Raw genomic sequence first — 1,153,433 nt, 5'->3', positions numbered from 1 at the left:
CACCTCATTCTCCCTCTCCCTGCACCTTCCATTTCTGCCTGCACACTCACACTCGCACTGTGCATCTTGAGTATTTCTCATCCTGGCTCTCATGCATGCATCCCCTTTTGTACACTCAGCAAGCACATCCTTTCTTGCGCCCTTATTTCTCTTTCACCCTTCCTCTCTGTCACCCTCTCTCTCGCTCTCTCTTGCCCTTACTCTCACAAACACCTCCTGCTCAACCTTATTGGCAGCCTCCCTCACCGGCATCCTTCTTTGCTTACACCGCCCCCTTTCTCGCCGTCTCGCTCACCTGCATCCCTTCTCAGATCCACAATCGCACCTTTACACCTTTCCCCTTATTACCTGTTGCCAATAAAAAACGAACTGCCATGAAAGGCAGAAAATGCCCCACTATTAGCTGTGCCCATGCATGTTCAGAATTCCTTCAGGAATTGCAGAAGTAATTTATTTCATTACAGCGACAGTGGCCTAAGAGAGCCGAGTGCCAACATGGCTTTCTCCCTGCAGTCTCTACTGTAACTCCTCTACATTCTTAGAATAACATTCTTAGAACTTAATTAGCTCATAGTGCAGCTCAATGTTTAACTAGGATCTGGTAATAAATTTTTACGAACTTGTTTTAACTTACACTTACATCATAACACATCTCATCCCTTATGTGCATACAGCTGTTTACTCCACATAATAATCCTTAAACCAGCTGGGTTTGTTCTTGACTCTATTTGAATGTGTCTCTGCTGCAGACCTTGAATTGTTGTCATCCTTGGAACACTTATCTATGACACTAGATTCTCTGATACTGTTATTAGCAAATTCACCATTGTCATGGTCACTTGTCATGTTTATCATGTGCATTGTCCTTCATGCATTCTGGACATTTCACAATTCTGGACATTGTCCAACACTTCCCCACCCCTTCTACAATTACTACATTGTTTCTTACCGCAGATATTTTCTTGGGACCAATGTATTTGCTTTCTGCACATTTGGGAGTGAATCTAGGGTTCTTTATGAGAATACAATCTCCCACTTTCCAGGTATTACTTTTGACACTCTTGTCCTCATCAAATCTTTCTTTGTACACCTCCTGTGCTTCTTTGATGAGAGTCATAATTCTCTCGCGATCAATGTTGGAACTCTTGGCTAAGTCCATCCACCCTGGACATAGTTTTGTTCCAGGTTGTCTCCCTTTCAATGACATGAACGGAGATACATTTGTAACTGAGTGTGGTGTGGTACAGTAGTTCCATATCATTTCTCTTACTACACCAAACCATCTGAGATTAGAAGCCATGGCCAATTGCAAACCACCCCTTATGAACCTATTGGCTCTCTGAACGAGGCCATTGGCCCATGGATGATATAAAGCAGTTCTAGTGTGTTTGATGCAAAATTTCTTCAAGAAAGTTAACATCCTTTCAGAACAGAATTGTACTCCGTTACCAGTGATTAATTCTGTCGGGAAACCCTCCCTGTAAAACACTTCCTCGAAGAATAACACCATCTCTGCAGTGGTTGCCTCACGCAAAGCCTTCCATTCAATCCATTTGGAATGGTAGTCCACTAACACAACAATGTATTTATACCCATTGTCAAGGTTTTGTAATGGTCCTATCAAATCAACGGCAACTTTTTGCCATGGTTCACTCGGTACTTTGACAGGATTTATTGGTACTTCTCTAACCATCTTGGTCTTGTCACTCTTACCACACTCTGTACAACCCCTAACACACTTCTCTGCATCGCTGTCAATCCCGGGCCACCAGAAATATTGCCGCAAATATCTCTTTGTTCCTCCCATGCCCAGGTGACCTTGATGTGCTATATTTACTAAATGAGATCTGACTCCACTGGGGGGTATTACCTATTTCCTTTTCTATGTTTACATCCGTCCTCAGACATACTTAACTCGTCCTTCACACCAAAATATCTGTCAAACTCTTTTCCCACAATATTCTTGTGAGGCCATCCTTCTCTGGTCCAAATCATAACTTGATTCAATATTAAATCCTCCTCACCAGCTCTTATCCACATCTCTTTATCAATGGCATCATGCTCAATTTCTGCATTGCTCACATCTTGAAATTCAGGTGCTCCCTCCAATTCACCATCACACACAGGTAATCTGGATAAACAATCTGGTACCACATTCTCCCTCCCGGGAATGTAACACACCTTGAAATTATAACCCAAGAGTTCTACCATCCACCTCGAAACTCTTGGAGACCCTTTGGTCCACTCAGAACCGTTCATCAATTGAACCAAAGGCTTGTGATCTGATCTGACAATAAAAGGTCAACCCCATAGAAAGAACTTGAAGTGCGTGACTGCCCAAAATACTGCTCTCTTTCAATGACTGAGTAATTTTTTTCTGCTCCTCTAAGTGGCCTGGATGCAAATGCAATTGGGTATTCAGTTTTACCTGAGTCAAACTGAGTCAAAACTGCTCCTAAGCCAAGGGTACTAGCATCAACTGAAAGCAACGTTTTCCTGCCAAACATGAATCCACTTAAGGATGGGGCCTTGACTATACAATCTTTGATTTGCAAGAATGCTTCCTGACACTCTTTGGACCATGTGTACTTCACATTCTTTTTTAGTAACTCCCTCAATGGAGATGAGATGGATGCAAAGCCATTCACAAATTTATGGTAATATTCCGCTAGTCCCATGAAAGAACGTAGTTGGTCCTTGTCTTGGGGCTGAGGAGTATTACTAATGCTTTCCATGAGTGACTTTTTGGGAGAAATACCTTCTTTCGAAACTTTGTGTCTCAGATACTCCACTTCCTCAACACTTATTTTACATTTGCTTCTTTGGACCGTTAACCCAGCCTCTTTTAGTCTGCATAGTACTGCCCTAAGTACTCTGTCATGCTCATGCTCATTACTTGCAAAAATCAGAATGTCATCTTGAAACACCTTAACATTTTCCAACCCTTTTAACACTTCCTCCATCACCTTTTGGAACACAGATGCGGCCGAGGCCAACCCAAATGGCATGCAATTGCATTTATAAGTGCCTTCAGGTGTGATAAAGGCAGTGAGATGTTGCAATTCTCGGGAAAGGGGAACTTGGTGATAGGCAGCAGAGAGATCAATGACAGAGAACAATTTGGGTTCGCCAAGAGTGGAGAGTGTCTCGGAAATGTTGGGTAGGGGATGTCTCTCCACCAGAATATTGTGATTAAGACTGCGCAAATCTACACACAGTCTTAATTTACCATTATTTTTGGCCACTAAAACAATGGGGGACAACCACTCTGTGGCCTCAACAGGTTCAATGACACCCTTATCTACTAAGTTATCGAGTTCACTGCGTAGTTGCGCTCTCATGTTTAACGGCACATGTCTCACTTTATGAACAATAGGCTGACATTCTTTCTTTAGTCTAATATGGTGTTTGAAGTTCTTGAGTCTGCCCAGACCTTCGGTGAAGACCTCTGGGAACTCTCTTGACCACATATCATCAATCTCGGCAATGGTGACAGGCTCAGTGGCACTAGCTTGCACCCTGACTCTCAACTTCCTTTGTTCCTCCCAACCTAAAAGGGAGGCTCCCTTTCTTGTAACCAAAATGTCAGCTATGCATTCTCCACCTCTGTATTGCACACTTGCAGTAAACTGTCCCAGCATCTCAATAGGGGATTCCGCATAGCCGCAGGGCCGAATTCTTGGTGGATCCAGCATTGATTCATCCTTTTTTAGAACATCTTTAAATGTCTCTTTAGAAATGATGGTCCATGGGGAACATGTGTCAACTTTCATGAGTATTTCTCGACCATCAATTACAAAAACATCTGTTGGACCTTTGCTGTCTCCTCCTCCAATGGTCGAAATCTCGAAGACATGTCTGGGGTTGTCTTGCGAGGAGTATACCTCCTGTATGTTGTAAGCTGAGTGAGCACCTTCTTCTTGGTTGTCTCTGGTTTCTAAGAGTTTTATTGATGACCTCTTGCATATATTAGCGAAATGTCCTCTGGTCCTACACTTGAAACATTCAGCATTGCTTGCTGGGCACGAAGGGTAATTCGGACCATGCTTGACACTGCCCCATCTGGTACACTTCGCACCCCATGTTCCTTTCCTGCTTGTATTGACATTAAGTCTCTTCCTGTGATCAACTGCGCACACAGCTTGGGTACTCTGTTTGTCAGACTTCAGTTCTTTGACATATTGTGAGGTTTGTTCTATGCTTCTGACCAGGTCCACTGCTTCATCCAACTTCATGTCTTTTGTCAACAATTTTTCCTGTATCCTAATATTATTTGTGCACCTCACTAACTGATCTCTAATTAACGAGTCAGAGAGATGTTTGAATTCACAGGAGTGGCTTAATGTTCTTAATGAGGCTATGTACGATTCCACGGATTCTGAGGACTCCTGCGTACGCTGAAAGAACTTGTGCCTCTCGAATGTAACATTTCTTTTAGGCTCAAAATGATCCTTGAGTTGTTTAATCGCAAGGGCATATTCATCTGTGTCCTCCGCTTCACCATCAAACACTGCACGACCTTCCACACCAAGATTGTGAAGTAATAATGCCTTTTTGCGAGTTGAGCTGAATCTCTCTCCTCCCATTGCCACCAGGTAGTTTTCAAACACGTCTTTCCACCTGTCCCACCTAACTTGGGGGCGTCCAGGTTCATTCAAAAATGACATTGGCGGAGGTATTGAAGCTGCCATGTCTTAAGCGGTAAAAAGGTGGTAAAGAGTGGGCTTGCTAGATGCAACCAATAGACTCTGGATCAGTTCAAGTATGCCCAGTGGATGCACAGACTGAGCAGTGACAGTGCTGTTCTATGCAGACAAAGGGATCAGTCTTGTATGAGTACAATCCCTTGTGTATGATATCACAATCCTCCTTCCATCAGTCTGAATTGGAACGTGATGGCTGCTCATCCACAGAATGGATACATGTCATAATGGCTGGCTCCTGAAACTTGCCGGAACTGCATGGGCAGGTTGCGCAGCAACGATAATGTCAATGCTAGGGATCCTGAAAGTAAACACTGTTGCTTTGAGACATAGTCAATACAGTAATGGGGAAGGCAAGATTACACCCCCAGGGGACGCGCCTGCTGACCTGTTGTTCCGCTCCTCCTGACCTTCCTGCAGCGTCCGCTGTCGCACGGGAGTGTGGAATAATGCAGGCAGCGCTATGACGAGACTTCAAAGGAGTACGGAGACACTGCTGAGAGCCATCCTCGTCGCCAATGAGGAAATAAGGGCTCCAGGCAGAAGTGATGAAGAAACAGTAATTTATTTCATTACAGCGACAGCGGCCTATGAGAGCCGAGTGCCAACATGGATCTCTCCCTGCAGTCTCTACTGTAACTCCTCTACATTCTTAGAATAACATTCTTAAAACTTAATGAGCTCATAGTGCAGCTCAATGTTTAACTAGGATCTGGTAATACATTTTTACGAACTTGTTTCAACTTACACTTACATCATAACACTTACCTCAGCCATCTTCTGTTTAGATAACCATGGTACATTTACTATCACATGTATGCACAAGGTTTCATGCGATTCTTACTTATAATTAAGTTGTGGACAGAGTAGTCTCCCATACCATGTCATTTGGCATCAAAACATGACTTTCTCAACTTTCTCAATGTTCATCAGTTCAAAATCATTTTATTTTTCAAATAATTCAAACTTCCCTTAACTCCAGAATAACTTTAAAAAAAAATATATATATATATTTTTTTGCCAATAAAACGGTAGGCGGTAGGACTGCTTAAAAAGCGCTATCCTACCGCCTAAATCGGTAGGGTTGGCAAGTATGTATCATTTCAAGAATTATACTACATAATTGGCGACGAGGATCACCACTGGATCTACGCAGTGCCATGCAAGGGGCAACACCACCCTTCCTTCAGACTCCAGGTAGGCCAGCCATTCCATGGCCACAATGGCAAACCTTATTTACCACGTACGTGGAGGCCTTGGGTGGTGCAGGCTATTCGGCGGCAAGACGCAGGGCGATGCTATTGAATGCCCTGGGCGTCGAAGGACAGAGGGTGTTCGAGAGTTTCACCCCGGAGCCGGTAGCAGGTGACAATGATGATGTGTTTAAGGAAGCTGCGAGAAGAATTGTCAAGCGGTTTGCCAGTAAAGAAAACACTGTCTTACAGAGGATAAGATTTTACAGCCGCAAACAAGAGACGTCAGAACCAGTAGAGCAGTGGAAGAGACAGCAGGCAGGAGGAAAGAATACGCAAGTGGGCACAGCCAAGCCGATGTACAAGCAGTAACCTTCCCCCCCAAGAAAGAGAGGCCGGTACCCGACTCGAGAGAAGGGAAATGGGTGAGAAAATAACTGTTGAAATGCCACAGGTGCACCAGCACGAAACACTTAGCGTATGACAAAGAGTGCCCGACAAGGGATAAAGAATGCTCGGTGTGCAAGAAGATTGGACATTTCTCCATAGTGTGCCGATGGCGCAACAAAAGAATCGCCAGTGTCAATGCCGAACACAATACGGAGAGGGAATCATCCTCAGACGAAGAGGGGAGACCTACAGTTATAATGGTGAACAGCAAGCGAGCTAGAAGAGAGAAGCCTCATTGTGCCATCAAAATCAATGGATTGGAAACAAGAGTCATGGCTGACTCCGGCTCTGACCTAACCATAATACCGCTGCACACGTACAAGGAAATGATGGGCGCAGAGACAGTCCATGTGCTTAGCACACGGCACAGGCCTACAGTGTTTGGTGGTGCGTCAGTGGACCTGCTTGGCTACATCAAGGGCAAAGTGGAGTTCAAAGGGAGAGAAACCATCAACTAAGTCTACTTCAGCCAAGAAGGCCTGGCAGTGCTAGGTTGGGATGACCAAGCAAAACTGAAAATCAAGCTGGACCCCAGCACAGAGGATCAAGTACTGTCGGCCGGGTACAGAAGAGCGCTGGTAGCGAAGGAAGATTACCCAAAGCTCTTTTCGGAAGAGCCTGGACACATCAAGGGGTTCGTCCACAAAATACCACTCAAGGCCAACGCAGTCCCGGTTAAACACAGGCTAAGGCCAGTACCAGCGACCGCAAGAGACACCCTCAAAAATCAACTCAACAACATGAAGAAAGACGGCACGATCGAAGAAATTGAGGCATCTGAGTGGTTGAGCCCAGTTGTGCTCATTAAGAAACAGAACTCACAAGAGCTGAGAGTATGCATCGATCTCCGAAGTCTAAACCTGGAGGTAATCGCGGACAGTTACCCTTTACCAAGAATCAATGAATTGATCCTCATGATGAAGGAGGCCAGAGTGTTCTCGAAACTAGACATGAGGAACGCCTACCATCAAATTTAGCTACACAAAGAGTCCAAACCACTAACTGCCTTCATCACTCGGTTTGGTACCTATCAATTCACAAAAATGCCGTTTGGCCTGTCATCTGCAGCCTCGGCGTTTCAGCGCATGATGGACTACTACGGAAGGTCAAGAACGTATCCTATTTTCAGGATGACATCCTAGTATAAGCTGCAAACGAACAGACACATGACGCCACATTGAAAACGGTGCTCACCAAACTTCAAGAAGCAGGAGTAAGGTTAAGATACGAAAAATGTGTGTTCAAGGCACAAGAAGTTGAGTATTTGGGGGGTACAAAATATCGGAGCAAGGAATAAGCCCAAAGCAGAACTTACTACAAGCAATAATCAACGCTCCCGAACCCACCAACAAAGACGAAGTGAGGTAATTTCTCGGGTTGGCAGAGTACTACGCCAAATTCATCCGCAAATTCTCTGAAACCTCAGCGCCACTCTGCGAACTTATCAAAAAAGGGTCAGAATACACATGGCAAGAAGCCCAGAAGAAAGCAGTAGAAAGCATCAAACGACACATAGTGGATGCGCCGTGCCTGCAACCGTTTAACCCAGGCTGGAGTACAGTCATCACCACGGACGCCAGTGCCTACGGTTTAGGAGCTGTTCTTACCCAGAAAAAAGGCGACACGGAACACGTGGTAGCATTTGCCTCCAAAGCCTTATCGTCAGCCGAGCAAAATTACTCCACCATCGAGAAGGAGATGGTTGCGTGTGCATGGGCTGTAGAACATTTCAGGACATACGTGTGGGGCACGAAGTTCAAGTTAGTTACTGATCACAAGCCACTCATCCATATGCTCAGCCCAGGCGGCACCAAAGTGTCGACGCCCAGATTAGCACGCATAGCTGCCAAGCTGCAAGAATACACTTTCGAGGTACAACACATCTCAGGGTGGAAGAACTCGCGGGCAGACTGCATGTCACGATTACCAGAAGGAAAGGACACTGCCACCACCTTCTTGCAGGAAGAGTGTATTGTGGCATCCATTACGGATCTCAAAGCCCCAGACAACTTAGAGCTGAGTGAGAGACATTGGATGGAAGAGGATGGAAAAGACCCCACCATGGCGAGGATCAGAGAATGGGTAAAGAAAGGATGGCCAGATGAAAGAACAGTGCCAGAAGGATTGAGACCATATTGGAAAGTGGCTGATGAAATCTCTGAGAGTGACGGCATAGTCATGAAGACCACCCAAGTAATTCCACCCCCAAGCATGAGGAAAACCATCCTGTGCAGGGCCCATGCAGGCCATTTGGGGAATACCATGACACGGCGCAGAGTGAGGGAAGCCTACTGGTGGCCGTCCATGGATCAAGAGATCCGCACCATGATAGAGAGGTGCCATGAGTGTCACAACAGTGACAAGCACCTAAAAATCAGACCAGCACCCATGATTCCCACAGAAACCCCCGAAGCGGTATGGTCAAAAGTTGGCCTGGACTTTATAGGACCACTGAAGGCAATGGCATCTGAACATCGCTATGGCATAGTGCTGGTAGATTACTTATCAAAGTGGGTCGAAGCCGAGTTTGTCCCCAACATCACGACGACCACCGTAATAGAAGTTCTTACCACCATCTTCCAGCGGGAAGGGCTCCCCAATGAGTTAGTAACGGACAACGGGGTACAACTCATATCCAGAGACATGGAACTATTCTTTAAGAAGCACAACATCCATCAGAACAAAGCGTCTTTGTATCATCCCCAGGCCAATGGACTTGTGGAGAGGGCCAACAGGTTTATCAAAGGAGCTATCCAATTAGCGACTGCGTTTCGGATTGGATCCCCTCAAGACTCAAGGAGTCACAGACTGACTCCCAACGGGATCACCCACATCTCCCCTTTTCGCATGTTGAGAGAGAGAAGGGCAGCCTCCACACTAGTGCCACCATGGTTGGCCAAAGTAAGAGAGGATGAGGAAGTGGACATGTCAGAAGTGGTGTGGAGGATAGAAAGCAGCAAAGCACGCATCAAAAGGTGGAGCGACAGAAGAAGAAGAACAAAGCAAAGGTCAAAGGTAACTGAAGGAGATTGGATGAAAATACGGTTGCCGGCAAAAGATCAAGTTACGGGTTCAAGGTATAGCAGACCGGTAAGGGTGGTTCATAGAGGAACCAATTATGTCTGCACCGAAGACGGGCGCACATGGAACATGGAGAGAGTAGCCATGTTTGAAAAGAAACAAGGGAGAGAAAAGACCCATGAAAGATCCGAAATCGAGGAAGTACTGGACGATGAGAGAGAGAGAACAAGAGCCAGGAACTGACAGAAGAGAAGTCAGAGAAGAGGAAGTGGAAGCAAATACACCCATAGAAGAGCGAGCAGATGATCACGAGCAAGATACTCGCAGAGAGAGAGATGACCAGCCGAAAAGGGAACACAGAAGACCGGTGAGATACAATGACTATGTTCTACAATAACTGCTGTTGCATTATCAGAGGGAGGTGTGTAGAGATATGGCGAGACCGGGAGGTCTCGCGAGATCTCGCTAGATGCGGAAACGCTGCCCTGCGCTTCACGCGCGAGAAGCCTGGAGCGAGGGCAATGAGCACCATCGGCTCCTGCCTGCTCCTCCATTGGACTGGCATACAGGCCCCATAAAGCAGCCACCTAGACTCATAATTGCAGCCCCATGTTTGTGGACTTGTTGCCCTGTTGGCATTGTTTTCAGATGAGCTGCATTTCATCAGGTGCTGGATGTTATAAATAAAGCAACATTATTCAGAGCCTCACAGCCTCCTGTGCATCATTTCAAGAATTATACTACAGGTATGACTCTACATGTATTGAAAAAACAGATAGCTCACAATATCATAGCTTTGAAAATTCCAAATTAAAAAGTTTTTTTTCCCTTCAGGCGTATCCAATCACCAGAGTTATTTTGTGTAAAAACAAGAAACTAGGACAGTGCTGATCCACAATCTGCAGCAGACCTAAGAGTTTGACTCCTGTTACAAATCAGATATACCCAGTGCATTTACATCGAGGTGAGCATTTTTAAAGAAAGATACTAAAACGATTGTGCATCATTAAAAAGAAGGGCTTAGAATTGGGACACAGCGCTATCCTCATACATGCCAACATTTCAACCCACCTGTCCTGGAGATTACGTCCAAAAAATCGGGAGACAAAGATTTTGCCATTGGAATGCATTGGGCAAAGATTTATTTTAGGCGGGAGAACGTGAAAAATAGCAATATTTTTCACAGAAAAATCGGGAGTCTCCCGCCTAAATCGGAAGGGTAGGCATGTATGTATCCTGTAGTGACTGATCCCAGTTCTAGCCCACCCATCATGATTAAACTCATGAAGGACACTCTCATTCATTTACAGATCTAACTCTCGGAAGGAGATTAGACTGACACCAAGTTGACTCGAATTTTTACAATCTTTAGTAAGGCTACATCGCCAGAAAACTAAGGTTAGTAGGTTTTGATACTAAACCAGAGTGATAAATTAAGTTAAATGACAAATCACAGTCCTAAATGGACTTGAAACATATTTCATTTTCAGGGATTTTTGAATTGTCCATATCTGATGAAGGGAAAACAAACCCGAAAAGTGTCGTATAGAAATCCGATATACAGTTGAGGTCATCTATATGTATATCTGAATGCATCTCACACCAATGGGCTCTGAACTATTCTGTTCTTTTTTTATTTTATTTTTTTAATGTGTTTTTATTTTCCAATAACAATACAAACTTAAAAGCATTTTTGAGACAATTGCAATTAGTAGTAACTCCCCCTTTCCCTCCCTCCCCAAAAGACCAAGTCTATGAAAATGTGCTGCAGTCTCACTGTTCCGCGGCCTAGCACGGGCTGCCCGGGTCCCCTCCGGAGGAACTGTCTTCATGTGTGCTGAACATGGACACCGTTAGGGCAATCCACTGCAATAGGTCGTCGGAGGTGTCCATATTTTCTACAGTTGTGCCATCTCCCAGGCCCCTGTTTCAGCTGTGGACCATCTGCGTAGGTCCTCCCACCAGGTTGCGACACTGGAGGCGCTGGGGTTTTTCCAGGCCATGGCAATTCGTCTTTTTGCCAGAATGTACATTAGGTCCTTAAGTCTATTTAGGGGCTTATTCTTTTTACTTTTTGGGTATGAGCCCAGGATGCAAGCTTTGGGTGACTGCACATCTAATGTGATGTCCGCTTTGGCCGTCTTTGCTCCGATTTGTGTCCAAAAGGCCTGTATAGCTGGGCATCCCCAGAACATGTGGGACATCCCGGCAGTGGGATCCTGACATTTGGGGCATGACACAGCGCCTGTGCTGCTGAATTTGGAGATGATGTTTGGGGTGAGGTATGCTCTATGAATGATGTAGAATGGTATGAGCTGGAAGCGGGTGTTTCTGGATACCTTTTTGTGGTAGCGTGATATGACCTCCCATTCCTTGGCTTCGAAGGGCATGCCTAGTTCTAGTTCCCATTTAGCTTTGCTTTTGAGTTTGTGCTGTGAAGTACTGGTGAGCAGGGTCTCGTAGAGCCTTCATGTTTCATGACCTCCTTCTACCACAGTAAACAGGTTCTCGATGACATCATGTCCGGTGTTGGGGGTTTCCATCTCTGGCCATCGTTTTATGAGTCTGTTTACTACTGCTCCGTGTAGGAGGAATTGACCTGGCGGTATCCCCGTGGCTTCCTGCAGTTCTGTGAACGTAAGGATGCCCTGCTCTGTCGCTAGGTCTCCCAGGGTGGCAATACCAAAAGGTTCACATATGCTCCTGATCACCATCTGGTCCTCTGGTCTAGCTGACATAATCGCGACTACCGGGATCTGTGGGGAGTAGGGGTCAACCACTTTGGCCGTTTTACAGGCCCGCCTCCAGATCCACGAGCCGAGACGGATTAAGTATGAGTATTGTTGCAGGGTCTCTGGTTCGATTCAGAGCAGGTCTCCGAGCAGCGTCGGGGGGTCTAAAGGTTGTAGCAGGCAAGTGTCTGTGGTGGTTTCATCAGCCATCCATTGGATCATGTGCTTCAGTTGGGATCCTTTGTCATACGGCCTCTGCATTATGTCAAGGGTAACCCTGTGCCTACCTTCGTGCCAAAGGAATTTCCTGCAGTGTTTGTTTAGGTCATTAAAGAATTGTTGCGGGATGTAGTATGGGACGTTGGTGAAGTAGTGCGGAGTCGTGGTAACGCCACCATTTTGAGGAGCCCAGCTCTGCCGGTCACCGAAAGGGGCAACTTGCTCCAAAAGTCAATTGATCTAGCTAGGCCGTCTTTCGCTTTCACGGTGTTCAGTGCATGTTCAGTTCTGGGATCAGGGTGGATCCGAATGCCCAGGTATTTAAATGAGGTAGGTTCCCATTTAAGAGATAGTGAGGGGAGGTATTCCGCCTTAGTCATGCTTAGGGCTGTGAAGGGGTACAGGACAGACTTATCGTGGTTGATTTGGATCCCCGTGCATCTATAAAACCCTTCCAGTGTCTCTAGTATGTAGGGAAGTAAGCGTTCGGGGTCTTTTAGGTAAAGGAGCATGTTGTCCGCGTACATAGAGACTAGGTGTGTCACCCCATTTATTGATATGCCTCTGTCTCCGTACTCTTGCCTGAGGTATGCTTCCACTGGTTCGATGGCTAGGATATAAAGAAGGGGAGAAAGGGGGCATCCCTGCCGGGTTCCTCTGGAGAGGTTCCATTTGTCAGAGAGTGTGCTATTAGTACGGTGGGCGGTGGGGTTTGTATAGATAAGTTTGATCCAGTTTAAAAAGGCTGGTCCTATTCCCATCTTGGCCAGGGTGGCGTGGAACCATCTCCACCGGACCGAATCAAAAGCTTTGGAGGCGTCCAAGGACGCCACCGCATATTTTCCAGGCTCACCGTCCGTGCTGTATATGACATAGTGCAGCTTGCGTAGATTGTCTGTGATGGAACGGCCCTGCACGTAACGCGTCTGGTCATGGTGGATTAGGTGTGGGATGGCGACCTGTACTCTCCTTGCCAGTAACGCCGTCAGTATTTTATTGTCCACGTTTAGCATGGACAAGGGCCTGTACGAGCCGCATTCTGAGCCGTCTATATTGGGTTTTAGCAAGGGGATGATTACAGCTTCACGCAAAGTGTCAGGGAGGCGGCCCACCTCCTACGCCTCATTGTACACTTGGGATAGTAATGGGGCAAGTATGTCCTCATAGGTCTTATAAAACTCCCCGGGGAGTCCGACAGGCCTCGGCGTTTTCCCAGAGGGAAGAATTCTTATGGTGGCTATGACCTCGTCAGGAGTGATGGGGCCGTCTAGGGCCTCGACCATGTGTTCGTCTAGGTGTGGCAGCCTGATGATGTCGAGGACCTCCTCGATTTCAGTGTCCGTGGGTGGTGCGGGGTCAGAGTACAGGGCCTGGTAGTACTCTTTCAACGCTAGGTTTATCCCAACTTGTGTGTGGGTGTTCAGACCGTCTTTGCCCTGGATCAGGCAGATGGCTATTCTGGCGATTTTGTGCTGGTATAGCCACGCAAGTAGTTTCCCGGGTTTATCTCCTAGGGCATGGTTCCTTTCCGTGTATTTCGCGTAGCTTAATTTCCCCAGTGTCTCCCAGTGTGCCAGGCAGGCTTGCTAAAGTTCTATTATTTTGTGCATGTGGGCTGGGTTGAGGGATGGCATTGACTCTAGGACTTTCAGATCTGCTTCGGTGTGCTTTAACAGGGACGTGGTGCGTCTTAGTGCTCCTACGGCAGCAGCTATCATCTCACCCCTTATCAATACCTTATACGCCTCCCATGCCATGCTTATGTGTTGGACGCTATCTATGTTGGTTTGCCAATAATCCGTGGTGCCTTGTCTGATTTGTTCGTTGAAGGCTTTGTCTAGCAACGCCTCACTTCTGAGCTTCCATATCGGGGCAGGGAGCTTGGGGGCTGTTAACATCCATGTGGTTATCAGGGGGGAGTGGTCTGACAGAACCCTGGCCAGGTATTGTGTATCTTCAAGCTGGGCTATGTGTTCCTCACTGACAAATAAGTAGTCAATTCTAGTGTGGACTTTATGTGGAGGTGAATAAAAGGAGTATGCTCTGGTATCAGGATGTTGTTCCCTCCATAGGTCTTTAAGGGCAAATTGTGGCGTGAGGGCGTTTAGTATTTTGGCTGGCGGGGAGGGGCAGACGTGCTTGCTGTCCGATCTGTCCTTACGTGGATCCAGGGTACTATTGTGATCACCACCCCATATTATTATGCCCTCTCTGCATGGGCTTAGGCGGGCGTACAGTGAGCGAAAGAAGACGGTGGCGTCGTGGTTAGGAGCATAGGTGCAAATCAGGGCAAGGTCCCTCCCCTATATGGTGCCTTGTATCAGGGCTATCCTGCCCTCATTATCAGTTTTTGTGTGGGTTAAGGTGATGGGAACCGAAGGTGCTATCTATATCAGGACTGCTCTTGCATATGTGCATATGTGGAGTACGCAGAACCTATTAAGATTCCCCTCCAGACTTTGGCCAGCGCTGCTAGTTTGGGTGCATTTAGATGTGTCTTTTGCAGCAGTGCGATTCCAACTTTGTGGCGTTTCATGAAGGAGTGGATACGATGTTGCTTAATGTAGCTGTTTAGCCCCCTAACGTTCCAGGACATTATTCTGATTTTATCAGCCATGGTCTACGTGTGGTTGTGGGCTTGTGGGCGTTCCATGGTCCAGGTCCTGGGTGGACCCGACCGTCCTACAGCCGGACCGCAGGAGAGGGACTTGGTCTGATTCTTATTTAACTGTAACTGGGTCCCTAACTTGGGATTCCCTTCCCCATGAACATTAACCTTTAACTTTCTACTAAACTTAACACGTCTAGCGAGGTTTTCCCCGTTCTGACTTTCCCGTTTCCGCTCCATAGACCTAGGTCACTTGGTGCCCTACGGGCGGGTAAAATACCCTAACTATTTCAAGGGGCAGGAGTGGTACTACTTCAGGTGGTGCAACTGGGAGGTATTTCGTGTTTTAGTGTGGCTCCAGTGGCATCGGAGGTGCCGCATTCATAGTGTAATGCTGTGTGTCTGATTAAGGCTGCCTGGGGGTGATGTGGGTGGGCTCTCATGTTGCTGATGGTTGTGGCTTATGCTGTCTTGGTTCTAGGTCTGGAAGCTGCTCCCTGTCCATCCATTCGCCGATTTCAGCAGGGGTGTCGAATAGATGGGCTCTGTTGTTATGCAGGACTTTCAATCTAGCCGGGTATAGTAGCATGTAACGCAGGCCTGCGTGTTTCAGTCTGGCTTTGGCGTGATTGAATTGGGCCCTGCTCCTCTGGACTTGCAGGGTGTAGTCGGGGTAAATGGCGACCCTTGCAGAGTCTCTTTGTATAGAGCCGCCCATCCTTGAGAAGGCTAGAATCGTTTCTCTGTCCTTATAGTTGAGCACTTTGGCTATGTTTGGTCTAGGCGGGTTTCCCGGGGGCGGCCGCCTGGCGAGGGATCGGTGGGCTCTCTCTATGGTGAAGCCCTGCGATAGCTTCCCTGCTCCGACTTCTTGTGTGAGGAGGTTTTCAACATAGTTCGTGGGGTCGTTGCCTTCAATTCCCACGGGCAGGCCTATGATTCTGATGTTATTTCTCCGGGCCCGACCTTCGGCCTCGTCGGCTCTATCCTACAGGTTCTTCACCCGCTGTGCCAGAATATCCACATCTTTCAGGAGTTGTGTTTTTGTTTGTGTTGTCTCGCACTTGGGTCTCCAGAGCTTCTGTTCTACTGGCGATGGAGCGGACATCCTGCTGCAGTAGGTTCAAGTCGATCGCTACGGCGTCAATTTTGTTTTCCATGGTTTTTTGGAGAGTCGTAATGGCCTCTAGGAGTTGTGAGTTCGCCTGTCTGGGTGCCTCCGCATTTAGTGCTCCTCTGTTGTCGTGGTCGGCGTCAGATCTGCTCGCTGCGGAGGCTGCAAAGGTCTCCATGGTTGTTTGCCTGTGTTTACTTCGAGCGCCTTTCATAGACATGGCTACAGGAGTGGGTTTATTGATGTTGGCAGCAGTAACCCACCCCGCAGCGGCTTATGATCAAGGCAGCCCAGGGCCAATACAGCCCAGTTGCGTCACCCACCAGCTTCAATGGCAAGCCTGGGAGTGGCATAAGCGTGTTAGCCCTTATAATGTGTTGGTCCAGCAGGGCTGATTCTTTGGGTTTGGTTAATGGGAGGCTCCGGTATTAGACTCAGCCGTGCACTAGGAGCGGGGGGGTAGCACACCGTCACAGGGTCCAAGCCGAGCTATAGTCCTGGTAAATTGGTGGCTTGTCTCCAGGCTGCCAGGTGATTTGGCATCACGTTGCGTTCTGGGTACGGGGGGAGTCTACAGCATGCAAGTATCAGTCCGCGGGGCCCCCTGGATGCGCCGCCCCTTGTGCATCGCGTGGGGGCTGCTTGTGGCTGCCAGGACCTTAGTCTTCAACCACCCCAGCCACGATCTCAGGTCATGCCAGAGTCTTATGGGGCTGTGGGCCGGGGGTCAGTGGCCTGCCGGATCGAATAGGCAATGTGCTGATGTTTTTTCCAGGGCCGATCCAGGAGGCCCCTATGGGTGTCCGGGGCCCTCCAGCCCAGCCGTGTGCCGCCAAGCACCAGGCACGGCGGGCCGCTGTCAGGCGTGTTCAAGTTAGGGCCCGGGGGCACAGGGGACATGGCACTGGAAGTGTTATGCAGCAGCTATGATGTCTCGGGAGCCTCCTCCCCCCGACTCCTTACCGCTTATCTTTCGGCCGATCCGCGGGCTCCTTCGGCGCCCTTGGATGGGCCTCTCTGTTGCCCAACCGCTGGTTGTGGGAAGCTCCCCAGGTTAGGCTCCGGAGGTCACGGCGACATGCTGCGGGTCCCGTGGGGCAGCCGCTCGCGGCACGGCGTCAGCGCAGCCTGTTGCCTCAAGGTGCGCACAACCGTGTGCCGTAGGGTCCGCGAGGCCAGCAATGCTTATTTGTCCTGCGTTGGGGTGGCAGCCACTGCGCTTTTTGGGACCGCCCGTCCCGTTGTTCCACTATTGCGTTGCAGGCTTCTGGTGTTCCCGCCCGGGGCTGCGCTGAGCGGTCGCGGCGAGCCGGCAGGCCCCGGGCTCCTCACCTACTGCTCTGTCTGAGCAGCACGGGCGCAGCGCCGCATCCGCTACACTCGGGGTCCGAGGCCGCCTCGGGCTTTGTCACCTTCGCTGGCCTGGGGTACCAGTGCCAGCTCCCGTCTGTACAGGATGCTTTTCCTCTTCGGTCAATTGGCTACTGTATGGAGACGGGTCTCGCGTCGGCCGCCATTTTCTGATCGTGGCATATCTCCTTTCTCCACGTCGCGGTGGCTGAACGGAGGGATGAGATCGCACCAGACTTCTGCCTCGAGTGCCACAGGCGTTCGCAAACAGTTGAGGCGAATATTCAGTCGTTTTAAAGTTCAGAGCTAATCTGAACCTTAGTGGCGGATCAATGATCATATTTTACAGAGCTGTCCAAGACACTACTCTCCTACATGGCGGTTGGCCACGCCCCCCCCAACTATTCTGTTCTTATTGAATACAATTTGCTTTTTAAACAGTGACAATTTCGTATTTGATTTGTTGGAAAATATGTGTTTTTGTGAAGTTGGAAACATTGCATTATTTGAAGTATATATCACACCAAGAAGTGGGAATTGACTTTCGGAATATTGTCATTACCACATTTGCGAATTTATTTAAGTGTTTACCCTATTAAACACTGTATTCTTAATTGCATTTGAATTGCTTTAGCATTGTTTTTGCTACAAAGTGTGCACAGAGCTTTAGTTCCACTGAACTGGTGGCACTCACTTCTCTTCTGTTATAGTAAGTAGAGTGCCAGCAGTCCTGGGGTGAAAACTCTCTATAGGGAGGTGGGGGTTCCTGCAAAAGAGTGAAAATATGGCGAAATTCCCACCCAAAATAACCTCCTCGGAGAGCCCAGGAATGATGGTAGAAGATGTTAAACATGACTCACCTGTGATGTTAATGTACACAGGTATTTTGGGGTATATCTCATTTCCCCATGTACACAGGTAACTCTAACTAGGGTAGCGTTCCCGAGGTCCGTTGTTGTAACCAGGTCAGCTCTTATGGTGGTTTGCTTGCTAGCTAAGTCAATCAACGCTTTCACTTGCTTCCCATTCACCCAAGCTTTTTCTTATATGAAGTCAGCAGAAGACAGACATAAACATGCTGAAGGTCTCTAGATCTTCAGGTTCTTCCCACTCTTCTCCCTTTAAACAGCCTATTTCCATAAGTTCTTCTTTTACATTTTTCAGACAGTGCCTGGCCAAATGCCCAGTTTCTCTACATGAAAAGCAGATACGGGGAGGTGGTCTGCTTTCTTTAGGTTCCTCCCTTTCACTTTCTTCTCTACTTCTAGGGTCGGATCTTTTGGCTTCTATTCTTTCCTTCGGTATTGTGAGGAACTCATGGTGGCAACAGTAAATACTGACACAAGTGAGCACAGTTCAAGGGTGTTTATTAAACTGTATTCAGGTTGAAAAAACACCTAATCTAAACCTAAATCTAAAATGGGAGCAAGCGTCGACCATCAAATGAAAATAAGGCAGTCCTAGTAGCATTGTGTCAAATGAAAAGGGGCCTTTACTAAAAAAAGCTATTTCCAAACCTTACAACTAATACAAAAAGGGTGTGGCGTGTTTTTCAAGAAAAGAAAGAAGTGTTCTTAAACAATATGTCAGGATGCGGTAGTTTGGGTCTCCCTTCCCCACGTTTTGAAAGGGGTAAGATGGGATTTGGAGCACAGTATACTCTCGAGCTTCCCCCAGCAGAAGACAACAGTTCCAGTTTCAGCTCTCAGGGCCGTCTATGGCCAAATCCCATTTCTCTGAAAGTCTCTTGCCTTCGAGGGCCTGACGTGTTCAAGTAACAAAACAAAAAGTTCCTTTTCGGGGGCGTGGCAAAGAGTGCCGACAATGCGGACGCTCTTTTGATGGCCTCCATGCTGGACCCGATGCAGCCCTACATTTAAATAGATTTCGGCTGTCCTGTTGTTGTGTCTTGACTGTCGTGTAGCCGAAGAGTCCTCTGTCCACAAGTGCCGCACAGAGAGAATCAAAGTCACTCTCTGTACAGCCTTTGAGACCACAGGTGGGAGATGTTCTTCCGGAACTGCGGTACTCGTGGAACCCCGAACCACTGTAAAGGAAACACCGTTTAAGTGTCAAGCCAAAACAGAACCAACAACCAATCAACAAGTAAGTGGAACGGTCTTACCAAAAGGCGTCTGTGGAATAGCTGTTGTACCTATGGGGAAAGTTCCGAGACCCAGCAAGGCTGTTCTTTTCAGTGTGTAGCGATCCCAGCAACGTTGCAAGTGCCGGGCCCACCTGATGCCGGAATCCGCACAAGAAAGGCGGAACGTAGTAGGAGTCTCTGAAGCAGTCCGTGGTCGTAACGATGATCCAGAAGTAAGTACCAGAGCCAAGGGTTATCCGCTGCCAGTCCGTGAAACAAATCCGAGGTCAAGATCCAAAAAGGTGAGACAGAAGGTAAGTAGCGCCGTACAGGAATCCGAGGAAACAGCTATGAAGCACCGAAGCACCGCGACATAGCCGTTTAAATACTGGCGCTGCTATGTCCTCCCGGTCACATGACCCGCAACCGCATCACGTGAGTGTAGTCCAGAAACACGTGAGCGGAAGGTGGCGGTCATGTGACGTGGAAGAAGCCGGTCTAGCAGCCGCCACGGAAGACGCCAAAGGGGCAGACGTCTCCGTGGGCAAACAGCATGCCGACCCAAGCTTTGTGGCAATTGGCGCCGTGGCAACTGGGACGAAGAGAGAACCTGTGAGTCCCGGAACCGGGCAAGAGGGCGAGGGGTGTTCGGGGCATGGGGATGAGGGACGAGTGGAGTGCGTGACACCTGTTCTGCGACAGGCTGCGTGGCCCGGGGTGCCAACGACCCACGCCCCTCCTGTCAAAATCTCGGGGCTGAGCGGACCCGGGACCTCCGGTTCGGGTGCTGCGGGCCCGCGATCACGCCTGGCTAAGATGGCGGTCAGGGCCGGGTGTTGAACTCGAGACATGCAGTGCACTCCTGGAGCCTCTGCCACTGAGCTCCCTGACAACGGAGCCTCTGCACCATCTGGAGACTCCACAACGCTGGCAACTCTAGCGGGACCGGCTTGCCACCGCCCGCGGTCACGGTGAGAGGGTGGCAGGGGGCAGGCGGTCCGCAACTGCTACCTGTGATCCTGCTGGTTGGGTGGATTCCGGGGCTCCCTTGGGCTTCCCTGCCCACCGTTGGAGACGAGGACGTGCGGGGAGATCAGGGGGGAACCCGCTCCTGCCATTGAATAGCCTGAAGGAGTGAGGGCGGGCCCTGTTCCCCCATCCTGAAATTCTTCACAGCCACTGCTGCGCCTGCGGGGCGTGGGTCCAGCAGAGGGGCCCCGGGCATTCCAGCCCCCCGGGGGCCTGTGGAACCGCCCTAATCCATCAGAGACAGCCCCTCCGCGGGATCACCAGGATTACACCCCGCAACAAGGCTCTCCCAGGATCCAGGGGCGCCCCTGCCCACACAGTGCCCCCCACTTGGCCTTCATTGAGCCTCCTATCTTGCCTCCAGAAGCGACGGGGAGCCAGATGGACCCGCACCTCCCCCCTCATCGGCCCTCCTCGCGACCCTTCACGGGGTGCAGCATCTATTCATTCCTGGGGTGCCCCGGCCCACTCCAACCCTTCTTGGCACCATCAGCCCGGGAGCACCAGGCATTCACCTAGGGACCCTGCCAGGTGCTGGGAGGGCAACAGTGCCAGCAGCCTCGCATTCCCCCTCCCCCGATCTCTGGCACCTTCCAGCCTGCCCCACACAGATCCCTGCGCAACCCTTGCCGGTCCCCACGAAGTGGGACAACCCCCCACCAGGGTTTGTTGCAATAGGGTCGCCGCTGCCACCGGCGGTGGCCCCCGCACCTCCTCAGTAGCTTCACCACAATGTCCAGACAAGCCAGATCCGCCAAAAACTCGGACATTGCTGTCATGACACTCTCAGCAGATATGGGAAAGAAAATGGATCCTTTGAAACTTACGCGCCCAAAATCCGGGGATGCTAGAGATGCCCTAGCTACCAAAGAAGACATACAATCATTACATGGCGGATATCAAAACCGAATTTAGATCCTGCATGGCGGAACTCATATCAAAGCTAGAGCACACTGATCAAAGGCTTGCGGAGGCGGAACAGAGGATCGGGGAGGTGGAGGATCGCTCCCAGGGCCATTCCACTAAGCTGGGGGAGGTCCAGCGCTCCATCCGGGCACTCCAGGACAGGCGTGAGATCCTCGAATATAAGCAAGAGGACCTCGAAAACAGGGCTCGCTGCAACAATCTTAGGATCCGAGGCATTCCATCCTCACTGCCAGACAAAGACCTGGCAGGATACGTGAGGGAGTTCTTTCAGTCCCTCATGCTGCAGCTGGATAAACAACAACTCCTCCTGGACCACACCCACAGGCTTCGTCCCCAACAGGGAGTGGACCGGGACGCCCCCACCGACGTCATAACTCGTGTCCACTTCTACCCTCGAAAGTAGCAATTGGCTGGACCCGAGATGAGCTCATGTTCCAGGGCTCCCCGCTCCAAATTCATCAGGACTTCTCCCGCCTCACCCTACAAAGGAGGAGAGCTCTTCACCCACTTCACTCTCTTCTTGCGGGACAAACAGATCCGCTATAGATGGCTCTTCCCAACAGCGCTACAATTTACATATAATGGCACGTCCCAGAGAATTAGCCACCTAGAAGATGCAGAAAAGATCTTACATCCCGGCTCCCCTGAAGCCTCGCAGTCCCCGACAGAAAGCACGGATGGAGAAACAGCTCCCGCCTCGCCGAAGCCAAGATGGGCCTCATGGTCTAAAGTTCATAAGAATAGGAGGGGAAGATGACCTACAGCGACATACCTAGGAAACCCACACCACGGTAACCGAAACTTCTGGGACGTCGACACATAGATCAAGCATGGCTGCATCGAGCTCCCCACAGCCCATGCCCACTTCCAGGGTTCACACCATCAAAATTCCTTGGAAGGCAATTTAACCGCCCCGGCCACGTTGGCGTGGGGTGGTCATACGGCCCAGTTGGCCAAGAGGTTTGCCAACCCAAAAACGTTGGTTCCTCGGACATTTACAGTTCTGGCTGCCCGTTGGTGGCCAAAGTTCAACTCCCAATTGCAGGGTGGCATCCAGCTGCTTTCCCCCCGAAATAATGAGTGACCAATTTGCCACCCGACCCCCCCCCCAACCGCGCCCTATAGGGGCCTTGGAGCCCATCCCAACCCCAACCCTCCGCACCTTGAAATTCTCTTCCCACAACGTTAAAGGGCTGAATTCCCCCTCCAAGTGCATATCCATACTACAATTACTATGGGATGACAAATCCGACGTGGGGTTCCTACAGGAGACTCACCTCCAGCTGGTGGACTTTGGGCGGGTGCACAATAAACACTTCCCACATCAATTCCTATCATCCAACGGAACCAAAAAAGGGGGAACTGCAATTCTCTTTGCAAAAGGCCTACACCCCCAAATACTGGATAAAAAACTATGCCTCGAGGGCCGCTATGTAGCACTTAAGTGCCTCCTACTGGGTCAACTATATTCACTCGTTTCCGTTTACGCACTGAATGAAGGTCAAAACAGCTTCTACGAATCCCTGGCTGAGGAACTATCCCCCTTTGTGGAGGGCCAAGTCATAATCGGCAGAGATTTCAATGGAGTCACCAATCCCTCTAAGGACAGATCACATGTGCCTTCCCCCAGGGACTTCAAGCAGGCCCTCAGTCTTCTCCAGCTCTTCAGGACGTTGGATGGCGAGTGCTTCACCCTACTGAGAAGGACTACTCCTACTCCTACGTACACAGAACTTTCTCGAGGATAGACCTGCTCCTGGCATCGCTGCAAGTCCTGTCTTATGTCAACGATGTTTCCATTGGCTTAAGGACGCTATCTGATCATTACCCGGTCTCCATGACACTCCGAGCACATGATGTCTCCCCGAGCCCCCAACGTAGCTGTTCCTTATACGACCCTAGGCTTAATGATATGGCTCTGAGAGACTCCGTCGCCAGGTCCATCCAGAGCTTCTTCAGGGAAAACCCCTACGAGGATATTCCCCTAGCAAACACATGGGATGCTATGAAGGCAGTCATTCGGGGGAAGCTTATAGCGAGGGAGCGGCATATCATAAACGTTTACGCCAGGCACGCCAAGCGCCCGAGGAGGACCTCCGATTAGTAGAAGGAATTGATAAGCAGAAGGGGTGGTCCCCAAAAACTCAACGCGCGGTCCGATCTGCCCGGAACAAGCTGGAAGCACATTATGCAGAACACTCAGCGCACCTGCTGGCGAAGACTAAACAATTTTACTACACGAAAAACAACAAAGCAAATAAACTAATGGTAGCAAAACTAGCTAAAGCGCACAGGAGGAACACCATAACCGGACTCAGGGACCATCAGGGGGAGGTACGATACACAGAATAGGAGAAATTACAACTCGCTATAGACGACTTGGAACAGGTGATGGATGCACCGCTGCGAGACTCTGACGAATAGCGCAAATTCTTACGTAAGGCGGCTCTCCCCCAACTGAACGACTCGGCCCGGAATGCACTACAAGCTCCGATTACAGGGGAAGAGATTAAGGTGGTCATCAATGCCCCGACGGTTTTTCTACCAAGTTCTACAAAATATTTCGCCTGCAGCTGACCCCCACCCTAGCCCAACTCTTCAAATCCTTCAGGGACGTGGCTAAAGTATCTCCCTCCATGCAGGAGTCGATCACCATTTTCCTCCCCAAGCCAGGCAAGGACCCAAGGGATATAACCTCCTACAGACGGATTGGTCTCCTCAATATAGATGCCAGCATTTACTCCAAAGTCCTCGCAAACCGGCTATCACAGATCCTGCCCAACATAATCAACCCCGACCATCTTAAACAGGTCCACGGGGATAACATACCAGAATTCGCAGAAGATGGCACTCCTAGCTTTAGACACCACCAAGGCATTCAACAAAAAGTTGACTGGCCATTTATGCAGTATACGTTGGAGGCATTTCGCTTCAGACCAAAAACCCTCCTTAGGATCAACGGCACACGCTCCGATCCAATCGCGCTCACATGTGGATGAAGCAAGGATGCCCGCTGTCTCCTCTACTGTTTGCCCTGGTAATGGAACCTTTCGTCCAGAGGATCAGAGAGAACACTAACATCAAGGGTCTTCAAGTGGGCACGTCACCACACAAAAGAGCCCTCTATGCAGATGACGTGCTCCTAACCATCTCAGAAGTGCACACCTCGATGAGACAGGCCTCGCAGAAATAGATGCCTTTGAGAGGGTCACAGGCTTTATTATCAACTTTAGCAAATCTGTCACCTTGGGGATCGGCCTGTCCTCAGGGGAAATTAAAGCCCTCAGCTCCCTCAGCCCCATCCAATGGGGAAAAAAAGTTGATTCCTTACTTGGGAGTGCAGATCCCTGCGAACCCGAGGGATACATACAGTCAACTTCCCTCCTCTCCTCAAAGAGCTCGAAAGGGACATGGATCGCTGGGCAGGACAGGAAATCTCCCTAATGGGACGCATCGCTGCCTGCAAAATGAACCTCCTCCCCAGGTTCCTATATGCGAGTGCGGCACTACCTATCGCAATCCCCCTCCCAGCCATACGTAAATTACAAAAGAAAATGCTTCGGTTCATTTGGAAGGGCAGAAAAGCAAGGATCTCACAAAACACAATGATGGAAGATGCCAAATTAGGGGGGCTCGGAGTCCCCAATTTAGGAAACTATCAAGTGGCGGCACAACTGGCCCAATCTCATACCTGGATGTTGACCTCCGACCCCCCCAGATGGGTGGAAACAGAACAATTACGGCTCCCCCTTCTGCTGCGGTTCCTCCCGCACATCGAAACCCTGCATCGCCGGCGATGGAAAAAGTTGCTAGCCTCTACTACCCATACCTTTCGACCATGGGATTGGGCCTTGAAATGTAAGGGACTTCCAAGAGGACTGAGCCCGTCTTCCCCGGTCTTCCACAACCCAGCATTCTCCCCGGGCACACCCCCCTAAAATTTTTAAAACTGGAGTGCGGGTGGTCTAACAACTCTGAGATAACTCTTTGTAGGGGGCGAGCCCTGCACATTCGAACAATGCAAGGAGGCCTTTTGTCTCGCGGAGACGGACAGATTCCCCTATATCCAACTCCACCACTGGAACTCCAACCCACACACACGACAGGCTGCGACACGCACCGCAACGGCTCTTGAACTTACCCTGCTGGAGCCCCCGGCGCGGGGTAAAACCTTTCCTTATACAGACGCCTGCAGCCTGATTTCCTCTACGCAAAGGTGCCCTGCATGGCACAATGGGAGGCCGATCTGGGCCAGCACATAGACGATCGAGAATGGGTGGATATATGGACGAGAATCTGCGCCTCCTCTCCTTGTATAACAAATAGAGAATGTGCCTACAAAATCCTCCTGCGCTGGTACTACCCTCCCCTGAGGCTCCACCACATGAACAAAGCTTTGAACCCCGCCTGCTGGAGGCTCTGCGGCCAACCGGGCTCCTTCTACCACATGTGGTGCCTCTGCCCCAAGGTAAAACAGTTTTGGACACAATGCTTAGCCACCATTGAGAGCATCACCCAGGTAGCACTCCCGTTGGAGCACAAGCTGATTCTCCTGGGGGCCCCAAACCCAGGGGTCTACCCCCGATCTGGAAGGAAAGCCAAGTTGATAACCCAATGCCTACTTGCGGGGAGAATTGAGGTAGCACGCTCCTGGAAAACAACAGAGGGCCCCCTAATGATCCTATGGTGGGGGAAGATGTGGGACCTTCTAATAGCGGAGAAAGTAACAGCAGCGAGAGTGGGACTTCTTCAACGGTTCTCAGGTTCTCAGACATCTGGGCCCCCTTCCTGGAATATAACAAAGCCTTTCCGGCGCTGACATTTAAACCCCGAAATGCCCAAAGGGTCCCCGGAGTGGGGAGGGAGCCCCGGGCAGAGACGGAGCCCGGATCGGTCCAGGAGGTATGTACATGAGGGGAAGATCCAAGCTAACAGAGACAGGGGGGGGGACTCAGGACGGTATTGGTATAATCTTTGTTGCCTGCCTAGGGGGCTGGTTGTTGTAACCTTGCATTTGTTTAAAACAAAATAAACACATTTATAAAAACATTTTTAAAAGTTCCTTTTCAACAATTCACGTTGGGTGATGGCTTCACCCTTAAGTCCGTATCTTCTAGGCGCCGACCCCTCACATATCGTATTCAACCACTCAATGGAATAACTCCTTTCTCAATGGACTTTAGGTGATGACTTTTCACCTCTGGCTCTCCCTCGACCGGGCTCGGACCCACTTGACAAGGGGAACAATTCACTTCCCCTGGTCTTCCAATGCTTCTTACTTTCACAAGTCTTAATTTCTTTTTAAACAGTTTTTCAGGTTTTGTTCCTGATGGCCGGATGCACTTTTTGCCATTTCAATACTTTCAATATTGGCGGGATTCACTTCCCTTTCACTTTCTTAACTGTTGGTAGATCAAAGTCTTTCAATTGTACAGGGATTTTGCTTGACCTCCTGTATGACCACTTTACCCTGTTTTTGCGGCTCTCCGACGGCCTTCTGGTTCTGTAGTTTTACTTACCCGGGGATCAACCAGAGTCTCTCGAGCACGTGCCACTTTGTGACTTTCATTCAACACAGCCCGGTTCTTATCGTTTTCTCCCTTTGACTTGCCTGCTCTGATGAACCGCTTGGATTTTTGCTTCACTGGAGTCAAGGCCAGTACCATGGTCACGGGAGCTTCCCTTGCTCCTGCTTATCAGCATCAGCACGCTGTGGGTACCGCCGGCATCTGTTAGAATACACTCAGTCTATTGTCCTCGATCTTACGATTCCTTCTGTGGAGATTTCGTGGTTTGCATCAAAAAGGGCAAGGTCGTATCTCTCCTTGTCAGCCTCTCCATATTCACTGCCTTTCTCCTCCTCTTGAACTGTTGGGTCTGGATAGCTGTCTCGTCATGCTGTCTGCCTCACTCGTACTGTACTCTCTGGCTCCACCTTTCATCCCTGTGAGCAAGGTAAAGGGACGCCAGGTGTGTGCGATTCTGCTCAATTGACTGACTTTGCCTGACCCTGGTATTGGGACATGTCAGGTAAATGGCTCTGGTGTTAGTCCGTTGACTTTCATGTTGAGTGAAAGTGTTCATGTAGGAAAGGGGGGGGGCAGTGCTTTTGAATGTCCTACAGAAGAGGATGGGTAAAAGGTGTTGAAAGAAGGGGGATACCACGTCTCATCCGTCGGTGTCCCACCCCCCGAGAACCTCCTATCCAGGTGATCCTCCCTCACTGGTCCACCCCCAGGAACTTGATTCAATAGCGATGGCTGTGTCCTGGCCACCTGGATGACAGATCCCCAAGGCCTGGCTAGGGAGACACCTCCAGGTTTCTCACATGCCCTTCATCCATTGTCAATAACACACTTATAATGAGGGAGGAGAGGAATCAACACTCTCCCCCGAACCACAGAAGCCGAATGAATTCGACCCTCCCACCGTGGTTGGCACAGGTGACTGAAGTAGTACACAGGACACCACGTGGCAGCCAGTGGGGGGAAGAGGAGTTAGGGAGAGGTTGTAGATGGGGCGGGGAAGTTAGGAAAACCGGGAAAAAGGGTCAGGGCAACCTAAGTTGGATAGGTAGGGGGAAGCACTGGGGAAAAAACCCTTCCGATCTGGTTCCTGTTTCTTAATACCTGAACATACTGTAGCATAACCCAAGACTCACCTTAATATGTATGCACTTGACTTATTAGAAAACATAGAGAAGCAGACATTCACATGTAGTAGCAAGCGGAATGAACACAGGACAAGGGAAATTTCCCCATAAATTAAGGACAAAACACATGGCCCGTAAGGCAAGCTTGCTGCAATACACAAACACGTAACTTCATGTCCTTGAAGATTAAACAGGCGAGATTATACCCGCATAAGCACTTCGTGAAGTCCTCGCATCATATTAACAAACCAACTATTAGCAACCAATTCAGACCTTCCGTGATTGCTAAGCACAAATCTATGCGAGTGAAAGCAAATACATAATGAGCCCCCACCCCGCAATGGCTTCAGCAATTATCTGATCTCCGAGGGCCCCTCGGGACACCTCAGAGTTTTTGTAGCACGCCGTGAGTCGCAGCCGGTCCGCCTGCTCTGCACGGTGCGAGCGGATGCTGGCGGCTTCAATGGTCCATCGTGTGAAACTTCGTTGCAGCAATCAAAGGGACAGAGCTTCTCCGTCCCTGGCTCCGCAGCGCTCCGTCAACCTGCTCCTCACACCAACCGCACCCAGATCATTAATAAGCCACACCTGATTTACACGCCATTGCCCTTTATGCTGCTCACAATCACTGCAGCTGGCAACGCGCATGTGACTTACACCTGTGGCCGTGATCTGAACTACAAGTCCCCCGTGACTTGCTGGGAATTGTAGTCTTGACTCCATACTTGCCTTAGGAGGTTAAGAAACAAAACGTGTTACTCCCGTGCGCTTCCAGCCCTTATTCCTCACATCCATGCAATATAGCCACATTTGCTTCACAGGTCTATGCCTTTATGGTGTTCCACTGTGAAACAATAGGGTTGTAGGTCTAGAAACCATTGCATGACCCGAGGGTTGGACTCTTTGCATTGGCTAGTCTAAACTAAGGGTGAGTGGTTGTAACCAATGTGAACTTCCGTCCCAATAGGTAGTACCTAAGATGGATAATGGCCCATCTGATGGCTAGGGCCTCTAGTTCCACCACAGAGTATTTTTTTTCATGTGGGAACAACTTGCAACTAGTGTACAGTATGGGGTGTTCTAGTACATCGCAAATTTGGGGCAGGATGGCTCCTAACCCTGTAAGGGAGGCGTCCGTCTCTAACACAAACTCTTTCGAGAAGTCGACTACCTTTAGGATTGGATTTTGGCATAACATCTGTTTTAGGATGTTATAGCAGATCTCATCGTCATCATTCCAATAAAGTTTCTGGGCTTCAGCATTTTAAAGTTTATCTGTAGGCCGGGCCGTTTTGTCTGAAAAGTTAGGGATATTCCTACGGTAATATCCTATTAACCCAAGGAAAGCTCTAAGATCTCTTTTGGTCTTGGGAGTTGGAGTATCTATGACAACTTTTAACTTTTCATGTTGGGGCTGTACATTCCCATTCCCTACGAAAAAACCAAGGTATTTCACGGCTGATTGGGCTAATCTGCATTTAGCTGGGTTAGCAGTTAGGCCAGCATTCCTGAAAACTTTCATGATGGTATGAAGATGGAAGAGATGGTCCTCCCAGGTCTTACAATAAATGACGATAGCGTCAATGAAAGCTCCACAGAAATTGGAATAGGACTGTAGGATGTTATTCATGAGGCGTTGGAACGTAGCTGGTGCACAGTGTTGGTCTAAAGGGAGGACTTTAAACTGGAATAATCCCAGGGGGCGTGGAAAACGCAGTTTTATTCCTTATCTGGCCCATATACGGGGACTTACCAGTACCCGTTGGTTAAATCTAGGGTGGATAGAGTTTATCAATTAGGTCATCGATGCCTACACATGCAGAATGTCCAACAACAGTCGGGTTTAGTGACCAACAGATTGGAGAGGACCATGGACTTGTGGAGGGCTCAATGATATTAGCCTTAAACATTTTGTTGACTTCCTCGATCACTATCTGTTACAGGCCTCTGGTAGACTAAATGGTTTTAGATGGACCACTTTTCCTTCAGGTGTTCGAATATAATGGTATGTACCTTTTACTCTTCTTGGTTTTTCTGATAATACATCAGGGAATGAGCCCACTACATCTTTTAGATATTCTCGTTGTTATCTATGTCTTTGGGAACCAGACATGCCAGTACTTTGGCATGAGTGGCTGATGGGTTCTCTTTCCACTCTTTTAAGAGGTTTATGTGATATAAATTGTGAGAAACCTGCAGGTGTTCTCCCAAGTAGATCCTGGGAACCCCTTATTCAGGTGGCCATAAAAGGAATAGGCCTCACTTACCCTGACCCTGAAGGCAAACGAGCAGGGAAAGACCACCTGGTTAGGGGAAGGCGGGTTATGCTCAGGGAAATGCCCCAGGTGAGACGCAGTATTGTGCCAGGGAAGGAGAGGAGGGTGAGATATCTGAGGCTTTCATGGGCTGTATTGCATCTGCCTCCCTTCCTCCCATTAGATATCTCCGGCCCAGATCCAACAACCCCTCCGTACGTAATTAATCCTCTAAGGTCCCAAACCCGGTTACACCCAAAACGCATAATTCCCCAAATCCTTGTTTCACTGGTCTCCATTTGAATACTCCCCATCATTCTTCCCATCCCTCTGATTATTATTTTCCATACTCCAAACCTGATCAGACCAAACACTACGATTCCCACAATCACTGCTGTTCGTGTCATGATCCCAGCTATTCCTGCTTACTCTGCAAACCCTACTAATCCCGTCCCTCTGATTACCATTTTCCGAATTCTCACAAACCCTCCTGTTTATTTCACAAATCCTACAAAACCTACTCTCCCGGGGTCATCACAAACCCTAATCCTAGGGTTATAATTCCATGTATTACCTGTTTTCCTTCCAGCCCTGTAGGTTATTTGGAAACTCTACCACCAGCTTTATCCGACACTCCAACCTCTTCCTTTTCCGACATGAACACTTTCTTCCAAGACACAACACAACTGACTTTTAATAAAAACCATTTAGTTGACATGTCCCAACCCTAGCATCAGGCAAAATCAGGCAATTAACCTGAACCCTGCACACCTGACTGCCCTTCCTGTTCCCCACAGGGACAAAAGGTAGAGTAAAAGAGCACAGGATAAGTAAGGTGAGCACGGCAGACAGCACAACGTGATGGCTAATCAAGCGCAGCAGTTCAAGAGAAGGAGAAAGGTTGCAGGAATCGAGAGGGCGGCAAGGAGAGAAGTGACCTTGCCCTTTTCGTCGCATACCTGTGGAATCTTCGTGGAAGAAAGCCTAAGACCGTGTACAATAGCACATGTGTCTTGCAGCAGATGTCAACGTTACATGGGGCAAGCCTATGCCGATAAGCAGGAACAAGGGAAGCTATCGCGACCGTGGTATCGGCCTTGACTCCAGTAAAGCCAAAAGCCAAGCGGTCCATCACAGCTGGTGGGAGAGAACTGATAAGAACCGGGCTGTGTTGAGTGAGAAGCACAGTGGCAAGTTTCTGAACCAAGTTTGATGACCTATGAAAGAACTGTAAAAGTGTTAAGGGGAGACCAGCTACAGATGGAAACTAGCACCACGTGGGTGCTAAACTCAAGAGACTCTGGTCGCTCCCCATCTGAACAAAACTACAATTACCCGAAGGCAATAGAAGGGCCAGCGAAATAGGTCAAAGTGGCCATACGGAGGGTCAAGCAAAATCCCTGTACGATCAAAAGACTTTGATCTAAAAGCAATGTGAAAGAACTAAAGGTGAATCTTGCAAATGTTGAACTATGTAAAAAGAACTGAGAACATTAAAAGTAAAGAGGGGTCGGCGCACGGAGGAGGGGGATCCAGGGGTGAGCCACTATCACCCTGATCGAGAGCCACAGTAAACCCGGTTAAGGGAGGCTAAGAATCAAGAGGGTCAGAGCCCGGCAGAGGGGGATCCAAGGGTGAAAAGTTGTTACCCCAAGATTAAGAAAATTGAAAGCAAAAGTTAAGAAATGGCAGGAGTGAACCTGAAGGAGAGATGCCAGAGGAAGAGGGTCTCAGCCCGGTAGAGGCCGATCCAGGGGTGAAGCCATAACCCGAGTAGTGACAGTCAACAGGAGTCAGAGCTTGACCGAGGGAGATCCAGAGGAATACGATACATGAAGAGTCAGTGCCCAGAAGAGGGGGACCCAGGGGTGAAACCATCGCCCTGTCGGAACTGTCGATAACAATTGAGCAGGGTCAGTGCCTAGAAGAAAACAAACTTTCATTTTGTTAAAGCAACCTTTGTTTTTGTTATTTGAACTCATCAGCGCTCCGAAGGCAAGAGACTTTCAATGGAAACAAGACTGCGCCATCGACGGTACTGAGAACTGCCATTGGAACTATTGTCTCGTGCTGGAGAAGCCCAAGACTGTACCGTGCTTCAAGCTCCCATCTTGCCCCAAGCTCAAAACATGGGGAAGGGAGACCCAGGCTACCGCATCCTGACATATTATTTGAGAACACTTCTTTCTTTTCCTGAGAACTATCCCACACCCCATTTTGTATTAGTTGTAAGGTTTGGCAATAGGTTTCTAAGTATAGGCCCTTTTATTTTAGCACAACGCCACTAGGACTTCCTTATTTTTCATTTGATGGTTGACGCTAGCTACCATTTTAGATTTAGGTTTAGATTAGGTGTTTTTCCAACCTGCATACAGCAGTCATTGTTCAATAGATACCCTTAAACTGTGATCACTTGTGTCTGTCTTACTTGTTGCCACCATGAGTTCCTCACAAAGTGGACCTTCTCTTTTCGGTCTTGCATACATGCCAACATTCTGTGACCAAAAATCTGTAGGAATCTTAAAGTTTCAAAAATAGTCCGGCGAGGAGGTAATGATAGGAATAGGGCGCGTCAGCAGCCCATTGTCATTGAATGAGCCCGCCGCCGCATTCAATGACAATGAGGCGCACTCCCCCGAACTGGCGTGGTGGGTGCTAATGGCACCTTTTGTCAAAGGCACCCTTGGCGGAGGGGCGCATTTAGGCCACCGCCGTGGGCGTCTTTTACATCAAAAGCCTACATGTCGCACCTTCTCCCACTACGCCAGCTCGGGGGTGCCCTTGAAAGACTCCCCAGAGCTGGCGAGGGCAAAAAAAAAAAAGTTAAACAAGAACAAAAATTTGTAGGCGGTAGGACTGCTTAAAAAGCGGTATCCTACTACTAGCTTTGACTTCACCATTGAGCATAGGCCAAGTGTCCTACATAGCAGTTGTCCAAATGTTTAACCGACCTGAAACATGAAACTCATCCAGGGGTAGATTAAGTCCCCCTGTCCTTAGTATGGGAGGGGCGAGTGTTAGGAAAGATTTCATTTATTTGTAATTTTCCCTCCAGTTGTACACCCCCAGACTTTTTGCTGCTGTTTAAACACCTTACAGCCTTCTGCTGCACTCGTCCGAGGTTTCGCTCACTTTTTATGGGGAAACTGACATGCCCATAAGACAGTGAGTACTGGGAGTCTTTGTTTCCCTTAGTCCTCTTCCAATGTGGCAACTTTTCTGCAACATGTAACAAGTGCACAATGTATCTTACAGCACAGTGCACTTGGGTCTTATAGTCAATTACAAAGACCCTAGATACTCTCATAGGACTTTTTTGGAGATGTGTAGATGCGTCATGTACAGGGCTGATGGCAGCTTATCTTTTCATGTAATTTTAACCCTTTCCTGTCAGTATTCTAGTAGAATTGTGTTGGTTTAAAAGTATTACTGTGATATTATTTTATGTGTTTAACTTCAAAGGCCTTGAATAAATGTACTTATATTTTAAATATAGATACACCTGTCTGGGAGTGATTTGTAAGTGTCCTTTACACTGTGTGCTCATTAAGGTCTTTTAGTCACCCTCATGAGACCTAGTCTTGACCACCGCAATGCTACCTTGATTGGTCTGGCTTGTCCAGATGTTTTCCCTGTTCCAAGAAACCAGGCTGGCCTTCTGAACCTCTGCCCACCAGGTCAGAGTTCAGAAATCCATCTTAACATTGATTGTCAGCTGATAATGTAAGGCAATCTAGAATGAAGTGAAGAGTGTGCTTGTATGTGTTTGCGCTGCCCCAAAGAGGACTTCAGAAATGTTCACAAGATGCGCAGCACCTTGTCAGGCCTTGCAGCATCACATTCAAAACTCTCATGTTCGACTGTAAGACTATACGCTACAGTGGCAGGAAATACTACCCATTGCAGAGGAAAGGCAAAAAACCCAGTGTCTCCCTGATGACTACTGCTATACAGTAGTACAGGGAGAAGAAGCGGCGTAACCGCCTACTCAGCCCCACGCTACTAGTAAGACACAAGTGATCCCAATCATAAGGGTGAAAGAGGCATAGCCCGAAAGCTATACCTCCTTCACCTTATGTGGTAGCGCAGGCAAAGGGTAGATTGTATCTTCAGGAGGGGTGTGAGATATAAAAGTAGCAACACACACAAATTAAGTACAATGGTTCCAAAATAAAAGAATGTCCAATCAAGGTCCTATAATAAAATACACGTTTAATCAAATGATAAAATGCAATCAAACTAAGAAGAAAACACTAGAAGAACCCATCCCAGTAAATGAAACACACAGACGGCAGACTTTTGAGAAAGGGCACTCTGGGTAGATGAGCAGGGATCATCAGGCGCTCAATTGGCACAATGTCAAAGTTCCAGATTGCGTCTTAGCAGGAAAATGTAGAGAAGAGTGGCTTAGAAGTCACTATGGGGCCAAAGGTGGTCCAATGGGGGCTCACCAGCATTGGATAGGCTTTTTGGCATCAAACTGGGAGTCTGGCGACATTTGGCGCTGAGGAGGTGTCAATTCGGGAAGTGGAGACACCTGGTCCAACATGAAGTGTGGTCCAAGCAGCAACGTCATATGGCACAAAGAAACTAGGAACAGGCTACAGGTGTTCTGGTTGATGTAGCTAACAAGGAAGTCAATGTGGGAAATAGGGCCCAGAGCGGTTCCTTGAATTCTGGGTTGCTGGAAGCCCCAATACAAGGTCTCCAGGGACAGGGAGAGTCCTTCTGTACTGCACTCCCACTGCAGAGAGCTTGGTTGGCGCCTAGAGGGCTTCCTTCACCTCCAGTGAACAGGAGCCTAGTTCCAATGCAACCAGTAGAGATGTCTTGGTCCTGCAGCAGTCACTCCCACTGTTCCCTGGGGATGGCTAGAGGGCAGAACTCCCTTCTGTCTTTTATGCCTTCTGCTTTCAACTCTATGGCAGGAGACCTTGGAATGGACTGAACCCACAACAAGTCTCAAACGTCAATGACTTCAAAAGGACTCCAGAGGTTGGCACCCTATTGTGAGGGAGACCTTTTTATGTTAGTGCCTGCCTTTGAAGCATGGATTCCAGGAAACCTCCTGGAGGAGGTTTCTATGCCCTTTAGAGATAGAAACTCCCCTTACCCTTCCTGCTGGATTATTAAAGGGCAGAATCCTAGCTATTGTTCCACATGGAAGATGTGGAGATAGCCTAAATGCAATATACATCAGTACTGTCATATTTAGGCCCTGTTTACAGAGCTGACAATGGTGTGATACCAAATTGTAGTGGTTTTATAATTTTGTAATTCTAGCGATTACCATGCCAAACCAGGCATGGCTTATAGTTACAGATTTATGTTACCCTAGACTGTCTAGATTCCACAATCATTTGAATTGAGATCAGAGGTGCAGAGCGTTAAAATGCCACCTCTGCCTGAATTGACTTTTTGTCTTTGCAGCTGTCAGGGATGCATATGTGGCTTTTGAACCTGACCTTTGCCACCACAGATCTGGGACTGTACATGTCAGGAGACTGGTAACATGTGTGCATACCTTTGGCATGGAGCATTTGTGAAAGGGAGTCTGATTAGCAAGCCTCCTTTTCAGAGACAGAATTGCCCACATCGTTTTATTATATAAAAATGAAAAACGTTTGGGCTGTCCCACCCTTGCAGGAAAAAATCCATCACACTCCCATTCTGTGCCTTATTTGGTTTGTTACTTTTGGTGCAGGGCAGAAACACTGGCTGCCATTTTAAATGGGAGGACAGTATTAGGAACGGGTTAGCAAGCAAGAACAATTATCAGTTTCAGATTCTGCACAGCTCTTTGTTGGCAGGATGTGAAATGCATGTTCGTCCAGTTCACACACATCCATCTTTGTGGCCCCAAAGGACACCCTGTCGGCATGTAGAACATTTCTATAACTACACGGGTGCCCACAGCATCCTTTTTACCCCCCTACTTACCCAATGCAGCCACCCACAGCCAGCGTGAAAACGTGTTTACAATAGCATACTAATAATATTGGGCAAAGCCACCATGAAAAGGTTTTACAATTGCAATGCCACCATATATTGGGCCACAGTCAGCATGAAACAGTATTTTATAGGACAATGGGCCTCATTACGACCGTGGCGGTAAGTGAAAAACGATGGCGGTAAATGATTACCGGCATCCTTTTCCGCTAGGTCCGATCATGACCCGTGACCGTTAACTACGATGCCATTAGCGGCATCATAGTTAACACTGCCGCTAACTGCACCAAGGACGCGCGCACGCGATCTGCCACGCCGTAAATACCGGCATGGCGCAAAGCTACGCGAATGACGACCCAAGCGGACATGCACTTAACGCCATCACCCAGCCCGTTAAGTACCTTACCGCCATGGTGCTAATTACGCCATCGCGAACCAACCGTAAAGGGCCTTGTGCAGTGAATCCAGCTGCCACAGGTGCACAGAATCAGCACAGGTGGAGCCAATACAGACTCAGGAAGTACAAAAAGAGCACACCCAACCCCTTCCCACACCCAGTCACACTCCACAATGATTCCAATAGGACTAGCAATGTTGGGGCTGGAGGACCTGATAGCAATGCAAGTGCTACAACTTCAACTACAACAACAACAACAGCAACAACAACAGGCTGCACAGAGGAGACGCAGGAGGAGAAGGAGGGCAAGGCAGGGCCAGCAAGCCCCACCAGTGCAGCCAGTGGCACCACGCAGGCAGCCCACAATCCCACGCATCAGAGCCAGTCCATTCAACCTCACTGCTGAGCAGATCCACACCCTGTACCGTTTGGACCGGGACACCATCACCGCCATCGTAGTCATGATACACAACGACATCGTCAGCATGATAGAAACACCAACCGCCATCCCACCCCTACTGAAGGTAGTGTCTGTACTCCTCTTCCTGGCCACAGGCACCTACCAGCACACAGTGGGACACTTGCATGGCATTTCACAACCATTATTCTCACGTACACTGATCCAAGTGCTTGATGCCCTCCTCAAGCACACAGACGACTACATCTCATTACCACGGTCTGCCCAGGAGATTGCAAACACCAAGGTGGGTTTCCATGCCCTAGCCGGCATACCTGGTTGCATTGGTGCCATCGACTGCACCCATGTAGAATTGGTGGTGCCACATGCCATGGAGGTACTGTACCGCAACCGTAAACTATTTCACTCAATCAACGTGCAAATGGTCTGTGACTCCAACAGAATCATCACACATTGCTGTGCCCGATTCCCCGGAGCAACCCATGATTCAATGGTCCTTCAGAACTCCACAATACCACGATACATGGAGCGACATGCAGGGCCAAGATCCTGGCTACTCGGTAAGTCACATGTTATGACCATGGAAAAGTTAAGTGGGTAGGTGAACGACGTACCAATGCATACTCCAGGGGGGGATGATGCATACTCCACCTGGCTGAAGGGGGGGGGGATGATGCATAATCCACCTGGCTGAAAGGGGGGAATGATGCATACTCCACCTGGCTGAAAGGGGGGGGGTGATGCATACTCCACCTGGCTGTGAGTAGTAGAGACAACGGAGCCAGATCATACCCTAAAGCAGCACAAACTTCAGCTGACACCACTAAACCTAATGGCCGATGTATGCTGCCCCACCACGTGAATGAAGGTGTGCCCCAACCATGACACAACCATCTGCAAGTGCATTGTACTAATTCACACCACACTGACCTCAACGAAATGCACCTACATGCACGTCACCAGACACCATCCACTGAAAGGCCTGTCCCCCATAACTGCGCACGAATGAGGCACATGACGGACAGAAACATCAACACACCATCACACAGACAGCAAGGCCCACAAAATGTCCCTATCAACATCATCATTGCTCACTGGGGTCATGATGAGGCTGACAGCAATGTTGCAATGACGTGAGCGTTGACATCACAGGACACGTGCCAGGCCACCAAAAAAAAAAGGCATGAACGAACACAGTGGATGGGCACTCACAAGACACTTGACCCCCCTGCATACATTGGTTGATGGCATGCACAACATTCCATAAGAGCCATGAGCATATACTGGTCGCATAGTGTGAATCAATTAGTGCATTTACAAGAGGTCCGAAGTAACAGTTGGATGCAAGCCATGGTGGCACGTCATGTTCTGAAATAGACGTCATGACTGACACATACATTCTCCCCCACATACAGGTGATGCAGGCTATCCCCTGAAGAGGTGGCTCCTTACACCAGTCCGGAACCCACAGAACCAGCACGAGGAGGACTACAGCCGTGCACATACATGTACCCGTGTGGTGATTGAGCAGGCATTTGGCCTATTGAAGGCACGGTTTCGCTGCCTCAGCAGGTCTGGTGGGGCACTCCTGTACCGCCATGAGAAGGTGGCAAAGATCGTCATGGCATGTGTCATGCTACACAATATGTGCGTCAGACGCAATGTGGCCCTGCCCCCTGATGCTGAACTGCAACCACCTGACGATGAGGATGAGGAGGGTGTGGATGGGGCAGCACCTCATGGAGGCCGCGATGCACAAGAGGGGCGTGAAATGCGTCAAAATATCATTGACCAATGCTTCTAGCACACACGGCTGGTGTGTGTAACATGGAGACGGCACTTGGGGCACTGTGTGTGTCTGGGACATGGACATTGTGGACTGTACACCAATAAAGCACACATACGAAATGAGCAATGTCCACACATTTGATTTGTGCAAAAGAAAAAAGGTTATTATGAATGTGAATAGGTTTGACACACCCAATCCCCCCTTCCCCCCTCCCCCCTGAACTCCCCAACACACCCAATCCCCCCTCCCCCCTGAACTCCCCAACACACCCGATTCCCCCTCCCTCCTCCCCCCTGAACTCCCCAACACACCCAATCCCCCCTCCCCCCTGAACTCCCTGCAAAGGTGTGACGGTGCCCGTGATGAAGTGAGTAATGTTCCATTTGTCCACTGGGCGGCCACTATTTGCAACCCCCTCTCCTGGCCCCTGGGGCCCCCCTGCCTGTATTCCGCAGGTTCCTGGCTGACCTGCGGACGGGGCTGGTTGCGGCAGAACTTGCAGCGGAGGAGGTACTGGGCTGCTCGGTATGCTGCATGTCCCTTATTGTCTGTACAAGCTCACCGAGCACATTCCGCACCGCGGCTAGTTCCGCACATATGTCTTTGCTTGCGGATTGGATGACTGCCTTGACAGTCTCAGCACATCTTTCCATGTGTGCACTGGCACCTCCACAATCAGCCACATGCTGCGTGAGTAGTGAGGACAGTTGTTGTTGCCTTGTAATTATTTGGTCCAGCGACTGTTGGAAATCTGGGGCATTTGATGTTACAATTGCCGGGGTAATTGGGCTACTCCCCTCCTCCACTCCTCCCACTGGGCTGGGAGTGGCTGGTCGTGACTCTTCAGGGGATAGCCCCTGTGTGCAGTCTCCGTGCGGGCTACTTAGGGACAGGTGGGGGGAATGAAGGTGGGCAGTGGGGGGACCTTCTGTGTCATCCTCCTCATTCCCCACATCGCTGTCAGAGCAGGCTGCGATGGCAGCAGTCTCCCCAATTGTACTACTCCCCGCAGACACATTCCCCTCAGTGGGCAGCAGGTGTTGTGTGTCTCCTGTGGGTGGTGGCATGCTGCTTGCCTCGGGGATCATTGCTGCCCTGGGCTGTTTTGCGACAGGCAATTTTGGCTGCTGTGGTTGGTCTTTGGGTCCAGCAGAGGTGGAGGGTTGGTAGGCTCTTGCCTCTGGCCTGGCCTTCTTGGCAGGTGTGGTGCAACTCTCGTCCCTGCCGGTGTCCGATTGGGAGCCTGTGGTGGAGCAGAGGAGGGAAAATGTTATTGATGGGTCAGCGGACATTGAGCAGGCATTGTGATGACTGCCATGAATTTGATGGATAGATGGTGCACTTTGTAGGCTGTGACATACAGGTTGTCTCCCTTTTGGGTGGGTTGAACATGCAGGAATGTGGGTGCCTGCTGTGGAGTGTGCATGCTGCATGTGTGCAGGTTGTAGGTCTTCTGCTGATGTGTTGCGTTAACCCTATAGGGCAACATTGTGATGCACATGTAAGTGGAATTCAGGGGGTTTTGCATGGCTAAATTAGAGGCACCTACCTGTGTCTCCTGATGTTGGGGCTCCTCTCTCCATTCCACCGACCCCCTCGATGCTCTCCATGCCGATCGTCGAGGCACATATCTCCTCCCATGGCTGCATCTTAATTGGGGAGTCTGCTCCTCCGCCAGTTGCCATGGCCATGTTGCGGTTGGCCGACAGTATGCTCCCTACTCGGAGCCGGAGGTCATCCCACCTTTTTGCGGCACTCTTTTGAGGTGCGTGCGGTGGTTCCTACAGCGCTGACCCATTGTGCTACGAGTTCCCATATGGCCTTTTTGCGGGCTATGGCTGGTCTTGTCATTTCTGCGGAGAAGACGATGTCTGCCTTTTCCTGTAGCGTTTCAGCCAACATTGTTAGTTCCTCCCTACTGAAGCGGTCCTGCCGCTGCCGATCGCAGGCTTTCTTGACAACTTTTGGCATTGTGGGGATGCGTGGATGTGGCTGTAGCTTTCTGCAAGGTCTCGGGGTCAGATGTGCAGTGGTAGTGGAGGATTGCAATGGATTGTGTTTTTAAAGATGGCCGCCGTGCTCTTTCCCGTTCCGCCGCGATGACGCTACTTCCGGTTCCGCTTACTGGCGGTCACCGCTAATTACGGTGACCGCTAATTACGGTCAGTGCTAAGTTCGGTGGCCGGGATGGCGGTAGTGCACCTTATGCGGCATGCGATGCCGGTAGGTGCCGTTTTGGGGGCATTTACGCCATGGTGCTGTTTACATCACCGCCATGGCGCAATGCTCGTGCCCGATGGGTCGTTATGTGCCGCATTTTACGGCTTCGATTCAGCACGGAAACGTTAATTACGCCATGGCGGTAATGTACGTTACTTACCGCCAGGGTCGTAATGAGGCCCAATGTTGGTATATATTGTTAAGAAAGGCATCAGCCTTTCTTTGGAAACAGTTAGCCTAAACTGTGTTGCAAAATACAGCTGTGTATTGTCTGGGAATGGGCATCTATTGGAGGTCTCTTGTATTGGCTCTCTGTCTCTCTCTCTCTCTCTCTTTGCAACCACACCTCACTCTCCCTCTCCCTGCACCTTCAATCTCTGCCTGCACGCTCACACTCGCACTGTGCATCTTGAGTATTTCTCATCCTGGCTCTCATGCATGCATCCCCTTTTGTACACTCAGCAAGCACATCCTTTCTTGCGCCCTTATTTCTCTCTCATCCTTCCTCTCTGTCACCCTCTCTCTCGCTCTCTCTTGCCCTTACTCTCACGAACACCTCATGCTCAACCTTACTGGCAGCCTCCCTCACCGGCATCCTGCTTTGCTTACACCGCCCCCCTTTCTCGTCGTCTCGCTCACCTGCATCCCTTCTCAGATCCTGAATCGCACCTTTACACCTTTCCCCGTATTACCCGTTGCCAGTAAAAAACAAACTGCCATGAAAGGCATCAAATGCCCCACTATTAGCTGTGCCCATGCATGTTCAGAATTCCTTCAGGAATTGCAGCGATAAGCAGAGATGACGTACCTCAGCCATCTTCTGTTTAGATAACCATGGTACATTTACTATCACATGTATGCACAAGGTTTCATGCGATTCTTACTTATAATTAAGTTGTGGACAGAGTAGTCTCCCATACCATGTCATTTGGCAGCAAAACATGATTTGCTCAACTTTCTCAATGTTCATCAGTTCAAAATCATTTTATTTTTCAAATAATTCAAACTTCCCTTAACTCCAGAATAACTTTTTTAAAAAAAAGTATATTTTTTTGCCAAAAAATCGGTATTTGTTGGCAATAAATCGGTAGGCGGTAGGACTGCTTAAAAAGCAGTATCCTACCGCCTAAATTGGTAGGGTTGGCAAGTATGGTCTTGTTGGGCTATTTTATACGTGCACGTTCCCGTTTGGTTTATTATCGCGTAAGGTCTGTGCCACTTGGAGACAAGTTTGTTTTCTGAGATGGGTAAGAGGACTAGTACTCTCTGTCTGATAGAAAAAGACTTTAAATTTACTTTTTTATCATAACTGGCCTTTTGTTGGCTTTGTGCCTTTCCCATATGAGTCATATGAGTACAAACTAAGTCCCAAACCAACCTCATAGGTTCTCGCATACTAGTGGCAGTTTGTGATATTGGAATAGGGGCCCCGTCTCGTTCCTCCCAGAGCACATCTAGGACATCTCTCTGATCACCTCTGTAGACTAGCTCAAATCGAGAGAAACCAGTGGAAGCTGGGGGGTTTTCCTAACTGCAAATAATGCCCATGGAATCATTCGGTCCCAGTCTTTCCCGTCCTTGTCTGCCAATTTCCGTGTAATTAGTTTCAGAGTCTTATTGAATCTTTGTACTAGACCATCGGTTTGAGGATGGTACACCGAAGTTTCTAAGGTGTAATGTGGAGTAGCTCTTTGACTTCAGCCATAAGCTTGCTCATAAAATTTTAACCCTGGTTGGTTAGTATTTCTTTGTGGAAACAGACCCTAGATAAATATGGTAGAAGATGTTTTAGGATCTGCAGAGTGGTATTTTTTCACATTGGGAATGCCTCTGGATATCGGGTCGCATAATCCACAATCACCAGGGCATACTTCTTGCCCGATTTTGATGTTTCTAGCGGTCCTATTATTATTATTATTATGTCCATACCAATTCTTGAAAAGGGGATTTCTGTGAACGGCAGCTGGTTCAGAGCGGCAGGTACTAGGATGTGCGGTCTGGTCTTTTAGCATATTTCGCATGTTTGTATGAACGTTTTTATATCAGCATGGCTACCTGGGCAGTAAAACATTCCACTAATATGCGCCTGAATTTTAACTTATCCCAAATGCCCTCCTGTGAGATGGGAATGTGCGATCTCTAGCAAGACCTTTCAGTTGCTTTTAGGTATTACCAGTTGGGTTTTTACAAAACTTTCTGGGGAGGTTTCTCTTCTATAGAGTAACCCTAGTTTTAAGAAGAAAGAAGGACTTCCTTCTCTAGGCCTTCTTCTTCTGGAAGTGCTTGCGAAAAAGATTAGGCGAGAGCTGGACCATTTTGCTAGGCAAAGGCTAGGTCGTGATAGATGGTAAGTTCCTCTCCTTTCCTTTCTTCGCTGTTAAGAGATTTATCAGCTTCCCCAAAGCCTAAGTTACCTCTTTATGTTTTATCTGGTTTTCTTTCTTTGAATTTAGGGAATAGAGCTCTTTCTAAAATTCCCTGCGCATTTTGGTCTCCCTGACGTACCTCCAAAGGGACTTTGCCATGATTCTGTAATAGAACCTTCACGTCTCCCCAGAAGTCGGGGTCAATAACGCCCACTAAGACATCTATCCCGAACTTCCATGCTAAGCCATATTTTGGGGCCCAATCGTAACAACCCAGCAGGGGTATCAAAACCAAGTCTGTAGGAAGCATTCCGCTTTTCCCACAGGGGATAATAGCTTCCCTACTGCTACAGATATCAAACCCTATTGATTCTTTGGTGGTGATGGAAGGGTTAGAGGCTCTCTGACTATTTTTTTGAAATTGTAGGGTCCCCCAATTTGTTTCAATTGGGTCACATCCCACTCTTAACACCATATGCAAGGAACTAATGGTGGCAACAGTAAAGACAGACACAAGTAAGCACAGTTAAAGGGTGTTTATTAAACTGTATGAAGGTTGAAAACATGCCTAATATAAACCTAAATCTAAGATTGGAGCAAGCGTTGACCACTAAATGAAAATAAAGCAATCCTAGTGGCGTTTTGTCAAATAAAAAGGGGCTTATACTAAGAAACCTATTGCCAAACCATACAACTAATACAATAAGGGTGTGGGATGGTTTTCAAGAAAAGAAAAGTGTTCTTAAACAATATGTCAGCATGCAGTAGCTTGGGTCTCACTTCCCCATGTTTTGAGCACGGGGCAAGATGGGATCTTGGAGCACAGTACACTCTCGAGCTTCCCCCAGCACAAGACGACAGTTCTAGTTTCAGCTCTCAGGGCCGTCAATGGCCAAGTCTCATTTCTCCTGAATGTCTCTTGCCTTTGAGGGCCTGACATGTTCCAATAACAAAACAAAAAGTTCCTTTTCCACAGTTCACGTTGGGTGACGACTTCACCCCTGGGTCCCCCTCTCCTGGGCGTCGACCACTCATGTATCATAGTCAACCACTCAATTGAATAATTCCTTTCTCAATTAACTTTAGGTGATGACGTTTCACCTCTGGATCTCCCTAGACCGGGCTCGGATCCACTTGACAAGGGGCCCAATTCACTTCACCGGGTCTTCCAATATTTCTTACTTTCATGAGTCTTAATGTCTTTTTAAACAGTATTTCAGGTTTTGTTCCTGATGGCCGGCTTCCCTCTTCTGGGTTCACTTTTGCTGTTTCAATACTTTCAATATTGGCGGGATTCATTTCCCTTTGACTTTACTAATTGTTTGTAGATCAAAGTCTTTCGATTGTACTGGGATTTTGCTTGACCACCTGTATGACCACTTTGGCCTGTTTTGGCAGCTCTCCTACGGCCTTCTGGTGTCTGTAGTTTTACTTAACAGGTGATCGACCAGAGTCTCTCGAGTTAGCACCCATGTGGTGCCAGCTCCCTTGTCATGCATCACGTCCCTAATCCTGCTAGTGCCCCTACAGCACTTACACCCACCTTCACCTTCGGCTCGCATACAGGACAGCGACAGCCTGGGGTCCACTTCCCCCGTGCGGGAACTTGTGCCAATCACCATATGAGGAAATACCATTTGGGATGATTGCATCCATTCCTGTATTGGCAGCATCCTTGGTGCATTGGGTCAGGCAGAGTAAGGCGTCCTGATACCCGGCAGTCACGCTCGCTTCCGGGCCAGGTGACAACAAAGGCCCGCTCATGTGATTCATCCACAGGTCACGTGACACGGAAGCGCTGCTCACGTGATAGGGCTTCAATAGCAACGGGATAAAAGCCGGGTCTCTGCGCTCACGCAGTGCTTCACAGCTGTTCCGTACCGGCACTGTTTGGCGTTCTTCACGACTTTGATTCCTGGCATTTACGGTGACCGCTAATTACGGTCAGTGCTAAGATCGGTGGCCGGGATGGCGGTAGTGCACCTTACGCGGCATGCGATGCCGGTAGATGCCGTTTTGGGGGCATTTACGCCATGGTGCTGTTTACATCACCGCCATGGCGCAATGCTCGTGCCCGATGGGTCGTAATGTGCCGCATTTTACGGCTTCGATTCAGCACAGAAACGTTAATTACGCCATGGCGGTAATGTACATTACTTACCACCAGGGTCGTAATGAGGCCCAATGTTGGTATACATTGTTAAGAAAGGCATCACCTTTTCTTTGGAAACAGTTAGCCTAAACTGTGTTGCAAAATACAGATGTGTATTGTCTGGGAATGGGCATCTATTGGAGGTCTCTTGTATTGGCTCTCTGTCTCTCTCTCTCTCTCTTTGCAACCACACCTCACTCTCCCTCTCCCTGCACCTTACATCTCTGCCTGCACGCTCACACTCGCACTGTGCATCTTGAGTATTTCTCATCCTGGCTCTCATGCATGCATCCCCTTTTGTACACTCAGCAAGCACATCCTTTCTTGCGCCCTTATTTCTCTCTCATCCTTCCTCTCTGTCACCCTCTCTCTCGCTCTCTCTTGCCCTTACTCTCACGAACACCTCATGCTCAACCTTACTGGCAGCCTCCCTCACCGGCATCCTGCTTTGCTTACACCGCCCCCCTTTCTCGTCATCTCGCTCACCTGCATCCCTTCTCAGACCCTGAATCGCACCTTTACACCTTTCCCCTTATTACCCGTTGCCAGTAAAAAACAAGCTGCCATGAAAGGCATCAAATGCCCCACTATTAGCTGTGCCCATGCATGTTCAGAATTCCTTCAGGAATTGCAGCGATAAGCAGAGATGACGTACCTCAGCCATCTTCTGTTTAGATAACCATGGTACATTTACTATCACATGTATGCACAAGGTTTCATGCGATTCTTACTTATAATTAAGTTGTGGACAGAGTAGTCTCCCATACCATGTCATTTGGCAGCAAAACATGATTTGCTCAACTTTCTCAATGTTCATCAGTTCAAAATAATTTTATTTTTCAAATAATTCAAACTTCCCTTAACTCCAGAATAACTTTTTAAAAAAAAGTATATTTTTTTGCCAAAAAATCAGTATTTGTTGGCAATAAATCGGTAGGCGGTAGGACTGCTTAAAAAGCAGTATCCTACCGCCTAAATCGGTAGGGTTGGCAAGTATGGTCTTGTTGGGCTATTTTATACGTGCACGTTCCTGTTTGGTTTATTATCGCGTAAGGTCTGTGACACTTGGAGACAAGTTTGTTTTCTGAGATGGGTAAGAGGACTAGTACTTTCTGTCTGATAGAAAAAGACTTTAAATTTACTTTTTTATCATAACTGGCCTTTTGTTGGCTTTGTGCCTTTCCCATATGAGTCATAGGAGTACAAACTAAGTCCCGAACCAACCTCATAGGTTCTCGCATACTAGTGGCAGTTTGTGATATTGGAATAGGGGCCCCGTCTCGTTCCTCCCAGAGCACATCCAGGACATCTCTCTGATCACCTCTGTAGACTAGCTCAAATCGAGAGAAACAAGTGGAAGCTTGGGGGGTTTTCCTTACTGCAAATAATGCCTATGGAATCATTCGGTCCCAGTCTTTCCCGTCCTTGTCTACCAATTTCCGTGTAATTAGTTTCAGAGTCTTATTGAATCTGTGTACTAGACCATCGGTTTGAGGATGGTACACCGAAGTTTCTAAGGTGTAATGTGGAGTAGCTCTTTGACTTCAGCCATAAGCTTGCTCATAAAATTTTAACCCTGGCTGGTTAGTATTTCTTTGTGGAAACAGACCCTAGATAAATATGGTAGAAGATGTTTTAGGATCTGCAGAATGGTATTTTTTCACATTGGGAATGCCTCTGGATATCGGGTCGCATAATCCACAATCACCAGGGCATACTTCTTGCCCGATTTTGATGTTTCTAGCGGTCCTATTATGTCCATACCAATTCTTGAAAAGGGGATTTCTGTGAACGGCAGCTGGTTCAGAGCGGCAGGTACTAGGATGTGCGGTCTGGTCTTTTAGCATATTTCGCAGGTTTGTATGAACGTTTTTATATCAGCATGGCTACCTGGGCAGTAAAACATTCCACTAATATGCGCCTGAATTTTAACTTATCCCAAATGCCCTCCTGTGAGATGGGAATGTGCGATCTCTAGCAAGACCTTTCAGTTGCTTTTAGGTATTACCAGTTGGGTTTTTACAAAACTTTCTGGGGAGGTTTCTCTTCTATAGAGTAACCCTAGTTTTAAGAAGAAAGAAGGACTTCCTTCTCTAGGCCTTCTTCTTCTGGAAGTGCTTGCGAAAAAGATTAGGCGAGAGCTGGACCATTTTGCTAGGCAAAGGCTAGGTCGTGATAGATGGTAAGTTCCTCTCCTTTCCTTTCTTCGCTGTTAAGAGATTTATCAGCTTCCCCAAAGCCTAAGTTACCTCTTTATGTTTTATCTGGTTTTCTTTCTTTGAATTTAGGGAATAGAGCTCTTTCTAAAATTCCCTGCGCATTTTGGTCTCCCTGACGTACCTCAAAAGGGACTTTGCCATGATTCTCTAATAGAACCTTCACGTCTCCCCAGAAGTCGGTGTCAATAACGCCCACTAAGACATCTATCCCGAACTTCCATGCTAAGCCATATTTTGGGGCCCAATCGTAACAACCCAGCAGGGGTATCAAAACCAAGTCTGTAGGAAGCATTCCGCTTTTCCCACAGGGGATAGTAGCTTCCCTACTGCTACAGATATCAAACCCTATTGATTCTTTGGTGGTGATGGAAGGGTTAGAGGCTCTCTGACTATTTTTTTGAAATTGTAGGGTCCCCCAATTTGTTTCAATTGGGTCACATCCCACTCTTAACACCATATGCAAGGAACTAATGGTGGCAACAGTAAAGACAGACACAAGTAAGCACAGTTAAAGGGTGTTTATTAAACTGTATGAAGGTTGAAAACATGCCTAATATAAACCTAAATCTAAGATTGGAGCAAGCGTTGACCACTAAATGAAAATAAAGCAATCCTAGTGGCGTTGTGTCAAATAAAAAGGGGCATATACTAAGAAACCTATTGCCAAACCATACAACTAATACAATAAGGGTGTGGGATGGTTTTCAAGAAAAGAAAAGTGTTCTTAAACAATATGTCAGCATGCAGTAGCTTGGGTCTCACTTCCCCATGTTTTGAGCACGGGGTAAGATGGGATCTTGGAGCACAGTACACTCTCGAGCTTCCCCCAGCACAAGACGACAGTTCTAGTTTCAGCTCTCAGGGCCGTCGATGGCCAAGTCTCATTTCTCCTGAATGTCTCTTGCCTTTGAGGGCCTGACATGTTCCAATAACAAAACAAAAAGTTCCTTTTCCACAGTTCACGTTGGGTGACGTCTTCACCCCTGGGTCCCCCTCTTCTGGGCGTCGACCACTCATGTATCATAGTCAACCACTCAATTGAATAACTCCTTTCTCAATTAACTTTAGGTGATGACGTTTCACCTCTGGATCTCCCTAGACCGGGCTCGGATCCACTTGACAAGGGGCCCAATTCACTTCACCGGGTCTTCCAATATTTCTTACTTTCATGAGTCTTAATTTTTTTTAAAATAGTATTCCAGGTTTTGTTCCTGATGGCCGGCTTCCCTCTTCTGGGTTCACTTTTGCTGTTTCAATACTTTCAATATTGGCGGGATTCATTTCCCTTTGACTTTACTAATTGTTTGTAGATCAAAGTCTTTCGATTGTACTGGGATTTTGCTTGACCACCTGTATGACCACTTTGGCCTGTTTTGGCAGCTCTCCTACGGCCTTCTGGTGTCTGTAGTTTTACTTAACAGGTGATCGACCAGAGTCTCTCGAGTTAGCACCCATGTGGTGCCAGCTCCCTTGTCATGCATCACGTCCCTAATCCTGCTAGTGCCCCTACAGCACTTACACCCACCTTCACCTTCGGCTCGCATACAGGACAGCGACAGCCTGGGGTCCGCTTCCCCCATGCGGGAACTTGTGCCAATCACCATATGAGGAAATACCATTTGGGACGATTGCATCCATTCCTGTATTGGCAGCATCCTTGGTGCATTGGGTCAGGCAGAGTAAGGCGTCCTGATACCCGGCAGTCACGCTCGCTTCTGGGCCACGTGACAAGAAAGGCCCGCTCATGTGATTCATCCACGGGTCATGTGACACGGAAGCGCCGCTCACGTGGCAGGGCTTCCATAGCAACAGGATAAAAGCCGGGTCTCTGCGCTCACACAGTGCTTCACAGCTGTTCCGTACCGGCACTGTTTGGCGTTCTTCACGACTTTGATTCCTGGCATATTCTGATCATGGACTACGAATTACAGACTTCCTTTTGTCTTTCCCTTCTGTTTTGGCGCCTCTCGAATGGATCCCTTGTTGCCCTGACCCTCGGACTGTTCAACTGGATTCCCTCTGCTTCAGCCCTTGGATTTGTTGTTTTCTCTGAACTTACCTGGATTCACGAGTCAGCTCGGATTTCTCGTGGCGTTCCTCTTGCTGGAACGCTTCTAGTTTCGTCATCCAGTGAAGCATCGAGTGACATTCCATCTACAGGTATTTCCAGTGAGTGGTACATAGAGCACAAAGCGGTCACCTACCTGTTACTGCCCATCTGCGGTCACTCATACCATTCACTGAGGGTGCTTATACCCACGCCCACCACGTGGTTTGCTCCCAAGGTCCCAGTTTGGGTGGAGTTGACACTCCTTCCACATTTAGGTAAGCCATTTCTCTGATATTGTCAGCTGCCCATACATTGTCTGTTATTATTGGTGTTTGTGCTAAACAATTGTTTGCCTTACAGCAGCCTTGGGGTTTCCAGTGTTCCGTGGTTCTGGCGTTCCAGTACCTATCACCTCTGGCCTCAAAGATTGCACAGAGAGTTATATTATATCTCCCTGTGTGGTACTTGGGGACGGAGGCCTTTATAATCTACACGACTATCAAGTCTTGACAGACTGTGAAGCCTACTTTGTCGTCTAAGTTATGGAGGACTAAGCTGGTGATCCTCTGGCCGCTCTCGTCCAAGCAATTACTGTTCTACGGGCCGATATGGCTGCAGCCACCACAGGCATTCACCAAGGTCTTGACTCTATACAAAGTGCCCGACACCCCCTACCTGCAGACCCAGCGTTCGGGGATGTGGCACCCCAACCCACAGCCCCCAGTGCTGCTCCTCATGTCCCAGTGGTGGTCCCCACTCCATTTTCCTTGGCAGCTCCAGAAAGATTTCATGGCGACCCTAGGAAATTCCGCACATTTCTCAATTAGTGTAAACTACACTTCCTTTGTAGACCACTAGCTTTCCCAGACTCTACCACTAAGGCTGCATTCACCTTGCCCCATTTGATGGGCATTGCTGCTACATGGGCTAACCCCCTATTGGAAAACGACAGTCCATCCATATACGATTTTGACTTGTTAGTAGCAGAGATGACCCGGGTTTTCGATACCCGACACAAGGCCCAATCACGAGACCTGGAGTTATTGGACTTAAGTCAAGGAAAGAACACACTCATAGAATAATTACATGCTTCAATCAGCTATCGGTTGAATGTCATGCCTGCATCATCAGGCTCCTCCTTTACTCTCCCTAAACGTTTATGCTTACCGGCTTCTTCAGCTTTTAGAACAGCTAGGCCATTTTACACACACTGGAAGCTATCTGGGAGATGCCGTTAATGCGGTCATGTTGGGGCTACGATCGTGTTTTTTTTTTTTTTTAAAATATTTTTTATTTTCAAAATAGAACAATACAAACCAAACTTGCAGCATTATACAACACAACCGTAAACACCAGTTAATCACATGTTACTGCACTTCAAACCCCCCCCCCCAAGAGCTTATCAACCTTACAGTTCTGTGTAAACTTGGTGTGGCTGGGCGTCGTTTCCTTCCGAAGCAGTAGGGTCCACTTCCGTGCCAAACAGTCCAGTAATTAACATCCTCCAAGCCGCTAGGTTGCCCACATCTTCCTCCCCGCAATTGCTAGACGCTTCCTGCCATACCACTGTTTCAGCCTCCGCCCACTTCTGCAGGTCCCGCCACCATATCTCTATTCTTGGCCCATGGCATTGCTTCCAACTCATGGCTATCCTTCTCTTAGCAAGTACATACGCCAGGTCTCTCAGTTTCCCGAGATGTTTGGTGTTCAGTGGTCTGGGGAACCCTCCCAGGAGGCAGGCCCAGGCCGTGTCAATGCGTAGCAGGACCCCATTATCTGCTAATTTCTGTGCCACTTCCCCCCAAAAGCCTTCAATCACTGGGCAGGACCAGAACATATGTGTCATGTCTGCGTCTTCTTCATCGCATTTCGGGCATGCTTGTCTACCTGCGTTCGCAAACTTGGCTATTTTCTTCGGGGTCATATATGCTCTATGCGTAATGTATAGCTGTATTTGCTGCAATCTAGCATTCCTGGACACTTTCTTATGGTATCCCATGGCCCGTTCCCACATCCCATCAGTCAGCTGCGCCCCCACTTCCGCTTCCCAGTCCAGCCTCAAATCCATCAAGTCCTTCCCCACCCGGGTCATCACCACCTCATATAATCTAGAGATCTCATGTCCGCCCTCTGATATATCATATATCGTTCCGATGAGTGCGTCCGGATCTTCCGCCAGCACCGTCTCCGGCCAAGTCTTACGGATGATCTGTACCAACCTTAGGTACGTAACATATTGGCCCCCGTGCAGCCCTGTTTCTTCTCCCAGGTCTTCAAATTCCCTAATGGCCCCATCCTGCCATATGTCTCCCAATGTGGCCAGCCCAACCGATTCCCAGTATGTCATGATTATTTTCCTAAGCTGGCTGTCCCCCATAGTTAAGGCGACCAGTGGCACCTGTGGGGAACACGGGCACGGGCTCTCTATCAATTGGCATGCTCTGCGCCAAATTCTCCACCCCAGCAGCAACATACTTGGGCGTCCATTCAAGTCTTATCTAGGGACCCAGACGATCTCTTTTAGGTAAAACGGGGCGCAGTCCCGCCCAACCAGCCTAGACTCAGGAGTTTCCTCATCAGAGAGCCATTTAGTCACGTATTGCAATTGGCTGGCCACATAATAGGCCTCAAAGTTCGGCAGCTTGATGCCTCCCCTATCGTGGAAGTTTTGCAGTTTCCATAGGGCCACCCTGTTGCGGATGCCGTGCCACAGGAAGTCCCTGCATACACTGTCAAGTTTGACAAAGAACTTCCTGGGTATCAGGTATGGTATGTTACTGAAAAAGTGCAATAGCCTAGGCAGGACCACCATTTTAAGCATCGCCCCCCGGCCCCTCATTGCCAGCGGCAGCTTCTCCCAAAACTGCATAGTCTCGCGGATTTTCTTCACAGCCACCTCGGTATTGTGCAAGTGTTCTTCCTTCACAGTATGATATACATCAATTCCGAGGTAGCGGAAAGACTCAACTGCCCAAGGCACGGGCAACACCGGCAATCGTTCCAGAGGGACTCCTGCGAAGCTCCCCAGTGGAAACATGCTCGATTTACCGGGATTAACCGCTATGCCGGACAGTTCCGCATACTTTTCCATGACCTCTAAAATGTACTGGAGGTTTTCCTCCGGATACTTCAGGTACAATAACAGATCATCAACATATAGGGATATTAAATGGTTCTCTCCTCCCACCTCGATGCCAACAAAGTCATATTGTTGTCTGAGGTATACCGCTAGGGGCTCTAGGGCCAATATGTACAACATTGGAGACCAGGGGCATCCCTGTCTGGTGCCTCTACTGAGTCGCCACCGCTTGGATATCACTGATCCCGTGCGCACCCTGGCCAGTGGTTCGCTGTACAGCAGTTTCGCCCACCCCACGTAGCCAGGCCCAAACCCGTACCCCTCCAGGGCCGCCAGCAACCACGGCCACCTCACTGAATCAAATGCCTTAACTGCATCTAGGGACACTACCACCATCTCTTCATCACTTCTGTTCCCCTCTTCAATCACCCGGTGGAGTCGCCTGTGATTATGAGTTATATTTCTATTGGGGACATAGCCTGTCTGATCCGGGTGTATCAGTTTACTGATGACCCTTCGTAGCCTATTGGCCAGGACCGCCGTCAGGATCTTGCTGTCCTGGTTCAGCATCGACAGCGGCCTATACGAGCCACAGCATTGTCTCGGTTTGTTAGGCTTGGGGAGCGGCACTATCAGCGCTTCTCTGAGCGTTTCCGGCAACCGACCCTTCTCGAAAGATTCGTTGAACATCTCTAGCATCGGGGGGGAGTATCTCTGCCCTATACACTTTATAAAACTCACTCGGGAGTCCGTCTGTGCCCGGAGTCTTGCAGGTGGGCAATCGTTTCACTACCTTCTCTAGTTCCTCCAGTGTAATAGGTGTGTCCAGCTCCTCCCTCTCTTCATCACTAATCCTGGGTAGTTCTATGTCTTCCAATGTGTTTCTGATCTCTGCCTGATTTCCTCCCCCTTTGTCCTCATACAGTGCTCTATAATAATCAAAGAAGGCTTCATTAACTCCTTCTTGGGTGTCTACCTCCTCCCCGTCCTCTCTAGCTATCATCCTGATCGGGGGCCTGGGGGTTTCTCTCTTATATAGCCATGCCAGAAGGTGGCCAGTTTTGTCTCCACCCGCATGCTGCCTCTCAACATATTTTCTGTAGTTAAGGTTACAGAGCCTCTCCCAAAGCTCCGAACACCGCTGCTGCAGCTCGAGTACTAAATCTGCGTCCCCTCCTGCCCTGTTGCATTTGCGCTCCAGTTGTCTCTCCGCCTTCTCTAGCTCTGTCAGAACCCCACCCTGCAGGCCCCTTGACTTGGAAATGGCTTCACCCCGCAACACAACCTTGAATGCCTCCCAAAGTGTACCAGCCGAATCTACACTGCCCGTGTTCACCTCCAAGTACCGCTTAATCGCTTCCCTGATGTCCTCCCTGAAGGCCGAGTCCCTAAGCGCCTCCGCACGGAGGCGCCATGTAGGTATCCGCGCACGAGGGCGGCCATACTGCCAGGTCAACACCAAGGGCGAGTGGTCCGACAGGACCCTCGCTCTATATTCAATTTGAGTGGTCGCCATCACCACCTCTGACGTGGCAAAGAAGTAATCCAATCTCGTGTGTAAGTGCTGTGGGGCAGAGTAGTGAGAATACTGCGAGGCATTAGGGTGTTTCAGTCTCCAAACATCCGCCAGCCCAAAGTCGCCCAGCAATGTCTGTAATACTCTGGCCGCCGGGGTGGGCCGATCAATCTTACCGTCGGACCTGTCCGCCCTTGGGTCGAGAACACAGTTAAAGTCCCCTCCCCAAATAATCGCTCCTCCCACACACGTGCCCAGATGAGTGCATAGGGTTCTGAAGTATGCAGCAGCATTCTGGTTGGGAGCATATGTGTTAATAATGCAAACCTCTCTGTTCTCTACCAGGGCTCTGAGCATGACCAGCCTGCCCTCCGTGTCCACCACCTCCCGTGTGACTCTGAGCGGAACGTGCGGTGCCACCCAGATTAGCACTCCCCTGGCATAGGCAGAGTACGGGGAGCCCACCACCGTGCCACTCCACTTTTTCCCCACCAGTTCCAACTTGTGTCGGGTCAGGTGTGTTTCTTGCAGCAGTGCGATGTCAATCCTCTGTCTTTTGAGGTACAACATGACTTTGTTCCTTTTTAGATAACTATTAAGTCCCCTGACATTCCAGGTGACAATCTTAAGGTCTCCCATGGCAAGTACGTATCTTCCTGCCTCCCATGTAGCGGTTCCCAACTGCCCATGTGACACAGATGGCGTCCCGGTCCAGTAGCTCCTCATATAAGCTCAAACTCCCTTTAACTATACACACAACAAAACCCCTACTTCCCTCCCCTCCCCCCTCCCTTACCTTCCCCAACATCACACACCCCAACTGCTGCCCAGCTCCAGCCTCAGAGCTCAGGCACCCCCACATCTAGCTCCGCAAGCACCGGTCGGTGCACGGAGCCCAGTAGGGTGAGGTCACCCTAGTGGCCACCCACCTAAAACTATTGTGGGGTAAAGAGTATCGCCCTGTAAGGCTCCCGGTCAAATAAACATTAATCACAGTGTCCTTGACAAATAGTGCAATCATCTGACCTTCTTTACCGAAGGTGTCGCACCGACTATATTCAAGTCCCACGAACCACGCCATCTTGCGACGCCATTTTACGCCTCCCGTATCTCTTCCGAGCCCTTTCTAGGCCGAACTTCTGATTCCTGGGGGCATCCTTGCGCATCGAGCCATCCCATGGCATCCTCCGGGGTCTCAAAAAACAAAGTTTTATGTGCATGAATGACCTTCAATTTTGCAGGATAAAGTAACATGTATTTGTGGCCCGCTTCTCTCAGCCTCCGCTTTACAGGCCCAAAATTCATGCGACTACGCTGTACAGTCAAGGTATAATCTGGGTAAGCCGTGATGTTTGCCGCTCCTCTCGTGATCGTCCCTCCTTTACGGAAGTATTCCAGTATCCTCTCCCGGTCGCGGTAGTTGAGAATTTTGGCGATCATAGGCCTAGGCGGGTTCCCCGGAGGCGGCCTCCTCGTTAGGGCTCTATGTGCCCTTTCTACTTCAAATCCTTGAGATAGGGCCCCTCCAGGTATCTCCTGTAAGAACATGGATTCGATGAAATCCGTAGGGTCACGGCCCTCCATCCCCTCCGGTAGGCCCACGATGCGGATGTTGTTGCGACGGGCTCGTCCCTCTGCCTCCTCCGCTCTGCTCTCCAGGTTGCCCACCCTTTGTGTCAGGGCGTGCAGGTCGGCCTTATGAGTGGCACAATCTGCAGTATTCGGGCCAACTTCTTTTTCGAGGGACTCCGTGCGCTCCGCCAGGGCCCTGACATCCTGTCGCAGCAAATTAACGTCCTCTTGGACCTCTCCAACCTTGAGGTCCAACGCCGTTTTTAGTTCAGTGACGGCCAGTTCCAGCTTTGATTCCCAGGCCGCTCTCAGATCCGCAATCGCCGCCAGGATTTCTTGGTTGGTGCACGAAGGCGTCGCGCTACTCGCAGCCAGCGCATCCTTACTTTTGGTAGTGTCCTGGCTCGGGGACGTCCTAGTGAAGTCGTCTAAGGTGGGCTGTTTCGCCTTCGGTCGCACTGGCCTGCTCGACATGACTCAGGGAATCAACCAGCTGCTAAAGTAGCAAGTGTGCGTACAGTGCACCTTCACAGCTGGGCCACCGTGCAGCTCGCTTCTATTCCTGTCCCGGACCCTTGTCGGCCATTTTGAGTCGCCCTTTGTTCCCGGCGTCTTTTAACTCATCGTCACCGATCTCCGTCGCCGTTAATCCTGTGCCTTCCAGAAGTTCACAGTGCGTGGCCAACACCTTCACACACCAGCATGTGTATCGTCGGTGGTCAGTGGTCCGTCGTACCGCACACATTTGCCCGGATCGTTGTAGGATCTCAGGAGCTCTTCCAGAACGCGTCCTCCTACATGGCTCTCGTAGCCACGCCCCCGGGGCTACGATCGTGTTTATGTGACTGTTCCTTTCCTACATTACGATCCTGGATCACCTGACCAGCGTCACGTCATCACGCTGGTCAGGTGTACGTGTACGTCAGCTGGTCACATATAATGGGTCAGTTCCTAATCGACGGCGCTTCTGATCATTTACTTGTGTAGTTGGATCCCGGAGCCTGCATCTGCTCCTTTCGTGCAGACGCTCTATTTCCATCTTCCTTCCTCCACACAGGGTTTCGGTCTTCCGCCTTCCTCGCGGAACCCTGTCTCCTGCTCTGTTCCTTTACAGAGCCTCGGACTGGCTCCTGACTCGGCATTCACCAACTCACTGCTCCATTTCCATACGTAGCAACCAGCGCTTCCGCGTTCTTACGCGACATCCTGCATTTCCGCTCTGTTCTTCACAAAGCCTGCGCTGGGATCCCGATTCAGCGTCCACCAACACGCCGCTCCATATCCATATCAGCTGATACCACAAAACTACTACCAACCTCTTACAGTGTCACCATTACCTACACTACAAAGATAATAGTTTCTGAAGTATCTAGAACTTAGTATTTGCTGAACTGGATTCTTCCACTATCAAAAGGGAATCCCTTCCTGGATCAAGAGTCTTCATCTCCTCCACCTATTTAGCATGTTAAATAGTGCACTGGACCTTGGACGCTTTCCTGTGTGCACCAACCCGGTACTAGTGCGGCCCTCGTTTCGTACGGGTTAGTTTCCTCACTTACCCTTCCTTTTCGTTGTTTTCCTGGATTTCTGGATTCCTCAGACATCGTTGGACTACTAGTGGCTGTGCTAAAGGTTAGTGTATAACAGATAGGTTTACCGTGCTGTCCACTTATCATCATTCCATCCTGATACATGTTCTCTATTAACAGCTTGGTGAAACTTGGTCCTCTTACGCCCTTCCCACTGATTACTCTCTCTGACTGTAGTATATTACCAGTCAAAGGGTGACATTAGTTGGAAGGTTTCTCTTGACTGGTCTACGGTCTACCTCTACCCTCAGTCAGTTGGGAGATGACGCCGAGTGTATCCTTTACAGTTATCAGTCTGTATCCTTTATAAAATAACTAAGGCATTGTATTCAGTATCCTAAGGCATTGTATTCAGTATCCTGTGTGTTCCTAATCAAGAATACCTGTGATATAACATTGAAACCTCGTGGCCCGAGAGCAAGAAGGCTGTGGTTTTCTATAGGGGTCTAAGTAACCCTATGAAAGACGTACTTTTAGTTGTTCCATCATTACCGACACAATACCCTGACCTGGTGGATTTGGCCTTGCAGGTAGATGCCCGATGAACTGAACGAATGGCCGAAGCAGGGTTTTCTGGCGCACACCCTATCACAACCGCTTCTGAATCCTCCGGAGAGCCTATGCAGGTTGGAGGTATCCGCAGCCATATCTCTTCCATAGAGAGAGAACATAGGAGGTTAGACAATGCCTGCTTTTACTGTGGCCTAAACGGGCATTTCGTCAAGGAATGTCCTCGTCGTCCAAAAATGAAGAATCAGGTTTTTCAGAAAGCTCGATCCTAGATATGGGGGCTAGATCGAGCACTCTTTTGTGCCCCTCAGATTCGATCCCCTCCTTCAGCTGTATAAAACCCATTGTAGTACAGGCCGTTCTGAATCCAGTCCCAGAAGTCACACATTCAGTCAAGACTGTCATTGATTCCGGGGCCACGGGTAATTACATTGACATTACACTAGCTGTGTCATTAAATCTACCATTGGTGAACAAGCAACGTCCAGAACCGGTCCAGGCAGTTGACGGCACTGCCCTGGCGTCAGGCCCTATTATACAAAAGACCGCTCCTGTCACCTTGATTGTTCAAGATACCCATAAAGAGACTATATCATTTGACCTCATTTCCACGCCACAGTTCGGTCTCATCATGGGAATCCCTTGGTTAAAGAAGCACAATCCCCTTACTGATTGGAAAACGGGACAAGAGCATTTTGAATCTGAGTTATGTCAATATTACTGTCTCACAGTACCTGAAGGACAGGTAACTCCCTCACAAGCATTAGGGGCGGTCACACAGCTCACTTTGAACGATGCCGAGGGTTCTACATCGACGTCCCATATGGTAGGCGCCATTGCTACGGGCATTCCCGCGGTCTACCATGACTTCCAAGAGGTATTTGATCAAAGGACAGCTGAAATCCTACCACCACATCGTTCATACGACTGTCCTATAGATCTAATTCCTGATTCCACTATACCTAGTGGCCGTATATACTCACTCTAACTCTGAGGACCAGGCTCTAAAAGCATTCATCCAGAAATCATTAAATTTGGGTCACATCCGTCCTTCCACATCACCCGCAGCCAGTCCGATATTCTTTGTTCCAAAGAAGGAGGGAGACCTCCGCCCGTGGGACTATCGACGCCTAAATGCAATCACCATCAAGAATCGCTACCTGATACCCCTCATCACCCCTTTACTTGACCGCTTGACTCATGCCTCCATATATTCTAAACTCAACCTCAGAGGGGCATAGAATCTGGTCTGCATACGTAAAGGGGATGAATGGAAAACCGCATTTTGTACCTGACATGGTTTATTCGAGTACAATATCATGCCATTCGGACTTTGCAATGCACCAGCCACGTTTCAACGTTTTATGAATGAGTTGTTCAGTGATATACTAGATATCTACATTATTGTGTATCTGGATGACATCCTCATATTTTCTCACACCCTGGAGGAACATGTGTCACATGTTAGAGAAGTGCTTTCCCGATTGCGTAAACACTCTCTTTTTGCCAAACCAGAGAAGTGTTTATTTCACGTCGACAAAGTCAAATTCTTGGGGCTCCTCATCACACCAGGGGGTTTGACTATGAATCACTCAAAGATCCGAGCAATGCTGGACTGGGCTGTACCTGTAAACCTCAAAACCCTGCAGTCCTTCCTCGGGTTTGCTAATTTCTGTAGACGCTTCATCTATGGTTTATCCTCTATTGTTGCCGCCCTCACAGCTTTGACTAGTCCTCATGTCCCGTTTCTCTGGTCAGCAGAACATCAAAGAGCCTTCGAGTCTGTGAAGGCTGCCTTTACCACAGCCCCAGTCCTCCAGCATCCTGACCCAGAACTGCCTTTCGTGTGGAGGCTGATGCCTCCTCTTTTGCTTTGGGGGCTGTGCTCTCGCAAACCTGTCCTTCCTCTGGTCGTCTGCATCCCGTGGCATTCCACTCCTGTAAATTTACTTCCACTGAATCACATTATACTATCACAGAAAAAGAACTTATTGCGGTAAAGGACGCCTTCCAAGTATGGAGGCACCATCTTTTAGGAGCTAAACATCAGATAGTTGTGTGTACGGATCACCGCAACCTACAAGACTTGGCCTCCCTCTAATGTATCAAAAGTCGACAGGTTTGATGGCATTTGTTTTTTGCAGGCTACGATTTTCAGATCTGGTTTAGCACATGGGAAGGCTGATGCGTTATCCTGTTCTCCTGGGGGAGTTTCATTACCGATTTTTCCTGAAACCCTACTGGAACTGAAGAACGTGGTTTGTCTTTGCACCCCCCCATTGTCCTTGTTACACTCTATTCATCTGTGGGTGTCCCAGCACCCGGAACATTGGTCAGAGTGGGATCCTGTGCATCACGACGGCCTACCCTTTGTGCAAAATAGGTTCGTTTTTCCCACCACTGACACATGTAACCATGCATTAGAATGGTCCCATGATGCCATCATCAATGGACACCCTGGTCAAAAGCGTACTCTAGCGTTGAAGCGTTGGTGCTGGTGACCTTCGATGAAGCGGGATGTTGAAAACTATGTGAACACTTGTTCAGTATGTGCCCAGTGTAAGAACCGTAGGGGACGCCCTTTAGGTCTGCTTCAACCCTTGCAGTACCCACCAAAACCTTGGCACACTCTCACAATGGACTTTGTCACTGACCTACCCCGGGTGCAGGGTTTTGACACAGTGTGGGTTGTGGTGGACTCTTTCACCAAGATGGCTCGCTTTATTCCATATTCAGGAATCCCATCTGCCCGTGTGCGGGGATGGTTGTTCTTCAAGTCCGTATTTTGTTTGTTTGGGTTACCCTCAATACTGATCTCTGATACGGGATCCCAGTTCACGTCCCGATTTTGGCAAGCTCTGACTAAGCTGCTTGGAGTGGACGCATCTATTCCTCGGCTCACCATCCTGAGACGAATGGGCAGACCGAGTGGGTGAACCAGTCGATGGAGCAATACCTGCGTTGCCTGACATTGCAACATCAACAGTCATGGTTTTGCATGTTGCACATTGCTGAGTTCGCCTATAATAACGCCTTACATGCCTCCACAGGGTTCTCGCCATTCTATTCACTTTATGGTCAACAACCCCACACACTGCCTTTTCCCGACCTCTCCTTATCAGGTACCCCTGCTGCTACAGCCTGTATCAGGGATCTGTCAACTGTTCATGGCCAGACCCTTGTTCATCTCCGCGAAGCCCAGGCGTCCTTGAAGTACACGGCGGACAGGAGACGGACGGCTGCACCTGACTATTCCGTTGGGGACAGAGTTTGGCTATCTACTTGCCACCTCTGCTTGCCGGGCTGTCACAAGCTTCTGGCCTGATTCATTGGTCCCTACAAGGTCTCACATGTGATAAACCCTGTGGCTTACTGCCTCTCGATTCCTGTAGCCTGGCGTATCCATCCGGTTTTTTCACACTTCCCTGCTCAAGCCTTGCCCTGACCCTACCCCCCTTGTTTCTCCCCCTACCCCTGTCTCCTTGGATGCCCCTGATGAGTATGAGGTCAGTACAGTCATGGGTTCTCGTTTGTTTAGGGGTTGTTTGCAGTATCTGGTTGATTGGGTGGGGTATGGTCCTGAAGAGCGGTCCTGGGTCCCTGCTGAAGATGTTAATGCTCCTCGTCTCGTTTCACGTTTTCCACCGTGAGCATCCATCCTGCCCACGGGGTTGTGGACCCTTAGGGGGTGGCTATGCCATGCATCACGTCCCTACTCCTGCTAGTGCCCCTAAAGCACATACACCCACCTTCACCTCCGGCTCGCATACAGGACAGCGACAGCCTGGGGTCCGCATCCCCCGTGCGGGAACTTGTGCCAGTCACCATATGAGGAAATATCATTTGGGACAATTGCATCCATTCCTGCATTGGCAGCTTCCTTGGCGCATTGGGTCAGGCAGAGTCAGGCGTCCTGATACCCGGCAGTCACGCTCGCTTCCGGGCCATGTGACAAGAAAGGCCCGCTCACGTGATTCATCCACGGGTCACATGACATGGAAGTGCTGCTCACGTGACAGGGCTTCCATAGCAACAGGATAAAAGCCGGGTCTCCGCGCTCACACAGTGCTTCACAGCTGTTCCGTACCACCACTGTTTGGCGTTCTTCACGACTTTGATTCCTGGCATATTCTGATCACAGACTACGAATTACGGACTTCTTTTTGTCTTTCCCTTCTGTTTTGGCACCTCTCAAACGGATCCCTTGTTGCCCTGACCCTCGGACTGTTCAACTGGATTCCCTCTGCTTCAGCCCTTGGATTTGTTGTTTTCTGTGAACTTACCTGGATTCACGAGTCATCTCAGATTTCTCGTGGCGTTCCTCTTGCTGGAACACTTCTTGTTTCGTCATCCAGTGAAGCATTGAGTGACATTCCATCTACAGGTATTTCCAGTGAGTGGTACATAGAAGCGGTCACCTACCTGTTGCTGTCCTTCTGCGGTCACTCATGCCATTCACTGAGGGTGCTTACACCCACGCCCACCACGTGCTTTGCTCCCAAGGTCCTAGTTTGGGTAGAGTTGACACTCCTCTATACTTAGGTAAGCCATTTCTTTCTGATATGGTCAGCTGCCCATACCTGGCTGTTATTATTGGTGTTTGTGCTAAACAATTGTTTGCCTTACAGCGGCCTTGTGGTTTCCAGTGTTCTGTGGTTCTGGCGTTCCAGTACCTATCACCTGTGGCCTCAAAGATTGCACAGAGAGTTATATTATATCTCCTTGTGTGGTACTTGGGGACGGAGGTCTTTATAATCTACACAACTATCAAGTCTTGATATCCCTCTGCAGTTGGTTTTCCCTTAACACATGTACAGTTCTTTGAACTTCTCTCAACGTGCCACTTTGTGACTTTCAGTCGACACAGCCCGATTCTTATCAGTTTCTCCCTTCGATTCTCCGGCTGTGATGAACCGCGCTTGGCTTTTCTCTTCACTGGAGTCAAGGCTGGTACCACGGTCGCAGAAGCTTCCCTCGCTTCTGCTTATCAGCATCAGCACGATGTGGGTACCACCGGCATCTGTTGCAATACACTGTCTATTGACCTTGGTCTTATGATTCCTTCTGTGGAGGTTTTGTGGGTTTGCATCGAAAAGGGCAAGGTCGTATCTCTCCTTATCAGCCTCTTGATATTCGCCGCCTTTCTCCCCCTCTTGAACTGCCGGGTCTAGATATCCATCTCGTTGTGCTCTCTGCCTCGCTCGTGCTATGCGCTATGGTTCTACATTTTATCCCTGTGGGGAAGGGAAAGGACCGTCAGGTGTGTGCGATTGTCACGTGTTCCCCTTAATGGCGTCTATGGAACGCGTAGAAAGTAAGACGCCATTGAATGTTCCACTGTCCTGCTTCATTTCCTGGTGTGTGGGTCTAGTCTATTTTCCTTATGGCAGCTTTTTTCCTTAAAGCCACGCACCCACGTTTCCTTCGGTGCGTTGCAACCCTTGGATTACCATGGGTTTCCACGCTGTGCTGCGTTTACCTTCCGCTGTCTTTTGCTACTCCCTCTGCGGTTCGTTAATCTTTCGGCGGCTCCCGTGTGACCTGTCCGCTCTCCAACGCCTGCAGAGCTCTCTTGTTGGTCTTTGGGCTTCGTCTCGCCTTGGTGCCTGACTCCTCCCCTCCTTCGGTTATTCCTGGTATCAGGCTTCACTACTCTGGCATTTTCCTCGTCTATTTTTCCGGGTATCTCCCCCTCTCCATTTTTCTACATTTCTACTATCTGTGGCTCTTCTGCCATTGCCATACTTCCTTTCTTTTGTCTGTTCCCCTTTCTTATTCTATCCTTCTATATTCTTCCTTATTTTCCTTCCATTCTTGTTTCGGTACCCTTCATACTTTCTCTGAGATTCCTAGTATCGGATGGCTTACATTCCACCATTGCTTTCCGGACGCTTTTGGGAAAGCATTTTGACCTCTTGGAAATCACTGTACTTCTCCTGTCATACAACCCTGTGACAGACAAACTTTCAGCTGACTTTGCTCCACGCTTGGATATCCATCTACTACTTACCACGTCATGTGGCTTCTGCGATCAGTCACAACTCCACAACACCCTGAGAGGTTTTTTTCTGCCTTGGGATTTTTCCTCTCATTTGGCTCTGATGGGAAGGGGTCCCTTGCCGGTCTGTTTTATAGAGACGGCAGGGTGGCGTCTACCTGGGGGAGACCATACCTCTACAAGAAAAAAACATCCGATCCGGTGGAGGAAGGGGAAACATTACACGCCGTCCTCAGAAGATTCAGGTGTGGAGGAGGGGGAGAACAGAGTGTGTGACAATCCAGAGTCCGTAAAACAGGACAGCAAGTTCACTGATCTACAGAGTGTGATAGTGATTCTGATCAATTGCCTGACTTTGCCTGACCCTGGTATTGGGACATGTCAGGTAAATGGCTCTGGTGTTAGTCCATTGTCTTTCATGTTGTGCGAAAGTGTTTGTGTAGGAAAAGGGGGCTGGGCAGTGTTTTTGAATGTCCTGCAGAAGAGGATGTGGAAAAGGTGTTGAAGGAAGGGGGATACCGTGTCTCACCCATCGGTGTCCCACTCCTCGAGGACCTGCCCCATCCAGGTGATCCTGCCTCACAGGTCCACACCCAGGAACTGGATCTAATAGTGATGGCCGTGTCCTGGCCATGTGGATGACAGATCCTCGGGAACTAGCTAGGGAGACATCGTCGGGTTTCTCACAGTATCCATTCCTTGATTTTATAGGACCTTCCTTGTTTGTCTACTCCCTGAGGTTGGGGTTGGTTTGTAATCTTTCCGTTCCTCACCTCAATGTACCGAATGGAAGTGTTTGGCTGCATCCAAGTGATTTTGTGAAGTTTCAATGGCCATGGCTAGGGTAGGTCGATTTAATTGTAATATAGCCTTTTGCAGAAAAGGGGGTAAGGAATTGGTGAACTGTTCTAATGTAATAATTTCTATCAATTCTATCAATTTGATCCAGAGGTCTACAGTATTTTTGGTACGTTTGCCCATTTCAAGCAGGGTTTCTCCATGATTTCACCTAAAAGCCCTCAATGTTTGCTTATAGAAGTTACAAGTTTGTCCCACTCTTTTCAATAACCCTTCTTTCATGGATACACAGGTGGCTCCCTGGGCAAGATTGAGTAGTTGGTAGGTGGTCTATAGTGTACCTTTCAACAGGAGCCCCCAATAACATCTTTTTAGGTTTTCTTCCCATCCTAACTGTTCAGCCAATCATTCAGAAAGACGTTCCCTAGACCTTTGCCTTCTAGGTATGGTTGAAGTATATGTTGTCAAGTTTTCTTGAAGCCTAGCTTCGACCTGCATTTGTTGGGCCACCAACTGGGCTATGACAGCTGCTAGGTCGGCCATTTCTTCCGGTGGGGTAAGGTTTCCTTCAGTGTTTTTTTCTGAATCGGAAAAAAAACAGGATTCGACTCCTTTGGATAACCTTTTGAAGTCATCGGATCCTTCTGAGTCTGATTCCACTGAAGGGAGTAATTAAGGTAGGTTGGTCTCTATCCTTGATGACCCTGCACCTAATGGTAATTGGGTACCAACAAAAAACATTTTCAGGAGCGGGGTGGTGTTTAGGGCACTAGGTTCAATGAAGGTAAAGGCTGGTCGGATTTTCAATAGTATTCGATCCCATTGTTGGATATGATAATGAGAGAGTGGGAGGGTATCTAATAGTACGTGAGTTTTGAAAAACAGGTCTTGTTGATTAGTTGGGATATGTAGTTGAGAGAGCAAAACCTCTTTAAGAGTGGGTGCACGATCAGAGTCAAGTTCAACATTTCTATTTTTCCCTTCTGGTGGTATGACAATTATCAACATGGATTCTCAATTTTTATCAATTGCATCACATCCCACTACTGACACTATATGTAAGGAAGGCATGGTATCAATAGTAAGACAGACACAAGTGACCACAGTTCAAGGGTATTTATTGAACTTCAACAAGGGTGTTATAAACGCCTATCTAATCCTAAATCTGAACATGGGAGCAAGCTAAGGTCATCAAATAATAATAATGTAGTCTTAGTGGAGTCTCGTCAAAATAAAAGGGAAGGGCCTATACTTAAAAAAATCTCTTGCCAATCCTTGCATCTAAATATAAATAGTGTGGGGGAGTGTTCATGAAAAAGAAAGAAGTGTTCACAAAAATTATATGTCAGGATGGTCAGGCCGTTGGCCTCCCTTCCCCATGTTTTCAGCAGGGGACAAGGCGGTTCACATGAGCATAGCACACTCTTGGACTTCTTCGGCACAAGGATACAGTTCCATTACCAGCATCAGGGCCTTCTGTGCCCAAGGGCTTCATTATGACCCGGGCGGTAAGTATAAAACGATGCCGGTAAAGGATTACCGGCATCGTTTAGCGCTCCGCACGATTAGGACACGCCAACCCGCTATTAGTGGCACCGTAATTAATGGTGCCGCTAATAGCGACATGAGCGCGGGCACGCGACCCATCATGGCAGCAATACCGGCATGGTGCAAACAGGGGAACGTCACAAGTCAGGCGGACATGCAAATAACGCCCTAGTGAAGGCTGAAAAGTACCTTACCGGTATGGTGCAAATACCGGCATCGCGGACCACCCGTAAATGGCCATGTGAAGTGTTCCCAACTGCCACAGGTGCACACAATCAGCACAGGTGGAGGCAATACAGACTGGGCCAGCACAAAAGGAGCACACCCACCCCTTCCAACACCCAGTCACACACCAAAATGGATCCAATGCTACTAGCAATGCTGGGGCTGGAGGACATGATTGCACTGGAACTGCTGCAACAACAACAACAACTACAACAACAGGCAGCACAGAGGAGACGCAGGAGGAGAAGGAGGGTGAGGCAGGCCCAGCATGCCCCACCTGTGCAGCCTGTGGCACCACGCAGGCAGCCCCCAATCCCTCTCATCAGAGCCAGTCCATTCAACCTAACCCCTGAGCAGATCCACACCCTGTACCGCCTGGACCGGGACACCATCACCACCATTGTCGACATGATACATGACGACATCGTCAGCCTGATTGAAACACGCACCGCCATCCCACCCCTACTAAAGGTAGAGGTAAAGGTAGTGTCTGTGCTCCACTTCCTGGCCACAGGCACCTACCAGCACACAGTGGGGCACATGCATGGCATATCTCAACCATTATTCTCACGTACGCTGAACCAAGTGCTTGATGCCCTCCTGAAGCACACAGGCGACCACATTTACTTACCACGTACTGCCCAGGAGATTTCAAACACCAAAGTTGTTTTCCATTCACTGGCCGGCATCCCTCGTTGCATTGGCACCATCGACTGCACCCTTGTGGAATTGGTGGTCCCACATGCCATGGAGGTAGCGTACCGCAACGGTAAACTATACCACTCAATCAACGTACAAATGGTATGTGACTCAAACAAGATCATCACACATTGTTGTGCCAGATACCCCGGATCAACCCATGATTCAATGGTCCTGCGGAACTCCACAATACCACGCTACATGGAGCGACATGCTGGGCACAGATCTTGGCTTCTTGGTGAGTTGCCTGTAAAGCTTATGGAAATGCAATGTGGGTAGGTGATTTGGGGAGAGATGCATACTTCACCTGGCTGAGTTGGGGGGAGGGGGAGAGATGCACACTTCACTTGGCTGAGTTGGGGGGGGATAAGAGATGCATACTTCACCTGGCTGAGTTGGGGGGGGGAGAGAGATGCATACTTCACCTGGCTGCGAGTGCCGGAGAGAATGGACCATGCTCATACCCCAAAGCAGCCCAGACTGGATCCGACACCTGACCACATAATGCAAGATGTAAGCAGCCCTACCATGTGAATGATGCAGTGTCACAGCCATTCCGTAGCCATCTACATGTGCACTGTACCTAATCATACCGTATCCCCCTCAACACAATGCAGCTCCAAGCAATTACTATGGCCAATACCCAGCACCAAATACCATCAACTAAGAGGACAGTCCCCCCATTACTGCGTACAATGGAGTCACATGAGGGTCAAATACATACACTGACACAGAGGTCCAACGGAATTGCATGTCACCATTTGTTGTGCATAGTGAGATCATCATGAGGCTGACATCAACGGTGCCAGGATGAAAGCATACAAATTACCGGACATCAGCCAGATCATGGAAACAACCGCCGTGGACTAACACAGTGCATGAGCACTCACAAGGAACTGGACCCCCCTGCGCCCACTAGTTGATGGCAGGCACACCAGTCCATAAGAGGAATACACACATAGCAGTCACATTGCGTGTCTCCATTCATGCATGGGAATGTGGTTGCAATCAGGAAATAAATGCATGCTATGGTGTCATTGATCGAGGTCCCATATGATGTGATGACTTACACATATACATTGTTGCCCACATGCAGGTGATGCAGGCTATCCCTTGAAGAGGTGGCTCCTTACCCCAGTCCGGAACCCACACAACAGGCACGAGGAGGACTACAATCATGCACATACACGCACCCGTGTGGTGACTGAGCAGACATTTGGCCTCTTGAAGGCACGGTTTCGCTGCCTCAGCAGGTCTGGTGGGGCACTCCTGTACCGCCATGAGAAGGTGGCCAAGATCGTCATGGCATGTGTCATGCTACACAATATGTGCATCAGACGGAATGTGCCCCTGCCCCCTGACGCTGAACTGCAACCACCTGACGATGAGGAGGGTGGAGATGGGGCAGCACCTCAGGGAGGCAGCGATGCACAGGAGGGACGTGACATGCGTCAGACTCTGATCATCCAATGTTTCTAGCACACATGGACGGGGAGTGTGACATGGAGGTGGCACTCGGGGCACTGGGTGTGTCAGGAACATGGACACTGTAGACTGTACACCAATAAAGCACAGGTACGCAATAAGCAATGTCCACACATGTGAATCATGAGTCACCAAAATGTGTATTAAAGAATTATGAAAAAGTGAACAAGCCCTCCACTCCACACACCCTCTCCCCCCTCAACTCCCACGCACACACCCTCTCGCCCCTCCACCTCAACTGCCACGTACACACCGTCTCCCCCCTCCCCCCTCAACTCCCTCAAACAACCCCTCCCCCCCTTGACTTCCCAGTGTGCAGTAGCGCGCACCAGTGGTCCACATGGCACCAGTATGCATGGCAGTGCCTACTGCCCTCCCCCTCTTCCAGCACCAGGTGCCCCCTGTCCAATCTGTGCAGCTTCCTGCTAGACCGACGCACAGGGCTGGTCCTAGTAGAGCTGGCATTAGATGATGGTTCAGATTGTCTTGGGAACTGCGGTGGATGCATGTCCCGCATTGCTACCGCCATTTGTGAGAGGACGTGCCGCACTGCTGCAGGTTCCGCACAAATGTCCTTTGAGGTGGACTCGATGGCTATTTTTATCGATGCAGCACTGTCCCTGATGTCATCCCGTGCACAGGTACATTCGGTAATATGCTGCGTTAGCAGCCCTGTGAGTTCCTCCTCGCGCCTCTGTATAGCCAGGATCCCCTCTTGGGTGGTTGTCACTGGGGCGGAAGTGTGAGGCGTTTCAACCATGATTTGGTCATCAGGCACAGTTGGTGTGGGGCTGAAACTTGCTGGCCATGAATCTGCAGGTGACAGCCCGTGCATGCTGCCGTCTACCACGCTGCATGGGGATAGGTGTGGTGAGTGGAGGGGGCCAGTGGCGGTTGTTGGGCCATGCAGCTGTACGTTGCCCTCGTCGTCAGATATGGCTGTTGTGGCAGCCATCTCACCGACTGTGCTGCTGCCAGCCGATGGTGTGGCCTCTGCCAATGCCTCCTGGGTGATGGTGGCTGGTGTGGGTGTTGTGGGGGCCGTGGTGCACATTGGTGCTGTGGCCTCTGTTTTTCTTGTCCTTCTGAGGTGGTCTAGGTTGGCCTCTGCCCCTTGAGGTTAAGGGGCGGTGTTCACCCTCCTCGGCCCTGGCCTTCTTCTGTGGTGTGGCACCGGTGTCCTCATCACCGCTGTCAGAATGTGTGCCTGTGGGGGACCAAAGGAGGGAGAGGGTTAGTGATGGGTCTACGGGCATCGGGCATGCATTGGGGTGGCTGCATTGATATGGAATGGTAGATGATTAACATTGGGGGGAGTGACATACAGGTTGCCTCACACTTGGGTGGGTTATGCATGGAGGTGTCTGGGTTGCAACACAAATGGGGTGCATCATGCATGTGGACAATGTGATGCTCTGCACTGCCTGTAGGTAGTCTTGTGCTTATATGTCTGGTGGACCCTGCTCTACATCATTGCACTGTCAGTTCCGGTGGACATCATTGTGGTGGTATTGGCATTGTTTAATTGGAGACACCTACCTGCATCGGCTGATGACGGGGCTCCTCGCTCTATGTCCCCGACTCCCTCTATTGCCTCGGTGCCTATGGTGGTTGCACATATCTCCTCCCATGGTTGGAGTTTTATGGGCGACTCCGCACCTCCACCTGTCGCCATCCCAAGGTTTCCGTTGGCGGAGAGTATACTTTGCACACATAGACGTAGGTCATCCCAGCGCTTACGGCATTGTTTGGGTTTGCGGGGTGTGGTGCCGACGGCACTGACTCTCTGGGCGACCTCTTCCCAAATCAGCTATTTACGCTGCAGTGCTGGACGGGACATGTTGTTTGCGAACACCACATCTGCATGTTCCTGCAGTGTCTCTGCTAACATGGTGAGCTCCTCTCTGGAGAAGCGCTCCTGGCGCAGCCGATTGCCCGTTTTTTTCACTGCTTTTGGCATTCTAAATTGCAACAGGTAGTGGTGGAGGTGTGTTGGAGTTCTGGGGGTCAGATGGCTCCTTTTTGTAGTGGATGGCAATGGATTGTGTTTTTAAAGATGGCCGCTGTGCTCTTTCCCATTCCTGTGCGATGACGCTACTTCCGCTTCTGCGTATTTACGGTCACCTTGATTCAGAGGGCATGATGCACCAAAACTTCTTCACCTCACTGATGAGGCCCAACAAGGCTGAAACACATGTATGGGGTTGCTGGGGGTACTCTTGTTCAGAAGAGAATTGCCATAGCATTTCGGTGCTGGACTGGGCGGGACAAAGACTGATATGAAAATGGATATTTCCCATCTATGAAAGGTACAGTGAGCAAAAAGCAGATGGCTGCAAACTCTCAAAGTGGTTAAAAACCACAGAACAGGTTATCTTGCCGTGTTCTTTCGAGAGAGGGGCACCTGCTACCTTTTTTTCCTTGTGTGTTTTGCCTTGCTTTGAGTGCGTGTTTGTGCTCCTCCTTTTATCTGTGTGGGGAAGTGTGATGGAAGTCAGTTGTGTGTAATGATCAGTAATTGCCTGACTCTGTCTGACCCCTGTGTTGGGGCATGTCAGGTATACGGCTCAGGTGTTAGTCAATTTTCTCTCACAGTGAGCTGTCAGTAAGAAAGTGTTTAGTGTCAGGAAAGGGGGGGAGGTCCTAAGTATCCCTCCTGGTAGGATGGGGTAAAGGTGTTACAGGAAAGGCGATACCGTGTCTCACCATCCGGTGCCCCACTCCCACTACTCGAAGACCCCTCATCCAGGTGATCCTCCTGCTCTGGTCCACCCCCAGGAACTGGATCCAAAAGTGATGGTCATGTCCTGGTCACCTGAATGACAGACCCCAGGGATCCAGCGGGTGAGGCACCTTCTGGTTTCTCACAGGGCATCTAGGACGGCTTTGACTTTCTCTTGCTGGGGCTGGACACTGTCATTACCTACAAAGAAGCCAAGGTATTTCACGGCCAATTGAGCCAGCTTACCTTTGGATGGATTGGCAGTTAAGCCGGCCTCTCTGAGGGTCCTCATGATAGTAGAAAGATGAAAAAGATGGTCTTCCCAAGTTTTACTATAAATAACTATGTTGTCAATATAGGCCCCACAGAAATCAGAGTAGGGCTGTAATATCCTGTCCATAAGTCATTGGAAATTGGCTGGGGCCCTATGCAGGCCAAAAGGGAGGACTTTGAAATGGAATAGTCCTAGGAGTGTTGAGAAAGCGTTCTTTCCCTTATCAAGTCCATATACTGGGACCTGCCAATATCCCTTGGTTAAATCTAGTGTTAATAGGAATGTGGCATTTCCAAGTTGATCTATTAACTCATCGATGCGTGGCATAGGATAGGCATCGAAGGTGGAGATGGCGTTAACCTGCCTGAAGTCTATGCAAAGCCTCCAAGAGTGATCGGGTTTAGTTACCAACACAATAGGGGAGAACCATGGACTTGAAGAGGGCTTGATAATGTTGGTCTTCAGCATTTTTTTCACTTCCTCAACCACTATTTGTTTTCGTACCTCTGGGAGTTTATAGGGTTTCAAATGGACCACTTTTCTCTTTGGAGTTCTGATGTAATGATAAGTACCATGTACTCTCCCTGGTTTCTCGCAGAATACATCAGGGAATGCCACAATAAGGTGGTACAAATCTTCTTGTTTCTGTCTAGATAGTTCTTGCGGAATAAGCTCAGAGTTGTCTATCTCCTCAGGTACCAAACAAGACAATATCAAGGAGGTGGCAGCGGAAGGATTTTCTTTCCACTACTTTAAGAGATTTACGTGGTAAAGGTGGTTCTTTTGTTTTCTATCTGTTTGAGCTATTTCATAGGTACCGGTTCCTGTTGCTCTAGCACCTCATATTGCCCATGCTACTTTGAGACAAGTTTATTGTCAGATGTAGGTAAGAGGACTAATACCTACTGTCCCACTGAAAAACATCTTAAAATCGCTTTCTTGTCATAGGTGGACTTCATTTGGGCTTCAGCTTTTTCCATGTGAGTGTGGACTAGACTCCGGACGAGTTTCATGTGTTCTCACAATCGGGTATCTGTCTGTGAGAGGGGAATAGGTGCTGCTTCTCTCTCTTCACAGGTCTCACGGAGCATGTCTAAGACATCTCTTGGTTCTCTGCCGTAAAGTAATTCAAAAGGAGAGAATCCGGTTGGTGCCTGAGGGGTCTTTCTTACTGCAAATAGGGACCATGGGATCATGCGATCTACCATTTTTCGCAAAATCATTTTATGGGTGTTGTTAAATCTCTCTACCAATCCGTCCATTCGGGGTGGTAAACTGAGGTTCTTATGGTTGTTATGTGTAGTAATTCCTTGACTTCACCCATAAATTGGATCCCTGATCTGTTAGAATTTCCTTGGGGAAACCAACCCTAGAAAAGAATGGTAGGAGGTGTTTTAAAATGTTCTGTGTTGTGTTGTTTCACATGGGGAAAGCCTCTGGCTACCTGGTAGCGTCATCAATGATATCGAGAACATGTTTATTACCCAGTCTAGAGGTTTCCAACGGTCCAATCCATCCCAATTTGGGAGAAAGGGACTACTATTATTGGTAAAGGGTTTAGAGGGGCAGGTAAGGGAATATGTGCACTGGGTTTCTGGCATATTTCACATGTTTTAAGGAAGTTCTTTTTGTCAGCATGGATACCTGCCCAGTAGAATTTCCCACTGATGTGAGCTTGGGTTTTAGATTTTCCTAAAAGTCACCCTGTGAAATGAGAATGTGCAATCTCTAACATGATCTTGCAATGGGTTTTGGGTATTACTAACTGAGTTTTACTTAGGTCTTCCCGGGAGGTTTCCTTTCTATATACTCCCTATTTCAGGACGAAAAAGGGTCTCCCCATTTCTTGTCCTTCTCCTTCAGGAATCACTTGTAAGAAAGCCTCTGCAAGTGGCGGATCATTTTGCTGAGCGAAGTCCAGATCGGGAAGAATGGTAGGTTATTCTTCCCTCTTTGTGTAAGGGAGGTATGGTATCAACAGTAAGACAGACACAAGTGACCACAGTTGAAGGCTGTTTATTGAACTTTTACAAGGGTGAGATAAACACCTATGTAAACCTAAATCTACAGATGGGAACAAGCTACGACTATCAAATAATAATAATACAGTCCTAGTGGAGTCTTGACAACAGAAAAGGGCTATACTAAAAAACCTTTTTCCAATCCTTACCACTAATTTATAAAATAAGGTGGGGTAATGTTCATGAAAAAGAAAGAAGTGTTCACAAAATGATAAGTCAGTGTGTTCGGGCTGCTGGCCTCCCTTCCCCACGTTTTCAGCACAAGACAAGGCGGTTCACTGAAGCAAAGCAGACACTCTGACTTCTGCGACACGAGGTTACAGTTCCAATTTCACAGATCAAGACCTTGTGTGTTCAAGCCTCTTTACTTCTTGCAAGTCTCTTGACTCAGAGGGCCTGGTCTACAAAAACAGCACGAAAACATTATTTTCCTTTTCCAGCACTCAATTTGGGTCTTTCCCCTCGATCCCCCTTAGCCGAGCTCAGATCCTTTTGAAAACAAAAAGTTAAATGTTGGAACCCTCTCTTCTGGAATCAGCCGGGCTCAGAACCCTTTCAAACCCAATAAGTCTCCCTCAGCTGGGCTTGGACCAATTGTGATCTACTTTAAACTATCAATGGTTCTTTTTAACACAATTCAGCATCAGTTGGATACCTAACAGAGACTTTCGAATGAGCACCCACGTGACGCTGGACCACTCTGTGTATGGTGTCTTTTCTTGGCCTCCCAAAGTTCAATTATTTTTGGTTTCCAATTATATTGGTGTCGCTCTTTGCTAATGCCTCGCACACTGTTCTCTTTGTACAATGTTGCTGCTTGCAACATTGGTTCAAAACACAAGCTGGTTTGGTATCAGTCTCTCCAACTCACCGGCTGTGTTGTCTTTTCTTACGCCACTTTGTTGTAGCAGCCAAGGACAGTACCACCTGTGGCAATTGCTCCTCCCTGCATAACGATGCGAGAGAGCCCCGGGTACCTCCGACACACTGTACAGGTTTCATCAGCCTTAGTTCCTGTTCTTCGGTTTCTTACTTTCCAAGGCTCATGAAAGTAATGGTCTTTAGAGGTCACGGTTACATCCCTCCTTGCGACTCTCTGGTCTCGCCGTCTTTCTCCTTGTATTAAACTGCCATCTTGGAACTGCTGTTTCCTCGTGTGGTTTGCCTCGCTCAGAGTGCGCTTTCGTGCTCCGCCTTTTATCCGTGTGTGGAAGTGTGATGGAAGCCAAGTGTGTGTAATAATCCGTAATTGCCTGACCTTGTTACACACTTCCAACGCTGGTCGTTGTGGCAGCATAAGCGATTATGTGCAACGTTTAGGAACATTACTCCAAAGACGGCTGGCGTTCTATTGTCTCATACTGGGAGCAGCGGTCTAGTTGTTTCACGTTCGCAAGGAACGTCCGCGACAGATCACGTGACTTCTTATAAGGAAGGAAGTGCTTCAAGCAAATGTGTCGCTACTGCGCTTATCGACACTCTGTAAGTTCGCTTCTTGGGATCTAGCTTTGCTGATTCTTTGCCTACGATTATCCTTTTTCTTTACCTTTCTTGGTTCTCCCATTATTCCTGTTACAGATTCCCTCCTTGGCATTTTCTTCGTGCAGAGACTCTCGCTCCTTCATTACTCGCTTTGGGCGAAGCTCCGGGTTAATTTCAATCCTTTTGAGCTTTCTATTAAGAAAGCAATTTTGCTCTGCCTGTTTCGGACAGTGGGTTTTGCCTTTCACTCCCTCCGATACTTCTCACACTATTACACTAGTAAGCAGTTACTACTTTGCAATCCTTTTTGTTATCTTTAGAACCGCTCTCGATCAAGCATTTCAGGAAGCAATTCTCTGACTCTCCCGAGTACCACAGCTTACACACGCAGTTTAGCTGGCACCCTTCAGAATTTAGAGTTAGTTGTACACCCCCTATTCTGTCCAACTCTGTACTTCTTTACATCCTATCAGTTGTACTTACCTGTTCTGTCTCCCCTTCTTAGATAAGTTTTCATCACCCTTGCGTGTCAACCCGTCTACGAACAGCATCCACCTTCAGACCAGTCCGGAGCCCAGCTGTGATCCATGGTTTTTTTCCCCAGGAAGGTTTCCCTGAGGATTGTGCCATTGTGCCTTCCTCCTCTCTGGTGGTAATATCCCGGGGGGGGGGGAGGTGTAGGGGCAGGGTTCTCACGGGAGATCTTTCACTTTTTCACTTTCTTGCCGGCTGTCTTCATTGGGAACCGCTGCCTGCCCAGGTTAGTGAGAGTTTGATATCTAAGTCAACTGATGCATATAGGTGTAGCCTGATCTGCTACTCTCTGCTGTCAAAAGTAACAGACCTTGCCAGTCCATGGTGTTGGGACATGTCAGGTATACGGCTCTGGTGTTAGTCAGTTGTCGCACACAGTGAACTGTCCTTGAGAAAGTGTTTGTGTCACGAAAGGGGGGGGGTTGAATTCCTAAGTATCTTACCTGGTAGGATGGGGAAAAGGTGTTATTGGGAAGGGGATACTGCGTCTCATGCTCCAGTGTCAAACTTTCACTCCCCGAGGACTCCCCATCTAGTTGATCCTTCCGCCCTGGTCCACCCCCAGGAACTGGATCCAAAAGCGATGGCTGTGTCCTGGACACCTGGAGGATCAATCCCGTGGGCTAGCGGGTGACATACCTTCAGGTTTCTCACATACCCTTCCCATTTGCGATGTAGCCGCATCTATTTTACAGGGGAACCGAGAGAGGACATCCACGTTCCCTTGATCTTGACCTTTTCGGTGCTCCACAGTGAAGCCGTAGGGTTGCAGGTATAAGAACCATCGCATGACTCGAGGGTTAGAGTCTTTTCGTTGGCTAATGCAAACTAGTGGAGAATGGTCAGTGACAAGTGTGCACTTTCTTCTTAGGAGGTATTATCTAAGATGGATAATGGCCCACTTGAAGGCAAAGGCCTCTAATTCCAGCACAGAGTAATTGTTTTCATGTGGGAAATTTTTGCCACTCATAAACAAGATGGGATGTTCCAATCCGTCGCAAATTTGTGTGTGATAAGACTGCTCCTTGCCCTATAAAGGAGGCATCTGTCTGCAGTACAAATTCTTTTGAGAATTCTACTGCCTTTAGGATTGGGTTCTGGCACAGAGTTTGTTTTAGGTTGTTGTAACATATATCATCCTCGTCGGTCCAATGAATTTTCTGGGTCTCAGCGTTCTTTAGTTTATCTGTCAGCCTAGCTGTCCTGTCCGAGAAGTTTGGGATAAACCTATGGTAATAACCAATTAATCCTAGAAATGTTCTGCAATCTCTTTTAGTTTTAAGTGTAGTGGTATCTAGTAAGGCTTTCACTTTCTCGCGTTGAGGTTGCACACTACCATTCCCTACAAAGAAGCCGAGGTATTTCATGACTGATTAGGCCAATCTGCATTTGGATGGATTGGCAGTTAGGCCAGCTTCTCTGAGTGCTCTCATAATGGCTAAAAGATGGCCTTCCCACGTTTTACTATCAATGACGATATCATCAATATAAGCTCCACAGAAAACAGATAAGGGCTGTAAATATTTGGTCCATGAGCCGTTGCAAAGTGGCTGGAGCCCTGTGTAAGCCAAAAGGGAGGATTTTGAACTGAAACAGTCCTAGGGGTGTTGACAAAACTGTTTGTTCCTTATCAGGTCCATACACTGGAACCTGCCGGTACCCTTTTGTTAAGTCTAGGGTTGATAGAAAGGTGGTGTTTCCATGTTTATCAATTAGGTTATCGGTGCGTGGCATGGGTTAAGCATCGACGTTGGAAATGCCATTAACTTGCCAGAAATCTATGCAAAACCTCCAGGAATGGTCAGGTTTGGTGACCAATACGATAGGGGAGGACCATGGGCTTGAAGAGGGTTCGATAATGTTCACTTTTAACATTTTATTAATTTGCTCAACCACTATCTGTTTGCGGGCTTCCGGAAGTCTATATGGTTTCAAATGAACCACTTTTCCCTTAGTTGTTCTAATTTAGTGATGGGTGCCTTTCACTCTTCCTGGTTTCTCCCTGAATACATCAGGGAGTGAGATAATTAAATCTTTTAAATCTTCTTGCTGTTGACTAGATAGCTCTTGAGGAATTAATTCAAAGTTGTCTTCCTCTTCTGGTACCAAACAGAATAGCATGGTGGCATTGGTGGCAGATGGGTTTCCCCTCCAGTTTAAGAGATTTACATGATACAGATGTAATTTCTGTTTCCTGTTAGGTTGTTCTACCTTATAAGAACAGGTTCCTGTTCGTTCCAGTATTTCATATGGCCCATGCTACTTGTTTTCAGAGGTAGGCAAGAGGACCAATACTTTTTGTCCTATGGAAAACAATCTTAAGCTTACCTTTTTGTCATAGGAAGATTTTTGCTGGATTTGGGCCTTTTCCATATGAGTATAGGCTAGATTTCGAACAAGTCTCATATGTTCTCGCAGTCTGGTAGCCGTCTGCGAAAGGGGAATGGGTGCCTCTTCTCGTTCTTCCCAGGTCTCCCGGAGCATGTCCAGGACATCTCTAGGTTCTCTACCATAGAATAGCTCAAAAAGAGAGAATCTAGTAGAGGTCTGAGGGATTTTTCTCACTGCAAACAGTGCCCAGGGGATCATACAGTCCCAGTCCTTCCCATCCTTATCTACCAACTTTCTTAGGATCATTTTAAGCATTTTATTAAATCTCTCCACCAAACCATCAGTTTGGGGATGGTACAGTGAAGTTCATAAGGTGGTAATATGGAGTAGCTTCTTTGACTTCATATCAAAATATAAGGTACCTGTTAAGCTACTGGTCCTCCAGGTAAGATTTCAGTCAACAAACAACAATGGACCATAGCTCTGAGGTTGGAAAGAAACGTGTTTACACAGTTACAAAAACATCAAATATGTTACACAATATCATATTTGAAAAACATCATACTGTATTCTCATAAAAAACCAATACACATTTGTATTTGAACATGAATCACGCATCACTCATTGCACTCCACCATACATTCACATTCACATATTCACAAATAGCACCCACATTTTGCATAATTAAATCAGTTATAGGCTCTAAATAACCTTGGACATTACATACAATTGTTCCATCACACCCCACTCAATTACAAATGTGTTCTCTTTGTTAGATAGCCACATCAGCTTGTTAACTAGCCTACACGTGTTTCAGTTGGTTTTGTGGGCTTTTAATGTTGCCCTCTTTTTATCCAACCTTCTTCAGGATGATGGTGGGGCTTCAATGCGGCCTTACCCGTACACATATGGATTTGGAGTTGTCCTCTCAAAACACTAAAATACAAACAGTACACCCTCATTAACAGATGGATCCAACCAACTTCAGTATTCTTACATCACAAATCAATTGTGGGTATAATTCTTTCATAATCATACAAATTTACACTTGCCTCCAATATTATGTCAGGAGGGTAGTGTAAACCATGCACTAAATCCTCAGTGCTCCAGTGGTTAAACCCGTTCACAAACGGACCATGGGATTTGTTGATATATCCCCTCGCACCCTGCCAATGCACGTGAAAGTCAACATACATCCATCATTTTAATGCTATGGGATATTGCTATGGGGTTTTAGATTTATCCCTCACCAAGTATATACATCACACCCCGCGGATGCATGTGAATGTCAAAATGCATTCAGTCTTTTACATGCTATTACATATTACAGCTAGCCAAATACTGCTCGGCCATCATCTAACATACTAATGCCTCATGGAAATTGTAGTACGAGATACCCAGATACATTTCTGGAAGCCAAGGATCATAGTGCTACCCTCGTTAGTAACTGGATTCTGTCTTGCAATTCATCACCTCCTGATTGTGACCTAAATCCTCAGGCTAGTAACAACGTGATGTGTAGTTATTTCACATTCACAGGAACTACCAGGCCATCCTGTACCAGTGCATGATGGATGTAGTAGTGCACTCAGCAACCCTATTATCTGCACAAATGTACTCAACATAAAGCCCATATTACCAACCAGCTGGATATTATCATGTATCTGTAGGGTTCACAGATGCCTCCTGAATTCTTACCTCCCAACGTTACAATCGGATCATACTCGTGGCAGTGTATACGTCATCAAAGTACTCAATGCTCATATATCATCTTATTCCGCTCTACAGACATGTTCAATCCTTGGCGTAATGTGTCTAGGGAATATATACATTTTTGTTCCATCTTGTGCAGGAGGGTAGCTATGTCTCCGCCTCGTGTTTGGGCTTTTAAATCTTTATCTGTATGTACAGTCCTCATATAGTGTTCTACCAGAGGTTTGTCCGGCACTTTATTTCTAATGCAAGATTTGTGCTCAGATATTCTCTGGCGGACCTGTCTGATGGTTTTGCCTATGTAAATCAATTTGCAAGGACATATAATAATGTAAATGGCATTCTTGGTGAGACAGTTTGTGTGTTGTCTAAATTGCAATTTCATTGTACCATGGTGGAAATGGTGCCTGGTTTCTGTGAACGGGCACGCTGCACGATTGCCACATTTATGGTGTCCTGTGACCGGGGGTAAACACCATTGATTCAGCACTGTTTGAGTTCTTTCAGCATCTCTGTACGTATGGACTAGTTTTAGTCTAAGATTACTATTCGGCTTGAACGCGAACATGGGTTTCTTAGCTAAACTTCCGGGTTGTTTAACGAAATGGCAGTTCTTTTTGATGCTTTTCTGAATTAGATTGCTGATTGAATTGTAATTGGTAACACAGATCAATCTGTAGTTTTTAGGCTTCACCTTGGGGGTGAGATACACCTCACTGTGTGTACTGGCAGCTCTTTTGTAATTTTCTCTGACCATCTTTCTGGGGTACCCTCTTTCCATCAATCTTTCTTCTAATTGAGTGGCATGTAGTATAAATTCTCCCTTTCCCGTACAGTTCCTCCGGATCCTCTGAAATTGTCCATATGGTAAATTTAATTTCAGGCTATCCGGATGGAAACTAGAATAATATAACAGATCATTTTTATCGGTGGGATTTCTATAGAGTGTTTTGTGTAGCACTTCCGCCGATTTATGAATTGTTAAATCCAGAGAGTTAACTTGCTTCATGCTCCACTCAATTGTGAAATGAACTCCTGTGAAGTTTAGTCGCTGAGTTTTACATTGGCAAACTCTTCCCTTGATTTTCTTTTTGATTGACACCTACTGTATTCATCAACTTCTTGTAAAAATCAATTTTTCCTTTGATTGTACACAAGTAAATAAAAAAAAAAAAAAAAAAAAAATATGGAAGTCACATTTGTTGACCAACTCAAAAAATTCCATCAGTAATGTTTCTGGTCCTCTCCAAATTAAAAACACATTGTCGATGTATCATTTCCACAGCACCAAGCAACCCCCATATGTTAATTTGTTTAAAATGTTGTTATGGCCCAGTATGAACACGTCTTTGAAATTAGCCATGTAAACGTTCGCCACATCTAGGGAAAATGTGGCGCCCAAACTCACTCCCCTTAATTGCTTAAACAATTGCTGTTTAAAGAGAAAGCCATTCTTCTATTGAATAAAGAAGAAATGTATGCAAAAACGAAATATCAGCGTTCAATAAATGTGGTTGAACCAGCTCTCCTCGCCACATTATAGCTCACGGAGTAAGGCTGTCTCTGTAGGCAAGATGGGCAGTGTATCGTTGGGTACCTCCCTATTTTTTGTTTTATGGAGGATCAGTCCCAATGTGGGAAGGATACAGGGTATATGCAAAGAAAAGAAGACTGATTACCCCTCCCTTTGTCTGTTTGATTGGGTTTTGTTCACCACTGATTACTACCGGCATCCTCAGGGCCCCGCTGCGCAACAGCAACACTATAGCCGGTTCCTGAAGTGACACGCAGCAGCCGTGCCAGTGATGCCGGCATGGCGGAATCAAGTTCACATTCCGAGGTGCACGTTAACGCAAATACCGGCAAATACATGCCGGTAATAAAATGAAAATTATGCTGCAAACACTGGCATCGCGGACCAGGGGTTAAGTGGAACCTGGTGTGTCCAAACATGCCACAGGTGCACAAAATGAGCACAGGTGGGGCTACTGGTCTGTGCAACAGCACTAAAGGACCACTCCCACACCCCTTCCAAAACCACAATGCTCCCATTAGCACTAGCGGTACTGGAGCTGGAGGACATGTCTGTAGAGCTACTGATTCAAGAGGCTGTGAGGCCGGAGGCGCATGAGGAGAAGCGCGGCCATCATGGCACAGCAAATCCCCAATGTGCAGCAGGTTGTACCCCGTAGGCAGCCAACAATCCCTCGCCTAAGGGCCACCTCATTCAATCTCACCCCCGCTCAGATCCACACCCTGTACCAGCTAGACCGGGGCACCATCACCACGATACTGGACCTGATACATGATGACCTGGTGAGCCTAATTAACATCCGGACACCCATCCCCCCTTGCTCAAGGTAGTGTCTGTGCTACACTTCCTAGCCACAGGGACATATCAGAACACAGTGGGGCAACTGTAAGGAATCTCCCAACCCTGTTTCCCCCGTGCCCTCTTCCAGGTGCTAGATGCAATTCTGTCTCACGTGTGCGACCACATCAGCGTACCACGGACTGCGGAAGAGATGAATGCAACCAAAATAGCATTCCATGCAGGCATGCCTAATGTAATTGTTGCAGTCGACTGCACACATGTGAAGTTGGTGGTCAGGCATGCTGTGGCGGTAGTGTATCGCAACAGGAAGCTGTACCATTCACTCAATGTACAGATGGTATGTGATACCTGCCAACTACTCACACATTGCTGTGCAAGATTTCCTGGCTCTACACAGGACTCCATGGTGATGCACAACTCCACGCTGCCCTGCTACATGGCACGACACGCTACACCTGGCTGCTGGGGGAATCCAACTACAAGGCCATGTGGCGTGTTGAATTGGGGGGGGGCAGTAATCAGCACAGCCAACCTGGCTGTAGGGTCGGTCCAACTACAAAGGCCATGTGGAGTGTAGAAAAGGGCATGCATGAGATGCATTACCAGCGGATGTGCACGCTGCATGCAAAAATCCATCATTATTCGAGCTGCAACATTCCGTTACCTTCAACAAACATCTGTGAAAGTACACAAAGGCTGGATAGGCCATCGAAAGGCAAAGGTAGATGCGGAATAAGACCAATTTACCTTAGTACCCGCAACTTGCACATCAACATACCTCACACATACAATGTGACATGACCATACACAGCGTTGAGAGTCCAAGAAATTTGCTAGTGTCTAGGTGTAATTGAAGGTGCAACACAGTGGTAGCATTCCAAAGCACAAGGCCTTAACAGCCTTGCCTCCATGCATGTAAAACATAATGTGCTTACACAACTACATTTAATTCAGGCCAGCATAACACAGAATGCACCACACCCTAGTGACCATAAATGACTAGCAAAAACACATTCAAGTCACAACACAAATCATGATGCACAGTCAGAGATTACAGTAGCTGTCGCACTGAAGCATTTAGTGACTGCACACCCATTTCACAGGTACGCCTGTTAGTTCACTTCTCATGTCTTAAGGGACACCTCCAAGTAGAATGCGTTAAGAGCAGTTTGTAAGAAATGTAACTACTTTCACTCCCGAGAATACATGATTGGGATTTTGTAGGCTCACCCAATTCAGCGTTTATCATACATGAATACACGCACTCACTCTTCTTGCCATTATGTCACCCTTAATCCCTCACACATCCAATCGAAAGATATATGTTCTCGTCAAATGTGTTACGATATTCAAGGATGTCTACATGAAGAATTGCAAATAGGGACTGCATAGCATGAATACCACTAAATCACCAATGCTAATCACGTTAATGTCCAAAGTACTGTTGTACTGGGACAGTCAACCTTCATTTGTCACACATCAATGGATCTTATGGTTCCATGTGATTGCAACTGCACTACAACTCCCCCACCCCCCACACATCCTGCCTAAGTTCCCTTGGGGTATACAGAAGAGAAAATATGCTATGTAAATACATAATTGCCTGTGCATGTTAGTCTTCTCAAATGGACATCGTACAGCTTGTAGCAACATGAAATGTCAAAGTAATTGACATGTACTCTCTCTCTTGTCCCTGTGCAGGTGATGCTGGGTATCCCCTGATGCCATGCCCCTTGACCCCCATCAAAGATATGCTATGTAAATACATTATTGCCTGTGCATGTTAGTCTTATCAAATGGACATCATACAGCCTATAGCAACATGAAATGTCAAAGTAATTGACATGTACTCTCTCTCTTGTCCCTGTGCAGGTGATGTTGGGTATCCCTGATGCCATGGCCCCTGACCCCCACCAGACAACTCCACAACAGGCACAAACATGTGTACAGCCATGCCCATGTATGAACTCGCTGCACCATTTAGCAGACATTTGGCCTGTTGAAGGCCAGGTTGCACTGCCTCAGCAGATCTGGGGGAGCCCTCATGTATGGCCCAGAAAAGATGGGGAGAATTGTGCTGGTATGTGCTATGTTGCACAACATGTGCATCCGGCGCAGCGTCCCCCTGCCCTCCCGACATGGACATGCTGCCACCAGAGGCAGAGGACGTTGATGATGATGATAATGCACAGCGCCACGATGGCAATGATGGATGTGCCACACGGCGAGCACTAATTCACCACTACTTTTGAGCAGCTATTACAGACATGGCACTGGACATGGATCACACTGGGCACTGGACATGGGTCACACTGGGCACTGGATATGGATCACACTGGGCACCGGACATGGATCACATTGGGCATGTGACACTGTACATGAATAAATGCACTTGCACTCAAAGAGCAATGTCCAGTCAGGTTTTCTTGCTACACCAGATGTATTGTGAGAAGATTAACTATGTAAATTAGTGAACGCCATTACCTAACACTACCATCCCGTCCTACTATCCCCACACCCCCTCCCCAACTATCCCTCCCCACACCCCCTACCCAACTATGCCTCCCCACACGCAGCACATCCCTGTCCTATTTACGCCCCCATTTTGTTGTAGGTGTGTGTCCCTCTCCTGGGTGAGTGTGCTGCTGCGACCGACGCAAAGGGCTGCTCTGCTGGGAACTAGTGGGTGTTGTGCTGGAAGATGGCCCCAGTGGCGTTGTAATGTGCCATTGTTCGGCTATTGCCTGGACCAACACAGCTATGGACTCCACAAGGGATGAGATGCTGCCATTGCCCTCCCTCACATGCCGTGCAAGATGGTACACACCCTCCGTGGCTCTGCCCAGCATTTGTGCAGTGTTCCTGGCAGTGTCCTGCATATTCTGGTGCATGAGCTGCGCCTCTGCAAGGTATTGCTGCACCATCGTGTGCATTGCCTGTTGACGTTCCTCCATCCTTGAGAGGAACCCCTCAATGTCGCGTACGTTACACATTGGTGGATGTTGGATGGGTTGTGGGCTACGAGGGCCCATGGGACTGAAGCCAACAGCATCCACATAGCTCTGGTCACTAGGTATGTCCTCCCACCACCTTTGTCCCCAATGTTGTCTGCTCCATCCACTTGTGGAAGTGGTGCAGGTTCACCATGCTGGTGGGGTGGCTAGCCAACAAGTACATCCTGCTGGCGGGGTGGCTGGACAACAAGTACATCCTGATGGCGGGGTGGCTGGCCAACAAGTACATCCTGCTGGTGGGGTGCCTTGGACGCAGTTGCCTCCTGCTGGCAGGGTGCCTTGGACACAGGTGCCTTCTACTGGTGGGGTGCCTTGGACGCAGGTGCCTCATGCTGGCGCGGAGCCTTGGACGCAGGTGCCTCCTGCTGGCGGGGTGCCTTGGACGCAGGTGCCTCCTGCTGGCCTCAGCAACTGGGATGTAGGTGCTGTTGGCCTCTCCGGTCTGCTGGCGGATGTGCTGGTCTCCTGGCTGGAGGTGGTGGTAGTAGTAGTCCTGTGGCGTGTCCGTGCCCTGGTGCTCCTGGATGTGGTTGGCAGTTCCCTGTCATTGCCAGTTGATGTGCCTGTGGGGGACAGCAAAGCAGGGCATCAGTGATGGGTGTGTATACATCAGACAGACATCAATATCAGTACTTTCGGAATGATGTGCATTGTTATGGACTTGGTGGAAGGCATGGCATGGTGCACACATGCATGTGTCAGGGATGCTGGGTGGGTGCATGTGTGATGGGGGTATATGGTGTGAGCAGTGTCTTTTGCCTGGGGTACTGGTATTTTTCTCGGTCTGTGTGTTGGGGGCGTGCCACACAGGCTCGGTCACATGTGGCTGATTGTGAGACAAATGTGTTTCACATGTAACTGCTACCTATGTGATTTTTTTGTGATGTGACATGGTGTGTGGGTCAATTGTGGCGCATGTGTCATTGATGTGTGCATCTTGTCATGTGCTGTTGCTGGGGGTACATGACACTGACGTCACTTTGGCTGTGGTGGCACAGCAGTGACGACAGCAGTAGTGCACTGTCTGGGGGATGTGTGTCTGAGTGCATGCAGATGGAATTAGTGGGTGCAATACAGGGGACCTGTTTGATGTGTGACTGTTGTATGGGTGGGGTTCGCGGGCAAGTGCAATGTGCATGTGTGCAACGGGGCCTCAGGTTATACATACTTGACATATTGGCCTAGCCATTTTCAATGGGGTTACAGGGTGTGTGATGTGACTTTGGCCTTACGGGTACTCACCGGCATCAGTGGAGGATACATCTCCAGCCTCTGCATCTCTGACTCTCTCTATGGTCTCTATGTGCATGACAGTGCTGCACGTTTCCTCCCATGCCTGCAGTTTGATAGGGGATGGTGGTCCTCCTCCTGTGGTCGTGCCTGGGCGTGATGTGCGGCAAGGAGGTTGCGCACACAGAGAAGTAGATAGTCCCACCTTTTTACAGTCCTGCACTGTCCTGGGCGTTGTCCCCACTGCCGACACCTTACGGGCAACCTCCTCCCATATGGCCTTCTTCCAGATCTGTGTTTGTCGCCGTAGATCTCTGCAGAACACTTCGTCTGAGTATTCTACAAGTGTTTCGGCAAGCATGTTAAGTTCAGGTTCACTGAACCTGGGCTTGCGCTTTCGGACAGCAGGTTGCCTTGTAGACATGTCCATAGCTCTCAACCTTTTGCAACTGCTTGGAGGGTGAGAGCCTGGGTTGGACACCGGAGGCGGCGCCCAGGGTTAGAGGAAGTGACATCACCGGAAGTGACATCACAGGAAGTGACATCCCAGGAAGGTGTGCGCAGAAAATATCACTATTAACTTACTACGGTGCTGCAAAACTAGGCCCTTTTGCATGCAACCATTGTACCAAGTAAATGCAGTTAAAAAAACAATACACATGTTCTTTCTGTAGTTTATTTTTTTCCCCCAGACGCAAACCTACCTGCAAAATAAATGTAGAACTTTCACAAGAAACCAACTGTGCTCACATGCTGTTTAAACTCGAAATAGTGGAACAGAGGCAGTACATCAATCTGGAGACTATAGCCTCAATTTGAAAAATTATTAATTGGTCAGTTTGCAATTCAAATACCTTAGTTCTTATGCTTCAGGTTGTATGCTCGTGTAGCCTTTTTGGCTAGCTCTATCAAATCATCATTTGGCTTCAATCTGTGGCAAGGTTGTGAGGCTTCATTGGTGTGTAATTTTACTCGTATAATTGACGATAGTGTGCTGGACAGATCTAAGCTGCTTCTAAATTCTGTTTTGTTCTTTCTAATCATGGAGAACACCCTTTCTTCCTGAGCATTTGAATGAGGCAAAATTAAAATCAGGAGTGCCAGTTTACAAAAATGAGGGAAGAGTTTTAATTTAGTAAACCTTGCCCAGATTGTGTCCATCCTTTCAGGTGGCTCATCAATGTCTTTATTTGACGAATCCCAGGGAATTTCATCATGAGCCAAAAGCTGATACTCCACAAACTCATTGTGAAGGAGATATCTGTCAAAATTCTTAAAAAGGTGGTTGTACCGATCTAAGAAGTATTCAACAGACTCAAAGGAAACCATTTCCCTCCTTGTCACATCAAACAGCCTTGCATGCTTTAGGAGGGCCTCATTAAATGGCAGTTTTTGCAAAGCATAGGATGCTGCTGCTTCATAGACCTTCCGACATACAGCAAAAAAACCACACAGTTTGTCTTTGCGTGATATCACCACCTTCGAACAGTTTTGACAGAGAAGATCGTGTTGATGCCCCAATGAATAAGCGGTCATCATTTTGCTGGTTTTTTGGGTCCTGATATGCAACGCCTACTGGGGAATCGGCTGCTTTAATTACAAAATTCAAAACAAAACGGGAAAAAATCTTGTTGACAAAAGAACACGTAGTGTGATAAAGTAGCTGAACCGTAGGCTCTTCTCGCTGTAGAAATGTATTGGTCTGCTCAAAAATTGGCAGTACTTGTGAAAAGAAAAGCAGGAATATTTCAGTCTTTGGATCACTGAATCGATCTTTCAAACGCTGAAACTTCCCATTTGCAAGATCCTTTGACATAAAATAGCTTTTTAGGGCTGGATACTGCTGGTAAATTCATGACACTGCTTTACCTAAAGTAAGCCACCTTGTGCCAACATGCTCCACCAAGTCTCTATATGTAATGTCCGTAAAATCACAAAACTCATTATATTCCCCTTTACGCTGTGTGCTTTTATCGAAGTAGTAAAAAACATCAACTGCAAAGTCTTCAACATCAAATTTGGTTTCACTGCCGAAAGCAGTTGCAGCATGGCAGGCTGTATTATGTACAATGTGACAACCACACCCGTGGAAAAAAAGACCAGGAGCCTTAGCCTTTGCCATTGTCATTATCCCATTCAACTTCCCCATGTTCACAGATGCGTTATCTGTAACAAATCCCACACAATTGTCCCAGGGTATATTGTTTGTAACTAAAACTTAATCTATCTTTGAGAATGTGGCTTCGGCAGTGCCTGCCTCCTTCCCTTTGGTTATCCCCATATCCAGAAACTGTGTTGTAACCCTTTCTTTATCTAGTTCGAAAAGACGCTCTGTTATGAGGTTAGGTTTTTGCAACTGTTATCCCCAGAACCATCATTTGCTAAACAGTATGGATTTTCCTGCATGTGTTTTACCAGATCAGCCTTTAGCGTGATGGCTAATGAATCTTTGATAACGCATGTTGTTTTTGTGGCGCCACAACTGAAGTTCTGAGCAATTTGGGAATCTGGAAACATAGCCCTCATTAAGGGTGTGAAGTGGTCTGCTGCGGCTAGGGGGAGATTGTGGTGGACCAGAAAATTTACCATCTTCACCTCTGCAACAGCAACTGATTTGTCCGCAGAGGTGATGTTTCCCTTTAACCTTAGGAAGTTCAATGTGCAAAGCACGGTTCTTGTGCCTCACAAGATCCCTTCTGCCCATATGACGGATGCACACGTCTTTGTTACAAATAGTACAGTAGACATAATGAGGTGATTTAGAGGGCTTAACAAAATCAAAGATTCTACACGTCATGTTTGAACCTGCAGTTGTACTTATGCGACCCCTCTAATTTTCTAGTGGCAGCTTCCCTTGCCTTTTCTTGCAGAGTGCAGTCATCCAAGTCTACAGTGCCTGGTTCCTCTACCGGCTGATTCCCTATAGCTGCCTCAGTGATTCTTTCAGTTGTGCTTGCAGTGTCCAACTCACTCGCCATCAACGGTGGCAATAAATCTGTACTGGCACGTAATACTTTTGCTGGATACATTTCTCCTACATTCCCAGTTTCAGAATCTGTCATGATTGCCTCGGTCAGTATATCTGCCCTGGCATTTCCTGTCTTTCTTTAGTTTAGTCCTCTATAACTGCCTCCTGTGATCCTTCCTCCTAACTGTGGGTTCTCTGGATCACTCATCACAACCTGGGGTAATCTATCTGTAACACCAACAAGGTAAAAAAAAAAAACAAATGTCAATGTGTCATGTATCAGCAGACCAATGTCAGCTTTTGACTAAGAAAAAACACTTATTGAAACCTCTTGAAAAATAAAAACATTTTACAAAGTAATAGAAAAATCATAAAATTGTAATTTAAAAACAAAAAGAGGACAGCAGGCAAGTTTGAATCACAATAGGCATGGCTGTTTGTTTTTGTCCGAAGGAAGGTTATTACATTACATAAATCATAACTGTGCTTACAGGTGGGAGGATCAAGATAATAGTGCAGCTTGGCATGAGATTAAAATGAAGCCACTATATTAAAACAAATCATACTAAATAGAGCAGAACTGACTTCATGAAAATTGCAAGAAAAAAAATAAATCAAAATGAACAAAGTAAAAAAGGCTACACTGAAACTAAAATAAATTTAAAAAATGTTAATGTCAGAGAAAAAAACGGTTTCCTTCTTACTTGTTGATATTACAGAGTTCCTGGGGACTCGTGTCACAAACCTATCCATTTTAAGCTCACTAAGAAAAAAGGGAAAGCAGACAGATGAAGCACTGATTCTCTAGTGTGGGCTATTGAAATCCATGATCCCTAAGCACAGCTCATTGGAGCACCTGGCATTGTAATCAGTCAAAAGTGTTGAGTATATAAGGGACCACCAAATAGAGGTCCCACCTAAAGCACAATCTTGTCCACAGTTCTTCCCAGAGCCCATCCCACTAATCAACCCAGTCTATCGCACTGCCTAGGGCTTAGCTCAGCCCCGCCTGGATCCCAACCCACCCAAAGGCCAGTCATACATGTAACAGAAAAAGCTGGCTAATGTTACAATTGATACAAATGACTATAGACATACCATGACTATTGGCTTTGACCACTAATATTCCATTGTGCACTTTAAAAACACATGCTAGTTAGGAAGCCATTTCTATTTTTGGATGTGAAGTGTGCTATTAAATGTGCACAACCCGTAAACTGGTGATTAATAGAATCATTCATAAACAGTATGCTGCCCTGCCTCTGATGCCACTGACCAGGCTATGTCGTTGTCCTGTTTAGAAGCTGAAGCAGCTCTGCGTCTAGTTGGTTATCAGCTCTGGTGCACACTCCCTCTGCGTTCTCACTGGCCTCGGCCCTGCTTCCTCCACTGGTTGAGGACTAGAATGTGGTCTGTACAGTGCTATTTGTGCCCCTCAAAAAATGTATATTCTTGTTAATGTATGGCACTTAAACACATACATTATTGCTCAACATATTTATATGATGACGTATATAATATAAAGCTAATTATGAAAGGCATTTTTACAAATAATGTATTAGTGAAGCACATGAAAGGCAAAGGGGAACCTTAATAAATATCTATATCAACTAAACTTGTGACGATGTGGTCTGTGGCTTAAATTGTCAACATCCCAGTTCCACCATTTAACCAAAGTGTGTGATCCTGGGCAGATCTTCAGCTCTCAGGGTAATTCATAGAATACGCACAAAAGTGGCGCACGCGGCTGGCGCACAGTGTCCCCGTGCGTACACTGCGGCAGCCGCGTGCGATAAAAATCCATTTCATCGCACAGCGTATTCATGGATTTTAGCCTCCAAAGCCTCCAAAGCCAGCCGTGGCGCAGAGTTGTGCAGCGACCCTGCAGCAGCGCCAGCTACGCCCCCAAGAACACCCTCGCGCAAGGAAAAGCCATCAAAATCCCCAATTCATCGCAAATGTCTGCGCTAACCCTGGACCAGTTCAGTATTTCAGGGGTTTGTGGGAAGTTTCACACGCGATTGTCCTGGGTACGTGTATTTCAGGGGTGCGAGTGAAGTTTCACACGCGATTCCATCACGGCACGTGTATTTCAGGGGTGCGTGGGAAGTTTCACACGCGAATACAGCAGGGCACGTGTATTTCAGGGGTGCGCGGGAAGTTCCACACGCGATTGTCCTGGGTACGTGTATTCCACGGGTGCGTGGGAAGTTTCACACGCGAATTCAGCAGGGTACGTGTATTTCAGGGGTGCGCAGGAAGTTCCACATGCAAATTCAGCAGGGTACGTGTATTTCAGGGGTGCGCGGGAAGTTCCACACGCGATTGTCCTGGGTACGTGTATTCCAGGGGTGCACGGGAAGTATCACACGCAAATTCAGCAGGGTACGTGTATTTCAGGGGTGTGCGGGAAGTTTCACACGCGTTTCCATCAGGGCACATGTATTTCAGGGGTGCGCGTGAAGTTTCACACGCGAATTCAGCAGGGTACGTGTCTTTCAGGGGTGCGCGGGAAGTTCCACACGCGATTGTCCTGGGTACGTGTATTCCAGGGGTGCGCGGGAAGTATCACACGCAAATTCAGCAGGGTACGTGTATTTCAGGGGTGCGCGGGAAGTTTCACACGCGTTTCCATCAGGGCACGTGTATTTCAGGGGTGCGTGTGAAGTTTCACACGCAAATTCAGCAGGGTACGTGTCTTTCAGGGGTGCGCGGGAAGTTCCACACGCGATTGTCCTGGGTAAGTGTGTTCCAGGGGTGCGCGGGAAGTCTCACACGCAAATTCAGCAGGGTACGTGTATTTCAGGGGTACGCAGGGAGTACTACACGTGAATTGGCCGTGTGGGTCCTCCCAGGTGTTCCCTCTACACCCTCCACGGCCCCTGCAAGCAGCCCACACCACAGGGGACTACCCTGCACCCCTGCTCATGTCCCGCAGGCAGCCGATCCACCATGGGCATGCCCCCCAGCCAAGCCACATGTCACCTTGCACTACTGATCAACAACGCATGTCTCCCAGCACCCCCACCGCCCAGCACTGTGGGGCACCTGCCAGCAGGCCCCCACTCATGTCCAACTCATGTCCCCATGCACCCCCACCCCCCAGCATTCAGGGGCACCCTCAACCAGGCCCTCACACATGTCTCCCTGCACCCCCACCCCCAAGCATCCAGGGGCACCCTCCACCAGGCCCCCACTCATGTCCAACTCATGTCCCCCTGCACCCCCACCCCCCAGCACTGTGGGGCACCCTCCACCAGGACCCCACTCATGTCTCCCAGCACCCCCAGCCCCCAGCAGTGCAGGGCACCCTCCACCATGCCCCCACGCATGTCTCCCAGCACCCCCACCCCCCAGCATCCAGGGGCACACTCCACCAGGCACCACTCATGTCCAACTCATGTCCCCCTGCACCCCCACACCCCAGCAGTCAGGTGCACCCTCCACCAGGCCCCCACTCATGTCTCCCAGCACCCCCACCCCCCAGCAGTGCAGGGCACCCTCCACCATGCCCCCACACATGTCTCCCTGCACCCCCACCCCCCAGCATCCAGGCGCACCCTCCACCAGGCCCCCACTCATGTCCAACTCATGTCCCCCTGCACCCCTACCCCCCAGCAGTCAGGGGCACCCTCCACCAGGCCCCCACTCATGTCTCCCAGCACCCCCACCCCCCAGCAGTGCAGGGCACCCTCCACCATGCCCCCACACATGTCTCCCAGCACCCCCACCCCCCAGCATCCAGGGGCACCCTCCACCAGGCCCCCACTCCTGCCCAACTCATGTCCCCCTGCGCCCCCACACCCCAGCAGTCAGGGGCACCCTCCACCAGGCCCCCACTCATGTCTCCCAGCACCCCCACCCCCCAGCAGTGCAGGGCACCCTCCACCATGCCCCCACACATGTCTCCCAGCACCCGCACCCCCCAGCATCCAGGGGTACCCTCCACCAGGCCCCCACTCATGTCCAACTCATGTCCCCCTGCACCCCCGCCCCCAAGCAGTCAGGGGCACCCTCCACCAGGCCCCCACACATGTCCCCCAGCACACCCACCCCCCAGCATCCAGGGGCACCCTCCACCAGGCCCCCACTCATGTCCAACTCATGTCTCCCAGCACACCCACCCCCCAGCAGTGCAGGGCACCCTCCACCATGCCCCCACACATGTCTCCCAGCACCCCCCCAGCATCCAGGGGCACACTCCACCAGGCCCCCACACATGTCTCCCAGCACCCCCACCCGCCAGCAGTGCAGGGCACCCTCCACCAGGCCCGACTCATGTCCCCCAGCCAACACGTCATCACAATCTAGATCCCTGGCCCTTATGGGCTGCCTCCACATGCCAAACACCCACCCAAGTATTGCATCCACCCACTTAGAAATGCCAATTACATGATACAACCCCAATGGCAAGTATGTAAATGAACACATGTCCCTCACATACACACAATGGGTGTCAGTGAATGTCAAAACCCATATCATGATATGCATGAAACCAACGAGATGATACTACACATTGAAGTTTGATGAAGAAAATGTATTAAAAGCAACATAAATGGAATCAAAAATAAACAAACGACAATGGGAATTAAAAACCAAAAGCAGCATGTCCGTAAAATAATGTAAAACCACAAATCATAATCCAAAGGAAAGGTGTCCAAAGTCACAGTTCAAAAAAGTAAATCCAATGGAAAATCAAAACCGAAAACCATTGCTCCATGGGTAAATTCCAATTAGAAAAATAAAATCCAACAGTCAACTATATACAGATAAACAATCCAGGGTCCATGATCCCAACAGAAGAAATGAAACCTATCTAATAATACTACCTAATAAAAAAACTATATACAAAAATGTGGTCCATTGTCCAAAAGGTCCAGAAAAAATAAAAAAGCAAAGGAAACCTAACACTAACTACATAACTATTTACAAGGGCAGCGGGCTAGTCCGACGCTCACTGGTTGTTGTCATGGGCCAGGGCATCATCGAACTCCTGTTCAATGGCTTGGAGGCGGGCATGTTCCCTGGCCCCGAGGTCTCGCAGGGATAATGTAGTGTCCAGCTCCAACTCCCTGCGAATACCCTCGAGGCACTCAGCCCGCCTCAGCGCCCTCTGCATGGAGTTCTCCGCCCTGACCATTGTGAGCCGTTCCTCCTCTGCCCGCTGCCGCTCCGCACCTATCTGCTGGCCCAACCGCTCCCACACGGAAGACACTCCCATTCCAGGGTTCTCCTGCCCTCCGGCCGATGCCTGCACCCCTGATGTTGATGGCCCCGAGCCATGATGCCTCCCACGTCGAGCCTGCCGCTGCCTCCGACGCAACTGCCTGTGCCAGCACGACGGCATCCAGGCTGCTGGAATCCACCGACGCCGTCGTGCACATGCCCTGCCCGATGATGCCGTCACATCCTCCATCTGCTGAGGTCCAGTTGCTGGTGTGTCCACCCCTGCTGGACCTCCGACTCCCGACTGTGGCAGGGATGGGATCCCCACCGAGTTGGCTGTGTTGGTCGGGGCAGGTCCACAGGGGCCCTGGTGGCATCTGGGCCGGAAGACGGCATGGAGAACGACTGGCGCATAGCCTCCACGGAGGAGGAGAGGGTTGCCAGAGTGCCCGACACATGGACGAAACCCCCGACCATGGCCGCTCCCAACTGGGCCACGTTGGCACGGTGCTCTTCGTGATGACGTGCGTGCTTCCCCCAGGAAGCACGCACCTCATCACGAATGACACCCGTGCGCAACGCGACACCAATCAGGACCTTCTCCATACGGCCAGGGGTCCCCTCGTCCGCAGGTGGAGGGGAGCCAGATGACATGGACATCCCCCCTACCTGCGGACGGGCCTGGGATGGGGCATCCCTGCTGGTGCATGGTGGTGCAGTCACAGTGTCAGGGACAGTGACATGCACAGGCACCTCCACGGCAACCTGTGCTGCCTCCTGCCCCTGCCCCTGGACTGCACCACTTGCACCAGAAGGGATGCCCCCACCAGGTTCCACGCGCGGCTCAGTAACGGCCTCCTCCTCCTCTGTGGAAACCACCAACCTGGATGGCTCCACCCCGTCTTCCGCCGTTGCAAGCCCCTGTGGGGGCTCACCCACCCCTTCCTCTGCAGCCGTGGGGGTATCCCCGCCGCTTTGCTCCATAGCGCCATCTCCGCCCTCTTCTTCACTTTGCGCTGTGTAGAGGGAGACATAGAAAACAAGCATCAGGGTACTGTACAATGGTCCCCTAGACAGGAAGCAATAGCAGATGAATGGCACTGTCAAAGATCCCTTCCATCATGTCCCTCCACAACACATGGGTCAGTGCAGGCAAAACACATGCAGTAACAGGCATGGTGCATGCTATGGACATTAGCAAACATGTCCAAGGGACTCTTGAAACATACAATGTTGTTTTTGAACTCACATGCATCATGGGTCATCCCTATCACATGCACACACTTCACTGTACTTTCATCCATCTGGACTCGTACACCCCAGACACAGTGGATGCAAGGATAACTAGGCTGCATCAGTGATTCTGAACATTGTCCCAGACATGTGTCATGCATCCATGGCATTCGCAAGTCACAGACACGCAGGTCAGACACACAGACATGGACACCATACATGTACATGGCATCAGCACCCATCCCTCACCCCCACCCATGTTCAGGAACAGAGACTGGCATGCTCTCATGTTTCCATTCCGCATAGGGCTCCCCATGTTGCATTTAAACACATACACCAACCGTGTGCTTCACACATTACTGGTCTCACATGCATGACCATGATGTCCCTGCACACACACACGCGTACATGCCCTATGTCACACATACAGGCAAGTATCAGACAACCAGCACACTGCAACATGCCCTGTCTCACACAGCAATGCTTGGCCACTTACCGCTCGACTCCAGACGGGTCTGCCTCTCAAGGACCTGGACGTGGAGCGCTGGGGATATGCGTTCCAGGACCCTCATCTGATCTTCCGACAAGTGGCCCCGGCGCCCCTTAGCATCCGCTGCCTTCAAGAGGCGCCGGGCCTTGTTGAGGGTCCTGGACCTGAAGTCCTCCCAGCGCTTCTTGCCACCCCCTCCGCGTTGATGGCAGTCACGATGTCCGTCCAGATCTTGTCCCGTCCTTCCTTGTCGGCGCGTGATGATCCGAAGAGGGCATCATAATGCCCCAGGACAAGCTCCAACAGGACACCAACTTCCTTCTGACTGAAGCTGGTGGCCCTCTGCCCCTCTGGCTGGGGGTCGCCAGTGGTCTCGGATGGTGTTTGCCCCGACATGGCGACCCCCGTGGCAGGCATGGGTGGGCAACTGGGTCCTGGGCTGTGGAGCGATGGTATCCCAGTCGGGAGTCTTCTGTTCCAGCAGGGGTGGACACAGCAACTGGACCCCTGCAGATGGCTGATGTGCAGGCACCAAATGGCAGGGCACGGTGGCAGCAGGCAGGCAGGCAGGCAGCAGCAGGTGGCTCGTGGGAGGCTGCTCGGGGCTGTGGGGGGCAGTAATTCGGCCTTTTGGGCAGGAGCGTGGTCGTCCGTGTGCTTACGCGTGGCCAGCTTGATACGGAGTGATTTGGCACGTGAAAATTCTGCACGTCAGCGTGTAATTCGAGGAAAGGCCCTTAGCGCGTAAGTGCATCAGCATGCATACGCGATTCCATTGGACCAAAGGCCCTCAGCGCGTAAGCGCGTCTGTGACGTATCACACACGGGCGTTGAACTGGCAGGCCTTGAAGATCCCACGTGGATTTCCATTGCTCAGTACCTGCTTTTCGTGGGGTGCGGTGTGTGTGTTCTGCAGGCGTTGGGGTTCATACGCTATTACTTCACAGCAGGTGGGTGTTGGCTACGCGTTCTTCTACACGCAAGGCAGACGGTGAGTGGTACCCTGCTCCCCCAGGCCCGATCACGTGTTAAACAACCCGCGAGCCCCTGAAATACACGTACCACGCTCCCCCATGCCCGATCGCGTGTTAAACTTCCCGCGCACCCACGAAATACACGCACACGCTATTATTCACACAGCGGGTGTCCGTGTTTGTCGCATACCCCTTTGCACGTCATTTAGGGGTGCGCAGGAAGTTTCACACGCGATTCCATCAGGGCACGTGTATTTCAGGGGTGCGCGGGAAGTTTCACACGCAAATTCAGCATGGTACGTGTATTTCAGGGGTGCGCGGGAAGTTCCACACGCGATTGTCCTGGGTACGTGTATTCCAGGGGTGCGCGGGAAGTTTCACATGCAAATTCAGCAGGGTACATGTATTTCAGGGGTGCGCGGGAAGTTCTACACGCGATTGTCCTGGGTACGTGTGTTCCAGGGGTGCGCGTGAAGTTTCACACGCAATTGCATCAGGGCACGTGTATTTCAGGGGTGCGCGGGAAGTTTCACACGCAAATTCAGCAGGGTACGTGTATTTCAGGGGTGCGCGGGAAGTTCCACACGCGATTGTCCTGGGTACGTGTATTCCAGGGGTGCGCGGGAAGTATCACACGCAAATTCAGCAGGGTACGTGTATTTCAGGGGTGCGCGGGAAGTTTCACACGCGATTCCATCAGGGCACGTGTATTTCAGGGGTGCGCGTGACGTTTCACACGCGAATTCAGCAGGGTACGTGTCTTTCAGGGATGCGCAGGAAGTTCCACACGCGATTGTCCTGGGTACGTGTGTTCCAGTGGTGCGCGGGAAGTCTCACACGCGAATTCAGCAGGGTTCGTGTATTTCAGGGGTGCGCGGGGAGTACTACACGTGAATTGGCCGTGTGGGTCCTCCCAGGTGTTCCCTCTACACCCTCCATGGCCCACACCACAGGGGACTACCCTGCACCCCTGCTCATGTCCCGCAGGTAGCCCATCCACCATGGGCATGCCCCCCAGCCAAGCCACATGTCACCTTGCACTACTGATCAACAACGCATGTCTCCCAGCACCCCCACACCCCAGCACTGTGGGACACCTGCCAGCAGGCCCCCACTCATGTCCCCCTGCACCACCACCCCCCAGCATCCAGGGGCACCCTCCACCCGGCCCCCATTCATGTCCCCCTGCACACCCAACCCCCAGCATCCAGGGGCACCCTCCACCAGGCCCCCACTCATGTCCAACTCATGTCCCCCTGCACCCCCAGCCCCCACTGTGGGGCCCCCTCCACCAGGCCCCCACTCATGTCCCCCTGCACCACCACCCCCCAGCATCCAAGGGCACCCTCCACCAGACCCCCACTCATGTCTCCCAGCACCCCCACCCCCAGCAGTGCAGGGCACCTGCCAGCAGGCCCCCATATATGTCCCCCCAACACCTCATGACGATCCATAATCATGGCCCCCATGCCCCCTCAATACACTGCATACGCCACCCCAGTCCGAACACACCACCAGGTATGACATCCACCCCACAAAGAAATCACCAGCACATGATGCATCCAAAATGGCTAGTCTGCACATCAAAAACATATCCGTCAAACCCACACAATGACAGCATGTGAATGATAGAACACACATTGTGACATGCATGAAACCAAAGAGAGAATACCACACATTGAAGTACCAAATTATAATGTATTAAACAGAAAAGCAAGGCAATGAAATGGAACAGAAGAAAATGGAAATAATAAATGAAATCCAGCATGTCCAATAAATGAAAAAGATGCATGAAATCCAAATGAAAAGCAATCCAAAAGCAAGTCTCCAAAGTGTCAGTCTGAGAAAATAAATCCAAGGTTCCAAAATAAGAAAAAACCATTGATCCATGGGAAAAAAAATCAACAACCCAAATCCATTGTCGAACTAAGGTGAAAATCCAGGGTCCATGTGCCCAATCCTTTAAATGAAACCTATAAAATAAAATACTACCTAATGAAGAACTATATACAAGAAGTTGGGGGATTGTCCAAGTGCCCCAAAACAAAACAAAACCGAAAGGAAACTTAACACTAAAGAACTATTTACAAGGCCAGCGGGCTAGTCCAACGGCTCACTTCTGGATGTTCCGGGCCAGGGCATCATGGAACTCCTGCTCAATGTCCCGGAGGCGGTCCTCCTCGATGGCCCCGAGGGTCCGCAGGGCCGACGACATGTTCTCCTCCAACTCCCTGCGGATTGCCTCGAGGCACTCGGCCCGCCTCAGGGCCCTCCACATGGAGTTCTCCGCCCTGACCATCGTGAGCTGTGCCTCTTCCGCCTGCTGCCGCTCCGCATCTATGGCGTGGCCCAACCGCTGCCACACGGAAGACACTTCCCGTCCTGGGTCCTCCTGCCCTCCGGCCGATGCCTGCCCCTCCGATGTCGAAGGCCCCGAGCCATCATGGCTCCCACCTCGTTGCTGCTGCTGCTGTGCCTGTGCCCTGGCTCCTGCTGCCTGCACATCCTCCACCGGCCAGGGTGCAGTCGTTGATGTGGCCACCCCTGCTGGACGTCCGACTCCTGACTGTGGCGGGGATGTGTCCTCCACCAGCCTGGCCGCACCATCAGAGGCAGCTCCACAGGGCACCCAGGTGACAAATGGGTGGAAAGATGGCACGGAGGACGACTGGCGCATAGGGTTTTCAGTTGAGGAGGGGGTCGGAACAAGCTCCAGCAAACGGAGGAATCCGGCCTGGGTGACCTGTCCCAGTAGGCCGACGCGGTCAACGAGCCATTCGAGATGACGTGCAGTCTCCTCATGAAAAGACTGCAGGACACTTCGCATGGCCCGTTGACGCAATGCCACACCAGTCAGGACAGGCTCAACCCGTACCTGGATAGCCACATCCGCAGGCAGAGGAAGGCCAGTTGTTGTAAGCTACTCCCCTGCCTGAAAACGGGTCTGGACGTAGGCATCCCTGCTGGTGCAGGATGATGCAGTGACAGGATCAGGGACAGGATTGCACACAGGCACCTCCGCGGCGGCCTGTGCTGCCTCCTGTCCCTGGTCCTGCACTGCACCACTAGCACCAGTGGAATCCCCACCTCCAGACCCCGTCTCTGTCGCTTGCACGGCCTCCTCCTCCACCAAACCCCCCACCAACCTGGATGACTCCGTGCCATCTTCCCCCGTTGGGCCTTGTGGGGTCCCAGCTACCCATTCTGCTGCCGAGGAGTCCAACTTCGACCTCCACCTCTTGGACCTCCCCCCGGCAGCTGCGGCCTGGGACGCGGCACCGGACTCCTCACTCCCCAACGAGATGACAACCTGGGAGGGGAGCCGGGCCTTGCGTCTCCGGCTGGCGGTTCAATCCCTGCCGCTGTGCTCCACAGCACCTTCTCCGCCCTCTTCATCAGTTGACGCTGCAGACAGGGAGAAATAAAACACAGGCATCAGGGCACTGTACAGTGGACACATAAACACATGACAGTTGTACATGAGTGGCATTGGCAAACCTCAGACATGGCATCACAATCGCCAACACACATGTCATTTCAACTCGCACACATGAGCCATACACAGTCATATTGCAACAGCCAGCACCATCCATACACATACAACAGCATGAGCAGGCAAAGGTGAGCCAGACATCACATGCAACACAGGGAGTGCACTACACATGCACACACACCACCACACTTGCATGCATGTGTACACCTCTGCCAACTGTCGCAGTGTTCAGATTGTCATCCATGTCACATCTGCCAATCAGGCTTCCACATCCCGCTGTCACATGCATCCATGTTGCATCACTGTTGCACCCTTGTCAAATACACACACATGCACATGTACACAGTGCTGATACATGCAGCTGAAACCAACATCCATGTGTGACATCACGAACATGCCTACTTACATACACATTCATCCAAACATGTGTGCCCACACATCTGCATTTGGCATGCAAGCCTACACACACAAGCACCATCCATGTCTCACACATGAGAACCCTTGCATGTGTTAGCCTCACGGCCCTGTACACCCCCCCATACTTGGCCCCATAAAAACACATGTGCAACCTGCACACTATTGGCACACCACCACACGCACAGCTTACAATCATGATGCATGTACACTTACCGCTCGACTCCAGACGGGTCTGCCTCTCAAGGACCTGGACGTGGAGCGCTGGGGATATGCGTTCCAGGACCCTCATCTGATCATCCGACAAGTGGCCCCGGCGCCCCTTAGAATCCGCTGCCTTCAAGAGGCGCCGGGCCTTGTTGAGGGTCCGGGACCTGAAGTCCTCCCAGCGCTTCTTGACATTATGGAATAGTCGGACTGCCACCCCCTCCGCGTTGATGGCAGTCACGATGTCCGTCCAGATCCGAGTCCGTCCTTCCTTGTCGGCGCGCAAACTTCCGAAGAGGGCATCATACGGACCCAGGACTTGCTCCACCAGGACACCAACTTCGGTGGCAGTGAAGCTGGTGCCCCTCTGCCTCTCTGGCCAGGGGTTGCCAGTGGTGCCAGATGTTGCAGTGCCCGACGTGACAACCCCAGAGGCAGGAGTGGGTGGGCAACTGGGTCCTGGGGCTGGTCTGTGGAGCGATGGAATCCCAGTCGGGAGTCTTCGGTTCCAGCAGGGATGGTCACAGCAACAGCACCCCTGGCTGATGTGCAGGCAGCAAATGGCAGGGCATGTGGGCAGTAGGCAATCAGGCAGCAGCAGATGGCAGGTGGGAGCATGCTCGGGGCTCTGGGGGGCAGTAATTCGGCCTTCTGGGCAGGAGCGTGGTCTTCCGTGTGCTTACGCGTGGCCGGCTTGATACGGAGTGATTTGGCACGTGAAAATCCAGCACGTCTGCATGTAATTCGAGGAAAGGGCCTTAGCGCGTAAGCGCGTCAGCACACTACGCGAATTCATTGGCCCAAAGGCCCCCAGCATATAGGCGCGTCTATGATATTACGCGCACATGCATTTTCCATGGCGTGTAGAAAAAATAAGCACGTCAGAGTGTCATAGCGTGTAATTGGTGGAAAGGGCCTCAGCGCGTATGCGCGTCTGTGACGTGCGTGCGCGGGCGTTTCCCTGTGCATGTTACACGTCCAATGACTGCACGTCAGAGTGTAATTGGAGGATAGGGCCTTAGCGCGTACACGCGGAAGTGACGCCGGACGTGTGGGCATGTTTAAAAGGTACGTGTAGAACATCATTTCCTTGTACGTGCTTTTCGTGGAGAGCGAGTGGGTGAAATCTGTACTTCTTGTCGGTTCACACGCGATTTACTTCACGGCGTTCCAAGTTCGTACTCCCTGTTACCTCTGACAGCTTTTTCTCTTTTTGTCTTTTTCCTGGGCCTGTTTCCTCAAACAGCGTTCACTTCTTCTGTTGTCCTGTCTCCTCAGGCAGCGTACAATTCTTCTTTTGGCGGGGGTGTTGCGCGTATTTTTCACACGATTTTTGTGTGTAGCGCACATATTTAACATCTGTGCTTGCCCCGTGTGTTGCGTACCCCTTCAGAGGTCATTCTAGGCTGCGTGTGACACGCATACGTTCATTTTTGTGTTTCTGGGTGCCACAGCGTAGTGCAGGTTTATTTTTCCACGCACGTGGTCTAGGAGGAGTTGCGTGCACATTATCTCCCTTTTTTGGGGTGCCTGTGCGTTGCGTGACCCGTCATCTTCCCCCAGGGGTCACATACAGCCTTGCTAGAGCACTAGGGTATGAATTCCATCTAGTACCCTACCCCTTTGACCCCCAATTGCCCAGGACAATAGTTTACTGCAACTCCCATACGCACAACAACATCAGTGCCATGGTTGGGAGGCGAGCACGCGGTAACAGTGGCAAAGGTGGTCGAGCCTCAAGAGGTGGCCATGGTGGATACGGTAGGGGACGTGGCCGGGACTTGCAGGGTGCCCCTAACCCCCCCATGTGTGGGTGACCAGTCAGGGACACCCATGCCCCCCCCTGGTTGAGGGTAACGTGGCTGACACCATCCCTGCTCAGCACTTGTTGGACCAGCCCATTTTGGCACCAGACCTGGCACAGGGTGACTCCATGGCTGACTTCCAGGTCAGCAGGTCTAGGCCACGTGTGGCGGTGCACGTTGGTGTCACCAGGCCATGTGGATCAGGGGCAGCTATGTCATCTGCTACCCCGAGTAGGCAGGGTGGGGAGGCTGCAGGGGCAGCTGCGGCTCCATCCACCCCAGCTCTGAGTCTCCCAGCCAGGACAGTGTCAGTCCCAGTCCATCCTGCTGACATTCCCCCTGACTACATCACACTTCAGCTAATGCCTGCACCAAGTCCCATGGTGAGGGTTCATTCCCACACTCCTAGTCCACAGTCCACCGGGGCTCCTGCCCCTAGTGTCCAGATCAGCGTAGGACACTCAGGATCCCCACCACCTTCCAAGCGGAAGAGGAAGAGTGCTCGTCCAGTACAGGCTGATGCCCCAGACACGGCTACACAGTCCGGCCCACTAAGGAAGCCCAGCTTCAATCAGGCCAAACTTGATGCACTTGTGGAGTATGTGTCCGCACATGACAGCGAAATCCATCGCGGACATCATAAGTGACCTTGGATTCGTGTGGCACAGCTAATGATTGCTACAAGCGCTGGAATGACCTGAAGCGCAGGGCAAAGAAAAAGCTGGCCTCAAGTCATGCCGCTACTCTAGTGACTGGAGGTGGGTCTCCAGCAGAAGACATTGAACTCACTCTACATCAGTATGTTGCTGGGACCTACGTCACGGAGGGACAGATCCAAGGCGTGGGAGACCTGCCAGATTACGAGGCATTGTCCGGTGAGTGCACATGCATGTGTGTGTCATCCATGTGCATGGTGTGTGTGTGAGGGCTTCTGATTGAGTGCCAGGTGAGAGTGTGTGTGCCTGAGTGGTTTGGGTCACCCATGTGCTTCATCCAATACATTCTGCGCACCAGTAACATAGTTGCGTATTATTCTGTGTTCATTCAGGCTGATTGTTTGCATTCCACCACTTTCACTAGGCATTTCTCAGTCCTATTGTCACATGTGTGACATGGCTATGGTACATGCCATCTGTGTGATGGCATGTGTCATGTATGTGTATTGGACATGCCAATCACAGGCCAATGTGTGATGGCACTGCTAGCCAGCATGCAGCAAATGTGTTAGTCTTCCATCTTGGTGTCATCAATGTGTGCCATTTGCCTCCCCTTCATACGCAGTGACGGTGCATGCATGGGAGGGTTTTAGTCATGTGGGACATGTGTTTATGAAGTACTGTTTCTGTTGCTTCTCAGCCCTAATTCTGTGCCATGGTGCTAATGCCTGTTCCCATTTCTTTTCTTTCATGTCTTTGCAGGGGATGACGCACTTGATACTGCTGGGGTTGTGGAGATGGTGCAGACCCAGGAGGGGTCTCAGGCCCGACCGGGCACCAGTGAGGGACGTGGTGTGGTGGTGGGTGAGAACCCACACTTGCTGCAGACCATTATCTCAAGGGGTGTCTCTGGGTGCACCTCCCCCGAGCTCTATTCAGTTGTCGATTCGGATAATGAGACCTATGTGTGGTCGCAGGTAAGTGTTTCTGGGAGGGATTCTATACTGTCCAACCCACCTGCACCAGGGGTAGAACCCTCAATGGGGATGTCAGTGTTGGTAGGTCCGCCTTTGGTGGTTACGGATGCAGGGTCACACTCCGCAACATCTGATCCTGTTCCTGGGCCAGCAGATCAGAGGGGGAATGCAGTCCTGCAGCCTCAGGCAGTGCCGGCACAGCAAGGCGCAGTTCGCCTTGCCCCAGACAGGTGTGGTGCCCGCCAACGGGGTGGCCGTACGCCACCTGGCAATACCGCATGGGAGCAATCAATATACGGTATGGCAAACCAACAGGCAGCATCATCTGAGATGATGGCTCAGGCCATGGATAGGGTGGCCACTTCCATTGTCCCCCAAGAAAGGCTGATGGAACAACTACAGCAGGCAACAGACTCCATTTGCCAGTCACACAGGGAGGACATGTTGGCATCCAACAGGGACAGACGGGCGGCACTGGAGACTCTGCGGGAAGCCATTTCTATTGAGTCCCAGGGCCACAGGGAAGCCCTGAGGGTGGAACTCCGTCAGCTCAGGGTGACTCTTGTTGAGCTTGAGGCTTCAGCTGACACGAGGACAGAACAGCAGCTGGAGCGGCTCACACGTACGCTCTCAGCTGAGATGCAGGCAACTAGGGAGGAGGTCCGGGCATCCCGTGAGTTGTTGCATGGGGACCTCTGCACGATTATCCTCCAGAACCAGACCTTCCACACCCGCATGCTTGCTGCCATGGAGGACCAGACTAGGGCTTTGCGTGGGCTGCCTCCCATAGTGCCACCACCTCCTGATGCAGCTGCAGAGGGTGAGGAGAGCGACAGCAGCAAATCTCTCACAATAGGCTAGCCATGCAGGCCATGAGCCCATGGAGGTGTTTTATTTTCGCAAAACATCCACACAGGTGGGTTTTGGTGTGCACCCTGTCCTCGGACCTCCTGGGTGGCCTCCCCCACCACCCTTGGGCCATTCATGGCCATTTTTGATTTTTGATTTTTTTTTACAGCGTGTTGCCTTGTGTGGCTCCCGTGGGCATATGCTGTATTGTGGCTGGGCACATGCAGGCTTGTCCTGAATTTGGGTTAGATGCTTGGGTTTGTGTGACACACACCCCTCCTGCTTCCTGTTTCCATGGGCTTGCAAAGGGTGTGCCCAAGTGGCATTGACTTACACAGTGACGTTGGACTCCCATTTGATGTGTGGGCAGTCTGTAGTCAATACTGTGCATACATTCCTAGTGCATATTGTTGTTGTATTGTACACTGCATGGTGTATTGATATGTGCCTCTGCATCCATCTCATCCTCCTAATTTGCAGGTCCATTTCTCATGTCTTCACAAGGCGGTCTACTTTGGAAATGGAGTCCATGTTGTAAGCAGTGCACCTACACTTTTGCGTGGCGCTAACACTGTACAGTTGGAAGTGTTCGAAGTGCTGGCATTATCAGGTAGTGAGACTACCAAATTTTTTAATCTGTACTGTCCTGTTTATGGTAGGTTGGAGGTTGTGTAGGTGATTAGTATTATTGCTAAATATTTCGTAATGTGTGTTGTTGGTCCTGCATTACTGTGAGCATTTCATGTGTGGCCAGTTTCCATTATGGACACTGTACTTTGTGACACTTGTGTCATGTTGTGGGGATTAATTTGTTTGCTTTCACATAGCATGACATGCCATGGTGTGTTGTGTGGCGGTGCCGGGGAGGGGTTGGGTGACATGGCAGTGTTCTCATGTTGTATTTTGCAAGTGGGTATTCATTTTTTCTCCATAGAAGTGTGTCTTTTGATGACACTGCATTGGTGGTGTTTGTGTAGGTAGGGATGCACACATTGTGACATTTCCAGGTGAACAATCTCAGGCTGCTATGGTTCTGACAGTTGACTGTCCCTTAATTCATCAGAATTGTCAGATTGAGTCATCATTGATTGTCAGATGGTATGTGCCAGGGCTGTGTGCACTCCACAGGGGTGTGATTTCTATGTGAAGTTATTAGCCAACAGCTGCGTACGGGCTGCCTCACCCCGTGCCCTTTCCCCTCCCATGCGCAGCGGGCGTGCATGTGGTTGGGGATGTGGGGGCACCACCATGTCCACAGCCAGGCCCCGGCGTGTTGCAACATTGCGCAGGACACATGCTGCCACTATGATCATGCACACTACTGGGGGAGCGTATAACAGCTGCCCGCCAGAACGGTCAAGGGAGCGAAAGCGTGACTTGAGCACTCCGAATGTGCGCTCCACTATGCCCCGGTTTGCAATATGGGCTGTGTTGTATCTTACCTTGGGAGGCGTGATGGGGTTCCGAATTGGCGTCATCATGTGGGTGCTCAGAGGGTAGGCACTGTCCCCTGGGGAGGTGGTGATGGGGATCATTAGTGGGGTAGTGACATTACTCTGTATCTGTCATGCATGCGTGTGCTGTGGCATTTATACTCACCAAGCAGCCATGCATCGCCATGCCGCCCAGCTTCCATGTCCCGGTTTAGGGTTGACATTCTGTAAATGAAGCTGTCGTGGGTGGACCCTGGATAGTTGGCATATACTGAGGTGATGATTCCCTTGGCATCACATACTACCTGGACGTTGATGGAATGCCAGTGCTTGCGGTTTCTATAGATGTGCTCAGATGCCCTGGGGGGACGTAGAGCCACATGGGTGCAATCAATGGCACCTAGCACTTTGGGGAATTGTGCCACCCTGTAGAAATCCTGGCTGACAGCCTGCCTTTCTGCAGGTGTTCTGGGCAGGTATATATGCCTGCGGACCGATGGGCGTGCAGTGATGATGGCCAACACCTGGAGTAGGCACCGTGACTTCGTGGCCTGTGACACCCCCCCACTATGGCACTTGTCCGCTGAAATGATACGGTAGCCAAGAAGTGCAGTACATTGAGGACCTTCTCCAGGGGGCTGAGTGCTTGGGAGCACAGGGTGGGTGATGTGAGGTCATCCTCCCACTCACTGACCAGGTTGAGTATTATGTGAGGTGGAAACCTGTACCTCCCATACACCTGGTCATCAGGCATACCAAAAAGGCTGGTTCTGGGTGTGAAGATTCTGGCCCTGACTATCCTCCTCCTCCTCCTGCGGTATCCCACGGCCACTGCTGCTAGGAACGGTATATTCATTCTGGCGTCTGAGCTTGTTTGTTGTTTGCGCACACTTTTATGCTGCGCGGGACGTGCGCCTGCTTTATGCTGGCGTACGTGTTTCCGGATTGGACCTTTTTTTTTGGCGCGTTGTAGGCGACCGTGTAAATCTTCCCGCCCACCCCAGGAATACACGTAACACGCTCTCCCAGGCCCAGTCACGAGTGAATATTCCCGCCCACCCCAGGAATACACGTACCCCACTCTCCGAGGCCCAGTCGCGTGTGGAAGTTCACGCGAACCCGTAATACATGTACCCTGCAGATATGTCGTGTGGAAGTTCACGCGGACCCGTAATACACGTACCCTGCTGATATCGCGTGTGGAAGTTCACGTGGACCGGTAATACACTTACCCTGCTGATATCGCGTGTGGAAGTTCACACGGACACATAATACACGTACCCTGATGAAATCACGTGTAAGACTACCCGCGCACCCCTGAAATACACGTACCCAGGCAAATCGCACTGCTGGGGGGTGGGGGTGCAGGGAGACATGAGTGGGGGACTGGTGGGGGGTGCCCTGGATGCTGGGGGGTGGGGGTGCTGGGAGACATGAGTGGGGGCCTGGTGGAGGGTCCCCTGGATGCTGGGGGGTGGGGGTGCAGGGAGACATGAGTGTGGGCCTGGTGGAGGGTGCCCCTGACTGCTGGGGGGTGGGGGTGCAGGGGGACATGAGTTGGACATGAGTGGGGCCTGGTGGAGGGTGCCCCTGGATGCTGGGGGTGGGCGTGCAGGGAGACATGAGTTGGACATGAGTGGGGCCTGGTGGAGGGTGCCCCAGGATGCTGGGGGGGTGGGGGTGCAGGGAGACATGAGTGGGGGCCTGGTGGAGGGTGCCCCTGGATGCTGGGGGGTGGGGGTGCAGGGAGACATGAGTGGGGGCCTGGTGGAGGGTGCCCCTGGATGCTGGGGGGTGGGGGTGCTGGGAGACATGTGGGTTGGCTGGGGGGCATGGCCATGGTGGATGGGCTGCCTGCGGGACATGTGCAGGGGTGCAGGGTAGTCCCCTGTGGTGTGGGCTGCCTGCAGGGGCCGTGGAGGGTGTAGAGGGAACAGCTGGGAGGACCCACACGGCCAATTCAAGTGTAGGACTCCCCGGCACCCCCGAAATACACGTAGGCTGCTGGATTTGCGTGTGGAATTTCCCGCGCACCCGGAGTACACGTACCCTGCTGAAATCGTGTGTGGAACTTCACGCGCACACCGAAATACCCATACCCTGCAAATTTGCGTGTGAAAATTCCCGCGCACCTTGGAATACACGTACACTGCTGAAATCGCATGTGAAACTTCACGCGCACCCCGAAATACACGTACCACGGACAATTGCGTGTGGAACTTCCCGCGCACCCCGAAATACACGTACCCAGGCCAATCGCGTGTGGAACTTCCCACGCACCACGAAATACACGCACACGCTATTTTTCACACAGTGGGTGTCTGTGTTTGTCGGTACCCCTTTGCACCTCATTTGTCCTAGAGGGCCAAAGTATGGATCATTCATCATAGCTGTATATAGGTGCTTTTTATTAGCGCACATTTTGGCGCACATTTATTTCAGGCGCAGGGACGCTACCGCCTGCTTTCTTGTGGCGGACTTGTTTGGCCCTGTGCGTGTCTTTGACCGTGCGCTGGTTTGCCCTATTCGATTCCATGAATACGAGTTGTAGGCAACGGTGTGGGCGTTCCGCGCACTTGCCTCCTGTACTTCCCCCGTGACGCCCATATTTTCACGCGTTGTTCCCCATTCCGAGTGTTACGCCCCTTGTTCCGCCTACTTTTGTTATGTGCGCCGGGCTATGTGCGATTTCGCTGTGGCCATGGCGCACGCCGTTGGATGACCTGTGCGCCGGCGTGCGCCGCGCACTTTTTCAGCACACATCCAATATTTTTCTCGCGCACGGACTTCCATGAATCGATGTGCGCTGGTTTCCCTGCGATTTTCGCACTTGCACTGCGATTCGCACGTTTTGGCACCTCTGCACCGGAATTTTCGGCGCACATTCATTCCATGAATCGGCCTATCTGTGTTTTACTCTGTAAGTGTTTGACTGCAGAGCGTATGTTAAAATATCATGCTGTTATTTTCAAAAGGCCCGACTATAGAGTTGCTCCATATATAACAATCATGCAATTTAGGGATTTTAAACCACAAAGTTATTTGCCAATTGGCTTACTTATGGCAACGTATTCTAAAGTCTACTTCCATGGTGCCCCCATGTAGCAAAAACTGATGCAAAGCCCTTTTCTGTGAAGTCACTTCTGTTGGGGCAAATTAAGAGGTTTATATGAATTTTGCCCCTAGAGCATGGACAGATCTGTAATAGATGAGTTCCCTGCATCTGTAATGATTTGAGGTTTTATTACGTGTCAAAATGCCATGTTGTTCTGTTTTTATAATTGCGGTGGTAGACGGGCACAGTCCTGCCGTTCCTATGCAGTCTACCCACGACAGAGAAATAACCTATAACACAGGATGAAGGGCAATAGTGACAGCAAAAACTCTTATTGCCCAAGAGCATGTAGTAATTATCATTGGCATGATGTACTCAAACTGAGGTCACTGCCTGCCTGCGAAACAGAAGTATTGATTTTAGCAGAGGGTTATAATTTAATGGTTCTGTACTCCTACTAAGATGCTCTCACGCACTAGTAAACCGATTCAACAATTAAATTATTAAAAGCTGAGGAAGGCAGTCACGGTGGACTATAGAAAAGAAACGTTTCGGTAAATTAACATTTTGCAGTTATAATAAAGCAATTACAAGTCCTTGATTCGAATTATTTCAAACAGCGAATTCAATATACACAGTATCGAGCGTCGGTTGTGATGGATCGCCATGATCTCACCATTCTGTGCGGCAGAGAACAATACCGTAAAGCAATGACTGCTGTAAAGGACATAATTTCAAAATGCCAAACAACTAAGTGTACAAAATAATAAAAGATAGACAGGTGTACTGAAACTTCTGCGGGTTACTTTGAGAAGTCTAATTCCCTGTCCCAGTACAGTTGTGCTCAATTCAAACCATTCACTGAGTGATTGATGTCTCAGTATATGAGTGGTCACTCAGGTTTAGTCTAACACTGCTGTGTAAAGAGAATTGCAATGGATTGTGTTTTTATAATGACTACCGGTACGTTTCCTGTTCCGACGATGTTATTTTGGGTTCCCGGTATTAACGGTGCTGGTAACATCAGTATGCGCAAAGCTGGATTCAGAGTCAGCGGCAACAAGGATGCCCGTATGGGGGCATTTGGGCCCGTTTCCGGCATGCCGGTGCTACTTTCCGGCACGCTGGGATGCGCGTGCATGCTGAATCTGAATCACACGTGGATTCCGGCAGCAGTGCTACATGGACACAGTAGAACCAACATGCCGGTAATTCTTTATTTTTACTGGACAACTCGAAATGAGGCCCCATGTTGTTTTACTACCATGCCTATACTTCATATGTATCTAATTTTGAGAAATAATCATTATACATTTTTATTGAATACTAACCTGGTATTGCAGGTTGTTCTGATCAGATTGTTTAGTCATACATATTCTTAACCACAGTTTTTTCTTTTTCTTTTCTGTCTTCTTGTCCTGCACCTCTAAAGGCAGAAGTGTGCATTTATTAGCCATATATTTCTATCCAAATTTCTTGCGCAAATAGTTCATTTATTACTTTTATCTCTAACGTAGGTTATTGTCTGGCAGTTGTAATTAAGCCGTTTATCTTGATGAACTCTCTACAATTAATTTCATCACGCGTGCCTCACGTATATAAGATTACATTTATATTGAGAGCCGGCATGCATTTGCACAAGCTCTCATTTTTTAGAAAAGGACAGTGGGACGTGAGCGTTTTGCTTTCCTCATCTTTTACAGTGCACTGTATGTAGCTCTGGTTAGTGTCTAACTACTGCAGCTCGGTTACTGTGTTGGTGTTTGTTTTAGTATCACGTGAGCGCCTAGGCGTGTGCCACGTGTTGTGCGTTGTATCTACTGCACCGCGTTTTTCATTCTTAGCTTTGTGTCTTTTTGTATGTGTGAAAAAGGGTGCCATGTTTGAATCTTACCGCAACAATTTTACTTTGATTTTATTTTATAATACATAAACAGCGACCCATGTGCCATGTGTTATGTATTTTGGTTTCGACCTGGCGATTTTATTTTCTTGCATTCATTTTATATGTGCAGAAGATCCGCCCTCTTATTTTGGCCTGATCATAGAAAAAATTCCCTGATATGGAAACATACAAGTTACAGCTTGACTAGCTTGCGACTTTTTGCATGTCTCTTCTCGCACATCAGATCGTTATAAAAATGAACGAGACTTCAAGATATATTTTTCAAAAAGGCCTGATGCTACATCTTCTCGTATTGTTATGGGCCTATATTTTATATTCCATCTGACAGCGCAATGTTGCAATGATGTCATATTTAAGAAATTAGCTTCGAGTCGCGGGGCCATTACCGAGTCAGGTAATGCCCCGGGCCCATAGTTACAGGCCCGAGCAAAACAAGGGGCTTATTGCTATTAGTACACCGGCTGCAGCGTTTTGGAACAGAAAAAGAAAAAATAATATTTTAAAAAATGGCCACCAGGGGAGGCAAAACAGAGTCAGTTTTCCCTTTCCATGGCGGCCATCGGGAGCGGATGCACTGGGGACGGAAGTGTTCCCAGAGCATTCACTCTCAAAAAGAAGAAAAAGAAAGAAAGTGGGGTTGGGAGGGCGGGAAGGGATTCTTTGGGGGGGTTGGGCGGCAGGGGTGTGGAAAAAACCTGAATCCCCGGTGGGGGAGGAAGGCAGCCTCCAGCCCTGCGGAGGCTCAGTGCGGGGTTTACTGTGCTCTGAGCCTCCTCATTGGCTGATGGGCTGCCAACCCCCCCTCACCAGGGATGTAAAAGAAGCTAAAGCTTGGAGGGATTCTGCGTGGGGTATGGACCAGGCAAGGGCCAATCAGATTGTTTGTAACATTCTGATTGACCCTCGCCGGGTACTAATATGCATTGAAACAGAGAAACATGCTCCACACAGCAGAAGAGTTTATTCTGTGTGTTATTAGTATACAACATAACATAGTCGAAAGATGTATTTTAGGTCTCCGCATCATGCTGCATCTTCCCGTATTACTTGGACATTTGTTTTATATTCCAGGAAGTACAATACTGAAAGGATGTCATGTTTTTGCAGTTACAGAAACACTCTACTTGAAGGAAGAGTTGAAACCATTTTTTACTGTATCTAGATTATAAATCCAGTGTTCACATTTTTTTAGCGCAAGATCTCGGTTGCCACCTCTTGTTGGTGTTTTCATTACTTGAATAACAAACAAAAAGATATCTCTGGGTTTATGTTTATGCTGTGTAAAATGTGCCACTAAAGGTTTGTTTTCCACTTTATCTTTGACACACGACCTGTGTTCACAAATACGTTGTCTCACCTGTCGTTTGGTTTTGCCAATATGAATTAGATTACACGGGCACTTGATGCCATAGTTTGCCCATTGGGTCATACAGTTTGTAAAACTGTTTAGTTGCCATTCTTTACCTTTCAGCTCTATGGATTTTATATCATTTGTTAGTGGGGAAACTGAGCATTTCCCACACCTGAAATAACCTACAACTGGTGGGAGCCCCCATAGAGTTGTTTGCTTTGTTTGTACATCATAATTCCTAGGATAGGTATGTACCAATGTGTCCTTCAAATATTTTTGCCGTTTAAAGGCAAATCTTGGGGGTGCCGGATAAAAATCTGGTGTTTTTACAATGTGCCAGTTTTTCAGGATACCTTTTCTTAAGCCATTACTTTTAGGGCTAAAAGTTGTGACACGTAACTTTTTTCAAGATTGGTCTTTTTTGAAGGATTTAAACATGTGTCTCTGTTTACATGTTGTACCCTCTTCTATGCTGTTTGCACAACTTTTGATGGATACCCTAGATTTTTAAGCCGTGATTTTAAGCCTTTACTATGTTGTTCAAAATCCTTAGGCTGTGAGCAATTTCTGCATATCCCGAGAAGTTGGCCTATCAGTAGGCTATCCCTTAAGCTTAATGGGTGGAAGCTTTTATATTGGAGAAGCATATTTTTATCCGTCGGTTTTTTTAACAGTCTAGTCTCTAGGATGCCTTGCTCTGTTTTTAAGATCTCTAGAGCTAAAAAGAGCATTCTGTTTTTAATCATGATTTATAGTGAAGTTGATAACTTCATTTTGATCATTAAGCCAGGTTACAAGGCATGCCAGTTCTGATAGTGACCCCTTCCAAATCATAAATACATTGTCTATGTAATGATACCAACTGTTTATGTTGTGTTTATGAGGGCTGTCTTTGTGATAAATGGAATATTCGTCTAGATGATCCATATATGAATTGGCAAGATCTGGGGCAAACGTTGCCCCCATGGTGGTGCCTTGCTTTTGGTTGTAGAAGGCTCCTTCATAGAGGAAAAAATCATGATCCTTATACACTGTAAAATAAATGCTGTCAGTACTTTTTGAGGGTTTCTGTATGCTTGTTTAAGTATTTCTCTATTACTTCGATACATGCCATTTGTGGAATGCTTGTATCCAGTGATTCTACATCTAAGGATACCAAGATGTCGTTTTGATTGACTTCCTTATTTTTTAAGATATTAATCATGGCTTTGGTGTCCTTTACGAACGAGCGCATGTTTTGTACAAAACTATGCAGAGACCAGTCTGTGTAGATGGACAATGGTTCTAGTATGTAGTCTATAGCAGAAACAATCGGTCTTCCAGGCAGTGTTGTTTGCTTTTTGTGTATTTTTGGCAAGATGTAAAACACCAGGATTAATGTTGGTGAGAAACTGTTGTCTCTGTGTCTATCCATCCATCCTGTAAAGCATGTTGCATAAGGCTTTGATTTCCTCTCTAAGTCTTGGTGTAGGATCTATATCTAATTTCCGATAGAAGAACGGGTCTTGCAGCTGTTTAAGTGCCTCTATCTTGTATGCTTCTTTTTCCCACAGAACAATTCCACCTCCCTTATCAGCAGGTTTTATAACAAAATGTGTATTTTGAAGCTTATATAGCGCGTCAAGCTCGAAGGCATCACGGTACTTTCTTACAGAGTGTAGAAGTTACAATAGTTGCACAAGCAGGTACAGGGAAGACATAGCTAAAAGAAGGACATTACAAGATAGTAGGTGTGAATACAATAACATACATATCATTCGGAGACAGGTGGTGAGCTAAGTGAGAGGGAGTGCTTAGTGACTTAAACTTTGGGTGAAGAGGTGCATTTTGGGTTGTTTCCAGAAGATCCAGACAGATTCCTGAGCTCTGAGTGGGAGAGGCAGTGAGTTCCAGAGTTTGCTGGAAAAAGTGGGGAAGCTGCTACCACTGGCATTTTGAACCTTGAATCTAGGAATTGCAAGGCAGTGCTGATAGATGGCTCGGGTAGGCCTAGGTCATTGTGTTAGAAAGATACCGTTGGACAGGTAGGCGGGGGCCATCAGGTGGATACATTTGTGAGTTAGGGTGAGCGATTTGAACATGATGCGTTCCTGTACTGGGAGCCTGTGTTGTTGGTGTCTGATGGCTGAGATGTGGGGACATTGAGTGCAGCTCTGAGGGCGTTGTTTTGTAAGACCCTGATTGTTGCTTTTCACAGCACTGCGAGCTTGCTCTTGCTGGAGCAGCGTTTTTCCTCCCTTTCTGACGCCCTGCTTCCTGGAGGAGGCGGGCCCGATTGCCTGCACGTGACCAATCACGTGATTCCACCCGAGCTCAAAACAACGCTCGAGCCACCTTTGCGGCGTTAAGCCCGACAGGGGTAAAGGGCGCCAACTGTGGTGCGGCTGTTAGGCGCTGGTGGTGCCCGGAGGGAGACTGCGGAGATAACTTTCTCTTTGATCCCTCTAGATATTCCAACCAAACCACACACAAACTGCAAGATCATTCCATCACGGTGTACGTGCAGGTAATCAGTGTATTCCCTTTACTTTTATTTCCTTTTTTTTTTTTTCATATATATGCATATTCATGAACATCTTTTTTTTAAAAAAAAAAAAATTAAAAAATTCAACATTTAACGCTCCAATTCTAATCTCACATAGTTAGGAGCTTCTTTTATTGAAACCTCAGACTTTTAAAGTGCAGACTTTTAGAAATCAAATATGAGCTCCATTCCTCAATCGTGTAACATCAATTTACCCCAGCAGTGTCAAATGTCAATTCCGCATCAGATGGGATCTCTTCAAGACTAAAAAGTAGTCTAAAAAAAATTCCATCTTCTACGTCTATCATTTTGACCCCGCGTGCAAAAACACGTGCAAAAACTCAGCTTGCCAGCAAAGACATTAGAGATTTTTGCCCCGTTGTAAAAAACATTGTACCAATGTCGGTTTTATCCGCTACCCAACCCAAAGATGTGACAAATAATAGTCCCTCTACTGAATTACTTACCCAGACAGCGCAACTTGTGCAAGATGAATCATTGAATCAGTCTGCAGATTCAATGTCTGCAGAAAGTCTTCCAGCACATGATAATGAAAATAACTCAGATACAAGACTATCAATACTGACTGTTACGTCGTCAGCCACTCGGAATGCTCTTGCTAATTTGGAGCCACAAATTCCTCAAAACTTACCAATATCAGATAATACTATGATTCAAGCTATAAATCAATCCGAGAGAAATAAAACTGCGAAAACACAATTAAATCAAATAATAGAAAATCAAGAGGATGAAATCGAGGAGAACAGTGAAGATGTTTTTCCTGAAAATCCACAACATACATTGGCTACAAAAGATAAACCATCATCTAATAGGTCATCAATTGATTATCATCAACGTTGTTCTATGGACTCCACAATCTCTGAAGCTGTCTCATATATACTGCCAACCCCTCGACAACGAGAATCATCCAGAGAAAAAGAAAGGGTCAATACCAAGGCTGGTCTACTGGAAGTTACCCTTGCGGCAGTAAACCAAACGATCCAAAGTTTGTTCAAACTATATGAATCTCTTGAATGCAAAATCAATTCACAATCGAGTAAAATAGATCAGATCTCGGATTGGATCCAATCATATCCAACGAATATAGTGAATGCTTGCCAACATGAAGAAGCTAATAACGATTTATCAAAAAATGTCGAAATTATAACTATTCCAGCATCATCACATGCAAATCTTCCTGCCTTTGAACATATAATCTGTCCCATCGAAGAGGAGAGTCAGGAAAACACTCAGCAAAACTCCTCATGGATTAGTGTGGATCAATCTCCTAAACGCACAAAACAACAAATTAATACAACTCAATATGACCTGTTCAATAAGCACCCAAGAAAAAGAGGACGAGCTGCACACTTGATGTCGAAACCATTCCAATTAGCAAAACGAAATAACAAATTAATTTACCGCTCTGAACAACCACAAGTGGTCGACTTAACTACAACAGTGAAACCTGTAGATAATCAGAATACAGGCCAAGTGACAATGTGCAGAACTCCAGTCGTTCCATCTACAATTCAGAAATCTGGGGACAATCCAACTTCAGGCCAAACGACAATGAATAGAACATCTATCTTAAAACAGCCTATACCATCAATACATCAATCTCCATTGAGTCAATTGGTATCAGTTTTGGACAAAGTTTCTCTACCTGTACAGAGTCAAAGGAACGCACAACCTGCACATAATGCTGATTTAAGGCCTAACACAGTGCTCCAAACCGCAGCATATCAACCATCAACCCAATCGACGACAGACATGTCTCAAGTTGATCAATTAAAAGCAGCAGTTGACTCATATATTCTTCGTCGAACGCACGAACTAAAAATCATGGAATTTAATGTATGCATGCAGAAAACAAATGCGGAGCCTATCTTAAATCAAGGCCATCAAAATCCATTTAAAGTATACTCACAGAATATAAACGTGCAACCGATTTCAAATCAAGACCAGCAAAATGTATATGATACAGAAAATACCTGCTTGAATCCACCTGAAAATGAAGTACAAATATCTATAAAGTCTCCAGAAACGTTAAACGGATCAAAAACTGCCAATATAGCCAGTCCCAGCGACGAACAAGATGAAAAGATCAAACTAATAATTGAAACATACTTAGCGACTCGCATGGACTTGGCTATCAACAATCCAAGACCCACGTCTGAAAATCAAGGAAGAGTTACTTTTGCCGAGCCACCGGCACTACGGTGTAAGAATAAACAATCAGAAAAATCAAATACAATGACAAGTGAATTAAGTCATAAGAATCTTTCTAATCCCAAAGACCCTGTAACGAAGTCACATGAAATGGAGCAACAGCGTAAAAAGAAATTTGCAAGCTACCATACTTTAATCTTAAAATGTCGAGCTGCCCCATATCCACAATATGATCTGTCACGCGCCAGCGTACTTAACATCTTTAGTGATGTGCCGGAGATAGGCGATCTATCGTCATCAGACATAGATCAGGTTGAATTTATTTGTGATTCAAACTTGGGAATAGTTCGATTATGGATAAAATCAGGGCTCGTAATGAATTCATTGTGGCAAGTTAGATTAAAGCTCTTCTCGATGGGCTTTCTGCTAGCACAAGACCCGGAAAGAAAAAATGCAAACATCAATAATGAAAATTCAGTCCTTATTAAATCTAAAAATGCTGGGTGTCAGTGTTCTAGTTGCAACCCAACTGTCTGCGAGAGTAAATATCATCCTGCCTCTCATTTATAACCACTATTGTTACAAGAAGGCTTGGAGAGAAAACTCAAACCTATAAAATTATTAAGTTGGAATTCGAGAGGATATTCACACTTACTCACAAATTATAACCAAACCTTAGAAGATGCGGACATCATAATGTTACAAGAAACTTGGATATCAATGACCCCAGTTTGGGACAATCATGACATTGTAATTAACCCAGCTATCACAGCGCAAAAGGGACGTCCGATGGCTGGGCTTATGGTTGCCGTCAAACTGGGATCCAAAATGACTCTTCAACCATGGGTTAACCCAAATAAGCATATACAAATGGTGAAAGTGTCATATGACCAAGAAACACTGGCACTGATTAATATTTACAGAAATCCAGCGGCAATTACGGACGATTGCTTTTATAAAACCTTAGCGAAGATGTTTGAACTCATTGCCAAAGCGAAAGAAATAACAGATATTGTATTAGCAGGAGATCTTAATCTAGACGCCTTTAAATGCAACGTTGTGAAGAAAAAACAAGAACTCCTTAAATGGAACAACTTTATGGATCAATTTGGCATGCGAATGACCAATGGATCTCTCCCTGGAGATATCCCTGCGTAAGCTACGTGGCAAAGAGGCTCCTCGGCAAGCACCATTGATTATCTCTACTTGTCTAACAAGAAATTCATGACAGCAAAGGAACTCAAGATAGTGAAGCAAACTTGCAGTGATCACCACATACTCTTACTTACTTGGCCAAGAGATAAAAGTGAAGTAGACACTACCTCCCTATGGATGTCTCAAGAGTTAACTGTTAATCATGCTAAATCTCGACTTAAGTGGAATCCTCCGCGACTTGTAGACCTCAATAATAAGCTGCTACGACAGTTCGAGTTGCAGACTACAACATCATATGTAGAACTGCTGTCTGCCTACAAAACCTTTTTTATTCCATCTGTTAAGGCCCGAATTCATACATATGATCATTTGGTGTCTCAAAAAAAAAGGATCTACACAAAGAACTAAGATCTGCAAATCGGCTTCCTTGGCCAGAAAAGATCATTATGCATAAAGCGCTAAAATCACGCTACAAATATTGGTTACGCTCTCACAGAGAACAGATGTTTCAACAAGATGGGGAAACTTTCTTGGCAGCCACACGGAACAAGAACTCTGCTCAAATCTGGCATTTACTTAATTTGACATCAAATCTAACCAACCAAATAACTCAATTAAATGGTGTTTCTGAGAACCAATGGATATTGCATTTTTCGAAATTATATATGGATAGATCCTTCCAAACATATGAATATAAACGTCAGGGTCTATCAACCTGGAGCCTAGAATGTTCAGAAGAAATCATTGAGGCACTTATCATGAAATCCTCATCATCTAGAGCAGCAGGCCCTGACGGCATTAGCAATTTTATGCTAAAGCAATTTCCACGGTTCTGGGCAAAAATTTTGAATACCATCTTTAGTCAGGTTTTGCACACCCAGAAAATACCAAACTCATGGCGCACCTCCATTATAGTTCCAATATTCAAAAAAGGAGACCTAAGTATACCATCAAACTATCGTCCGATAGCGTTATTAGATGCACCAGGAAAAATCTTCACTCGATTAGTTCTATCAGCATTTAATAATTGGACACAAGAAAACAAACGACGAGATCCACATCAAACTGGTTTTGTTCGTGGGTTAGGGACATCAATCAATCTTATGACTCTTAACTCACTAAAAATGCAAGCACACTATACCAAAACCCCTCTATTCTTCGCCTTCGTCGATTTAAATGCAGCATTTGACTCTGTCTCCCGTATAAAACTATTTCAAAAACTAAGTAGAGATAATTGTCCACAAGACATAGTAGACATAATATATGCCTTACATTCTAACACGTCTATTCGAGTTCGATTATCTACCATCGGCTTGCTATCGAAAATAATAGAAACATCTAGAGGATTGAAACAAGGATGTATTTTGGCCTCTGCGCTCTTCAATTTTTTCATTTATGATGTCCGTCAAGTATTTTCCTCAATCTCAACAGATTCACCAAAAATGAATGGCACAGTGATACAAGCACTGTGGTATGCCGACGATTTAGTTTTAATATCTAAAACACCTACAGGTCTCCAGAATTTGATATCAGCGCTTTCAATCTATTTTGAAGAAAATGAGCTCTCTATGAATATCAAAAAATCCCAGATACTAGTGGATATACCAAGACGCTCACCAAGTTTTAAGTTTGTATGGATGGTCAAAGATACTATTCTAGATATTGTACCCAATTATAAATATCTGGGAACACAGTTTGAATCAAATTTAACAACTACTGAACACCAACTGTCTCAGCAAAATAAATTGACAGTTGCTACCTCGCAAGCAAAAATAATTCTTCACAAATATCGCAAATTTTCCATCATGCCTGTTCTATGCTATTGGATACAAAAAGTGACACCTACACTGCTTTATGGTTTGGAAACACGAGATATCATTGATGTCAAAAATTTTGATAGATTGGAAGCTAAATATTGGAGATGCCTACTACATTTGCCTCAATCAACCCCAGTCTCATGTATTAGATACGAATTGGGCCTTACGTCTCTCCGCGCCAAATACCATTGGCAACTTTGTGCACTATTCAGAAAATGCTTAGTAAACATAACTGCGGATACTGTTATAGCTACTCTGTCCAACTACTTATTCTCATCTAATCATAACTTTGTTATAAGATGGACTAACTATGTGTATCAAATTTTGGCTGCAGCGGATATAGACGTTGAGACCTTAGTTCAAAATCCTGAACGAGCGAAGAAAAATTTTTTTCTAAAAGATTGGCTGACTAACCGAGAGATCTGTTTAGGTTACAAAAATGTTAACATCCTCATCTTCCCTGACAAAAAACTGGGAACTATGGCAAACTATTTGATTAAATCGCCCTCACCACATGTTCGTATGGCGATTATGAAATTGCGTTTCAACTTGTGGCCTACACGAGACATCTTGGCACAGCGTAGGCAACTAGCCGAATCAGATAATGGTTGTAGATTTTGTAACAATCTGCTTCAAAAGGAAACTTTAGAGCAGTTAATTGTTGAGTGCCCTGCATTATGTTCAATACGAAACAACATGTTTAAAAGACATTTATCCACTGTTGCTAATATCTAACCTAACCTGAGATGGTCTTGTCTACTAAACTCACCTAACATGAGTATACTTATTGCCTCTGTCAATTTCATGAATAACCTTTGTTTGCCTATGACAATAGATGATTAATTGTTTTTAAAGTTAAATACTATATGATTCAAATAATATGAATGGAAACTTGATGAATTTTAATTTCATGAAAAATTGTATAGATTTTGAATTATTGTATAAAATCATTTTTGTATGACAATCTTGTAAAAAATCATAAATGATTAAATACAAGTAAATAAAAAAAAAAAAGTAAGACCTGTAGCTTCCGTATATTCTGAGTCTTTGTTCCGGCATACAGTGCGCTGCAGTAGTCAAGGCGTGTAAGTACTAAGGCTCTAGCTAAGGTAAGACAGCTGTCTGGTGTGAGGAATTTTCTGCAAGCATTGATGATCTTACAAGTGTATTCAGTGGCAGAGGTGGAGGCATTAACTTGTTTATTAAAATTGAGAGAGGAGTCTAGGTGGAAGCCAAGTGTTTTTACCTCTTTAGTGACTTTAATGGTGTGTCCATCTATGATGAATGATTTAAAGAGGTGATTTAGTTTGTTGATTCTGTGTTTGGCTCCGATGATAAGCAACTCAGTCTTGTCATCATTTAGGCATAGCCCGTGCTGCGCCATCCAATCTTGGATAGATCGGTATATGGCATTGATCGTGGCTGTGTCTGTGGCGTTGTCTCCTGAGATAGGTATGAGGACCTGGGTGGCGTCTGCGTAGTTGGTCTATGTGACACCCAGGTCGTTGAGGCGGTCAAAGGGTGGCTTTGTGAAGATATTGTACAAAGTGGGTGCCACACAGGAGCCTTGTGGCACTCCACAGGTGACTGGGGTGGGGCATGCTTCAGCCTTGGGCGAGCTTGGGCGAGAATACGTTCATGGTTCTGTCACTGAGAAATGATTTTATCCAGTGTGTGGCGTTAGATGAGAAGTTAGCTGCTGCTGTGAGGTGTTTACACAGAATGTAGTAGTCCACCAGATCAAATGCAGCAGACAGGTCTAGGAGAAGAAGCACTGCTAGTTTCCCATTGTCCCTTAGGTTGTCCATTTGGATTTTTAAATCTAGTTTTGCTGTTTCCGTCCCGTGTTTCGGGCGGAAACCGGACTGGCGTAACCCCAAGATGTTATTATTTTCCAGGTATTTCTGAAATTGTAGATATGTTACTCGATCAAGAATTTTCAAGAGAAACAGTACTGTTGTTATTGGGTGGTAGTTTGTGGAGTTGTTGGGGTCCAGGGTGATTTTTTTAGTAGGGGTACTACCCACACTTTGTTTAGGTCGGAAGGGACACAGTTATTTTTGAAAGGGGCATTGATAAGATTGGAGCGAGTTGAAGTGCGCAGTCTTTGATGACTGTCGGTGGGCGTGGGTCAACTTGGCATCTTGACGGTTTTAGGCTGAGGATGATCTTCAGAACTTCTGTGATGGAGCCCTCAGTGATTTCAAATTGGGGAAGCTCCTTGGGGTGGGTGGCAGTAGCAGAGGGAGTTGATAGTTTCAGTAGTTTGTCTAGGCTGTTCTTTTTGGCTTCAATAGTAGATTGGAGGTGACTTATTTTGTTTTGGAGGGCATTTTGGATGTTCTTGCACCAGTCAGCATCTTTATTACAGCTTACTCGGGGGGGGGTAGATGTTTCTAACTCTCTGAGGATTAGTAATAGTTCCTTGGTATTGGAACTGGCTTTTGATATTCTGTCATTGTATAATTTGCCTTTGGTAAGCAGTACTTTTTGTTTGTAGCCCCTGGAGGCCGCATCAAAGATAATTTTGTTATTGGATGTCGGTGTCTTTTCCAGAGTGAGTCTGCTTTTCTTTTAGATGTTCTTAAGTCTTTTAGTTGGGGCATGAATCAGGCATTAAGGTGTGCCGGTTGTTTGGCTTTACATAATGCAAGCAGAGCTAGTTTGTTTATGGCAGCCAGGATTGGGTCGTTGCAGAGTTTGGTCATTATGGTGGGGTCGGCAGTGTCGTCTGTGTGTGTGGCTTGGATGGGTTGCAAAAGTGGGATTAAGTTGTTCGCAGTGATGTTCTTTTTGTTTCCTGAGGGAACTTTTGGGGCTAAGATGGGAGGGTTGGTAGGGTTGATCTTGGTATTGATGTTGAAAGTGATTAAGTGATGATCAGTCCAGGGGCAGGGAGAGTTGAAGATGATGATGGCTGTGCAGTTGATATCTGCAAGCCGATCGAAAGTGCGACCTTTCGCATGAGTGGGATTCTGGATCCTGTGCGCGAAGCCAAGTGCTGAGATAGTGTTGGGCAGTGATAGGGCATTGGTATCGAATGAGTCGTTCAGTCCTAGGTTGAAGTCCCCCAATATGATGGTCTGTGATTTAGGTTTAGTATTGGAAGAGAGGATTTGTGTCGCTTCATTCTCAAAGGCGTGTGTGGGCCCCGGGGAGCGGTATATGAGGTGGATGTTTAGTGTGGCTGTCGCTGAAAGAGACAGTTTTACTGATACGAGTTCACAAGAGGTATGAAGAGTGGCTGGCATCTCCCTCAAGTTCAAGGAGGATTTAGCTATGATGGCCACTCATCCCCCTTTGGCATTAGGTCTATCCCTTCTGCAGATGGAATAACTGTTGGGGACAGCAAGCGACAGAGCGGGGTCTGAGGCTTCGTTGAGCCAGATTTCCGACATAGCTAGGAAATCTAGATTGTGTGAGGTGATTATGGGCCTCATTACAAGTGCTCCGGTCCGGAATTAACGCAGCCGGTATAACCATACCAGCACCGTTTCCGCGTCCGCCTAATCATGACCTGCAAACCCGGAAATAGCACCACCTCCAACCGCCACCGCGGATTTAAAGCGCCCCTAAACTCTGCCTGCACGGAAACTCCTCCGTTGCCGGCAATACGAAACACCGCGAGCATCACAACTAGCACGGACATGGAAACACGGACAACAAAATGGCGGTAAAACCGTGATCACGGTGGCGGTACCGCCGCCACAGCGAACATGACATTAAACTGTGCCTGGTGTCCTGAATCAGGCCACAGGTGCACCAAATCAGCCCAGCTGGACCCAGCAGGCCACTGGGTGCGTACAAAAGGGCCACACCCAACCCAACTCAAAATAGAACCATGCAGGCAGCAGCTCTAGTAGCGTTGGGACTGGGCCTACTCAACCAACAGGCAGCACTGCACATGATGGCAGTAAGTTGCAGAGGAGGAGGAGGAGGAGGAGGAGGAGGCGGAGGCGGAGGCGTAGGAGGCGCAGGCGGCAACCAGCTTACCCTGTAGCCCTTACCTTTCGCTTAGGGCTGCACAATCATTTAGAGGTGACATTTTTTCAAGCACTTATATTACAAGACTTACCTGATTATCACCGGAGGCTTTATCCTTCAATGCGCTGCATCTAGGAAAAAAGGAAAAGACAGTGAACTAATCTCACGCACCTTTGCAGGATAGTTTGGGTAACACAGACGCTTACCTGAACGCCGCCAGCAACCTCCAGACAGAATTTGCTGCCGCAAATCAACAGAGAAGTGCAAGAGTGAATTTTGGACATTTTGAACTCTAAAAACTTGGCAAACTCCGGACTCAATAATCGTCCAGAATGCCAACAACGAAAACCAGTGAAGTAACTGGTATCTACGCGCCCCTGCATGCCACGCAGGATGGCGAGCTCACCAATCAAAAACATAAGGTGAGGACACTGACTGGGAATATCGGAGGTGGCAAGTGGGGAGAACGGGAGTAGGGAGGGGGGTCTGCATTCACACCCACGGGACTAAATAACTTTCTTCATCTACAGGAGAATATTTCTACGAGTCAAGCTTACAAGACTTAGAGACTTAGGGGGTCCGTCCAGACGGTCATCTTTGCCCTACCCTTTACGCTGGTGGAGGCCGCAGCTGTCCGGGTTCGATCTACGCCCCTGTGGGAACCAGGTGAGCGTAACAGATCGCAAAGCCTACCTAAAAAACCCCACCCGGGCGTTATGGAAACCTCTGAAACCGACCAACTAGTTCAACTGTTAGGGGAACTTAGGGCACAGGTGCACTCTGCACGTTAAGAGACTAATGCCCTCAGGAAAGAACTTATTTTGTCAAAGGAACGCACTGATGATCTTGCTAGACAACTGCTGCAAAGCCAAGCCGGCCAAGCACCACTACCTGGACTTGGAGGGAATCCAACTCCTGTCTCTTCGAGCAATCCTGTGCAAGTGGTTCTCCCAGGGAGCATTCCTTTAGCTCCACCCGAATGTTTTGCTGGGGACCCGAAAAGGTTCGACGTGTTCATGAACCAGTGCCACTTGCACTTCCTATGCAGACCAGGAGCCTTCCCAAACGACCGAGCCAAAGTAGCCTTTGTACTGTCGTACCTTAGTGGCAGCGCAGCAGATTGGTCAATCCCGCTGGTCAACCAGGATGACCCTCTTCTTCGGGATTTTCAAGGTTTTCAATTGAGTATGGATAAGCTATTTGCCAGGCATTCGCAGGGTCAGGCCCTGGATAACGAACTTTTATCCCTACGACAAGGCACTCAGGATCTGTTAACCTATATCGCAACCTTCAACAGGTTAGTGGTAGAAACCGGCTGGCCAGAGGAGAAAAGAATTACTTCATTTCATCGTGGGCTTCGGGGTGAACTCAATGATGTTTTGGCCCAAGTGGTGAACCCACCCCAGGATTGCACAGAATATATAGATTTAGTAGTCCAGTTAGACCACCGACTCCAGAATCGAAAGGCTGATCGAGCTAAATTCGAGAATCGAGTTTTGGTCAAACCACATGTTACCTCCAAAGGAACTGACACAGCAGAACCCATGCAGATTGGGGGGGTTAAGGGACCCTTAACGCAAAAAGAGAAAGAAGACGACAAATGCAATTGTTCCTTTATTGTGGGACTTCAGGACATTTTCTAAGAGATTACCCAATTAAACCATCCAAGAAAGTAGCCGGAGTAGCTGTTAGAAATCAAACAGAGCCTGAATCGGGAAACGACCACGCCCGACAAGCGTAGAGGTCCGCTTGCCGAGCTTGAAGAAGGACACTCAGACCTTCCATCTAATCATACCAATGGTTCTCATTGATCCTAAACTCCCATCACGTATGCACGCAGCAAGGGCATATATCGATAGCGGGGCCGTAGGAAACTATATGGACCATACCATAAATTGGCTTCTAGGATGAATCTATCTCTCTGCAAAAAGACCGTTCTGGATGTCGTCACCACAGTCGATGGAACTGAAATTGCCTCAAGGCCTGTAACTCATTCCACTACAGAGTTGACATTGCTGGGTCAGGACGGGCATCGAGAGATTATTGTGTTTGACTTAATCAAAGCCCCACAGTTCCAAATAATACTGGGGATAATCCTTGTATTGATTGGCGAGAGAAGAGAATAACCTTCCCGGATTGTGCACACACCTGCTACCCAGAAAAACCCTTGAACAAAGGCCTTGCCACAGTCACTACTCCAGTCGTGCAGTTACCTCAGGAATACCAAGAATTCCAGGATGTTTTCCAAAAAGAACAGGCAAATACCTTACCGCCACACAGATCATACGATTGCCAAATCGACCTCATCCCCGGTGCACAACCCCCATGCAGCAGAATCTACGCCCTCACGGAACCCGAAAATCTGCATCTACGACAATATCTAGACCAATACCTTGCTAATGGTTTCATTTGTGCATCCAAGCCCCATGTTTCCTCAGCTTTGCTCTTCGTACCAAAAAAGGAAGGTGACCTTAGAACATTTATAGACTACCGTGCATTAAACCAGATTACTGTAAAGAACTGATACCCATTACCTTTGATCCCCGAGTTACTAGACCAGGTAAAGGATGCTTGCATATACACTAAATTAGATCTCAGAGGGGCATATCTTTTGGTACGTGTAAAGAAGGGAGACAAATGGAAAACTGCCTTCCGCACCAAATACGGATTGTTCGAATATCAGGTGATGCCCTTCGGGTTGTGCAATGCACCAGCAGCCTTCCAGTATTTTATGAACGATGTCCTTCGTGAACTCATCAACGTTTGTGTTGTCGTTTACATTGACGATATTCTAGTGTGCTCTTCCTCAGAATCAGATCATGTTGAGCACGTTTGAGCAGTCCTTCAGAAACTACGTCAGCACAAGTTATTTGCAAAACTGGAAAAATGCGTTTTTCATACCACGGAAGTAGAATTCCTAGGATTTATCTTGACTCCAAAAGGAGTCCGAATGGACTCTCGAAAAGTGGATGCAATCCTCAAATGGCCATCACCCAATTCAGTTAAAGGAGTACAAAGCATGCTCGGATTTGCTAATTTCTACCGCAGATTTATTCCAGACTTCTCACAGGTTGTACACCCCATCGCAGCACTTTTGCGAAAAAACAAACGCTTCTTGTGGACCGAAGAGGCTGAAAGAGCCTTCCAAGAGTTGAAGTCGAAATTCACATCAGCACCTGTCTTGAAGCATCCACGTCCCGAACTTCCATACATAGTCGAAACAGATGCGTCCAGTTTAGCCATGGGGGCTGACCTGTCCTAGAAGGATCCCGAAACCGGTCAACTTCATCCTGTAGCCTTTTGGTCCAGAAAGTTTTCGGCCCCCGTATTAAACTATGCGGTTACCGATAAAGAATTGTTAGCCATCAAATCCGCCTTCAAAGCTTGGAGACATTTCCTTCTCAGTGCTAGGCACACCATCACAGTAATCACTGACCACTGGAACCTTCAGTATTTAAAAACAGCCAAGGCCCAATCATCCCGTCAACTCCGATGGGCGCTATTCTTCGCCGAATTCGATTTCGTGATTACTTATCGACCTGGTTGCAAGAATGGTAAGGCAGATGCCTTATCCTGAATAGGAATGGGAGAAGCATTTTCGAACCCAGAACCAGTACCCATAATTCCAGGACAAAGAATCCTCAGCGTAACTACTTTACAGACTTTGGAAGATATTCATTTAAAGATTCAACAACTTTTCGATTCAACAGCCCTGCAGGACTGGAACAAAAGAGGCCCAGATTATTCAGTCATTAATGAGTTACCCTACTATCAAGGGCGTCTGTTTTTACCACACAAGGAACTGCAAGAACTGGTAATCTCCAATTACCATGATGCTTTGTTGGAAGGACACCCAGGTATTGCCAAGACTGAAGCTAAAATTAAAAGACAATTCTGGTGGCCCACCTGGCGAAAGGACATAAAGTCATTTGTGTTGTCTTGTGGGATCTGCACCCAAAACAAAAGTCAGAATAAGAAACCAGCCGGTCTTTTACAGTCTTTGGGTATTCTGCCTACACCTTGGCACACTTTGTCCCTAGACTTTATTACAGATCTACCTCCATGTAATGGGTTTAACACCATTCTAGTAGTTGTTGACCTTTTTTCCAAGATGTCTCACTTTATTCCTTTAAAGGGATTACCTTCCGCTTCAGTTTTGGCCAAGGAATTCCTTGAAAACATTGTTCGAGTACATGGATTTCCTTCTGTATTGGTGTCAGATCGAGGTAGTCAATTCATTTCGCAATTCCCGAAGAAATGTTGACAACTAGCGCAAATCGACGTGAGGTTATCTACTATTCACCATCCCCAGACCGATGGTCAGACGGAGAGGACCAACCAGACTCTGGAACAATACCTACGTTGCATGTTACATCAGACCGAGGGCAATTGGAAGGATATATTATGGATTGCCGAATACGCATACAATAACTCAGTACATTTAGGAACCTGACAAAGCCCCTTTTACACCATTTATGGTCATCATTCTCGAACCTCAGAACTTGATTCATCCCAACACTTGGAAATGCCGGCAGTGACCCATCTGCATTCTACTATTACTCAAGCCTATAAGGAAGCAACTGAACATTTGAAAAAAGCAAAGGAGAAATACAAGAAGAATGACGATCAGCATAGGAGTGACACTCCCCATTATCAGATTGGAGATCAAGTTTGGCTGGCAACCAGACACATACCCCTAAAAGGGACTCAAACTTTTAATCCTAGATATTTGGGGCCTTACACCATTAAAAAAATTATCAACCCGGTAGCAGTTAAGTTAGAATTGCCCTCTAGTATGCGGATCCATCCCGTCTTCCATGTTTCACTTCTAAAACCAGTTCAACCCAGAACAAGATTAGCCAAGCCACCTGACCACATCCTAATAGATGGAGAACCTGAATTCAAGGTAAAAGATATCCTGGACACTAAGATGGTTAAATCTAAACTTTTTTATTTAATCGATTGGAAAGGTTACGGACCACAGGAAAGGTCATGGGAACCCAGTGACCACGTTCATACACCTCGATTAGTGAAGAAATTCCATCGGAACTTCCCAGACAAACCGGGGCCCAGAGGAAGAACAACCTTAGGGGGGGCCTTGGGAGGAGTGCTGTCATGATGCCTACCCCCGGGCAGCTGGACCAAGCCCATCCGCCCCAGAAGCAGGCATCCGGACATTTGTTTAAACCTCAGAAGCCCCGGCTAGGGGCTATCTGGGTTCAGTCCTGGCGCCTCAGGCGCCAGGCTCATAGTAGAAATCAGTCCTGGCGCCTAAGGCGCCAGGCTCATAGTCATTACTTACCTCAGGCAGACCATGCTGCACATGCATCCAGGCCAACTTGAGATCTGGAGGGACTATTTTCCACAAGGACTACTTTTCACTCGGGTGTGGTTCTAGGGACTTCTTACGTGGGACTACTTTCAAAGCTATTTAAGCCACGCCCGATCTTCAACACATGCTTCACGTTATTCTGCATTTAGCAGCGTAGCGCTCACCGTGTCTGCAAACCTGCATCCAGCCTTCTGACAGGCCCGCCTCGAACACAGAGCCCTTAGGAGAGAAAGGAAAATAGAAGAAGAGGTTAGATTACAGACTTTAATCTGATTCCTCACCTGATTTCGAATCCTGCATCACTCCGAGCCTGAAGTGACATTCTTCCGGCACACGTCGCATCCCAGCTGCAGCGCCGCTCCATTTTCACCAGCCCACAGCATCTCCGACTCGGCACTGCCTCAGTCACTTTTTCTGTGATTTGCAACACCTGGGGAAAAGACAAGAAAAAGCAAGGTGAGCCTAAAGAAACTAAAAAGACAATCACTTATATTACAAGGCTTACCTGATTATCACCGGAGGCTTTATCCTTCAATACGCCGCATCTAGGAAAAAAGGAAAAGACAGTGAGCTAATCTCACGCACCTTTACAGGATAGTTTGGGTAACACAGACTCTTACCTGAACGCTGCCAGCAACCTCCAGACAGAATTTGCTGCCGCAAATCAACAGGGAAGTGCAAGAGTGAACTTTGGACATTTTGAACTCTTTAAAAACTTGGCAAACTCCGGACTCAATAATCGTCCAGAACCCCAACACCTAAAACCAGTAAAGTAACTGGTATCTACGCGCCCCTGCATGCCACACAGGATGGAGAGCTCACCAATCAAAAACATAAGGTGAGGACACTGACTGGGAATATCGGAGGTGGCAAGTGAGGTGAACGGGATTAGGGAGGGGGGTCTGCATTCACACCCACGGTGCTAAATACCTTTCTCCATCTACAGGAGAATATTTCTACGAGTCAAGCTTACAAGACTGAGGGGGTCCGTCCAGACGGTCATCTTTGCCCTACGCTTTACGCTGGTGGAGGCCACAGCTGTCCGGGTTCGATCTACGCCCCTGTGGGAACCAGGTGAGCTTAACAGTGTGCCTGATGTAGCCGGTGTGCCTGATGTAGCCGGTGTGCCTGATGCAGCCGGTCTTTGTGTGCTGGAGCAGCTAGCATCATCCTCCTGGGCAGAAGTGCTGAGTTGGGCGTGTGCAGGTGGCCGCTGCGTTGCCTCTTGGCCGTCTCTGTCACTTGTCTCGACTGTGGGGATACAGAGGGCAGGCTGTTAGTTGTGTGATGTTACTAGATGTGTCCATCACATGAATCCAACATGATAATCCATGACCACTTGCATGTACACACTTGTGACTATTGGTGCACTCAGGCGTGTGTGTGTGTCTGCTTTCAGTCAGGCACGCACTGTGTACATTTCCAGGGTTCATGCTTTGGGGATGTGTTACTTGTCATCTGGCCAGTCAGTGGGTCCATTGGATCCTGCCCTGTTGGGGGGGGGGGGTGAGCATTGTTTGTGAGTGGGTCCATTGGGTCACTCCTGCCCTGTTGGGGGGGGGGGCATTGTGAGTGGGTCCATTGGGTCACTCCTGCCCTGTTGGGGGGGGCATTGTGAGTGGGTCCATTGGGTCACTCCTGCCCTGTTGGGGGGGGGGGCATTGTGAGTGGGTCCATTGGGTCACTCCCATTCACACTTATGGCTTTGTACTGCATGTGCAGGTGGGCTCACTCCTGCCTCTGCCTCTCCTATGCCGTGGATGCCTTCGAGGTGCATGACACTGCTGCAGCACTCCTCCCATGGTTGCAACTTGAGAGGGGATGCAGGGCCTCCACCTGTGCCAGTGCTGTGTTGGCGGTGTGCAGTCATGAGGTTGCGCACCCGGAGCTTGAGGTCATCCCACCTCTTATGGCAGTCCTTCACAGAGCGTGTGGTCACACCGACCGCTGTGCACTTGCGTGCTGCCTCCGCCCACACCTCCTTGCGCCGTTGCTGAGTAGCGTGCCGCTGGTCTGCACTAAAGAGCATTTCTGCATGCTCAACAATGTGGTCCACCAGAACTGTGAGCTCAGCCTCACTAAAGCGCGGCTTTCATTGTCTGCGTGCTGATATCCTGGATGCCATTCGATGAGCTGTCAGTCTCAGGGAGGTAATCTGACCTGTGGTGTCTGAGTATGGCAGTGGATTGTGCTTTGTATAATGGCCGCCTCTCTGTTTCCGTTTTTTTCCCGCGGTCATGCTGTTTCCGCTTCCGGTGTTGGTGTTTCCGCTTCCGGTGTTTCCGTGTCGTCGGGGGCAGACACGGGTTTAACACTGTTTTCTGTGGCGTAAAGTCCATGTGCGTGGGTGTTTACATGACGGCGGTGACTCTGTTTCCGCCTCGGTGTGTTGCACGCGACCCAAGTGCCGTAATCGGCCCTTATTTCTGCAACCTTGCGGTCGCAGAAGTGAAGTAACCGTCGTCACGGAATCACCGGATTCCGGCACAGCCGACTTGCAATGAGGCCCTATGTCTGCGATGTCAAGTGCGTGGGTAGGAAGAGATCTTGCGTTGATGAGGGCTCCCAGAATGGTTTGGTTCGGTGTATTGTGGGTGGGAGGTGATGGCTTGGTGAGTTGTGAGTTGGCGCATGCTGTGTTGTAAGTGAAGAGTGAATTTCTGAGTAAGATGATAGGGGCATGGGTGCCCATGGTGTCTCTGTATAGGTAGGTTTTGGCTGTAAGGTATGAGTTTTTGAGTGTAAAGGAGCGAGGGTGGCTGTGTGTGGAAGTGAGCTTAGGAGGGGAGTCATAGGTTCCAGGATGTGCCGGTCTTGGGATAAGCGTTGGTGGAGGGGCAGCTGTAGCATCGAGAGGTAGTGGTTGGTGGTGACTGGATGGGTGATGGGGCCTGGATGGGGTTGGGGAATGTTAGTGTCAGGTGGCCTGAGATAGGATAATGCCAGGAAGTGGCATGCGTAGATCAGAGAGTTGAACAAGGCAGCAGACAAGGAGGTTGGTGGAAGCATGGTAGGGTTTGCCTCGGAGTGGCAGGGGGGTGGTAGGTGAAAAATCCAGTCGATCAGAATGCGGACAGCTAGCGGTCTAGTAGTGTGCCTGTAAGTTGCGCGCAGGTGCAGAGCAGGTGGGTTGCCGGAGGCAGTAGTGGGAGGAATTGTCACGACCTGCAGAGCCTCCCCGTTCCCCCTCCTCACCTGAGTCTTCAATGAGTTCTTACCTGAGTCTTCGTGGGTTTCAGATTCCTTCTTTCTCCTAGTCCTCTTGGTCTCTTTGGGCTTCTTTTTCTTCTTTAGATGTAAGTAAGGGCGAGCTCCCTCGGAGGCCATTGTGACCCGTAGTGAAACAAGGTCAGGGGGACCCCAAGGAGCAAGCTCCCAAAAAATACAGGAAAAAGCCCTTAGGGCAGAAAAAACCCTGTAGAGTCCTTAGAGAACTGTGACCGTGATTTCTGTAGTCTGTCCTGTTTGTGTAACAAAGTTGTTTATATGGATGATTGGCAGTAAGTACTCCTTCTTCCCGTGGTGAAAGAAACGCAGTCCTTGGGAGGAAGAAGGCCAGAGTCCAAAATATGATACAGGTATCAAAGTTCTCGAGACTGCACGGCCAAAAACAAGAACAAGATCAAGTTCTTTTTTGTAAGGAACGGTGGAGGAAAGGTGGACAGCCACCTGCAGGATAGTGTAGAATTACAATACCCAATGGTATAGGACTGGGTATAGGTCTAAATAAAGACTAACATGGAAATTGCATGAATAGAGAAAGATACACGATTCAAATAGAGAAAGAGAAACAAGGTAGCCGTAAGCGGGAGGCTTGGGAAAAGAATAGAAGGCAGTACAAAATACCTCCACTAGGTAGCGGTAAGAGGACCCAGAAGAACGTGAATGATACAAATACAGACCATACCGGTGATTGGTGGCAGCAGCCCTCGAGTAGGGAGACACCGGCGACAGTGAGACAGAAGGACCAGGAGAGAGAGGTGAGTAAAAATAAAAGGAAAGGAAGACAGCGCTCTAAGAGGAGCGCAGAGAAGGCAACACAGCAGTTAAAACAAAAACGAAAGTAAAAAGGTAAAGCGAGAGCGAACAGAGGCAAAACGGGATATAAAAAGGGTAAATGGACAGAAACAAATAAACAAGGAAGCGCCGAAGAGAACAGCGAGCAGAATGGAAGAGAGAAAAGAATGCAACTAGACAAAGCAAATATCTGGTACAACTGAATGTAGTACTGGCAGAGCGCAGGTCCAGAAATTGATACAACGCACCGGGTATCCGGAAATGACTGTATAAATAACAGCGGCGGCCATCTTGGGGGTAAACTAGACAGCGCAGAGCGGTTCTAGTGAACACTGATACCCAGTCGCCACTGATTCCAGCACTTCCACGGATGGAGCATGACAGGAATGTGGAGAGCACAATGCGGAATGTCAGGGACAGGTAGCAAATTAATTAAAATGCAAGTTGAGTATCCCAGGGGCCCTCCAGAGCCACGGACCACAGATGCTTTCAACTACCAGAGCAACTCTGGTCGCGTGGGCATAGACCTGGCGGAGGAAAAAGTTGCTCAAAGGATTGAGCCCCCTCTCTCTGGTCATCTGGAATCCAGACTTCTCATCAGGAATGGAGGCAGCACGCTTAAGCCGATGGACTGCGGGGGGCCTCCGATCCCTCCCCCAACTCTATGAGGGCAACACCCCGTTTAGCTTGGAGGAATGTAAGGGTCGCTTCCAGCTGACGGAAAGGGAGAGGTTTACATACGCCCAACTGCGCCACTGGATCTCGCAACTGGCAGTCCGCCTACGGGCTACACTGGTCTTCCACCCCCTTGAACATGCGCTGGGGATGATACAGGCCGGGGACGTACCGCCAAGCTGTACCGTCTCCTCCAGGAGGATATGTTAAAAGTCAGACCACATACATGTCCGAATGGAAAGCGGACTTGGGATACCCCATCGAGGACAAGACATGGGTGGAGATGTGGACCCTCCTGGGGGTGGCGAGCCCAGACTGCTATCCTAAAACAGGACGCTCTGCTAAACTGCTTATACATCTACTGCTAGAAGCCAAGATCACAGTGGCACGTAAGTGGAAATTGCAGGAGGGCCCTCTACTGACCCCCTAGTGGTTAAAAGTTTGGGAAATTCTGGTGGTGGAGAAGGTCACGGGAGCTAGGGAGGGGGCTCTCCATCGCTTCACTGACTGCTGGGCCCCAGTGCTGGACTACCATAGCCGATTACCAGCGTTAACATTCCAACCCTGCTTGGTGTCGAGCTTCCTAGGGCCGCGAAGCCACGATAGATCCCCAGCCCGTCAGAGCACCACAGACTTGGGGGTGGACATGAGGGGAGCCACTGAAAGGGGGGGGTGACCATGCTTCACATGTATCTATGTATTGGGAGTCATTCCAATGTGACTGATTTAAGTTTGATGCTGTAACCGAAATAAAGAAAGGTGTTTTAAAAAAAATGCAAGTTGAGGCAATCCAGCAGTAACACAATGTGGGATGTTAGGGACCAGTTATAAGTTGATTAACATGGAAGTTGAGGCAATCCAGCAGTAACACAATGCAGAATGTTAGGGACGGGTTACAGATTAATTAAAATGCAAGTTAAGGTAATCCAGCAGTAACACAATGCGGGATGTTAGGGACGGGTTACACGTTAATTAAAGTGCAGGTTGAAACAATTCAGCAGTACCACAATGCAGTGAGCCAAGAATGGTACAGGTAGCGAGGTGCAGTTTACCTGGCGGCTGCGAGGGGTACAGTGCACCTGTATAAAGTTCAGTAGGGGGTAGTTCAGTAGTAATATATTATGGCGTGTCCGAGGAGAATAAAGGCATAGCAATAACATAGTATTGCACAGAGTGAAAAAGTCTCACCCTGTGGTATGTTGAGAGGTGGGTGTGAGGCCCCCGGCAGGTCTATCTCTATGACGCCGGCGAGTCTGTCGAAGTGTGAAGCGCGTCAGGATGATCACCTGAGTTTAATCAGGGATAGCTGGTGAGTGTGAATCCGGCAAGTTCGATACTGCTAGTTTGTCTCGAGCGCGGGCCAAGATCAGGAGTCTTTGAGTGAGGGTGGCAGAGTGGGTCGAGTAGGAGGATAAGGGCGTGGAGTAGGACTATTGGCGGTGGGCGCTCGGGCGACTCGGTCTGGCTCAGTCAGGAGACCTAGTGTGAGCCTTGGGGGCAGCCGGCTTCGCCTGCTGGCTTCTTCCGATTGGGGCAAAGAACTGGTGAATAGCCAATGGGCTATTGTTTTGCAACCTAATTAGGGCAGCTCTTTCATCTTTATGGTTCTTAAGTTTAAGCAGGTTGTGAGTCTCATTAATGACTTTATTTTCAAAAGCCAGAATAGCAGGACTCACCATTGTGCCAATAGGTGTGAAGGTGGAGGGCGGTTTTGTCGAAGGAATAGGCTCTCGAAAGACATATTTCAGTCAAACCAATCTAAAGAATTTTTGTAGTTCAACTTCTGTTTGAAAATTGTTTGCCCTGGTGGTAGGGACAAAACTGAGCCCTTTGTTTAGAACTCTAGTTTCTGGATCTGATAGTATGTGCACAGTAAGATGAAATATAGGGTTTACCAGCCCTGTTGAGGGCCATTCCAGTTGCAAGTATACTTCCTTTAGCTGAGTCACTCCGTTAAATAGTATCCCTGAACTCGCAGCTGCCTTTTACTTCAAGGTCCATTCACAGGTCTGCCTTTCCTCATGTCTCACACGGGTGCAGCCTTCACTTGTTATAAAATGTTGCTATTTATCCGGGAGGGTAGCTGGCATTCTTGAAACACAGTGCAGTTTTCACTTGTGGGATATGGCCTTTTCCACGTCTCTCTCACGGCCTGTTGGAGGCAACGACCTCCAGTACGGAACTCTGGGCTTTTCCGACGCACTGCTCTCGCCCCTTGGTCTGTCGCTCTGCTCCAATAGGTTTGACTTCATCCCGGAAGTCCTACTTGTTCTCGTGTTCTGCCTTTCTCAGAGTGTGTCTTTGGGTTCCGCCTTTATTTATGTGAAGAGAGCTAATTGGTATCAGGTGTATGCACTTCGAATTAAGTGCCTGACTTTGCCTGACCCGATTAGCAGGACTTGGCCAGTACGATGTGTGTAAGTTAATGATGATACTCTCAGTCACTCTCTTTCTCGACTCAGCGTTTGTGTAAAAAGGGGGGGAGTTGGGACCTCAGAGCTTCCTGAAATAAAGGATGGGCTGGATAAACAATATAGGGTGGGAATACCCCCACTCCCCAAAGACCCCTCACCCAGGTGAACCTCCTGCACTGGTCCTCTCCCAGGGTCTGGATCCAAAGGCGATGGCCGTGCCCTGACCACCTGAGAGAGAGATCCCCATGGACTAGCAGTGAGACACCTTCTGGTTTCTCACACAACGAACTGTAGAGGTTACAGTTACAGCCCCTATTTATTTATTTTATTTTAGTATTTATAACGTGCCACATGCCCATGGGCCTCAGAGCGCACATGAAGGAGACAAGAAAAGGACAGACAGGAGTCAGTAGCCAGGGGGTGTAAGATGTGCAGCACCGTACTTAACCTGTGTTAAGATTGAACAAGTGAGTTTTGACTTGTTTCTTGAACAGTGCAAGGTTGTTGGCCAGGCGTATGGACCCAGGAAGTGCATTACAATGTAAGGGAGCCTGGATGTCAAAGGATGTCCCCCCAAAACGTGCCAGCTTGTATCTGGGTTCCGTGGGGTAGGCAGAGTACCGAAGTTGTCTCCCTAGTGTGTGAGCCTTCACATGGTCTTTTAAGTATATTTGACTGGCATTAGACTGACATTTAAATGACAGTGTGAGAATCTTGTGGGTGATCCTATGCTTTATTGGTAACCAGTTTAATGTCCTCTATGCATCAGATACTTGGGCATGTGTGGACATGCCATGAATGGCCTGAATTGCGCTGTTCTGTGCCACCTATAGCGATCGTGTGTTTGAAAGTGCTGCTCCAGCCAGCAGGCTGTTACAATAATCAAGTCTAGAATTAATGCTGAAGCTAGCAGTGCACAGTTTTTCACTGTAAGGAATGGGCAAATGCAGTTAAGTAACTTGGAGCTGAGGCCACAGGAGGATTGAATGTAAGAGACATGTGGTCTCATGGTCAGTTCAGCATCAAGGATAACACCTAGTGTTTTGACTTTTTTGAACACGCTGATGATACAAAAGTTGGCAGAGGCCGGGTTCAGTTTTTAAAACGGGAGCTGGAAGCTACGATTGAGAGCTCTGTTTTGTCACAGGTCAAGGCAAGTGAGTTGCCTGCCATCCAAGTCTGGACTGCATCATAGATTTTATTTATGGCAGCTGAATTCTGTTCATACTTCCCGTTCAGCTCAAGAACAACCTGAGTGTTATTAGCATAATTCGTATACTGTACACCCAGGGCGTCCAATAAGTCGAGCATGGGCTTAACATAGGGCCTCATTACGACCCAGGCGGTAATCTGCCGTCATTACCGCCATGGCGTAATGAGCGTTTACGCCGTGGGCCGATGGCGTAAAGAGCGGCACATTACGACCCATCGCGCACGAGCATTACGCCATGGCGGTAATGCAATTAACGCCATGGCGGAAAAGGACCCTACCGGCATCGTAAGTCGAGCAAGGTGCACTTCCACCACCGTAAGTAGCGGCCACCGTAATTAGCGGCCACCGTAAAAAGCAGAACCGGAAATAGGGTCATCGCGGCGGAATGGGAAACAGCACGTCGGCCATCTTTAAAAACACAATCCATTGCCATCCTACCGAACAACACCAGATCCAACCCAGACACCTGTCCCAACCAATCACCCACCCATCCAACTACCCGAAAATGCCGAAAGTTGTTAAGAAGGCATGTGCCCGCCAGCGCCAGGAAAGATTTAGCCGGGAGGAACTCTGCATGCTTGTGGAGACCCTGCAAGACAACGCAGCTGTCGTTTTCTCCCCGGAAATGACCAGGACAGTGATAGGGAAAAAGAAGGCCATCTGGGCCCTGGTGGCCGACCGTACCCCGCACCCCACAGCAGTGCAGGAAGCGCTGGGATGACCTTCGCATACGGGTCAGAGCCGTCATCTCTGCGAACCGCAACCTTGCCCTGGGTACCGGTGGAGGTTCGGAATCCCCACTAAAACTCCAACCGTGGGAGGAGATTTGTGCAACCATGATTTTGGCATTTAAGGCGTCGGAGGGATGGAAAGGGGAGCTCCGACATCAGGCGATGAAGGTAGGTGCCTCAAACAAGACTTGCCATAGTCACTGCAGTCCATTCATGTGTAGCACAAGGTTGCCCTAGAGTGTAAATGCAACACATTAGCTCCACACTGCCCATAGCCACATGCGAGCACCATCCTGTATACACTGCTGGCACCCACATACCTGCATCCACATTCCACACAAAAAGGAGACAACCTGCATGGCCCTGCCTGAAATCTGCCTCATCTACTGACCAGAATGATGTCAATCATTGTCATTCCAAAGTCTGCAGACCCATCAATAACGCCCTCCCTCCTTTGCTCCACCACAGGCACAGATTCACACCCCGAGGACCAGGACACCCCTGCGACGAAGAGAGCCAAGAAGGCCAATAATACCATCCCCGCACCCTCAACCTCAGCTGCAGTGAGGCAGACCCCACAACAAGCAGAATCCACTGCAAGCAAACCGGACGGCCCACCGGCAAGCACCCCTTTAGGCAGCAGGCCAGCAGCAGCAGCTCCACCTGTACCAACATTGCCTGCCACAGAAGGCACCGGGTCTGCGGCCAGCAGCAACGTGGGTGAAACAGCTGCAATTGCTGCATGTTCAGACTCAGACATTGAGGAGCACGAGGTCAGAAGCCCCACTGACCGTCTACATTCCCCCTGTTTGTCAAACGCCAGCCCCCATGAGGATCACACACAGGGGCACACAGAGGTAGAGGAGTGGCCTTCTACCCCATGCCCAGTCCTCAGTCCACAGGAGGGGAGCAGCCCCTCCATCACACCACCAGCACTGGGCATGACCCAGCAGGGGCAGCAGTCCCTCGAGGACATCATAGAACGGCAGCAACAACTGTCCACGATGCTGACTGAGCATGCCGCGGAATGTGTGGGGGCTAGGGCAACCATTGAACAGGTCACAGAGACCCTAAGGGCCGAAGTAGCGCGGAGCACTGCCACCCTGAGGGATGCCATGCAGGCCATGTCCAGAGACATCTGTGGTGAACTTGCCGGCTTGCGTCGTGCGCTCACTGAGCTCACCCACACCCTACAGGACGTGCATGCACGGGGGCAGGCAGGGACATCCTCCGCTGCCAGTTCTGCACAGAGCAGCCCCATCCGACGTTCCGGACGTAACCTGCGCTCCACAGCCAGGGGTGCCCCGGGGGCTAGGAGAGGGGGCTTGTAACAGCCTGTGGCCACTGTCACAGGCATCTGTTGACATCTACATGGGGTGTGTTGGGATGTGCAGGGGGGAGGTGGGAGGGAGTGTGTTGGGGTGTGCAGGGGGGAGGTGGGAGGGGGCGTGTTGGGGTGTGCAGGGGGGAGGGAGGAGGGGTGTGTTAGGGTGTGCAGGGGGGAGGTGGGAGGGGGTGTGTTGGGGTGTGCAGGGGGGAGGTGGGAGGGGGTGTGTTGGGGTGTGCAGAGGGGAGGGGGGAGGGGGGAGTGGTTGTGTCACGATGTTTTATGATTGAAATACACTTTTTGCTTTCCCGAAATGAAATGTGTGGACATTTTCATTGCATATGTGTGCTTTATTGGTGTACAGTCCACAGTGTGCATGTCCCAGAGACACACAGTGCCCCAAGTGCAGTCTCCATGTGATACACACCAGCCGTGTGTGCTAGAAGCAGTGGTCGATGATACTTTGGCGCATTGCACGCCCCTCCTGTGCATCGGCTCCTCCATGGGGTGGCGCCCCATCTGCACCCTCCTCATCCTCATCGTCAGGTGGTTGCAGTTCTGCGTCAGGGGGCAGGGGCACATTCCGTCTGACGCACATATTGTGTAGCATGACACATGCCATGACGATCTTTGCCACCTTCTCATGGCGGTACAGGAGTGCCCCACCAGACCTGCTGAGGCTTTGGAACCGTGCCTTCAATAGGCCGAATGTCTGCTCTATGACCACGCAAGTACGTGTATGTGCACGGTTGAAGTCCTCCTCGTGCTGGTTCTGCGGGTTCCGGACTGGTGTAAGGAGCCACCTCTTCAGGGGATAGCCTGCATCACCTGTATGTAAGCGAGAATGTATGTGTCAGTCATGTCGTCTGATCAAGAACATGATGTGCCACCCTGGCTTGCATCCAACTGTTACTTTGGCTCACTTCTACATGCACTAATTGATTCACGCAATGCAACCAGTATATGCTCATGGCTCCCATGGCCTGTTTTGCATGCCATCACCCAATGTATGCAGAGGGGTTGAGTGCATTGTGAGTGCCTATCCACTGTGTCCGTTCATGCCGTTTGGTTAGTTGGCCTGCCACATGTCCTGTGATGGCAATGCGCACATCATTGCAACATTGCTGTGGGCCTCATCATGTCCCCAGTGAGCAATGCTGATGTAGACAGGGACATTGTGGGGGCCCTGCTGTCTGTGTAATGGTGTGTTGATGTTTCTGTCCGTCATGTGCCTCCTTCGTGGGCAGTTATGGGGGACAGGCCTATCGGTTGATGGTGTTTGGTGACGTGCATGTAGGTGCTTTTCATTGTTGAAAATGTGGTCTGATTTGGTAGAATGCACTTGCAGATGGTTGTGTCATGGTTGGGACACAACCTCATTCACATGGTAGGGCTGCATACATTGGCTATTGGCTTTACTGGTGTTGGGTGGAGTATGGGTTGCTTCAGGGTATCCTCTGTCTCCGTTCTCTCTGCTACTCACAGCCAGGTGGAGTATGCATCATCCCCCCCCCTTTCAGCCAGGTGGAGTATGCATCATTCCCCCCCCCTTTCAGCCAGGTGGAGTATGCATCATCCCCCCCCCTTTCAGCCAGGTGTAGTATGCATCATTCCCCCCCCCTTTCAGCAAGGTGGAGTATGCATCATCCCCCCCCTTTCAGCCAGGTGGAGTATGCATCATTCCCCCCACCCCCTTTCAGCCAGGTGGAGTATGCATCATTCCCCCCCCCTTTCAGCCAGGTGGAGTATGCATCATTCCCCCCCCTTTCAGCCAGGTGGAGTATGCATCATTCCCCCCCCCCTTTCAGCCAGGTGGAGTATGCATCGGTACGTCATTCACCTGCCCACTTCCATGACATTGGACTCACCGAGTAGCCAGGATCTTGGGCCTGCATGTCGCTCCATGTAGCGTGGTATTGTGGAGTTCCTCAGGACCATAGAATCATGGGTTGATCCGGGGAATCGGGCACAACAATGTGTGATGATCTTGTTGGAGTCACAGACCATTTGCACGTTGATTGAGTGGAACTGTTTCCGGTTGCGGTACGGTACCTCCATGGCACGTGGAACCACCAATTCCACATGGATGCAGTCGATGGCACCAATGCAACCGGGTATGCCGGCTAGAGCATGGAAACCCACTTTGGTGTTTGCAATCTCCTGGGCAGTCCGTGGTAATGAGATGTGGTCGTCTGTGTGCTTGAGGAGGGCATCGAGCATTTGGATGAGTGTTCGTGAGAATAATGGTTGTGAACTGCAATGCAAGTGCCCCACTGTGTGCTGGTAGGTGCCTGTGGCCAGGAAGTGTAGTACAGACACTACCTTCAGTAGGGGTGGGATGGCGGTTGGAGTTTCTATCATGCTGACAATGTCGTTGTGTGTCATGTCTACGATGGCGGTGATGGTGTCCCGATCCAAACGGTACAGGGTGTGGATCTGCTCAGCAGTGAGGTAGAATGGATTGGCTCTGATGCGTGGGATTGGGGGCTGCCTGCGTGGCGGCACTGGCTGTGCTGGTGGGGCTTGCTGGGCCTGCCTTGCCCTCCTTCTCCTCCTGCGTCTCCTCTGTGCTGCCTGTTGTTGTTGTTGCTGTTGTAGCACTTGCATTGCTATCAGGTCCTCCAGCCCCAACATTGCTAGTCGTATTGGTATCATTGTGGAGTGTGACTGGGTGTGGGAAGGGGTGGGGTGTGCTCTTTTTGTACTTCCTGAGTCTGTATTGCCTTCAGCTGTGCTGTTTCTGTGCACCTGTGGCAGCTGCATTCACTTTACATGGCCCTTTACGGTTGGTTCGCGATGGCGTAATTAGCACCATGGCGGTAAGGTACTTAACGGGCTGGGTGATGGCGTTAGGTGCATGTCCGCTTGGGTCGGCATTCGCGTACCTTTCCGCCATGGCGCTAAGTACGGTGTGGGAGGTCGCGTGCGCACGCCCTTGGCGCAGTTAGCGGCAGCGTTAACTACAATGCCTCTAATGGCATCGTAGTTAACGGTCACGGGTCATGATCGGACCTGGCGGAAAACGATGGCGGTAACCATTTACCGCCATTGTTTTTCACTTAGCGCCAGGGTCGTAATGAGGCCCATAGACATTAAACAGGGTTGGTGAAATACATGGGCCCTGGGTGTCACCACATGTTTGAAGACCAGGGGAGGAGTTTGCTTCGCCGACTGCTACCCGAACAAACCGGTGGCCATGGAACAAAGAGATCATTTGTTTCGCCAGCTCGAAGCAATGTGCTAAATCCCTGAGCCTTGTCACCAGAAAAGAGTGGTCCACTAGATTGAAGGCTTCAATGAAATCTAGGAGCATCAGCAGGGCCGGATGACCCTTATCCACTATTCTGACCATGGTGGATTTAAGGTCCAGCATAGCGGTTTCCGTCCCATGCTGAGCTCTGAAGCAGATTGACATCACCCTAAGATGTAATGATCTTCGATGTGTCTCTGTAGCTGCATGTATGCCAGTGTGTCCATGATCTTAAGAATAAAATGGACATTTGTGATTGGTCGATGATTGCAAGTAATTTTAGGATCTGCATTGCTCTTCTTTAGCAAAGGTGTAATCCATGCCTACTTGAGGGAGGATGGGACTAAGACTTTGTCAAAGGAGATTGATGAGCCTTGTCATACAGGTGACCAGTAGCTCAAGTGAGCTCTTGAAAATGTCTGCCGGGCATAGCGGCATTGTTGAATACGAGAACAGAGTCCTGAGCAGCACTTGCATGGGTGGGACGCCCCTGCGATAGTACCTGCATATTGCTAATTGTCTGTTTATGAACTAAGATTTTATTTAAGAACCCATCATGGATTTCCTGACACCTTGTGGAATCCTTTATCAGGTCATGGTTAGAGGAGAGGGGATCTTGAAAATCAGTAAAGATTTTAAAAAGTTCACTTGTGCCAGATCAAGCATTATTGATGCTTTTTTTAGGGATCCCCCTAAGTGCACGGTAGGCCCAGAGGCAGTGCAGGGGAGACTGATCATGGGGGAGACTGGTACCCGGTGAGACTATGAAGGTAGCCAAGCAACCAGTCGTTGCAGCAGAAAGGTAGGTCAGTAGGGGAGGGAGAGAGAGAAAACAGAGGTGTGAGAAACCGGAAAGTGTCTACCTGACTAGTGCCCAGGGATCTGTCATCCAGGTGGCCAGAACACGGCCATCGTTATTGAATCCAGTTCCAGTTCTGTGAGGGAGGATCACCTGGATGAAGGGTCCTTGGGGAGTGGAAGCAGAACACCGATGGGTGAGACGTGGTATCCCCTCTCTTATAACACCTTTTCCCAGCCTACCATGCAGGATACTCAGTCACTCTACTCCCCCCGCCCCCCTTTGCGGCACGAATACTTTTGCACATCACGAAAGACAATGGACTAACACCAGAGCCGTTTACCTGACATGTCCAACTCAAGGGTCAGGCAAAGTCAGGCAAATTACCAGAATCGCACACACCTGACGGCCCATTCCCTTCCACACAGGGATAAAAGGTGGAGCACGAGAGCACACGACGAGCAAGGCAGACCACATGAAAAGACAGCTATCCAATCATGGCAGTTCAAGAAGAGGCGAAAGGCGGCGGAATCGAGAGGGTGACAAGGGGACGAAAGGCAGCAAGAATCGAGAGGGTGACAAAGAGAGAAGCGACCTTGCCCTTTCCAACTCAGACCCGTAACGCCTATGAAGAAGGAATCGTAAGACTACAAACAATAGCCAACGTGTGTTGCAGCAGATGTCAACAGTACAAGGAGCATGCCCACACTAATAAGCAGGACAGAGAGAGATGCCTGGTACCGTAGTACCGACCTTGACTCCAGATACAAGAAAGCCAAGCGGTTCATCACAGCTGGCGAGTCGAGGGAAGAGCCGATAAGAAACCGAACTGTGTTGAACGAAAGTCAGAAAGTGGCAAATTAAGTAAAGTTCAAAGAAATGTTAACATTAAGGGGAAAACCAGCTGCAGAAGGGTCTGGCACCACTTGGGTGCTCACTGGAGAGACACTGGTTGATCCTGCGTTTGTTGAAACTACCGATACCAGAAGGCCTTGGGAGAGCCACAAGGAAAAGGTCAAAGTGGTCATACAGGGGTCTAGAAAAATCCTCTGTACAGTCAAAAGTCTTTGACTGACAAACCAGTGGAACGCTAAATAAGATGAATCCTGCATAGTGAGAAAATAGAACCCGACACAGGGATGCCGATAAAAAGGGGCGAAGTCTGACGTCCCAAGGAACAGTGTGTTGACAGGAGTGAGCCCGACAGAGGGTTGTCCACAGTGAACTGTTTAAAAAGACATTAAGGCTTGTAAGTGCCACAGGCGGAATTGAAGTCATCACCCAACGTACCTTTGGAAAGGAACTTTTTTGTTTGTTATTTTGAATCATCAGATCCTAGGAGGCAAGAGACTTTTTGTAGACAAGAGACTTAACCACCCAAGATCCTGATAGCTCAAAACAGAACTATTGTCTCGTGCTGGGAAAGCTCGAGATTGTGTTGTGCTCGGGAGTCCCGCCTTGTCTCGTGCTCAAAGCGTGGGGAAGGGAGACCCCAGGCTACGACATCCTGACTTATCATTTGTGAATACTTGTTTCTTTCTTGTGAATCATATCCCACACTCTTTTTGTGTATGTAATAGTAAGGATTGGCAATAGTAATTTTTTTAGTATATGCCCTTTTATTTGACAAGACGCCACTAGGACTGCCTTATAATTATTTGATGGTCGTAGCTTGCTCCCATATTAGATTTAGGTTTAGATTAGGCATTTTTCCAACCCCCAGATACAGTTTAATAATCACCCTTGAACTTTGATCACTTGTGTCTGTCTTTACTGTCGCCAACATGAGTTCCTTACAGAGGAGAAAAGGAAGGTTTTGAGCTGCTTCCGGAACTTCAGGTGGTCCAGCTCATCTTTGAGAGGGACAGTGAGCTCATTCCAGAGGGGAGGCACTTATAGAGGAGAGAGATCTACCCCCACTCTTTGCCTGGAGAAGCATCTGACCCTCAGAGAGTTGGAGGAAGCTGAGCAAAGGGCTGGCGAAGGAAGGTATTTTGGAACAGAGAGTTGGATGTAGTGTGGGCCTAGGCCCCAGAAAGCCTTGTGGATGATGCAGAGGGTCTTGAACTTGATCCTAGCAGCCACCCGGAGCCAGTGGAAAGATTTCAGGGCTGGAGGGATACAATCCCTGGGCTTGAGGCCAAGGATAAATCTTGCAGTCCTGTTCTGGATTTGTTGCAGAGGGAGGAGAGTAGAGGGAGGCAGATTGAGAAAGAGGTTGTGGCAGAAGACCAGCCTAGAGAGAAACAGGGCTCGGGAGACAGTGAGTTTTTGGAGAAATGTGAGAAAAGGAAGAATAACTCTTAGGAGATGCAGCTGGTAGTTGGCCTTCTTGGCAAGGTCCGTGATGTGAAAAGAGAAGGAGAGAGTGTAGTTGAAGATGACACCAAGGTGTTTTGGCTCACAGGAAGGTGAAGGAAGAGGGCCTAAGGTGGGCGGTCAGAGTGAGAGAGGAAAAACGAGAGCAGGGGTTCCAATGAGAAGAATCTCCGTCTTACTGGCATTAAGGCAGAGATCATTGGAGGTGCACCAATCCTGAATTGCAGATAGACAGTCTGGAACGAGCAAACGAGAGAGGGGAGGAGGCTGAGGGGAGCCTGAAAGAGAGCTGAGTGTCATCCGCATAACACTGAAAGTTAGAGGAGAAGGTAGAGATCAGGGGGGACAAAGAGGCATGGTAGGCATTGAAAAGCCAGGGTGAAAGGATAGAGCTCTGGGGAACCCCACATGTGGCGCGAGAGGTAGAGAGAAAGAACCCAAGTTGGACCTGGGCCTGACGGTCCAGGAGGAAGGAGCTCAACCACTTCATGGCCTGATCCGTGATCCACAGGTTCTCACAGAGGCGATTGATCAGGATGGTGTGAGTGACTGTGTCAAACGCAGAGGAAAGGTCAAGGAGGATGAGGACAGAGGGAAGGATGGATTCACAATTAGAGCAGATCTTCACAGGTGTTCAGGAGAGCAGTTTCCAAGCCTCTGGCTGCTCTGAAGCCAGACTGCTGGTCATGGAGACAACCAACAGATTTGGTGTGGAGAGTAAGCTGAGAGATTGCCAGCTTTTCCAGGAGTTTGCCCAGGAAGGGAGTGATAGAGATCGGGCGATAGTTTGCTGAATAGGTAGGATCAGCAGAAGGATTTTTAAGGATTCGGTGCACAAGGGAGTGCTTGAGGAGAGAGGGGAAAGAACCAGTGGCAAAATAATGATTACAGAAATCGGCGAAGGCTGGAGCGAGGGTGTCAATGTGGTCCTTGATGGCTCTGGAGGTGCAGGGGAGCACCTGTTTGGATGACACTTTCATAGATCAGACTTGACTAGAGACATTGTCAGGTATTGTTAGAGAGAAAGAGGAGAAGAGGAGAGGCTGCTAGAGGGGGGTCGAAAGAGGTAGAGGTAGAGGGAGAGGGAGAGGAAGAGGAAGAGGAAGAGGAGAGGGAGGACAGGATGTCCTGAGTTTTAGTGGTATAGTGAGAAGCCTGAGCTGTACAGAGGACCTGGGAGGGAACAGGAGAGGTGGAGAATGCATAAGGATTGGCCAGCACGATATAGGCCTACCAAAAATAAGAGTGGAAGAAAGAGAGTACCTGGATGATCCGATTACGCTGGAAGAGCTGGAAGCAGTGGTAAAGCACTTACTCACCAGTAAGGCACCGGGAACTGACGGGCTACCTAGTGAATTTTATAAAATGTATAGCACGGAAGTACTTCTCCCAATGCTGAACATGCTGAGCGAGGCGTTGGAGGCAGGGAGGTTGCCGAAATCCCTTAGAGAGGCTATTATCATCCCCCTTCTTAAGCCCAACAAACCAAGTGCGGATTGCGGGTCATACAGACCGCTCTCCATGTTAAATCAGGATAGTAAGATTCTTACGGCGGTACTGGCAACCAGGTTAAGGCAAGCCATAGGCAAGCTTAGACACCCAGATCAAACCAGATACGTACCACATAGAAGCATAGCTGATATCCTAAGGAGGCTCCACCATGTAATAGAACAAGTAGAAGGTGACACGCAGGAAGTGGCTATAGCCTCGTTAGACACGGTGAAGGCCTTTGATTTGGTCAGATGGCCTTGGCTGCTGGCTGCATTGAAAGAATACGGAATAGGGCGCCAGGGTACCTACGGTGGGCCAAACTGTTGTACAGCTCCCCACTAGCCAGAGTCAAGACTGAGGCAATAATCTCAGACAGATGGCAGCTCAGCAGGGGTACCAGACAGGGCTGTCCCTGGTCCCCAATGCTGTACATCCTAGCATTGGAACCCCTAGCGATATATCTGAGACAACAGTGCAAAACGGTGGGAATCCATACCAAGGATGGACGACACCTCTTATCGTTGTATGCTGATGATATACTACTATACCTGAATTATCCAGAGGAAAATCTGCAATATATCCTCGAAGTAATGGAGCGATTCGAGTCACTCTCTGGGATTGCGGTTAATCCCCTGAAATCCAGACTGTTCCCCCTTGGTAGATATAAAGGTGCTCTGTGAGAGAACCTACCAGTATTACAGATACCTTGGGAGACCAGCACCTTTAGATACTTGGGGGTTGATATATATCACAAGGTAGAAGACAAACATATACACAATACAGAGAGGGCAGTAGCAAACTTGGATAAGAGTATGAAATTCTGGGCGAAGCTCCCCCTGGCCATAGTTGGGAGGGTGGCGCTTTTAAAAATGGTGGCACTGCGCAGGTTATTACACTTCTTTGTTAATATCCCCTACATGATACCCAACCGATTCTTTAGTAAACTACAGAGCTTATGCAGAGGTTTCATATGGCACAACACCAGAAACCGGATAGCCTTATGGAAACTGCAGAACACGCACGATAGGGGGGCATCAAATTACCCAACTTTGAGATCTACTACCTGGCCGGCCAACTACAGCATGTGGCTAAATGGCTAAAGAAGGATCCCACGGCTGAGTCCAACTTGCTCAGGTCCGAATGTGCCCCCGTTTTTCCTGAAAGAAATGATATGGGTCCCCAAGGCTGTTGGAACTGGGATGGAGAATGTGGCGTAAGGCCAGTCGTGCCTTGGGGAACCCGACTCCGTGTTCCCCCCAGGTGCCACTAGTGGCACTGGAGGGAATAGACGAACAACTGCGTAAGACGATCTGGAAGTACTGGGAGATGGTGGGCACTGCAACAGTGGGAGACCTATGTCAAGAGGGGAGGGTTATAGAATTTGATGAACTGATAGAATGAACCGGGGTACACCCCGGTCAATACATTACCTACACCAGGGTGGCTCGACAGGTGAGAGAAGCATGGCCTGATTTGGTGCTGGAAGACCAGCCAGATGCAACCATTGAAACAATCTATGATATCTCGGAGGGTGGACATGAGGTCTCCCGGATTTATGAACTCCTGATGTCTAGGATGGGGAAGGAGGTGACGCAACTGAGGCGGGATTGGGAGAAAGAAGTATGGGCACCAATGCATGACGGGATGTGGGAGGGAGCCCAAAGATATCACAAAAAAGTGTCCAGGAACGCGAGGTTGCAGCAGATCCAACTATACGTAACCCACAGGGCATATATGACCCCCCAGAGGGTCGCTAGTTTTCAAAATACAGGGACACAAGCTTGCCCTAAATGTGGAGAGGTGAATGCTGGGATGGTGCACATGTTCTGGGCATGCCCGGAGATTGGGAAATTTTGGGGTGAAATCAGCCAACGATTAGCCGAGAAAGTAATACAGATAGACGTGGAATCAGTGTGGGCATGTATGGTGGGAAGCTTCATGAGACCTTACATCCTGAAGCATGTAAGCAAACTTAAGGACGTGGCCTATATACTGGCTAAATGTAGAATTGCTATGGGTTGGAAAGCGAGCCACAGATCCAGAATAGGGGTGTGGTGGAGGGACCTCCTGAAATGGGCAGAGGAGGAAACAGCGGTATGGTATGAGGCAACCAATAGGGGGGAAGAGGAAACGGAAACTCTGATGGCCTGGAGACATTTAATAGCTACACTGTATGGGTCCACCCAAGACTGGCCAGATGAACAGAACTCCTCTAGTAATACAGACGGGAGAGAACCTCTGGAAGACACCACAGTGGAAAGAGTGGGAGAGTAGGCTTGAGTTGGTGGGTGGGTTAAAGGGAGCAGCGGTTGACTTGTGGTAACATGTGTAATGCTTGATGAAAATTACACACACTGCTGTATTGTTTTTGTGAGTTGATTGTTGTTTATATATAAATAATAAAAACATTTTTTTTTAAAAAAGGATTGGCCAGCACCTTGCAGATTTTACCAGGTTTGGCCGTGTTGTTACAAGCCGCAGAGATGCAGGCTTGGACGTGGACTCTCTTCTTGGACAGTACAGAGAGTCTATTGCTTTGGAGCAGGCAGCAGACCAGTTTGTCAGAGGATGCGCTCGAAGCCCCCACTTCCTCTCAGCCACCCTGCACTTGCATTTCAGTGCAGCGAGGTCAGAGTCATACCAACAGTTGCACTTGGAGGTGGGCATCAGGCAGATTCTCATGACATGAGCAAGGATGTCCAGAGTGTTGGAGATAGAAAGATGCAGGTTAGAGAGGGCTGTGTCAGTGTGCATCAATCGCAGGGTTGGGAGGAGCAGAGAAGACAGAAGCAAAGGCATCCACTGTCACATGCTTCATGGGCCAAATGAACGAGCAGGTAGGTGGCAGTGCTGGGGTGGGCTTTGCCTGGGAGACAGAGAGTTTCAGGTGAGAGGAAAGCAGAAAGTGGTCAGCCCAAGAGAGAGGAGTGGTGAGAGGGTTAGAGAGGGGGATGTCCGAGGAGATGAGAACATCCAATGTGTGTCCGGGAGAGTGTGTCGGACCAGAGGGAAGAATGTCAAGAGAGAGCGTGTTGCACATGTTACAGAAGAGCCCAGGGGAGGGATTAGAAGCATCCAGGTGGATGTTGAGGTCTCCGAGGAGAGGGTGAGAGGTAGAGGCAAGGAGAGAGGAGCACAGGTCAGCCCACCATGAGAGGAAGAGGGCAACCTGGCCAGGTGGCCTGTAGATGGTGGCCACAGTCAGAGAGGCCAGGAGAGATAGAGATCCTGCGGACCAGGCATTCAACGGAAGAGTAGGCCGCCGGACCAGGCATTCAACGGAAGAGGTGGCCTGCGTAGGAATGACAGAAGCAGGGACCCACTCCGGAAAGATCAGAACTACTCCACCTCTGGGTCGGTTGGTTCTGGGCTCTGAGAAGATATGTTGCCATCAGGGAGGAGAGTGTCAAAGCTTGTGACAGAGCTGGCTATGGACCATATCTCATTGAGAGCAAGGACATCCAGGTCAAGTTCTTCGAGGAGGTGGCAGATGTCAGAGGAGTGTTTGACAGCAGAGCAAGCGTTGAGAGTAGTGAGGTGGAGCATGTTGCCACATTTGAAAGCCTTCCGGGGTGGTGTACAGAAGTAAGGTGCACCCAGCGAATGCTGTAGAAGGGCCCGAGAGTGGGTAGAGGTGGTAGCAGGAGGTGGCATAGGAGCCAGAGAGGAGGTGGAAGGTGCCAGTGAGGCATCAGAAGAGGGAGGTGGCAGAGGATCCAGGGAAGTGCTATTAGGAGTAGCGGGAGAAGGAGGGAAGTTGATAAGACGTAGGAGACGCTTATCGAAAAGGAGGAGATTGGGCTGAGGGCCCTGGACCACGGCGGTGCCATTCAGATAGACATTAATGTTGGTCTTGCAGGAGTGGACGGGCACCAAGAGGACCTCCCACCAAGTGCCACTATTAATGGGAGAGGAAGAGATAGGAGAGAGAGCCGAAACCATATGAGGGGTCCATAGGTCTAGAGAGGGAACAACTAAGAGGATGCACTTACGGTCTGTCTGGAGAAAGTGCTGATGTGGGTATTAGCGATAGAGAGGCCAGGGTTGAAGACCAGGATATCCCTCTTGAACCCTTTCCTACCAGACTTAGTGAAAGGGATAGGATTGGAGATAGAGTAACAGTTAGAGAAGATGGGAGGGATTGAGAGCACCGTAGAGGGTTCAAGGAGGCAAGAAGTGAGCAAGAGGGAGGAAAGAAGCACAGCCCAAGCTGAGCACCACAGGAGGCAACACAGGAGAGTACTCACACAGAGGAGGCACACAGTAGGCAACAAGTAGGGAGTCACAGGGTAACGCAGGCGCAGTGTGGATGGAAGACATGGGGGAGGGACGGACTGTAAGACACCCAGATTCGAATTTCCTAAAAAGAGGGAAAAAGCCCTAGTTTCAGCACAAACAGGAAAGTATAAACACCCAGATTCAACGTTCCTAAAAAGAGTGGAAAGGCCCTAGTTTCAACACAATGTAAGAAAGAAAAGCTAACTTTCCTAGAGAGATTGGCCAAGCAATACAGTTCACTGAGATGCTTAAGGGTGGTAGAAGGAAGGTCCCACAGGGATCGAGGGACAAAAACAGGGCCCAACAAATGGCAGAACAGAAGAGTACAGTTCAGCAGCTCCAACCAGGGCACCCCTCCTGTGGTTCCTTTTTTAGGACAGCGCGGGAGAGGACAGAATCGAGCACGTTGGCAGAACCACCCACAACCAACGGTGGTCACACGCAGCCGGGGTCAAGGAACAATACCATCGCTCCTCCCTCATTCATTGGCAGAACCACCACAACCAACGGCGGTCACACGCAGCCGAGGTCAAGGAGCAATACCATCGCTCCTCCCTCATTGATTGTGAACAAATCAGCCCATACCCTCACCAGACCTGAACAAGAGATATTACAGAAAGCCCTATCCTTTATTCCTACAGCTCGCTACGACCCGTTCCAAACATCATGTCGAAGTTACACAAATGATGCGCAAGATAAGACTAAAGCAATACTTTGCCAACCACACCTATGATGATAAAGATGTGACTGGCCTACGGCCTCCATCACAGTTCTTTCCACCGCATTGTGCCAACACTGCTGAATCAGTCACCTTTGAGCAAGCCTTGCTCAAGAAGATCTCTGAATTTGAATCCAATATTCCATTCATCCACAACAACTGTACTAAACCACAACTATTAGCTTTGACAGATCTAGCCAACAACCTAGATATCATGATCAAACCAGCCGACAAAGGAGGTGCCATTGTCATCATGGATACCACCAATTACATTACAATGGTTGGCACCCTCCTTAGCGATACCAATAGCTACCGCATTTTACCCAGAGATCCTACACCATCTCTACAGGCACTTATAGCACCCATCATTTACGAGGCAGGGGCCAAGGGACATATCAGCACCCGTGAGGCTGCTTTTCTGGCCCCACCCCACCCCCGGATCCCGGCAATGTATGCACTACCTAAGATCCATAAAGTAATTGTTCCCCCGCCAGGGCGACTTATCGTTTCTGGTATCAGTTCAGTCTTGGAACTCCTCTAACAATATGTGGATTTTTTCATTAAGGATCAAGTCCCCAAGATGGCCAGTTACGTTAAAGACTCCACCAACATGCTGACCCTTCTAGACACACTAACATTTAATCCGGAAACAGAATGGCTAGTAACCATTGATATAGAGTCACTCTACACCCGGATACCTCAGCAGGAGACACTGCAAATACTTAGTGGATTGTTACACTCAGGTATCGAACTTCATGGAGTCCCACCCAGTTTCATTTCATCACTAGCAGAAATAGCATTGACTAGGAACTATTTTCTGTTCGAAGACATTTTTTATCAACAGATTTCAGGAACCGCGAGGGTGACACCTTCGCACCGAGCCTCGCAAACCTGTATGTGGACCTTTTTGAACGCCAACATATCTACCCTGAGACCAATCCCTACCTCGCCCAACTAACCATGTGGCGGCAGTATATTGATGACATTTTTGTGATTTTCAATGGCTCTGAACAAGATGTTGAGGCTTTCCATACCTGGCTGAACTCTCTTAAACCCCAACTGAAGTTCACCATGGATAGAGATAGACACAACACCCATTTTCTTGACCTGGCCATTTCAGCAAACAACGGGAATCTCTCCTCGAGTGTTTACAAAAAAACCACAGACAGAAATGCATTGCTTTGTTACTCCAGCTATCACCCCAAAGCACTCAGAGACAACCTTCCCTTTGGGCAATTTCTTCGCTATAGGAGGCTGTGCACACAGACCCCAGTCTACACCTCACAATCCAAACAACTCCAAACACAATTGGCTGCTAGAGGTTACCCTAGGAGGATTATTAAGGACACCTACAAAAGAGCCAGGAACATACCACGGTCAATCACCCTACAACAACATGTCAAACTCAGAGACTCCACAACCTTCACAGCTGTCTGTAGCTATTTCCCTCTCCTTAACAAAATCAAACGGGAAGTGAAGAGACTATGGCACATCCTCAACACGGGCACCTCCAACATTTCTGTCTCATGTTTCGCCCTCAAGAGACGATGCAACGTAAGAGACAAGGTCGTCAAGACCCTGACATCTAGCACACCCAGGGCGGAGCCTAGCCATGGTACTCTATGGAACATCCCATCTATTATTTATTTATTTATTTAGATTTATATAGCGCGCAAGCAGCCCACGGGCATTGATGCGCTGTTACTTGTGAGAGCTTAGTTACAGAGGTACAGGAATGGTAGCAGTTGTTGGTACATTATAAGTATTACAGACATAATACAATACTTACAGCTTCTGCGATTGGTCATTACATTCCAGCTTATGCAGTGGGTCAAAATGTATAGTATTCATGCTGATGTGAGGGACCTTATGTGAAGAGGATGGTTTTCATAGCTTTACGGAAGGCGATGAGGGAGGCCTCACCTCGGATAGTGGGAGGTAGGGCATTCCAGTGTGTGGGTGCAAGATATGGGAAGCTGGAACCCCCCGCTCTGGCTCTTTTTACTAGTGGCACATAGAGCATGTTGGTATAGGGTGATCTGGTTGGCCTTGTGGAGGAGACAGGGTGGATCCTTTCGGAGAGGTAAGCGGGATCAGTGAGGTGAATGCACTTGTGGGTCAGTGTAAGAGCTTTGAAGACGATTCTTTCCTTAATTGGGAGCCAGTGGGCTAGTTTTCTGGCCTCCGAGATGTGTTCTCTTTTAGCAATGCCTTGGGCTGCACGGAGAGCACTGTTCTGTATGACTTGTAACCTTTCCAGATTTTTGTTGGAGGTTCCTAGGAAGAGTACGTTGCAGTAGTCTAGCCTGGAGCCAGTGATGGCTCTGGCTATGTTTGTGCAGTTCTCTTTGGAGAGAAAGGGCCTGACTGCGTTGATTAGTTTAGCGTGATATGCAGCTGAGGAGGCTATTGCATTGACTTGTCTCTCCATGGATAGGTTGGAATCCAAATAGACTCCAAGGGTTTTGACTGAGTCAGAGACAGGTATTTTGATGGTGTCGATGGTGAAGTGACTGAATTGGGAGTCTAGATTTCTTAGTGTGTCGGTGGAGCCTACCAGGAGGAGTTCAGTCTTATCGGAATTGAGGCATAGTCCATTGTCTGCCATCCAGGCTTGAATGGTGTTGTAGAGGTTGTTAAGGGTCAAGGAGTCAGTGTCGTAGTTGCCAGTGAGGGTAAGGAGGATCTGGGTATCGTCAGCATAGTTAGTGTATGAGATACCCATAGCGTCGAGGATGAGGAAGAGGGGCCGTGTGAAGATGTTGTACAGGGTGGGAGAAAGGCAGGAGCCTTGGGGCACACCGCAGAGTATGAAGGAGGGTGAGGCGGAGGCTAGGTCAGAGAATACTTGCATGGTTCTGTCTTGTAGGAAGGAAGTGATCCATGCAGTGGCGTCAGGGGAGAACTTGGCAGTGGAGGAGAGGTGGTGGCAAAGGACGTCGTGATCAACAAGATCGAAAGCCGCGGATAAGTCAAGAAGTAGGAGAAGTGTTGGTTTACCCATGTCTCTGGCATCGTCCATCTGGTTTTTCAGGTCAAGTAAGGCGGTTTCCGTCCCGTGTCTGGGGCGGAAGCCAGATTGACGGCGTCCCAGGAGTTTGTTTTCTTCAATGAAGTGCTGGACCTGCAGGTAGGCTGCTTTGTCCAATATTTTGAGGAGGAAAGGGACAGTGGTGATAGGTCTGTAGTTGTTAGGGGATGTTGGGTCAAGAGTTGGTTTTTTTAAGAGAGGGCGGACCCAGGCTTCCTTGAGGGAAGCGGGGACTTTCCCTGTGGCAAAGGACGCATTGACAAAGGCTGTCAGGAAGGGAGCAAGCGCTTCAGTACAGTCCTTGATGATGGTGGCTGGGCAAGCATCCCCTTTACAGTTAGAGGGTTTGATATTCCTCATTATGTTGATGATATCTTTTTCCTGTATGGGTTTGCAGGAAAAAGGTTGGGGGGGGTCCGAGGCTGGTGGTGGGACAGGGATGTGTGTATTAGGTAGGGCTAGTTTGGTAGCCAGTATTTTGCTTTGGAGAGTCTTCAATTTGGTCTGCATGGCCGTTTGTATTTCGTCGCACCAGGCTTTGTCTTTGGTGAAGTTCTGGGGGGCGGGGGTGGGTGTCTCCAGCTCCCTGAAGATGGCGAAGATTTCTTTTGAGCTAGATTGGGCTTCTGAGATTCTGGATTCAAAGGATTTGGACTTTGCTAGGGTGATTGCCTTTTTGTATATGGTGGAGCGGGTTTTAAAGATCAGCTTATTATGGGACATGCACCCTCTGGAAATTGCTCCATGTGCGCCCAGACCTCCAGGACCACAGAAATAGAGATTGGATGGAAAACACCATGGAGACAGAACACCTTCACCAACTGTAACACAAAGGGCGTCATCTATATGATAACTTGCCCTTGCAACCTCAGGTACATTGGCATGACCACTAGGCCTGCCCGAACACGCATGATCGAACATAGATCATGCATAAGAACGAACAAGCTCACTGTGCCCTTAGTGTCTCACTTCTCATCCGAGGGACACACTGCGAACCAATTCAAGTGGACCATCCTTGAGAAAATCACACCGCCCCGCAGAGGCGGAAATTACCATAACATGCTGTTCAGTAAAGAGCAGATGTGGATTTTTAGGTTAAACACCTGCTCTGAAGGCCTTAACGAACAAATCCAGTGGCACGAACTAGCAGTGTTGACCTAAATTCGCTCTCACCGGCACCATGAGTGCCCACCATGGAACATCATCTAAAGTGTTGGCCCCCCAGCTCCGCTTAGGCTTCAACACTTCCTTGTACCCACTTCTATTTCTGCTTTGGGTCCCCCTGCAGTCTGCAAGGACCCTTTCACATTGATTTCTCTCCCCCGTTTGTTCCCCCATCACCCTCCTTTTCCGGGTCACCCAGTATATTACTTCCAAGCCCTGCCGAGCTCCCTCTTTGTGAGTAGATCGGCCCCCCCGAACCCCTACTTTCTCAGTTCACTGCACCTTGGACAGCATCACTCAATTGCCTGGACTTTTGCCGTTTTTTGAGCGTGTTTTTACCCATTTGTTGAGAGGCGATTGGGCCTCTTTTTCCCAACGCTTGAGGCGCTACCTAGGCGCCCGCCACGTCACATTGACGCCAGCGCGCGTGCGCTTCTCCCCCCTTCTTTATGGGCGATTGGGCTTATCCCATTGAAACACGCAAGTGCGGAGCTGTACACATCGCTACAGCACTCGGCGCACACGGAGGCCAGCAGCAACTTCCAACAGGTATGGTCTACCCTATAGTCTGATCCTCTCTGGCCATTAGCACCGTTTGTGTACATACACAATTTGCTTTTCCCCATCATGATCATTACGATAACCAGCCACTTTGTGGTTGTGTTTTTTCAGATGGCATAGACGCGTGCAGTGGTTGCTGCCTCCTTTTGGCTCTTGTCCTTTGAGCGACCTCTGACAATTGACTGCCTCCTTGCTCCCCTTTTGGATGGCACTTTAGAGGTATGGTTTCTACCACCCCTCCACCTGCACAGTGGGTATTTACAACCCCCCACACATAGACACCAGCAGGTTTTCACCCATACTCCCCTCTGCACCCTTGATGCTTTTTTTTATACTGGGCACCCGGATGCCTGTTGACCTAAATTCCCCCCGTAGTCCCATGATCCGGACCCTCACTCCCTTCACCATCTGGCTGCAATTTACCTGCAGCCAATGCCCTTCCATCAACCCACTCCTACCACACTCCCCACCCCCTTTTCCCCCCCTTTTTGGCGGTGAGACCTCTCACAGGTGCCCAGGCACCCCCACCTCTCCTGAACTAACTGACCTAAATATGTTGGTTCTTCCACATACTCAACCTAATGCATGAAGACCTCCACTCCCACGCTAGCAGTCATTTACTGTCGCCAGTGGTCCCCTTTAATTCCCTCCCTCTTTGTTCTTCCTTTGCCCTCCTTTTGTCTCCCCGCAGGAGACATCAGTACTTCTCTTCAGTTCAGCATTCTTGAACTCCGACAATTCAGCTGGCATCTTTAATCACGGTCCTGACGAAGATGGCTCCAATTACCTATGCCATTGGAACCGGTCGACCCCTTTCGGTCATGAGGGCTCTCATGACCCATCTTTGATCTCTCTCACATCAACCAAGAGACTTTGCTTCCTGGAAATTGTTTTGCTTTAGCACACTCATTACCATCGAGTGAGCTGGTTTTATAAGAGCCAACTTTTAGCCCTTCAGCCCTTTGGCTGCCTTTTTACTGCATAACCGGCCAGTGGGTTCTCCAGCTGTACTGTTTTGAACTCTAACCACAGTGACCTACGGGCTGTATTAAATGTGCACACTTTGGATGGAATACAAACAGTTGACCTGCTCCTCAGGTTGTACCCATGTCTAAGACCCAGCAGTCACAGAATCTAATCCACAGTTCTGTGGAACACTGCTACACCACTCTGGAGAACACCAATTTTAGATTTTTTGATAATTGGATCATTTTGTCTGCCTACAGACACTGGGCCTCATTACGACCCTGGCGGAGAACCATGGTGCAATTTGCACCATGGTCCATGGCGCTAAGCTGCCAACTCCGCCATGGTGGTTGGCGGACTTACCGCCCCATGCCGACCTTGGCGGAGCGGTAAGTCCCCAATCCCCATTTACCCTTCCCCATTCCCATTTTTGCCCCATAGGGTATAATGGGAGTGGGGAAGGCGTTAATTACGCCACCGTAGATTACGGTGGCGTAATTAACAACAAGTCCCGTAGCGCCATGGATTTTTCCGCCTGCAAAAAGCAGGCGTAAAAATCACCATGGCGCTACGGAAACTCGTAGTCAGGCGGAAAGGTACGCCATGCACTACGCCGGCGTAAAACCCTCTCCGCTAGGGTCGTAATGAGGGCCACTGTCACTAGTATAGAAGGTTTAGGGACAGCTCTCTCCTCTTGTCATGACCACAGGGTTTCCCCTTAGATGTGCTCTCAAGAAATCTTGGTTGGCAGCCTATCATTCCTGGTCAAAGAGTAGGGAAGGCAGTGTAGACTGTTAAATGTTAAGCACTTCCATATCATTCAATATGGCCGCCACGTTACCTTCCCTGAATGCTACATTATGGTCTAATAGTTGGTAGCTCTGGAGTACTTAAGCCCCTCCCCCTTGTTTTGCTGCGCTTCGCGTCGTCTCTACAGATAGCAGTGTACGCTTACCGCGGTCCGCTCCTGACTAGAATTTCCACGGACACAATTTCCGCAGAAAAAAATCCCCGTAGTGTTCCCTGCTCCGTTTCTGTGTTCATTCACTGTATCCCCGTAGCCTTGTTTTCGTAGTGCTATTCCTGTCATTCCAGTCACCTTTTGCCAGTTAAAAATTCTGGTGTTTTCAGTTAGCGAGCAGCTGAGAGAAGCCATCTCCTCCGCACGCAGCATACCGCAAGTACCTGTATTCATTGAAAGTGTTGTGAATCTTTGAATAACCCTCTGTGAGTGAGCGCTTTGAGCTTCCTCATGTGCTCCGCTCCGTTTCCAGTAAACAAGCCTTGTTAGAGTGTTTCTTAATGTTTGCGCGTGTGAGGGAACTACAGTTTTGATTCCCCTCACATGCGCTCGTGTTTTCGAATTAATTGCTTCGCAAGAGCGTCTGTTGAATTTCGCGCGTGTTAGGAAATCATAGTATTGATTCTCCTCACGTGCGTTTGCTATTTTTTGAATAAACTGTTTGCACGCGGGATCTTAAGTTCGTGTGTGTGAGGGAGTTTCCATTAACAGTAAAGGGAAACACCCCAGTCTTCACTGACCATAGTTGGCCTTCGAATTAAGCCACGGTGTTGCAGAGTTTAAGCTTTGAGAAAGACATCGCATTGGTACTTGTTTACAGTGTCTTTCAGTAGCATATTGTGTGAGAAAGAATACACTTACATTGTGTAGGTTGCACTTAGGTATTTAGTTAGTTATCTGCAGTTGTGGTATTACCTCAATTTTGGGAGAGAGCACATTGAGTCACTATACACTGCAGGTTCATCTATTCCAATTTCCTTAATACAATTTACAGTACAATAGTTTGAGGTTAAGGGGAGGGTTTAGTAATTACGTATTGGGCTCCATTCACAGTAGGCAATTCTTTACCCTTCCCAGTCAAACCGTTCCCCTCTTCAGGACATGCGCCCCTGCACAGAAACAGGATGGAGAGTTCATCATAACACTAACTAAGGTGAGGAGGGCATTCCTAGTTAAGGGAAAGGTTAAACTCTAAGGCAATTAGAATAAAGGTGATCACTGACACCCCCTTGTATATTCCATAGATTCCAGTTTTCCATAGAGGAACAGTGGGTGGTGAGAGAGCAACGTTCTCAGAGAAGAGTCATAGTTCATCAGGAGTGGTGTTCCCGCAGGGCCCAAGGTAAGCGTTACACCTCTATATCTGTTAGATAGGCGATACACCACGTGCCACCCAGGGACAGGCACCCCGTCAGGGACAGGGTGTTCTTCTCTATGGTGAGATACACTGAGCCGGGTGGCTCTTCTTTGTGTTAGAGTGTGAGCACTCTTTTGATCCGATTTTTGCATTTTTTACATGTTCTTTGAATGACTACCTTCCTACAAAAACCGTTGTTTTTGTGCTACCACATGTTTCCTTGTTAATGTTAGTCTGTGCCCTTCAGCTTCTTTAAGCTTTCCCTGTTGTTTCAAGACACACTGTAGGCTAACAATGCCTGCACAATTTCAATAAAGTAAACCAAACGTTTCATTAGATAAGTGCATTTAATCATAAAACAATTAAAGAAAATGTGGATTGCACATGAAAAAGCAATTCATTAAATGAAAATACATTACATGAAGAAACACATTTTATAGACAGTCACATGCTTGCTGATTTAAGTGGGAGAACACAATTAAGGGGGATCTGTTCTTATAATCAAAAATAGTTTTTACAAGAAGATTACATAATAAACAACACAAATATCTCCTTCGAGAAGCATTGGGTACTGAAATTGATTGGTCTTTTCTTTTCAGTACGTCTCCTCGTGTCAATACAACGCTTTTCAGGCATTCATGCCCTTCATCAGGTTTAAGATATAGATGAATCTCTGTGAAAAATATATAGACAATGCTATGTCAGAGATGCTGTTCTATAAGGCTAGTTTAGCCAACCTATATGTCAGACAACCGATAGTGACTGACCTGTGTATTCATGGTGTGTTCCTTAACGGAAGGTTTTGGTGTTCAATGGACGTTTTCATCAATAACAAAAGACATCTGTGCCAGTGCAGTCGGTACTGAAAATAATTATATGAAAATGAAATATATGTGGCGTTTGGAATGGGCAAGAAATGAATGGAGGGCCAGCCAGGCATGGGACCAGTCCCTATTGTAAAGCACTGGGGTCCAACGCCATGTCCATTAGAGTCAACAAAGTCACAATAGTATAAGCTTGTGCAAATGGGCACACTCACCAATAATAGCGAGTGGAATCCAACAAAATAGCTGGTGCGTTCAAGTTACGGCGATTTCTTACATCCGCTGTCCTGTGGGACAAAAGCAGCAACGAGTGAACACAATCTTTAACGCTGTCGGCATCATGTCTATTAACTGGCTGGTTAACTGTTTGATCAAGGACTTGCTTGAAAAAGATCTGTCCCTGCCTAGCGACGCCTCGCTGCAGTGGATTCCATAGCATCTTCTGTATACAGTGACTAAAGCGGATGTCACAGCAACCGGCACGCATGCGTGTATTACCTTTGAGCTAAAGCACTCAATTCTATGTCAAGTCTTGGAGGCTCAGATTATGCTCTTACTTCTTTTTACTTACTCGAGCAGCATTTCAACCAAACAAACATGAAAAACAAATAACAACAAAAACTACAAATCCCAATAAAAGCATCACATTTGTAGTCCGTTTTTCATAGGTTGTTCAAATCACGTGACTTCACAGTCCCATTACACCTCTCCTATCCTCTATAACACCAGCTGTCCTCATAGTCCTTATTCTTTCTGTGCTGCTCGAGCAGCCGAGATAAGTGCTTTAATTTATCTTCATACGAATATGGTATATGTAAATGCTTATAATGCTAAGACTAGTAGGTGCGCGCGCAGTTCGGGTACATAAGGCACGCGGCGCGTTATGGTTAATTGGCGGAGCATGTCAGCGGAGAGAGGACGCAACGGGATGTTTGTTCTGGCGTCATTTCGCCTCTTTAGGAGGCACTGCAATAACGGAAGTTCGCACAGGACTTTTGGTTCCGGTGCTGTTGCGAACATAGTGTTAGAGAGTGGGAGTATTAGTGTGTTGTGCGAAAAAAGATCAGATTAACGATTTGAATACATATCGAGCAGCCGTATTCAACACGTGTGTCTTGGGGGTAGAGCGAGGAGAAGCTCTACTGGATAGACTGCAGACGCCACCTGGTGGCCAAAAGCGGCAACGCAGGCTGGAATAGACACTGCTGTCCACAAGATAGATAACGGACCCAGCCCAGGTGAAGTTGAATGGACCCCTCATTGTTCTGCCTGCTGGGGAGGTGCCATTTAAAAGGATATTGTTAAATATCTCATTGACGGCTCAGTCCCAGGACAAACTGCTAGCATATCCTGAGACTCACCTAGCTAGAGATAAAGTATATTTTGACGGGGGCAGCCCAAGTAAACTGCATATACATTATTATAAGGTACTGGGACAAGATGAGTGATTACTCGGAAGGATCAGAAGGTCCTCACGTAAGTGGCATGCGCATGAGCAAAGCAGTTCAAAGGATGGAGAGTGCCGAGAGGCCCCATAGGGAGAGGGGCATATTACGTGACCTGGCTGCTTTGTCGCAGGGCAAGGTGCACAGGAAAAAAGGGGGAAGTAAGAATAAAACCTGTAGGGACCGTAGCGCCCAGACCCCCCCGCGGGTTCAACTCGCAGATCCAGTACGGGGAAAAGGAAGGCGAGGTCTCGTGAGAGACGAGTCACAAGCTCAAGTGAGTCTGATGACGATTACTGCAGAAGCAGTTCAAAATCTGAGGAATACAGTACGTCAGAGCCTCAGACCTCCCCAGATGAGGATGAATGGGAGCCCAAAAGCAAGAAAGGCAGGAGGGAAGAGGAGGACCCGCTGCAAGATGAGTTTGGTCCAGATGACCTGGTGCATCCAAGGTCCAATGTGTGGGATCCTCCAGAAATGATTGCTGAGTATATCAGGAGACGGTTGAGGGCACCGTTGAGCAGACAAGCAAGAAGCAAGCTAAAGGCGGAATGCCCGAGACCGAGGGTCCTGGACAGGGTAGATGAAACCCGAGAGATTGATGACAGGATTCTAACGTTCCTGGGCAGATATGGCAGGGATGTGAAGAGGGGCATTGACAGGTCCTGGAGTTACTGTCAGGATAAAGTGTTGGACATGTTGGGGCTGATCACAAAAATCTGGCAGCTGGCAGAGGAAGCAAAAGCTAAGAAGGAGCCCATGGATCTGGACATTGTGGCTGGTTGGGCCCAGATAATCCTCTGTCTGTTGGGTAACACTAATACGGCACTGGCCACTGAGAGGATGTCGTTCATTTTAATGAAATTGGATACCAGACTGGGCAAAATGGCGACATCAGAACAGGCGATGGCAGCGAAGAGCAAGCTGTTTGGTGACCTGTTTATTAAAGATATGGTGAAGTTCGCCAGCACATATGTGTCAATGGACAGAGCCCAATCTTCATTGAAAAAGATTTTTGGTCTGAAGTTTTTTGACAGGGCTGGAGGAGGAAAGGGCCTCTCGTCCAGCCATGGCCAATATAGAAGGCCCTATAGTGACAGATCCAATTGGAGGCAAGAAGATAGAAGGTCTCGAACCCCTTCTTCCCTTCCAGGGGAAGAGGCAGGGGTAGAGGTTGGAGAAGTAATAACAGCACCAGAATAATTCAGGTGAGAGAAATGAAAGCAGTAGAAAAAGTGGATGTGAGTATTCCTCCAGTAGGAGGGAGAGTAGAGTTGCATGTAGAAAAATGGGAGGAGTTATCCTGGGATGCGTGGGTGATACAGACTGTGCGAGGTTTTCAGTTGGAGTTCTGGCGAGAACCATATCAAGTAACGTTGCCAAGGCAGATAAGGTTCAGCAAACAGGACGAAGAGCTTCTACACTGAGAGGTAGAGCTACTCAATGTAAAAAACGCAATAGATCCAGCCTCAGAAGGTCTGGGAGGTTTCATAAGCAACCTGTTTTTAGTGAAAGGGAAAAACAAGGTAGGATCAGTGATAAATCTAAAAGGATTGAATTATTTCCTAGTGTACAGGCACTTCAAGATGGAAGGTTTTCATCTTTCGAGAGATGTCCTCCAGAAGGGAGATTGGCTGGCAAGGATAGATCTCAAGAGATGCATACCTAACAATCCCGATTCAAAGGGATCAGAGGAAGCTACTACAGTTTATATGGAAAGGACAGAAATGGGAATTCAAGTGTCTTCCGTTTGTTCTGGCGTCAGCTCCATGGTGCTTCACCAAGTTGTTGAAACCTGTAGTAAGATACCTGAGGGAGCAAGGGATCAGGATGATTATTTATCTGGACGATATCTGCCTGATGTGTGAGGACAGGGAGACTCTGGTAGAGCAGGTTAGGATAACTACAGTTTCGTTGCAGCAACTGGGGTTTTTGATAAACTGGGAGAAGTCGGAATTAAAGCCAGTAAAGGAAATGGAATTCCTAGGCTTCAGCTTAGAAACACCTCAGGGTTCTCTCAAACTCCCATTAGAGAAGGTGAATTCAATAAAGAAGGAGATAAAGTGTATGATGGCAAAGAAGGAAATTTCATTGAGGGAAATAGCGAGATTGGTAGGTTACCTATCATCATCAATTCAGGCGATATTTCCAGGACCCCTGCACTACAGATCGTTGCAGAGGCTGAAGATAGATCATCTCAGGAGAGGTCTATCTTACGAACAGAAGGTGGTTATGTCGCAGGAGGCGAGGTTGGAGCTGGAATGGTGGTACTACCACAGGGAGGCATGGAATGGCAAGGCGATATTTGGCTCATCCCCGGACCTGGTGATAGAGTCGGATGCCAGTCGATGGGGATGGGGAGCCAGATGTGGAGACCAATCAACAGGGGGGAGATGGTGGAGCGAGGAGCTGAGTCTGCACATCAACTGCCAGGGGCTTCGGGCGGGTTCCTTCGCAGTCCGGTGTTGGACTCGGGAAGGAGTAAATGGTGCCATTCTTTTAAAGATGGACAATGTTTCGGCAGTCACATATATAAATCGACTGGGCGGAACGAGATCGAAGATGCTGACAGAGAAGGCCAAAGAGTTTTGGCAGACATGCCCCCAGGAGGGAGTCAGTGTAAGAGCGGAACACCTGCCAGGAGATCTCAATCTGGTAGCAGATTGGAATTCGAGATACTTGAGGGACTCCAGCGATTGGCAACTGGACAGCTCAGTATTTCAGGAGATAATGCATCAGAGAGGTCCGTGTCAGACTGATCTGTTTGCGTCGAGATTGAACAGGAAGATCTCCAGGTTTTACAGCTGGAGACCAGATCCGGAAGCGACAGATGCATTTCTCCAGGTTTGGGGACCAGCAGGAAAATATGCTTTCCCTGCGTTCACCATGATACCACATACAGTGGCACAAGTCAGGCGACAAGAAGCTATGGTGGTTCTAGTGACACCACACTGGAGGGGTCAGGCTTGGTTTCCGGACTTTCTGGAGTTTTCTTACGAGGCTCCAATTCTGTTGCCACGCAAAGAGGACATATTGTTAAATCCATCAGGAGAAACTCACCCATTGGTACGGTCAGGGAATTTGAACCTGATAACAAGGGCGATTTCAGGAAAAACTGGTCTAAGCCAGGACTTTCGGAGACGGCTCAGGAGTTTATTAGGGAATCATGGTCCCCAGCTACCGGGAAGGGCTATAGAGTGGCATGGGGTAAGTGGAGTGATTGGTGTATGGAGAGAAAGGTTGATCCAGTACAAACAGATGTAGTGCACATAGTGCATTTTTTGCCAGCAGAGGCGGCTCAGGCAAAGGCTTACAGGACCATTAACAAATATAGATTAGCGATATCGGCCGGTCATGCGTACATTGAGGGTAGGCCGGTAGCTAAGCACGCTCTGGTATGTAGGCTTCTGAAAGGGATCAGATGCATGAGACCACCCACATCCAGATATTCCCATTTGTGGGATGTGAGCATGGTGTTAAAGATGTTTGAGACTTGGCCAGACAATGAGTATTTGTCTAGGAAAGCGCTGTGGGCTAAGTTAACTACATTGTTATGTTTGATTTCATGCAAGAGAGTGTCTGATGTGAAGGCCTTAGAGGTAAATAGGAAATCTTTTTCACCTTCAGGAGTAGTATTTCATATAGAGAAGAGAACAAAGACAAACATAAAATCGGTTGAGTATATGGCTTTTCCGGGGAAACCTAAATTGTGTCCATTTAGATGCTTGAAGGTGTGCGAAGACAGAGCGAATAGGGTGAGACATAATGGGGAATATCAATTGCTGATAGCTATTAGGAAGCCTTTTAAAGCGGTAGCATCAGCCACTTTGTCTAGATGGGTAAGGTGGTGCATGGCAGAGGCAGGCATAGATGTAGGTCAGTTTGGAGCACATTCCACAAGATGTGCTATGGCGTCGTCTGCCTTTATGGCAGGAGCCCGCCTAGAAGATATTTTGAAGGCGGCTGACTGGTCTAATGAGGAAATGTTTAAGAATTTTTATTTTAGGCCAGTGGAACAAGTAGCGTCGTTGGTGGTAAGTAAGCTTTAAACGAGCATAATCAGAGTCTTGACATAGAATACAGATTTTCCATACATTCGTTACAGAAAGTCGTGATTCTATTAAAGACTCAGAGGCGAAAGATTATTCCACCCAATTTCAATCACTACAATAAAAATGTGTACATATGGTATTTGAGGAAATAATGTGATGTTGTATTTGATATGGTAATGTTCTTGTTATGCGATTGCCCACCCGTTCATGATGAGATTGGTGATGGTTTATATTTGTTTCAGCAGGGACGAAGCAGAAGACAACGCCTTGAGAAGGGAACAAGGTGAAGTTAAAGTTGTCTACCGGTTGGGGCACAAGTTGGATGCTTGTTTAGCAAAAGAAAAAGGAAGGACTATGAGGACAGCTGGTGTTATAGAGGATAGGAGAGGTGTAATTGGACTATGAAGTCACGTGATTTGAACAACCTATGAAAAACGGAATACAAATGTGATGGTTTTATTGGGATTTGTAGTTTGTGTTATTTGTTTTTCATGTTTGTTTGGTTGAAATGCTGCTCGAGTAAGTTAAGAGAAGTGAGAGCATAATCTTTCGCCTCCGAGTCGTTAATAGAATCATGACCTGTAACGAATGTATGGAAAATCTGTATTCTGTTTGTCTAGCAGAGCACCATCTTTGAATGTTTGTTGATGTATATTGATGCACAATATATAATGTTATGAATGGAGATAATGAATGTACCCTAAAGATACTATTGGGGTTAAGGGGTGTGCTTAATGTGCTGAGTACAGCATGAGTATTAATCTGTGAAATACGGTGCGTGTTGAGCAGCTAGTTTTATACTACAAATGAAATAGGATCAATTGGGTCCAAACTAAGGATGCTGTTGAGAAAATGGAGGGTGTAATGAAAATTAGAGGTGACAGCTAAGGTCCCAGTCTACATTCATCCCACGGACGACTTGTAGTGTAGACGCTCTATCTGATAGACTTCTTTTTGTAGTAACAATTTGGTTAAATTGCCGCCCCCTACTGGGTGGACATACATGTTCCAGGATGATGAATATTATTTGAGCAATTGAATGTCCTTCTTTGATGAAATGTTGAGCTACCGGGGATCTTTCTGATGCCAATCTTATGTTTGATTTATGCTCAGACCATCGTGTTTTGGCCTTCCTTCTTGTCATGCCAACATAATAGGGGCATTCAATGCCATAAATTATATTTTTGGTGTCACAAGTAGAAGTATGATGGAGTGTAGTTTTGTAACCCATGTGGGGATGAGTGATTGAGTTTCCTTTGACTAGATTGTGACAATTATTACAATTGTTACATGGTAATGTTCCTTTATGGTTTGAGTCTTTCACCTTCTTGGTTGCAAAATCCGCTTTGACAAGATGATCTCTCATAGATTTACATTTGCCGTAGGCAAATAATGGGGGTTTCGGAAAAAGTCTTGCCAATGTTGGGTCCAATGATAACGTGTTCTAGTTTTTCTTAATGATTTTCTTAATCTGGGCACTTAGTTGTGAGTAGGTAGCTATGTATGCCAGGTTTTGTGCAATGTTATGTTGTTTAGGTGATAATGCATCAGTTCTGGTGATGTTTTCGACATTCTCAGAACAACATTTTACTGAGTCAGGGTTCAACCCTCTTTTTAGAACTTTTTGGGTGAGATGTTCAGCCTTGTTGATGTAGTCTTATTGTCAGAAATGATGTGCCTGTACCTGAGGAATTGTCTCAATGGGATACTTTCAATGGTCTTCTTCAGGTGAAAGCTTGTGGCATGTAGCAAACTGTTTCTATCCGTTGCTTTAGTGAAGATTGTAGTTTGTAAGCCACCACATTTTCTTTAGCATAACTTTTTATTTCTACTTTTAAACAGAACAGTTCAACCATGAGTACTCCCCCCACCTCTCCCCTAGTCCTCACTCCCCCCCTTTGGTTCGACGGCAGACCATAGTCCTCAAGAGCCTTATTGCAGCCTGTTCCTTGATGCAGGAGTCGGTGCTACTCAGTGTGCTTCTGCTCAGTCCTCGGGGTATCTCTCCTGTTCTAGTTCGATCAGTGGCTATCCTACTATACCCTAGTAGGTGAATATTCCGTGGGCACCAGGCTCCCTTTGATCCCTCCTGTAGGAACTCCATTAACCTTGACCAATCTGTGCGAAACACTCTGTGGTCCCCCTGGAGGGAGTATGTGAGCTACTCTAGGGCTGTAAAGTTCCATATTGTTGCTACCCATTCGTGTGCCAATGGGGGAACCTTGGATTTCCATTTTTGCGCCTACACTAGTGCTCCCGCCATCATCATGATAAAGTACACTTTGCGGTCCGATTTTGAAGGAAAGTCCCACAGCGTGCCCTCTAGGCCTATCAGTGCCAATCTTCTATTACCCCCCTCCCACCCCTTTACCCCTAGGATGTGTGTTATCGCCTCTCGTATGCCCCTCCAGTAACTCTCTATTTTCGGGCTGTCCCACCATATGTAGCTCCCTGTTCCCTCCCTTCTACATTTCCTCCAAAAGTATTTTGATTCCCCAGGTACATTTTGTGGAGTCTTGTCGGCGTTAGGTGCCATTGGAAAAGCAGTTTAACCCAGATCTCCTGGATTTGCAGTGATCTTGTGAGTTTGGGAATGTTCGCCCATAGTTTTGACCATTCACTCTCTATTGTGAGGCCCGTGGATGACTCCCATCTTTTCATATAGGGCCGTTGGGGTGGATCCTCGTCTGCTTTCAAGTGTGCATGTATGGACGCAACCACCCACTTGTCACCGGGGTCTGTATTCAATTTTTGAAGGGGGTTAATTGGCGTGTCCCGCTTGTTTCATGGAGGGATGGAGTAACCAGTGCCTCCATTGTGCGCAGCAAAATCTCTCCCTCTACCCCAGCTCGAAGTCTGCCTTACATTGGTCGAAGTGTTTGACTTGGTTCCCCTCGAACATGTCTCTAACCTTTAGACATCCCCCCTGCTGCCAATTGGTAAACGCAGTGGTGTTGTGTCCCTGTGTGAATTCTGGATTGTCGAATATTGGCGTGAAAGGTGATGGTTAAGAAGTGATGTGTGCCTGCTTCATTGCCTCATCCCACTAGTCTCTCACCAAAGCAAGATTAGTACCACAGTACATTTGGGGCGGTCTATCTACTTTTCCCTTCCAGAGTATCCCTTCCAGATTTTCCCCTGCTATTGCTCGGTCCATTGGCCTCCATATCTTACCCCTATCCTCGCTCTGCCAGTCCCGGATAACTCTCATCTGGGCTGCCAAGTAGTAGGCCTTTAAGTCTGGTTCCCCCAGCCCGTCTCTAGAGCTAGGCAATTTCATGGCTCTGGCAGTCACCCTTGGTGCTCTGTTGTTCCATAGGATTCTACTTGTCATTTTACGGCTAGACCTGAATAGGGTGGGCGGTACTTGGACAGGAAGGGCCGAGAAGTAGTATAGCAGATGGGGGAGAATTACAATTTTTAGTACATTTATTTGGCTTAGCAATGTTATGGATAGGGGCCCCCAGTCTATCATTTTAGTCTTGAGCGTTTCTAGGAGAGGCAGGTAATTTTCTTGATATAGTTGCTGACGATTTGGTCAGCTTGATTCCCAGGTATGTTATGGAGTGTTCGACCCATCTATAAGGGGAGCCCCTCTTAAGATCGTGTACTGCTTCCTTCGGGTGCGTGAGGTTAAGAACCTCCAATTTGTTTGCGTTTTATTTTTAGCCCTGCCACCCTCCCATACTCATTGAGTTCGCTTTCTACCACTGCCAGGGAGAGCTCTGGTTGGGTGATTGACAGAAGCATATCGTCCGCGAAGGCTGAGATTTTGTGCGACGGTCCTGCAAACGTGATTCCCACTATGTTCTTGTTAGCTCTTACCGCTGCTAGCAAGGGTTTTAGATGACGCTGCTAGGAAGGGTTTTAGATGAATTGCGTACAGTATGGGTGACAGTGGGCACCCCTGTTTGGTGCCCCGCTGGACTGCCACTGGGTCTAAGATCTGACCATTTATGGAGAGCCATAAGACTGGTGCTGGTAGTTTGCCCTTACCCTGTTCATGAATCTGTTACCAAATCCCATTTTGTCCATGGTTGCCAACAGGAATCCCCACTCCACCCGATCAAAAGCTTTCTCAGCGTCTAGGGCTATGAGGAAAGCGGGGATTCCCTTCTTATGTACTTTTTCAATCAAGTGCACTATCCTTCGAACATTGTCCCCAGTCTGTCGTCCCCTTATGAATTATAAAAAATTCGGTCAGTTGGGGTGTTAGTGTTTTCCTGTGGGTCTTGTAGAACTCGGCGTTGAAGCCGTCTGGTCCTGGGGATTTGTTAATAGGTAGGGTTTTTATTGCGACTCAAACTTCTTCACTGGTTATGCCCTGCTCCAGGGCCTCCCTCTCCTCCTCCGTAATTCACGCCAGATCAATCTTGTGCAAGTAGCGTTCCTGTAGCGATGGCCTGGTATTATCTGATCCGTAGAGCTTTGAGTAGAATTGGACAAATGTGCTTTCAATGTCTATACTGTTAGCGCCAGTCTTACCCCCTTCAACTTACATTTTCAGAATAGTTTTGTCCTTTTCCTCCCTGCTCAGCATTCTGGCCAGTAAGCTGTCTGGCTTGTTTGCCTTTACGTAGTATTTTTGTCTCAGAGACAAAAGATTATGTTCCGCCACCCTCATTTGAAGTACGTCTAATTGGCTCCTGGTGGCTCGGTAGTCCATTTTAATGTCTGCATTCAGGGCTGCCCCCATAGTGGACATTATCTCCTTCAGTTTGGGTTCTAGACAGGCCTCCTCCAGCCTCAATTCCCTGTCTCTTCTTGCTTTGATGGCAATAATCTGCCCTATTATTGTTGCCTTAAAGGCGTCCCATCTGGTCTGCGGAGTCGTATATTCGGCCTTGTTGGCTTCGAAGAATGCCTCTATCCCTTCTGTGATTTCTAGGACCAGTTTCTCATCTTTAAAGAGAGGTGTCGAATAACGCCACCTTCAAAGGCCGTTGGTTGTTGGTTTCTTTTCAGGTTCAGGGTTATGGGCATGTGGTCAGAGTGTATGATCGTTCCGACTGTGACACCTGTCGTACAACCTATTAGACTGCTAGAGAGCCACACATAATCTATCATGGAGGGCATGCGATGAGCGTCTGAGTAAAAGGTATAACCCTCCTTGTCTCCCAACTCCCTTCACACATCTACCACAGACAGATCTTGAATTTTCTCCCTGAGCTCCCCTGAAGGTCTCCCTTGTGCCTGTTGTGCTATTTTGCTTCTATCCTTAGAGGGGTCCCACACTATGTTAAAGTCCCCTGTTAAAGTCTGGTCAGTGCCTTTTGAACAAATACATCCTGGCCTTAGTTGGGGGCATATAGTGTCGCTACCATGTATGTTTACCCTCTTCCCCTTCAGGGCTACTGGTAGTATCTCCTCTGATCGTTGGTATCTGTTCCCTCCGGGATCAGGTCCAGCCCATCTTTCAGGGCCAGGAGTACCCCTCCTTTCTTGGTAGGATGAGTTGCTTGGAAGAGTCTAGTTTACCCCCAGAACTTGATTCTACTTCTATCCCGGGTGTGGATATGTGTTTCTTGCAGGGCTATTATATCTGGTTGTTCCCTTCTTAGGTATCTCTCTATTCCTTTCTTTTTTAGTGGGGTGTTTAGGCCGTTGACGTTTAGAGATATGATCTTCAGATTGTTACTACTGCCCATTGTCACACAGGTGTTCCTGTTCTAGTTATCTAGGTTTTGGAACGGGTCTGCGGCCACCCCTTTAATACCTCTCTCCTTCCCCTTTTGCCCCCCCCCTCCATGGACCTACTGTCTTCCCAACCCCCCCCCCCCCACTTCCCTACCCTCCCTTGCCTGGGTGAATTCAACTGGTCCTAGCCCCCCTCAAATCCATGTCTCGACAGTTGAATCCTTGACTAGCCCCACCCTTGGCCTGCACAGGTTCTCCCAAACCCATTCCAAGAATCCCTCCCCCCCTCGCTTCCCCACAGGACCACCGTAGGCATAGTTAGCAAAAATGTACTTAACATGCTCCCTCCCTAGGTGAGCTGTCGAGGTGTAGGCCCCACACATTGGTGCATGCTCAGTTGGGGGTGTTGCTGGGGGACTTATTCTTGTCCTGCTCTTTTCCTGCGGCTGGACCTCTGAGGGGTGGCTGGTGTATCCCCTTTTTTGGCTTCTTGGGTCTTACTGTGGTCCATTCCCAGGGTCTGCAAGTATTTTGTTGAGAGTCCGTTGGGCGGTTTGGACTGATGCTCCTCTTAAACGCCCAGTAGGGAGGCTCCTTGGTTGTATGAAGTAATTCTGTGTTGCTGCCCCTGCCAGTCGAAGAGTAACCCGAATGGGAATGTCCATCTGTATCGGACCTCTCGGTCCCTCAGGGGTCCCTCAGGAAGGCTAAACTTGGACTCATTCTCTTCCTCTTGATGAGGGTTGATTGTGGCAAGTCCTGTTAAAGAAATATTTCTACTCCATTGTGTGTAATCTGATTCGCTATCTTTGATCGCGTAGTCCTGGATGGTTGTCACTACATCCCTCGGTCTCGCCCTTGGTTCCTGTCTGCGGGGGCCCACACTGTGGATCCTGTCAAATGTCATCGCCAGATCGGCATCGGGTCTTAGAAGGCCCCTGGAAATGTTTCCCACAACTTCTGCAAGTTCCTGGTCCTGTGTGTCGGCTGGGAGGCATTTAAGGGAGGCATTTAATCTGAATATTAGATCTCCGGGATCTATTCTCTAGGTCTTCCGCCTGCAGTTCAAGATTGAGGATGGCGGTTGCCGGGGTTTCCAACAAGGTGTTGGATCGTCTTGCATCTTCCGTCAACTCCTGAATTGCCCTTTCATTAGTGTCCACTCTTGCTTCCATTTTATTGATGTCTTTCTTTATCTCCTGGAGCCACTCCGCCAGTTCCTCCCTCAGAATGTCCATTTGTTTTTGTACCGTGGAACTTATCTCGTCCCCACAGTCACTGAAGAATTGCTTGAGCAGGTACTCCATTAGAGGTCGATCATGTTCCTCCTGCGTGGGGTCTTCCCCTGGTTCTGGGGGCAGGTCTGTTGTATGGGGTCCACCGAGGAGGTCTGACTCTTTGGCCCAAATCTTGACAAGAGCGCCTTTCTGTTTTTTTTTTAGAGGTTTTTGCCGATGATGGAGGATCTATCCCTTTTGATTTAGACATGCTTGATGTTTGCGTTATATGCCAAAGGCTTTAGGGCATACTTTGTCACTTCTGAGTATGTGCTTCTCTGGCTTTGCAGGAGAATCTGATCCGTGTTTTGGATTTCGTTGAGTCAGCCTTAGTGCTCGAAGGGTTGCTCTCCTGCGCCTGGAGAGTCTAGGCTTCTATTCTCCTTGTGTTACTAAGGGGCATCCTGAGTCTTTAAGCTTCTGCACCCCTGAGAGAGGCCCCCATCGGGGTTGGCCAGATACTGTCTGGGGCGGGGGTACCCCACCCGCGCCGGGGTGGGAGTCAGGCGTCCTTTGGTCCTGCTGGGGGCCGCCTCTGCTAGCATCAGTAATACTGTAGTTAGGGCTGTTGCAGATCCTTGTCACGGCCGGGGCCCCCACCAGTGCTTCCCCCCGCCCCGTGCAGGCCCATCTAGGTAGTTGCTGCTCCCTTTTCTGATTGAATGCCTCTGCCGTGAGGGGGGGGGTGGGTCTGTGTCAGGTGCCCCAAGCCGGGCACCCCACCGCTATTTGTGTTCCTCTTGTCTGGCAGGCTGTGTGCCGTTAATAGGGGGCCTGCTTCCCTTCCATCGCCTCGGCTGCCGCTGGGCTGGACCTGTGTCTCCTGGGCGTCCTCCCAACCCTCCTCGCAGGCAGGGTGCGAGATGCAATTTTACTGGCAGCCCCGGGGGCCATGCCCTTGGTTGATGGCAGTTCTATGGTAGCGCACCACTGCTTGTGACCTTTGTGGCAGTAGATCTACTCGGGGGCTGCGCTGTGGTCCCCTGGCCGCCTCCCTCTCCCTGCTAGTGCAGTGCAGGATGCTATGGCTGCACTCCATTCCTGCTGTTGCCGGGGGGCTGCTCTTTTGCTCACAGCCCGTTTGAACGTACTGTACCCCTACCTTTATATGAGAGGCTGGTAGGCCTGCTCTGTGGGGGTAGTGGCGGACACCCCCCACTCACAGTGGCTCTGGGTGATTAGGGTGTCTGGCTAGTGTGGATAAGGTGTTCACCTGCCCCGTGCTTAAGTAGCTTGCTCTCAGAATGTGCGCAGCCGGGTCCGCTGCGGGTCCTCGGCGGGCTGCCTCTTCCTCTCAAGGGGCTTGACCAGTGTTCCTGGTCCCAGCTTGGATCGGGTCGGCATCTCAGCACACTGTTTTTGCTGCAGCCCGGTGCCTACTGATGTGCCCCGGGGATGGTGGCCGGCGTTGTGGGCCGATGCGTCTCACTGATTCCAGGAGGGTCCCCTATCTCGCCTCCACGTCCTTGACCGCTATGCCTCGATGCCTGTCCCTCCTCGAGGTGCCGCCGGGGCCGGTGGGCTGAGCCTCAAACTTCCCCCTGCTGGATGCTCTGTCAGCGTTGACGAGCCTCGGGCAAGTCTTCTCCTCGCTTCCGCAGCTGTTAGCTGCTTTGGGGATGGGTGCTGATGCACGTCTCTTGTTTCCGCTGGGTCACGGCGCTGTGCCTGGGGAGGGCTAACAAGCACTTGTACGCAGATTTTACAGCCCTCTGGGTCGGGAGAGCGTTGGCTATGGTGCTCCCTGCATCGCAGCCATCTTGGTATCCCCTGTAAGCCACCTAATTTGGTGTAAATTCTTGCATCCAAGAATTCAATGGATGTCAGCAGGACATCCATTGAATTCTTGGATTTGAGAATTAACACCAAATTAGGTGGCTTACTAACTACAATCTTCACTAAAGCGACAGATAGAAACAGTTTGCTACATGCCAAAAGCTTTCTCCCGAAGAAGATCATTGAAAGTATCCCACTGAGTCAAGTCCACATGCGCACAAGGTTTAACATCTCACCCAAAAATTTCTCTAAAGGGGTTATAACCCTGGCTTAGTAAAATGTTGTTCTGAGAAAAGTTGAAAACATCACCAGAACTGATGCATTATCATCTAAACAATGTAGCACTGTACAAAGGGCCCAGATTAAGAAAATCAGTAAGAAACACATTATCATTCGACCCAACATTGTTTGCCTACGTCAAAAATAAATCTATAAGAGATCATGTTGTCAAAGTGGATTTTGCAACCAATAAGGTGAAAGACTCAAACCGTAAAGCAACATTACCATGTAACAATTGTAATATTTGTCACAATCTAGTCAAAGGAAACTCAATCACTCATCCCCACATGAGTTACAAAACTACTCTCCATCATACTTCTACTTGTGACACCAAAAATATAATTTACGGCATTAAATGCCCCTGCGGTCTCTATTATGTTGACATGACAACAAGGAAGGCCAAAACATGATGGTCTGAGCATAAATCAAACATAAGATTGGCATCAAAATGATCCTCGGTAGCTCAACATTTCATCAAAGAAGAACATTCAATTGCTCAAATCAAATTTATCATTCTGGAACATGTATGTCCATTCAGAAGAGGCGACAACTTAACCAAATTATTACTACAAGGAGAAGCTTATTGGATAGACAGTCTAGACTCCATGTCTCCACGTGGGATGAATGTAAACTGGAACCTTAGCTGTCACCTCTAATTTTGATTACACCCTCCTTTTTCTCATCAGCATCCTTAGTTTGGACCCAATTGATCCTATTTCATTTGTAGTATAAAACTAGCTGCTCAATACGTACAATATTTCACAGATTAATACCCCTGCTGTACTCAGTACATTAAGTACACAGCTTAACCCCCATACTATCTTTAGGGTACATTCATTATCTCCAATCATAACATTATATATTGTTCATCAATATACATCAAAAAAATATTCAAAGATGGCGCTCTGCTAGACGATCAGAATAGAGAGCTTTAGCTCAAAGGTAATGCACGCACGTGTGCCATTTGCTGTGACAACCGCTTCAGTCACTGTATACAGAAGACGCTACAGAATCCACCGCAGCGAGGCACTGCCAGGCACAGCCAGATCTTTGTCAAGTAAGTTCTTGATCAAACAGTTAACCAGCCAGTTAATAGACGGGATGCCGACAGTGTTAAACATTGTGTTCACTCGTTAAAGCTTTTGTCTCACAGGACACAGAGTTCCAAGTAATCGCTGTAACTTGAACGCACCAGCTATTTTTGTTGGATTCCCCCCACCCTTATTGTTGAGTGTGCCCATTTGCACAAGCGTATACTCTCGTTACTTTGTTGACTCTAATTGCCATGGCATGGGACCCAGGGCTTTACAATAGTGACTGGTCCCATGCCTGGCCATCTATGCATTACTTGCACACTGCAAACGCCACATATATTTCATTTTCAGTACCGACTACACTGGCACAGATGTTTTTTTGTTATTGTTGAAAACATCCATTGATCACCAAAACCTTTCAGTTAGGAACACACTGTGAATACACAGATCAGTCACTATAGGTTATCTGGCATATCATTTTGCTAAATCACCCTTACAGAACAGCATCTCTGACATAGCATTGTCTATATATTTTGCACAGAGATTCATCTATATCTCATACCTGATCAAGGGCATTGTAAGGATACACTGGTCTGATTTTTCTTTTGACCAAAAATAGTCTTTATTGACTAAAGAAAATAATTCAGACAGGAGAAAACTTAATATAAGAATAATATTTCATCAAGCAGGCCAAATTCAAGTTCTGGCTTGGACCTCTTCGGGGGTAGGGACAGAACCTGTGTTTAGTCCTCGTAGGCCCAGTGTAGTTTTGGTGCTCCTTCCTTGCTCTGGTCTCTGTTCTGAAACAGAAGGGAGAAAAACACATTAGTCCTTCCTTGTTGTTTGGTTTATATAGGGGCTGAACCCTCCCAGACCAATCAGAAGTCTGTATACTCTGTAGGTTAGAACAGCCCCTCCAAGCTCCGCCCCCTTCTTTCCAGAGTGAAGGATGCCATAATGGAGGAGGTACTGTGGCCGCGTGTTTCCTGCTCCTGAAGGGATCCTGGCTTGTAGTATGAGGCAAGTAATAGCCGGCATTTTCAAAGTATTCATTGTTATGTGTGGAATTCTCTCCCCCTTTGTGAGCGCTCCCCCTGTGTATGACCCCGTTGTTTCCAACGGTCCTAGTTTGCTTATCGAGACCCGCGGTTTCCGTTCCGGCCTTCTGTTAGTGTCGTTAGCTGCTGTACGGAGTCTGCCGGCTCTGCTGTTCCGCTCCTCATTTCCCTTGCCTGCCGCGGTTTGTACTTCGGCTGACATATGGCCCTCTCTCCTCATTTCCGCGTTGTCTGCAAGGTATTCCGGCTTCACGTTGCCTCTCCCCATTGCCTGCAGGTTGTTCAGGCTCCACATTGCCTCTCTCCATTATCGCGTTACCTGCAGGGTGTTCCGGTTCCCCGTTGCGGTCTCCGCACCAGACTCCTGTTACGGTGGCTTTGTCCTCCCGCCGGGTTTCTCTGAACCCGTCTTTCATGGGTAACAGTTCCATAGGGAGTCCCTTTGTCCGAGGAAGGGGCTCACAGGCATGAATGCCCGAAACGCGTTATATTGACATGAGGAGAAGTACTGAACAGAAAAGATCAATTTCAGCACCCAATGCTTCTCGAAGGAGATATTTGTGTTTGTTTATTATTATGTAATATTTTTGTAAAAATTATTTTTCATTAAAAGAACAGATCACCTTTAGTTGTGTTCTCCCACTTAAATCAGCAAGCATGTGACTGTCTATAAAACGTGCTTCTTTATGTAATGTATTTTCATTTATTAATTGCTTTTTCACGTGCAACCCACATTTTATTTGTTTTGTGATTAAATGCTCTTATCTAGTGAAACGCTTTGTTTACTTTATTGAAATTGTGCAGGCATTGTTATCCTACAGTGTGCCCTGTTTTTGTCCCTCGATCCCTGTGGGACCTTCCTTCTGCCACATATTTTTGATTGTGTAGCCAAGACCTAATCAAGCGCACCTAAATACATAAAATCTTCTTAATCCTGTCTAATTACTTATTACATCAACTTCTGCCACACAGGAGTGCACCTCTACACCTATCTTTTCTATGCTTAAGGGTGGGGCAATATGAACAGTAGAGTAATTAGGAGGTGGCACAGTTTAGTGGGGTGCAGTGATTTTTATTACTGTTCACCCTGACCCATCGCACTTACTTTAGCAGTCGTAGCAGGTTAGCAGCTGCAGGCTTCTTGCTTCCCCAGCTTACACTGGCAGACACCAACTGGAACTGCTTCAGAGGGAGCTGTCCTTTGCCTCAGGGTCCTTCCCCACACGGGGCTGCCACGGGCAGAAGGGCTGCCCTGTTAGGTTCACTAAAGGAGGTAGCATGCCCAATCAGGGATCAGGGAGGGTTGGAGCAACAGGAAGGGGAAGGCAAGTTCAAGGCCACGGTGCGTCGGATGTTGCAGGGACAAACTAAACTGCCAGAAATCTTTTCACACAAATATAACTTTTTAAATGTCACAGGAGCGGGCAGATGGAAAAGCGACTAACCGCAGGCATAGATAGCTGGAGAATGCTGTGCGGAGCGCGAGAAAAGATACAATCACACCAGAGTGAAACACACAAGGGCAGCGTGCCCAATTAAGGGTCGGGGAGGGTTGGAGGAGGGAGGGAGTGAGCAACAGGAAGGGGAAGGCAGACTCAAGGCCGGTATTTGGCAGAAGTTGCAGTGACAGATTATGGGTGGGAAAATCTATGCCTTGTGGCAACAAGGAATGAAGAGACTGACCAAGTGGTGCAATAATGGTTGCTATAGACTGTTATTAAATGAAAACCAAACCTATCTCTCCATAACTCTAATGGGGTTTCGATATCTAAATTTAAAAAACTCGGTGCTCGTCAGGAAGTCCATGTGAGTCAAACCAAAAATGCACCATCCCGGTCTAGCTTCTCCTGGATGTGAAGCCTCCAAACGCTTCTAAATTTGTTCAAAACAAAAGTTCCACAGAAGGCCTGGGTTTTCCATACCCCAACAGACAAAAAACAGTTGCATAAAGTTCTCTTGCCGCTAGTAGAATGACACCCTTCTCTTAGCTGGTTCCCCAATGTCTTTCACAGTTCTTAATAGGATGTGTTGCTTCCTCATGGAGGTTTTCACAATCTCTCGGTTTTTGCACAACTCTGGATCCACCCCACTGGAACAATGAATCTGTTCCCGGAGTTCCATCCGACTTTCCAGCACCACAATCCCGTGGAACTAGACTGGGAACTGTATCACAAATTGGTACACGGTTTTCTTTGTCTCTATAGTATACAGTCTCAAAGGGTTTTCTATTTGCCTGGCTTTTTAAGCTCTAAGAAAATGATAATGTTAATGTTTTTTTCATATCTTTGAGGAAGGCAAGGTTAAGGCCATGAGCTGAACAGACTTGTCAACACCAGATCCTACCAAGAGTCCTATCAGCAGTGGGTAACAGTGGTGTCGACAAAAGATTTGGCTCGATGGACCAGCCATAGAATATTCTGGAGTGTATACAGTGATTCTCTCCTTTGGCAGGGTTTTCCCCAGCTATTCAATGTTCAGATAGAGAAGAAGAGCATAAACTAGACCCCTCTGTTGTACTTTACAGGGTCGATAAAATAACCCCTTTCACTGCTGTTTCATGGAGTTGGGATCTCGGGCTTATGGACAACGTATCTTAATTGCTGAGGTATAAAATAACCCCTTTCACTGCTGTTTCATGGAGTTGGGATCTCAGGCTTATGGACAACGTATCTTAATTGCTGAGGTAGGTGTTCTTAGTTCATACTATTCACTGTTCTTCCTTGTTGCCTTAAGATTCATGGAATGTCTAAAGAATTTCTACTAAACGGAGAGGATGCCCTATGTGCTGAAAAATTCAATAAATGTGTTTCAGAAAGTGCCTGCTGAGGACCAGAGAGTGTGTTCTTATTAAAAATAGATCATTTTAATCTCGTGCAATTTCTTAAAATACATTATTTTTGAACAATTATAAGACAACAATTCATTTCCAATCAACATATATTTTTGTGAACAAAAATTTGTTTGTGCAAATAGCGCATTTCTGTGTAAACATTTCTCCTATGTGTATATCACTAACACACCATTCTACCATTCATCTTCACTATCAAATCTAGTTTGTAGAGAGACATTCTAAATAACTTTTACAGTAGTAATATTCCTACTTTGACAGTCCACCATTATGTATCAACTAGTATCCAAGATTATTCTAGTAGTATTCCTCTCATCAGTGGATTTCCTTTTGTATAGTTTCGACTGGACATCAATTGGCCAGATTTTACAGAACCATTGGTCAACGTCTTCTTCAGGATTAGTAGACTTATTCAAAGGCTTTATCAGTGCTACACCATATAAAACAACAACAACACCATGATTTAAAGCATTAAATAAGGTTTAAAAACATAGACAAACAACATTGTTAAAAAACACAATCTCTGAGCTCCCCCAGTATGCTACCGTTATTTCATAAATGGGGAGCAAACTTCAATTTTGTTATAAACTCAGACCTAAGATGCTCGGGGTTAGTAAACCTCCTAATGCAAAAAACAGGGGTAAAGGAATTACCATTGTTAAAATTGGGCCACTAAGTCCCCAACTGTCTTCAAAGAGAAACCAAGAAAACCCCCTTACTGTACATTCCTGTCAGATCAAGCAATTATAATCCCCCAAAAGGTGCACCATACAGAGGGCCAGGGTTAAAGATATCTGTAAATCAAGGCAATCTCATTTGTATCTTTAAACGTCCATTTAAAAAAAAGTGTTCTTTTTGCAGCTTTGCAAAAAAGTTCCGATTCCCGTGGTTTCCCACTGTGTCTTTCCACTAGCGTTCAGTATGTGAGTGAAATATTTATAGCTCCACCTCAGAGGCAAAGTGTTCGCTAAATACAATTCCTGTGAATATAATAGTAAAAAATAGATAAATTTTAGCTGAAGCATAGTGTGTCTCTCTCTGTGTTGTACCGTATCTGATTAACAAGAACGGTATAGTACCATTACGCTTTTGGTCTTTCCAGTGCTAGTGTTGATTTTTGCATAGGAAAAAAGTCATTTTACCTTCAATAAGTTTCTACCGAACTGGGGCACACTTGCTTCCCTGCTACCGAATTCGCTCAACAGTAAAAAACTACCAAGAGAAAGAGGAGGGAAGAGAAGGAAGAATAGTCAATGGACTTATTATTTCTAATGTGTGAAACTACATATCCCATAATTCCATTTCCATTTGCTTAATATCAGAATTCATCTGAGAAAGGGTGCTTTAAGTCTTTCCAATGCTAGTGTAGATTTTTACATGAAAAAGGTCATTTCACCTTCAAAAAGTGTTCTAGCGCGCTGGGACACACTTGCTTCCCCGCTGTCAAATTCACCAACCAGTATTGGACTAAAAAAAGGGAAGGTGGTGGGAAAGAAGAAGGATAGTCAATAGACTAAGCCCTTTGTTTAGCATCAGAATTCGTATGTGAGAAGGGGTCCTAGGTAGGCTTACCTTGAATGCTGGCTTCAAAAACAAGGGCCTCGCCTACTCAGGAGCACACGAAAAACGGCGGAGAAACAGAACCGCGGCAGTCAGCTGTTCCAAACTGGACATTCGGTTTACTTGCTGCTTCCTTTTAAAGGGGAACTTGCATTCTAATCTGCCAATTGCGTGACTGCTCGTTCAATCATAAAGGAGATAGAAAGAGGACTAGGCATTGCCTCAGTCTAACCCAAGCTCAGGGTACACTCATAGAAACAAAGAATTGACTATTTCTTCAAGATGAATTTAGCAGAAACGCTCTCTAATGCATAAAGGTGGAATACGATAAAGGCTGAAAGATAAGGACAACCCAAGTTAGTCAAAAAATAAGAATGAGAAGTATAATCATTAATGTAGATTATAAAAAGGACAAAAAAAAGAAAATAGATTGAATAAAATAAACTGAATAAAGCAGCCCAGCTAACGGCGATCCTCAACCAGAGTGGAAACCTTACGATGGAAAAAAGAAAATCCTAAAGAGTCTTAAGGAAAGGGTCTTACGTTTGAAAAAAACACCCCCTCGGGACAGCCACCTTACTCCCAGCGTGCTGCACAGAGCCAACAACGTTTTGTTAAAGGGGAAAAAGAAATAAAGATAATAAAGAAAAAGAAATAGGTATTGAAGGGATAACTACTGTTGCCTAAGAAAGAGCAGCTCCTCTTAATCGTCACTATCTAAGAAGGACTTGCCTAGCGTCAAAAGGCAAACAAGCGGATGTGTCCATACGTCTGAATGCCTATTGTATCATTAGGGAACAGGAACACCAAAACCGGTTCATGATATTTCGCAGCAGTACTAAAGACAGGAGTGTAACCATAGCAGATATATTAACTCCATTCCTCCTGTGAATTAAGCCCGTCAGTGTAACCTTTGGTATGGTAGATCCACCATTGTTCCCTTTGCCAAAGCCTTTTCGCAGTGTTTGCTAGATCTGTCCCTCTTACTTTATCAATGGCCCACCATTTTAGGGTATCAGGGTTATGATTACATTCTAGAAAATGTGCCACAAGCGGAGCATTGAGCTGTTTATTCCTTAGTTTTGATCTATGTTCAGTGATTCTTAATTTCACTGGCCGCGATGTCTTACCTATGAATGTTTTACCGCAGGGGCATACAATAGCATAGATAACGTTATTGCTATTGCACGTAGTATGATCCCTCAGGGCCCAAGTCCTCTTATTGATAGTGATGTTTTTACAGGATGTGGTGAGGTTACAATTGCAACATCCCCCACAGGAGTAATGACCTAGAACTACTGGCCCCAAAGAGTAGTAATTAATGGTTGTTTGTCCTGTATACTACTCCTATCTGCTTTACAGATCCAATTTTTTATATTCTTTCCTTTCTTAAAGGCAAACATAGGTTTGGCTAGGGTAGGAAGATTTAGTTGAAGCAAATTCCAATGTTTGGCTATAATCTTTTTTATCTTATTTTGATGTGTGTTGAATGTTAATGCACATACAAGTCGATCATTTGATGGTCTTTGTTCATTATCTTTTTTAGATAATAATATCTCCCGATGTTGGTACCTGGCTCTTTTTTTGGAGTTTCTAGGTAGTTTAGATGGCTATCCTCTCTCCTTTAATCTGTTTTCAATAATATTAGATTGTTTTCCAAAGTCCTCTAATTGGGAACAGTTTCGGCGGGCTCTAAGAAACTGACCATATGGGATATTGGATTTAAGCGCCTGTGAATGGAAACTTTCATGATGGAGGATGGTGTTCATATCTGACTCTTTCCTATATAAATCCACTAATAGAACACCATTGCTTCTTTAATCAGTAGATCCAAAAATGGGATCTCCTTGTTATTTTTTTTTTTTTAAACTTTTATTTTTGAACGGCAGAAGTACACAAGGCACACACAAGGCAGTAGGTACATAGCAGTTACATCTTGGAGCAACATATCAAAAAGGATACAGCAATCACAACATGGACAGCCGGGCGGTATCTGAGAGGGAGCATAACAATCCAAAGACAAAGGAACAAAGTGGGGGCTCACCCAGTGGGATCAGAGCCCGACGGGGCAGGAGACAGACCAGATTCGGGGGTGGCCTCGTCCCGGATACTAAGGTAAGTGTTGAATGCAGCCCAAATGTTCCTGGGGCGAGACTGGGCGGGGAGCATGGACAAGTATTCTTCCTCGCAATTGCGTGACCAGGTGAGTAAGCGCAACCATCTCTGAAAGGCCGGGGGAGCGGGGCTTTTCCAGCTCTGGAGTATGCACTTTTTAGCAATCATACAGCCTATGTTTAGGAACTTAGCTAGGCACCTGGTTCCATCGGTTTTCCAGACCCCGAACAGAATCGACAAGGGGTCAGGATCAACCACAGTTTCAGCTATGTCAGAAAGCGTTTTCAAGATGCATTCCCAGAACCCAGATAGCTCCCTGCAAAACAGAAACATGTGCAGATGATCAGCCCCCTCAGATCCACAGCGAGGGCACCCGGTCGCAGTGGCTCGGGCGAACGCCGAGGTCCTGTGTGGAGTATAGTAGAGCCTATTGAGAAGTTTGTACTGTATGGCTCGGTAGCGGAAATTGAAGGAGACTTTTTGGGTGTGTAGGCACATTGCGCCCCAGTCGCCATCAGACAACTCCAGGCCCAGCTCATTCGCCCAGCCATCGCGCGCCCTGAGTGCTGGAGTTGTGACGGACTCCTGAAGGATCCTATATAGTGAAGAGACGACACTGCGGGCGCCGCCTGAGTTGGCAATGTATGCGATCGCCGGGTTATCCGGGGGCTCATCGGGAAATGAGGGCCATGCAGTGCGGAACGCTGCCTGTAGCCTATAGTACTGGAGGGTCTCCAAGGCGGATCTGGTGTGGCCCTGTTTCCATGTTTGGGGGTCAATGAACTTGCCTTCTGGGTAGAAATCGGACAGTGCTTGATACCCCAGCGTTCCCCAGTGTTGGGCCAGGGCGTTAACGTGTGCGGGTTCCAGTTCAGGCAGGCGCCACACCGGGAGCCATCTGTAGTAGGGAGGGGACCCGTCCGTCGGACTTAGCAAGCGTTCCCATGCGTGGATGGTCGTGGCGACAGGGTCAATGGGTGAATCAGGTGTGTAATGGCGATGTAATATAAGGGACATCATGTTGGTGCCGGCGGCTGCTAGTCGCTCTAACTTGACATGTGGTCGCGTTGGGGAGCCCGGGTACCAATGGGTGGCATGTTGAGCCTGGGCCGCAGTCCAGTAAAGTAGCAGATTCGGAGCGGTGAACCCCCCTTGTTTATAGGTGAGCGCCATGTCAGACCACTTCTTACGCACTGCACCGGAGTGCCATAGGAACTGAGCGCATAGTGTATGCAATTTAGTGAAGTAGGCCTTCCCAGGCCACACGGGAACGTTACTAAAAGTGTAAAGAAGCTTGGGGAGCAGGATCATTTTAATTAGGGAGAGACGACCAGCCATGGATAGTGGGAGCGATCGCCATCTTAACATCTTGGCCTCGGCAGTTTGCGCTGCGGTGGAGTAATTGTCGGCTATCAGAGTAGATTTGGTAAAGGATATCTGCACCCCCAGATATCTGACACCGTCCGGAGACCAACGAAGGGGGTACTCAGTGGTAGGTTGTTGGGTAGATTTCGTGAGCGGGAAGATATCCGACTTTGAGTAATTGATCGTGAAGCCAGAGTAGGTACCGATACGGGTGATGTCCCTAAGTATGGGGTCAATGTGGGTCGCGGGCTCTCTAATGTATAATAGCACGTCATCTGCGTATAAGGATATGATTTTGGGGTCATCCTTCAGCCGTATCCCCTTGCGGGCATGCCGAGCACGGACATAATCCGCCATTGGCTCAATTGCGAGGGCGAAGAGGATCGGGGAGAAGGGGCAGCCCTGCCGGGTACCCCTGAAGAGTGTGAAGGGGTCGGATGTCAAGGAGTTGGCCCTGACCCGGGCCACAGGGGAGGCGTATAGTAGCTTAATGAACCCGATCATGTTTGGGCCAACTCCCATCGTCTCCAGCACCAGCCACGTGTAGTTCCAGGAGACCATGTCAAAGGCCTTCTGAGCATCCAGAGTGACCGCCACGGCCTGGGCCTCTTGATTTATACGAGACATGACATTGAACAGTCTCCTTATATTATGAGAGGTGGACCTGCCGGGGACGAAGCCCGCTTGGTCCTCGTGGACCAGATATGGCATAATGGGGAGAAAGCGGTTAGCTATGGTCTTAGCAATGATTTTCGTATCTAGGTTCATGAGGGAAAGGGGCCTGTAAGACCCACATTCGTCGTCTGGTTTGCCAGGCTTGAGCAGTACCGTGATGACGGCCTCACGCATGGACGGGGGAAGAATAGAGGAGCGGAGCGCTTCGACCCAGACCTCGAGCAACTTGGGAGCCAGTATGGACACGTGTTCTTGATAAAACTCAGCTGTGAGGCCGTCAGGTCCCGGCGCCTTGCCTTTGGGCAGGTTAGATATGGAGGTTACTATTTCGTCCAGCGTTATCGGGGAGTCCAGCTGGTCGCGGGTAGCAGGGGAGATTTCGGTGGTGGGGATCTGAGCAAGCAGCTCGCGCATGTGTCGTTCGGAGTGTTCGGGAGGCTGGGAGTAGAGGGACCTGTAGAACTCGGTAAATATCTCCAAAATCTGTTGGTCAGCCCACTGTGCGCTGCCAGATGCATCTTTGATGGAGGTGATCTGAGCTCGGCCAAATTCCCCCCTCACCACTCCTGCCAATGTCTTCCCCGGTCTGTCACCCTCGCCATATTTCCTGGCAGCCTGTGGGCGGCTGAAGTACTGGACTTCATTGGTAGCGAGCGCATTATACGCCTGCAGTTCCTCGCTGATTTGGAGAAGTAAGGTGGGACCGGCGCCAGTGGAGCATTGCTGCTCCAGCTGTTTCAATTTAGCCTCAGAGCGATCGAGGCTGGCTCGGATAGCTTTCAGTACCCGGCTTCCCGTGAGATGGACATCCCCCTAATGTATACCTTAAAAGCCTCCCACCGAACCGCGGCTGAGGTGTCCTGGAGAGAGTTGTGGTCAAAGAAGGATATAATGTCTGCAAGTATATCAGCCCTAAAGACAATGTCCCTGAGGGCCTCAGACTTGAAACGCCAAGTGCTCAGTGTCGGAGTGGGTATACCCAGCCTCACAGAAAGTGTGATTGGAGCGTGGTCAGATAGAGTGCGGGGGAGAATCCAGGACCCCTCCACCCCTCCCATGGTTTCCCTGGACACTAAGAACAGGTCTATACGAGACGAACTGTCGTGGACCGATGAGTAATAAGTGTACTCCCGGGACACGGGGTGTACTGTCCTCCAGGCGTCGCAGACATTGAGCGTCTGCATAGGGCCACGCAACCTGCGTGCGGCACTTGTTAGGGCTCGAGAGGACGTGCCAGTCCTGTCCAAGACAGTGTCAAGAATAAGGTTTAGGTCACCCCCCCATACAATCTGGACCCCCACGTAGCCCAGCAGTATGGCAGTTACCGCATCAAAGAACTCAGGAGAGTCAACGTTGGGGCAGTACGTGTTAACAAGTAGGTATTCTCTATTCACCATCGTGCAGTGTAGTATGATATAGCGACCCTCGGGACACACGTAACTTTTGTGCAGGATGAATTTGATCGATTTGTGGATCATTGTGAGGACTCCCCTGGATTGCGAGGAGTATGAAGTGAAGAATCTATTGGGACCCCACAACGGGGCCATGGTGCCCGGAATGTGGGCATTGGAGTGTGTCTCCTGCAGGAGTAGTATCTTGCAGCCATGTCTATTAGCAAAGGCCATGATCTTGCGGGCCTTGGTGTGATTACTTAATCCGCGAATGTTCCAGGACATTATAACGGTAGACATGTCAATGGCGGATCTCTAATCCCGGTGTACCCGTATCAATGAACATCCCAGGTATAGCAGCAGTGCGCACTGTCGGGGTTGAGGTCGGGAGTGCGCTTATGTTTTGCCAGTGTGCGTGCCGTGAGCCTTAGTGTGCCGTTTTTTCCGAATACCCCATTCCCACCCCCCACCCTCACCGCTGACCCAACTACAGCAGTGTAAACAATACCCACCCTCGACTGTGCAGAGCCGGGCCGACCCCAACATGGCCCAGACTGCGCAAAAGCCCAACAGGGGCTGGCCCACAATAAGGGCGTATACAAAAACAGTGCAATCGCAGTGGGGTGCGCCGTTGCCGTGCGGGAGCACGCTAGGAACCAATTGGTTCTGTTACAAAACGAACATTGTTAGCGGGCAATACTTTGATACCCCAGTCCCGCCCCATGGAGCGCAGTGAGCAACACACATATCACAGAGATCCAGCAACCCAGCCCAAGCGGAGCTATGAGAGGAACCACGTTCTAGTGGTCGTGGATAGAGGGCAACGGTTGCAACCAGACCACGGGAGCTGTGCATATTAGAAAGCAGAAGGAGTAAGTGTGGTAGAGTGACTTGGACGGGGTGACAGTTGCTCCTCAAGGAGCAATACTTAAGCCCACATAGGAAAGCATTGTATACAAGTGGATACAGAGGTGTGATCGCTCGCGTATGCGAACCGAGAGAGGCGGGACTCAGTCCACACATTAGCATAGTATCAAGGCATCGCAAGGCAATCATATAGTTCACTCATTATTCATATTGTCATCAGCCGGAGGATGGAGCGGAACATGTGCCTCGATGAATTTAACCGCCTCAGAAGGCACTGTAAAAAAGTATAGTTTATCGTTGAACGTAAACTTCAAGCGTGCAGGGAAGAGGGTGGCATAGGGGATGTTCCTTTCCCTGAGGAGTTTCTTCACTCCAAGGAACTGGCGACGTTCCTGCTGAACTCCGGTGGAAAAGTCGGGGAAAATCCTGATGACCTGCGAGTCGAATCGTAGCTCGCCTTTTTCCCGTGCGAGGCGAAGAATTAGGTTGCGGTCTTTGAAGCTCAGGACCTTGGCAATGATGGGTCTCGGAAAGTCACCGGGTTTAGGCCGGGGTGACAGCGCCCTATGGGCCCTTTCAATGGTAAAAAAGGGAGACATGTCCGGATTACCCAGTAGTTCCTTCAAGAGATCCTCGACCGCTAATTCCAGTCGACCCTTCAGCGCATTTTTAGGGACACCAACGATGCGTATATTGTTTCTGCGCGACCTAGATTCGAGGTCATCACATTTGGCTTTGACCGCCTTCATATCCGAGACCAGAGTGGACACCGTGCCCTGGAGTGTAGATATATTATCCTCATTGGTTCCAATCCTGTTTTCGGTCTCCGTGATTCGAGCCCCCTGCTGATCCAGTTTGGCTCTCAGTGAGGCTACATTGGCATTAATGTCATCGAGCTTTTCATGAAAGGCCGCAAAGTTTCTAGCCATGGACTCCATTATCGTTGTGAGGTCAGTAGTGGGTGCCTCTGCACACGGCGGTTCGTCAGCAGGGTCGCATGGTGCGTGGGCCGAGTCGGGTCTTAGGGCGGCTTTAGCGAATTTGTCCATGTTATTCCTCGATCTGTTGGACATCGTGAATGTCGTGGCGGGGCCTTGAGCGGCCGAAGTGAAGACTCGTGTGGGAAGATGCAGGAGAGGCTCAAGGCAGATGACAATGGTCCAGCTCGCCGATTCAAACAGATCCTGACAGAGGCGGTAGGGGCTGTGGCGTCAGGAAGGTATAGAGTAGCAGCAGGGAGGGCGCGATCCAACCGCCCTGGAGGGTGATGCTGGTGTCCAGAACAGGCCCGGAGTGAGCACCATGGGGAGTGCCAACCGAAGGAGTGTGGGCCTTAGTGCTTATGCGGGTGTTGCATGGGGCCGTGAAGGTGAAGGTGATGACCAGCAGGCCGTGCCAAAGTGTGGGCCCCAGTGTTAGTCCGGGGTCGCCGCGCCCGGAGGGTGGCGGCAGCGGACCTACCCGGGTCCGCCGGGATGTAGGGACACGGGCCCGGAGACCAATCAGAGTAGCACGGGAGCCAGCCGGGGCCGCCCGGCGTGGGGACTGAGGTCCAGGTCGAGGATGGCCTGTAGCGGTAACGGGGGCTCCAGCGCGCCGCAGCCCCAGCAGCTCCTCACCTGGTATGTAGCCCGCAAGTGTCCAGTCGGGAAGTAGGTGTAGCTTCTCAGGTCTTCGGGTGTCGCCGGAGGTAGATCCGATCTCGGCAATGGTGCAGAGCGGAGGTCGTAGGGCGCGACCAGGCCGCAAATGTCAGACCAGCGGGGCCCCAGTCAAACGCCGCAGCCAAGCCCAGCAGTGGGCGCAGCTCCTCCCGGAGGGGCGCACCGTCCAAGTGTCGGGCCGCGCGGAGGAGGGACAGCCAGGGGCCTCCTAGTGCTGGGCCTCACGGTCGGGCAGAGCGGGCTAAGCGAGTCCCGAAGAAAAAATCCAGGATGGCCGGTGGAGGGCACGGCCCGAGCAGCGGGTGCCGGTCCGGCGAAGAGTGCGACCCAGTCCGCGGCGCTCCTGGCACAGATCACAGGCCCAGCGATGTACGTCTCAGCAGGCGGGCCAGTGGAGGGATGCGGCAGGGTAGGCCCCGAGGGTCTCGCAGAGTAGATCTCCGGTTCCCAAGGTCCGATCCGAGTCAGGATCACAGTGACACGTAGCTACAGCTATAGGGATGCCAGTGGGTCGGTCGGGTAGTCGCAGCACTGCATTAGCCCGCAGATGTCATCGGATGAAGAGCGGCTGTGCACGGAGCTCAAGAGCTAGGCAGCCATCTTGACGGCTGCTCAACAGCGCCCCCTCTCCTTGTTATTTGACTGTATTGTGAATTTCAGGTTAGGAATTAACTCATTTAACCTCTTAATGAAGGCAAGATGATCGCCTTCTTTCAATCCCATATTATAAGGATGTCGTCAATGTATCTTTTTGTAGAATTTCAACGCTTTTGTGAAAGCATTGTGGTCTGCCAAAATGTTACACTCTTCGAAGGCCCACATATATAATGTTGCATAATCAGATGTAAATGCTGCCCCCATCGCAGAACCTTTAATCTGCATAAAATGCAAATTCTTAAAGCGAAAGACATTTTTTGTCAACGCAATCTCTAAAAGCTCAACTAAGAAGTCACTAGGTACTGTATCTTTGTCTGCCCTTTTCTCTAAGCCTTTCTTAATGACTCTTAATGAGTCTAATTGCAGAATGTTGGAATATAAAGACTTGACATCAAGAGTGATCAAAAGGTCACTATCCATGTTAAAAGGTAATAGTTCCACAGATCTGATCACATCGGTGGAATCTGCTAAGTAGGTAGGTGTTAATCTGGCCAAGAATTTCGTAAACAGCTCGTCTGCTCCCTCACAGCCTTTTGTTAACTTCCCGTTACCTGTAATGGGTCAGATACTTCACCATGTCAGTAGGATTTCAGACAACGGTCCATCGCCTTCTCCCACTCTCATCGGGATTCACTTTTTGGGCCCTGTACAGCTGGCTGTTGGAGAGCGAACTAGGGACTTCACCTTCCTTCCCTGTAGAGAATGTCGAGTTACCACCTGTCTGGATACTGTTCAGGTTTGTGTAGGTAGCTGTGCGAATGGATAAGGTTAGCGGTTTCAGCACAGTTGTTGGATTGCCAAGTCTTCCCTCTTCCGGGCTCGGACTCTGCTCCCAAAGTTAACAAGAGTCTCCCTCTGCCGGGCTCGGACCCCTATCACAAAGTTCATAAAGGAGACTTCCCTCCACCGGACTAGAGTCTCACCTCACACCTCACAATATTCAAAAAGGATTTTGGGACTTCCAGTCCCAGAATGCACTGTCAGGATTTTGCTCCCACGTCTCAGCTCCCCAAAACGGCATTTGGCATTGGGAGCTGCAGGAGCTAAAAGGGGATATTGTTCTGAGGTCAGGGTCTCCTCTGCTGACCCTCAGAGACCTGGGTTTGCCTGACTGGTCCAGGGGAGGAGTCTTGCTGTGGGTACCTCAGTGCTATGCTGACGACACTCAACTCATTTTCAGGCTGCCATCTGCCACCTCCTCTCCTTCTCTCATCACTGATTGCCTAACTGCCATTCAAGAATGATGTGCCGCCAATGATCTTTGTCTGAATGCCAGCACGACAGAGATCCTCCTTATCGGCACGCCTTCACCATCCTTTCCCCTCAATCTCTGGCCGGCCTCCCTTGGCCCTCCTCCTACCCCCACCTGCAAGGCAAGAACCTCAGAGTCATGGGGTCATCTTTGACTCCACCCTTTCCTTCTCCGCCCACATCTCTGAGGTCTCTATAAAGTAAAATTTCCTACTGCACCTCCTCAGAGGTACTATGCCTTTCCTCTCCTTCCCCCAGAAGCTCATGGTATCCCAAGCTCTGGTTCTCTACTATTGTAACAGCCTCTTTCTAAATCTACCTGCCTCTACTCTCCGCCCTCTGCAACTAATCCAGAACAGGACTGCGAGACCTGTCCTTGGCCTCAAGCCCTGGGATCGTATCTCTCCAGCTCTGAAATCTCTCCATTGGCTCCCAGTTGATGCAAGGATTAAATTCAAAACCCTCTGCATTGTCCACAAGGTATTCTGGAGCCTGGGTCCAAAATACATTCAGCTATCCCGCCGCAATTACCTCCCCTCTCGAGCTCTTCGCTCCTCTACCTCCAACTCCCTCAGGGTCAGTCGTGTTTCAAAGAAACAAGCTGGGGGTAGATCTCTGTCTTCAGCTGGGGTCTCCCTCTGGAACAGCCTCCCTGCCACTCTAAAACTTGAGGAGAACCATCTCCGGTTCAGAAGCACCTCAAGACCTTCCTCTTTTCTTCTGCCTTTGCTCCCCCTCTCCCCTGCTGATCTGTTCTCTCTTGGCACCGTGCACCTGCCCACCCTCTGTCCCCCCGGGCCCAGATACCTGCTCACCCTGCACACACTTATCAGACCTACCCTTTCTGCTGCCTTAAACCTAGCACTTGCAAATTGCTGGCTGCACTACCACTGTTTGTTGCCTTTATTATTATTATTTTTTTTAAACTTTGGTTTTATTCGCATTTTCTTAATATAACAGACGGGCCCATTGTAGAAACAGATTTAACACCTTTCATCAGACCCTAGAATCCAATCCCTTCCACCCCGTGTGCCCCTGCCCCAACTCCATCCCTCCCCCCAATTAGATTGTCCAAACAGAACTTTTACTGCAGGAGCTTCCATCTGTCCACTTCTTCTCGGTGCCTGGGAGCTGAAGTATTTGTTGACATCTTTGTCGGCTTTATTACATATGCTGTCCCCCGGGCCGTGGGCAGCCCCATACACTTTTGATGCCTCACATTTCCCGTCACCACCCTTCCCAAAACAGAGCACCCTCATGGTGTCAATGAGCCTCCCATCCCCATGCCTGTTGCACACCGTACCAATTCGCTTGGAATGTGCCGGAATCATAGTTAACCATGGTCAGTTTGTCCATGAGGAACATGTTCTTTAGTTTTTTCAGCCAATCCTCTTTGGAAGGGGTCGCTGGACTCTTCCATTTCTGCGCCAGGGCCACCCTACCCGCCCTCAACATTGTTTCCCACATTCTTGGGTACCTGTATATTTCTGTTTCCTCCGGGGGGAGTCCCAACAACATTGTCCACGGGTTTAGTGGGAGTAATTCTTCAGTGACCTCCGCAATCCATCCCCTTACATTCTCCCAAAACTTCTGAACTTTGGGGCAGTACCACCACATGTGGCTCCTCGTTCCCACCTGGCCACATCCCCTCGGGCATCTGGGTGACACCCCTGAGAACATCTTAGTTTCAATGGGTCCCTATGCCACCCCTGCAGGATTTTTACATTGTGTTCCATATCTGATGTAAATAAGTTCCCGTGGAATGCCATCTTGAATATCCTAGACCATGCGTCCTCCGAAAGGGCCTCCCCTGCTAATTCATTCCAGAACATGCGGAATCCCCTCCTCCCCTCTAAGTTACTGGAGTTCAATATTTTGTACATCTTGGACACCGTCCCCTTCCTTGTTGTCGCTGTGTCCAAGAGTTTTTCAAAGGGGGTCAACTGTCTCCTCAAGTTTTGGCCCCATGATTGATCACAGAGGATGCCCTTCAGACGAAGGTATTCGAAGACGGAGAGAGATCCCCGAACAAGAGCCTCCCTCATTTCCTCATACGCGAGGAACTCTCCCTCTTTAAACATTTGCCCCGCCCATTCCATTCTCATGTCCGACCAGGATTGGGTGTTCCTGAACCCCCTACTACCAAGTTTGAGAGGGTGACCCCAGAGTGAGGACATCGGGGAGGGCCAAGAAGTGAGGTGTGCGGTCAGTGGCCCCTCTTTCCATATCTCCCAGAGTACTCCCAAGGTTGGATGGGCTTTCAACCTGCTCGGGATATACTTGCATGGAATTCACCGGAGGTCACGTACTTTAAGAGGTTGGGCGTCCATGTCTTCCAGGTAGGACCAGTAGGTTCCCATCCCCTCCTTCATATGCTCCAAAAGAACGCGCAACTGGGCGGCCAGATAATAGAGAAGAAAATCTGGTAACCCGAACCCCCCCTCCTCCCTAGGTAGAGTCAGAGTAGCCCTTCCAATCCTCAGGGTTCTCCCCTGCCATATGAACTCTCGCACTGCTTTCTGTAGATCCCTAAAGGTTTGGCCAGGGACTTTTGATGGGAGTGCTGTAAAGAGGTACAGCAGTCTCGGCAGAATATTCCTTTTTACCGCCGTCATGTGACCATACCAGGACAGGATCATCCCTCCCCATCTCCTCAGATCAGATGTAATCCCTGCCACTATGGGGCCATAATTAGTTGGGGCTAGCTTTAAAAGGTCCCTGGCAAGGAGAACGCCCAGGTATCGAATGGAGTCCTTTCCCACCACAACCCCCTCATACCTGTCCAAGGGATCCAACCTCGGGTCCCGAGCCCTCATGGGAAATAGTACTGACTTTGAAGTGTTTATTTTTAACCCCGAAAATTGCCCAAAGGTTGTCATCAAGGACGGGAGAGGAGGGAGTGAGGAACCGGGTTCCACCAGGTATGCCAGGATGTCATCTGCAAATAAGGAGAGCTTAAACTCCACCTCACCACTTAAAATCCCTTTGATATCCGGGTTGGCCCTCACCGATATAGCAAGGGGTTCCATCGTGAGGACATATATCAAGGGGGAGAGTGGACATCCCTGCCTTGTCCCCCGCGAGAGGGGGAAGGAGTCTAATAACACTCCATTCACTTGCACCCTTGCCATTGGAGCTCTGTATAACGCGGACACCCAGTTCGTAATGTGTACCTCGAAACCCATTTTTTGGAGGAGGAGTTCCATATATCTCCACTCGACCCTGTCAAAAGCTTTCTCAGAGTCTAATGAAAGCAGGCTCGCCTCAAGGTTTGATTCTTGAGCATAATGGACCAGGTCTATCGTCTTTCGAATATTGTCCAAGTCCTGTCTTCCCCTTATGAAGCCCACCTGATCCCCATGGACCAGCCTTGGCATTATCTCCTCCATCCGTCTCCCTACCACCTTGGCCAGGATCTTGACGTCTATGTTAAGAAGTGATATTGGGCGGAAGGAGGAGCACTCCGTCGGGTCTTTTCCCTCTTGGGCAACACCACTATTATGGACTCTGGCAGGATTCCACCCTCCAACACCGCATTAAACACCTTCACTAGATGTGGAGCCAGGGTGGAGCGAAACCTTTTATAAAAGTACACAGAGAAGCCATCCTCACCAGGAGACGTCCCCGCTTTTATCCCACTAATCACTTGCTCCACCTCGTCCTCTATCACTGGTCCCTCCATACACTCTGCCATTTCCCTTGTCAGAGCCGGGACTTGAATGGAGTTCAGAAACCCCTCAATCTGGGCATCGTCCCCCTTGTATTCAGACAAGTATAACTTTTCGTAGTATCGACGGAAGGCCCCTCCTATGTGCGCAGTGTCATAACCTATCGACCCCCATTCATTTCTCACCGCCCTCACCATCCTACTTCTCTGGACCTCCCTCAGCTTCCAGGCTAAAATCCTATTCACTCTATTCCCCTTCTCGTAATACTTTTGTTTTACCAGCTGTAGGCTCCTCTCAGTTTTGTGTAGCAGGAGGTCTTTCAACTGGAGTCTGTAGTCATCCAGGGTGGCCACCCGATCCCGCTCTAGGGCCACATCCGGGGGACCCCCCGGCTGGAATTAGGCTATTTTCTCGCTCAGGGACCTCTCATGGGCTTCCCACCCCCTTTTTTCCTGAGCTCCCATTTTGATGAGGACTCCTCGCATGGTCGCCGTGAAGGCGTCCCACAGTATGTGCGTGCCGACCTCCCCATTGTCGTTTAGCTCGAAATATTCTGTAATGGCCTCCAACACCACTTGCGCCAGGGCCTCATCTTTCAACAGGGAGTCATTGCATTTACAACGCCCTCTGTGGTCCCCCCGATCCTCCCCGCTATGGTGACATGGACCATGTCATGGTTAGACCAAGGGACAGGGTCAACCCTGTAACCAGAAACGTATGGGTGCAGGAGCTCATCAACTAGGATAAAATCTATCCGAGAGTACGATGCATGGATTGTGGAGTAAAATGTGAATGAGGGAACTCCAGTCCTGGGGCTCGGGATTGTGTCCACCAGGCTCAGTTCTGCGTTAACCTTCTGGAAAATTCGTGCCATATCTTTGTCAGCGGCCCTAGTGGTCTAGGGTCCCAAGCGTTTTCTGTCAGTGACTGGGTCCAGGGCCATGTTAAGATCCCCCCCACCACCACCGTGCCTTGAACAAATAATTTCAGCCTGTCCCTAATTTCTTCCCAGAATTGTGCTTGGCCATCGTTTGGGCTATACACCACGGCGAGAGTTAGAGGGGAGCCCTGTAGGGTGCCCCTCACTAGCAGATATCGGCCCTCCGGATCCCTCAGAATGGCCTCCTTGTCGAAACCCATGTGCCTTGCCAATAATATGGCCAACCCCCTTTTTTTTGTCTTGCGCGATGCACAGAATACCTCTCCGATCCTTCCCCCCAGCATCCTTGGTTCCCTCCCCCGAGCTCAGCGTGTCTCTTGTAGAAAGAGTAAGTCCAGTTTCGACCTTCTAAATTCCCTGCAGACCAAGGACCTCTTGGTAGGGGTGTTCAGACCCCGCACATTGAGGGTGCCCACTCCCAGGGCGGGCAGACTTTCAGCCATTATCTAGGTTCCCTTTTCTCTCGGTCAGCATCCCCACAGCACCACTCCCTGCCAGTTCTGTTTGTCTTTTATTATACTCCCACTCTCCCCTCTCCCTCCCCACCGGGTGGGCCTTAAAGATTTCACCAACTACCCCCCCAGATTTAACAACCCCAACTTTCCCCATTCCCCCCTCCCCGGCGTCCAGCCAATTAGTTCCACCATTGCTGGCACTTGGCCGGACCACCAGCCTGCCCTCCTCTGCTAAGCTGTCGTAATAATGAGCTCCTCTTTGAGCCCCCCATCCCGTCGCACCCTCAGTATTCCCCTTATACTTGCTGTCCAAGGGGACCCTGTTTGCGGCTGGACCCCATGATCTTCGACTCCCACTCCCTTATAGGTCGGGTTAGTCCGCTCCTCATTCATCAGGGTCGTTTCGCTCTCTGTCCTTCCTCTGTGATGGCATGTTCAGTTTTTTGAATTTCCTTTGAGCTTGTCTTCCTTCTTCTGTCTCCCGGTGGTCTGTGTCCAACAGCGCCCTCCACAGCCATCACCGTGGGTCCCCTCCGGGGGCTCGGATCCGTCACATAGTCTTGGATGGCTCCCCTTATGTCCTCCTCCGTGATCAAGGTCGTCCGTTGACCCATATACTCAAAAGCAAGGGAGAAGGGGTAGCCCCATCTGTAGCGCACTCCCATCTCCTTTAGCAGCTGCGTTAGGGGGCGGCACATTCTGCGTTTGGCCAGTGTGTACGAAGAGAGATCCTGGAAAATTGACACCTGAGCGTTGTTGTATGTGATCTCCCTAACCTTCCTGGCCTCCTCCAGCACCTTCGCCTTTTCCGTGTAATAGTGGAACCGGGCCAATATAGACCGGGGGCCCCCCGCTCTGCTCCCCGCTCTATGCACCCGATCAAACTTTGGTTCTATCGTCATCTCCTCCGCAAAAAGGAGGGTGATCATTTCTCTCACCACCCGGACCAAATCTCTCTCCCTCCGTTTCAGAAACCCAAAAAACCTGAGGTTGTTCCTCCTTTCCCTATTTTAGATATCGTCCATTTGCCTGGTCCTTTCCTCATCCCTCTTCTCCAGGGCCGATAGCCTCATGCCTATTTGCATCTCCTGGGTCACTGACGACACTTGGTTGGTCTCTAGCTGGAGCAGCCTGTCATCAACCTTATCCACCCTTTGGTCAATTTTTTCCAGTTTTTGGGCAATGTCCGATTTCATGTCCCTAATTTCCTGCAGGACTGAGGCGAAGCCCTTTTCCATTGCAGAGGTGGACAACAACGGAGTCTCTGAGTGGGCCATTTCACTATCTCGGTTTAGGCCGCTGTCTTCGCTTCTAGCCTCCAGGTAGCGGTATTCTTGAAGGGTTTTCCGCCAGCTCATTTGGTTGCACCCCACGCCCTGCCGCCGGATCCGTCGCCGTCCATGGGGGGTCGGGCCCCGTTATCTGCTTCCTAGATGGATCCGGCCAAAGGAACGCGGGATGGGGGAGGGAGGAGGCACCGGATTGGAGATATGAACCCTCTTCTCACTGTCTTGTCCACCCCAGGCGGACCCCCCCGGACGGGCACACGCCCCACCAACCTCGGGTGGGGGCCTCACACCCTGTCCGTTCTCCCCTTGTCCATCAGGGTGCTCCTTTGGACTCCCAAGGGAAGGTGATATGGTCGATGGGGTCCATGTCAGCAGTATCTCGGGGCGTTCACTCATGGGGGGGACCAGCGGTCCTGCCTCGCAGTCCTCTCCAGATGAAAAAGCTCTCCCCTCGATTGCTGGTAGGCGGGCACACACCCTGGGCCCGAGTCCAGGGGACACCACCTATGTGCAGTCTGGGCACAGGGACCCCGATCCTCCACCCTTTGTCACCCGTCGAATTGGGGTTCTCTCAATCCTCCAAGTGCCCCACGGGGAGGTTGGAGTGCGGCCCTGTTTGCAGAGGGGCAGTGGATCTGCCACCCCTGTTCAATTCAGAATTTAAGAAGTTCCGGACATCCTCCGGTGTGGGTGCACTGATATGGGGGTTGGTAGCTGATCCCCCACCCCATCCGGGGAGAGGAAGGCCTGATATGCCTGCGGGCCTAGGCCCTTGCTGCCTCCATTCTTTAACCCTGGCAAAAGTCTGTGGGTTGGGGCCCCGGCGCTCCTGCCGCCTGTCTTCGAGTCCCGGCACAGGGATTGGGCGTTCTCGCCACCGTCAGGCCTGGGCTTCGGGAGCGGCTTGCCGCTGCGTGGGGATGGACCCTCACCTCGCTCCTCCGTTGCCCTCTGGCATTGTGGGCCCCGGAGACTGGTCACTCCAGTGGACCACCCACATCAACAGGATGGGGCCGGGGGGAGGGATGACTCTGCTGGCGGGCTCTCCTGGCCCCGGCGTCCCACGGCTCGCCTCATTGCGTCACAGCCGCTCTGGTCACACGCGGCTCCCCTCTCCTGACGACGGGTCCTGTATTCTGTCCCCCAGGGGACCTCTGACGTCGCTCTTTTGACTGGGGGGTCCCGGGGGTTTACCGCCTCTTCGGACTTCAGCAATCCCGGTGGAGGGTCTGCAGGGGGGGCTCAATCCCTCGCTTCAGCCCAGCTTCGGCGGGAGCTCAGGACTCAGGCTGTCATAGCCTGTGCGCCCCCTGGTGGCCTCCTCCTTTATTATTTATTTATTGTTATATCTGTTTCTCCTCTGCTTCGCACTTTCCACTTCTCCCCCCTTCCATGCACTTTTCCCCTCCCCCTCTCCCATGCACTTTCGCGTTCTCAATGTCACTGGGCCTAGTAAGATCGCTGTTTTGTTCTTCCCTGTTCCCCTCCCTTGCCTTGTCGCGCTCTGAAACACTTGTGTACGAGCGCGATAGAAATAAAATATCAATATCAATATCAATACTGCCAGGCAACCCAAGCTGCCCCTGGACTTGGCTTCAGGGGGTACAGCTCCCTTTGCACAGTGCAGTCTCCACTGGACTCACAGGGCCAGTGTCTGGGGGGTTCTCTCCTCCTCCAGGCCTCCCAGGGTCTTTATAGATCTTCTGGTCTTCCTCCAGCTTCCTGCACCTTCCAGCATCCCAAGCTAGCTCAAAGTGTGCTTTCCTGTCCGCCCTTTTATACTTCCTGGGAGTAGTGATTGGATCCAGGTGTGAGTGGTTGGATGGGAATGCCTGACCCTGCCTGTCCGTATTAGCGGGACAACATGGCGGTCGTCCATAGGAGTTAATTGCCCAGGGATTCCTATGGGTGATCCTTATCCTCCCAATCTCTCTCCTACTTGCCCCAGTGGTTTTAGGGAAACACAGTATGGGTGTCAGAATCAGAGGAATGGGATTCCTTTCTCACCTGTTTGGTTTGGGCTGTTTTCTTCTTTGTAGAAGTTTTCTCTTTCTTTTTTGTAGTCCAGGATTCGTGTAGATAGGGGTGAGTCTCCCCTGCCGGCACACTGCTGGCTCAATGGCCAACCAGGCTAGCACCGGGCGCTAATGCCCACGTAAGGTAGACCGAAGCTGTTTCCAAGGAGTTCACGCGGTCACCAATTCCAGGAGGGATGATCCAGGATTGATAGTACTGATGATTTCCAAGAAGGAGTAGAGTCCAAAGATCCGAAGAGCCAGCCCGCCGCCAGGAGACGGCAAGTGAAGAACTTGTCCATGGCGGTTCACGGAGTGAGAACCGCAAGTCTAGAGGAACAGAAGCGAGGCAGCAACAGGAAAGAAGCGCAGGTAGGATAGCAGCTGCGATTCCGAGATTGAGCCGAGAATCGCAAAGATAAGCGGCAGCACAACCCAGGTGCAGCTCTACCAGGAAAAAAAAGGAAGGGAAGAACGAGAGAATGCGCTGAGCACAGCTGAGCATAACCAAGCATTGAGAGGCGCCGACATATGTTCCGAACGGTGCTTAAATGATGAGGTTGTCAACAAGCCTAGCGACTAGACCGCAGCAATCTTTATGAACGACGGCCATGTTGGAAGTAAAAATGGACGCCACCAAGCGGCGTCGGATCCTCCAAGCTGAAAGAAATGGGCGGCCGTGCTGAATCATGACAGTGGGTGGATTATGGGACTTGTTTTTCCAAAGAATACTGGAAACCCCATGTGGGTTTTCATCACGTTGAAGAACTTGTAGTGTTGGGAACAAATGGGTTGTTGTAGGGCACAGGGTAACATATGTACTTTCTTTTTCCTGGTTCTTCTCTGTGCTACTTCGGTTTGGTATCTGTTGGGATTGGTTGTGGCGGGGGCGGTAACAGTATGGGTTCTGAAATGGTGTATGGTAACAGAGGGAATGTCGGGTAGGGATATGTTAATCCATTGCCGCTCACGGTGAGTTGTGCATGAGAAAGTGTCAGTGTCTGAAAAGGGGGGGGTTGAGTTTCTAGATACCCCACTACGTATGATGTGGAAAAGGTGTCTTACGGTAGGGTGTACCACGTCTCGCCATCGTGTGCCCCTATTCTTACAACCTCTGTGATCCGACGGGGTACTCACGGCTCTTCGGGTTAAGACTGATGTGAAGAGGTAAGAGGCGTCCCCTCAGAGGTTCAGAGGCCAGACAATCTGTGCTCTGTGCTCCCAGGGGGCCGCCCCCTGGGAAACCCTCTTGGGGAAGAAAACCCAGATCCCGCAGGTCTTGAGTAGGAAGGAACTCCCAATTCGTGGTGGCAGGTAGAAGGACGCAGGATTCCCCGACCGAAGTAATACGGGGAAGAGGAACTGTAATAGCAGTCGAAAGAAATCAGGAAGTACCAAGGGGTAAGGAGAGAGGAGAAGAAGGAGAAAGAAGGAGAGTGAGAGCGGAGGACCGCCGGAACCAGGAGAAAGAGGAGGGGTAAGTAATGGCTAGAAGGAGTGAAATGAAGGCGTAGCAAAGTCGCGAGCGGCTGTAAATATCAGAAGCTGCCGGCTTAGGAAGACCGAAGCCGGAAGGAAAGAAAAAGGCCGAGGACGGCAGAGAAGGTAAGCAGAAGAAGAAGCCGCAAGCGGCAGAAAATAAATAAGCCGCGGATGTGGAAAAGGAAGGAGGGAGCGAGGGAGGCTCCAGAGGAGAAAAACTGGCAGAGGCAAGTTTTACGAGCGAGCAGCTACAAGGGAAAAGCTGAAGAGCAGAGTAGCAACGCAGTTTACCTGTAAGTTCGCGGGGAATAAGTACGAACAAACAGTAGAAAGAGAAGAAGGACTAAGTGGAAGAAAAAGACTAGACCTGCATTGTTAGTTGATAGAAACATTATCAAGGAGCCACCATCTTGGATTCCACTGAGTGTATCGTGGTTGATATAGCTTCCATTGTCTCCATAGGTTTCTACGCGTTCTTGTAACACCTATTCTACTCCCTGAGGACCCCTCACTTAGGTGATCCTCCCGCACACGTCCACCTCCAGGGTCTGGATCCAAGGGCGATAGCTGTGCCTGACCACCTGAGAAAGGGATTCCCAGGGTTCAAACAGTGAGACACCCTCAGGTTTCTCACACTGCCCTATCTCATACAAAACGTGTAAAGGGGAATATGTATGCAAAGGAAAATCAGTGTTATAACATAAAGAATCAATGTGGCTAAGTCAGCTCTCCTTCCCACGTTGGACAGGACAGTGTAAGGCGGTGCCCATAAACAGGATGACACACTTTAGCTCAGGTTCTCAAAATAAAGGCACTTCAAAATGGGTATCGAGGCCTGCTTGGCCTTCCACGTTAAAGTGACTTATTCCAGCTTTCAAAAGTTCTTTCACAGTTCAACAAAAGTTCACACAGGTCTCCCTCGGTCAGGCTCTGTCCTCTCAAAGCAAAAAGTTCACATAGGTCTCCCTCGGTCAGACTCGGGCCTTTCAACCAAAAAGTACCTGATTCAATGTAGATCTCCCTCAGTTGGGCTCAGACCTCGTAATCACAGCACTTGCAGGTGTTCCCTTACCCAAGCTTAATTCACATTCTTTAGGGGTTCCCTTGCCCTAATTTATCACACTTTCGGTCTCCCTCAGTCGGGCTTGGACCTCTCCTGATGTCAAAGACTTTCGAATGTGCAAGGTTTTTACCTTAGACCTCCGCAGGACCACTTTGACTTTCCCTTCAGCTCAGACTCTTGTGTTATTTGCTCCAATGTCTCTTGGTCTGGGTAGATCAGGATCACAAGCGCAAAAATTCAACATTCACCTTTCCATTTCCCCTTTTGTCAGGGTTAATCTTGATCATTACGCATTTTAGAGTTCATTCACACTGTCTCTTTATAACAAAACATTTCCCCTTTTGCAGAGACTTTGGAGTGGGCTACTTCCTTTCGCTGTATCTCTCCACTACTCTGTATCACTGGCTTCACAATTATCGGTAATTTAATGTACACCACCAGTCTGCCTTCCTTCGCGTCTCATCCACACGCGTGCAGCCTTCTATTGTGAACTATACTGTTGCACCTTCAATCTTTCCTTAACGCTCACTGGCCTTTCATGTCGCTCACCAACTCACTGGCTGTGTACATTCCTTTCCTGTCTTTGCGGTTTTAATTCACGAGTCAAGGTTGATACCACAGACTTGGCGTCGCCTCCCTAACTCTGTCTTTCACCTGGAAGGGTCGCTGGTGCCCTTGAAACAGAATGCAGTCCTCTTATCTAGGATTTGGCCTTCTCTGTGTATCTTTCATGGCTCTTTGGAGGAAACGACCTCCTGTATGGATCTCCTGAGTTCCTCTCGCCTTTGTTCTCATCCCTCTGTCGGTCGCTCTGCTCCAGTAGCTTTGCCTTGGCCCCAGAAGTTCTGCTTCTTCTCGTGTTCCACCTTGCTCAGAGTGTACCTCTATGTTCCGCCTTTTATCCATGTGGGGTGAGCTAATGGGTATCAGATGTATGTAATTAAAGTCAAGTGCCTGACTCTGCCTGACCCGATTAGCAGGACTTGTCCAATGAGATATGTAAGGGTTAGCCTCTTTACTCTGTCGCCCTCTTCCTGGGCCTAGTGTTTGTGTAAAAAAGGGGGTAAGAGTTGGGTCGTTGAAGGATCCTAAAAAATAGGATGGGTCATGGGTACAGGAAAAGGGGGCATACTGCGTCTCACCATTGGTTGTCTTACCCCCCTCCCCGGAGAGCCCTCACCCAGGTGATCCTCCCGCAATGGTCCACCCCCAGGGTCTGGATCTAAAGGCGATGACCGTGCCCTGGCCACCTGAAAGAGAGATCCCTGGGTACTAGTAGGTGAGACACCCTTTGGTTTCTCACAAAAAGCAGTCTTCCTTCGTGCCTTCCACTGTGCAACCTCTGCATTTAAGAGTTAGGGCAAACAGGACCCTCTAAGGACAGGTAGCTGGAATCTGCTTTGTTAAAGTCCTGGCGTCCCTTCTTTTTCACCCTCTTTTGACTGGATTGCCAACACTGTGCTCTGCTTCTGCTGCTGCTGCTACTGCTGCGACCATTCCAGCTACAGCTCCATCTGCATCTAATGGCCTGCCCCTGAGGGCCCTTTTAAGACTCTTTGCTTCCCTAGGGTGTGGGTTATTAGTCATAACAGGCTCACTACTCCTACAACATTGTTCTAAAGCCCTCTTCCTCGTCCCAGTACTTAGGGGATTATGTTAGGCAAGGTTTGCATGCAGTACTCTCTGGAACCACTACACACAACTATGACTTCAGGTGTAAGCAAAACCAACCTTTGGTATAAGTCTGTAGCACACAATTTTTGGTAGCGAGCTGAGCAGCCAGGCTTATCTCAAGAGGGAATGTGAGCTTGTAATGAGGTTACACAGAGGTCTACAATCCCAAGTATTCAAATAGACTATTATACGCAAGATTTCTTGGTAAAACACTTATTAATTTATTACAGTCAGTTAGAAAACATTCAATAAAAAGGAACCAATCAATATCACACAAAAATATACTACAGTACTTCACACTATCAGGTACTGAGGCATTTAAACTACTTTGAAGGAGGAGCAAAATGGTAATTTGAGCATTTGAAGTAGGATCAAAAATGCATAAGTTAATAAATAAAACGAATAATAGAGCTACTCTTAAACAGTGCAAATAGTTTGAGTTCACCAGAGGAGTTGATTCAATGCAATAGGTAGGCCAACGTCAATGGGTTAGAGTCTTGTATCAGTAAAAACGGTTCTGGTATTTAAACGGAAAAGTCTTTGCCACGGTTCTCAGAAGTAGTTCATAGAAGAAAGATTCATATGTCGGGTCACAAGCTGACTAGGCCTGCAAATTGTTAAAGTTTCTGCAGATCTCGCTCTTCCTGAGCCTCAGTTGTGGGGACAAGAGGGAGGACGTCGGGGGACTCCTGCACTGCACGGGGACTGGTCACAAAGCTGGCAAACTGGCAATTCTTTGATTCCGGTAGCTGTCTTCAAGCACACAAACTGGTGTCCTTCTCCTTGGCTATTCGGTTTCCTGCAGCACTCCGAAGAAAATACAACCAGCTCCGAAAATGGTGTCCAGGTGGCGTACGAGTTGATTGGTCCCACCAACTCAAAGGAAGAAGTCGTCCTTGAAGGGCTTCTCAGTTGAGATGAACTTGCCGATTCGGACCTCCAGCAGGGTTTCACCGGACAAACCAACGGTCCAGGAGTTGCAGCAGCCATCCGCTTCCATCTCGTCTTCATTTCTTTCGTTCCAGTGGTCGACTCTGCCTTCCAAGCCAAGAGACTTGCCTTTTAAACAGTTTTCTCCCATTCACTCCAGCCTAGCTGCCACTCACCCAGCAGGGTGGCTGTCCTTGTCGGACAGTCAGCCAGCCAATCACGCCAGAGTGCATTTGGGTCTCCTAGGAGACTAAGCACAGGGAGTTTCGGGCACTTCTCACACTTCCTGCCCACCCCCAGACACTCGGGTGCCAGAGGGGGTCTTCAGTCCTGAAGCCTGCCAAAGGCGTAGGAACAAAGGGACCAAACCTGGTTTGGCGCGCGGAGACAAACTCTAGAAGGACCTTTCCAAAAAGAAATGGTGAAAAAAGAAGACTGGGATCTGTTTAAACAGAGGTGGCTCAGACGCCATCTTGAAAAACTTGGCTCCCACTATTTATCGCTACCGGTGTTCGCGGTCGGGAAAAATCATGTTAGTTCATTGTAAAACCACTGCCACGAGCCATTTTGAGAGGAAAGGGTAGCATTTGACTCCTACATAAGTTTCTAGACATAGGGGATACTAGGTAACCTCTCCAGCACTCTATTGTTAGATAAGGTGTGCTGGGTTTAGGAATGTAAAAATACTGGTAAAGTTAATTTAATTGTACTTTCTCTGGGAAACAGTAGTTTAACCCTGAGAAGGTATTTAAACCTTGGGACGGCCTAAAAGGCTTCCCTGTGTCACTGCACTGAGGGTGCTGTGTGACACACATGAAAAGATGATGCCTGTCGAGTTGTCTAAAACTTCACAATCAAATAAAACACAAAAGTAAAAACACACACAATTAAAAGTTCAAAGTCCCAAAGTTTAGCAAAAGAGCTGGAGTGCTCTAATGTGGGGGGAATTGGCACATTTATGAGAATTCTTCCCAATAGATTATGGGACTTGTAGCCTCAATCACTAGAATTAGGCTTACTTGTCAGCTTTTTAAATTGAAAGGCAGATCTTTTTCTTTTATATGCCTTTAAGCAAAAAACACAGGTATTTATTTGAAAAGAATAAGGCACTTCACTCAAGCCATTATGCATAAGTTTCCTGTCACTGTACCTCTGGGAGAAAGGGGGATTTTTAACCTTAGAAAGCTCAAATGGTCTTTCCTTCCTTGGAGTATTTAAATATGTCACATCCGCTTTACCCACATTAAAATGGCGTCTCCACCATGGGCCCTGTCGCCTCCTAGGTGATCCTCCCGCAGTACACCACCCCCAAGGTCAGGATCAGGAAATGTCTGCCCTTCCCTTGTCACCTCGGAGGAGGCTTTAGGTAGGGTTTTCGTGAGGACTCTGCAGAATTGAGAGAGCAAACTAGACATTAGAGCAAAACCTACACTGCTACACCAACGCCCTGCAGTCTAATTGGTTGGACGTATTGGCTACTGCCGAAGTGGCATATAGCAACGTTGAACTTCTTTTGCACCAAGAAAATGTTGCTTTCAAAACCTGCGGATGTTAAGGATACCTGTTGAATAGTGCCTTTTTATAGGAGATTCTGAACCTAATAAAAGTGATTTCTAAGCGCGGGATCGGGATTCGAACCTGTGTTGCGCTGCGTTGTCTTGCTTGCAGTAGAAATGCATTGCCCGTGAGCTATCCCCCCTCACAAAGGCGTTGTGCAGAAATTAATGTGTATGGTTTGCAACACCCAGGGATCACACAGGACTGCGCACCAGGAATGGAAAAACCTAGTCAACCTGCTCCCTATTTTTCAGGGATGGAAATTCAGAGAGAATAAAGAAAAGGGCTTACCTTGGTGTGATTTTCGTCTTTGAAAAAGTCTGTTCAACGACTGTCTGGACCTCCATCCCGACCCACACTGGGGAAAGAAAGTGGATGACTGGAAAGAATGCTGGGATTGCTGGAAAGGGAATAACTGTCTGATGAGTCCTTAATTAAGGCGGGCGGGCAAGGGGTTATGCTTTGCCAGACTGCACATAAACATGCCCCCTAAATACTCTTTTAAAGGATGGCTAAGACTTATCAAGGGAAGTGCAAAGACCAACTTATTTGGAAATGTCTTTGATGATGTTGTCACCAAATAAAATGGTTCCCGCTTCAAACCCAGATTCCCTGGTTGCCAAATCAGCCACTTTTGAGTCCCAAGCCAATAAAAGCCCCTTTCCATGTTCTGTAGCAATGGCTGAATTGGCATTGCCTAAAAATTAATAGCCCTCTGGGGCCACTGACATAAGGAAATGGGATCCACCGAAGCCACTTTCTCCATCGCCACCTCTGCTAAGTCAAGCGTCTAAGAAAGGGGCTATCAAACAGATTCCCATGAATACATTTTCTTGGTCAGGAAAATGTTGTGAGGGTTTCGGCTGGTTATTAACCTCAAGGAATTCAACATTGTTCTACAATACTATCACTTCAAGATGGAAGGAATTAATCTATTGAGAGACAACCGGTTTCTAGGAGACTGGATGACAAGGCTACACCATTCCTTTTCATTGCCAACATCAAAATTACACAGTTTCTTTGGGACAGCAAGAAATAGAAGTTTGTTGCTCTTCTCTTCAGTCTGTCATTAGTTCCTTGGTGTTTCACCAAAGTAATGAGACTAGTGGTGTCAGCACTCAAGGCGAGGGGACTTTGCCTCATCATTTATCTAGATGACATTTTGCTAATGTCACAGTTCAAGAACCTACCAGGCCGTCATCTGAAGACCACTGTAACTCTTCCTCAAGAATTGGGGTTTTTCATAAATTGGACGACATCCCAAATCGAATCATGTTGGATAATACAATTCCTAGTTTTTCAAATGGATACTGTACAGACCCGTCACGACTGTGCCATTGGAACACCAATTAGCACCCATGGTGGACTATTTGGGACTCATTCATCACCATAATCCTCCCAAGACAATACCTATTCATATGTTTTTCTTTACTTTCCATTTGCAAGACTTTGGTACTTCATTATTTAATTTCACAAACGGCATATCCCATACTTGTGAAAGTATCCGAAAGTAAAGAGGAATCCAGGGGAAGGGAACCATCCTCTAGAGCAATGATTCTTATCCTTGAAGAACCTTTATGTAGGAGTTATTTATTCTTTTTGAACACTTTTCTGAAACACTCAAGGCCAAAGACATTACCCTTTTCACCTTAGAATTTTGTTTATTACAGTGTCAGGGTCAGAATAGAACTTTGGACACAGGACAGTTTTGTTTTGGACATTCTGACACTGACAGATCCCTAGCTTTTGTTTCAAGTAGGGAAATACCTAATAGAATAGGGTCAGAGAGGTTTTTACCAAAACCCCCTTTTATTTTAATAAAGTATTTGCCCAAAACCATAAACATATGTGTCCGTGTTTCATTCCTGACTCTTCACATATGGTGTCTGGGTGGGATACTGACTCAGCTGCCATAAACTGGAGAACCCACTAAAATTAGACCTTTTCTAAATTTCCATCTTCTATGATTTTGGTTATTAAACATTTAGGTGGTAAGGAGTTATCCCTTGAAGTAGCTGCAGATGACACTGTCCTGAGCAGCAAACAGGCCATAGTAAATAGATTCCACCTCCCTGTTGGATGCCAATGTCTGTTTTTCCAAGGTCGGCCCGTATCGAATACCCTAAGACTGTCCGATTATGCAGTGATGCCCAACAGTAAATTGACCTTGTAGTTAATCCTGATAAAGATCTGTTCCGAATGACTGCTGCAGACTGTAGATCAAGCCTTAGGCAACCCTGAAGGCTCCTAGTAGCGAGCGTTCGTGAAGAACCTACTGAACAAAGGTCAAACTGGATCAAAACCTTTTGACAGAGTTAGAGCAATCCCAAGAACCAGAGGAAATAGATCTGCCTCAAGACTTGGAAGAAGAAATCTTCTACTTTTCAACTATTCAGGTTGAGGGTTTCTACTAGTATACCTGAACGTGATCCGTTTGAGAGGGACATAGAGTTTGCAACAGAAAATCCAATAAAGGCCATTATAGAACATCTGTTGAGTCAACAGATGATGGCCCACCAGATCCACGCGGAAATACGGTTTCAAACCGGTCTGTAACGAATCGGCAGCCTTGCAAAGAAGGGGAGGACCTGAGAAATGTTCTTCTAAATTTTGAAAGTTTGGCCCAACAATTCACTGGGACGACAATCTCAAAACGTGTTATTTGGCTCCTGTTGAGGTGGTCGATAAAGGTCCCCATGAGAAAGAGGGTTTCACATTGCACGTGCCATATTGGTGACTGGGGGGGAACGACAATATTGACGCGATGTTGCAATTTTAAATTGTATCTAGTGCAGTTAACGAGAATGGGATATGTAAGGAGGGCATGGTATCGAAGGAAGATAGACACAAGTGACCACAGTTCAAGGGTGTTTATTGAACTTTCAAAAGGGGTTGAAAAACACCTATCTAAACCTAAATATACAGATGGGAGCAAGCTACGGCCATCAAAATAATAATAATGCAGTCCTAGTGGAGCCTTGTCAAAATAAAAGGCCCTATACTAAAAATCTATTGCCAATCCTTACTACTACTATAGAGATAGTGTGGATGTAATGTTCATGAAAAAGAAAGAAGTGTTCACAAAATAATAAGTCGGGATACTTGGGCTGTTGGCCTCCTTTTCCCACATTTTCAGCACAGGGCAAGGTGGTTCACTCTTGACACGAGGATACAGTTCCAAGTTCAGCATCAGGGCCTTCTGGACTCAAGCCTCTTTTCCATCAAAGTCTCTTCATTTGGAGGGCCTGATGTGCAAAACAAAAATAGAAAGTTATTTTCTTCTTATCACTATATGATATGGGTGTCTCTCCCTGAATCCCCATTCAGCTGGGCTCAGATCCTCTTATTTTAGGATTCCGAAAATTCCTTCTCGGGTGACTCACGGTTCACCCCCGATGTCCCTGAGCCGGGCTCAGATTCTTTTCACAAACAAAGTGTTCAACGTTGGACCCACCTCTTCCGTACTCAGATCAGTTTCACCAAAACAAGGTTCAATTAGTCTCCATCAGCTGGGCTCGGACCAATTGGCTTTACTTTATACTATTGAAGACTTTCGAATGTGCACAGGGTTTAGCAAGACCTGTTGCAAGATCACTTCGATACAATGTTCTCTTTTCACAATGCAGTTGCCATCCAGTTGGATACCTAACAGAGACCTTCGAATGAGCGACCATTCTGTACACGGTACCTTTATTCAGCCTTTTCAAAATACATTCACTTGACCGCTTCAAACAACACTGTTCTTTATGGATTTCTTCATACAATGTTGCCTTTTGCAATCTTGGTTAAAACCCAAGCTGATTTCGTATCGGTTTCTCTGACTCACCGGCTGTGCTAATTTTACTGGTGTGCCTTTCTTGCAGGAGCCAAGGACAGTACCATGGTGGCAATCACTCCTCCCCGCCTGGGTTATCGACACAGGAGTGCCCCAGGAGTGCCCCGGATACTTTTGATGCACAGTGTAGGTTTGTTCAGACTCAGTCCCCGGTCTTAGGCTTCTCACTTTCCAAGGTTCGTAACAGTAGCGGTTTCAAGGGTACTTCCCTTCTTGCAACCCTCTCTGGTCTCGCCGCCTTTCTCTTCGTGTTAAATCGCCACTTTGGAACTGCTGCTTCCTTGGGTACTTCTCCTCACTAAGAGTGTGCTTTCGTGCTCCGCCTTTTATCCGTGTGGGGAAGTGTGATGGGAGTCAGGTGTGTGTAATGATTAATAATTTCCTGGCCTTGCCTGACCAGGGTGTTGGTATATGTCAGGTATACGGCTCTGGTGTTAGTCCGTTGTCCCTCACGATGAACTGTCCGTGAGAAAGTGTTCAAGTCGTGAGAGGGCGGGTGGTTGAGCTTCCAAGTATCCTACCTGGCAGGACGGTGAGAAGGTGTTACAGGAAAGGGGATACCACGTCTCGCCCTTCGGTGTCCCACATCCACTCCGCGAAGATCCCTCATCCAAGTGTTCCTCCCGCACTGGTCCAACCTCAGTAACTGGATCCAATAGCAATGGCCATGTCCTGGCCACCTGGACGGCAGAACCTTCAGGTTTCTCACAGATATGTGTTAATTCTAGAGTTACATTGTGTTTAAGTTGATACATTTTAGATCTGCACGTGTGCAGCAAGATAAATGTCAAAACTGCTGATGAAATCTAAACATAATATAGGTATGGTGTGCCACGTAAGCACCTATAAGTTGAGTAGCGAGGAGCTCTGCATGTGCTTGCAAGAAAGGAGATTTGAAACGAAGAAACCACTATAAAGAGGACGCAGTAGTTTTTAAACATGCATGCACTGACATACATACATGGGTGTTTTAAGGGACATATGTCTGGAACAGTTGGGATACATGGGGAATGCGCAAATCTTTATGCAGAATGCTCTTTCATAGTTTTGGACAGGCCCTGCAACCTGGGTTGAGAGATGGAATGTGTGTGACTGGTGTGAGTGGTCAAAAATGCGAGACGGACACAAAGTTGTAGGTTTTTCAATGTTTGCCATTTTATTAAAAGAAAAGAAGGGTGAGATAAACGCCTATCTGTCCCATATCCCAATGAGGATGTTCCTACCTAGCAAACTATACTAAAGAAAGACGACTCAGGCCTAATTCTGAGGACGGTGCACAGGAACCCACTACTTTCAATTAAACTTCATGTCACTGCCTTAGTAGTTGTATGTAGTTCCGCTGTCCCACTGAAAATCGTTTTTAGCCTGCCCAGTTGTTGCATGTATTTCCGCTGTCCCGCTGAAAATCGTTTTTCCCCTGCCCAGTTGCTGCATGTATTTCCGCTGTCCTGCTGAAAATCGTTTTTAGCCTGCCCAGTTGCTGCATGTATTTCCACTGCCCTGCTGAAAATCGTTTTTAGCCTACCCAGTTGCTGCATGTATTTCCACTGTCCCACTGAAAATCGCTTTAGCTTGCCCAGTTGCTGCATGTATTTCCACTGCCCTGCTGAAAATCTTTTTTAGCATGCCCAGTTGCTGCATGTATTTCCGCTGTCCCACTGAAAATCGTTTTCAGCCTGCCCAGTTGTCTCATGTATTTCTGCTGTCCTGCTGAAAATCATTTTAGCCTGCCCAGTTGCTGCATGTACTCCTCCTGTCCTGCTGAAAAACCGTATTTAGCGGTTCCTTGTCAGGCTGTGTTCCTTACTAGCTGTCACGCATCCCTCAGTCTCCCCCCTCCTCCTGCGTGCCCTCCACCTCCCCCTACCTCCGAATGCATCTGTGCTTCTGACTGGTGAGTGTCTCCCCCCACTTCACGCAGCCAACCATGTCACTATCTATATCTCCTATCCTCTCCAACTGCTTCACTATCTCATATCCTTCTCCTATCACTAAATCTGGCCAGAAGAAACTTAAGAAGGACACTCTGGCCTCCAACCTAGGCCTTCCTATTACAGACACCTATGTCACAGCTTCCGCCAGAGAGACTATCACTGACATCCTCTTATTCGTTAACTCACCTGACCTATGGACTCGCTACATGGCCGGCTTTCTCTCTCCTAACACCCCTTCTCCCATTAATGGTGGAACTTGCTGGGAGGTTCTCATTGACCTCTTCCCCTTCTCATAGGTGTTTAAAACCTTTCTCTTTGCATCTGCTTTCTCTCTGCCTCTCCCCTGCTGACTTCCTGGCTGCAATTGAAATTGCACTGGTTACCTGGCCACCCTCTGATCTCAGGTCCAGGTCCTCTCCCCCGCCAGTCGCACACCTGCACTGCCATCCTGGCAACCCGCGCACTTAGGGACTGTTTTCTGTATCTCTACAGTTCCACTACCTGCACTTGACACCTGATGTCTGCACTTGCACTGGCCACCTGCTGACAGTATTTACTTATTGTTTCTTATTCTTATCCCATGTCCTGCACTTTCCCCCTCCCCCTTCCCATGCACTTGCGTGATCTGAATGACACCTGGCCTAGTAGGATCGTTGTCTGTCTTTCCCTCTGTTCCCCCTCCCTAGCCTCATCGCGCCTTGAAGCACTTATGTATAGGCGTGTTATAAATGCCATATCATACCATATCAAGAGTCATTAATGTTTATCCCGATGAAACCATCATGGTTCAGTGTCCTCAACCTAACCTTCTTCACTTCGACAGTCTCCACTCTCGCCTCTCTAACCTCACCTCTACCTCCCTCCAGGCTCCCTTGCCGTCTATGTCTTCCTCCTCCTCTGCACAGACTCCCTTGCCTTCTGTGCCCTCCTCTCCCTCTGCACAGGAGCCCCTCCCTTGTGGTAATGTCCCGGTGCCCTTGCCGGACTTGGCTCCTTCGCCATCCTCCACTTTCCCCCTGGCCCTCTTGCCACCCTCTGGGGGACCACCGTCCCCTATGCCCCCCTGAGGAAGACCCTCAAAGAGGGCAAGCTACTCCACATTACCACTCTTAACATGCGCTCTGCTGTCAAACACTCGACTGATATCTGCACCTCCTCAAACTCATGGATCTTGATGTGCTCGCCATCACTGAGACTTGGTTCAAGGAGAGCTCCGTCACAAGCTTTGACACATTCCTCCCTGAAGGATACAAAACCCTCTCTGCGCCCAGGCCTATGAAGACAGGTGATGGAGTGACGCTTATCTCCCAGAATGAATACCTGTGTCAATTATCCCTACTCAGGCCTATTCCTCCTCTGAGTGCCTAGTTTGCAGACTCTCACTATCTCCAAAATATTTTCTCACTATGGCCACCTTCTATCGGCCACCAGGTCAGTCCATTCTCTTCCTCTGGGAATGGGCTGACCTGGTCTCCTCCCTACTCTCCTCCTCCTCCTCTCAACTCCTCCTGATGGGTGATCTTAACATCCCTCTGGACTCTCCTAACTCCTCAGGTCCTTTCCGCAACCTTTGCAACTCTCCCGCCCTTTCTATCCTCCCCTCTGGCCCCACACACACTGCGGGCCACACCTTGGATGCTCTCATCTCTACTGACACCCCTCTCTATAACCCTCTCACTACCTCCCTTTCTTGGACTGACCACTCTCTACACAACTTAAGCTCTCCTCTCCTCTTGCAGCAATACATTCGGCACAGCCACTGAGTTTCAAAGTTACCAGACACATGAAAACAGTGACAGTGTCTGCTTTTGCCTCATCCTACTCTCCTCCACCTACTCCCTTGGCTTACTCCCACCCTGGCACAGCCCTCTCTAACCACAATCTCTCTATCTCCAACAGCCTTGACACTCTTGCCTCTGTAATGAGGGTCCAACTGAAGCCTTCCAAAAAGTGCAACTCTTGTTACGACTCTGACCTGACTGCCCTTAAACTCAAGTGTAGGGCAGCTGAGCGGAAATGGAATGCGCCGGGCGAACCATCTGACAAACTGGCCTGCCGCCTCCTTCAAAGGCATTATCGACTCTGCATCCGGACTAAGAAAAGAGTTTTTATTGAAGCCTGCATCTCCACAGCATCAAAACAACACAGCTGAGCAATGATGAACTAACCCAACTACTAAAACTGCTGAAGTGCCCAAACACCTCCATGCTGGTACTAGGTGACTTCAATCGATGGTGAGGGAATTCAAAGAACAAAAAAGCCCTGAGCCTTGACACAGCGCTCAACAACATACATTTTCAAGTTATGAACTCCAGCCCCACCATGGCTAATGGCAACCAGCTGAATTGGGTTATAACAAATAACCTGGTATCAAATAGCTATGTGACTACCCCATGTATTTGGACTGACCATTATAGAGTGTCAACGGGCCTCATTACGAGTCCGGCGGTAACTGTGCTAGAAAATCTGCCAGGCTACCCTACCGCCGGACTCGTATTACCACTCCGCCTCCGTGATTCTTGGAATCACTGTGCATTACGATCCCGGTGACCCAGGAATCCTGGAGGCAGAATTCTGTAAATCCCCATTCCCATGGAGTTCCATAGGACTCCATGGGGATGGGGACAATGGACAATGGACAATGGAAACACTGGTTCCGTCTATGACGGAGCCTGTGTTTGCATTTGCGCCTGCAGGCGGGTGGCGTTACTCCCGCCAGGTCAGACCTGGCGGGAGTGACACCTCCCTCCTGCAGGACTCTGAATCAGCCAGTTCGGAAAGAAAGGTGGCAGCATTTTTACCACCACCGTTCTTTCTGGCTCGGCAGGGTCATAATGAGGCCCATTCTCTTTGGCTATGCCAATCCCAGTTAAAAATATTTACTAATGAGACAAAGAAGGAATCGAAAGATTCCACTTAGATCAGTGTATCAATGAAATTTGGACTGACCTCAAAGAAGAGGACACATGTGAAACTATTATCTCCAAATACAGCCATGTCATATCACTAGTGGAACAGAAAGCACCACTCCTGCCTAAATTGGTTAGACCCAATAGAAAACATCAAAAATGGTTTAATTCAAACAAGATGGTTGAAGAACCCATCACCCGCTAACAAAGAAAGCTGGAAGCTGTCCAAGAGATCCTATAAAAATAACATCATTTAGGTAAATAAGAACTACTTCAATGTGCAAATAAAGTTAGTTCCCAGTTTCGACGCATCCCAGGAAGAATGTGACAAGACCCAGGCAGCTTTTGCCAATAAGATTACTAAAGCAAGGGAACTGATAGCGCGCGCCCAACTTAACAAGGCCAAATTCGACTAACCACCTATTAGAAGGCCCACAGAACTCCTGGACAAATTTTGCTTCCATGAGATTACCACTGAGGATATGCAAACAACATTGCCCTCGATGAAACCCTTGTCTTGTGCAGAGAACAAATTACCTCCAAAAATAATCCTCGATAACACTGATATCTTTGCGCCATTACTCACGAGAATAGTCAATGGCTCTTTCCGTGATAAAATGGTTCCTAAGAATATCAAAAAGGTTACTATCACTCCTTTGGTGAAGAAGCCCAACCTGGACCAACGCGAACCTGGGAATCCCAGACAAACCAACTGCAACTTCACCCTGAAAGTAATGGACAAGATCGCCACAGCACAACTACAGTCATTCGTAGAGGCCAATGAGATTCTGCATCACCAACAATCAGGCTTTCGTGCTACACATAGCATTGAGACAGCTATGCTTGACTTGCAGACGCAAATGTCGGGAATCATTGACAAGGGCAAAGCAGCTCTCCTAATCCAACTCGATCTCAGTTTCCTCGCTTTTGATCTGCTGGACCATCAATTATTACAACAGGCACTTGAGAAAGTTGCCAGTTTTTCCAAAGAGGCAATCCGCTGGCTGACCTCTTTCCTTATGGACAGAAAGTCCAGAGTACATTGGGGAGACAAAGGGCCTCATTCCGAGTTTGGAGGTAGCCATGGTGCTATTAGTGCCATGGCTGCCTCCATAATCGGTCCGGGTTCCTTGGAGTGGGACTTACCGGGTCATTCCAACCTTGGAGGAACTGGTAAGTCCCCATTCAAAAAACCAATCCTCGTTCCCATTTGAGCCCCCATAGGGCTCAATGGGAATGGGAGGGAGCTAATAGCGGGCCCGTTATTAGCTCCCTGGCACCTTAGTGGCTCCTAGAGGGACCCGCTAAGGGACCTCGGAATGTGGCAGTAAGGGGTTAACGGCACCGGCATCCTTACCGGTGCCGTTAACCCCTTACTGCCAGGGTCGGAATGAGGCCCAAAGTCTCACAGGAGTCTGAAATTTTCTGCAGCGTCCCGCAAGTAACAAGTCTCTCACCGTTACTCTTTAACTAGTACCTACAATTCCTCTGTGAAGGACAGGATAACATCAAGGCCTTTCTCACCAACTATGCTGACGACACTCGGCTAGTAGTGGAATGAGTGGGGATTATGATAAGGACAGCCAATCAGTTAAGGAACTCTACAACATCATAGAATCATGGATGGACCACAACTGGATGTGTTCAAACGGTAATAAGATCGAGTTGATGGTTTTTGGTTCTCATCAAGCCAGGGCCAAACTATTGCCCAAATATGAATCACACACATATTGAAGTAGTGGGCAGGGTTAAAACACTGGGCATGACTCTCGAAGCCTCTATGAGTTCAGACGCCCAAGTCCAGTACGTGAGCAAAAACTGCTCATATTACATCAGGCTGTCGCGAACAATCAAACCCTACCTTAACTAAACTAATTGCACCATAATAGCCAGAGCAACCATCCTATGTCGAATGGACTATGGCTGCTGGGTGCTAGTAAATGGTGCATGACAAAATACCAACTAATCCAAAATAATGCGGTCAGGATAATTAAGCAAAAACCCAGGACTGAGCCCATAAGCAATGCTAGAAGGAAGCTGCATTGGTTGAGGGTGGAAGCTCGAGTTTTGTTTAAATCCTTGACACTGACCTACAAGTGCCTATACGGAAAAGCTCTGGTCTACCTTAAATCTACAATCATCAGATACACGCCTGCTTGTGTATTAAGGTCCGAAGCCCTGGGGCTTGTTGTGGTCAACCCACACAAGAAAGCAAACGGCCTAGGTAGATCCTTCCCCAACTATGCAGCTTCAAGCTGGAACAATCCTCCGCTGAATCTGAGACTGGAGACTAATCATCTCACATTCAGAAAGACCCTAAAAACATTTCTCTTCAAATGAAGATAGTCGCTCTTAGCTGATTAGTCTGCCCCTTTTTCTTTTGGCTTGTCAAGTGTCCTGTCTTTCTCCGTTACGTCCGCTGTCACACGTCCTCGTTTTCATGGGTCGCTCCGATGCCTGCAGGCTTTCGGCGCTTGACAAATAAATAAAAATAAATAAAAACTCTTCAAAGTCTGCAACGAGCTGGCCAATCATGCAGCTGCATCTTCTTCTATCACGCCCACCCAGGACCTTTGTTCGGCCCTGACTGCACACTTCACCACAAAAACCCAAGACATCCTTTCCACCATTTCTTCCACACCCCAGCATACACCAACACCGGAGCCTCCCTCCACTTAGCCTCTCTTCTCTATCACCTGTCACACCTGATGAGGTTACCAGACAGGTCCGATCTATGAAAGATACATCTAAACAGGTTGACCCCTGCCCCTCAAAAACCATTAAAGACAATATCAACTCCCTCGCCCCAGCCTTGGCTGATCTCTGCAATCTCTCCTCCACTGGGGTCTTCCCAACTGCACTGAAGCACTCCCTTGTGCATCCTCTGCTCAAAAAACCCTCTGTCAACCCCTCCATTCCAGTAAACTACTGGAGAAACTGGCTATCTCACAGATGACCCTATACACTGAATCTATAGGTTGCTTCCATGACTATCAATCATGCTTTAGAGCATCCAGAGGCATGGAAACTGGTCTTCTGAACACCCGTGAAGACCTACTCTCAAATCTTGACACTAACATCCCATCTATCTTCATTCTCCTTGAGCTCTCCACCGCCTTCTTCACGGTTAACCACAACATCCTGATCGCATGTCTCCGTGACACCCTGGGAATTTCTGGTCAGGCTCTGGAATGGTTAACCTCCTTCCTCTCCGACCGGCCATCCCAGGTGAAACTCTGAGCCTTTCAATGGACTATTACTCTCTCAACCTGTGGCGTTCGCCAGGGATCTAACCTATGCCCCTGCTTGTCCACTATTCAGTCATGCTGTGCTGCAAACGACCTCTGCCTCAACACCACTAAGACTGAGATCGTTCGCATTGGGACCCCTGCTCCTGCTTTCCCATTTACACTCTGCCCGGCCTCCCTTTGCACTGCACCTGCGCCCACCTGCGGAGCGAGAAACCTTGGGGTCATCTTTGATTCCACTCTCTCCTTCTCCTCTCACATTTCAGACATCTTTAAAAAGTCTAACTATCAAGGGGTATTCTACCATTTCTCACTTTCCACCGTTGCCTTACTGTCACTAGAGCCCTGGTTCTCTCCAGGCTGGACTACTGCAACAGCCTCTTCCTCAACCTCCCTTCTTCTGCCCTGTGCCTTCTGAAACTCATCCAGAACAGAACCGCAAGACTTATTCTTGGCCGCAAGCCCAGGGACTGCATCTCTCCGGCACTGGAATCCCTCCACTGGCTCCCTGTGGCTTCAAGGATCAAATCCAAGACCCTTTGCATTGTCCACAAGACTTTCTGGGGCCTTGGACCCTCCTACCTTCAATGCTGCCTACCTAGATAGTGTCCCTCAAGAGCACTCAACTCATCTTCCTCGAACCTTCTGCATGTGAGCCAGTTCTCCAAGCAGAGTGTGAGACTGCACAACAATACTGTTCCCTTCCCTCAACTCCTCCTCACCTCTGTCTTCAATGGAGTCTGTCGGGGGTTCAGCCTCTTTCTTCCTTCGGGATTTCTTAGTCTCCTTCCCCTTTTTATCCTTCTTATGATGTAAATAGGGACGTGACTCCCCAGAGGCCGCCGTGACAGGAAGAAAACCTGGTCCCTGGGGCCTCCCAGGAGACAGCCTCCAATTCCAGGGAAAAAGCCGGCTGGCAGAAAAAAACATGTATAGAAGATGTTAGTCCTTGGATGCGATGACTTGGCTCTGGCGAGATAGAAATGTCCAGTTCAATACGCGCAGTTAGTTGAAACTCTGCTGGTTCATGTAAGAAAACAAACTGTTCCACCACTTGCTGACTGGATCCACAATAAGGAAGGCGTTTGGGGTCACCATAGGGGCTGCCTTGCAACCAGGAAATGAACGGCTCGGCAGGATGATAATGAGCCGCGAAGCAGATGGATGCTTGACCTCGCTGGGTACGAGGTAGTAGTCCTCACTCTGAAAACGGGAAAACCATCCACAGAAAGGAGCACAAGGGGTGTACACAATGGGTACGGAAGGCAAAAGGTAAGGAGAATAGAACAAAGTAGAAGAGGATATAGCCAGAGATGTAACGAAACAGAATTATAGGACAGAAAGACAAACAGTATAGCGAAAGAAGATAGTGGGCTGAGAGAGCAGCGTTACCTTACCTCTCCGTGAAAATTACAGGAAACTACCCGTGAAAAATAGAAACCCCTGAAAAGTATTTCAACGCGAGTGTCAGTAGAGAAAATAGGCATACGAGCAATTAGGAAGGCAAAGAAAGTTTCTACGTAGCGAAAGCATCTCAGAGAACTAGCGTTGGAAGTTTGTGAAAAAACAACGAAACAACGCATCAGTTCTATGGTGCGTGTGATGTAAATATGTCTTGGCGGCCATGTTGGAAAAAAGGCATAGAACGATAAAACGGAACACTTGTCTCCATCTTAGATGTATCTCCATCGGAGCCAAACCTTGCACGGCTGATACATTACAGTATGCCCCCTTCGATGTCTGGGTCCTTCTGGTTTGCTCAAAACAATCTGTGGAACTGTTGTACAAGTTCCGGAGCATGCACATGTGCTTTAGGCTCCCAGGTTCTCTCAGATTTTGGATATCCTTTCCAGTGCACTAAGTATTGTAGGGCACCATGTCGATAGCGAAAATCCACCAATCTGGCTACCTCATATTCTTCTGGCTCTGGAGGGGTAGAGACTTCGGTTTTCTTGATCTTTCTGTGGAACGGATCTTCTACATATGCCTTCAGTAGAGAGGTATGAAAAACTGGATGTATTCTTCTGAATCAGGAAGCTTCAGCTTGTAAGCTACAGGATTGATCTTGGCTTCTATGCAAAATGGTCCGATAAATCTTGGAGAAAACTTGCCCAAACGTGCCCACCGAGGTAAGTATCTGATAGACAACCAGACTAGTGAGCCAGGACCCTATTGTGGATTTGATCTTCTTTTGGCATCTGCATACCTCTTATAGGTCTTTCGACTCTCTTCCAAAGTGTTGAGAACGGACTGGTGTATCCTTTGAAGTTCAGACAATAATTCGTCCACTGCTGGGGCCTCGGTACCTCCAGAACCTGCTTCAGGTAAAAAATGCAGATGGTATCCGTAAGTGCACTGAAAGGGACTCATTTCAATCACTGTGTGGAATGTATTATTATATGCAAACTCTGCCATGGGAATCAAGGATGCCCAGTTCTCTTGTTCCTTGTTGCAGAAACATCGAAGGTATTGTTCAAGATTAGCGTTGAGTCTCTCCGTCTGTCCATTGGACTGTGGGTGATAACCTGATGATAGCGCCCTATGGATCCCCAGCTCTTTACACAGAATGGACAAAAATCTTGAGGTGAATTGTTCACCCCTATCTGAAACAACTACTCGAGGTAGGCTTTGTAATCGTACAATGTCCCTGAGAAATACAGATGCTGTCTCTGCTGCAGAAGGCCCTCCTGTTAAGGAGAAAAAATTAGCTAGCTTTCAAAAAGAATCAACAGTTACCAGAATCGCCGTCTTCCCCTGCGAAGGAGGTAATTCCACCACGAAGTCCATGGAAAGGTTTTCCCAAGGACGTGAGGGTAATTCCGGCTGCTGTAGAAGACCAAGAGGTCTTTGCCTAGAGACCTTAGCACTGGCACAAACCGGGCACGCCTTGATGTATGTGTTGACATCAGTATGTACCGAAGGCCACCAAAAACATCTGGTTAATAGCTCATTAGTTGCCTTTTGACCCATATATCCCGCTAAAGGCAGATCATGGCAGAAGTGTAAAGCTTGCTCTCGGAGTTCTTGAGTGGGTAGAAAGAGTGCTGAATCGTGAAACCATAGTCCTTCTCTTTCATGTAGATGTTTGGTTAAGGGGTTCTGTCTCTTCCAGGTGTTGCACTCATGCGGTACCTTCTGGAGAAACTGATTGACTACTGCTACGAATCTTTGTTTAGGCAATAAACTTTCCTCTCTGATCTTTTTCTCTTCCTCTTCTCTTCCTATTTCCGGCCAGCTTCTTGAAAGGGCATCTGCTAAACCGTTCTGTGTTCCAGGAATATAAGTGATCTGGAAATCAAAATGAGAAAAGTAATATGCCCACCTGGCATGACGAGAATTGCGGCACTCCATCTGCTGGAGTACCCATAGATTTCTATGATCTGTGCGGATAAGGAATGGATTTGTTGCTCCTGGTAATGGGTGTCTCCACTCTTCCACGCCATCCTCATGGCTAGCAGTTCTCTCTCAAGAACAGAACCATTTCATTCACTGGTGGTAAAGGTTTTTGAGTAGTAGGCTATTTGGTGTTCTTGGCCTTCTCTGTCTTCTTGTAACAGTAATGCTCCCATGGCTCTGCCTGAGGCATCAGTCTCCACAATGAAAGGCTTAGATTGGTCTGGCTGGATTAATACTGGTGCTGTGGTAAATAATTCTTTGAGTTTAGAAAAAGCAGCCTGTGCCGCTGGATTCCAGCTAAAGGTACACCCTTTCTTAAGGAGGGTGGTTAATGGTAACACTATCTCAGAGAAATGAGGAATGAAGCAGCGATAGAAATTCGCCAGCCCAAGAAACCGCTGTACCTCTTTGATTGAAGAAAGTTCTGGCCATCTAAGAATGGCCTTCACCTTGTCATAATCCATCCGTACCCCATTAGAGGATAATATGAATCCAAGATAAGGTACCTCGGAGGCTTCGAATGTACACTTCTCGGACTTAGCATACAGATGGTTCTCCTTTAATCTCCGAAGGACTTCTTTGACTTGGATACGATGTTACTGAGAGTAGTAGAAAATATCAAGAAATCATCTAGATACACTATATGTTGAGCATATCGGCGAATACTCTGTCCATGAATCTTTGGAACACCGCTGGGGCATTCACTAACCCAAAAGGCATAAAACAATATTCGAACAACCCCAACGGTGTTCGGAAGGCGGTCTTCCACTCATCGCCTTGTCGTATCCTTAGTAAATAGTAGGCTCCACGTAGGTTGATCTTTGTGAAGATCTGTGAGTCCCTAATTGCTTCTAGTATATCCCTTATAAGAGGCATTGGGTATCTGTCCCGAACTGTAATACTGTTCAGACCCCGGTAATCAATACAAGGGTGAAGCACCTTGGTTCCCTTCCTTGATATAAAGAATAAAGACGCTCCTCCGGAAGATCTTGACTTCCTTATGAGACCGTTCCTGAGGTTGGAGTCTAGGTACTCCTTGAGAGCGGCTCGTTCCTGCTGGGATAACGGGTACATCCGTCCAAACGGTAAGGGTACTTCTTCCTTCAGTTCAATGCTACAATCTTCAGGACGGTGAGGTGGGAGGAGTTTGGGGATTACATCTTCAAACACTTCGTATTCTCTGTATTGTCCCGGAATTGCAGAAATGGAAATATGTGGTTGAACCACTATGTATGCTGATTGCACTTCAGCCTGTGGCTCCCTGATACAATGCTTTTCGCAAAATTCTGAATTGAAACTTAGTTTGTTGGAACCCCAGTCGATGCAAGGGTTATGGCGTCTCAGCCAAGAAATTCCGAGTATTAAAGGGAAGTGGGCTGCTCTGATTACATCAAATACAAGATCTTCTGTATGATTACTGTTATGAAAAGAAGCCACACACGGTAGGTAATGGGTACTTCCAAGTATATTTAATAGGGACATGCAGGATACACAAGAGAGACCCCCAGCCAGCATAGCATCATAACTCCAACTGATCAACTACAAATCATAACAAGGTCCAGGTTCCAAAGCAGCACATTGTGACATCAGTCTTAAAGTGACCAATGGCAACAAACTAGAAATGCACACCAGAACCATAGCAACTAACATAACATTCCCATGCCACTGGCAGCCCATATATAACACACACCCTCCCTTATTTAACAAAAACAATAAACAATCAATAGATATAGATAAATGGATACTTACATGCATTACAAAATCCCAACAGCAGCTATAGTACTAGCAAACATAAACCCAGTGTCTATTTCCTTATCTTAGCGACTCTTGATAAATTCCAGATTTGACCAATTTCAATCCTAACTGCTCCCTTGAACACTTGGACAACTCTAACAGGATCAGAGTAATAATAATAATAATAATAATAATAATAATAATAATAATAATAATAATAATAATAATAATAATAATAATTAGGCATTTATATAGCGCTACGAACCCTCAGGTATCTGAGCGCTGCTTATTATTACCCACGGTGTGTGGTGCTCATTAGAGGAGCTAATGCATGTGGTAGTGATAGTAAAGTTGCAGTCAAAGAGCGTTTGTATGCGTTGCGGATGGCTCCTAATGTTGAAACGGGAGTTAGTCCTTTTGAACTGATGAGGGGGCGAAAGAGGAACACCATGTTGTCACCTGCGTGGCTTGGTAGGGCGAGGGAAACTGATAAGATGGTGGAGGAGGTGAGGATGAGGATGGAAGAACGGAAGGAGAAATGGGTCAAGAAAATGAATGAAAAAACTTCTATGAGAAAGACAGCTGAAGTTGGAGTGGGTGATTGGATTAGAATAAGGAAACCTGTACAGAGTACAGAAGATCCCCTTTTTTATTGATCACAGGTTTCCTTATTCTAATCCAATCACCCACTCCAACTTCAGCTGTCTTTCTCATAGGAGTTTTTTCATTCATTTTCTTGACCCATTTCTCCTTCCGTTCTTCCATCCTCATCCTCACCTCCTCCACCACCTTATCAGTTTCCCTCGCCCTACCAAGCCACGCAGGTGACAACATGGTGTTCCCCTTTCGCCCCCTCATCAGTTCAAAAGGACTAACTCCCGTTTCAACATTAGGAGCCATCCGCAACGCATACAAACGCTCTTTGACTACAACTTTACTATCACTACCACATGCATTAGCTCCTCTAATTCCCTCCATTATGCATCGGTTCATTCTCTCAACCATACCGTTTCCTTGTGGATAATATAACGCTGTCTTCTTATGCATTATTCCACATTTAAACAAGTATTCTTGAAACACTTTACCGATAAATTGTGGACCATTGTCAGAAAGGACACACCTTGGCAGTCCCCCTCTCTCAAAAATATTCTCTAGGAACTCCACAACAGATTGACCTGTAACATCCCTCACGACTTTGAACTCCGTCCACCTCGAGAACATGTCTATCAAAACAATAATGAATCTTCCTCGTCCTTTACCCATATCAACAGGCCCTAACACATTAATAGCAAGGTCCTGCCAAACACCCTCCAGTGCCGCTGTTTTCCTCACTGGTTGAACCTGTAACGCTCACCTGATTCCCACGGAGGCGCCGGCCTTGGCAGGATGGTGTCTGTGACTCGAAAAGTGAAGTGCAGGACTCGATTGGCTTCCGGGGCTGAGCCTCTTCGCACTGTGTGTCTAACTCGAAGAGTGAGATATTTGCAGGTGAAAGAATATGGGGTTAATGATCTGGGGTTGTCGGGTATCTCTCTCCCTTTCCCTTCCTCGCTTTTCTGTGGAGCCCCAAGGTCAACGTGCTCACCTTAGATAGGTGAATGCTGGACTCTCCATCTGCATCTGGTGCAGGGTGCCGTTGCCAGTTCCTTCACTGGGTGAAACGTAGGCCTCTTGACATCAGAGGATTGCTACCGTCGTTAACTGCACGAATGGTGAGTTTCCGGACACCTTTTAAGTCCTTACAGTCTTTAGGTGCGTGGGCACGTTAATGTGGAACAGGGCTCTGTATAATGCTTTTTCTATTTGTCTTGCAGGGCGCTTGAGGTAGAAGATGGTGTGAAGAAAGCCGAAATTCGAGCCAGAGTCTTGGAACGACGCACTTGGAAATGCGTAAGTAAATGCCGGTTGCCTGCTTTTCAAAAGCTCTCTGACTGTCTCTTTTCCCTTGCAGTTGTGAGTTCGGGTGTTGAAGAGACGCTGGAAACGCCCGAGTATTTGCAGGCGCCCTATTGTGGCGGGCGCGATGGCGCGTAAGTAAAATACCTGTCTAATGTCTCTTCCTTTGTCTTTCAGGTGCAGGATTGCAGCGTTGAAGAAAACCGGAATTCCCGGAGTGCCGGTAACTATGCTTTTGTCTTCACAGGCGGAGGAGCAGCGTGAAGAGATGGTAGCTGCCGATGGATCAGGTGAGGAAAGCGCTGCGCGTGAAGGTTGCCGTGCTAACCTGTTGTTTCTTGTCTTTGCAGGTGCTACTGAAGGCTGGATACAGGAATGGTAAGGGTTTGTTCTTGCAGGTTCAGGATCGGAAAGAAGAAAACTGGAACAGACATGGTGAGCGTTCTGCTGCAGATGCAGAATAACGCGAAGCACGTTTCATCAATCGGGTGTGGTTTAAATAGCCTTGGAGTGATGAGGCGTCTTCCTCCACAGCCTCTCCTAGGTAAGAAAAGAGTTCCTGTTCCAGAAGAGTTCCAGTGTTGTATCCAGGGAGTGGAGCTTGCCCCACCCAGGTAAGAAAGTAGTCCCGGCTCACAGAGGATTCCTATGTGGCTGGTAAGTAAGCAGCATGGTCTGCTGCAGGTAAGTCCACCCAAGCATCTTCATACAAATTATGAGCCCGGCGCTTCCAGTGCCGGGACCAGTGACTTTGATGAGCCTGGTGCCACCGGCGCCAGGACAAGGTCCAAAAGGTCCCAGTGGGGACCGGCTGGTGCCTAGGATGAAGGTTAGGGGCCTGCTTCCAAGGACGTTGGGCTGGTCCTAGCTCCTTGGAAGCAGTGATCATGACAGAACCATAGTTGAGATATTCTTTCCTGATTTTATGCAAACTGCACACTCACCAAACATTTTCTCAATTTCTCGATCACATGCTGGCCACCAATAATCCGCCTTTATATCTTCTTTGCTTTTGGAAATGCCCACATGACCCTTGTGAGCAATGTCCACTAATCTCATCCTCAGACTACCAGGAACAACCAACTTGTCCCAACGATATAACAACCCATCTCTCACTGACAGTTCCCATCTCACCTCCCAGTAACTCACCCATGTTGAGAAGTGGGTGGCGATGTGCTATGACACATTTATTGAGTTCCCTCAAATCTATGCAAACTCTTAGTTCTCCACTGTTTTTTCTTACTACTACCACAGGGGATATCCACTCTACGGCTTTGGCTGGTTCAATAATACCGGCCTTTTCTAGCTTCCTAAGTTCCCCTTTCACAGCATCACGCATATTCATGGGTAAAGGTCTGAGCTTTGCGCAAACTGGCCTACTGCCATCCTTAAGCGTAATCCTGTACACCATGCCCCTGAGACATCCTATACCATTATTGAAAACCTTTGGGTATTTTACTATCAAATCATTCATGTCATCTCCCACCTCACCGTTTTCCACCACGTTACCAATATTTAGAACTTGTTCCTCAGTATTCGGGTCTAGTCTGATGCCCAAACCTCTTTGTTCCCTCCAGCCAAGTAACGTTTCTCCCTTCTTTGCAACATATATCTTACCATAGGTCGTCCTCTCCTTAAAGGAAAAATGGGCCATACAACATCCCAGCACTTCTATTCTTCCCCCAGTATAGTCTCCTGGATCCTTGTCAGAGGGAATTAAATCCTCCAACCGCCCTTGTACTACATTCTCATAGGTAGCTTTGGACATCAAAGTTATCTTCGAGCACGAGTCAGCCAACATTTTTACTTGTTGACCATTTATTTTGATCCAAGCAGCAGGGTGCTCACACTCATCACTCGCCAAACATTTGACCATATTGACTGTGACAACCTCACACTCGGATTCTTCACCCTCTCCAGATGATCCCACATCTAATTCCTCAACAAACATGGTTGTTCTCCCTCCACCAATCTGGTAATTCTCGCAGCAATTTTCGAAATGTCCCCACTTCTTACATAAACAGCACTTCGCCTGCCTCCCAGGACATATCGGGGACGTTGACAAATGACATGCGCTACCACACCTAAAACACAAACGATCATCTCTCCTTGCACCTCTCTGGGTAACATCTCTTTGGGCATTCTTACCGCCCATCTAACCCTGACATCCAGTACTTTTCCCTTGGACAACATCATTTCCCTTCACATTTCTGTTTTTCGGCTTCTTTTTATCCTTAGCTCCCCCCTTTCTACTTTCACCAATCTTTAACACTTCAATGGCCTGCGAGGACTTCGTTTCTCTGGTACCCAGCTTTGCCACACATTGCATGGTATGCTCAACCTTTTTAACAATAGATATGACCTCATCTAAGTTAGTGTCATCCTTCAGCCATACCCCCTCCCGAATCTTGTCATTTGAGCAATGCAACATAAATTGATCCCTTATATGTTCATCCAAACCCCCACCAAATTTACAGTTTAATGACAAAGCTCTCAGCGCTGTGATTTAGTCTTCCACAGTCTCCCCTTCATGCTGAAACCTCATCCCAAAACGGCAACGTGCCAAAACAGTGCTTATTTTTGACTCAAAATGTTTATCCAATTTCAGAAAAGCCGCATCAAAGTCATTTCCACCCCCTTCCGCATCCAATTCCCCAACATCAGGCAGTGTTTCATAAATCCTCTGGCCCTCATATCCCAAAAAGTGCATTAAGTTCCAGCCCCCAATTCCAGGGAAAAAGCCGGCTGGCAGAAAAACCCCTGTATAGAAGATGTTAGTCTTTGGATGCAATGACTTGGCTCTGGCGAGATAGAAATGTCCAGTTCAATACACGCAGTCAGTTGAAACTCTGCTGGTTCAGGTAAGAAAACAAACTGTTCCACCACTTGCTGACTGGATCTGCCATAAGTAAGGAGTTTGGAGTCACCGTAGGGGCTGCCTTGCAACCAGGAAATGAACAGCTCGGCAGAATGATAATGAGCCGTGAAGCAGGTGGATGCTGGACCTTGCTCGGTACGAGGTAGTAGTCCTCACTCTGAGAACGGGAAAACCATCCACAGAAAAGAGCGCAAGGGGTGTACACAATGGGTACAGAAGGCAAAAGGTAAAGAGAATAAAACAAAGTAGAAGAGGATATAGCCAAAGATGTAACGAAACAGAATTATAGGACAGAAAGGCAAACAGTATAGTGAAAGAAGATAGTGGGCTGAGAGAGCAGCGTTACCTTACCTCTCTGTGAAAATTACAGGAAACTACCCGCGAAAAATAGAAACCCCTGAAAAGTATTTCACCGTGAGTGTCAGTAGAGAAAATAGGCATACGAGCAATTAGGAAGGCAAAGAATGTTTCTACGTGGCGAAAGGATCTCAGAGAACTAGCGTTGGAAGTTTGGGAAAAAACAACGATACAACGCATCAGTTCTACGGTGCGTGTGATGTAAATATGTCTTGGCGGCCATATTAGAAAAAAGGCATAGACCGATAAAACTGAACACTTGCCTCCATCTTAGGTGTATCTCCATCGGAGCCTTCCACGGATTCCTTCCAGAGATTTGGTGGGAGATCCTTATCCTCAGCAGGTTGCCTGCCTCTGGAATAGCCTCCCTGCCGCCCTACATCTTGATCCAGATCTCCTGATATTCTGGAAACTCCTCAAGACCTTCCTCTTCTCCTCTTCCTTCTCTCTCCTTCTACCCTGCTAACCTAGTTCTCTGTCCTTTCCCTCTCTCCCTCCTATTCCTTACAGCATGCTGACTGGCCGCCTGGTGTACCTCAGAGTTTCACTGTTCCCCGGCACCCCCACCAGTCCTCTCTCGCACTTGCCTCAGGGCCCTAGTGTCGGGATTCTGAGGTCCTGTTCCCGTTTCCGAGCCTTGCATTCCAGTGTGAGAGTGCCTGCTCTACCGATGCTCACGCTTGCCCTGGAGACGGATAGTGGCTACGCTCCTTTCCGTAAAGCAGAGTTTACTTACAGCACCTTGCACGTCATCAGAGGGTCATGTGATTGGATGAGCAGGTCGGCGCAGTAGGCTCCGCCGACTAGGTTCGCTTAAGAGCACATCAAGCACGGCACTCGCTGCTTCTGATTAAAGTTGGCTGACCACGTTTGTGACTCTTTGCTTTCCAGAATTGCTGTTCTCAGCTTTTATCTGCTGCAGACTCTTGTCTGCTTCGATACAATCTGGGTTGTAGTGGACTATTTGACCAAAATGGCACTGTTTGTTCCTTGTGCTGGTCCCCCATCAGCACCAGTCCTGGCTAGCCTCTTTCTCAAGCATTGTTTCCGATTCTTTGGGTTACCATCAATCATCGCCACGGACAGAGGTATCCAATTTACCTCACACTTTTGGAGAGTCCTGAGTTCATCTTTTTCAATCGATGACAAATACTCAACTGCCCACCACCTGCAGACCGATGGGCAAACAGAAAGATTAAACATCACACTAGTGCAATACCTATGGTGCTTGTACTTGCAGTTCCAAGAGACATTGTTGTCTGTATTGCATTCCGCAGAGTTTGCGTATAACAACTCCATGCACTCGGCAACTGACATTTCACTCTTTTTTGCACTATATGGTCATCACCCCCGTTCTCTGCCCTTGGATCCTACTCTGCCTACAGACAATCCTGCTGCTCACACATGCATTCGGGATTTGAACTCTCTGGATGGTGATATCAGTACACACCTCATGCAGGCCCAGGAAAGGACCAATCGCTTTGCTGACATCCATTGGTCGGCGGCGCCGGACTACCAAGTTGGGATGCATCTCTAGTTATCCACCCATAATCTAAGGATCCCGGGTAAAAAGTCTCTCATCCCATGCTGTGTAGGGCATTATACCATCACTTCACTCATAAACCCTGTTGCAGTACATCTGTCCCTTCCGTCCTCCTGGCGAGTGCATTCTGTTTTTCATGTCTCTGCTCAAGCCATGCCATCCTGGGACACGCCTGCCTGTCCGTCCTGCCCCTATCGTGGTGGACGGCACAGAGGCATATGAGGTAGCGGCTATTCTAGACATGCATATGTGGGATGGTATCCCATTTTATTTGGTAGACTGGAAGGGATATGGTCCTGAGGACAGAACATGGGAGCCCTTTGCCAACCTCCGTGCCCAGGCACTGCTACAGAGATTCCATGCCTCCAGTGGTGTGCCACTGCCTTTGGGGGTGGATAGTGTCAGGAATCCGAGGTCCTGTTCCCGTTTCCGAGCCTCACATTCCAGTGCCTGCTTCCCGACATGTACAATGCCTGGCTGCTCCGTTCTACCGATGCTGGTGGTTGCCCTGGAGACAGACAGTGGCAGCGCACCTTTCTGCAAAGCGGAGATCACTTACAGCACCTTGCATGTCATCAGAGGGTCATGTGATTGGATCAACAGGTCAGCGCGGTAGGCTCCGCCTACTACGTTTGCTTAAGAGCACCTCAAGCACGGCACTCGCTGCTTCTGATTAAAGTTGGCTGACCGCGTTTGTGACTCTGCTTTCCGGAATTTTAGTTCTCAGCTTCTATCTGTTGCTGACTCCTGCCTGCCTCTGTCATGAAACACCCATGAGCCTGTGGAAGAGATGGAAACAATGGAAGAAGGACTGAGCTCCTCCTTTACCTGGACGTTACGTTCTAGCCTCGCTGGAACAGAGGCTATAATTAACTGTCAGGTGTGGCAACCGGTGCGTTGCAACTGTTTTCTTTCCCAACGCTAGTTGACAGTGCTCCTGTCTCGTGCTACTCCTTGTTTTTCTACCCATTTGCCTTTTCATTGTTTGTCTGCCTGCTTTTTATTGTGCATTTTTCCACCACGCTTCCTGTGGGGAATATTTCTTCTTTATTTTGGACCTTTCCCTGCTCGTACTTCTTGCTAATTTCCCAGCGTGTGTGTTTGTTATTTTTGCTGGAGTCAGCAGACACCTGCATTCGCTCTGGGGCTATTACTCAAAGAACGTGGACTTGCTATCTGCAGTTCATTTCAACACACGCTTTTACAAGCAGCTGTCACTTTTAACTCGTGCCCCTTGAGTTGTGTGCTTCCTCTGACCTGTGTAACCTCTCCTTCTGTTTATTTTACTCAACTTGCTCACAGAGTTCTTGGAATCTTTTCCAAAGCTTAGACATTGCACCCAAGTGCATTCTGGTATATGTAGTACTCTAAAGAAGTGGGATTCCAAGAAAGATTGCGAATTACCCACTCGCTGAGCAGTATTCCAAGAAGGATTGTGATTACTTATTTGAACTTAAGCTGTATTCCAAGAAGGATTTTGAATACCTATTTGAACAGACCAACTCACCTGAAACTACCCAGGGTTTTTCTGCTGCGGATTTTCCCTGATTTGGGGTGGGCTCCCCGGAGTCCCCGCTGCCGGGCATATTGCCTTACTGGCAAAGTGGCCTCCGGGGGAGCTCGGCCCTATCTCTTCAAACAAAAGGGCAAGACGGTGAAAAAGAAGAACCCAAGTGCCTGGAGAGAGAAACCAGTGGAGACTTCTTCAGACGAGCCTTCGGAAACCAACTCAGAAACCTCAGGTGAGGAGTGGGAGAGTAATACGGGTACAATTGTAGACACTAAACAGCCCGAACCTGAGAGCCTCTTGGACTCCTCATGCCTGCTGATTTAGTACCTCCATTGCCACGCCGTTGCCGACTCTATTCTGCTGTACGGACCTTTTTCTGCCTTCCATTTGGGAACCTGATTACCACAACCTTTGCTGTCCCACTCTCTTTCCCCCTGTCTTCACCCCTAATTGTACTATTAAAACTGCGGAATCGCTGTCAGGCCTATTTGCTATATCCCATACTGTTAAATCTATTTTATGCACTTACTCTGCCTGTGCAGACTATTATCGTCTTAGATTTTCATGGGCTCCGAGCGACTGTTGTTTTTTTCCCCGTGTTCCCACCCTCCTTGAGCGCTTTGAAACACTTGCCTGTGTATAGGCGCTATATATTTAAAGCATACCATACCATTCTGCTCACCCCAGCGTCACTTTTGCCCCTAAAAAAAGGTGCTTAATTACGGCACCCCACAGGTGTCGTTCTGGATAAAAGACACAGCATTTCTTACAAAGAGTTTGAATTTGCTACATAAAAATAAGATGTTCCTTTAACATGACCTTTAAATGCGTATACAAAATTCTGCCACAAGATGGCAGAAGAGTGCACTGTGAAAACAGTGTATTAGGTATTTTAAAAATATGCTTTATTTGCACACATATTGGACACATGTCTACTATAGAGGTGCCAACTTATATTGAGGAAATTAGCATTGATGTCTGTGCTATTTCAGAAACCTGGGCCCATACTGCCACGGCACCTTCTCTAAACTTTGCAATCCCCACTGGTTATGGGATGTTTAGATGTGATAGTAAGGAGGGTAGGGGGGCAGGGTCACTTTAATCTATAGATTATCACTTACCATCTGAGAAACTAAAAGCTACATAATGGAGGGGGTAGAATCTCTCTGCGTCAAAACGGGACTGAATGCAGAAACTACTATGAATGTTTTAGGGATATATAGGCACCCTACACTGTCCGAGGACTTCTTAGCTGACCTCTCTAGCTGTCTTCTCCCTTTACTGAAACCTAATTCTAGTTTTCGGATTGTGGGTGATATTAATCTATGGCTGGAGCATAAGGATGATGTTGCTGCGCTAGAACTTCAACCAGCTCTGACGGAGTTTGGCTTCGACCAACTGATTCTCGTGCCTACTCATTGCTTAGGGCACACCCTAGACTGGGTGGCATGCCACAGGGTTAGGACGTATGCTGTGTCTGTGTCACCTTGCCCCTGGTCCGATCACTTTTTTGTACAATTCACTGTGTTAGCAGATTTCCCCAGGAAAGTGAAAGATAGAAATAGGACAGAGGTTCTGACTCGAAATCTTAAGAATATCTCGGCTGATAGGATAGAACCTTTGCTTACTTCATTGGGGAACCTCCCGGACTCGATCTCCCCTGAGGAGATGTCAAGGACTATCCTTTTCAGTGTGGATATAGCTTTGAATACCCTAGTACCCCTAAAGAGAAAATTGCTTAAGGAAGGTACTAAAGAATCCATGGTTTTCCCCTGAAATGAAGATCTTAAAAACCTTATCCTTTAAACTCTTCTATGAATGGAAATCACATCGGACCCAGTCTGCTCTGGCAGATAAGGTTGCTGCAAAAAATGACAGAGCAGCTGTAATTGAGGCCAAAAAGAATTTCTTTAATAGGATTAAAAATGCTCAGTCAGACACTAGGGAATTATTCAAAATCCTGAAAGAACAAGAATCCACGAATCACACTGACCCAGGACTGGTTTTAAAAGATGGTGCATGGTGTGAATTGATTCAGCAGGCCATGCAAGACAAGCTCAAGATCTTTAGGGCTGATATTGCCAAAAAACAAGTCAATCTAGTGGGAGACTATGTTGAAAACTCAGGTTGGGTCTTTGAGAGATGCCCCTCTATTCCCGTATTTAACTTTACTACCATCTCAATAGATGAATTGGCCTCAATCATTAAACAACTAAAGACCTCTAAATGTAAAAATGACTCTTCTGCAGCCATGATTAGTAAAACCTGTCCTCCTACTTTGCTTGCAGCAATTTTCACATTTGTTAATGTATCATTGGAAATGGGGGTTGTTCCTCGGGACTTGAAAAGTGCTTGAGTTATGCCCATCCTCAAAAAGCCAGGCCTATCGACTGACCTGCCCAATAATTTCAGGCCAATTACAAATATCCCTTTTCTCCTAAGAATTCTGGACCAAGTGGCTTATAGACAAATAGCTGAGCATCTGAAAGAACATCCTATCCTGAATTACCATCAGTCGGATTTGGAACCGAGACGGCTCTCCTAGAACTAAAATCGAAGGTACTGGACCGCATGTACAAAAACAAAGCCTTTCTGCTGATGCTTCTGCATCAGTCGGCAGCCTTCAACCTGGTGGACCATCATATCATGTTCACAGGTTGAAGGAGGTCACTAATTTATCATCCATAGCAGCCCAATGGATCTTTTCGACAAAGAGGCTGAAGCCACGCCCATCGACATTAGCTTGAGGGTACCGTAGGGTGCGTGTACCTCGCCCTGTCTGTACAACATATTCACAGTTCCTCTTTTTGCTATGCTAGCCCACGAGGAAGTGATATTCACAAATTATGCCAACAAGATGCGTCATCCCTCTGTCTGGTAATCGCGATTTGGATGAAGCATTGATTAATAATATCTATATGAGACCTAGATGGACCATAATAGACTCGCACTAAATAAAGAAAAAACAAAGCTGTTGGTGGTTGGTTCACCGTATATGTTACAGAAATTTGGATGTGCATATGAATGCTTTCATAAGGGAGCTGCAAAAATCACTCCTCTTAAGAAAGTTAAAATGCTGGTTGTCATTTTTGACCAACACCTCAGCATGAAACTGCATGTTTGTAGTTTGGTGTCATCCTGTGCCTATTACATCAAGCTTCCGGCCCATCTTAGACCCCTTATTTCTCAAGCTAATGCTAAGCCAATCGTGAGAGCGATTGTAGGAGCTATAATTGATTACTGTTCCAGTTTACTTGTGGGCATCAATAAATCTATCCGCAATAGGTTGCAGGTCTCCCAGAATGGAGCTGTAAGGGTGGTCATGGGTCTGGCTCGCAGAGGCAATGTCACTGCAGCAAGACGTGCTCTTCATTGGCTACCGGTTGAGTCGAGAATTATTTTCGGACTACTGGTCATTACGCAGACGTTGTCATGCATCAGCCCTGGAGATTTGCTTGTCGTTGGAGATACTACTAAGATGACTGCCTGTTACATTCTATCGGTCTAGTTTATTCCAACATGGCCGACGTAATCTATAACCAGCAGGTCATAGCAACGTTCGGCACGTTGTATCGTTTTCGTTACGTGCTCAGCCACTCGCTCTCAGCGTCTAGCTTTCCAGCATTGCCTTTTCGTTCAGGTCCTTTTCATACCTACCTACTATCCCTTCACTAGTGGTGTTTTCAGGTTTTCAGGTAAGGTGATTAGGGTCTTAGCTTCTGTTCTTTCTTACACGACGCGTACTACCAAGCGTTTTCCGTGTAAGTATTTTTCCCGTCTTTTTCACTCAGCCGGTGCTTCAGCGTTAGCTTTTCGCTGTGAGCGTTTTCGGCTGTTCATACTTTTCTGTCTGTTTCCTTACCTCTTTCCCTTCCACCCAGCTTCCTTCTGTTGTTCCATTCGTAACGCCTCTCCGGTGTTCTGGCGGACCGAGACCTCCCCCCGATTGCAACTCAGCCCAGAAGACATCGAGACTGCAAAACACTGGAGGCAGTATCCTTGTCTCACCGCCTTTCTCAGGGAACGAGTGGAGCAAGGTGTGGGCGTTCCTCCTACGTGTCCGGAGCTCTGCGGCTGCAGGAATCGACATCTCCATATAACTGCAGGACATCTAGTATTCCACGGATACCTGAATACTGATCGGGGTTTTTTTGCCTGGAGGCTTTTTTACCCATTCTTTAGGACGTGCTCCTCGGGTATTCCCTAGATCTGTTATTAGCCAGATCACAGAGGCTACCGAGGGAGCGTGTCCCTACCTTTGACAAAAAAAAAGAGAAGAAGCCAGCCGAAGGAGAAAAGGTCAAGAAAAAGAAGGCTGTAATCAGGACGGAAGAAGTACAGGAGAAGACAGGTGAGGAGGAGTTGGGGAAGGCGGAGACAGACCGTGACAGACGTGTAGACAAGGAAAGATGCCTGCATATCTCCAAACTCTACTATCGAATACATTTATTTTTTAAATTAAACTTTTAGTTTGAATTAAAACATTTTGTTTCAACAATCATACAATTCATCACGTCTTTGTCCTCTCAGTACAATATCAGCCCCCCACTAAAGCCAACTATTGGAGACAAAGCAATAGAAGGCCAAACTACTTGATTGATAGTCTGCCGTCCATCAGTATCGTGTCCATATAGTCAATCACTGCACAGGTCAACTTTACATTTTGACCTGCCAGCAACAGAGACCACCATTCGACCATATTTCTATTCTTGGGAGCAAAGTTGTACAGAAAGTTAGTTATTTGAGTGATAAGACCTTGGCATGCAATAATCAAATGTCTTGAAGATTCCACTGCGGATTGGCAGAATTGACGACTATTTTCTTGAGTTGCAATGTCATGCTTTAAGAAGAGCATCTCCTTAGTCGATTGTAGGTTTAGCTGTAGCCTCAGAAACTGATTCCGGTGATAACATGACAGGAATTTTTCTAAGTATTTCAGTATTTGATTGATGCTGAGAGCAACGACACCAAAGTTGATAGCAGATTTCAAAATGGATCTTTTCTCTATTGTTTGGCCAGTCCAGGTAATTTAATTTTCTTGCTCAAGATTATGGGCCTCATTACACGGTAGGCGGAGGACCAAGGTGCTAGTAGCACCTTGGTCCATGCCGGTAAAATACCGGCACCGCCTTGGTGGAAAGGGGAATTACCGCCCTATTCCAAGGTTGGCGGGGCGGTATTTCCCCCTTCCCCCATTGCCCTTCCCCATTCCCATTTTTGCCCCATAGGGCTCTATGGGAATGGGGAAGGCGCTAATTACGGTGCCGCAAATTGCGGTACCGTAATTAGCACCCTGGTCCCTTTGCGGGTTGGTTTTTAACGCCTGCTAAACAGCAGGCGTTAAAGTACCTACCCGCAAAGGGACCTCTTAGTAAGGCGGTAAGGGTTAACGGCACCGGTACCATTACCGGTGACCGTTAACCCTTACCGCCTTCCGTGTAATGAGGCCCTATGTCTTACCTAATATTGGCGTTGAACAATATTGCTTCTACATTGTTCATCCAGACCAAAAATAGCCCTGAAGAATAATTCTTAGTGTTTGGAGATAAGATCTGCTAGGGGATTGCGGTAGGGCTCAAATTAATTTTCCTAAATGCTGCTACAGGTTTTCAGAGCACTGCAAATAAAAGTGATTCTAAGCAAAGTTCGAAACGGATTGCCACTATTGATACATTACTGGGAATTTTCAAGATTTTCCGGCAGAACAGGCCCTCCAAATAGTCTCAAAAGTCATGACTTATATTAAAACCGGCTTTGGCACCAAAGGAAATCATTGCAACAACTTTTTGTGTGTAGAACAACAGGACTGGTTTTAAAGTAAATTTGCCATACATTCTATGTAGCTTGGCTCCTTGCAATACTAGAGTACTCATGCAAGTTTTCAAGTCTTGGCTCCAGTCCCATTCACGAATAGAACGGTTAAATTGTATGCCTAGGTAACAAATACATTGTACCTTTTCAAGTGCTTCGTTGGCTATGTCCCATTTAAAGTTCATGTCCTTTTTTCCAAATTTGGATCCGAGGGTCAGGACATTACATTTATTGACATTGATGGTGAGGTCATTGAATAGCAAGTAATCATGGAGCTTAGTCAAGATTCTCTGCAAGCCAATCTCTGTTGAATCTATAAGGACCAGATCATCTGCGTATGTCATCCAACTGATTTGATTGCCGTTAATCCGAGGTGTAAATGAATTTGTATTCTGTAAGTATAAGGGGAGGTCAGAGATGTATCATTTGAAATTCAGGGTGGCCAACGGGCAGCCCTGCTTGACTCCCCTATGTGTGGCAATCTGTTCAGTCAGATCCCCGTCTCTGGTCAATCTGACTCTAATTGATGTATTGGAGTTAAGCGCAATGATTGGCTGCAGCAACTCCTCTGGCCAGTTCCATTGTTCTATCTTTTACCACAGTTTTTCTCTGTTGATACAGTCGAAGGCTTGTCGAAGGTTTACAAAGGTGAGGAACAGTTTCTTGCCTCCTTTTATGCAATCCAACTTCAACAGGTTTAATAGGATTAGGTTGAGTTCAATTCTTACGCCTTTTGTAAAACCTGTTTGTCGACAGTCTACAATGTCATGGTCGCCTTCGCAGGCTGCTAGTTTATTTTGTAGAAAAGCAGCAAAGATTTTTCCAGTAACATTGATTAAGGCAATCGGGCGATTGTTGGACGGATCGTCCCGATTGCCTTTTGTATAGATTGGTATTACGACAGCTGTTTGCCACGATGATGGAATTTCTTTTGTAGATGCTATTTTCTCAAAAAGGACTTCCATAAAAAGTGCCCACTGGACCTTGTTTACTTTTAGCATGATATTTGTAAAGGCCATCCGGGCAAGCGGCCCTTGAATTTTTTCATTTGGCGATTGCCACTTCCATATCTTCATGTGACTCAGCGACATTCCATGGATTTACAGTTGCCTTCGTAAGGCAGGTGGAATGCATCTTTGGGTTTTTAAACACTATGGAGAAATGACTTATCCAAGTGTTAGAACTTACTCCGCTGGAAATCATGGCATTTTGATTTAATGAGCCTTTGTTTATAATTGCCCAGATTTCCCTGTTGTGATGTTTGAAGATTAACTTCAGAATCTCTTGTGCTCTTTCTTGATCACGTATTTGATTAAAGTCTTTTATCCTGTTTCGGTATTGTTGACGTCTTTTTTTAATGGCTTTGAGATTGGGTAATGTAGATGACTTTTTGGAAATATTGATGTCATGATGCAGTTTCTTCTTTTCCTCATTCACTTTTATACCGAAGGGATGTATGTTCTCAAAATAGTCTGCTTTAAGATCACTTTTCCTCGACCTGAACTCTGAGAGCAAAGGAACATAATTTATTTGACGTCTATTAGTTATTTGGATCTTAGATAACTGCTGTGTCAGGGTTGCGATCTCATTATTATTGATGTTTATTTTTAATCTATTTAAGCCTTGATTGATTATCAGATTAGGGGCATAGCGGGCATGTATGTCATGAGATGAAACTAGCCAAGGTAATTTTACGGCATCATGGTCACTGTGTGGCATCCTTAACCCTTTAAATGCCAGCTACGAGCCGGCTCGTCGGTAAAAACCGCTCCAGGTTGCCACCGACGAGCCGGCTCGTCGGTGGCACTTAAGGGGTTAATGAGGGTGGAAATGTTGGCGGGTTTGGGCGGTGAATACCGCGATTTAAAAAAAAGCCATTGGCACTGGGGGGGAACCTCAATGGCACTTAAGAGGTTAATATATTCAGCTGATCAATTTTTTCTGTTAGGTTTTTGGACGCCCAAATATAGTCCAGGGTTTTGTGGCTGTTGTTTCTATGCCAAGTAAAAGCAACTGGAATGCCTCCTCGTGTACGACCATTTAGCATCTCACAATTCCTCATCGCTAGATGCTTTGCCCATTGTTTCCCACGCTCTGATCTTCTAATGTGGGAGGGCGAATTTTCAGAACCGCTTACTCATTTACTTCAAACCAAGAGTAGTTTAAATCACCACAAATGATGATTTTAGGATCTATATAGTCTAACATGCAATTGTCTATTGTTGTGGTGATAGAGGATATAAAGGTTGCAGCTGAAATCATCATTGGGTTCCAGTAAACATTTATAATTAGTAGTATGTCAATTGAGTCAAGATAAGATTTGTTTCTTTCCAACAAAGTACCTTGGACAAACAGATTTGGGTTATCTGTTTTTATAATTTTCCAGTGACGGTTGCTTTTTATCATTGTTACTAGCCCTAAAAAAGGACGTCGCATTTTATTTTTCTTGGCGGCATTTAGCACCACAGTGAAACCATCGCAACTTGGTGTTAATCGCAACCATGTTTCTTGTAGCAGATTGCAAAGTAATCATCTTTTGTTAGACATGCGTTTTGAAATAAATATTGGAATCCACTTGTGTTCCAAGAAATAAGGGAGCAGCTGACTTCCTGTTTCCCTTTACATAGCTACTGTCAATTTCCTTGGGAACATCTGGAATACCTTGGGCTTGAATAGAGCCAATTTCCATCACGTGTGTCTGCATTCTCTGACTTGTTCCTCACGATTCGATCTCTTAAATTATCTCTCCTCCAATCATTGGCAGTCTTAAAGGAGCTTGGAATCTGAGCGTTACTGCTGCTCCTTCTGTGTGAATCTGTAAGGGGAGAAATTTCAAATCCTTGTTGGCATCGCATAGGGTTTTTTGATCAGCTTCGAGTTGACATGAAGAATGACCCAGTCCGAACGATCTTCTGCTGCATATTCGACAATTGCTATGTCATCAGACATGATGGTATGCAATGATGGAATACTGTGTAACAGTTTGATGGTGTTACGGCCATTCAAATTTACCTCGTTATTCTCACTTACAATGTTTTCCAATTGTAGCGTCCAATGAGTACAGTTATTTTCTATACTGTGCCGTCGAGTTTGTTCCACTGGCTTGGCTTCTTGTTTTTGAAGTTGGGCAGTAGTTAATTTTGGATTTAATTTCCAAGTGGTCTTGTCACACACAAGTGAGGATGATCTACTAGTGAATGTTCTTCTTTTTATGGGAGATGGGTAACCAGAGAATATTTCTTTTTGGCACGATTTACGAGAATCAGAGACAATTGTCGGCAAAGAAGGCTTCGCACTGCTCTTTTTGCTTACTGGCCTCACTACAGGTAAACCTGTACTCCTAACATCTTTATGGGATGAACTACTATCTTCGTTTGATATTTCGTCTTCATGAATCGAATATGTCGACAAATCACACAGATCTAGAGAGTTGACTCTGTGAATGCTTGATTGGTCTTCAAATTCGATTCTAGAGCATTTATTTGGGTGACAGTCTTCTTAACTACTTTGCTGATTGATGATGTTATTTTCTTGAGCCGATTTTAATTTCATTGGAACAGCTGTCCTGTTTGGCCGTTCGAATAAGGCTGATTGTGTAGGTGACGACAGTATGGCATCATTATTATTTCGACACACACGATGCAAGGTCTTTGTATTCAGGGACAATTGCTTCGATGGCCCAGCAAAGATGCCGAACATAGATTTCTGGGGCGTGAAACTTGGCCTGAACCCTTTCCTTGGGGAGGTATGACAACTCCCGGATTTGGAATCTGGAGGGTGCCCAAGGTGATTTGTGGTCTTATCTGTACTTGACTTGGCAGTTCTGGAATGAGAACAACCCTCGGCTCGCTCAATGATAGGGCTGGAGTGTTCTCTATGGTGTTAATTTCATTTATGGTCGGCAAGGCAGAGAGGACTGCTGTCACATTTCTCACTTTATTCGTCATCGGAATTTTGGATGCAATGTTCGTTGGGTTAGACGTCATCATTTCTTGCGGCGGCAGGCGCAGACCTCCAGATATACTTTTTTTCACAAGCACAGTGCAAGCCAACTAAATCAGGACCTGCTTGTTGACAAGAGCAGAGTGAAGCATCTGGAGGGAGTTGGGCGTTGCTATGACGTAACCATTTTACACAGTCCAATACTGCGATCATTAGGTCAGATTTGTCGGCCAACTCATTTTGTGCAAAATCAGATAGCCGCGATTGCCACTTTGAAGAGGATTCCATTTCTTTGTCCAATTTATGCTGCACCTGCGTTGAAAAGTTCTCCAGGTTTGTAAGTTTAATATCTAAAAAAAGTTCTACTATAGTAATGGGATGCTCAGTTACGTTGTATGTGGAACATTCTCCATTTGCCATCCTAGAAAGGTCAAAGTCTATCCTGACTACACAGAGATCTTCGGCGTACGAGATTGTTATTTCAAAGCCCTGCATTCATGTGGTTGGTTAGAGCAAAACAGTGAATCCTGCCACCTTCCTAACAGTTATGCCCACTGCCGAGGATCTGACGGTTGTAATGAAGGCACGGTATCAAACAGTAAGACAGACACAAGTGATCACAGTTTAAGGGTGTTTATTGCACTTCAACTGGGTTTGAACAATGCCTATCCAATCCTAAATTTAAAGATGGGAGCAAGCTACGACCATGAAATAACGAGGTCCTAGTGGTCTTGTCGAAATAAAAGGGCCTATACTAATAAACATATTGCCAATACAAATAAGGCCTCATTAGGACCCTGCTGGTCCAGAAACAAGGGTGTCGATAAGATCACCTGCTTTCCTTGTTTCCAGACCGGCATATTACAGGTCTGCCTGCCAGAGCCACTGTGCCCGACAAGTCTGACCCTGTCAAACACAGCGCCCACAGTAGGCAGACTTGTCACGGAAGCACCAGCACCGTTAGCAAGGGTGCCGGTGCTTCTGTGTCCCCACTCCTATAGAGTCCCATAGGACCGGGAGTAGTGTAGAGAGTAGATGCATTAGCACAGGTACATTGACTCACTGAGCTAACCATATTGCATATTATGCATATAGCTTACTGTGTTAACAGCTAAGACTAATAGCTTATTCTAAGTGTGTACTAGATGCTGATAAACAGAACTATATAGATGGCTTAGTAATGCTTTAGCAGCACCTAAATATCAAATATAGTGAGCTATATTAAACATGCAGGCCTCTAAGGGGTGGAATGTTACATTGTGCACAAGTGCATAGCTTACAAATGCAGGAAATAGGACCGAGTTTAGTAACTAATAGAGGCATGCACACCTGTAGTCCTAATTGTATGTGGTGGACCCAGAGGGTACTGCATGCATTTCTGCCTAACACTGGTGGCAAGCGATGAGGATAAAGTGTAGTTGTTATATTGAGAGTGCTGCTCTTACTTTTGTTCAAATAACCTTCACAAGGCTAAGCACCTCTAGAAAAGCAATTGTTTTAAAATGCCAAATATGGATAACTTCAAACAGGAAGCCCTGATCATTCTAACAGTAGATCAACGGAAAGATATGTGTAAACCCAGGTCTCTCTCTGTTAAAGGCAAGAAAAATGAATTGATTGAAAAGTTGTTGAATCATAAAAAAGACTGGGAGCAAATGTGGATGGTGTTGATGAGGATGATAATGATCCAGAGTCTAGCTCTAATGTTATTGATGAGTTGATGAGTTAGAAGAGTCAGAGGAGACTCAGGATGTGAACAACACTGCACCTCTACTTGCTTTAGGTCCTCAAGCTATAACCACAGGGACCCTACCAGGTCCAGTACTGAGTCCATAATTTGTCTCTCTTGAAAAGATGAGACTTGAGTTAGAATTTAAAAGGCTCCAAATGCAAACTGAAAGCAAACGCCAGGAACTCAGGCTCAGCTAAATGGAACTGAATCATGAACTTGAAATGAAGATATTGGGGGTCATTCCGAGCATGGAGGTAAGCTAAAAACCATGCCGGTAATGATTTACCGGCATTGTTTACCGCTACATGCTATTCTGACCCCTCAGACCGCTAATTACGGCACCGTAAACTACAATGCCGCAATTATCGGTCTTGGGTCTTGCGCGAGCCCCACCATGCCGAAATTAGCGGCATGGAGTAAACCGGAGCTGATCGCAAGAAAGGAGCACACATAAATAATGGCCTCCTCAAGCCCGTAAAGTACCTTACCGGCATGGAGTACATACAGGCATATCAGAGAAGGAGTAAAGAACCCTGAGCAGTGGTTCCCAGAGCCACAGGTTCACACAATCAGCACATGTGGAGGCAATGGAGTCTGCCACAGCAGAAAAGGAACACACCCACACACCACACCCCCTCCCACACCAAGATGACACCAATAGAACCAGCAAGGGCACAACCACAAAAACTTCAGCAACAACACCAGGCCCCCCCCTTTGAGGAGACACAGAGGGAGTAGGAGGGGGAGACAGGCCCTGCATGCAGCACCAGTGCAGCCTCCATCACCACCCCAGCAGCCCCCATGCACACGCAGCATGTCCGGCCACTCAAGGAAAGCCCTTAGCTGATAGACACTCCTGACCACCTTGACTGTGACACCGTCACCACCATATTTGGCCTGAGACATAACGAGATAAGCGAGCAGCATACAAATATACACTGCTAACCTGGCACTAGTGACGGTGTTGCCTGTGCCCCACACCCATGCCACAGGCACCTACCAGCACACAGTGGTGCCCAGGCATGGCATGTCACAACCGTCCATTACACGGACACATAAACAAGTGCTGTTTCACCTCCCCAAGCACACAAGGGCCTATCAATCCCCAACATGGACCACCCAGGAGATACACAACAGTAAAGCTGGACCTCATGCATATGGAGGAATGCCAAATTACATTGGTGCCCCTGACAGCACCCACGTGTCGTATGTGGACCAGCATGGCATGCAGGTGGCGGACAGCAACTGCAAACAATACCACTCCCCCTACGTACAGATGGAATGCAACACAACCAAGAACCGCACACATGGGTGGGCCCGACATCAAAGAACTACACATGACTCAAAGGGCCAGCAGTTCACCACGCTACCGTGCCACATGGTGCAACATGCAGGATGACGTGCCTGGCTGCCTGTTGAGTCGTCTGACTGTGTCAGGCAAGTGCATTGGTGCCATGAGTTGGGTGCCTGCATGAACCAACTGGGTTGAAATGATGAAGCCATCGTACGATGTTCACCCCAACAACCAACCTGCCACAGAACCAGTGCAACGGCACATGAGAACAGATTACCACATCGATGGAATAAGGCACTCACAATACACTACATCTCCACCATCTGACAAGGGCAAATCCCACTGCACTTGCACCACTCATTGGCGGCCACCACAACCGTAAGCGCATATAGGAAGACACACTGCATATGCACAATGTGGCTGCCCCCAGCATGGCACCAAATCGGAGACCCATCCCTGGGAGTGGATTGAACTGATGGCAGCAGGGATACCACACCACGTCACCGGCATGGCACACCCATAGGAGTGTTGGGATTCACCATAGTATGTATCAGAGCAGGATGATGACCATGAGCCACTGACTACAGCCATCACACCCAAATACGATTCTACACAGTACACAGCACCACATGGATCTAACATCAGGACAGCAGCATGCATCAACGGAACATGTACCACGAGATGTCCATGCCATCGTTCTTGAAGACGCAACCCCCCACAGCATTCCATTGTATTGGACACATATTGTGTCCATGAATGTGCGGAATGCATCCATGGACATGTGCATATGGCCATCAGTGAAACCCTGCCATGTCAGCCAAGTTCAGTTCTCCACCATGACAGTTCAAACACTCACCTTATTTGGTTAGACATGCAGCTGTTGGTGGCTGTCCCTTGACACCATGGTACATGACCCCTGTCATGCAGGGTATCCCTGCGGGTCTATTTGAGGACTACGGACAGGTGTTGGTACATGACCCCTGTCAGTAACCCACAGAACAGGCCCAGGGAGCACTAAAACACTGGCCATACCCATGCATGCGTGTAGATGAAGCAGTCACCTGGCTTGTGTAAGGCACATATGAGTTGGCGAAGCAGGACTGGTGGGTGACCCATCCACTGCTATCTGGTGTCCAAAAACCCCATGTCATATGTGTAGCTGAAAAAAATGTGCATACCTACAATTGCGTCTCTCTCCCCTGACATGGTACTGCTACTACCACATGACGATGTGGTGAAGGTGGAGGAGGAAGAGGCAAGAAAACATCATGGAGGCAGTGCACTTGAGGGACATGTAATGTGCCAAAAAAAGAGTGGACAAGATGTCCAGAACACAAGTCAGCAGAGGGTGGCATAACATGGGCACACAGGGCACTGGATGTGTGTATACTTGTACACCATGCACTGTCAAACATCATTATACACATGCTCAATGATGAATGTCCACAACGGTTGAACTTTGCAACACCAATAGTGTATTGTGAAAAAGGTATTAGTGAGAACATTATCTGCAGCCCCCCCAACTCCACAACAAACCATCACCCCCTAAACCCCAACACCACAACAAACCCCCCCAAACCCCTCCCCCAAACTCCACAACAAACCCCCAACCCCCGCCCCCCTCCCCCCCAACTCCACAGCAGTGGTCCCATGTAGGACGTAAACGCCACATGTGGCAGCAATGACTATTGTTTCTTGCTCCCCTGGCCAGGGGGGGGAGCATTTCCCTGCGCCGCATGGAACGCCGAGTGCGTCTTGCTGGGCTGCCTTGTGTGGCCTCACTGGATGTGGGCGTGTCCGCCTGCTCTGGCTGGGCATTAGAATGGCCTGCCTCAAGGGCACTGGCTATGCGGCCTAGGATGTGACACAGACGGGTTGTGCTGTCAGTGACAGTATCACACAACCGGTTGGTGCAGTTGGTGAGTGCCTGCCGCATTTCCCTTACTCCTTCATGCCATTGAACCCTGGCCTGGCGGTTGTCCTCCATGAACTCTGTTATGAGGTCTGCCAGCTGATTCACTCGACGTGTTCCGAATGATGGAAAACCATCGCTGAAACCACTTGCCCCTGCATGCTCGGGCGAGGGCTGTACCGGTGGACTTGGGACATCATCATCATACCCCTGCGGGTCTATTTGAGGACTACGGACAGGTGTTGGTGCATCTCCACAGTCACTACATGAGGCCAGGGGTACAATGCAGGGCTCCGTGGTGTGGACTGTGTGTTGGCCCTCCTCCTCGGACGCCCCACAGATGGGTGACGGGCTGTCCACACACTCGTCAGGGCCAGTAGCAGCAGCCTCCCCAGAGATGCTCGACTGTGCCGATGTTGTGGTTGGCATTGTGGCTGCCGCCAATGCTGGGATGGATTGTGGTGGGGCAGCATCCAGTGGCCTTTCCGGAGCCGGGGGGCTGTTCTTTTTGGTGCAGGGATTCGCCTGACCCTGCCACTACCCATGGAGGTGCTTGGCCCGCTTGATTGTGGCTCAGCGTTGTCATGGTCAGTGCCTGTGGGGGTAGAAGAGAGGGACAACACGAGTGATTGTAAGATGTCCTATTTGTATACATGGCTGCATTCACATTTCAGTCAATTGCGGTTTGTGGCCTTTTGGGTGTAGCTACAGCAGTGGTACATGTGCATGAGTATGTCATGTATGCATGTTTGGGAGTGACACTTGGCCCTTGATTGCGTGGGACTTGCCTCTGCATTAGTTGGATGGGGGTATGAGTTGGATGGGGGGAGGGCAACACGAGAAGGTGCCTTCGATAGCCCTTGGGGCAGTTTGAATCATGCAATGGACATTGGCAGTGTACACTGTGGACACTCACCTCCTTCGGTAGAAGTCATTGCCCGCACTCCATGTTCCCCACGCCCTCGATCGATTCTGTTCCAATCAGAGCCGCACATGTCTCCTCCCACGGCTCTAGTTGCACAGGGGTACTTGGACCGCCTCCCGTCTGCATGGCCTGACTCCGGTTGCTTGAGAGGAGGCCCCGCACCCGCAGGTCATCCCACCGCTTGCGGCAGTCCCTGGGGGTGCGGGGTGTGTTGCCTACAGCGCTCACCCTCTGGGCAAGTACAGCCCAGATGTTCTTTTTGTGGAGGATAGACTCCCACTGCATGTCGCTTCTGAAAACGACATCTGCATGCTCAGCCAGGAAGTCCACCATGGCCTGGAGTTCCTCTGGGCTGAATCTCCTCTTGCGGATGCGGTCCGCAGCTTTCTTTGGAGCTTTCGGCATGTTGGTAGTTGTCTGGTCCTTTTCCGAACTTTAGTTTGCTCCCAAAGGTGATGGCGGATGAGGATGGCAATGGATTGTGTTTTTAAATATGGCCGCCGCTCTCCTTCCTGTTCCTGTGCGATGATGTAATTTCCGGTTCCTTTTTTTGTGGTGACCGTAATTTACAGTATCCGTAAATTACGGTCATCGTTATGTACTGACGCTACTGCTTCCAAGGAGGTGTTGTTATTGACGTGTCACAGCATGCGGGTAGGGGGTTTGCGGATCATTTAGCGGCAGGCCGCTCGGTTCTTTTCCGGCATGGTGAAAAGCGCATGTCCGCGAGGTCGGAATGGCCCGCAATTAGCGGTCTGACGCCAGGGCGGTGTTGTACTTTACGCCATGCCGGAAAATACCGGTACTTACCTCCGATTTCGGAATGAGGGCCATTGTCTCTTGAAAATGGTTCTCTCCCAGAGTCTTCTAGGTCTTCCAGTCCTAAGAGGCCTTGCATGCCTAAAGAAACTGTGAGTATGTGTGAGGTGAGACTTGATATTTTGGATTGGTTGGCTGCTTTTGAATATAACTATGGGATTTGGGGTTTCACAGGGAATCAGTTGATTCCTTGGCTTTTGTCTAGGCTGCCCCAGGTTGCAACTGATGCTGTAATGGAGGTGGGGGAGCTTGAAAGATTGGAGTATGAAAATGTTAAACTATCTTTGATAGCTAGATTTGGGAAAACTCCTTCCCAGTACCTTAAGAGGTTTAGGACCCTCAACAAGCATGATGGTACCCCCTGGGCTACCTGGGTGTGTGAATGTTTGAAATACTTAGATGGTTGGGTAAAGGGTCACAGAGTTAACACTTTTGAAGGAATGAGAAATATATTTTTGTTAGAATCTATTTTAACAAATAGATTCTAACAATCTATTTGTTCTCCTGAGCTGAGACAGCACTTGGCTGACTCTAAGGAAATTGATCCAAAGAATTTAGCAAAGGCTGCTGACTTGTGGGTTGCCAACAGGGCTAGTCACAAGATTCTGGGGCAACTCAGAAGAAGAATGATGGGAAGCGGCACAAGAAAGATGGCAAAGAGAATTCTAATACCTCCAATCCAAAAGAGGCCCTCGAACATAAGAAGGGTAAGACACAAGGGAAACCGAATCGGGCTAGTGAAACCTCTAGTGCCAAACCAGAGGGAGGTCAGCAGAAATCCTCATTTGTCAAAACATTTGAGAAATGTTATGCTTGTGGGTCATCTGACAATGTGAAAGGGGATCCCAGATGCAAGGGTAAAGCTTCAGGGGTCCACACTGTCTCCTTAGCCTTCTCCCCTGTTAGGGAGAATTCTCTGTTAAGGCTAATTTCCCAAGCCTAGTGAGTCCCCTAGCAGCTTTGCTGGATTTTTGGGGTTTATTTTTTCTCCTGCTAAGAGTGAGACTCTCTTTCTCCCACCCTTAGGCATGAGTTGAGAATGTCCTTTGACTATGTAATGTGTTTTATGGGCTATTGGGTCTTTTACTCCATAGGGCTTCATGTGTTTTTGGTATGTGTTACACGGCACCCTCAGTGCAGTAACACAGGGGTGTCCTAGTGACCCCCAAACATAGACTCCATACCCTGGGACTGACTATTGTCTCCCAGGGCATGTAAAGTCATCATTGGCTTTACTAGTCTCAAATTGTGAACAGAACCAGTACAAATCATCTTATTGTGGAAGTACTGGTAGGGATAATTCGATTGCCCCTGGGTCTGTTTTCCAAGGTGGCACTGTCCAGTCCCCTCTTGTCGAGTTTCTAGCTGGGGGCAGTGGATACCACGCGAAATATTCCACCAGAATATTTCCCATGGGATTTTCCCATTCATTTTAAACGCACCACTTTTTGGTGCAATGTTAAAGATACTGCTGGGTTATTTATTTAATATTTATTCCCTTTTTGCCAGGACTCGGTTTTAAAATGGTGTTTGTGTTCGCCTCTGAAACTCTAACCCAAGTCGAGCCCTTTGTTCCACTTTTTGGTGGGCTGCTCCACAGAAGCCCTCCAAATGGTGCCACTCTGTCTGGGGTCAACAGGATGTGTGGGAGAGGGATTAGGCACCCTGGACTGAGTTGCCTTGGCAACTCAAGTCGCACTCTTGTGTGATTGGCCCAGTGGTGAGCCGCCCGGCTCACCACTTAGCATGTTTGAGTGACAGCTAGGCTGATGAATGGGGGGTTTTGCTGCATAAAAGCAGGGCTTTGGGGACTGGAACTTCAGAAGTTGCCACAGGACCTAAAGAATCTGAAGAGGGGAGAAGCTGATCCATCTACAATGACGACACCATCGGTGGAGCCCTGCTGTACGAACTCACTACTTCCCCGACGACAGAGGAGATCTTCTGCCAGAAGAGTCTTCTTCCCTTTGAGCTGGTGGGACCAACCAGTTCACCTTTTTCGCCTTCCTGGATCGTCTCGTGGTCGAATCGCCCGTGCCAAGTACCCCAGCAACCGGATAGCCACGCTTCACCACTACCGCGAATAAAAGGGTCGTACCTTTTAACCGGGAAACTCTGCGGCTGATTTCTTCCCTGGCAGTGCAACGACCTCCAGCTTTCCTCCACGTCGAGATCATCTCTTCCCCTGGACGAAGCTCTGACTTGCACCCGCTGCCAGGAACAACTGTCCCCGTTGGAGCTTTCTCACCATTTCAGGTACTGTGACCCGCCTGGTCTCCCTTGCAACAGATTGTCCAAGGTGTCCCGTAAATCTTTGACTCTCTATCCTGGGGTGACCTCGGACCTGCTAACTTTACCTTTCTGAACTGATCCAACCTCTTTTGACTTTTCTGCAAAGACTTTGAGTGCATTTCCACTGTGTGATCTTGGGCACATCCCACCTTGCTCTCTCCAAGAGTGGGCCTGGCCTATGAACTTTTTGCTATACAGTAGACCCTGCCTTTCTTGACTTGCTGTGGTTTCTTAAAAGTGTTGGTACTGTGTTATTTTCCTATTCTGCCTTTTCTCTCCCTTTTTAAACAAATTATTGGAGTGCCATCTACGGCTACGCGCTCACCTCTGTTTTGCTAAATAATTGGTGTCTTAACCTAGACTTGTCGAATAATTAACTAGGGAGGTGTATATACTTATAGTGACTGTGTTTGAACTTGCTTGACATATTAGTGCCAGTGTATTTTTACAAGTGTGTTTTTAAATAAATAATTATATACTTTTATACCAAAGCTCTGGTCAGTGTTTGCTTGTGCTACTGTGTTTTTAGCCCTATTGTGTATACTCTATATACTGCCTAACTCTTCTTGAGGGAAGTCTGACTGCTCAGCCACAGCTACCAGGTAAATCTGGGTAGCGCAGACAGCTACCAATTGGGTTTACTGCTTACTCCTGTGGTCTTAAACTTTTTGCAGTGGTCCCTAAGGGAACTGCACAGGTTTCTGCCTAACACCCACAGAGGTAGAAGTACATATGGCAAGTGGAAACTTTCAAGTACTGGCTGAAGACCCCATTGGAGTCTCTGCCAGTGTTTCTTTAGGGTCCTTGGGTCTGGGGGAACAGCAGAATTTCGATGGCTATAATTCAATTCCAGATAACACAAATGAATATTACAAGGACACTGTACTTGTAAATGGTCAGGAGACCCCTGCCATTAGAGACCCTGGGGCCAGCATTACAGTAGTGGATGAATCTTTTTTCAAGGCTGGGGATGTTGCAAAGGCACCCAAAAGCCTCACTAAACTTGCTGGAGGTCCTGTCCAAATGCTTCCTAGACTACCAGCTCTCATCCAGTGCAACAACATGACTGTCAAGATACCTGTTACTGTACAGAGTGAGGTGCCCAGGAGAGTTCTGTTTGGGAATGACTTAAAATCTCTTGGAGTTGTATCAAGCACCCCCGGGCCTCCCAGCAAAAGGAAACAGGAGCAGGCAAGGAGGGCCAGGAAGAGTACCTTAGATGTCTCTCCAAAGGATGTTACAGAGGAATCTGTAACACCTAGCCCATGGGAATTACTAACTGCTATTTCAAGGAAGAATGAGACAAAGGAGAAACCCAAGATCTCAAAGAAAAAGTCAGAAAGCACTCATGGGCTACCAACAAGGACGCCCCTGAGAGGAATTGTCCAAAGTCACACCTGTGACTGCTCCTCCTGCTTAGGCTGAGTGTGAGGAACAACCAGGAAAGGTTGCATCAGCTGGAAGAAGACCTTAACCCTGTTGGAGATCTGGATCCTAAAGACCATCCTGAGCTGCAGTCTTTACTGGCAGAAGGTGGTCCCTGTAGGGCAGACTTTAGCAGAGGTCAATGAGAGTGCCCTACTCTTGAAGGTCTTCGTCAACAGGCAGCTTCCCAGCTGGACGGGCAAGAACCAGGGAAGCATAGGTTGCACTGGGAAGATGGCCTCTTCTACAGTGAACCAACTGAGTCTATCCCAGGGGACTACAGAAGACTTGTAGTGCCTCTAGACACTAGACACTAGTTACTAAAGATAGCCCACAAGATTCCTTTGTCTGGTCACTTGAGCTTCAAGAAGACCAAGGAAAGCCTTTCTCTATATTTCTACTAACCTAAGTTGGCGTCTGATGTAGATCAATTCTGTAGGAGCTGTCACACTTGTCAGATTTCTGGCAAGAGTGGCGCCAAGAATGTGGCATCTTTAGTGCCTCTCTGTGGTGGGAGTCTCTTGTGACATTGTTGGTCCCTTAGACCCTCAAACCTCTTCAGACAATCAATTTATATTGGTTGTAGTAGACCATGCTACTAGGTATCCTGAAGCCATACCTATGAGGACTGTTACCGCTCAAGCTGTTGCTAAGGCCCTACTTGGTATTTTTACCGGGGTAGGATTTCCTAAGGAAGTCATCTCTGACAGGGGATCAAATCGTATGTCCCACTACATGCAGGCCATGTGGAAAAACTGTGGAGTAAATTCCTTCCAGATCTCAGAGGACTGGGTTTGAATCCAAATGCCTTCCAGGAGAGTGATTGCTTGAGCTACGAAAATTGTATGGGGAAACATCTTTGGGAAGGATCGATCTTCCAGAGTTTCGTATGTTGTGTGTTCCAGGTACATGATGGATCTGGAACTGGTACTGGGCAAAGAAAAAGGCCCAACGGGCTTGACGACTATTCCTACATTCCATGGATTGTAGGACTTGGAGATTCCGATGATCCGTACGGACCTGAACAGGATGTTTAGCTCCCAGGAGTAGATGACGCCACCCTGTCAAGGCTTGACGGATGGCCAACAATTCCTTTTCCAGAGCAGAGTAATGGGTCTCACTCGGAGTTAGGGTTTGCGAGAGATAAGCGATGGGGTGTTCCAACCTGTCCTCGAATTCCTGCTTTAAGACTGCTCCGATGGCGTAGTTAGAGGCATCAGTCTCCACTAGGAAAGGTCTATCAATGTCAGTGTGATAGAGAACCTGTAGCAGCGGACAGGTTATCGGAAAGTGATAAAGAACAGAACGGTACAAAGGGGCAGACCTCACACATCACAGCAGGCGGAATGATTGCTACAGTAACGACACGGACTACAACTCTCAGAATGCCTCAACAGATGCATTCTCTATATAAAAGCCAGCAACGGGGAAAAGAAAACAGGGAAAGAAGGCGAGAATCCACATTTCCTTATATGAATGGACTCTCCCAGTTAAGGGTTAAAACTAACGCTGATTCCGCGTGTATGGAGCAGGAAGGAGGGGAATTAGCAACAGCTGTACTGCGCCCAGAGGCAGCACCTGTGATTAATTGCTGGGAAGGAGGAGGGACACACGGGTTTAAAGCTGCACTAAACGCCTCAACGTGTGTCTCATTTTTCAGGAGTGGAAGGCGACGGCCGGCGTGGATTCCGAGTGGGAAGAGACCAGCTCACAACACCGGTGGGCTTATTAGAGGAAGAAGGGAACTCCGCAGGACGAACCCTTATCGAGACGGCAGGCAACACTGTGCGCGGAGCAGAGCGCAGTCACCACGAGAGGGACTGTTCACAAGGTGATACAAATACTGGAGTTTTTGAGTTTGTTCTTTCACTTCAAGGAGGGCAAGAATACTGGAGGAACTTTACATGCCAAATCGCAATCAAAGGCTAGATCTCTCTCTGCCGCGGGTGCTCCGACGAGCGTGTGAAGGAAACCGCTCAACAGAGGTCACGGTATAAACTGAGGGGGGGAAAAGTTGAAATATTTCAATGGCCGTGACGAACTGCCAAGTTAAACATACCAATCCATTGTATTCCTTCATGGTATGATATAGTTTTCTTGGAAGTAAACCTGAACCTATGATTACGGTCACATTCGGAAAAAGGAATTCTGAGAAGCCTGGTTGGCACTTTAATTTTGAATTGAGACTTTTTGCAGAACCCCCACCTTTTTGCAACTTGAAGTGCTATAAAAATAAATATCATTTGTCAAAATCCTCTGGTGTCTGCGGCTCACTACTTAACAGTGGTGGCAGCGGTGGGATGCTGTAGAGACACGTCTACTTTGACAAAATGGAAGCAGTCATCAAAGCATTGGCTGAAGGCCAACAACAATTACAACAGCTGGTACAAGTGCAAGGACATCAGGCCCAAGCAGATCGACAAGCCCTGCAACAGGCTCTACAGGTACAAACAGCATCCCAAGAGCAGGGCAGGGAAGCTCTGCGAATTCTGGGAGAATCAGTAGCGGCGCACAGGACACATCCAGCCATTCCACCCACAGTGCTTCAAAAATACCAAGCAGGAGACAATCCCAGTTTCTTCTTTGTGAATTTTGAACGCATAGCCCGAGCGGCACAATGGCCCCAGGACAGATGGTCTTTCTTTTTGGCACCCCTGCTCACGGGAGTAATGCAAGCGGCATATCAGGCGGCCAATCTGAACGGTGACACCCCGTAAGTGGACATCAAGAAGTCAGTACTGGAGAGGCTAGGGATGGATGAGGAATCCTATAGGCTCCAGTTTAGGGAAACCAGACTAAAACCTGGCGAGAGCCCAAGACAGTTGTTTTACCGGATACAAGATCTAACGGAGAAATGGTTGCAAACCAATACCGCCACGATCGGGCAAATCAAGGAAAAGGTAATCCTCGAGCAAATTAATTGAAGCACTGCCAGGTCCTATCCAACAGTGGGTTAGGCAACATCACCATCTGAAATCGTCCAAAGCCATAGACGTGGCCACAGCCTACCAAAAAGCTGGAATTCCTCGCAGTGTGGCAGCACCAACAGCAAAGCATCACTATGATCTTCCCGCCTTACGCAGTAACCACCGGGGAAGTGCACCTGAGCCACGGGTCAGACAGGAACCTAAGGCAACCAACGGAACCAACATAACAAAAGGACAGGTGCCCCAATGCTTTGAATGCGGGGAATGGGGTCACATCGCCCGGTTCTGTGCCAAGAGAAACAAGAACGAACCCATGGAAATAGGTACCTTACAACCACAGGGGAATAGAAGAAGACTTCCCTATGTGATAGAAGTTACTGTGGATGGTCATCCTCAACAAGCCATGATAGATAGTGGAAGCCGGCAGACAGCCATACAACCCCATGTGAGTGAACAAGATCCAGGACAGGTGAGAACCATTGACATTAAATGTGTACATGGGGACGTTAAAGGGTATCCCACAAAAGACGTTGTGTAAGGGTTACAGGGAGAAGAAATACCCGTTAAGTGGCTATTATACCCACCCTACCAGCACCCGTACTAATAGGGACAGACATTCCCGAATTTGATAAATGGTTAAAGGAAGCTCCCTTTTCACAAACCGAGATAAGAGGGAGGAATCCAAGGGGAAAACTCACCAAGAAACAGAAAAAGGAAAATAACCAGGCTGGGCATCTGGGAAGAGATATTGCCCTTATAGATTGGAGGGTTGGCGATCATCTGCCATCCTTCAGAACCGAAGTCGGCCTTGACGAGACTCTAAACCGAGCTCGCGAACAAGCTTTGACCATAAAAGACTCACCAGTTACCACTCCCTACTTCAAAGAAAAACAAGGGCTTTATTATAGAGTGACCCGAGGAACAGACAACCAAGAGAAGGAGCAACTGTTGGTTCCTCAGTCATATCGAAAAACCTTGATCCAACTGGCACACGATCATACTACAGGGGGTCACTTAGCTGAAAATATGACGGGAAAGAGGGTGTTACAGAATTTCTACTGGCCTGGGATTTATGCTGATATAGCTAGATATTGCCAAGAGTGTGGCATATGTCAGAAAACGAGCAATCATACCCCGGCTCGGGTACCCCTTCAAAGAATGACTTTGATCAAGGAGCCCTTTCAAAAGATAGGTATGGACATAGTCGGTCCGTTAGAACCCTCCAGTAGAGGATTTCGGTTCCTCCTGGTCATAGTGGACTACGCCACCAGATATCCCGAGGCTTTTCCTCTAAGAGGTATCTCGGCCAGACAAGTGTGTGATGTACTGTTACCATTCTTTGCTAGAGTAGGAATACCTCTTGAGATAGTGACAGACCAAGAGAGTAATTTCATGTTGGTGGTAATGAAAGAGGTGTGCAAGACTTTGGGTATACACCACTTGAGAACCTCAGTGTATCACCCCCAGACAGATGGGTTAGTGGAGAGGTACAACAAGACTATCAAACAGATGATAAAGAGAGCCACCAGCCCTACCGGTTTGGGATGGGATCGGGTATTGCCATGGGTTTTAATGATACTCAGGCATACCCCTCAGTCCTCTACAGGTTACTCCCCTTTTGAGCTGTTATTCGGAAGATAACCCAAATTGGTGTTACAGATCCTAAAAGATAATTGGGAGCAACAAGAAGAAACGTCCCTCACCGAATATGTTCAGGACCTAAGAGAACAGCTGGGAAAACTGAGGGATTTTGCTCAGGAAAACCCGGGTAGAGCACAAGAAAAACAAGAGAAGTACTATGATCAGGGAAGCAGACCTAGATCCCTGAAGTTAGGGGACAAGGTACTGGTGCTACTACCGACCCACATGAACAAAATGCGGGCTCAATGGCACGGGCCGTATCAGATAACAAAAATATTAAGACCCGTGAACTATGAGGTGGAACAACCAGAACGTCAAAACAAGTATCAGAATTATCACATCAATTTACTCAAGTTGTGGAAAGAAGGAACCCAAAGTGTGCTGTGTTCAGCCTTATCAGACACATCTGTCCCAGAACAATTAATCCCAAACCATCCTTGTGGTATACGATAAGTGCAGTTGGGGGAGCAACTAAGTGAGTCCCAAAAAGCTGAGTTTTCTCTACACTAAACCCGATATCCGAGACCTTTTCTAGCATACCAGGGCGGACCTATTTGGCTATGCATTCAATACCTACAGAGGAGGGGAAAACGGTACACCTCAGACCATACCGGATTGCAGAAGCAAAAAGGGGAGAGATTGCCATGGAGATACAGAACATGTTGGAATTGGGAACCATTGTGCCTTCAAAAAGCGTCTGGTGTTCCCCTATAGTATTAGTTCCTAAACCGGATGGCACCACCAGGTTCTGCATGGACTTTAGGCAATTAAATGCTATTTCCCGTTATGAGGCGTATCCGATGCCCAGAATTGATGAGCTCATAGAAAAACTGGGTTCAGCCACATACCTAATCACACTGGATTTAACAAAGGGATATTGGCAGATTCCCCTCAACCCAGTCGACCAAGAGAAAACCGCATTTACCACACCACAGGGTCTGTTCCAATTTACGATATTGCCTTTTGGGCTACATGGGGCCCCAGCGACCTTCCAAACTCTAATGGACAAAATACTGAGGCCTCATGATCAGTATGCAGCTGCATACTTAGACGATATTGTAATATTCAGCAAAACATGGAAAGAACATTTGGCACACTTAACCCAAGTAATAATGGCATTGAAAGAAGCCGGGTTACACATTAACCCGAAAAAATCGACCATGCCAAGGAGAAAATAGCATTTTCAACCCCAGCCCGCCTCTACAAGTTTAAGGTAATGCCTTTTGGATAAAAGAATGAACCTGAAAAATTCCAAAGGATAGTTAATCAAGTTCTGAATGGGATGGTGGACTTCTGGATGGCATACTTGGATGACATTGCAGTGTTCAGCCCTACTTGGAAAGAACATGTTGACCCCTTAGGATATGTTTTGCAGGCTCTTGAAAAGGCCCATCTGATGACAAAGGCAAGTAAATGTCAAATTGGTCAGAGCAAAGTGGTCTACCTTGGACATGAGGTAGGAGGAGGTGAAATAAGGCCATTGCCTAGTAAAGTATAAGCTGTACAAGAATGGGCCACGCCAACTACTCAAACCCAAGTGAGAGCCTTCTTAGGTCTCACTGGTTATTATAAGAACTTCATAGAGAACTTTGGGTCCATAGCTTCTCCCTTGAATGTGGTCCTAAAAAGGTTTGATGGAATGAGGAGTGCAACAAGGCATTTGAAGGACTTAAGAAAGCCCTTTGTCAAGCTACAGTATATAGCCAAACCTTCATTGTCCCTTAGTCTGGGGGGACGAGTGTTAGGGAGCATTCTCATAAATGTGCTAATTCCCTTCATGTCACAGGTTTCCCCCCTTCTCACCTGTCTTTGTTGTTTATGGGAGTTCTTCGATGGAGTTTTCTTTCGTAGAGTTCGGGTCTTGTATAACCCTGAGTGCAGGTCCTCGGGTTCCAGCGTGCGTTCCGCGTCCCGAGTTCTGGAAACGTTCAGATGTCCGGGAGGTCAGAGGAAATCCAGGAGAACAGCAAAGAGTGCACACGGAAGACGAGTGCATGGAGATCCAGGACAAAAGGAGGGGGAATGAAGGAGGAGGAATTTAGGGGAACCAGGAATCAAAGGAAAAACACAAGCGAATTACGGCAGCACATGTCTAGCCACGGCAAGCGGTAGCATTGAGACACGCAGGGCCGCGGGGGCGTGTCCACTTTATAGAACGTAATGCGTACAGCGCGGAAACTGATAAACAGTATTCTGCGTTCGGCGGCCATGTTGGGTTGAGTACTGCTGAGTGCAAGCCCCTATGGGTCAGGGACCAGGAAGTCCAGAAAGGTTGCGTCCGATGGTTCATGACAGCATGCCTCCTCTGAAGGTCTGTTCCTCCGGGTTTGCCTGGGTGTATAAGGTGGTACCTTTGAAGTAGCTTGGGGGCATTTAGGTTTGAGACCGGTTCCCAGGTGCGTTCACTGGGTGGATAGCCTTTCCACTCCACCAGATACTGTAGCTGACCACGTCTGTACCTGGAGTCACATATTCAGGACATTTCGTATTCTAGCTGGTCGTCGACAACCACAGGGGTAGATCTTGGAGCAGACCGGGAGGTCTGGACGTATGGTTTCATTAGAGATGTGTGAAACACTGGGTGGATCCTCTTCCAGGAGTCTGGTAATTTGAGTCGGAAGGCCACTGGGTTAATGATTTCCTTTATGGAAAAAGGGCCATAGTACCGAGGAGCCAATTTATTAGGTTGTAAGTGTCGAGGCAGTAGTTTTGAGGATAGCCAGACCTTATCACCCACTGCATAGGAAGGACCTGGTCTTCTTTTGGAGTCTGCATAGTGCTTGGTGTTAGCTCGGGCCCTTTCAAGGTGTTCTTTGGCTTCCTTGTGTACATTGTTGAGGGTTTCAATCCAGGAGTCGACTGTAGGAACTGGTGTAGGATGTGGGAGAAGGGATGGTAGAACCGAAGGGTGGAATCCTTGACTGCAGAAGAAGGGGCTGGTCTTGACAGCCGAGTGATCCGAATTGTTGTAGGCGAATTCAGCCACAGGTATTGAGAGACCTATCATCCTGAACCTTGGTGGTGAAACAACGAAGATACTGCTCCAGGGTTTGGTTCACACCTTCTGTAGCTCCGTTGGTCTGTGGATAATAATCTGAGGAGAGGGCACGTTGGATTCCTAGTATACGGCATAAGTGTTTCCAAAATTGAGATATGTATTGAGGACCTCTGTCTGATATGATCTTGGAAGGGAGTCCATGAAGTCGGAATATATGTTCCAGGAAGATTCCAGCGAGTTCTGAGGAAGATGGTAATTTATAAAAGCTTGTAAAATGAGCCATGTGAGTAAATAAATCCATGGTAACCATGATAGTTGTGTATCCCCTGGAAGGTGGTGGTTCAACAATAAAGTCTATAGCAATAAATTCCCAGGGCATTGTTGGTAGCGTTGGTTGGAGTAGAAGACCCGCCAGCCTCTTGTTATCATGCTTGTTTTGATTGCAGACTGCACAGGCTTGGATGTACTGTTGGACATCAACTTTCATTTTTGGCCACCAAAACTGCCTTTGTATTAAACGAAGAGTGTTGGTAATGCCACGATGTCCTGAATGAAGGGTATCATGACAGAGGCTTGTAATCCTTTGTCGCAGTCTCTGTGTGGTAATAACCAGGCCATTGTCCTTGAACAAATACCCGTCCTTAGTTTTAAGATTCCATCGATTCTTCCAAGTAAATTCCTTCCAGATCTCAGAGGATTGGGTTTGAATCCGAATGCCTTCCAGGAGAGTGATTGCTTGAGCTACGAAAATTGTATGGGGAAACATCTTTGGGAAGGATCGATCTTCCAGAGTTTCGTAGTCGCGACGTCGGGATAAGGCGTCAGCAATTAGGTTGTGTGTTCCAGGTACATGATGGATCTGGAACTGGTACTGGGCAAAGAAGAAGGCCCAACGGGCTTGACGGCTATTCCTACATTCCATGGATTGTAGGACTTGGAGATTCCGATGAGCCGTACGGACCTGAACAAGATGTTTAGCTCCCAGGAGTAGATGACGCCACCCTGTCAAGGCTTGACGGATGGCCAACAATTCCTTTTCCAGAACAGAGTAATGGGTCTCGCTAGGAGCTAGGGTTCGCGAGAGATAAGCGATGGGGTGTTCCAACCTGTCCTCGAATTCCTGCTTTAAGACTGCTCTGATGGCGTAGTTAGAGGCATCAGTCTCCACTAGGAAAGGTCGATCAATGTCAGTGTGATAGAGAACCTGTAGCAGCGGACAGGTTATCGTAAAGTGATAAAGAACAGAACGGTACAAAGGGGCAGACCTCACACATCACAGCAGGCGGAATGATTGCTACAGTAACGACACGGACTACAACTCCCAGAATGCCTCAACAGATGCATTCTCTATATAAAAGCCAGCAACGGGGAAAAGAAAACAGGGAAAGAAGGCGAGAATCCACATTTCCTTATATGAATGGACTCTCCCAGTTAAGGGTTAAAACTAACGCTGATTCCTCGTGCATGGAGCAGGAAGGAGGGGAATTAGCATCAGCTGTACTGCGCCCAGAGGCAGCACCTGTGATTAATTGCTGGGGAAGAGGAGGGACACACAGGTTTAAAGCTGCACTAAACGCCTCAACGTGTGTCTCATTTTTCAGGAGTGGAAGGCGACGGCCGGCGTGGATTCCGAGTGGGAAGAGACCAGCTCACAACACCAGTGGGCTTATTAGAGGAAGAAGGGAACTCCGCAGGACGAACCCTTATCGAGACGGCAGGCAACACTGTGCGCGGAGCAGAGCGCAGTCACCACGAGAGGGACTGTTCACAAGGTGATACAAATACTGGAGTTTTTGAGTTTGTTCTTTCACTTCAAGGACGGCAAGAATACTGGAGGAACTTTACATGCCAAATCGCAATCAAAGGCTAGATCTCTCTCTGCCGCGGGTGCTCCAATGAGCGTGTGAAGGAAACCGCTCAACAGAGGTCACGGTATAAACTGAGGGGGGGAAAGTTGAAATATTTCAATGGCCGTGACGAACTGCCAATTTAAACATACCGATCCATTGTATTCCTTCATGGTATGATATAGTTTTCTTGGAGGTAAACCTGAACCTATGATTACGGTCACATTCGGAAAAAGGAATTCTGAGAAGCCTGGTTGGCACTTTAATTTTGAATTGAGACTTTTTGCAGAACCCCCCCCTTTTTGCAACTTGAAGTGCTATAAAAATAAATATCATTTGTCAAAATCCTCTGGTGTCTCCGGCTCACTACTTAACAGTGGTGGCAGTGGTGGGATGCTGTAGAGACACGTCTACTTTGACAAAATGGAAGCAGTCATCAAAGCATTGGCAGAAGGCCAACAACAATTACAACAGCTGGTACAAGTGCAAGGACATCAGGCCCAAGCAGATCGACAAGCCCTGCAACAGGCTCTACAGGTACAAACAGCATCCCAAGAGCAGGGCAGGGAAGCTCTGCGAATTCTGGGAGAATCAGTAGCGGCGCACAGGACACATCCAGCCATTCCACCCACAGTGCTTCAAAAATACCAAGCAGGAGACAATCCCAGTTTCTTCTTTGTGAATTTTGAACGCATAGCCCGAGCAGCACAATGGCCCCAGGACAGACGGTCTTTCTTTTTGGCGCCCCTGCTCACGGGAGTAATGCAAGCGGCATATCAGGCGGCCAATCCGAACGGGGACACCCCGTAAGTGGACATCAAGAAGTCAGTATTGGAGAGGCTAGGGATGGATGAGGAATCCTATAGGCTCCAGTTTAGGGAAACCAGACTAAAACCTGGCGAGAGCCCAAGACAGTTGTTTTACCGGATACAAGATCTAACGGAGAAATGGTTGCAAACCAATACCGCCACGATCGGGCAAATCAAGGAGAAGGTAATGCTCGAGCAATTAATTGAAGCACTGCCAGGTCCTATCCAACGGTGGGTTAGGCAACATCACCATCTGAAATCGTCCAAAGCCATAGACGTGGCCACAGCCTACCAAAAAGCTGGAATTCCTTGCAGTGTGGCAGCACCAACAGCAAAGCATCACTATGATCTTCCCGCCTTATGCAGTAACCACCGGGGAAGTGCACCTGAGCCACGGGTCAGACAGGAACCTAAGGCAACCAACAGAACCAACATAACAAAAGGACAGGTGCCCCAATGCTTTGAATGCGGGGAATGGGGTCACATCGCCCGGTTCTGTGCCAAGAGAAACAAGACCGAACCCATGGAAATAGGTACCTTACAACCACAGGGGAATAGAAGAAGACTTCCCTATGTGATAGAAGTTACTGTGGATGGTCATCCTCAACAAGCCATGATAGATAGTGGAAGCCGGCAGACAGCCATACAACCCCATGTGAGTGAACAAGATCCAGGACAGGTGAGAACTATTGACATTAAATGTGTACATGGGGACGTTAAAGGGTATCCCACAAAAGACGTTGTGTTAGGGTTACAGGGAGAAGAAATACCCGTTAAGTGGCTATTATACCCACCCTACCAGCACCCGTACTAATAGGGACAGACTGTCAGGGATGGCACTCTATTAAGAGTGGCACAGGACACCCAAAAAGGGTTTGGATGGTTGTGCCTAAATAAAGTGGACAGAGAAGCACACACAGCAGAAAGGAAAGAGAACGAAGAGTAGGCAAGAGTAGCAAGGAAAGGTACAGAATGAATTCCCTCTTGGAGTGTATGCAGATATAGGAAAAGAGTATTCCACGAACCTTAGGAAATACTCAAGCCTTCTGCACAGTTTGCTATAACAGAGGCCCACGCTGTTTGCTCATGACTTGGAACAGCAGCTATGGGTGTCTGTAATGTAGAAACGAGACAAGGGAAGGGGCAGAGGTTGACTGATGGGAACCAACAGACAAGCTCTGTACAAAAGGGTCTACAAACAGGACAAGAGAAGATACTTACAGACAAATCCAGGAAAAGGAGGTTGATAGCAAACTAGCAGAAGGAAATGAAGGGAAAGTCGTGTAACAGGATAGGATAGCAGAGGACAGTAAGGAACAAGGTTGAGAGCTCAGAGGAGCAGGAAAGCAATGAGCAAGCCCACAGGAGCAGGGATATAAGGTAGAGAGCCCAGAGGGAAAGGGCTTAGGGCAGCAGAGTAAAGCAGGCTGCACGGCAAGGAACCCAGAAGGACCGGGCAGCAAGGAGTGAGCCCTGAGGGGTAGGGCCGCTGACCGTAGAAGGTTGCAGAGGACTCTAGAGGGCTGCTAGGCCGAGAAACCAGCGGAAAAAGGTAGGTAGTAAGCAGCGGAGCGTGATCAGCTGCAAAGTAGGAAGCCCAGAGGACAAGGGTTGTAGGCAGCCGGAGTGAGGCAGGCTGCAGAGCAGGGAGCCCAGAGGACAAGGGCTGAGACTGGAAAGCAGCAGAGCGTGATCAGCTGCAATGTAGAAAGCCCGGTAGGGCAAGGGCGGAGGCTGGAAGGCAGCAGAGCGTGATCAGCTGCAATGTGGAGAGCCCGGCAGGGCAAGGGCGGAGGCTGGAAGGCAGCAGAGCGTGATCAGCTGCAATGTAGAAAGCCCGGTAGGGCAAGGGCGGAGGCTGGAAGGCAGCAGAGCGTGATCGGCTGCAATGTGGAGAGCCCGGCAGGGCAAGGGCGGAGGCTGGAAGGCAGCAGAGCGTGATCAGCTGCAATGTAGAAAGCCCGTTAGGGCAAGGGCGGAGGCTGGAAGGCAGCAGAGCGTGATCGGCTGCAATGTGGAGAGCCCGGCAGGGCAAGGGCGGAGGCTGGAAGGCAGCAGAGCGTGATCAGCTGCAATGTAGAAAGCCCGGTAGGGCAAGGGCGGAGGCTGGAAGGCAGCAGAGCGGGATCGGCTGCAATGTGGAGAGCCCGGAGGAGCAGGGCTGTGAGGAAGAGAGCCTGGAAGGCTATGGCTGTAGGCAGCGAAGAGTAACAGGCTGCAAGGCAGGAAGCCCAGAGGAGCTGGACTGAGGCAGGGAGCCCAGAAGGCTAGGGCTGTAGGCAGCAGGGTGTAGCAAGCTGCAAGGCAGGGTCCAAGCAGGAGTGATGGTAAACAGCATACAAAGATCCGTAGAAAGACACGAAAGGTGGAGGAAGGTCTCTCAATGCAAGAGGCTGAGCCACTGCAGGCAGCAGCCTTTTATACTGCCTAGCCCAGCACAGAGGAAGGCTAATTGGTTGCACCTGGCTAAGCACACCTGCAGACAATCGGCTACCTCCCTCTCTGTTCCTGAGTTGGTGGAAGCAGAGCCAATCCCTAGGGCTTCTGGGGGGTGTAGTTCCTTTGATGACCAATAGGAACAGCCAGGAATAGATGCTTATAGCCAAGTGCATTGTGGTATGCGTAGTTTGTTGGAAAAAATAATAAAGCACCAAAGTCTCGCAAATGGGAAATAAAGTCCCCAAAGTAAATATAGATTGATCCAAGAGTCTGTTGTAAATAAATGATAAACAAATAGTCCATATTGAGCGCAAATGGAGGCGCCCATGGCGCAGGCATGACACAAACATTCCCGAATTTGATAAATGGTTAAAGGAAGCTCCCTTTTCACAAACCGAGATAAGAGGGAGGAATCCAAGGGGAAAACTCAACAAGAAACAGAAAAAGGAAAATAACCAGGCTGGGCATCTGGGAAGAGATATTGCCCTTATAGATTGGAGGGTTGGCGATCATCTGCCATCCTTCAGAACCGAAGTCGGCCTTGACGAGACTCTAAAGCGAGCTCGAGAACAAGCTTTAACCATAAAAGACTCACCAGTTACCACTCCCTACTTCAAAGAAAAACAAGGGCTTTATTATAGAGTGACCCGAGGAACAGACAACCAAGAGAAGGAGCAACTGTTGGTTCCTAAGTCATATCGAAAAACCTTGATCCAACTGGCACACGATCATACTACAGGGGGTCACTTAGCTGAAAATATGACGGGAAAGAGGGTGTTACAGAATTTCTACTGGCCTGGGATTTATGCTGATATAGCTAGATATTGCCAAGAGTGTGGCATATGTCAGAAAACGAGCAATCATACCCCGGCTCGGGTACCCCTTCAAAGAATGCCTTTGATCAAGGAGCCCTTTCAAAAGATAGGTATGGACATAGTCGGTCCGTTAGAACCCTCCAGTAGAGGATTTTGGTTCCTCCTGGTCATAGTGGACTACGCCACCAGATATCCCGAGGCTTTTCCTCTAAGAGGTATCTCTGCCAGACAAGTGTGTGATGTACTGTTACCATTCTTTGCAGAGTAGGAATACCCCTTGAGATAGTGACAGACCAAGGGAGTAATTGCATGTCGGTGGTAATGAAAGAGGTGTGCAAAACTTTGGGTATACACCACTTGAGAACCTCAGTGTATCACCCCCAGACAGATGGGTTAGTGGAGAGGTACAACAAGACTATCAAACAGATGATAAAGAGAGCCATCAGCCCTACCGGTTTGGGATGGGATCGGGTATTGCCATGGGTTTTAATGATACTCAGGCATACCCCTCAGTCCTCTACAGGTTACTCCCCTTTTGAGCTGTTATTTGGAAGATAATCGAATACGGTGTTACAGATCCTAAAAGATAACTGGGAGCAACAAGAAGAAACGTCCCTCACCGAATATGTTCAGGACCTAAGAGAACAGCTGGGAAAACTGAGGGATTTTGCTCAGGAAAACTTGGGTAGAGCACAAGAAAAACAAGAGAAGTACTATGAACAGGGAAGCAGACCTAGATCCCTGAAGTTAGGGGACAAGGTACTGGTGCTACTACCGACCCACATGAACAAAATGCGGGCTCAATGGCACGGGCCGTATCAGATAACAAAAATATTAGGACCCGTGAACTATGAGGTGGAACAACCAGAACGTCAAAACAAGTATCAGAATTATCACATCAATTTACTCAAGTTGTGGAAAGAAGGAACCCAAAGTGTGCTGTGCTCAGCCTTATCAGACACATCTGTCCCAGAACAATTAATCCCAAACCATCCTTGTGGTATACGATAAGTGCAGTTGGGGGAGCAACTAAGTGAGTCCCAAAAAGCTGAGTTGTTCTCTACACTAAACCCGATATCCGAGACCTTTTCTAGCATACCAGGGCGGACCTATTTGGCTAGGCATTCAATACCTACAGTGGAGGGAAAAACGGTACGGACTACAACTCTCAGAATGCCTCAACAGATACATTCTCTATATAAAAGCCAGCAACGGGGAAAAGAAAACAGGGAAAGAAGGCGAGAATCCACATTTCCTTATATGAATGGACTCTCCCAGTTAAGGGTTAAAACTAACGCTGATTCCGTGTGTATGGAGCAGGAAGGAGGGGAATAAGCATCAGCTGTACTGCGCCCAGAGGCAGCACCTGTGATTAATTGCTGGGGAGGAGGAGGGACACACGGGTTTAAAGCTGCACTAAACGCCTCAACGTGTGTCTCATTTTTCAGGAGTGGAAGGCGACGGCCGGCGTGGATTCCGAGTGGGAAGAGACCAGCTCACAACACCAGTGGGCTTATTAGAGGAAGAAGGGAACTCCGCAGGACAAACCCTTATCGAGACGGCAGGCAACACTGTGCGCGGAGCAGAGCGCAGTCACCACGAGAGGGACTGTTCACAAGGTGATACAAATACTGGAGTTTTTGAGTTTGTTCTTTCACTTCAAGGACGGCAAGAATACTGGAGGAGCTTTACATGCCAAATCACAATCAAAGGCTAGATCTCTCTCTGCCACGGGTGCTCCGACGAGCGTGTGAAGGAAACCGCTCAACAGAGGTCACGGTATAAACTGAAGGGGGGAAAAGCTGAAATATTTGAATGGCTGTGACGAACTGCCGATTTAAACATACCGATCCATTGTATTCCTTCATGGTATGATATAGTTTTCTTGGAGTTAAACCTGAACCTGTGATTACGGTCACATTCGGAAAAAGGAATTCTGAGAAGCCTGGTTGGCACTTTAATTTTGAATTGAGACTTTTTGCAGAACCCCTCCTTTTTGCAACTTGAAGTGCTATAAAAATAAATATCATTTGTCAAAATCCTCTGGTGTCTCCGGCTCACTACTTAACAGTCAGGTTGAGCCAAGATGGGGGCTTGTGTAAATTCCGACTTCAAACGTTGGAACACTTCGTCTTGGGCTGTGGTCCAGAGGAAGGGAGTATCCTTCTTCAACAATGTAATGATCGGTTGAACTATCTCCGAAAAGGAAGGTACACATTTCCAGTAGAAGTTGGCAAGCCCCAGGAAGGATTGAATCTGTTTCACAGTAGTTGGAAACAGGCCGGGATAGTATGGAATTTACTTTTGAGTGGTCCATTCCAATTCCTTCTGGACTAAGGACAAATCCGAGATAGTGAACAGTAGAGACATGAAAGGCATTTCTCGGGTTTAGCCAGGAGTTTATGTTCACGTAGCCGTTGTAAGACTGCCTTGACATGTTCTTCATGCTTGAGATGGTCCTTTGAGTATATCAGTATGTCGTCCAGGTAAACTATGACGAAGAGGAACAGCATATCTGACAACACCCGGTCCATAAAACGTTGGAAGACTGCTGGGGCATTGGCGTGTCCGAAAGGCATGAACAGGTATTCAAAGTGACCAAAGCATGTTCTAAAGGCTGTTTTCCATTCGTTACCTTCCTTTATACGGATCAGATGGTAGGCACCTCTGAGATCCAATTTTGCGAAGATTATGGCTCCTCTCACCGCTTCCAGGATATCGGAGATTAAGGGCAATGAGTAGCGGTCCTTGAGGGTGCATTGATTAAGACCACGATAATCAAGACAAGGCCTAAGCTCCTTAGTATCTTTCTTGGGAACGAAAAACAACAAAACTCCCACTGGAGATTTGAATGGTCGTATGGTGCCAATCTATAGGTTGGTATCCAAGTATTCTCGGAGGGCCCTTTTCTCAGGTTCTGATAGGATGAACATCCTTCCAAAGGGAATCACTGCCGAGGGTTCAGTATCGATAGCGCAGTCTTCAGGTCTGTGAGGGGGTAGGGCTTGAACTATGGCAGTTGAAAATACATCAGTGTAGTCCTGATAGGCTCTGAGGACCTGGATAGTATTTGAGACCGTGAGTGGGCCTTGCTGGTCTGTCAGCGTACCTTCAGAGGATCTTGACGAGGAATCCAGGGATAGGCAGTGAGACATGCAATGTTCGGAGCCAAGAAACAAGGATCCTGCTGCCCAGTTGATGTATGGGTTGTGCTTCTGTAACCAGGGCATACCCAGTACCATGGGATAATGGGCAGACTTTATGATGTCAAACTTGATCATCTCTTGATGATGGTTTATCGAGAGCTGGATCTCTTTGGTTTGCAGGGTGATTGGTCCTGAAGAGAGAGGTTGTCCATTAATGGCCTCTACAGGTTGCATGATGTCTCGAGTTTCATATGGAATGTGGTGGGTAGTGCCCAATCCTGATCTTTAAAAATCCCCATGGCTCCACAATCCACTAATGCCAGAATGGGGTAAGTTTCTTTCTTGGACGGCAATATGGACGGCAATAGAAAGGCCTGCAAGATCACAAGGTTGTTTTGTGCAGGAGAGTTCAAGGATGGAATAGCTGTGGAGCACAAAACTATATATTGGATCAGTAGAACGGGTTGACTCTGGCACAGTAAGAATATATCACATTTTATTTCAAATACTTCATTACAAAAAACATATATATTTATAAATTCTTAAGTACTTTTAAAAATTGAACAATTCATATCCTCATACATATCCCACACACACTCACCAATCTATCTAAAAAGACATGTTATACCCCACATTCAATATTTTGCAGAGCATCCACTCAATTTACTGTATTTCATTAATATGTTCAACAATGACCCAGTCCATAATATCAGGTGTCATTATATGGCTGATATGATGTTTAACCAGATGTCTTGCTCGTAGACAAACGTCGACACGTGTTTCGGTCAGAGACCTTCTTCAGGACGTCGGGCAAGAAAACAGTGCTCCGCCCTAATGCAATTCTTAGGATCGTGACAAGAACAAAAAGGATTAATCCTCCACTGGCCTCGGTATCAATGTCGAGCCTGTGGAACCAACACACCACATAACAAAACACTTAGTACTCAATACATTGGCCAAACCAAGGTTTTTAACTGTATTTATATCTCAACAATAAAAATGATACAAAAACTTACATGTATCCAATGGTAAAGAACACTTTACACGGGACCTGCACGTTTGTGAAAGCAGGACGTACACTAATGTACTGGAGTCATTAAATCATCGATGGACCCCAAGCAACTGTGAACAAAATCACATAAATCCAAATTATCACCCATAAATCACAAGTATTTACTCCGTTCTCTAATAAAAATCACCAAAGTGCTAACCCCATCTCTTCCCAACACTATACTACAGGTGCCGTCACCTTAAACATCATAGCCTGCTCATGATATTCTCACTCGAATATCGTTTAGTTTTGTCTAAACATTGTGGTGGAACCGTGAACAGTATTTGTTATGGAGAACCAGGGTGTGGTTCTCTGCTTGCATTTGGCGGATGCGCGTATTCCAGTAACCTATTGAGGGGAGACGTGTTTGCTTGCATAGACACACGTTTGATCGTGTCCGTTTTTCCACTCTAAATGGCTAAAACAGCGTTTTGGTGGATCCAGTCCCTTTTTTGTGTTTACTATTGAGGGTTTTGGATTGTCCCCTGTTTATGTCCATCGCTTTCGTTATAGTCGGTGGTTACATGTGAGTCGAACGCCGTCCGGAGGAGTGGATTGTTTGGTCGTGGTTTTTGATCGATTGGACCAAGGTAAGAGATGAATGTATATGTGAAACTTTAATAGGTACGATCGCGGTGACTGTGGCACGGTATACGCATTGTTAAAAATGCGGAACTCATGTCGTGCCTGCTCGAGTGGGAATATCACGAGCAGGCTATGATGTTTAAGGTGACGGCACCTGTAGTATAGTGTTGGGAAGAGATGGGGTTAGCACTTTGGTGATTTTTATTAGAGAACGGAGTAAATACTTGTGATTTATGGGTGATAATTTGGATTTATGTGATTTTGTTCACAGTTGCTTGGGGTCCATCGAGGATTTAATGACTCCAGTACATTAGTGTACGTCCTGCTTTCACAAGCGTGCAGGTCCCGTGTAAAGTGTTCTTTACCATTGGATACATGTAAGTTTTTGTATCATTTTTATTGTTGAGATATATATACAGTTAAAAACCTTGGTTTGGCCAATGTATTGAGTACTAAGTGTTTTGTTATGTGGTGTGTTGGTTCCACAGGCTCGACATTGATACCGAGGCCAGTGGAGGATTAATCCTTTTTGTTCTTGTCACGATCCTAAGAATTGCATCTTGGGGGTGAGTAAGACGGTTGTCTCTATTTAATTTTGACTTATATGTGACATTAATGTGTCACCTTCTAAAAGAAATAGGGTTGACATTCTGGCTTTGCATTGTTTTTAGATCGAATTTTGGCCCATACAAGTTTAAAATAGGGCGGAGCACCGTTTTCTTGCCCGACGTCCTGAAGAAGGTCTCTGACCGAAACACGTGTCGACGTTTGTCTACGAGCAAGACATCTGGTTAAACATCATATCAGCCATATAATGACACCTGATATTATGGACTGGGTCATTGTTGAACATATTAATGAAATACAGTAAATTGAGTGGATGCTCTGCAAAATATTGAATGTGGGGTATAACATGTCTTTTTAGATAGATTGGTGAGTGTGTGTGGGATATGTATGAGGATATGAATTGTTCAATTTTTAAAAGTACTTAAGAATTTATAAATATATATGTTTTTTGTAATGAAGTATTTGAAATAAAATGTGATATATTCTTACTGTGCCAGAGTCAACCCGTTCTACTGATCCAATATATAGTTTTGTGCTGCACAATACCTGAAGGATCAGGGACTATAACGCAGGTTTACCCCTTTATTTTTCTTTTTGGAATAGATGTGGAGCATACATCTCTCTCCCGAAGCTGTGCTCTGTCTAAGATCGGGAGCCGGCGTTTCCCGAACGCCGTGGAGGGGCCAAAGGACATTCTCTCACAAGATGTTTATTTATTTATTTTTTTTTTATTTTTTTTTTTTATTGAAACATCAGCCTAAAGTACCACAAGATGTTTATCTGAGGCACAGTACATACACAGCCCGGTGTGAATCCGTCGCAATCTTTCTTGTAGGGATATGGGTCCGTGGAAGGCCCCCAGTTGCATGGGTTCAAGGTCTGTGGTCGGGGCAGGAGTGGGCTCAGGTTTAGAGGGAGATTCTATAGAGGTCTTTTGGTAAGGCATCTTTGTTTTCTTCTTTTCCGCCTTCCTTTCCTGGATTCGAAAGTCTATTTGTAAAGAGAGGTCCATAAGGGCCTGGAAGGAATCTGGGCGAGCTATCCTGGCTAGCTCGTCCTTTATTTCCTTGTTTAGTCCTCTCCGGAATAGGGTGAAACAGGCCTCCGGGGACCAATCTGCTTCCTTGGCCAGTTGCTTAAAGCGTGTTACATAGGTAAGCATATCCTGGGACCCTTGTTGGAAATCCAATAGACGTTCTTGGGCACTGTAAACCTGTTCTGGGTGGTCAAACATGGTCTTTAGAGACCGTACGAACCCATCATAATCATCCACGAGGGCATCTCCAGAATTAACTAAGGGCGTAGCCCAGGTTAATGCATTCCCGGAGAGATGCAAAATCATAAAGCCCACCTTTGCCCTGGGGGTGGAAAAGTAGTAGGGCTTAAAGGTAAAGTGCACTAAACACGAATCAAGGAAGCCACGAAGGTTCTTTGAGGAGCCATCATATTTATCCACTACTCTGCCCAGCAATACGCTTTCCTTGGTCACGGAATCACGTGACAGGACTAGTTGTTTTAATGCAGCATTCTCAGCTTTGTGATTCTGAACTTCTGTGGTTAACTCTTGCATGGCGCGCATGAGGTCTTGAACTGCAGCCTCCATGTCCGTATCTGTATCAGTTTGTTGGCGTCTCAATCTGTCACAGGTTTCCCCCCTTTCTCACTTGTCTTTGTTGTTTGTGGGAGTTCTTCGATGGAGTTTTCTTTCGTAGAGTTCGGGTCTTGTATAACCCTGAGTGCAGGTCCTCGGGTTCCAGCGTGCGTTCCGTGTCCCGAGTCCTGGCAACGTTCAGATGTCCGGGAGGTCCGAGGAAATCAGCAAAGAGTGCACACGGAAGACGAGTGCACGGAGATCCAGGAGAAAAGGAGGGAGAATGAAGGAAGAGAAATTTAGGGGAACCGGGAACCAGGAATCAAAGGAAAAACACAAGCGAACTATGGCAGCACACGTCTAGCCACGGCAAGCGGTAGCGTTGAGACGCGCAGGGCCGCGGGGGCGTGTCAGCTTTATAGAACATAATGCGTACGGCGCGGAAACTGGTAAACAGTATTACGCGTTCAGCGGCCATGTTGGGAGTACTGCTGAGTGCAAGCCCCTATGGGTCAGGGACCAGGAAGTCCAGAAAGGACGCGTTCGCTGGTTCATGATACTTCACCTTAGAGACCCCCAGTAACTTTGCTGGATTTTGAGGACTTGATTTTTTTTAACCTGGAAAGAGTGTGAGCCTTTTTTCCCATTCTTTCATGTATTTTGATGTGTGTTTTACTCTTGTGTTCTTTGATTATGGAGTTTTAAGATAACGCCATAGGCATCTTTTCATGTGTGTTACACAGTACCCTCAGTGCAGTGGCACAGGGATGTCTTTTTAGACTACTTCCCAAAGGTTTAAATACCTTCTCTGGGATACACTACTGTTTCCCAGAGAATGTAAGGTTAAATTGACTTTACTAGTATTTTTAAATTCCTAGACCCAGCACACACTATCTTCCTATAGAGTGCTGGAGGGGTTACCTATTATCCCCTGTGTCTAGAAACTCATGTAGCAGCCAAATTATACCCTTTTCTATCAAAATGGCTGGTGGCAGTGGTTTTAGAACAAACTACCATGATTTTTCCCGACCACAAACACTGGTAGCTAAAAATCGAGGGAGCCATGTTTTTCAAGATGGCGCCTTAAGCCCCTTTGTTTAAACAAGTTATGGTCTTCTTTTTTCATCATTTCTTTTTGGAAAGGTCCTTCTAGTGTTTGTCTCTGCGCGTCAAACCAGGTTTGGTCCTTTTGTTTCCATGCCTTTGGCGGGCTTCAGGACTGAAGACCGCCTCTGGCGTCTGAATGTCTGTGGTGGGCAGGAAGTGAGGGAGTTGCCCGAAACTCCCTGTGCTTAGTCTCCTAGGAGACCAAAATGCACTCTGGCGTGATTGGCTGGCTGACTGTCCGGCAAGGACAGCCACCCTGCTGGGTGAGTGGCAGCTAGGCTGGAATGAATGGGAGAAAACTGTTTAAAAGGTGTATCTCCTGGACTGGAAGGCAGGGTCGACCACTGGAACGAAGGAACCGAAGACGAGCTGGAAGAGGACCGCTGCTGCAACTCCTGGACCTTTGGTTTGCCCGGTGAAGCCCTGCTGCAGGTCCAAATTGCCAAGTTCATCTCGACAGAGAAGCCCCGTTCTTCCTTTGAGTTGGTGGGACCAATCAACTCGTAAGTGTCACGCACACCCAGACCTCGCCTGCTGCGTGGACACATACTGAGGAACCGGTCTGACTCAGGCAAGGGTTGTGCTTGCCCTCTGCCTCAATTCCTATACCTGTCTGGCATCTCACTGCCTCCCCAGCGGGATGGCGTCCCTGGCGCTGTTGGCCCCGTTTCAGCTGGGGGCAGCCATGGCGCCTGTTGTCCAGCCGGTTCCCTGCAATTCTGCCTAGCCGCGCACGTGACCGCTCATGTCTTGCTTCAATAAATAGAAAGCGATCACGCGTCGGTCACGTGACGTAAGCCCAGCAATCACGTGTGCAAGAAAGCAGTCACGTGATGCTAACCGGGCAAATCACGTGTGCGGGAAAGCGATCAGGTGACCAGGAAACACGGGATAAAAGGAATCAATTTTAGTTGCTCAGCGCTTCTCAGCTGTTCCGACGGTGCTTAGGAACTTCGGTTTTCTTGTAACCAGTACTTTCCTGATCTCTGGATTTTTGACCCTGCTTTTGGACCCTGGATTTGTTCTTCGGATTTGACCTTATTGGATTGGTTACATTTGGACTGCCTATATGGATTTTCTACATTGAATTTTGCTTACACGGACATCTTTCTCCTTCACGTTTTGGCATTGTTGGTACATCAAGAATCAAGAGCCCTTGGCTACCCTTGTCCCAGCTTCTTGTTGAACTGCATGGTGGACCCTGCTCTATAGAGGTTCTTTCCATCTCCTCTACTTCAAGCATCATCTCAGGGGGAACAGTTAGGTGTAGAGTCTTCATTGGACACCCCACTGGTAGGTGCACTTGTCTTACTTGATTCAGACTATATCAGTTCTTGTCTCTTGTATACCTAACCCTGTGCCTTTCTTTGCAGCCACCCGGGACCCGGTGTTCTCTGTTCCTGCCACCTGTGGCCCCAATAACCGGTCAGTGAGTGGTTATTACATCTCTGACTAGTGCTTGGGGATGGAGGTATACTAATCCACGTGGACCTCAGATCGTGACAGTAGCCACCTGGATACCATTCTCGAAACTGGTTAAGATTAACCAGGGGGAAGGACACCTGCTTGTGTGCTTGAAAAACAGCTACTCGAACTGAAGTGACTCAATTTTGTGCGCGTTTTCCGACGATCCCGTGCAGTGCAGGAGTCCCCCGACGTCCTCCCTTTTGTCCCCATGACTGAGGCTCAGGAACAGTGAGATCTGCAGGAACTGCCAGGAACCAACGTCTTCAGCTGCATCTTTTGCTTCATATTAAGGTACTGTGCCAACCCGATTGAGAGAACGCTTCTCTCGCGGTGAAAGTTTGTGGAACTTTCCCAAGTTGCAGGCCTAATCAGCTTGTCACCCAACATATGATTCTTTTTCGTACAAACTACTTCTGAGAACTTTACCGTTTTCTTCAAGAACTGCTCTTTCCTATCCAAGACACTAGTCCATTGAATTTGGCCTATGCCTATTGAACTGAATTTAGTCCTCTAGTGAACTATAACTATTTGCAGTGCCTAAGAAAGTAAATGATTGTGTAATAAATTTATAAGTGTTTTACCAAGAAACCTTGAGTGTAAGTGTCTATTTGAACCACTGTGATTGTAAGACCTCTCTGTAACTTCTTGTGCTGCTCACATTCCCTCTTGAGATGAGCATGGCTGCTCAGCTCGCTACCACAAAACTGTGTAGTACAGACTTGTACCAAAGGTTGGTTTTTGCTTACACTTGTAGTCCTAATTGTATGTGGGTGTCCCAGAGGGTACTGCATGCAATTCTGTCTAACAAGCAGGAGGGTGCAGTGTCTGATCATAGGGATGATGACATCCTGGGAGAGGCCGGTCCTTAAGTGAGCTGGATCCTGAGCGTTGGCAAAAAGGAACGTGAGACTGTGTTTTAAATATCTGTGATACATAACTTGCATTTTCTTACCATTTTACTGAAATTGCTGTCTTTTTATTTTTGACTTTCTGTCAAATAAATTCTAAGTTTTCATGCTAAAGTGTTATCTCTCCAGCATGAGTTCATGGCCGTAGCGCAAAGTACGAACCTGGGAGCGGGAGGGGGGTGTGAGAGTGATAAGTGGGCTGGTCCCTGAAGTTGTGTTTACTCCCTTCCTAAGACATTTGGCATAGTCTTTGAGGATTTGTGCAAAGCCACGCCATGCTGGAGAAATAAGTGTGAAAGAGAACACAGTGCAGAGGGTGGGGTATTCTGTCACATTCCATGTTGTTTTCACTGCAGATCTGAGACAACAATGGCAGAACCTGTGTGTCGGTTTGTCGCACCGATAGCTTGGGCATTAAAGATTTCCCCTTCAGCAATCAATAAATGCTTGACTGACTTACTGCTTGGGAATGAAGTCAGGGAGCAGAATGCTGCACAAAGCAGGGAATGGCTCTGTTCGCGAGCGCTCCGAGGAATGTGCAAAGAAGGATTTATTGCACAGATTATGAAAGTATTTAATGTGGTTTCCCATATAAAAGTTTTATATTTGGATGACAAAGTGAAATACTTTTTAGCCCTATTTGGCATACGGGCAGAAACAATTGCAAACGATTTGAAATGAAAGTTATCTGGCCCCAGTGTAATAGTGAATGAGTATGGGGGGGCTGAAATGTTGACTGGCGATGGTTCGCCTTTTAATACTGCTGATGTCTTAATTGTTAACATTCCCAAAGGCATCTTGGGAGTGGTTGGGTTGCTAGGAATAAGAATAACTGTGCTCAGAGAAGTTGTTTTTGGCAACTGCAAAATCCATGTGAAAGTGGAAAATTCTGTTTTAATTGGACAGGCTTCATCGCATTTAGCTGTGCCAGATATGATTACAATGGTTGAGAAACTCACTAAAGTGGGTGAATGCCATAATGGGTGAGAAACTCACTAAAGAAGTGGGTGAATGGCATATGATTATTAATTTGTGCGTTGATTTGGAATCTCAGGATCAATTTGCAGTGATTTAGGGGACAGACAAGTAGCCCCAAGGGTATTTGAACAGTCCCACTCTATGTCATGGATTGGTTCCTAAAGATGTGGAAATGTTGTAATTGAGTAATGTATGCATTGAACATTACATTATTGCAAACATGTTAAATGGGAAAGAGAAAACACACCTTGAAAATGTTTCTGAAAAACTGATAGCCCATATGCAGATCAGAGGATGGTCAATTAATCCAGGGAAAGTGCAGAAATCTGCACAAAAGGTGAAATGTTTAGGTGCAATGTGGTTTGGCTCAGTATGGAAAATGACTGAGTCTGTTATTGAAATGGTACAGTAGATGACACAGCCTGTGTATAATACGGAAGCACAGGAATTCATTGGGTTGAGGTTTCGTTGGAAAGATCACATACTACATCGGAGTCTGATTTTAAAGCCAAACTACAAGGTTACCAGGAAGAAATATGCTTTTGAATGGGCATTGATCAGCAGACTGCTTTTCAACAGGCTAAATACGCTTTGCAGAATTACATCGAGTTGAATCTGTTGACAAAAAGTGCCTCTTTTGAACTGGAAATTCTTGTCTACAATGATTGTGCTGTGTGGAGTTTGTGGCTTGAGAAGAAAATATGCACACGCATTCCTGTCATGGGCTGGCGCGTGAAGGTGCTGTGGGAGGAAAAAGTGACAGAGCGCAAAATGCCACTCATGTCAAGTGGAAGTGGTATCTGCAGCAACGCGCAATGGCTGTCCGTACAGGGGTCTCCAAGTTGCAGGTACCGATGCTGGAAGCGGTGAATTTGGAAGAAATGCCTGAACTGAGCACCCCTGCAGCCCTGCCAGAATCTCCCTTTAAAGTTGCACCTGATTATGATTCATTATCGGAAGAAGCAAAAAAACATGCATGCTTCACAGACGACGCTGCTAAGTATAAGAAAAAACAGAGACACTGGCAAGCAGTTGCATTCCAACCCCATTGAAGGACATTGCAAATGAGAGAAGAAGTCGGGGTTCAAGCCAGTTTGTTGAGCTGCAAACAGTGGTTGCCGTGATTGAACAAGTGAAACACATATCGAGACATTTGGGGAAACTGGAGACCTATGAATGGGCTAAAAGAAGACAACTGCCCATCACAATGGACAATGCCAAGTAAGCAGCATCCCAGTGCCCATAAGCTGTGAAGAAAAGCGCTATCCACTAGAACGAAAACCTCAAGGTGCTCTGAAGAGAGGTGAAAAAGCAGCCAGCATTTGCCAAGTTGATTATATTGGATCTTTTCTGCCTGAAAATGAAAAATTATGTGTTGACAATGGCAGACACATATGCAGGATTGCTGTTGGCCCATCCAGCCACCCATGCAGATCAACGGGCTACATTGCAAGGGATGGAGTATCTGATAAGGCATTTATGGTGTTCCAGATGAAATCAGATCTGACCAAGGTAGCCATTTTGCAGGACACAATGTGCAAAACTGTGCTTTGACGTAAAGCATAAAATGAACACTGCACATCCGTCATGATCGAAAAGCCTCAAGGCTTATTGCAAGAATTAATGGTTTATTGAAGCAAATAAAGAAACTGAATCAGACTAACTCGCAAGGAGTAATCCAAGCATCTAGCACAGGCCTTGTTTGAACTGAATAATGGTCAAAGACACAAACACTGTTTGTGAATCTGACAAGTAAAAAGCAAGAGACTTTAAAGACACTAGTTGTATGTGTCAAGATTTGATTGTCGCGTGGGTTAGGGTGACCTCTGTCCCTAAGTACCAAACATGGAGATACCAACAACTCACTGTTCAGTCTTTAGGGCCATAGGTTTCAGGTACAGGAACACCGGACTCCCCGAACGGCTGTAAGGAAACAAGCAATTAGGCATATGACATGCGTGGGTCTGTAATACAAGACCGGTACAATGTTGGTACTTACCTATTGATGAGGGGAGGTATACGTAAAGGGAAACCAAGAATGGTGGTGCCTAGTGATAGTTCCCTGAATGGTGTGTGCTGTACCCTCAGTGAGTGAAAGAGCAGCAGCAAGAGGAGTCCGCAGCAGACTGCTCCTGGCAGGATGGAAACACTCACTGGACGCCCCTGAGGTGGAAATCCAAGTAAGGCAAGTCACTATCAAGGTGGGGTTACGATTAACACGGCAAGGAGTCCAGAAAATGAGGAGCAGAGTCTGGAATCCAGGTTGGTAGAAAAAGAGTCAATTCAGAATCAGAATGCAAAAACAGTCCGTAGTGAAAAAGCTGCGGTCAGGGTTTGTCCAGGATGTCGGCCGGGAGAAAGTTAACCAATCCAGAGGGGTTAGGCAGAGCAAATCCAGTAAGCGTTATGCAAGGTCAGAGTAATCCAGAGACGAGCCGAAGTTTCAAAAGAGCAGAACGCCAAACGCTGACACTAAACAACAGCTGTAAAGTGTAGCATTGCACGATTCGTAGCTACTTAAAGGGTTGCCAAAGACACCATGTCACGTGAGCGCGGGTTCTGCGTCACATGATGAGCAGTAATCCGTGGTTCCCTGGCAATCCAGAGTCTCGTCAGGCGCATCGATAAGCGCCAAGTCAACTGCCAATGTAGGAACGGGTGTAGTCGCCTGAATGGATGCAAATCCTGTTGTTTTATCCGAAAGTATGAACCTGCCCATGGTGGAGGCACGTGGACTTCCCCCTGCTGCTGCAATGTAAATGAAGGAGAGGTGCAGGTGGGCGTGCTCGGGCATTTTGGGAGCAAAGAAGGGGCATTATGGGATATTGAGTGCATGACAGTATGACAAACTGAAAAAGAAGCAAAACTGCATGTGCAAGCAATAGCAAGCAGTATTGGATTAAACTTCTTTACCTTTGAAAATGAGGTAATACCAGCAGGACAAACCAAAATGATATCACTAGTCATTGGAAGCAAGTTGCCAATTGGCACCTATGGACGCATTGCTGCATGAAAGGCATTGATCTATTGGGAGATGTGATCGACCTTGACTACTGGGGTACTTTTAGTGTGCTCTTGCACAACACAGGTCCATCTGAGGTACCATTGACCGAAATATGACCACAATGCAAAAATGATTTGTGAACAGGCAGTTACACCCCAAGTGTTTGAAAGCAAGCAAGCCTCCGATACCACACCAAAGGGTTAAGGTTGTTGTGATAACAATGAAAAGAAAGTGTGTGTAGTCACCTACTAAGAAATTTGAAGCAGGGGAAGTACTAAGCAAAGGGGTGGGAAGTACTTATATTGTAATTTTGCATAATTCTGACATTCCTGTTTGTTTCTGCTGCTAGGCTGAAACCAAGAGCATAGCTTGCCATGATTGGGGAAGGCGTGATCATTTTTCGGTGCTTCTGACCAGGCAAGCAGATGCACTCTCAGAGAAGGTGGGTTTTTGCAGGATGCCATGTGGACATTGAACATTACCTGCACCACACCCAATACTACTAAGTTATGTGATGACAATTGTACTACAACCTGCGAGAAGTGCCCAGCAGATCTATACCCATACGAAACTGCCACGTTGCTGACTTGGTATATTGTCAGACACTTGATGATGTACATTACCAAATGTTTCAGCTAAGGGTTCTAATAACCTGCTTGATATATTAGGTCTTTTTTGGCTAAAGGACTGTGGATAATGCAACCGCAAAGACTTTGTGGACTGTAACATAACTAAATGTGACACAAATAACTGTGTGAAACAGCACTTGAATTGCAGAAATGCTATACAAGCTTTTATTATTAGTGAAATGTAATTAGAGATGGATTTATTAAAACGCAATGTTTTGCTTTTCCAACCTAGCTGCTTCAAACAGTTATCTTTTGTAGACTATTACCATGTTGCATGTAGCCAGGCGAATGATTTATGAATTGGTGGGGCAGCACGGGTGCGGGGTGAGAGCATTGAATGATTTTAAGAAAGAGATAGTGCATAAATAAGTTATCTGAGCCTATTTTGAGTTTTGCTTTGAAGAAATGCTACCAAGAATACAAGCTTTAATTGGAGATGATAGAATTTTAGCTATGAGGATATTTTTGCAGCCTTAGGGCAGGTAAATAGAACTATGATGGACTCTAAATGCATTGTATGGCATATTTTGTTGAACCAGCACATTTTATTTTTTTGACTGGGGGCGACTATCCAGCACACTGATACAAGGAGTTACATTTACCTGCAGATATTTAGATCAAGCCAGTTGCTTTCGAGTTTTAGAGCAATAATTAAGTTTTGATACAAATTAGTATAACTGTTTGTTTTTGAAACCTGGTGCCCATTTGTTAATTTTACTCATGAGATTAGATAGTTCCTGGTGGGTTCCACGAATATGAGGGGAGTGTTTGGACGGCCAGAATTACACAACCTATGGTTACACTTGTATGCCCTGGGATCAGGGGGGTGGATGTGCCCTCATAATGGAAGGGTGCCAGACCTAGAGCTGGTGACTGCACATAGATGCAATATCTCATTTAGATTGACCAACTCCAGATTGCTTTGTTATTAACCACATGCTGCTTATTAATAATGCTCAGTTGAAGGTAATTTGTAGGTATTTTGCGTAGACCAGGTTGTGGCTATTGTAAATGTCACTACCCACGTTTTATACATTTTTGTTTAGGTGATTTTACATTAACCTTGCATGCAGAGCTGACTAACATTCTTAATTGGACCCGATTTTAGGGGATAATTCGAGCTATAAAACAGTTTGATCAAACCTCTTGGAAGGTTTTTAGGGCTTTAGCTACCTCAGTTATCACTACAGAGTGTAAAATGACAATAGATATAAAACATCATTTTCGCCCACACTTCGAAAAGGGGTGGAATGTAGTGTAGAGAGTAGATGCATTAGCGCAGGTGCATTGACTCACTGAGCTAACCATATTGCATATTAGGCCTATAGCTTACTGTGTTAACAGCTAAGACTAATAGCTTATTCGAAGTGTGTACTAAATGCTGATAAACAGAACTATATAGATGGCTTAGTAACACCGCCTAGATATCAAATATAGTGAGCTATATTAAACGTGCAGGCCTCTAAGGGGTGGAAAGTTACATTGTGCACAAGTGCATGGCTTGCAAATGCAGGACAGAGGACCAGGTTTAGTAACTAATAGAGGCATGTATTGAGTGCTTGCAGACCTGCAGTATTAAAGCATTATAGTGCATAGATGCCCAGTCTTGTAATATATGACACTAACTAGCAGAGCGCAGGGCCTGTAGAGCGTGCTTGCTATGGGTTCATTGCAATGCATATTGCTTCAGCTTCCCCTGGAATACCGTGGCTGTGCCATCCTTCGTAAACAAGTTCTCATTCGCATGAAGAATCGCTGTCTCAACCCGGCCACTTCTGATAAGAGACATACCAGAGATATCACATATGTGCTCTGAGTTTGGGAGGGGAAAGGAGCGCCTTGGAGCGTTACCGAGTGGGGTTTTTCCACCAGGAAAAAACATGTTTTGCACTGAAGAAGGTTCTGGAAAAGTGCGTCATGTTGATTGACAGAACAAGCTTATAAGAATGCATGCACACATGAATCGGGAGGGACTCTTCTGCGGGCTTGTGCCGAGAGACAGTGCAGGTGCCCGGATCCTCATTTACACCGAAGCAGCATTCCTTGCCACGTTCTCACTTAAGGACTAGGAGTAGGAAGGTGCAGTGTCTGACCAGAGGGATGATGACATCCTGGGAGGGGCCGGTCCTTAAACTGAGCTGGGTCCTGAGCGTTGGCTAAAAGGAACGTGAGACTGTGTTCTAAATATCTGTGATTCATAACTTGCATTTTCTTCCCATTTTACTGAAATTGCTGTCTGTTTATTTTTGTCTTTCTGTCAAATAAATGCTAAGTTTTTACGCTAAAGTGTTATCTCTCCAGCATGAGTTCATGGCTGTAGTGCAAAGTGTGAACCTTGGAGCGGGAGGGGGTCTGAGAGTGGTAAGTGGGCTGGTCCCCGAAGTTGTGTTTGCACCCTTCCTAAAACACCGGGAAATCAGGCGACAGTAAAATATTACGGGTCCAGTGGCAACACGCTGGTAGCACAGGCAGGATTACTGCCGGACCCGTAATGAAGCCCATAGTGTGAGAAACAATGTTATGCAAAAGAAATGTGTTCAAGAAATGATATGTTAGGATATTCAAGCCGTTGGCTTCCTTTGCTCACGTTTTCAGCACGAGACAAGGCGGCACACTTGAGCTTAGCACAGTCTCTGGCTTCTCTAGCACGAGGATGCAGTTCAATTCTCAGTATCAGGGCCTTCTGTACCAAAGTCTCTTTGCCATCCAAAGTCTCTTAGTTCAGAGGGCCTGATATGACAAATAAACATTCAAATGTTGCTTTCTCCTCAGGATACTCAAGTACAACTTCTTGGGTAATTTTTGATTCAGCCTAGGTCCCCCTCTGCCAGTGTCAGACCCGCTTTAATACAAAACCTTCTTGGGTGATTCACTGTTCACCCCGGATACCCCTCTGCTGGGCTCAGACGCACTTTAACACAAAATCTTCAATTAGTCTCCCTCTGTATGGCTCGGACCAGATTTGTGTATTTTTCCAAACTCTCTCTATTTCATCAAAAGTCAAAGACTTTCGACTGTGCACAGGAGTTTGCATGACCCGTCGCAGGACCACTTCGATTCACATTTATTTGTTCACTTTCAAATGATCTCCCTCTGCCGGTCTCGGATCCAGTTTATCTACTTTCGTTACTCCTCAGCTGGATACCTTTGAGAGACCTTCGATTGAGCACCCACGCAGTGCTGGACCACTCTGTCAAAGGTATTGTAGCTTGCTTTCAAGTTCAATCACTCACCAGCAGTTTAACTTCACTTTCGTCTCTTATCACACACGTTTTAACAATGTTTGTTCCAGTGCTCGCCATACAATATTGCTGCTTGCAACCTTAGCTTCAACACAGATCGGTCTTGTATCAGTCTCCCGAGCTCACCAGCTGTGTTGTTTTCACTGAAGCGGCTTTGTTCTTGGAGCCAAGGACAGTACCAGGGTGGCTGGTGATTCTCCCCACTTTGGTTATTGACGCAGGAGGGCCTGGGTATCTCCGACACACAATGCAACATTCTTCAGCCTGTTTTCCTGGTCTTATGTTTTCCAATCTCAAGGACTCATGAAAGCAATGGTTCCTTGTCGAAAAGGTCAAGGGTACCTCCATCCTCAAGATCCCTTTCTGTTTTGCCGTCTTTCTTCTCTCGTTGAACTGCCATTGTGGAACTGGTGTTTCCTCATGTTTTTGCCTCGGTCAGAGTGTGCACTCGTGCTCCACCTTTTATCTGTATGGGGAAGTGTAATGGAAGTCAGGTGTGTGTGATGATCAGTAATTGCCTGACCTTGTCTGACCATTGTATCAGGATACGTCAAGTATACAGCTCGGGTGTTAGTCTGTTTTCTCTTAGAGTGGGCTATCGGTGAGAAAGTGTTTGTGTTGTAAAAAGGGGGGTGGTCGAGTTCCTAAATGTCCTACTGGGTAGGATGGGGTAAAGGTGTTACAAGGAAGTGGATAACGTGTCTCCCCATTCGGTGTCCCACTCCCACTCCCCGAAGACCCCTCACTCAGGTTATCCTCCCGCACTTGTCCACCACCAGGAACTGTATCCAAATGCGATGGCCGTGTCCTGGCCACCTGGGTGACAGATCCCCTGGGAAGAGTGGGTGAGACACCTTCCGGTTTCTCACACGGTGCATGTCTGCACCACATATGAGGATGACATACACAAAGCAAAGGATTGCATATTGGCAGCAGGTGTGGTACTCTTCATTGATGGGTCATCCACAATTGACCAGCAGGATGGACAAAGACATATATGGGCAGCAGTGGTATGACCTGAGGAAGGGGAGTATGAGACGTGGATATGAAAAGATTGCCCATGCATTATTCTGCTCAGGTGGTGGAACTCATAACGCTCATTGAAGCATTGAGAGCGCCCCAAGGGTGCCATGTCACAATATATTAGGGCTCAGCGTATGTCACAACTGTGCACACAGGTATATCCTGCTGTAAGAGGAGGGGGTTTTCGGAGGGTGGATGGATCCCCAGTGCAGCTTGTAGCAATGCTAGAAATACTGATAGAAACATTATCGCAGCCATTTGTGGTGGACGTTACGGGGCACATTGCCCTACCCTACTGGGCCGTTCCGTGAATTACACATAGATTATGCTGATATGTGTGAGCCTTGCAATGGCTCCAGACACCTCATAGTAGTGGTTTGTCCTTTCTCGAGGTGGGTGGAAGCAGGGCCGTGCCCACATCCGGATGCCAAATGTGCTGCTAGATTCTTGGTACGTGAGGTTTACCCTCGATGGGGTGTGTGCGAGGTTTTAAAGTCAGACATCGGCACACATTTTTTCAATGCACTGTTTCAGCAGGTCACAGCACTACTGTCAAAACACACACTTACTTGGAGGAGAGAATCGACACTCTCCCCCGAACCACAGAAGCCGAATGAATTCGACCCTCCCACCGTGGTTGGTACAGTTGCCTGAAGTGTAACACAGGACACCACGTGGCAGCCAATGGGGGGAAGAGGAGTTAGGGAGAGGTTGTGGATGGGGAGGGGAAGTTAGGGAAACCGGGAAAAGGGTTAGGACAAAACCTAAATTGGATAGGTAGGGGGAAGCACTGGGGAAAAACCCTTCCTTTCATATACCTGTATATCCTAGTTCCTGACACACTGTAACATTGACTACATGAATACCCAGTAACATAGATCAGGACACCTTAATACGTATGCCCCTGACTTCAGAACAAACATAGAGCACAAAACATGCACATGTAGTAGCAACCGGGATGAACACAGGACAATGGAACTTTTCCCATCAATGAAGAACGAAACACATGGCCCATAGGGCAAGCTTGCTGCTGCAATACATAAACACATAAATGCATGTCCTTGCGGTTTAACCAGACAAACTAATACACATCATCGCCCCTTGAGAGTGAATACTCTTGTCACCCTTAATGAGCTGTATTCGAGGAGAATATGCCCCAAAAATGTTCCGTAATGTCCTTGTGTCTTATTACACAAAACCAATTGCTTTATCCCCAAATTCAGCCCTTCCTTGATTGCCAAGTATCAGCTTCATGCGAGAGAAAACATATGCATCATAAGCTCCCACCCCGCAATGCCTTCAGCACTTGTCTGAGCTCCGAGGGCCCCACGGGACTCCTCGGAGGATTAGTAGCACGCTGAAAATGCTGCCGCAGTTCCGCATGCAGCTCCGTGCGAGAGAACGCTCGAAACCTCATGTAGCCTTAGGGCAGAGCTTCGCCGTCCATGGTTTCCTCAGCGTTTCGCCGACATGCTCCTCACGCCAACCGCTCCTGGATTCGTAATAAGCCACACCTGTTTCACGCGCCGTTGCTCTTTATGCTGTTTGTAATCACTGCAGCTGGCAACGCGCACGTGACCTTCTTCCTGATTGTGCACAGAACTACCAACCTCCCGTGGCTTGCTGGGAATTGTAGTCATTGCCTCCAAAACTAGCCCAAAAGGATTAAGAGACAAAATGTGTGACTCCTGTGCGCTTCCAGCCCTTATTCCTCACAACTACTTGGCATTAAGCAACAGATGTGTTCAATTTACCACCCACAGGCCAACGGAATTGTGGAGAAGATCAATGGGCTCCTCAAAAGCAAATTGTCCAAACTGTGTACCACGTTGAAGAAGAACTGGGTATAATGCTTGCCCCTGGCCCTCGTCAGTCTATGGACACAGCACAGCAAAGACCACCATTTGTCACCTCACAAGGTGGTCACGGATCGGCGGATGCACAATCCCATATCCCCTGTAAGAAGAGCTTGAGATGCACATAGGGCAGCAGCAATGTTAGGTAATGTGTTCAAAGATTATTTGACCACAGTAACTCAGGCAATTAAATGTGTCTCCTGACAGATTGCACCTCCCAGAATTGACACAACAGGCACACTGGATGTAGCAACCAAGACAGCCACAGATCCTGAGTACATGACCATATGACCGCTCCTGTCTGGTGAGTTTGTGTACATTCGCAATTTCCTGCGTAGGTGGAACAACCCTCGGTACCACAGGCCTTACGAGGTCATGTTTTGCACTCCCCTCGCTCTGAAGGTAAAGTGCTTGCAATATTGGATCCACCTCTCCAACGTCTGCAGGGCAACTCCAGGCAACACATCAGTACTTCAGTTATCTTAAAAGGATGGGCAGTAGTACCTGCACCCTATCTAACTCACCAGCCTGTCCAGGTGCAATACGTGTGTGGTGTCACGCTCCGTTGACGGGCCGAAGCTCAGCTGCTAGATCCATATCCTTTTTTTTTTTCGGAAGCTCTTTCTTTTTCTCTCTCTCTCTCTCTCTCTCTCTCTCTCTTTCTCTCTCTCTCTCTCTCTCTCTCTCTGTGTAAAGGTAGGTATTGTATGTCCCTCCTTTTCTTTGTTTTGTGTCTTTTGCTTCCATTTCAGGAAAGAAGATGATGAATCTCACAAATGTAAATAATTGTTCGTTCCGTAGGGATCCAAAGTGTAGATGCACAACTGATAATATATGGGCCTATGCCTACTGTTGTGGAATGTCCATTATTGCAAGTCTATGTATGATATTGATGGCACTGTTGGGGTTTTATTGGGGAGAGTATGTTATAGGGCGAGGTCCTATAAAGGGGGGGAATGGGACTGTATATTTAAATGGAACAGTACATATGAATGTTAATAATAGTGGATTTACATGTATTAGTAGCAACGTAAATGCTAATAATAATAATGGAAATGCATATAGGAGTAGCAATAGTGTTCATACAAGTATTAGTGATGATTATAGCAGGAACAACAAAACAGCAAGCGTGCTTGCACTATTGGCAATGTGGGCGAAAGTAAAGAGGTTGTTTCCAGCAAGTCAAGGATTGTTTAACAATTCAAAACAGTATGGTGATATTTTCGATGGCACTGATAATGCTGACACCCCTGAGAGCATGTGTAGAATAATGAAAAGGGAAGTATGAAAAAAGTATGATACGTATCAAGGGCTGGGTTTGGATGTGATTGAGGATATATTCCATCCCATGTTTACCAACTCCTGGTATACTGACATGAGTGGCATTGGAAGAAACGTGAATGGAAGCTGTTATGTGTGTTCAATCATTCCACACGCGTCAGGGGCTCCCAATGTGTTAGTACTGCAAGCAGTCCCAATTATAGAGACACAATGCATAGTTCATCTTGCGCTATGCAGAATTAATGGAACGTTTCAGGCACACAGTGTGCAACTGCAATTAGTGGGTCCAGATCTTGTGAAGTGCAACGACAATCCAAACAACATCAAGTGTGTGGAGTTACCCTTTTTGATGGTGAAAAGACGTAAACATGTCAATAACAAATGGCAGGACACCACATTACTTTGTCTGGCAGAAGGACTGGTAACAAATAACAAGGGCATGATAGCACGAGTGGACAATTTCTGTGCACAAATATGGACAGATCATAATCACAAAGCTGACATGGATTTCAACAATGGAAAAGACAGTGTGAGTGCACAGGGAAGAAGTATATGGACTATGTTTTCGCAGCAAGGGTACAATCTTTGTCGGCTACAATGAACATTGCAATAAGACTCTCCTAATTGCATACATGAAGAAGGGAATGGCAGCTGTGATAGATTACTACTGGGTCTGTGGCCAACAAGCTTATGTGCACTTCCCGGCATCATGGAGGGGCTGTAGATTGCTAGCTACGCTGCGGTCAGCACTACTAGTAATCCCAGAAGAACACCAGAATGGGGAGCACTGCCTGCTGAGGAGCCAACTAGCCCTCCTGTATTCAAAGAAGAAGAGCACAAGAGCTCTGCATCCTGCCAGGAAAAGACCAGTTCCAGCAACTAAGAGGACGAAAAGATTGAATTACAAATCCAAAGACTCTTCTGCATTGCTTGCTGACATACCAGAAGAATACATGCTCTTCAGCTCAGCAGAATCCTTTTTCGCATCTCTACTGTTGCCGGGAGAGCAGGCCGCAGAAAATGGCAAATGGTTACAGATAGTGCACTGGGAGCTGGTTCAGCTTGCGGACGATACAGAGAAGGGGTTCAACGATATCAAGGTTCATTTGCGAGCATTGAGACTTATGACTATGCAAAACCATTATGTACTGGGCATGTTAACAGTAATTGAAGGCAGGGTTTGTAAAATGTTTGGCAGTTTCTGTTGCACATTTCTTCAGAGGATGCAGAGAACGCATCGTTATCTCAAATCATTTCAGCTGTCCATGGCCTGGGTGTTCGTATGAATGGGGAGGAGTACAGGAGAGTGGCTGGTTCACCATGGCATTTGACTGGGCCCCGTCGTGGCTCAGAGGGATCATGAAGATGTTGATGCCCATCTTCGTGCTCATCCTTGTTATTTTCTGCATTTGTCAACTGGCCCTTTCGATTTTTTGCCAATGTGGCACCCAATAGTGCAAGAATGATGGTATCAATTGGGGTTTCAAAAGCACCTTGCAAGACAAAAAATATTAAAGTACAGACTGATCTCTCACAGTATGGCCCTAAGCATGAAATGCTCCCCATCCCGTATGGAAATAAAGTTGACCAACTATACCACCCCCCGGACATAGAGAATTATACAGAGGTTTGGGTGGACTTGGCGGGGGATGAGGGATGTATCTATATGACTTGCTCACCTGAGCAATATGAGCATAGGTGGAGAGTTTGCGGTCAGTATGCAGGGTGTGGGTACCAATAATGGCGACACAGCCATACGTGGAAGCAGAGAGGAGACAGCGAGAGCACAGGGGTGTTAAGGAGTGTGTTACTGTAGAAGTAACGAAAGGGGGAATGTTGGGAAGGGGGCAACCCTGTCCCACCCCCCTAGGAGCTTTAGAGTAAGGTGAGCAGCATTCGAAACAGTATGATGGGCCAGGAAGGAGGGGTGACGGTGGTATGATCCCAGCCCAATATAATAAACCCACATAGTGAAGCCTAAGGCACAAGCCAGACTGCCATTTTATATAGATGTTAGTGAATTCTGTATAGATGTTAGTAACCATAGTTTGGAGTCGAGGCCTGCATGGCGAATGCGGCATTTCATGCACTAGGCCCTAATTGCGAGACAAGGGAAATCTCCAGCCATACCCGAGCTTCTGTTAAGACAACCCACACCCCCAACTGCCATAAAGATCCTTCATTGTTCTAACAGTGTTGCAAAGATGTTTTTCTATCCGCAAGGTATGTGCCCTACAAGGCCGCGATCATAGTCCAGCACCTGGTGTGCATGTTAACTCACACTGACCAAATCATGACCATGCCCATCCACAGGTGACCACGAGTTATAGCCCATATAACTGACTAAACCTCAAGATCCCTGAATTCCATGGCACCAGGTGCCCTTTGACCACCAACCCCAAAGTAACAAGTACTGAAATGTTCAAAGAGGACAGACATTGCACGTCTTTGAGCTACAATTATATGATTTGTATTGCAAGGTGTTGGGAGGGATAAATGATAGTTCAAAATGAGGGTGGCGACCTTGGAGCCGGATGGCACAGAATGGAGTGAGTGAAATGTGTGTGTGAAGGTTAGAGTGCCCCAGAACCTCCTTTGTATCAGTCTTGACTCCTGCCAGGTGCACAGTATAATGATAAAGTAGCATTGTGTTAGGAGTTTGTTAATTTGTTCTTTGACCTTCGTCAGTGAGAAGAGGATGATCTCTGCAGCACCCACGTGATGGAAGACGGACGGATCAGGCTAGAACCAATTACCTGGCATCCCTTATGGGGCAGGCGGATCCTGTATAGGTGCACACCCACCAGCTGTGCAGGTTTTTACTGTATGTATTGCATTACTATGATGATGTGTCTCCTCTTAAGCCTCTGCTTGTGTAACGCTCAACTGATTCCCACGGAGGCGCTGGTCTTGGCAGGAAGGTGTCTGTGACTCGAAAAGTGATGTGCAGGACTCGATTGGCTTCTGGGGTCGAACCTCTTCTCACTGTGTGTCGAACCCGAAGGGTGAGGTTTCTGTAGGTGAAAGAATATGGGGGTTAAGGGTCTGGGCTGTTGACTGTTCCTCTCCCTCTCTTCCTAGCTTCTCCGTAGAGCCCCCCCTAGGTCACGTGCTCACCTTAGATAGGTGAATGCTGGACTCTCCATCTGCGTCTGGTGCAGGGTGCCGTTGCCAGTTCCTTCACTGGTGAAACATAGGCCTCTTGAACTCAGAGGATCGGTACCGTCGTTAACTGCACGAGCGGTGAGTTTCTGGGCACCTTTTTAGGCTTTATAGTCTTTAGGTGCGTGGCACGTTGATATTGAACAGGACTCTGTATAATGCTTTCCCTTTTGTCTTGCAGGACTCTGGAGACGGAAGATGGAGTGAAGCGCCTGGAAATGAGTAAGTAAATGCTAGCGCTCTAACTGTCTTTTTCCCTTGCTGCTTAGTCCGTGCTGAAGAGACGCTGGAGTATTTGCATGCGTTCTTATTGTGGCGAGCGCGATGGGCGTAAGTAAATACCTGTCTAATGTCTCTTCTTTTGCTTTCACAGGCGGCTGTGCAGCTTGAAGAAATCCGGAATTCGCGCAGTGCCGGTGATAACAGTGCTTTTGTCTTTACAGGCGGTGGTGCAGCGTGAAGAAATCCGGAATTCGCGGAGTGCCGGTAAGTAATCACAATGCTTTTGTCTTCACAGGCGGAGATGCAGCGTGAAAAACTGGCCGCAGCCGATGGATCAGGTGAGTAAGCACTGCGTGTAAAGGTTGCCTTGCTAACCTGTTGTTTCTTGTCCTTGCAGGTGCTGTTGTCGACTGGATACAGGAATGGTAAGTATAATTCTTGCAGGTTCAGGATCGAAAGAAGAAAGGCCGGAACAGACTTGGTGGGCGTTCTGCTGCAGATGCAGAATAACGCGAAGCACGTTTCATCTATCGGGTGTGGTTTAAATAGCCTTGGAGTGATGAGGCGTCTTCCTCCACGGCCCCGCCTAGGTAAGAAAAGAGTTCCAGTTCCAGAAGTGTTCCAGTGCTGTATCCAGGGAGTGGAGCTTGCCCCACCCAGGTAAGAAAGTAGTTCCTGTTCACAGAGGACTTCTAAGTGGCTGGTAAGTAAGCAGCATGGTCTGCTGCAGGTACGTCCACCCAAGCATCTTTATCCATAATATGAGCCCGGCGCTTCCAGTGCCGGGACCGATGACTGTGATGAGCCTGGTGCCACCGGCGCCAGGACGAGGCCCAAAAGGTCCCAGTGGGGACCGGCTGGTGCCTAAGATAACGGTAGGGGCCTGCTTCCAAGGATGTTGGGTTGTTCCTGACTCCTTGGGAGCAGTGATCATGACAGAACCCCCCTCAAGGCCCCTCCCAAGCGTGTCTTCTCCGGGGGTTTTGGCTTGTCGGGGTGATTCAAATGGAATTTCTTGACCAGACGAGGTGCGCGGACATGTTCTGAGGGTTCCCAAGACCTTTCCTGGGGGCCGCATCCTTTCCAATCAACCAGGTAATATAATTTAGATTTGGAGATTTTGGAGTCTAGGATGTTCTTTACTTCGGACTCAATTTCTCCATCTACTAAAACAGGTTCTGGGAGTTCGGTCAATCGGGTTCCTGGTTGTACTGGTTTTAGTAAGGAGACATGGAATACTGGATGTATTTTCATATGCAAAGGCAATTCCAATTTAACAGCCACTGGATTAATTATGGCAGAGATAAGATAGGGTCCAAGGTATCTCGGGTTAAAAGTGCGGGGTCCTTTTAGAGGTAGGTGCTTAGTGGATAACCAGACCTGCTCTCCCACTGCGTAGTGAGGGGCCTTTTTACGGTGCTGATCTGCTCCTTTCTTGAATTGAGCTTTAGCTCTTTGCAGATGGTCAGTGGCTTCCTTAAAAGCACGAGTGATCTCCGAGTGCAAGTGATCCACAGCAGGTGCCTCGAATTCTTGGGGAGGATCCAGGTTAGAGGTTCTAGGATGGTGTCCGTATAATAGGAAGAAGGGAGTCTTTCCGGTTCCAGAATGAGTCGAATTGTTATAAGCGTATTCAGCAATCCAAAGAATGTCCTTCCAAGAGTTTTCAGTTTCTTGGAGCATGCAATGTAGATATTGCTCTAGAGTTTGATTTGTCCTCTCGGTTTGTCCGTCAGTCTGGGGATGATGACTGGTAGAAAGTCTCACATCTATTTGGGCTAACTGACAGCAACTTCGCCAAAAGTGGGAGAAGAATTGACTTCCCCTATCGGAAACCAAAACCGAGGGAAACCCGTGTAACCGAACAATGTTTTCTAAGAATTCTCGGGCCAATACTGAAGCTGAAGGTAGGCCCTTCAGGGGAATGAAGTGAGCCATCTTGGAGAATAGATCCACGACTACTAAAATGGTATTATACCCTGAGCATGGAGGTAAGTCCGTGATGAAATCCATGGACAGGGTATGCCATGGACAGGGAGGGATGTCTAGTGGGTGTAAGAGGCCGGCTGGTTTCTCCTTCAGACTTTTATTTTGGGCGCATACACCGCAAGAGATTACAAAGTCTCTAATATCCTTTTTCCATGATGGCCACCAGAAATGTCTTTTGACCTTTTCCATGGTTTTGGTTATGCCAGGGTGACCCTCCATTAGTGAATCGTGATAACAGGAGATTACCTGTCTTTGTATCTTCTCACTGGGCAAGTATAATCGTCCTCGGAAAAAAGGTAGATCTTGATCCACTGAAAATTCTTTTCCCCTTAATTGCCAGTTCTGTAAGTCGGCCGGAGTTAGAAGTGATTTGACTGTGGTCTTGATGTCTTCAAAGGATTGAGCGCTGACCAAACCCAAAATCCTTTGTTCAGGGATTATGGGTATTGGTTCTGGATTGGGCAAATGTTCATCTATTCCCATCCGGGAAAGGGCATCTGCTTTTCCATTTTTACTGCCAGGTCGATAAGTAATTATAAAGTCAAATTCCGCCAAAAACAGAGCCCAGCGAAGCTGCCTGGAAGACTGAGCTTTGGCCGTCTTCAGATACTGTAAATTGCGGTGATCAGTCATTACGGTGACTGTGTGTCTGGCTCCCAAAAGATAATGCCGCCAGGCTTTAAAGGCCGATCTGATAGCTAAAAGTTCCTTGTCTGTAATTGAATAGTTGATCTCGGGAGCCGAGAATTTGCGGGACCAAAAGGCTATAGGATGTAATTGATGTGTGACCGGATCTCTTTGTGATAAAACTGCCCCCATAGCAAGACTTGAAGCATCTGTTTCTACGATGTAGGGGAGTTCTGGGCGAGGATGTTTTAGAACAGGTGCAGAAATGAATTTAGTTTTTAAGTTCCGAAAGGCTTGTTCCGCCACAGTAGACCACTCAAAACGTTTGTTTTTCTTTAACAGAGCAGTGAGAATTCGAGAGAATTCAGGAATGAATCTGCGGTTAAAATTAGCGAAGCCTAACATGCTTTGGACTCCCTTTATAGAGGTTGGTGAAGGCCACTTGATAATTGCATCGACTTTCTTTGAATCCATATGGACTCCATTGGGTGACAATATGAATCCCAGCAACTCAACTTCATTTACGTTAAAAACGCATTTTTCGAGTTTAGCAAAAAGGTTATGTTGACGTAGTCTCTTACGGACCTCTCTGACATGTTTCCGATGTTCTTCTTTAGATGATGAATAGACGAGGATGTCATCAATGTAGACAACAACACACACATCTATGAGTTCTCTAAGGACATCATTCATTAAATACTGGAAGGCGGCAGGAGCGTTGCAAAGTCCAAAGGGCATAACTTGATATTCAAACAGCCCATACTTGGTGCGGAAGGCCATCTTCCATTCATCGCCCTCTTTTATTCGTACCAAGTGGTAGGCTCCTCTGAGATCCAACTTTGTATATATACATGCGTCTTTGACTTGATCCAGGAGTTCAGGGATCAAAGGTAACGGGTATCTGTTTTTAACGGTGATTTGATTCAGGGCGCGGTAATCTATACAAGTCCTAAGGTCTCCTTCCTTTTTCGGAACGAAGAACAAAGCCGAGGAAGCTGGAGATTTTGAAGGACGGATAAACCCGTTGGCTAGGTATTGGTCCAGATATTGTCTGAGGTGAAGATTCTCTGGCTCGGTGAGGGCATAAATCCTACTGCAAGGAGGAGTTGTTCCGGGTATCAGATCTATTTGACAGTCGTACGACCTATGAGGAGGCAGAGTGTTAGCTTGATCCTTCCGAAAGACGTCTTGGAATTCCTGATATTCGGGAGGTAATTTGGGAACCTCAGAAGAGATTGCCGCCAGTGAAACATCAGGCTGAGGATAACAAGTGGTAAAACATTCTGGAAAATGAACCGTCTTTGCTCGCCAATCGATCTGAGGATTGTGCTTCTCTAACCAAGGAATTCCCAGAATGATCTGGAACTGAGGGGCCTTGATCACATCGAACACGATTTTCTCCCGGTGTCCATCTTGGCTCACTAGCGTCACTTCTTGTGTGGCGTGCGTTACTGGTCCGGAGGCTATCTCCGTGCCATCCACTGTAGTAATGACGTCTTTTACTGCCTTAGGGACAAGGGGTAGGTTCATCCTTGATACCATTTCACGGTCCACATAATTACCGATTGCTCCGCTGTCGATGTAAGCTTCAATTGCATGCAAACGATCCGGACGATCAGGACTAATGAGGACCATGGGCACCACGAAATGCGAGGTCACGGGACAGATCTTAACGCTCGGCAAGAGGACCTCTACACTTGTCGGGCTAGGTCGTTTCCCTGCTCAGAATTTGTGGTACAGGTATCTGCGGCTCCTACAGCTTTCTTAGCTGGTTTTACTGGACAGTCTAGAAGAAAGTGCCCTGAGTTTCCGCAATAGAGGCATAATTGCAGCTGTCTTCTTCTTTCCCTCTCCTTTTGGGTTAAAGGTCCTTTCATGCCCCCTATTTGCATGGGTTCCACAATGTCAGCTCCCCTAGTAGAGGTTTGTGGTTTAGAAAACACTCGGGTATCAAATTTGGACCGATCAGCCTTCCTGTTCTGTAATCTGTGGTCCAATTGGACAACTAAGTCAATATAGTCTGAGCATTCTTGTGGAGGATTCACAACTTGAGCTAACACATCCTTGAGCTCTCCACGCAAGCCTCGGTAGAAAAGCGTTATTCTCTTATCCTCGGGCCATTGAGTTTCCACTAAAAGTCTGTTAAATGAGGCTATATAAGTCAAGAGGTCTTGATTACCCTGTCGTAATGAAAGAAGTTCATTGTCCAAGGCCTGCCCTTGTGTATGTCTTGCGAACAGTTTCTCCATGCTGGACTGGAAGGCCTGGAAATCATGTAAAACCGGATCATCCTGGGTGACTAAAGGGATCGACCAATCTGCTGCGCTGCCACTGAGATAAGAAAGCACGAAAGCCACCTTAGTCTGATCTGTTGGGAATGCAGCTGGTCGACATAAGAAGTGTAGGCGGCACTGGTTGATGAACACTGCAAATTTCTTTGGGTCACCGGAAAAGCGCTCGGGCGGAGCCAATGGCACATTACCGGGTAGATTTGATTTGCACTGGATTTAAAGATGATGCAGAAGGATAACTTCCTCCTGGAGCGGGCAAAGGTGTCTGTCCTGCCTGCGTTTGTAGCACTTGCCTAGCGAGGTCCTCTGTTCGCTCCTTGGAAATTATCAGCTCTCTTCTTAGAGAGTTTATTTCCTGACGAGCAGCATGTACTTCTGCTCTTAATTCCCCGAGCAACTGGGCTAATTGATCACTGTCTGAGGTTTCCATTGCGCCTGGGTAGGAGTTTTGCGGTGGGCTTCGCGTTCTGTAACGCTCACCTTATTCCCACGGAGGCACTGGTCTTGGCAGGAAGGTGTCTGTTACTCGAAAAGTGATGTGCAGGACTCGATTGGCTTCTGGGGTCGAACCTCTTCTCACTGTGTGTCGAACCCGAAGGGTGAGGTTTCTGTAGGTGAAAGAATATGGGGGTTAAGGGTCTGGGCTGTTGAATGTTCCTCTCCCTCTCTTCCTAGCTTCTCCGTAGAGCCCCCCCCAGGTCACATGCTCACCTTAGATAGGTGAATGCTGGACTCTCCATCTGCGTCTGGTGCAGGGTGCCGTTGCCAGTTCCTTCACTGGTGAAACATAGGCCTCTTAACTCAGAGGATTGTTACCGTCGTTAACTGCACGAGCGGTGAGTTTCTGAGCACCTTTTTAGTCTTTATAGTCTTAAGGTGCGTGGTACGTTGATATTGAACAGGACTCTGTATAATGCTTTCCCTTTTGTCTTGCAGGACTCTGGAGACGGAAGATGGAGTGGAGCGCCTGGAAATGAGTAAGTAAATGCTAGCGCTCTAACTGTCTTTTTCCCTTGCTGCTTAGTCCGTGCTGAAGAGACGCTGGAGTATTTGCATGCGTTCTTATTGTGGCAAGCGCGATGGGCGTAAGTAAATACCTGTCTAATGTCTCTTCTTTTGTTTTCACAGGCGGCTGTGCAGCGTGAAGAAATCCGGAATTCGCGGAGTGCCGGTGAGTGATAACAATGCTTTTGTCTTCACAGGCGGAGATGCAGCGTGAAGAACTGGCCGCAGACGATGGATCAGGTGAGTAAGCACTGCGTGTAAAGGTTGCCTTGCTAACCTGTTGTTTCTTGTCCTTGCAGGTGCTGTTGTCGACTGGATACAGGAATGGTAAGTATAATTCTTGCAGGTTCAGGATCGAAAGAAGAAAGGCCGGAACAGACTCGTTGAGCGTTCTGCTGCAGATGCAGAATAACGCGAAGCACGTTTCATCTATCGGGTGTGGTTTAAATAGCCTTGGAGTGATGAGGCGTCTTCCTCCACGGCCCCGCCTAGGTAAGAAAAGAGTTCCAGTTCCAGAAGTGTTCCAGTGCTGTATCCAGGGAGTGGAGCTTGCCCCACCCAGGTAAGAAAGTAGTTCCTGTTCACAGAGGACTTCTAAGTGGCTGGTAAGTAAGCAGCATGGTCTGCTGCAGGTAAGTCCACCCAAGCATCTTCATCCATAATATGAGCCCGGCGCTTCCAGTGCCGGGACCGATGACTGTGATGAGCCTGGTGCCACCGGCGCCAGGACGAGGCCCAAAAGGTCCCAGTGGGGACCGGCTGGTGCCTAAGATAACGGTTAGGGGCCTGCTTCCAAGGATGTTGGGTTGTTCCTGACTCCTTGGGAGCAGTGATCATGACAGCTTGTACCCTTTTTTGGCAGAATGTTCTTAGCAGCAGAGTTCTTTGATGTTGCTCTCATCTGTGTGTGATAATAAATCTTCTTATCCTTACAAGATCGACTTGGGCCTTTCTTCCCTAGCGGGTTGTATTCTCTCTGGTGTGAGTGTTCAGGTTCTCGCCTTCAGGTGTCTCTCCTCTAGTCCCTGAGAACCCCTCACCCAGGTGATCCTCCCACACTTGTCCACCCCCAGGGGCTGGATCCAAAGGTGATGACTGTGCCCTGGCCACCTGAGTAAGGGATCCCCGGGGTCAAGGCAGTGAAACACCCTCTGGTTCCTCATCCTACTGACTATGGCAATATGGGACTTGAAGTCCCCAACATTTTTATTCTTCTTTCGTTTACATAGTTCGACTTTGCAATAGGCCATTAAGACTGTAGGGTCATTAGGGAAGATGTTTAGAGGGTTCTCCCAGTTCTCCTGATCCGAGTCTCCTCCCATGTGATCCTCCCGCCGAACACCACCCCCAGGGACAGGATCAGGAAGCGTCTGCCTTTCCCTGGTCACATGAGGGGTGTCCCAAGCCAGGGTCTTTGGGATGATCACCTTGGATTCATCACACTAGGGTTTGACTACCTTCTCCTGAATCAATCCACGAAAACAACTGAAAAGGTTTTGATTGAACAAAGTTCTGTTTAGTTCAACACAAAAATGTTTTACCATCCAATATTCAGTTCAACAAAAATGTACTTTCCATCAAATGCCTCCACTTGGTAAAGCAAATGTCTCTTCCACAAACCACTTGTACAAAAACCAAAGCAATGGTTTTCCTCCACACAGTATCCTTCTCAGGAGTTAAGCAAATATTAGCACATCACAATGAATCTTTCAATTAAATCCTTTTGTCAGGATATCACAGCAGCTGTCTTTAGTGATGCTACAGTTTGTCAGTATGATAATGTTAACAGTTTCTTTCTATCACACTTTTTTACCACACCCACATCTTTCAAAGCACTTGTTTCTCAAAGCAATTGTCTCTTTCCTGGTTTACTCGCCTGCCAGGAAGACAAACTCCTACTACTACTACTATGTGGTTTCTTCTGTTAGTGGCAATATTTTGTTGAAAGGTTCTCCACACCAGTTTCCTACCTGAGGAAGGTTGAACAATGGTTGCCTATCTTTATAATCTTTTGGCTTTTGGCAATGTGAGTTACAAGTTTCCCCTAGTTGACATCTCATAAAAGGAGAATTGTGCCCTGGCCTTCTTACTTCTTCTTCATAACCTCTTGGCTGTTGTCAATGTGGGTTACAGGTACCCCCAAATGATATTGCATAAATGGAGAATTTGTGGCCTTGCCTTCTTATTTTCACTTGTACAGTATTCAAAATTCAAATGTTCCACTCAGAGCACACTGGGTTTACTTTCTCTTGCAGGCCAATTCACCGGCTTCTTTCGGCGACTCTGCAGCAATGCTTTCTGCTGCTGTGGTGGACTCTCAGTGGACCGGCAATCCCGTCAACAGTTCCCCTGCGCCTGCCTCTGCTGGCACCGCCCTTCTCCAGAGATTTGCCAGCTCTGTCATGTCCATGCGTTCTCCAGCACCTCCTCGTCGGGTCGGAAGCTTGTTTCCCACAAAGCTGGGCTTCTATCCACGATGCTTGCCTTGACTCTGCTTCCTGCTGTACGTACTCTGCAAAGCCATACACCTTCTCTTCCTGCATCAGCTTCTGCTGGCACTCCTGCTTCAGCTCCAATGGCTCTGGTATCTCTCCTGACTGATTCTGCCTCTGCTACCCCTTCTTTCCACAGCTGTGAACCATTTTCATGTTTAAATGTCCAGCTCAGGTGGCTTGCCTTCAGACAACTAGACCTCATATTCCCTTCAGTGGCACCTTTGATCCTCATTGACTCTTCCTTGTCCCAGTACCACAGGCATTATGGATCTTGAAGTCCATAATGGGTTTGAGTCTTTTAGGTCTATTCATTTCTATTTGATTGTTGAACTGGATGTTATCAAAGTTTGGAGATGTTCTGGGAATTACCTGTGATTTAGTATTAATGGTATGTCTTCTACCTAAAACAGAATCATGATGATTAGAGTATGTCACATTTGATTCATAAGTTTGTGAAATATAAAACATATTGGCCCTCATTACGACCCTGGCGGAAATCGAAAAACGATGGCGGAAATGCAATACCGCCATCGAATAGCGCTCGGTGCGACTATGACCCGTCACCGCAAAGTACGAAGCCATTAGCGACACCGTAGTGAACGCCAACGCTAACTGCACCAAGCACGCGCGCGCGCCATGCCAAACCGTAAACACCACCATGGCGCAAGGGTACGCCAATTCCGACCCTAGCGGACATGTACCTAACGCCATCAAGCATGGCGGAATGTACCATTCCGCCATGGTGAGAAGTACGGCATCGCGAATCAACCGTAAACGGCCCCACTGAGTGCCTGTACACCGCTCCCTGCCCACAAAGTACAATTCCCATAGGTGCAATGAAGTCACAATGCAACCAGTGAAATGTACAAGTCACCCATGCATGCCAACGAACAAATGAAACACAAGAGGGGCCAATGGGAGCTGCAGGGCACAGATGGCACGAATACAGAAGCCATCCCAATGGACATGACCACAGTCCCCCACCAAGAAACGCACGCAAACACAGGCACCTGTGACCAGCAATATTCCGAAAATCACATCATTCCACCAGTCCACCTGGCTGACCGGCATCTGTTACACAAAACCCAATCCCCCGCCCCTGAGCATGACAACATTGGCAGCCCCCATCCCTGACCTCACGGGCTTCGTAGGCAAACGCGCCCAGTACAGTACCACGCAACTAAACTCCGAAGCTGGAACCCAATGCAGATCTCCTCACAATACATCGCTCCCCAAATAGGAATATGCCACATCACTTGCAAAGAAGAACGCTACACGGGCCAAATCAGAATAGAAATTTAATGCACAACAAAATCACCAAGCCCATACAGCCATCAGGCCATGAACTCCAAAACACATTTCACCATTGTGGGCTGCATCCGCAAGAAATGACCAGCCACTACTTGTGTGACGCCCTGTTCCATCATGGTACACAGAGCCACATTCACGTACGAAAAGGCAACATGGAAGCGCACAGAACCGCAGGGCCGTCCCAATGGGGAGGCACTAGTCCAGCTGAAAGGCCGAAATGTTGCTCCGAGCCACCAGTACTGCGTAAGGGCATGTGGCCCATTGGCGATCGTCCCATAAGATCGTAATGCTGCTCCACTGATGAACACGAAGCAGCAGGTGTCGGGAGTAAAACCCATCTGCAGGAGTGGCATACAGATGGCAGTGGCAAAAGGGGAGGAGATACCTGTCAACCAAAAGAAAAGAAAAAGAACAGAATGGCCATCAGAACTACATTCCAACAACTCACTTCAATGATCACACTAAATCCACAGCCATATGCATGCTAGCCCACTCCAAAGGTTCATCACCACCCAAAAACCACTTGCGACTCATAACTATCTATATCGAGGTGTAAACACCATCACAAACGAGTGTACCTGTGCATGCGTCTGTCAAAACAGAATCCATCAGATGGGATTGGTAACGTGCATGGACACAAGTGTCTGAGGGCGCGTCGAGACAGGGAGGGCTCAACAAGGCCAGATAGACGATGGTCCCACTATGGCAGCCCTGCATCACATAGCGTAGGGGAGGCGGATAGATCCCAAGAAGCCCTGTACATGGCAAACTCTGTATCAAATCACCTGCCCATGCATCCATTCATCATTCCCTCATCCCGGGATTAAAACGCCTGAATATTTACTCACATAACATTAGAAATATCCATTGAGTCTGTGCGTTATGCAGCCTGCAAAATCCACAGTGCCCCAGCCCGTAATTCCAGTGTTGTGAAGTAACATGTATTTGGGAACGTCCGGCCTCATCGCCCACGTCGCTATTACGCATCCCAAACTATTCATATCAATCATTGCTTCCTCGCCATGGCCCCTGTCTCAAGGACATTGAACAATAGAACGTTATATTTGCAGTCAGACCTGTGGGCATTTCCTCGCCGCTAGCTGAAAACCGAAAGCGCCGCCCTTCGAATTCCTCATTTGCAACATCACGTCGAAGAGGCATCTGTGGCCGTTTGGAATCACTAATTAATCCATCGAGTGCGGCTGTGTGTGAAAATGGCAACTGCCTTCACCCACAAATGGGACGCCCCGCCCGTCGTTGCAACTCGGTACAGTGATGCATGAGGGCCCACCGTTACTCGAGTACTACGTTCCACTGACCCTTCACAAGTCTGTTCGCGACTGCACAGATAGTATGTGAAACAATGGGACCATAGCCGAATGTACATATCAACAAATGTTACACGGCCATCGGGTACAAATACATGATTGCAATAGCAAGATGCCATTCCTCGAATTGCAGCGTTGTGTGCGGGACGTGCTCGGCCAAAGGGGAGAGCAGTTTGCCCAGGTGGAATGAATCACCACAGGTGGAGGCCATACAGCCTGAAAACACATAAATTGCACACCCAGTCTCCTCCCACAACCACACCGAAATGCTACCGGCAGGACTCGCGATGTTGGCCCTGGGGGACATGATAGCACTGCAAGTACTCCAACTCCAAGAAGAAGACGAACACCAACTACAACCGGCCGCACGGAGGAGACGCAGGAGGACGAGGAGGGCAAGGCAGGGCCAGCAAGGGCCGCCAGCACAGCCACTACCACCACGCAGGCAGCCCGCAATCCCACGCCTCCGAGCACATCCGTTCAACCTCACTGATGAGCAGATCCACACCCTCTACCGTCTGGACCGGGACACCATAGCCGCCATTGTGGACATGACACAGGCTGACCTTGTCAGCATGATAGATAGCCCAACCGCCATCCCACCCCTACTGAAGGTGGTGTCTGTACTCCACTTCCTGGCCACAGGCACCTACCAGCACACAGTCGGACAGTTGCATGGCATTTCTCAGCCACTGTTCTCACGGACACTATTGCAAGTGCTCGATGCCCTCCTGCAGCACGCAGACGACTACATCTCCCTACCACGCTCGGAGCAGGAAATTACCAACACAAAAGTGGGATTCCATGCACTTGCCGGCATACCGGGTTGCATTGGTGCCATCGACTGCACCCATGTGGAATTGGTCGTCCCACATGCCATGGAGGCCCAGTACCGCAACCGAAAACAATTTCATTCTCTGAATGTACAAATGGTGTGTGACTCCAACAGGATCATTACACATTGTTGTGCCAGATTCCCTGGATCAACCCATGATTCTATGGTCTTGAGGAACTCTACAATACCACGCTACATGGAGCGACACGCAGGGAACAGATCCTGGCTACTCGGTGAGTCACATTACATGCATGATAATGTGGGGTATGTGATTCGGCAATGACCTGGCAGGAAGGGGGGGGGGGTGTGCGTACGTAGCAATGGCATTCCACATCATACGTTTATCGTCCACATACAGGTGATGCTGGATATCCACTGAAGAGATGGCTCCTCACACCAGTCCGGAACCCACGGGACCAGCATGAGGAGGACTACAACCATGCCCACTCACGTACCCGTGTAGTCATCTAACAGGCATTCGGCCTACTGAAGGGTCGTTTCCGCTGCCTCAGCAGGTCTGGCGGGGCACTCCTGTACCGCCATGAGAAGGTTGCAAAGATGGTGATGGCATGTGTCATGCTCCACAACATGTGCGTACGTAGAAATGTGCCCATGCCCCCTGACGCAGAACTGCAAGCACCTGATGATGGTCATGATGAGGGTGGGGATGTGGCAGCACCTCAAGGAGTCTGCGAGGCACCGGAGGGCCGTGACATTCGTCAGCATCTCATTGATGTATGCTTCTAGCACTCACGCCTGGTGGCTGATACATGGACACGGGACTCGTGGCACTGTGTGTGTCTGGGACATGCACAATATGGACTGTACGCCTATGATGGCCTAGTACACAAAGATCAATGTCCACACATCTCATTGGTTGATCGTGCACTGTTTATGGCATATGTGATATCATATTGAACACCCTATCGACCCGCAACCCAAGTGAGCCCAACACACCCCCTCCACCCTCCTACCTCCCCCCCGAACACCAGTGTCCAAAGATGCTCATTGTCAGTGGGCAGTCGCTATTGCAAGCCCCCTCTGCGGGTATCAGGGGCACCCCTGCCTGTGGAGCGCAGGTTCCTCCCAGATCTACGTTGGGGGCTGCCCTGGACGGAACTTGCAACGGATGATGTCTCTGCCTGCTCACGTCCATGCATGTCCCTAAGGGTTTGCGAGAGCTCAGTGAGCACACGGCACACTGCGGCAAGTTCGGCACATACGTCTTTGGACGTCGCATGCAGTTCCCCCCTTAGGCTCTCGGTGCTTCTCTCCATTTGTACTCTCAGGCTCTCGGTGCTACTCTCCATTTGTGCCCTTAGTGTCTCTGTACTTCTCTCCATTTCTGCCCTAAGTGTCTCAGTTGATGTTTCTATGTCTGCCTTAGTGCCCCCACATTCATCGGCATGGTCCTTGAGGAGCGTGGCCAGTTGCTGCTGTTGCACGATTAACTGGTCGAGGGACTGTTGCCTCTGCTGGGCCATGGCCATTTGCGGGGGTGTCACAGAGGGGCTGTTGTCCTCATGTTGCCTTGCCACAGGGCTTGTGGGGGATGGCCAGTCGTCGTCTTGTGGGTGCCCCTGCGTGGTATCCTCATGTTGTACGGGATGGGACATACAGGGGGATTGGGACAGGTCATGGATGGATCTGACTTCGACATCCCCGTCTTCTGTGTCGGAGCATGCTGCCATCAATGGGGTGTCACCTATGGTGCTGCTGCCACCAGAGGCAGTGCCTTCTGTGGCATCCGTTGGGGGGACCTGTGGTGGTGGTGGTGTGGGCATGCTGGCTGCTGGGGTGCCTGTTGATGTTCCCTCCTCTGTGCTGCCACCTGATTTGTGCTGCTGCCGTGTCTTGATGCATGCAGCTGAGGTGGAGGGTCTTTGGCCGTTGGTCTTGGCCCTCTTTGCAGGTGTGCTGGTAGGGGTGTCCTGATGCTCGTCGTTTGGATCGGACCCTGTGGTGGAGTAAAGGAGGGCGTGGGTTATTAATGGGTCTGTGGGTATTGGAATGGCATTGTATCACATGCATTGGGGTGGTACCTGAGGGTGATTTGGGTCGGGGCCTTCGAGGTGCTTTCATTTGTGTGTGGAGTGAGGGTGCAGTTGTTTGGCAGCCTGCAGTTAGGGTGTGCCTGCTGCACGTGTAGTGCGTTTTTTAGGGGTTTTTAATTATTTATGTATTTATTGTGGGTTTTAACGTGCGCTATCAGGCCGATGTGTGTGGACGTTCTCCTGGACATGTGTTTCTGTTGCACTATGTGGACACATGGTACTTCACATGGATGGACTTTGTGGATTTGGCATTGTTTTATTTGGCCCACCTACCTGAATCTTCGGATGTCTGCACTCCTTTCTCCATCCCTCCAACTCCCTCTATGCTCTCCATTCCGATGGTGGAGGCACAGATTTCTTCCCAGGGGGTCAACTTGATGGGTGAATCAGGGCCTCCCCCGGTGGCTGTGGCAATGTTGCGGTTGGCAGAGAGTATGCTGCGGACGCGTATCCGCAGGTCGTCCCATCGCTTTCGGCATTGCTGTGGGGTGCGGGGTGTGGTCCCCACAGCACTTACCCGCTGTGCCACCAGAGCCCATATGGCCTTCTTGTTTGCAAGTGCCGTCCTGGTCATTTGCGTGGAGAAGACGACGGCAGCATTCTCCTGGAGGGTCTCTGTTAGCACGGTGAGTTCCTCACGGGAGAAGTGGACCTGCCGCTTGCGGTCGCACGCTTTCTTCGCTACTTTTCCCATTTTTCTTGGTTTCGCTAGGGTGGATGACGGGTTGGGGTGTGTCTCTGGGTAGTGTTTTTAGTGGTTGTGTGGTTTTAGTGGTTTTATAGGTGTACGGCGGGATGTTTCCCGTTCCGGGCCCATGTTTTAACTTCCGTTTCCGTATATTTCCGGTCACCGTACTTTCCGGTAGGCGCACACTGCGGTGTCCGCTGTGATGGGTGGCGGTATTGCACCTAGGGCGCCGTACGGCGGCGGTGTGGGCCGTTTTGGGGTCATTTCCGCCATCGCGGACTTTGCACTTCCGCCATGCCGTGGTGCTCGTGCCCGATGAGTCGGAATGGGCCGCACTTTGCTCCATCGTGCAATGGCGGAAACGCTATTTACGCTGTGGCGGTCCGGTCAGTCACTTTCCGCCAGGGTCGTAATGAGGGCCATTGTGTCTATGTGATTTTTCACAGAATGTTCTTTGGGTTTTCTCATGAGCAGGACTTGTGCAATGATAGTATGCCATCAGATGTTTGGGAAATACAGGATTCTCATCCTCACAAGAAGTCTCTCCCAAACAGGTCATCACTTCCCCCTGACAGTAGCTGCAATAATGTCAGATGATCAGCTACAAGCAGGCTTAGGGTTTCTACGACTTGGCACTATTGCAGAAAGGAGATGTAATCTTTTTAAGTGCATGGGAGCGTGTTATTCATTGTCCAGGAAAGTCCAGCCATCTGTTTGTGGGCGAGTAATAAACCTGGGGTGAAGCCACCCTTAAGGGCACAGTTGACAATTATTTAATGAGTTTTGATTATTTTCTCAGGTTGTGTCTGGAGGTTATGCATGTTGCATTTAATAGTTATTTTGAGTTCAAAGGGAACTTAATTCTCCCCTCCTCATATTATTTGAAGTGTTCATGTACACCATGTGCATCATGCCCTGGGTTAGAAGGTTCCAGACCAGCTGGAACATGTAATGAATTATGTTTGTATGTGAATGTGTAACTATGTGATGATGTCATGACCTACCACAGAAGACTGCCAGAAAGGAGTGTGCTACGAATATAAGATGATGATAATGGCTAAATAAATGTGACAAATGAGAATGTGGGAATTAAAGAAGATTGAATTTATTTTGTATAGGTTTGACCAATAATGTGTGGGGGGATGATTTGTAATAAAATATGTGGGAGTGTTTTAACGATTGCAAAATGTATATAATGTGAAATGTTTGTGGTTCAGAGAGAATTGGGTTAGTTTGACTCAACAGTGTCATCTAGTTCCTCCGGGCTGTTTGTACAATAAACCTGCTTTACAGACAAATGTGCACTGACTTCTTAAAAGGTGGGCCTACTCTGGCTTAAGGTGATTAGAGGTCTGCCTCCATACTCCCCTGCTAAAAGGAGAGCTACAGAATTCATACCAACTTTTGAATCCTTTAGGTACTGCTACTTTAATGGGATAAAAGAAGGATTATTACAAAGAGTGGGCCACACAGATACTTTCTATAAACAAAACTACCAGAAATTAGACTAAAACCAAGAGAAACAGCTATAGAATTAGGGGCCCGGGTACAAAATACTGGGCCTCATTATGAGCCTGCTGGTCCGGAAACAACGGTGGCGGTAAATCCGCCGCCACTGTTGTTTCCGGACTGGCTGAATCCGAGTTCTGCAGGCGGTAGGTGTGGCTCTCCATGCGAATGGGGATTTACGGAATTCTGCCTCAGGAATTACCGGGTCATCGGGGTTGTAATGCCCCAGTGATCCCAGCAATCAGGAGGCGGAATGGTATTTCGGATCCGGCAGCAGCCTGCCGGTTTTTCCGGCACAACTACCGCCGGACTCGTAATGAGGCCAACTGTCTCTTTGTGGCTCAGTAAGGACACTTTACCTGACGTAATAGAAGCTGTGACCATTGAGCAATATGTGATATATGAACACCTAACCTTGCCCTCCATCTCCAAATGACAAAAGGAAAATAGTGTTTTAAAAGAAATGTCAAAATGGCTTACGTAACAACTCCCTTCGCCATGTTCAGCCCCACATGGTCTAGAGAGTTTCTTAACAAGAATAGGTGGATGACACAGTTCTATCAGTCGTGCACACTTTGACTTATTGGCACAAATCAACAGTTCATTCTTGGGCTTCAAACTTCTAGTAGTTCAATCACTTCCTTAGGCTTCGTCCGCCTTGTCAACAATACTCTATTCACTTCACAGTCCTGTACAGGTTTCCCTCTGCTGGGTTCGAGCCTGTCCATTCGTCTTTCAATTTATCACACAGTTCTGCAGAGGATTCCCTCTGCCAGGCTCAAGTCTATCTCTTGTCTCTTTATCACACAGTCCTGCACAGATGTTAGGACTCACCACATGAGCTGCCTCTCAGCGTGGATTGAGAAATCCAGGCGCCGTCGGAATCTGGGAGAAGGCAGAAGGACTCGTTAAGGTTGATGACGAGTTCTTCCTACCAATGTACCCCTCTCTTGTGTAATATTGACAATCAGAAGGGTCTATTAATTGATAGAATGGGAGACACAGGTTACGACACCACCAGCTGGAATAAACGGTGATAAATATTACAGGTTAAGGTATCAAAAGTATAGAATAAAAGACCAGGTAAGGACTAACCTCTTAACAGGAGGAGGATTCCTTAAATAGATAGGTGGTGGCAGCAGTTGGCGTGGTTATGGTACAGCAGCGTCCCCTTGTACCTCGCAGTGATTTGGAATCTACCTGGAATCAGAGAATACCCAATGAGATAGTGGGGTGGTGATTACAATGACTATAGGTGGTAGCGAGGAGTGATTCTTACCAGGAGTATGGCAACTAAAGCAGCAGGGAGTTCTGAAAAGTCCAAATAGTCAAGGAGCAGAAGACGTAGAAAATAACCTACCCAGGCAGCACAAGCACGCCCTAAAGTTCGGGCTGGTGCACTGTCAGCAAGCGTCTCTAGTCCATGCACGGGGAGGTTGCAGTAGCACCGGGGGAGTCCCAGGAAGTGACAGCTGTGCGATACGACGCTTGAGTCCGGGAAGCAAAGGTGTGTTCGTCAACGTGCGTACAGTTCCAAAAGCAAAGTCGCAGGCAAAAGAAGTCCGGGGACATATCCGAAGTCAGCGTTGAGCGGGCAGCTATATATCCAAACAGGAGGCAGAGAAGTCTGTTAGGCAGGTAGGGTCGGATTACTGTGGAGACAGAGGGCCTGATCACGACTTTGGCGGTAACCCTTAAATCCGGCGGTAGCGCTATTTCCGCCGGATATAAGGGTCTGCCAAATCAGGACTTCGGCGGATTTCGCCCCAGCTCTGAGCCGGCGGTATTAGCGTGAAATTTCCCCATTGAGCCAATGGGGAATGGGGCATTCCCGAATGGGATCAATGAGGAATGGGGATTAACATTACCGCCAAACTCGTGATCCGGCGCTATTAGCTCCGGGGAGTTTGGCGGTAGGGCAGATAGTGCCGGCGCTAATAGCGCCGGCGTTACCGCCCAAGTCGTGATGAGGCCCAGAGTCAGAAGTAACAGTTGAAGGGGTCAGCCAGAAACGGAGTCCAGAAAAACAAACACGGGTCAGCAGCGGGAATTCCAAAAGTAGCAAACACAACGAGGAATCAGGAAGCAAACTTCAATCAGAAGCGCCGGAGTACTGGGGAAGGCGGTCGTCTTTAAGTCCTCCATGTCATGTGACCTGGAGGGACGTGCCTCCCCACTCAGGCCGTGTGACGTTGCGCATATGGGCGTTTCCACCGTTGCCATGGCAACCCCCAAAGCGCGAGGAACGGCACTCTCCTTCTGTGTGGGGGAAAGTCTTTCATAGAATCGGGAGCATACAATCCTGGGCCTGGAGCATTTCAGGGTGTATGGGTATGTTCTTCTACGTGTATAATAAACCCTGGGAGCATGTGTGTGTAGATTCCTGACAATGGGCTTCCCTCTGCTGGGCTTGAGCCTGTCTTCTTTGTAGGGGTTCTCTTCCCCACGTTTTATCCCAGATATCTTTTCACTGTCGAAGACTTTGGAAACTGCAAGGATGTTACATTGACCTCTGCATGATCACTAAAACCTCTCTTTCAACAATTCTGAAAATCACAATCTTCCTCATCTTGTAACACTGATGGCTGTTGGTACGTGTAGTTCTTATTCTCTTTAGTTTGCCCTCTTGGCCTTTTCCAAAATTCATATAGTTTGCCCTCTTGGCATATTCAGAGTTCACATACTTTGCTTTCCTCTTATTCAACTTTCTATCCGCATCGCGGATACTTGCTTTCCTTCGGTTCCCGCTGTAATATCTTTCAAGTCTCATGACATTTCACACAGACTTTGAACTGTGTGACTTAACCTTGCAGGACCACTCCGTTACTTTGTATTGTTTCCTTTTACAACTCAGCAATTGTCCTTTCCATTCGCATTTTAGTGGCACACACACACCTTCAACTTTCAGATCACAGTTCCTTTTGCTTTGAGCAGTCAAGGCAGTTACCAACACCTCCTCTGCTCCTCCCCAACTCTGCCGTTTACCCGGGAGTGTCGCGTGCCACTTTCATGCAACTTGAAGATTTCTTTCCTCCGCTCCCTCGGTTTTAGCCTTGGAATGCTTCCAATTGTTGATCAGCCTGTTGGCCTTCAAACTTCCACAGCCTGGTTCGCATCAGCCGAGAAGGAGTTGTTCCTTCTGGTGCCCACCCCCGCTCAAAGTGTGTCTTTGCACGCTGCCTTTTATTTTTTTTATTTTTTTTAATTTTATTTTTTATTGCATCAATTAGTTACCAAAGGAAACTTTAAATGCATAGTGAAGGTAAAAAAAGAAAATTTTTAAAAAAACACAATTACATCAATTATATATATAGGGGAGAAAACAGTATAGCTAAAGAAGAATAACTAAATGTCCAGAATTGAAGAAATTTCTCTCACGAAATTCAACAAGGCCAAAGTCATAGATACTTTTCCTCCCTTTCTCAGGATTAACCACCTATCCTGCAAGGTTAAAGTACTTAAATTTGAAAGGTGCGACCCCAACCATTTCTCTCTGTGCTTAGATAAGGTAATGCAGTTCATCACTAGATGCTGTAAGGTTTCAGCCTCTTGCCCACAACCTCGACACAGCAAACTGGGTTTTTCCTCTTTTTTGTTTCTTCTCCCTAGGACTTCTCTTGTGTGGAAAAGGTTTAATCTGAATTTTAGAAACCGCTGCCTTTCCGTATTTGAGGGAAATGTATCCAAATACGGGTGAACGGTACCGCTGCAGTATTGCTCGTCCGTACCTTGGGTTATTGATGGCAAAACACTAAGCCTGTCCAGGGTGGCTGTCCAATCCCAATCCAAGAGTTTCCTCTTTACCATAGGCAGATTTAACATAAGATTGTCTCGTTTTAATGCTATGGTATTCAGAATTTCTGAGCAGATTAATTGCCACTTGGTTAGAACCGGAATCAGTTTTCTTTTGATTGCTTCATTAATTGCCACAAATCCGCTTCTTTCCTGTGGGTGCAGACATTTGCCAAGGAGTGTCAAGGATTTCCAGACCGTGGATATGTAAAGGGACGATAGGCCCAGTTCTTTACGCACACTTTCCATTGGAATTGATGTCGGTAAGCCCAATACTCTTTTCCAGAATAGGCCCTCCAACAGTTTCCAAACCTCTGAATTGATGAAGAAATTCGCCTCCGCCGCGTAAGTGAGAATTGGCACAACTTTCAGTGTGTAGAAATCTATCAGAGGACGAAGAGAAAAGGAACAGTATTGTCGCTTAATTAACAATGCTTGTGAAGCTAAGTTCGTAACTTTACTTCTAAGCCTGACGATACCCGGACCATCTTGGATGCTGTTGTTTAAGGTTACTCCAAGGTATACCATGGTCGAGACCACTGGTACCTCTTCCCCGGATAGGAACCACCTTAGATTTTTCATGCCGATGATAGGTCCTAGCCTCAAGATCTTTGATTTTTTCGGGTTTATACAGAGGCCGTTTCCTTGTATGTATAACTCGAGTGCCTTTAGTTGCCGCTGTAATCCGACAGCTGTCTCGTCTAGTAACAGGAGATCGTCTGCAAACAACAGCCTTCCCACGGTGGTCTCTGCGATTTTTTGGGGGAAACACCTCACTGCTTCAAAAGCTTCCTGCATATCGGATATAAAAAGACAAAAAACAGCAGGAGCCAACCGACAGCCCTGTTTCAGACCATTCAAGGCCTCCACATTGTTTGAAAGGTTGCCCTGTCTGTCCAACCTCACTTTGAGGGTAGTCCCAGTGTGCAGTGCTTCCAGAGGTTCTCTCAGGTTGATCGGACAACCCCATTTCCGCAGTTTTTGCCATAGCATTCCGTGGTCAACAGAATCGAACGCCTGTTCCAAGTCTATTGACGCGATGTAGATGTTCTTGTATTTCTTGTCCTTAACCATACATTTGATTATATTTATGATTAGCACATTTAGGGATGTTCCAATGCCCTTTCGAAAGCCTGATTGCCAAGGGTCCAAATGTTCTGCCAACCAACTCCAATCATTCAGATGTTTCAGAATTAATGCTGCAAATATTTTGCCGACGACATCCAAAAGGGCGATCGGTCTGTAGTTCGAGGGCACGGACCTGTCTCCCTTCTTAAAAATCGGCACAATTATGGACGTCGTCCAAGATTTAGGTAACTTTTTTAGTCTTGTTATGTCGTTGAACAAAACCAACATAAATGAAGCCCATTTTTCCGGGTTCCTTTTAAGGATGCCGTTAGTAAGTCCATCTGGTCCTGCAGCCCTTGAAGAATTGGAGTGTTTAATGAGGTCTAGGATATCTTGTTTTCCAAATATGAAGTCCCAAGACTCATTCGATGGTAAGAATGAGGCAGGACCACAGATTTTCCCCATAGAATAAAGGTTCCGAAAGTGAGTTTCCCAAACTTCTGAGGCTATGGGATTCACCATTTTTGAGTCGGAAGGGATGTTTATTTCATTAATCAATTTCCAAATACCAGTGATGTTTTTGGTAGATAGTAGATGAAGCATCTTCTCACTGTCTTGTTGCATTATTTGATGTTTATGTTGCTTAAGCCAGTTCCTGTAGTTGTTTCTAGCTTTATTATACAGGACTAGGTCAGCTGGTGCACTAGTTTTAACGTATAACCTCCTGGCTTTTCTTACCAATTTTTTTTGTCACTACTTGATAGTCATAATAGTGCCGCTTGCATTGATGGATTTCCTTGGCAACTACTTTTGGGCGAAAGATCTTCAGTGCTTCAGCATATTCTATCAAATTGGGACCTTGGTCCTTGATTAAGGAATCCAGCGCCAGGGACGTCTCTTTTCCTCCCATACGTAGTCTATTGCCCCCAGAAGTTAACTCAAGAAACTGGTTTGGTAGATGTTTACCTGGTGCAGACGAGAACTTATCCCAGGCCTCAGATTTGAGTTCCAGAATATTATGGTCACTCTGGATCGTGGGGATCACTTCCAACGATGTTAATTTGCCAAAGAGGTTTACTGATGCAAAAATGTAGTCCAATGTGCTTGTTTGGGCAGCCTGTTTCCATGTAGGGGAGGCCGGTTTGTCGCCCGCCAAGTTCCCGTTTACCATATGTATGTTCCTGGCTATTAGTTCCTTCTCCATGGCCACTCCTCTCGTTATATTTTTTGAGGCGTTCAGAGGCAGGAGCTCTATTTTCCTCTGCTTCTTGTCGTAACATTCCATGTTAAAGTCACCACATAGCAGAATTTCAAGTGACGAGCATTCAATCCTAGCGTTGTCTATGGCTTCCAATAGAACTTCCATGAATTTGTCCTCATCTCGGGCTGTCGGGCCCCAGTATACGTTGCATATGAGCAACTGCCAATCCGGAATAAGTAAAGCGGGTTCAGACATGGATGAAATCCTAGTGAGTTGGATCCAAGGGTTTCTGTTTAGAGAAGAGAGCACTTTTATGCCACTAGTGCGCTTTACCCCCAACAGTAAACCCGAACTCGGTCTACCTTTCGTGCCCTTTATTGCGGGGTTTAAGTATAGCTCGAACCTGTCCAGAAGAGGTAGGTCACACAACCAGGTTTCTTGCAAGCAAAAAGATCATAGGAGGACAGGTGTGTTGCTGAATTGCCAAGTAAATGCAAATAACCCCTTGTATTCCAACTCATGATCTTTATCCCTTTTGATACGGAGTTGGAGTGGGCACTCGTAGATAGGTGTTGGCGTTATGATTTAGCAGATAGAGCCCCTGCCAGCCAACTCCAGTCATCTTGACTGTTCCCCAAGTTTAGTCCTGCTTTTTCTGATTGAATATCCACTTGGTCTCCTCTACTGTCAACCTCTCGGGACCCTCTACCACTATTTCCTACTTCCATCAGATGTTCCTTATTGGGTTTGGTAGTGGTAATTAGGTGGTTACGTAGTAGATGTTTCGGGTCCTTTGGAACTACACGGTCGGATCTATTTTCCTCCTCCAACAACCTAAGCACGAATCCACATAAGTTAAATTTTGGACCCAGCTCTAAGAGTGAGTTTTTAGCGTTTTGATCACCTGTGTGGAGAATCACACTGTCGTGTCGCTGTTCATTGTGGAATTCGATCCAGTCTAAATCCCTTGATTTTTATTTCTCAGGATGATCCAGGGATTGTAAGAGCCTCATAACATTTGCCCGATTCATAATTAAGTTGTCTTCATAACCTAGAGTTCTTTCCAGTAGTACTCTGTAGTGTTCCTTAGCGTTTTTTCCCCCAGTCCTTTGTGAGCGTTCTGATTGTTAGGCCCACATACCGGCTTACTATCAGTCGTTTCTGCCCATGACACTGTTCTTTTAATTTCCTTTGTCGCGTCAGGGCTGACTCCTTTACTACTGGTAGTTTCCAGGGATCTCTGGACAAGAAAGTTCCTTCTGTCTTCCAGTGTTGTGTAAACCAAGGCACTGGATGGACGTATGTCTGCCCTTTCTTTTTCTGTGGGGCTAGCCGATTCTTCTCTACCGGAGTGCACTCTGGTTTTCCACTTAAGTTTTTTGTCGAAGTCCGAATTCGGAATCAACAACGTGGCCATTGAGGGCTTTTTGAAGGACACTAGCCGCACCACCCTGTCTTTAGCCATCTGAGCCTTCGTCTCCCCTTTAGAGTCGACATCTTTTATCTTGCTATATATTTCTGGGTCTTCGTCCTCGGTACCACTTTCTGTTCCAGAAGTGTTCGATCCCGACTTCCCCTCCCATGAAGTGTTTATGTCTGAATAAACAGATAAGTCCATGAGAGAAATGTCCATGTTTTCATTTGTCAACATGATGTCCAGTGGGCGAGGGGACTCATCAGGACTCACTTTTGGGCGAGCAGCAAAAGCAATTTCTGTTTTTTTTTAATGGTCTCTCATGAATTGGCGGTTTGCAAGGAAGTGCCAAGTTCCTTGGAAGGGATAGACCAGTGGCGATTTTGGATCTCATTATGGGTTTCCTAATAGGCAAAGGTCTCTGTCCTATAGGTTTTTCCGTTAATATAACCATTTTCCCATAGTTTTTGTCCCCTTTCTTGTTTACTTTAAGTAAACCTTCCTTCAATGGGGATAAACCTGATTTTGGTTTCCTAAATAAGTCAAACAATTTGATGTTGTTAATTGGCACTGGGGCCTCGAGCTGGTCCCGTGTAACCTGGGGCAAAGTATTAGTTGCAATGGAAGACACTGAACATCCTTCTTTCGGTGCTCGCCTACCCTCCTTCATTGCTGGGCTAATTGCCCACACAGAAGGGTCCGTGTTGGTAGAACTGTCCTTGTATTTAGTAGTGGAAAATTCCTCAAGAGTACTCTTTGTAGGCAAAACCACCTGCTGGTTTTGAGTCAGCTCCAGGGATGACGGACCACTCTCTAGGCCACCTGCACTCCCTAACCGAAGACTTGACCTTTCCGATCTTCTTATTTCTTTTTCTTTTATGATTGGCTCGATGATACTTTTCAAAATTTCTGTCGTATGTTCGTCATTTTTTTCGAGTTTCGACTGAATTGCAGAGACGAAGCCTTCTATAAAAATCATTTTAGAAAACAGCATTGCAATTGTTGTCGTATGGTCCCGAAGCTGATCATTTTGCGACTCTATAAGTTTCATAAAGGGGGCCATTACAAGAGCAAAAGCTGTAATCATTCCAGAATCGATTTGGGGATCCTTTTTAGAAGGGGCATCTCCTTGGGTAGATTCCAAGACGGACAAGAGATCCTCGTCTGTGGGAGAGGGTTGTCTTCTTTGTCGTTTACTTGGAAACGGCGCTTGCTGAGGGAATACTCCTTTGTGGAATCTTTGTAAGGGTCCCTGAGGTAGAGTTTTATTAACTGAGGCAAGAGGCCCCCCCATTTATTTGATGATGACCCCTTATGCTCAGGGATGAATGTATAAGACCCTGAAGTGTTCATTTGTTGAGGTCTAGGCCGTGGCGTAAAGGAATCCGGAAGACATTCTCGAGTAGTCACCCTGTTTTGCTGGTTCATACTTGAGTACTTTGTGTGGAAATCGGAGTTCAGTAAGGAAATCCCGAAGGGTTTCCAGCCGTTATCCAGTTTTTTTGCAGGGGGCTGATCTCGTTTGTTCCCATTTAAAGAACCGAAGACAAAGGGGCTCACATCAGGAGATGGGGTTGGCCTTAGAGAACCCGTCTCATCGTCATAAGTTGCACCCAAGTCCTTTAGAGAGGAGAGAGTAGAATTTAAGGGAGTCAAATTGGGGGAAACCTCCCGCACTGTATCCTTAGGGGACGATCCTATTTGTGGTTCCATGCTCTGACCCATATCGTCGGTGGCCACCGTGCTATTTGAAAGTCCATGATTTTCAATTTCTTTGGGTGGCACCGATATATCCGGGATCTGAAAAGGCTGTTGGGGCTGTAAGTGGAGCTGTGTATGGGAGCCTTCACCTTCTCCTGAACTTGATCCTTTCACCACCTCCTCAGCCGTTTCCACATTTATTTGTAAAATATTTTCAAACGAGGCAGTGCTGCATGTAATGGCTACCTCGGGGTAGCAACCCGCCCCTGTCCTATGTGGCGAAGGCTTTGTGACCAGGGAGTCGACCATTGTAAGCAGTTAGTCAATAAAACCTGGCCGAATTTACTAGAATTTCAGAGGTACCAGGTTGATATGCAAGTCTTTCAGAATAAAGAGTCTCAAAATTACCTCGCTGCCTTCGTGCCTCCCTGCCGCAGACTGCCAGAAACTGCACTTCCCAACTGAATGTAGCACCACCAGCGCCAAACAGCCGCACAACAGCCTCCGCCCTCTACACCTTCCAGGCTCAATGCAGCGAGGGTGAAAGCAGGTGTGTTTTGTCTCCGCTTCTTGGTACGTGACTCCTCACGTGACCACCAAAAGAGCTCCGCCCCTCCTGGGAACGGAGCTGCGAGTGAGTACAGCTGATGCTGAGTTGTTTCCGTGCACGTTCAAAGCACGAGTGTCTGTGAACAAAGTCCTCTGTCCTGGCAATACAGCACTCGCCTGAAAGCGGGTGTGTTTTGTCTCCGCTTCTTGTCACGTGACTCCTCACGTGACCACCAAAAGAGCTCCGCCCCTCCTGGGAACGGAGCTACGAGCTGCGAGCGGTGAGTGAGTACAGCTGATGATGATGGTGAGTTTTTTCCGTGCACGTTCAAAGCACGAGTGTCTGTGAACAAAGTCCTCTGTGCTGGCAATACAGCGCTCGCCTGAAAGCGGGTGTGTTTTGTCTCCGCTTCTTGTCACGTGACTCCTCACGTGACCACCAAAAGAGCTCCGCCCCTCCTGGGAACGGAGCTACGAGCTGCGAGCAGTGAGTGAGTACAGCTGATGCTGATGGTGAGTTTTTTCCGTGCACGTTCAAAGCACGAGTGTCTGTGAACAAAGTCCTCTGTGCTGGCTGCCTTTTATTCTTACCGCGAGTGTTAACAAGTAGCAGGAGTGCATTGCTAAGACTACGTGCCTGACCCTGCCTGGCCTCATTACAAAGACAGACCCAATGCAAGTCAGTGAAGGTAATCTTTCTGACCTCATTCCTCATCTTCCTCGACTCAGTACTGTTATCAGTGTAAGGTGGGGAGGAATTAACTATGGGAGCTGTAGTTTCCCATAAGGTAAGCAGGGATAGGGGTTAGATGGGTTGTGGAAAAAGGGGAATACCATGTCTCACCATTGGGTGCTTCTCCCCCACTCCCTGAGTACCCCCTACCCAGGTGATCCTCTCTCGCTTGTCCACCCCCATGGTCGTTATCGAAACGCGATGGCCTTTCCTTGGCCACCTGAGTACGGGATCCCGGGGACTAGGATGTGAAACACCCTCTGGTTTTTCAAACTATAGAGACAGACAGAAATTATGCTGAGGCCAACAAACATGTAAGACTCCTTCACTGTGATGAAGAAACCAAAAAAGATCAGAAGGGATTTTCCGATTCCCCTTTTTCCCCATGAGATAGAAGACGTACAAGGAACTGAAACCAAGAAAGTTTTCATAAACTGATGTTAAAAGACCCGGAAAGGAGGTAAATGAAAACCCATAACAGGCAAGGGAAGAGGGGAAATAATACCAGAGGAAGGAAGAACCCTTAATCCACCCTCCATTGTATCTTTTTCTTGTGGACAGCCAGGACATTTAACCAGGCAATATCCATCAAACAAAAAAGAAGAACCCATGGAGATTGGGTACATGGCAGTAAGGGATTGGGAAGAATGTAGCCTTCCTGAAAAGGAAGGTAATGAAACTGCCAGCAAGCATGCATCAGTAAGAGCTGACTTAATCTCAACCAGATATTTGGGTAGGGGACCCCAGTAAACATTGCTTGCGTCCATGGGGATGAGGCGGTATATCACAAAACCCCAGTTACCATCCAATTCCAGGGGGAATCAACCCAAATAAATGCTGCTGTTATTCCTGGACTACTGGAAGAAACCATGATTGGCAGAGACTTCACAAGTTTCAAAACCCTACAGAAATATGCTAATAAAACCTCTCTTCCCTATTCCCCTTTTGATTCCTGAGAAGATGATGGATTTATACCAGAAGGCCCTATCTGCAGGTTGGATACTGTAAGGTTTGGGTCTCCTTGAAGAGGAAAGCTGTGTCAAGCTGGTACCTCGAGTAAGCGAGGATACCCAGCCTCCTACTTTAGGGAGACTATCCTCCTGAGAGCACCGCCCCCCAAGGTATACTTATCAGTGGATTGACAGCTCAGGTAAAAAGGCAGGAGGAACACGATCAAGCAACTGCAAGAGAAAACAGCGTATGAATATACACCAATCACAACAAACTGCGCGATATCTAGTACTAGTATGCCAGATACCTAATCCACATGTGATGACATGTGCCGAGGTGTTGAACCTGAAGAATAAAGCAAAAGTTCTCAAAGGCAGTCCAAGGATGCAGTAATCTAAGATTGCTGACTTATGTCTACAAAATCCCAGATGAGGGAGTCCAAACAACGTTACCCGATGGCACAAGGACGCCTTGCAATATCTATACCTGGACGCAACGAGGGCACATCTACAGTGTTCAGCAAGGTTCATATATATCCAGGGGTGATTACAAAGACATTAATTAGGGTCCAAAAGGGTTTGTTTTTCCGATGTGCAGGAGGAGAGTTTTAGGTGAAGCAGGAGAATCAGGACGTGTTCCTTTTGTTTGTGCAGTGGTGAACAACAGATGATGATAAGAACGAGCAGTTGGTAAAGACTGCAGTTCAAAGACCAAGTTTCTCGCAAAGCAAACAGTGCACGAAATGAAGCAACACCTCCATTAAACCATCTGCCGATTCAAGATGGGAAACTGGAAAAAACAAACGTAGAACAAATGAAGGGATCAAACAGAGCCAGTTCAGATAATGTAGCCAAGGTCAAATCACGATCCAACAGCCACCAAGGGTTTAAACAAGGCAATCCAGGTAGCATAGCTAAGGAGATTGAAGAGTCAAACAAATCGAAATAGGAAGCAAAACTAGGCAAGAACAGAAATGCTCACCGCAATATGGGTTTAGCAGCTCTGGACTTGCAAGTGCAACCTAAATAAAATGCAAACTCCAGACAGACGCCGTTCCCCCTGCTGCTGCAGTTTGCATTTCTGTCACACGCTATGCAGCGAGGCGGTTCTGCACTCTGGGTATTGTAGTGCGAAGCTGCAGGAGAGCAGTTCTCTGTTGTGGCAACCTTCAAGGAGGGTGCTAATCCCGCCATTTCCTTGGGTAACAAGGGGGTGGCATTGGCATTGTGACAGATACCAAGGCTAAAGAAGAAACTCCTTATTTAGAGGGAACCACAGACCAACACCAAAACGATAAACCTTAGGCGGGATGCCCGATCTTAAGGGGAAGGGTATGTGATGAATTCGATGCAGTCATCAATGTTTATCCGGCGGCAACCTCCTCTTGTGTGGCCTGTGTAAGGAAGGCATGGTATCAACAGTAAGACAGACACAAGGGACCGCAGTTCAAGGTTGTTTATTGCACTTTAAAAAAATGTTTGAAAAACGGCTATATAATCATAAATCTAAAGATGCGAGCAATCTACGACCATCAAATAATAATAATGCAGTCCTAGTAGTGTCTTGTCAAAATAAAAGGGCCTATACTAATAAACCTATTGCCAAACCTCACATCTAATTAAAAATAGTGTGGGAAACAATGTTACAAAAAAGAAAGAAGTTTTCACAAAATATGTCAGAATGTTCAGGCCGTTGGCCTCCCTGCCCCACGTTTTCAGCATGGAATAAGGCAGCTCACTCGAGCTGAGCACTGTCTCTGGCTTCTCTAGTACAAGGATACAATTCAATCATTAGCATCAGGGCCTTCTGTGCTCAAGCCTCTTTGCCTTTCAAAGTCTCTTCATTTGGAGGGCCTGATGCAAAAAAATAGACGATTAGTTATTTTCCTCTTTCAGTACTCAATTTCTTAGGCGATTCACTATTCACCCGGATCCCCCTCAGCTGGGCTCAGATCCTTGTAACACAATGTTCTTCACCTTAGCTCCCCCGCATCCAGGCTCAGATCCTCTTATTACAATGTTTGTATGATATTCTCTTGGGTGACTCACGGTTCACTACGGATACGCCTCAGCTGGGCTCAGATCCTTTTTAACACAAATAGTCTCCCTCCGCCGGGTTCGGCCCAATTTCAATTTCACATGTAACTTAACATAATCTTGCTTTAATTTAACAAAATAAAGCTCTTAGCTGATCTTCCTTTGCCAGGCTCGGATTAACTTCATCTACTTTCTTTATATTCTTACTATCGAAGACTTTCAAATGTGTCCAGGGTTTTTCTTGACCCGTTGCAGGACCACTTCGATTTGACAATTCCTTTTCTTGTAACATTTGCCACCTCTCAGTTGGATACCTAACAGAGACTTTTGAAAGAGCACCCACATGGTTCCGTACCACTCTATCGATCGTACCGTATCTTGACTTCAAAATTCAATCACTTATCTGCTGTTTGGTTATGTTTGCGTCCCTTGCTACATACACTTCATACACTGCTCTTTTCCGTTTTAACTATACAATGCTGCCGCTTGCAACCTTGGCTTCAACACAGACCAATCTGGTATCAGTCTCCCCAACTCACCGGCTGTGCTGACTTCACTGACGTTGCTTTGTTGTAGGAGCCAAGGACAAAACCACGGCTGCAAATGATTCTCCCCGCCTTGACTATCAAAGCGGGAGAGCCCCGGGTACCTCCGACACACAATACAGGTTTCTTCAGCTTTGATTCTGGGTCTTACGTTTCCTATTCTCGAAGGTTCATGAAAATAACAGTCTTTCGTTGAATAGGTCAAGGGCACTTCCCTCCTTTCAACCCTCTTCGCTCTTGCCGTCTTCCGCCATGTATTAAACTGCCATTTTGAAACTGCTGCTTCCTCGTGTGCTTTGCCTTGCACAGAGTGTGCTTTCGTGCTCCGCCTTTTATCCGTCTGGGGAAGCGCAATGGAAGTCAAATGTGTGGAATGATCAGTAATTGCCTGACCCTGCCTGACCATTGTATTGGGACATGTCAGGTATACGGCTCGGGTGTTAGTCCGTTTTCTCTCACAGTGAGCTGTCAATCAGAAAGGGTCCATGTTGGAAAAGGGTGTGCGGGGCTGAGTTCCTAAGTATCCTACCTGGTAGGATGGGGTAACGGTGTTACAGGGAAGGGGATACCATGTATCACCATTCGGTGTCCCACTCCCACTCCTTGATGACCCCTCACCCAAGTAATCCTCCCGCACTGGTGCACCCCCAGGAACTGTGTCCTGGCCACCTGGATGACAGGTCCCCGGGAACTAGTGGGCAAGACACCTTCAGGTATCCCATACCAGGGGACGGCAGCCACCACCTGATCCGGACCTTGAGGGTGTCTATACGAGGGAGGGTCACATGGGAGAGATAACCCCTGGGAGATATCATTATTTCATTGGGTGAGACATGGTATCCCCCATTTATCCTTCAGATTAACCCTCCCACACCCGATACCCTCATGACATATTGTCATACTTCTCCTCATCCACCTATGAAGAGTATTGAAAACATTTTCCCAAGACCCATAGGTCAACCTTCAAACTCTGATCTGTTTTAGGAAAACAGATTCCACATACAAACCATCCAGGACTGACTTGCCCTTGGAAACCATTAAGAATACTTATCCAGGTTTTTTGTGCAAATTGTCAATAAGGGACTTCAATTCCCATAACTACCAAAATACAGAGACAAGGGAGAGTAACAGAGTAATGCAGAGCGAAGGAGGCCACAAGCACAAGGAGCACTTTAGTTGTTGGGTGCAAAAACTGATGACTGGGAAATTTAAAGAGCAGAAGCAGAGAGTGGAGGGGTGCTGCTGTCGGGAGACAGCTGCTTCTCTCAGTGCGGACCGATAGACTGAAGGGCTGGAACCAGAGCGATGGAGCCGACCGGCTCGAGAGCCAAGGAGAAGGAAGCTACCACTGGAAGAAGATACGCTGCAGCAATGCCAGGAGCCAATGATATAATCCTGGGAGTTTGCAGGTGTTCAAAGGCAGTATCTAGCTTACCAGAGCCTGGAACGAACCAGACAAGTCCAGCAGAAGCCATAAGAGACAGGAAAGCCAAGGGAAGGTGGTCACGAGAAGGAAAGCAACGAAAGACTGTCACCAGCTGGCTGAGAAACCAGGAATGCCAGCAAGAACCAGTGAGTCCACCTAGGGACAGCAGGGACACCTGGGCGTATAAGCGGCCACACCAAATGCAAGTAATTGTGAATGAAGAATCTGAAAGAGAAAGAGTGAGAGAGCGTTTTGTGGAAAGAGGAAAGAACGCAAGTGAAAAACGTTCAGGTTTGTCATTGTACGCAGCACAAGTGTATGAGACAACCTGGACAGGATAATATATCAGGCGTATACATTATCAAAGAAGGAAAACCTGCAAATCTGAAAGTGTGTGATTACAAGAAGCTATGGCAGGGGAGTATACCAGGCAGTTACAAGTGTGAGATCAGCAAAAGCCCTGGCATGAGAAAATACCAGGCAGCTGCAAATGTGTGTGTGTGTAAGGAGAGCCCTGGGGGAAAAGTGTACCAAGCAAGGACAAGCTGAACAGTGCACAGAAAGTACAGAAGCTAAAGAGGTCCTGAGAAGGATATATCAGGACCAGAAAAGGGACTGTATTAACTAGGAGATAAGGAGCAAAACCTGGCAGGAGAGTATACCAGGTATCCTGGCAAGACATAAGTCGAAAGCCAGACAGTTTTGTATATCAGTGTGGTTGTTGGACAAGAAAGGCATAAGGAACTGCTACTTGCGAAAACATCAGAAAGTAACGAAGAATCCAGGGGAAGGAACCCACCTCTGGAGCAAGGATTCTTATCCTTGAATAACTTTTATGTTGGAGTTATTTATTCTTTTTTAACACTTTTCTAGAACACTCAAGTTCAAAAACATTACCCGTTTCACCTTAGAAGGTAGTTTATTAGAGTGTGAGTGTCAGAATAGAACTTTGGACATGGGACAGTTGTTTTGGACATTCTGACACTGACAGATCCTTGGTTTTTGTTTCAAGTAGGGAAACACCTCATAGAATAGGGTCAGAGAGGTGTTTACCCAAACCCCCTTTCATTTTAATAAAAGTCTTTATCCAAAACCGTAAACATATGTGTCAATGTTTCATTCCTGACTCTTCACATTACTTTCTGTTTTGCTACTCCGGGTGCTGCTAATGAGCCTGTACAGGGTACAGGGCAGGGCAGTATTTAAGCAGCTGCCTGCAGGAGCATGTGGCTCTTGCATGGAGTTTGCTCCTAGTGCCTTGTGCTTTGATCCTTGGATTTCTGCTGCATCCTGTTGCTTCCAGAACTTTCTCCTGTTCCACTGTCCGGGGGACCCTGCCTTGCAGCCCTGCTGCTCTGCCTGCAATCCCCTGCCTTCTGCCGTGCACTGCAGCCCTCCTGCCCCCTGGTTGCAGTCATATGTTCCCTCTCTGCAGCCCCATGCTCTCTACAACCATTAATATTGTTCACAGCCTGCAGTTCCTTGTTCTGTGCCCATAGTCTGTTACCTGGCTCTAGGGTCCTAGATTTCAGTCATAATTTTTCTTGTTATCTGTCTGCAGTCCTGCCCTTGCTATTCCAGTTCCTAGTTACAGTACTGTGTTACCAGTCTGCAGTTCAGTCCTTGTTATCCTAGTCCAGAGTGTTGGTCCTGAATTTTCTTGTTCCTGGTCTATAGTTCAGTCCACTCTTCCTTGATTCCTGTCCTTAGTTTGTTCTAGTTTTCAGTTCCGTCCCCTGTGCCCTTACACTTATATTGTTGTCTGCTTGCTCTTCCTGTTTCTTCCTGTTCTCTGTCCTGAACCCTGCTCACTTTGACTTCCTATTCTTTCCTGGGTACGTCTGTTACTGTTCTTGTCCTCACTACTCACTTGTGATTGTGTAATTCCTTTGTTCAGAGTTTGGCGGCTGGGTTTCCCAGCAGGCAATCTCTACCCATTTCCTTTGTCATGTTTCATTATTGTAGCTTTTGCCATATTGTTAACAGTGTGTTGGTTCCTGTTTCAGGAGGCAGGCACTGTTCATTTTCTTTTGGACCCATACAGGCTTCAGTCTTGTGAGTACTGTTTCCTTGTTTGTGCCTTAGGGTCCAGACAGACACCCACTCCTGCTGTTCCTTTCCATGAGCATTCAGAGTGGGGCCTTGTAATAGTAACCAGCGCAGATAGCTAGAGGTTCCCCTGACCCTGTGAGAAACTCTTCCCCCATTCGGTGTACACCATAATTGGGAACCTAACATGTTTGTCTTACTTGTACTCATGCCCCTTTCTGTTCACTGCCTGTTATGATGATGTAATGTTACATTCTGTTAGTGGACCTGATACTGCTCTCTAGTTCTCAGGAGTTTTAGAATGGTGTCAGGAGTATATTGTGATCGTTAAGGAGAGTGCACCCACCTGGGGTCTCTCTACAATAAAACTAAGAACCTCCTTACAGTCTTGATACTTTATTATGGAAGCTAAACATAACACTGCCTTTGTTGCCTGTCTGTAGTTGTGTTGTTTCCTATCCTTTCTTGTCTGCAGGATTCCTTACTCTCCTGTTGCTCATGCACTTTTCTGCCCTCGGCTTTGTGAACACGTCTCTGCCCTCAAGCTTCTGACAAAACCTCCCATCAACTCCCTCTTACCAAGCTCAGATCAATAAAGAGGGAAATCTGAGCAGTCTCAGAGCGCAACTTGTATCTCTAAGGTCTTTAGCATGGATTGTGGGACTCGGTCTGCATTGATCCAGGTAGTTTTTCCGGGCCCCTTTTGGTATGTGCTCTTCATAGGCCGACAACCTTACACCTGACACAGGGTCTCAGTTATGCAGACAAGATTGGCCTTTCCTTGGAAGTTGGACTGGAGTAACAATGGGGCAACGGCAAGGCAATCTTCATTATGACTCTAGATCTCATCATAGAGTCAGACACCTGTCTCCTAGATTAGGGCATAGGATGGGCTCCTCTGTCCACTGGGGCGGTGAGGGGGGTGGACTCCCCAGGAAAGGGAACTTCATATAAATTGTCTGGAAATATTGACAGGCTAATTTGCCCTGAAGAGCTTGGCCAAAGGCAAGATCAACTGCTGCGGTCATGGTATGGACAACATATAAGCGATGCATTATGTCAGTAAAAAGGGGGGGGCAGCTTGCGCATGTTAGTGGAAACAGAAAAAGATTTCAGGCCTTTATGTCTGGACAGGTAGATTGTAATTCAGGCCGAATATATGCTGGGGTTGCACAACAAAGTCGCTGATTGGAATTCAAGGCACATGAAAGATTCCAGTGACTAGAAACAACATCAATTGGTATTTCAGAAAATCCTCATCATGTGGGGGTCCTGACAGTTGACATTTTGTATCCCAACTCAATACCAAACCCCCTCCATTCTTGAGTTGGAGAATGTATGTGGAAGCAATGGCTCTGGATGCCTTTCAATGGGACTGATACAAAATCTCCGGTTAGGCCTTCCCTTCATTCATGAAGATTCCCCAACTGATTTGGCAAGTGAGGATACAGGAAACTTGTGCAGTCCTGGTCCCTCTTCTATGGCCATCTCAGGCTTGGTAGCTGGCTCTTCTGGAAATGTCAGTAGATTCACATTGACTAATCTCCAGGTTTCCCAGTGTTCTGTTGGAACCAGATGACAATACTCACAAATGGGTTCTTTAGGGATTGTTTTAATTAGAAACTTGGGCCCCCGGAAACTTCCTAGTGCTATTGAACGGCTTGAGGAGCTTAGGTTCACTGGTGTGTGGGGTAAGTCCTGGATCCAACTACAGCACCTCCAATAGAGGTGGTACATTTTATTTCTATACTTTTTTTATCAGAACAAAGGATTCTGCACCATTAATCTTTACAGATCAGCTATTTCCGCTAGACATATTCTGTTAGAAGGGCAGCACCCTTTAATATGCTGTTTCTTAAAAAGGTGTGAGGGTTTGGAATCCCCCAGGTTACATATACAATTCTCTGTGAGATGGTCATTTGATTATCAAAATCTTTACCTATTGGCCTATTAATTGGTATCTTTGAAACAGTTATCTGCCAAACTACGTTGCTTAATCTGATATCCTTCAGAAGAGTTTCTGATATTAGAACTTTACATATTACTTACAGATCCTTTTCACCTTTTTGGTGTTTGCTTTACTGATTCCAGATTTACAAAATGCGATTCTCCTACCACCAAATATCCTTCTTTTCCTGAACCGAACAAATTGTGTGTTGTGAAATGTTTGAAACAATAAACAATCCACAGCTGATATCACGACACCCAATCACTCACAGCCATTAATTTCTGTTTACACCAGTGTCTTTCCTTTGCTGTCCGGATGGGTCATGTCGTTGGCTGGAATGGATGTATCTAGGTTTGTGACACATTCTTCTAGAGGGGGCTATGGCTAATCATAACTGTAATAAATAAAAGGATGACTAGATTTCCACACTCAGTCTCCTCCCTCCACAATATTTGTTCTTGTTATTTTATAGCCAACAACATTTGCAATCATCTGTACTTCGGGGTAGAGATATCGTTGATTACACGTTTTTTCTGGCATATTCTTGGTTTCTAAGATTCGGAACATAAACACAAAAAAAGAGGAAACTCACAAGCAGCACAAACTAGTTTCCTACACAGCTAGCTAAGATAATTGGTCTTGTATTTTATCTGTGACATTTCCCTTGTGGGCTGAACACACTAAACAGCTGGAATACATCTGCTTTGATGGTGAGGTCGAAAAAAAACCAGAGCAAAATATACACTTTACTGCCGATGTCTACCAATCACTCCTTTTAAGGGCGGGCCCTTAAGACCCGAACGTCCAATCGTTGCAGTAGACATGAGGATTTCGTGTTAACCCATCAACCAATCTGGACCACGGATGGGAGTTCCGCAAAACGTGAAACCTCTATGCCAAAGCTGAGTTGTGTGTATAGGACATCACTGAAGTCTTTGCTTTGGAACTTTGTGGATAGCATTTAGTAAAATGTTAAGATTGTAAACTCGGCGCCATTTGGAATCCCCTTTGCTTGTTTTTTTCTAAGTACTCGAAATCGCGACATACATCATGTAAAATGCATATAAACCTATTGTTTATTTCATTATGACTAGTTTATCAGTTGGAGATGCGACATATTTTATTTGAAACGATGGTGAGAGGTTTGTTTACAATTAACCGCGTAGTAAAATGCGTTTACTTGACGAGGAACGCCCACATTTTCTAAAGAAAAAAATATAGTTGAACTTCAAAACAACACTGCTTACTTTTTTTGTTTTCTAGAATCTATTCTTCATTTAATACATTTTTCTTATCATCAGGAAGCATTCGTTTCTTAGAGCTTAGTTGACTAACATAATGTTTTACACATTTAGCGACTTCTGTATCTGTTAAATATTAGATGATTGCCCATGTAAAAGAAATCCAAGATGTCTCCCTCGCTAACCAGGTTCATTAGGATCCGAACGTCTCTAGAAATCATGGTTGACAGTAAAGCTGTCACCAAGAAGTGGTCTATGGGCGTTCAGTTTCCGTGAGCAAGAGCCAATCACAAGCGTTGATGAGATTGGGGTGGGTTTTGCGGACGGAACTGCTATCACTGAGCCCTGAGCAGACTGCCTGCTAAAAGACAACCCAGAGAAAGCAAGAAAAGGTCACGTGACCAACTTGCAGCCTATCAGGCACTCGCGCCTCCGTTCTCTCACGGGTTCCCGCCAAATACGAGCGGCGGCTGAAGAAAGTAACCAGGGGAACCGGGGGATAGAGGGCGGAGACAAGAGGAATCGGGGCAGCTCGTAGTCGGCACCCGGGCAGCCTATACAAGCGGGATACCATGCCTGCGTCTGAGGAGCCGGTGGCCGCAGTTGCGGGGACTCGCAGGAGACCGGGAGGTAAGTGCGCGGGGGCTCAGGGGAGTCCGGCCTGTCGCTTTTTTGTTGACTTACCTACTTCTGTACTGTTTTATAGCAGGCTCTGTATTAGTGCTTCCCATGGGATGTTACCCGTCCGCAGCCCCTCTTCCAACATCCCCAAGATGACAAGACGTTTACAGAGTAAACTCGGGGGCCGGCTGCTAACAGAAAATCACTACAGTTTGGCAAAACTACCGATGCAATACGTCTAATAAGGTGACACGCCTTGTATAGAACAACATACTCGCACTTTGCTACAGCTGAGACATCACATATGTAACATGATGGCTGTCAGGATTATATCTTTATCCCCCGAGTTGTTTTTGTGTTGGCATACGCTTTAAAAAAAAATCAATAGTAAGCTCTGCTAATGGCTCAGTAAGGCACTGGGAGTACCAGGCTGCGCTGGGGTCTCTCATACGCCTCTGTACTCGCATGCAGTACAAAAAAAAAGGTATTCTAGGTTAGCAGTGTGGTGTTCTACCCCATGCTAGTGTAGTGACATGGTCTAACGTGGCTGACCTCTACATGAGTGGACGTCTTGTTTGTGAGCATGTCTCGCCTGTTATGTAGCGACTATTTTGGGTGCTGAGGTTGATTACATTGTAACAAAAACACACTGCATCCAGTACCTTGTAGACCAATTACATGAACGAATGCAAAACTCGACGCCTAGAATGGAAAGGGGTTGAATTTAGATTTTCAACACTTTGTTTAAGAAAGTCATTATTAAAGACACGGAGGGCAAGGATTATGGTTCTCTTATCTTTACTCAACTCGAGCAGCATTACACTAACACACGTATTAGAACAATAAAGTGAAACATGTTCCATGTAAAGTTTTTAGTATTTTTTTTTTTTTATTGATCAATAAAGATGTGATCTTATTCCTCCCATAATCTCTCAACATCCCTATAAATCTGTCCACCATCTTGGTTATTCTCCTTTCTTTCGCTGATTTCCATCTTTGCATCCCACCCGGTAAACGCTGAACCTTATCTAATCTCGTCCTTATTCTGCCTGCTTGTTATCTCCCCTGGTACCTGCAAATAACATTTTAGGTTTCTGGTCACCTTGGCTGGGCAATCGTGTTGCATGACAAATGCATCATGAACATTATATTATACATTTTCACTACTATATTATACATTTTCACGATTAGAATGTGTGGGATAATCTTCGCCTCTGTGTCTTTAATAGAATTATGACTTAAATGTGTTGGAAATTTGAATTCTATGCCAAGACACAGAGGCTCTCAGACTATGCTTGTTTAAAGCTTACCTACCACCAATGATAACTTTTTGACTGGCTTGAAATGGAAATGTTTGAATGTGGACTCATTTGTCCAATCTGCTGCTTTCATTATATCCTCCCGTCGTGCTCCTACACTAAGAGCTTTGGTTGCCATTGCTCCTCTCATTGAATATGTGCTGCAGTGTTAAATGTCAATGCCCGCTTGTCTCATCACCCATCTTGCTAAATTGGCTGGCGCTATGCCCAAAAAGGTTTCCTTGTCGCAATGAGCAACTAGGCTATCCCTGTAGGCAGGCCGTATCATTTGTTTTATACGCCTGTATGCACCGTACTGGGCATAATTTTGGATGCCTCATGAATGGTGCATAATCGGTAGTGGTTAGGTTCATTTTTGTTAATCTAGTTATATAGAAAGTCCCTCCTGTGGGTGTAAATGTCTTCCTATCAACCTCTAACGTCAGGTACTCGTTTGCATGACAATGAGCATAATAGCATTGTCATTTTAGCTGATAATTCCTTCTTGGATAGATCCTCGATATCTGGCCATGTTGTAAACAACTTTTAATACTGTCTACATCCCATAACTGGTCATATTTAACCCTGTAGAGCCTCATAAGTCTGATGTCTTTTCAGTAACCTTCATACTACGGCGTGTTACCCCCCGCCCCTCAGTGCTCCAGATACGTTTTTGAGGTGGGAGTATTTTACTCCCCAATTTTAAACGTTGAGAGTAAATATGACTTCTCTTCTGCAAGAGTAAAATGTATGACATCCAACCGATGTGTGCAACAGCTGTATGGAAATCATTAGTATGTGGCAGCTTTCTACATTGTGACAGGCTACACGTTTAATTAAGTTCTGGCCATTCTATCTCTCCTGTATATATTAAATGTTGAAAACACAAAAACCTAGTCAATTACATAGTAAAGCACATGAATTGTATTGTGTGTTTTGAGGTTCGATAGCAGGATTGTCTTTTGATGTTTAATGATTTCCTGGAGCTATTACTACCTAATGGTATGCCAATGTTATGGTACAACAGTGCAGAGAGGATTTATCTCATGGTCCAATGGTTATTTATATAGCGCTTTTGGCAAAGCGCTGTACATAGAACATATTTATCACCAAACCGAAGTCTGTACTCCTTTATCGACCTTGAAAGGCTAAGTTGTCCTTACTGGGATTTGAACCTGCAATATACAGATCGTAGCAAGGAGTGCTCAACTGGCTTAGCTATCTTATTGGCTAACATCCATCAGAGGTCAGTTAACGGAGTATCGACTGAGTTATAATAATCAGTGCCTAGATGTTGGACAAACCATGCATGAAGTGCTACATAAAGTTAAATGCCTATCTGGATTATCACAGGGATAGGTTTTAGTTTCTTTTTCAATTACAAATGTTACTTTCAAATGTAACTCATTTGTTTTTTGAACAGCGCTTGCACTTCCCGGAGAGTCAGCTTTCGGATTTTTTAATTGTAGTCTCGCAGATTTGAGGGGCTAGAACGCCTGTGACTGTGATTTGTGTAATGACAATCACTCACCCTTGAGCAAAGACTCTGCTGTCACTGCCCATTTATAATAATGGACCCTATTGACTGCAAGGTTGAATGGATGTAAACTAGACCGTGCATAGTCATCATTTTACACAGTTGGTACAATTGGAGTGTAAATTAAAAGTGTAAAAAATGATTATGCACAGGAACTCTGAAAAATACATTTATGCAATACTGGTTTGCTTTCACTGGGGGGGAAAAAAGCTTAATTTGTAATAAAATAATTCTCAATTGCAACTTAGATTTCCATCTTAATTTTACAATCCTAAAATGCTAGGAAAATATGCACAGTGCTTCTGTTAGCTTCTGCTGTGCAGAAGCTTAATATAAATCATTCCTTCTTATCACAAAGTGTGCAGTTTCTTTTTTTTGAAAGGCTTTAGAGAAATGCATTCTGTTTCAGAGGACTTTATCCATGGATTGCAATTATATCCATGTAGATAAAATCAAAAGGAGTCTTCTGGTTTCTTTCATGTAACCTGACCTTTGCACTGCCCTCTGCTCTAAACTTGTGTGTAAATGTACACAGGAAAATAATCAAGCTCTCTTATTTACAATTTTAAAAGGCCTGGTACGCCCTTATCTGGAGGTCTGGTTCCCCTATTGTTTGTCCTTCTAAATGTATGTCCTGCTGATATCGCCGATCTAGCGGTATTGATGGTCCTGTATATTTTTCCATGCGCTGCCATGTGTGCAAAAGAAATTGGATACATGTACTAAATCTGTTTTAGCTCTACACCAGCTATGTCACTTACACCATGCAGATCTGTATGCCTTTCTAGTCGCTGGTGCCCAGGATTCCTCAATGATGTGCTCAGCCTCGATCGCTAGTCCTGGCCTAGCCCAGGCTCCCTTAATATTATCCCCATGCAATGAGGTTGAGGCTGCCTGGCCCCACTAGAGGATGTTTGTTACCTGTCGGGAACCGAATGATCGATCCGAATGTCGGTAGTGCGATCGTGTTGTCGTATGACATTTCCAGCAGATTTGGGAACCATGCTTGTCCCCTCCATGTTGGAGTCATTAATATTAACAATACTCTGTCTCCCTCACCTGTGCCGGAGTTCTCGCTATCATTGAGAATGGTGGGAAGGCATATTCTATTTCTGGGCCACATACTTGTAGGAAAGCATCTGTTGCCTTTGCTTCAGGGTCTGGTCTCCAGCTGAAAAATCGAGCAATTTGTCTGTTCAGTCTCAATGCAAATAAGTCCCTCTGAAAAGGTACCCAGCCCCCATCTTGCCCAGTGACTGCAATACTGTCTCGTCCAGCTTCCAATCGCTGGCATCCCTTAGGAACCTGGAGTTCCAATCTGCTACTTCATTCAGACTGCCCGTTAGGTACTGTGCCGGCACTGACATCCTTACTTCTCTGCAGGCATACGTGTCAGAACTTTTGCTAGATCCGCTAGCATCTTGCATCTCGTACTTCCTAACCTGTTCTCACCGCAGACGCATTGTCCATATTGAGGGGAATGCAATATTGTGCCTTCTCCTGTGTCCAACAATTTACTGCAAAGTGCTTGTTAGAATCTCGAGGCAGTTGATATGCATATCCAGTTCTTTCTTCGACCATCTGCTTCCGGTCATATTTCTGCACCTGGCTTCCCAGCCCCATCTGCTGGCATCTGATTATATTATTAGTTACGGGGGTGAGACAAATATTGCACTCCCGTTCCATGCCTCCATATTCTGTAGCCACCACAGCATATTCTCCTTTAACTCTGGCTATAGAGGTACTCTCTGTTCGTAAGAGAGTTCTTAAATCTCTGCAGGGCTCTCTAATGGAGTGGGCCTGGGAAGATTGCTAGTATTGATGACGCTAATAGTTGGAATAGTAGTTTAAAACAAAAATATATATATTTTTAAATATAGTACTAGGTATCTGGCCGCGAGTTTACATGTTAGAAATGAGATACATTGCTTACAGTTGAAATATAGGTATTTTACATTAGTGTGACAGGTAAATGATTTCATGTTACAATGATAAAGTACATAGACAACAATGCTATAGTATGTTTTGGCCTGTACAAGTTGGCAGAGCTGTTCAATGTGCAGGTTATGGTGATGGTCATCAACTAACAGGAAGGCATCTAGTGTGGTTATTTCCCGATGGACAGCGTTTCCTTTGTTAGAGGTCTCTTGATCTCTGACTTTGTCGTTCACCCTGTGAACCGGTAGGCTTGGGGTACCCTGCAGGGTGTTTACCAAGAATCCCCGAAACTCCAGGACTGACTTCACCCAGTTGATCAGAAATCCCAGACGCGCCTCTGAAGTTGCTGGTTCACTTAGCTTGGGGTACATTTTTTTACCAAAACTGACTAGCCTCTTTAGGAGCGCACTATTTGCACCCCCCATGATTCAGTGTTCTCTGTGCCCATCCTGAAGGAATCGCAGGGTCTATGGGTTCTTTTTTCTCTTTGACCTCTGTTGCCATTTGCAGTATCTTGGTGAAGGGTCCCACCACATTCATATCTTGTCCTGGCATTCATGCCAGGACCCATCTAGACCTTTTTTCTTAATGTTTTTAGCACATTTGCTCATAAAGGCCCAAGCACTCGACATGGAGAAAATTGTGACAATACCTTCTGACAGTTGTGGTCTTCGGCATTCGGCTTTAAGCTTGTTTCTAGCCTCTCTCAAAAAAAGACGCCCTCAGTCTAGTATCCAAATAAGTGGTTCTTTGCCAGTGGTTCCCACTCTGCTGAACGTGGATGTATTGGAGTATCCGAGTCAGTCGTCCTCAGCCTCTATTTCGGTCATTTTCCTTTTCTTAGAAGTTCCCTCTTCCCCAGATCAAGAAATCACTTCTAATTCTTCTAAGGATTGAATGCCAATACTCATCCTCTTCTGAGCTCTCTGAGGATGTCATGCCATTTATGCACTCTCCTCTTAGACCTCACTGCTTTTTTTTCAAATATTTTTATTTTTTTCCTTTTCTGTTTCATGCACCTTAGCTGCCCTGAGCTCTTGCATGCCCTGAGAAAATGTTTTCCAATCCCCCAGAACCTTCTGTATGATCTGTCCCATCTCTGTGCAGTTCCTTTTTTGGCTCACTTTCGCCCTACTTTCTTCGCTGGACATTTTAAATGAAGCTATTTGCCACAGGTATGAATATCCAATCTGAATATTTATTCAGAGGTTTGAACCTGTAATTCTCCCACACGCTTACTTGTGAGCAGTGGTCCTTTTATGGCTGTCATATTTGTATTGGGTCTGTGGCAATGAGAATCCATGTTGCGTTTTGAAATGTAGTGCCATGGGATGTGTGGTCAGCATTTTTTTATTGCCCGAATGTGTTGGAGCGCTCGTAGTTTGAGTTTGCCTATTGTGCCCCCCACATACTATTGCAACAATGCAATGACATGGCATTTTGAACCCCCCCCCCCACCCCCGACTGATCATCTGTTGCAAGCAGTGCATGACATTTGTATTTGTACTTGGCAACTTAAATAGCACCTTAACTGCCATGTAAAAAATTACATAGTTTGGGGCAAAATCGGGAAAATGACAAAGGTACATGGTTGACCCGGTGAGGCGCAATGGCTTGTGTGAATTTTGAGGAAAAACAATGCTCCCTTACATTTCCCTTGACTCTTCCAGTTAGAAAATCCCACATTTTTCATGTTTCACAAAACGGGCAATGCCAAAAACGGAGCCATGGTACACAGGATTTTTATGCTTACTGCCTAAACGGATGTACTTAACATGTGTAAATAAGGAAAAACAAATGTGGTGAGGAAGGGCAAGGATGCATTGTTTGAAAGGGCGCACAGGCAGACCTTTTGAAGGGTAGGTGACTTGTGCAGGCTACAAAAGTGTATAGTGCCTAAAGCAGCGACTACATGTAGGTCACAATTGGGAAATGAAAGGGTTATGTGTCAAAACGTTATGAAAACCCCGCAAACGCAAATGTTGTACCTTCCCACAGGTGTCCCGACGAAAAATTGTGCCTCACATGTGTGGGTGCACCTACCTGGCCGCAAAGGGTTTGGGGAGCCAACCTACAGATTTGGGACTGGGGTGTCGCAGCCACCAATGAAAACGGGGAACCCCATGCTTTTCAGAAATACCTGTGGCCCCCATGCTTGGGGTGGGGGGGGTGTCAGGGGGAGGGGTGTGGGGAGCAGAGAGCCACCCCCTTTTCATGCAAAATTCTGGTGGGCCCCCATTATTTGTATTTGGCTGAATGTCCAACTTTTCAATACATATAAAAATACTAGATTAAGTCAACACTTTTTGCTTCGAATTAAGATCTGGTTTCTGATTCTGATCAGAACATGGAATTCAAAAGAGAACGCAGAGAAAAGGGGAATAAAAAAATCATATGCATCAATATAAACAAAATTATGATCAGTATTATCACAAAATACCTCTGGACAATACTAGAAGTATTATATCCTTAGTTTTAAAACATTGCTCATATATGAATAACAAATTGATCTGTAAATGGCAATTATAGATTCACTGCGATATAAAAACATTAACTCAATTTGCTGCGGTTAATTCACATCTATTTCTATTACAATTTCTCAAACATTTAGATGGTGTGATGTGTGCATAGTCCATACTTTGAATGTGTTTTCAACAAAGGAAACATGGAAAAGCTCAAACAAGTCACATTAGTTCAAAGAGTGGAAAAAGCTAGACATTAGCTATTAGCTTATCCATTCTAAGGGGGACCACAATGTACTAAGGGGTTTTTTTATGAAAGGGAGATGGCATAGTTATTTACACCAAGTTTATCTTTGTAAGTAGTGTGTGAACAGATCACACAACCTTTACAAAAATTAAGTTTCCGTTAGATCACTGGGACTAGCAGTCAAATTCACTGTGGCAATATTTATACCCGTGAAATGAGCCGCTCTGATGACTCCTCTTAATTGTGGATTCAGATCTTTCAGATGATAATATTTTGTTCTAATCGCTACCAAATTTGGGCAACAAATGACCAAGTGATGTAGTGTTTCTTTTACAGATGGTTTACAACAGAAACGGCATGTATTTTGCTCGGGTTTTAGAATTTCTTTTTTTTGTTGAACTAATGGATCACAAGTTGACCGCAAGTTGGATTAGATGTTAATACATAAATAGTAATATCCGCATGTACAAGAATTTTGCAAATGTGTCTAATCCAATCCCTTAAAAAGATGTGTTTTAGTGGAAAACATATACTGAGACAGTGTTTTTAATAGTGCTGGGTTTATCTGACAAACACTTTTCGAAATGGCACACATAGTTGACATTGATATCTGGCACTTCCCAGCTCATGGTGTATCCACGGAACTTGAGTGCACTGTGGAAGTTGAAATATTTGACGCCAGTATTTTTGCCTCTAATTTGTCCAAGCCAAATGGTAATATCTGCATGGTTTCCATTCCATACAATACAGGGGTGCATTTCTGCGTAAAATATATCCAGGCTGGTAGAATGGAAAATTGACCATATCTCTTGAATATGTGATTGAGAGATTGCCGCCATCAGTTTCTGGCTCAATTTCTGTTGGTGACATTCATTCGTGGGGTCTGTGCGAATTATCACCCCCAGGTAGGTATATTGAGTAATTACCTCTATGCTGATGCCCTTCATTGCCCTTCATTGACCAAACCATTCAATTGCTAGACAATTGATTCGCTGTATTTTTTTTTTTGTCTACATTGATTAACTTAGATCAATGTATTGGGTTAATGCGTCTGCAGTCCTGAAGGTGTTTTGGATATGGGGACTAAATCGGCATAATGTAATGATTGATTGGTATTTAACTTTGGACCATCAGTGGTGATTTCTTCAAATATATATTTGCTGTCCTGAATAAAGAAGTTGTATTTTGGGGATGCAAGAATGCACCCCTGTTTGAGGCCCTTTGCTGTAGGAATTGAGTAAAATGAGAGGCCTTCTGTTGTTGACCTAATTTGTATTGAGGTATTAGAGCATAGAGCAAATATAATATCTACTAGTGTGAATGGATATTCTGCTTTAGCAAGTTTGGCCATAAAAAGCTTTCTGGACGCTGAATCAAACGCTGTGTTAAAATCAACCAACGCAAAATAAATTGGTTGTTTGTCGAAACACGACTGAATTTTGATTGTGGTGAGCGTTTATAAATTGATGGCTGTGCCCATGCCAGCTATGAAGCTGGTTTGATGGGGATCGTGTTTTTGATGTAAATCGGTCCATGCATTAAAGCTTGGCAAGACTAAGACTAGCCGTGTGAAATTTTTGCCTGGAGCATCCAACAAGGCTATTCTAGATTTGTATTGTGCAAACCCTCTTTTTAAAAAAAATATTTTTTTTGTAATAAATCAGCACAATCAATGATTTACAGCAGGATATAGGTATTGCTCAATTATATTTTGAAAAATGGTGTTCAAAATCATAGACCAATGCCGTGGGTGGATTTTGAGCATGCTATTACTCGGGCCATCCGGCCCAGCAGCTCGTGAGCTGCTGAACCTTTTAATTAGATCTTCAATTTGAGCTGAGGTCCCAGTGCTTGGCTTGAGGGTAGTTGTAGTTTATGTAGATGAAACCTGGATCAGCATATAGCTGGGTAAAATGCTGAAGCCACTGCCATTCCACGACTCCCACAGCCTGACTACTGCTTTGATGGTCATGTGTCCTGTTAAGGTCGACGTTTGTGCAGAATTCTTATTGCGTGATTCCATCATTTGCTCACTGTCTTGATTACATAAGCGCCTGTCTTCCATGGATCCAATTCCTAAAGGTGCACTTCAGTGTTACAAGTGCCTTGCTTCGTTCAACAGGTGGTAAATTAGATGCTGCCCTCTTATCTTGTCGAAATAGTGTTTTACGATTTTTATTTTTTTAGGACTGGATCAAATTGATGTTTATGGTTGAAGGCCGTAGGACCTGCCTTCACCAAGTGACTTTTAAATGTCTATAAAGTTGTTGTGTAAAATGTTGGACAGTTGTTGTTGTGAAAGAGAATGGAGCTGTACTAAACTATTCTGTCCAACAAAAATATTTTTTTTGTTGCATTATTTACTGTAAGTGTTTGCTTCATTCTCGATGTCGTGTTAACTTGCTGTTTTACATCCCATCTCCATGACATAGTGAGCAGATGATGGTTGCTATAGGTTTGATTTACAATTGTGAAAATATTACAATATTGAACAGGTGTTGATCTACATATATAACTTCTTTTTTTTTTTTTTTTTGAGGTTCCTCTGGACCACATGTTGCGGTGGTACATCACCGGGCATAGAACCATTGAGAATCCTAATTTCTATCCGACATGAATTTAACCCACCAGTTCACTTCTTGTAGCTTAGATTTAGCGGGCTTGGCCAAATAATTAAAATGAATATTGAAAGCGCGAGACCCACAAACTGCTGGCAAATCACCTAACGGTCAGTAAAGGTACATCCCAGGAGGGAATAAGACCAAGTGAGAGTGCGATTACATTTTTATCTAAATTAGGGCAGACAATCTACTCTGCTCACGCCGAGAGCGCTCTGCAGAAACCATGTTGCAACCCATTTTTATACAGTTTTCATTATTCAAGAGGGGGAGGCTTAAGGGGCACAAAGTCTTATCGGGATTGGACACCAGGGACGGCGATAGCTGATTGGTCCGTGGTGAGGTGACATGGAACTTGGGGTCAAACGTTCCGCTGGGCACATCAGCCTGGCATCTTGTGTTTCTTTGATATCCTATCCTGGCAACATATTGCCCTTGTGGCCACACATTCTCATCCAGTCAAAACTTTGACCTGTTCGTCCGGCAGCAAGGCCGGTATCAACATTTTCCAAGCAGGCTTATTTACTGCTGGTCATGTATCATTCCCCTTTATCAAAGGTATTGCTCTCCTGTCTGACTACGTTTGGAATATACTATATAAGGGGTGAAGGTCGGGGTCAATGCATCGTCAGGGGTGCCGATTCAGCGTCAGAATTTCAGAATCTAGCCAGGAGGACCAGGTTAAAGGCACATATCATTGTGTGCGTGCACTTCATTATGGGGGCTCAGTCCAAACGGCACTAACTTTTAGTTGCCCTCGAGGTGCTTGAAGCCCCCTTGCGGTCTGGATCTATAATATGCAGTGACTCGAGGCTTTTCAGAGTACATTTAACATAAGCTGGCTATTTGCACTGGAATCACATACTCAAAACATACTATAACTAACCAGCTTTACTACAAAAAAGAAATATAGGATTTGTCACTGACCAGTCAACTAATAAAGCATTTCACAGGTTATGGTTAAAGATCTATGAGAGTACCATCTAGGAGGGACTAACTTATGTATCATACTTATCCGACATACTTGCAACTACATTCAGCTTTGCCAAAAAATGAGGTAGCATTGTGCGAATACGTACAGATCTATATTTCGTTAACCATTGTAATTCAGTGTTCTGTCTCAGTTATAGGTTGACATGCTTTCTGCTTTCAATATGGCAAGGTAGCATAGGAAGTTTTGATTACACACACGTATTTACGTTGTTTTACTCATAGGCCTTAGTCTATCAGCAGGTTTCTAATGTTGCACAGAACGAGAAAGCATGCTTGCTTTTATCTGCATCAAAGGACAAAAAAGTTTCGGTGGTTTTTAAGTGTCTTTTCCAACTGTTGACTTTGCCCTAGATTGCACAGGCTTTGTTTTTTTTATGGCCGGGTCTGAGGGGCGTGGGACAGGTTAACAGACGGATGGTTTTTGCTCTGGCCTTTGCGATGGATTCTATCTGGTGTCGGTGAAGGGAGTCGGAAGGCAAATGATAGTGTGGATTTTGTTGCAATCTCGCAGCCTACCTTTCTTTATTTGCATTTGTAAAAGCGCGCTTGCAGCCCATAAGGCATCGAGGCGCTGTTACAGAAAATGAAGGACTTATGATTTACATACAGATGACCGAAGGTCTCGTAGTTGCACAGATGCAGGAACTGACATTTGCATATTCATAGTGGAGCGAAAGGCAATTTAAACCAAGAGCCTGGTTTTGATGGCTTTGCGAAAAGCTTGGTGTGACTCGCTCAATCTTAAATGGGGTGGGAGCGCGTTCAGAGTACGTGAGAACCAAGCAGTTAAGCGGACGGCAGAGGGGAGGATGTGTGGGGAGGATCTTGCTTGCTGTGTGCGCTTGGCGGAGATGGCTGCAAGCTAGAGTGAAGCCTTAATAGCGATTTATTCAAATGGAATCATTAATTTACAAAATGGAGTCCTATTCACCCCTGGATCTTGTCATACCTTGGTGGACATAACTAGAGGTATTCATGTACGAAAGGGTCCTCGTTCCTAAAGGTGTTCCCGCACGAGTGCCCCGGGGCCCTGGACCCTAAGCAGCGTGACTGGGCCTACCCAGGAAGCATAGGAATAAGGGAGGGTGGGGTGTCTATGCCCCCTCCTTCCACTCAATATCCTCAAGTAATATGATAGAGAACCAGCAACTCCGAAAAGGCAGTGTAGAATGTATCATCAGTGAGGCCAGCTGGATTTCTGTACATATTTACTAATGCAATTTCATATTTCTCAAATTTGAGCTTGACTAATTGTAAGAAATAGTTTGGTGCCGCCCATGGATATATTGAGAATCCTGAGCTTTTTTTTCACAGCTACAAGGAGACCAGAAGTTGGTCTGCCTTTCGGCAGAACCTGGGCTGGGAGCAAAATATCATGATTGTTCCAAGTCGGGGTTGTGTGCGTCAACCATGTTTCCTGTAAAGCCACTATATCATAGTGGTTGAGCTATTCAAGGCAGATTGGAGGTGCGAGTGGCTGAGTATTCCATGAAGCTAGGTTTATGTGTTTTGTTCGACAACCCCTTGGTTGTTATGCTTGATCTGTAATATTTTTTTCTGATCATGCGCACACCTTTCACAGTTCGGAACTGCAGATGGAATTACTCTATTTGGACTTTGGTATGTGGCATCAAACTTTTGGTGGACAGGGCTTGTTTTTAATTTTTTTTTTTTTGCATTGTTTCCTAGGAACAAAATCGGGATTGATTGCATGAGTATGCATGGCCACAACATTCAATTTCGAATACCATTTCCTGGTATATTGGCTTGGCCACCCATTGATTGCCTCATTTTTGTAAAGGCTGAGAAGTAACGAAACATCCTGCATTTTTCGCTTGTTCCCTCCCAACTTTCTCGTTCTGCACAAGTACAGCTAGTTTTGTTGTGGCCTCCATACCGTCTATTCCGAAATGCAGCCTTTTGTACTTTAGGCACATATTATGGAACCCCTCCATCTTCGGTATGACAGAATTCAGGGCTCTTCTCAACAGCTTTGTGTGGAGGTGAAAATGGCACCATCCACTTCTTGCGTTCCTGCTTGTTCGATAAAGGTCCATGTGCGCAGTCGTGAAAATGCTGGTTTTCTGTCCATGAGTGTTCGTTGGAACAATGGTGCATCAATGAATGCCATTTTTCAAGTAGAATTTCTACAGACCTCACAATTGGGAGCACCCCAAAGATGGTTGCTGATAGACTGATACCACTTTCAAATATTTTCCTAACCCTTTTTTTTTCTTATTGACTGACTTGGCAACGTGCCTACATCAAATTGATGACGAATGTGTGGAAACTACTCTCGCATGGCCTTCGCTATTGAAACATTGAAACATGCCTGTCGGTGGCTATCCGGTTTATTTGCATTTCCCTTGATTTAAGATGTTCGGATTTGATGTGACCATATTTCAAAATGGTCAGAGGATGTACATTGGGACACATGCACAATCTGAACTCTTTTTTTTTTTTTTGTGCTGAAAATCCGGGGCTGTCGCCAGCTAGCCAGAAACGTTTGCCAGAGAATGTGCATTCAATTGACATTTCCACGCTTGACCAATAGTGGGTAATACAAATTCTCTTTGATATTTGTAGTAGCAAGGAACTCAAGTCCCACAAATGTAAAGAGACTGGCAAAGTCGACCCGCTGTAAAGTAAAGCTGCTGAACATAGTAGATTTCCAGCTGGCACTTGCCCAGCATCGGTTGAGCGGACCATGAAATATCATGGAGGTGGACACAGTTGGCTTGTATTTTCAGGTTTGTGCTTAGTAATACACAAGATGCATTCAGCAATGGCTCCCTCCATATGTTCCCCCACAATGTATGGACACATTTCAGCATCTGTACAATCTCTAGCAGGCAGCTGTCAAATACAATGTATTTTTGCTGCTTTATTAGCCAATTCTGCATGAATATGGTTTGTGACTCAACTGTGGTGGACAAATCGCCCAAACTAGGCAAACTGAAGTCTAGATCTGTAGCAAGTCCCTCGGTCAATTGGGTTGAAGCATCAGTCTGTTAGTTCAGGTTGTGATATTTGCACACAAATTGGAGAAACGGGTGACCTCAAATGTTCCTTGACTTGAACAATTTTAGCAGGTGTAAATTGTGTCTTCAAGGAATTGCAATGCATCTTCATTGTTTTTGGTTTCATCTTGTCAACATGGTAGCAATGGTCCATGGACACTTGCACGGTTCGCTGGACACATTCCGTTCAGTTTCCGGCCATTGGGCATAAGCATCACGGTTCTGCTTATTGACTGGACCACGCTGTGCCCCAAATAGTTGCTCCATTGTGAAATCTGTTTGGCAAGTGACATCTTTGGTTTCATTTGTTGTCCGCATCTTTTTACTTCTCTTCCTTCAGGGCCTCTAAAAGATGTGTTAACATGCTCAGTATATAGAACACATACAGCAGATAACACTTTAAAAACACAAATTATATTAATAAAACACTGGGCTAAACTTCTACAAAACCAACTTGATTGTTCGATGCCCTTGTTTTCTTGATTTTTATTTTTGAAACTGGGGGCTTCTCGTTTCCCACCGCACAGACAAGCTAAAAAAATTGTTTTTATATGATTTAAATCGGATTTCATTACAATGCAAACCAACATACGTACTTGGCTACAAACAGAACCAACTTGATTGAAATTACAACATTAAAGTGTGTTCCAAATGTGATGTCCAATTGTATTCTATATTTGGTTATGTTCACCTCTGGTCCATGTGCCTCCTTCTAATTACACACCTTGTGTACATTCATTCCTTGAATAGAATATTCATTAAAAAAAAATAGTATTGGACTGGAAATTAAAATCTTTCATCGCACAGAGCACTTGCACAAAGTAGTATAGGAACCGTATACTACAAGGTTTGTTGCAACACTAATGGAACATTCGTATGAACATACCCTTGCAAACCGTGTACGTCATTTAGTTACAATATACTTTTCAATTGTCCCCCGATAACCTTCCCAGGTGACACGTACTTGATCAGAGATCACTGTGCAAAACCTACTGATTGTAATGTTCCCCTCAAACTTTATGAAATGTATGCTGCAATAGGGAGGAAGTGTAACTTTACAATTGAAATCGGAAAGTTTGAAACGGTGCACGGTTATATGCATTTTACTGTCCAATAATATCCTTTGTAAGACTTGCATCCTTTCTTGAAAGGGAACTGTAAGTATGCATACCTCATACGCTGGACCAGTTGCAAAGGAGGAAGTTATTTTTGTCGAAGTATCGGCATCCCCCTGGAACACAGTACTTGTTTTAGTACGGATGAAAACAGCTAAGTGTAACTAGGACATTGAGATGCAGACAATGGTACATATAGACACGCCCATACATGCCACTGGCTTACATAAACCTTTTCATATTATTTGAAATTCCAAGCCTAACACATTCTGGTAAGATAAGTACAATAACAATAGGGGTGTCACGGTATTAGTTTTACGACGGTACAATAACCTTCTTGCCAAATGACGGTATATCATGGTTATCGCGGTATAGCAGGTGGAGTTAACTAATCTTAACAAATATTTTCTAAAAAGTCATAAATTGTCAGATTTATCATCACAAACAAAACTAGGCATCCAGGGCCAGAATTGGGCTTTTCAACATACTTTCCACTGAAATGCCACCCCTTGCTTCCACCAAACACAAACATGTGTGGAGAAGAGGAGGTGGGTGGCGGGGGGGTGCCCTGCTGCGACTGGCAAAGCAAACTGAATAGTTTTTCTTAAGTGGTCATTTAGGCTTTTAGCTCCCCCACTGGCCACTGGTGAAGATGAACATGTTGCCATCTTGATAACCTGCATGCCACAGATCAATGGAGTCTGATGGTAGTATACGCTTGTGCGCATACACACATGCACTCTCTTTACGTTACAGCCTTTAGTTTACTTGCGGGCCAAAAGGTGTTCAGTAATCACGGACATGTTACCCTTTGGTATGGCAGCAGGGAATACCCACAGAGATGAGTACATTTTGCAGTGTGACTTATTATATGTAAATTCAATGATAGAACCAGGGAAATCAACATCCATTATAAATATATAAACCCCAAAGCCGCCAACCCAAAGTAAACCCTTTTCCTTCTTGGCACTGTATTTATTCTTCCTATTGCTAACATAGTGATTTTGTGTCAGGCACGTGTGGTTTATGGAATGGCATTAAAAACTGCTCCAACTGAAACTACTTGGCAGACAGCACATCCAACAGTGCAAGACCAAGACTGTGCAGCACTTGATTACTGCAGCCTTTCCAAATCAGATTGAAAAGCACACTAACGGTATAAACAATGTGACGGTTATTATTGTTCAATTAAGTGGTTCACGGTATCTTTAACGGTATACCGTAATACCGTTACATCCCTAAATAACATTACTTAATATGCGAGTGAACCTGAACGTTGACTCTGGCAAAGAAATTGATGCAGAATCTTGCTCCCTTCATTTTCAGTGCACTGTCATAGTGGTACAAGGGGAAAATTAAAGTTGTATTGCATATATGGGAAGATACAACGGTCGAGAATCACTTTGTGCATGTCTATAGACCTCACCATTGGAATACTGGACGTCGGTGGTTTGCCTCTTGTGAGGGTCTCTGCTTCCATCAGTGCCCTCTATGAAAACGGGACATGTCAAGCAAAAGGGCCCTATGGCATTGTTTTCTAGTGGTCATAATACCTTGATTTATGAGAAGCTCCAGAAAGCGGGGACAGATGTAACATAGTAAAAATTCATCACAATCTGGTAAGTATGCAAACTTTAGTAAGACACATTTTAAGTAAATCTACACTGACGGCACCAATCCGTTGGAAGTTAACTTTTCAATAACCTACCGCTAAATCAACTCAACTGAGGCAGCGTGCATAAATTGAGTTGGAATTGCATTTGGAAGTAATTTCCGAAACATTTTGGGTGATGCTTTTTTGTGTATTTCAATTGTTCGTACAGATCGTCTGTGGTGCAGATGCGGAGTCGATTGCCTCTTGCGTCCTTGAAGACAATTCTGTGCTCTACTTTCATCTCGTCCACCAGAAAACCACAACCTTTAACCCATCCTTTTATAAAATCAATATCCTTCGGGAATGTATGCAGGACTGTGCCTTGGCTTTTGGCATGGGTCTTAGGACAACCAAAAATCTTACAAGCTGGCATTTTTGCAGTCTGATCTGTATAAACAAAATCAAAATATAAACAAAATACTGTGTGCATGTGACTGATTTGCAATTTCTATGCATTATTGGTTTGAGTCAAAGGAAAATGTGTAACCTAGTCGAAATAACATAGCACTAACTTTCTTAGAGAATTGATTGGTATACCGCAAATCGGACTGTGTTGTTGGATTTTTACTTTATAGACCGCTTTTCACCAAAGCGCTTTCAGTTAACGGTACATTGAAAACAGCAATGGGACACAGTATTCAGAGTCAACTATCGATCATTCGGGCAACTGTAGCAAATTAGTTTTTAAGACGGAACAGAGAAAGAAGTAATAAAACGAAGAGATAGGAGGGAGATTCCAGTGGAGAGGAGCTGAAAGTAGTGAAGGCGGGATTGAGCACAGGGGCGACAGGGAACATTGAGTCTAAAAAGACCGGCAGAGCGAAGGAGAATATAACGAGAGTGGGGATGCAAGACCGTCAGGAGCAGGACCATAGAGAGATTTGAAAACTAGACAAAAAATTATATTTGAGCTGAAAATAGGATAGCCATCCAAGTGAGGCAGAAATTGAGTCCCTATAAGAAAGGAGATAAAGTAAGTGGATAGAAGCTAGATAGACTGAGTGGAGCAAGACTGTAGCATCAGCCTGCTAGTACGCGTGCTACAGCACGAACCGCTACGATCTGTACCTGGAATCCTGTGACGGGCGAGGGATGCAGGAGAGCGAGCTCTGACGGTTGGGGAGAAGGCTGGAGAAGGGAGCCGCTCCTTGGGGCTTGATCAACTTCACTATTTACCTGTATAAAGTTAATATCTGGTTATGTTTCCACTAATTACAATAAAGTACATCAGCAAGATGTGAACAGAAAGAATACAACTGAACAGAGTCCGGAGAAAACTACGAAGAAAACATTTTGTGGCGTGAAAAGTAAGTAATGGGCGGATATTGTAAATGTGAAACGGACAGGCACGCGATGTAAGAGATGCGATGAGCAAAGGAAAGATTGGAGTCAGTAAAGACCAAGATTACGGGCAGTAGGAGGAATAGAAAGACTAGATGGAGAGTGGAAGGAAGAGACCGTGATGAGTGTTGGCCGGAAAGAATAAGACTTGGGGCTTTCCAGCATTTAAAGTAAGAAAATGGGAAGTCATCCAGGTTTTAATAGCAGACGGGATGTGAGTGTCCTGAATGTCAGGAGTGAAGGATGAGCAGGAAAGTTGAGTATCATTGGTGTGATACTCCAAAGGATGAGATGATAGAGGAAGAAAGGAAACGACAGTCCAAGAATGGGCCCTTGGAACACCATGAAGGGAGAAAGATGTATTGCCGTCCCAAGAAACAGAAAAAGTGCCATTTAGATGGGTAAAACGAGAACCAAGATAGAACAGACCCACGAAATCCAAAAGAGGAAGGGAGTCCAGAAGCAAGGAGTGATCCACTGTGTCAAAAGCAGCAGATGGATCAAGACGAATGAGAACTGAGTGTTTTGAATAACGAGCTGTGAGAATGCGTGTCCGGGCTGTTTTGTAGAATGATGGGAAAGAAAACCAGACTGGGTGGGAGAAGAGAGATCAGACGAATTTAGAGATTTGTGAATAAACAAGACGTTCAAGAAGCTTAAAGGGTAGAAGAGAAATGGGGTGGAAGTTAGAAACCAGAAGATGGTTGGCTGTGGGTTTCTTTAAGATGGGAATAATAATTGCATGTTAAAGCAGAGGGCAAAAGACAGATGTTGAAAAAAAGATGTGAGGAAAGGTACTAAGAGCTGGTAAACTTTGAAATGGGTAGAGCAGGAACAGGATCATTGGGGGCAGCGGTTGGGCAAGCTTTGGCCAAGAGGAGGCCCATGTCGGAATTTAATACAGGAGCAAAGTTAGACTCCATCTGAGGGGGCTTAGGAAAGAATAAAAGAGAAGTTATATGAAGGTGATGATCGGATGTCCTGACGTAAGGAGTGTACTTTAGAAGAGAAGAAATGAGCAAGGTCGGATACGGATAGGGATGATGTAAACAGGGATCAGGTCTGGGAATGAAGGAGAGTCAAGGTTTGAAAAATAAAAATATGAAGAGGGTGAGAAGATTGGCTATGGAGAAGATATGAAAAATAAGAGCACTTGCCGGATTTAAGGCATCATAAAGCGCATGGTAAGATAAGTAGGTTCCCTGATGAGCAGGAGTGCAGAGCTTGCGCCAGCACAGTTTCGAGGCGGCAGAGAAGACCGTGCACAGAGGAGATATGAGGGGAGAGCCAAGGTTGGGCAGGTTTGAGAGTAGGCCAAAAGGGAGAGTGAGGATAGAGTTGAGTATGGATGTTGCTTTCTCTGCTGAAAGAGTAGAGAATTGTGAGATGGGAGGGAATTTGTACAGGTATCATAGAAAAGTGAAGGGTTAAAGTTGCGCAAGCCACGCTGAAAGTGTTTGAGGAGGCGGGGCAGATGCTATAAGAGGAAAGTGGGAAGAGGGAAACTCAGTAGGCAAAATTGGAGAGACAGAGATGGAGGAGACAGTAAATTATGAGGTACGAATCTAATCGAGAGTAGAACCAGAGGTAGGAGTAGAAGAAAGTGGAGAGAGCAGATGAGTGAAGTATTGATAAAGGGGATGTTGGAGTAAAGATGGAGATTGACTTCTCCAAGCAAAACGAGCAGGGTGGGACTAGATGCAATCTGAGTAATGAGCCGCTCAACAGGGCCCAGGGAGGTTATTCTTCATTGGTGCAGAGCCAGTATTTGATGGACTTTTGGAATTTGTAGTAAGAAGGTTCTAATCTAATGCCTGGAGGTAAGACGTACCAGGAAGCTCCCACCTTCCTGCTTTTTGTAGCCTGAATCTCGGTATGATGAGGCTTGCGAGGATCTAGTCAGGCGGAGTGGGGTGCAGTGTTTGAACTTCTCACATAGGTACCTTGGTGCTTGGTTATGTAGACATTTGAAGGTAAGAGTCTTGAATTGAATTCTCTGGTTGATTGAGAGCCATCGCACACTTAATCAGCTCTGAGATGTGGAGTTTTCTCGAAGTTGGTTGCTGCATTATTCTGATAAATGTGTATTTTTTTTTTTTTTTAGATTGTTGGTCCCTAGATATAAGGCATTACAGTAATCCAGCTTGGTTAGTACGAGGGCCCTAGCTAGGGTAATGCAGTTGTCGGGTGTTGGAAAGGGTCTGCAGGCATTGATGAGCTTACAGGTGTAGGAAGATACAGTGGCATTAATTTGTCTATCTAGGCAGTGTCGCGTCAATGTACAAAGGTTTTGACATCCTTTTGAAACCTTGATGCCGTCAATGATGAAGTGTTAAAGTGACTGTCGAGTCTGTTCAGTTTGGCTGGAGTTCCTACCAGGAGTAACTGTCTTGTCATCATTTAAGCAAAGTCTATGTTGTGCCATCCATGCTCGGATGATACTGTAGCTGTCATTGTATTCTTTTTGCGTCTGTAGTATGGTTGCCTGAGATATCAAGTGCATGGGCTGTGGGAGACCTAGCATTGGTAAGACCTCCTTTGATGGCGATGTTATTTTCCGATGGCAGTTTTGTATTCTTGGGAATAAATTGTTCAGTGTTCGGTTTTTCTGTAGCAGTTACTGGTACAGGAGTAATACTTATTGGACTGTGTCTCTGGGAGGCTTCTTTTAAGGAGCCTGTGGACAAGTCTCCAGTTGCTGATTGCTGTTGGGCAAGGTATGTTGGGTGTGGGTTTGAAGGTGTAAGTTTTTATCCATTGATCTTGCATTGATGCTTGAACTTTTGTTAGTTGTTGGTATAATCCTGCTGCAGTCTCTACCTCTCCTGTAGTCCTGGCTTCTCACTTCATTTAAAAAACACAGGACATCCTGTCCTCGCTCTTCTCCTATCGCCTCCCTCCATTCTCTGCTCTTCCTCTGGCCCTTCCTCAGCCACGCCCTCCCTCCTCTGCCTTCCCCCTTTTTTCTGCAGACGAGGTTTCTAGACCAGTCCGATCGATGAAAGTCTTGTTGAAACAGGTTCACCCCTGTTCCTCAAACTATCAAGGATCACATCGACTCCCTGGCTGATTTCTGCAATCACTCCTACGTCCCGTCCCCTTTCCTCCATACTTATAGGACATCTCTCCGTCCTGTGGGACGGGACCGGAGCTTTTTTTTTTTTAAAAGCATGCACATTTTTTTCAAAAATTTTGTCCCGCTTTCCTGCGTGGGGCCCGGTACGCGGCCGTAACCCCGCCCACCTTGGCTCCGCATCGCCCATCAGTCCTTTTCTCCGCACGATCGGGGCTGGACGCACTTGCATCCTCAAAAGATTTTCTTCCCTTTTTTCCCTCTCTGGCTCTCGCTAGCGTTAGTTTACTAGTCTGTCTGTCTTTTAAACTAGATTTTCCAGACTGTTCATCGTGTCATCGTCGCTTCGCGAGGGCGGATCCCCATACTCTTTGTTTAGAGTGTTTGGGTCTGGAACACCGTTGGGACTCCTGTTTTACTGCGACTCCCTTTCGGTCCGGGCATTGAACGTCGGTTGGAGCGGTGGGAGGTGGTGTTCGGACGTACTCCTCATTTTCAGGTGTTCATCGACGAGAAGAAAAAAGCCCGGTAAGTTCTTTAATTTTCAGAGCACCCTGGCCGGGGGATACTGTTACGCTCACTTGGCTCCCACAGGGGCGTCGGTCGGACCCGGACTGCTGCGGCCTCCACCCACGTGATGCGTAGTGCAGCGATGACTGACTGGATCTGCCCTCCTAATCTTGTCTGCTTGACTCGTAGAAATATTCTCCAAGTGGAGAGATGGATTTAGCCACTTGTGGATTCAAGTGATGGCACCCCAACTGTCCTCCCCACTAATCACCTCTGAAGTGCCCTGTCAGCAATCTCACCTTATATTCTTGAAGGATGAGCTCTCCATCCTGTGTACGCAGGGGCGCGTTGATGTTGCTTCACTGGCCTGAAGCTATTGGAAGAGTTGTAGACGAATCCTGACTCCAAAAGGTCCTGGCAAAGAGCCGTAAATGAATATAGTTCGTAAGAGTTCAAAATGTCTGGAATTCACTCCTGTCCAATTCCTCTTTTTTATCTTGCAGCTTTACCCAACACTGTCTGGTAAATAATGCCAAGGGTTTAACTTGCTGCTTTCTCACGGGTGCGGCATAAGATGTGGCGTGCTGATGAATAATACCTCCGGCGGTAAAATCAGGTAAGCATATGGCGGCTAAAGAGATTGTCTGTCTGTTCTCTCTGCTCACCTTGTTGTTTGTTTGTCCCCTCTTAGGTGCCGGGATTCGGCGATGTAAAGATGAAGACCGCGCCAGATCGAAGAGATGCTGCGTGGAACGGTGAGTATGGTGCGCTGCTGCTGGTGATGCAACGCTTTATTTTAAAAGTCTTTCCTCTGGTTTGAAGATGCGATGAATTCGGGATCAGGTCATCAGTTAATACTCTTGACCCTAACCTTTGCTTCTGTCCTTCTTTCTAGGTGCTCCAGGTTCGAGGCGGGTGTGGCAGAAGGCTGGATGCTGCTGCTGGCATGGTGAACGCTACGCTGCTGGATGCAGAATAATGCGAAGCGTGTGCTGCTCTTCGGGCGTGGTTTAAATAGCCACCAAAGTTGTCCCAGGTAGGTATTCCTCCCCGACCACAACCGAGTAACAAAGTAGTCCCTTCCAGGCCTCACATGGGCTTGGATCTTCTTGCAGCATGGTCTGCATCAGGTAAGTGTGCACCTAGGCGCCAGGCTCATATGGTGCCAGGACTGATGTCCCATATGAGCCTGGCGCCATAGGTGCCAGGACTGAACCCAGACAACCCCTAGCAGGGGTTTCTGGGTTTTCTCAAGGCAACATGATGCCTGCTCCCGGGGCTGATGGACGTGGTCTGGATGCCCGGGGGTATGCATCATGACAGATACCTTCCCGGGTTCCTCTCGAGCCGGGAGGGGCATTGATTGCTCTGTTACCGGGGTTCGCCCTGAGGTGCCTGTCGGGCCTAATAATTCTACCGGAGTTTTCTCTGAGGGTCTCCGTAAAGGGCCTGTGATCACCGGAGTACACTCCGAGGCCCCTCCTGTGGGGGCTGTGTGTCGACCCAGTTCTACTGAGTCGTGGGGTATCAGAGCTTGCTCTGAGGCCGCTCTTTCGGCTTCCCTCAAAAACAAAACCGGGGTATGCCCCGAGATCTTGGCTGGGCTTGTGTTTACCGAACGGATGTTCGAGGCCCGTGCCGATGAGGCTTCTACCGGGCGTAGGTCCCTCGCACAGAGGCTAAGGCTACCAACAGTTCTGAGGGGCTGGGCGAGGCCATATCGGTGACGGCGCACTATTCCCGCTCTTGTGTTGACACCAGATCTGCTGAGGGGTCAAAGAAGAAAGTTTCTTCTGTTATCGTCAGTGCCGAGGATCTTCCTTTGAAGGCTCAGTTGGCGGTTGGTATGTCGCAGAAACATTCCAGGCCTCATAGTACCGGCTCTGCCGAGGTTCCTTAAGTCAAGGCTAAAATTAAGACCCCCTGATCCATCGACGTGGACCCCTGCCTCACTTCCTCACGTGCCGCAGTTCCCCCTCAGATGAGGACAAAATGGCGCCTGTTCCTGCCACGACCACGGCGGCCATTTTAGGTACTACCCCTACAACTACGCCATCGGCCCCTGGTGTAGTGTTCGGTCCTTCAGGTGAACCTAAGGTCCCTTGTGCGCATCCTTAGCGGCCGGTTTATGATTGGAACGCCCGGATGCCTCTTCCGTACAATGTTTCGTTGCCAGCGGGGGTGGCTCCCTTGATGTGGATACGTCGGCGGAGGGGCCGGTGTGGCACCCTTCCCCGTTGTGTCGCTGGATTTGTCCACCTCATGAGAGGCCTTCTCAGGTTCCAAAACAATCTCCTGAGGATGCCTTTCGGTAAATTTCAAGTGCTTGTGCGCACCGAACCCCATGAGGGAATATTTCAAGGGGCTTTTCAAGGAGATGTGTCCACCCGCGCCTCCGGCTCCACCCGTCCCGTCGGTTGTTCCGCCAGCGCCTCCCTTGCCTGTGGTGCCTCCCCCTGCGCTTCCGCCTGTGCCACCATTGTCCCCAGGTGACAAGGCAGTGTCTGACTTGGCTCAGCAGGAGCCGGACCTGTCAGATGACCCTCAAGGCGATCGGGACAAAGAGGACCTGCGCCGCTCTACCAGAGCTTTCCATGACCAGGTACTGGACATGATGAGCTTCTTGGATGTTCCGGTGCCCGAGGCACCTGCTCCGCAGGAGGGCGTGCTTTCTGGGGCGTTCACCTTGTCTCCTTTGGAGCGTACTGGCCTGTTCTTGCAGAAGGACGGTCTGGCCGAGGTCCGAAGAGTTTGGGAAAAGCCACACTCTGGACTTTTTGTCAATAAAAAAGATTGACGCGAGGTACAGGCTACATTACTCGGAAGAAGTGGCCTTATCGTCTTGTCCGCCTCCCTCCTCCACAGTGGTGGCTGCAGCCACGTTGCAATCCAGACCTGCAGCTTCCTCCTCCTCCTCTGCGACGGCGACTCAGGTCTTGGGTGGCAGTGGTGTTGGGGGGCGGACGGAAAGAGGACAAGCTCCTGGACTCCCTACGGAGGAAAATCTTTGCCAATTCGGCCTTGCAGCTCAGGCAGGCCAATGCAGAAATGATTTTGGTGGGAGCTAACATGCGGATGTGGAGAGGTCTGTCGGAGTTAGGAGCATATTCCGGTCGAGAAGCTGGAGGATTTCAGAGGAGGCCTTTCCGATGCCAGGTCTTGGCCCAGGATCTCCTGGAGGCTGCGGCTCACCACGTAGACACCTCAGCTCGGGGTCTGATGCTAGGGGTTGATGCCTCACGGCAAGCATGGCTACATGCCACTAAGTTCTCGAAGGAGGTGCAAGACAAGGTTCTGGACCTCCCATTTGATTGTAAGGAGCTTTTTCACTCTTCTACTGATGTAGAGCTAACCAAAGACAGCACCCAGACGGCCAAATCATTGTCTGTTCTGCTTAAACCTCCCTTCAAGACTCAAAGGCCGTTGTTGCAAGGTCGACCTTCCTCTGGTTTTAGGGGCTTCCTCGATCTCAAAAATCGCAGTGTGGGTACTCCTGCGGGGAATAACCGCCTTGGACAACAGCGTATGCGGTATTTCTCCCGCTCCTCAGCCTCCTCCAGGTTCAGGTGGCACCGCCACCGATAAACCTGCCAAATGAGGGTTTTCCGCGCTCGCACGAGACCCCGGTGGGAGGACGCAATGCGTCTCATTGGGAGGAGTGGCAGACCATTATGCAGACCGATGGGTCTTCAGTCGCTTGAGCGGGCTTCCGCTTACCTTTACCCCTACCCCACCCCTCAACCCTCCTTTTCAGCTGTCGGGCTCACCCTCCCTCAAGGCCGAGGTTCAGAAACTCTGCTTCTCAGAGCTGTGGAACCCGTTCCTCTTGGGGAACGAGGGGAGGGATTCTACTCCCGGCTGTTTACGGTGCCCAATCCCAACCAGGCTGGCCTGCGCACCATCCTAGACCTTTCCCGGTTTAATCTTTTCCTACCCCAAGAGAAATTCAAGATGATCACGCCTGGCCAGATTCGCTCCTCTTTGCAGGCGGGCGATTGGCTCAGCGTGGTGGATCTTCAGGATGCGTACATGCATATCCTGATATGGAACCCACACAGGAGATACCTCCGTTTTTCTTTGGGAGAGGAGCACTTCCAGTTTTGGGTGCTTCCTTTTGGCCTCAGGCGCCGCATGTCTTCACGAAGATGTCGGTGATCGCGGCCCATCTTCGTCTCCAGGGTATCCATGTGTATCCCTATTTGGACGACTGGCTCCTACACAGCCCTTGCCCGTTGGCAGCAGCGGGCAACCTCCAGTCTCTCCTTAAGCTCCTGTTCCATCTTGGGCTGTCGTTGAACTGGCGGAAATCCTCCATGACGGTCTGACAGGACCTGACTTTCCTGGGTTTTCGTTGGAACACGATGGACTGCCGAGTGTATCTGACCGGGGACAGAATGGCGGATCTGTTGGCCACGTGTCAGATATTTACGCAGTCGGAGAGCATGTCGGCCTGGTGGTTCCAGTGGCTTCTGGGCCTCATGGCCTTGTGTGTGCTGGCTCTTCCTCTTGCTCGTCTCAAAATGAGACAGACCCAGATGGCTCTTCGGAGTTCCTGGCGTCAGGCTGTGGACCCGGATTCCAAACGGATAATGATTCCATGAGAGTGGACATGGACTGGTGTCTTCTCTTAGCAACCTGTCAGTGGGTGTCGGGTTCCAGGACCCAAGCCCCATGGGGACGATCACGACAGACTCCTCCCTTTTCGGGTGGGGTGCGATGTTAGATCTTCTTCAGGTCTCGGACCTATGGTCACCTCAGGACAAGCTCCTGCACATAAATCAATTGGAGCTTCTGGCAATTTTTTTCTGGCGCTCAAGGGGTTCAGACCTCTCATTGTCAACAAGGTGGTCTGCATAAGAACGGACAATGCGGTGTCAATGTACTACATAAGCAAGGGGAACGAAGTCTCCCCCTCTCGTGGATCTGTCCATCCAGATTTGGGAGTGGGCCGTGCTTCATGGGGTCTGGCTGCTTGCAGTACATATCCCGGGCTGGCTGAATGTCACCGCATGCCCTCAGCCGGCGGACAGTGGTCAGCTACGAGTGGGAGCTGAAGGCGGAGATCCCCTCTCGCGTTGGGGCTAGGGGTGTCACGGTATTAGTTTTATGACGGTACGATAACCTTCTTGCAAAATGACGGTATATCATGGTTATCGCGGTATAGCAGGTGGAGTTAACCAATTTTAACAAATATTTTCTAAAAGGTCATAAATTGTCAGATTTATCATCACAAACAAAACCTAGCACCCAGAGTCAGAATTGGGCTTTTCAACATACTTTTCACTGAAATGCCACCCCTTGCTTCCACCACAAACATGTGTAGAGAGGAGGGGGAGAGCCCTGCTGCGACTGGCAAAGCAAACTGAATAGTTTTTCTTAAGTGGTCATTTAGGCTTTTAGCTCCCCCACTGGCTACTGGTGAAGATGAACATGTTGCCATATTTATAACATGCATGCCCCAGATCAATGGAGGCTGATGGTAGTATAAGCTTGTGCGTATACTCGCACACGCATGCTCTCTTTACGTTACAGCCTTTAGTTTACTTGTGGGCAAAAAGGTGTTCGGTAATCAAGGACATGTCACCCTTTGGTATGGCAGCAGGGAATAACCACAGAGATGAGTGAATTTCGCAGTGTGACTTATCATATGTTAATTCAATGATAGAACCAGGGACATCCCCCCCATTGTCATACGTTTAGCAAACATACATTATAAATATATAAACTCCAAAGCCGCCAACCCAAAGTAAACCCTTTTCCTTCTTGGCACTGTATTTATTCTTCCTATTGCTAACATATTGATTTTGTGTCAGGCACGTGTAGTTTATGAAATGGCATTAAAAACTGCTCCAACTGACACTACTTGGCAGATGGCACATCCAACAGTGCAAGACCAAGACTGCGCAGCACTTGCTTACTGCAGCTTTCCAACTCAGATTGAAAAGCACACTTAACGGTATACCGGTATGAACAATGTGACAGTTATTATTGTTCAATTGAGTGGTTCGTGGTATCTTTAACGGTATACCGTTATACCGTTACATCCCTAGTTGGGGCACACCGGAGGTGGACCTCTTCGCCACGGTGGTAAACAAGAAGCTTCCTCAGTACACCTCCAGAGGGGGGCTGGGAGCCTCCTCTCTGGGGGATGCACTCGAGATCCCATGGCACAACATGAGAGCTTGCGCCTTCCTGCCTCTTCATCTGGTTCATCGAGCAATTTGGAAGTTGAAGAGTTGTCAACTGTTCTCTTTTACTGATAGCTCCGTGGTGGTCGGCCAGGTTTTGGTTCTCAGAACTTCAACACCTGTCGGTGTGTCCGCCGATCAGGTTACCAGTAACTCCCGATCTTGTTCACCAAGGGGAACAGCAGATGTGGCACCCCTCCCCACAATCGCTCAGCTTGGCGGCATGGTGCCTGAGTTCACGGCTCTAGAGCCTTTGGGTTTGTCTGCGGATAATATGCGCATTTTCCAGGCAGCGAGGAAACCCTCGACCAGATCCCAATACAAGAGTAAATGGCTCAGGTTCTGTCATTGGTGTTTGGAGAAGGAATCGGACCCGAGGGTGGTGACGATTGACACGGTGCTGTCCTTTGTCTCCTCCCTAGCAGAGTCAGGGGTTCATGTCTTGTCCTGCAGGACTTATCTCTCAGCGATCTCCGCCTACCTCTCTGCATACCGGTGTTCTTATTCGTTAACTAACCCGGTGGTGAAGAGACATTTTGTTGGTTTGACACGCCTCTACCCTCCGGTTTGTAGTCCGCACCCACCTTGGGACCTAAATGTAGTCCTGACAGCGCTGTGCCATAAACCTTTTGAGCCAATGGCTACGGTTGACCTCAAGTACGTGTCCTGGAAAGTTTCCTTTCTGGTAGCCGTTACGTCAGCGAGGAGAGTGAGTGAGCTCCAGGCATTGTCGGTGGAGCATCCTTTCTTGGTCTTTCACAAGGACAAGGTGGTCCTTGGGACAAACCCAGCTTTCCTACCAAAGGTAGTGACGGAATTCCATCTGAATCAGTCGATTTCCCTTCCGGTCTTTTTTCCGAACCCTGCCTCGGAGGCGGAAAGGGTTCTACACTGCCTGGATATCCGAAGAGCTCTTAAGTTCTACCTGGACAGGACTGCCGAGCTTCAGAGTTCTTCACAACTGTTTGTGACCTTCAGTAAACCTCAGGGCAGGCCGGCGTCTAAGGCATCCATTTCCAGATGGATTGCTGCTTGTATCACGGAATCTTTCACCGTCCAAAAGCTGAAACCTCCTAAGGGTATCCATGCACATCAGGTGCGAGGCAAGGCAGCTTAGGTTGCTTTTCAGAAGTATGTTCCCTGGGAGTCCATCGCTAGAGCGGCTACTTGGGCCTCCCCATCTGCTTTCTGTAAGCATTACTGCCTCGATATGAGCTCTAGGGCTGACGCCCAGGTTGTGTTGAAGAACCTGTTTTAGTAAGGGATATTTCCATCCACCCATAGTTCCTGTAAGGAGTGCTTGGGGAATCTCCCAGAAGTATGGAGGAAAGGGGACGGGACGTAGTAGCATTACCAGGTTACTCACCGTAGTGACCACCTTACTCCTAGTCCCCTTTCCTCCATACGCCCGCCCGCCATCCCCTCTAATAAGGTTCCTCTGTAATTGCTAATGGGTCTTGGACCCTGCGATAGAAAAGGACTGATGGGTGATGCGTGAGGCGGAGCCAAGGTGGGCGGGTTTACGGCCGCGTGCCAGGCCCCACGCAGGAAAGAGGGACCCATTTTTGAAAACATGTGGATGCCTTTTACAAAAGTGCTCCGGTCCCGTCCCACAGGACAGAGATGTCCCACAAGTATGGAGGAAAGGGGACTATGGACTAGGAGTAAGTTGGTCACTACGCTGAGTAACCTGGTAATTTGCCACTGGAGTCTTCCCATCCCCCCGAAGCACTCCCTGAAACCCTCTGCCGACCCCTCCTGCCCGGCTAACTATCGCCCTATCTCCATCACTCCCTTCCTGGGCAAGCTCTTAGAGAAACTGGCCATCTCCCAGCTTAATCTCCACACTGAATCTGTTGGTTGTCTCCGTGACCATCAGTCTGGCTTCAGAGCTGCCGGAAGCACAGACTGCTCTCCTGAACATCTGTGAAGACCTGCTCTCCAACCTTGACTCCAACACCCTGTGTGTCCTCATCTTGCTTGATCTCTCTTCTGCCTTAGATACTGTCAACCATGCCATCCTGCTCAACCGTCTCCGTAATAACCTGGGAATCACTGGTCAGGCCCTGGCGTGGCTGGGCTCTTTCCTCTCCGACCCACCCTCCCAGGTCCAAATTGGGTCCTTCCTCTCCGATATCTTTTTCTCTACCTGCAGTGTCTCCAAGGGGTCTAACCTCTCTCCCTGGCTGTTCAACTAATACCTGGCACTCTTATCCCACCGCATCGCTGCTCTCTGCCCCAATTTTCAGTGCTATGCGGATGATACCCAGCTCATTTTCAGGCTACCCTCAGCCTATTCCTCTCATCAGACTGTCTGCTAGCCAGGAGTGGTGTGCCGCCAGTGACCTCTGCCTCAATGCCAGTAAGACTGAGATTGCCAGTGAGATTTTACTCATTGGCACACCCACTCACTTCTTCCCTGCAGCTCTCTGGCCAGCCTCTCTTGACCCTATTCCTGCTCCCACCTGCATGGCTAAAAACCTCGTCATCTTCGACTCCACACTCTCCTTCTCACCTCACATCTGACGTCTCTAAGAAGTCACACTACCAACTACACCTCCTCAGAGGTATTCTTTCTTTCCTCTCCTTCCCCCAGAAGCTGTGTCTCCAGAGCTCTGCTTCACTCTAGGCTGGACTACTGCAACAACCTCTTCCTAAATCTTCCTGCCTCTACTCTCCGCCCTTTGCAACTTATGAAGAACAGGACGGCGAGACTTGTCCTTGGCCTCAATCCCAGGGATCGTATCTCTCAGGACCGAAATCTCTGCACTGGCTCCCAGTGGCTGCGAGGATTATGCATTGTCCCCAAGGCCTACTGGGGGCGCATTACCTCATTATTCTCCTGTAACTAAGCTATAAATATTCTTGTAATGCTCGCGCCCAGCTACCTAAGGGTTTTGGTTGCGCTATATCAACAAACCTTATCAACTCTCTCTTCCCAAATACCTTCCTTCTCGAGCTCTTCGCTCATCCGCCTCCAACTCCCTCGGGGTCAGTCGCTTCTCCAAGCAACGAGTTGGTGGTAGATCTCTCTCTCTTCAGCAGGGGCCTCCCTCTGGAAAAGGCTTCCTGCCTCCCTGGAACTTGAGGAGAACCATCTCCGCTTCCGGAAGTACCTCCAAAACCTTCCTCTTTGCTTCTGCATTCTCTCCCCTGCTGAATTCCTGGCTGAAACTGCACTGGTTACCTGGCCACCCGTTCTGATCTCGGGCCCAGGCACACCTGCACTGCCTCCTTGGCAACCCCCACCTGGGGACTTTCTCTGTATCCCTACAGTCCCCAATCAGCACTTAAGTTGCTCTTAACTTGCACTTGCCACCATCTGGCCTTTTTTAATTTATTCTACTCTCCCTGTACTGCACTTTCCCCTCTCCGTTACCCCCTTCCCATGCGCTTGAGCGATCCGAATAACACCTGGCCTAGTAGGATCGTTGTCTGTCTTCCCGCTGTTCCCCCCTCCCTTGCCTCGAAACAAGTGTGCATAGGCGTGTTATAAATGCCATATCATATGTCATGGTTTCATTGACCTGGTGGTTAAAGTCTGGTAAGAAGGTCGTAGGCCTAATTGAGTCTGAGCATGGTAGATTTAAGGCCATGCGCAATGGGTGGCTCTTGCTTGGTATGAGAGTGCAGGATATACCCTAGCAGATGGTTGGGGTATCCCAGGCGCAATGTTGCTATATGCATTGTTTTCCATATTCTTGGGCGTAAGCATGACTAGGTTGGGGTAGTATGCAAGGTTTAACCAGCGGTTGATTATGTGTAGGATCAGATAACCTATGGCTAGTATACAATGAAGAGGATACTAGAGGGTAGAGCAGTAATGCTAGATGAATTGATCACAGTAGCATCTTGGCAATACTGAAATGGACACTTCTTTATAATACAAAGTAAGTGTGCCTTCAGTTTGATTTGAGGTGTTCGTTGACATGAAATGCATAGAAATGGGCGGCAGGTACAGTTTGTCTGGCTAATACAGAAAGAGGGCAACAGTACTATGGGCGAGTAGGCTGGCGGCGTGCGGGCAGAGTAACAGCTGTTGCGTGGGGTACACAGGTCAGTATTGCTAGCACGAGGACTAGCAGAACTATAGCAGGGTGCGACCATAACAAATGGTAGACCAGATCAGGATACTGGTTATTGGCTTCAAAGCACTATAGCCTATAATGCTCGAGTCAATGTACAACATATGGCAGATGGCAGCAATAATACAAAGTCATTCCAACTATACAGCGAGAGTCTGTCAGCATACACATCCAATGTGGATATACAGCATATAGGTTGCTATAAGTGATTTGTGCAGCACATTTCTAGCCGCGAGTTGCATGCTGATTGTGGTTAAGACATTGCGATACATGTGAGTTGTGCATGGGCATTTAAACAGTGGGATATAGTTTATCAGTAGTCGCGCTTACCACACGACGCCCATGGTTGTTATGCTGATCAAGGGAAATTTCACATGGTGCCCTCTAGCCTCCCACCACCTCAAGCCTGTTTTTCCTGCAAATGGCTTCCCTCTGAAGCCGCCTTGCTGCAGCTGCGTTACTTTCCCCACCACCCATAGCACCTTGTGTCCCCCTTTACCTGCCCACCTCGAACAAGCCCATGACTCCTGATTGGGCCTACTGCCCACTCCGATACACCTAGGAGGGTGTAATCGCCCTGCCTGTGGTCTGCGCTGGTCTTTCACCTCCAGCTGAGCCCCATCCGTCTTTGTGTCTGCATCAGAACAGGCTTCCTATTCTAATTCTGCTTCCTGACGAGAGTGAGTGGTGCTTTAGAGCCCCCCAGGCACCTCGTAGTGCTCTTTTTGCAAGAAGCTGTCCCTCCCGAGGCCCACTGCCACTTTCTGACCCCTCTTCACCTCATCCCTCCCCTGAGCCACTATTGGTTACCAAGACGTAATCCAACCCCAAACGTGTTTGTCCCAGAGCCCTCATAGCGATCCTCGTGCTAGAGCAGCCCATTGCCTGTTGCAGCCCCTGCAGCGAAGGACTCAAGGCTAAGGACGGTGCCTGCTGTGCCCTTTGAAAATGTAACTTGTTTGTCTGTGGGGCAATGTTTTTGTTATTTATTAACGAAACTTTACAGTCTGGGGGGAGCCGAGTCCTTAATCACTTTCGAAATTTCAGTTATGTTTTTAGGGGTTTCTATGGGAGTCCTACTCAACTTTTGCCACCACACCATTTTTACCCCACAAGAGTCAATTATCACTAGGCAACGGTGAGTGCAAATTTTGCATCCGGCTGTTGGGTTTCCTACTGGTCATTTTGAAATGACTAGTTACTGTTGCATGTTTTTTATGGGGTATTGCCGAAATTGGTAGTTTCAAATTAACCGTATGGTACAACTGGCCAAATTCGGCCAGTACCATTTGGTTGTTTGGAAACTACCAATTTGGGTAATCAGTACCAAACATGGGGAGTATGAATTACAAGGTTGTCACCTGCTCACCATGTGTGGTAGTGATTGCCTTATGGGGTAGCCGGGGTATCCCCCCGCTTCCGTATATGGGGACCAAAAACAAAAGTGGACCCTGCAGCGTCAGATTCTCATATGTAGGAGGGATGGATCCAACACTGCAGGGTAAGAACATATACAGATGGCAAAGGTAAGTAGGGGATGAGGGGTATGGGGAGCGGGGGGAGTTTATTTAGAGTGGTTTTTGCTATGGCAAAACTAGCTTCGCAGCTGGTTCACCAGTCAATTCAGCCGCCAACAATTGTGCCACGGCCAAAACGCATGCATCCTCTTATGGCACTGGCTGTACTGGGGAGTCAAGCCGTTGATCGCTCTAACCAAGATCTTTTACGCTCCAAGCAGGGGCTAAAAAGCTCATCTGCCAGCAATTTTAGTCTCTGAAGAACCAAAACGAATAGGTTGGCACCTTGTGCTCCCTGGAGCCATAAGGCAGCAGAGGATGTTCAAGGTTGTAGAATTTATACAGTAAAAGGCTTAAAGAACATGTCGCCCTGGATATTTTTGGCTGGTCAAGTGTAGTAGGCAAACTTGTGATTTTTCCTTTTTTTTTTTTTCACACATGGCATACATTCCCCTTTCAGGGTAATGTCCAACCAAAGTAATTTTTCAATGGTTTCAGAGCTGATTCGGCTGCTGTAGCCTGTCTTGCCTCTTTAGGTCTTCTAGCTATCTACTCAGCAAGGTTTACCAAATAATGACTTGTCTTAGCAGCTCCTTGTTTCAGAGAGTACATCTAGTTGGTATTTTGGGAAAGGCGGAAGGCAGGAGGAAGCCTATCACTAATCTAATGTAGCTATTACTCGCCAGACCCCCTTTTTATTTATTTCTATCTATGTATGCGTCTTGTAGGAATAAAATGGCTGTTTGTCAACCCACCCACGTTGATTCCTCCTGGCTGCAGATTGCTTTATTTGCCTGCTGCTAATGTTTGATCTGTGGTAGGACTTGTGCATGTGAGGCTGTCATATGTTTATGACTGTGGTTAGGCATATGAGATGCAAGTGCTATTAAATAAAGCCAGACCTTGTCCATGCTTGTTTGCCATGTAAAGACAAACGTGTCTTGATGGGTGCCTGCAGGAATCAAAATAGGATTTATAAGTGTTAATAGTTTTTGCAGCTATATGGTTCTGCAGAAAAGACTGCCCCTGCAGAGCCTTTTCTAAGCTGGGGTTGGAGGATAGCGGGTCACCCATATGGGGTATTGTTTCTACAATCCAAGATTGCCTCCTAGGATGTTCTTCAAATTTATTGAGGCAGGAAATTTTGTATTTTTTGGAGTATCATGGTGTCTGTCCTACAGCTAATAGTTTCCCAAGTTCCCTCTTGACATGGGACAATGTGAAATCAAAATAGTTTTTACAGTTCTACTTTCAAGATGCCACCAAATTCGGGGTGGCAGAGCAAACATGTGTCCCCCTCCCACCCTTTCTGATCTCGTGGTTGTTTTGCTCTTGCAATAATTTTTTACTTTTCTTTTTCCCCCCTCCAGTTCTGCCATGCAAGGACAAGAAATCTGCTCCTGGAAAGAAGCTTGTACAAGGTAGTACTTTTTTGTGGCGCAGTCTACCACATTTTGCTTTTAGTTTGCGCCTAATTACTACCATTGGTTATCGAGGGGGAATGAGAACAAAATGATTAAAATGTCCATGTCCTCCCCATCATACTCTTATATTGGTGGGCTCCCGTTACGAGGTACAGTATTTTGGGGGCGGTGGGTTGGGGAAATGTGTGTAGGCCTTTTACCTGTGAAGTCTAGTGCTCATGGGTGCAGCTATCTAAGACTTGGGCTTATGTAGCATTGGTTGCTGTGCTGATAAAGGTGCTTTCAAACTAAAATCTCATGGTTTCATTCCTTTTCAGTAATTGAAAACAACTGCAATTTGTGGGTTTCATGTTTGTGTGCATTCCTGCTTCTCTCATACTAAGCGCAAAGATGTATGCTGGGACCTACTTAGAATGGGTACATAATGTTTAAGTTGCACTAAAAGTATAAATGCTATCAAAGTAAGCAATGTTGAGTGTGTCAGTTTACCCAGTAACTGTGGGGTACTTTTTCTTTTATTCCAGCTCGTTTACCTTTCAAGCGCCTGAATCCTGTACCCAAAGAGAAGGCAGAGGGTGTTTCGGACATCAAGAAAGTAAAGTCCTCCCTGCATGTTAACAGTTGGAATAGTCTTCCAAAGCTTGATACCTCTGTGGAGGCCCTCGATCAGGATTGCCAGTTAGATCCTGAGATTGCTTCTCCACCCCCAAAGATACAGAATGGGAAAGGGCCCCTAGACCAGTTTCTAAAGCGGAGGACTGATCTTCCTGGCCTGCCTGCTGTCACAATAGACTTGACTGATGACTCAAACAGTGCACACTTTGATAATGGCTGCAGCGAAGGTCCAAACACAGACTTGCAGAAAGAGATTCCTATTGGGACAATGAAACCGGTTCAAATTACACAGAAACTCGTCGCTTTATGTCAAATCAATGTATCTGATGTTTCTGTGGACAGTGATGCTGTGGTTGCGCAAACGGTGGCCTGTATGGATGTGAGTTCAGTGGACCAGAAGAGATTCTGCTCTTCAGGGTTGGAGGATGAGGGTTTAACGATGTCGCAGGAGAACAGAGCGCTGATATTTCAGGGCAAGAAGCCAGTGGTGGTCCTTGAGGATATTATGATTTCAAAACCCTCTTTAATGGGACCAACGCAAGGAAGTGTGGTGTTAAAAGGCACCAGTGACGAGGAAGAAGAGCAGGCAGCGGCAGTCCAATCTCCTGAAGTTAAATCGATAAGTCCAGTCAGTTCAGCATCAGGAGGTAGCTCGCCTTTAGATGAAAGCTCGCCAGAGGTGGGAAGATCACCTGCTGCTCGAGGTACTCAAGAGAACAGCAGCTGCATCAGTCCTTCATCCCTCATGACACCTGTACGAAAGGTAAGCACTGTGTGCATTTATTTCTCCACGCGTTGCAATAAAGATGGTGTGTAATCCGTCTCACTGAATTGCAGTGTTTCCTTAATGTGTAAGTCTCCATGCATGACCACCATACTCCAAGTGGGCAAGCTATCTGATGCCACCTACAAATATGATTGGCATACAGGGTTTTGCTTTTTAACAGGCACCATGTTGGATGTTCTTATTGTGCCACTGTATCTGAAGCGAGGAAGAATGGAAACGTGCATGCAGGTCAGTACAACAAAGAACCCCATCACAATTGCACTTGGTGAAAACATTTTCAGGTCTGGGGTTCCTTTGGTATTCTAATGAAAAGCCATACACCAATAATTGTCAATGCTGATGCCTATTTGGCCAATGGGGGCATGTGTGTGTGTGAATCCAGAGCTTCAATCCCAATGGGGGAACTGTGGTGTGAAGCATAGAAACCCGTTGAATGTATATGCCCAGACTGGTTGTCCGTAGAAAAGAATGACCATGAATGGAGGTGTATCCATGCATCTGAGAGGCTCAGCAGCACTTCAGCATTCATGGTCGTTCTTTTCTACGGACAACCACTCCCATGGTTTTTCAGGAGATGCCCTAGCCAACCACTCCCCAGAATTGTTCATGTGGCTTGATTGGGGGGTGTGGAGGGGAAGGTCATCTCCCCAACCTTGGTTCCTCTTTCACACCTCCCTGTTCTTGTACCCTTTGTCCTTTCACCCACTGTCTCCTCTCCTCTCCTACTGCATCTGTCTGCACACAGCCTCTTTGCCCATCCCTACTCTGCTCTTCTCTCTGTATGCCTTACCACACGCTCTGCCTATTTATCAGCACTACCTGCACCCCCTTCTTTTTGCTTCACTCTGCCCAAACCTACTCCTATTGTCTTGCACTCACTCCACACTGTCCAAATCCATCCCCCCCCTCCGGCACACCCATACTACACACAACTGGTTCCACACTGCTCCTCTGTTTGGTCTCTTGTATCAGCTTCACTACTTCTGTGAGGCAGGCAACTACTTGTATGTTTCTCGGAATTAAATGTTATTAACAGAAAAAGGTGCCAATGAATCCTTGTTAAACCTACTCTGGGAAGAGCGAAGGGAATCCCTCCTAAGAGGAACAAACTGGCCCTCACTAAACAATAAAACACATAGGATCAACAACATAATTAACTAGTAATTTGGTGACCTTCACTTGTCCTGGGTAAATCCTTTCGCTAGGATTGTTCAGTCAATTTCCCCAAATGTTCAAACGGCAGAATAGTTTTGAACTCGTAAGTTCCAAATAAAAGCTCACCCAACAAACACCACTGTTAACAGGTTTTTAGCTTTCAGCTGAAAATATCCCTTTCCAATTCCAGCCAAGGAAATGACACTAATGGTAATCCTGGATGTCTTCCTTCCAGGATTGCTGTGTCCAAGTTTAGAAAGTAGATTAGCCACTTTGTTCTATGGTTCTAAAAGTGTTCATAACCTCTGAATTATATCTGGTATAATTATCAGGATGCTTCTTCTTGGCTTGTTCTCTTAACCGCCTACCCTTCTACTTCTGTGCTGTGGAAACCGACTCCTTGGTTCCACAGTATGCCACTAATTAAACCAACTTCAATGTGACCTTTACTGACGGTATTCTACACAACCACAGTTCTGGTATTGCTGCGTCTACTTTATATATTCGAATGGTTGGGCATTTCAACCTTTACAGATAGGCAAGGCAATCTTTTCTGTGCTTCAAGAAAATAGCAGCCTCTTTGCCTCTCTCCCATCTTCCAGCAGTCTCGGCATTAGAGGTTGTTTGCTCAATTTGCTTACAAGCACCCAGCTATCTTACCCAGCTTTGTACACACCATCTTGGTTCCAGTAGCTACCTTGACCCTGTATTGCCACACTTCCAACTACAGATAACAATGTCTCACTTGTATCAGATGACACTGGACCTTTAACCACTTTGCCCGCTAGGTGGTTTGATGGGTTTCTTCACTATTAAAAGTGGCTAATGCTTGATCTTATAAATACAACTTTTGTCTTAAGCTTACAAGGTTCAGTCTTCAAAGGAAAACCAATGTTATGCATATGGGACCACTCTTCAGAATAGATTTTTAACCTTAAGTATCTGTGTTCTCAGAGGCACTTTCTACTCCGTTAGGAATGGCAATGGGTCACACCTGACCTTCCTTTGATGCCATAGGATCTTGAATTGTGAAAGTCTGCTTCAGGTTATTCAGAGAACTTTTGACAAGTTATATTCCTCCCCTCCCGCCCCCTTCCTTATTGGAGACACATGTTCAACCCTGGAAAATTAGAGGTGCTGCTTCACACACAAGCACTAAAGCTTTCACGAGAAGCACACGCGATACATTTCCATTGTACAGAATAGCTTTCAAAACGACTAACGGTTTAGACTTGCCTCTAATCCTACGCGTGCCACTTTAAGTAACTGTTACAGGCAAGGGTTTAAGAGTGAACCTTATGCAAAGCTTAACTCGAAGCAGAGGGCTGCTTTAACCTCAACTACGGCTTTAGGCACCCTTGGGACCCACGCCACTCTGCACTACTGTAACGCGGCTTGCTTCTGGCTACAGGCAGCTGGGTTCAGTATGGTCATGGCTCTGCAATAACAGCCACTAGGTGCACTGGGGAAGACCTTCACTCTCAGCATATGTCTCGGTGCAGCCACAGCAAGTCAGGGTCTGTGAACACAGGACCCTGTCAGAACTTGCAGGTGAAATCTGCTCTCTCCACGTCCCTTAAGTGATGACACTTCATGAACTGCCAGACTCGTGCTGTCTTCCCCCTGCAGTTCCTACTGTCTTCCCATTCCTGCTGCAGTTTTTCATGCCTCTTAGGTGGGGGCCGGTGTAGGCCGTTTCTGCTAGTTGCCTGACTCTGGCAAAGGCTGTTAAGCATGATTGCCTGTCCTCCTCTTCTACATGCTTCTTCCGCCCTTTTCTTTGTCCCTATGGGATTCCGGGATATGTAGGTCACTTTATCCAAGTTAGGTTTTCACCTTCTTGTAACTTTTTAAGGGTAGATTTAATTCCCTTAGTATTTTTAAGAATGGCTATACATTGTTCCTCTATTAGAGGAAAATGTGGTAGAGAAAGCAACACTTTCACTATTCCTTGTAGTGTACCCTTGATATTTAGGAAGACCTTTGATTTTAGGGACCACAAGAGTCATTTTGTTATAATGGGGTTGGGTGTTAAGACCTTAGGGGTTGCTGCCGCCTTACTAACAGGAGGTTGCGGGATCTTAAAATGACAAAGCCATAACCTCTTCGGGCATAGTGGGCATAGTGGTAAGAATATTCCCTTCTGAGGAAAAATACTGCTCTAACCCCACGGAATCTCCTCACTACCCTGGGCCCTGTCTCCACCCAGGTGATGCTACCACAGTACACCACCCCTTGGGGTTGTGGAGGGGGGGGGAAAATCGGGAAGTATCTGACCTCACCTGGCCACGTGGGAGGAGACATTGGGCAGGGTTTTATTGAGGGGTCCACAGGATTCTTCCTCATTCGCTTTGCATATGGTTTCTGCTGGGTCATTCCCCCACTTCCAGATCCTGCAGTGTTCACCTTACTCAACCATATATGCCTGTCTTTCCCAGGGCCTCGGTTACACCAGTTGGCAGCTTTTAAAAAGTCTTCCTCCATGACACCTCCCTTTTCCAGCAAGGTTTATTTTGCAGTCTGATGGTGTGGTAGCAGCCAGGGACTGTTAGTTCTCACTGTGGCTTTCCTCATAATCTGGCAAATCTTTTTGCAAATTCGATTTGGGAGCCCCCCCCCACACATCCCGTGGTAGGCATGTCTGTTTGGGTGGTAAATTCCCCTTTCATTGCCTGGTGGTGCTTGATGCCATTCTCCTTCCTCCTGTCTGGACTCTTGGCTGATTCCAAAATTTAATTGGGCATCCTGGTTCTGAAACCGAGGAATAGTAACACTAGCAGAAAATGTCCTGGGGGCAACCTAGTCATGACCCGGACACTTTTGCCTCAGAGGAATTTGCAAGCCATATACTTTCTCATTCGCTAAAATGGGGCAGATGGTCGGGGGGGGGGGGCGGGAGTGCGGGTGGAGGGGGTGGTGGTAAGCGGAGCTGATCTTGGTGGACACTCAGAATGTCCTCCTGGATGAAGGTTGAAGGAGGGCTATTTTTCCCCCAGATACTATCCCTGCTGAAAAGACTAATAAAATAGCTCATTCGTGACTCAGAAAGGGAGGTGTATGGTGGCTTGGAACAAACCACAAATGAATATTGTGCACCCCTCTGACGGTCATAAATTCCCCAAAGGTGGGCACAAAAGGATAATGTGGTATTTCTAATATCCTTAGTTCGTCCACACCAGGGTGAGATGTATATTTTATCTTCTCCCCAGTATTCCTCCCCACCCTCTCAGCTGAAGTAGCTAAGCTTAGCTAACTATTCTAGAGCCGAGGCAATCGTATCCATCCGTTGATAACGCAGTTGGGGAAGTGTGCAGCCTAGAAGTTTCTCAAAGCACTGGTACAGCGATTGCCCCCTCCCCAATGAATGGAAGGGCGTTACGTTTTCAAACTTGTCTTAATCAAGATAAAGAATGCTCTGTAGCCTGAGACCAGTGCCTACATCCAGAATATCATGCGATCACCGAATTGAGCTCTTAGTGAAAGGTTGACTGATCTGCTATTCAGACCATCCAGCTTGTAATTGTTTTTGCACTTACAAAAAGCAAATATTGTGTCAAATGTGGATATTACTGAATTTTGTATTTGTTAGTTTACCTCATTTTAATTAGTTTGAAGCACAATCTCAGTTTCAGATAGCTGGTGCTCACTGGACAAAGCCCCACATATCCAGGAAATGGATGATTTTTGATTTTATATATTTTTATCTTGAGGCACAATCGGAACACCACCAATGGCTGTTAACTGTAAGCTACCTGGTTTCATGAAGTGCAAATCCTGCAACATATTTACATTTGTGGCACAATTTCCTTTTTGCTGCTACACAATTTGACATAAATGCCACTATTTCTGGTGGAGGGCATGAGGGGTTTGCATAGTCTAGTTTCTACTTGGCAACCTGATTCCAAAATGACTGTTTACTGCTTTTCAGCAATGCAAACCGGCTGATGGTTTGGTTGAAAGAGTTTTAAGTGATCATGCCCAGGGTAAGCTGCAAGCAACTAGCCAGGAATGAAGGTACTGCCGCCAACCCTTCCTCACCCCCCCCCCCCCCCCCCCCCCCCCCTTTCAGTTCTCCACATACACATCTGTCTTTTCCTGGTAAGAGTAAATTGGTGCACATTGTGAGGCTATATCATGAGACCATACAAATGTGAACTGAAGTGGACAAGGTAGGGTATTTTTGTTAAGTAGCTGAATGCCCATATTCTCAGGGATATCAAAGGGATTTACTTGCACATGATGAGGCTGATTTGAAGATGGATAGGGAGATGCATTTTGTATGCAACTTAGTTGGGCGATTTCCCTTCTGATCTCTCACTGAAGAAAACGGAGTATATTTGTAGCTCTGGATTGGGCAACAAAACAAGCTGGTGAAAATTGGACACCTTCTGATACTGAGTAAATGGATCAAAGTTTAAAGCAGCGCACTGAAGATGGTGATGAGGAGGGAGCGAAGTTCCTTTTGAGGGAAGTCCGAAAGGGACAAGTGAGCTGGTAGAAGGAGCCAAAGCGACTTTGGAAACTTACTTGGAAGTATACAATGTTGACTAATAAGGCTAGAACATGATAAATTGCCCGTTTTGTTGGAAGCATTCATGCATTGGATCAGCAAGTTGGCAAAATGACCAAACAAAAACTAGAACCTAGTCCAGAATCAAAATCCATATTGGACTAGCAATAGCTAAGTCACTCCTGGTTATTGTGAGGGTGCAGAAGGAGACTGACACACGTGGCATAGTGATTGTGATAGACTTGTATTCACCACGAAAATATAAAGAGAGAACCCTAACATTCCCTACTTCTATGAGGGCGTGTCCCTGCCTCAGCTAAAATACTAAAGGGGTCTGTCCGGGTCCTTGTGGATGTGTCCACTGTCCTGTCGATCTCAAATTCTGTCCCTTGCACTTCAACTAGGTTGCGTCAATGTTCTTGGTCCAGGAATAGGTCCACCCAGTCCCTTCTCCTGGACTGGGTGGTGGGTCTGATTGCAAGGTCTTTACCAGGGGGAAATACTTCACAAAGGATTGCCAATTTTATAACCCTCACAAAGTTCACAGTTTCTTTACTCCAGGTGGAATGATTCTTACCCTGGGCTCAAGGTTCCTTATTCAGTACTCTGAATTATCAAAAGAATTACTCCCATCAATCTTCCCCAGTCTTTTTGGCTTTATCCCTGTGGATGTAGCACTACCAGGAGAATGATTGACTTTTCTTGGTATCTTGGTTTCAGTTACTTTACCCTCGGCGATACTCTGGGAAAGGCTCCCTTTCCACGATGCTTGTTTCACTGGTTTCCTCCTTTCTCAACAGTTCATGTACGTATGATCCTTGACCCAGGTTTCCCCAGTATAGCCCACTTCGTCTCCTGGCTTGCCAAGTACATCCACGAGGTGGATGACTTGCCTCTTACTGTTATTTGTCCTGTGTTCCACCATAGAATCTTTCTGCCCCTCTGGTGCACCTGTAGCCACCTGTTCGCTAGCAGGCCATGAGGACGCGGTTTCAGCCTGCCTGGTGACTGACCGTTACCTTGCTTCGGGTCTTCCTGAGGCTGGCCTCTGCCTCTCTGGGCTCTAGTCGGCAGTTGTCTGGCATCTCCTAGTCTCTGGCTGCTCGGCTTCCCTTTTGAGGCAGTTTACACAGCTCCCCGCCTGCGTCCTCCATTCCGCGTTGGCTCCCAGACAGTATTCTAATCTCCTGAGTTGGAGATCCCTTGTACCCGATTCCTCCTTCAGCTGGATTCGACAAAGGGTCTAGTCCCTTGTTGACCTTTATATTATGTTGTAAGCATACTCTTGGTAAAAGGGTGGAGCCCTTCTATTTCCTGGGTGATCTTCATTGTTCTGTGGGTCTAGTATGTTCCTCTTCATCCCAGTACTTCCCAGAGGGGACAAGGGCTTGGTTGTTAGAATAGTACATATTTCTACAAGGTACTGACTGAGCTCTCAGAGGAGAAAGGAGAATGGGAGGTGTCCTGGGGCCATAACCCTAGCTAGTTGACCGTGTTCCCAAACCGAAGGGGGGGGGCACTGGGGGAATTCTCATCATGAGATTCACCTGTTGTGTACCACCCCCAAGGGGTCTGTTGGGTAGTGGCTTCACCAACCTGGCATCGTGGGAAGGGGCTTTCCCTCGGGGAGAAGTGACGACTTCTAGATACAGCCCCTCTCGGACAGCAGTAGCTGTTACATAGTGTACAGCAAATCACTCCCATAAAAGATACAAACTATCTTATGATCTATTATCCGTGCCCTAATGCTCATTTAAATGCATTCCCAAACGGATTTGATGTTGCATGGTATATTTGCCTGGCACCAGTTGGATTGGGTAGCCAAAATTCACTCCTGTCAGCTGTTTGTCTCAAGCCAACAAGGCCTGCATAGGCTACAACCTGGAGCTAAATGGCTTCCTGCAATTGTGAACCCTGCTAATGATACCCATTTGCATTGTAGGTGTCCCTGAAACTGGGTATTCTAGACATTAAGGCATGGGTTTGTTCTATTCCAGGCATCACCATGCTTTTGTGAAAATGATATTGCCTTTACTATAAAGGGCTCATGGAGACAATACGTGGCATAGTGACGTCAGTGTGAATCCTAGGAAAATGTCTACTGAAAAGTATTAAGCGATGGAACAGATGATTAAACTGGGTTAGGGTTGTGGTTTGATTTATACTGGCAGCTTGAAGTGTTCAAAACGGATGTCTACATCAGTACTGATCAGACTTTGAAATTAAATGCATTTCAAAAACTGGTTCAATAAAAGCAATGTGATATATACAGTTGTGGGGAGGAGGCGCTAAAGGATATTGCTAGGGCGATATTGGGTACGTTTGAGTCCAGAAGCTAAGATGGACTGAAACAAAGGGTCCATCAAGGCACAATGAGTTTAGAAGCTGCATCCTTGTTGGTCATATATCCGATTCCCAGAATCGGGAGGCATCTAAAGACAAAAGGATATCATGGGGAGGTCTTATACGTAACCAGGAACTATGGTTCTTGGTAGAGCACAACAGTTTCCTCTTGCTGCAAATTGTTATCAAGCAGCACGGTCTTCTTAGTAGTCTCATGTAGGCTGCACAATCTACCCTCTCCACTAGTTAGCGATGATGGATTTCTGGTGAGTACAAAATGGTGTGCTAATAGTAGGGGTGTCACAGTATTAGTTTTATGACGGTACAATAACCTTCTTGCCAAATAATGGTATATCATGGTCATTGCGGTACAGCAGGTGGTGTTAACTAATCTCAACAAATATTTTCTAAAAGGTCATACATTTTCAGATTTATCATCGCAAACAAAACCAGGCACCCAGGGCCAGAATTGGGCTTTTTACCATACTTTCCACTGAAATGCCACCCCTTGCTTCCTCCAAACACCTGTGTGGAGAGGAGGAGGGGGGGGGGGGCCTGCTACGACTGGCAAAGCAAACTGAATAGTTTTTCTTAAGTGGTCATTTAGGCTTTTAGCTCCCCTACTGGCTACTGGTGAAGATGAACATGTTGCAATCTTGATAACCTGCATGCCACAGATCAATGGAGGCTGATGGTAGTATACGCTTGTGCGCACGCACACATACACACGCGCACTTTCTCTTTACGTTACAGCCTTTAGTTTACTTGCGGGCCAAAAGGTGTTCAGTAATCGCGGACATGTTACCCTTTGGTATGGCAGCAGGTAATACCCACAGAGATGAGTGAATTTCGCAGTGTGACTTATTATATGTAAATTCAATGATGGAACCAGGGAAATACCCCCCCCCCCCCCCCCCCGACCCCCCCCCCCCCCCCCCCCCATTGTCATGTGTTTAGCAAACATTATCCATTATAAATATATAAACCCCAAAGCCGCCATCCCAGTAAACCCTTTTCCTTCTTGGCACTGTTTATTCTTCCTATTGCTAACATTGATTTTATGTCGGGCACGTGTGGTTTATGGAATGGCTTTAAAAAACTGCTCCAACTGAAACTACTTGGCAGACTGCACATCCAACAGTGCAAGACCAAGACTGCGCAGCACTTGCTTACTGCAGCCTTTCCAAATCCGATTGAAAAGCACACTTAACAGTATACCGGTATAAACAATGTGACTTATTATTGTTCAATGAAGTGCTTCACGGTATCTTTAACGGTATACCGTTACATCCCTAACTAATAGAGAAATTGAGGGGGTGAGTAACATTTTGTGCCTAGCTAGTAGAGATTTGTACCCCTGATTTCATCTAGGTCTATTCTACATGTCTATTCTGTTTTTGGTAGACTACTTTTGGTCCCTGTGGTAAACTGATTGTTGGGGCAGGAATCAAAATTCAAGCTACTAGCCAGCACTCTACACATCAATTCTATACATGCACCTAGCATGCCATTCCTTGCTCGCCAAAAGTGAAATATCACCAGCCAGTGCAGGGATCAAAATATGGACTTGGTGACCAAGAGCAAAATGCATCACCTGTAGGCAGGATCTACCTCTGGGGAACCAGGTATGTAGTGAATCTAACTTGTGGGTAAGATGAAGGTTTTGGCCATTATGCTTTGTGTCCTTTATTCTTTATACACATTCCCAAACATACAGTTATGACATACTATTTTGTATGGCACCACTTGCCTGAGGAATCTAAAGTAAGCTGGTAGCTGTTGGTGTCAAGCTAACCAGACTTCTCAGGGCTATGCTCCTGGCAATTTTTCACCTTGCAGGGGCGAGTACACATTTTGCACCCTGGTTTGAGGTTACTAAGGTCTGTTGTGCATGGTTAACCGTCCATGTAGTTGGAACTTGTTGTAACATTGATGCCACCATGCTCTATGTTACAGAGATTAGAATAATTTGGTTCTCATGGTAGGTTGTAAAAGCTGCAGGTTCTGTGCCTGAGCTGCTAGTGTTTGATTTTAAATGAGCTAGTGAAGGATAACTGCTCCAGTAGTGATCAGTGGCATTTGAGATTGTTTTGAGCTGGGCCAGATTTGTTTTTAAAGGAGCGCAAGGAACTGTTAAAACTACTGGCTTTGTCTTTTTGTGTCTTCATTGCAGCTGGAATTATTTTAGAATTGGGGTTTAGTAGAGGCAGTAATTATGCCCATTGAGCTGCTTTGCCTTTGTAATGCTAGAGGCATAGCACCATTCTTCAACACTGATATTGCTGGCTTCCATGCAGTTTTTGTCCATGTGGCTATGGTTAAAGCGGTGACATATGGGCACCCAGGTGCGATCATGTTTGTTTGTACAAAAGAGATTAATACTACGGACTGGCATGGTTTCCTATTGACTCTTCTATTTAAAGAATTTACTGTACAGGGAAGCAGGTCGGCTGTAAATAGCAACTCCATCTCACCATTAGCAACTTGTGGCGAGTAAGAGTGTGCATTGTGCATTCAGAGGACTGAAGGGTGGGGGGGGGGAAACGGTGAGCTTCCAGCTTGACTTTTTAAAAAAAAAGTTTTTTTTTTTTTTTTGTTTTTACACCAGTGCCAAATGGAAGTACATAACTATCTCCTCTTTCCTGTGTTTGAGGATACTTATTGGAAGCAATTGTATCCTAAAATCATAAAGCTCATTTCTACTGGGCAAGTCTGAATCGGAGGATCATTAAAAGACTGCTGGAAGGGGTTTTAACCCCTTCACCCCTGACTACCTCTAAAGCATAAGTGATCTTGAAGCACAGAGCTGGTGGTAATCACTGACTTGGATGCTGTCGAACAGTCCCTCTGTATATCTTGTATAGGGGGCTGCTAGGAGTAAACTTTGGGCGGGCCATGTGGTACCAGGGAATTACCCTCAATGCCATCACAAACCCTAAAGCCATCCCAGAGGAGACACCTCATTGGCTTTCACAGATTTCAGGGTCCTATATGCCAGCTATGACTCTTGTGCTCAGTCAACCCGGAGAAGAGATACTGACGGCTCAAGAATGAAGCACTGCACATGAACTACACTCATCCAGCCAGCAGTGACTCTGAAGGAAGAGAACCGCCACAGCGATTATACTCGCTGGACCCAATTGATCTTTACACGACTTGTGCCAAGCCAAGGACGAGAAGAAGGAAAAGCCGAAGACTTCCTGACCCCAATCAACATGGCATCCTCTATGCTAGAGGGACTTGTACATTTGTGGAGATGAGTTGTCGGGAACCCGGGTGATCTGGAGCCCTGCAGACAGACTGCTGAAACCTGAAGGTTAATCTGGGAAAAGACAGATAACCTAGAAAGGACAATCTCTGGGCACACAGGTAGACCAAGAGGCAGATGCCTATACAGGGATCGAAATTCAGATTGGATAATCCGGAGCTGAAAGCGTTTCCTGGGTATGCAGCCTTAACCAGTGGGCAGGAGATACCACTGGGTAACGAGGAGCTAGTACATGGCATTCTGCAAATGTAACTGCCACATAAGATGCAAACTTCATTTTGTCCAGAATACATAAACCCTTATGCTTTAAATGTTGTCTGTGTCCTAATGTGTATAGATTGTCCCAAAATGCACAGTTAAATTCAAATCGGTGTGTGTGGCATCAGGTGGCCTGGAGAGTGAACAGTAGCTCCTGGTAGCTGTCTGTCTCAAGCTTACCATGCTCTTCTAGGCCTCAAGCAGGAGCTTTGTAACGAGGACTGTACCAGATGGTAAATGTACTTGCAGCCTACCATCACAGCTGGCCTGTGTCCTACGTCTTCTTACTGAAAGTAGTTGCATGTCTGTAGGAAGATTCAGGGCTGTGTTTTACAGAAGTGCTGCAACATCGATCTGGGCTATGGATATCTACTATTCTGAGCAGGGTGCATATCTCGGACTGTTGGAAGGGCTGCGTAGCAAGTCAAGCTGTACTACTTTGTGGATTATAAATCGCACCTTGAGCACCATAATCCCTGAGCCTGCATGTGAATGGTGAAGTGTGCCTGGCACAATTACCTGGGTGGATTGGAGATGGTGAGCTGTGCACTATATGCTTCTGACTGTTGAGCTGTGATGAGGGCACATGTGCAACACCCAATATGGGAGACTGGGCAGGGCGGAGTCTTGAGCCATCCGTTGCATGATGGTACCTCTGAAGGTGGCAAATTGTGTTCACTGTACCACACGCTCCTACCCGAGTTGCTTCTTTGGGAAATTTAGGGAGGCAGCAGGTAGTAAAACTAAGAACCAGCATCCTGCAAAGAGCAGTGTACCTCCACGTCTGTGAAGGCGTGGGTTAAGAAGGGCCTAGTCCTGGCTAGAGGTTGAAGAATAAATCTAAAGATAATCTGAGGAGAGATGAACATAAGAAACCAATTCACCAAATGTTCAGATTTCAGCCTACTAGCCAGTCATAAACTCGCTTGCTCCAAGAACCCCCCCCCCCCCCCAACGTTTGACACATGCACACAGCTAATCTTTTGGGAGCCAGTGAAGACTCCCAAAAGATAGTGGCGAGTTCTAACTGTGGCCTACCTCACTCTTTGGGCCCTGTTAACCACTCCTCGTGTGGAGCAGGATTGAGTGCAGCTTGTATCTGATGTGCAGTGCTGGCATGGACTGTGAGTTGGAGCCCAAAGGAAGCTGTAGGGCTCTGAAACATGTGCATGTAGCCATCCATGTTGATGCACCAAGTCTTAGTTGCACATGTCGGGAGTTGAAATGCCTGTTCCTGTGGCCTCCATGACCCTCCTGTCTGACCTTTAAAATGGCAAACCAGGATTTTATACAGGATTTTATACAGGATTTTATACATCTCCATGTTTTGGAAGCTGATCCCGCTTATTCAATGCATGCAACTGCTGAAACTGACCAAATTGTGCACACAGTGCTCCTTTTGTAATGCAAGTCTGACCAATCATTAGCAACCAACATAATTGGGAGGTCGACACACATCTGGCAACTCCTTGCTGCAATGACATTGACCCAACTGCCTAAGGAGGCAGACATATCCTACTTGGGTTGGGTAGAGGATGATGGTCCAGGGGCAGAGCAGTGAGAAGGGAGGAAGGAATGTCTGCAAATTAGAACCGACACATTGCAGAAATCCAATATAAGGGGTAGCGACCGAAGGCTGTGGCTGTACCAGACGGCACACCGCTTACGAATGCTCTGGATAGAGTTGAACTGTTAAAACCTGCACCCTGAGGCATGCACAGGCCTAGTGTTAAACGGCATACTGAGAGAATCCAGCTGTGGGCTCTAACCCTGACTGGGCTGGCAATTGCAAGGCACCATAAATCATTCCTTCATTGATGGTGGCGCCATTTAAACAAGGTTTGGAGACTGGGGTGCAAGACCAGGACAAAGAACAAGATCTCAGTGGGACGTGGACCAAAACTGCACCAATGGAAAAACCACTCTGAGGCAGTGACTTGAAGGACACTATCGTGGGCATGGATGCCCTATTAACTTTCTATTGAGACTGGAATTTGAGTTTGGTGTGCGGATAGTCCTTTTTGTTTACTTCCAACCAATTTTTATATTTCCTTGTTGGTGGCATGTTCCCTTGGTTCCATATTAGTTTCCCAGCCTGGTCTCCTGAAGGGTGGAAGCAAGGTTGGCTGATTAATTGCCAGGACTTGGTCTATATTGTGTTGAGCCTATGGCCCCTTTCCAGGGAAGGCATTTTGTTTTGTGTACTTTTTTTTAATTTATTTATTTTTTTAACCTAATTCTCTGTCTTGCTTTAACCATCTCCCGAGTGGGCAGTTTCCCTCTGTGACCAAGCCAAAAGTCGTGCTGGGGGCTTTATCTCGGTCTCAAACTATTCAGAGGGAGGTCAGGATCCCCATTTAAGAAAGGAACATCATGTGCCACTTAGTTTAGTGTTCCAAACATTCTCTTGTGTTTTTAGCTGCTCACCTGTGTTAAAAAACCATTCTGATAAACCTAGAACACAGACAGGTGTTCTGTAATCCACAATAGTGAGACCAAGGTATTAGTTATGCCCGTTCTTTTAGGTGGCAATTTGTAATCCTTTCTATTGAAGTGTTTTGAGCAGCTGTTCTGTTAAGGGGTATTGATCCTAATGTCTGGCTGTTTTGTGGCATGTTAGAAATGTCAGTCTCAGGCATTGAAGACCTGAAAGCTGAAATTTCATGCGAAATCGTTTACTTGTAATGTAGACCGGAGAATGACCCAGTTGTGGTTGCTATTAACTTTCTAGTCCAGGAGCGTAATACAGGAGTTCAAATATGCTGTATCTGTCCTGACTAAATTGTGGAACAAAACGACTGCTAACAAAAGGAAGACTACTGTGAAAGAATTGGTCACGTTGGTGTATGAAAGCAGTAACCTGAAACAAATTGAGGGTCATGAAAGCCTATGTACTTAAGAAACAAAGGTACAGTGCCTTTCTGGTAAAGGCATTAAACCTACTTCCTAGACAAATTTGTGAAGTGGCGGGTTTAATGCATTTACCAGATTGGAGCTGTACTTTGCTTTTTAAAGCTGTTTGGGCCATCTCCCCACTGGATAGTAAGGGTGCTTGGGCCTCTGGTCCAACAGCGCTTCAGCACATCTTAATATGGTTCATGGGCGTTTGTGCCCGATATTGGCATTGCTAAAATGTATACAGTTATTGCAGACGGGAAAAGAAATTCACCTGTTTGTACAAGAGCACTTTTATAATTGCTTAGGACTTTAAAACCCGCTACCCCAATTCAGCATTTTGTAAAGGCTCTGCAGGATTCTGTTTTCTTGTGTATAACGTCACAGATGTCCAAAATGATGCATAGGTGTGCCGAAGTTTCACAGATTTTAATTCTTTGGTAGATGGCTCACTGTGTAACACCTGGTCTTATGGTGATGTTGTCCCTGAATGCTTCTCACTGACTTTCTAGCTGTCCCTACTCTATCCCAGCGTAGTGTTCTACAGGGACTTATGGTACCTGCAGTTAATATGGCTATGTTTAGGATCAGTCATGTTCACTCATAACTTGCTCTGTCTACTTTTTTTTTCTTGACTCCTTCCCACGCTTTCTGTCACTCTAATGTATCAATCTCCCTTCCTCCAACCTTGTGTTACTCGTTCGTATTCTCCTCCAACTCCTCCTCTCACACTACTTTTATTCCATAAGTACCACTACTCTGCCCCTACTGCCCCATCTCCCCTTACACAACACAAACACCCTCTTTTCTCTAAATAACATTAATTTCTCATTCACTCATTACACTAACTTCTATCCACCTAACACGCATATTCACTCTAGTATTTGTACAATCATTAAGCCAATGCCTCCCCTTTCTTCAGTAAACGTCATGCTCCTACCTGCCTCCTGCTGGTCTCTTGGCCCAGCCCACTGCTGACATCACCCACATAACCCGCAATTCCTGTTTCACGTGACCTGTTTAAATGTAATCTTTGCATCCACTTGGAAATGTAAACGCTCTGCATTGTCCCCAAGGCTTTTTGGGCCTGGGTCCAAAATACCTTCAACTACCCTCTGCAAATAGCGCCCCTCTCGAGCCCTTTGCTCCTACCTCCCTCAGGGTCAGTAGTTTTTCAAAGAAACGAGCTGGGGGGCAGATCTGTCTTTGGCTGGGGCCTCCCTTTGGTACAGCCTACCGGCCACCTTGAAACTTGAGGAGAACCATCTCCGATTCCGGGAGCAGCTCAAGACCTTGTGCCTTTGCCCCTCCTCTCCCCGGCTGATCTGTTTTTCTCTCTTGGCACTGTGCACCTGGACACGCTCTGTCCTTCAGGCACAGGTACCTGCTCACCCTGCCCCCCTCCTGCACTGCCTCCGGGCCTCCCATTGCACTGGGTTCTGTATCTGTACCTATACAGTCCCCCACTCTTTTGCACTTATCAGATATACCCTATCTGACTAATCTTGCACTTGCTGCCTGCTTATTTATTTAACTTCTTCTTTTCTCTTGTCTGTTCTCAACTTCTCCCCTTCCATGCACTCCTCCATCCCCCCCTTTCCCTTCTCCATGCACTTGCACATTCTTAATGTCACTGGGCATAGTAAAATCGTTTTTATTTTTTGTTCTCCCTTGTTCCCCTCACTTTGCTTGGTTGCGCTCTGAAACCCATGTTTCAGCGTGATACAAATAAAATATATCATGTATCATTTTCCTCTCTGCCCCGATTGGCTATATTTCCCTAGCTGATTCTGATTCATCTGCCCCCCGACTTCAGGGTCATTACACGGTAAGCTTTCGACGTGGGAGGGCCCACCTGGTGGTCTAGGGTTTCATTGTGGAGGGGGGGCGCGAGACCGGGGGGGGTGAAGACGAGACCTCTGGCCCTCCTGCCGTTGAGCTACTGCAATTGCCTGCCTCTGCAGTGGTCATGCTAGCGATGCACTTCTTTGTTCTCCGGTGCTGGGGCGGGGGTTTGAGTTTCTGGTTCCTGGCTGAGAATGGTAATGGAATCTCAGTTGATATTCTCTTGTGGCTGCTCTTCAAGGTGTGGGAGGGGAAGAAAAACAGGCAACCATCATTGAATTGCAGTATGATGAGAGGTGGATATACTGCAGCGCAAAACTGGTGCCAGGGTTTTTGTTTTGAGTCCTTCAAAGGGTTGTGGTTGGTATGCCCACTGTTACTGGCTTCTGTGGAACAGTGCATGTACACTGGCCCTGCTGTCTGAGCCGATGCCTAGCAGCTTCTGTCTCGATAGATCTTTGGTTCCGAGGAGGCAGCAACATCGAGAAAATGTAACTTCAAGTACCACTTTGGAGCAACTGTAGGAGGCATGGTATCAACAGTAAGACACAAGTGACCAGAGTTCAAAGGTGTTTATTGAACTTTAAAAAAAAAAAGTTTGAAAAAAATGCCCATCTAATCTTAAATCTACAGATGGGAGCAAGCTACAACCATCAAATAGTGTCAAAATTAAAAGGGCCTATATTAATAAACCGATCGCCAATCATTGCCTCTAAATACAAAAAGTGTGGGAAACAGTGTTATGAAAAAGTGTTCACAAAATGATATGACGGGATGTTCTTGGAGACTTTTGAAATCAATATGATTTTGCTTTAATTCCATACGTGACCACTCAACACTGCTGCGTTCTGCTACTTGTATTTCTTATCAATTCCTTTTACTTTACGTTCAGTTCTGTTTCAAATGAGCCTTCTTGGGGATTCTATTCACTTTTCCTCTACTTGGTGAGTTCCCTGTTTTGGCTTTTAGTTTTGTTTGCTTTTCAGTGTTCACATCACTTCCCTTGACTTCAGGGACTTCGCTTTCATTTTACAGAGACTTCGATATCATGTTCACTCGCACATGGTCACTGTTGCTTTGGCTTATTTTTCAGGTATCACTTTCTCTGGTAACTTCACAGTTTACCCCCCCAAGCCGTGCTCAGATCCTAACACCATGTTCAGTCTCCCTCCACTGGGCTCTGAACAATTTCAATTCCACTGAACTTGCTTTCAGCAAAAAGTTCTCGGCTAATCTCCCTCCGCTGGGCTCGGCCATCTTAATTTGTTTCGTATTTTGAACTTTCACCTATTTTTTGGGTTCGTGCAACTTGCCTGCTTCACTTGGTGCCTTCCCTCACATGCTGTTTGCCACCTGCTCACCCGAATCGCTCACTCTTGTGATCACTCGCTGGGCAACGTTGCGAGGTCAGCGGCTCCGTCCTTTGGTGTGGGGATAAGGTCAGGGTCTCACCACCTGCCCCTCTACATCCTTTGGGTTAGCACTGGTCCCATGGGAACAAGCAATTGTCCGGACCTCAACAGCAAGGTCCTGGCTGTCTGAATTTAACACATAGGAGGCACGGCTCCTGTTAAACGCTGCAGCCCTTCCTTCTCACTAGGCCAGCGACGCTGCACGCTGTCCTATGGGTTCAGCTGATGGCTTCCAGCCTTTGTTTCTCAGCTCCAGACAATATTCCCAGCCTGCTTTTGGCATTTGAAGAGGGATCCTCTTTCGATCTCAGCCTTGCAGCCTCCCTCTTGCTCTCCCACCCTCTTGCTCTCCCAACTCCATCTTACTTTTCTCTCTCAGCAGCCTCCCATTCTACACCTGTGAGGTTAATGGGCAACAGGTGTGATTATGGTTGGGACTGCCTGACTTTACCTGACCTCATTAAGGGGACAGCCTACTGTCAGGCTGTTTTCTGTCTTAGTGGGTTTTTCACTAGTAATCCTCACCCCTCCAGGTTGCCTCTTATGTGAAAATTTGGGGGGATGGGAGGGTTCTGATTGTACGAAAGGGGTGGAAGGGAATACTGTGTCTCGCTTAGGGTATTACCATGAGAATGACCCCGGACTCAACTATGCAGGTGATCCTCCTGCACTGGTCCACCCCCAGGGTCTGGATCCAAAGGCGATGGCCATGCCCTTGCCACCTGAATAGAGGATTGTGCCCAAATGGGAGAACACCCCTAGTTTTCTCACACAATGCATAAGACCCCTTATGAAATAGGAATGGACTAGTCCGAATGAGGGGCTTCCCCAGTGGGGAGCTGAATCAGAAACAAAAACCCACAACAGAGTTCCCAGGCATGTTATGTGAGAGCAGCAGGGTGGTTGGAATCTGCAGAGTGAAACAGCATTAGGGGCAGACCAGGGAATGGGCTCCAATCTTCATGGAAAATGTGTTACTTGAAACGGCGCCAACTATGTAGTAGATGGCAAGGGAACCTGGAAGTAAATTAAAACTGAAAAGCGGGCAGGGGGTAAGGCCTTTTTATGGAGACTTCTGGGGATCCCTGGTCCACAAGTGGATGAGTTGGCTTTTAAAAGCTTAAATTTGACCTTGGGAAGTACATGACTTGTGTAAGCAAATGGAAATGGTAGCAGAGACCAGTTTTTAGAGAGGCGTGGAATGGAAAAGGCTAGCAGAATAGCTTTTCAGTAAGTGGTGTTTGGGAGAGGTCCGAGCAGGAGAAACGGGGACCAAGAGGCTAGTTGGTGCAGCAGGTGGAGGCCTTAGAGGAGACTTCTGGCTTGTTAATTGATATTTGCACTATCGTCACCGAGTGGTCCTCTGGGGGCTCTGGAAAGGGAAGGGGGTGGGGGGAGTTGGGGTAAATTAAGGTGCAGGGATTGTGTAGTTCGGATTGGACGCTTGTGAGTAAAGTTAAGATTAACTTGGTTTTGAGGGGGGGGTAAACAAGCAAGAGGTGTTGGTAAAGGAATTTAGTGATCAGGGCAATATATCCATCGGGCCAGTATAGTGCGCATGACACTATAATCCTTTGAGGTGGTGGCGTTGGACTAGGGGCAAGAGTAGTGATATGAGAACATGATAGCAGGGGCAAGTGGAGAGTAGAGACAGAAGGAAGAGAGGTGTTAAGATCAGGAGACAAGTGCAGTAAAGCAAACTTTGGGAGATGGGGATTTTGAGGGCATGAGGAGAGTAAGGTTAGAGGTTGAAAGATGGTAAGCCAGATGAAATTATCAAACTACCCCTTCTAGGTCAGTACCTGGAGGGAGTTAGAGAAGCGTACGCCCTCTAGTCCTTCCCTTGGAAAGGGACTGAGCAGAAAGTATGGGGTAATGGGGTGGGGGGATGGTGTCACCTGGCTATAGAACATCTATATTGTGATATAATCGAGGAGTAAGGAGCCCGGTTCTAGGCTATTTTTATTTTAGCAGTAATTGGTTGATGTAAATAAGGAGTCGGATCTTTCGGAAATCTGTTGGTTCATAAACTAAGGAGTTTAAATCCTATTTAACCCCCCCCCCCCCCCAAATTGGGCATTCATTTGGGTTAACAGCCTTTTTGTCAGAAATCCAGATGCCTACAGAGGTTTCATACCAAAGGGTGAAGAAAACTACTAACTTTGGCTGTAGTGCCCCAAAACAATGAGGTTAAGGCACATCCCCCACCAAGTACCCATGTGTCGATGCACTCCACCAGCTTGGCCAAAATAGATTTGCTCCTGATTGTGTAATCCAACCTAATTCACCAGAATGAAGCCAGAAATGTCCAAATGCCCAAAAAGGAAAAGTAACTACTTCAAATATATTTGTGTAGAGGAAAGAAGGAATGGATTGGAGTTGCGAAAACTTTCACAACTTTAACACACAAAGTATTAGTCCATGCAGTGAACGTTCCAAAACAGTTTTTTTCATGGAAATGAAACTAAATCTATACACATCTATCGACTGCCTCTGGACACTGGAAGCATGAAAGGTTGTCTTTCCTCCTAAGGAAACCTTATCAATCTGAACATCTCATGTGAAGGCATTCTCTAACCTTTAGACGTATCCTTGTGGCTGGGAGAAATGACTTGATGAATTTGCATTGTCCCACATGCAACACTACTTCTCCAGCATGGTGTCTGGCATACACATGCTCATGAATATTCCCTGTCGGGCTGGGAATCCTCAGTAAAAAGAGAGCAGTCTTGCTTTAAAACTTGAAACTGCCTTTATCCCATCACTGATTGTCTGGTTCATACTGCACCCATCCAATGACAGTCTCCTTAGTGGCAATCTTCAGATTTTTACAGCACGCTTCAGTGCTAGGAGTCCTCGTTGCTCCTTGTGCTATGTTTTCCTCTTGGTATGTTTTTCACAGATAAATAGTTACATTTTTGTCTAAACCCCTCTCGCTCATTGACTGTTAGTCCGTGCTAGCAGTGTGGATCCATTGCCAGTGAAACTGACCACTACATTGTTGGATCTTTGTCTTTCCAGTTCGGACCTAGCCATGTCTTAAGAAGGCAAGAGGAGTCTGTTTCAGCTCTGTGACAGATGTGGGCTTGAGGACCATCTGCATTGAAGACTGGCACATGAGATGCCTCTATTGTCCAGGACCTAGTCGACCGTTATGTCAAGGATCCTGTTCACTACCACAGCAATATTGGTGAAATCTACACATACAGTTGCACGCCTCCCTGTCTCACGGCTACCAATGCCCCGGCCACAACTACAACCTTCTCGACCATGACTACCAAGCTTGTGAAGGCACCAGTAATTCCTTCTTTTTCCCCTGAAGGAGGCAGGAAGGTCAAAAGAACTGTTTCCACTGACAGTTCTCCTGAGACCCATGGTGTGTCTAAAGGAGGTAGCAAGGGATCCCCTCTTGGCGATATCCACAAGTTTGAATGAATCCTTGCAAGGAGACTGCTGCTTGGACCAGGGAGGGGGACAACTCAATGGGTGAACCCCCAACCCCCCCTCCTCGCCCCCTCAGTGGAATAGGACTGGCCGTTGACCCAGCAAGGCACGCTAGCCCTCCATCAGTGCCAGCCCCCGTGGTCTGTCAGCAGGGCCATAGAGACCGGTCTCTGGATATTATAACTACACTGCACACTTTGGTGTCGGATACAACTGCTGCACCCACCCTGTGTGGCTCCGGTGGAGAGCCCCCCCCATCCCCAGGCACAGCCCACCAAGACCACAGCACAGGCCACTCCCCGTTGGTCCAAAGCATCTTCTACCAACACCACCCTTCACTCCGGCTGTACTAGTGGTAGATCCACTCCATAAAGACACTGGAACTGACAGATGCAGGCACTACAGAGACGGATGAGTCTGACTTTGTGTCACCGGATGGAGAACTGCTGGGTGCTGCCTATTCCCCCTTCCCCCATGGCATCGCCAGCTGATTGGTGGGTTCCTTCTACTCCATGCTTCTAGGGGCATCTACCCTCTTAGTGTCCTGAGGAAAAAGGAGGAATTTCTTTACTGGACACCTACATCATCCAGGAAGACTAACACCCATTCCTCTGCTGGATGAATAAACCAAGCTCTACACCAGCCAAAAGGGACTGACAAGAGAAAGTACATTGTCTCTGACTGGCCCCCTAGATGCCTCAGATCGCATCTGTCCCCGGACTCTGGTTTCTGCCGGAAAGTGGTCAGCAAACCATGCTCCATGATCCCCCCCCCCTCCCCACCCCCTCCTAACTAGGAGGGGACAAAGCTGGATGTGAGCGGCAAGCATATACTCTATACCGCTGCCTCAGTGGTGAAGGCCGCTGGTGCCCTGGCCATTTCTGACGGGCAGTTGTGGTTTAAGCTGGGCCCAATCTGATTTCTTGCCCGATGACCAAAAGACTGAGGCGTTAGCCCCATTTCAGGAGGTCAAGGGGGAGATCATTGGATGCCGTGGACTCCGGTTCAACTGAGTGGCGCTTGGGCACCAAGGCTGGCTAAAGGCCACAAATTTCAGACCAGATCTCCAATCCAAAGAGGTGGGTATGTCCTTCGATGGGAATAACCTCTTCAGCAAGGTGGTGGACGAACGCTGCAAGCTATAAAAACAAGCTATAAAAAACATTCAGCCTTTTCTATTGGCCTGAAATTAGCACTAGGGTATTCAAAGTCCCTAGCCCCGGTGGCAGCACACCTGTGCCTCAAGGACATCCACATCTGTCTGTACCTGAACTGGCTCATCTGGTCCCCCTCTCGGGCCCTGGTAGTGCAATACCCCAGGGATACATGCACCTTCGGATGGAGCTTAGATTCTCCATCTATCCGAAGTCTCGCGTGGTGCCATCGCAGAACAGTTTCTGGGCTCTTGCTTCAGCACAGTGGTATCTCCGGAGTTTCCATCGGAGGAGAGTGTAATCTATTTTGGGAAAGCTTCATTGCCTGGCTATGGTATGCACTGCAGTTTGCGCCATCAAGTAGTTACTGGGCATGATGTTGTCCTGCAATTCACCCGATTTCTTTTTACAGGCTACAGATGAGACCTCTGCAGGAGTTTCTGGACGATAGGTGGCTCCAGATCACGGGAAAGTGGTCAGACAGGATTGCCCTCAACTAAGACCCATTCCAGGCTCCAGTCAGCAGATGCCTCACTGGACAGATGGGAGGGGGTGGTGGGGTGGTGGGGTGGTGGGGTGGTGGGGTGGTGGGGTGGTGGGGTGGTGGTGGTGGTGGTGGTGGTGGTCGTTGTGGGGGTTGGGGGGGGATTTAGTCATCTACTCCAGAGGCCTCTGGAGGAGTGTCTCTGCACATCAATGTTTTGGACCCTTTCCTACCTTCTGCGAGGGCTGGGTGGTGTGCATCTTTATGGCCCATGCCATCATGTTTACATCTGTACCTGCCCCCACCTTCACGAGATTTGCATCAACGGGGATTCCAGGGAGGAGTCCGGAGTCGGCCAAGCAGTGCTGTGCAATCTGTTCGCTTGAAGGTGAGCCTGGTGAGGCAGCAAGAGATGCTTATGTTGAGCCTTGCCACCTCCTGTGGTTGTGCATGTGTGTACTGCTTTGTATTCTTTATTCATGAGCATGTGAATCCATGCCATGCCCCATGCTGGAGAAGGAATAAGTTACTTACCTGTCTGTAACTATTGTTCTCGAGCATGGGTCTGGCATGGATTCACATGCGAACGCTCCTGCCTACACCTCTGCAGCTCTTCTCTTGGTCCTACTGCCAGTTTACGTGCTTCTAAATCTGAAGATGGCTGCCAGAGGAGTGGCTTAGGTAGAGGGCAGTCATTGGCGGGGGGCAGTATGACCTAGAGCTTAGTGATTGGTTATTAGGAGAAACAGTTCAGAAATGAAATGGAAACCATTTTTTTTTTCTTTACCAAGGATTCCCAGCCTGACGGAGAATATTCATGAGCATGTGAATCCATGCCAGACCCATGCTGGAGAACAGATACAGGTAAGTAACTTGTTGCATTATATATGTTTTGGGCTGTTAATCCATTCTTTCTTTCCAGGCGGCAGTGCTCTTCCAGTGTGCCGCCAGACATGCCCGGAGTAAGCTGTGGACCATTTTTGGTAGTCTGATCTATTCTCCCTCAAGTTCCTGTAAACCCAACAAAACCAACATCAGTTTTCCCTCTCGTGATACCGTCCAGGTATATAATCGAGTTTAGGACCTCATCCCAGTAGGGCTGAACCACAACACATCCCCAACACCTGTGCAGATAGTTGGCCCTAGATCCACTCATGCCAGCACATCAAGCTCACACTTTAATGCATTCTGGAGAGCCTAACTGGGTCATATTGCCATCTGTGCAATAGTTTAATGGCATGCAGTTTGTACAGATAGGAATTGTCTGGAAGCTACCCCTACATATTCTTTGCTACACTTGAGGTCCAAGCTCCATTTCCCAGGTAGCCCTCCCACTGCTGCCTCAACCTGTCTGTATAATCGCTTGTCTCCACAAGCCCTGTATAATGCACCAATCGCCTTCTTTCAATCAGACACAGTATCCAAGATCTTCTCGAAGGGTGCGAGTTCCCTCTGTACCCTTTTCTCTCAAAGCCTTGCTTTTTAGTGCCCCTTTAAATTGTAAGTATGAAGGAATGGAGGGCGTACCTATTCCCAAGGCCGTCTCTAGCTCCGTTATTGTAATGAATCTATTGTCTATCTGTCCAAACCTTTCTAGTCTTGCTTCAAACCAGTCTGAAACCTATCATTCAGAATGGCGTCCCGGTACCCTAACATGTCCCAACGGTGAAGGCCACGTTGTAAAACCACTTAACCCTGCTCCTTGTCGCCAGATACTCCAGATTTCCCAGAATGGGGGTGTTCCTGTATCCTATGTGGTAACTTCGTTATCGGAACCCACAACCATTTTCCTTCAGTGGCCGGTCGTAGCTGGTGGTTGTCAGATTCCACCCACTGTAGGTGTCCTTGCACTCTAGGTATGGAATCAAGATCCTGAGTGGAGTAGCCTTATAGTACAAATGTCTGGCAATCCCCCTCCCCCCACTTACCTTGAAGACTCAGGACATCACTAGAAACCCTAGGTTTCTTCCCCTGCCACAGAAATCGTAGGATTCCCTTGATTAATTTTAAATGGTAGTTTGGAATCTGAATGGGCAGCATCTGGAAGTAGTATAAAACCTTAGGGAGAACCACCATTTTAAACTCATTTAAACATCCCAACTAAGAGATCGTCTGCTTGCATTTTTCTATTCCTTTATCCAATTCGGACATCAAGGGAGAAAATTGTGCTTCATATATCCCCTAAATTATCTTGTGATGTTAATCCGCAAGTATTGTAGTGTTCCCAAATTAATTATCAGGCCTAGAGAAGAGGAACACCCCATATCGTCCCCATTTCGAATGGATTGTGTCCTCTCACGTATCCCTCATCTGAAACTTGTTGTCCAGCATCAGCTGCTTCGGAAATGCATTTCGGCAGAGGGCGCTGTGCATCGATCGAGTTGATGTCCCTCTAGGGCCTCCTTCGGGAGCGATTGTCATCGAAGGCATATATGGCACGCGCAGTACCTGTTGGCCTCAGTTCTGTTTTCCCACGATAGCTTTGAACGAATTTCAGCGCGCCTCGTCCTATGATGTACTTTGTTACGATTACCTCTCGATACAATGTCTTAATCTTCGACACCGAAGTCTGGTTTCCGGTATCAAGAAGTTCTGGGATTGCAGGTCAAAAATGTCACTGACCCGCTCCTTATCTGTTGTGGTGCCTCCTGGGAGGTCTACGACACCTCCGGCTGTTCAAAATGCCAGTTCATGACGGGAATGGCCTTGAGGGAACAGAAGGGGAAACTGAAGGTAGGAAATTACTTTTAAAAAAAATTACCTACCCGATTTGCTAAACCTTCGAAAAACAAGTCGAGAGGCGACTCTCCTCAGAGGATGAAGGCCAAATGATCCAGGTCAAGGAGTGGCTCACCACTCTTCGAAGAGAAAGCACCGTCCGTAGACTTCTTTGGATGTTTCCCCCTGAAAGTGTTGCTTGCCCTACTAAAAAGTCCACTCCGGCTGAGTGGGAAGCCATCTGGGCAGATATGCTAAAGATTTTCGAAAAACAAAAGCCCTGCCCCTGCCGAGCCTTGAAAGGAAAGGTCTCATCCGAAATCCTGCATGCACTCGAGTATGGGAAAGTTCTGATCCACATTGTGAGCCCTAGATGTCTCGATGCAATGTTCCTTCGAAGCATCATATGAGACGCAAGGAAAAGTCTAGGTTGATACCGGCAGTGCCTTCGACACCCGCTAGGCCATCGTCAATGCCGAAACCTTCGCCAGCCAAGCCACACTTGCCAGCTGTGCCGTCAATGTCGAGTGCCCCTCCTAAATCGGTGCTGATAAAGAAAGCACCAACTTCAAAGCCTATTTCCAAACCATATAAGCTATATGCTCCACTTACTAAAAGATTTCTTTAAATCTCTTGCTTCAATTTTTGAAGCGGAGCCTACTAAGGATGATGTACGGTTCACTCAGTGTACCAGAGTTTTATCTCGGAGTCCAGAATGCAGGACCTGTATGACAACTTGCAAATACAAGTGGAATAGATACCTCACCCGAACTTGGAAAACCGAGACCCTGGGGAGCATGCGGATGCATCCTACAGGCAGCTCATGTTGAAAGTGGTCGAATACATAGGTTGGAGTAGGCCACCATTGCCTTATGTGCAAGACGACCTCACTGATATTTTGGAGAAGGGTCCGCAATACTATCCTTTTTTGCCTGTGGCAAGGAACTTGGAGACTCTGGAATCCAATCCGGCAGTTGATGAGAAATTAATAAAATACTGCCCTTACTGTAGTGACAGACTACCTGTCAACATCCCACTCCGGAGAGTCTGGTGGTGCAGCCAGCTACAGCTACTTCCAAACAAGCAGCGTTCCCTACCATCCCTCCTGATAGGGACGACCAGCACGTAGATGGATGGCCGAGGAAGGTATTTTCAGCAGGGAGCATGGCACTTAAATCTGCCAACTCCACTTGTGCCCTCACAAAGTATTCATATACTGTATGGGATTGTATCTCCATGGCAGCAGAGCACATTCCCAAAGGGGATGAAAGGGATGGCTTTTAGCTATTGTTAGGCACAGCAAAGAGGCCATGTGGGAGTCCCTTCAATCGGGATTGGATTCTGTGAATAGCATCAGCTGATCAATGGCTGGCAGCAGTTTTTAAGTTTAAAAACAAAAACCAAACAGTGGACATCAAGCATAACTTTCAAGTGTTGGTATCATGTTATGTCCCCTGCTATTCCCTTACCCTCCCATCTCGCGCTTACTTTCCTTCATCACCTTCCTTTTCCCTATCTGGGGGTGTCTCACTCCCCTCGCCCCCCGAGGAATCTGTCTTCTAGGCTGGTCAGGGTAGACCCAGACAGCGTAGCCACTAGGTGCCTCCAGGCCCTCAATGTCTCTGCTTCATCTCCCCCTCTGTTGGCTGCTTCACCCCACACCACCGTTTCTGCGTCCACCCATTTCATTAGGTCATGCCACCAGGCTTCTACCCTTTTGGTTTGTTACTAGCTTTCCAGCCCATAGCAATTCTGTGCTTGGCCTGTATATAGGCTAAGTCTTTGAGTTTACTTATGTGCCAGCTTACACTGCCTAGAAAACCCTCCAAACATGCATGCCCACAAAGATTCAACCTCCAGTTTAATCCCCTTTTCAGTCAAATGATGGGCTACCTCCCCCCAGAATCTCTTTATTTCCGGGCATGCCCAGACCAAATGTATCATTCCTGCATCCACCTCCCCACATTTAAGACATGTCTGTATTCCCGCATTCTTTAACTTTTGGCAATCCTCTGAGGGGTCATATATGCCCTATGGGTAATATATAGTTGAATTTGTTGTAACCTCGTGTTCCTGGACATATTTTTTTTTTTTTGTGTGGTATCTCTGATCCTCACCCACAACCTATAGACTCCCATGCTTCCTCTTCCCAGTCGAGTCTCAACTGGAGCACTTCCTTCCCCACCCTTGACATCAGAAGTTTGTAAATTCGGGAGACTTCGTTCCCCCCCTCTGATATAGCGTAAAATGTTTCAATGGTTGTGTCCGGTGGGCTCTCAAACAATATTTCTGACCACATGTCCTTTATCTTCTGCTCCAGCCTGGTATAGGTAATGTACTGCCCCCTGTGTAGACCGGTATCTTTCAGTGTGTCAAACTCTACTGCCTTACCCTCTTGCCATATATTCCCCAGTGTTGCTATACCAGTTGATTCCCAATGCCTCTGAATCACTTTCCTCAGTTGCTCACCTACTCCTTTCAGTGCCGCCACTAGTGGCGTCTGTGGTGAGCACGGGATCAGGTTTTCCATGGGCCGACGAGCTTTTCGCCAAATCTCCCATCCCAAGTCAAAACCTTCTCGTCCTCCCAACCTGCTGTGGTTTCGGCATCCATATCCACTTTCAGGAAGAACTGGGCACATTGAGCTCTCAACAATTTAGACTCTGATGTTGAATCTTCCGATAGCCACTTGGCCACATACTGTAGTTGGCTGGCCAAGTAGTAAATCTCAAAGTTGGGCAATTAAATGCCCCCTTGGTTGTACGTGTTTTGCAGTTTCCACAATGCTATCCTGTTTCTAGTGTGCCATATGAACCCTCTGCATATTCTTTCAAGCTTGACAAAGAATCGCTTAGGTGTTGGGTACGATATATTCATAAAGAAATGTAACAACCTAGGCAGTACCACCATCTTTAGCAACGCCACTCTCCCTGTCATGGTCAGCGGGAGTTTGGCCCAGAACTTCATACTGTTTTCAATATTAGCTGCTGTATTCACTGTGTATATTCAGCCGCTATCGTATGATACACCTCAATCCCCAAATATCTCAAGGTCCTGGTTTCCCATTGTATTTGTAATACTGTCAGTTCCTCTCGTGGTAACCCTTTATATCCGCCTGGGGAATATACAAGATTTCTTGGTTTCAGGTTATACCTGACCGCACCGAATATCGCTCCATTACTTCCAGAATATACTGTAGGTTTTCCTCCAGGTATCTTAAATACAGCAGCATATCATCGGCATACAACCATATTGTTGCCTCAAGTATATGGCCAGGAGTTGCAGTGCTAAAATGACCATCGGGGACCATGGGCATCACTGTCCATTACCTCTACTACCTTGCCAGCGATCTGACACTGTCGCTCCCGTCCTAACTCGGGTCAGTGATGCGCTATACAACAGTTGTGCCCACCTCGTACGTGGGCCCGACCCCATATTCTCTAAGGGCTACCATCAACCACAGCCATTTGACCGAATCGGAAGGCCTTCACCACATCTAATGAAATTATTGCAACTTCCTGTGGGTCCCTTTCTGTCTGTCCTACGACGTGGTGTAGCCTTCTAAGATTGTCAGATATGCTCCTACCCAGAACATAACCGGTCTGGTCGGGATGTAGATGTTTATTAATAACCGGTCTCAGCCTATTCGCCAACACTGCCATGAGTATCTTGCTATCTTGATTTTGCATGGATAGCGGTCGATATGACCCGCAGTTCGTGCATGGTTTTCAGGCTTGAGGAACTGAATAATGAACACACCCACCCCCTTATGGATTCTGGCAGTATCCCTTTATCCAAAGCTTCGTTTAACATTGCTAATAGCGGGGGGAGGTGGGGAGGGTGGTGCAACACCTCTGTATTTCTTGTAGAACTCGCTAGGGAGCACGTCCGCCCTGGAAGCCTTACTAGTGGCTAGTAGCTTGATCACCGCCTCTTAATTCCTCTGCCGTAATTGGATCCTCAAGGGTCTCCCTCTCCGCAGTCCCTAATTTGGGAAGGCCAACGTCTGCCAATGTTTCTATCACTTAATCTCCCTCACCCCCATCTACACCCTTATATAGTTGGTAAAATTCTACAAAGCCTGTTAACCCCATCTTGGGTATCTAGTATTCGCCAATCCATGTCCTGTATTGCTCTAATCGTTTGCCTGGGCGTCTCACTCTTATATAGCCAGGCTAATAACCTGCCTGGCTTGTCTCCCCCTGCGTGCTGTCTTTCCACATATTTTTTTGTAATTCAGGTTGCATAGTCTCTCCAAATACTACCTACAGTCTTGTTGCAACTGCCCAATAGTTTGTCTCTTCAGGGGAGTGCTTGCCCTTACGCATAAGTGACTCTAATTGCCTAGAGGGGGCCCTAGCTGCCGGGGTACGTTTGTCCGACTTCATATCAGATCGGTCTACTCTGGGGTCTAGCATGCAATTGAAGTACCCTCCCCATATAAAAGCCTGCGCCTAGCCACCACCCCTCCGCCACCACCCAAATGTGTGGACTGAGGCTACCAGCACAGTAATGTGAAGATTTGGCACTTGATGCAATCTCTGCTTCTCAACATGCCTTTTGATGCGTCTCGCCTTTTTGGTAATAAGGCTGACAAGAGCCTTGAGAAGTTGCAGACCTCGGAGGTGCCAGCCAAGTCTTTAGGTGCTGCTATTGGGCAACCTCTGCCTTTTCATCCTAGCGGGCAACCTTCGAGGGGTGATCTTTTTGCTACTACTCAGTTGGAAGGTCGAGAGGAATGGGCAGTCAGAGGCCAGAGAAAGTTTCCTTGTGGTGGACGAGGTAGAGGCACAAAGCCAGCTCAAGCAGCAGCCTCCTTGCCATCGGCCTCTGCAACAGCCGCCGCAAAACCACTTTGAGGTCTTGTATCCGTTAACCGGTGGAGGGAGGGCAGACTGAGCATCTGGAAGAATGTCGAGACATTACTTTGGATGCTTGGGCTTTGGAAATCGTAGCTCATGTGTACTGCCTTCCTTTTATATGAAGACCTCAGAACAGTCCTCCGGGGAACCCCTCTTTGAGGATTCCAGATCCACTCCTTGTGCAGGACGTTTTAACCCTGCTGGAGAGAGGTGCTATAGAACAGTGCCTGTAGCGGAGAGGAACAAGGGTTTACGCTCTATATTTTTTGTTACCCAATGACTGAGAACTGAGGCTCATCTTGGACTTGAGATACTTGAACAAGTTCCCCAGGAAGGACAAGTTCAAGAAGGTCACACTTTCTCAGATCCTTCAGGCCCTCCAACTCCACGATTGGTTGGTGTCATTGGACATTCAGGATGCTTATTTTCATGTGCCAATCCATCTCCAGCAGAGGAAATACCTGAGGTTCGCAATTGGCGGTTCTCATCAATTTAGAGTTCTCCCATTCGGGCTGACCTCAGCATGAGGGTTTTCACCAAACTGATGGCGCTAGTGGCAATGAGTCTCAGAGGGGATTCACGTCTACCGCTACCTGGATGATTGGCTGATCAGGGCACGTTCATCCACAAGTCCTGGATCATCTCAACATCACCTACCACTCTCTTCACACACTGGGCGGCTCCCTCCATTACCGGAAGTCCCAATGACACCTTCCCAAACGCTCCAGTACATTGGAGCTGTGCTACATGCATCCTTGGGAAATAGCTCGCCACCCAAGGTGAGGGCTCAAGACCATCAGATGGTGACCACATTTTAGAATGCCCTACCGGCTTTCGATTTTTCTGAGTTTGCTCGGCCTCCTTGCATCCTGCTTTCTTCTGGTGCCAGATGCTCGCCTGAGAATGAGATCCCTTCAATGAGCTCTAAGAACATAATGGTCCCAGTTCTCTGGAATCCGAAGTCGGTCCGACATCTTTCCTACCGGGGTCTCACGATCTTCTGTGGTGGCTCTGTGAGGACAATATTCTGAATGGAGAGCCCTTTAGGCACACATGGTGGCGGTACAGTAGTGACGGATGCCTCACTCACGGGGTGGGGAAGCCCACACTAATCTGACAGCAGTCCTTGGTCTCCATCAGAGTCCAAACTACATATCCATCTGTTGGAGCTGAGGGCGATCAGACTAGCACTGAAAGCCTGTCTGGCCTCTGTATGGGGAAAGAATGTCCTGGTTATGACTGACAACATAGTGGCCATGCATTACCTTGACAGAGGTGCTGTTTAGTCACTACCACTGTCCAGCGAGGCAATGCACCTCTGGTATTGGGCAATTTAAGAAGGAATCTTTTATCAGCAGCTCTCCTAGCTGGAGAGAACACAGCGTTGGACACTCTGAGCATGCAGAGCAGTCTCCCACTAGTGGGAACTAGCTCATGAAGTCCTTCAAGAGTTCTTCATTCTTTGGGGAACCCCTTGAGTAGATCTGTGACTGAGGTCAACCGGTAGTGCGAACAGTATTGCTGCAGGGAATTTCCCCCAATAGGAGATGCGTTCATAGTGGACTGGAAATGTCCACTCATTTACTCCTTTTCCCCCAATAGGAGATGCGTTCATAGTGGACTGGAAATGTCCACTCCTGTACTCCTTTCCTTAAGTCCCCGTCATTCCTCGGGCTCAGGAGATTGAGAAGGTTCAGGAAACACATGATCCTAATTGTTCTGGATTGGGCGAGGACGTGGTACCCAGACCTTCTGGACATGTCCATCTGTCCTCCGATGTGTGTTCCACAAAGGATCTTCTCTTGCAAGAAGGTTGGGTTCTCCATCCACAGGTCAAGACTCTAAACCTTCACGCTTGGTTTCTGAAAGACTGAGATATGAGGATTGGGACCTCCTGGATGACGTTATGGAGGGGTTGCTTTCGGCCAGAAGACCAGTAACAAAGTCTTTGTGCCGTTGGAGTAAGTTTTGCAACTGGTGTTGCAAATTCCTGACTCTCATTGTGCTCACTAATGTGTTAATCTCCTTTCCAGGTTTCGGTTTGGGTCCTTAAACTGGTTTTAAAATAACTAACGTGTGCACCTTTTGAACCTCTGCACACGTGTCATTTAAGGTTAACCTTCAAAACAATCCTATTGGTTGCTTTGACATCAGCTTGTAGTGTGAGACTAGTTGCAGGCACTTTCATCCAAGCCACCCTTTACCATCTTACACAAGGACATGGTTGTTTTTAAAGGTCAAACCTTCCTTTTTGCCCCAAATCATTTTGGATTTTCATTTAGGCCAGAAAATGGTTCTTTCTATCCCCCACCTCATCCGCGTAAGGCAGAGGAAAGACTTCATATGTTAGACCCTCAGAGTGTTACATTTCAAGAATGTCTAAATTACGAATTGATGACCAACTCTTCATCAGATACAGACTGGGTGAAGCAGTTATAAAACAGTCTTCACTAGATGGCTAATTCTGGCAATATCGGAATCTTACAGGTTGGCGGATAAAAACCCTCCTGAAGGTTTAAGAGCACACTCCACCAGGGGCATGGCTATATTTACAGCCCTTCAAAGGGGCGTAGCAATTAAACATTTGTGAAGCAGCAATGTAGTCTTCCATCCACATGTTTACTAAGCATTATTGCCTGGAGTCTTCCCTTGGTCAAGATCGTACTTTTAAAAATGTTCATGACAGAGTGAAGCTTGGCAGTCCTTCACTCTGTCATGAACATTTTTAATACTGCTTTGAGAGTCTGTCAAAGATGAGGAATACGTGGGAGGACACAATCCATTAGAAAAACAAGTTACCCCTGGTAACATTCTTTTGACTGGATGTTCCTCCCAAGTATTCCTAATCAGCCTCCCAACCTACCCCTCAGTAAAATTTCCTGTGCCATTACAACTGCTGTTTATCAAGGCAGAGTACGATCAAGCCCATGTTTTACGGGTATCTCTGCTGTAAGAGGAAAAACAGGCCAACAGGTCCTGCATGTACAATATATGCCTTTGTCATCACCCTTGACGGAGGCCTTCAAGGAAAATCTACTCACTGCACAACGCCCTCTGCCGAGAAATGTTTCCGAAGCTGGATAAGTGTCAAGGATGAGTAATGCGTGGGAGGAACATCCAGTCGAAAGAACGTTACCATGGTAAGTAACTTTTTCGTCTGTCCAAGGGGAAAGGCACTGGTTTGCCCATGTTAATTTTAAAGCCTGCCATGTGACCCTATTGTTAAGTCAAACTAACCAGTACAGATGTTGGAGATGCAGGAGCATGTCGTCCTCCTACAATCCAGTTTTTTATACTGTCCCTCAAACCCACAAATCCTTCCTCTCTGAAGTCTTCTCTCAACCTATGTGCTAGGTGTTCCAAGGAGAGCACAGAGAGCCAGAGAAAGAGGGAAACCTTTTCTGTCCCTCTGCCCAGTTCGAACCAACGCGAGTATCCTCCGTTCGAATGGATTGTCCTCCCAACGTATTCCAAATATTTGACATGTAATGTCCAGCTGTGCTACTTCGGTATTTCTTTTCGACGTCCCTTGGGCGACGCCACTGGATGTTATAAATAGGACGCACTGCGCCCGTACACTCGGTTCCGTTTTTGCTGCTTCGATGGTTGGGCATGCAAGGTGTTTTCTGCAGGGAGTATGGCGCTGAAGTCTGCCAACTCCACTTGTGCCTAGGCAAGATTTTCACACTCTGGTGAATTGCGTCTCTTAAACGGCTGAGCATATTCCCGAGGGGGAAGAAGGGATGGGTTCCTTGCTCTTGTGCAGGATGGCAAGGATGCCATGTGTGAATCCCTTCAGTCTGTGTTGGACATTGCCGACAGTATTAGCCGGTTCATGACTGCAAGCAGTTATATGCAGGTTTGCGTGGTTGCGGAAGTCGGGTTTTGCTCCAGATTTCCTTTGATGGCTCATTTGTTTGGCAGCAAGGCTGACTAGAGCCTTGAGGTTGCATACAGCCAAAGCAGCTGCTAAATCTTCTGAGTGCAGCAATGCGTCAACCTCTGCCTTTTCGTCCTAGGGGACAACAGTGGAGTGGAGGTTTCTTTTTTGTTACTACTCTTTCGGTAGGATGAGAGGAGCCGGCAATTAAAGGGGCCAAGAAAAGTACCTGTGGTGGTCGGGGAAATGGAGGTGCCAAAGCCGCTCAAGCAGCAACCTCTTTGCCTTCAGGCGCTGCCACAGCCGCTCCAACAACTGAGTCCATGTTGCATTGTTCACTGGTTGGGGGCAGACTGTCTTGGCTTCTCGAAGAATGGCGAGGTATTACTTTGGATGCGTGGGTTCTGGAGACAATAGCCCACGGATAATGCCTGCCCTTCCTACAGCCGCCTCACGACGATCCACCGGGGAGTCTCTTTGAAGCTTCCGGATCCGCTCCTTGTGCACGAAATCTTAACCCTGCTGGAGAAAGGCGCTATAGAACTAATTCCTGTAGCGGAGAGGAACAAGGGATGATATTCCCATCTTGGACTTGAGTTGGTAGAACAAGTTCAAGATGGTTACTCTTTTCCCAGGTCCTTCAGGCCCTGCGGCTTCAAGATTGGTTGGCGTCTCTGGACCTACAGGATGCTTACTTTCATGTGCCGATTCATCCAAAGCACAAAGCACCTGAGGTATGCAGCTCGCACTTTCAGTTTCGTGTCCTCCCATTTAGATTGACCTTTGCCCTGAGGGTCTTCACCAAGGTAATGGTGGTGGCAGCGTATCTCCGGCAGGGGGCTTGGGGGGGGGGGGAGGGGGATTCACAACTACCCCTACCTGGACGACTGATCCGTGCGCATTCTTCCAAGCAAGCATTGGATCACCTCAGTCTCACCTGCCCCTCCCTCCACAAGCTGGGCTTCTCCCTAAATTTCAAGAAGTCGCATCAGACACCTTCCCATCAGCACCAGTACATTGGGGCTGTGTTGGACATGTTGTGGGGAATCATCACATTGTGCAGATGGTGGACAAGTTTCAACAGGCCAGAATCTCCCAGCTTTCGAATTCTTAAGGTTGCTCGGCCTCATAGAATCCTGCATTTTTCTGGTGCCAGAGGCCAGGATGAGATCCCTGTAATGGGCCCTCAAGGTGTAGTGGTCGCAGTTCAGGCAAGATGTCGGATCCCGTTCAGATTCCAATCTCTCCCAGGATCTTCTGTGGTGGGCCAACGAGGGGAACCTAATGAAGGGGGAGCCGTTTTGGCTATCGTGGCTGGAGGTGACTAGTGACGGACGCTTCATTCACAGGATGGGGAGCTAATGCCTAAGACTTTAGCACCAACGATCGGTGGTCTTCGGAGTCCAAACTCCATCAACCTGTTAGAGCTGGCCCTGAAGGCTTTTCTGCCGTCTGTGCGGGGTTAGTGTCTCCTGATCATGACGGACAACACAGTGGCCATGCATTACCTCAACAAAAAAGGGGGGTGGAGGGGGGGGGTTAGGGTTACTCCCGTTGTGCAGAGGCAATGCAGCTCTGGTTCTGGGCAATCCAGCAAGGAATTTAACTCTCAGAAGTTCATCTGGCCGGAGAGGACAATGCGGCGACAGACGCTCTGAGCAGGCAGAGCGTGATCTCTCACGAGTTGGCTCAGGAAGGCCATCTGGAGATCTTCGCCACCAGTGCCAACCGGAAGTGCGAGAGATCTGCTCAAGGGAAGTTCCTCCGAGAGGAGCCTTAGACGCATTCGTAGTAGATTGCTCATTCCCACTGCTGTACATGTTTCCAGTCCCCATCATTCCTCAAGTGTTAAGGAGGTTACAGAGGATCAGATCCCACAGGATCCTCATTGCTCTAGATTGGGTCAGCAGAGCGTGGTACCCAGACCTCCTAGAAATGTCTATCTACCCTCCAGTGTTTTCGGGGAAGGGGGTAGGTGTTTGTGGGGGGGCAGGGTCACATCCAGATGTCGGGACTGTCGACCTTCACGCTTGGTATCTGAAAGGTTGAGGTATAAGGATTGGGACCTCCCGGGTAATGTGATGGAGGTGTTGCTTTCGGCCAGGAGGCCAGCAACCAAATTCCTGTACCATTTGGCTTAAGTTTTGCGACTGGTGCAGAGGACAAAATGTTGATCCTTTTCAGTGTTAAATTCCTGTGGTTTTGTCCATCTTACTTTCTTTGGCTCACAGGGGCTTTCAAGTGGGTACCATTAAAGGTTACCTGGCGGCGCTGTCTATCTTCAAGCGCTCGTCTGAAGAATGTTTTTACTTTAAGATTCCTTTGATTTCCCAATTTCTTAAAGGGCACACTGTGTTCCCACCGCCCCCTTTCCAGGTGCCGGTCTGGGATCTGCATTTGGTTTTGAAATTCCTGATGGGTGCTCAGTTTGAACCTTTGCACTCTTTCCCTTTGAGATTGTCTTTCAAGCCAGTGTTCTTGGTTGCGGTTACTTCGCTCGCAGAGTGAGTGAATTGCAGGCAGTTTCATCTAAGCAACCCTTTACTGTTTAACAAGGATAGGGTTGTACTGAGAGTACGTCCTTCCTTCCTTTCTACCTAAGGTAGTGTCTAAATTTCATTTAAGCCAGAAAGTGGTTCTTCCGTCTTTCTATCTTCCTCATGCTGGTAAGGAAGAGGAGAAACTCCATAGGTTGGACCCTAGGAGAGCTCTGAGTTTTTATAGTTATAGGATGTCCAGGGTCAGAGTGGACGATCAACTCTTTGTAGGAAATGCTGGACACCGATTGGGCTAGGCTGTTGATAAACAGACCTTGTCCAGCTGGCGCATCCTCACCATTACTGAATTACACCATTACACATGGGCTTCTAGCCACACCTTATTTAAACATTACTCCCAGGATACGCTTTATGGTCAAGATATGGCCTTTGGTAAGGCGATTCTTTGATTTCGCCATATGATTGGGTACTCTAAATTCTTTTCTCTCAATTTTCTGGTACTGCTTTGGGAGTCTGTCAAAGATGTGGAATACGTTGGAGGACACAATCCATTCGAAGAACAAGTTACTTGACCGGTAACGTTCTTTCGATTGGATGTTCCTCCAATGTATTCCACATGGCCCTCCCTGCCTGCCCCTCTGGAGAATTTCCTATGTGATTGCGGCTTACGTTTCCGCAAGGCTATGTGCAGTCAAGCAGGCATTGGATAGGTGCCACTTTTTAACCATGTCTATATTGCTTGATTCACATTATCCATCATTTGGCTACAGTACAATTACATGATGTAGCAATATCATACCGACCTTTTCGTAAAGAACAGTCTGTAGCAAAGGCACATATAGCAGACCTACAGTCAGACTATTCCCCGTCTATCTTTATCCAACATGGTATATTCTGCCCAACACTGTGACCCCCCCCCCCCCCCCCTCGCCCAACTGTACCTTCACCCTTGATCCTCGTCCCTAGCCACCAGATATGCTGTAAGCAGGCCCCAATACATTGGTCTTTTCTGTTGGCCGCAAAGGGCGGCATATTCGTTATTGGTCGCTCAGCCAGATCAAGTCACTCAGCCGCCTGTCCACTCCCAGAAGAGAAGGACTGGTCGGTTTCATGAGGATGCATTTCCTGGCCGCCATCCTACAGGTTGCCAAGAGTTTGCGGTACCCTTTAGGTATTCCTGGTGACCACCCCAACATTCTACATATTGTACAGGAGATAGCCTGCCCTACAACTTCTGTCATGACTTCGAATACTGCTTCCCAGTAGGAGCGCAACTTGTCACAAGACCACAACATATGCATCATGTCAGCTGCTTCAATGTTGCACCTTAGACATGTAGCTGGTTTGGCGCTTTAGTAATGTACTAGAGCCGGCGATATGTAAGCACTGTGTAGGGATTTCAGTTGGATTAACTGCAGCCATGTACTGAAGGCTGTGTGTGTGTGTGTGTGTGTGTGTGTGTGTTGCTACATATTCTCTCCCACTGATTGTCACTAAATACCTCCCCTCACTTCTCCCATTTGTCTTTACTAGCAAAGAGGTCCGTGTGTGTCTGAGGATCATCCTATATATTGCTGACCAACACGCCTCTGCACCCCAGGGAGTATCTAATGTGTTGCAGCAGTGTCGGTGGAATGTCTGGGAAGACGGACGACTATTTCCTGAAGGCTGCCCTCATCCTGAAGTATTGCAGTCTATGTTGGGGTCCGCCACCCATCTTATCCATGAACTCCTCCTGCGATACAAACTTCCCGTTGGGGTATGTCTCCTCATCTTGCAATTCCCACTCCCTTCCAATCATGCACTATGGATTTGTCGCATGCTGGTGCTAAGGTTTCAATCATCCATAGCGAGCTACCCGGGTTAAAAGGGTGCTCCAAGTCTCTTCAGGACTCTCCTCCAGGCGTGTGCTGTGCAGGTCACTGGGTCTTTTTTGCATTTATTCACCACCCTCCCTGAGATTAGTACTCCCTGCAGCTCATAAGGAAGCACAGAATCTTTCTCTATCCAAACATGGGGTGTCTGTGGCCCACCTGGCATCCAGAAGCTAGCGTAGGACAATTGAGTACTCTTCTACATCAGGGGCGCTTATCCTCCACTTTCTCCCACGGCAGAGTCAGTGCCTCCCAGCTTATACATGGGGCTTCCGGGTACCAAATTAGTTGGATCAATTGGAGCGCACCTCACAGAGAACCCTTACCTGGCTAGTCTGGTATATTTAGGAACATATATAGAAGCTTGGGGGCCACCCCATTTTAGGAACCGCCACCCTGCTCATTAACGCAAGTGGGAGTTTACACCTATCCAAGCTGGTACGTAGTGCCCACAGGTATTTACCATGATAGTTATCCAACAAAGACCAGTGCTCCCTACTAACCTCCACCCCCATATAGGTAACAACGTCCTGCTCCCAGCATAAGCCGCCTATGTTCGCCGGAGGGGATGTTGTCTCATTCAGCGAGAACAGCATGGACTTGGCCCGGTTCAAGCGGAGGCCTGGGGTTTCACCAAATGTTGTTATCTCATGTATCAAATGCATGAGGTTAGTCTCTGGATCCTTGATATAGATAATTGCGTTGTCCTGTTACAATGAGATCAGCTCACTTAGCCCACCAATAGCTAACCCCCCCTATGGCTGTAAAATCTCGGGAGCCTACCTACCAATACCTCAACTTGGATAGCAAAGATTAGTGGGGAGAGCTGACACCCCTGTCTTGTTCCTTTCCTGCGTGTAAACAACTGACCATGTACCCCTGACGTTTATCTGGGCCCTCGTATCTGTATACAGCAGTCTTGCTTTCATATAGTTCATAGGGATGCCCACCTGGACCAACACATCAAACAAGTAACTCCACCGAATCGAACGCCTTTCCCATATCCAAAAGCGCGGCGACCGCCTGAGATCTATCTGCGCCAGGATAGCAAATGGGCGCCTGAGATGTAGTGACTTCGACCGCCCGGGAATAAACCCTGACTGATCCCAGTGGACTATCTGTGTTATATGCTGGAGCAGGCGATCCACCAGCACTTTGGTGAATATTTACGTATTCAAATTCAGTAGAGCTATTGGGCGATATGACAAGCAGTCAAGTGGATACTCCTGGGTTTTAATGATGTTAACTGCTTCCTGCATCGTGGGGGTGTGAAGTATTCCCGTTCTCAGTCCTTCCACCCAGGCGTCGAACATGTGGCTAGCTACAATCAGGACCCACTCTTTGTAATGCCGTCTGAGCCTGGGGCCTTCGATGTGGGTTGGGCCCTCATCGCCCCTAGCATGTCCTCGACCGTCGGAGGCGTCGCCAATGCCTCTGCATCCAACCTAGGGAGTGCTGCTGCTTTAATATATTCCCTCAGTTCGGCCTCTGGCACAGTGCCCCTCATGGCATATAAGGATTTATATAAATCTCTGTACCTGGAATCTCACTTGGTTTCTCTACTACAGCTCCTTCCTTAGTCCCAACTGCGGTTATTTCCTTGTACCCCGTTCGTGCCGCCAGATGTCTTCCTGACCGTATCTCTGGGCCATTGCGGGCCGTGTAAAGTACTTTACCTCGTGATCTGCTAGTTTCTGAAAGGTGTCTAGTCCCTCCTTCAGCCTGACCGGCGTTCTTGGAGATTGTATCCTTTCAACCTCTCGTTCCCTGCACTTGAGTTCGGCCTCCTGCAGCTCTCTACGTATTGCCTTCAGCACCCCCAGCTCTGTAGACCTGCAGTACCACCTTAAGCGTTTCCCACAGAGGTCCCATCCCCTGCACCGAGCCCACATTTTCCAGGAAATGGTGTGTAATCAAGCTATGTATTTCACTCCTAAAGGTTATGTCCTGCCGTGCCACTGGCTTAAACCTACATCTGGGGCGTGTTGGTGAAACCTCTAGATGCACAGACCATAGCACAGGGGCGTGGTCTGAAAACATTCTCGCAAGGGATTTGCATCCCTCCGAACCGTGTACAAGGCGAGGGCCCCCAATATGTAGTCAGTCTGGTGGGTGTTGTGTGCCGTGGAATGATGCTCAAAAGCTGCCTCCAATGGATGTAGCAGCCCCCATGTCTCCCAATTCCAACAACCCCCTAGCTCCCAGTACTGCCTCTGCAGCCCCCGTGCACTTACTGAACCCCATTGTTGATGGGTCAGGAGGGGGGGGGGTATTACATTAAGGTCCCCTGCCCATGTGTGTCTAGATACTTTTGACTTTTCCCCAGCAGTGTGTTGAAGAAACCAGGGTCATCCACTTTGGGCCCATAGATGTTAACCTACGCTATTTTTGTATGTCCCAAGCATCCTGAGATGGATACCTCCCCTCTGGATCAACCGCAGTGCCGCTAACCCTAAACTCCAGCGATTGGTGCATGAGTCATCACACCTGCTGAATATGTAGGGGAAGGATTTGCAGCTGCCCCATCCTTTGGCAACCTTCTCGTTACCCTGATGCGTGACCTCTAACAGGACTATTTATGCACCGTGCCTTTCACAGTATTGGATCACCTTCCGGATTTTGCGCGGGTCACTCAATCCCCGCACATGCCAGTTTATTACCCTGAGCGCCATTGCTTGGGTGAGGATTGAAAAGGAGAGCTCGTATGCCCTGCCTTACCAATTGTGCCTGCTGCCACCGCCTAGCGGTTGCTCCGAGATGTGAACCATTTTGTAAAACCCTGTTCCTGCCAACTGGGCTGGCCTGCCCTACCCAGCCCACCCTATTCCCCATCACAACGTTATGCCCCCACCCACACTGCCAATCCCCAACTCTGTGGATAACCCCCACTCTCACACCCCTTGAACACAAAAATCAACATGGGCAACATCCCGGGGGTGTAGGATACCAACTTCCAAGTGGCCGCCGTCCCTTATGTGTAGGACTAAATTCAGCAGGAACATTAGTAGATGCCACATGTCTGACTGGTTACATTTCTGGCAGTGCTTTAACATGATCCATCGAGGCTCTGGCGCCCCTTCTTTTCTGACCAACAATGTACCCTGTGCTTATTGGTGCTCAATGTCGTCTTTGCCGAATGAGTGGCTGTTCATCGGTCTTGCGAGTCACATCGTCGTTTGCTTTTTCATTTCGGTAAACTTTCTGTGAAATCAAGCACCGCCGCAGGACCAGTAAAGAAGTGTGCTCTTACATTATGCTGAACTCTCAGTTTGGAGGGATATTACATTGAGTATTGTAGTGCTCAGTCTCGCAGTGCCCTCTTCGCGGCCGCGGTACATGCAGGCTCTGGACCGCTGGGGTGAAGTCTGGGTAGAAGGAGACCCAACTGCTCTCGTACATGAGGTCACCCAATTCTCTCGCCCTCTTCAATATCGCATCCCAGTCCCGGTAGTTTAGCACTTTCGCTATCTCCGGGCGTGGGCTTTGTCACTGACTCGGGGCGAGCTGTGAAATTCTGTGCGCTCTTTCGACCAGGAATTGGTGGCCCCTGGAGAATGTCTTTAATGAGTTTCCATAAATACTTCCATGTTCTGCTGTGGTACCGATAACGGTATCCCCACCACCCTGATATTTCACCACCCTGGCATCTCTGCCACAACCATGCTCCATTCCGATGCGGGGCGAGTCCCCACTTGATCCTGCCGCTGCACCCGCCGAAGAAGTCGCCACCATCATTGACTGTGGGCTTGGCCGTTGGGAGATCTGTATGACCCTGCTTCACCTCTTTCTGGGTGAATGGAAGACTGGTCTGCCTCTTGTCCCCCCCCCCTTCACTAAGTCTGTGCAAGCCCCACACACCACCCCCCCCCGGGTGGTGCCCACAGTCTTTATCATGGGGGCTGTGGTTATTGCCTCCCTAGTGCCGTGCTCCCTCTCAGGCTGCATGCACTCCCCGCTTCGCCCCAGCACTGCCAACAGCTGCTCAGTTAGATGCAGTGGGTGGACTTGCAGATGCTCTATTGCCGGGGACCATCAACAACTGGCCTCCCCGCTCTCCAGACGCTTCAGTATACACTCCTGCTTTGAGGCCTGGAGGTGGGCTGGCTCTTTGTGCCTTTTACTGATGTCTATGGTTTCCTTGACTTCCCTCCTCTCCAGTGGCTGGTCTGTGCGTCCCCCTTTCACACAGCTGTCTGTGGCCCCCTCCTGCTTCTCCTCCTGGGGCAGGTGGTGCAGCAGCTTTGCAGACTTCCTCTTATCCTAGTTGCCTTTTTGTATTGCTTGTTATACGTGCAGGGGCTGCCCAGTGTTGGCCTCTGGTCGCTGGCCGTCCAAAATGTCAATACTTCCTTCACTCGTTGCAGCCTGAGGGTGGGGAAGGGCCCTCTCTGTAGTCGCGGAGCTCATTGAGCTCCCTGGGTCTCATAACAGGGCTTGCCACTTACTTGGTAGCACACCTTTTGTTGTCCTGGCGCTGTCGGGCAAGGCCGACAGCTACGTTCTTGATCCTCCTGGAGCTGCTCCACCAGTCTGTCAGTGTGCAGGCTCAGTCTCCTGCCTCCAATTCTGCCCTCACCGAGGCTCGCAGTTGCGTCGGGTGACTAGCCTCGCCTGGGGCTGGCTGTACAGTGGAGGGACTCGTCCCCACCGCACCCCTTCAGCCTGTCTCGGAGTGTGCTCTAGCAGTTCTTTGGCCTCAGGCAACTGCCGCCCTCTCCAGGCTTCCGCAGGCCCGGGCCCCTGCAGCAGGCACCACTGCTCGCGTTTGACAGGGCTACCAGCCGCGGGTGGCTATGGCCGCCTCAGGGCTCTTGCCTCGATACTCGCCGGAGCACACACAGGCACTCGGCTTGTAGTCTGCTGCGCTTCCTCCTCACAGCTGCGCACCTCCTGGTTGGCACCCTTCTGGGGCCCAACATTCGCCAGACTCTGCTTCCCTCTGCCTCTGGTTCCCAGCACTATCGCAGGATCTGGACTGGTTTTGCACTCTTCCACAAGCTTTGGCGGGAGCTCACACCAATGTGGCCATCTTGGTGTCATGCTCTCTAGCGCACCCCCCTATCCCCCCCTTTGTGCCTCATGTTATGGAGGGAAAAACAGAGGCTACAGGCGCAGTGCGTCCTATTTATAACATCCAGTGACGTCCCCCCTCGACAGAGGCCTTTGTGGACATTGCCCCGACGCCATTGACATAGGACGCCCTATGCTGAAAAAAAGGTTTCCGAAGTACACAGCTGTGGACATTACATGTCAAAGATGTGGAATACGTTGGAGGAACAACCAATCGAAAGAACGTTACCTGTTGGTAATTAACTTGTTCTTCTCTGCCACGCCCTCGGAGGTATAGATTGCTATTATACCACATATGAAACTCCTGCCTATCCCAAATTTAGTAAGCACTGCCTCTAGGAAGTCACACTCTACCCTATCTAAGGCTTTCTCTGCATCAACTGAGGAGCATGCAATCGCCAGGTCAAGCTCGAGCCTCATTTATCAAATGCAATGTCTTCCTCATAGTCTGCCCCAGACGCCCTCTGACAAATACCACTTGGTCAGAATGTACCAGTCTTGGTAAGTGTCCCACCCACTTGGACGCCAAGACTCTAGCATATATCTTGGTGTGTATATTTAAAAGATAAATTGGGCAGTAAGAACCACATGACCAAGGGTCCCTGCCCTCCTTTGGTGTTATTGTAATGAGGGCCTGGACAAATGTCTGCGGCTCTGCCTGTCTCCAATATCATTGAACAATATTGTCAGAAAAGGGAGCGTCGCCGACAAGGATTCATAGAATCCAGAGGTGAAACAGTCTTCACCAGGTGCTTTCCCCAGCCAGAGGCGACCTACAGCATTCTTAATTTCGTCTCCAGAGCATCTAAGGTTACAGACTCTTCAGTTAGCAATGGCAGGCGCATCTCTTCTAAGTTATTAATCTCTTCCTTATCGGCAGTACCTTCACTCTTATATAAAATGTCATAAAACGAGGCAAATGCCTCCTGGATCCCTTCTACTGAAACCTCTGTAGTTACAACCCTTCCCTCTATCTCCGAGACAGGTCTTTGCGTTGCCCCCTTTACTTTGCGACAATCCGCCTTGTCTCCCTTTTGCAAAAATGTCTGTTTCAGAAACTGTAAGTTGCAAACAATCTTCCCTGCTTCCAACTGTCTCAGTTACTCTCCTGCCCCTAGCTTACATAATGTGGCCCCCCTGCTTCTTGTGGACTGTGCAAGCAATTTTAGCGATCCTATTTTATTTGTATATTCTCGATGAGGGTATGATTTAAATTTTTTTTTTAAATTAGATGGCTCTCCACGTGGCCTTGGCAACATCCCAAATTTCCCTTTCGCACCTCCCCTGTGTCAATGAAACATCCTTTGATTGCATTCTCCATTTCTTCTTTAACACTGGGTCTTGCCACAGGGATTCATTGTACCTCCATTTCAAATGCCTAGGACACAGACCACTCCATCCAATGTCGACTCGCACATGTTATGCTCTAACTGCGTGAATCCCAGATCCCAGTGCCAAATCCCAGAAGTCCCTAGAAAGTCTATTCTCGTTGAGGTTCCATGTGGGGCGGAATGGAAGGTAAACCTCTTTTCTTGTGGGTGGAAGTAACGCCATATGACCTGCATTCCGTATAGTTGCATAGCTATACAAAGCTCCCTACAGCCCTGTTGCTTGGATTTCTGTCCCCGAATGATAGTCCGCCTGTCAAAATGAACATGCACACATTAATATCCCCACCAACTATAACGGCCCTGAATGACCTGAAGATCCAGATTGACTATCTAAAGAATAAAGGTAAATCAGCCTTCTTGCTTTCAGCTGCCTTTGATCTGGTTGATCATAAGGTTCTCTGTAAACGCCTCTCCAAAGCGGCACACTTCTCAACAGACACAACAACTTGGATTCAATCCTTACTTAACAATAGATACAAGGGTCTTCTCCACCGCAGCAGCCGACCCAATACCCATATCCTGTGGAGTCCCACAAGGAACTTGTGTATCACCCACTATGTGCAATGCGTTTACTACCATCTGGACCATCTGCGTGTCCCCTACACAAATTATACAGATGACGCCCAGATCCTCACACCTTTAACAGGCGATTATGACAAAGACTTACCCCTCATAAACAATCTACCTCATTCAGGCCTGGATGGCCACCCACGGCCTGTGCCTGAATGATGAGACTGAACTAGTCCTCTTAGCCACTCCTCTCAATATGAAAAAACTGAGCGATCAATACCGCTCCTTTAACATCGATGGCAATGTTATCATGGTGGCCAAAGAGGAAATGACACTGGGTTTTTACCTCGACTCCTCCTTCAACATGTGTAAACAGGTCAGTGCAACTGCCTCAGCCACAGCTTACACCTGCAAGCTTATCCACGCCTGCAAACCCTTTCCACAAAAATCTGCACCATCTTAGCCAGAGCTCTAGCATTATCTAAAATTGATTACTGTAATGCATTCTATTTGGGGGCCAGTAAACATACCCTCAAACTGCAGATCTTGCAGAATAATGCTCTCAGAACTGCCTTGAGCATTCCTCAGACAATATATCTCGACGAGACGCAACATCAACTGGCTCTCCATCGAGAGAAAACAACTTAAGATGGCGTCCCTGATGTACAAATGTCTCGATGCCTCCCCTCAATACCTTATTGAAAAATTCACCCAATATAACCATGCCCGATCTACTAGAGAGGTTTAAACAAAAAAGCTGGCGGCAGCTGTTTCCCGGTTAAGGTCGCTCCACTGTGGAACTCCCTACCCTTCATACTAAGAGCCGCACAGTCCTTCATAAATTCAAGAAAGACATGGAAAGTTGGCTCATTGCTAATGACACACCATACTCGACCTGGTTTGCCTTCCAGAACCTCAACCATTTAGTCAATCGGTGTTACTCAATTTGCCTGTTATGTTGATCAACTATCTTTTCCTGCATTATCTGCCTATTTGTATATTGCCTAGTGTGCTAATAATAAATTTATGTTCATGTAGCTATATAAAGCTTTCTCCCCACTGTATCTTTCCTGTGTGTAACTAGATAAATGCATATCCTTGTAATGCGCTCAGTTGCCTCTGGGTTGGGAGTGCAATATAAACCAAGCTGTCCCAGTCCCTCGTTTATTACTTTTGTTAGCGATTTCTGTAGGAATCTCAGAGCCTGATTCGTGGCGTCAGTTGTGGCAAACATGAATCTTATTGATCAAACCCAAGATCAACACAGCACTTTTCTCTGCATCTGACCACACCATAGTAACTTAATTTCTGAGTACTGTATGGACCAAAATCCTACTTATCTGATCACAGATCCCCAGTATTCGTCTCCATCGGGCCACAGGAAATTGTATGTTCCTCGCCCCTCAGATACGGTCTCCTGAAGAAACCGCACATCGATCTTGCACCTTCTAAATTCCCTATCAACCGATGACCTCTTGTGGACATTGAGACCCTTTACATTCAATGTACATATCTGCAAATTGTCTCCCATAGTCCTCTCTCCTGCGGCAGCCATAACCAGATCTTTCACCCAAACTGCTTCTGAATCAAAATTAACCCCCACAAAATGTGTTGAATAATTCCATAAGTGAACATTGCAAGAGCCTTATCATAAATTCTAAATCTCCTTGTCCCCATTACCTCTACCGCCCCCGCCAAAGACTCTGGGTCCCTCCCAGTTGCCATCACTAGTCGAGTGCCAAACCACCAAACAAGCCCAACATCCTGGCCTTGGCCCCTATCACCTCAATCTCCCACGCCCCCAAACCCCCGCAAATTCAACCAATGTAATAACAGACTGCTTTGCATCTGAAATCTGGCGTCCTCCGAGTGTTCAGTATCTTCTCTCTCAAGCTCTTCGCTCATCTGCCTCCAACTCCCCCAGGGTCAGTCGCTTCTCTGAGCAACGAGTTGGTGGTAGATCTTTCTTCATACGGGGCCTCCCTCTGGAACAGCCTCCCTGAAACTTGAGGCGAACCATCTCCGGTTCTGGAAGCACCTCCAAAACCTTTCTCTTGGCTTCTGCCGTTTCTCCTCCTCTCCCCTGCTGACCTCCTGGCTGAAACTGATTCTGCACTGGTTACCTGGCCACCCTCTGGGCTCAGGCCCCTCCCCCGCCAGTCACACACCAGCACTGCCTGCCTGGCAACCCCCTGCACTTGGGGACTGTTCTGTATCCCTACAGTCCCACTACCAGCAATTGACACCTGATGTCTGCACTTACCCTTGCACTTGCCACCTGTTGGATGTTACTTTTACCTATTGTTCTATGCCCATGTACTGCTGCCCGTTCCCCCTGCACTTCCCCCCCCCTTTACTCCCCATCCCATGCACTTGCGCAATCTGACTGATGCCTTGCCTAGTAGGATCATTGTCTTTCCTCCTTTTGTTCCCCCCCTCCCTTGCCTCGTCGTGCCTTGAAACACTTGTGTATAGGCGTGTTATAAATGCTGTATTATCATTGTTAAGGATTTCAATCAGGCGACACACACTTTGGTCTCTGCCTAGTATGTAGCACACAACTGAGATGCTTATCTCCTTATTTTATGCAGATTCAATTTGAGATGGTACACAACTCGTATTGCACCCCCTTTTTCAAAAACCCCGGGTCACAATGGACTAAGAACCAGGCTGGTTGGTGAAATGCAATATTTATTTTAAAATTCAAAATAAATCATACAGTTTTTAATATGGGGCCAGCAATCACCAATGGGGTGATTACAATGAAATTGTGAGCAATGCACTTGGCTAACCTTCCCCTAGAATGTGTGCAAAATATATATTTCATTGTAATCACCCCATTGGTGATTGCTGGCCCCATATTAAAAACTGTATGATTTATTTTGAATTTTAAAATAAATATTGCATTTCACCTACCAGCCGTGTATATATATATGTATATATGTATGTATGTATGTATAGCACCCAAGTTAAGGATCCCCCCCTGCACTGTTCCCTCAACCCACACTGAATGGATAGAAAGACACAGCAGGTAATCGGGAATAATAGCATGTAGGTTATATCACTGGCAATCACAAGGCAATGGATCAGCAAAAGGCATACAATTCGAAAATGAGGGGAAATTTTATAACAGATTGCAGCCAAATGACACGTGTAAAAGTTGCATTTCTTTTAATTCCCACTTTAAATTACCCAAACAGTTTTTAATAAACGGGTGAACTACTCTGATTGGGATTAGGTCTCTAGCTATGAAACTGGATGAGTTATGCAAGATATAAAAAGGCGCGCTTTGAGCAAAATGAAGCTGTGAAATAGGAAAGGAAATCAGTTGTGTCCAGAACAGTTTTACTCTAAACTAGTATTCAGACTAGACCACCAAAGATGGACACAATAAGATCCAAGGTTGATTAACGAATTGAACCCCGTCACCCCAGCACCCAACCCTGGCAGAAACCAGTCCGATCACTTGAAATAGGATTAATGGTTTAGGCTTACACAAGACAAAATTGAAAAGAAATGGCACTAGCACTTTAGAAAGTCAAGGGCAGGGTGCACACACAATTCTAATAGTTTTAACAAGTTAGCAGGATAAGGATAGGATGGCTTAGAGAGTGGGATAAGGACAAAGACAAGATAGGTTATGGGTTTCTATGGGGTAGGGATTATACTCGCAGTACACTTATAGTTTTGGGAATTTTGGACCGTCAACTGGTTCTGGTCACCACACAGCTGGGCCGTTCTGGTAACCGGATGGTAAGCACAGTGCAATGGCAATTCTGGTCACTGGATGCTAAAGGTCAGCTGGATGGCAGGATTGCAGTGGACATGCAGTTGGGTGGCAGCAAGCCAGTCTGATTTCAGGATGCAAATGGTACCAAAGCTTTCCCCTTTAGTTATGGGAGATTAGTGGGTTTTCAGAGTTGAGGCCTTGCAGGAAATGGGATCAGCAATGCTTGGATTTTGCAGTGGGGTCTGGAATCTGGATGGAGCAGGTCAGGAACTTCAGGAAGTGTTTGGAGTCTTGTCAGGGACTTATTTATAATGCATAGTGACATCATCAAAGTATATGGCTGGGCAGGTTTAGCTAAGCCCGCCTCAACTACTGGATTAGTCAGGGGGGCTAGTACCCACCTCGCTCAAAGCTGGTTGGATTTCAAGGGAATGATGTCAGATTTATGATGCAAGTTTTACAATGTCCAAAACCTCCCACAATTACTTAACTAAAATCCAGTTTTGTCCTAAATGGCCCCTTTATACAGTGGAAACATCTAAAAAACACCTACATAAACATGTTACATATATTCTGCAGCACATAGCAGTCCAATCCCTCAATTTGTGAGACAATATTTCACCCTTCTACCAGTTTTTCACTCTTCAGTGTGAAATGTTGGGCTTAAAATTCCATAACTTTATGCATGTGTGGATCATAAGAGATGTAAATATGAAAATTCGCAATGACATCATGGATACTTTCCTTGTAATCCCTGATTCTTTGCCATGTCTTTTCCCAAGGGGTCAGAATTCTACAATGTCTCAAATTATAAACCACAAAATCACTTGTGCAATTTTTACATAGTCCTGCTGCAGAGAAATAAGTCTTTACATTTTTATTCATAAATAGTCTTTGGAAACAATGGGCAGTTCTTTGTCCCCTATATTTGGGAATAGCTTCCAAGCTAACCCCCTGAAGGGCAGGGCTGTCACGGAGATCTCCTCTGAAGCCTCCTGTAGAATTCAGACAAGACTTTCTTTTCACACATCCTTGTCCTGGAAATTCCATTGTCAGTGGGTTCAACCTAGACCAGATTCTATCCAACCTAGTAATCATCAGAGGTGCTAGTATCTACTGAGAAGGCCCCCTTTTTTTTTTTTTTTTTTTTTTTTTATAGCCGACATGACATTAGCCCCCCCCAAAAAAAGCAGGCACTAAAGTTTGAATTGTATTTTGGCTCTGAATTGTAAGAGTGTGCCAAATAGAACCATTTCATTCATTGTATTTTCATATCACAATCCCCTTCACATTCATAGATCAGGGCAGGCTCTTATTCAACATGCCCTTTCAAACAGATATTTTCCTTTATTTTGCAAAGTAATTTCCCATGTGGTGACAAAGTTGCATTTTTCTTGCAAATCCGTCTTTTCCATCTAGATTACCACTGTTCTGCAGCCATGGTTATTTTCCTGTACACAACAGTCTGTACAAGGCAAAGGTCTCCTGGAATTGAAATGCACAGTTGATTTCTTTTGCAGGGTTCATTCCTCTGACACTTTGTAGCACAAACTAAAGCGGTTTCCTGTGCACGGCAGAAAGTGAAGTTTCTTAAGCCTTTTTCAGATTTGGCTTAACTGAGCCTGTCATTCAGGGGTTCATGCTTGATTTTTCTGAAGCACAATGGGATATACTTATCATGGTAGGGCTTTATTAATAACAGTAGTTTAAGGAAGAACAGATGGAAATGGCGTCGGCAATATTATTTTAAAGGTGACAAGTTTCATTTTTAATGAGTATTTTGAGCTGGCAGCAAGGCAACGCTGCCTTTTCACTTTATTCCATTTGTATATGTAACACCACACTGGCAAGCTCCCTCAGTATGTCCTTGTTCCATCCTGCCCAATATGTGCTTGACAAGATTGTGCAAGCCATCTTTTTGTTGCTGCAAAACGCAGTTTTGAGGCCACGGTGCTCGCTGGAACCAGCGCAGCCATTTCGCTGTTTCTGTTGAAGCGCAGCTTGGTTTTGGAGAAATTCTGTTCAGTGGGTCAATGTAGCCGACAATATCACACACAAACCTAGAGTCAGTTGTACCAGCTGAGCTTTGACATGGCAAGGTGATTTAATATTCCTTCCCTCGCAGACTAGATTTCTATTAAACAAGAATTGTTTTAGGTATGCTTGCACAAAGGATGGGCAAAACAAATCGACCTTCAATCAACAAAATAGTCTAGATGGATATACTCTTTAGGCTCTGGGTAGTGTTTTGGGAATGCGACTAAAAGGTGTCCCTTGGTGAAGTTTCTAGTAATTCCAGGACTTTGGTTCCCTTTATTTCTGAAAGTGCAGCCCTGCAGGAGTTCCTTAAAAGACAGATTGGGGATTAAAAATATTTCCACTCGCACATTGAGTTTCCGTTCCTAGCCCGCAAGTTTGTGTGGGACTCTTTGAGGAAGGAGGGGTAGAGGCAGTGTTTGTTACAGAAGGGCATCAAGAACTACCACTAGCATCTTTACCCCTTGGGGGTGCTGGTCCCCTAGTGTCTGCCCCACCCTGTGGTTCTATTTAGGGGTACTATGCATTTAAATGTATTTTGAGGTATATTGATCTTGAAGGCAGTTTCAGGTACTCTAGAATAGCAGGAATTTGGGCATTTAGTTTCCTGCATTCGTTAGTTGTGGATACAGCCCAGAGCACCAGCACCCACAGAATAGTCTACCTGCCATTTATGTGAATTTGAGTATGAGGGCATAGTTTAGTGGTTTTGCTTTCATATTTTATGACCAGGAAGTGTACCAGAGCACTGCCATTTACTAACCAGTGTGCTCATACAGTACATGGCACCTTAATCCACAGATGTATGGTATGGCATTGCAGTGGTATTCAAACTGTGGCTGTCCTGGTATTTAGGACTAATATCCCTGATAACTCCTGAGCATTGCCTTCAAGGTACATCAGTCACCCTAGATAGCAAAGTAACTGGAGAGCTGAAAGTTGCAGGAACTGCTATAGCATACACGATTTTATGGAAAGACATTGTTTACCATCTGCATGCTGTACTGTTCCTCAGTTAAAATAACTTTCTAATTTGTTAGAAGCCTCTACCAGCCATTGACGAGATTTGCCCGATGTGCTTCCTAATTGTAGCACAGAATAGCATGGGGGATGTAGGAATAATCTCTTATCCTGCTGTTATGTGTTCTGGACCTGGATAGCTCACATCTCTCTCCATCCAGAAGCTCATTAAATCATTCAGTGCTGCACACGTCTGGGTTGGATAGCCATGCTCCTCAATCTGCTTTGATGCCTCTTCAGTTAATTTCCTCTTAGAACAGAACCACATACTTTTTCCCTAATGCCCTCATTTTCAAAGCCTGAACTTGGCTCCGATTGAGCACTTTAAGTGCCATGGGTATTCTCCCCCCACCCCCCCCCAGTGCCAAGGCCTTTTTTGGTGATTTCGGTATGTGGGCATTCAATGCCTTGTAACTTTTTTGTTACTTGAGATCTCGGCCTTTTTTATCTCCCACATGTAGGCAGGCTGAACGCCACCCAGGAATCCTAGGTTGCTGTAGGGGGTGAGAAAATAACCAAAAAGGGAAAAAATTTTGTGTTTTTTCAAAAGATGTACAAAGAATGTGGTTATTAACCGTTTTGTGAGAGGTGGGGGATTTTGGCCATTTTTGCCAATTGGACATGTATGGAAGGAATGGAAAAAAGGGTAGGAAAGCCGAATTGGATGACAAAGGCATATATTTCTGAAAAGTAGACAAAATTCCAAGTTTAGAAGGGGTGATTTGCGTAGGTCGTGCAACTAGGTAGGGGAAAATGCCCTAGATTGGGGGGAAAGGCGGGAAAATGTCAGAAAAAAAGGTACATGGTGGACCTGGTTGGCTTGGTACGGCAAAGGCTTCTATGAATTTTGAGAAAAGCAATGCTCCGCTACATTCCCCTGACTCTTGTAGTTAGGAAAGGGCACATTTTTGTAGTGTTTTACAAAACAAGCAATACCGCAAGCCAAACACTGCACATGGTACACAGGAGTTTTATGCTTACAGCCTGAACAGACGCACTTAGCAAGTGTAAATAGGGAAAACCAATGTGGATTCCCATGGGTGTCCTCTTTTCAGAAATGCATCGGGTTCCCTGTTTTCCTTCCTGGCTTCAACACCCTAGGCCCAAATCTGTAGGTTGCCCACATGAGCAAAATGTGCTGTGGCGAAAGGCTTGGGGTTACCGGCGGGTTACCCTTTTCTTTTTGCGCTCACAGTAGGTGCACCCACACATGAGTACCGTTTTTGTCGGGACACCTGTGAGAACGCGAGAAGGTACGACATCTGTTGCCGACGTGTTTCGGTGAGTGGACACAGGGAAATGTCTCTGAAATTGGCTGGAAATTAAGACATTTCACTCTGACCATCCAACAAAACACACCACCAACACATGGCCTACCTTCCCGCGTCCCCACACGTACAATGGTACACTACACTTTAGGGCTGGCTGGCACCCTAAACCGCCAGGTATTTTTCTTATCTAATGGGGGGGGGGGTGACCCTCTACCCCCACACCAAATGCAGGGGGGCCCCATCTCATGCAACCCTCACTGGGGTCAGATGCCCCTTCCTAGGAGCAGATATCTGCCCCATGGAGGGCTAAAAGTGGTGCCCCCATTTCCCCTTGTAGTGAGGGGGAGACGGCCACCCCTTTTCTGTAAAACATATCCCTGGTGGCTAGTGTGGCCCCGACTCCCACCCAAATATCTATTTTTATTTTTATTTTGCCCCCTTCCCTGGGGGCAGATCAGCCATCTGCCCCCCACTGTTGTACACATGTGCCCCCATGCTGTGGGGGCTGGGGGAGGGCAGGGTTGCTTACTGTAAGCAGCACCCACCTCCCCCACCGCATTCAAAGACATCCCTGGTGGTCCAGTGGGCATTGCTGCCCATGCATCGAGCGCCCTGCACCCAATCCGCGGGCAGCAATGCTGTCAGTGTCGGAAAGGGAGAACCTCCCCTTTCCAACGACACCTCCCTCGATCTCCGGCTTGAAATACAGCTGGAGATCGAGGGGGAGAAAGGTGAACACTCACCTTCTATTTTCACCGCAGCAGCCCGAAATGGCTGCTGCAGTGAAAATTACTTTCACGTCGGCGTGCTTTATGCACGCCGACATGAAACTGAAGGTAATCCAGCCCCCTGGCAGTGAGGGGAGACCTCCCCCTCACATAGCACGGGGGTTGGATTACAGCTTTGTGATCACTGCTTGCAGGGATCACACAACATGCCAAAAAAGACGAGCGATCTCGTCCTTGGCACTACGGAGGTAATGTCAAAGGCACTTGGCACCTAAGGGGTTAAATATGAAGAGGAGACACACTTTGGATAATTCAAGGATCTGTTGAAAGATTTCAGTCAAATGTGTCTAGCTTTTTGCTTCAGAGACTGACGGGGGTGGCAGCTTGTGAAATGGGAAAGTGGGAATGTTCAGACTTGGCTCTGTTTTTGCAATGTTTAGACATAAGTGGTTGTCAATTGTCCCATCCTGGACCGAACCAAATATTTTATGTTGACATGCAATGAGTATGCAGAGTTTTGCATTTGGAAGGCAATCTGCTTCATTGTAAACTGTTGGGAAGCTATTTGGATTTCATTATGCATGTCTGAACAGTGGATCTAGGGGACATGGTTCAACACACAACTGGTTTGACAAGAGAAGGCTGGTTTAATTTGGGACTTAATCTTGCAGAAGGATGAGATCCATGTAAGAGCTTGACCCTTGGATGTCAAGGGCATCCTGAATTCTATGCCTTGGGGGATCCTGGTTAATGGCATCTAATGGTGTTGATGGGTGGGCCAAATGACAGGGAGGACTGCCGGGGTGTTTTCACCCACTGTACTGAACTTCTTGATGGGCAGATGTAGTGCTGCAAGCCAGGCAGCAGCAGGAGTGAAATTTAGAAAAGTCTTACTTTTCTAGTTATTCCAGGAGAAGTTTGACATTCCTTTTCCAGAATCTGTTCATGGTATGGTGGCTTGAGGTGAAAATTAGGCAGGGGAGTGCGGGGGCCTGCTGATTGGTTTTTCTGTAGAGGTACTCCTAGTGACTTACTTCGCTGTGTGAGAGAGCAGTCGAAGGGTGCCATGGTGCTTGTTTTTCGTGATCGCTGTTACAGGTCTTGTAGATGAGGCATCTATGTTGGAGACACAATTTATCAAATGTTCTGAAATTATTTGTAAAGCTAACAAAAGCGAGCACAATGCTTCAGAGGGCAGGTTTAGTCTTCACTATGCACATTAAGTGCAATAACCTTCATAATGTGAACAAAAATGGCAGTGCTCTCCCTGTGAAAAGGGACCCTCCTGTGTCTCACTGCTTTAGGTTCAATTGTTGGGTCAATATGTAGCTTTACTGACCGATTTATTCAGGCACCCAATGCCATTGAAAAGTTTTCTGTCTTTCTTTAGAAGGGTTTCAATGTTCTCAGGCTGTCTCGCAAGATTGAATTGTATTACTTCTAGACGTTCAGCTGTAGAGCAACTGAGTAATGTTTTAATACCAGCATCTACCACATGGATTCGAGTTTCGCAACTGCCCCCACGATATGAAAGTGTCGTTTTGAAATATCCTGTTACTGGAAGAGGTTTCTTACAACCATAAGCCTACAACAAAACTGAACCTCTTCTAAGTCTCGTCTGTGGTTTTAGTTTCTCAAATCTGGAAAAAAGCATAACATTTACAGTGGCTCCAGTGTCTATCATGGTAACTGGAATATCTTCCACTAGTATTGTACATCGTTGTGACTTGGCACCACCCTGACTGTCATTGTCTCCTGGTTTCACAGCTGATATCATGTGCTTTCTCCCTTCTTTGATGGTAATTCCATTTGGAATTGCCAGGGATGTCTCTGCTAGATTGACTTTCTTCACTGCTACTGACACTATCCGATTCCTCACCTCCAATGGCACGTGCGTGCCCACTTGTGTGGCTGGGTTTTTCTTTGTCTATTCCAACAGTGTTGCGACTTCTCTTGATGCGTTGTAGGACCTCGAGTACTTGCACCATCTGTGTCGTGGGGTCCTACCCCGACAAGTAGTGTCACTAGTCAACTTCGAACTTAAGCATACTGATGTGTAGTGATTCTCCTTCCAACACTTGTGGCATGTGGTGCCATATGCCAGACATGGCTTGTTTCTGCTGTGCTGTCCACCACACCATATACAGCCGTTCACCCTCTTGTTGGATGGTTTCTTTTGTGGCTTCTGATGTCTCAGGGCATTTACGGTTGGGGAGTTGCCCTTTGTTAGATCAGCATCTAATGGTAGACGGCTTATCTGCTCCATCTGTCGCGTGTTCCTCTGTCCTTTCACGTAATCGACCCATTGTCAGAATAGTGTCCAGCGGGAGATCTTCAGCTAGAACTGCATGTCTTAACTTCTCTGAAGACAGCCCATGTATGACTTGTTGTCGGACTGTGTAATAACGTACGAATCAGGTAAGTGGATGTAAGCTTTATTCTCCAACCCGTACACCGTGAACATCCATCCCCTCCCAGCTCCTTCCTTTCAAACACCAACCGCCCCACGCGCCTGGAACCTATGACAAAGACTCGCGGATGCGCGAGCAACTACAACAGACTGCAAACTCCTCATCTGGGAAATCACATGACAATGCCATCTCTCAGACGACTGTGAAAATCATCTATGCTGTCTTGTGGGCGTTGTATGGCTTGACTCATCTTGAATCTCTCAAAATCATGACTGGCTTTTGGTTTAAATTTCTTCGTGAAAACGTCTCTAGCAGTAGCATAGTCCTCTGTACCACGGTTTGGTAAAGCATTGAAAATGCAGAGGGCCATTGTGCCTAAGTTATACATTAGAAACACTCTCTTCATCCTCAATTTTGCGGGTTTGAAGGGAGAGTTCAAACTGTTTCAACCACAATTCCTACCTTAGACCATTGCGGGTCCCAAATGGTTGCATGAAAGTGCCCTGTGCAGTGTCTAACCATGTGCTAGTCTGGGTTCCGGCTTTGCAACCTCTGTGGCGTTGTGATGTCATCTGCCATATTTACACTTTTTTTATTCTTCACTTAGCAAAACGTAATTTGGTTGTTAATAAGTCTGAGAAGTTAAAGTATGTATGTTGGTTTTCTGATGTGCGTGCCATGTCAGTGCTTCAGTTTTTCTTTTGACACTACAATTCTGATAAATGAGAAAAACCCACTAGATACTCGGCATCTGCATGTGTTGTGCTGTTTCAGCTGGTGGCAATGGGCATTGTATTACTGTCTGTATGTGCTCAATCCAGTTTCTGCTATACTGCTACTAGTATTTTGTTTTTTTTTCTTTACTGAAGCAGTATTTCTGTCTTAGTTTGTGGGTGAATTTTCTCAGTAATCCATAGTAGGGACCCCTTCCGCACATAAATGTAGTTTCCTTTACTTCAGGTGAAATAGTAAAAAAAATTAAAGATTCTCTCAGCCCCTCCCACGTTATGTGGGTGTGCCAGAGAGCAGCTGGGGCTGTGTGATCAACCATTGCTTGCAGCGCGTGTCCGGAAGCACAGCACTTACTGTCGGCGGGCTTATGTCATTTTTTTTTTCTCTTCTCCACATGCTCCCCAACTGTTATGCCCGGCGCGAGTAGCTCAGCGAGCCTGGGCTGTCGGGAGCCCGAGTATGTGAGGATTTCGCTCAGTGAGTTTGTAGGGAAGTTTAACCTCCGTCGCCAATGTGATGTGGGAGGAATCGCAAGCCCACACGTAGTGACGCAGCTGTAAATACGCGCAAGGAATGACACGGACACACTGCATTAGAGTCAGAGGCGGGCTCCGTGCATGTTTGTTTAGATGTGCACGTGACACTGGTCACGTGTACATCACAATCGTTAGTTTTAACTCGTTTATTTGGTGTTTTTTATATTTGACATTTTTATAATTTTCCTTTTTTCCTCGATTTTGTAAAGGCAATGTTTGCCAAACCAAATAACGTTTGTTTTTGTGGGGCCAGTGAGCCACTATTGTCTAGTTAAATCAGTAATTGGATGTGGCTGTCTAGGTATGATGAGCTCGGTGTTGAGTCTTTGCTGTACTGTGACATGAAGAGATGTCTAAGGGTAGGCAGCATTAATGGTCTATGAGAAGTGTTATTTATTAGGCAAGCCTGAGAGGTTGTGTCGTCCTTGTTTGTGGTTGGATAAGCTTAAAATGACCCTGGTGAAGCTTGTAAATTATATGTGGTTGTTCTGCCAGGGGTGAGGTAGTGCCTCAAGAGTGTCTGCCCTAGTTTGTCGGCTAGGTAGGCAGAAGAGAAAATGTCCAAGAAACATTGTCTTTCAGTGGAGCAGTGGGCTAAATGTTTAGATCGTTGATGCAGGTTGACATTTTGAAGGTAATGGGATTTTTCTTTCATGAATGCCAAGTGTCGCCAAGGTGTCTGTAGATGACGAGATCTGAAGCTGCTGTGATTGCTAGTGCGGTTGCAGAACAATTATTCGAAAGAGGTGGTGTTGGAGGATCCCCATGAGATCGAGGTAGGTAATGTGGAACAAAGCAATGCCTCATCCAGGTTGTTTGGTCTACATATTTTTGTTTTGCAATATTGTGCTCCGTGTCCCTGTCCAGGGAAGTCTAGGCAATTGTTAGAGCACCAATTGGAGGACAGTGACGCTTGTGCTGGCACGCAATGTTACTTGTGTGGCCCTTCAGTGGTCTTAGACTAAAAGTCCCGTGATCCTTCACCATTGAATATGCCAGTAGTATATAGTGGGAGTTGTGAAGGGCCGCACAGTTAACCATGCACTAGAGATCACAGATAAAACCATGGAATGAATCATGACCACGTATTTTGCAGCAGTCCGATCGGCTCCTGACCATGCGCGGCCCATTCTAGGTAACTTTTTTAAGTTGGTAAGGCCATGTGGGTGGTAACGTGTCTTGACTGGTTTCTTCCACAATATAACACACATTTGAATGTCTGGTCTGCTGCGGTGTTTAATCTGTTGCCTTTTTAGAAACTACCCCTTTCATTTCACGACTCGATCATTCAGTGTAACGGCTGATTGATAAACGTTGAATACCTTATTCATAACCAGAAGATGCATACCTTTTGTCAAATGACTACACGCATTATCTGTTTTCGATTTTCAGGTATTAAAAAAATCCTGGCTTTTAATCTCAAACCCTAATGCATTCTGGTACTTGGGAAGCTTTTGTGTACCACAATACACCCTTTCGTTGTTAATGAAGTTGTGATTTTGGGTGAGTGAAGTGGTCTGTACTTTGTCCATATTAGTTTTGCTTGCCTTGAGCTCACAAAGCAATTACTTTATAGCTTGTTGTGCAGCAGAAGTGAAAGCCTTTACCTCTGCCAGTGAAACATTTCATCCCACTTGACCCGTTCACATATTTGTAAACCTTCAGAGTTCTACTTGTATGTAGATGTTAAGATTCTGGCCAGGCAGTCTATAACTTTGTTTTATGACGTAGATAAAAGAAAAATAACGGGTTACTCTTACCCTATTAAACGTTACTCATTTTTATTTGGTGTGACAGTTAAACCTTTGCACACGTTAAAATAAATATATAAATTAATACAATACACTGACGCTGCATTGCAGTAAAAAAAAAAACGTTGACTCGTCATATGCAGTGAACCTTATGCCCTAGCTGCGATTCAGCTAAGTTTGCACCTTGCAGCCTATGGGGAATTTTTCATACATAATGCAGTCTCCTAGGTTTTTATGTACACAGTAAAAATAATTAAATGTAACAAATGCATGTTTGTATTTAAACACAAGACCATGTGCTTTCCCCAAATAAGTTTAAATATATTAAAATTAAATCCACTAATCCCCCCCCCTTTCCAACTGTTAAAGTAAACCTCAATTAGCCTGAATTGTGGTAAAACAATACCCCACATAGGTCTATCCTATATTCCTCCGAGTTCGGAAGTGAACTTTAATGTGAATATAATACTTGAACTGCCATTTAGGCAGGTGTTGAGTTTTTGTTTTATGATCTTGTTTTTTGGAGAGAAATGCTCACTATCTTTGGTTATTTTGTATTTTGAATGTAGGTGTTTTCCATCGCTCACACTTTGGGAGGGATCTGGGCAGGGTCTCTGCTCTGTCCCTGCAGGTAGATTGGGGTGGTTTGGAGCCCCAGTCTACAGGAAACATCGGAGATTTCTGGACAAGCTGGGGCTTCACCCAGAGTACATTCTGGGCCCTTGGTCGATTACTACAACCATTTGATGGGATTTTTAGTGGTCGAACCTTTTGGTTTCAATGGGGGAAGGGTTGGAGCACAAAGGTCTGTTTAAACTGTTTGCATGCAGCTGTGCAAAGGTGCTTGTGAGTGTGGCGTTTGGGGGGGGCGCAAAGGCACAGTTGGTGGGCACAGAGCAACATGATGTAGAGCTGGAGGCTGCACTGGCAGATATTGAGACATTGCCTTTGTTTTTCCTCGGACACTGTTAAGCATTACACGTTTGTTTTTACAGTGGCAATGCTTGCATGTACTGTTGAGACCAACCTCAGTCTTCGCACACCAAAAGTTCTATTTTTGGTTAACTTGTTTGGGTGATGTTTCCCTGTAGAACGGAGTGTGCATTTTAAGTAGTAGCTCTCTGAAATTTATGCTGCAAAATGAATGGTTTCAGCCAATACTTTAAGATTTTGAGTGGTTCGTCACCTTAGAAACTAAAGCATTAGTTCAGGGAGTATTTTTAGTCCTCCACTTTCCACCAGTTATCCAGCTGCTACTTATCTAGACGAGTGGATTAGATTTGTGGTGTGGGGAATGGAATCCCAAGATGGCTGGTTAGGTCTTGCTCCTTCTTTCACCATACTTTGTAACAACCATAGTCTAATTGAGAAGAATTTCTCTGCAATTTGCTCACCTCACTCCTGCCACACTGCATACTAATGTTCAGTGGTATTTCAATCAGGCTTCTCAACCCATGAGCATTTACTTCATGACGAGGCATTATGAACTCCGTGTCTATCCACATCCGTGCCAATTACGATGGGAAATATGTATGTGTAGAGACCATCTGATCAGGGCACATGTGTTGCTTTGTACACAATTTCCATCTAAAGAATTGAGGGATGGAGTGTGGGGGGAGAAAGGTGCAGGGCCTTATCTTGAGCATGAATCTTTGACTTCACCCACACACAGGGGACCCCAATTTTGCAAACACCAGTGTTTAACCTCTAGCCCACTTAATTCCTACTCTTGCAAATGGTGAAGCCCTTTTCCCTGATTTCTAGCCTGAACTTCAGCGTTCTTGTTGCGCAGTCATGCATAACTGTGCTCTTGTTGGCACCATGAGGGGTGGTGGTGGGGGCCCGGAGTTTCCTTTACCTTGTTAGCAAATCGACCCAAGGATCCAGAAGCAGATGGAAAGCATAAACTACCTCCGAGCTACCCACTTCCGTTAGATTCCGAGAAATCACTTTGTCATCGTCACATCAAGGTGGTCTCAATGAAATCAAATCTTGTTTCGGTTTGTTGGTTCTCAAGCTAACTTGTGAATTTTCATGCTTGGCTTGTTTTGGTGCGGGTGTAATGCGTGGTGGAACACTTTGGCTGTTTTATGATAAATGCAGGCTTGCATGGTTGAAAACCTTGTTGCACGAATTGTTCGAACACTAATGGGTATGCATGTTTTTTTTTTTAGATACCTCAGAAAATCAGGCCTTCATCAGAAAAAAGGAAAAAGGTAAGATTTCCTTGAGGTGTAAATTTGATGGTCGGTGATCTAGAAAAGATGTGGGATTGTTACTCAATTTCTTTAAAAAGTAAAGTTGGGAATAAAGTAATTATTTAGGGAGTAAAAAATGTAAATCCAGTTCCCAATAAAAGCGAGTAAAATGGAAGACCAATGTTTTGCAATATTTCTTTGCACCTAGTTATTTATACACATTAAATGTTAGAGATTTAATTCTTACGAGCAGGCAGTAAGTTTCTTCCTGTGGCAGTACTGGCCAAAACACATCCATGGAGCTTTGCGAGTGAGAGTGGGGGCACAAGGTCCAATGTGTAATCCATATTTGTTTTGGGATTATTTTTATTCTTGTTGAATCTATTTTTATGGTTTTAAAGTGGCTGATGCACCCCTTATCTGCAGGGATGGAGATGGTAATTGGCGGCTTGTACTGGAGGCGCAAGTACTTTTACTTTTATTTGGCGTTATGGGACTGGATAATCCCAATTATAAATTCAGGACTTTAAAGTCAGACTGCAAAGAATCAAGACTCAGCTCCTGAATAGAAATGAGCATGTTGGTTAGTATAACTGGCACATATGAACTGCACATAACGGAGCTCATCATGTTTAATGGTCAAGTCTTTGCTTGCTGAAGCAGTATTCCCTATGAATGTGCATTCTCATTTGCGAAGCACAGCTCACTCATGTGAATGGGGGTTTTTGATGTCTTCTATCCCCACACTGGCCTGTATTCTCAATTCCACTCTTTGAAAGCTATGTAACAAATCACTGGGGCCAGACTGCAAATACGTTATTTATAACACGCTTAATACCCAGAGCTTTCTAAACATGGACCTAGGAATCAAACCTGTTTCTCGGTGTCTGTTTTTTTTTTTTCAAGGCGCGCACGTTGCCCCTAAGCTATTTTCCTGAGACAAACTCATTCATTACTGGCACCTGACTTTGAGAATTGATTATTGCATATTGAATTTTGCATGATCGAACTAGACCCCTACTTTTTAAATCCATGACTGCCACGGTGTGTATGGCGAGCACTCTTACATTGGAGCACTTTGACGCATTACAAAATAAATTCCTTTGGATGGTTTATTGCAAAATTTAAAACACAAACCTGCACTGCAAATTTAACAAATGGAAATGTTCAACCAGACGGTTGCATATATTTTTGATTTGAAACCAAGGTGCCTCAATATCCCTTTAGTGAAGGATCAATCTGCTCCTTTCGGGCTTGCTATCAATATTTTCTTTTCCTTTGCTTCCAGTTTGACTTATAGATTGGGCTGAAGCAAATTACTTGATTCCTTTGCTACTTTTTACCTTCTACATCTCAATTTGGAGTATACGATTTTAATGACCGCCTTTGCCTTACCTCCTCTAAGTGGAGGAGCTGGAAATGGGCACTTCTACCATGCCAGCTGACTTGGAATTCCTTCTGTGGTGGAGCTGCCTTGTCTTTAAACTTAGTTCCCTTTATCACCATGACTTGGTGTTGGACTTCCTAATCCAATTCTTAACTGTTGGGTCGGAATGCAAAAACTGCCCTATGCACTTAACCGTTGTACACTAACCACTGAGGGGAGAAGTTATTAATTTGTTTTACTGTGTTGGGTTTCCTATAGTTGGTAAAGTACCATCACCAATTTAAATGTCTTGTTGTTGCAACCAGGAACAAGAAGAAAAGAAGAAGAAACTGCAGGCCGAAAAGGAAGAAAGAGATCGACTGAAAGAGGAGGCAAAGAATGCCAGGGAGCGTGCTAAGGAGGAGGCAAAGAAGAAAAAAGATGAAGAAAAAGAGCTAAAGGATAAAGAGAGGAAAGAGAAGAGGGACAAAGAGGAGCAGGAGAAGAGGGAGAAGAAGGAAAAGGAAGATAAAGATAAAGCAGAGAAGCTGCGTCTGAAAGAGGAGAAACGCAAAGAAAAGCAGGATGCTTTGGAGTATGTTGCTTTTACGATCATTTTGGGTTGGCAGGTCAAAATGTGAATGTGCTTTTTGTTTAGAGTGGCAGAGACTGAGCATTCAGCATGATTTACTGCACTGTTTCCCCCCTCCCCCGGGTATGCTTGATTTAAATGTACGGGAGAAGCCACTGCATGCACTTTCATAAATGCATTTTTTCCCCTCCGTAGTAAATTCCTGGGGCATTGGTGCCTTTTTTTTGTTTAGCGCTGGCACTACTCAGAGGCCTGGAGCGCCTTACGTGGTTGAAATATTGAAAAGATGAAAACGTTTAAAAATTGTGTTCATTGTAGAAGGGCATGGTTGTGTGTGTGGGGAAACCAGTATGTTTTGATGCAATTTCTGAAAATGGTGGAGGATGCAGTGTGTGTGTGTGTGTGTGTGTGTGTGTGTAGGTAGGGTGCTCCACGCCATTGGCTTGTTTTTGTGTGCATGCGAGTTTGCAGAGTGGAGTGGGTAGGTGTTGGCTGGCTTGTCTGCTGTATGTATGGGTTATGGGTTTGAGTTTGTCATAATGTAACATGACGTTTTTAGGTGGATCTGGGTTATTCGCGAGCCAGTGGAGCAGGCCAAGAAAGGTTGAATGTCTGGGTAGCTGGAGGATCAGTCTTGCTGCTGCGATTTGAATGGGGGTGGCAAGGGTGTTAGAGCATTGCCATAGTCCAGTTTAGAGAACCTGTGCTTGGACTGCAGTGCGGACGTCTTCAGGAGCAAGGACTTGTTGGATTGTGTGTAAGGGGTGTAGTTGTAGATTGCATGTTTTGCTTTTGTTCGAAGGTGAAGCCAAGATGGTCTTTCCTGAGGGGATCCATGCTTCCATCATTCCCACTCAAGACTACTCTTCCTTTGAATTCCTGGTCTGCAGGCTCTTTCGGCTGTCGCCTCTTACTCTTGCCACCTTCTATCGGCTGCCGGACCAGGCCACCCTATTCCTTGCGAAATGAGCTGAACTGGCTGCTTCTCTCCTCCCAACAGATCCTAACATTCATCTCGAGTCTCCTGACTCTTCAGGAACTTTCCGCAACCTGACTCACTTTCTTTCCATTCTACCCTCCGATCTGACACACACTGCTAGCCACACCTTGGATGCGCTCATCTCCACACATCCCACTCTCAATTCCTCACTCCTGTGGACTGATCATGCTCTTCTCACTTGAAACTTGCTTCTCCTTTAGCATTGGTACACCCTGCGCCACCACCTGCCTTCAAGGTCATCCGACCCATGCAGTCATTGGCTGCCTTTGCTTCCATCTACACTCCTCCAACTCCTGCAGATGACTTCCACCCTGATACAGCCCTCGCTAACTTTCAGTTTCATCTCCAACACTCCTTGCCCCTGACATGAGGGTCCGACTGAAGCCTGCCAAAAAGTGCAACTCTTTGTACGACTCAGATCTGGCTGACCTTAAAGATAAGTGCAGAGCAGCACAACGGAAATGGGAACCTTCAGATGCACCCTCTGACAAACTGGCCTGCCGTCTTCTTGAAAGCCAATATAGTCTCTGCATCCGCTCTAAGAAGAGTCTAGATTTAAGCCTGCATCTACGCGGTATCTCATAACACGGCTGAACTTTTGAAAGTCTGCAAGGAACTTGCCAACCCTACTGCAGCCACATCCTCTACTGCACCCACCCCGTCAGTTTGCTTGGCCCTGGCTACACGTCACCACCAAAACACAGGAAATCTGTGTCCTCTTCTGCAGCCACTTCTGCTTTCAATCTGTAAACCACAACACCCTGATCACCTGTCTTTGTGATACCCTGGGCATCACAGATCAGGCCCTGCCATGGCTTGCCTCCTTTCTCTCTGAACAGTCTTCCCAGTGGAACTTGCGTTCCTTCTCTCCTCTATCACTCATTACTTGTGTTGTATCTAATCCCCTGGTTCTTCAAGATCTACATGGCACAGGAACTCTACCATTACCTCTAACTTTCAGTGTTATGCAGATGATACACAGCTTTCAGCCTACCCCCGGCTGCTTCCTCGCTCATCCCTGACTGTCCGCAATTCAGTCTTGATGTGCTGCTAACATTCTCTGCCTGAATGCCAGGCTCCTGCTTTCCCACTTTCACACTGGCTGACCTCTCTGGGCCGTCGCCTACCAATGAGGCAAAAAATCTAGGTCATCTTTGACTCCACCCTCCTTCTCACATCTCAGACATCTAAAATCCCACCACCAACTGCACCTCAGAGGTATTCTACCTTTTCACACTTCCCCAGAGGCTCCCCATTTCGAGAGCCCTAGTACTCTCTAGGCTGGACTACTGTAACAGCCTCTCAATCTCCCTCCTCTACAACTCATCCAGAACAGAAGTGCAAGACTTATCCTTGGCCTCAAGCCCAGGGACCGCATCTCTCTGGCGCTGAAATCCCTTCACTGGCTCCCCGTGGCTGCAAGGATTAAGTTCAAGACCCTTGGCATAATCCACAAGGCTTTCTGGTGCCGGGGCCCGCACTCGCAATATCTACAATGCTCTCTTCCTAAATGCTCTCCCTACATAGTCCTCCAACTCTCTGCAATTGATCTTTTTCCAAACAGGTTTGGAGGTAGATTGTTATGCTCTGCAGGTGCCTCCCTCTGGAAACGACCTTCCTGTCTCTCTCCGTCTTGGGCCAGAGCACCTTAAAGTTCCTGGAACTCTGCAAGACCTTCCTCTTCTTCCTCCTTCGTGCTCCCTCTTACCTGCTGAGCTCCAGCCTTCTTTCACTCCACCCTCCTTCCTTACGCTGTTCAGTTTTTGCTGACTGGCTGCCTGGTCACCTACAGGTCCCAGGCTCCCCTGCCAGTATTTTTGCGCTTGCCCTTGGGCCGCTCTACTATGTTCAGCATTACTGCACTTCCTTATGCTCCATGAGCGTGGCAACCTCTCTGCACTTAACACAGGGCTCTGTTGGACAGGACATGCTCGTCCATCTGTATGTATGCACTCATTACCTGAATGTTCTAGGACTAAGTTAATTTGTCCTGTTCCCCCCCCCCCCCCCCCCCCCCCAAGCTTGGTTGCGACTAACACTTCATGCACTTGCACTAGGAGAAGTGCCGTTGGGCCTAGTATACTAGTTTTCTGTTCGATCATTCAGAAACTCAAGGCCTAAAGAATGATTACTGTATTCCCTTGCTCCCTCCTGCCTTGAAACGCTTTGAAGCACTGCACCTGTGTATAAGCGCTGTATAAATGCATAATTACAAGGAATTTAACAGGTGTGCAGAGGGATGTGGGTCGTACATGGCAAGATCTTGTATCCTGGGGGTGAAGTTGTGTTTGTGCCTCAGGGGGAGGGTCATATGAAGAGATATTGGAAGATTTGAGATTGAGGAAGTGGGTGGTCATACAGTGGTGGTGATGGAGACTGGTTTTGAGGGTGTGGAGTTGGGAAGGTGATCATTTGGAAGTAGATTTGTCATCTGTTGGTGGAAATGTACTGTCTTTGGAAAGGGTGTTCAAGGGATTCAACATATAGGTTGAAGAGTGGAGATGGGTAGGAGCCTTGCGGGCCCCCATACTTGACAGCGCTGGCGTCTGATGGGGAGCTATGGAGACCAAGTTTATCGTCAGTGAGAAAGGAGGTGAACCAGGAGTATGGTGCCAGCGATTCATCCTGTGGGCTAGAATGTCTAGTACAATGGTGTGGTCGATGTTGACAAAGCCTGCAGAGACGCTGAGGGAGTAAGAGTAGTGCTGTGTCCGTTGTCATGTTACAATGGACAGGTAGCCTGCCCTCATTGTGAAGGGATGGCTCACGTGTGGGCCAGGACAGCGGGAAGTGACGTTGGGTTAGGGAAGGGTGGGACGAAAGGGGAACAGCAGTTGATGTTACAGGTGTGCAATAAAGCAGCTTATAGCTGCACTGGCCCATGTCTGTGTAATTCTTTGAAGGCCCAAACCCTGTGGGGTCTTCTGGGTTTGGGTGGGCTTTAGATGCCTCATTGGCGACGAGGATACCAAGCGAGGCCCAAGATGCAGCTGACATCGAGCGAAAGGTGGAATACTCACCCGGCTGACATGCCCTGCCAGCTGAGGCTGGCCATGGAGTGCCCAATTAATGAACACGGTTTAAGAGGCTGACTGTTAACCTCGGGAGGGGTGTATAAGGAGGGTGCCGTTGGGCGCTGTCAATGTACCTCCAAATAGGTTTCCCATAGAACTTCCAGCCTGCCATAATAAGCATACAAGGTACACAGCAAAGGGGACACACCAGGCCCCACAGTCAGAAGGCGCTGAAGGGCTGACATGGGATGCTTTCCCACCTCTGGGAGAGTAAAGGAAACCGGCACAAGAGTACCTCACACAGAAGGAAGGGGAGCATGAGTGCATTGGACCCTCGCAGAGGACCCCCGCGAGAAATAAGGTTTACTGCGCACATGTCGGTACACAAAGTCGCCGCCTCATCAGGAGATGGGGCCTCAGGTGGTGGACCACAAGTACTGCACCTGGTGCACACGTTTGACCTGCAGGATACTAGTAACCGAAGGCCACAGTGGGCAATATGGCTACAGGATTTCAAATTCTACCTAGGGGCTGTAGGGCTCACCGACTATGCACAGCTAAATAATACATTGGCTGCAAGTCCAACTGCCATGGACGGACATCACTGGAGAACTACTTAACCTCAAAACAGCCTCTTTCCTGGATCTTCACATGAAACTATCTGACTACTTCACGACCACACCAACATTGATTATGAGAGACCCATCTTTCATACAACGCGCCAGGACAAAAGAGAATCCTTTGACAACTTCGTTATGAGACTACGGATAAAGCTGAAACAATGCGAGTTCCAATGGTACTCCAACAAGGTGGCATTGCGATTCCAAAGTCATTGCTGGATGTGACTCAAGCATTCAGGAAAAAGCTACTACAGGCCCTGCGCACGTGAAGACCACAGGTCATACGAAGGGTGTACTGGGGACTGCAGGCGATGCGTCCGATACATTGAAATGAGATCACCCTCCAATAGTGACTCATCAGTGGACGACCAACGAAAGAAGGGATATGTCTGGTCGCTGAATAACTCCATGGTGAGACCTAGCCGGACCCTCCTACTGCATGTCAACGGCACCCCTCTAGAATTCTTTATAGACACAGCACCAGTTACATTATAAGCGAGGAGGCGCACAAAGCGTTCCCAAAACCCCAAAGCTCAAACTATCCACCATCAACCTTTATCCGTATGGATTGACCTCCCTGCTACCATGCAACAAGGTCATTACGGCCACATGCACTCACAATCACATGAGGCGAGGATACAACTACATGTACTCGGGACTGAAGTAAATAACGGCTGCATTTGCGGTTTCAAAACCAGTGCATATGAGCCTCGTGCAAATCTTATATCAACTCATGGCCCACAAATGCATCGAGGGCGGAAGGCCTTCCCAAAACTATTTCGAGGACTAAGGAAATTCAAAAATCGCAAGATCCAATTGCACATAAACCCTGAAGTCAAGCCGCCCAGCACTACAGACCAATCGATAAACAAAGGCAGGTTGAAGAAAAGATCGACAAGCTGCTAAACATGTAATTGAACTAGCGACCGGACCCACACCCTGGGTATCACAGATAATACCCATTAGAAAAGTTTCCCATGTATGTGTAATTTCCCCCCAGTTGTGAACCCCCAACTTTTTGCTGTTGTCTGACAAGCCTTGTCTGACTTTTTCCAGTGGCGCACAGCCCTCTGCTGCACTGGGCTGGGTTTTTGCTCACTTTGTCTTTAAGGACATGTCAGTTTCCCCATAACAGTCAGTACTGGGAGACTTTGTTTCCGTTAGTCCTTTCCTATGTTGCAACCTTTCTGCAACATGTTACAAGTGCACAAAGTACCTTAGAGGACAGTGCGCTTGGGTCTTTCTTTCGTTTCCAAAGGCCCTAGACTCCCTCAAAGGATTTTTTGGTAGATGTACAGTTGTGCCTTGGGCAGGGCTGGTGGCAGCTTTTACTTTCACATATTTGTAACCCTTTCTTGCCATGCAAACTGAGTTTACCGCGGTTGGCACAGGAAGGTGGCCTGGCTCCAAAATGGCCATGGCACGAGGTTCTTTGTCCTGTTCTTTGTCCATCTTGTCCCTTTGCCGTCCCCAGGTCGAGCAGACCCAGAGTAGGTCTTTTTTGGTCATGCATTCTCCCGCAAAATACCAAGCTTTTGCGGGCTTCTGCATGCTTTGTCTGTTGCACTTCCAGGATGTGGGCTGGACTGTCTAGTTCCAATAAACATCCTGGGTGCCAGACTGTCTGGTTTGCTGGGACCACTGTGGCCCGTGATTGGTCCGCGTCTGGTGTGTTTGTGAGCAGTTCTCCCATTGGGTCCTCTTCGTTTTGGTGCAAAGGAGATGCTGGATAAGAGAAGGCTCTAATCACCCTTACCAGGTCGATCTCTTGAGGTCTCGCTGTAACCTAGGATAGGATCCAAGCATCCTGAAACTAAGAAGCAGAGTCCAGGAACCACTGGTGACCTACTGGAAGGTTTGGCACCCTGAGCCTACTATCGTCCCACAGGACCCCTTTGTATCTGATCGAACTGGGTCTGCAAAGGCGCTTTGACCCATTTGAATAGTGGGAACAACTATTCATGGCACCTTCATCTTAACCTGCAAGCGAGCCTCTTCGGAAGTGTTCCTGGGCCAACCAGCGAACTGACAAGCTTGCGCAGGACCTTTGCTATGAAACCGCTGCTGTTTCGTGTTGGCACTTGGTAGATTGTAAGCATTGGTTTCATAAACCTGGGCACCCTAGCTCTGGAATTAGAGTACGCCTGAACCAGAGTGCACGCCGTGTCGTCAAGCTGTGGTGAGGAACTTCGCAGGTGCCTTGCTGCTGTGCCCTGAATCCTGCTGCAGTGAAACTGGCCTGATCCCTTCACCAGCAGGGGAGAAATCGCTACTGTCCTGCACGGAATCATCGCTGTAACTCAGCCGCATAATTGCCGCATTTGAACCTGCAACCAAAGTGGACTCAACTGCCGAAGTTTGGTCTGAGGTGTGCCTTGGGTCGGTGAGTACTTGCAACACTTACGGTGACCCCTAGCGTATTCATCCATTTTTACACACGAGTGTCCACTGAGGGCCACTCCTTTCCACTGGTAGACTGTGCTAACGTCCTATTCCTTGGGACGTCCTTTCATCGTCTGCAATTCTATCCCCTGACATTTCAATGTGAACATTCTAACAAGCGCTCATTGAATCTTTTGGGGGGGGAGGGTAGGGTAGGTAAGGGGTTGGGGTGGTAGGGAATAGCTACACATAGGTGGAGGGAGGGGGGGCCAAAAAAAGTGAATGCTTTCGTTAGAATGTTCATGTTGAAATGGCAGGTGATGAAAGAACATGGAACCCTATTCCCAACTCCAGGAACCTGTTCTGCCCTCTTGCGGAGACCCTCCTGGAATAGTTGAGCATATTCTTCATCACTTCACCCACCTTCCTGAGTTGCTACAGCCCCTGTTTTTGCTCTACTGCACCATTGCATGCACCTGTATACAAAAGTACTTTTGAGCATTAGGCTCCACTCTTCGTAATGGACTGTCTCTTATGGATTGAAGAACTGTCTAAAGTCTATTTGCACTGTTTGCTTCCTTTCATAGTTTGTGGGCCCATTCTGTGCACTATTCCTTTAGGCCACCTGGTAACTGTGTTTCAGAGTAGTGTTTTATTGGTTTGAAAAGTTAGTTATTTGCTTTGTTTGTTTTTAAAGGCCTTGAATAAATGTATATGTATTTTTGATTAATACACCTGACTGGGAATGATTTGTAGTGCCCTTTGCTGTGTTTGCGCATTGAGGTCTTTCAGTCACCCTCACCCTTCCTGAGACCTAGTCTTAACCGCTGCCAATGGTACCTTGATTGGTCTGGCTTGTCCAGAAGTTTGCCCTGTTCCAAGAAACTAGGGTGGCCTTCTGAACCTCTGCCCACCAGGTCAGAGTTCAGGAATCCATCTTAAAAGTACCTGTCCCAATGAAATTGGTGTATGTGTGGACATGAGGTGGGTGAACAAAGCAAATGAGCGTGAAAGACACCAGGCACCAAGGATAACAGACATGATCCACTTACTGCCTCATGTGATTTCTCAAAGCTAGACCTCACAAAAGGCTACCACCAACTTGTGATCACCCCGAGTCCCGATAATATCACCTTTGGAACCCACATGGGTCTTTTACTACACAAGCGACTCCGTTTTTCAAGATGAAATCCACAAAGTCATAAGACTTGTTCCCCACTTCCTCAACTAATGGATGATGTCCTAGTATTCGGCAAGACCAAAGAACACGTCGCTGCACTTCAGAGTGTGCCCAGCACTCAAAGCTGCAGGTCTAACACTCAACAAAAGTAAATGCGAATTTCAGAGGGGCTCACTCAGATTCTTTGGGCACATATATTCTCAGAGAAGGGGATGCGACGTGACCTAGAGAAGGTGGCAGAACTGAAGACCGCCCGGCCGCCACAGAACCTGTCTGAACTTATATCGTTCCTGGGGCTGGCGACCTACTGTTCAAGGTTCCTCCTTGACTATGCTACATTCAGCTCCCTCTCGGCATACTCATAAAGATGGACCAGCCTTTCGAGTGGCCGACAGACTATTGGCACGCCTTCGAGACTATCCGCAATAACCGATCCAAAGCTGAAGAGGTCATACTTCAATGCAGAAAGAAAGATGGAAGTAATAGTTGACGCCAGCCCAGTCGTCCTAGGAACCATACTAAAGCCACGGGACCCCACAGACTTCAGACGTTCATTGTAGCATACACAAGCAGGAGTCTCACCCACTCGGACAGGCATTCTCCCAGGCAGAGAGAAAGCCTGGCCGTTGTCTGGGGCTGCAAATATTTTCATCTCTTCCTATACGGCAAGGCTTTTACTGTCCGACCACCAAGCCCTCCTGACAATCTTTGGCGACCCAAAAGCACAAATGCCCCCCAGAATGGCACAATGGGGCCTAAGGCTTCAGGACTATAAATTCAACATCCATCGGCCGGGCAAAGACAACCTGGCCGACCCATTGAGACCCCACAGGGCTGGCACAGGCAAGCCTCATTGCTGATGTGAACATTAACTACGTGATACACCACCTACAACCCTTGCCCATGGACTGGACCACCCTCCTGGAGTGCGAACGAGACCCTGCCCTCGGCATCATAGCTCACCATCAAAACCGGGAAGATGAAACGTGTAAAGAATTGAGCAAAAGGAGAATCGGTGCACGCAAACTAGGATATAGGATGCTTGGAACTAGTTGAGGACTAGTTAACGCTCATTGAAGACCACATCATGAAGGGGTGCAAGGTGGTACTGCTGCAAGCGCTCAGAGCAATCATGCTAGCTCACGAGGGCCACTGGGAGTTAGTCTCCACGAAACACCTCCTGAGGCAGAAGATATTGTCTCCTAAACTGGATTCTATGGTAGACTCCATAAGTCAATGTAACGTCTGCAGTCAAGTGGCCCAGCCCCCTCACCCCAGCCTGCTGCAAATGTCACCCTTCCAGAAGCGGTATGGGAGGATCTGCCTGTGGACGATTTGGGCTCACTGAGAAATGGAGCGTACGCGATAGTGCTGATCCATGACTCATGTTTTCCAGACGCTCAGTTGATAGATTCCACCTCAGTGACCTGCGTCATACCAGCCCTTGACTGCATGCTCTCAACAAATGGGATCCCAAACAGCCCACCCTTCACTAGCCAGGACTTCGCAAACTGCACAATACATGGGATTCCAATACGGAGGATAATGCTACGATGGCCTTAAGCCAATGGCATCTGTGAAGTTTATGGCCAACGTCGAAACATGGCAGGTGACTAATGTCCTCAACAAGCCATTCGAGCAAGCCCTACATCAACTCCTGTGTGAATACCAACCCCACACACAGCACCACAGGGTGTCTTCCCAGCTGACATGTTACACAGAACTGTGCAAACCAGGCTACCGGAAGGAGATGCACAGTGAGCTTCAAGCTCACTGGCACAAGCCAGGAGCCGAGACCAAGAGGAGAAAAGGAAGATGAAAGACCAAGCAGAATCCCGTTGAGGAGCATTTTTGTGGGCTTAACCAGTTTACCCCATGCCAGTGAAAAAAGTATCCTTCTCGGGAGAGCTGATTAGCTACAGGACCAGGGTCCTGGCACCTGGGGAAGGTACTCTGAGCAGTGTGAGTTACAGAAACCGTCCATGGATGTTGTGCACAGGAGTTTCCATATCGTGATTCGGTCCTGCTGTCAGGGACTCCTGATCACCCATGACCCTGCCTGTACCCTAAAAGTAACACAATTATGAAGAGGACAGCAGGAACGGCCATGCACAGGACGGAGAACACATCAGCAACTGTACAAGCATCAAGCGCCCATGTCACTGGTCCTCCCAGGAAAGCTAGAAGTAATGGCCTTGGAAGGTTTTCCACCATATGGGAGATGATTGATGCGCAGGACGAAAAAGAGCCAATGTGGCCAAACGGCATCCTCTCTAGCAGCCCTTTTTCAGAAACTGTCTTGAGGAATGGTTAGGCTCTTCCTTTACTACATTTGTATTGCGGGGCAATGAACCCTTGGGCATGATGGCACAGACAAGACAAAAACGAGAAACAAAGTCAGCAAGCCAAGGATGTCGAGAGCTACAACTCGAGGGAGCTTTAGTAAAAAAGCCAGGTTTTTAGCTTTCTTTTGTGGGCCTCAAGTGCCGTTTCACATGTGCTTTCCAAATCTGAAGACTGCCTCCAGGGGTGGGTCTAAGGGAGAGCTGTCTGTTGGCTCTGGGGCAACCCAAAATGACGAACACTAAAGTGACAGTAAATTTAAATGGCTTTAATCTTAGGGAGCATTCCCAGCCTGATGACTGGGACTATTCAAACCGCATGTGAATCTATGAAGGATACCAATGCTAGAGAATGGGAGTTGCAGATCAGTAACCTATTCCTTATGTTGGAAATTGTACCAAACAAATGGTCAGATCACCTGTGGTCTGAAGTGCAGTTAAATCTGTACCAGGGAAGGGAGGTGGCAGTTCAAGAGATGTTGCTGAAGTTGGAGATGTTGGTGAAAGATCAGGTATTCAGGGAGGTCTTTTAGGACGAAGTGGAAGTTAGTTGCATTGGGACAAATGACACTGAGATTCTGCTCATGGAATGGGGCTCTGTGAAAGCTGTATTTAGATGACTCCTTGAAGGGGCAAAAAAAGGATAAAGTTGAGGTGGGATAGGGAATCGATGTTTACAAAGGCTATCTAGAAGACCCAAACTGAGTTACCCCCGGCAGAGTCCGAACATGAGGTTAAAGTGAGTAGTAAAGACTTAAGGGGGGACATTTGGTGCATTAGATGAGGAAACCTACTATGAGTTGGCTTTTCTCTAGCAGTAACGTAATGAGAAGAAAAAGAAGACTCCTTGTCCAGAGAACAAAGGGCTGCAAGGAGGATAGCTGAGCTGGTGGATGATTGGGACGAGGAAGGAGGGATCCAGAGATGGCTGAGCTTTTTGCGAATTACTTTAAAAAAGTTGACCAAGTCCAAACCCAGAAGGTTTGTGGCGTTCTGCCTAAGCTCGTAGATTACGTAAAATCACTGAAGAGCGGTTATGAGACTTGGAGTACTATAGTGCAGAAGCTGAAGTTAAGCGGGTGATGCAAGGAATGAAATATGCAAAGGCATTGGGTAGAGGACTAGCCCAGTAACCAAAGGGGTAAATGTACATGCTGTGTTGGTGATGAACACTGTGGATAACTTTCCATTTGCTAATATTAACTTTGTTTTCAGGGCTAAGCTAGAAGAAAAAAGGAAAAAAGAGGAGGAGAAAAGAGTCAAGGATGAAGAGAAGGTAAGATTTGTGTGCTTTTTTTTCAGTACCTCTTTTGTACCAGATTAAGTGATTTTGCACATCGGGGAGGGATTAGGAGGTGGGCTCTTTGGTTAGAGGTGCACAGTGAGCTGTGATTTCTTATTCTGTGTCTGTAGGGGGTGGGTTTTGGGAGGTCAATTTATTTTGGTGAACTGGAGCAACACTAATGGCTAACCCAATCAAGGTAGTGTAGCAGAGCAGTAAGGCTTGTGAGGGTGGTCTAAGGCTACAATGACACACATCACTCCAATAATTACTTTTAGAAGATGCACACCAATATACAATTATCTGGCCTTTCTGAGTACACACAAATTTTAACTTCCATGTAAGTATTATCTTAAAACTACTAAAATATACATACATGTTAACCATTGGGGGCTCTGCTAACAACACCATCACTTTACCTTTAGAAACCATTCTACATTAGTTGGCAAAGTCAAGAATTGGTGTAAATAACTGTGGGTAAATAACTGGTGAAGCTTGTGATAAACAGTAATTTGGATCCGGTATGCATGGGTAAGTAAAATAAATGGAACACCCACATATAAACCTTAGACAAGATCCCTAGTTCGAAGGGATTGTGTTCTCCGACGTATTCCTTATCTTTGATAGATCATCTCCCAGCTTGCTGGCCTTGGAAACATTTTTTCAGTAGAGGGCGCTGCGCGTCGATGTCCCTCAAGCCGATGTCCCTCGACGGCCTCCGTATCTGCGTCACCACGCGTTTAAATACTCACTCAGCGTCCGTTGCTCAGTTCTGTGTTTCCGCGCTTCGTGGGACCTCGGAATATCGTTGCTCAGTTCTTCAGTCAAATCGATATATTCCTCGTGAATACCGACTCGTACTCGATGGCTTTCTCACCCGAACCAACGACTCCACGGTCCGGCTTAAAACAAATGTCGAGACTGTGGAAAGAAAATGTCGTTGACGGATCCTCACAGGATCTGTTTGTGGTGCCTGGGAATCGAGCACCATTGTTCGGAGTGCGAGGACTGCATGTCCATGACCGCGAAAGCCTTGAGGGAGCGTAAGGGGAAGCTTGAGAGAGGTAAGGCAGTTAAAACTTCTTCGAAGGTTTCCTCGGCGGAGTCAAAACATTTGTCTCCTCGCCATCGCAAGACATTCTCGTTCTAGGTCTCGAAGCAGTTCCCATCACTCTTCGAGATCTAAGCATTCAAAAGAGACGTCGAAGATCCTCTTCGTCTTCCGTTTCCCCAAAAAGGGGTCTCCTGCCCCACAAAAAATAGCTATCATGCTGAGTGGGAGGAATTCAGGAAAAAGATGCTAAGCGTCTTCAAGAAAGCGGCCTTGACCCCCTCGAAGACTGCTGAGGGTGATACCCTGGGTGAAAGACCCGAAAAATCAAAAAGCCGAGTCGCAGTACCCAGTGAAAGAAGCCACTCGAGCGTCACAAACCCTCGAGTAAAGGCAGAGTTGCGTCTTTGCCGTCGTCTAAGATCCCTTCGACTCATAGATCGGCGGCGTTGACGCCGCTATCGAAGGGTTCTTCGACCCACAGGTCAGTCGAGGCGACGCCGTCTTCGACGCCGAGAAAGGATAAACCCACGGCCACCTCACAGCCAGTGGCCATACCCAGAGCCTCGAGCATGAGAATGTCGTCAACAACCTTGAGTAGAATCCTGATCCACTCGAATTCATCGAGGCCTCTACCACCTTTCTCAATGACTTCGAAGCCTTTAACGTCCACGTCGACATCGTCCACATTTTCTCCAATCATGATACATTTGGCTCCTTCTGCTCTGGAAATGGGTTTTATACCATTTTCAAGACCTGATCACTCCAGGGTCTTATCTTCTATTTATGAGGAAGGGGAGGATTCGGATCAAAGACCTTTTGCGTTGCAGGGATCTGCAACTCCTGCACCAGGGAAATTAACCTCTGAGGAAGGTAGGTTGAAAGATCTCCATGAAACCCTACAGGAAGCAAGTGGGTTGGCCACTTCCCCAGAAGTGGAATTTGCCACACCAGACCCAGGGAACGTGCTGAAACCCCTTATAGAACCTTGATGGCAAGGATAAGAGTTTATGGGATGGTCCACAACCTCACCTGCTTTTCAGCAAGACGACCTCCGACATCTTGGTCAAAGGTCCACAGGAGGATCCTGTGGTGCCATTTCATGCGGCATTACAAAGGAGAATATTGGCAAACTGGGAAACACCTGAGGTAATCCCGGCAGTTAACAAAAAATTATCAGCTAAATATCTGGTGTCTTCTGCTGACCCTGAATATTTATCCAAACACCCAACTCCGGAGAGTCTGGTTGTTCAGGCTGCTACTTCAGCAGGTAGTAAATCGGCTTACCCTACTGTTCCACAGGACAGGGATGATAAGAGATGACTCTATGGCCAAAAGTCTTTTCCGCATGTAGTATGGCGTTGAAATCCATCAATGCTACTTGTACCCTCGCAAGGTTCAGCCACACACTTTGGGAGTGTGCTTCATCAGCGGCTGACTGCCTCCCGGAGGGGGGAGAAAGGGAAGCGTTTCGCAACATCATTAAGGATGCAATGTGCGAATCCCTTCAGACTGGCATCGATTCTGCTGACAGTATCAGCAGGGCCATGGCGGCAAGTACAACAACCAGGAGATTTGCTTGGTTGCGAAGTCTGGCTTTTCTCCAGATGTGCAAAGCAGACTCTTGAATATGCCCTTTGACGGCTCTTCATTGTTTGGTAAGAAGGCGGATGACAGTTTAGAAAAATTACAAACATCAAAGGCAGCAGCAAAATCCTTAGGAGCTGCAATCCGTCAGACACCATATCGCCCCTCAGGAACCTCTTGGAGAGGTAAGTCCTTTTGCTTCTATTCTGCTTTCGGAAAGGGCAGAGGCCAGCCGGTTCAAAGGGGTCAGAAGAAATTGACCCGAGGTGGACGGGGTAAAAACACAAAAGCCGCAGCAGGTGCCTCTTTACCCTTGGCATCCCCCCCCTACTTTCTCATACCGAAGAAAGACGGAGGACTGAGACCTGAGACTAAGAGAATATAACAAGGTCCTCAGGAAGGACAAGTTCAAGATGGTAACTCTCTCTCAGATCCTTCAGGCCCTCCAGCTCCAGGACTGGCTGTTAACGCCTGAGAATGAGATCTCTTCAGTGGGCACTGAGAACTCGGTCGCAATTCTCAGGGAGAATGACAGACCTCCTTCATATTCCGGACAAGGTGGCTTGAGACCTTCAATGGTGCGCCTGCCAGAAAAACATGTTGAAGGGGGAACTGTTTTGGCAACCATGGCTGGAGATAACAGTAGTCACAGATGCCTCACTCGCGGGGTGGGGAGCCCATACCAACGACTTGACCATCAGCGGTCGTTGGTCTCCATCGGAGTCCAGACTACATATCTGTCATGATCACTGTTTCCAAGGAGCCAGGACCAGCCCAACGCCCTTGGAAGCAGGCCCATAATCCTAGGCACCAGCCGGTCCCTACTGGGACCTTTTGGACCCTGTCCTGGCACCGGTGGCACCAGGCTCATCAAAACCATTGGTCCCGGCACTGGAAGCACCGGGCTCATAATTGGTGTGAAAGTGCTTGGGTGGACTTACCTGCAGCAGACCATGCTGCTTACTTACCAGCCACTTAGAAGCCCTCTGTGATCAGGAACTACTTTCTTACCTGGGTGGGGCAGCTCCACTCCCTGGATACAGCATTGGAACTCTTCTGGAAACGAACTCTTTTCTTACCTAGGCGGGGCCGTGGAAGAAGACGCCTCATCACTCCAAGGCTATTTAAACCACACCCGATAGATCAAACGTGCTTCGCGTTATTCTGCAGCAGAACGCTCACCGAGTCTGTTCCAGCCTTTCTTCTTTTGATCCTGAACCTGCAAGAATTATACTTAACATTCCTGTATCCAGTCAACATTAGCACCTGCAAAAGACAAGAAACAACAGGTTAGCAAGACTAACTTTACACGCAGTGCTTACTCACCTGATCCATCGGCAGCTGCCGTGTCTCACGCTGCACCTTCGCCTGCAAAGACAACAGCATTGTTACACTTACCGGCACGCTGTGAATTCCGGATTTCTTCATTCTGCATCGTCGCCTGTAAAGACAAAGAAAAAGACATTAAGCAGGTATTTACTCACGCCCATCACGCTCGTCGCAATAAAACGCCTGCGAATACTCTGGCGTCTCTTTAACACGAACTAAGCTGCAAGGAAAGAGACAGTTGGAGCGCTTGCCATACTTACGAATTTCCAGGCGCTTCACTCCATCTTCCATCTCAAGAGTCCTGCAATACATAAGGGAAAAGCATTATACAGAGTCTTCAATATTAACGTGCCACGCATTTAAAGACTATAAAGACAAAATGTGCCCAGAAACTTACTGCTCGTGCAGATAACGGTAACCATGCTCTGAAGTAAAGAGGTCAATGTTTCACCAGTGAAGGAACTGGCAACGGCACCCTGCACTAGACGCAGATGGAGAGCCCAGCATTCACCTATCTAAGGTGAGCACGTTGACCTGGGGGGGGGTCTCTACAGAAAAGCTGGGAAGAGAGAGAGAGGGACATTAAACAACCCAGACCTTTAACCCCCATATTCTTTCACCTGCAGAAACCTCACCCTTCGAGTTCGACACACAGTGCGAAGAGGTTCGACCCCAGAAGCCAATCGAGTCCTGCACATCACTTTTCGAGTCAGACACCTTCCTGCCAAGACCCGCGCCTCCGTGGGAATCAGGTGAGTGTTACAATATCAACCTGTTAGAGCTGAGAGCAATCAGACTAGCGTTGAAAGCTTTACTACCATCTGTACAGGGGGAAAATGTCCTGATGACGGACAACACAGTGGCCATGCACTACCTCAACATAAGAGGAGGCATAGGATCACTGCCACTGTGCAGAGAGGCAATGCAGCTCTGGTTTTGGGCAATTCAAGAAGGAATCTCTATCGGCAATTCGCCTAGCCGGAGAGAAGAACTTGACGGCGGATGCTCTGAGCAGGCAGGGCAGTCTCCCACGAGTGGGAACTAGCTCAGGAAGTCCTTCAGGAGATATTCGCCCTTTGGGGAACCCCTCAAGTGGATCTGGTTGCCACCAGTACCAACAGGAAGTGTGATCTCTTTTGTTCAAGGGAATTTCCCCCGAGAGGAGCTCTAGGGGAAGCGTTTGTAGTGGACTGGGAGTTTCCACTCCTGTACGCATTTCCACCAGTCCCTGTCAGTCCTCAAATGATCAGGAGGTTGAGAAGATTCCGGAGAACCATGATCCTAATTGCCCCAGACTGGGCCAGGAGAACGTGGTACCCAGACCTTCTGGACATGTCCATCTGCCCTCCAATTCATCTTCCACTCAAGGAGAATCTTCTCTCACAGAAGGGAGGTCAGGTTCTCCATCCAGACAACAGAACCCTCAACCTTCATGCCTGGCTTCTGAAAGGTTGAGATACAAGGATTGGGACCTCCCTGATGACGTCATGGAAGTGTTGCTTTCGGCCAGAAGGCCAGCAACAAAGTCTTTTTACCGCTGCCGTTGGAACAAATTTTGCAGCTGGTGTAGAGAAGAGAATATCGACCCCTTTTCATGTGGTACACCAACAGGGTTATCCTTTCTACTCTACTTGGCAAATTCAGGCCTTCAAGTTGGCACTATCAAGGGCTATCTCGCAGCGCTATCGATCTCCAAGCGCACTGCGGAGGAGCCTTCGTATTTCAAATTACCCTTAGTAATACAATTTCTAAAGGGATTAACTAATGTCTACCCTCCAAGACCTTTCCAGGTTCCTTTATGGGACTTAAATTTGTCTTCAATTTCCTGATGGGTACTCCTTTCGAACCACTCTACTCTTGTTCGCTAAGATTTCTCACCTTTAAAACTGTCTTATTAGTGGCTTTAACATCTGCTAGAAGGGTGAGCGAATTACAAGCTCTATCTTGTAAACCCCCTCATACAATTTTTCATAAAGACAAGGTTGTCCTACAGGTGAAGCCTAATTTCCTCCCAAAGGTGGTTTCTGAATTCCACATCACTCAGAAAATTACTTGACCTTCATTCTATCCGCCTCCCCATCTGGGGAAAGGGGAAGAAAGGCTACATAGGCTGGACCCAAGGCGGGCTTTAAGCTTTTACATCAGCAGACTTGCTAGGATTAGGCAAGCAGACCAACTGTTCGTGGGTTACTCAGGGCACAAGTTGGGACTACCGATAACAAAACAAACCATTTCCAAATGGATTATTTTGGCCATGCTGGAATGTTACAAACTAGCAGGGGAAAAAGCCTCCTCAAAATCTTAGGGCTCATTCAACCAGGGGTATGGCAGCCTCCTCGGCACTGAGCAACGGACGCTGCGTGAGTCTATTTATACGCGTGGTGACGCTGATACGGAGGCCATCGAGGGACATCTGCTCGAGGGACGTTGCAGCGCCCTCTACTGAAAAAAGAATTCTGAGGCCAGCAAGCTGGGAGATGATCTATCAAAGATGAGGAATATGTTGGAGGAACATCCCATCGAAAGAACGTTGCAAGGTAAGGAGTAACTTGTTTTTTTTTAAAAAACTTAATTTTTTTATTTCACACAGGTACAAACGTCCAATATATTCCAGTTACACAACTTGTACATCAGTTTCAATTAACAAAAAAAGGGCCCATACATCTAGTGCTGGTATCGCATCATTGTCTGTCTTCCTCTTATACCTCATCAGCGAGGTATTGTTTATCTGGCCCAAATATTCCTAGGTCTCGTAGCAATATATTTTTCTTGTTTGTCCAGATCGTATCTCTGTCCCAGTCACTCTTAGTGGGAGGGGGGCAGCGGGGAGTTATTTGCTTTTCAATTTCGGTAATATCGCCCACTTGGCCAGTAATAAAACCTACATTCAATAGTTTCCGCCATGTTGGATTCATCTTCCCTGTAGCGCCCAGTAAGCATATCATCGGTGACCATTCAGTAGGTTGTTCTGCCATGTCATACAGTTCTTTACAAACCTCTGCCCAGTAGTATTTCAGTTGTGTGCATGACCAGAACATGTAGAAAGTGACGGCCTCTTTGCATCCACATCTGGGACATATGCCTTCTGTTGTGGGGTATATGTTTCAATATAGCAGGAGTGGAGTGTATCCTGTGTACAATCTTATAGTGAATCTATTTATATCTAGTATTGCATGATGTTTTTTGTTAGGCTGCATATTTGTACCCATTGGTTGTCACTGATGGTGCCAGAGAGAAGTGGGAACAGGACCTGGGACACTATCTGCCATTGGTGGGCGGGTTTGGATGATGGTTTTATATAATGTGGATGCAGATATTTTCCCTTTCCCAGCTGTGAACATATATCCAGACCCAGGTTTATCGTTGTTTCTGATGGATATTCGCTCCATACCTTTGCAATGGCAGATCTCAACTGCATGTACTACTGTCTTTGAGCTTTTCCCATGTCACAAAGCTTGAAAACAAGTGCCCCAGTTGCATGATACCCTTATCGCCCCAGTGTCGCTACCTCTGGGTCCACAGTGGGAGGTATACAATGAGCTCCCCAGAATGGCTTGCTCGGATGATAGTGTCTGTTCCACATGTCGGCTGTTTTAGCCCAGTGGTTGTGACCAGTGTAGGGTTAATAGTATTGTAGTGTTCGGGATGTGACGTCGCCAGGCTATGGAGAAGTGTGGCCGATTTCGGTATTGGGGCTTCATTCATTGCCCCATTGGGGTCGCAGAAATCTGTCGCCCATTGTGCTACATAGTGTGCTTGAGCTGCCAGATAATAGACTTCAAAGTCTGGTGCTGTCAGGCCTCCCTGTGGGTATTGATCGGTGAGAACCCTCCATTTCAATCTAGAATGTCCACCCCATATCAATGCAGTGCATGCTCCCCTATTTTTTGCAAACAATGCCCTGCCTGGCCATACCGGCACAGTGCTAAATAAATAGAAAAGTTTAGGGAGAATTATTTTTATAAGGGAAATTTTCCCTAACCTCTATTGGAAGGGCGCTCCAACCTGCCATCTTGACACAGGCCGTCCGCCAGGGCATCGTAATTCAGTGCACGAGATAGCTGCGCTGTTCTGGCCACATTAACCCCAAGATATTTGATATGTACTGGACTCAAGTCAGTGGAGTTCGGATGGTTTGACAGTTACCTCTGTGAGTGGGAAAACCTCTGATTTGGCAGCGTTCAGCTTCAGGCCCGAGTTATCGCCAAACGGTTTGACCACTGATGGGACCTTCCCCAAAGTGTGCCAGGGGTTCTTCAAATATCGGCATGCAGCGTGATAACCTCTAGCTTACCCTCCAAAAGGACTCCAAATTTGCCATATCGAGCCCTAAATCGATCCGCCAGCGGTTCTATCACCAAAGCAAATGAGGGGACAACCCTGAGTGCCCTCTAGTAGCTCCAGTACCTCTGAAAATGTGCAGTTAATGCTTATCCTAGCACAGGGGCGTGTGTATCACCTTGATCCATTTAATAGTTGGGCCAAACCCGTAGTTCTGTAGGACCCGGAACAGAAACGGCCAGTAGACTGTGTCAAAGGCCTTTTGCATATCGAATAAGACTGCCACCCTTTGTAGTTCTTCAGATATTGCCGTTGGTATCTTGTGGCAGCGCCTAATATTTGTTGACGTGGATCTGCCCGTTATGAATCCCGCTTGGACCTAGTGGACCATGTAAGGGATTAATGGCCTTAGTTGTGTGGCCAGGATCTCTGCAAAAATCTTAGCATCAGTGTTTATTATGAAAGTGGCCTATACGAGCCAGTGTCTTCGGGGGGTTTCCTTGGCTTAAGTAGCAGAGTAATAAGTGCTTCTCTGGTGGTTGCGGGTAGTTCTCTCCCATCGCCCCCCTCCCCCAACCCCCCTTTCTAGGGCTTAGGTCCAGACGGCGTGTAGTTTGGGAACAAGGAGTTGGGAAAATTCTTTATAGAATTCTGCATCAAGGCCGTCTGTGCCTGGTGCTTTCCCATTGGGCAATGCCTTAATGGCTTCAGATATCTCTGCCTCTGTGATCAGGGTTTCTAAGGCCTCTCTAGTGGCGGTAGATGGAAGTGTTGTTGGTATTTGGGTTAAGTATTGATCTATTTCGGAGTGTGTGGTGGTGCTCTGTGGAGAGTATAAGCATTTATAGGAGTCATAAAATGCCACCTCTATCTCTCTTCGTTCCATGGTCATGGTTCCATCGTCCCGTGTTATGCATGGAATGCTCGTAGGTCCACATTCTCCTTGTACCATCCTGGCCAACAATCTACCCGGGCGTTAACGCTCCCCATATCGCCGAGCTGCTTCGGGCCTTTCGAAGTAGTGAATCTCTTGATCCGCTGCTTCCCTGAATTCGTCCACCTCGGTCTTAATGTCTAGCCCCAGTTGCAAAGACTGCTTGTGCATACTGATTCTCTTTACTGGCAATATCTTTTTCCCGTCGTGCTAGATCCCTGCGGATGTCTTTGAAGACAACAAATTCGGTCGACATTGCAGTGCCTCTGATGCACACTTTGAATGCCTGCCATAGCACAGCTTGACTAGTCACTGAGCATTGATTAATTTCAAAGTATTCCTGAATATGCTGGGCTAGCAGTGCCGCAGATTTGAACTTCCAGGGCGGGGGTGGGAGGCCTATTTATTCTCGGGGATTAGCAATGATACCTGGATGGATGTGTGGTCAGAGTATGTCCTAGGGTATGAGTGTTGGTGATCCAGCCTAGTGCTTCAGGAGATAATAGCCATACATCTATTCTAGAGTGCATATCGTGCACCAAGGAGTAGAACGTGTACGCCCGTTTGGTGCCATTTTAAAGAGTGCCATACATCCCAGAGGCCAAGATCCGCCATATGGGTCAGTATCATTTGGGCTGCATTGGTCAGCACCCTCGGCTGATCTGAAGTGCAGTCTAGATGTGTCCAGAATAGTATCGCTGCCACACAAGATGAGCCGTGGGGTAGTCTGCTAGTTTGCCGAACAATGTGTAGTAAAAACCGTGGTCTATATTAGGCCCGTATATATCTAGCAATAGCACCTCTCTATCTTAGTGTGCCATGCACCAAAACATACCTGCCCTCCGGGTCGCACTCTGTATTGAGGCATACAAAAGGAATGGGCTTATGTATCAGTTAATACTCCCCTGGCGCGGCTGGATTACGATGTGTAATAATGTGGTCCCCAGTTGGGAGTGAGATTTTCCACCTGGTGGTGCAATAAATAAGTGTCCTGTATGAGAACTGTCTTGGGACCTAGCCTAGTGACATAAGCCATAATTTTCCTTTATCTGGGATCCCAGCCCTCGGACATTGCAACTTAACATTGTGATATTCTCTTTATTCGTCTTAGCCATCATCCCGTAGTTTCATTTGGTGATGCGTAGCATGTTTGTCTATATCTGTAACCATTTTCAGTACCCAGATACCCAAACTTTAACTGTCCCCCTGCCCATCCTTTTTCCCCCCTCCCATATTTTTTGATGTGCACCTGCAGCAGGGGGTGGGCGCAGGGGATGAGGGGGGTCTGCTGTGACATTCCAGGTCTGAAAGCTTGGTTTTTAATTCCCTTCCGGCCAGTTTCGCTTGCTCGTTGCTTGAACCCATATTGAATAATTGGGAGTACACACAACTTTTACTGTAAGATCAACTCTGAATTATAGTAACTATTTGAACGCCCATATAATGGTGTCTCTGCCACCTTCCCAATGTTCTCACACCACAATTAATAATTGTGAGCACATAACATTTCAGGCATTGTCTTCATTTGTTAGTGGATGCGATAGTAGTGGGATATTGGCCTTGCCAAAGCTTGTCGCCTCCTCAGGAAATGTAAAGAAAGGTATTAATCTAGTATTGTAGTCTCAACATGGCTGGGCATAACATTGTATAGGGAATGTGTCGGTCACGCAGTATTTCTTGACCCCTGTGAATGAGCGTCGTTCGTGCTGCACTGCCAGCGTATAGTCGGGGAATATGTGGATAGTGCTAACCTCCCATCTCAGTTGTTTCTCTCTCGCCGCTTTCAGCACCAAGTCTGCCTCTATAGTTCATACGCGCTATGATGGGCCTCGGGTAGGCTCCTGGCCTGGGTCGTGGTGCCAGTGACCTGTGCTCGCTCCACACCGAACATGGGCGACCAACCGGGATCCCCCATGAGGTCTTGTGTTTTTCCACAGCTAGTTCCATGGGACCTTTCAAGGCTTCTTCCGGCACACCAATTATGCGTATGTTATTGCGTTGGGATCTGGCTTCCAAATCTTCACTTTATTTTGATTGTTCCCAGTTCTTTTGCCATTGTCGTCAGTGTTCTTTAGCGCTTCCAGTGTGACCTCCGTAGTGCTGATACGGGTCTCTGCTTCCGTGATGCGACTTGTGGTCTTGTCCAGTTGAGTCTTGATAGAAGCTACATTAGCCGTTATCCCATCCAATTTCTTGTTGAGAGAGAGAACCCTTGTTGCATGGCCGCAAAGACAGCCTGTGGGTCCATGGTGGTCGTTGGTGTCACAGGATGCACTTGCAGTGTTGGTTCGGAAGACATGGTCTGTCACCTTTCTCGTTGCTGTTGTGAATTTGTCTATAGCACCTTTTCCTTTCTTCAGATCTGGGCCCTTGGGCATCGTCCTCGTAGCACTTGGCCAGTTATTGTGTCTCACTCCTCGCTGTGGTCTGTTGCGCAGTCTTGGGATCTCGTTGACTACCTCGTATCCTGAGTCTTATTGGATGGGATAGTGTGTTGGCATCCGGGAGTCATCCTTGCCCGTTCCTTGCGGGGTGCTTCTGCCGCTAATATCCCCAAAACTGCACTTAGATTGTGTACTTTCTTGTCAACCGCGTCCACCCTCCGTTGCGTTGGGGTCCTGTGTGGTTGAGGGTGCGCTGTGACCGCAATATTACAGGCTATGATTGTCACATGTAGATTCACCTCCCACAGTAGCATGGGTTGTCCGCTGTTAGCCTTGGTTGTAGCGTGGGTGTATCGGGGCACAAGCTCGTGATTAATTGAGCATTGGTGCTATCCGGCGCATTCCTGTCTGATCTCCCCTAAAGGTGTAACTAAGTCATTGGGGGTGCGGGGGATAGTTGGTTCCCTAGCGCTTGCCCTTACTGCATTGGATCTAGGGAGAGCTGATCCACGTACTTCAGTGAGCAGGCTGGTCCTTGTGTTACATCCGGTCAGGAAGTCGCTGCCTTATGTTTTACAGACCTCTTTTTCATGGACATTTGCACCCACCTGTGGCCTCATGGTTCATTGGGGTGGTAGCCGTTGCTGGTGTGGTGGGTTGGGCTTCACGATAATGGTGCTGAGAATGTGCCAAGGAGCATGGCGCCATGATCACATCTGTGATTTTTGGGGTGCAGCAGGGTTCGCTTGGCGCAGGTACTTATCAGTGTTGGTGCCAGATTGAATACATGAATATAGTCATGGCGCCAGGTCCATGTCTCTCACAGCTTAGTTTATTGTTGCAGTGCAGCCCCTCGAACGACCATACGTAGGGGAACCTTGCATGTATCTGTGCCCGCTGTCTACACTTGGATGGCAGGAGGGTGCTGGGTAGTGTTCCACCACGTTGCGCGGAGGCACCCAGTGCCCAGACATCACTCTGCCCGCCCGCCTTCCTTACCGGTGCCCTGCTCTCCCCGCACACCATGCAGCCAGGTACTGTCTCCTCACAGCAGATCGAGTTGGATCAGCAGGTGCTCTACAGGGACCTGAGCGCCCGCGACTGTCCCACATGTTGAGGCGCATGCCTCATTGTCCGGTACTCTTGTGGCTGGGATCCTCCTGCACACCAGCATATATGGGTGGAAGTTACTCGCTTGCCATAAGCTAGTGTTTAACATGGCATAACTTCGATATCGTATTGCGGTTATGAACCAAACTTGCTCAAAATGTTCTGCAGTCTTGGATGAGTGTCCACCAGTTTTCAAGCGGAACCAGCTCGGTTCAGAAGAATTTTGAATGTCTCGGACCGGAACGATGCAGGAGCTCAAACCGGAGCAGCCATCTCACTGTGTGCGCAACAGCACCCCGCCCCCAAGGGCCCTAGTTCTTAAGTCCAGCCCTGCTAGGTATTGGGGCCTGCTGCCAAGTCCGTTTTGGGGTTGCTGTTGGTACTCTTGTTCAAAGGATTGCCAAGCATTTCGGCGATGGACTGCTCGAGTGGGTGGCACAGACTGACAAGCAAATGGATATTCCTCCTTTGTGAAAGGTACAGTGAGCCGAAATGTGGCTGCCCACATGCAAGTGGGCACCGTCTAATAGAACAGGTAATTGGGCTGTCTTCGTTCTCACAGAGGGGTGACTGTACTGCTTATTAAAAATACAATAATTTCATTAAGGGAGATCTTGTCTGTCAATGTTCTCCATAAAAGTGATGAAAAAGCAAGGGAAGTAAAGCAGAGGGTGTGACTTGCTTAAAGTCAGGTTAGGAAGCAGACCATAGCAAAAATATCTGGTGTCCCAGAAGTCTGTGGGAGGAAAGCAACAAAAATAAAATCCTTTCTAATAGCCCTTATGGCTACTTATAAATCACTTTTGGTGTAGATTTCAGAGAAGGCCACCTTTTGGTGGCTTCTCAGACCCTACAAATTCTTCATGCAAGTCTGAACCAAACTGTTTTGGTATACTGGATGAGTAGTAAGGCTGAGACTAAGGAGATCCGGGTTTAGTGCAAATTAAAAATAACTGCTTGTCAAGCAGTAGATGTACATGTAACTTCAAAACTACTCTACCAACACGTATGCTTGAATTTAAGTATATTGAAATGTAAGTAAAATGATACATTAACATCTATAAATCTGTTTGGTGTCATGATGGGGGACACATCACACTATAGGCATGTGATACTTGGTTGCGATTGAAACTGATTTCGAAAGCACTGGAGGTAGTTATCCTAGGCATTCTAATGTGAGGGCACCATCAGAATTTAATGATTGGGTATGCCAAAACTCTATACTATGGGCAGAGTAAGCTGTGGGATGTATTTACCCATGCATCCGAGCCATACCTCAAAACTGTGCAGTACTGACATGGAAAACATCATGATGGCCAGAGCTTCCCAGAAAATGCACAGGGAAATGCATGAAGAATAGGCTGCCACTCATTTTTGCCGATGTTATGGGCACAGAAGGAAACTGCTTAAAACCACCATTGGACTACCCGCACAGTAGTCTGAAACCATTGGGAATGGCAATGCTGATTGCCAAATGCAACCTAGAATGGTGGGGAATTCATTTCTTAAATCTCAAAAATGGGTGCAGTACCAGTACTCACCACTATCCAAAAGCCGGCATTTTAAAACCACACCAGATTTTACTTTTTTGTGTAAAACTGAATGAACCCAAAGCAGGCTAAAGAAAGACTTACTGAGAGGTGGATACAATGTAAAGTGATATTCTGAAGTGACTTGAAGGTTTATAACAAGACTGGCTGAGCTGTGGATTGCAGCAGTTTAAGTTGCACTGGATTTAAAGATGCTAAAATCGAAAATGTTTAGATTAAATGAGTGACCTATGTTTGGTGTCACATGCCTTTGTAACTGTTTAAATGTCATAGTTTTAAACTTAGAATCAGCCTTCTAGCTGCATATGTGAAAATGTTTAGTTTTATTTGAATGCAGAAACTGGGGAACAGAAATGACAGCTTAAAGAGATTCCAATTTGCCTGGCAACTACCCCCATCAGGAGTGAAACTTGAGTCACAGCTGTGTTCCCAGGCCTAGCTGCCCTTTTGCTGCTCACACTAAGGATATGCCATCTATCTGATAATTGAATTACCTGTGCTCTGCAGGAGAGTGAACAATGCAACTCCCTTCACCCAGGCAGAGGGTTTATTGAGAGGATCATAAATGGCTTCCTCTTGAACAATGAGCCTCTCCTGACTCAGGCAAAGGTTTTATTACAGCAGTCGTAAAATGTAGCTTCCTCTTGGCAGAAGCTGGGAGGAGCACTGCCTGTGAGAGCAAGCTGGCTTGGCAGAACTGGATAAACCAGTATTTCTACCTTGTGCTGAGAGGAAACCACACCCCTTTGGAGCCAGAACATAACTTTAAAAAGATGGATCATTCATAGAGCGGACATGTGAAAATTTTATAAATGATACCATAATTCTTGTGATTTTTCTGCCCACATTTTAAGAGGTTTTTCGACCCGGTGGCGTGTTCAGGGGGGTTTTAGCGGAAAAGTGGATATTACTCTAAATGTATGCATGTTAAAAATCTGAAACTTCATCAGTTAATGTCCATACTCCCTGCACACATGTATGTAAAGTTGGGTCAATGTCAGAAATTGAAAAATCAGTTAAGTCAATTATGTGCCATTTCTGAATGCAAGCTCTTAGAAACAGCAGATTTGGACAGACATGGCTAAATTCAGCCACACCATGTATATGTAATTTCAAGCAACTGTGTAATATGTCTTTTATTATCAAATATAGAATGTGTGCAATCTGACAGAGGAGTGTCCTATCTGCAAGCCATAAAATGACATCCCTCTGACTCACAGTTCATTCCCCAAACAAATGATAAATGGAAGTTTGACCAATTAGAAGCTGAGAGAGAGGTAGGGTCAGTGATGCTAGAACACACCCACATTCTAAACACATAAAAGCAGACAGACAGGACAGATAGGGACTTTCAAATCCATCTGCTGCTGGAAGCTCTGCCGGGAAAATCCATACTTTACCTCCATCAACCTTCAGAGAGCAGACATAGAGACTTCCATCTATCCAGAACCAGAAACCCAGACCAGCAGAGTAGAGCTGACCTGTTAGCAGAACCAGAGAGAGCTGACCCAGATCACTGTGAAGTGCAGAGACCAGAGGCGAGTCTAAAACCCTGACCAGATCCGTGATGAGGCCCATTTCACTCAAGAATATAGTGTGAGTACCTAAAAAACTGTGCAGAACCAATCTCTTAGTTAAAATAATATAATTCAATCTATTTAATCTAAGTAGAACTGCCTCCTAACTGTCACCTGTCATTTGTAAAGCTGTCATTTCCTAGTTGCAAGCTGCACTTGTCTTTTTGAACTTTAAAATTTCAAATCTGAAAAACGACCTTCACAAAATCGCTCATATCTCTGCAACCGTTTGTGCTAGAGACTTGCAATAACTTTCATTTGAAAGCTTAGAATCTTAGCTTTGAATCGCACCAAGAACCACATTCCTACCCCTTATAGTTTTACCGCAATCGCGGAACACGCATTTGCGAATTTTACCGCGATTTGCAAATTTCTCCACATGTAAAATCAGCTGCTGCTTGCCTTCCATTTGCCAGAAAATCGTTTGCCTCATAAAAACTATCCCTGAATCATTGCAAGAGTGAGCCTGCGCTAATGTTAACTAGATATCACTCACCCTGAACCTCTGAAAGGGAATTAAAAGCATTTTAGCATACTTTTCACTGAATTGCCAGCACATATCAAAACATTTTGCCTGTGTTTTAAACTTCTGTTGTCTAAGCTTGCTGGGGTGAACTGAATCACATTTGATTGCATTTCTGAGAACTGTGTGTTTTCCTTCCATTTCCTTGCATTGCATAAAGAGGGGGGGAGTGAATAGCCAGAGAAAAGTGATTACATTGTTTGGTTGAAATCATATTGAGTATTTTCTGTACTGCATTCATTGAATATTGCATCCACCTGAGCTTACATAAAGCATCCTCTACCACATTATACTTTTGTTCCGATTTACCAGTGTGCTACCTTATCCATTTCATGTCAACTCATTAGTGATTATAAGAAGTGTGCTAGTGCCAGATTCTCCGTTGTTGATCTTTATCATATCAGATTAAGTGTGCTATTCAATTATTAATTTATTATAAAGTGTGATATATATATTTTAATTTATCAAATAAACCTTTTAAACTTGCAAAACAGAACTACTTCTTGGCTCAGTGGGGTCAGGGGGATTCCAAGAGAGGGGTGTTATATAGGGGTAGTCATCCAGAACGCATGAACTGGACATAAAGATATATCAATAAGGGTTTTCATTCAGTATTATAGACTAGGCGTTGACTTAGCTGTAGTGTTGAATTGAATCCTCTTACAAAGCCAATGGTCAAGATATACTTTTTGGTTGTTTACAAAGTTACTCAGTATTCTCCATAGGAAGCAGTGGGATTTGCTGCCATGGATGGTATTGGAGGCAGTATAGAATTTTCGTAGAAGTCTGCTTTTCTTGTAAGGGGCAGCCACCAAGCCCAGTTAATCAGGGGAGGGAGGTTGGTTGCTTGCTCAGATCCCAATACCAAAAGTCAGATACAGGTAGCTGATGCGTAGTGGTTTACGGCCATTAGCATGGGTAACAGTGGGTGCGGGCTTGCAATTCCGTTCCTGGAACGCACTGATGAAAGCAAATGATGCAAGTTAAGGGCTGCTAGGGGAAATTGCTCTTGTGGTAGAGGTACAGTGGCTGCAGAGCAGAGAATCTGTTGCATGCAACTGTCAAAGTTGTCATGAAACGTCCAGTCGACCAGCAACTTTCTGCAAACTTAACACCAAGTTTGACTGGGCTGTAATTGAAGGAATTACTAACTACTCACTCAACGTTGGAGGACCCATAGGACACCTTGGGCAAACTAGCAGTAGAAAGCACCGTGCAGAAGGCCTGCGGGTATCCAGATCAACAGCTGTAGGACCGGGATCCACCAGGCCTTCTCTTTGCAGAGAGCAGCAGCAGAGCAATGATGTATCGGACCCTTGAGGATGCACAACCTGATTCACAGTACCCAGCTGCACAGTATCCCAACAACTGGAGAACTCCCTAACTCTGCTGTTCTCCAGGTCTAGTTCAAAACCTCAGTTAAGAAGGTTGACCTCCGCAATGCAGGACTCTGAACTAATTAAGCCAACTCGTGAAATGGAGGCACTGTGGAAGGTCTCCAGTCAATTGAATAGAGCTTTGCCGTGTGCTGGGTGGCTTGGCCAATGGTGGTACCAGATGCATTCCTCTGGCTTCACTTTGCATCTTTGGGTGCTTGTCTCCTGTAGTCACCAGGATTTTAAATATTGGAGGACGTGGAGCTATTTTCCAAAGTGCCCGGCCCACCTGTCAGAGGATGTGCTATATTCAAATTTCTCATTGTCCAATGATGATGAGCAGCCTGCTTGCATGCAGCCATGTCCTCATGTAGGGGTCCAGTTTATGTATTGGAGCTGTCTGCCACCTCATACTAAACCGTAATGGGTTCCTAGCACAGAGGTTACTTCCTGGTCTCTAACCAGAGCCCTTAGTGTGTTCCTATGTCAATTCTGAATGGATTGTCCTTCCACGTATTCCTCATCTTTGATACGATAGCCAGCTTCAGCATAGAGCTCTGTGCCTCGATGTCCCTCGAAGGCCTCCGTCTCCAGGATGATGTAATCTAAAGCATATATAGCACGCGCAGCACCTGTAGGCTTCAGTTCTGTTTTGAAGCTACAGTTTTAGGTTCGAGAAATACAGCACGCTTGTTCACTTTTGTGACGACTTCGTTATTTCGAGAAATCAAAATGTCTTCATAGACAGCCCTGAAGACCGGGTTCAAAGTGCCGGATTGTGGGTCGCAAATGTCAGACTATTCCCCCCCCCCCCCCCCAATCAAATCTGTGGTGTCTCGGGCAGACCACGACTCCTCAGACTGCTACAAGTAACAGTATGACTGTAAAGGCCTGTAAAGAAGCTGAAGGTAGGTCGAATCCCTAAATCTCCTGCCCGACCAAGAAACCTTTGACCCAGTCGAGAGGCGATGCTCTCCTCTGAGGTCTAAGGACAAGCGGTCGATCGAGGAGTGGCTCCCACCACTCTTCGTCCTTGAAGACGAGGAACCACAAGTCGCTGTCGTCGGACGTCTCCCTCGAGAGGGTTTCTTGCCCTACTAAAAGTCCACTCCGGCCGAGTGGGAGGCTTTCAGAGCAGAGATGCTAAAAATATTTTAAAAACAAGAGGCTCCAGGCCATGCGCCTACTGTGCCTTTGAAAGAAGCCAGGAAGGAAAAGGCTCAACCTAAATCCTGCGCGGCCTCGAGCCCGGGACTTAGGCTCAAGCCGCATTGAGCCATAGAGGCCTCGATCTGATGAAGTCTCATTGAAGGATCAGTCGAGCTGGAAGCAGAAGTGTAGGTCATCGCCATCAATGCTTTGGACTCTGGCCAAACCCTTGACGTCGACACTGAAGGTATCGACACCAGCTGCACCATCATTTGCCAAGCGCCAATGAAGAAAGTTTTGACGAATCTTCCAGCATCTATCCATTATTTGCAAAATCCCTCATTCCTGAGAACCTATGTGCCGCTACCCAGGAAAGACTTATTTGAAGTCTTTCTCCCATTAATGAAGAGAATGACCAGTCCGATGTAGAGGCTCCAGTTGGACTCCAATTTGGTACGCCAAATGTACCTGAGCTTTATTGCAGAGGAGTCCAGGTTGAGGGACCTCTATGGTGACCTACAGACTGCAAGTGGGATGGATATCTCACCTGAGTTGGAGTTTGGGAATCCAAGGGGTGGGGAGCGTGCAGATGCATCCTACAGACCCCTCATGTCTAAGCTAGTGGACTACCTGGGGTGGATTAGACCTCCATTGCCATTCGAACAAGATGATCTAACAGACACCTTAGATGAGGGTCCTCCGTCAGATCCCATATTAGCATTTGATGTTGCTTTGCAGAACAATGTGGCGACAAATTGGGAAACACCGGAAACCAATCCGGCTGTAAATAAACTCCCTTCCAGTAGTGACCCTGACTACCTGTCGAAAAGCCACACTCCTGAGTCTGGTGGTGCAGGCAGCTACTGCAACATCTAAGCAAGTGGCTTACCCTACCATCCCTCCAGATGGGGACAACAAACGAATAGATGGATGGGTAAGGAAGGTATTTTCCGCAGGGAGTATGGCACTCAAATCTGCCAATTCCACTCGCAAAATTTAAATTCACTTTAATTTCCAAGGCAGCAGAGCACATTCCTGAAGGGGAGGAAAGAGACTGGTTCTTGGCCATAGTAGGAGACTCCAAACAAGCCACGTGTGTCTCTTCAGTCAGGTTTGGATTTTGCTGGTGGCATCAGCAGAGCCATGGCTACCAGCACTGGTATGTGCAGGTTTGCGTCATTGCAGTAGTCTGGTTTTGCACCGGATGGGCAGTCCAGACTTCGCCACATGCCCTTTGATGGGTCTCACCTTTTTGGCAACAAGGCTGACTAGTCTTGAGAAGTTGCAGACCTCTAAGGCTGGAGCCAAATCTTTAAGCACCGCTATTGGGCAACCTCAGCCTTTTTGACCTAGTGGACAACCTTGGAGGGGTAGATCTTTTAGTTGGTACTGTTCAGTTGGAAGGGCGAGAGGAATGGCAAGTCAAAGGGGCCAAAGATGCCAAAGATGTCCTCGTGGTGGACGAGGAAGGGGGTGCAAAGCCAGCTCCAGCATGTGCTTTACCATCTGCCGCTGCATTAGCTGCCTCAAATCTATCTTGAGTCACTGTTCACCAGTAGGGGGATTGTGCGGGGGTGAGGGGAGCCTGTCCCATCTAGAAGAGTGGCAAGACATTACTTCCGATGCTTGGGCCTTGGAAACCGTAGCCCATGGCTACTGCCTTCCTTTTATAGAGACCTCAGAACAATCCACCGGGCAACTACTCTTTGAGGATGCCAGATTCTCTCCCTGTGCAGGAGATTTCCAACCCTGTTGGAGAAAGGCGATATAAAGCTGGTGCCTGTAGCGGAACAAGGGATGGTATTCCGCTTAATTCCTAATACCCTAGAAGGACGGAGGACTGAGACCCATCTTGGAATGGAGATACTTGAGTGCCTCAGGAAGGACAAGTTCAAGATGGTCACACTTTCTCAGATCCTTCAGGCTCCAACTCTAGGATTGGTTGGTGTCATTGGACCTTCAGATGCTTATTTTCATGTGCCAATCCATCTCAAGCTCAGAGAATAACGGAGGTTTGCAGTTGGCGTTTCTCCGCCCCAAGGGTTTTCATCAAACTGATGGCGGTTCTGGCTGAGAGTCTCGGGAAAGGGGGCTTCACGTCTACTCCTACCTGAAAGATTGGTTGATCGGGCCACGTTCTCAAGAAGCCCGGGATCATCTGTCACCTGCCACTCTTCACAGCCTGGGCTTCTCCCTCAATTACAAGAAGTCCCATATGACACCTTCTCAAAATCCAATTCATTGGAGCGATTCTGGATACATCCTTGGAGGGGAGTGGGAGGGGGGGTGGAGGGGGGGGGGGGGGTGTAAGGGCTCGCCATACCAAGGTGAAGGCTCAAGACATGCTTCACATGGTCACCAAATTTGAAAGTGGCCAGTGTCTCCCGGCCTTTTTCTTTTTTTTCGGCTTCATGGCATTCTGAATATTTCTGGTGCCAGAGGCCTGCCTGAGAATGAGATCCCTTCAGTGGGCTCTAAGAACTCAATGGTCCCAGTTCTGGGGAAACATATCGGACTTACTTCAGGTTCCAAGCAGGGTCGCACAGGATCTTCTGTGGTGGGCCTGCGAGGACAACTTTCTGAAGGAAGAAAAATGTTGGCAATCCTGGCCAGAGATAACGGTAGTAACGGACGCCTCGCTCACTGGGTGGGGAGCCCACACAAACGATCCGACAGTCAACGGCCGTTGGTCTCCATCGGAGGCCAAACTACATGCCAATCTTTCTGAGCCGAGGGCAATTAGGGTATAGCTGAAGGCCTTCCTGCCCTCTGTACGGGGAAAAGAATGTCCTCATAATGACGACATCACAGTGGCCATGTACTACCTCAAGAGGGGGCGTGGGGTGTAGGGTCACTACCACTGTGCAGAGAGACAATGCATCTCTGGTACTGGGCAATACAAGAAGCGATCTCCTTATTGGCAGTTCACCTAGCCGGTGGGAACATGGCGGCGGACACTCTGAGCAGGCAGTCTCCCACGGGAGGGGAACTAGCTCAGGAAGTCCTTCAAGAGATCTTCACCCTTTGAGGAACCCCTCGAGCGGATCTGTTCATGACCGGTGTCAACCTGAAGTGCGAACTGTACTGCTCCTGGGCATTTCCTCCAAGAGGAGCTCTAGGAGTTGCGTTTGTAGTGGACTGGGAGTTTCCACTCCTGTACATGTTTGCTCCAGTCCCCGTCATTCCTCACGTGATTAGGTGGTTGGGAAAGTTTGGGAAACACATGATCCTAATTGCCCTGGATTGGGCTAGGATGTTGTGGTACCTCGACCTTCTGAACATGTCGATCTGTCCTCCAATACGGCTTACACAAAGAGTACCTTCTCTCATGAGAGGAGGGTCTGGTTCTCCATCCAGAAGTCAAGACGCTCAACCTTCACGCTTGGTTTCTGAAAGGTTGAGACACAAGGATTGGGACCTCCCGTATCACCTAATCGAGATCTTGCTTTCGGCCAGAAGGACAGCAATAAAGTCTTTGTACCGTTGCTGTTGGAATAAATTCTGCAACCGGTGCAGGGAAAAGAATGTACTTTTCGAATGGATTGTCCTCCCACGTATTCCTCATCTTGTGATAATTCGTTATCTCCAGCTTTGCTGCTTTGGAAAAAAAAATTCTCGGCAGAGGGCGCTGTGCTCGAGGTCATGGCGTCGATTGTCCCTCGACGTACTCCGTACTGTCGGTCACCGATGGTATAAATAGCTCGAGCGCTTCAGTTCCGTTTTTCCGATCACTTCGCTATTGAACGGCGCGCTTCTATTTTCTGTAAAGAAAATGTCGTCTTCGACACCCAGAACTGGGTTTAAGAAGTGTGCAGATGGTGGATCTAAGATGTCGATCACCGATCCCCACCGGATTTGTCTCTGGTGGCTCGGTTCCAGTCACCGAACCGACGACTGCGGGTCCTGCCAATCTATGACCGAAAAAGCTCTTCGTGAGAGGAGAGGTAAACTGTCAGTGGGGAGGGAGGCCTCAAAAAAGGTTTCGTCAAAAAGACACAAAGCGACTGATTCTAAGGAATCGGATAGCCATAGGCACTCAAATAGATTTCGATCTAGGAGTAGATCGATACTCTTCGTCGTCATCGAAAAAAATGAAGAGACCTAGATCTTCCTCTTCCTCATCTTCAGTCGACCGAAGAAATTCGTTGTCTGACTAAATCGGATTCTCCCAGTAAGTGGGAAGAATGCTGCAAAAAGATGCAGGTTTTTGAGAATGCGGCCCGACCCCCTTGAAAAAGCCATACCCCTAAAGTCGCTCCATTGGACGACAAACGGAAGTCCAAGGCTACCATGGCTAAGACCGGTAGCGTCGAGGAATCCAAAAAACCTCGAGTTGACATAAAACAGTCGCGCACCTCTGTGCCATGCAAGTTACACAAGTCGTCGAAGACTTAGACAACTTCGTCGACGTCGATAATTTCGATGCCAAAGCCAAATGCGTCATCGACGCCATTATCAAAGTCATCTTCGAAGACTTCGACACCTTCGAAAACTTCGAGGGGATTTGCCAATTCCTTCGAAGCAGATGGAAGAGGAAGAAAGGAGATTCACTCCTTTGCCCAGGTCAGACTTTTTCAAATCTGTCAGCAATCTATGAAGAGTCTGCTTCAGAAGAAGACGAGGTTACTCCTTTGGGAGTTACTTATGGTACAAGACAAGTTCCTGAGGAACTTATTGACCAGGAATCTAGAATGAGACCTGAGTGATTATCTACATTCTGCCAGTGGAGTTGACACATCCCCAGAATTAGAGTTCGCCAAACCTGATCTGCAGAGCATGCAGATGCTGGGTACAGGGGTCTTATGACAAGGGTAGTTGAATATATGGGTTGGGGTAATACTCACCCATTTTTGAACAAGATGACATGACGGATATAATCGTCAAGGGACCTCAGAGATCCTGTTCTCCCTTTCCACAGGGCCCTTCAAAGGACTGTGGAGAAACTGGGAGAAACCAGAAACTATTGCTGCTGCAGATAGCACTTTTCCAAGAAAATATAGACCAGCTGGAACGGATCCTGAATATTTGAATAAACATCCGACTCCAGAGTTTAGTCATTCAGGCAGCATCTACTTCAAAACAAACTGCTTGTCCAACTATCCCTCCAGATGGAGAGGATAAAATAATTGATGTCTGGGCACGTAAAGTTTTCACGTCAGGCAGTATGGCACTTAAGTTGGCAAATGTCACCTGTACACTAGCCAGGTTTACCCATACCCTGTGGGACTGTATTTCGGCGGCTGATCATATTCCGGAAGGCGAGGAAAGGGAAGGCTTCCTGAATATAGTCAGACGGGTTGGAGGCAATGGGGGAATGTCTGTCTGGACTGGATACTGCTGATAGTATCAGCAGATCCATGGCTGCAAGCGTTGTGCTACGCAGATTTGCGTGGTTGAGGAAGTCTGGGTTTGCACCAGACGTGCAAGCTAGACTCCAACATGCCCTTTGATGTCTCGAGACTCTTTGGCAGAAAGGCTGATGAAAGCCTAGAAAAACTTCAGACCTCGAAAGTGGCAGCTAAATCACTTGGCGCCTCTTTGTGCCAGCCTCTAAAACCCTATTCCGGCTCATCTTCCTGGAGGGGTCGTTCTTTTCGATACTCCTCTTTTGGTAGAGGAAGAAAAGGGGCAAAAGAAACTTTGCTCGTGGAGCACGAGGAAGAGGTGCAAAATCAGCCTCAGGAGCGGCATCTGTACCCTCAGCCACTCCTGCAGCCGCCTCCAAATCCCTCTGAGACCTTGTTGCACAAAACACCAGTGGGAGGCAGGATCTCTCAGCTTCTGAAGGAATGGCGGGGCATTTTCTCAGATGCTTGGGCACTGGAAACCGTAGCCCAAGGTTACTGTCTTCCCCTTTCTAAAAAGGCCTCAATCATCCACCGGGAGCCAACTCCGCCAAAATTCCGGATCCGCTCCTGTTGCAGGGAATTTTTCACCTGCTAGAGAAAGGTGCCATAGAATTGGTACCTGTAGCGGAGAGGAACAGGGGTTGGTACTCCCCATATTTTCTCATCCCAAAAAAGACGGAGGACTGAGACCCATCTTGGACTTGAGAAACCTGAACAAGTTCCTCAGGAAGGACAAGTTCAAGATGGTGACTCTTTCTCAGATCCTTCAGGCTCTCCAACTCCAAGATTGGTTGGTATCATTGGACCTTCAGGATGCTTACTTTCATGTGCCAATCCATCCAAAGCACAGAAAGTACCTGAGGTTCTCGATTGGCAATTCTCATTATCAGTTTCGAGATCTGCCATTCGGGTTGACCTCTGCCCCAAGGGTTTTCACCAAACTGTTGGTGGTTGTGGCAGCAAGTCTCAGGAGAGGAGGTATTCACATATATCCCTACCTGGACGACTGGTTGATCAGAGCAAGTTCTCCAGAACAAGCTCAGGAACATCTTTCGATCACCTGCCACTTCCTCCACAAATTGGGCTTCGCCCTCAATTTCCAGAAGTCCCACATGATAATATCCCTGAAACTCCAGTTTATCGGAGCAGTCTTGGACACTTCTTCGGGAAAAGCCTCGCCTCTCGAAGTGAGAGCTCTCCACATCCAGCAGATGGTAACGAAGTTTCAAAATATCCAACATCTACCGGCCTTTGATTTTTCTCAGGTTGCTCAGCCTCATGGCATCCTGCATTTTCCTAGTACCAGAGGCCAGGTTGAGAATGAGATCCCTTCAATGGGCACTCAGAACTCAGTGGTCCCAGTTCTCAGTCAATATGTCGGATCTTCTGCAAGTCCCGAGCGCAGTTGCTCAGGATCTTCTATGGTGGGCTTGCAACGACAACATTCTCAAGGGAGAGTCTTTTTGGCAACCATGGCCGGAGATAACAGTAGTGACTGACGCCTCAGTCACGGGGTGGAGAGCACACACCAACGATCCGACAATCAGCAGAAGTTGGTCTCCATCGGAGTCCAAACTACACATCAACCTGTTGGAGCTGAGGGCAATCAGACTAGCTCTGAAGGCCTTTCTACCCTCTCTACAGGGAAAGAATGTCCTGATAATGACGGACAACACGGTGGCCATGTACTACCTCAACAAAAGAGAAGGGTCACTGCCACTGTGCAGAGAAGCAATGCAGCTCTGGTTCTGGGCAATACGAGAAGGAATCTGTCGGCAATTCACCTAGCCGGAGAGAAGAACACGGCGGCAGATGCTCTGAGCAGGCAGAGCACGGTCTCTCGAGTGGGAGCTGGCTCAGGAAGTCCTTCAGGAGATCTTTGCCCTTTGGGGAACCCCTCAAGTGGATCTGTTCACCACCGCGATCAACCGGAAGTGCGATCAGTACTGCTCAAGGGAATTGCCTCAAAGAGGAGCTCTGGGAGACGCATTCGTAGTGGAGTGGAAGTTTCCACTGCTGTACGAGTTTCCCCCAGTCCCCGTGATTCCTCAAGTAATCGCAAGGTTGAGAAAGTTCAGGAAAACCATGATCCTAATTGCCCAAGATTGGGCCATGAGGACGTGGTACCCGGACCTTCTAGACATGTCCATCTGCCCTCCAATACTTCCGCAAAGAGAGGATCTTCTCTCGCAAGAGGAAGGTCGGGTTCTCCATCCAGAGGTCAAGACACTCAACCTTCACGCATGGTTTCTGAGAGGTTGAGATACAAGGATTGGGATCTTGCGGATGACGTAATGGAAATCTTGCTTTCGGCCAGAAGACCAGCAACAAAGTCGTCTTTGTACCGATGTTGCTGGAACAGGTTTAGTAACTGGTGCAAAGACAAGGATGTGGAACCTTTTCAGTGTGGCACCCCAATGATGCTCTTTTCTACTACATCTAGCTAATCTGGGGCTCCAGATGGGAACAATCAAAGGATACCTTGCTGCGCTGTCCATTTTCAAGCGCTCCTGGGAAGAAGTTTCATATTTCAAAATACCGTTAATAATTCAATTCTTAAAGGGGCTTACTAATGTATACACCCCAGTACCTTTTCATGTACCAACTTGGGACTTAAATTTAGTATTAAAATTCTTGACTTGCATACCTTTTGAACCTCTGCACTCAGGTCCATTGAGGCTTTTGACTCTAAAACTTGCCCTCCTTGTGGCCCTATCAGCCTGCAGGGTTAGCGAACTTCAGGCTCCCTCATGCAAACCACCATATACTTTTTTTTTTATAAAGATAAGGTAGTCCTTAAAGTTAAACCTTCGTTCTTGCCAAAAGTAGTCTCGGACTTCCATTTGCCACAAATAGTACTACCAACCTTTTATCCTCCTCCTCATCTGGGCAAAGGAGGAGAGATTACACAGATTAGATCCCAAGAGGGCTCTTCGTTTTTACATCTCAAGGATGGCTAAATTGAGAGAAGATGACCAACTGTTGTGAGTTATACTGGTCACAAATTAGGATTATCTGTAACAAAACAGACCATTTCCCGCTGGATCATATTAGCCATAGTGAATGCTACAGATTAGCGGGAAAAGAACCACCAGATGGGCTTCGTGCCCATTCTACAAGGAGAATGGCTACTTCTGCGGCTCTAAAGAGGGGAGTCCCGCAGCAGACATTTGTGCAGCTGCAACCTGGAAAACGATGCATACTTTTGTTAAACATGGTTTGGACACTGCCTCCTCTAACGAGCGATTATTTACAAAGGCAGTTCTGCATTCTGTCCATAAACTGAAATTACTACTCCCGCCTCAAAAATTGATACTGCTATGGGAGCCTATCACAAGATGAGGAATACGTGGGCGGACACAATCCATTCGAAGAACAAGTTACCAACTGTAACGTTCTTTCGACTGGATGTTCCTCCCACGTATTCCTCATTGACCCTCCCATCCTACCCCACAGTACAGTTTACGTTTCTTACACTTTCCTCTCACGAAGAATGTATCGGTCATGGGACATGCCTGGGTGTTCCTCCTATATATAGCCTGAGTGCCGTTGCGCCCAGGATTGGTTTCCAGTCCTCTTCTTTTCATATATATATATGCATGCATGCAACGGGCACGGCTTGAGCTATTTATACCATCCGTGACATCGATGGAGTATGTCGAGGGACAATCGACGCCACGACCTCAAGCACAGCGCCCTCTGCCGAGAATTTTTTTCCGAAGCTGGAGATAACTAATTATCACAAGATGAGGAATACGTGGGAGGAACATCCAGTCGAAAGAACGTTACAGTTGGTAAGTAACTTGTTCTTCTGTGCAAAACACTGGATGTTTTATCCTTTCTACTATCCTTTGCCAATCTGGGGCTCCAGATTGGCACTATTCAAGGCTATTTGGCGGTACTGTCCATATTTAAGCGTGTGTCAGAGGAATGTTCATACTTGAAAATTCCACTGGTGACACAATTTCTAAAGGGACTCACAAACACGGCTCCGCCGTGCCGCCTATCTCTGTTCCAGGTTCCAATTTGGGATGTTAATCTGGTTTTAAAATGTCTAATGGGTGTACATTTTTTTTAACCTTTACATTCGTGTTCCTTAAGGTTGTTAACCTTTAAGACCATTTTATTGGAGCTCCAACATCAGCCCATAGAATGAGCGAGTTGCACACACTTTTGTTCAAGCCACCCTTTACTATCGTCCACAAGGATAGGGTTGTTCTAAGGGTTCAACCTTTATTTTCACCCAATCATTTCTGATTTCCTCATAGGACAAAAATAGTTTTGTCTGGTCAGCTAATCCTAGCAGGGAGAGATTACATAGGTTGGACCCTGGTTGAGCTTTAAGCTTTTATGTATCTAGAAAGTTAAAACTCAGTATTGATGAACAGCTGTTCATTGGCTATACGGGCCAGAAACTGGGCCAGGCTGTCTCTTAACGGACCTTGCAGCCATTTCAGAATCCTTCATCTTGGCAGGGACGGATCCTACGAAAGGATTAAGGGCCCATTCCACCACCGTCAGCCCTTGTGTGCGTCGCAGGGGCTGTGCTCGATTTAGAAAGACCGCTCTGCGGTCGGTGGTCTTTCTAAATCTTGTTTTTAAATGCCTTTTCTCACCGAATACCATCCAAAGTCCTAACAAAAACACATCCTGTTTCTCATTGGGGGCATCCAGAGTTATAAATGTTAACAGTGACCAGATAGCAAGCCTTTGACACCTGTGTTCCTGCCCACAGGTCATTTTTGACCTCCAACTCAACAAAGGGAACATCCTGGGAAAACTGGATTTCCCCGTCCCACCTTTTCTTGGTGCCATTAGAGGCCCAGTACAGCCTGTGAAAGTATCTGTTATGCAATCTATGGCAATCGGGGGATCAAATGCGTTTTCTGCAGCAAGGCTACAGAACCGCCTTTGTCCCGGAGCCTCTGCAGGACCAACGTATGCTTGCTAGGAGAGTTCAGTCCATGCACATACCTTCACTGGAAATCACAATCTGGGAGCTGGGGGGGAGGGGAGTATAATAGTGAAGCCCAACCTAAGCAGCTGTCGGTGCCGCAAAAGCACCAAACTCAAAACTGCCCTTGTCGATCTGCATCAATTTCAGTTACCAAACCTCTTCTAAGACAGACCCACCCGCTCCCCACCCCCAATAAAGAAAAAGGAAAAAAATTGGACTGAATGTATAAGGACTTTTCATTGTCATAGCTTGGACTAATGCTGGCCGCAGACAGACCAGTATAAGGTCACAAATCAATGATAGAAATGTTTGTGCCGCTGCTTAGATCACCAGTTAGTCAAAGGAGCACAGCATGTAGAGGTTGGATCTTGTCGCAATAAACCAAGGAAGTGAAGGGTTCCCCGTTGCTGCAGACCAAGTCTTTGCTTAACCCTTGAGGGGCTACCTTCGTTTGCTAGCCTTACCAGCTCAGGACCACTCTCTGCTGTGGTTTAGGGACATTATGCTTCAGTAGGGGAGGAGGGACAGAAGGCCTAACCGCTTGATGCTCAGACAAATCAGCGCAAGTCCTCTGCCTCCTGTGTCGATGTTATGAACCACTGTTCCCCCACCACCCCCCAGTGAGCAATGGGGGAAACCCGGTCTGTAAAGAATGCCCACCTCCCTGAGCCGTATAGTTAGTGGGCAAAGCGCCCTATGCTACTGGATCATGGTAGCTGCCAGATCAATCTCAAGATCAGTACCGTGGAATGTTACAGCCAATCCAGTACCCTGGTTCGGGCTGCATCCCTGATTCATTGCTTAAGCAGAGAAGTGGACTCTGCTGAGCATATCTGGCAGTTGATTTGAGTTGTCCAGAGTTCCACAAAGAAGATGGGTATGCTACTGATCCACCCCTGCGTTGTCAGGTAGCCCCAGAAGAGATCTGATAAGGGCACAGACTTAGTCCAGCAGATCGGCATCCCCAACCGATCCAGAAATGTCATGTAGCCTGCCATTTACATTGTGAGCGGTTCCCAATGTCCTGCTTATACTCCAGGGCCTCACACCAGCTTTCCAGCTCCAGAAAGCATTGGGATGCCTCGGTAGATTCCAGGGTCTGTTACAGAGGGAGTCTTCAATCTCACAATACACTTTTCTGCCTCCACCTCTGCTTATTTTGAGGAGACATCAGCAATGTTCTGGAGTGCTCGCTTCAGCTCCCCCAGCAGGTTGGCCAGGTCCAGTTTAGTAGTAGGTAGGGCCATGTCCTTGCCCCTCTCCTGAGGACCGTGCACCAACGCCACAGCAGTGTCACACATTTTAGGTCCCTTTCGGACATGTAGCAGTCGCGAGTGTCACCACCTCTAGCAGGTCTTGCTTTGCCTTCATAACTCCAGCTGCTTGGATCCAAGGGCCGGAGCTGGACCCAGAAGCTGCAGTGCCAAAAGAAATCTAATGGTATACAGTATGTGTGAGGGACTTCTGTGTTTGCAGCGAACAAACCAGTGGTAGGGATCACACTGCCCTGATCGCACCACACAGCTAGTCCAGCTGTGGCCCCTGAGGGAGCACAGCGTATGACACTGCACGGCCACACAGATGCTGCAGGCTAGAATGGCGAGCCCGCAAGGGGAAAGATTCCACTGATGCAAGGGATGCTACACCCCCAAGCGCCTGGCTGCGTCACCGGCGTGGAATGCATTGCAGTCCATTCCGGAGGGTCAAGTCATGGAAGGATTGCATCTGCCACAGGCTAGTACTCGCCAGTCTCTTGCATTGATAGGAGTACGAGCCGCTTCACTTAGGGCATTTGTAGGTTGCGGGCGCCATATTGAAAGGAGCGTATATGCTACACTGTCTGTTCGGCTCAATACTCTGTAAATTGAGGGCGACTGGCACCATGGCTTTGCCCCCACATGCCTCAATGATTCACTTGACCAGAACATGGTTTGCATGCTCTGGAGGGACCGTCGGGCAGTAGCATACTCTTTGTGGGGGCAGTACAAAGGCTACCCTAGGCAGCATCGCGCTCGGCTTCCCAAACCAGGTCTCCAGCAGTCTTTTTTCATGCTTGGCACCAATTTGCACTTTTCTTTATTTCACAATCCTAAACTGGCTTCCATTCTGGCCTCACCCCACTTTGTCTAGCTTAAAGGTAAGGTGTTCAGATTGTAGGTTGTGCGTGCAGCACTACTTGGTGTGGCACCCGGTCTCCTAGAGTGTTTGCCCTGATTATCCTCGGGATAAGTGCACTGCCTGTGATTACCTATCCCACAACCTGAGGAAAATCACATGCCAACTGAGAAGCTTCCACTTTAGACAACAAACACCTCAGGGGCTGCTTGGAGTCTTGGTATGAGTTAATTGAACCAGTGCTCAGAACCCTGGGGTTCCATGTCATTTTATCATCTCCAATTTAATCCCCTGTCATTTTAACGTGTACATTCTGTTCATTTTTTTGTTTTTGGGGGGAGGATGGTCCCCAAGCCCCATCCCACTTATTTTTGGCTATTGCCTACCCACCCAAACCGTTATCTGCCCTTTCCCACCCCTAAAAAAAAAAAATCGATGAGCATATTCGTTGTAATATGCACGTGAAAATGCAGGCTATGAAAGGACGTTGTACCAAACCCCATGGTGCAGTGACCTTTCTGGCAGTGTTCTTGTTCGGGAGTGATCCGTCTCCTGCTTCCAGGGGGAGCTCTGAGGCCCATGTGGTTTTAACTGGTGTTGAGCTGAGGACCCGACGGGGGTCTACAGCTGGTGGGATCACTGGTGATCGACTCCTGCTAGCATTCTGTTTAAAAACTTGGCCTCTCTGAAGTCTTTTGCCTAGACATGTACTGACACATCGTGAGGGCCACATGACATGCAACACCAACCAGACAGTTACTGTCACCACTGGGACTGAGGGCAAAAAGCCTATGGGGAGGAACTCTGGTCTGTTAACTTTCCAAAGCCTTTTGCATCAGAGGCTGCACTTCTCCCAAAAGCAGGCATTTCTGTATCTTCATTGCCATCTCTGCAATATTTGGGGGAGGAGGGAGAAGTAGCCGCGAGAGATGGTGTCTAATGTCATGGGACTCCTCTTACACCAAGTGCAGATTGGTATTGGTTGTCGACCCAGAGTTGTCCTGCGTCTGTGGTTTCTCAAATATTACGCATGTTTTCTCCCCTTAGATATACCTACCCGTACCTCTCCATTGGCTACCTGTACCCCGTCTTCAGTGATTTGTAGTGGTTGAATAGGGGTCCATCGCACGCTTTCATTTTACTGTAACTACAAACTACCAGTTGGCTTAGCCAACACCGGTTGAGCCTACTTTAAAGACTTCTAGCCTGCTACAAAGAGTTAGGAAAGACTTTTCTTTGTGCCGCTTAACCTCCATAGATCTCAGTGGGACACTGTACCTTTTTGCTATTGTTTCAACCTTTTCTGACTTGGTGGTAAGTGAACCCTTTTTGCTCCACTTAGCTTGCTAAAATCGTGTTTTGGGGACACTGATAAGTCCCTATGACTATCTGTGAAGGAGAACTGTTTTCCTCTTGTGCTTGCACCCATCACCTTACATGAAGTGCAGTAGTGAACACTATGTCCCAATAACTTTGTTTTTTTGGTTACTTTGTGATCGTTGTGAAAAGTTGTCGGTGGATAAAATTATTATGTTTTTAAATGACACCCATAAAAAGAATGAAGGGATTTGTGAGTGTGGAAAAAGGTCCCAGTCACTGAGGGATAGGGAAAAATAATCCACCAGTAAAGCAAAAGGTTCAGGGGTTCTCACAAGTGGGGTAGATTTAGCTCTAAGGTAAATATCTTGCGTTACTTTTTTTTTGGGGGGGGGGGGGTTGATGTGTATGTATTACTGTGTATAGTAGCTTAAGAGACATGAGGTAAATCCCAAAACTATGCCATTTCAATGACTCTTGTTCTCCCATTCAACGCTGGCAAAAGCTTTTTCTGCATTGAATTAGATTGCAGCAAAGTAGTCTTTTATTCTAAATCGAGTGGAGAATATCTTAGTCTGGTATTCGAGGATTTGTCTCTACTTTTTCACAAAGCCCACCTTGTCTGATTTCACAAGTCTTGCTAAGAAAGTCTCAATTCGGTTAGCAATGATTTGTGGAAACATTTTGCAATCCGAGATATACGACTGCCATTTTTAGGAATATCCTTGTCCTCGCTCAATTGGGAAGAGAATCAAGAGGGCTTCAGAGAAGGACCCTGGAGCATAGCCCACATTAAAAGAAATATGAAAGTACTGGAAACTTCTAGCAAGAGGAGCTAGACTATGACCAAAAGTATGAGATGACAAACCATCACAGGCATGAGCTTTCCTTTTTTTCAGGTCTTAATGGCTTTATACATTTCATCAATATGAATGGGGACATCTACGGAGCTAAGATCACAAGAAGGATAAGCTTCTCTTCATAGATTATAGTCTTTAATCAACTTGGGAGCCCATTTGATCTCAAGAATATAGGTCTCTGTAGAATGATGTAAAAACTATCGGATTGACTACAGTGCCATCATTTTTGATGCATGAAATTCTAGACCTTTTCAATTCTTTAAATCGGAAGCCTGGCCTTGCTAGCTCTGAGCTCTGATAAATCTTTGCTTTGTATATTAAAAGTACCCTACATTCTTGTTCTGTCTAGTAGCAAAGCAACACTTCTAAATAGATCATCCCTTGGTGTATTTTTATTCAAATCTTTTAGTTGCAAGAATCCAGCTCTCTGCTAATATCTTTTTCTTAATGACAAATGAGTATGACCTCTAACGGCTTTATATGTATCCCAATTATTAAACTCAAAAGCATGTACAGTTTGCTTCTTAATCTGGTGGCTGAACGTTCCATTTGATGCAACTTGAAATGTTGAGTGGCAAAATGCAGCCAAATCTACATGTTGAAGATAAGTTTCATGTACTTTTTTTTTATATCGTATGGCTTTTATTCGACATTTTGCCACAACGCATACATATCTCAATTAACAATATTTAGATATAAAACACGTCAATTAATAGACCACCTAATGAAACTATATATAAAACATGCAGTACAATTTGGGCAAATCACCGCAATATCACAAACTTAATCAATTTGAGTACGTTTTATATAAACTCTGTGCTCTTACAAAGTTAATCTTTTCTATGCACTGGTTGTTCAAATGCACGAATGTATGATGTACCTATAAAATCCATACTGATTGTTTTAGAAAAGTGTTCTTGCGTATCATTTTGTGTCATTTTTTACTTTATATAATGAATAGCTTACAGCCCCCTCTAGCGGTGACAACAGGTGAAGCTACTGCATCTGACAGAGGGACAAATGCATCTGGCCTTTTATTATGTCCTTAAGTTAACCTTTTTTTAAATCATTTTTGCAAGATAGTTGGATTGTCAGATGTATTCTGCTTTTATGGTTTATTTTTAACCAAATTAAAGTGAGGATGATCTATATAAACAATTATCTAACTTTGTATGGGGTACCCTCTGAACAATGTGCGCAACTTGGCTGGCTAGTCCAAAGGCTAATCCAAACAAACTGAGGGAAAACGGGAAAAATGAGAATTACATAAAGGATATTATCCACATCAGATACTGTACCAACAAAATAAACCACAAATAAAATACCATCTTCTATATCTAGATGTCCAGAACGGATGTAGCTATGTAGCTTTCAAGCTTGCAGTGAAACATCTGAGAGTAGTTCCTCTGGAAAAAAGAGGAAGGCTGGTGCTATTCTACTAACCTGCCAATATGTCAGTGCATTTGAAAGGGTTACTAATGGTGCTGTATAGTCCTGTTAGAGAAGTTAAAGTATTTGCTTCAGAAGTTAATCTTTGTTTGCTCCTCACACGAGTAGTGTCCATACCTCACATTTTTCTGTATGAGGCTGCAGTTTTGGGCACTTCCTGATAAGAATATTGTCTGTTCCAAAATAGCTGCTCACATTCTCTTGCCTTGGGTACACTCCTGCACCTGAGCAAATTCTAACAGTATGAAAATCAAGGTCCAGTGTGACCTACTTTGGGCTGAGCGCTCTGCGACCAACCCCAATGCGCTCTGAATATTGAATCCTAGTGGGCTGAATTTTTAGAAGCTTGGGTAACCTTTATTTTAAAGAATTGAATTGAATAGTCAGCTGTCGCTCCCTCCTGTAGGCCATTGAGGCGCTGGTTATTTCAACTGCTGATTATCCAACACCCCTGTAGGGTTCTGGAGTTATGTTTTATAGAAGGCCTTAATGCGCCACTAATTATTTAAATTAATAAATATTAGTGGGGCATTAAGGCCTTCTATATACAGAAATCCGGAAATACTCATTTACAGCTCCTCATCCCAGTTTGCTGAAGTTTGGCATTGGTTGTAAGGCCTTTAATTCAATCTGATTGGTCTCCCAAGCTGGATCAGGGCTGTTATGGAAGATTCACTTTTGGGTCTAAGATTGGCGATAGAGGGAGATTCCTCCTTGTATTTTCAGATGCCTTTTAGGTGATTATTCAGCAAAAGAAATTTAAGTTGACTAAAAATAAATGCATAAGTAGTTATGATGCGAAGCAGAAGCCATGCAGAATTCGACACAATTATGTGAATATCGAGCAAGGTTCTAAAGCGCATGCGAGCGCAAAGCAATATGCCCCAAAATACCTTTAGTGTCAGTTGCCACATAACCCACCATCTTAATTTGGGAAATGTATTTTGATAGCAGCAATGACAAATCATCCTAGTGAACTCTTGAGGTACAGGATTTCAATAATTGAGTCCGTCTGCACAGAATAAAGAAAATCAAGGCAGTCCAAAGGGCCTAGCTTATGAGACTGAGGGAGGAGCTGCACCAAGAACAGCACTAGGCCTGCGACTATGAATGGAAAGGAGCTCCTGACGGAGCAAGGGTGGCCCACAGCAGCTACCGCATGAAAGGTTGGTGATAGGACCCACTTTGGAGCAGCACATCGCCCCCTCCCACCCAACCCTGACATGGGAGGTCAAGCTTCCTGGCTCCCAAGGAATGCACAGACTCCGTAATGTTCTCTGTTTTGCCCTAATGGCCCTCGGTGTGCAGGGAGGTGCAAAAAGTACCTCCTGATTATATTCAGGCCTGCTTTGCTGCAGCCTGCATCACTAATGGTCCATGCAAAGTTTGGGAAATGCAGAACTCCCCCAGCCTTGCATTGTTATTTGGACGGGTGTGTGTACTGTAAACTGGTAGTGTTTTTGCTAGGCTGTCTTGCCTCATCTCGTAGTGTCAGCTGACTCCCCACAACCCATTAAGGATGAGTGGCCTGGACTAGCAATATAGTAATCACTATGGTGAGTAACTTTTACATCCAGTTTGTGTTTTAATTTTCCTGGATCTTTGACTTGAGTGCAAATCCCTCTGTCCAGAAAAATATAATATCCTGCTATTGTAACTTTCATGTGCTGTCCTCCAGTAGCCCATTTGAGGCCAAGCACATGGTTGCTTTTTCCAGGGTAATTTATTTTTTTGAACACACTACAATGGTCTTGTGGGTTGGTGGAAGCTGTAATTTAGTTTTCTACTTCACCAAGGGTTCAGTCTTTAGTAGCCCAATGTATCAGTAGACATTGGAGTATTAACAAAAAGATGGGTTGCTGCATTTCAGATCTGGCTTTGCCATACTGGCTGAATCCTTGTTCCTTTGTCCTGGGTTCTTTTTAAGGCTGCTTAAAGTCCATCCTGGTGTTTTCCCCTAGCCTTGGCTCCAGCAGAAGACTGCCAAACTGGAAAAGTAGGGTAAGGTGGTGAGTTTCTTTATCTTTGCTGTGCCTCCTTCCTGCAAATCCTCCTGGAATGAGTGCCTTAAGGTAGGGGACCCTTTCTGGCCTAGAAGAGTGCCGTTATAAGACTGGAATTGTAGGAACTACTTGTGATGAATTTGGGAATTAAAAGTAATCAATCCCTCCCTGTAACTCGATCCCATAGGGCACAGTAATGTAACAGTAGCCACTTGTGGTTAGTGTTACTACTTGAAGCTCCATGGACTGGGTCCTATTTAGGCCCAGTACTGTGGGACAAATGTATATTGTAGCTTTTGATAGCCCTATGCCCATTGCTTTGTTTTTTTTCACTCTCTAGGTACTTTGTACATGGTTTACTTTCGGTTACTCGTGCATTTAAGGCTGTGTAGGAATACTGTATATTGGTATGAAGGATTCTGAACAAGACTGTTTTGGTGTGTCTAGGGGTACCGCTAGGTACAAGTAATACATTTGGCTTTAGATTGATCTGGTGTACTCTTATCTATGGGGACTAAATGCACCCTTTCCCTTTGACTTGTCATTGCCACCTACAGAGTAGGGCATGTGGTGTTGGTTGGAACCTTCAGGTGGATGACCTGTTACACCTCTGACACTGGCCACTATTGATATGGAGGCTGTCAAATGTGTTGTGCACCCGAGCCCCGTCTGTATCTGGAGACTGTAATTTACATGAGCCATTAGCTAGCAAAAAATGTACTCTTGGGTCTGGCTAGTAGCTTGCAACTTGATGCCCCTCCAACCCCCCCAAACCGTTCAACTACTGCCTGGAATTGCTCCTTTTCTACCTGGAATTGAAGGCTTAATAGAGCATCCTGCTGGAAGCTCAGTAATGGGTCTGAGGCCTCGTTGGCCAAATTCTGCTACCACATGAACAGAGGGAACTCTGTTGGGTAATTTACTTTAAATGGGTTCAGGGTAATTTACTTTAAATGGGTTGACTGGGACAAGTCCGAGCCTTCTGCTCTGCAGCTATTATTTGGCCTCCTATGACAAGGTCCCATTGGGCAGTCCAAGGGTTAAAGTCTTTGGAAGACACCTGTAATGCAGTGTCGTGAATTTACACTGCAGGACAGTGGAGATTCCTCTCACATGTAAAGGACGAACGCTGAGGATTGGCGGGCTGGTCTTCAAAGGAGGATGTGAAGACCATGCTGACCTTCAGTGTCTGTTTTGATGCTGGCCTCTTGGGGGGTCCGCCAACCTTGTCTGCATGGTCAGTCCTTTTCTTAAACCACTGTGGGTCTGCTTGCAGACCAAGCACCCCAGAGCTGCAACCTGTGCCTTGTCAATTGACTTGGGACATGGTCTGCCTCGGAATGTGTACCCCACATCTGCCGTCTTATCATGGACCACTTGATTTGTGGGGTATTTGTTTTAAAATCATTTATTGCCTTGACGTCACCTGGGAGATTGCTTCCTAAGCTACTTGCCTACAAAAGTCATATATTTTGACAGTTATCACTTATACGTGTGGGGTGCATTTTTTTTCTTTATTCCTGTGAATCAAACATTTGATCTCTAAATTCTGAAGTACTAAGCGGTTTAACATTTCTTAATGTTAATCACTTGCTTGAATTGTAATTTGGTGTCCCTTTCAGGACACCGGCTGCTTATTTTTCTTATAGCAATTGTCTATGAATATAGATCTCATGTTACACCTTTAGTAGTGTATTTTCAAGTAATGTGTGACCATTCCTCTGGGTACTTAGGATTGTCACCTGTACCCGACTTGCCACCTTGTTCTCTTGAGTGAAGCCTTGAATGCTTTCCCTTCGACTCGAAGAGTGTTTAAACATAAGGGTTAACATAGCTTATCACGGGTGTGCTGATCTTCATAAGTAATCCCAGCAGGACTTGTGGAAAATCTTTAAAGGAGTCTTCTTTGATAATGGTACATGGATTTAGGCAAGGTAAAGCTAGTCCTCATGAGATTTATTATATTGTAATGCTGTAGCTCCTAGAACATTTTTCTGATGCTTGCATGGTGCATGAAGTGCCCTGTTCTTCTCTATTGTCAAAATCGATACTAATTTAAAGAAAGTCTTAATGGCCTTTTGTTCCCAGATTTGGCTTTCTGAAGTGACCTTGATATATTATGTGAACTTTTATTCTAGCGGATAAAAGCCGGGAAGTCGGAAATCACCAGGTTCTTCCAGAAACCAAAGACTCCATATGCTCCTAAGGTAAGATCCGGAATAATTGCCCATGTTGTATCAAGTGACTTTACTGTAATTGATTTTACTGTTACTTCCTACAAGCTTCTGTTTGTTTTGAATCCATCTTGTAGCGTGGCATTTGCTGCAACAAGCAAATGCCTTATTAGTCCCAGTTGCTATTTAAAATAAGCTATGCTTGGGGGTAATGAGGGCATTTGATATGGGAGTTGGATGTACAGCATACATGCACACACCCACCTTCTGATTGAAGAATATTTGGACTCTCACCCATACCACTTAAAATCCTATTCACTTAGGATTACAGTAGTGATGGGAAGTCTGTTTGTTTAAAACTTATGTAAGCTACATGTGGGGAGCTTAGTGTTGCATTAGAGGTTTCAGAGTCTCAGTTGACTGACTACATAGAGGGCTCGCGTTATAGGTTTGCATTTATAGTTGTGAGGATGGTTTGTCACGTCCACTTTAATGGAAGCCGAAAGTATATATTTTATTGGGCACTTATACAATTAGCAAAACTGTTTCAAAGTGCCAACAGTGCAAACAGGGTGGGGACAAGGGACACAATTACAGCAAGGATAAAGAAATTGCATAATGGCACAAATGAGAATAAAGGGAAGGGGGGGGGGGCGAACCTACTATGCCTTCTGAGTGTTCAGAACATGCAAGTGCAGAGGGGGAGGGGTGAGGGATAGGTGCTTTGCTCATGGAGAAGTACTCAGGGTAAGTGCAAAGAGGAGAAAAACATATGTGCAATCAAAATGTCCTGAATATGAGGGATAAGGAGAGGATGAGTCGAAGATGACTTGGATACCTAGCTACAGTGGAGGGGTTAGGGGAGTGACGATGGATGAAGGCCAGAGTGCAGGGAAGTGTGGTGCACGGGACTCACTAGGGAAAATCTGTTTTGCTGGCATTGAGGCAGACTTCATTGGCAGTGCACCAGGCCTGGATGGCAGAGAGGCAGTCGGGGATGAAGGAGGGTGCAAGGGCGTCATTGGGAAGTTTGAAGAAAGGTTGTGTATAATCAGCGTAGCACTGGAAGTTGGGGGAGAAGGAGGAAATGAGTTGTGCCAGCAGAGAAAGGTATATGTTAAAGAGCTAGTGTGAAGGAATGGAGCCCTTGGGATGCAACAGGTAGTGGAGGAAGAAGGGTAGGAGAAAGGACCCAGAAAGGTTTTGGAGGAACAGTCGGGAAGGAGGTAAGCCAGTCCAATGACCGCTCCGAGATGCCAAGGTGTCATGGAGCCTTTTTTATGAGGATGGAAGGATTCACTGTCAAATGCAGAATAGGTCAAGAAGGATGAGTACAGAAGGGAAATGGGAGTCTGGAGATGCGAGCAGTACTTCACAGGTGTTCAGAAGAGCAGTTTCTGTGCCTCTGGATGCTTGGAATCCATACTGGTGGTCATGTAGACCGCCAACAAGATTGGTATGAGAGTGGAGTTGGAGGGCTAGCTTCTCAGTTTTCCCAGGAAGGGTGGAAATGGGGAAGTAGTTGGCAGGTCAGGAAGGGCCTGCAGAGGGTTTGTAAAGGAGGGGGCGCACAGGGAGTGCTTGAGGGAGCATGGAAAAGAACCAGTAGCAAAAGAATGGTTGCAGTGATCAGCCAGAGCCGGGGCGAGACACAATGTTTTCCTTGATGGTTCTGGAGGCGCAAGTAGCAGCCTGTTTGGACGAGACCTTCATGGAGTTGCCGGCTAAGGTGACTTGTTCAGGGGAGACGGGAGTGAAGAAGGGTGCATGGTGGGAGGCAGAGAGGGGTGAGGGTTGGTTTGGACGAGTGTGTGACGAGGCTGAGTATGACCTGGGTTTTGGAAGTGAAGTGAGAGGCGAGTGCATTGCAGAGGGCCTGGGAAGGAGTAGGGGCAGAGGATGCTGCGGATGGGTTGGCAAGTTCCCTGCAGATTTCTGCTGTTGGATGCATTGGACAATTGTGCTTGAATGTGTTTGCTTTTTTGACATGGTTGGAGAGTCTGTAGTGTCTCTGGATCAGGCAGCAGGCCAGTTTGTCGGAGGGTGCGCCTGATGTATGCCACTTCCGTCCAGCAGCCCTGCACTTAACGTTTTTGGTCTGCAAGATAGGACCCATACCAGGTGTTGCGCTTGGAGGCAGGTTTTAGGCGGATCCTCATGAATGGTGCAAGGATGTTGGACAGAGGTTGCTGAGAACAATCAGTGGAAACCTCTGTTGGGTGGGCAAGGCAGATTGAAGTTGGAAGAGAAGCCGGCGACTGACGCTGGTTTCATTGGATGGGTGCGCATGAACAATGTTGGCAGAGCTTTGAAGAGTTGTCACAGGGCCAAAGGGATCCAGGTGGGAGGTGAGAGAGTTGTCAGACCAGGAGAGGGGTGGCCAGGGGGACTAGAGTGATTTTTGGAGGGTATGATGGCACCTAGCATGTGCCCAGCAGTATGGGTAGGGCCATAGGGAAGAATGGAGAGGGGTAGGGAGGAGCAGAGGTCAGTTAAGAGGGTGGTTGATGTGCGAGGGGAGTCTAGTTGGATGTTGAAGTCGCCTAGTAGTCACAGGTGGAATAGAGTAGGGAGGAACAAAAGTCTGCCCACTCAAAGGAAAAGACCAGAAGGGCCAGCCTTTTTATAAATTGGAACAATGATTGCTCTCCATCATTCCCTTGCTATAGAGTTTGTACTCTGTATTGCATTAAACCATGTTAATATTGGACCCCACAATTCAACATTATCTTAAACTCATCCGGTATTCCATTATTGCCTGGGGCACATCGTGTTTTGCATTTTGGATGGCTTTTATCACATTCAAGTGACAAGTTAACATCACACTTTACTTTGACCACGTGCCTCCTGTTTTCCGGGGTGCGGGAATCACTTTATTTTCCCCTCCCTGTGCTTGGTAAAACTTACTAAGTGAGCTTATTTTTAAGCAGGCCTAATAGATTTGCCTTTGCCAGTCTACAATTTAAGCTATCCCGCCTTAAACCCCTTATTCACTTTAGACTGGCATCTCCCCATATGTCCCTCTTCGATGTTTACCATCCGGTGCATGAAGGTTTGTACTATTACCACTGGATTAGTATCTGTGTTCAACAATGCCTCAATGAGCGCCATTGTTTTTCATAATCTTTTTACCCAACATGGCTTTTGTAGAATTATTCCATCTCAATCTTTTAGTAGCATTACCTTCACAGGCAATTTCTGTAATGTGATCAGTTACCTCTCTGCTTAGTACCTGGCCATTTTATCACTAATTTTAGAGTGTAATGGTCAGTGTAGTTTTCCCCATATTCTAACATTTTTAACCAATCCCCATATATTAACGGAAACCAGGACATCTATAGTTGACCTTCCTCTTGTGCTTCTGAAGGTAATCGCAGCAGGAATGTCCCCCTCAAATCTATCATTGGTTGATCAAAGTCCTGACTCATCCAATTCCACAATCTAGGCCCAGCACCACACATCCTCTTAGCCATCGTTTGTGGTGGAGGGGATTCCCAGTGCCCCATCTTCATTCTGGTCAAAAAGACCTTCAGTCGGGCCATTACCAATGTTCTGGTTAAGGTCACCTCCACACACTATCATTGCATCCTTCTCTTGTTTTCGTAGACTTTCAATCACCTCTGTTAGGGCTTCAATAGGTCCTAAGCCATCTTTTGCTGACGGGCTATTCTAGATCTTAATAAGACACCGGGAGGCCCCCGTGGAATCAGCTTGAGTACTTGGCTCAACGTTTCTGTTTCCACTTTTACTTCAATGATCTCACAAGTAAGAGCCCTTAACCAAGATCGCCAGACCACCATAGTGCCTCCCTCTTAGCACCTTTTTTTTTTTGTTGCCTTTATCTGATAAACCAGATACCCATCAAAGACCATGTCCTCTTCTTACCATGTCCCTTGTAGGATGATCACAAACCCATTCAGTTTCCTTTTATAGCATTGTCTGCCAGTTTCCTTTTGGAGTCTGCTGTATTCCATGACAATATTGATAAAATTCCTACACAATCAGTCGCACTCGCGTACCCTGGCTGCCGTCTAAAGTGGAGTTGGTCACATATATTTGAACTTTTGGCACATTTTTAAAAATAGAATTGGCGGTTGGGGTAAGGGTGTAACTTGAGGTAGGGGTAAGTGGTTGAGGGGGGTGCGGAGGGCCACCCCAAACTGTTTAAAAAAAAAAAAGAAATGTTAAGCAAAGCCAACACATTTTGGTCATGTCTTCTACATCCATTAAGCTCCTTATACTTTTTGTTTATGGTTTAACAAAACCTTTACAAAAAAATGTTCTTGATATAAAGCAAAATAGAAATAATTTCTTATTTCATTCTGTACAAATTGATTAGTCTAAAATCACATTAAGAAACAGACACAAGCTAATTCTTATACTAGACGCAAGAGATTACCAATAGATATAACACCACCATGTTCTAGTCTTCAATACTAGACTTCGATATTCTAATCACATTACACCTTAGCCCTGGCTTTAGGATTGTACTTTATTAAACAGTTAGATTATAAGCATCAAATAATAAAATAAAATGAAGAAAACAAAAAATAATTCATTCACTTTCACTCTTGAATTATGAAAACCATAATTCCTAATAGTCGGGCCCTGCGGGAGCAGTTCTCCTCCCCAATATTAAATCTCTTCCATGTCCCCTTTTTGTTTTACTGATCAAAGCTTCATCAATGATGACCAAAAGTTGCATTGGCCTTATCGAAAGCCATTGGCTAGTCCCCCACATCACTCCCAAGAGGACTGTTTCCAAGTTGTGGAATTGGTATACAAAAATGAGCAGATTATATCACCCGCTGGGATGCAAAGAAAGAGCAGGTAATTGTCAGATGTTTAAGAGTTTCCAGCTCACTAGATTGGGTACCAAAGCGACATCTGCCAGTTGTGATAGCACCCTCATTGTCTCCCCAGAATTGGATTCTTTCATTGGTCATCAGTTGGTTCAGTTTGAAACGTTGGTAGACCTTTCTGGCTACACTCCTGTAGCCAGAAAGGGTCTGTTTAGGTGGCATCAACATTTTAATATAGCCATTGAGCAATCGCCAATGCCATTTAACCGACAGCGGCATCATGCCTAGTTCATGACAGATAACAATATTCTGGGTAGACATTGCTACCCCCAAGGACCTTTTTCCACAGTATGCCCTGTACACAATCCAGGAACTCTTCCTTATCAAATGTGCAGATGTCTAGAGCATACAAGATGATGGGTTCTACCTTTTAATAGGTAGAACTTTATGCAATGCAGCAGTGAAGATTTACAATAACGGTGATAAATTATCTCCCTTTGAGATGTCAATTGTCACTTTTGTGTTAATAACCTCTTTCCACATGGCCACAGAATAATTCGATGCAAGCTGGTATCCGAAGTACCTTACTGATTGAACCTTAGGTATAACAACCTCATTAAGTGACCATGTAAATTCATCTGTTCTCTTACCATCTGCAAATCCGATAATGAAGGACTTCACTGGATTGACCTGAAGATTGTTCTTAAGGGCATAATGCTGGAATGATGAGTTTTGCCTTCAGGCCAAAGGGTGTGCGATCCATGAACAATAAATCAGCAAAACACAACCAATTTATTGCCAACCGGCCCATCTCAACCGGAAATATGGCTGCATTGCACCAGGCTGTCTCCCGGTCCGCTAAATAAAGATTGAAAAGAATAGCAGCCAGGTTACAACCCTGCTTGAGGCCTATTTCAGTTGGTATCTAGTCGGTCATGGCACCCTCCTTTGTCAGCCTAATCCTATAATTCTTCACGGAGAAGGGCAATCCTAGCCACTAAATGACTTGGAATGCCCAAGGCTATCATCTTGAGTGAGCGTATGACCGTATCAAATGCGGATGTAAGGTCCAATGCAGCCATGTAGGTCGGACCGGTGCATGGGGTTTTGGTTTGTGCATACACATGTGCCACAATGGTTGCATTTAACAGGCATCTCATATGTTTGCGAAAACCTATTTGGGATTGTGGTAACATATCAAGTAAAACAATATAGTGCTGAAGTGACTTGATGGGTAAAGGTTTTCGCAGATGCATCCATCAGTGCGATGGGCCTGAAATTAAGATCATCCCAATGCCCTTTTTTTTATAAATGGGGATGATGGCAGCACACCAGGACGGGGGGATATCGCCTGTATGATCAATACTGTCCTACTTAGTTTGTAATATCTTGCCCCACAGGACCGGGGTCAGCTTTTATCAGACATGATGGAATCCCGTCCGGCTCGGGAGCTCTTAATCATCTGTATAGCCCTGATGTCATCTACCGACCACGGAGAATTTCTCAGTAACAGATTTTTAGGGGCGCTAACAAATCTAATTTTAAGTGTGTATTTATTCTGTATAAATGTGACCCAGGTAGCTGCCGCAACTGTGGCTTCTATCATGGGTTCACCAGTTTCTGCCATGGCTCTCAACGTGGACCACACCTGTCTAGTATCTTTATTTAATAGATGGTAAAACATCCTTTGATTATCGCCCAACATCAGTTCGTATTTCAACTGCTTTGTCCTATTGCGATACCGTTGGTGAACTTGTTTCAGTTGTTTATAAATATTCCAATCAAGTTTTTCAGAACCCAAAGCTCGTCTTTTCTTTGTTTTAAGTAGATTCACCACTGAGATGTTATAACAGTGACGATGACTAGGCACTGCCTTGCTCTTTCTGTAATAATACCAACTACTGTGTGTCCTCGGATCCTCATGTTTTGGTGTTCAGCTTGTAAACGACCTACTCAATCATCGGGGGGGGGGGGGAAATAATCAGAGGGTCGTCCCTTAAGCGGGACACCAACCTGTGGCATATTTTGAATTCCCACCTCACTGAAATTGAGGGGCGATCAGGTACAACTAAGCTTAGCGCACGGTTACAGGTAAAGCGCCTTATACACTCATTCAGGGTTGGGTTCAAAGCTAGATGGTCACCCAGAGCAAGATCGCAAGTAAGCATCCTGTCGATGTTACACAGGAGTGCGGTAGAGACAAAAAAGTAATCAATCTGTGAGCGATAAGGCCCACGAGACCAGGTATGAGCAAATAACCCTGTGTTCGAAGGAACTAATTGGATGTCCCATGTAAGAAAATCTACCTATCGCTTCCCATTTAATCTTGAGGTCGCACCTACGTGGTAATATGGAGGACTGAGTACATCAACTACCTCCGTATAGGTAGCATTAAAATCTCCCCCCACGATAACCTTGATGCTAGGATCATGGGAAAAGGCATCCTCAAAAATGTTAACTAGTTGGTTGGATACTTCAAGATAAGATGACCGCTTTATTCCAGTGGAGACCTATCACCAGGATCTCACTCTTGGAATTGCCAAGGAAACTTATAAGAACTGCTAAAATGGAATACTCCGCTAGGACTAATACAGAGGAGATTCTACTGGCTTTGCCTATCAATACGGCTAGACCACACGATGGGCGCCCCAAATCTCCCTTCATTGCATGCTGAACATATGTATAACCATCAACCTCAAATTGCCCCAGATGCATAGTTTCTTGGATTAAAATTATCTCCGGGCGAGACTCCTCGTCTAGGTGTGGGTCCATAATCTAAAAATTTTCAGTCCACATACGTTCCACGACGACAGTGTCACCCCAATCCCTTATTCTAGTATTCTTCAGCGGGATTTGGGTACCCGAGTCTTGGAGCCCCGAGAATCTGCAAAAGCTGCGGCTAAGGTCATAAATTGCCTGAATAGCTCCTCGCTAAGTGGAGCAGAGTCCTTACCCAGTGCCGGTCCTGGGGGTAACACAGGCCTGGGTGGAGGTTGCTCCACGAAGGAGTTGGCTTGTGCCTCTGTACGCCTCTCATTCGCCAGAAGGTTTGAGGGGAGCATTGGTGGAACATCTTCGCTCTCTCCACCCAGGGTTCCTATAGGAATGGTACAAGGTTCTGCATTCACTGCACTTTACACTTCGTCAATGGATTAGCATCATTAGCACCACCCCCTCCTTTGATTGTGTTAGATGCTTTTTGTATGTGCAAGGCGGGGTAAAAATTCCAAAGATACGATTGTTTTCCTAAACCTGGAGACAGAATCCTTAGCAGCCCCCCAGAAGCAGTGTCACGATCCCTAAAAGTTGTTGACCATTCCAAGATTTTTCTTTGACATTCCCCTTGGCATCTATTGTGGAAGCCTTGTGCGGTCCATCTAGGTTCAATAGCACCTTAGATTCCGGATCTAGTTGTTGGTCAGTTGCCTCTTCCTAAATGGGTGAATATGCTTGGGTTTTGATAAAAGGGGTGGGTTTATTGTGTTTAAAAAAATCATTCCCACCATTTTTCGCAGCCACGCAAAGATTCTTCTCTTTTTTGGTACTTTCTTTTTTGTGCTCTTGCAGCCAATTTTCTTTCAGTTCTACTGAGAATAACATTGGGGCTTAACTCAGGTTCAATGCTGGGCATCTCTGCAACCGGGTGCCCATTGTAGTCCAGGTCTGCATCCAGGTCTATTAGGTTTGCAAGGTCAGATGGACTATCAATGGGATCATTACATGTCTGTAAGCCCTCCTGACCTAAATGACAGCTAGAACGAACCCAGTGCTACATACTCTTCGTTATCATTAATAGGAACAGGTCTAAGTTCTATTAGCTGCTGTATGGCCGCCGCATTGGCTTTCACCGCCTGCATGACTTCTGATGGAGCACAATTGCACTTACTTCCCCCTTCAAAAGGGTCACTGCAGCCAGGGCAGCAAAAGACCTAATTTCCTCACCTGCCATCCTTGGGTCGGCTAAGGTTTGCATTTCCAGGTCCACTTTGTCTGCGGTTTGTTTCTTTTTGTCCGCCGTCAAAGTGGCCACGGCATCACATGCAAACAGCCTTCGATCTTACTTAATTTGGATAATACCTCAACAAGTGCACCCTTCAAAACGGCAAGTTCGCAATGGGTCTGCTCATGGCCCCTGGCCAACAGATTCAGGAGTCTAGTCATCGCTGCAAACTCTTTGTCCAGGGATTCTAGATCCGAAATCTGGTGTGCAATTGGCTTACCCAGTTCAAATGACCGTACTTCAGGGTTTTGGGAGGATGCAAACATCGCTAATTCATGATCAAAGATGATGCTCCCATCTGAACTGGATTGGATATCACATCAGAAGGAGAGCTAGATTTTATATTGCCAAAGTCATTACTAGAATAATCGACCTTGTAGTTTCCCGTTACGCCACACCATCTTTAGTTTTTGTGCTCAATTTTACTAAACATATGGACTTTCTCCATTCCATATCTACTTTGTGTCACCAGGGTAGAAGGACCCAGAGAACCTCATACGTTTCCCCAACTCTGCCTCTATCACAGGGGCAATCATAGATACATCAGTAAACTTGGGTCTCATTGGCTCAATTCCCATATGACTTAATATAGTCTCCCTGAGTCCACTGGCACTTAGTCAGGAGACAGGTTCCTGTCATGTTATCACTCTTATTCATTTCAGTAAGCTTGTAGGTTTTAATTGGAGTAGGAACTTAAATCGACCCCTCCATGACTTGTTCTTTCAGTGAAATGGCCATTGACACGCTTTCAGGGGCCTCGTAGACGGGCATAACTTCCGCACACGTCAAATGGGGCCCATCCTCACACATGGGAGACCCCGCTCTGAGGAGTGTCACCTGTGAATGAGAGCATAAGGATGCACAGCCTGAGGCATCGGAGTGGAACAATGCTAGTTCTCCATACCACTCAATTGGTGACTCGTGGATTTTCCGGCCACTACGGAGGCTGTTCACCATTGTACCCTTAATCTCTCAAGGTCAAAACCTTAACCAGTAAACTTCAAACTTACCTACTATCGGCAAGAGCTCTTTTATGGTCTCAACAGTATATGAGCAGTTAGATTAGTATCTCAAAGAGGGGTTTTACAGTGGGCTTGTTAGTTGGCTCGTTCAGTCACTGAACCTGATAGCAAGAAAAGAACGCCCTGTTCAATTGGCCCTCTTGGCTCAATAACAGCCACAACCCACCCGGCCCCTGATAACATATACAGCTCAACACATACAAAACCCCCGTATTTACTTTTAGTAGAGTCCATGCTATGTATAGGTATCGGGAGACCAGAGTTCGCCTACCTCGCTCTTCCTCTTGCCAGAGAACTTGCAAGGTACGGGCAGGGCCCGCCAAGGGGTCTCGGATTTAGAGGCAGTACAACTTTAAACTGTTTTTTAAAAATACTTGCTTCAGACAACAGCCCCTATACTCTAGTGATCAAAAACCACGTGTCATAAACAGACTAACAGCTCAACCCCCATCCCCCGCCCTCCCAGCCTAACAGCACAACCGTACTTTCAGAGTACTTCCGGGGTGCTCCTTAAACTTTTCAGAGTGGGAACACGCAACTCAAAGGTAAGCAAGATCTTTCATCACACTTTGTAACTTATTCTGTTTTTAATCAAAGTTACACACTTACATGTAAGTACTTGTAATCTTTTCAAGACACAGGCTTATATTTTTTAAGTCCTTCCCTATTCTAGGGCATGAGTTATCTTGGGGCACAAGAGGGACCTAGTTGTCTAGGAGCCAACGGTAGGTTGCTCAGGATGAGGCTCAGATGAAGGACAGTTAGTTCAGGGGATTTCTCTCAGCAAGTAGGAACAGACTTCAAAGTTAGTAGAATGTGTTCAAGGACTTCGGGGAAGGCTCTCTAGTTGAGTTCCAGTTTTGTGCCTGGGCAAACTTCCAAACACACGAATCACCCACTCGGCCACACAGGATATACGAAAGACTTAAGGTAAGTATTACCCAAGCCAACACAGTACCTCAGCAAGGAAGAGCTCCTGGACGGAAACCTACACAATGCAGCAGCACAGTACCTGGATTCTTTTGTAATGGTGATGAAGGAGCAGACACTCGAAGGGAACTTGCAGCAGCAGTTGACAGTAAAGGCTCCCAACAAAGGATTCTTTAAAGATTCTCTCAGCTCTGTGGATTTGGCACCCTTTTACAGGAACCCGATGAAGAAAGATCACTGGTTGAAATTCTCTTTACTCTCTCCAGCTCTCTGTGAGGGGACTTGAGGGATTCCAATCGTTTCTCTGAAGGTCCAGCAGCAGTTGACCAAAATGTCAATGCACATCAGACTTAGGAAGATGATGCACAGCACTCAGGCTAGAGGTCTCCGGGTATTGGCAGTTTGCAGCCCAGGAAGGTCACAGCACGTCAAGGAATAGCTCATTTTGCAGGTAGTCTCGACTAGTGAGTCTTACCAGCCTCTGGGTAGGGGTAGTCTTCAGGATCCCAGGTTGCTTGGACAGAAGTGTCAGAATAGGCTCTGGTTACCCAACAGGCTCGCTGGAATCTGTTAGGCCATCTTTTTATTCTTTGTGGATTCAGTGCCAGTGGTCGACTTGTCTTCATCTTCCAGAATCTGAATTTCTATCCAGGAACCCACTTGTGGCTTCTGTTAACTCTCCCTTCACTTTACAGAAAGGGGCGGGTAGTTGTCCATCAGGACAGCCATCTCCACAGTTGGAACTGGTTCTTTTCAGGCACACCAGAAGACAAAGGGCTAGAGCTTCAGACTCCTCCCTTGCTTCCTGCCTTCACACGTGGGAATACTTTGTGTTTTCCGCGGAGGCTCCAGAGTGCGCTCTGGAGCCTCCCCGGAAAACACAAAGGATTCCGGTTGAAGACAAAACTTCAACCAGAACGTCCGAAACCTAGGACTGCAGAGGCAGGCACACAATTGTAAAAAAAAGCCACCATTCTAGCAGAATGGTGACCCTCTTGTGCATTCCCGCAGTTGATTTGACAGTGTGCGAGTAAAAATTAAAACTGCCACCAGCCATAAGTTAGCTTACCACAATAACAGATGTTGTTAGGTCATTGAGAAGGCAATACCATGCATCTCCCCAGCACTCCACAAAAGGTGGGGTGTGCTGGTCTCCAATATATAATGTAAAGGCGATAGACATCCCTTTCAACCCTTGGGAACAGTAGTTCACCCAAGGTACAATAGAAATTAAAGGAAGCCCTGAGGGCAACACTGCTCCGAAGGTGCTTTGTCTTGCCATAGGAAAAATGCATATAGCCCAAAAGTTATATTGGACAATGAATCCAAATGTGCATTATGGAGAGATATAGAAAGGTCACCCAAAAAAAAGACTGGGTGAAAGGGGAAAAAAGATTACAACTCGCCCACGAGCAAGGAAAAATATTCAAGTCCAACAAAATGTTCTGGGTTTACAAAGCTGAAGATTTTACATTGATGAAAATCTTACCTAATACAGCCACAGTACCCTCATGCTGTAACATCCTTAATTGGGGGGTGAGGGGGGAATGTTTTGAGAATTTCTCCAACAGGAAATGGCTGACACCTTCTGGGTTTCGGAAGGGAGAGGCAGCTCTACAACAGTCCTAAATGATTTCACTGATATCAGACAGCAAGAGCTATGACTGGAGCAGTCCATGTGCTGACGTGCTTACTAGATCACTACACCAAGACAAAGTGTTGGATTTACCCTTGGACGGTAACACTTTGTTTGAGCCATTGACAAGGTAAGGCATAAATGTAAGCCAAATGTAACTGCAGCAAAATCTTCCATCTTGGACAACCTTATGACCACAATGTTACATCTTTTCAGTCTTGCACAATAAATAGTGCATGCTCCCCTATGGCTAAGCCTTACTACTCTGCATTGGAAAAATGGTACCAACAATGTAAAGGCGTGTGTTACACCTTCAACTACCACGGCACAGGATCAACGGTAGATTTGAATTTCAACCAGGGATGCAAGAGCCCTCTGTTCCAATACACATCAACCAACATACATTCCTGGTAGCAGGAAGGATTGGGAAATGCCTAAATCACTGGGAAAACATCACGCACGAGGATTGGGTCTTGAACGTAATTTGGTATAATATTGTTTATTTGTAAAGCGCCTATACACAAAGCAAGTGTTCCAAAGTGCTCAAAGAGGGAGGGAACAAGGGGAAAATAGTCTTTCAGAGTCCTTGAACTTCTGAATGGTACAAGTCTGCACGGGCAGAGTGGGTGTATGGAACAAGTGCATATAAAATTAATAGTTTAGATAACAGTAAATAGGTCCGACTATATTGCAGTTTTTCCAAGTGCTTTGAGGCGCCACCATGCAAGGAGGGGAGATGAGGGAAAAAAAGACTATCTTCTAGGCATGGTGCATTCCGAGCAAGTGTGCAGACAGGTGCAGGGGAGGGGAGATGGCAGGGGGTGGGAGGTTTGAGGGGAACCATGTGCGCCTAGTCAGTCATAAACTGGGGTAAGTGCTGAGATGCCACCATTGACCAAGTGCAGTAACGATGAGGCAAGTGCAAGGCCCGGATGCATGGGCAAGAGTTCAGGTGAGGGTGCCAGGGACCTCTGAGACTGAGGTACACCACTCGGTAGGCTGCGCGGAAAAGGGAGAGGGGATGGAGCGGAGAGAAAGGTTGGCAGGGTAGAGGGGAAGGAGAGGGAACAAAGAATGTCTTAGGAGATCAGGCTCAAGATGGAGTGTGGCAGGGAGGCCCCTGCAGGAGATAAAGATCTCCCTCCAAATCTATGCTTGGAGAACCGGCTCACTCGCAGAAGGTTGGCGGTAGATGAACAGAGGGCTCGAAGGACAGTATTTAGGTAGGCAATGTTGCAGATGGGTAGGACCCAGAAAGCTTTGTGGACAATGCAGAGGGTCTTGAACTTGATACTTGCAGCCACGGGGAGCCAGTGGAGGAATTTCAGCGCCAGAGATGCGGTTCAAGGGTAAGTATCGCGGTCCTGTTCTGGATGAGTTGCAGAGGGCGCAGAGCAGAGGCGGGGAGATTGAGTAAGATTATAGAGCTGTGGGGCGTGACTGGTAATGGTGCGTTGGTTACCAGTATTGTCGGAAGTGGTCAAAATGCAGGAAGCTGCAACACCACAAGCGAGCCCCCCAAAAATCAACCTAAACAAAGCTATAGTTTGTTAAATTGTTGGTCTGCGCAGTGGCCCTAAATTAATTCATTCACTCCTAATCAGAGATACAATCCTTATATCCAATCTCAAGTGTCTTCATATAATTTGATTTATTGGTGATGTCCAACAAATCAACAGCAGACACGTGTTTCGACCATTTGGTCGTCCTCAAGGCAGTATGATCAAAATCTGGATTCCTCGCTATGATTTAACTGTTGGAAGTCATAGTGTCAGGGTTATAACCCGATTCAATGTAGTGGGATATGTAATGTCGAAAGGCCAAATCCTTAGGTGATTAAGTAATCCCTCTTTCAGTCACAATAATATGTAGAATTATTCTAATTCTGTCCAGGCCTCAACGGGCCTGATTTCTCCTGTTTCTCAATGGAGCTAAAGATGTTAATATTTGCATATCATTTCAGCATACCTTCTAGTGGCAAATGCTGTTTATATACCTATAGGGTCATTAATGAGCGAGCTCTATTGAGATATCTAGCCTTTTGAGGCCTGGACAGAAGCTGGTAGTTGGATTGTTAGAGATGTCAGCTATGTGAGTGGAGAAGGAGAGTGAAGTCGAAAATGACCACAAGGTTTTTGCCTCACAGGTGGGTGCGGGCGCAGGGCCAAGGGAGGCCGCCCAGAGTGAGAGTAGGAAAGCGGGAGCAGAAGTCCCAATGAAAAATTCTGTCTTACTGGCATTGAGGCAGAGGTCGCTTGCAGCACACCATGACTTAATTGCAGACTGTCGGATATGAGCGAGGTGGCTGAGGGTAGCCTGAAGTAGAGTTGCGTGTCATCTGCATACAACTGGAAGTTAGAGATTAAAGTGGCAATCACACATGCAAGGGCAGCGATGTAGATATTGAAGAACCTTGGAGATAGGTTAGAACCCTGGCGAGCGCCACAGGCTGAAAGTGATAGAAAGGACTAAAGTTCCACCTGGGTTGGGCGATCGGAAAGGAAGGTTAACCACGCCAGAGCCTGACCTGTGATTCCAAGGTGTCATGCAGATGTGCAATCAGGATGTTGTGGTTTACTGTCAGGTAGAGGTGAAGAAGAATGAGGACCGAGGGAGTGTTAGTGTAGAGATATGGGAGCAGGTCTTCATGGGTGTTCAGAAGCAGTTTCTGTGCCTCTGGATGATCTAAAGCTAGACTGATGGTTGTGGAAGCAACCAGCAGTTTCAGTGTGGAGGGTGAACTGAGATGGACCGCTCCAGGAGTTTGCCCAGGAAAGGGGTGATAGATAAGGCAATAGTTTGCTGGAATGGAAGGGTCTTTAAAGGGTTTAAGTAGAGGGTGCACAAAGGTGCTTAAGAGAAGTTTGCAAAATGCCAGTGGCAAAATAGAGATTGCAGAGATCAGCCAAGGCTGGAGCGAGAGTGTTGTCCTTGATGGTTTTGGAGGGGCAGGGGTCTGCCTGTTTGGATGAAGCCTTCATAGACTGGACTTGTCTGGCGACCTCATCAGGTGTGACAGGGAGTGAGAAGAGGTGGAGGGGCCAAGGGAGGCTCCAGAGTTGTTGGTGAATGAGGTGGTGTGGAGGAGAGGGAAGGAAAGGATGTCTTAGGTTTTTGCGGTGAAGTCTGCAGCCAGGGCTAAACTGAGGTCCTGGGTGGGTGCGACAGAAGAGAAGGCTGCGGCAGGATTGACCCGTTCCTTAAAGACTTTGAAAAGTTTGTCCATGTTTGATGCAGGCTTGAATACATTTTCTTGATGTGGATGCGGAGTCAATATTGCCTTTGATCGAGGCGGCAGGCCAGTTTGTCAAAGGGTCCACCCGACTAATTCCATTTCTGCTCAGCTGCCCTACAGATCCCTCTTACCACGAGTTGCACTTTTTGCAAGGCTTTAGTCAGACTGTCATGATGGGGACAAGAGTATCAAGGTTGTGGGATATTGAGTTTGAAGTTGGTGAGGGCTTTGTCAGGGTGGCAGTCTGCCTCAGGAGTAGGAGGCGGAGAGTAGGTGGAGGCAAAGGCAGCCGCAGTCACACTTTTCATGGGTCTGGTGACTTTGGGACCGAGTCACTGCCCCTGGTGTGCTGATGCAAGAGGAGAGGTGAGCTTAAAGTGTGATGAGAAGAGTGGTCTGTCCAAGAGGTAGTGAGCGGGATAGAGTGGTGTTTGTAGATATGAAAGCATCCAAAGTGTGGGCCGCTGTGGGTGGAGCCAAGATGGAGAGAGAATCACATGGTTTGCGGAAGAGTCTTCTGGAGAGTACAGATGGATGTTGATATCACGGAGGGGGGAGGAGTTGGGGCGAGGTGGAGGAGGGAGGAGTTGGGGCGAGGTGGAGGGGGAGGAGCTGGGGCGAGGTGGAGGGAGGTGGAGGGAGGGGGAGGGACGTGTTGGGACAAGAACCATTTAGATGCGAAGAGTGGTCTGTCCTGGTGGCCATAAGGAGAGAAGATTTAGGAGAGTGAGAGCCTGCAGACTAGACACACTAAGGAGGAATAGGCCTGAGTAGGGATGGACCTAGGTATCAATGCTGGGAAGATCAGGGCCACTCCCCTTTTTGCCTGGGCACAAGGATCTTGTATCCTTCATGGAGAAGTGTAAAAGCTTGTGACAGAGCTGTCTCTAATGGCAAGCACATCAAGATCGATGAGTTCAAGGAGGTTGCAGATGTCAGACAAGTGTTTGACAGAGTGAGTTAAGCGCGGCCATATGGAGCAGCTTGCCATCTTTGAAGGTCTTCCATGGAGGGGGGCACGGGATGGTGCCCCCTCTCCCCGAGGGTGGCCAAAGAGCCAGAGAGATAGTGGGGGGGGGGGGGGTGGTAGATGAGCCAAGGCCGACCAGTGACCCTGTGCGGAGGAGGGCACAGTAGGCAAGGAAGCCTGTGCAAGGAGTAAGGCAGAGTAGGCAACTGAGCCTATCAAGTCAAAGGTTATGTTGAGGGCCCTGAACCTTGATGGTTCCGTTCAGACATACATTAATGACCCTGAAAATGGCCAACGTCAAGGAGGACCTCCCAGTGGGTGCTACCATTAATGGGAGGAGAAAGATAGGAGAGAAAGGCAGCCATGTGCAGAGTCCAAAAGTTGGGTGAGGGAACGACTAAGAGGATGTCTGTGAGTCGCTCTGGCAGAAGCTGAGACCTAGATCCTTGAGTTTCTTCCGGCCAGATTTAGTGATAGGAAATGGAGAAGCATTTGGAGAAGATAGGAGAGCTGGATAGTGAAATAGCTAGCTGCAATGGTGGGGTGGGGGACACTTACCCAGCTGATGTACTGAGGCAAAGGGAGGGGGGAAAACACAGGGGGTGGGGGACAGTGGGAAGGGGGAGGTAGAGGACAAGGTAGGACAATGCAGGATGTACTTGCAGCAAACACTATTTTTTGAAAGGTAGTAAAGTAAGTTGTGCACCCTGCCGAAAGCCTTTTAAAAACATTTTTTTAAAATGTAACCGCAAGTACACAGCCTTGTTCGACTTTAGCGCAGCAGAATGAAACAATGCAGCATGTGCACATCCAAGTTCTATATCAGTCGCAGCAGAACGAAAGGGTGCAGCATGGTGCAAGGGTAACAAAAGCACCCAAATTCGAATTAAGCAACACACCCCAAAAACATCTTGAAATGCAGCAATACTGAATGTAGATGGTGCACAGGGAAACGGAAGCACTGGTATACATGTATGAAAGAAGTAGATGTAGTTAAAAGGAATGAGGTTAGTTAAGAAAATGGCTTGAGTACAGCATTGGCAATGTCTCAGGAGATTTGCTAATGGTAAAACACCCAAACTGACTGTGGAGGATCATGGAAGGCCTTTGATCCTGAGACAGATGACCAGTCCAGGAATTAGTCCAGTGGGTGGAACAGTTAGAACAGTTTTCTAAGGCACTTTAGGCCCTCCATGTCTCAAGACCGGCTCCTTGGAAAGTGGTCCTTTGAAACTGGGGCCGGCTTTGCCTTCTGGCTCCTGATCGGCTTGGAATGGAGAAGGAAGGCCAATCTGAGAGGCAGGAAGCTGCGCATTCAGTGAATGGAAAGTTAAGTGGCCCTTTTAAAGGTACAAAGGCACTGCATTGCCCACTAGTCAAAAAAACACAGCCAAAGCATGAATTAGCACACATTGTTGGGGTCTGTAGCAGCAATAAATTGAAAGCCAGCTATGTTAAATTTGCACTCCACCACGCAATGCCCTAAATTGCAGTCCCAAGCCCCTTCTGGACTTACATACTATTTGTGTAGCCTATCTGGACCTTCCTGCTACACCACCATTCTCACCGTCAAAGATCATCTCGGGTTCAAAAACCTCTTTGTGGGGCCAATAGAAGTAGTTCCAGAAAGTGTGCTGGGATTCTACTCCTGGTTTTTTATCGGTCCCAAAAAGAATGGTGGGAGAAGGCCAGTATTGGATCGTTCAGATCTGAAACAAACCGTTTTGCACTGTAACAGTGCCTCAGATTCTGGCAGCTCTGACACAATGACTGAATGGCAACTCTAGACCTCAAAGCTACTTATTTTCACATACCCGTAATAAAGGTGCCCTGTCTGTACCACACGTTTACTCTAGGAATAGTTATCAGTGCAATTGTCTTCCTTTTGGTCTAAATTTGGCTTCCAGCTTTATCACCGGTCTCAACAGTGACTGCCCACCTGTGCTGGACAAAAGTACCTTTACCCATACCTAGTCGGTTGGCTGATAAAGGCCCAATCACCAGAAGATTGGTTGCAAAAGGTACAATTGCTGTGTTACTCTTGGAGCTGGGTTTTTCTATAAATGTACCCAAATAAAACTTCATCCCATGGATGATTCAATTAATCAGATCTGTGATGGACGCTACTCAAAGCAAAGCCCCCTCTGTTACACAGAGGGTTTTGGCAATGCAACAAGTAATCTCCATCTTCATGACTCTACAAACACTGTTGGTGTTATCAAAGACTGTTTGCTCTAATGGCATCTTGCTTCAATCTAGTCCTGTGCGTGAGACTTAGAATAAGGACCATACAATGGTATCTCGCCAGCAGCTGGAATCTGCTATTGGTTCCTCAGAGCATGGACATTTCCATACAGATTCTTATTTGGAATCCCTAGTTTGGTGGAACAAATCGGAGAACCTATTAATATGCTCTTGTCTCAACTTCCTCAATGGAGATGGGTTCCTCATAGTACGGATGGGGGTGCTCATTGTCCTTGGACAATGCATATTCTGTAGTCTGTACAGGAGAGAAGACCACGTATACGTATTGGTGCTGAAAGCAATTGTTCATGTTTTACAGTAATTTCTACCCTCTACCTGTTCTGGGAAAGCTGGCTACAAATCTTATGGACGATACTGACAATATTTTTAATGTAGACAATGGGGGCGTGGTCGGGGAAAAATCGATCCTGTCTGGCGGAACAAATATGGTATTGGGCTATAGAAAACCTTTTTCAAATGGATTGTGTCCTCCAACATATTCCACATCTTTGACATGTAATGTCCACAGCTGTGCTTCTTCGGAAATTATTCGGCAGAGGGCGTCCTGCGTTGAGTGCATCGGGCCAATATCCCTCGAAGGCCTCCGTCGAGGGTGACGTCATTGGATGTTGTAAGTAGCACGAACGGCGCCTGTAGCCTCGGCTCTTTTTTCTGCAAACGTGTTTGCTTCGAGAACTCGGCGCACCACGTGTTTAATTCGATAATGTCTTCTACCCCGACGACCCTGTGGTTTGGCGTCAAATGCCGGGGACTGTAAGTCCAAGATGTCCATCACAGACCTGCACCGTATTTGCTTGTGGTGTCTGGGTGAGGGCCATGACACGGACGACTGCTCGAAGTGCGAGTCGTTGACTGCCAAGGCCTTGCGTGAGCATAAGGGGAAATTACAGGTAGGTTGGGTTTCGAAACCCAGTAAATCCAAAAAGACTAGGGTCTTTGCACTGATGACTCGAGGATGACTCTCCCCGTCGGAAGGAGTCCAAGGGAATCTTGATCCCGGAATGGTTCCTACCACTTGTCTAGGCACTCCCGGAAGCAGTGTCACCGTTTGCCTTCCCCCATCATCGTTGAATGATGGTTCCGCAAGGAAAGTGGCTTGTTCCACTAAATCCTCTACTCCGGAGGAATGGGAGGCATTGGGGAGAAAATAATGGAGATTTATCTTGGGGCACTGTTCCGTCCGCCTTCGGTTGTAGCAGTCAGGGAACGGTCTAGGTCCTACTCTCGCTTGTCCTTCGGCCCGGGCAGTCAGCGCGATAAACATTGGGAACCACCAAGGTTCTGTTCAGACAATGCTCCGGTAGATCACCAGAGACGTGCCAGATCCAGGTCGCGGTCTTTGTCACTAACGAAACAGTCCAAGTCTGAAGGGGTTGAGGAAGGAATCGGCGCCGTTTCCATAGAGTACGGATGCCTTCAGTGCCTTTGTCGACGTAACCGCCATCGTGGCCTATGGGCCAGAATTTGCTATTGGAGGCCCCTGTAGCTGTGGATCCCCCGACAAAGGCTCCAAGACTGAGGCCTATTCTTGACTCCAGGCCTGCTCTTGACTCCAGGCCTGCTCCTGTCCCTAGGAAGGAGTTCTCTCATTCTCTACAGAACATATGAGGAGAGGTCTGGAGCATTTTGATGTTCTTGGTGAAACACCGGAAGTGCCTGACCTTGATTTTTCTGAGGACAGTCAGATGGAGGATCTGCGTCAGACATTACATGATGCCAGTGGCCTTGACACATCTCCTGAAATGGAGTTTGGTAGGCCAGAGCCTGGGGCTCATGATGAATCACCCTTTAGGAGATGGATGTCGAGAGTTACGGAGTACCTAGGGTGGTCTGCCCGTCCAGTTACATACGACCAGGGTGACCTGACAAACATTTTAGATCAGGGTCCGTCTACTGACCCAGTGTTGCCTTTGCACATGGCATTACAGAAAAGGGTGGCTGCTACTTGGAACACCCCGGAGTCTTTTCCGGCGGTCAACAAGTCGTTGACTAAGAAATACCGCCCATCCAGTAGTGAACCCAGCTACCTATCCATACACTCCATTCCTGAGAGTTTGGTGGTTCAGGCGGCGTAACGTACCATCCCTCCTGATGGGGAGGACAAGCACTTCGATGGATGGGTACGCAAGGTATTTTCGGCTGGGAGTATGGCACTGAAATCTGCTAACTCCACCTGTGTCTTAGCAAAATTTTCATACAGTGTGGAATTCTCTGGCTGCTGAAGGGTAAGAAAGGGATGGGTTTCGTGCTATTGTGCAGGATGGCAAGGATGCCATGTGTGAATCCTTTCAGTCTGGGTTGGACACTGCTGATGTCAGCCGGTCCATGGCTGCGAGCCCTGTGATACGCAGGTTTGCATGGTTGCGAAAGTCGGGGTTTACACCGAATGTGCAGGCCCGTCTTCTCAATATGCCCTTTGACGGTTCTCATTTGTTTGGCAGCAAGGTTTATGAGAGGCTTGAGAGGTTGCAGACCTACAAAGCAGCTGCTAAATCTTTGGGCGCAGCTGTGCGTCAACCTCCACCTTTTCGTCCTAGGGGACCGCAGTGGAGGGGTGGTTAATTTCGTTACCACTCCTATTTTGTTAGAGCAAGAGGAGCGGCCAGTTAAAGGGGCCAATGTAAAGTTCCTTATGGTGGACGGGGAAAAGATGCCAAAGCCGCTCAAGCAGCTGCCTCTTTGCCTTCAGGCGCTGCAGCTCCAAAACAGCTATTAGGCCAGATCTCATTGTTTGCCGGTTGGGGCAGACTGTCTCGGCGTCTAAGAGTGGCGAGCCATTACTTCAGATGCGACGGTTCTGGAAACAATAGCCCACGGCTACTGCCTACCCTTCCTGAGTTGGCCTCATGACAATCTACCGGGGAAGCTCTTTGAAGATTCCGGATCCGCTCCTTGTGCAGGAAATCTTGACCCTGCTGGAGAAAGGCGCTGTAGAACTAGTGCCTTTGGCGGAGGGGAACAAGGGCTGGTATTCCCCATATTCTTCTTATTCCCAAGAAGGACTGAGACCCATCTTGGACCTACGTTGCTTGAACAAGTTCCTCAGGAAGGACAAGTTCAAGATGGTCACTCTTTATCAGGTCCTTCAGGCCCTTCTACTTCAGAATTGGTTGGTGTCATTGGACCTACAGGATGCTTATTTTCATGTGCCGATCCAAAAAAAAGCTCAAACATAAATTAGGTTTGTGGTTGGCTACTCACACTTTCAGATTCGGTTTCACCTCCACCAAGCTCATGGTGGTGGCAGCATATCTCGTGAGAGAGGGGGGGGGGGGTTCACGTCTACCCCTACCTGGACGATTGGCTGATCAATGCACATTCTCCAGAACAAGCCTTGGCTCATCTAGAAGTCACTGCTACTCCGTTCACGAACTGGGTTTCGCCCTCCTTTTCAAGTTCCTAATGACGCCTTCCCAGCAACTCCAATACATCGGAGATGTGTTGGACACGTCCCTGGGGTTGTGTTCTGCCCTCAAGGGCAGGGCTCATCACATTGTCCAGATGGTCAACTTTCAACATGCCCAGTATCTCCCGGCTTTTGAATTCTTAAGGTTGCTCGGCCTCATGCATTTTTCTGGTGCCAGAGGCCAGACTGAGGATGAGATCTTTTAAATGGGCTCTCGGGACACAGTGGTCGCAATTCTCATGCAAAATGTCAGACCTCCTTTGGATTCTTCACACAGGAGCTTCTGTGGTGGGCCAACAAAGGGAATCTGATGAAGGGAGAGCCTTTTTGGCAACCATGGCCGGATGTGACAGATGCTTCCCTCACAGGATGGGGAGCTCACGCCAACGAGCTGACCATCAGCAGTCGATGGTCTCTGTCGGAGTTTAAACTCCATATTCATCTTTTGGAGCTGAGGGCCTGAAGGCTTTTCTGCCGTTTATACGAGGGAAGAGTGTCCTGATCATGACAGACATCACAGTGGCCATGCATTACCTCAACAAAAAGGGAGGTGTAGGGTCACTTCCGCTGTGCAGAGAGGCGAGAGAGACGGCAAGGAATCCTCTCGGCAGTTCATCTGGCCGGAAAGGCAGCAGCGGACACTCTTAGCAGGCAGAGCGCAGTTTACCACAAGTGGGAGTTGGCTGAAGTCCTTCAAGAGATCTTAACCCTTTGGGGAACCCCTCAAGTGGATCTGTTCGCTACCTGTGCCAACTGGAGTGCAAGACATATTTCTCAAGGGAATTTCCTCAGAGGAGCTTTAGGGAACATGTTCGTCGTGGATTGGTCATTCCCACTTCTGTACGAGTTTCCTCCGATTCTCCGTAATTCCTCATGTTCTAAGGAGGTTGCAGAGTTTCGGGTTCCGCATGATCCTAATTGCTCCGGATTGGGCCATGAGTGTGGTATCTGGACCTTCAAGAAATGTCCATCTGTCCTCCATGCCGTCTTCCCCAAAGAGGATTGTCTCTCTCGCGGTGGGGGGGGAGTTTGGGGAGGGCAGGGGGGACACAGTAGGGTGGTTTCCATCCAGAGGTCAAGATTCTCAACCTTCACACATGGCTTCTGAAAGGTTGAGATCTGGATTGGGGCCTCCCGGATGATGTGATGGAGGTGTTGCTTTCGGCCAGGCATCCAGGAAACCAAATCCCTGTACTGTTGCCGTTGGCTTAAGCTTTGCGACTGGTGCAGAGTACACAGTCGATCCTTTTCAGTGTTCCAGTCCGATGGTTCTTTCTTGCTTTCTTTGGCCTACAAGGGTCTTTAAGAGTGTATCATTCAAGGTTAACTGGCAGCGCTATCCATTGTAAGTGCTAATCTGAAGAATGTTCTTACTTGAAGATTCCATTACCCAGTTTGTAGAAGGGCTCACAAATGTGTTACCACTGTCCCATTTTCAGTTGCTCGTTTGGGATCTGAATGTAGTCTTGAAATTCTTGATGGGTGCTTCATTTGAACCTTTGCACTCTTGTCCTTTGAGACTGACCTTCAAGATGGTTTACTTGATTGCAGTTACATCTGCTCGCAGAGTGAGTTGCAGGCGCTTCTGTCTATGCTACCCTTTACTTTGCTCCACAAGGATAGGGTTGTACTGAGAGGATGTCCTTCCTACCGAAGGTAGTGTTTGAGTTTCATTTGAGCCAGAAGGTGGTACTTCTTGCTTTCTATCTCCTCTTCCTATTAAGGAAGAGGAGACTCCATAGGTTGGACCCTAGGAGAGCTTTGAGCTTTTATATTGCCAGGATGTCCAGGGTCAGAGTGGATGACCAACTTTTTGTGGGGTATACTGGACACCGATTGGGCCAGGCTGTTACCAAACGGACCTTGTCCAGGTGGAATATCCTCACTATTGCTGAATGTTAGATTGGCTAGCAAGGACCCTCCTGAGGGTTTGCAAGCTCACTCCTCCAGGGGCTTGGCTACATCCACAGCCATGCAACAGGGAGTTCCTGTGAAGAACATTTGTCATGCTGCAACTTGGTCTTCCATCCACACCTTTGTCGAGCATTACTCCCTAGATACACTACACGGTCAAGATATGGCCTTTGGTAAAGCAGTGCTTTTTTTTTCTGCCATCTGATTTGGTATATGTAAATTCTCCACCTCCAATCACTGATACTGCTTTGGGTGTCTGTCAAAGATGAGCAATACGTTGGAGGTCACAATCCATTCGAAGACCAAGTTACTTACCAACTGGTAACGTTCTTTTGACTGGATGTTCATTCCTCCAACGTATTCCACATTGCCCTCTCAGCCTGCCCCTCTGAAGAATTTCCTATGCTATTGCAGCTTGCGTTCCCACAAGGATATGTGCAGTCAAGGAAGCATTGTGTGCGGGTATGCCACAGGTTGTGGAAGGAAAAAACATGAACTGAGGCTATGGGTGCTGTGCGGGCTACTTATAACATCCGATGACGTCACCCTCGACTGAGGCCTTTGACATCGACCCGACGCCATCGACGCAGGACACCCTCTGCTGAAAAATGTCTGAAGCACCACAGCTGTGAACATTACATGTCAAAGATGTGGAATATGTTGGAGGAACATCTAGTCGAAAGAACGTTACCAGTTAAGTAACTTGTTCTTCTGATGGCGTCCCATCTAGAGGGGGCAATTGGCAGACAATTTGAGCAGGATGTACACTGCACTGATAAGAAAAGCCATCGGTTATGAAGGATTTGTTCTAGGAATGGGGTCGTCCAGCGGTGCATTTGTGCGCAGTCCAGTACAATGTCTGTCACAAATACACATCCAGGCAGGGGTAGGGACGTCATTCTTTGGAAGATGCTCCATTTTTGGATTGGTCTATCAACATTTCCTCAGCTCCCCTCTAATACATAAGACGTTGAAGAAATTGAAATTCAAAGCAACTTGGAGTTCTCTAAACTGATCCTTGCAGTTCAGTTCTGGCCACATCAGATTCATTTCAGAATCTTAGGTCTGGCGAAGCTTTTGACATTTGATCAACCGAAGATCTTGTGACTCTGCAAAATGGGCAGGTACTTCATCCCACCTCTCAATTGCTGAACTTGAAAGCATGGCTCCTGAAGAACTGACCTTTACTCATATCTTGTATCCTGGCTTGCAACATTGCGTTACTACTGACTTCTGCAATTGTATTCACTCTCCCCTCTTGCTTCTCCACTCTTTTGACTGATAACTCTGTTCTCTCCTCATTTCCCTTCTTCCTTTTCCTATCTCCTCCGCTTACTTTCATCTATGCACTCACTCTATCAGAATTGTCCCTGGACCTAGTATGATAGCAACCTCGTCTGTAACCTCCGCCCTCTCCTTACTGGTTTTTTCCTCCCCACCCCCTCCAGCACTATCTGAAATGTTTTATTGAATCTGAAGTTTGAATTAATTGCATTTATTTTGGCTCTGAATTGTAAGAAAATCTGCTAAATAGAAAAATGTCCTTCATTTTATTTTCACATCACAATCCCCTTCAAATTGCTAGATAAGGGCAGTCTTTCATTCAACAGTTGTACTTTTTAAAACGGGCATTTTTCTCCTCTGTCTGCAAAGCCCATTTTTACATGTGTGGTGAAAAGCTGGCATTTCTTTTTAAATGTGGGTTTTCCTCTCCATCAGATTCCCACTGTTCTGCAGCCATAGTTATTTCCCTGTACAAAAGTCTGTAAAAGTGAAGTCTCCTGAAATTCACATGTGCACAGAGCCATTTCTTTTGCAGGGTTCATTCCTTTGACACTTTGTAGCACAAAATAAAGCGTTTCCCGTGCATGGCAGAAAGTGAAGTTTCTTGGGCCTTTTTTCCAGATGTGGCTTTATAGCCTGTCATTCGGGGGGGTTGGGGGGGCGGGGTCATTCTTGGTTTTGCTGAAGCAAAATGGGAGATATGAATATGCATGGCAGGGCCTTATTAATCATGGTGGTTTAAGGAAGAACAGATGGAAATAGCATCAGAACAGCATTTTTTTTTTTAAAGGTGAAAGTGTCCTTTTTAATGGGCACTTTGGTCTGGCAGCAAAACAGCGCTGCTTTTCACTTTCTTATGTATATGTAAGAACATACTGGCAAGCTCCCTTAGTGTGTTCCCTTGTTTCATCCTGCCCACTGTGTGCTTGGCAAGATGGTGCAGGCATATTTTTGTTGCTGCACAACGCAGTTTTGAGGCCATGGTGCTCACTGGAACCAGCGCAACCATTTCGCTGTTTCTGTTAAAGCGCAGCTTGGTTTTGGAGAGATTCGGTTGAGTGGGTCAATGTAGTCCAAAGGACTTGAGAATACCCCACATTAGGTCTGAAAATTAAAGGACCTCGGACCATGTGCTGGCCCTGTATTAGGAGGATTCTCAGTCGAAAACAGCCCGGGGAGATCACTGTGCCCCCACAGCGCAATAGCCTTAACCCCCAGTGCCGAGGATCACTGCCTCCTGCAGACCTGGCCAGGGTGTCATTGCACTAAACCACCCCAGCAAATCAAGGCAGGGCTTATGGAGCGATCATTCCTTTGAGCAAGGGGATAGGGTCTAACCGTTGGATTGGAGGAGGGCATGGTGGTCACCATGCAGGCATCACAAAGATTTGGGGGGGAGGGGGAGGGGGAGAGGGTGGAAATCCACCGTGGGTACCAGGTTCCCTTGAGCAATCGCTATTACTAGACCGCACAAGGACATTACCACACAATTACCTGGAAGAGGCACATGGTCAACGTAGAAACACGGCCTTTGACAGGGGTGGATATAAGTGATGAACAGCAGTGCAGAGAATGGCAAAGCAGCAAACAGTTTCATTTCAAGACCTTCTCAGCCCAAACATAACAAGACTATGGACTCCTCTGAAGGATGTAATTGGGCTTCCCAGGACTACAACTGCGTTCTGTGACATAAGAGGTTTAATCTGCAGAATAGCATACGGTCCCTCAACGTGAAAATTGACACGTTAACATGCAACGTGGATCACATGCTGGTCCACCTGGACAAACATGGAGAAAGACTTGATGAGTTGGAGGGAAGGATCTCGACAGTGGAAGACAAGGCGGCATTGACGTCCAGGGACCTGCAACAAGTGAAGAGAGCGCTGAAAGAACTAATGGAGAAACAAGAGGGCTTAGAATCAAGGTCCAGGAGGAATAACCTCTGAGTAATCTGAGTTTCTGAAGTGGCGGACCAGAGAAACATGGAACCTATGGTGGATGAGATCCTGAGAGGCATTAGGACTGGACTGGTTTTCAATTCTTTGTAGTGGAAAGGGCACAGAATACCCAGAAGCAGATACCCGGAGCCCCATCGCGGCTGATAATCTCACATGCTGAATTATCGGGATAGACTTGGCCCTCCGGAAGGCAAGAGAAGGGGACCCACACGTATAAAGGTGACGCAATAAAAAATCTTCCTGGGTTTCTCCGACTAAATTCGGGCATCATGCAGAACTTTCATGGATGTGAAGAGGATGTGAAAAACGGGCGTTCGGTATGCCATGATGTTCCCAGCCAAACTACAGGTGGAACATGGAGGGCAGACATTGTTTTTTTTACCAATGCATTCGAAGGGATTGTGTCCTCCGACGTATTCCTCATCTTAGATATATCCTTCCAGCTCTGCTGGCCTCGGAAATTTTTTTTTCTCTAGAGGGCGCTGCGCGTCGACCTCCCTCGAGTCGATGTCCCTCGACCGCCGCCGTATCGACGCTCGACGTCATCCTGCCTATAAAGGCCGCGCGCAGCGTCCGTTGCTCAGTTCCGTTTTTCCGCGCTTACTCAGTGCCTCGGAATATGGTTGCTCAGTTCTTAGTCAGATTAATCCTATTTACCTCGAGTTATTCGATCCGTACTCGATGGCTTCCTCGTCGGAACCGACAACTCCTCGATCCGGCTTCAAAAAATGTCGATTGTGGGAAAAAGATGTCGTTGACCGATCCTCACAGAAATTGTCTGTGGTGCTTGGGAGCTGAACACCATTGTTCGGAATGCGAGGACTGTATGTCCATGACAGCTAAGGCCCTGAAGGAGCGTAGGGGGAAGCTGGAGAAAGTTAAGACTTTTAAAGCTGCTTCTTCGTCGACGAAGTCGAGACATTCGTCTCCTCGTCACCATTCGCGCTCCAGGTCTCGGAGTGGGTCTCATCACTCCTCCAAATCGAAGTACTCGAAGAGGAGACATCGAAGATCCCCTTCTCCGTCTTCCTCTTCCTCTGTTTCGCCAAAAAGAATCCCTTGCCCCACGAAACATAGTTCCCGGGCTGAATGGGAGGAATTCCGAAAAAATATGAGCGTCTTCGAGAAACCGGCCTCGATCCCCCTCGAAGACTGCCGAGAGCGATGCTCTGGTCGAAAGACCCGAAGGTCAAAAACGCCGCGAGTCGCAGTACCCGGTGAAAGAAACCTCTCGAGCGCGTCTCGAACCCTCGAGCAGGACCATGACCTCTAAACCTTCCTCGAAGGTTCCGTCGACGAAGGTTCCGTCGAGGTCGATGTCTTCGACGCCGTTGTCGAAGGGACCTTCGACACACGGGTCTGTCGACTCGACACCGGCGTCAACGCCAAGAAAAGACACGGTGACCACACATCCAGTGACTATCCCCAGGCCCTCGACGTCGATATTGTCGAGTAGAATTCCAATTCTGTCGAGGTCCTCGAGGCCTCCACCTCTGTTTTCGACGCCACACTCGAAGCCTTCGGCGTCGACGGCATCGACGTTTTCGAGGCCAATAATGACAAGTTCGGCACCCTCTGCCTTGGAAATGGGATTTACTCCCTTTATGAGTTCAGAACAATTGAGAACTATATCCTCAATTTTAGAAGAGGGTGATTAGTCTGAACAAGACACATTTGAGTTACAGGGACCTGTAACCCCAGTTAGAGAGGAATTTTCCTCTGAAAAGAGCAGATTAAAGGATCTTCATGATGCTTTACATGAGGCAAGTGGGTTAGACACTTCCCCTGAGGTGGATTTTGCTAAGCCAGACCCGGGGGAGCATGCTGAAACCCCCTACAGAGCCTTAATGGCCAGGATTATAGAGTTAATGGGGTGGTCTGCACCTTCACAATCTTTCCAGCAAGATGACCTCACGGATATTCTCGACAAAGGCCCACAAGAGGATCCTGTGGTGCCCTTTCATAAAGCTCTTCAGAGAAAGATCATGACAAACTGGGAAACCCCAGATGTAATACCAGCAGTAAATAAAAAACTGTCTGCAAAGTACAGGGTATCTTCCACAGACCCAGAGTTTTTGTCTAAACATTCATCCCCAGAAAGTCTGGTGGTACAAGCAGCATCCTCTACCGATGTCAAGACGGCTTATCCTACAGTCCCACAGGACAGCGACGATAAAAAATATGATGCTATGGCAAAGAAAGTCTTTTCAGCATGTAGCATGGCATTAAAGTCTGTTAATGCTACTTGCACCCTTGCTAGGTTCAGCCATACACTTTGGGAGTGTGCTTCTACAGCGGCTGACTGCATCCCGGAGGGAGAAGAAAGGGATGCGTTCCTGAATATTATACAGGACGGTAAAGACGCTATGTGCGAATCCCTCCAGACGGGCATTGATTCGGCTGACAGTATCAGCAGAGCAATGGCGGCAAGTACATCAACCAGGAGATTCGCTTGGTTGAGAAAGTCGGGTTTTGCCCCAGATGTGCAAGCCAGGCTCTTGAACATGCCATTCGATGGCTCTTCTTTGTTCGGGAAAAAGGCGGATGACAGTTTAGAGAAACTGCAAACTTCAAAAGCTGCAGCAAAATCCCTAGGAGCTGCAATCCGTCAGACTCCTTTTCGTCCCACAGGAACCTCTGCGAGGGGCAAGTCCTTTCGCTTCTACTCCGCATTCGGAAGAGGTAGAGGACGACCGGCTCAAAGGGGTCAAAGAAGAACTACCCGAGGTGGACGGGGTAGATATTCTAAAGCCACAGCAGGTGCCTCTTTACCATCGGCATCTGCATCAGCCGCCCCAAAACCGCTCTGAGGACTCCCCTCACAGGACACCTGTAGGAGGCAGGTTGACTCAACATCTGGCGGTATGGCAGGCTATCACGTCAGATGCTTGGGCATTGGAAACAGTCGCCCAAGGTTACTGCCTGCCTTTCCTACGTATACCAGAGTCATCCACCGGGGATCAGCTCTCAGAAAGCTCCAGATCCGCTCCTCTTGCAGGAAATTTTGGACCTGCTAGAGAAAGGTGCCATAGAACCGGTACCTGTAGCGGAGAGGGACAAGGGTTGGTACTCCCCTTACTTTCTCATTCCGAAGAAAGACAGAGGACTGAGACCCATCTTGGACTTGCGAGAATTGAACAAATTCCTCAGAAAAGACAAATTCAAGATGGTCACTTTCTCAGATCCTCCAGGCCCTTCAGTTTCAGGACTGGTTGGTATCTCTGGACCTTCAGGACGCTTATTTCCATGTGCCTATCCATCTCAAACAGGAAATACCTGAGGTTCGCAATTGGCAACTCTCACTATCAATTTCGAGTTCTGCCATTTGGGCTGACCTCCGCCCCGAGGGTCTTCACCAAGTTAATGTCGGTAGTGGCTGCAAGTCTAAGGAGGGAAGGGATTCACGTCTACCCCTACCTGGACGATTGGCTGATCAGGGCTGTTTCTCCGGAGCAAGCTCAGATCCAGCTAAATCACGTGTGCCATTTCCTTCACAGACTGGGCTTCTCCCTCAATTTAAAGAAGTCACAAATGATACCATCGCAGAGACTCCAGTTCATAGGAGCGATCCTGGATACTTCCCTGGGAAAAGCCTCGCACCCAGAGGTGAGGGCTCAAGATATTCTACAGATGGTTACCAAGTTCCAGCATGCCCAATGTCTCCCAGCCTTCGACTTTTTGAGGTTGCTAGGCCTCATGGCATCCTGCATTTTCCTTGTGCCAGAGGCTCGCCTGAGAATGAGATCCCTCCAGTGGGCACTGAGGACTCAGTGGTCACAATTCTCAGGGAGAATGACAGATCTTCTACAGGTTCCCGGCAGGGTGGCTCGAGACCTTCAGTGGTGGGCCTGTCAGGAGAACATTCTGAAAGGAGAACAGTTTTGGCAACCCTGGCCGGAGATAACCGTAGTCACGGATGCCTCACTCACGGGGTGGGGAGCCCACGCCAACGACTTGACCATCAGCGGTCGTTGGTCTCCATCGGAGTCCAGACTACACATCAACCTGTTAGAGCTGAGAGCCATCAGACTTGCGTTGAAGGCTTTCCTGCCAGCTGTACAAGGGAAGAACGTCCTGATAATGACGAGCAACACGGTGGCCATGCATTACCTCAACAAAAGGAGGCATAGGATCACTACCCCTGTGCAGAGAGGCGATGCAGCTCTGGTTTTGGGCAATCCAAGAAGGAATCTCTCTATCGGCAGTTCACCTAGCCGGAGAGAAGAACTTGACAGCGGACGCTCTGAGCAGGCAGAACAGTCTCCCACGAGAGGGAGCTAGCTCAGGAAGTCCTTCAAGAGATCTTCGCCCTTTGGGGAACCCCTCAGGTAGATCTGTTCGCCACCAGCCTAAACAGGAAATGCGACCTGTTCTGCTCAAGGGAATTTCCTCCGAGAGGAGCTCTGGGAGACGCGTTCATAGTGGACTGGGAGTTTCCGCTTCTGTACGCGTTCCCACCGGTCCCTGTCATTCCTCAAATGATCAGGAGGTTGAGAAGATTCCGGCGAACCATGATCCTAATTGCCCCGGATTGGGCCAGGAGAACGTGGTACCCGGACCTTCTAGACTTGTCCATCTGCCCTCCAATTCGACTTCCTCTCAGAGAGAACCTACTCTCACAGAAGGGAGGTCAGGTTCTCCATCCAGACATCAAAACCCTCAACCTTCACGCTTGGCTTCTGAACGGCTGAGGTACAAGGATTGGGACCTCCCTGATGATGTTATGGAGGTGTTGCTTTCGGCAAGGAGGCCAGCAACAAAGTCTTTATACCGCTGCCGTTGGAACAGATTTTGCAGCTGGTGTAGAGAACAGAATATCGACCCATTTTCATGTGGTACACCAATGGTTTTGTCCTTCCTACTATATTTGGCAAATTCAGGCCTTCAAGTTGGCACCATTAAGGGCTATCTCGCAGCGCTATCTATCTTTAAGCGTACTGCGGAAGAACCATCCTATTTCAAGTTACCCTTGGTAATACAGTTTCTAAAGGGGTTAACCAATGTTTATCCCCCAAGACCATTCCAAGTTCCCCTATGGGATTTAAACTTAGTACTAACTTTCCTGATGGGTACACCTTTCGAACCTCTCCATTCTTGTTCGTTAAGATTCCTTACCCTTAAAACTGTTTTAGTAATAGCACTTACATCTGCTAGAAGGGTGAGCGAATTACAAGCTCTTTCTTGTAAACCCCCTCAGACAATCTTTCACAAAGACAAAGTTGTCCTGCAAGTGAAGCCTAATTTCCTCCCAAAGGTGGTTTCTGAATTCCATATCACTCAGAAGATTACCCTACCATCTTTCTATCCTCCTCCTCACCCGGGGAAAGAGGAAGAGAGGTTACACAGACTAGACCCTAGGAGGGTTTTAAGTTTTTACATTAGTAGACTAGCCAGGATAAGACAGGCAGACCAGCTGTTTGTAGGTTACGCAGGTCACAAGCTGGGGTTACCAATAACTAAGCAGACCATTTCCAGATGGATCATTCTAGCCATTCTGGAATGTTATAAACTGGCAGGGAAAGAGCCCCCTCAAAACCTTAGGGCTCATTCGACCAGAGGTATTGCAGCTTCATCGGCCCTCAAAAGAGGCGTGCCGGTTAAAGACATATGTGCGGCCGCTACATGGTCGTCTGTCCATACCTTTACACGTTTTTACAATCTGGATTCCTCCTCCAGTCAAGAGACTAGGTTTGGAAGGGCTGTACTGCATTCTATTCATCAATAGAAGACAGCGTGAAGTCAGTACTCCCTCCTCCGAATATAGAATACTGCTATGGGAGCCTATCTAAGATGAGGAATACGTCGGAGGACACAATCCCTTCGAAGAACAAGTTACTTCTTACCTTGTAACGTTCTTTCGACGGGATGTTCCTCCGACGTATTCCTCATCGACCCTCCCAGCCATCCCCGCAGTTCTACTTCCCTTGTTGCAGCTTTCGCTCCTTCAGGGTGATTAGTCTAGTCCAGACAGTAATACTGTGGGCTACAAAACAGAACTGAGCAACGGACGCTGCGCGCGGCCTTTATAGACAGGCTGACGTCGAGCGTCGATACGGCGGCTGTCGAGGGACATCGACTCGAGGGACGTCGACGCGCAGCGCCCTCTAGAGAAAAAAAAATTTCCGAGGCCAGCAGAGCTGCAAGGATATATCTAAGATGAGGAATACGTCGGAGGAACATCCCGTCGAACATTACAAGGTAAGAAGTAACTTGTTCTTCTTGAGCGTCTACCTCAGAACCGTGACCCTGGGGAAACGACGAATGAGACCACGCTAATCTGAATATACCTACCAGGGACCAAAAGCCAACAAATTGAAGAGAGACTAAGATTAGGAACTGACCTTAGTCTAGTAAGTGCAGAGACTTGGTCGGGTCCCTAGCTGCTGCTCAAGCAGAAGCAAGTCCAACATATAAAGATGCCGACAGGCTGTGGAGGTCAGCTTAGGAAGGTGAGGCAATGTAAATTACTGACAGTTTGGGGTTGTCGGTGGGGGAAGGTTAAGGGAATATGACGAGGGGATGCATTACAACACAAGGACGGGTATGAGTTCCACAACTGGGTGGTCCAGAACCACAGGCTGGGTCACTCGCACACGAGTCGAGAAATGGGGTCTGGAAACTGGATTAGGACGAACTTGAGTTATGGCAGGATCAATTAAATGCCTTGCATGGAAAGTACGTTGGCTAAACTGCCCATCAAAATGCTGTAGGGTCCTCCTTTACCTGAGATGCCACCAAGTGGGAAGTGTGTTCCTGCAGGAGACGCATCTTACACCGGAAGCTGAATCAAAATTCAGTGAAGGCTGGTGCTGTCACCACCATTTTTCTTCCTAGTCCTATGCGAGAGAGGTGGGCATCCTTGTTCATAGCCTGGTAGGGTTGAATATGATCTCCATGGTTAAGGACCATGAGGGTAGGGGCCTAATTGTGCAGGGCACGATATAAGGCTGACTGTACACTCTTGTTAATTATTAGTCTAAATCGGGACCGTTATAACTCTGGGATGGCTTAACCAGCACTTGGGGGGGATGGCTCTACCAGGAGACCTAATCTGGGCAGGAGATTTTAACGAGGTAACGAGGTGATGGACCTGACACTTGACCGCACATCAGCCCCCCCCCCCCCCCTGCCCTTCAACTAAAGGTTATGAGTTAAGAGGCATGTGCCAAACTTGGGAGCTAGAAGATGTGTGGCGGCTCAAGAATCCAGGGGTGTGGCAGTATACCTTCCATTCGTCGGTTCATAACGCTGCATCACGCCTAGATCGCTTTCTGATTTCCCAGGCACTGATTGGGGGGGGCAGCATAACTGAGTTGACTATCCTGGCTTGCAAGATTTCAGATCATGCCCCGGTGTGGCTAAATATGGATTTCAGGGAGGGTGTGGAAACAGTGGCGATTTGAGGCCCTGACGGATGCATTATTCTGCAAAGGCCTATCTAGGTCAATTGGTGACTTTTTTTTATTTTTTAGACCGTCTGCTTGGTGGAATCAACAGGGACCCTTTGGGAGAGCTTTAAGTGTGTGATAAGGGTAGAATGTATTGCTAGAGGTGGGAATGCTAAAGCAAATCAGATGGGAGCTGGATGATAGATGCTCATACACACTACAAGCGCCCGGGCCCCCGGTGATCCCCATTCAGACAGATAAAACCACTCATAGGGAAGTTTAAGACGTGGGCACACAGGGAGAAAAAAATTACTGGGGTGGAGGCGGGGGTGACTGGGCAATATGGGGCGGGGGCAGAAACCAGGCAGACTACTAGTGAGGGCTACTAAGCTGGAAACTCGCAGGGATGGGTCTTGTCAATAATGGATGAGCAAGGGGTAGAGAGATTTGACGCTGGGATAGTGCGAGAGCTCTGCCGTTTCTATAAAGATCTATAATCTTTCCACTCGCACACCTCCCAGACAGATCTAGATGGTTACCTGGACCAGGTGGCTGTGCATTGGTGCAGAGGGAATAGCGGGATTGAACCGTAAAATAACTTTGGAAGAGGTTTTGGCAGCCATCAGATCGGTTCCCTCCGGGAAGGCCCCCGGGCCGGATGGCTTTCTGGAAGAATTTTACATCATAGCTCAAGAGGCGCACACTATATGTAAGCACCTACCAAATGGCACTGGACCAGGCGAGGGAGGCTGCCATCAGGTGGAAGAGTTTACCCCTTAACCTATACGGCAGAGTCTCCATGATCAACATGTTGATTTGGCAGCTCCTCTACCTGTTAATGTACCCATTGCGATCCCAGCAGACTACTTTTTAGAGTTAAAATCTCTACTCGCAGGTTATTTGGGCTGGCAAACAACCAAGAGTATCATGGGATAAACTAACAGCAACAATGCAAGGGGGGGGGCAGTGGACGGGTCTTACCTGATTTTGAGACTTATAACAACGTGGCCCAGGCCAGGTTTGTTCTTTACTGGTTTGGAGATCAGGGGGAAAGGAGACACATGGAGGTAGAGGGTGCATTGGCGACACCATTCTTACTACGATCTAGTATTCTCACAGCTCCAGAGTGACCAATGCAGGGAACATGGTGGCACTCTCATGCAGAGCATGGACTCTTATAGAAAAAGGAGGCCCTCTACTCTCCGGCACTGCCGGTCATGTTCACCCATGGGATTCCACTCACCTTGGCAAGGGCCTTTGTCAATCTTATGCAGAAATTGGAGGTGCACTCTTACCGTGATCTGTTTCCCAGTGGGAGGTGTATAACATTAGATATGTTGAAAACCAGGGGGAATCTAAATCCGTTAGAGGTGCTTCTATACTACAGGTTGAGAACATGTATGCAAAAGATATTCCTGACATTCCCCGAACAACCTGCAGTTGCCCATCTACTCAACAGGATTCTCTCTGGGTGGCAGAACAGGAGGGTGGTCTCAATCATGTGCGCTATGTGTCTTATATCTAAGGTGGAGATATCGTCCCCTAGAGAAAAATGGGAACTATCCCTGGGGCATGAGATCTTGTGAGAAGTGGCAATACTGCTGTGAGGGAGCGGGGGCGGGGGGTGGCAAGGAGGGTTGCAATAAATGCCAGATTTAAACTATTGGAAATACCTACATCAATTTTACTTGACTTCAATCCATGATGCTTTCCCAGAAGCATCATCTCGCTGCTCTAGATGAAATGAACCAATGGCAGACTTTATACACATGGCTTGGTGGTGCACCTTGGTGTTTGCATTTTGGGAAGCGGTATTCAGGGCCATTGGGGGAATTATCGGGGAGAGGCTAGAGCCAAGACTGATGACAGCATTTCTGGGATACACAATCCTTCCCTAAGGGAAGAAGGCAATAAACAGGACTGCTTCTGATTATGGCTAAGAGGGTGGCGATGTAGTGGAAGGGGCCGGAGCATCCCAATATAAAGGGCTGCATTGTAACGATATGTAGATGGGGTACAAAGGCTTATCAGCCTATTGCTCAAGCTCAACGAACATGTGGGAACCATATATATATATTTCTGATGTTTGTTAATCTGCTTAGAATCACATGCTGTGCATAGGTCCGACATCCAGTGGTCACTGCGGAGTATTGCATTTTGTTTTTCGTAGTCGAAAAGGGGACGTCGATAAGGCGTGTCTGTAACACTATCCCTATAGTGACGTGCGTTGTACCCACAATCCCTCACGCGTCGAGGTCCCTCAGATTGTTTTTTTCCGCCCAGTTTCTGGTCGCCTTTCGCGAAGCTCCTAGAGAGACATTGCTATACTTGCCACAGATCTCGGTCCTTTTGTCATAACTTAATCTACTGATAACGATCCCTCCCCCTCGACGTTAGCTGTGAAGCGGTTTCTCCGCCGAACTGATTTTCGACGGAGAGGAAGAGCGGAGGAGATCCTTCGGTGCTGCCGAACACGTGGCCTGGCCTCGACGGCCAACTTACAGTAGGGAGAGTGGGGGTTAGAACTTTGTCTCTTCTCTTTGAGAATGTCTTTCTTTCTCCCCTTTCTTTCCCTTGGGGTTGTTATCGCCAGCTATTATTGCCTCAGCTATGGAGAGGACACCATTTAAGTTTTGCCCACGCTGCAGGGGCAAATATACTTGGAAAGATAAGCACAAGCTCTGTAATCGTTGCTTACCCCTCGATCACATAGAGAACAGCTGCGCAGCCTGCAAGCTCTTAAAACCCAGGACTCTTAAAGAACGTAGGGTTAAGAGGTGGGCGGACTACGCGATGTCGAAGTCAGTTTCCTCACCCGCTGCCGCTGTTACTGAAAGTGACGAGGAGTGCGATAACTCAACGTCCGTTACGGAAGTCATGAACCCCCAGAAGGAGCGCTCCCGCTCCTCGTCGTCCGTCCCCGGCCCCGACGGGCTCGGCTCACGCCCTGCTTATGGGGATGAACACCCCGGCGACAAGGACGCACACAAACCCCATAAGGCTAAACACACTACCCACGGCTCTTCTTCGTCGAGAACGAAGGATCCATCAGCGCCGAAGGGGACGCAGGGCACTCCGGCGTCTACCGCAGACCACTCCGGCGTCTACCGCAGACCGTAAAGGTCACAAGCCCCACCCGCAAACGCAGCCGCGACCAGCGATTGGGCTTCCATCTAACACGGGCGCTACCCCAAAAACATCCGACGCAACGCTCCATAGAGCGACCGTCTAGGTACAACGCGCAACGCACACAACGTCGACACCAGAGCCCTCGACGGACAAGATCGTGGTCGAGAGCCTAGCGAGAATTGTCGCCGAAGACAAACGTACGCGGACGACGAAACAAACGTCGAAAAAACATAAAAGTAGCCAGGAACCGCCTCTTTCTCCAAAGGACGCTTCCGAACTACCTGAAGGCTTTTCAGAAGGAGACGGGAACCTCTCGTCGACGTTGTGGGAGCGTTCGAAACGATTCGAAGGCGAAAACACTAATTTCCCCCCTCTAGACTATTCAGGGGTACCCCATGAGACCCTTGAAAGACTCCATTCTTGCATGGAGAAAATGGAAAGGTTTCTAGGAAACCAAGACCCACCCACTCACAAAAGACAAAGAGAATGGCCACAGGATGACCCTAGAGTCAAGATTCCTAGGCTGGTTGACCTCACTGAGGAGGAGCAATACCTCCAAGAAGATGAGGAGTGTTTGGGTGGAGAAGAAGAGGTAGAACTTGAGGAAGAGGGGTTCGAAGAAGATCCTTACACCACTGCTACAGGTTTTGAAGAGGATACAGCTACCTCGCAGCCCTGGCATTCACCGTCAGTGCAGCCTTGGCAATCCCCATCAGTACATTCAGACCCTGATGCCTTTCTCCCTTCTCCTCTCGGATTCACATGGGAACTCCTCTCCCATAGATGACCAACCTTCCCTCAATGCACTATTGCGCAAGGCAGCAGCGCATTTTGAAATTGATACAGGGGAAACTCTTCCAGACATTGACTTTGTAGAAAAAGTCATCAAAGAAAAAGCCCCTGTTAGCCAATCTATTCCACTCCTGGCTTCTATTAAAAGAAGAATTTCTCCTTCCCTTACTAACCCAGCTTTAGTAAGAGGGGTCAACCCTAGAATAGAAAAGCTCTTCAGCCCTTCATCCTCTGACCCTTTATACATCAGAGGACACTCTATTCCGGACTCCCTTGTGGTTACCAACACAAGAAAAAGAGCAGGGGTGCCACTATCCACTAGTGAAGCACCTCCAGACAAAGAAGGCAAAAAACTCTACGCACTGGGGAAGAGAATCACGACCTCCGCCGCCTTCTCTACTAGAATTGCTAATAACTCACTTTTAGCTAGCTACGCAGATGCACAGTGGGACAAGCTGCGCAGCGAAGCAGAGGAAGCACCTGAACCTCTGCGTTCTCGCCTGCTAGCTATAATATCAGAGGGCACACTGGTAAACCAGGGCATCGTTAAGAACTCCCTAGATGCCGCTGAGACGGCTGGCCGCTCCCTAGTGCAGGGAATACTTCTCAAACGCCACGTTTGGCTACGCAATTCAGGTTTTAAGTCCGAAACCCAAGCCTCCCTCATAAATAAACCCATTGAACAGACGCATCTGTTTGGGAAAGCAGTAGATGAGGCCCTAGAACATGCTAAAAAAGAGTTTGATACCATCAAGACTCTTGATCAAATTTCTAGGCCCCCTAACAGGCGAGGCTATGGTAATAAACGCTCCTTTCGTGGCCAAAGACAGCAGCAGAACCACCAACAACAACAACAATATTACTCTGGCTCCAACTGGCCCACTAACCAGGGTAACACCCAGTTCAGTCAAAGAGGCCAACGCCGTGGCAGAGGAAGAGGTCGTGGCTCCAGCCCCAGAGGTTCCACGCCCAATACCAGCAAATGACCCGAAAATTCGGGTCCCCTCCCATGCATCACCGGTCGGGGGCCGGCTAACATCGTTCCTTTCAGCATGGGAGGGAATCACGTCAGACCGTTGGGTATTATCCACCATAGCCCACGGATACTGCATCGAGTTCAACGGTTCCCCGAAGTACAAACCCCCACGGAACCGACGCATGACACCGCAACACCTCTCCATTCTTCAAGAGGTGGAAGAACTACTGTAGAAAGAATCTATATAGCCCGTCCCCCTATCATAGGTAACAGAAGGTATTTATTCAGTGTACTTCCTTGTACCCAAAAAGGACTTAACCATGCGCCCTGTATTAGATCTGCGCCCAGCGAACATATTTGTCAAACCCCAAAAGTTTCGTATGGTGACCTTACAGGAGGTAATCCCACTGTTATCACAAGGGGATTACATGACAACACTGGACATGAAAGATGCATACTTTCATATTTTAATGTTGACATCGCACAGAAAATACCTCAGGTTCAAGATAGAGGACAAACACTACCAGTTCAGAGTACTACCCTTCGGGATAGCATCTGCACCAAGGGTATTCACGAAAGTACTGGCAGTGGCAGCGGCCCACCTGCGCAGATTATCCATCCCGGTATACCCTTACCTCGACGACTGGCTCATAACAGGGGATTCTTACGAAACATGCTTCTCCAATACCCAAAGGACCCTAGACCTTTTGTCCCAACTGGGCTTCTCCATCAACGAAAAGAAGTCCAGCTTAAACCCCAGCCAAATCAAACAATTCCTAGGGGCTCTAATTCGAACAAAGGACGGCCTCGTATTCCCCTCCAACGAGAGGGTCCAAAACATGCTGTTTCAGATCCCCCATTATGTAGCAGGCCGAGAGGTGACGGTACGCAAAGCAATGCGCTTGCTAGGGATGATGGCGCCATGTATTTATTTGGTACCTCACGCGCGCCTGCGCCCAATGCAAGAGTGGCTCTACAGCCAGTGGTGTCAGGCCAGCGGACAATGGGACGATCTAGTCCTTGGTTCTCTCACTACGGTGGTGGACAAAAGAAAACCTGTTATTAGGGAAAACTTTTGCCACACCCGCAGTGGAAGCCACTCTAACCACAGACGCATCCCTTACAGGATGGGGGGCTCACCTATCCCATCAGACGGCCCACGCAGTTTGGACTCCGAGCTTAGCATCCAAGCATATAAACCTGCTGGAACTACTAGCGGTGTTCAAAGCACTGAAAGCCTTTCAGAAACAGCTACAAGGAAAGACAGTGATGGTCCTCACAGACAGCACCACAGCCATGTACTACCTCAACAAGCAAGGAGGCACTCACTCTCCAGGACTGTCCAAACTGTCCCAGAACATATGGAAGTGGGCTCTCAGACACACCATGTTCCTACTATCACAACATGTACCAGGGGAACTCAATCTTCTAGCAGACAAACTCAGCAGAGACTTCCCCCTGCCCAGAGAGTACGAATGGCAATTACACAAAGACATCGTCTTAGACGTCTTCACTCAATGGGGATTCCCGGAAATAGACCTGTTCGCAACTCTGGAAAACTCACAATGCCAAAGTTACGCCTCCAGGTACCCCCAGAACCAGTCCAAGGGGAACGGTCTGTCGATTCTATGGTCAGGGAAATTTGTTTACGCCTTTCCCCCGACTCCCCTTCTCAACAAAGTGGTGCACAAGATGCATCAGGAGCAGGTTACAATGATACTAGTGGCCCCAATGTGGGCCCGGCAGCCATGGTTCGCTCACTTGATGGAGATGTCCCTATCTCCCCCAGTGAAACTTCCCTGCCCGTACAACATGCTGTCACAAGACAAGGGCAGAACACTGCATCCATGCCCTCAGACCATGAACTTAGCAGCCTGGCTCCTGAGATCATAGAATTTGGACATTTACAACTCCCACAGAGATGTATGGACATCCTCAGGGAAGCCAGAAAACCTAATACTCGACACTGCTATTCTAGCAAATGGAAAAGATTCGTTATCTGGTGTAGAGGTACTAGCATCAACCCAGTTGACTGCTCTCCTACTGACATTATTCTATACTTGACCCATTTACTGGATTCAGGTTTAGTGTTCAATTCCATTAAAGTCCACCTAGCGGCACTTTCTGCATACACCACTTCCCAACTTAAAGTGTCGTGGTGGAAGATACCAGTTATCAAAGCCTTCATGGAGGGGGTAAAGAGGATACACCCTCCGATAGCTAACCCAGCTCCCGGATGGGACTTAAATGTGGTACTTTCCAGACTCATGGGCCCTCCCTTCGAACCCATGCACAAGGCAACTCTTAAAGATATCACCCTTAAGACTGCTTTCCTAATAGCTATCACCTCCATTAGGAGAGTAAGTGAACTACAGGCTCTTTCTGTACTAGACCCCTTCGTAACAGTTCACAAAGATAAGGTGGTTCTACGCACACACCCAAGGTTTGCACCTAAATTCATCTCGAAATTTCATGTAAACCAAACTATAGAACTACCAACTTTCTTTCAAAACCCTTCCAGCTCGGGAGAAAAAAGTCTGCATACACTAGATGTACGCAGAGCTGTCATGTTCTACATGGAAAGAACCAGACCACTGAGAAAGACTAATCAGTTCTTTGTCTCGGTGGCAGCAGGAAGAGGAGATGCGGTCTCAAAATCCACTATATCTAGATGGATTGTTCAATGCATCACTCTCTGTTACACTCTTGCTAAGAGAGAACTACCCTTCAAGCCAAGAGCACATTCCACTCGAGGCACGGGGGCTTCCATAGCATTCTTTGCAAATGTTCCCCTTGAGTCCATCTGCAAAGCGGCAACCTGGAGTTCTGTGCACACCTTTACAAAACACTACTGTCTAGATGCACACTCTAGATCTGATTCCCAGGTTGGGCAGGCAGTATTGAGACATCTTTTTTCTACTGTTCCTTCTCATAACCCACCGCCAACTCCGGGTACTGCTCGCTAGTCTGTCTATGCACAGCATGTGATTCTAAGCAGATTAACAAACATCAGAAGACAATGCATTACTTACCGTAAAAGCATTTCTGATGGTTGTATCTGCTTAGATTCACATGCGCCCACCCTTCCTCCCCGCTCGGATGGAAGGAACATAGACATCCTTTTATATATATTTCTCTCTTTTCTGTACTCACTCACGGCTAAAAGGCTCCCTCAGGGCAGAAAATTACAAACAGAGGGACCTCGACGCGTGAGGGATTGTGGGTACAACGCACGTCACTATAGGGATAGTGTTACAGACACGCCTTGTCGACGTCCCCTTTTCGACTACGAAAAACAAAATGCAATACTCCGCAGTGACCACTGGATGTCGGACCTATGCACAGCATGTGAATCTAAGCAGATACAACCATCAGAAATGCTTTTACGGTAAGTAATGCATTGTCATATACAATTTTTGTTTTTATTTTCGAACTACGGATACTGTAGTTGACACTGGTCCAGTAGCCAGTTAAACAATGTGTGCAGGACTGAAGATTGGAGTTCCTCGGAGTCATGTAGCATTGGTGTTTTCTCCACCTGTACCATCCCTGGGTCGTCACTTGCTCCTGGCTTTTTGGGGTGTGCAGGGTAAGCAGCAGGGTGTCATCTGAAAGCAGAGGGTTATTGGAGACTTGTGACTCGGTTGGTCCCACCAGGGTCAAGCGAAGGGAGCAAAGCTAACAGTTCATGGTTTTGTACGGCTGGAATCTGCAGAACCCAGCGGCACTGACTTGCCAGTGTGCTCTTGCTTGCATTTCATTGATGCCAAGGTTGATCTCATTTTTATTATTTTTTTAGCGTTCTTTCTGAACCAGACATCTGAGGCAGAACTCTCCACAACCTAAATGTGTTCACAATTCTCATGTTCTATTTGGACACATCAGATCTGCAGGGTTTCTTCGCGTATATAGATGCTTGACAAGCAGGCAGTGAAACACTGTTGCAAGGACGTCCTCCAGCATCCTATAGTGTTAATCCCTTCAGGAGAGTCTGACCACAAAAGGAATCCATGCTTATTTTTGTTACAGCAGCTTCATAAGCGTTTTGGGCATGTTCGGAGCAGCCACATGTATCTCTTGGTGTCCTGTAAAGATTACTTTCTCAAGTTGAGCACAAGAGCTGATTGGCCAGGTGTTCCCAAATGCCTTTTTTTTTGTTTTTTTTTTTAAAGTTTAGATCGCTTCCCTACTTCACTATTGAAGATTTGTTTTGCCGAGACATGGGGGCACCCTTTTTGTTGGTTGCTGGCTAACCTAACGTTTTGGTGGCAAGTCAAGCCCTTGATAGTTTTGTCCTTGCTTTTTGATTACTTGTATGGGGACACTGATCAGTCCCTAAGATTATTGGGTGGGAGACTGCCTCCCTGTTGAAATGGATTTTGAAACGCCAACCTATTATGTGAACAGTAAAGACACCTACATTCTAGCCAAGCCCAATCAAGGTAGATGGCAGAGAAGCAATGCTTTGATTCAGGAGGGCATGTGTTTCTAGGCCTACAAGGAGACCCACAGCACTCAAATTAGTTACAGGAAACTTCAAAAATATACCATGATTAGGCATTTAAAGTACACACTAAGCAGTGGAACCTCTATGTATTTACACAACTACTGTAAAATACACATGCATTCAAATTTGATTCAAAATCCCTGCAATACAGGTAAGTAATAAAATTCAGAAAACACAGTAGAAACAGTTACAAAGAGTAGAATAGTTCCATAGTATGTCCAGCCCTAGTGTCTTAATCCTCTTTTTCAAAAGAAAACTTTTCAGATAGGTTTATTATGTGGAGGATGCTAATAGTTGTGATTCAGAGTTAAAAAAAAAGTTTTAAGGAAAATAAATGTATCCCACTACACTAAAGAAGGCTTAGTAGGGTATCCTAGACTAAATCCCGACAGTCTGAGTCAGACAAGAGGAAGATGGGACCAGGACTAACCCCCATGTAACCCTCTGGGAGGGTGGGAGAGGATTTGGTTTGTCGGTCACAGTTCCTGTAGATATTGTAATCATTTATATAGCACCATTTTCCCATTTGTATGGCCTTGATGCGCTTTGTGGTTGGAACGGCTTCAGGGACCGAAATCCTGGTATGGGAAAATGTTAGAAGATTAGACTTTAAGATGCGTGTGTTCATTTGGACAGGTATTGGTATTCAGGAGGGCTGGCTAGGCTCCGGTAAGCAACCCAAGCGGTCAGGTTTGTTGTAGGTGCTGTGGGTGGTCATGACACTGCTAGTGCAGGAGGCTGTACCCAGCTAGACAATTTATCGTAGTTTGTCATTTTATCCTAATGGCAGGTGTTGAGGCAAGTCTCCGGTTTTAGTGCTATAATTTGTGACCAGCAGATGTCCACAGGAGTGGTGCGTTTATGCATACCTTAAGCTCGGATGGCGTTTCTTTGATGCTGTGACAGATTTTTTGCTGTCTACCCCCATGTCTCCCAAGGCGATATGCTGGTTGTCCAAGAGCATCATCTAGTAGAGGTAGAATGCTACCATGGAGGGGACAACGCGATTGGCTTTTTTTGAGTGCAATATGCAAATAAATTAAATGGAATAAAGCTGCTAAAGGTCTTCCATGTTTTAGAAGCTAAACAAGTAATCAAATAAGTGCAATATCAAGGGATGCTTGCATGTAACTTGGAGGACCTGTTTGTGCAGGAAGTCCTGGGTGGGAGGCAATTGGGTGGAGTTAAGCAGGGTGGGCCGCCGCAAAAGCAGCCGGCATCTGCTGTAAGGTGAACTGTTGGTGTTTCGGTGAGTCTGGTGCTCACTGTCGAGGGAATGTATCAGCAGAGCTTACAGGAAGAGGAAGGGAATAGCCATTGTCCCAGAGACTGGCCAGCTGGTGACCCATGCCACAGAAGGACAAACTTAGGCAGAGCAGGCAACATCCCGAGACCTCCAGGAGATGAAGACTAATTGCAATGGGAGTCACCACGGTTGGGTGGCAACCGCTGGTCAGAGGTTACAAATGTATCCCTGGACCAACTAGTGTCCTCACCAGCTCTCTTGGGATACATCGCTATTGTCGTTCCGAGTGCCTACTTTGAATCTGGAGGATATTCAACTTGTGCTGCAAGTTGCCTGCCCCTGAATTTCCAGTCTTCTAGTCACAAAAAGCTGTGCAGGACCTGTTCCTTTTCTTGCAAACCGAAGATCGCATGTTGCCACCCGATTGTGGTGGTGTCTGCCGAATCCTGCTTTCTTAGCTTTTATGGATGCCTCCTGCCCTGGGACATTCTGCATTTATTCATAAAGGTGTCCAGCTGTTAAGTCTGCAGGACAGGAATCCAAAGTGTACACGCTGGATCTAGTCCCCGTACCGAAACTGACCTCTACACCTTCATCCCCTGGACTTCCCTCAACAAGATGCACTGCAGGTGTAAGTGGGCCCAGCAGATCTGCCAACCCGTAAAGTGGTCCCTGGATAAATCTAAGTAAGGCGGTAAGTTATACTACCTATTCCTGCACAATCCCCTGCATTGGCTTGCATGGGTGTAAAACCCTGGCTCGATCTCTGCCTTTTGTGACTAAGATCGGTGGTAGCCTGGTCAAGGGTTACCAGCCTGGGGCCTTCCTTGGTGTGGTAGGACTTGGAAAAACACTTATGGACTTTACCTGATTATTAAACACTTTACTACTGCATGGTGCAATGCCAGTGGTTGTAGGTAATTAGTGCTACTTTCTGGCACTAAGTAGTTTCATATCTGGGTTAGACTTGGTGTTCTAGGGTTGCTCCTAAAGTGGTCTACATTGTTCTACTCTTATATTGGCTTTGAATCGCTTTCGAACTCAACATTTGCTTTACCACATAGCTATTGGAATGATTGCTTAACTGTTGCTTTAAACGGTCTCAAAGGTAAAGTGTAGGGGTTCTTTACATAACCCCCTAATAGTGAATGCATGCATGCATTTGATAAGTTTAGTAGGTTTACTTGCCTGACTCTTTCATATGCTAGTTGTATTCAAAGGCCTGATAAATACTTGTATATTTTTATAATTTTTTGTAAGTCTAATTATTGGAGTGCTGTCTTCAATTTTAGTCATAAACCACTCACAACCGTTCTTAGACTAAGGTTTGCCCTCTGCTACCTTAACCTGACTGGTTTTGACTAGACTTCAGTGACTTTCCTGTACACCATAATAGGCTTGCCTCTAAGAATCCACCCCCAGGATGGATTCTGAAAATTCATGTTTAATTTGTGATCTGCCATAAGTATGGAGAAAGGTGGATGGGACATAAGAGTTTGAAGGCTAGTTATAATAGTGACTAACGTACTCCTTGGCCTTAGTATCCTTTCCTTGATGTGACATTACCAGTAGCCCTGTTAAAATTTGATAGAGAACAGATGGTACCTTAGTGGATTCAACACTGCTGGTGGAGTCCTGTGTGGAAGATATTCCTTTACACTTCTCTTGGGACATAGAGCCAATAAATGTGGAGGAAAGGGGACGGAGTGCCTTGGTCACTACAATGAGCAATGTTTTCAGTCTTGATTACCAGTAGCTTCACTGTAGTCATCATTGACCCTCCCATCTCCCTGTTGAAGCCAGGTCAAAATGGAATGTCTAGGGTTACTCAGATAATCTTTTGTAGCTTTCTCATGGAAAATAAAAAGGAGGCCCAACCCTGCTGAATGATGGGATAATACCCCTATGATAGTAAAGCTCTTGGTTGCTTCCTGAAGCTAGATCCGCACTCCATAAATGCCCAAATAATGGTGCAGCAGGACTGCGTTTTTAAGCGTCAGGCTTTCTTTGTTTAGATGTAGCTGTTTATATTTTTCTTTCCTCTATATTTATTCAGGTGTGCAAATAGTTTGATTGCGGTCTGTATGACCACTAACAATGATTAGGTATGTTTTTGACCAAGCCAGTTATTTAGTGTTTATGAATTGAATGAACATACCTATAATAAACTAAGATTACAGGTAACGTTCTTACTGATTTGGTTTTGTAATTTAATATATGCTATTCATTACTCTGTCTCCCGAGCCCTTGCCAATGAAAACCTCCTTTATCCTTTTACACATTTCAGACCTTTGCCAGCTTTTGTGGGAAGTTTGCACCTTTTGAAATTAAGAAGAATATGGCCCTTGCTCCTCTGTGTCGTGTTGACTTTGATCAGATTGCCTCAGATCAACTAGATGAGCTGCTGCAGTCACAAATTACTGAGGGTTCCTACTTGCAAGAACTGAAGTGCAGGAAGGCCCGCAAATGGGGACGGACAGTCGTTCATCACCACCTTGATCCTGCTACCAGGTTAGTGCACCTTATTGCTTGGACCCATTTGCCTGGGCTGAGGGTAGTCACTTTATCTTTAGTGCACTTGTTCGGAGCCATGATTCTGTACAGTTCATTCCTCCCTATTGTAATGCTGCACATATCAAGGAAATATGTAAACATTGCACCTCAAATAGCAGTCTTGCCTGCCGTATAACAAAAACCTGTTTTCAGATGGGGTTATTCGTAATCTGCAGTTTAAAAAAAAAGGCTGGTGCATACATTCAGAAATCCAGTCGTTTTCTGATGCTTCAAAACCTGAGTGATTGGTTCTCTGCCCAGTGTCCCGCCAAATAAAGCAGCAATAGGACACCTCTTGGGGTAAATAAGTGACACCAGTAAGTCTGATTCCTATGATTTTGTTATTATTTTTGCTTTGGTTGGCATGATTTTGCATTATAGCTTTGTGATTTCATAATATATTCATTTCACATTGTTTTCAGCCATATAGGTTTAGTTTGCTTGTACTGTTTATCAAGAGTAATATAAAAAGCATTGATCCAAAAAGACAGCTTATATACCTATACCTTAATTAAGCCAAAGGTCATTAGTTTGCAACCTTGTGTGTTCTTCCGACCAATTTTTCAGGCAGTTATGAAATTAGGCTTTTGAGAAAATGAAGAAAATAATTCGGTGTGCTCTGGATTTCCTCATCTGTTAAAGTCTGCACATCTGAATCTGTTGCATTTCGAAGATCGTTGGTTGTACTTCCCATCATTTCCTCAGGTTAGGACCAAGCTAGCCCTATAGAGTATCAACCACATGCACTCTGTAAAAACAAATGGACAACTACTCTCAAGAGAAATGAGTAGTAAACCCACATAAAGGTGCCTGCACCCTGTTCTCACCCACACAGCTCCATGGATGCTGTTAAGAGCCAGGAATGAGACACCGACTCGGAGGACCCCTTTTTGGGTTACAAACACTTTTGAAAATAAAATGGGTTGGGGAAAATGCCTACTTATCCCTAATCTAGGAGGGGGGGGGTTCCCCTACCTCATCACAGCTAATCTGTCCTTTGTCAAGATGTCCAAAAATTAGTATGTCCTGTGTTCGTAATCCTGTTCTGGCCCACACATGCAAACTCATTCTAAGGTGCAAAGGATAGTGTCTGTTCTTTGACACGCAGAAATGTTCCAATCCAACAAGTTCCAAGCAGAGTGTTCACGGGTCCAGGGATTGATTCCTTTCCTCATATTCCTTGTTTCAGTATGCAAATGTTTAACACAAATTATCAAGTTCCTTATATCTCAAGAGGGCAACTCCTTCCTCTTGGTAATTCCACAGTTCAGGGTAGTAGCTCCCTTCCCCAGGTTTATCTTTACATTTAAGACAGTTCCTTTTTACTGTATTCTCAACTTAGCTGAAAGTTCCAAACTCATAGGTTTGCAATTTCTTTTACACAATTGACTCTGCCTGGTATACCCGTTTGCTCTAGCACCTTGACGTGTCTCATGCTAGATGGAATTGGCAATAATGTCAGACCCAAATAACGGGACCAACTCAAAGAATATGGCTAAGAACTGCTTTATTCTCAGCATAAAATAAAGTAGGGCAAGCTGGTGAACAATAAACTATATAGTCCACGCACTCACACTTCAATTTTGATAACACAAAGGCTCTATACCTTGGTGTCCTCTGACATCCTACGTGGCAAACTGTAAAACCTATTGAAGTTGAGAATTGATTAAGGGAACATGTGTGCCTCTATATCCTGTAAGTTTTACTAATATTACTTGGTTTGGCCCTCATCTAATAGGCATGCTTTGATCTACATCTAAATATGTATAACACTGATTATAGCAGAATAACTGTAGCGGGTTGGCATGTGATACATTGTGTAGCGTGTTGCTACATAGACACTCTGGTTGGGCTTCTCTCCCCACCTTGGACTTTTGGCTCGTTGGCAGCACGTAAGCAAAATGAAACTCTTGCAGAGAGCAATGCCCGACTACTACCCACTTGCTCAATTAGTCCATCACATCAGTCAAGCCCCAAGGCTTCTTGTTTATAGTTCACCTTGCAGCCTGTTCTCTGGTCTGGAGTTTTAAAGGAGTGTAGGTATACCATTATCTTAATCTTGAGCTTAATGAATAGCCCTGGTTTTTGACTTCTGAATCGCGTGTGTGGAGATTTTACTTAAGCTGGACGTCATTACTCTTTGCCTTTGGATACTTTCTCACTCCACCATGCATAGTCTTTTTGCATCTTTGTCCAATACTTGGCTCTTGCAGATGTTTTCTTCTTTGCTTTAATCTAAGATATGTCTTGTGTACCTGACCTAGTCTCTCGACTCACTTTTGTACCTTGCAATTATCCCCTGAAGCGGCATTCTTGATTCCAGGCCAATGAACTCCTTATTCCTCTCACATGTTTTTCCACCATCTTCTGCCTCTGCAGCCCTGATCTCTCTGAGGTAGCTTGATTTCAACACTAGTCCGGCGTCCTCTTTTCTAATGGCGCCTTAACCACATTTTCTCCTGGAGAAAGAGTGTGTTTCAACTACCTTGCTTTTCTGTGTACATGCGTTCACTTCATCTCCTCACTTATTTCTATGGTACATATGATTTTAGTCTTTGATTGCACGTTTCTCATTACTTCAGTTACATCTTTATTCTTTAAGTATTTCATACTTTTCCGTCATGACTTCACTCTGCGCTATAGGTATAGTCAACACGTTTGGTTTTTCTTGATACCATTTTGATGTAGTATTCACCATGAGTGCCGACATGTGTTTCGACCATTAACTGGTCTTTATCAAGGCTAGGTCTTTTCGGAGTAATGATATGGGTTGGCGTGTAGCCAATGATCGGATCACTTCCTGGTTAGACTCTCCTGCTTGCAGAAATCTGATTAGAGCCGTGGCATGTAGTGCCGATTGTCTGAGTGCATATAGTCTCTCGTACACTCGATGTGGAATTGTGATAATTCCTGGTGTCCCACATAGGGCTCTTTTCCAGCTGTTCAAATATGCTGGGCGATCTAGGGATGACGTGTCCACATGCTCCTTTCACTAGCCTGCCAGGACTTCCATGCAGTGTCCGTCCTTTTGACCATAGAACAATGTTAGCCCAATGTCTGATTCTTGTTCACCAATGTAGGTTTTAACATGTCTTGATAGTCTCTCCTTTTTAAATATGGGCTCAGTGCCAGCTTTGAAAACCTGTTATTCTCTTGACGGTGTCCGGACATTTCGTCCAAAGTCATTTCGTCAAGACATTTGGTCAAACCAAATGGTCGATTTTTAATTTTTTTATTTATATATATATTTTTTAGGTTGTAGTTTCGGGGGGAAAAAAAGGGCTTTTTAGAAAAAAAGGGGGTTGGCAGGAGAACCCCCCCCCCCAAAAAAAAATAATTTGACCATTTGGTTTTCGACCAAATGTCCTGTCGACGAAATGTCTGGCAACCCTTGTGACACTATTCTGTTTCTCGTATTACTTCCCCCAAAGCTGCATGCACTTTCCAATAACCCGATTGACTTCCCTGTGCTTATCGGTGGCTGTTGGTGTCCTTCGCACTCTCGTCTTCCTGTTGGCTTGGCGTGCATCCCGTCGGCCAGAGCTTCTCCGGTGTAACGTTTCAATGGGAGTGGTTCCCTCAGGCGTTGGACTTTAAGCTGCTCTCTTGGGTTCCTGCCAGTTTTCCACGGCATTCCAGCCTTTTGCGATCTGACTGCTGTGAGAGCCTATCGTGATATCTCCTGGCCCCGAACCCCTGTCTTCGCTTTCAGGTTCTGCCCGTGGCAATCTGACCAGTGTGGTATCCGGTTTTGGTATCTCGGCCTCTGCAGCTTTTTCCTCTCTCTCCTGTGCCTGTGATTGGCTGTTTACCTCCAGGAGGTTGGCTCTTCAAAATACCCCCTAGAGCAGCTCCCCTGCCTTGGGGCCCCGTCGACAAAGAGACCCAAGGCAAAGGGCAGCTCCCAAGACACAGATCCGGCCTTGAAGCCGGCCGCTGTCTCCCAGCAGCGCCCAACTGCATGAGTAGTCTGGGTGGTGAGAAACCAAGGGGTATTCTCCCATGTAGACCCAGAAATCCTCGATTTAGGTGGCCTGGGTAGGGGCATTGCTTTTGGATCCCAACCCTGGGGGTGGACAAGTGGGGGGAGGAGCACCTGGGTAGGGGAGGTCGGGTTTGCCCTCAGGAGAATAAACTAGGAGGGACTCTGTATTGAGGCTGCCTTTCAGTAATAACCTGGCACAACGCACAAATGCATCTTAAAGTTAACTATTTGAATCTCCCATACATGGACCTCGATCCCCAAGGGCGTTCCAAACACAGTGCATTGAGGCCATCAAAATGGGGAAAGGGCGCCATATAAATGATTACAATTACAATCTCTCTGAGGGTCGCCTCCCCCCAGGTGGTCCTCACATATAGCCGCCCCCAGGGTTCAGCTTGGTAAGTGTTTGCCTCACTCTGGACACAAGGGGAGGTTCTCCCCACAGAAGCAGTCATGACATTACCAAATTAATGTCAATATGTTTGTACCAGTAGTACATGTAGTGCCACAGGAAGAAAGCACTACTGATCTTGGAAAACATGTATCTTATTTTTTTTTATTTTCATGAATAACTAGGAGCAAACCTATTTATTACAATTTGTTTTACAGTTAAAACATTTCTGGTCACTTATCAAAATGCTTCTGTTGGGCTTCCCTAAATTTCCCTAAAATCATTTTACTCCCTACTTAAACAGGGACTTCAACTTTTCATCTAAAGCCATGAAGTCAGCCATTTGATAGGCTGATAATTTGCGAGACTGTAGGTGGCATAATCATTCACATATCTGGCTTTTTCTTTTCGACTGTTCGTAAAGAAAGGACACAAATCATATATTAGGCCTTTGACTCGTTAAAACTGGTGTGGCAAGGCTGAGGGCTACATACAATATTTTCTCTATGCCAGATGAAGGGGCGCAGTGAGATGGGTAGGAGCACTTTCATGTCGTTGGATATCTTTAGAAAGAATTGATGGGGCTGAGTTGGAATAAATCTGGCAATTAGCCATTACATTTAGGTCAGTGGGGCTGGTGCTGTCAGTTAAATGCCAGTAAATGCAATGCAGGTTCAAACAAATAGCCTAATTAATTTCTCAACACTTTTTTGTATATCTTGGACTGTCGCCCATTAGCCATCCTCGAGTTCACCTGTAGTTCAGCCACTGAGCAATGTTTTGTTGGTATAGAATTTACCTCGAAAGCATCCCTTTTGCTCCTGAATCATTTTACTCGGCTCTCAGGGATTTCTGTGGCTTGTAATCAGGTTAGTCACATGACTTTCATAATCTGCCATCTAGTGGTTGGCTCATGTTTTCGTCTAAAGTAGGCATCTAGCCACAGATGGGGGGCATCTTGTCCTACTAGTGCTACCAGCTACCCCAATGCCACCTAGCAAGTATGCCCTCAAAATGTTTTTTTTTTACTATTGTGCTGTGCAGAGATTGTGGGCAGAAATGCTTGCTCACATGTAGCACAAGGCTGAATAAACAGAAGTTTCTGCGGCAACACCAAGACTACATTCAATAGCAACGCTGTCCCTGTGTGGAGCGGGGCCGGTCTTGTCTTGGAAGAAAACTGCGCTGTCTGGTCTTGGTCTTTTTATGAGAATGACTGACATTTTAGTGACATTTGGCCCCATTGCCATACACTAAGATTCCACAGGAAAGAACAGTTTGATTTCAATGCAGTGAACCAAAAGGTTTCCATGGCTTGATACTTGTACGTTCTGCAACCTGTGCCTGCTTCGACGCATGCAAAAAAAAGACAAACTTAAATATCCAGAGCTATTTCAGCGCTGGAGAGTACACACAATGCTAACTAATCGACCTGAGGCCCAACCACAGGATTTGCCTGAAGTGGAGTCCGTGTGAGCGAGGAGAGCCGTTGGACTCCAAAATGCCAGTAGTGTGACCCATAAGCTTAAAAATCAGCCACCCGCCCATCTCCGAAGTGCTTGCAACATAGCCTACTAATTAGTAAACATGGCATGTGACTGGCTGAGGGAGGACTAAGAAAGCCATCTACAAAGGTTCCCTGACTTACCACTGGTGCAAAGGATGGAAAAAGCTCCTAAAAACCTACAGGTCAAAAGTACTGCAGAGAGCTGCACTGTACAATGAATATGGTGCAGTAATCACTGATTTCCCAGCAGTGGCGGCATCCGATGTGGCAATGGGAAGGCAGCTGCTACCAGATCCTGACCATGGGGGTGTCTATACGAGGGAGGATCACATGGGAGGAGACTGCCTTTGGGGAGTTATGGGTTCATCTGACACATCTCCCATTTTCCCTTGAAAATAACCTTGCCATATCTGACACTTAGGGCCTATTGTCATGCATCTACTTTTCTCTAAAAAGGGAACACCTTTTCATGACCTGTAGACGAACCTACCAACTTTGGTCTGCCTTGCAAATCTGACAAAATTCCACTGGTCAATCAACCAGAAGTGATAATTAAAAACCTTTGAAAATTCTTATCCAAGTACTTTGAGCCAATTGTTAATCTTTTTTTTTTCCCGAATTCTCAAATGACTGGGACAAGGATGAGGGATCGAGCAATGTGTAGAGTAAGAATACAAACTCGGCGAGCGCTCTAGCGTTGGCTCCCTTACATCTGTGCCTGGAGAAACTTGAAGCAGGATGAGCAAAGTCTAGTTCTGCTGATGCAGCTACTTGCAAGAGTTGCACCTCTCTGTGAGAAACTCAAAGCGGAAATGCTGGGACCTGCATGGTTGAGCCAGGAGGCTCACAGATGGAGCAGAAAAGACTGCTGCACCAGGACATGCTGCAGGAACGTCAGGAGCCAGCAAGGAACTCCTGGGTGATCACAGGTGAAGGAAAGCAGCGCTTCAGTTAAAGTAGTCAAGAAGAAAGCAGAGGTGTCCACTGGAAGCCACAGAAGATGAGAAAACTAACAGCTGTTGTGAGAAGGAAGCAGATGGGTACCCTTCAGACAACTGCGAGAGAATACGGGAATGCCAACAAGCCAGTGAGTCCACCCAGAATCAGTGGGGACCCAGGGGCGTATCTGTGAGCATGCAGAGTGCAAATAACTGAGCAACGTAACAGATAAAGAGTGGGCATATTGTAAAGGTGGGAATTGAATTAAAATCCGCTCCCTTCAAATGTGAGAATGCATGCATTGCAAATATGTGGGTACACCGAGGATCTATTATCATGAGACATTATCTAACAAAATACATAAACTACTTTGGTAGCGACCAAAGGCATTGAATGAACAGACGTCCTGGCAGGAAAGTATACCAGGCAATTACAAGGGTTTGAATACCAGAAGCCCTGACAAAGTCTACCAGGTAATTTAAAATGACTTCACAAGAAGTCCTGGCAGGAAAGTACAGGGTCTGAAATTGAGGCGAGCTGGGAGCTATTTAGCTTGTGCTTTTAGCCTAGGGGAACCTGGTTAGCTGGACACCAACAGCTACCAGGTGCTACTTTTGGCTCCCTAGGCTAACTGATGCCAAACACACACATGTGAATTTAAACAGGAGCACACATCTATACGACTTTAAGGCATATGGGGGTCATAAATAATGGACAAATGATAAGTTTGCATCTTATGTGGAAGTTAATTTGTGGAATTGTTTTTAATATAATTTTTAATTTGTTACATGGTTATATTTACTAATCCATTAATACAAAATCGCAAATGTTCATTAAATATCAATGAACTCTGAGGGGGCGCACGGATGAGTCTTAACTCTGTAGGAGCTCCGTGATGCTGGGTCCCTGAAGCGAATTGAGCCCCCACCTTGCGATCCCCCAAGATCTAAGATTGCTGTGGAGTTGGCTGAAGACCGCCCCCCCCAAGTTGGCAAAAAATCAGAGCGAAATCGGATCCTGGAAACCCAAGAAAATTGCCTCTCAAAGATACCCTGCGTGCGGCACCTCCGCTGCCCTTCCATGTCCGGTGAAGCCCGTGTAACAGTTGGAGGACCCCCGGACCTGCGGAACGAAGTGAGGCCGAGAATATCTTTCTCACTGTGTGGATACCCGCACCCCCCCAGAGCCTTGCCGCACCTATTGACAGTGGCCAGCGCCGTGTCATCTGCACCCGCGCTGGATGATGCGCCGGAATGGGGCATGAAATACGTGGGCCACAGGAGAAAGGTAGGTGGATGCCCCCCTCTCGCTGCCCGCAGGGCCACGCTCGACGGGTGATCGCCCCGCGCTGTTGCTGGACTCCCGGCACCCTTTCTTGTGGATCACTCGCCAGCGCACTACAGCTTCCCTCCCCCGCCGGGGGCTGTGTGAGGCACGTGTGGCCTTGTCGGCACTGGGCCGGCGGCCCGCGCCTGGAGGAGAGCGCACACCCTGGAGACCCTGATGCCCTTAAACACTCGGCGTAGTGTGAAAAGGGCGAAAAGCACCCAAAGGCAATAGAAGAGGGAAGGAGGGCAGGGAAGAAGAAAGGAAAAGAAAAGATCCACGCAGCCCCGCACCTGGCTACATCATAACTAAGGTGTAAAGTCCGTCAGCCAGCGAAGAAGCCCCCCGAATCGCTCAGACATAACTACGCACACCCCAACCCCAGGGGTACCGCATGTCTACGCTGGAGTAATTGCCATACCCACCAAATACAGAACACTGAAGCCATCTCCAGTGGGAACACGTGCCGAATAAACAATCGGCCCAAAGGAGAACTCTGGGTCGCCCCTCCCCCCACCCCCCGCCACGACCCACACACCCGGACAGGTGATCACATTGAGGGCACATAACAATCGCGGAGGAGAGTGCCTCATCTCACTGCTGCACTCCTTAATTGCCAAGTGGCACAGGCCAGACGCAAGGCCATAACCAACAAGACCCGAGGTCACCGGCCACGCAGTGACCCCCAAACTCCTCAAGACAAAGAAGCTTACCCAAGACCCCTGCAGGCCTGAGAACCAACTCCCCACAATCAAAAGAACTGTTGGTGACCCTGCTACACTAGTGCACTCCTCGCATTTCCTGTCCACTATCAAGGGATACAGAGACCCTGGACCCCATCGCTTAACTAGAAACAAATTGGAGACGTCTGCGAACACTGCAGTGCAGAGGATTGGGCCCCCAACTCGGGGACGTGTGCCTCCTCTACCCCAGTCCCCACCTCGTTACCAGACAATATCAACGCTACCTCAGAGACATAGAGACCTTGAACATAAGAGAAACTAGCCCCATTCGCCTACGCCTCGCCGCCCTCGAACTGCAAATTCAACATGGCAAATAAAGACAATATGGCGAAGCAGCGGCAACCAAAGGGGACATCGCCACCTTACTGTGTGAAATAAAGAATATGGGCGCCAACATTGGCTGCAAAATGGACAAAATTACGCATCGCTTGGATAGCATGGAAGAAAGGCTGGAAGGTGTAGAGAATAACCAAGTTTCCATAGATACCCTGGAGGCACAGCTCGATCAGATGACGGAACTGGAACAGCGGGAAGATAACTTCAAACTCAAGCTCGACGACTTGGAAAACTGGGAAAGAGGTAACCTGAGAATTTTCGGTATCCCGGAACGGGAGACGGAGAGCGATCTGAGGAATACACTACACCACATCAAACTTCTAGTTGATGATGATGAAATTGATAAGCACAAAACAGAGAGGATACACAGAGCTGGAGGTCCCCCGGGTGGGCCAAGATCTGTACTCGCCCGATTCCATCGCTTTCAGGACAAGACCAGGAACCTCGAAAGGGTGAGGGGCAGTGATTTGATCACTCTGGGAGGTGCCCAGAACTCAATATAATCAAGATCTATCGTCCATGATGCTGGCACTCCGGTGGATGTCTGTGGGCCCCTAACCAAAAACCTGAAGGAAAAGAATATAAGATACAGGTGGGTCTACCCCTTCTGCCTTTCCTTTGAATACGATGGCAGCAAAATAAAGCTAAGCTCGGAAAAAGAAATCAAGGCATGCATCTCCGATCTGCTCGGACCATGCACAGAAGACGACCGGGAAGGACCAAGAAGAGAGGATAGAAGATGGCGAATACAAGGCCCCAGGAGGAAATGAGTGAGGAGACCACTAACGATCCACAGCTATGGTAAGATGACATTTATTCCATTACATAAAATGACATGGAGAAAGATATACGGGCTTAAAACCAAGTCAGGACATGGACATGAAGGGGGAGGTTAAATGGGGCCGAATCAAGATTGAAATATTACACTAACCAAAGGGACGTGGAGTAACGGTCCGCACAGGTGGCTCGATGCAGGACCAGTGTTCTTATCTGGGTTCGATCGAACACCAGCAACTTGGGAAGGGAGTGTGGGTGGGGGTTATGGGCAGACAGGAAATAGGCAAAAGTTGTAGCAACAACGGTGATCATTCAGAACACTCAGGACAATGTGGGACTTGATGAACAATCTACTGGGCACGGGTCACAAACTACCTAACAAGCGCTAACAATGGCACCAAATAAAGAGCAGAATGGAAAGGACTCACTTAGGATATGAACACTTAACATGAAAGGACTAGATTCGCCAACCAAGAGGTCATTGGTGGCTAGGGAATTTCAAAGATCTCAAATCGATATTATTCTCCTACAGGAGACAGTTTGCCAAAGGCGAAGAACGATGGATTATTGGGAAACTAGGGGGAATGGAGTTTTGGGGCTCTGGCCCACTCTGCAAAGGAGGCGTGGGTATCCTGATTAAGAAGGGGATCAACTTCGAGGTAGACCAGACATGGTCCGATGTAGGTGGGCGAGCCCTTTTGGTAACTGGGAAAATCGCAAAGGTAAATGTAACGATTGCAGTGATATATTCACCCAACACCGGACAGGTCAAATTCCGAGAGAAAACAATTCCCAAAATAATGTTCGAAGCCTCGGGTCATATTATTCGGGGAGGGGACTTTAATCAATGGGCTGACCTGACCAAAGACTGGAAACCAGGTAATCCCAAAACCAGAATAGAGGTGATCGCACTGAACTATCTGACATAATGGACATGTATGATCTGAAAGATGTGTGGAGAATCATGCACCCAAATGATAGGTTACACTTTTTATTATAACCCACACAAAACATTTACCCGAATTGACTACATATACCTCACAAAGGATATCCCCAATACCACAACACACTCAAATTGTCCCGATAACCTGGTCAGACCATGATATGGTCCTGGTAGACACAAAATGGGTAGACCTACCTGTCTCGGGAGGGAAATGGAGATGTAACGAGAGTCTATGGGAGGATGCAGTTTTCAAGACAGAAATGGAGACTGAAATCAATTAATACTTCAAACTGAACAATGATGAGGTATCCAAACAATTTGGGAAGCGGGTAAAGCCACCTGGAGGGGTATCCTAATACGTGAAGGGTCCTCTAAGAAGAGGGAGCGAAAGATCATAGAACATAGACTCAGAACTGAAATATGCCATTTGGAGGGCGATATAAGGTGAAACCCAGGCATAGATCAGAATAAAATAAACGTAGCGCAGTGCAAAAGGGAGGAATTACGACTATTGGCGCACGAACAAGTAGTGCGCAAACTTTGATTCCTCAAACAGAAATTTTATGAAAAAGGGCAAAGCCGACGCACTACTAGCCGCCAGACTTCAGAGCAAAGGGCAGAGCGTAAAGTAAAAGATAATCTAAGAACACAACTCCACAGCACATACCCCCCTCCCTCCAACCCCCCTCCAACTTCGAGACGCTATACACCTCGGAAGTGAGTCCCGGCCAATCAAATACAGAACACTACCTATCCTCAATCGACATGCCCAAAATATCACACCCAGAATTTGAGCTTTTAGTCTCCCCAATATCTGAACTAGAGGTCCAAGATGCAATAAAAAGGCTAACCATAGGTAAATCCCCCCCTGGGAAGATGGCTACACCGCTGGCTTTTACAAAACCTTTAGTGCGCAGCTAGCATCATTCTTGACAGAATTATTCAATGAGATAATAGAGACAGGAAAAGCACCAGACCTTCACGAGAGCACTGATAACGGTGATTCCCAAAGAAGGGAGAAACCCTAAATCCTGTGGATCATACCGCCCCATCTCCCTACTCAACTTGGATGCTAAAATCTATACCAGGGTATTAGCTGCCAGATGGGAGGTGCTGATGCCGCATCTTGTACACAATGATGAGGTTAGATTTATATTGGGTAGGCTTGGGGCGGACACTATGCGTAAAACACTCCACCTAATACACACATCACACACCCTACCCAGTGGCCCTGCCCTATAATCGATAGACGCAGAGAAAGCCTTCGACAGAGCAGAGTGGGAATTTCTGAGGGCGGTCCTGCGAAAGGTGGGACTAGGGCCGAGATTTAGAAAGGGAATCCAAGCAATATACATCCCCTAAGGCATCAATATTCGTAAATGGAGAATACTCCAGATGGTTCGAACTGGAACGCGGAACGCGACAGGGATGTCCCATCTATGCAATCCTCTTTGCGCTCTCCCTGGAACCCCTGGCCCAAAACATGAGATCTGACCCCAGGGTAGAAGGTATGCAGTTGGGAACAGTAGAATACAAAGTAGCACTTTATGCAGATGACCTGCTGTTACACATAACTAACCCTTCGGTATATGTTCCCCGTGCCCTCCATCTACTAGAAGAATATGGCCAACTCTAAGGGTTCAAAGTGAACAAGACCAAATCGACACCATTTCCTTTACAAGGAACGAAAGAAGAAAATGAAACTAAATTCCTCCCGTTAGGTCTCAAGATTGAGCACTCCACATTGAAATACTTAGGTATACAGATCACAAACTCTGACGGATCTCTATGAAGCTAATTTCCCCTCCCCTTCTCAAGCATTTCTCAGCCGATCTAAAAAGGTGGAACAAGCTTACGATTTCGTGGTTAGGACAATTAACGCCATTAAGATGGTATGTCTCCCCCGCTTCCTGTACCCCTTCCAGATCCTTCCGGTTGAGAATTTAAATGGGTATTTCCTAAAAGCCAAAAAAATTATGGTCGGGTTCCTCTGGCAGGGGAAGCAAGCGAGGATCGCATATAACACTCTAACACTCCCCAAAGGCAAAGCAGGAGTGGGTCTCCCTGACCTAATAACGTACTATAAAGCTACCCAATTACGCATCCTCATCCCTCACTTACGCAACCACAAACACCTTCAATGGATTCACATGGACAACCACTACCTTTCACCAGCTATGGTATCAGATGGGCTATAGACCCCACACAAAAGGCTGCAACGTAGAATCAAAAGCCACCCAATATGGAGTACCATTTGGAGCATATGGCGGTCAGTTAAAGAGATGCGCAAGGATCACCACTTAGCCATCCGCGCTCAGCCATCTTTGGTCTCACGGCATAAATGACCACATACCCAATGTAGGTAGATTCCAATCCTGGCACGAGGCAGGCCAGAGAGGGTGGGGCAACTGCAGAAAGACACTTTCATCCCACTTCCAGAACTAAATGAAGCCCTAGGAATAGGCTCATTATCCACCTTCCAATACATCCAGATAAAAGGTGTCCTAACAAAACCCGAGTGGAAGGATGAGCTGAAAAGGGATCTCACACAGTTTGAAAAACTCCTAGACGCTAGGTCTGAAATGAAAGGCCCGATATCCGCAATGTACAAAGAACTAATTGAAGCAGGAGACGGGTCCACGGAAGTACTCAGAAGCAGATAGGAAAAAGACCTAGTAGACGAGATGAGCCCCGGCCAGTGGTAAACAATGCTTAAGGCTGCATCCCAAACATCCATATCCTGCCAATCTAAATTACACACCATTAAGCTGCTACATAGCTGGCAATATGCCCCACTCAGGCTCTCCAAAATGTTCCAAACAAGCCCCAGATGCTAGAGGGAATGTGGTGAGGTAGCAGACTATTGGCACATGTGGTGGAGCTGCCCATACATAAAGTTATTTTGGGAGGAGGTCCAAGGGTGGATTAAAGAAATAGATGGCATACAGAGACACCGATCCTCACTTAATTCTGTTCGGTCTAGAGAAGAATGAAGACTATCGGAATGAAAGGACTGGCCCCACAGCTACTGCTAGCGGCCCATGCCTTACTGGTAATGAAATGGAAATCCAGAACAGTCCCAAGAAAAAAGGAATGGATTAACGTGGCAACCAACATCTGCACAATGGAAATGATCACAGCGTCTGCACAACAAAGCGTTGCAATGTGAGGCCCTATAGTCGGACTTTAAAAATAAACACCTCCAAGCGATCAGACTCCCAACCTGAGGAACATCCAAGGACCTAATGTAAGCCAGAAAACTTGCAAGGTGACCTAGTGAGACAGCTCAGAACCAGCAGTCAAGAAAACCCCATAGCAGTAGAACTGACCATTTTTGCCTACACACTAAAGACATGTCTTTAAGATCCTCTCTCAACCAATGGGAGGGAGAGAGGGGCGGTGGGTGAGGGATATATTTTGCTAATTGTTACAAAGAATGGAGATGCATATAACAATGTTTCAGAGTATAAAAAGAACCAAACATTCTGTTCTTTTAATGTAACCAAGAGCTAGTAATTGCGTATTATGTAATGTGAATTCCTTTTGTTTGAAATCAAAACCAAATAAAAAAAATCAATTCTTTTTACCCTTTAAAATAAAACATTTTAGATACAATTTCCTTTAAATGCAGAGATTCATTGGATCCACTGATTTTTGTCCATGTGAGAACATAAGCTGCCATAGCACCTCTGCTGATAACACTTCATATTTCTCCATCAGGTGTCCCAAAGAATCTCTGATCCTTTAGTGCTTGCCAATGTAAGAAAATAGGTTTCAGAGTTTCCAATTCATCCATTCCACCACAAAACCTAGAAGACCTTTGATCCCAAGGTGACTTCTCTCTTATTACATTGATTTCACAGGTCAGTGCCAAGTTCAGTCTTTGTCTCAGTACCTGAGCTCTCCAGAAACCACTTGGAGACACAAATATTGCCCACGCTAACAGCTCAGGAAAGTCTTGATTCTATTAAAGACAAGGAGGCGAGCATTATGCTTTACTTTCTTTTAATTCTGCCATATCAGCACTTTAAAACCTAACTAACTTTGTTTTTTCAGTTTTTTTTTTCTTGGTATATCATTAGAAAAAACAAAAAGTAATAAGTTCCATTTCTTAACAAAATTCAAACTAGGTTCCAGAAACTACAACTCCCATCCACCTGAGGCCCTTTGCAGTCCTGACCTCTGTCCTTGCACCAATCAGTGCCCAGGTCGGGGTATAAACTCTCACCCCTAGGTCCCTTCCTCTTTCTTTTGGCCATGATTACTCCATTCCATAAGCATCCAGAACGTGTCCGACGCACTCAATCAGCTCTGTCTTTGATCCAAAGCTGGCTTAACTGCTCGGTCCAACGGGGACAACTTGCCAGAAGATCACTGGTTCACATTCCAACTTGCTCATGACGGCTTTGGCTCGTCTCCTATGAGAACGGAGAATATCACATGAGGGCGGGAAAGAACTACAAATGCTACAAACTGTATCAATCATAATTCAGTTTTAGCTATAGCGGGTGGGATATAATGCTCGCCTCCTTGTCTTTAATAGAATCAAGACTTTCTTGAGCTGTTAGCGTGGGCAATCTTTATTCTATGACAAGACAGTAGTCTTGCATTATACTTGTTCAAAGCTTGCTAGCACTCTGCTTGCTATATCAGAAACCGGTTTAAAATAGTCTTAAAGGTGGATTCAGAAGACCAATCTGCTGACTTCATAATATCTTGTAATGAGACGCCTGTTGCAAACGCTCTAGAAGCCATTGCCCCTCTAGTGGAATGAGCCCAAATATAGATAAATCTATTCCTGCCCATTGCATGACTTCCCTCACCCATCTCGCAATGTTTGCTGTCGCTACTGCATGGTGGGGTTTCCTACGCGCTATAAGTAACTGGGTTATGCCGCGCGGTCTAAGCTGTGCTGTCGCTGCTTCATAATCTTTGATGCACTGCGCAACGCATAGCTTCTTATTCTCTGCAAAATATGGGTATGAAATTACTCTGCAATCGGTTTTAGTTCTTTTAGCGATGGTAAACGCCACTCCTTCCGGATAGAAAATGTTCCTATCAATTTCTAACGCTTTCACGTCCGATACACTCCGGCATGCTACTAGACATAGGAGCATAGCCAATTTGCCTGACAATTGTGAGCGGGACAAGACTTCGTTTTCCGGCCACCTGAGGAATAATTGGAAAATGTCTGACGTCCCATAAGACTGCGTATTTTGGCTCTTGCAGCCTTCTCAGTTTCATACCTTTAAGGAGACGCAGGACTGCTGGGTGCACACCTACTGGATTTCCTTCCACTCTACTGTGCCCCGCTGAAATAGCAGATCTGTAGATCTGATAGTTCTATAAGTACCACCATCCTGAAACTTTGAAGCTAAAAAATGTAGGATGCTCACTAGAGGTGCTGAAATGGGATCCAAACTGCTCTGTACACCACTGCGCCCAACTGTTCTGAGCCGCGTTTTAGCTCTTGACGGTGGAAGGCACCCAGGACTCTCGGATACAATCTGCAGCAAGTTCTGAAATTCCTGGCACGTTCAATCTCCTCCCGAAACCCTGCAAGCAAACAGCTGCAGGGAGCCCGCTTCTATCAGCGGGTGGATCTGGACGGGTCGAGTAGAAGGTCCGGGACGCTCGGAACTATCCTCTGAAAATCTGTAGAAAGCTCCATCACTACTGGAAACCAGGCATGTGTCCTCCAACAGGGTAACACCATTACCACCTCTGCTTTGTCTCTGCGGACTTTCGCTAGAGCTCTCGTGATCATTGCAAATGGCGGGAAGGCATAGTGTACTGCTCCATGCCACGGGTGCAGGAAGGCATCTGTACCCGCTGCTCCCGCGTCTATCCTCCAACTGAAGTACTTCTGTGTCTGCACATTCCGTCTGGACGCAAATAGATCTGTCTAGGGGTCCCCAAGTCTGCTGGATGCGCTGAAATATTAGAGGGTGTAGCTTCCAGTCTCTGGAGTCTACAAGATATCGAGAGTTCCAGTCAGCTATGCTGTTCTGGCTCCCTGGGAGGTATTCTGCAGTCACTGCAATGTTGTTCTGGAGGCAATAATGCCAGAAGTCCTTTGCAAGTTAGGCTAACATTCTGGATTTCGTCCCTAACTTGTTGATGTAACGGACGGCTGAAATGTTGTCCATCTTGAGCAGAACGCAACACCTTACCCTGTCCTTCATGAATACCTGAACTGCGAAGGAGCCTGCTAGAAGCTTGAGGCAATTTATGTGGAGACGCAACTCTTCGGACCATCTCCCTCTTGTCTGAATGTGTTCGCACCTCGCTCCCCAACCTGACCTGCTTGCATCTGACTCTATGATCAATTCTGGGACATCCCCGAAAATCGCTCAACCGTTCCAGGCCTCCACGTTCTCTAGCCACCAATGTAGGTCTATCATGGCTTCTTGATCTAAGTCTATCGGCTAATGATACTTCAAGCCTCCCTGAAGATGCTTGATTTTTAGCCTCTGCAGTGCTCGATAATGCAATGACCCGGGGAAAATAGCTTGAATGGAAGCCGCTAGTAGCCCCACTATCCTGGCCAGATTCCGAAGCGAAATGGATCGCTTCGCTATCCCTTCGCTCAGCTCCTTTATAGCTCTGTGTCATGGGAGCTCTAGAATCGCTTTCAGTGTCCACTGTGAAGCCTAAAAATTCTAACTTCTGCACTGGAGATAAATGGGACTTTTCTAAATTTATCAAAAATCCCAGAGATGATGGGAGCTTGAATATCCACTGCACATCCCTTGCGAGGCTCTTTGCTGGATCCCATCACTATAATATCGTCCAGATAATCAATCTTACGAATGCCTCTCTCCCTGATTGCAGCCGCTACCGGCTTCACTTTCGTGAAGGCCCAGGGTGCTGACGCTAACCCGAATGATAGGCATGCAAACCACCAGATCTCTCCTTCCCATCGGAACTGAAGGTATTTCCGAAAGGCTGCTGCTATCGGAATCGTTAGATACGCGTCCTTGAGGTCTAGGCGCACTAGCCAATCCCCTGAACGCAATAGGTCTCGGAGGAGGTGTATACCTTCCATCTTGAAATGATTGTATTCCAGCCAGCCATTCAACTTTTAGGTTTGACTGGGCAAATCTTTTCCCCTTCTGTGCACAAGAAACATGTTGCTGAGGAAAACCTGACCACCTGTGATCTCTCGCTCTATCGCTTTCTTTTCTACTAACTTGTGTAATTCGCTGTGCAAAAGCGCTTTCTTGTCCTCTGACATGTAAATGGGGGCAGGTTCTGCGTCCTGACTCGGTATGCCTATGAAGTCTAGCTGAAGACCCGTTATTGTCCGTAAAACCCAAGCAGCACTTGATAAAGCTTGCCATTCTTTTAGAAAGTGGAAAGTTCTCCCTCCATTAGGAACGTTTGGTGTACTCACCGCCTGCTGCACTGGGCTGATGGAATAATCCTCTGCGGCCCCTTGGGTGTCTTCCTCTGGCTGGGTAAAAGGTGTCTTGACGGCCTTCCCAATACTGCGCGCATGGACCCTGAGGCCTTCTTTGATGTAGCGACAGGACGAGCGACCTCTGAACTGTCCGGTCCCAGCAAAAACACACCCTGTGAAAATCTTTTTTATAGAGCTCTGGGCTTTTTCAAGAGCTGTCTACGTACCCACAAATTGGGACATCCTTAGCGAAGGCTTCTCCGAAAAGGCTGCCTTTGGCGCCTTCTCCCGCTTCATATGTGGCCAGGTCACTAAGTTTGTTATTTTCAGGAGGACACCCCTCCTCTCCGAAGAGAGGGCGCAGTTAACGTTACCCAGAAGACATATTGCTCTTTGCGCCCAGTTCCCTAGCGCTTGATTATCCACTGGGATACCATTGTCCTTCGACTTCTCCGTTATTTTAGCTAATGGTCCTGCTAGGTCCAGAAGCTTGTCCTGGCAACCTTATGCGCGATGGACGCCCATTCCGAATGTCTTTTGCTGATTTGGTCACAAAAGTGACCATCTTTAGGTCCAGGTCTGGAGTGTCTGCCAGCTTGCCAGGCAGCTCGGGACGCGGACATTATGCTCTCGTGCAGGATCTAACTTCCCTGTCCAGTGGCTTCCGGATGTGTTGAGACATATACAATGCCACTCTAGGAGAGGGCACCCATTCAGAAGACCTCGGGTGCCTAATGGTCTCCGAATCAAACATATCGTATGTTGTCTTCCTCTCCGGGAACTTCCTGTGAAATGGGTTGAATGGGCTGAAGAATTTCTTGTTCCTCTTCGCCGGCATAAACCCTCTTTGTAATCCCCTGAATTTTCCACCCCTGGGGCAGGGGGGGGGGCTGTTGTGGCTATCTGCCAATTTAGCTAGAAAGGCTTCTTTCAATCTGGCGACTGGGTCGCTCTGACTTTGGAGAACAGCGTTAACCCTATCCTTTGTGCCCGAGGGGGTCAAAGAGTCTGCGCTCTTCGGGGCCTTCTTACACCTCTGATTTTCAACCCTCTTCTGAGGGTGTCCAGCTGATGTCCCGTCCCCAGGGCTGTCTGCCCGTCTTTTCCTTGCTGCGAGCTGTTCTTTCTCCAGCATGGGGTCTGGCATGGATTCACATGCTCATGAATATTCCCCGTCGTCAGGCTGGGAATCCTCTGTAAAGAAAAAACCAGTATCAGTTTTGTTTCTGATCTGTCTTTCGTAGTAGTAACCAATCACTGATCTCTGCGTCATACTGACCACAGCCAATGACTGCCTTCTACCTAAGCCCCGCCTCTGGCAGCCATCTTCAGATTTTTACCGCACGTTCAAGTGTTGGGATCCTCGTGCTATTGCTCTCGAGCGTTAGTGCTATTCACATTTTTTTCTCAAAAACTTCGATTTTTCGGTCAAAAAGAGCCTCAAGCTCCACCGTTTCTTCATCCGATCAACGGGGACCCGTGTCGGATTCGTCTACGCCCCTCAAGGGTGAATATTTCGTCGAGCCACGCTTTTGGAGGACTCCAGAAGTTTCTCAGGCCCATCTCGGACATGGCCCAGGAGAAGGGAAGCTCGACGCCCGGAAAGCTGTTCAGGGTCTGCCCTGGATGCCAGCATCAGAATGTCTTTAAGGAGGACGAACACTCCTTTTGTCTTTACTGCCTACATGAGGACAAGACGCACGTGGAGGACTGTGCGTTTTGCGGCAATATGTCGGAGCGGACCATGAAGGACCGCCATCAACGTCTCGCCAACTGGCTGGAAGGGAAGAGCCCGTCAGGCGAGAAGAAATCCGAGCGGTCTTCTAAGACCTTTGAGGACGCGACGGGGGTCCAACACAAGGCCAAGCACTGCGAGTCCGCTGGCACCGGGAGCGCCGAACGGTCAGGCTCTACGGGTGCCAGGCAGGGCGCATCCTCCCCGGCACCATCAACCACGAGCCAACGCTCTGGTTCGGGTAAGAGGAAGGCCGAGCACCCGGCGAAGCTCCTGGAGAGGCCCCGGTCGAGCTCGAAGCCCCATCGGAGGGAGAGCGAGGCAGTGTCCCTCCCCCCAAGGAGAAGGCGGTGAGCGCACCGAAGGTGGTGAAAGCCTTAATCCATCCGGCCAAGGCCTCTATCGAGACAGTCGCGGCGGCCCTGGCTCAGCCTGTCGAGGCTACACTAGTGGTGGCGACCTCGGGGCTCAGTCTCCCTGCCACCGCGGAGGGAGTCCTCCTTTATGCCCATCGACAGGACCCCCCCCATGAAACTTCCGACGGAGAAGAAAAAGGGGGGGCAGGAGGTCGTCGTGGATTCGGCCCCAACCTCTGAGGAAGAGCTGATCGAAGTCTTAAGCCCCGGCGTTGGCGTGGAAGAATACCAGCCCGTCGGGAGGGATCCCGACGTATGAGACGACGATAACGTCGAGGGTGCCGACGGGGCCCCTGACCGCCCGTCGGACTCCACTCAACCAGCGCCGCAAGACAACTCGGCGGCCATTTTGTTGGCTATACAGTCCTTATGCTCGGAGATAAGGACGAGACTGCCGTTACCACCAGCGGAGGAACCGCTCCCGACGGGGGACCCGGAGCCAGGCCCTTCTGGGAGCCCTCCCCCTAAGAGAAGGATTCATCCTCCACCTCCTTTTCAGCCATCGCGCCCTGTTCAGCCCTCCTCCCCGTCCACGACTCGTGGGGATGATACGGGGACTGACACGGCCGCAACGGGTACGGACGACTAGGTTTACGACGAGGATCTGCCGTCGTCACCTCCCACCCGGGCTTCCCCGCCCGACGAGATTGGATCGTTTCACTCCATGATCGCCAGGGCATCCGAGCTTTTCCAGCTCTGCCCGGAAGAGAAGAAGGAAGGTTTCCTTTATCAACGGCGCGAGGCCAAGAGGAAGACGGTCCTCTCCGTGCCTCTACTGGACGATATTTGGCATGAGGGCCTCGCCCTCCTCAAGAACCCATCCACGACGCCGGCTAGAAGGGATCGGTACGAGAAGAAGTACCGGGTCCCGGACGCGGCCCCCTTGTGCCTTCGGGCACTGCCGACCCCGGACTCCGTCGTCTCCGCGGCGGCCAGGAAGGAAGCGAGGGGGGTCGCGGCCTCTACGTCGACTTCCCCGCCAGACGGCGAGGGAAAGAAATTGGATACGATGGGACACAGGGTCATCTGGTCTGCAGCGACGACGATTAAGGCGGCCAACGCCTTGGCTATCGTAGCCCGCTACGACAGGGAGTTGTGGTACAAACTGGCCCCCCTGCTGGACTTCCTACCGGACGACAAGAGGGCAGATGCCCTAGAGATCTTGCAGGAAGTAGAGGTGGCGTCGGACCACGCCATTACGATTGCGACGGACATCGCTGACACTGGATTTCGCCAGTTGGGCAACGGCGTGTGTCTTAGGCGGCGTGGATGGCTCAAGGCTACTGACTTCCGTCAGGACGTGCAGACCAGAATCTTGGACATGCCATTCGACAGAAACAACCTGTTTGGGAAAACAGTGGACGATTCCCTTCAAGCCATCAAGGCAGACACGGAGACGGCCCAGGCTCTTGGGGTTCTCCAGCAACGGCGGCTGCCCTTTCGGAGCGGCGGAGGCAAACAGGGTGCCTCCAAAGGTTCCGGCGGCGGATTTTCCGCCTACCGTCAAGCGGCCCGTTGGTCGTCGCAGGAAGCTTACAGGGGACGAGGCAAGTCAGGCGGACCCCGCCGTTGTCGCCAAGGAGGTCAAGGCGGCAAAGCCTCGTCGAAGCAGGACTGAACCGGCCGTGGGGTCGGGCCCCCAGCGAAGCACCCCGGTGGGAGGCCAGCTGGCGAGCTTCGTCAGCGTGTGGGAGTCAATCTCCACTGGCCGTTGGGTGCTGGACGCCCTAGCCCAGGGTCACGCGCTCGAGTTTCTAAAGAGGTGCCCGCGCGTCCCCCCTGTGGCCAGGAAAGATCATCACGTCCCTCAACTTCTCTTGGCGGTAAAGGCGATGCTCAAGAAGGGCGCCATCGAGCTCGTCCCAAAGAGGCTTTGGGGCTCCGGAGTTTACTCAAGATACTTCCTCGTGAAGAAGATGGGAGGATGGCGTCCCATCCTGGACCTACGACGACTGAACAAATTCATCAAGACACAGAAGTTCCGGATGGTCACCCTCCAACACGTCCTGGGTCAGATGGAGGAGGGCGATTTCCTGTCGTCGTTGGATTTGGGGGATGCCTACTTCCATATTCCCATCCTAAAGGGACACCGAAAGTTTCTCAGGTTTGTGGTCCAAGGGCGTCACTATCAGTTCAGAGCTCTTCCCTTCGGACTGAGGTCAGCACCCAGGGTGTTCACCAAGTGCCTCGGACCAGTGGCGGCGCAGTTGTGCTGAGAGGGGATCCACGTCTACCCCTACCTGGACGACTGGCTCATCCGAGCCAAGACGAAGGAGCTCGCCGTGGAGCACACGGCAAGGACCGTCCAACTTCTCACGGACCTGGGATTCTCCATAAACTACGCCACGTGCCACCTGGTGCCTGCGCAAGACGCACTGTTTCTGGGAGCGAAGCTCGACAGTGTCGCTTCTGGCCTCTCCGTCGGAGGAAAGGACGAGGGCCGTTTTGGGCAAGGTGCAGCGGATGCTGGTTGCGGACGCGGCCAGAGTGAGGTCCATCAAGTCCCTCCTCGGAATGATGTCTTCTTGCATTTACCTCATCCCCCTGTGCAGGCTCCGGATGCGCCCGTTGCAGGAGTTCCTGGACGCGCGCTGGATCCAGACGAAACGGCAGCTTCGAGGAGAGGATCACACTCGACGAGAGTTTCCGGCGAGCAATCCGGTGGTGGGGCACCCGTGCACATCTGACGGCGGGCATGGACTTCCAGACCCCCGGCCACCAGGAGACAGTTACCACGGATGCCTCCCTGGAAGGGTGGGGAGCGCACACCGAAAATCTGCACGCGAGAGGCCTTTGGCTCCCGATGGAGAAGTCCCTCCATATCAACGTCCTGGAGCTCCGTGCAGTGTTCTGGGCCCTCAGGTCCTTCCTTCCGTCCCTCAAGGGCAAGGTGGTGAGGATCTTCACCGACAACACCACCACCATGTTCTACATCAGGAAACTGGGCGGAACCAGGTCCCCAGCCCTGTCCAGGGAGGCGCAGGATCTGTGGCATTGGGCCGTCGCCCAAGGGATGTTTCTGGTGCCGTTTCATCTGGCAGGGATAAAAAACACCATCACCGACTCACTCAGCAGGGAGCTGCGCTTGTGCCACGAGTGGGAACTACGACAGGATCTAGTGGACCGCCTCTTCCGACGGTGGGGCACACCCCAGATCGATCTGTTCGCGACGGCGACGAACTCCAAGTGCCGGAGGTTCACCAGCAGGTTTCCCCAGCTGAGGAGCATGGGCGATGCTTTCTCGTTCCCCTGGGAGGGCCTGTTTCTATATGCGTTCCCTCCATTGCCATTGCTGATCCGGCTCATCAACCAGCTCAAGAGGTCACGGTGCGGATGATCCTCGTCGCACCTGCGTGGCCGAGGCAGATATGGTTCCCGGACCTTCTGGACTTGTCAGCGTCCCCGTCAATCAAGCTGCCAGTGGACGCGGATCTTCTCTCCAGGGAAGGAGGCGCCATCCTCCATCACGACCCGAAGTCGCTGAACTTGCAGGCCTGGCCCCTGCAGCGTTAGAGTTTGGAGGATACGACATACCGGCCGACTGCAGAGAGGTTCTTGCAAAGGCCAGGGCGTCCTCAACTCTTAAATGCTACGGACACAAATGGAAGAGGTTCTCTGTCTGGTGCCACGCACAGAAGATTAACCCTCTGCAGATTACGGCTCCCCAAGTACTGCCGTACCTACTGACGCTGGCCAAAGCTGGACTGGCGCACGCGTCCATCATTCATCTTGCTGCGATCTCCCGATACACCAGAACCACGGGGCGGATGTCTTTGTGGTCTCATCGTCTGGTGAAAGAGTTCATGAAGGGACTGTTCAGATCGTTCCCGCCGGTGAAGGCTCCGGCCCCGGCGTGGAAGCTCAACGTGGTGCTGACCAAGCTCATGGGACCTCCGTTCGAGCCTCTGCACTCGGCTCCGTTGAAGTTCTTGTCGTGGAAAACAGCGTTTCTTGTGGCCATCACCTCCGCACGACGGGTGGGAGAGATCCAGGCCCTTTCCTGCAAGGCCCCGTACTTGACTTTTCACGACACGGGTAGTGCTCAGGACGCACCCCTCCTTCATGCCCAAGGTGCCGTCGGACTTCCACCTCAACGAATCCTTGGTGTTGCCTGTTTTCTTCCCGTCGCCTTCGTCGCCGGCTGAAAGGACTTTGCACTCGCTGGATGTGGCTAGAGCGCTGAAGTTCTACGTGGACCGCACAAAGGGTTTTCGGAAGACGTCACAACTCTTTGAACTTTGGACCTGTCAATCGGGGGAAGGCTCTCTCGAAGGCTTCCATTTCCAGATGGCTCTCCGGCTGTATCATGTACTGTCACCGGTTGGCAAACCGACCGCTGCCTGGCCGTCCGAGAGCCCACTCCACCAGAGCGATCGAAGCTACCACGGCGTTCCTATCTGGTGTGCCCTTGCTGGACATCTGCAGGGCTGCTACGTGGAGGTCGACGCACACCTTCACGAAATTCTACTGCGTCGATCGGGATTCCAGGGAGGAGTCCAGGGTCGGCCAAGCAGTGCTGCGCAACCTGTTTGCCTAAGGTGAGCCTGGTGAGGAGGTAAGATTTGCTTAATGTTGAGTTTGATGTGATTCTTAATGTTGAGCCTTTGCCACCTCCCGTGGTTGTGCATGTGTACTGCTATGTATTCTTCATGAGCATGTGAATCCATGCCAGACCCCATGCTGGAGAAGGAACAAGTTACTTACCTGTAACTGTTCTCCAGCATGGGTCTGGCATGGATTCACATGCGAACCCCGCCTACCCCTCTGCGGCTCTTCACTTGGTCATACTGCCACTTCACGTGCTACCAAATCTGAAGATGGCTGCCAGAGGCGGGGCTTAGGTAGAGGGCAGTCATTGGCTGTGGTCAGTATGACGCAGAGATCAATGATTGGTTACTAATACGAAAGACAGATCAGAAACGAAACTGATACTGATTTTTTTCTTTACCGAGGATTCCCAGCCTGACGACGGGGAATATTCATGAGCATGTGAATCCATGCCAGACCCATGCTGGAGAACAGTTGCAGGTAAGTAACTTGTTCGTTCTGCGCTACCATGTATGCTTCCAGCATTACTAACCTCTGCATCAGAGGTTGCACCCCCTGAGAGACAGCCTGTGACAGCGAATCCCCCATTACCCTGTGAAAGCTGAGGGGTAAATCCGAGTCTTGCCAAGTGGGTTCCTCCTCCCACTCTTGTTCACTCCACTTCGGTGTGGTGGACTGGGAGTCCATGGGGTGCGATGATTGAGCCATGAAATCTTGCCAACAGAGCTGGCTTCTTGGGAATCAGCTTGAAATGGAGGCTCCAACAGTTTACCCAACTCTGCCTTTCTAGCTTATGTGACTGCACAAGCTGTATTTCTTTTCAGTCAGCCGCTTTTTATATATAATTTTTATTTTTTTCAAACTTTCTCACAATCGATCGCACGCCTTTCCGCTCCATTTCACAAAGATTAAATGCGAAAATGAGCATTAGGGGCCGCGTGCATGGCGGGAAGGCTCTGGGTTTCCTCTGCTGGGTCCTAGCGCTCTCCGTGTTCGGAGGCGCGAGACGCGCATGAGCGTAGGGAGCCGGAGTTCAGCTGAGACCTAGGAACACTAGGCCCGCTGGCGCGAACAAAAGGGTACGCGCCTTTGAGGAGAAGGGGGCGGCTGCCTGAAGCGAGCGGCTTTGCCCTGCTGCTCAACGTTACTCAATGAGAAACTCTACCCCAGATGAGGGTGAAAATACGCTCCCACGCCGCAAGTCGTAAACAACGCTGACATGTTAATATATAATATATACTAATGTAATCACTGACAGTCCAAACACTATGAATGCCTACACACTCTAGTAGGAACAGATAGACCTCTAACATTAATAGAGACAACACTTATCTTAGTATGGCAGCAAAAAGAAAGAGGAAGGGACCTAGGGGTGAGAGTTTATACCCCGACCTGGGCACTGATTGGTGCAAGGACAGAGGTCAGGACTGCAAAGAGCCTCAGGTAGATGGGAGTTGTAGTTTCTGGAACCTAGTTCGAATTTTGTTAAGAAATGGAACTTATTACTTTTTCATTTTGTTTTTTCTAATGCTATACCAGGAAAAAAAAACTGAAAAAAGAAAGTTAAAGGTAAGTTTTAAAGTGCTGATATGGCAGAATTAAAAGAAAGTAAAGCATAATGCGAGCCTCCTGTCATAGAATCAAGTAGGCCGGACATCAAGTAGTAGGACAACATATAAATGATCTGTTCAGACGGTTGGAGTTTTCCTGAAGTCCTACTGATAATAGGACTTTAAGGTATCTCAGTGGTTTGTAGATCCCCCCCCCCCCGGAACTCTTTGTATCAGTCGGTATTAACTCAGGATCTTGGTAGAGTGGCACTGCAGTCAGCTGCATCTCACGTCTTCCTCTTAAGATAAGCCTAAGTACACTGAACCGAGTTAGACATATGCATCGAAGAAGCACTTATAATATATAATTCTATAAAAACTGTGTATTTACACCAGAATCCCTTTTAATACCTCAGATATTTACACTTCGGTGTACTTTGGAATGTACTTTAAAGGACACTTTGACTTTTGTTTGTTAGCAGTTACATTTGTTGAAATGTTCAAAAGGTAAGACAGTGCTATCGTATTTTCGCTAATTACGCGCACATGCGTTTCTTAAGACATTTACTCTGCAAACACATTCAAGAAAGTAACTTGAAGGAAGAAAAAGGGTTGGAGTAACGCTAGTCTGGTTCAAGGGACTAGAGCAGGTTTCTTTGCAAAGCAAGTCTTGTGTCCAAAAACACACTAGCTAATGGCAGTTGGGGGAGGGCTCAGTCTTGACGAGCAGCAGAAAACAGAGTTCCTGTTGATTTCTTCCAAGTCTCTAGTCTTGCAGCAAGCTAATCACTAACGATGGAGACCCTAATAGGACTTGATAAAGGGACACCAGCAGCGGCTTGAGTCAGGGGGATTGCCCTGGACACCTACTTGCACGTCAAGTCTCTGGAGAGACTTTGCTGGAGTCCACCCCCCCACCCCCAAATCCAACAGTACCTTAGGCTAGAAGAAAATCTTTGTACTGGATGCTCCATTATTTTGCAGCTCTGAACCTGACCTCCGAATTCCTTGGTCTGACTGAAGGCAGGACACCGGACAGTCTTTCAGCAGCTATCTCGAGGGTGGACCTGGGGCACGACTTTCAACAACTTCTTGGTCGGTTTTGGTGCCTTTTCTCCAGCATTGGATCTTTCGTGGATTCACATGCTTTGCTTGGTCCCCTTCCAGGCTGGGAATCCTCGTAACATTTTATTATAGCTTTATAATAGAAGATACTAAAGTGAGCTTAAAAACTATCCTTTTGAGTGTATTGTGCTCCAGCCAATGGGACATCGAATGACCAGCCCCACCCATGAGCCCAGATTCTAACCACACATTGTGCTGAAGAGAACTAGAGGTTTTCTCTCCTGGAGAAAGTCAAGAACCAACAAAAACTCAAAATATTTCTTCACAACTTTACAAATAATCTAGACAGATAAGGGTCTTCTTATTTTCTTAATATGGAGGAAAAACAGAAGGCTCTGTTCAAGGCATGCCAGTCATGTGGCATTAAAAGCGTTTGAGGATAAGCATTCTGAATGCATATACTGCTTCTATCCTAATTGCATTCAGGAGGATTGTGAGATCTGTGCTACTTTGAGCACAAAAACCCTCAAGGATTGGAAGAGAAGATTGGCCCTTTGGCTCAATGAAGGCAGATACCCCCCCCTTCAGAGGTAGAATCCTCAAAGTGTAGTAGAAGGCAAAACAAGTAGGCCATACGCCTATAAATGGGCCAGATCAGAGGAGAAAATGACAATCTTAATCTGTGACCACAAAAGGAGGAAAAAACAGCCTGTCCGTCAACCGCACCGATGAGCAACCCTCTGACAAATGCTGACTGAGTCAGCAATAGGCGCTCCATCAAAGGTTGCCAAGAAACCGCCAACAGCACCCCGACTGTCGAAACAAAATCGTTGCCATCAAACCATCGACTGCTGTAAAACCTTCGTCTGCGGCCTAGTCTTCGGCGACACCTCTATCGGCGACCTAGTTGATGGGTAAACTGGTAAAATCTTCGTAGACTACAATACAGTCCATACGTACGTCAACACTCGCCCTGTCGACCACTTCCTCCCTGTCGACGAGAAACAATTTCAGCATCACTAACAGTACATGGAAGGTCACCAACCCCTTTCCTGTGTGTGCCGTTGACGAAGGGGAGGAGGGGCTGGAGGGTGCAAAAAAGGACATCAAGGGGTCCATATCTACAGCACATGCAAGATGTCAAAAAGTGAAGGTTTCGAAAAACCAAAGCACAAACGCAAGTCTGATGCCAAGTAGTAAGGAACGAGCAAATACAGGTCTCGGCACTGGCCCAACAGGTTCTGATAGTCCTAAAACGGCCTATTAAGCACCTACATTTGTTTAACGTTCTGGAAGAACGTGATAGAATAACGGAAGTTGGGGATAATTCTCCACCTCATCCTAAGGGAACACAGATGACCCATTAGTAACCAAGGGTCCAACACTGTTGCCAGTCTCGTCAATCCTTCCAGATAAGATATTGGAGCACCACATCGATTCAGAGTTTGACCAGGGGGTTCTCGCACCAAACATCTGATGGCCAATGTTCGCCACGTAGAACACCTCTGGAACCAAGGCTATAAGTTACTGCAGCCAACATTACCAACTGCGGCTGCTACTCCACAACCGACAGAACCGCTACTCAACCCACAGTCCCTGTTAAATTTAAAAGTACTAGCTTTCCTGCAGAGCCTGCTTCAAAAACTAGAGAGCAGGCTACCTGTAAACCAGCCCCTCCCGCAAACACCTGTTAAAAAGCCAAGCCCTTGGGGGATGAGGGACGGAGGGAGGCCAGCAGATCTAACAAACCCTATGAGGCAGACGACCCAACAAGAACAATGGCCCCTTTAGAACTCTAGGGGCCTCACCAGGACCATGCCCATACAGTCAGGAGAGCAGAGCTCCAATCCTCCACCACCGTTTGAGGGTGGTGACATAGATACCTCCCAAATCTACACAACCAGATAACTGGGAGGACAGTCTTGGGTTTGATCCAAGACTGAACTGTTGCATCTGTCTCCACTGAATGACATTACTGCTTTTATTTGATTTGTATACTGCACCGAAAGCCTGCAGATATCGTGCAACAATTGCACGTCTGGTACAAAGGAGGACAGGACAGTCCGATCTGGTGGAGGAAGTTCAGGGCAGGGTTTTATCTAATTTCTTAGAGTTGAATTTTGAGATTCTTGTGAAGACATCAAGCTTGCCTCGCGTCTAATTGTGGACAGTAATCAGTTTCACAGGTTAGCCGTTTTTACCAGATATGATCTTCCTAGGCCATTGGCTCGTTTGAAAGCTGGGCTGCACACCTTCATCTGATTACAAGAATGTAATGTTCTGGCAGTGCTGTACCCATGTGTCCATGCTTTGAGGTAGGATGGAACTGCCCTAAAGATGCATCTGTGAGTCAAGAGTATATACTTTGAAGTTTATGCATTTTTTTTTTACCGCAAGCCAATGAAGATCCCTCCTATGCTCTGAAATATGAATCCTGCTTCTAATCCTTTTAACTACGAATACATCGTCCTTCTGGAGAACTTGGCATTTTTTCATATTGGATTCAGAGGCTCTGATCAGTAGTGAGTTAGTTACAGTAGTCGAGTCTTGGTAACAGTTGCTCAGGCAGTAGTGGCAGTTATTTTCTGTGATGTATGGACGAATAATTTTAAGCAGGCAAAGATAATTTTCGTTATCTGGCTGATGCATGCGTCTGCATTAAGTGATGCCTCAAACTGAACGCATAGGGTTTTTGGTTTATTTGGTACATGGTTGTGGCTATTAATGTTGAAATTCTTCTACTTGCAGTTCAGTTTGGCAAGAGCATGCCGGGGTACAAAGCTAAGGAGCTCTTACTACCGTTCAGGCAAAGCCAGTTTTTGTACATCCACAATGGTTTATAGACATAATTTCGAATACAAAAATCTCGAAAGTCAAAGTCGAAAAAAAGTCGGTACAAAAATGTCGAATTTTTTTAATGACTTTTTTTTCGAAATGGGGGTTGTTTCCCAACCCCCTTTTTTGTTTTTACCTATTTTTTTAATATAAACTAGAGCCAAAAATAAAAATCGACTTTTTTGTCTTTCGAAATTTTTCCTTCGAAATTGACTGGACACCATCCACAATACCCTAGAAGTGGCTTGTTGAAGAATTTGGCCTAATACCATCGGTGCAGAAAAAGGATTGCTTCCTTTTTGATTTGATGCATGAGTGCAGGAAGGCAGTAATGTCCACTCGCATCCTAAACCACGTTTGGGAGGAAGGATTATTACTTGGAAGAACCTTTCTTAGAACCAGCATTGAAAAACCTCTTGGAGAAGAAATTTAAGACACCTGAGGTGTCCCCTATACGTCTCGCATCCTAGCAGACACCTGATTTGGTAGTTTTGGTGGCAGCGTGTAGAAAGTCAAACGCACAAGGTCAAAAATGTGCAGTACCTCCGGACAATGAAAGCAGGAAGCAAGATGCTTTCAGCAAGTTCTAGCCACAGGAGCCACGACACTAAAAGAGGATAATTCTCAATCTCGAGGTATGATCGTGAGACGTGTAACCGGCTCACAGTGCTGTTGGAATACCTGCCAGAAGACAAAAGAAAACAGGCCCTGGACATCCGCTGAGGGGGTGAAGAAGCCTCAAATCATGCTATCCCCATAGCAGTTTACATAGCGGAAACAGGTTTAAACATATTAGTAAGAGTAGTACTTGGAAGACGGGCATGGTTAAAATGCAGACTTCAGAACAGATGTGCAATCAAAGGTGCTAGATATGCCTTTTGAGGGAAACCAATTCTTTAGTCCTAAAATTGACGATGCCCTAAAAGCAGACTGACACGGCGAGATCGCTCACCACACTGACTGGGAGGTGAGATTTTTGCTCCATTCGAGGGGCCTCTGGTCGTACAGCAACAAGTAGAGGCGGAAGGACCTACCACAGGACAGTCTCATATTCCGCCTCCATCACTCAACTGGGTTTTAAACCGTCACCGAACCCACTCATTCCAAAGGACGAATTTTGGACTGGGTGTCCGACCTCAACTGCATCACAATTTTCCAAAATGAGCCAGTGGCCTGGTCGGACCACCACTTCATCTTTTTCCGATTCCAAGGAAACCATCCCCTCCCCAACACCTTCAGCCCCGCCCATACTTTCCAGAAACTGTCTCAATAGTTTTCGCCCACTCATCCACAATATCCTTGACGCATCCAAGTTTAAGGACCTTGACTCTAACAAGCTGGTCGACCTATACAATGCCACACTGAAATCCACATTAGACACCACCGCAGCCCTCAAACTAAAAAAGTAAACCCATTGCCCATCTCAACAAGTGGTTTACTCCTGAATTAAGGGTCTTAAGAAATGCCAAAAGGACAGCGGAATCCATTTCACGCAAATCACCCACTAGCCAGAACAAAATTACTTTCACAACAGTGGCCGCAACCTACAAAACAGCTATCCTAGCCACCAAAAAAGCTTATGCCAGAATCCACAATGCCAAACCAAGTACCAGTATCCTAAAGGAGCGCTAATCCTCAGCACCTCCATCCCAGGATTGTACCAAGGACACTGCCTGGTGCACAAAAATTCAACCAGCATTAGCCAACAAAATCATCCTATTGCAAAGTAAGATTGAATCCTAAAAAATCAGCTGCCACCGCCCTAAACTAGTCTGCAAATACTCTTCCGCAATGCCCACCTTTCTCATTCTCCCAAGTAACCCCGAAGGAAGTGCAAGATATCAAAACGTTGAAACCCTCCCACTGTCGGGGTGACGTCTGTCCAGCCTCAATTGTCAAGGAAGGAGCTAAAGACCTAGCCCCCTTCATCGCCACTCTGATGAACTCCTCATTCAAATCCAACCAAGTCCCTAACTATCTCAAAGAAGCCTAGGTTATGCCTCTCCAAAAAAAAAAAAAAAAAAACCTTGTCCCCAATTCTTCTAACTATAGACCCATTATGACTGTCCCTTTCCTTCTAAAAATCCTTGACTAAGTTGCCTATCTGCAAATTCAGAAGCACTTAGAAGAAAACAACCTCTTAGGCCTCAGACAGTCCGGATTCAGGCCTAGACCTGGAACAGAGACCGCCCTTTTAGACCTTAAGATTCAGATGGATGAGGCGAAGGACAAAGGCAAGCTAGCGGTCCTCCTTTTCATAGACTTGTCAGCGGCGTTCGACCTCGTTGACCAGCAAATCTTAACCAGCCACCTTACCACTGCTGCAGCCTTCTTCTCCAATGCTTGACTGGATCAACTCTTCTTTCCAATTGGACCACGAGGGTCTCTTCCCCGTCAGCTCCAGCAGACCCAAGCCCCATTCTCTGCTTAGTCCCTCAAGGTTTGTGTGTAACACCCACACTCTACAACATCTTTACAAAGCTCCTCTTTGACCGATTGGAAAACCTGGGTGTCATCTACACAAATTACGCAGATGACACCCAAGTCCTTGTCCCACTCTCTGGTTGCCACAACTATGCCTCAGTGACAATAAGACAAGCTCCTAATCGTCGGCACTCAAGCACGTTTGAACAAGTTCGATCATAGATATACATCCTTCAGTATCGACGGTAATGCAATCAAGTTCTCCAAAGAAATAAAAACTCTAGGAGTCTACCGTGATTCAGCTCTATCCCTCAAACAAGTCCGCTCCGTGGCTTCCTCCACAACCTAAACCATTAAGCTTATCTACAGCTGCAAATCTTACCTGTACTCTAGCAGCTGCCTAACATTAGCCAGAGCTCTTGCTCTGTCAAATTGATTATTGTAACTTTCTAGGTTCTTCTGAACTCAATCTAAATAGGCTTCAGGTCCTCAAACTCCATCAGAGCAGCACTCAACTTACCCAGAACCAGTCACATCTCTTCACTCAAACGCAACACTAACTGGCTGCCAGTTCATGACCGTCATGTTCCGTACATTGGTAATCAATCGCAGGTGCCTTGCCAACACCGCCCCAATACCTTTCTGACAAATTAAACAAGCACCTTCCCTCTTGCACCACCAGATCTGCCCTTTGTCATCACCTCACAGTACCTAGGTACAACTTAAAAACTGCAGGTTGGCTGCTTGGACTGGGAAGCTAGCTCAAACTTTGGAATTCAATTCCCCCTACCTACAGGCAAGAGCCCTCCCGAAATTCAAAGCTGGACTAAAATAATGGCTTAGAACCAAACCACTCCCCTGAGAACCCACGGGCGATTTCTCTGACCTCACCCAGTCTCAAATATATCTGATGCGCTTGCACTCATGTTATTGTACAAATGTCAACTTCCAGACCTATCTGTAACCTTCAGGTCTTCTTTACTGTTACCTCGCTATTCTATTGTATATATGCTAGACCTAATGTAACCTGGTCTCCAGACTGTTATCTTGTGTCTGACCTCTCCATGTATGTATCAGTCTCTCCAGTGCCAAGTTACTGCAGGGTTCGGTGCACAATATAAGTAATAAACAAATACTCGCAAGGGTACTACCTGGGATATCGCTGGTCATACCCATATAAGCAAAAAGAGTACAGGGAAGCTCCAAGAAGGCCCCAAAGGGGCAGGCGGTTAAAAACAAGCCTGACATCTGTCGGACACGCACACCCCCACGGTCCAACTGTAGCAAGTAGAGGGCAACTTGCAACACCAGCTACAGCAATGGCAAGTTAACCACAGACAAGTGGGCAATAGACATCATAAAGAATGGTCACGCCATAGAATTCCAGGGAATCCCCATTCCAATGCCCCAATATTTCAACCCCAGCCGCACCTAAACATAAAGGGTGAAGTAGAGAAACTGCTAGGATAAAAGCAATCGAAAGTCCCTCGACATCAAAGGGGAAAATGAACCTACTCCAGATTCTTTGTCAAAAAACCAGACTCCTCATGGCAACCAATTCTGGACTTGAGTTCTCAACATATGCATCAAGAAAGTTCAAGATGGTCATCTTAATAGATGTAGTCAAATCAGTAAAGGGGAACGACTTCCTAGCGTCACTAGATCTCACTCACACATCCACATCGCCATTCGCAGAAATCGCAGAAAATTCTTAAGGTTCGTAGTGGGCTCAAAACGACCAATACAAAGCCCTCCCATTTGGCCTTTGCTCAGCCCCAAGAACATTCTCACAAAATGCCCGGATCCTATAGCCGTGTTGCTCAGGAAACTATACAATGTATATCCATATCTGGACGATTGGTTGGTACAAGCACCATCTCACAATGTGGTGGTAAGAGCGATCCGGCAGGTGTCCAGCACCCTGTTAGACATCGACTTCACAATAAATTCCTGCTTCAAGCCATCAAGCACGTTAGTATTCATAGGGGCACAGTTTAACACTGAGGGCAGAGTACATCCCTCTGAAGAGAGGGCTGCGTCGATACCCCAGTTAATCTAGAAGTTCTACCAGGAAGCCAAGGTCAGTCAGATCCATCATGCAACTCTTAAAGGAATGGATGATGACATGGTGCCTAGTACAACATTGCAGGTTACAAATGAGACCGCTACAAGAATATTTATAGATCGGTGGTCCCAGCTAAAGTTAACATGGAACGACAAGTTGACACGAACAAAGTTGCTCCGAGACGGCTTCCGGTAGTGGCTGATGCCATGCTAACTCTCCAAGGGAGTCCCATTCAGAGATTTACCTTTTCAAGAAACCCTGATCAGATGCCTCACTAACGGATGGGATGCACACACACCAACTATCGGTGAAGGGCTGTTGGTCTCTGACCGAGGCACAAAGCCATCAACTTACTAGAACTGAAAGCAGTGGCTCACCACTCATTCCAGCCAGGGCTCAGACACTGTTCAGACAACACGACCACAATGTACTATGTAACAAAAAAGGGAGGCACAAGGTCAAGGACATTCTCCAGAGCAGCTCAACGGCTGTGGCACTGGGACATCCAGAAAAACCTGCAAATACAATTTCACCCTCCAGGAAAAGGAAACTGCAGATCAGCTGAGCAGGGCCAACAATCAGTCACATGAGCGGCAGCTGCTGGACAAAACTCCTATAGAACGTCAACCGATGGGGGAACACCGGCCATTGCTTTATTTGCCCCATGGGAGAACAAGAAATGCCTGCTATTCACGAGCAGATAACCGCACCATCAATCACTAGGCGACACGTTCGCATTGTCATGGGAGGGAATCTTTGCGTATGCATTCCCTCTACCAGTCGTACGTTGCAGTCATTTGTAAGACCCTGCGTATAAGTGCACGGTCATCCTTCTAGCGCCAACATGGGCAACACAACCATGATTTCCAGAGCTTGTTCACCTGTCTCAGGACCGTCCAATTCCTCTGGTTCAAGATCCCTGATCTACAAACGATATGCAACCAACAGGCAAGTCGCCACAAGTCAATTGTGCTAGACTTAAAAGCCTGGCTCCTGACTTCAAGTTTGGGCAACTCCCAATCACACAAGTGCAGAAACATCCAGAATGCTGCCAGGGTGGAATACACAAACCAATCTTACTAATAAGAGGGGGATCGGTTTTGCACTTGTTGTTCTAAAGAACAATTGAATCTGTTGCGTGTGGAGCCTCACCAAATCCTACCTACCTGTTGAAATTAGCCAAATCTGGTTTATCACACTCATCCATTAAGGTAAGTTTGGCAGAGGTTTCTCGATACACCACAAAACGAGGAAAAGCTCCCATTTTCGTAGCCCGCATATAAAACTCTTCATGAGGGGCCTATTCTGCGCCTACCCCCTCAGATAAAAGCACCACCAAAGTGGAGCTTAAACACTGGACTGCAAGTGTTAGAGGCCGTTTAGCTGTAGCCTCTGCTGCTTTATTCTCCTCGTCTGACTGACTGCTGGAAGTATTGCCATCACTACGTGTCGTCTGCAAGAAGAATTTTCCATTCGAAACGTGCTTTCTTGGACTACAACAACCATAATCCTCGGTGCTGCCTGCAGCGCCTCCCCTCTCATTCTGGGATTGGTGTTTGGTGTTTCAAAATAGCTGTGCATGCGCACCGCAAGTGACTGCAAGTGTAGTGGCTGTTTGGCTGTATGAAATAGGAATCTAATGTTTTTACCTCCAATGTTACCCTCGACTACGTTGGACAACTTTACATGCTGTGCACATTCAACAGTACCAAGGTATGAAGAGTCTGTCCATGTTTTTTGTGTTCATGAAATAACGTTGGTAGCCTGAAGTCTATTTATTTTTCATTTTTGTTTTTTTCATTTAACACACTGCAAATCGCATATTAAGTTTTAGGTCCTTCATTTTTCTCTATTCTTTTTTTTTTTTTTGATTTATTGTATATGGTTTACAAGAAACCTTTACAAAAGAAAAGACACTTACATTTAAATTTCAAATCTACAAACAAGCATTAAAACATAGATCCAGGATCGGCCACCAGGGGGCACACGGATGAGTCGCCTTTCCATGTGAGCTCTGTACACAGGGTCCGGAAAGTGGCAGTGAGCCCCCACTTCGAGACCCCCTCCAGAGCTCATTCTCGAACGATAGGCGTGGGACGGTGTCCCCCCCCCACCTGGGAGAAAACCCGGAGAAAATCGGAGGCGGCATCGTGGTGAAATTAACATCGGGGCTCTGAGGCCTTCGGCGCGGCGTGCGAGCCGCAGATCTTCCATTGCAGGCCTGAGCATACGCGGGGAGAGCCGCCTTCTGTGACTGACCCGGCGCGGTTCCTGGAGCTCCGTGAGGAACCTGCTGTGCACTGCTGCTCTGTGTGGCTGGGAGCCCCCTCTTGGGGCTCGCCGACACCCCACCGCGGCACGGTAAGCGGATCCCTCCTCCCCCCCTGCATCACGGGGCAGCTGTCACCTCCACTGCCGGTCTCTGCCGGCCTGTCCTCGGCCTGGTGGCGCGGCGGGGCCTCATCCTCCCTTACCTACCCTCCAAGGGGGCCCTCTCCGGTGTCGCGGGAACGGCACTCGCTGCCTGAGAGGCGACACGCTTTGGCTGCATAACCAGAGAGGAGGGTTGGAGGAGGAGCCGCGCACTTTGACCGGAGGAGGAGAGACGGTTTGCGGGGACGTGGGGCTCCGGAGTGCCCTGTGTTATCTCCTCCCCAGCGGACGTGGCTATGTTCAGACACCCTGCACTTTGAGCGACACCATGGATGGTGGTCCCTCGGTTTGGACTGTATCCTCTGCCATCATTTTTTCTGCAGTACGCGGTTTCGTGCCGCATCCACCTCTACCCCAGAGGATCACTGGAACTGAGGGTTGGGCCCCCAAAAGGTTGGGGCGTGTGCCTCCTCGAGTACCCCCGCATACCAAGCAGCTAACATTGCGAGGACTCTTCACGAAAATCTACGCCGCGCGCTGGCAGCACACCCCTGGGTGCTCGCGGATCTCCTCTGGCTGACGTGGGATTGGGGGCTAGGCCCCTGTCTGTTAGGGCGTGTGCCCTCCGCAGGCTCTCTGCACGTACCTCACCGTACTTGCTGGATACGTCGACACATACTTACTTCTCTCCCTGGAGTGATCTGCTTGAAAGCGAATGGTCAGTGGCTCCCGTGTACTGTCACTGGACTGCTGTCCCTCCATCTGGAGAGTCCATACTCGACTTCCCCTGCTGCGCCACCTTATATGCACATCTCTACAAGTAAATATTGGAACAAGATTCGTGAGGTTCTGGTGGCTTGTGTCCGCATCAGAAGTATTGTACGTCGAAGGTCCTCTGCGCTATCCCACGACTGAACGGGTGCTAACGTTACATTGATAGACCGCTAGGACGTTTTTTACCCTGCTGAGTGCTTCGGGGTGCCACCCTCCATGGACCCCAAGACCAAGTTGGCGAAATATACGTTTTCACCAATTGCTAGATCCCCAGGGCCCTCTTCGATTTCTATGATGTCAACAGCAGGGTCCGAGGCTGCCGCGACCAAAGCGGACGTAGCTGATTTGGTTGCTGAAATGAGGGGCATGCGAGCAGATATTGGTAGCAGGATAGATAAGATCACACAGAGGATGGACAAAATGGATGACGGGCTCGAGCAGGTTGAGCACAAACAAACATCTCTGAATGTACTGGAAGCACAGATGGATTACCGCATTGCAGAAATATCGAACAGAGAAGACGAATTGCGTCTTAAGGTCGACGACCTCGAAAACAGGGAGCGTCGTAACAATATTCGAGTCTTTGGTGTTCCTGAGAAAGAGGGTGAAACCGAGCTGGACCTGAAGCAATCGTTACACGCTATCTTGAAGCTCCTCTATAATGACGACTCGATTGATGCACCTAAAATTGACCGAATCCATAGGGCTGGAGGTAGACCGGGGGGGCCGAGATCGGTCCTGGCTCGATTTCATAACTATGCGGACAGAGCACGAGTCTTGGACAAGGCCAGAAACGCCCCACAATTGTCCTTGGAGGACTCCGTTATTTCTCTCTACCAGGACCTGTCATCCCTCACACTAGCAATGAGGAAAAAGTGCTCTCCGATCACAAATGTTGAAGGACAGGGGCGTCAGGTACCGATGGGGATACCCATTCTCCCACACCTTCGAATGGGAAGGCTCGACATTAAGACTTGTCTCGGAGAAAGATATTGTTGACTGCATATCGGATCTGCGCCGGAAGGTGCCTCTTCTCATGAGGATCCAGGGAAATCTGGTGGCGAATGGAAAACCAAGGCTCCACGGCGGAGGAAGATTCCAGGTTCTAGGAAATTTAGAAAGATGAACACTTCCCAGGACATGGAACACTGACAATGTGCCTGAAGTGCTTTGGCATACCTTAGGGTAAAAGGAAAATTGATCAAATTATTCTGCCGAGGAGGTTATGGATTCATGCATAAGAGTCAACCTCCTGCTTTGCGACTTCCATAGATGGCCTGCAGGCCAAATTGTGAGAGGTCACTTTCTCCACGTGTAAGGTGTCCTTAGCTCTGCGTGTCTCAGACGCTCGGAATGTGATATGGAGTAATACTCACATTGCGTTGGCTCCTGGGGGGGGGGTTGATGACTCTGTTATTGAATTATTGTTAGCGTTAGGTTGGGGGCTCACTGATATATGTGACTTTATTATGGTAGGACCGCCTGTTTTGCGGTCTTCACTGTTGGGCCGAGTTCGGCTGGGTGATGTCAACCTGGGCGAATCGGGCGCCAAATGCGTTGGGGTTGGGGAGGGGGGTGGGGGAGGGGGTGGTTGAAGAACACACATTTTGCATCAATCTTGATCCAATAGATGCGCAGATGCACCTTGGACACACTGAGGTCTATTGTACGCGCCGAACGATTTGGTCGTCTGCCTCCGTGGGATTTTCTGGGATCCACTCTTATAACAATGACCCATGCAATGCGATGACCGGCAGGATATGTGCCATGGCACAGACGGAATGGCCGCCCACGACCTCTGACTGTACTTATGATGGCACTTACACCCCGTAGGGACACATTACGCATTTGCACACTTAACGTCAAAGGCTTGAACTCTCCCACGAAACGATCAATGGTGGCCAGGGAATTCAGGAGATTGAATGTAGACATCTTGTTCCTTCAAGAAACGAGATATCGGAGGGGTGAGGAGAGAGCCATCCTGTCACGGGAGATTGGGCTCGCCTACTGGAGCTCGGGTATACTGAAAAAGGCAGGGGTGGGGATTCTGGTTCGCAAATGCCTTCGGATGACAGTTCTTGACATATGGACGGACACTGAGGGTAGGGCGATCACGGTTGTGGGTAATATAGGGGGCACAACGATTACTCTGGCTACGCTTTACGCACCCAATCGGGGGCAAAATCGGTTCCTTCATAAAATCTCTGAAAAGGTCTTTAATATGGCTAAGGGGCACACGGTCCTGGGTGGGGACTTTAATACATGGATGGACAGTTCTATTGACAGACAGACCAGGGCCGACGCATTAGATCCGCCCAATACTCGGAACTGAGGCTGACATTAAGTCTACCCTTGATCTTTATGGCCTTGTTGATAGCTGGCGATACCTGCATCCGTTGGACAGAGGTTTTACCTTTCACTCCCTCCCCCACGACACTCACACGCATCGACTATATTTTTCTCTCCAACGATCTTCTGCGTGTGCTGCAAGCTGCCACTATATATCCCTCTGCATGGTCAGACCATGACATGGTTGCAATTGATATATCTTGGAATGAGCTGGCACCCCGGAATACCAAATGGAGGTGTAACGAATCCCTCTGGGCTGACCCGGTCTTTAGGGGAACCTTTGAAACTGAGATCGAGCAATTCTTTTCCACTAATGATACAGGGGAAGTAGGGAAGGTAGCTGTGTGGGAAGCAGCCAAGGCTACTTGGAGGGGAGTCCTTATAAGGGAAGGGGCCCGGAAGAAAAGGGAACGTGCTTTGATAGAGAGGGGCATTAGGGAGAGGCTTAACGTGGCTCAGAACCTGGCGCAGTCCTCCCCGTCTGATAGACCTAGGTATTTAACTGAAGCTAAACAACTCAGAAGAATTGAGGATACTTATTGCTGGCAAAACAGCCCAGACCTTACAGTGCCTTAAGCAAAAATATGAGAAGGGGGATAAAGCAGATGCTCTGTTAGCAGCTCGCCTCCATGCACAGAAGGCGGAAAGATGGGTCGATCGAATTGAGAGGACTGATGGCACTCTTATAGATACGACTGTCACGTCCCCGGAGGACATACAAGAGGCATTTGCCTACTTATATGAAGACTTATATATGTGTGATCCCCCTCCCCCTATAGGAAGCATAGACGCATATCTTGAGGGAGCGTGTCTTCCCACACTCTCAGGTACGGAGGCCGAATTCCTAGATGCACCGGTCACTGAGGATGAAGTTGCGAGTGCCATTAAGAGGCTGAAAATAGGGAAAGCCCCAGGGGATGACGGATTTACGCCAGGTTTCTATAAAGCATTCTCCACCCTTCTTTCCCCTTTCCTAGCATCCTTGTTTAACCATATCTTTAATACGGGTCAGGCCCCCCCGTCCTCTCTCAGGCCCTCCTGGCTGTAATTCCTAAGGAAGGTCGAGACCCCAAATACTGTAGTTCTTATCGACCCATCTCGCTTCTTAACATCGATGCTAAGGTGTATGCTAGTCATTGCGGCTCGGCTCGAAACATATATCTTCCTAGACTGATGCACTCTGATCAAGTTGGCTTTGTTCTTGGCAGGCAGGGCGCGGATACCATGAGGAAAACACTTCACTTACTTCACGAGGCACAGGGAATGAAGGGGGACCCATCTCTTTTGTCGTTGGATGCCGAGAAGGCTTTTGATAAGGTGTCATGGGACTTTTTAGAAAGAGTGTTGGTGTCAAACGGGTTGGGACCGAAACTCTGCCGCGCCATTAAAACATTGTACACCTCCCCCACGACGTCGGTGGTGGTGAATGGAGGATACTCACGCTGGTTTCCCCTTGAAAGAGGAACGAGACAGGGTTGCCCACTGTCAGCAATATTGTTTGTGATGTCCCTCGAACCATTGGCGCAGAAACTAAGGAGTGACGGTAGAGTTAAGGGCATCACGGTGGGAGACAGGGAGTACAAACTGGGGCTATACGCGGATGATATCTTGCTTCACCTGACTGACCCCTTAGACTCGATCCCAGCTGCGCTTAACATAATTGAGGAATACGGTGCACTGGCCGGCTTAAAAATCAACACAGGGAAGTCAGTCCTCCCGATTGATAAAAGTAGGGATTCCGAGATCGTACGCTTTGCCCCGCTAGGAGTTCAAGTCAGCCTTACTACCCTCCGTTACTTGGGCATTAATGTCACCCGCGATCTTGACTCCTTATATGGAGCTAACTTACCACCATTGTCACTCGCCCTACAGAAAGATAGCCAACGGTGGTCTAAGCTCACAATCTCTTTGATGGGCTGTTTAAATGCCATAAAGATGGTCTTTCTCCCTAAAATATCATATTTGTTTCAGATGCTCCCCGTTAGGATGCCCCCGGAATACTTTATGGAAGTGAGAAAAATGTTTTTGACCTTCCTATGGCAGGGCCAGAGGCCTAGGATTCCGAGATCCTTACTCCAGCTCCGCAAAGATAACGCAGGAGTAGGCCTCCCGGACATGGAGACATATTACAGGGCGGCGCAACTTAGGGTTCTTGTCCCACACTTTAGGCAACGTTCGGAACCCCAGTGGATAGCGCTGGATAATTATCACCTTCGTCCCTTTATTGTGTCCGAATGGTTATGGGTCCCCAGATCTCAATTGCGTGAGAGTCAGATCCCACCCTATCTTAGGTACATTGTGGGCAATATGGAAACCCGGCAGGAAAATGATGGGAGTCACGACATGGCCATCTCCCTTGGGTCACCTTTGGTCACCAGGGATCCGAGATGCAATCCCAGAACCGGGAAGCTATGAAACATGGTATCAAGCGGGGCTGGAAAGAGCGGGCCAATTATGGCGCAACGGAACCTTTATAACCATACAGGAGCTCCAGGAGGCGCTTGGCATAGGCACGCTTTCAGTCTTCCTGTATTTGAGACTCAAAGGGGTAATGACAAGGTCAATCTGGAAGGACCAATTGCAGAGGGATCTTACCCCATTTGAAACGATCCTTGATCTATGTACGGGCTCCAGTGGTCTTTTAAGTGCTATGTATTCGGCTCTGATCGAGGCCGATATTTCCCCCCTCCTTGGTGCTTAAGAGCAGATGGGAAGCAGATATGGGCAGACAAATCTCGCAAAAACTGTGGCTAAAAATCTGCAGACGCACTGCGAAATCCTCTATATCCTGCCAGTATAAACTGCATGCCATAAAGCTATTGTATAGATGGCAGTACGACCCGATCAGGCTTGCCAAAATGTATCAGGGGGTTAGCCCATACTGTTGGAGGGGCTGTGGGATGCGGGCTGGTTATTGGCATATGTGGTGGGGGTGTGCAATGGTTCAGACTTACTGGTCGGAGGTTCTTAGCTGGACCAGGGATCTGGACAATGAAGAAAGGGTGAAGCAGCCAATGTTTATCCTGTTTGGTCTGATCGAAACAGGGGACAAAGTTGTAAAGGCACCTAGGATGGTACACGGTCTCCTGATGGCTGCACGAGCCTGTCTCACTATGGTATGGAAGAGGCCCAAGCTCCCTAGTTAAACCGAATGGCTTGGGGTTGCCCAAACTCTCTCTAGAATGGAATGCTTGACCGCCGCCTTACGCAGAGATCTTACCGATGTTGAAAGTGCCTGGTCTGAGTTCAGAGCCAAACATGCCTTGTAAAGACAATGTGTGCAGAATATTGTTGCGATTTGTGTCAATATTGATAATGAACGATGATTCTCTTTGTGGCGGTTCCTTGGGCCATGTTATGTGTCCTGGTCGGATATCATAATTGTACTCGAAGCTTTCTGGTTTTGTCTCATTGTTTAATGTTGTTTTTCAATCCCGTACTTGGAGATATTAGAGAGGGGGGGGAGGGGGGAGCGAGATTGGGTTTTGTGGACCTTATTTGTTATATTGTTTGATTTTCAGGAATTATTGCACATGCTATATGAGGATGGTACTTGCCTTACATGCTCTTTCTAATAACTTACTGACAAATTCTGTGTGTAAGTGATCGTTGAATTCGTATAAAATCAATAAATCTTGAATTAAAAAAAAAACATAGATCCAATTTCCAGTAAAAATTTCCAGAGAATAAGGGACACATTTAGATTTAAATTTGAAAGGTTCAGTGCAAAGTACAGTGCAGCATTGAGAAACCGACATTAAAATTTAAAATTTTCCGAATTTTGAAATAGAAAATAAACCTGCAGAAATTGAAAACATTTCATAAAGACAGGCATAATCATATCAAAGGGGCGTATAAATCTAAAGCTTTAATAAAACCCGCCACAGCAAGTCCATCCTTAAAGTTTGAAATAGAGACACTGTGACCAGATCATCCGCCCCCATTTGCCCCATTACATTAAAACAAGCTAAATATTTGTCCCTTAAAGATGTCAAAGCAGTACAATCTAAAAAGAGATGCTGAGCCGTTTCAATCGCCCCCAGAGTTTTGCAGAAACGACAGATAGGATCTAAGTCAGAAAACTCCTTCCTTTTATGTAGAACTTCCCGAGTGGGAAGGAGATTCCATCTGAGTTTAATAAGAAGGGAACGATAATGTCTGTTGGGAAATTGATTCAGAATAAAAGACAGCAGGCCTCTTTTCTTATGGTCAAATTGGAAGTCTCTCAAAGAGGGATACGAATGGAATTTTTCAATAGTGTTACTCCAGTCATGACTGAAAAGACACTCCTTGACCTTGTTAGGATTCGTTAGTAGGTTATCCCTATCAGTCGAACTATCCAACAGGGTCTTGTCACAGAGATCACTAAAAGCGTTAAGGTATACATTCTGGACTAAAGGTCCCTGAGAAGAAATCATGTGACCCACATCAGCATAGAGCGTATCAAGTTTGGGCCAGAGCAAAGCTGAAAAAAGTGAAAGAACCCTCAGAGAATCCTGGCTCGCAGTGAGACTAACCCTAGTTCATACCTAATAGCCACTGTGGAATGGAATTCGGCAGTTTTAAAATTTTCCTCCACAGATACCCTCTAGAGAGTCCCAGAAAGTCAAGTGCTGAGTAGTGGAGTTCCATACCATACAGAAGCTTTGGAGTAACCTTACCCTTAAAGAAATCTACTACAGGTTTAAGGGAGAACATACAATATTTATTGTCTAGTCTAAGGGATTGGGAGATGAGAAGGAGCAGTTTATGTCTGAGAAATCGTCTTAGTTCGATCACCGAGGGTCGGGCCAAAATCAAATAACCAAGATAGACTTTTTTTATTTGCTCTGATTATATTTTCACCCCCTATTTTCCATACTTTGTTGTTCCCCATTCTCCCCTTTGAGAAGACCATAGTACGGGTTTTACTCGGGTTAATCTTAAGCCCATTAAGAGTGGCATATTCTTCAAATTTGCAAATGAGCCTCTGCAGGCCCACTTTAGTTTGATCAAAAAGAAAATCATTGGCATAAGCCAACCATTTGAGCCTCAGATCCCCTAGTTTAGCACTCACCATGCCTGCATTTCTCAGAAAGTCCTCAACATCAGCCATATAGAGGATAAAGAGACAGGGAGCTAACGAGCAGCCCTGTCTCACCCCAATACGTGTCCTTATCCTTCTGGAGAGGGTTCCTGCCAAGTCAAGCCTGATATGTACTCCAGAATGTTCATACATAGCCATGATAAGAGTTAAAAGCCCTGCCGGAATGCCCCATTTGGTTAATTTTTCCCATAATCTTGACCTGATAACCAGGTCAAATGCATTTGACAGGTCGATAGACGCAACTTAAAGAGAACCATCATATTTACCCCAAGTGGAAGTCTGCAGGGCACTAAGAATAAGACCATTAAAATTAGTTGAGTGGCCTGCCCTAAAGCCTGTTTGTTGTTTTGGGAAAATATGATTTTCGCTGATCCAAACGTTAAGGTGGGAGAGCAACATAGATTCAAAAAGCTTACAATCCGCATCAATAAGCGAAATAGGTCTATAATGTTTGACCTCGTTACGCAGGCCTCTTTTAAAGATTGGAACAATATGAGCAGTTTGCCAACTAATGGGTACCTTCCCAAGATTTACGACATCTTGAAAGAGCAGAGAAAGAAGATTAGCCCAGAGATCTGGCTCCGCCTTAAATGTATTAGTAAGGCCATTAGGCACCGGAGCCCTAGATTTTTTGGCTTTGGAGATGAGTCCTAGTACTATCTCGGAATCAATAGCAGGCTTCCATGAGTCCTTTGAGGGGTTGTTCCCCGGAAGACCGGTAACTAATCTCTCACCCCCAGTGTCAGAGATAAGTATAATGCTCAACCCATTGAACCTCAGGGATGGCATTCAGCTGGTCAGTCACCGCTGCATTTTCTAAGCTAGATACTGTAACCCAAAATGCCCTCAGATCTCGTTTTATTAGCACTGCAAGCATATGCTCCATGTCATTTTGTAGCATAGTAGCTTTTCTAGACTTAGAATAATTTTTATATTTTTGGCGGATAGTTTTAATTTGTTTTTTGTCAACCCATTCAATATCTAGGGCTTGTATATCTCTAATGAGTTTCCTAGTGAGACCCTTTACATTCGCCAATTCTTGGTCAAATCTGTGAGGGTGAGATATTTTAGGAACACCTTTCTTAAGCTGGCCATGAATACTACCCTGGAGAGCATTGAGAAAACTATCAAAATGAACTGTATTGAAAACGTATGGTTAAAAGATGAAATCAGTTTACGATTAAGTACACTGATATTGAAAGGAGTCCAACGTACCCCTGTCCCTTGTCCCACAGTTTGGAGATGGGTAGGACCTCCCGCGGGCAAAGGCTTGGTAGGAAAGGGACAGAGAAATGAGACCCAGAGGATACCATGGTCACTCCATAAATTAAAAGAAACCTCGACATTAGACAAAGGAATGAGGGAGTGATCAACAAACACGTAGTCTAAGGTAGATATTGATGAGGCTCTACGCCATGTGGGACAAGGTAAATTAATGGTATCATAATAACCATTGAGGCAAGTTAGACCAACTGAATCCAAGGCGAAATTCCAACGACGACCCTGTGTGAATTTCAGGCCTAGGCGAGAATCATCCTCCATAGCCAATCCCAAGTCGTCATATTTGGATTCGGAAGAAATGGAACAATCCGAATTAAGATCACCTGCCAGGATCAGTTTACCCCTAGGGTACAAAGATCTCCAAGAGAAGCATATCCGTTAACTTTTGCAGAAACGGCTCAAGAGGGGAAATTCCTTTGTGCCAGTATACATTAACCAGAAGTAAAATAACCGTTAGATCAAGAGGACACCTCCAGGGCCAGGATACCAAAAGGCGTATCCAAAAGCACCTTAGTCCTAAAACCTAAAGAAGTTCTTAATCCTATAAGACCACCCAACGGCCTCCCTCCCAAGCTGGGTTTAGCATTTTGGGAAAAGGTATCAAACCCATCTAGAAATGGAGTTGAGAGCGTCCAGGTTTCTTGGAGAAAGAAACAATGCGAAGCCCTAATCAGAGTGACATTGTCTAAGTTTGTGAAGAGGTGAGTATTACCTCTAGAATTCCAGGAAAGAAACCCAAAGCTATTCACGGGAAGAACGTTTGGAGAGAGATCTGAATTAATGAGGAGGTACTCATTTCCACAGACCTGCGGTGACCTGTGCCCAGTTGCGAAAGTTTCCATTTGATTTGGGCATAAATTGCTTCCATTGGGGCTGTGGAGTTCTTTCCGGATGATATACCATAGTGAGATTACCCCTATATTCTGCACCCCCTCCATTATTACCGGAGAACTGAGTAGATTCCAGTAAATTTGCTTCAAAGCCAAGTTGCTTTAACCCTTCCCTATGCCCCATGATCAAGTGCAAAACCACTCTTGATTTAAGAATATTACTTGCATCTACCCGATCCTGAATGGGGAAAAAAATGCTATCCATGTCAAAGCTAGAGATAAGCGAGAGCAGTTGATGGAAAATCTTTAAAATATTACCACAATTTATACAAATTGGCATATCTTGGCCCCAAAGGCTGGTAAGCTGTATAATATCACAAGGAACTTTCGATTCTGATAAATCGGGTAAAGAATCAGATCTTTTAGTGAACTGAGTTAAAGAATCAACCGCCAAGTCGGGGCCCCTAGCACCTCTCAATATAGTCCTATTTTGAATAACGTTTGGACCCACAGGAAATCTTTCACATAATTTGAAAGAATTATTGTAATAAACAGAATCGGGCGCAGAGGGGACACCTTCAAGGCCCATAGTCGGGCCAACAATAGGCAAACTTGAAAAGGCTGGGGTAAGAGGGGGGCAGAAGGACCCCCCTCTAGTCGGGCTCCCAGATCGCCGTCCCTCGTTATAAGCTCAATATTAGCAGGAGGACCCTCAATAACAGAAACAAACGATGGCTCCAAAGGTAGAGGCGGGATAGAAGAAGCCCCATCCTGGGATGGACTTATATTTGATTTAGGCACTGCCCCACATACAGTTTTAGGAACCAGTAACTCCTGGAATAAGTGTTTGACCATATCAATGTTAACCAAGTTTGCTGTAATCGTTGGTAGAGTAATCTCTGAATGGCTCTGATCTATCCCTGATATGGAGTTAGATGGAATAATTGGGAGTTCTACAGCAGAAGAGGAATCCTTTGCCTTGACAATAATGTTGGTGGTTAGCACAGTGGAGGCATTAATGGAGGTCGGCTCTAGTAAAGTTGGAGCTGTTGTCAGGGTACTAGAAGCCGCAGAGCCCACAGCCCCCTCAATATTAGGTCCCACTACTAGAGGAGAAGTGTTAGTCGAGGGACCATCAACCAAACCATCCGTTAAGGAAGATAGAGGTGCTGTAGTGGGCAGTAAGTCAGCTGTGGCCGCAGTAGCCACCATAGTAGAAATAGGGGTCAGAGAAACCACAGGTTCAGCAGAATTCCCAGTCCCCTTCGGAACGGGAGTAGTAGAGGAAGAAGCTAAAGTATTTGCCAAGAAGAGATTTTTAAAGAATTGGTTCGTATATGAATTTAGATTTTTCACGTTCTTCTGATTTTTAGATTTCTTCATTTGAATAATTTTCCTTTTCCTTCCTATACAGAGGAAAACTTTTTGATGTAAAATTTCTTTAATGGGTTCAATGGGAACAGATGGATTCTCTAAAGTCAGAATAGATATGAAGTCCAAAGAAGAAGCGATAAGGGCATCTTTAGATGTATCTACCGGTTCTAAAGACCTTCCCACAAGGGGGAGACCTGGAACAATGAGATTAGGAAACGGACCTACCGATTCCTCTTGGACTTTCACCTCCATTAATACCATAGTAAGTTTGGGGTGAGGGGTAGGATGTACTGCCTTCGATCCAGTAACCTCTCGCATACCCTCGGAAATAGTTGACCGAATCATAGAAGGTTGGCTACAAAAATCCAAAGCTGGGCCTTGGGGGACCGTAGGACACGGGCCCTTAACTAAAACTACCTGTTGTATAGTTGGCGTGGTCGCAGCGGGGCTTATGAACGGGGCTTCAGACAGTAGTTGATAAGAAGGGGTTGGGGTCAGGACCGTGTGGTCAAAAGTGGATGTTCTTCCATAATAATTTTAACTAACTCTTCAAATCTGTCAAGGCCCTCTAACCTAGAATAGATTTCAGAGAGGAGGAGAGAATGTGATCTAACCTCAGACCATATGTCATCATACAAATTCACAAAGGAACTCAGAACCATATTCAGAGCTGAGATAGTAGGTTGAGAAAGTTTAATTCTTTCATCTGCCTCTTTAAGAGTATGATGTAAGATAGACTCGCTGTCCTGATCCTTTTTTGAGTCTGGAAGTAGACCCCTTTCTTTCAACCGATTTTTGTTTCTCTGTGTACTCATCAATAAAGTTGATGAGATCAGAGGGAGAGCCTACAAAGGAATCCTCACAGATTTGCTGGGTGACATTATTTGTATTACAATTGGGGCCCAGGTGACGATCAGCGATTGCCTTGTCTGCACATTCTATAATGCTGATGTCAATATCCTGAGCTAAAGGGTCTTCAATCTCCAATTTCTTAACTACATCAACTAGGTTAGTATGATCTAATGGGCATACTGTTGGAAGTGAGTGTAGAGATTTAACAAGGGTACTAGATGTAGTCCTCTTTCCAAAGAAGTGTGAAATATTTTTCCCTTGAATTGGTTTCCCTTGGGTACCCAGTTTGGATTTTGTTTTGAGGGTAAGATTATGGGTTTTGTTGAGTGGAGTTTTGAACAGAATAGGTATAGATTTCCATGTAGTAGTGTATGGAGTTCCAGCCACATTGGTAGAAAGATGAACATGGATAGACTAAGTATGATTAATGCCCCTAGCTGAGGAATTAACCTTTGGCGAGGGTTCAATGGGAAGAGAAACAACATTCCCATTGACCGTCACCATTGGTAATTCAGAGGCATTAGCTACAGAGTCAGCCGCCATGACAGATAGTATAGGCGTCCTGCAATGAGGGTGAACAGGTGATGAAAGAACAGTATTAACCATATTGTTAGAGTAATCCAAATGGCCCTTATCCTTTTGAAGAGTAGCACCTTCCGCAAGATTAGAGGCTAAGGTAGCTGCTAGACGTTCTTCCTGTGTATCTATCGAGATATCATGAGTTCCATTAAAGATGCAGCTATTGTAATCTGTATTGCGTGGAATGATACCCATAGCATTGAAAACCTCAGACATATCGCTGACATGAATTTGAGCCTGGGCCAGGGTTTTAAGGAGTAGAGGATTGAGGAACATCTGCTGGAGCATGATGTAAATTCCCCAGTATAGCAGGGGAGGGAGCATCTAGCAGAGTAGTAACTGATGAAACAGAGGGTAGATTACCAGTAGCAGACGGAGTTGAAGCCAGTGAGGCCTCCATAGCTGTCTGACTTCGTAGTCCCTTACGTGTCATTCAGAGAACCAAGACCCAAGAGGAAAATACAGGGGATTTAAAGAAATAATAATGGGTTAAGCTAGAAGTAGATCTGCATTACAATGATTAATATTTACATTAAAATGCACAAAAATATCGTACAAAACAGTCAATAAAATTATGAACACTGAGATCTAAAAATATTGCACTAGAAACCAGAGGCCAACCTCAGGCAAAAAAGAAAATTGTCCAAATATACTCCTGGGTTAAAAATACAAAAAGAAATTGATCTATGCAGCCCCCCAAAAATAATAAAAACAGATATATTGTGAACTAGAATTGATAATGTTCTTAGCCAATATGTAATTGAAGTAGATTGATTTTTAGGAATAGCCACATTCGTCAAAATACCCAGGAGAAGCGCTCCGTCTCAGGGTAGGGAACGCCCGACAGCTTGTGGAGCTGCCAGAGTCTGACTCTCCACCCCAAACCCCTAGAGCTGAAGAAGTACTTGTGAATAAATTATGCAGCTCAAGACCCTATTTCAAGTTACTCACAGGTCACAGCCATACAGCACAACAGCGGCTCCAGCCCTTACTGCCTCCAGGGCTTAACACCGCAAGGGTGGTTGGGCCGACTATTTGTGGCCGAAGACAGTCGCGCGATACATCATGTGAACGTAGAGAGCTCCGCCTCCTCCAGGAAGCAGGGGGAGTAGCAAGAGCATGGCTCGCAGTGCTGCAGGAAGCGAGGATGTTCGAATCAGGTTGGAACGTTAGCACGTTCAAAAGCACAAAGCGCTCCTCAAAAGTAACAAACCACTTATTTCTCTATTCACATTTAAAGGATGGCTAATGGGCTACGAAGTGGCAAATGTTCAGGTATGGCGCAACCAGCTGGCATTGGTAACATGACTGAGACTGGCGCCATACCCACTCTAGACTCTGATGTTGATACTGGTAACATTAATCCTGTTTTACAGGAGGCAATATCCAACACCGTAACCAATGAGTCTCCAGGCTCGACCAAAGAAGGCAATTCACTTAATAGCGATTTTGATATTGGAGCATTGGCCGACCTGGATTTTCGCATTAGATTATCCATTGGTTTGTTGACTCCACTCGTTTCAAGAAATCAGGACTACAAGATAATGTATCTGCAAATGATGCACACTCGCCACCTAACACTACTCTGCCATTATCTGGGGCAAATATTAGTAATGGTGGCGCAGCTTCTTATCCTAATCTTCCATTAAGCCCCAATCCTGTCATCTCATACGCCCAGAACAATGGTAGTGTCTCTAGCATGCCTCTTACCCCTCAAGATCAAGAACCCTTTACTTTTCCAGTAATAAGAATTATTGACCTATTAGATAAGGGGCATGACGTCACCCATTTAGAACTGAGAGATATTAAATACACTATGAATGAGATTGACTCTAAGATAAATAGTATGGAGGGCTTTATTCTTGCCCTGGACGGTCTTTATTCAAAGACGATGACACTCTCAGGTGCCAAGACTAAGATTACTCATGAACAATGTACTCGGACAAAATCTCTTTCCGATGACACAGCAAGCCATTGGCCTGAATCATCAAATGAAATTGTGTTAAAACGAGGCGAACTAGTGACTATTAACTCCACCCTATTTCATCTTAGGAACATGCTTAATCCATCCATTCCTGCTTCTCCACTAGAGAAAATGGTGAATTCCGCCGATAGTCCTTCAGTCCTACTTAAATGTATTGATGAACAGAAACTCTCCACTGGCTCCACGGAATATGAATCTGAATATATGGGTTATGCATCCAGAAGATGCCGCAAAAATCAAAAACGCTGTTAAATATGCGGCGGAAAAAAAAGTAGATGAGCAAATGAAAAACAAAAAAAATCACTAAAAAATAAAAATATTGTGAGTCCTGAAAGTGGCAGCAAAGATGCGATTGACGTGGCACAACTTTCAGTGGAATGCCAATCACATCTGGGTGCAGATCACAAAAATGAAACCAAACTAAAGGAAGTCAAACCAACATCAATTCCTGGCGTCATTCACGATACAATCAGTCGAAGTACATAAAGAACCTGCAGCTACCGTGCCCCAAAGAGATCTAAAGCATGATTTAGAAAATAAGAGCGAGACTGAAGGGGCTGTACCCAAAACTCAAAAAATACTTTCCAACTATTTTCATAGTGCAGGAAGGAAAAAAACATCGACCAGCTTAATATACTCATCCAATCTTACTAATAACCAAAATGTAGTACTCTACCAGCCTAATGGTGGAATGGTCAAAAAGGATTCCCAGCTTTATTCGGAAACCTTACAAAGAAATCTAGTGAATGTGCAGGTATTGATTCCCAAAAATGCACCACTAATTCTAAATGGAAGAGGTAATCTTACCAAATTATCCAATGACATAACTATTGGTAGGAATTCCGTACAGAATGAGTCTGCAATGGGTGATTCTGCCTGCACTGTACATGAAAAACACAAACAACTATCAGAGTAGCAGTCTAACTGATTCCAACATACAAGAGTCTATGCGCATAGCGTTACCGGCTGGCATTCCCCCAATTGAAATAATCAACCAGCTTCTAACTACACAATCTTTTGGAAATTAACCTAATGCGCACAGTGACTCAACTGCCATTCAATTTGAATCTGCGGGACTAGATGGTGGTCCCTTTAGCAAAAATTCAAATGATCTAAAAAGTATTCTCAATCTCGAAGATCTTACATCTGATCATAGGGACCAGCTCAATGATACCCATATAGGAAGTATCTTGCTTGCAAATGATAACATCGATGATGCCAGACCCCAAGTTCCAATGCGAACAATAAGAACCACACCAACATGAATGGGCTCGAGGCTAAGCAGGAAATTTTACGTGGTGCACGAATTAATAAGAAATATCTTTTAGATCTTCTTTATGCAATTCCATCATTAAGAATTATATCTTCCAGTGATATTGACCACATCGCATTAGCTCCTACCAACAACTTTCGTATGATGTCATTTGTTCTCTGAACACTTACTCAAGCTCATTTGGTCCTTTAGAAGGGAACTTTCAGAAATGGGATTTTCACTGTTCACCTTTAACGATGAAAAACTAGCATATGAATTTTTATATGCTAACCAGCGCCGCAACTCAAATGAGCAGAAAATGAAGGGTGATCATTCAATCTGTACCAAAAATGATACATTGTGTAATATCTCAACTTTTGACAATTAGTTGTACCAACAATGAAATGGCATGGATAGAACCATTGCTAAAAACGATATATACGGCTAATCAAGAACTGTTTACATCATAAGTTAAGGTTAAGTCTGTTACTGTCCTGTCGTGGAACTCATGCGGGTATAATTTCTACCTGGCTTTCCACGCTTGCAAAATTACCAACCATTTCTTTGTTCCAAGAAACAATGAAAATGGATCCATTGGTCATTCCTGATTACCATTCATTCTGCTCTCCTGCTTCCAAAGGTGCGGGTGGCATGCCCTTTGGGGGTTTAGCCATCGCAATCAATAATGCTGTCGAATGTAGGGCAACCTTGGTATATTCTGTTCATGTTTTAGCTGTAATTTTGTGCCTTGACAAGCGTGAAACAAATGTAATTTTAATAATCAATGTGTATTGCAATCCTCTGAAATATTTTATCTTAGAAATCTTTGTTTAGATTGCTGTTTTGACCAAGCCTCAATGATATACTCTAAATATGAGACTATTGTAGGTGGGGATTTTAATTTGCATTGTAATGGACAGCCAACAAATGATCCTGTGCTAATTCAAGCAGTAAAAGAGGAGCAAAGTTTTGTGAATACTTTGAAAATTGGGGTATGTCATTTGTCACTTAGTCAGTCCTCGAATGTACACACCTGGAAAAGAGGCATAAATGATTCTGTGTTTTTTTATTTTTGTCTCCGATTTACTGTTATCTAGAATAGACATGGTCAAAATTGGGGACATTATTTATAGTGATCATGCCCCCATTTTTCTTACATCTTCACTTTATACCGATCATTGGCACTCGAACATCCTTTTCCTTCCCATTGAAAACAAAAGGGATAATATTTCCCTAAGATGGAATCCAACCTTATGTAAGAAGTTAGCAGAGCGGGTACATGACCATCTTAATAGCCAGTTGAACTGGGATTCTATTAACTCATATTCCATCAATTATGTAAATGCAATAATCAATGATTGTATTGAAGACGCCCTTAGTCAGTACAGAACTAAAATTCCTCTCAATGACTCCACTCTCAAACGTAGTTTCAACTATAACATCAAATTGTTGAAAATATATAAAAATCGTGATATTAGACGATTAGAAAAGGGGAAATTTTCTGCTTTCCATTACATGCGAAAAAAGAAGCGCATCATTCTTGAATACAAATTTAAATTGAAAGGCACACATTCGAGGGGATTGGGTCCTCCGACGTATTCCATATCTATGACATGTAATCACCACAGCTGTGCTGTTTCGGAAACTTTTTTCAGCTCCTGCGTCGATGACGTTGATGCGCCGTTGTCGAGGACCTCCTCCGTCATCCGATGTGATAAGTAGGACGCACGACGCCCGTAGCCTCAGTTCCGTTTTTTCCGCGAACGTGTTGCTTCGTGAATCTCGGTTAACGCCTCGACTCTTTGGATTTCTGGTCTTCTCGGTTCTTCGAACCTGTTCGTTTTGTGAAAATCCTTCGTGTGAAGATGTCTTCTACTTCGTCTTCGACACCGCGTCTGGGCTTCAAGAAGTGCGGGGAGTGTGGGTCCAAGATGTCGGTGACGGACTTGCACGACGCCTGCCTCTGGTGCCTCGGGGAGGCCCACGACACAGATGACTATCGACTGCCAGTCGCTCACGTCCAAAGCCTTACGCGAACGTAAGAAGTTGTCGGTAGGTCGGGTGTCCAAGCCCCGGAAGTCGAGGTCTGCGGGGCTTTCGACGGATGATTCGAGGGGTGACTCTCCGCGTCATCGTCGGAAGTCTCGTGGGTCTCCTTCTAGGAGTCGGTCTCGCCACTCCTCAGCCTCTTGGAGGCATTCTCGGAAGCGCCGACACCGGCCGTCTTCCAGGTCCTCTTCGGAGGATTCTGCCCGGCACGTCGCTTACCCCACCAGCCGTGCGACGCCGGAGGAATGGGCTTCCTTCGGGAAGAAAATGCTGGCGATTCTTCAGTCGCAGGGTACTAAGCTGTCCACGCCCCCGAGTGGGGTCGGTCGTGAGAGGTCGAGAGACACCGCTGGCAAGAGTGGTCGGCACGAGTCCGAACGGGACCTCTCCCGTGACAAGGAGACTCGTTCTCGACGTACCCGTTCCAGGTCCTCGACGCGTTCGAGACCGTGTGCACCTGTGAGGTCTTCGAGGAAGACATCGACGTCTGAGGCGTCGACCGGCTTTCTCGAGGCTCCGGCTCTGAGGAAGTCGTCGACGCTCAGGTCGTCTAAGGACACGCTTGGGGCTCCGGCTTCGAGGGCTGTGTCGATGCTGGCGGCGCTGCATCTAACGTCAACGCCGATTTCCTCGACGCCGATCCTCTCTGCGCCGATGCCTGTTCTCTCGGCGCCGATTCGCTCGACGCCTTTCGTGTCGGAGGTACCCCGTGGCACGGGGGAACCCCCTTGGAAGGCTCTGGTTAAGAGCAAGCACTCTCAGGTGCCGCCTTTTCGCCACCTGGAATATATTTCAAAGGCGGATGAGGATTCTGATGGCCTGGTTCCAGATGAAATTGTCTCGGGCCATAGTCAGTTTGACGATTTGAGGCAGTCACTGCATGATGCCAGTGGACTGGACACCTCTCCGGAGGTGGAGTTTTGTAGGCCTGAGCCTGGCTCTCATGCCGATTCCTTGTACCGGCGCCTTATGGCTAGGGTTTCTGAGTACTTGAGATGGTCTGCTCCCCCAGGGGAGTTTGTGCAGGATGATCTAACGGACATCCTTGATGTTGGTCCCCCAACTGACCCGGTACTGCCGTTCCATATGGCTTTACAGAGAAGGGTGGCGGCGGCTTGGACTGCTCCGGAGAGTCTCCCGGCGGTGGGCAGGTCCTTGGCGCGAAAATACCATCCAGCCACTAGCGACCCCTGCTACTTGACCAGGCACCCCACTCCGGAGAGTTTGGTGGTGCAGGCGGCCACGGCCCCGGCAAAGCAGGCGTCGTACCCTACCATCCCTCCTGATAGGGACGACAAACGTTTTGATGGATGGGCGAAGAGTGTTTTCTTCTGGTGGTGTGGCGCTTCAGGCGGCCAACTCCATTTGTGCCTTGTCTCGTTTCACACACACTCTGTGGAACTGTGTTGCATTAGCGGCTGAACATATTCCCGAAGGGGACGAACTGGATGGTTTCCTTGCTATGGTCCAGGATGGTAAGGATGCCATGTGAGTCAGTTCAATCGGGTTTGGATTGAATGCGTCAGTAGGTCCATGGCGGCGAGCACCGTGATAGGCAGGTTTGCGTGGTTGCAGAAGTAGGGGTTTTCTCCTGATGTGCAGTCCCGGCTCCTCAACATGCCCTTTGACGGTGAACACGCTGCAGTTCGCCAACCTCCGCCTTTTCGTCCTAGGGGACAGCAGTGGAGGGGTGGTTCCTTTTCGCTATTACTCGTCCTTCAGTAAAGCGAGAGGAGCTGGCAGTCAAAGAGGCCAACACAGGGGTCCCAGAGGTGGCCGACAGGGTACCCCTGGTGCCAAGGCCGCTTGGGCAGTTGCCTCTTTGCCCTCAGGCAACACCGCAGCCGCTCCCACTGTCATGAGGCCATGTCCCATGGTTCGCCGGTTGGGGGAAGGCTGGCGCAGCATCTTGTAGAGTGGCAAGCCATTACTTCAGATGTGTGGGTTCTGGAGATCATAACCCACGGCTACTGTCTTCCCTTTCGGCACAGGCCTCGCAACAATCCACCGGGGAACCTCTTTGCAGAGTCCGGATCCGCTCCTTGCGCAGGAAATTCAAGCCCTGCTGGAGAAAGGCGCCATAGAACTGGTGCCTGTAGCGGAGAGGAACAAGGGATGGTATTCCCCTTATTTTTTGATTTCGAAGAAAGACGGGGGATTGAGACCCATCATGGACTTGCACGGTTTGAACAGACTCCTCAGGAAGGACAAGTTCAAGATGGTTACTCTCTCTCGTCCTCCAGGCCCTTCAGCTTCAGGACTGGTTGGTGTCACTCGACCTCAAGGATGCTTACTTCCATGTGCCGATCCATCCCAAGCACAAGAAGTACCTGAGGTTCGCGTTTGGCGACTCACACTTTCAGTTTCGGGTCCTGCCGTTCGGATTGACCTCCGCCCTGAGGGTTTTCACCAAGCTCGTGGTGGTGGCAGCGCATCTCAGGCAAGGGGGATTCACGTCTACCCCTACCTGGACGATTGGTTGATCAGGGGGAGCTCTCCCGAGCAAGTCCTGGATCATCTCTCCGTCACCTGCCACTCCCTTCTCAGGCTGGGCTTCTCCCTCAATTTAAAGAAGTCCCATTTGACGCCAACACAGCGGCTCCAGTACATCGGAGCAGTGCTCGACACTTCCCTGGGGCAGTGTTTTCCTCCCCAGCTGAGGGCTCTTCACATTCAGCAGATGGTGCACAGATTTCAGCATGCCCAGACGCTCCCAGCGTTCGAGTTCTTGAGGTTGCTCGGCCTCATGGCATCCTGCATTCTTCTGGTGCCAGAGGCTCGCCTGCGGATGAGATCTTTGCAGTGGGCACTCAAGACGCAATGGTCGCAGTCCTCCGGCAGGATGTTGGACCCGGTTCAGGTGCCGCCCTCGGTCGCCCGGGACCTTCTGTGGTGGGCCGTCGAAGGCAACTTGATGAAGGGGGCTCCATTTTGGCTTCCCTGGCCGGAGGTGACGATCGTGACGGATGCATCCCTCACAGGATGGGGAGCTCATGCCAACGGGCTGACAGTCAGCGGTCGTTGGTCTCCGTCGGAGTCCAGACTCCATATCAATCTGTTGGAACTGAGGGCCGTCAGGCTAGCCCTGAAGGCTTTTCTGCCGACTGTGCGAGGAAAGAGTGTCCTGATCCTGACGGACAACACAGTGGCCATGCACTACCTCAACAAAAGGGGGGGGGGGGGGCAGGGTCACTTGCTCTGTGCAGGGAGGCGATACAGCTCGAGTTCTGGGCCATCCAGCAGGAAGTTTCGATCTCGGCAGTTCATCTGGCCGGAGACGAAAACGTGACGGCGGACGCTCTGAGCAGGCAGAGCGCGATATCTCACGAGTGGGAGTTGGCTCAGGAGATTCTCCTGGAGATCTTCGCCCTTTGGGGGACCCCTCAAGTGGATCTCTTCGCCTCCAGTGTCAACCGGAAGTGCGAAAGGTTTTGCTCGTGGGAATTTCCTCCAAAAGGAGCCTTAGACGCGTTCGTGGTGGAGTTGTCATTCCCGCTGCTGTACGCGTTTCCTCCAGTCCCCGTCATCCCGCAAGTGCTGCGGAGGTTACGGAAGTTCGGTTCCCGGATGATCCTCATTGCCCCGGCGTGGGCTCGGAGGACGTGGTACCCGGACCTTCTCGACTTGTCCATCTGCCCTCCACGTCGTCTTCTCTACCGAGACGATCTGCTCTCACGGGGGGGTCAGGTTCTCCATCCAGAGGTCAGATCCCTCAACCTTCACGCTTGGCTTCTGAAAGGTTGAGGTATAAGGATTGGGACCTCCCTGAAGACGTGATGGAGGTGTTGCTTTAGGCCCGAAGGCCAGCAACAAAGTCTCTGTACCGTTGCCGTTGGCGTAAGTACTGCGACTGGTGCAGAGTTCAGAATGTGGATCCTTTTGCATGTTACATCCCCATGGTTCTGTCCTTTTTACTTTCTTTGGCCCACAGGGGCTTGCAAGTGGGTACCAATAAAGGTTACCTGGCGGCGCGGTCCATCTTTAGGCGCTCGTCTGAAGAGTGTTCTTACTTTAAAATCCCTTTAATTTCAGTTTCTGAAAGGGCTCACTAATGTGTTCCCTCCGTCACCTTTCCTGGTGCCCGGTTGGGATTTAAACCTTGTTGTTAAGTTTCTTCTCCGTTTGAGCCTTTACATTCTTGCCCTTTGAGGCTGTTAACTCTGAAAACTGTTTTTGGTTGCGGTTACTTCCGCTCGCAGAGTGAGTTACAGGCACTTTCAGTTAAGCCACCCTTCACTGTATTTCACAAGGACAGGGTTGTCCTTAGAGTTCTTTTCTTCCGAAGGTAGTGACGGAATTTCATTTGGCCCAGAAGGTTGTTCTTCCGGCATACTATCCTCCTCCGCATCCTGGTAAGGAAGAGGAGAGGCTCCATAGGCTTGATCCTAGGAGAGCTTTAAGCTTTTGTTTCACGCATGTCCCGGGTCAGAGTGGATGATCAGCTCTTTATTGGTTACGCTGGAAAGCGTTTGGGGCAAGCTGTGACGAAACAGACTGTCTCGCTGGATTATTTTGGCCATCTCGGAGTGTTACCGCTTGGCGGGTAAGGACCCACCGGCTGGCTTGCGGGCCCATTCTACCAGGGGTATGGCTGCATCTACTGCCCTGCAGAGGGGTGTTCCTATTCGCAACATCTGTGATGCAGCCACCTGGGCTTCAGTACATACATTTGTACGTCACTATTCCCTCAATTCCATCCGAGGACAGGATCTGGCCTTTGGCAAGGCGGTCCTTTGCTCTGCTATTTGATTGGCTATTCTAAATTTTGATTCTAAATTCTTTCCCTCCTCCTTGCTCTGGTACTGCTTTAGGAGTCTGTCATAGATATGGAATACGTCGGAGGACCCAATCCCCTCGAAGAACAAGTTACTTTCTTACCTGGTAACTTTCGATGGGATGTTCCGACGCATTCCATATCGCTCCCGCCCTGCCTTCCCCGCTGCAGAATTTCTTTTGCGATTGCAGCTTACGTTCCGCAAGGCTTTGTGTCTGACTATCAGTTGACTAATGTCACACGTTCTGGGGGAAAAAACTAAAACTGAGGCTACGGGCGTCGTGCGTCCTACTTATCACATCGGATGACGTCGGAGGAGGTCCTCGACGACGGCTCATCGACGCAGACGCCGAAAAAAGTTTCTGAAGGAGCACAGCTGTGGTGATTACATGTCATAGATATGGAATACGTCGTCGGACCATCCCATCGAAAGAACGTTACCAGGTAAGAAAGTAACTTGTTCTTTGCAGCAATACAATGAACAAAATTGCAAAATGATCAAAGCAATTTGTTGTCGTAATTCACAAGACATTTGGACTGCTTTGAAAAAAGGTAATGTTAGATCTGATAAGTGTGAAATAAAAGCAGAAACATGGATATATTATGTAAAGGAAAAATGATACCTGCCCGTTTTGCAAATATAAGGGATGACCTAGTTCCTGTCTCTCTTGTCAACTACTTTGCTTGTTCCTCATATAACAACATGGGGGCCATTAAAAAATTGTCTAATTCCCGTGCTCTGGGCCCTGATGGGATACCTAGTTGTGTATACAGATCAGATCCCATTTTTTGGAGTCAGATCCTAAAGATCAAATTTGATAGTATTCTTCAAAAGGGCCTCCTTCCGAATTCCTGGGTCATGTCTATTCTTATCCCTCTTTACAAAAAGGGTGATTCCAGTTTACCTGAGAATTAGTCCCATATCTGACTGATGCAGCAGCAAAGGTTTTCTCTATTTTAATTATCCATGACTTAGAAAAATATTTATCCACTCACAAAATTTATTCCAAATGTCAGGTTGGATTTAGGCGCCAGATGGGCAGAACTTTAAATGCCACAATCATGGCCCATTTGATTGCTGGTATTAAAAGAACTTGGCAATGTTTACATTGCCTCTATTGACATGTCTTCTGCATTTGACTCAGTTGTGCGACAAGTTTTATGGAACAAAATGCGGAAGTTTGGAATCCCAGAACTCTTTATACATTGGATCACCAAATACCATACAAATACATCTTGTAGAATTCGCTTAACCCGGGGAGGTTCTCTAACCGAGTCTGTTCCCCTTCATCTTGGTCTGAAGCAAGGATGTAACTTTGCATCCATGCTCTTTAATTTGTATCTTGCAGACATAGACGACCTTTGGGAATCTCATCACATATCCAGCAAGGCTCTGATCCCTTCGACTACACTGGTTAGCCTTTTCTGATGACCTGATTTTTTTTTTTTTTATTTAACTCCATCTGGCCTCCAAGCCAAATTGGACATATTCTCAATGTTCGCCTATAATCATAATCTTATTCCCAATCCAAGTAAGACCTATGTTATGATTTTCCAATCTTGCAAAAAGCTTAATAAATTTAGATGGTGTATTGGTGATACCACCATTAACCAAAAGGAAGACGAAAGGGCTACTAGACAGTGCTGCGAGGTTCGTCCCCCTTGACACAGCCTACGATCGTTTCAAAACATAAAGAATCTCGCAGCTTCCATATAGGACCCCCTCTTAGGCATTGAAATTCACCAGAGATCGAAAATTACAAACAGTAAACCATAAACACCACTGAGTGGTCTAAATCGGTATAATATTTTATTAAATTGACATATTAAACTGTTCAATTTTCTTACAAAAAATATATTTGTTAAAAAACAATGACTTTCACTAGAAGCCTAAAATCACATTAAGAATCACAAAGACATTCTCACTCATAATAAAGTGCACAGTGAATCCAAAACACTTGGGAAACATTTTTTTAAAAAAATGGAGATAAACTCTGATGCAAACAACTGACTTCATTAACAAGTTGTAAGACCAGAGTAAAAAAGACCCAATTTCATGAAAAAATTGTGTTTTGATACCCCAATACATGAATTAAGAGACCATCTACTTGGGATATCGTCTGAGTAATGTGACTACTTATAACTCATGGGTATACAATCTCAGGCAAAAATCCAGACCCTTACTGAGTCAAGTGAAGTTCATTTTTTCTACTCTATGTAAATTTTCAATTATTCCGCTCCTTGATTTCCTCACATTGAAAGTGGAACCATTCTTTTATATGCATTGGACATTTGTCCCAGTAGCATGTTGAAAGAATTGGATCTATTACAGGGTAGCATGATAAAAAAAGCTCTGCGCCTGTCCTTATACATTCCTAACTGCATTATTAGACACGAGATGGGTCTTATCGCCTTATCTACCAGGTTCACATGGCGTGCTCTGTCAAACTACTCTAAAATTTTGAATTGCCCTGATTATTCAATTTATCAAGATTTCTTGGATTTCAAAAAGGGCTGCTCTTCTAGGTCTATTAACAGCTATGTGACCATGGAGAATACTCTTAATAAATTTGAGTGTTAATAGTGAAGATCTGTATATGCGTCCAAATTATGTGAAACAAGTTATTTCAGTATGATTGGTGTAATACCATTGATCAAATTGCCACTCTGTGTACATATAAGGAATATGCACAATTTCCCCATAAAAGAGATGGTTGCAGTGATTATCTCAAGATGTTTCCATGTAACATAACGAGTAGATGCATGCGTTTTAGGTTAAGTCAATATCATACTCTTGAAAGAACAAAGTATTGGGTGACAGGTAAAAACAAGCTGGGCATTTCGAATTGTCGGTTTCCTGAATGAACGGAACAAAACATTAAAACATCTTATCTTAGGATGTCCCTTTTTTAGGGAACAAAGGACAAAGTCCTTTTTAAGATTTATCAATGTGAACTATGAAGATTGCACCATTTCACGCGAACAGACTTATGAAAGGCAATGAGAAGGCTTTAATTTTTGCTTTGGTTTCTTTTCTGAAGGTCATTGATAAAGAGATTTTGTTACTTCATTGTTAAATTGTTTTTAACTTGAGTTTAATTTTATCTGGCATTTTTTTATATATATTGTAATGAGTTGATGTTATTGTGTAATTTTCTATAGTTCTTTGAACTATAGACAAATAAAAAAAAAAATACTGTTTGCTCTAATAAAACTTCATTTCGAACCAATGGTGACCACAGACCTAAAGTTGTATCTTGCGGAAACTGCTTTTCTGTTGGCGGATACATCTTTCAGGCGGATGTCAGAAATGCATGCGATCTCTGTGAAACCTCCATCTCTGGTTTGAAAGGAACAAGGTCATCCTGAGATTGAACCCTGCATTCATTCCCAAGGCACTATCCATCTTTCAGTTAAAAACTGAGGTTACTCTACCTGTTTTCTTCACACATCCACCCACACCAGCGGCACAGTTTCTATGCTGGCTAGATCTGAGTTATTAAGTCCTACATAGACGGAACAAATAACTTCAGGCGCACATCTCAATTATTTGTGGCCCCCAACAAAGGTCGACCTATTGCAAAACAAGGTATTGCTGGATGGGTCTCCGCCACAATTTCCACAGCACATTCCACTAGAGCAGTGTGATCTTCAGTAGGGCTGTAGGCAGGGATTCCCCTGTCACATATGCTGGGCAGTCCCGCACAACTTTGTCAAGCATTACTGCATGGAGGGACAAGGAGAGCCTGAAGCAAAGGTTGAAAGAACAGTCCTGCAACGCTTGCTTCAATAAGGTGTCTGCTCCCATTGCACCTCCTATTGCAAGATGTTTACTGCTGTGGCAATCTATTCAAAGCATGTGAACCCATGATTGATCCAATGCTGGAGAAGGAGTATGGTGCTTACCTGTAACTCATGTTCTCCAGCATTGGTATCTTTCATCGATTCACATGCACCCACCTACCACGCTTATGGGAGATGGACTACCTTTTGCCAACTCATCTCTTTGGGTTAGAATCTGAAGATGGCCTCCTGGGTGGGGCTTGTCACTCGACGTCCCATTGGCTGGGGCACAATACACCCAAAAGGACATGGATGAGCTACGAAAGTATTTGTATTTATTGTTTATATAGCGCTTTAATACAAAACGTTTTACATTTTAACAGAATACATATAACATAACAGTAGAAGCAATTTACAATCATGAATCAAACCAACAAAACAGTAAGAGCAATTAAACTGAAGGAAGAGGGAAGGGTGAGGAAGGGACGGAGGAGGGGAAACAGAAGGGGGTATAAGGGCGAGAATAGGGGAATGAGAGGATGGGACTGTTTCATGGCGGGGAATGGAGAGATTTCAGGGAAGTGCGGAAGGAGAAGGTAGGTATAGAGCGGATTGAGAGAGGTAAGGAGTTCCAGTTCAGGGGGGCTAGGAGCTGAAGGGAGCGGAAACTGGAAGAGGCACAGAGGGAAAGAGGAACAGTGAGAAGGAAGTGGTCAGCTGAGCGAAGGGAGCGGGAAGGAATGTAGAAAGAGAGATGAGGGGAAGCAAGGTCATGGAGAGATTTAAAGACTGGGCAGAGGTAATTAAATTTAAGTTGGGAGTGATAGGGAAGCCAGCCAATGGAGGAAAGTGAAGTAGAAATGGAGTCATGGAGGCAAGGAGACAGAGGGTACGGACGGCAGAATGGTAGATTTGAGGGGGGCGAGGTGAGAAGCGGGTAGACCAAAGAGGAGCAGTAGAAGAGGTGAGAGAATATAAGGGAAGAGATACAAAGTTTAGTAGCATGGAAGGTTAGAGATGAGCAGACTTTGAATATTAGAGGTGGTAGCGACAGGCACGAGGTAAAAAATATGGTGGTAAAAGGAGAGGAAGGAGTCAGTGAATGCCTAGATTGCAAGCGTGGGCAGAGATAGGAAGATTAGAGGGGGGAAAGTGAATGAAAGGTGGAGTAGGAGGGGAAGAGTGTTGGCGCGGGAAAAATAGTCTCATCGTTATTGAGGGAAAGAAAGCGGGATGACATCCAGTTTTTAATGGCAGTAAGACAGTAAGAGTTTAAGGTGGAGCTCAGATGAGCAGGAAGAGAAGGAAAGGAAGAGTTGGGTGTCATCAGCATAGAAATGGTGAGAAATACCGAATGAAGAGATAACGGGGGCAAGGAGAGAGGTGTAGAGTAAGTATAGGAAAGGGCCAAGAACTGAACCTTGGGGTATGCCGTATTCCAAAAGGAGGGTAGGCGAGGAACAGCCGCCCCAGGAGACTGCGAATGAGCAGTAGGAGAGGTAAGAGGAGAGCCAGTTAAGACCAGAGCCTTTGAAACCAAAGGGAGAAAGTGTTGAGAAGAAGGGGGTGGTAAACGGTGTTGAAAGCAGCAGAAAGGTGAAGGAGAAGGACAGAGGATTGCTTAGACTATCGAGCGAGAGAAGGGAGTCAAGGATGTAAGTGAGGGCAGTTTCAGATGAGTGTTTAGGTCGGAAGCCAGATTGAGAGGGGGGCAGGAGAGAAAGATTGGTGACAAAGGTTGAGAGCTGAGAATAGACGAGGCGTTCAAGTAATTGAATCGGTATGATAGTAGCATGCTTGAATGCGGAGGGTGAATGTGGAAAGTGAGCTTAAAAATTCTGTTATGCTATAATAAAATGTTAGAGGATTCCCAGCCTATCGGGCAATATTCAAAGCATGTTAATCCATGAAAGATACCAATGCTTGAGAACAGGAGTTATAGGTAAGCGACATACTCTTCTGCAGCATCAACAAAGGACTGGGATCACCCAGTCAATCTTCTTTGCCTCTTGCAGTCCCACAATGAGGGGGACTGGGCGAGTTGGATCGGATCTCTGGAGTGTCCTTGATGGGCTCAGCAAAGATTTGGATGGATTCGGTCTTACCACGACAATGCACTTGAAATGGGCAGCAGGTCTCCTGGTATTGGGGTTCTGGAGCTCTGGTAACTCCAAGGTCCACTCCCTCTGAGCTTCTCTCGGAAGGGCTTCCTCCCCCTCTTGTTTCTTCCCTTTTCCACTAACAGCTGATGAGGTTTGTTTTCAATGTCTTCCACTTTGGCTTGGGCAATGTGGGTTTGTCCTTCTCTTAGGACCTCCTTGACATATAGGCATTCATTTTTATCAACATTGAAAATATCTACTGTCTTTTTGCTTTGGCAATTGTTTGTTCTTAATTTCTTTTGTTATTTCTCTTTGAGTTTGGCATTGAATTATTTTCTAGCATGGATGTTCACTCTTTTCGCTGCTGGCTCTTTTTATGCCCCACAATGTCACAATTGCACACTTCTGTTATGGCACTCAGATTCGTATGTTGCCATCTGTGCCCTTTTTAAATCGGGTTAGTTAATGAGAATTAACTGGTTTTCTATTGGTTTGGTTTTCAAAACGGTTATTTTTCACTAGTTTTACTTCGCTTCTCTTTTTACTACAGTTGAGGCCGATGGACCTGGCCAGTGGGCAAACATGGAGCCCTCTGGGGCCATTATTGAACAATGGACTTGACGGGTCTGGTGTGCACGTCTGTTTGGTTCGCTGCCTCCAGGTCCTCTGCATCACTTTCCACACTAGGTCTAGGGATCTCTTCTCCGAGGTCCCCTTGGCTCACATCTATCGCCAGCAGGGCTCTCATGGCTCCAACAAAACGTCGGTGCTCGCCTGCCATCGGTGCTTACAAGGGGTAAAGATATCAAAATAAGATTTCTGCTGCCTGACGTCTGCAGCTGCGTTCCTCAGAGTAAGAGTTGTCTCCTATGCGCTAGCTCTGCAATTAAGGTCTGTAGCTATCGGGACCCTCTTGGGACCGACATGGACCTTGGGGATTTGTGACTTGTCCATAATATAGAATTCGGCTTTCTTAGTGAAATTCACATTCACTTCATCTTGTACCTATTTCCCAAAGTACTGAGGATTCCAAGTACTTGACAGAGTGTGATATTTCAGGAATTAAATTAACACGTAAAGAATCTTATTCCTTATTTCGAAGGGATTGTGTCCTCCGATGTATTCCTTATCTTTGATAGATCATCTCCAAGCTTGCTGGCCTCAGAATTTTTTTTTCAGTAGAGGGCGCTGCGCGTCGACGTCACTCGAGCCGATGTTCCTCGACGGCCTCATATAAGCTTCGACGTCACCACGCGTATAAATACTCACGCAGCGTCCGTTGCTCAGTTCCGTTTTTCCGAGCTTCGTGGACCCTCAGAATATCGTAGCTCAGTTCTTCAGTCAAATATATTCCTCGTGAATACCGACTCGTTCTCGATGGCTTCCTCACCCCGAACAGACGACTCCACGGTCCGGCTTCAAAAAATGTCGAGACTGTGGAAAGAAAATGTCCTTGACGGATCCTCACAGGATCTGTTTGTGGTGCCTGGGAATCGAGCACCATTGTTCGGAGTGCGAGGACTGCATGTCCATGACGGTGAAAGCCTTGAAGGAGCGTAAGGGGAAGCTTGAGAGAGGTAAGGCAGTTAAAACTTCTTCTAAAGTTTCCTCGGCGGAGTCTAGACATTTGTCTCCTCGCCATCACGAAAGACATTCTCGTTTTTGGTCTCTAAGCAGTTCCCATCACTCTTCGAGATCTAAGCATTCAAAAAAGACGTCGAAGATCCCCTTCCTCGTCTTCGTGTTCTTCTTTTTCCCCAAAAAGGGTCTCCTGCCCCACAAAACCTAGCTCTCAGGCTGAGTGGGAGGAATGCAGGAAAAAGATGCTAAGTGTCTTCGACTAAGCGGCCTCGACCCCCTCGAAGACTGCTGAGGGTAATACCCTGGGTGAAAGACAAAAAATCAAAAAGCCGCTAGTCGCAGCACCGGGCGAAAGAAGCCACTCGAGAGCGTCACGAACCTTCGAGTAAAGGCAGAATTGCGTCTTCACCGCCGTCGTCGAAGATCCCTTCGACTCACAGATCGGCGTTGTCGACGCCGTTATCGAAGGGTTCTTCGACACACAGGTTAGTCGAGAAAGGATAAACCCACGGCCACCTCACAGCCAGTGGCCATACCCAGAGCCTCGAGCACGAGAATGTCGTCGACAACCTCGAGTAGAATCCCGATACTCTAGAGTTCGAGGCCTCTACCACCTTTCTCGACACCTTTTTGCGATGGCTTCGAAGCCTTTAACGTCCGCGTCGACAATGTCGAAGTTTTCTCAGCCAATCATGACAAATTTGGCTCCTTCTGCTCTGGAAATGGGATTTATACCATTTTCAAGACCTGATCACTCCAGGGTCTAATCTTCTATTTATGAAGAAGGGGAGGATTCGGATCAGGAAAGACCTTTTGAGTTGCAGGGATCTGCAACTCCTGCACCAGAGGAATTAACCTCCATGAAACCCTACAGGAAGCAAGTGGGTTGGCCACTTCCCCAGAAGTGAAAATTGCCACACCAGACCCAGGGGAACATTCTGAAACCCCTTATAGAACCTTGATGGTAAGGATAAGAGTTTATGGGATGGTCCACACCCTCACCTGCTTGTCAGCAAGACGACCTCAGACATCTTGGTCAAAGGTCCACAGGAGGATCCTGTGGTGCGATTTTCATGCGGCATTACAAAGGAGAATGTTGGCAAACTGGGAAACACCTGAGGTAATCCCGGCAGTTAACAACATGATCAGCTAAATATCGGGTGTCTTCTGCTGACCCTGAATATTTATCCAAACACCCAACTCCGGAGAGTCTGGTTGTTCAGGCTGCTACTTCAGCAGGTAGTAAATCAGCTTACCCTACTGTTCCCCAGGACAGGGATGATAAGAGATGACTATATGACCAAAAGTCTTTTCCGCATGTAGCATGGTGTTGAAATCCATCAATGCTACTTGTACGCTCGCAAGGTTCAGCCACACACTTTGGGAGTGTGCTTAATCAGCGGCTGACTGCCTCCCGGAGGGAGAAGAAAGGGAAGCGTTTCTCAACATCATTAAGGACGCAATGTGCGAATCCCTTCAGACTGGCATCGATTCTGCTGACAGTATCAGCAGGGCCATGGCGGCAAGTACAACAACCAGGAGATTTGCTTGTTTGCGAAGTCTGGTTTTGCTCCAGATGTGCAAAGCAGACTCTTGAATATGCCCTTTGACGGCTCTTCATTGTTTGGTAAGAAGGCGGATGACAGTTTAGAAAAACTACAAACATCAAAGGCAGCAGCAAAATCCTTCGCAGCTGCAATCGGTCAGACACCATATCGCCCCTCAGGAACCTCTTGGAGAGGGGGGAAGTCCTTTCGCTTCTATTCCGCATTCGGAAATAGCAGAGGATAGCCGGTTCAAAGGGGTCAGAAGAAATTCACCCAAGGTGGAGGGGGTAAAAACACAAAAGCCGCTGCAGGTGCCTCTTTACCCTCGGCATCTGCATCAACCGCCTCCAAACCGCTCTGAGGACTCTCTTCACAAAACACCTGTAGGGGGCAGGTTAACTCAACATCTGACGGAATGGCAGGCTATTACATCAGATGCTTGGGCATTGGAGACAGTTGCCCAAGGTTGCTGCTTGCCTTTTCTACGCATCCCTCAGTCATCCACCAGGGAACAGCTCTCTGAAAGTTCCAGATCTGCTCCTCTTGCAGGAAATTGTAGACCTGCTAGGGAAAGGTGCCATAGAACCGGTACCTGTAGCAGGGAGGAACAAGGGCTGGTACACCCCCCCCCCTACTTTCTCATTTCTCATACCGAAGAAAGACGGAGGACTGAGACCTATCTTGGATTTACGAGAATTTAACAAGTTCCTCAGGAAGGACCAGTTCAAGATGGTAGCTCTGTCTCAGATCCTTCAGGCCCTCCAGCTCCAGGACTGGCTGGTATCTCTGGACCTCCAGGATGTTTATTTCCATGTGCCAATCCATCTCAAACACAGGAGATGCCCGAGGTTCGCAATTGGCGGCTCTCATCAATTTCGAGTTCTGCCATTTGGGCTGACCTCCGTCCGAGGGTCTTCACCAAGTTAATGTCGGTAGTGGCTGCAAGTCTAATGAGGGAAGGGATCCACGTCTACCCTTACCTGGACGATTGGCTGATCAGAGCTGTATCTTCGGAACAAGCTCAGATTCAGCTAGATTGTCTGCCACTTCCTTCACAAACTGGGCTTTTCCCTCAATTTAAAGAAGTCACAGATGATACCATCACAGACTCCAGTTCATTGGAGCGGTCCTGGACACTAGCCTCGCCACCAGAGGTGAGGGCTCAAGATATTCTGCAGATGGTCACCAAGTTTTAAAATGCCCAACGTCTCCCAGCCTTCGACCTTTTGAGGTTGCTAGGCCTCATGGCATCCTGCATCTTCCTTGTGCCAGAGATCTGCCTGAGAATGAGATCTCTTCAGTGGGCACTGAACTCAGTGGTCGCATTTCTCAGGGAGAATGACAGACGACCTTCAGATTCCGGACAAGGTGGCTCGAGACCTTCAGTGGTGGGCCTGCCAGAAGAATGTCTTGAAGGGGGAACTGTTTTGGCAACCATGGCCGGAGATAACGGTAGTCACAGATGCCTCCCTCATGGGGTGGGGAGCCCATACCAACGACTTGACCATTAGCGGTCGTTGGTCTCCATCGGAGTCCAGACTACATATCAACCTGTTAGAGCTGAGGTCAATCAGACTAGCGCTGAAAGCTTTTCTGCCATCTGTACAAGGGAAAAATGTCCTGATAAAGACGGACAACAGTGGCCATGCAGTACCTCAACAAGAGAGGAGGCGTAGGATCACTTCCACTGTGCAGAGAGGCAATGCAGATCTGGTTTTGGGCATTTCAAGAAGGAATCTCTCTATCAGCAGTTCACCTAGCCGGAGAGAAGAACTTGACGGTGGATGCTCTGAGCAGGCAGGGCAGTCTCCCACGAGTGGGAACTAGCTCAGGAAGTCCTTCAGGAGATCTTCGCCCTTTGGGAACCCCTCAAGTGGATCTGTTTGCCACCATTACCAACAGGAAGTGTGATCTCTTTTGTTCAAGGGAATTTCCCCCGAGAGGAGCTCTATGGGACCCGTTCGTAGTGGACTGGGAGTTTCCACTGCGGTACGCGTTTCCACCAGTCCCTGTCATTCCTCAAATGATCAGGCGGTTGAGAAGATTCCGGAGAACCATGATGCGAATTGCCCCAGACTGAGCCAGGAGAACGTGGTACCCGGACCTTCTGGACATGTCCATCTGCCCTCCAATTCGTCTTCCACTCAAGGAGAATCTTTTCTCACAGAAAGGAGGTCAGGTTCTCCATCCAGACATCAGAACCCTCAACCTTCATGTCTGGCTTCTGAAAGGTTGAGATACAAGGATTGGGACCTCCCTGATGACGTCATTGAAGTGTTGCTTTCGGCCAGAAGGCCAGCAACAAAGTCTCTACTTGGCAAATTCAGACCTTCAAATTGGCACTATCAAGGGCTATCTCGCAGTGCTATCTATCTTCAAGCGCACTGCGGAGGAGCCTTCATATTTCAAATTACTTAGTAATACAATTTCTAAAGGGATTAACTAATGTATACCCTCCAAGAACTTTCCAGGTTCCTTTATGGGACATATATTTAGTCTTAAATTTCCTGATGGGTACTCCTTTCGAACCACTCCACTCTTGTTCGCTAAGATGTCTCCCCCTTAAAACTGTCTTATTAGTGGCTTTAACATCTGCTAGAAGGGTGAGTGAATTACAAGCTCTATCTTGTAAACCCCCTCATACAATTTTTCATAAAGACCAGGTTGTCCTACAGGTGAAGCCTAATTTCCTCCGAAAGGTGGTTTCTGAATTCCACATCACTCAGAAAATTACTTGACCTTCATTCTATCTGCCTCCCCATCTGGGGAAAGAGGAAGAAAGGCTACATAGGCTGGACCCAAGGCAGGCTTTAAGCTTTTACATCAACAGACTTGCTAGGTTTAGGCAAGCAGACCAACTGTTTGTGGGTTACTCAGGGCACAAGTTGGGATTACCGATGACAAAACAAACCATTTCCAGATGGTTTATTTTGGCCATTCTGGAATGTTACAAACTAGCAGGGAAAGAGCCTCCTCAAAATCTTAGGGCTCATTCAGCCAGGGGTATCGCAGCCTCCTCGGCCCTCCAAAGAGGTGTTCCGGTTCGAGACATATATGCGGCTGCCACATGGTTGTCCGCACATACCTTCACAAGATTTTACAACCTGGATTCCTCCTCTAGTCAAGAGACTAGGTTTGGCAAAGCCGTATTGCATTCGGTTCATTCCTAAAAGGAAACATGGCGTTTTACTCCCACCTCCAATTGCACACCACTGCTGTGGGAGTCTATCAAAGATGAGGAATACGTTGGAGGACACAATCCCTTCGAAGAACAAGTTATATCTTACCTTGAAACGTTCTTTCGATGGGATGTTCCTCTGACGTTTTCCTTATCGCCCTTACCATCCATCCCCGCAGTAATACTTCCCTTGTGGTTGCAGGTTACGCTTCTTCAAGGTCCATAACCAATTCATGTAAAACTGTTAACGTCAAAACGGAACTGAGCAACGGACGCTGCGCAAGTCTATTTATACGCGTGGTGACGCTGATACGGAGGCCGTCTAGGGACATCAGCTCGAGGGACGTTGACGCGCAGCGCCCTCTACTGAGATTTTTTTTTCGAGGCCAGCAAGCTGGGAGATCTATCAAAGATGAGGAATACCTAATTGATGGGACTGTGCAGCCTATAAAGAGATTTCTGGGACTTGTGAATCTGCTTAACTTTACATGCTATTCATAGGCCAACATCCTGCGGCTAGTGTGGAGTATTGCGTCTTGTGGTGTTTTCGAATTTGAAAAGGGTGTCGGCAGGGGTGTTCGCAAACCTACTTGTACAGTTAGCCTTGTTTCTTCACGTGTCCATATCCTCGTCTTTATTTTTCTCCACTTTTGGGTAGGAAGAAAACATGCAGGGTTTTAAAATTCAAGTGAATTTTTATTAAAGTTCATTGATCGACATTGGTGCCGATTTTATTCAAGCAACTTCAATACTTTTCAATGCAATGGTGAGGGGAAATATCCTCTATACCATGGACTTTAAGCCGAAAGTAGTAAGAGAGGGTTAAAGTATTTACGCTTGAATAATAGGCATATAAGAATGCCTTCATTCACCCAGCGCCCTCGCTTTCTTTGCACCCTGACTAGCTTTTGGGCCAATGGAGAAAACTGTTTATATTTTGTCTTTGGTCCCGGCGGAGAAGACTCCTCGAGGACCAAACCATCAACGTGGGAAGACTCCACACAGTTGGGGACGAAAGGTGCATTGATTCCCATCGGCGCTGATGGCTTCGGAGATGGTATTGACTATTTAAATTCCCCTGACAAATATCATGACAATGTCCCTGGAGAAGACCTACACAACCTTGCCACGATCTGATTTTTTTTCTTTTTTTCACATCCCTCTCCTATTTATGACTATGCAGAGGGATCTTCTGATGAAGCCAGACCCTTTGGGTTAGAATATGGAACACCATCAGTGCCTAAGGCATTGATTTCAGAAGATTAACGTATCAAGAACTTACAGGAATGCTTGCATGAGGCTAGTGGAATAGACACCTCACCTGGGGTTTAATTTGACAGGGCTGACCCAGGTGACAATGCAGAGGTAGCACAGGCAACTGATGTCAAGGGTTATGGAGTACATGGGCTGGTCAAGACCTACACCAGTGTTTGAACAAGACGATCTTAATGATATCTTGGAAAGAGAATGTGAGGTGTGAATAACCCAGAAAGAGACTGCGCCAGATATTTGCAAATAACGTTTAATACTAAAAAATGCCCTTAAAAAGATGATGCGTGTTTCGGTCCTCCAAGGACCTTTTTCAAATCAGGGCTAATGGTCTGTCGTAGCACCATAGTCATAAAACATATGAAAACATAAGAGGATAATCACATTGATAAACATGTGTAAATATCAAAATTAAAGTGACATGAAAAGGTTCATTATGCACCCAAGGTTAAAGTACACATGCATGAGACGAATATATAGAATAACAATGGAAATAAAAACCAGACAAAAATAGGGTCGGGAAAGGGAGTGGAGAAAGCAAGGGGTAATATTGGAGAGTGGTAGATACAAAACACTTATTAGTTGAGATATGGTGTACTTTGATCATTTTTTAATTCATTAGTGAAGGCTCATGTCAAGTGTGAAATTATTTACCTTGAAGTCGTTTAATGCCCCTGTCACACAATGTGAAATTAAATTTCCATATAAACGGGTGAGATATTATGAAAATACTGTCATAGATGGTCTGAGAATTCAGATAAAGGGGTTGCGGCATGATCGGAATTAATATAAAAGTACGTCCTTCTCGTTAGAGCGACAATGAAAGCGTTAAAAAGGGATATAATAGGAAATGTAGCAATAAAGCTTGATTAAGCGGTATTTAAATAGTTCTTTCCGATTCCAAAAGGGATAAGCAGTATGTCGGTGCGTAAAAATTCATACGCGTGTGGTCTAAGTTGTTAGAGAATCAAGTAAATGCACACGTTCCCATGTGTGAAATTACACGTATTACTGAGTGACGGGCTGTGAAATGCCAGATGGTCTCTTACCTGCTGTTTCCATTTCAAGCGTCGGATCGCGAGTTGCTAAGAATCCCGAGGGGATTTCTTTGCCACCAAGGCACCAGGGATTTACAAATATTTGAAAATCAGTCCAAGTGAACTGAGTATTAAAGAAATAGAAGACATTCACCTACTTATATCAATTGCAGAACAATGGACTATGATATCCCCAATGTACTAAGACCTTAACGTGCAGCCTGATACGTTACCAATTAAGGAACTGAAACCAACATCCAGATGTGTACCCCAATTAGCAGCTGACAACATCGACACCTATAAAGCAGTATCTCAAGATCTCTATAGAATGGACCAGAGACCATTACAATTAAGGACAAAACCTAATCTCACCCGTAGAGAACAGGAAGCCTTGCATCAATTGGAAACTGACCATTCAATAGTAATCAAAGAAGCGGATAAGGGAGGGAACATCGTTATTATGGACCTGGACAACTATTTGGAGATGGCTAAAAGACACCAACACCCCAGGCTGCTATGAAAAATTGCCGGCTAACTCAACAAAGGAGATTGTACACGAATTGGAACTCAAAAGTTCTGGAGTGGCATTGCAAAGGTTTTATCACAGACAATGAAAGAGGTTTCTCATAATCAAAGATCAACCATACCATTTATGTATTTTTTACCTAAGGTCCACAAAGAATGACCTGATACCAGAGGGCCGACCTATTAGCTGGATCGGCTGGGCAACTGACATCTCACAGTATTTGGATAACATCTTGAGACCTAGGGCCACAAAATTGAAAGCGTATCTCGGACACGACAGATGTTATCATGGAACTGCAATCTTGGAACTGGGAGGAAGATTGTCTTTTAGCAACCATGGATGTGAAAGCATAGTACACATCGATTCAAAACTCATGGGCCTTGAAAACTATTGACATAACTTTAGGGAGGACTCAGCTTTGATGTACCATCAAATTGCAATGATCAAGGAAATGTTAGAACTATCCTTAGAGTGTAATATCTTCAATTTCAATGATGTATACTATAGGCAAACTAGAGGTGTTGCTATGGGCACAAAATATGCCCCAGCCCTAGCAAACCTCTTTATGGGCCTACTTGAGGACAGTTATCTACCCGGATAAAGCTTATCAGAAGGAACTTGTACATTGGTCAAGATATATTGATGATGTGTTGATACTATGGAAAGGCAGAGTTGGAGTTTATAGCCTTCCAAAACAGAATCAATCTTAATGAAATGGGCATCCAATTCACTGGTGTCTGCAACGCAAAGAGTATAAACTTTCTAGATCTCACAATATATATTGAACAGAACCTGATTGGAACACACACATTTCGAAAACCCACTGAAGTCAACGCTACCCTACACGCTACAAGTTGCCATCATTGACCAACAATTCTTAACATTCCATCAGGGGAATTTCTAAGACCGAGAAGAAACTGTCAGACCAGAGTACACTTTGAGAAAGAATGTAAGCTTCTGCAATCAAGATTCCTAGCCAGAGGATATTCTAAACAATGCGTCAACAAAGCCTTAGACAAGTCTGTTAGCAACACAGGAAGAAACACTGGCTGCAAGGAACAAGATATTGGAACAATCTACCATTGGCTTTATCACTAAATTTGGCAACGATCATAAATATGTGAAGTTCTGGCCAAACACTGGCACCTTTTGAAATTGGATGAAAACATTTCCAACTTTGTGGATGAAAAACCGAGAATCATCTTCAAGAGAGCACAGACACTGAAGAACAAACTAAGCCCTTCGAACCTACAAGATGTAACGGAAGAAACACCTAATTGGTAAAAAACCACCAATGGATTCAGGAAATGCGTGACTTTCACCATGTGCAAATTTGCACATGTAAAAACACTTTCTCGGGTAGTGAGACGTTGAAAATCAAACAACCCATAAACTGCAGGACAAAATATGCGGTTTACGCAATTATCTGGTTTACATTGGTAGCACTATCAGAACTCTGGACCAGAGTACGTGAACATCTTGCTAAAATCGGAAGTCAAGATCCTAGACTGCCTCTTGCTTGTCACTGGCAAGAGAAACACCAAATGGATAACAAAGCAGACATCCAGTTTATTGGTCTCCAAAAAGTCACTGGGAAGACGTGGAGGCAACAGAAGGAATTCAGACAGAGGCGAAAATAATTTGTAAATTTATTTCTACTGTACTTGGCCTCAACACAGACAATGAAATGGTGTCCTTTCTATAGGAACTTGACTAATAATTATGTAATGTGATTCCACATATCTTTACCACCTCGCTAATGTCATGCAATAGGGACCTGTCCCTACACAATAGTAGCATGAGAAGTAGAACTCCATTACTTGATATATTTATCCTAGATAGATTACTTTACTTTATATTCCTAATACATTCACTCAACTACGTGCAGATTTTTAACTTGACCACTCTTACTACTGTTACCATTCATGGCATAGTGCCGTAATGGGTACTTGTTTTCCGGCGCATTGCAGCAACTTTAAGTTAACTTTTCACCACTTTGTCCCTTCTTAGTTCTTGTTAGGGGCTCTATTTTGCCTAAATACATGCACACTTTATGCGTTAATTGATACTTGACCCTGTCTGGCCGTCTTCACTATCTATTGCACATTACTGCACTGCATAATTTAACTAGACTCCATTTCAATATGGCCGCCTTTATAGCACGCGACTAGACAATGAGGAAGGAATGACCAGGGTACTCTTACAATAGCGACATATACAATCAGAGAGGACGCCTAATGGCACCTCTTCGGGATTCTTAGCAACTCCCGATCAGACGCTTGAAATGGTAACAGCAGGTAAGAGACCGTCTGGCATTTCACGGCCCGTCACACTCAGTAATACGTGTAATTTTGCGCACGGGAACGTGCGCTTTTACTTGATTCTGTAACAACTTAGACCCCGACGTATGAATTTTTACGCACCGACATACTGCTTATCCCTTTTGGAATCGGAAAGGACTATTTAAATACCGCTTGAGCAGCTTAATGAAGCTTTATTGCTACATTTCCTATTATATCCCAACACTTTCATTGTCGCTCTAACGAGAAGGACGTACTTTTATATTCCGATCATGCCACAACCACTTTATCTGAATTCTCAGACCATCTGACAGTATTTTGATTTTGATAATCTCCCATTTGCAGGGATCTAACCCGTTTATTATATGGAAGTTTAATTTCACATTGTGTGACGGGTGCATTAAAAGACTTCAAGGTAAATAATTTTACACTTCTTGACATGAGCCTTCACTAATGAATTCAAAAATGATCAAAGTACACCGTATCTCAACTAATAAGTGTTTTGTATCTACCTCTCTCCAATATTACCCCTTGCTTTCTCCACTCCTTTTGTCCACCCTATTTTTGTCTGTTTTTTATTTCCATTGTTGTATATATTCGTCTCATGCATTTGTACTTTAACCTTGGGTGCATAATTAACCTTTTCAAGTCACTTTAATTTTCATATTTACACATGTTTATCAATGTGATTATCCTTATGTTTTCATATGTTTTATGACTATAGTGCTACGACTGACCATTAGCCCTGATTTGAAAAAGGTCCATGGCGGACCGAAACACGTCATCTTTTTAAGGGCATTTTTGAGTATTAAACGTTATTTGCAATTATATGGCGCAGTCTTTCTGGGTTATTCACACCTCACATTGATTTTCAAGGGGTCTTTTACTTGGCTAAACCCTGCACCTGGTGAGACGCGACTCAATGTACTGAATGAAGCTACTTCAATTTCTTTCATTGCTATAAGATGTCGCCAAGTTAGACCAAACCATTTAAGCCAAGACTTTTTGATGAACTTATCTTGGAAAGAGGACCCAATTGTACCCTTCCATCAAGCTTTACAACCGCGTGTTACAACTAACTGGGAAGCACCAGAAGTTATCCCAGCCGTCAATAAGAAATTGACGGCTAAGTACAGGGTTTCAAGCTCTGACCCTTATTTACCTGTCCAAGCAGCCAATGCCAGAAGGCCTGGTGGTTTAGGCATCTTCACTAACAGGCAAAATGCCTATCCTACAATACCTCAGAATTGGGACGACAAGAGTTAACGCCATGGCCAAGAAAGTGTTTTCCGCCTGGAGTATGGCCTTGCAATGGGCCAATGCTGCATGCACGTTAGCAAGGTTTACACACCTTTTCGGACTGCATTTCTATGTCTGCTGACCATATCCCCGAAGGGGAAGAGCGAGATGGATTCCTTCACATTGTCAAGGATGGGAAAGATGCAATGTGCGAATCCCTCCATACTGGTCTTGACTCTGACAGTATCAGCAGAGCTATGGCAGCAAGTAGTGATGCACAGATTTGCCTGGTTGAGAGTCAGGGTTTGCCCCATATGTACAATCCAGGCTTCTCAACATGCCCTTTCACGGCACTCATTTATTCGGGAACAAAGCTGATGAGAGTTTGGAGAAGCTGCAAACTTCCAAGGCGGCAGCCAAATTCCTTGAAGTTACAATCAGACAACCTTCAAACTGCCCCATGGGTAGTTTCTTTCACCACTTCTCCACATTTGGAAGGGACAGAGGACAGCCAGCGCAGGACAGACGATTCTCTTGTGGTGAATGAGGAAGAAATACCAAGACCGCAACAGCAGCGGCTGCCTTACCTTCAGCCACTGCCTTACCTTCAGCCACTGCGTCAGCCGCCCCGAAAACCCCTCTGAGGTCTTGGGTCACAAGACTGTAGTAGGAGGTAGATTGTCACAGCATCTGACAGATTGGCAGGCTATTACTTCAGATGCATGGACATTGGAAACAGTTGCCCAAGGTTGTCTCCCTTTTCTGCAAAAACCTGTCATCCAACGGGGAACAATTCTTTGAAAGTTCCAGATCCGCTCCTTATGCAGGAGATTTTAACCCTGCTAGAGAAAGGTGCTATAGAACCAGTACCTGTAGCCGAGAGGAACAAGGGTTGGTACTCCCCATATTTTCTAATTCCAAAGACGGACGGAGGATTGAAACCCATCTTGGACTTAAAACTTAAACAAGTCCCTCAGGAAGGAGAAGTTCAAGATGGTAACCCTTTCTAGGATCCTTAAGGCCCTCCCGCATTAGGATTGGATGTTATCATTGGACCTTCAGGATGCTTACTTTCATGTGCTGATCTATCACCAGCACAGGCAGTACCTGAGGTTCGCCATTGGTGGTTCTCATAATCGGTTTCAGGTTCTGCCATTTGGGTTGACCTCCGCCCGAGGGTTTTCACCAAACTGATGGCAGTTGTGGCAGCAGTCTCAAGATGGGTGGAATTCACGTATACCCCCTGCCTAGACCATTGGCTGATTAGGGCCAGTTCCCCCAGGACAGGCCTTGGATCATCTCGGCTACACTTGAAACTCCCTTCAGACTGGCTTCTCCCTCAACTTGAAGTCCCACATGATACCATCACAAAGGCTCCAGTTCATTGGAGCAAATCTGGATGCATCCATGGGAAAAGCCTTGCCACCAGAGGCGAGGGCTCAAGACATTCTCCAGATGGTGACAAAATTCCAGAATGCCCAACATCTGCCGACATTGGATTTTCTTTTTTTTAGGTTGCTCAGCCTCAAGGTATCCTGCATTTTTCTGGTGCCAGAGGCTCGCCTGAGAATGAGATCTCTCCAATGGGCTCTCAGGACTCAGTGGTCCCAAATCTCAGGAAAGATGTCATTCCTCATGCATATCCTAAACGGTATAACTGGATCTTCAGTTGTGGGCCTTTCAGGAGAACATTGTGAAGGAGAACCTTTTTGGCAACCATGGCCAGACATCACCGTAGTGACGATCCTCACTTAAGGGGTGGGGAGCCTATACCAGCAAACTGATAATTGGCGGTCGTTGGTTTCCATCAGAGTCCAAACTTCATATCCTCCTTTTTAGAGCGGAGGGCAATCAGACTAGCGCTGAAGGCTTTTCTGCTGTCTGTATGGAAAAAGAATGTCCTGATAAAGATGGACAACAGTGGCCATGTGCTACCTCAACAAAAAGTGTATGGTCACTACCACTGCAAAGAGGCAATGCAGGTCTGGTTCTGGGCAGTACAAGAAAGAATATCTCTATCGGCAGTTCATCTAGCCGGAGACGACAACGGCGGACAGTCTGAGCAGGCAGAGCAGTCTCCCACGAGTTGGAACTTGCTCAGGAAGTCCTTCAAGAGATCTTCACCTGTTTGGGTAACCCCTGAAGTGGATCGGTTTGCCACTGGTGCCAACCGGAAGTGCCAACTGTACTGCTCAAGGGAATTTCCCCCAAGAGGAGCTCTGGGAGATGAGTTTCTAGTGGACTGGGAATTTCCACTCCTGTAGGCATTCCCTCCAGTCCCCGTGGTTCTTCACGTAATCGGGAGGTTGAGAAAGTTCGGGCATTCCTTGATCCTAATTGCCCCGATTTGGGCCAGGAGAACGTGGTACCCAGATCTTCTGGACATGTTCATCAGTCCTCTGCTACGTCGTCCACAAAGAGGATTTTCTCGCGAGAAGAGGGTTGGGTTCTCCATATGGATATCTGGACGCTCAGCCTTGACGTATGATTTCTGAGACTGAGGTACAAGGTTTTGATCTCCCAGACGACGTAATGAAGATTTTGCTTTCGGCCAGAAGGCCACCAACCAAATGTTTATACTACTGCCGTTGGAATACATTTTGCAGCTGGTGTAGGGATAAGAATGTTGACCTGTTTACTTTTAACACACCCATGGTGTTTTTTTGCATCTCGCAAATCTGGGGCTCCAGATTGGTACCATCAACAGTTATTTGGCAGTGCTTTCTATTTTTAAGCTCACTTCGGAGGAAGTCTTACTTGACTATTTTTATAATACAATTCTTGAAGGGACTGACTAATTTTTACCTGCCAACCCCTTTTCAAGTCCCACTTTAGGGATCTCAATTTAGTGCTAACGTTTTTGATGGCAGCTTCTTTCAAGCCTTTACACTCCTGTCATTTGAGACTACTGGCTCTAAAGACAATCTCTTTAGTAGCAATTACTTCTAGCCACAAGAGTGAGTGAGCTACAGGCTTTATCTTGCAACCCTCCCCTTCTCACTCTGAAGATAACGTTGCCATCTTTTTATCCTCCACCGCATCCTGGAAAAGAGGAAAGGCTTCACAGGCTTGACCCTAAACGTGCACTGAGCTTTGACATGGCCAGAATGACAAGGTTAAGATAGGATGACAAGTTATTTGTGGGCTCTTGCGGTTGCAAATTTGGTTTGGCTATTACTAAACAAATTCTAGCCAGATGGATTATTTTAACAATATCGGAATGCTACAAACTGGGGTGGAAAGATTCCCCCCCCCCCCCCCCAAAACACCTAAGAGCTCACTCGACCATGGGCATGTCAACCTCTTCCGCTCTACAGCGTGGAGTCCCAATACGGGATATATGTGCAGCTGCCACATGGTCATCTGTACACATGTGCAGCTGCCACATGGTCATCTGTACACACCTTCACTAAACATAATTTAGACTACTTCTGGGCAGGAATCTGCATTTGGCCTAGCAGTGTTGCATTCGGTGCATACTTGACCATGAAAATTCATGTCACACTGAATTCTTCTCCTCCCTCCAGATTAAACTGTTTTGGGAGTGTATCAAAGATGAGGAGTACGTGGAGGACGCAATCCATTAGAACAAGGTACTTACCCCTGGTAACATTCTTTCGACTGGATGTTCCTCCCATGTATTCCTGGTCAAGCCTCCCGACCTACTCCGCAGTAGAATTTCCCTTGCGTTTTAGTCTACGCTCTCTCAGGGGGAGTAACTGTCGAACACAGGATAAATGCTTCATTTGAAAAAACTGAACTGAGGCCAACGGGTGCTGCGCATTCTATATATACAAGCGGTGATGTCGACATCGAGGTGGAGGCCTGAGGGACATCGAATCGACGCACAGCACCCCCGGCTGAGAATTATTCCGAAGCAGCAAAGCTGGGATATTGGAAATATCAAAGATAAAGGAATACGTGGGAGGAACATCCAGTCAAAAGGAAGTTTATCAGTGTTAGGTAACTTGTTCTTCCCTTGGGTTGACACTGTTCAATAGCGGTCTCCCTTGTAATTATAGGGATGATAGGAGTGGTCTTTTAAACTTAAGCTCAAAACACTGAAAGATCTTTCTATGAAGTGATGGGCCGTGTATGCGATGCAATCGCAAAAAGGATGGTCACCTGCTGAATTGGAAGATTTCGAAGCCCAAGATGGAAGAATCTGCTTTGAGTGATGCTGAGAGACTAATAACTGAGAAAATAAGTTTCCTGTGAGGGACAGACTCCAATCTCGTAGAGACTACATCTGGCAAAAAGGAGGCTGCACAAATAAAACACAAACCTCACAAGGCATGCCCGAAGTTAAACGAAAATGATGTAGCTAGTAAATTTAAAGCTGTTTGGAAATATTTGTTTGCTGCTGTTTCTTGGACTTATATGGGACATCCTCTTTTTGCTTGTTTTGAACCCTGTCCTGACTGGTTGGAGGTGAGTAAAGCCTTCTACTTTACTCCCCTCGCTCTTTTGCTCTGTTTTATGGGGAATCTGGTAAGTCCCTAAGACTATAGGTGTTGAGAGATTGTCTTTGTGATTTTATTGTATTGTTACAATTGCACACATCACCTTTAAAGTGGAGTGCAGTTGTGATACTTTGTACCCATTGATATTTCTGTAATGGCTTTTTGGTTACTTTTACAATGTGCCTGAGATCTGCTGGTGGCAGGATTTTTTCTTTGTACCATGGTTTGGTAACATTTTCACCTTTTGCATTTGCCACTAATGGTTACAATTCCATGAGGTTTGAGCTTTTTCTTTGGCCATATTCTTTGGTAGTCTTCCTGGCTTCTTGGGTCAGGAAATTACATATATGGATTGCTGTTTCCTAGGGAAAGCTGAGGCTTTTGCAGGCAAAGTGGTGATTTGTGTGCAAGTCTGGATGTGAGGGATGGGACTCTGGTCTCCGAACACCTTTGGGTACCAGAATGCTTGTTGCTGGGCAGATGCTGTGGGCAGTGGCTGTCCATGATTGGATAGCCGCTGCCAGTTAGAATGGTGCAAACCTTTTTATTTGTTAGCTTGTTAGACGCTTATACAGCAAATACATTGTTTCAAAGCACCATTATCATTGGTGGGTGTGGCAATGCTCCCAGCCAAATCTTGGATCAAAGGAGGTCTCATGCAGCCAGTTGACAGATTAGCCAAGGGCTTTACGAAAAGGTGCAGCCCGGAAGCTGACATACATAGACTCTAGTGTTGTCCAGTGAACCCCTACTTCTCGCTTCTGATCTGAAAAAGGCCTTCTGTGCTTTGATCCCTGGACCGCTGGTAATTCTCTACCCCTGTTCAAGGATCTGTGCCTTCCGAAAGTGTCCCTGGAGCAACAGGTGGACTGACCAGCTCTCTGCTGGGCAACCAATGCCGCTCCAACTACATCCTTGGTTACTTGGATCTTCAACTTATGTAATAAGAAGCCTGCTTCTGCATTGTCAACTCTCTTGTATAAACGAATGCTGTGCTGGGCCTGCTCCATTATTTGTCCAATTTCAGATCGCCTATCGCTGCTTGACAATGGGGACTCCCATTGCAAAACACTGCAAAAGACCTATCTCTGGAGGTGAAGTCACTTTTGGCTGTTCTAGTAGAAGCTGTCTAGAACAGATTCGTAATTACTGCCACTGCCAAATTAAATCTTGCGTCCAAAAGTGACCTATTCCACAACCCATGAGCATTCCTCGACAGGACCAAGATCAAAAGATTGTGCCCCCAAAGAATTCCGCGACACCAGTATTGGTCTCATGAGAACACCCCCTACCCCCCTGTGCTCCATAGGGTTGTATGGGTGTAAAGTCCTGTCCCTAAACCACTTTTTCCTTTGCTTTGTGGGGGGCTGGTCAAGGATTGGAATGAGTGATTTTACTTACCTGAACTTTAACTTGTTGACTCCTTAATCATAACTTGCATTTCCAATCTTTTAATATCTGAAGTATCTACTTTGTAATTTAGGGTTGGAATTTGTCAGAGCTAGGGTAACTGTTCTATCATCTACCAAGGTGTTCTGCGTACTAGCCGCAGTTTCACTGATCATTGAATCAAATGCTATTCCGTTTTGGAGTGACCATATGTTTTATTGTGTTGGTGTTACTTTATTTGACTAGAGGTTCTACTAGCTTAGTGTGTAATTAATAAAGGCCTAATTAATAATGGTACTTTTGTACTTGCCTTTTCTAACTGAAATTATTGGTATTGCTGTGTGGACTCATTGTAGCCCTAGACTACACGCACCCTTACTGGGACTAAACCAGCTACCGCTCGTGATTGAGTTTGGCTAAACTGTTATGTTTGTGTATTTGTAGTCAACGGTACCATGTTAGCAAGTTAGTCCATCTATATAGTTAATCTGGTCGTAAGGTTCTGTTCTGGAAGGGCTGTTTAGAATTGTTTCTTTGGTGGGTTCAATCAGTGATTGTTGGGCAAAATCTGGAGAGGATGACCATGAGGAGCACCTCATATCCATGGGCCCATCTTTGCTGTGTACAATAAAGCAATGAGAAACCTACTTTTTGTGTACAATATATAATTACTTTGGTGGCTACGAGAATATCCAAGAAAGGAAGACATTTATTAGGATGGTATGAACAGTGAGATGGGCATAATGATTATTCCTGGCGTTCAGGAGCATGTGGCGACCATTGACATTTCTGGTAACAAACCAGATGAGGGGGTTTGTACTTTTTAGTGATTATCTTGGTTATCTTAAGGGATGTCACCACCAGATAAAGATGAAGGAAGGTGCAGTGTCTGGTGGCGAGAGTAAGAAGTGTTCCAATAGCATTAAGGTGTCTGAGGTGAAAAAAGGGGTATGCAGAGGTTCAGGAGGATGCCGTTTGGGCTTGTCCACAGCATCGTTCTTTCAGAGGGTGATGTACAGTATATTGAAGGGGTTTCAAGGTGTGCAATATTTTCAGGGTGGCATACTAATTACGGGGAACAATGTTGAAAAGCATGATTGAAGGTTGGCTCAAGCGTTGTGTGTGCCCAGCAGTGTTGAGCTCACTTTGCACCAAGAGAAGTGCAGGTTCAAAGTAGGAGCAATGGACTATTGAGGGCACAGGCTTGGCGAGAAGGGGCTTGACCTGAAGGAGTTGGCATTTGCCATGAGTTGAGACTCCCAAAAGATAAACCGGCAGTCATGTCATTTTTGGGTATGGTGGAGTCTTATGCAAAATTAGTAAGCGGACCCGTGTTTTAACGTAAGGTGTTATGTAATTGATGCTCTGCTTCTATGGTCTGGTGACCTTTGGGTGGAGTTTGAATTACTTTGATGTAAGATGTAAGAACTGTCATGACAAATGTGATACTGGATTGGGTGCAGTCCTGCTTAAAAGCAATGTGGTGTGGAGAGGGTTGTAGCATTTGTGTCCTGAATATTGAGCTGCAACATATTCAGTGTTTACTGATCAATAAGCCTCTTGTTGGGGTGTTCCAGTCCAAAGGACTGGATTGAGTGTCAGAGGATATTTAGATGGGTAACGTCCATCCATTCAGGGTCACCAGCTTATTGTGGAACATGTTCCTGGTGAATGTTTTGGTAGATTTTTTTTAACCTGGGTAGTGAATAGGAGAGGTGTTGAGCCTGCAGTGGAGGATGATCGAGATAAAGGAGGTGATGACCAAATCTTTAAAGTGTGAGAATGTGATTAGTGGCAGGATTGGAAAGAGGCATAACATGAAGATGGAGAGCTTCAGTTGGTGAACTGGCTGCTGAATAATGGGGCAGTGTGGACCAGCTAAGACCGACTGGAGTTTTTCTCCAGGTTAAGGATGAACTTGGCATGGAAAGTGAATTTCTGTTAAAGGCGGGTCGGCTGATTCCACCACTGGGAGTGAGGAAGAGGTTGCTGGAATTGGTGCATGAAGGTCATCTGGGGATGACGGACCAAAAGGAGGTTGAGGGCGGGACTATTGATGGCCAGAGTTGGTGTGGTGATGAAGAAATTGTGCAGTCTCGAAGGCCGCTGGAATTTGCGACTCTACATTTTAAGAACCATTGTAGGAGAGGGGTCAGAGGATGTTATTGTGTTGGTTTCCTGCGCCTTTTGATACTGGCAATCAGTCCACCCTGATAAATTGGTTCTTTGATACCCTTGGCATCACTGACCTGGCTCAGCACTGGTGGACCTCATTCCTCTTGGACCTTCCCAGGTTCAACTGGGCTGTTTTCTCTCCACCTGCTGTCCCTGAAGGATCTATCCTCTCGCCTTTTCAACATCTGCCTGGCTCCTTTAGCCCATTTGATCTCCACATTCTCTTAACTTCGGATGACAGACTGCTCTCCTTCAAGCTTCCCTCTGCATCACATTTCTGACTGACTGCCTGCTATTCAGGCATGGTGTACTGCTAACGCCGGTAAGACTGAGATCCTTCTGTGTTGGGACCCCTACTCACTCTGTCCCGCATATGTTATGGCCACCCTCCATGATCCCCTTCCTGTGAGGCATAACACCCTGGTGTCATCTTGGACTCCTCTCGCTCCTTCTCTCTCCCCAGACCAGACCTTGCAGTAGTCCAACCTCTGCAGGTTGGACTACTGCAACAGCCTCTTCCTCAATTTGCCTTACTCCACCCTTCGCCCCCTTCAACTTTCCAACTGTGAGACCTATCCTTTGCCTCAAGCCCTGTGACCGCATCTCTCCACTGGCTCCTGTTTGCTGCAAGCCTCAAGTTCAAGACCCTCTGCATCATCCACAAGGCCTTCTGGGGCCAGGGACCCCTCTACATCCAACTCTCTTCGTAATGCCTCCCTGCTAGAGCCCTTTGGTCTAGCACTAACTCTGCAGATTAGACTTCTTTCCAAGAAGAGAAAGGTGGTGGAACTCCCTCCTCCGCAGTTGCCTCTCTGCAATAGCCTCCCTGGCCCTCTGACTTGAGCCGGATCTCCTTAAGTTCCAGAAGCCTCTCAACCTTCCCTTTCTCTTCTTGCTTTCCTCTCCCCTGATAATGTCCTTCCTGCCTCTTGACTGTCTGCCTGGTTCCTTCAGTCTTAAAGGGCACCAGGCCCCCCTTTTTCAGTCTACCCCTGCACTTGGTCTCCCCTGCATGACACCGCCTTTGCCCACCACCGGCATTTTCCCTCCTGGGCTTGCTCTCCCCGCACTAGCCTGGTTGGTCCTGCACCCTTGTAGCCCTTCCAACCCCTTACCTCGCACTTAGCTAGTGGACCTTCCTTCCCCTTGGCTCGGTCCACCTGACCTCTACCTGCACTTGCTTTCTCACCGGTCCGTCCGTCCTGACTGGTCACTCCAACCCCGCCCCCACACTTCTCTTTACTTCACTTGCACGTTCTGAATGTCACAAGGCTTAGAAGGGTCATTGTTGTTTTTTTTCCCCATGAAACCGCTTACAAACTGGTGCAACTCACATCTAGGATTATGGAGGAGTTCTTGGTGGGCATAGGAGTGAAACCGCTTTAGACAGCACTCTTATCACCAGAGACGAATGGTGTGGTTGAGCGATTTAACAGGTCCCTGATGCAGGGAATTAATGTCCATGAAGCAAGGGAGGAGTTTGGAAGAATCTATGATGTGGGTGCATACAGATTGGCCCCACACACTACCACATGGTTGGTGCCATTTGAACTGTTGAGGCGACGGAAGCCGTGTATGTCTATCCCCACCTGGCCGGGGAGGGCATACTTTGTGGAGTTGGATGAGGGGAAGCTCCAAGAGCATCTAAGGAGCAGAGTGGTGAGGATGAAACTGAGGTATGATCTGAAGAGTTCAAAAGGGACACAGGTGGCAGAGGGAGTAACTCTGTATAAAGAAACCAGAATTTGTACCCAAAGGGCAGAGTAAATGATCCTTTGGTGGTCAGGGAGGTACTTGACGATGCAGTGCTACTGCAGGATGTAAGATTGTGCAACAAAGGAATGGTGGGAAGGGAAGTGAAGGTGAGCCCACCACCTTCAATGTAGTGTTTAAGCATGTTGGTATTAGAATGTATCATATAGGAAGGAACGTGCGTTAAGACGTTTGTGTATATTCAATGGGTACCAAGCAAGGAGTTAATCTGGTCCTAATGTTCTGGTCTGAAATGGCTTTTTAGAATTGTGTATCTTTGGTGGGTTCAAGCAGTGGCTGTTTGAGGACCTATTTCGTGAGAAGAAATGGTAGACTAGTATGTAACTTTGTTAAAAGCTGTAAAAAATAAAATCAGCCCATACTATGTGCTCACCATATCGGTCAACCCTATGGTTGGAAAAAGAAAATCACTGTCATGACAGAACCAATGTAGATCAAGGATCAGTTGGGGTGGGCCTTGATTCTTTAGCAGTGTTATCACTAGGAAAAGGGGCAAGGCCTCTTTCAAACAATGAATTCCCACCAGATAAAGCAACACATCATGCTCAGGTCAAGTGTCCTCCTTTGACATATCTCAGTTTATGCTTTGAGAAGAGTGGCGCTTCTAGTCCCATCTGAATTCTCGACCCTGACACCATGTAGAGCATCGACTTGGGTGGTTCCAGTGGAGGACTCCTGAAGATATGCACCAGAATTTTTCAGTTTTTACAGTTGGTGTATTTAATTTTCAGTGATGACAGGGCCCCTATTGAGTGAAGCTACTGTCCTGGCAGCAGTTTCTAGAGGAACTGATCTTTCAAGATTCCCTGATCTGACTTGGCGGCAGATTTGAAATGCCGTCAGCCTGAAGACCTTGCCGGATCTCATTTATGCATGATTATTCAAACTGCAATATTTAGCCACCCTAATGATGATTTCTGAAGGCAATGATGGAGGTCTACTCTCATTGTTTACGGACATACTGGATGAAAGGCCCCCCCACTGCCCCAGAAAGTTGGCCTTTCAATGCAGCCTTGAAGGATCAGGTTATAACTGCAAGAGGCCATGTTCTACCACAACAGTGGATAAAGACTGTCAGATCCTGATTTCCTATCTGAACACCCCTCACCAGGAGGTTTGGTGGCAAGGCAGGAATTAAATTGACATTTCCTTCCTTTCCTCCCAATGGGAAGAGTAAAAAGCATGACTTTTCTGCCGCTGGAAGTTTGGCACTTTAAGCGATCATTTCAACTTGTGCACAGGCACAGCAAAGTATTCATGGCTGTGTCACAGTTGCCTGAGGGCTAGATTTGACACTGCTTAATGACCCAATTCCAGATGGAAAATAATGTGAGGTACTGTAAACTGGGCTGGATGCCTCAGATTGTGTGGCATGCTCAATGGGTACTAGATCTGTCACAAGGAGCCCTTCCTGGCTGAGAATGTCTGGTTATGCTCCGGATGTCTTGGTCAATTGCTAGACACACCATTTGGAGTCCACCTCCATGAAACCTGAAATGTTTCTAGGGATTCATTCCCTTTGCTTTAAAATGCTACTGCAAAAGCATTTGGTCTTGAAATGCAGCAACCTACTAGGTAGTCCTCAGCCATGGCCTGTAAGGGATGGGCGGGGGTGGGGAAGGTAATTTTACACACTTTTCAAAGAGGTAGAGGTCAGACTGGTGCAGCACGAGATGCAGAGATGGTACAACAGACCAAGAAGAGGTGCAAAGTGGTCGGTCCTGAACTGCGTCCATCCCCCTCGGCAGTAGCAGCTGCAAAACCTCTGTAGGGAGTGTTCTCCCACTTTGCCGTTGGGAATAAGGTTGGCCTTTCGCGCCAAAGGCTGGTTTTTGTTAAGTTACTTAGCATGGGTGGGTATGACGAGTGGTGACCCAGGGCTATTGCCTCAATTTCTTGACACGCCCGCCAAATTGTTTTCCAGTCCTTCACTTCAGAGCCCCTCCTCCTGCAGGGAGTCCTGTCTCTGCATGAGAAAGCAGCAATCGTGCTGGTGCCTGCTGTGGGGGAGGGGATGGGATCCACTATCTTCCAGTGCTGAAGGACTGAGGCCTGCACCCCATCCTAAATCCAGGACTCTTTGACACATTCCTTAGGAATTACCTGTTCAGTACGCTCACCTTTGCGAGGGTCCTCCAGATTCTAGAGTCTCAGGATTTTTTTCTATGACTAGACCTTCAAGTTTTTTCTTTCCATGTACCTATCCATCTGAAGCCCATGTGGTACCAGAGGTTTGTGATTGGCATTGCTCATTGTCAGTTTCTAGGTCTTTATTTTAAGTCTAAACTCTCCCTGAGGGTATTACCCAAGATGTTGTAGTGGCAACTCCGCTCAGAAGGGAACAAGTACACTTTTCCCCTTTCTGGGTGAAATGCTCTGAACCAACCAACCATCCAAGCCATACCTGCCATCTCCTGTGCAGACTGGGCTACTCCCTCAAATTAATGAAGTTGAAGGCGACCCCTTCACTAACAATCCAGTTACTCAGATTCCCCCCCCCACCTCCCCCCCCCCCCCCTCCACTCCCCCGAAAAGACTGTTAAATGCATCAATTGGCTGGTCGGGAAGTTCCAGAACGCAGATTCTATGCCAGCCTTAGAGTTAATCTTACTGCTGGGTCTTAAGGCTTCCTGCATTTTCCTGGTAGCAAAGACCGGTCTGTGGATGGTTTCGCCAGTAGCTCCTGAGATCAAGTCAGCTTTCGGTATGACTGACATTTTTAGTGTTTCAGAGTGAAGTTTGTCTTCTGTGGTAGGCCCAATGAGAGAATGGTGGCGAGCAGTTTTGGCAACCCTGGCTAGACAATGCTGTGACCAATGCCTCCTTGAATGGCTGGGGCACTTGCTTGAATGAGTCCCCTACTCCTTCTCTCTGGCACGTTCTGAATGCTCACAAGACCTATTAGGTCTCCCACTATCTTGGTGTTAAATTTAATGTTTCTCCTATGTTCCCTCCCTGTTGCCCAGTGTGTGCTTTGAAACGCAATTTACATGTTGTATAAGCGCCTTACAAATGCGCAATAAATACATTTAATCCTTTGGGGAATCTGCCAATGACTACAGGTAGTATGATTGGTTCTTGTCCAAGGAATATTCCCCCCCAACTCGCTCCTTCCACCACGAGCGGTGCACTGGGGCATGTTTGTGGTGGAGGGGTGCTTTGTTTGCATTCCTAACAGCTCTTGTCATTTTGAAAGTTCTCAGGAGGTTGCAGAGGTTCGGGACCACAATGATATGGACTGTCCTGTATTGCCATAGGCGGACATGCTAGAACCTTCTGTATATAACAATCTGCCCTCCAGACGGTCTTCCCTTGAAGGTGGGGTATTGTCTCCCATTCAAGGAGCCGAGTTTTCCACCCAAATCATGGTGTCTTCCCTCTCCATGCATGGCCGTTGTAAATGCTGAGGTACAAGTTCTGAACATCGAACAAAATCTTGGACTGTCTTCCGTCCAGGAGACCAACTAATAAGGTGATTTACAGCTCTTGGTGCAAGTTCCTCTGCAGGAGGAGTTGCATACACTTTCTTATTCAATGTAATCTGTTCCTTTTTGCTACATTTAGACTGGTAGTTGTGACGAATCATAGGTATTGTAAAAATGTTACATGATGACCTAGTCAAAGGGGATACTAAGTAACCCTTCCAGCACCCTATTGTAGGATAGTGTGTGCTTGGTCTAGAAAGTTACAAGTGTAAGTAAAGTCAATTTCACTTCACTGCTCTTGGAAATAGTAGTTTGTCCAAGTGGGAAGGTATTTAAAGGTTTATAGTGATAATTTCGACAACAAAAATGTTGAAAAAAAAAATGTCGACTTTTTTTTCAATGCATTTATTTTTTGAAATGGGGGGGGTTCCCCCAACCCCTTAATTTTTTTTTCTAATTTTTCCCTTTTTTTTTAACTCCCGAACCCCTAAAATAAATATATAATTTAAAAAAACGAAAGTCGACATTTTTTTTCCGAAATTATGACTGCCCACCGTATTTAAAAGTTTCGGAAATCTGGAAGACTTCCCTGTGCTGCTGCACTGAAGGTGCTGTATGCCACAATGTAAAACGATGCCTATGGAGTTTGTCAGACTCCACAACCAAATGAAACAGTCTAAAGCACAGAAAAATACATGAGTGAAAAAGGTCTTGCTCTCTCCAGGTTAAAAATTAAGTCCTAAAATCTAGCAAATGTGCTGGAGGTCTCTAAGGTAGAGGTCAATTAGCACATTTGAGATTTCTCCCTAACAGGGGGGGCGGCGGTGGTGAAGACACTGCAGTCTAGGAAATGCCAATCAAGGTAAGTAGCAGAGCACCAAGGCTTGGACTCAGAGCTACGAGAGTGGTCTAGGGCTAAATTGAGACCCACACAGAGCTTCAATAATTCGCGTTAGACTGTTAAAACCATAATTTTATTGATCAGTCCTTTTAATATCCCCTAAGCAATGAAACCTCTAGGCAAATATGGGCACACGTACTATAAAACTGATATTAACATTCACGTTTGGGAGAAGTTGGAAAGCATTTGATTTAATAACCAATGTAAAACAGATAATTACTTAGATGCATAAAATTCAGTAGAAACACTTTAGAGCAACCATAAAACAATTCCTTAGCAATTAGCAAGTTCAACCATAAGATGGTTTTGGGCCTTGTGCCCTGAAGGCACAAGTTCAAAATGTATAATTTTGATTATGATTGGACAATGCCAGTGGTTCGGTCTTGCTGTTTAAAAGATGTACATTTCAGCTAAGTAGCTCCCTCTATCCTCCTACACTAGTATAGACCTACAGAATGCTCCTTGATCAGGTTATCACCAACCTAAGTCAGAAAAGCTAGAAGGGAGGGGGGTAATGTATGTATGAGCGTGTATATAAGTTAGGTTTGCAGTGCGCGTTGCACTTGTGCCTGGTTCCATTGGCTCCTTCCTACTGGGTGATGCCCGACACTCGGGAGCTGTGTATTGCTCATGCTGATCTAATTTCAAACTGCTAAATTCTGAGCTTGGTGTTTTGGCGGGGGCCCAAGGGAGGGTCACAAGTGCAGGGGTCACTTTCGGATGCGGGATTTAGTTATGTTTGATTGTGGTGCTTGAATCTTGGTTCTTGGCACCGTCCCCCTGTTGTCGGAGAGCTGTGCTTTATATTCAGAGGTCTTGGCCCCAACAATCTGGGGTATGGCTCCAAGAGTTATCGTTTTATCCTGAATGTCAACTGAAAACTGACACGGGTCCACCTGTGGTAAGGCTGTGTACCATTCAAGCTGGCTATCTAATCATGGGTAGCCACTGGCCACACAATCTGCCCAGCAACAGACAGTCTGGCACACTTGGGCACCAGGATGTGGACTGGGACCAGACCGTCCCAACTCCCACATCTGGCCACACACAGACCACCACTTAGCTCGCGAAAGCAGCAGCTTACCTCCCTAAAGGGCATTTCATATCTGGCAATTCCAGCCCTGAGAAAGCGGGGAGAATGCCAAAGAACAATATTGTCCAAGGACAGGCAAACATATTTTGGCATAGCCATCTTGGGCGTGCTAGCCACTCTTAATACCATTTGCAGTAATTGTAAAAGTGCACCATTAAAGTTCAAAACTTGGTAGGGAAATATCTGCGGCACCAACCCTTCCTGTTCACATTGTATTTGTAACACAAGTTACAAAAGAATAATCTATAAAGATGCTCAGTATTCTAACCATACTTCTGTCGGGGTGATTTTCCCGGGGGCCGGCAGAGCTGTCAGCGGACCTCCGAGGCTGGGGAGGCCCCAACTCCTCTCACGTCAGAGTATGAGACACACTCAAGAGCAAGGTAATAACTGCTGTTAAGAGTAACGGCAGCTATACGCTCAGACCGTATGCATCCGGAGAGGATCTCGTTGTTAGTGGGGCTCGCAGGCCCATTTTACTTCAGTATGATGCGCTACTCGCGTCACCTGGGAAAATCGTCACAAAACCTAACGCCACTTCGGGTTGGTTCCCCGAGTGGTAGGGTTAGTATAGTTACCTATGGAAGGAAATTTTAGTGGATAAGGACGGGTCAGGTGGTACACTTGGGCTGTCCCTAACAGTTGCTACACAGGGACTCTTGGTGATTGGCTAAGGGTAATGGCATCAGTGATGAGCCCCTTGTGTTCTGATTGGTTCTCCTGCGAGCCCCCAAGCCTGGGACCATCGCCGTTCCCAGCTCGCGGTGTACCTGGCGTTTGGCAACAATGTGCAACTATGTTTGTGGCGGACAATGGACAGGTCTTGCTGGTGGCTGATGCCTTTCCCATCGCTGTAGGTTTCCAACTTGTCACTTCGTTGTTGCAGACTGTCCCAGTCGTGGGACCCTGGCGACTTTCTGTCTCGTGAGCTTGGCACCTTGTCAGTTCGGCTTGGTCACGTGTGGAGAGACGAGCATTAGATTTGTATTTCAGCTCTGGGGGGCTTGGCATTGGCAGGTGTAACCTTGGCGCCGGCAGCGCGGCATGTGGGTTGTAACATTTCGGCCTTGGTTGTGGGCTCTCGTTTGAGCTTGGTCTGCATGGTCAGCGCTTTGCTTTTTGTCTTGGGAGGATTTTCGTTTGCAAGGCTCCTGCCTGGGGACTCATGCTTGCGGCCTACTTGGGCCTAGCTTCTGGGTGGTGGTACATAACCCATAACCCATAATATGGAGGTCGCGGGCGACAGTGTCACAAGCGGCATTGGGTATACATGGTGGCGTCTTCATAGGGATAAGTAGCGAGAAAGCATCAGCAAGCATATACACAAGCTCTTCAGGTGTCTTGTGTTTCTGCAGTGCTGTAGAAGGCCTATGTGAAAAATAACGATGCATGTCCGTGGGTATGTCAGTCCGCTACGTCATAGCGCTGAGTATGTTCGTGTGGGTTGGTGTGAGTGACCAGTGTGCATGGTTGCACGTGTGTTGTCTGTTGGTTATGTCATCATAGCAACTCTAACAATGCCGTTCTCCCACTTCAGTCCCCCCCCCCCCCCACCCCCCCTCTGTTCAACTTGTCGACCCCAAAATTATGCGCTCTTATCTCGGCGTACTCTCCATACTTTCGTTATTCCAGCCAGTTGTCCATAGTGGTTGACATCATCTTCAAATGACCAATAAATATAAACGCAGCCACCACCGGGTTTGCAGTAGACCCACTTTCCAACATAGCTCTTCGGGTTCCTTGGGTTCTCTACCTTCACAGATGGTGGGTCTAAGTGTGTTTCTAGTATTTGCTTGCGCAACCTTTCTCGTTCCTTGTCTGCGGCTGGTAGTAAGGCGTGCATGCTGATCATTTAATATGTTTTATGTGCTGTTCTTGCTCTCCATAACCTCATTCCTAAAAGGGCAGCCATAGCCAGTATTATGCACCCAGCTATTATTTTAAGGCCATCCGACAACCATGGCATCCACGACCACAAGTAGGAAAACCAGCTGCCATCTTTCACTCCCTTAGCTGCTGCTTCCATCTTGGAGTGCATCTTGGCAAATTGTGATACTGCCTCAGTAAGGGTGCCATTGTCTGCGTCTTTAGCAGGGATAAATGTGCAACATGATTTTCCAATTTTTGCACAAAATCCTCCTTCCATCGCCGTGAGGAGATCCAGCACATATCTATTTTGCAGCGCTACCATTCGTACTGCCCTCAATTCTTCTTTTATTGCATTAAATCCATTGACGGTTCAGTTTGTCATCATTAGCTCCCATCTTGTTATCTGGATTCATTTTGCATTCGCATATGCCTGCAATCCTGGATGCATTATTGATGAGAAGAACATTGCTGCTCTGCAAAAGTCTGTGTCCTGGTGGAATGTCACTGAGCTGTTTCCGATCTACCCCACAGGTAGTTTCCCATCAGTGGTTCTCCTTGTCTTTTCACGCTTGACAATGTTTGTCGTTATTTTCTGTACCTTCTTCAATCTGATCTTTTCCTCCTTTTATTCCCTTCGTCCATCTTAGGGAAGTTCCCCAGATGGACATCTTTCTGTGGTAGCACTAGGGATGGTACATTTATGTGTACCATTGTGCACAGTCCATTCCAAGATGACTGCAAGCTGTGGTATGCCTGATCTCCGCAGGCCTAATAGTCGTCCATTAAAACCTCTGTACTGGCACCCTCTTCAGTTATCGTCGCTATCCTTTTGCAGTTGCTGTTCCTTCCTAGATGGACGTCTCCGTTGTGTTAACTTAGTGTCGGTGCAGTTAGTGGAAGTATTGCTACTGGGTCTTCGTCCTTCTCCAACCATGTCACCAGTCCAGCTGTTTTTATCCATCCATTGAAACACTTGTCGTTTTCTTCGTCCATTTTCGCCATAGTTGGTTTCATCAGTGTTACCATCTCGCTCCGCAAAACCCGTCTGTCCATCCTTCCTTTGTGTATACTTTCCCATATATTAGGAGTAGTGGTCTTTCCCAGCACCCCATTACTCCTGCAACTTCACTTGCGCGCCATTCACATGCTAGGTAATTCAACTTTACTTCCTTCGTCTCTCCTTTGTCTGGCCCATCCGTCACGTATTGGAACCCTTCTGTTAGATGCCAGTAGTGATTGTACATGTGAAGTGTCTTGATATTTTCATACGGGTATGTCTCTTGTCTTCCACTTTATCATTGCCATTCTCCCTTGAATCGTCCTTTCGTTTGGAACAGGGCCAGGTATATCAGGCATTCTACTGATGTTGCTGGTACTTCAGTAGCCACCAATGTTCTTGAGGCGCTCATGGCGTATGGGATCAATGAGCACACGTAGCAGCTGTCCTTACTTGTCCCCTTACCAATTTTGGACATGTGTTGATACCAAATGTTTGAGACTTGTGCGGAATCTGAGATGTCAACCCCATTATTAACATGTGTTAAGTTTTATCCTTCCCCTGTTTACTCTTGTACTACTTGCACCACCCGACACAGTACCTGTTGCAGCTGTGGTGGTGGGGGGGGGCTTAATTAGTAGGGGGTGCAGCCATGACATGAGAAGCATAGTGTGCCTGCCACAGTGGCAGCAAGTAGACCAGTGATAAACAAGCCTATACATTTTATTACAATATTACCGGCATTTTCCTCTTACCTTTGCTGCGGTCCTGCAGCTTATTATGCTTGGCGATATAGATGCCTGCCTAAATTTCTATAAATAAGCATTTTGTTTTATTCAAGCTCTCCCTATCAAGTAATCGTTTAATGCCCAAACGAAAAGCTGTTCGCACGCTGGTCTCAGCGACCTATCTCTTAGGGCTGGTAAATGTTCGTGGAGATGTGGGAATGATTGCTCTATGGCTATAATGAACGTGTTGTAATACACACGTATTTTTCGCTTCTTTAAATATTTTGGTCTTTATAACGTATACAAATTGGTGTGATAGTGCTTCAGGTGTCGTCTGTGGGCAGCATTTACTCTTGGGCAAAATGCAACGTAAGTTACTTCACCTTTCTTTATACATGAACAGTTGTACGCGGTACCTGCATGTGCGAGACAAAGAGAACATGCATGTGTCTACAAGTGTGGTGCAATATGACAGTTTGTTGGGCAATGTCCTTTATTTGGGTAGTGGCAGGGGCGGGGCTGGCCAGGGCAGTGTTTTGTTTGTTCTGAGATCTCGTGACCATGGGGTGGGCTATGGGCGATTGTCCATTTGAGTCCTTAGGGGTGTCTGTAGTTTGGGAGGGGTCAGGGGATGTGTAGCCGTTGTCTTTCGTTGCTGCTGCGTTGGCCCTTTCGTCCACGCAAGGGTGTCTGATCTTTGTAGGGCTTGACGTCGTGCAGATGATTCCAGACGTGCTTATATCAACTTTATTGCTCTAGGAGCTACTGTTTCCACCTGGTGGGGCCTGGTAAATTGGGGGGGCTGTTCCACCGGCGATTAAAGTTGTGGAGGAGGACGTGGTCCCCCTCCTGTCCACTGTGATGGTGGTTCCTGTTCCTCGTCTGTTTCTTCTTGTTGGGTGTTTTTCGACCCGCTCCACGTCCGCTCGAGCTCTTGAGAGATAAAGGCGACACTAGTAATCAAGGAAGACGCATACTCGTACATTTCATCACCAAAAACATTTGCAGAGGAATGGTAATCTGTCATGGCCCTTGATGGTGGTGTTAGTGGAAGGTGCATCTGACATCCAGTCACCACCTTGTGGGGTGTGAGGTGGTGAACTGACCCTGGCCTATTCCTTAATACAAACAGGGCCAAGGGGAGGCAGTACAACCAGCTTTTCTTAGTTGTCGGCTGAATCTTTGCAATTTCTTCTTTTAGGAGACTGTTCAGGTGTTCACAAACACCATTAGCTTGTGGGTGGTATGCACATGAAAATTTGTGTTTGATGCCAAGGAGTGTAGTTATGTGTTGGAACATTTAATTGGCAAAGTGTGGGCCATTGTCTGATTGCAGCACCTCACAAACCCCCTACCTCGGGAACACCTCCCTCACCAGGAACTTTGCTGACTGCGTCTGCATGAGAGCAGGGTCCAGCCTCGATCCACCTTGAAAATGGGTATACTACCACAATCCTGTTTCTGTGTTTGATCAATGTGTAGGTACAGAAAGGGTCCTCTGGCCGGGGTATAGTAGCTTTGATCACTTGCAGCGTGTGACCGGCCGTAAACTGTTGATAGGTTAGGCAATTGCTGATAAAGTTTGCAACGTGTGAATTTAGCTCGGGGCAGAACAGGCCTCTTTTATCCGTGCTGCAATCGCTTCCTTTCCTGTGTGTGGGGTGGTGTAGCTGAGCCAGGGCTGTTTTCAATAGGGCTAAGGGCATCACTACCTTTCCTGTATTCTGATGCCATAATGCATCTGTTTCTGCCATGGGTGCTGCTGCCTCAAATCCATAATTTGAGTTTCAGGGATGTGTACCCATCCTTCATTAGCATTTGTCTTGCCCCTGTCCTCCCCTTATCTTTTTGTTTTTCTGGGAGGGTCCAGATCTCGACAAAGTACGCACCGTATTTGGCATGTGCGTCTGCTGTTTCGTTACCTTTTGAGATAGGGTCATCCCCCGTTAGTGTGGGCCTGACACTTCACCAGGGCTATTTCTTTAGGGTCATCAATTACTTCAATCAGTTCAGCAAGTAGGAGGGCATGTTGTATTGGGGTACCATCTGCTCTTCTGAACCCCTTTGTTGCCATTTTATTAGCCCTGAGTGTACTGTTGATGTGACGTATGCGCTGTCACAGTATATTGTCACCCTTTTGTCATTTTTCTTTTAGTCCTAAAATTAGGGCCACTAGTTCTGCTGCTTAGGCTGAGTAATGTTGTGGTAGTTGAACACTTTTTACTGGTACATACATCCAATCTTCTGTCAAACGAACCACTGCTGCTCCTGTCCGCCTTACCCCATCACTCTGGTCAATTGTAGAGGACCATCAATGTACATTATCTCTCCCCCCTCTAGGCCATTTTCCTCAACTTTTCTTGCATTGGAGTAAATTTCAATGGCCTGTGTGCAATCGTGAGCGTAGTTGCCATCTTCAACTACCTCTGCTATGAACCTTGCTGGGTTTACATTACTGCATCTTGCAATCGTTAATTCTGGTCTGGATAAAATTATCTCATAGCCTGACGCACCCTCTGTGGTCAATGTTGATTTGTGCTTGTTCAGTATTGCAAAGAGGGCATGTTCCACGAACAGTGTGGTGGGGCGCCCCATTGTTATGGATGATTTTTCCACAGCAAAAGCTGCGGCGGCCAGGCTCTGTTCGCAAGGGAAGTGACCTAACATTACAGGGTCCAAGTGTCCGCTGTAAAATGCTACAGGCTTGTGTCCTATGCTTGTTTCTGTGTCAGTACTGCCTTCATTACTGCTGATTTGCAATGTGAGAAGATGAAAAATTGATGTTCATAGTTTGGAGTGGCCAGTGCTGTTGATGGCGTGTTTTAATTCGTCAAATGCCTTTTATTTCTCTTGTCCATCCCAACTTCTTATCCCCCTTCTGTGCTTCTCTGAGGGCCTCGAGCAGGGGTCCTATGTATGAGCTGTAGTCAAAAACCCACGCCCTGCAGTAGTTGCATAGGCCCAGAAACTGCTGTAGTTCTCTCTCTGTGGTTGTGGTGTGTTTGTAATGGCTTGTTCCCTTTGTGGTGCAATGTTCCTTCCATGTTGTGAAATAAGCTAACCAATGTAGAGCACCTGTTCTTGGCAGTACTCTAACTTCTTTGTCTACCTTGTACCCCTTCTCAGCTAACACTGTGAGCCTCTTCACGGAGTCCTTCCTATACCTCTCCTCTGTGGTGCTGCATATTATGTCATCCATGTATTGCAGCACCGTGCTCCATCTCAATGTTGCCCAAATCCATTTCTATCACTGTTAAAGATGGATGGTGACTCACAGTACCCTTCCGGCAGCCTTGTGTGTTTCCATTTTGTGTTGCGGTATGTGAAGCTTGTCGGGTCTTGTGAGTCAGTGTGCAGAGGTATTGAAAAGAATGCATTTTTGAGGTCAATCCCGGTGAACCGTGATGCCTCTGCTGGTATTCCATAGTATGGTGGCTTGGTTAGCTGCTCTGGGGTACTCTGCTTCTACAATGTAGTTCAAAGGTCTCAGGATAAAACGCCAAGACTCTCCTTTTGCTTTTCGCACCGGGTACCCAGCAGTATTGCATGATGACTCTGATGGTACTAATATACCATTGTTTATTAGGGCTGTTATTGTTTCATATATGCCCTCATCTGCCTCTTTTGATAGTGGGTATTGCTTTACTCTTGGTAACATTGCTCCTTTTTTTTCAGTTTTATTTTTACTCCTCCAATGCTTTTGATGCAGCCAACGTCATACCGACTAGTGGTCCACAGAGATGTTGGTACTGCTGCCATGTCTCCCTTGTAAAATGGCACTGGTGTAGGGGCGGGTGCCTCTAGTGCCATTGCCATCTTTAGTGCCACCTGCTTGTACTTTACTTTCAATGCTCATCCCAAACATCTTTCCCTCTCCATTATCGTCTGAGTAGAGCTCCTCATCAGATACCTGTGTAAGCCTGCACCCCTCTGCCAGTGCTATTACTGCTCTCCAGGCCCTCCCCATCCTGGGCATGTACTGCGATGTAGTCTGCATTTGCCATAATGCTCTCGATGCTTACTGAAATCTTTTTCCTCTCCTTTTCACTTGCTGGTGTTTCTGGTCTGAATAGGTAAGCCGCTGTCCTCCAAATTTTGCTCTCCATTCCAGGCAACCATGCTATTGCCAGGTCTGTCCTGTATTGGAAGATGTCTCCATCTACTGGCTCAGCCCAGGCCACTGTTTGGCCACAATAGGCCTGCAATATTTGTGCTGTGAGCCTGGTGTAGAACAAATTATGCCCTTCTCCGTGAAGGAGATGGTCATATTCAATCTGCTCATAATCTCTTCCAAGTATGTTTACTGGTGACTGCTTTGAATGCAGAAGTGGAAGAGACATGTCGTGATCTCCTACAGATAAGGAGATGTTATCAGTGAAGGGAACCAACCCCCTAACCCCAGAAAATCCTCGAGTGTTCATAGCTTCACCTGACAGTTTAAACTTCCCCTCCCTTATGCAAGACCTATTGGCCCCGGTGTCAAGTAGGAAGGACATTTTTGTCACCTTTTGCCACCCCTATGCGTGGTTCCTCCGCAGGATTAGGTGTTAATGATTTGTGGGCTGTCACTAAGGTGGGTATAGTGACTGACCGCTTCCCGTGTAAGGGTTGTGACCCAATATCACCTTCCCCTAGCTGTGTCTGCTGTATAAGTGCATCAGTTGTTGATACTGCATTGTCCTGTATTTGTGTGAGCTGCTGTACCGCTTGCACTTGATGTTGTGTGGCTATTGCCTGTTGCTGTGGTTGTGTTTGTACCTGTGGTGGTGCCTGCGGTACCTGTTGTATTTGTGGTTGTATGTAGGCTGGTGTTTGTAGCTGGGGTTGTTGCAGTGGTGCTTGTTGTTGTGGTAGGCATTGGTGTTCCTTGCTGTTGGTGAAATTTCTGTTCCCCCATAGGCCCTTGCTGCCCTTGTTCCTCCAAGGCCACTTGACGGGGGGAGGGAGGGGGGGTCTCATCCTGCAAGTGCGTGACATGTCATGTGTCCCACCATTCCACATATCCAACATACTGGTGGTTCTCGGGCCTGCCATGGGAAACCCCCTGTTTTGTCTTGGTATCCCATCTGTCCATTTGGGTTGTAGCCCCGGAACCCTCCCCCTTGTTGTTGTTGTGCAGGCGGCCCATAACCCCTCCCACTCATCTGACCGCCCCTCCCCCTGTAGTTACTAAAATATCCATTTCCCATCTGCATATACCCTCCTCCAGTATGTCGTGTATGGTGGGGGCGGGGGCATCTGCTGTTTGTGCTGGCTGCTGTAATTGTGCAACCTGCTGTTGTGTCTTGGGCAATCGTGACCTGCGTGGGGGCGGTGTTGTGATTAGTGCTCCTTCCATGGTAAACTTTGATAGCTTCTTGTGTACCAATTTTGCCTCCTATGCCTTCCTATCTTCCTCCTTTTTGTTTCATCTTTTCCTGCCACATCCTGCAGTGGTGTACTATGGCTAGTTGTATTTCTGGCCAGGCCTTAACTTCCATCCCCACTATTTTCTTCAGTGCCTTTGTACTTGCTCCGGGAGCCCTTGTATTAGTATATGGTAGAAAATTGCTAGTGTTTTATCCCACGGTTCCCGTGTTTCCAAGCGCCACTTCTCCTGGATGTATTCAACAGGATCTTCATTCTCACTCATCTTGCGTGACGTTATTGCTCCTATGTCTGACGTGTCTGGGTACTGGACCCTCAATGCCTGCCACAGCGCATGTCTGCAGGGGGAAAATGGAGCTGCTTCATGTGACGTGTCTGTTATTATGACCCCTGGGAAGCCCGCCCTTTTTGTGGGGGGTGCTTGGGCTGTGGTTACTCTAGGCCATGGTCTGGATGAGACTGGGGGGAGGGTACTATCCCATTCTCCCACTTCACTTTTGAAATCCATAGAAAGATAGTCTCTCAGCACTGATAGTCTTATGAGCTGATCAATCTCACCATTAAAATGAGCACTCAGCAAGGAATGAAGTAAAGCAGAAGGCTTTACCTGCCTCCAAAAAGTCAGTACAGGAGTCAAAACAAAGCAATGAGAAAAGGGTGTCCCATGGAAGTGTATGGGAGATGCTGAAGCTAACCAAATAAAACTACTAAAACAACATGGGTTAGCTCAAATTATAGAGATGATAAAGCCTTTACTAGGGAGGAAAAAGCTTTTTGGTGTCAATTTAATTTCTAAAGTGATACACCTTCCAACTCTTAACTGAATACCTTTGTTACTTCGCAGGGATGTCTTTGTCGTAGGGAATGGTGAAACTGATGATGTGCAGGACATGCCAGATGATCCTCTTAATGAAGAATTGCTTGTGGAGGACATTGAAACAATGGAGAACATCCCAGAGAGGAAAGGGTTTGGCAGAATGAAGCTCCTGCAGTTTTCTGAGAATCACCGTCCTGCGTACTGGGGCACATGGAATAAGGAGAGTGGTGTAATCCATCCCAGAAAGCCTTGGCTCAAAGATGAGGTAAATTATTTTTCCACCAAAGGCATTGTGCTGTGGCTGTTTTTCATGACTTTGTTTGATTTGGCTGAATTCTATTGGGTCACTGAAAACGTGCATAGATTGCATTACATCTCCACTACATTTGGGGGCATAGTAGCATTTCTTTGCCTCTTCTGTTACAAGAACTTAACTTCTAAAAAGTAGAACTGTTTCAGCACGTTTTGAGTTAAGGGCACACATTGCCATTGAGCATGCTTCAACGATTTGTTTTTTAGGAAAAATTCACGTTTACTGACTTTTTTTTTACTGAAGAAATGGATGTGCTGAATTATGTTAAAGCATTCCACGCCAATCTGTTAAAGAGGCAGTTGAATTGAGCATTGCTGTTTGTTTTTGCAGAAGATTCTGGATTACGAGCTAGACAGCGATGAGGAGTGGGAAGAGGAGGAACCCGGGGAGTCGCTCTCTCACAGTGAAGGGGTAAGTTGTGATGCACGAGGTGAGCATCGATTTCTACAAAGGGCCGTAGTTTTTCTTCCTATTTTTATTTATTTTAACTGGGGAATGGATAGGAGTAGGCTGGCTAGTCTGTTCTTGATTTGCCTCATGAGTTCTGGATCTGTATGGGATCCTTAGCACTCACTGTCTGGGTCTAGCCCTCCTAATACTGTGAGGCTGTCCAACAATGGGGAAGGTCTTACAGTTTCAGAACTGCAAATGTCCCTCCCATTTCACTTTGGGGGACTTTTTGGAGGGTGCCTGAGGACTTTGGTCTGGGAGAGGTAGAAGGAGCTTTACAAGGCCATCCTAATTAAGGCTCTGCTCGAAGGCAGAGGTCTGGGGCTGACATTTGGGGGGGTCCAGCCCAGAGAAGCGGGTTCAGAGCAAGGTTAGTGCTGCACTCCATCTACTGTACCAGACCGCAAACACCAAGGATCCAGCAAAAAGAGTGGATACTGGCCCTTGGACCTAGAAAGCCAGTTTCATTCTGTATTGAGAGGGCTGGTGTGGAATGGGGTGTATTTTTGGTTAGTCGTGTGGGTTCAGGACTCTATAAAGCATGCCATTAGTTTATTAAACCATGGCTGGAACTATTGTAATCACTAAGAATGACTCATGTTAAATCTGCTGTCTCCCAGAAAGGCACTAGATGGCATGGGGCCAGTTTTCATTCTAACCTTTTGGGGAAGAGTCTAAGACCATTCTTTGGTCCTTTTTGTTTCGATCAGGGGTAGGATTTACATAGGTTAATTTCAATCTGCCTTTGGTTATTTTGAAACCTTTTTAAAGGCATTCTGTACACACATTTTAATACTATGGGACTTGGCCTCATTTCAAATCGAGGGACAGTGTCTTATAATACAAAGTCTGGGCAATAGTGTCTAACAAAGCAGGGCACAACAGCTCTGTTCTCACATAGGCCATGGTTTTATTTGAAACACAATGGAGAAATATTGCACTATTAGAGGGCCTATGTTGGATGTAGCCTTTCATGATCAAAAAGCTTTAGATTCAGTCTGTATGGAGACTGTGGAAGAAAATGGGAGCCTCAAAAGGTTCCTTTGTGTTTATTGGAACTAATAAAAAGGTGCTAAATGAATACTCGTGCTTTCCTCAAGTGCTCTGAAGCTGGGAGGTTATCAACCAATTTTATTACAAACAAGGGTGTCAATCAAGGCTGCTTTCCAGCACCTATTTGTTCTGCTACTCTTAGCAGATTTTATTCCAATAGCCGGTGATTATAAAGAATTCCACCCCAGGACTGGGAAATAGTTCCTTCAGATCTCGTGTATGCTTCAGCCCTACTTGATTTAATAATTTTAGAACTCCTAATCTAAAACTGAACATAAAACAAATTATGGTTTTTGGGAAGGGCAGAAACAATTTGTGCAGTCTAAATGGTGTGACCATCTAGGTAGTTGCCTATTGCTATTTAGGATTACTGTTTGTGAAACATTTGAAATGGTTAAGTCATATAGACATGATGGCACAGAAAGCTCTGATAGGGATGGAAGGCCTTACACGATTCTATCAAATTTGGCTGACATATCCTAAGCAAGTGCCTAAATCTTTATAAAATTAAGGTTGGGACAGCGCTATTATACGGAAGCAGGGTCTGTGGTAGTCTACACTAAACCAGCTGTTATACAGACTTATAGTTTAAATAAAGCTTATTGGGCGTCCACCAGGCACCCCAAATAGTGATTTACATTTAAAAAAAATGTCTTGATTAGAAACTCCGGCAAGAATAAGATGTGGGGCTTTTTTCATGAAGATTGAGATTGCTGCTGAGAACTGTCGAGTGTTATGACACGGACAGTGTTCACATTTCTAGTCTGTTTATTAAATGATCAGAAAAGGCCCAACTGTTACTATTGGTAGGTGGGCGTTCCCTGCCTATATAATTAACGTGCTTGTCCATTGTCAGTTAGGCAAGACCGTATGCAGTACCCTTTGGGTGCACTACAACAACCCTGACCTCCTGGCAATAGGAAGCCACCTTTTGGCATAAGTCTGTACTACACAGGTTGGTAGCGTGTTGGGCAGCAAGGCTTATCTCAAGATGGGTCAATATGAGCTGTAGGGATTTAGAGATTCACAGTGACTAGTAGTCAAACACTTACACACAAGGTTTCTTGAATAAACAATTATTAATTTGTCAGTTAGAATAAGCATTCTTCAGAAGGGGGCAATATAAAAGCAACACACATACACTTAAAAACTACACACTTTGTTTCTAACTCAGTAAAGACCCTTTTGGGATGGCCCACAGTCGCAACCTACACCCTCAGGTGACTTCAATAGCTAGGTTACTGGGGACATTAATATCTTACTGTTTGCATTTAGAATACTCTTAGAACTTGGTCAAAGGAAAAGGTTATCACAAATATTCTTAAGCGGACAAATACTTTTGGATCCCCTAAGCAGTGTCTTTCCATAGGCAATGGGCAAAAGTCGTATATGGGCTGAACCACTTCTGGTAGGTAAGTAGAAAAGTCTTGGCACAATGTTTTTTTTTTTTATACGTTTTTGAAGAAAAGAAGAATCAATGTAGGGCCACAAGCTGTTTAGGCTTGTGAGGAGTAGAAGATGCAAGCAACTCTACAACAAGAGGCAAGTTCTCTGACTTTACAGTACCTTTGTATTGAAGAAAAAGTGCAGCAGTTGACTCTTGTTCCTGTGCAGACCTCATTGTTCCTGGGCCTCAGTCGTGGGCACAAGAGGGGGGGACTTCTGGGGACTCCTGCACTGCAATGGGACTTTCACCACTCGTAACCGGCAATCTTTCAAACAAGTGGCACTTCATTGTTTCAGCTCCTCGCGACTACCGCAAATGGCAACACTGCAGTTTCTGGCTGTCGAGATGGACATTCCTTTCTTCTGGGGTCCTGCACTCTGTCGAGGGAGCTTCCTTTCTTCTGGGGTCCTGCACTCTGTCGAGGGAGCTCGGCCTCAGTCAGGCCTGCTTCTTGGGACTCCGGAGGATCTTCCTGGAGCTCTTGGCCAACTTGAAAGCAATGCACACAAACTGGTGTTCCTCTCCCTAGCTATTCGGCTTCCAGCACCAACTCTGTGGAAATACAACCAGATCTGAGAGAATTTCCAAGTGGCTTACTTTGGAGTGGATTGGTCCTACCAACTTAAAGGGAGAAGTCGTCCTTGCAGGGGCTTCTGTCGATATGAATTTGTAGTTTCAGCACAGCAGCAGGACTTCACCGGGCAAAACGGTCCAAGAGTTGTAGCAGGCGTCCTCTTCAAGTTCTTCTTCCGTTCCTTCGTCCAGTGGTCGACTCTGCCTTCCAAGCAAAAAGCTTTGCCTTTTATTCAGGTCTCTCCCATTCATTCCAGCCTAGCTGTCGGTCACCCAGCAGGGTGGCTGTCCTTTTCGGACAGTCAGCCGGCCAATCGCTACAGAGTGCATTTGGGGCTCCTAGGAGACTATAAGCACAGGGAGTTTAGGGCACCCTGGAGCCAGATGCGGGCTTCACTCGTGAATTCCGCCAAAGCGAACTGAGGGACCAAACCTGGTTTGAGGCGCAGAGTAAATCTCGAAGGACCTTTTCACAAAGAAATGGCAAAAAAAGACCGGACCATTTTGACAAATTGCACCTTTGGGTGCTTTACTGCAACTGCGAACGCAGCCTGCGGTAAATGCACACCACGGTGGTTAAAAGTAAACCACTGCCACCAGTCATTCACTGAGGAAATGGTAACGTATAATTGTTAGATGAGAAGCTAGACAAAGGGGATACTAAGTAACCCCTCCAGCATCCCTATTATACGATGGTGTGTGCTGGGTCTAGAAAGTTACAAATGTTAGTAGTCAATTTCACTTTACTGCTCTTGGAAACAGTAGTTTATCCAAATTTGAAAGACTTCCCTGTGCCACTGCACTGCTGTGTGACGCAATGTAAAAGATGATGCCTATAGAGTTTGTCAGACTCCACAACCAAAAGAAACAATGTACAAAATAAATCACATTTAAAATACATGAGTGTGGAAAAAGGGTCTTGCTCTCTCCAGGTTAAAACAATCCACTCCTCAAAATCAAGCAAAGTTGCTGGGGGTCTCTACGGTGGAGGGAATTGGCACATTTCTGAGAATTCTCCCTAATAGTCAGGAAGGCCTAAAAGTAATCCTAACTGACCCTTCCACTATTTTAACAAAAATAAGGTCAAAAAAATGTTTCCATTCTCCCAATTTTTGCGCAGGATTTTGTCCTTGGCTACAACCACATTAGGTTAATTTCAAATGGTCTTTTTCACCTGCTGTATAAGTTATTGTAGCTTTTATGCCTTCTGTGGCGTTTGCCTCCTTTTGTTATTGTTTTCCAGGAACCGCTTTTGTCATCTTTTCTTCCACATTGAAGCCAATGGAGCTATGTCTGACTAGGGGAGGCATGGGAACATCTTTGAAAGCCAACCACCAGCCGGGGCGCTGCATTTTGTATGATCAGAAACCTCTGAAGTTAGTATTTGGGCTGGTCCAGCAGTGTGGCATTGTAATAATCAAAGATATCCGTGACTGCACGGGCAACCGCTGGTCCTTCAAGTTGGTAGGGATTAGTAGCATCAGTTGTTTCAGGGTTCTTAGCTTAATGAACCCAGAGCTACACCTGCCACTAATCTATAGGTCAGGAGAAAGGGTGGCAGAGCTCTTAACCCCAAGGTTTTTTACCAGAATTCGTTGGTCCATAGGGACCTGGCAGAAGGGGGACCAACCGCTAGTATCTTGGTTTTATTTCCATTGAGCTTGAGCCAGTTTTGACTCATTCGGGCACTGATGTCTGCCAAACATCCTCACAGGTGGGTTTTCTGCTTTCTTGGTGTTGGGATAAACTCTAAGAATGAGTTGTGTGACGTCGGCATATGTGTAAAATTGGCAACAATTGTTTTGTACCTGATCAGCCAGATTGATGGGGATGTAAAATTACTGCTTCTTTGAAATAAGTATGAAGCTGTGTTCTAACAACCTCCATTACCCTCTTCGGGAAATTAAGGTAGGAAATGGGACATAAGTTATCTGGGAACGAAGAATCAAGAGTTTGTTCATTTTAACAAAGGTGTAACTAGAACATGCTTCAAAATAGGTTGTTTTTTTTTTCCCCCAAGGTAAAAGGAAGAATTAAAGGCTGTTCTCGAAGGAGAAATCCTGCCACTGATTCTTAACGTCCAGAGGAATAGGGTCTAATGGTGAACAGGATTTGAACTGGTGGGTGGTTTTGTGGATCTGATCATTGGTGACTGGGGCAAATGTCGAGTTGCTTGGGGAACCAGCAAGTGGAAATAAGGCAGAAGGCACAGGTTTTACCAGTCTACATAGAAATGTCTCTCCTGATATTCGTAATCTTCTCACGTGTGCGAGTATTGCAAAGAGTTTGCGAAGAAAGCTCTTTAGAAGATATCCTGCTGGTGTGGAAAGTTCTTTTACAATTGAGAACCGCACTTTAGCCTGGTTCAGAGCTTGCAAAATCATGGCAGATAAATATGCAGTTTTTGCTTCTGTATCTGTGGTTTTAGGTGACACTTTCAGTTCTATCCTCGTCACGGTATTTACAGCACCAGACTCTTAGCCCATTGATAAGAGTCTGAAGAGTGTAAGGAATCTGTGAACCAGGGAGTAGATTTTATACGCCTGGAATTATTTTGATAGGAGCCAAATCTGCTGCAGCAACAAAAGCTTCTGCTTTAATAGTTCAGGTTCCCCCTGTCCTGGGGTAGTTTGTTTGGCTTATCTTCACTCTTGTCGGCCTCTTGCCGTCTCTTCACATGGTTCTCCTTCTGGTTTACAGCCTTTGCCTCTTAACATATGTAGTACTCTTCCCCCCCCTTCACAGGGTATTTGTAACTCATTCTTAATGATCTCTTCCAGCATTTATCATGAATTGCTCGTTTTCATTGTAGTTTCACTTCCTCAACTACAATGTGAGTGTCCTGCCAATTCTATTGAGACTAGTTCCAGCTAGTCCATAATGTACCCACAGTGGCATCCCCTTTTCTCTCCGTTAACTTGGATTCAGTTGGGGAAACGTCTCTGGGGCCTCTTTTTGCTCTGGTCTCTTCGATAGCCTGTTTTCTCAACGGCTATCTTTTCCGGTGCCCCTCTGTGCTTTCTCTCTGCTCGAGCTGTTAACGCTTAGAGTATCCAGACGGTTTGCTGCTTTTGCATCATAGCAATTTTGGCGTTATTCTGTGGGCGCCCTGCCCACCACAAAGTCATTGTGGTCAGTAAACCATCTGCTCCTCAGTTTCTCCCTCTTTGGATGCTGCTCCTCAGAGAGCAAAGCACTGAAGTTGGTTTCCATGGCTCTGACTCCTCCCCCTCTCGAGTGTTATGCTGTCTGTGTGCTTACCCTATTTGCATATGCGTCTCTGCCTCGACTTGCTTTGGTTGTCTTATTTTCTTCGTCCCAGTTCAATGGAGATTTCTGTTTTAAAGGGATAGACGGTTTCTTGTTGGTAACAGCATATTTTAGTTTTCTCTTAAACCAAGTCTCTTGTATATGGTTGTGTTCATTTGATATTCGCATGTATGCCACCATGGGTTATGACTAGGGGAGTGCCACATGGGGACGGGAGTCTCTCTAAGTGAGGCCTCACTTGCCTCAAGCTCTAGTGTTGTGAAGTGGGCCTGCCTACCTAGCCCTGGGGTGGGGGGGAGGTGGGATTTGGCCGATTCGTCTTAGAAGCCAAATAGTCAAAGTGCCTCCCTGGAAATTGTAAACTTCCCTCTGAGAAACTGGCATACTTGGTACGAAGGCTTCAAAATATTTGTGGAGTGGGGGGCTATTGGAAGGGAATAGACTGATGGAAGCCCCATACAAAAACCACAGATCCACACTTAAAAAAAGAGCTGTGTGACAGGAGAATGGTGGATAATTGGAATTTGAGTGTGTTTGGCTTTATGGTCGAGCACAGCGATGGGAGGTCAAGTGTGCAATATATTGCTGGATTGTAGAAGTGCAGTTTTGATGACATGTCTAAATGTGCTTCCTCTAAATGCATTGTAGCACTCTGTCTATGGAGGACACATGGGAGTATATAGTGTATACGTATCACCAACTAGTTGTTCACACATACAGACTGTCCCTACTAGAACACCCTGTCCCTCTCTCTGACAAGCTCACTCTAGAGGTCGGGTGTTGCACCGCCTATGTAACAGGGATAGAGTGGAGAGGCTTTCCCTATTCAGAAATGTTGAACTAAAAACCAGATGCAAGTTGCTAGTCGCACACGTTTTTAGGCATTCTACATTGGGTCATGTCTAATATCTAGAGTATACTTGGAATCTGTTAACTGGAATTGCTGCGCCTTTAACCAGTACACTATCAGCATCCAAATATCTCACTTAACTTGTACTGGTGTTTAAAACCTTGTTGGCTCCTTATGTGCAGGGGCCTAAATACCAAAAAACAAAGACCTGATCAGAAGGTCAGGTCACATAAAACTTGCGATGTCTGCGACAATTATTTAGGTAGACAGATCATCGATGGCATGAGTCCAGCTCATACCTCAAAAAGGTCGACCGGTTTCATTGACTGTTATGGCTGAGCTCATCTTCATCAGGACGATAGAAAGGTTGACTGTGTTGGGGACCTTGCTCCCTTCGTAGGTTGATACTTGTACCTACTGCAGTGCTTCCTTGTCCTAGTGGAGACAAGAGGGGGGAGTGAGAAGGGGGTAAATATATAGACCCCTGCAAGAACATACTAGTATATTACTAAATGTTACAAAATGATGTGTTATTTAAACTTATTAATAAGGTGAGACCTAGCAAAACAGGAGTTGAAGGCTGGAAGGTTTTAGAATGAATCTTGACCTCTGGCATTGCTCTGGGCAACCCTCCAGACCATCGTTCTTCGCCTGCCAAGCCATTACAAAAGGGAAAAGACCATATGCAAATCAGGCTTGGTCCCATCCCCAAAGGGGTAGTCCAGCCTGAACTGCTAGGTCACATCCCTTATGCACGAGACCACAAGGTGAGGCCCAACAAGGCCGAAACATGTTTGGGGATGCATATGGTCTTTCCCCTTCTGTAATGGCTTGGCAGGCGAAGAACGATGGTCTGGAGGGTTGCCCAGAGCAATGCCAGTGGATAAGATTCAGTCTAAACCTTCCAGCATCAACTTTGTTTTTGTTAAGGTGAGACCTAGGCCACAGGAAATCATCTGTGTATCCTTACTCTGCCGGGCCTATTGCAAAAAGAGGGTGGAGGGGAAGGTGTTCCAATACCACCCACTATTGACATTGCTAAAGGCACAGCACCCTTGTGGTGAAGTGGTGGTGCAAGAGAGTCTATCTGATGCAAAGATATCTGGGTATGCTTACCACAATTGGAGTCAATCCGGCCCGGCTAGGGCGATGTAACATATGGGCGGGCTCTCATGCATGGGATACCCAACGGTGGGTAAGAAGTATACTGTAATCTTTAGAAATCCCAACTATACGGGCTTTGCAAATTTAGAAGCTAAAATTGGCTTACCAGCACAGTGGTCTTGCTGGGTGCGGTATGTTGCTGGAACCAATTAAGTTTGGCATGTGCAATATGGCTTGCTGGACTGGATTTGTCTCCGTCAAACAAGTTGTATTGGTCTTTCCTACAAAGTGGTGAGAAAATGTATGCACGGTCAATGACTCAATGCGTGCCCGAATGTCTCCCTCAGCGAGCATCCCTTACTGTTGCACTGCTGCTGGATGCCGGGACCATGGAGGTATATGCGGTATGCTGTAACAAGCGTCGCTGCCATCTTAGATGATGGGCTCGCGTGTGGTTGTACTACTCTATGGTGCAGGAGCCATCTTGCTTAGTGACGCGCATGAGTATCGAGCAGCCATCTTGGATTGGGTCAAAATTGCTCCCTGGCTAATCTAGATAAAGCTTGTGAAGATCGAGCTTATGCTGTGAATCGAAATGTGTAATAACGCCTTAAATGGGAAAGGGAAGATATGACTAATCTATGCTTTTGCAATATATGCTTTTGCGATACGAGTGCCCGAGGATGTGGGACATTTCTTATATGGATTTGTAATTGTTATGCTTTATGTAAAAATTAAATTGTTGAAATGTAATTTTATCTTGAAACATAATAAGGCGATCGTGGAAGGCAATGTTGTACATAACTCAATACATTTAATTTTATACTAGTGGAAATACCCGATGTCCAGACAGACCTAACACTGATCCTGTAGGTTTCTGTTCTGATTCGCTTATTACTTGATGTGCTTTGCACCCTGAAGTAAAGTGTACTGCGAATGGGTGTGTGGCTGGCAAACCCCAGAGAAGACGGGGGGGTGGGGGGGCCATAGGCCGACATCTAGCGGAGTATTAAAGTTGTTTTCGAAACTCGAAGGGACGTCAACACGGCGGGCCAGAAATATTATCCCTAGTGTGATGTCCCCTGTACCCAGGATCCCTCACGCATCGAGGTCCCTCAGATTGTTTTTTTCCGCCATTCTAGACAGACTGGAATAGCGGAGTTCCTCTTTCGGCGTAAAGCCATTGACTATTTCAATTCTCTATAGTATTTCCTTTCACTGACTTCCGAAACATCACGCCGGTGAAGACTGAGAAACTGCCCGCCGAACTACTGCGACGGACTGTTCGGCCTCGGAAGGCCGACCCGGGCCTCAGCCCAGACAGTAGGGAGGTAATTTTATGACGTATATACCCCCCTTCCTACACTTTATTTGCCAGCTGCCATAGCCTGTAATTAGGAAAATGCCCCTTTTTTAAATTCTGCCCGAAGTGTAACCTTAAATTCCTGTGGTTAGACAAACATTTAGTTTGTAACTTGTCTCCCAAGAGATCACGTCGAAATGTCTTGTCGAGTGTGCAGGCTCTTCAAGCAAAAGACGTTAAAGGACCACTCCACAAAACGCTGGGCCCACTACGCCAGGTAGCTCAAGGCCATGGAGGTAGAAGGCGCCTTTAGCGATGGCAGCGATGCCGCCATTTCGGATGGCAAGGGTGACTTTGTAGCTCCAGCTAACCAAGCGCAGGCCACCGGCCCCAGAGGACAGGCCGGCGGTCATGTTGTGGGGACTACACCCAGAAGCGCTACAAAGACGCACACCACTCGGCACATAAGCCCAGGTTGAGACTCGACACGAGTCAAGTGATCGACGGCGTTCGACACCCAAGGAAAGGTCAGCTGAGGCCTGGTCCTCTGGGAAATCCCACCCGAGATTGCCACACGACCGGGCCCAACCGTGGAAAGGCAGCAATGGTGTCACTTGTAAAACTCCCTCCGAAGGTCGATCATCCGCAGACGAAGCCTCTGCCCCACCCGCATCTGAAAATCTGCACTCGCCGTCAGATAAAGTAGTAGGCCCCAGAAATGTGGTTAGGGGGTGGTTGGGGGGGGGGGAGAAAGGGTGGAGAGGGGGGGCGGGGAAACAATCACAAGAAATCCTGTAGAACTCCTCATAGGGACAAAAGCCCTCTTATGGATAAAACCCGTTGAAAGGAAAAACCTGGAGAATCTTTTGCTGGACTCCTGATTGAGTGGGATCTTTCCCTCACTCTCGTGTTTTTCTGACTAGGATTTTTGTGTTTCTAACTGTTTAATGGAGTTTGGTAAAGTCCATAGGCATCTGCTATTTACATTGACACCCAGCACATTTTGTGCAGTGCCACTGACTAGCAGCTTGGACTCTTAATGTTTAACTACATTTTCATGGCTGAACTACTGTTCCCAAGAATGTTAAGTTGACTCCTGTCTTAAAGTTTCTTTGGTGGGTCCAGCACACACCACCCTATGTGGAGTGCTTGGGGGGGGGGGGGGGTCACATAGTACCCCGCTACTAAACTACATCAAAAAGGACAAGAAAATGGGAGCTGGAATGGAGGAAAGAATACAACCCAGAGAAGAAAATGTTCCAGAAACAAATCCGAGCTTTCAAGAAGGAAATACAAAAGGCGAAGAGGAGACATTATGGCAACTATCACCAATGCGACAAACTCACAAAAAGAAATGTTCAACATCATTAAAGAAATTAGAAACCCACCAGGATGCGTCAACACCCCAAACCCCTCAGAGAAAATTTGCAACGACCTGGCGGACCACTTCAACAACAAAATGAATGACATCCGACAAATCATACAAAACTGATCAACCATAACATCCAACCTACCGAACCCAACAGAGAACCACAACACAAACTCAAACGTTCCCAAAATATCAGCAGAGGCTTTTGTCTTGCTGGTGAAAAACAGCAAGAAATCGGGTTCACCCAGGATCTGTGCCCGCCTGAAATCTGCAAATCAATCCTTGCACAAGGAACACCATCAGAATACTACAGAAACCTAAACCTCACTAGCAACTGGAAGCATACCAAAAACATTCAAATCGGCATATATCGAACCACTCCAAAAAAAAAAACACAAGTGGCGATGTAGAAGACTTCCAACTACTGGCCGATCTCAAACATTCCCTACCCAGCAAAATTCCTGGAAACCTATGTATACAAAATAACCCAAGAACACTTAGAAAAACACCAACTGTGGACCAAGCACAAGTCTGTTTCAGACCTGTTTCAGACCTGCAAGAGGAACAGAAACGGCACTAATATCCATCTGGGGTGACCTGAAAGCAAACGCGGCCCCCGACACCTCAGCCCTGATTCTGCTCAACCTCTCCGCAGCCTTTGACCGTTAGCCATGACACCCTAACGAAAAGATTAGAAGACATAGGCATAACGGACGCAGCACTACTCTGGATTAAATCTTTCCTAGCAGACAGAACAGAAACCGTTTGGTTAAAGCCCTTCAAATCCACACCACAAGTCAACGACTGTGGTACCACAAGGATCCTCACTATCACCACTGTACTTCAACATCTACCAAACTGCACTAATCAGTATCTTCAAAAAATACAAATTTACTTGCAACAACTACGCAGATGACCCCCAAATCATCTACAAAATCGAAGACACCCAAGCCGATCACTCAACCCTAATCGTGTGTCTAAAAAGTCTTTAATTGGATGAATGCCAACAACCTGAAAATCAACTCCGGAAAAACGTAAATCGTGGTTCTATGCAAATCAAGAGAACTTATATTCCATGTCCAAAGGAAATGTGAACTGCACCAATCCCATCTAAGGTAGTAGAAATCTGGGAGTCATGATGGACAACACCCTAAACTTAGAACCACAAAAGAATGCAATAATCAAGAAATGCTTCTTCCTCCTTCACACGTCAAGAAGAATCCTACCTTTCCTCTCCTTCACCTACAAAACACTCGCAATCGTCGCCCTCTTGTCAAGCATCGACTGTGCAAACAGCCTCTGTCTCGGGATACCCGAATACCTCCTGAAGAAACTACAATGGATCCAAAATGCAGCAGCCAGACTCCTCCTCCAACTAGACCATATCACTCCAGCCCTAAAAACATTACACTGGCTCCCAGTCGAACATCGCATCACCTTCAAAACAATGTGCATAACACACAGGGCAATCAGCGACAAGGAGCTGAATGTCTGCAAAAGAAATTAACAATCTACAAGTCAACGAGACTCCTCATATCGAGCAACGAAATCAGACGAAGAAAAACTATACTTTAATAAAAAAAAACTTGGGGGCTTCTTCTCCCACTTAGCCGCAAAACCCTGGAACATCCCGAAAGAAATAAAGCACCAGAGACCACCTACAATTCCGAAAATTACTAAAAACCTGGCTCTTCACCATCACAGGTTCAGACTAAAAAAACAAACCACAAAACGGGAAACACAATGAAAAGGATGACAAATCTAGGACGACCGTGAATAAATCTAGAACCGAATAAAGAAACCCCTACTACAAGAGAGCCGACAGGAAGTCTAATAGGACACAAACACCTGCAAAGACAAAATCCAACATCCCATGCCAACTTGCAGTGAACAACTTTCACCCACTTGATAAATGCCACTATAGATCATACTTGTATTAAGTTGGGTGAACGTTGGCACTTGCCAGAATAACTCAGCTGTGGATATAGGCAGGGGCATGGTCCAAAGATAGTTGTGAATGTAGGCAGGCACCGCCCCAGGACACAATTGCAAGCGTTAGCAGTGCCTCATTCCAAACAAAGTGGGTAGGAGCGGTAGTACAAATGAGCAACCGAATAAGAGGAATGCCGAGCAGCCCCAACACATGGAGGGAGTAAACCTGGGCTTACTACTGCTGCCCTCCTACTAGATTAGATTGGGAATGCTCACTGGGCTAGACCGCTCGGACACACAAACTCCGGCCCACGCCTGCATACAAGCAGAGGCTTCGTAGGTGGCCGGTACCCAACTTGGGAAAGGTTATGCATATGAATAGATGCCATATGGGAAAGGGACTGTGAGTGATGTACAGCCGCTGACCTGGACGTACACACGGAAACGCCTGCACAGCCCACTTAATTAGAAATACGGAAATTAAGCGCCTCACTTCAAGACAGCAATGCCTATTAACCAACCCACTAACAATTTCACCCTCTGCGCATACACCTCAAATTCTAAAGACACAACCACAAACCTACAACACAACAATCCACAAACTTCACTGCAACAACAAAACAAAGCTCACATAGACCCGCATAACAGCACATGGCGTCTTCCGACAGTTTAACACCCCAAGCCCAGCCAACGGAATTCCAGGGTGAGGCCGCCAACAGCACATCACTGCTCTTACACTTCTCCAGCTCACCCCACTAACTGACTCCCACCCCTCCCTTTTTTCTTTTCTTCAGAACGCCAGGGGCCACTACGGTGGGGATAGTGCGCGGTACAAATAGCCTTTGACATCAACATGTACAAGCTATTTTACATAGTGATGCCAATTACCCGATGGCCAAACATTTTGCAGAATGTCACAACAAGAACAAAGAAAAATTACTGTAACAAAGACACATTGCATTCTGGATTTTGAAAGTAAATATCCGAATGGTCACAATATCGACTAGGAACTTTATACTTTTTTAGGTCAATGAAATATGCACCGCCCCTTCCCTGTGGCTTTAGATGTGGAAGTCAACATTTGTCGATCAGCCTCAGAATTTCACCAATTCTAGTATGATACCGTCTCTAAAAGGAAGAAAAAGAACGAGGACGCCATGCTTAAAATGTTACACTTGCTGATGGTTTTAGTTTTATGTCCAGATTTTACCCCCTTTTTTCTTTATATTTTGGTGATTGTGTCTTTGTTATTGTGCACATTGGTTTTAAGTTGACAAGTGGAATTGGTTTAGAAAGTTTTGTGGTTGGTTAATGCCATTGTGAAAGGGGTAAAGTAAGATGTCATTTGTGACCAGGTTAAATGAGTTCCCATGAACACATTTTAGGTACCGATAAAACCTAAGATCCAGAAAAGGCGGCATAATGCACTATGCACTTTAATGACAGTTGGCTGATGATATATACTGCCAGTTAAAGATGTTGCCTTTCGCACTATGCACTTTTGAGTAAAAATACTGCTGTTGCACTTTGTGCTGTTAGAATTAATTGCATTTTGCACAAATGTATTATATTGCAAATACATATAATATGCTGCTTATTAATGATGCTCTTGCACTATGCACTTTAAAGAACCAATTGTATTTTGCACAAATGTAGTAGGCCGCAAATACATATTTTTTTGTACTTTAGTACTATGCAATTTTAAGAACTATTGTTTTATGATTGTTACTGAAAATTGTTAATTTTTTTTGTTGATCATGAGTTTTAAACTCCACTGGTTGAAGGAGAATGTCATTTGTTTGTGGATATAGAACGTGATAAGGCATATTCGGAGGCGTTGACCATTAAGAGAGATTTGCTGCAATTGGTGGTAGCAATACGATTTAGCCCTAAAACACTTAGTTAAGACCAGAACAATTCCCAATAGCTGCTTATGCATTATGCACTCAGGCAAGGTAATATGGTTGGTGTAATGAAAACATTGCAATGTTGTCTGTGCATTATGCATTGGATTACATGGCACCAACCTGTATGGGCTTGAAGTATATGATCCCCAATAAATGAAGGGTGAGGTCACAAGTATAGTGCTGCTTTGTTGTCTGTGCACTATGCACTTGATCACAAGGCAATGTCAAGTATCCATTTGCATTATGAATTTTTAATACTTGAATGGTGATATCGCAATAAATGCACTGCCTCGTTGCCTTTTTGCATTATTTAGTTCTGGTTTATGTCAACACCGCCATAAGATAGGTATCTGGAGAGTATTGCCCGTAATAAGGATATGTTTTCATTTACGAAGCAGCCAGTGATAAATTGGGCATGCAAGTAGATGGAAATGTATTGAGCACGTTTAACAATGACATTTTTGTAATGTAAATTGGATATTAGGCATTCATCATGTTTACAACTATTGAATGGTGTGGAAGGGTATATTTTGTGCTTGTCTGCTTGACACAATGATAATTGGGTATTAACCATATAACTGGGTAACCTGTGCTGAAAGGTTTTCCAAAACAGTATTGAATGAACATGCAAGTCCTTTACATTTATTTTTCCGCAATTAGTCACCAGCTGCTTTCTATTTCTTCTTGCTAACAGAGCACTTGTTCAATTGGGGCATTTTGTTGTGAAAAAGCGGCAAGTTTGCCGTGAAACGCATTAACGTCCCAACACGATTTCGCTACACCATGGGAGTGTCGTATTTTGATGGCCTTTAATTCTTGTTGCTGTGTTTAACACTAATAAAGGAGGTTTTCTCAAAGCCCAGTATCCGGTGGTTTTTACAAATCACTATGGAGAGTGCCACTCACCCTGGCTTATTATATATTTCTTTTTTTATGCTATAGTGACTTTTTTTACGGTTAGTGGAGAAATCGGAAATTAATACATTGATAGAATTTTCCACTAAAACATGATGCAAAGCAGTCTGTTGGCTATCAAACTTGTCATCCTCTGCCTTAGTTAGGATTGTTTTTCAAAGTCATTAGTTTGAATAGGACTTTGAAAAGCCAACCAAGGGTGGTTAGCAAGGTTCTCCAGCGTTGGATCATTCATAGATTCACATGCTGTAGGAATATTCATTGTCCGTCTGGGAATTCTCTTAACAGCAGTTTAATTTGAATTTCAAAACTGCAATTACTTTAGTGTTCAATAGTTTTGGGTATCCTGCTCTTCAGCCAATGGGCAGCATCTACCTCGGCTCCTGCCCTAGAGGCTCCCTTCAGATATGTATTGCACGTTAGTGTTGAGTCCTACCAGTTCTGTTTTTGTTTTTTTAATGGCAATTCAACTGATTCTTGTGAAATTTCAGGATATTTGGACACCTGATCTATTCTGATTATTGGTATTTTTAGGCTCCTAGATCATCTTAGGATAGCCTGCTCCAGTAAGCCTCAGTCCAACTGCCACCAGCTTCGAATACACCAAGGCTCATCAAATATTTGATCAGGAGCCTTTTCAAAGCATGCTCTAATTGCCATTTAAAAGCATGTTTACATGAAGACAATCATGAGCAGTCCATTTACTGCCTGTATCCAGAGCATGATGTGAACTCATGCTCCATTTGCCACTCCTTCTCCAGCAAGACCCTGAAGGACTGACATCGAAGCTTAGTGACTTTGATGGATGAGGGTCCATGGTTCCCATTCGGAGTCCGGCTTCCCTTCGCTACATATACCAAGAGTTTACACCTTTCAAGAGGTCAAGGTTGCATGAGGTTGTTCCTCCTGGCAAGACGGTGGGAAGGACCATTCCACTCACGCCCTTATGGAGCAGAGCAACATTCAAAAATCCAATCCTAAACCAAGGCTGGCCATGGCCATGACTGCCTCGCCTACGGCCACTTCCACAAAGCATTCATCAACAATCTCCAGTGACGATGTTGGGGAGAATTCTGAGAAATGTGCTAATTCCCTTCTACGTTAGAGACCCCCAGCTCTTTTGCTGGACTTAAGGACTTTACATTTTTAGCCTGGAGAGAGCGAGACTTTTTTTTCCCCCACACTCATGCATTTTTGTGTGCTTCTTGTGGTGTTGGAGTCTGACAAACTTACTGCCCCTTCAGTGCAGTGACACAGGGAAGTCCTTCAGATTTCCCAAAGGTACCTTCTCTTGGTAAAACTGTTTCCAATAGCAGTGAATTGAAATTGACTTTACTTACATTTTGTAACATTCTAGACCCAGCACACCCTATTTTACAATAGGGTTCTGGAGGGGTTACTTAGTATCCCCTTTGTCTAGTTTCTCATTTATCATTTTTGTTAGCCTTTCTACAATTAAGGGCTGGTGGCAGTGGTTTACTTTTTCCTACCATTGTGTTTCTACTGCAGCCTGCATTTACAGCTGCAGTAAAGCACCCATCGGGGGCCCATTTTGTCAAAATGGCCCAGTCTTTTTTCCCCATTTCTTGGTCCTTCTTGAGATTTACACTCTGTGCCAAACCTGGTTTGGCCCATTTGTTTGTTTGGTCTTTGATGGGATTCACCAGTGAAGCCCGCATCTGGGTCCAGCATTTCTGGCAGGGGCAGAAAGTGAGGGAAGTGCCCGAAACACCTTGTGCTTAAGCCCCTTGGTTACAGGAGTGCACCCAAAGGTGATAGGCTGCCTGTCCTTGAAGGACAGCCACCCTGCTGTGTGGTTGCTAGGCTTCAAATGAATGTGAGAAAACTGCATGAAAGGCAAGGTCTTTTGCTTGGAAGGCTACCGACCACTGGACGAAGGAATCCAAAGAAGAACTTGGAAGAGACACCTGCTGCAACTCCTGGACCATTGGGTTGCTTGGTGAAGCCCTGCTGCACTGCTGAAGCTCCGAATTCACCTAGACTAGAGAAGCCTTGCAAAGGACTCATTCTCCCCTTGGGTTGGTGGGACCAATTGACCCCAAGACTAACTCATCTGGAAATCCTCTGAGCTGGCTGTACTTACATTGCTGCTTTTGGAACCGATTGCCAGGGAGAGGAACACCAGAATTGAATGTATCATTTTTAAGTCCGACCCAACCTCCAGGAAGATCCTCTGGACTCCCATGAACCAGGACTGACCAAGCCTGAGCCACCTCAACAGAGTGCTGGACCCCAGATGTGAGGAGTGTCCATAAGGTATCCGAGAAGCTGAAACTGCGAAGTGCTGCTGATCTGAAGTTTGCCCATTGCTGCTGCCGACCCTCAATTTGTAGTGCAGGAATCCTTCCTCTTGTCATGACTGAGGGCTAGGAACAGGATCTGCCATACTACACCTGGAACAGAAGCCTGCTGGAACAAATTTCTTCGGACCGAAGGTACTGTAAAACTAAGGGGACTTGCCTCTTGTTGTGTAGCCTTGCTAGCTCTCAGTTGAGAGTTGTCTTGGTTGCTTTTGCAGAGTTGCTTGCAGCTTTGTCCCTCACCAGCCTCCCAGCTTGTGGCCAACAGTGATTTTCATTTTCTACAAAGACTTCTAAAACATTGTGCAAGACTTAACTTACCTTCAAGAAGTGCTTCTGCTACCCTAGACTCTGCTCAATTAACATTGGCTGTCCTGATTCCCTGAAAGACCCTTCTTACCGTGCTTTAACTATCCCTTAACAAAAGTCACACATTCTATAACTTGTGTAGCTCGGAAACGGTTAATTTACTTTGCATTGGGAGTTAAAGTAGTTACCTGCTTAAAAATATTTGTTAACCTTTGTTTTAGTCCCTAGAACCTTTTTCCTTTAAACAATTTAGTATTGCCTTCAATGTGCCAGTGATAAATAACTAGGACACTGGACATTAATATGTCACCAAGTTGTAGGAAGTCTGTGTTCCATCCCAAATGGGATCTACTGATTTACCGAAACTGAGTGTACTTTTGAAGTATACTTTTGTTTTACCTATATTGCTCCCTTATAAAGAAGGCTTATTCAAACTGACTGATAATTGTTTAATCAAGAAACCTTGAGTGTAAGAGTGTATTTGGATAATTGTCACTGAATCGCTTATAACCCTTCAGCTCTCATTGAACCCTCTTGGGGATAAGCCTGGCTGCTCAGCCACATTAACATCCTGTATAGTACAGACTTGTACCAAAGGTTTGATTACCTATTGCCAGCAGGACAAGGTTGGTGTCTCCCACAGGGTACTGCATACAATCTTGCCTAACGGACAATGACTTCACCGCCATCTTCGCTGTCGACCCTTAGATCCAAGAGTCTCCAGGGCAAGGTCAAGAGCTACAACACTCTAGGACAGTCTTCCCACGGGCCCTCAAGGTCCAGGACCCGCTCAAGAATCTAGTTATGGGTAGGGTCACAGGGCAGAAGTGCATGGCCCATGACGCAAAGGTCTCCAACACCCCTTCAACAAAGGCACTCTCCACCTTGGGTGGAAGAACAGGAGAGCTTGTACACTGATGGGGATGACCCCAAAGATGCATCTTATCTCTCCACTGGTTGTTGCAGAGTATCTTGAATTCGATCATTGCATCATCCATAAGGCTGGCTGGGGCCTGGGACCATGCTACATGCAACTCTCCCTCCAGATCCTTCCAATCTTTGGTTCCAACTCTCTGCTGATCAAGCACATCTCCAAGCTGAGATTAGCTGCCCCTTCCCTTAATGAGTCCAATGAGGTCCTGGCCTTCTGTCCAATCGCCTTCAGCAAGCCCCCTCTTGCACTGCTTATTGGGCCCACACCTGCCTGTCGGTTTGTACTCCGCCCCACACTTAACTGTTGGGTGGTAGACCTCACCCTAGGTTGTCTACACCCATGCACTTAACTGTTGCCTGCCCCAACCATCGGGCATCTCTGGCAAATCCTACCCTACGGTCCCTAATGGCACTTAACCTCACCCCACCACCTTTCTCCTTTTCTTCACTGCACTTGCATGCTCCGACTATTACAAGGCTTAGTAGGACTGCTATTTCTTTCTATTAATTGCAATTGTCTATTCTTCACCCTTCCCACTCCCTTCTGCCTGTCTTGCTATATAAGTGCCTTTTTAAATTACCAATACAATTTAAAATAACTATCAGTCGCCCCAAAGGGATGACTGCTGGATACAGACTCGCCAGTTGATGACCGTCCAGAAGAGGCACACACGCTCCTCACCACATGACATCTCGGCTTTTCATAATATGATTACAAAGGCCTAATTGCATCAAAGTTTGAATAGGAATGCTTCCTCTTTGATCACATGGGGGAAGAGAAGGAATGCAGTAGTGTCCATACAAACTTTAGATAATGCATGGAAGGAAGGTCTTTAAACAATGGGGCAGCCGTTTAATGAACCTGCAGTAAAGGGCTGTTTAGACAAGAGGTTGAATCCACCAGATTCAACACCAAAGTGCCACACCTCATAACAGTCCTCTGAATTCGTTGTTTCAGCAGCTGTTGATTGGAAGGCCCACTTAGACAAACAAGTGTGTGGTGCCCCAGTGAACAAGGGCCGCAAACAGGATGCTTTTAGCAAAAATATGCTAGTGATGTGTGCTACCACTGTCATGGCAGCTTGCTCCTGGGCTGTTGTCGCTCATTATGATCCGGAGATGTTAAATAGCCTGGCCCCCATACTGGAACATGTCCCAGAAGACACAAGAAAGGAGCCCAAAGCAATCTTCAAGGAGGGGCGGGAGGCATTGAATCACAGTATTACCATTGCAGTCTACCTGACTGCGGCATGTTTCTAGCAAATATCGGCAATGGAGTGGCATTAAGACACCAAGGTTGGCTCCGGTGCACAGACTTGCGGCCGGAAGTATATCGCAAGGTGGTTGACATGGCTTTTGAAGGAGACCACCTCTTTGGGCCAAAAATAGACTAAGGCCTTAACCATAAAAAACGACTCGGACACAGTGTGCTCCCTTAATTATTATAGACCAGTCAGTCCTTGCAACCCTTCAGGGGAGCCTCTGGAAGTGCAGGATCTTCCTCCTCCACTAGAGGTAGACCTTATACCAGGGCTTAATCCTACTACTCAAGGTTATAGGCACATCTACCAAGGGTATTGCAGGTCGAAAGAATTCAGGCAAATGGAAAGGCGTGAGCAGATGCCAGTCTCACGGAGGAAGGCAAGGGAAGCAGCAACAATGACAGTTGCAAAACAGGTGCAGGAGACAGGGGGGGTTAAACGTGTCACTATGTCCAAAATGTGAAACATGGAGCATCGGACAAGTGGGTGCTGGAGGCAATAACCCCGACAGCTACTGGAATTTACAGCTTCCATCCAAATATATCACATCCCTGCGCACATAGGTGTTAATACAACCCATTTTGTCAAAAAGCCATATAAAAAGTTTCCAAGACGGTGCAGATGGCGAGGAGCTTACTCCTGATAATTTGTTGTTCGAAAACCAGACAGCAAATGGCGACCCGTTATGGATCTGCGCAAGTTGAAAAACGTCATAAAGGAGCAAACATTCGTCATGGTAAGAATACAGGTTATAAAGGTAGTGCAGCCCACGACTATCTAGCATCCCTAGAACTCCATGAAGCATACTTCCATACACTGATACACCCAAGATACCAAGTATTTGCGCTTTGTGGTACAGGTACCCATTACCAATTTCAAGTGTTGCCACTTGGCCTAAAGTCAGCCCCCATACGTTTACCATGTGTCTCGCTCCAATAGCCGAGAGCCTGCGAAGGGAGGGCCTCCACATCTACCTCTATTTAAACGACTGGTTGGTGCGAGCACCCACAGTGGCTGCGGCGCAGCGCTCCATGTTGTAGAGAGTCTCCAAGGCATGGGATTCTCCATGATTGCCAAGAAGTCCTTGCTTCTGCTATCAAAGAAATAGTTTTTTCTTGCTGCAAAATGCTCCATGGCCATCAGCAGAGTGGACACACGTCTCTGATCTCCACCTTCAGGCCAGGACAGTGGCTAACCATGACCCACTGCATGCATCTCCTGGTAACCATGGTGTTTATCTCGCTGATGCAAACTGCAGACTCCATATGTGGTCCCTGCAGTACTTGATCACATCAAATTGGTCCCAAATTTCAGGAACATGGTGAGTCGAGATACAGTTCTCAGCAAAACTGGCCCAGAAACTTCAGTGGTGGGCAAACTGACCCAACATTACAAAATGTGATCGATTTCAGGATCCACCAGATCACAAGATGCTCACCACAAACCCTTCCATGTTGAGTCTGCATCGACCAGCTCTGTCAGAGGGCTGTGGACAACCGAGGCAACGACTCTCCACCAACGTGCTGCAGCCGAGGGCAGTGAGAGGGGTGCTAAAATCTTTCCTTGCGATACTAAAGGGGCAACCCGTCAAGATCCTGAGAGAAAAAACAATGTATCACCTCAGGAAGCGGGGGTGGGGCATGAGGTCCGGGACCGTGCTCCTAGAGGCACAACCAGTTTGGCACTGGGCAGTACCCTACGGCATCTCTTTGCAGGCGTTGCACCTCCTAGTGTCCACAACCAGGTGGCAGATGGGCAAGCAGTTGACTCATGAGTGGCAACTAAACGACCACCACAGCTGCAGGTGTTATTTCAGAAGAGGAAGCACCCATCTAAAAGTGGGTGGAAATGTGGTCTGTCGTTGTCCCGAACAGCAGTCTGCTCACCACTTCCATTATCCAGAGGCGGAGACTCGGCTCCACTGAGGCAACCGCTACAAAACACCACTTACAGCGCGGAGCGCGCACAGAGAAGTGGGTGGAAAAGTGGTCTGTCATGGTCCGTTGCATATCGGAGCAAGGAGCACGACCCGCCGACCTGAAACTGGGACAGCTAACCTTCTCATTCACGCACAGCAGCAGCGCAAACCTGAACTGGACCACCTGCAGAGTGCACACAGTGCGGGTTGACGCACAGTAAACTGAGCAATAATGGGGTAAGGGCACGGAGTACTTGTCAAACTTGAGTCATTTGAGACAACTAATAGGCCCCCCTCCTTTGAACCAGTAGAAATGGTGGGGAGGATTCCCAGGTCTAATAGCAGGTTTGCCCATGAAGAAGATGAAGGGCGCCGCCTACGAAGCTCACGCTTGAGGCCTGATGGCGAGAAACTGCAAGCCGACACTTGTGACGGAACCTCCATAAAAAAGCATCAAGCACAACATAATCATGACTCAAAGTATGACAAATTGGCAGTAGGTGTCACGGTGCACAGAAAACTCAGCCGTAATGAAAGGCATAACCACAACAAAAACATGCAAGCATACATCACCATCGGCTACCATGGAGCTGGTGAGTGAGGAGTAGGAAACGTGGGCCGTGTGGGGCCTCTGGACGCAGGTGATCACCCAGCTGATCACCCAGCTGAGCCGGGTTGGTGCGCCTGCCTTGCCGGCGTCCTCCGGTCGGGGGGGAGGGATGTCACGGTTAGTCGTGGAGCGGGAGGCGGATGGGAATCAGGATTTGTCTGCAATAAGCGGGGAGGCCGAGCAGACCGAGCCAATGGTAGTGCAGCGGTCCCCGGACAGTGGGCCGGTGGAATGGTGCGGTCACGTGATTGCCTGCTGCGCGTCGCCACAAGCTGGAGGAGGGCCAACCCAGCTTGGACAGGCGGCCTGCATGGTGATAACTGCACATTCATGCAGACTCCGCCTGCAAGCATCAGCAAGGATCACGTCTTCCACTCATAACACAGCCAGATGGAATTATCCCACCCATAGCGACTATCGGGACTCAACGACACAAACTCGTTCCAGGCAAAGCAGTGAAAAGACAGAACAAAATAAAAAAACAAATTTAAAAAAAATGTCAATCTAATGCATGGACAACGGAAAGATGGTGCCTGCAAAACTGCACTTGCCTTGAAAGACAGAGGACACAGTGACGGTACGAGAACTGCAGGCTCCAAAAAGCAGACCACAAAGCGTATCCTGACTGACTTTTTTCAGGCACAAATGTCCTCCAAGAACAAGGACATTAGAGAACTTTCCGATGCTGAAATGTGGTAGCTGTAAAAGAATGTTCCTTGTGCTAAACGAAGGTTAGCCGCTCCACCAGGAAAACGCAGAGGAACTATGGGAATTGAAAGCACACAAACAGCTCAAACAATGTAGCGAGGACGACTCCCACATAAGGCCGCTTGAACACTCAATGTCAGGATCCATGACTGAGCACACCCTTATCCTGGTGACGGGTATCCAACATCTCCCACAAACTAACGAGCAGTGTGGAGGAGGCGGACAATGACTATGAAGAGCAGAGAAATCAAAACGGAACCCTAGATAAAACGGAGGAGCAAACTTCAGTATCGGTCACAAGGCAAGCCGAATTATCGGATGAGCAGCATTCCACAATTGTAAATGAAGACATGCACCTACTGCATCCCACAAGGTCACCAGTGCGACCAAACAAGCAGCCTAAAATAGGCTCACACTCTTCGAAAGACAGCTGTAGTGAAGAGAGCCCACTATTGGACACGGCAGGAAGGGTCACATTGCCGGAAAGAAAACTGCAGCGACTCAGTGAAAATCTTGGAAAACTCCAAACCTATGAGGCGGGGCTCCATGCTGAACCACAGAGCCAGCGGAGAAACTTGCTTGAGGCAGTCTCCAACATAACTCATAAAGTCCATCTTGCTAGCAACAAGCAGCAAACACAGAAAAAACTAGCGATCAGTATCAAACACCAGGAAAAAGACACTACTCGCACTGCGTTATTAGATACTGAGACACCCTCCAAGAAACCAGACATGTTAACTATCATGTCCGCGATCACAATAGCACTCGCCCCGTTTTTGTAAACTTTGAGGCAATGAGCGATGCACTGAAGGATCAATTAACTATTCAAGCTATGATCCTCCCAAGTGACCTACATAGAGGGCTACATCTCAGCAAGGGAGGAAATGGACACTCAGGCCAGTACAACTGACCAACTTGTGAACCAATTAATGGCGAAAATAACAGCGTCTGCCAAGATCCAGCTGTACCCTTCAAAGTTGCAAAAATGCCCCTCGTATCTAAAGACAGGTTTGCAAACGACACCTACTATTGACCTAACAGACTTCAAATTGATGCATGAAAAAGGGAAGAAGAGCACAAAGTGTCAGGCAAAGCAAGAAAAATACCAGCACAGAGCTTCCATTAAATAAACCTACAGTACTGTTGGTAGTAAAAAACGGCATGGAGTGTCACAAACTGCTGACGATACAGAACCAGCATACTCGATATTTGGAAAAGCAAAAGCAACTGCGGTAGTGACTTTTGTAATCACTAACTCACTGATGCACGAAGCTACCGCTCAGTCAATAAACATCTATACTACATCAACAAAAACAATGCAAAAAAGGGTTCTATACATAGGTCAATTAACGTGGATCTTGAGATTACACATCAGCTGTAGCAACAGACGAAGACACAAGGCCAGGCTCCCCAAAGTCAGCTGAAGACTTTCTCAAAAATGACGAACTGATGAACATAAGTGTATATACTCAGATGATGAAACAACTGTACCAAGTACTCCAGGTGCTAAACCCATAGACACCGACCAGATGCCAGAAACGGATGTCCATGGTTCCGGAGATACAAACAAGACATGTGGCAATCAACAAACAGATCTGAAGATCAAAAGAACACCAACGAAAGAGTTTGAAACACTGGAGGAGAGATGTATACGATTAACTCAAAAAACAAACAGAATTTGCAAAAGATGGAACAGGACTTGAAACCCCGAAGCGAGACACAACTAAAACGGAGAAAGGTTAATGAAGTGAAGAAATCTACAGCAGGGAAAACTGATGCAAATGACCTGAGACAACACTGCTCACACACAGGGCAATTTTCCAAAGAAGCATTCAAAATCCATCATAGATCGAGAACCGAGATTTACAATTCCAAAAGTTCAAAAAGACAAGAAATAAGATGTACATTCAAAATGGAGCAGAGAGCAAGCAATAAAAACGAACTAATCCTAAATAGATCAGTGTTGGCTATTCTACATCAAATTCTGAAACTTCGCACATTGAAATCAGAGGATCTGATCATTGTTGAGCCGTGGCGCGATCATCTTAGAGCAGTAACACGCCTGCATATTGGTTCACCCACAGTACACAAACTACTCTGCAGCAAAATACCTGAAATCTATAGCCTGGGATAAAACCTGTCTGAAACAAAGACCATAACCTGGACACAGCAAAGAAAATAAGCCAAAACAACGATAAAGCCAAACAAAATAAAGATCATGGTGAGGTCGGAAAGCAGAGGATTCATACAACAGCAAGGGATGAAGTAGTGTATGAAGAATCAAACAATGACACCAGCGAAGATTTATGCAGAGCGACTAATGCACGAAAACACACAAGGGAAAAGAGCACAAAGTCTGCAAACGTGCACAAGAAAGAAAAATCTGGAATTGACCAAGTGCATAGGGAACATAGCCCAAGAAGATCAAATATTGGGACTTGCTCCACTACAAGAACTATCATAAGTAGTACAAACAGGGCATTTGGCCTTGGCTACCAAAAGCGTTAACTATGCATCTGAACAAGTAGCAATTCGCGAGTCAAGACCACAGGCAGGCACCGAAACTTCAAGAAGCCTTGCAGCGAAAAGTGAAATTGAGGCCATTTTCATTTAACTGTGCCGGGAAAGATAAACCTGGGAGCATATGACATTGTATGCCTCCAGCAGACTTGGCTACTACAACCACCAACCTTAGAGGGATATGAAATTGCGACTGCACCGACAGCCAAGCCAAAGGTCATCTTGGCCACCCCTCGTCGGCCTCTTGACGGCCTGTCTGAATGGTTGTGGGCAATCCATGGGCAAAATTATGATCGCAACTCTGCCAGTACTGCCAGTCACCACCACCTGGGATCAAAAGAACAATGAAGGCGATGCATCAAAAAGTGATAAGACCTACTGGAATCCAGCTACCATCAATGCGGAAAAATTAATCTCGTTATGTGAACAGGTGATGAGTCTGTCGGCGCTAATGGCGCCCTTCTTACTCATTTGCAGCGATTTAAGCATTATGCCAAACAAAGCCATTTGAACCAGATTCAAAAAATCACTGGCAGAACAGTGAGGGGAAAGCTTGGCTAGACTTGACCCAGTCACGCAAGCTCCACAACTTGGACACCGTCTTCACGCAATCAAATAGACCACCAACATGGGAACGTGCTGATTCGGCTGCAACAATTGATTACATCTTCGTCTCCCATCCCTGGCTGCTGCTAACAACCTCTTTTGAAGTGCGGCGAACAATCGCTAGTGATGATAACTTGCTGAAAACATGCGGGGAAATTCTTGGCAAGAAACATAGCAGGAGGAGCACAGAAGTTGAGACCAACTCGCAAGTATCACGAATTAAACGAAGTGCAAATGCAATCAAAGAACTGACGGCAAACTACAAGGCGACAGGACAACATGAGGAAGAGAAATCAGTTGATTATCAACCTTTACTAATGGCATACAAACAATCGGCAAGCAGGAAGTAGTGTCCTTGTATCCCAAAAAATCACATATACAACAGAGCTTGTAGAAAAGACGTGAATTCAGAAGAGCCAAGAAGATGGCAAAAAAGTTGACAATGCCAGAAGCCAGCACCAAAATCAGTCACACGAGCTTACAAGGCATGGGTCAGATTTCATCTAGATGTTATATCAGCAGGATGCGGAGGACATTGCCAAAACATTAAGTACACACAATGCAAGAGACTTTTAGGCTCTGCTGAGATCCATCGACGTGCCATTTGAAGACACACTGCCCAATAACATCGGACAACAGACCTGCGAAACACACTTTAATGTAGTATGCTTAAAAACTCCAGGGCCCCAGACAGACGGAATTACAAACTTTGAGCTAAAAGCTCATCCTGATGAATGGGCCGCCCTACTAAGCGTAATCATTCGTCGCTGTGCAGACACTAGGTCACTTCCACCATCCTGGACCACCGCGATCGGGATTTCATCCAAAAAGAGACATATGACCCCCCACAATTTTCGTCCGCTAGCATTGCTTGATGCTATAGGAAAAGTGTTTGGGTCTTCACTGTTAAAAAAATGTCAAAGTTGGTCATCCTCTGCAAACTGCAATGACCATATGCAAGCCAGATTTAAAAAAATGCAGGGACAGCAGGTAGCATTCTACTGCGCAGTATCTTGAAAAGCAAGGTTTTACAACACGGACATCGCCTCTGTCGTTTTTATCGACTTCACACAGAGTTTGATCACATCGAAAGACATTGACTCTGCCTGAAACTCCTAGACTGGAAGTGCCCTTAAGAAATCGTGGCACCAATACACGCCTTACATTCTGAAACCTCCATGAGAGTCCATCTTAGCCGACAAGGTGATCTATCGGCCGAAATTCCAACCACACGTGGAGTGAAACGGGGATGTCCCCTGGCGTCTGCTCTATTCTTGGCCTACATAGACATCGACAGGTGCATTTCCTCCAAAAATCGCAAATACTATGATTTTGCAGCTTCTGTATGCCGATGACCTCACACTATTAGACCAAACGCCCATCGGCTTACAGCGGCAACTGAACAGTCTACTCTTGTACACAAGAAAACTTTCTCGATCAACAAAGAAACGACAGTGTTGATCCTGCAAAAATCCACAAGGAAATCAGATGATAAAAAATGGTTCTTGGCAGATACTCAAGTAGAGACAGTCCAGACATTTAAATATCTGTGAGTCACGCTGGGCAGCTCCAAATGTGAAAATGCCATGCAAGTCGCGCTGCAGGGAAAGATCAAAAAGCTAGCGGCTCAGGCAAAAGCAATTGACAGAAAATTTGGGCGCAATACTCGCTAATCCCTACAATAAACTTTTATAAAAGGAAGGTGGTGCCAGCCGTCACATATAGAACCAAGGCCATGCAATGCCAACCATTCTGAGGTACCTATGGCCTAAATTGGAAGCCGCCTTTTTGGAGATCTGTCCTAAGGTTGCCGAACTCAACATCCAGAGTTGTGATCAGACGTGAACTGAGTCTGCTGTCACTTCAGTGCACTGTCAGTTGCAACTCCATAATGCTGTACAGAAAGTGCAGAAATGCAAGGTGACCGATGTGAACTGTTAACAAACTGGCAAAGGGAAAATGAACTATTAGATGCAATCGCTACCGAAGAGCTCATCCGAAACCCGTGTGTAGGGTGTTACGAAAACTCAGACCTGGATTGGGCAAAGATGACAAACGGCAGCCAAAAATAAATTGACGGCACACCTACCTCGCAATACAAAAATGCTAAATGAATTGCAAAACTACATAAAGAAATTCCCCAACAGGGTGGCTCGAGACTCGAGACTTGATACTAGAGCGAGATTAAACTTACTAGAAACTAATGAAATTCTACACATTGGAGGCCGCTCCTAAACAGCTATCTGGCGCTTTTGCCAAGAGACATCGCCCCGTCACAAGACTACGATACCTAACCAAATTATTTGGAACTGACATACCACCACAAGAAGAGATGGTTGGACAGGCTAATCGACGGTGACAGAACCAGTTGGCAAATTGCAACATCAAAAATGCTTGAATATATTGTGAATAGCTTACTTCAGCGGAAACCACCCCCCACAGAAGGAGACTCTCTCTCATAAACGAGTGATAAAACGATAAACTTTGTTGCCAATCACCCAATTCATGGTTTATTGGATCTTCTACTGGAATATTATAAAAATGTTGTGTTGATTAAACAATAAAACAATACCTTCTCTGGGATGCTCTACTGTACCCCAGAGAATGTTAATTTATATTGACTTTACTAGTCTTTTTAAATTCATAGACCCAGCACACACTATCTTCCTATAGAGTGCTAGAAACTCTTGTAGCTGTCAAAAGCTACCCTTTTCTATTGAAATGGCTAGTGGCCGTGGTTTTATAACTACCTACCATGATTTTTCCCGACCGTGAACACCGGGTTTCAATATGGCGCCCAGGACCCTGCTATAAAAACACTCTGGTCATCTTTTTTAGCTGTTTCTTTGTGGAAAGGTCCTTCTGGTGTTTAACTCTGCGTGCCAAACCAGTTTTGGTCCCTTTGTTCGTGAGCCTTTGGCGGGCTTCAGGACTGAAGTCTGCCCCCTGGCGCGTGAGTGTCTGGGAGTGTGGGAGTGAGGGAGGTGCCTGAAACCCGCTGTGCTTGGTCTCCTAGGAGACCCAAATGCACTCTGATGTGATTGGCTGGCTGTCCAGGAAGGACAGCCTCCCTGCTTGGTGAGTGACAGCTAGGCTGGAATGAATGGGAGAAAACTGTTTAAAAGGCGAGTCTGAAGGACTGGAAGGCAGTCGACCACTGGATCGAAAGAAACAAAGACTAGCTGGAAGAGGACGGCTGCTGCAACCACTGGACCGTTGGTTTGCCCGTTGAAGCCCTGCTGCACATCCGAATTGCCACGACTCCGTTCGACAGAGAAGCTCCTTCAAGGAAGGCTTCTTTGAGTTGGTGGGACCAATCGGCTCAGAAGGCACCTGGATGCCATTCTCACTGCTGGTTAAGGTTTAGCCAGGGAGAGGGAAACAAGTTGGTATCTTGAAGCAGCAGCTACTGAACCAAAGGGACTCCATTTTATTTTCTCTGACGATCCCGCACAGTGCGGGAGTCCTTGACGTCCTCCCTCTTGTCTCCACGACTGGCTCAAGAACAGCGAGATCTGCAGGAACTGCCAAGAACCAACGTCTTCAGCTGCATCTTTTTGTTTCAAATTAAGGTACTGTGCCATCCGGTTGAGAGATCCTAACTCTTGCAGTGAAAGTTTGTGAAACATTCCCAATTTACAGGCCTAATCTGCTTGTGACCCAGCATATCCTTGTTTGTCTAAACTACTTCTAAGAACTTTTACAAAGACTTCTCCATTTGTTACCAAAATTGATCTGTCCTATCCAAAAACACTATTGACTTTGGTCTGGCCTATTGAATTGAACTGACTCGCCTGGTACACTGAGCCTTTGCATTGCCTAACCGAAGTGTTTCTAATCCATTCTACACTTATGTCTTTCCATTCCTATTGAAAGTAATTGATGTGCCATTTGGCTCCTTTTTCAGCGAAGCCCAAACTGACCCTACAACTCAGTTTGTTACTGTAGTGTATTGGTGTTTAATATTAAGTTGATTTCTACTAGTGAATGTTTTTGAAACGATTGTAAATAAACAAGTATTTTTTTTACCAAGAACCCTTGAGTGTAAGTGTCTACTTAAACCACTGAGTGTGATACTTCTGTGTAACTACCTTTTACTCCTCACATTCCCTCTTGGGATAAGCCTGGTTGCTCAGCTCGCTACCAAAAAGTGGGTGGTACAGACTTACACCAAAGGTTGGTTTTTGCTTACACCTGTAGTCCTAATTGTGTGGTGTTCACAGAGGGTACTGCATGCAATTCTGCTTAACAGCCTGGTCCATCTTCGATTCCTGGAGTCCTGCACACTGGTGAGGGGACTTGAATGAGTCTGCTTGTGTCTCTGGAGGTTCACCTGGAGCTCAGCAAAGACTTGGACAGATTCGGCTTCTGCAAAATGTTTCATTGCAAATGGGTCGGAGGTCTCCTGGTATTCGCTGCCTACAGCTCTGGAGAGGCAGAGCATCTCGGGAGAATGCTCAGATTGTAGTTCATCGCAGGGATGGTTGGTCCCACCAGCTGAAGGGAACGAGTCCTCTTTGGAGCTCCTCTGTCACATAGAAACCGGGGTCAGGACAGCAGTGGCCTCTTCATGGTGTTGTCAAGGGTCTGCAGGAGTCTCTGGTAGTCTTCTTGTTTGGTTGCTTCAGTTTCCAGTGGTCGACTTGCCTTTCACCTCAGGAACCTCACCTTTTATTTAGTTTCAGCACACTCCTCTTTAATCTCTCAGCAGTTTACAGAAAGGGGCGCGTGGCTGTATAATCGGGCCCGTCAGACCCCCGGTGGGAGCTGGTTCCATTCAGGAACTTGGACAAAGGACTTCCTGCCTGCACACACACTGTAGCCTAAGCAGGGACACCAAGGGTTCCTGCCAAAGTCAAAATACACACATCGCCCCCACCACTGATCCCCAGAGTGGTATAAGGGCTAACAAAGACTAACCACTCTAGAAATGGTGAAAAAACAAAGAAGCCACCATGTTAGAACATAGGTGACCCTATTGTGCACAACAGACTGAATACAGTCTACGGTTAAAAAATGACACAATAGTTGGCATAACACATACACTGACAACAGCCATAACTAGAAAGTTCTCTGATTAAAACGTCTCGGGCGCAGAGAAGGCATCCACAGAAGGTGGTGTGACAATCTCTCCTAGTAATAAAGTTTTAGAAGGGATTCTAAGTATCCCCTTAGCCTTAGTAACTGTAGTTAGTCGAGGATCAAGAGAATCTCAAAGGAGAACCCAGAGGGTTCCCAGCAACACTGCCCATAAGCAGCTGTGTGCTGCGAAAGTTAAACAGATGCCGTTAAAGAGATATGCAGGAAAGTAGACTCCATAGTAAAGATAAAAGGCAGAGAACAGAGTTCAAAAGTCAGAGCAAATAAGAATGAGTAAGTGGAAAAAGGCTTCACCCCTTCAGGATAGAAAGGGTCCAGAAGTCCAGCAAAAACTGCGGGGTCTCACTAGGAGAGGTGATGAAGCATACAAATGTCATACCTCTCCCTAGTACTGTCACATCAGCTAGAAGTGTCAAATACAGGCTCTGGCAGTAAATGAACCATACTTCCGATTCTGGAATGTAATTTCTGATTATGACAAATCCATGATTCATCCCGAAAGTTCCAAATGACTTCCATAAAAAGTGACCATTGCTTTACTGGGCTTCCAAAAGGCTATATCTCCAGCAGAGTTAGCTCTGCACTCTTTGGATGCAAAAAGCACCATTAAATACTACATCGATATTACCAAGCCCTTTAGAAACTCAACACAACTTTCCCTAGCGTATGGACCAACGAACAAAGGAAAAGCTCTGTCCAAACGGGGCATTTCTATGTGGATTTCATCCGTCATTTCCTTCCTCCAAATGTCAGCTGGGAAACCATTAACCGCCCCGCCCCAATGCTTACTCCACAAGGGCCACGTCAAATCTTGCACAACATTTGGGAGGATGGTCTTCGAACCAAGAATCCCTTCATGGCCCCTCACAAACAGGACAGTCTCCAAGAAATGTAGGGTTCCAGATTATGCCCCGAAATACCTCTGTACAAAGCCCAGAATCTGGTGTCTGCTGCAGCTTGCAAGGGCTCTAATCCTTCTGTGTGGAAAGGGGACAGGTTCACGCCTTGTGGAAAACTGTATCCACAGCTGCCACTGCAAATAAGGTCCAGTCTTGTTATGACATGGAATTATGGGACCCATTATTGAGTTCTTGCTGAATGAGGCCTTAACGTCTGCATGAAGGGGAGTTGACACCAGATTTCAGCATATGGAAAACAGTCTAGTACCTGTGAGGTTGGGTGAAGGCAACACACATCAATCCAAGGTTGTGGATATGCCTTTAACCAGGATTTTTTGAGAGTAGTGGGCACCCTACATTATATTAAGACTGATACTGCACAATCTTTGGGGGAAACTGCAGCAATGCTCAGTCCTTTTGGGGTTTGGCAGTCCAGTTTCTCCAGGACGTCACTGTCCTATCGCTCAATCCCCTATACCTCTGGAGACCGCTACAGAAGAAAGCCTCAATCCTACAAATGTAACCAGCTATGAGGGTTGTGAGGATACTCTGGAAACAGGTCCGCAAACCGCCCCTCCATTGCCACTCTGGTGGGCAGGCGCCTTTCCCACTTGTGTCATAATTGGGGAAACATTGCCACAGTTGTTTCTGTCCTTGCTTTGCTACCCTAGAATTTCTTTCGTAACCACTTTACATACCTCCCTCTCCGCAATAAGAGAACACTCTGGGTTCTACAACATTGAGTATCTGCTCTCATCGCCAAGATTTCGATGGAAAGCGCCCCTCACACGCTACGGGGTCAAGGAAAGTACTCCAGATACTTCCTGGTGAACGGTCAGGTGGTTGGTTGCCCCATTTTGGACCTCTGCGTCAACAAATTGTTTCCCAAACCTTCCGTATATTCACTCTACAACATGCACTGAGCCAGTTGCAACAGGGCGATTTATTTTAATTTTATTTTCTTTATTTGCTGGATCTGTAAGACTTATTTCCACCTACCCATTCATCGCCCTAACAGGCACTTCTTGAGATCCACTTAAGTCTTCCACTACCATTCCAAGGCCTTGCCACTTGACCTCAAATCTGCACTGCGAGTCTTCATGAAATGCCTGGCTCTGGTACAGGTTTACACCTATCCTGACGATTGGCAGGTCAGGGCACCATCCCTTCCTCAAAACTAATGACAATACAGGACCACGATAACCTGCTTATCCTTGCTGGGATTCTCCATGGGTTACAAGAAGTCCTGCTTGCTACCGTCCTGGCAGATGCTGTTTCTGGGAGCCCAGCTGAACACTCTTGCAGCGCTATCCCATCTCCTGACAGGGTGCAGGACATTCTGACAAAGACCTGCCTACTCTCCATGGCCAAACAGCCCTCAATGCTTTTTACTGATTCCTAAGGTCTTCCACTCAAAGCTTGTGCAGACCAATCTTGGTGGTGCTGGCGTGGCGACAGTTCAGGTTCTCGAGCTCCTCGGCAACCTCTCTTTGACTGCAGGGACATCCTTTCGAAAAGGCGTGCAGTCTAGTTTCATGCTATGATGGAAGCTGTTTACAACGTGATGTATAACAATGTTCGTCCTTTGCACTTCCAGCCGTCGTTTCCGGCACACAGTGGCCTGGCACATTCTGCAATTAAAGTCCACATGGCCGCTATAGCAAGATTTAAATGCATTGCACGTCTCGTGCACCCTTGCTGTGGCTGCAGCGTTTAGTCAAAATTCCTCAACAGTCTCTTTTGTGTTTCCACCAGTGTAAATGTTCACCCCTGGCTGGGAACTCATATGGTTCTTTGGAGGCTCATGCCCCCCTCCCCACTTTGATCGCTTATACAAGGTTGATATCAAATGACTATCCTGGAAACTGCATTCCTGGTTGCCATTAACTCTGCCAGGAGAGTATGGGTAGATCCAAGCGCTGACCTGTAAACCACCTTTCTTGGTCTTCCACGAATCAGGATACATCTGTGTATTAATGTTATTTATATTGCGCCTTTATCCAAAGCACTTTACAGAGCACGTATTTACATACAATATCACCCAACCGAAATCGGTACTCTATCGACCTCGGAAGGATGAAAGGCTGAGTTGGCCTTGCCAGGATTCAAACCTGCAACCTGCAGATCGCAGCAGCAAGCGCTCAATCCGCAGAGCTATCTTCCCTTTATGCCGAAGGTTCCTTCATTACACCTTGATGAGCCATTCGTCCTGGGCAGACATTTCTTTGTGGTCTTTGGACGTTTGAGGTCTTTCAAATAAAACAGCCAGTGCCAAACCATTTTGCTAGCCATCCCAGCTGTTCAGTTTTTGGTCCCATGGCAGTGGTCAAAGGACTTTCTGAAGCCTGGTTCCAGGTGGTTGTCTTCCTACATTTCACACTATCGCATTGCCAACAGGCTGCTTCCGGGTAGGCCGAGGTCACACTTCAGCAGGGCTGTCTCTTCCACCATGCCTACCTCTCCAGGGTCTCGATGTCCGCCCTCTCCAGAGCAGTGGCATGGAGATATGTATATACCTTTCGCAAGGTTCTCCTGCATTGGCAGACTGAGTGGAAGAGCCCAGGCTCGGGCAGGCTGTACATGGTTATTTGCTTGAGAGGTGAGCTTCCCTACAGGCAAGCCTTCTCCTCCCATTTTGTATTGTATGCTTATATGGGTACTGCTTTGTAATCTATTCATACAGTATGCAAATCTATGAAGGATCCAGTGCTGGAGAAGGAATAAGTTGCCTCTAACTCCTATTCTCCAGCATTGGTGTTTTTCATTGATTCACATGCAACCATCCCCCACTACACCGCTTCAGGCACTTCTTTGTACACGTTTCTGTGTTGTAGCAATCTGAAATCTAGGTGAGGAGCTGAGGTAGATGATGCCCATTGGCTTTAATGCAAGATGATAGTGATTGTTTCAAATAAAACAGATGTTACCAAGGATTCCCAGCCTGACGGAGTTAATACAGCATTTGAAACTATGAAAGATGGCAATACTGAATCACAGTAGTTATAACGTATTCACAAACCCAAGTTGATCAAAGCCACTCTTAATTAGCCTTCACAAAGCAGCAAGGCTGAACTAAAGGGGCACTGTTGTGTAGTATAATTAACACTTAGCAGAAGAGGTAAGTAAAAGATCCAAACAGGTAAGTTATACAAAAATAACTATTAGAGGATTTCAGCTACCTGCATCGAGGTGAGTGCCCAGCAGCCCACTCCCCTCTGACTAATTTACAAGTGCTGTAAATTAATTTTAACGTTTTGCATGCTCCAGGCACACTCTCTCCACTCCCCTGCCCTCATCTGTTCCCCTTTCTTCCCCCCCCCCACCCGCAGCTGCCTCCTTACCCCCAAGCCCAGATTTGTTCCCCCCTGCCCATTGTAGATAACTCCACAGGGCAGCCCGCAGCTAAGGGCCCGATGGCAAAAAGGCAGCTCTGGTCTGTGTGCCAGTGAAGCCAGCTGCCGTTTACCAGCAGCAACTGCAAAGATAATTGTGGTCTGGGTGGGGAGTACAGCAATTACTGTATTCCTTTTAAAATCCTACCCCTGAGCAATGTTCCCTCTAAATATTTTTCTCTATGTGCAGAACTGGTTTGCTGTTGTGCGCACATTATTTTGCATGTGCGCAACTGACTAATGAGGTTAGCCACTTTGTGACCATGCGTATTTAGTGAGCTACTGTCGCAGAAGAGAGTTTGGAAAGGAATTTCCTCTTCCCAGCCACTGCAATTCTTGACAAATCTTACAACACGTTTCCCAAACACAAAGGCTAAAATAAAATGTCATATGTGATTAAACAGAAAACTCATCAACCAGTCCAAGTCTTCAACATCTACCACAGTACCTTGCAAATGTTTTATGCCACTGAAAAATCACTAATATGTACTACAAAACAAATATATGTGGCTGTCAAGCAATTGTGACAAAATACATTTGCCAATGAATTAATGGCAATTAAAAGCAATGTCATAAAACATACTGATAGGAGTTCAAGTGCCACTTTAATGAAGTAATTCAAGGGCCAGGAGAACATGCTTCTAATAATGTGCATAAGGATGATTATTGCATCAGAATAACCACCTCAGAATATGATGATAAAAATTCCTGTGCCCTTGCTTACTATCCACATTACGTGTCCTGTGGGTATTGATAAAACCAGCCTTATAGCTACAGCTAAGACATATACACCATCCATTTTTACTCCCTAAAAAAACAAATGTGCCCAACAAAAATGAGAAACCATGAAAATGTTGCTTCGACCCACAACGTTCCACTGATCTTTTTTCAAATTAGTAACCAGTAGAGCAGTGGCATAGGAAGGACCTCTAATAACGACGCCTGATCTCAACTGGAATTCCAAGGGGAAGAACATCTTTTATTAAGCAGAAAGTATACCTATTGGCAAAGCGAATTACTTTTTGACTCCCTGAAAAATCGTTTGATTCCAAGTAGGGAGCAAAATCTGATTAGAGACCTGCTTATACCCATGACGTAAGTTAAATGACAGGGCACATAATAAAGTCTATAGTTTTGCCCATCATTCCACACCACAGGCTAGATCAAATTAAATAAGTGCCTTACTGAGGTTTATTATGGAGCCCTGCTGAAGAAAGTCACATATATATGCCTTTTAAGTTAATAGCATCAATTCATCAGAGATGCAACTGATTGAGTGCCTTCTTCTATAACTATGGATCCCTCTTCTGTAATTCTTTGTTATTAGTTAAATAAGATGCAGGGGGATGCTAGAGACGATACACACAGGGCACATGGTTATATTGAAAAGCCCTCAGCCACTGATCATAGAAAGAAAAAGTACTTTTGTCTAGAAGGGTGCTAGAATGTCCTATCCTTTAGCAAACAAGCAACACATTTCCTTCAGTGTACCTCCGAAACGGCTGATTTGGTTTTTGAAATGTGCTGCTTTGTTCATCACCCGCAAGGAGTGATGACCTGTGCTCTTCCACCCATACCCTTCCCCGGCGCTAGCCTCCAATACTAGTTGATAGAGCACTGTAAAAAGTGAGGGATTGTAGCAGTAAACACTCACTGGGATATTTGCAGACCCACAATTTAATTAATTATATTTAATGCCTCAACATATGTGCATTTTAAGAATTTCATGACTTTGCATGTACGCAATTCTTTTGCAGCTCATACAAGATTGTTTTCAACATACTCCACCCTTATATCATTGTGTAGGATTACAGTGCTTCATGAAACCGTTTTTGTATAGCAGCGAGTTACCATAAAATGTGTGAAGGTCTATGCCCAAAGGAACGCTGAACACTTGGAAACGAGGCAGATTGTGTGAAAAGCATTCCCCTGTCTGAATATCCAGTGCCCTGATACTATGGACGAGCAATCCAAAGGCATAGTCCATACCCATAAGTAAATTATATTGCAATGTTGTTCTCCACGTATAGGGTAATGTTAGTAATGCAACAGTAGGAGACAATGAGCATCACATTTGTCTTCTCAAAATCCTTACAGGGCAAATTCATATGAGTTTTATAATGTGTTAACTTACAAGGAGGCTGCTTCAAAACACTTGTGTGACATATGTACAAAGAAGAGGAAGTATGGGATAAGGTTATACATCCAGGTAGCCTGCTTATCTACAGTCAGTATCCGATAGTAGAGCAGGTAGTTTGAGTATATCGTATGGTTGATGTTTTTGTAATGCACAATGAGTAATAGAAATTCTGGCATGTGAATGTTATGCATAATATTCATATTACAACAAACATAAAACAAGTGGATGTAGGTACACATCTGCTAATCTTTTGCAGAGCCAAGAGGAAGAGTCAAGGTTGTCCGGTACCATCATAATGTGTTCTGGGGCAGAAGTTAGTCATATGGTAAAAATGTGGTAGAATCAAGCTTAGGAGTCATGGGTGGGGAGGGAACATTATCAGGTTAATGTGTACAGGAATATCTTGGTTATATTCTTCTGTTCATGGAGCCAGTTTTTCATAATAGTTTTTAACCTCTTGTGTGTATTTTGCTGTTAGGGATTTTGGGTGTTTAGTCTCTCTTGCATAGTAGTGTAATGCAAATGAGCAGAATATCAAGACTAGTTGCTTATTTTAAGAGAAAATTTCAATTAATTGCTGTGACTTGTGCCTTATTAAATGTTTTCTTAATAGGTGAAAATTGTCTGTGTGCGCTGCTAAAAATCTTCTGAGCGGCACCCAAAAGCAAGCTGGGCATACGCACAGCTTAGAGGGAACACTGCCCCTGAGATTACCTTGTTTAACATACCACATCGATGCTATCCAGCTAGTATGAAGTTTTCCAATCACTGCTGTGTCCCAATTGTAGGTGGTTCTCCACTTATTGCTGTATTTCAAATGTAGGTGTTTTCTTTTCTTCCCCTGTGGCAGTTCTAGGGTTCCTATGTTTCATATGCAGGTGTTCTTCCCATAGCAGCTCTATTCCACTTCCAAGTGTTTCTCAAACTGTTTTTTCTCCAATTCTAAGTCTTGTCCCCTTTAGCAATGGGTTTCAGCTACAAGTGTTTCCTTACTACGGCTATGTTCCTGTTCTAGGTGTTCTTCCACTGCTGTTTATTCCTATATTTGTTTCCCCCAGCACTGTGTCCCAGTTGTAGGTGTTACTATGTTGTCCTGTGTTTCAAATCTAGGTGCTCATCTCCTAGCTGCGTAATTCTATTTCTAGGTGTCTCCAATTGCTTTTTTTCTTCTATTCTAGGTGGTTTCCCTCTAGCACAGTGTTCCAGTTGCTCCCCCACCACTGCTGGGCTTTGGTTCCAGGCGTTCTCTCGAATCACAGCTGTGTACCCTGCCACTAACCAGCCCTAGTAAAAACTCACCCTTCTGCATACACCTCAAACTCACAGCCTATACCTCTGTAGCACAACAAACCGCAAACACTTAACTACAACACCACAGTGAAACAAACCACACCAAGCCTTGCCCAATAGCACATGGCAGCTACCAACCTAAAAACAAACCTATTCTCCGTGAACGGTGTCAACCGAACTGAAGCTGCCAACATCGCATCACTGCTCTCTTGCTCTTTGATCCTGCTCATTCCTACTAACTTAACCCCCTGTCCCTTGATTTACGGATCTGCTAGAGTGCCAAGAAAGCATGCAGGTGTCAACAGTGTGCAGTATAAGAACCTTTAACATAACCGTAAATATTTAAAGTATGCCTTAGTGTAGTTAAGTAAATATACTTCAGTACATATATGAAACTTTCAGTTGTGTAACCCGCAGTGGGTTAAATATTACATAAAATCTTAATGCACCGGCACCACTCCTCAGTCCCCTTTTCCACATCGACGGGAATTGGGCGATTTTACCAGCGCTCCTGGGTTTGGCTTCGGCCATGTAATAACATGCGCTCCTCCCCGGATAGTTTTCTATCTTTGTTTTTTTTCTTTTACATACTTGGTCCTCCAACGCCATGCTACTCCGCGGCGCATGTTGACTTCAGCAGGCTTCAGCCATTGTCCAACCTGCGAGGGGCTCTTCCCTACTTCTGACACCCACGCCCTTTGCTTCCGCTGCTTTGTCCCCTACCATGGCTGGGAGGGTTGTTTCCGCGTGCGACGCCTTGACACCACGGGCACTGAACAGGCTAGCTAGGTGGAGGGAGCTCTTCCAGAAGTCACCCCCGGAGGACCTAAAGGACTTTGTCAAACATCACTCGAGGCCAAAGGCAAGGCCTCTATTCACCATAGCACCCCGCAAGGGACCCGACCGGGAGGAACCTCCTGGGTTCTAGTACCAGCACACGTACGAGGCTAGTCCAGCTACTGGCCTCACGGCTGAGGGGGTCTCCGGATTCTTCCGGTATCGGTGCTGAGGGACCACAAGGTTCTTCAACCGGGGTTACTCCTGAGGGGCAACGCCCTAGTACCGGCATCATGTCTGAGGGGGCGCCTTCACGCAGCACTACCGGTAGCTCTGACAAGGGCAATACGCTGTCCAGGTCCCGTCCTGAGGTGCGGGATAGGCCTTATGTTCCGACACCAAGCATCGGACAGGGCTGGTTCAGCGAGCCATGCACCACGACTTTGGCATGTGGTACGCAGCTTGACAAAATGGCCACTGCGCCAGAGGATGACCGCTTGTCCGATACCTCCTCTAGCAGAGTAGGTGGAGGAACGAGTCATAAGGTGGGACTGGTGTCAACCAGGTACGTGGCCTACAGCTTCTCCATTAGCAGCACAGGGCAGGTTTCCTCTGCACCCCAGACAGTGTGCCCTGGCCCCAGCAGCCCGTAGCCACTCCGAGATCTCCTGCCACCTCTTCAGCCTCCGAATACCGGTTCTTCGAAAGGTTCCTGGGGCTGATGCGAACACCCCTGATGGGGTCCATCCTTCGGGATACTATCAGGGGCCTGCTCCCTCAGGTCACCCCACCAGTACCCATAGTCATTCCTCCAATGGCTCCAGTGCTACAGGCCCCAGCGCTGCCCATGCTGCCCTTGCTGGCTCCTCGATTCCTGCCCCCCTGCCTCAGGCAGTACAGATGGTTCCACACGAGCCTCTGCAACAGCCTCCGACTCCGTCTCCACACCGAAGCCCACGGTGCCCAGTACCCCTCTGCCAGGTCTGGACCCTCCGAGCACTCAGGTGGACAGACTAGGTGGAGGACCCCGACACGCCATCTTTAGCGAAGGCCTTCCACGAACACCTTGCAGCCCTGGCAGAATACCTGGGCTTTCCTCAGCCCAAGGTCAAACAGGCCGAAGAGGGGGGTCTTGGCAGAAGTCCTTGCCCTAAGGCCCCCCCTCCAAAATGGGGATCCTGATGAACACGGACATTGTTGCCCTGGCCAAAAAGCAGTGGCTCAAGCCACACTGGGCCCAACCTGTCTAGGCACCTCGACGCCAAGTACAGGCAGTTGGAGGGGGATACACTCTTGATTTCGACTCATCCTCAGCCACACTCCTCAGTGATCGCTGCAGCGTCACTATTCTAAGCCTCAGTCGTCCTCAGCCACCTTGTCCTCAGCGCTGTTAGGCAAGGAGGAGGAGACTTTGCAGTCATACGGGAAGAAGCTGAACGCCAATGCCTCCCTGCGTCAAGCCAACACTGATGCCATACTGGCAGCCATTAACCAAAGGGTCTGGCGGGAAATTGCAGACTTCCTCTCGGAACTTGCGCCACAAAGCCAGGCTTGCTTCAAAGCGGGATTAGGAGAAGCCAGGCTGGTAGCGCAGGACATCATGGAGTCCACGGTGGCCCATATTGATACCTCTGGCAGGGTCATCTGCATTGCCACGGACATGAGGACGGCCTGGCTCCGGGCTCCCAAGTTATACCCGGACATCCAGGAACACATTGTACCTTCCATTCAAGCGTAGTTACCTCTACCACTCCACCACGGATGAAGAATTAGATAAAAGGAACAGCTCACAGACTGCTAAGTCTTTATTCTTATGAAGGCCACGCCCAAGGTGTACACCCAGTTACATCAGTGCTCCGACAAGGGGCAGACGTCTGGAGGGTTCTGAGGCTTCCAAGAACGGAGGTCCAGACAACCTGACCGTTCCCCAAGTCTGCATCGGAGGAAACAAAAGGGGATGGGAGGGTTACAAGAGCCCCTCCTCCAACAGCCTTGTAGGTAAAGAAGGCATGGCATGTCCCTCCGGGTCCACGTGTCTCCGGTGGGGGGCAGGCTTGCCTTCCACATGCAATTTTGGCACCACATTTCTTTGCACCCCTGGGTCCTCTCTGTAGTCTCCACAGGGTACCGCCTACCGGTCCCTTCCTCTCCTCCCTCCTCTCCCACAGATTGGGACAGCAACTCTTTAGGCAGAGATCCGGTCGCTCGTCGAGTCTGGCAGTGGAAGAAGTCCCAGCCTCAGAGGATTGGGCTTCTATTCCAGGGTTTTTGCCATACAGAAGAACCAGGCTGGCCTGAGTTGTTAGACCTGTTCCACCCTCAACCTCTCCCTTCCACTAGAAAAATTCAAGATGGTTACGCCAGCTCTTTGCAGAGACACTGAACAGGGGAGACTGGATGTGCTCCCTGTATCTGAAGGACGCCTATCTACACGTCCCGATTTGGCAGCCACATCGGTCCTTTCGGCGCTTCAGGATCATGGGATGACATTTCCAATAAAAGTTGCTACTCTTCTGCCTCAGTTTAACCCCCAGGATATTTACCAGATTGATGAACGCAGTGGCTGCTCTTCTCCGGACCCAGGGCCACCACATCTACCTGGACGACTGGCTCGTCCGTGCCTCATCTCCGGAGGTGGTTCTCCATACCTCCTCCATGCTTAAGAACACACTCCAAGACCTGGGGGTTTGAGAGTAATGACTCGGATGCCCGGTGATGGAGCCTCGTACTATACAGCCAAGAACCCATTAAAGGGATTTTCATCTTCCACATATTAACAGACATCAGACACAGCTTTTCACTCGCAGCACCTGCCATCAACTGGGAAAAGCCTGTCTGCGGGTTCCGCGTCACACTCTGGAGTCAACTCATTTTACAGACCTCACAATCCAGAAATGGTATGTCGCTGGACCCTCCAAAGAACAGTACATGGCTCGTGACTAACCCTTTCATCAGTAGGCTGAGATATTTAGTGAGAACACGACGATTACAGCAAAGCATCTGTCGGTGTCAAAGACCATGGATCATTAGCTCATGGGGGTTAATTATACCAAATCGTGCTGCCCTCAAGAGGTGTTTTGAACTCTGGACTTGCCAGCCGAAGCCACCAGTCATCTCCCTTTTGTGTTTCACATCTCTTGTAGATGCCTGAACAGATTATGGTGCACATACTTAAGGAATCTGTGGAAGATGTCAATATTACCATCCCACCTGACAGAGGGCAGAAAGCTGTATGTCTTAGGGTAAAAGTTTGTGCTCCAGCACATGGCTTACATTTCAGATTGTGCCTGACCTATTGCAGCAAGTTCTGATGTGCATATAAGTTAACAGAAGCAGATTTGATACAGTAACCACAGGTGGGTAAATGGAAAGGGCCCAGGAGTATGCTCAGGAAAGGGTAAACCTTGTCAAACAATACCTTGGTCAATAGTACTGATTTGGGATTTGCACAGCTTTTGTAAATCTTGTGACTTGTCTGATATAGTAACTTTTATGTACAGTCATTTAGAAACATTGCTTTAATTGGTGTATCCAGAAGAATTCAACTTGTTCACGTATTTATATAATGAGTTTGATGCTGCTCACTGTAGACCTATAGGTCAATGCCTGCCCAAATGGGACAGTTAAGTCAAGCTAGCCTTATGTGTCTTTTGTAAAGTGATCCTGCACCATTCTTCCCTTTTTTCATGTTTCAGATTGGTATCCTCACTACTTGAATAAGATTTGGGAAAAGGAAGCGTTAGTTACTTAAGTTCAGTTAACCATGTGTATCTTTCATGATTAAACCTGGGCAAGTGACACTTCTGAAAGATGCTTCAAATAGATTGAAAATGATAACAGTGCAAGCAGAGATTTACATTTTTCATTTTCTCTGTGCGTTCTTGATGTAGAAGGACTCTCACTTAAGTTGTGATGTGGTTTGCGATCCTGGTTGTGGTTATTAATGATGGTGCCCTTAATGGAGTATTGTAAAATGATTACTTTTTGTATGATTTAAGTGATCAACTCGCGCTCAACCCATAATTAAGAATGCAATGGAGAGACGGAAAACTAGCATTACAGGAAAGTCCTTTTTCTTTCCTTATTGCTTGACCATGCAATGCACTTCAAGTACTAACAAAGGTTTTAATCTACTCTTCGTGTGTATATGGTTATGCAAAGGAAGCACATTTTCAGGGCGCACAATTTGCCCACTCTACTAGCCATTGGCTAGTGATGATTGACCCTTGCGACTAAGGAATGGTGTACCTGTATGTTTTGAAATGAGGCGGCAAGTGACTTTTTATGGCTGGCTAATAGCTTGCAACCTAACCTTCTACCCTTGGATTTTTGGTCTCCTTATGAAATGCAATGGGTGAGCCTAGTTTCAGTACATGTGGTTCAAATCAGAAATAAACCCTGCCATGCATCTTCATTTGTTGGATATCCCTATTGCTCCTCTATTGTTGCGCGCATGCACTATACCGAACGTATTGATTCAAGTAACAGGCATTTCTGATGCTTGTTAATCTGCTTAGAATCACATGCTGTGCATATGGCCCGACATCCAGTGGTAACCGCGTAGTATTGCATCTTGTCTTTCGGGGACCCAAAGGGGACGTCGGCATAGGGGTGTCTTAAACACAATCCCCATCCTGACGTGTGTAGTACCCAAAATCCCTCACGCGCTGAGGTCCCTCAGATTGTTTTTTTCCACCCAGATAACTGGTCGCCCTATAGCGGAGCTCTTCATGAGACATTGTTTATCTTACCGAATAGTCTGTTTAATCCCCGTTAAGTCACTTCGCCCATCAAGAACATCTTCGACGAAGACTACAGGGGAATCTTCTACAGTTGTGGGTTCCGCCGCCTAAGATCCGGCGTTCGGACTTCCACGTGGTTGGGCCTTCTGGCCGGCCTACACAGTAGGGAGAGTGGGCTTGGGGTTTGCCATACTGTTAAAAATTATGTCTTTCCTCTTTTCCACTGCTTTCCTTTTTGGTCTGGTCACCCTTCCCTTCTGCTATGGAAAGGACTCCATTTAGATTCTGCCCTGTGTATAGGGTCAGATATCTGTGGAAGGACGAGCACACGTTGTGTAATGCTTGTCTCCCCCTAGAGCACGACGAGAAGCGGTGTTCGGCATGTAAACTCCTTAGACCTAAAACCCTTAAGGAACGCCGGTTGAAGCGGTGGGCCGCATACAGAATGTCACACGTGGAGCCTGCCTCCCCCCTGCCGCGACACCAGCCGAAAGTGACATGGGTACATCGGATGACCAAACGTCCAACGAGGACGTTATAGACCTTGAGGCGGACTATTCTAGGGCCGCCACGCCCATCCACGACCCTTCCAGGCTCCACTCCGGTCTTGGTACAGGGACCACACCCGGTGACGGGGGCGTACAATCGCGCCGCACAAAGCACACAACCCAATCAACCTCCTCGACTTCGTCGAAGAAGGCGAAAGCGCCAACGGATCAGTCTGATCCGAAGCCTTCCCTGCATCCGCAGCAGCGCATGACTGGGCAAAACAAACAGAACAAGGGCGCTACTCCCCAAACTACACGCGCTGAAGTTTCAGAAAAAGAAACTTCGGTTTCCAAGGCCCGTACCGACCCGAAAACTACGAGTAGGCTTCTACCCGAGAAGCCATCCGCTGGCCCTTCTGGAGCGGAAGCCATTTTCACTGCCGACACATCGGAGGCGTTGTCTTCCGAAGATTTGGTGACCATCCGTAAGAGCATCTATAGGATTGCTACGGCGGTGGGCCTAGTACCGGTTCCGCCCACAGTTATGGGCCAATCCGCCGAAAAGTTTTCCATGGATTTGGACTTCAAGATGTCCAGATGGACACGTATAGAGACATCTATACAGAAGAGGAGTCTTCTTTTCTGCACAACTATGGGGAAGATCGAGGAACAACGGACAACTGGGAGGACACCCAGCAGAATGATCACAACTCTATCGTCTGCCTCGACTCTCCCCCATCCACCCCGATTCGACAAGCTTCCCCGGTGGATGATCAATTGGCTTTCAACATGTTGAAAAAAGCAGCGGAATGCTTTAAAACTGCCACGCTTGAAGCCTTGCCATTTTGCGGACATTTATGAAAAGCCTCCGGCAAGCCAGTCTATCCCTCTCTTGCTCTGTAAAGAGATGGCTGGCCCCTTCCTTACTCACACCCGCTCAGACTAGGGCTGTGAACCCAAGGGTGTAAACTTTTCCGACCCTCCTCCACTGACCCGCTTTATATCAAAGGACACGCAATCCCAGACTCGCTGGTGGTGACAACACTCGCAGGAGAGCAGGGGTTTCCCTTACCACATGAGTCACCCCGGACAAGGAGTCCAAAAGGTTGTATGCCTTAGACAAACAGGTTACATCGGCGGCGGCCTATACCGTCCGGATTGCCAATGACACGACGTTACTGGCAAGCTACGTCGACGCCCAATGGAACTTACTCCAGGAAGGCCTTCAAGAGGTTCCGGAACCAACCAGAGCCAAGCTTCTCGCCATTGTCTCGGAGGGCAAACTTGCCAATCAGAATGTGGTTAAGAATACTCTGGACACCGCAGAGACAGCAGGCAGGTCTCTCGCACAGGGTATTCTCCTAAAGAGGCATGCATGGCTGCGCACGTCGGGCTTCAGGCCTGAGACCCAGGCATCCATTATCAACAAACCCATCGAAGAGGCCAACCTCTTCGGGAAGGCGGTAGACGATGCGTTGGAGACAGACAAGAAGGAGCATGAGACTATTGTCGCTGCACCAAATTTCCCAGAAACCCTCTTCAGAGGGGCAGTAATCCTTGGCGGTCCTTTCGAGGACAAGCCCGCGCCGCTCAAAATAATTTCGGCACGGGCAACTTCAAGTCAACCTGCTGCAAGCCCCACTTACTACCCCCAGAGGGGTCAGAAGCGCGGAAAGAATAGAGGCAGAGGCTCCAATTCCAGAGGAGCGTCAACTTCGGGTCAGAAATGACCACCAAGTCCAGGTCCCCTCCCATATCTCCCCGGTCGGGGGCGATTAACAGCTTTCCTCAAGGCATGGGAGGGGATAACCTCAGACCAGTGGGTCTAAAAGACGGTCGCCCATGGTTACTGCGTGGAATTCGCCCGACCTCCACAGTTCAGACAGCCGAAACATCGACGCCTTTCACCGGAACATCTGCAGATCCTGATCCAAGAGGTGGAAGCGCTGCTGGGAAAGGATGCCATAGAAGCCGTCCCTATTCTTCAGGTAAACAATTCGGTGTACTTCCTTGTACCCAAAAAGGATCTCACCATGCGTCCTGTTCTAGACCTGCGCCCAGCGAACAAGTTCATAAAGCCCCAGAAGGTTCGCATTGGAACACTGCAAGAGGTGATCCCATTGCTAAAACAGGGGGACTTCATGACAACATTGGATATGAAAGATGCATACTTACATATTTCAATGCTGCCAGCACACAGAAAATTCCTAAGGTTCGTGATTCAGGACAAACACTACCAGTTCAAGGTACTCCCCTTCGGCATAGCCTCGGGGCCAAGGGTGTTTACCAAGGTCCTGGCAGCGGCACACCTGCGCAGACTCAGTTCCAATTTACCCTTACCTCGAGGATTGGCTCATCACAGGGGACTCGTTCGACGTTTGTTTTTCGAACACCCAAAAAACAGTAAACCACCTGTTCAGCCTGGTATTTTCTATCAACGAAAAGAAATCCAGCTTAGTCCCCAGCCAAGTAAAACAGTTACTGGGGGCTCTAATTCGTACAGAAGACGGTCTAGTCTTCCCTTCCAGCGAGAGGGTTCAGAACCTGCTCTCAGGTTCCTCAGTATGTAGCCAGTCGAGAGGTGACGGTACGCAGAGCTATGCGTTTGCTAGGGATGATGGCGTCATGCATATACTTGGTTCCCCACGCGCTGCTGCGCATGCGTCCCATGCAAGAGTGGCTCAACAGCCAGTAGTCAGGCCAGTGGACAATGGGAAGATCTATTGTCTCGCCAGCCCTCGTTCTCTCTGCAGTGGTGGTCGAGGGAGAACCTCTTGAAGGGGAAAACCTTCACCACCCGTGCAGTGGAAGCCACTCTCAGGACAGATGCATCTCTCACAGGGTGGGTGATGGGGGGGGGGGGGTGGGAGCGGGATTACCAAGATTACCTGCTTAAACAGACAGCGCACGGAGTGTGGTCCCCTTAGGTAGCATCCAACCATATACACCTACTGGAACTACTAGCAGTGTTCAAAGCATTGAAAGCCTTTCAGGAGCAACTGCAAGGGAAGACAGTGCTGGTCCTAACCGACAGCACAACAGCAATGTATTACCTGAACAAACAGGGGGGCACTCACTCTCCAGGGCTATCCAAGCTGTCCCAAAACATCTGGATATGGGCTCTCAAACACAAGATGTTCCTGATATCCCAACATGTTCCAGGGGAACTCAATCTTCTGGCAGATGTACTCAGCAGAGATTTTCCTCTGCCAGAAGAGTACGAATGGCGACTGCACGAAGACATTGTATCCAACATCTTAGCAGAATGGAGGTTTCCAGAGATCGACCTGTTCGCTACTCAGGAGAGCGCCCATTGCCAAGATTACGCCTCCAGGTACCCCCAGAACCGATCCAAGGGGAACGGTCTCTGGATAACTTGGTCGGGGAAATTTGTCTATACTTCCAGCCTCCTCCACCCTCGGACTCCCCTTCTGAACAAGATAGTACACAAGATGCACCAGGAACCAGTCACCATGATTCTGGTGGCTCCCATGTGGGCCCGCCAACCTTGGTTCGCGCACCTGATGTCTCCCCACCAGTCAAGCTGCCCTGCCCGTACAACATGTCTCAGGACTGGGGGGGGGGGGGGGGCTCTGCACCCATGCCCACAAACTCTGAACTTGGCAGCCTGGCTCCTGAGGTCAGAGTTTGGACATCTGTAACTCCCTCAAAGATGCATGGACATACTGAGGGAGGCAAGAAAGCCTAACACACGTTATTGCTATGCCAGCAAATGGAAACGTTTTGTCATCTGGTGCAGTTCCAAAGGCGTCGATCCCACCGATTGCTCGCCTTCACACATTGTGTTATATCTAACCCATCTGTTGGACTCTGGGTTAGTTTTCAATTCCTTAAAGGTTCACCTAGCGGCGTTGTCGGCCTACACCATGTCACAGCAGAAGGTGTCGTGGTGGAAAATACCTGTGATTAAAGCCTTTATGGAAGGGGTTAAAAGAAATTATCCCCCATCACTCACCCAGCCCCTGGGTGGGATCTAAATGTGGTTTTAGCTAGGCCCATGGGACCCCCTTTTGAGCCTATGCATAAAGCTAGTCTGAAAGACCTGACTTACAAGACAGCTTTTCTAGTAGCTATCACTTCTATCAGAAGAGTTAGCAAACTACAGGCCCTCTCGGTTTTGGACCCCTTTGTTACAGTCCACAAAGATAAGGTAGTCCTGCGCACTCATCCCAGATTTGTGTCGAAATTTATTTTGAGGTTCCATGTGAACCAGTCAATCGAACTACCCTCGTTCTTCCAGAGACCTACTAACCTGGCCGAAAGAAGCCTTCACATACTAGATATGCGCAGGGCAGTCATGTTCTACATGGATAGAACTAAACCACTGAGGAAAACTAAACAATTATTTGTTTCAGTGGCAGCTGGTAGAGAAGGGGATCCTGTCTCTAATCAGCAATATCAAGGTGGATTGTCAAATGCATCACACTGTTACACTCTTGCGAAGAGAGAACTGCCCTTCAAGCCTAGAGCACATTCTACTCGAGGCACTGGGGCATCCATAGCATTCATTGCAAATGTTCCCCTAGAGTCCATTTGCAAAGCGGCAACCTGGAGTTCTGTACACACCTTTACAAAACACTATTGCCTAGACACTCATTCTATGTCTGATTCTCAGGTGGGACAAGCAGTACTAAGATATCTTTTTTCTACTGTTCCTTCTCACAACCCACCTCCAACTCCGGGTACTGCTCGCTAGTCTATGCACAGCATGTGATTCTAAGCAGATTAACAAGCATCAGAAGACATGCATTACTTAGCGTAAAAGCATTTATGATGATTGTATCTGCTTGGATTCATTTGCGCCCTCCCTGCCTCCCCGCTCGGGTAGGAAGGAACATAGACTTCTTACTACTTTCTCTCCATGTACTCGCTCACTATAGCCTTGGGCTCCCTTATGGCAGAAAAAATACAATCTGAGGGACCTCGGCGAGTGAGGGATTTTGGGTACTACACACGTCACGATAGGAATAGTGTTTCAGACACGCCTATGCCGACGTCCCCTTTCGGACCCCGAAAGACGAGATGCAATACTCTGCGGTTACCACTGGATGTCGGACCATATGCACAGCATGTGAATCTAAGCAGATACAATCATCAAATGCTTTTACGGTAAGTAATGCATGTAATTTCTGTCTTTGTCCCATCAAGTTGCATTTCATTCAATAGTCTTTCAGTAGGTTGTGTTTTTAATTTTATTCGTACCATACTTGCTACTTCCTGTTTTGGCTTCATCCTGTTTCTTTAATCCGTTACTGTTTAGGATGATGATGACGAAGCAGGAGAGGATGAAGAGGATGACGATGGCTTTTTTGTGCCTCATGGGTACCTATCCGATAATGAAGGGGCTGCAGAAGAGGTAAGTGCTCAACCTGGTAGGGTAGTGAGGGGAGGTATGTGACCGAATTAAGTTAATCTGCTCCTGCTTTCAAATGCGCTTGGTAGTCGGTATATGAGGAAGCCTATTAATAGAATAGGATAGAGGCTAACTCATGTTAAAACCTTCAGGAGTTAAGCCTGCTGCTGGTCTCACTAGTGCCGATTAGTGTAGTCTACTTTAATTATTCATGGCTTTGTGGCATTGAATATAGTGGGACTCTTCTGTCATAAATCTGGCAAAATAATTTTCTCGTGCAGCCTGGGATATAGTACTTGCTTGTATTAACATGTGGAATAGCTATGCTACCCTTAACAAATACCTTCTGGCTATACAGACTTTACTTTTATGTTCATTTCCGACATAAAATCAGAGCAAATCTGCTTAAACAGTGCAGTATTTTGAGATGTATGCTTACATGAATTGCTAGTGTTCAAAATACCTTTTGCAGTGTAGAGCCCTTTGGGGTGGGGAGGGGGTTTCAGAGTTTGCCTGGTCAAATATAGGTTTAGTTAATGCTGTCTTTTGTTTCCGCAGTTTTAAATTGCAGTTATACATTAGGTCATTTTTGTTTAAGCCCTCCTAGTTTTTGCAGGCTTTGGAACTAAAGTGCAAGGTAAGACTTCAATTATTGCATTTTTAATACAAAGTCTGTTCTCTTAACCTTCTGTTGACATTTCTTTTAAAAAACAATGTGGGGGGTTTGCTCTTTTTGCTGGCAGGCGGTCTTTACTGGAAGTCGTGCAGCAGTAGCAGGTCTTTTTTTTTTTTAGTGTACTTCCCTTAGCCCATATGGCGACAGGTGCAGGGGTACACCCAGAACAGTTTTTATAACTGAAGGCAAACCATGTAGGTCCACAAACCCCCTCATAATCACTGTTTATACAATGCCCATGTATGGGGCCATTTGGCTACCAATATTTTATTTTCCTTTGAAATCATACACTACAGCCATGTTTTGTTTTGTCTTTGCAGAGCATATCAAGGCACCCTTTGTGTGACGGTTATCGAATTTGGGTTAGATGAGGGTTTCCCCGGGCACCACCTTCCATCTGCGTCGGTGTACCTGAATAAATGAAGTGTCTTGCAAACCTGATATGATGGTGCCAAAACATTGAAATGTGCACTATTGTTTGTGGGACTTGGAAATCCCAATACTCATGTGTTTGTGTCTACAGGGCGTTGGGGCTGTTTTTCTGAAGTCCAACAAACGGTTTAGCAAAACCTTTCAACTGAGACAGTACAAAAAGGACTCCCCTCTTTAGTATAATGCTGTACCACCGGAGTATATGATAGCATAGACGGAGCAGCCAGGCTCATTTTAGGAAGGAGGGCTGTAGGAAAGCACACTGAATCTATAATACTCCAGGGATTCAATAGGAACACTTACAACCAGAAGTATTATACAAAATAAAGGTGTATTATAAATACAAGCAGGCCAAGTTATGTCTGGGGTTAACTACTGGTATAGAGTCACATTTATAAAAACACACACTGTAATGCTTGAAGGTACACGTACCAAAGCATAAAACCTCCTTCGGAATACTTAACAGTAATTCTAGAAAAGCCAGGCCTATTTAGTATAGACCACACCCATTCGTGGGGCACAAAACCAATGGTAACTTTTTGATTACTTTCAGTAATACAAGGGTAGTAGACCATGTCAGTTATGCAGTGACACTCAGCAAAGAAATCATATAATCGACCAACCGTGTTACCCAGATGCTTTTCTGAATAGTGTGACAGATTCAAGGAACAGTATATACCTCTAACTACATTTAGGATAAGTTATACTAGGTGAGTAAGACCCTTGGTGTAATATTCAATTGGAGTTGCTTTTCAGCTCAGTGGAACACCGACTGAGGTAAGCAAGCACTCAAACTTATTTTAGTATGGCACCAGCTAACTCGAAGTAAGTAAAGCCCATATACTTTGCAAAGGAGCAACCAGCAACTTAAAAGTAAGTATACTTGTAACGTGCCTATATACAATTGTTTCAAGGCGCATCGAGGCAAGGAAGGGGGAACAGAGGGAGGACCGAGACCATGATCTTACAAGGCCAAGTAACATTGAGGTTGCGCAAGTGCAGGGGAAAGGGGAGGGGGCCGTGCTGTACATGGGATCAAAACAAGTGCGGCCAGCAGGTGCAAGATTAAGTGTAGACAGCAGGTGTCCAAAAGTGCAGGTAGGGGGACTGTAGGGTTACAGATAGAGTCCCAAGTGCAAGGGTTACCGGGAGGCAGTGCAGGTGTGCAACTGGGTGGGCAGGGACCTGGACAGAAATCAGAGGGTCGCCAGGTGACCAGTACAGTAACACAAAGTCGGTAGGGGAAGAGGAAGAGAGAAGGTAGAAGCAAAGAGGAAGGTTTTGAGGTTCTTCCCTAACCAGAGATGGTTCTCACGTTTCAGAGAGGCAGGGAGGATGTTAGAGCGAAGCCCCAGCTGAAAATGAGATCTACTCCCAACTTGTTGCTTGGAGAGGCGACTGACCCTGAGGGAGTTGGAGGAGCGAAGAGCTCAAGTAGGAAGGTATTTACGAAGAGAGTTTGAGGTATTGAGGATCCAGGCCCCAGGAGGCCTTGTGGACAATGCAGAGGGTCTTGAACTTCTTGCCGCCACTGGGAGCCAATGCAGAGATTTCAGTGCTGGAGAGATATGATCCCTGGGCTTGAGGTCAAGGACAAGTCTTGCAGTCCTGTTCTGGATGAGATGCAGAGGGTGGAGAGTAGAAGCAAGCAGATTTAGAAAGGGGCTGTTGCAGTAGTCCAGCCTAGAGAGCACCAGAGCTCTAAAGACGGTGAGCTTCTGGGGCAAGGAGAGGAAAGGAAGAATACCCCTGAGGAGGTGCAGTTGGTAGTTTCACTTCTTAGACGTCAGATGTGAGGAGAAATGGAGTGTGGAGTCAAAGATGACCCTGTGGTTCTTAGTCTCACAGGTGGGAGCAGGAAGAGGGCCAAGAGAGGCTGGCCAGAGTGATGGGAAAGGAGGGTGCAGGTGTGCCAATGAGGAGAATATCCCTCTTAATGGCATTAAGGCAGAGATTGTTGGTGGCACACCACTCCTGCATAGCCGACAGTCAGATGAGGGAGAGGTTAGACCCCTGGGGAACACCACCGGTAGAGAGTGAGATGGTGGAAAGGAAGGACCCAAGTATAACCTAAGGCAGTTTTAGCATCTGTATAAGACAGACCTGGGAAAGCGAAACCCTATGTTACACTTTATGAATGACTCATTGATATTCTGGGTAGGTAAAACCTAAGGCAGACTTATTCTAAACAGACTATACAGCAATTGGGGGAAGCAAGACCCAGTTGGGAAACCTGTACACCTATTCTCTGAAAGAAATGGTTAGTGAAGCCAACAGCATTACTTTTGGGAAAGAGGCATAACCAATTCACAGGGGATTCAATTATTCTTAAATATACTTGTCAGAATGGCACAACACACATTCAAGTTAAGTAAGAATATGTTTAACTGTTCACTCTGTTACCCACCAACTCTTTCACAAGTACTTTTAAACATGTGTTATACTTTTAAGACTCCTTTACTTATCGAGTCCTTCCCTAGTCTATTGCACAAGTTCACTCAGAGGCAGAAGAGGGACACTAGTGGTCTAGGAGCCAGCTGTAGGCAGGGCGAGACAGGCTTCTGTTGCAGGCAAAAGTCTGAGTTCCTGTGGAAGACTGTTCAACAAGTTTAGCACTTTAGTTAGTGTCCAAGGACTTCTGAGAAGACTCTAGAAGGATCCCAGCAATGGGCCTGGGTGAGCTGGATGAGGAATCCAAATCACAAGAACTCCCCAAAGCTTTGCAGAAATCACAAAGCCTTAATAAATATCCCAGCCAACACTGACCTTGGCGCCGCAGAAAAGTCTGAAGAATTGCAGCAAGACTACTTCAGGATCTGCAGCCAAAAACTTGGTCATTGAATTACTTTACACTGAAGACAGGACACTGGAAGGACTTCTGCAGCCGGGATCAATGGGGAAGGCCCCAGGCAAGAGTTTCTTTGTGGCTGGCTGAGACTCTGGATTTAGTAACCCTTTCAGGAGCCAGAAGAAGACTGAATAATGGGGATTGAATTGTCATTTGTAAGGTCCAGCACTCTGGGGGGACGTTTCGGACAAGATTCACACCTCTTAAGGTCCAGCAGGATGCCACCAAAGTTTCAGCTCGATTCAGAAGAACATGCAAAATGACTCGATGTCCCAAGGTATTGCAGCCCTGCAAGTTTTAAGCGTGATGTGGGATGGCTCAATATTGAGGTTGTCTTGAGTCTAGTGGATCTCACCAGTCTCTGGGTCATCTTTCTATGAATCCCCAGGTAGATTGGAAGGAATGGTGACGGGCTCTGTTTACATAACAGGCTCTGTTCGCTGGAAATCGCTACAGTAGGGGAGAATTTTAATTTGTGTGCCAATTCCCTCTGTGTTCCTTACTGTTCACTCCATAGGCATCTGCTTTTGCATTGTGACACAGCACCTTTTGTGCCGTGCCACTGAGCGGTCCCTTGGATTTCTTAGGTGGTCATCTTACTATTCTTGAACAGTAGTTCACCCAAGAAAATGTATTTCAGCATAGTCTTACCTTTACTTAATGGGTCCATCACGCATCACCCTATGTGGAGTGCTAGGGGGGGGTGTTACATAGTAACTCCTTTAACCCATTACTCATTTAACATTTTGTTAAACTAACTCACTTGAATGGCCGGTGGCAGTGGTTTAATTTTTACTACCTGATGACCTGTATCTGCAGGCTGATACCTCGGCTGCAGTGCTATACCCAAGGGTGACCATGTTTCACCAAATGACCCAGTCGTCTTTTTTTTGACATTTCTTGTTAGTTTCTTCTGGGCTTTTTTCTCTGTTTGCATCAGGTTTGAGTCATATGTGTATTTTTCCTTTGGCAGGCTTCAGTGTGTCTGGAAAGGCAGGAAGTGAGGGAGATTCCCAAAACTTCCCTGACCTTTTTGTCTCTAGGTGTGCCTGAGTGAAACCCATTCCAATTGGCTGGCTGTCCATAAGGACAGCCACCCTGCTGTTATTGACAGCCAAGGGTTGTGAATGAATGGGAACTTGCATAATCAAGGTTTTTGGGACTAAGAGCCGAGTCGGCCACGGGAGGACAACATCCGAAGCAGACGCCAGCAGCACCCTCCTGGATCGCGAAGTGCCTGGTGAAGCCCTGCTGCAGTGCTGACCAAGTTTTTGAATAGACTGGGAAGACTGGTATGGGGCCACTTCCTCCCCTAGTATGGTGGGACCAACTAGCCTCAAAACGAACACTATACCCCCAACTTGCTGCGACTTTCCAAGGCTGCAGAATCCCAATACCCAGGGTACCTCGTCCACCTGTGAGTGCATGGTCTTCCGAAGTGTGAATCCCGCCATAACTTTGTGGGCATCCAGAGGACCCTCACCAGAGTCCAGGACCAAGGGATCAAGGCACTTCTAACTGGAGCGGTTTGTTATTCTTTGGCGCAGAGAAAAAGGCACCAAAAACACAAACGGCCACTGAATTGATGGAAATCCATTGCTGCGGAGTCCCTCGCTCGACCGCTGCTGCAGGAGCCCGCCAGGCGTCCTCCCTTTTGTCACCATGGCTAAGGACCAGGAACAAGGGTCTGCAGCATTGCATCAAGAAGGCATCCAACTGGAATGTATTTGTTTATTTATACAACACTTATACACATGTGAAGTGCTTCAAGGGAATGCAGTGATCATTCTTAGGCCTTGAAGATTCCGAATGATCAAAACAGAAAAACTAGTATACTAGGCCTGACGGCGTTTCTCCTAGTGCAAGTGCATGAAGTAGTACAGTTGCAACCAACCTTGGGGGTGGGGGCGGGCATGTTAAAGAGTGGGGGTGGGGGGAGAAGAGGCCAACCTATATTGTGACAGGAACAACTCTGGGAAGCTGTAACCAAACCAGTGTCGGTAGCAGTTATAGGCGGTCTAGGCTAAGTACTTCAGAGGTGGTGAGCTTGTAAAGGGTCCTCAACACAATGGGAATCACAGATTATACACAAACTATGAAAAATGACTAGCCGGTAGTTAACACACAAGACAATTAAACTAAATACATATATACATTCACTTTGTTATAGGGCATGATGCACATCAAACTCCTGCAAAGGAAAGGTTAGAATAGTATTATGCACACCAGGTCTACAGAGATGATCCCTCACTAAAATTCTCCAGCCCTAAGTTGTCTGGGGCCTTTTGCCCAATAGTTCAGGTAAAAGTTCAGCAGAAGTTAAGAAGCAGGAGAAAATGCAGGTCGGTCTTTGGAGTCCAGTAAAGGGTTCTTGGGGTTAGGATACAAGTTAGACATATGCCCAAAAGTAGCTCCAACAGTCAGATGTCTTGTGCAAGCAATGGCCAAGCCAATCATGTTAGAATTGGGCTTTATTATAAGCCCATTGACCTATAATGGGGGGTATACGTGTAGGTAAGAAGTTCTGTAACGTACCCCCATACTCCGATTCTTCCCCAGCCTTGGTAGGACAAAGCAAGAGGGTCCATCGTTGCTTTTCCTACCGAGAGTCGCAGTCCTCGAGTCACAGGGGATGAAGGTTCAAGCTGGTCTCCGGTTAGTGTCTTTCACTGTTGCAAGGACTCGGCAAAACTCTATGCAGAACCCCTCTCAGGACTGGACTTGGGTGACGTCGGCAGCATGGTAGCCCAAAAAAAAGCTGGTCAACTAGACTCAAGTTGACTAAGATGACTTTGCCACAGGGTGGCCCCTCTTGATGCAGAGGATTAGTTGCTGCAGGTGGGATTGTCTTGCGACTCTGCAGATAATCGACTTGTAGTCGTAAGTTCCTGAGTTCCAACTCAGGATGACGACCAATGAACTAAATCATTGTGCTAAGCTATGCATGTCCACAGGCTGGTCTTCGGACATTTCTTACTGCTTTTGGTGGCAGGATTCTCGTGCAGGCTCTGGACTGGTTGGTCCCATCAGCCAAAGGGTCTGCTTGGATTGTTGCACGAGTCTGGGATTTTACATGAACTTGGCAGTGGGCAATTCTGGTCACACTCGCCACTCATTGGGTCTGCAGCACAATGCTACTTTTCTTTGGGGCCTTTGCTCCATATCGAGCGGCTGCTGGACTTCTATCACAAATTAGGACTGGGTGTTTCCTGAGCCCACCAATGTTAAGGACATGCACCATTCAAACTGGTAAATATAGACTGGCAGTCTTGCTCCACATCTGCCCAGCAGCAGACACCCCTGGCTGAAATAACCGTCCCATCCCCCATATCCTGCCAAAGTGCACCCCATATTACATTTCCTGACCTAGGAGGGTAGGAAGCAGGCCATGGGGCAAGATGGGCAAAAGACAGTGGGGGGGAAAAGGCATGGGACACATGTTTTGAGTGAATGGTATTGAAAATTAAATTGTGGTAAACAATAGTGTACCTAGGAAAAAGGGTAGAAAACTGTCACTGGCTCATTTTTGACTCATAAACGGGGTTAATAAAGTGTATTAGTACAAATAAAGTGGTACTTAGTACGCTTGCAGTGTTTCACATTAAGGTGCTCTACAGTAAAACACAAACTTCACACAGGTGGACATGAGATTTCCTGCACTGGTTACCCTAATGGTTGATCCGCTCTGAAAAATAGATGAGTCGAGCAAGCGAAGTAAAACAAATACTTCACTCCCCTCCCAAAGTCTGGGTAGGGTTCAATCCATAGCAGATAGCTGGAGGTACCATTGATGTCAATGGAAGTAGAGCTGTAAAGAAAAAACGTGATGGTGAAACTGCCTCCTAATAAACTAGATAATTACATGGTTGTCTAGCCCTCATGGAAGAATGCACCCTTCTCCAGCATTGAATCTTTCATAAATTCACATGCTGCGAAAATTCCCAGTCCGGCTGGGAATACCTGATACTTGTATTTTAATAGCTTTCCAAAGGAACACCTTCTGACACCTTTAGTGTCCTACCCACATTGTTGACGGTGCTTTTGGTCCCTAACAATAGGACGTAGTGTATAGCTCCTCCACAGCAGCATCCCCCTCAGATTTCAACTTTTTTAGCTGATAGGAATCCTTGTGGTGTTTCCTCCAGGGAGAAATCTTTTCCATCCTCCAAATAATGTAATCCTTCAGCAAACCAAACAACTGATACGACGACCCTTTGAGACTGCATCAGCAATGTTTATAGCCTGTGGGATGTGCAGTCTACAAAGCAGACATGTAGACTGCATATACTGCATGTACACAAATCACTCGGACTATGAAATCCTTCAGGGTTTCTCCCAAAAAAAACTGTTGCCTGAACCAAAGGTCTTACCCTGCGTCAGAGGCATGCTGTTCAAGGATTGGGAGAGCTAGCACACCACCTGAAAAACTGTGGCCCACCAGCTGTAAATCCAGGTCAGAAGAGCGACCTGTGAAAAAGCAGAAAACTCAATTTATCCAAGGTGAGCCAACATAGTCCACGGCCCAGTGATCACTGTCTCCCTCACCAAAGAAATTGGTAAGCCATGAGGGCCTGCTGTCTGCAAATAAGCAGTCCTCAGAAACCGTCGGACTCAATCAGCAAGGTCGCACCTTGCAGCAATGCCCAAAACTGGGTCGCACCACTCCATTGTCCACGTCTCACCCAGGCAATGGCATACTACTGACTGTCAGCTTCCTGGTTGTTGTCGAAGGCAACTTCACCAGCGAAAGATAAACCTAAGGACAAGACATCCACGAAAACCTCTTCGTCGACCAGAAAAAAACACTGCTCATCAGTCTCATTCGCCCAGAGAGTCGCATGCCCTCGTCTGGACACGAATAGTCAGCCTGCTCCTCGACCAAAACACTCACCAAGCTGCAAGAAAACATCAGCGGGGTGTTCCAAAGCAGTAGACCCCTACAAATTAAGTGCTTCCCATGGTTTTAACCACAGACAATGCTATTCAGCCTATCTGCAGCTGCAAGGAGATGGCCTAACCTCATTCTCCTGTGCTAAAGGAAACCTTAGGACCTCAACAGAGAACCTTATGGAACCAAGGGAACTCCCCGTAGGAGTATCGCCCATAAAATACACAGAAATCATGCCTGATGAAATTCTGCAACACAATCACGTCCGATTTGAGTCTCCAAGGGATGATTTCCCAGTTGTCAGATTCACTCAGAAGAATGTACAGTAATCGTGTCCCATTTTCAGAACAGGGTCTCTGTTCCCTTCCAACCAAGGGGGCGGGGGGATAGTACACCAGCAAGACAACAAGCCAGTGCACCCCTCCCTCCTGCAATGCCCTCTACACACTCCGGGTGGTGGCACCAGCGTATCTGCTAATTAACCCACAGTCTCTAATTGCAAATTTGACAACGCTTGCAGCGATAGGTCTGTTGGGTCAACTCAATGCCAGGCTACTAACACCGCCTCATCCTTGGGCAGTCCCTCAACAGTGCCAGCCAAACTGCGCCAATGCAACATGCCAACCTGTTGAACAGAAAGCTTGGGGGCGCGCACATCCTGTGCCCAGGACCACACCAAACACCTGTGCTCAACTCACAGGTCTCAATCGCCCCCTACACCACTCCTCCATATAGAGGTAGTCCTCTGCTAGGCAACCAAGAAGGGGAGCTTGTGGACACAGATTAGGACACTGATACAAAGGATACAGACTCCTCCGCCACAACTTACTCGCCACGCCAGGATGAAACCTGGGATGCAGACGAAGCGGAGGCGCAAGGTACTCCAGCAAATCCCTCTCCGCCAGACATTGGGGCTTTCCACACCATGGTTTCAAAAGCATGCCAAGAATTCCGGTTTAACACCGGCCGAGGAAAAGACTGTTTTCTTTTTTTGATCACATGGGGAAATGCCAGAAAGCTGTGTTCACAATACCCATTCTGGGCCATGTTTGGCAGGCGGGGGAGGGGAGGGTTACAAACCTTAAGCACCCTTTCACAGAGCCTGCAGTCAAAAGTAAGCTGGACAAGAAGTTTAAAGCACCAGACGCAACTCCTAAGGGCCTCACTTCTCAGCCCTCTCCGAAGTCCATAGTGTTAGCAGCTGCTACACTCCAATCATGCACTCAGCAGAAATGAGCCACACCCCTGGAAAACGAAGGGAGAAAAATAGATGCTTTCAGCAAAAAGGTACTCCCCATCGGGGCAACAACGAATAAAGTGGCCAATGCCCTAGCCATAGTAGCCCGCTATGAGTGCGAAATGTGGCACCGGCTAGCCATCCTGGAGTATTTACCAGAACAAAGAAAGGAAGCCATGCTAATTGTATGCAAGGTCGGAGAAACATATTTCGAAGGGATTGTGTCCTCCGACGTATTCCTTATCTTGATAGATTTACTTCCAGCTTGCTGGCCTCGGAAATTCTTTTCAGTAGAGGGTGCTGCGCGTCGACGTCCCTCGAGTTGTGTCCCTCAACAGCCTCCGTATCAGCACCGACGTCATGCGTATAGACTCTTGCAGCGTCCATTGCTCAGTTCTGTTTTTCCGCGCTTTGTGGGCCTTGGAATCGTGTTGCTCAGTTCGTTATTCAAGTAGATTCTACTTATTCCTCGAGTATATCTTACTCTTATCGATGGCTTCCTCATCTGAGCCCCCCCCCCCCTCTAATCCCCACGGTCCGGCGTCAAAAAGTGTCGCGATTGAGGAAAGAAAATGTCGTTGACGGATCCTCACAGGATCTGTTTGTGGTGCCTGGGATCGGAGCACCATTGTTCAGAATGCGAGGACTGCATGTCCATGACGGCGAAAGCCTTGGAGCATAAGGGGAAGCTCGAAAGAGGTAAGACTGTTAAAACTTCTACTCCTTTGAAAGTTTCCTTGACAGAGTCGAGACGGTCTCCTCGCCGTCACAGGAAACATTCTCGTTCAAGGTCTCTAAACAGTTCCCATCACTCTTCGAGATCCAAACATTCGAAAAAGAGGCATTGAAGATCTTCATCTTCTGTTTCCCCGGAAAGAGTCACCTGCCCCACTAAACGCAGCTCTCCAGCTAAGTATGAGGAATCCCGAAAAAGAAAAAAGATGCTTGGCGTCTTCGAGAAAGCGGCCTCGACCCCCTCGGAGACGGCAAAGGTGATACCCTGGATGAAAGACCCGAAAAATCAAAACGCAGTGAGTCGTTGCACCCGGCGAAAGAAACTGCCCGAGAGCATCAGGAACCCTCGAGCAAAGGCAGTAAGACTGCGCCATCGACGCCATCGTCGAAGGCCCCTTCGACTCATAAATCTGTCATCGATGCCATTATCGAAGGGCCCATCGACGCATAGATCGGTCGAATCAGCGCCGTCCTCGATGTCGACGCCAATTAAAGATAAACCTACGGCTGTCACTACTTCGCAGTCAGTAGTCATACCGAGGGCTTCCACCATGACCTCGAATGTCGTCGATCACCTCGACGACTCCGACTAGGATTCCGATCCTCTCTAGTTCTTCGAGGTTGCTTCATACGTTTTTGACGCCCTTTTCGGTTTCTTCGAAGCCTTTGACTGCCGCTTGGCCCCTTCTGCTTTAGAAATGGGTTTTAAGCCTTTTCCAAGGTCTGATTATTTCAGAGCCTTGTCGTCTATGAAGAAGGGGAGGATTCTGATCATTAAAGACCTTTTGGGTTGCAGATAACTAAAACACCTGTATGAGAGGAATTTATCCCTGAAGATTATAGGTTGCAGGACCTTCAAGAGTCCTTGCATGATGCAAGTGGGTTAGATACTTCCCCAGAAGTAGAATTTGCCAAACCAGACCCAGGGGAACATGCTGAGACCCCTTATAGAACTTTAATGGCCAGAATAATAGAATTCATGGGTTGGTCTACACCTTCACCTGCTTTTCAACAAGATGATCTTAGACATCTTGATTAAAGGCCCACAGGAAGATCCTGTGGTTCCATTTCATACTGCATTACAGAGGAAAATATCGACCAACTGGGAAACTCCTGAGGTTGTCCTGGCAGTTAAGAAACTATCTGCCAAATATAGGGTATCTGCTTCTGACCCTGAATATTTGTCCAAACATCCAACTCCAGAGTCTGGTTGTTCAAGCAGCAACTTCATCGAACAGTAGATCTGCATACCCTACTGTTCCACAAGACCAGGATGATAAGAGATCTGACGCTATGTCAAAAAAGGTCTTTTCTGCGTGTAGCATGGCACTTAAATCCATTAATGCTACTTGTACACTCGCAAGATTCAGCCATACACTTTGGGAGTGTGCTTCATCAGCGGCTGTCTGCCTCCCGGAAGGAGAAGAAAGGGAAGCTTTTCTGAACATCATTAAAGATGGTAAAGACGCAATGTGCGAATCCCTTCAACCTGGCATTGATTCTGCTGACAGTATCAGCAGGGCCATGGCGGCAAATACTACAATCCGCAGATTTGCGTGGTTGTGAAAGTCTGGTTTTGCTCCAGATGTACAGGCCAGACTTTTGAATATATCCTTTGACGGCTCTTCTTCATTTGGTAAGAAGGCTGATGACAGCCTAGAGAAGTTACAAACATCCAAGACAGCAGCAAAATCCCTTGGAGCTGCAATCCGTCAAACTCCCTAACGCCCCTCAGGAACCTCTTGGAGAGGTAGGTCCTTTCGTTTTTATTTCGCATTTGGAAAAGGCAGAGGACAGCCGGCTCAGAGGCCAAAAGAAATTCACCCGATGTGGACGGGTTAAAAGTACAAAAGCCGCAGCAGGTGCCTCTTTACCCTCGGCATCTGCATCAGCCGCCTCAAACCACTCTGAAGACTCTCCTCACAAGACACCAGTAGGTGGGAGGTTAACTCAACATCTGACAGAATGGCAGGCTATTACGTCAGATGCTTGGGCATTGGAGACAGTTGCCCAAAGTTGCTGCCTGCCTTTTCTACGCACCCCTCAGTCATCCACCGGGGAACAACTCTTTGAAGTTTCCATATTCGCTCCTTTTGCACTAGATTCTAGACCTGCTGGAGAAAGGTGCCATAGAACTGGTACCTGTAGCGGAGAGGAACAAGGGTTGGTATTCCCCCTACTACTTGATACCGAAGGACGACGGAGGACTGAGACCCTTCTTGGACTTATGAGAATTGAACAAATTCCTCAGGAAGGACAAGTTCAAGATGGTAACTCTCTCTCAGATCCTTCAGGCTCTCCAGCTTCAGGACTGGCTGGTATCTCTATACCTTCAGGATGCTTATTTCCATGTGCCAATCATCTCAAACACAGGAAATACCTGAGGTTCGCAATTGGCAACTCTCACTATCTATTTCAATTTCTGTCATTTGGGCTGACCTCCGCCCCTTCACCAAGCTAATGTCGGTAGTGGCTGCAAGTCTAAGGAGGGAAGGGATAGAAGTCTACCCCTACCTAGACAATTGGTTGATCAGAGCAGTATCTTCAGAACAAGCTCAGCTCCAACTGGATTATGTCTGCCACTTCCTTCACAAACTTTGCTCTTCCCTCAATTTAAAGAAGTCACAGATGATACCATCACAGAGACTCCAGTTAATTAGAGCGCTCCTGGACACTTCCCTGGGGAAAGCCTCGCCACCAGAGGTGAGGGCTCCAGATATTCTGCAGATGGTCACCAAGTTTCAAAATGCCCAAAGTCTCCCAGCCTTCGACTTTTTGAGGTTGCTAGGCCTCATGGCATCCTGCATCTTCCTTGTGCCAGAGGCTCGTCTGAGAATGAGATCTCTCCAATGGGCACTAAGAACTCAGTGGTAGCAATTCTCAGGAAAAATGACAGAGCTCCTTCAGGTTCCAGACAAAGTGGCTCGAGACCTTCAGTGGTGGGCCTGTCGAGAGAACATTTTGAAAGAACTGTTTTGGCAACCATGGCCGGAGAGAACAGTAGTCACGGATGCCTCACTCACTGGGTGGGGAGCCCATGCCAACGACTTTACCATCAGCGGTCGTTGGTCTCCATCGGAGTCCAGACTACATATCAACCTGTTGGAGCTGAGAGCTATCAGACTAGCGCTGAAGGCTTTTCTGCCATCTGTATAAGGGAAAAATGTCCTAATGACACAATACAGTGGCCATGCACTACCTCAACAAAAGAGGCGTAGGATCACTGCCACTGTGCAGAGAGGCGATGCAGCTCTGGTTTTGAGCAATTCAAGAAGGAATCTCTCTATCGGCAGTTCACTTAGCCGGAGAGAAGAACTTGACAGCGGACGCTCTGAGCAGGCAGAGCAGTCTCTCACGAGTGGGAGATAGCTCAGGAAGTCCTTCAAGAGATCTTCGCCATTTCTGGAACCCCTCAAGTGGATCTGTTCACCACCAATATCAACAGGAAGTACGATCAGTTTCACTCCGAAGATAACCTTACCCTCATTCTATCCTCCTCCCCATCCAGGGAAAGAGGAAGAGAGGTTACATAAGCTAAATCCAAGGCGAGCCTTGAATTTTCATATCAGCAGACTTGCTAGGATTAGGCAAGCAGACCAACTGTTCATAGGTTACACAGGGCACAAATTAGGATTGCCAATCACAAAACAGACCATTTCCAGATGGATTATCCTAGCCATTCTAGCTAGTTACAAACTAGCAGGGAAAGAGCCCCCTCAAAATCTTAGGGCTCATTCAACTAGGGGTATCGCAGCCTCTTCGGCCATCCAAAGAGGGGTACCGATTTGAGACATATGTGCGGCTGCCACATGGTCGTCCGCACATACCTTTACAAAATTCTACAATCTGGATTCCTCCTCTAGTCAAGAGACTAGATTTGGCAAAGCTGTTACACTCTGTTCACTCTTAAATGGGAATATGACAATTTTACTCCCACCTCTGTTTACACACCACTGCTATGGGAGGTTATCAAGATGAGGAATACGTTGGAGGACACAATCCCTTCGAAGAATAAGTTGCTTCTTACCTGGTAACGTTCTTTCGATGGGATGTTCCTCTGACTTATTCCTCATCGCACCTCCCATACATCCCCTCAGTAAAACTTCCCTTGTGGTTACAGCTTACGCTCCTTCAAGGTCAATAACCAATTCATGCACAGCTACTCTTAAGATTAAAAACGGAACTGATCAACGGACGCTGCGCGAGTCTATTTATACGCATGATGACGTTGGTGCCGATACGGAGGCTGTTGAGGGACACCAACTCGAGGGACGTCGACGCGCAGCGCCCTCTACTGAATTTTTCAAGGCCAGCAAGCTGAAAGTAAATCAAGATGAGGAATACGTCTGAGGAACATCCCATCGAAAGAACGTTGCCAGCTAAGAAGTAACTTGTTCAACTATAGCATGACTATTGATATGACATTTGTAACGCGCCTATACACAAGTGTTTCAAGGCGCGACGAGGCAGGGGGGTGGGGAACAAGGGGAAGACAGACAACGATCCTACTAGGCCAGGTGTCATTCAGATCACGCAAGTGCAGTACCCTCGGCCTCCTCCTCTCCTTCCCTCATCTCTGACTGTCTGTCTGCTATCCAGGAATGGTGTGCCGCCAATGACCTTTGCCTTAATGCCAGTAAGACTGAGATTCTACTTATCGGCACACCCACTCCCTCCTTCCCTGCAGCTCTCTGGCCGGCCTCCCTTGGCCCCCTTCCTACTCCAGAACTCGCGGAAACAGCATTTAAACAAATTAGTAATGGGGTTGTCCTACGAAGGCAAGGCTGGTTATGCTGTACCGACTTCAGAAAGGAGGTGCAACAAAAGGTCGTGGACATGCCATTTGAGGGCAAAAACCTCGAAATCGACCAGGCTCTTCAGGCCATGAAGACTGATTTTGATGCTGCGCGGTCAATAACTTCCTTACAAGGCCAAAAGTCTTCACCCCTTCCAGGGAGCCTCCGTCAACCTAGATGGTATTCAACTAAAGACTACAAAGTGTATGCTAAATCCGGCTACTACTCCCAGGGCTATAAAAGGAAATATCTGTCCTTCCAATGCTCAAGGGTCTACCGCAATGTAAACGCAGCTCTGCCACATCTCCAAGGGGTAGGCAGAACAAATCTCAACAAGGACTGTATCAAGGGCACACTAGTGGGAGAAAATGTGGCGCTTTACGGCGACATGTGGCGATTAATAACCAAAGACACAATTCTCCATGGCACAAAACCTGGTCAAACTTTCGGCTGACTAAATTCACAGGTTAATGTTGCTGGCAAGCTCATTCACCCGAAGCAAACCGCTCCCAGTGCGCAAATACATGACGGCGCTCGTAACCATGTCTTGCATACCCTTAATACCCCGTTGCAGGCTGCACATGCGAACGGCACAAGAGTTCAGATGCCTCATTGGTGGGAAGGGGTGGTGCCCACCTAGGCCAACACCAAATCAAAGACCGATGGACTCTTGACAAATCGTTCCTGTACATCAAAGTAGTGAGGGTCCTCACCGACAGTAGCACCACTAAGGTTTACCTCTGCAAACAAAGAGGAACCATTTTTATTTCTCTTGCATGGGCTCTGGCATGGATGAACATGCTCATGGATATTCTGTCAGGCTGGGAATCCACTGTTCAAAAAAGAAACAAACCTTTTTTCTTTTTTCTTTTACAGTCTTTCTCCTATAAACCAAACTGAGCTCTGGGTCATACTTCCCCAGCCAATGACTGCCCTCTACCTAAGTCCTTCCTCAGGCAGCCATCTTCAGATTTTTACCGCATGTTCAAGTGTTGGGAGTCATTGAGTTTTGCTCTTCGAGCTTTTCTTTGTTTTTTCACTTTTTTGATAGGAAAATTCTATTTTCGGTCAATCGAGCCAGCATGCTCCATCGATTATCCTTCTGATTAACAGGGACCGGTTTTTCGGCATCTTTCACGTCCCTCAAGGGCAGAAATCGTCAAGTGTTCTTCTTGAAAGCTTCCAGAAGTGCATCAGACCTACATGGCACAGGTCATGTCGGATGACAAGGAAGGCTCTTCCCTCTTCAAGCTTTGCTGCGGTTTGCGCAATAGGTTCATGGACGACAAGCAGTCCCAGTGCCTGTATTGCCTGTATTGCCTACATCCGACGCATAAATAAGATTGAGCTCTACCGTGGCTTCTCCAGTCGCACGATTAAGGATCGACACATCCGGTTGGTCACGTGGATCAAGGCTTGGGCCTCTACCCCGGGCCTCTACCCCGGGTGGTTCACAGGGGCATGCCTCTTTGGGATCCAGCCAACCTGAGCGGGCTTCTAAGTCCTTTGAGGGCACTCCATCCATGGGGGCCAAACACAAGGCCAAGCACCATGAGTCAGCTTCCGTCAGGGTCGCTGCTCCAGCAGGTCCTGCGACGGTCGGGGTGCGTTCATCTCCTTCGGCATTTATCTCCAGCCACCGCTCCAGCTCTTCGCCCAAGAGGAAGTCAGCTACCCTGGGGAAGCTGCAGGAGACACTGTAGAAGGCCAAGCAGGACAAGGTGTCCAACCCGGCCGTGAAGTCAGGCCTGCCCGTGAAGGCCCAGGTGCACCAGGCCAAATCGTCATCCGGTATCAAGTTGGTGGTGACCTCCCTCTCGAAGGCAAAGGGGACTGACCTGGGCCAGGGTACCCCAACGGTGGCCAGAGTGGTTCTTCCTCCCAGGAGGGAGGCTTTGGCCAAGCTGGTTGAGAAGACTCGGAAGAGGATGCCGGACCTCAGCCCGAGACAAACTCCTCAGTACCCGAAGAAAAAGGGGGGGGGGGGAGGACTCCAAGGAACTGACATTTCTTCGTCCAAGCAGGAGATGCTTTCAGTCCACGCCATTCAGGTTGATGACTAAAACATCGGGATAAAGCCCACCAGAGGCAGGGACTACACCATCCATGGCAACGACGGTCAAGGCTGCAAATGCCTTGGCGATCGTGGCCATATACGACCGGGAGCTTTAGTACAAGATGGCTCTGCTTCTGGATTTCCTCCCCGATTGACAAGCAGGTCGAGGCTTTGGAGATCCTCCAGGAAGGCAAAGTGACGTTGGACCATGTCATCAGTGACCCTGGCATTGTGAACACTGGTTTCCGCCAGATGGGGAAACAGTGTTTGCCGTTGTGGCTGGCTCAAGGCCACCAACTTTAGACAAGAGGTCCAGAAGAGGGTCCTGGGCATGCCGTTCGACGGAGACAACCTATTAGGGAAGGCATTTATGCATCCCTCCAGGCCATCAAGACTGACGCAGACAACCCGTGCCCAGGGCGGCACTCTGCAGCAACGACTGCCGTCCTTTCGTTCCTCTGGTGGGTAAGGGGGTCGAACAGTTTTCGAAGGGTTTTGGCAGGGGCTCATCCTCTTACCACCATCCCTCCTGCTCCTCGACCCAGGAAGCCAACAGGGGTCGCTCCAAGGCCTTCGGAGGTGGCCACTTTCGGCGTCAAGGACCACAAGGCAGCATGTCGACCTCCAAGCTAGATTGAACCGGCCAGGAAACTGGGCCCTCAACCATGCACCCCGGTGGAAGGCCGGCTGGTGAACTTAGTCAGCATGTGGGAGACCATCTCCACCGATCGTTGGGTGCTGGAAACTCTCGCCCACGGACACACCTTAGAATTTCAATGAAAGTGAACTTGAATACCACGGTGGCCCAGCAGGAACACCACATACCTCAGCTGCTGCTGGAGGTCCAGGCAATGTTAAGAAGGGGCGATGGAGCTGGTCCCATGGCGACTCCGGGGCTCCGATTCTCGACCTAAGACTCAACTACATAAAGTCCCAGAAGTTCAGGATGGGCACACTGCAGCACATGCTTGCCCAGCTGGAGCAGGAAGACTGATCTAGAGGATGCGTACTTCCACGTCCCCATACACAAGGTATCGAAAGTTCCTGCGCTTTGTCGTCCAAGGGAAGCATTACCAGTTCAAGGCTCTTCCTTTCGGACTGAAGTCGGCGCCCGGGGTCTTTACCAATTACCTGGCACCGGTGGCAGCCAATCTGCGACTACAGGGGATTCACACATACTTTTTACCTGGATGACTGGCTCATCCGAGCCAAATCAAAGAAAATCACCCTCTATCCCACGGCAAGGACCGTCTGGCTGCTGATAGACGTGGGGTTCTTGGTGAATTATGCAAAGTCCTGCTTGATTCCATCACAGGACGCACCGTTCCTGGAATCCAGGCTCAAGTGTCCTGCCTGGGGGCTCCATCGGAGGAGAAGATGGCAGCCATCTTGGGAAAGGTGCAACGGCTGTTGGCACTGAAGATCACCACAGTGAAGACCAAGTTGCTGCTCGGCATGTCGTCATGCATATACCGGATTGAGCGCTGCAGGTTGCGGATGCATCCACTCCAGAAGTTCCTCAACGCTCGTTGGTTACGGGTGTCTGGAAGCTTCCAGGACAGCAGGTTTGCGCTCGACCAGGAGTTCCGTCGAGCTGTAAGGGGTGAGGCGTGCGCTCCAACATCGCGGGAGGCATAGACTTCTTGAGCCCCCCCCCCGTACTGTCACGACGGATGCTTCTCTGGAAGGGTGGGGAGCTCACACCGGGCGTCTTAATGCCAGAGACCTGTGGTTACTGGAGAAGACGGTACACATCAACATACTGGAACTACGGGCAGTGTTTTGTGCCCTCAAGTCGTTACTGCTGTCCCTCAAGGGCAAGGTTGTGAGTGTCTTCACCGACAATAGGTTCCCCCCAGCTGGGGAGCATGGGGGTCGCACTCCTTCTGTTGGGAAGGTCTGTTTCAGTATGCGTTCCCTCCATGGCTGCTACTTCGAGTCATCAGCCCACACGGTACCAGTGCAGGATGATACTTGCCACCCCAGCGTGGTTGAGGCACATCTGGTACCTGAACCTTCTCAGTATGTAAACATCACCTCCAGTCAAGCTGCCAGTGGTCGTGGACCTCCTCGCCAAGGAAGGAGGTGCAATTCTGCACCATGACACAGCATCGCTGAACCAGAAGGCCAGGCCAGGGCGTCGACTTTGAAATGCTGCTGGCACAAATGGAAATGTTTTGGTATCTGGTGCCGGTCACAGATCAACCCTGAGGGTCACTTCCCCTCAAGTACTTCCATATTTACTGTTGGTTAAATCAGGGTTTGCTCACGTCTCCTTAAAGGTACTTTTGGCGGATATCTTATGTTATACCATGTCTCTGGGATGGTCTTCACCGTGGTCGCACCGTCTTGTCAAGGAATTCATCAGGGGACTGTTTGGCTTGTTTCCGCCGGTGAAGGCTTTGGCCCTGGCGTGAGAACTAAACGTGGTGCTGACTAGGCTCATGGGGGAGGGTGGGAGCTTATTCGAGCCTATGAATTCGGCTCTGCTCAATTTTCTGTCGTTGAAGAGTGCTTTCCTCGTGGCCATCACCTCTGCAAGACAAGTGGGTGAGATTCAGGCCCTGTCCTGCAAGCAACATTACTGGACTTTCCACAAGACGAGGGTGGTGCTGCAGACACATAGCTCCTTCATGCCCAAAGTTCCATTGGAATTTGATCTCGACGAGCCCTTGGTGTTGCCTGAATTTTTTTTTTATATATTTTTTTTTTCCAACGCCTTCATTGCCAGCTAAGAGAACTTCTGGATGTGGCTTGAGCGCTGACATTTTGTGGGCCGCACGAAGAGTTTCTGGAAAACTGCTCAACATTTTGTGAACTTTGGTCCTGTGAACCATGGGAAGGCCCTGTCCAAGGCTTCCATGTCCAGGTGGCTCTCTGGCTGCATCACTCGTCACCGGTTGGCAAACTGACCGCTGCCTGGTGATCGGAGAACCCATTCTACCAGAGGGATTGCTGCTATGACAGTGTTCCTGTCTGGTGTGCCCCTGCTGAAAATTTGCAGAGCTACTACGTGGAGGTCAACGGAAACCTTCATGAAATTCTACTGTCGACCGGGATTCCAGGGAGAAGCCCAGAGTCGTCCAAGCGGTGCTGTGCAACCTGTTTACTTGAAGGTGAGCCTGGTGTGGAGGTAAAGAGTTATTCTGTTGAGCCTTGCCACCTCTCGTGGTTGTGCATGTGTGTACTGCTATGTTTTCTTTATTCATGAGCATGTGAATCCATGCCAGATACCATGCTGGAGAACAGTTGCAGGTAAGGAACTTGTTCCTTCCCCCGTCTTAAGAGGCTCAAACCATCTGGCACTGGGCCTTTGACAACATCACTCTAGAAGCGTTCCACCTGCTGAGGATTCACAGCCAGCGCACAGACAGCCTCAGCAATTCCACGAATGGCAGCTACACAGCAGCCAAATCAACAATCTTCGCAGCATGGGGTCAACCTCCGCTAGACCTCTTCGCCACAATATCCAACAGTGAAAACAATTTGCAAACTGGCTTCCGCACCCAAGCTCGCATGGGGACACTTTCTCATTTCCTTGTACCAAAGTCTTTGCATGCAGCCCCCCCCCCCCCCTGTCCCCCATACTGTTGATCAGAACAGTCCAAATGATCCGGAGATAACCTTGGAAAACTATCTCAGTAGCACCAACTGGCCCAGACCAACTTGTTTCTTGGACCTCTACCACCTATCGGCGGACTAGCCAATCCACCTGGGAGCACAGGCTGGCTGCCTCAGAGCAACAGCGCAATCCTGCATCACAACCTACACTCCCTCAAGCACACAACGTGGCTCGTGATTACACCAAATTTGGTCACCTAGACATCCTGCAGGAATGTCAATGCATACTGGCGGCAGCTGGGGCCCCTTCCACGAACTGCTTGTACAACCAAAAGTGGAAAAGGTTTTGCACATGGTGTTCACAACAGTCCAATCTGCAACCACGGACTATACAACCACAACTGGTCCTTCCATACCTGCTGAAGCTAGCAGAGAAACGTCTTGCCATCTCCTCCATAAAGGTACACCTAGCAGCTATTTCCAGGTTCACCAGAAAGAGACCACCCCTCTACAGTGACACTGCTCAAACCTGTTCTAAAGGGACTTTTCTGCTCCTTCCGTAAAAGAAAGGGAAACCACTAGTAGGGAGCCTAAACCTGGTCCTAGCTGGCCTCATGAAGCCCCCCTTTGAGCCCCTCTTCACTCACATCAGGTTTGTGACTTGGAAGTTGGCTTTCCTGGTTGCTATTACGTCCTCCAAATGGGTCTTGGAGCTACAAGCATTGGTGGGAGACCCTCTATGCCTCAGGTTTACAAGGGACAAAGTGATCCTCTCCACCAATCCCCAATTATTTTACAGAAGTGCTGTCCGTGTTCCACTAAAACGCAACTATCACGTTACCTACCTACTTCCAAAACGCCACTACCCCAGCAGAGGGAGAATTGCACTCCCTGGACATCAAAAGTGCATTAAAATATTACCTGGATCGGACCAAATCCTTTGGAGCAGCAAGAACGCTCTGACGCTTTCGGACCTGCAAACAAGGGGAAAGCTGTCTCACAGGGTATTGCAAGGTGGTTTAAGCAAGGCATGGTATTGTTAGGACATTTTTCTGGAAGTGCAACTAAGGGCTTAGTAAAACCATTCAACTGAAGCAGTACAAGACTCCACTCATGGTATAATGCTGTACCACCTGAGTTCATGGTAGTGTAGACAGAACAGCCAGGCTTATCTTAGGAGGGAAAGAGGATGTAGAATCAGTACAAGTGAAATTGTAATACAAATGATCCAAAGAAGCACAAACACTTTGTATTGTAAAAATAAAGGATTTATTTAAATGCAGGTGGGCCCAGATAAATCTAGGGTAAGTAAGCGCGAACACATTATATGAAATCACAATATAAAAACACAACACTATACTTCAAAGTACACAGACCCAAGTATAGACCTTATTTGAAATGCCTAACCAATGGTTACTTTCACAATTACTTTCAGTAATGCAAGGGCAGTAGACCCTACCAGTTATACACGGACTCTTGGTACAAATCACTTGGTCAACTAGACAATATACCTTTGGTGAATAGTCGAACACTTATTCTAGGTGCAGTAAAAACCTATAACTATTTTTGTGTTTAGTTATACTAGGTGAGTAAAACCTAAGGATGTAATATTTAATTGCAGGTGCTTTTTGAAATCGGGGAACCCCAGATAGAGATGAGCTATTCTTATGAGTACTCTTGTAACTTATTTTTGGATGGCACACAGCTAACACAAGGTAAGTAAAACCCACATACTTTTTTAACCTCACAATGAAGGGGAAAGTAAAACCCAGTGTTGGACTTTTTCTGAATGACAGTTATTCGAGGTAGACCACAACCTAATGTTGACCTTTTCTGGACAGGCTAGCAGCAAGTCAGGGGAAGCAAGACATAGTTGGGGGACACTCATCCAGTTATCCTCAAAGGACTAATCTGGTGATACCAACACTTTACTTTTGGGGAGAGGCACAACCTAATCACAGGAGAGTAAAATACCTCCACACCGACTTTCTATTAGACTGGCAAAACAGTTGCTAAGGAAGAACGGATGTTAACCATACTTTTAAGAATAGTGCATCACACATTGAAGATCAGTAAGAACTTTTGTAACTGTTCACTCTTAGAATTACAGTTACCAACCAACTCTTTACAAGTAAGTCACTTTTAAACATGTATTTTCTTTTCTAGGCAATCCCTTAAAAGTCTTTCCCTTAATCTTGGAGCATGAGTGCTCTCAGTGGCAGAAGGGGGGGGGGGGGGGACAGTAGGACTAGTGACCAACCGGCAGTGTCAGAATAGGGTCTTTAGTAGCAAGTCAGAGTTCGTTAGGAAAACTGCAAACAGGGGAGTACTTCACTTTAGAGTTAGAAGAGGGTCTAGAGGTGTCGCAGAAGACACCCTAGCAGGATTCTAGCAGTCGGACTGGGTGGACTAGATGAGAGGCCTCCCCATCACAAAACAACCCACAGCTATGCAGAAATCCTAACCGGCTTAAGATAATTACATATCCAAGCCAACACAGTACCACAGCATTATAGATTTTGCAGCAGGAGGACTTCAGGGTCTGCAGCCAAATACCCGGTCAGTGGATTCCTTGTTGTGGTGACTGAAAACGAGTCCTTAGAAGGAACTTTGCAGCAGGGATTGATGAAGGCTCTAGGCAAGGTTTCCCTCGCGGCTGAATGCAGTTCTTGGATTTGGCTCCTTCTCAAGGAGCACAGAAAATCGTGGTTGCATTCTCGTCGTTACAAAGGTCCAGCACTCTGTTGGGACTTTTCAGACTTTATTTGTCTCTGGAGATCCACCAGGATGCCCACGAAGTGTCAGTGAGATTCGGAATTCGGAACACCATGCACCACACGATGGCTTGAGATCCCAGGGTATTGAGGTATCGCAACAATGCAAGGTCGCAGCAACGCGTGGGATGGCTCGAAATGCAATTCTTCTTGAGTCTAGTGAGTCACACCAAGCTCGGGGTCGTCTATTTCGGAGTCTCCAGGTTGATTGGAAGGAAGGGCTACAGCACGCTCCGGTAACACAGCAGGCTCTGGAAATAGTTTCCGCCTCTTTCCCTTCGTCTTCTGTTTAAGTTCCAGTGGTCAATTTTTCTTCAGCTTCCAGGTTCACAGTATTTATCGGGAATTACAGCACAGCCTCTGCATTCTCTCCCTGCATTTTACAAGAAGGGTGGTCTGGTTGGCCAGTCAGGACAGTCTGCCCCCCACTGGGATTTGTCCTCATTGAAGCAAGGCATAAGACAAAGGGCTGTGGAGTTTTGGACTCCTCCCTCGCTTCCTGCTCTCAGATTAGAACCTGGGCCTGGAGTCCAGGGGACTCGCGCCGAAGATAAAAATCACACAAAGGAATTTCCTGCCCTGGATGTCAGGGGAAGGAACAAGAAATGACAAACACTAAAATGGCGAAAAAAAGAAGCCTGGGGGCCATTTTGGTAAAATGAGCACCCTTCGGTTCCTTTACCGCAGCTGTGAACACAGCCCACGGTAAAGGTGCACCAAATTAATACATGGTATCACTGCCACCAGCCATTGAAGGTAAGCTTGTCTCTAACGGAATTGTTAGTTTGACTGTGAAAGTGGATACATTGTATCTACCCAGCACTCCACATTTGGTGGGGTGTGCAGGTTTCACAAAAAAATGTAAAAGGGATCCAAAGATCCTTTCTACCCTTGGGAACTGTAGTTCTCTCAAGGTTGGCAAAAGAAAGTTAAACGGGGAGCCCCTAGGGCAGCCCAGCAACAACAGGCACTATTTGCCAATAAGTTGTGAAAGAGGATAACTTTACAAAGACACTATGTAGAGTCAATAAAATGACACCCATGAAGTTAGATTATGTGAGTGTGGACCAAGGTTCCCACTCACTGAGGTATTATGGAAAAATATCCCACTAATAAAGCAAAGTTTTGGGGTTGACGCAGGTCAGGAAGATTTACCATTTCTGTGCAGATCTTACCCAACAGGTATCCATGTATGATGGACAAAAGTGATTAGAGTTCATGGGTGTTCATAGCCATTTTTCACATCCCTGCTAAAGTGCAATCTAAACCTAAATCCAAGATTGGAGCAAGCTACGACCATCAAATAGTCCTAGTGGAGTCCAGTCAAATGAAAGGTTTTATACTTAAAAAAAAAAAAAATATATATATATATATATATATATATATATATAAAATTTCAAAAGAAAAGGGTTTACAAAATATGAAGTCAGGATGTTTAGGCCATTGGCCTCCCTTACCCACGTTTTTAGCACAGGACAAGGTGGGCCACTCTAGCGTGTTCAGCACAAGGTCACAGTTCCTTTTACCGACATCGGGGGCCTTCTGTGCCCAAGTCTGTCTTAAGTCTTTCTTCAGAGGGCCTGATGTACCAGAAACAGAGAAAAGCTCCTTTCCAAATACTTAAATCGGGCTATTCACTCTTTGACCTGGATCCCCCTCTCATCCGGGCTCAGATCCTTCTTTCACAATTGGCCTCTCTTGGTCTGATTCAGACCAACTTTAATTTGCAGGCATCCCCCAGTCAGGTTGACATTTGCTGCCGCAACATCTCGGTTGAGTTTACTGTTCACCCAGGATCACAATTTTCCGGGCTCAGACCCCCTTTTAGACAATTAGTCCCCATCAGCCGGGCTCAGACCAATTCCAGTTCACAGGCAGTCAGACTTTCGAATGGGCACAGGATTCAACTTGGCCCGCTGCAGGACCACTTCGATTTCACCGTTCAATAATTGTTACACGCTCAAGGGGGTGGGGGGTACCAAACAAACCTTTGAGTGAACACCCACATGGATCCAGACTACTCTGTATCTGGTACCTATTTTGGTTTCATAAAGTTGTCATATACAAGTTATTAGTTCATACAATGTTGCTGCTTTCAACCTTCAGCTTAACAGTTCGGTCAATCAGTTTCTCTGAATAGCCATCTGTGCTGATATCACTAGTGTTGCTTTGCTGTTGAGTCAAGGACAGTACCACAGTGGCAATTGCTTCTCCCCGCCTTGGCTATCAATGCGGGAGGGCCCCCGTGTACCTTTTGACACACGCTACACTGTTCGTCAGCTGCAATTCCTGGTCTTGTTTCTTTTCCTTGAGGCTTCTTTAAAGTCACGGTCTATTCTTGAAAAGGGGAAGGGTAATTCCCTCCTTGTCGTTCTCTGGTTTGGCCGCCTTTCTCCTCGGTTTGACCAGCCATCTTGCAATTGCTGCTGCCCAGTGTGCTGTCATGCTCGCCTCTTATCTGTGTGGTGAAGTATGATGGAGGTCAAGTGTGTGTGTGTGTGTGTGTGTGTGTGTGTGTAATTATCAGTAATTGCCTGACCCTTGTGTTGGGACATGTCTGGTGTACAGCTGTGGTGTTAGTCCATTGGCGCTCACGATGAACTGCCAGTGAGAAAGTGTTCTTGTCGGAAAAGAGGGGTTGGTGGGGGTTTGAGTTTGGGAAAAGTTACAATAAGGAAGGGGATACTGCATCTTACCCTTCGGTGTCCCACTTCCACTCCCCGAAGTCTTCATGCCCCATCCAGGTGATCCTCCTGCACTGGTCCACCCCCAGGAATTGGATCCAATAGCGATGGCCTTGTCCTGGCCACCTGGATGACGGGTCCCCGGGGACTACTAAATGAGGCCTTCAGATTTCTCACAGCGGATATCCTCGATCTGTCACTCAAAGGCCCAACAGGCCATTTGCAACAGCCAGGGCACATTCCTCAAAGGCTGTGGCGGCCTCGACAGCACTGTGGTCTGGCGTGCCCATCAAAGACGTTTGTCAGGCAGAAAAATGCGCAGTGCCTCACACCTTTACAAGGCACTACTGCCTGCAGCAGAAGCACGTGGAGGATGCCAAATGGGACGGGCGGTCCTTAAACGGCTGTTCCAGTGAGGTAAGCCCCACAGCTTCCAGGGTTATCGTTGCATATGTTTTTTGCATGGGCATAGTTTATGGGGTTGTGATCTTTTGCCTGTGTCTTTCCTCCTGTTATATTTACTGCTATAATTTTACAGCATGGGAATCTATGAAAAATCCCCTGCTTGAGAATGTTTAATAGATTCACATGCACCCTCCAGGCAAACACCCTTTGTATGTGTTATTCCTCCAGCAAGAGTAGCTTAAAATCTGAGGGGATTTTTCCGACTTAACTCCTTCGCATTTTCAAGCGTTCATCGACGAAAAGAGGCGCCCGGGAAGTTCTTTACTTCTCAGAGCACCCTGGCTAGGAGACACCTTTCCGGGTTCCTCCCGGGCCGGGAGGGGTGTTGATCGCTCTGTGTCATGATTCCTGCCCCTCATGTCCCCAGCCCTCCAAAGATCCACTTGGAGTCAGACTTGGCGCTTGTGGCACCAGACTCACTCCCATAGGATAACATTGGGGATTGGACTTGTAGTGCATTGATGGGGACAAGATGGATGCCCCCACATATGTCGGTTCCCAGAACTGGATGTGCAGTCTAGTCTTTTGGGTGTGGTTCAGCCCAGAGACACCTGGGATACCCAGAGACTATTTAAGCCACGCCCAGGCTGAGAAACATGCTTTGTGTTTTCTGCACCTGCAGCGTGACACTCGCCATGTTCTGATCGGTCTCCAGTAGGCCTGCATCTTTCTTCTGCACTCAGCTCCTACAGGAACACTGATAGGAACAGCCTTACCTTGCAGCGCTTCTGCCCATCATTCATTGCTCCTTCTGTTCTGCGGGCATCTTCGGCGATGTCATTCCCATCCCGGCACGCTGCTTCCTAAGGAAAACAGAAAAAAGGCATTAGTAAGCATTCAGCAAATCTTCGCTTATTTTTAAAGACTGTACGAGCTTCAAACGCTTACCTGAATCCCAGCCGCTCTGCGGGAACTCTGTCTCCGGAACTTCTCATCCATCTGCAAGAGGGAAAAGACACTCCAGGTTAGCGTGGAAACATCTAGAGGCGCCGCATACCGCGCTTACTCACCACATTTCTTCTTCATAACCGGCATCCACGCTGAAAACTTTGCACCTAAAAGACACTGAAAGAACTCAGTTCAATATAAATACGAAATGGTCGCTTTGTGCTCACTCACCTTCAGTGCTACTCATCTCAGCAGCACGTCGCCATCCCCGGACGCCAGTCATTTAAGGAAGGAAAGGAACGAAGTTGGAGAACTGTTCAAAAGACTCATTATACTTACCTGTCGGACTCTTGACAGTGAAGTAACTAGGCAGCAACGAGCCCGCATCAACGCACCCCAGCGCTGAAAGCAGGACGGAGAGCACACTTTCCAAGAAAACAAGGTGAGCAGTGGATCAAAGGGAAGGGTTGGACCCCGGGGAAGAAGGGGTTCAAGCACACAGACAATAGGGAGTTAAACTCTACCAATCCTGTGGTTCAGGCCCAGTCTCCAGTCCACTAGACTCCAGGGAAGGGTTCGAGGTCGTAAGAGGTCAGAACAGGCTGAGTGACGTCCCCGTGGATACCAGGTGAGTGTTAGACTGCATGTCAGCGGCAGCTCAACACATCCCGGAAGGAGAGGAACGTGATGGATTCCTATCCATAATTAAGGATGGTAAGGAGGCTTTGGGAGAATGCCTTCAAGCAGGTTTGGACACTGCCGACAGTATCAGCAGGTCCATGGCGTCTAGCACAGTGCTAGGCAGATTTGCGTGGCTAAGGAAGTCAGGTTTCGCACCAGATGTTCAATCTAGACTTAATATGCCATTTGACGGCTCGAGGTTGTTTGGCAGCAAGGCGGAGGAAAGTTTGGAGAAGCTTCAGACCTCCAAGGCAGCGGCAAAGTCACTCAGTGCCGCTATAAGACAATCTCAGCAACGCCCCTACACAGGCTCATCTTACTGGAGGGGGTCGTCCTTTTCGTTATTCTTCAATTGGAAAAGGAAGCACAGGCCAGTCCAAGAGGGCAAAGGAAATTTCCTCGGGGGCGAGGCAGAGGTGCTAGATCCGCAGCGGCATCTGTCCCATCAGCCGCTGCTGGAGCTGCTGCAAAACCACTCTGAGGTTTTGACTCACGACCCCAGTGGGAGGCAGGATCTCGCAGCATCTGAAAGAATGGCGAGGCATTACTTCAGATGCTTGGGCACTGGAAACAGTATACTAAGTTTACTGCCTTCCCTTTCTAAAGAAACCTCAATCACCCACCGGTATACAACCCTACCAAAAACCCAGATCCGTTCCTGTTGCAGGAAGTTTAGCACCTGCTACAGAAAGGTGCAATAGAAAATGTACATGTAGCGGAAAGGAACAAGGGTTGGTATTCTCCATACTTCCTCCTTCCAAAGGAGGACGGAGACCCATCTTGGACTTGGGAAACTTGAACAAGTTCCTCAGGAAGGACAAGTTCAAGATGGTCACTCTTTCTCAGATCCTTCAGGATCTCCAACTTCAAGACTGGTTGGTATCATGGGACCTTCAGGATGCTTACTTTCATGTGCCAATCCATCTCAAGCACAAAGTGCCTGAGGTTTGCGATTGGCAACTCTCTATCCGTTTTGAGTTCTGCCATTCGGGTTGACCTCCACCCCAAGAGTTCACCTAGTTGATGGCGGTAGTGGCAGCGAGTCTCAGTAGAGGGGGGATTCACGTCTACTTCTATTTGGACGATTGGATGATCAGGGCATGTCCTCCAGAACACGCCCAGGATCATCTATCCAAGACTTGCCACTTCCTTTACAAACTAGGGTTTTCTCTGAATTTAAATAAGTCAAACATGATACCATCACAGAAGCTCCAGTTTATAGGAGCAGTCTTGGATACTTGTTCGGGCAAAGCCTCGCCTCCCGAAGAGAGCTCACCACATTCTGCAGATGGTGACACAATTCCAGAATGCCCAGTATCTACCGGCCTTCGATTTTCTCAGGTTGCTCGTCCTCATGGCATCCTGCAATTCCTCTCGTGCCAGAAGCCAGATTGGGGATGAGATCCCTTCAATAGGTCCTCAGGACTCAATGCTCCCAATTTTCAGGGGAAATGACAGATCTTTTACAAGTTCCAACCAGGGTAGCACAGGATCTACAATGGTGGGCTTGCAAGAAACATATCCTCAAGGGAGAATCTTTTTGCAACCATGGCCGGAGATAACAGTAGTAACGGACGCCTCACTCACGGGGTGGGGAGCTCACACCAACGAGTTGACAATCGGCGGTCGTTGGTCTCCATCGGAGTCCAGACTACACATCAACCTATTAGAGCAGAGGGCAATCAGACTAGCTCTGAGGGCCTTCCTGCCCTCTATATGGGGAAAGAATGTCCTGATAATGACGGACAACGCAGTGGCCATGTACTACCTCAACAAGAGGAGTGGGGTCACTGCCACTGTGCAGAGAGGCAATGCAGCTCTGGTTCTGGGCAATACAAGAAGGGATCTCTATCTGCCATTCACCTAGCAGGAGAGCAAAACGCAGTGGCAGACGCTCTGAACAGGCAGAGCTCAGTCTCCCACGAGTGGGAACTAGCTCAGGAAGTCCTTCAAGAGATCTTCACCCTTTGGGGAACCCCTCAAGTGGATCTGTTCGTGACCATTTTCAACAGGAAGTGCGAACTGTACTGCTCAAGGGAATTTCCTCCGAGGAGCTCTAGGAGATGCATTTGTAGTGGAATGGGAGTTTCCTCTTCTGTGTTCCCTCCAGTCCCTGTGATCCCTCAGGTAATCGGGAGGTTGAGAAAGTTCAGGAAAACCATGATCCTAATTGCCCCTGATTGGGCCAGGAGAACGTGGTACCCGGACCTTCTCGACATGTCCATCTGCCCTCCACTACGTCTTCCAAAAAGAGAGGATCTTCTCTCGCAAGCGGGAGGTCACGTTCTCCATCCAGAGCTCAACACACTCAACCTTCACGCATGGCTTCTGAGAGGTTGAGATACAAGGATTGGGACCTTACGGATGATATGGAGATTTTGCTTTCGGCCACCAACAAAATCCTTGTACCGGTGTCGTTGGAACAAGTTCAGTAACTGGTGCAGGGATAAGGATGTGGATCCCCTTTTGAATGTGAAATTCCAATGATATTATCTTTCCTGTTACATTTCGCTAATCTGGGGCTCCAGGTTAAGACCACAAAAGGATACGTAGCAGCGCTATCTATCTTCAAGCGCTCTTCAGAAGAAAAATCTTATTTTAAGATGCCTTTAATAATACAATTTCTTAAAGGTTTAAACAATGTTTTTCCACCAATACCCTTTCAAGTTCCTGTGTGGGATTTAAATTTGCTACTTAAATTTCTGACATGTGCACCATTTGAGCCTTTACACTTGTCCGTTAAGGCTTCTTACGTTAAAAACTATACTTCTAATTGCATTGACATCAGCCCGCAGAGTAAGTGAATTGCAGGCACTTTCGAGTGGTCCTCCTCACACCATCTTTCATAAAGACAAAGTTGTCCTTCTAGTCAAACCCATTTTTCTACCAAAAATAGTTTCAGACTTTCATCTGTCACAGAAAATAATTCTACCTGTGTTCTACACTCCTCCTCACACAAGGAAGAGGAAAGACTGCATAGGCTAGATCCCAGAAGGGCTCTTAGCTTGTACATCTCAAGATTTTCAAAAATACGTCAGTGTGAATAACTATTTGTGAGATACACTGGTCGTAAATTAGGACAACAGGTAACCAAACAAACATTATCAAGATGGATATTGTTAGCCATAACATTGTTATAGGTTAGCTGGAAAAGATCCCCCTGAGGGTTTAAGAGCTCATTCAGCTAGGGGCATAGCAACTTCAACAGCACTTGAGGGGTGTCCTTGTACACGACATTTGTGCAGCAGCCACATGGTCATCCATGCATACTTTAATCAAACATTATGCTTTGGACTCAACTACCTCTCAGGGAGGTCTATTTGCCAAATCTGTACTTCATTCGGTACATGAATAAAGACACCTGTACTCCCGCCTCCAATAGAAAACTGCTCTGGGAGTCCATTTAAAATGAGGAATACGTGGGAGGACACAATCCATTTAAAGAACAAGTTACTTACCAACTGTAACATTCTTTCGATTGGATGTTCCTCCCACATATTCCTCATCGACCCTCCCATCCTACCCCACAGTACAGTTTACGTGATTTACACACTAAATTCTTTCAGGGCTTGGGTCAATCAGAGACACACCTTTGTTTATAATGCATGGGCTCTGATACACGAAAAAACTGAACTGAAGCCAAGGGGTGCGCTCGAGGCAATTATACTACAGATGGCGTCGTCACTCGACGGAGGCCACCGAGGGACATAGTCGCTTCGAGTGGAGCACCCTCTGCTGGAGAGAGGAAAATTTTTCCGAGGCAAAACGTAGAGGTAAGGATATATCTAAGATGAGGAATACGTGGGAGGAACATCCAATCGAAAGAACTTTAATTGGTAAGTAACTTGTTCTTCTATGTAATAAACCTATTGATGCACGATATTTCACGGTGATTGACTTGAAAAATGCATTCTTCTGAATCCAATTGCACAAAGACCCACAAGATTTGACATTGTTTACTTTTAGACAAACGCGATTAAAAAGCACGATGCTGCCCCAGGGGTACTGTGAGTCCCCATCAATTTTCAAGAGTCCTCCAGATGGACTTGAGTAATATTGCTTTAGAAAGCTTTGTGCTGCAATACCTAGATGACATTTTAGTTTGCAGCCCCACAGACGAAGAGTGCAGACGCAATTCTGTTCATTTAATTATACTTGCTGACAAAGGTTACAAAGTTGACAAGGAAAAGTTACAATATTGTCATCAAGAAGTGTTGTACATAGGCCAATTAATTTCACATGAGTGAAAGGTTGTCACCCCTGAAAGAGCTGAGGCCATTTTGAAAACGGCCAAGCCCCACTCGAGGTAATAAATCCAGAGTTTTTTTAGGATTCTGCAATTATGACAGAGCATGGGTCTTCGACTACAGTTCATACACAAAGCCCCTTTTACAGGCCTTGAAAAAATCTTGTGGACTGAGGCAATGGAAGAAGGGTTTGATTAATTGAAAAAAGCAATCTGTACAGCCCCGGTTCTAGGGATCCCCAATTATGCAGAGGAATTCTTTTTATTCTTGTATACAGATGGTACTTTTATGACAGCAGTATTCACACAGAGAACCACATTGGGCTACAAGCTTCTTTCATATTACAGTGGAATCTTGGACCCAGTAAGAGAGGTTACTTTCCATGCAAACAAAGTTTGGCAGCCGCCGCGTTCGCCATAGAAAAGGCTACACACAGTGATGGATACTCCATGTTATTTGTTGAACACGCATTATTTGCTATTTTAGAAAAACCAAAAGGGACTTTAACTACTCAAATGGCTTCTGCCTATGAGGTAATCGTATCAACTCCAGCGATTAAAATAGTGAATCCAGCAATGTTTATAGCTGAACCAATTATCAAAGGAGAGCCTATGCACGATTGTGTGAACTATGAAGAGTTCTGTGATGAGCTCCCTAGAGTAAAGGAGAAAGCGCTTGCAGGGGGAAGATGACCTTCATTGATGGATCCTCAAGAATCAATGAAAATGATGGGCACAGATTTACAGGCGCAGCAGTAGTGAAACATCTGGCAAATGGAGAATTTCGAGTACATGCTGTCCCAGAAGCAGATGCTGCAGACTTACTTACCACTGCATTATCTACACATGTATTATATTCATACTCTTATTGCTTTCACTAGTAAGAACTGCTTTTTCATATAGGAGCACATGATGCAAGGACTCCTGTATATGTTTCTGAGTAGAAGGAAAACTTAAGCACGGCAACTACAAGGCAGCCTAGACCATACATAGCCATTCCTGTCCCAAGGAAAATGGGCCGATACCTGAGCTTGAAATGGATGTTATTAATACATCACAAGCAACGCTTCCTCCAAACACTGCTTTTGAATGCTACAGACAGGGTCTGTGGAACAGGCAGAGTTTTGGGCCTACACAAAACGCATGTAGACACACCTGATCCAATAACAAGAAGCCCACGTCCCACAGAAAAATCAAGTGCAGAGATAGCAGAATCTATATGGCTGTGTTTAGCCATTGCCAGAAAGTCTTCCCCTTCCACTTTTCCCCCTCCCCCACCCCTGCACTTGCGCGATCTGAATGACACCTGGCCTAGTAGGATCGTTGTCTGTCTCCCCTTGTTCCTCCCCGCCCTGCCTTGTCGCGCCTTGAAACACCTGTGTATAGGCGCGTTACAAATGCCATATCAGATGAATAAGGAAAGACTTGCTGAACTTCTACGCAGGGAACCCGGATGGATGTTCCTGCAATTTGACCAGCTAGAAGTTATACTGATGCATTCAGAGATGTGGTTATAAAAAACTACATGAAGAATTTGAGAACCAAGAGAAGTACCCAAGAAGAGAATTATGAATTAAATGGCTATCAGGACAGCACACTTGGGGAAATAACATGGTACCAACACATGAAAGAAGTTGGAAGAAGGACGTCCGATGAAGAATGCTTTGCATGTGCACTCCTGCCATACACCATGGGGAAGTTGGAGATCTTCATAGCTATTGAAGTAGACGTCCTAACTACACACTGCATTGTACGCCTAGCTTTCTGCAGTACCAGAGGCCAGTTCATGGGTCGAACAGCACCTCTCAAATGGGCAACTGAAGGAACAGATCTGCAGGAAGATGACTATGTTCAAGACATAAAGACAAACGATGCCAAGACAAAAAAACATTGATCAGATATGAAAAACCTGGAGTAAAAGAAACCGGAATAAGAGAATTGAATAATAAAGTTCCAGGACACTCTACAGAAGACATCCGCAGATGGAAAAATAGAGGACAGATCCAGAATTGGGGAACTGTCTTATCGCCAGATGGCTGGGAAGGAGTAGTAATATGCAGAGCATGGGTAATGGGTCATTACCAACCAACAATTGAAAATACATGTTATGCAAGCCATTATGGCCAAAACTTGTCAAACTTCTGACATGGTTCGAAGACAGAGGAGGACCCTTGCAGATAATACCTTTGGACAGTTCTAAATGGTACAAGAAGAATGGGGGGGGGGACATCTGAATTGTGGACAAATCTTTGATGGGCCAGGAATGAATATTGGAACAACACTAATTATGGCTAATTATTGGGCGTGTGGATCCAAAGCCTATATCAGACTGCTAAAAGTTTGGTGAGTAATTTGCACATTACTGCATGTCCATGTTCCTGCATTAGTGATTCCTAAAGGTGACCTAAACATTGATAGCTTCCCAAAAGCAGATGCACATCTGAGGAGGAAAAGATCTGTGGAGCTGATGCAACGAATAAACCACTAAAGAAGGGATTCAATGCAATCAGAGAAGAGCTGAGAGCTGTACGATTGATGACCCTCCAGAACAGATACGTCCTAGACATTACAGCAATTGATGGAGGTGTTTGTGCCATAATTGGAGAATCATGTTGCACATTCATCATCATGAGAAGGTATAAGAATGGAACATTGATTTAGGCCAAAGATATGCTAACGAAGCTCCATGGCCAGATGATGGACGAGGTCGAAGACATTGCTGATGACCGCTGGTTTGGATCACTCTTCTCATGGGTTCCACAATGAATGGCAGATATGTTTCAAGTTTTTAGGAGCTTTATTATTCGTAATGCTTGGATTCTGTGCGATCAAGATGATTATCTCACAATGCAAGAAGACAGCAAAGAAAGCCATAGGGATGAAAATCATGAGTGATGTTGAACAAGGATGGAAGCCTAAAGAGCTGACTGATGAGGAAATCGGAGTATTCGTGAAGACCAGTATCCATGCACCAGAGGGGACAAAGTTCCTGTATCCAAAGGATTATAAATATGTGAGAAGATGGATCTATTGCAGTCCAAGTGGACAGTGCATGCTCATGACGTGGAAGAAAGAGGAGCATGTGAAATCAGCCGGATGCCTGAAGGGAGTCATCCAAATATGGCTCCCTAAGAGGCACTTCTTCAGACCAGGATGTCTAGGAATAGAAAACTGTGAGTGGTTGATAAATCGCCCAGAGGGGGAGTGTGTAGAGGAGCCAAGTACCACTACTCCACCTGCCCCGCCTACATTGCCGGAGACATACGAACCAAAGTATGTGACGTATACTGAACAGATAAACCAGCAAAGAGGAGTGTGGGCTCTTTGCGGTACCCATAAGAGTGCCGACACCTAAGAGAATATGGGAGGTAAAGTACCCATTGAGTAAACCATACGTGCATTCAAGACAATATAATGGCCATTTGAATTAGATTCCTGATGAAACAAGGAAACAATGACCAGGATAAATGGTCGCATCATACAAATCTGAATCAACACCCATATAGAAGGAAAACCAGACGAGAGAGGCGCAGACGATTAATAAAGAACAAAGAACAAAAATACTGGGGTTAAGTGACATCTTGGGATCGAGATGAAGAGACTTGTGCCACAAACCTGATGAGGAAACTTATAGTTTAAACGTGTACAAATGCAATGAAACGCAAGCAGCAAAGTGATCATGAAGCTAGCCACATGCTTGAATAAATTAGACCACGGCAAGCGCCAACATACCTATATACCTCATAGATACCTATGGATTAAATAAAGAATTAATGTTTCCACTACGTATAAAGCAGTACTGGACGACAAGGAAGGCCACATTTCAGTGTTGCAGTTAAAAAACTGTTGGGAACCGAAGCACTGCCTGTCAGTAACTTGCATCTGTTTATTCATTCAGCAGATAAGTCGGCTCTTTACAAAAACACATTTTCTCAATATCAAAATCATACATATTTATTAAATCTGCCTTATTTTTAAAAAAAACTGCTAAACATGTGATCACTTAATCATTAGCATAAATCATACAAAAGATACGACCCACTGAAATCTGTGCTACATACAAGTGGGTTATCACATTCACCAAAAATGTTTTGACTTTTTCAAACCATTTTCTTAAACTATTTCTTTGAAAAACCTGGTTTTCGGGTGTGTAAAATATTTGGGATACACACGTAGACCATAAAGCATACCACTTCATCAATACATTTAGTGCAAGGGGACTAAAGATAATGAATATTTCTTGTCCTCCCTATGCTTTCTGATCTAATCTCTGATTTTGGTCAACCATACAGTTCATGTATAGTAAACAGTATCTTAGTGTTGCAAATAGAGATAGGAAAAACAACCAGATGAACGTTTCCTTTCAAGTTGACCTAATTCGGCCTCTCGAACACATACTGCACAATCTCAAGTGCTGTCGGTCTACTTATTGCTTGGGCCATCTTCAGGACAGTCATTTTTTCGGAGAATTCAATTCCTCCCCAAATGGATAAGTCTTCAATATCAATCTATGACAAAGATGATAATGTCCTGTTTACTTCAAATGACACGATTAAAAACTACAACTGTTTCTTTGAGTTGATGTCTGAGGTATCAACAAATGTTAAAGGCAACCTTTTGAAATCAGAAAGGGAAGCCCTTGAATGTTTGAGACAAAATGACACATTTATAATGAAGCCTGCGGATAAAGGCAGGCGATTAGTGCTGTGGGACAAAATAGCCTTCGAAGCAGAAGCCATGAATCATCTCTTCCTCCTCCTAGCCTATCCGAAGTTAGTGAGAGATCCTACAGCTAGGTTAAAAGATTAAATTGAAAGCCTAATGAAACGCGCATTGAAAGGGCGATGGATTGACAGACGAAAAAGCCGCCTTAGTCAATCATCCAACCACCCCGGCTTTTTACATACTCCCAAAAATCCATAAAGACCCCATTTTACCACAAGGGAGACCAATTGTGGTAGCAATAAACTGTTTTTGAACCTCTGTTTACGCAGACTGTTTTCTTGGACCCTTTTTGTCAAAAATGCAATCATACATTAAAGATACTACAAGTATGATAAATACCATCAAAACATTATAGATGGGTCATGACGATATTCTTGTCACTTTAGATGTGGTTTACCTTTATACGAGCATTCCAAAACCAGATTTTATAGAGGTGATGTCTGGATATTTGAACAAACGAACAACCACACTGACCAAAGTACCAATAGCATTAATTTTAGAATGCATACGACTGGCATTGACAGAAAATGTCTTTTTATATGAAAACATGTTTTTCAGTCAACTACAGGGGACTAGTATGGGTACCACATTTGCCCCAGATCTGGCCAACCTGTATATGGACAATCTTGAGATGAACTCCATTTACCATGAAGAAAATCCATTCAGTCACAATATCGGGGCGTGGTACCGCTATGACACCTTTATGGTGTGGAGTGTCAATTGACCAAGTGACTGCATTCCATGAATGGCTCAACGGACAAAATCCATCACTTCAATTCACCATTGAACAAAATACTCACAAGGTGTCCTTCTTAGATCTGGAAATTAAAACCACTGACAATGGTAGTTTAGAAACGGTTCTCTATAGAAAACCAACAGAAAAAAACATGCTCTTAGACTATAGAAGCTTTCACCCACAGAGCCTGAAAGGTCTTGCGTTTGGACAATTCCTGCACATTCCCAGGAATTGTACACAAATGGATGAATACAAAACCAATGGAAAAATGTTAAACTAGTTTAAAAGATCGTGGGTACCCTAAACAAACTTCAGCAGGCTTATAAGAGCACAACACATTAGTGAGAATACTTGTCTAAATTCCATGAAGAATAATACTCGGACAAATTGACACGTAAGCACGTTCAGTCCTATAAGTAGTTCTGAGGAAAGGAATACTTAAGAACTGGCATATGATCAAAACCGATGAGTTCAATCCACCCACACCACGTTTTGCCTTATAGACAAAATAACGTCAGGGATACTCTAGTCCATACGTATACGGTAAAAGCAAATGAGACTAGTTCAGCCAACACTATGGGGTCTCCCACCTGTGGTGGAACACCTTCAATTTGGAATATGCTTGGTTTCTCCACAGACCAAGGACATGAAAAGCATCACCCTAAGAGGTAGAGTTTTACAATTGACTAGGTTCACGAACTGTAACAGAATGGGCAGTATATGCCATCAAATGTCCTTGAAATTTTAGTTTATCTGCAAAACAAAGACGGATTAAACAGAGGATATACAAACATAAAGCTTGCATAAAGAACAAAGTGGACAATAAACCACCTGTAGCTTACTACACACAAAAACAGCACAAGTCCACAGACCTGTTGTGGTGTATACTACAGGTGATTAAACCATCCCCAAGAGGAGGTGATCGGGACTTAATTTTGTTAAGATGTGAACAAAAGTGGATATGACATGGACACTGTAAAGCACGGACTTTGGTTGAGTGGAATGTGTGTCTTTTAACATCTTGTCACAGTATTGAAATAGGTAAGCAGTCTAGTTAAATAGATCTAACTAGGTCCTATTATCTGTAGACTTGACACACCTTTTGAATAATAGACCGATATGACTATATGCCCACTTGTGTGTAATGAGAGCAGTATTACAACAGTCTAATTTTTAGATAAAGTACATCTGCTTTGTGTTACTAGTTTAATCTGGCTAGATGAGGGCCTACTAATCTATAGCCCTCCTTGAGACAAGCGGCGGTACAGAAAATGAGGCATCAACATGAGGGCAACCACACAAGGGGTGGTATTGTTTTGACAAAGAATAACTAGTCCCTCTACACTATAGAATACGGGATGGCTTGAACATTTGACCACTGGACCGATCCTTAAACTCAAACCTACTAACGTGATCATTTGATAGGAAAGGCTAATGCCGAGGAATAAATTGTAAAGATATACCAAAGTTTATATAATTTAGTTCTTCCACACTGAGTGAAGAGCGGGTCATGTCACCTGACTTTTTCAACATCACGTGATCATACGTCATAGATTACCAGCAGAAGTTTGTAACGTTGTGTAGTTATTCACAAGTTTACGAGCCGTAATCGTACTAGAAGATGAACGCGTTTATCCTGTCTTCGGACATTAAGTTAAGAATAAGCCGTTGCATAGCATAACGCTGTACATTACTCCCTTTGAACATCATGCTCGACTTAAAACAAAGCACATTGAGATGTAATTTGGCTTCACAGGAGACTTGACATGATTTTTTGATATTACGTGATCATACGTCTGAGCTGAACAGAAGCCTGTAATGCCGCAGAGTTATTCAGACGTTTTACGAGCCGGAACTGTACTGGAAGATAAACAAGTTCATCCCGTTTTTGGAAATTCAGGTAAGAAATAGTTGATGTATAGCACAATGCTGCAGAGTATTCTTTGAACGGACAACTTCCTTTGAATATTACGCCTGACTTAAAACTAAGCGGATCAAGATGTAGTTTGTTCTCACAGGAGCGCATCAGCCAACGCCACACAAGTAGAAAGAGCCGTTTTTCATATTGAACTTGCTTGAGAGAGAAATACCGGCAGTTGGTGAAAATTTTTAATACAATTTTTCAACATTTTTTGATTGTCAGATGTGCTCCCTCCTTACCCACACATTGTTCGTTTGGTACAGTGATATTGTGAATTGTCATAACCGACACTAGTCGGTTTGGGAGACATTTACTTTCGCTCTATCCCTGTACGACCACTGCCTCTCTCCACGAAGTTAGAGAAGCGCCTTGAGTCAATTCAGAAGATACCGAGATATCTGAATCCGTCACGAAGGAATTCCTCAAGATGGCTGATTGTAAACATCCTTGATAAAACTTCTAAGGAAGATAAATTGACTATACAACATATGCTATGACATTAGAAACAATTTTTCATAATCATACAGTGATCCACAATATGATCATCTGTTTGTAGGTAGCCTGATGCACCTGAAATCTAGACCTTGACTGCACTACGGTCCGGATTTGAATTTTCTCAACATCCTTAACTGAGCATTGTGAATGCCAGGACAGTAATCGTGGTGGTACCTTTGTTGATACTTCAGACATCACCTCAAAGAAACAGTTGTAGTTTTAATCGTGTCATTTGAAGTGAACAGAACATTATCATCTTTATCAAAAATTGATATTGAAGACTTATCCATTTGGGGAGGAATTGAATTCTCGAAAGACTGTCCTGAAGAGGGGCCAAACAAGTAGACCGACAGCACTTGAGATTGTGCAGTATGTTTTCGAGTGGCCGAAACACATGTCGACTTGAAAGGAAACGCTCATCTGTATTGACCAAAATCAGAGATTAGAAAGCATAGGGAGGATCAGAAATATTGAACATTATGTTTAGCCCCCTTGCACTAAATGTATTGATGAAGTGGTATGCTTTATGGTCTGTCTGTATCCCCAATATTTTTACACACCTGAAAAAAGGTTTTTCAAAGAAAATGTTTCTAAGAAAATTGTTTGAAAAAGAGTCAAAAATAAGGCATGTTTAATAAATATGTATGCTTTTGATATTGAGAAAATGTGTTTCTTTGTAAAGAGTTGACTTATCTGCTGAATGAATAAACAGATGCAAGTTACTGACAGGAATTCATCAAGGGACAAAAGAGAGGGGTAGTTCTGTTTTCCCCTTAGTGTGCTTAAATGAGTTGGTCAGAATAATTGAGCAATTGCTGATATTCGTTGTACTCCCTGTTTTAAATAATTGCATTAAAACAGACTTTTGCAAAACTATGTGTCTCTTATTGATGTATGAATACAATCTGCATCCCATCTATCTCCAGGGTATTGCTGCTCCTTTTAAAGGGCTGGAAGCCCCAGTTCACATGGACCGGCACCCTGAATGCTTCAAATACTCCAAGGCCCTGAGCTGGCCAAAGGTGTGGCCAGGAGTGAACCATCAGCTAAAAGGACATGTCTGAATGTTTCACAGCCCAGCACATCCACCATAGACCCAGGTCACCTCCATGTACCACATTTCCTCTCAAGACATCTACTTTATTGACCCCTCTGGATCTAGGGGAGATCAAGGAGACCAAGATCAATATGAGATCTGTCATCCAGTCACCATGGAACCTGTGAAGCCTTTGAAGGAGTTAACGCCATCGGTGCCGTGTCCGTCAAGGGACTCTCTCGAGGCTATGGCCTGGAAGTTGTTGGCACCATCAGCACCTTGGTCGATGCCGATTTCCTCGCTGCAGTTTGTGGAGGATTTGCCAGAGGTGCCCCCTGAGGGATGTGGAACCTCTGAGGAAGGCTCTCAGTAAGTCTGTGAGGCCTGTTTTTGAGCCCTTTTCTATTCCTCCTCCTAGTTTGGAATTTCCAACCTTTACAAGTTATTTCAGAGGTTGAGTAACTGTCTGATGAGATGGTTGTGCCTCCTGATGATCTTTTGTCTGGGCATAGTCAGTTGGAGGAACTCTGTCATTGCATGACGCTAGTGGCCTTGACACCTCTCCGGAGGTGGAGTTTGGCCAGCCTGAGCCTGGGGCGTATGCAGATTCCTCCTATCGGCGTCTGATGTCAAGGGTGACTGAATACTTGGGGTGGTCTGCTCCACCTGTTTTGCTCAGGATGATAGAGACATCCTAGATCAAGGTCCGCCCACTGACCCGGTGTTGCCCTTTCACATGGCTTTGCAAAGAAGGGTGGCGGCGGCTTGGACTGCTCTGTAGAGTCTACCAGCAGTTAATAAGTCCCTTCCGAAAAAATAACGGCCATCCAGTGGTGACCCCTGCTACTTATCGACACACCCTACTCCGTAGAGTTTGGTGGTGCAGGCGGCTACGGCCTCCTCGAAGCAGGCTGTGTACCCTACCATCCCGCCTGATGGGGACGGTAAGCGCTTTGGTTGGGCGAGGAAGGTATTTTCGGCTGGGGGTATGGCGTTGAAGGCCGCTAACTCCACTTGTGCCTTAGCGAGATTTACACACACACTGTGTGGAACTGTGCGTCTTTGGTGGCTGAGCATATTCCCGTAGGGGAGGAACGGGATGGTTTTCTAGCACTCATGCAAGAGACGAGAGCCTTGAGAGGTTGCAGACCTCCAAAGCTGAAGCAAAGTCTTTGAAAGCCGCAGTATGTCAACCTCCACCTTTTTCAGCCTAGGGGACAGCAATGGAGGGGAGGTTCCTTTCGGTACTACTCTTCCTTTGGTAGATCGAGAGGAGCTGCCAGTCAAAGGGGCCACTGAAGGAGTACCTGGGGTGGAAAGTAAGGTGCTCGGGGTGCCAAAGCCGCTCAGGCAGTTGCCTTTGTTCTCAGGCACTGCCGTGTCTGCTCAGTCATGAGGCCATGTCCCATGGTTCGCCAGTTGGGGGCAGACCTGCGCAGCATCTTGGAGAATGGCGAGCCATTACTTCGGATATGTGGGTTCTGGAGATCATAGCCCACGGCTACTGTCTTCCCTTCCGGCAGAGGCCTCACGACAATACACAGGGGAATCTCTTTGAAGCGTCTGGATCCGCTCCTTGCGCAGGAAATCCTATCCCTGCTGGAGAAAGGCACTATAGAACTGGTGCCTGTAGCGGAGAGGAACAAAGGTTGGTATTCCCCTTATTTTTTTATCCCGAAAAAGACGCAGGATTGGGACCCATCATGGACTTGCGTTGGTTGAACAAGCTCCTCAGGAGGGACAAATTCAAGATGGTAACTTTCTCAAGTCCTCCAGAACCCTTCAACTTCAGGACTGGTTGGTATCTCTAGACCTCAAGGATGCTTACTTTCATGTGCCGATTCATCCAAAGCACAGGAAGTACCTGAGGTTTGCAGTTTGCGACTCACATTTTCAGTTTTGGGACCTGCCGTTCGGATTGACCTCTGCCCCAAGGGTCTTCATCAAGCTGATGGTGGTGGTGGCAGCATATCTCAGGAAAGGGGATTCACATCTACCCCTACCTGGACGATTGGTTGATCAGGGTGTGCTCTCCCGAGTAAGCCCTGGATCATCTGTCAGTCACCTGCCACTCCTTTCACTAGCTGGGCTTCTCCCTCAATTTAAAGAAGTCCCATTTGACACCTACCCAGCGGCTCCAGTACATTGCAACAGTGCTCGACACATCCCTGGGGCAGCGTTTGTCTCCCCAGGTGAGGGCTCATCACATTCTGCAGATGGACAAGTTTCACCATGCCCAGAGTCTCCCGGCGTTCTATTTCTTGAGGTTGCTCGGCCTCATGGCATCCTGCATTTTCCTGGTGCCAGAGACCAGGCTGCGGATGAGATCTCTGCAGTGGGCTCTCAAGATGCAGTGGTCGCAGTTCTCCGGCAGGATGTCGGATCCCGTTCAGATTCTGCCCTCAGTCGCCCAGGATCTTCTATGGTGGGCTGACGAAGGCAATCTGATGAAGGGAGCACCATTTTGGCAACCATGGCCGGAGGTGACCATCGTGATGGACGCATCCCTCACAGGTTGGGGCGCTCATGTCAACGAGTTGACAGCCAACGGACGTTGGTCTCCTTCGAAGTCCAGACTCCACATCAATCTGTTAGAGCGGAGGGCCATCAGGCTTGCCCTAAAGGGTTTTCTGCCATCTGTGTGGGGAAGAATGCCCTGATTATGACAGATCATACAGTGGCTATGCACTACCTCAACAGAAAGGGGGGGGGTTGCGGTCACTCCTGTTGTGCAGGGAGGCGATGCAGCTCTGGTTCTGAGCCATCCAGCAGGAAATTTCAATCTCGGCAGTTCGCCGCCGCGTTTTTGTCTCTGGCCAGATGAATGCTCTGAGGAGGCAGAGCACAGTCTCTCACGTGTGGGAGCTGGCTCAGGAAGTACTTTTGGAGATCTTTGCACTGTGGGGAACCCAAGTGGATCTCTTCCCCACCAGTGTCAATCGGAAGTGCGAGAGATTCTGCTCATGGGAATTTCCTGCAAGAGGAGCCCTAGGGGGCACGTTCGTAGTGGAGTGGTCCTTCCCACTGCTGTATGAGTTTCCTCCAGTCCCTGTCATTCTGCAAGTTTTAGAGGTTCGGTTCCCGAATGATCCTCATTGCTCCTGCATGGGCCATGAGTGCTGCCCTCCACGTCGTCTTCCCTACCGAGACGATCTGCTCTCACGGGAGGGGGGGGAGGTGTCGGGGTTCTCCATTCAGAGGTAGTCTCTCAGCGTTCATGCTTGGTATCTTAAAGGTTGAGATATATGGATTGGGACCTCCCCGAAGACGTGATGGAGGTGTTGCTTTCGGCCAGAAGGCACGCAACAAAATCCCTGTACCGTTGCCATTGGAGAAAGTTCTGTGACTGGTGCAGGGTACAGAATGTGGATCCTTTCCATTGTTCCATTCCTTTGGTTTTGTCTTTCTTTTGTTTTCTTTAGCCCACAAGGGCCTGCAAGTGGGTACCATTAAGGGTTACCTGGCGGCGCTGTCCATATTTAAGCGCTCGTCTGAGGAATGTTCTTATTTTAAGATTACTTTGATATCCCAGTTTCTAAAAGGGCTAACTAATGTTTTTCCACTGTCGCCTTTCCAGGTGCCGGGATGGGATTTGAATTGGTTTTAAAGTTCCTAATGGGAGCTCCGTTCACGCCCTTACATTCTTGTCCGTTGCGACTGTTGTCCTTTAAAACTGTTTTTAGTTGCTGATACTTCCGCACGCAGAGTGAGTGAATTACGGGCACTTTCCGCCAAGCCACTGTTTTCCATAAGGACAGGGTTGTCCTGCGGGTACGGCCTTCTTTTCTTCTGAAGGTTGTGTCGAAATTCCATTTGAGCCAGGTGATTCTTTCGGCTTTTTATCCTCCTCCACATCCTGGTCAGGAAGAGGAGAGGCTCCATAGGTTGGATCCTAGGAGAGCTTTGAGTTTCTATCTCTCACGGATGTCCTGGGTCAGAGTGGTTGATCATCTCTTCGTTGGTTATGCTGGAAGGCGCTTGGGTCAGGCTGTTTCCAAGCAGACCTTGTCCAGATGGATAATTTTGACTGAGTGTTACCGTTTGGCAGGAAAGGACCCTCCAGTAGGCTTACGGGCTCACTGTACTAGGGTTGTGGCTGCCTCCACTGCTCTACAGAGGGGCGTTACTATTAGCAATATTTGCGAAGCAGCCACATGGGCCTCTGTCCATACCTTTGTGAGACACTATTCCTTGGACTCATCCATGGGTAGGATTTGGCCTTTGGTAAGGCAGTCCTTTATTCAGACATTTGATTGAGCATTCTAAAATTGTAAATTCTTTTCCCACCTCCATAAATTGGTACTGCTTTGGGAGTCTGTCATAGATGTGGAATACGTCAGAGGACACAATCCCCTCGAAGTTACCATATCTGGTAACGTTCTTTCGATGGGGATGTTCCTCCGACGTATTCCACATCGCCCTCCCAGCCTGCCCCTCTACTGAATTTCTTATGCGATTGCAGCTTACGTTTCCACAAGGCTTTCTGCAGTCATATTGGCAGATGATTGGTGCCACACGTTCTGGGGAAAAAACTATAACAGTCTACGGGCACTGTGCGTCCTATATATAACATCCGGTGACGTCGACCCTCGACGGAGGCCCTTGAGGGACAACGCATCGACGCAGGCACCCTCTGCTTAAAATCTTCCGATGCAGCACAGCTTTGGACATTACCTGTCGTAGATGTGGAATACGTTGGAGTAACATCCCATCGAAAGAACGTTACCAGATAAGGTAAGTAACTTGTTCTTCTACAAGCAGAAATGCCATCACTGACAGAAGGGAGCGATAGAGCTGGTTCCACTTTTAGAGGTAAAAGGTAGGTATATACTTGTTCCCAAAAAGGATTTAAGCATGTGCCCTGTCTTGGATCTGCGTCCTGCAAACACGTATGTCAAGCTGGAAAAATTCAGGTTTTCAATGCTACAGGAAGTAATTCCACTATTACAGCAAGGGGGTGGGAGGTTACATGGCAGCATTGGCCATGAAAGATGCTTACTTTTTCAATGTTGCCAGCGCACAAAGTACCCAAGGATCAAGGTAGGGACAACTTGCTACCAATTCATAGTATTTCCCTTTGGTATAGCCTCAGCACCATGGGCATTCACAAAAGTGCTCGCAGTAGTGGTGGCACACCTGCACAGACACTCAATTCCAGTGTACCCCTATCTAGATAAGTGGTTAAAACTGGGAGACACCACAAGCATGGCAGCAGAACACCAAACAATCAATCTTCTTTTCCATGATCTTCATGTTTGCTCACAAAGACACTACCAGCTGCTTGATGTGGAGCCCTGGTGCAGCTCTCCGCTGATGCATAGTCTATTGATCATACACTTGTTTGGGAGGAGATGTCTATCAACACTCCAAGTGGCAATTTAATTAGATATTCTATGCCTACCATGTCAATGCACACCATTCATTTCCGTATGTGTAGGAGGGAATCTCCTCAATGGGTGGTGAGATTTTAGCACTGCTTGAAGTTGACAGTTAAGTGTTCCAATGTTAACCCTCAACTTACATGCAAATCTTGGAGATTTTTATTTTTCTGTCACTGGGCCCTCTTCCTCTTCCTATCCCTCAACTCCACACTCCTGGCTAATGATAAGCTGAATGAGTTTTTTTTTTTTTTTAACTATACAGCCCAAAAGCCCCTACTAGGTCACAATAGACCTTGATGTAAATGTGTTAACATTCTTTACAGCGTTGGAATTAACATGTATAACATTTCTCACCTCCCCGATCTGGAAAGCGGAAGTCAAGTTGGGCTTTCTTGTGCAAAAAAAAAACTTTTCCAATTGGGATTCTCAATCAATGAGAAAGTCTTGCAGCAAGTTAAGTTACCTGGAGTGCTATTCTGACAGAGACCCTAGTCTTTCCCCTCTATGAGGGTACAATTGATGCTGTTTGAGATTCCACAGTATATAGCTGGTTGTCAGATAACCGTACGGAAGGCAATGCGCCATCACTGAATGATGGCTTCATGCATACAGGTGCATCCTATGCAAGAGCGGTTAGCGAAACAATGGTCTCAGTCAAGCTGTCTATGGGACGATCCCTTGTTCAATCTGTAGTAGTGGACAAAGAGAACCTTTTAAAGGGAAAACATTCACCACTCCCGCAGAAGAAACCACACTAACAAACTCATCACTATCAGGTTGGGGAGCACATTTTCTCATCGCACCGCACACTGGGTGTGTGCACAGGCAATGTCAAACAAGTATATCAACTTTCTGGATCTATTAGCAGTGTTTTAAAGCTTTGAAAGTGTTTCCAACGCCAGCTGGCACACTCAACAGTCAGTCCTTACAGACATCACAACAGCAATGTACTACATCAACCAACAGGGTAGCACATGCACTCCAAACTAGCCTAGAACATCTGGTTTTGGGCGCTCAAACGCAACAAAACCTCTTCTCAAAATATTTCACAAATGCATCAGGAACAAGTCAAACCTATTCTGATGGCACCAATATGGGCTTGTCAACCATGGTTCTTACGCCTGCTCAAAATGTCTTTGCACACACGCCTAACTACCGTGCCCTTGATGCATGCTGTCCCAGCATCAAGGGACAACACTCCATCCTTCTCAAACACTGAACTTGGCAGCTTGGAGTTTGGACATTTAAACCTGTCTCAAAGATGTATCGACATCTTTAAAAAGGCACTTCAAGCCAACACAAGACACTGCTGAAGTGGAAATGCTTTGTCATTTGGTGGAAAACGCACATCGTCCACCCCCTTGACTGCTCACATTTACATATAGTACACTATCTAATTTACCTTTTAGACGGATTAGTCTTTAATACTTCATCAAGCAGCACTTTCAGCATACACCACCTCCAGATTAAGGCATTTTGGTGGAAAGTTCCTGTAGTTATGGCCTTTATGAAAGGGGTTCAAAGATTGTACCCCCCCTATTTCTAATCCATCTCCCGGATGGGACTTAAATGTGGTACTTCTAAAACTCAAGGGCCCTCAATTTGTGCCAATGCATAAAACCAGTATTAGGCATCCACAAGACTGTTTCTTGTAGCCATCACTTCAATCAGAAGAGTCAGTGAACTGCAAGCTATCTGTTAAAGGTCTGTTTGTATGTCTTCATAAAGACAGTGGTTTTGTGAACACGCCCATGCTTTTCTCCTAAATTTATCTCGAAGTTGCATGTCAACCAGTCTCTAAAACTTCCAGCTTTCTTCCAAAACCCATCTAATTCAGCAGAGAATAATCTGCATACATTAGACTTGGAGAGCTGTGATGTACTACCTAGACAAGACCAAACAAATTAGTAAAACAGATCCGTTCTTTGTTTCCATACCTGCAGGAAGAGAAGCACATCCTGTCTCTAAATCAGCTATTTTAAGATGGATTGTCAAATGCATCCAATTGTTATTCTCTGTCCAAGAGCACCTTACCTTGACACCCAGAGTGCACTCCACTAGAGGCACAGGGGCTACTCTAGCTTTCATTGTATCTTTAGATGCTATTCTTCCTTTTCTCACCTTCCCCAGAAGCTCAACATCTCCAGTTGCCTGGTTTTCTCTAGGCTGGACTACTGCAAAAGCCTCTATCTCAGCCTGGCTTCTTCTACTCTCTGCCCTCTGCAATTTATCCAGAACAGGGCTGCAAGACTTGTCCTTGGCCTCAAGCCCAGGGATCGGATCTCTACACCCTGAAATCTCTCCACTGGCCGCCGGTGGCTGCACAAATCAAGTTCAAGACCCTCTGCATTAGCCACATGGCCTTCTGGGGCTGTGCCCTGCACTACATCCAACATTCTCTTCCTAAACATCGACCTTCTCAAGCCCTTCGTTCCGCTACCTTCAACTCTCTCAAACGCTTCTCCAAGCAGAGAATAGGTGGTAGATCTATCTCCTCTGCAGGGGCCTCCCTGCCCCTCTAACTTGAGCATGACCACCCCAGGTTCCGGAAGCAGCTCAAGACCTTCCTTTTTCGCTTCTGCTTTCTTTTCCTCTTCCTTGCTGATCTCCTGTTCCTCTGCACTGGCTGGTTGCCAAGCTATCCTCAACCCACGACCAGTAGTACCTGCATGGCCTCTGTGCATACCATGCACTCTGGGGCTGTATCTAACCCTACAGTCCTCTCCACTCCGCACTTGCCCTGAGCCAGCTCCCCTGATTGCACTGCTCAGTGCAACGCTGCCCTAACTGCACTTCCTCTCTTCCTCCCCCTGGCACTTCTCCTCCTCTTCCCTGCACTTGCACAATCTGAATGACTGTAGACCTAGTCAGATCGTTTGTCTTGTCCTCCCTCCGTCTCCATGCCTGGTCTTGTCTAGAAACACTTGTTTACAGGTGCGTTATAAATAACCTAACATCTTGGAGTACAATTCACACCTTCACACACCACTACTGTTTCGATGCAGTCAAGAGGAGACTCGCAGGTGGGACAAGCCGTGTTAAGACACCTTTTTGCCGCTGTGCATTCAAATGACTCACTACCTTCTCCAACCCTGGCTTGATAGTCTATGCAAAGAATGTGCCTCTAGGCAGATCCACAAGTCTCGGACATAAATTGCATAACATAATCTTATTTTGGATGCTTGTATCTGCTTATATTCACATGCGCCCATTCTTCCTTCCCTTTTGGAGTTGACGGTACATAGACAACTTACACCTTTCTTTACTTCCTGTTCTCAAGGATACACTTTATGCTCCCTCTTGTCCAAAACCAAACCATTTGCGGGACCTCTACGCATGAAGGACCATGGATACAGTACATGTCCCACTAGGAATAGTATTACAAACACGCCCAGTTGACATCCCTTTTTGAACTTTAAAACAAGTCATGCAATACTCTGCACCTACCACCAGATGTCAGCCTATGCAAAGCATGTGAATTTAAGACCTTATCTAAATCATTGTACGTTTTTTGTGCTTGCCTGTCTAACTGGAATGGTTAGACTCTTGAGTGGGTGTGATTATGGTCTAGGGCACACGGTTGGCTAGACTTGAGTCTTTTTGGTTCACCAAAATGTTAGAGTCCCAAACCCCACTCTCAAATTTAAAATAAAGCTTCATGTTAAATTGTAGGCCAAAATTAGGAATTAGTCTGTGGCGCATAGTACATTTTAGGCAGCTGTGGTTTTTCAATGCGGCTCAGACTTTGCTTTTTTGTGTGCTTTAAATTGTTGTCATTTTGTTCAAGTTTCACTTAGTTAAAATAAAAGTGCACAGCAGAGACCCTTCACATGTACTGCCCTCATACGTGATTGCGGCCATAACCGCCAGCTTCCGTTGATACTGTAAGTAAAAGCAGGGATCTATTACAAGGGGGTATCGGCAGGGCCATATGGACGAACAGTAACTTGGGAACTAGGGGTAGTCGTCATGCTGAAGAAAATTAACTTGCTACAGTCCGTCCCCTTTCCTCCATGTTTGGGTGATTGCAAAGCAACCAGATTGTGGTAGTTTACCTGCCACCTGCTTACACCTTTCATCAGGGCTGCCAGCGTACATTAAGACTCCAGTCCTGCTTGAAGAAAATCCTGATCCTGTGTGAAATCTGTGGCTTGACAGACCAGGTAATGGGACTACCAACCAACAAGGAACACTTTGGTTCTCCCCTTGGATTGTTAAACCCACCCACAGGGATGGACATGCCCTGGACGATCTACTTTTGAGATGACACTTCATAACAGTCCATACTTTACTCTTGGTCTGGCCACCTCATGCACCTTAATGTATTGGGACCACCCAATTGTCTAAAAAAAAAACAAAAAAAAAAAAAAAAACAAAATGACACATCGTTCACAGGCAGCCGAGCAAAATTAGCATGCAAACCTTTGAGACCTCCCACCCACAATACAATGCCTCTTTAGAGTACATCTGCATGCTAGACAACCTCAATACAGTGATGTTTAAAAGGTTGTGCAAATATCAAATCAGAGTATGATGCTAATTCCCTCCACCTTAGAGACCCCCCCCCCCCCCCCCCCCCCCCGAGCAACTTTGCTGGATTTTGAGTACTTTATTTATTTATTTTTTTTACCTGGAGAATGAGACCCTTTTTCCCACTGTTTCTTTTGGTTGTGCAGTCTGACAAACTCCATAGGCATCATCTTTTACATTGTGTCACACAGCACCTTCAGTGGCACAGGGACGACTTTCAGATTTCCCAAAGGTTTAAATACCTTTCCTTCGATAAACTGTTTTCAAGAGCAGTAAAGTGAAATTTACTTTACTTACATTTGTAACTTTCTAGACCCAGCACACACTATCTTACAATAGGGTACTGGAGGGCTTACCTGGTATCCCCTTTGTCTAGCTTCTCATGTAACATTTTTATGTTGCCCTTTTCTCATTGAATGGGTAGTGGACTTGGTTTTGTTTTTACTACCGTGATGTGCATTTACCGCGGGCTGCTGTCGCAGCTGCAGTGAAGCGCAAAAGGGTGCCATTTTTGCCATTTCATTCTGGAAAGGTCCTTGAGATTTACTCTGCGCGCCAAACCAGGTTTGGTCACATTGTTCGCTTTGCCTTTGGCGGGATTCACGAGTGAAGCCCGGCTCTGGCTCCAGGGTGGGGTAGGCAGGAAGTGAGGGAGGTGCCCGAAACTCCGTGTTTGGTCTCCTAGGAGACCCAAATGCACTGTGGTGATTGGCTGGCTGACTGTCCGACACGGACAGCCACCCTTGACAGCTAGGCTGAATGGTAGAGAACTGAATAAAAAGCTAGGCTTTTGGCTTGTAAGGCAGAATTGACCACTGGACGAAGGAACCGAAGAACAACTTGAAGAGGACGCCTGCTGCAACTCCTGGACTGTTGGTTTGCCCGGTAAAACCTTGCTGCTGTGCTGAAACTCCAAATTCGTATCGACAGAGAAGCCCCTGCAAGGACAACTTCTCCCTTTTTAAGTTGGTGGGACCAATCAACTCCAAAGTAAGCCACCTGGACATCCATCTTGGAGCTGGTTGAATTTCCACAGTTGCTGCTGGAAACCGTATAGCCAGGGAGAGGAACACCAGATTGTGTTGCTTTTAAGCTGGCCTAGAGCTCAGGAAGATCCTCCGGACTCCAAGGAAATGGGATTGACTGAGCCTGAGCCGCCTCAACAGAGTGCGGGACCCCAGAAATATAAATTCCTTCTCAACCGCCAATCTCTGCAGTGTTGCTATCGGTGGTAGACGCAAGGAGCTGAAACACTGAACAGCCACTGATTTGGAGATTGCCGGTTGCGAGCGGTGACCATCCCGTTGCAGTGCAGGAGTCCCCAGAAGTTCTCCCTCTTGTCCCCGCGACTGAGGCCCAGGAACAGTGAGATCTGCAGAGCTGCTCAGGAACAGAAGTCATCTACGACACTTTTTTCTTCAATATAAAGGTACTATAAAAAGTCTGTAAAATCTGAGAGCACTTACTTCTACCTGTAGAGTTGCTTGCATCTTCTACTGTTAACAAGTCTAAACAGCTTGTGGCCCTACATTTGATTCTTATTTTCTTCAAAGTCTACTAAAACATTGTTTCTGATGATTGTTAATCTGCTTAGAATCACATGCTGTGCATATGGTCTGACATCCAGTGGTAACCGCAGAGTATTGCTTGTCTTTCGAGGACAGAAAGGGGACGTCGGCATAGGCGTGTCTGTAACACTATCCCTATAGTGACGTTGTGTAGTACCCAAAATCCCTCACGCGCCGAGGTCCCTCAGATAGTATTTTTCAGCCCAGATAACTGGTCGCCCTTTAGCAGAGCTCTTACTAGAGACATTGTTTATCTTACCGAATTGTTGGTTTATTCCCCGTTAAGTCACTTTGCCCAATAAGAACATCTTCGGCGAAGACTATGGGGGAATCGTCCACGGCTGTGGATTTTGGCGCCTAAGATCCGCCGGCCGGATTTTCCACGTGGTCAGGCCGTCTGGCCGACCTATACAGTAGGGAGAGTGGGGTCGGGGTGGCCATATTGCTTACTATGTCTTTCCTCCTTTCCCCTCTTCTCCCTGTTTTGGTCTGGTCATCCTTCCCTTTGGCTATGGAAAGGACTCCTTTTAGATTCTGCCCTAAGTGTAGGGTCAGATATCCTTGGAAGGACGAACACAGGACGTGCAACGCCCGTCTCCCCCTAGAGCACGACGAGAAGCGGTGTGCGGCATGCAAACTCCTTCCGCCTAAGACCCTTAAGTAGCGCTGTGTAAAGTGGTGGGCTGCGTACAGTATGTCACGTGTGGAGGCCCCTTACCTCCCACCGCCACGTCAGCTGAAAGTGACGGGGGTACTTTGGATGACCAAACGTCCATTTCAGATGTTATAGACCTTGAGGCGGACGCTTCTAGGTCCGCCACGCCCATCCCGACCCTTCCAGGCTCGAGACTGGTCTTGCTACAGGGACTACACCCGGCGATGGGGGGTGTACAAGCACATTGCACTAAGCACACCACCCCTACACCAATTTCAACGCCTTTGTCGAAAAAGGCGAAAGGGCCAACGGGGTCTCCGAAGACTTCGCCGGTTCCCTCGGATCGTTCAGATCCAAAGCCTTCCCCGCATCCTCAGCAGCATTTTGCGACTTGGCAATCGAAACAAACTAAGGGCGCTACTCCGAAACCTACATGCGTCGAAGTGCGGGAACCCGACGCTTTGACTTGCAAGGCCTCAGTAGGCCCGAAAACTACGGCTAGGCCTCTACCCTGAAAACCGACCGCTAGGCCCTCTAGCGCCGTCGACGGTATTACAACTGCCAATAAATCATCGGAGCGACTATCGAGAGTAGCATCGGAAGAATTAAGGCGGCGGTGGGCCTTAATCCGGCCACGGGAAAATCACCACCGGACAAGGAGTCTAAGCGGCTGTATGCCTGGGCAAATGTCACGTCAGCAGCTGCATACACCATACAGGTTGCTAATAATACTACTCTATTAGCAAGCTATGCTGATGCCCAATGGAATTTGCTGCAGGAAGGCCTCCAAGAGGTTCCCGAACCCACCAAATCAAAGCTTCTCGCCATTGTAGCGGAGGGGAGACTAGTTAACCAGAATGTGGTGAACACCCTGGACACTGCGGAAACTGCAGGCAGTTCTCTTGTTCAAGGGACCGTACTGAAAAGACACGCTTGGCTGCGTACATCAGGATTTGGACCTGAGACTCAGGCCTCCCTCATTAATAAACCCATTGAGGAGACTAACCTTCGGGAAAGCAGTGGATGAAGCGTTGGAGACAGCCAAGAAGCAGCATGAGACTATAAGGTCTCTGCATCAAATTACACAGAAACCCTCCTCCCAGCGGGGTAATGACTCTTGGCTTGTCCTTTCGAGGACAAGCCTGTGCTGGTCAAAACTACGGCACGGGTAACTTCAACACAAATCAAACATCTGGAAGCCCCACTTACCACCCCTCAAGAGGTCAAACGCGGTAGAGGCAGAGGCCCTAATCCCAGAGGAGCCACAGCCTCTGGTCAAATGACCACCAAGTCCAGGTTCCCTCCCATGTCACCCCGGTCGGGGGACAATTAATATTTTCCTCGGAGCATAGGAGGGGATAACGTCCGACCAGTGGGTCTTAAAGACGGTCGCCCACTGTTACTGCATGGAATTCGCCCGACCTCCACAGTTTAGACCGCTACGCTCACGGCGCCTTTCACCGAACCATCTAGAGATCCTGATCCAAGAGGTGGAAGCACTGTTGGGAAAGGACGCCATTTAAGTCGTCCCTATTCTTCAGGTAAACAAGGGTATTTATTCAGTGTACTTCCTTGTACCCAAAAAGGATCTCACCATGCGTCCTGTTCTAGAACTGCGCCCAGCAAACAAGTTTATAAAACCCCAGAGGTTTCGCATGGTAACACTGCAGGAGGTGATCCCATTGCTGAAACAAGGGGACTTCATGGCAACATTGGATATGAAAGATGCATACTTTCATATTTCAATGTTGCCAGCGCATTGGAAATATCTCCCAAAAAATCAGATCTCCTTCAGCCTGGGTTTCTCAATCAACAAGAAGAAATCCAGTTTAGTCCCCAGCCAAGTAAAAAATTTCTGGGAGCTCTAATTCGGACGGAAGACTGTCTCGTCCTCCTTTCCGAGAGGGTTCAGTACATGCTTTCTCAGAGCCCTCAATATGTAGCCAGTCGGGAGGTGACAGTACGCAAAGCCATGTGTTTGCTAGGGATGATGGCGTCATGCATACTTGGTTCCCCGCGCGCGGCTGCGCATGCGTCCCATGCAAGAGTGGCTCAACAGCCAGTGGTGTCAGGCCAGCGGACAATGGGAAGATCTAGTAGTCTCGCCAACCTTCGTTCTCTCTGCAGTGGTGGTCAAGAGAAAACCTCTTACTGGGGAAGACCTTCACCTCCCATGCAGTGGAAGCCACTCTCGACACTCATCTCACGGGGTGGGGGGGGGGGGGGGGCTCACCTGCTTCAGCAGACGGCGCACGGAGTGTGGACCCCTCAAATAGCGTCCAACCATATAAACTTACTGGAGCTATTAGCAGTGTTCAAAGCATTGAAGGCCTTTCAGACGCAACTGCAAGGGAAGACAGTGCTGATCCTAACGGACAGCACTACAGCAATGTATTACCTGAACAAACCAGGTGGGGGGCACTCACTCTCCAGGGCTATCCAAGCGGTCCCAAAACATATGGGCTCTCAAACAGAAGATGTTTTTGTTGTCCCAACATGTTCCAGGGGAACTCAATCTTCTGGCAGACTTACTCAGCAGAGATTTTCCTCTGCCAGAAGAATACGAATGGAGACGACACGAAGATAGTGTCCAATGTCTTCGCAGAATGGGGTTTCCCAGAGATCGACCTGTTCGCTACTCAGGAGAACGCCCAATGCCAAGATTACGCCTCTAGGTACCCCAGAACCGATCCAAGGGGAACGGTCTCTGGATAAGAGAGTGCACCAGAAACCAGTTAACATGATACTGGTGGCCCCCATGTGGGCCGCCATCCCTGGTTCGCTCACCTGATGGAAATGTCCCTCTCCCCACCAGTCAAGCTGCCCTGCCTGTACATGTTTTCTCAGGACAGGGTGGGAGACCCTACACCCATGCCTACAAACTCTGAACTTAGCAGCCTGTCTCCTAAAATCATAGAGTTTGGACACTTGCAACTCCCCCAGAGGTGCATGGACCTACTCGGGGAAGCGAGAAAACCGAATACACGTCATTGCTATGCCAGCAAATGGAAACGTTTTGTCATCTGGTGCAATTCCAAGGGCGTCAATCCCATTGATTGCTCACCCTCACACATTGTACTGTATCTAACCCACCTGTTGGACACTGGGTTGGTGTTCAATTCCCTAAAGGCTCACCTGGCTGCTCTCAGCCTACACCACATCCCAACAAAAGGTATTGTGGTGGAAAATACCGGTGATTAAAGCCTTTATGGAAGGGGCTAAGAGGATTTATTCTCCCAGCCACGATGCACTACAATTGGGTCCGAGGCATCCTGGTATTGGTTCCGGACCTCTGGAGAGGCACAGCACCTCGGGAGATGGCTCAGTTTAAAGTTAATCTTGGACTGGTTGTTCCCACCAGTCAAAGTGAAGGAGTCCTCTTCGGAGTTCCTCCGTCGCACAGAAAACTGGGTTAGGACAGTAGTGGCCACTTCAGTGTTGCATAGGGTCTGCAGGCATAGTCTTCGTCGGTTACTTCAGTTTCCAGTGGTCATCTTGACTTACACCTCATGAACCTCACCTTTTCAGTTTCAGCGCACACTCCTCTGCAATCTCGGCATCCAATCAGGACAGCTCGGCCCCCAGTGGGAGCTGGTTCCATTCAGACACTCAGGAAGACAGACCAGGGGAGTGAATAACTCCTCTCAAACTTCCGGCCTAGGCGGGAACGCCCTAGGGTTCCTGCCAAAGGCAAAACACACAGACCGACCTCCTCCTCCTCGCAGGATGGTAGAAGAGCTAACAACCAAACATGCTAGAAATGGCGAAAAAAAGAAAGGAGCCACCAAGTTAGAACTGTGTGCACAACCAGGGCTATGAACAGCAATAAAAAATAACAATAGTTGGTAGAACACATCCACCTGCCATAAATAGAGGGTTGTCTATGATTAAAAGGGTCACAGGAGCAGCGAGAAGGGGAATACTAGGTATCCCCTTGGAACTCTACGTAAGGTGGTGTGCCAATGTCTCTCAATATAAAGTTTTTGGAGAGATGCAAAGTATCTCTATCCTTAAGAACAGTAGAAGGTAAGGACACAAAGAATCTCAAAGGAGAACCCAAAGGGTTACCAACAACACTGCCCATAAGGAGCTGTATGCTACAAAATTAAAATACAGATGCCTTAGACATATGGAGGAGAGTAGATTCTATAGGATGGGTAAAACACAGAACAGAGATCAAAAAGGCAGCCCATAAGAATTAATGAGTGGAAAAAGGTCCAGAAGTCCAGCAAAAAGTGCAAGAGGGGTCAATGTGAGCTGAGTTAGAGATTCAGTGACAAGAATTAAAATAAACTCTTGCACACAAGGTTTCTTGAATAAACAATTCTTAATTTATCAGTTAGAATAAGCCTTCAGAAGGGAGCAATATAAAAAGTAACTCTAATACACTTCAACACTGTAACCCTTAGTTTCCAAACCAGTAAAGACCCTTTTGGGATCAAAGGGAGCTCCCATGAGCCTGGTCAAAACCATGTTCAGATCCCATCCGATCTGATTGCTCTACATCCATTGCATTGCCAACTATGTTCAGTGTGCTTACCTACAGCTCACATCTTCCTCTTATATGCCTGACTGCTCTGCCACTCTACCAAGGTTCCATGAGTAGTACAGACGGACACTAAGAGTGATGATCTTCAAACCATTGCGTTTTGTAAAGGCTATCTCAAAGTGGACTTTGGGGAAAGCTCCCCTAACAGATGGAGCAAGCACCTCTGCCGTCTAACCCACTCAAATATTGGTGTGTTTGACAAATGGTTAGTTCCTATACAAATGTGGAATTATGTGGGCGGAATGGCCTATCAATCTGAACTTTACAAATGTTCAGTAAACTGTAGTCTTCCTGAATTGTGTACAAAGGTAGATTGCATTGCCTTTTGAAGTCAAGCCTTGGCTGTTGTATGTCATGCTACTGCCCACTTCCATGTCAATTCCTTCAAGGTTATTGTATAAATTGTCCTTTTTATCAAAGACATTGGTTTACAGAGATAATCAACCAAATATTACTTTTAGCCGGCTGTGTGCGAACATGCAAGGCATTTGCCACATCACCTCAATGCCCCCATTAAGGAGGATTGAAAACCAGTTCTATTTGTGAAATATCGGCTACTATGAAACAGCGCTTTTATAATTCACTGGTCTGTTCCCTTGCTTTTAAGGTAATTTTTCAGTCCGTTAGCTGGGATTTTATGATCCTCTTAAGAAATAATCGTTAGCTAAGGGTACAAGTGGCATTGAAGGCAGATTCGGTATTAAAGGGTTTAACTTTCAAGGATCGCGTGCTGTATGGAATTTGATTGCAGTTTAGAATTGTGACTTATTTTTCTTTTTTTGTGGGGTACTTTTACAAGCATTTTGGTGGTTTAGGGCTTTGTTTGGCAGTTTCAGTTTAGTTTTGAGTTTTCAATGTACTTCTATATAACTGAGTGTTCACATGGCTTCCCAATTGTCCTTTTTTTACTAGGAGCGAGTGGATCCAGAAAACCAGAAGGTGCGCCAAAAGCTTAAAGCAAAGGAGTGGGATGAGTTGGTATCCGAGGGGAAGAAGTTCCGTGTCCTGAAGCCTTTGGTTATTGGCTGTGTTTGGGAAAGCAATGGCGCAAGTAGAGAGCTAAAGGCCCTACAGCGGTTTGCAGCCTGCATTCTGGAGTCTGTGCTGGCTGAAGAGGAGTTGGCACAAGAAAAGTGCGAGAAGCGGAATATTAAGGACCAGCAAAGTAAGACTAAGCGATTATCGTGGGAAGGTTACATGTCTCTCGTGATTACCAAAATGAGGATCAAATCTAATTGAAGTGCTTTCAAATTTAATACTAGTATTTTGTTCATTACATTTCCTTAATCATTTTTTCAGCTGCACCTTTCTACACCTTTCATTCCAGCTTTCATTTCCTCAGTATACCATAGTAGTAGCTCATTCACTAGCCGGTTTGCATTGACAATCTGATTTTAAAGGTGCAAGCTTTTAACCTTCAGCCTGTCTTGAAATTTGTCATCTCCCTCACACTGGATTGGTTGCACTACTCTAGTATGGCTTCTGAGCAATGAAGAGATAGAGGACCAACCTTTCAACTATCTCAATCATCCATGTGCACAGTGAACTGGTTTAGTTTAGGATGTCATTCCTCTAGCTCTCTATTGGCAAAGGGGAAATTCTGCCATCTGAAACATTTTCTTTTTTCTTGCTTTATCCCAATTTCTGGTCTCCTGTTAGGCAAGATATTATGAAGTAACCCTATGGGAGACTACACAAGTCTTGTCCTCTTGGTTTTAGGTAACCCACCTATTGGTATAGGTCTGTACTACACATGTTGGTAGAGATACTGAGCTGCCAAACTTATCTCAAGATGGGTAAATGTGAGCTGTAGTGATGAAACATAGAGGTTCACAATTACAAGTATCCCAATAACACTTATAATTTGGTTTTCTAGTAAAATAATTAACGGTCAGTTTTAAATAAGCATTATTTAACCTGAACTGGCATGGCCGCCCCCGTGCCTTAGCCTTTTTTTGGTGAATTTGGTATGTCGCCATTCAATCCCTTGTAACTTTTTTGTTACATTAGATATCTTAGCCAAATTTTGCGCCTCCCCCCCCCCCCCCCACATGTAGGCGGTCACAACATTTCGAAGGAATCCTAGTTTGCTGTAGGCGATGAGGGAGAAAATCTTATTTTCCAGAAAATGCCAGTGAGAAAGTCTGTGGTTTTTCCTTGTAAGAGCTAGGAACAAATGTTTTGCTGTACTGAATTTGCCATTTTCCAGGCTGTCATAGGTTGAGTGGAAACCAAAAATGTTTTGTTATGGTTACCAGCCGTTTTGTGAGGTACGCTATTTTGGCCACCCCCCCCCCCCCCCCCCCCCCCAATAGGGCATGCATGCATGGATGGAATGGAAAAGAAGGGTAGGAAGACTGAATGGGAAGATAGAAAAGCATACATTTCTGAAAAGCAGACACAATGCTTTGCTACATTCCCCTGACTCTTCCAGTTTGGAAATCACACATTTTTTGTAATGTTTCACTAAACAAGCAATACCACAAGCCAAAACTGAGCCATGATACACAGGATTTTTATGCTTACGGCCTTAACAAACGTACTTATGTGTAAATAAGGAAAACAAATGTAGTGAGGAAGGGTAAGCATACATTTTTCGAAAGTGCACAAGCAGACCTTTTGAAGGGTAGGTGATTTGTGCAGGTTACAAAAGTGTATAGTGCCTAAAGCACAACTAAATGTAGGTCACATTTGGGAAATTAAAGGATTGTGACAAAGTGCAGCAGCGAATTGAAACATTATGAAAACCAAGGAAACACAACAAATGTCTTAACTTCCCACAAGTGTCCCGACGAAAACAGTACCTCACATGTGTGGGTGCACCTACCTGGGCGCAAAGGGAAACGTCTAAACTAATGCTATCCCCCAAAGGGTTTGGGGAGCCAACCTACAGATTTGATCCTGGCGTGTCGCAGCCACCAAGGAAAATGGGGGAACCCCATGCATTTCAGAAAAGACACCCGTGGAATCCACAGATGTCGGACTTGCGCAAATCGCCCCAGAATGTATTACCCACAAGCCCCGGCAAAGACCCACATGGGAGAAGGGTGCCCATGGCCAGGAACATTACCCCTACTTTCCTGGAGCTCTGGCTGGCCTGCATTACAGCTTCTCCCTCCGGGAAAGGATGGGGAAGTGTCCCAGGCCTCCTTGGAACCAACGCTGCGCTTGGGGACGTTCAGCACACATGGGAGTCAGCCGCCAAAGGCCTGGGATATTATCCCCCCCACCACCCTAGAGCTCTGGCTGGGTTGCATTACTGCTTATCCCTCTGGGAAAGGACGGGACCCTGCCTAGGCTCCCTGGAACCCCTGCTGGGCTTGGGAACGGCCAAACCACATGGGAGACAGCCGCCCAAGGCTAGGGACATCACCCCCAACCATCCTGCAGCGCTGGCTGGGAAACTGATTGAAATCCAACACCTGTGCTGTGAGGAACCTCCTCCTCACATAGCACGGGGGGTTGGATTTCAATTTTGTGCAATCCCCACTTTACAAAGATCGCACAAAATGAAGTGCCAAAAAGGACGAGCTGTCTCGTCCTTGGTAACAGGAACCTAATGCCTAGGACGCGATAGCGCGTCCATGGCACTTGAGAGGTTAAAAAGGGCAATATGCCACAATCAAAATACACTTAACACTTTCTCAGAATCCAGGTAAGTAAGTAAATATTTGTTAGATGTTTCATACACACTTCCTACACCCCGAGGTGACTTCAATTACTAGGACAGTATTGGCATTTATAGATCACTTTTGCACTTAGTAAAATTCTGAGGTTGTGAAAAAGGTTAACAGGTTCTCAGAGCATGTGAGCACTTTGCAATCTCCAAATGAAGTCTAGATTGGCTCTTTCCTAGCAATACAAGTTAAACATATGCACCACCTATGAGGGACAGTTAGAATCAAAATCAATAGGTTGGAAGGGTCTGCAGCAGCCAAAGTCTATGTGGACAATGTCTATGGAGCTGTGGCACTTCTTAGATAGCACAACATCTTGCACAAAGTTGGAGAGTTTGTAAAGAGAACTGTTGGGCCACAAGCTGTTCAGTTTGTGAAAGACATAGCTGAAATCAACTTTGCAAAAAGCAGCTACTGCAAGTCTCCAGTAAGAACAAGCAAGCTACAGACCATAGGTAAGTACCCATTCAGTCAAGACCAGTCCCTTAGTTTGGAAGAAGAGGATCCAGCTGACTTCTGTTCTGGTAGCAGTCTTGCAGATCCTGTGTTCTTGGGACTCACTCATCCGGACAAGAGAGGGCGTCTGGAGGACTCCTGCACTGCAGTTTGAAGGGCGGTGGTTATGGGCTCTTTTCAATTGAGTGGTACTTCGTGGTTTCATTACCGGTCAATAGCACCACTGCAGATCTTGGACACTTGATGGGCTTCCCTTGCTTCTGGGGGTCCAGAACTCTGGTGAGCTGACTTGGGCTTGGGTCCTCCGGATCTTCCTGGAGCTCTGGTCTGGCTTAAAGGCAATGCACTAGACTACAAATTGCTCGACCCTGGCACTAGGTTCTAGCAATAGTAAAGAAGTACAGCCAGTTGGGGACGGTCATCCAGCAAAGTTGGTCTTGGGGTTAGTTGGTCCTACCAACCCAAGGGAAGAAGTCAGTTCCGGAGCTTCTCTAGTCAAATCGGAATTGGACATTCATCACTGCAGCATGGCTTCACTGGGCAGTTCAACGGTCCAGGAGGGTGCAGCAAGCTTCAGTTCAAGAAGCCTCACCTTTTTTGCAGGGGGTGGGGGGGTCTCTAAGGTTGAAGGGAATTAGCACAGAAATGAGAATTCTCCCCAACATCTCCTCCATCCAACCTATTTTCAAGGTCTAAATTGTTAGGGTATTAACCCTTTAAGTGCCACCGACGAGCCGGAACGTCAGTTTTGGCACTCAAAAGATTTGTAATCATTCTTCAGCGCATGCTTTTTTTCGCCAGGCACTGAAGACCTTCCTTTTTAGGTAGATGGTCCTATTTCATCTGGGATCCTTTTCTATTTTTGCATCTACCTTTAGTTGCGTCATCTGCGCCGATATACGGTTAATTTCGTTTGGTGCGCTTTACAAATGTAAAAAAATCTAAAAATCAAATCACTCTGCTTTGCTCGATCCCTGCAAAGCAGGGATCGAGCAAAACTCTAATCCAACCCCTGGGCTATGTGAGGGGGAGGCCCCCCTCACTGCCAGGGGGGCTGGATTACCTTCAGTTTCACGTCGGCGTGCGTAAAGCACGTTGGCGTGAAACAAAGTAAAATTACTGCAGCAGCCATTTCTTTCTCCAAGGTAGGAGCACTTCTTTCTCCGCGTCGATCTCCGGCTGTATTTCAAGCCGGAGATCGAGGTGGGTATCGTTGGAAAGGGGAGATTCTGCCCTTTAGAACGATATCCATTGTGTGGCATTGCTGCCCGCGGATCGGGTGTAGGGTGAACGATCCACGGGCAGCAATGTCACCGGATCAATACAGATCCGTTTGTGACGCAGGCGAGGGGGGGGCTGCTTACTAGGTAAGCGGCCCCCTTGCCCCCCCATGGCCCCAAAGCATGGGGCCACAGCGCCAGAGACCCCTGGGGGCAGAGCACGAAAAAATCGAGGGGGTTTGGGGCCCACTAGACCACCAGGGATATGGTAAAAAGTGGTGTCCTTGGAAAGGGGAGCTTCTCCCCTTTCCAAGGACACGACATATGAGGCATTGCTGGTCACGGATCGGCGCAGAGCAGAGGGGTGTACCTCACGCAGCCATTTGGGGTGAGGGGGAGAGGGCCCCCAAAAATAGTGGGACAGGCCCCCCAGTGGATGGGGCAGTAAGGTTTGGGCACCCCAGGGCCAGATTGGCACACCAATGTGCCCCTCTGCGCCAAGGCAAGTAAACAAAGAAAAAATGGAAACTGGTGGAATGCTTTTTAGGGGGGGGGATGTGGGGCACCCCAAAGGGTCTGGGAAGTTTCTAATGGGATGGGGCATTGAACCCCCTGCCCCCCCGCCGCAATGGAGTGGGGTGCCATGTCATGCAGCCCTCCCTGGGACCAGATATCTTCTCCTAGGAACGGACGCCTGAGCCCAGGGAGGAGTGCAGGACAGCCTCCCATTATCTGCCCCTGGGGAGGGCTACATGAGATGGGCCGCCCCTCCAATTTGGCCATGTGTGGGTTCCCACGGGTGTCCTCTTTTGGAAAATGCATGGGTTCCCCGTTTCCCTTGCTGTCTTCGGCACCGTAGGCCCAAATCTGTACGTTGCTCACATGAACAAAATGGGCAGTGGCGAAAGACTTGGGGTTACCAGTAGGTTACTCTTTTCCATTTGCGCCCCGGTAGGTGCACCCACACATGTGAGGTACCGCTTTCATCGGGACACGTGTGGGGACGCAGGAAGGTAGGCCCCGTATTGGCGGTGTTTCGGTGGGTGGCCACAGCGAAATGTCTGAGAATTGTCTGCATTTCCAGCCAATTTCAGAGACACCAAAACACGTCGCCAACAACAGATATCATACCTTCTCGCATTCCCACAGGTGTCCCGACCAAAAAAGGTACTTCACGTGTGGGTGCACCTACCGGGGGCGCAAAAGGAAAAGGGTAACCCGCTGGTAACCCCAAACCTTTTCGCCACAGCACAATTTGTTCATGTGGTCAAACTACAGATTTTGGCCTAGGGTGTCGAAGCCAGCAAGGAAAACGGGGAACCCCATACATTTCCCAAAAGAGGACACCCGTGGGAATGCGCAGAGGTCTGACTTGCGCAAAGCGGGCCAGAATTTATTACCCAGAACCCCAGACAAAGTGAACATTGTGTTTTTTCCCCACCAAATATCACACTTTGTCGGGGATTGTGGCTAATAAAAAATGGGGCAATTTGCGCAAGGCAGACCTCTGTGGATTCCCAGGGGTGTCCTCTTTTGGAAAATGCATGGGGTTCCCTGTTTTCCTTGCTGGCTTCGACACCCTAGGCCCAAATCTGTAGGTTGCCCACATGAACAAATTGTGCTGTGGCGAAAGGCTTGGGGTTACCAGTGAGTAACCCTTTTCCTTTTGCGCCCCCGGTAGGTGCACCCACACATGTGAGGTACCGTTTTCATCAGGACACCTGTGGGAACGCGGGACGGTAGGCCATGTGTTGTGTTTGTGTGGTTTTCATAACGTTTTGACCCTTATGCTGGTGCCCTTTGTCACACAACCCTTTGATTTCCCAAATGTGACCTACATTTAGTCGCTGATTTAGGCACCATACACTTTTGTAACCTGCACAAATCACCTACCCTTGAAAAGGTCTGCCTGTGCTCTTTCAAAAAATGTATGCTTGCCGTTCCTCACCACATTGGTTTTCCCGATTTACACATGCTAAGTGCGTCCAGTTCAGGCCGTGAGCGTAAAACTCATGTGTACCATGGCTCAGTGTTTGGCTTGTGGTATTGCTTGTTTTGTAAAACACTACAAAAAATGTGTGCTCTCCTAACTGCAATAGTCGTGGGAATGTAGCGGAGCATTGCTTTTCTCAAAAGTCATAGCCATTGCCGTACCAAGCCAACCATGTCCAACAAATACCTTTTTTTCGGTCATTTTCCTGCTTTCCCCCCAATCTATGGCATTTTCCCCTACCTAGTTGTTGCCTGACCTACGCAATCACCCCTTCCTAAACTTTGAATTTTGTCTAATTTTCAGAAATATATGCCATTCCATCCTCAATCGGCTTTCCTACCCTTTTCTTCCATTCCGTCCATGCATGTCCAATTGGCAAAAATGGCCAAAATCGCCTACCTTTCACAAAATGGTTGATGACCACATCAAAATAATTGTTTTCCGTTTCCACTCAACCTGTTCTTGAAAGCCAGGAAATTGGGGAATTCAGCACAGCAAACCATTTGTTCCTAGCTCTTACAAGGAAAGAACCACAGGCTACTTCGTACATCAGTTTATTGGCATTTTTTGAAAAAAAACAAAATTTTCCCTCTTTTTGGTTATTTTCTCTCACCCCCCTACAGCAACCTTTAACATCGGCATGAAGAATGAGCGAGTTGCAGGCCCTGTCTTCTGAGCCACCATATACTGTGTTCCACAAGGACAGTTATGTTGAGGGTTAAATCCTTGTTCTTGCCTAAAGTTGTCTGATTTCCATTTAAATCAGAAGATCACTCTGCCCGTGTTCTATCCTCCACCTCGCCCAGTAAGAAGGAAAGATTGCACAGGCCGAATCCAAGAAGAGCTCCAAGCTTTTACATTTGTAGGCTCTCCAAGCTTAGAGTGGATAGTCAACTTCTCCAGCATGGGTTCTGGCATGGATTCACATGCTAATGAATATTCCCCGTCGTCAGGCTGGGAATCCTCGGTAAAGAAAAATCAGTATCAGTTTTGTTTCTGATCTGTCTTTCTCAGTAGTAACCAATCGCTGGTCTCTGGGTCATACTGCCCCCAGCCAATGACTGCCCTCTCCCTAAGCCCCGCCTCTGGCAGCCATCCTTAGATTTTTACCGCACGCTCCAGTGTTGGGAGTCCTCGTGTTTAGCTAGCTCAAGCTTTTGCTGCATTTTCGCGCTTTTTTTTCAGAGATTATCATTTTTCGGTATAATAGAGCCTCAAGCTCCACCGTCTCTACATCCAGTTAACGGGGATCCGTTTCGGTTTTTTCTACACCCCTCAAGGGTGAAGATTTTGTCGAGTTGCGCTTCTTGAAGGAGTCCAGGAGTATCTGCTGCCTACCCGGACATGGCCCAGGAGAAACGAAGCTCGACACCCGGAAAGCTGTTCCGGATTTGCCCTGGATGCCAGCTGCAGAATGTGTTCAAGGAGGCCTAGCACTCGAAATGTCTCTACTGCCTTCATGAGGACAAAACGCAAGTGGAGAAGGACTGTGCATTTTGCAGGAACATGTCGGAACGAACCATCAAGGACCAACACTTTGGTCTCTCCAACTGGCTAGAAGGAAAGAGCCCGTCAGGTGAGAAGAAGTCCGAGCGGTCTTTTAAGTCCTGTGAGGGCGCCCCGGCGATGTGGGCCCAACAGAACGAAAAGTTCTGTGAGTCCGTGGGCAACGGGAGCGCCGAACGGTCGGGCTCCTCAGCTGCCAGGCAGGGCGCATCCTCTCCAGCGCCATCGACCACGAGCCAATGCTCTGGCTCAGGGAAGAGGAAGGCCGAGAACCCGGCAAAGCTTCTGGAGAGGCCCCTGTCGAGCTCGAAGGATCCAGCCGAGGGGGAGCGAGGCAGTGACCCTCCCTCTCCCCCCCGTCCCCACCCCCTAAGGTGAAGGCCACAAGCCCACAGGGTGGTAAAGGCCTTGATTCACCCGGCCAAGGCCTCTATTGAGGTGAGGAAGTTGCGGCGGCCCTAGCGCAGCCTGTGGAGGCTACACCAGTGGAGGCGACCTCGGAGCCCAGAGTCTCCCTGCCTCCGCGGAGGGAAGCCTCTTTCAGACCCACCGAGGACTCCCGTGAAGACCCCGGCGGAAAAGGGGGGGGGGGGTGGCCATTGTGGACGAGAGCGACGGCGGTACCGGCGAGGGTCCTTGTCACCCGTCGCTTCCGGAGCCATAGGACAGCTCGGCGGCCATTTTGTTGGCAATACAATCCTTATGTTCGGAGATGAGGACGAGATTGCCCCTACCACCGACAGAGGAGCCGGGAAGTCCCCCAAACAAGAGATGATGGACCCATCCAGCCCCGCCTTTACAGCCCTCGCCGCCTACTCAACCTTTGCCCCTGTCACTGGGGATGACACGGGAATGGACACGGCCACAACAGGTACCTACGACGACTGCCTCCCCGCCCGACGAGATCGGATCTTTCCATGCAATGATCGCCAGGGCATCTGAGCTTTTTCAGCTCTCCTGAAGGTTTCCTTTACCAACGGCGCGAGGCCAAAAGGAAGACCGTCCTCGCTGTGCCTCTGCTGGATGACATCTGGGATGAGGGTCTCACCCTTCTCAAGAACCCGTCTATGACGCCTGCCAAGAGGGATCGGTACGAGAAGTACCAGGTCCTTGACGCGGCCCCTTTGTGCCTTTAGGGCACAACCGACCCCTGACTCGGACGTTTTAGCGGCGGCCAAGAAGAAAGGGGGGGGGGCATCGGCCTTGACGTCAACTTCCCCGCCGGACGGCGAAGGAAAGAAGCTGGACGCAATGGGACGAGTTATCTCGGCAGCAACAACGATTAAGGCAACCAACGCCCTCGCGATCGTGGCCCACTACGACGGAGTTATGGTACAGGATCGCCCCCCCTGTTGGGCTTCATACCGGACGACAAGAAGGCTGAGGCCCTGGAGATCTTGCAAGAAGGCGAGGTGGCGTTGGACCACGTCATAACGGTGGCAGCGGACATTGCCGACACTGGTTTCCGCCAGCTAGACAACAGCGTTTGCCTTTGACAAGGGTGGCTCAAGGCGACGGGTTTCCGCTAGGACGTACAAGCCAAGGTTTTGGACATGCCGTTCAATGGGAACAATCTGTTTGGGAAAACAGTGGGTGAGTCCCTCCAAGCAATCCAGGCAGACACGGAGACAGCTAAGGGCCTAGGCATTCTCCAGCAACGAAGGCTGTTCTTTCGGAGCTCCGGAGGCAAGCAGGGTGCCTCCAAGGGATTCGGCGGTGGCTCCTCCATGTACCGCCAAGCGGCACGCTCCTCGTCGCAAGAAGCCTATAGAGAACGAGGCAAGTCGGGTGGACCCCGCCGTCCTCGCCAGGGAGGCCAAGGCGGCAAGGCGTCCTCCAAGCAAGATTGAACCGACCGTGGCATCGGGCCCCCACCGAAGCACCCTGGTGGGAGGCCAGCTGGCGAAGTTCGTCACCGTGTGGGAGTCCATCTCCACCGACTGTTGGGTGCTGGACGCCCTGGGCAGGGGCACGCCATCGAATTTCTAAAAAGTGCCCCCGCATACCACCCGTGGTCAGGAAGGAAAATCACGTCCCTCAACTGCTGTCGGAGGTAAGGGCGATGCTCAACAAAGGTGCCATAGAGCTTGTCCCTAAGAGTCTTCAGGGCTCCGGAGTATACTCAAGGTACTTCCTTGTGAAAAAAGACAAGAGGATGGCGAACCATCCTGGACCTGCAACGACTGAACAAGTACATCAAGGCACAGAAGTTCCAGATGGTCACCCTCCAGCACGTGCTGGGACAGCTGGAGGAGGGTGATTTCCTGTCGTTGTTGGATTTGGAGGATGCATACTTTCACATCCCCATTTTAAAAGGACACCGAAAGTTCCTCAGGTTTGTGGTCCAAGGGCGGCACTACCAGTTCATGGCCCTCCCATTCGGACTGAAGTCGGCACCCAGGGTTTTCACCAAGTGCCTCGCTCCAGTGGCGGCATGGCTGTGCCTACAGGGGATCCACGTCTACCCCTACCTGGACGATTGGCTCATCCGCGCAAGGACAAGGGAGCTCGCTGTGGAACATACAGCGAAGACCGTCCAGCTACTCACGGACCTGGGGTTCTCCATCTTCCCTAAGTCCCACCTGGTCCCCTCGCAAGCCGCACTGTTTCTGGGAGCTAAGCTCGACACAGGGCGCGTCTGGCCTCACCGTCGGAGGAGAGGACAAAGGCCATCCTAGGCAAGGTGCAGCGTCTGCTGGCCAGACGTGGCCAAGGTGAGGTCCATAAAGTCCCTCCTCGGGATGATGTCCTCCTGCATATCTCATGCGCCAGTGCAGGCTTCGGATGCGCCCTCTACAGGAGTTCCTCGATGCCCGCTGGATACAAGCAACGGGCAGCTTCGAAGACAGGATCCCTCTCAACGAGACCTTCCCTCGAGCGATCCGGTGGTGGGGCACCCACGCTCATCTGGCGGCAGGAACAGACTTTGACCCCCGCCCAACAGGTGACGACGGATGCCTCCCTGGAGGTGTGGGGAGCGCATGCCGGAGATCTTCACACGAAAGGGCCCTCGGCTCCCGGAGAAGCCGCTCCACATCAACCTACTGGAGCTCTGGGCAGTGTTCTGGGCCCTCGGGTCCTTTCTCCCGTCCCTCAAGGGCAAGGTAGTGAGGATCTTCACCGACTACACCATTACGATGTTTTGCATCCAGAAGCAGGGCGGAACCAGATCCCCAGCCCTATCCAAGGAAGCCCAGGATCTGTGACATTGGGCCGTTGCTCAAGGGATGTTTCTGGTGCCGTTTCATCTGACGGGGATAAAAAACACCATTGCCGACTCACTCAGCAGAGAGCTGCGCTCGTGCCACGAGTGGGAAGTACGCCAGGATCAAGTGGACCGACTCTTTCAGTGATGGGGCAAACCCCAGATCGACCTGACGGCGACAAACTCCAAGTGCCAGAGGTTCGCCAGCAGGTTTTCCTCAGCCGAGGAGCATGGGCGATGCTTTCTCGTTCCCCTGGGACGACCTGTTCCTATGTGTTCCCGCCGTTGCTGCTCAGACTCCTCAACCAGCTCAAGAGGTCCTGGTGCAGAATGATCCTCGTCGCACCGGCGTGGCCGAGACAGATCTGGTTCCCGGACCTTCTGGGCTTGTCAGCGTCCCCACCAGTCAAGCTGTCGACGGACGCAGATCTTCTCTCCAGAGAAGGAGACGCAATTCTTCATCACAACCCAGAGTCGCTGAACTTGCAAGCCCGGCTCCTGCAGCACGAGTTTGGAGGATACGATATCCCGGCTGACTGCAGAGGTTCTTGCGATGGCCAGGGCGTCCTCAACTCTCATGCTACGGACATAAGTGGAAGAGGTTCTCTATCTGGTGCCGGGCACAGAAGATTAACCCTCTGCGTATTACGGCCCCTCAAGTATTGCCGTACCTACTGTCGCTAGCCATAGCTGGACTATCTCATGCTTCAATCAAGATACACCTGGCAGCGATTTCCTGATACAACAGGACTACAGGGCGGTCATCCCTGTGGTCTCATCGCCTGGCTAAGGAATTTATTAAGGGATTGTTTCAATCATTCCCGCCGGTGAAGGCGCCCGCCCCAGCGTGGGAACTCAATGTAGTGCTGACCAGGCTCAAGGGTCCGCCATTCGAGCCATTGCGTTCGGCCTTGTTGAAGTTTCTGTCGTGAAAAACAGCGTTCCTGGTGGCCATCGCCTCCGCACGACACGTGGGAGAGATCCAAGCACTATCCTGCAAGCCTCCATACCTGACTTTTCACGATACGAGGGTAGTGCTGAGGACGCACCCTTCCTTCATGCCCAAGGTGCCGTCGGACTTCCATCTCAACAAGCCTTTGGTGTTACCAGTCTTTTCCCGTCTCCTTCGTCGCCGGCCGAGAGGACTTTGCACTCGCTGGATGTAGCTAGAGTGCTGAAGTTCTAAGTGGACCGAACAAAGTGTTTTCGGAGGACATCACAGCTCTTTCTGAACTTTGGACCTGTGAACCAGGAGAAGGCTCTCTCGAAGGCTTCCATTTCCAGATGGCTCTCCGGCTGCATCATACACATCGGTTGGCAAACCGACGGTTGCCCGGCCGTCCGAGAGCCCATTCGACCAGAGCGGTCGCTGCTACCACGGCATTCTTGTCTGGCGTGCCCCTGCTGGACATCTGCAGGGCTGCTACGTGGAAGTCGACGCACACCTTCACGAGATTCTACTGCGTCGACCGGGATTCCAGGGAGGAGTCCAGGGTCGGCCATGCAGTGCTGCGCAACCTGTTCGCTTAAGCCTGGTGAGGAGGTAAGAAATGCTTAATGTTGAGTTTTGATGTAATCCTTAATGTTGAGCCTTTGCCACCTCCCGTGGTTGTGCATGTGTGTACTGCTATGTATTCTTATATTCATGAGCATGTGAATCCATGCCAGACCCCATGCTGGAGAAGGAACAAGTTGCTTACCTGTAACTGTTGTTCTCCAGCATGGGTCTGGCATGGATTCACATGCGAACCCTCCCTCCTACCCCCTCTGCGGCTCTTCACTTGGTCATACTGCCACTTTACGTGCTACCAAATCTGAGGATGGCTGCTACACGCGGGGCTTAGGTAGAGGGCAGTCATTGGCTTGGGGCAGTATGAACCAGAGACCAGTGATTGGTTACTACTGAGAAAGACGGATCAGAAACAAAACTGATACCGATTTCTTTACCGAGGATTCCCGGCCTGACGGGGAATATTCATGAGCATATGAATCCATGCCAGGCCCATGCTGGACAACAGTTACAGGTAAGTAACTTGTTCCTTTTCATTGGCTACACCAGAAGGAAGTTGGGTCAATCAGTGTCGAAACAAACCCTATCACGTTGGATTGTGCTTTGCATTTCAGAATGCTACAGATTGGCGGGAAATGATCCACCAGAAGGCTTGAGGGTCCATTCAACCAGAGGCATTGCCTCTTTGGCCCTTCAAAGTGGTGGTCCCTTAAAGTCTGTTTTTGAAGCAGCAACTTGGTCTTCGCTGCACACTTTTACTAGATTTTATAATCTGGATGCTTCCCACTCTAAAGAGTTTGCTTTTGGTAAAGCAGTGCTGTATTCAGCTATATAATTTTAGAAATCTACTCCCTCCTCCAAAGACCTTTTTTACACTGCTTTGGGAGTCTATCCAAGATGAGGAATACGTTGGAGTACACAATCCATTCGAAGAACAAGTTACTTACCAAATGGTAACGTTCCTTCGACTGGATGTTCCTCCAACGTATTACTCATTGCCCTCCCATCCTACACCTCTGTAGATTTTCCGATGTTTTTACCACTTCAGCTCTCGCAAGCCTGACACCTGGCTACCTACACTATCAAGAGGGGGAAAAACAGAACTGAGGCCAACGGGCGCAGCGCATGCTACTTGTATACCTGACGCCCCCCTCGACGGAAGCCGTCGAGGGACTTCGACTCGAAGACATCGGCGCCCTCTGCCAAGAAAACATTTCTGATGCAGCTAAAGCTGGGCGAATACATCTAAAATGAGGAATACGTTGGAGGAACATCCAGTCGTAAGAAGGTTACCAGTTGGTAAGTAACTTGTTCAACAAGAGCAAAGAAATCAAATTACCATATGTAGCTCTGTACGAGGGTATGAAAAGGTACACAATAGCATAATGGAAGAAGAAACACTGCTTTCAGCAATATCCCCAGCAAAATTACATGCCACTGTCTATGGTACCGAACCAATGTGGCACATCTACAAATCGCCTTGCACATCAATTTGTAACGGTCGCCACAACTCTATGAAGTCGTTGCAGCATTTCCCAAGAACCATGTAAAAGTCAACAATGGAAAGTGAAATGCTACAAACTGTGACCTGTCCAGTGTGCAAATGCACAGGAGAACAAGGACATTTGTTAGCCCCATTTATGGACCTGCTTGCAAAAGCACCTTCCATGTCCAAATGTTAGAACCACACCATTGTACTGTAAGTAATCTCGTTTACAAAGTGGAGTAAGCAAAAAGTACTCGGACACAACTGCCTGGTCAATTCACATTTTCCTACACAAGTGGTCTAAATTAGTTTGCAAATGTAGCAAGTAATGGTGTATTGCAAATGGCACTAATTTTTTTAACATTTATTGACTAACGCTTTCTCTATGTATGTATACCCAACTGTGATTCCATTCTAGCAGGTGGTAGAAAATGCAAACCATAGCATATTGTGTAGGCCTTCCAATTCTGATAATCGTTCCACCTTACATATACAATCCCATAGGCAATACATAATATGAATGCTTTCAATGTGCAATGAAGATGGGGGGGGGAGGGGGGCTTGGGTTGGGAATAACTGCAAGCTTACTACCTTCAGACACGGAAAGGTGTCATTTGGCAACAAAACATTCACACCAATAGCGGTTATGTACCACACAGGCGATACAACCAGGTCAGGTCGCTATGCTTCATACAGTTCAAAGCATGTACAATCTTTGAAGATGTTGTAAAGGAATTTGTTTCCTTTCATAAAGGAGAGGCCCAAAAATGTCCTTCCCCAAAGGCACTAAAGTGCATAAGATGGCCCTGCCACCACATATGCACAGCCATTGCACACAGTCTGCCAACATACACTGTTGATTAGTAACTCCCGCCACATATAGTAGATAGGGGCTGTAAATGTACATGTATATATTGTCAGCTGTACATTCATTACACCATGTATAAGCTACCAACATGTCTCAATGTACGTAAAATGAAGCTCTACGTAACTGGAGTACTTTGCATTGGAAATTCACAATGAAATGGTAATACGTTGCCGCCTGATTTTGTTTTTGTAGCCGCATGATGGCCGGTAATGGAAACCTGACATACCTCTTTATGAACAAGGGAAGAGGTCATTGTAAATAAGGCTTTAGTGGAGCGCATGAATTGTGCCAAATGTAGAGGTTCTATGCAATTGAAAAAGAAAATCCATATAGCAGTATCAGTAATGGCATGCATGGCTGCATAACTTTGCGGTGGGTGACCAAGGCCTAGGCTCTTGGGTGCATGGCTTACAGCCTTTGGCCACACCCACCTCAAAGTTATGCAGCCATGCATGCTAAAATGTGGCCTGGTACCAGAACCATCAAATGTAATGCAGCCACTGCCACTCCTACCCAACCCCTGCACCATAATACAGCCATGCATACAAACATGTAGGCAGTTAGCAAAATCCACAAACTTAACACAGCCGCTGGCACCTCTACCCACCTCCACTCATAGTATTTTACTACTGCCAACGAAACAAGAAAATCTTCAGAACATTGCCCCTGCTCCCAGCAATCTATTAAATACACAGAACAAATGCATCATAATACAGTGCGGTGCTCATACACATAAAACATCCACTGTAACCTTATGCACTTCTATACACCGTATTATAACACATTACCCAGTAGACAGATTTCAGGACTGTCGGCTCCATGTCAGCCATGCACCCAAAACTGTAGGATGTGATAAATCGCCACACCCATTCAACCAAGAATATTTACAATGCTGACACACCACACACAAGGCAACAATGTGAAACCTACTTACAACTAGTGGACATACTTTGTGTTGCAAGGCCTCCAGCCACACTCAACACAGCCTAGTACACCCTATGCGAAAATGCTCATGTCATGGACAATCCACTCCCCATCTGCAATTGAGCCTGCCAGCACTCGCCACAGAAAGAGGTCCTATTGTGCCATAACGAAGACTGCCTGCAGTCGCCATACAAGCTAGTTGCCTGAGGTACCTGCAAATTGGCGCGAAACGCAGATACACTCCCCCACCCTCTTCCCACCACCATATGCCGGAACGCATGTTTTCCAGTCCCTTTTGGCGCTGCACGATCCTCGGCTACAGCATGGCAGCGTTACCCAATCTTATGACTTGCATCACGCATCCCTCCAGCCAACCACCGGGCATGTCCAATCTCCGCCAACATCACACCACACTCTTGGCCAATCACACTTTTGACCAATGAAGTGATCAGGGAAATGGGACCGCGTTGCCAGATATCAGTAGTTTTTTAGACTTACATTTTACCTGTTTTTAAAAATAAAAGTACAGGACTGATTATCACAAAATTTACAAAAGCATGCTTTCGGGACCAAGCCACTGCTTCTGCCGCAAATTTCATGAAAATCCATCCAACAGTTTAGGCTGTACGTGTGTGCAAAGTTTTTGTCCACTCAGTCTATGGAAAAAAAAATGAGGGACGCCCCCTATAATTTTGGCTCCCCTATACAAAACCTTGTTAACTTCCCAAAAAATTCAGAGCAGGCCATATACTTTTTTTGCAGTTTAATGCAAATTCGTCCAGGCGGAGCAAAGTTATAAGCCTCCCAAAAAGTGGTCTTCCTATGGGTTGAGCAACTTAACCATAACTACACAGCCACTGCTGCGGGCCGAGCTAAATATATATATTGGCTGGAGGAAAGTGTGCAGCGGCCATGTAGATATGGTTAAGTTGCTAAACCCATAGGAAGAAAACTTTTACACCGGCTTTTAACTTTGCTTCCCGTGGATGAATCTTCCCCAAACTTTGATGTTTCGTGCAGGGGGGCAAAAAGTTATGCTGTGGGCTGGGGGTCCCACATTTTTTTTCTCCATTGACAGAATGGGGGAAAATGTTGCACACGGCTACAGGCCGAATGGCTGGACGAATTTTAACCAAATTTGCGGCGGGGGCTTGGTTCAGAAAGCGTGCTTTTGTGTGTTTGGTGGAAAAATCCAACCAGTACTTTTGTTGCAAAGAACTGAAATGTACGTCTCAAGAATTACTGATTTCTGGCTCTGCTCCGTGGACCCATTTCCCTGTTCGCTCCGGGAACAAAAGTCTCATTGACTTGCAGTATGCCGTGATGTCGGCAAACGTTGGACACGGCCGGTGGTTGGCTGAATGGAAGCATGCTGTGAGTTAACTTTTTGGGAAACGCTGCCATGGTGTATCGGAGGCTAGAGCTGCGCCGGAAGGAGTTGGAAAACATGGTTTGCTGGATCGGGTGAAGGAAAGAGGGGATCTCAAGTTTGGGGGAGTGAAAAGCAGAAAATATATTTGTTTAGGTCGAAGAAGACTGTGCGAGGGGTGTACGCGAGCAATGCAGCAATTTGCAGGGAGCTCCTTGGGCGACAACCTTCTGTGGCGACTGTATGGACGCTCAATTGGGAATGGGGACTGCATTGCAGATGCGAAGAAATTGACAATGTGTTGTGCTGTTGGCTTGGGGTGTCAGTCAGTGCTTATGTTGTCTTTGTGGGTTTCCGTTGTGGCGGTGGGTAGGGGTCAGTGGTAGGTTTGGCAAGAATGGTATGTGGTCAAATGTTCCCATGCATGCCACCATTGCCTTGTGGTGGTTTTGGGCAAGGCCTAGGCTTTTGGGTGCATCTACCCAAGAGGCTAGGGCTTGGGCACAGCCTTGCTTCAGGGAGGGCACTAAGACATTGCCACATGAAAGGATTTTGTTTCCATCACACGTTTGCGATATGGACCATTTATGCAGCTACTCACATATACTTCATTGGCGGGTAGCTGCACAGGCGACTATTTTTTTGGTAGTGCGGGCAGACTCCATTGGGGATGGGGAGTGCATTGAAGACAATATGGGGATATTTGCAGTCTGTGTACTATGTTGTGCCTGTAAAGCCCGTACTGCCTTGTGTGCAGGACTAAGGCCCTTGGACCTAACAGTCTGGCCACTGGTTGGGAGTAGGTTTCATAATGTTGCCTTGTATGGGTCCGTTACTATACCCATACATACCTGTAGTCAGGAAAGCTACGTCGCCGCATGTTCCCATGCATGGTGTTATTGCCTTGTGGGTGTGCTCAAGGACTAGGATCTTGGGTGTATGGGCGGAGGCCATAGGCCTCCGCATGTACCCAAGAGCCTAGGCCTTGGGCACCCTCCCTGCAACCTAATGCGCCGATGTATGGCACCACTGTGCTATTGGTATGTGTATTGCACACCTGTATAAAGAGTGTATTCCCTTTGCCTTGGCTAATTTCGATAAGTTTTATTATAACCATACCTTCGTACATCCCACAGACATTTAAATATGTAAGAGTCTCACGTTTGCAGAATCATTGTGGAGGACATGTTAGACTTACTACAGCAGCAGTGGTCAGACATGCCACTATTTCCCTTTGGAATGGTGTGGCCGTGAACACAGCCTTGCTTCAGGGAGTGTGGTAAGACATTGGGGCATGTAAGGATTTTATTTACCATCACACTTGAGATATGGACCATTTACGTAGCTACTCGCATACATCCTTGTCGGGTAGGTGCACAGGCGACTACCTTCAGAGCCCATTGGGGACGGGAAGAGTATTGTAGATATTGGGATATTTCCATTCAGTGTACTAATGGGTTGGGAGTGGACCCTGTTTTGTGTTATTGTGTAGCGTCCTATGTTAACCCACTGTCTTGCTCTCTGCTTTGTAGGTGATACTGTCCTTGAATGACTCCACACAAGCGAAATGTCTTTGAAACGTTACCACCAGATGCTCCTTTCATGCGTTTCCCTTTTATAAAAAAGAGTGCTAGCGAGTGTTAGACCCACGGCACAATGGGTCTCAAAAGTAATAAAGTAAAAAAAGAACCCTCATGGGGGTCCCCTTGGATTACAGGAGAATGCTGGAGCTGTTTTGCTAAAAAAAATGCAACATTGAAATGTGGCCTGGCCAGGTTTGTGTGCCGTTTGACTGCTGCGTGCACCGCTGGCTGTTATTACTTTGAATCCAATCATGGTGCATAGAACTGGTAATTCTGTGAAAGGGCGTATTGAGGGCAAATGGGGAATGTAGGACTGATTAGCACGGGCTGGGGAAGAATGGCAAGGAAACTAAGTACAATCATAGTTGCAATGTACTGGGAATGGTGGAGACATGGCACTGTAACGGCGCGTGATTACTGCCGTCATAAAACCTCCATACAATGCACACAGAGTGCTGTGAAGTAAATTCATAATTATGCATGCAGAACTGCAGCCTAATGCATGTTTATCCTAATACACATGTGAGGTGAAGTTGTACTTGCATAAATTCGGTTGACAAATTGCACTGTACAGCGCATTGAATCGTTGCAGACTACCTCTGGGGCACATGGGCAGAGCAAATGCACTGTAAATTGCCTTTCATTTTTGTTCTACAAGTCCATAAGTCTGCCATTGGAGCTAATCGTCCTTCCCACTCAAGGCTGTTTTACAATGAACATTTGTCCTGTTCTACGAGAGGTATGTTAGGCTTTTATTTTTTTCTTGTTTTTTAAAACTTCATTTGTTTTTAGTCAAAAATATAGACCTTACAAATTTGTGATTCTTTCAGAAAATACAAAATTATTAAAATAAGACAACATAAGATATTGTAATATGAACAGAATCTATGTAACATGTTGATCATAAAATGTCTAATTCGTAAATTAAAATTTGTACAGGAGTACACTAGATTTAAGCACCAACAATTCTCAAAAATCATTAGCTCTCTAAAAAAGAGATGCATTTTCCAATTCTTTCTCAATGGTATTTACAAGGTTCGTAGTTTTTACTACAGAAGTGTCCGTTAATCCCCACATACATTTAGTCCAAATCCACTCTCTAGCTAGAATCGTGTTAGCTTGCACAAAGGACTTTATAAGAATGCATCCTACATTTCAAAATCACAGCAATATAAGAACAGATGTTTTAAGTCTCCAGGGTTTGATTGCAGAAACGACAAATTTCTTTGGTGTCAGCCAATGTATCTTTAGACCAGTGTTTCGTTCTAGATAGAGTATGAATTAGATCTAGCCTGAAGCGCATAAAAGTCAGACGGACCTTAGAACAGGGGCAAAGTGTTAGATAAGACATGCGTGGTTTCTGCTTATGTATGAATTTGCGATATTCCGCACAAGAAGGGTAGATTTCCATATTCGTTCAGGTATCGCCCCAATCCTGTAGCAAGGTATGTTAGGCTTTGCTTTCCGGAGATGTTGCTGGAAATAAAAGGCATACAGGCGGCAATGTGTTTTGCATGCATTTCCGAATGTTGGTAGTGTCTTTACAGTGAAGTTAGTACGACGTATAAGGAGAAATGATGGTGCTGTACACATGCTGCACTGAAAGCACAGATGGCAAAATACATAAAATGTGCATTTACAGTCCCTAAGGAACATTTATATATGCAGTGTTACGAGGCAACGGACGATGGCAGAATGTGTGTGTGCTGGATCAGCATCGTACGCAGTTTGGTGTCTTGCAGCATGAGCATGTTTGGGACTGTCGTTTGTCAAAGAATAGGACTTACTTCGTACCTCCTTCAAACATTGTAAGGGGCGATATGGTGTTTCCATTACACAATAGGAAAAGGAATCCGAAGTTTGAAAGTTTGAGTAACGCAGTGTTTGCAATATGGCTTTGGAGCTATGTACCATGTGCGCCAGTGAAATCTGTTGTATACCTTCTTTTGAAATGGTGTACATAACAATGAAGATGACCCAATGCCCTAAACGGTGCCAGTGGAATGTGAGTAGGCAAGGTCACTGTACTGTTGTGTATTCAGTGTGTCCACTTGTTATAGGCTTAGGTGAACAGTGTATGTAGGAAACAGGTTATTGTGTGGAAGAAATGCTTGGCATTATCAACTGCAGTGGCTATGGTGTAGGTGGCTGTTTTATGTGTGGGGTTTCTGGTAAGTGGATAGATGTTTGTATGCATAGTTGTACAGTGCAGCGGTAGTTGGGGCAGGATCTACAATATTGAGTGCATGGCTGGATCCTGTACATTGTACTGGGTGTAGTGAAACGTGTAGGGCGTAGGCACAAGCTGCGTAGTTTCATAGGTGTACATTGCAAATTGTGGCAATGCTATGTGCATTGTGGAAATAAGTGCACAAGTTGCACTGTGGGCATTGTAGAGAAGTAGGATACCAATAATTTCATACTTACTGTTTGGCTTGGGCATATGCTGTTTTTTGTGTATGGAATGTGAATTGTTGTACTCGTTTCTGCATTATCTGTGGGAAAAGAGAAGAACATGTTAGAGCAGGTATTTTGTTACTTTGCAGTCCACAACATTGCATATATTTACTTTGTGGATCCATATAACTAGTACTTCTTAAGTAGTATGCTTTGAACCGGTGTACTGTGCAATCTGCGCCGTGCCTGTGTGTTGCATAATCATTGGGTCTGTGGGGAAAAGAAATCCATGCTGGATTAAAAAAAAAAACCTTCAAAATGTGTTTTGCTGCTATGGTGCACAATGATTTACAGTAAAGTTTGCAGTGGTTACAGCAATTTTTAAGGTGTGCTCTTGAAGTGGGCCGAAATGTAATGTTTCTGGCATATACATGTTGGTAGGATGGCTGGTGTTGTCTAGCAGTTGGTGTTTTGTAAATGTTTACCTGCTTCCTTTTTGTAGCACTGTTTCTTTATGCATTTGGTTGCTGCTGGTGTTTTTTGTGCAGGTACAAGGCAGTTGAGTCAGCGCCAGGAGGATCTCCCCCCAGGAAAGTGTAGGGAGACGATGGGTTTGTTTGATGGCTGGCAGAGGTGTATATGGAACAAGGCGGCAATCCATCCCAACATGGCTGCCAAAGAGGAACCCACTGTGAAACCCAAGATGGCAACTGATACATGGATCTGACATCCTTGGTGGTCTACTGCTGACTGGGCACGGTCCGCGGCTATAAAACCACGCCTCTGACCACACCCTGCGCTTAGCGTGTCCTCTGCTTCCTAACAGAGCAGTGTTACGCTTATCGCTCCGGTTTCTTTTGCATGTGCGATCGGCACCTATGCGAGTTTGCAGCATTCTCACCCGGAATTGAAGAACTACTTCTCCCCGGCGGGCTACTGCTTAGTGTTCGGTCTTGATCCTTACCTTGACCTCGGTAGACTTCTGGCATCCAATCCTGGTAACCCGGTGTCTCCGATCCTTTGTATGCAGTCCACAGTAATCGCAGCTCCTGGGAACCTGAAATCCGAAAACGATAATAGTAAGAGACTGAAATACCACGTACCTCCCCAGTTCCCGTACCTGGTTTAACTTGCACTCACGTGTATTCAAGTTCCAGCTTCTTTGCTCCGCCCTGAGTCCAGATGGCTTGCCGGTGTTTCGCTTAGAAATGAAGAAATAAAGAGACTATTCATATTCAAGGTATCAACAAAGACATTGTACATACAAGCTACGTTTTACATTGAGAAGCGGCCAAGATCTAGAATAACGTCTCGCCAGTATTTACCTGCTCATCCTCCGTATCCAGTGCATTGTAGCTGGTCTGGACCACTAGTCTTCAGCGAAGTAACTGGAGTCGGATACCTACCAGCTAACCTTGGCCTTCAGTCCTCCGTTCCAAAAGCTGCAACGCGCCAGCCAGCTACCTCAGGGAAGGGGAGAGGACGGAGAGAAAGCAATAGAAACCAATGCTAAATGCAGAATTACCTTTAGGTCAGCTAGCCGCCCCCCCCCTCCCTGAACACCATTCTCCAGAGGAACCAAGTGCATCCAGGTCCCTCCCAGCCTCATGGTCCTCTGGGGTTAAGCCACCGAAAGACAACTGGGGAAGAGTGGCTGGGGTATTCTTCAGTGCACAGTTAACCAGAGTGAGGGGGCAACGCGTCGGAAAGGTCCAGACCAGGCACTCCTGCAGGGCACCAGGGAAGTGTTAGTTTTGCAAGTATTGTGGCATTGTACTGTGCTATGGCAGAATTGTGATGGCAGTTGCGTACCTGGTGTACTGGTACTGCTCATACTTTCGAAGTGTTTGTAGCCAAGTGATTGTTGTAATGCTGCAAATAACATTGTGGTATTCTGGTTGCAGTTACATACCAGGTGGTGTATTCTGTTTAGTGTCCCATTCCTGTAAGGTAGGTTTACAAGCTTGTGCATTCCTGTTGCTACTTTTACATCTGTGTACATTCTGAAGTGGTGGTGTACCACTATGGGTTTACGTAGTGATGGTTCCATATGTATAGCATTAGTATACAGTGATACAGTATTGCAGTGACTCATTTGCGTACTTGGTTTCAGGTTACTGAGGATAGTTTTGAAACCTCATACTAAGTATGTGGAAAAGGGTGCTACTGTCCTTTGTGTACATGTATTGTTTGAGTGTACTCATTGGGGATGAAATTATCCAACACACACTTTAATGCATTTCTTGAATGCGTGCTGTATGCGAACTTGCTTTAGGGTGACAGTGTGGAAGGTAATTCCTTATTTGTGCCTTTACGAGGGTACTGGTTGGTGCTGGGGAGTAAGGTATAGTAGCTTTGAACATCAATGACTACATTTTGTCTTCAAAGAATATTAATTAGGCATTTGCAAGATTTGCAGGTAATCTCTGCTTTGGAATGCTGGAAGTATCATTGTATTCCACCATTAGCATTGCTTTCTAATGTATGCTGTATAGTGGCCTCCACTGGTTGTCGCCTGTGTGGTATACTGTTGAGGTTTTCTTGCCAAGTGATACCTGGCCATGTGTGAAGGCAGTGAGTTTGCAGTTTTTGGTTCCATCGGCATTGTATCTTCAGAGCATTACAATTAAATAGTGACTGAGTATATGTAGCGTCAACTGATTATCAGAATTGCACGATGTACACAATGTTATAGTTTGCATTTTGCACCAGTTGCTGAAATGGAATGGGCTCAGTTAGGTATTCCTACATACAAAAAGCATTCATTTGGGACTTGCTCCTGATTGGGATGGTTGCAGAGACAGCATTTATGTTTCCACATGTAGGAAATGTGAAATTTAATTTAGGAGTTTTTCCTTTCCAGTATTTGTAGTAAGTACATTAGGAATTCCTGTAGATCTTGTCAGTTTAACATGAATTTCACCATTCCAGCACAGTAGTCCAATTCTTGCCTTACTCCTGAGACGCTGTAAATGTTGTCAGGATTACTTATTGCATTTCTGTGAAGGACACAAGCATTTGTAAACACAACTTGTCTGTGCCATTTAAATGTTTTCCACAATCGCTGTTATTTGGAATAGAACATTTATTGTGACATTTGCATAGCAATTACCACCTGTTGTATTAGAACATTTGAATGGATTAGTTCCGTCTGTGTACTTTGAAGGAAGGGTAGTGGTGTGTTTGAAGAGGCACTTTTTGTGTGTGGAGTTGGGTATGTCTTGTCTTTTTTTTTTTTACTCCTTTTGCCTGTGCTTTTGGTAGTTGGTGTAGTATTACATTTCAATTAATTTGGTGGTCCTGTTGCCAAATCATTGCGCTGTGCAAAGGAAAATGCACATATACATTAACAATTTACATATCAATCTTTATTTGCACACATTCATAGCCCCTATTCGGAAAGGGAAGGGGGACCAGAAACGGATACATATACTAGGGATTTCGGCATTTCTACAAGTTGATGATTGAGGTCTCATCGAAGCGTCTCATGGCACGCAATTTGAAGGGATGGGGGGCTGGGAAATGTGGAAGGGGCATGTGCAAGTGGGGCAGTGTTATTTTATTTTCTCCATAATATGTTCTTGTACAAAATGATTCAAGGCAGCACAACTGTTGAGCAATTCATCAATTTTGGCATCCAGGTGGTCTACTTTCATATTTACAGATTTTCGTTCAGTTTCTGTGGCCATATGTTGCTGTGGAAGAGGTGCGCTTCTGGTGTACTCCTTTGTAGTCCTGCATGTTCTGTTAAAGAAAAACAAATGTTTAGTATACATGAAGCAATATATGGTAATTGTTACTTTTCACACTGTTCCCTAGCTATGGGGTTTCTATGGTGACTAATTTTGTGATGCATGAAATTCTCCGCCAGCCATTCTAGGATGCTTGCTCTAATCATTTCCGTTTTGACACTGTGGTGCCGACCAATGGGGTTATCGTCCTCATTCATTTTGTCATGCAGAAAATTCTCTTCCAGGCATTCTAGGATGATTGCCATTGCTGCGCAACAAAAAGCAAACATTGTGCTTTCCTACTATTGTACACTACAGGACCTGTGCAATTATAACAACTTTAGTGTAATTACTACGTTGCACTGACGTTCTGCTCTCAGTAGTTGCCGTCTCTAACTCTCCCTCTTCGTCCTTTGTTGGAATGTGAAGCAGGTATGCAGTAAGATTGTTGAAGGCAGATGTTACTTCTCTTGTTGGTGCATTCCATTCCGTGGCATACCCTATGCCTTTGCGCTGTTTGTTTCGAAAGTACCGACTTTGCGCACCTACTGCATTTTCCCTTACCATTCATGCACTTGCTGCTGTTTGTATGTTTCTTGTCTTTGCTGCATGGTACCACTTTGTAAGACCAATCCCCCCTCGCTCCCCCCACCCCCCCCTTTCTTGGCAGGTTGGATGCCACCCGATGTCCGTGAACAGACTCACTTTCACAACCACTGTGGCTATTGGTATGGAGCCACCGGCTTCAGTATTCTGTACAGTACATCTATACAAAATAAGAGTATCCTGTTTAAAAACCTATGCAATTCAGTGAAAAAAACGTTAGAGACGTTTTGGTTCAGTTGCACTACTAAAGCCCTATCACTTTTACTGCAAACCCTATGCTAGCGCAACATTCTGGTTACAGTGCCCTACTAAAACCCTATGAAATTCACTAACAAAAACATTGTTAAAGGGACGTTCTGGTTAAGTTGCACTAGTAAAAACCTATGTAGTTAGTTCAATGGACGAACGTTGTTACAGGGACGTTATGGTTACTGGTAAATCCGTAAACCCCCAGGAATTTGTCAGTTATGGTAAGCTAAGCAGCCATAACTCGCTCTAGCACTGTGCACTGCAAGGACTAACACCCATGACCTCAAAGATAACATCACAAATGTCATTGACATTACTGATATCACATGTGGCTTTTTTTTTCTCTTCAGTGACATATGTACACCGAGTGCTTTTCTTCACTGGAAGTCAGGAATTTAAAATTGAAAAGGTACTATATTTGTTGCCTGTTGCCTTTAGCCTTCTCATATGGGTTTACACTATCCTTAGGGTTGAAGCACATGATCTGATACATATACATAGGGAACAAAGTAAGCCTGAAACACAGCAATTTCTGTACATGACGATAATCAGTTAGGGTACGACCACTTTCTGGTAGTACTGCTACTGTTTTGTTAACTTTACTCTCCTTCTATATGCTCCTATTTGTATGCGTTGTCTTTGTGTATAGTAATACCATTATGTAGTAAGTGAGGCATTCTTGGCTACTTGATACATGTTGCACAGTACACAAAACTTTGAAATGAAAGCATTCATTTTACTATCCAACATGGGAAGATTTGAATAGTGCACTGTTGTGATCTACGCTGGGCTTGCTTTAACCTGTGGGTGTATGGAGTGTTTGTCTGGATGTGGAATGTTACAATGCAAGACTCCTGGGGATTCCACCTACTGTCAGTTGGGACCTGGAGGTTGAGTGATTGGGGCACCAGTGGATGTGTCTAAGGATGAACTTGACCTAAATGTGCTGTACTGATTACTGATGTACTCACCTGCTGTGTGTGAACCCAGTAAAGTTGTTCCTGTCACTTGGGGCTCCAGAGTGATCTGTTATATATAAAAGGCTCATCTCAACATGCACCTGATGCATGCTGCAGACAGTGCCTAAGTTTCTACATTAGTTGGGTCATGTACTGGATATGACTCTGTAATGCAATGGTATTTATAGGAATGCATTGGTTAATGAACTTTTTCATGATAGTTCTTCCAATGATCTGATAGTTTTCTGCCAACGTTGCAATGCCAATCCCTTGTGGAGGCTTTTCATGAAAACTAAATACACATGTGATGTCATGTCATCCATGAAGTTTGTGATGTCATCTTTGATGTCATGGCTGTTAGTCCTTGCAGTGCACAGTGGCAGCGTGAGATATGGTTGCTTAGCTTACCATAAGTGGCAAATTTCTGGGGGGGTTTCGATTTTACCTGTAACCATAACGTCCCTGTAAGAACGTTTGTCCATTGAATTGCGTAGGTTTTTACTAGTGCAACTTAACCATAACGCCCCTTTAACAACGTTTTTCATCAGTGTATATAGTTAAGGAACCTTGCTTAACCCCAACCCCTAACCTGATGTGAATACTGGTGTGCTTAATTTATGTGGGCTTGCATCTATGCTTCTGTTTTAACTGTCATGATTGTTGTGTAGAGCTCCTACATAATCCCAATGAGTTTGTACCAAAGTATTTTACTGGTCACCTGCTCAAATGTTAATTCATGCAACATACAATGGTGTCGTCATACAGATGCTGTATTTATGGCAAGATGGAAAAGGGTGAATACCTGGTCAATTATGAAGAGCCAGCATGAACAAAGCCCCCCGCCCGCCTGTTGCACCCCCCCCTGCCCCTCCTCTCCTGAACAGGGTTAAGCGTTTCCTGCTCATCCTCTTGAATGTAATCCTGCTGATAATGTTTGCCTACTGTTGATCAGACTGATCTGTATATTTACATCAGTAGGCGGGCCATTGTTGCTCGGTAGAACAGTGCGTTTCATTCAAGAGCCAGGAAAAGGCCTGGAGCCAAAACTTCAGAAAAAATAGGTAAGCATTTCAGAACAGCATTCATCATACAGGCAAACTTCACCTGGCTCTTATTTGGTCCCTGCGACAGCTCATGTCATTTGTGTGAATTCTGTTTCATCTTTTGTGATGTGCATTCCAATAACGTGACTTGCTAATCTTTTTATTTTGATGGGTGGTTCATTGAAGGTGTATTAGAAAATTCCCACAATCTTGTTGGCCGATTTGCACAAATTTGGATTCCCTAATGTTGCCTCGCACATTGTGTTCCAGTATTTTAAAAATAAAATTACAATCGATTTCCCTGTTACTAGCACAAGTTGATCCCAACAAACCTGCAAAACCTTTTGCTCTCCTTCATTTATTTTGTAGGTTTTCTAAATGCATTATGAAGTTCCATCATATCCAATGACCTGGCATGCTTCTAGCCTCCCTGCGTCTTCATTGATGAACTAGCAGAGGGATTCTTTATTACCTTCCCAATAATTGTTAGCCACAGTAAAGGGAAAGCCATATTTGTAGCTCTAGCCCCACAATTTGCTGACTTTAACTTTGCTTCTCTTTCGTTGGGTGGGGGAGAAGTAAGCAGGTAACGTATAGGCTTTCCAAATCAAACAATTTGTGACCATTAAGGAGTGCCTACATTTCTCCATCCTTCGGCCTGGTTTGTTTCTTGCGAATACCAGAATCTGCCTTAAACGAAATCTCCTCCCAGTAGCCTGCATTGCTTGTTAGTGTTTACTGATCTTTTCATGATGGTCCTAATTGCTTTAATTTCTGGGTTGTTTGGTTTGGTGTGTCTGACAAGACATTGGGGGATTGAGATTTTCCCATTTGATTTTAAACTGTAAACTTCTAACACAGCTCAACAGGTTGGAATATTCTGTGTGAACTATACAAAGACCCAATAGTGGAGAAGTTAATTTGCGTCAAACTGAGTGAGGTAATAGGCATGTTAATTCTGTTCCTCAAGATTTCCGATTTCCTTTTAATTTTATGGAAAACTCATCCACCATTGGGTTTAACATTGCTCTTACAGTTTGGCTTTGACCCTTTGTCTATGGCTTCACCACAAAAGTTATAACTTCATTGCTGTTACTGTAATTCGTCTATGTGAGTTAAGCTTTCTGCACGCTTGTCGTTGCCTACCACCCTTTGTTACTGGTTCTACAACAGCGCCCTGATGCCCCAAGGCACTCTACAAATGCAAAACATAAATGGAAGTGTTGCTTGGAAGGGTGTGTTTTTGTAGCTGTAACTGCATAATTGCAGTTTTGAGAGTTGGCAGGATGCACATTAAACGAGGTCTTTTAAATGTTTCAGTTTGGGATGTGCCCCTTTTTTATGCTGGTCTTAACATCTCACAATGTGGCTCGATATTTATTTTGTACCATGCTTTAGAGATGGTCATTAAATGTAATTGGTGCTCTTGAAATATTTAAGGGATTACTGTTCACCTCAAATCTTGCACGTTGCTACTCTGAGCTTTTATCTGGTGGTAGAGCCCTCAGATTTCTTCACCTTCTAGATTGTGCACTATATTGTAAAGGACTTTTTCCCACAGCCGATGAATACCAGTGTGTTGCGCCCAAGCCCCGGTCAATTGCTTTCCAAAGGCACACCTCAGTTGATATCTGCGGTCTGGTGGCCCAGGCTACTCACTATGAACTGTACAAGCAGTACTTGAATTATCTTGTACCCACTCCAATCTGATTAAACTTCACTGAAGAGGCTGTTTGGCTGACAGTTTACACTTTCCCCATCCAGAAACCAGGTTTGGTGGGTAATTTTCCTAAGAGTCAAACTTGAACTCTTGATGCTGGCTGACTTTGTGAAGAGGCTGTGGGAGGTGGTAGATGGATTAGAGGGATCAATTAACTTGGAACCTTCCTGCTGATCTATTCACCCTTTAACCCTCCTCAGACCACCCCCCAAGTCAGGAGCCCCATGTTTTTAGAATTGAGGAAATGACACTATGAAGTAGAACAGCAGTCCAAATTGGAAGTTGCAAAATACTAGCCTGCCATACTCGCTTGCCACCTCAAATCTATACACCATTCCTTTCTCGCCAAGAGTTGATTATCACTGGCCAAGGCACATTTTGCACCCTGAACTAGAAATCCAGTATTCATTACGGTAGCTAGCATGTAATAATTTAAGGATGTGAGCAATTTCATGTGATGAGAACAGTTGATCTCAGAAGACCACTTAATAAATGGGAATGACTTTTATGTATTTTTCTTCCCTCCAGTTTTGGCAAAGTTGCTTCCACTGCTTCATGGAAACTTTAATGCCAGTAAGGTAATTATACAAGAGTTCCAGGAATGCTGTAGGCATGGATTGCTTTTAGATGAATCTGGACCGGTCAACCCGGAGAACAATGGCGCCAGTCCAACAAGTCCCAATACTTCCAGGCCCCACACCCCGACTGCTGGTGAAAACGCAGCCATTCCGTCCAAAGCCAGGCTGAAGCGTATAATCTCAGAGAATTCCACTTATGAGAAGAGGCCAGACGTCCGGATGTGCTGGTATGTTCATGCAGAGGTACTGAAGCGGTTCGACAAGGAGGCGCTCCCTGTCCCATGTCAATGGACTTACCTTACGCAAGTGAACTCTGCACTCAAAGAGGACAGTTCTAATAGTCTAAGCGTGCTCTCAGCACAAACCACGCCAGTATCAGTGAAAAGGAAGTCCAGTGGAAGTATGTCAATTACTAAATTCATGAAGAGACAAAAGGAGGTTAAGCAGGTGAGCAATTGCACTGTTTAGGAACTAACCGATCTTTGTGGTTTGTTTTAGCTCAGGCTCTGAGTAAAGCTGTAGAGGCACATGGAAGATTTGTTGTTTGTGCTGGTTGAAAGATATTTAATGTATCTGTGCCCTTTACTGACATAGTTTAGTCAATTTGCTTTTTGACTTAAATGAAAACTGGCTTGTGTCAGGATAAATGTTGTGGCCGATGACATTCCTTCCATACCGTGCTGCATCAAAATGCATTAGACTTTAATCGTGTAATATCTCCTGAAAGTTTTTATACCTCAATTGATATTAATTCTGTAGATGTCGCTATCTAGGATGGCCAGTCAATGTTTATTGCACCACCAGGTTCCTACAGAATTGCATAGTTTTGCACACAATGCACCAGGGCCCTTGTTGGATATTTATTTAGAAAAATTTACAAATATTGCTTTCAAGATCTTTACACATTTTGATCCAAAACCATGTTCTTGATGCTTTATTTATTTTCTACAAGTCATTCGTTAAGGCATTTAGGTCAAATTCATATGTAACATTACTTTTTTTATGGCTGGCTAGTAGCTTGCAAATAAAATATATGCTAGTAGCCAAGCATCAAGCTCACTCCCCCTCAAATGTACACGTACAGAACACCATTCAGTTAAGTTAATTATTGCTAGCCAATGGTTAGTGTACATTTTTGACAAATATTCTAATGCTGGGGTCACTACTATAATATGTAAAGTTTCCAGTTCCATAGGAAACCCAAATATTGAATTGCTAAAAGCATTTGACTCACAGGACGGATTTAATGGATATTTTGCAAATAAAAAAAGAAAACCATGCTTTTTTTCAGCCTACTCATTAATCTCCCCATAGCAAAAAGGTCAAAATGTCTGCACAGTTTACAGCAAAGACTCCTGGATTGAATTGACCAGGTATGAAACTGGGCACGAATCGTTGACTCTATTTCCGGGAGTGGTCTCTGGTTATTCCGTCCAGTAGTTAAAATATTTGACAGAGAAGGTAGTGCACCTTCTTTCTTAATTAAAGCTAGATCTCCCATGGTGCTTTGCAGAAGAGGCTTTTTCAGAAATTAAAAACTCTGCCACCCCCATTTATTTATTTTTATAGGTTGGATAACCAAGTTTCTTTCCGAAAAGAACTGGGCTTAGCCGAAAAAGTGAGGAAAAATGACATTTGGAGGAGGAAACTGAATGAAATGGCATCAGGCTAGCAGTGGGGAGTGGGGAGGAAGAGAACACCATGTGAAATTGGGTGGGGGCGTTGGGCTGGGGACAAGTTCAGAGCGTGAACTTTTACATAACCAGGGTTATAATAGCGATCTTGAATGAAGTGCGTCTCTTGAATAACTGGTTATTTTACAAATACATTACTATTATCACGGTTATATTCTGACTAATACTAACCGCAATTATGGGTAAACCTTTTTGATAGTTTCAAAAATGTGATTAATACAAAAGTGTTAGATCTACAGTGTGGTGGGTGGTAATGGGTGTGGATGAACACTATGGCTACTGGGTTGCTTTAAAGAATAGTAATGTGGCTACGCCCAACAAAACCTATTGGGGCAACATGTTGAGGGACAACTGTAAAACGCTGCTGCTACTGGCCAGAGGCCAAGGCTAGTGGTGTGGCCACGGTCAACGGCAGGGGCCCCTCGGCCATTAGTAGTGGGCCTATTTAGGAAACCTATTTGAGCAAAATGTTGAGTTACTAGTGGGACTGGACTAAAGCTATAGGGACGACATGTAGACGGGCCAGGGCCAATGGTCATGGGTGAAGGCCATGGCTAGTGAACGAGAAGAAAGGTAGTGTTTTAAAAGAAAGCGGGTATGGCAAAAAAGGCGTGGCCACACCTAGTGGGCCCAAAAGAAACCCTTTGGGGGAACATAGTGTACAAGGTGTTCCCTACTGGCCTGCACCACTTACCAAAAACCCATCGCCATGCCCCCTCCCACGCTCAATACAAACCCAAAAAACATGCAGCTGCTGTTTAGGGGAACGTTCAGTGCATTGCACTTAAAGTGCAAGTTTCAACTTCTCCCTCTTTTATTTTAAAACGAAACCATTTCGTAACGTTTTTTTAAAATAACTGTACAAGAACAGTAAAACTTAAATAAAAGAAATAGCGGAGCACCGCTCCCACCCACTGGCTTTACTGTTTTTTTCTGCCTTTTTCAAAAAAAAATCTTCTTGTTGGGGACAGTTTATTTTTTTTTTCTAACGTCCAACTAAGGGCTTCATAAAACTGTATTGGAGGCAGTACAAAACTCAACTTAGTTTAAGGCTGTAGCACCTGAGAACATTGGTAGCGTAGCCTGAGCAGCTAGACTTATTTTAGGTGGGAGAGAGGACTGTATGAAAGTACGAACCTTAAAGCATGCATATGATTCAAAAGAAACCCATCCAGAAGTATTGTAAAAATAAAGGTTTATTTTAAATACAAGTAGTCCAAGAGAATTCTTGGGAAGGAAGTACTATGTGATAAATCATAAACAGAATATAAAAACCCAACACAATGCTTATGGTATATAAACCAGAGCATAAACCTTATTTCGAAGAACAATTAGTAATTCAAACCGACTGACACATTTTAGAATAGCACACACCTATTCATGGGAGTAAAACCACATTAGTTTTATATTATATGAAGTAAAGGGCAGTAGAACCCAATGGTCATAACATGCAGTGCTATTCAGTTACAAGGATATATGTTTTATCAGTGTTGCATGTATACACCTTGCAACATATGTAACATATTCTACTTGAAGTATGTATCCAGTTACATTTAGATTATTTTTCAGAATAGTATACAATTCTTAGATCAGCAATAAATTGTGAATTACTTTTCAGAGGGGCAATAAGCACTTATTGGCTAAGTAAGAACTCAGAGAAGGAGTTGGGTCACACGGATGAATAGAGATTCAAAACATTAAGAGACTCAAGAGGGTGAGTGGGCGATGAGACACGGACAGGTCAAAAGTCAAATTCACATTTTATTCAATTTGTACAACAATCACAGTAAAAAACGAATGGATTGTGTCCTCCAACGTATTCCTCATCTTAGATGTATTCCATCCAGCTTTGCTGCTCTTCGCAAATTTATTCGGTAGAGGGCGCAGTGCGTCGATGTCGAGTCGATGGTCCCTTGAGGGCCTCCGTCGATGGTGACGTCATCGGGTGTATAAGTAGCATGCGCGGCGCCCTTTGGCCTCAGTTCCGTTTTTCCGCAGTATGTTACTTCCGACATTCTGCGCGCCTCGAGTTCTGTCAGGAAATATAATGTTACGAGAGAAGAAATCATGTCATCGACACCGACCACGATCCCGATATCGGGTTTTAAGAAATGCAAGTCGTGCGGCTCAAAAATGTTGATCACGGACCCGCACCGCGATGTTTGTGGTGTCTCGGGGAAGGCCACGACATGGAGGCCTGTTCGAAGTGTCAGGCGATGACGGGAAAGGCCTTGCGAGAAAGGAGAGGAAAGCTACAGGTAGGTCGGAAGGATCGGAAAGCCTCTAGCGTCGAGTCGAGACCCCATGGGGGAAAATCTCAACGCAAAGGGCATAGATCCAGATCTCGAAGCGATTCTCATTGCTCGTCTTCGAAAAAGTCGAAGAAACGACGCCATAGATCTCCCTCCACCTCGTCGTCAGACGAGTCTCCGAAAATGAAATGTCCCACAAAACATTCATCTTCCGAAGAGTGGGAAGCATTTAGGGTCAAAATGATGGAGGTGTTTGAGAAAGCGACGCCTCGGTCCGCGCCTTCTTCGGAACGTCACTAGCGCGCCCTCGAGCCCAGGTGATCGTAAAAGGAAGGATAGAGAACCTTCCAGGACGCCGAGCGAAAAACGCTCGAGTCGACCGCTCGAGGTCACCGACGCCGTCCAAGACCTTCCACACCTCGAAGGCGAAACTGTCGAAGGCCGCCTCGAAGCAGGCCCTGTTGACGACCACGATGTCATTGACGCCGAAAACTTCGGCGCCAAAGGCTCCAGCCAAGCCAGGACAGCTAGAAAAGGAGAAAACTGCAAGACATGCATCTTCAAAATCTAGTAGTACACCTCCTCCTCCTCGTCGTCCTCTCCCAGAGGTTTTCAAGCCTTTCCCTAGGAAGGAGTTTTTCAAATCCTTAACCTCAATTTTTGAGTATCAGGAGAGATCCGAAGAGGAAGATGTACCTTTTGGTTGGAATATGGCACCCAAAATGTCCCAGAATGCTTAATATCGGAAGAAAGCAGGATGAAGGATTTGGTGGAGTCCTTACATAATGCAAGTGGCATTGACACCTTTCCTGAGAATAATTTTGGTAGACCAGATCCAGGAGAGCATGCCAGTCCATCTTATCGTCAATTAATGACCAAGGTGGTAGACTACTTGGGATGGGCTAAACCAACAGCCCAGTTCATCCAGGACGATTTGAGACATATTGGACCATGGTCCCACTGAAGACCCAGTTTTACCTTTTCATGTAGCCTTACAAAACAGTGGCCAAGAATTGGGAAACTCTGTATTCTATTCCTCCGGTGAATAAATCCCTAGCATCAAAATACCGCCCATCCAGTAGCGACCCCGGCTATCTGTCAAAACATCAAACTCCCGAGAGTTTGGTCATACAGGCAGCCACAGCTTCCAACAAACTTGCGTACCCGTCTATCCCTCCAGACAGGGACGATAAGCGTGTGGATGGTTGGGCACGGAAAGTATTTTCAGCCGGGAGCATGGCATTAAAATCTGCCAACTCCACATGTGCCTTGGCAAAATTTTCGTACACTCTATGGGAGTGCATTGCAATGGCGGCGGAGCACATACCAGAAGGGGAAGAAATGGAAGGTTTCCTAGCCATCGTTGGAGATGGAAAGGAGGCCATGCAGGAATCCCTTCAATCTGGATTGGACACTGCGGAAGCGGGTCCATGGGCACTAGCACGGTAATGCGCAGGTTTGCGTGGTTACGGAAGTCGGGTTTTACACCGGACGTACAGAACCGCTTCCTGAACATGCTTTTTGGCGGGTCTCACCTTTTTGGCAACAATATTGACGAGAGCCTTGAGAGGTTGCAGACCTCAAAAGCAGCGGCCAAATCTTTAGGAGCTGCTATTAGGCAACCTCAGCCTTTTCGTGCGCAAGGACAATCATGGAGGGGACGAACCCATCGTTATTATACCTCATACGGGAAGACGAGAGGAATGGCCAGTCAAAGGGGCCAAAGAAAAGCCCCTCGTGGTGGACGAGGAAAACGTGCTAAGCCAGCTCCAGCGTCTTTGCCATCAGCGGCTGCAACATCCGCCACAAAACCACTTTGAGGACTTGCACCACAAAACACCTTTAGGAGGCAGGCTGTCGCAGCATCTGCAAGAATGGCGAGCCATTACTTCAGATGTTTGGGCAACCTCAAAGCAATCAACCAGGGAGACGCCCGTTGTTGAAGCTTTCAAATCCGCTCCTACAGCAGGAAGTTCTAACCCTGCTGGAGAAAGGTGCCATAGAACCATTACCCGCAGCGGAGCGGAACAAGGGTTGGTACTCCCTGTATTTTTTGATCCCCAAAAAGGACTGAGACCTAGCTTGGACTTGGGAAGCTTGAACAAGTTCCTCAGGAAGGACAAGTTCAAGATGGTTACTCTTTCTCAGATCCTTCAGGCCCTTCAACTCCAGGACTGGTTGGTGTCATTGGACCTCCAGGATGCTTATTTTCATGTGCCGATTCATCTCAAACACAGAAAATACCTGAGGTTCGTTGTTGGTGACTCACTATCAGTTTCGAGTCCTGCCATTCGGGTTGACCTCCGCCCCGAGGGTCTTCACCAAGCTAATGGTAGTGGTGGCAGCGCACCTCAGAGGGGGATTCATGTCTACCCCTACCTGGACGACTGGCTGATCAAACCACGTTCTACCGAGCAAGCTTTGGATCATCTGAAAGTCACCTGTCACTTCCTCCACAATCTGGGATTCTACCTCAATTTAAAGAAGTCTCAAATGACACGTTCCCAACAGCTTCAATACATAGGAGCTGTATTAGAAACATCCTTGGGAAAGAGCTCGCCTCCCAAGACGAGGGCTCAAGACATTCTTCAGATGGTTTCAAAATTCCAAAATGCCCAAAATCTCCAGGCTTACGACTTTCTACGGTTGCTCGGCTTCATGGCGTCCTACATTTTTCTGGTGCCAGAGGCACGCTTGAGGATGAGATCCCTTCAATGGGCTCTAAAGACTCGGTGGTCCCAGTTCTCGGGTCAAATGACGGATCTTCAGATTCCGAACAAGGCCAGACAAGACCTTCTATGGTGGACCTGTGCAGAGAACATCTTAAAGGGAGAACCCTTTTGGCAACCATGGCCGGAGATCACAGTAGTGACGGACGTCTCACTCCTGGGGTGGGGAGCACATGCCAACGATTTGACAAACTGTCGCTGGTCTCCAAACTACATATCAACCTTTTGGAGCTGAGGGTAATCAGACTAGCGCTGAAGTTATTCCTGCCATCTGTCAGGGGAAAGAATGTCCTGATAGTGCATGGCCACTGTGTTGTCCGTCATTATCTAAATAAGAGGTGTGGGGTCACTACCCCTGTGCAGAGAGGCAATGCAGCTCTGGTATTGGGCGATTCAAGAGGGAATCTCTCTATCCACAATTCATCTAGGCGGGGAAGAGAATAGAACGGCAGATGCACTGAGCGGGCAGAGCACAGTGTCCCACGAATGGGAATTGGCTCAGGAAGTCATTCAAGAGATCTTCGCCCTTTGGGGAACCCCTCAGACCTATTCGCAACCAGTACCAACCAAAAATGCGTAAGGTATTGCTCAAGGGAATTTCCCCCGAGAGGAGCCGTGGGGGACGCGTTCGTGGTGGATTGGAATTTCCCACTATTGTACGCATTCCTTCCGATTCCCGTCATTCTTCAGGTCATCAGGAGGCTGACACGCTTCGGGAACCCCATGATCCTAATTGCTCCGGATTGGGCCAGGAGAACGTGGTATCCGGACCTTCTAGATATGTCCATCTGTCCTCCAGTACGTCCCCCTCGAGACAGAACCACCTCTCAAATGGAAGGTCAGGTTCTCCACCCAGAGGTCAGAACACTCAACCTTCATGCTTCGTATCTGAAAGGCTGACATACAGGGATTGGAACCTTCAAGATGATATGGAGGTGTTGCTTTCGGCAAGAAGGCCAGCAACAAAGTCTCTGTACCGTTGCCGTTGGAAAAAGTTTTGGAACTGGTGCAGGGAAAAGAATGTCGATCCTTTTCTATGTTCTATTCCGGAAGTACTATCTTTCCTTCTGACTCTAGCACATTGAGGCCTGAATATCGGAACAATAAAAGGTTACCTTGCAGCGCTTTCCATCTTCAAGCGCTCATCGGAAGAATGCTCCTGCTTCCAAATTCCTTTAACACAATTCATAAAAGGTCTCACTAATGTGTTTTCTCCTCACCCATTTAAAGTACCGATTTGGGATCTAAATTTGGTATTAATATTCTTAATGTGTGCCCCTTTTGAGCCTATGCACACGTGTCCATTAAGATTAACATGGAAAACAGCATTTTTAGTTGCTCTAACATCAGCAAGAAGAGTGAGCGAATTGCAGGCGCTATCTTCTGGGCCACCCTATACTGTGTTCCATAAGGACAGAGTTGTGTTGAGGGTTAAACCATCATTTTTACTGAAGGTAATATCTGTTTTTCATTTAAATCAGAACATTTTTACCCTCATTCGATCCTCCACCTCCTCCTAAGGAGGAAGGACTACACAGACTGGACCCAAAAAGAGCTTTAAGCTTTTACATCTCTAGGCTTTCTAGACTTAGACTTAGAGTGGACAACCAGTTGTTTATAGGCTACACTGGAAGAAAACTGGGTCAATCAGTAACAAAACAATTTCGTGCTGGATCGTGCTTTGCATTTCAGAATGCTACAGACTAGCACAAAAAGACCCACCTAAAGGGTTAAGAGCTCATTCCACCAGAGGCATCGCCTCTTCTACAGCCCTTCAAAGAGGTGTCCCTATAAGGTCCATTTGCGAAGCAGCAACTTGGTCTTCGCTTCACACCCTCTCAAAATTCTATAACCTGGATGCTTCCCAGTCTAGGGAGCTAACTTTTGGAAAAGCAGTGCTTTGCTCTGCCATCTAAGGGCATTTAAAAAAAATATATATCTGACCCCTCCTCCAGAGGAGCTATGCAAAAATACTGCTTTGGGAGCCTATCTAAGATGAGGAATACATTGGAGGACACAATCCATTCGAAGAACAAGTTACTTCTTACCTGGTAACGTTCTTTCGATTGGATGTTCCTCCAGCGTATTCCTCATCTCCCGCCCAACCTACCCCTCTGTAGATTTTTTCCAGGTTATTGCCATCTCAAATCTCGCAAGGCTGATACCTGTATGCCGGCACAATACAAGATCAGACACAAAAGAGGGGAAAAACAGAACTGAGGCCAACGGGCGCCGCATGTGCTACTTTTACACCCGATGACGTCACCCTCGACGGACCATCAACGCACAGCGCCCTCTGCAGAAAAAATTTCCAAAGAGCAGCCAAGCTGGATGGAATAAATCTAAGATGAGGAATACGTTGCAGGGACATCCAATCGAAAGAACGTTACCAGGTAAGAAGTAACTTGTTCTTTTATTAATCCACACAATAACATTTTCTAAAATGCATATAAATACATAATATATATCAAAGATTGTAGAAAAAATATTAATCTAAAAAACGATCTGATCAATCACTGCTAGGTATAATGCATGGAGCCACTGTATATCTACAACAGTTAGACGACAAAAGTCAGTGCAAAAAGGTTGTTAAAGTGCTGAAGAAGTGGCTTTATTATACTGCTAGTCATCATTAATATATTCAAATTATTTACTTATCTTTTTGAGCTTTTGTTAGCGCTTATTTACTCTTAGTAGTACTTAGTTCACCTTACGCCAAGGAGATGATTATTACACTAAAATGGTTTTTACTGTGATTTTTTTGTACACATTGAATAAAATATTTGACTTTTGACCTGTCCATGTCTCATCGTTCACTCACCCTCTTGAGTCTCTTAATGTTTTGAATCTCTGTATTCATCCGTGCGACCCCACTCCTTTTCTGCAATGTATATAGTTCCCCTGGTCCACGGTGTATGGGATACCCATCTCAATTGTTCTAAGAACTCAGAACTACTTTAGGACTAACCTTAAGTTACACAAGGTGAGTAAAACCTATTTTGCAATTATACCAATTTTGCTTTTCAGATCAGTGGAACACAGACTAAGGTAATCAATAACTCCATACGCTATTTTAGAAATGCACGAAGCAGTTAAAGATGAGCAAAACCTCAGTAAAGACTGTTTTAGAAATGCTCTAAAGCAGATGAGGGTAATCAAAATCCAATGGCAGTTTCAAAATGGCACATTAAAGTTGAGTAAGACCCAGTTGGTGAACTTTTACAATTATTCTATTACAGATACAATAGTGAAACAAACTATATTACTTTTTAGAAGAGTGGAATACAATTCACAGGCAAGTAAATTAATTTCTTATACTTTTTAGAATGGCAGAACACATCCCCAGGTAAGCACATTTGTATCTTATCCTGTTACAGAGATAGTTACCAAACCAACTGATTTACAAGCAAGTTATTTCAAGGCAAAGGCGCAAGCCTTGCAAGTCCTTACTTATTCTTGGAGCATGAGTGTTCTCAGTGGCAGAAGGGGGACACCAGTGGTCTAGTGGCCAACTTTGGTCAGGTCAGGATAGGCACAGGATGCAGTAAACTCAGTTCCAGAGGGTATCACTCCCAACAAGCAGTACAGACTTGAGGGTTAGCAGAAAGGATTCTGGGACTTCATAGAAGGCTCCCTAGATGTGTTCCAGCCTTAGGCTTGGGCGAACAGTAGGGCGAACTCCCAAACACACATCACCCCCAATACTGCATGGGATTCACACAAGACTTAAGGTAAGTATTACCCAAGCCAACACAGTAACTCAGCAGGGTGGAGCTTGGAGTCGGACGCCTTCAGGATGCAGCAGCACATGACCTGGTTTCTGGATTCTTGATCGGTGTGACTGAAGAATGGACACTGAAAGGGAACTTGCAGCAGCAGATAGACGCTTCCAACAAAGGATTCTTCAACGCTTCTAAGGGTTCTTTAGTTTTGGCGCGATTTTACAGGTGCCTTAAGAACATTCACTGCTGATCGGATTATCCTCTCTAATCTGGTCCAGCACTCTGGTGAGGGGACTTCAAGTACTCAAATCTTGCTTCTGGGGGGGGCATGAGGGGAACCAGCTAAGTTTCAGCGTGAAACGGAATTCAGAAGACCTTGCACTGCACACAGGTTTGAGGTTACCTGGTATTGGCGGTTTGAAGCCCAGCACAGTCTCCCTAGTCTTGGGAAGACCTGCAAAACAAGCCTTTCCTGGACATGCCGAGTCTCACCAGCCTCTGGGTAGGAGTAGTAGTCTTCAGGACTACCGGGTCGCATGGAAGGGTCACATAAGGCATCATTTATATAGCAGGCTATCGGGTCGCTGGAAACAGTTACAGCCAGTGTTTCATCTTCCTCTTAAGATTCAGCTCCAGTGGTCGACTACCTCACCAGCTTGCAGAATCAGCACTTTATACTGGAACCTTGCCAATCAACAGGCAAGCAACACTTATGTCCTAACATTGTGGCTCCTTTCTTTTTTCGCCATTTCTAATGTGGTTGTACTTTGTTGGTCCTTCAACCATTGTGGGAGGGGGAGGTCTGAATGTATGGTGTCTTTGGCAGAAACCCTGAGGGTAGCCCTCCCAGGCTCCAGTGTCTCTGTGGACAGGAAGAAGGGGAGGAGGGTGACACTCCCCTGTCCTTTGTATGTTGATGTACCTGATTGGAATCAGTTCCCACTGGGGGGGGGGGGGCGGGGCTGGCTGTCCTGATTTGGAAAGCCACCCATCCCTTTCTGTAAACCGCATGAGAGTTTGCAGAGGAATGGGAATTCTGAATAAAAGGTGAGGTTCTCCAGCATGGGGTCTGACATGGATTCACATGCTCATGAATATTCCCCGTCAGGCTGGGAATCCTCGGTAAAGAAAAAAATCAGTATCCGTTTAGTTTCTGATCTGTCTTGCTTAGTAGTAACCAATCACTGATCACAGGGTCATACTGCCCGAGCCAATGACTGGCCTCTCCCCAAGCCCCGCCTCTGGCAGCCATCCTCAGATTTTTACCGCAAGTGTTGGGAGTCCTCGTGTTTAGCTCTTGAGTTTTTTACTGCATTTTCACGCTTTTTCAGGAGAATTTCTAATTTCGGTTCAATCGACCCTCAAGCTCCACAGTTTCTACTTCTGATAACGGGGACCCGTTTCGGATTTCTTCTACACCCCTCAAGGGTGAAGTTTTCATCGAGTTTACACTTGATCTGCAACCTACCTCAAGCTGGAGAAGGGCACAGCAGGTGAGAAGGCGAAGAAGTCTGAGCAGGCTTCTAAGTCCTTTGAAGGTGCCTCGGCGATGGGAGCCCAACAGAGGGCCAAGCTCCGTGGGCACCGGGAGAGCCGAAAGGTCGGGCTCTTCGGTTGCCAAGCAGGGTGCTACTTCCCCAGCACGTTCGACCACGAGCCAGCGCTCTGGTTCGGGGAAGAGGAAGTCCGAGAACCCGGGTAGGCCGCTGGAGCAGACCTGGTCGATCTCGAAGGGGGAGCGAGGCGCTGACCCTCCCCCCAAGGCGAAGGCCCAGGACGCACCTAAGGTGGTGAGGGCTTTGATCCACCCGGCTAAGGCCTCTACCGAAGTGGTTGCTGCGACCCTGGCGGAGCCGGCTGAGACTACGCCAGTGGAAACGGCCTCTGGGCCCAGAGTATCCCTGCCGCCGCGGAGGGAATCCTCTTTCCAGCTCATCGCTAAGACCCCCGTGAAGCCCCCGGCTGAAAAAAGGGGGGGGGGGCGACGGTGGCCATTACAGACTCAGAATCAGCCTCTCAGGAGGAACTGGTGGAGGCTGAGAAGGGCCTCAACGAAAGGTCCATAGGCCTCAACGAGAGGTTCATAAACCTCAACGAGAGGTTCGAGAAGGTTCGATCCCAGGGGACGGTCCCTGCTGATGTGATCGAAGATGGCAACGACGAACAGGGCCCAGTGGAGCGGCCATCCCGTCCGTCGCAGCCATTGCCCGAGCCCCAGGATAGCTCGGCGGACATTTTGCTGGCAATCCAAACCTTACGTACCGAGATAAGGACGAGATTACCATGCACCCCGACGGAGGAGCCAGAACCAGGCCCGTCGGGAAGCCCTCCGAACAAGCGGAGGAAAGTCCGCCCCGCTCCGGCCTTCGTGCCTGCGAGACCGGTGGACCCCTCCTCCCCCTCGCCGGATCCTAGAGAGGATACGGTGACTGATACGGACGATGCCGGCGGCGATGACATAGCGGGCATCCCGTCATCACCCTCCCACCCCCCACGGGTGTCCCCAGCCGACGAGGTTGGCTCTTTCCATGCCATGATAACCAGGGCATCCGAGCTCTTCCAGCTCTGCCCTGAAGAACAGAAAAAGGAGGGGTTTCTGTACAACGACGAGAGGCTAAGAGGAAGACGGTCCTCGCTGTGCCTTTACTCGACATCTGGGACGAGGGGCTTGCTGTCCTCAAGAAACCTTCCACGACACCCGTCAAGAGGGACAGGTACGAGAAGAAGTACCGAGTCCATGATGCCGCCCCCTTGTGCCTCAGGGCCCAGCCCACGCCGGACTCAGTCGTCTCGGCAGCGGCTAAGAAGGCAGCGGAGGCAGCGGCTTCAACTTCCACTTCCCCGCCGGACAGCGAGGGCAAGAAGTTGGACTCTGGGACGACGAGTCATCTCGGCGGCGACGACTATTAAGGCGGCCAATGCCTCAGCGATCGGGGCCCACTACAACAGGGAGCTCTGGTTCAAGATAGCTCCCCTGCTAGATTTCCTGCCTGATGACAAAAGGGCAGAGGCCCTAGAAATTCTGCAGGAGGGCGAGGTGGCGTCGGATCACGCCATAACGGTGGCAACGGACATTGCCGATACCGTATTTCGCCAACTGGGCAACGGAGTTTGCCTCCGTGGATGGCTCAAGGCGACAGACTTTCGCCAGGACGTCCAGACCAGAGTGTTGGACATGCCGTTCGACGGCAACAACCTTTTTGGTAAGGCGGTGGACGAGTCTCTACAGGCCATCAAGACCGACTCGGAGACGGCCCGGGCCCTTGGGGTGCTTCAGCAGCGACGGCCCTTTCGGAGCCCCGGAGGCAGACAGGGTGCCTCCAAAGGATCCAGCGGTGGCTCCTCCACTTACCGCCAGGCGGCCCGCTCCTCTTCCCAGGAGGACTACAGAGGTTGCGGCAAGCAAGGGGATCCCGCTGTCGTCGCCAAGGCAGCAAGGCCGCTTCCAAGCAAGACTGACCCGGCTGGGTTGTCGGGCCCCCACCGATGCACCCCGGTGGGAGGCCGGCTGACGAAGTTCGTCAGAGTGTGGGAGTCCATCTCCACCGATGGTTGGGTGTTGGAAACCCTGGCCAACGGGCACTCGCTGGAATTCCAAAAGTGCCCCCGCATTCCTCCCGTGGCCAGGAAGGAGAATCACGTCCCTCAACTGCTGTTGGAGGTAAAGGCGATGCTCAAGAAGGGTGCCATCGAGCTCGTAACCGTGTCGTATTGTATGCCATTAATACCCCATTGCAGGCTGTGCATGCGACCGGCACAGCAGTTCCTGGCAGCCAGATGGTCCCAAACCCAAGGTTTGTGGAGATACAAAATCACCATCACACCAGCGCTCATTCACTGCAATGGTGGACGATATGTATCATCTTTGGGATGAGGGGGCTAGGAGGTGCCACTGCTCGAGCCGACCCACCTGTTCACATTGGTGACCAATGCCTCCTTGGCGGGCTCACCTGGGCCAACACCAAATCAAAGGCCTATCAACTCAAGACAAATCGTCCCTGCACATTAATATCCTGGAGCTGCGGCCAGTCCATTGGCCCCTAAAATCCATCCGTCCATTAATTGAAAACTCAGTGCGGGTCCTCACCGACAATATCACCAGTGTTTATAACTCCGCAAATTGGGAGAAACCAGGTTAAGCTCCCTGTCTCAAGACTCAAACCATCTGGCACTGGGCCATTCACAAAATCACTCTACAAGTGTTCTTCCTGCTGGGGATACACAACCAGCGCGCAGACAGCCTCAGCTGGGACACTGCACAATCCCACGAATGGCAGCTTCACAGCAGCCAAATCAACAGAAGCTTCACAACATGGGGTCAGCCTCCGCTGGACCGCTTCGCCACAATAGCCAACAAACTGTGTCATAAGTTTACAAGCAGGCTCCCGTACCCAAGCTCACAGGAGCATGCGTTCTCATTCCCTTTGACCAACATCTTTGCATTCATGGCCCCCCATACTGTTGATCAGGAGAACAATCCAAATGATCCGGCCATAACCTTGCAAAATTCTTAGTGGCACTGTACTGGCCAAGACCAACTTTGATCTCGGACCTCCTCCAGCTATCGGCGGACAACCCAATCTACCTGGGAGCTCAGGCCGAGCTCCTGTCGCCGAGCAATGGCGCAATCCTGAGTCACGACACACGCTCCCTCAGGCTAACAGAATGGCTCCTAATCACTCTGAATTCGGCCACCTAGAGATCCTGCAAGAATGGCAATGCATACTGGCGGCAGCTAGTGCCCCTTCCCCAAACAGCTCCTACAATAAGTGCAAAAGGTTTGCACATGGTGTTCACAACAGTCCAACCTTCAACCACTGGCTATACCACCACAACAGGTCCCTCCTTACCTGCTGAAGCTAGCGAAGGAAGGTCATGCTATGTCCTCCATAAAAGTACACCTGGCAGCAATTTCCAGGTTCACCAGAAAAAGGGAGACCACCTCTCTACAGCGACACACTGCTCAAACATTTTCTAAAGGGACTTTTCTGCTCCTTTCCCCCAAAGAAAAAGATACCACCACTGTGGAGCCTAAACCTGTTCCTAGCCGGCCTCATGAAGCCCCCTTTTGAGCCTCTCTTCAGCTTACATAAAGTTTGTGACTTGGAAGTTTTCTTTCCTGGTCACGATTACATCCTCCAGGCGGGTCTCGGGGCTACAAGCACTGGTGGTAGGCCCTCCATACCTCAGGTTTACAAAGGACAAAGTGATCCTCTTTATTCCAAAAGTGCCATCTGCGCTCCACAAAAACGCAACTATCAAGTTTCCTACCTTCTTCCAAAACGCTACCACCCCACTGGAGAAAGCAATACACTCCCTGGACATCAAAAGGGTGTTTCAATATTACCTGGACCTGACCAAATCATTCAGAACAGCAAGATGGCAGTTTATCGGTTTCGGATCTTCAAACGAGGGGGAAGCAATCACGAAGCAAGACATCAGACATTTGTCAGGCAGCAACGCGGGCAGTGCCGCACACCTTTAGGATATGCACATGGGCCTGACAGTCCTTCAACGGCTGTTCCAGTAAAGTAAACCCTGCAGCTTCTGGGGTTATCGTTGTGTATATACACTTCTTGCATTGGCATAGATTCAGAGGTTGTGATCGGTTTGCCTGTTTTTCGCCTCCTCTCATGTATACTGCTATAAAAATCTATTCACCGCATCTGAATCTATGAAAGATCCAATGCTGTAGAAGCGAGTAGGTTCTTTAAAAACAAACTTTTATTTAACTTGTACATAGTTCTCACATTACATTGCTTGTATTAGCGTTACTTGTTCCAGTTATACAGCAGTGTGCGTTCAATATACATTCATTACAATACTTCTTCTTGGCTGTCTTCACTTATGCTTTTATCGATTAGGTATTGTCTGAAGCCTCCCCAGATGTCTTTCGAGCAACATGTTATCGGCAGCAGGCTAGAGTATCACTCATCCATTCTTCCATCCCCGCAGGGTCCCTACTCTTCCAGCGTAGTAGTATCGCACGCTTTGTTAAAAGCAGGCCCTTATTCACAAGTCTGCTCTGGATCAGGTTCATTTTGCTCACAAAGCCCAGCACACATGAACCCGGATCCCAGTCTAATGGTTGATCTAGCATAACTTCCAATGCTTTGCACACGACCGCCCAATACTTTGCGAGCTCTACAAGACCATAACATGTGAAGTATGCCTGCCTCCTCACCTGGGGTATTTCCCCGTCACTCTGGGATACATGTTCTTGAGCTGTGCTGGCGTTAGATGAACTCTATTTGTTACTTTGAAATGGATTAGTCTGTATTTGGAATTACAGGATATGTTTCAATAGTCTACATGTGCGTGTCTGTAATGGAAATCTCAGGTCCGTCTCCCACTCTGCCTTGATGTCTGGTGCTGTATTTACCCTGGTTGACAACGTAATTTTGTATAAAACTGAAGCCAACTTTATTGTGCTGGGAGATAGTACATACCCTAAGCTCAGGTGTGAGGGAGGCTCATCAGGAAAACTATCCCATGTGGTTGCCATTACTGAGCGCAGTCTAAGGTACTGTAGTTTCTGCAGCGCGGTATCGCCTACAATTGCCTTTCTATCATCCGAGCTCACAAACTGGTTCTCATAGTATAAGTCTCTAAAGTGGGTTATGCCCCTGCCCCGCCAGTGCATGGCCAGGTTCACATCTTGTGTTGGAGGCAAGTATGACGTGTCCCATATGGGTATGTCTGGATTATATATTGCTGGGGTGGCCAGCCAGGCCCATGCACAGTACCTGACCAGGGTAGGGTCCAGTTGATTGTCGCCCTTTGTCAACCCCCCCGCCCCGACCCCTGGCCAGCTCATGTAGTACACGCTGGGTCTCTCCCTTGTGTTTCTAGTGTCACATGGGACGCAGCAGGCCCCCCTCCATCCAGTACACTGCGCGTAATAAGCCTGTGCAGACAGGAAGTATAGTTCGAAATCGGGTGCCGACAGACCCCTTTTTCATAGGTCATCGTTGGCCGATTGCAGCTCACTTGTGACTGAACCTTCCATATAAACGTTGAGCACGCCCCTTGTAAGGAGATACCTCCCGGGCCACACTGGTACTGTACTAAATGGGTAAAACAGTTCAGAGTATGATCATTTTGATCAAAGCTAGACAGCCCATAAGTGGAATTGGGAGGTGATTCCAGCGGTCTAGTTTATTGCAGAGTGCATCTATCCGAGCGCTGTAGTTGAAGAAGCGCACTAGTTGAGGTGTGCACGCTATTTCTACACCCAGGTATTTCACCCTTTGCGGTGCCCATTTGAGCCCATGCAGGTCTGTGGGTATCCGGGTTGCTTCTATCAAAGGGAATATCTCAGATTTAGTAGCGTTCAGTCTGAGACCCAACTAGTCCCAAATTCATGCACAGCTTGTAATACTCTCTGAATCTCAGGTACAACATGATATCATCCGCATATAGGGTAATCGGCTCTACTCTCACCGCTATTGTAATCCCTGCCCGACTGTGTCGTGCTCTTAGAAGATCTGCCACTAATGCGAATAATGATGGGGACAGCAGGCAGCCTTGTCTCGTGCCGCCTGCTAATTCAAGAATCGATAACGTCCCATTAACATTCACCCTCTCATATGGATGTGCAGAGAGTATACGGACCCATTTGATGAAGTTTGTCTCGAACCTGTAATTGCTTAGGACTCTAAATAAAAAGGGCCAGTAGACCGTGTCAAAGGCCTTTTGCATATCCAAGACAATAGCGTCCCCCTTGGAATTGTTTTGGGATCCTCGCTAAAATGTTGTAGCACCTCTGAATGTTAAATTCCATGGATCTGCCTTGTACAAATCCTGCTTGATCCTTGTGCACCATATACGGCATCAGAGGGTTCAGCCGGGTAGCCAGTATCTTTGCGAATATCTACACGTCTGTATTTATGAGAGACAACAGGCGATATGAACAGCAGTCCTGGCTTCAATAGTAGAGTTATGACTCCCTTGCATGTTGTGTTCGGTAATCTGCCGGACTCCAGTGCTTCGGACCATAGTGAGTGGAGGTGGGGAGCCAGTAGATCTATAAACTACCTATAAAATGTTGTGCCCAGCCTGTCCAAACCAGGAGCTTTCCCACCCAGGAGGGTCTTTATGGCCTCCCTTTTATCTCTTAGATTGTCAAAGGTGTGTCTAGGGCATCTCGGGCTTCCCCAGACTGGAGACTAGTGGGTATCTCATCCAAGTATCCATCTATTTCTTTTTTTAAATTTTTTTTTGTGATCAACAGGTGTATCTGCCACAAGGCCCCAGGAACGTTTGACAAGTTAAACCAGGCAATCACAAAATTACAGTTTTTAGATTTGAAGTAACAGATGTGAGTAAGGATTCCCTCCTCCCTCTTGTGAGCCAGACCATTTAAAATCGCAATTGCTCGGGAAACATCAGTGATGTCCAAAGTTTGCTGTGGGAGCCTGATCAATAGACTTGAAGAGAACTTTGCTTTTCCATTGCCGAAAAATCTGCGCAGGGACATAGCAACGAGGAGATCTCTGTGTGAGTTGGTTTTGCGCGCAGATAGAATGCAAAGACCTATGCAGCAGTCTGTCTTGCCCTTCCCCGAGAGTATTTGGGTCCATGTTGGTGTGTAGCCACTTAAGCTTCTCTGTGGAACTGCAAAAAGGTAGCCACTGTTGGTCTATGTGCGTGTGTCTTTCCATTAGGAGGGCGGTCAGGCTCTCCATGTCTTAAATTTCCTTCGCTTTTCTCAGCCAGTCTGATTTTGTGGGAAGAGAAGAGGCTTTACATTTCAATCTGACAGACACGGGCTGCTAGCAGCAGATTTCTTGCCATGTGTGGGAGGAGCGTATATCTGTCCTCAATTTGTTCGACCCCCGAAGAGAACCTGAGGGGGAGGTAAGTCTCTTTGGATAACCTCTATCTCGTGGATCCACCCAAGGATCATCTTCCAGAACTGTATCAGGGGGAAACTCCACCATTGATGCCAATACGTGCTCACTTGCATACACCCTCTCCAGCAATGCGGGGAGATGCCATGTAACATTTTTGGGAGCGGAGGGTGAAGTGCCATTGTGCAAGTATTAGACATTTGTGCATCTTATACTGCATGCCAATTGAAAATGTCCACACTGCTCTGTATATTGCATTCCACCCGGCTTGGTTATCCTCCCACCCCAGTTCTTGGTCCCACTTAGCTTTGGTGCTCTGGGGAGGTGGCCCCTATCAAAGAGTGCTCTATACATACATACATGCATGTTATGAGACCTTTAGTGCCTGAGTGCGTGTTCAGTATTTTATTTAATGAGTTTAAAGGGCGCTGCAGCTGATCTTTTCATTTTCGGTCTGTAAGGACCCCTTTGAGTTGTAGATGGGGTAATGGTTTGATAGTTGGGCCTTGCTGTGCTTCGAATTCGGCTTTGGTCCAGAACGAGCCCTCCTTCCACATTTGCCCTGCCCTGACTAGACACTGCTCATACTGGGGTTGGAATCGGAGGGGTTCTAGGATGGCATCTCTAATGGGGGGAGCCCAGATACAACTGAGGGGTGATGGCCATGTTTTAATTCCCTTCATGCCTGGATTTCATATTCCATACAGCCCAAAGCGCTGATAAAACCGGGTGTTCCCTTGCTCTACGTGGGATGGGGTGCCTGGGGGGCCCAGAGCCATTCCCCCATGGTTACTGGTGCTAACAATCCATTCTCCAGATTGACCCATTGCTTGTTTTTGGACTCCCTTATGTGATCCACCAGTACGCAGAGCACGGCTGCAGTATAATAACTGTGGATGTCTGGATAGGCAAGGCCCCCCTTTTTTTGCCACGATCAGAGTTTTATATGCAATACGAGGAGTATCAATCTATTTCACTTTCTGTGGCTGCACTTTGGGGAGAGTATAGTTCAGCGTAAAAGTCGTAGAACACCTCACTTATTTCTGCTTGTTTCGTTACCACCACCCCGTCGCCCTTAGCTATGAATTGGATATTCGTACTCCCCTTTTCTCCACGTACCAGATGTGCCAGCAGCTTACCTGGTCTTTCTTGTTCCCCGTATCTCCATGCAGCAGCTGGTCTATTGAAATAGCGCAATTCCCTTTCTGCTGCTGCACGAAATTCATCCAGTTGTGATTGAATATCAGCGGTAATCTGCGCTGTTGAGTTGGACGCGTGTGATTATGATACTTCATTTATATAGTGCCTATACACTATTCAAGGCAAGGGAGGGAACAAGGGAAAATACGACATTCTTACAGGCCATGAACAGTAAGGGTGTGAAACTATCATACTCGGCCTGACGACATTTCTGATTTTGCCAGAGCTAATACATACATGCGTAGATGAGGAAGGGAGGGGGGGGGAGTGGGAAGGAAATGGAAACACAGGTGACTACTGTACTAGGCCTGGTGACATTTCTGGTAGAGCCAGAGAAAAACAAAAGGTGTGAGAGGGGTGCAGAAAGGGAGGGGAGGAGCAAAACAAGCGACTATCGTACTAGGCCTGATGACATTTCAGATGGCGCTGGCGGAGGGTGGTGTGGGGAGGACAATTAAGGAGAGGGGGAGGGGACAGACAAGGTTGCACTCCTAATAGGTCCAGGGACAATTCTGATGGAGTATGTGCATAGAGGAAACTAAGGGGAGGAGATGGGGGGGGGGGAAGCGAGAGGAGAGAACGGAATAAGCAGTCAAAAAGGAGAATCCAGAGAGGAGAGCAAAAACAATTGCAGAAGTCAGTAGTAACACATTATGTAAGTCAGGATTCCAGATGCAGATGGGAACAGCATGATTCAGGGCCACCATGAGTACAAGAGCCAAAGGAAGTCCAGCATGAGTTAAGGGGTGACACACCGTGAATCAATGAAGTCCTTAAAAGTCAAATCCAGCATCGGCCACAAGACGGTGATGGTGAAACCAGAATGTATTGGGACAGACTCCTGCAGAAGTAGGATGAAGGGGAGCAGGGTACAAGAATCGAGCAGAACAGGCAACACCTGTGTGCGAGAAGGGTTGGGACACAAGGGAACATCACGGGGGACCAGAGGATGGTCTGTGGGGACAGAGGGAGTAAACGCATGTTGGTGCATGCTTACCTGTCTGTGGGTGTATAGCGCCTGGAGTCTAGTTATTGCTTCCTCCCAAGTTCCCTGTGTAGATCTCGTAGTACTCCCAGCTCTGTTGACATGGCTATACCTCTGATGTAGACTTTAAATGCTTGCCATAGAACCGCCTGACTGGTGACTGAACCCTCATTGGTCTCAAAGACCTCTGTGACATGTTAGGTTAGTTCTGAATACTGGGTCTGTCAACGCAGTTGCTTTGAACCGCCATGGTGACTTCTGTGGGACACCCTCCAGGATATTGATCAACAGTGACACAGCAAATGATCTGATGGTGTCCTGGGCAGTATTTTAGTCTGTTGCCCAGCCCAACGCCCTCTGTGATACCAGCAATAGGTCTATCCTGGAGTGCATATCATGGACCGAAGAGTAGAAAGTGTAAGCCTGCTGTGACCCATGCATTGAATGCCAGGCGTCCCTAAGGGGGCGGTTGAAGTCGTGTCTGGGTCCACATCCAATATGGTGTGCGATTCTATTTCATTAATTCCACACCAAATATGGTAGTAAAGTCCCTGCCGCATATGATTTGTGCGGTCGGCTATTTAGCACATTTCTGGAAGACCTCTGCATAATACTGCGGGTCGTCAGTGTTGGGTCCATATATGTTGGTCAGTAGTACTTCGGCGCTGCCCAATTTGCCATGCACAACCATGTATCTGCCAGCCAGATCAGTCGCATAATGGGTGAAAGGTACCGATCTATGTACCAGTATCGTAACTCCCCAGGCTCTCGTGGAGTAGGTGTAATATCTGTGCTGTCCCCACTTTGGGGCTAATTTACGCGCTTGGTGTTCTAGCAGATTCGTTTCCTGCAGAAATGGTATCCTTGCACACACTCTGTTTACGTCTGACATTACTTTCCTCGTCTTCACAGGCATGCCAAGGCCCCTTACATTCAAGCTAAGTAGTTTTATCCCTGCCAGCCCCTTATCAGCCATCGCATCTCATTCATGCTTTTTTTCGCCTGCACTTTCCAGAACCTTCCTTCAACATTGCAGTAACGTGTTTCTAACCATCTGTGCATCATTTTAACTCCCCCCTATCCGCCCCTACCTCTCCCTCATAGTTCCTCAAACTTCAACTATGCATGACCCTTTGCTCCCCTCCCACACACACACACCCCTTTCTCTAAACTATGCACTCTCATGGGGGGCGCTGCAGTGGTGGCCAGGGTCTAGGTGCCCGCATCAATGCCGTGTGAACTATAGCCCCTGATCAAAACATAACATTACCAATACACCTAATGTAGTATGTTGATCCATAAGGTGCTAGCTGTCTGACACAGGATCTCATATAGGCCGGTTGCTGTGTCTGGGGCTTGTCACATGCTTCCCAGGCCAGTATGATTGATTTTTTTTAAATTTCCTAAGCGTGAACCGTTGCCCAAAGGCATCTTGGTGCTAGAGAGGGAGGAGAACATCCACAAGAATCACTAAACGAAGCCATAAAGCGAAGCCACTGGCTTAAACAATGTCTTAATCGCTTTCTTAAAGACCAGATTTGAAAGTTGCTTTATGGAAATTGGAAGTTTGTTCCATAATCTAGCAGCGGCTATAGAAAAAGCTCTACCACCGATCTGAGTGCGAAGATAGGGTGGCACGATAAGCAGATCTGCCAACACTGAGCGTAATTGATGATTGGGATAATAGCGTGTGAATTTGGCCTGTAGAAATTCCACACCTGAATCATGGCACGGTGCACTATACAGAGCCTTAAGTCTTATACGCTGGCCTATAGTAAGCCAGTGTAATGAGCCTAATACCGGAGAAATATGGACTCCATAGGGGGTCCTGGTTGCCATCCGGGCCACCAGATTTTGCAGGCGTTGCATTCTTTGGAGGAGACCCTTGGGTTGTGCCAGATGCAAAGAATTACAATAATTCAGCCGAGATATTCACGCTGCTACCACGGAGGGGTGCAGGGACACAGGAATTAAGGGAAGGACCCTCTTCAAAATTCTCAACTGGAAGCTCCCCGCCTGACAGTGTCGTGACTCGATTAGCCATAGAAAGAGAGGTCAAGAGAACTACACCCAGATTTTTTACTTTACTCACCAGGTTGGGGAGAGTTCCAAGAGGATGGGCAGAAAAAAGAAATCCAGTGTGGGTTCTGGGGGACACCCAACCACCAGTACCTCTGTCTTGTCTCCGTTCAGTATGAGCCAGTTGTAGTTTATACACTCGCCCACGGCCACCAGGCATCCCCGCAGATGCGACAACATCTCAACCTGATCAAGGTCTAACCAGATCAGGATCTGGATGTCTGCATACAAGTAACACCTGATGCCGTAGGAGCAGATGACACACGTGACCAAATGTATGTTGACTAGGATTGGAGACAAGGAGGAGCCCCTGGAACACCACAAGTGAGAAGACAGGGAGCAGAAAGAAAAGGTGGAATGGAGTGTCTAAGTACGATCCTCCAGAAACTAGGTGAAACTGGCTAGAACCTGGCCAGATATCCCTATCTGAGCCAGTCGAGACAGCAGGATGGGGTGGTTGACTGCGTTGAAGGCCGCTGACAGATCTAACATTATCAGGGTCCCCCCCTCCCCGAGTCTACCAGCCTGGCCATATCGTCCTGGACGGCAGCCAGTACACACTCTGCCAGGCCTGAATCCAACTTGCGCTGGATCAAGCCGATGAGAGGATTCAAGGAATGAGGAGAGAAGGGGTGATACCAAAGATTCAATTAGTTTAGCCAAAAAGGGATGGAGAGAGGGGACAGAAATTAGACAGGATGTTGGGGTTGAGCGATGGCTTTTTTTTTTCTTTTTTAGAAGACGGATAACTCTAGCTGCTTTGTGTTCAGGCGGAACCAGACCAGATTGACAATAATTCTTCAGAGCAACTGAGTACTGTCACAAGATTAGGGGATATGGTCTTAATGTCAAATGGAATGGCATCTGCCGTTCGGCAGGATCAGCTGTATATGTAGAATGGTCAAGATGGTTAGTAGAGCTAAGGGAAATTGCAGCTGTGCTTGCAATAATGCGACAAATGTCACCAATCTTTGTTATAAAAAAATGGGGATAAGTAATCAGTTTTGCGTGGGTCTAACCTTTTCTGTCAGTGTATCTAAGGAGAGAGACTTGACAACTGAAAACAATGCTTTAGGTTTGCAGTCGGCAGCTAAGTTTTTGCAGCTTTTATCAAGTCTCTAGTGTTCAGCTCCACCTTCTATAACGGGGTCCACTACTCGTTTCTATCATCAACTCTTGGTGATGGTTTGTCGGGCAGTGGAATGTTCGCTTCTACAAAAGTAACTGCTTCCTCTGGCAACGTAAAGTATGTCCTATTCTTGTATTGCATACGCAAACTGGCTGGATACAGCATCGCGGAAGGTATCTTAAGATCCCTTAGCATTTTCTTCACTCCCGTGAATGGCCTCCTTTCTTGCTGGACTGCCAAAGTGTAGTCAGGGAATAAACGGATCACACTGGCCCCTATTTTTAGTTCTTGTTTGTCTCTAGCGGTTCTCAATACTAAATTTCTGTCCCTGTAGTTAATGAGCCTCGCTATTATCGGTCTTGGGTAGGCACCTGGCTTAGGCCTAGCACCTAATCATATATGTGCACGCACAACCACAAACATCGCCGACCATCCAGGGTCACCCAGTTGCTCCTTCAATAGTTCCTCAACTGCTAGTTCCATCGGGCTCTTTAGTGTATCCTCTGGTACCCCTACAATGCTTATGTCCTCACACTTCAATTTAACAGTTCCTAAGTCCTTTGTTATGTTGGTCACTGTGTTCTGTAATGCCTCTAATTGTATCTTCGGCAGTGCTGATCCGTGTCTCTGCCTCTGTGATTTCTCCAGCTGATTGCAGATTGTAGTGACGTTGGCTTTAATGCTGTCAAGTTTGTCATTAAATGCTGCAAAGCCTTGTTGCATCGCTGTAAACACGCTCCTCAGATCCATGCTAGCCGGTGCCGACGGTGATGAGGATGGCTCTGTGCAGTCTAAACCTCTCTCCTGTGGTATTCCCTTTGGAGGCAGGTTTGGCGTACTTGTCCATTGCTCCACTTTTCGTGCTCGTCTCTCCTTTAGGCATTTTACTGGGCTCTACGCTCTCATTCTTTGTGCTCAGTCACCCCCCCCAACCCCTCTGCGTGCAGTGTTCCCAATTGTTCTATGCTCCTGTTGTCCCACCTGCCTTGTCCAGTGCGTTACTGAGTTGGTCTTCTGCTATGTTTCTGCCATGACTTGCCCTCAAAGCGTAACTAAGGGGCTGCAGCGAGGTTGCAGTGTTTGCCTGGGCTCATGTGGGCCCTGTCTTTAATATCTGACGGTGTTTCCGGAGCTTCTGCATAACTTCCAGACTGTACGCCCTTCAGTGCCATTGTAGCAGAGATCTATGGTTTAAGGCAGTTTGTAAAAGTCCATGAGGGGATAGGAGGGGCCAAAGCTGTACTTCCACTGATGTTATGTTAATGTTAATGTTAAAGGTCATTTGTACCGCGCACTATCACCACCGGAGTGGTCCCCTGGCGCTCTGGCGGCTCTGAAAGAGGGAGGGAGGGAGGGGTGGGTTAGTGGGTGGAGGCTGGAAAAGTGCAAGATTGCAGTGATGTGCTGTTGGCAGCCTCAGCCCGGTGGTTCCGTCGGCTGGGCCTGGGGTGTATGCGGCCGGTAGTCGTCGTGTGCTGATGTGCGAGTCTGTGTGTTTTTGTTTTGTTGATGCAGTGTAGTGAAGTTCGTGCGGTTTGCTGTGCTGGAGGTTTGTGGTTGTGTTTGGTTTGGAGTTTGAGAGGTGTATGCAGAGAAGGAAGTTGTTAGTGGTATTGGTTAGTTGGCATCTCTATCCTGGATTGAGCCGGTTGGGCTTGTGTAATCTTACACGACGGGATGCTTGTACACCCTGTGCCTCAGGAGGTACGTGCTCGTTTTTTTTTTTTCTCCATTCGAGGCCGTTTGAGGATTTAGCTGTCCCCTCCGCCCGCTCCCTTAATAACTTTGCATGCTCCTCACCCCCCCACATGACTAGCGCAGCTGCTAGTGTCCATACTTCCGTTTGTGTGGTGATTAGTTGTGTCTTGTCCGTTCCACAGCTCGTGTTACCTAGTTGTGGCTGTACGGGTGATGGGGGGGATGGTGAGGGTTGGCTGGAGTCGTTGCCTCCGTCTCCCTGGGTCTCGCAGGTGGACCCCTGTGTCAAGGTCCTTTTTGTTGAGTCATTTGTCTTATTGTTTCGGTTTTAGTCTCTGGTTTTGAAGAGCCAGGTTTTTAGTAATTTTCTGAATTTGAGGTGATCTTTGGTGTTCCTTATTATTTTTGGGATGCTGTTCCAGGTTTTCGCGGCTAGGTGGTAGAAAGCGGTTCCTCCGAGTTTCTTCTTGATGTAAGGTTTTTGTTCCAGTCGGATTTCATTGGTTGACCTGAGCGGTCTCGTTGGCTTGTAGATTGTTATTTTCTTTTGTAGGAATTCTGCTCCTTGTCCGCTGATTGCCCTGTGCGTTATGCACATTGTTTTGAAGATGATGCGCTGTTTTACTGGGAGCCAGTGTAGTGTTTTTAGGGCCGGGGTGATGTGGTCCTGATCCTGCATCAATCACGTCATACACTGTCCAACACGAGGAGTTGCCCAATGTTTAATGCCATCGGTCTGTTCTTTTGTTCCCTTATATTACGCCTGTTATGTGCGTAGTATCACTGATGCCTCTGCGCAGTTATTGCTGGGTTAATGTTCGTGCCTGGAGCCGGTGATTAGGGATACCGGTTATACCAATGCCCCCAAGACGGCAATCCTAGCCGTGGCACGTGCATCTTCACGGGTGGGTGTGAGTCATTCCTCCATGCCGCCCTGGCTTACTGTGCTTCAGTGTCTGTACGCGTTGCACTGGATGTGCTGCTGTGAAGGGTGGGGGGCGCTTTCCCCCGTCAGTGTTGTCTTCTCCGACCTCCATTCCTGGATCAGTCCACCCCTGTTACAACCGGCATCGGACTAGCCTCTGGGGGAGCCCGGTTGGCTGCTGGATATCAGAGGCACTGCTTTCTGCTGCAGTTTCCTGTCCACCGAGCAGAGGGCACGGGGATCCCCTTTCCCCGCTGCCAGACTTCAGCAGTCAAAAAGTCTGTGCTCGGATTGTGAGGGTGTCTGGGAAATCACATAGCTCTTCAGTAGGAGGGGTCTGCGTGAGCGCAGTGCTTCTCTCACTTGAGTTGCAAGCCTGCATGCGCTGCTGGCTCTAACTTCAGTTCCGTCGGACCGGTTTGTGCGGTTTTTCGGATTCGGGTGTATGGGACCTTCATACAGCTTCTTGTGAGTTTTGGTCAGAAACTGGGTGTTTAGCAAGCATTCCGCCCCGGACCCTGGCTCACCACCAGAGCTCACTTGCAAAGATACTTCCAGCTGTGTGTGCAACAGCGCCCCTCCCACCCCTTAAAGGGGGGGGTTGGAGTAGTTTCTTACTTGTAGCTCCATTTCTCCAGTGTTATCTTTCATAGATTCACATGCGCCCTCCAGCCAAACCCCTTCTGTATGCATTATTGCTCCAGCAAGAGTGGTTAAAATCTGCGGGGAAGCTGCTGGGATGGAGCTATACACTCGAAGTCCTATTGATGGGAAGCAAAAGCACCCACAATGATGTGGGTAGGACACTGTGTCAAACGATTTTCCTTAGGAAAGTTATTACGGTTAGAAGTAATCAAGGATTCCCAGCCTGACTGGGAATATTCACAGCATGTGAATCTATGAAAGATACCAACACTGGAGAAATGGAGTTGCAGGTAAGATTACTCCCAACTGTAATTTTTTTAACAATTGTAAGCACAAGCAACTACTATTAAAACAGTCAAAAGTATTGTTAATATTTCCTATGTGGTGCCATTCTACCAATCCTTTGGGTGGTACAGATTTGTACTAATGGGGACCTGTATAAAATCTTAACAGTGTGCTCATTAACATATTCTTCTGGATACCTTAGATGTGTTAAATATGAAATGATGTGCCGTTATGTTTTTCTTGTGCTGCTTTGGTACCATGTAGTAATGGTGGCAAGCTTGTCTTTCACCATCACTATTGTATTGTTGTACTTTATAGCGCTGATCCAGTGTTATGATTTTGTAGTCGACACGGGAACTAACACTGATTTTTGGCTTGCTCAGAATTGGTGAATTATTCACATTTAGCTGTGGACGTGTTGCCATTACAAAATGGCTCCCGGATTAATTTGTGGTAGACTTCCACGTATTTGTAGTAGAATTTTTATCTCAATTGTAGAAGTTGCATCTGAATCACATCAAGTCCAGTGACTGCCTGTTATAAATACTTTGCGCTGTTGTAATTCATTGCATCTCTTTGCCTGACGAACCCCTAGTGGGTGGATCGCGTGGCAGTATTGAGTCGGAGGAAGCAGTGTCTTTACAGTGCTGTAATTTATCTATATGATGGTTGCATACATAACCTTTTGGAGAATAAATTCATGCACTAATGCACTTTCCAAACCAGTACGAAAGCTCGAGTAGTTTGTTTTTAGTGCGAGTATGTTTTCTTCACTATCACAGGGCATGCTGTTGTATTTAGTTATATTGGCGTAGCCTCTCCAATCTTGGAGCACCTGCTGCCACAGAGGAAGAGCAACCTTTTGGAGCTGAACATATATTCACTGACAACTTTAGTTACAGGATATTGAAGGTGGTCAGATTTTAATTCAACAAAACCCTTGAAATTTCGATGAGGGAATTGATCAATTGATCAGCTTAACTCTGCATCTCCCCCCTCCTCCCCCTCCACCCTCCTGTTGACGCCGCCTAGGATCTAATGTGTTAATTTTATAGCGCTTACCCTGAAGAGCTTTACATAAAACACATTCATACAATATCACCCAACTGCAGTTGGTATTCATTTATTGACATCTGAAGGATTAAAGGCTGAGTCGGCCATGCCGGGATTTGAACCTGTGACCTGCAGATCGCAGCAGCGACCACACAACCCACTTAGCTAGCTTGACCACCTCTAATTTTGTATGTCATTGTGAATCCCATCTGTTATGTATGTGTTCTTGTGCTTTGTGACTGGGGGGGGGGGGACGCAGAGTTGAGATCACTTGCCACAGCCACTGAATTTCAAGCATTTTGTTGCATTCAATCTGATCCCATTAACTAAAGTCCTTTCAGTGAATTTCGAGTGTTTTATGATACCAAAGTTTATTAAAGAGCCCCTTGCCAAGGCCACACATGTTGTACCAATATGTTTCTTTAGGACCCACTAGCCATGGCCTTTGGATGTGGCCATTGTGCATGTTCCACCTATAGGTTTCCTTGCGGCCCACTGCCAGGGCCACTGGCACAAAGACCCATTTCCCCATCTGCCTACTAGATGTGATCACAACCGATGCCTGCCCTTTTATCCTGTTTCCATGCCCACAATAATCCCCCAATAATTACTGGGATTCTCATGTTAGTTACACGAGAATTACTGCAATAACGCTCCTAAAACGCATTTCTGTTTCCAATAACCTTCAGTTACTGCTGCAACAATCTCGCGAGATTCCCACAATAATGCGAAAATGTCCAAACTGTTACGGTCTACCCAGACCAACAACTTCACATGTCCTCTTCCCCACCTCTAGCCTGATGTGATTTTAATCTTTTTCCTCCTACAAATGGCTGTCCCCCCCCCCCCCCATTTACATTTTCGCATTCCCCTGGTATTACAGCAGCAACCCCTCGCAAAGAGCAGTTTAATTTCTGAAAAGCACCATGAATGGAAGATCTAGCTAGAATTATGGGAGAAAGGGGCACTTGCTTCCCTGTCGAATATTTAATACTACTGGACAGAATAAACCCAGAACCCTCCTGACAATTTTAGTTCACTCGTTTGTGCCCAAGCTGTTTATTTGGTTCAATTATGTTCAGCTGTTTTTGCTCTGCGATGCAGCGAACATTTTACTTTCTCTTTGAAAATGAATGGGAGTAGGCAAAAAACGTTTTTTTTTTTTCTTTTTTTTACTAATCTTTCCCAACAATTCCAGTATATGGGTTCCCGGGACAGACCTTTTTGTTTGCAAACTGGGAGCTAAATCCGTCTTGAAGTCGAAAAATCGAAATATATTTGTTTTTGTTTGGAATGCACTTGCAGAAGTTTGTTACACCGTCATTTAACTGCTGCCAGTCAGTCCCTATAGTACTTATAATACTTACTAATCTGCTTGAAACTAGTTTATTAATTTGCTATGTTATAGCGGTTTACAGCCAAGGTGGAGAGGCGGCTCTTTTCCCTTTTTTTGTTATGCTCCCTCAGTATAGTTTCGGGCTCTTAACTCCACCAGGGTTGCAATGCCTCATTGCCTCTGCCTTCGTGTCTTCAGTGCAACTAGCAACCGTCTAATGTTTTAAAATGCAAAAGGCGATATGGGAAGTTGATTTGCTACTCTAAAGAAAACCTTGAATTCCCTGTAATCTAATTAACCAACAGTGCCCACATGCAGTGTTCCTGATCGCAAGTGTTAAACCATTAACGTGAAAAAAAATATTAACCTGCCACAGCACCCACCATAGGGAAAAGCGATCCTCTGCCTGCCTTAGTGATTGCGGCAACAGCTAAGAGCAGATTTACGTGACTCGCCTCTTCCTCTCAAGCACCACCAATAAGGAAAGTAGAACAGACAGTAACTAGCTCCGAGGCATACACAATGGCTTCCTATGGAATGCACATGTTTTAATCCTAATATAAAATCATGCGGATTTGATATGAATCTGTAAATTCTGTTTGCACAGCATAAGTTGCGGGCAGTGTTTACATTTCTTCCAAAATGGAGACTACAAATGAAAATGAAAGGTGATTTGAACTGGTTGTACGCCTCACTTTTTTTAAACTTTAGCAAATGTTTAAAATTGCAAGTTGCTAACACAGCATGTTGGTGCTACTGTTGGTGGTTGCCTGCATTCAGTAGGGTACATGTTTTGTTAAATTGCCTACTTTGTGTTTTAGTATACATTTTGAATTTTATTTTTTTCTAACTAACCCATTATCCTTCTCACATAAATGTACTATGCAACTAACTGAAGAATGGGCCTCTTCAGTTTAAAAAAAAAAGGGTGCGTTTTGATTTCTGAAAATCCTCAAAACCTGGGGAGATGCTTTGGGCCAGGGGCACAAACTGCTACGTTCAATTTTTTTAAATTGCTATACAGATTTACCGCAAAACAAAAAAAGGTAAGATCTGCACCTCCTTTTTCTATGGGACATTGAAGGGCAGTTCCCCCTCTACATTTAACTGTTGATATGTTGTCAAATTTGGCCCAATAGGTCGTTTGAAGGGGCCCATGCCAGAAACTGCTTGGAAAATTTCAGCCCAATCCGTACAGCAAACGGTTAGCAATAGACATTTACGAAATGCCAATGCAAATAGATTCATTTCATCTCATCTATGGGGTGGTGATTGCCGGCCTATTGTGTGCATGTATGTATACACATACACCTGTACAGCTTACACAGGAATGTCATCCACATGAAATGTTATTGCATCCCTAACATTGGTTTCTATCACAGCAGCGAAATTCCCAGGTTCTGCCCACACAGATTTCCCAAAATAAAAGCATTTCAGTTTTCTAAAGAAGTCTTTAGTCCGTGTGCTGGGGTAGCTGAGATGAAATACTTTTTTCTTAGACTTCTCATGTCTCAAATTCACTCTGTTGGAAACTCCTGGCATGCCAAGACCGCTTCTCAGACCACGGCACTCCAAATCCCTGGGTATGCCATTGCCATAGAACTTTTTTTTAATGAAAGTTGCATAGTCCTGTAAAAATTAAACTGCCACCTCTGACCCTGCCTAAAGCCGAGGAAAATCTACAAGTACACTCCACAGCCTCTGTCAAAACAAAGCCAGTGTAAGCAGGTAACAGTACATGGAGACAATACATGTTGTAAAATGGCTTTTAACCGCTGTGCCTCCACATATACACAACGCTGTCCCCAACATAATATGAACCACAACAAATACACAAACCTGCGAAACCGTTTATTAACAAGAAAAACATTAAAGGAATGAAAATCTTTCAATGGTAACCAAGTTACTTCTATAATGCCATTTCTAGTGATAACCACAGAGTGGTTTAGTGTCATAAACACTCTTTGGCATTGTAGGACCATAATAATTTGTTGCCCATTATGATAAGTCAAGGTTACTCTACACTTTACATAGGAAAATGCAAAACTTATTTCCTTGTCACATTAGTTCAAGTCCATAAGTTCACCATATTTAGCATACAACTGATAGACCCAGGGCGAAGGCCTCCTACAGATTTGGAAAAGTAATTGGCCATTTCGAGGGAATTGGGTCCTCCGACGTATTCCATATCTATGATAGTAATCACCACAGCTGTGCTGCTTCGGAAAATTTTCTGCGTCCTGCGTTGATGACGTCGATGCGCCATCCTCGAGGACCTCCGACGGCCAACGTCACCCGATGTGAAAAGTAGGACGCACGACGCCCGTAGCCTCAGTTGTTTGCTTCGTGAATCTCGGTACGCCTCGACTCTTTGGAGTTTCTGTTGTTCATCTCGGTTCTTCGAACCTGTTCGTTTTGTGAAGTTATTCTTTGTGAAGATGTCTACCTCATCTTCAACCCCACGTCCGGGCTTTAAGAAATGCGGGGACTGTGGGTGCAAGATGTCGGTGACAGACTCGCACGACGCCTGCCTCTGGTGCCTCGGTGAGGCCCATGACCCGGATGACTGTCGACTGCCAGTCGCTCATGTCCAAAGCCTTGTGGGAGCGCAAGAAGTAGTTGTCGGTAGGTAAGGTGTCCAAGCCCCAGAAGTCGAGGTCTGCGGGGCTTTTGACGGATGATTCGAGAGGTGACTCTCCGCGTCATCGTCGGAAGAAGTCCAGTGGGTCTCGTTCCAGGAGTCGGTCTCGCCACTCTGCCTCTTCGAGGCATTCCCGGAAGCACCAGCATCGGTCGCCTTCCCCGTCCTCTTCGGAGGACTCCGCCCGTCGGGGGGTCACTTATCCCACCAAGCATGCGACACAGGAGGAATGGGCTTCCTTCGGGAAGAAAATGTTAGCGATTCTCGAATCGCAGGGCACCGGTCCGTCCGCGCCTCCGAGTGGGGTCGGTCGAGAGACACCGCTCGCATGCCTTCGGGCTCGGGTGGTCGGCACGATTCGCGGGAGAGGTCCCGCTCGGACAAGGGTAATCGTTCTCGTCATGCCCGTTCCAGGTCCCGGTCCTCGACGCACTCGAGACTGCGTGATTCTGTGATGTCTTCGAGGAAGACATTGACGCCTGTGGCGCCGAAGTAGTCGACTGACTCAAGGCTCCGCCTCCGAGGAAGTCGTCGGCGCCAGGTTGTCGAAGGACAAGCTCGGGGCTCCGGCTTCGAGGCCTGTGTCGATGCTGGCGGCGCTGCGTCTGACGTCAACGCTGATTCTCTCGACGCCGATTCACTCGACGCCTTTCTAGGCTGTGGTGTCAGAGGTACCCCATGGCACGGGGGAACCCCCTAGAAAGGCTCTGGCTAAGGTCAAGCATGGCTTAGTTTCCCAAGTGCCTTCTTATGGCCATATGGAGTACATTTCAGACGTGTATGAGGGCTCTGATGGCATGGTCCCTAATACGGTGCCAGATGAGATTCTCTCGGGCCATAGCCAATTTGAGGACCTAAGGCAGTCACTGCATGATGCCAGTGGACTGGACACCTCTCCGGAGGTCGAGTTTTGTAGGCCTAAGCCTGGCACTCATGCCGATTCTTCATACCGGCGCCTTATGTCTAGGGTCACAGAGTACTTGGGATGGTCTGCTCCCCCAGGGGAGTTTGTTAGGGATGATCTTACGGACATCCTTGATCTTGGCCCCCCAACTGACCCGGTACTGCCGTTTCATATGGCTCTACAGAGAAGGGTGGTGGCGGCTTGGACTGCTCCGGAGAGTCTCCCGGCAGTGGGCAAGTCTTTGTCGAGAAAATACCATCCAGCCAGTAGCGGCCCCTGCTACTTGACCAGGCACCCCACTCCGGAGAGTTTGGTGGTGCAGGCGGCTACGGCCCCGGCAAAGCAGGCGTCGCATCCTACCATCCCTCCTGATAGGGAGACAAACGTTTTGATGGCTGGGCGAAGAAAGTGTTTTCTTCAGGGGGTATGGCGCTTCAGGCAGCCAACTCTATGTGCCTTGTCTCGTTTCACGCACATTCTGTGGAACTGTGTTGCATTAGCGGCTGAGCATATTCCTGAAGGGGACGAACGGGAGGATTTCCTTGCTATGGTCCAGGATGGCAAGGATGCCATGTGAGTACTTTCAGTCGGGTTTGGACATGGCAGATTGCGTCAGCCAGTCCATGGTGGCGAGCACCGTAATACGCAGGTTTGCGTGGTTGCGGATGTCGGGGTTTGCTCCTGATGTGCAGTCCCGGCTCCTCAACATGCCCTTTGACGGTGAACATCTTTTTGGCAGCAAGGCTGACGAGAGCCTTGAGAGGTTGCAGACCTCCAAAGCTGCAGCAAAGTCGTTGGGCGCTGCAGTCGCCAACCTCCGCCTTTTCGTCCTAGGGGACAGCAATGGAGGGGAGGTTCCTTTTGTTGTTACTCATCCTTTGGTAGAGTGAGAGGAGTTGTCAGTCAGAGGCCACCCTAGGAGTGCCAGAGGTGGAAAACAAGGTACTCGAGGTGCCAAGGCCGCTCAGGCAGTTGCCTCTTTGCCCTCAGGCAACGCCGCAGCCGCTACCACTGTCATGAGGCCATGTCCCATGGTTCGCCGGTTGGGGGAAGGCTGGCGCAGCATCTTGTAGAGTGGCGTGCCATTACTTCAGATGTGTGGGTTCTGGAGATCATAACCCACGGCTACTGTCTTCCCTTTCGGCAGAGGCCTCGCGACAATTCACCAGGGAACCTCTCTTTGAAGAGTCCGGATCTGCTCCCTGTGCAGGAAATTCAAGCCCTGCTGGAGAAAGGCGCCATAGAACCGGTGCCTGTAGCGGAGAGGAACAAGGGATGGTATTACCCTTATTTTTTGATTTCAAAGAAAGACGGGGGATTGAGACCCATCATGGACTTGCGCGGTTTAAACAAACTCCTCAGGAAGGACAAGTTCAAGATGGTGACTTTCTCAAGTCCTCCAGGCCCTTCAACTTCAGGACTGGTTGGTGTCTCTCGACCTCAAGGATGCTTACTTCCATGTGCCGATCCATCCCAAGCACAAGAAGTACCTGAGGTTCGCGGTTGGCGACTCGCACTTTCAGTTTCTGGTCCTGCCGTTCGGATTGACCTCCGCCCAAGGGTTTTCACCAAGCTCTTGGTGGTGGTAGCGCATCTCAGGAAAGGGGATTCACGTCTACCTCTACCTGGACAATTAGTTGATCAGGGCGCGCTCTCCCGAGCAAGTCCTGGATCATATGTCCGTCACCTGCCAACTCCCTTCACAGGCTGGGCTTCTCCCTCAACTTGTAGTCCCATTTGACGCCAACACAGCGGCTCCAGTACTTCGGAGCAGTGCTCGACACTTCCCTGAGGCAGTGTGTTCTTCCCCAGATGAGGGCTCTTCACATTCAGCAGATGGTGCACAAGTTTCAACTTGCCCAGACGCTCCCGGCGTTCGAGTTCTTGAGGTTGCTCGGCCTCATGGCATCCTGCATTCTTCTGGTGCCAGAGGTTCGACTGCGGATGTGATCTTTGCAGTGGGCGCTCAAGATTCAGTGGTCACAATCCTCCGGCAGGATGTCGGACCCTGTTCAGGTGCTGCCCTCGGTTGCCCAGGACCTTCTGTGGTGGGCCGTCAAAGGCAATCTGGTAAAGGGGGCTCTGTTTTGGCTTCCCTGGTCGGAGGTGACGATCGTGATGGACGCATCCCTCACGGGGATGGGGAGCTCATGCCAACGAGTTGACAGTCAGCGGTCGTTGGTCTCCGCCGGAGTCCAGACTCCATATCAATCTTTTGGCGCGTAGGGCCGTCAGGCTAGCCCTGAAGGCTTTTCTGCCGACTGTGCGAGGAAAGAATGTTCTGATCCTGACGGACAACACGGTGGCCATGCACTACCTCAACAAAAAGGGGTGGGGGCAGGGTCACTTCCTCTGTGCAGGGAGGCGATGCAGCTCGAGTTCTGGGCCATCCAGCAGGAAGTTTCGATCTCGGCAGTTCATCTGGCCGGAGACGAAAACCAGACGGCGGACGCTCTGAGCAGGCAGAGCACGATCTCTCACGAATGGGAGCTGGCTCAGGAGATTCTCCTGGAGATCTTCGCCCTTTGGGGGACCCCTCAAGTGGATCTCTTCACCTCCAGTGCCAACCGGAAGTGCGAAAGGTTCTGCTCGCTGGAATTTCCTCCAAGAGGATCCTTAGGAGACGCGTTCGTGGTGGTGTGGTCATTCCCACTACTGTACGAGTTTCCTCCAGTCCCCGTCATCCCGCAAGTACTGCAGACATTACGGAAGTTCGGTTCCCGGATAATCCACATTTCTCCGGCGTGAGCCTGGAGGACGTGGTACCCGGACCTTCTCGACTTGTCCATCTGCCGTTCACGTCGTCTTCCCTACCGAGACAATCTGCTCTCACGGGAGGGGGGTCAGGTTCTCTATCCAGAGGTTAGATCCCTCAACCTTCACGCTTGGCTTCTGAAAGGTTGAGGTATAAGGATTGGGACCTCGAAGACGTGATGGAGGTGTTGCTCTCGGCCAGACGGCCAGCAACAAAGTCTCTGTACCGTTGGCGTAAGTTCTGCGACTGGTGCAGAGTTAAGAATGTGGATACGTTTGCATGTGACATTCCCATGGTTCTGTCTTTTTTGCTTTCTTTGACCCACAGGGGCTTGCAAGTGGGTACCATTAAAGGTTACGTGGCGACGCTGTCCATATTTAAGCACTCATCTGAAGAGTGTTCCTATTTTAAAATCCCTTCAATTTCTCAGTTTCTGAAAGGGCTCACTAATGTGTTCCCTCCGTCACATTTCCAGGTGCCCGGTTGGGATTTGAACCTTGTTCTCAAGTTTCTAATGGGTGCTCCCTTTGAGCCTTTGCACTCTTGTCCTTTGAGGCTGTTAACTCTTAAAACTGTATTTTTAGTTGCGGTCACTTCCGCTCGCAGAGTGAGTGAGTTACAAGCACTTTCAGTTAAGCCACCCTTCACTGTGTTTCTTAAGGACAGGGTTGTCCTTGGAGTTCGTCCTTCCTTTCTTCCAAAGGTGGTGTCGGAATTTCATATAGGCCAGAAGGTGGTGGTTCTGGCTTTCTATCCTCCACATCCTGGTAAGGGAGAGGAGAGGCTCCATAGGCTTGATCCTAGGAGAGCGTTAAGCTTTTATATTTCACGCATGTCCCGGGTCAGAGTGGACAATCAACTCTTCATTGGTTACGCTGGAAAGCGTTTGGGACAAGCTGTGACGAAACACTGTCTCGCTGGATTATTTTGGCCATCTCGGAGTGTTACCGCTTGGCGGGTAAGGACCCACCGGCTGGCTTGCGGGCCCATTCTACTAGGGCTATGGCTGCATCTACTGCCCTACAGAGGGATGTTCCTATTCGTAACATCTGGGATGCAGCCTCCTGGGCTTTAGTCCATACTTTTGTACGTCACTACTCCCTCGATTCCATCCGAGGACAGGATCTGGCTTTTGTCAAGGTAGTCCTTTACTCCGCAATTTGATTGGGCATTCTAAATTTGGTTTTCTAAATTCTTTTCCCACCTCCTTGCTTTGGTACTGCTTTTGGAGTCTGTCGTAGATATGGAATACGTCGGAGGACCCAATCCCCTCGAAGAACAAGTTACTCTTATCTGGTAACGTTCTTTCGATGGGATGGTCCGACGATGTATTCCATATCGCTCCCTCCCTACCTTCCCCGCTACAGAATTTCTTATGCGATTGCAGCTTGCGTTTCCGCAAGGCTTTGTGTGTCTGACTGGCAGAAGTCTGGTTTCACACATTCTGGGGGAAAAAACTACAACTGAGGCTACGGGCGTCCTACTTATCACATCGGGTGACGTCAGCCATCGGAGGAGGTACTCTAGGACGGCGCATCGACACAGGACGTAGACACCGAACATTTTCCGTAGCAGCACAGCTGTGGTGATTACTGTCATAGATATGGAATACGTCATCGGACCATCCCATCGAAAGAACGTTACCAGGTAAGAGAGTAACTTGTTCTTCTTGCCCAAAATCATTACTCAAAATGTTCCTAAGCATTGGAAGGTCATAGATTCACATGTGCAGAATTCTTACTGAGATTGGGAAACCTCCATTAAGCGTGAATGAGTAACATTGTAACTTTCATCATTCAATCTCATGTACATTCGGTTCTACCTCCCTCCCCCAATGGGTAAGAGGCTGAGACTCCTCTCTGGGGAGTCCTATTTAGATCCTTTGCACACGTGTGCATGGGAGTACTTCTCTAGGGGTGCACTCTGAAATTAATAATTTCTGCCAAACCCACTCTGCAGACTTCTTTGCCAATTTCAGTCTGCTATGTTATTCTTGGAAATCTGCAGAAATGTCATTTAACTCTTAACATATCTGGTATTGTGGGACCGGCAAGGGTTAGGTTTTTACTCGTAACAGGCGGTTTTAACCAATCCTAGATGTTCGTGTCCTCACAAATACATGAAAAAACCAGTGTTTGCCCACATTTTGTAATACTTTGTCTCCGAAAAGTTGATCTGGCAACAGGGGATGAAGATTTCTACATCCCCATTCATACACAACACTGCCTATTGCATGCTTTGCATGCGACAGCCAACCCCACCAGTTCGGTTACATGTGATTTTAACGAATGAGTAAACATAGAATGCATTTTTAACAAACCAAAAACGATTAAAAAAATTGATTTATTAAAAATGTGTTTGGGGGGGTTTACACAAAGCCCCTCCACCCCCGTTTCCCTATGTTTAAAAACCCCACCCATTTTAACCACTTGCGCAACCCCACATACTTTTAACTTTTTTAATTTTTTTTTTTTTATTCTTTAAAATGTCATTCTTGATTTTCAATTCAACAAAATCCCTGCATACCCACCAGTTCATGCTCAGAGCTAGTTCCTGCCTTTCACTGAAGCCAGTTTTTGGTTTCAATTCCAATCTGAATTACTGGCTAGCATGAGCACCACAGTTCCAGTAGAAATTGTAGCATGTTCATCGAATTATGCGACTCCTGCAAACTGCTACTGGGAGCATGCAGATGCCACCGTTCCGAGAGATTGTCCTTCGGAGGAAAGGCTGCAAAGTCCAATTCCTCAAGTACCAGCACTTCCCAGATTTACAAGTCTCTTCTGCATGTGTGGTCTTCATGCATTGGATTGGTACCAAACTGGCCCAGCGGATACTATACAGGATACAAAGTCACCAGGACACTGGGCTGACTGATACCTCGCGTGTGACCCACCTGAACTTTAGGCACCCCTGCAGATTTACCTGCGAGTAGGCTGCTCACCTAATTTCAATTTCCTGTGATTTACATCTGCAGCCACTTTTCGTTTTGATGTTTAGTGTGCCTTTGCTTAAAATCGAATTTAGCTGACATCTGCATACACTTCATTTTTGGTGTGCCTAGCGTGCCTCTCCCTGACAACACCTCTCTCCTGCTCCTTTCCCACTAAGTGTCTCTTGCACTTATTTTGCTTTGTTCGTCATTGCGCTACTACTTCCGTTCACCCCCCAGCCCCACCTTCATGTATAGTTCTTGCATTATTGAAACAACCGTCGGGCACATGCAATAATTTGTCATGTTTTAACATTTTGTATTACTCATGTCTTATGTTGTACCACCAAACGTATAGCACTTGTCATTCTGAATGTTCCAATGCCTATTAAGCATGTCAATTTTCTGTTCAACTACTCACCCTCCCTCCATTGGAGCACTTTGAAACGCTTAAGTGTATATGCGCTATAGAAATGAATCCATTCAGATCAGTTAGTGGGTACACGCCACTGGGTCCTGGAACAATCAATTTGAACCAGGCTATTTCCTGAGCTAGTCGGGGTGAGCGATGAAATCTGTGCACATTTCCCAGTGCAGAACCCCAGGCACTCCTTCAGTCTCAACCGACATTACCCCTTTTAAGAGGGGGAGGGCGCCTCTAATATTTGACGAGGATAGGGAAATTGACAGCTAATTAAGTTGGCAGTCCTCATAACTATTCCTAGAATTAAAGGCAGTGCACATATTCCTAGAGTTTCTCCCCACGATAAAGGATGATCCTATGCTGGTGCAGACTGACCTTACTGCCTGCATGTTTTAGATGAATCAGCAGGGGGGGGGGGGCACATGGTCAAGGAAACTGCATATATATAGGGCCATACTCTAAAAAACGGTTAAATCCCCTATTAACCTTCATATACAGGTGGTACACTTGGCAGGAGCGTCCAGTGTAACCGAAACCCTCAGCAGGGAAACTGATAGTTGCCATTCATGGGTAGGTAGAGTTAAACGGGGGTGGGGGGGGTCGTGGCTACCGGGCCATGCTGTAGGACATTAATTACTGCGGGTGCTCCTGCCGATCGTACATGATCCTGTGGAAATTCAGAGGCTACACAGTGCAGTTGCACACAGAAACTGAGCAGTAGGCACATGAAGTAATGGGTGACTAATGCAAAATAAGACACTGCACCGGCCGAGTCACAAGGTAAAATGGGCATGTGTGTGCTGTGACCCGCTGCTTCGAAGTATCAATTCAGATATACACCGGACTCTCCCTAGCCCCCCTCATTTCTATGCACTGTGTGTGGGGAAGTAAACATTTGCTAACGGGCTGACTGTGGGGAAGACAATCAGTGCTGTGTGCGCTCATAAAGTAATATTGGCCTGCAAGAGAAACGAGGCGGACTGTAAGGAGGACTGATCCTGCCTGCTGCGTACAGGCGGTCCAGAAACAAAGCTAGATTGACTGAATCCAGCGGGGGAGGATTGGAAATGAGGCTGGCCCATGGAGGACTAACAAGCAGCAAGGCGGACCGCAGAGGAAGCAAACCTGGGGGAAATACTCAATGCGTGGACTGTGCACGATTATGGGGCCAACAACTCAATAGTAAAACAAGGCAGATGCTCTGAGCATGGCTGAAATGCTGGAACACTAGTCCAGCAGAAGGAAAGAGCCAGTACAACATCAAAGTAAACTGTCACAACAGTGAGTGCAAATAACATGGGTCTGGCAAGAGGCATACAAGATAGCCCAACGAGGTGCGAGGGCCTAAGCTGTTGTGCACAGTTACAGACCCTTGCAGAATGGCTGATCTTGCTGAACAGGAGAGGGCCCCGGCGCGTACATGCACTTTAGCACAAATTCTACCGGGGCACGCGGGACAGGGTACAGTGTAAACACGAAAGGTCAAAAGTAAGCGGCGCAGTAGGCTCAAATCAGATAAAGGCTGAAGGACCGCAGAGAGTGGACCCCATTCGAGACGCCGCAAGCAGTAACTAATAGATACCCCACAGTACCCCAAAGACAAACGGTGGAATATAGGCACGCCCGCCTGAAGTTCTATACCAGAGCAGTGGAAGCTACACGCCAGAGCGGCATGAACACTAGCGAATCGGGACGTCAACAAAACATGGCGTCTTTGCCCCAAACAGGTAAAGGGAAGCAACTCACCCTGGAAACGTGCACTAAAACTGCACACCCAGCAGAGAGCCCAGCCCAAATGACCTCAACATCTCAAAAGGAGCAGTTGACGGCAAGCATAGATCAGCAGATCCTTGTGCCATAGCTTCTCTGAAGGAGTCGCTTGAAGCTAAAATAGACCCCATCAGCATAGATGTGAACTTGCTTGGACAGGACATAAGGGCACTTTCTGAACCCACAGGAACACTCTAAGACAGTGGCAGAAAATAAGAGCGGCCTCTAGGACACCGAGGTCGGGGTACTGCAGCATCAGGTGCGCAATCTGGAGGACAGAGCCAAAGATGGGGAAGGCAGAGCTAGACACAATAATGTAAGAATTATTGGACTCCCGGAAGGAGGTGTGATCCCGAATGGAATACATCGAGACCCTGCTACAGAAAGAAATCTGTCCGGGGGCCTTCACCCAAGGCTTCGGAGTCGAAAGGGTGCATAGTCATTGATGAGGAAATCGCTGCCTGGTGGTCCTGCCGAGACCAATAATAGCCCAGATACTGAACTACCGGCATAGAGGAAAGATCCTAGAATACTTCCGCAAAGGAGCGACGATCCAACGAGGGTCTGCCACAATAACTGCATATGCAGATTACACCTTACAGTGCAGAAACAGCAGATGAACTACATATCGGTGAAAAAAAGATTACAGGGAGCCAACCTGAAGTACATTATTTATCCGGCTAGACTGCGCATCCTTTGTGAATCACTTTCAGCATTCTTTGACAATCCGGAAGACGCAAGTGAAGGGATGGACACGCAACATTTTTGTACTGAGGCAGAGACTGAACCGAGTAGAGCCGAATAGATGCACTTCGGAGTCCGGTCCCACTACAAGACTACAGAGGTAGATTAATGCACGACGCAGCAGCAGCAAAACCTGCCAGATGGAAGCCTCAAGAAAATGAGAATAGCTGAAATGCAGGCATCGACAATGTGGTGCTTACTTAAGACCGCACCATGCAAGAACGTCCTACACCCGAGACTAGATTTGTTTGTTGGGATACGGACAGTTTTGTATCCGCCTACTGCACCCATGTACCAGGACAAAATCCTGGGGTGCGAGCAAGAAGTAGGGATGCCTGAGCACAAGTAACTGAGCTGGGCAATTGTTGGGAAGGGTGCGGGAGTTGGGGTAGTTAGTTGGGAGGTAGCCTATGAATTCACAAAGCATGTCATATTTGAACATTGAACCGTTGATGCATAATAGTACTGTTATGAGTGATGGGGGAATTTAAAATAGTATGCTGGAATGTCGGAGGTCTCAACAGTTATATCAAGCGTAATGGAATCATGCCTTATTTAAGATGTCAGAAAATTGATCTTGCGGGGTGGGGGGGGAGGGGGCGCTGTTGCGCCGATCAAGATGGCTGCCTAAGTGTCGGGCTCTGGACTACGAGAGCACATATCCTCGGATATATCCTCACATATACAGCTGGTCCCTTCCCAGTTGCTGTGGCTGCTGGGAGAAACTGCACACTACATCCACGCCGACTCTCGGGCCGGGGACCCACTGGGAGCTTTGCTGTGGCCGCTGAAAGTCGGGGCGGCAGTCACCTGGCTCGCCCCTGTACTGTGGCTCCTCTTTGCTGCCCAACACCTCGGCGTGGGGGAGCCCTGGGAGTGTGGCGAGTGGCTGGGACCATGGCGGGACCACTCTGCGTTCCCCTGCACTCAACCCCCCGTCCCCCACCAACACACCCAAGCCGCCTGGACACCTGGCCCGAGGATTGCTCCAGACTGCCCCGGCCTGGGGGTTGAAGCCTGCTGCGCCTTGTGCCGCTGCGCTCTGGACCGGACGCCGCGGCTGGCGCCGCTGCGGCTGACTCCGTGCCGGTGGCTGCTCGCCTGCCCTCCTCCTGCTCCCCCCCCCCCCCCTTGAGATGCACCTGCAACGGCACACAAGGTAGGGGGGACGGGGGGCTGGAGCGGGCTGCTCCTCCAGTGTTGCAGCTCTGGCTCCTGCTGCCGTGGGCCTGCCTTAGTCCCCCTCCCCCTGGCAGTGGGGGGGGGGGGGGGACTACTGGCGGCCGCTGAACTGTGCCCGCATCGCCGGGAGCTTTCTTTGACCCAGGCGCGCTGTTTTGGGCTGCATGGGGCCCAGACACTACGTTAGCCGTGGTCCCGGGGAGCCCCCCCTTACATACATCAAGCCTCCTGGAGGACCATGCGTGCCCCACTATCACAGGCTGCCCATCCCTCTGGGGGATCGGGGCTTGGTGGGGGCGCCCCAAATTTGTAGCGGACCTAGAGACACCCTCCCTATACATCTCCATCACTGGGGCGGTGAGTGGCTACCCCCCTAACATCTTCCCCCCCCCCCCCTGGGCCGCAACTACTGGCGGACCCCCTGCATTACTGAGGTTGGTTTTGGGGGTGGGGGCTTCCTGTGGCCATATTGATTCTTGAATTGGACCCAGCTGAACCAGCCTGGTGAGCATCAACGGTGCAGAACTCTTTGATTGCTCCATGTGCACCGGCTGGGGATATGGCCCAGCCCTGATCGCCGGCACCTGCCCACACCGGACCGGCAGTCGCATTCTCGCCAGTTCTACCCGAAGGGATGCACCGCTGCGGCTGCCGTGGACACTGTACTATTCCATTGGTGTAGTTTCCGCCTGCTCCATACCCGCAGATGGTCAGTTCCGAAGAGCTACTACTGCAGCACGCGCATACAAGCTGAAAAGAGGCCTGGGAGCATAACTTAACCGTGAGCAGGATACAGACTCAGCAGCCCGAGGATCCACATAACTACCGACCTTGATACCCCTGGTTCTGCCGCTGCTACCTGGTTACTCCACCACCTCTGATTGCCCGCACTCTCCCTGGCTCCAAGAACCCTGCCCCGGTCCTCACCATGACCAAGGGAGCCGGTGCTGTGAAAAAGCAAAGTTCGCTAAACATGTTTACCAAAACGCCATCCAGGTAGGCGTCCCATGCCCCTGAGGAGGCGCCCACCACCTCGGCCCCTTTGCCCTCAGACGACTCACAGAAGATGCTGGAGTATATTCGAGATGGGTTCACTACGCTGCATACTAAATTGGACGATGTGAATGAGACCATCTCCTCCATAAAAGGCCACATCTAAAAAACAGACGGACGAGTCGCCAAAATTGAAACCAGGGTGGGTGCCGCCGAGGATGACCTGGGCACGCTCTGCGCTGCGGTCTCCACACTTACCAACCGGGTGTCAGCGGTGGAGAAGAAAAATGATCTCGAATTCCGCTCGAGACGAAATAACCTGCGCATTGTCGGATTACCCGAGGACAATATCACTGAGTCCATGGAGGACTACGTGGAACGCATCCTCATGACACTCCGGATACCCCTAAACTTTCCCTGCAGTTTGCAATTGAAAGAGCACACCGATCCTTGTCTGCAAAACAGACCGGGTAACGCTCCCCCCACCCCCACATGTTCTCATTGTGTTTAGCAATTACCGATTCCCTAATGCTGTCCCAGCTCTAGACACGCACAGTATCGTTTCACTGGATCCCGGGCGGGATACCGGGGACCTGATTATGTCCACAACTATACAGTGTCCTCTCTAACCCTCGTGGGAATGCATTAACAGGTTGTTACAGCCCTCTTGGCTCGACCAATAATCCTTTTATGCTAAACACACTAGCTAATCCAGCTGTAGTGCCGATCTCCTTACACACTCTCCAGTCCGCAGCGCCACCGCTAGGCCAACTAACAGGCCCCCAGGCGCTGATGCCGAGAAGTTATGGTTGGGGTTTCATTCCTCATGTTGGCGGAGGGATGTGGGTGGGGGTGGCGCTGGGCGGGGTGGGGGTCGGTCGTTATGTTAGTCTTGACAACCACCAGAGAGGCCACGCATGACACACTAATACAATACAGAGTTATGGACAAGGTGACGCACATGCGGGGGTTGAGATGGCATAGACCAACTCGAACAAATAAAATAACTCACATTCCTTCCACGCCAATGGGGCGGATAGCAACTTAACCTTCATGAGCTGGAATGTGAGGTGTCTGGGAACTACAGAAAGATGCGACAAATACAACTCTATGCTGAGTGCCAAGGTGTTCAAGTCTTATGCCTGCAAGAAACCCACGCTCGCTCTGAACAATGCGAGAGATTCGCTAAACAATGGGGACCCCAGAGGTACTACACTAACTACTCCACTCAGTCGAGGTACCCTCACTTTAATTCACAGGAGCCTTAAATTCTGCTGCTCCCATTCACTAATAGACCCCCTTGGGAGATATATACTTATCATCAGCAAATTGCAAAATCAAGAGGTAGCCATCCTGAATATATACGGCCCTAACATTGACGACCCCGAATTCTACCTTCACCTGGCCTCAGTCCTGGAGTTATCCCCAGATCCCGATTATATGGGGTGGCGACTTCAACAAGATCTTAGACGTTAATCTAGACAGGTCAGGCTCCAGACATCGCCAGCTCTCAAGGGCAGCCTACACGATTCTCACAACTCTCCCCCATCTAGCAATGGTTGACGCTTGGCGCTTAATGTACCCTGATTCCTGCACGTACTCCTTTTATTCCTGTCCATGACTCACATTCTAGGATAGGCAGATGGCTCTTGTCGGATGTACTGATCAGGTGCCTGTCCCGCTTGGCCATCCTCCCCAGGATGCTATCGGATCACACTCTGGTGGTTATCTCATTGAATTGAGGACATGACTTCGAAAAGACGAGACAATGGAAAATGAGGCCCCACGCCCTCCTAGACCAGGGCTTCGCTTCCGAGCTTCAATCCTCCATTGATGAGTTCTTTGAGCTCAACACAGATTCAGTATCCTCACGAGCCACCCTCTGGGAATCATTTAAAGCTTACACTAGGGGTATGGCTATATCCAAAGGGAGCGGCATCCTGAAAAACATCCGGAAGGATATCGCTGACAGCGAGTCGTCCCTAGCTAATCTGGAGTCCCAATATGCCCACGGTCACTCTCCCGACACACTAGCATTTCTGGGTTTGGAGCTTGATGGATTCCGCAGCCTTGCAGAGCGAGAAGTTAAATTCCTGGATGGCCCTTAAGCGGCAAGACGATATGGGGAAGGTGAGCGACCAGGCCGCATGCTGGCCAGGTTGATTTGCCACGAGTTTGGAGCCCACAACATCCCGGCGATAGAAAGAACTGACGGAACACTTGCTACCTCACCACAAGACATCAACACAGTTTCTAACATTTGATACCACCCTATACCCGAAAGCCATTGGCCCCCACGTCTCAAATTGACTCCTTTCTGGAAGACCTCCCAGTCTACTGACGCCGCCGCTTCCTTGGAAAGACCCTTCACCACGAGGAGCCTACAGAAGCCATCGAGTCGCTCGCGGCGGGGAAGGCCCCTGGCCCGGATGGCCTCCCCATGGACTTTTACAAGCGTTATAAATCTATTCTGGTCCCACAATTATTGGCTCTGAGAGGAGGCATGCGACAAAAGTATACCCCCCAATCTCGCCGCGAGGCTATGATAACAGTCCTTAAACCTGGTAAGCCCCCCACCCAATGCGGCTCGTAGCACCCCTTCTCTTTTATAAACTGTGACGTTAAAATGTACGCTAAACTACTGGCTAACCGTCTGGCTCCACTCATGCCCCACATCATTCACCCCGACCAGGCAGGTTTTGTCCTAGGTAGGTCCACATCCCTAAACCTTAGAAGACTTTTCAATGTGATTAGTAGGATCAATCCAGGGACGCAGGAGGTGGCAGCCACTTTGGACATGCAGAAGGCATTCGACTCAGTGTCTTGGGAGTATTTGTGGCGAGCCCTTGAAAAATGCAAATTTGGCCCCAACTTTCAGACCTGGGTCAGGCTCCTCTACACCAGCCCAGTGGCCAGGGTCCGCACCAAGGACAGATGTTCCACCACCTTGCAGATAACCAGAGGGACGCAACAGGGATTCCCCTTTTCTCCGCTAATATTCGCGATGGCTATGGAACCCTTTGCAGACATGATGCGCCAATCCCACTCCCACAGAGGCTTGCGCATGGCAGGACAAGCCAATATAGTCTCCCTGTACGCCGACGATGCCCTTCTTTACATCCGCTCCCCACAAACCTGCTCCAATCCTGCGCGATTTGGACACATATCTGGGCTGAAAGTTAACTGCTCTAAATCAGCCCTATTTCCGCTCACTGATACCACGCAACCGCCCTCTGACCTAATGGGTTTCACTTGGTCTCAAACCAACATCACTTACCGGGGGTGCTGGTCTCCCGACACGCTGAGAAGTTGCGTATCTACAACTATCAGAATTACCTAACTAACCTGACCACCAAAACTGCTAGTTTGGCTAGTCTCCCCATCTCTAGCTGGTAGAATCGGAATGCTTAAAATGGTAGTGCTACCTCAACTCTTATACCGATTCACCAACCTCCCGCTATGGCTGGGCGTTGACTTCAAGGTGCTTCGTGGCATTACTAACACCTTTCTCTGGCATTCCGGTGCAGTCCGCCTAAAACTTACTACACTCACTACCCCCAAGAAATTAGGCTGGTTCGGCGCCCCCAACTTTCCTAGGTACTGGGCGGTAGCCCAAGCCCAATTTGCATCCCATTGGTTCAACACCAGACCACCCTCCTCATGTCCGACTTGAGAAACTGAAGGTTAGCGAGCGTACGATTGGCTCCCTCATTCTCAAACTCGTCCCGCCTGACCTTGACTCAGCAAACCCTGTGGTTAGTACATCCCTAGCACTAACCAAAGTATGGGCAATGGTTGCTACGCCTCACCCATTTTACGGGACCTCCCGCTCTTGAATTTCTTACCTGATGTTCCATACATTCCTCAGTCCACTGTCTCGTTGGACTGAGGCAGGTTTCTTGACACTTTGCGATGCCCTAGAACACGGCAATTTCCTTGAGTGGTCAGACCTCCCTCTCTTCCCTCGGGCGTAAACCATCAGCATGGCTACAATGCTCCTCAGTTCGGAAGAATCTTAAAGCCAGATATCCCGGTTTCCCCACAGTGCCACCAGACAATCCCATAATTGCTGAACTCTGCTCCTCCGATTCCTTCAGAGGAAAGGTATCTAGACTTTATAATCTATTACAGACCAGAGCAGCTCCCTCTTTTACTAAACTTAGACTTAAATGGGAGGAGGATCTCGGAGTTGAAATTACTGATGAAATTCCATATCTATGACGGTAATCACCACAGCTGTGCTGCGCTGATTACTGTCATAGATATGGAATACGTCGTCGGACCATCCCATCGAAAGAACGTTACCAGGTAAGAGTAACTTGTTCGTCTGCCTCGTCCTCCAACTCAGACTCCGACTTCTCCCACTTCCCAATCCCCTCAGTGATCCCCCCGCCCCCTTGCGATTTTGATTCTTTGTTAGCCCTGTTCACAATGAATCCTTTATCATCCGTCCCTTGTGATCTGCGTGCTAATTCCGAACGTTATTGTTAAGTCTGCTTGTTGTAATTTGCAAATTGTTGTCATGTTGTGCACCTCTGATTTGTTGTTCTGTGTTGTCAAGTCAAATAGTTTTTAAAAAGAAAATTGATCTTGCGCTCCTGCAAGAAAAAACTTACAAACGAGAAAGCGTACTTGCAAAAAAGAAATGGCATGGTATGATGTTGGGCTCTCCATACTCTGCTTATGCTAGGGGGGTGGTAATATGGGGGGGGGGCACCGTCGGTACCTTTGAGGGTACTGGAGACCTTTTGCGATAAAGAGGGCAGGATATTTGTTTTATGGGGTCGGGTTGAACACAGGTTTGTATTATCAATACATACGCACCAAACCAAGATACAGTGGCTTATTTCCGCAAGTTATACCCACTGGTAATCCTGCACATTGACGGGACATTGATATAGGGTGGAGACTTTAACTGTATGCTCAACCCTACACCAGATAGATCAGATGACACATTTATACACCCTGCCCCCTCTGCCAAAGCCCTGTCCACACTGTTGCAAGCATTTAAACTTTCATCCCGACATGGAGACTCAGAAGTGAAGACTAAGCATTTTGCGAACATTTGAGGTAAGGGGTGCAGGAATATTTTACGCACATCACTGGAAGCGTAGAACCAGCAGGCACGTTATGGGAGTCCTTCAAGTGGTGATTAGGGGGGGGGGACTGCAATTGCCAAGGCAAACGGGGGGCCAAGCCGCAATATGTAGCGATTTACGTAAGGCGGAGATAAAACTAGAAGCCATGAACAGTCCGCGAGATTAGCCCAGTGGGAGTGCCTGTAAAATGGTCGCCCTCCAGCAGGAGTGCTTAGCCCATTGGGACAGGTTGCGTAACCTGAGATACAGGAAGTATGTGGAAAGGCAACACTCCGAAGGGGACAAACCGGGACGCTTGCTAGCCTGGTTATACAAAAACGAAACTGAGTGGAACCCGATTCGGGCAGTCACAGCTAATAATGGGAAGATCTGGGAGACGTAACAAGACATAAACAAATGTTTTTACGATTTTTATAAGACACTATACGAAGAGGCATCTGATACTATGCTTCAGAAATGGAAGCCTTGGCGCTGATGGATCTCCACAGTTGGATGCGGAAGAGGCAGACAAGCTAGAAGTTCCCATAACCAAAGAGGAGTTGGAATCTACCTTAAAAGGGTTGCATTCAGGGAAGGCTCCCGGGGCGGATGGTTTGCCAAGCGAGTTCTACAAAGAATTCATGGAGTAATTACCCCTTCACTGTTAGCAATGCTTTATGAAGCACTAGATAGGGGCATTTTACCGCCGTCTTTAAAGGAGTCAATTATAGTTCCTTTGCTGAAACCTAATAAACCAGAGGTAGATTGTGGCTCTTACAGACCCCTCTCGCTTCTCAACCAAGACGGGAAGAGACTGACGGCCTTGATGGCTAACGGGTTTAAACCAGTAATTCACAAACTCGTACATCCGGATCAATCGGGTTATGTTCCAAATAGGAATATCGCATGTAATTTAAGACATCTGCACCATGTTTTATCCCAGACCAGAGATGGCTTCATTTTTTCAGTATCCGAGCGGTACACCACTTCAAATTGCTAGAGGTGGAAGTACCAGAGGGTAGTGGCTTTCACGGCTACCGCATAGATTTAAAGTGCAGCCTCAGTGGCAGGGTTCTTAAACTGCTGCCTTAGTCCAACTAAGCTATCAATTTGCTCAAATCAATCTTAACTAAGGATTCGTCCACGGTTGCCTCAAGGATGCTTTCATCTCTCTACATCAGAATACTGGGTGACATGCACTTGATCTCTGTATGCGGCTGATATGCTTCTTTACATACAGCAACCTGAGACCAACCTAGAATACATATTAGACGTTTTTGAGCATTATGCTGACCTTTCCGGGATTACAATAAATGCGCAGAAGTCAAGTTTGTTCCCCCTTGGAGGGTACAGAGGGAAGATTGAGGGCGGGGTTACAAAAGTTACCAATTAAATGGGAAATCGACCCATTCAGATTCCTCGGAGTAGACCTTTTCCACGACCCTAAAATAGAACATTCACAGAACACGCTGAAGGCAGTGAACAATATCAAGACATCTAACATTTTGGGCCAAGCTGCCGCTTTTCATTAATGGGAAGGGGCCCGCTGTTGAAAATGGTGGTGCTCCCGAGACTGCTCCTTTTATTTTACAAATGTTCCATTCCATATTCCCAAAACCTGCTTTAAGAAACTGAATACTACTTGCCGGAGCTACCTATGGCACAACCAGAGGTGTAAGATGTCGCTGGAGAAATTGCAGAGACCATACAGATGGAGGGATACAAGTGCCGGACTTTGGTTATTTTGTGGCGTGCCAACTAGTTTGTCACGTACTGGCTGTCAGATGAACAGACTCTAGACACGAGATTACTACAACTGGCATGCACCCCATTCTTTTAAAAGGAAATGGTATGGACCACAGTGCCGTGGGACCCAAGTCACTAAACCCCTTCTCCCCCATCCCCCACCAATTGCTGAAACTAGGCATGATGTGGCATAGACCCTGCCATTTTTTGGGTAAAGGAACACCCTACTCGCCCCAGGTCCCACTAGTGACGCTAAAAAGAGAAGATGAGCAATTATGGCTAAATGTTAGGAAATACTGGGAGACTATTGGGGGATATCCTGAAAGGAGGATGGCTGATTACCTTTAGCGAGGTGGTCTCGGAATCAGGAGTCCGGGTGGGGCAGCGCATGGCCATTTCAGTTTCATTTTATGAAGCATAGGTCAAGAGTAAAGGATATGCGGGTAGAAGAAACAATGGAAACACTCTCTGAAGGTGGACACGCAGTGTCAAGATTGTATGAGATGCTGACGGAGAGACCGGATGACTATCTAATAAAGATTCGACAGTGTTGAAGTAGATTTGCAAGAGCAGCTGTCAGACGCTCCCTGGAGCAGGACTATGGGGTACCACAAGAAAGTGTCCAGGAATGCGAAACTGCATCTAATCCAGCTATACATCACTCATGGTGCGTACTTGACTCCGAATAAAATCGCAAAATTGAGTAAAGTAACAGAACAAGCTTGTCAGAAATGGCCCGATTAACGCTGACCTGACAAACCTGTTCTTGGCCTGCGTGGAAATACGTCAATATTGGGAGGCAGTGGCCTGGAACCTGACTAAGGTGGTATTGTTAAACTTGGTTTCCCCCAAGGCGTGCGTGCTAGGAATCTTTCCGAGACCGAAGCAGGCAAGACATGCGAGTAAACTGAGAGGTCTAGCATACATCCTAGGGAAGCGCAGGATGGCAATGGGGTGGACGGCTAGTCACGGCCCCTTGATAGGTGTGTGGTTGAAGGATCTCCAGAAATGGGCACTTGCAGAAACTGCTGCGTGGCAAGAGGTATCCCCTCGGAGCCAGGAGGAGCAAAACATGGATTAGTGGCTTGGAGACAGTTATAAGAACTGGTTTCCTCGATGCGAGATGACACCCAAACTCCGATAAATGCACCATCACAATCCGTGGGTTAGAGATACAGTGAGAAGTTCAACATGGATAGACATATAACTGTCAAACGCAACTGGAGCACAGGTTTCCGACATGCAAGTTGCCATCGTTGGACTACTTGGAAATGCAAATGTGTCCAGTTTGCCAGCTGGGTCTTCCGCTTAGGCTTGCTTAAGCATTCTCCATTCCATGGGACCATCTCCAGTATGCCTTACCGTGCCCCTCCCATTGATCTCTGTGGTGCTTTTTCACCCCATTCTGAACTGCTGCACGATGATGTTGATGGCTCCAGCACAGTGGAGACTGTCCGGATTATCAAAATTTCAACTCTCACAAAAGACAGATGCCTCCTCTTCATCCCAAGCTGCTTACTATGGAAAACACTCTTATTCTGCACCAGGATCCAGCGTTGCTAGACTACATGTTCATTAAAAGGACCAGATATGAACTCTTGCCTCTCCCTGAAGAATGTATGGTTGTGTAAGTAACGTAAAGGGCTGATGCAACACGCCACCGACGCAAATTAAAGAAATGGGTTCTGCCCTACAAACCATACCCTTTGTCTTCTCATGGAATCAGTACTTAACTTTCCTCTGGGTGCATCTGTCCACAATATCCTATTGGCAAATGGGTTCACCACTCATCGGTCTGGACCAATCGTTAAATTTTCCTCAAAGGTCTACTACAGACTTTTCCTCCAGTCTGGACTAGGTTAACAAAGCAGCCCTTTGCACAGGGAGGCTCTGAACATTTTCACCTGGAAGACCTTTTTTTCTTGTGTAATTTTTTATTTTTTACATTTATTTTCCCCTGTTTGTGGCGGTGACATCAGTAAAGATGGTCCTCTATAACCCTGGCATGCTCCATTTATTAACTTCCATAACTCAAGGGACACTACGCACACACTCGATGCAACCTAAGGTAAGTATAGGAAATTCACACGAGTCAATCATTTGGCTTCCTACCTTCAAAGACCACAACACCTGCAGTGGAAGCATTCCACAGGCTTGGCTCTAGAGGAATTAAAGTTATGGCATTGGCCATAATGCCAGCATAAGAAATACAATTCTAAATGGTATTCAGGCACGCCCAGGCTAGTCTATGGACAGAGCATTTTCTAAACAAGTGCTATTTTTTTTATATTTGTTTTGATCTTTCCAGGCTAATCTATGGTAATTTATCAGAGGCGGGGAAGCCATCGCCACTTTTCAAGCTGGTATCCCACTTCATGGCATGATGCAGAGCAGCCACATTGAAGTAATTCCTCACCTTCTCCAAGAATGCAGTCTGCTGTGGGCGAAGGTGGAAGTTATGTTTTTTTTTCTTAAATTTCTCTTATGAGCCTCTCCCTACTTTGCAGGGTAACTGCGTGTTCTGATGTAAGTGTGCCTTCACAACTTTAAGCATTGTTCCAGGAGTCCCGGGCTCACAAGGCACTGCAGCAGGGCCATCATGCCTTACATTGGAGAACAACAACTATGGCTTTCCCCCTCCCCCTTCAAGGGGAAGATTTGTGCGATGTAGGGAGTTGTTTCCAGTCACCTGCCAGCAATATCAAGTGCGAAAAATACAAGTACTAGAATCCTCAGAGCTAATTAACTTGTCACACCTGAAACAGAAATGCAGACCCGCCTGATAAAACAAACTCAGCCTCCCTGAAGATTGAAGTCATGAAAACGTGCGTTAGGAGGAGAAGCTAAAGACTGGTAACAGAGTGCCTGCCTTCACATCTTTTTGAATGCACAATGCTTGGGGTTGGATGGAGGGGGGCGATTTGCCTTTTTTTAAGTGGTTTTCTAGGGTTGTAAACCTTCATAGATTGGGGGTCACACCCGCTTCCCACTTCGAAGTGCTTCGAATCCAACATCACAAACTTGCTACATGAGTATCTCGACTAATCGGTTGGCTGCTGTACATTTATGCTGTACTGAGCATTCCAAAGCCTGATTTTATATTCTGAGCATGTGTATTTTCCCAGATTGGAGGACCATTGTTGCAGATAAGTAGCTTGTTTTTTTACTGCGATTTCAATGGAGGCTCGGAAAACACAATTTCGACCTGCAGATCTCAAAATTCTCTTCGATTTGAAACATCTTTTGGCATACCCCTAACCCTTATCCTGAAGTTTTGCACATGGAATAGACTTCACAAATCGGATAATCCGAATTAGATTATCTTTTTAGGTAAAAGGAAAAGCTGTCTACTTGTACTGTCAGTGGATAGACCTGAGGGTTCTCACTTCTTACCCAGTCTAGTTGGATCATGCAGGCATTGGGCAAACCTTCCCTGAAGCTGTGCTGCCCTCAAGATGGCGTGAATTCTGGGCTCAATACCACAGAGGTAAAAGCATGGCTGAAAGAAGTCTGTGGCTGTTCGCGCTGAGCGCTAGCTGCAGCCTCCCATGGGAAATTACACAAAGGTTCAGGTAAGGACAAACCACTTAAGGCTCAAGCAGAGAAAGCTGGTAACCAAAGGGAACAAACTGTACTAGCGATGAACAGGAAGGTGCAAGATCGTGAAGAGACCAGTTGCAAAGAATAATAACGGCTGAAGTGAAATCTGTTGGAACAAACAAAAAGGATGAAACATCACTTTTCTGGAGCTTTCCTGTTCCTAAGGATCAGGATTTAGGCATTATGCTGTGTTCCCCTGCATTAGTGCACTCTACCTAAACCTCTGTAGTGCATGGAAATTGTGACCCAGAATTTGTATTTGATTTATTTGTATAGCGCACTAGGCCCGAGGGCAACCAGGCGCATATCTTAAGGCACAAGGGTACAAAAATGGCATTGATACAGTTACAGGCAAAACATATTAAATTCACAAGCAGTAAGGTGCCAGTAGGACAGGTGCAGTGGAACAGGTGGCTTAGGCTGGTAGTAGGTGGGATGTAGAGGATAGCCAGACCTTGGCTTTGTGTTTGAATAGCAAGGCGGATGGAAGGGTTCTGATGGACAATGGCAGGGAGTTCCAAAGTTTGGCCGCGAGGACTGGGAAGCTGACACCTCAGCAGTCTGTAGGTTGTATTTGGGAATTGTAAGCGAGTGTGCTTGGGCAGATCTTAGTCCGTGAGGGGATGTACTGGGAGAAGCGGGAGGCTACGTAGATGGGGGGTGGAGGGGGCCTGGTTGTTGACACCTTTGTGAGTAAGTGATTTGAGCGATATCCTTTGGGCAACAGAGAGCCAGTGTAAGCTCATCCTAGTGTCAGTGATGTGAGCCGATCTAGGGATATTGAGGGCTGCTCTGATAGCATTGTTTTGGGAGATCTGCAGTTTGTTGAGGTTGCGTTGGTTGGTGCCTTGATAAAGTGTCTTGCAGTAATAAAGTTCAGACATAACCAATGTCCTGGCGAGAATAATGCAGTTCTGGGTGGAGAGGAATGGACGGCAGGCTGTAATCAACTTAGATGTGTAAACCGAGGCAGCGCCGACTGCATTTGTTTGTCGATTTTTAAGGACAATGTGGAATCAAGGTAGATGCTAGAGTTTTGGTCTCTTCTGCCACTTTGATGGAGTTACCATCAATGTTGAAGGTGCTGAAGGACGGGTCAAGCTTGTTAAGTCTTTGTTGGGTGCCAAGGATGAGGATCTCTGTCTTATCCTTGAGACAGAGCTAGTGTTGTGCCATCCATGCTTGGACGACTTGGTATATGTCGTTCAAAGCTTTAGCGTCTGCAATGTAGTCACCAGTGATGGGGATGAGTATCTGGGTGTCATCCGCGTAGTTAGTGTAGGTAACACCCAGATAGTCAAGCACATCGAACAATGGTTTGGTGAATACATTGTAGAGCGTAGGAGATGCACACGACCCTTGAACTCCGCAGGGGACCGGAGATGGGTCAGCGGATGCGGTGGGTGAGAATACTGTCTATTGTCCAGGAAGGATCTAATCCAGTTAGTGGCATTTTCCGAAAAGTGGGCAGCTGATTTCAATTGTTGGCATAGGATTTGGTGATTGACCAAATCGAAGGCTGCCGAGAGGTCCAGGAGTAGTAGAAGGGCTAGTTTGCCATTATATTTTGTCCTCTATTTGTGTTTTAAGATCTAATAAGGCTGTTTCTGTCCCATGCCTGGGTCTGAAGCCAGATTGTCTTGTGCCAAGTAGGATATTAGTCTCCAAATACTTCTGTATCTGATGGTAGGCCGCTCTAAGATTTTTAAGAGGAATGGGACTGTGGTGATCAGTCTGAAAGTGGTAGGTATGGATGGATCTAGTGTAGGTTTTTTCAGCAGGGGGATGACCCAGGCGTCCTTCAGATTGTTGGGGACAATTCCAGAGTGAAATGAGGAATTGATGAAGGTGGTAATGAAGGGAGCAAGGTCCTGGGCAGATTCCTGAATGATGGGTGCAGGGCAAGAGTCGCCATGGCAGTTGGAGGGTTTAAGCTTACTGATTATTTTGTCAACCTCTGGGATAGTGAGAGGAAGGAAGCTAAATGGGGGGCTGGGTGAAAGTGGTAGTGGTTTTAGGTGCAAGAGGTTTAGAAAGAGTTTTGTTTGGCATTGATTTTGGCTTGTAATGTGGTTATTTTGGAGAGAAGAGCATTTTGGATGTTGCACCAAGAGCTATCTTTGTTACAAGTACCTGGTATGGGCGAAGGGGATTCTAATTCTTTTTGAATTTTGAATAGCTCCTTCGTGTTGGATTCAGCTTGCGAGATACGCAGGTTATAAGTTTCTTTTTAGCCTGTATGATCGCTTCCTTGTAGTTAAGGGATGTGATGAAGAGGTTCTTTGTTGGAAGCACAAGGGAGACTTTTCCAGAGTGTTTCTGCCTTGTTTTTCTTTACGCAGGGCTCTAAGTTGTGGAGTGAACCACGAGTTCAGGTGAGCTTGTTGTTTGGCTTTCCTAAGTTTAAGCGGAGTTATGGTGTCAATAGCTTTGAGCAATGTTTGGTTGAAAGTGTCCACTAAGACCGTAGGGTCGTTATAGGATGCGGCACAGTTGTTCAGAATGGGTAGGATAAGCGGGAGTAGCTTGTCCCTGGTGATATCCTTTTTATTCCTCGTGGGAATAGAAGGGGCTATCATAAGTTTGGTGCTAGGAATGGTGGTTGGTAGGTGGAAGATAATGATGTGGTGATCGCACCAAGCACAGGTTGAATTGGAGCTTATCGTAGTATTGCAATTTAAATCTGCGATCCAGTCAAGCGTTCTGCCTTTGTGTAGGTTCGAGGTTGCGTAGGCGGTCATTTCTGAGAATGGAGTAGCCATCAGGAATAGCGAGGGCCAAGAGCGGGCCAGAAGCAGCATGTAGCCATGTATCTATGATGGCGATGAAATCAAGGTTCTGGGTGGTGATGAGGTCAGATATCGAGGGCATGGGCAGTAAGGGATCTAGCATTGAAAAGAGCTCCTTTAAGTTCTTTAGTGGGGGCGGTCGTTGGGGGTTCAGGTGAGGTCTGAGTGGAGGCCTGGAGGCTGTTAGTGTGTTGGCATTGAGCACAGAGAATGCGAGGCAGTCTGGACCCAAGTCTAGCATTCCTGAGTGGAAGTGCGCATGGTTGATTGGGCGTGGATTTGGTTGCGAAGTGGTTGAGCCACAGAGCAGGTTCATTGAGGTATGGATTGGAGTGGATGGTGAGGGGGTTAGTTGAGGAGTTATTTGAGTGTGTAAGTGAGGGAGTTGGGTGGTGTTGTGCTATAGTGCATTCTAGTGGAGTAAGTGCAGGAGATGTGGTAATGAATGCCAATGATGCTGGCGGGCGTGGTGCAATATGCCTTGGCTAGAAACCTTGTGATGACTAGGATGATTAGGAGAATACTGGGGCAGCATGTCCAGTGTTAAGATAACTCGAGTAAGGCGTGAGACAGCTATGGCAGGTAGTACAGCAAATAAGGCGCAATCAAATAGTGCGTTAATATTGCAAAGACCGGACGACAAACATGGACTGGCTTGCCAAGTAAGTCACAATGTTATCAAATATGGGGCGCAGCATCTATGGCAGGTAGTACAACATGTAAGGCACAGTCAAATAAGACATTCATATTACATAAGCAGGACTACAAGCATAGGCTGGATTACAGTGCGCGCCAGCGAATAGGTGGCACAGATCAAATATGGGGCACAACAGTGAGGTGCAGGTCGAATGTGGCAGAGGTCAAATTGCGAGAGATCTACTTAAATTACCTGATAATACAAGACGAGAAATCAGAGTAAGGCATACCGAATACAAATATATCAAATTGTAGGCCGGTGAATAGGTGGCACAGACCAATGAGGGGCAAATCAGCAGATCAGCTCAGGTTGAGAACAAACGCGCGGACATGCACTGGCTCAACACGGTACTAACGCAAGCGCACAGTAACTAAAGCGATGATAGGTTTTGTGCAAGTGTTCACTCCCTGATCGTAATCGGGTTGAAAGGCAGCAGGCTAAGAACTTGACATACCTTGTGGCATAATGTATGCGAACAGTAGGTGGGTCTGTGGCATAGGCGTGATGCCAGTTACTCCAGGTGATGTTAGGCTCTCATGGGCACCGGAAGGCACAATGAGGCATGTGAAAGAACAAGTAGAGAGCAGTCATTGGCTGGGGGCAGTATGACACAGAGCTCAGTGATTGGTTTGATCTCTCCTCTGCTTTTGACATGGTCAACCATACCATCCTGCTCAATCGTCTTCATGACAACCTGGGTATCACGGATCAAGCAAGCTCTGGCCTGGCTGACCTTTCCTTTCTGATGGACCTTCCCAGGTAACACTTGGGTCCTTCTATCCATTATCTCCCTCTCTACCTGTGGTGTTCCCCAGGGGGTCTAACCTCTCCCCCTGGCTTTTCAACCAATACCTGGCAACTCTTGCATACTGCATTTCCATTTTCTGCTCAAACATCCAGTGCTATGCTGATGACACCCAACTCAATTTCAGGCTTCCTTCAGCCACTGCCTCGCCTTCCCTCATCTCTGATTGCCTATGCGCCATTCAAAATCGGTGTGCTTCTAACGATCTTGGTCTAAATGCCAACAAAACTGAGATCCTCCTCATTGGAACACCTTCAACATCCTTTCCCCTCACTCTCTGGCCAGCCTCCCTTAGCCCTCCTCCCACCCCTACCTGCAAGGCTAAGAACCTCTGGTCATCTTTGACTCCATGATTTCCTTCTCCGCACACATCTCTGACATATCTGAAGTCAAACTTATTGCACCTCCTTTAGAGGTACTCTGCGTTAATTTCCTTCCCTCTGAAGCTTACGGTCCCCCAAGCTCTGGTTCTCTCCAGGTGGACTATTGTAACAGCCTCTTTCTAAATCTACCTGCCTCCACTCTTCGTCCTTTACAACTAATCCAGGAGAGGACTGCAAGACTTGTCCTCGGCCACAAGCCCTTGGATCGTATCTCTCCGCTCTGAAATCCATTCATTGGCTCCCAGCGGATGCAAAGATTACATTCAAAACCCTCTGCATTGTACAAGGCTTCCTGGGTCTGAAATACCTTCAACTATCTCTCCGTAAATACCTCCCTTCTCGAGCCCTTTGCTCCTCTACTTCTAATTTCCTCAGGGTCGGACGTTTTTTAAATAAACGAGCCAGGGGCAGAACTGTCTTCGGCTGGGGCCTCCCTTTGGAACAGCCTCCCGACCTCCCTGAAACTTGAGAACCATGTCCGGTTCCCGAAGCACCACAAGACCTTCCTCTTCGCTTCTGCCTTTTCCCCGCTTCTCCCCTGCTGATCTGTTTCCCTCTCTCTGTACCATGCACCTGGCCACCCTCTGTCCTTCGGGCCCAGGTACCTGCTCACCCTGCCTCCCTCCTGCACTGCCTCCGGGCCACCCATGACACAGATCTGTATCTGTACCCATACAGTCCCCCACTCTTCTGCACTAAGCAGATATACCCTATCTGACTAATCATGCACTTACCACCCTTTTCACTGCATTTATTTGTATATGTATTCCACTTATTATTTATTCTGTTCTCTCCTCTGTTCCGCACTTTCCACTTCTCCCAAAGTCCCAAGTGCTAAGAAGCAATATGGGGGTAATGAAATACTAAACGACTGAGTAACCATTTTGCTGTCAAGGAGAGCAGATGTGCTTAGAGCAGTGGTCTTCAACCTTTGGCTCTTGTGATGTTTTAGACCAACTCTCATCCATCTTAGCCAAAGGTGTGTAGACCAAAACATCTTGAGAGCTGCAGGTGCAGACCCCCTTGCTTTGAAACCCGTAATGAGGACCATGGTACCAAAAGTTGCTCAATCCATGTGTACCCTCTCCAGAATTATCACATGAAGCTCTGGCAATACTAATCAAATGCAAGGTACAGAAATCCTAAATGTGCATGTGAGTGTCACAAAGCTGCTTATGGTGCCACAAAGGCATACTCTTGGGCCTGTCCCTCTACTTCGAGGGTAGGGGGGATACCTTATGGAGAAACCCTGATAAAATTGACTATGGGTTGCATCATCCAGGTGTTTTTTTCCAAAACTGTTAGTTATCAGGCTATATATGGTCATGGTGTGTACCTCCCTGAGGGGTGTGGGAAAAGGCGTTATGGTTGCCACGCCTAGTTATTCTTTGGGGAGGAGGGTTCTCCTTTTTGTAATGTTTGTGGTGTCTGACATAAAGTCTAAATTCACACCCGAGTTAAAGAATGGGAAGAAGCTAGCGGGCGTCTAGTGGGACAGCCCTCCAGTGTCTGTCTGGCCACTAAAACCTAGATATTGAACTGTTCAATGGGATAGAGTGGAAAATTCCACCCAATGTTTAACTCCATCCTTATGTTGCGACTAGCGGCTGGTCCCAAAGCCCAGACGTCTCCCAATATTCCAAGATCTGTTTTAATGGTGAATCATCTGCACACACTGGAGTCATATATACCAATAACCATGGTAGGGTGTTCTTCCCTTGGCCCAATGGGACCAGTTTAGTTGCATGATCTCAAGGAGCCCCTGCTTCCAGGAAAAGCTTGCTGCCCAGTCCCTACACAGATGCTGCAAAGGTGAAATCAATGGACACAGAATAATGGCAACCAACAGCTAACAAATGGAGAACAAAAATGACATGAGTGACATGCCAGATAGTGCCTTCTGAAAGCTTTCCTGGATCCCGTGCCTGAAGTGATGAGAGCGCTTCTGCCCCTTAACCCGACACTCTTGTCCCTGGCTTCAAAATCTGAGGATTGCAATAGGGTGGTGTCTGGCTAAGACTTCATCCCCTTTGTGTTTGGCACTTGTAGCAAGACCACAATATTGAAGAATGTGGTTCTCGTCAGGTTATGTACCCCAAGGTTGTCCAGCAAAAGAGCTCAGTGTCTCGAAGGTTAAAGTGAATTGGCCCAGAAATGAAAGTTGTCCATAACACTAGCGCACTAAAAAAAGGAGCTGGCCCTGCCGTGCTGGTTCCCTTCCATGTGTGTGAAGGGAACCAGCGTTGCAGGTGTATTGCAGAGGCAGCGGCATACTTTGCTGTGTGCTGCCAGAGGGGTAATTAAGGATATGAGGGGTGCGGGTGGTCCAAAATGTTCATGGGAGACCAAACCGAAAGTTCTTTTTAAAAAAAGTATTTTTTTTTTCTCCCTCAATCATTGTGGATTCCAATATTTCTCTGTAATCTGTCCATGAGCACCATGACAAGATCGTCTTCACCTTTCAAAGTCAGGTCATTGGAATCATGAGGACCCCCTTGCCCACGAGACGCACCCGAACCTCTTTGCCTGTAACATCAATGCTGAAGGTGAGAGAACTAATAGCATATCTCAGCGCAAGTCTTCCTTGTCTTTAGCTCTTAATCTTCTAGAAAACTCACACCAGTCCATGCCTCCAGAGGAATCCATCCCTACGCTGGTGCAAGTTTCGTGCAAGGTCTTATTTTCCCATGACTACTTCTGCAGCAGCATCTTAGGCCGCCTGGGCAGCCATGATGGGTATTTTCAAGCAGGTTCTGGCTCCTGCATCCGTGGCACCTTCTGCCTGCACATTTCACCACTTTACTGCACACAGGTGTCCCAACTAATCGGTGTTTGTCCAGGCTGGCCCAGAGAGACCCCGTGCTGGGCACTGGCTACAACACCTCCATTTGGCCTTTTTCTGCCTCCCTCTCATCACATGGTCCATGTGCCACTGCAGACATGCACATTTTGATGATTCTTTTTGCAGAGGATGGCATACTGGTTGGATTGGATTCTCTGGAATTATGGTCTTCTAGAGGAATTTCAGCTCAACTCCGACTCTGTGGGTCCACCTCCTAATCGCTCACTACCCATGCATGTCGCAGCTGTACACTTCTACCTTGACCATCGAAGATTGCAATTTCCCTTAATCAGTTTGTCCTCAATGGAAAGGAGGCACATGTACAGAAAACTGGCCTCCAAACCAAAGACCTTGGATAAGGGTGTCTTCAGCGAGCCTGTACAGACACAATTCCTCTACATGCCTTTTGATTAAGTGAATCATTGTTGGCAAAATGGTTGACAGTCTTGAAAGATATTTGGAAAATCAATGTCTTTGGGGTTTACGGGCCTCTCTGCCTCTTCAACTAAGTTATGCTCCACATGCTTTGGTCCCTCTGTTGGGGCAACATCTTCCTTAACAATGGTCATATTTTCTGCCCTCCCATGGTAAGGGAGCCTGCAAAGAAAGCAGCCGGCCACTAGCCAGCCACCTCGTAACCAAAGCTCTCTTCAATTAGTTTTGCTGACCCATCCGTCATCAGTAGCGGGCAGGATCCAACAGTTTGACCAGAAATGGAAATTAATTAATTCAGATAGTTTCATGTTGCAGATAATCCCGCTTTACATTTCTGCAGAGCCACAAAAAATTCCTCTTGAATGTCCATCTCGGTTTCAGCACTGCTCCTAAATAAGCTCTCCACGTTTGCTGAAGGGGGCATGGTACATGAAAGGTTGGTACCCTGACTACTTTGTGCTCAAGGATGATCTATCCTAAACCAGAGGTTATTGCACAAGTTTGTGAACATGCAAGTTCAAAATGGTCACCTTGGCCTAAATCCTTCCAGCTCTAGAGCTGATTATCTGGCTTGCTTCTTTAGGTCTTCAGGCTGCATGCTTTCACTTCTGCAGCACTTTAAATATTCCCTGTCAGGCTGAGAGTCCTTGATTACCCATTTTCTACTTCATACTAAAGAGAAAACAAGTCCATATTGCGGTCTATCCACCCCGTTTTTTCATTTTGACCCCAACCAATGCAAGGTTGGGTGCTCCGCTGCATCTGTTTAGATTCTAACTGCATGTCTAACTGCATGTCGTGCTGAAAGGAATTGACTGGCTTCTCTCCAGTAGTAGAGGATTTCTCTAAAGTCTGAACAGTTTCTTTCAGATATTTACTGCAGCAGTCTCTGACAGGAGAGCCAAAAAAATACCTCTAAAACCTGTGCTACTTGTGGACTTAATGTCTGTCTGAGGGGGACAGACATGAGGACTATCTACTGCTGCACCCTCATTTTATAGGGGATTGTCACCAAGGTTTCACTTAAAAAAAACCTTAGACTGGCACAGACATCTAGTTTGTTGGTTAAATGAGGGGACAATGCCCCCTCATCGGAGTTAGTCCTCTAGGAGTGTGGCCATTCCTGCCCCAATGGAAAAGCTATCTATAAGCGACCAGAGAAATGGGGGGCCTAATAGACAACCAAAATAGGATGCGAGGAAAATTTACCCCTTACACACGTTCTGGCTGCAAACGGGGAACAGGACGGCCCTGCGGACTCTAGGTGACCTTGATGCATGCCTTCAAGCACAATGGCCAGTCTCTCGAGGATCACACGAAAAATACTGTATATAAAAAAAATGGTTGAAATGATCAGATTTTGGCTGTACCAAAATTACGTACAGCCGAAAGTGCCAAACATTTTAACCATTCGGTTTTCATTATAGCAAACAAGGGAAGCGGGGTTGTAGGGGTGTCCCCTGCACCCTTGTTCGCTATAATGGAATCGGGGGTGTCGTGGGTGTCCCTTGCATACAAAACAAAGTTTTGGGGGGGAAAAAGAAAAGGACCCTGCAGCTATTGTTCCCATCTATGGAAGTGAAGAACTTGCTGCAGTGACTCGCACTCACAGCAAAGGGTGCCGCCAAAAGGTAAGTAGTGGGGTGGGGGGAGCCGGGTCTACAAATGGGATTTAGCTATGGGTTGCTTATTTCTAATACAAACATTTAGAATACAACCTTTTCGTCTTCGACCATGTTCGTATTCAAAATAATCACGTACATCCTTTTTCGACTAACAGAGGGCATGAACACATCACCGTTAGCAGAGATTGGTGCTACATAAAAAATGTTTGTTTTTAGGAACCTAGTGAGGCCAACTACAACCCATTCTCGATTTACCAACCAAGCATAAAAACAGTCTACAACCTCTGTGACAAAACCACACTACTTTTGGCAACCTCATCAAACCCTGATCTCTAAACCAACTCTGTGATGGAACGGTTGACAACGGCATAGTTGACTAGACCAAAAAGCACAGCGGAGCCATCGACAACAGCATAGTCTACAAGTGCCACTGTCCAAGGCAATCTTCGTTGGCAAAGTAGTTAACTAGCACACTGCTGAAAGGATCTGTGGCAAAGGGAACCTAGTCAATGACTTCTCTTAAAGAATCGTCAGCAACAACAGTTTAATCCATGGCATTTAAGTAGCTGCACTCGCCAGATTGCAGGCAGGATAGATGGCAAGCGAGGAAAAAGGAAGATCACTACCCAGGACCAATGCCACAGATTATCATTCTGGATGTTAAAATGGGTTCCATGTCATTTCAACGAAGTTTGCTGGAATTACTTAGAAAATACCCCCCACCTTTCTGTACCTCCTTCCCAAACACTGGCTCTCCCTTTTACCCTTGACCCCTACAAATATAAGTTTTTCGAAGCAATTTCCAGAAGAAATGCATCTAAGTAATTTACTTCGTAGAAACAACGGGATATGGTTAAGATGGATCACATTTTGCAGAACCACAGACTGAGGCCTCTTGCACAGGTTTTTGAATTCTGATTCCTTATCGATTTAGAACTTTGCTCTCCATTACTTTCTACAGTCACACCCCAGGCTGGAGGAGGGAAACCCTCCACAGCCCCCGCCAGTACTTCTGCCTGAGCTGCAGCTGGTCATCCATCCACAGTTGTTCCTATCCATGCTGGTTCTTGCATCATTACAAACACTGGTCTCTGAACTCCACAGACTTATCATGCTACCACTGGAGCAACCTACCGCACTGCAGGTTTCCAGTAACCGCTCCTCTGCCCCGATCACGAGGTCTAGGTCCTCCTCTTCCATTGGCGAGAGCCATGTTGTGGCACCTGTATCACAGGACACCCTGCCATAAACTCCACTTGGCAGCACAGCAATTCCGGCAGACAAAGAACTGACCCACACTGACTCGGACACGGGGCTGAAATACAGATTTGTCCACTGTCTTATCGGAATGAGGAATGGGGGGACCAGAGCCAAAGAGGACTTCTAGAACACCCTCTCCTACCCAGCCACTGCATCCACATGAAGTGGTACCTTTCCACACTATGATCAAAAAGGCGTGTTGCTTTTGAACTACAGCCAGTTGAGGGCAAAAAAGTCTGAGCACCAGGTGTTGGAAATCAGTGTTCTCTACACCGACCTTAAATCACATATGGGAAGTCTCTATTGAGACTTATTTTCTCCGAACCAGCACTAAAAGGGCGCCCAGAGAAAAACTACAGGGCCCTGGAGTTGGCTCCCAAATGCCTCAGCCACCCTAACTTAGTTTGTGGTATCAGCAGTGGCCAAAAGAAAAGCAAATACTCAATTGGTGATATGCCCAGTGCCTCTGGAAAATGAAGGGCGTAAAGCCAGATGCCTTTAAGATCTTGGCTACACAGGCCACAACCATAATGACCGCTAATGCCTTCACCATTATGGAACCGTGACGGAGATTTGGCACTAGATTGCGCAGATGCACCTACCCGAGCAAAAAAGAATGGAGGCATTGAAAATCCTCAGACGGTGAGAGCCTCTAATCACAACATTGCAGTTGACATTGCCGAAACAAGCTTTAAACAGATATCCAATGGGGTTGCCTGCAGCGTTGGGGATGGCTGTTGTATAGTTTTCAGACTTGATGTGCAGGCTATGTTTACTAAAGAGAGGAGGAAGGTGAATGCCCATATCTTTTTAAAATGTACCAGTATGTGGTTTCATGGATGTGAGGCTCCCGGTTAAGACACTGCGAACCCAATGCTCCCCAACTATCAACTGAACACTTTCACAATCATAATTTCCTAATATTGCAGTAAAAGCATCCATTCCAACATGGAGTGTGAGTAACTATTTAACTACAAAATCCTTGTAAGTAATGGAGCTTACAGTTTATGTACAACCCTAATGAAAGCACTTCATGATACAACACACACGCACCTATCACTATACATATATGTTGACAAGAGAACATGGAGGTGACATTTGAAGAAAGATGTCAGTGTTACAAGGGCATCCTTCTTGAAGCTCTTACCTATTTATATACCCCATCTTCCAGGACCATCCTAACCATTTGCTGTCTGGTAAACTTACTTTGCCACTTTGGCACTACTCCGGACCTCCTTATTTGTAACTCTTCTGAGGCCTAGGTCTTTCGGATCCTCTTCAGTTTGTCGTAACTCGTTTTCCTTTTCTCTGCTGCTTCCTTCAGTTTTTGCTCACCTCCCTCTACAAAGCACACTCTTACCCAGTTATGGAAGATTTACAGATGTGAGGCTTCCTTCTCAGTGGCGCCTCAAACGGAACTAACCCTGTGGTGGAGAGTGGTACTATTATATATGCGCAAACTTGCTTCTCTATGGTGTCTTCCCAGAACCTTAATTCCTTTATGGACATCCTAATTCACTGAATAAGGGGATGGTTGGAGCACTTGGCCACCCCATAGGTTTGAGTGGTAGTGAGCTGTCCCATGGTGTCACCCTAATATTCAGAAAAGTATCCATAATTAAAGTAAGTTGAACCCCATTGTCTGTGAGGAGTTTCTTTGGAAAGTGCTCCCTCTGAAACACCGGATCTAGAAAGTCACTACTGCCTCAGAATCTGCCTCCATGACAATCTCTACTTCCACGCATTTGGGATAAAGGTCCATGAGGACAATACGATACTTTTTCCTGCCCCTCTCCCCAGCGATGGGGCCCAATATGTTCAGCATGACAAATTCCCACGGCATGGCAGGTTATTCCAAAGGTCTGCATGTCTGTACAGAATTCCTACGCATTTGATCAGCCTCACTAAAAACACTACCTTTTATTGGCTCTTGTATATCTGTATCGAAGCCTGGTCACCAGTAGTCGGCGCTAAACCTTTTTGTCTTGGTCATACCAAGCTGTCCTTCATGGCCCACCTCTAACAATCTGCGTCTTACACCCAGATTGGGCACCAAGCGCCCTGCCTTACAAAAAGTCCCCCCTTCAAGGCCTAATTCGTCCTAGACTCTATGAAAGGCATCTAGTCCTCACATGCCCAACCTACCCAGTAGGTTTGCTGAAAGCTCATGTCTCTGGGCCTTGCATTTAGTTTTGCTCCCAAGATCTGGAGAGGAAATCGACAGAAACATTATCCTTACCTGGGACATGTTCAACAAAATACTGATCCCCCTTGCATCGACATGACCCACCTCACAATTCTGCAAGACACTCCCCATGTAGTTATTTGCACATGAACTCACCCACCAAGGGTTTGTGGTCTGTGTACACTATGATGCTCTGCCTCACAGGAAGGCCTTGAATGTCTTCATGGCCCATATTGCGCGATTGGCTTCCCTTTATGAGAGTATCGCATTTCAGCTCCCTTTAACACCCTTGATGCGATTGCCACAACCCCTTCCATTCCCCCTTGCTTTTGCATGAGGACAGCCCCAAGCCAGAATCACAAGGCATCCTCCTGAACCTGTAGCTACCCTCATGAGAAATGAATGTGATGTAGTCCCTGGCATCTTATTGATACATGGTCATAAGCCACTGCAAATGGGTTTGGCAAGATGTTATATAAACCCCTTGAACTTGCTGCATAAGTAGGAGCCCTATAAAACCTGTAAGTTACACATGTGTCCGCTTCAACTGAGTGAAAGAAATGAAGTTGGAGCATTTGGTTGCCACCTTGACCCCACGGGTAACCAGAGCTTGAACACTGCCTTCACAACATCCTCTGAAAGGTCGATCTAAGCTTTTGCTGTACTGAGAGTAACTTCATGATTCATATTAACACAGTATTGCTGTGTTTTCTGTAGATTGGTGGTTGCTTTTATTTCTCTCCTCTTGTAATTGTCTCTGGCAGTAAGAAATCTAGGACTGAACATGTACTGGTGCAGCAATACATTCTGACAGTGGACATCTGCAGCTTATACTTGGGGCTTATAAAGGGTATTCTCTTGAATCCTTCAGCCAGTGAAACTTTGGAAAACCTTATATTAGACTGAAGTGTTAGACAGTAGAACTTCTCGACTCATTTGCTTTCAAAACAAACATGATGCAACTGATTCCTTTCCACTCTATCAATAACAGACTGGATGGATTACTCCAGGAAACCTTCAACTGTATTGTGATGTAATAAACTTGGACAATGAGTGGGAAATCTTACTATAAAATAGATCCCCACATAAGCCAATTGGATGGTTAATTTAAAAACAATGATGCATTGGCTGAATTCCTGGAGATAATGAATACGTAATACCTTATCTAGTAAATATTACTGTAATCTTATTTGGGTGCAGCAGGTACATTTTCTGCATTTCTTCTGCAAAAGATGTTGCACGCTGATGTCTGCCTTCTTGTAGTGTTGATAGGTTTGAGTTTTAAAGACCAATGTTTCTAAAAGACTGTGGGTGCATATGCATACATGCTACTTGCTCTTCAAACCATCTTGTTGAAGCACTTGCAACCCAGTGTGTTGAACGGAATTGGGACCCTGGTGTTAACCTCGGTTACCAGCTGAGCAGCAATGTGTATTCAAACTGCTGTTAGCCACAGAGCTGCTACTCTAAATCCTTACATGGCACTTACTTGGGAACGAGCTGGTTTCAGCTCAGTACAAGGGTAGATTGTATACACATTTTAAAGAGTAAAGTGGCATGCACAGGCTTTGGAAAACTCCAAAATATCTAGTGTTTTAGAAATTAATAGAAAATGCATGCAATGAAAGGGCAAACCTTTTATAGCATTTAATACAGTAGTTATGGATACGAGTGGGAATGTCTAACCAACTTATTGTGTAAAAGCTTTAAACGGCTGTGAGGAGAGACTAGGCTTTTACATTGTATCCTAACAGTTTTTCCACTTTGATCCTAAATCTCTATTACAGGATACCATCTCCTTGCTCCCTGTTTGAGTTTTTGAATCTTCCACTTTTTCTGTTTATTGGTGCAAATCTTTAAGTTGACACATGCTGAATATTCCTTTTACTATTTAGGTTGGTGTGGTGGAGAGTGATGGGTTCCAGGCAGATACAGAAGACGAAGATGATTGCTGTATCATAGTGGATCCACATAGAAGTACAGGTAGGCGAATTGGGTGTCTTCTTTGGAGGATTGTTCAGATGTGCAACATGAGTTTTCTGAGGCTCATAAGACAGGACTGTATTGCAACCACTGAAACGCACAGGACCACAACATGTACAGTTATAGCCTCTTATTAGTATTGAGGATGGCTTGTAATAAACAATCTGTGGGACTCCTGGTGGCTCCCTAAACATGCACATAACATGTATGTTATGATGTGAAGGCATCTAATTGGGCCATGAATGCACTTCCTCTGAGCCACTACCCTCCTAGCATCCCCTTCAGTCTCTGGGAAATACACCAGAACAGTCCTTGTTATGGTTCTATGTTCATCAAGAGCAGGCATTTATAGAATTTGTTTGTGTTGATCAATGCACCTTCCATTCCCCCACCTCTGCTCCTGCACCCAAAAGTTTTCCCTCCGTCTCTAGGATATAGCACACGGCGTGCTGGTTTCACATTGTCCAGGACAATAAACCCCAGGACAAGTTTTGACTTTGCATTCAGGAACATAGTTCCCAGCTCACCTTTGCCTCCATACAGTGTCATCATATTCTGCATGTGCCATCTGTGAAATGTAGGGCGCAGCTCTGTCAGGGAAGATGCACCCCAGCTTGCTCGGCATCTAGCAGTGTGGCTGCCAGGGATGAAGTGCCCAGCTCACCATGACACTGTGGCTTAGAATAAATGCATTGAGCAGTGATCCACCCCTCTCAGGAAAGAAATCTGTGTCTGCCTCTGACATCCCCAGAGGTCACTCTGGGCACTGGCAGCATCAGACTTTTCCAAGCTTGATGTATAGAAAATCATGCTGGTGACCAGTTAGCTGTTGAGGGCATCTTTGATGTTTGGATCAGCCAAGGCACAAAAAATGCCAACGTCTAGCTCTCAAATGTTTGTAGTACCGTTTTTAAGTGTTTTATTTTTTTTGTGGACTGCATCAAAACTCAGGTGTTACCCAGAATTACCAGCACTTTTGTCCTGCAAGCTGGTGAAGACCTCATTGTGTTTCTCAAATTAACCGTACCACTAGTGTACCCCAATTAACCATTGTTCTCCAGCATTGGATCCTTCGTAGATTCACATGCTATGAACATTGCCAGTCAGACTGAGAATCCTCGGTTAACTTTTTACATTAGTAAATAAAGAAAAATTGGGTGTCTATTTTGTATCCTATTGCCCTCCTTTTGGGAGCTTTTGGTCCCCACCAATGGCATGTCTAGTATGTAGCTCCTCCCTTCAGATTTTAACCGCTTGTCATGCTGGAAGGCGTCCTCATGTTTCTGCTCGGAGAAATGTCCACACTTCATTACTTCAAGTTTAATCTTCAGAACCTTCTCCATCAGATAAGTGGAAGAGGGAGGAGAGATGGAAAGCAAGAAATCCCTGTTTCTGATGTTAATCTGCTTAGAATCGCATGCGGAGCATATAGTCCGACATCCAGTGGTAACCGCAGAGTATTGCATCTTGTCCTTCGGGGACCGAAGGGGGACGTTGGACGGTTTCTATTAATTTAGGCGTGTCTAAAACTATCACTATCGTGACGTGTAGTGTACCCAAAATCCCTCATGTGCCGAGTTCCCTCAGATTGTTTTTTTCACCCAAATAACTGGTTGCCCTATAGCAAAGCTCTTATATAAGACATTGTTTATCTTATAACAACCTTCGACGAAGACTACAGGGGATTCGTCTACGGCGGTGGATTTTGGCGCCTAAGATCCAGCGGCCGGATTTTCCACGTGGTCGGGCCTTCTGGCCGACCTTTACAGTACAGAGAGTGGGGTCGGGTGGCCATATTTTCGGTATGTCTTTCCTCTTACCCCCTCTTTACCCTTTTGGTCTAGTCATCTTTCCCTTTTACTATGGAAAGGACTCCTTTTAGGTTCTGCCCTAAGTGTAGGGTCAGATATCCTTGCAAGGACAAACACAGGACGTGTAACGCCAGTCTCCGCTTAGATCATGAAAAGCGGTGTGCGGCCTGCAAACTCCTTCGGCCTAAAACCCTTAAGGGGCGCTGTGTAAAGCAGTGGGCCGCGTACGGTATGTCGCGGGTGGAGCCCCCACCGCCACACCTGCTGAGTGACGGGGGCACTTCAGATGACCAAACATCCATTGCGGATGTAATCGACCTTGAAGCAAACACTTCTAGGTCTGCGACGCCCATCCCAACCCTTTAAGGCCTGACTCTGGTCACGCTTCAGGGAAAACACCCGGCGACAGGGGCGTACAAACGCTTCTCACTAAGCACACAACCCCTACGCCTATTTCGATGTCCTCGTCGAAAAGGCGAAAGCGCTTCCAGGGCTGTCGAAAATGTAGGCGGTTTCCTCGGATCGTGCAGATCCAAAGCCTTTCCCGCATCCGCAGCAGCGTCTTACGACTGGGCAATTAAAAACAAGTAAGGGCGCTATTCTAAAAGCTTCACACGTCGAAGCGTGGAAATCTGGCGCTACGACAGTCCCGAAGGCCGCACTAGGCCCAAAAATCATGACTAAGCCTCTAGTTGAAAACCCGACCGCTAGGCCCCCTAACGCAGCGGAAGGCAATACACCTACCGATAGGCCATCAAACTTTATCTTGCGCCGATTCGGCGGTTATCGAGGACGGCATCGAGAGAATTACTGCAGCGGTGGGTCTTATCTCGGTTCTGCCGAAAATCATGGGGCAAGCCACAGACAAATCTTTCGATACGCCATGGGGCCCTGATCCTCAAGATACTTATGAGGACAGTCGGGAGCCTCTTTCCAACACCCTAAGACACTTTTCAGCGCCGTAGGGAGGAAGACGCTATTTTTCCACCCGTAGGCCCTCCTGGATCCTCCAAATTGACAAGGGAGAAATTCGAGGGGTGTATGGACCATCTGGAGAGAATTATCAGTTTTTCTGATCCTCCCCCCGAAAAGGTCTTGTGGAGAGCCTAACCTTCAGTCTACTCATTTTCAGGAAGATCAGCCTTCTGTCCCAGTCCAGCAGGAAGACATTGTCCACATGGACACCTATAGGGCCATTTACAATGAAAAGGAAGACACTTCCTTTCTACAGGATTACGAGGAGGAACAGGCGGATGCCACAGACAACTGGGAAGCAACCCAGCACGAGGGAGCGGACCCATGGACACTTCCCCATCAAGATCAGGACACTGATGTATTGTTTGGATTCCCCTCTGGCACGTCAGGCCTTGCCTGTAGATGACCAAATGGCCTTCAACTCTTATGTTGAAGAAGGCAGCTGAACATTTTCAGATCTCTACTCAAGAGGCTCTGCCTGAGCAGGACTTTTTGTAGAGGATATTCCTAAGGAGAAGCCTCCGTCTAGCCAAGCCATTCCCCGCCTTAACTCCAAGAGAAGGTTGGCTCCCTCCTCGGTATCACCGGCTCAAACTGAGCAGTGAACCCAAGAGTGGAAAAAATAGATTAGCTCATCTCCTTTTGACCCACAATACATTAACAGGCACGCCATCCCTGATTCTCTGGTAGTGACTACCACCTGAAAAAGGGCAGGGGTACCCCTTGCCACTGGGGAGGCACCCCTGGACAAGGAATTCAAGAGGCTGTATGCTTTACGCAAACGAGTCACCTCGGCTGCCGCATACACTATGCGTATAGCAAATAATGCACGCTGTTGGTGAGTTATGCTGACGCTCAATGGAACCTACTCCTAGAGGGCCTCCAGCTATTGTAACCAAGGGAAGGCAGGTGAACCAGAATGTGATAAAGAACACTCTGGACACGGCTGAAACAGCAGACAGGTCTCTTGCCCAAGGGACCCTACTCAAGACACGCTTGGCTGCGTACCTCAGGGTTTAAACCAGAGACTCGGGCCTCACTCTTCAATTGGACACAGCCAAAAAAGAGCATGAGACTCTTAGATAACACAAAGACCACCTCCCCGAGAGGTAATAACTCCCGGCGGTCCTTTCAAGGTCAGTCCTGTGCAAATCAAGGTAACTATGGCACAGGGAGTTTCAATACAGGACAAACTTGAGGAAGCCCCGCATACTACCCTTCAAGAGGGCCACGATGCGGCAGAGGTAGAGGCCCCAGTCTGAGAGGAGCCACAGCCTCCGGTCAGAAATGACCATCAGATCTAGGTCCCCTCCCATGTTTCCCCGGTCGAGGGGCGATTAACATCTTTCCTTATGGCATGGGAGGGGATAACTTCAGACCAGTGGGTCATAAAGACGGTCGCCCACGGGTACTGCATGGAATTCGCCCGAGCTCCACAATTCAGACCATGCTCACGGCGCCTTTCACCGGAACATCTGGAAATCCTGAATCGAGAAGTGAAAGCGTTGCTGGGAAAGGACGCCATAGAAGCCCTCCCTATTCTGCAGGTAAACAACGGTATTTATTCAGTGCACTTCCTTGTACCCAAAAAGGACCTCACCATGCGGCCTGTTCTAGACCTGCGCCCAGCGAACAAGTTCATAAATCCTCAGAAGTTTTGCATGGTAACACTACAGGAGGTAATCCCATTGTTGGAACAAGGGGACTACATGGCAACATTGGACATGCAAGAGGCATACTCATATTTCAATGTTGCCAGCGCACAGGAAATATCTAAGGTTTATGATCGAGGACAGGCATTACCAATTCAAGGTACTCCCCTTCGGCATCGCTTCGGCACCAAGGGTGTTTACCAAGGTCCTGGCGGTGGCTGCAGCACACCTGTGCAGACTATCCGTCCCGTTTACCCTTACCTCGACGACTGGCTCATCACAGGGGATTCGTACAATACATGTTTTTCCAACACCCAAAAAAACAGTAGATCTTCTCTTCAGTCTGAGTTTCGCTGTCAACGAGAAGAAATCGTCTAGTGCGCAGTCGAACAATTTCTGGAAGCTCTAATTTGGACGGAAGACTGCCTCGTCTTCCCCTCCGAGAGGGTTCAGAACCTGCTTTTCCAGATCCCTCAATTTGTAGCCAGTTGGGAGGTGACGGTGCAAAAAGCCATGCGCTTGCTAGGAATTATGGCGTTATGCATATACTTGGTTCGCCACGCGCGGCTGCACATGCGACCCATGCAGGAGTGGCTCAACAGCCAGTGGTGTCAGGCCAGCGGACAATGGGAAGATCTGGTAGTTGTCTCGCCGGCCCGCGTTCTCTCTGCAGTGTTGGGCAAGGGAAAACCTCTTTAAGGGGAAGACCTTCACCACCCCTGCAGTGGAAGCCACTCTCATGACGGACGCATCTCTCTCTGGGTGGGGGGGTGGGCTCACCTGCTTCAGCAAACAGCACATGGAGTGTGGTCCCCTCAGGTAGCGTCCAACCATATGGATCTACTGGAGCTATTAGTGGTGTTCAAGGGATTGATGGCCTTTCAGATGCAACTACAAGGGAAGACAGTGCTGATTCTAACGGACAGCACTACAGCAATGTATTAACTGAACAAACGGGGGCACTAGCTCTCCAGGGCTATCCAAGCTGTCCCAAAACATTTGGATATGGGCCCTCAGACACAAGATGTTTCTGTTGTCCCAACATGTTCCAGGTGGAACTCAATCTTCTGGCGGACGTACTCAGCAGAGATTTTCCTCTGCCCGAAGAATACGAATGGCGTCTGCACAAAGACTTGTTTCCAACGTCTTCGCAAACTGGGGCTTCCCATAGATCGACCTGTTCGCAACTCTGGAAAACACACAATGGCCAGATCACGCCTCCAGATACCTGCAGAACCGCTACAAGGGTAATGGTCTCTGGATAACATGGTCAGGGAAATTTGTCTACGCTCTCCGATCTCCCCCTACACCCCCCCCCCCGCACCCCGCCTTCCCTGACTCCCCAAGATGCACCAGGAACCAGTTACCATGATACTGGTGGCCCCTATGTGAGCCCGCCAACCCTGGTTCGCTCATCTGATGGAAATGTCCCTCTCCCCACCAGTGAAACTACCCTGCCCGTACAACATGCCTCAGGACAGAGGGGAGACCCTACACCCATGCCTGCAAACTCTGAACTTAGCAGCCTGGCTCCTGAGGCCATTGAGTTTGGACACCTACAGCTCCCTCCAGAGGTGCATGGACATACTCGGGAAAGCTAGGAAATCGAACACACGTTATTGCTATGCCAGCAAATGGAAACGTTTTGTCATCTGGTGTAATCCCAATGGTGTTGATCCCATCGATTGCTCCCCCACATACATTGTGCTGTACCTAACCCATCTGTTGGACACTGGGTTGGTCGTCATTTCCCTAAAGGTTCATCTGGCTGCACTGTCAGCCTACACCACATCACAACTAAAGGTGTCGTGGTGGAAGATACCAGTGATTAAGGCCTTTATGGCAGGGGTTAAGAGGATTTATTCTCCCATTTATCACCCAGCTCCTGGGTGGGACCTAAATGTGGTTTTGACCAGGCTCGTGGGAGCTCCCTTTGAGCCTATGCATAAGACCTGACTTATAAAACAGCCTTCCTAGTGGCTATCACTTCTATCAGAAGGGTTAGCAAACTACAGGCACTTTCTGTTCTAGACCCCTTTGTTACAGTCCAGAGATAAGGTAGTTCTGCGCATGCACCCCAGATTTGCGCCAAATTTCATCTAAGTTCCATGTGAATCAATCGATTGAACTACCTACCTTCTTCCAGAATCCCAATAGCATGGCCGAAAAAAAACTACACACTGGATGTGTTCAGGGCAGTCATGTTCTACCTGGAAAGAACTAAACCACTGAGGAAAACAAACCAATTTTTCGTTTCAGTGTCAGCTGGTAGAGAAAGGGTTCCTGTCTCTAAATCCGCTAACTCAAGGTGGATTGTCAAATGCATCACACTGTTTAACTCTTGAGAACTGCCCTTCAAGCCCAGAGCACGCTATACTCGAGGTTCTGGGGCTTCCATAGCATTCATTGCAAATGTTCCTCTATAGTCCATTTGCAAAGCGGCAACCTGGAGTTCTGTACACACCTTTACAAAACACTATTGCCTAGACACTCATCCTAGGTCAGATTCCCAGGAGGGACAAGCAGTATTAAGACCTATTTTCTCTACTGTTCCTTCTCACAACCCCCCTCCAACTCTGGGTACTGCTCGCCAGTCTATGCACAGCATGTGATTCTAAGCAGATTAACCAGCATCAGAAGGCCTGCATTACTTACCGTAATAGCATTTCTGACGATTGTATCTGCTTAGATTCACCCGCGCCCTCTCTACCTCCCCGCTCGAGTTGGAAGGAACAAAGACCTCTTACTACTTTTCTCTTCTTCATGTACTCACTCACAATACCCTTGGGCTCCCTCATGGCAGAAGAAATACAATCTGAGGGACCTCGGCGCATGAGGGATTTTGGGTACACTACACGTCACGATAGGGATAGTGTTACAGACACACCTATGCCGACGTCCCCTTTCGTTCCCCGAAAGACCAGATGCAATACTCTGCGGCTACCACTGGATGTCGGTCTATATGCACAGCATGTGAATCTGAGCGGATACAATCTGAAATGCTATTACGGTAAGTAATGCATGTCTTAAAGCCTGTACCAACTGTGGCTTAATTGTTTTTGAAGGCGAGACATGAAGAATGTATTTGCTTGCACCCACACCACTCTGCTGAAGAGTGTGAAATATGTAAAGGTTTCAGCACTAAAACATAGGAACGAAAGACGCCCGGTATGCTGGCTAAATGAAGGCCCCCCCCCCATCAGAGGCAGTCTTCGGAGCGTAGCCGCCCCATACGCCCACAGAAAAGGGAACCTGGGCCAAAAAGGGCAAAATCGGAATAAAAGCTTTCTAACGGGCCTAAACTAATTAAGCTAATCGCTTCTAAAACCCAAGCACCACTGTCCTCATTGGCAGAGGCGGCGGGGGAGCTGCCGGCTCTGTCGACAGTCCACACTCAATGATGGGGTCACATGTCATAAGGGGGTCTATCGATGGAAGGCCGGTCAACGGCTGAACGGTAGACAATGACCAAACGCACAGATGGGAGCTTTCCCCATCGACTAGCTCGTCCACTGACAAGCATGTGACAACTACCAAGCAATCTTCAACTGAACACCGCCTGACGGGCAAGCGCTTGTCCACATACTCTCTATGGCGGACAAGCACTTGTCAATGGACTGCTGCTCGATGACTAACAAACGCTTGTTTGGGAAGAGCACGGTGGAGATAGCAAAAAACTGGTCAGCGACAGGTAAGGAGAAGTGCTAGCCAACACAGGCAAGAACCTTCACGTACTGCTTCCACAAAAGTATGCAGGGTAAGTGCCCCGACACATGAAGTATCAGGACAAGAAGAAGAATCTGGCATGCAAGCTCACACTATGGAGCCAGCCCACCATGTGCCACAACACCAACCAGTGGAGCAAGGAAAAATCAAACTCCAGACAATCACTGCGCCAGTCTCCCCAATCACATACTTTCATGCCGAGCCTGAGGACATCTTGCAGTACAAAGTGGATAGAGTTTGAGTCACGGCACGCAGCGTCGCCTGTTTTCTCTGGCTCCAGAACAATGAAGAGCCTTCAAAACAGACGCCTTCTGTTGAGGTCGCCACAGCGGCCATGACATAGCCTCAGGGAGCTAAGGGTGACCCTCAGCCACAAGAGCCGCTGCTCAACCCGTAGGCACTGCTCACTGCAAGTTTTGGTTACACTCCAGAACCTGCATACTCAATTGGACACCAGGCTACTGGCTGGCCCGCAGTTCCCCCACAACTCCGCAGCTGCCTAAAATGCCACATGGGCATCCAGAGACACCATGGGTAGCACCCACAACTTAATGTTTGCTACCTGCCAAGCCACAAAGAACCAGGTCACCACCACCACGTAAAGCGGATAAAAAGCAGAAGCACGGCGAAAGGTCACACTCCCCACAACAGCGCAGCCTGAGACAGCGAACTGCATCCAATGACCAATTCTAACACAATGGAAATACACCGCATGGAACAAGAGGAGGGGTAACTCACTGGCACTGGCCAAGATCTGTGTTGGGCAAGATTTGGTGCAGAACCCTTTGGTTGAACTACAACAACCTTGACCTCCTGGCAATAGGAACCCAACCTTTGGTATAAGTCCGTACTACACAGGTTGGTAGTGTGGCTGTGCAGCCAGGCTTATCTCAAGAGGGGTCAATGTTAGCAGTAGGGGTTTTACAGATTCACAGTGACAAGTATCCAATTAAACTCTTACACTCAACTTTTCTTGATTAAACAATTATTTAACGGTCAGTTTGAATAAGCCTTCTTCAGAAGGGGCAATGTAATAGTAACACAGAAATACACTCCAAAATACACACTTAGTTTCTCTGAATTAGCAAGTACCCATTTGGGATGGCGCACACACTTCCTAGACCCTCAGCTGACTTAAAAAGCTAGGACACTGTGGACATGAACGTATCACTGGTACATATAGAGCAATACCGAGATGAGTGTCAAAAGGGTTATCAGAATAAAACATGAGATCACACGAATATTCTGAAGCGGGTAAGTTCTTTTGAACCCCCAATGCAAAGTAAGTTGACCCCTGCCTGGAAAGAAAGGTAAAGGACAATGTCGGAGGTAAGAAGTCATTCAGGGAGCCAGAGCAGCCAGTGTCAATTGGGCAAAGGTCTAGGTGAGCTGAATGACTTCTTGTAGGTAAGAAAGTCTTGCCCAATGTTTTCGTAGTCTTTGTAGAAAAAGAATCCATGTAGGGCCACAAGCTTTTAGGCTTGTGAGGGGTAGAAGATGCAAGCAACTCTACAGAAGCAAGCAAGACAAGTCTCCACTGAGAACAAGTAAGGCTACACAACAAGAGGCAAGTCCCCTTAGTTTACAGTACCTTTTGGTTAGAAGAAATGGTTCCCGCTGGCTTCTGTTCCTGTGCAGCTCTGCAGATCCTGTTCCTGGGCCTCAGTCGTAGGGGCAACAGGGAGGACTTCTGGGGACTCAAGCACTGCAATGGGATGGTCGGCAGCAGCAAAGGGCAAACTTCAATTCAGCGGCACTTCACGGTTTCAGCTCCTCGCGTCTCGGCAAATAGCACCACCACAGTTCTCGGCTACCACTTTGGACTTTCCTCGCATCTGGTGTCCAGCACTCTGACGTGGCTCGGGGTTGGTCAGTCCTGCTTCCTGGGAGTCTGGAGGATCTTCCTGTAGCTCGGGTCCGACTTAAAAACGAACCAATTGATTCTGGTGATACTCACCCTGGCACTTCGGTAGCAGCAGCAGTGGAAGTACAGCCAGCCTTGAGAGGATGTCCAGTCGATTTCACTTTGGAGTTGATTGGTCCCACCAACTCAAGGGGAGAAGTAGTCCTTGCAGGGCTTCTCTAGTCAAGGCGAATTTGGAGCTTCAGCACAACAGCAGGGCCTCACCGGGGCAAACCAACAGTCCAGGATTTGCAGCAGGCGTCTCAAAGTTATTTTTTGGTTTTTCATCCAGTGGTCGAATCAGCCTTAAAAGCCTTGCCTTTTTATGCAGGTTTCTCCCATTCATTCCAGCCTGTCACCCAGCAGGGTAGCTGCCCTTGCCGGAGAGCCAGCCGGCCAATCACCTTTTGGGTGCATTCCTGTAACCAAGGGGATTAAGCAAAGGGAGGTTCAGGCACCACTCTCACTTCCTCTGCCTGCCAGACACCCTGGAGCCAGAGGCGGGCTTCGCTCGTGAATCCCGCAAAAGACAAAGCGAACAAAGGAACCAAACCTGGCTTAGCACGCAGAGTAATTCTCAAGAAGGACCTTTCCAGCAAGAAATGGCAATAAGACAACTGGGGCCTTTTTGACAAAAATGACACCCAACGGTGCTTTACTTCAGCTGTGAACGCACCCCGCTGAAAAAACACACAACGGTAGTTAAAAGTAAACCATTGCCACCAGCCATTCATTGTAGAAAGGGTAACATAAAAATGTTACATGAGAAACTAGACAACAGGAATACTAAGTAATAACCCCTCCAGCACCCTATTTTAAGATAGTGTGTGCTGTGTCTAGAAAGTTACAAATGTAAGTAAAGTCAGTTTGACTTCACTGCTCTTGGCAACAGTAATTTATCCAAGAGAAGGTAGGTAAACCTTTGGGAAATCTCAGACTTCCCTGTGCCACTGCACTTAGGGTGCTGTGTGCCACAATGTAAAAAGATGCCTATGGAGTTTTTCAGACTTCAAAACCAAAAGAAACTGAGTTCAAATCACAGAAAAATACATGAGAAAGTGGGGGGGGGGGGGGGGGAGGTCCCTCCGGGTTAAAAATGAAAAAGTCCTTGGGCCTCAATACCAGTTTGGAGGCAGCCATGGTGCTATTAGCACCATGGCTGCCTCCAAACCGGGTTCCTGCAATGAGGACTTACGGGGTCATTCCGACATAGGAGGACCCGGTAATTCCTCCTTGCAGGAACCATTCCCATTGAGCCCCCATAGGGCTCAATGGGAATGGGGAGGGATGTAAGAACGGGCACATTACAACTGGCCCGTTATTGCCTCCCTCTTCCCTTCGCGGGACCCAGAAAGGACGCCTGGTTTTACCAGGCGTCCTTACAGGGTCCCGCAAAGGGAACCTCGTAATCGGTGCTCCCGTAATGAAGGGGGCAGGTCCCATACCAGCCCCCTTCATTACGGGAGTGCCAGGGTTATAAAGAGGCCCCTAGAGTCCAACAAAAGTGCTGGGGGTCTCTAAGGTAGAGAAGAATTAACACATTTCTGAGAATTCTCCATAACACTCCGCAGGATACAATATCCTCCATTACCGCTGGATCTCCTCCCCAAGATGACCAGTTGGATACAGACGCTGACCAGTTAGATAACCAGGCTGATGAAGTCGCAAAGCCATTGCCACACGATGAGATTGGGGCTTTCCAAATACCAATCACAAAAGCATGCCAAGAATTTGGCCTCTTCCCCGCTGACGAGAAAAAAAAAGAATGCTTTCTCTTCGATCATTTGCACAAGAGAAGAATCAGTCGTGGCGATCCTGATCCTCGGCCATGTGTGGGAAGAAGGGCTCTATACCATGACGCGCCCCTTCACAGAACCAGTCTTTGAAAGTTTTGTCTAGCCTGCATTTAAAGCACCAGCCACCACTCTTCAGTGTAGCACGTCGCCTTCACCGGAATGTCTCAGCAGCAAGCAGAAAAGCGCACACCCAGGCATGCAAGTGTAATCTGCCCCTGGAAACCGAGAGACGGAAGTTTGACACACTGGGGGGGAAGGGAGCTCACAGTGGGAGCAACTACAGTAAAAGCATCAAACGCACTGGAGATTGTCCAGATAGGACCATGAAATGTGGCACAGATTAACCTCCCTTCTAGAGCACTTATCTGAGGAAAAGCATGCCGAAGCTGTTGTCCTTAAAGACTGAGAAGAAGCCACAAACCACATTATCAATTTTGTGGTGGATTTGGCCGAAACAGACTTCAAGCAGATTAACAGGGTAATACTGCGAAGGAAAGGGTGGCTGCACTGCACCAATTTTAGACATGTGCAACAAATAGGTCTTGGACATACCATTCGAAGGTGACGATCTGTTTGGCCCAAAAATTGATGAGGCACTAAAAGCGATTAAAAACAGGCATGGGCAGGAAGGTCAACCTCCTCTGGGAACGTTGGAGGCGCCAGGCAATATTGGAAATCCTTGCACTATTTGCAAGGATACAAATAAAATCCCACAGATACCAGTGACCAAGGGAGTACAGACAGCAGCAGTGGGGAGGGTCCTCTGGCACTTAGAAAGGGTAGAGCAAAACCTCCGGCCTGACTGCAACTTTAACAGCTCCAGTTGGGGGGGTGAGGTGTGAGTGTCATTTACATCAATGGCACAAGATACTTGACAGATGGGTATTGCATGCAGTCGAGCACGGCCACCTGTTGGAGTTAATCCCCAAATATCCCACTGTTAAAAACCTCCACACTGCATCAAAAAGCAGCGCTTCAAAATGGTCACTCTACAACAAGTCATACAGGTGGTGCAGCCGCATGATTTCTATATGGGCCCTCTCCACATAAAGGACAAATTGACAGTTGAAGAAGCCAGTCTACAAATAAATGTAAGAGCTCCAGTCTTTGATGCCGGAAAGGCCGTGATCCGCGGGGAATTCATCTCACAGACTGCAGCGTACATGAGGGAAAGGGATCTCATTAAAAAGACTCTGGAAGCAGCGTTGAAAGCGGCTGAAACGCAGCACAAAACTAGGCAATCCCAAAAAAACTCTTAGAGCGGTCAGGAAGGCAAGAGCCCAAATAGAGGCACACGTAGCGGAACCACAGCGCAAACACCGATTAACACCAAGCAGCCATACTATGTTCATGGAAGTAAAGCTAACAGGTTCCTTGCAGCTAAGCTTTGCAAACAAAACTCCCGCAACTATCGTACAATTAAAAAATCCAAAAGGTGAGCTGTGTTACTCCGAGAAGGATAAGATCGAGATCATTGAAAAATGTCACCAAGAATTGTTACAAAGGGAGCATCTAGACCCTCGGGCTCAAAAAGAGTATATATCAAGAATCTCCCTCCCTCCCTCTGGTCACTCAGGAAGATAATGACATCTTACAGGCACCCATAACTCCACAAGAAATTAGCGACGCCATATCTGCACTACCCCGTAATAAAGCCCCGGGCCCAGATGGTTTGTGAAGTGGATATTCTAAAACATTCCGCAGACAACTCCTGGGGCCCTTAACACTCTTGTTTAATCACATAAGAGAGTGTGGAGCGGTGACACCTGTTATGGGTGATTCCACCACCATTCTTATACTCAAGCCCGGTAAAGACCCCACAGACTGCACTAGTTATCGCCCGATTTCGCTGCGTAACACCGATGCTAAGCTCTATGCGAAGGTGCTTGCAACTAGACTTGCGTCGGTTTCGCCTAAAATGATTCACCCGGATCAGGCAGGGTTCGTAAAAGGGAGACACACAAGATAATATCAGGCAGGCAGTGGACATACTGGATCTGGGAAGTAGGTCAGGGCAGAGATTCGCTATTGCCGCTCTGGACGCCAGGAGGGCATTCGACAGCTCGGACTGGAAACACTTGGAGCTGGTGCTGGAAAAGTTCGGATGTGCCCCTGGCTTCAGAAGAATGGTGCTGGCGAATTTCCGCTGCCCGAGCACAACAGTCATGGTTAACAATAATCCCACAGCCAAAATTAAAATAAGCAGAGGGACTAGGCAGGGCTGCCCTCTCTCGCCCTTAATATTTTCCATGGCGATTGAACCCATAGCTGAAACGATACGACAAGACCTAGATATAAAGGGGGTTAGGTGTGGTGAGAGCATCCATAAAATAGCACTATACGCGGACAATGTTGTTCCTAGGGGACCCCGCAAACGCACTCCCCAGAGCACTGGATATCTTGCAAGAATTTGCCAGAATATCGAGCTTTAGCATACATTTTTCAAAATCTAAAGCCCTGAATATTACAGAGGAGGAGGTGGCCACAGACCTGGGAGCTAGATACCCCATAATATGGGAAAAAGAATCAATAGAATATTTTGGGATTCAATTATCAAAACTATAAAAGTCTCTACAGAATAAATATACCCCCATTTTTTTTTTTTTTTTTTTTTTTTTTTTTTTATTGTATTTGGTTAAAAACCTTTACAAAAAATTTTTTTTTTTTTTTTTCATACAAAACAGAATTCTCACCAGTTCATTTTCCCATTTTGACCATAAATCACATACATTATATATGCTACCTAAGCAAAAAGAATTTGTGCATAGCTAAACAACATTCCTACATGCATCACATACCATATAAGTATTTACAGCTCATCTTATATCATTTATATCCTTTAGCTCAGATTCAATAATTATTAAAACAGATAGCAATCTTAAAATGAATTTAGTACTATCACCAAGCATGCATCGCTGCCATAGTACTTCACGCGATAGGTTTGAGTTAGAGATCATGTAGTTCCCAAACTTCGATAGTCTCAAAACTTCAAAATGTTCACAGTAGATAACTAGATGTTTAAGAGACTCGAGAGAAAACATATCCTTACAGAAACGGCAAAAACCATTGTTAGATTCTTTATCAGAGGTGCCCCATTTGCACAATCGTTCATTAGTGTGGAATACATTCAGTTTGAACCGTAAATGAATATTACGACCCATAGCAGAAGGGAACTGTGAAATATAGCCAGCTCTATCTCCCAATTTTCTTCTGAATTGGGCAAACTCGTAGTACAAACGGTAGGACCCAATTCTATCAGCCTGACAGCTCCAGTAATAGCGATACAACTTTTGTTTACAACTAGGTAAACCTAGTATTAAGTCATCTTTCAGGATGCCCAAGAGAGCCATTAGATCGTTCATTTTTTCCGCATATCGGGTCAGAGATTTCATACGACCCATATGAAGAAATTCATTAAGGTCTACATACAGTGAATTACCAGGGGGATCCAGGATTTTTGTATAGTTATTCAGGAGTCTCCAGTTCCGTTTGGCAGATATAGGGAGGATACCTAGTTCATGACGAACAATATCATTTGGAACTGATGCCGGAAGCCCCAAAACGCTTTTCCAGATCCCACCTTGAAGTGTGTCTAGGATGTCGTCTATCTCATATATACACATGTCTAATATATAAAGTAGCGATGGTTCGACTTTAAGGAGGTAGAATTGGATGACAGGTAAAAGAGAAAGGCCACAGTATTTACCCATGATTATTTTCATCTGTGAAATTAGAGGTTTTGATTTCTCACATTTTCTTTTTCCACCAGATTTTTGAGTAGGCATTCGATAAAGGATACCCTAGATATTTAATTTCATGTGTAATGGTGACCCGAGTATTTTCCATGAGCCAAGTGTATGGGCAACTCTTTTTATAACCATCCCTAAAGATGATAATTCGGGATTTGTGGTGATTGATTCTCAAGTTATGAGTATTTGCATAACAGATGAAAGCATTTAGTTTATGCTGGAGACCAAATGGTGTTCTATCTAAAATAAGAATGTCATCAGCAAAACCAATATAGTTCAGTCTTGTGTTACCAATTAGGATTGGATAGATGACTTCTTTTGTCCAACATTCCTCTATATCACAAGTATACAGATTAAACAGTACGGCAGCCAGAGTACAACCTTGTTTCAATCCAATTTTCGATGGAATTTTGTCAGTTAACATACCTTCTTTATTAAGGCGCACTCTGTAGGTTGTGTCTGTATGAAGAAGCCGTATTAATGCAATCAGATAAGCCGGGAAACCCAACACCTCCATCTTCCGCCACAGGTGCTCCCTTAGCACGGTATCGAATGCTGAACTCAGATCGAGAGCTGCCATATAGACAGCACCTGTGTTGTTATGTTTGGAGTTCCACTCGATGTGAGATATCAGTAAAGCATTAAGAGAACATCCCATGTTCTGACGAAAACCAGTTTGAAATTTTGACAGGATGGCATTGGTTCTCATATAGACTTGCATTTCTTCAAGGATCAGTTGGGAGAATACCTTAGAGGATGCGTCAGTTAACGCAATCGGGCGAAAGTTACCAGGGTCATTAATAGGGCCTTTTTTATATATGGGGATGACAGTAGCTGAACACCATGAACTCGGAATTGCTTGGGAAGAAAATATCACATCAAATTTGTTTTTCAAAATGATAGCCCACAAGTGGATATCCGATCGAAAAAGACAAGCAGGGATGCCATCCGGTCCCATAGCCCTAGAAGGATTTAGTTTCTTAATTGCACGTGTTACATCTTCAATGCTCCAAGGGGAGCGAGTAGGTATTGTATTTTGAATTACAGTTTTAGAGTTGTTGTGGAATACTAAAGGTAACTCGTACTTCAGCCTAATGTAGTTTGCCCACTGATCCGCTGAGATGGCATTTTCTTTCAACCCCACATTATCGCCGTTAATCAGTCTCAATAAGGACCATATTTTGCGTGTATCGTTTTTCAAAATATGATGAATCATGTTCTGGTTATCTTTCACATAAAGTTGTGTTTTTAGATTTTTGACAGCAGTTTTATGTGTAGCAAGGATTGCCCTTTTATGAGAGTAGTATTGTGTTGATTCCAGAGATAACCTAGATAGATGTCGTAGTTTAAAATTCCTGAGCTTCTTTAATTTAAAGATCTCAATATCAAATTTATGTGCATGATGTTTTACATCCAGAGCCGATTTTCTTTGTTTTACTATTTGTGATAAATGGAATTCAATCCTCTTTGAGATAAATTGATCTATACATAAAGAGTCACTCTCAATCACTAATGGATTCAAATCAAGGTCATCTCTGAGTCGCTCTGATAGCTGATGACATGCAAGAGGGTTCCACCTCACAGATATGCCCGCTCTGTCATTCTCAGCCATTTGTAGGGAACGATTTGAAGTCAATCCCCAACCTTCGATTTTTAGATTTATCGATATCGCATTATGGTCACTAAAGCCCAAGTTTAAAACATTTACAGTGTCAATTTCCAGACAAAGATTAGATGATATAAAAAAATGATCAATATGTGAGTGATATCCTCCCCTAGACCATGTATATGTGAGATCCATCATTCCAGTGGGAATTATCTGAATATCCCAATTAAGAAAGAACTCCACCCATTTTCTCCCATTCATGGCCGATGTAGTATCTGTATGGGATTGCTGGCCCGGGCCTATATTGTGGATTAAACAGGAGGAATTAAAATCACCCCCCACCACCACACCAACCTCCTCATGATGTATGAAGATACCTTCTAAGATGGAATCAAGAATATCGATGATATTTTTAAGCATTATTAGCTTTCTGTTCCAATAGATGCACATAAAAATGATATGTTGATCCTGTGGAGATACAGGGAATAGTTCTATAACTAATACATTAGAATCTTTATAAACCAGTCTGGTTGGGGATTTACAGGCGTTATTTACTAAAATGGCTAGGCCCCCTGAGGGCCGACCCTTATTCCCTCGAGTAGCAGGTTGTGAGTAACAGACAAAACCTTCGACAGATAATTGAGATACATACATGGTTTCCTGTAATAAAACTATAGCAGGGATCTTATCGCTCTCGCATGAACCCCACCATCTATTAAAGTTAGCAAGCCCACAACAATTCCAAGACAAACATACAAATGATTGTTGATGATATGCCGGGCTAGGGAGATGGATTCGTCGCTGTTAATTGCGAGGCTGAATGTATGCCCGACAATGCAGCAGCCATTGCTATTATCTGTCGGACCAGATCACCACTAATTTGTTGTGGCAATGATTGCATCATTTTCTGGTCAATTGTGGATGTTATTACCAGTGGCTTATCCAAAAAGGCCCTCGCATCTTCATCAGATTGGATCAAAAAAGGGGTTAAGCCAATGGAAACAAAGTTTTCCTTCTGTTCCCAGATAAGTTTCATAATCAATCTTGAATATAGGCCACAGGTCATCCTGTTGTTATTTTTATCTGCAGGTCTTACCCAGTCTATATCATCAGATATCAGAGTTCGCAGGCAAGGTATTGTGTGAAAAGCTTTTAGCAGGGAAGAGCGGTTCAAGTTTTGTTTAACATTAACATTCGGATCACTCTCCCAGCCAAGTATGTATGGAGGTTCACGTATGGACTCAAATTCATTATGAACCGTCTTATGATTGATAATAGGAGAACCTACCATTTTAGGGTTTATCATTTCCGTCAATGTCAGATTAGTATTTTCATTAGATGACTTGACTATGGGAGGTGGAATATACCCCCATTGCTAAACCATCTAAGGGAGGATCTGCACAGATGGGATGCTCAGGAACTGTCTTGGTTTGCTCGGATTGCGGCTCTTAAAATGACCTTGTTACCTCGCTTCTTATATGCAGTGAGCTGGCTTCCGATTGAGATCCCCTCTAAAATATGCAAACCACTACAGAGGGATTTGACCTCCTTTATCTGGCATAAAGGGAAAGCAAGAATTCAGTGAGGTATTCTAATGAGGCCTCCTCTCCTGGGGGGACTGGGCATCCCGGACGTGTTGAGGTATTACTTAGCTGCACAGATAGCACCAATTCTGGCTTGGGGGAGGGGAGAGGCATCAAAGAGCTGGGTGGGCATTGAACAGGGCGTGACCGCAATCCCACTGGGAGCATTGCATGGCCTCAAGAGAGCTGATAGGGGCCCTGGGGGGGCACCTGTTAGAAGCAACCAAGGTCTCGTTAAAAGGTTGGGACCGGGCACTGAGGTCAGAACATTGCTCCAGGGCTAGGACCATACTCCCCTATGGCACATAATGAAAGCTTCACACCGGGCAAGCGGCCCGGCTTCTGGAAGTACTGGGGTCAGGGCCTACAGCTACATTTGAAGGATTTTTATCAGAAGGGTAACCCGCTGCTTTTTGAAGAATGTAAGCGGAAATTCGGAGTAGGAGGTAGACAGGTATACCTACATCCAGATCAGACATTGGATAGTACAGAAGGAAGTTAGGAAAGCAGCCACAAGGAAGCCCGTAGATCTGGAACTAACACTACACGAACGAGAGGATGCGAGAGCTCTCTCTAAACTGTATAAGTCACTGGACAAAGCGCAAATCAGTGACACCTACCCGTATATGGACAGTTGGGCGAAAGATATAGGGGAACCCATCACTGAAAAGGAATGGGCTCAAATATGGGCAAGGTCACGACGGGTCTCCACGTGCTCAGCTGTCAGGGAAACTGCACACAAGATTTGTTTCCGGTGGTATCTGACTCCCCATAGACTTCATAAAATGAACTCCAGTTACCCCCCTCTATGCTGGAGAAACTGGAGTTATCGGCGATTAATTTCATATGTGGTGGTCCTGCCCGAAGGTGAGAGTATATTGGAAAGAAATTTTAGGCCACATAAAGGATATTACTGGGAAGAAATTGACATATGCACCTAAAGCGATCCATTCCAGTGGAAGGTGTATATCCTGTAACCGGAAACAATGCAATGCTTATTACTCATCTTTTGATGGCAGCAAGAATGACCATAGCACAGGCGTGGAAACGCCCAGAAACCCCAATGGTAGCCTGTTGGTGGGTTAAGATTTGGAATGTGCTAGCCATGGAACGGGTGGGTACCCTGAGGGATGGAAAATATCTGAAATTTCGAGACATTTGGGACCCCTTCCTGGTTCACGTCAGAGACAGAGAGGCATACTTCTTTAGGCCAAATCCTCTGAGAGCTCTTCAACTTTGAACATTACCAAATCATGAGCAAGAGTCCCGGTGCATTGCAGCTGCTTTCTACCTAATATATAACAACCCTAATCAGTTGCGGAAAGTTGGATCCATGCCATCAAGGAGCGGGGTGGGGGGAGGTGTTGGGGGAAGGGTTTATGAATTTTATGAATTGTTATAGTTTTGTTGGTTTCGAAACAATCTGTAGAGGTAAGGTTCTATGTGACTGTGGCTACCATGTTCTACGCGCATTAAGGTACGCCTATGGCTGGGTCAGTATCTGAACACAAAGCCCCCCTGGGAGTCCTCTCAGGGGAGATGGACTAAAGCTTAATGAACTCATGATGTGATTGATGCGCTTTAGTTTTATTGATGAATGAATTTGAGAACCTTAATGTATGCCTGGTTATCGCTGATTTACTATTTTGTATACTGAAAGACCAATAAAAATATTTGTTTAAAAATCAAATGTAAGAGCTCAGAGCGGTCGGCTGGGCTCTAAAATCATTTTTACCAGTGCTCAACTCCACGGTTCTGGTCTTGACCAACACCACGACCATGTACTACCTCAAGAAGCGGGGAGTGGGGATGAGGTCTCCAACCCTATCCCAGGAGGCACAAAAGATTTGGCACTGGGCCATTTCCAACAAGATAACACATGCTTTTCACTTGCCATGGAAAAACAAGGTGGCAGACAGCCTCAGCAGGACAACCAGCCTGTGCCACGAGTGAGAACTATGCGACAACCGGCTCAAGTGCATATTTGCTCAGTGGGGGCGCCCAAAAGTCGATCTCTTCGCAACAAGACAGAATACAAAATGTGCACACTTTGCCAGCAGGATGCAGCAGCAAGGGTCAGTGGGTAACACCTACTCATTCCTGTGGAAGGATCTCTTTGCCTACGCCTTCCCGCTATTTCCAATCATCCGCAAAGTGATTCAGGTGTACCCATGTACTGTGATGCTAATAGCCCTGAGCTGGTCGAAACAAACCTGGCACTCCAACCTTCTGCCCATGTCTGGAGGCAATCGGATCCTTCTCCACAATCGAGCCAACATAATCTCCCAGAACCACAGAAAGGTGCTGCATCACAACCCGTAGTCACATAAATTGAACGCGTGGCTCCTGACATCGTGGCGTTTGGACACCTAAACTTAACACAGGAATGCCCAAACATTTTAAAGTTGACACTGGCTCCAGCTACAAAATTGCTCCTATCAAAGCAAGTGGAAAAGATTCTGAACCTGGTGCGCAAGGCAACCAGACATTCAACTGCTCTCGGCATGCCCAGAGACTATCCTGCCAGATTTCTTATTAGCCCAAGGAGGGCTCTTCCATGCATCAAAATGCACCTGGCTGCCATCTCCAGATACACCAGGAAAAGGGGAAATATGCCTCTCTTCAGTGATCAACTGGTCAAGCACTTACTCAGAAGATTGTTCCCCCCCCCGTACAAATGTTTCATCCACAATGGAGTCTCAGCATTGTCCTTGTGGGACTCATGAGTGCACCATTCCAGCCATTGGCAACAACATACCACATTGACTTAGAGGAAAGTGGCATTCCTCATAGCCATTAAATCAGTAAGAAGGGTTTCAGAATTGGATGCGTTGATTTCAGCCATACCTGTGCTTTTACAAAGACAAGGTGGGCCTATCAACTCTCAATTTATGCCAAAGGCGCCATCTGAATTCCATAAAACTGCATCGGTTACACTACCCAGTTTCTTCCAAGGATCAAAAACCCCAGCAGAGATTGTGCTGCACTCCTTAGATGTCAAAGAGCAATGGAATACAATCTACACTGGAAAGTCCTCCAAGGAATTTTGCTCAACTGTTACTCACTTACGGACCTTCAAACAAGGGAAAGGCGACCTCTAAGCAAGGAAGTGCTAGATGGATATCCTCCATGATCTCCTGTCACATGAAGGCGAACAGTCGGGGGGTGGGGGGGTGTCTGAAATACATTTGTCAGAAAGCCACCTGGGCTGTTTCCGCACACCTTTACTGGGCATTACTGCCTACAGGAACAGCACGCTGCTGATGCACTAACAGGAAAAGCAGTTCTGCAGCATCTGTTAAAATAAGGTAGGCATTTTGTCCTGTTAACTACCTCCATCTAAGATCATACTGCTTTAAAATCTGTTCATAGCATGTGAATCTATGAAAGATCCAATGCTGGAGGAGGATTATGTTTCTTACCTGTAACTCAATTTCGAAGGGATTGTGTCCTCCGACGTATTCCTTATCTTTGATAATACGTTTCCAGCTTGCTGGCCTCGGAAATTTTTTCTGTAGAGGGCGCTGCGCGTCGAGGTCCGCCGAGTCGATGTCCCTCGACGGCCACCGTATCGGCGCCGACGTCACCATGCCATAAATAGCCACGCGCTGCGTCCGTTGCTCAGTTCCGTTTTTCCTCGCTTCGTGGGGCCTCGGAACGTCGTTGCTCAGTTCAGTCAGGTTTACTATCTATTTCGACTCGAATATTTCTTATCGTTCTCGATGGCTTCTTCATCAGAACCGACGACGCCGCAATCCGGCTTCAAGAAATGTCGAGACTGCGGTAAAAAAATGTCAATAACAGATCCACACAGGGTCTGTTTATGGTGCTTGGGGTCCGAGCACCATTGTTCGGAGTGTGAGGACTGCATGTCCATGACGGCGAGGCATGAGAGAGGTAAGTCAGCCAAATCCTCCTCAAAGTTTTCGTCGGCTGAGTCGAAGCATTCGTCTCCTCGCCGTTAAACACTCCCATTCTAGATCTCGAAGCAGCTCCCACCATTCGTCGAAGGTCCCATTCCTCGTCTTCTGTGTCCCCAGAAAGAGTTTCCTGTCCCACCAAACAGTTCTCAAGCTGAGTCGGAGGAATTCAGAAAGAAAATGTTAAGCGTCTTCGAGAACGCGGCCTCCACCCCCTCGAAGACAGCTGAGGGCGATACCCCGGGTGAAAAACCCAAAAAATCAAAACGCCGCGAGTCGCCGCACCCGGCAAAACATTCCACCCGAGAGCGCCATGAGCCATCGGATAAGAAGGCACCGTCTTTGTCGTCGAAGGTTCCTTCGTCGAAGATTCCTTCGCACGGATCGGCGCCATCACATCGGTCGATTGACTCGATGCCATCGTCGACGCCGATGGGGACCAAGACTCCACAGCTAACGGTGATTTCAAGGGCCTCCGGCACGATGCCGAGACCGTCGTCTATGCCCTCGAGTAGGATCCCGATCCTCTAGAGTTCGTTCGAGACTCCTTTCAGTTTTTTCGACGCCATTTTCGGTGCCTTCGAAGCCTGTTACATCGGCGTCGACGACTTCGACATTTTCTCGTCCAATAACGACGAGTTTGGCTCCTTCGGCCGAAGAGATGGGCTTTACTCCATTTCAGAGATCAGAATACCCTGGTCTGTCTTCAATTTATGAAGAAGGGGAAGACTCTGACCAGGAAACATTTGGTTTACAGAGAACCACACTGCCTACTGCAGAGGATTTCACCTCTGAAGAAAGAAGGCTGAAGGAACTACAGGAGTCACTTCATGAGGCAAGTGGACTGGACACTTCCCCAGAAGTGGAATTTGTAAAGCCAGACCCAGGGGAACATGCCGAAACACCATATAGAACCCTGATGGCAAGAATAATTGAGTTTATGGGTTGGTCTGCGCCTTCACCTGTTTTCCAACAGGATGATCTAACAGATATATTGGACAAAGGCCCACAGGAGGACCTCGTGGTCCCCTTCCATGCAGCCCTACAAAGAAAAATTGCATCTAATTGGGAAACTCCCGAAGTTATCCCAGTAGTCAATAAAAGATTGTTGACAAAGTATAGGATAGCGGCTGCTGACCCTGAATACCTCTCAAAACACCCGACCCCAGAGAGCCTGGTGGTTCAAGCGGCAACTTCATCCAGCAGTAGGACTGCTTACCCTACTGTCCCACAGGATAGGGATGACGACAGGTACGACTATGGCGAAGGTCTTCTCTGCCTGTAGTATGGCGGTAAAGTCCAACGCCACCTGTACGCTCGCCAGGTTCAGTCACACACTATGGGAGTGTGCTTCATCAGCGGCTGACTGCATACCCGAAGGAGAGGAAAAGGAAGCCTTCCTTAACATCATTAAAGATGGCAAAGATGCCATGTGCGAATCACTTCAAACGGGCATCGATTCCGCTGACAGTATCAGCAGGGCCATGGCGGCAAGTACAACAATCCGCAGGCATGCGTGGTTGCAAAAGTTGGGCTTGGCCCCTGATGTACAGGTCAGACTTTTGAATATGCCCTTTGACAGCTCTTCATTATTTGGGAAAAAGGCTGATGACAGTCTGGAAAAGTTAGACTTCTAAAGCAGCAGCAAAATCCTTAGGAGCTGCTATCCGCCAAACTCCTTTTCGCCCCTCAGGAACCTCTGGGAGAGAAAGTCCTTTCGCTATTATTCCGCATTCGGGAAAGGCAGAGGACAGCCGGCTCAAAGAGGCCAAAGGAGATCCACCCGAGGTGGACAGGTCAAAAGTACTAAGACCGCAGCAGGTGCCTCTTTACCCTCGGCATCTGCATCAGCCGCCCCCAAACCACTCTGAGGCCTTCACACACAAGACACCTGTAGGGGGCAGATTAACTCACCATCTGACGGAATGGCAGGCTATTACGTCAGATGCTTGGGCATTGGAGACAGTTGCCCAGGGTTACTGCCTACCCTTTCTACACATCCCTCAGTCATCCACCGGGGAACAGCTCACTAAAAGTTCCAGATCCACTCCTCTTGCAGGAAATTATGGACCTGCTAGAGAAAGGTGCCATAGAACTGGTACCTGTAGCGGACAGGAACAAGGGCTGGTACTCCCTCTCCCCACCCCCCTACTTTCTCATACCAAAGAAGGACGGAGGACTGAGACCCATCCTGGATTTAGGAGAATTGAACAAGTTCCTCAGGAAGGACAAGTTCAAGATGGTAACTCTCTCTCAGATCCTTCAGGCCCTCCAGCTCCAGGACTGGCTGGTATCTCTGGACCTTCAGGATGCTTATTTCCATGTGCCAATCCATCTCAAGCACAGGAAATACCTGAGGTTCGCAATTGGCAACTCTCATTTTCAATTTCGAGTTCAGCCATTTGGGCTGACCTCCGCCCCGAGGGTCTTCACCAAGCTGATGTCGGTAGTAGTGGCGAGTCTAAGGAGGGAAGGGATCCATGTCTATCCCTACCTGGACGATTGGCTGATCGGGCCGTAGCTTCGGAACAGGCCTAGACCCAGCTAGATTAGGTCTGCCTCTTCCTTCACAGACTGGGCTTCTCCCTCAATTTAAAGAAGTCACAGATGATACCATCTCAGACTCCAGTTCATTGGAGCGGTCCTGGACACTTCCCTGGGAACAGCCTTGCCACCAGAGGTGAGGGCTCCAGATATTCTACAGATGGTCACCAAGTTTCAAAATGCCCAGCGTCTCCCAGCCTTCAACTTTTTGAGGTTGCTAGGCCTCATGGCATCCTGCATCTTCCTTGTGCCAGAGGCTCGCCTGAGAATGAGATCTCTTCAGTGGGCACTGAGAAGTCAGTGGTCCCAATTCTCAGGGAGAATGACAGACCTCCTCCGGATTCCGGACAAGGTAGCCCACGACCTTCAATGGTGGGCCTAGCCAGAGAACATCTTGAAAGGAGAACTGTTTTGGCAACCATGGCCGGAGAGAACAGTAGTCAGACGCCTCGCTCACAGGGTGGGGAGCCCATGCCAACGACTTGACCATCAGCGGTCGTTGGTCTCCATCGGAGTCCAGACTACATATCAACCTATTAGAGCTGAGGGCGATCAGACTAGCGCTGAAAGCTTTCCTGCCATCGGTACAGGGGAGAAATGTCCTGATAATGACGGACAACACGGTGGCCATGCACTACCTCAACAAAAGGAGGCGTAGGATCACTGCCACTGTGCAGAGAGGCAATGCAGCTCTGGTTTTGGGCAATTCGGGAAGGAATCTCTCTATCAGCAGTCCACCTAGCCAGAGAGAAGAATTTGACAGCGGACGCTCTGAGCAGGCAGAGCAGTCTCCCACGAGTGGGAGCTAGCTCAGGAAGTCCTTCAAAAGATCTTCGCCCTTTGGGGAAACCCTCAGGTGGATCTGTTCGCCACAAGCACCAACAGGAAGTGCGATCTGTTCTGTTCAAGGGAATTTCCCCCGAGATGAGCTCTAGGAGATGCGTTCGTAGTGGACTGGGAGTTTCCACTCCTTTATGCATTCCCACCTGTCCCTGTTATTCCTCAAATGATCAGGAGGTTGAGAAGGTTCCGGAAAACCATGATCCTAATTGCCCCGGATTGGGCCAGGAGAACGTGGTACCCGGATCTTCTAGATATGTCCATCTGCCCTCCAATCCGTCTTCCACTCAAAGAGAATCTTCTCTCGCAGAAGGGAGGTCAGGTTCTCCATCCAGACACCAGAACCCTCAACCTTCACGCTTGGCTTCTGAAAGGTTGAGGTACAAGGATTGGGATCTCCCTGATGACGTCATGAAGGTGTTGCTTTCGGCCTGAAGACCAGCAACAAAGTCTTTATACCGCTGCCGTTGGAACAAGTTTTGCAGCTGGTGTAGGGAAGAGAATATCGACCCTTTTTCATGTGGTACACCAACAGTGTTATCGTTTCTACTCTACTTGGCAAACTCAGGCCTTCAAGTTGGCACTGTAAAAGGCTATCTCGCAGCGCTTTCTATCTTCAAGCGCACTGCGGAGGAACCATCGTATTTCAAAATTCCTCTAGTGGTACAATTTCTCAAGGGTCTAACTAATGTTTACCCTCAAACCATTCCAGGTTCCATTATGGGACTTAAATTTAGTCTTAAACATCTTAATGGGACACTCCATTCGAACCACTTCACTCATGCGCATTGAGATTTCTCACGCTTAAAACTGTCCTACTGGTAGCACTAACATCTGCTAGGAGGGTGAGTGAGCTACAAGCTCTCTCCTGTAAACCCCCACATACAATCTTCCACAAGGACAAGGTTGTCCTACAGGTGAAGCCTAATTTCCTCCCAAAGGTGGTTTCTGAATTCCATATTACTCAGAATTACCTTACCTTCATTCTACCCTCCTCCCCATCCGGGGAAAGAGGAGGAAAGGCTACACAGGCTGGACCTTAGGCGAGCTCTCCGCTTTTACATCAGCAGAATGGCTAGGATCAGGCAAGCAGACCAACTGTTTGTAAGATACTCGGGTCACAAGTTGGGACTACACATAACAAAACAAACCATCGCCAGGTGGATTATTTTGGCCTTCCTGGAATGTTATAGACTAGCAGGGAGAGAGCCACCCCATAATCTCAGGGCTCATTCAACCAGGGGTATCGCAGCCTCTTCGGCTGTCCAGAGAGGGGTACCGGTCCGGGACATATGTGCGGCTGCCACATGGTCGTCCGCACATACATTCACAAAAGTTTACAATCTGGATTCCTCCACTGCTCAAGAGACCAGATTTGGCAAGGCCGTATTACATTCGGTCCATCCCTAAAGGGATACATAACACTATCACTCCCTCCTCCAATTACATACCACTGCTATGGGAGTCTATCAAAGATAAGGAATATGTCGGAGGACACTATCCCTTCGAAGAACAAGTTACTTCTTACCTGGTAACGTTCTTTCAACGGGATGCTCCTTCGACGTATTCCTTATCGCCCCTCCCATCCATCCCCGCAGTGATAACTTCCCTTGTGGTTGCAGCTTTCGCTCCTTCAAGGTTACTAACCGATTCAGGCATGTCTTTTCTTATGCTACAAAACGGAACTGAGCAACGGGCGCAGCGCGTGGCTATTTATGGGCATGGTGACGTCGGCGCCGATACGGTGGCCGTCGAGGGACATAGACTCGGCGGACGTAGGAGCGCTACACCCTCGACAGAAAAAATTTCCGAGGCCAGCAAGCTGGAAACGTATTATCTAAGATGAGGAATACGTCGGAGGAACATCCCGTCAAAAGAACGTTACCAGGTAAGAAGTAACTTGTTCTTCTCCAGCATTTTCTTCCATAGATTCACATGCGCTCTCAGCCATACCCTACAGTTAAAAAAGCCTCTCTCGAATAATATTAATCCGGCATGTACTGGGTAGAATCTGAAGGGAGGCTGCAGGGTAGGAGCTAAACAATCTAAATCCCATTGGTAGGGACCAAAAGCACCCAAAAGGAGGGCTATAGGATATAAAATAGACACCCAATTTGGCTTTCTTTACTTTTGTGAAGGATTCCGAGCCTGTATCCCTTGATGCCGCAGGGGTGAACGTAAAGGAAGGATATCAGTGTTTTTCGGGGCTGGAGAGAGGAGAGCGATTCCCTTTACCCGTCTCCTAACTTCCTTTTTTTTAATCTCCTGCCTTCCTGGCTAATGGGTTACGTTGGTTGCCGCATGTATTTGTGTTGAGTGATAATCATGTACAAGTGGCAACTAAAGACAAAGGGAAAACCATCCATATTGATAGAAGGGGGTGATTATCTCAGTCCTAACTTGCTTTATGTTGATAGGACATTAATGACCTTAGATCAGTCCTTATTCTAACTCAGAGTTCTGCATTGAGGCCATCCAAATGGTAAACAGAATATCTGATTGCAATGGAGGAAGTGTCACCCATCCTTGCAGAATAGGGCTAGAGATTGGGCAGAGGCCCATACTTGTGAAGCCACCACCTGGGCACTAATGGCAGTTATCTACCTTCCCAATACAACCAGATTCCATACCTTGGTTCTGAGTTGGTGGACAGGACCTCTACTTCAAAAGAAACTTTACCTCAAAACCTGACTACGTTCAACAAGCCATTCAGACATGTTTCATCAGCCAGACTCCCACTGCCAGTGTGCCCACCCCCAATAACCCATATGGGCTACAACACTTCAAGATTTTATCACAGAAGGAACTAGAGGTTTTGGGTTTTGACAGATTTCATAGTGAGACTTGAGTCTGGTTTGAGATCCCTCACAGATGCAATGAAAGCCTTTCTGGCCTTGCCAATCAAGAAGGTGCTGCTCACAAGACCACCAGGAAGATTTAAAGCACTTGATGAAAATCCAGGTGTCGGTTCAAATATGTCTAGGCGCTCGCCCACCCACAGATTGAGCCTCAGGTCTGCCAGACCGATGTGCTCCATTGGAGCACAGAAAGAGTTGATCTATGCGATCCAGGAAAGACCATTGTTGGGGAGATTTATCATGTTTATGCTTCATCCCCTTTCCTATTGAGCCACCCCCAGCACTTTGCGCTGGCCTTCTGGACCGTTTTCTTACAATCCTGAATGAATGGATCCTTTTTCCTCTGTCAGCTCTGTATCGTTGGAACTCTTTTCTTTGTATTGTACCTGTACTATGGAGTCTGTCTGCTCCATAGCTCTTAAAGGCATCTGTGTTTTACTACTGCAGTACACAGCTCCTTATCGGCAGTGTTGCTGGGGACCCCTTGGGTCCTCCTGTAAGATTCCTTTTCTGTATCAAGTAACTACATTTCAAATGGATTGTGTCCTCCCACATATTCCTCATCTTGTGCTAATTCGTTTCGCCAGCTTCGCTGCATCGGAATTTTTTTTTTTCTTCGCAGAGGGCGCTGTGCTCTAGGTCGTGGCGTAAAATGTCCCTTGACGGGCTCCGTACCGACGTCACCAATGGTATAAATGGCTTGAGCCACGCCTGTTGGCTTCAGTTCCATTTTTCCGATTGCTTCGCTCTCGTGAATGGTGCGCTTAGACATTTTCTGTCAAGAAAATGTCTTCATCGATCGCTTTGACTCCCAAGACTGGGTTTAAGAAGTGTAATGACTGTGGATCGAAGATGTCCATCACCGATCCTCACCGTATCTGTTTCTCGTGTCTGGGCTCAGACCATCGAACCGGCGACTTTGGCTCCTGTCCATCTATGACGGAGAAGGCCCTCTGTGAGAGGAAAAGTAAGTTAGTGGGGCGGGAGGCGTCGAAGGGCTCTAAAAAACATAAAAAATCATCCGACTCTAAGGAATCGGAACTCCATGAAAAGCATTCTAAGAGATCCCAATCTCGTAGCAGGTCGAGACTACCTTCGTCTTCCTCTAAAAAGCTCAAAAGGAGACATAGATCTCATCGTCATCGTCCGATTCGTCGACAGAATTGGTTCGATGTCCAACTAGATCGGATTCCCCTTCAAAGTGGGAGAGCTTTAGAAAGAGAATGTTGCAGGTCTTTAAGAACGCGGCCTTGACCCCCTCTAAGAAACCTCAGAAAAGCCAGACACTGGTCGCTCCTTTGGGACTATGCATGGAAGTCGGGAACTACAACGGTTAAGCCTAGTAGTACCCATAGATCTCAAGTCAACAAGTCGTCGAGAGATCCTCGAGGATAGAATGCCTCTCCGATTCCTCATAAACAAAAATTGTCGAAATCTGGTGCAACTTCGTCGATGCCATCGGCGCCGACTGCTCTGATGACAAAGCCTACTTTATCCTCAACGCCTTTGTTGAAGGCTTCGTCGAGTGTCGAAGATTCCTTCGACTCCCTCGAAGAAAACACTTGATTCCTTCGACAAATGAGGAAGAAGAGAAGTTTTACACCTTTACCAAGATCGACTTCTTTAGGTCCATGCCTTCAATTTTTGAGGAATCTGGTTCAGATGATGTCACTCCTCTTGGAGTAAAATATGGGACTAGACCAGTTCCAGAGGAACTGATAAATCCTGAGACAAAAATGAGTTCTATCTGAAACTCTGCATTCTGCTAGTGGTGTGGACACATCACCCGAATTGGAGTTTGCCACACCTGATCCTGCAGAACATGCAGACCCAGGCTATACGAATTTGATGAGTAGGGTGATTGAGTATATGGGTTGGGGAACAGCCTCCCCTACGTTTGAACAAGACGATATGACGGATATTATAGTTTGAGGACCCCGGAAAGATCCAGTTCTCCCCTTTCATAGGGCATTGCAAAGAACAGTTGAGGAAAAACTGGGAAAAACCTGATGGCATTGCTGCAGTAGACGGCAAACTCACAAAACAAAAAAGTACAGAACTTCCACTTCTGACCCAGAATACCCGAGTAAACGCCCTGCTCCAGAAAGCTTGGTTATTCAGGCAGCTACTACATCCAGGCAGGCAGCATACCCAACCATACCTCCGGACAGGGAGGATAAAAACATTGATGTCTGGGCTCGTAAAGTTTTTACGTCGGGTAGCATGGCCTTGAAATCTACCAATGTCACCTGTACCCTGGCCAGGTTCGCACATACCCTGTGGGAATGCATTTCGGCGGCGGCTGAGCATATTCCGGAAGGTGAGGCAAGGGAAGGCTTCCTGAATATAGTCAATGATGGTAAAGAGGCAATGGGGGAATTCCTCCAGTCTGGACTGGATACTGCTGATGGTATTAGCAGGTCCATGGCATCAAGCACAGTGCTTCGCAGATTTGCGTGGTTGAGAAAGTCAGGGTTTGCACCATATGTACAGACCAGGCTTCTCAACATGCCCTTTGATGGCTCGAGGCTGTTTGGTAGCAAGGCTGATGAGCCTGGAAAAACTACAGACCTCGAAAGCGGCAGCAAAGTCCCTTAGTGCCTCCATGCGACAGCCTCAAACCCTATTCAGGCTAATCTTCCTGGAGGGGTCGTCCTTTTAGATACTACTCTGTTGGTAGAGGAAGAGGACAGGCTTTTCAAAGGGGCAGAAGAAATTCCGCTTGTGGTGGACGAGCAAATACTACAAAGCCATCTTCAGGAACTGCATCTATGCCCTCAGCTGCTCCCACAGCCGCCTCCAAATCTCTGAGGTCTTATCATACAAAACACCTGTGGGAGGCAGAATCTCCATCTGGAAGAATGGCGAGGCATTACTTCAGATGCATGGGCACTGGAGACAGTAGCTGAAGGCTACTGCCTACCCTTCATAAAAAGACCAAGATAATCCACCAGGAGCCAGCTCCACCAAAATTTCAGATCCGCTTGTCACGACCCTCAGCCCTGATCCCCACTGGCAAGCCCATTGGCCAGGTGGAATCAGAGCTCAGATCACTAATAAGACCTGGCATCCACTTCTCAGGCCCTCTTGGGGCCAGTCCTGGTGCCTTTGGCGCCAGGCTCGTCAGTAAGGAAAGACATCTGCTTGAGGAACTACTTTATTTAGGCTTTCAGCCAACATGGAGGCATCCACATAGCTTGATTCCTAGAACCAAGCTATGCGGTCTAGTGTTTTGGGTGTGGTGGCCTAGGGACTACTTTACAGTGGCTATTTAAACCACACCCGAACAAGACAACACGTTTCGCGTTACTTTGCTTCTAGCAACGTGACGCTCAGTGTCCAGCTTTCTCACAAGCCTGGTGAATTCTGGACCTGGCGAAAAACCAAGAACATCGTTAGCAGCAGAATCTTACCTGCATTCATCATCCTTCACTGCTTGCAGCTCCTGGGCAGCTCTGTTGGTGGAGTTCACCGCCCGGATCAAAGGACCTGAGAAAAGGAGAAAGACATCATTAAAGGAGGTAGTGGTGACATTACAACCACAAAGCGCTTAAAGACTTACCTGGTTGGTTGCTTTTCGGCCGGCAGAACTCCATCTGCGCTGGGAACTCCCCGCGACCTACGAAAAGAGAAAAGCACAGGTCAGTGAGGACAAGACATCGCTGCGCTACTCAAAGCGCCTCCTTACCACATCATAGCGCTATAGCGTGCCATCTCCCGGTGAGAACCAGCATATCTAGTTCTCCAAGCGGACACTCCGTGCTCCTAGGGAGATAAAGAGACATTTAGAACAGAGACAAGGCATGCAAGAATTACGCCATCAATCACAATAAGACCTACCTGAAAAACACTACAAGAGCAGCAGTCAGTGAAGTAACTGGACCGCCCGTGCCCACAAAAGACAACACGCCCCTGCCCAGAGAACAGGACGGAGAGCCCACTGATTCCGACAACCAGGTGACCAGAGAACCTGGAGGGGCTGGAAACACAAGGGAGGTGGGGGGAAAACTTACCTTGGTCGCCCAGTCCTAATATAGTCTTCATTTCCAGGCAGAATCCCATCGACACCAAGACCACACCAGGGAATCCTTGGGAAGGGCACCAACAACCAACTGGCTGGGGGGCGTCCCTGTGGATACCAGGTGAGCTTAACACCGCTCCTTTGGCAGGAAATTATAACCCTGCTAGAGAAAGATGCAATAGAACATATATCTGTAGCGGAGCGGAACAAAGACTGGTACTCGTTTTCTCATCCCCAAAAAGGACAGAGGATTGAGACCCATCTTGGACTTGAGAAAATTAAACAAATTCCTCAGGAAGGACAAGTTCAAGATGGTAACCCTTTCTCAGATCCTTCAGGCTCTCCAACTACAAGACTGGTTGGTATCATTGGACCTTCAGGATGCTTATTTTCATGTGCCAATCCATCCGAAGCACAGAAAATACCTGAGGTTTGCAGTTGGCAGTTCTCACTATCAGTTTCGAGTTCTGCCATTCGGGCTGACCTCCGCCCCAAGGGTTTTCATCAAACTGATGACGGTAGTGGCAGCGAGTCTCAGTAGAGGGGGGATTCACGTATACCCCTACCTGGACGACTGGCTAATCAGAGCACGTTCTCCAGAACAAGCTCAGGAAAACCTGTCGACCACCTGCCACTTCCTGGGCTTCTCCTTAAATTTCAAGAAGTCCCACATGGTACCATCCCAACAACTCCAATTTATCGGAGCAGTCTTGGACACTTCCTCGGGGAAAGCCTCGCCGCCAGAGGTGAGAGCTCTCCACATCCAGCAGATGGTAACAAAATTCCAAAAAGCCCAGCATCTACCGGCCTTTGATTTCCTGAGATTGCTTGGCCTCATGGTTCCTGCATTTTTCTGGTGCCAGAGGCCAGATTGAGAATGAGATCCCTCCAATGGGCCCTCAGAAGTCAGTGGTCCCAATTCTCGGGGAATGTCAGATCTTCTGCAACTCCCGAGCGCAGTTGCTCAGCATCTGTCATGGTGGGCTTGCAACGACAACATCCTCAAGGGAGAATCTTTGTCAACCATGGCCGGAGATAACAGTAGTGACGGACGCCTCACTCACGGGGTGGGGAGCACACACCAACTATCTGACAATCAGCGGACGTTGGTCTCCATCGGAGTCCAGACTACACATCAACCTTTTGGAGCTGAGGGCAATCAGACTAACTCTGAAGGCCTTCCTGCCCTCCGTACAGAGAAAGAATGTCCTGATAATGACGGACAACACAGTGGCCATGCAGCTCTGGTTCTGGGCGATACAAGAGGGAATCTCTCTATCGGCAGTTCACTTAGCCGGAGAGCAGAACACGGCGGCAGACACTCTGAGCAGGCAGAGCACAGTCTCCCACAAGCGGGAGTTAGCTCAGGAAGTCCTTCTGGAGATCTTCGTCCTTTGGGGAACCCCTCAAGTGGATCTGTTCGCAACCTCGGCAAACCGAAAGTGCGATCAGTATTGCTCAAGGGAATTTCTTCCGAGAGGAGCTCTAGGAGACGCGTTCGTAGTGGATTGGGTTTTTCCCTTCTGTACGCGTTTCCTCCAGTCCCCGTGATTCCTCAAGTAATCAGGAGGTTGAGAAAGTTCAGGAAAACCATGATACTAATTGCCCCGGATTGGGCCAGTAGGACGTGGTACCTGGACCTTATGGAGATGTCCATCTGCCCTCCAATAAGTGTTCCACAAAGAGAGGATCTTCTCTCGCAAGAGGAAGGTTGGGTTCTCCATCCAGAGGTCAACACGCTCAACCTTCATGCATGGTTTCTGAGGGGTTGAGATTCGGGGATTGGGACCTTCTGGGTGACGTAATGGAGATTTTGCTTTCGGCCAGGAGGCCAGCAACAATCTTTGTACCGGTGTCTTTTGAATAAATTCAGCAACTGGTGCAAGGATAGAGATGTTGACCCTTTTCAATGGGACACACCAATGGTGCTTTCTTTCCTGTTACATCTAGCCAATCTGGGGCTCCAGATCGCAACAATCAAAGGATACCTTCCTGCGCTGTCCATTTTTAAGTGCTCTTCGGAAGAGGTTTCTTACTTTAAAATAGCATTAATAATGCAGTTCTTAAAAGGACTTACAAATGTATATCCACCAGTACCATTTCATGTTTCAACCTGGGATTTGAATTTAGTTGTTAAATTCCTAACATGTATACCATTTGAGCCTCTGCACTAATGTCCATTGAGTCTTAACGCTAAAAAAATGTCCTTGTGGCATTAACATCAGCCCGCAGGGTTTGTGAACTACAGGCTCTCATATAAACCTCCATACACCACTTTTTTTATAAAGACAAAGTGATTCTAAAAGTAAAACCATCTTTCTTACCGAAAGTAGTTTCCGACTACCATTTGTCGCAGAAAATTGTTTTAACAACATTCTATCCTCCTCATTTGGGAAAAGAGGAGAGGTTACATAGGCTGAACCCCAAGAGGGCTCTCACTTTTTACATTGCAAGAATGTCAAAATTACATCAAGACGGCCAACTTTTTGTGGGATACACAGGTCGTAAATTGGGGTTGGCGGTGACAAAACAAACCAAATCCCGCTGGATTATTCTAGCCATATTGGAATGCTACAGATTAGCAGGAAAAGACCCACCGGATGGGTTAGTGCTCACTCCACAAGGGGACTGGCTACTTCTGCGGCTTTGAAGAGGGGAATCCCTGCAAAAGAGATTTGTTCAGCTGCAACATGGGCATCAATGCATAACTTCATCAAGCAGTACTGCTTAAATGCCTCATCCTTAAATGAGGGACTTTTTGCTAGAGCAGTACTTCACTCTGTACATCAAAACAAAAACTAGCACTCCCACTTCCAAATTGGTCACTGCTATGGGAATTTATCACAAGATGAGCAATACGTGGAGGACACAATCCATTCGAAGAACAAGTTACTTACAAACTGTAACATTCTTTTGACTGGATGTTCCTCCCATGTATTCCTCATCGACCCTCCCAGCCTACCCCACAGCATAGTTTATATTTTCTTACAATTTCCTCTCATGATGGGCCTATCGGTCACAGCATACGCCTAGATGTTCCACGAGTATTTCCTCAAACAGAACTGAAGCCAACGGGCACGGCTCGAGCCATTTATACCATTGGTGACGTCGACACGGAGCCCGTCTAGGGACATTAGACACCACGATCTCGAGCAGAGCGCCCTCTGCCGAATTTTTTTTTTCCGATGCAGCAAAGCTGGTGAAACAAATTATCACAAGATGAGGAATATGTGGGAGGAACATCCAGTCGAAAGAACGTTACAGTTGGTAAGCAATTTTTCTTCTTAGGTTTTGGGAGAGCTACCAAGTATCTCTCCCAAAACCCTATTGTCTGAGATTGGCACACACCACCTTCAGTGGAGTGCCAAAGGGATACCTAAGCAGCAGCTAGATCTTAGTGCCGCCATTAGACCGCCTCAGCATTCCTACTCCAGTGCATCATCTTGGAGGGGTACGTTTTTTCATTTATACTCGGTTGGAAGAGGGAGAGGACAAGCCAGTCGGAGGACAAAGAAGATTCCCTTGTGGTGGATGAGGTTCCAAGTTAGCCCAAGCAGTGGCTGCTTTGCCCTCAGCCGCTGCTTGAGCCGCCTCAAAACCTGAGGCCTTAATCCACAAGACCCCACGGGGGTCAGGCTCTCAAAGTATCTGAAAGAATGGCGAGACAGTACTTCAGATGCTTGGGCACTGGAAACGGTAGCCCAGGGTTACTGCCTTCCTTTTCTAAAAAGGCCTCCGGATCATCCATCGGGGAACAGCTCATTGAAAATTCCAGATCTGCTCCTTATGCAAGAAATGTTGACCCTGCTCGAGATGGGTGCAATAGAATCAGTGCCTGCGGTGGAGAGGAACCAGGGTTGGTACTCCCCGTATTTTCTAATCCCCAAAAAGGACGGTGGATTGAGTCCTATCTTGGATTTAAGAAACCTGAACAAGTTCCTCAGGAAGGACAAGTTGGAGATGGTTACTTTTTCTCATATCCTTCAGGCCCTCCTACTCCAAGACTGGATGGTGTCCTTGGACAGTCAGGATGCTTACTTTCATATGCCTATCCATCACAAGCACAGAAGGTACCTGAAGTTTGCAATTGGCGATTCTCACTATCCATTTCGAGTTCTGCCATTCAGCTAACCTCCACCCGAGGGTTTTCACCAAGTTAATGGTAGTTGTGGCAGCGAGTCTAAGGAGAGGGGGGGGGATTTACATCTACCCCTAACTGGACGATTGGCTGATCAGAGCTCGTCCCCCCTCCCATTCACCCTCCCCCCCCCCCCCAACAGGCCCTGGAACATCTGTGTGACTTGCCACTTTCTCCACAAACTGGGCTTCTCCCTCAATTACAAGCAGTCAAACATGATACCATCACAATAACTCCAATTTATCCGAGCAGTCCTGGATACCTCCTCTGGAAAAGCCTCACCATCCGAGCTGAGGGCTCAGAACATTGTACAGATGGTCCCCAAATTTCAGAGTTCCTTGTATTTTCCAGCCTTTGATTTTATTTTTCAGGTTGCTTGGCCTCATGGCATCCTGCATTTCTCTGGTGCAAGATGTTGGTCTGAGAATGAGATCCTGGCAGTGGGCTCTCAGGACTCAATGTTCCCAATTCTCAGGCAAGATGTCAGACCTTCATGTTCCGAGCAGAGTAGCACATGACCTCCTGTGGTGGGCCTACGAGAACAATATTCTAAAGGGAATACCCTATTGGCACCCATGGCCGGAGATGACAGTAGTAACTGATGCATCACTCACAGGTGGGGAGCCCACACAAACAATCTGACAATCGGTGGTCGTCGGTCTCCATTGGAGTCCAAACGACACAACCTTTTAGATCTGAGGGCTATCAGACGAGCGCTGAAAGCCTTCCTGCCCTCTGTACGGAGAAAGAATGTCCCCATAATGACTAACACAGTGGCCATGTACTACCTCCACAAAAGAGGAGGCATAGGATCACTGCCACTGTGCAGAGGCATTGCAGCTCTGGTTCTGGGCCATTCAAGAATGAATCTCTGGCAGTTCATCTAGTCGGAGAGAAGAACACGGCAACGGATGCTCTGAGCAGGCAGAGTAGTCTCCCACGAGTGAGAACTAGCTCAGGAAGTCCTTCAAGAGATCTTCACCCTTTAGGGAACCCCTCAAGTGGATCTCACAACCAGTTTCAACTTTAAGTGCAAGCTGTTCTGCTCCAGGGAATTTCCCCCAAGTGGAGCTCTATTAGATGCGTGTGTAGTGGATTAGGAGTTTCCACTCCTGTACGCATTTCCTCCAGTCCCTGTCATTTCTCACGTGGTGAGGGGATTGAGCAAGTTTGGGAAACCCATAATCCTAATTGCTTCGGACTGGGCCAGGAAAAATTGGTACCCGGACCTTCTAGATAGACATGTCCATCTGCTCTCCAATACGTCTACCACAAAGAGAGTACCTTCTCTCTCTAGAGTGAGAGGAGGGTTGGGGTTCTCCATCCAGCGGTCAAAACACTCAGACTTCGTGCATGTTTTCTGGGAGTCTGAGATATAAGGATTGGTCCTCCCGGACGATTTAATGGAAATTATGCTTTTAGTCAGAAGACCAGCAACTAAATCCTTATACTGCTGTCGTTGGAACAAATTCAGCAGCTGGTGTACGCATCATAATGTGGATCCATTTCAGTGCCATACACCTACGGTGTTTTTCTACTTCACTTAACAAATCTGGGGCTCCAGATACCAATAAAGGGTTATCTGGCAGCGCTTTCAATCTTCAAGCGGGCCTCAGAGGAAACCTCTTACTTTAAGAAACTAATGAGTCATTTAAAGTCCCATTAATCATTCAATGTGTTTCCTCCTACTCACTTTCATTTCCTGTTTGGGATTAAAATTCTTAACATGCATATCATTTGCAACCCATGCATTCATGTCCATTAAGACTATTAACACTAAACACTATTTTGTTAGTCGCAATCACATCAGCCTGCAGGGTTAGCGAATTGCAAGCACTCTTGTAAACCTCCATACACAATCTCCTATAAGGATACAATGTAAAACCTTTGTTTCTGCCTAAAATAGTCTGGCTTCCATTTGTCCCAAAAGATCGATTTACCAACTTTCTATCCACCTGATCAAACCTTGGCAAGGAGGAGAGGTTACATAGACTGGACCCCAGGAGAGCTATGTTTATTTATATCTCGCAAATGTCAAAAATGTGCACGGGCGACTAATTGGATACACGGGTCATAAATTGTGTTTAGCAATAACCAAGCAGACTATCCAGATTTATTGTTCTGGCTATCCAAGAATGCTATACAATGGCTGGTAAAGATCCTCCACAGGGTCGAAGAGCTCACTCAACCAGGGCCATGGCTCCTTCTTTCTCTCTTCAGAGTAGTACCAATTAAAGACATTTGTGCGGCAGCCACTTGGTCTACCATGCACATCTTTGTAAAAACATTACTCCCTGGACACTTCTACTCAAGAAGAAGCCTTTTGGGAAATCTTTTTAACTATGACCATGGTAACTGCTATGAACCAATCTCGATGCTTTTCCCCACCTCCAAGACTGTTACTGGTTTGGTAGGCTGTCAAAAGATCAGGAATACATGGGAGGACAGAATTCATTAGAAGAACAAGTTACTTGCCCCTGGTAACATTCTTTCGATTGTTTACTCTCTACGCTCAGAGTTTTCTAAGGAGTTTACTAGTAATTCCTCTAAACATGGAATAACAGACTGAAGCCAATGGGCGCTGTGCGTGCTACATAAACTGCAGATTTCAACGGTCGGGCAGAGGCCCTCGAGGCACATCGAGTCATCAACGCTATTGCACAGCACCCTCTGTCGAGGAAATTATTTCCGAAGCAGCTGAAGCTGGAAGGATATTTATCAAAAGATGAGAAATACATGTGAGGAACATCCAATCGAAAGAACGTTACCAGGGGTAACTTGTACTGTTAAATGCTGAGAGATTTCAGAGGAGTGTGCTGGAACTGTATAGAAGGTGGTGAGGCTTCTGGAGTGAAAAGCAAGTCGACCAGTAGAAACAAGACGGCCAGAGACTCCTGCAAGACCCTTTGCCACACTGTGAAACTACAGCTGCTGCCCTGACCCTGTTTTCTGTGCGACAGAGGAGCTCCTTCCTTTTGGCTGGTGGGAACAACCTGTCCCAAGACTTACTTTGAAATTAGCCATCTCCCGAGTTCCTGGGAACTTCCAGAGCTGCAGAACCCCAATACCAGGAGTCCTGCTGCCCATTGCGAGTGCATCGTTGTGGACAGGCTGAATCCATCCAAATCTTTTCTAAACACGTAAGGACACTCCAGAGATCTGATGCAACTCGCCCAGACCCCCCTCACCAGAGTGTGGGATTGCAGGAAACGAAGATTTAACAGGCGATCTGTGTCCTTTGTTGGTGCTGCCGAAAAGGTGCCAAAACCGCAGAGTGAACCAAGCAGTTGCTGAAAGCAATGCCATAGGTCCTCCCTCGACTGCTGCTGCTGAGTGATCCCGTCCATTGTCCTGCCTACAGTCACCAGATCAAGGAATCTGGAGGTCCGGTCCAGAGCTGCAACATCGTGGAGCATCCAGCACGAACATGTTCTTCTAATGTAAAGTACTGTGTGGGAAAAGGTATTGCTTACCTGATTCCAAGAAGTCGCTCCAGAGTGTTGGGAGTGCTTGTAGGTATCCAACGCAACCCTCTTACCTCTAACCCAAGCCGATGCTTGTGTCTACTGTTCGAGCCCGTTTAAAGGCCTCCTTTGTTAACTTGCTGTGTCAATAACTTTAGACACTGGAAGAAATCCGCAGGAACTCATTTACTCCTATGTCCCGTCCCCTTTCCTCCATACTTGTGGGACATCTCTCCGTCCTGTGGGACGGGACCGGAGCACTTTGTAAAAAGCATCCAAATTTGTCCTTCCTCTTTCCTGCGTGGGGCCCGGCACGCGGCCGTAACCCCGCCCACCTTGGCTCCGCCCCGCGCATCGCCCCTCAGTCCTTTTCTCCGCTCGATCGGGACCGGATGCACTTGCATCCTCAGAAGATTTTCTTCCCTGTTTTCCTCTCTGGCTCTCGCTAGCGTTAGTCTTCTAGACTTTCCAGATTGTTCTTCGTGTCATCGTCGCTTCGCGAGGGCGGATCCCCATCCTCTTTGTTTAGAGTGTTTGGGTCCGGAACACTGTTGGGACTCCTGTTTTTACTGTGTCTCCCTTTCAGTCCGGGCTCTTCAACGTCGGTTGGAACGGTGGGAGGAGGTGATCCGACCCACTCCCCCATCTCATTTTCAGGCGTTCATCGACAAGAAGAAGAAACGCCCGGTAAGTTCTTTACTTTTCAGAGCACCCCGGCCGGGGGATACCTTTCTGGGTTCCTCTCGAGCCGGGAGGGGCATTGATCGCTCTGTCACCGGGGTTCGCCCTAAGGTGCCTGTCGGGCCTAATAATTCTACCGGAGTTTTCTCAGAGGGTCTCCGTAAGGGGCCTGTGTACACCGGAGTAACTTCCGAGGCCCCTCCTGTGGGGGCTGTGTAGACCCAGTTCTGCTGAGTCACAGGGTACCGGAGCTTGCTCTGAGGCCGCTCTTTCGGCTTCCCTCAAAAACAAGACCGCGGTTGGTATGCCGAAGAAACATTCTAGGCCTCACAGTGCCGGCTCTGCTGATGTTCCTTATGTTAAGGCTAAAATTAAGACCCCTGATCCATCGACGGGGACCCCTGCCTCACCTCCTCACGTACCGCAGTTACCCTCAGATGAAGACAAAATGGCGGCCGTTCCCGGCACGACCACGGCAGCCATTTTAGGTACTAACCCTACAACTACGCCATCGGCCCCTGGTATAGGGTTCGGTCGTTTGGGTGAACCTAAGGTCACTTGTGCTTATCCTTACCGGCCCATTTATGATTGGAACGCCCGGATGCCTCTTCCGCACAATGTTTCGTTGCCTGCAGGGGCGGCCCCTTTGATTTATGTGGATACGTCGGCGGAGGGCCCGGCGTGGCACCCTTCGCCGTTAAGTCCATGGGTTTGTCCACCTCATGAGAGGCCTCCTCAGGTTCCGAAGCAATCTCCTGAGGACGCTTTTTTCGGTACATTTCAAGCGCTTATGCGCACCGATCCCATGAGGGAGTATTTCAAAGGGCTTTTTTAGGAAATTTGTCCACCAGCGCCCCCGGCTCCACCCGTTCCTCTGGTGGTTCCGCCGGCGCCTCCTTTGCCCGTGGTCCCTGCCCCTGCTCTTCCGCCTTTGCCACCGTTGTCCCCAGTGGACAAGGCAGTGCCTGACACGGTTCAGCAGGATCCTGACCTGTCAGATGACCCTCAAGATGAGCAGGACAACGAGGACCTTCCCCGCTCTTAGAGCTTTTCATGACCGGGTACTGGACATGATGATTTTCTTAGATGTTCCAGTTCTCAAGGCACCTGCTCCACAGGAGGGCGTGCTTTCTGGGGCGTTCACCCCGTCTCCTTTGGAGCGTGCCGGCCTTTTCCTGCATAAGGATATTTTGGCAGAGGTCCGAAGAGTCTGGGAGAAGCCACACTCAGGACCTTTTGTCAATAAAAAGATTGACGCGAGGTACAGGCTACACTCTTCGGAGGAAGTGGCCTTGTCTTGTCCACCTCCCTCCTCCACAGTGGTGGCTGCGGCCACGTTGCAGTCCAGACCTGCAGCATCCTCTTCCGCGATGACTACTCAGGTCTTGGGAAAGTAGGACAAGCTCCTGGACTCCCTAGGGAGGAAGATCTTTGCCAATTCGGCCTTGCAGCTCAGGCAGGCCGATGCCGAATCGATTTTGGCGGGAGCTAACATGCGGATGTGGAAAGGTCTGTCGGAGTTTGAGGAGCATGTTAGGGAGAATTCTCTGTTTAGGCTGAATTTCCCTACCTAGTGAGTCCCCCAGCAGCTTTGCTGGATTTCTGGGGTTTAATTTTTTTCTCCTGCCAAGAGTGAGACTCTTTTACCCTCACTCTTGGACATGTTGAAGTGTGTTTTCTTGGTTAAACCTTGTGTTGAATGGGCTATGGGGTCTTTTACTCCATAGGGCCTCATGTATTTTTGTGATGTGGGTCACACAGCACCCTCTGTGCCGTGACCCAGGGGTGTCCTAGGGACTCCCCAACATAGACTCCATACCCTGGGACTGACTACTGTCTCCCAGGGCATGTAAAGTCACCAAAGACTTTGCTAGTCTTGAATCCTGAACAGAACCAGTACAAACCATCATATTGTGGACGTACTGGCTGGGGCAATTCGATTGCCCCAGGGTCTGTTAGTCGAGGGGGCACGTCTCCGTCCCCCCTGATCGAGTTTTGGCTGGTGGCAGTGGAAACTACTTTTTATATTCGACCGCGAATATTTCCCTATGGGATTTCCCATTGTTTTAGGCTAACACATTTAATTATTTATTTACGGTAGCCTTAAACATACCGCCGGTTTATATATTTATTTTTATAACTCCGGTTGGGACTTTTTGCCAAAACTTGATTCTAAAATGGCGTTGGTGTTCGCCTCTGTAACTCTGACCCAAAGTGGAGCCCTTTGTTCCACTTTTGGCGGGCTTCTCCACAGAAGCCCTCCAAAGTGGTGCCACTCTGTCTGGGGTACTTAGGAGGGGTGGAGGGGGATTTAGGCACCCTGGACTGAGTTACCTTGGTAACTCAAGTCGCACTCCGTCCTGATTGGCCCAAGTGGTGAGCCGCCCGGCTCACCACTTAGCATGTTTGAGTGACAGCTAGGCTGGGTGAATGGGGGTTTGCTGCATAAAAGCAGGGCTTTGGGGACTGGGACTTCAGAAGTCGCCACAGGACCAAGAATCCGACGAGGGAAGAGCTGAGCCGACCTGCTTCGACACCACCCGGTGGAGCCCTGCTGAACCGTCTCACCACTTTTTCCCGACGACCGAGGAGAACTCTTAACGGAGTGGCTCCTTCCCTTGACTGGTGGGGACAACCAGTTTTCGCCTTCTTTCCGTTCTTTGAGGTATCTCGTGGCCGCCTTGCCTGTGCCAAGCACCCCGGCATCCGGAATACCACAATTTACCCCCATACCGCGAAAGTCGGTACCAACCCTTTAACCGGAGGACTCCGCGGCTGGTTTCTTCCCGGGCAGTGCTACGACCTTTCTCTTCTGCTCTTCAGCGAGATATTCTTCTCCCCTGACCGACGTCGAGCCTTGCTGTCGCTGCCTGGAACAACTGCCCCCGCTGGAGGATCCTTTCCGCTTAAGGTACTGTGTTCCGCCTGGCTTCCCTTGCTACCGACTGTACGGGGTAGATTTAGTCCCCGGCTTTCGAACCTGGGAGTGCCTGGGACACTTTGGCTAAACTTTCTGAGCCACTCTAAACTCTTTTTGACTCCTTGCAAGACTTTGAATCTCTAACTAACAGTGTGATCTTGGGCACATTTTCGCTCCGGCTACTCTAAGAGTGGGCCCTGCCTAGTGACTTTTGCTCACCTGTGACTTTGTGCTTCTTTGAGCCTATTGCAAGTGTTCTGGACCTTAGAGTGGTGTGTTTAACCCATTTCTGCTTTTTCTCTCCCTTTCTTGAAAACTACTAGAGTGTCATCTAACGTTAAGCACTCACCTCTGTTTTAATTAAGTGGTGTTAACCTAGAGTTGTCTAGATAGGAGAAAGGATTGAATCTACTTTCATTATAACTGTGTTTGAAGTGTTTACTATATTTTGCTAGAGTGTTTTTAACTTATGTGTTTTTAAATAAATAACTATATACTTTTGAAACCAAGCTCTGGTCAGTGTTTGCTTGTGCTATTGTGTTTTGGTACATATTGTGTATACTTTGCATACTGCCTAACTCTTCTTGAGAGAAGTCTGACTGCTCAGCCACAGCTACCAGGTAAATCTGGGTGGTACAGACTGCTACCAAAGGGGTTTACTGCTCTACCTGTAGTCTTAAATCTTTTGCAGTGTTCCCCAAGGGAACTGCACAGGTTTCTGCCTAACAGAGCACATTCCGGTCGAGAAGTTGGAAGACTTCAGAGGTGGCCTTTCCGATGCCAGGGTCTTGTCCCAGGATGATCTGGAGGCTGCGGCTCATCACGTAGACACCTCGGCTTGGGGCATGATGCTCTGGATTGATACCTCGAGGCAAGCGTGGTTGCATGCCACTAAGTTTTCGAAGGAAGTGCAAGACAAAGTATTGGACCTCCCATTCGATGGTAAGGAGCTTTTTCATTCTTCTACTGATGTAGAGCTCACCAAAACCAAGGATAGCACTCCGACTGCTAAATCATTCTGTTCTGGTTAAACCTCCCTTCAAGGTTCAAAGGCCGTTGTCGCAAGGGCGACCTTCCTCTGGTTTTAGGGGATTCCTCGACCGCAAGAATCGCAGAGTGGATACTCCTGCGGGGAATAACCGCCGTAGACAACAGCGTACGCGGTATTTCTCCCGCTCCTCAGCCTCCTCATCAGGTTCATGTGGCACCGCCACCGATAAACCTTCAAATGAGGGTTTTCCACGCTCACACGAGACCCCGGTGGGAGGCGCATTGCGTCTCATTGGGAGGCGTGGCAGACCATCACAGAAGACAGATGGGTCTTGTCAGTCGCTTGGGTGGGCTTCCGCTTACCTTTACCCCCTACCCCACCCCTCCCCTCAACCCTCCTTTTCAGTCGTTGGGCTCGCCCTCCCTCAACGCCGAGGTTCAGAAAATCCTGGACCTCAGGGCTGTGGAATTCGTTCCCTTTGGGGAGCGAGGGGAGGGCTTCTACTCCCGGCTGTTTACGGTGCCCAAACTCAACCAGGCTGGCCTGCGCACCATCCTAGACCTTTGCCAGTTCAACCTCTTTCTACCCCAAGAGAAATTCAAGATTACGCCCAGCCAGATGCGCCCATCTTTGCAGATGGGCGACTGGCTCAGCGTAGTGTATCTTCAGGAGGCGTAGATGCATATCCTGAATTGGGCTCCACACAGGAGGTACCTCCGTTTCTCTTTGGGTGAGGAGCACTTCCAGTTTCGAGTGCTTCCTTTTGGCCTCAGCTCGGCGCTGCATGTCTTCACGAAGATGTTGGTGATTGCCGCCCATCTTCGTCTTCAGGGTATCCATGTGTATCCTTATTTGGACAATTGGCTTTTACGCAGCCCTTGTCCGCTGGCGGCAGCGGGCAACCTCCAGTCTCTCCTTCAGCTCCTGTTCCTTCTTGGGCTGTTGGTGAACTGGCAGAAATCCTCCATGACGGTCTCTCAGGACCTGATTTTTCTGGGTTTTCGTTGGAACACGATCGACTGCAGAGTATACCTGACCGGGGACAGAATGGCGGATCTGTTGGCCACGTGTCAGATGTTTGCGCAGTTGGAGAGTATTTCGGCCTGGTGGTTCCAGAGGCTTCTGGGCCTCATGGCCTCGTGTGTGCTGGCTCTTCCTCTTGCTCGTCTCAAAATGAGACGGACTTAGATGGCCCTTCGGAATTCATGGCTTCAGGCAGTGGACTCCGACTCCATGCAGATAATGATTCCGGATTCCATGAGTGGACCTGGACTGGTGGTCATCTCTCAGCAATCTGTCTGGGGGCGCCGGGTTTCAAGACCCGGTCCATATGGTGACTATCACAACGGACTCCTCGGGTAGGGTGCGACGCTGGATCTCCTTCAGGTCTCGGACCTCTGGTCGCCTCAGGACAAGCTCCTGCACATAAATCATTTGGAGCTTCTGCCGATTTTTCTGGCGCTCAAGGCATTCAGACCTCTCATTGTCAACAAGGTCGTCCGCATAAGAACGGACAATGTGGTGTCAAAGTACTACATTACCAAACGGGGTAACGAAGTCTCCCCCTCTCGTGGATCTGGCCATTCAGATTTGGGAGTGGGCCGTGCTTCATGGGATCTGGCTGCTTGCAGTGCACATCCCGGGCCGGTTGAATGTCGCCGCGGATGCCCTCAGCCGGCGGACAGTTGTCAGCTACGAGTGGGAGTTGAAGGCGGAGATCCTATCTTGGATTTTCTCGCGTTGGGGCACACCGGAGGTGGACCTCTTCGCCACAGCGATGAACAAGAAGCTTCCTCAGTACGCCTTAGAGGGGGGCTGGGAGCCTCCTCCTCTCTAGGGGATGCACTCAAGATCCCATGGCACAACATGAGAGCTTACGCCTTCCTGCCTCTTCCTCTGGTTCATCAAACAATTTGGAAGTTGAAGAGTTCTGTCAACTGTTCTCTTCTACTGATAGCTCTGTGGTGGCCGGCCAGGTTTTGGTTCAGAACTTCAACACCTGTTGGTGTGTCCGCCGATCAGGTTACCAGTAACTCCCGATCTTCTTCACCAAAGGGAACAGCAGATGAGGCACCCCTCCCCACAATCGCTCAGCTTGGCGGCATGGTGCCGGAGTTCAGGTCTTTGGGCATCTGAATTTGTCTGCGGATAACATGCGTATTATCCAGGCAGCCAGAAAACCCGCAACCAGATCTCAGTACAAGAGTAAATGGCTTGGGTTCTGTCATTGGTGTCTAGAGAAGAAATTGGATCCAAGGGGGGCCACGGTTGAGTGTTGTCCTTCGTGTCCTCCCTAGCAGAGTCAGGGGTTCATGTTCTGTCATGCAGGACTTACCTTTCAGCGGTCTCTGCTTATCTTTCTACGGATCAGTGTTCGTTTTCTCTGACTAACCCAGTGGTAAAGAGGCATTTCGCTGGTTTAACACGCCTTTACCCTCCAGTTCGTAATCCGCACCCGCAATGGGACCTGAATGTTGTCCTGACGTGCCGTGCCATAAACCCTTTGAGCCAATGGCTACTGTGGACCTCAAGTACTTGTCTTGGAAAGGGTCCTTTTTGGTCGCCGTCACATCGGCAAGGAGTGGGTGAGCTCCAGGCATTGTCGGTGGAGCATCCTTTCTTGGTCTTTCACAAGGACAAGGTAGTCCTTCGAACTAATCCGGCTTTTCTGCCGAAGGTAGTGACCGAATTCCATTTCAATCAATCGATCTCCCTACCAGTCTTTTTTCTGAACCCCGCCTCTGAGGCGGAGAGGGTGCTACACTGTCTTGATGTCCGAAGAGCTCTTAAGTTCTACCTGGATAGGACTTCCGAGGTTAGAAGTTCTTAACTTTTTGTGACTTTCGGCAACCCTCAAGGCAAGCAGGCGTCTAAGGCAACTATTTCTAGGTGGATTGCCGCCTGCATTATGGAGTCTTTCACTATCCAAAAGCTGAAACCTCCTAAAGGTATTAATGCACACCTGGTGCGGGGCAAGGCAGCTGCGGTTGCTTTTCAGAAGTATGTTCCCTGGGAGTCCATGGCTGGGGCAGCTACTTGGGCCCCTCCATCTGCTTTCTGTAAGCATTACTGCCTCGATATGAGTTCTAGAGCTGATGCTCAGTTTGGTCAGGCTGTGCTGAAGAACTTTTTTCAGTAAGGGGTATTTCCATCCACCCGTAGTTCCTGTAAGGAGTGCTTGGGAATCTCCCACAAGTATGGAGGAAGGGGACGGGACGTAGGAGTATTACCAGGTTACTCACCATAGTGACCACCTTACTCCTAGTCCATAGTCCCCTTTCCTCCATACGCCCGCCCGCCGTCCCCTCTAATAAGGTTCCTGTTATTGGTAATGGGTCTCTGACCTGGCAAAGAAAAGGACTGAGGGGCGATGCGCGGGGCGGAGCCAAGGTGGGCGGGCTTACGGCCGCGTGCTGGGCGCTGCACAGGAAAGAGGAAGGACAAATTTTTGAACAAATTTGGATGCTTTTTATAAAGTGCTCCAGTCCCACAGGATAGAGAGATGTCCCACAAGTATGGAGGAAAGGGGACTATGGACTAGGAGTGAGGTGGTCACTACAGTGAGTAACCTGGTAAATTTGCTGATTGTCAAGACTTCAAGCCCTCTACGAACTGCCTTTAGCTAGAGGGGGGTTACATTTTCAGACTTAAAAGACTGAACTAAGCTCATGCTACACTTAATAACCATTGTCCTCCCTTTAAGTGACTTTACTATGTGTTTGCACAGTAAATGTATTACTGTGTAACCCGTTGAAAACCGCATGAGTGCACAGTGACCAATAATACAAGAACATTTCTTACCTTTGTAACGTTGCTACAAATGGAACCGCAAAGCAACACACAAGTGGATGTGCCCTTTCAAGTGTATTATCAAGTAATCCTAAGTGTTTTACCGTAAATGTCTGAAGTATTTAAAGTGATTCTGGTGTAAATATAATATATACTTAATATATAATTATAAGTGCAGGTGCTTCTTTGTTGTGCCTGTCTAGCTAAGATTCAGTGTACCTACCTACGGCTCACATCTTCCTCTTAAGATGAGCCTGACCGCCCTGCCACTCTAGCAAGGTCCTGAGCTATTACAGACTGATACTAAGTTAGGGAGATACAAACCACTGGGATAGCTTACTGAAGTCATACTACCAGTAGGACTTCAGGCAAATAACCATAAACCATCCTTACCCAAATAGGGCCCCCATGGTAGATTTAGAATCTAGACATGTTGGGAGCACTAGCTCGCAGCCTTTCGGCAGCTTCCTCTCCATCTGTAACTGATGGAGAAACCAACTCGGTTGGTTTCTCCATCAGGTAAGTTGCTAGAACACCTGGCCTTCATCCCTGAAGTTGGAGAAAGAAATAGCTGTGGATGCCCAGTAGGTGATGCCCAAAAACGGTGAACACGTTGAGGATGGGGTTGATTGCCTACGTCAGAAACAGTCCAGAATCCCATGGCCCATTTCACTGAGGCTATGGCAGGGCTAGGGGGAATGATGGGATGGGGATAAGGCACTGGCAAATCAAACCTAGGAACATTGGAATTCTCCGCTGGAGACCCTGTAAGACCAGACGTCTCGCCTGAGTGGGTCAAGAAGATTGTGATGGGTCATCTGGATGAGAACTATTGGAAAGGACGACGATCTACACATAGCCCCAAAGGCAGTCTGCAAAATTCCTGATCCGGATGCAGCATACAGGAGATTTTGCCCCTACTATTCCAGGAATCCTAGAAGTAGTCTGCGAACTGGTGTGATTGGAAAACCTGGGAGCAACCACAATCTTGGCAACTAGTCTCGCCTTGCAAGATTCTGAAGTGTCTCCTGAACAACCTTAGCTTCGAATCACCCATGTATCCAATTTCATTTTGAGAGCATTGTGGATGACTTTTTTGGGACTGGTTAGACCGTGGGGGAGGGGGAGCCAACTTGCATACTTGCAGCAGAAAACCCATGGGTTACAAGATAGTCATGGGACTCTCCTCCCTAATGAAAAAACCACATCCAAGGCCACAGGTCTATCCGGTAAATGTGAAAGTGAATGGAGCAAGTTGTCCTTTGCCTTACCTCTGTAGCAGGTGGTGGGTTTGAAATTGGCACAGAGCGCGACAGGTGGAAAATCTCCTAGCTGCCCCCACCAATCCACATCTGGATATTCATTTTAGGTTTATAAAGCGGAAACCACTCTGAGGTATTGATGTGCTAGCTGACTGGTAGGAATACTTATTTGAAGCAAATTACATTGAGGCAGGGCCCGATGAGACAAGACAAAACCAGTCAAAGCTGGTTCTATCAAAAGGACAGGAGGTCTGACTTGGCGCATATCTTCCTGAATGTCATTACATTCGCTAGCGGATAGTACTAAACAGATGGCAGGGAACAGTAGCATTGCATTTCCCTTCACCGGGCACTGGTAGTGGGATGTTCTAAAACTGTTGAATCTCTCTAAAACATTAGAGAAGGTTTTCACAAAATAAAATAGGCATTCAATGAGTCCAGGTGTCTCAGATGAAATGTTGCGTAACTGAAGCATCCCGACTGGGAATTGTATCAAAGGTGAAAGTGCCAGAAGCATTGACTCTCATCAGAAAGTCTCTGCCATGAATAGTATTTTGCAGTTTCCCTGAGCGAAGTGTCCAAAGAGTGTAAAAGGTTTACTGAGTCAGTTTCTAATACTAAATTCACACACTAGGAAAGTACTCTCAGCACATCTCAATCAGCAAAGGAACCCTAGGATTACTGATTTCCAAGGGGGCAGACAGTCCAGTCCTGTACTTGGGCCTAATTTCGAAAGCTCATCCAGTGCACATGGGATTCCTAGCCAATCCAGCCTACATTGATCGCCGAACACAGGTGCAAACTCTCACCGGATTCGAGGCTACATCCAGGTGGAGCAGGCAGAGCCATATAAAAAAACAGGCGCCCCAATTTGGCAGTGAGTTGCCAGAGAAAGCCGTAGCTGGAGACTATCAGTTGAACAGTTGGTAACTGGGAATGAGAAAGTGACATCTATTATGGGAATATTGTGGTGGGGCCATATTTGAAGTAGGTGGTAACGACTGGTGATGGTAGGAAAGTTAGAGGAAAGCTTCCTTGGTTGTTAGGAGGTTTGAGAATGTGAACGGCACCTGATGTTGGAGGTGCGGGTAGCGACAGGGTACATCCCCAAATGGTAAAGAAGTTGCTGGGAGGAGAGCAGCCAAATGTGGTAGAGGTAGTGGAAGTGACATGAATAGCCCCAAGTGGTAGAAAAGAGGTACTGTCCAGCAGACCAGAGGGGGGGGGGTATTCTTGGATGTGGTGGCAGATGAGGAGGTAGTCACAAAAGTAAAGGAAGAGCTGGCAACTAAGGAAAAAGTGAGGGAGGGAAGAGTGGTCTTCTGTGGTGGAGGGGGTCAAGGTAGAAAGAGGGCAAATGAGTAGAGACTGGGTCTTTAAGGAACTAATACACGAGGTGGAATATTGGGAATATCCCATTCATTAGCTAGAGGTCAGTTCGGCCAGGTGAGTCCCTAGGCAGGTTCCAAAGGGGGAAGGGATGTGGCATTAGTGGTCCAGGAGTCCTGCGTTGGATTGGAGAGGTGGGAATGATCTATTGAAGACGTGTAGGGACACATCTCTACAGGTTGACCCCCTGCCTAATCTTTGAAGTATCCATGGAATTTTGCAGGCCTTGTGGATCGAAATAGTTGTAGCCTACGGGACCCCAGAAAGCTTGTAAAAACATCTGGGGTTGCAAACACACAACTGTAGAGGAGTTGTGACTTCATGTCCTTTGGAAATGTACGGATAAACTGTAGAGGCCCAAAGGCCTAACTAACCTCAGCAAGTGAATCCAATGAATTTGGCTTGTGGTCATCTTATTGATTTCTTTTGAAGAACCCTGGCTTGTTTGAGACCAATTTAATTTAACCCCCTCTGTAAGCATCCCAAATTAATCTTTTGAATTTGACTGAGATCCTACTGTGCTGAAAAATCCTGAAACACAATCTAGACCATTATTCAGCATCCTTGTACAGGTAGGTTAAATATTGAATTACTTGGCATTCCTAGACCACCTTTATCTCTTAAAGTATGCTTGCCCACATACCACAAGAGTAGAGGTCTCATTTGGGGTTGGGATTTATTTTGATCATAGTTCCAGTTCCTGTAATAGGCTCTGAAAGCAGCGTCCCTGGAGATCATGAGGTGCAGAACATTGTCCTGTAGGTTGGAAGGCGCACATAAAGAGGAAGTGCATGGCGACCATTTAAAATCGGTATGAGGATGCTCAGGTCCAAATTAACTTCAGCACTACGTTCTTACAGGAAGAGCTGCATATAGAGTTCAGGATGCTCCACGGCAGAGCAATCACTTTAAACAGCAGGTGAAATGTTTAGTTTCCAACAAACGCTTTCCTCTGTCCCCACTGGAGTGTATGCTGCCAGGTGCTTCTAGTGGAACACAGGGATGCAGTGCTGCAGGATCCAGCTGTCGCCACCAGATCGGTAGAAAAAGCCTAAAGCAGGATTGCTTTAGTCCCCCGCATATCTTCAGCAAAGTGATGTCCTTGTCTCTTCAGTCTACTCGGGACTCTGCTTGAATGGCTCTGGACCCTGAGATCTACTCACAGGGATGGTCAACCAACCATGCACCATCCAAATTTGTGGTAGCCACCCAAACTATTCTTTGGTTGGCACTCGCAGGAATGTTTGAGGGTTCTGGAAGACTCTTGCCCAATTGGAATTGGTCTTTATTCGCAGCAAGAAGCCTTTTTGAGCTCAGGCCACAGCTCGCATCAGTAGTTACCAAAATGGCAGTTCATACAGTGAACCACTGAAAAAATATTTAAAGAAAATGGTCAATGCTTTAAGAAAGCAATACCATACAGTAGCCAAAAAAAGTGCACCACTGCCACAAGCCAATGACGGATACTTTCTGAGGGCAGTAACTTGCCCATGTACAAAATTAGGTACTATACTGTAACCTACCTTGGTAGCCACATAGGCTACTTGTGGCAGTAGATCAAACAGTTTCAGCTTTATTTGATTTATATAGTGGCAAAAGTCCACAGGCATCAGGGTGCACAGTTAGACCCTTGGTGGAACAAGAAGAAAAGTAGACTCGTTAAGCCATATGCAAATGAATTTGAGAACGGGAAGGTTTTTAGTTTACGAAAAGGCAACAAGTTAACTTCCTGTCAAAGAGCCATGGGTGAGATGTTCCAAGTTGGGGGCCATTGTCGCAAATGAGCTTCCGTTGCCCAGGGCTCGTCTTGGCATGGTATATGGAAGAAGCTTGGTCCCTGAGGACCTCAGACATCTGCTGGGTTATTATTTGAGTATTCTCTCAGTGAGGTATCAAGGTGAAGAGCCATACAGACATTTATGCACCAAGGTAAGTAGTTTGAACTGGATACACAATGTCACAGGCAGCCAGTGTAGTTCTCTTCGTAGTTCAGAAACGTGGGAGTTACGTGGTCGTTTTTTTGCAGTGTGGATAGTATAATTTTGAAGCACTTGTTGTCTTTGGAGGCTTGATTTTTCTGCACCTCCCAGTAAGGCGTTGAAATAATCTCTTCTTGGGAGGATGGTGGCTTGTGCAAGAGTGTTCTCTTCAGAGAGGAATGGTCTCATTGGGCTCAATTTCAGATAGCTGGTGTTTTTTGTGGTTGACTGCTTCTGCGCCTTGTGATGCTTCCAAGATGACTCGTATTGTTTGAAATCTGAGAACTGGAATCTCAGTACTTTATCACAAAGGTGGAATACTCGGGTGGAAGCTTAGACCTGGATTGTTAACAGCTTGGTCTTGTTAAAGGGATGGTCTAGTAAAACATTTTATTTCAAAAATAGATAGGCAACATAAAAAAAATACTAGCATTCTCTTTTTTAAAACTTCCTATGTAAAATTTTGAGCTATTCAAGCTCAAAATTCGCAAAAGCAAGCACATGGGCGCATCCATTTTGTGAAATGGAGGCCCTCCTGTGCTGGCTTTTGCTTTTGCGGCACTAATGAAGGAAAAGCCAGCCAGCTGTAGTAAACAAGCTACCGCTGGGTGGCTTTCCCTTCATTAGTGCTGTAGGCGGAGGACGGGGACCGGAGACCAGAGCAGAAAAGCTGCAGCTGAATCTCGGTAAGTGCTATTTATTTATTTTTTAAAAATAAGCACTAGCTGCGTTTTTTTTCTAAGTTTTCCGGGCTGGAGCCCGGAAAACTTAGAAATAAAACTGCAGCTTTAAAAACGTATTTGTTTGCGGTCGCTTTTGAAGCAACCGCAAACATAAATACAATGTTGTTGTGTTGGAAAACGCTGCGGTTTTTCTTTCCAAGTTTCTCAGGCTCCTCCGGCTCGGAGGAGCCTGAGAAACTCGGAAAGAAAAACCGCAGCGTTTTCCAACACAACCACGTTGTTTCTGCCTGAATCTGCTTTCCCATTTGGGAGCCCGAGAGCCCCAAATGGGAAAGCCGATTCAGGCAGAAACAACGTGGCATTACGGAAAACAACCGCGTTGTTTCTGCCTGAATCTGCTTTCCCATTTGGGAGCCCGAGAGCCCCAAATGGGAAAGCCGATTCAGGCAGAAACAACGTGGCATTACGGAAAACAACCGCGTTGTTTCTGCCTGAATCTGCTTTCCCATTTGGGGCTCTCGGGCTCCCCACGGGGAGCCCGAGAGCCCCAAATGGGAAAGCAGATTTAAGCAGACACAACGCAGCATTTTGCATTTCCCATTTGGGTCTCTCGGGCTCCCCACGGGGAGCCAGAGAGCCCCAAATGGGAAATCAGCTGTAGGTAGAAAAACTACGCGGCATGTCACAAAATGGATGCGCCCATGTGCTTGCTTTTGCGAATTTTGAGCTTGAATAGCTCAAAATTTTACATTGGAAGTTTTAAAAAAGAGAATGCTAGTATTTTATTTTTATGTTGCCTATCTATTTTTGAAATAAAATGTTTTACTAGACCATCCCTTTAAGGCACATCCAATTGCCAGACATCCATTCCTTGATGGTACCATCAATTGACTCGAGCTTGTTGGAGTCTCTTATGTCCCATCAGGTTCCCACAGTAACTGGGTGTCTTCGGCATAGTTTGTAAATGTGTCACCCCTGTCGGCTAGGATGTTGGTGTTTTAATGTAGCTGTTAAACGGCTCCCGTGACAAGCTTGTACCCTATAGGACTCGGTGAGCGAGGAGTGTTGAACTGGATGAAGCCCTACCCCATCGCACTGTGGACCTTCTATTGATCAGTGAAGATGTATTCAAGGGATAGCATTCTTTGAACAGTGACCTGATGTTGCAAGTTTCGCTAGTAGGAGATTGTGATCCAGGAGGTTGAATGCTGCAGAGGTACAACAGGACCAGTAGTCCTGCTTTCCCTTGGTTCACCATGTTTAGCATATTGGATAGCAAATCTATCTGGGCACTTTCTGTCCCGTAATGCAGGCGGAGGCCTGATTGCTTGGGGTGTAGGAGGTGGGATTCTTGCAGATGTTTTTAGAGCTGTAAGCAAGCGACTTTGTCTACTATTTTTAGTAGGAAATGTGAGTTGGTAATTGGTCACAGGTTGGCTATGTCTTTAGGACAGTTTTCTTGGGCCTCCTTACGAGTAGCGCGGTAAAAACGGGGTCATTACCGGCATGGAGGTACGAGCGGGTCTGTGCTTACGAGTGCGTGAGCACACGCGAACCCCCATGCCGGTAATGTGCATGCCGCTAAAGGCCCTCCAACTCCCCGATAGTGCCATCACAGGACCTGCCCATACCGCCTCCACCTAGGAGGAGCCCCTTAATACTGACCCGGTAATAACATGCTAATACCGGGCTCGTAATACTGGACCCGAAGTAACGTCATTGCGTCGGAACGGGAAATGCGTCAGCGGCCATCTTTAAAAACACAATCCATTGCAATCCTCCCAAACCAACAGTTGTTTACAGGAGAGACCAGTGGCAATGCTTAAACCCTGTCGAAGGCAACCTGGAAGACTACCTGCCCCGCCTGCGGGGGAAAAACGCTTTTCTGATGCAGAATTGAACATGCTTGTGGACACCCTTGCTGCACATGCTGATCTGATAAAAGATCAGAACCTGAAGCGTGAGTTGCAGCAGTGCAAGAAGATCTGGCAGGAGGTAGCCCGCAAGGTCTCCGCTGTTGGAACCACCCCACGGACAGTGAGGGATTGCAATAAGAGGTAGGATGACTTCCCTCTCAGGGTCCGTAATATCCTTGCAAGCAACAGGCGGGAGGCCATGGCTACAGGCGTGGGTCCCCACACTTCTGCCAAACTGACCACCTGGGAGGAGACAACAAGCACCTTCATCAATCTGGAGTCCATCGAGGGATTTGGGGAGATGGAGACGGGTGCGGCAACATCAGCAGATGGAGGTGAGTGACCCTGCGGATCCCTGTAGGGGAAACCATGATGTAGCACAAGTGATGTGGAAGAGAGTCTAGGCAAGGCAATGCATATCCCAACACACACATGGACATATTCTTGTCCAGATGGAGGGCCAAACCCTGCCACATTGAAATGAGTGCCCATCCCCTTACCAACACACAGCCAACATACACGGACTGTGCCCATTTCATACATCAAACAAACTCCAATACAACGGCATGCCACCTGCCATGCAGCAAATGCCAAAATGCCCCCTCATATTACCCTGTGTGACACACCTGTAAGACGTGAATGCATGATTAATGAAATACTCCACAGCACCATAGAATGCATCTGGCATGTAAGATCACCACTGATGCCCGGCAGCTCTTATAACCCCCCCCCCCCGGCACCGATGGAAAAGATGTCAGCCAGGATACCACCACAATGGCATCCATGTCCCGGCCACAGAAAAAAGCAACCGACACCACCACCTCCGGGGCAGCCTCACACCTACACCCAGTGCGCTTGAGACTGTGGACACCCAGCTGCCCACACTTACACCAGTGGAAGGCGAGGCCCTAGAACCACTGGCCACCACCGAAGAGGAGTATGTGGACCAGGAAGGAGTGACGCATGTGGCATGTCCACACACCCCAAGCCCCATGTCCACCCCCGTCCCAAACTCCGCCCTCACCCACCTACAGCAGTGCCGATCCCTGCCTGCATGATTCCGGCCTGAGCCCCATCCCCGAGGACAGCACTGATAATGCAGGCCCCGTGACAGCACCCTCGACCACTGCTGCTCCCATCAACCGCTTTGAGGTACGGCTGGTAAGGGTGGAGGCGAGACCGGAGTCAATGTTGGACCTGCTGCGCCAATATATCTCAGATGGCGAGGCCACACGGCGGGAGATAGCCACAGCCATAGCGGGGACCACAGCCACCATAACGGCCAACACAGCCGCAGTCAATGCCTCGGCATTGCTGATGACTCTCTGGGGGCCATCACACAGGTCCTGACATCCATCCTGCTGCATATGCAGCGGCCATGACTTGCAGCAGGCGTGGAAATCCCCACCGACTCACCATCCACCCCACCTGCTTCCTCTGTCCCCCCCAGCCCTGTGCGTCCTACGAGAAGGAGTGCGAGGCACACTGAAATGCTGCTCCTGGACAGCAAGAAGTCTCGCAAATGGTGTGGGAGAACTATGGGAGTGGCTCAGCTGGTGATGGGGGTGAATGGGAGCATTAGGAGGAGTTTACTGGGGGGTTTTGGGAGTTTACCTGGGGGGGGGGGTTTGGGAGTTTACTGGGGGTAGTTTACTGGGGGTAGTTTACTGGGGGATTTTGGGAGTTTACTGAGGGTTTTGGAGGGGAGGGGGGTTGTCACATTTTTGCAGTTTGAATCAATACACCTGTTGTGTGAAAAAACATTCAATGCATGGACATTCTTCTTTTCGTGTGTATCCGTTTAATGTATAATATTAAACATTCCCTGTGTGCATCTCCACATGGACCCAGTGCGTCACTGACACATCTATCAAAGTCCCTGTGGTTCAAAAGTATTCGTGAATCAGTGATTGCCGTACTGCACGGCCATCCTGTGCATCACGTACTGGCAGGGGTGCTGCTTCACCTCTGTCTCCATCCTCATCCGTTGCATGCATGTCAATGTCAGGTTGCACTGGTACATTTCTCCGGACGCACATGTGCAGCATGACACAGGCCATGGTGATCTTTGCCACCTTCTCAGGCCTATAAAGGAGTGCTCCACCAGACCTGTTTAGGCAGCCGAACCGTGCCTTAAACAGGCCAAAGGTCTGCTCAATCACAACACGGGAACGGGTGTGAACCTGATTGTACTCTTCATGGCTGCTGTGCGGAACCCGCACAGGGGTAAGTAGCCATGGCTTCAAGGGATATCCTCCATCACCTGCAAGCAAATACAAATAGGTGTGTCACTGAGCTGCCACCTTCAGGATTCAGTCCTGCCCGCAGCCATGTGCTGTGGACATGCACAAGTCCCTGTACATAATGCACAAATATTATGTAGATGCATTCTATACTGCTATAAGCTGTGGTAGTCTGGATGGCGTTGAATAGATGATGCAGGGTGAAATAATGCATGCTGAGGCGGATGTACTGTGGTTGTACCTCAATGTTTAGCGCCAATTTATGCTGTGTATACTACACTGTGCATAGTCACACTAGCCACATTGGCACAGTTGCGATCCTGTTTATTCATGCATTGCTTGACATACACATGGTAGCCAGGTTGTGCGTCTTACATGTGGTCATTGATATACGTAAATAGTCAGATGTGTGCCAATGTGTCATGTTGGTGTTGGGAGGTTCAGGTCAGGTGTCATTAGCTCTGCGTGCATTCTCCACTCGCCATCCATTCCAGTAAGTTCAGTAAGGCTGTTTTAGTTCTGAGAGGGGAAGCCTTGCTAGTTTCAGGGGGGGTGAGGAGAGAGGCATGGGATGGACGATTGACAGTTGGTTGGCCTTGATTTTGCTGTGCCGGGTGTCTAGCTTGCTTAGCATAGCTGATTGTATGTTTTTACACCAAGTTTCATCGTTTTTGATGACTAGGGCGTGGGGGTGGGTGTTCAAGGAGGTGGCTTTGGCTTGAATGATTGCCTTTTTGTATTCCCTGGCCAGTTTATTAAACTCTAGTTTAGATGAGTCTAAATGGTTTGCTTGCCAGGCAGAGAGCGCTGTTCGGTTTTTGGAGCGAAGATCTTGCAATTAAGGGGAAAACCAGGCATTGGTGCGTTTTGTTTGTTTAGCGTTCGGAGACATAAGGGGGGGCCAATGGCTTCCACTGCTAGTTTAATGGAAGTGTTGTGGGTTTGTACCAGTATATCAGGGTCATTAGGGAAGGGGGGGGGGGTCTGAAGGCCGGCCCAAGTAGGTAGGGTATGAATCTCTTTGGTGAGCTGGCAGGAGCTCCTAGTGAGAGCTGGTGGTGGATGGGGGGGGTGCATGGCAGGCTGGTGAACGTTCTTAGGTGTGGCGATGTCAAAGGCTGTTGTGGTGGTCAGTCTAAGGTGAGGGGGAGTTTGTCTTGATGGTGAGTGAGCAGTTGTGGTGAGCAAGCCAGTTTAAGGTGAGTCCTTTGTGGGTAGGGTCGGTGATAGTGTTTGAAGCCTAAGGTATCAAGCACATAGTCAAATGATTTGGCAGTGAAGTCTTTGAGGCCAAGGTTAAAGTCATCTAGGAGGATGGCCTAAGTAGATTTATTTTTTAGGCTTTCTGAGAGGTGTCAATGCTGCCTGGAAATCGCCTGTGTGACCAGGGGGACAATAGACGAGATGGAGGGTGAAGGTACAGTTCGGAGAGTAGCTCAGTTTAAGGAGCAGGTTGTCGCTGTTCTCTATTGACCTTTCTACGTTTCTGATGGTGATAGTTTCTTTCGCTAGCCGGGGAACGCCCCACCTTTCAAGTACGGGCGGTTCTGTCTAAATATAGTGTAGCCTGGGGGAGTGCTAAGGCGAGGGCTGGGCCAGCAGCTTCATTGAGCCAGGTTTCTTTGATCATCAGGAGATCAAGGTTGTGCATCGTGATAAGGTCATGTATGTCGGATGCATGGGCGAGGAGGGAGCATGCATTGAGAGTGCAGCTGAGTGATGTGTACTGTGCCAGGCTGGGCTTCAATGGAAGGCTAGCAGGAGTGGGTATGGGGCGGGGTGCGAGCGTTAAGCAACATGGGAGGGCTTGTGTCGATGGGCATCAGCAGGATATTGGTATTTTTGGGCGTGGGTACATTGGTCAGCAGGCAGGTATTGGGTTCATTCTCCAAGTTGAATGTTTGAGTGAAGGTTGGCAGCAGTAGTGGGTGCAACCACAACAATGGGCGTCAAATTTGGGCTAGCATCAGTAATGGGTACATCCCCCCCACCCCCAACATTGGGCATCAAATGAGGGCTAGCATCAGTAATTGGTACATCCCCAGCATTAGGCCTCAAATGTGGGCAAGCACCATTGATGGGTACACCCACAACATTAAATATACAATGAGCTGGTATTGGTACAACCAGAACATTGGGATGAGGTGAGGGATGGCAGCGGTGGTCGTGCGGGCATGAATGGAAGACCGAGGTGTACTCCTAGCGTCAGGAGTTGGCAAAGCGAAAGCGTCATGGGGCCTAAGCATGGTGTCAACAGCTTGAAGTAGCCTGGTGGATACATTATGCAGCTACAAGGTAAGTGGGATGAGTGCAGTGTGCTAGCAACATCAGGCCTGGAGGAGGTGCGCGTCACAGTGCAAGATGGGGGTGCGGGCATATATGGGTCTCCAGATGTTGGCTTTGGTCACTGGGGCGAGTGTGGGGATGTTGGATGTTGGCCCGTCCTGCGTGGATCGTTGCAGCAGTTCCGGTGGTCGCATGGGGTAGCGTCGCAATGAGCATGTGGGCCCGAGTGTTTGTATTACAGTCCGGGGAGGCTGATGAAATCATATAGGTAAGACTGCAAGTGCGGTGAGGAGTAAGGGGATATGCGACCGAGGGAGGAGGTTGTAGTCCTCCGACCTAGCCGGTTGTTGTGGGTGTGAATATCTATAGGAGTAGATGGGACGGTCTGGTGCGTGCATGGAGGCGAGCGCATCTGGTGGCTGGTGTGGGGTTGGTTGTGGCTGGATCTCTATGGCTCAGGAGAAGTGCACAGGTAGCCACAGCGGGAGAGCAGTCACGGCATGAGCAGGGGCCTCGTGGGGCAGCTCGTGGCTTACATTGGCATTGCGCCCGGTGTGGGTTGTTTGTGTAGGTAGGGGCTCGCTGCAGAGACCAGCGTAGGCCTTTCCATCTTGCCTTCCCAGCACGGCTTCGCCTGCCGGCTGTGGATCACAGCATTTATAGAGCTGCTGGTGGCAGGAAGCTGTTGGAGCCAATCTGGGCCAGCGACAGTGAATTAATTAGAATCATAGTTTTTTCTTGTTGCTATGGGGACAGGGATGGCCATCTTAGACAGGTTTTCTTTTTCTAGCCCGCAAAAGCATGGGTGAGGTGGGGAACACTCTGGTGTCCCTCGTGGTGTTCTGCTGGGGAGCCTTGCTGCAAATCAAGGGCTCATAGCTAGCAGCATAGGCCTTTTCACCTGGCCTTCCCAGCACAGCTTCGCCTGCCGGATGTGGATCGCAGCATTTATAGAGCTCCTGGTGACAGGAAGCTGTTGAGGACTGTTAGGCGAAGTTTGGTATGCAGTACCCTTCGGGACCACTACATACAACTAAGACTACAGGTGTAAGCAAAACCAACCTTTGGTATAAATCTGTTCTACACAGTTGTGTGGTAGCATTGCTGATCAGTCAGGCTTATCTCAAGAGGGAATGTGAGCTGTAAGGATGTTACACAGAGGTCTAAAATTAAAAGTATTCAAATAGACTTATACTCAAGGTTTCTTTGCAAAACACTTATTTGTCAGTTATAAAACATTCACTAGGAGGCAATGTATATCACACAAATACTTCAGTACTTCACAATCAGTTTGTGAGGCATTTAAACTACTTTGGAGGAGGAGCAAAATGGCATTCTAAGCATTTGAAGTAGGAGCAAAAAGGTATAAGTTAATAAAAACGAATATTAGTAGGGCTGCAATAGAGTATCAATTATACTCTGAAAATGGCAACACGCATAAACTCAAATTTATAGGATACCCTGGACAAGTGTTGCCCCGTTGGCATATGAAAAACCTTTAGGGCTACAAGTAACTTTTTCCTTCCTCAAGCTCACCACTTGAAGGCCGTCTCAAAGAACATCCCAGAGTGGATGGCTCGTCAATGCTGCCATTGCTTCCTACTTCATTGGCAGTCCTAGTCTAGACTAACAGGTCTCTGGGTAAAGAACCAACAAGAAAATCCAGGACCACCTTCTTTTTTTCTGCCTACACAATTATTTAGGCCAGGTCACTCTACCTACAGGAAACCAGAGGCTGACGCCCATAAATCTGTAGCTTTGGAGCCCAAAGAAGGGACTATGATGGGCCCTCCTATGGCCACTGGATGATAATTTCCAACTACTGACCCCATTCCCTTTCCTACCATACCCTTCTAGCATGGCAATGGGCAACATTTCTACCAGTTGTACCCCTTAGGGTCCTACCACCTCGTTAGTTAATTTAAGTACCGTTTCCATAACATTAGGCTAACCAGTCAAATACAAGGTGTACAGTGAAAAGGGTAGAATAGATATAAGAACTAAGGAATACAAATTATCAAGGGGTGATTCCACCAACGTGTTCTCGTACAGTTGCCATGACCAATGCACGAATAGTAAACGCGTCCCGATGGTAGGGTGACTGTCTCGGATACAGTGTGAGGATGAAACTGGGCATTCTTTCTCCATCACATGACCCTTTTACGCCTCCAGAGAGTGAATTAACTGCCATAGACAGGGTGCCACTAGCCCTCGGGGACCCCACATCGGGTCTCCAACCCAACCATAGCCATTCGGTTCCAGCAGGGGCACACTTGAGCATCAGAAGGCCTCCGTTAGCAGCCAAACTCTGTTTGAGACCCCAGGCACATTGTGGAGGGCATGTTTGGTGGGATCACCAACTTAGAAACTATCACCTCACAGGCTGCAAATATTAGTACGTGTGCTAACCGCATGCAAAGTTCATCGTCCACACACGTGTTTCCCTAACAGAGTAGGGTCAAAACTAGCAGCCGATCCATCCATTTTCTCTGGGGCTCTAGAGACTCTTCCCCCAGCACTCATGAATAGTCTGCATGTCCAGTTTGTACCCCCACAGTGCCCACCTGCCTGCAGTTTCTGTACAGCCAAGGGATTGGGGCAAGCCCATAGCACAGAGCTTAACCGTTTTGTAGTATATCCGTTGTATTATGCAAAATTGCACCTCCCTGGTCCTTGGACAAAACAGTTTGGAACAAGCTGGGCCCCTTGCTAGACTTCCTCCTGGTTGACAAGGAAGCAGAGGCTATAGCCATCTTCCACAAGGGTGAGGTGGCCTCCGATCATGCTATCGCCATAGACGTTGCAGGCTCTGGATTTCTGAAAATGGGGAATGGAGTAGCTTTAGGCTGGCAAGGCAGATTCAAGGCCACTAGCTTCTGCCCAGATGTGCAGGCTACTGTGGCCGTAAATGCCGTTTGATGGTAAGAACCTCTTTGGCAAGGCAGAAGATGAGGCTCTCCTGGCTATCAAGACACACTGAGACAGCACCTTCATTGGGCACTCTAATATGGGAAAGGTCTCGAGAACCTCTAAGGTTCTCAGTCCAGCCTACCTACAGCCCTCTCGATATACCACTCAGGCGGTATATAGAGGACGTTTGCAGGCCTACAGGTCAGGTGCCCAACTTTGTTGCGCCCCAGCAGCCAGGATACCTTCAGCCAAAGAAACCGGCCCACGGCCTGTTCCCCCTTTTTTGCACCCCCGTGGGAGGTTGACTGTCCATTTGTCTGTCAGTGGCACAACATCTCTGCAGACAAATGGGTGCTCAATATCATCCAACTTGGTCACACTTTAGAGTTTCAAACAGATGCCCTCCCATCTCAAGGCAGTAGTAGCCTGGGGCCCAGCTCATCAAAGAAGTCCAAGCTATGTTGTAGAAAGGGGCAATGGAGCCTGTCCCTCTGACTCCGGGGCTCCAGAGAATACCCAAGATGCTTTCTGGTTCAGAAAAATTCCAGAGGGTGGATACCCATCCAGGACTTAAGACGTCTCAAAGTTTCTGAAATCCCATAGGCTCAGGATAATCACATTCATTGCAGCATGTGCTAGAACAGCTGGAAAGAGGGGATTTCTCTGGCCTCAACTGCATCTGGAGGGCGCATAGTTTCACATCCCCTTTCATCTGGAACACCAAATGTTCCATTTGTCCAAGCAAGACACTACCAATTAAAGGCACTGCCTTTCATCCTGAAATGGTCCCTAAGGGTATTCAGTGTGCTTGGCTCCAGTGGCAGCTTTTCTTTGCTGCCAGGGTGTTTGCCTCTATACATGCCTGGACAGCTGGCTAATGTGCTCCTTTCATGACCTGGCAGTACTGCTTAGAGCGGAAACCATCCAGAACCTAGCCTCTAGGAATCTCCATAAATGATCCCAAATCCTGTGTGGTGCTGTCACAGAATGCACTATTGCTGGGTTCACGCCTCAACATGGTCACGTGTCTGGCAACACGGTCAGAAGGTAAGATAAAGGCCATCCTGGGGAGGGTGCAGTAGCTGTTGGCCAAGATTGCAACAGTCTGGTCCTTCAAGTCCCTCTTGGAGATGATGTTCTCTTGTATTCATCTGGTTCCTCACTGCAGCCTGCAAATGAGACCACTTCAGGAATTTCTGGACGACAGATGGAAGCAGGTCACAGGCTCATGGACCAACAAGATCGCCTCAGTCTGGCATTCCGTCAGGCCCTGCACTGGTAGTCCATTCTCCCTCATCTCTCGCATTGTGCTCCCTTTCAGATCCCTGTGAATCAGGAAACCGTCACGACCGATGCATCTCTGGAACGTTGGGGCGCCCATATGGGCCAATCCTTACCTAGGGCCTATGGCCCTTGAAGGAAAATGAGTCGCACATCAATGTCCTGGAACTACAGGCCGTTTTCTGGGCTTCAAAGGCAGTTCAGCCTTGGCTCCAGGGGAAGGTGATACGAGTCTTCACGGACAACGCCACCACCATGCTTTACATCCGGAAGCAGGGCAGGACACACTCCCCCGTTCTCTCTGGAGGTGAAAGAACCTGGCACTTTGCCATAGCTCAGCAGATGTTTCTGATCACATTTCACATGGCAAGCATTGGAAACACCATTTTGGACTCTCTCAGCAGGGAGCTCTGCGGTCCTGCCACAAGCGGGTGCTCCAGCATGCACAAGGGTCCACTCTCCAAGGAGTGCCGGGTCACCCTCAAATCAACCTTTTTGCCACAGCACCAAGTCCCAAAGGTTGGCCAGCAGGCCAATGGTCTGGGGAAGCCTTCTCATTCCCTTGCGAGGGACTCTTCCTATACAGATTCCCGCCGATTGCTCTGTTGCTACGAGTGATCAACCCACTCAGACGATGTCCTTGCAAGATGATCCTCATTGCGCTGGTGTGGCCCAGGCAAATTTGGTACTCAGACTTTCTCAATCTGTCGGTTCAAGCCATCAAACTGCCTCCTCTTCCAGACCTGCTATTCAAGGAAGGAGGGTCAATCCTGCACCACGGCCCAGTGTCTCTGAGCCTGGAGGCCTGGTTCTTGCAGCCCTAGAGTTTGATATGATCTGGCATTTATAACTTTCCTATACACCAGTGTTTCAAGACACTACTCGCTGCCCTCGGAAATGCAGGAACATTCTAGCTAGGGTCTGGCATCCATCTACACTTGCCTGCTACAAACACAAGTTGAAAGCGCTTTGTTGTGGTGCCAGTCACCAGCGGTTTCACCGCTGCGCATAAAAGTGCAGCAGCTTTTTCCTTACTTGCTCTCACTGGCCGGGTCTGGCCTTGTCCATGCATCCATCAAGGAACACCTGCTGCCATATCACGGCACTCCCTATATCTCTGGGCAGCTATCCCAGTGGTCGTACAGGCTCGTAAAGTAGTTCCTCAGGGGCCTCTTCAGAACATACCCTTGGGTGAAGGCTCCTGCTTTGTTGTGGGAGCTGAATGTGGTGCTGTCGAAACTGATGGCGGTGGGGGAGCCTGTTTGAACCTATGCATTGGGCCTCCTGAAAGTTTCTCTTGGAAGACCGCCTTACTGGTGGCTATCACCTCTCAGATGGTTTGGGGGAAATACAGGCTCTCATGTAAGCCTCTGTATTTGTTTCACTCAGCTAAAGTGGTTCTACGAACTCATCCTTAGTTTATGCTAAATGTCCTGTAGGACTTGCCTTTGAACAAGCCTTTGGTTCTGCCACTTTCCTTTGCAAACCATTCTTCACCTGCTAAAAGATTTTTGCATTCACTGGACATTACACGTGCTTTGAACATGCACAAAGGACTTTCGAAAGACTTGACTTTTCATACATTTTGGACCTTTGGTGCATGGGAAGGCCCTGTCCAAGACTTCCATCACCAGGTGGCTCTCCAGTTGTATCATGCATTGTCAACAGACTGTTACTGGACTGGGCGATAGCCCACTCCACCAGAGCCATAGCATATACGGCTTTCCTCTCTGGTGTAGCGCTGCTGGATATCTGCAGGGTGGCTATGTGGAGGTCTACCCACAACTTTGTGATATTCTACTGTGTTGACATGGATTCCAGGGAGGAGTCTCGTGTCAGGCAAGCAGTACTTTGCAACCTATTTGCATGAGGTGAGTCTGTTCCGGGGTAAGTATATTGCTTCTGTTGAGCCTTGCCACCTCCCGTGGTTCGGTAAGTGTACTGCTGTGCATTTGTATTCATGAGCATGTGAATCCATGTAAGACCCCATGCTGGAGAAGGAACAAGTTACTTACCTGATTCACATGCAAACCTCCTTCGTTCCCCTCTTGGCTCTTGTTGGTTCCTACTACCACTTTGTGCGCAACAAAATCTGAAAGTGGACACCAGGGGTGGAGCTTAGGAGGACCGATGTCATTGGCTGGGGAAGTATGACCCAAAGTGAAAGCACTAGGCTATACAAGCGACATGCAGTTTTTAGCTTAAGGCTAAACTGATTTAGATTAGAGGATTTTTAGCCTGACGGGATATTAATGAGCTGGTGATTCAATGCAAGAGCCATGCTGGAGAACAAGAGTTACAGGTAAATAACTTATTTCTTTGGCTAGATCTGAATTCTTTTTTTTTTCCTTTTCTATAGTCATCACTACCTGACCCGAACTTCAACCATAGCAATGATATAAACTACCTACTGTTATAAAATTGTTGTGAAGTAGTGAGTGATGGTTTAAGTTGCAGGGTGATAGCTTTTTCATTGGAGAAGTACTTCATTTGGACCAAGTGTTGGCAAGGTAACAGAGCTAAGATCGAATTTTGGTTTGGCTTAATAGAACTCCAATGTAACATTTATGACTCAATGCGACTGTCTGATGTTTCTGGATCTCCTGATTTGCATTCGGATGTGGTCTTTATACACCTCCCTATACCGGAAGGAGACGAGCCGCAATACTTTACAATTTTTTTTTTTATTATTTTTTTTTTTATTGGTTTGGCTGAATAATTCAACCTTTCAAACTATACTCAAGCCAACATCCCACATCCTTGCAAGACAATTTATCCTATGGGAATTTTCTGTGCATTAGACGCAGCTGCACATTGGTGCAGCATTTTGAACATCATGCGTCTACTCTTGGTGAAAATGTGGTGGATAAGGTGTATCCACTAAAACTGATTGTGGTCTGCCAAAAGAGCAGGATATACTGACACGGATACAGGATTGATCCCAAAAAATTAAAAAAACGCACCGCATTGTTTGCGTTACCGCTTTTTCCAAGTATACCACCTAAATGAAGCAACTTATTTGCAAACAGTGGAATCTTGCTGTCCGTACTGGTTGCATTAAAGGCCCCCCTCTATTTGCTCTGAGACAGGGCAAAAATATCAGGCATAAGCGTGTTAATTCTCGCATGCCAGGACCTTCCATTGATTGGGTTCAGTAGTTTACAGGCCACATGGGCTAAGTAACGTGTCCCAGTTAAGCCACCCATCCCATGCTGCACCGGTTTCATGTGTCAATTTACTCTAAAAACTGTTGGTTCACCATTGGTTCAACACTAACTTGCAATTAACCTTTCAGCAGTCTGCATAAGCTGGGCAGTCCTAGATCAACTCAAAAGCAACCAGTGATTTCTCCAAAACCAATAGGTTACTCAAATTAGAACAACGTTGGATACTTAGGCTACGCACCCATCTACATGGCCTAAACGCACCTTCAATGGTCTGTGTTGCTTACTTAAGCACTACACCCAGGGATCACATTATGGGCATCTTTTTTTTGTATTTTTTTTTTTTACACTGAACTTTTATAAATACTTTTTTTTTATCATTTCCCTTTCAGAATGGTGGCTGGGCATGCAAGACACCCATGCATTTCAGCATGCACCTTTCCATGGGGATGGATTTTTGAGTATCCTTTCGAACATATATGGCCCATGTAAATGGCACATATGCGGCACCATCCCTCCTTAAGGCGGTGAGCCCCACAAGATCGCCGCTGAGCATGCAACGCGCTCTATTAACACAGCGCTGTCTACACATTACGTCTCAGCATCACGGTTCTGAACAGTTGTGTTCAAAATGTTGCTGCAAGCAGTCATTATGACAACCTGAGTTAAGTTGAACACCGTAGAAGTCGTGCAAGACCTTCGTACCTGGTCTCCGATCGTGATGTGCAGAGTAGCTTGTATATTGCGCTCGGCATACGGTTTCCATTCGGAAGACACACAAGGTATTGCTCAGGTCATTGGCCAACATGTAAAATTGCAGTCAGCATTTGAATATACACTTCAATGCGTGCTGCATTTTTCTTGACAGGTGTGTGGCTGTATGTGTTTTCCAGAGTAGATGACGCTCTTTGTGGTTTGGGCCTTTAGATGCTTGTTACGTTCCTGTTTTCAAGCTCAATGCTTGACCAACAACTAAGGGAGTCTTTGCACTATTACTGCCAACTTTTTCACGTGGTGCAAGCTAATTCAGTATTGACATGTTGACAGTGGGACACGAGGGAAGCACAATGTATCGCCGTAGAATGATCACACTCGGTGATGCATGAGTTGGTTGTTGGAACGGGTTTAATGAAATATTGTTGCTCGGACATCACAGGGTCACTGGCATGAGACTCATGTACTCCTACGTCCCGTCCCCTTTCCTCCATACTTATGGGATATCTTTCCGTCCTGTGGGACGGGACCGGAACACTTTGTAAAAAGCATCCACATTTCTTTCCAAAATGTGTCCCTCTTTCCTGCGCGGAGCCCGGCACGAGGCCGTAACCCCACCCACCTTGGCTCCGCATCGCCCATCAGTCCTTTTCTCCGCACGATCGGGGCCGGACGCACTTGCATCTTCGAAGACTTTCTTCCCTGTTTTCCGCTGTGGCTCTCGCTAGCGTTCGTTTACTAGTCTGTCTTTTTTTAAACTAGATTTTCCAGACTGTTCATCGTGTCACTGTCGCTTCGCGAGGGCGGATCCCCATCCTCTTTGTTTAGAGTGTTTTGGTCTGGAACACCGTTGGGACTCCTGTTTTTACTGTGACTCCCTTTCGGTCCGGGCACTTCAACGTCGGTTGGAGCGGTGGGAGGTGTTCGAACAAACTCCTCCTTCGCATTTTCAGTCGTTCATCGACGAGAAGAAAAAATGCCCGGTAAGTTCTTTACTTTTCAGAGCACCCCGGCCGGGGGATACCTTTCCGGGTTCCTCTCGGGCCGGGAGGGGTGTTGATCGCTCTGTTACCGGGGTTTGCCCTGAGGTGCCTGTCAGGCCTAATAAATCTACTAGAGGTTTCTCAGAGGGTCTCCGTAAGGGGCCTGTGTTCACTGGAGTACGCTCCGAGGCCCCTCCTGTGGGGGCTGTTTGTAGACCCAGTTCTACTGAGTCGTGGGGTACCGGAGCTTGCTGTGAGACCGCTCTTTCGGCTTCCCTCAAAAACAAAACCGGGGTGCGCCCCGAGGTCTTGGCTGGGCTTGAGGTTACCGAACGGATGTTCGAGGCCTGTGCCGATAAGACTTCTACCGGGCCTAGGTACGAGGTACCTCATACAGAGGCTAAGGATACCAACAGTTCTGAGGGGCCGGGCAAGGCCCTGTCGGTGAAAGCGGTTGCTCACCGTTCCTGCTCTTGTGGTGACACCAGATCTGCTGAGGGGGCAAAGAAGAAAGTTTCTTCTTTTACCGGCAGTGCGGAGGCCCTTCCTTCGAAGGCTCAGTTGGCGGTTGGTATGTCGCAGAAACATTCCAGGCCTCATAGTACCGGCTCTGCCGAGGTTCCTTACGTTAAGGCTAAAGTTAAGACCCCTGACCCATCGACGGGGACCCCTGCCTCACTTCCTCACATGCCGCAGTTCCCCTCTGATGAGGACAAAATGGCGGCCGTTCCCGCCACGACCACGGCAGCCACTTAGGTACTACCCCTACAACTACGCCATCGGCCCCTGGTGTAGGGTTCAGTCCTTCGGGTGAACCTAAGGTCCCTTGTGCGCATCCTTACTGGCCGGTTTATGATTGGAACGCCCGGATGCCTCTTCCGCACAATGTTTCGTTGCCCGCAGGGGCGGCTCCCTTGATTTATGTGGATACGTCGGTGGAGGGGCCAGTGTGGCACCCTTCCCCGTTACGTCCCTGGATTTGTCCACCTCATGAGAGGCCTCCTCAGGTTCCGAAACAATCTCCTGAGGACGCCTTTTTCAGTAAATTTCAAGCGCTTATACGCACCGACCCCATCAGGGAATATTTCAAAGGGCTTTTCAAGGAGATATGTCCACCTGCGCCTCTGGCTTCACCTGTTCCGCCGGTGGTCCCGCCGGCGCCTCCCTTGCCCGTGGTGCCTTCCCCTGCGTTTCCGCCTTTGCCACCATTGTCCCCAGTGGACAAGGCAGTGCCTGACATGGCTCAGCAGGATCCTGACCTGTCAGATGACCCTCAAGGCGATCAGGACAACAAGGACCTCCCCCGCTCGATCAGAGCTTTCCATGACCGGGTGCTGGACATGATGAGTTTGTTAGATGTTCCGGTGCCCGAGGCACCCGCTCCGCAGGAGGGCGTGCTTTCTGGGGCGTTCACCTGGTCTCCTTTGGAGCGTACCGGCCTGTTCTTGCAGAAGGACGTTCTGGCCGAGGTCCGAAGAGTTTGGGAAAAGCCACACTTGGGACTTTTTGTCAATAAAAAGATTGACGCGAGGCAGGGGCGTTGCTAGGGGGGGGGGCAAAGGGGGCTATAGCCCCTGGTCTTTTGGTTTTAGCCCCGGATAGAATCTCAGGAGCAACAGCCAAAAGACTAGCTAGCCCCCAGTCCCAACAGATCCGACATCAGCTTAGCCCCGAGTCTTTTCCAGACCTAGCAACTCCCCTGACGCGATGTACAGGCTGCATCCTTCGGAAGAAGAGGCCTTGTCTTGTCCGCCTCCCTCCTCCACAGTGGTGGCTGCAGCTACGTTGAAATCCAGGCCTGCAGCATCCTCCTCTGCGACGGCTACTCGGGTCTTGGGAAAGGACAAGCTCCTGGACTCCCTAGGGAGGAAAATCTTTGCCAATTCGGCCTTGCAGCTCAGGCAGGCCAATGCAGAATTGATTTTGGCAGGAGCTAACATGCGGATGTGGAGAGGTCTGTCGGAGTTTGAGGAGCACATTCCGGTCGAGAAGTTGTAAGATTTCAGAGGGGCCCTTTCCGTGCCAGGGTCTTGGCCCAGGATCTCCTGGAGGCTGCAGCTCATCACGTAGACACCTCGGCTCGGGGTCTGATGCTTGGGGTTGATGCCTCGCAGCAAGCGTGGCTGCATGCCACTAAGTTCTCGTGGCAGACCATCACAGAAGACAGATGGGTCTTGTCAGTCACTCGAGCGGGCTTCCGCTTACCTTTACCCCCCTACCCAACCCCTCAACCCTCCTTTTCAGCGGTCGGGCTCACCCTCCCTCAATGCCGAGGTTCAGAAACTTCTGCACCTCAGAGCTGTGGAACCCGTTCCTCTTGGGGAGCGAGGGGAGGGTTTTTACTCCCGGCTGTTTACGGTGCCCAAACCCAACCAGGCTGGCCTGCGAACCATCCTAGACCTTTCCCAGTTCAATCTTTTCCTACCCCAAGAGAAATTCAAGATCACGCCCGGCCAGATTCGCTCCTCTTTGCAGATGGGCAATTGGCTCAGCGTGGTGGATCTTCAGGATGCTTACATGCATATCCCGATTTGGAATCCACACTGGAGATGCCTTGCTTCTCTTTGGGAGAGGAGCACTTCCAGTTTTGGGTGCTTCCTTTTGGCCTCAGTTCGGCGCCGCGGGTCTTCAGGAAGATGTCGGTGATTGCGGCCTATCTTCGTCTCCAGGGTATCCATGTGTATCCCTATTTGGACTGGCTCCTACGCAGCCCATGTCCGTTGGCAGCAGCGGGCAACCTCCAGTCTCTCCTTCAGCTCATGTTCCATCTTGGGCTGTCGGTTAACTGGCGGAAATCCTCCATGACGGTCTCACAGGACCTGACTTTCCTGGGTTTTCGTTGGAACACGATCGACTGCCGAGTGTATCTGACCGGGGACAGAATGGCAGATCTGTTGGCCGCGCGTCAGATGTTTGCGCAGTCGGAGAGCATGTTGGCCTGGTGGTTCCAGAGGCTTCTGGGCCTCCTGGCCTCGCGTGTACTGGCTCTTCCTCTTGCTCGTCTCAAAATGAGACGTACCCAGATGGCTCTTGGGAATTCCTGGCGTCAGGCTGTGGACCCGGAGTCCAATGATTCCGGATTCCATGAGAGTGGACCTGGACTGGTGGTCATCTCTCCAACCTGTCAGTGGGTGCAGGGTTTCAAGACCCAGCCCCCATGGTGACGATCACGACAGACTCCTCCCTTTTGGGGTGGGGTACGACGTTAGATCTCCAGGTCTCGGACCTCTGGTCGCCTCAGGACAAGCTCCTGCACATAAATCATTTGGAGCTTCTGGCGATCTTTCTGGAGCTCAAGGCGTTCAGACCGCTCATTGTCAACAAGGTGGTCCGCATAAGAACGTACAATGTGGTATCAATGTATTACATAAACGAGCAAGGGGGAACGAAGTCTCCCCCTCTCGTGGACCTGTCCATCAAGATTTGGGAGTGGGCCGTGCTTCATGGGGTCTGGCTGCTTGCAGTGCACATCCCAGGCCAGCTGAATGTCACTGCGGATGCCGTCGGACAGTGGTCAGCTACGAGTGGGAGTTGAAGGCGGAGATCCTCTCATGGATTTTCTCACATTGGGGCACACCGGAGGTGGACCTCTTCACCACGGCGGTAAACAAGAAACTTCCTCAGTACGCCTCCAGAAGGGGGCTGGGAGCCTCCTCTCTGGGGGACGCTCTCGAGATTCCATGGCACAACATGAGCTTATGCCTTCCCGCTTCTTCCCCTAGTTCATTGAGCAATTTGGAAGTTGAAGAGCTCTGTCAACTGTTCTCTTCTACTGATGGCTCCGTGGTGGCCGGCCAGGTTTTGGTTTTCATAACTTCAACACCTGTCGGTGTGTCCACCGATCAGGTTACCAGTAACTCCCGATCTTCTTCACCAAGGGGAACAGCAGATGTGGCACCCCTCCCCACAATCGCTCAACTTGGCAGCATGGTGCCGGAGTTCACGTCTCTAGAGCGTTTGGGTTTGTCTGCGGATAACATGCTCATTATCCAGGCAGCCAGGAAACCCTCGACCAGATCCCAATACAAGAGTAAATGGTTCAGGTTCTGTCATTGGTGTTTGGAGAAAGAATTGGACACGAGGGGGGCAACGATTGACACGGTACTGTCCTTCGTATCCTCCCTAGCAGAGTCAGGGGTTCATGTTCTGTTTTGCAGGACTTATCTCTCAGCGGTTTCCGCTTACCTCTCTACAGACCGGTGTTCTTATTCTTTAACCCGGTGGTGAAGAGGCATTTTGCTGGCTTTACACACATCTACCCTCCGGTTCGTAGTCAGCACCCGCCTTAGGACCTAAATGTAGTCCTGACGGCGCTATGCCATAAACCCTTTGAGCCAATGGTTACGGTTGACCTAAAGTACGTGTGCTGGAAAGTGTCCTTTCTGGTCGCCGTTACGTCAGCAAGGAGAGTGAGGCATTGTCGGTGGAGCATCCTTTCTTGGTCTTTCACAATGACAAGGTAGTCCTTCGGACGAACCCAGCTTTCCTACCAAAGGTAGTGACCAAATTCCATCTGAATCAGTCGATTTCCCTTCCGGTCTTTTTTTCCGAACCCTGTCTCGGAGGCTGAAAGGTTTCTACACTGCCTGGATGTCCGAAGAGCTCTTAAGTTCTACCTGGACAGGACTTCCGAGCTTCGGAGTTCTTCCCAACTTTTTGTGACCTTCGGTAACCCTCAGGGCAGGCCAGCGTCTAAGGCATCTTTCCAGATGGATTGCCACCTGTATCACGGAATCTTTCACCGTCCAAAAGCTGAAACCTCCTAAAGGTATCCATGCACACCTGGTGCGGGGCAAGGCAGCCGCGGTTGCTTTTCAGAAGTATGTTCCCTGGGAGTCCATCGCTAAAGCGGCTACTTGGGCCTCACCATCTGCTTTCTCTAAGCATTACTGCCTCAATATGAGCTCTAGAGCTGACGCTCAGTTTGGCCAGGCTATGCTGAAGAACCTGTTTCAGTAAGGGTTATTTCCATCCACCCATAGTTCCTGTAAGGAGTGCTTTGGAATCTCCCATAAGTATGGAGGAAAGGGGACGGGACGTAGGAGTATTACCAGGTTACTCACCATAGTGACCACCTTACTCCTAGTCCATAGTCCCCTTTCCTCCATACGCCCGCCCGCCTTCCCCTCTAATAAGGTTCCTCTGTTATTGCTAATGAGTCTTTGAGCCTGCGATAGAAAAGGACTGATGGGCGATGCGCGGGGCGGAGCCAAGGTGGGTGTGGTTACGGCCGCGTGCTGGGCCCCGCGCAGGAAAGAGAGGAGGGACACATTTTTGAAAAAAAATGGGATGCTTTTTACAAAGTGCTCCGGTCCCGTCCCACAGGACGGAGAGATCTCCCATAAGTATGAAGGGGACTAGACTAGGAGTAAGGTGGTCACTACGGTGAGTAACCTGGTAATTTGTTCTCCCTGCAGGCCATGCAAAATTAATTGAGCTATGAACCTTATTGACTCTATCTGTATTGTCCAGAAGAGCGCTGGTCCCTGTTTTTCTTGAAACGCTGACAGCCGAAACGCAAGTAGACCACAAAATCAGATTTGTGACTTTGGACATATGAATCATTGAGGAGATCTGTTCATTGAACCAGCAGGACCTGTATATCATCCCAAAGTTGTCACTGGCACAGGCCGCTGGAACATAATAATCGATGCATGGTGTTTTTCTCTGACTATTAATAGCACATATGGGGATTTGATGGACCCATGAGTTGGTATAATATTTGTCTATAGTTCACCCTTTGTGTGTTTGTTAAAGGTGTATGTGGTGATCGATTGCAGGCGAGTTTGATAGGTTTGCGTTCTGCATTTTCTTTGCTCTCTTGGTAAGGGACACATGTTCTTATACTGAGTAAACTGTTTTTGTTAGTATTATGTTTTGGAGGCAGCATTTATTGCCATCACATATTTCTGCTTTTAATGAATTGATACTTTTTGCATTGATATGAATACATTAACAAAAAAATCCAAAATGGGTGTCCACGTGCCCTTCTTTTTTTCGGCATTTTGCTAACCTGCCAACCAAACGAGCAGATTTTAGAGCCGACAGGAAGCTGGGTAAGTTATTGGGTCTGTCAGCTACTGCTTTCTTTCAACTACTGCTTTCTCATCGTAGAGGTAGGCAAAGAACCTTTTCCCCAAAGTGTAGGGTGCTTTCTCAATGGCATCTGTTTCCGCAAAGAAAATCTCATCTCTACTAGAGGCAGAGGTGCTCCCAAGCCAAAGTTGTTTGCTGTAGTGCAGTCTAGTCTAGCGGTTCTAAAATATTTTAAATCTTTCCCTTAGAAGATAATCATGAGTCTCTGGGCAAGAATCCATTCTACAAGACGATCCAATGGGAGATTACGTCCGACCGATGGGTCTTGCAGGTAGCTGACCAACCCCAATTGTCCTCTTTTGGATCCACTCCTACTCCAGGAAATGTTTCTGCTTCTGTTGAAGTGAGAGCCTAGAGCTTCTTCCAGCAGTGTAAGCCAGGAAAGGCTGGTATCTTGTTTCTTCCCGATTCCAAAGAGAAACTCTGAGATCTGAGACTGCTCAAGAAGTGCCCCAAAAGGTCTGAAGATGGGTGCCCTGTTGATCTTCGAGGCTTTGAGCTGTGCTACTATTATAGTTAGGTTTGCAAGAAGCCTACTTTCACATCCCTATCCAACCCAAGCGTCAAAAATAACATTTTGTGGTTGGAAGCACTCATTACTAGTTCATTGCTTCAGTTTAGCTACCATCTCTAATGAACTGTGTGGATATTTTCAGGTCTAAATCTATCTGCACAGGAAGAGAGCACACCTTTCCCTATCTGAACTGGCTCGCATAGTTCTAAGAGGCCGCCCTGAAGGACCTAGGGATGATGCACAAACTCCTCCACAAATTGGGTTTCTCCAGCCTTGAATCCTTCGTAGATTCATGTTTTGAATATGCCCAGTCAGATTAGGAACCTTTTTTAGTTTACGTTGGCAGTAATAATTACAAAATGTTGTACCCTCTGCAGCATCTGGGCCTTAGACCCTGCCCACCTCCAGCCCCCTGTAGACCATATTCATATTTTAACTGCCTGCCATATTTTGAAGAGTCCTCGGCTAATTTTGGTTCATGGAATTTTCAATTTCTATACATATTCAGTTTTTCAGTTCCCGACTCCAATTCAGATGGGACTTCTATAGTTGTGTTTCAGGACAGTATTGAATATTGGCTGGTCATTGGTAGGCTGCTCCCTCATCCTTTGAAATGCTGTCATGGCTGAGAAGAGTTTGAAAGAAAGGTAATAAAACAAATGCTCCTTTCAGACCATGTGCACCTTGTGGCCTGAAAAATGTATGTAATTGTGATCAACATGAGGATCTTTATATATTGCCTGCACTTTCATGTTGCGGAAGAGTGAAATCTGTAAATGGGTTCAGCTCTAAAACACTAAGACTGGCACAGAGGGTAGGTGTGCTGGATACATTAAGGCAGCAGCCACCCCCCAGAGCCTGAATCCACAATGCCTCAGCCATTTGGTCAAAAGGCAGACATCCAGACCCTTGGAAGAGGTGCCCATCTAAAGAAAAATCTTTAAAACAATGATTGCTGGCCACCTGTCACAAACCGTGTGGTTGGGCCATCCTCGGAGTACAGTAACTTTTAGTTAGCCCATAGGCCTTTTTTGTCTCCGTGAAAATACATAGTAAATTAAAAGGCACCACTCATTAACACTTAAAACAGTCAATCTTTTTGACGGGTGAGTCCACAAAAAAAGCAATCTAACTTGGGACAGGTTAACAGGTCTACTGCCCCATCAATTGTAAGAAAGGTAGCCAAAGCGCAACAGTCTAGGGCATATTAGACGGACACCCCATCGACTACCTCAGACTGTAACCTATACTACCTCGTCGATGCTAATGTCCAAAGCAATCTTGTTTGTGAGCCAGTCCACAGCAAAGCCTAAAGGAACAGAAGGATCTGCAAAGCTCTACACAAGCATACAAAGAGTATGGACATTGACCACTTCTCCAGTAAAGGTAACTGAGGTGCTGCCAGGAAAGAATCTTGAGAAACCGATTGATACAAACTTCGAAACTTTACAGGGCAACTCCTCCGAAGTCATCAGTGCCTTTTTAGAATACAAGGTGAAACCAGTTTTCTAACAGACCACTGATTGGATTTCATCATTGCTGCACAAGGCTGTCTGCAGAGTACTCTGACCCTAATTCTTGCGATATTACACATGATACACTGCTCCATGTAGGACTAGTCTAATTGGAGGTTGTTTTCGTGTCCCTCACCCCCCCCCCCCCAGTTCCCCCTCACTCCCCGCTTTATTTAACTATTAAGCTGTTACTCCTGAAAACAGCCACATTATGCTGTACCACAAGTTATGAAGACCGCAGATGATTAAATGCTGGCCTTACCAGCCCTGATGAAAGTGGTGCATTTGCCCAATACCACTGAAACCGATAGGCTTACTTTTGGGCTGTAACTTGGCAAAAGATTGTCTGAGAGAATGTACAAAACTCCTAGCCAGACCACAGCTCTATCCTCTTACGAATCAAACGAGAGGATTATGATATTCGACGATCGTACGTTTGGAGCTCGGAATGGTGCAAACCACTCCACGTACTAGTATTTAGGAGAATTGATCAAATTACCCTGGTCCATTCATCTTTGATACTTTTAACCTTGACCACCTACATATGCCATTGGTCTATGGTATAAATATAATGACAATTGCCAAGAACCTTTGGGTTTTTATACATTTCTGTTCTCCATAGAAACTGAATATAGGAATGTTTCATTTGGAAGGGAGTCTTCATCAGGTATAAAGGCAACAAACGAAAATCAAATGTTAATTCTCCAAAATCGAAGTAAATGAAATCATCTGAATCAGAATGTGCGACCATACTAATACTTGCACCAGTCACTCAAAACCAGCCACCAATCAGTCCTATGCAGGTCCTTGCATCGCTACCAACAGTAGTATCTGAACGGATTAGAATAATACCATTGTCATGGGTGAAGTTGTTTTGTAAAGTCTTTTAATATCACTGCTGCAGGATGTACACCGTCTGAGATTGCACAGACCCTGAATGCGCTCTTGGCTGTTCTCTGCCTAGTAAATTCAACTACCTTTTCCAGTACACTGGTCTCAAATGCAGGCAGAGGAAGACTTTGGCCTCTAAGGATTGCTTTAGTCCACGCTAATGAACACAACACTGAAGCCAGGCCAGTTTAGACACACTAGGTATTTCAAGTTTGAGAGTGCTCTCACAGCTGCATGTATAAAAAGTGTAATGAAGCCTTATACTCCTACGTCTCGTCCCCTTTCCTCCATACTTTTGGGATATTCTGTCCTGTGGGACGGGACCGGAGCACTTTTTGTAAAGCTTCAAATTGAAAAATGTGTCCTTCTCTTTTTACGCAGGGTATCGTACGCGGCCACCACCCCACCCTACTTAGCTCTGCACATTGCCCTTCAGTCCATATCTCCGCGCAGGGCTGGATGCACTAGCATCACTGGGAAGACCTTTTTCTTCCAGTTGTCCTTCTCTCCTGCTCCGTTTCTGCGGTCGCATAGTCCTCCGTCTATGCCGGAGCGTCTGGGATTTGCCACTTGTTCCTCTTGCGAGCGTTGCTTCACTAGGCCGGATCCCCATTCTCTCTGCTTAGTGTCTGGGACCAGATCACCGTTGGGACTCAGGTTTCTTCTGTGACTCCCTTTCGGTCCAGGCTCTTCAGCGTCGTCTTCGTCAGTGGGAGATCTTCCAGAAGGTTCCTCATCGCATTTCCATCTCTTCATCGACGGAAAGAAGATGCCCGGTAAGTTCCTTACTTTTCAGAACACCCCGGCTGGGAGGGGCTTCCAAAGCTCTGCTACCCGGGTTCTCCCTGAGGTGCCTCGCAGGCCTTTTAGGCGTACCAGGGTTTTCTGGGGGTTTCTGTGAGGGGCCTGCCTTTACCGGATCACGATCCGGGGTTCACCGATCAGATGCTTAGTCATGCTGAGGCGTTGGGTACCGGAGATCGCTCCGAGGTCTCCTTGCCAGGCGCTTCCCACACAGATACTGGGGTGCACCCTGAGGCCTCTGTTGAGGCTTTCCGTACCGAACCACAGTTCGAGGCCCCTCTCGGACGAGCTATTAAGACCAGACTCTGTTCGAGGTTCCTCTTAACGAGGCTAAGGTGTGTACCAACAGAACTGTGAGGCCTGTTAAGGTCTTGTCTGTGAGGTGGATTCATCAACTTTCCTGCGCTCAGTCTCACTGGTTCTGTTGAGGGGGCACAGGGATAGGTCGTTGACCATAATGCCTGTTTTACCGGCATTGCCGAGGTTTCTCCTTTTTGGAGGCTAATTCAAGGAACAGGATGTCCAGTAAACATCCAAGGCCCCATAGTACTAGCTCTGCCGAGGAGCCTTGTGTCAAGGCTCAAATCTGTCAAGTCCCCTGACCAATCTGTCCAGTCAACTGCCTCATCTACACGTGACGCAGTTCTCCTCAGATGTTCACAAAATGGCGGGCCTTCCCGTGTGGTCTACAGTGGCCATTTTGGATTCTTCCATCACACCCACGCTATTGACGTTGGGTGCTGGGAACCTTCTTTTCGGGGGACAATGTTTTCCACACGACCGTGTGAATCCATTACGCCCTTCCTATGACTGGCGTGCTCGGATGCCACTACCACATTGTCTCGCTTCCTCCTACATTTGCCCCATTGGTCCATGTACCACCGGTTGGTGGCGAGCCCTCTTGGCAGCCCTCCTCACTGCGTTTGTGGGGTTATGCTACTCATGGGGCCTCTGTCCACTCCATCACCTAAGGTCTCGGCAGAGGATGCCTTTTTTGGGAAATTTCAGTCTAATGAACTCTGATGTACTTTAAGGGCCTCTTTAGGAAATCTGCCCTCCGACTCCGTTGCCTGCCTTGACTGTTCCTGTCACGGCACCTGTTGACCCGGCGGTATCACCTCCTCTGTCTCCCGGCCCTCCTCCAGCTCTTCCGCCTCTGCCTCCTTTGTCACCGGTGTACAAGACTCCAGCAGAGCGTGATGTCAATCTGATGCTGTCGCAGGATCCGGATGCTCTAGGCGACCCTTTGACAGATCAGGACAGTGAGGATCAGCCCTGCTCTGTACGAGCATTTCACGACCGGGTACTGGACATGTCACTCCTTGACCTACCAGTGCCTGAGGCACCCGCTCCGGAGGAACGGGTGCTTTCGAGGGAGCTAACCTTGTCTCCACAGAAGCGCACTGGTCTGTTCCTTCAGAGGGACTTCCTGGCCGAGGCCCGCAAGGTCTGGGATAAACCCCCACACCAGGATGCATGTAAATAAAAGGATTGACGCCTGTTACAGGCGTCGCACCTCCGAGAAAGTAACCTTGGCGTCGTGCCCGTTCCCATCCTCGATGGTGGTAGCGGCTGCCACTCAGCAACCCAAGCTGGCCTCTGCGTCTTCCGCAGTGGCGGCTCAGGTTTTGTCCCAGAGGACAAATTGCCCGATTCCTTGGGCAAGAAGATTTTGCCAATACGAACTATGCAAATGTGGAGAGATTTGGCTGACTTCCAGGAGTTCCTGTTGACAGGTTAGACGACTTTAAAGGCGGCTTGTCAGACGCCAGGGTGTTGGCGCAGGATATGCTGGAGGCTGCTGCGCACCATGTTGACACCTCGACTCATGGCCTCATGCTGGTGGTGGACACCTTGTCAGGCTTGGCTTCATGCAACAAAATTTTTGAAGAAGGTCCAAAATAAAGTTCTGGACCTGCCTTTTGAGTGCGAAGAGTTGTTTGATTCTTCAACGGATGACAAGCTCACAAAGACTAAGGCGAGCACGCAACCTGCCTAGTCTGTCGCTGCTCGTGAAGGCCCCAGTCAATGCTCGAAGATCGGGTCCCTATTTCGATCCTCTTCAGGCTTCAGAGGGTTCCAAGACCGCAGGACTGATCCTCTGCTGGGTAACTCCCACTGGAGGCAGCAACGTGGCCAGTTTTTCTGTCTGCCTCTTCAGGGACAGGCAGTCTCTCCGCCGAAAAGACTGCAAAATGATATTTTTTGGTGCTTGCACGAGACTCTGGTGGGAGTATGAATCTAGTCTCATCTGGAGGCGTGGCAAACCATCACCGACGACCGGTGGGTTTTGTCCATAGCTCAGGCTGGCTTCCGCTTGCCCCTTCCCCCTACCCCACCCTTCAATCCTCCCTTTCAGCAGTTGGGGACGCCCTCCCTCAGAGCCGAGGTGCAGAAGCTTCTAGATCCCAGGGCGGTGGAACCCGTTCCCCTAGGGGTACGAGGGCACGGCTTCTACTCTGTTTACGGTGCCAAAACCCAACCAGGCTGGCCTGCGCACCATTCTAGACCTTTCCCAGTTCAACCTTTCTCTTCCCAAAGAGAAATGCAAGATTACGCCCTGCCAAATAAAGTCCTCTCTTCAGAAGGGCGACTGGCTCAGCGTTGTGGACCTTCAGGATGCTTATATGTATATCCTGATCTGGAGCCTGGAAATATCTGCGGTTCTCCTTGGGAGAGGAGCACTACCAGTTTCGAGTGCTCCCTTTTGGTCTCCGCTCAGTGCTGCATGTCTTCACGAAGATGTCGGTCATCGCAGCCTTTTTAACGCTACAGGGTATTCATGTGTATCTGTATTTGGACAACTGGCTTCTGTGCAGTCCTTGTCCGGCGACAGACCCGCGCAATCTTCAGTCTCCTTCAGCTCTTGTTCAGTCTTGGGCTGTCGGTAAACTGGCGGTAATCCTCTATGACAATCTCTCAGGACCTGATTTCCTGGGTTTCCGTTGGAACCTGATCGACCGCAGAGTGTACTTGACGTTGGACAGGATGGCGGATCTGTTAACCACGTTTTTAGTCTTCATTCAGTCAGAAAGCATGTCTGCCTGGTGGTTCCAGAGGCTTCTGGGCCTCATGACCTTGTGCGTTCTTGCTCTTCCCCTTGCGCGTCTCAAGATGTGACTTACGCAGTTGGCTCTTCCGAGCTCCTGGCTTCAGGCAGTGGACCCGGACACCAAAATGGTTCCGGTGCCACCCTGCATGATGACAGATCTCCTATGGTGGTCTTCGTCCAGCAATCTTTTGGTGGGTGCACCTTTTCAGGAGCCCTCCCCTCATGTGACCATTACGACAGACTCCACCCTTATCGGGTGGGGTGCGACGATGGATTGTCTTCAGGTTTTCGACCTATGGTCGCCGCAGGACCATTTCACATAAATTATCTGGAGCTTCTGGCTATTTTCCTGGCACTCAAAGCTTTCAAGCTAGGGATTGTGAACAAAGTGGTCCGCATTTGCACGGACAATGTAGTATCCATGTTTTGCGTCAACAAGCGGGGGTACCAGGTCACCTCCCCTTTTAGATCTTGTCATTCAGATTTGGGAATGGGCCATTCAGCAGTGTTTGGCTGTTGGCGGTACACATCCCGGGCCAGCTGAATTGTCATGGTCACAGGGCAAGGGCCACTATCTTTATCATCCAAAGGGTCCAAATGGACCCAAAGGCGCCAGGCTCATGAGAAAGTGTGCTCTACACACTTTTTTCTGGGGCACATGTTACTTTATCCCAGCAGGCTCCCCACATGCATCCAGGCCGGGCGTGGCCATTGGGAAACATTGGGGTGCACGTGCAGCAGTCTCGGAGTGGCAAGGTGGGGCCACAAGGTGGAGCCAAAGGGGCGTGGCTGGGGCCAGGCTAGTTAAGCCTGCCCCACCCGCATGCTAGCGCTTCGTGTTAGTCTGCTTCCTGAAGCGTAACGCTTACCGCTGCCTGAAGCGCTCTTACCTAATTCCAGTTAGGCAAGGTGCGTGCTGAAGACTGACTCCAGCCACACCATCGCTAGAAGCGCAGCTTACCTGAATCTGGCACCTTCAGCGCACACCTTACCAGCTTCCAGCAATACCATCGCCGGAACCGCATCTTACCTGCCTCCTGCAACCCATCGCCTTCAGCACATCGCATCTTACCTGATTCCCATTGTCATCGGAGTTGAGACGCATCCTCACCTGTTCCGGGTGTCTAGCTACGTGGGAGGTCTTCTCCTCGCCCAGCAACCTCACGGTTTCATCCCTCCAGTAGCCACTGGCAGATCTTTGGATAGCCGCCTCCTGTCTGACGCCGCCAGGCCATCCCTGCAAGAGAAAAGGACACACAAGTTTAGAGACTACATAAATAGCTTATGCTTGGTCGCGCAACACACAATCCTTGCGCTCGACCCTGAAACCCCAACTTACCTTCTATTTGGGAACCTAGTAAACTCCTCTGGCACTCATTTGGACTCGCTCCAAACACTGCTACTCCACTTGAGCTTCACACCTATTGGGGAGAGGTAAGACATTACAAGGGTTACAGGCAATAATCACGGAAAAGATCTTACAAAAGGATACGGACAACAATCATTGTTAAGAAAATTACCTTCAAAGTGGTACACCCACAGCTGGTCTGGGCTGCCACGCGCACGGCCCAGTGAAACAACTAGGTCCATCAGTCGTCCCTGCAGTTGAGAAGCAGGACGGAGAGCTCATCCTCATAGGAAAACAGGTGAGACTATATGGGTAAACGCATGCTCACCTCATTTTGCAACAAAGGGTTCGCGGGAAATCGCAATCCAACCACAGCATTCTCACTGCCTCTCATATTCTCTCAGGGGCAGTGCCAGCAACCAAAGCAGCCCACACTACAGAAGCAGAGGAAGGAGTCTGATCCTGGGGAGCCAAGTCCAGGGAGGGCTACAACTGTGCCCCAACTTCCCCGCAGAGACCAGGTGAGCGTAACATGAATGCAACAGCAGATTCTCTGTCGGCGAGCGGTGGTCAGCTACAAGTGGGAGCTGAACACTGAGATCACCTCCGACCTCTTTCGCCATTGGGGCACTCCAGTAGCGGACCTCATCGAACAGTAAACTTCCTCTTTATGCTTCCAGGAAGGGGCTCCGAGCCTCTTCCTTGGGGGATGCTCTCGGGATTCCGTGGCACAATGAGGGCCTACACCTTCCTGCCTCTTCCTCTGATTCAACGGGAGCTATGCAAGCTCAGGAATACGTCAAATTGCACTCTCCTGTTCATTGTGGTGGCCAGCCAGATTCTGGTTTCCGGAGCTTCAGCATCTGTCTGCTCGCCAATCAGGCTTCCACTGATTCCAACCTGCTTCACCAGAATGATCAGCAGATGTGGACCCCCTCCCCACAATCATTCAGCTTGGCGGCCTGGTGCCTGAGTTCAAATCTTTAGAAAGATTCAATTTGTCCGCGGATAATATGCGTATCATCCAGGTGGTTAGAAAACCTTAGACCAGGTCCCAGTATAGGAGCAAATGGCTTTCTGTCACTGGTGTTTAGCAAAAAAAACTAGACCCCAGAGAAGCTGCCATCGATACGGTGATGTCCTTCATTTCTCATCTGGCAGCTTCGGGCATGCATGTCTTTTCTTGCAGGACTTATTTGTCGGTTATTGCCGCTTACCTGTCTTCGGACTCTTGCTCTTTCTTTGACAAACCCTGTCATTAAAAGGCACTTTGCAGGTCTATTGCATCTGTATCCATCTGTGCGTAACCCGCATCCTAAGTGGGACCTGAATGTGGTTCTTACTGCTTTGCCATAAACCCTTTGATCCCATGGCTACGGTGCATTTGAAATGCCTTTCATGGAAAATGGCTTTTCTGATTGCAGTGACTTCGGCAAGGCGTGTAAGCGAGCTTTAGGCCTTGTCGGTAGAACATCCATTCCTCACCTTTCACAAGGATAAGGTTGTCCTTCGGACCAATTCTTTCATTCAAAAGGTGGTATCCAATTTTCATCTGAACCAGTCTATTTCCTTACCAGTTTTCTTCCCAGAACCGGCCTCAAATACCGAGAGGGTTCTGCATAATTTGGATGCAAGGTGAGCTCTTAAATTTTATTTGGACAGAGCATCTAATCTTTGGAGCTCTTCCCAGCTGTTGGTGACCTTAAGTGACCTGAAAGAAAAGCCGGCCTCGAAGCAACTATCTCCCGATGGATTGCTTCCTGTATCTGAGGTGTATACCACTCGGGGCCTTCAGCCTCCGAAAGGAATTCATGCCCATCTTGTGCGGGGCAAGGCAGCTGCCATTGCCTTCCAAAAATATGTTCCCTGGGAAACCATTGCCAAAGCAGGTATGTGGGCTTCTCCAACTTTTGTGAAACATTACTGCTTACTTGAGTTCCAGGGCTGATGCTCAGTTCGGGTAAGCTGTTCTCAAAAACCTTTCAGTAAAGGATTTCCATCTACCCATTATCCTGTAAGGAGTGCTTGGTAATCTCCCAGAAGAATGGAGGCAAGGGAGACGGGACATAGGAGTATAACCAAGTTACTCACCGTAGTGACTACTTTACTCCGTCCATAGTCCCCTTTCCTCCATACGGCCACCCGCCATCCCCTCTAATAAGTATCCTCTATTACTTAAATGGTGTCAGACCTAGCGATAGAAAGGACTGAAGGGTGATGCGCGGGGCGGAGCTAAGGACGGCAGGGTTGCATTCCTTCAACTTGTGCTGATGCAGCAGAACAAATGCATGAATTGCAAAGCTACCTTTCTGCATTCTGCTTGTAGGCACACAGTTCAAAATTGACTCATCAGCGGCATGGGGCCTGATGGCCCAACAAAGTATTTTTGGAAGGCGAACGGCTGTTTGTCATTTTGATGTAATAAGGTAATCAGCGTTAAACAAAAATAGGAATTGATATATTCTCCAGCATGGGGTCTGGCATGGATTCACATGCTCATTAATATTCCCCGTCGTCAGGCTGGGAATCCTCAGTAAAGAAAAAATCAGTATCAGTTTCGTTTCTGATCTGTCTTTCGTAGTAGTAATCAATCACTGATCTCTGCGTCATACTGACCACAGCCAATGACTGCCCTCTACCTAAGCCCCGCCTCTGTCAGCCATCTTCAGATTTTTACCGCACGTTCAAATGTTGGGAGTCCTCGTGCTTAGCTCTCGAGCTTTTAATGCGTGTTTCGCGTTTTTTCAGGTGATTTTTCACATTTATTCGGTTAATCGAGCCTCAAGCTCCACCGTTTCTACTCACGTTAACGGCTACCCGTTGCAGGATTTTCCTACGCCCCTCAAGGGTGAAGATTTCGTCGAATCAACTTCTTGGAGGATTCCAGAAGATTCGCGGCCTACTTCAAGATGGCCCAGGATGCGAGTTCGTCGCACGGTCCCAAGCTGTTTTGCAGCTGCCCTGGATGCGGGCTGCAGAATGTGTTTAAGGAAGACGAACATTCGCGATGCCTCTACTGTCCTCATGGGGACAAGACTCGTAGAGAAGCACTGCCAGTTCTTCAAGAACTTGTCGGAGCGGACCATGAGGGACCGTCGATCCCGTCTCGCAAGCTGGTTGGAGAAGGGCTCGACGGGTGAGAAGAAGAAAGGGTCCGAGCGGGCTTCTAAGTCCTGTGCGGGCGCCCCGGCGACGGGGGCCCAACACCAGGCCAAGCGCCGTGAGTCCGCTGGCTCTGGGAGCGCCGCAAGGTCGGGCTCTTCGGTCGCCAGGCAGGGCGCACCTTCCCCGGCACCGTCAACCACGAGCCAACACTCCGGTTCGGGGAAGAGAAAGTCCGAGACCCCGGGTAAGCTTCGGGAGAAGCCCCGTCCGATCTCGGAAGAGGGGGAGCGAGGCGTCGCCCCTCCCTGAAGGCGGCCTCTATCGAGGCTATCGCAGCGACTCTGGCCAAGCCGGCAGAGACACCGCCAGCGGAGACTGCCTCTGGGACTAGAGTTTCCCTGCCGCCAAGGAGGGAATCTTCTTTTCAGCCCATCGTTGTGGCCGCCATGATCGAAGAAGCGAGGGGGGGCACGGTGCCCTCCTCGAGCTCGGAGTCCGCCTCGGAGGAGGAACTGACCGAGGCCGTGAGGAACCTCGAAGTCCAATTCGAGAAGGTTCGATCCCGTCAGGAAGATCCTCGGGAGATAACCGAGGAAGATGACGATGGTGAGGAAGAGCGGCCTTCCCTTCCGGCGCGGCCGGACCCTAGGCCTCAGGATGGCTCGGCGGCCATTTTGTCTGCCATCCAGTCCTTATGCTCTGAGATAAGGACGAGATTCCCATGGCCCAGGCCGGAGGACCCGCAACCTGGCCCGTCGGGAAGTCCTCAGAACAAACGACGGAGGACCCAACCCTCTCCTCCGCTCGCCCCCATGAGGCCTACAGTTACCTCCTCATCCTACCACGAGTCGGGAGATGACGGTGCGTTGGGCTCGACTACGGGTTCTGATGGTGACTACGGAACGGGTCTCCCGTCGCACGGGCCTCGCCGCCCGACGAGATTGACTCATTCCACGCCATGATCGCCAGGGCGTCTGAATTGTTCCAGCTCTGCCCGGAGGAGCAGAAAAAGGAAGGTTTCCTCTATCAGCGCCGGGAGGCCAAGAGGAAGACGGTCATCGCGGTGCCCCTAATCGATGACATCTTGGAGGAGGGCCTGTCGGTTCTCAAAAACCCATCTGCGGCACCAGCCAAACGGGACCGGTACGAGAAGAAGTGCCGGGTCCCCGAAACCGCTCCCCTGTGCCTCAGGGCCCAGCCAACGGCAGACTCGGTCGTCTCGGCGGCGGCTAAGAAGAAAGTGGCGGGGTCAGGAGCCTCGATGTCGAATTCCACGCTGGATGGCGAGGCAAAGAAGTTCGACGCCATGGGCCGGCGGGTCATTTCGTCGGCGGCGACGACGATCAAAGCGGCCAACGCCAAGGCGATCGTGGCCCGTTACGACAGGGAGCTCTGGTTTAAGCTGGCCCCCATATTGGACTTCCTGCCGGACGACAAGAGGTCCGAGGCCAATGGAAATACTGCAAGAGGGCGAGGTGGCGTCGGACCACGCCATAACGGTGGCAACCGATATTGCCGATACTGGGTTCCGCCAGCTGGGCAACGGTGTTTGCCTACGACGACGGGGTTGGCTTCGGGCGACCGACTTCCTTCAGGACGTCCAGACCAGGGTGTTGGACATGCCGTTCGACGGCAGCAACTTGTTCGGGAAGGCAGTGGACGAATCCCTCCAAGCCATAAAAACGGACATGGAGACGGCCCGCGCCCTAGGAGCCCTTCAGCAACGACGCCCTTTTCGGAGCTCCGGAGGCAGACCGGGTGCTTCCAAGGGATCCAGCGGTGGCTCGTCCTACTGCCAGGCGGCACGCTCCTCGTCTAGGAGGCCCACAGGGGTCGCGGCAAGCAGGGAGCGCCTCGCCGCCGTCGGCAAGGTGGCCAGGGCGGCAAGGCCACCACCTCCAAGCAGGACTGAACCGGCCGTGGTCTCGGGCCCTCACCGAAGCACCCCGGTGGGAGGCCGGCTGGCGAATTTCGTCGGCGTGTGGAAGTCCATCTCCACCGACCGTTGGGTGCTGGATACCCTGGCAAGAGGACACTCTATCGAATTCCTGAAGAAGTGCCCTCACGTTCCACCTGTGGCCAGGAAGGAAAATCACGTCCCGCAACTGCGATGCTCAGGAAAGGCGCCATCGAGCTTGTCCTGAAGAGGCTCTGGGGTGTACTCAAGGTACTTCCTCGTCAGGAAGAAGACGGGCGGCTGGCGCCCCATCCTGGACCTTCGTCGTTTGAACAAATACATCAGATCACAAAAGTTCAGGATGGTCACCCTCCAGCACGTACTGGGACAGCTGGAGGAAGGCGACTTTCTATCGTCGTTGGACCTGGAGGATGCATACTTCCACGTTCCCATCCTCAAAAGTCACCGAAAGTTCCTCAGGTTCGTCGTCCAGGGACGCCACTACCAATTCAGAGCACTGCCGTTCGGATTGAAGTCGGCCCCCAGGGTCTTTACCAAGTGCCTAGCACCAGTGGCGGCGCGGCTGCGTCTGCAGGAGATTCACGTCTACCCCTACCTGGACGACTGGCTCATCCGCTCAAGGACGAGGGAACTTGCCGTCGAACGCAATGCGAGGACCGTCCAGCTACTCACGGACCTGGGATTCGCCATAAACTACCCAAAGTCCCACCTGGTGCCGTCGCAGGTGGCCCTGTTTCTGGGAGCGAAGCTCGATACAGTGAGGCGCCTGGCGGCCCCGTCGGAAGAACGGACGAAGACCATTCTAGGCAAAGTGCAGCGCCTGCTAGCCACGGACGTGGCCAGGGTGAGGTCCATCAAGTCCCTCCTGGGGATGATGTCCTCTTGCATCTACCTGGTGCGCCTCTGCAGACTACGGATGCGCCCTCTTCAAGAATTTCTCGACGCCCGTTGGATGCAGGCGACGGGCACCTTCGAAGACAGGGTCCCCCTCAACGAGGTGTTCCGGCGGGCGATCCAGTGGTGGGGCGTTCGAGCGCACCTCACGGCAGGCAAGGACTTTCAGACGCCGGCGTACCAGGAGACCGTGACGACGGACGCCTCCCTGGAAGGTTGATCTCCACGCCGGAACACCTCGTTGAGGGGGACCCTGTCTTCGAAGGTGCCCGTCGCCTGCATCCAACGGGCGTCGAGAAGGGCGTCGGGTGCCGGAGATCTCCACGCAAGAGGCCTCTGGCTCCCGGAGGAGAGGCTCCTGCACATCAACGTCCTGGAACTCCGAGCCGTGTTCTGGGCTCTCAAATCGTTCCTCCCGTCGCTCAAGGGCAAGGTGGTGCGGATCTTCACGGACAACACCACGACAATGTTTTACATACGGAAGCAGGGAGGCACCAGATCCCCAGCCCTATCTAAGGAGGCACAGGATCTGTGGCACTGGGCTGTCGCCCAGGTGATGTTCCTGGTTCCCTTCCACCTGGCAGGAGAAAGCAACACCATTGCCGACTCGCTCAGCAGGGAGCTGCGCGCGTGTCACGAGTGGGAACTGCGCCAGGATCAGGTGGATCAACTCTTCCGACGATGGGGCAAACCCCAAATCGACCTGTTCACAACAGCGACAAACTCGAAGTGCAAGAGGTTCGCCAGCAGGTTTCCCCAGCTGAGAAGCATGGGCGTTGCACCGGCGTGGCCGAGGCAGATCTGGTTCCCGGACCTTCTGGACTTGTCAACGTCCCATCCCATCAAGCTGTCGGCGGACGCGGACCTTCTCTCCAGAGAAGGAGGCGCCATCTTCCACCACGACCCGGCGTCGCTGAACCTGCAGGCTTGGCTCCTGCAGCGCTAGAGTTTAGAGGCTACGATGTACCGGCCGAATGCAGAGAGGTTCTTGCAAAGGCCAGGGCGTCCTCGACTCTCAAATGCTACGGTCATAAGTGGAAGAGGTTCTCTATCTGGTGCCGAGCACAGAAGATCAACCCCCTTCGGATTATGGCCCCTCAAGTGCTGCCGTACCTGCTTTCGCTGGCAAAGGCTGGGCTAGCCCATGCCTCCATTAAGATTCATCTGGCGGCGATCTCCAGATATACCAGAATCACAGGACGGACTTCCCTGTGGTCCCATCGACTGGTAGAAGAGTTTATGAAAGGACTGTTCCGGTCGTTCCCGCCGGTGAAGGCCCCGGCGTGGGAACTTAACGTGGTGCTGACCAGGCTCATGGGGCCCCCATTCGAGACGATGCACTCCGCACCGATGAAGTTTGTGTCGTGGAAGACTGCATTCCTGGTGGCCATTACCTCCGCACGACGAGTGGGAGAAATCCAGGCCCTATCCTGCAAAGCACCGTACTTGACTTTCCATGCCTCGAGGGTGGTGCTTAGGACGCACCCCTTCTTTATGCCCAAGGTGCCGTTGGACTTCCATCTTAACGAGCCCTTGGTGTTACCTGTTTTCTTCCTGTCTCCTTAGTCGCCGGCCGAGAGGACTTTGCACTCGCTGGATGTGGCTAGAGCGCTGAAGTTATATGTGGACCGCACGAAGAGTTTCCGGAGGACATCACAGCTGTTCGTGAACTTTGGACCTGTGAATCAAGGGAAGGCTCTCTCAAAGTCTTCTATTTCCAGATGGCTCTCCGGCTGCATCATGCACTGCCACCGGTTGGCTAACCGACCGCTGCCAGGCCGTCCGAGAGCCCATTCAACCAGAGAGCGATCGCTGCTACTATGGCGTTCTTATCTGGTGTGCCCCTGCTGGACATCTGCAGGGCTGCTACGTGGAGGTCGGCGCACACCTTCACGAGATTCTACTGCGTCGATCGGGACTCCAGGGAGGAGTCCAGGGTCGGCCAAGCAGTGCTGCCCAACCTGTTCGCCTAAGGTGAGCCTGGTGAGGAGGTAAGAGATGCTTAATGTTGACTTTTTTGTATTGCTTAATGTTGAGCCTTTTGCCACCTCCTGTGGTTGTGCATGTGTACTGCTATTTATTCTTATATTCATGAGCATGTGAATCCATGCCAGACCCCATGCTGGAGAAGGAACAAGTTACTTACCTGTAACTGTTGTTCTCCAGCATGGGTCTGGCATGGATTCACATGCGAACCCTCCCGCCTACCCCTCTGCGGCTCTTCACTTGGTCATACTGCCTCTTCACGTGCTACCAAATCGGAAGATGGCTGCCAGAGGCGGGGCTTAGGTGGAGGGCAGTCATTGGCTGTGGTCAGTATGACGCAGAGATCAGTGATTGGTTACTACTACGAAAGACAGATCAGAAACGAAACTGATACTGATTTTTTTCTTTACCGAGGATTCCCAGCCTGACGACGGGGAATATTCATGAGCATGTGAATCCATGCCAGACCCATGCTGGAGAACAACAGTTACAGGTAAGTAAATTGTTCCTTTTCTACAATATGATTTCCCCAACAAAAAAGGCTAATGGACCACTTACATCCAGAATCTGGGCACATTCCAAAAGGGCACTGGCTACCAATGGCACGATTCTAGTGGCAGTCCTGCCTCAAAGCATATATGTATATCTATATACAGTGAAGAACCATGCTTTTAATCACAAAACTGCATACACTAGTTAACCTGTCAGATTTGATGGGAAGCAGTGAGCTTCTTACAATCTGGTGAATTTGAGTGACATTCTGACCAGGTTTAGAGGGGAGTAAATGGAACAGTCACCAGGGACAAAATTGAAATTTTTAAGACGAGGTAGGCAGTACAGCTAGCTGTTGGGGATGGGACCGGGAAGAAGTGCTTGAGTGGAGGCGGAGAAAGGGAGGAACATAGGCAGGTTAGAGGCAAAGGGAAACTGTTAGCTTGAAGGCAGATGAGAGGTAGGTTAAGAGTTGATCTGAAGCGATGAGGTGAGCTTTTGGTTTGATTTTAAACCAATCTGTGTGGACTGCTTCTCGGATGTCTAGGGAAGAGAATGCCATGCAGGGAGAGCAATAAGAAGGAAAGGGCGTCCGGAAGGGGCAAGATGAAGCACAGGGAGGGCGAGGTGCCACAAAGGTAGTCGAGGTAGAGCAGCGATTACGAGAAGGCTTGTAGAGTTGGATAGAGACGGATAGATATGGTGGTTCCTTACTGAGGAGATTTGTGAACTAGGACAATACATTTAAATCCGACCTTGTTTTGCATAGTCAGCCTGCCTGACAGAAAGAGGAAGTAGATGTGGAGTGGGAGAGTTCAGAGTGTCCAATTATCTTGTCGGGAGGACTGTCATGATGCCTACCCCCGGAGCACCAGGCCAGGCCCAGCACCCCCGGAAGCAGGCATCATGCCCTCGGGTAAAAGCCCAGCGGCCCCTTATAGGGGCTCTTTGGACTCAGTCCTGGCGCCATAGGCGCCAGGCTCATAAAGGGAGGTGTTTTGTGCACTTACCTGATGCAGGCCATGCTGCACGCTTCAGGCCTCCCTGAGACCTGAAAGGGACTATTTTTTCATAGGGACTATTTTTTCACTCTGGCGTGGCCAGGGAAGGATACATACCTAGTTGGGGAAGGATACATACCTGGACTTCTTTGGAGGCTATTTAAGCCACGCCCAGACAGCAGCTCATGCTTCGCGTTGTTCTGCTTCCTGCAGCTTAACGCTCACCGTGTCTGCTCCTGCTCCTGGACTCCAGCCACGCCCGCCTCGAACCTGGAAGACCTGCTTGGAAGGAAGAGAAGAGAAAAGTGAAAACCAAGGACTATTTCAAACTTCTTACTTGCATCCGGGTGGATGAGGGCGAAGGAAGATCCAGGCCTGATAAAGTTCGCATACTTGGCATCCCTGAAAAGGAGGAGGGACCATGCATGGAACTGTTTCTGGAACAATTATTAACAGACCTGTTCGACCTGCAATCCTTCTCAAAAATGTTCTCTATAGAAAGAGCACACCGTATGCCTACGGGACGACCGCTGCCTGGCGATCCTCCACGCACGGTGATTGCAAGGTTCTTAAACTACAGAGATCGGGATGCACTGTTACAACTGGCACGCTCGAAGGGCACGATTACTTTCAACTGGTCCAGGCTGGTCTTTTTCCCCTACTACACGAGGGAGGTACAGAAGGCGAGGCAATCCTTTGGAAGCTTAAACAATTATAAACGCTTGGTGTTAAGTATGGCTTGCTTTTCCCGGCAGAGCTGAAAATTTATCACAAAGGGACAACGGTCCACTTTGATGACCCCGGGGAGGCATGGTGCTGGACGGAGCAACACATCGAAGGAGACTGGTCGACATCCCGAGGCCCTAAAGACACAAACCCTGGACCACCACCGGAGCAGCGTTGAATACCAGACCAACCACCACCGCTGGACCGACCGGGAGATTGGGATGATGGAACCCTCCCTGATGTGGATTCACCCTCCAGTCGGCAGGCGGTCACTTTATGGACGACACCACGGGAGGCCCCTGGTGACCCTCACACGGCGTATCACATATCCACAGGGCGGTAAGCGGGGGACTGATAACCTTGCGTCTGGGTGCCACCCCCCCTCCAAACTCTTGTTTTTTGTTGAACTACAGTTGGGACTGTTAGTGCTGGCACCAAACTGTTTTTGAATTTCGGCAAGGTTGGGGCGACGGGTACTTCGAGTTGGGGTGGAGTATGGGGAGGGGGAGGGTGGGAACAGTTGGGAAGAGTTTTTAGTTACTCCTGGGCCACCTTACTCCTGTAGGTTTCAGGGAGTGACGGGGTTCCTGGCCAGTTGGGACCGTAGCACGCTCGAACAGCATTTCAGTCACCAGCCACTGTTGATTCTATACTACACCGGGATTCTACACCCATATTTCACTTGCCAACCTTTCTTATGCTCTTGCTAGATGGCACCTGACCAATCTCAACTGCCGGTGACTACACGTCCCAAATCCCTTAAGGTCCTCACCTGGAACGTGAACAGGACGGGGTCCGCGATTAAGTGACGCTTAGTTAAACTGCTCAAGAGATACTTGCCCGATGTGGCCCTGCTTACCGAGACACACCTTGCAGGTTCACACTTTCTTCCTGCGGACCAACTATAGGGCTGCCTTTCACTCTGGGTACACCATGGGATCCAGGGGCACCCTTGTTATTTTACATAAGTGCGTCCAATTTGCCCCGCAAGAAGCGGGGAGGGACCCTAGGGGTCGTTATGTGCTGGTCCTTGGGACACTCGGGAGGGGGCGAGGCGGCTTTGGGTTCGTCTCAGTCTACTCCCCACCGGGTCTGGGGCAAGAGCTTCTGGTGGAACTGACCACCCTGTGTTGGGCAAGTATCAACCCGATAAGTGGTTTCTGGGTGGAGACTTCAATGACGTGATGTGTAACACCATGGACCGATCCCACCTTAGATACCCCAACCCAGATGCCCCCACGGGACTATCCAACTTTGCATCTGCCTTGGGTCTCTGATGTTTGGCGGGAATTGCACCAGGGAATCAGAGGGTTTTCATTCCACTCGGGCGCCCACGCTCCCTTTCTAGGCTCGACTACCTATTTGTTCCGCACACTGAGCTCTTTAGAGTAATCTCGGCAGATTTACTTCCCAGGGGAATCTCTGACCACTCGCCTCTGGTGGTGGAGACGTGGCTGCAGGGTACGATCCCCCACCCAGGACGTGGCGGCTGAACTACTATCATCTGGGTTGTCTGGAATTGGTGGATCGCCTCGCGGAAATCTCGACAGAGTATTTCGAGATTAACGATACTGGCGAAAGCGACCCAGTGGTGGTATGGGAATAATCTCCTGGACGGCGAATAGGGAAAGGCTTCAGAAGATAGGCGAGGCGGAGAAAGAGGTGAACCTCCGGGAGAACGACCATATCATTGACCCAACCCCCCGGACCCACACTTTCACACGGGCCACCGAACGCCTTCGGAACCTTATGCTAGACAACGCCAAACAAGCCCACTGGGAATCCAGAGCAAGGATGTATGAGGTTGGGGATAAGGCTGGGAAACTGCTGGCCTGGTTGCAGAGACGAGACGAAGGACAGCGATGTGTCCGGGAGATCCTCACCCCAAGGGGAGAGAGATGCCAGTCAGACACTGACATAGCAGAGGCCTTTGCCCAATTCTACGCAGAATTGTATCAGGCTCCGACTCTGCCCCTTGTCCCAACCCTTCTTGATAACATACTAATCCCTACCCTGTCGGAGCAACAGAAGGAGGTACTTGACTCACGGAAGCCGAAGTAGCAGAGGCCCTAGCGCAACTGCAATCGGGGAAAACCCCAGGGCCTAACGGGTACCCGATCGAAATCTGGCAGAAGTTAGGAAGTAACAACATAGCACCTCCCCTGCACCAGATGCTGTTGAACGCCCGAGACCAGAGTTCCCTCCCACAGGACCTTTGTAAGGCTACCATTGTAGTCCTTCCTAAACGCGACAAACCCCCGGGGAGATGTCTTTTATAGGCCGATCTCGTTAATTAATGGCGAAGCCAAAGTTTTAACCAAGCTCTTGGCCAACCGGCTCCAACCGGTGGCGGACACCCTGATGCACCCAGATCAGCTTCATGCCTCATAAATCAACCGGAATGAATCTGCGCCGACTCCACCTGGCGATGGAACGGGCTCCTATCCATGATACTCCACTGGCCCTCTTGGCAATTGATTTTGAAAAGGCATTTGATTCAATACGGTGGAACAACCTTTGGGAAATTATGATTCGCATGGGGTTTGGAGAGGGCTTTCTGGCTGGGTAAAACTGCTATTCACGAACGTACAGGCAGAGGTCAGAGTGAACGGGTGTTCTTCCCGATCCTTCCCCCTGGGCAAGGGTACACGACGGGGGTGTCCCCTTTCCCCTCCTCTTTGCTCTTGCAATTGAACCGTTGGCTCTCTGGCTCCGTCAGTGGGGCATGGACGGGATTCAGATGGCCTGAGGGACACGAAGATTGAATATCGCTTTACGCTGACGACCTTCTGCTGTATCTGGCTGAACCGACTCGGAACTGCTCGCTGGTAACCCAGATGCTCGTGGACTATGGGGAGTTTAGCGGGTTGAAAATTAACTGGAAGAAATCCGTACTCTTCCTGGTGAAGGGGGGGGGGAGATAGGCCATCCAGCCGGACTGCCCGTATCAGCTGGAAAGGCAGGGCTATAAATACTTGGGAATCTGGATAACGAGTGATCTTACCACCTACACAAAGCACAATCTCCAGCCGATCACTGACCGATTTGCTGCCGACATCTGTCACTGGAAGCTTCTCCCCATGACTCTCATGGGCAGAGTGGCACTCTTTATAAAATGATGGCACTCCCACGATCTCTGTCCTGTAGAACGCCCCACTCACGATCCCCACCTCCGAATTCAACCAGATAGATACCCTCCTTAGGGAACTCCTCTGCGGGGGGGGGGGGAAATCACATATAGCTTTGAGCACTTTGCAGAGATCTATCTGGGAGGGAGGGATAGGATAACCCCGCCTCCAAACCTACTACTGGGCCTCACAACTCGTAGTGGTAAATGATCTGCTTCACAGTGACCGGGCACTGCCTCACATCAAGGCTGAGGTGGACGGCATGCAATGTACAGATCCAATACATCTATTATACCAATCCCCACAGCGTTCCTCTCTTCCGTCGATTGGGTCGCACACCACCGCCATCTGGAGGCAGGCACACGTGTTTGTGGGGTGGGCAAACAGGATTACCTCGGCACAACCCCTATGGTATAACAGCAACCTGAAAGAAATAAAGTTCGAACCGTGGCCACGCTGGGTGAGAGCGGGCATCTTGAGGGTAGAAGACATCCTGAGGGACGGGAAGTTAATCTTGTTCGAAGACTTGCAGGACAAAATCAACTGCCAAATACTGAACGGTACCACTTTATGCAATTGATTCACGCTCTGCAAACCCACATACCTCGGGAGGAGGTAGTCCCAGACTACACACCCATAGAACGTAATATACTCCCAGCCTACATCCCCGCCAAAGGCACGTCCATCCTTTATAACGCCATCACATCCTTTGCTACCCCCGAATTACTGCGACTAAAGACCAAATGGGAAAGGGATGTGGGTGAAATAGCTCCAGAGGACTGGGTACAGGTTTTAATTCATCCGCGGGAGGTGGCCATCTCGTCCAGGTTGAGGCTTGTGCAGCTTAAGATCCTGTACAGGGTGTACTACCCTTGGACCACCCTGTATGGCTGGAGGAGGGCAACAAACCCGAACTGTCTCGGGTGTGGAGAGGAAGAAGGAACATTCTTTCATATCCTTTGGTCATGCCCCCAGATCCACGTCTTTTGGAACGCTTGCTGCACAGAACTGTCTAGGGTACTCAATCGCTCTATCGAGCTGGACCCACGGGTCCTGGTCCTTGGGGTACCTGATGAATCCGACTCCAATAAATGGGAGAAACTGCTTTTGAATGCCGCGGCGGCCCTAATGAAACGTGACATTGCACAAAAGTGGGGAGTCCCGGACCCCCAACCCTGGAGCGGTGGGTCCTGGATATGGACTTGTGTGCCATGATGGAACGACGGATCTACAATGAGAGGATGCCCAACTAAAGCATCCAAAATATGGGGAAAATGGGAAGAATATGGGCCCTGAGGGCTGGACGCTGGTAGTCATCGTATGACTGGCTTGAAAGCAGGACTGGGGAGCGAGGAACGATGGTGGCCGGTGACATTAATACTTGGCAGAGCTTTGACGGGGGAATGCTGTTCTGTAATGCTTTTGCTGTCCTTTTCGTTTTTTTTTTTTGTTGTTTTGTGGTTGTTTCGACCCTGTTATGGAAAACGTTTTATATTTTTTTTAAAAAAAGGAAGCAGTCGTGTCATGATGGTTTAGGATAGAAGATAAATTGGAGTGCATTGCAGAGCAAATTAGGTTGGAGACCCTCGTGAGCAGTTTCTCTGGAGTGACAGGAGCAGAAACTTGCTGCCTGTAGGGGTCTCAAAGGTTTCTGTTGTCTGCGAAATTTGTAAGAGTGTTAAACACAACCCTTTCAAGCACTTGGTGCAGAAGGTTAGACACAGGGTAAAGGTTAGCTGGTAGGTTCCGGTCAGCCCTTGCTTTTCTAGGAGAGCTGACAGTTTGACTCTGCTTTCTTTCCTTCCATTTTCAAAGGACAGGTTGAAGAGTTCAGTGAGGCCACTAAGGGGGAACGGGCTTGACTAGCTGTGGATTAAGAGGGTCTGATGGGGCAAAAGACGGGTTTTGCCTTCATCAGTAGAATTCTTCAATGTTAGTGTGACTCAAGTGGGAGAGACGGAAGATAATGGATGAATATGCAATACAGCAACATGGGCCGGTCTGCATACTGTCACAAGTGAATACTTCCTGCACATACAGCCAAAGGAGGGATACAGAAGTTGGCCTACCTTGTTCACTAAGGTGAGCTGTCAAACCCTCCTACTGTTTTATGCTATATTCATGGAAATTCTTTGACTAATGCCATATAATCGAATAAACTATATACTACGAATGTGTGGCCAATATTCACAGAATATGCAAGCATAGATAATGTGCTATCTAATATTTAAAGCAAATGTGAGGTACTGCTATAGTGAGTTAAAGTTCAATGTGTAGTTTGATAGATTTTGCATTGGTGAATGAATTATTTTGTGCTGCGTGTTGGTACCTTAAGACTGCCATTCCAAATGCTTATAGGACATTTTTCTTTTTTTCGTAATTTTTTTTTTTTTACAAAAGGCTTGATGGCATACATGTCAACTATTTGTTTTTTTAGTGTTTTTCGTTATTGCCTATTCTGTATGAAAACATATTGTGCTTCATACTGCACCCATCCCCAGGATTCTAAACTCTGCATCATGCTTTTTCCAAGGAGAGTCTTGCCCCTGAGCTATCCTCCGAGCATAAGTGCTTATTACATAGACACAGCATCTTGTATGCTAGCATTACTTAAGAGCTTGTTCTCTTTGAAAGGTTTTGGGGTTGGGGGGGTGGAGGTGTAGTCTGTTAAACCTATAGTATTGTTGGCGATGAGGGGTGTGCATGTATATGCATGAAGCATTTGCCAAAGGATTTGTGGTGCTGATGGGGAGTCCGTGTGCGCATATGTGTCTGCAGCAAACATGAGTTGCCTTCCGCTCTGCTCTGCGCATGGTGGTATTGGTGACTGGGAGGGTATGTCTTCCGCGAACGTGCATATTACGTCCTACTAAAAATCTTACTGCACATTTACTAATCTAGGTACATTTTGGGGATTTCAAAAGGGATTATCTTGAGTTATGCTGTTTGGATTTTTAAAAATGTTTCATGGAGCTCAAATGAGAAACTGCAGGCTGTAAACGTTCTTATATTTGCTAATAAGAGTTCACACTATTGCTCCATTGTAGATGAGGAACGTTGCATGTTCCGATGAAAAGGCAACATAGCAGTCGAGTAGTGTGCAAGTTTTTAGAAGGCTCAACATTTGACATGGCTATGAACAGCTGTGGTATCTGAGGTTGTCCAATCACGGACGATCTCCTGTAGACATTTAGTTTGAACATTTCTCATAATGTCTTTCAGTTTATTTGCAGTGTTAGCTTATTGTAGATTGATTAATGACGATTACCTTCCCAGAGACTCATTTCATCTTCTCCTCCCTCCACAGATAAGACATCTGCTTCTTCGAAAATATCAACAGGGTTGGTGGAATCTTCCCCCAGTGGAGGTTCGACAGTATCCCTTTCTAATGTTGCGTCTTCAGAAATGTTGGATTCAGAGTGTGCGATGGAGATTGTTCCCAGCGAGAGTTTTTCAGTGAGCACGAAGAGCGTGAAGACTTTTACCAGTGAAAGTTGTATGGTGAGCAGCAACTGCAAAGAGAAGGCTGTCCACAATGGAGATGCAATGGACACTGTGCCCAGTGATGGTACAATCTGTACGGGGTGTGAGAAGACTGTCACATCTGGAAATGCAATAGTTGCATTGACGACTCTCAACAGAAATCCTATGATTGACAATGAGAGCAAAAACGAGACCGTCTGCAGTTGTGGTACTGGTGCCACTGGTGCCTGCATAAAGCATACTAATCAATATGCCTCCAGTGCAGGTACTATGGCCTGCATCAACAGTGCAGTGGAGACTGTTCCCAACACCGGTGCTATGATTAGCATTCCTAACGAAGCTTGACCCTCCAACCTGCACCAACATCCCCTTCCCCTTGTATGTATGTAGAATTCTTTTTTAGGGTAATTTTAAACTTTGTAACATTTCATACAAGATACTTGAACATTTTCCCAATTCCTTTGCAAAGATATGGCACTTTGTTCTATGATGCAAGTTACCTGCACAGTCGGGGTGAAATAACGTGATTTATTTTAATAAGGCTTGTTATACCGACTGCGTTCATATTTTCTTACTGAAATTGTAAAAAGAGAGCATATTAATCTGTATTGAATAAAGCATTATTGAAATTCGGAAAGATGTTATGTTGGGTCTTGGAGAAATCTGATCTGTATGTAATCAACAGTTAAACTTATTTGTGGCATGCAGCAGAGATTTGGACATACATTTACTCCTACATCTTGTCCCTGTATACTGGTAGATAATTTACAATGTGAACAGGACAGGAGCATTTAGCATAGCCACATTAATTCAAAAGAAAAAACTGACATGTGGATACGCCCACCCTTGCCCATTTTTTACTTATGTCTCCAGTCACCCACCTCCTAATCTCTGCATGGACGAGACTGGGTAATCGCCATGTGGCTAAAAGCTATTTTTTCTTTTTCTGTTTCCGACCGGACTATACACTCTAGTAGTTGCTCCAACAGGGCAAATGGTGTTTCAACAGAAGGGAGATGGTTGTTCACTAGATGGATCCTTACCTTTCTCCAGCATTGGATCTTTCATAGATTCAGATGCTTGAATATTCCCTTTCAGACTGGGAATCCTCAGTGAATTAAATATATGTACATTATTTCCATAGAGTGTAGATTGCCCATTATGGCCTATGAGCCATTCAATTGTGTAGTCCCTCCACCTCACTTTGGTCCTTTATGGCCCTAACCAATGAGGTGGCAGGGTTTAATCTCCACCCCAGGCAGCAATCTTCAGATTTTTCACCGCAGTCTAACAGACTAGAGGGAATCCTCCAGCTCTGAGCTTTTCATTTTTTCTCATTGTTAACTAACTTTTTTCTCAAATGCAAAATGAAGATTGTCCACATAAAGGATTCTCATGAGCAGTGCATATACTGCCTTTACCCTTATGACATTCGCAAATGCGACATTTGCAAGACTTTCTCCTTACTTTTTAGGGCACCCCGGCCAGGGGACTCCTTCCTGGGGTCCTCCAGGTCCAAGAGGGGCTTCAAAAGCTCTGCTACCCGGGTTCTCCCTGAGGTGCCTTGCAGGCCTAATGGGCGCACCGGGGTTTTCTCTGAGGGTTTCTGTGAGGGGCCTGCCTTTACCGGATCACGATCCGGGGTTCACCGATCAGATGCTAATAGCCAGCATAGTCATGCTGAGGCGTTTGGTACCGGAGTTCGCTTCGAGGTCTCCTTGCCAGGAGCTTCCAATACAGATACTGGGGTATGCTCTGAGGCTTTCCGTACCGAACTACGGTTCGAGGCCCCTCTCGGACAAGCTATTAAGACTGACTCTGTCCCGAGGTTCCTCTTAACGAGGCTAAGGTGTGTACCAGCAGAACTGAGAGGCCTGTTAAGGTCTTGTCTGTGAAGTGGATTCCTCAAATTTCCCACGCTCGCAGAGTCACCGTTTCTGTTGAGGGGGCACAGGGATAGGACATCTACCATAACACGTGTTACCGCCATTGCCGAGGTTCCTCCTTTTGGAGGCTTATTCAAGGGACAGGATGTCCAGTAAACATCCAAGGCCCCATAGTACCGGCCCTGACCAATCTGTGGAGTCAATTGCCTCATCTACACATTGTCTCTCTTCCCTCAGGAGTTGAGTTTGGGTTTTGCACCGGACCCTGCCCATCCGTAGCAGGGATCCCAATGGGTACTGTAGGAACAGCAGGAAGAGGAGCCCCCTGCCCCGAGGTGGCCTTCTTGTTCTTCTGTCTTCTTGCCTTAGTCCTTGCCTTTGGCTCGGGTACCTGACTCGCAGCCAGACCCTGTGTCACCTGTGACCTAGTAACTGCAGCAGCAGTCAGGTGGAGACCATCCGAGATCAACCCCAACTCTACTAGATCATTTCGTAACAGAATGTTAGCAGGGACATTGTCCTGAACCAGGACAGGAAGCTTTGCTGTCTTGTCTCCAATCACGAGTGTGACTAAAGCTACAGGCCATAATTTGGGAGGCCCATCAGCTAACCTGGTGGTTCTCAGAGGAGCACCTACAGAGTCATCTGGCTTGAGCAGGGTCCTGTCCACCACTGTCATGCCTGCCCCAGTGTGTCTCAAACCAGTAGAAGGCTGGCCATTCAAGATGACACTTCTCAAAAACCTACGGGTGTTCTGTGGGATAGTCGCCAGTACTTCCGTGTACTGGTCCCAGGCCCTAAGGGACACTAAGGAAATCTCTACAGGAGCACCAAATGTGATCCCTGTAGAGGAGGGGAGGACAGTGGCCTCCACCTCAGACATGGGGTAAGGATAGCTCAGGCTGACAGCCTGTACTCCAAGTGCCTTACCTTTTACACTTGGAGTCACCCTTCTTGTGATCCAGAGCCCCACATTCCCAACAAGTGCCAGGAATGCAGGGTACAGTACTGGAACCACTGGGTGCCTGCTTTGCAGCAGGTGGACCACTGCTCTTATTCCCACCTACAGATGACTTAGCCCCACTAGATTTTTGGGTCTTAGGAGAGGAAGGTTTTGGTTTATCCGACTGTGATTGCTTCTGGGACTCCTCAGCTTAGGTCCCCTTTTCTTTGGCCTTGTCCTTCCCACTGGAGTCCTTAGGGGACACCCGGGGGGAGATCCACTTGTCGGCCAACCTAGCCAGCTTAAAGGGATCCAAAATGTTCTGGTGAGCAACATACTGACGCAGCTCTGGTGAACAGGCTTCAGAAAAATGCTCAAACAAAAGGTGAGACAATTCAACAAACGTTTTCACTTTGTAACCATCAATCCACCCCATCCTGTTCATGTGTGCAGCACTCCCCCAGTCAACCCAAGACACATTTTCTCTTTTCTTAAAATCCCTGAACCTTTTAAGGTATTGGGTAGGTGTCTTGCCAAACTTGGCAATCAAAGCAGACTTCATGCACTCATACTGACCCCTTTCTTCCACACTCAGTTTCAGAATACAGTCATATCTAGTCTGAGGCACTCTGCTTAACAAACACTTAGCCCAAGCTCTCTTATCAACATCATGAATTGCACAAGCCATTTCAAACGCTTCAATCCACTGGAGGATATCGGAACCCTCCACAAACACACCAACCAAATCTTCCATAAACTTGGTGGCTGGGGACCTGACACACTACTGGTTTAGCTGAAGTCTCCACTCTAGCTTTCTCTAGCTGGATTCTGACATTGTGTCCTTGTCTTTGAGTTCAAGATCCCTATTCTTGAGTTCAACTTGCTGTGCCAGCTCTTCTTCTTAAGCTCAGCTTCTATTTCCAACTTGCGGTATTCAAAGGCCAATTTCATCCTTAATAACTCAAGTTCCACGGAATTGCCGGGCGTCGGAACAGAGGCAGCAGGAATGGCGGCATTCCCAGAAACAGATTCAGCCACAACCTCATGGGCAGAGTCCTCATTGGTTGCACCACCCCCCGCCCCCTTCAAGAGTTTCACCATCAGTCTGCTAGTCCACCAGGGCAGCTATCTGCTCAGCCCTAGACCTATCCACAAAGTAACTCCCTGGCTTCACAAGTACTCTGGAGAGCCTCTAAGCTCATCCTAGTCAATTTACCATTTGCAATGGACTCCATTGCTTGTAATGCAGTTATCTTGTACACAACTAAACCTCAATTTAACAAAGTGCAGATATTTTGTAAGTAGCACGGTTATACACTGATTCTTAAAACCATAAGCATCCCACCGCTACCGTCCAGTGTAAAGACTGGAGGGGGGTGCCTGTACTTCTGCTCTCTGTATGGTAGAGAGGCACAGAGGACCCCAGTCAAGATTCTCTATTGTAGCAATGGACGAGCAATTGAGGCCTAGCTTCTCAGGGGGTGATGCAGGCTGGTTCTTAAGTACAGTGTAGTCTCCAAGCCCCCACAACGGAATGTCCACACACTATTAGTTAAAACAGTCTTTTATATAATTAAGGTTCAAGGTTATATACAGAATCACAATAACTCACTTTGTGCTCAGTTAATCTACAATGGCAAATATATACAGTTTTAAGTGGTACCACAATTATTATTAGATTCTATTAAAGTGCATCAACTGAACTCTGGTTAAATGTCACACAAATCACTTAAAGGTAACCAACAATAGACATAGGAGGAAAGCAGTTGGTTAGAACAATTGGCAGAATACTGGCCTCAGTTCTGTGTGGAGATCTCCACCCCCAACTTGGGCAACCTGTAAAGTAAAGATATACCACAAGCCCAGTCCATATATTGTTGTATAGGTCTTATTTCCTTCTATAATGTTTCTACCACCCGAATGTACCTGGAATAGCAGAGTTCAACGACGAGTCGTCGACGGATCCTTCTTGAGCAGCTCCCTTTAAAGCAGGAGCCATGGATCGTCATGATCCCTTGAAGAAAGTGAACTCGGCGTTGAGGCGGCAGCTTCGGTCCCAGCGGTGCTCTTCGATGGATCGAATACGTCCTGCAAGGAAGAGGCGTACGGGGCACCTCAATGTCGATAGTTCAGGACCACAAAGAGATTGTGAAGAACTATGGCCCAGCAAGGGCGTCGAGTAGTCCGGCGTCTCTGTGGTCTTTGGGTGGTGGGAAACCCACCAGCGGATGATCCTCGGCGTGTCGACTGCCTGGTCTTCTCCGGCAGGATAAGGCAGGCGGCGGTGCGGACGAGTGCGTCCATGAGTCAAAAGGAGCGTTTGGCTCCAGTCGTCGGCACGGCGTCAAGCGGACCCGCTTCTGAGCAACACGGCTTTGACGGGCCTCCAGCGGTTACAGCAAACTTGCGAACCCTGGTCGTCGACGGACGGGATGTCCGGTGCTGGTCTTCGGTCTCCTCGGTGGTCCCTGTCTCCAGTCGACAGCCTTTCAAGGGTCTGACTTCCAGGGAGCTTGGTGAAGGTTAGTGGTGCTCGATGGTCCCTTGGAGCACGGGAAGAGGGCGCCTAACCACGTCCTCTCTTGGATCAGTCTCGACGGATTTCGGCGAAGGGAGACCGCAGTCAACCTCCTGACTCGGCTTAGAGATTAAGCGTCAGTTTCAACTTCAGCTTCTGAACGATTTCTAGCAGGGAGAGGCCCTCAGATATACTAGTTGATCTCCCATTCATTCTGCTGCGTCACACTCAAGCAACCAATCACTCAGAAGGGCATTCAGCAGTCAGCCATCCAGGCATTCAGTGCATTCAGGCCATACTCCTCCCTCTTAGACACTCGCAACAAGGAATGTGTATTGGGACAAGTACCCAGCCATTCAACACTACACACTGCATTCATACAAGTTTTGGCCAGGGCTGGCTCAATCATTGTCAGAAACCAGACATCTGCAACAAGAAGTGCATATTGGTCATGCTCTCCATTCACCCAGGTCCCACCCACAGGGTGTACCCACAACATAAGTCACTGGGAAGGCTCCAGCCAGTCTGGCCTGGACTTCACAACAACACCATATATGGAACTTCCACCCAACAGCCAGTCAGGGGGGAAGGGACAGTTTCAGGGCTTCCCAGGACTTTGGGAAAAGAAGGTAACAGGCAATAGTAAACAAGATGGCCCCTGTGGTCTCTTGCTTTCTATCAGGAATCAACTGATTCCAATGGCAGGGCCTGGGTATCCCAAAATGGAGGAAACTGAGCACCTGTCAAATTCAGCTTTGAGCTGCCACCAGCCAATACCCTGCTCTGTGGGCCACACTCAGGTGCCCAAAAACATACTATGGGCACAGGGTTGTACTCCCACCCATGGGTGCCATAAGGGTATCCCAGGGGTCTGTACACCAAACCAAAAACAGGGAGAGCTGCACTGCCAGGAGTCCCACATGGACTCCTGTGCAGAAAACAATACAGAACACAAATGAAAAAGGACTACAGGACAAGGACAGGGAGGCCCTGTCCCTCCAATGCATTTCCAGCATCACAGCTATGTTAACTCTTAAAGAGGCAAATTGCATCTTGCTCCAAGAGACCTGGCTAACTTGGAAGCCATCTAGTACTGGGGCTTCAGTGTTCACTCGGGCAGCTAAAGCTAGCAAGGGTGCTAGGGCTACTAATTGCTGTTGACTCAGCCATGGGAATGTCTGCAGTAACCATTGACTAACTCCCATTTAGGGCCATGACAGTTGCTTTGTCCTCAGCGGATCTACTGGTTGTGAATGTATATTGGCACAAGGGGATTGCTGAGCTCAATACTTTCTTAGAGGTAATCTGTGAATGCATTCTTCTGTGGTCCGCTAACAATCCTCGTAGAAGGGTATTGCTAGTAGGGGATCTAAACTCCAATTGCTTCTTCTTGGATTGTGATTGGTGTGATCTGCCTTCTGACATGTTCTCGCAGAACTTTAAATCCCAAGCTGGAAGAAGCTGGTGCCTTGCTCTGGGAGGCGTTTGGGCAACCGCATCTAAAAGGGAAGGCCTTTAATCAAACAAATGTGGTAGTGCAAACATGGTATAGAGGGGTTAGTTCATCAACTGTGGACTGTTTTTTATTGAGGATTATCTGTCAGTGTTAAACCTCTTTCTCTGTGTTTAGGAGTAATTATAGCGACCATGCTATTTTAAAAGCTGAATTTGATATACTGATTAAGAGTGAACAGACGTGTCGCATTTAAGAATGACACACTCGGGTAATGCAATCCGCTGGTCTGACTCTAATATTGCTATTCTAAATCATAATCTCCACATGATTATGCCGACAACTTCACTCGAGTGGAAGATGCAGTACTTTAATGTGAATAGGTGTGAGGATCTAATTTCTGAATTAGTTAATCGTCTAAGAACTAATCCTAGATCTAGACCTATGAGACCGTTATAATGTAGAGTTGGACATAGACAAATCTCTCATGAAAAGGGAGATTAGAAAATGTAAGGCAACAGATTATCTTGCGACTATTGTTAAACTTGCGAAGAAGCTCAAGCAAAAATATAAGGACAATTGCAAGTTCAAGCAAGCGACAATGATGCAGTGCGACGCTAAAACCAGGCTTCAGGTACTGATTAAATCCAGTTTGGGGTTGTTTTGGTCATTAATTATCGAGACCCTACTTTGGCTTACTCGCAATTAAACACTGTTCTGGAATCGGAACACTTTTTTGAGAACTTATTTGGAACCCTTTTGGAAATTATGGTAATGACTTCTCTCCACGTTCTGCTAAATATGACCATTCTTGGCAGCCGGAGCTTGATATAGAAGTCATTTATCATCTACTAAAGAAATGCAAGAAGTCGCAAGCCCTGGGTCCGAATGGCTTAACTAATACCTTTAATGTCAACCCAGTCAATTGGGCTAACACTGTTTCTGCAATAAGAAGTATTCGCCACACTGGAGTATTGCCAGCCTCTTGGAGCACAGCTCACAATGTCCCCATCTACAAACATGGTAATAGGTCTGAGCCCACAAATATCGGCCGATCTCATTAATTGACACTGACTGTAAATTAATTTTCTTCTTTCTTTTTTAACTCATCTAAAGCAATGGACCACCTCTGTGCACGGGCTGAATAGATTCCAGACTGGTTTCCGTAAGGGACATTCAACTAACATCAATGGCCCCACTTTGAAATTCATACAGGAATCAGCATGGGTAACCCATGGCCTCAATAGACCTCTCTGCAGCGTTTGATCATGTCGTCCGAAATCTATTGTGGACTAAATTGGCTGGCTGGGGCATGCTGCATGGCCTTCTGCGTCTAGTTACTGTTTATGATAACTCTCGAGTCAAGATCCAGCTGAATCAAAGGGGCGATCTCTCGAAGAATACACTCATATGTGGGACTAAGGCAAGGCTGTGTCTTGGCCCCTTGGTTATTCCACGAATGCCTATCTGATGTGGCAGACTGTCTCACTGAATGGGGCCTAATTACACCAAAGGAGGGCCCTAGCAAAGTATCATGGCTGGCCTACGCTGATGATTTTTTGTTACTGGATACATTCAAGGTCGGTCTCCAAAGGCTTCTGAATATCTTCTCGAAATACGCCACAGAGAGCGCGCTTCTAATTAATCCTAGTAAGACCAGGATCTTACATTTTTTCAAAGAGTCCAAAAAATGTAATCCCTCTTCGATTGTGGAAAATGTAAGGATTAAGACCAGTCTGTCTTGTATATTTGTGTTTCCACTATGGGGCACACTTGGGCCTGAAAAATGAGATCCTCCTGCAAAAAGCATCCCATATTCAGAGTCACATAATTAAGATTGATCGCAAACTCTCATGACCTTGAACTATATGGAAATCCTATTTTCAAACTCCTGGATCGGATTGAGGCAAAGATGTGGTGTAAACTCCTGGGCATCCCTAACGCGATTCCTTTTATGGAAATCTGATTTTAACTCTGTTTCATCTCTCAAAGTACGTGGTGAGTGGTGCTTGCTGTCATTATATTTAAAACTTATCTTTCCAATAACTGATATCCTCTCTGAGGTTCTGGGTGGAGCCCTTAAGAACTCTGATCCCCCAGGGAACTCACTATCTTGCCCAGTTTGAGAGAATTGCTTCACGTTTCTGACCAATCTCCTTGGATTTAGATACTTTAATTGCTAATCCGACCAAGGTAAAATGGTCCCTGTATGACTTAGATTGGGTCACCACGACCAACCTATTTCATTCATAGTCTTCTGAGCCATCTAGCCCATGAGCTCAAAAGACGGGGGACTTACTCCACTATGCTTTTACAATTCCCAAATAGACGTCATAGGGCTCTGCTTCTCTGGCTACGCTGAAACTTCTTTCCCACGAAGGAGATCTTGCTTAGGAGAAGCATTATAACTGAAGTTAACAGTGGCTGCAGATTTTGGATTTTCCGCTACTGCATCAAACACTTGCTACTAGATTGTGAGGCATTAACTGCCTGCATGATGACATTTATGGGGCCACTTCTGTTGTACAACACAAGTTTTACAACAGAAAACTTGTGAGACGCGTTCACTGACCCGGAAGGCAGACGCTAGACGAAACGGCGCACCCAGCATAATTCAAACGCAGACCTGTACACAGAACGGAGAGATGCGTTCACGGACCGGCTAGGCAGACGTCACACGAAGCGGCGCACCCAGCATAGCAGTTTGAAATCACAATCTGGCTCCAGATACACACACAGATAGTTCCTGTAATGACAGGTGCCTCAATTGGGTGGGAGCAAGATTGACATCGTGCATCCCTTATGCAGACTACACACCATATTAACACGCTACATCCGGCTACCCATTACTAGAGTTAGAAGTGTGGTTCCCATTCAAGGACAACTTTACCAACTTTTACTGGAACATATTAGTTTCCTGACGTTTTGACACGTGTGAGGGGCGCTGAAATTACCTGGCCCGAGTACTAGTGCTATAGACTTGGAGGCAGTGATTTACCACCAGACAGGTGCAGCCTACACATCGACAGAATGATGATCACTCCAGCCTGATGAAGAGTTGCCTTATACTCTGGGGCAACTATCCCGTGAAGTTATCGTCTTAGAATTCCCTGAATATAAAGATTGGAATTTCTACTAAGCAAAGCACTTGGACTTTGAAGAGAATTATTGATTGTAATAGAATCTAGTCACTGCCATCATGCAATGATTCCAATTTTAATTCCGCCCCTGATGAATTTCCTGGAACAATCCTTTGAAGGAAAGCAACATGTTGGGTAATTTTTTTTATTGTCCAAATTTTGTGTATGAATGAATAACAATTCATGTATGAGTGTGTATGGTACGTATGATGAGTGGGAGAGTTAATGAGTGAATTTTGATCACGTATTATCACTGTGTATAAGCCACTTAACCATCGAGGCTCCCATTAATGGGACTTACATGTGGAATTACGTTGCGTCATTCTTGTACAGCGATATTTTCTGTTTTTTTTTTTTCTCTTTATTAACACTCTTGATTAATCCTATGAGAGGATATTTACACTGTCTTTGTATTTAATTTGTATAATACATTTGTACTGAATATCATTTAAAATATGCAATTGTTTTAGATTTCTCAACCTTGTTGTCCTGTATCATTGATGAATTTGATGCCAGTTGAGAACATGAGATAGTACTTCCCATCTCTGTAAGGAAGCGGTCGTTTTGAGTCACACGCCTGTTTGTTGTTGCTAAGGGTTCCACCCTTAACATGAGGGTTTGCTTGTGACTCTATCTCTCCCTCAACCTCCCAGTGTTTTCGTGTTGTATAACACAAGTTTGACAGATCTTCTATGGAAAAGGTGTTTAAATATTCAGAATGTTCGGGGCGGTCTTGCGGTTTCAGCATTCAAGTCTAAAATCGATGTAATTTTATTGGAGTTTGTTTGATTTTTCTAGTTTAATTAAGCTTACTTGTTTTTGCTTATTTTGTTTTTAGAATTTAGGTCTGATTTACCTGAATTTGATTTTACCTTTATGAAATGCCATCACATGTATCATACTGATTTGTAGTGTTTTCTTTTTTATGCTTGCTTAGTATTCTGTTTTGTAAAGTTTTGATCTAAACCAAATACAATGATTTAAAAATAGTTCTCATAGGAAAAGGGTTGGACTTCCTGTAAATGTGTAATATGAGGCCACTTTGAACATTATTTCCATGGCCTCTTTTGATTTGCAGTCCACCCCTGGGCAACTGCATTCAGGTTGAGGAGACTGTTCAGAGAATCATGGGGGGAGTGTATCCTTAGAGGAAAAGCCATTCAGGCTGGTACCTTTTGTTTAAAGAGGGTTTTCAGTTTTGAATTTAATGATGCTCTGTTATTTTACCGTGGCGTTCTGCGGGACAATACACAAACGGCTGCTCCCACACCGATTGTTTTTCCAGGTTTTTTTTTTCTTTTTCCTGAAGGTCATGGCCAATAGTTTCCTAGCAGACTAGGATCTTCAAGTTCTTGAGGGGTGGTATCTTTTAATTTGAGCATCAAGGTACTTTGGTGTCTTGCCGTGCAATGCTTTATTCATCAGGCACAGGAATTTGAAAACTTAGTCTGTTTTTTCCCAAGTGGATGCCAGTGCAAAGTCTCCAGGTCAGGTTTGATGTCGTCATGCATTTTAAATATTCGAGTAAGCATTCCAAGCAACCATCTTTGCACATACCTCTGTCATTGCATACTGGCTCACATCATTCAAATGTAAAGATCCAAAAACGAACTTGTAGCAAGAGTTTAAAATACAGAATAATTAACATACACTTGTAAGGAATGTTTCATTAATTGTTCTCAAAAGTTAAAAATATTACCCCAAATTTGAATGTGGTTGCAGTCCTGTAATTAAAGCTACATTGCACTTTACATTAAATTAGTTTTCCTGTGTAACTTTTGACCTCATCCATAAGCTACCCAATTTGCCATTAGCCAAATCCGACCATACATGCTAAATTCAGTGAAGTTTCATCTACTTTTGCATGTAGAAAGAAAATGTTGAAAGTTTTTTGTTTTTCATGTATTCCCCAAAACCTTTTATTGTAATGCTTATCGCTAAATTGTCTGCTTTGAATTTCGAGATTTTTTGAGGACACACCCAAGACTTAACTGGTGCAGCTGAAGTTTTAAAATTTGATCGATCCAACTCAATAACTTCACTTTTTAAGGGGAACAAAAAAAAACAAATATATATATATATATATATATATTTATTGATCTGGCACCCCTGGCCCACCGCTCCCCCCCCCCCCCCCCCCCCTTTCTCTTCATTTCCTCTGTTCTCCCCTGACGGAGTTTCTCGACAAGTCCGATTCATGAAAGTCTTGTCAAAACAGGTTCTTCCCTGTTAATCTAAAACCATCAAGGAGCACATCCACACCCTTGCGCCTGCTCTGGCCGACTTCTGCAACCTCTCCTTTGCCTCTGGAGCCTTCCCCTCCTCTCTGAAGCACTCTTGTGCACCCTCTTAAGAAACCCACAGCCGATCCCTCAGGTCTGGCCAACTATTACCTGCTCTCATCACTCCTTTCCTGGGCAAACTCCTGGCAAAGCTGGCCATCTCCCACCTTAATCTTCACATTGGTTCTGTTGGTTGTCTCCATGACCATCAGTCTGACTTTAGAGTTGCCAGAAGCATGGAAACTGCTCTCCTGAACATCCATGAAATCCTGCTTTCCAATCTTGACTCCAACATCCCTTCTGTCCTTATCCTACTTGATATCTCTCTTTTGCCTTTGACACGGTCAACCATGCCATCCTGCTCAACCGTCTGTGATAACCTGGGTATCACTGATCAGGTCCTGGCCTGGCTGATCTCTTCTCTCTGATCGACCCTCCCAGGTCCAACTTGGGTCTTTCCTTTCCTCTGTTTCACTCTCTACCAGTGGTGTTCCACAGGGGTCTAACCTTTCTCCTTGGCTGTTCAATCAATACATGGCACCCCTTGCCTACAGTGCTGCCGCTCTCTGCTCCAACTTTCAGTGCTATGTGGATGAAGCTTCCCTCTGCCACCTCTTCTCCTTCTCTCATCTGAGTTGTAGAGGGTGGGGAGTAGAAGCAGGCAGATTTAGAAAGAGGCTGTTGCAATAGTCCAGCCTAGTGAGAGCCAGAGCTCTGGAGACAGCTTCTGGGGGAAGGAGAGGAAAGGAAGAATACCGCTGAGAAGGTCCAGCTGGTAGTGTGACTTCTTAGAGACATCAGATGTGAGGAGAGGAGGAGAGTGTGGAGTCGAAGATGACCCCCTGGTTCTTAGCCTCACAGGTGGGAGCAGGAAGAGGGCCAAGAGAAGCCAGCCAGAGAGTGGAAGGAAAGGATGGAGTGGGTGTGCCGATGAGAATCTCGGTCTTACTGGCATTAAGGCAGAGGTCATTGGCGGAACACCACTCCTGGATAGTGGACAGTCGGAGATGATCGAGGTAGAAGAGGTGGCTGAGGGTAGCCTGAAAATGAGCTGAGTGTCATCCACATAGCACTGGCAGTTGGGGCAGAGCGTGGCAATGCGGTGGGCAGGAAGTGCCAGGTATTGGGTGAACAACCAGGGAGAGAGGTTAGACCCCTGGTGACCATCATTAATGGGAGAGGAGGAGAAGGGAGAGAGCACAGACCATATGTAGGGTGCATAGGTCTGGTTAGGGAACGAAAAAGAGGATGTCGGTGAAAGTTTGCCTGGAGGAGGCACTGGTATAGGTGTCGGCAATAGGGAGGCCTGGGTTGGAGACCAGGATGTCCTTTTTAAACTTCTTCCTACCAGATTTAGTGAGGAGAGCAGGATAGTCGATAAAGAAGCAGTTGGAGAAGATAGGAGAGACAGAGCACCATAAAGTCGGTAGGGAGAGGAGAAGAGGAAGGGAGAGGGAAGGGGATAACACTACGGAAGGGACACAGGGCAGGGTGCAAGCGGACGAGACAGAGGCGAGACAAGTTGATCAATTGGACAGGACGCCAGGCAGATTTAAAAAGACTATCACAATGCAATTTTTAAAAACAGAAAAATACACCTAAATTTGAGTCCTGAATAGAAGGGGGAGGGGGAGCATAGGTTTCACAATGCAATTTTAAATACTTTCACAGTGCAGTTTAAATACTTTCCAGTGCAATATTATTAAAACAGGAGTATAAACACACCTACATTTGAGCGTCTGCTCAGTGAACGGGGAATGCAGGGTAGTGTGCGTGTAGAGATTTCAGTACACTGAAGCATGCTGGCTTGCATGCAATGGGCTTCAAGCATGGCGGCGCAAGAACTACGGTACCGGTAAGCATGCTGGTACCATAGTTCTCGGACCGCCATACTACGAGCTGTGCTCGCAGGGACCCATCGGCCCGCCGACAGGCAGAGCGGCATCCGCACCGCATCGTAAGCACCGGCACCATTCTGAATGGTGCCTGTGCATCCGACATCCCATTCAGCCCTATGGGGCCGAATGGGGATGGGGGAGTCCCTTTGCCGGCACCCGCAAATGCTCAATTACCGGGTCTGCCAAACTCTGCGTGACCCGGTTCTTGCCCATTCGCGGGATCCCGGTAAAAATACAACTCCAGCGGCAGCTGTTCCGGTTTTGCCGGCACAGCTACCACCGGAGTTGTAATGAGGCCCAATGTGTTAAACACAATAAGGAAAAGCATATCCGCTTTGTGAGCCTCAACCACCTAGAAATGCAGAAAAGCTATGCTGCTGCTGTGGTGGTGGTCTACGTGTCTAAAAGAGGGGGGACAATTGGAAAAAAAAAACTTAATTAATGACAAACTATGGTTTTCTTTTTCCTCTTGTCTTGTGTATTTGTAAAAATCAAATTTTTATTTTTTATTTTATTGGCAGGCCCCAGTGGGGTATATAACCAGTGATACAACAGATCGTGACTTGGTGGGCACAATCACCTGAAAACAGTGCTACAAGAGGTTAAGCTCAGGTCCAGTAACTGCTGGGGGAGGAGGGTTCTGGTATGTGCATACAGTTGTTTGATTCCAATTCTTGTTCAAATAAACATCTATGTAAGCAGCATTGCAGCAGACATAATGCTCACAACTTTTTTATTAATAAAAATAGACCCTCATAAACCTTAAATACCAAGGTTTCAATGTTAGCCACAGCTTAAAAATTGTTACAAAAAGAACAGACAAGACTGCTCTTACATTTGTACCGATAACCAGTCCTTGCAATTCATTACAATGCCCATAAAACGTGGGGCCAAAGTGTAAATTTATTGTGAAAATAAACAATCTTATGAGCAAATGGTGCAAACACTCTCAATACAAATATTTTAAAGCGCATCATTTCAAGAAATATTCAAAATACAAAACTACAAATGCTCAATATACATGGACAAGCTAATAAATTTGATTTTGTTAGGTTTGTTATAATGTAGTTTGGCTATATGTATTTATAGCATACAGTTGCTTAATCCTTCAAAATTAAATAATCATAGACAATTCCCTGTTTTCTTTTCTAGGATGTTTTACTTGGACAACTGATTCAGAAGTCTATGATTATGAAATTCAGCAGAATAATTAGCAAACTGATAACTTTTGCTGCTGTTATTGATTGCTACTTAATTTAATTTTACAAATTACTAACTATATATGCTTTATGGCAATCGCAGTTCAAAGCCTACATTGCATACTCTGTTGCAATCAATATAATCCTTGATATGTTTGCAAAGTGTAGAATCTGCAGTAAAGGTAGATGTTTTATAAACTTGTTTGCAAATACTGCATGATCCACACCCGAAACATACATGTATACTTTTTAAAACCAGGATGTAGAACATAAAGGAGAAACTTGATGGCGTTTGTTAAGGATATCGGCACAATGTTTACCACCTCTACAACAAATAGATGGTTTCCTTTGAATAACAGAATGAAAAGCTCTGTCTTTGTATATGTCAATGCTGCCTAAGTATACCCAGGATTGTAGATGCGTTACATAGGTTGTAATAAATCTGATGTAGTTACTTGTTAGTGATCTACTTTTGTTCTTTAATAGATCATATCTGGGGAAATTCATGACTTTGTCATAGGTCTGCTTCATTAATTGTGGGTTCTATCCCTGCCGTGTGAACAGATTAGTCTTATCTCTGCATGTTTTCTCAAAATCCTGTTCATAGACCAATTTCTGTTGCTCTTAAAAACTAGAGTATGGTATGTATTTTTACGTTGGGTGATGAGAGAAGGATGAATGTCGAATTGAATTGCCAGCTGTAAAGTTTCGAAGGAGTGTGTTATTGCTAACACCATCTTCAACCAGTACAGGGAGATCCACAAATCTGATCTGAAGCAAATGGACAAATTCTAATTATTAGAATAACATTTTCAAAATTGAATAGATCTGAAATTGGTGTTTTCCCCCAAAGAAAATTATCTTTATAACCTAACCACATAATATTATAGCTCCAAAGATTCACTGAATCATTGAGAATGTGGGTATCTTAGAAATAACCCATTAATAAATTGGCATAGGTGGCACAAATGTGCCCAACGCCATTCATCTCGGCTGTAAATATTTATTGAATCAATTATATTGTAAAACAGTCAATCATCTCTAATAACCTCAAAGTATGTTCTTTAGGACTGCATGATCTATTCCTAAAGAAGCATTCTGCAGCTTTCATATCAGCAAAAGCTATATCTGAATATAATGAGGTCACATCTTGAGTGGGCAAAACAAAATCATGTTCCCAAGAAATGTCTTGAATTTCATATTCAAAACTGCACCAATGTCCATCACACAAACAATTGTAAACTAGTAACAAACATTAATAGTAAGGCAGTGGGTTATATGTTTGCATACAATATGCCCCTTCCAAAATATGTTCTCAAAGTTAAAACTGTTGCATGTCCAATGTTCCCTCAGTGTGCCTCCTGATTGATAATGAATGGTGTACTGGCTTGCATACAAATTGGCAACAAAATGCATTACCCATGTTTGAATTGTGCAATGTCCTTTTTCCCGTAATATGCTTCGTGGTCGATAATGGCCAACAACTATTTGAGGATTTGCACCCTATATTGCTTTTGTTGATGTCCTGCTTCCTCACACATTGTGGGTTCTGAACAGTAGTATTCAACAGCTGCAGGTGAGGGGCAGCACTGGAATGCTGACTTCTGTCACTGTTGCCTTGACTATTTTAGGCTCTCATTTGGCCCTAGTGTTAGAAAGGATCTACCCATTTTCAGACCTCTGTTTGACCCCAGTCAAAGTGACCACTTGGCACATCGGGTTGATCAGAAGTTACTTTAGATACAATAATGCATCTTTAAAAAGATGGCATTTATATGTGCTGTAAAAGAGAAGTTCAGCAAGGCTTTTTTTTTCAGTAAATTCCATTCCTGTGGAAGTTAAATTTCTCCACATCTTTCAAGCCTGTTCTGCTTAACTTCAAGGCTCTCAGGCAGCCAGATGGTAAGTGCCTTAGAAATATTCTTAATCATTTTCCTTCAACTTCCCCCAACCACCATTTTCTCTACAACTCAAGTTGAAGCCTTGTCGTTGGCGTTGCAGCACACAAACCATAGATTTGTGCCCATTCAAACTTTTAAATTATCTTATGTATTGCCTAGCAAATGCATTTTATTTGTGTATGTTAAACTAGTAGGTGAAAATGCGTTGACACATTGGTACCTGTAATAAAACTTCTTGGTCCTCTTGCTTTACCATCCCTGGTTAAAATAGGATTTTACAAGTGAGGGACATGAGTGCTTGTGCTTTTTCCTTTGCCTTGGATGAAATGTTTGAATTCAAGTGAAATCCTAACACTTATCTGTGGACTGCTGATAAGATTGCATGAGGCGTAATGCTTTTAACTCACTTTAACCCCATCTTACTACTAATTTTACACATTACACACTAGATTGTATTATCATACCACTAGTATTTCTGACATTTTATAATCTTTTTAATGTGACTTTACTGCAATTGCATAAAATCGGGTGGGGAGGGGTTGAGTGGTTGGACATCGCAGGCAGTTTAGTACTGGAGCATAAAACCAAGAGGATGGTGGTTGTGGCGGGCGGCAGTTGGAGGATGGACACTGATGGTGAAGGGCTCTGCTCAAGGTGGAATGGATCAGATGTGGCTGGGTGATCCACCTCAGGCTTCACCCTTCTGGCTTGGGTGGGGGTCCAGGGTAGAGGTGGGCCTTTGCTGCTTGTTGGACCACCTAAGGTTCGCAGTGCTAGTCCTTGGTTTGGCGGAGATTGGAAGGGGATGCTCCCATCCTTTCACCTCTTCCTTTCCTTATTTGATCCTCCTTTCCGTACCCTTTACAACTGCTACATTTATTTTACCTCATAATCAATACATATGCCTGGGACATTTGTTCCTTGCCTATTGGCAAGACCCTGGTCACCCATGCCCACAATATACAGAGGATTGCCTGAGCGCATCTCGAGCCCCACATCCACCCAGACTTTACATATATACTATAAAGCAATCTTCACCTTTTGACCAAATGCTCTAACACCTTCTCATGCTCTGCACCAGCTTTTACTTCTATGCATCTCTTTTCTTATATTACACAATTTTCCGGTCAATGCTTCTTAAGCATACTAAGGTCTTCCTATCCTGGGTGGGACTCAATGCACTTTAAATCGGACAAGGTCTATGTGCATTGAGACCACTACGGTGGTGAGCTGGTGCAGTATAAAAACACATAAATTGTGAAAGTGCATATGGTGTGTTCCTCATGATTTGTACTTGTTAATGCATGGTATATTGGAAGTACAAAGTGGCAGCTTGAGAACAGAATAACGGAACATCTCAAACATCAAGCAAGAACACAGAGCAATAACCTTAAGCACAGCACTGGAAACAAAATAAAGGTGAAATATTAGACACGCAGAGGTTTCTTAGCCTGGAATAAATAGAAACAATTATCAGAGGAGGAAACCAATAACTACTATTACATCAACTTAAAGCTAAATTCATTTTTATCCTGTGCAAAGGGATTAAGCAAGCACAATGGACTGTGGTTTTTTTTTTTTGGGCTGAAGTCTATATTTTTGGTTTGTTCTACTTGGCAAGCACTTATTGTTGTCTGGGTGCTTACATCGCTTACTACAGCACCCATTCCTATGCTATGTATTGCCATTTGTATGGGTGATGTAATCTGATTTTCTTATAGTATGTAACAAATGTGCCTTGATGTTTTTCCATTGACTATTGAAAAATTACAAAGGTAGATATAATTGGCAGAATCTTTTAAATCACCATTATGTAAATTTTATTACACACATTTTCCTACATTTTATACTTTCACGCTGACATTTTCTTCGTAATACACATTTTATTCCCGTTTACTTTTTAGTATTGGGTGCTACCATCAATACTAATGCTCCTATTTTCTTTTTCTCATTACATAGCTATCCACAACTGATCATATTTGCAGGAATGTTGAAGTTGGTACCCACTCCTCTTAAATTCTAAGATGGTGCTTTCATTAGCAATGACAGTCCTTTAGTTGTAGTACCAGGCATAGGTCTTTGGTTGCTTGTCCTGGCTCCAGCGAGGCTTGGGGTGCTGTTTCATGATGTAACACAAATTTAGCTCATTTTCGCACACACCCTACAGTCTGCTATAAACGTTGCTGGATTAACTATTTTACATTTAACTATTTTAATCTCTGGGTTAGAAATAATCAACTCATACCCTGATGCTCTTTGTGTGGTAAATGTACTTTTGGGTTTCTATAAAATTGTAAATAATGCATGCTGCACAAATGTCAATGGGCAACCCATCATTATACTTGAAGCTTTTTCAATTGCAAATGCAGCAGCAGCAAACGATTGCGCACAGGGATAGTGTCCCTTCATTACTGGCTTTAGAATCCCTCTATACTATGCCAATGGTGTATGTCCGTGCCCTAATGTCTTCTGTGTAAGAACTGCAGTTATGACTTCTCCATGTGAATGGGGGAATAAATAAAACTCTTCATTGTATTCAGGGATTCACAACATTGGGGGCTGTACTGGCTGCTCTCTTTAATTCTTCAAACCATTCAGTCATCTCATCTGTCCATGCTATTGTGCTCTGGTCTACCTGTGCTTCTTTAAGCTCTTTTAAAAGTGGTTGAATATATGTACTGTAATCAAAAACCCAAGCCCTGCAATAATTTCTTAAGCCTTAAAACTGTTGTAGTTCCGTCACTGTCTTTGGTGCTACAGTTTTCATGATCGCCTCTGCTCTTTCAGCTATCACTTTTATCTCCTCAGAGGTCAACTGTCCTATGTATAAGACTTCTTCTCAACAATATTGTAGTTTCTCCTTGTCTACCTTATATATTTTCTCAGAGTATGGTCATGAGTTTTACTGGGTCATATCTGCACCTTTCCTTTGTCTCACTACACACCAAAATGTCATCTACGTACTGAATTATTGCACTTTTGAGTTGGACATTTCCCAAGTCCACCTGGCGGACTCTGTTAAAGATCGACAGGAACTTGCAGTACCCTTGAGGCTGCCTAGTATGTTTCAAATGCATATTTCGATACGAAAAGGAGGTAAAATCTTGTGAGCCTTCATAAGGGGAATGCCTTTTTTAAAAGCACTGTAAAATACTTAGCCATGGATGTGATATTACATAATATTGTCGCAGGGTTTGGAACCAAGGGAAACTCTGCTCCGACTATATTGTTTAGGGGTGACGGTCCTGGATAAATTTCCACGCACCCCCTGCCCCACCCCCCACCCTTTGATTTTTTTTTTTTTGGATCGGTTACAGAGCATTGTTACATTTGTGATGGCACTAATATGCCTTGCTTCATTAATGCAGAGATGGTCTCATATATGCCTTCATCCGCCTCCCTGGACATGGGGTACTGCTTTGCTCGTGGTAAGAGCTCCTGGTTTTAATTTAATTTTAACTGCACCTATATCTTTTAATAGCCCCACATCATATGGGCTTTTATTCTATAAAACCTCTGCCATTTTCTCAGTCTTCCTGAAAGAATTGCGATTCTCTATTTACCAATGCCATTTTCTGTGGTATCTCTATTTTTAACCTTAATCCAATAAGTGATGCTTATAAAAAACAGTTCATCGTCCGATGAAAAATTGTTTTGAGTTGACTTTTCGGTCAACCTATATCCTTCACTAATGGCCATCACTGTCCTCCATCCCCTTCCCTCGTCGTATGTTCTATGCACCATCACCCTTTCTTCTCTGACCACTGCTGCTTCTGGTTCTAAGGGAATGATCTGCCCTTCCTCATCCATGGGGATTTCTGGTCTGATCAAAAATGTATTGGGTATTTCCAATATTTTGCCTTCCAACCTTGGTAATCAGGATAATAAAATAGTTACTCCATGCAAAAATACTTCTGGATATTAAGGTATTCCTCGTGATGCCTTCTGTCCTGTAAAAGCTAATATACATTCTCCCACAGTCATATAGTGTATCCCTGAAGTAGAGCACACTATTCCTTCATCAGTAAAAGATATTATGTTAAGTTTCATCATTAAGTCACGTCCCAATATATTGACTGGAGTCTGCCTAGAATATAATAATGTCATTGTCATGTTCTCCTATAGAACTTGGTAATTCATCAGTAAAAGGAACTAAATTTGTCACCCCAGAGACCCCTTGAGCATTCATGGCATTACCTGACATTGGGTATTTTCTCTCGCGGACACATCGAGTGGCTCCAGTGTCTACTAGAAATGAAAAAATGTGTTGCCTCCCATCGTCACCTTCACCCTTGGTTCCTCTTGGTAGGCTGATGCACTGATAGTACTGAACACAATCAAGTCACTCTGTGGGCTGTCCTATTGTAGATATAAATCAATTCCTGTACCTGTGAAAGGATTTCTTCCTATCAGTCGCACTCCTCATTTCTGGGTGTGGGTGCCTGTTGTGTTCCTGACGTCATGCTCTATTGTGGTACCATAGCCTGCTGTATCTGTGCTTGCTGCAGTTCTGCCTGTGTTTCATGGGTGCCTGATGTGGTTGCCCTTGCAGCAGTGCTTGCTGCATTTGTAGGGTTGCAGCGCATATTTTTGGGCATACGTGATCTTGGGCATACTAATACTGTGGTTCTGTATTAAATTGTGGAGCATAACCCATCCCTGTCTTGGAGCTTGCCAATTCTGTTGCATGCTGTCTCTGCTTCTACATTTCTTAGCTGTATGTCCCATTCTCCCACAAATCCAACATTGTTGTCCACCATTAAATCTTCCTCTCACTTGAAAGTTTTGAAATCCACCCTGTTGTACTTAGGCCAATTTCCTCTTCCTCTAGGCCACAAATTATATCCACTCTGAATATTCTGCGTTATTCTGCTGCCCTGGTTGTCACCTGTGTCACTCCTCCATTACTTGTCAATACCGCTCCCTCGATGGCTGTTTTAGACAACTTCTTCTAGACTTAACTTTGCTTCCTCCTGCTTTCTTTTTATTTTTCTCCATCAATCAGCAGTGATGCACGATTGTCAATTGTATCTCTAGCCATGGCTCCAATTCCATTCCCACCAGTTTTTTTAGTTGCTGCTGCATTGGCTCAGGCAAACCCTGACGCACAATGTGGTAAAATAATGCTACAGTTTTAACCCATGATTCACAAGTCTCCTGCCTCCATCTATCTTGATTATGAACATTAGGCTCCTCATGCTCTCGCATTTTCCTAGACATATTCGCACCCATGTCTGATGTATCGGGATATTGCACTCTGAGCGCTCGCCATACATCTGCTCTACAATTATTAAATGCTGCTCCATCATGTCATGTTCTGTGCAGTCACACCTGCGAGTCCTGCTCGCTTCCGAATGTCATCGGCTCTCTCCCCTAGAATAGCAGCTAGGAACCCTTTTTTATGTCACCTATGGCTAATGTAATTCCTGATGTCATCCTCTAATTCATAAATCCATTTCCCAGCACTGAAAGTCAAACTCTGCTATTTACACCTTAAATTATCCTTATCCATCTGCGGCCATGGTATATATTGTGGTTGTCCTCCTTTCTCCAATCGTGGGAATTGTGAAAGCCCTGATTCAAAATCATATCCATCTATGCTCCTAGTCTTCGAGGCAGAGCTAGCCTCGCCCATTTGTTTCCTGCCTGCTATCGGTCTTAACCTACTCGGATATGGTGGAGAGATATCCCCTATACTACATGATCGTGCTGGTGGTTGCTCAATATATGGAGCTGGTACCAATGTCATCTCTTTATGCTCCTCTAGATCTAAGCCTTTTACCCCTTTATCTATGCTAGATTCTTTTGAAAACCTGCATGCATCCTCTCTTCGCCCTCTCGTTATCCTCCCTTTCTTCGTCTGATATCATTATGCCCCAACTCGTTTGTTATCCCTTTATGCGCCATCGAGATCTAACCTATATAAAGACAATATTCTGCCCTCGTCTGTTATGACCTCACCTGATCTGCTTTCAGTTCCCTTTTAATAGGGAGATTTCAGTATTCTCTTGAGTTCCATACCATCCTCGGTCCCTCATTTGCCAATATAATTTCCCAAGCCTCTGCTCTGTCGTCTGTATCCAGCCCAAGCTGATCGCAGCATTCCTTGCAGCTGCCTGTGGGGCTGTTGTAACCCTCTCTACTTCCAATAATTTTTGTGCCTCTATTGGCACTATGCTCATACGTCATAAATATTCTATTTCATAATCATCTTGTAATCCCCTACTCTTGTTCAATTCTTCTCTTCTCCTCATCGTCTTCTCGCCTTCATTGCTACCTACATACTTTCATACTTTGGGCTTCCATCTCCTCGTTTCTTCTCTTCTAGTCTCTCCTTTTCTTTTCCTGCTTCATATCTCCTCCATTCTTCCCTTTGCTTGTACTCTTTATCCCTCTTTCTCATATGCTCTCTTCTATCTTCTTTTCGCGCTTTGTCTCCTCCCTTTCTCGAACCCCATCATTGCCCTGGGCATCTAGCTTAAGCAATATTTGTCCTCCCAGCCATTCATTCTGTATTTCCTCAGCTTGCCTTTTATTTCTTTCCATTTGCCTGCTTCTTCCTGTCTCTATTCGTCTATCCTTACTTTCATCATGCTGTTTACGTTCTTGCATGCTAGTATATTTTTGCGTTCTCTGCTCTTGCCCTCTTCCACATTATCCTCACTACTGTAAGCGGGGGGGGGCATATTTGTTGGATTTACACACCCGCCACTGCTTTTAATGCCTTTAAAGGATAAAATCCCTTCTCTTCTGTATCTACACTCTTCTCTTCAGGAGGGGAAAGGGTAGCTGAAGGTGTTTTATCCTCCCCTTTATGCTGGTTGAGCATCGACTCCCTATAGGCTGTATCTTTCTTCTCACTCTGGTACATTGTCCATAACTCTAAAATGGGTTACTTTTTCTGCAACTTTTCCCCTCTATATGTGACATGCAAATATATCATCTTATGCTGTAACACATCTTTTGACAGTGAACCCTCCTGAGGCCATAAGTGTTCTATTGGTCGTGCCTCAAACCCATTCCAAGTGATATTTGCTTATTTTTGCTAATAAATGTAGAAGGGGTGTGTCCCCAATGATGACAGATCTGTTTAGATTGTCGATACTTACCCGTTATTTTATTAGATTCTTTATTTTATGAAATATACCACCCCAATTAATTAACGCAGGCACCATCAATCGCTGTTTATTATCCCAATCAAAATGTGTTTAACCTGTTTTTAGCTATTGAAAAATGTACGCAATGGTATTTTGTTTCCTCCTTCTACATTTTCTGTCAGTTATTATATCATTCTTGTATTAGTATATTGATTCTCTTCTTTACGTATATATTACTTTCCTTTGGTTTTTCCCTTCCTAATTGACATCCATTTCAATCATAAGATTCACTGATCTCTTTACTTTCATTTTTTTCTTTTTAAACTATCCTTTTATATTCATCAGTATAGACACAACAAAAGATTTATGTTAAGTTTTATAACCCCACACATGTGCACTTAAATATTTTACTGCGTTGGCGTTCCTTTGCTATTTTAGTAAATGTATCCAGTCTCTGTTACTACTTTTTGGAGTTTGATGCACACTTTTCTGCCTCGTTTGGGATCAGGAATCGAAGTATCTTTTCTTTATAATCTTCAAAAAAATCCAGTTACTTTTTACACTTATTATTTACAACACAGTCCCTCCCGCCATTTTTGCCATGCTCATTGTTCTACTTACACCCATGACTCGATTAGTCCTCTGGCATCGACTCTCCCCTCAATCGGCCAGTTTGCCTTCCATCCACAGGGCATCTGTGGGGACCGGACAGGAATTGATCAGAGGGACCTGCCAACCTAATAGTCTTCACACGTGACTCTATATATCGCTCTCCACAAGCTCTGCGGTCTTCTCTCTAGTGGCATGGGCAGCCAAGCATCCGGTGGCCTGGATCTGGTCTAGTCGGCTGGACCGCAACCATCCACACTACTACCAAATTGTGCTGTAGCACCTTGGAGCGTCTCTTATGCACGATGAATTACAATAATGGTCACAACCCAATAACTGGACAGACTCTAGGGATATGGCAAAGTACTGCTTTATTTTCAATTTAATGAAGTAGAGAGACCAAACAGACTGATGCATGCACACTCACGACAAAGTTTGATTGCATGGAGGTTTTAAACCTCAATATGTGTCAATTATGATGCCATTCTACGTGGCAAAACCCAAAAGCTATGAAGGGTAGGGATTGGTGAAAGGCACATATATGCTCTATGAAGTAGCTAAGTGCTAGTGCTTCATTGGCTACGCCTTGTCTGTAGGGCAAAACCTTGAACTACCTCTCAATACATACCCCGCTGATTGGTTGCCATACTATCCCAACCTTGGACTTTCGGCTCTTTAGCAGCACGTACATGAAACAAAACGTAGGTGTTTGAATCCCATCAGTCTACTCCCCATTTTCCCAATTAGTTCATCTCTCATTGGTAGGCCACAAGCCAAAGTGTCTCGTTTGTAGTTTGACCTCGCTGCTGCTCACTGTCTTGGAACATTCATGGGGGTGTGAGCACACCACTATCTTAACTTGAGACTCCAATGTATAGTCTTTGTTTTTGACTTTTGAGTCACGTATGAGTGAACCACAAATGTGTCAATTTCAGCCTGCTTATTTGATTACATTTTACAGGGGGCTGCTGCTCCTTCTGGCCTCTAGAGACTTGCTCTCTTTATTTCACATGAACTCTGTATACTTTTAATTGACTAGCAGTTTGGCTCTCACAGATGTTTTTGCCTTCCTTCATCTATGAAGAATGTTCTGCATTCAAAGCTTATCCATGTACTCCCTTTGTGCTTAAACCTCAAAATAGCATCCTCTTTCTGGGCCAACCTTGACATCGGCGGCTCTGGTCATGGGGCTGGGTTTTCTTATCTCCTGATTCTCGCAGCCTCAGCCTGTTTCTGAGGTAGCTTGGTTACATTCCTGTGAACCGTCGTCCATTTTCCTGATACGGCTGTCCTTGCCATGTTATATATTTCTCTATAGCAAGCTTCTATGTTTTCTTTCTATCTTTTGTGTTACTGCTTATTTACAGTTATTGGTCAGTAAGTTACTTCATTCTTTTAGATCCATGATTACTTCAACTTCAGATTCATGTAAATCTTAATGCAACAGTTACCTTGTTACATAGTTTTTCACATTATTTCCACATAGATCATAGGTGCATAGATCTTCTTTGTGACATCACTTTATCTTTGTCAGATTTCATTTTGACACCTGTCTATGATTTCTATTGAGGCATTCTGACACCCTGGCATGCAGCATCCTTCCACGCGACATACTTCCACACTCAGTGAGGGTACATTATGTATGGTTGCCTGAGTGAATAATGTCTCTCATACACTTGATGCGGCAACATTGGCGAGGGGGCAGGGACTGGTAGGATGAAGTCCACCTGCTGCTCTACATATCCACTCACTGCATTCTCTACACAGGCACACCCATATCCACCCAGAACATTCAAACACACACTATCACATGTTATCTCATTCACCCACCACTCACTGACCCATAGCACATACATACATCTGACACGCACTTCACATGTACAAAATACACATCACATTTTTTTATTTTTTTTAAAAATCCTTCTTACCTGTTTTGGTTGTCACTCCAAACCACCCTCTGCTCCTCCATGCTGCTCAAACAGGAACCAGGCAGCTGGGAGAGCTTCCTGGTCTTTGTATATGAGCCATGAGGAAGCTGAAGGAGTTGGAGCTGAACATGGTATGTGACGTGCCAGATGTTGCGATCAACTCCAACCCCAGCTGAGCGCTTCCTTCTCACGCTGCAAGCCCCAGCCCAGTCTTCCCCATGATGGGTGAAGACTGCTTGGACCACTGTGGCTGCGAGAGCCCCCGCTAGTCCAGGAGCATAAAGTAAGAAAATGTTTTAAGATTTTTTTTTAATTTTTTTTTTATTTTTTTTACAGGTTGCGACCTCCTGGTGCCCCCAAATGACGTCCCTGGCATCAGACACAAATACCATTACTTAGGAGTGCTTTATGCATATGTAAAAACATCCTCTGTGAGAATTAGGCGTAGATTTAGATGCCTTGTATACAGAGCACATCAGGCAGGAATAACCTACCTCAAAAATACCAGGCTAGAACTCTGGTTTTCTAGAGAAAGGTATGTTAGCTTGCTTCCACAAGGATTAAAGTTCCCACCGGGTAATGCAAGCCATGGGACCCTGGTTCAGGGCCCTTGGTCTTATGAGAAGTCACTGGGAGTTCATATGGCAAAATTCAGTTAAACAATACACAGCAAAATAATTATAACACTGTCTCTGAATCAGACTGAAGTGATAGAACATTAACACTCCCCTGTAGCAGGTGATGGGCTTAGATTTTTATTAAAAAAAAAACACGTACCTTGAAGGGATTTACCATTAAACACGTACTTGCGGTGTGCGTAGTATAGTAGTCTTGGAAGCAAGATGAAATTAATGCAGAACCAAATTGAGTGTGCACTTTTTGCTTAGCCCCTGCATGAGCAGGATTACAATACAACAGCTGTAAATGTATATAGATCGCCCCATTTAGTCTTAGACACAAAATGTGCAAGAAAGTTATTTTAAAACATGCAATGTGTATGCCATCCTTTGCAGCATGTAATTAACATGCATGCAGATTTAAAACCAGTTCAATAAAGATGTGGTTATTACATACAGCCATTGCATGTGTGTGACCTTAACAGTCGGTCCTACATAAAATGCAAATAACTAAGCGGACAACTCAGTGAGTGTGTGCTCTCACAGCCCTGCACTGGGAAGTCCATAAAAGTCTTTTGTAGCAAAACAATAGATTTCATAGGCCATACATGATGCCCCCGAGTAGGAAATGTTTTAAGTCGATACAGATGTGTCATGCACAGCACATTTCAAAATATTCAGTTACTCAAACAAGTGCTGAAAATGAGTGATTATGTTCTCCAACGTTTAAGATGTCTAGCGTCTGTCCATAAATGACCGGAGCTCTTACATTCAAGAACTGAGACACGAAATGTAGTTCATTTCTAAAGCTCAAACAAAGTAGGCCTGTCTGAATGACTCGATTTAATAGCCAAAATACACAGTGCTTGGCAGGGCCCTCAGTCCAGGAAATCTTTGAATCACTTCCACCAGGGGATGGGTCATACAGTCAGGCAAAAGCTGCGCTTCAAGCTCATTTTCTGCCTCTTGCCAACGCGGACTATGAACGTTTCGTGATGTTGTCCGCCAAGCAGAAAGAGGACGAGACTTTGGACACTTTCTATGGAAGCCTGCGGCGCCTGTAGCTGGCCTGTGCATGGGGAGATGCGGACGACATGATTAGGACCATGCTCATCCAGGCGTGTTCCTCAGGCAAGCTCAGACGCCAGGTATTAAGGGAGCCCGGGATCACGCTCCAACGTACCTCGAACTGGGGCGGTGCCATGAGGTGTCTGAAGCAAGGGCAGCCAGAATGGAGGCTGGGTCGCGCCCCATCAAGACTGAGGAGGTGTGTGGCATGGCGGCAGAGGTACCAGAAGGCCTGGCGGTGAACCCCGTGACAGAGCTGGAAGGGCAGGGGAGCCCTGGCAAAAGTGTGGGTACGGAGTGCCCCGCGGCAGGAAGAACATGCGGAAGGTGTGGGCTTCCGAATCACTTCTCGAGGGTATGCAAGGCGGCCATGCCAGTGATGGTGCCATGAGGCCTGCCCTGATCCGGGCTTCTTCGTCAGGGTAGACCGCCAAATGTTGCCCAGGTGGACCAGGGTGAAGCAGCAGACGAAGAGGAGGAAAAGAACGTTTTCTTCGTCTCCAGTGTGGCGGTCCTGAAAGGAAAGAACAGGAGACAGCCGAGGTGCGTGGTGGAGGTTAACCGGTCTCCGGTCCCAGTCTTGGTGGACACAGGGGTGTCAGTCAACGTAATGGCCTGGGGACACTATGATGCCATGGTCCTGCCCCCCTCCCCCCAGCTGGTTGCACCGAAGGCGCGCATATTCGCCTTCGGTGGTCTGGACCCCATCCCTCTGGATGGTGCTTTTGTGGCGAAAGTGGAACACGACGGCTCGCAGATCACGGCACGCTTCTACGTGACGCCGGTGAGCACCAACACCCTGCTAAGCTGTGCAGTGAAGGAGGCCCTCGGGATCGTAAGTTTTGCGTACTCCGGCTACCTGGAGGACATTAATGACCTGCTGGAAAAGTATGCCGCATTGTTCAGTGGGATTGGACAGATGGCTGGTGATCCAGTAAGACTGCATATTGATGAGCCAGTGTAGCCCACCGTCCTGAAACATCGCAGGGTACCCTTCCACCTTCGTGAACATGTGGATAAGGAGTTGGACAACTTGGTCGATTTGGACATAATTGAGAGGGTGGAGGGTCCGACTCCCTGGGTGTCCCCGATTGTGGTGGCGCGGAAGCCCAAACAACCAGATGCCATCAGAATTTGTGTCGACATGAGGCTGCCGAATAAAGCGCTCAAGAGAGGCACCTCACCCCGATAATCGACAACTACATTGCGGAGGTGCAGGGCGCTTGTGTCTTTTCGAAGCTGGGCCTCCGTGCAGGCTATCACCAGGTGGTTCTTCACCCCGAGTCGAGGTACATCACCACCTGTACCACACACCGAGGGCTTTAACGCTACAAAAGACTGAGCTTTGATGTGTCCTCGGCGGCGGAAGTTTTCCAAAATATCCGGGGCGTCCTGGCAGATCTGGAGGGCGTCTTGAACATCAGTGATGACATCCTGGTGTTTGCAAAGACTGAGGTGGACCTCCTGCGGCGGCTGGCAAAGGTTTGAGAGGTTGCAGTCACTGGGCCTCACCTCCATAAAGAAAAATGGGAATTTCTGCGACCATTTTAAAGATTTCTTTGGCTTCGTGTTTAAAGAGGGCGGGGTGTCACCAGATCCAAAGAAGGTCCAAGACATTAAAAAGGCGCAGCCTCTGTAATCTGTGTCCGATGTGCGGTGCTTCCTGGGTATGGTTACATACTGTGGACTATTCATCCAGAATCTCGCCTCCAGGTCGGAACCGCTCAGAGCCCTGACAAGGAAAGAGTCCACCTGGAACTGGGGCCCGCTTGAGCAGGCGCCCTTTGACGACATCAGGGGTGCGCTAACTGCAGAGGACACCATGTCATTCTTTGACCCTGTGTTACCATCGGAGATCATTGTAGACGCCAGCCCGTTTGGCCTGGGGGCCGTGCTGACGCAGATTGATCGCGATGGGGGTGTCTGCCCGGTGGCCTACGCCAGCAAGGCACTGTCGGATACCGAGCAGCAATTTTTGAAGATTGAGCGTGAAGCGCTGGCGGTGCTCTGGGGCTGCAGACACATCCGGCTCTATGTTCTTGGATGCCTGGTGACGGTGGTGATGGACCACAAGCCGCTGATTCCCATCCTGGCAGGGTCGTCCAAACCGCCGGCGAGGATTGAACGGTGGATGGGGGACACAACCCCAACACTGAATAGCCTGATTAAACTTCTGCAATTCCAGCTCAATCGCATGAAATGTGAGCGAGTGCTTTAAAGTAGTAAGTACTGGGGATCCCAGCACTAAAATAAATTATGCTGAAATCGCCACACATTTATAATTCAAACATATATTGACATGTATTTTAGTCGTGCTTGGGGTTGAGCGATATCTCCCGTAGAGGACCCTAGATACCTCCTGGGTTTTGTGCGCTATACAAATAAATCTCAAGCCATGAAGTCGTTAGGCATACAGGCATTTACATAGTAAATGCATTGAAATGTATTAGTGCAAGGCCACTAGAGGGTGCACTTTGACCAGCCTCAACGTGACACTCCTACCTGAGGGAACAGCAAATTGGGATCAGCCCCTCGCCCCCATGTCCTACAGGCCGTGTGGTGTGGCAGAGGGCCCCCGGCGGCACCCAGCAGTGGAAAAAACAGGCAAAGTCGGCCGTTTCTTTGTAGATAGCAGCTCCGGCGTCAGAGCCGAAACCAAAACCAGTGTGGAGAGGAGAAAGCATGCCGATGAGCAGACGGCGGTCGGAGGGACGAGGGGTGGACTGATTGAGTTGGGGAGATGTCTGTACCCCCGACCCCCCTGACATAATTGAGGCGAGCAGTGCCACAGGCTTGACTCCTCCCCCACCTGGGTGGCCGGCGTGAGCAAAGGAGCCGGACCTCTTTGGTGGACGGGTGACACCAAACGCTGTCGCCGGCAGCATGTGAGTTGGCGGACACTACAGAGGAGAATGCACAAAGACCACAGAGGTCCCGATAAGGATGCCCTAAGGGAGGAGGGAGAATCCGGGGAAAGCGGCACCAGTATAGAAGATCGGCCGCAATGCCCCAATTAAATAATAAACTCGGGTGAAACATGCAGAGTGTAAGGGGCTCAACAGAGGGGGCCTACAAACTTATTATATTGGCTGGGAATAGGGGTGACACTGCAGAGACTGGGGAAAGGAACGCTAAGGAGGAGGCAGCCCGGGGTAATGTGGCCTCAAAAGGGAGGTTCAAGGCCCCAATATACATTGCCACCTGCATTTGACACTACCCTGCCCGGGGGGGGGGGGGTGAAGCCTCACAATGGCACCGTAGGAGAGGCTCCTGTGGCCATATGAGGAGTGACCCACGTGGATACCAGTGAAAGTCTCCTGCCAGAATAGGGATGGAAGAGCTCAGAGGTACCTTGCCCCTCCCCTCCCCCACAGAGAAGAACCCAGAGGGTGAGCAGGGAGCACAGAAGCGAGGATACCAAGGAGGGAATACCATCTGCAGTGAGTCCAGAGATGAATTGGGGGATCCTGAGTGCCCAGCTCTACCTGGGAAGGGAATTGCGGAGGTGTGGGACCCCAGGTCCGTTCCTGGGGCATGTTCCTGCCCTGTAGAGGACCCCATAAACGGCCACTGTCAAGTGAGGGCACCCCCTGAACAAGCAGGGCGAAAGGCAGAACACAGAGAAGAGGGGGGGCCGGTGGGGAGTCTGAACCCTGCCTGAACCGGGGAACCCTGGCAGCGTCATGTGTAAAGGACTATGGTGAAGGCCCCCAGGGTTTCTCCTGGAGTGTGTGCCTGCCTTGGTGAAGAGCCACGCCACTGAGAGACAAAGGCAAGTAGGGGAGTGCAGAGAGAGTTAAAAGCAGAGACCGACAAGTCACACCGCTTGATAGGGGGGACGGGGCAGTGGTCTGACGTCCGATCACCCCCCTCCACCACAGGTGCCCACGAGGCCCGATGCGCAGGAGCAAGCAAGAAAGGCGAAGGAAGTAAATGGAGGTCGATCCCCGTGAACGGGGAACAAAATCTAGTCAAGGAGGTAAACGAACGGAGGGGGAGCTGACCCGAGAAACGACCTACCTGCTGAAAGTGGTGCCTCACCCTACGCATGGACTGGAAGACAAAACTAGGACGCTTTGAATACCAGGAACTATGACGGGGAAGCAAAACTTCTAATCCCATCATGGCGGAAGAGGGGAGCAACGCCATGTCAACTAAGAGGTATATTGCCTCTCTTCTGGAAGAGATTTGAGGAATGAGGGCAGACATCGGCAGCAAAGTAGATAGAATTAATGTTCGAATTGACAGCATGGATGTGAGGCTCCAGGCACTGGAGCAAAACCACACCTCCCTCGAAACATTGGAAACAGTTGGATATGAGGCTGGCAGAACTTGGGAGAAGGGAAGGTGAGTTAACCTTAAAGATGGACGATTTCGAAAACCGGAAGAGAGGCAACCTGCGTTTCTTTGGAATCCCAGAGACTTATGTTCAGGGCGTGAAAGTTCTAATTCATTGGTGTGGTGTAAGGATCCAGTTAAGAGGGTCCAAACCTTGGAAGTGTCCCGGAGTAGAGCGACGTAGTGTGTTCATTAAGGTGAAAGGAGATGTCTGGCCAGGATGATACGAGGATAGGCTCCCTTAATGTCCAAGGCCTGAACTCACCTTCCAAAAGATCTATGGTGATACGGGAGTTCAAGAGGTCCAATCTGGACTGGTTTTGTTTACAACACACACACTGGAAGAAGGGGGGGGGGTAACCCAGGCTGCGATTCCAGGAGGTGGCAGAGGTGATCATGGCCTCCGACGTAAAAGAGACGCAGGGTGTCGGTGTTGGTATCAACCCGGGTGAGCTTTACAATAGATGTGGTATTAACCGATCCCAATGGGAGATGTGTTTGGAAAGGGCCAACTACAATGGGTTAAGTTAACGACTGGCTCAGTATACGCTCCAAATGTGCATCAATGTGAATTCTGGGAGAAGGTCAGAGACAAACTGATACAATTTGTCGAAGGTCAATTGGTGGTGGGTGGGGATTTTAACCTGGTTTTAGACCCACAGAGAGATTGTAAGAGGATGGGAGGAGAACGGAGGAGGGTTATCCCGAATGGCTGAGCGGTTTAAAGGGGTGAATGAGGTCCTAATGGATGTGACCCTCAAACCTCAACTCCTACAATCATGCGTAGTGCCGATTCCGTGGTCGGACCACGACATGGTGACAATTCGACTTGAAAGGGGAGGAATGAAAAGTCACAGAGGGAACTGGAAATGTAATGACTTCTTGCTTAAGGATAAAACTGTTCAACAGGAACTACTCGGGGGGGGGGGGGGGGGTAATAGAGACGGGGGTAATAGAGTATTTTCTCTATAATGATATAGGGGAGGTGGGGATTCAGTCGGTATGGGACAGCTTTAAAGCAACCATATGCGGTACTCTGATGAGGATAGGCTCTGAGAATAAGAGAGGGGGGAGGAGAGGAAGGTCAAACTCCATAGGAAAATAGATGAGATACAACCGCTAGGTGCCCATGGGCAATATGTCGCCCGCCAAGGCGATAGAGCTCTGACGTTACAAGACACAAACGCTATTTTGACGCAGGAGACAGAAGGAACTCCTGTTCCTGAAACAGAAGTATCATGAGAAGGGGGACCGAGCGTATAGGATCCTTGCCTGGAGATTGAGGCAAGAGAAAGAGGACCATCGAGGTGATAAGGGTGGAGGAAAATGGGAGCTTAAGTGACGGCCAGATTATAGGGAGTGAATTTGTAGAGTATTATAGGACCCACTACTCGGAGAGGGATGGGGACGAGTCCCAAATTGACGAATTTCTGGATAGGCTACCGGTCCAGGGGCACCCTGAGGATATTGCGAAAGCACTGGAGAATCCCATAACTGTAGAAGATGTCATGAGAGCCATTGCAGGTAAGAAGTCTGGGACCTCCCTGGGGGAGGATGGGTTTACAATAAAGTTTCATAAATTATTCAGATACCGGTTAGCCCCGTGTTTGGTATGATCTGATATGATAGGTTATTTATAATGCGCTTAAAACCGAGGGGTTTCTAAGTGCAGACCTGGGGATCGAACCTGTGCTGCTGCGTGACGTCTTGCTTCCAAGGCGAGCACGTTGCCGCTGAGCTATCCTCCAGTGAAGGTGTTTAAAGTGTGCTTAGAGGGGGAACCCCTCCCCCACATAATGATGGCAGCAATTATTGTCGCAATCCCCAAGGAGGGGAAGGACCCTACCAGATGCTCGTCCTATAGGCCGATTTCCCTCCTTAATGAGGATGTGAAGATTTTAGCGAAAGTTTTAGGAACGAGACTGGAGAGAGGTATGCCACTGCAAGTGCATGGGGGTCAGGAGGGATTTATTAGGGGAAGGCAAGGCTCAGACAACATTAGGAAGACTATCAACCTGATGCATGGGGAACATGTGGAAGGCCTGGACACATGTTTAGTGACACTGGATTCGGAAAAGGCGTTCGATAGGGTCAAGTGGCCTTTCATGATGAAGATGTAGGGGAGGATGAGGCTAGGAGCAAATTTCCTGAAATGGGTGTCTACACTATATAATAGGCCCAAGGCGAAGGTTTGGATAAATGCAGGACTAACGGAAGCTTTCGAACTCTCGAGAGGGACCAGACGGGGTTGTCCCCTCTGCCCGCTCCTGTACGCCCTAGCTATGGAACCACTGGCGATTGCTATTAGGGTGAATGAAGGAATTAAGGGTATAGTGGGGGCAGAGCTTGAATGCAAAATCTCCCTGTTTGCCAATGACATACTGGCCAACCTAACGGAGGTTCAGGTCTCCCTCCCAGCACCAATGGCCCAAATTGAGGAGTATGGCTGCCTCTCGGGTCCCAAATTTAATGTGGGAAAATTCACAATCTTACTGCTATTGCCGCAGAGCCCCCTCCTTGACATGGAAAACAGTTACCAGGGTATGATGGTGAATAAGAGCTGCATTCAATAGCTGGGCGTATGGGTGACAAGGAATTTAGGTGTGATGGTGGCAGCAAACTATAATCCCTTCTGTGCCCAACTCACGTTTGATCTAAAGAGGTGGCACCCGCTGATGCTGGCCTGGTTATGGACGGATGACCTCCATAAAAATGAATGTCCTCCCCAGATTGCTATATTTGTTTACATCCATCCCGAGCCAGCTCCCATAGAAGTTCTTCATAGAAGTTATAGGAGAGCTTCGTAGATTTATGTGGGGAAATAAGACTCCAAGGGTGAAGATGACAACCTTGACTCTCCTGAGGGATAGAGGAAGGTTTGGGTTCCCGGATATCCTCTTGTGCTATAGGGTGGCACGAGTCAGGGGGATGCTGGAACACATGAGGGAAGATCTTAGAACCTATTGGGCCTACCTGGAAGACCTTACAGCACATCCCTTGATGGTTAGGGACTACTTCTGGTCCCCCGCCAGATCAATACTGCACCGCCTGCAGTCACACCCCACAGTCGGAGTTTTTTGGTTGGTCTGGCGGTACGCAGGGGATTCAGTTATACCTCGTGGCTTCCATATGGGGGGCCACCATTTGATATGGGGCACAAGGGATTTACGAATTCACAGAAGTGGTCAGATGGAGGGCTCGAGAGAGCGAGTGGGACAGTTCTTTGAGGATGGGAACTTCTGTGAATGGGAAAAGGTGTGAGATATACTTGGAGGGGACTCCATCTCTGTATCTGAATTTCTTCGCATTAAGGGTTTCCGGACGGATCCAAGGCGGGGGGCAGGTGCGGTTAGAGAACCAACGCCAGTGGAAAAAGTCCTAGACCAAGCTGTGACAAGGAAAGTCATACTGTCTAAACTATATAAGGCACTGATCGAAACTGGCCTAAAGGGGAGGCAAACCTTTGAGATATTGGGTGGAGTTAGTAGGGGGAAGAGATTTCAGAGGAAGATTGGGCCTGCATGTAAAAGGTGGACTTTCAGGGAGGATTGTTCAACTCCACAATAGGGCATAACTTTAAAGTGTTAATGGGATGCCACAGGGATCCAGTTAGATTGTCAAAGGTTTTTCCGGGAACATCACTGCTCTGCCCTAGGGGGTGCGGAAGCCAGGGGTCATGTGGTGGCATTGCCCCAAGGTTCAAATGTTCTGGAAAGAAGTGCTGAGTTGTACGGAAGAGGTGACAGGGATAGGGCTAGACTTTGGCCCACGGCAGCTGCTGCTGAGACTCCCACAAAAAGATGGGGAAGAAAATAGACTTCTGAAGATGTGGAAAGCCATGTTGAGGGCGAGGAGACTGGTCATTGCCTAATGTTGGAAAAACGAAATGCTCCTCACAAAAGCAGTATGGGAAGGAAAAGTGCAAAGCATGATGGTAAAGGAAAAACGAACTGCAGTGGTGAATGATAGAATGGAGGGTTTCCACACCGAGTGGGCTGCTCTGCTGCTTAAATGGGGGCTGCAGGAGGACAACCAGTAGACTAAGCCAGAGGGTGCGTGAAATGGAAGGAGGAAGAGTGGAAAAGAGAGGTTGAGGGAGGGCCTCGGAGAGGAGCCGACAAGTGAAATTTACAGACAATATGAGTATTTCTGATTGGAGACAACAGAAGATACGCACACCATTGAATAAAAGTTGATGGGGGACAAAGGGTTAGGGAGGAGTTTGGATCTCTTCTCCCCCTCCCCTCTTCCCCCAGATAATTGGGGCTAATGTGGATTGCTCAGTTTTCCTGTTATATTGAAAATTTCTGTTTCTCATTATAAATGGCAATAAAATCAAGTTATAAAAAAAAGAAATGTATTCATGCAGTGAGCAGATATTTAAGCATTAAGCTCTGAGCCGGGGTGCATTTCCATGTCTGGTAATGCCCTGTGGCGCGTAGTTACAGGCTTAAGCGAAGTCACCAGATCCTCCACTTCTGCAGCAGACTGTTTTCCACCCCTTTTTTCACTTTTCCCTACATTGTCACATCTGTAATTTCAAGTGGGTTGCGCACTCCGTCAATAGGTTCCCCACCACGGCAAACACATTACCAGATGTGGTATTGCCCCCCCCCAGCTAGGGGTTTATTGCTATTAGTACCACGGCCCGTTAGACCAGGGTACTAATAGTGACTTTTTGAAAGTTGTGTGACGCCTTTGGTGCTGCAGAACTGAAAACAGAAGAAGAAAAAAGGGCTGCCATGGAATGGGGAGAATGAACTATATGTAGTCCCTTCTCCCTTTCCATAGTGGCCATTGAAAAAAAGAAGAAAAAGTAAACAAAAAAGATGGCCACCAGGAAATGGGGAGCTATGAACAGATTTCCCTGTTCAGTTTTAAAGTCTGGGCTGTGAGACAGACTAATCTATTTTGGAACAGATGGGTACACTACAATAACAATACTTCTGGGCCGTACTCCAATGATCTGGGATGTGTTCCAATTGTTCAGTCTGTTTCAGTAAACATTTCTGAATGTTCTCTTTAACAATAACAAAGTTCTAAAAGACTACTGAAGTGGGAGAATGGGACAAAAGACTCCCCCCCAATCCCCTCACGCCCCTGGCCTAGAGGATCACGGCCCAGACACCCGCCACGAGAAGAATTTGCCTATCTACCAGACGACCAAATACCCTGGTGCAGGAACATACGGATGTGCCCACCAGCCTGCCCAAGCCGACACCTGCGGCATGGATGAACTCGACTGAACCATTCAACAGTAAATAAACACATCGTTAGAGATGCCATGACGACCTAGCCAACGGTCAGAACACCCGTGTAACCATGCACACTGGACACTCCCACACCAATCCACACGAAGAACATATTCAGTGCTATGACGTAGGTGACGGACACACCCACTGACGCGCATCTTTATTATTTTTCACATAGGTTTTTCAAAATGCAGAAACGCAAGACGCACAAAGAATTCATCTAAAATGCTTACTGACGCTTCACCTAACCCATGCATTGTGATGAAAAATGCAACGAAGACATGATATCGGATATGAAGCAACATGATACCGTAACTTAAAGTGCCGTGCATCAAACATCCCCACCTATGCACCAGGCCCAAGTAGGCCGCAAACAAGAGCCTCCACGAACATTGAACGAACAAGAGAACAATTGCTGACCCTGCAGAATGAGCCCAGCGAGAACTGACAGCCGAGGGGGCAATGTTGCAACTCGCATGCCACAAGCCGAAGCCAAGGTCACACCTGCAAACTAAGCCAGACACGCAGAGGCAAATACAATTTTAAATGTGCAGAATTCTGCCTCAACCACGGTCTCTCCTCACGTGACCAAGCCGAACCTGACAGGGTGCCAGACCCAGGAGGGGAAGTCGCCTGGGTCCCACGTTTTGAGACACAGGCTGCAACAATGAAATGACCCAATGGACACCTACGGCGGTGGGAATAGTCTGCTCTCAAGCACATGAGCAAATCCACGCATTGTCTGCACAAACACATAGTTACATATTGTTGCAAATGACAGGTACACCGCGAGCTGGGAACAACAATGGTCCCAGGCTGGGGGGCTCGCGGGTGGACCAATCAGAACATGGGGCACTCATCACTGACGCCATTAACGTTAGCCAATCATCAGGGGTCTTCGTTTAACAATTTTCATGTATCTAATAGAAGGGACAACCCAAGTATACCACCTGACTGACCCTTAACCACTAACAATCTCCTCTATACGTATGCTATACTAACCCTACCACTTGAACCAATCCAGAGTGGCGATAGGTTTTTTGCTAACTTTCCCAGGTGACGCAAGTAGCGCGTCATACTGAGGCAAAAAGGGCCTGCGAGCCCCACGAATTTCGAGAGTCAGGACGGACGCGTACGATCCTAGACCCATCCCTGCCGTTGTTTAATAAACAGCAGAACCACCTTGCTTCTTGTGTGTGTCTCATACTCATTTTTGGGATACGCGGGAGGAGTTGGGGCCTCCCTGCCCGGAGGTCCGCGGATGGCCCAGCTGACCCCGGGAGAATTTCCCCCCGACACTACAATGGACTACAGTGCTTCCGGGCTAGGCTGGAGCAAGGGGGATTGTTGACAAATTAGGTACTTTAGCTGCAAGCTGTGGCCTTCAAGCAAATGTCTTAATTTCTGTCTACGGAGGGAGGATATGGCTTAGGTAAACAGTGCTTAGATGGTGGTGGGGAGCAATCGGAGAGTGGTTCATACATCTTGACAAGACAAGACTGGAGGCAGATGCTGGCGGACCAAGGAGCAGACTGGATCCACTCTCTCAATGCAAGCCTAGGGATAGAGAGGGGTTGGGGGCAGAAGGGGACATCCATCCTTTTTTTGTTTGTTGCATTTGCATAGATTTTGAGGCATTTGAAATTAAAAATGGTTTACTCCAGTGTCTCAAAAAGACATTTCTATTTGCCTTTTGAGAAGAACTTCTATTTTTGACTGAGCTGCATCCCTACCTATGTCAATCAGCTCACCACCTATGGACAAATCCTATTCATAATTGGCTGTTTGCTTCATAGTCAATGCCAATTGATACAAACTGTTTTAAGGCTTTTTTATCTTTTTTGATCGTTTTTTGCTAAGACCATGGTGATTTTGATAGGTGGGTTTTCCAATTGGGTTTGATATTTTTTGGATTATTCTTAGATTGTGCAGATCATAAGCCTTCATCCAGGCTCCAGGCATCCTGATTTCAGCTCTCATCTCCCTAGCCTCTGAGGACAGCAGTGAGTCTGAGAGGCTGTTTTACCCACTCTTAATGTCACATTGGGAAATAGGAGAGTTATTGAGAAGGCAGCTCACTTCTTGAGGCAGTCGGTTTTAATGTGGCTATTAGGCTTTTGAGATGGTTGAATGGTCTTGAGTAGACATAGAGGCAATGTCAGCTGCATATTCATGTATATACTCTTGCATATTGAGTGTGTTATGTGTAGTTACAATACTAGTGGCAATCTTCCTGCATTACCTATTCATAATACAATGAATTACACTATACATGAGATCATAAGGGCATTAATTGAGTGTTTATTACTGAGAATCTATGTTGAGTTCAATGGGCACTGTTCATCTCAATGGCCTATGCCCTGGTGACAATACGCAAGCATTCACTCATATCTGCGGTAGTGCCATGTCAACACTTGATTATGTACTCGTCAATTATATAGGTTTGTCAATTGTTGAAAATATGGCTATTATGAATCAAGAGTGATCTCCCGCTCTGTTCTTCCGCTCTTTGGAACCTTCCCCCCACCCCAACCCTGTATGATTTAAATGGCGACATTTATTTAAATGAGGGTGACAATCGTATCCAGTGGTCTGAACATAAGCAAGGGAAAGGAGGCCTCAAAACGCTTTCTTCCTCAGTTTACGACAGCTACTTCAACACCCCTTGCTCTCACGCACCCATTACATTAGCCTTTTCTCACTTAATTGCATCAATTTGCCACCTTATACAGAAACCCAGACAATATAAAGGCCCTTCTGAGCATTTCAACAAAACAATCGCAAGATGCATTGATTTTAATCCTACAATCTCTGCTGCAAAAATAAAATCTTTGGGCAATGATCAATTACCTCATGCATCCCTCCCTTGGACCTCATAGATGCAAGTCTGTTAGTAAAGCAACACATGAAAAAAGACTATCAAATATGGATTAAGGCATATAAATCTGGAATGAACAATCACTCTGGTTGAAGATCGCAGCTCTTACTAAAACAAATGACCATGTTGCCATTTGGAAAATCATTGCAAATCCGCCATGCCTGAGGGACTGAGAAGTGATCATTGTATAGATCGAGAACATCAATCAGTACAAGTAAGTGAAATTAACGTCTCTGACGTAGCACCTGCTGATCCTCTTGCGCGAGCACAAACCTGAAGCGGCTGGATAAGCCTGCAGCTAGCACTAGAAATCTCGTCGACTACCCCGCTCCCCCATGTCTCAAAGCCTGAGACCATACCTTTCAGACTCTTTGGATGGCCCTTGGAGTGAGGTGAGAGGTGGGGGAGGGATCTCTTTGGTTGCTGTTTGCCCATCCCTCACAAGTCCCATGGTGCCCCCGATTGTGCCTCGACAATGCGTCCTTGCATGGCGGGGTTCTGAAGCCCGGGGAGGAGTGCTCAGGCTAAACAAGGCACAGATGACTCAAACGAGCACAACAAACAACTGTTGGCACATCTTGAACAAAAAAACATAATGACGGTGAACATGCGTTTAGATCCTGTAGATATTGTGGATACTGCGAACATTCTTGACCAAGTTCATAGTGCGAGGCTGAGTGCTGAAGTTGATGTTTCTCCTTATGTCTACAACAGTGGCATGAATCATGAAGTTGTGCGAGATGAAATGCAGGCGTAAAACTCCCAGAACCCACAAAACTTAGATATCATGACTTATCTAAATCTGCCATGCGAGTTTAAACATACTGATCTAAGCAGCCCAAATGAAGAGCCAAATTCTCCTAATAACGATCGGATCGGAATGCTTTGATACATTCAGAGGGGCAGAGATCTCCATACTTGCAGCTCAATTCCTTGGATGACGTATTTACTACATCATGTCCCAAACTTAAGAACAATACTATCAGATGACATTACAACGGTGGAATTTCTTGAAGCAATGCATGACCGTGTGGTTCTTCAAGTTCACTCCAACATGGTTCGTGACATGCTACTGAATGCTGTGCCACGTATTAATCCACTGGGGTTTGACATTCAGGAAATTGGAGTTGACGATGGAGGTGAGGAAGAACCTAAAATTGTTGTGCAGTGAGGAACGTTCACAATATGATAAATCTAAGTCCTCACCACCAAAAGCACGGGTTAACATGTATAGATTAGCCAAAATGGGCTAATTGAATAACAAGGTCTCTCATAATAACAGAAGCAAGGCCGATAGGGAACCAATGCTGACGGAAGAGCGTAGAATGATCACTTTCGTCTGTACCAACAAAGAAAGCAAAGTAAAAAACAAAAAAAACGGAGTCGTGGTCTGCAGAGAAAAAATAAGAACTGGAGCTGGATTGCTGGTGCGCTTGGTGGATTTAACTACAGTTAACATCATAGTGCCCAAATAAACCACATAGGCTCATGGAATACAAGGGGGCACTCACATCTGTTCATTAAAGTCTCTTGTGAACTGAGGTCGATGGACATTTTGTGCCTGTAAGAAACCTGGCTTGTGGAGGCACCAATTGTGGAAGGCTATGAGATTACCAAAAATCCTGCAATAAAAAGAACGAAAGGCTGACCAATGGCTGGTTTGGTAACGTTGGTCAAGAAAGAGAGTGGATGCCGGTTCCTTAATACAAACAACTTCTTTCCATCTATACAATTGACCACAATCAAATTACCAGCTCAACTAGAAAGCATTGGGAATCAAATGTACATCCTAAATGTGTATTGGCAGCACTTAGCCGTTGGTACCTTTCTGTTAATTGACCAAATGTCTGAGATAATTGATAACATCAAATCCTTGGAGCCTTGCTCTAACATCATACTATGTGGTGACCTAAAACCTGGATTGTGTACATATTAGCACACCTGAAAAGCTCAAAATATTAAGTGCCAAAAGTAACACTCAAGTGGCAATAAGATGGTTGGAAGCAATGGAGGTAAGGGATTTATCATTGCTGTATGGAAATACCAAGTGGTCATATCCCACCACGAGCCACTTGGAAAAGGTACCAACAAGCTTCGATCCTTGATTACTTTTTCGAGTCAGACCGAATTTCTCAGAGAACTGCGTCATTGTATGTAATTCATATGGACCAGAGCAACCATAATCTTGTAAAAAAATAACCCTGCAGGGAACAGCAAATGGCAGCCTAAACATTTGGCTGTATGAAATAACTATAGAGCCCGGCAGAAATAGATTGTGGCTAGAGGCGGAAAAAGTGGACCACATCACAAGTTCGTTGCAAAATGACACAATGAAGACCAATGGTGGTAAAAATTGATTATTGCGCCCTGCTAGATCAATATAGAGAGAGTACTTCAGGCTTACGCAAAAAGACGTTTAAAAAACGACATGCTTACGACCTTGAAGATCTAATAAAGAAAAGAGAACTTCGAAAAACATTAAGAGCTATGACAAAAAGAGGCGCTATGCATAAGCAAAAAGAGTACAAAAATTGGTTAAACAAAGGTACAAAAACGGGTTAATCTCTCATAGATATATATTGGACCAACAGGATGCAGAGGCCATGATGAGCACATTGTTGCATAAAAGTTGAAGAGATTTTTGGAAGCTTTTAAATGGTACATATATGCCCCAACAAGCTATTATGTCTCAGAATCCCACTGGATACATCATTGTAACGCACTGTTTGCTAAGCACGGCGTGACAGAAGATCCAGAACTTCCGGTCATGACGCGATGGCAGATACAAATAGATAGACAAAATATCTAGAAGAAATCAGTTCTTCTCGTGCCGAAGGTCCCGACGGACTCAAATTTATATGCTTAAAACCCTGAGCAGTGGGCCAAGTTTTGCAGCATACTTTTCAGCTGGATTTTGAATAACTAGTATTCCAGAGTCATGGATGATTTCAATTGTGGTTCCCATTTTCAAAAAAGGCCAAAGATCTGAGCCAAAAAACGATCGCGCGATTGCACTCCTCGACGTCGTTGGCAACATCTTTGCTACACAATTTCAATACCACCTGACAGCATGGATTAAATCCTCCCGCACCTTCGACGTAAGGCAAACTGAGTTTGTTAAAGGAGTGGGGTGAGGGCTGAACTTACTCATAATCAACCTGCTGAAGATGGAGGCAATTCGGTATGAAAATATACTTGGCATTCGTTGACCTGGCTCAGGCCTTTGATAGTGTGAACAGGGCACTGTTGTGGACAAAAGTGATAAAATGGAACTGCCCAGCAAGCCTGATCGGAGCACTTAAAGAGTTGCACTCAGGAAAAGACATACAAATTTGGCTCAACAGTGCTGGTACCCTGTCTGCCCTTATTAAGACCTATAGAGGCGTCAAACGGGGCTGCCCGCTGGCCTCCATTTTGTTTAACCTATTCATAAAACAGCTATGCTGCTCCTCCTTGACCTTTCGGCAGCCTTTGACCTGGTGGATCATGCAGTGTTATGCAACCACCTAGCGTCCGCCGCCATTTTTCAAGTGAAGCTATAGCATGGGTACAATCCTTCCTAGCTAACCGTACGATTAGTATTTTCCCCCTTAGCTGCAGCAGACCCAATTCACATCACTTGTGGTGTCCCACAAGGCTCATGTGTCTCCCCGACAATGTGCAATATCCTCACTAAGCCTCTCTTCGACAAACTTGACAGATTGGGGGTAACCTACACCAATTACGTGGACGACACGCAGATCCTCATACCACTATCGGGCAACTTTGTCGAAGATACAGCCTTAGTAAACAAGATTTACCTCCTCATTCAGGCATGGATGGCCTCCCATGGCCTTTGCCTAAATGATGACAAAACTGAGATTCTGATCTTGGGCTCCGACTCCAACCTTAAAAAACTTAGCCCCAACTATCTTGCCTTCAACATAGATGGCAACATAATCAAGGTGGCAACTGAGGTGAAAACGCTAGGCTTCTACCTAGATGCCACCCTCTCCCTTAAAAAACAAGTCAACACCCTGGCCTCTTCCACATCGTACACCTGTAAATTAATTAGGACTTGCAGACCATACCTATCCAAAACTAACTGCATCACACTAGCTAACACATTAGTAATGTTGAAGTTGGACTACTGTAATGCCCTTTATGCGGGCGCCAACAAAAATGTCATAAATAAAATGCAAATCTTGCAAAATAATGCTGTCAGAGCTGCCTTGGACATACCCCGCAGAGCGCACATCTCTAATATATGGAAATTCCACCACTGGCTAAAAATCAGCAACAGAGTTCTCCTCAAAACACTATCCCTCACCCATAAAGGACTGAACAATACAGCTCCCCCTTACATCTCCGCCAGAAAGTCTTCTAGTTACCAGACCAGAGCTGCTAACCATTCCTTCTCTAAACTCCCAGATTTAGGCTTACAAAAGCGGGTGGAGCAAGCTTTCTTGTTAGAGCTGCCCAAGCCTGGAATGCACTGCTCACTGCATTGAGAGCCAATTTACCCTATTCAACATTTAGATGCAAGGTGAAAAGTTGGCTTTGGACCAACGACAACTAATCCGACCCCTGTACCAGGCCCCTGAATCACTGCATAGTACTGCTCTGATACTTCTGATTTCGTGATTACTGACATGTACTGTATTGTACCATATTGTACTTTCATGTATTCTTTGTACTGACTTGTATTATTTCCTCTGTATATTGTAACTCAAGCTTAAGTATTCTTGTACCTGCTGCGCCCGGCTACCCCTGGGTTTGTGAGAGCATTATCAAATAATAAACAAACATATCGGATGCTGATACAACGGTGGGTGAAGTGGTTGCGTTTCCGCCTAAAATCAATGTGAAACACCTTGGTTGGATGCTAAATGCCGACAGTTTGGTTCTTTTGGATGTTGCCCCTATTGGCCTGCAATGAAAACTGTCTACGCTGGAAAAATATGTTGAAGCAAATGATCTTGTGATCCAGCAAAATCGGAAATTTTAATACTGCAAAACCAAAGAGAAAAAAAAAAGAAAATCTAAAAAGAAGCCTCAATGGTATTTGGGGAAAGATCCCCCTAAGATGCGTGAACCAAACACAATATCTTGTAATATGGTTCAACAGTAATATCAATGACGCTCCCTGGGTGCAAAAGGCGAAAGCAAAATGCAAACAACTATCGGCCCAAGGCTTGGTAATAAACATGAAATATGGTACATTTCTGTAAAGCCAGTAGTGGATTTTTATTTAATTTTTTTGCATTTCCGCTTTATTGATTTTCGAAAAAGGTTTCAATTTTCAATACAACCATATTAATGAAACTTGACATGACGTATAAGTAGGTCGAAACCAAAACACTTGATATCAGCCATGTGAGAAAACATGTTGCATTTAACATTTCAAATAACACTGTACCCAGATTCCTCCCTCCCCCCGACCCCTTCCCGTATTGCTGTAAACACCATGAATATTTCTCAGTCTGGCAATAGAGTTCCCGTGCTCGGTCAGTGAATTAGGCAGCGGCACGTCTTTATACATCTTGACTCTTTGTGGGCAATTTGGCAGCTTAACAGATTATTTTTACATTGTATCACATTGCACACAAATTTCTTCATGTGATATACTTGGCTTGAAATGCAGACCATTTGTTGTCGATGGAGGTGCGGTCTCCATGGAGGGCAGCGGTTAGTTTGTCCATTCTACATATATTTCTTGAGACATTGATCCATTCAGCTTTTGTCGGTAGGCTTGCCCTTTTCCAGACTGTAGTGAGACAGGCCCTCGCAGCCAACAAGAGCCCAGGTATCATTTTGGGTACCTTAACCACCACCACCACCTCCCTCTCAACCAAGCCAAATAGGGTCAAGAGCGGCTGTTTCTCCCTCTCATCCCCATCCAGCTCTTTAATCCAACTGAGCACTTCATCCCAGTAAACTCGGACTGCCCCACAATCCCACCACATATGCTAATAATCTGCCTTCTGGCCACAACCCTACCAGCAGTATGGACTTACGTCTTGGTACATCCTAGCCAATCTGATGGGGTCGTACTGCCATCTATACAATAGTTTTACACCATGTAGTTTGTACTGACAAGAGATGGAGGTTTTCGAGGTTCTTCTACATATCTGGAGCACCATCCTTTGGGAGAGGTGCCTCCCAAGGTCTGCTTCCCATTTGTTCTTCAATACAAGTGAAGGGGCTGTGTCAACCTCTACTAGTGCCGTATACATTGCACTTACAAGACCTTTGGAGCCCGTACAGGAGTCAAGAATTTTTTCGAACAGGGTGAGGTCCCTCTGCAATGCCTCTTTCCAGGTCTCTCGAGTCATGACACCTTTTAACTTAAAGTATTGGAATAATGAGAGCGGGCCCAAACCCAGTGCTTCCTCAAGCTCCAGTGCTTCCTCAAGCTCCTCCCTCTTTCTGGGGATCATGGCAGGGACCTGGCGTTGTTGAATAGAATCTCATCATTCAGGCATGGATGGCCACTCACAAGACAGTTGATAATCCTCGGCTCCCCCTCCAACATTTCCAAACTAGGTTATGAATATGCCTCCATCATTGACGGTAATAATACCATTGTCTCCAAGGAGGTAAAACACTTGGTTTCTACCCGGACGCAACAATGTCCTTTACTAAACAACTAAATTCTCTGGCTTCTACCACAGCCTACACATGTAAGCTGATTAAAGCAGGTAGGCCCTTCCTTTCTAATGACAGTTGCCTTATACTGACCAGAGCATTCATTCTATCAAGATTAGACTACTGCAACGCCCTCTACAGCAGTGCTAATAAAACCATTATCCAAAAACTCCAAATACTACAAAACAATGCCATTAGAGCTACACTAGCCATCAACAAAAAAGTGCACATCTCTGCTATCAGACGCCATCACAAATGGTTATCTACCCACAACAAAATACAACTAAAAATTGCCTCCCTGACACATAAAGCACTATACAATGTTGCACGCACTGAGCTACCTAATTGACAGAATATCCAGAACTTCCAGCAGACCGTCTAGAACCATTAATACTAATTGTGTGGTAGTACCCCGATTCAAATCTTCTAAGAGTGGCAGCAATAGTTTCCCTATGAAGGCCGCTAAACTTTGGAACCCCCTGCCACACCAGTTGAGAGCCAACCTCCCCTACTCTTTCTTTAGAAAGAACCTCATCACTCACCTCAACCTGACTGAGAATTAGCCTCCTTTGAAACTTTGGTATGTTAGTACGACCTGCTGCTAGATTGTAAATTGTGTACATCCCTAGCTACCAAGATGTAAATAACTCTGCCTCTATGCGCAACTTAAGTTTTGTATATTGTATTATTTCTTGTGTAATTAGACTTTTCGTATATATTGCCTGTACATTATGTAACATTTGTAAGCTTCGCATATCCTTCTGCGCCCTGCTACTCCCGAGTCTGGTGCGCCTTATAAATTCAATAAACAAACAATGAATACCTTACTTCTCCACAATTGGCCTGCCCTTTCGAGCCCTGCTTCGTACCATGATCGGAAGCTCCCTGGGTCCGGGATGTCGTCCCAAATCCCTGGTGCCCATAGGTGTCCTAGAGGGGAGGGCAATGTCGTGATCCCCTTCATCCCTTTACCTGGTTCCGATATAGCCCAAATAGTCCCAATGATAGGGTGATTTTTTTAATACTATTTCATAATTGGGGTCCAGGCACCCAGAGCCACTCTCCTACGGTGAATGGGCGGAGGTGATCGTTGTCTAAGCCTACCCAGTTAAGGTCTGCCTGCTGTCTGAGGTGCGGGATTAGCACTTAATTGGGCTGCCCTATAATACAGCTCTAGCTCTGGGAGACCCACTCCTCCGTTGTCGTTTCGGAGATGGAGCAAAGTTCTGGGAACCCTGGGCTTCTTATTTTGCTATAGGAAAGCGAGGCAGGCTTTCTTAGCAGTGAAGTATTCTTTGGGTAATCTGAAATAAGTAAAGCATATTTGGCAGAATTACCATCTTGATGGTGTTCAGGCGGCCCATCCAGGAGATGGTAAGTCTAGACCACTTCTCGATATCTTTTTGTATAGCGAGAGATAATGGGGTAAAATTGGCTTTATTTAGGTCCCCCAGCTCACGGGTAACATTGATGCCAAGGTATCGAAGCGCGGTAAGACTGACCTTCATCCCCAGGGGAGCAAATCTGTCCACTTCAGGGTCCTTGCTCTTATCGATCGGTAGTAGGACCAATTTCCCCGTATTGATCTTTAGACCTGCTAGTTGACCGTATTCCTCAATTATCTCCATCGCTGCTGAGATGGAGCTCAGAGGGTTGGTTATATGCAGTAGGATATCATCAGCGTACAGGCCCAGTTTATATTCTTGCTCCCCCACTCTAATTCCCTCTACCCTTTTATTGAGCCTCATCTTCTGTGCCAGTGGTTCAGGGGACCGGACAAAAAGAATTGCGGATAGGGGGCAGCCCTGCCTAGTCCCTCCCTCCAATGCAAACTATCTCGAGTAGCCACCATTCACTGCCACGGAGGTCATTGGAGAGGAGTATAATTCTTTAATGGCACGTCATAGCCTTGGTCCTAAGCCTATCGAGACCAGAACCCTCTCCAGGAAATCCCAGGCCACCCTGTCGAATGCCTTCTCGGCATCTAGAGACAGGAGAGTTGGATCGCCTCTCCCCCCCCCCCTGTACCCTCCCCCTGTGCTTCGTTTATCAGATGTAATGTTTTCCTCCTTGTGTCTGCCCCCTGTTTCCCCATCACAAAGCCGACTTGGTCTGGATGTATTAACCTCGGTAAGTGTTTCTAATCTGGCTGCTATGATTCTCGCAGAATCTGTGCGAAAGATGGGGGTGCTTGTCCCGTTTCGAAAATATCATTGAAGAGTCACCAAAAAGGGGGCGAGAAGCGTGGAGAACGTTTTAAAAAAGCCAGGCGTGAAGCTGTCGTCCCCTGATGCCTTCCCTACCTCAAGTCGTTTGATAGCGTTTGAAACTACCTCCTCCGTGATCGTTGCGTCAAGGGCTTCTGCTTCAGTGAGAGACAGCGCCAGGAGACCCGTCTCTTCAAGATAAGCATCCACACTTCCCAGGGGGAGCAGGGTGGTCACTGGTAAATACGTCTTCGTAAAAGGAGGCAAATGCCTCTTGTATCCCTTCCGGGGAGGATACTGTTGCATCTATGAGAGTGCCATCTATGTAGTTAGTGGTCACAACTGGTGTTGAGTCATCTGGTATGATATTGTGCCTTGATGTAGCCAGTATAGGTGCTAGTGTAGTCTGGGTGTTTTCAAAATGAAATGCACGTTGAAAGAATTCATTGTATTCATTAAGAACTATGAAAGCTGCCAATTCTCTGCATTCTCCTGTCTGTCAATGGCTAGGCAGAGTCAGGTATAGTGGGGACGGAAAAGTGTTGCCAACTAAATATCTGTTACTGGTTAATAGTACAGCTGATACTCTGTAATACTACAGGTTCTAACTTCAGCACAATTGCTTGGCCTGAAAAGATGGGCTGGTAACCAAACCCATCAACCACATAGTAAGACAATTGGAATCACCCTCACTCTTTATCCAGTGGTCAAAGCCATCTTCAGAAGCTATTTCTCCCAGATGTGCATGCTACGCTGCATCTTAACTTATTAATATTCACCTACAGGGTCATGGCCGTAATTGTGCTAATGCTATCCAAACTAGACTATGCAAACAGCCTATGTCTCGGACTCACAGATTACCTAATGAGGCATCTTTTTATCATGTCTACCCATCTCTCTGCCCTTTGCGCTTGGAGTCAGGCAGCTAAGAGGGCGTCTGCCTGATTTCCCTTTTCGTAGTATTTTTTTCAAATATATTTACCTATCTCTAGAGCTTTGAGTTCCTCCCCAAGTTCTTTGGCCTCTGAGAGATGTTGGGGTCTGTTTTGTGGGGATGACTGTGCTAGCTTCTCTGCTGTGTCTAGTTTCCCCCTGATGTTTCTCTCTATTAGGGTGCATTCCCTCTTTTTTCTGACTCCTTCTCTAATGAGGATCCCTCTCCAAGTGGCCTTAGCAGCTTCCCATACAGTCACCTTTGCGACTTCACCTGTGTAGTTAACAATAAAGAACTGTTTGATTTCATTTTGAAACTCTTCCATGAAGACCGTGTCAGGCCATAGGGATTCGTTGGATATCCATTTCGTGTTACAGGGGGGCAAGGCCTTCCATGTCCACCACGACCATGTCATGATCGGACCATGCAATGGGGTGTATATTCGCGGTTTTGAGCACTCTGAGCAGATCCTCGGAGAGGAACATGTAGTCAATACGTGTGAGTATCGTAGGGGGTGGAGTGAAATGTGAAGCCTCTGTCTGATGGGTGCAGGTGGCGCCAGCTATCAGTGAGGCCGTATAGGGCTAGGGTCATTTGATTCCAGCCTCCTCCTGCGTTTGAGATGGGTCCAGTGCATTGTTTTTGGTTTGCCTATCCAGGGCACAATTCATCCACGTGTTAGCCGCCTCCGAGGACTATGACCGTGTGATTTGTTAAACACCTTTTCGGTCATTGTGTGGAGAAACCTCTTCTGTCCCTGATTTGGCGCGTAGATCATGGTGAGGGTGATAACTGTGCCCCAGATATTTCCCACCACAAGCGTGGCCCTTCCCTGCGTGTCTGACCAGAGCTTTAGCATCGTCATACAGAGGCTCTTTCGGATCAGGGTCCCCACACCCGCATTTTTAAAGATGCCTGAGCTCCAAAAGGTGTGTCCTATAAGCCCACTGGGGATGCGCCTCTCGTTCCCTCTCTAGTATCGCGTTTCCTGTAGAAACAGAATGTCAATATCGGATCTCTTGAGTTCCCTTGCTACTGTGGATCGCTTGGTGGGAGAGTTCAGGCCTTTCACATTGAGTGTGCATATGCGTAGTGTGTTTTCTAGGTGTAGCAGACATTGTTACTATTGGATGTATATTTGTGTGCTAAGTGTACCTGCCCTGGTGCCTTTGTTCTAGAGTCTGGTTCTTTATCTGACTCTTTACCATTGAGTTTGGGTGCTCCTACAGTCGCCTTTTTCGGTAAAGCCCCTTCTGCCGTTCCTAGTACCCACCCACCCATCCAACCCCCCTCCACTTTGCGTCCCACTCTACCGCCGTGCCCTCCCCCACACCACAGAGCGTCCGATCCGGCCTGGCTATAATTATCCGGTCGTTCTCGGACCAATGCGGATTGTACATCGAACGGTACTCATTCAATATTTTAACTCAACAGTGAGCCCCCAACTCCCCCCCGCATAATAACATACTAATATCGCTGTGAGCTGTGTTCTATATCTAGGTATATAGACTGTGGGAGCCCGGTGTTGGACTCCCATCCCAGCATTTTAAAAACATGTGTTGTGTCTGTCAATTGCGCACCACCTGTTACCTCTCCTCTCCTCACCCGTCTTCTAATTTCCAGTCACCACCTCATTGTCTGATGCCGATTAGGGTGCATTGGCTTCCACCATGTAAATGTGACCAGGCATGAGGTGCATTGTGTGAAACAGCTGGGACGTCTGGTAGCGCCCTCAGTATGCTAGTCTTACACTCATTTGCCATCGTAAATCGGTGTCCATTTGTGGTCGGCATGAATCTTCATCCAACCCAGCACCCGTCATCGGGTGTACCTACGGAAAACCACTGGAGGACCAAGATGGAGGATTCAGTGTTCCGCCTCCGGGGAGGCGTTCATCCATCCGTATTTCCTGGAACCCTGCATCGTCTTTCGTCGTGGACCATTAACGTGCCATTCCCTGGCTTCAGGCCTTTCTCCACTCTGGGGTGGCTCCTCCCTGTGGACACTTAGCAGGTCTGCGATACAGCCACAAATGTCCTTCTCAGAGGTTAATTTTATGTCAGTTCCTTCCCACTTGAAGGCGAGTGGAAAGAGGTAACCCCAACGGTACCGTATGTCTTTTTCTTTGCGCATTTTGGTGAGTTGAAGGCATTTTCTCCTCATTGCCAAAGTGAGGGAGGACAGGTCTTGGTAAATGGAAATATTTGCTGTGTTCAGTGTAATTTGCGGTGTGCACCTGGCCTTATCCAGGACTCTGGCTTTGTCTGCATAGTTATGGAATCGGGCTAGCACTGTTCTCGAACCACCTGGTTGGCCGCCGGCCCTGTGAAAACGGTCAATTCTGGGTTCGTAGACTGAGTAGTCATTGAATATTGATTTCAGTAGGGTGTGGAGGGTTCTTTTTATATCAGACTCTCTCGCCCTCTTTTTCTGGGATTCCAAAGATGCGTATGTTGCATCGCTCCCTATTTTCCAGGTCATCAACCTTTAGGTGGAATTCTTCTTCCCTACTTTCAAGCTCAGCGATGCGCATGTCCATTTGAGTTTCTAGGCTATTCGGGGATGTCTGGTTGTGTTCGAATTCCTCCAGCCTGACCTCTATTTTGTCTATCCTTTGAGTGATTTTATCATTATATTTGTCTGCTCTCATGCGCCTCATTTCGGTGAGCATGTCGGCGACGTCCGCCTTGGTTGAGGCTGCCTCGCATCTTTGTGACGCAATTGTTCTGCCACTAGGCGAGCGGTTCCGGTAGTGCGATGGCGAGAATTTATATATTGCCAATTTCTCTTTAGTGTTCATAAACAGTGAATCTGGAGCGTTCTGAAGTGCGGCTTCCTGCGGCATGTACTGCAGGGGTGGAGGACCATATCGTCTCCTGGCGCTGTAACCAGTAAGTTAGGTCGAGCTGGATGGCGGCAAGTTGTGAATCCCAATGGGCTGTAGTGAGTGCTTGTAATACAGGAGGAACGTGGCTTGGGCTGCATGTTGATTCCAAGGAGGGCACACGCCCTGCAGTGCTGGGCCCAATCCTCTGTATAGTGGCACTGGAGGAGGTTGAATGGGGACTTTTCTGGGTAGTAGCTCGTTAGGTCCTTCAGGGGCGGGCTCGCAGGACACAGATGATGCCTGGTTTGATGCAAAGTGTTGATTCTGAACACTGTTTGCAGTTTGTGGGGCTTAGCGGGCTACTCCCGTTTCCTCCTGTCCTTCCCCTTCTGTTGTTGTTCGACCTAGGGGTTATTTAAACGATATCTGGTTTGATGCAATCTATCGATCTTGATCACTGTTCACAGCTTGTGGGGCTTAACAGCCTACTCCTGTTTCCCTCTTGTTCTTCCCTTTTGGTTATGTGCCACCTCGGAATTAACTGCCTTGTGCTGGGTCCCGTTGTTGGCTGTCCGAGATCGGGCGTCTCCAGAATGCTTCAAGGAACCTGGGGTCAGAGTGGGCACCATAGTTAGTGCCTGACGTGTTGTGTAAGAGTAAGGGGCCCTTCCTGTTGCTTCCGTTCTCCTTAGGTCTGAGTACCCTTGGGCGAGGGGGTTGCTGAGTGTCTCAGGAATTCGTAGGCCTCCTGACAGATTGTGCGGAGAGAAGAGGAGACGTGGGTAGTGTTGTCTACTGGGGCCGAGGAGGGCGCACACCCTGGGTGCAGGGGTCGAACCCTCTGCTTCGTGGACTGGGACGGTGCTCTTTGAGGGCTTCCGTGTGCCTTTCAGTTAGGATTCCCAGCGGCGTGTTATTCGCTTAGATCGATTGTTTAGTTGGGTGGATGCTTGCTACGTTGGGGAGATGGGTCTCAATTGTGTGGAATGCCAGTTCGCTGGCGCGGCGACCGTTCAGGGCCTTAGATCAGTCCATGGAGGTGAAGTAACTCACCAAGTCTCCACACTGGGGTGTTTCAGAGTAATGGGAAGCCTCTAAATTGCTTTCCAGGGCGGTGAGTCAGTGTATTACACCATCCGGAGAGGTAGGCTTACGTGTTTGCCCAGGTCACTTCACACCTTCAACAATCCGTCATGGGCCCGGGTGGGGTGTTAGGGACTGCTCGCCAAAGTGGGTTTCTGGCACTTTGTGAAGCTGGAGTTGGGTGCTTGTTAAATTGTCCTGCACGTGTGGTGGGCCTCGCAGAGGAGTGAATCTTATGGTTAGCAACGTTGCGCCCTCTTGGCAGTTTGAATGCCGTAGGAGGCGAGCATGTCTGGCCCTTGAGTCAATGTACAGGGGGCGGCGCGGTCCCACCGAGCATCCCGCCAGCGCGTGGTTGTTTCCCAAGGGGGGGGGGGCGAGAACAGGCCCCTCTGCGCAGAGGGTCGGCATCTTGGGTGGTTGAGCGGAGCAGGGTGCCCGTCAAAGGCCACGTTCCAACGATATCTGTGAGGGCTGGTGGGGTCAGGGTACAGTGTGGAGGGAGACACTGCAGGGGGCAGGATTTGTTGGGTAGACGGTGCGTTCCACTCACGTTTAGCCTTAAACTGGTAGCGGGGGGAAAGGGGTGCCGATATGCACAGCACCTTGATGTTCAGGCTGATGTCCCCCTTCCTCTCCGATCAGGACGCAGCGTCGTTGGCCATGTGGGCGAGCTTGATGTGTTCTCACCGCCGCGTATGTTCGGGGCTCGTTACGTGTGAGCGCTTCCTTTCTCAGCTTTCCGTGCTGAGTCCAAGATGCCCCTTGTGCTGACTGTCAGACTGCCAAGGTTTCTAGGTCTGTAGGTGTGCAAGCGTAGGATGAGCCCGCAGGGCACGATGGGCTGGTACACGCTGCAGCCGTGATGTGTGGCGGCCGGGCGCCGTTTTACTCTATATTTGTTGTGCAGTTTCTCCTCTGGGCTTCAAGGGCCCATATCTCGGTGAAGGTGCGTCCGTTTTGCTCTGGATTTTCTCGTGCAGCGTACCTTCAGTCATCGATATCAAATGAACTCCAGGTCGGGGGGGTCCAATAGTGGGGGCTCAGTTCACTTTATTGGACCTTGATGCAGAGCTCACGTGGCAGAGCTTGCCATCCGTGCACCCCCTGGTGGCCAGTGTAGTGGACTTTTATAAGCAGAAAGTTGTACCTGCCCTGTTCCATGGAGCTGAACATGCATTGGGCAGCTCGCCCTCATTATGGACACTTTTTCGAAAATACATTCTGGCGAAGCGTGTTGTGGCTCCGTAAGGAGGTCCCAACGGCATGTATTCATTATGAGCTTGGGTTCACATCCATAAATGTGAGCGTCAAATGGAACATGTTTTTGCTCTATAGAAAAATGACTGCCAATGATGGGCTACCACAACTTGACATTCTCCATAATCAAAGATGTAGCTCAAAGGAAACGATCCTACAGCAATGGGCGGATCGGTGCAAAAATCTCCTGATGGCGATCAACACTGACAATACCACACTCCAGGCAAACCCAAAAAGAAATTGTGATTACAAGACTGGGTAAACACTGTTGATCAGAGATCACGCCATAGATTGATGCAAAAATGTGGCATCAGAAACAAAGGCATTGAACAAGTTGCCAAGCTACTTGGAGAAGTTTCCAAGCCGAAAACAAAGCTACATTCATGAAAATTCGGCTTAACTTATTTGAAACTAAAGAAGTGCAAAGCTTGTGGGAAAAATATCTACCAGTAGATCTTAAGTGCAGACTACCTAACACTGCTGACGAAACTCTAAAGCATTTAAGACTGTATTGTGCGGCACTTAAATCTCTGAGAGCAAGATATTTGGGCGCCTACATACAAGAAAGACCATCTATGTGTGGTGAAGACTGGTGGTTGTTGCTATCTGATGGAACTAACAAAAAATTGACATATGCATTGATCTTCTACTTAGAGCAAGTGAATGACTTGCTGATAAAACATGTTACTAATTCTTGAGTAATATTACAGGACTGATCAAAGATCACAGTTGCCTCTTAATTAACCTTAAACTTTAAGGTTGGAGGTTGAATCGTCCGATCCAAATGAGTGACATCGCATGAAATGATGTAACGAGAAACGTGAACTGTATTGTACTTTTTAAAAGGTTGTAATAAACTAATTAAAAGAAATAGAAAAGAAAGAAACAGCAGTCCATTGCGCATTTATTGACTACGGCGCTGCCTTTGACTATCTTGAAGTCGTCTATAGTGGCAATGAAGCTGAAGATTCCTGCTGATCTCTTAAGGATGCTAATGTAACTTCACATGGATACTAAAGTGAGGATACGATTAGATGGAAGAGCAAACTGTCCAGCTCAATGTGTTCTAATAGAGGAGTTAAACAAGAATGCATCTTAGCTGCAACCTCGTTTAACCTCTATTTATCTGATCTGCATAAAGAATTTGAGAATATCCCTCACTGCCCAGTAAAAGTCGGCAGTGAACTTATCTGTTGGCTTGCCTATGCAGATGATCTGATATTGCTTGATCTCACACCCAAGGGCCTCCAAGCAATGATCTCTGCATTAGGAATCTATGCCAACCGAAACAGCCCAAGTGTGTATATTTTGAAGGGTAAACAATGATTTTTCATCCCAAGAAGAAATCAAAATGTAACTTTGTATGGCATTTGAATAGCATTCCCCTAGAAATAGTAACCTGCTGTAAATATCTTGGCCTAATTGTTGACTCTTTGTTGAAATGGAATGAACATTGGCTAGAAACAAAAGATAAATGCATGATCATGGTCAATGTTTTAAGCAATTTTATTGGAAGAAATGTGGGCATATCTTTGCAGACCATCTTCTTGTTATACACCGCCAAAATTGTGCCAGTTCTAGCTTATGGAATGGACACCTGGGGCCGTGCCTACGGAGAAGAATTAAGTTTGAGGACAAATATTTACACAAGCTACTACGTATGACATCTGCACTTCCGACCGACTTCTTATATTTAGAATTTGATCTAACAGGAATAGCATCTGCCTTTATTCAAAGAACTTTTATGAATTGGGACAAATTGATCAGATTAGATAACGGTACTTGCGTAGTTAATTATATCCTGTCATTTCTTAGACTGGACAACTATAAGAAATTGGGCACAAATGGTGACATAATCAAAGTTTGATAGATGGCGGACTGAAACAGATCTCCCACTAAATGCCATTTCTGTTGCTTCAATTAAATTCATGTTAAAACAGAAGCTAAATAGCTCCATTCATGAGTCGAATTTTACGTTTAGCCTCTAATAGAGATACAGGTTGTTTTATTAGTTACATTAACGTATGAGAGCAGAGACCATCTTACATTTCAGCATACCCTGATAGCGGAACCCTGTGCCAATATCTTCTCCTGAAATTCAATATCCGTGACACACTTGAGGTTAGGGGTAGCCAAATGGGCATCTCATGTGAAAACCGATATTTTCGCTTATGTGGTGTAGAAGTAATTGAAAGTATAAAACATATCTTGTCACTGTGTGAAGCCTTGGATCCACTCAGAAATAACAATGAAAATGTACAACAATCAATTGGACTGTACTGACCTGTTACACCTGTGGCGAATATTTATGGAAGGTAATGATGAAAACCCGATTCATTTTCTGATCAAATCTTATTGGAAATTTACTGAAATTTTAAGGATACTATGAGCTCTTAAGATCTGTTTTTAAGATATGTATTGAATATTACCCTCTTAGAATACTATGTCAGATACACTCAACTTTGTGATGTAAACTGTGATGTATATGGTGTTTTATGTTTGTTTTAAGTCAATGTGTTTTCAGATGTTTCATGCGTTTTTAACATTCTATGCATTTTTATTCTCTTATGGTTTTAAAATTTTACTTTGTATATGCATTGATATGGTTTATGTTGTATATACAAGGCTTAACAGCCACATGCATATTATCTTAATAAAATAAAATTACTGAGAATCAAGTCAGAAGCATTTGAGTAAATGCATTATGTGTGGGGCATCTATTTGAAGTACTGTATATTGTGCATGTTTTGGTAGGAAAGGTTTTAGTAGAAGTTTTGAGCAGTGGACCATCAAAATATGTGACTCTAGTAAATCATTCCTGCGTGAAGGAGTAAGATTAGCTGCGCACCGCAGGAGTAGGTTGCCTACTCTCTCTTCGGAAGCATAGTGACTGGTGTCTGCTTTTATCTACCTCTATTCCTACCACAGCTCCTAGTGGGGGGATTTAGGACACCCCCCTTGTGGTGGCAGAAATGCTCTGTGAGGTACAGGTGATCAGAATTGCGTGATTATCTCCAGGACACATGCACAGAATTAAACTACACAAGAAAGCATGACTGTTTGCAGTACAGCCCAGGCCATACATTATACATTGTATCAAGACGCTTCTGTGGAGCCGGCTGAGACTGTTTATATACAGAAGGCACATTCCAGTCCATACACAATAAATGAAGCGAAACTTGCACTAATGATGAAGCAGCCAGTAGCAGTCAAAACAATCCAGGGAACCATTCCAGGAAAAAAGGTAGGAGCCAGGAGCGAGCAACTCTTAGTTAACGCAGACAGGGGGAGAGTGCTCTGCAGAGTCCCCCTTCCCATTTTCGAGCCCAAGCTGCAGAGACAGATACACCGTGCAAGCTCTGAAAACAGAGGCTTGGCTTGATGAAAACTTAAAGCTGGGAAACACAACTCGAGGTATTCCTTCGGCTACTCAGCTTTAATGTGCAGTGAATCAGGAAATGTGAATTTCCAGTAACAAAAGTGAGAGGCTGATACACTGCACCTATAAACTAAAACCATGGTATAGCAAAATAGATCCCAGAGTCTAGGACCTGGAACCCAGTTCCTGGTACAATCTAGAACAATCTAGCGCTACATCTAGAACCACGACCTAGAACATTCTAGCTCTTGGGACCTAGAACCTTTTGAAAGGGACTCAGTCTATTAAATATGAATTTAAATATGACCCAAGTGGACCAAGTGGCTGGCTGTTTGGCTGGGGAGACCTCGCTCGTGTTTTCATGCTTTCTACCTGTGAAGAAGGGCCGTCGTCGAGAGGAAGGTACCGAACAACTCCTGTGTTGAAACTCGCTACTGTGGCTTTAAGAGTGCCTGTAAGCCCCGCCCACATTCCCCGCCAGCCTACAACTGGTCCTGTGCCTGCGCACCGCGCGTGCACCCAAGTGGACCAAGTGGCTGGCTGTTTGGTTGTTCGGGTGTGGGATGCGTGGTGCAGGTTCTAAATCTTGTCTTCATTCTTTATCATTTTTCATTATTTGTGGTCGGCTTTGTGATTAAGTCTGATTACTAGGGATCATTGTCATCTGGTCATAAGAGGTACTTCAAATTTTTGGCGAGTTTAACGACTACCCATTTAATATGGGCAAAATTGCTAAAATACCAACTATGATGAAAGACCTGCGAGCTGATTTCTTTTCAGTGGTCACCACGCGCAGGGCTAGCTTGGCGCGCGCTGCAGCTCTACCGTTGCCGCCTCCCTGTTTTGAGGAAGATGAAATACTCCAATGTGCTCAATTTTGCTCAAATCCAACGCAGAGTCACTTACTAACTCGATTGAATTTACAGATTCCTACAGACATAAAGTCTGCATTGACGGTCAAAGTGTGTCCGCTTAATCAAGAGCTTAGGGATGATCAACCCTCAGTCATTCCCCAAGGTACTACAGAAGTAATTGTTATATCAGATGCTCAAGGTATTCAGAGGGCAACGGACACGGCTGAAACTGTCACTGAGGCTACCTTGCACAAGGTGGTTATTTCAAAAGTCCCCGTTATGGAGGACGCACTTAACAACAAAAAAGAAAAAAAAAAAGAGCACATCAAACCAAATTGATGCGTGCAAACAATATGGCTAAATCTTCTTGCAAATTTCTGAGAGACTCGACCTTCAAAAACTCTATTTTGGAGGCCAGAGAGGATTTGGAGGGAGGCTCAGACGACCAACCATCTATTGAAGAGGGGGATAAGGACCGGTCTGTGCCCAGGGAATCTAGGGAGGTTACCCAGTCCTCATTGGGACTTTACTATGAGGCTGGTAACTCGATTTCTGATGCTATGAAGAAAAAAAAAAGAGAAGCGTGTGAGATTGCTTCACAACTATCATCTTTAAAAACAGGGCTAGCAGATATTTTTGAAATATTCAAAACTAACTCTCTGGGTGTAACGAGCTCTCTTGCTCCCAACCCAATATGTGCTAAAACGGATAATCACTCAAGTGGGCTTAATGTTGCGACGAACTGAAGCACTTCTAAGGATGGCAATGATTCACTTTTTAGTGATCGTGCCCTAACTGAGGACAAGAATCTGACTTCGTGTTCAGTTAACACGGGGTTGGGTCATAGTGATTGCTCTAATAAGGAGCAGATGGTCCTTACTGCTCCTTGCCATACCGGTTGTTTTTCCTTGGCCCCCTCTGTGTTAACACCTCCCTTTCCAACCAAGGTAACACTAACCGAGCCAGCACTCATTCCCGCAACTAGGGCTGATGTGTTGTCAACGCCTGAAGTTAGTGAGCCCCTTTTGAATCCGGTTATTGACATGTCTAACCCTGAGGTATCTCCAACAAAGCCCGCTATCTACACACCCATTAAGGAGGATGAAATTACATCTATGGTTAAGAAAATCTTAGAGGACACATTTTCTTCGAATAAGAATGGGTGGCATCCACCGCTCAAGAGTCAGAAAGATGTTACAAGTGTTAACATGATTGTCGCAAATACACAAAATCTTGAGAAATCAATGGATGATCTTGACCTGAGAAAACCTGCTTTGAGTAACCTTCCAAGTCTTATATTGACAACTTTATTTTTGGAGGGAAATCAAATCTCATTAAACCGTCAGTACATTATTTCATTGTTTGCGGCAATCCCGGAATTAGCATTAATATCATCTGCTGATATTGCTCTGGTGGACTTTATTCATAGACAGAGATTTGACTATGTGCGTTTGGTAATTCCATCTCCTCTAGTAAGAAATTTGCTGCTCAAGGAGGCCGAATCGCTACAGCGTAAGGGCTTCGATCTGTTTTCATGAGCCCCCCATCCATTCTAGGAGTGACAATTTTCAATCCACGAATGGGGCTGAAGTTGAAGATGGGGTGGAAGCCTGTGTGGCTAACAATAACTCAACAATGGATAATGCTGACAAGCAAGAGTGGAGATGGCTCGCTCTTTTCCTCAGAGAATCTATTAACTCACTGAAGGAATTGGGGAAACCTCTCTAGCAAGTCCAGGAAAAATCACCCTGGATAGCTGGAACTCGAGAGGGCATATAAATTTGACTCAAAATGTCGATGTTACTAATGTTTTACAATGCTATGATGTGCTACTCTTGCAAGAAACCTGGGCTACCAGTGATCTATTATGGGAAGGATTTTACTTAGTACAAATGAAGGCCGTAAAGGGGGCCAAAGGTCGTCCAATGGGGGGACTCTTAATAGCCTGCAAACACACTCTTGGGGCAGTGAAAATCAGTGAATGGTCTAGTTCAAATTCCTTCCTAATAGAGACTTTTGAAATCAAAACTGGTGATAACAACATCCAACGCTGTATTATAAACCTATATTGGAACCCGCTAAAATATTCAGATTCTCAATTAGTAAAGGAAATTAATAACCTGACCACAAAAATTGATGCTTGGAGAGCAGTCAATGCGAATGGTCTCATAATCATAGCGGGGGATTTGAATTCAGATTGTAATATTGATTCTCTAGTGGCTGATGCCTTATTGTCGTAAATTAACGTTAATAACTGTAAGGCAAAATCTGCGGCAGGTAATCCCAAATTACGGGGAGCGATATGGCATAACTTTGTGGAAATTATGGGATTAGTGATGGTGGATATCAACATGGAATGCTAGAGGCTGTAGCTCTATTTTGGATTATATATTTGTGTCTGTTGGTTTTGATAAATATATCTCCAAACTTGTAGTAGTTAAGATGCCTACTATTGATCATAATCTGTTACATATAGATTTCCCATATCCAGCTCCATCCGAAAAAACATCATGCTATTCTGAGGGTCTGTTAGTGAATCTGAAAGGTAACAGAGTGAGGTGGACGTTTGCCAAAACAAAGAAATTCTCCTCTGTGATGGTAAAAAAATTTGAACATATGAATCTTGAACGTATATGCAATCTGTCGACGACCATGTTTACAACACATATCAATGATGTTATATCGAAATCGGTGGAGAATACGATACCTAGTTGTAAGGTTAGAAGGAGACATCCTCATTGCTTTAACACAGAGGTTTATAAGCGTAAGCAATTGATGAGAAATGAAATTCGCTCAGTTAAGAAAAATGGCCATATCGCAGACTATATATTGATGCAGATTAAAAAAATCAAGCAACAATATAAAAATTGGTTAATAAATTTCAAGGGTATACAAGCTCAACTAGATGGGGGGAAAAATGATTAATGCTTTAAAAGCAAATAACATTTCTAACTTTTGGCAAATCATTAACAAGGTTGAAGTGTCTCAAAAGGAATTGCTACTCGCTCAAATCAGTGAGAGAAGATAGCACGATTATTTTTCTAAAATGTATTGCTGCGATACGGCCAATTTTGGGAGTATTGTCAATAAGGTTGCCTCATGGCATTTGAACATTTCTGTTTCTAATATTTTTCGCTTAATTAGTAAATCCAAAAACTCTGCGGCTCCTGGACCAAACAATTTATCCAATAAGATCTTAAAAACTGATATTGATGTATGGGCCAAGGTTCTGCATATTTTATATATTGATATATTACGTACTAAAACCATACTTGAATCTTGGAGACTAGCACTTGTACTCCCGATTTACAAAAAGGGATCCAGATATGCTCCGGAAAGTTATAGACCGATAGCTATCTCGGATCCAGAGTCAAAAATATTTGCTTCTATAGTATTGGAAGAAATGCAAGAATGGATTAAGTGCAATAACATATTGGATCCTAAACAAATTGGTTTAAAAAAAATACGGGTACTGATTGTGGGGGTCTTATACTCAAAAGTCTTCAATCTAAAGCATTAATGAAAAATGGTATGTCAATTTTCGTTGCCTCTATGGATCTCAGCAGAGCTTTCGATTTGGTTGACCGCCCAACTCTGTGGTCCATATTGAGAGACTTGAATATCCCCAAAAATCTCTTGGAGATAATTATAGAACTGTACTCTGAGACGAAAATCAAAGTTAGGTTAAACTCAGAAGGACGACTTACCTCAGGGATTAACATCCCCAACGGGCTCCGACAAGGCTGTATGCTTGCACCTACCCAGTTTAACCTATATGTTTGTGGAGCCAATAAAACACTAAAAAACAAAGGGTTGGTGGCACCAAGACTAGTCAATGTATAGGGAGACAAAGTTCAAACTCTGGTACTAGAGGTGCCTTGCATTAACACTTTAAGCAAAACAATAGGAGGGACCAAATGTAATTAAAAAATAGTATCACATTTTAATAACAAAGAGATCGACAGGTATAAAACATCTAATTAAATAAATTGGTCCATGACAATACATATAAAAACTTCCAATGTACAAACAACAATAGGGAATACGTAACAGGCTTATATGGCCACTTTACAAAAATATTACCAAAAGAATACGACCACTGTGGGTACTCGTCTAGCACAAAGTGTAGTACCCATCCACATATGGATCAATATGTCATATAATATAATCCCTGTTTAAAGTCCAGAGATGTGTCTCGACATGTTTCTGTTCCGTAGGACAAAGTGTGGAACATTCATCAGGAGGTAAGAATTAAACAGTATAGCCTATTTTACAAGAAAGGGTGGTACACAGATTCATTCGAGCCTCTTAGTACCTGAGAGGGATAAAAACAACAATAGACATCCAAGAGTTAGTTCATGACTCACTATGTACTTGGGTAGGTTCAATCAATGAACTTGGCAACAACATAAGGGTAAAATTACCTATGGTGGTGCCAGTGGGGGCTCTCTACTTAAATTAGTAGGTGTAGGGAGGCGGCCATCGCAACCCTACAAAAAATGTGGATGAAATTGCAGTAAATGATACGCAATCCAGCCTACTAGCACATATAACATAGCAGCAAATACCTTAAGTATGACGCCCAGGAGAGTATCAGTAAATATAAGCACCTCTTAGTAAGTGAATGGGCCGATAGCAGTGTGTTACAACTCGGTGCCAAGAGGGTGAAGAAAAGCGGGGGATGACCGTGAAGGTGGGGATCTACAAAGCACTGTAACCCCTGCAAGCAAATAGCCCGACTTAGGAGGATACCAGAAGGGTCCCTAAATCTGTGTACGGTGAGAGGTAGAACAGAAAAGTGTAATCGTGCATAACCGCGGTGACTGATATCAGGAACAACAATGCATATCACTTTACCTAAAGGCTTCCACGGGTTCGCGAGCGGGAATGTATCTCCGCGGTCCGTACTAAAAATAGGGGACAAAAATAGAGCGGACAACGTTACTTAGTGCGCGGTGCCACTAAAGAGCCCCGTAAAACGGAGGGAAGTGTATTATAAGGCGTCTGGCGAGTGTCTTACCCTGTGCGGAGAAGTGCACGGGATGCAGGTCTTCCGTGTTCGACCAGCCGAAAGGGACTTGAGATTGCGCGACGCTGCCGATGCTGACAGGTCGTCAAGGCAACCCCAATGGTCCTACTACTATGTCGGTGATCCCGAAACTAGGTGCCGAGTACGGCAGGGGAACAGCGGCCATTTTGGAGTGAACTAAACTACACTAAACTAAAGGGTAACGTTAGTGTCTGCCCTAAGAAGACTCTTCGGGATCAGCGACATAGTAGTAGGACCATTGGGGTTGCCTTGACGACCTGTCAGCATCGGCAGCGTTGCGCAATCTCAAGTCCCTTTCGGCTGGTCGAACACGGAAGACCTGCATCCCGTGCACTTCTCCGCACAGGGTAAGACACTCGCCAGACGCCTTATAATACACTTCCCTCCGTTTTACGGGGCTCTTTAGTGGCAACGCGCACTAAGTAACGTTGTCCGCTCTATTTTTGTCCCCTATTTTTAGTACGGACCGCGGAGATACATTCCCGCTCGCGAACCCGTGGAAGCCTTTAGGTAAAGTGATATGCATTGTTGTTCCTGATATCAGTCACCGCGGTTATGCACGATTACACTTTTCTGTTCTACCTCTCACCGTACACAGATTTAGGGACCCTTCTGGTATCCTCCTAAGTCGGGCTATTTGCTTGCAGGGGTTACAGTGCTTTGTAGATCCCCACCTTCACGGTCATCCCCCGCTTTTCTTCACCCTCTTGGCACCGAGTTGTAACACACTGCTATCGGCCCATTCACTTACTAAGAGGTGCTTATATTTACTGATACTCTCCTGGGCGTCATACTCAAGGTATTTGCTGCTATGTTATATGTGCTAGTAGGCTGGATTGCGTATCATTTACCGCAATTTCATCCACATTTTTTGTAGGGTTGCGATGGCCGCCTCCCTACACCTACTAATTTAAGTAGAGAGCCCCCACTGGCACCACCATAGGTAATTTTACCCTTATGTTGTTGCCAAGTTCATTGATTGAACCTACCCAAGTACATAGTGAGTCATGAACTAACTCTTGGATGTCTATTGTTGTTTTTATCCCTCTCGGGTACTAAGAGGCTCGAATGAATCTGTGTACACCCTTTCTTGTAAAATAGGCTATACTGTTTAATTCTTACCTCCTGATGAATGTTCCACACTTTGTCCTACGGAACAGAAACATGTCGAGACACATCTCTGGACTTTAAACAGGGATTATATTATATGACATATTGATCCATATGTGGATGGGTACTACACTTTGTGCTAGACGAGTACCCACAGTGGTCGTATTCTTTTGGTAATATTTTTGTAAAGTGGCCATATAAGCCTGTTACGTATTCCCTATTGTTGTTTGTACATTGGAAGTTTTTATATGTATTGTCATGGACCAATTTATTTAATTAGATGTTTTATACCTGTCGATCTCTTCGTTATTAAAATTTGATACTATGTTTTAATTACATTTGGTCCCTCCTATTGTTTTGCTTAAAGTGTTAATGCAAGGCACCTCTAGTACCAGAGTTTGAACTTTGTCTCCCTATACATTGACTATTATCCACCCGGATATAGACAAAGCATACACTGCTAATTTTGTATTAGTCAGTAGTTTCCCGGGTTTCCTCCCCTTGTAAGCAGCGGCACCAAGACTAGGCAACAAAGCGCTTGAATGGTTAGCTTATGCTGATGATTTTTTGTTGCTAGACTGTACCAAAGTGGGATTGCAGCGAATGATAAATGCATTTGTAATATTTGTGTCAACATTACATCTACAAATAAATGCATCCATGACTACTATTGTATGTCTGGGGAAACCTAAGAAAAATCTGATTGGTCATACATGGCATTGTGAGGGCAAACGCATCAAGTGCCAGAATGCTTTCAAGTATCTGGGATACAGTATGATAGGATCTGGCTCCACTACCATTATAAAAACTCAGTTGAGAACAAAGGCAGATATGGCCCTAAGGCAAATGCGCAAACTAGAGATTAAATATTGCAAATTTACTATGGTACCCCTGAGAACTTTCTATATCATGAAAGGAATTCCAAGGATCATGTTTGGTATGGAATTCTTTGATTTTGAAAATACGGAGATGGTGAAGTCTCTAGAAAGCCTCATATGGAAAGGAATATTATATTTTATACCTAAAAGTGTTCCGATGGAAATTATCAGATATGAACTAGGTTTACATTCATTGCAATCTATTATTATGTGGAAAAAGATCTTGCTATGGAGAAAATGCTTAGTAAATACATCAGAAAATCTTTATACTGTAGCGGGCATGGACCCTTCTAACGGTTTTAGTAACCAATTAAAAGCTAAGGTAGAGGCCTGTCTCACCAATTTGGGTGTTTCAATTGAAATGCTTCTATCTAATCCTCAGAAGGTAAAAATGATTCTGAAAAGCGATGACTGGCAGCATACTGTACGCATAGCTTCTCAATCAAGACATTTTAATCAAATATATTCATTCTGGAAATTTTTTCCAGTTATTGAAGGCTACTTAGAAAAATATCATTGTAGAAGTTTACGAAATGTCTTTGAGATTCGGGCTAAATGTGATGAGAACCAACTATATTCTTAAGAGTTGGAAGCTGCTGACTGACTCATGGGTTTGGTGTAGATTTTGTAGGAAGGATGGTACCGAGGAAACTTTGCAGCATATCTTACTTATTTGTCCAGCTCTGCTCCAACAACGTATCTTATATTTTGAACAATTTGTAGAGAATTTACACTGTGTAAATAGAGAACTGTTGTGGTACCAAATGAGACATGGCAACAACATTGCACTCAGGATTAGAGTGACTGCTTTTTTAAAAATGTTTTGTGATCTAACCTAAATGTTTGTTGTTAGTGAGTTTTGGGCTAACTGACGGTAATCTCTGTGTATATATTTGGGTTTGTTTACACACAAACGTCATTTGAAAAAAAAAATTGATTTATTAATTCCGTTTTGTGTTTCAGAAGTATTAAGAGTCTGATTTAAGGAAATTTGATTGTTTTTATTGTGTCTGCTCTCTTCCTATTTTAGAAGATTATGAAATGCTTTTTCTTGTGTGTAATAGTGTGTGGATTGGAACTATGCTTAGTTCATACTCAATATTATTTTATCCTGTGAATGTGTATTTATATTTTTGATATAAAGTTCAGTTTGTAAAGGTTTAAATAAACCATAGACAATAAAAGAAAATAAAAAAAATATATGAATTGGCAATTTGCAAAGCAGAACAGTGCTTTAGCAAATGCCATTAAAAGGCAGTATGCTTACAGCCAAGCAAGACAGTGGTGTGAACTCCTTGAAATAGCAGTCAGCCAAAACATAGCAAAGCACAGGAAAGCTAAGCCAAGCAGACATTCACGCGTGAATAAATTATCTGCCACAACCTGTGTGCAAAAAGCCTGCATGCACACATGCAGTGCAAAATGGACACATTTTCAAAATGTGCACACATTTTGAAGCAACTAAAAAAAATAACTACATCACAATTTGTATAATCTATGGCGTTGATGTGAAGACAATCGTTCTAATATAGTCCATAAACATATGGCACTGAATGGAACCTGTTAAACGGACATCTGGCGTTATACAGCATGCAGGCAAAATAATGAATCGGCTATTAGATAGCACAAGCAGTCAAGTGCTCGCCCCTAATCAGTATAGTTCTGTAACCAAGTAGATTCAAATTAAATCAAGGCGTACACAGCTTAGTCATTTAATGCAGGCACATCCAAGGCCACCTATTGGAGGATATAGGACTGCTCAAAGCAGCAGTGCTACAAATATCACACCAGAGATAAACACATGAGAGAGCAAACAAAGGCAGCAGCAAAATGATGGATGTTGTCTGGAGAACAACACCTCCTAGGTTTGTGTTGCTAGAAGGCACTAATATTAATTTCTTGTGAAGTGTTGCACCCTGGTGTTAAAATGAAGCCAAGTGAATCGAGTCAATGGGCCTCAATACGAGTTAGCCGGTCCGGATTGAACAGTGCCGGGAAGACCGTATGGCACTGTTTTCCGGACCAGCTATCTCCGAGTTATGTGGCAGTGTGGTGTTATACCCGCCAGGTCTGACCTGGCGGGCGTAACGCCACCGGCCGCACACTGATGTGGAAACACCAACACCATTACCGCATGGTGCTGGTGTTTCCACTGCCCCCGACTCCATGGGAATGGGGAGTAATGGAATGCTGGCTCCAGAATTACCGGACCACCGGGGCTGTAATGCCCCGGTGATTCCGGCAAGTCCGGAGCCGGTAAATCCCCACGAGTCCGGCGGCATCCTGACGGTTTTACCGGCATGACTACCGCCGGACTCGTAATGAGGCCCAATGTGCTTTTACGCTTGAGAATCTGGTAATGGGATTTAGAATTAGCAGCCCAATAATAGTCCATTTTGTGGTCTGTGATGGGATACAGTTTTGAGATCCTGTTTCAATATAGATTGCACTGGAGACTGGCCAAGTCTCGCTAGGATTATTCATAGTATATTCCAGAGAGATCTGGCCTGCAGGGATCCTAGTTTGTTGGAGGCGTCTGGGATTTCTCAGTTGAAGGGTCATTGACTAGACAAGCTTGTAATATATAGTTATAATGGTATCTGTTTCTTCAACTGAGCAGGAATTTAACTGTGAAAATGCACACAGGTCCAGAGCACACCTTCACTCAAGCATGTACAAGCAACGTTGTTACATATTCAAAGAAATGTCACCACATTGGTGCAATCTGAAAGCATTTTTTTTAAATTGGCATTTTTTTGTTAAACAAAAACCCTGGTAGGTCATTAACTGTCCTTTCAGTGCAACACAGATCAAGCAAGCACTAGCCAACCAAACTGGGCATGTATATGATAGATCTCATTAAAAACACTTGTAACAAAACATGACAAATATATTGCTCCTAAATCCATACACCCTGGTAGAATTATATAGATATATTTTTCAGTTTTCTGATTCCTCTTTCCTAGTAATAAAATAAAGGGCAGGTCAATGAATCATCTGCCTCATTGGGAAGTGGTCATAAACATATCTTTACACACACCCTAGGGTGTACAAGCACGCAATTCTCTGAATGGAGGAGGCATTTTCATGTGTAACTTGCCCTATGATGGTATGCAGGTGTGAAGTAGAACATTTGTAAATGCAATGAGAAACTATTCTGTAGAAAGCAGGTGCATTCAACGTCACATGTTCCGTAACTTAAACATGGAACATGTACAATCCAAATCCAAAGGTCTGAAAATATTTACTGAGCAATTTTTGAAACTCTTATCTCCTGTATTATTTTCTTAGAAGGCACTATAGCAAAATGCTGTGCAATAACTGCATTAAGAAGAATTATATTGTGCATATGTTATTATCTTTGCCTTCCTTTAGCCTCTGCCAAGGGGAGACGGTGAGCAGAAATCACATGCCACCCAGACCATAGTCTATCTTGCAGCCATCTAAAAGAGGCAAACTATTAGAAAGTACACAGCCAGAAGTGGTAAGAGGGCTGATCAAGCAGCCATTCTAGTCTTGCACAGTACAATGCCACGTATGAATGTAAACATCCCTATGAGATAGGCAGGGTGTTGAACCGTTATACGATGCGTAACATACAAATGTATGGTGCGACCAATCCTTGGATGTCGTCCCTTTTCCCCTAGGGGGAGCCCCTTCCCCTGAAGCCAAGAAGGTGAGGCCACTTCGCCATAGTCCCCCCTGTGGGTGGTACTCAGCGGGTGGATCTTGTGGGGAGGAATCCGGGAAGAACACAGTATGTCCACATTGCACTACAACCTCCTTCGTCCTCCCACCATATGCACAGCCTACTAGTTCCCCCCACTTCCATGTATCTGTGTAGAGTAGACCACACAAACCTCATGAGAAACACTGATATAAGGAGTAGGAAAGACTGGGACGAGAAAGAGTCCAACTTCCCAGTAGATCCCTGGAGGAGCCGGGATCGTGGGAGCCAAAAAGCTCAGGAACTCGAAGACGGCATCTGGGATGCTTATCGACCTGCTGGGAAGCTCACTTATTATTCAGAGGTCGGACAGCCTGGAAGGTTCCAGGAGGCAACTGTAGTGATACACAAAATTGCAAATTTGCCAATCAGGGCTTTAGATGACAGCATTAGCCACTGAAAGCCAATAGTTTATTCAAAGTATGTGCCAAAAATGCTGACAGTAGTCTGTTGTAGCACTTCCATTATGCAGCAGTGAGCTACAAGGAATATGCAGGCCTAGTAGGGGTGGAAGGTCACATTATGCATTGTAGATAAACAGGCAGGGCGAAGGCCCCAGCTCTGTAGCTAATAGACATTATTGGAGTGTTTGGAACATTATGGCACCTATATAGCGCTTAGATAGCCAGTCTTAAGCGCTATGAACACTAAGCTATGAGTGCATGCCTTTTAGAGCTTGCTCACATGGGGTTAATTCATCTCGGCTTCTCTTAGAATATTCTGCCTTTCTAACTGTAGCCCTGCATGGCTTCGTAAACTAATCTTCCTTTCTCTGGGAAGGCACTAATAAGACATTCCTGAGCTTTCGCGCAGATGGGCTCCAAGCAGGGAGGGGCACAGAAAAGGAGCACAGTGGAAATTCACAGAGTTGGGTTTTTCCATGAGCAAGCCTATATTTTGCACAGGGAAAGTTCTGGAACTGTGCGTCATGGACTGACAGCACGAGATTATAAAAATGCATGCCCACATGACTCAGGTGGACTTGGTTCGAGCAAGATCAAGTGTCTGGAATTTGTGGCTCTGTCGGCACCCTGTAGCGCTGTCCTCTGAGCGGGGCTTGTTACAGCTAGCTTATGAGGGCCAAGGTCTCCCAGTGCTGATTGAAGGGGCGTAAGACTGTGTTTCTCTATGTTTTTCTAAGTTCTATGTTTCTCTATATTTTGCATTTCTCTAAGTTTTGTGCTTTGTAATCTTCTCTAACTTGAATCCCAAGATGTTGCTGAAATTCACTGTTTAGAATAAAATACTAAAACTTATTGAAGGTGTCATTTGTCACTAGCATGAGTTCACTGTTCGGCACAATAGAACCTGTATTTTGGGCTGAATTGGGTAATTTTTGCTCCCAAGGGCTGGTCCCGAGGAAGATTTGCCCAATATCAAGACAGCAACCTCCAGACGACGACCGCTGGACGTCGCGGTCAGAGGCAGACATGCTGCCGGTGAAGAGCAGAGTGCTGCGGAGCCGCTGCAGCATACATAAAGGTGAACTAAGCCTGCAGGAACCCGACCGGAGATACAACTAAGCTGCACACCACCCAGAGAGTGTAGGCAAGGCCCTCACAGATAGCAGGCTTCATGGGAGGCTTTGTAAGGATTCAAGAGTTCCGAATTCCTCTTCTTCAGCACTACCTGGCAGAGGGGTGAGCCAGGCTAACCAGAGCAAACGAAGAGAATAGTATGGGATTGGGGCCTGCACCAAGTTAAGAGCATCAGGAATCCTCTTCAGCACAGTATCTGGCAGGAAAGTAAACAAGGTCTGCCAAAGGAAAGCAGCAGAATCGTACGTGTCGGAGACCCACACTTACAGGCCAGTGAAACAAGGTGAAAGGAAGTTCAGGGGAAGAGAAGCATATCCCCTGGTGGAGAAGAACTGTGAGAATACATATAATTATACCAAGAGAAGGGAGACATTTTCTTGGTACACCAAAGTCAGGGGAAGGGAGTCAATCCCATGTGGCATTGCAAACTGCCTCAGAAAGCCTAAGGAGGGCCTCAGGAAGGGAGTCAATACCCCAGCCTTCGTGAACCTTGGCAAAAAGCCTGAGAGAGACCAGGGGAAGGAAGACATACCCGTTGGCGGTGTGTATTGCGAAGCCAAGAGACATCAAGGGGAGGAAGTGTGAGAGTATTGAGAACAAGATTCCTGGAGACGGGAAGTAGTCACCAGGAACCTAATAGTGGTGAAAACTATGGGCAATAAGAAATGATGTTTGAGTTGGAACCATACCTTTTTAGTTTGTACCAAGAACTTTACAGCGCCACTAGCTGGAACATGGTTTTGTAACTTGGAAAGGAACTAAGACCTGGGGAAGGTAGTCATTCTCGCAGGCAAAGGTCCCACCTGCAATTGGAACTATAGACCATTGTCAAGAAGAAGGGAGTCATTCTTTTGGACCAAGAAGATCCACTACCACTTTATTGGTAGGGCCGCTTAGTCTAGATTCAGATGGAGGACAGACTTTTCATTTGGACTTTAATTCTGATGACGAGCACCCTAGTTTAGTTGTTAGGTAGGGAAACGTTAAAATAGGGAAATGTAGGCATTTTCTTTATTATTTTGAAATAAAAGCTTTTCAAATTACACCTATTGGTCTGTCTCTTCCTTCTTACCTACCGCAATAGTCACTGGAATCATATGGCTCTTCTACGGGAGAGTTAAAGCTGGAAGTGTCCGAAAATGTCACCCAGCTCAGACGACCATGTGATCTTGTATTGAATGGGTACAGCCTCTCGTTAAGAGTTTCTAAGTAATTGTCAGCAAGGTATGGGTAGATTGTTTGAGCCTTAAATTCCTTAATGTCCTTTGCTAGTTTTTTATTTTGTCCAAGGTGGATTTCTTGAACTAGTCTATTTGTTGATTGATCTGAAGTTTGTGCCTGGCATTGGTGATTTCTACGTTGTCACAAAATATCTGCTCCTCTAAATCTAATTCCCTCTGTATCTTAGTGCTAATGCATTGAGCCGTTTTAATAGTCAAGACCATCAAATAACGGCTACATTTGGTAGAGATATCGCTAAAAGTAGTTTTGTAGTCATTGTCGTACAGGAAGAAACCAGGTTAATTCCCGACTAGTTATCCTGAGGGTATTACATTGGCTTTTAAATATTTTTGCAGAAAGTGGCCATGGAGTTCCGTCCAAAAGCACTTTTTGGGTTTAATTAACTCTTCACTAGATGTTAGTGAGGCGATTGGTTACTACCTGTGGGGTTGAAGAGTGACGGGCCTCTGATAATTTCTGTGATTTGTTCCTCAGTGTACCTTAATGTGGCATAGTCAGCCATGATCGTACAAAGAATAGGTTAAGGGATACACACATATTATGTGATATTGGTAATAAAATCTGACCAGGTGTGAAGACAATGCGACGCTCCTAACAGTTAGTACAAAGAAAACAACCAATGCATGCAAGGTCTGGAAGTAACTCTGTGCTCTCAACTCGACGGCCTGGCTCCTGTGCTCCTAGAATTTGGCTCAATTCCACTACCGCAAGACTGTATCAACATTGTAGTGCAGGTTTGCGCCTCCTCTATGCTCGCCTGGTATAAGAGCAAATGGAAGCATTTTACTACATGGTGTGATTCAAGGAGTCTAGATCCCATTGCCATTCTGCCAAAAGACGTTCTGCCTTACATGTTATCCTTATCACAGGCTGGTTTGGCTCACTCCTCCATTTAAGTGCATCTTGCAGCAATATCACGCTACACACGCCTTTCTGCCAAACCTTCTCTTTGGTGTTACAGATTGTTCAAGGAGATCTTGAAGGGCCTCTTTCAATCATATCCGCTCACAACAATGCCCCGCACAAGCATGGGAGCTGAATGTGGTCCTGTCCAGACTTGAGACCTTTTGAGCCCAAGCATAAGGTTCCACTCAATTTTCTCTCTTGAAACACTGCTTTTTTAGTGCCCATCACATTGGCACATAGGGTCAGTGAAATACCAGCTTTGTCCAGCAAGGCACTCTACCTGAAGTTCCGCAAGTCCAAGGTGGTTCTGCTCGCAAATACAACTTTTGTGTCCAAAGTGCCTTCCACGTTCCATCTCAATGAGCCAGTGGTTTTACCTGTGTTCTTTGGATCCCCGGTTTCCCTAGCAGAGTGTTCATAGCATTCCTTGTATGTCATGCAAGCTTTAAAATACTATGTTGTATGCACCAAGTCAATACAAAAGACCTCAGCTCTTTGTGACATTTGGCCCCACTGGTATTGGCAGGGCACTCTCTAAACCTTCAATTGCGAGGTGGATTTCTTCATGCATTTCTTTCTGTCATGAGCAAACTGGCAGGTCTCTCCATGGCAGACCCAGGGCTCATTTGACCAGAGCAGTTGCCGCCACTAGGGTATTCCTTTGTGGAGTCCCCCTGCTAGATATTTGCAGAGCAGCAACCTGGAGGTCAGTAGACCCATTTACTAGATTCTACTGCATCAACAGGGATTCTGCTGCAGAGGCCAGAATCGGCCAGGCGGATATACATAGCCTGTTTGCATAAGGTCAGTGTCTCCTGCGGTGTGTGTTGCTACAAGGAGCTTGCCTTCACACGTGATGATGTACTGCTTTGTAATTGATTCACAGTATGTGAAACTATAAAATATCCCATGCTGTAGAAGGAATAATTTACTTACCTTTAACTCCTGTTCTCCAGTATTGGTTTGTATCATAGATTAACATGCAACCCTCCCGCCTACCCCGCTTGGCTCTTCTTGGCTCATCCTGCCACTTTACTTGCGCTATGCCAAAATGTCAAGATGGCCTCCATGGGTGGAGCTAAGGGATCCTTTCCTATTGGCTGTTGGCAGTATGACCCAAAATGACTATTTTATTTATTTAAAATGCCTTTTTAGTTTAACATGTAAACTTTTAGCATATTATCAAGAAGAAGAAAACATTTCCACATTAGCCAACCCCTTGGATTAATCAATCAGTGTTATTTACATACAGCCTTCTCCTAACTGGGGATTAAGACATATCCTAAACTATTTGACCACTACTATGATCAGCAAAGATTTCTCCCCTCTCATCAACGTCTGCCAACAGTTTTCTGTTGACATTACTTTGTATTCCTCCAGGAACAGTTCAAAATACAATGTACTCTTCTGGGTAAGACCAGTGCAGTTCACATGTAGGTGTGGTAGGTTTTCCACCAAGCCTTCCGTTTTACAGAATCTACAGGTACTGTTGGTTATGCCCGGTCCAGCTGTTAGAGATATCACCTCTTTTTTGTTTTGCACAAATTCAGTCTTATCCTCAAAAATGGTGATCTGATACTAGGATCTGTGCATTTTTTCAAGTATTCAGGGGGCTTTCCATAACTTCCTACCTCCTGTGATGGGGAATAGTGAAGCTTGTATTTACTTTCTTCCTCAGTGGTAATTATCCAATCATATGTCCATAGTTTTTTCTTGGCTTTGTTTGGATTTGACAATAGTTCAGTGACCGTGGAGCCCATGTCCCTTACCCTTAACAGAGACTTGCGGTCAGTCCAATTTGCCATAACATTGTTGGGCCTCCCTTCCAATTCTGTTTTTATGAGGTCCAGTATAGGATGTGTATTTCCACTCTTGCATTCTCCCAAACGTTCAGCAATTTCCACTCAGCTGAGGCTTTTAATGATGTAGTGTGAAGGAAGTTGCATTTTCCTTAGGTGCATTAGCCTGCTGAGCTAACCATATTACATATTAGGTCCTTAGATGGCTGCATTAACAGCTAAGACTAACAGCTTATTCGAAGTGTGTGCTAAATGCTGAAACAGACTTTTATAGATGAATTAGTAATGTGTTAGTAGCGCCTACTTTAGTAGCATAAAGAGCTACATTGAATGTGCAGGCTTCAAAGGGGTGGAAGGTTACATTGTGCATAGAAAGGCAGGGCAGAGGCCCACATTTAGTAGCCAATAGAGGAATGTATTTGAGTGCTTGAAGCATTATAGCGCCTGTCTTATAGCATTGAGACACTAGCTAGCAAAGTGCAGGGCCAGTAAAGCTTGCCCACTAGGGGTTAATGGCAATGCATATTATTGCAAGCTTCTCCTGGAATATTCTTTCTTTGCCACCGTAGTACTGCCAGCCTCCCTGAACAGGCCCATGAGAAGAAACGGCACGGCCTTGCAAGCACTGATAACTAACATTCCTGAAGTGGCAGATGGACTCCAAAGGGGGCGGGGGGAAGGAAGGAGCGTCTTGGAGAGTTAGTATCACAATGCTCAGGTCCAAGGCGCAGGAGCGACACAATACCAACCACCCCCATTGTGGTCGCGGAGCCTGCAAGTTAGAGTTTACACAGACTTCCTTGACCAGAGCAGGCGAAGGAGGGATAGGGTCTCGATGGTTGGATGGGTAGGGGGAAGTTAGGAAAACCGGATTCAGGGTGAGGTAGAGGTTGTGGTTGGGACGGAGCAATTTAGGGAAGGGCTGATAATTGCACACTTTTGTTCAGGCTGTACTTGGTACCAAGTTAGCTGTTTCACATTAGCACCATATTGCATAAAATATAGCCCCCTTACTAGCTAACCCTAAGTCATGAGTCTTACACATAGATCAGTCTAAATCAAGATAAGTATTACAACTCAGCATGCAGACTTAGCTCTGGCTTTTAGTGTCCTGTCCGTGGTAGGGCCGTCAAGTCCTATGGCACGTCCGTAGGGTCTAAACAGCTGGTCCAAGCTAAAAGAAAGGACAAATATTAGTGTATGTCCTCAGAGTTTGTAAGCATTCACTCTCATGCCACACTCACACTACACATAGCATTCGTTATCCATATGTGCGTGGTAACGCGTGTGGATGGTTGCGCCAAAATTAGGAAAGGTGCATCAGAATTCACAATCCGCCACGGGTTCGTTTCCTCAGATCCCAGGTGGCTTGACTGCTTCTACAAAATTCCCATGATTGGTCTTTCTTCAGACCCTCACAGGCCAATGCCTTTGAAATCTGGGCTGTCGCACATGTTTTCGCCTCATGTGCGCCCTGGCCTTATGTCCCAGGAGGCAGAAACACACGGAAGGTTGTGCGGAAGTTTTAATACTTCAATTCCCAGTGAAATGCAAGCGCTGTACTGCGACGTGGAAAACACGCCCACTTATCTCAATTTGGATGTGCAGGGGCTTTGGATGGGCAAACAGTGGCCCCCTGCGCTTTCACCAGGTCCCTCTGATTTCAGAATAGAAAGGCACTTATCTTGCAAGAGCGATGGGCCGGCTGCTGCTCCGGTGGGGCTGGGCCCCTCGCGAGTGATTTCTCAGGAGCTTCGGTCCGCATGTCCTCTCCCTGTGAAGTCTCAAGCACAAGCCCTGCACCTCTGGGCTTGCGCATGTGCGTTGGTGTGCCATGCCCGGCTCGGCTCCTGATTGGTCCAAATTGGCACAGAGCATGCTGGGACTTGTAGTCAGAGAGCACCGTCTGGTGGGCAATGTAGTTTTTAGAGGCTGCTTTCCTGCACAAGGGGCAAAGCAGTCTCTTATAAGGCTGTCGCTTCTTGGATAAAGTCCCTAAAGCAAACCCAGGCATAACAACCCCCACTACACCTTTCTGTTTCCCTTGTGTTTGTTTACCCTTATCCCTGACAGTTAGCAATTTGGGTTTTTCCAGCAGTAAACATGTTTGCCCTGAGAACGTTCTAGCATAGTGCGTCATGCTGATGGACAGCACGACGGTACAAGTATGGGTGCACACATGACTCAGGGGGGGATTCATCCGTGGACTGCTGTGTGCCCAGACCTTGATGTTGCCCCTGCAGCTCCTTGAAGCACTGTCATCTAAATGCAGATTCAAGGATATGAGGGAAGCCACCTGGTGGTTGGGCAATATTTTAAGATGACCAGGGTCCTCCAGCGCTAATTAGATCAAGGAACGTGAGATTGTGTTCTAATTATTGGTGATTTTTACTAACTTGAAATTCCATTATTTCCTAATTGCTGCTACATTTACTGTTTTATATTGTGCTTTTTGTCTAATAAATGCAAAATTTATGCTGAAAGTGTTGTCTCTCCAACATTGTGTTCATGGCCATCGCATGGAGAACCTGTATGGGGGTGATAGGGTGTATTATTTGCAAAGAGGGCTGGTCCCAGGGGGTGCAAATACCCTTTTCACTACATTCGGCATAGTCTTATTGGATCGTGCAAAGCCATGCCATGCTGGAGAAATGACAAATGTGTAAGACAACACAGTGCAGATTGAGGGGTATGCTGTCGCATTTCCATTGTTGCCTCATTGCAGCTCTGAGTCAACAAAATGACAGTACTTGTGTGTCGGTTTGCCGCAACCGATAGCGTGTGCAGTCAAGATTTTCCCTTTCAGTAAATGCTCGGTTGATTTTCTGTTTGGGAATGAAGCCATGGAGCAGAGGGCTGTGCGCGCAAAGGGGGAAATGGCTATGTGCGTGTGCGCGCTGAGGAAGGTATAATGAAGGATTTATTGCCATTATTGCTTTGATTAGGAAAGAATTTTTCATGCGGTTCTCCTTTTGAAAGGTTTAGATTTGGATTGCAAAGTGAAACGAATCCCTCGCCCTATTTTGGCAGAAAAAGTTGCAACAGTATTTGAAATGTAAATTGTGAATGGTGATTCAAACATTGAGATTTGGCCCCAGTGTATTAGTGAATGAGAATGGGGGGCTGAAATGTTGACTGTCGAGGGTTCGCCTTTTGAAACTGATGCTTCAAGTGTTGACATTCCTAAATACATCCTGGGAATGGTCGAGTTGTTAGGGAAAAGAGTAACATCTGTGTTGAGAGGCTTGTGAGGATTTGCAAACTGTAAAATCCATGTGAAGGTGGCGAATTCTGTTTTAATTGAATACGCTAAATTAGCTTCAGTGCATTTAGCTGTGCCAGACATGGTTACAATGGGTGAGAAACTCACTAAAGAAGTGAGTAAATGGCCTATGATTTTTGACTTGTGCATTGATTTGGAATTGCAGAATCAGTTTGCAGTGGTTTGGGGGGACAGACAATTTAAATGCAATAAATTGCCCCAAGAGTATTTGAAAGTTCCCACTCTATGCCATGGATTGGTTGCTAAAAACATGGAAATATTGCAATTAAGTGATGAACGTATTGAACATGACACTGTTGAGATAATGTTAACTGGGGCACACGTTGAAAAAGTTGTTGACAAATTGGCAGCCCATGAGCAGAACAGTGTGTGGGCAATTCATGCAGAGAAAGTGCAGGGATCTGCACAAAAAGTGATATGTTTAAGTGCAATGTGTTTTGGCTCAGTACAGAAAATGATTTGTTTTATTGTGGCAATGGTACCACAGATTGAGACATCTGTGCGTGATAAAGCGCAAAGATTCAGTGTGTTTTTTGGAAAGATCACACACTGCATTGGAGTCTAATTGTAAGGCCAAACTACAAAGTTACGAGGAAGAAATATGCTTTTGAATGGGACATTGATCAGCAGGCTGTCTTTCAACAGGCTAAAAGACGCTTTGCAGAATTATAGTGAGTTGAATCTGATGGCAAAGTGCCTCTTTTGACTTGGAAGTTCGTGTCGGCAATGATTTTTCTATATGGAGCATGTGGTCTCAGAAGACAAATTGTACTGAAATTCCCGTCATGGGCTGGGTGCGTGAAATTGCTGTGGGAGGAAGGCAGAAAAGCGCAGAATGCCGCTCATGTCCAGTGAAAATGGTGGTTGCAACAGCGCACAAAGGCTGGCAGCACAGGGGCTTCTAAGTTGCTGGAGCAAATGCTAAAAGCAGTACATTTGAAGGAAATGTCTGAAACAGGTGCCCCTGTAAACTGCGAGAGTCTCCCTTTAAAGTCGCTCCCGCCTATGGTTTATTGGCAGAAGGAGCAAAGGAACAGGCTTGCCTTGGAAACGGCACTCCCATGCACGAGAAAGAACAGAAACACTGGCCAGCAGTTGCATTCCATCCCCATCGAGAAACACTGTCAATGAGAGAAGGGGGGGTGCAAGCCAGAATGCTGAACTGAAAGCGGTAGCTTCCGTAATTGAGAAGGTGAAAAGAGCACAAGTTACCTTGCACATGCCGGTGCACGCATGCTTTCTGACACTAGCATGCAATAATGGAGCTGATCAGATGGCAAAGGATTCGTCCAGTGACCACACTGGAAGATAAAGAAATGCTGCATGAAATGGCAGGCTGGGCGCATCCAGCATCTGGACATTTGGGGAAACTGGGAACCTGTGAATGGGCTAAAAAATGACAAGTGCTGTTACAATGGACATTGCCATGCAAGCTGCACCCCAGTGCCCCATATGCTGTGGAATAGAGCGCTATGTACTAGAAAAGAAACCTCAAGGCGCTTTGAAGAGAAGTGAAGTAGCACAGCCAGCATTAGTGAGCTACATTGCAAGGCCTGGAGTAACTGATGAGACATTATGGCGTTCCAGATGAAATCAAATCTGACAAAGGTAGCCATTTTGAAAGACACAACATGCAAAACTGGGCTTTCGAGTATAAAATGAACACTGCACCTTAGCCATGATCCAGAAACCTCAAGGCTTAGTGTAAGAATATGAATAAGTGATTTGTTGAAGCAAATAAAGAAACTGACTCAGACTAACGCTCTCAAGGGGTGGCCCAAGAAATCAGCAGACACCCTTTGGGAAACTGACAAGTGAAATATAAGAGGCTCTAAAGACACTAGCTGTATGAAGAACTGGAAAAAATAAACAAGACTGCTTGTGTAAGCAACTGCAGGCATATTGGATAAAAGACTTTACCTTTGAAAATGGGGTAATGACATCAGGGTAAACCAAATCGAGATCATGAGACACAAAGCAAGTTGCCGTCTGGCAGTTGTGAGCGCTTTGGTGAAAAGAAGAGCATTGATCTATCGAGAGATGTGATCTACTGGGGTACTTTTAGTATGCTTTTGCAAACACGGGTCCATCTGAAGTACCATTAACCAACTATGATCGCATTGCACAAATGAGTTGTGAACAGGCAGTTACACTGCTAATGCTTGAAAGCAAATAAACCCCAGATACCACACAGAATGGTGAAAAATGGTTGTGGTAGCAATGATAAGAAATGTGTAGTCACCTGATAAGACTTCTGAAGGCGGCGGTGGTATTGAGCAAAGGGGTGGATAACAGCGATATTGTACTTTTGTGAAATTCTAACATTTGTTTGTTTTTTGCTACTAGGCAAAAACCAAGAATGTAGCCATGATTGTGGTTAGACGCAAGCAATTATAGGGTGCTTCTTATCAGTCAAGCAGACGCATTCTCAGAGAAAGCAGGTCACTGCGGGGTGCCATGTGAACATTTCTTGCACCACACTCAATGCTACTGACGTGCGTGCTGACGATTGTACTACAACCTGCGAGAAGTGCCCAACAAACTAGTAACTTTTACGGAACTGCCACGGTGCTGACTTGGAATAATGTCTGAAACTTGATGATTCGCATTCTCAAATGTTTCAGTAGGTGGTTTTAATAACCTGTTTGATATGTTATGCCTTTTTTGGCTAAAGGACTGTGGAGAAAGCAACCGCAAAGGGTTGTGGACTATGACATAATGTGACACAAACAGCTGTGTGAAACAGCACTTGAATGCCAACATGCTGCGAAATGGTTTTATTATTGGTGAAATGCATTTAGAGATGGATTTGTGAAAACGTAATGTTTTGGTCTTCCAACTCAGCTGCTTTACCCATAATTGTTTTTTTTTTTAGACAATTACTACGTTGCACGTAGCCAGGAGAATGATTTATGAATTGATGGGGCAGCAGGGTTGTGAGAGCAGGAGCGTTAAATGCTTTGAGATAATCTGAGTGCGCACACAAGCTATCTGTGCGTAGGTTAAGGTTTTGCTTTGAAGAAATGCTGCCAAGAGTATGAGCTCTAATTGGAGATGGTAGAATTTGAGCTACGAGGACATTTTTGCAGCCTTAGGGCGGGTAAGAGAAATCATAATGGACTGTAGATGCTAGTTCAACAAATTGTGCAATAAAATGCAAGTTACATTTTTCTAGGGGTGGCTGTCTCCAGCACCCTGATACAAAGAGTTACATTTACCTGCAAATGTTTAGATTAAGCCCTTTGTTTTTTATTGTTAGAGCAATAATTGTGTTTTGATATAAATTAGTAGACCTGTTTTTTTTAGAATCCTGGTGCCCATGTGTTAATCTTGCTCATGAAATTAGATGGTTTCGGTTGGGTTTCACATACCTGAGTGGAGTGTCTAATCACACAGCCCATAGTCACGCTTGTAGGCCCTGGGAACAGGGGGGTGGGTAGGCCCTTAGAGTGGAAGGATGCCAGGTTTAGAGCTGGTGACCGTACATGAATGCAATTTCTCATTCAGATTAACCAACACCAGATTGCCTTGCTTTAATCACATGCTGCTTATTAACCATATCAATTGGAAGATATGTTTAGGTATTTTGGGTAGGCCAGGTTGTGGCTAGGGTAAATGTCACTATTCACATTGTATACATTTTTGTTTAGGTAGGTCTACATTAACCTTGCATGCTGCGATGACTAACAGCTAGAAGACAGTTTGCTTAAACCTCTTGGACAGCTCCAAGATCTTTAACTACCTCACTTAACACTGCATAACATTACATTACATTTGTTATGCGCACAATTGACCCTCTGGCATAAAGGCGTGGCCTCAGATAAGGACCAAACACTGATAAAAGAGGCAACAAGAAAAGGGGAGGTCCAGGATGCCTTGAAGGAGAATTTTCTGGAATCCCCAGTCAGAAGACGGTACCGTTGGAAATATCCACATTTTAGAGATGTCAGGTGAATAAGAGGGTCTTCAATTCCTTCTTAAAAGTAAGGAGAGAGGAGTGATTCCTCAATATTATAGGCAGATTATTCCAAAGAGAAAGGGCCTTCGCATTAAATGCTCCCTTTTCCGCCTTTGATGTCTTACATCTTGGCTGTGTGATCAGGTTTAAGGATCCTGATCTCAGATCTTTGGTTACACTTCTCTCTTATGTGCTGTTGTATATACGCTGGCATTATTTAAAGCCGGCATTTGAAAACAATAACTAGCACTCTAAAGTTAATCCGGAATTCAATAGGAAGCCAGTGCAAGGAGCGTCTAGCCTCGGTTACATGGCTGTTCCTGGGGAGTCTGAGTACTACTCTGACCGCCCAATTCTGGGCGACCTGTAGTCTGCAATTCTCGTTGGCTAATGCCTAGCAGGAGGCTACAACAATAATCCAATTTAGCACCGATTATTGCCATAGCTATTGTCTCAGCGCTTTCTTGGGAGATCATGGGCATACAATGAAGATAGATATAAGCCAGCATTGTCGCCCACACTTTGAAAAGGGGTGGAATGTAGTGTGAAGGAAGTTGCATTTTCCTTGGGTGCATTAGCCTGCTGAGCTAACAATTTTACATATTAGGTCCTTAGGTAGCTGCATTAACAGCTAAGTAACAGCTTATTTGAGGTGTGTGCTAAATGCTGAAGCAGACTTTTAGAGATGAATTAGTAATGTATTAGTAGGGCCTACATTAGTAGCATAAAGAGCTACATTGAATGTACAGGCCTCAAAGGGGTGGAAGGTTACATTGTGCATAGAAAGGCAGGGCAGAGGCCCACGTTTAGTAGCCAATAGAGGCATGTATTTGAGAGCTTGAAGCATTAAGCACCTATATAGGGCCTGTCTTGTAGCATTATGACACTAGCTAGCAAAGTGCAGGGCCGGTAAAGCTTGCCCACTAGGGGTTAATGGCAACGCATATTATTGCAAGCTTCTCCTGGAATATTCTTTCTTTGCAACCGTAGTACTGCTAGCCTCCCTAAACAAGCCCGTGAGAAGAAACAGCACAGCCTTGCACGCACTGATAACAAACATTCCTGAATTGGCAGATGGGCTCCAAGGGGGGAGGAAGGAGCGTCTTGGAGAGTTAGCAAGTTGAGTTTTTCCAGCAGTAAACATGTTTGCCCTGAGAACGTTCTAGCATAGTGCGTTATGCTGATTGACCGAACGACGGTACAAGTATGCGTGTACACATGACGTGGGGGCGATTCTTCTGTGGACTGCTGTGTGCCCGGACCTTGATGTTGCCCCTGCGGCTCCTTGAAGCGCTGTCATCTAAGTGCAGATTGAAGGATATGAGGGAAGCAACCTGGTTGATGGGCAATAGTTTGTTTAAGATGACCAGGGTCCTCCAGCGCTAATTAGATCAAGGAACGTGAGATTGTGTTCTAATTATTGGTGATTTTTAATAACTTGAAATTCCATTATTTCCAACTTGCTGCTACATTTACTGTTCTTTTATATTGTGCTTTTTGTTCAATAAATGCTAAATTTATGCTGAAAGTGTTGTCTCTCCAACATTGTGTTCATGGCCGTCGCTGTCATGACCCTTGCCCCTGGCCCTCACTGGCAAGTCAGCCTTCCAGTTAGGGCCAGGTCAAAGGCCTTAAAACCTCATCCAAGACTCTCTTGGAGTCAGTCCTGGCGCCTTTGGCACCAGGCTCATAACCATCATGAAGACCAACATTAGAATGGGACTATTTACTTGGGACTATTTAACTTGGGGGTTGGGGGGGTTCAGCCAACATGGAGGTACACACATAGCTCAGTTACAAGGAACTGAGCTATGCGGTCTAGTCTTTTGGGTGTGGCAGGCCTGGGACTATTTTACCTGGACTACTTTACCTGAGACTATTTAAACCACAACCAAACAGCAGAACATGCTTTGCGTTATTCTGCTGTGGGCAGCGTAACGCTCACCGTGTCCAGTTCTTTGATGCCAGCTTACCTGAAACCAAGGACCTGCAGAGAGAGAAAGAACACTACAAAACTTACCTGGAAAAGTATCCTGTCTTCAATCCATCGCTGACCTCAGTTCCACTCACTTGAAGGTACGAACTCCATCATCCGGCACTGCATGCATCCTGGAATACCATAACCTGGAAAGAGGAGAAAGAAAGACAGCATTAGTAAGCGTTTACTCACGTTTCATCTCGAATGAAGAAAGCCACACAATTCTTACCTGGGTAGTCATCTCCAGTTCAGTATCATTGCTGGAACATTACGGCGCTCGGCGAGGAACATCGCAACCTGCAAGGAGAGAAAAGACACAAGTTAGCAATATAAAAGGCGAAACAGTGTCGCGCATCGTGCATTACTCACCGGACAGTATCGCGCTTTCGCCTACAGGCCCATGCTCATCTTCAAACTGCATGACAACAACAAATTACCTTTCCATACCTAAAACGAAAGAAGCAAGATATTATTATTTGAACTAAGAGGAACATAAGAACTGCATATAAAGACTGTAAAGCAGCAAACCTACAGAGTCGCAGCAGGCCTGTATTCCCACAGGGGGGCTTGCACCAGTGAAGTAACTTGGTCGCTGCTCGACCCCCACATCTACGCGCCACTGCCATGAGGAGCAGGACGGAGAATCCACCTCTTACAATATTAAGGTGAGGAGAAGGCCCAAGGGGGAGGAAGGAGTTGAGGCCAAGGGAGGTGGGAAAACATAGACAATCTGGTATTGAATCCAGCTCTCCTATATTGCAGACCCATCTTTAACCAGAGGCCTTACCAAGGGACCGGGAGAGGGTTCGAGAGTGCAAATCATCTAACCATGGCAGGGTGGTGTCCCCGTGGATACCAGGTGAGCGTAACAGTCGCATGGAGTACCTGTATGGGGGGGTGATAGGGTATATTATTTGCAAAAAGGGCTGGTCACAGGGGGTGCAAGTACCCTTTTCACTACAGATGTTTAACCCAGTTCTTAGCTAATAATCTGGATCGGAACTGATTTTGGGAGGCCCAGAGTCTTTTTCCAGAATAGGCCTTCCAACCTAGCTCAATTCTTTTTGGGGCAGCACCAAGAGAGCGTCAGCTCCGTACGTCAGGGTAGGAACCACTTTGACTTTGTAGAATTCGATTACAGGTAAGATCGAATATCGACAGGACTTAAGCTTTATGATCAGGGCTTGGTTTGCCAGGGCCGTAGCTTTCCCTCTTAAACAGCGTTTGTCTCAATTGAGCTGTTTGCAATTTGGATCCCCAAGTAGTTAAAGGAATCGACTGTTATTTCTCTGGTCCCCAGTCTCCACTTAAATGCATTTTTCCTTATTTGTGTGCCCTTTTTTATAGTCAGGATCTTGGTTTTCTCTGTGTTAATTTACATATTGTTTTCCTTGGCATATTCCTCCAATCTGTTCAGCTGCCGTTGCAGACCTATAGCGGTGTAGTCGATGAGGAATATGTCGTCCATATATAGAGTATGTGATGAATTTTCACCCCACCTATCTTCGGTGGGAAACATCTGACTTTTTCCATAGACGCCCCTAGGTCTGCAATATATAAATTGAAAAGAGCAGGAGCTAGATGGCATCCTTGTTTGACACCCCTGCCAGTTGGTGGTATGTTGCTCAGTGACCCAGATGTATTTAGGTGTACTCTTATAGAGGTATCCGTAAGAGGGCCTCCAAGTTGTTTCAGAAGGTCTGAAGGGCAGTTCGTGTTCATTTTTTTTCCCAGCGGCGATGCCTGCTTATGCTGTCAAATGTCTTTGAGAAGTCGAGAAAGGCCAGGTGGATCTTGGTTTTTGTCTTCAGGGCTTTGACTTTCCGAATGGTCAAGAGGAGGGCCGGAGGGGGGCGGGGGGACGTCCCTAAGCCTTTTACAAAGCCTGATTGAAATATGTAATTTCTGTTTTCCTTCATGACCCAGTTATTGAGTCTTTTTAGTAGCAGGGATGCATCCATTTCCCCCATCCCATCCAATAGAGGGATTGGTCAATAGTTTTGGGGATCATTTCTAGAACCATTTTTGAATATCAGAATCATGTGAGCTGTCATCCATGACAGCAGTATAGTTCTGGCTGATATCATGTTGTCCAGGAACAAACCCAACAAAGTCACCCATTTCTCAGGATTTTCTTTGAGGGTCATGTTCGATAGCCCATCAGGACCAGGAGCCTGTGATGGATTGGCACATTTGATCATGTTCACTAGATCTTCATGATCATACGAAAAGATCCAGGCGCTTGTTGGCGACAATGTAGTTTCGGTCATCCGTGGTGTTTCCCTCAATACATTTCCAAAAAAGGAAGTCCATTTGGCCTCAGTCACTCCGTTTATCTGCGGTTGGTTTTGGGTTTCACCAGTTGTCTTAATAAGACCCCAGCTTTCTGCTGTGGATTTTTTTCGAGATTGCCTTCATCATTTTTTCCACGTCCTGCTGGATTAGAAGCCTGCACTACTTTCCTCATTTCGCATCGTTTTTCTACCAGCTGACGGTCAAAAACATGTTGGTGTGTTTCCGCTGGCTGAGTTTTGTGGGTTCTCTTCTTACGAAAAAGCATGAGGATTGGGACATAGTCAACTCTGAGTCCTGGGCAGCAGATATAACTGTCTTGGAGTCTCGCTGAATAAGTGGCCACTGTTTGTTCCACCGCCCTCTTAGACATCTTTAGCCTGCATCCGTATTGTGTCACCTCCACCTCTGTTTGGCGTCTTTCTATTAGTCAAAATTGCCCCGTGATCCATGAGAGTCTGAGTCAGTTGTGGTCGCTGGTATTATTTTGAAGCCGTTTATAACTTCTATCTTGTCCCTGGACAAGAAAATATAGTCCAACACCGACGATTGTGTTCCTCTTTTCCAAGTCAGGTGGCATTGGTTATTTTCTTCATAATACCCGTTCAAGATGTGAAGATCAAGGCATTCCATTAGCTCAAGCTACAATAATCCCTGTTGAGTTTGTAGATTTCTGGGTCTCGAGGATTTTTCTAGCATTTTTCCGTTCATAGTTATGCAGGTCAGGTTTAAGTCTCCACATAAAATGATAGAGGGATCTTCCAGATTATATGCCTCATCGATTGTTTCTGTGATTGTCTCAATCATAGCCTTTGTGTCAGGGCTTTTGGGGTTTCAATAGATGTTGATAAGAGTCAGGTGTATTTTTCTTGTTCCACTTTTGGATGGCCTCATCCTTTCATTTGTCAGGACGGTTTGCTGGATATATGGGCTTTTGTTTTTGTAGCCGACTATTTCGCAGTCGGATTCATTATTGATTAACATTAGGAGCCCAGCCTCTCCCGTGATTACAGGGTTCATGAGGATTTCAAAGCCATACAAGCAGGGCTCGGTTCATAGCCAGGTTTCCTGTAGGCAAATAAAGTCTAATCCAGCCCATGGTACCTCTCATTCCTCCAGCAGATGAGAGAAACCCCTTGTATTCCTGGATGCTAGGGATAAACAGTTTCTTTTTGGCGTCTTGGCGCTTAGCTACTGGCTCACTTTGGGTGCCAGTTCGAATAGAAGCCGAAACCCAGAGTCTTTCTTTAGAGATCTATTGGGTGATTTACATGTAAAATGCCACCTTCCTTGCCTGTCCTTTTTCCCTTTCGTGGTTTATTGTCAACTTTAGGTTTGGCCACCTGTTGTTTTGGGTTTGATGTTCTGTCTCTTGTCAAGCCCCCTTTTTTGCCAAGGGAACTGACCATGCATGTCCCTTGTGTATTCGCAGAGGGGTTCTCTCACGCTCCCTGTTTTTCAGTTGAGCTCTTTAATATTCTGGGGCCCTAGTTTCAGGCACCTCCTCTGAGCTTCTTTCCGTAAGGTCAGTCAAATCGAAACCTAATAGCATATTAGCCACTTAGGATAGAAGTAGGTTTTTTACCACCATTGACCGTAGGTTTAGATGGACACGATCCATGCGGTCTTCTCTTCTAAATTTGACTATGGCTAAATCATCTGTGTTGATCAGACGCAGTTGGGGAATGCAATGGCACAGTCTCAGCACGTTGTATGTGTTGAGGATGAAATCACCTTCTTTATCCGCAACTCTTTCCAGCCTAAGGCATCTTGCAGAGTCTTTCGCTCTCGGTTCTTTATGCCGTAGGTTCACCCCTTGCATTTTCTCATGTCTAGACCTGGGTGGAGGGTCAAGTCTGCCATCACCTAAAATGAACCTTTGTTTGTTGGGGCAGTGCTGTAAATTTGGATTAGCTGGTCTTTCTGTCATCTTTTTAGACCCAAGGTTGCCTCCTCTGTCTATATTAAGTAATTGATTCTTAGACAGTGAGGTATAGCTGTCTCTTGTGGAGGATCCGCGTTTGTTATGTCTGGATGGCTCCCTTTTATCTTCACTTTCCATTTCCCTGGCTCTACGCTTAGCTGTCGTTAATTCCCTTTTTTCAGCTAGCGTTAAAAAGGGTATGTCCGGATCAAGACCATTGTAAAGGCTAGTTGGTAAGGTTACATCTTGATTTTCCGTGTTGTGCTGATGATCTGCCAACACTTCGGTAGGATCATCCATTTTGTTACTCATCGGATAGGTGGACAGATCTAAAAGAGGATTTGGAAGAGACTTGGGCTGTGCAGCTTCTGTGTTGCTTTGATTATAGGCCTCCGTCATTGAGGGTGGTTCCTTGCTTTGTTTTTTCATTTTATATTTAGTTACAAAAATGTTTTCCTTTGTGGGGAGCGACAGTTTCTTAATAAAGCTCCTATAAGCGTTTCCTCTGATCTTCTGTGTGGGTCTCTGTTGTATGTTGAGTAGGCACCTTCTTATTCCTCCTCTGTTTTTTTGTAAACAGTGGGTATGTGTCTTCTGTAGTCATTTCCTTCGTTACCTCCAAGTTTTGAGCACTCTGTTGTTAGAGAATATACTGTGCTCCAATGTATCTGTTGTAGATGAAACTCCTACTTTGTCGACGTACTGTGGATTGGGCATTTCCAGACTGGCCATCTGGTTCACAGCGAGCTCCTTCCGCCGGGATGGTGCCTCAATGTTATCGTTTAGTGTACGTTTCATAGCTTGACATGGTTTACGAGAGTACTTGATTTTTGTCACTAGGTCTTCTTGTGTCATTGCTCGTAGGTGGCATATTGCAAAAGGTTAACACATCGCCTGTTGGATTACCCGCTGCGATAAAATAAATTAATTTAGTATGTACCATCGGCAACAAGGTGGTTTGATTCGCTAGTGTGTCGTAGATTGATTCATGAAGCTTCATATAGGGAGCCAAAGTGATACTGACTACTGACATTTGCCTAAAAGGGTCTTGTCACGTGACTTTAGCTTGTTTGTCTTCCGCCCTACCAGATGGACAGGTCTTATCTTTGTTAGCCCACTCTCTCATGTTGTGGCCTGATGACAAATAGTCTGGACTGTGTCTCCTTGAGGTTTGTTTCGCCCTATTTCCATGCCCTGGACTTGGAGCAGTAGGTGTTTCTAAAGATGTTGTTTCAAGTATTGGGGCTGGCGAGTTTGGGCTTGGAGTCCCTTGGCCCAAACTATTATCCGTTTCCCCGTCACTGGTACATTTCCCGCTTAGACAACCTGCTTGTCTTGTGGTTGGTTGTGCTGACCTTGATATTGCTGTTTGCTTTCAGATGTTTGATTCTCAGTTGCAGTTCTTCAATATCCTGCAGTATAGCTGTGAATGTAGGACCAGCATTTCGATAAATTAAGGTAGCGTCTCCTGACGATTGTTGGTCCTTCTTAGCGTATTCCTTGACTTCCTTTTCTGTGTTTATGGGGTCCTCATTGATCAATCTCCATGGCAAAGTTTCCTTTTCATTAGGATTTGAAATAAGTGTCTTTTTTGAGCAGGCTTAAAATAGATTTTGAGACAGGATGCGGATTATAACTTAAATTAAGTTGAGGGGTTGTGCATCCACCCCTACTGTACGTTACAATAATTCAGCGTCAGTCAATTCTCACACTGTTGCCCACATCATATTTGTTGCAGACTGTTTACCCTTATTGTGATCAAGGTTCAGATTGTAGCTTTCGGATCCAGGGGAAACATCCATTTGGTTTGATCCTGTATTGAGATTGGGTGCTTCCCTCCATTTCCATTCAATGTCGTGAATTTCTTCAGTGGTTCTTTAAGGTTTGGTGACTGAGTAGTAGGAGGCTTGATCTTCGATTTCGCTAACTTGCAACCCTTGTAGGAGGCCAATTGCATTGGTTGACGGGGAAGTTGGTCTAACTTGTTTGGTTTCTGAAGAGTCTTAATCGTTTGGCCTATATCTTTTGGAAAGGATAGTTCTAATTCAGTCTCTGTATTTTCACCATTGACAAGTAGAGATGATGTGGGAATTAAGGGGTTCTGCCTCCTAGTTCCATCCGCTCGGGTCCTAGACTAGCCTTCTAGTAGGTAATGTTCTATATGGCTGGATTTCTCTTGTACAACCAGCTCATTTAGATTAACCACGTTGCTACCTTCTCCCGCAAAGATCGCTTCTGTTGTCGCCGAGTCCGCGGTGGTCCGATCAGAAATACTTTTTGTTGAAGAGCTGTCCGATGTAGTACAGTGTTCCAATGGGGCAGGAGACTTCTCCACTAGAATAAAGGTGGAGGTTTGTATCTGAAAAGGGGGACTGATGAGAGGAGAGGAGGAGATGATAGCGCTTTGTCTATTAACGCTAATGAGGTTGTTGCGCTTATGTCTGGGGTACAGTACCCCAATGTCACCGGTGCAGCATTGCTGTCCATATCTTAGCTATGTTCTCTTGCACCATGTCCCTCTAATAGGATCCTTGAACTGTGAAGAATGTTCGCTCTTTCTGCAAGCTCTCTGGAATCCCACCAAATCTATTTTCGCTGGTTTCTTAAACCTCGCTCCCTCTACTCCCAAGCTGACCATAGGCTACTGTTTGATAATTTTAGGAAAGTTCCAGATCCTCAGTCAACAGAGATCCTGGGAAAGACACACCCCTTGCTATGGCCTCACTTTAAGGATTTGATTTGTTGGACCGACTAGGTTTCCATCCAAGAACACTGTTTCACAAATAGGTAGTGCGGCCAAACAGTGAAGTGGGGGGGGAGCAGCGATTATGAGGGGAGCTTAGAGTGATTTTTTAAAATGGCTAATGCATTGAAACGGCTGTTTCAATGTCCCCATTGGGCTCATTAAACTGATTATGGGAAAACAGCGTCTTGTACTAATGAATTCTTACCAATAGTGTCGTACCAGATTTCAGGATCAGATTCAAATTCAGCTTTCGGAAGGTCACAGGAGAAGTTCTTGCAAGCCCGCACACCCAAACACCAAAATCCACTGCACACACCGAGCGCTGCGTGTGTGGCAGGTTTTGAACCCCACCTCTAGGCAGGCTCACAGAAAGTGTAGAAAGACTCCAGGTAAGGTCGAGGAAGCAGTCTGCAGAACGTTGTCTCCACACTACAGCAGACCAAAACACACTGCACACTATACTAGAGCACTAAAGTGACTGAAGATTTTAGTTTGTTTAAACTGCTCTGTTACCTAGGATTCTCAGCCTGACGATGGGGAATATTCACAGCATGTGAATTAATGAAGGATACCAATGCTGGAGAACAGAAGTTACAGGTAAGTGACTTATTCCTTATATTTGATTGTAGAAATGGTGATTTAAATATTGATTTTTGGTGTTGCAGTCATACTGTTTTTGCCTCCTGCAACACTTTCTAGATAATGGATTATGGAAAATGTTTAGACATTGTCTCTAATAGTTGATAGTCTTCCTCTGTACCCGATGCACATATTCTTAGTGCTACCTATGGGAGGCTATATGTCCCTTTTAATAATTGCTAACATCTATGAAATGTTTTACATTTTTATATTTAAATACTGTAAGAATACTGCTTCCCACTGCAGCAAACCCACCCCTCCCACAACGCCCTACATTAGCAGAATGGGATTCCAAGATGATGGCTAGCCTTCATTAAGTCTTGGGCTGAGTCTCGGCACAGAGAGGTTTGGCAGCAAAAAATCTTCAAACAATTAGCGCTTAACTAATCCAGTTCTAAACCTGAAATAAATACCTGAGAATGCCTAAGAGGAGGGGGCCTTCTGAGGAGAAATGGAGGTAAAACAGAGAAATTGAGATGAAGTGGGAGGAAGGAGGCTGGAGAGTGTTGGACTTGAGAAGGGAGCTGGTGAAGAATAAGGGAAGGCAGGGAAGAACATCATAAGGCGTCACATTGCTGGATGGGGAGTTAAAAGATCAAAGAAGATGTTGGAGATTACATCAAGGGGGAAGAGTGCATTCAGGAGAAACGTGTAGGTGACATCAAGGGCAAGGAATGTAAGTGTATTCAGGGGAAGGTTGTAGGTAAAATTAAGGGAGTTTACAGGGCGCACAGAACCTTGATTGGACCTTTAAATTCTGCGGCCTTTGCACTATTGCAGTTTGGATTTCTACTATCAGCTCCCACCCCTTCTGAAGATATAGCCTGCCCTCAGCCTGCACTACCAAAAGAGGCAAGGAAGGATACCTTTCAGACTGTTCCATTTCCCCTCAATGATTGAGATCACTGCTAGTTTAGTAGTAGGCTGTTTAGCCACTACTCAACCCTGTTCTCCCGCTGAGCAGTAGTCCTTTCGTTCCACCACCTCTTTTGGACAAACTTTCCATTAGACCTACCAGTACTTTGCTGTAGACTCACAATTGTGACTGGCATTCCAGTTCTCAGGCAGCTACATCCACCTTCAGCGCATAGGTGGGGCATGCGTCACACAGTGACTTACATCATCATCGCATGTGCACCCATACACTTGCCAATCAATCACTATTTGTTCCACATCACCTCCCGTAGCATGGCTGTGGCTCCTGTCATTACCACACTGATGGAAGCTATTCAACATCATCAGACGCTCATGAATGTCCACAGACCTATAGAATGCCACCATCTTCCACAGTCACCCCTTTTGTTCTCTGAATCCCAACTTCCATTTTGCTTTATTTTATTCCCTAATCACTTTTATTTTCATTAATCGTCTGTAGTCTGACCCTTTGTGTCCCCCTTATCAACTCCACCCGGGTCTCATTTGTATCTCTACTGCTATTCAGACAACTTTATTTGTGTAGTGTTAAGTGAATTCATGGCTAGCAATAAACATGATCACATCAGGACCCAAATATAGAACACTATGGATATTCAGCCATTATAAGTTATAGAATTGTTTCTTCAAATGCAGTAGAGTCCATTTTAGCATCATCCAGGCGACTGACATTGTTCGATTTTATACTGCACTCACAGGCATGATTTATTCATTTAGGATACAGTTTGCCCTTACTCAATACTTCCTAAGGTAGCACGTAAACATGCCTGAAATTATAAAACAAATGGGCATCATGATCCAATTATAAGGGCCAATCAAGTTAACCCTCTCAGTGATATGGCAAATGACAGTAGTGCATAGTGTGTGTTTACTAAACCAGTTCAAAAGGCCACTATTGTTGGTAATATTTTGCTTCCACAAAATAAAGCTGTTTCTCTACATTGCCTAATTCATGAACCTCTGGCAACAACTGTTTGAAATTCTCAAAACGCTATTGGGATAATTAGTCCAATCATCATTCCTCTTATAGTTAAATTGGATACTATATCTAGGCTTTCCTGTTTTCAGTGAAATCCTATAAACACTGGAAAAACGCCCCCGGAAGAAAAAGTGCCTCCTAGGTTTCAACTGAAAAACACTGTTTCCCCTATCCCAGTGGTGCCTTAATGTGAGCAGGAATGGGAGGAAGTTTGGGAGTGAAGGGGTGGCTGAAGAGGGGGCTTGGCAGACAATGGGAAAAGGGCCCTACTCCCCCAATGTATGCTTGTTTGCTTTCTCCCATTGCATTCCCTTCTGTCCCCTGACCTCATTCAAAAATACTGCACATTCAATGTTACATTGTTTTCTTTGTAAAACAAAATATTTGTATTCATATGTGGTCTGAGCTATTTTGAGGAATTGTAGACAAATTTGAGCCATGTTTGTGGTTGCCGATGCACATCTTAGAATTGGCTAAAATTCCTTGAAATAGTCCTTGACCACTGACGAATATTTGTATTTACAAAAAATGGTTCAACATGGATTTTTCATTGTCTGTTTGTGGCCACAGATCCTCTGTGTATCTGTCTGGAGAAGAACTGAAAAGTTTCAGCTGCCTGTCTGCTTTAAAAGGAAAGCTGTGCGAGGCTTCCATGTACAAGGTTCGTGTGAGGCCACAGTGTCACGGTCACCTCCTAACCTCCTGTGGCTCTCTAGAGCACCCGCACCCAGTGGCCCATCAGAAGCTGCAGGCTCCTTAGTTGATGCTAAGCACTTTTTTTCTTCAAGGAGAGTTTTTAAATTAGTAGCTAATTTTAAATGATGACTCATTTAAGGGACCATTATTTTGGACAAGAAGCTCTTAACCTTTCTGTGTGAAGAAATGCAAATTGACATTTCATTCTGAAAGCACTCCGAAAGCACAAGTTAGTTGCTTATATCTACGCCGTCCATCGGGCCATAATCACACAGAACAATTTTAAACTAACTACATTATTTTGAAATGTTCATATTTAACACCAAAATGTGTTTATTATTGGTAGAATGTAATATCTTCATCACATCATAGATGAACCCTGAATTTGTCAAACACAAACAGGTAACCCTTTCACACCTTACATTTTATTATAAGCCTTCCAAAACCCAAAGGCCATTGATGGCCTTTTGCTGAGTTGAAATCCTGGAGACTGGTGCAGTTATTTTTCCTTGATTGTGGCTGCTTTTCAGGGCACAAGTAAAGGATACATGTGGGTGGACAGAGTAACTTTTTTTCAGAGGGCAGACGCAACCCATCAGGGTTTTTTGAGGTTGGCAAGCTTGTTCAATTATTTGGCTACCAGGATTTTACCCAGGCTGTCAGGTTCCCAGTGCAGATGCGTACCCACAAGAAAACAAGCACTTATCGCATATTTGGATTTTGTTTTCCAGGTAATATTTCACTACACATTGCTGGGTTTAAAAGGTGAGCACCTTTTATACTTTGCCAGCATATTTATTGTTACATTTCTTCTCTCGGGGTATTTTTCTTGTGTTCATTACTTTTTTTAAAGTCCAATGCTCTTTTCTCTTGCACACTTTCTTCTGAATTACACCATTACTGCGCCCCATCACTACAACCTCTGAACATGTTGACTTTTCTTTCATTTCGACCCCCCTTACACCACATATATATATGGGGGGGTAATGGTATATAATGCAAGTAGGGGTGACTGGAAGGGTGTCTCCCCCGGCATATATATGTGGCGTAAAGGGGGGTCCAAATACAAAATCAGCAATTTTGGGATTGCAGTGATGGGGGTCACAGCAATCATACAGATCCCTTTCTTCGAAGCGGAAGGACAATTGAACTACTTTTGCATATTTCACTTTAAGATATGTTCACTTACTGTGCATATATTCATGGGTGCCAGCTTTTGATTTTTGCTATGGGGACAAAGGTTCCCACCCAGAGTGAAGCGAGAGAGCCATGTTCATCCCCAGTCAAAACAACACATTTTACCGCAGGAATAGGAAAAAACCCATATTAATTACAGGAAGGTATAAATATGTAACATCTCAGCAACAATCACCTAACCTGATGAGCTGCCTTTGCAACATTCTGCTATAGGATCCCCAGATATTCCTGCACCGGGAAAACTGATTTGGCCTGCTCACCCCCTCCAGTTAAGTCTGAGGGGGTACATTAATGAGACACCCTTCTCATTTTGTAGTGAGCAGCACTTGATAAACAGTTATTATCCGCTTGGAGTTTATTTCGTATGACAGCCAAAATTATCCTTATCCTCACCAAAGTGAGTGCTCCTGGGAAAATCCTTTTCGCAACTATGCATTATCTGCTAAAATTAGAAGTCTCTACAATGTGGATAGGTCGTTTTCACAAATCAAAGTATTCATAGGAAGAAAGGAAAGGGCAAAGAGTCCCTGAAAAAGAATTGCATGATTTACTACAATAATTTTGACTTGTAGAAATGTTAGATATTACTGGATTAACACATTCATCTTTATTCTTCCGGAAAGTGTTCATAACATCGTGCTCTGGGAGACATTACCCTACTTATGTACGCAATGAAACAATAAAATATGTGTATGTTTACACTGGATAAAACGGTTAACTGTAATGTTTTGAAGGGGGCAAATGGGAAAACACTGAAACACAGATTCTAAAATGTTTTGAAAACACTGGAAAAACACCCCAGAAGTAAAATAAACCCCTAAAACAGGAAACCCTAATTATATCGTACTAGTGCAGACCATTTATAACATGATTTTCAGTTAACGTGGTCAGTGAGAATCATAGTCCATATTATTTTTAAGGTACAGCAACTGTCATTCAGACAGAATGCACACGTACCATTTGGCAGTAAACCCTTGCCAGGCCCTTCCAAGCACACCGCAGGCAACAATCATGCGGCCAGTCTTTACTTTCTCCATACTTGGTGCCTGCAGGGGTACCCTCAGCCATAGAGTACAGTCCACATTCAGATCAATCTATAGGACTGGCTTTAGTTCAGGCATGCTCAGTAAATAACGGTGTTCTCCCTCTGGAACTTACACTTCCCAAAGGTCTTGGTAGCCAATCTAGTCCAAGATGCAACCTGTCCACTTTTATAGTGTGTTTCACATGCGCTGGAAAAAACGCACTAATTCCATGACACTGCATCCCACAGGGTGTATTTCCATGCACGTTTCCAAAGCTGCAGCTGGATTGGAACTCCTATCTTCCCTCACCACCTATGACTGGTGTATGACAACATCTCGTATGGATCTTTTGGGTAGTCTTGCAGCTCTCCACAGGGACACCCCACTCATCTTCTTTACCTCCTCTGTGATGTTAAAAACAAGATTCATTACTACATTCTGTGTTCTAATTCTCAGATCCTGAATTATCTTCAATTATCCTACACTTGCATACATTTCTGTGAGTTAAGAGCCAGCCACTAAACCTAGTATCTTCCCTAAATCACCCAGCCAGGGAACCTTCCATACATCTTCAGTACTGCCTTCCACTTGAGAGCATGTCCTTCTGTTGGGCCAATCTGATTGCTGAACCTGTTCAGCAATTAGGAAAGTGAGAAACCACTTGGAAAGTTAAAATTGGGACAACAAATCAATTGTGACAATGTTTAGAATTGTCAATGTCTTGCTGTTATATTAGCACAAGTTGATACCATGGCATCTGTGGGTTTAATGCAAAAGCTCATTTACAGTATTTTGGTTTAGAAACAAAAAACATGTTTTGTCTAACTGTGCAGCTCAGGGGTTTCCTAAAGTGCATGCTCTGATAAGTCTGTTCACTTTCCTTGAATAGAAGATCGGTCTTGATGCAGCAGTACTTGCTCCTCTATAATGAAATGATCACACTAACTTCCTGATGCTAGACTTTGGTGAGAGAACAAACCCTGGGCGTGATCCCTGATACCCCCGGGTCTGGTGCACATTACAAATATTCAAAACAAACTGTATCCTATCGGTTAAAGACCATTCATAATACAGCTCACCTCTAAAACATTTCTTATCCATACCATCTCATTACTGGTTGTTTTGATGCAGTCAACCATCCGTTGCTCTGCCCTTGCCCACATAAATGTCCTGAAAATACACATATAGCACAATATTCTGTTGGGTTTGTTTTCTGAGTTGGTCTTGGTATGTCAATTCCTTCTACTTAAGTCACTGATGGAGTAGGCTTAGTCACAGGACTCTAAATATTTTTTTGGGGGTGGGCTTGCCTTTAGTACATTCTGAATTGGGTGCTGCCTTAGTAAACATTTCCTCCTTCCATTTTTTGTACAACCACTCTGGCATTGTGGTCCATGGAGAGGGCACTTGCCCATACATAATTATGTTGCTCTCAGAATTGACCTAAGGAAATAGCCTGTGCCATAGTCCAAGAATTGGATTCTGCCCTGCCAAGTAACTGTTTTGACTTTTCCTGTTTTTTGACAACCGCCAGCTATTGATCAGGGCCATGGTTACCTGTTACTGTGTAGCCCTCTTCCCCTGCCATAAATGTTTAAAATAACTTAACCTATTTTTCCCTTAAGGATCCCATCCTGGCATTCCACCAACCCACTGATTGTGGGTGATGTCAATGGAGCTTTTGTTGAATACTCTGCACTTTTCATAGATTCCTTATCAGCTTTCCTGTTGAAGTGGTTCCTACTATCACTGTTAATGCTCACTGGTACCGCAAAACCTAGGGATGAAGTAGTGTATCAATGGACTAAACTGCTCTGTGAGTTGGATACACTTCCATCCATTTTAAAAAGAAATTGACTATAACAAGTACACTCTTTGGCATCTGAATAAAACTTTACTGGAGCTATGCAAATGGAGTTAAACGGGCAGGGTGTGGTCCCTGTTGTACATTAGTTGTTTTCTCATAATTTGGTGCTTGCAATGCTTTTTGGCCAACCAACTGTCCCTCAAAGAACACCAAGCTGATCACTGTGAAGAGAACTTCCTCCTTTCCCCATGCATTATTATTTTTTTTTAATCTGGTGCTTGTTCTTCCACCTTTGACAAATATTATAGGGTTTTAGAAGTCTGTTTCTCTGACTGCACTTGCCAAATAGTCATCATTTTCTCTGCTAACATCTCAAGGCATAGGGCAGCTCTCTCTGTTTGATCAGCAAGTGCAGTCCCTTTGCTGATGTCATCTTGTGGGGCTTAGTGTGTAGTGCATTTCATGAAAGCTATCTCCTTTGGGAGACTTATTAATTCCAGAAGCATATTCACATATGTGTATTAATTAGGTTCCCTGCTGTAGTTAATCCCATTTGTTCTACAAACTACCATAGTCCTGCACTATTCCCTTGAGAGAATCCGAGTAAATATTCACTCCCTTGCCTGCAGCAACCAACACAGTTTTTTTCGCAGAATGTACTCTGTCTGATTTCTATTGCATTATGGGCTGTATAGACCTCATATGGTAAATTCAATTCACCCCTTTAATTTCTTACATAAATCTATTCAAAGCTCATCTGGAATTTGCAATGGGAGTTCCTGTAAATCCGTTCATGGTTTAGTGAACACCCTTGTAGTTAAAATGACACAGGACAATGTGTGAGTGAAATTTGCAGAATTTAGCAATATCAACTGATATGTAATTAATCAACTATAATATGTGATAATATAAATGCCACATCAAAGCATATGTGATCTGATTGGGATTACCACTGTGTTTTTGTAATGGTGCTTCTTGTGCATAGTCCCCTTTCTCCTGAGATATATATATATATCTCACGTTTAACCTGAATAATTTCAAATTACTTCTTTACACCCCCACTTCTCTTCACATAGGGCACAGCAGTTCCAGGGTCAATGAACAGTTAATTACCAGCTCAACGTTTCAGTCTTTAAAGAGCGAAACGCTGTAGAATGAATGCCTCCTCATGAGCTAAAACTGAAAGTAGGTGCTGTAATTATGCTACTACGCAATTGTATGCCATCACGGGGACTCTGCAATGGAACAAGGTTGACAATTATGTGTCTACAAAGACACATAGGTATGCGCGGTATAAGAACAGTGTCCAAGTTCCATCAGTTATACAGGCCTCTCTCATATTCCATCTGATACAAATATGCCTTTCAAATTCAAAAGAAGACAGTTACCTATACGTTTAGCCTTTTCAATGACCACTAATCGGTCACAGGGACCTACGCCCCCATCCTGGAAGCGATCAGTGGTAATTTCCGATATTTAATAAGGGGGACAGAAGTGACCCAATGAATTACCGACCAATATTGACCTTTCAGATATGCTAGAATGGCGTTTCTTCCGCTGGGAGCGGCTAGTAGACTATAACGTTTTTAATAGTCAGGCAGGAGAACATGTTTAGGGTTTCTTTATCTTAAATACACGTTTGCCACTTCCACTGTCCAAATGAGGGGCTTGTGTATTTAAGTGGTTCATTTTTAGTAGTGTCTTTACTATAGTCACATTGCCCATTACTGGCAGCTATACCCAGTGGCTCCCAAAAAAGACACCTCCTCTGACTTGTTACTGGCTTGGGTAATTTGAGTATAGCCTCCATCCAGTTGCACTTTGACTACCTGGTGATATAGGATTACCCAAATAATGCACTTTTTCTTTACATTTTGCTGCACTTTGGGAGGGTTCTTTTGATGGTTGCGCCTACATTGTGTGCTGCGTCCACACACTTCCCAATTTCTAGATAATATCCTCTGTCATAACCTCATCTATTCCATTTTATTAGTCTCGGTCACTAACGGCCATGTCTTAGTCATGGGTCAGACCAGATAAGTCTCTCCCCGTCAGTTCTTTCCTTCTTAAATGTTTGCACTTTTTGTTATGTACTTTTATGCTTGATTCTTCCAGGTTTCTTAATCTCAAATCCCCTAGCCTCTTAGAACTAGAGTGGACAACTTTTAAAAATGGCTTCGCATGGCACTTTACATGCAGAAGCTCAAAGTGGTTTGTGACACGCTCACACGTTTCCTACAGCACCATTCGTTCCCCAAGAAATACTTTTCTTGACTGACATATGGTACTTGCACATCAATTTTGTTGCTCACTAGTATGGCATTTTGCTACATTGACATGGTGTGTCAGTTTAAGAGACAGAAGTTAAAAATATCAAGCTTGTTCTTTAATATTTAGGTGAAGATTTGTTCTACTACAGTGCTGTGTCTAATTTAATTACATTTACAGAAATAGGATTGCGCACTCAATGTGTTTTGGTTATAAACTGATGACATTTGTCCAGACAATTATTTCCCTAATAATTAAGCGCATTTGTACTTGCACTTTTTTAAAAAAAAACCACCTTTCTGCTGAAATACATTGTTACCTTTGAAACTCTTTGAATAGAAAACAATAAGGTTTATCTGAAAATTATATTCAATGAAGTACACCCTTAATTGTGTTAACTTCACAACAGTTTGTGACATCAGGACAGGCAAGGGAAACAAGAAAAAAATACTCTCCACGTGTACGTTTGTTGAAGGTATTGAAAGCACAAAGTTTGTGATCTTGGTGAACTCTTTAATGTTTTGGCCTCACGAGCTTTATCCATCTATGGACAGTTCCTTCATCATTTGAAGATGTTGAAGTATTTATAACTCTTACCACAATACAGAACTCTTCATACAACAAATGAATATGTACCAACAGAGCTAGATCGGAATAAAGTGATCTTATTTCTGCAAAAGGCATTGGTCTATTAAGTGAAAACAATAAGTGCTGAAGTCGTCCCTTATTAGAAAAAGCAATCCAATTGTCAAAGTATATTGGAACTGAATCATAGAAACCAGTCACATAACAGAATTTCTAACTACTTCAACTATACATTTCAGATTGTTGTCTGCTTGAAACCCAAGAAAGCAGTCTTTATGAAGGTGAGACGTGTTCTTTCAAAACAGACTAAAAACGTCCAACAGTTCATTAATGGTCATGTACCTCCACTCCAAAATGAGAATTGTGTCCTGGAAATCGTTCTGCACATTGTACAGAATAGATGCACAATCGCAGCTTTGGTTCCTTTTCTTGCAACATGCTTACCACTTTCAAATATTTGCCACAAAAAAGGGTGTTTCTCTCCTCCTAGAGAAAGAAAGTAGGTGTACAGTGCAAGCCAGTTGGACAGCAGGAGCGAAATGGCTGGAAAAAGGCTGAGCCATCTTGTCGGGACATAGTGTTCAAGTTCTTGCCCTCAACCTGAGTAAACTCACACATCCACAGGGGTGTTGCTAGGTCTGGAAAAGACCTGGGGCTATGCTGATGTCGGAACTGTCAGGACTGGGGGCTAGCCCCAATAGACCAGGGGCTATAGCTCCCTTAGCCTCCCCCTAGCAACGGCTCTGCACATCCAGATTAATTCTTGCTTACACTTGGCAGAACAGGAAAAATTACTATAAAAACATTGGTTTCTAGATTCTCAAAATGTATTCTCCCGATACGGTTTGGCTGTGTTGTGAATTATATGAGCTGAACAATTTTCTAGTATCTGACCTGCCTTTTTGTGTTGCAGTATGCTGAACACTATTATTTTTGCTAAATATTGGGTTGCACCTCCTCTTATTAAAAGAGTATACATCAATGGGTTAATCTCCAAGAGATGCAAAAATGCTATTTCTACACCTAATAGAAGTGTAAACTTGTGAATTATAATGACCACCATGTAATTCTTAAAAACAGTGTTTTATATATATATATATATATATGTGTATATATATATATATCAGTGAAAAAACTTTGTTAAAGGGACATTATGGTTCAGTTGCGCTAATAAAAAACCTATCCATATTATAGTTACAAGTAAAATCGACACAAATTCGCCAGTTATGGTAAGCTAAACAACCATAACTCACGCCACCACTGTGCACTGCTAAGACTAACACCCATGACATCACAAATATCACTGATGACATCACATGTGCATTTAATTTTCATTAAAGGTCTGTACAAGGGATTCTTATTATAATATTGGCACAAAACTGTCAGAGGTCATTGGGAGAAATATCATGAGCTATGTAGCTTATTAAGCAATGCATTACTATAAACACCATTGTATTATGGAATTCCTTCCAGTGCAGGAACTTACTCATACAGAAACATAGGCATTGACTGCAGCATGAACCATAGAGGTGCAATATTCATAATATTGCAATGTTGGATAGTGAAATGATGAATGCTTCCATATCAGAGTAATAAGTAACTAATAATGAATCACTTACTACATAGTTGTTCTACTACACACAACATAAAGAGACCACAATGCATACAAATATGGACATATACAGGGAAAGTAAAGTAGGCAAAAAAGCAGCAGTATCACGAGAAACTGTTCATAATCTAAATGATTATCTTCATGCACAGAAATGATTGCTGTGTTTCAGGCTTGCTTCTTACCCTATGTATATGCATCATATGATGCGACTGAACCCTAAGGAAAGTACAGAAAGAACATATGAGAAGGGTAACATCTACAAATATAGTAGCTTTGGAATGTTACTGATTGTCTACTGATTGTCAGTAAAGAAAACCACCTGGCCTAGATATGTCGGTGAACAAAAAAGAAAGGGCCAGACATGTGATGTCATCAGTGATGTCATCAATGACATTTGTGATGTCATCTTTGATGTCATGGGTGTTAGTCTTAGCAGTGCACCGTGGTGGCATGAGTTATGGTTGCTTAGCTTACCATAACTGGCACATTTCTGGGTTTGTTCGCTTTTACCTGTAACCATAAAGTCCCTTTAACAACGTATTTCCATTGAATTTCATACATTTTTACTAGTGCAACTTAACCATAACGTCCCTTTAACAATGTTTTTCAGTGAATTGTATAGGTTTTTACCAGGATACCCTTAGTTTGTAAAGATGTACTGTACAACATAATTAACCTGTGGACACCATGTTAATGCGCACAGCAGTCGCAGACTGTGTGTCTGGTTGCCGACTTCGGGTGGCATCCAACCTGCTCAGAAAGGCAGGGGCTCTCTTACGTAGTGGTACCATTCAGCAAACACAAGGAACATATAGAAACAGCACCAAGTACATGAATTGCAAGGGAAAATAGAGTAGGTCTGAGAACTATGTACCTATGAATGCCTGTAACTACTCACCATGTATGCCTGTAACAAGTAAGAATTCTTAGCGCCACGATGCCCCCGGGCAGATGTGCGCTCTACAAATCCAAATAAATAAATAAATAAATAAATAAATATGAAACAAACAGCACAAAGGCATAGGGAGTATACCATATCCGAATGCACTAACAAGAGAAGTGGTGTCTGCTGTCAACAGTCTTACTGCACTGCTACTTTACATGGTAACAAAGAACAAATGGGCAGAGTAAGGACTGGACAGTACTAAGAACAAAACATCACTGCAACGTAGTAAGCAAACTAAAGTTTGTCTGATAATTGCACAGGTGGTGCAGTATACAATAGTAGAAAAGCATAACGTTTCTTTTTTTACACAGCAATGGCAAGCACCTTAGAGTGGCTGGAAGAAAATTTCTCTCATGACGCAATGACTTACAATAGTAACACCATTGGTAAGCACTTGAGTCTAAAACGTAAAATATTAAGGGCCTGATTCACAGAAGTGTTTTACAATGGTCCAATCCCATAGGAAACCGCTATGTGAATCAGGCCATTAATATCTACTGCTTCATGTACACTTAAGATTTATTTTTATGTAAGAGAACATATTGGAAAGGAAAGCAAGGCAACACAAGCGGAACCCCTTCCACAACAGCATATCGGTACAGGAAAGGAAAGAAACTCTGTAAATAGCAAAGTGGACAGCCTGAAAGGCAAAATGGAAGCACCAGGTGAACAATTTTGCCGCCTTAATAGATTACATAGAAGGACATATTATGGACAAAACAAAGTACCACTGCCTGACCTGCACGTGTACCCCTTCCCCATTTCACAGCCCGCCATCCCCTCAAAATCTGTGTGATTGGAGACGTTACGCTGATACCTCAATCCCTTTCTCCCCTCATGAACAACTTGTGCAAATCCCCAATTCCCCACAGTAAGTATGCACTTCTGCTACCCACTCCCTTTCGGAATGGTATGTATGAATATGTGGAAGTGAACATTGATATTAAAATTTTTGCTGAGTGTATATGCGGCTTTTCCTTTGTTGTTAAAATGTTGTTATGACTCAGCGGTGCACAGTACTGGTAGGAATGACAGCAATTAAGTAAAAGGGAGGTTTCCTACGGACACCGCACCTGCACCGGCCTATCCGCAATCACAATGGAGACATCCGTAAGATGGAGACATCTTACAGGTAGCTGCACACATAAAACATCCCACCTGTTATACCCTATAAACACCCAGCATGTCCCAAAATGGTCAGCACACGTGTCGCTCTATTAATCAGTCCAGAGATAACAACGGTGTGCATAGGACACCTATGCACACGCGCACAAAGTATTCTGCTCAAAACGAGTCCTGCGGACAGACATCCCAATCGAGAGCATTCACAAGGTCACTATGCGACCACACCCACGCTGCATGTGGGCCCTCATTTTGCGGACACGATCTGGACACTCGGACAGCAGAAAAGTGCAGTGTTCTGCAATTTACTGAGTGTTATTGGGAAAGTACACGCTTAGAAATGCCCCACAATGTGCCATTGCACATGCACATGTATGTATTTGTTTCAACGATGTAGGCCTGTTTTCCGGGTACAAGGTCTCCACAGCAGCCCTACAAAAGGCCACACCCCAGAGGTGCTCCACAATCTGTTTGTAACTTTTCAGAACAGAGTAAGGGGCCACATAGTTTTGAGCTGTAAGTAATGTCAGAGCAAATCTGCTCTGCTACATTACCTTTGCAAGTAATGGCAACCATGTCAGCCCGGCTCACTACGCACAGTAATGGAGAAAAGTATTAACGGCCCTTCCTGTGACCCACACCCTCAGTACCTATAGTCCCCACTGTCCCATTCAATGGGCAGCATGCTGAAGACGGTAGTATGTGACGCGTGCGGTTCCCCGAGTACAGCGATGGCTGCGCCCCAATAAAGCAGAAACAGTCCTTCTTCCCTGTCCACTATCTTCTTTCCAGCACACCCTCATTGGGTACTGTTAAATAGTCACACATGCATCCACCAATCACATTGAAGAGCTCTCTATGTAGCACTATTAGGCCTGTACAATAGTCCTCTGCGTACACACCACACCCAGAAACATTATTGCGCAATACTCAACAGTCCCATTTCCATGCCCGCCATCCGCAAAAGCCCCAAATGTGGCTTTCGTGCTGTGTGCGGGCGTGGGGGAATACATTGCAACCAGGGTAGGATATTTCCTCTGTAGGTTGTGGCGATGAAAAGAGATGTTTTTTCTTTTATTTTGGTGCTTCTAGAGAAACACCTTTATTTTCAATTTTTATAGGTTTTTCTGTTTTCTTCTCACACTCTTACAGTAAACTTTTCAACTCCTCTGGTAGATAGGCAAACAAAAGAGCTTCACCAATGCGGGACAAAGAAATGCCATCTGCATGGAAAAACTCAGCATTTCGAGAATTAATGATGTCCTTGTTGCAAAAGAACCTCCGACCAGTGGACAAAAATAATCACACATGCTTCTGTTGTTGAGATCCCTTCCAGCATCTAGCTGGGAACAACATACATTAGGATAGTCCCCTACTCTTCTTGGTGGTATGGCTGAGAAAACCACATGTAGACAAAAAAAGATGGGTGTCCCCTAAACCATGGACCGGGGGAGATAATACAAGGTAACTGAAGGAAGGAAGTCACATGGATAAGCGCTAAAGTGATTTAAGTCCTCATGATTACAGGTAGGAGGTCAAAAAAGAAAGAGGTTCAGTCAGGTTATCAAGTGTCACTTCATATTTTAATCTTTATCCAAAACATTATAAAAACACACATTGTACATTCAAGAAAATATCAACATTAAAAATCATGAAATCTGTTTTATATTAATACAAAATATTTGTATCAAAACCATTAATAAACAGGAATAATTGAGGTAGTAAGTTCCTAAACCGATACTACTGAAAATCATGTGAGTTCATTTTGAAATGAATTAATTCCATTCCATAATGCTATAGCCAACAGTACTATAGGCAAATAAAGTGTCAAGTGCCAACTGTAATTACAACCTATAAATACAAATTGTTATATTTCGTACATTTTACAGTTTCAGCGACAGAATGCTATCTAGTTCAACGAATTTGAACTGGTAGTCACCTTCATCAGGGCGCACTAAAGAAGGTACAAACAGCATTGAAGGTACTGGTACACAAATTCAAACATATTTAATAATACAGTGTAGTAACTTTCATAGCTGAAACGCTGGGTGGTTCCAAGCTTGATTGTAGGTATCAGACCCAATGAAAGCATCACCCCATAAAAACTTTAATCACAAAACAATTGGAATAAAAAAGAGAAAAAGAGAAAAAATAACAGGAGTTAATAAAAAAAACAACCCACTGGCTGAACCTCTAGCAAATTAACACATCCAAACCATATACAGCAGACTATCATTGTAAAACATGGTTCACCTAGATTAGTCCGCATGTGGCGCAGAAAGTCATTATTTTATGGACACAGCCCCACGATAAACAAGATGAAAAAGCAAATTGACATGTGAGGAGAAAAAAAGAAAAAGAAAGTGGAGTTGGAGATATCACTAGATTATCTCGAACTTCAACACTACGAGACAACAACCCCCAACACAAGGCAGATACTCCCCTACTTCATAGTAATTACACTGACCTCTGATTCTGATGGGAATCCAAATGTGGAAGGCCTGTGGTCAGTTGGAGAACTGTGGCACTAGGTGAAAACCCCAGTGCGCAGACCTTTCAATGAAGGTAGAAAATGGCAAGCTAATCCTTCGTATGGATTGCCTTATGGAAAAGAATGAAAGTACTATGTATCAAATAAGTGCGGGTCGCCGCAACATAGAGCATACAATATAACACCCAATTCAAGCTAATCGTAGCTGCATGAATGCTGAAATATATGTGCCACATATCGATTTGCACATGGAAGCACATTAATATCAAAGAAAAACCATCTGTGCCCCAATGGTGTGAATAGTAAGGCAGAACTAATATGAAGTCCGAGTGAAAGGCAATATTAGTGCCCGGTATGACGGTTTACCAAGGAACAATTCTAAACCTACTGCTTCCATATTCTGACAGTGGTTATATTAAAATAGAAAAGTCTGGGTAAACGGAGGATAATATAGATCCCTGAGCCCACTGCGCTAATGAAACTGATTGCCCGATAGCACTGCCTCGACCGTTTATAGCCGAGCAGTTTAAATAGAGTCAACAGACCTAGAATACAAAAACTCCACATTGCACTTACCGCGTGTGATTGCGAGCAGCGTCAATACGTCTGCCATTCAGTTGTCGCGAATACGGACAGAAGCAAGACTTGCCCCTCCGTCATTTATAATAATTGGCCTAAATGTTGATTTAGACAAATGTCAATTTTGTGAAAGGCAAATATAAATATGCAACTTAATGTCCATAAACTGAAATGATGAAAAAACAGCTAATAGTCTGACCAATAAGTCAAAGGGAAGAAGAGGGAATACCAGAAATTGTTTAGTTGCCAAGAAAATGTTAGGTTACCAAGCCAGAGCCTGCAGGGCAAATAATTAATAAGGGCACACAGTGGAGCCATTCCTCTTGATGGTTAAGGCCTGTCTCATAGCTAGTGGTTTTATACATCCACCATTGTTCTCTTTGTGCCAGGCAAGCTGCTATATTATTGGAATCAGTCCCCAAGACTTTTTCCAAAATGCACCATTTAAGGTCATTGCAGTTATGGTTATTTTCAAAAACATGTGTGACCAACGGGGCCGTGATGGTTTTATTACGTATTTTGGATTTATGTTCACTGATTCTCATTTTTATGGGCCTAGATGTTTTGCCAATATATGTTTTGGCACATGGACAGAATATTACATAGATGGCGTTTTTGGTATTACATGTAGTATGGTGATTAAGAAAATAATTTTCCCATTGATCATACCTGTGGTGCCTCTCATTGAAGAAGCACACTGGTTGCAAAAACCACAAGGGAAATGGCCACGGATAGGTTTAGTCCCCCACATATTCAATAGGGTGTTCTGTTTAGGTTCTATACTAGACCTATCAGTTTTGGTCAACCAACTTTTCAAATGTTTCCCCTCTTGAATGCGTAGATGGGGCTGGGAAGGTCCGGATTGTTCAATTGAAGTAAGTGCCAATGTTTGGCGATACTTTGTTTGATGATATGTATTGAATGTCATGGCACAGACTATCCGTTCCTTTGTGATGTTTTTGCGGACGGGCTTGTCCAATAGGATCTCCTGATGTTGAACTCTAGCCCTTTTACAAGGCTGTCTGAGTAGGTGAGAAGGATAGCCTCTTTGCTGGAGTCTATCTCGGAGGATTTTGGCTTGAATTTTAAAGTCCTCCACTTTAGAACAATTCTGCCTGGCCCTAAGGAAATGTCCTTAAGGTATATTCTTGCGTAATGATTCAGGGTGAAAACTATCGAATCTCAAGATAGTATTACGATCGGTTTCCTTACGGTACAGATCCACAATAATCTGACCTCCGCCATCCTTGATTAAAAGGTCCAGAAATGGCAGGGAAGAGCTATTAGTTGACATAGTGAATTTAAGGTTGGCATCCATAGTATTTATCCAAGGAAGGAACAACAGGTGATCTGCTATAGTTTTATCCCATATGATGACAATATCATCAATGTACCGCTTGTAGATTTTAATCGCGGGTTTAAAGGGATTAGTATCAGACAGGATACATTTCCTCTCGAAATTCCACATAAACAAAGTAGCATAATTAGGGGCAAAAGCTGCCCCCATTGCTGTGCCTTTTACTTGAAGGTAGTAAGTAGACTTAAAACGGAAATAGTTGTGTGACAGCTATTTTCAACAAGTCTACTAGAATTTCACTGTGAACTATTTGGACCCCTGTTCGTGAATCCAGAAATGCTTTAATTGCCTGTAAAGATTCCATTTGAGGAATGTTAGAATATAATGATTCTACATCTAGAGTCATTATTATATCTGTATTGGAATCAAAAGGGAACCCCTCAAGATGCTTGATAGCATCAGTGGTGTCAGAGAGATGTGTTTCTGTTGAAGCCGCCAAATGTTTGAGAAAATGGTCAAAAAATGGACCCATAGGTTTTAAGATTGAACCACACAGAGACACAATAGGGCGTCCCGGTGGATTTAGAAGATCTTTGTGTATTTTGGGAAGTATATAGATGAGGGGGATCCTCTTCCCCTTGATGGTAAGGAATGTGAACTCCTTCTCATTGATAGCTCCGTCATCACGCGCTCATTGAGCAACCTCCAAAATTTGGTTTCCAATGCCATCAGTGGGATCTCCCTGCAATTTACGATATAAAGCTGGATTATCCAACTGACGTAAAACTTCGTTGTCATATTGATCGGAATCCATGACAACCACACCTCCGCCCTTATCTGCTTGTTTAATTACAATAGACGGGTCAGATTTCAAATCTCGGAGGCTGGCCCAATCTTGTTTGCTGAAATTAAAGCAAGGGCCCTGGTTATTTTCTTTAGACGCATTATAAATCAAAGTCCCTAAGGACTGCCTTCTCAAAAACCACTGTCTCATCTGAGACCATTTGATGAGTAAGTGTAAATGTAGATTTACATTTTAGAGGTGTGTGGGGGTCATCATCGTTGGCATCCGAAATATGGTGCCCAAAAAAATCACGCAAACGTATTTTCCAAAATAAGCTATGTAACTCTATCTCTACCTCCATTTTGGAGAGATTTTTCATGGGTACAAACCAGATACCCTTTTCCAAAACTCAAATCTCTTGTCCGTTTAAGTGTCTTTTAGAGATGTTATATACTGCCGAAGGTTGGACTACCTGCGGTATGTCCGTCTCCTGGTTTCAAAATAGTTTGGTACTTGGGGGAACGCTTGTTCTGTGGGAGGAAAAGGGAGGTTCGGTGGAGGCAAAGGAATATGAGGCCCTTGTGGGGCAAAATTTGCCTGCCGAGTATAATTTTGATACTGCCAATATGGCCTGCCTCGGCCTCTGTTGTAGCCTCTGTTCCAATTCCTAGCCCTATTTCCTCGAGAGTTCTTAATGGGGTATGATCTGCTGCCATCTGACGATGTGTCGCAGAAAGTGACTCTCTTTTGTGAGGAATTAAATCCATATTGTGGATTATTCGGGTCTCGCCAAAGGCCTGGACCTTGATTATCAGAGGACAAATAAGGATACGCCGTCTCTTTGGAAAAGGCTAGGATATCCTTCTTTAATTTGTCCATCTTTTTATTTGTAGTAATTTTAACAAATTCCTTAGTGTGTTTCTCGATGAGTTCTAGTTTCTCCTTTATATGTGGATAATATGTGGATAATAGTAATGTCGAGAGCAAATGTTGTTTCTGCCTTATCTATTTCGTCTTTAATAATGGGGCTTTTTTTGAGGGCAGTGTTCCTCGTTAACATCCTGAGAAGAGTGTCTTGTATTCTGCATCCTCTATAAAAAGCGACCTTCTGCTTTGACACTGTACTTTCTTTATTTAGTGATAGGTCTTTAAACAGGCCCCATTTCTATTTCCCATAAGTGATGACAAATAAGATGTAGTCCCACTTCCTTTTCTAATAGTACGATGCTTTACGCATAGTCTCTTTTTCCTTTCTACTTTCATGCAGATCATAAAAGATGGAGGGGCAAGTCTTGCTTCAGTCCGTATTCTCGACAACTGAATGCAGACGTATTGACGCTGCTCGCAATCACACGCGGTAAGTGCAATGGGGAGTTTTTTGTATTCTAGGTCTGTTGACTCAGTATTTAAACTGCTCGGCGATAAACGGTCGAGGCAGTGCTATCGGGCAATCCGTTTCATGAGCGCAGTGGGCTCAGGGCTCTATATTATCCTCTGTTTACCCGGACTTTTCTATTTTAATTTAACCACTGTCAGAATAAGGAAGCAGTAGGTTTAGAATTGTTCCTTGGTAAACCGTTATACCGGGCACTAATATTGCCTTTCACTCGGACTTCCTATTAGTTCTGCCTTACTATTCACAACATTGGGGCACAGATGGTTTTTCTTTGATATTAATGTGCTTCCATGTGCAAATCGATATGTGGCACATATATTTCAGCATTCATGCAGCTACGATTAGCTTGAATTGGGTGTTATGTTGTATGCTTTATGTTGCGGCGACCCGCACTTATTTGATACATATTACTTTCATTCTTTTCCATGAGGCAATCCATACGAAGGATTAGCTTGCCATTTTCTACCTTCATTGAAAGGTCTGCGCACTGGGGTTTTCACCTAGTGCCACAGTTCTCCAACTGACCACCGGCCTTCCACATTTGGATTCCCATCAGAATCAGAGGTCAGTGTAATTACTACGAAGTAGGGGAGTATCTGCCTTGTGTTGGGGGTTGTTGTCTCATAGTGTTGAAGTTCGAGATAATCTAGTGATATCTCCAACTCCACTTTCTTTTTCTTTTTTTCTCCTCAGTTGTCAATTTGCTTTTTCATCTTGTTTATCGTGGGGCTGCGTCCATAAAATGACTTTCTGCGCCACAATCGGACTAATCTGGGTGAATCATGTTTTACAATGATAGTCTGCTGTATATGGTTTGGATGTGTTAATTTGCTAGAGGTTCAGTCAGTGGGTTGTTTTTTTATTAACTCCTGTTATTTTTTCTCTTTTTCTCTTTTTTATTCCAATTGTTGTTTTATGATTACAGTTTTTATGAGGTGATGCTTTCATTAGGTCTGATACCTACAATCAAGCTGGGAACCACCCAGCGTTTCAGCTATGAAAGTTACTACACTGTATTATTAAATATGTTTGAATTTTTGTATCAGTACCTTCAATGCTGTTTGTACCTTCTTTAGTGCGCCCTGATGAAGGCGACTACCAGTTCAAATTCGTTCAACTAGATAGAATTCTGTCGCCGAAACTGTAAAATGTACGAAATATAACAATTTGTATTTATAGGGTGTAATTACAGTTGGCACTTAGCACTTTGGCACTTGACACTTTGCCTATAGTACTGTTGGCTATAGCATTATGGAATGGAATTAATTTCAAAATGAACTCACATGATTTTCATTAATATCAGTTTAGGAACTTACTACTTACTACCTCAATAATTCCTGTTTATTAATTGTTTTCATACAAATATTTTCTATTATAAAACAGATTTAATGATTTTTAATGTTGATATTTTCTTGAATGTATAATGTGTGTTTTTATAATGTTTTGGATAAAGATTCAAATATGAAGTGACACTTGAGAACCTGACTGAACCTCTTTCTTTTTTGACCTCCTACCTGTAATCATGAGCACTTAAATCACTTTAGCGCTTATCCATGTGACTTCCTTCCTTTAGTTACTGAGAAAACCACCTGGTCATTGGGAAAAAGCCTCTTCACTGTATTCAGCAACCTCTTCAGTTGCTGGAACAAACGTAAACAAGCCATGTGACCCAAATGCATGCTGCCATAATGCACAACGATTACGTGGATAGTAGCGAAAGTGGGCAATTGTCTGCAAAGTGCAAACATATCGCCGAATCTGACAGCGCACCACAATGCGTCCACTCCTTCTAAACCGAAATCACCATCAAAGTGTCTTTCCTGGGCATACTTGTGCAGATCTACCACAAAGGCATCACCCAAAACCAAGACAATTTGTTTCTCCATGTCAGCCCTCCTCACTACGTAGAGTAATGAAAAACAGTATCACCGCCCCTTCCTGTGAATCACACCCTCAGTACCTGATTGGATAATCCCCACAGTCCCATTTACATTGGTCTGCATGATGAGAAGCACAGGCTATGGCACGTGGGCTTCCCCAGGTACCGCAAGGCCGCACCCCAGTAAAACAGGACCAGTCCTCCTTCCCTTTCCACTATTTTTTGTCGAACACTATCTCATTGTGTACTGTTAAATAGTCACACACGCATCCACCAATCACATCAAGGACGTCAGCATGTAATACTGTCAGTTCTGTACAACACTTCATATGTACCATTACACATTTAGAGTGCAAGTGGTGTCTGATGCGAAAGCACCTCCAGTAGAAAGTTCTGTAAAACTATCCAAGATTTCTGCATCAACATGGCCATCCATCACCGCAAAGTAGAGGTAGAAATATTTTCTGTACACTATTTTACAACTCTGTTATAAGTGCCTCTGACCAGGCTGTCTGCCACTGAACGTCCACAACGTACTTACAAGATGTACTGTTCTTTCTCCCATCACCTACCATCTAGTGCCACAGCAATGGAATATTCTTTCAATGTTTTCATTTACCCATATTAGCCATTCTAATATCCAAACAGTATGTCTTCTTTCCTTCCGACAATGCTACAAATTCTGTTTCGCACGTACCCATCTCCTACAAAATTTGTAAAATATTGCACGGAAGCAGCATTCAATGTTTCTTAGCAATGTACAACAAGTACATACAGTGCATGCATAAAAACAGGATGCCTTCCCCCTTACCTTGCACACTTCAACCATAGCCTTCAGCAGTTCTCTGTACAAATAGACCTTCTGCTACACTTTTTTCGTACACACCACAACCAGAAACCTTATTGAGCAATGTGTTAGCCTCCACAGTCCCATTTCTATTCCTTCCATCCAGAAAAGTGCCGGATGTGGCACGTGTAATGCTGAAACTATAGCGGAATCCGTGAGATATCGTGCTAGGAAAGGGGGAGGGGGAAAGACATTTGAAACTGAGCAGGGTATTGGGTCTGTAGTGGTGGCTCTGAAAAGATTTTTTTTGTTGGTTTTTTTGTGTTGCAAACAACTTTTTTTTTCTCTTCATATATGTTTCTGATTGCTTCTCCTTACATTTTTACAGAATTCTGGTCAACGCTTCTTGCACAGTGTAAAAGAAAATGGCATTGCCAATGGCTGTCAAATAAATCCCATTTATATGGACCCACTGCATATTTTGCAACCTCATGATCTCAGTGGGTGGAGAACATCCCAGCAGCGTGCATAAATTCACACATGCTTCTGTTTATAAGACACCCTCCAAGCTCTGGCTGGGGACAAATTACACCGGTATGGTCCCATACTCCTCTTGGTGTTATGCATGCAAAAACAACCCTGGCAGTGGGAAACATCTGAATCACTGCATTCAGCAACTTCAAGTGATGGAGCAAACGTCCACACGACATGTAACCCAAATACAGACTTTCATAATGTACCACAACAACATTAACGGTAGCTACAGACGCCACCTATCGAACCATCCCGCGGAAACTGCCTCACAGAGACTGCCCCACAAAGCGTCCACTCCTTCCAACCCGAAATTATCAGCAACGCCTCTTTGCATGGCACACCTGTTCAGATGTTGCACAAAGGTATCACCCACGATCAGCACTGTTCGTCTCTCCATCTCTACAGGCGGGCTACACACAGTATTGGGAAAAAATAGAACCGCCCCTTCCTGTCAACCACACCCTGAACACCTGATTGGATAATCTCTACAGTTCCATTTCAATGCCCACCAAGCTCAGAATGACAGGATGTGGCACGTGCGCTTTCCCAGCTACAGGGAGGGCCACGCTGCAGTAAAGCAGGCACAGTACTTCTTCCCTTTCCACTGTTCTTTTTCCAGCACTCCCTCATTGGTTACTGTGAAATATTCACACACGCATGCACCAATGAAATCCAAGACCTCTGTATCCAACACTATTTTCTGGACAGCACTCCATATTTACCGTTAAACACTTAGAGTGCCCATCACGTGTGCTTCCAAAGCACCTCCAGTAGATACTTTTGCAAACGAATCCACGATTTCAGCATCCAAAATCATCCAGAGTGGCATCCATCACGTCTTTGGCCAGGCACACAAGAGTCTAGGCCTTGCCCAGACCCAGCACAACATAATGGAGCCATGCATACGAACATGTGGCCAGATACCACATTCCACAAATGTTACATATCCAGAGGAACTTCTACCCAACCCCCACACCATAGCACAGTGATGCATGGAAACATGTAACAGGTAGCAGAATCCACAAACATACCACAGCCTACTGCACCCCTACCCACTTCCAGTCACTAAGTATTGTGTCACTGCCAACCAAACCACAAAATCTTCACAACATTGGCCCTGCTCCCACCAATCTGCACAAACCAGTGTATCCAAGCACATAGAAGAGCCACTTCAACCCTACCCTCTTCTACACTGACAGTATTCCAACACTGCACCCAGTGGCCACACTGCAGGACTTGTCACTGCATCATCTCCAGCCATACACCGAAAACTGTAGGATGTTCCAACAATGACCACACCCATGGAACCAACAATGTATGCAGGTCAGCTCACTTTTGGTGCTCTATCAAGTCTAAAATGTGCTGTTAAGCGGAAGCCAGTCTGCAGAGAAGGCAGAGGAAAAAGGCGATGTTTGCCCGCTTCTACGTCTTACTAGAAGGCCTACCTTTCAGGAAGTTTGTACTCCTTCCATATATACTGGCTGCCAGCCATCTACCCTGTTCAGATTACCTGAATTTACTTGAGAACACACTCTTTCTACTACCGACCGCTACATGGCCGAACTGTTGTCATGTTCCTAACATTTATCGGACAATCTGACAAAATTACATTGCGTAAGCCGGTCCGCTATGGATCCATCTCAGACCAATTTGACACATGTTGTCAGGACCTCTGTACCATTACAGTGCCTGATTTCACCCCATTGCAGTAGCATTTCATGTCGATATCACCCTGTTATGCCAGTATCCATCACATGGTCTTGCACTCCGGTACGGCCTTAGTTCTGCATGTCAACATGTTGCCAGGATCCACCGTATTGTATTAGTTTACTCATTTGCCTCTTGTCTCAATACCTGTGTGATATTACTACATCTGCCGCCTGTAATACCGCTTGTTTTTCAGTAGGTATGGCATTAGCCCCATCGTTTTCATGTATGGCCTGAATCCGCTGCACGACTGTATGATACGTACATTAGCATTGCCTTGAGTATTGTATGATTACATCATGTGCACGACTAATTCCTATTGAATGGCGCTAGCCTAGGCACATCCAAGCTGCCTCTCCATGCTGCCTAATATCTCCTGCTAATATAATTTTGTATCACAAGTACCTTTTGCATTACCATATGCTGTGTACATAACCTTATGCTAGTACTGCCCACTAATTTTCTGCTAGCACCTTTACCATTATACACTAATGTACTGCTAATAATCGTATGACCATAGGCTTTGTACCAGACTATTGCCTGATTGCCTTGTGCTATTATCACTCGGGCTCCCAGTACCTATTGTATTACCATAGGACTAAACTTCACTGATTTGCGCATTTCTCTGAACCTCCTTACAGCACCGCACGTAACTAGTGTGATCCCCACTAGCAAGATGTACGTTACCAACCATGGGCTTCTAAACCTACTGTGCGCTCTATTGCCTATAGTCCTACAAGTCAAATCTCATACCCCTGACAATACCCAGCAAAAACTGACCATGGCAAGCTCCTGTCGGATGCTCGGGGGAGTCGAACCTACTGCATTCTTCCCTCCGCTCCAGTTGGCTAGCCAATCCTGGTCTATCAAACCCACTAGATTCCTACCTAAGCTGAACTTGTTCACCAAACCATCCTGTTCAGAATCTTCCACGAACTTGGTTTCTAACCCTATTGTTCTCTGTGACCAAAAGACCACCTTGGACCTTACCAAAACAAACATACTCTGCCCTACCATAGCTAGAAATAATAGACTTCTCTCTAGACTTACTAGACTTCATGAGCCACTTACCCACACTCGATTTAAAACGGCAGACAACCCGAGCCGCCTACTGGGCACTAATAACATTAACCCAAAGGTTAACCCAAAAAGCACAATCAGGCCCAACTCCAAGATGGAATATTCTACCTTGTTGCATACTACTAGCCCTCAAATCAAAGGCACCTTAATAAAGGCCAGATCTATGGTCGCCCATGCCATAGACATAGATGACTTAATCAGGACTAGAGACCTAGATTTCCTCGCTATCTCAGAGACTTGGCTGCATGATGCGGTCAGTCCGACCTTGCTACTTGCCATACCAGACATATAAACTATTGTGAGAGCTGACCGTTCTACCTCGAAAGGAGGTGGTATCGCCTTAATTGCTAAGTCAAGTGTTTCTACTTCCCCCATTGTGAAATCTTGTGAATTACTTACGGCTAAAATAACCACTTCTAATACCAGTAGGCTAACAATCCACCTAATCTACAGACCCCTGGGTCCCATTGATTGCTTTGAGGGAGATATCATGACTATATGGTCAGACACAAAACTTACCTCACAAATCCTCCTACTCGGCGATTTTAACTTGGGCTTCGGCGACCCCAACAGCCAACACGCCAAGACACTTTCTGAGACCCTCACTGAATCTGGGCTCACTCGAAGAGTCAATCGGCCTACCGATGAGAAAGGCAGAATACTAGATTGGGTTGCAGATTTAAACTGCGAAACGGCAGTTACATCTGTTGAACCCCAGCCATGGACGGACCACTACTTAGTCTCGTTCACTACCTTGGCCAAACGTGCAGGAACTAAAGCCACCTTCATTGCCCCACCTCTCTTGACAAGAAACAAACGAAATATCACAGTGGATAAACTTATGCCACTCCTAATTCCCTCCCTGAATGCGGCATCAGAGTCCATAGACCACGCTGCGCTAGTGGACATTTATAGCGCCTTTATCACACAAGCACTAGATTGCTCCCATCAAGGCGAAAAAGTAAATGTAGAGCACACCTCAATTCATGATTTACACCTCAGCTAAAAGCTCTTCGAGCAGAGAAAAGAAAAATGGAAGCCTCGTGGAAAAATATGCCTTCTAAAGAAAATAAACAAAACCTGACAGAAATATCCACTAAGTATAAAACAGAAATACTACTCACTAAACGCAAAACGTTTAACGACAGGATCAACTAAACTAGTTCCAGTACCAAGGAAATCTTTGTGATCCTGATAGAAATGGAATGTCCTATTCCCCCAGAGGACTTGTGATAGAAATGGAATCTCCTATTCCCCCAGAGGACTTGTGCACAAAAGGTAAAGTATGAAAGTATGGTGTACCAACATCCAAAACGCTTTATCCAATAAAAATACTACCCTCCAAAACAAAATTGCAGAGAAGAGACTCAATCTCACCAAACTAACTAATGTTGACAAATCACAAAAAAGACCTCCCAAATCTCTGTAAAAATTTGAATTCTCCCAAGTCACCACGCAAGAGGTGTAAAAGATCATCGCCTCACTTAAACCCTCGGGGTGCCAGGGAGACATCTGCCCAGCACAAATCATCAAAGAGGCTGCCAGAGACCTGGCACCCTTAAATGCCTCATTCCGTGCCTCCATTGTCCCTAATAACCTGAAGGATTCGTGGGTACTACCTTTGTGAGAAAAAAAAAGCTGCACTGGCTCCTACCATCCCTACCAATTACAGGCCCATAACAACGGTCCCATTTTTACTCAAAATAATAGATAAAGCTGCATATATACAGATCCAGTCATACCTAGAGACTAACAACCTCCTAGGACTTCGTCAATCAGACCACTCCATGGTACTGAAACTGCCCTGATTGACTTGAAAACACAAATCGACCAACTAAAAGACAACAAACAATGCGCCTTACTTCTCCTACTAGACTTATCGGCCGCATTTGATCCGGTGACTCACAAAGTCCTCTGCAATCATCTGTCCACCGCCGCCAATTTCTCGCAAAAATCCACCAATTGGATTCAATCATTCCTTAACAATAGGTCAATGAGTCTTCTCTCTGTTGACTGCTGCTGACCCCTCTTCCATCACCTGTGGTGTTCCACAAGGCTCATGTGTCTCTCCGACCATGTATAATATATTCACAAAGCCCCTGCTTGACGATCTGGACCATCTGGGTGTCACCTACACTAACTACGCAGATGACACCCAGACACTCCTACCGCTTTCTGGAGACTACGACAGAGAACTGGCTCTAGTCCATAGAATTGACTCAATCATTCAGGCATGGATGGCAGCACACGACCACTGCCTGAATGATGACAAGACGGAGATCTTGATTCTAGGGACCCCATCCAATTTGAGTAAACTTAGATGTCAATATGTGTCATTCATTATTGAGGGTACTGTGATCAAAGTCACCAAGGACACCAAAACTTTAGGTTTCTACCTGGACTCAACCTTCAACCTAGGGAAATAAGTTAACCCCACGGCTTCTGCTACTGCATACGCGTGCAAGCTGATATGCGCTTGCAAACCCTTCTTATCTAATGACAGTTGTATCACACTTGCCAGGGCTCTAATCTTGTCCAAACTCCATTAATGCTATGCCCTATATGCAGACGCTAATAAACAGATTCTGAATAAATTGCAAATTCTGCAAAATAACGCATTAAGAACCGCACTAAGTATCCTGAGGAGACTTCATATCTCTGAAATTAGAAGAAATCAGAATTGGCTATCCATCAAGGACAGAATCCAGCTTAAAATAGCTTCCATCACTCACAAATGCCTGAATAACGCTGCACTGCAGGACCTCAGAGACAACATCATTAAAAAAAACGTCCTCACGACCCACAAGGACGGTAAACTCACACTGCATCACTGTCCCCAGATTTAACCTGAAAACAGCAGGGGGCTCCAGTTTTCCGGTTCAGGCTGCCCAATGTTGGAACTCTCTCCCACTCCACCTGCGCATGGACCAGACCTTCCTGAACTTTAGGATACATTTTAAAAAAATGGCAGGTGTCTAACGACTACTGACTGTCCTTAACCCTCACCTGTTGTTTGAACATGGTCTGTTTACGTCTTGTCAATTCTATGCCTCTGCTTATCTCTGTATGTCTACCTTTGCACTATTCTTGATTATTACTGTAATTCTGTGAAACTTAAGACTTGTATCAGAATGTAATGTGCCCAGATACCTTTGGGTCAAGAGCGCAATATAAATTAGTAAACAAACAAACAAGGCAGTTAAGCTTGGATTTTAACCCACTCTCCAATTTGGGCAGCTGACCACATTATTTACAAGCTTTACTTGGTACAAATATTTACATTTTGGCTTTCAAGGACTACAAAAATACTACCTTATAGCGATTACTTGCAAAATACACAAATCACATAGTAAAGCAGCCTGGCAATATGTAAATGCTTATAGAAAAATGTTAAGCCATAACAATGTAGTTGTGGCTTTAGTTCTGCATCTTGTATGGAAAACTACAAGTTCCAGGATGCAAATTAATGCATGTCTGTAGTGGTCCACTTTCACAACACTGTACCATCAGCACTTTAAGACACACTAAAATTAATTGTCTAGTAAAGGCATAGTGATTGTTTCTCACAACTTCCAGCTTGCTGTTATGAATGATGTTAAGAACATTTGACATGTTTGCATCTCAAGCTAGTAGACAAGAATATAAATGGATGTTTGAAAGGTGCTTTATTGTGTTCCTCACTAGGCAGCAGACACATTTCGTAGGTAACTGGAGGGGTAGGGGGTCGGGCCAATTATTGGAAATGTCCCATCACAGTTTCAATTGACTTCACACTTAATGACTGCTAACAAAAGAAATGTTTTACAAAAGTAATTGAGTTGCATTTTGTCATTTACACTGCTGCCTTACATGACTGCTCTGAAGGGAAGTGGGTGCCTGGAGCCATTACACTGCTGCCTTTTAGCAGGGCATTGCTAGGAACAAGGAAGTGCAAATCGCTCTACTGACTGGAGCATATCACATGCTTAGAAAAAAATGCATTGCAGCACACATGTATTTTAAAAAGAAGAAGAGTGAGTGCAAGAGGATACATTGCAGGAGAGAAACAAATATTCTTGCCTGCTGGTAAGTCCCTGGGAGGAAGGAAGCAGCTCATTGAACGCATGCAGAGCAGGCCAAAGAGGCCACAGTCTCTTACGTGGGGCACAAGGAATTCAGACACAAAAGGAGACACCCCACAGCAACTTGACAGAGCGGTCTGCCCATGCAGCCCTTCAAACCGGCCAGTGAAAGGCCGCAGGGAAGGGCTGGGGAAAGATCCTCCAGTGTTTCAGAAGACGGTGGTCGTCGGAAATCAGTGTAATACACCAACGAAAAAAACAGTTTGCTGAATGTGTGCTTGCTGCCTAGAATTCCCCCTTTCAGGGACGTCATTTAGGGGTCGCTGCGACCTCTGGGGTCTCACTTGCGACCTCTAAAAAAAAAAAAAAAGTTCTCTTTTTTTTAATGCAAGCTTGTGGGCTGTGGCCAGCCCCATGTGTCTCTTTACTTCTGGAGTGGCTGGCTTTCTTGTTCAGGCCCCTTAAAAAAAGAAGAAAAATAAGAACAGGAGTACCACAAGTCGAACACTTTCAGCACTGACCCTAAATAAGAAAGAAGAGGAATACCAAATAATGTGTCTTTCTGGCATTCTATACAATAATTGCTAGACTCATTAAAGGTTTATTTCAGGCACACTTCAGGGGGTGAGTCACTGATTCAGTCTGTTCTTAAACGCATCAACTCAGCCTTTCATCCTTCTGAGGTTGATAAATGAGTATCAACAGAGGTTGGGTGATATTAGGTGTATATTTTTTTCTATATAAAGCGCTTAAGCGTAAGTGCTATATAATCACATCATTATGTCATGGATGTCTGCTTGCATTCACAGTCATTTGGTAATATGGGCCTATACACACTTATCTTAACGATACATATGGCGATCCATTCTTTTATGAAATGTACATCACATTATAGTGATATCGTACCATATTTTTTGTAGTGTAAAAGGCTATGTGATGCCACTTCCTGTTTTGTCAACGGGTGAAAGGTCGTGTTCCATCGCTTTCCGTGATATCACTTTGGGGTGGGGCCAAATTACTTCACTTCCTGTGATGTATCAGGGGTCAAGGGTCGTGTGATGTCACTTCCGCTATCCCTGGCATTTTGGTGAAATGACATCGGCGCCCCCTTTAAAGGCCAACGATGTCACACTGGCTTGCGTAGTGTGACTGCGCAGTAATAAACTAATGGCGTCTCACGGCTCTAATGAGAGGGGGGAAGGAGTCGGGTGTCTTGCGAGAAGGTGAGCGAACAAAAACTCTGGACATTCCCATGTCCCCCGGGAGGCAGAACAAATGACCCAAATGCCTACAAAATATTGGACGGTTGGCCACCCTACTTAGAAAACCTCTGCAAACATTTGCCATTCTGCTGGTTTGAGTGATGAGCCTTTAGCTTTTAAAAGAAAGATTACGTGTTTCATTATGTCAAATAGCCTATCCCTTTTAGTCATTATGTTACGCCTAAAGGTTTCTAGTCGGTAAACATGTAGTATCCTGCTGTACCACAATGGGGGTTGGTCCAGCTCTTTAGCAAATTGTATTCTATCCTGGACTTCTTGCCAGCATGCCATTCGACTATTGACAGTTTCAAAGTAAGAGAAAGGGGACGCTACGGTAGTCACATTCCCCAGAGGTTTTCCTAGCCCCTGCCCTCTGCACCTTTTCTACTTGACCCCACCCTCAGTACCCAGCTTTACATGCCTCCAATTATTTTCCTTATCTAGTACATGGTTTAAATGTCACACGATTTATTCTCAGTTTTCCATTTATAATTCTTTGTCAAGACCGGAGGCTCGGATTATGCTTTCTCCAAACTTTACTGTTCAGCAGCAAAGAAAACACAAACATGAAATAATAATACAAAAACTATAAAAACTACAATAACCATGAAGTTTTTGAGTTTTGAAGTCCATGTCCATTGGTCCTCAAACTGACCATGTGATTCCAGTAACCAATCAAAAAAACCAAGTCCTCATATAAAAACTCTTGTCCTCTTTCTATTCTTCCTCTTTCTTTGCTGCTCGGCAGCGAGTTAAGTACCTTTTCACTTTATTATTCCTGAATGTGTGTGACTTGGGGAATGTCAGTTTGATACTTTACTTAACACGCGCGCGTGTTTTTTCTCTCTTCAGGCGGAGCATATCTGCTACAGTCAGGTGGCTCTCGGGAGTTGTGGCCGCGACGGGGCTGGTGCACAGGCGGCCGCAGCTCCTGGGATCCATCAGAGAGGGCACTATTACAACGGAAGAGAGAGCGCGATGGGACTGCGTAGTTCCGGCGCTCTCTTCTTCTCCTTATATTTGTTTTTTCCATCCCGAGTGCAATCGTCTCCCGACGCGATGTATGCTCTTCTGATAGATATTCTATTGACTATTTGAGATTAAAACAGCACGCATCGTTCGTTCGCCGAACGTAGCGTCCTGTTCAAGAGCGCTACAGCACCCCTGCAGGCCATCAACAGATACCGCACCTTATACGGGCACAGTCCCAGGTAAAACCAGCGATTTGATATTTTTATTATATCTGTTTACATAATCAGAACCAGGGAAGATATTTCAAATACTCTACAAATTTCGTTCTCTATACTGAGAGAGTTTGGAGACCCCTGGTATTATATATATATATTCTTATCATTCAAATTCTCACACTCCCCAGGGCCTGAGAATCATGAGTTCCTCCAGTGATGAAGGGAAGGCTAGTGTTAGCCAAAAGAGGAGCCACTCAGACATGACTGATGTCTTTCAGAAAGCCCTGGGGGCTTCATTGGGACATAATCCTCAGCAAATAGCGCTGATGGAGGACTGGCTCCGATTCTTTCATGGCCTGGAGGAGGACAAGGGCCTTAAGGCACGGATGAAATCCATAGGGGGCAGTAAATCAGCCCGTAGGGCGGAAGAAGCCCACACCCCCCGGGGCTCCCCACCGAAGAATATAGGTGGTAAAAAGAAGAGAAAGGGTAAGACGGTGCCTAGCAGGGGACGAGAGTCATCTTCCTATACCTCAGATGAGGGTGAGAATGATTGGGAGGAGGAATATCCTGAAGAAGAGGAAGTGTTCTCGATATCCTCATCAGGAGAGGAAAGCCATGAGGCGTCAAAGAAAAGAAAGGAGGAGGAGGTTGAGGATGGTGCAGATGATGAGGATTTCGATCCGGAAGCACTGATCCATCCCAGATCGTCAGAATGGGAACCACCCAAAAGAATTACGGCTTATTTAAAGAAGCGTCTGAGAGCGCCGCTAGCCAAAGAGGCTAAAAGCAAGATGAGGGCGGAATGCCCCAGACCACTCCTCCCTGAAGGTGCGGCAGATACACCTGTTATAGATGAGAAAATGATAACTTTTATGAGCAAGTTTACAAAAGATATGAGGAAGGGTTTTGATAGATCCTGGCGATCATGATAAGATAAGATGCTTGATATGACGGGACCCCTCACAAAGATTCTCCAGATGAGAGAAGAAGCAAAAGTAAAAGGGGAACCGATAGACCCAGCAATTCTCATCGGATGGGCCCAAAGGGCCATATGCATGTTGGGGAATGCTAATCATGCTATAACCACGGAAAGGAGGAGATCTTTGTTAGTAAAGATCGACGCTAAATTAAGTGAATTAGCCTCCTCAGAATCTGCCACATCGGCGAAAGGAAAGTTGTTTGGGGACTCTTATCAAGGAGCTCACCAAATTTGTAAATTCTTACGCAGCCTTGGATAAGGCTCAGGCCTCTCTTAAGAGAGTTTTCGGGAGACAGATTTTTGGACGGGCCAGCAGAGGCAGGGGTCGCTCAGCTGGCCGATTCCAATTCAATCGATCCTTCCAAGACAGAACAAACTGGCGCGAACAGGAAGAGCGCAGGCAAACGCCTTTCTTCCCATCGAGGAGTAGGGGAAGAGGCAGAGTCTGGCGAGGGGAACGTCAACAGAATAACCCAGGTGAGGCTATCACTCCCACATTCATTTACCCCAGAGGTAGAGGGGCGAACTGCTCAATTTTTAGAAAATTGGTTGAACGTATCGAGGGATCCCTGGGTACTTCAGACCGTTCAAGGTTTTTGTATAGATTTTATAGAAACACCTTATCAAAGAGAACCGCCAAAGTGTTTAGAGATGAACAAGGAAGACAGGGCCTTACTGGAAAGAGAATTACGGGGTTTGGTAAACAAAAGAGCTATACGACCCGCTACAAGTCAGGTAGGAGGTTACATAAGCAATATGTTCATAGTGAAAGGAAGACACAAGACGAGACCGGTCATAAATCTGAGAGGCCTAAACAGTTACGTAGTGTACAGACATTTCAAGATGGAAGGGGTACATCTGTTGAGAGATACCCTTATTCAGGGAGATTGGTTAGCCAGAATAGATTTGAAGGATGCATACCTGACTATTCCCATAGCAGAAGAACACTGCAGATTTCTGAGGTTCATCTGGGGGAGTACGAAATGGGAATTTCGGTGTCTGCCGTTCGGCCTGGCATCGGCACCTCGGGGTTTCACCAAAATGATGAAACCTGTGGTATCTCATCTCAGAGCTCAAGGGATAAGGATGATAATTTATCTAGACGACATATGTCTGATGTGTCAAGAGAAGGAAATGTTAATAGAACAGATTCAGATAGCTATAGGGCTGTTAGAGTCTGGTGTTTCTGATAAATTGAGAGAAGTCCCAGTGTAACACCTGTCCAGTCAATAGAATGTCTGGGTTTCATAGTGGATTCGATACAGGGAACTCTCAGTTTACCCATCCACAAGGTGAACGACATCAAGAAGCAGCTGAGACATACTCTAGCGAAGGGAGAACTGTTGTTGAGGGACATCGCGACATTGGTGGGCCGTCTAGCGGCATCAATTCAAGCAATATTTCCAGGGCCTCTGCATTACAGGGCACTCCAGAGGCTGAAGATCTCTCACCTCAGGAGGGGCGATTCATACGAATCAAAGGTGAATATTTCGCAGGAGGTGAGAGAGGAGTTAGAATGGTGGCTCATTCATATGGATGCATGGAACGGGAGAGACATATTTGGTTCATCCCCGGACCTTATTATCGAATCCGACACCAGCAGATGGGGCTGGGGAGCCCGTTGCGGGAACCTGTCGACAGGCGGCAGATGGTCGGACCAGGAGACAAGGCTCCCCATCAACTGCCTGGAATTGTTGGTGGGGTCCTTTGCAGTGAGATGCTGGAACCAGGAGAAAGCGCAATGTTGCATCCTGTTAAAGATGGACAATGTCTCCGCAGTCAGATACATCAACAGACTGGGGGTGACGAGATCCAGGTTATTGGCAGAACTGACAAAAGATTTTTGGGAGCTCTGTCTGGAGAGAAGAATCTTAGTGACGGAAAAATATCTGCCGGGGCAGATGAACGAAGTAGCCTTTTGGAACTCGAGATACCTCAGAGACACCAGCGATTGGAAGCTGGACGAGGTAGTGTTCCAGAAAATTATGACACAATGGGGTCCTTGCCAGATCGATTTATTCGCATCGAGACTGAACAAATAGCTTCCTCGGTTCTTCAGCTGGAGACCGGAAGCGGAGGCGACAGATGCCTTCCTACAATCTTGGGATCACCAAACAAATTACGCGTTTCCTCCTTTCTCCATGATAGCGAGGACGCTAGCGTAGTTGAGACGCCAAAAAGCATTCATAATTTTTATTACACCGGACTGGAAGGGGCACGCGTGGTTTCCCAATCTACTAGAATTGACACATCACAACCCAGTAGTTCTACCCAACACAGAATTTATTATTCGAGATCCCAGAGATCACAGTCATCTGCTAGTGAGGTCAGGGGGACTCAAACTAATAGCGTGGGCGAATTCAGGAGAGCTTGGGCTAGGTCAGGACTATCGAATGAGGCTGAGAACATCATTAACGAATCCTGGGCCCCAGGGACTCACAAGGCTTATAGATCAGCATGGGATAGATGGAATGGCTGGTGTGTGGAAAGGAATATTCATCCCAATAGAGTGGATGTAGTCCACGTGGTTAATTTCTTAGCTCAGATGGCAGTGCAGGGGAAGGCTTACAGGACTATCAACACAGCCAGGTCTGCGATATCTGCCGGGCTCCCTAGAGTAGAGGGCGCAGCGATTGGTGAACATCCTTTGATCTGTAGATTGTTAAAGGGAGTGAGGATGTTAAAACCCCCTAGCGTTAAGTATAATCAGCTGTGGGATGTAGATAAAGTCTTGAAACTATTTTTTATCTTGGCCGGATAATCAAGAGTTGTCACGGAAAGCGATTTCTGGCAAATTAGCTATGCTCTTATGTCTTTTAGCATTCAAAAGACCCTCTGATGTTAGGGCTCTGGAGGTTAACAGGAAGAGTATAGGTCCGAACGAAGTGACCTTTCTTATAACAAAGAGGACCAAAACAGGTTTGAGATCTATTTCCTATGAGTCTTTCCCAACTCAACCAAAATGATGTCCAGTCAGATGCTTAGCGGCATATGAAGAGATGACGAGGGAGGTTAGGACCCTGGGAGAGTCACAACTGTTGATAGCAATTTGTAGACCTTATAGAGCGATTACGCCGGCCACTATAGCTAGATGGCTTAGATGGGTGACGGTACAAGCGGGCATAGATGTTGAGAAATATGGCGCCCACTCCTCTAGAGGAGCGATGGCTACTGAAGCATATAATATAGGAGCCAGAGTAGAGGATATTATGAGGGCTGCAGATTGGTCGAATGAATCGACTTTTAAAACCTTCTATTTTAAGCCCCTGGAAAGTGCGACATCGGTGGTGGTAAGTAAGCTTTGAACAAGTATAATCCGAGCCTCCGGTCTTGACATAGAATTCAGATTTTCAACACATTTGTTACTGAAAGTCCTAATTCTATTAAAGACACAGAGGTGAAGGATTATCCCACCCTATCAATCGTTTGAATGTAGAAAGTGATATATCATGTTTTATGTGTTACGCATACTGCTTATGAGAAATATTTGTATGGTTTATTGAAGATATAATTTATTGTACATATGTATACGATTGTCCCACCCGGTTTTCTTCGGTCTATAGTCACCTTTCTAATTTATGTTTTCTATAGGAGGGACGACAGACAACAAGCAATCCGGGATCTGAGTTAGGATGCAGAGGGAATTTCAAAGAAGTACTGAACACAACCTCGCAGGATCAAAGAAAGAGGAGGAATAGAAAGAGGACAAGAGGTTTTATATGAGGACTTGTTTTTTTTGATTGGTTACTGGAATCACATGGTCAGTTTGAGGACCAATGGACATGGACTACAAAACTCAAGAACTTCATGGTTATTGTAGTTTTTATAGTTTTTGTATTCTTGTATTCTTATTTCATGTTTCTGTTTTCTTTGCTGCTGAACAGTAAAGTTTGGAGAAAGCATAATCCTTCGCCTCCGTGTCTTTAATAGAATTATGACTTTCAGTAACAAATGTGTTGAAAATCTGAACTATTACTGAGTTCCTTCTAATTCTTACTCCCCTTCAATTTGATCTTGTATCTCCCAATGCTGCCTTATAATTAAATAATCAGTTTTCACACAGCCCAAGGAGAAACACAAACCTCCACAGACTGCTCTCCTCCAAAAAACCCTTTCAGACGTTTCATTTCAGCCTCTTACCTATCCTTTGCGTGTGAACCGGGAGCACCTCCAAGGCTCATGTACATCTATGGGTCTAAAGTACAATGCCACTAGCTTCCACAAGGAGTAACATTCAGATCATGGATCGCCCGGAGACAGCCAAATAATTCAATAGTAAAACAGGCAGCACAAACCAGGCTTATTTCCAGAGTGGTGCAGAAATGGGTCAGGAAAAACAGCACCTTAACCAGATCCCTCAGGGTTTTTATACAGGCTTACACAAGGAACTTCATACAGGAAAGACAGTATGATTCATTTAGCCTGTTACACAAATAATTTTTTTTTTTTTTTTTTGAGTATTTAATCAAAAATTTGATTTTTACAACATCGTTTCTTTTCTCTTTCTTTTGTCCGAATTTGGACATCTTAATCATTTGATTCTGTAGGTTAGAGTTTCTGGTCGCTTTGCAAGGAGAGTCTTAGTTTTCATTTCGCTTCGCAGTGAGTTTTTCTGTTAAAGCGTCAAGGATTTTGTATGTCGCTAGTTGCCACGATGTCCGGTCACCACTTATCATCCTTTTCCACCATGTATCTTCATCAGTTACTGTGGAGTGTTGGCAGATATATTTCATATAGGGGTGGCAGATATTTGTCAAGCTTGGGCAGTGCAGTATAAGGTGGCGAATGGTCTCTTTCTCGTTTCCACAGAATCTGCAGGTACTAGTCAGCGATTGCTTCCTTATGTGGCGGATTTCGTTGGTGTCCACAAGATTCAGTCTTGCTCTGATTATAAGATTGCGTGCCGCTCGGCCGGGGAATCTTTTGATGATGTTCTGTAGGTCGTCACGTTTTTTCCATAGCGGTGGTAAGTGAGAGACAAGCTTGTATTCTGAGGCTGCATCTAAAGTGCGAATCCAGTCTATGTCTTTAGTTTTTTTTATTATTCTTGTAGGATTGTTAAATCAGATCTTCTTCTGTACATTCGATGATTTTCAGTAGAGCTTGGTTTTCGTTTTTCCATTGACTTAGCATGATGCAGCTTCCCTCTAGAATTTCTTTGGACACCAGGCCGTGGAGAAAGGAACAGTTTGATAGAATGCATTTCCTGTATAGCATCAGAGTGTTGCAGTCTACAGTGCCTTGAAGAGAAAGCAGACTGAGTTCTCGCCGGATCAGTGTGATTGGCGTTGAGTCCGGAAGGGCAAGGGTCGTCCTCCAGAAATAGGCTTCCAATTTGGGCCAAAAAGTCTTGGGTAAGCACGGCAACGCTTCTGATCCATATGTAACCATGGGGACCACTTTTTGCTTGTAGAAGTTCAGTAGCGGGATGGTGGAAAATTTACCAAATTTTCTGTCTATTGCTTTACCTTTTGTTGCCAGGCTTCGGATCTTATCGAACAGGGATTCTTGCATAGACGTTTCTTTTGCTGAATTGTCCAGAGTTACGCCAAGATATTTGAAGCTGTTTATTCTTTCCATTTTCATTTTTTCCAGGAACCAGTTGTATTTGTCCCGCTCTCTGGTTTTGCGCTCCATCACCATGATTTTGGTTTTGTCGGTGTTGATTTCCAAATTGTTCTCGTTACAAAATAGTTGTAGATTGGTGAGTTGGCGCTGGAGGCCTATGGGCGTTAAATCCAGCAAAATAAGGTCATCCGCGTAGAGCAGTCTACTGATGGGTGTTTGTGCTATTTTTGGTGGGAAGGATCTGATTGAGGTTTCGGAATGTTGATAATCTCCCATGTAAGCGATAAAGAGGGCCGGGGCCAAAGGGCAGCCCTGTTTGACTCCTCTATGCGTGTTGATCTAAGTGGATAAGTTGCCTTGCTGATTTAGTCGTACTTTAATGTTGGTATCTGTGTGGAGTGCCTTAATCGGATTTAGAATGTCGCTTGGGCAGCCCCAGAAAGATAGTTTCTGCCAGAGTCTGTTGCGATCGACTCTATCAAAGGCTTTGGAGAAGTCTATAAAGGCTGAGTACACTTTTGGGTGGGCGTCTTTTATTTTGCTTTTCAAGATGGTTAGGAGGAAGATGTTGATCGTGGTTCCCAGTGTTTTTTTGAATCCGGCTTGGACGTTGTCATTGCACGGAGCTTCTGTGGCCCAAGATTGGAATTTTTTTAGGAGAAGGGACCCGAAAACTTTCCCTATAGGGTCTAGTAGCGCGATAGGGCGGTAGTTTGTAGGGTCTTACTTGTCGCCTTTCTTATAAATCGGGACCACTATTGCGGACAGCCATGTAGGAGGTATGGATTGTGCAGCCACGCATCGTGTGAACACGGATCTTATGAATTTGGCCCATTCGATTGGATGTGATTTCAGGTCAAAATTGGTGATACCGTCAGGTCCCGGAGCTCTGGATTTGTTCAATTTTTTAATGATGTTACAAATGTCATCTAAATCGTCCAGCTTTGTCCAGATGTTAGTTTGGTTTAGGCGATTCAGGTCAGTCGACAATGGTTTCGGACGCTCGTATTTGGATAGAGTGTTTGGCAGCTCAAAGAGTGATCTAAAGTGGGTGGCCCAAGTTGCTTCATCGATTGAATTGGTAATTTCTGGTCCGGTAAACGAAGATGTTTTATTGAGTAGAGACCAGAATTCTTTTGCGTTATTGGTGCAGATGGCTTTTAGCATGGTTTCGGCATCTTGTTGATGCAATGTCCATCTGTGTCTTCTCACCCAAGATTTATATTCTCTCATTAGTTCTTTGATGGTTAGTTCTCTGTTGGACGGGGGAAGTGTTGCTGCTGATCTTTTTGCTTTCCTGTAGGCACAGCGTCTGTGAACCAAGAGTTTGTCATATGTATGGATGGGTGTTTGAGTGGTTTTGCTTGGGTTGGTTCGCTGTGTCATGTATGAGATAAGCAGGGGAGCATAATCCATGGTTTCGTGTTCAGGTGTATCGTTAGTATTTGAGTAACGATTTGTCAAGTCTCTTATGCTTTGAGCTGTGTGACGCAGTCTATTTTTTTGATTATTTTGTTCAAGCCCATACTCCATTTTATCTCGGGTGATGAGTGGTGGTTTCCATGTGGTTACCAGGATGTTGTGGTCGCTGGATGACGTTAGCTGGACATCGAAAGAAGTTGCTAAGGATAGCATGGGTTCGGATACAAAAGTATAGTCAATGGTGGATGTCGAGTTGTTGTTTGTCCATATTGGATGACGGGTGTTGAATTCTAGACACCTTCACAATTTGGATACAGTGTATAAAAGCATCAGTTTGGTCCAAGCTTCGCCTCGTCGTTCACTCTGTGTGTTGGCTTTAGTGGAAGTTTGTTTGCATTGGGCGTTTAGGTCGCCACATATTATAATGTGGTATGTGTTGTAGGTGGTGCGTACCTCGTCCACAGTGGATTCAATTAAGGCCAAAAAGTTTTTTTCATCAATTGCCGCAGGATTCCAGTAGACGTTTAGTATTGCCACCGGGATCGTCTGGTGGAGTGCTTCCACGTTAGGAGGGAGTTCCCATGTTAGCAGTAATGCCTGCAGTGAATAGTTTGAGACGATAATGGCTGTTATTGCCAGGCCACTGTTGATTTGGCATGCAGTTATGAGGCCTGAGGATGGTCGGCCAAGTGATCTTTTTGACGCTGGTGCCAAACGAAGGTCAAAGCCATCGAGTGATGGAGTTTTGGTCAACCAGGTTTCCTGGAGGCACCACAGATCTGCTGATCCTAGGTTGACGTCGCTAGGTGAGGTGAGGTGTTTGAATCCTCTGGTGTTCCATGATTGTAGTTTTAAATCACGGGGGAGTCTTTCTTGAGTAGTTGTTGGTTCTTGTAGGCTGGATCTGTCCATGAGTTGCTATTTCGATCGATGCGTTGCCAGTGCTTTTGGGAGCCAAGCCCAGAAGCTAGATGAAGTCGAATTTTTGGTTTTTGGTGTAGAGGGCAAGTTTTGTGGTAAGTGGATGGTTTTAGTAAGGTTCTTGTGTTGGTCGTGTCGTTCCTTTCGGAAGGCTATTTTCGCTTTTTGGTTGTCTTTAGTAGCAGCGTCTGATATGGATGGAGTTCGGGCAATTTGAGATGGAGGTTGAGACTGAGTTGGTGGTAGCTTATCTGAGTTTTGTTGAGCGGTCGTAGTGGTGTTTCGGTATGAAGGTCTTCGTTCATGTGCCCTACCATTTATGTTATGTTTGGGTCTTGGGTCATAGGCGTTTTCGCAGTTACGTGATTTCTTCGCTGAGGGTATTGTGTGTTTGGAGTTTGGGTTCTCGTAATTGCTTTGTTGTTGAGAGAGATGATATCCCAAACTGCGGAAGTCCCTTTCTCGGTCTAGCAGTTTGTTTTTGATTCTTCTCGAGATGATGTGAAGGTAGCATGTAGCTCTTCCGTGATAGTGACTTGGTTCAACAATTCTTAGATCGTCTGACGTTATTTGGGACAATTCTGGAACAAGATGTATCAGCGTCAAGACTCCTCTTCTGTTTAGTGTGACTTCGTCTCTGTTGTCTTTCGTTTGTTCAACTTTCAGGATCCACTTTTCCGTTTGACGTTCGGAGTAGTTGGAATTATATTGTGTGTTTGTTTTGGAGTTTTGTTGTTGAGTCAAATAGACAGCATTTTGTTTTTGACTATTGCTTCGTTCTCGATTTCTTCGTAATGATTTGGGCGAATATTTTGGGGCAGACGATCGGTCGGGTTCGTTTAGATTTTTTGGCTGGGTGTTATCTTTTTCAGCACGTGTTTTTTCTTTTTTTTGATCGACCTTCGTGCTGACGAATCTTAGGTGCGTATTCGTTTTGTTTGAATTTGTTATTTGTTTGATTTCTGCCGATCATTCTACCTTTTGTCGACGTTCTTCTAGGGTTAGGAAGGTCAGTGGGCTTTCTTGTTCTTCACGATTGTTGTTGATCCTGGGAGTATTATTTTCCTTGTTCGGTTTGGAAGGGTTGATATTTTCTTCTTGTTGGTGAGGTGTATTGCTCGTATCGAGTGTTGGACCTAGGTGTTCTAAAAGATTCATTAGGTCTGAGTTTTGTAGGAAGTCGTCCGTTGTTGTCGGTGAGCCTCTAGTAAGTTGAGTAGTAAGAGAAGGTTGAGAGCTCAGTGAGTTGTTCGATTGGTGGGATGCGTTTTTTTGGGAAGACTGCTGCCTCCTGGGTGGTGTGCCGGGGTTGGATCTTTGATTTGTGATTTTTTTTGTTGGAAGAGGCTTTTTGTTAGTAGCGTCTGAGGCTGTAGGGTTATTTGAGTTTTTGGATCTGGTTGCGTCAAAGATTGAATAGGGTTGCTCCATTTGGTCTTTGGCTGCTTTGCTTCTGTTTTCTTCGTCGTCGATAACTAGGACGATGTTGGTGATAGATCCGTTGGTGGAAATGGGGGGATGTTGTAGCGTTTTTTTGGAGATCGGATTTGTTTGATTAGCTGCCATATTTTTGTGTAAGTTTTCAGCTGTGAGATCAATAGGTAACGTAGGTGTTTTAAGTTGATTTGCTGTTTATCTGGTGTTGATCGTTTTTCTAGGAGATTCAGAGTCGATTCTATTGTCTGTAGGCGTGCGTTGATTTCTGCCAGGTTTGTCCAGGGAGTATTCTTTATGTCTTTTTGAGCTGTGACGTGACCTTCGAGGAAGGTGAGTTTCGTGTGGATCATGGATTGAAGTACTGTTTGATCTTTTAGTGTTTCATTTAGCGATTCATAGAGTTTGGTGAAGGGAATAAGGGCAATTGATAATGCCGACATATATGATAGTAGGTCCGGTTTCTTTGAGGGTGTTTCATTTGTCAAAGCAGACGATTTTCTACCTGGTCCATGTGTGGGAGTGGATGGCATATAGAAGCTTGTCCTGTCCGGGCGAGGGTCATACTCGCGATGTGATTTCCTTTTGTCTCTGGGTTCCTGAGGTGGTCGGTTTGTGTGGTCGATTTGTTTGAGTTCATTTTGGTCTTCTGGTTCTTGATGACTTGAGTCTTTTTGTTCAATTGGTAGCAAGGGTAAGGGGGTAGTTATATCCTGTAAGACTGGGAAGAGTAGTGTTGACATTGGAGGGGATGGAGGGATAGTTGTTTGTTTCTTGTTTACGGCGGCAACTGGGACGATCTCAGAGTCTGTATCCGCTTGAAGTTCATTTGGTATTGGGCTTGAAGGAATGATCACTGGAGAAGATGAAGAGGCTGAGGTTTGTGGTATGAGCGGGGTTTGACCAAAGGTGAAATCGTCAGGAATCACTATGGTGATTGTTTTGTCTGGCGTAGAATTGCCTTCTGGATTGACAGGTTGAATATCTTTTTGTCCTGTGTGGAGTGACTTTGCTTTTGGAGGAATTGGTGTATCCTTTTCGCTTCCTTCAATTTTTCTGAGCTTGCTGAGAGGTTGTAGGTCGTGCACTGCATCCAGTAATTCAGCATCTGTGAGCTCATAACGCGTGTCTGTGTGATTTCTCCCATTTTGTGTTTTTTTTTAAAGAACTTTGTCAATGTTGACAATGGCGAAAGTTTTGGTCTTGTGTTTAGGATTTTAGTTATTACTTTCTCCGCTTTCGTTTTAATGATGTTTTTTTGTGTTGTTGTATTGTTTTCACGAGTAGATATGGCTTTGTATTGCCGATTTCCTTTTCTTTTCGTCGTCGTTCGCGCTTGGCGCTGTAGTGATACACGAAATTGCAACCTTGCCAATCAGGGCTTTAGATGACAGCATTAGCCGCTGAAAGCCAATAGTGTATTCAAAGTATGTGCTAAAAATGCTGACAGTAGTCTGTTGTAGCACTTCCATTATGCAGTAGTGAGCTACAAGGAATATGCAGGCCTAGTATGAAATAGGTCAAATTAAGCATTGTTGATAGACAGGCAGGGAGGGCCCCTAGCTATGTAGCTAATAGGTATTTTTGGAGTGTTTGGAACATCATGGCACCTATATAGCGCTTAGATAGCCAGTCTTAAGCGCTATAAACACTAAGCTATGAGTGCATGCCTCTTAGAGCTTGCAGATGGGGTTAATACATCCCTGCTTCCCTTAGAATATTCAGCCTCACTACCGTTAGCCCTGGCTCCAAGCTAATCTTCCTTTTCTCTGGGAAGGTACTGATAAGACATTCCTCAGCCAGCGCAGATGGGAACAAGGGAGGGGGTAGGAGCGAGCAGGGAGCATCTCAGAGAGAGCTGGGTTTTTTTCCATGAGCCAGTTGCACAGGGAAAGTTCTGGAACTGTGCGTCATGGTGACTGACAGCAAGAGATTATAAAATATCCATGCACACATGGATCAGGGGGAGATCGCCTGTGGACTTGATTCGTGCAGAAACAGGTGCCCGGCATTGGCTCATACGGTGTCCTTCAGCATTGTCCTCTGAGCGGGGCTTGTTTACAGCTAGCTTATGAGGGCCCAAGGTCTCCCCAGTGCTGATTAAAGGGACGTAAGACTGTGTTTCTCTATGTTTCTCTATATTTCTCTATGTTTCTCTATGTTTCTCTATGTTTATCTAAGTTCCATGTTTCACTATATTTTGCATTGCTCTTTGTTTTATGCTTTGTAATATTCTCTAACTTGAATCCCAAATGTATATGAAATTCACTGCTTAGAATAAATATGCTAAAGCTTTGAGGGTGTCATTTGTCACTAGCATGAGATCACTGCTCAGCACAATAGAACCTGTATTTTGGGCTGAATTGGGTATTTTTGCTCTCAAAGGGCTGGCCCCGAGGAAGATTTTGCCCAATATCAAGACATTTGGTGGCAGCTTTGTGGGATTTGTGAAGAGCAGTGCCATGCTGACATGACAAATGGTGTGAGAGAACACAGTGTAGAGTGGGGAGCAGGCTGTCGCATTTCCTTGATGGTCTCACTGCAGCTCTGAGACTTCAAAAGGCAGCAATGTTGTGTCGGCTTGCCGTGGCCGATAGCTTGTGTGGTTAAGACTCCCTTCAGTAAATCAGTCGTGACTGACTTATTGCATGGGATTGGTGCCAGGGAGTACAAGGCAATAAACGAGCGGGAAATGGCTTTGTTTAAAGCACTCCGATGAATGGTTAAGAAAGATGTATGCTCAATTAGAAAAAGAATTTTATCATGTGGTTTCCCAAGTTTAAAGTTGTAATTTGGAATGCATAATGAGACGGAGTTCTCATCTCTATTCTGTCATGAGGGCAAAAAAAAAAAAAATATATAATTGCAGGGATTTGACATGCAAATTGTGAATAGTGATTTAACCATTGACTCAGCCCCAGTGTGCTAGCGAGTGGGGGCTGTAATGTTCGGAGGCGAAGGTTCGTCTTTTTTGATATTTGCTTTTGAAGGGTTGGCATTCCTGAATAATGAGGAAGGGGAATGAGCCATGCTTAGGAGAATGAGTAACATCTGTGCTGAGAGCCTAAAGAGTTTTTTCTTTCTTTTGGCAACTGTAAAATTCCATGTGCTAATGGTGGCAAATTCTGTTTAAAGGAAACACACTAAAATGGTTATATTGCATTTTAGGCTGTGCCATGCTTATATTGGGTGAGAGACTCACTTAAAAGGAAAGTGAGTGAATGTTATTTGGATTTTCGATTTTTGTGTACTGATTTGAAATTGCAGAACCAGTTTGCAATGGTTGGGGGGAAAAACAATTTATATTTTTCTAAATTGCCCCTGGAGTATTTTTTGACTGTCCCCATGCTATGCCATGGATTTGTGCTGTTGCCTTATAAGTGATGTATGCTTTGGAAATAGTGACCTGTTGACTGTGATACATGGGGAAAAATGTTGTTGACACATTGAACAGCCCACAAGCAATAGAGTGTGGGTTGTTCTTGCAGAAAAAAAAAACGTGCAGGGAGCTGCACTAAATATGGCATTTTTATTTTTTAAATGCACTGAAATGAGTGGTTATAGTTTGGCAATGGTACAACAGAATTGACATCTGTGTGTGATAAGATAGCACAAAGATTTAATGGGTTGTGAGTTCTCTTGAAAGATCGCACATTACAAGAAAAAAAAGACGCTTTGACATTTTGCAAAATTACATGGAGTAGAAAAATGACAAGAAAAGTGCCGCTTTTGAAAACAAGAGTCTTGCTGTGTGTGCAGAGCTTGTGCCTTGAAGCTGTCTTGGGCGAGGTGTGTGAAGGCAAACAAAAGCAGAAACAGTACAAGAAAGAGTTAATTTGGATGAACTGTCTGAAACGAGTGAAGCCGCCACAGTATAAGAGTTATAGGCAAAAGAGATAAGCTGCGTGCTAATGGCGCTGCCAGGTGCACACGAAAGATAAACATGCCTGCATTCCTGAGGAAGGGGGAGCAAAAACAGAGAGCTGTTCAAAAAGTAAAGAATTTGCCCATTAAACTGTGGTACGGAGCAAAGGCTTCATGCAGGATGGCAGACGGGCACATCACATCTGAACATTTACCTATGCATCTGTGAATGGGCCAAGAAAAGACAGCTGCCCATTCCAACAGACATTACTGTGCAAACCGCATTCCCATGTGATGTGATGTGAAGTGAAGTAAAGCGCTATTGCTGTGCAAGCTGCATTCCAATGCTCCATGTGATGTGAACTGAAGTAAAGCGCTGTGCACTGGAGAAGAAACCTCTAGGCGCTTTGAGAAGAGAAAATACACATCTGGCAAACTGCAAGCTACATTGCCAGGGATGGAGTAACTGACAAAGACATTATGGCATTCCAGATGGAAGCAAAACTGACAAAAGTGCTTAGCCGGTTTGCAAGAGACAACATGCAGAGCGGGGCTTTGAAGTACAACATGAACACTGCACATTAGCCATGATCCAGAAGCCACACGGCTTAGTGCAAGAATGAATGATTTGTTGAAGCAACAAAAGAAACTGGCTTAGACTATCGCACTCAAAGGGGTGGTTCAAAAACAGCAAACGCCCTTTGAAAAAATGACAAGTGAAAAAACCAGAGGCTTGAAAAGACACTGCTAAGAAAAGAAAGATAAATAAACAAAGCTGCTTGTACAACTGTAAGCGGTATTGGACTGAAAGACTTTACCTTTGAAAAATGGAGTGATGCCAGCAGGGCAACCTGAATCAAGATCATGAGACACTGGAAGCAAGTTGGCGCCTGGCATTGGTGATCGCTTTGGTGAAAAAGAAAAGCATTGTGCGACCTGGGTACTTACTATATGGCTTTGTAAAAGCACAGATCAGTCTGAGGTACCATTGACCAGCTATGATTGCATTGCACAAATGAGTTTGTGATTAGGCAGTTACACCCCGTATGGTTGAGTGTAAATAAGCCCCCAGAAACATGCAGAAAGGTGATAAATAATTGCAGTAGCAATGACAAAGTGTGTAGTTACCTGATGAGACTTTTTGAAGATGGGGGTGGTATTATGGGAAGGGGTGGATAACGCTGATATTGTAGTTTTGATGACATCCTAACATTTCTGTTTGTATTTTGCCTAGGCAAAGCACGACAAGACATTTCATAATATCAGAAATTAATATGCAGTTTGTGGGTGACACTGATCAAAGAAGGGTCAGACGCATTCTCAGAGAAAGCGAGCCACTGCGACATGCTATTTCAACTTTAACGTGCCCTGCACCGCACTCAATGCTGTAACCTGCGAATAGTGTCCAACAGAGTAATAACTTTTGCTGAACTGGCACGATGCAGACTTGGCTAATTATCAAGTATTTGATGCTACACATTTAAATGACATGTTTTGCCCTTTCTTGTTTAAAGGACTATGGACAATGAATTGTGGACTGTAACATCAGGCACCACATACAGCTGTGTGACACAGCAATTGAATGCTAACACATTGAAAAATGTTTTTTAAATGCACTGTTGAGATGAATCTGAAAAAACCAAATGGTTTTACTCTTCCAACTGAATGGCTTTAACCAGAGATGTTTTGTTTTTTGAAAAAAAAAAAATATTCTACATTGCACGTAGGCAGGAGAATGATTTATGAACTGTTGGGGCAGCAGAATTATGCAAGCAGGAGTGTAATTAATTTTGAGATAAGATGAGTGCGCACATCAAAGTCACCTGTGCGTAGGTTAAGATTCTTAATTGAAGTAATGCTGCCAAGTGTATGAGCTATAATTTGAAATGGTAATCTTTGAAACACTGGATACTTTTACAGCCAGCTTAAGGCAGGTAAATGAAACCATGACTGACTTGATGTTTGATTTTTATGACACAGAGTGTGACACGGTTTTTGTTAAACCAACCAGTTTCATGTTTTTGTGGGGACAGCTGTCTCCAGCACACTAATGCAAAGAGTCACCTTTTGATTGTAAACATTTGGAATAATTCTTTGGAAAAGCGCTGCAAATGAGTATCCACATGGAATTGCTAGAGTACTGGCCTGGCACATTGTCAGGCATCTTTTGTCACTGAATGGATACCATTTGTTTAATTTGTCTAATGTGATGTTTTTCTGACCAAGAACTGCAGCGAGTGTTCTCGCCAAGATTTAATGAACTATAACTTGACTAAATGAATTTTTTCCATGGTGTGATGAAACAGCCACTGCCGGATAGTAGTATGGTGTTTGTGGCTAAAGTTAATATTGTATATGGTAGATATCCCACTTGAAGAAGGGTATTCTCCAAGTCACAGAAGGTAGACACTGTGAACCTGTTAGATTTTCCAGTGGTAAGACAACATGTAAATTGTAGACTGGTAATGCACACCTTCATTATTACAGTGCTACACTTAGACATAGATTTATCATGAGGCAATGTTTCCTTAGTACTACCAAGCTGCTACAAATGGAGTCCATTTCTATGGCCCATCACTAGAGTGCGCGTAGCTAGGGAGCTAGATTCATTAATTGCAGGAGCTTTATATGCTTGTGACATAGAAACTGTGCACAATAAGCTAGCCACTATGGGTTCTGATGCCAGCTCTGCTATAGAACTTCTGGCCTAGTGGGGCCCATTGATATGCCCAGCACTGCTACAAGTATTGACAGCCAATTGAAGATAACAGAATTTTAGACATGAAGACATTTTTGTCTGCCATAGGGCAGGTCAACAAGACTGCTAAATACACACGATGCATTGTATGGCAAACATTGTTAAATCAGCAGGTGTTGGCTTTTTACTGGGTGGGGGCAACCATCCTCCACACACTGGCACGCAGAGCTACAGTTACCAGCATACATATGGATTGAATTGCTTGCTTTTTGATTGCATGAATAACACATGCCATGCTTTGATGTAAATTAGTAGAATTGTTTTTATTTAGACAACCTGGTGCCCATGGGTTCACCTTGTTCACGAAATTAGATGGTTTCTGGTTGGGTTCCACCTACCTGGGGGAAGTGTCTAGTCACACAGCCCATAGTCACGCTTGAATGCCCTGGGATCAGGGGGAGGGTAGGCCCTTAGGGTGAAAGGCTGCCAGGTTTTAGAATTGGTAACCATACATAAATGCAATAATGCATTGTAGATTAGACTACACCGGATTGCCTTGACATTCTAACTGCATGCTGCTTTTTAACTGACAATCAGTTATACAAAATTGATTTAGGTATTTTTGTGTAGGCCATGTTTTGGCTAGAGTAAATGTCCATGTTCACTTGGTGCAGGTATTTTTGTGTAGGCCAGGTTTTGGCAAGGGTATATGTCACTGTTCACTTTGTGTACATTTTTGTTTAGGTAGTGTTTTACCTTGCATGCCACGCTAACTAACCGCTAGAAGATAGTTTGCTTAAACCTCTTGCAAAGCCCCAAGGTCTTTATCACTGCACTAAATACTATATTGATAGGTATTAGTCAGCATTTTGTCGCACAAACGTTGAATAGGGGTGGAATGTAGTGATACACGAAATTGCAACCTTGCCAATCAGGGCTTTAGATGACAGCATTAGCCGCTGAAAGCCAATAGTGTATTCAAAGTATGTGCTAAAAATGCTGACAGTAGTCTGTTGTAGCACTTCCATTATGCAGTAGTGAGCTACAAGGAATATGCAGGCCTAGTATGAAATAGGTCAAATTAAGCATTGTTGATAGACAGGCAGGGAGGGCCCCTAGCTATGTAGCTAATAGGTATTTTTGGAGTGTTTGGAACATCATGGCACCTATATAGCGCTTAGATAGCCAGTCTTAAGCGCTATAAACACTAAGCTATGAGTGCATGCCTCTTAGAGCTTGCAGATGGGGTTAATACATCCCTGCTTCCCTTAGAATATTCAGCCTCACTAACGTTAGCCCTGGCTCCAAGCTAATCTTCCTTTTCTCTGGGAAGGTACTGATAAGACATTCCTCAGCCAGCGCAGATGGGAACAAGGGAGGGGGTAGGAGCGAGCAGGGAGCATCTCAGAGAGAGCTGGGTTTTTTTCCATGAGCCAGTTGCACAGGGAAAGTTCTGGAACTGTGCGTCATGGTGACTGACAGCAAGAGATTATAAAATATCCATGCACACATGGATCAGGGGGAGATCGCCTGTGGACTTGATTCGTGCAGAAACAGGTGCCCGGCATTGGCTCATACGGTGTCCTTCAGCATTGTCCTCTGAGCGGGGCTTGTTTACAGCTAGCTTATGAGGGCCCAAGGTCTCCCCAGTGCTGATTAAAGGGACGTAAGACTGTGTTTCTCTATGTTTCTCTATATTTCTCTATGTTTCTCTATGTTTATCTAAGTTCCATGTTTCACTATATTTTGCATTGCTCTTTGTTTTATGCTTTGTAATATTCTCTAACTTGAATCCCAAATGTATATGAAATTCACTGCTTAGAATAAATATGCTAAAGCTTTGAGGGTGTCATTTGTCACTAGCATGAGATCACTGCTCAGCACAATAGAACCTGTATTTTGGGCTGAATTGGGTATTTTTGCTCTCAAAGGGCTGGCCCCGAGGAAGATTTTGCCCAATATCAAGACAGGCGCAGACTTTTTTTGGGTTGGTTGGGCTTGTTTTGTTTTTCTCAGTAGGCTGAGTCTCTGGGGGGGGTGGCTCAAGATCGTCATAGGTCTCACAGAGCTCCTGCTCTGATGACGTGGCTGTCAGGGCGTGCAGTCGGCGGCTTGCAGCCGCAGCGGGGCCAAGTCCAGCTGCCTCCGCGTCTCCATCACGGCGTTCCCGCGGCTCCCGGCTCTCGCCTTCAGCATGGACGAGTGCAAGAGTCGAATGCGGGGCCCCGGGAGCATCGTCTTCCGCAGAGTCAGCGGCGGCCAGGGAAACATCAGAGCTCCCAATCGCTTTCCTTGCTGGATTCAACGGCGCCTCCGCGTCCTGGAAGGCGGGGGGCCCCGCGAGGTCGGGCGGGCCTCCAGACTCTCCACCGCCGCCCGCGCGGACCAGCACATGGATCCAGACCCACCAGAGGTCCTCCCCTCGACTGCAGACACAGCACCCCCTCCGGGGCAAGCCGGTAAGCGAGCGAGGGGAGGCATGGTGGGAGGGATCGTGTTTGGTGAACTTGAAGCGATGTCAGAATTTGAATGTTGATATTGAATAATAGATGTCTCACGCTCCTCGAGCTCCTCTGGCGGTTTCAAGAGAGGCTCATTTGAAAGTTGGGAATCATTCGGCGTTGGCCACAGGCTTTTGGTTAGAGTCCTTGTGGGTAATTTGAATACTTTTTTTCCCACTTTGTTTCCTGCAGTTTTGGAAAGTTTGGTGGTTGGTGCTGAAGTATTTGGTGAGTTTTGCAGGTCTTCTAGAGGGAGTTTTTCGAGGGGTGGACGGGGTCGCAAAGTTTTTAAGCGCTCGTTTTCTTCTTCTAGAGGAGTGTTTGGGGGGGCAGTCAGACCAGTCAGACCAGTCATGCCAGCCATGACTGCAGGACTGCCACTCTCCGCCACTCCGCGTCCACTCCGCGGTAGGTCTGAGTCTTTATGGTGAGCAGGGTAGGTTTGACTCCTCCTTCAGGTAAGGGTGGCCAGGGAAAACAGACCAACAGAAAGTAGACTGCAGGACTGCCACTCTCCGCCACTCCGCACGAATAATATACTTTCTAACAGTACATTCTGGGGCATGACTTCACACGACCATCCGTGCTCTGTAGAATACTGCTTGGTTTAACCATGTGAAAAAAACACATCTTTGAGGAACTTTCCTACTACTTAACCACAGAGTCAGCATTCCTGTGACTGGTGCTCTGGTTCTCAGGCAGCTAAACCAAACTTCAGGACACAACATGGGGCATGTAGGGGGATCCACCTACACTTGGACAGCATCTTACTTCATCCTTGCATGGCCGTACCGGTATTTGTGCACCTGGAAACCAATCACTATTTGTTTCCGCGCTACCTTCATGGCACGGCTCATATCACTGCCAAGAGGAGTAATTTTCAGATTATTGGTGCCCCAGACAGCCAATCAAGAACCCATAGAAATGGAAGTGGAAGAATTAACAAAGTGCTACGTAATGCGCTGCTATCTGAACTGTTCTTGATAGAAAGCATACCTAAATTGTTGGGCCTAGACACCACCAAAATAGTCTCTGAGACCCACTATAACAAACATTAGGAACTACAGAGACAACATTAAAGTTTCCACGGGACACTGGAGGTGTGCATTGCAATGGCGCAAAGATTAGCTTTTATCTTAATCCGGCTGTTGCCTCTTTCTCAATCTGCCTTCCTTTTCTCTCCGCCCTTTGCAACTAATCCAGCACAGGATTACAAGACTTATCCTTGGCCTCAAGCCCAGAGACCATATTGCTCCAACCCTGAAATCTCTCCACTGGCTCCCAGTGGCTGCAAGGATCAGGTTCAAGACCCTTTGCATTGTCCACAAGGCTTTCTGGGGCCGTGGTCCGCACTACATCCAATGCACTCTTCAAAAATACCTTCCTTATCAAGCCCTTCGCTCAGCTACCTTCAACTCTCCAAGGGTTCGATGCTTTTCCAGGCAGAGAGTGGGGGGGTAGATCTCTCTCCTCTGCAAGTGCCTCGCTCTGGAATGGCCTCCCGGACCCTCTCAAACTTGAGCCGGACCACCTAAAGTTCCAGAAGCAGCTCAAAACGTTCCTCTTCTCTGCTTCCTCTCTCTCTGTCCCCTGCTGACCTACCTGTCTGCTGTACCGACTGGTTGCTTGGGTACCCTCAGAGTCTTACTGGGTACCAGGTTCTTTCTTGATCAGTCACCCTTGCACAGCCTCTGGGCCTACCACAAATTAGGGGCTGTAACTGTAACCTTACAGTCCTTTGTTCTCCTTGCACTATCCAGAGGTGTGCTACTTACTCGGAGCATTGCTGCCCTGTTTTCCCCTCCCCTCTCCCTTGCACTTCCCCCTCCTTTCCCCTCGCACTTCACGCACGATCTGAATGACAAGACCTAGTAAGATAATTTGTCTTGTTCTCACTCTGTCTTCCCTCCCTTGTCTTGTCTCGCCTAGAATCACTTGTGTACAGGTGCGTTATAAATGACATCATATCATAAAGCACATAAGGAATTTGCACAGGTCAAGCGTGCACCACATGAGACACATACAATATGGCATGTTGCATCCAGCAGAGTATGCATGAATACAAGGCACATTTGTTTACAGTCACCATCGCAGTACTACTGTAAGTGGAAAACATCAAGATGATGCTGAGGCACAACTGCGATAAGCCAACATCAGAGCAGAGCCTACTGGGCTGGAAAAGCAGAAGCCGGCCCATGGACCTTGGGAAGAAGGGACATCCCTCACCACCGGGGCTCAAATAGAGGGTACAAGCGGGTTGACGGAGTCCCCTACTCCTAGCACATTTTTCAGAGGGCACCTTGATATGCTAATTTCTGGTGACACCACATTCAATTGGTACGTTAATGAGACCCCCCACTTTTTTTTTTTTTTAAGGTCTTGGTCCATGCTCGCCACCAAGAGCGGTGAGCGTTGATGAGAGAGCGAATGTACACAAATGGACAAGATTTGATTGAATAGAATGAGTGAGGGAAAAGGTCTAGGATTGGTGGTAAATTGTGATGATCGTGAATCAGTGGTGCAGATCACCTGGACTTTGAAATAAGTGTACAGTCAGGGTACGAATGGGTCATACAATGAAAAAAAGTGGCCCACAATCGCTAATTGTAATTAGTTTCTTTTTGGTGGAGACTATTTGAGTACTAAGCCAGGCAGAATTTATTTTACATTTACAAATAGAGCATTTGAAAGCATATTTTCTCAGTATCATTGGTTAAAAATAGTGCAGTATACGGGGAACAAGATTATACGGTTCCTATTAATATTAGCCAGACGCGGAATGGCTATCGCATGGAAACCCCCACAGGGTCTGGCGATAAGGTGGCAGCCAGATGCCCGCAGATGGGGGATTTCTGAATTGGCGACATTACAGGGAACAGGGGCTGACGTAGAGGGGAAAGAAGTGAAGGTCAATTGCTGAATGACTTATCAAAATCTAATGACCTGACGCCAGCATGAACATTAGCCAAAAGGAGTAGCATGGAGTTGAGGGTAAGGGAAAGGCAAGGGAAGGGATGTCAAGGCTAAGGAAGCTCCCTGAGGGTAAGGAGACAAGAAGTGCCATCACTACAAGGAAGAGGAGGGGTGGGAGGAGGCCTCGCTGTATTAATCTAGAATGAGAACAAGGGGGGAGGGGGAAGGGGGAAGGGAAACGTTGAACTCATCTATATGTTCTGTTGATTATTATGAAAAATGCTAATAAAAATGGTTTAAAAAAAAAAAAAAAGAAATAGCGCAGTAACTCATGGAACTGGCCCACACTAGAACCGTGGGCTTGCACTTCGGGCATTGGCCAGTAGGAGGGGAGCATACGTGTAGGACCTGCAGTTTACGATATAGCTCCCACATTTACTTTTGAGTAACTAAGCTATACCTGTATCGGGGTATGATGACTGAGAGCAGCAGGTGTCTCCAAGTAAAGAAGCTATAAAAATCACCATTACTAGAGGCAGTTAATGGCAGTGCACCAGTGATACCTGTCAATCAAGGTCCAGAAGGGCTGAACCACCTGGCACTGCGACCAGAATGCGTCAGAGAAAAACGTAATACTTCATGAAACACTAAAATGCCTCGTGAATACAGTAGTGGAAAAGTAAGTGAAAAACACCATTTTAGGATGAAAGCGAAATAGCGTAGAGTTTATAAGTGAAAGATGAAGGAGGATGATGTAATGGAAAATGCACCAGGCAGGACTGTATCCGATGTGTGTACGACTGAGGCTCACAATGACGAGTACCCCTATTGATTAATGAGAAAGTGGACCAGTGTTGCTCATTTGGAGGAAGATGATACCCCTCCACATTTGGGAGGTTGCTGCATTAATATGTTAAGATTATGGGGTTTGATAACATATCTTAGTTCGTACCAGATGACAGTCTAAGCAGGGAGTGACCAGAGGAAACTGAAAAAAAGATTCAACCAAAGGCTGATTCTGGAAAACTAGGCCAGAAAGTAAGGGGAGGAATAGATCAACAATAACAACAGGACGTTGGCATGATAGCAGGAAACAAATTAAATTAATGAAATTACATGGAACGTCAGAGGACTGAATAACGTGATTAAACAGAAAGGTACTAGCCCATCTGAACATCATAAAGGTACACTTAAGTTTGCCTCCAAGAAATGCACATGATGAGAGAGGGAGCAAAACAACTCCGCAAGAAGTTAAAATAATGGAAGATACTTCGATGCATTAATCTGGAGAGCGAGAGGGCTCACTGTGCCGATTCATAAGTCTCTGAAATTTCAAATTCAACACTGTATTGATTAGTGTCAAATTTTAAATTGTACCTCTTGGCAGTAAGAGAAAGTCAAGTAATTAATATTTTTAGCCCAAACATTAACAATTCTGGATTTTACAGACATATTTAGTAAATGCGGTCTGGTATTAGGAGACATCTTAATAGTGATGGGAGATCTCAATTTGACTTTAAACATAAACCTAGATAGATCCTCGCGCCCAGGAGGGCATATGAGAGCAGCCACAGTGATCAAGGATTATATGCAACACATGCCGTGTATATCCGAGGAGGTAGGGACATGATAGGAAGCCCATAAACTGGCTGAAGCAAGCAATACAAGACAAACTCCTGCCGCCTCAGATGGGCTGGGGTGCCAGTTTTATAAAACAGAGATGTTGAGCCCTAGGCTGAATTAGGTTATCGAAGATGCATGGATCAGGGAAGCCTTGCTGTACGCAAAGGAGGAAGCAGATGTATCACCATTGCTCAAGCCAGGCGCAGAACCAAGTAGCCCTGTCTCATACAGGTAGTTGTCACTCAGCAAGAAATGAAAATGATTGCAAGTGTTATGGCTTACATCCTGATTAAGGCTGGGTTTATCCCAGGACAATCCACATCAACTAAGATTAGAAGACTTAATGAAGGTACTTGCAGGGGTGGGGTGACTGGGAGAGGCAGCTGTGAGGACCCTGAATGCCAATAACTCTTAGCACAGTGTCGTCGGTCTAGCTACAGAGACTTCAGTTGTGGACTGAACTAGGTAACTAAAAGCAAGATTATCAGATTGCTCTATAGGGCCCCTGTGGCAGGTGTAGAGGTAAATGGCAATCTGCAAGGTTCCATATGCAAAGGGCCACCAGACAGGAATGACCCCCTTTCACTCATACTATTGCTCAGCAGCTCCATGGCTATTGCAATCATGCCAAGACAAGTCCTGAAGGGTAAGGGAATAGTAGCCAACGGCTTGGAGGCCATAGCTCCTAGTAGATGGCATCCTACTACACCCGGGCATGCCATCCATATTGTAAAATACAGTATAGATACGCTTGTTCATCTTGGGGAGGTGGAGTGGGTGGGTCTTAAAAACAACTGGCAATAGTTGGAATTGATGTATCTGGACAGGGAGTGGGAGAGGATGCATGCATGACCATTTTGTCGGACCTCAACATAGATAAAGTATTTAGGAATTAATGTGCACAGAATGATGCAGGACACGTTTTGCACAATACTAAAGTCACATTGAAGACACTATAGGGTAAATTAGAAAAATGGCCGTCACTGCCCGTCACTCTGGCAGGCAGGCTAGCTATTGTAAAAATAATATTTTCCCCCAAACTGCTATACATGTTTGCCAATATACCATGTAGTCTCATAAGAACAATTTGAAATGAGAGTGGAAGGAAGATGATCTAAAACTGCTACACATGTCATTACAAACAAAGACTAAGGGAGAAAATAGAGTAAATCCACAATCAGAGACAGACATTGGAACAGAGATCATGGATGAAGAATTGGCATAGGCATGCATGCCAACAAGAGGGGTCTTGCTCAGAGCAAGGTTCAGACTGGCACACTATAGGCGTTTAATGAAATGGCTCCACTCATAAAGCCGACATTTGCTACAAGGCTTGATACACAAGGACCAAGATGTAAAAACAAGGAAACCACCATTTCACATTTGGTATGCCAGCATACAAGGGTGGAGGGATAACAGGAAGCAAGTTGAGGAGGAGACCTCAGAAATAACAGGACAGAATAATTTTCAATTCATTGAAGGTTATCAGGGGAAACAAATTCAATATGATCACTGTGTGACACGGTCACTAATCTGACTTTATCATGAGGGAAAGAATAGGTTACTTACTAGGATTCACATGCCCTTGAATATTCCCTGTCGTCAGGCCTCAGTAACATTAAAGCAGTTTACCTTTACATTTCTAAACTGTGTGTCACTTTAGTGCTCCATTAGTCATGTTTGGGTCCTGCTGCCCAAAGCCAATTAGACAGGTCCCATTAGCTCTTTCCCTGGTGGCCATCTTCATATTTGGCAGCACACAATGTGACAGTAAGAACCAAGAAGAGCCAGAGAGTATCGCATGTGAATCCATGAAAGATACCAATGCTGGAGAACAGGAGTCACAGGTAAGTAACGTAATTCCTTCTCCAGCAATGGATTCACATGCTCTTGAATAAGATTACACATCAGTACATATACAAAACCAAAACGGGCAGAGGCACAGTTCAACAGAAGTAACCAACTCACCTCTGGAACACTCACCTAATGTGAACAGGTTGCGAAGCTCTGCATGGCCAACTCGGGGCTCCTCCCTGTAATCCCTATCGATGCAGTAGAATCTTGTGAAGGTATAGACAGACCTCCGCGTGGCAGCCCTGCAGATGTCGAGCCGGCAGAAACCTTGTGTCCTAGTCTTCCAGACAGGAGGTGCTCTTGGTCTTCCAGGAAGGGGCCTGTTGGCCAACCGATGGCAGTAGGACAGCCACCTCGCAATGGGAACATTGCCCTTGCCAATGGGTCTGAAGGCAAAAAAGAATTGATGACTTTCGAAAATTCCTTATTGCAAGGCACATAGAATTTGAAGGCTCGAGCGACATGTTGGGATCACTCGGCTGGGGATGGAGAGCCAAAGAACACTGGTAGAATTAAGGGTTCATTAAGATGGAATGCAGCAGATAACTTCGGCTTGAAGGAAGGGTACGTACGGAGAACCACCTTAGACTGATGGAAAGTCAAGTAAGGAGGCTTGCAGCATAGGGCTTGTAGTTCACCCACTTATCTGGCTGAATTAATGGCAACTAAGAACGCCATCTTCTAGGAAAGAAACTTCAAGGAGGATCTGTGAAGAGGCTCGAAAGGAGGGCACATTCATTTTGGCAGGACCACGTTAAGTTCCCAAGCTGGAGCAGGAACTCTGACAGGGAGAAATGTGCAGAACAGTCCTTTGAGGAATTCTTTCACAAACCTAGTTCTCTCCAGACTGGACTACTGCAACAATCTCCTCCTCAATCTTCCCACTTCTGCTCTCTGACCTCTTCAACTTATCCAGAAAAGAACCTCAAGACTTCTCCTTGGCCTCAAGCCCAGGGACCGCATCTCTCTGGCGTGGAAATCCCTCCAGAGGCTTCCTGTGGAATCGTACAAAATTGTCGCCCTCATTTGTGCGCCCCCGCAGTTACTGCGACTTTGGGGGCACACAATATGTGTGTGACATTTACTGCGCCCAAGCACAGTGGGGGTGTCCCCTGCTCTGCTTGGGTGCCGTAACGGAGTCAGGGGTTGTGGGGGTGTCCCCCGCTTACCATTTTGGTAAGCAGTGGACACGAAAGAAGAAAAAAAAGAAAAGCACCCTGCAGCGTCAGCTCTAACCTACGTTAGTGGGAGGAACTGATGTCTCAGGGATAGCAGGGTGCAGGCGGCACACTCAGAAGTGTGTCGCCGTAAAAGGTAGGTTGGAGGTGGGGGGTGTGAAGGGAAAAGCAGGCCGGGGAAGCGGGGACAGTGATATATATGATCACTGTGTTGCGCCGTAACTGGCGCTGGCATTTTGGCCATTGCAGTTATGGGCAGTGCAGTGATCACATAGATCCCTCCCCGTGGCTGCAATGATCAAGTTCAAGTTCCTCTGCATAGTCCACTAGGCTTTCTGAGGCTGGGGCCCTTACTATCTTCAAAGCTCTCTTCCTAAATACTCCCCTTCAAGAACCCTCCGCACAGCCTCCTCCAACTCTCTGTGGGTGTACTGTTTTTCCAAACAGAGATTTGGGGGTAGATCCTTATCCACTGCAGGTGCCTCCCTCTGGAACAGCCTACCTGCCTCTCTGTCTTGAGCCAGACCTCCTTAAATTCTGGAAACTCCTCAAGACCATCCTCTTCTCTTTCCCTTTCTCTTCTTCTCTCTCTCACTCCCTCTCCCTTGCTAACCTTCTTTCTCTGATCTCCTGCTTCCCTCCTTTTTTCTCTTCCCCAACCTTCTCAGTTCGCTGACTGGTTGGCTGGTGCACCTCCAGATCCTCACAGGTCCCAGGCTACCCTGCCAGCCCTGCACTTGTCGCCTGGCCTCCACACTCTGCCTGCACTGCTGCACTTGTAATACGTTCCATAAGACCAGCAACCACTCTGCACTTAACCCTGGCCCCTGCTGGACTGGGCGCACTTGTCTCCTTCTCCCACTCCCTCACTTCCTGTATGCGCACTTGCACGACTTGTAATTTACTAGGCTTAGCAGGTTTGTCTGTCCTGTCCTCCTCCGTCCTCCCTCCCTAGCTTGGCTATGCCTGAAATACTCGTCCATAAGCACACTGATGACCAACCTTTTTTGTCTTTTTATGTCCTCCTTCCTCCCCTCTGTCCCCACTCTCTTCTCACGCACTTATATCAGTAGAAATGCATCTGGCCTAGTATGCTAGTTATTGTTGTTTAGATCATTCGGAATCTTCAAGGCCTAAGAACGACAACTATATCCCCCTGTTCCCTTCCCGTCTTGAAGCACTTTGAAGCACTCCACTTGTGTATAAGCGCTTTATAAATAAACAATTACAACCTTTGTGACCAGAGGGAAGGTGTACCTGGGGCACGTGTAAAGTGTAACCTCAGTTATAGCAATGCCTAAGCCATGCGTAAGGGCAGGATATTTGACCTATAGTCCCTAGCCATCGATGCAAGTAAAAGGCATTTTTATTCAACACGAGCAATGCCTTTGAAATACACTTTCAATTACATTACATTCGGGTCAGGTGATGCAGAAGAGTTCATAATTTTACACTGAACAGAGAATTGTGTTCGTTTGGGAGTCTAGAGCGGGCACCAAGTGACCTTGTTATTAGAACACTGTGCATGCCTAGTGTAAACAAACCCTCTGACTGCACTCCAGACTTCCTGGGAGGTGGGCCAAGTGTCCCAGTTAATAGTAAACAAGACTGAGATACCAATATGAAATAACTGCAGAACATCCTGCAGAGCTTTCTGCTGCCGATCTGCTAATGGAAGTGGGTGAAAGGTGTGTTAGTCTTGTTTTAGACACACACTTTTTGTGCTTTGCAGGAAAGATGTTGAACACTGATACTGAACCAGGGTGCTGAATAGCTTTTTGTTTAACCAGCTTTTAGCTGCTGAAAGATAGGTATGCTAATAGGGGGCGTTAACAATGGGAGCCCAGACAGTATAAAAGGGCTGCGTTTAAAAGGTAGGGAGAGATCTTTGCTGTGCACAGAGCGGACAAGACAGGAGGCAGATGGGAGAGGGAGAAACACTGAGCCCTTGCAGAGGAGAGGGGCTGGAATCCCTCCTTTTTCCTGGCTGTGTTTTGAAAGCCACTAATTCATATGTGTGCCGTTTTGTGGCATTGGAGCCCCCCCCAGGGCAAATCAGCTCACCACCTATGACCAGATCTATTCTTGATAGGCTACATGTGGGCACCATGGTTAATCCCAATTGACATTATCTCTTTTTGAAACATTTTGTTCAATTTTTCTGCTTTTTTGAAAAACGATCTTGGTGCTTTAATAGGCAGCATTTGACATTTTCTGGCATTTATCCTGGATTGTAGAGTGTCCAAGGCATACAGTCTCCATCTCCAGCCCTCTCATCAGATATCGAGTATGAGAGGTGTTTTACCCTTCTCTGATATCACATTGAGAAAAGGATTGAAAGGAGGGGTACTTTTAGGTGCTTCTATGAAGACTGCCTAGCATGATTTGTGAGGTTGCCTAGTTAGACGTGGTGAAACAGGTTGTTGTTTTTAAGGTGGCTATGATATCTTGGAGAAGGTTGATCAGTCTTAAGTAGACATAGAGGCAATGAGAGCCGATGACATTGATTGCTGCTTATTCATTTGTAACAGGGGTCGCTTAGGAACTCACCAATAATTATTACAAAAGTAATTAAAAAAGGAGTGCATACCATGCAAGAAGTAATGCAATTTATGGTCCAAACAAAGCTGGGAGTGCAGGATTCATACAGAATGGCGGAACAGAACTGCATGAAATACTCTGTCAAAGAATACACCCCTATGGGCAAGCTTCTATAATAGTACAATGTAATTAGCTTTTAGACACATTTCAACATTATGTTAGCCCTCCTCGCAAAGCTAATTGGTGCGGAAACATCATTCCCCTCGAGGAACATACATTACACATCAATGATTGGGCTCAGCAAAATTCACCCCACTACTCACAACTACTTCCGTGACGTCACAGACCAACCCACATTTCCCACATTACCAGTGCCAAAACATTGAGTCATTGAGCTGACCAGCAGATTTTATTCATCTGCCGCCAGCCAGCTCCATCCGATTCTCATGAGAACACCTTCGATCATGGCACTAGAAAAAGCCTTCAACCCTTGAAAACTTACCACTGTAATGTTGCATTTTGAGAACTCCCCGGACCTTTTCCCATGCCTGGATGTGCTAAAAGGCAATTTGAAACCGCCATTGGGCACTTTGAAACTGTTGGTAGACCAGTTTTGGTATAATTTGCTGAATTATAAAAGGTTGTGCTTTCACTTCCTCTCTCTTGGCACCCATGAGCTTTGCTTCCTGACCCTGAATGTATCTGAGGCTTCTAGTTTCTTACTGTGTTATCCTGGGAGTGTGTCCCTTTTAATTTGCTTCTAGCTTTTGCAGCTGCTGAACACGTTAACAAAGAATGGGTTTTGTCCAACTAAGAAGGCATGCTCTGAAGCCTGTTTGCAGCCCCTCTAAATCAATGCATACTTACTTGTAACCTGTGTTAGCACCTATTTTTATTAATGTATTTTTACCTATTATTTAGATCTCAGATGCATAAACATTATATAGGCGTTCACCAGCCTAGTGCATAAATGCAGCCACGCACCCATCAATTAATGCCCTCTCCATGCTTTTTAATGACTCCCGTAGCTGATAAATTTGTGTTTTTTTACCGCACTGAACTTGCATTTTCACTAAATTATTCCCCCCCCTTTCATTGATCTATCTATCACTAACTTTATTTCTCCTTTTTCCCACTTTGGTGTTATCATTTTGGGTATCCATCCTCTAGTTACTCTACCCAGGTCACCTTCTTCATACCCATCCAATGATTCCCCTGTAAGTACAAACCCTTTCCCATCCCAATTGTTGGGTTTGATTTACTCAAGTAGCAGAAAGGAGGGACCAGCCTCCATCCTTTCGACAATGTACCCCCAATCTTTGCCTTTAGACAACCTACCCCACTCCCCCTTTATCCCCCCCCTTTTTCTTCCCCATCCCATCCCCGCCCTGCAGTGGGCCCGAGATACTTATCCACCCATACATATTAAAGAATGTCAGAAGGACATTATCTTGCTTTTGCTGAAGAACTGGCAAATCCATCACTGCTAAGTATTGATTTAGCACCAAACACCAATGGCAATACAGATGAATGGAACGACATAGAAATTCTGAGAAAGAAGATCATCCGCTCAGAGCTTCATGGAGCTCTTATGACAGAATATCTAAGGGCCCATGCCGCTCCTAACGGACTAATAATTCACATAGAACCATGGATTTTCCTGGACAATCTCCAGTTCAGAAAAGACTGGTCAGTCATAGCTAACAAATGCACAAGAGATTGGCTAGTTCTAATCATCAACACAGCTAAATCAGTCACTGACAAACTAGTAGTAGAACTCACTCAAAAAAGCGACTCTCTAAAGACCAAAATTGCAATAGACATATACACAGCCAAACTAGCACTGTTAGAAACATCTCTCAAGGAATTCAAACACAATAACCTGAACAGGAAAATTCTTAAACTAAAGAAGGACCTACAGAGTTTACACCCATGTAAAGGTCTATCCATACGTCGCTGATGAATATTTCACAGACGAGGCTAAACAAGCAAGGAGAGATGCAGCACAACTCCATTTCCAGAACTCACAGAGAGGCCTGAATAGGACATGGTCCAACTCCAGCAACAGCTCCGGCAGTTATGGACGCCAAGGCCAACAAGTTCAGTTCACTGTTCCTGCACAATACAACACCCCCGCAGTACCTTTTTTAGGCCAGCGCGGCAGAGGACAACGCAGGCCCAGATGGCAAACACCACAACAATCCATGGTGGTCACGCACAGCAGAGGACAGGCAACGATACCACCACCTCCCTGACTGACTGACTGCGTCAGATTGTATGATGACTGATTCACAGAGGAAGAAATCCTGCAAAAGGGTCTCTCTTTCATACCCACAGCACCATACAATCCATTTCAAACCCGGATCGAAGGCACCCAACTTCTACAGAAGATACACCTTAAACAATTCTTTGTTGACAAAGCCAACGATCAACAAGATACCAGCGGGTTGAGACACCCATCTCAGTTCTGCGTACCCTCCAGCGCCTACACTGCAGAATCCATCCCATTTGAACAAACCCTCATGAAGAAACTTTCGGAAATTGAAGCAGACATCCCCTTTGTCCACAATAATTGCTCCAAACTCCAACTTGAAGCTCTCTCCACCTTGGCAAGAAACACGTCGATCACCATAAAACCAGCGGACAAAGGAGGGGCTATTATCATTCAGAACACCATTGACTACACAAAGATGGTAGAAGCTCTCGTCAGCGTCAATACCAGCTATCACCTCCTTCCCAGTGATCCGAAAGCCTCTCTGCAAGCATTTATAGCACCCATCATAGAAGAAGTAGAAGGATACGTGAGGTCAAGGGAATCATCTTTTCTGACACCACAGCATCCAAGGATTCTGGCCTTATACGCCTGGCCCAAAATACACAAGGGCATTTTGCCTGCGCCAGGCCGACCCATCGTCTCAGGGATACAGTCTGTCTTGGAACCTCTATCTCAATATCTAGATTTCTTCATTAAGAACGAAATTCCAAAAATGAAATCTTACATAAAAGACTCCACAGCTATGCTTATCGTCCTTGACTCCTTACCCTTCAACCCGGAACTTGACTGGCTAGTAACCATTGATATCGAATCTCTCTACACTAAGATTCCACAACAGGAAACTCTAATCATGCTCAGAGAACTCCTTGACTCAGGATTTGAGTTATATGAGGTACCATCCACCTTCTTATCCTCCCTGGCTGAGATAGCACTCACAAGAAATTACTTTGTGTTCAACGACCAATTCTACCAACAGGATTCTGGCACTGCCATGGGTGCCACCTTTGCACCTAGCCTGGCCAACCTGTATGTCAACTCTTTTGAGCTCAAGTGCATATATCCACCAACCAATCCATTCCGTGACAAATTGCTCGTTTGGCGTCGCTATATAGACGACATTTTCCTCATTTTCTGAGGAACCAACGAAGAACTCATGGCATTCCACAAATGGATTAATGAACAGAACATCCACCTCCAATTCACTATGAACAAAGACAGAAGACATACCCACTTCCTTGACCTAGCAATCTCGGCATCAGAGGGAGGGCTCATCTCCAAGGTCTACCGAAAAGACACAGACAAGAACTCGTTGCTCACATACCCCAGCTACCATCCACAATCCCTCAAGGATAACTTACTGTTTGGACAATTCTTGCGCTATCGCCGCCTCTGCAGTAGGACAGATTACTACACTGCCGAGGCCAAAATCCTTACAAACCGACTCATCCAGCGTGGCTACCCACAGAGGATTGTCCACAAGACATACAAAAGGGCCAGACACATCCCACGCCCATGTACGCTGGAGCAACACCAGAAGAAAAAAAGAGGACCAAACAATCACAGCAGTACTGAGCTACTCCCCGTTGCTCAACAAAATAAAAAAGGAGATTAAGTCCCTATGGCCCATCCTCAACACAGGCACATCCACCATACCGCCAACACGGTTTGCACTCAAAAGAAAACATAACTTGAGAGATGCACTGGTCAACACAGTACGCTCAGATGCAGACACCGCATCAGACACGCAAGGCACCCTATGGAACCTGAACCACCCAGTGGGACATAGTCAAACAGACCACTCGCAGTACCACTGTAGACATAGGGTGGACAATACCGTGGGTCCAAAAGCATTTCACCAATTGCAATACCAAAGGAGTGGTGTACATGATCACCTGTCCGTGCAATCTGCGCTAAATCGGGATGACTGCCCGTGAGGTCAAGAAACAAATGATCGAACACAGATCATGCATCCGGACTAAAAAACTGTCAGCACCTATGGTTCCACATTTCCTGGCTGAGGGACACACAGCCGAAACGTTTCAATGGACCATTTTGGAGAAGATCGAGCGCCCCAAACGAGGAGGGAACTACCACGCCATACTCTTCTTTCAGGAACAAAAATTGATTTTCCATGTAGATACGTGCAAAAAGGCCTGAATGAGGCCATGCAGTGGCAGGAGCTCGCAGTTTTACAACACTGAAGCCCACTCTTTCCACCCCTTTGCATCCACCTGCTACACAAATTCCCAGCCCTTCCGCCAGCAAGCGCTGCACGTCAGTGCGTATCCTTTGGATCACTATGTGCCAGCATGGGCAGGGCAGCGCCCTATTTTTTGGATTTACCATATCAAAAATGTTTTTGGATTAACCACATTATCCTTTGCTCACCAATACAACACAATGCAGCTCCCTAGCCCGCACATCTATGGGCTGCAGTATTCTAGTACGATTGCATTTAAGCAATCTCGTTTTACCTCTATTGTGAATGTTGCACACCTAGATGCACTCTCCCAGCCTCAGGCCTTTGCACCAATATGCTTTCGTTTTCACATGCAGGCACCAGCGCAATGAGTACAGACGTGCACTATTTTGCTTTGCTCTCCGAGCAAAGCCCAGGGCTTCCCCCTCCCTGTAGGCGTGATCACGCTTCCTCCCTCCAGTGCACGCACACCCACGACCTAGCGCGCCTGGATAGGAGGTGTGCCGGTCACACCCCTGACCTGGTACCACCTGATTGGCCGCACGCTTGCAGAAAGGATAGGCCACGCCCTCCTCCCCACGTCACATGCGGAAGAAAGCAACCGCTGCAGCCGCTCACAACGCTACCGGCATCTCCCCAGTGAGCAGGCTGCAGCGTTTTTGTCTGAAGCATTTAGCAAGGTATTTTCTTCTCCCGACCCTGTAATTACCCAAGGACAGTTTGTCCATCAAACGTATAGGCAGCCCTAACTGACACTGCACCATCTTTCTCCAGGCTCGGATCTGCAGGGGACTTGCATTTCCCCTTCATACCACCTGGCTCCTGGACTATTTTCAAGTATCCAGGTAGGCAAACTTTTTTGCCTCTTTTCTCTTCATTTTGAAATGAGCCATGCCGACACACGGCCAGGACTGTATGCATTATTCAACATGAGTCCATTCTGCCGCCACACTGGCACACTTGGTTCAAAGAATATTTGCTTCCTCCTCCTTGTTGCCACCTCCCACTTCCTTTCCCCCTCCCTGGGCCTAGTTGTCTAGCTTCTTAGCCTGGGCCTAGTTGTCTAGCTTCTTAGCCACATGCAGGCACCAGCGCAATGAGTACAGACCTACAATAACAGAATCACACAAGCTAAATCAAGTACTAAAGAACTGTTCGCCATACTCAGAGAACTGGAAAACCCAATAACACCTCAAGATAACTGTCTCAAAGACAAAAAGTGGTGCTCTGAAATCCAGCAAGCCCTCTCTAACAAAGTCCGAAACCTTCAAAAGAAAATAGAACTAAAACGCGAGACCTTAGCACCCAATATATTACCGCCTATTAAGACACCTCCTAACTCCAAACCCACTACGCAATTCCACTTTTCCAAAGTCTCCATACTAGAAGTAGAGAAAGCAATACTCGGTCTAAAACCGTCCAACTGCAAAGGAGACTTATGTCCAGCACAACTCATCAAAGATGCCGCACGAGATCTAGCACCATTTATCACTAAGTTAATTAATGCCTCCTTTACCACAGGCATTATCCCCAGTAACTTAAGAGTCCTGGGTGCTCCCACTCTTAAAAAAGTCTACTCTAGACCCCACTATACCCACTAATTATAGACCTATTACTACGGTTCCATTCCTCTTGAAGATACTGGACAAGGTGGCATACATCCAAATCCAAAACTTCCTGGAACAAAACCAATTATTAGGCTCCCGACAATCTGGCTTCCGCCCTCTTCACGGCACAGAAACTGCACTGATTGACCTGAAAGCCCAAATAGACAAAGTACGAGATTCTGGAAAACCAGCACTCCTCCTGCTACTAGACCTATCGGCCGCTTTTGATTTAGTGGACCATAAAGTCCTATGTAACCACCTAGATTCAGCAGCACACTTCTCCACTGAGGCTATAGCATGGATACAATCCTTCCTTAGTGACCGCACCATGAGGGTTTTCTCACCTACAGCAGCGGCAGACCCCATCCCTATTACCTGCGGTGTGCCACAGGGATCATGCGTTTCACCAACGCTATATAACATATTCACTAAGCCCCTGTTTGATGATTTGGACCATCTGGGTATCACGTATACTAACTATGCTGACGATACCCAGATCCTCCTCCCACTCACAGGGGTTTACGAAAAAGATCTAGCTATGGTGAACAAAATATACAGTATCGTTCAGGCATGGATGGCAACCCATGGCCTATGCCTGAACGATGATAAAACTGAGCTTCTTATCCTAGGCACCGCACCCCTCATCAATAAACTAAGTACAAATTACTCTTCCTTCACCATAGATGGGAACTGCATACAAGTTGCCAAAGAAGTTAAAACATTAGGGATCTACCTTGATTCTACCTTATCTTTCTCCAAACAGGTAAACTCCCTAGCTTCCTCAACAGCCTACACATGTAAGCTCATTAGAGCAGGGAAACAATTCCTTTCTCAGCACAGTTGTCTAACACTAGCCAGAGCCCTTATCATCTCTAAACTAGATTATTGTAACGCACTATACATAGGAGCCACTAAATCCATCATCAACAAAATCCAGATACAGCAAAATAAGGCCCTCCGAGCGGCATTGAACATCCCCAGGAGAGAACACATTACAGCAATAAGAAGGAAACACAAATGGCTCTCCACCCATGAGAAAATCAGACTCAAAACTGCATCTCTCACACACAAATCTCTACATAACAAAGCCCCTCAATACCTAAAGGACAGGTTCACTAGATCACACCCCACAAGACAAACCAGACTTGCCTACACCAATCGCCTACAAGTACCACGCTTTAAACTGACCACCATAGGCGGAGCTAGCTTCCCAGTCAAAGCTGCTCAATTGTGGAACGAATTACCCACTACCGCAAGGCTAGAATGCTCTTTTTCCAAATTCAGGCAAATTGTAATCAACTGGCTAATGACAGTAACTGCTAATTGAACCTACGATAATGCTTACGCCTGTTTGCTACACAGCATCTGCACCATACGATTGTAAACTTGTATTGTAAACTTGCACCTGTAACTGGTAATCTCTGTAACTTGTAACTGTAACCTGTAACTTATGCTCTAAGCTGTACATATTCTTACTTTCTGCGCCCTTATACCCCAGGGTCCGGTGCGCATAATAAATACTAAACAAACAAACAAACAAACAAACATTAAATAGTGGCAATGCTCCAAAACAGAGAGTGAGCAACCAAGTTCTAGAAAGCAATTATTAGCCATGCAATTTGATTCTGAGCAGGTTCTGGACATACCACTTTGCCACATTACAATTTGAGGATAACTTATGCCCCTCTTGCAATGTTCTTTGTGTCTCCTCTCCAGGATCCCAAGCAGCCTGCTTTTGCTGCCCTATTGAGAGGCCAGCAGGAAGATGTTATTGACTAATACATGACGCATTTCGCGTCCTGAAGAAGATGGTCTAAAACCACTAGTGAACCATCGAAACCGGTCGACCAGACCTGTTGTGGCTCCACCACACCATACAATATCCCCAAGACCAGCAGAGGGTACTGCCACAACCAAAAAAGAACCCATACAGCACGGGTTCCATCTTTAGCAAACCCCATATTCAGTGGGGGTTGTGTGTTTTTAAGAATAATTTGAAAATCCAAACTCACGTTGTTTTACTTTCCCAGTGACTGGGCAACCACCAACATGTAAAGATTGTCGAGTCATCAGGGTAAATATTTTTTTTTAAATATAAATCCTGATGTCTCCAGCCCCCACATGCCAACCAAAGCAGCTTGGTTTAGGACTACGAGATCTAATCCCCCTCTCGTACTCATCCACAACACTGTTGGTTGCCCCCCCTCCGTTTGTTAGGCTGTTGGTTACAGAATTGAATCTGTTGTATAGATAACCACATGCAGAGAGCTAGAGTCAGTCTCTCCTCCTATCCCTCTTAGATAGGCGCTACACCATCTGCTAGGGACAGGACCCCCCCCGGGAAGGAATAGGGTGTCCTTCCTGAGGGTCAGAACCGCTCACCATCTTGTGTCTCACGTTTGGGACAACTCTTCAATCACCACAACCACTCCTTTTTGCCTTCACCTGCAAGTAGACCTTTGTTCTCCCAGTGAACCGTTTTTTGTGCAACGGAATTGTAAACAGGTCAGCTTCATCATTTATATCAATTAGTGTTAATATGTTGGGGATATTGTGCTTACTATCTATCCCATCAACATTCAGGAGCATCATACAATATCCTCTTCCTTTGTTGATAAAGGCAGTCACTTTGAATATCCCTGTAAGCCAACTGGGTGCCCAAGCAAAAAGGGTGTTGAGCCAATTTGATTGCACGCCATATGCTTCACTCGTCATCTTCTCATGGAGTGTCTATTTCCCTAATAGCTTCACTCAGGGTTCCGTTTGATGCTTCTCCGTCGGGCACTACTGTGCAGCAGATGCTCCCTATCTTGGCTAAAACACCACCCTCCATAGCAGTGAGGAGGTCAATTATGTACCTGTTTTGGAGTACCACTAGACGCAGCGCCCTCCACTCTTCCTTTACAGCACTCAGTTCTTTTGCAGTTTAATTAGCCAGCCGCAGTAACTCACAGCGAGTCAACTGCAGCCATTTTGCATTAGCGGCAGTTTGCACACCCGGAAATAACAGACACAAGGAAGGTGGTTGCCTTGGAGAACATCCACTTAACCCAGAGAGACTCCGGATCACACCCTCAACGAAGGAGGTGTGCTGCGTCTGACCTATACACGGAAGGGCTAAAAAATATAATTAACAGGAGGTTGGACTCTTGTCCGTCTACTCTTTTTAGTAATCGGGAGGAGTCGAGTACAAGCTTAGCAAAGTATAGCAGGGTGAAGACACACCATAATCACATCACCTCTGGTATGTTTTAAAATAGTTCATTTTATTCAATACTTATACACAACTAGATCATAGTTATATGTCATCAAATGAACCATTTTTAAACACACAAGGGGTGATGTGATTATGGTGTGTCTTCACCCTGGTATACTTTGCTAGGTTTGTCCTCAACTCCTCCTGATTACTAAAAAGAAGAGAGGGACAATTGCCTCTGAGAACAACCTGTACTCAGCTGGAATTGTCACCAGATTGACCACACTCAATAGCGACTTGCTCTCTTCTTTCTATTCAGTGCTCCTGGCTTTTTTAATGCTCTGTTTTGCTACACGACGCTGTCTTCCAGCATTGCGAATTGTTCCTTCAGCGAGGGTCCCATGCTTTTCCTGTATCCTCATTAATGGCCAGGTGTGGTACGTTGAATCCTACATTCTTGGTCGTCCACACATTTTAGTTTCTTGTGTACTGCAATCATCTGCTCCCTCCCTTTTTGGACCTTAAATTAGGTATTATATTATTTTCTTTTTCCGGCCATTTTAAGTTGCACATAATTATCTGCATACACCTCTTGCCCTTCATCCACCCACTGAACAGAGACACTTGTTCCTTGAAATAGACCCCTAGTTTTGCAGATTGATAGGTGCATTAGGCATCCTGCTTCCTCATATGATGCAGCCTGAGGTAGGAAAGAGTGGGTGCCCCTGTGACGTGTTGGATGAGGGAGCTCAAGTAACATGTGCTGTTTGCCCTTTCTCTTCACAAACACTGCATTTCATCATACCAGACATTCCCAGGTGCTACATTTTGCTCATTAATAGTGTCATGTTCGAATTCTTCCCCATTTACCACACTACTTTTTGGTCTTTTCACATTAATATTAGTATGTAATTCATTCTTTTCTTTAAAGTGGAAAAATAATAACATCACAAACCCTATACCAATGCATGTTAATATTATTGCACCCAACAAGGTGGATATTTTTTGTTCAGGAACACATTCCCTTGTGGCATAACAACTCCTTCATTGCCTGTTCGTTTCTTATACAACCTAATAGTTGAAACTATGTCAAAGAAAGTTGATTTATATGTTGTGCTCTGCCCCTCATCTCCAGAGGTGCTGATGCTCTTGTCTCTGCGCATGTTGCTGAGATGGACCCATCCTCTTCGGCCCTCTATACTGCGGTTGGTGTTGCAAATGTCACTTTGTGGGGGCCAGTAAAACATTCCTCTTTCCTTTTTCTGATGCGATTTCTTGCAAGCACTGTCACCTGGATAGAGGGGTGCTGCTGGTGGAAAGTCTCTTGCCTGATCACCACTGTTCGCATCACCTGCTTGCTCTGATCTTGACCTTGGATGTGTCTGTCGGGATATAAAAGCAAATGCTTTTGTAAGTACGGTCACATAATTATGGAACTCTTCCCCCAATATATTAGAAGAGTTGTTAGCATCTAAAATTGTATATGCAGGAACAATAGGTGCATGCATACTCCCTCCAGTAGCAATTTCATGAGGAGTGAGTTGATGGTCTCCTCCAGGCGTATTTTGCAAAGCAAGGAGAGCAAGAGGTAAACAATAAAGGCAGTTCTTACCAAGCGTTACTGTTAGCTTAGCCAAGCGCTCTTTTAATAATCCATTCATTCTCTAAGCCACAGCTTGTCCCGTATTCCTAGAATCAAATCATTTGCAAATTGCTGGCCATTGCATGAACATATTTCATAGAGAATTCCCCACCTCGGGAGCACCTCCCTTACTAAAAATGTAGCCGCCAATCGTGCCTTATTACGGGCACAGGGACCAGCCTCAAGTTAAAGTGAAAAAGGACACAAGAATGTACCTATAAGAGGCACATCTGTCTTGCATGCCAACATAGTCAAATGTTGACATGTCATACAGTTGCTCACAAGCTCAGACACATACTCATAAAGGTTCGATACGAACCACTCTTCACTTATCCCTGCAGCCAGGTGCTCTTTTGATAAGTGGGCATGGTAGTGAAGCTGCCCCAGTGGGACATTCAACAATTTCTTTGGTATTACCACCTTGCCGGTGCCATCTTGTCACCAAATCAAATCAGTTGGCAACAGAGAGCACCTCCTTTTCTTCCAGAGCTCTTTCTCTTCTTGTGTAGCTTCACGCTGTAACTTTATTATTTGCATTATTGGATTTGCATTGAAACCCTCAGGCAGTGCATCATGTTGTGTTGTTCCTTTTACCACTGCCATAAGGGATATCTTTTCTTCTCTACCAGGGAACAACAAATGTGTCCCTTCCAGCTGCTTCTTTTGCTGCTCTGTCGTTTCTTTGGGAAATTAAATCTTGTCCCCCTGTGTGTGCTGTGCACTTTATTTTGTCACCTCCACTGGGGAGGGGCAACACTTCCAACAGTTTACTGAAACGGGTTGCATGTTGCACTCGTAAAGCATCACTTCTTCTGAATCCCTGTATCTCCCACCTTGATAGTCCAGAATGTACTGTGGACGTTAGATATGCAGAATCCAAGAAGATGTTTACTCCATGTCCTTCTGAAATATTCAAAGCCTGAATTAACGCTACCAATTCTGCCGCCTGTGCAGAGTTGTGTTGGCAGCCGTGTTTGAGAAAACACTATAAATTCTCCTTTCTCTCGTTCTACAACTTTGCTCCTCATCTTTCAGAAACAAGAGATTAGGCACTAGATTCCGACCTACAACATACCTGCAGTAACATCTCCAAGCAAAAATTACACACCACCCTGCTCACCTTCTCCCACCACTAATAGTAAAACCGCTCAAACAGAGGCTAAACCGCCTCTCATCAAGGGCGCCCTTATCAACGCCAGATCTCTTCCAGCGCACGCACTAGACATTGCTGACCTCATCACATCCTCAGATCTTGACTTTATTGCCATATCTGAAACTTGGCTACATGCCGCATCCGGCCCTTCACTGTCCCTGGCCTTACCGCCCGACTATGGTATCACGCGATGTGACCACAGCACTGCCCAAGCCAGAGGTGGTGGTGTGGCCTTCATCCATAAAAACACTCTCGATCTAAAAGTGTCGACCAACTCCAAACTTGAGTCAGCTGAATTACTATCAGTAAAACTATCACTAACGCCCAATCAAACGGCCACCCTCCACCTTATCTACAGGCCCCCAGGCCCTGCACCTTCCTTTGTCGGCGAAATATCCACCCTCCTCCTCGACAAAACAAAAACCAACTCTCAAATTATCATCCTAGGCGACCTTAATCTGGGACTTGGTGACCCAAAAGATCCCATTGCATTGGATCTGGAGAACGTTCTAACCGACTTTGGTTTCACCTTGCACATTCAAGAGCCTACTCATACTTAAGGCAGGACCCTTGACTGATTAGCCAGCTCCAACTGCAATATTAATGTCCTTGCCAATACCCCCTGTTTATGGTCTGACCACCACATCATCACCTTTAATATTGAAGCTACCCCCCGTGTCCCGACTCTGATAGCTCCAGCCCTCCCCACTAGAAATAAAAGGGACATAACCAAGGAGAAACTCCTCCCTCTGCTACTCCCATCTCTTAATGCTGCCTCTGACTCCTGTAATGATCCCACCTCCCTAGCAGACATCTACAACCGTAGTATGCTCACGGCTATAGACTCTATCGCCCCCATCAAACTCAGGAAGGCTAAACCACATGCACATCTTACCTCCTGGTTCACACCACAGTTAAGAGTGCTCTGCAAAGCTAAACGCTGTGCCAAAAATCACTGGAAAAGGCACCCTTCTGATGAGCATAAAGATGGCTTCTTCCTTGCATCGCTCACCTACAAAGAAGCCATTATCAATGCGAAAAAAGACTCCCTTAATAACCGTATCCTGCAAGCTGACTCAAACACAAAGGAACTTTTTAAGATCCTAAAAGAGCTTGAAACTCCAGCCACCTCTCCTGACACCTGCACTAAAGATAGTAAATGGTGTGCCAACATTCAGTCAGCCCTACTGAATAAAATCTACGCTACAATCCAAAATTAAAGACAAACAAGATAGTCTGAAACTGGACAACTGTCCTCCCACCCATGGATCGGCCCTCCCTCTAGACTCGTCTGATAACAAACCTTTTGCCTTCTCACCGCTCACTATTGCTGAGGTAGAAAACATCATCTTGAGGATCAAACCATCTAATTGCCAAGGTGATCCGTGCCCCGCTCCCATCGTTAAGGAATCTGCCCACGATTTGGCCCCATTCATCACATCCTTTATCAACTCCTCCTTTAAAACAGGTATTGTCCCTGACAACCTCAAGGACGCATGGCTGATCCCACTGCTTAAAAAAACCATCCTTAGACCCAAGCATACCCACTAACTTCAGACCCATAACCAACGTCCCGTTCCTGCTCAAAATTTTAGACCGTGCAGCATACCTTCAGATCCAAGATTACTTGTAATCCAATAATCTTCTAGGTCTTTCACAATCTGGATTCTCTCCCAGACACGGGACTGAAACGGCTTTGATGGATCTAAAAACCCAAATAGAGGGCCTGAAGGACAAGAGCAAACTAGCAATGTTACTTCTCCTTGACCTCTCTGCAGCATTGGATCTGGTCAACCACCAAATCTTATGCAGGCACCTCCACTCTGCTGCCCACTTCTCTCCCTCAGCCACAGCCTGGATCAAATCCTTTCTGAGTAATAGATCTATGATGGTCTTTTCTCCGTCCGCAGCTGCAGATCCCTCCCCAATTCACTGTGGCGTTCCTCAGGGTTCTTGCGTGTCACCTACACTCTATAATGTCTTTACTAAACCTCTCTTTGATGTACTTGACTATCTGGGTGTCTCCTACACAAACTACGCTGACGACACCCAGATACTCATTCCCATCACTGGAGACTACTTAGTTGACACCAAGGCCCTTAATGAGGTCTACCTGGTCATCCAAGCCTGGATGGCCCAACACCAGCTATGCCTCAATGACGACAAGATGGAGCTCCTCATCCTGGGCACTTCGCAACGCCTTAGCAAACTAGAGCCATCCTACCAGCCGTTTATCATTGATGGCAATACCATCCAAATTTCGAAAGACACAAAAACCTTAGGCTTTTACCTTGACACCACTCTATCCGTATCTCGACAAACAAATGCAGTCAGATCAGTCTCTGCACACACTTGTAAACTCATTGCAGCCTACAGACCGTTTCTGACTTTATACTCCAGTCTGCAACCTTTGGCTCCCAGATGTGTTTGGACTACCCTTCCCATCCAGCCTGTACAGCATAGTCAATGTCAGGAGATCATGGGAGTTGTAGTCCGAAACATCTGGAGAGCCACAGGTTGCAGACCCCTCAGAACCCTCATTATGTCTAAACTTGACTATGGTAGCGCCCTCTACTTAGGAACTAGCCAAGAGAACCTGAATAAATTACAAATCACCCAGAAGAACGCTATCAGAGCCGCCTTAAACATCCCTCGAAACCACCACATCTCTGAATCCAGAACCAATCTACAGTGGCTACCCGTCAAGCAGAGAATTTCACTGAAAACATTTGCCTTCACGCACAAATGCTTGGCTAACAAGGACCCCCGTACCTCTGCAGTCGGCTATCCCGCCATGCGCCTACCCGACCTCAAAGAACCGCCTAGACCTACTGTCTATCGATCCCTAGGTTCAAACTCCTAAAAGCAGGGGCACAAGCTTCCCTGTCCTTGCCTCCAAGTTATGGAATGCCCTCCCCGTCACCATTAGATCTGAATACTCTTAAGTCATTCAAATCCAAAACGAAACCATGGCTCTTCAATCAGTACTGAGACATGCTCTGTACACCACAGCCCTACAAGCAACGGCCCTTTGATCCCACCTGTTGTACACTCTTGTCTCTATGTCTCATGTCAAACATTTGCTCTGTAAATTATGTATATTGATATATTCGCTGACTATCCTTTGTTTATAATTATGTATGTATATATGCTCTGTATGCAACCTTGCACAAGTTGCGCCCTGATGCCTCCGGGCCTGATGGTGCGCGTTACAAATAAAACAAATACAAATACCACTGCTGCTATGCCTCTGACCTGAATTTGGGCCAATACTTAAAGACCAATCAATGAAAATCATATAACCTCCCTCAATCGTTTCCTCCTTCACTCTGGGGTTTCCTTCCTGTCTGTCCATGCATGCTACACATGTGTGTAGTCAACTTTTTGTGCAGCTTCTGCTATGAATTCTGCTGGGTTCATGATCCTACATCTCACAATTTGAATTGCAGGATTTGTTAGAATATTTTCATATCCAGAAGCACTTTTTGCAAATAGTAAATGCTCCACATACGGAATCACGGAACATCCCATGGTTATTGCTGCTACTTTTACTATTGCAAATTCATCAGCGGCAAGTCCCTGTTCGCAGGGAAAATGTCCTTGCATCACTGGGTCTAGTGACCCACTGTAATATGCCAGTTGCTTGTGACCTTGCCCCTTCTTTTGTGTCATAAATGATGTCATTACCTTTCCATCTGAATGCGAAAACAAACCGCTAAAATCATCCCCGAAAAAACATTGCATGTCCAATTCTTTATTGGATAATGGCAAACCCTCTTCTTTTATACAGGATGTAGTACCTCCAGTTTCTATTACAAATGAAAAGTCCTGCCAGGCTATTGCTACCTCAGGCTCCTCTTCTGGGTCTTCAGTTATTGCTAGGACTGGAAACACTTGCACTTACCGTCGGCACCCCTATTTAAACATGTGTTGGGTGAGGATGTAAATGGATTACCTCCCACTACTGCAATCCCAGTGAAATATGGTACCTCATTTTGTCCCAATGTTGTCACATTTTCCTGTGTATACGTTTATGCTGGAGCCTGTAGTATGCTTACTTTCCCTTACGTTCCCATTGTTGTCCCCCCCTTGGCTTGGCATCTATCCCTATGTTGGAATAGATGGAGTTTGCTGTTGAGGTTGTAATTGCATCTGTTGTTGAGGTAATGTTTGCATTTGTTGACGCTGGGCGTATACCTGCATCCTGCATGTATGGCTGTTGCTGCTGTATTCTTCCTTGCTGCTCTGCTTGTTGACCAAATGGGCACATATAGGCAAAATGCCCTATCTTTCCACAAATGGAGCACAAATCAGGTCCCCATACCCTTATATCCATATCCCCTTCCCCAAGGATAATATACTCTCCCTTGTGGGTGCTGTCCCATGTACATAGTCCCTCCGCCTGTATTCAGAAATCCAGGTTGCTTTTGCGTCTGTTGTACTCCTCATTGAGAATTGTATAATGCCTGTGTGTATCCCCCTTGCTGTCATGCTGTTCCTACTGGAAGCCTCCCTTGTTGGGTGGGTGGAACGCTAACTGGTCCCATGAGCACTGCCCCATCCATGCTTATTGTAGCACATTTTTTCTTTACTAATTTATTCTCTGCTTTTGTTTCATTGTCCACCATCTCCTTATTGTTTTCCCGTTTTCATTTACAATAGTGTACTGTTGTCTCCCAGATCTCAGGCCATACTTTTCCTTCTATTCCTACTATTTTTTCTAAGGAACTTTGTACTTCTGTAGGGAGTCCCCCAACTAGAATATGTTAAAATAATGGTATCTCATCATCCCATGATTGCTTATTCTCTTGAGTCCACATCTCTTGTATGTGTCATATGTATTTGGCTGGATCCTCATCTGGCTTCATTTTACGAGCCAATATGGATCCAATGTCTGATGTGTCTGGATACAGCTCTCTCAGAGCCTTACAAACCTGTGCTCGATAGTTGTCGAAGGGAGCTCCGTTATACATATTACTACTCAGTTTTACCCCGGCAGGATGCCTGCTGCCAAATGTCACTTCGTCCAGCCTATCAACACTGCCAGCAAGCTCTTAATGTCCCATATTGCTAGGGGATAACTGCTGTCTCACATATATCCACTTACTGGCCCCTGCCATAAGTGAAGGTAAACTGTAAACTAAATTATCCCCATCTATTTTCTGCCAGGATACATAGTGTACTTCCCATTTGCCTTCTGTAGAAGGGGCAGCTGTGTTGGTGCTCCATGTTTAGCCCCTCATCGTGGTCTTTTCACTACCGCTACTCTAGTTTTCCTGCTCCGAAGGCGATTTGCCCAGTTCTCTACCTGTCCCTCTTTTTTGTCTTCTTTTCCCGTCTCTCTCCTCCTGCTTCCTCTACTCTTACTCGTAAGGTCACCCGAGTCGTATACACCATCTCTAGTGTTATTACCACTTTCTCCCACCCAGTCAGATTCTGTATTTTCTCCCTCTGTTCTATCTTGCTGCTCCTCCTTCCAGTCCGTCTCCTTGCTCTCAAATTTAAATTGTATACAACCTGACATCCATCCCTGTTGATCCTCCTCTTCTCTGCGTTCTTTCCCGTTTCTCTCACCATCCTTCTCCACTACCCTTTCTGCTTGTCTAATCATAGTCTAATTGTTGTCGCATGTTCTCTTCAATGTCCTACAGGTACTTCAGAGCGCCTAGCTCTTTTTTATCTTTATAATGGGATTTGGGCTCTGCCCTTCCTTTCCCAGTCTTCTCCTTTTATGTAGTCATTCGCACAGGATTTGTATATCCCGCTGCAGGCTTTAATCATGGAAATGATCCATAGGGCGGGGTGGGGCACTACCTTTCCTGATGTCCCCTTCTCCCTCCTTTTTCTCTTCCTTTATCTCTTCGTAAAGCTTCCAAAAACCCAGAATGTCCCATCTCTTTTTAAGCTTTGAACCTGTGTATGTTGCTGACAGGTATGAATACATACTGTCTATTATAGTGGGCAGTCATAATTTCGAAAAAAAATGTCGACAGACAAAAATGTCGACCAAAAAATGTCGAAAAGAAAAATGTCGACTTTCGTTTTTTTTAATTATATATTTGTTTTAGGGGTTCGGGAGTTAAAAAAAGGGAAAATTTTTTAAAAAAATTAAAAAAGGGGGGTTGGGGGGGAACCCCCCCATTTCGAAAAAAAAATGCATTGAAAAAAAAAGTCGACATTTTTTTTTTGAAATTTTGACTTTCGACATTTTTGTTGTCGAAATTATCACTATGAACTGTCTATTATATCTTTCTGGAATGTCCCTTCTCTGGTCCATTCCTAATCACACTACCCTAGCGTGTCATGAACCCACTGAAAATGGTATTTTAATATTGTATTGCGAAACTGGCGTAATTTTTTACACATGTGATCGAGAGGTGTGTCCTTCAAATAAGATATTTTGATACCCTTCTTTTAATTCTAGCATATTTCAAATATGTTCCGAGTACACTTTTTTTTCTCTTTTCCCCTCCTATCTTGGCCCTGCTTACTTATATCTCAAACACCCCTACCCCTTTTTCACACATGCTCACTTATACACTCACAGTCATGCACTTACTCTTATACTTGACGCCTTTTTTTCGTTCACCCTATCTCATTCACACTGGCCTTTTCCTCAGGCCCCGCCCTTTCACACCAATTTTACACACTGGCCCTCTCCACAGGCCCGTCTGTTAATTTCAGTTAGTATATGAATGGTTTTCTCCACAGGTCCACCACCTTAACAATTCTGCTTATGTTAGTGTATTGAGCGTGTGGTTGCTCCACCCTCCATTCAACTGCGCCCCTACACGTGCTACGCTGCTCCTCCATTATTTACATATTAGTTTGGTTCCCCTTCTGCCCCTACCACAGCCACACAAAACACTGAACAAAAATAAATTCACTTAGTAACAAACAACTGCTGTCACTACGGAAAACACTGGTTTGTCTACACAACCTCCAGTATTTCTTAACCCATATACAGAAAATGATAAGTTACTCATTGTATTGACTAACTTACTCTTAGTCCTTAGTCCTATTTCCTCCATACTGCATGGGTGTCTCTTCCAAGGGACAGGAGACAGAACCTTTTTCACCAGACAAAACCTTCTTCCCCTTTAAATTTAGAGGCACACTGGGGTGCGGCCCAGGGAGCATGCACTGCCCTGACCCGCCCTGTGACACCACACCTCAGTCCCCATAGACGCGTCGACAATGGATCAACCTTGCCTAATGACACCAGTTTTATTAGGGGGGGATAGTGGGACGTATGGAGGAAAGGGGACTAAGAGTACATTAGTCATTCCGGTGAGTAACTTATAATTACTTTTACGTCCCGTCCCAATCCCCTTTCCTCCATACTGCATGGGCGATTAGAACTGAGTGTAGCCCCAGGGTGGAGAGGAAACCCTCCTTAAGCAAACAGGTTTATAAGAACCGCCTGTCTGAAAGCCGCGTCTGATCTAGAGCCAGCGTCCAAACAGTAATGCTTGCAGAAAGCCGAAGGGGTGGCCCAGGACACCCAAAACTATATTGAGGTCCCACACAGGGTGTGGCCTCTTGATGGGCAGGTAGAGTCTGGCGATTCCCATTAGATGCTTCTTGACAAACGGGTTGGAAGAGGAGAAAACCTCTTCCTCTGAGTTTCCATAGGCCCCAATGGCTGCACTGAGAAGGAGAGCATGTCATCCAATGTACATGCAAGTGGGTTGATATCCTTAGAGACTGCCCATTGGCAGGGCCTGGCCCACTTGCTCTTATACTTGGCCCTGGTAGCTTTGCTCCTAGCGCCTTGTAAGATCTCTAGATTAGCCTGGGATAGGCTGAGGTGTCCTAGCGTGACCTGCTGAGGAACCACACTGTGAGGGCTAGTTTCTGTGGAGCGGGGTGAATGAGCCTGCCCCCCTGCTGCACTAGAAGATGTGCTGGGCCCGTCGGAAGGAAAATGGGTGGTCTCGCCGAGAGGCTGAGTAGCACCGAGAACCATGGCCTGGCTGGCCACCATGGAGCTATTAGAATGACGCTAAGTTGGCGAGACTCCTTGATCTTGCATATCACCCTGTGTATCAGCGGCATGGCCGGGAAGGCGTATGCTGTCATGCCGTTCCCCTGAATCTGAAATGCATTGCCCAGGGAGCCGGGACCCTGGCCCTGCCAGGTGGGGAACTGTTGGACTTCCTGTTGTCCCAGGAGGCAAAGAGGTCCAACCTGGGGTTGTCCCCATCTGCTGAAGATCTCCTGCAGTACGAGGTCATTTAGCTGCCACTCGTAATTGTCCGCTCCCAGTCTGCTGAGCCTGTCCGCCTCCAGGTTGGATTCCCCCGGAAGGTGGACTGTTGTAAGGTAGATGTTGTTCTCCAGGGCCCATTCCCACATGCTGACTGCCAATCTGCACAGTGGAGGGGACCTGGTACCTCCCTGCTTTTTGACATAGAACATGCTGGTCGAGTTGTCGGTCTGAAGCTAGCCAGATGGCCTTCAGTTCCAGCCAATTGATGTGGTACTCCTGCTCCTGCCGGGGCCAGTGCCATGGACGCAGTGGTTGTCTAGGGTGGCCCCCCCATCCTTCGAGAGAGGAGTCTGTAGTGATGGTGACCTGTGGGGGTAGGTTGCCAGAAGGGCTTGCCCGTCCGCATGTTGCAGTCCCTGGACCACCATGTGCGGTCCGGGTGAAGAGAAGGAGGAACGTTGATCATCTCCGCCTGAGAGCCCCGCTCCTGGTTCCATGATGCTGCAAAGTGCAGCTGTATCCTCCTCATCCAGAGTCTCGTGTGGGGGACGGCCAATAGGACCGCTGCCATGAGACCCAGTAGGTGTTGGTACCACCAGGCCAATGTCACTTCTCTGCCAAGGAAGTGCGTAGTGGCCCTCTTGATGGCCGTGATCTTGTCCTCTGAAGGAAAAACTCTATCGGAGCCTGTGTCCCGGATGAGCCCCAAGAAGGTCAGAGTCTGCGTAGGCTGCAGCTGCGACTTCATGAGATTGAGCGAAAAGCCCAGATCGTGAAGTGTGTTCATGAGCACGTGAGAGGCGCTTCCGGAGATGTAGCCCTGTCAAGCTAGTCATTGAGGTATATGTATTCATCAGCCTGGTAAAGACCCTGGGGGCGAGTTGAGGCCAAAGGGAAGCACCTTGTATTGGAAATGGTAGTCCATGATCCTGAATCGTAGAAAAGAACAATGAGGCTGCCAAATTGGGAGGTGCAAGTATGTGTCCTTCAGATCCAGGGAGCATATCCAGTCTCCCTTACACAAGGTCTCTGCTATTAAAGCTGGCATAACCATCTTGAATTTTTGTAGAGGTAGGGATAGGTTGAGGGCGGAAAGGTCCAGCACAACTCTCAGGCCCGCCTAGTTCTTTTTCTGAATGGCGAAAATCCTGGAGTGGAAGCCCAAGCCTCGCTGGGAGGCTGGGACTTCCTCCCCAGCCTGGCTCTCAACGAGCGAGCTGATCTCCGCCAAAAGAGTGGCTGTCCCAATCTGTGGGAGTGGAGGGGAAGAGGGAGGAGAGGCTGGGATGGGTAGGCGGTACCTTGTGGATACTACCGAGAGGATACAGGGGTCCGCGAAATTCTGGCAGCAGAAATGTGCATGGAGAGCAAGCCTGCCCCCCCACTGGAGACATGTGGACCCGGTGGGGCGTGTCATGACTTCTTTCCCTCTCAGGCTGTTGCTGAGGAGGGGGACTGCAAAAAGCCCTTACTCCCCCCCAAGCCCCTTATACTGCTTGCGCCGAGTCGGCGAACAGTCTGGCTGCCTGGACCTCCGCTCTTGGAAGCCACGGAACCCCCCGTATGTATGCCCCTTGTCCGAGCGCTGCTGTGACTGGGTGTACGTTTGGGGCATGGTCTTTGTTTGTAAGGATGGATAAAGACTTGGAAGTTTGTGAGTTGTTTTTCTTTTTGTTCAGCTCCTCGTCCGTGGTGGAGTGGAAGAGGTCACTCCCTTCGAACGGAAGGTCTAAGATGCGTTCCTGGACATCCGGGTTGAATTTAGTAGCACAGAGCCAGGCTGTTCTCCTCATGTCTGTGGCAATGCAGATGGCCCGGCCAGAGGTGTCAATGTGGGCCACGGTGGACTCCATGATGTCTTGTGCCACCATCTTGGCCTCTGCCAGTCCCGCCTTGAATCGTGATTGGCTCTGCGCTGGAAGCTCTGGGAATAAATCAGCAATGTACCACCAAAGCCTCTGGTTAACGGCTACCAGCATGGCATCCACGTTGGCTTGACGAAGATGCAGGGACGCGTTGCAATACAGCTTCTTCCCGTACGCCTCCAAGATCTTCTTCTTGCCTAGCAGTGCAGCAGAGGAAGAGGCCGTGGACAACTGAGGCTTGGAGTATAGCGATGCCGCAGCGATCACCGAAGAATGCGGCTGAGGGTGGGTCGATAGCAAGTGCGTATCCCCCTCCATCTGCCTGTACTTGACGTCCACGCGTCGATGGACCAGCTGGAGCGAGTTGGGCTTGAGCCAGCCCTTTTTGGCCAAGGCGACTACGTCCTTCTGCATCGGGATCCCTGTTCTCGCTGCGGGATCCCTGTTCTCGCTGTGGGACGTAGCGTGAGGACTTCAGCGAGGACCTCCCTATGATGGTTGCTCGACCTTGGTTTGAGGAAGGCCAAAGTACTCTGACGTTCATTGAAGGCCTTGGCTGATGACGGTGTGTCTGGGTCTTCCTCCTCAACTTTGACCACCCGAGGGTCCGTTTGGTCCGGCACTGGTGGAGGGGTTCTGGGAGCCGATGGCTGGGGTGTGGAGACCGGAGGCTGCAACGGAGGCTGGTACGGAACCGCCTGTACTATTGGTTGGGGGGCCGGAGCGGGCGGCGGAGGCTGAACAGGGGCCAGGGGCACCTGTACTGGGGCCTGTGGCACCAGAGCATGTCCCTGAGGATGACCCCCATCCGAGGAGATTTCATGGGCCCAAGGAACCTTTCAAAAAATCTGTTCTCACAGGCCAGAGGAATGGTAGGCCATATTGACAGGGTAGCGGGTGGCTGCTGGAGCCGTTGCGTACCCTGCCCATACGGATGCAGCAGGAATCTGCCCTGTGCAAATTAAAGGTAGACTGTGAGCCACATACCTGGTTGACACCAGTCCCACCTTGACACTCATTTCCCCACCTGCTCCCTGCCTTGGTGCAGTATCGGGCGGGTGTCACCTATGTCTGGCATGGCGGCCATTTTGTCGAGCTGCCTTACATGTGCGTGCGTCATGTTGCTTGGCTCACTGGGCCCAGCCTCGTCCAGGACTGTTGTGTGGATCAGGAGGCCTACCCTGTTCCTCAGGTCGAGACCTGGTAGGCGTTTCACACTCAGCGGATCTGCCAGTAGAACTGCATATATGCACCCCCTCGGACATGTTGCCGGTACTAGGGCTTGGCCCCTATGGTGCAAAGCCGGTAAAAGAACCTTCCGGTCCCTCAGCACTGTCCCCTGTCACCGGAAGGATCTACTGACCCCTCGGTACTCGTGCTGGTATGAGAACCTGAGCAGTTCCTCCCGCACGGGCGAGACCCTGGAAAGGAGTCTCCCTTGCGAGGTGCGCTGGAAAAGAGTGGCCCTACCTTGGGCCTGGATCGATGATTGACAAAGTCCTTTAGGTCCCCTGGAGGTGATCTCTGGAAGAGCTCCCTCCACCTGGCTAATCTGTTCTTCATAGACCTCGAGGAAAGCACGTTGCACACGATACAAGCTTGCCAGCCATGGTCTGGGACAAGGCAACGTAGGCAGAGGGCATGGGGGTCTGAAATTGGAAAGAGCCCTGATGAACCCTGTAGAAGTCGACATGCACCGGGGAGGAGCGTGATGCCTGAGGACCGAGTACCTGTGATAAAAAGACAAAAAGACAGAAGAGAAGTAGTATCCGCACATGGAATTACATGGCCAATGCCAAAACCAGGAGCGCTGGTGAATTCAGCATGTTCCCGTCGACGAAGAAATAAGGGGACTGAAGTGTGGCGCAGGAGGGCTGGGTGAGGGCAGCACCCCACGTGCACCTCTAAATTTAAAAGAGAAGAATTTTTCTGGTGAAAAAGGTTCTGTCTCCCATCCCTCGGAAGGGACGCCCATGTAGTATGGAGAAAGGGGACAGGACGTAAGAGTATGACGCAACTATACCAATCACCTGCACTATGTGCAATTCTCGTCTAACGAGGTCCGCCACCCTCTGCTCTAACACAGACATGCCACTGCCCGCTTAAGTGGACCTAATATCTACCTCCACTACAGCCACTCGCCCTCCACTTCTTGACGGTGCGTCCTATACACCATCAAAAAAAATCCCTCCTCTTGCGCATTTGTGCACAGGTACACTCGCATATCCTTTTCTGGAGATTCTGAAATCATCTAAGCTCCGATTGTTCCTTTAAAGGCCTGCAGTCTGTTCCGAGAGCAAGGAGCGCTGAGACCAGGCAGACCTGTGGGAACTCGGCGTCTGCACGGCCTCCTCATTGTAGCGCTATACTTCTGGTCTACCAACGCCATCCCGCACCCTTAGGGAGTGCAGCTGGAATACCTTGCCTAGTCAGGAAAACTGCATCTCGCTGGGGCCTCCAAGAATGTACTAGGGGTCGCTTAGGAGCTCACCAATAATTATTACAAAAGTAATTAAAAAAGGAGCGTACACCGTGCAAGTAGTACGCAATTTAATCAGGGTCCAGACACAGCTTGGAGAGAAAGATTCATACAGAATGGTGGACCATAACTGCATGAAAAGCGCTGTCAAAGAATACACCCTTAAGGGCAAGCTTTTATAATAATACAATCTAATTAGCATTTAGACACATTGCAACATTATGCTAGTCCTCCTCGCAAAGATAATTGGTGGGGGAACATCATTCCCTATAGAGGCACATATATTACACATCAATGATTGGGCTCAGCAAAATTCACCCCATTACCCACACCTACTTCCGTGACATCACAGACCAACCCACATTTCCCACATCACCAGTGCCAAAATATAGAGCTGACCAGCGGATCTTTATTCAACCGCCAGCCAGCTCTATACGTTTCTCATGATAACACCTTCGATCATGACACTAGAAAAGCCTTGAACCATTGAAAACTTACCACTGTAATGTTGCATTTTGATAACTCTCTGGACCTTTTCCCAGGCTTGTATGTGTTAAAGGGCAATTTGAAACCGCCATGGAGCACTTTGAAACTGTCAGTAGACCAGTTTTCGGAGTGTGGCAGAGTGTTCCAGTGAACAGCGTTCGGTGCTTTTTGGCGTTCAACAGTGTTTCTTCATTGTCCATCGCGGCATGTGGGAGGAGCTACATATTAACACCTGCCACTCTCCGGAGCAGAGTGTGGCACAGTGTTCCAGTGTTCTAAAGTTCGGAGGCGGCTCTGCTCTGCAGAGCACAAATGGACAACACGCCTTTTCCTATGTTCTCGCCACTGACCCAGCTACAAGTAAGAACTAAGGTGAGCGGGAAGGGGGTCTGCGTGTCGGATACCAATACAAAAAGAACTAAGTGTAAGTCCTCAGTCATGCAGAGCCAATCCAAGCCCCTATCCCCAGCCACGCAGGCAAATTCCTGTGCCTGATCCAATGCCCCAAAAAAGGGCATTGAATGTAATGGTCTTACCCTGGCCCTAAAATGGAAACTTGCTTCCGTTTCCAACAAAAAGGAGCTGGCACCTATACCTAAAGACAGCCAGACTGGACCTATGAAGCCAGTAGAACCCAAAGAAGATCATGTTTGCCCGAAGGAGGGAGGTGGCACAACTAACATCTTAGAACTGACTGATGCCGAAATCCTTACGGTAATAGGGGTTTCAGAACAAAAGGAAAATCCCTCTGGGGCAAACGGGAGATTGTGGGAACCCTCCAGAGGAGAATAAACCAAGGCTGGCTGAAGGTCTGGAGCAGAGCAAATCGTGCAGCAGTCTGGAAGAGCCGATAAGGCTGGGCGTCCACAGGGTTCCTCCTCGAGTGTGCACTCCGCCCCCCCCCCTGTGCCTAAAAAACCTGATACAGGATTTTGGCTGTTCTAAAAAGGAACAAATAATTGGAACGAGGGCTAGGCAAGCCTCTCCAACGGCAGAGAACCTTGGCCGTGAGGCTCAGGTTTCTGTAACAAAATCCACAACAACGTAGCCCAAGGTGTGGACCTAGCCCTTAGGGTCGAAGATTAAAGGAGCTCACTTCGAAAAACCACACCAGCAAGATCTACTTATTAGACCCAACACACCAACAAAGGAACCTACGTCAGCTTGGCACTATCTGGTAATAGAGGCCCCAATTGAAATATCTTCCTCTATTTCCTCGTTGGAAGACTGTCTTTTCACCCAGAATTATGAAAAAGGGCCTATGCCGATCCTAAACTCTACCGCCTTTAACCCACAATCTTTTGTTAGCAGCAATAACGACTGTCTCCATTCTTGAAACTCTGCGACTCTTTGAATGGCAACTTGAAGCATCACTCAACTCTATTGGCCCTCATTAACTCTAAATAGATTTATATGTAAAATGTCATCACTTCTTTACAGTCAAGAGTCGACCAAGAAGCGGAGTACTCCAAAAGAATCCAGCAAAACCTCACAATTGCACTCAATTTGGAGAAAGAGGAGAAAAAACATTGAATGGATTACCCGTTAGAATTACTACAAGTAAAGGCCTCCATTCACGTTCAGAAGGCCTGCAGGTCTTCCATGGGTCCTCCGGAACTACCATCTACGATGCCCTTGACTATTGCGGAGACCCCCATATTGGAACAGAAGAGCTTAAGAGTGGACGAGGGTGTGGTGAGCACTGCCAAAAAGACCTTCAAGGAGAATCCCGCAGATTTGGCCGTCTGCCCAAAAGAGTCCTTGACCCTACAGGCTCCAGCCGCCAATAAGAAGACAAAAGAGCCGTCAACTCCCAGAGACTGCCAAATCATTTGGGGAAAGGTTGGGGCTTTGGCCAAATTTGTTGCTAAGGAAGTGGTGGCAAAACAAAGTTCTGGGGCCCATGTTACATTCCCGATCTTCCAGAAGAGGAAAAAAACCCAAAAGGCTGGATGTAACCTCCAAAACTGAATTACTTGTCAGTAAATCGAAAAACATGACAGTAGTCAAGACCAAGAGGAGATCTAATGGCTCACGAGCGTTCCTAAGGAACCTTGCAACCCCCCCTTTGAATGACAATCACGAATAGCAGAGTGAGCATCTCGATGCAAAGGAGGCGTCCCAAGTCTAAGGATGAGACTAAACCTACCAAAACGGAGGGTCCTCTCTCACCACGGATAGAGGGCAACTCATGTTCCAAAGATGAGGCAGACTTTAATCTGTCTCTCCCGACAGTCCACGAGGATGACATGAATGAGGAGGCGCCCAGGTCATTCTTGGAGAGAATGGCATCCCCTAATGAAGGCCGTTCTTCGCTCTTCTGTGTGGGTTTAAACAAAGACTGATCGGAAGCACATTTTCAGACACTGGAAGAATGAAGGAGATCAATTGACCTTAAAAGGCCTCTTAACCTCGCCCCTCCAGAAGATAGAAAGGAAGGGGCAACCAAGCGGGCTCACACTAAGGCAGAGAAATTGCTGGAAGAAGAGCCCATTAACTTCCTAAGGTTTGAAAAATGTGGAAAAAGAGTGCCAAGTCTACGAGATGAAAAAAGGCTCCCCCTCAAATTAAGACTAGAAAGGCTTCTCCATCTTAAGGACAGGCTGATTCTGAATCGAGCGAACGTGATGAAGCTGTTCCATCACGTCCCCGCCATCCACTTCCTCAGTTCAGAGGACATAAAAATTGCCTATTTCGCCAACGAGACAGACGGACAACGTGATTTTGCACCGAAATTAGAGGGGTGCTAAAACTTCCCTCTTAAGGAGGGCTCACCTGCTGCTTCCATGGGGCTTCGACCTGACAGAGCTCTCGATACGAGAAAGATTGTCTGAGTGTCTGCACCAAAATCAGTCAAAAGCCAGCCCAGTGAAAGCAAGAAGATCATCCAAGAAACAGGCCAAGAGTGACACCCGCCGCACCCATGAAAAATCACTATTAGGGGCTTACGAGTGTGAAGCTACAGATTCTTATAGCCCCTCGATCAAATGGGAAGGTGCCCTCAAAATAACGTTTCACAGTCTCCCCCATGGGGGGCAGAGGATTATTCATTTACAAAGTAAAGACAAATCAGAAGGGAGAAGGGAAAAAAAAAGAGAAGGAATGCTCGCTAACAGAATTAACAGCAAGTGAAAGGATGGGGATTTGGCTTTTCAAACACAAGAGGGTTTTCCCATTTGGCCACAGCCAAGGATATCACTTCGGGAGAAATAAACATCCTTTGCCTGCAAGAGACATGGCTGTCCATCTCCCTAGTCTAGGATGGCTATAGTTCATACATCAACCCAACCCTCATTGGGCCGAAAGGCAGGCCATCTGCAGGCCTTTTAACATTCCTAAAAAACAGAAGGGCTCTTTTTGTGGTAGATTCTAACCGTTTCATTCAGGCCACTTGTGTAAGAACGAGAGGATCATCACCGGGCAGCCATTCCTGGCTACATATTATAAACATCTACTGGAACCCCATGGGGATCGAATCGAGCAAGTTTCGACAGGCATTTATTGATGTCATCGATGAATTCCATAGCAAATACAAGATCAATTCAATCTGTGTGGGTGGTGACCTTAATGCGCCTGGTTTGTGTAAAGGGGGCAGGTGTGATCGACGAGATGGTGGGACAAAAGGGACCCAGAAAAAAAGAGGGCTTTGGCTTGGTTAGTGCTAATGGAAGCCAATGACTTGCACCAGGTAAATGGTTATGTGAGGTTGATCGCCCCCGGCAGCAACCTGGACAAACGGGGTGTATTCCTCTATTTTGGACAATGTGTTTGTCTGCCCCAACTTAAACAAACGGGTTTCCCTCTTTAAGAATATATCCTAAAAAATACAGCGACTACTTCTTTTTGAGATTGTCCATACGAAAGAGAGAGACCATTTTGTAAAAAGAGCTATGGAAGTTCCCTCTGGAAGTCTCCAACGGATACAACCGATGGAGACTCAAGAGGGGAAGATGTCAGGGCTCTAAATTCCAACCTTGTAAATCTAGGGACCGGAGAAGAGGGAGTGAATTCCTCCCTGTTCGTTGAATTTGGAGTCCCAAACAACACCTCGAAAGGGTCGTGTATGCGTCACGGCCATAGCTAAGACGCTGAAACGGCTAGAGAAAAAAATAAGCTGAGCAGAGACATAGGACATCTGAAATGAGAAAAGGGGGAGACTACAAGCAATTTAATCGCTAAGAGAAAACAAAAATTCAGAAACTGGGCAGCAGCACATGGGGTAAATTTCTGCAGTTAGATTCAGAGACTATGCTCGCAAAGATAATGAGAAGAGACACTCGAGCCATATGGGAACTGCTTAATCAACAGGGCAACAGAAAAACCATGCCAGTGGCGAACATGGTGCCAGAGAACAAATGGCTAGCCCATTACGAGAAATCATTAGCTAAAAAAGATTGTGGAGATCAGGATCAACCCAGAGCAAAGGGGGAGGCTGGCCCCTAACCTTTGACGAGGGCGACTTGTTGACGTTAATTAGTAAAGCAAGTAGATCCAGAGCCCCAGATGGCATCACAAATATGATGCTGAAAAAAAGCACCAGAATGGGCGTCCCTCATGTGCTCCCTCTTTAAACAGATTATGAGGACTGAGAAAACTCCCAAATCATGGCAGTCAGCATTGATTGTCTCAATCCATAAAGTAGGCGATAGGCCAGATCCTGAAAACTATCGCCCTATCGCTCTACTAGATCTTATGGGGAAGATCGTTAGGGGGGGGGGGGGGGGGGGAGTCCTGATAACCCATCTGCAAAAATGGATAGCGATTTCGGGTCAATCCTACCCCAAACAGGATTCGCAAAGGCTGTGGGGACGGACCTGAATTTGTTTCTATTAAACCTCCTTAAGGGAAAATCAATCAAAAAAGAGATGCAAATTTATATGGCCTTTATAGACCTCAAAAAGGCGTTTGGCGGTGTAGACAGGGAATTGCCCCTGCAAGCCGCTATTAGATCGCTATACACAGACACTGTGAAATATATTTCCATTTTTTGATTAGGTTTCGTTTTTTTGTTGTGTGGCAGTTTGCACTACGCATATTTCAATTATTTTCCCAAATATTGTTTCATGTTGGGTAAAGAACGTGACTCCCAGCATGGTTTGCACAGAGACTTTGGTAATTGACATTCATGTGTGCATCTTTAAGTGCAGGTTTCGCGGTGACTTTGCTTCAATAATTCTTTAATTGGAGACAGCAGGGCGCGGGTAGCACGTCAACTGGCATTAGAGGCTTTGGAAACAGGGAACTTCTTCTAGAAACTCAGGATCACTTCAAACCCACAACTCAAGCCTCAGAAGGATTTCAGAGACAGTGTTCATGGAGTACGTCATCTGAAAGCTTTTTTCAGTTTAAAACTAAGCCACAAGCTCATATAGAGTTGAACTAAATTACATTAGTGAATCCGCCAACTCTTTTCTAGGTTTTTCAAGAAGGTCAGACTTTCATGTTAAGTTAACAAGTTACAAGTTTATTAAAAGGAACAGGCAAGAAATAAAGACTTCCTCTGAGCAGTTTGCAGAGGAGTACCAGGTATTTAATTTGTAATTATTTGCTAAGGGTTCAGGGGAAGTAGGGGGCAGGAATCTATGTACGCGTGTAGTAATTAGCAAAACATGATCTATTTTCCTTCTTTCCTCTACAGATCCACAAGAAGTAGTTGAAGGAGATTTTATTATTGTATCCACTTTCCCCCTGTAGTGTGCCGTGCTCAGCTGTTAGTCTGGTAGATGAGGGCGTGACACTCTGGAGGGACTGCTGGGGTTCAGCAGCTTCTGCTGACAATTTTCAACTTAACCTGACAGTTGACAACCTCATCCTTCTGGACTAGACCCCTATCTGACTCCAGTGAAGCTTGAATGTATTGCTGGCGTAGATGAGGGCAAATGGCCCAGAAATCAATCCAAAGGAAACCAAAATTATGGCATTTGGCATTAGAAACAAGGGCTGATCCGGACATAAATGGTTTTTGGAAGAGATCCCCTTAATAGAAACCCAGTCACTGATATATATGGGGGCCCGCATTAACAACAGGAAGGATGATGGTCGTAAGCTCTTGGCCTTAAAAAAAAAAAGGTCTTCATGCTGACATCCCAGGCAATTTTGCTCCATGGGAGATTTGGAAAATTATCATTAGAACCAGCAATACATTTTTTTAAGGCTAAGGTGACTCTGGTCTTGATTTTTGGTGCAGAGGGCTTTCTCTTAAGATCTTATAAGGTATGGGCATCGCTAGAAAGAACCTTTTGGAGAAAGCTCCTAAAACTGCTGAATTTGATAGCGACTTCAGTTATTAGATAAAAGCTAGGCCTCATCTCACTGTACGCGAAAACGGTCTGGAAGTAGTTATATTTTGCAAATGTTTACTGGTGCCTCCTGCTTCCCCATTTGAAATTCTTAGCAGAGAGATGGGTAGGATGGAGCCAGGTATTCTTGGACAATGGGAGGGCCGCTGTAGAGCTTTGTTAGAATCGCTAGACTAACATCGAGGTCTTGATGACCAACCCCGATAAAATAAAAAATACAATTTGGGCGCAAGACTGGATTAAAACCCTAGAGGACAGAAACACCCATCGGATGCAATCAGCTGTAGGCAAAGAAACAAAGGCCTATGGCATAAAGCAGTGATATCTAAAGCTCTTCCCGTCCCGTGGTATAGGACCCAGTTCATGAGATTAAGATTCAACATGTTCCCTACTAACGAAATCCTGAAGATATATGGCAAATCAAATGCGAAGAAATGCAGATTTTGTATATTTGAGGGCCAAGTAGAAATACTGTGGCAAGTTCTGATATGCTGCAGGGGGCTGATGGAAATTAGAACAAAGTACTTGGCATATTGTATAAAAAAAAAGGCAATGCGAGGAGGTCGAAAGTTTCTGGTTGCGCCTCATGGGTGGTGAAGACTTTCCTATGATCTGTGCTTCGATACAGTTTCTGAAGGAAGTGTTTCATATGTAAAAAAGGGATTGATTAAGATTGTAGAATGTGTTCCTCTTTCTACTTGCTTTTCTTCTCCTCGTGATGGGAGGGAAAGGTAGGGACCAATGGCCATTTGGATGAAATTGTGGGGGATTTATTTTGCAAAGTTTTAAGAGGCTTTGATAAAAGTTTGTTATAAAATATGTAATCAGTAAAAAAATATATTTTTTATATATATATATATATATATATATATATATATATATATATATATATATATATATATATATATCACGGCCACGGCAGTGGCCGTGTAGTTATGATTAAGTTGCTGTTTACATAGGAAGAGCATTTTTTCGGGGGCCTATAACTCTGGTATATTGGGCACTCTGAATTTTTTTTGCCAAGTTTGGTGATGTTTGGGTTTAGGGGGAGCAAAGTTATAGGGGGGGTCCCAAAACTTCTTTTTTCCCCATAGACTGAATGGGGAAAAAACTTTGCGCAAGCCTACAGGTCAAACCGTTGGACGGATTTTCACCAAATTTGCGGCAGGGGCTTGGTCCCAAAAGCGTGCTTTAGTAAATTTGGTGACACTACATCCAGTACTTTCCTTTAAAACGACCAAAAAATATGTCTCAATAAATTAGTGATATCTATGTCCGCAACGTCTTTGCTGATTGGCTACAGTGAGCCGTGATGAGCATCAGAATGTGTGGATGCGCCCGACATCTTGGATCCGAAGACAGCGCGGTCGTTACCAGAGGCGAAATGCTGTTTTGAAACGGTTTTGCTCTCCTACAGTGCGTGGGGAGGATCACAGAGTAAGAGATGGGTAACATACTGTACTTGTTTGGCCGGCAGGTGTTAATGATGTATTCGCCATGCGAAATGGTGTTTGGGAGATTATTTTGATCTCATACAGTGCTTGGGGAAGTTCAAAGAGTAAGATGGATGAAATACTGTACTTATTTGGGCGGCAACTGTCAATGGTGTATTCTCCATTGGAGCCTTCTTCAGGATGTTTGTTCGTGCAGAACATGAGGGGTCTAATAAGGGTACAATTTGAGTCCGTGCTGTATACAGGCATCTTCAGAATGTTCGAAGGAGATGCGTGGTGGTAGTGACCATTGATTTTGAGTAAATGTTGTTATTATATTACATTTTCCTATGGGTATGTTATTGATTAGTACGCCACCATGGTCGTGACATGCTGCAGTGGTTGTGACCAGGGCCTAGAGTCTTGGACGCATGGCCGTAGGCCATAGGCCATACTTCCAAGACTGTTGGCCCTGGCCACAACTACCGCAGCATGTCACGACCATGGATACACCTGTAGTATTGATTATCGATTACATGTTTGAGGGGAGTGTGTACAGTGTTGGGTGCATGGCCGAAGGCCATGCATGCAAGAACAAAGTTCTAAGCGCTGGAGGTATAAGCCAGTGCTCAGCCACACATTGCAATAATATATTTGTACATACAGCTAGGAGTGCAGTCTCTGACCAGAACAAGTGAAGTATACCACACCTATCAATACACCCGTACTACTGTACATCACTGAGGTGGTTGTGGGCAGGATGTAGAGTTTCGCTTCTATGGCTGCAGCCCGTAGCCCATACATCATACTCCTAAAACCCTAGGCCCTGGCCAGAACCACCACATGATATTACTGCAATGCATACACCCGTACTATAGGTTACCATGTCAGATGGTTCTGGAGAGGGTGTACAGTCTTGGTTGCATGGCCGAGGCCCATGCACCCAGACACAACCTTGCATGCGGTGGAGTAATAAGCCAATGTACACCTATACATTCAAATATATGTGGACATATATCAAAATCTCTAGGTCCTGTCATCACCCACTGCAGCGCATTACAAATACACGTTAGTGACTGTGTTGTTTTGGTGGAGTTGATGTTTCCATAGAAAGAACACTTTTTGGCTGCCTTATAACTGTGCTATCCTTGGACGAATTGTCACCAAACTTTGCAAAAAAAATATATCGGACACTCCGATTTTGTTTGCAAAGTTTGGTGATGTTTGGTACAGGGGGGCGAAAGTTATAAGGGGCAGGGGTTCTCAAAACATCTCTTTTCCCTCTAGACTGAATGGGGGAAGAAGGTCGTGCCCACGAACATGTGGCTCTTTCCCTGATTGGTTGAAGAACAGCGTGAAGTAAGTCAGCTTTCTACGGTGCCCCCCCTATCTTTTATTCGTGTTTTCGTGTGTGTGGTTATCGCCAGAAACACCTCCAAAACAATAGAGCATTAGACTTCTCACACTCAAGTAATAATATTTCAAAAGGTGATCTTTGAGGGGGGCGAATGAAATGTTGAAGCACAAACTGAAAAAGTGGAGTTTGCTTGTCACAAAAATGATACGTTTAAATGGAAGTTCATGCTCACTGCACCACGACCAATTACAGAGTGTGGGTTAAAATGTGTTTTGGAATAATATTTCCCTCACATTGGCCTCCTAAGTTTTCAAAACTAAGGCCGTCATCTGCAGTGTTTGTTGGAAACAGCGCTTCAGGAGGTGTATGGGAGTAGCGGTTCTCATAATTGAATTTCAATATGTTGTTTCAAAGAAAGAATGCATTTGGCTTCTGAGTGAAGGCCACATGAGTTGCTTTTTTGATTGAATGCTCAATACGCCCGCGCATCCGAGTGAATGTAAAGGGGCAATTGTTTTTTGACCTTGAGCGAAAGGGAAACTCACTAGCTATTCACGGAATGAAAGGGTCGAAAATAAATAGCAATTGATAAGGTTATGTTTTAAAATGTTTGTAAGGGACATGCAATATTAGTCAACGAAGATTCTTTGATGCGAACACATTCGTGTCTGATTTGCAGAAAAAGAATGGAGGCAGTAAATATTTTTTAAGTTTACCTTTGGCCACTGTACAGCGAACCGTGCTTTATTTTTACATTATCGCACATCTAATTGTGCTAATATAACGGGCGTACTATTTTTTTGCCCTATTACATTTTTTCTATAATGCTGCATAGTGTACAGGTTGCACATTTGCAGGGTATGACTTCACTCATCCTTTTTTACCATTACTATTTCTTATTCGCAACGTTCCCTTTGTCCACATAGCTTTGTGTATTTGTACCTTTTTCTAGTCTTCTTTGAAATGCTGAGACATCATTTTTTTTTTAATTGTCCACTCTTTTTTATTTCATAACTGAATTATCGTCTTCCTGTGTAGTTGCCATTTTTTTTCTCTTACGCCGCATGCAAAATCTCGGCGTTTGTAGCCTGCAACTATAGGTACACATGGAGATTAGTAACATTTCACTAAAATGCCAAGTTTAAGCACCTACTTTTGTGTAGCACTTTGCACATTTTTTGTGTGTTCTTTTAAAAAATGTTGGTAGAGGTTGGTTACTGACACGTATTTTCTGTAACCTTTCCCGCCTAGGTATATGTTGCCGTACTGTGCGCACCATGGATTCCAAATCCCGAGTGAGGGCTTCTTCGGGCGTCAAATGCAACTGCTGCTGAGCAGTTCCCTGACCATAACAATAATGTGGAATGACACTGTAAGCACGCTTTGTCCGTTCGCTGAACTTGCTATTCGGAGCAACGTGACATCATTTATGGTGCTGTAGGCTCAAGGTCATGACGACTTCTGGGTACTCACTGTGGAAACAAAGCGACTGCTTCAACGAAGATGCCAACATTTTTATATGAGCAAAAAAAAAACATGCTCCTCATCTTCAACTTTAGCAATGCCGCCCTTACACGCATTGTAATCATTGCATTGAAAATGGGATTATTGCGAATGTCTCTGCAAGTTTGTTGTTAAATCAACCTACTTTGTAACCTCTAAAATGTTCACGTTTTCTTTTACATTCCACTGTATTATTTCCAAATGTAAGTTATTGGGTTGTACGTCGCTGTATGTTTATTTACAGGTTCTGCATCACGCCACGTACTTGTGCTTTTTGCAGCCTACCATTGAAAGGGAAGAGGGCCTATGTATGCAATAACCGCCTTCCCGTTCTATGGCGGCCATCTTGAAAGAGGATTTTGTTTTGTGATCCGAACTGCCAAAGCCACCCCGGATTACAACGAGTCAACGTGCTTTTTAGTAGCACACGTTACTGATTTACTAATTTAGACTATTACTGGCAATGATTATTGCGTCTATGTACTTTACTGAGAAATATGGAGTACTTGGAGTGTATGCACTTTTTTTTATTTTTCATTATATTGTGAAAGGTCGTTATTAAGGCTTTATTATCTTTGTTTACGGGTGCCTTTATTTTTTGACACGGCAGGCAATAAGGCAATATGCGAACGGCAATGAGCAAAAAGGCATCAAACGGTAATATGAGTCGGTAGATGTACAGCAACAAATTTTGTCCGTCTGTTATGTGCAAGGTAGCAGCACAGTTTCTTAAGCTTGTACATTACACTAGTGCTGCTGTTTCTTTGGGAGGAAGGATGCCTTTAGCTGATGTATTTTTCAGATAAGTACAACTTTCACTTACAATATATAATGTGTAGTGCTTTGGCAATCGCTGCATACCAATATGTGTTGGCGTTGTGTACGGCAAATGTTGAAGGTGGACGTTCCTACATGAATATAAAATCTATTTCCACATTGTCCACGAGGCATAGATCGTACAGTTAAGCGTGTACTGATTCCGGGACATGTCACGGTGCTGTACGCCAGTATACTTTCATGTGGCATTCTTCGCAAGGTGTATACTGTTTAGCAAACAACCCTTCCTAAAGGGACGTTATGGTTACGCTACCCTACTGAAAATCTGACATGCAGTACATTTTGTTCTTCGCTACACCTTATACTTAAATTGTCCTACTAAAACCCCGTACAATTCACTAAAAAAAAAACTTTAAGGGGACGTTATGGTTAAGTTGCGCTATTACACACCTGTCAAATTCACTAAAAAAAAACTTTACAAACGTAACATAATACAAACGTGACATTATGGTTCAAAGTAAAACCGAAAACCCCTGAAATTCGCCAGTTATGGTAAGCTAAGCAACCATAACTCACGCCACCACCATGCACTGCTAAGACTAACATCCAGGACATCAAAGATGACATCACAAATGTCATTGATGACATCATGTGTATGTAATTGTCATGAAAACTCTGTACAAGGGATTCTTATTATAATGTTGACCAAAAAGTGTGAAGGATCATAGCAATAAATATCAGAAGCTAATTAGTGCATTAAGCAATGCATTGATATAAATAGCATTCTATTATGAAGCTCTATCCAGTATAGTAAGCTACACATGCAGAAACATAGGCAGTGTGTGCAGCATACATGATGAAGGTGCAACATTCATAATCTTGCTATGTTGAATAGTGAAATAACTACTTTCTTATTAGAGTTTTGCGTAATGTGAAACATGTAATAAGTAGCTAATAAAACCTACTTACTACATAATTGCCTTATTACAGACAAAATACAAAGAGACAACACCACATACAAATATGAGTATATACAGGGAAAGTGAAGTAAGCAAAAAAGCAGAAGTAGTAGCAGAAAGAGTACATAACCTAACTGATTATCTTTATGCAGAGAAATGATCGCTCTGTTTCAAGGCTGCTACTTACCTTATGGATGTGTATCACATGATGTGACTGGAACCTAAAGAAAGGAGTGTGAGTACAATGTATAAAAATATGAGCATATACAGGGAAAGTATAGAATAAAAAAACCTATGAGAAAGTGCTGATAACCTTAATGATTATCTTCATGCACACAAACGATTGAAGTCTTTCAAGCCTGTGTCTTCCGCTATATATATGTTTCATATGATGTGACTTGACCCCAAGGGAATTACTGTAAGAACATACTTGAAGGATAAGTCTACAAATATAGTACCTTTTCAATTTTCAGTTCTTGACTGTCACTGAACAAAACCATGTGCCCTAGATATATCAGTAAAAGAAAAAAAAGGGGGAGCCAGACATGTGATGTCATCAGTGATGTCCTGGGTGTTAGTCTTAGCAGTGCACAGTGGTGGCGCAAGTTATGGTTGCTTAGCTTACCATAACTGGCGAATTTCAGGGTTTTTCGGTTTTACTTTGAACCATAATGTCACGTTTGTATTAGGTTAAGTTTGTAAAGTTTTTTTATAGTGAATTTGATAGGTTTGTAGTAGCGCAACTTAACCATAACTTCCCCTTAACAAAGTTTTTTTTTAGTGAATATATATGTATATTTATTTAGCTGAATTATAAAATGTGCTTTCACGTCCTCTCTCTTGGCACCCATGAGCTTTGCTTCCTGGCCCCGAATATATCTGAGGCTGCTCGTTTCTCACCGTGTTATCCTGGGAGCATGTCCGTTTTAATTTGCTTCTAGCTTTTCCAGCTACTAAACATGTTAACAATGGGTTTTCTCCAACTAAGAAGGCATGGTCTGAGGCCTGTTTGCAGTGCCCCTACCTTTATATAAATCAATGCATACTTACCTGTAACCGATGTTGGCACCTACTTTTTATTAATGTATTTTTACCTATTGTATAGATTTCAGATGCATAATCATTATAGCCGTTCTCCAGCCTAGCACATAAATGGAACTGCGCAGCCATCAATGACTGCCCTCTGCATGCCTTTTAATTACTCCTGTAGCTGATAAGTTTGTGCCTTTTTACCGAGCTGACCTTGCATTTTCACAACACATTAATGACTTTTTGCATTTTAAGTGTGTTGTGGCCATAATGGTAGCAATGTTTCTTTATTACTTATTTTTCATAATTAAAATATTTATTTGATATATATGAGAGTGTAAGAAGCATTCATGCAGTGTTCATTTTTGAGTGTTTTGTCAAGAAGTGTTTTAACATGAACTCTTAAGAGTTGGGCATCTATTTAAATGCACTGTATTTTGATATGTTTTACATGGTACATGTCTTTGATATGTACACAAAGGGTTACTGGAAGGTTTGAGGAGTGGAGCATCAATATAAATATGTGACATTAGTAAACCCCTCCTGGGCAGATGAAAGATTAGCCGCCTACTACAGGGTTTGTAGCCTATTCTCTGTACTGATGCACAGTGACAAGTATAGGCTTTTCCCTAGCTCTATTCCTACCACAGCCCCTTCTGGCCCTTGGAGGGCTGAGGGGGGGGGGGGGCCGATGTAGTGGATTTTGGAGACTCTCCTAGGGGTGGAAGAAAGGCTCTGGAGGTAGGGGTGATCAGAATCGCGTCACTTTGGTGACCGTTGCAAGACCCTGCTTACCCTCTCCTACACCCTAAAAATATTCTCCCTACTTAGCTACCAAAAATGAGCTAAGGTGGTTTCTACAGGCCTGGCGTTACAAAGAATATATACTCATGAAGAGCAGGGGTTCTTTTTAAGCAAATACTCTTAACAGATATCTAGCTAAGAGTTATTATAATGGCTAACCCACACGTTGATGCCCCTATACCTGTAAACTGCCGCCGCCCATTAACCAGGTGGTTCCAGGAAGCAAGTGTTAGAAATGTCACCACCAACCTGGCAGTGACTGCCTGGAGGATTGCCAGGGGAAACCCTGTTTCCATATATGAAGACACCTGGTGACAAGCCAGGAGAGGTGCATGAAACCCTACACAATAGGAGGGATCTAGATCAAATACAGTACACACCCTATAGGTATCGTGAGTTAGCTCTGCAGCAGGTAGACCATCAGAAGTAGTTTCATGGGTGCTTTACATATACCACTCTAAAGGCTAGACATGGCCCTTTATCTATGGAAGGGTCAGCCTTAGAACACACCCTCAGGTTCCACCCAAATAGGGGGGCAAATGATCCATATAATAGGGAGCACAATGACATTCTGGTAAGACATTTTGACACAGTCCGCGCTCAAGCTGTAGAATATAGAACTCTGGCATTGGCAGCACCCAGACCAGTTATAGCAGGGGAGGAGGGAACACTTCCATTGCAAATCCTCAAAGCTCGTTTGGGCACCTGCCCCACAAGGCAGGAGCAAATCACTAGATGGTATTCCACTAAACCAAGCCAGGTAGAGGCAGCCTACCCTCAGGTCACTCCTCAGCGGAGGCAGAGGGCTTCAGCAACTATAATGCCAACAGGTTGTAATCCACCTATGGACCACTGATAGTTGGGTTTCAGTGTATAGTTGGTTATACCTTCATTTAATTGGACTTCAATTACAGCAGTAGCCTCATCCTGGGAGAGATATTGAACTCCAGGGTGCAGAAGCAGCAATGTGCTTAAAGCTGGCAATAGCTGGGAGAAATGATTCCATGATCTAGTACTTATGCCACTCATAAAAGTGAGTCAGTGAGACTAGAAGTCTTCAGACACCTAGCAGAATTGCCCAGTGACCAAGAAAGGAAACTCCAGTTTGGCCACATTGTGACATCTACTTACAGGTTCCTATATAGGGATCACCTGGGTAGATTCCCCTGGGAAGGTCAAAAAGGTCAAAGGAAGGAGTCAGGTGGGAGTAAGCACTCTAAATGAGCACCACCTACTAGTACCACTGGTATCGGATAGGAACCAGCCAGAAATACCTTCTCAGAAGCAGAAAGGGAAGGACAAGGGCTTCCAGCATACCCCCTGCAAAGGATGAAAGGGAGACCTTTCTTAGCAGGACACACTGTAGAAAAAGACAGTACAAGCCCCAGGCAAAACGCCAATTGGGATAGGAGACCCTACAAAGGAAGCACTGATTAAGAGTACCTAGCAGTTAAGTGACAGGGCACAGCTTAGGCAACCACACACATACAGATGAAGACTATCCTTCCTCTCCTTCACAGAAAGAGAGGAAACCGGGCTCAGCACCCAAGGGAGAGCAGCAACTAGTGGGAGGAGGAGGAGGAAGGAAGCAAACTGCAGCTTTGAGAGTGGACAATAGCAAAAATATCAAAGCTCTAAACCAGACACCCATGATAATACCAGTAATTAGACAATCACGTGATTGACTAAGAACTTTGTCGATTCTCAAGTAGAGTACAATCCCTCTTGGAAGGCATACAGGTATGCTGGACATATGTGGATGATATATACTGCACACATGATGACTTGAATGAACACTTCAAGAAGGTGGACTTAATCATTAGAACACTGGCAGCTAGGGGCCACATTTTAAATGAGTTTAAATTGCCCACAGAGAAATCATATTTCTGGGATTTTCATTATCTGATGAGGGAAGGGCACTTGCTCCACAATTCCTACAGAAATGTGTACACTTGCAAAGGCCACATACACTTAAGCAGTTAATACTTGGCCTTTTAAACTTTGGCCAATCATATTTGGCAGACTATGCAGCATTAGTGAAACCACCATATCACTTGTTGAAGCCCAACCTCCGTCCAACAGACTGGAAGGGAGAGTGCACACCATCCTGCATCATGTCTACCAACAGATGACTCCAAGTAGTCCTCTTCAGGATAGAAACACAGATAAGGACTTAGAAGTAACACGATTCCCTGGCCCAAAAGCTTCTACATATGTAGTATGTAACCATGTGGAGACAAAACCCATAGCATACCATTCACATGTCTATACAATTCCAAAGTTGAAATTTGCTCCAGAGGAAAGGATTCTGGCTGCAGTACAAATGATAGTGCAGCTGAAGGCAGCTACATGCCCTAGTATTGTAAATGCGAAGGCACTACACTCCAGATGGGTCCAATGTGCCGTGACTCAGACAGCTCAAGACATCAAATAACATTATAAACCAGAACTACTACAAATGTATGAACTGGAATGTTCTCTAAAACCAGTAGCAGATGCAGCAGTACCAGATATTCCGCTTTGCATGTTTGTAAAGATACTATACTGTGCTGGAAGGGCTGTTCCAGCAGTTGGAACACACTAAGTATTCTTCTGCCTGTGCTGCTGTAAAAGGGCGATTCATCCATAACAATGAGTTTGAAAACTCGGATACACACAAACAAAACATTCAGGGAATACATCAGCTCAGGCTGGTGGGTTAAAAGGCCTCCTCCTGGCACTGAAACAAATTGATCCACATAAGCCCAGACTAATTGTGTCTGACTCAGACTATGTAGTGCAAGGTTGTAATTTTGACCTTCTTCAGTGCCACGGCAACTCGTTCTGATAGATTCGAAATTAAAGCCAATATTGTCAAAACGAATTTGGCTAAAAATATGGGGCAACAAAAAGGCTAGACCTCTCATCTGGGTTATATACACAAAAGCACATAGAAGAGATTCTGTGCACAGTGCAGGCAATGAGCTTGCTGATTAGTCTGCAAGACATCCGACTGCACAAACAGTGGAAGCATTGTTAACACGATCAGTTACATACTTAGATGAGCCCATAAAAGCGCATGTCTGGATGCAAACGGTCATAACTCTCCAGGGTTCCCCACTACTTAGAACTACACTTTAAAAGAGAATACAATGATGGTCACTATGCCTAGGTCAAAAGGAGGCCTTGTTGGCAGAGTACTACCGAACAAGCAGGATGATTAAGATAAATCTCTGCAGCACAAGCAAGTGTAGCCACATCCCACTTTGGGGTTTGAGCTACAACATGACTCTTGCAGGGTAGATATTGATAGCCAGGACTCAGTAAGAAGTATGACAGTACATAGCAAATTGCTCCATATTTTTGCAAACAGTGGCCAATTCTTGCAAGCCACCAGTAAGCACACTAACCAGGGTAACAGTGCCTTTTGAATGCATGTATATGGACCACATAGGTCCACCAACACCTGTCAACAAGCACAAGTATTTGTTAGTCGTGGTAGACTTGTGCACAACATTCACTTGGCTAATTCTTCAGAAGAAAGCCAATTGTAAGATTGTCACAAAACCTTTGCTGTCCTCAGTAGCTATGACAGCACCAATTACTCCAAGCTGACAATGGGCCAGCCTTTTCAGGCTAAGCCTTAAGAGATGCCCTGTCAAGCTGGGGTTGTGCTCTGCAGGTCTCTAAACCTGTTTTGCTCACAGGCTAATGGAAATCAGAGAGCCAATAGGATAGTAAAGCAAGCCTTGACTAAATTAATCCTTTCTTCTGGTGGTACTTGGGTGAATCATGTATCTATATTGCACCATATCATAAAACACTGTATGAGTTTCCGTTTGGCGCTCCAATTGATATGCCTGACTTACACACTCATTGTAATTCTCTCACCAGGCCAGACCAGCTGCTTCTCATAAATCTCCTGAGAGACTCCATCCTTGGTGAAGAAGCATTTCCACAGCATCAAGACAAGTCACAGGTACCTTGAAAACTGGGGACTATTTCAAGAGAGAAGTTCCATGATAAAGAAGCACTTGGGACCGTGCTACAGACCTCCTGTGAAGGTACTGAAATGAATTAGCTAAAGAACAGCAGTCCTATCAGCCCAGCCACACAAGAAAGGTACTCGTCAAGTGTTAAGCCAGCTTCCCTGCTGCAATGCAATGAAGTTGATATCAGCGGCAAAATGGCTTATCTTGATGGGCAGTTCAGCCAGTTCTTGGATTTCCAGGACAGCTTTCTTCCAGGTAAGTTCAGCTTCTTTCGCTTGCCTTTTGTTCCTAGCTCTTTCTAGGTGACCTATTCTGTCTAGGACTGGCCTTGCCCATGTGTCTATTTCACCAATTACCTAATTTAAAGGTGCTTGCTTTGACATGCTTTGCCTATGGAAATTGCATAGATTTGAGAAATGTTTTGTGAAGACCAAGCTATATAAGGCTCTGCGCTTAAACCTTTGTGCCTGTTAAGACATTCATTGCTGCCAAAAATTCCAGTCTAATGGAATGCCTGAGGCATTTATAATATGTTTATATTTCCCTTCCTTTATTGCTTTAAGCTGTGCAGTTGTCTACAAAAGCCACCCTATTTGACCTCCCAATCTAGATATGTGGGTACGTGGGTTGAACTATACATCAAATGGTTATGCCTCTGTTCCAGAGGGAGGAGACTCCATCTTGAACAACCTGACAAGCAGGCAAGAATAGAAAAACACAAGATGTTGACAATCTTTCCAGGAACCTCCACATCCTATGAAAATATATCTATTAATCCCCAGGAACAGATGAGCCAGAAATAAAGCCAAGCGTGAGGTACATCGTAAAGATGAGGATTTCTGAACGTCCAAAGTGCACACAAAGCGCACAAAACAATGTAAAATATTCATTGGAGCAGTGATCCTGTCTATATCTTGCTGTGGATAAGTCGTCTCACTTCATTGTCTTATTAATTTCAGATTTTTTTTCAATCCCAATGATCAGCAGACAGTTGAACATTTCGACCTTAGAAGTAGCACATACACTACACCCAATACATACGAGGGTGGTGCAGCCTGCTGATGTGGGAGGAGTCTCAACACAAATAAGCAAATACCTACTAGAGTTGGGGCAATTCTGGGCACACCAGTAAAACCTACAGTGGGCCTTGTATGCAACTCCAGGTACTTACACCATCAGTGACAGGTGAAGCTAGGCTGGTGACTCCTAAAATGCATATCATAGATACTTATAGGAACCTGTTGAGAGCCTGAATAGAAGCTTTTGCTCACGGAGCAATGTTAGATTCTGGAGATGATCTAGAAAGGTTAGATGACATTGTAGACCATGTATGTTTTGTGAAATATTCTGGCACCTTTCTTTTCCATAAGTGAAAACCAGTGAAGACATGACCTCTGGGAGCATTGTCCTGTTACTTTTCTGAACTCACCACCAGAGTTTAAGGCACAATATCCTTATGTACCAAAGCCCCATGTGAAGGGAGAGCGTATTGCACAAAATGGATATATATTCCCTCCACGTCCTACAAATGGACAGTAAGTGTGATCTACACAGCTCTGGTGTATGATGAAGCATTCTACGCCACAATGAGAGGAAACATGTCAAGACACAGTCCCTCTTAACATGTCATGGGGGGTGAATCTTGGCAAGCACATGGAACAGAAACTCTAGATGTAGCATGTAGAAATCCATATTTGATTTATAGTTCAACCCATGTGCCCACATATCTAGATTGGGAGGTCAAAGAGGGTGGCTTTTGGAAGACAACTGCACAGCTTAAAGCAATAAAAGAAGGGAAATCTAAACATATTACAAATGCCTCAGGCATTCCACTAGAATGAAATCTTGGCAGCAATGAATGCCTTAACAGGCACAAAGGTTTAAGTGTAGACCCTTATATGGCATGGACTTCACAAAACATTATACAAATCTATGCAATTTCCATTGTCAAAGCAAGCAACTTTAAATTAGGTAATTAGTGAAATAGATACATGGGCAAGGTCAGGTAATTGGTCAGCCGTCCTCAGCTCCAGGACATTGATGTGCAGGGCTTTTTCTTTGTGTAACCAGAGGCCTCTGGCATGGAATTCTCCTGTGTGAGCTCCCCGCCCTTCTAGGGAGGGATCCATTTTAACTGTTAAATGGTGTGCAGGAAGGTGAAAGGGTGCTCCCTGAGTTAGGTTGAGATGCCAACCCAACCATTAGAGGGCTTGTCGAAAGGAGGGTGTCAGGTGTAGTTTGTCCTCCCAAGATCCCTATATTTGCTGCCAAAGGGGATCCAAGAACTCCTGAAGCGGTCTCATTCGGAGACTGCAGTGTGGGATCAATGATATGCATGAGGACATCGTTCCCAGGAGGGACATGAGGGAGCGAACTGACGCAATTGGCAGGCGTGACAGCTGCTGAATTTTGTTCAAGATGGTATTCACCCTCTCTTCTGAAAGCATGGCGACAAAAATAAGTGCAGGAACAGCACGTTTTGAACATGATGTAAGCAAGACTTTGCAAAGTTCACTGAGAATCCAGAGATGTTGGACGTAGTATTGTTTCCTTGGTGTGTTGCATCACTAGTGGAAGTAATGGGGCATGCACCAACCAGTCGTTCAGATACGGGTCAACATGAATACGGGTCAAACAAGTGCTTCGAAGCACTTCACCTTTGTATAAGCGCTTTACAAATAAACAATTACAATTTACAAATAAACAATTACAATGCTTTAACATCGGAGGTGGCCAGCTACCGGGGCCAGGCATTTTGTGAACACCCTTGGCAACGATTTTAGTCTGAAGGGCAGAGCCGTGAATTTGTAGTGTTTTCCTGCTACCTTGAATCGGAGGAAGCGTCTGTGCCGCCAACACATGGAGAAATGGAAGTATGCATCCTCTAGTTCTAGAGAGGAAAGGAAGTCCCCTTCTTTCAGCTGGTTCAAGATGTGCTGAAGTGTTACCACGCAAAAGGTCTGTGACTTGAGGTATTTGTTGAGTCTTCAGAGGTCTAGTATGGGTCTGCAACCTCCTGACTTACCAGAACGTATCTGGAGTATACTCCAGTGCCCTGCAGGTGTGTTGGTACAACTTAGATTGTCCCTTTTTAGGAGGGACTGCCCCTCAAGTAATAACAGCTGTAGACGTTATATCTTCTGAACGTTCTAAGATTTCACAAAACGTGTGCTGGAGGCTGTTCCTTCTCTGTTCTTTCTCCTACCTTGTGGAACGCTCTCCCTTTCCAGCTTTGTGAAATAACTGATCATGTTAACTATGTGTGATGGTCTCCCCAATTGCTCTTTAGTGCCTAGATGCGCTTGGGGGAAAAGTCAGTGCTTTATAAATATAAATACATACATAAATACTTTCGCATAATCCAGCTTGGATTCTGGGCAAAAGTAGGGGTGTGTGCGACGTGGCTGGATGTGAGGGAAGGGACTGTCTTGTCCAAATCCACATTGCAGCTATGGAAGGCCTGATGCTGGGCAGATGTGGAGCTTAAGGCTGTCTGTGACGGGGCAGGCCTTACTTGTTTGAATGGTGCAAATCCTTGCCATTTGTGGGCTGGGGGCAGCACCCAGCCTGAATTTGGGATAAGGAGCCCTACAGCCCTTTTGGGGGATCGACCACTAGAACCAAGACCCCAAAGAAGAGAATGCCGAAGACCCAGAAAAATGCAGCTGAGGACAACCAATATTGCCAAAGCTAAATCACAATGAAGCTATGCTTCAATCCTTGAAGACCCTCATCAGCCTTTTGACCTTTGGAGTGGCGGCATTGAGTCATGACACCTGCACAAGAAGCACGCCTGCTGAAATATGCCCTGGGACCATCCTGTAGGCATTCTAGCCACTGCCAAGGCCTCTCCGCTTCCAATCCTCTTCCTGAGCAGGAGCTAGGGACTCTGCAGGTCGACTTGTTGAGGACCTTCCCTCCTCCTACTCTCAAGAACAAAGAGGTGGGGCCTTCCTGATGCAGAGTCTTACTCATCGCCACGTGCCTTGCTTGCCTCCTCCTGATTAGGGTGAACTTCACTGCTATTCCTCCCTGATGTCTCCTGGGGTTCTCCCCTTATCATTGGACCTGCTATGGCTATGGCTCCTGTCCTGAAGTGCCTGGGCATCCTGATTGATCTTCTGAACAGTTCAACAGGAGAACAGCCACCTACCCTGAACCAAACCAGACGCAAGCTTAAACCACTATATCCGCAACCCCTGAACCCCCTGCAATTGCACCAACGGCAAAGGTAACTGGCTCCAGAGATTGAGTGCGCTAGGAGTGGTAACTCAAAATAGAGCTCTGTACGCACGCCTGCATACCTGTTTTTTTGCCTGCTCATCCCTCCAGCCATAGAGATTGTATGGTGAAATAGTTGTGATAAGTGGAGTTCTGTCCAAGGATCATCCTCTACCAACTTCACCCCGCCCCCCGGATGCCCCCAGTGTAGTGGGATTGGGAGAGTACTAGCAAAACTTTGTTACTTCCTTTCAAAACTCTCAACGTGCTTTATTATGAACTGTGCTCAACCAATTGGCTTTGTTCTAGGGGAGATTTTGAAGACTTCCCGCTCCCTACTCAGGTACATACCTGGACCATTGAATCTATTGAGGCACTATACCCTTTTACATGGTGGGGAAGGACTGCTGAAGCATTGGAGCTTAATATTTATAGGTTAGAATGTATGGTTTAGGATTAAAATTCACTGTTTCTTGGATTCATTGCTCAGTTTCCTGGTTTCAATAATATGGCCCGCTTTTACTGTTTTAGTGTTAAGTGTAGGTACGTGTGTGTTTAAAAGTGTGTTTTAGTGATAGCTGTTGGCCTAACACATTAGTATGTTTTTGTACCCCTGTGTTGCCCATTTTATTTGAGTGCTTTGGGTGTGGGTAGCTGCACTATTACACCAACCCCATATTTCCTGAAGTCCCTTACTGCTCAGTCTACTTTACCTTGATAGAGATTAGCAAGACCTGAGAGTCAATTACCCTCTTCCTAGGGTGGCCTCCTAGAACTCTCCCACAGGGCTGGTCTTAATCAGAAAAAGGCTTTTCATGTTGGCTATAGCATCGGTGAAACTTCGAATTGTGATGTGTTGGTTCTATGAACAGTCTTAGCATTTTACTTACCGAATGGCAATTTTACAAATTTCTTTTGCCCACATGTACTGCTTTTTATTTTAACCACAAAAGGGGGAGAGACGCCCTGCATTCCCCCCTTCCTCTTCCTATATGCCTTAGCATCTATATTTTTGTAGTAAAAAAGGAGCAAGACGAATTCAGCAAAATTTCCATTCAGAAAAAGGAGGTTAATACCGCTATACGGACTGGGTCTGAGACGGACCACCTGCAAACAGTGCTGAAAGGGAGATGAGCCATTTTCCATTATTATATAGCAGGCATGGGATATGATTAGGGGGATGTAGAAGCCGCCAAAATGAATGTGGAAAAGTTAAATGTGTAATTGGGAACGTCGCTAGGTCTACAAACTGTATCAACACTGGGAAGGATTGCATACATAAAGCTATGGTACCAAAGCGCTACACCCCAAACAAAGTGTATATCTTATAGATGAATTCCCCCTCAAAAATATGTTTTGCCAAAAAGAGGTTAATACAATGCTGTTTTAATAGGTAGCCAACACGTGTTTCAACCCAAAACCTTCAGGTCTTCATCAGGGCTATCAGAATCCATAAAGCACAATTAATAATTGTGCAGCAGAAACGGTAATGTATTACAAATGTATTATTTGTAAATGTTCTAACAGTTATTTTACATGATCACATCATCCATGTACCAATACATCCCGATTCATAGTAGCATTGTAGAAAATACAGCAAAGCAAAACAGGTCAACAGATTCGGGAACAGAAGTGGATAATATGAATACTCCATCAGTAATTGTTCCGTTATAAAGTATAAAAACTTATCCATATTACTATAACAGTTTATATCCAAGTAGCCCTGTGTTTTCCTGCAATCACCACCACTGTAACCCAAACATCAATTCTAACCAAAAACCTGTGTTTCAAAAAACAACTGGGTCCTTCCTATCATCTATCTTCTTCTCTACCCGTGTTGTTCCCCAAGGGGGTCTAACCCTCTCGCCCTGGCTTTTCAACCAATACCTGGCAACTCTTGCCCACTGCATTGCCATTTTCTGCTCAAATTTCCAGTGCTACGCTGACGACAACTCATTTTCAGGCTGCCCTCGGCCACCTCCTCTCCCTCCCTCATCTCTGATTGCCTAACTGCCATTCAAGACTGGTGTGCCGCCAATGAACTTTGTCTGAATGCCAGCAAGATGGAGATCCTCCTCATCGGCACACCTTCACCATCCTCTCCCCTAACTCTCTGGCCGGCTTCCCTTAGCCCTCCTCCTACCCCCACATGCAAGGCTAAGAACCTCTGGGTCATCTTTGACTGCACCCTCTCCTTCTCTGCCCACATCTCTGAGGTCTCTAAAAAGTCAAACTTCCTACTGCACCTCCTCAGAGGTACTCTGCCTTTGCTCACCTTCCCCCAGAAGCTCATGGTAGGTTGGACTATTGTAACAGCCTCTTTCTAAATCTACCTGCCTCTACTCTCCGCCCTCTGCAACTAATCCAGAACAGGACTGCAAGACTTGTCCTTGGCCTCAAGCCTTGGGATCGTATCGATCCAGCTCTGAAATCTCTGTTGGCTCCCAGTGGATGCAAGGATTAAATTAAAAACCCTCTGCCTTGTCCACAAGGCTTTCTGCAGCCTGGTTCCAAAATACCTTCAGCTATCCATCCGCAAATGCCTCTCCTCTCAAGCTCTTCGCTCTACCTCCAACTCCCTCAGGGTCAGTCGTTTTTCAAAGAAATGAGCTGGGGGTAGATCTCAGTCTTTGGCTGGGGCCTCCCTCTGGAACAGCCTCCCTGCCACTCTAAAACTTGAGGAGAACCATCTCTGCTTCCAGAAGCACCTCAAGACCTTCCTCTTTTCTGTTGCCTTCGCTCCCTCTCTCCCCTGCTGATCTGTTCTCTTGGCACTGTGCACCTGGCCACCCTCTGTCCTCTGGGCCCAGGTAACTGCTCACCCTGCCACCCTCCCGCACTGCCTCCTGCCCACCCCTTGCACTGGGGTCTGTATCTGTACCCATACCGACCCCCCTTTTTCTTCCTGCACGTATCAGACCTACCCTGTCTGCTGCCTTAAACCTAGCACTTGCACATTGCTGGCTGCACTACCGCTGTTAGTTGCCATTATTATTTATGAATTTATTATTTTTTATCTGTGTCTCCTATGCTTCGCACTTCTCCCCCCTTCCATGCACTTTTCCCCTCCCCCGCTCCCATGCACTTGGCGTTCTCAATGTCACTGGGCCTAGTAAGATCGCCGTTTTGTTCTCCCCTGTTCTCATCCCATGCCGCGCTCTGAAACACTTGTGTACGAGCACGATATAAATAAAATATCAATATCAAAAACTGGACAGTAGGCATGCTTATCTTATAACCAAATATGCTACAGAGCTAAAGACTGAGTGTCGAATTCAAAATGGATTTAACTTAAAGTACAAAATTGCTCTATTTACCTTTCTCAATTCAAGTTGTGCGTGGCCAAATTAGGGTCCAAACCCTGGATTTGCCTCTGTTGTGAAAATAGTAACCTAATTTAATGTATTACACAATAACCTAAGCGAGAATAGAGAAATAGCGGTATATCTAATAAATAAGCAACATCTCTCAATGTGCTTGATTTAGACATCCATTAAATAAGCATAACAATTTTACCTCAATCACTAAAACCAAAGGCTCTTGTCAAAGCTTGAAGCCTACATGAATGATAATGATTTAACAATCAACGTGAAAAAAACAAAAATTATGAGGTTTGGCAGTGATCGAGTCGCCAAAAAAAAAACTTCAAATGGCGAATTGATAACAATATTCTTGAAGAAGTCAAGGAAATTCGATATTTAGGAATAATGATGAACATCTCGATTCGTGAGCAGAGCTGGGTTTATGATCTATTACAGCGGACCAGAATGTTGGCCCTACAAGGAGCAAGAATACACTCGTTATACGGAAAATTTTCAGTAGTACCGCTACGTACGTTTTACACCCAAAAAGTGATACCTACAATAACGTTTGGGACAGAAGCAGGCTGGAACTTGGATCTAAAGATCTGGCCCACCTTGGAAGGCTTATTCTGGCGCCAAGTCTTGAGATTGCCAAAATACCTCTCAATGACCTTAATACACCACGAATTGGCACTAGAAAGCTTATACGGAACAGTTCTATGGAAATCCATATCACTGTTGCGAAAGATGGAGATGTCGAACCCTGCACCAGCTTACAAAATCTTAAAATCTGAAGGAACACACCAACATATGGGGCTGCTCTTAAGATGGTCTGAGAAAGTGAAAGCCATCTTGCATAGTGCAAATATTTCAACGGAAACCCTGATGAATCGCCCACAGATCGCGAGGATAAAATTAAAAGAATGGTTATGGATAGACAACGTGAACAAACTCGATACAATGCCAATAGCATTGAATCTTGGGCCAACAAAGAATAAAGTGGACAATATGCCAAACTACCTATGTCAATTTTCATCGAGATATCATAGAGATAAATTTCTTAGACTCAGATTAAATCTGCTGAAAACAAACCACATGCAGGTGACGAGAAAAATGAAACCAGACACTGAAGA

The 1,153,433-nt window shown here is 46.9% G+C and overlaps 1 protein-coding gene and 1 long non-coding RNA gene across 2 annotated transcripts; one reads left to right on the top strand and one right to left on the bottom strand.

Moving 5' to 3' along the window:
* Positions 1–161,995: 161,995 nt before the first annotated feature.
* Positions 161,996–163,054, bottom strand: LOC138523007 (uncharacterized). Its single transcript, XR_011283330.1, has 3 exons — positions 162,688–163,054; positions 162,416–162,510; positions 161,996–162,321 (listed from the first exon to the last, which is right to left on the bottom strand). It is a non-coding gene; the product is annotated as an uncharacterized lncRNA (long non-coding RNA).
* A 167,278-nt stretch (positions 163,055–330,332) lies between these two features.
* Positions 330,333–947,206, top strand: CHAF1A (chromatin assembly factor 1 subunit A). Its single transcript, XM_069649371.1, has 15 exons — positions 330,333–330,599; positions 365,557–365,607; positions 366,135–366,988; positions 428,974–429,015; positions 430,690–430,958; positions 442,709–442,769; positions 481,814–481,882; positions 529,597–529,820; positions 633,993–634,230; positions 634,609–634,689; positions 685,748–685,843; positions 745,316–745,568; positions 775,434–775,930; positions 845,753–845,840; positions 946,394–947,206. The coding sequence occupies exons 1-15, from the start codon at positions 330,542–330,544 to the stop codon at positions 946,912–946,914; spliced, it is 3,402 nt and encodes a 1,133-aa protein (XP_069505472.1). The 5' UTR covers positions 330,333–330,541; the 3' UTR covers positions 946,915–947,206.
* The last annotated feature ends 206,227 nt before the right edge of the window (positions 947,207–1,153,433 follow it).

Source organism: Ambystoma mexicanum, chromosome 1p (assembly GCF_040938575.1).
Source record: "Ambystoma mexicanum isolate Mex_15411 chromosome 1p, UKY_AmexF1_1, whole genome shotgun sequence".
Taxonomy (NCBI): domain Eukaryota; kingdom Metazoa; phylum Chordata; class Amphibia; order Caudata; family Ambystomatidae; genus Ambystoma; species Ambystoma mexicanum.
Note: the sequence above shows the minus strand (reverse complement) of the source record. Positions and strands in the feature narration are given on the sequence as shown.

Coding starts and splice junctions, on each gene's coding strand:
- CHAF1A (XM_069649371.1), top strand. CDS start 330,542: ATGCCTGCGTCTGAGGAGCCGGTGGCCGCAGTTGCGGGGACTCGCAGG. Junction 365,608..366,134: donor TGGAAAGAAGCTTGTACAAG/GTAGTACTTTTT, acceptor CTTTTATTCCAG/CTCGTTTACCTTTCAAGCGC. Junction 481,883..529,596: donor AGACTCCATATGCTCCTAAG/GTAAGATCCGGA, acceptor TACACATTTCAG/ACCTTTGCCAGCTTTTGTGG.